Here is a 1,044,524-nt window from a genome sequence, read left to right as displayed (position 1 = left end):
GAGCGCTTTTGCTTTACCAACACCAGGCATTGTATCCGGTCTACTCATGCTACAGTTCTGTCTAGTGTTCTACTGTGTGTGGCTACTTTCATTTTCATGGCGCTTCCACACATCACGGTGACCAACTTTTTTGTTGCAGCCTCTTAAATCTTCTTGCTGCTTTCATTTTCCCAAACGGCAGCGCTTCATTTTCGCTTTGTGGCTTCTTATATCTTTATAGAGCTTTTGCTTTATTAACACCGGGCATTGTATTAAGTCAACTCATGCTACAGTTATGGCTAGTGTTCTACAGTGTGTGGCTTCTTCCTTTTTCATTTCGCTTCCATTTTAACACATCAGGGTGTGATCTGCTATGCTGCATATGTACATACCACCCATTCAACCAGGTGGAAACGACCAAAGGCCACATCTGCCCGTTAGTTCCTGATTACTTTTACAGTCGCTGTCTTGTATGTACCTTCTCCTATCTCCATGGTGCTTTCACTTCGGCATGTCCCGAAGGTATATTCTTGTGTAGCTGCCTTTTTAAAAAAAAATCTTCTTGGCACTTTCACTTTGCCAAACCGCGGCGATACATTTTTTGGTGTGGTTTCTTAGAACTAAACTGAGCTTTCGTCTTATCAGGGGCATGCATTGTTGCACATGAACTGCTGGTGTCGTTCTAGCTAGTGTTTTTTTCTCAGCTATCTATATGCAGTATTCTTAAAGCCCAAGTGATATTAGCGTTATAGCATATCTAAATAGAATAGCTAGCATACTAGACAGACAGGGGGAAACAGCCACTGGCCACATTTGCCTTATTGTTCTTAGTTGCTTTTTATTAATGCTCAGTTTTGCCCTTAATTGAAATAAAGTACATGCAGCTTATCCATTCATTAATACAATATAGGGAAGTGTGTGTTTCATATCTATAGTGAATGTGTGTGTACGTTCGTTAGAGCCTGAAAATGAAGTGCCGGTCACATGTTGCTAAAGGCTAAAAATACATTTAGGGGGGAGCGCACGTACATGGAGAATCCTATCGCAATAGCGCTTACTGAGAACACAGCTAGGATCACATAGGATGCGTTTACGGGGCAGTACGCAAGTTTTGATGTATGCAGAACCTGTAATACACCCTTGAGGCATCCTCAGGACGTTTTGTAATATCACCAGCTGTTAAACCTTTGCCTAGTTATATTTTGCAGTTGTATATAGTGCGAACTCGAGCCGAAGGTATCAGAGCGCTTTACGTGAGTACCAGTTGCATTAGAGCCTGATACATTCAAGGCAAGGGGAAATTAAGTGATTTTTCCTGAATCACCGTATGATTGAGCGTCTCTGCCGAGACTCGAACCTGCTTCAGAATCTATCGGGCTCACTCTATCTATCTAAATATCTATCGCCCTCACTCTATCAATCGCCCTCTATATTAAAAAAAATGAAAAGCCATTCTTATTTGTAATAAGAATACATCCAAGTCACGTAAATACAACACCTATTGCATTGCAAATGCTATAGGTGTCACATTTGCGAAAGTTATAACTATTGGCATTGTAAATGACAAAGCTAACAATTTTGATATTTTCATAACCAACACATAAATAAATAAAAAATGTCATTTACAATACCAATAGCTCAAACTTTCCTATGGCGAGACCTATTGCATTGCAAATGCTTGTTGTTCTGGGTGTTACTTCTGTTGGGTAATGAGGACAAATTCATTCCAGTATGATATATTTTGTTGTATTTATTTATTCAGAGTTTTATATAGCGCGAACAAGATCTTTACAGATATCAGAGCGCTTCACAGAAACGGGGTGACGATAGCATGAGGGTGACGCGACATAATATTGGGTGCACTATAAACTTCAGTAGCATGATCGGATAGCAGTCATGTTCTAATAGAATGTCAGTAAGCAATCAGATAAGCGAAAAATAAAAGACGATACTGAGTCTTACATACAATTACGATAAAAATTAGGAGAACTTATACTATAAGTATCTAAAAGTTACAGGGAGCAAGGGGAAGGGGCCTCGATGCAAAGTAGGCTAACATGAGTAGTCCAATAATAGATATTTAGTGAGTAGCATAACAGGATCGACTGACCATGTACTTGTGGTAAACAAGAGGAATAAACAAATCTAGATCATGCAAAATATGACATTAGACAATCATGAAACCAGTAATATCCAAGCGGCACGAAAGTCAATGAGGAACAGACATTAAAGTTCAGGTGAACTTAGCCATGAGGATGGCTTTCACCTCTTTCTTAAAGAAGGCCGTGGAGGAGATAAGCCTGGTTTCGGGAGGGAGTGCGTTCCAGATCCTCGGCACCATTCCTGAGAAGGAGCGTTTGTATGTTTTTTCCTTCCGGAATCTGCGAGGTTTCAATAGTAAGTTTTTTGAACTTCTATTGGATCTCGACCCTCCTGATATAGTTAGCTTTTGAGTGAGGTAGTTAGGTGCCTTGTGGTGTACAGCCGCGTGTGTCATCAAAGCGATTTTCAGTTGTATTCTGGCTTCAAAAGGCAGCCATTTCAGAGATTTCAAGTCGGGGGTTATATGAGAGTGTTTTCTTGAGCACGTGAAGAGTCTCGCGGCAGCGTTCAAGGAAGCTCTTAGGGGTGCAGTTGTTGCTAAAGGGAGGCCACTGAGGGTAACAATTCCATAGTCAATGCGGGGGATGACTAGGGCTTGAACTGCATTTTGGAAGTCTTTGGCTGGGAGGAAGGGTTTCAACTTTCTCAATGTGTTGATTTGGAAATTAGCTCCTTTCGTTGCTCTACTAATGTGCTGTTGCATGTTGAGCTTTGCGTCCAGTGTGACACCTAAGGATTTCGCGGAGTCCACGATGGTGGGCCGAACATTGAGTGCAGTTAAGTTGTTGAGCCAAAGTTGGATGGTGGTAGATTTTGCAGGGGGTGCTATCAGAAGGAACTCAGTTTTCAGAGCATTTAGTTTGAGGTGGTTGTCGGCCAACCACGATTGGGTCTTTGTGAGAGTGTAATTCAGGAGTTTGATATCATCCGGGGATTGTACCTTTAGGTAGAGTTGAGTGTCATCGGCATACATATGGAAGTGTACATTGGATGCTTGGAGCAAGGAGGCAAGTGGTTCCATGATGAGGTTGAACAGTGTGGGCGAGAGGGAGGATCCTTGTGGAACGCCTAAGTCGACTGGCACAGGCGAGGACAACACATTGTTAATCTTGAACTTCTGAGTCCGGTTATGTAGAAAGGACGTGAACCATTTGAGAACAGTCCCGGATAAACCCATTCTAGTGTTTAGCAGCTCAAGGAGGTTCACATGTTTGACCGTGTCAAAAGCTGAGGAAAGGTCAAGGAGGATGAGGAGGCATGACTCATTGCGATCAAGCATTTGGTGGGCGTCATCAATTATGTGAGTCATGGCCGTTTCCGTGCTGTGTTTCGCTCGAAAGCCTGATTGGTGGGTGTTGAGGAGATCAAACTTGTCAATGTGTTCTGTAAGTTGAAGCTGTACACATTTTTCCAGCAGTTTGGCCAAGGTGGGGATGTTTGTGATGGGACGGTAATTGTTTAGGTCAGACGGGTCAGCTGTGGGTTTCTTGAGAATGGGCGTGACTTGCCCCACCTTGAGTGAGTCCGGGATGAGACCTTGTTGAAGGGAGCTGTTAATGATTTTGGTCCAGAGTGGGAGGAGCATGGTGGTGAAGTCTTTGTGAGGTGATTAGAGGGTTTCAGGGTACCGAGCAGTTTGAGTATTGCATCTTCTGAGTAGATGTCAAAGGAAGCCCACGATGCGTTGTTTTTTGGCTGGGCTGTTGTACAGGGTGGATGCACAGAAACACCCATGCTCTAAACCGGATACTCCTCATCGACGCAGGGTAACACAAAGCAGAACTATGCACTCTCAGCATTACTTTTTATAAAAAATGTTTTTTAAGAATGTCATAAAGCGGCACACAACTTGTGTAATGTCAACCAATTCACTATCCAATACAAATCAGGATTTCCATTAGATAGTTTTCCAAAGTTGTGTTACTTTGCATCAAAAGGGTGTTCCATGGGTGTTACATGAGGATCCCATGCAACTTATCAGTTTTAAAACTATTCCCGGTCTACAAACATTCATAGACCAAGATCTGCACCAAAAATCAGATGTCTCCTCAAGGCAGGCGTAAATATTTGAATTCCTCCTCGTTTTCCTACTTTACATGCATGCTGAATTGTACAGTAAACATACAAAGCAGGACAATGTTACAGGATTGTGTTTTTTACTCGAAGGGTAGACTTCCTGTTCAAAAACGATTAATTATCGAAAGCACAAACCCTTGCACTGTGGCCCAAGAGTTTTTGTGTTGGCCCATGGCAGCCTAAAATGCACCAGCAAAGGGTGAGAGGAAATCAGCGATATATCTTAGAAGATCTGGCACTGCTCTCCTTTTACATAACGCAACAGCTTTAGTTGCCTCACTGCGTTGCTTGAAATGTTCATAATTCTAGGCCTAAATGTTGTGATAAATTTAGCCTAAAGTATAGAACCTTCCAAAATAATTTGAAAGAGAATTAAGAGTCTACTCACGACTGGTATTGAAATCTATACTGATGAAAATGTCGAGAATTGCTGCCAACTGACACAAGTTAGAGAAGCTACATTTGATTTAATTAATTTATAAAGCTCCTGAATCACACCCAAAGGGGTATTTCCGTGCTAAAGCGGACATTGAACATAGGATAACTATTTAAGGGTGCTCTTTGAGTGCTTTAGATGTTAAAGGGTGTATAACAAGAGGGAATCCATACATGGCAGAAAAGGGTGATTCTAGTTTTGGGTGTCTGCATTAAGAAGAGCTGTGGATTAGACTTCACATCAGAGCAGATCATGTAGTCTGTGTGACTGACACGGTGTGATGAAATTCAGATTATGCAATACAAGAGACCTCAATGGAGAAAATATGTGTTTAGAAATATGTTAAGGGTGACTTCACCAAAGAGCCAGGAGGGAAGGGGTACAAAGATTTTTTTAAATAAAGTTGGGAGAGTTGGCCATTCCAATTAGGTGCCCGGCGCAAATGACATCGTTCATGCTCTTTGCTCAATAACATCTTTAGTGGGAAAGCAATATATTGTATCTGTAGATACCGGTGGGCAAAGTTTGGAAGTAGTGTTGCAGAAGCATGACAAAATAATTATGAACACAATGTAGCGTGTGGGTCCTGGGCATTGAAGAGTGAGAAACTATTTGGTCTCTTCCATCTTTGCGTACACTTCAGAATGTTCTTATGTTGCACTACATTTGTTCTGAGTACTGACCTCAAGCCATTAGTGAATATGCTAACACCGGATGGTGGCAGGGTCATGACAGCTAGCTTAGTAGATACAGTACAGAATTACCTGTTTATGGTTGATAATGTGACTACGGAAAGATACCAGCAAGCTGACTGTCTCATTTGCAATTATGTAATTAATGTTTGGTTAAAGAGGATCATACAAGTAAGGCTGTCTTCAGCATCAAATTTGCTGTGCTGGTGAGTGATTTCCTTTTTGGTGGTCTCGTACAGAAGAAGATGCAAGCTTCCTAGATTGATCCAGTTCCCAAAGAGGTTAGTAAGTACCTTTAAGTGTGCTGGCAAGAAGAGCAGAAATTAGAGAGAAGTTAAATTGTGTGCCAGTTCAGGAAAGACCCCAAGACCTAGCTCTTCGGATGACCCCCAGCATGCTACGAAGGCACCCCATCCCTCAGCGCTTTGAGACCCTCGTGGGTGAGTAGCTGCACTTTATAAACCCCCGATTGATTGATTGTTGGCAAGGTTCAAGGAGAAGTAGCTTCAAGTGTATACTTCAATACAGCATGCCTCGCAGAGCGAGCAGCGTCTGCGCACTGCTGCTAGGCTCGACCTAAAAAGTAGGTCATTTAGTGTGTCCTAATAGTTAAAAAAAATCCCATACTGTTTTTACTGTGGAAAGACTAGTAGCCTCATTGGCAAGTACATGGTTACATGCTGGCAACTCAGCTGTGCTACCTTCGGAATGGGACTAATAAAATGGGAACTTCAAGGTATCAAAATAATAGTTACATTAAACCAGACTTGATGCCCAAGTCTAATTTAAAGTAACTTTTAAGCAAATAGAATTTTTAGAAAGTTGTCACTAGAGCTTGTGCTCGGTGTCTCAGTGAACATGGCATAGGAAGATCTGCTCGTAGCCAGTACTCCAAAGAATATTTCTTTTTTGGGGAAATTAGTAAATTGACAAATCCTGGCCTCTGAATCTACAACATCCCTGGGTGTCACATATCAAAGAGGACCATGGGGTTTCTTTCTTTGAGAAGTGTTTTGAGACCTTAGATGTGGCTAAAAGGAAGAGGGGTTGTTAGGTGGGACTTCCAAATTGGTATTCTCCCTTCAGGCAGGGAAGATGGGAAGAGTAGGGTTAACTTGGGAGAAGGCCCTGGAACTAATGGCATCCCACCTTTTGGTCCATTGATGACGCCTAGGTAATGGCAGTGAGGGATAGCCCGCCATCGTCATGGGCTTCTTCTGTTATTGTCCCGGTCTTTAAAAAAGGAGCTATAGGCAGGCGTGGCTACGAGCCGACCGAGATGGCGGCGTAGTACGAGAGCTCTGACACCGAAGCGGCTCTTTCACCAATAATCCGTCTGTCCATCCGGCACTAGTGCACCTTCTGACGCTGGACCAGAGTGCGAGAGCTGAGTGGTGCTTGCCAACGCTGCCCCGGTCAAAATCGGACGAGGATAGCCAGAGGAAGACCGACGGGTCGGGGCGGGCCCTGCCGCGTGTGCAAGCACCGGCCTGCCGCTACGCTGCGGACCGACCGGAAGTGCCCTGTGGACGGCGGGCCTCGCCGGAAGGGGCCGCTGATGGACTGTGGAACGCATCGGAGGTCGGATTACTCTGGAGCGGAGGCGTGCCATTCCGGCCGCAACTTCACCGAGCATGCCGCTGCCCGCGAGTGAGTGCATATTCAGTCCCCGGTGGCGGAGCGCCTGTTCAGCTTGGCGCGCCCCGGGACCGGGAAACCTCCTGAACTGCTGTGCTAGCGGAGCGCGGAGGCGACGCCCGCTCCCACCCCTGGCGGCGACTACATTGCCAGGTTGAGGCACGGGAGCAGATACCGTACCTGCGGAACCCCGAGAGTGGTACACGGGGACTGCCACGCTTGATCCTGCACTGCAGGCACCGGTGATACTCCACATAAGAAAGCACACAACCGATTTCAAGGACACATCCTCTACTTCAATGACCGGTGGCTTTCCATTCTGTGTCCTGGGGTGTGCTGCGTGAGTCAGTGGTGGTGCGATCAGGCAAGAGGTCGGTGGGTGCTGCCTAGAAGCTGGAGGTGGGGGGACCTCCTGATTTACCAGAGAGGAGGCGGTGGAGCCATTTGTACACTGCTTCTTGACCACGGACGCCATTGGTCTGATACGCCTTGTGGAGGTGGAAGGGTCTTGGCGGGCGACGTCATTTTGATACCGAGGCCGAACGATCTTACTGCGGAGCGGACCCTGAAGTGCGACAACGTGCTACCTACCGGACGCAATGGCAGGAAGTGGTCCCAGGAATGCTGCGGCACAAGCGAAGCTGGAGAAGTATGCCTTCGACAAAACTGCCACACAACATCCAGAGGGTCGCCCATCCACGGGCAAAAGTCCAGAAGGGGATGGCGCCAAACGAGTGACATTGGAGGATCTGATGAAAATGCTTACGAGTGTGCAAGCGACAGTGGGATCTATCTCTACGGATGTTGGCCTACTGAGGGCGGATTTCCACAAAATGACGGAGCGTGTGGCCCAGGTGGAAGTGGTCACCAAATCGTTAGTAGAGGACACTTCAGAACTACAGCTGGCTGCTGAACGCCTGGAAGCGGTCACCAAGAAGCTGCAGGAACGACTGGATGATCAGGAAGGGTGATCGCGGAGGAACAACGTCCGCATCTTAGGCATTCCGGAGTCGGAGGGCAACCGCACGATGGATTTATATGTGGCGGACTTAATTACGACAAAATTACAGCCGAAGGGCCTCTCCCGTTTCTTTTCAGTCGAAAGGGCGCATAGAGTCCCAGGGGGACGCCGAAACCGGGGGCACCGCCGCGACCAGTGTTTGGCTAGACTCTTTAATTTCCGGGATAGGGATGCCATACTTCAAACAGCCAGAAACTCTGCCCCTATCAAGGTACTGAACTCCACCATCGCTTTCTTCCCGGACTATACAGCTGAGGTGGCCCGGCGACGGAAGACTTTTATCGACATCAAAAAAAGCTTGCGGGCCAAAGACATACCATACTCAATGCTGTTCCCAGCGAGACTGAGAATCGTGGATAATCACAAAGCGTGGTTCTTCGACACACCGGAGGCGGCGAGGGATTGGCTGGATGGTTGGAGACGTGTTGAGGCGCCTAGGAGGAACGGCAGGAGTCAGCGCGACCAAGGAACAGCTAACCAGTCGAATCAACTGGCGTCACAAGGACATAGCCAGGACCTGTTCGCTGAATCGGGTCTGGAGGAGGGAGAGCCAGCGGACATGTTCAGCACTGGTTCCACACACTGACTTTGAGACCCTTGGTCCCCGCTCTGTGTTAGGAGGAAGAGGTCACATGGAGCTGCTATCGGACCGCAGAGCTTCATATCCCCGACAAGCAAGTACAATGGGTTGGGTTGGGTTGGGACCACGCGCTCTGCTAAGTTGGGGGAGGCGGGCGGTTTTCGGCCCGTGCGGAAGGGAGGAGGGAGCGGAGGGTATGTTGAATGTTTTGGTTCTGGTTTTTGTTTTCATTATTGTATTTTACGGCACAACACGAGATACTCTACACAACGTGAAGGAAACACATTATTTAGCGACAATGCACAGCGAGGTTCGTTCCTTCTTGCCTTGTGGGAAGCCACACACCCTGATGAATGGCGACGCACGTGATGGCTACACCTGAGTTCCACATGTCACATCCCTCCCACACGCCAACACTGGCAGCCCTCACATGGAATGTTAGGGGATTGGGCGATAAAGTGAAGCGGGGCCTAGTGCTACAATATTTGAAACGCTGTAAACCGGCGATAGTCCTGCTGCAGGAGACCCATCTTGTGGGCACGGCCTCGAAAGCGATGAATAGATGGGGGTACAAATTCATTGCGCATGCGAACTTCTCCTCCGGCCCTAGAGGGACTGGGATATTTATACGAAAGAACTTCCCGATGGTGTGTCAACAGACTAAAAAAGATAATCAGGGCCGCTTTGCAGCTGTGACGGTACAGTGGGAGGGCCAACTTTTCAACTTTGTGTCCGTATACGTCCCGCCTAGCCTACAGGCCACGGCTCACACTGCCCTTGCGACCTTTCTACTGTCCCTACCGACGGCGACACTAGACCTAGGGGGCGACTTTAATGACGTTGTAGATCATGAGCTCGATAGATACCCACATGCTGCGACGGTGCGGGGAGGCAGGCGACTCGCCGGTCTGTTGGATGCCCTGGGATTGACAGACTGCTGGCGATACAAACATCCTTATGACAAACAATATACTTATTACTCAGCGACACATAACTGTCTCTCACAGATTGATTACATTTTAATGTCGGGGGAGGGGCTACACGGCGTGGAGGAGGTAGGCATCTGCCCCAGGGGAATCTCCGACCACTCCCCGCTACGGCTCACATACACACACCACCGCTCTCGTAGAGACCGTGTGTTTCCTGTCCATGCGAGCTATCTGCAGTACGCCCCATTGAAAAAAAAACCTTTCTGCTACTGCTGAGCACTACTTCCAAGAGAACTCGGGCTCCGTTGACTCTCAGACTACCTTATGGGAAGCGTATAAAACGGTGCTACGGGGGCAAGCGATTGCATCCATAGCGGCTCATAGGCGAACACAGCAACAAGAACTTAGCACCCTTGAGGAGGCCCTCACAATAGCAATCTCTGATCAGGAATCTCATCCATCCTGGAGAGCTGCTCAGGCGGTCCGGCTGTGCCGAATAGAATGGATGACATATCAAAAGGAGTTGGTTCAGACCTCGATTCAGGCCACCCGTCACAGGATTTACGAGTTGGGCGACAAGGCAGGAAAGATGTTGGCTTGGCTCGATAAAAAAAGAAAAGGCGGGCAGGGTCATTGCACAACTGGCACTGCCTGACGGGCGTTTGACCTCTGACCCCGGTGTCATAGTTGAACTGCTGGCTGACCACTTTGAGGAGATATACACTCCCCAGGCGACGTACTCGGCGGAAGAAGCTTACGACTACATTAAAGATCTGGCGATCCCCTGTCTCTCACCTGAGGCAGCGCTTTTGCTGGAGGCCGACATTACCGTGGAGGAAGTGCGGGAGGCGACCAACGCACTGGCGTCTGGAAAGGCACTGGGACCCAACGGTCTCCCGGTGGAACTGTACAAGCAAACAGCCCAGACGACAGCCCCCCATCTCCTTAGCATGTTCATGGACAGCCTAGAGGTAGGAGTGCTCCCTGGAGATCAACGTCTGGCCACAACCATCCCGATCCACAAACCTGGTAAGGTGCCAGAGGCGTGTACTTCTTACCGCCCATCTCCTTGCTAAATGCGGAACCAAAGATCCTAGCCAAATTACTAGCACTGCGGTTGGCTCCCCATCTTGCCACTCTGGTACACCCAGATCAGTCTGGCTTTATGCAAAATCGTAATACCTCACATAATTTGCCCCGTTTACAGGCGGTACTGGCTCGCCGAGACTATATACAAGAGCCGGCAGTACTTCTCTCCCTTGATGCCACTATGGCGTTTGACACCGTGGAGTGGCCTTATCTGTTCGCGGTGCTTCGTCACATGGGCTTCGGCCCCCAGTTCTGCGCATGGGTCCGCCTGCTCTATACCAGCCCCCTGACTCAGGTAGCAGCTAATGGTCATATCTCCAGGGATTTCCTGCTCGGGCGTGGGACGAGACAGGGCTGCCCGTTGTCTCCTCTACTATTTACGCTAGTCCTTGAGCCGCTGGCAATTTGGGTCCGGTGGGAACCACCCATCAAGGGTATCCGGTGGTCACCGTCGCGGGAGGACCAGATATCACTCTACGCGGACGATATCCTGCTCTATCTCACCTCCCCTAAGAAATCGATCCTAGAACTGCTTAATGTCTGCGAGAAGTTTGGGAAAGTATCGGGCTATAGAATTAACTGGTCTAAATCAGTCTTATTCGTTCTTGCTGGCTGCCCCTCCCCCCCCCCCTTCCGGTGGACTGTCAGTTAAGCTACACTGACACCCCTTTTAAGTATCTGGGAGTTTACGTCACTCCTAACCCAGACGAATTCCACGCCTTAAATTTGAAACCCCCCCTGGAACGGTTCAATAGAGATGTCAGGGTGTGGCGCTCCCTTCCTCTCACCCTACTGGGTAAAGCTGCCTTGTTCAAGATGATGGCGCTGCCCCGTTTTCTGTACCTCCTTGAGAACACGCCATTTCAGGTCCCCCTCCTATTTTAAGGCCATCGCAGCGGCGGTTTCCACTCTGCTTTGGGACAGGAAGCCGGCTCGTGTTGCGCAATGCAAACTGGTGAAGGACTGGTACGATGGGGGTATAGCACTCCCTAATATTGAGCTGTACTACTGGGCTGCCCACCTTAAACAGATCAATTACTGGTTACACGCCCCACAGACGGAACCCGCCTACTTGGCGGACAGGCAGAGTATCGAATCCAGGGGCATGTTAAGAAACCTCTATGGCCGAGCTGTCCCGACCGATCTACTGGGCCCGACTCGTCACACGGTTCAACTCTGGTATAAGGCACATAGACGCCTTCAGTGTGCGAACACTATCACACAGATGACACCCCTGTGGGACTCATACAGGTTGGGTTACATAGGCAACACCAAAGGATTCCAGACGTGGGACGCCATAGGTATTTCCGTGGTGGGGGACCTCTGGAAAAACCACAAAGTGGTAGATTTTGATTTCCTACAAACCAAATACGGTATGGCCCGGTCCGAACATTACAGGTACATGCAAATACGGCATGCGCTGCAGGCAGCCATCCCAACTGGAACGACTCTGTAGGAATCCACCCCTCTAGAAGACAGACTACTGACTGAACACATGACCCACAAAGCCACCGCCTACACATACCGGAAACTAGTTAACAATCTCCCTGACATGCTGTCCAAATTACGTTCTAGTTGGGTGGCAGATATTGGTGACCTTGACGACTCGGAGTGGCAGGAGGCTCTCTCATCACCGCGCGAATCTGCGATTCCTTCCAGACTTAAACTGGTGCAGTTGAAAATACTGCACCGCACATACTATACCAGAACGGTCCTGCACAAGATAGGGAGAGCTCACACGAGTACTGTCTCCGTGGATGCGGAGAAAGGGGGACGTTCTACCATACTATTTGGGACTGTGGTCGGTTAGCCAGGTACTGGACGGCAGTAATGCGAACTATTTCCCAAACTATGGCTATCTCCCTGCTGCCCGACCCGCGCTGCTGTCTGTTGAATATATGGGAGGCAGTAGACTTAACCCATCGGCAGCAGGACTGGGTCATGTTGGGCCTGATGGTCGCGAAACGCAATATTGCTAGGCTGTGGGGCTCGACTGTGCTACCCACACTAAGAGACTGGTGCAGCGACATGGATGAAGCAATGGTGGCTGAGAGGGCAGTGTTTGTCCATCGGGGATGCCCCAAAAAATGGGGACAGATCTGGGGGGCGTGGAACAGGTTCAGGGGAAACATTTGTGAGCCGCCGCAGGAGGACTCGGATGAGTGCCTTTCGGATTGAGGATTGAATCTGTAATATGGATGTAAGTGGTGACATGTCTTGTTGCTTTGGAACCCGCCCTGCTATTAAAGGGGGTGGTAATGCTAGGGACGGTTCTGTGGTGCATAGCTAATGCTAACGACACTAAAATTGCGAATGTATGTCAAGTCGCCTTCAAATATCGCAATGTGTTTTTTTGTTGTGCCTTTGCTTTAATGAACAGTTTGGTTAAACAGTAAAAACGTAGACCTAAGTCGTTTCAGATACCTGTATCAGCTGCATTATGCACAAAGTGTTTCATTGCCGCCGGACCCCAGGGCTAACGGCTACACGGCTGTGTAAACCTTATATTGATAATTTGCTACTGGTACTATTGCGGCCGGCCCCAGAGGTTGTAGGCCCTAAGCTGTGTTATGATGACAATGTGCAATAAAGGTCTTTAAAAAAAAAAAAAAAAGAGCTATAAACGTCCCGGATTGTTATTGACCAATTTCTCTCTTCAGTTCTATTGTGAAGGTAGTTGGGTGTATGCTCCTGGACAGACTGGGGAGGTGGGCTGAGGACAATGATGTCCTCTCAGACGTGCAGTATGGTTTTCGTGCGGGGAAGCCTACAGTTGAACAGTGTTTAAATCTTTCTATGGTCTTATGTGAATACACTACGGCTCACCCAGGTTCTATCAATTTAGGTTTTATGGTTCGCTCATCTGCATTTGACAGAGTTAATCGAGTGAACTTATGGCAGCTTAGGTTGTCCATGGGAGTAGACTGTGCTATTGTCCTTTTTTTAAGAGACTTACACATGAACACCACTACTTCGCTATGCTAGGCTTTGAAATGTTCCTGTATAAAAAGGTGGGGGATTGGGGGGGTAATCAAAGCTGTATTTTGGCCCCATTTCTCTTTAATGTATATATCAATAAGTTGGTACAGGTCATGATAGACACTGGAGCAGATTGCCTGCATGTGGCAGCCTGGCACTCTTATATGCAGATGATGCTATTTTGATGGCAAAAACAGCCTAGAGGTTACAGTCCTTGTTGGATACATGTGCCAACTTAATTGAAGGTCTGAATTTGACAGCGAACATTCAAAAATCCTATGTGATGGCGGTTTGTCCACGTAAGACTAAGACATGCAAATTTATGTTGGGGCTCAGTACTATTCCAAAGACAAGAGTTGTTTTTTCCTATCTGGGATTGCTCTTTGACTCTCAAATGAGCTAGAGCCCATTGGTGAACAGGAAGGAGGAGAATGTTATATGGGCAAACTCTGCAGTGTTTAATATTGCCTCTAGACTTGGTAGAGGACCAATTCAGGCCCTATTGAAAGTGTACTGCACTATGAGTATCTCTAAAGTAGTCTATGAATTTGAGGTCTTGGGGTTTGTCAATCGGGTTGATTCACAGTTTGTGGAAAGTACCTTATCCCACACAGTGATCCAACTTTTTCAGTCTACAAAGAATTAGGGGTAGGCTACATAACCGACTCAACGGCATTCCGCCCCCATTCGTTGTGGTTAGGCATTTGGTCAAGACTCAGTGAAGCTAAACAAGGAGTTTTTAAAAGCCGGTATGCCCCTGGACAGGTCATTGCAAATTCCTTGGCTTAAATATATTAAGGATCTTTCTCAGAGTCCAGGAAGGTGCGAGCCACAACGCTCACCTGAAGGAATAATAAAGATGGATCGCAAGTGTGCCAAATAATTTATTTTTAGGTCTCGCGACCTATCGATGCGCATCGAGCGGAGCGAGAATTCAAGCGGCGAAAACATCATGAAACTACCAGCTTTTTGCTGGCGTTTTCATGGCGTTTTCCTGCAGTTCATGTGAACCACGTGTTCAAACATGAACGCGCATCAGCCTCCCTCCATTTGCCGCAGAGCACATCAAAGGGCTTCGCCCAGCGTGCGCTCTGCGGCTTCTCGGCTTCTCCTCCCCTAATTACGCCGCACACAGCCTTCCTGCATTTCTCCTCCCCCTCCCCAGCCAGCTTCCCCCAGGCCGTGTTCCCTCATCCCTCGCACCCCCTCGGCTCCCTTTCTCCCAGAACAACTTCTCTCACAAACACGCTAACTTTTCCTTTATCTCGCACATATACACATGTGCACTTCATTAGTTAATTCCCGTCCCATAACCTTTGTACTCTCTCGGAGGCAAGCTCGCCCACCCCCTCTCTCATGAAAACCCACTCACTCTCGTGCACACATGCACACTGATTTGTCGTGCCATGATGTTTGTACGAATCCACTCACTGCCTCTCTCGCTCCCACGTCTCCGACACACTCTCCCTCCCGGCATTGATGACCCTGACATTCCAATTAGCAGACTGTGAAATGCAGGGTTTCCTAATTAACACAGCCCTCCAACTACGCACTAGTCGTTAATAAAGGGCCATTAACAAGCTCGGATTCGGGCCGTCCTGGAACTACACTCGGGCTCCTGGTTTTAAATACTACCTGCCCGCAGTGGAGCTTGTTTGTTGAAGATGCATGCTGCTGTAACCGCCATCTGCACTGGCGCGCGACGCAGATCGATGCAATAGGCTCATCCCAGGGACCAGAGGCGCGAGCTCCCCTCGCACTCAATGGCGGGACAGAACAGCAGCAAGAGAGAGTAAGCACCGGTGGGAAGCAGAACTGGAAACTACCCCCACACACCGAGCAGGGGCTCTCACGGGGGCAGCAGTGAACCACCACACACAAAGGATAGGGAGGGACATGTTGGGCGCCAGCAGGGAAAACGCGCCTCACACAAACAGGGAAAGAGGAGTCGGCAGCAGTGAAAACATCCTTCACACAAACACGAATAAGGAAAGAAGAGTTAGCCACAGAGAAAACACCCCTCACACAAACAAGAACTGGATAGGAAGAGTTAGCATCTCTGAAAACGCCCCTAACTCAAACAGAATAGAGAAAGAAGAGTTACAAGCAGCGAAAAACCTCCTTACACAAACAGAATAGGGAAGGAAGAGTTAGAAGCAGTGAAAACGCCTTCACACAAAGGGAATATGGAAGGAAGAGTTAACAGCAGTGAAAAACGCCCCTCACACAAACACGAACAGGGAAGGAAAATGTTGGCAGCAATGAAAACACCCCTTACACAAACAACAATAAGGAAAGAAGAGATAGCAACAGTGAAAACGCTTGTCACACGAACAGAAGCACAAGCTTTATTGAAAAACATAATGCAACCCCTCCCACATAAAACAAGCATTGGCATTGCCAATAGGTCTCGCTGGGGACCTTATAAGTATTTAGTTTTGCAGCACAATATCCTTGTTGCATAATCGGATATTGTGCTGCAAAACTAAATACTTATAAGGTCCCCAAGCGAGACCTATTGGCAATGCCAATGCTTGTTTGTCTTGGGTCCTCCTGCTGCTCTATTGAAACCCTATATGCACCCATCTTCTACTGAAGTCTACCCCCATTAATGAGCCTTATCTTTTTATTGTTAAAAGTACATATGAGCGATATTGGTTGATCAGATTTAGGCTTGGCCTCTTACATTTTATGTTGGCATTCCCCCAGGTGAGGAACTGGGGTTATCCTCTGGAGCCATGAGGTTGCAAAGGACTGTCTCCACAGGAGAACCTGCATTTTAAAATATTTTGTCAATTTTATGAGGTTCTTAGGAAGGCATTTATCATACCATTGTTAAACAAGCATTAGAAATGCAATCGGGCTCGGATTTATTTGAGTTTGAGCTAATGGCATTGTAAATGCCAATGTATTGTTGCTATGTGTTATGGAGTGTGTTCATGTGGTGTGTACTGCCAGTGATCTCCTTGTGAGTGTGAGAAGCTTGCACCTCTGCTGCCTGTGGTCTCCTTGTGAGTGTAAGAAGATTGCACTGCTGCTGCCTGTGATGTCGTTCTTGTGAGTGTGAGAAGCTTGCACCGCTGCTGCTTGTGATGTCCTTCTTGTGAGTGGGAGAAGCTTGCACCTCAGCTGCCTGTGGTCACCTTGTGAGTGTAAGAAGCTTGCACAGCTGCTGCCTGTGATGTCCTTCGTGTGAGTGTGAGAAGCTTGCACCGCTGCTGCCTGTGAGTATGAGAAGATTGCATTGTGCATCTCTGTGCTGTGCCTGTTCTTTGTAAGGGACTCGTGCTCTGTTGCTGCTGCTGCCTTGGCACAGTACCTGCTGTGAGTGTGTAAGGGAAGCTTGCACCACTGCTGCTTGTGATGTCCTTCTTGCAAGTGTCAGAAGCTTGCACCTCTGCTGCCTGTGGTCTCCTTGTGAGCGTAAGAAGCTTGCACTGCTGCTGCCTGTGATGTCGTTCTTGTGAGTGTGAGAAGCTTGCACCGCTGCTGCTTGTGATGTCCTTCTTGTGAGTGGGAGAAGCTTGCACCTCAGCTGCCTGTGGTCTCCTTGTGAGTAAGAAGCTTGCACAGCTGCTGCCTGTGATGTCCTACTCACCTCTACTCACTACTCTACTCACTACTCTGCACTCACTACTCTGCACTCACTACTCTACTCACTACTCTGCACTCAATTCAATTTCAATTCAAAAATCTTTATTCGGATTTCAAAAATCCATAAAAGCACAATTTAAATACAATTCGACATTTACAATTACAATAGGTGCAATAGACACTATAAAATACATTATCAATGCATTTGCTAAGTTACACATTTCAAAAGTGCAAGGAGGATCAGTAGTCATTGATAGTACAAATGAATCAAGGGTATTCCATACTTTTACGTACATTAAAAATAACTTTTAAAAAACAGCTTGTGCGAAATATAAGTTCATCGTCCTCCAATTTTAAAAGCATCAGATAAGACTGGGTCAGGGAGATGGGTCTATGTTTTTTAAAATAGGGTGCTAGAAACCATTTAATATATTTCATATAAAACTTACACATGAAGAAGAAATGTAGATCGTTTTGTTTACTGGTTCCGTCACAAGGACACGGAATCTTGTCATCTACATTGTGTCCCAGAGGAAAACAAAGTAAAAATTTTACCGTTCCTGCTTTCATTCTAAATAATAAAGATCTTTCCCAGCAACACATTGGTAATGTCAAATACAGCGGGAGTTGCTGGGTTAATAAACCATTGTTAATATAGGACACAACAGTTTGTTTCTTCATCTCTTCTGACAATCTTTTTTCCCCTGTATTTGGCATACAGTTCAAGTTGGACTTCTTTTTTGTCAGTCCTCTTTATGCAAGATGGATTTTCAAAGAGGTTGCCCCTGTCTATACTAGACAGACTCTCTTGTATACCACGAAACCACGGGATCTTATTCCATTTGTCGCAAGCTAAACATTCCCTCAAAATATCATGTGTTAAACTAGCATATTCATTCACCCAGATAGTTAACCAAAATAATGCAGGCCTGGCTGAAATAAAGTCACTAATGTAGGGTGCATTCAGCTCCGAGTGGCAGATAAACCCTGATGATGTAATCGGAGCTCCCAGTAGCTTCCTACAGAGCCGATTCTCTTCTCTTTGTATTGAGGGGGTTTTTACTGACCCCCAAATTTCGGCACCGTAGGTTGCCACTGGGATGCATTGGAGCCTACTCTCACTACTCTACTCACTACTCTACTCACTACTCTACTCACTACTCTACTCACTACTCTACTCACATCTCTGCACTCACTAATTTGCACTCACTAATCTGCACTCACTACTCTGCACTCACTACTCACTACTCTACTCACTACTTTCTACTCACTACTCTACTCACTACTCTACTCACTACTCTACTCACTACTCTGCACTCACATCTCTGCACTCACATCTCTGCACTCACTTCTCTGCACTCACTACTCTGCACTCACTACTCTGCACTCACTACTAACTACTCTACTCACTACTACTCTACTCACTACTCTACTCACTACTCACATCTCTGCACTCACTAATTTGCACTCACTACTCTGCACTCAATACTCTGCACTCAATACTCTGCACTCACTACTCTGCACTCACTACTCACCACTCTGCACTCACTACTCTGGCCACTGATTCGCTATGCCTGTGTCCACGTGAGGAGGACGCGTGCCCGACAAACGCACTGCTCTATGGTGAGACTTCTGGGAACTTTTTTTACTAGATAGACCCTGTGCTATTCTGGACTAAAATAAATTCTAACCCATTGCTCACTGACTGATCTGAACACTCGCCACTGACAAAGGTGGTGTTATGGAGGTCATGAATATGAATTCTGACAAGGCACACATCCTCCCAAGTTGGGTACATTGAGTACAATTGATTGTGTATTGGTCACATCTGGTATTTAGACAGCAGAAGTGTGGTAGTTAGTGCTATGTGCTTAGGAAACACTATACTAAAAATAATTTGACATAAGGGAAATGTGGCAGGTGGCGTTTCGCTGTCAGGGTCCATAATGTATATTTTGTCTCTTCGAGTTTTCTACCTCACACTTAACAGACATGTCACTCCATTTCTCATTTGCTCTCTGTCGCCCCCTGTCTCTTGTAATTCTCTAGGAAGCAGCCCTGAGTAGGGCCCTTGTCATCTGAGAACAGTCGATTTTATAAATTAATGCCTCCGCCATTCCCTGGTACCCTGAAGCCTTGCTGGGATGTGACTAGTTTTTTCTAAAAAAATCCAAATATAATCGCAGACGCTTAAAATCGATCATGTTCGTCGGACACCTAGTGTTCACTGATGCCATTTGCCCACCTCAAGGCACTAGATGGATGCCTGCACTGCTCCATGTTTACCACTAGTGCCATGTACGAGTCGGTGACTCATATTCCAAGGTCACGCATGCTGTACACCGCTTTATTGACATTTACTGCTGCCTCGTTTGGACTAACCTAACAGCTAGACTTAGAAACAACTCATTTTTATGGTTTTCCTTTGCTTCTTCGTAAATATGGGTTGAACGGTATACAGCTTCAATGAAACTTTAGGTATGTAAGTATCAAAAAGGCGCTGGAAATGAATAGCGAGCAAGAAGCACAGAGAGATTCACTCAGACTTCTGAAACACTAATAGTTTGCAAGCAATACGTGTCCGTAAAATAGATAACACATAATAGGTAGCAGCACATTATCGCCCCATAATGCCCTCGTATAGGTGTGAAGACGGTCACCAAGTCAAAAGTACTCATTGTATCTAAAGTGCCTTTATGTAGTTTGTGTTTTAATAAATCGTATCGATTATTCTGATAGGAACGGGATAAGCGTTCCTCGCGCCGCTGCTTGTACTGTGGAACACAAACTCGACTCGACAGGTCGTGCAGAAGGACATTTTGAATTGTTTGATGTCCACAAACTGTTGCTTAGGCATTGCCTCAACTTAAAAGCGCCACGAGGCGATGTTATCACATTGTTGCAAACAGAGTACATTAATATGCACACAAGCATGAAAAACGCAGTTATGAGACGCCTGTAAAGAAAAAGTCTCGTAGTGAGGTGCAAAACGAGATGCACGCAAGGTGCATGAACCTTACAAATGTGAAAAGCTTGCAGCATGCCAGATGCTAGGATGCGCGCGCGCGTGTGTGTGTGATACAGGTACACGCGCCCGGTGTGGAGCGGGAAATGCACAATGATGAGCATAGTTCGATATACAGAACGAGGTGGCTGTGTGTGTGGGTGGTGCTCAGAAGTGTGTTTGCCATGAACACAGCACGAGAGCCCGAGGGAGATACTTGTAAACAGAGAGAAACATTTCCAAGCGAGTACAACGCACGAGGTCACAAAAGAGCAGTGCATGCTATGCTCACAACACAAGCAACTCAAGTATGTGGGAGACTTAAACACATGAAGCATTTTGTATGTAATGCGTGGTACGGACCGTGTGTGTGCAGTGCTCCTTAGGCAGAGGCACAAATGCCCAGAAACAGCCCTGTTTACTGACACACAAAGCGTCACGACTGAGTAAACTAATTTCAAGGCACTGATTGCACACAAATACACAGCACTCAATTTGTGTTCCTTTTCAACGCCATCTAATTGCTGGTGAATAAGAAAACTAGAGTGAGCGTTATTGGTCTCGTGAGGAGTTTAACACGGGAAACTGGTGCAAGGTGCCAACAAACGAGCCCTGTGTGTGATTTTACCACACAGGGTAACCCTGGCGTGAGAATACGAGCGTGTAACAGTGCGTGTGAAAGGCAGCCAGGGGCGCGAGAGGCTCACAAACACGGATGTGAGATAGACATTACTTACAGCGCCTAGACGCAGGTCCGCATGGGTTTGTGCTGTACTGATGACGGACGTAAGATGGGAGAAAGAGTTTGTCATTAAAAAAAAGTCTAAGGGCTCCTGCTCGGGCGGCTGTTCATGCGCGCACACAGAGCTGAAGGGAAAAAAACAGCAGTGCACATGCTCCCAGCACCATCTGCCTTCAATTACCGGCACCTGGGACAGCTGGTAATTGAGGATTTATGTATTCTTCTGCGCGTGTCCGAACACAATATGCAGGCCACTGATTCGCTATGCTGTGGTAAATAAATAAATAATACCCTATTTTTGACTAGACTTATAGCATAACAGATAGCTCAATAAATAAGAGTCAAGATTCGAGGTAGTAGGAGTTTCTGCAGGTTTATTACAGCATAAGGACAGGATCAGGACAACCTGCATAGGAATAGGACAATAAGGCCCGGCAGGACAACTGGGGCCCAGCAGGGGAAAAGAGGCCCAGCAGCTGCTGGGGCTAGGTCTGGGATGAGCGCGCTAACATTTAATAACATAACATTGATTTATATACATAGCGCAAACACATAGCATTACATTGCAGTAGGCGTAACAGTGGGTGGAGCAGAAGGCGTGACGTGTAACAGTCGCGAGAGATAACAGTAAAAAGAGGTGTAACTGGGAGTTTACATAGACATGTGATGCGAAACGTAACAGAATATGTCATGAATGGGCGGACACATAGGAGGGGGCTACCTAAGGAGCCGGGACCTCTAACCTAATGGTGCGCGAAAACTGGCAATGACGTGTTACTAGGAGAAGCTGGGGGCTACGAACTCTGTGCTAGGAGCAGAGACTAGAGTCTGGAGGGTCGGAGCGACATGTACCTAAACCCTATCTGGTATCTAATGTTTAGGGAACACGTTGATATAAACTAGAAGTCATGAGGGGAGAGGCTAACCTGATTCTAAGACTGGACCATGCATTATTCTACATGTAGTGCGTGAAGAATATTAAATGACCATTAAATACAGTATTTCTCTAACATGGAGACGAGAAGGCTAGACAATGACGGAAACTATTGATGCAGTTCAGTAGCTTAGGAATGCAGAGGAGGAGGACTGAACTGATAGCAGGAACTATAACATACTTTTGGCAGACTCAGAGGCAGAGCCGGGGTGCACCGGGCACTGCAAGGCAGGAAGTAAGTGAAAGGTCGAGGATACAGGTGGGGGCTGTATCGCTCCTCAGCGAGGCTTTCAGGAGACAGGAGCTGAATCCAGGGTCCGGGCCCTCTTGAGGCCTAGAAACGGGGACTTTATAATGGAATAACGTGCATACTGAGAAACGTGGCAACATTACTTTACATAGGCCTGATATTCGTAGTATTCACGAGAACTGGAAACTAACATATTAGAGGTGGACACAACTGTAATTGCGTCTTCAATCAGAAATGGGGAATAACATACGCATATTGATCATGCATACATAACATATGATGGATGGGGCGTAGGGACACAGAACATGGCAAAATTTACTTTTCCACATTCCCTCCTTGTCACTACGTTTCCATCAGGAAACATCAATATTCATGATACCATCTATCACTTCATACAGTACCATTTGCTCGTCTCGAATTGTCTTGGAACGGGATTTAGAACGGGGCTTGGGACTAGGAATACAAGAGGTAGCACACATGCTGCAAATCGCAGGGCCACATTGTATACAGAGGCAGCAGCTAAATATGATCGCTACTGCAATACCTAGGAAGGACAGGACTTTCCATCCCCATGCGGAAATTATATTCCAGAACCAACCGGACCATGTCCAGGTGCCTGGATCTTGATGTAACAGATGGGCAATTTTATGGAGTCTGGTTATAGCTGAATAAACAGACGGCGCGTTATTTGGAATGAAAATGCAACAACTGGATCCGAGAATTCTACAGGCCCCGCCCCTATCGGCCAGTATGACGTCAAGGACGAGACGATTCTGTAAAACGACAATTCTCATAAAGGATTGCTCTTCAGTTAAGTTACCTAGAGCAGAGGCAGTCTCATCTACTACTGCTTCAAGGGTTCTTGTTAACCTACGAATTAGCTTACTATTTACAACTGTACCTAAATAAGGGAAAACACCTTTATCTATATCAATGAATTGCTCGGCGGCGGTTTCAGTATAATCGACAATCGGGAGATTTCTCTTGTGTCTAGTGTGTACTAAGAAAGAATTCCTATGATAATCAGGTGGGGCTAGAAAAACAGGTGGCAGTAGGAAGGCAATGTAACAGGTTCCCTCCCAATCGAGGGGCAGACGGACATATGCAGTTTGACCACAAACAAAATAAGAATGACGTGAAGCTATAAAAATAGATTTCCCACTGTCACTATACTGGATAACAGTAGTACATTCACTATGACCTATATGTACAGAACCATAACTACGGACACATAATTCGCCTTTGACTGGTAGTACTGAAATAGCGGGTGAATCTGGAGTAGTATCAGACTGAACATTCAGAACCATGAAACTCGACGAATAATTTCCTAAATTATATACTTCATTTTCTAGATCTAAACCTGTTCTATGGGGGAAACCTTGCTTGTCTGGGAAACATGTACTATTAAGAAAAGACATATCTGTTGAGGATGACGTTAACATAGACCATGCTCCACACGAACCATTGTGTGAGAATGGATAAGGAAAAAGTGGCAGAACTCCCTTCGGTGTCTGGAAAGGGGGGAGTCGACCACACACCCAACAATTAGTGGCATTGCTGGTCTGGTGTGAATAATGTAACATACGGATGAATGTGTTATTACGCATGGCGAGGCGGTATGAATATTCGTGAGGAGGCAGATCACTAAACGTGTGCTCTACTGTAGTATGAGCAGACATATTTACATGAGGAACTGGAAAACACAGATAGAAAGCATAACTGGTGCAGGAAATCATTATGCTAAGAAATAATATGAAACTTAGAAAAACGATGCATTGAAGTGAACTTCGACTGACTCTCTCACTATGGGGGTCTATTTTATACATGTCAGAAACAGTCTAACCGTTTCACCTAGGGGAGGACTTATACAATCAAACTGGCTGACTTATTAGACCTGAGCTTTAACTTATACTCCTGTTGCGGAGTTTTCTCTAACAAGGGAGGGGTTGTAATAAAGTCTGGTGCGGGACAGTCCTTTAAAACAATGTTCTGGCAATCCTTCGAATCCTGGGAAATGTTCTTGGCAATGTCTGGTTTCGATCCTTTGAAAAGTTTTACATGAGAAAGGTGGACCCACCCCTTCCTGCCTTCCAACTTGACGGCAGTTCGGGTGGTCAAGAGGACCTGACGTGGCTCCTTCCAACGTGGTTCCAGCGGACTTGATCTGTCAAAATTTCTGATCATCACCAAGGATCCTGGAACGATCTCGTGCGGTGCCACCTCGGTATTGTCTGGAAATGCGGCGGCAACCTGTGAACGACATGAGTTGAGGGCAGACATCAAGGAAGCTAGGTAATCTGTCAGCATATTACATGAAACATCGGTAATACTTCGGGGTCTAGGAGTACCCCACATGTTAGGGGGGCGGCCGAAAACGACCTCATACGGGGACAGACCTGATCTGGAATGTGCGACCATACGCATGTAAAACAGAGCGACTGGCAAAGCTACTAACCAGTCCACACCCTTGTCTTTACAGACTTTTGCTATACGGATTTTCAGAGTCTGATTATGTCTTTCGACTAGTCCAGCTGCTTCTGGATGGCGTACACAATGGAACTTCCACTGGTACCCTAACAACAGGGAAACGTGTCTCATGAGTTCGGATGAGAATGGCTGACCGTTATCAGAATATACGACTCTAGGGAGTCCGTATCTAGGGAAAAATTCACGAACCAACTGCTTGGCAGTGGTCGCGGCTGTGTAATCTGGGACTGGATATGCTTCTGTCCATCTGGACAAAGCGCATACAACTACAAGGACATACTTGAAACCTCGACATCGCTCCATTTGAATATAATCCATCTGGAGGACCTCAAAAGGGTGGTCAGGGGGCTGGAAACCACCTTGTTCCACCGGGACACTTTTACCTGGATTAAACTGACAACATATCATACAGGTACGGACTTTCTGCTTGGCTGCAGCTCGTAAATGCTTGTTAAACCAAATGTTCTGGATACTGTCTAACATAGCTTTTTCTCCTAAATGTGCTGGGCTATGTGCGGTGTTGATAATGACTTGAACCATAGAATCGGGGAGAAACCATGTGGCTCTACCCTTCGTTAACCATCCTTGATCTGTCTGGACCCCTCCTTGTACAGACCATTTCTTGATTTCATCGGGAGTAGCATGTGACTGAATATCTATGACATCTTGTGTAGGGTCCTTAACTGTCATGCATGTAGTCAGATCTGGAATATGCGTCATGTTTACTGGAATGTCTGGAGTCTGTGCTGTAAGCTTGGCTGTGCGGTCTGCTAGATCATTACCTTGGGAAATAATGTCAGTGACTTTCGTATGTGCTTTGCATTTCATGATAGCAATAGATGTCGGTAAATGTATGGCATCTAACAGGGCTTGAATAAGGGGACCATGCTGAATCTTGGTTCCATGAGAAGTCATAAAACCTCTCTCCTGCCAGAGCACTCCGAAGTCGTGTACAACTCCGAATGCGTAACGTGAATCTGTGTAAACATTAACCTTCAGGTTCTTGGCGTGTATACAGGCTTGTGTCAGAGCAACTAGCTCTGCTGCTTGAGCGGACAGAGTATCAATACGGTGTGTTTCAATAACTTCAGTGTCAGTAGTCACTGCATACGCGGCGACTAGTTCTCCTGTACTAGTTCTCATACATGAACCGTCCACATAAAGTGTCAGGTCAGGATCTGGTAACGGAATGTCTGTCAGATCTTGTCTTGGCTTTGTCGTAATGTTAACTACTTCCACACAATCATGTGGGTCTGGATTTGAATTAACTGATGGTAACAGTGTAGCAGGATTCAGGACGTTGCAGCGTCTAATTTCTATGTGTGGCTGGAACAGTGTCAGTTCATAACCTGTTAAACGTGCAATGGTCAAGTGTTGAGTTTGTGTTCGGTTTAAAAGAACTTCTACTGAATGTGGAACTTGTACTGTCAGGGAATGTCCTAAAACTATGGAATCACTTTGTCTGATAGCTAGTGCTGTGGCTGCAACTGACTTGAGGCACGCAGGCAACGCCTGGGCGACTGGATCTAATGTGCTCGAAAAATAAGCACAGGGCTTGTATTGACCTGCTTGATCTTGTGTGAGAACAGATAATGCTGTACCTTCGCGTTCAGTAACGAAAAGTATAAAAGGCTTACTGTAGTTCGGTGTAGCTAGAACTGGAGCTTGGCATAGGGCTTTCTTTAACTCGTTGAAACTAAGTGTATGGTCAGATGTCCAAGGGAGGACAGTCGATACGGCTGCCTCCTGTGTCGTTAACTGTATCAGTGGCTTGGCTAGAAATGCATACTGGGGAATCCATTGTCTACAATAAGAAGTAAGGCCGATAAAGGCACGTACCTCCTTCTGGGTTCTGGGCTGGGGAAGACTCGCTATTAGCTGGATACGGTCGGGTGTCAACTGCCTACCCCTCTTGGACAGCAAGTGTCCTAAGTATACCACTTGCTGGACACAGAATTGAAGCTTTGAAGGTGACACCTTGTGCCCCATCTCGGCTAGAAAATACAGAACTGTAAGTGATGCTCGCTCGCAAGCACGTTCAGAACGGGCTGTGATCAGTAGATCATCGACATACTGGAGCAGGGCAGTGTCAGTTGGCATGTGAATATTGTCTAGTTGTCTCTTGAGTGCTTGACTGTAAATACTAGGGCTTTCTGTGAAACCTTGAGGAGCGCGTGTAAACATATAGCTCCTTCCATTTAAACAAAATCCGAAAAGAAACTGGCTGTCTGGATGAATTGGAACACTAAAAAATGCATTCTTGAGGTCAATAACAGTGAAAAACATGGCTTCGGAATCAATGGCTGTTAACAGGGAAGAAATGTCTGGAACAACTGGGTACTGAGGAATAATACATTTATTAAGCTCTCGTAAATCAATCACTAATCGATATACTGGGGGTGCATTTGGATCAGTACGCTTCATGACTGGAATGATCGGAGAATTGCATACATTGGAGTCAGTTTCTACAACTACTCCTTGAGCCATGAGCTCGTCAATAATTTTGGATAAGGCTGCTACAGCCTCAGGTGGCAATCTGTACTGCCTGATTCGTGGTAACACTACACCTGGTTTGAGAGTCACACGATAGGGTGTGATTTGCATGTAACCTACATCAGTTGGACCTTGCGCCCATAAATGCTGCGGAACATTAGACAATCTTGAATCAAAATCTCGTAACACATAGTGACCCTTAAAGTCACGTAGGAACAGACGTATTCCCTCTGGGGAACAGCAAATAACTGCACCTAACTCTTTCAGTGTCTTAATACCTAATAGATTTTCTGGACATGACTTAGTAAGTAACAGATCAGTAGTACGGGACAATGGACCTACTTCTAGAGTAACTGGCTTAGATATTTCATTAACTATGGGTTTTCCTGAAAATCCAAGGGAAACATTTCTTGAGCCTGAGAGCGGAGCCCCTGGAACTTCGGCGTGACTAATTGTGGTCCTACTTGCCCCTGTATCGATCAAAAACTTTCTGTCTTTCCCTAATACTTGACTGTGAACATAGGGACCTTCTTGGTCTACAGGTATCTCGATGAGAGGCAAGCCTACCTCCCTCTCTAGGCTGTTTCATGAATATGACTGGTACTCTGGATACTCGGACTGTGCATACTGGTACATCTGCGATGTAACGTGCTGTGTTGCAGCAATAGGCTGCGGTACTGTAACTGTCTGTTGTGCATTCTGTGGCTGAGGAATCTGTGAAACTTGTTCTTGTCTCGACGGACGTGGTCTTTCTTTAGTCTTACCAGTAGCTATGTTGTGTTTCAGAACTGCACACTCGTTTATAAAATGACCTGGCTGTTTACAATAGTTGCAGTTCCCTTTAACGGGAGCTGCAGGATGACTGGCTTGAATCGGACCCCTCTTCTGACTGTCTTGAGGAATAGATTGTGCAACTAGCACTTTCATTTTCGTGTCTTTCATACGTTTTCTTTCGTGTTCTTGCTCTTCTCTGATTCTATTCTGGTGATACTGGAGCATCTGGAGCATCTGGGACGGAGTATTTGCTTGCCAGGTGCTTTCGACTTTCAAAACTCGATTTTTAATTTGGGGACTTGAATTCTCGACTAATTTGGTAACGAAAAGATGAGGGTATGACTCACTACTTGTCTTGAGACCACTGTTAATACTGAAACATTTCTCAAATCTAGAATAAAAATCACTAATATCCTCTTCTTGTTTCTGTTTACAGGCTGAGATTGCATCCCAGTCTTCTTTCCTAGTTGTCAATAATCTGGGTAAAACTTGAATCAATAATTCTGGTAATTCTTTACATTTATCTCCAAGACCGGTACCTGGTACTCGTGCCTTGTCTTCAGCTTCTAGAGCTGCCCAATCGATCTTTTTCTCTCCCACCTCCCATTCTTTTTCTTTTAACTTTTCATACACCCCTGCGGGTAGCAGGACCTTTAACATTTTAATGATATCTGGGTAAGTGTATTCTCCCATACGGAGCATGTCTTTTAATTCTCTATGGAACCCTGCTGGATCTTTGTCATGACAGGGAATTAATTTTTTCATTTCGAGAAGTTCCATCTTTGAAATCGGAGTGTATACAAACACTCGTTGCATTACGCCACCCGCCCCTTGGACTGGGTGGACTTCTCGTAACGGATTCTGTCTGTCTATGTAGAATGGTTTACTTTCTGGGGGTGAGACATGAACAAAATGCGGGTTCAGGAACGTTCTATACTTGTGGCGCTGTTCTAGAATAACAATAATTAAATCGGTACCTAGACCTCTCCATCTGTACTGGAGTAACTCGTTCAGGATATCGTATAACGGGCCTGGATCAGAGTGTTGACCCTCATACAGAGTAATGAGGTGCTGGATCATATACATACCCACCAGTCGTTGCTCGGCTGGGGGCAGTTTCAGAAACATTTGTGCCACTATTTCGTCTGGAAAAGTGGTAGAATCAGTAATCCATCGGACTGCTGATCGGGCTAGTTCTTGTTCATGCATGGTACTTAACTCACTATAACCGACTCGTGATTTCAGAATGTGATCGGTAGCTTGAAATACTTGTTCTAGAGAACCTTGTTCTGGTGTTGGATGATGAAAAACAGACTTGGGTTCTAGGCGTAAATGGCGATCTGGAAATCTGGATTTTCCTACATACGCTATTCTGGCGGGATTCTCGTCTTCCTCTTCAGGATCAGAGATACTTTCTTTCTCGCTTACTTGTGCTGCTTTACGCTGTTCGTGTAACCTTATTATTTCTTTACGAATTTTCTTGTACATACTTTCCATGGCACTAATGGTCTTGTGCTTACCCTCGGCTATATTATCACTCCACCTTGTCAGGATTCTCATTTCGGCGGGATCTTTAGACGGGTAATCTTGTTCTCTTATTAGACAATTGATCAGGAACTTTAATATCATGAGCTGAATCTCGGCTTTCCTTTGAGACATAATCTCGCCAATACTTTCTGGATCATCCCCTGTACGGATGAAACGATATATTCTGTCTAGATCTTCTTTCATATTCGGCAAGGTAACTAGATACTCGGTCACCCTTCTTACACGTACGGAATATAAAACCATATTATACTCGCCTGGGACTGCGTCATAGACACATTCGGCAAGAGCTTGTCTGATTTCTGTAACAGACTTATTACTTTTAGGAGTACGCTGTGATGCTTGAGCATGTAATTCGAGTGCTGATAAACGCTTGTGTGGCGGCGGGGTTTGAGGAGGACCTCCTCCTGCGGCCCCTAGACTAGAATCGTCGACTGACATTCTTCGTGCTTGCAGGGTCGGTAATTGTAACGTGGGTTGAACTTGTATGGCAGGCTGACCCGGGGGTACCGCAACAGGTACTCCGGTGTCTGGAGGAACGGGAAGTGCCTGATTTACAGGGACGGGCGGAGCACGAACAGGATTTGCATATTCTGGAACTGTGTCGTCCAAATAGGACGAAATAAAAATATCAGCTGCGGTCGGTTTGTGACGTAGCTTGGTCGGAACCAATGGTGGCGGGAAATTACTGGGTGCCTCTGGGGTCGCTTTTAGCAAGCCTTCGGCAAGGAGAGGATACATACCCTTAATAAGGGCATGCCTCTGTCTATCTGACTGTTCGGCTTTGACTTGTTCACCTATCTCGATTAATTCTCTTTCTTGGGCTCGTTCTTGGGATTCTCTACTTAACTCTGACTTTCTGACTTCCTTTTCCGTTCTTTTATGAGCTTCCTTACGCCATAACTCGATGGCATCTTTCTGTGACTGTCTGGCTTTCTTTTTCCATAATGCTTCTTCTACTCGCATGATACATTCGGCATCCCATGTACCCGATACGGGCCATCTATACTTTTCTTCTAACTGTTTGGTATATTCTACCCATAAATCTAGATACAATATGGCGCTTATGCCATGTTTCTGATACATAAAGTGACCTGGACTGTCCCTAGGCGGAACAGGAACTGCTGCTTCCAGCAGACCCTTTCTAGTTTTTAACTGACGTAACTTGGAAAAGAGCGGCATTCTAAACTTGAATCGGAACACAATACAATACACGAAAAACAATAACAATTGGGAAAACAATTCAGGCATACCACGACATTGGAAATACATTAAACAACATTATAAATAACAGTTCGAACAGAATACTACCTGAAAATACTGAAAACAGAAACAGAACAGAATTCTCGAGAACGGAACAGACTAGAATTACTGGATGCACTGCTATAACAGTACGGAACATACCGGTCCCATAAAGGAACACATCAAGACCCGTATCCACCTAGGTGAATACTTCGTTTGTGGGCTTGGGTACCACCAACCCACGGACCAGGAGTCAATTTAGACTGACCCTGTCTAGACACTACCCCAGCAATGGTACTCACCGGGCAGCACGGAACGGAAGGCCTCGGACGGGACTGGACTACGACGACGAACTTCGGGCTTCGGACTTCAGTTACGGGTGGACCTCCGGATACCTCGGACCTTGGACTCTCGGCTTGGGCTCTGGTCGGGACTCGCCGCGTTCCTCCACCGTCTCGTTCGGATGCTGGACCGCCTCCTCCGTCTCCTCCGTGGGCCTGAGGGATACTTGAAGCAGAAATATCTGCACTGGCCAGTATGGTTCCGTCACGACTGCAGAGGGTCAGGGGGTCGGCGTGGCTTCACCGACGCGTGGGGAAAGGGCAAGTCCCTATTCGGGCGCCATTATGTGGTAAATAAATAAATAATACCCTATTTTTGACTAGACTTATAGCATAACAGATAGCTCAATAAATAAGAGTCAAGATTCGAGGTAGTAGGAGTTTCTGCAGGTTTATTACAGCATAAGGACAGGATCAGGACAACCTGCATAGGAATAGGACAATAAGGCCCGGCAGGACAACTGGGGCCCAGCAGGGGAAAAGAGGCCCAGCAGCTGCTGGGGCTAGGTCTGGGATGAGCGCGCTAACATTTAATAACATAACATTGATTTATATACATAGCGCAAACACATAGCATTACATTGCAGTAGGCGTAACAGTGGGTGGAGCAGAAGGCGTGACGTGTAACAGTCGCGAGAGATAACAGTAAAAAGAGGTGTAACTGGGAGTTTACATAGACATGTGATGCGAAACGTAACAGAATATGTCATGAATGGGCGGACACATAGGAGGGGGCTACCTAAGGAGCCGGGACCTCTAACCTAATGGTGCGCGAAAACTGGCAATGACGTGTTACTAGGAGAAGCTGGGGGCTACGAACTCTGTGCTAGGAGCAGAGACTAGAGTCTGGAGGGTCGGAGCGACATGTACCTAAACCCTATCTGGTATCTAATGTTTAGGGAACACGTTGATATAAACTAGAAGTCATGAGGGGAGAGGCTAACCTGATTCTAAGACTGGACCATGCATTATTCTACATGTAGTGCGTGAAGAATATTAAATGACCATTAAATACAGTATTTCTCTAACATGGAGACGAGAAGGCTAGACAATGACGGAAACTATTGATGCAGTTCAGTAGCTTAGGAATGCAGAGGAGGAGGACTGAACTGATAGCAGGAACTATAACATACTTTTGGCAGACTCAGAGGCAGAGCCGGGGTGCACCGGGCACTGCAAGGCAGGAAGTAAGTGAAAGGTCGAGGATACAGGTGGGGGCTGTATCGCTCCTCAGCGAGGCTTTCAGGAGACAGGAGCTGAATCCAGGGTCCGGGCCCTCTTGAGGCCTAGAAACGGGGACTTTATAATGGAATAACGTGCATACTGAGAAACGTGGCAACATTACTTTACATAGGCCTGATATTCGTAGTATTCACGAGAACTGGAAACTAACATATTAGAGGTGGACACAACTGTAATTGCGTCTTCAATCAGAAATGGGGAATAACATACGCATATTGATCATGCATACATAACATATGATGGATGGGGCGTAGGGACACAGAACATGGCAAAATTTACTTTTCCACAATGCCTGTGTGCACGTGAGGAGGACGCGCGCCCGACAAACGCACTGCTCTATGGTGAACGCGCGCACCCCATCTGGAACGCATTACACGGCCACCCGGACAGCTCCTAATTGATATTTATGGACGGCCGTGCGCGAAACCGCCGAGAAAATGCCAACATGGCCGCCTAATGCCCTATGGCATCAAGACTACTACAAAAACAGCACCGCGACGACCAATCAACATTCAGATAAGAAAAAAAACTAAGGAATGTGTCTTTCCCGAGCACTAAAGAAACTTTTTATTCTTTCTGTACTAATAGGATCTCGGAGCTCCGCCCCGAGCCCTAAAAACTGAACTTCTGACAAGTGTAGCCTACCCTCTAGTATTTACAATTGCTACCTGAAGAAGTCATTTTTAATGTGGTATGTTTTCTGAAAGCTGCCAGGAGAATGAGGAAAACTTAAGATTATGTTTTATTTTTTATTTTTTTTACCACTGATGGGTTTTTATGAGTTGGGATGTTTACCTGTTTTAACCAATATATATTTTAGGTGTTTTACTGCCTATGTTTGTACATTTTTATGGATTTGCTGTTTCGTGCTTTTATGCAAAGAGCCAAATAAAGCGTGATTTGAAGTTGCCACTCTGTTGCCCACGTATTCCAGTGGCCATTAGCAGATGCGGGACACACGGCAGCCTTCTGTCCTGGAAAAAAGTGTGAACAACTGCCAGGAGTGGGATCAATTTAGATCTCCCATTGGAAGAGGAAATATCTTTCCCTGGAAGGAAGCTACACAGGATGTGAACCCAAAAGGCGAGTGTAGGAATGTGCCCATTTTTTGACATGGTCACACACTTTTTGCCTGGTATTTGATGAGATTTCGACTGGAAGAGTACTGGGTCCCTCCTAACCAGTTCCCCAGTGACAGATCTCTTTCCCAAAAGTTTACAATTGTTTCCCCTAATTGCCACTCTTTGTAAGTTCCTAATAAATAGTACCCTTCTGTCCTCGAGAAAAGTGTGAACAACTCCCAGGAGTGGGTACAATTGAGATCTCCCATTGGAAGAGGAAATATCTTTCCCTGGAAAGAAGCTACACAGGATGTGAACCCAAAAGGCGAGTGTAGGAATGTGCACATTTTTTGACATGGTCACACACTTTTTGCCTGGTATTTGATGAGATTTCGACTGGGAGAGTACTGGGTCCCTGCTAACCAGTTCCCCAGTGACAGATCTCTTTCCCAAAAATTATGTTGTAAGCACGGTTTACCCTCCCATGGTATCTAGGGCCTGAAGTACTAAAAAGGGTCCCTAAAGGAGACACACGTGCACTACTACCACTACAGGTTGCATGTCTTGGTGCAGTCAAAACACAACATGACACACATCCCTGTGTGCCATGTCCCCTAACACTGCATGTAGTACTTGTAAGTCACCCCTAAAGCAGGCCACCCAAAACTAAGGACGGGTAGGGTGCTTTATATTTCATGTGAGGATATATCTGCATGAGCTGCCTGTGCTGGTCAGTTCTATTACTACCAAAGCAAGTGAACAGGGAAGCCATTAAAAAAAAAAGTGCTGGACAGACACTGATGAAAATGAGTTCCCCAGCTATGTGATGACTTCACTGAAAATAGGGATGTATGGTATCAAACATCTCGTAATAATGAACCCATAATTCCAGCGTGGTCCCTCAGCCCTCCTGGGACTGATTCCATTGTAGTGTCATCCCCAGTGAACTCAGATATCACCTGCACCCCCTGTTCGCAGGACCCCCCTTCCGCGACTGTTCCCAGTAAGGCAAACCCAATGCCAGTGTTCGCCTCTGGCCCGTAAAGAAGAGGATCAAAGGTGGCATGCTTCATCATTGGGGTCCCACCCGAGAGCCATAGGGCATCAAGGATGTGCTACAATGTCTGGTTACAGTGGAGGTGGGGGTTTTAGTGTTTGTCAAGCGAAATGGTGAATAAAACTTTGCCTCCAGTTTACCAGCCACTAAGGTATGTTTAATAGTAGTAACCTTGGGCAAAGATTATAAGCGGAGGTGGATGTGCCCCGAAAAAAAAAATTACTCCCATCCTCAGTTTTGATCAACATGTTTCAATTGTAATGCCTAATAGCCCAAAGGGGCACACAACCACACCATATAGTACACAATGTTTCCTCACAAAAACTTTCATGGTTTGAAAACAAAGCATTGTTAACACACAAAATGATAGACGGAATGTTGCACAATGGCAAAACATTCACCCCCAGTCACAGATCTGGGTTTAATCCATCGTTATTTTGCTCACCAAGCCACCCCAGTTCAGACATGGTCATATGCAATTCAGTCTTTACCCTGTGCCTCATGGGAACAGTCAAGCCCGAACTGCCAAGCCATGTCTTCCCTGGACCGGAATCATGCATCCTAGGACCGGTTTCTGGCTATCGGCGTCTTCGGTCAGGATAGCTTGACACCAGTGGTGTAGTGAGCACGGGACCCACGTCTGGGCATACCCTTCCCACATAGGGTGAACAGCAAACACACAAAATGATGGACGGAATGTTGCACAATGGCAAAACATTCACCCCCAGTCACAGATCTGGGTTTAATCCATCGTTATTTTGCTCACCAAGCCTCCCCAGTTCAGACATGGCCATATGCAAATCAGTCTTTACCCTGTGCCTCATGGGAACAGTCCAGCCCGAACTGCCAAGCCATGTCTTCCCTGGACCGGAATCAAATAGAAAATGTGAAATTTTAAATGTCACTATCCACATACACGCTGCATACGGTTTCATTCTATGCCGAACTTGTCACATTAATGTTGTACTTTTGTCACTTAGGTTCTCCACATTTACAGTGGTGTTTCTGAATTTGGCCACTTCATTCACTCGTGTTTTACATTTTTTTTTATTATTATTGTTTGCACTGCTTTGGCAACTCTGCCAAACCTTGTTTTTAGTTTTGTTTCCACTTGTCCTTCCCAGCCCTGAAGAGTCGCATCCCAGCCCTGAAGAGTCGCATCTAGACATGGTGTGACGAAATACGTGTCGGCTGATTTAATTTCTTGTTGTACTGATCGAGTTGAATTATATCGCTTTTTATATGAAACAATGGATGTCGACCTCCATCATTTCTGAAAATATGAATAGTGAATAATACGTTTGGTTCATCTATTGACCCTCATTACACTACATACGTGTGCACAGGACTTTAAACAATTTTAGTTGTATGGGTTCGACCCACACTTTGGCAGGGGTTATTTTTTTCCTTTGGGTTTGTTTCCCCTGACCTGTCTGTACCGTAGCCTCAATACACTGTGTTTTTTGACTCGTGTATGCACATGCTAGAGCGCCAATTCTTCCTGCACCTAATTCAAACCCATTACATTGACCTACCTAATATTTTAATTGCAGTCAGCATCTATGGATTCTGATCCAAAAGAGAGGCAGGCTACACCATGGGAAGAAAAGAAAATCCAGCCACGAAGAGTAACTGCCATGACAAATTCTACTTTGACCCTAAACATTCCATGTGGAACACAACATTAAAGGGACACAGATAAACATTAGAATGAAACCATGGGGCAAGTCAAGTACAAATACAATTACAAAGTCACAATACCACAGCATCCTTTTTTTTTAAAGTAACAACGTTCTATAACTTCATTAATTCTTTTGATGATACAAGTACAATACCAATTACTAACTACTTTGATGACTCGAGCTGGTTAAGCTATATAGAAAAATAGCAAAGTGACTGATCCAAGTCTTGAGACCTACCCAATTTGCCATTTGGGGACAGTAAATTAACCAGTACCTGCCCTGTTGCAAAGCAGCTGTGCTGCCATGACTAAATGACCTGCCAATTAAGGATAATTGAGCCTCTTCTCCTGTTTTCAGTCAACTGTAATCCCCGATTCATTGAGGTGGCTCAGTTCTACATCCTTTGTTCAAGAACAGTGACCGTTTACTGTCTAGCAATTATCAACTAATTGTCCTCTGGATGTCAAATGAAACGTTTATGCATGCATCTTGTTAAAGGAACTGGAGATTTGGGCCAGAGGGTAAAAATGACTTCCTTTATATGAGATAGGACCTTGTACACAATAGTCTGGTGACCTCACAGCTGACCCACCTCTCTGCCCATTTTTTTGAACAATGTCCAGCAACCATCAGGTGAACAAGTCAACATCAATAAAACAAAAATTGTCATCTTGGGTAAGTTTAACAAAACTGGGGCAAATGATGTCTCGGTACAATGAAAGATGAAACCATACTTACCGGAGTAGCAGAGTAGGAGACCGGAGTAGCAGAGCAGTAGAGCCTCGAGACGAGACGAGACGAGCTGTCAAGCGGAGCCAAACCGCACAGCTGAGCTGCTGGGGGGCAGCTGGTGTGCCGTTGGTGTACCGCTAGTGTGTCGCCCTTCACTTCCCTCCTGCCGAAGGTTGACAAGGCTCCGCTCAGGAGGCGGGTCAAATGGCACAGCACGCTTCTGCTCCGAGGACAAGACACCGAGGGCGGAGGGCCAGCCTGGAGCAGTAGAGGCGGCAGAGGTGTGAGAGACGGCGCAGGAAGCAAATCGGAAACCCACATCGGCTGCCTTTCAACGCGTTGTGCCACTTCCTTTTTAAAAAGAACAAGCATTTACAATGCAATGGTTTCGCCTTTTGAAAAGTTTGAGCTATTGGCATTGTAAATGACAAAATTTGTATTTACGTGTTGGTTTTGAAAACCGATAAATAAATGGCATTGTCATTTACAATGCCAATAGTTTAATCTCTAGATCGAAACTTGTAAACAGCTACTCCAACCGGAGTGTTCCGGCGCTAGAGGTTCACAAATGACGGCAGCCAAGGACGACTTAACTCTTAAAAAGGCATGTTTTTAGCGGTTTCTTAAAAAGGTAGTCGTATCAGTGGATATCAAAAGCACTTTTGTATGTATATTGTCAAAAACTGCACGAAATACACTAGCTTCACTAATCATTTCACATGACAACTACACAATAGCACTAGCTGTACCACAAACCTTCCCTTGATCGTAATCACCAAATTCAGACCATTACTATCTCGACGACAGAAAAACACAGAATGCCTCTTTACACACTACCAAGATGGTAAAATTAATATACTATTCTCTCAAATCCTGGCGTAAAATCTCTGCATGAGATTGTCAAAGTGATTGCCTGACCCTGGAGAAACACCTAGAGGCAGTCAATCAAAGACTTACACATGCTGGCGAATAGGATGCGCCAATCCAATGTACAAGAATATGCAATTAACTTTCGTGCTGTAAGAGAAAGTCAGGATCCCCGGCAGTCTGCAAGGACTGCTGAATTTAGCTAGCTTTGATAGACAAGTGGGATACCCTCTATTCCCTCCCAAACAAACTCAGCCACATGTAGACTCTGTTTACTAGCTGCATGGAGCTTCTTACCAACAGGAGAGCCATCGGGGTTGTATGCACCAAACACGAACATACCGCACACGGACAGCGGGAGGGGGCGGGAACGGGCACACGGACAGCGGGAGGGGGCGGGAACGGGCACACAGACAGCGGGAGGGGGGCGGGAACGGGCACACAGACAGCGGGAGGGGGGCGGGAACGGGCACACAGACAGCGGGAGGGGGGCAGGAACGGGCACAGAGACCCCGGGAGGGGGCACACAGACAGCGGGAGGGGGGCGGGAACGGGCACACAGACAGCGGGAGGGGAGGGGAGCACTCACCTGGACTTCTTCCGGGGGCAACAAAGACAACACCACGGAGACACAGACAGGGAGACACATGAGGCGAGATAAGACGTACAAAGGGAATAGATATTAGAAACAAAATGCTGCTTACCGGATCGCAAATACACAGTACTTCCTGGCAACTTAAATCTCGCAGCCAACTCCAACAGAAGACACTTCGAAAAAGACAAAAACATGACCGAAAAAAAAAAAAAAAAAACCTGCCCACCGCCGCATGACGATCGCAAGGGGGCGGGATGAGTAAAAATCGCGGGAACGCCCACGAATCTGAACCGGCAATGACGGACAGATCACTCTTCCAATGGCTAGCCTCCATTTATGGAGCTAGCCAATGGAAGAGAAGGCGGGACCAAAGCCAGTACTGTTCTAACATTAGATTTCGCCTGCGCGAACGCTGCTGTGCAGCGGACGCCAGGCGAAACCTAAAAACTGCCTCTGACCTCCACTTTTGCTCACCTTCGCTTATCTTCCTGCCACACTCCTTGCTTAACACCCCGGAGCCGGTGTGGTGCTGACTAGCCCTTAACCCTCAGCCCTAAAGCCTTCATTTTACCAACCTGTTCTTCTCGGCCACGGAGCTCCCTCAAGGGAGAGGCTGACTCTGGGGGGGCAGTGCAGTGCCTGAGGCTGTTGGGAGGAGGCGGCGGCTGGGTGGGCAGGGCTTGGCCCCAGGAGACGGCCTGAAATCGGGGGGCAAACAAATACTACCACAACAAACAGGCAAGGGGCTGCCCTTTATCAAGCACATTTTCTGCTCTTATCCTCTACCATAAGACCTACAGATTTACAGGACAACAAGGCACAAAAAGGCCTGAGAAGATGATATCAGGCAGGGAGAAACGTTCCGTCACATCCATATTCAACAAAAGGAAAAACAAGCATTTACAATGCAACGGTTTCGCCTTTGTAAAAGTTTGAGCTATTGGCATTGTACATGACAAATTTTGTATTTATGTGTTGCTTTTGAAAGCAGATAAATAAATGGCATTTTCATTTACAATGCCAATAGCTTAATCTCACAAATGCGAGACCTATTGCAGCTGCATCAGACCCCACTACACATCTATCCAGCACTACAACACACGTGCAGCTTTGTCACCATTAAAGTGTTACAAAGCACCATAGACAACTGCACCAGCCATCGCACCCTGAAGGAGCCCCAGTCAGCACCCCCCAGCTATGCACCAGTGTTCTTCCACTGCACGACACCCCATCTGTGCACTAGTGCACCAGCCATCCCACCCTGCAGGAGCCCCAGCACCCCCAACAGCTGCACCAGTGTTCTTCATATGCACGACACCCCGTCTGTGCACTAGTGCACCAGCCATTGCACCCTGCAGGAGCCCCAGGCAGCACCCCCACCAGCTGCACCAGTGTAAAGTATACGTATAGGACCACTTTTCATTTTTATCGCTGGAGAGGATTAAGCCGATGCTGAGCTCTGGCATTGCTACCCCCTTGATTTTGTATAAGCCCTAAGATTACAAGGGGGGAAATTGTAGGTCAAATCGCGCCCTATGAGGTTGAATCACAGGAGTAGCCTAGGCGACCACCCACGTGAACACTGGATGGTAGTATGAAAGCCTGAGTAAGCCTCCTGTAATTTATTGTTCCTGAAATATTTATGCACAGTATTACATTGTGTGTAAACTTAAGGTAAATTGTGTTTTCCTTTCAAAAGACTAAACTCTGGCTGGGCTTTCAGTCATTAACTTGCGTTAGTTGACTTGTTAACTTCGGAGTCTCTAGCCCCGCACCACCTGCCTGAGTAAGCTTTGGACTGCTTGACTTTGCTACTCTGAGAATCAAGTGCTCAAGGGGCGCATTTACTGCTTAGGTTTGCCAGTACTTTAAGTAGGATGAAAAAACTGTGGGGAGAAGGGGGTTCTCTAAAAGGGGTGTGCCAAAAAAGTGAAACTAGGAATCCTTTCCCACAGGCAAGGCCAATGTATTGAGGGGCGCGGTATACGACATTCTGTGCTTCACAGTGTGCAGGCTGCACAATATTATGGTGCCTCTCTGTGAGTTTTCTGTTATTAGACGCAGACATGTCACACAACAATAAATATATATCCCTAAAACAAGCCAGCCCTATTGGCTTTGCCACTGCTTGTTAGCTGTGTGGGATAAATTAATAAAAACGTATACATTACTAAGGTCCGTGGAAGGGGTAGTGGCCTTCAGAGGGTTGCAGACACTCGCACTCTCCTTTCATACCACTTTCCTCTACAGTGTCTCTGTTAGACACTTAGGTCCTTTTTCACTCTATATCTTATTGAAAACCTCCATCTGCCTATCCCACTCTTTCCCACAACTGCCATTGGCATATATGCAACTATCACACTGTGCGCTCTACAGAGAGGCCCAGGATTGGATGTGCACTCCTTTATGACACACTGACAGGCACTGGGAGAAACTCGCATTGCCTTTAGCCTCAACTTCAAAGCTCTCAATTGTTCGCCTTCATAAGCTGAAGCCCTCAATCTGGAGTCACTCACGCCTGGCAGCTGCTCATTTCAAAATATGCACTATGCAAGGATCATAAGTTGCAAAAAACAAATGCAGAAACACCGAATCTTCAAAAACAGGCAATGCATGATGAATTAAAATGTGAAATATAAACAGGGATTGCATCAGTGAAATGGTGTTAAGAAGGTATTTACAGTCACTTTGGGGTAATTAAGGGTATTTACAGTCATTTTTGAGAAACCGTAGTCTTTGGTCGGAAAAGTTAAGGACAGTAATGTAGAGCCCGAAAGGGACCCGTTTCAAAAGTCTGTTTTAATTACTGTTTGGTCTTGGATCCAGCAGGACCCGCCCCGGCTCACTTAAAGCACTCAGTTTGCGTTCAATTCTAAGGTTAAGCCTCGGGACACCAGTGGTAAAAGGCTCTGGATCACACATTTGAGCCCTGTGTCCCCTCTCTGCCCTAGGACTACCAAACAGGTTCCCACAGCTGCAGACTCAGTATTCTGTCATTTAAAGAAGTCACACATAGTGTAAAGCCCTCATGCGGTGATCAGATGGAACTTTTTTTGATTGAGCAGGAAACCAAATATCAAATGCTTAAATGTCATTCAAACAGGGGCAAAATATGAATTCATTTTTGTCATGAAAATGCCTAGTTTCAGTATTCACGCAAATTCATTTTTACATAATAAACGAAGTTCTCAAAGCAGAAGGCATTTCAGAAAGTATGTGATTAATCTCTTTTAAAGTTCAATGTCTTGAATTCTAAAGTGCCTTCTAGTAAAACACACCGGTGCATGATTCAGCGCATGCGTTACTCCGGGCCCGGGGCACAAACGTGATGTTTATTCTGTCCCTCGTATTTACAAGTACCACAGAACACAATGCACGACGGACGGGATAGCCGTCACATTTGTGACGAAGTGACGCATCCGTCGAACTCAAAATCAGGCCCATACAGAACAAATATTTGACGTACAGTACTGTGCTGCGGGGCTGTTAATGGAATTTTGCCCTTCCATGCACGACAAAGTTAAATGTAGGTGTGAGTGATATTTTGAATAATGTGTACCTTTCTTTCTAAAGAAATCGGCAGGTTTTTTGGGGGGCACGGAGATCTCTTTTGTAGCTGTGTGTGAAAAAAACTGTAAATAGCTTCAGAACACCGTCCCAGGCAATGTTGTATAATTTGCCTTTAATCGCATTGCATGCTACATAATTTGTTTTTCCATGCCGTATAATTTGTTGCAAGACAGCCGCACCATCCCTGTGGTCCTCACGCTCTAAAATTTAGAGCGGGAGGGGGTGTGAATTTTATAAATTCAACCTAAATTGGCAAAAACGCTTCTTCAGTTGTCCCTTGGCAGTGATTGGTATGTCCCTAGCGCTGAGAGGCAATCTGGAAAGCATGCGAGCGCTAGAGTTGCTAAAAAAAACAATTACAAGATTTACAGTTAAGCGAGCGAAGACGACGAACCCTGGAAGTAGGTTTGCCCCCACAATAAACCTACCCCTAGGCTCATCTACAATTCTCCCCCCCCCCATACACACACACCCAATGTGGTATCAGAACATCATCACTAAGCCTTCATCATCTATCTACACCTCGGCTACTGGACTTATTTACGATTATTATACCTCGTCTGCTTACTTGTCCTCTGAGTGCGCTGTTGATGCTCCTCGACTTCGTCGGGCTTCGACTCTAGGCGCATACACCGTCCAAAGTATCAGATAGTGGCAGAGGTAAGATTCGGCAGGTAGGAGGCGCAACTTTCTGAAAACCTCCATCTGCCTATCCCACTCTTTCCCACAACTGCCATTGGCATATATGCAACTATCACACTGTGCGCTCTACAGAGAGGCCCAGGATTGGATGTGCACTCCTTGACACACTGACAGGCACTGGGAGAAACTCGCATTGCCTTTAGCCTCCACTTCAAAGCTCTCAATTGTTCGCCTTCATAAGCTGAAGCCCTCAATCTGGAGTCACTCACGCCTGGCAGCTGCTCATTTCAAAATATGCACTATGCAAGGATCATAAGTTGCAAAAAACAAATGCAGAAACACCGAATCTTCAAAAACAGGCAATGCAGGATGAAATAAAATGTGAAATATAAACAGGGATTGCATCAGTGAAATGGTGTTAAGAAGGTATTTACAGTCACTTTGGGGTAATTAAGGGTATTTACAGTCATTTTTGAGAAACCGTAGTCTTTGGTCGGAAAAGTTAAGGACAGTAATGTAGAGCCCGAAAGGGACCCGTTTCAAAAGTCTGTTTTAATTACTGTTTGGTCTTGGACCCAGCAGGACCCGCCCCGGCTCACTTAAAGCACTCAGTTTGCGTTCAATTCTAAGGTTAAGCCTCGGGACACCAGTGGTAAAAGGCTCTGGATCACACATTTGAGCCCTGTGTCCCCTCTCTGCCCTAGGACTACCAAACAGGTTCCCACAGCTGCAGACTCAGTATTCTGTCATTTAAAGAAGTCACACATAGTGTAAAGCCCTCATGCGGTGATCAGATGGAACTTTTTTTGATTGAGCAGGAAACCAAATATCAAATGCTTAAATGTCATTCAAACAGGGGCAAAATATGAATTCATTTTTGTCATGAAAATGCCTAGTTTCAGTATTCACGCAAATTCATTTTTACATAATAAACGTTCTCAAAGCAGAAGGCATTTCAGAAAGTATGTGATTAATCTCTTTTAAAGTTCAATGTCTTGAATCCTAAAGTGCCTTCTAGTAAAACACACCGGTGCATGATTCAGCGCATGCGTTACTCCGGGCCCGGGGCACAAACGTGATGTTTATTCTGTCCCTCGTATTTACAAGTACTACAGAACACAATGCACGACGGACGGGATAGCCGTCACATTTGTGACGAAGTGACGCATCCGTCGAACTCAAAATCAGGCCCATACAGAACAAATATTTGACGTACAGTACTGTGCTGCGGGGCTGTTAATGGAATTTTGCCCTTCCCTTCCATGCACGACAAAGTTAAATGTAGGTGTGAGTGATATTTTGAATAATGTGTACCTTTCTTTCTAAAGAAATCGGCAGGTTTTTTGGGGGGCACGGAGATCTCTTTTGTAGCTGTGTGTGAAAAAAACTGTAAATAGCTTCAGAACACCGTCCCAGGCAATGTTGTATAATTTGCCTTTAATCGCATTGCATGCTACATAATTTGTTTTTCCATGCCGTATAATTTGTTGCAAGACAGCCGCACCATCCCTGTGGTCCTCACGCTCTAAAATTTAGAGCGGGAGGGGGTGTGAATTTTATAAATTCAACCTAAATTGGCAAAAACGCTTCTTCAGTTGTCCCTTGGCAGTGATTGGTATGTCCCTAGCGCTGAGAGGCAATCTGGAAAGCATGCGAGCACTAGAGTTGCTAAAAAAAACAATTACAAGATTTACAGTTAAGCGAGCGAAGACGACGAACCCTGGAAGTAGGTTTGCCCCCACAATAAACCTACCCCTAGGCTCACCTACAATTCTCCCACCCCCACCCCATACACACACACCCAATGTGGTATCAGAACATCATCACTAAGCCTTCATCATCTATCTACACCTCGGCTACTGGACTTATTTACGATTATTATACCTCGTCTGCTTACTTGTCCTCTGAGTGCGCTGTTGATGCTCCTCGACTTCGTCGGGCTTCGACTCTAGGCGCATACACCGTCCAAAGTATCAGATAGTGGCAGAGGTAAGATTCGGCAGGTAGGAGGCGCAACTTCTTTGAACGTCTCTCGTAGGCAGTCCCTCCGGCCCCCTGTGTATGTCTCTCCTGCCCCTCTTTTAATGTCCCTTCTGGGAAATTCCCGCGTCCCCGAGCTCGTCCGGGGTCTCTCGGGGCGACAGTTCTCCAGGGATCAACTTTTGCCCTTAAAGGGTATTCGGACCTGGATGGTGAGCTTGGACAGCGCTGCAGGGGGCCGGCACCTCTCCTGGAGTGGGGCAGGGTGCCAGGGGTAGGGGGGCCTCCAGGGTCCTGGCTCCATCTGCTGAGTGACCTCAAAGCGCCCTCCTTCCTACAGTCACTGCCTCACTGCACCTCCCGGAGCCTTTTAAAGAAACCCTACCTCCCCTCACCCAGGAGGGAGAGTGCTGTCAGCCAACAGGTAGGGCTGCGAGACAGGCATCAGCTCCTGCGCCGGGCGGAGGGGGCTACCGAGTGCAAGGGGAGGGAGGCGAGACAAGAACCAGCAAGATAAGAAAACAAGCACCTACGGGCACACGGGGAGGGGGGGGGCGGGTACGGACAGCGGGAGGGGGGCAGGCGGGAAAGGCGCATGGACAGCGGGAGGGGGGGGGGAACGGCGCATGGACAGCGGGAGGGGTGGGGGGGAACGGCGCATGGACAGCGGGGGGGGGGGCGGGAAAGGAACACACTCACCTGGACTTCTTCCGGCGGCCGTGGTCGGCATAATGACGGACACAAACACCCAAAAAAAAAAACGAAACTCCGCCCACCGCCGCATGACTACACAGAGGGAACGCCCAGGGAAAAAATCGCGGGAACGCCCCCGAATCTGGTCCGTGAATGACGGACAGATCTCTGTTCCAATGGCTAGCCTCCATTTATGGAGCTAGCCAATGAAACAGAGGGCGGAGAGGGCGGATTCAAGTGTCCCTTATACTGAAGACTACAGATTTCTCTGGAGGCGGAGCTAAGCTCCGTGCTCCAGCGAAACCTAAAAAGAGCAAAAGCCTAACAGATATAAAGAGAGTCTAATTTCGGAAGAAAAACCATCTCAATATCTGGTCGAAGTTGAAGGGCTGGGGCAGAGTGGAAAAACTAAAACTGCCAGTCACCAACCAAAAATTTACACGAAATTTGCCTTCTTAAAGGACGCGGGGTCAGTCCTCTGCATAAAAAACGAGAGTCTCAACGACCTCCCATCCCCTTTGCGCCCATGAAAACGGTTCCTCAAGTACATGATGTTTACACGACGGCTCTAAACAGTGGAGGCAGAGAAGCTATAAATGAAAAAGAAGCCATCAGAGGTCACAAGCCCAGAGCGATATGTACTCCACATTCAGACGATCAGAAAGAGAGGATGGTATTTAAAGAAACGCCTACCGAACCCCTCCAAGCAATGGATACAGACATGGCATTGGGGACCTCTCAGACATTTACATCAGGAGAAGAATCCGACCCAGCCGAGGATACGTTTAACAAAGAAACACCTCTTGAACCCATTGTCACCATTCTTCCAGGACACCTTAACTCAATTTCTGAAAATCAAGATTTATATTCCAACAAATACCAATACACTGGAAAATCCCCTGCAATTGTTTTTGGCACAACAACATCAACTAAGGACATAGACACCTTCACATCCCCAACTAAAGCATTCAAAGTTGACAAAGGAAGGAAATATTAAACAACTATTACTCCTAAACATCTATATACACACCCCGTGACAAAAATCAAAGGAGCAAAAATGGTAGGGGCAGAATTAACTAGATTAATGACAGAAGAATCCATGACAAATCTATTAATGTCGGGGGACTTCAATATGCACCTGATGGGTCCACATAAGAAGGACGAGCTCCTGGATGAGCAATACCTCGCCTGGAACATTCCTTGCCAGGACTCGAGTGACAAGAAGCAACAAACATCACACGCCAAGAACCTTGTAAAAGAGCTGGAACATCTAAGCCTTGTGGCCCTAAATGGGCGCTTTTCTGGAGATCAGCCCCCGGCGGCGACTTTCCACAGGGCAACTTCTAGCACGTGGATAGATTATACTTTTGTATCCCTCTCATTCTTCAGTAGGATCACAGGCTTCCAGATCGGAGTCCAAGATCAAAGCGATCACTTACCACAAAAAATTTCAACAAGGCTATCTGGATCATCATTAGATATGCCAGTAGAGGACCCAAAGTCCATCTACACGGTCAACTTCAGGAGGCTATAAATTAAAACTAATCATCCAGAGGAACTATTATCAACAGCAAAAGCAATTTAGGAGCAACAGAAACGGACAGATGTAAATAAAAGTATGATAAACTGGGAAAATCGAATGAAAACATTGGGAGCTGCGAATAGGGAAAACGCTTCTCCGGCTTCAAAGACAAATAGTGTGCCAACCCGTCTGGAGATTCAATTTCCAAATTTCAAAACTTCAAACCTCCGTAAACTCAAGAATTCAATAAATACATTAATATGCTGTCTTTGGCGCACGGGCCATGATCCCATCCTACAAACGGAGCTATCTCAACAGAAAAGCAAAAAAGAAAAAAGAAATCTGGCAGGCGAAAAGAGAAAAGGATGAGAACCTATGGGTGAGTCTATTGCACGACTCCAAGACGAACAACAGCGCGAGATTTTGGCAAACAATAAATAGTTTAGCTAACCAGAACGCGCAAAGAGTAAACTCCCACCTGTCAGAAGAAGCCTGGGCATCGCATCTGAACCGACACTTTAATGCTCCACAGAAGCAGAGCTTCAACACACCAGAGGCATCCTATCCATATTCAAAATCTCCAACCATGAATAATGATCTTCGATTCACAACCATACAGATTAAGAACAGGATATCCAAGGGTAAGAGGGACGGTGCCCCAGGCCCGAACGGGATTCCACCAATTCTATTCAAATTGGACCCGGAATATTGGGCTTCGATTCTATTGTCGCTGTATGTCCAAATAGCAGAAGGTGACATTATCCCCGACTCCTGGCGGGGTTCAATTATATCCCCAATATATAAGAAAGGTGATAAGAACTCAACTAAGAGTTCTAGGCTTGTAGCGTTAATTGACATCGAGGCGAAATACTAGGCTGACCTCCTTCTGGATGACTTAACAGCCTGGATCGGAGACCAAACAATTATACCAATCAACCAGACAGGCTTCTGTAAGGGTATGGGGACAACTACTAATATTCTGGCATTATCCCTACTGATAGACAGGGTTAAGACAGCAAATCTACCTCTATTCATGTGTTGCATCGACTATTCGTCGGCTTTCGACAAAATCCATAGAAACAAGCTCTGGTACAAACTCAAGCAAATGAAAATACCATCTACTCTCCTAAATCAGTTAATAATCCTTGACTCAAATACTTGGGTCCAAGTAAAGCTAGGGGGCGGGAAGTACCTGTCCAGGAAAATTCCAACTACCATGGGGCTTAAACAGGGGTGTGTTCTGGCCCCCACGCTTTTTAACGTATTCATGTCTGACCTATCAAAAGAACTGGGTATTTGTAATTCTCATCCATCTAAGCTGGGTGGCTTCCCACTCTCCAACCTCTTGTACGCGGACGATCTCGTACTGGTCAGCCAGACCCCTATCGGTCTTCAACGCTTATTGGACACTACTAGTCGATACTCTCTCGTCTAATGGTCTAACCATTAATCATGACAAAACGCAGGACATCCGAAAAAGGTAACCTCCATATACCGCTGACATATAGCAGACTCCTCAATCGAAGTAGTTGACCAGTATAAGTATCTAGGTGTGATCATTGATAATAAAGGGACTTTCAATCTGCAAAAAGAAGTAATTTAAAGAAGAGGCAACTCGATTGCGGTAGCCATAAAATCGATCAAACAGATAACGGCCGGCCCTAGCCTCATCCCACTGCTACAAGTCTGGAAAGCGAAACTCATCCCAGCTATTACTTATGGGAGTGAGTGTTTGAGGGGAAGATATGCATCGACTTTGGATAGAACTGTGCCCAGAGCTGCCAGAATAATATTTAACTTACCAAAGTATGTCTCACCAGCCCAAATAAGGCTAGAATTCGGCATGCAAAGCAAAGAAATAGCCCGCAAAGGATCCTATGCTAAGGCCTGGTACGGGATAAAAAAAAATCTGTAGCAGGCACACTGAACTCATTTATGGAAAGAAATAGATCTAAAGACTGAGAGTGCAGCAAGGTCTTATTTGACATCATCCATAGACCGTCTGGGACTCAAGGAACTCTGGGCAGCCTCAGGAACCTATCCCTGTGTTAAACAAATCGTTAACAAAACAGTGAAAAAGTTATCACTAGCAGAAGACAAGGCGACACGAACAGAAAGAGCCCACAAATGGTTTGTGGTTCACAGTTATGATAAATCCTCCCCACAACCATACTTGGGCACAGGCTTCAATAGAAAGAGGAAAGAAAAATATCTTCACCTTCGTTTAGGCATTTTACCATCTTTACCGCTTTCCACCCCCCCCCCCCCCCCCCCCATGGAAACGACTTCATGGTCAGTCAACATGCCACTTATGCGAGGACGCCAACGAAAGTGTTTTACATCTGCTATGTATTTGCAGAAATCTACAGGCCGAAAGGCGACAGTTACTAAAGCTGCTCTTTGTAAGTAAGCGGATAAGATCCTGTAGACAAGCTGTGAAGGCATGTTTTGGAGGTGGAGATGTACAACGAGCGTGTTGCGTTGTCCAATTCATGGAATTGGCAGGGGCAAAAGCTCTTCCATCAGGTAACCAGACTGCTTAATCATTGCGCCACATGTCCCCTTAAAGCTATCCGCATATCTTCTATCTTATTGCTGGTAACAACTAACTGATGATGGACCAGTCCCTCTCTCACTTCGTAAATTAAGAAGGCAGGACTCAATTTTCAGACTGTAAATATTTACTGACAACAGCTCTGTGCTTGTTACACAATTCAAGAAGGCTTCATGTTTTATCTAAAAGGTTTTAAAATATGAACGCTGCTGCTGCTGCCCTGTGCATGTCAATATAATTCATGACAGTTTTACACGATCAATTTAAATGGTTTTAGAATATGTATTTTGTTGCTATTATGTTTTTATATGGAAATTGTAAAGGTTTTCATTAACCAAACAATAAATATATTACCCTACCTTACATAGTAAATACACAGGCTCATTCAGAAATCATGACTTGAAGCTTACATACAAAGCTGGCTTTCACTCCGAGGAGAATTTGCTTAAAACTTTATAACCACTCGGCTGAACCTATATTGAGAAATGGATTGTTTGCCTGAAACTATGATCCGGGATGGTCCAGGAGAAGGAGGGTATGTGGAAACCACACAATTTAATACAGTGGGCAACATTCAGAAACTGATTAAATTGGAAATATTAAAATACTGTGGAAGGATATTTTGCAGGCTATTAAATATAACTAGGAAATGAGTGCGGATCATTGTGTTACTTTAAAAAGGCTCCATTGAAGAGGAATTGTCAGGATGGCAACCAAGGAGGGGCTTCCTCCTGAATCTCCATCCTGATCCAGTTTTCATGGTTCTTGGCATAACTAACAGCCTGCCCAGGATCACCCCCGTGGGTACCATCTCCCAAGGGGCACAAGGTGAGAGTTAGCATCACAAAGTACAGCAAGGTCTCCGCTACTGGTCTCCTAGGAAGCAGAGAATTACATTGAGAAACAGTCACAAGAGGGACATGAAGGCAAAATGGTGGCCCCATGCCACCAAGAACAAAGCACCTGGGACAGTGCCAGACCCTGAAGCGGGTGCCCTGTCCTGGTGGTGGACAAGCCACAGGGCAGGCTGACAAGGTTCCACTCATGCACAGACAGCTCGTCTTACCAACTACAGGATGCTTGCTTGACCAGAGAATACTATTGGGCCTGCAGAGACCAAAGAGGGCCTCCTGGATGCCCACAGAGCCTGAAGGGAGAATCTTCCTCTCAAAGTCAGCAAGCACAGCCTTTCTTACTCTTCAGGACACTTCGCTGTCCAGTCATGGGACCAAATGCAAGCAAGAATGCATTCAGAGCCTAACATGCAGCCCTTTGCGCAGAGGGGCAGGAAAAGCCCTGGCCCTCACTACTCACCCTAGACACAATAAGCTAAATTGTTCCCTCAAAGCAAGGAGCACCAGACGGACCATTCTGAAAGCTTATAGCAATGCCCTTTCAAAGTGAACGAGAAGTGTTGGTGTTGTTCACCACCGCGTGGGGAGGGAACATCAGGCCCTCCAGTCTCACAAACTTTCCCAGCTGATTCAGACATGCACAGGTCGGCCTCAGACTAGAGTGGTTGGCTCTTCAAACCACTCAAGGTGATACGTGTGTGTGTGTTTATGATAGCATTTATCAACTCAAGCCTTGTGCGAATTCTAAGTCCTCAGGAGCCAGGCTGAGAGGTTGAGGCTCTCTGGCTCTGGGTGTAGGATTTCTCCGTTTTCCATGGAGAGTAGGTCTCTTCTTCTTGAGAACTTGTGTCGTGGCCCCTGCGCCATCTCCATTATCTGAGAAAACCAGGTCTGTCTGGCCCATTGTGGTGCCACAAGGATGAGCGTCATGTTGCTCTTCATGCATTTGTTGAGAACCCTCGGGATCAGGGTTATCAGGGGAAAAGCGTAGGCAAATGTTTTCGACCAGCTTATCCATAGGGCTTTCCCCTGGGACAGTGCCTCTGGTTGCCTGGATGCAAAGTACTGGCATTTTGCATTCCGGTGTGTTGCAAATAGGTCTATTGTTGGCGTGCCCCATTTCCTGAATAGTCTCCGTTTCCTGAGTATTGAGTTTCCCACTCGTGGGACGCCGAAGTCTGCCTGCTGAGCCAATCTGCTTCTACATTGTCCTTCCCTGGCAGGTGTATGGCTAGCAGGTCTATTTTCAGTGGTATAGCCCATTTCCAGATCTCCTGTGCCAAGTTTGACAGAGGGAACGACTGAGTTCCCCCCCGTTTGTTTATGTAAAACATCGTTGTGGTGTTGTCCGTTTGTATTAGCACCTTCTGGTTGTACAGGTGCTTCTGAAAAGCCTTGAGGGCTAGCAACACAGTTTTCAGTTCCAGGTAGTTGATGTGCCTGACTGCATCTGTAGGGCTCCACAGACCCCTCACTCTGAGCCTGTTCATGTGTGCGCCCCACCCCTTCTGGGATGCGTCTGTGGTGATGATCACTGTTGGGTCCGGTGTTGTTAGAGGTTTCCCTTCTGTTATTCTCTCCCTGGTCCACCACCTTATCTCCTCCTGCACCCTGTTTGTTACAACCACTAGATCCTCCCAACTTCCAGTAGCTTGTGACCATTGCTGTTGTAGCCACTCTTGGAGTGGTCTCATTTGTAGGCGTACATTTGGGACCAAGTGTATGCATGATGCCATCATCCCCAAGATCTTGCTCACAGTCCTCACTGTCAGAGCTCGCCCCTTCTGGTAGTGACGTTTCTCCCTCAGTAGGCTGAGCGTTCTCTTTTCGCTCGGTAAGACTCTGCATTGGACGGTGTCGATCTGGGCTCCCAGGAAGATCTTCACTGGTTCTATTGAGCATTTGCCCCAGTGTATGGAGAAACCCAGGCTTGCTAGTGTTCTTGTCACCTGTTCTGCATGCTCTTTGCATGTCCTGTAAGAGCTTGCCTTTACCAGCCAGTCGTCAAGGTAGGGGTACACGTGTATCCCCGCTCTTCTTAGGTGTGCGGCCACTGCCGCGAGGCATTTGGTGAACACCCTTGGTGCGGACTTTAGGCCGAAAGCGAGGGTCGTGAATTGGTAGTGATCCTCGTTTACTGTGAACCTTAGCATGTGCTTGTGCTGCCTGTTCATGGGGGTGTGCAGGTACGCATCTTTGAGGTCTATGGTGGACAAGAAGTCCCCTGTCTTTATCTGTGGGATGACCTCTTGTAGGGACGTCATTTTGAACTTCTGAGTTTTGACGTATTTGTTTAGGAACCGTAGGTCCAGGATGGGTCTTAGACTTTCGTCCACTTTTGGCACTAGGAAGTAGTTTGAGTACACTCCCTTGTTCCGTTCTTTGAAAGGAACTCGTTCGATGGCCGCTTTGAGGAGGAGTTCTTTGGCTTCCTCTTGCAGTAGTTGCAGCTCTCTTCCCGAGTGCTGTCTTTTCTTTGGTTTTCTGTTTGGTGGCCTTTTTTCCAACTCTATGAAGTATCCGAACTGCATGATATTGAGTATCCACTTGTCTGAGATTTTTTCTCCAGGAATGGAGAAAAACAACAACAATCTTCCTCCTACCGGCATTACATGTTCCTTTGTGTTTTGTCCATGTAGGCCTCTCCTCTCTCTTTTTCTGTGCTCCTCCCCCGGAGGGTTTGGGTGGTGGAGCACCTTCTCCCGTGTGAAGTCACTTAGAGGGTGGTTGTTCACCGCCTCTCCTTCTCTGGCCCCGTCCATTTCCTCTTGACCGAAAGGACTGGCCCCTGCTTTGGTAGTTCCAGCCTTGCCTCTGCTGGCCCTGGTGGCCTTGGTTGTCACTCTGTTGCCCCTGGTGGAAACTCTGGTGAGAATCTCCTCGCTGACTTCCACTTCCACCTCTGCCGTTCGGCCTCCGTGTAGGAGTGCCTCTTCTCATACCCCTGAACTGCAGGGCCCCCATGGACCTTGCCGTCTCGTTGTCCTTTTTCAATTGGGTGAGCTTCTCATCAACTGGGGCTCCGAACAGTGATTCCCCGTTGAAGGGTGTGTTCAGGATGTTGTTCTGAACCTCAGCCTTGAAGCCTGAGATCCTGATCCAGGCTTGCCGTCTCTCAGTGATGCCTATAGCCATCAGTCTGCTGGATGTTTCTGCCCCATCCAAGGCTGTCTTCAGGCACGAATTGGCGATGCTCTTCCCCTCTTCCACAAGGTGTGATGCCCTCTCACGGTATTGTTCCGGGAGGTGCTTGAGCAACTGTCCCATCATCCCAGTGCTGGTATTGATGCCTATTCAGGAGGGCGTTGGAGTTCGCCATCCGCCAGTGCGCTGCAGCGTTCCTCTCAATTTTCCTGCCAGTTAGATCCATCCTCCTGCTTTCTTTGTCAGGTGGAGGTCCAGACGTTGTTGGGACGTTTGCCCTTTTCCTGGCCGTTGCAGCAATTATAGAATCCGCTGTGACGGATCCCTTGATGTAAGCTGGGTCTTGGGAGGAGAATTTGTATTTCTTCTCCGTCCTTGGCGTTACTGATCTGCACGTAGCCGGGTCCTTGAAGGCTTCCTTCCCCTGGTCTGTGATACTCTTGAGCATGGGCAGGAACTGGCTTCTTGTCTGTATGGGGAGCAATGTCTCGAGCAGGAAGTCTGCTTCTGGCTTCTCCTCCTCCATCTTAACTCCATAAGCTGCTGCCGCCTTTCTGACCACCTCATTGTATGCCCCAATGTCATCCGGTGGTGAAGGCCTCGAGGGGTATGTTTCTACCGCCTCCTCTGGGTTTTCGGCCTTGATGTCCTGCCATTCCTGGTCTTGGGCCGTCGAGGAACCTGAGCCGTAGCTTGACTGCTGTTCCCCGTAATCCCCTTCTGTGTAGTAGAAGTCTTCCTCCTCTTCGTGCTCCGAAGGTTCCGGAGTTTTCGGCGGCTCTTCGACGTCCAACTCCTCGAGCTCCTGTACCACAGCGACGGTCGTTGCCGGTTTCGAGGGGATCTTGTAACTCCTCATTTTTTCATCGAAATCCTTCCTTCTCTGAAGGATGTTCTCCATTTCGGCCTCGAGCCTCTTTCTCTGCATCTCTGCGGCCTGTTGGTCGCCGAGCGTTTCGTTCGCCCGCCCTTTTCGTCGACGCCGTCGACGTAGAATCTTTCTTCGGCTCCTTTTCTTTCGACGTCGAAGTCGAAGGCCCTTTTTCAGGGGCCTGCTTCGATGACCTTTGCTTTTCTCTGGTCTTCGGCCTCCGGGAGTCCTTCTCGAAGGATCCGCTGGGCTCTTTTTCGGAGGATGCAGCTTCGGTCGTCGATTTGTTCGGCGCCGGTGCTCCTTTCGAGGCTCTGGGCTCAGACTTTCGAGAGTCTGCCTCTGATTTTCGAGACCCTGTGGGAGTTTTCGGGGTCGTAGACTCTCCTACCTTATCAGGCGTTTTATCGGTCTCAGCGACAGTGAAGTCATCTGGGCCTTCGGCGATGTTGTCCTCGTCGTCTGCGGAGAGGCCAAGTTCGTAAAGCGTCGGGGCTTGGCCCTTGCCCTGCATTGTGTGGTGAGCCGTCCTCTGTCTCTCGAACTCGGAGTGTATTCGGCTTGAAGACGGAGCAGGCGTTGCAGTCTCTGCTCTCGTGGTCGATAGGCAGGCAGAGGTTGCAGACTGGGTGCTGGTCTTTCTGTGCGAACTTGTGGTGGCAGTTCTTGCAGAATTTAAAGGGCGTCTTGTACATCCCTGCGCTCAGGGGGCCCCCTGTGTGCGCATTCCTCCAAGGACGTCGAAGACTTCGAAGTTCTCTCCTTTCTTCGTCGTCTCTTCTCTAAAGGTCCTCTTCTCCCGATCTTCTCAGGTCTTCTCTGTTGAAGATTTGCTATATTTTCTCCTTTCCTCCTCAAAAACTTCTGGAGCTTCACGCGATGATCCAGACCCAACGGCGGAAAAAAGAATCTGAAGATGGCGCCCAAGGGTGGTAGCTTCCGCCGGAAGCACGCCGACGTCACCGAAGGTACACCAAATGGTGGGACGTCGACGCCCACCTGGGCTATAAAACCACCAGATTGCGGAATATGCACAGCATAGTGAATCCAGAAAGATTCACTTGAGGCCTACAGACTAGAAATACTTGCTTTCAAAGAACAAAATAGTTATTTTGCAATGCCAACTTGAGGGCTTAAAGAATAAGGTGGTCCAACATAAGAATCAGAAGCGCACATCATGGCACAGACATGTGACATCGAAAGCTACATCAGGAGGCTATCTAAATACAACAGATCCAATCTGTCAGACACACACAATGACCTGGAAAAGATCCTTCAAATCACACAACCCTCTACTTGATTGGATCACCCACATGACATCCTGACGTGTTCCCAATACTGTAAGCAGAAGGAAGAAATCATGTTGACAGCCTGCCAACAGCACAGTCCCCTTTGAGGGTGTGAACTATGGCTATATCAAGACTGGTCTCCAACAACACTAAAGAGAAGACTCCTGAAACCAGCTACCAAATCTTTAAGCAATATAATGCAGGTGAGGTCATGTTTACTGTGTTATTGTCACATGGAACAGGACACTACAGATGCACCACAGTTGAAGCACTGCACATTCCTGGTAAGACAGAGCAGGGTAATGACAGACAAGTGCCAGCACAAAAGGAAATAGAATTTAGGATTCACAAGCAAGGGAGAAGGACAAGAGTTGCCCCGAAGTAGAACACCCAGTCCTCAGCGCAAATTATCCCAAAAAAAGAAAGCAGTGATCAACAAACTAGAAGATGACGAAGCAACCAGTGCAGAAAGATCCTACTAACAGTCTCTATTGTTGGTCTCTAGAGTGAAATTTCTAGGGGTCTTTTAGCAGGAAGGGTGGTTAAAACAAATGGCGGGTAGGGGATGGCAATCAGAACCATACCAAAATGTTGCAATTTGGGCCGAGGGTGGATTACTGTGGCACGCACAATATATGTCCCATCCCCACAACCAGAGTAGTCCAATTTGGGGTTAAACTCCAATTGGAGGGTATTCATATAGTTAGTTCCCAGTTTATTTTCTATGGGTAAGACCCCCCTAGAGAAATGACATCACTGCACTTACGTCCAAACTGATGAAGTGAGGGTCCCTCTAATGCAGGACGACAGAACAAACAAGAAATCAGTGCATAAAACTTTGTAACCACCATGGTTAAAATCCTGAGCTTGAATGCTCTTGTAAAGCACACATTTTACTAATTATGCTCAAAGAATCTAAGTGCAACATGCCTCTTACAGGAGACCCACCTTATCAAGAGGGAATGGGGCAGCTTGAAGTCAAAATGGTTCTCAAGCAATGCTTCTCCAGCCCCAGAGGTCTTCAAACTTTTGAAGGTTGAGCCCCCCCAGATGAATTTTATTAAATGTCGGGGGCCCCCCCACCACCTGACAGAAATTTCTGGAATCTGGTACACTACATAATCGACCGCCACCCACACATCCCAGGCCATATCCGGCAAATAATGATCAAAACAATGAGTGTTTCCCCCTTCTCCATGAATTCCCTCACTACCACTCACCAACAATGCACCTCATCTCTCTATAGCACCTTTCTGGCAAACATAATTTTTTTATAGTGCTACTCATAGTTTCATCATACTCAGGGGCATATGTACAAGCCCCTATAGACACCACACCGTCACTTTTTACGACGTTGTGGTGGCGATAGGGGCATTGCCGTATTTACAAGGCAGAGTTAACCCACTTAGCTTGGCTTAACACTGCCTTGTAAATAAGGCCCCCTTTCACGCTATGCTTAGCGTGAAAGGGTGGGCAGCGGGTGTTGCGGTGGGCGTTCCACTGCAACAGGCACTGATTTTGATGTTGCGCCCTATGTACAAGGGCAGCGTAAAAGTGAGGCAGCGTTAAAATTAAGAACAGGGAAAACCTGGTCTTAAGCTGGCGAAACTAGGAGAAATGCATTATTTCTCCTCATTTTTGCTTCATCCATGTGTGCTGCCTTGTGCAGCACACATGGAAAAAGCAAAATGCCTTGTATTTGTAATGTTTAAAAAAAAAAACACAATTTTGTGATTTCTGTGTGTGCTGCATTAAGCAGCACACATGGAAGTGGGACAAATGGCATTTAAAGATTGTTTATTTATTTATTCAAAGTTTTATATAGCGCGAACAAGATCCTTACAGATATCAGAGCGCTTCACAGATACAAGGGTAGGGGCAGCAGGACTGAACAGAGATAATGGGAGCAGTATAATAGTCAACTAACATAATAGGATAACAGTAACGTACAGAAAACATATCATACAATCAGGTAACAAGTAATATAAGAACACACAAGTCATTGATCCCATTACAGTAGGGTTCAGGTAAACCTAAGATGTGTGGATGGCTTATACCAATTTCTTAGGATAGAGAGAACAAGGGGTGGGGGCATGGGGAGGGTTATTCAAAAAACTAAAGTGTATCATATATTGGTCGGTAGTAAGAGAGTAGCGTAGTAGAGTCACAATCAAGTAAGAGTATAGTGCCAGGAGACAAGGTGATCAATGATACAAAGCGATGCAGAGTCTCTGATACAGCATCTATAAAGTTCAGGAGATCTTGGCCAGAAGGATGGTTTTCACCTCTTTCTTGAAGAGTGCAGTGGAGGTGATAAGCCTGGTTTCAGGAGGGAGCGCATTCCAGATCCTGGGTGCCATTCCTGAGAAGGAGCGCTTGTATGTTTTTTCTTTCGGAATCTACGAGGTTTCAGGAGTAGATTTTGTGTACTTCTATTGGATCTCGAACCTCCTGATATAGACAACTTTTGAGCGAGGTAGTTGGGTGCCTTGTGGTGCACGGCAGAGTGTGTCATAACTGCGATTTTTAGCTGTATTCTGGCTTCAAAAGGCAGCCATTTTAGAGACTTTAAGTCTGGGGATATATGCGAATGTTTTCTTGAGCCAGTGATGAGCCTCGCGGCAGCGTACAGGGAGGCTCTTAGGGGTGCTGTTGTGGATAGCGGGAGTCCGCTGAGGGCCACAATTCCATAGTCTATGCGAGGGATGATTAAAGCTTGTACAGCAGTTTGGAAGTCTTTGGCAGGGAGGAAGGGTTTAAGTTTCCTCAGTGGGTTGATTTGGAAGTTAGCTCCTTTTGTGGCTTTGCTAACGTGCTGTTGCATGTTGAGCTTGGCGTCGAGTGTGATGCCTAGGGATTTCGCAGAATCCACGATGGTAGGTTGGACATTGCGTGCGGTTAGGTTAGAGCCAGGTTTGGGTGGTGGAAATTTTCGCCGGAGGTGAGATGAGTAGGAACTCAGTTTTCAGAGCATTTAGTTTGAGGTGATTATCAGCCAACCAAGATTGAGTGTTACTAAGTGTGGAATTCAGAAGTTTGATATCTTCCGGGGATTGTAACTTTAGGTAAAGTTGTGTGTCATCGGCGTACATATGGAATTGAACATTGGATGCTTGGAGTAAGGTGGCGAGCGGTTCCATGACGAGGTTGAACAGTGTGGGGGAGAGGGAGGATCCTTGTGGAACACCTAGATCTGCAGGCACAGGTGTAGATAGCACATTGTCGATCTTGAACTTCCGAGACCGGTTATGAAGGAAGGAAGAAAACCATTTGAGAACAGTTCCCGATAGACCCATTCTAGTGCTTAGCAGCTCCAGTAAGTTCTCATGTTTGACCGTGACAAATGCTGAAGAGAGGTCAAGAAGGATGAGGAGGCAGGACTCATTGCGATCAAGGATTTGGAGGGCATCATCAATTATGTGCGTCATAGCTGTTTCCGTGCTATGTTTCACTCGGAAGCCTGATTGATGATGGTTGAGGAGGTCAAATTGGTCAATGTGTTTTGTTAGTTGGAGTTGGACACATTTTTCCAGCAGTTTGGCCAGGGTGGGGATATTGGTGATAGGGCGGTAATTGTTCAGGTCAGATGGGTCAGCTGTAGGTTTCTTGAGTATAGGCGTGACTTGCCCCACCTTGAAGGAGTCTGGAATGAGACCTTGTTGAAGGGAGCTGTTGATGATTTGGGTCCAAAGTGGGAGGAGCAGGGGGATGAAGTCTTTTACAGCATTAGCAGGTAGGGGGTCTATGAGGTGATTAGAGGGCTTCAAGGTGCAGATCAGTTTGTGTATTGCTTCTTCCGAGTAGGTGTCGAAGTACAGCCATGATGCCTTGTTTTTAGGTCGAGTGTTAGACATTCTGGTGTGGTTGGGGAATCGGCTTACATCCATGATGAGGTCATTTCTTATGTTGTCGGTCTTTAGCTTAAAGAAAGCAGAGAAGGCTTCACAGTGTGGGGTGTCGCTTGTTGTGCTGTTTGATTGTAAGGGTTGTGTCTTTGTTTGAGTCTTGATTAGTTCGAACAGCTTTCTTGGCCTGTTTTTTGCTTGGTCCAACTGGCGGCTAAAGAAGTCCGACTTTGCGCGCTTTATTTTCCTAAAGTAGGCATTTCTCTTGTTCTTAAGCGTTTTGAGATGCAGTGATGAGGGGTCAGATCTCCAGGTACGCTCTGCCATTCGCATAGTACGCCTGTCATCATTGAGTCTGCCGTCATACCAGGGGTTACAAATTTTGGTGGAGACTCTTCAGTTGCAGTGGGGCGACTTCATTGACTATTGAATTCATAGAGTCAAGGTAGTGATGGGTCAGTGATTGAACATCCGAGGCACCTGAAGGGGGAAGGAGACTGCCGATGTGGGGAGGCAGGGTGGTGGGGTTAAGATTCCTCATGTCCCTTTTCCAGGTTTTGGATCTGGTGGGTTGAGCCGGGATAGATTTAACTTTTTCGTTGATAAAGAAGGTGATAATGTGGTGGTCTGACCAGTCGCAGGGTTGGATCGCCTCCAGTTGGGTAGAGTCCTCTTTGGCGATGATGAGATCGAGTATCGAGCCTTTGTCGTGTGTTGGTCTATCGCATATTTGGGTGAGGTCAAGCGCATTAAGGAAAGTTTTGAGACTATTCACCACTGTGTCTTTCTGATCGTTCCAGTGGAGATTAAAGTCACCCAGATAGACTTGGGTGGTCTGCCGACCGGCATTGGAGGTGATCGTGTCCATGAGTTGTTGGGTGAATATGAGGTTGTCACCAGGCGGGTGATAGATGAGATGTAAAGCACAAACTTGTTTGCCCTCGCTGGTGATATCGAGGCAGAGGAGTTCACAGGAAGTAAGGGAGGGGGGGGTGGCTTTAGTAACGGAGAGGTTGATTGTTGCGGAAAGGCCTTTTGAAACACCTGAAACAAATAATTTAAGAAGAGCCCTTTCTTCCCAATTGAAATGCTTGTTTGTTAAACTATTGCTATTGCAATTATGGCATTAACCAGGGATCAAGGGTGGAGGAAATAAATACTGGGCTGATCTTGCAACAAACTTTCAGTTTTATGATGAGGGTTGCTAGCTAATTAATTTGATGTCCCACGTGATACAAAAAAAGCAGTCACCTATTTTCAGCACTTATCTGTGCATACTTTGAACAGCAAATATAAATAGAAAGCACTTTAAATTGTGTTTTAGGGCTGCTTGAATGATAGGACTGATAATAAAAGGGAACAAAGACAGAAAAGTCACATCATAAATGAATACATATTTCTTTATAACCCATTTTTAGTGTCAAGAGAAGCAATTTGCAGGCTGTTTAAACACCTGACTGGCATTGGTCTTTTGGCAACTTAAAACCCTTTTAGCCCTGTGATCATTGCGCTCCTGCCGGTGTAATTTAAAAAACAACATTGTCGCCTTTCTGGGAAGAGCTGTCCCTCCCTGGATGGGGTTAAATTCCGAGAGCTGAAATGCTTCAGCTGCAGTTTGGGAGGCAGGAAGCCTTCTCTGCTAAAACTGCAGGTAACAGACATTAATTTAATCAGCAGTGTGAGGCAAGGAGTCGTCTCCTCTGCTATGAAATCTTGGCTTTCAGTTTTAGCAAAGGGGGCTCCTTGCCTCCCACTGCAGTTAAAGCATTTCAGCTGTAGGAATTAACCAGGATAGCCCCTCCCCCCCCCCCCCCCCCCAACCCCCATGCGTGGCAGCCTGATAAGAGCTTCCCAGCGCGCACACAGCAAACTCTAGTATTTCACAGGTCTTTAAATTACCCTTTTCTTGTTAATGATGCTTTTCACCCCTTCTTAGGGCCCCTGCAGCTCCACTCTGCATCAGTAGAGGACAAAGGTGAGATTTTAGGGTGGATTGCGCCCCCCCCCCCCCCGATGTTCTTCCCCGGTTGCGGTCTTCCAATTCCGCAGTTTGCTTCTGGAGTGTCGCTGTGATTTTTGTTAGAGACTTCAACCGTTTGTTTACGTTTAGGTCTGCGTCTTCGATATCACTTATTCTTTGTTCTGCAGCGGTTAGTCTATTAACTGTATGCATGACCGCTGCTATCTCTAGCTGTATCGAGTCTGATTTGCTTTGTTGTCTTGGCCAGGTCATGGACACCCACCAGTTTTTTTAGGATCATCTCTAGGGTGTCGTTGATGTCTGGTTTGTTTAAGTGGAGAGTCGGATAATGCGGGTTCGCCCTTGTACTTTGTAAGCTGTTGCTGGAGGGTTTTATCCCCGGAAAGGCAAAGCCCTCATTAAAGTATAGTTCAGGATCTCCCTTACCAGTTTTAATCCTTTATTTCACACCCCGCCACGTCACGTCACAAACCACCTCACCCGCACTCATCATACGGCAGCCTGTCAAAAGATCACCGCCAAAGTGACCTTTCGGGGGACTCTTAGGGCATTGCAGCACTGGCTCGACTAGGAGCACCGCCCTCAGATGAAGCATGACTTCCTCTAGGGAGATGTGCGAGGTCACCATAAACAGTCCTGCTGACTGTCCCTATCCACTACTCCGACCTAGGCCCTCTCCACCTTTTGGGAGACTGTGCATCCCCCTCTTCTAGTCTGCTCATGAACATTAGCCCTTTGAAATTTTGATTCTACATAGGAGCACAGGCTTTTAGACCTCTCAATCAGGCTCCCCAACCCCCCGTACCCATTACTCTTTAGCAAGGGGTCCTTCTTGATACATAAATGTAAAATCACCCAACACCTTTTATACCCAAGCAGAAGGTAAATACCTAACTTGTGAAACCTGTAGATGTTGGCAATCCTCAATCTGAAGACTACAAATCACTCCATGATGGAACACTGGATCATTTAGCATACCTCCTAACAGCTAACATATGTTAGCATAACCCAAGACCATGAGAACCCCGGAAGCCCTAAGCCCAAACCAGAGGGCAGACTTAATTACACTGATGTAAAAAAATACCAGAAAATGTAACCTTTTAGCCACTCTGAAGATTACATTAAACCTAAATGAACAGAGTTTACCCCACCCTATGGTGAGCTGTAGTGCATGAAAGGTGGCATGCAGAGCTTTATGAAAGAATACAATAGTGACAATGGTAAGCTTTGTGTGGGAAATACAATGGAAGTGATCCTGCCCAATATTATTCAGACAGTTTTAAAGTCCAATGCTTAGGTCACAGTTTTAAAGCGCATCCTATGTCTGTTCACGGGCCACTACATTTCCTCTTTTCAGTGACTTATAAAACAGAGAAGTTAAACAGCGACACAAAGAAAAAGTGTTCAACATGTCACTGTTTTACAAGCAAAACGGTAGGCGAGAGCAGTGCACCTTTAAATAATTTTCAGAGATTAAACAAATAGATAGTTTTATTTATCTGCAATTAAATTGACAGACACGGTTTACCATGAAAAGATATAGGTATAACGTATGCGTTTGTGTAATATTGGATTATCACTAAGTGTCCTACAAGAATGTAGAACACAAACTGAATGTACAAGCTTTTCATTCGCTGTATTTACAACAAGATAAAATCAAGTATATTGGCTGCAGTGAAAATAGCCGATGTTGCAGTCTTGAAGCTTGAATCTTCTGGTTCACCAAAGAATCGCACAGGTAACACTTACTCGATATCCACCAACTCCACTTCAAAAATTAATTTTGCATTAGGTGGTATTCTGTTTGCACACGAGTCAAGGAAATTAGCATAGATCTGAAACGGTTATTTACCAATAATGCATAGAAAGCAGACACCAAGCAAAAGTTTAACAAGTTATAAAAAGCTGTGAATACCCATTGAGGATCCTAGAGTGTCGCAGAGGAGCAGATGGGTCTAGAGTGTCCCAGAGAGGCCTAGAGAGGAATGTTTGAGAGGAGCAGAGTGGCCTAGAGCAGACCTCTCTGGGAGGAGCACCGCAGAGAAGCATGTTGCGGATTGGCATATAGTTAAATAGAGTGGCGTGGAGGGGCAGAGTGGAGCAGAGTCATGGAGTGGCACAGGATGGAGTAGTGTATCATAGGGACAAAGTGTTGAAAAGGGGTACAGCAGTGTGGCATGAAGTGGCTTAGAGCGGAGTATGCATGGTGTGGTAGCGCACTACCATTACAGACAACACACTGACAATTACTTTTGCACAGGCATACTGTTTAACGGATAACCCCATACAGCTCACAAAGGTGATGTATGGAAATGACATCACCTAGTGTATTGATTTGTTGGTTCCCACCACTCTTCAGAAATACAACAACAAAAAAAATTACTTCCCTTGTGCTTTCCTAATTCTTATATATTAGGAAATATTTGCGCAGTTTGTTTACAGACATTTAAATTTTGTTGTGTACTTCAAAATAAGCATTTAGTAAGTAAAATAAATTCAACGAGCACGCAGTACCTAAAAGCATAACGGCGCTAGCAGAACCCAGAAGCTGCGACAGAGGTAGGGAGAGCAAATTAGATGAAAAAACACTGCACAAAAGTAAAAGAAAAAAAAAACATTCTAACACACCGTAGACTATCAGATAGGAAAGTAAACACAAAGCTTCTTTAGAAGACAGAGCCTGATATTTGAGCTCTGAAAGTACAGTAAAAGTGACATGATGAGAACAAAATGTATAGGCCTGTTTACAGAAAGTGAGAACTGTGGAAAAATACAGTAAACCGGGTACATTTCAAGATATAAATTACCTAAAGCTGGACATCTTAAAACAAATAGTGTGTTCGGAAATGAGGTATTATATGGTGTGGTTGTACATCCTCACTGTGTAATATACTTTTTAGGGCCCTTAGGTTTTGTTTGCCAAACCCTCAGCTCAAACCTGGGTAGCGGTGGCTCTGAGCAGCACAGCTTACACAAAGGAATAAGTGTAAAGCATGTAAACTCCACTAAGACAACTGAAGAAATTGACAAAACAATCAGACACCAATTACTACATTGATAGTATTTGTATGTATGTTTAGACATCACAATGGAAGAAATCCACCGGAGGGTTCCGGAGATATTGAATTTACAAGGTAAAGTAAATCTGGTTATTTCACTCAACCGCACACAATCATTGACAGATTCAACACATTTGTCACTTAGAAACTTTTTCACCAAAAGGTTTGGGCCAGTTGGAATGCAGTCACCGAGTTACTTTAAGTGACCAGCTCAAGTTGGGAGTCAGTCAAGGGACCAGCAAGGTCCTCAGAAACAGTTACCTCGGCAGCTGAAGCAGTCTCAGTCCGTTCCAGGCACTTCTATCCCTTACAGGGTTTTCCTATAGAAGTGGTCCTGATTCAAGCAATGAAGGATGCTAAAGATTCCCAACGATGCTCTAGATACAATGTGGTAGTCTTCTGGGGTCCCAGTTGCGCTCTTACGACACTCCCGTGTTCAGCAAAATGGTGCTACTTTTTGCATCAGTTCCTGGGTCTGCATGACAGCGGATGAAGACTTTTGGCTACCAACTTTCTTCAGCAGGCTGCTCAGTGGTCCTGTCCCAGTGCTGTGAAAAGGCGGCAGCTCACTGACTCTTGGAGTCTCTTGGTTTTGGCTAGACTCTGGAGAGGACATCTCCTCAAGCAGGACACAGCAGGCACAGTCCTGATTTGCCAGCCACCAGATGCAGTCTACACAAGTGAAGTCTATCCTTGCAGGTGCCACGGTGCAGCAGAGCAGTCCCTCTGTCCTTTTCCAGTAGAGTTAGGAGTTTAGGGTGCCACAGGCTATCTATGCTCCTAAAATTACCTCAAAGCAGGATATAGTTGGGAGCTAATGGGCTACCAGGTTCCCTCCCACCCACTGAACATTTCTTGAGAAGTATAGCATCTGGGCATCCCAGGGTGCACCATTCTGCCCACTTCCAATATGGTAGGGCCCCTCTCCTGGCAAGCGGAGTTTCCTAGGACAGAGAAAACAACTCTGCCCAAGAATCTCTTTATAAAGTGCTATACGTCACGGATATAAGAAAAACAATCATGCCCCGATAGTTGTCTCCACTGTTTGATTATACTTCCAAGGTAAACTCCTTTGTCGAGCTGCGCCCGGGTACCCCAACGCCAACTAATACCTTAGCTCTGGCGGCGTATAACTCCATGTTTCCGGACACTGCCGTTTAGCACTCTTCCTAATCCATGTACCATTTCTTTTTTATGAATTATGTTATGCCAGACACTAGTTATAACGCCCCTCTGGGCGTATGCGGTCTTCGATTTTTTTCCTTTTTCACGGTTGGTCTGTACCTCCTGGTAATAGACTGTGCCAGGGATACCGTCTCCCTCCCCCCTCTCCCTCCCAGTCGATTAGTCCGTCCATTTCCCGATCACTAGGACATTCTCCCCTACTCATGGCGTTCTGACATCTCAGCCACTGCTGGCTTTTATCTGTAGATTAGCCTTGCTGTTAAATTTTCCATATGTCACTATTTGTGTCTCTTTATTAGAGAATGGTATATTTTGTCTTGCATTTTATAATCAAGCCTACGTGAATGTGCTCTCTACCATGCTATATAATACCCAAAATGTTGGTCCTTGCCATGCCTTTAACCCTATGAAGGTTCTGCTTCATCACCACTAAACTGGGGAAGCTGCGGCTACCGCTTCCCTCTTAATTATAGCACACAATGTAATTACTTTACTCCAACGTCCCAATCATGGTCTAATAGTTTCCTAACAGGTACCCTCCCTCTGCCTTGGAGCGTCGATAGGGGATGTACTGAATACTTGCACCCTTATTTACCAGCTTAAATTAAAATGAATATGCTACTTACCAGTATGCATCTGTTCTTGGCATGTAGGGCTGCTGACATTCATATCTATAGCATAGATCGCCACCTAGTGTTGGGTCCGGATGATTGCACATTGTTGTCCTGGAAGAGTCTTCGAAGTATCACGAGATAGGTGGCTCCTCCCCTGGACTACAGTGCGCATGGGCATCGACTCCATCCCCAGATTGTTTTTAGCCATTGTGGCGAAGATGGAGTGTAACAGTGTGAGCGATGACCATGCTAAGAGTAAGTGTAAATTCTGCAGCCCCTACAGGCGCCGGGGAGGAGGGCGGGCGATATGAATGTCAGCAGCCCTACATGCCAAGAACAGATGCATACTGGTAAGTAGCATATTCAGTTTGAGGCATGTGGGCTGCTGAATTCATATCTATAGCATAGAATAAATAGCAGTCCCTCCATTAACGGCGGCCGCCTGTGCCAGCTGCAGATGTTTGAAAAAGTGTCTTAAGAACAGCCTGCCCTACAGCTGCTTGCTGCGCACATCTACACAGTAGTGTTTAGTAAATGTGTGTGGTGTAGACCACGTGGCTACTCTACAAATATCTTCCAAAGGGATATTACCAAGGAAAGCCATGGAGGCCCCCAACTTGCGGGTGGAGTGGGCTCTGGGAGGGACCGTTAAAGTGCGCTTAGCCTTGTGATAGCAAATCTGAATACACTTAACGATCCACCTGGCTATACCTGCTTTGGAAATGGGGTTGCCTTTGTGCTGGGCTGAAAAGGCAACAAAGAGTTGTTGTGTCTTCCTAAAGTCTTTGGTCCTATCGATGTCAAACGAGCCTTGATGTACTACATCAAGAGTGTGGAGCATTCGTTCGGCTACTGTCTCTGGATTTTGAAAGAACGCGGGCAGTTCAATGGTCTGATTGACATGGAACTGCGAAACCACTTTAGGAAGAAATTTAGGGTTAGTGCGCAGCACCACCCTGTTGGAGTGAATTTGAATGAATGGCTCTTGTACAGTGAGCGCCTGTAGCTCACTAACACGTCGTAGAGACGTAATGGCAATGAGAAAAGCCACTTTCCACGTCAAGAACTGAATCTCACATGAATGTAGAGGCTCAAAAGGTGGGCCCATCAACCTAGTGAGGATCACATTGATGTTCCATACAGGAGCTGGCGGGGTCCTGGGAGGGATGACCCGCTTCAGTCCTTCTAGGAAGGCTTTAATGGCAGACACTTTGAAAACAGAGAGATGCTGCCTGTTTTGGAGATAAGCCGCTATGGCGGATAAGTGTATCCGAATGGAAGCATATGCTAGATTGCATTTGTAAAGATGTAACAAATAACAGATGATGTTGGGAGTGGATGCATCTAGCGGGTTGATGTTGTGTTCAGTACAGTAAATGACAAACCGCTTCCATTTTGCTGCAGAGCAAGCTCTGGTGGTGGGCTTTCTTGCCTCCCGTATGATATCCATGCATTCAGGAGGCAAGTCAAGGTAGCCAAACTCAGACTTCAGGAGCCAGATCGCCAGGTTAAGCTGTTGCGGATCTGGATGCTGAATGTCGCCACGGTTCTGCGTCAAAAGCCTGGGTGTGAGGTGCAGCCTTTGATGCGGTACCACGATTAGTTCAAGAAACGTGGTGTACCATGGTTGGCGTGCCCACGTTGGAGCAACTAGGATGAGTGTAATCGAGTGCTGCTTTAGCTTTCGTGCCACTAGCGGTATGAGAGGTGCTGGGGGGAAAGCGTACGCAAATCTGCCTGACCAGTTCATCCAGATCGCATTGCCCTGCGACTGTGGGTGAGGGAACCTGGCGGCAAAGCTTTGGCATTTTGCGTTTTCCCTTGTGGCAAACAGGTCTATCTCCGGATGACCCCATTGCTGGAAGTACGGGCGGAGTACTGATGGGTGTATCTCCCACTCGTGCCTTTGATGGCTGTGTCTGCTGAGCAGATCCGCCATCTGATTGTCCTTGCCCGGGAGGTGTTCCGCCATGAGGAAGATGTTCCTCTGAATGGCCCACTTCCACATGCTCTGAGCCAGATGAGAACTGTGGAGAGTGCGTCCCTCCCTGCTTCTGAATGTAGTACATGGCTGTCATGTTGTCCGTCCGGATCAACACGACTTTTTTGCCCAGATGTACTTTGAATGACTTCAATGCCATGAAGATTGCCATCAGTTCTAGGTAGTTGATGTGCATCTTCTTTTGCTGCGTAGTCCATAGTCCCTGCACCGTGTAGTGGAGTACATGAGCTCCTCATCCCTGGAGAGATGAGTCCGGCCCTTGCAAAGGTTGTGTGGATTCCACCAATGCAGAGAGTTGTATGCCCAACCGGTCACCAACACTAGGTCGTTCAACTGTCCTTGAGCCCGAGTCCACTGATGAGCCAAGCATTCTTGGAGCGGACGCATATGTAGCCTCGCGTGCGGGACTATGAAGATGCAGGAGGTCATCATGCCTATCAACTGCATGAACACTCTTGCTGGAAGCGAGTGTTGCGGTCTGAACCTTCGGATCAGTCACTGAATGCTGTCGATCGTCACAGGATTCGGCTGAGCCGTGGCTGCCAGAGTATTTATAGTCGCGCCCAGGTACTGCCGCACATGGGCTGGCTGAAGGTGCGACTTTGGGTAATTCAGTGAGAATCCCAGATTGTGAAGAAGGTGAATGGTGTGGGACATGTTGGCGGCGCACTGCTGGGCCGACTTTGCTTGGACAAGCCAGTCGTCCAGATAAGGGTAAACGTGAACGTTCTGCCTCCTGAGATGCGCCGCCACTGTCGCAAGGCATTTCGTGAACACCCTGGGCGCTGTGGTCACCCCGAAAGGGAGGACCTTGAACTGATAATGCCGACCCTGAATGGTGAACCTGAGGTATTTTCTGTGTGATGGATGCAGTGGAATGTGGAAATAGGCATCCTTGAGATCCAAGGTTGCGAGGAAGTCTCCCTGATTGAGCAACGGGAGAACTTGCTGCAGTGTGAGCATATGGAAGTGTTCTGACAGAATGTATTGATTCAGGGGTCTGAGGTCCAGAATGGGTCTGAGGGACCCGTCCTTCTTTGGGATTAAGAAGTACAGGGAGTACACTCCCGTGCCTTCTTCCTCCACCGGCACGAGCTCGATTGCCCCTTTTTGCAGCATGACTAGTACCTCCTGCTGCAATAAGTGCAAATGCTCTGTGGACATAGGACGGTGTTTTGGTGGCATGTTGGGTGGAGTGGATGTCAACTCCAGACAATAACCGTACTGGACAAGCTTTCTGACCCACCTGGGACTGGAGAGCTCCCATGGACTTAGCAGTCTCGGTATCCTTTATTTTTTCCAGGGTGGTATCCACCTCAGGACCAAATAATCTGTCAGGGTTTACCGGCTGGTTGAGGATGGTAGTCTGTATCTCCGGCTTAAACCCGGAGATTCTGAGCCATGCCTGACGTCTCAACATCACACTGGTGTTAATTGCCCTGGCTGCAGTGTCCGCAACATCTAGTGCACACTTAATGGAAGCGTTGGAGATGCTTATCCAGGAAGGGAAACTCATCTCCGCTGCCTCTTTATATTGGTCTGGGAGATGTTGCAACAGGGTCTCTAGTGTGTCTTAGTGTGCCCTGTCGTATCTAGCCAAGAGTGCTTGCGTGTTAGAGATACGCCAGATATTGGCTGCCTGAGCTGCTACTCTCTTTCCTGATGCCTGATGCCTCCAGCACTTTGGATTCCTTGTCCGGGGGAGGAGCTTCACCAGTGGTTTACGTATTCGCCTTTTTGCGGGCATTAGAAACGACTAGAGAGTCCAACGGCAACTGGCCCTTGATGTAGGTAGGATCGCCAGGTGCCGGCCTGTACTTTTTCTCAATTCTAGGGTTGACTACCCTTGACCGCGTGGGTTCCTTAAAAATGTCCGCAGCATGTTTTAGGACCCCCTTTAGCATTGGGAGAGTCTTTACAGTCTTTTCAGCTGTTGAAAAAGTGTCAAAGAGTAAGTCCACCTCAACAGGGTCAGCATGCAGCTGAACGTCGTGGTTCTTAGCCGCCCTCTCAATTAAGGAATTAAATGCCGCAGAATCCTCAGTGGGAGAGGTCTTGACGTTGTACACCTGAGGGTCATGGGCGGTTTGCGGATCCCCTTGGTCTCTTGCCCCTGTCCATGAGTCCTGTTCATCAGGATCCGTGTTGGCAGGAAAGTTGTATTCCTCGTCCTCATCCCCAGCATCCTCCACATCCGAATAAGTGGGTGAGGGTGTGGCAATTCGTGGAGTCCGAGACACCATTGGCTCGACCAAGACTGGTGAATCTGAAGCAGGCTTCTTGCGCTTTAGAGGAATTGTGTATGACTCCAAAGGCTGTGTTGCCGTGATCTTTCTTTTGTAAAGCGTAAGCTTCCCGGTGTCGGCATCGATGAAATGCTCCGACTGTTCCTCTACCAAGGGTGGTGGATGCTTCAAGCCCCCAGCCGGGTGAGTTGGCTTCGACCCCGCAGATCCCTGCAAGTGCGTTTCTGGCACCGATCGTGGTGAGAAGGCCTTCGGTGCCACTTTCGGCGGCAACGTGAAGAGGATTGGCGTCGAAGACTTTAGCGTTGGGACCGATTGCTTCGGGGTGGAAGGTGTCTTTGGTTCTTCCGCCGAAGCCTTGTCCCTGATGCGTTTGAGGGAGTCCGAGACCTGCTTTGTAAAGGAAACTGACGGTTTCATCGACCCGACAGACGATCTCGATCCACTAACATGTGAAGACTCGAGCGTCGATCACTTGGGCCTTTCCGGCCGAGGCGTAGGAGCATCCTTCTTAGGGGCGCTACGCCCTCCTTGCGCGGCAGCAGACGTCGACGCCGGCTGTTTCGGATCGGCGGCCTGGATTACAGGTTTCGGGGCCCCAGTCGTCGGCTCGACGCCCTTGCCTGACTTTGGCTCGACGCCCTTTTTGGACTTCGGCTCGATGCTCTTGCTGGACTCCGGCTCGATGCCCTTCTTGGACATTGGCTCGACGCCCTTGCCCGGCTTCATCGGGTCGATAGCTTTCTTCGGCTTGGGTTGCCCCGACACCTCGGAAGACAAGGGTGTCGACAGAGGAGCAGACTTCTTCGGTTTCGATTGCGTCTCAACCACTTTCGTTCTTGTCGACACCGATGGTTTCACTTTCGGTTTCGTTTGACAATGGCGGTTTCCTCCGCTGGAGGTGAAATCTGCATCTGAACCTCGTGTTAGTCTGCTTCTTCGTTGTCGAAGATGTCCACCGGTGCCGGGGCCGACTGCCGGGCCTCCAGGCGCGCCACGCGCCGAAGCCGAGTCGTCTTCTTCGAACGAAACCTGGAACACGCCATACAGCTGGCTTCATCGTGGTCCGGCGACAGGCACTTGTTGCACACCGGGTGGACGTCGATGTGGGGATACTTCGATCCACACACGGGACACTTCTTGAACGGGCTCCGTTCCATGTTGTGTCGTCGAAGGTCTTGCTGCGTCGACTGGGCGTCGATCACCGAAGAGTCACGCGACTCCCCGGATGTCCAACTCGAAAACCGAGTCAGAACAGAACTGGGCACCGAACGTAAACAATACCGACGGTTCGAAAAAGGCCTTCGGGCCTCGAAAAAGTTTGTTGATTCCGAACTGGAGATAACGAAATTACATCCGAACCCAATGGCGGAAAAAAACAATCTGGGGATGGAGTCGATGCCCATGCGCACTGTAGTCCAGGGGAGGAGCCACCTATCTCGTGATACTTCGAAGACTCTTCCAGGACAACAATGTGCAATCATCCGGACCCAACACTAGGCGGCGATCTATGCTATAGATATGAATTCAGCAGCCCACATGCCTCGAACTGTATGTTTATATTATATTATATTTGTTTCTTTAGGCAAATCTCATTCCATATGCTCGCACACAAACTTTTCACCCTGAAGGTGTGACCCATAGGTGGATCTGACACCGAAACACACGTCGGCGCTGGAGCCCGTGTCTCCTTTGTTTGAATCTTTTCCCTGGAGAAGAAACCAGATTATGGACTGTATCAGACCCAGAATGGTTTAATGCCCTTGAAAATAATGATATTCCTGCTTGCCAAGAGACGTGGGCCATAGCTTAGGTGCATATTAATGGCTATATCTCATACTGTGTGGATGCACTTTCCCCCCCCCCCCCCCAAAACATCAGGTAGGGCTTGTGGCGATTTGTTAATTCTGGTTAAAGACACCTTAGCCTGTAGATACAAGCAACTTTTAATAAATTCTCTTGATATTATGGGCATTCAGCTCACATTTCTGTCCGGCCTAGTCCAGACCGTGCTAAATGTTTATGCAAGGTCAGAACCATTCAACAGCGAGTCCATAGTGGTTTCCTTATTAGATGCTCTAGTAGAGGGTTTTCAAGTGAACTCTAAAATTATAGTTGCTGGGGACTTTAACACTGCGTTCGAGCCTTCCGCTATACTAAGTGCTTCTCTCAAAGCGGATGACGAGATAGGGGGCATCCCTAATGTTATGTTATGTTATGTTATTTGTGATTTTTATAGCGCACGGCTACTCAGTGAGTGTCCCGGCGCTTTATTGACATCCTAAAAGCAAACATAACACATAAAGAATAAAGAGGGAAGCACAGAAAGAATTTTAATTGTTTTGTAAAATCAAAGAGGCAAACAGCCAGGTTTTGAGGGCCTTTCTAAAAGATAGCAAATTAGAGTTGCTTCGTAGCAAAAAAGGCAGAGAGTTCCAAAGCTGAGGAGCCCGAAGCATAAAGGAACGACCTCCCAGTCGAGCCTTCCTCACACGGGGTACAACGGCAAGAAGCTGTGATCCAGATCTCAAAGATCGCGACGGGCAATATTGCTTGAGCCTCTTCTGCAGGTATTTAGCCCCAGTTGAGTGAAAGGCCTTATGGGCAAGGGTCAGAGTTTTAAAAACTATCCGCTGTCGGATAGGCAGCCAATGGAGTGCCTGTAACAGGCCAGAAGCATGCGCTCGCCTATGCAAGCCAAAAATGGCGCGAGCCGCCGCATTTTGGACCACCTGCATCCGCTGCAGGAGGTATTCGGGCAGGCCAAGATATAAGATGTTAGCATAGTCCAATCTTGAACCAATCAAGGCCTGGACCGCAATCCTCCTGTGATCTTCTGAGAGCAGCGGAAAGAACTTCCGCAACATGCGGAGAAGTCCAAAACACGAGCCTGTAAGAGTGAGGATCTGAGATCTGAGGGTCAGACCGTTGTCAATTTTGACCCCCAGATTCTTTGCTACCTGCGACGACTGGCTCGGAGGAGACATGTCTGTCGGCCACCACATCTGCCAGTCCGGGTCGGATTGGCAACCGAAGAAGAGTACCTCCGATTTATCTGAGTTGCACTTGAGGCTGTTTAGTTGGAGCCATTTGAAAACAGCCCCAAGGCACTCACAGATACTCTCTCCGTCAAAATCCTCCCCTTTCCGGCAGGTGAAGAGCAGCTGGGTGTCATCCGCGTAGGATACGATCTGGGCTCCATAGGACTCCGCCAGGGCCGCCAATGGGGTCATGAAGATGTTAAACAGAGTCGGACTCAATACCGAGCCCTGCGGGACTCCGACTCCCAATGGCGGCATCTCGGCGGAAGCCGAGGAAACCCAGACCGACTGTCGGCGACCAGCTAGAAAAGATGTAAACCATCTCAACACCGTCCCCCTCAGACCGATCTCATGAAGTCTTAAGAGGAGACCCCCATGGGGGACGGTGTCGAAGGCCGCCGACAGATCGAGCATGATCAACATCGCTCTACCACCCAGATCTAGCATCTCCTTGATGGCCTCAGAGACCTCCAACAGCGCCGTCTCCGTACTCAGATTAGGGCGAAAGCCCGACTGAGTAGGGTGAAGCAGGTCGTTGGTTTCCAGAAAATTGGAAAGCACGCTGTGAACATGCTTCTCCAGGGTCTTGGCTAAGGCCGGAAGAAGAGAAATCGGCCTATAATTGGCCAAGACCTCAGGAGCCAGACCGGGCTTTTTAATCAAAGGAATGACCATAGCCCGCTTCCACGCCACAGGAACCTCACCTAGGCTAAGGGAGCGATTCAGGAGAGGGTTAACCAACGGGTTGACTACCTCCGCCATCCTCGCCAAAAATTTGGCCGGGCATGGATCAAGCGGTGACCCAGATTTAAGATTGGCGAGCAGAGCCAAGGAGGAGGTCATAGATAAAGGCGGGAAATCAGAAAGAATAGGTCCCGCGAAAATCGATGGGACAGAGCCAGCATCAGGGCCAGACAGAGCAGCCTCCGGCCGCGATGGAAATGACTCCTGTATCATCTTGATCTTTGTGGTAAAGAAGCCAGCCAGATCCGCCGCCCACTTCCGACTAGGAGCGGACTGAGTCCCATTCGACCGCGGGGTAATGTATTCCCTCACGATCGAGAAGATCTCCTTGCCGGAGTTCGAAGCATCCTCGATCCTCCTGGCAAAATAGCTTTTCTTCTCGACCAAAATCGCTCGATGGTAGGTTTTGACCATATTCCTGTATTCGAGCTTGGCTTCTGAATTATACTGGGCTCGCCAGGTCCTTTCAGCCACCTTGCATTGCCTGCGAGAAGCGTGCAGCGCCCCGGTGAACCACGGGGCAGAGACCCGTTTAGATAATGGCCGAGAAGGTCTTACCGGGGCCAGATCATTTAGCCTCTCCTCAAACCAATCCTGCAAGGATTCCAAGTCGCTGTCCAGATCTCCTGTCAATGGACACGGATGGTCAAGTAGTGCCTTAGATAACAATTCAGGGGTCACCTGGTGTAGCGCCCTTGTCTCAGCACCAAACTGCCTAGAGGCATTGCTCCGGAGTCTCTCATTGGCCGGTATATAAAACTGCACCAGGTAATGATCGGTCCAAAGCACCGGTAGAAGTGCAGTCACCTCTATGGAGGAAGAGGAAAAGACCTGGTCCAAGGTATGGCCTTTATCGTGCGTAGGCCCAAAAAGAAAAGGGGCTAGGCCCAAGGGAATTGTGATATCCGCTAATTTAATCACGTCAGGGTCTAGGGCATCATCCATGTGAAAGTTAAAGTCGCCGGCCAAGATACAATGGTCAGCTCTCATGGCCAACGATGACATGGCAGACTGAAGTTCATCGAAAAATGAGCCTGCAGGGCCCGGCGGTCTATAGATTAACAAACCTTTCACAGACTGATGCGGCGCCAGAGCTAACGAAAAGGCAAGGGACTCAGACCCTTTAATGACCTCCATGGGAATGATAGAGCACGCTAATGTGGTTGCTGGTACAAATGACAAACGCTACTCAAATGTTTCATTACAGATCGCATCTCTAACTGCTGGTAGGAACCAGAGGGCTTCTAATGGAAGAACTCAGACTTAGGACGGATGGCTACTTTCAAGAGGGGTGCCTACTCAAGCATAATAGTTTATATTTTTGTTGATGTTAGAATATGGCCATTAATATACTTGTTCCTAGTGGCCTCCTTAAGTAACTTGTGTAGCCACAAGGATAGTATTGTTTTAATTGATATCCCGCATGTTATCTTAGCACACAAAGAACTCTTTAAGGCCCTACAATCAGTTTTTTTTTTTTTAAACCGAGTTGTGCTGAAAAACGCGGCAGCCAAGGGATTCTAACTGGTTCAACAACAACTGTAAGAAAGCCAAAAAGGCATTACAAAAAGCAGTTAGGGAGTGTTCTAGATTGGATATAACTTCTGCCCGTAACACCTATAGAGCAGCACTCAGCAAAGCGCGAACATGCTGTCACAAATTGGAACAATCTGGTTCTGGCAGCCCAAGCCAGAGATAGGAGCATGTTTTGGCTCATTGTATCTAAGGTCAATGCGGATGTTAACATGGTACTGTCCCCTGCTCAAGCGTGCTTCCGTGCAAAAATTAGCACGTGCGACCAAACCTTCAGGTTTTCCCTGCTGACATGGAAGTACGTGCTACTTAGGAAACAGCAGCTCTATGTAGCATTTGTGGACCTGCGGGCCGCATTTGATCTGGTTCTGCGTAATCTGCTGTGGAAGACCATGCTTGATCAAGGAGCCCCGGACAACCTGGTGTCTATGATTACTAGATTGCACAAAGACAATCACGCCCAAATCTGGTGGGGGAAAAATGGGCAAGTGACAGAAAGGATTCCAATTCAACATGGAGTGCATCAAGGGAGTGTTCTCACCCCCACACGGTTGGTTTTCTCTGTACATCAATGATGTGGTTAGTTATCTAATGGGTTGTAAGAATGATGCCCCTTCGATGAATGATACAAAAGTCCCCATCTTGCTCTTTGCTGACGATTATTGATATCCACAACTCCTATCGGTTTACAGGCACTACTGGATACATTTCTGTGCTTCTGCAAAGAGAGGGAACTGAACACCTCTAAAACTAAATGTATGGTGTTCGGGAAAGTACAGGCTGTATACGAGAGGTTAAGATTTTACATGAACCATTGTAGCGGGTAAAAAGTTTTGACTATTTAGGCATAGGTTTAAATGAGATACTTAGTTGGGAATATCAGCTGAGGAGGAGCTCTCTAATACTATGCCAAAGATCTAAATCAGTATTAAGATTTTTAAAACAATCATATACCCAACCCCTCTCACCGGCCATTGAAATCTATTGCGCAAAAGCCCAGAGTGGTGCTCTCTATGGATCCGAGATTTGGGGATTCATCTCTGTAAATAAATTAACGATTTGCAAGAATAATTTCGTACGGGCTCTCATCTTGCTACCTGTTAAAACAGCGCTCTGATCTTGGGCTGGAAAGAATAGGCGACTTAGCAGCCCTGAGACCACTAATTTATTTGCTGCGACTACAGACCACTCCGCAAATCATTGCGGGAGGTCCTAGTACTCAATCGGGCAAAACAACTACCTTGGTTCAGACATATCGCCAAGTGGTGCAAATTATTGATCCTGATGGGCTTGTGGGAGCACCCAGAGAGGTACCCTCAAAGCTACATACTGGAGTGTAGTAGGGGAAAATTATACAAATTATCAAAGAGGTAGACAGTTAACATCTTACTTTTTTTAACTTTAAATCAAGCTCGGTTTGAACCTTTTCTTGACCTGATTTCACCCCTCTTGCTAAGAGTTTGTATATTAAGTTTAGATACGGCAATCTGCTACTGAAATTCCCAGGGAAAGAGGCAGCTGGCCTAGCTCTAGATCTTTGCCCGGCCTGCCGCGAAGCCAATGAAACTGAAGAACACATTCTGGTTTTTTGCATTAAGTACTGGCAGTTGCGCAGGAAAACGATTCGACCGTTACGCCTAAATCTTCACTAGCGATGTTAAGCCCCGCCCCTCTTCTCCATTGGCTGGCCTCCTAAACGATGGCCAGCCATTGGAGAAGAGGTCCTAGTGACGTTCTTCTTTCTTTTAGCCCTGTCCTTTTCAGACTGTGCTCCTTGACTTACTGCTGTGGTAAAAGGCTTCTTATTTTCTTTATGGGTCCAGATGGCCCCACAAAGAAGATAAGGAACCTTTTAAGTCAGCAGGAAGTCCGGGAGCCAAGTCTGAAACGGGGCTAAAAGAGAAACCTCTTACATGATTGAGACAAAAACAAACCGCAGCTCTCACCGCCCGCCTCTCCCACAATGAGGAAGGCAGCCTGCGAGAGCCAGCCTACCTCTACGGTGCCAGCTTCCCCCAAAGCTCACAAAAGTCAGCCCCAGGATCCCGTGCAGAGGAGCCCCCCCCCCCACCTGCAGAGGGCTGCCCGCATGCAGGACTTGTATCCACAACTAAATGTGCCGCCACACCCCAGGTACCCGCCTCCAGCAGTGACTCACCCAAGACTCCCCCCGCGGGGCAGCGGCAACAGCCCCGGGGAGCAGCGCAAATTACAGCGAGGAAACAGCACCGGCGCTGCAAGAGGACTGCCCTGCACACCGAGGTGAGGGCCAGCAAGCGGGAGCACGATAAATCCACCGAGAGGCTCGCAGTTGCCACCTCAGAGACGGCCAGGCAGAAGAGCATCGCCGTCATCGCCCCCAAGACACGGTGACCAGCAAACTCCACATGCAAGTCTGTACAGCCCGCTGTTGGGCCTGCCCCCGTTTCAGGCGCTCTGAACAGAATGTGCATTTTGCGGTTTATTTTTATTGTTGATACAGTAGTGAAATTAATGAAGTGCGAAATGGTAAATTGGGTAAATCTGTATTGTATGTAGTTGAGACAGCGCAGTTAGCTTAAAGTTTCTGAACTCAGAATGAAGCAGGGGGTGAAATATGAAGTCATGCTAGCTCTGCTGGTTGGTCTTTGTGTACAAGCCAAGGATGCCCCGAGCTGGACTCTTCGTGCCCTGGCTGCTGCTGGCCCTGGCAGCACCCGGGGCTCTGAGCAACTGTGAGTGAGCCAAAAGTGCATGCACGTTCAATTGCTTGCCACATGTATGTCATCTTTGGGGTGAGGGTCGTGGTGGGGGTTCAAGGACTGGCGATAAGGGTATTGTTGGTAATAAGTCACAGGTCACACAAAGGGAGTTTTACAGGCATGTCTCCGCGAGTCACACTCACAAATATTAACAAATATTACGCACTCGCCTGAAACCCACACAGTCCATGTGACCTCTCACGTTTAGGGTTGTATTTCATGCGCGGTCAATTAGACATCTTTTAAAGAGAGGTGAAATAACTGCATTTTAGAGTTTGTCACCCTCATACGCAAAGGTGGTATGGGATATTTCCACTGTCACGTTCAACATTTCTGGTGGTGGTGTTTCGGTCAGGTATGAGAACAGGGCGTCTTAATCAGAGTTTGGCTGTATTTTATAAACTGATTTTACAAAACAGTGCTAGACACCCTCAAAGAGTGTCTCGCTCAAACATGTGTAGTATTGGCAATTAATGCGCACCCAGACAGGACCATAGACACACACAGACACACACAGAGACCGGTTCATCACAGGCAAACACATACAGGCATACACAAACAGGTGCCCACACACGGTAAATGCTTGAGAATGCAAAGCTACAAGCAGGACGACCAGTGCCCCACATTTGAGACGGGTCCTTTGTCATAAATGAAGCCCTGGCCCTTACATTACTTTGTCGGAGCTGCCTGCCCCTCTCCGGAGACATGCTTTGGAGGGTCTGCTTTGCATATATGTCATAATATTGACAACATGAAAAGTCCCCTCAATGTCTGAGCCTCGAGTTGTCGTCCACCTCACGAGAGACCGTTCTGCCCAGGTTTTGGATGTTGTGAGTGGAGACGCTAGCACTGTGAGGCAACCACAAACCACCCTTTCTGGGCACAGAAACAGGCACGCTAATGGTGTTCACTACTGGTATACACTCTGCCAGCCCTGGCAGACAATCTAACGCACAGGGAATATAAAATATGCCAAACATCACACTAGGGCAGACCAGGAGGAGCTGGGAGACACAATGTAACACCATTTATGTATGTGTGGATGCTTCTTCACAAGTAATTTTTTAACTACATTGGCTCTTGGAATTATGGTCTTGGGGGGTGTAGGGGGTGTGTGTGCGCGCAAATGCAATAGGTGTCGCATTTGCGAGAGATTAAGCTATTGGCATTGTAAATGACAACGCCATTTATTTATCGGTTTTCAAAACCAACACATAAATAAAGCTTGTCATTTACAATGCCAATAGCTCTAACTTTTGCAAAGGCGAGACTTTTGCATTGTAAATGCTTGTTTATTTTCTTTTAGGTTGATTCGGAAAAAAAAAAATAGCATAGCAATGAAGCACATTTTTCCCCCCCTCATGCTGTACTTGTATTTCAAAACATCAAGTTGGCACATACAGTTCAGTACCCTAAATGTCTGGTGGTTGCATAGCACTCCCTTTCAGCTTGACTAGGTCGAATTAATTTATGCATTCTCACACGTGGTTTTTAATCCGATACGGGATGTAATTTGTACATTGTGCTTCCAATGGTTTAATACCATTTTAATTGTATAATTTATGTTTTATCTTTGCATACTTTGATGGTATTTTGTATACAAATGATGGAATAAAGTTATATATGACGACTGTATCAATGATTGAAAATATGATCTACTGACCTTGGATTTCCTATACTATTAAAAATTGCTTGATTCTTCTATTGATGGGAACTACATTTGGATTATGTGACTTTGTTTAGCATTAGCTAATGCATTGCTTCCTGATGGAATGTAGGAGTATGTCTGATTCAGTGTTTATCTGCTTGTCTGAAAGATTGTGTGTGTGCAACCGAGGATGCTTGTAGAGTTTTTTTTTTAAACATTTATTGTCTTTTATGCTTTTTCTACTATGTTGATCAAAGAATATAAATAAATATGAGATCCTTGACTCAAGTTTTTTGCATTATAATGGGAAGGGTACCTTGTTAGGATATTTTCTTATATCAGTGACGTATAGCACTTTATAAAGAAATTCTTGGGCAGAGTGGTTCTCAGATTGTCCTTTGAATTCTTCTCTGCCTTATATTTTCTGCAGGAGCCCCCTTTCTTGCGGAGTTCCCTAGCCCAATCCAGAGATTTTTCTACCAATGGAGGGTCACATTCAGCTGGAAATCTAGTATGACTATTGGTTTCCCCTCTCCTGTACCAAGCGCCAGCCTGACTGACAATGGAAAGTCCCTTCTCCCAAGCGTTACCTACTTATGTGCCCTTCAAAGGCAGCTTCTCATTTGAAGCTCGCCTTTTGGGCAAACATCTGTGTGGCTTTCTGCAGGAGAGATGCAACACCACTTTCCTGAGCAGGCCCCTATTGTATACTTTCCGTTTTAGGGGTTAGGTCTAGTTAGGTCAGTGCACAGAGTAGAAAAACTAGTGCATCAGTCCAAAACTTTGGGGGGTGACCATACAAAAAAATAGGCATTTCCTCACAACAAGTAAATGTGAGTTACAACCCACTAAGGGAATGGTAAGCAATAGGTTACTAGTTTAGCTTTTCAAATGTCACAAGGAGGTCTTTAGAAAACAGTGTCCAACCTAAAACGAAGAGTTCTAAAATGTACTACAGCAAATCAACCACATCAACTGCAATAACCTCTCTTCCCAGACCAAAACAATCTGAACTTTTGAGCAGTGTCCGATCCAGATATGATGCATAGAAGTTTATGGGCTTTTGACGTTCATTCTGCAATGAAAACATCTACCAATGAGAGCATAAATGTGACGGGAGGGAAAAGCCTGTGTGAAAAAGGAGTGACCTCATTACAAAAACGCATGCCTAACAGGAAATAGTGCATCTGGTTAAAGAAAAGTATACACCATTCTATTTACACACTGGGAAGCTGTAACATCCACACAGTTACATTAAAATATACAAAACAGTGATGTATGAAATGCATGAATTAATCAGAGCCACTAGTAATTAGTCAGGCCGTATCCCAATTAATTATTATTTTACACACCATGCCACCAGAGTTTGAACCCCAGCTATATGGAAATCAGTCTGGACCCTGACTGATAGTGGAGGTCAATTCAAGCATTCCATCCATCAATTTGTGTATACTTTAGTATATCACCCGAAGAGGGACGGGTATGCAGAAACATGGGTCCCATGCACGCGGTCACTGAAACCAAGCTATAGATGGCTGATTAACCCTAACTAGGGCAAAACTGGTTCTGGGATCCTTGTGTTGCAGTTCAAGGAGGACTTGGCAGTTCAGGCTGGACTGTTGTCACTGGAGCAAGGTCAACACTGATTTGCATATAGCTGGGTCCCAAACTGAGGTGGCATCTATACATTAATTCACAGTGTTACAGAAAACATATAGAAAACTGTCAAAGCAAGCACTCAAAACGATAAATGTACCAGGAGGCTTGCACTGTTAGTAAGACATTAATGCAACAGAAACTACATACATACACTCCCTGCCCAATACCAATAACCAAACATGCACGTCTGCATTCAAGCAGGGAATCCCTTCATATGCAACGTATTGGCCATGAATGACCTTCAAGCCAATCCTTGCAACAGAGAAATATTACTTTGTTTGAAAAAGGATACTTTGCATCTGGTTGTCCTTTCTTGCCATAAGCCCATTCAGATTCGATTTCTAGGTAGGCCTTTTCACCTTTGCTCATTGTTAGAAGAGCTTCATCCCACTGTGAAAAAGACAAGGTTTGTACATTTATATACAAATTCTTCTCCAAGAACAGTAATAGACAATATAAATGACCACATTGAAAACTGCCCACGACAGTTTCTACACTCAAGATGCATTTTTAGTGTCGAACTTTCCAAATACGAATTACTTTTGCCTGTCTGTTGGTGACACAAGAGGATACATCTGCATCCAGAACGCAATTTTTGGGTGAACAAAGAACTAAATCACAAGTTGAGCATAGAGAGTAACCTTTGACAAACACGCTGAATAACACCTGTGTATTTTCCTAGGAATTATACCAAGCTTTCTGTATTAATTGTGAATTTGTTTTAATACCAGCTTAAAACACATTAAAGCCAGTCATTTGCATTATTCCATATTTATGCATATTTTAAATGCATTGTCCGCTTGCTAATCTCGGTTGTACACTGCACATTTAACCCAAACGTTCAAGTAAGCGCAGCCTCATTTTAAAACAGGCACAACAAAGCGAAAACGGCAAAAACAGTCAGCCCTTATAACGCAGCCATCTCTTCCTCAAGGTCTCACATTTTCCCCACGAAATGAGTCCAACAGCTGCTCCTTAATGCCCATCTAAAGTTTTTCTAATCACATCCTGTTCTCCCTTTTTCACATTGTGAAAAAGTGTATAAAGATAGCTGAAAACTGTATAGCATTTAGCATTACATGCACCAACTGATGAGATGGCGAAGCTCTGGTCTGTCGAAACGGCAAATCGTACTTTTTTTTTTCTCCATCTATGAGCTTTCCCAAGTGTCTGAATTTTTTCCTCTGCGCTAAATACTTTTAGACACTTGATTTTATTGTATAACCAAATCCTTGCCAAAAAAAAAAAAAATAAGTGAAAAATATGTATTACTGTATGTAGATCACCTAACTCCAAATGGGCATATCAGTTTTTTAGTGCTACATGGATATTCCTGTATATTGTGAATGCGTTTTATACACTTATTTTATTTTTTATTTGTATGGTTTAAATGAGAAGCCTAATCGAACTAATGCATTATTATAATAATATGGCAACTGATCAAGGTGTAAGATCAAATACTACTCCAATAGGAGTTATGGTGTGCGATGTTATACAAAGGCCCATTTGACTCAGATAATTAAATCCCTGGCCTGGCTTGAATTCCTTCAGGCCATAAGATACAAAAAATTATGATTTGGAACCAGCAGGTCTGTTCTGAAGTGGATAGTAACCGCTTGTGTGGCTATTCTAAGCAAATTGTTATGGCAATCATTAAGACCAATTACATAACAATAAGATTGGCATTCATATCATACTTACCCCTCTGATAACTTTTCCTAATCCAACTTTGAAACTCAAAGGTTTACCCACTTTCTTCTTTTTCAAACCTATGAAAGTGAAGAATTTTAAATAGAAGTTCTGTGCTGATGTATCATCAAAAACATTCACAAGTTAAACACAATTTCGTTACGCTTGGGATATAACTGGCTAATGGGACCACAGACTGAGTAACAGATTTAAACAAAAATGATTGGTTCCTTTTTTACATGCTAGTCTGTGAAACCTTTTGGCTCTTAGAATGGTAAATTAAGAACAACAAAAAAAGAAATTAAGTGGCAGCTGCATGTGCCTATCTTAGAATGAAGCAAATGAAGTCATTCCAAGATGAGTCGCTGCACGAGCACACAAGCAAGACTACCACTCTGGAATTTCTTTTAATACTTTTTGAAAAATAATTCCAAGATTACTGTGTTGCATGTGCGCACATGCATGCAGCCCATCTTTAAACTCCATTTTTAATTTACCTTTCTAAGATGGTGGACAGTCATCTCATGATAGTAAATTAACATTTTTTTTGACAAATTGTGGGAGGAGAGATGATAAAATATTTTAAACATGCGCCCCTAACCCTGCCTCTCCAAAAGGGTCAGGAGGGTAAGGTTACCCATAACCTGCCATGTAACATTAGGCCACAACTTTTTCTTCAATGTTGCGGCCAGTCCATGAGATGGCTGGGTCCCACTGGCCCGATCCAGCAAATGGGAGAAAATAAAAAGATCTTGCAACCAACTAAATGTTTAATCTGTGGTCCTGTGGGACAAACAGTCCAGATATGTCTATTTCAGCTTTATTTGGAGATACGGCTGAAAAGATTTACACCAAATCACAAAAAGCAGGCTTTCTGGGTAAAGATTTAGCTTTACATCAAATTTGGCAGAATTTTGCTCAGCAGCTTCCTCTACTGCGGTTCAAAACTCCCAGTGGGAAATGTATTGTGATAAAGGTTTTGGGCTGCCACCTTTTTTTTGGTCCCAGCTTGACGGATCATCCTGAAACTTAAGGTGTGGAGATGGTTGAACTTGATTTTGGTAAGTTTAATTAATGTTCGTCAAAAGGTGCCAAAGTTATAAGCAAAAAAATCTTCCTTTGGAACTCCGACTTACATAACTACATAGTGGCGAGTGTCACTAGCAAAACATACCCACACATACATTTAAACATGGAAGTCAAACACCCATGTACAGATCAGTTTCTAATTTTCTCATTAGAGCCATCACGGTTCCAGTCACTTGTAATAAGAACATCATAGGTGGTAAACTTTAATAGGTTATTACAATCAAGTTGTGATGCCATAATATATGTTGCCTGAGCCAACAACAAAGCTGAAAGGCAGGTCATAGGAGTATAACAGCATTTTTTTTGTAAACTAACTTTTAGGCATTTACGAGACACATACTAGTACATTATAGACATGTGAATGAGCATGTGAACTAACATGGATCCACTGTTGATATAAGTGCATCTTGTTACTGCTGCATAGACAGCCATATTCAGTCAATAGTCCTTCAGGAGCTGCGTTGACGAAAAAGCTCACCAAGAAGTGCAATGAGAAACCTAACCCCACATCCTCCGCCAAGTGGGAACCCCACCCTCCCTGCCCTGCCCTGCCCCCCCAGACAGGTCATGGAGTACTGTGCTACGGTCCACCCAGTCATCGTGGAAACAACAACTGCATATAAACAAAGAAAAACGTCTTCTTTTGATATGGGCGGGAGTCCAGAAAGAGGGTCAGCACCGGGAGCAACATCACATGAAGGGGGTAGCATGTCTGTGTACTAACATGTCTGTAAAGTTCTATTACTGGCCCTAAGGGGTGGATGCGGTGACCCAGTTATTGCGACTAATGTATATGAACAGGTATGTCTCAAACTGCTGTTAGAGGCCACCCGGTTGTTTAAACATCAATAAATATATCTTTTGGCTTTTTTAATTGCTTCCTCTTCTGATCTTTCTTGGAGTTACAAAACTGAAGAAAGAATTCTGCTATATGATCACAGAATTCTATGACCTGCAAGGTCCTTGGAATGTATGGAAGGGGCACCTAAACGTTTAGATAGGTCACACTTTCCATTGAAAAGCTGTTTTTTTCCCTAATAACTGATGCTGCCCAACAGAACAACAAGCATTAGAAATGCAATCGGGCTCGGATTTATTTGAGTTTGAGCTAATGGCATTGTAAATGCCAATGTCTTTTTGCCATGTGTTATGGAGTGTGTGCATGTGGTGTGTAGTGGAAGTATGTTGGTTGAATTGTAATTTTACAAATGGTGGCATGCTGTGCTTTATATGAATATGTTTAAAAGTAAAGTGTACCATACTGCGATTGCTTGGTGGAAAAGTGCACTGCCGGCTGGAGGTGTGTGTGCCTGGTGGAAGGGTGCACTGACGGCTGGTGGGTGTGTGCTTGGTAAAAGCGTGCACAGATGGATGATGGTTGTTGGTGTTTGTGCATGGTGAAAGCATTCATTGACGGCTGGGGGTGTGTTGTTGTGTGTGTTGTTTTCTGTGTGCTGGTGAGTGTGTGCTGGTGAGTCTGTGGGGGTGAGCCTGGGGAGTGAGTGTGGTGTGTTGAGTGGTGACAAGTGTGTGGTGTTGAGAGACTGAGGTGTGTGGTTTGTGTGTGCGTTATGTGTGTGTGCGTTATGTGTGTGTGGTGTATGTGTGTGTGGTGTGTGTGGTGTATGTGTGTGTGGTGTGTGTGGTGTATGTGTGTGTGGTGTATGTGTGTGTGGTGTATGTGTGTGTGGTGTTTTCTGCACACTCACACACTGCCCCGTAACATTCACACACTGCTCACCCGCACACTCCCAATGTCACCCTGCATAGTCACACACTGCTCACCCGCACACTCCCAATGTCACCCTGCATAGTCACACACTGCTCACCCGCACACTCCCAATGTCACCCTGCATAGTCACACACTGCTCACCCGCACACTCCCAATGTCACCCTGCATAGTCACACACTGTTTACCCTGCACACTCATTCTGCGCACTCACACAATGTGCACAACGCCACTCTGCAACGCCACTCTGCAACGCCACTCTGCAACGCTGCACCAACATTGCACTGCACCGCCACTCTGCACCGCTGCACCAACATTGCACTGCACCGCCACTCTGCACCGCTGCACCAACATTGCACTGCACCGCCACTCTGCACCGCTGCACCAACATTGCACTGCACCGCCACTCTGCACCGCTGCACCAACATTGCACTGCACCACTACTCTGCACCGCCACTCTGCACCGCCACTCTGCACCGCCGCACCCCCACTCTGCACCGCCACTCTGCACCGCCGCACCCCCACTCGGCTCTGCACCCCCACTCGGCGCTCTGCACCCCCACTCTGCACCGCCACTCTGCACTCTGCGCCCCCCCACTCTGCGCCCCCCCACTCTGCGCACCGCCACTCTGCACCCTCAATCTGCACCCTCAATCTGCACCCTCAATCTGCACCCTCAATCTGCACCCTCAATCTGCACCCTCAATCTGCACCCTCAATCTGCACTCTCAATCTGCACTCTCAACTCTCAAACTGCACTCTCACAATTGTCATATACACGTATGTGAGTGTGACAGGAGCAAGGCGGTCATGTTTTCTGCCCCCAAGACCACTGTAATCAGATGCTTTACTGTCTGCTAGAATAGTGCAACTACTCCATATAAACAGTCCTGAAGAATTCCAGTTAGACTTCTGAAAGGGGAAACCTGTTGACAGACAGCCTTTAGAGCGAAAGACAGTTCCCCCCAGCTTATCCCAGATTTGCTGCTTTTATGAACACTACACATAAACTTTGAGAATGCTATTAGGCTTTCAACGTCTTGCCCCTTATTAAAAAAATATTATAGTATGCCACTTGTAGTATGTCATTGCTCTGCATTGTGCTGCTTTGGCATTTCATCTTGAAAAAATACTTTTGGATTGTCTTAAGATATGTAAAAAAAAAAATACACAAACCTTGAACACCTAAAGAGTGATATTTAAAGAGGAATGAAAGTGAATCTCTGAACTATATGAAACCAGTCAAAAGGTTCCTATCTCCCACTTCCGATAGATGCTTGCTTTTAGAATTCTTTAACTAATGAAGCCCTTTCCCGGCCTGGCATGGAGCAGCTGCGCGCTGAGCGCTGCTGAATGGTGAACGCGCCGGGCCATCTGGATTCACTTACGGAGGCACCCTGACAGCTCCTAATTATAAATAATGTACTTCTTTGCGCGAGCACGCACGAAAAATGCCCAACATGGCGTCCGAAAACTACATTTACCCTATCACTTCAAGGCTATTAAAACGACACCACAACGAAGACGAATCACTGGCCAGATGAGATACCAGACTAAGGAATGTGTGGAATTTGTCTCGCAAAAGCCCTAGGAGATACTTTTTTTTTCTCTTCTTTAACATTAGGATCTCGAAACTCCTCCCACTTACGTGGGCGGAGGCCTCGCCCTAAAAAAAAGCACAAACTGTACGGAATTACATGGCACTTTGAAAATGTTTCTGGTGGGCAATAAAGGATTAAAAAAAGAACCTGGTTTGGAACCTGCATCTCAAAGTAAAACACATTTTAAAAAGTGATTGGATAAAGAGCCTTCCTCTCTCTTCCATCCATTGGGGGGTGAGGGGGGCATTAAAGAAGAGAACCTCAATGTGAAACTGCGAACCAGAGCCCTCCGAATGACTGGGTCACCCAGAAAAATCTGTTATTGCCTTCATCAAAAGAGGCAGGGCTTGGTCCCACGTCATGAAGAAAAATAAATAAAGTGCCATAAGGGTGAGCATCCCATAGCACAAAAGGCGTAGGAGCCTGTGATCCCAGAGGCCCGAAACCTTGCCTCAACTTCAAACAAGCAATGGAACGCCAAACAGTCTTTTGTGGCCTACTGGCTTCGGTAATGCTGTACAGAGGGAGGGGGGGCGGGAAGCTACCCTGAGCACTCTGGGTAGGAGACAGGATTTGGTTGGAAGGAAGTTGCACACAAGGGAGTGTCCCTGAAAACACATGAACTCAAGGAGATATTAAAGAAAAAGAAAAAAGTAATACCAGAAATTTGAGCAGGAGCATGAGAAGTCAGCCAATCAAAAGGAAGGTAATGAGGATTTTGAGGAGTGACACTCAAGACAGGAAAAAGCTATCAAAAAGGAAGCAAGCAAAAGTGGCACTAACACCACCAAGTTATTGGTGTGGTCCACAAAAGGCTTTTCCTTGCAGACTGCTAAAAGCAGTCTGGTAGGCAAGACACCATTTTTTTTTAACTACATTTTGTCACGGGGTTCACAGACCTGCAGCCAGGTTCACGCACCCTATTTATGGGTCCGCAAACCCTATGGCATTGTCTCCTGCACCCTTGATGAGCCCCCGGATCGGTTTGAAGACCTGGGACCAGGTTTGCCAAGCCTACAGAAGTCTAACTAGGGCTCACAATCCTCTATGGGCTCACAACCCCTACCAACTGACACTCACCACATAAAAATTCGACAAAAAGAAAAATGAACCAAAAACAAGCATTTGCAATGCAATAGGTCTCGCATTAGGAAAGTTTGAGGTATTGTAAATGACATTTTTTATTTATGTGTTGGTTTTGAAAATAGCGAAATTAATAGCTTTGTCATTTACAATGCCAATAGTTTTAACTTTCGCAAACGTGACACCTATAGCATTTGTAATGCAATATGTGTTGTATTTACATGACTTAGATGTATTAATATTACAAATAACAATGGCTTTTATTTTTTTAATAATTAATACTTAAATAAAAGTTATTGTAATTTATAATGGCAATAGCTTAAACTTTTGTAAATACCTTGGGAAGATTATGTTCAGTGTATTTCATTGTGATGAAAATCCAAGAGCAGAGGTGAAATATTTACATCTTTTTGTGACATTTGTAATAAAGTTTGAAACATTGAGAGAACATTAGAACCAGTTGTTGTAGAATGGTTGCACAGAGTGATGCTGTGGCCTTCAGTGGAGGGTGTAGTAGTGCTTGGAGGGTGGGCGCTAGAGTGTGGGCGGCGCATGGAGAGGGGGGAGGGAGAGAGGGAGAGCAGGAGAGCGAGGGAGAGACGGACTGTGCTTTGATGTGGGGGTGTATAGGTTTGTTTGCTTGTGATTCCATATGTGTGTGGGTGCAGAAGTTTGGTATTTGGATGTTCTCTGAGAAGGGCTATTATCATGTGTGCTACGTACAAACAATGTACCAGAAATAAGAGAGGCCAGGAAGACTTACAAGACAGTCTTAACAAAAGTGAAAAAAGACTGGGCTGAAAATCGCTGGGGACAAATTCGAGATGCCTGCCAGAAGAAAGATTCCCAACAAATTGGATTGCTGGTCACAAGGTGAGAGGCAGACAGACGGAGGCAGCCTGATAGCAGCATCTCTGTAGCTAATTGACTCTAATGTACGCACTTGCACTTTGATGGTCGTAACAACTGAATAAAGTTAAATATGATGGTAATATTTTTTATTTTGCATCACATCACTGTACTTCGGTATCTGACAAAAAGGATGCAGCAACAATTGAAATACAAACACGTTTTTTGAAAATAGCCCATAAATTCTTTGGCCAACACGATACAATGACAAATTGTTTATATAAAAAAAATAAAAAATGGGAGTGCCACTAAGTCTGGCAGGCAGAGGGCTGGTTGAGGTCTGCTGACTGCAGGGACATCTTGTGCTTATTCTATAAACCGAATGAACTGAAAAATAAATTATTGCTGCTCCTGGAGAGTGAGGTGGAGTTACATTTTGTTCTTTTTATTCATTATGATTTTAATTGTATCTGGAAATACAACACATTACATTTTGAGGCTTGTGGTAAGGTGGCATGATTTGAATCCTCAAGTAAACAATTGCACATATTTTTCTGCAAGAGATATACGAGTTCCGCAACAGATCTGGCCCTCTCTGGCACTACAATGAACAAAGCAATCCATAAAGAGCTGCTTCGCTCAGGTTCCTCCAACAATGCAGTGCAGGAGAGATATTTAGAGGAGCCACCGGTTGTGGAAATGAGGGAAGGAGGGGAGCCACCTGAAATGAAGCTTTTGGAGGAATTGACGTCTCCAGTCCCACAATCCTGAACGTAATATCTGCATACGCACAATCCTGTACGAAAGTACAAGCTCATATTTTATTTCTCACAGGAATTGAATATTGCGATTCGTTCTTACTTTAGGTTTTTAGATCACAATTAAAGTTTGTAGTAAGCATTAAGTGAAGGTAAACTAAAATCAGCTGTGTCATAAAATAGCTTCGGGTCACCGTGCCCACATGAGGCCACGGAGCTCCTTAACCAATTGTAGTCTACCTCTGAGGAGGACTTAGGGCAGCCTTTTATAGAGTTTCCCTTGTTGTGACAAATGGCAATGGAGATCCGCAGCCTCCTATGCGTGCATCGTAGCTGGAAATGTAAAGAAGCACCTAAGACGTAGAGTAAACAACAAAAGCGAGGTATCGGGAATATCCCCTCAGCCTCCTGTGCGTGCACCACAGATGGAAATATCAACAAGCGCAAAAGACAGGCAGGATACAATAACAACAATGGTGACATTGGAGAATAGAGTAAAAAAAAAGAAAATGAAAAGCGGCCGCGAAATGAAAAGCGGCATGGCGGGGCGCATTCCTTTGAAGTGTGAAGCAGGGGTCAGGGGAGCGGATCCCTTTGTAGTCGGGAGCAAGGGAGGCTCGAGCATATGGGGTGTAAAAAAAAAAATCTTCGGAGTTTGCAGTGGCGGGTCTGATGCAATGACGCGAGGCAGGCGGCTCGGGGAGCAAATGGCAAGCACGGGCACATGCACTCGGCGCAATCCGCCTGATTTAGCTTTCGTGGATCCAACTCTATAAGTCTCGACATCTGCAATGCGCAAGCGCATTGGCAGAGGTCGAGACCTAAAAAAAGTGTCTGTCCTCACTTAAAGGCCTTCGAAGTGGGGTCTTGCCGTAGCATGACTAAACTCCCACTGTGCGAAGGAATATTTTCAATATGCAAACAATAGCTTGCACACCAACTGCAATGGTCATGACTTCACAATATGTACACGACTTTTAACAATACCTAAAAGCACATCATTAAATAACACTCAAACCAATACATTCTACATCGATAGTTTTGTTTGTAGTCTTAATGTGATATGTAATCTCATCTTTACTATTATTTCCGATATTGGTAATTGCATCTCTTACACAAAGTTGGGGGCACCTATTTGGTGTGAGAGTCATGGTTTGCAGGGCTGCTGTGCGAGTAACGAATTGTGCAGCTAACCAGAACTGGCACATTTCACTGGTTTTATTTTGTGATTACTTAAATTCAGTGAATTTCAGCATTTTGGTGCGGTGGGGGGGTTATTTTATTAGTTTCTTCATACCAAAACATACATATTGAACAATACACAGTCCATCCCCAAGAATTCCCGACACTCTAGGTCTTCACCTTTCCCTCCTGACCCTGGACAGTCAAGAAACACTGCAGTCACTTGTAACACCTGTTCACTAATCGCTCGTCAGAGCACCCCAGTGCAGGGTTGGGGTGGGTGGTTCTCTAGCTCAACCTAAATTTCAGCCTTTTTTTTAAATATACACCAGAGTGTTATTTCGAATAGGTATGTCTGGATCCTGTAGTGAACCAGCTCCAGTATCCGCCACAGGGGTGGAAGTTTTAAGCATTTAGGACTATAAAATGATGTTTTTTTCTGTTGGGTGGCACGGTGGGTGGTATCTTTCAAGCAAACATATGAACCAGTAAACAGCACCCGACCTTCACTTCACAGTACACTTTAATACACTTGTGTACTAATGAAATTATACATAGAAACCCTACAGTTTTACCTATGAATAATAGTTTAAAAATTAATTTTTATTATCTACTTTAACAGTGGTAAACAAAATTAGAAGTTCAATCTGCCAAGCAACCAAACATTGAAAATTGATAGGAACACTTGAAAGTGCAAGGGGAGGAAAGGATTAGTGGGCTTACTTGTTGAAATATTTGTATCAAATACAGTCCCATTCTCCAATGATCCTGTATACCAGCAATGAACAGTGTCTCCCTTTTTCGGAAATTTAACTCTATCTCCCTTTTTCAGAATGGATTTTGTGTACTTTGGTGGACCCTTGTGTAGGAAAAACAGAAAATACATAATTACTATTGCATTAGCCCATCATCCTCAACAGAATAGAGGATTTTCATGTAATAAAAGTAATATTTCAATGGGCAAACCTACCCAGGTCTATTGCAAGCAATCCACATTCTAGGATACAGTCATGACAAGCTAAACATGGTTTTCTGCAGACGTTTTTCTACTAGCACGATAGTCAGCCCTAGTTTGGGAAATTGATTTTGGCAGGGGCAATGAATGCAAGGCAAAGTGGGCCAAATATTCTAGACGCATGTATCCTCAAAACAACCTCACTCCCCTCAATCCTCCAAAGTTCTTCCCCCTGCACACATATAAAGGGTTTAGTCCCCTAGAGCACTACGTGTTTTTTAAGCCTTTAAAATGTTCAATGAAATGTTGCAAACCAGCCTAGAGGCATGTTTTCTGCTCTTAAAACTAGATTGGACAAAATTCAATAAAGAGGTGACTTAAGATACAGCAGAAGATGCAGAGGGAGTTTCTTGAAAACACATTTGAAAAAAATATTTCAACCCATGTCCTTAACGCTAAGAAATGAACACAGAGACCTCTCTATCTGGTCGGATTCTGCGCTTGATTTAGTCAAAATAGCAAAGCATATGCCAAACACCAAACGAACAGCAGGATATGTGGCTCTATCACTTCCAGAAAGGCTTTAGCTGTAACTATAGTACTGACTTCCACAATTAAATCATCCAAGTACTGCCACACAGTAATTTGAAGAGACATGGAACAGTCGGTTGCAAATACCCTACAAACTTTACCAGAGTCTAAAATTTATTTCAGGCAGGTGCCTAAGCCTTTGTCATTTACAATATTTACTATGGAAACTCAATCCATTATGGGGCCACACAGCATGCTTCTGCCTGGTTTATTGGCAGAGCAGGAGGATATGTTTCCATCATTCCAGTGCATAGAGAACTGTTGCTGCCCTTACAAACAAATGCAATTCAAGATGGTTGCTAATTATCTACCTCTGGAAAGTTCCAAGGTAGGTCCAGGAAAGAGCAGAGAATAGTTTCCCTGTGAATCGGGACATTAAAAAAAATAACCCAATTTATTTCGAATTTCTAAAAAGGCAAAGGATTTTGTTCAGAAATTTCGCTATTTTATGTAGTTCAGGCATCAATTTGATCTTAAAGTAATCATTAAAATGTATTTTTCTTAGGAACATAATTTGAAGGCCTCTTGGAACATACAACTAAGCAAAGCCTGTGCTGCATAACATGCTATTTTGCTGCTGTTTTGCCTTCACCTGTCCTGCCTGCTTCGAGTCACCTAATGACCCGTAATGGGTGCGGAATTACATGGGGTAAAAAAATAATTGGTTACGAATGTTTAAATACTGATTTATGAAATCGGGGGGCTTTCTTGGTTTAATTATAAAGAAGGAATGTCTAAACTCATAACTTTAGATAGTGATTTCTTCCCATAGGGAACACCATAAAAAACTAGAGGACAGCTATGGAAACTACCCCAAAATGATGAAGAGCAAGCATGGAACTGTCCAGTCCACGTCAGTCAGCAGTCAAAGTACTTACACCTGAAGGATGAGGTCACAAGAGCATAGGAACTGGGGCATTTGGTAGAATGCACAGAAGTCTCACTTTCATGATGGCTCGTTCGCAGCTTCTCGCGTGAAACTAGTTTATTTTTGCACACTTCTACAGCACTAAAACAAACAAGCATTTGCAATGCAATAGGTCTTGCATTTACGAGCGTTTGAGCTACTGGCATTGTTAACCACAGTGCCTTTTTTATGTGTTTTTAAAACCGATAAATAAAAGGCATTGTCATTTACAAAGCCAATAGCTTAAACCCTCGCAAATGCGAGAGCTATTGCATAATAAATGTGTTTGGCGCCTGTGCTATAAAAACTTTTAAAAAGCGTTAGGAGAGAGCGTGTCCTGCGGCAACAGTCGGTTGGACAAAGCTATTTGAGAAAACAGTGCTCAGAGGCTGTAATTAAAACATACAGAGTAACAACACTTGTAACTGGGTGTCACCATGGGAGGTTACAAAATAAGACAAGATGTACAAAGGAGAGACTACTAAGCCTATTGACCAATGAACCGCAACAGTTTACAGAGACAATTAAAAATGTGGGTGAGTGGGCAGAGCTTCAAGTCCCTACTTTAACTGCATGCGTGCGGGCGGAATTCCGCTCGTACGCTGAGATTTTTTAAAATCGCACTTTACGTGACGAGCTTGGCTCGTCATCAGCGTGCGAGGAGGCTACGCCATGACGAGCCCAGCTCGTCATCAGCGTCGAAGGGGTTAATACAGCATGCCTCACAGAGCCGTGCAGGCGCTGCCCAGGCTCGACCTAAAGAGGACCCAAATGCTTGTGAAAGAGTAGAACACTGACTCACTGCTAAATTTGAAGAGACTGGTTTTTAGTCTCTTCCTAAATGGGAGCAGTTACTTGTTAAGTCAGTCACTCTGGCAGCTTAAGCAACAAAACACTTGCCTGGAGGGAGGCGGACAGCTGCCAACTCACTCCCTTAGATGGAGGAGAAATCAATTAGCTCCATAACTAGACCCAAGATCCATCTTGTTGATGTATCCGTTGCCTTCTTACTAGGTGCTAGAGAGTTTTCCTACGCAGGAATTTAGGTACTAATGTAAGTGTTATATTTTGCTCTTGCCTGAATATGTAACCAAGCATACTTTTGAGTGCTGATGTCAGATACAGATGTTCTCTCCTAGAAACGATTGTCTATTATTTTTCCATATGCAATGACACTTTTACTAATCTACAGTGTAGAGTTTTGCTTCACAATGGTACAGCTGACTGAGCATATATTCAGCAACACCCTGAATGCCAACCTTTTACCAACGGGCCAGCATGAACCGGTTACCTAAAGCCTCACTTTAAATTCCTTTTTACGGCTAAAGCAGCCAATAAGGAGTGGAGTCGACAGGCTCTCAGCTGCGAGCAGAATGCCACAAACCAATATGGGAAAGGGCATGAAAGACCAGCTTATCTTTTCACATGCAAACTAACCTCATAAACGATCTCTTCAGGCTTCGGTGGGGCATCTTCGTCTAACTTCACATTCTTAACTTGCTCCGTCACTCGAACTATAGTGTCAATCCCTTTAAAGCGCTGTAAAAACATGATACAGAAGAACATGCATCTTAAATGCTCAAATTATAGGCATAGTTCGAATCATGCATTTCTGGAAGGGTAGTGTTACTGACTATGTAGTTTATTCACATAGGGGGAAAAAACCACATGCACAATGAATCAAGAAGAATCCAATTAAGATGTCAGCATCATGTCCCTAAAAACAAACAGGTACATTTATTCTTATTGAAGTCACACTATTGCTTAAAATATCACAAGCGTGAATCCACAGGTGTACAGTTCCCATGCTTTGGCAAAACCGCTTGCAGCATAAAAGGGCAGCCAGACTGCCAGCTAGTAAATATCCATTAGCGACAGGGTTTTAGCACTCGGGAGTGGAAGGCTGCTAGATGGGAAGATGTAAGGAAGCAGCAAGAGTTTGCATGGGACAGCAGAGTCTTTGGTTTCATGACTGGCGGAGCAACGCAGTCTCCACTACTTCCATCAACATTCTTGAGAACCCAGTATGTATTCACCTCAGCATGGTCTGACTTAATTCAATACACCTTGTTCGGTGAGAATTTTTTGTTTCTGTACATTGTACCTTTCTGCTACCACTGATAATAGAAATGCACTATCACATGTAACTTCCAGTCACTGTGGTGCAGTCCAAGATACCACCATAAAAGTAAAAAATTCAGCTTCATTCCCCATTACAACACTGCTGTATTTCATGTACACACAACTATCAGACAGCTCACCAGGTTCCCTTTTTCTCTTTTTTTTTTTAACTTAACTATTCTCACCACCCAATAACCCCCTCGCTATGGCACTCGCTACGGCACTCGCTACGGCACTCGCTACCCAAGCATCACCTTATACAATTCTGCATCCTTTCTGCTACCTACTCCAACAAGTCTCTCTTCCCAGCAACAGCTTTAAACATCCCACAAAGTATTCAATACCACTCCACCCCTTAACTGAATTCCAAAATAGTAGTTAGTGTGTGGTTGTAAAGTAAGTGCACATAATTCTGTGCGCTGAACTATGGCTGAAATTATAGAATACAACGTTTACAACTGTCTGTTGGATATCTGTGAAACAAATGCACAGAAATACTGAAAGGCAAAAACAGTTATTAGCATATGCGGTTTATTGGTAGAAATCGAACAAGTGTAGCAAAAGGGTTGGTCTTTAACCGCATGCGTGCGGCGGCTTTTTTCGCGCTGTGCGGCTTTTTAAAAAAGCCGCTGTACATGACGAGCTGAGCTCGTCATGAGCATGCGAGCAGCGCAACTCATGACGAGCTCAGCTCGTCATGAGCATGGAAGGGGTTAAAACCCAGAAATGAAGGATGCATATGCCAGATTTAGATCAGAACACGTAGTGAAGAGGGTCACTGGTTACTACAGCATGGTACAAGCTCCCCAATACTTGAGGTGTAATTATCCAACTACACGGTGAAAAAGTAAAAATAAAATAAAGAGCTCTGAAGCAAGCAACTTCATAAAAGTAAGCAAGCCCTTCAAGTGGAATAACTTTTAAGGCTACTTGGGATGTGAAATTTGCAATAATGTGAATGTAGATTCAGGCCCTGAAACAAGGAAATAAGTTCAGGATGGTGCATGGATGGACAAATATACACAACCTATGAACATGAGTAATAACAAAAGGTGCCCCGAGATCACAAAACACTAAATGGAGCACACAAGGGTGAGAATCTGAATATCTGTGGGCCGTCATTAACTTATGTATTTCCCCTGAGACCATCGGACCCCATAAAAAGTTAGATGAACATTCAGACTGCCGCCAATGGAAAGGAGTTGATCTGATCACTTACCGCTGTGCGGAATGACTTTTATATGAATTTGTAAACGTTACATACAACACAGGCCTTGCTGCATTACAACATGGTCATTGTTGGTGCACTTAATGCATTACAGTGCTTCGTAAAAGTATATGGCCTACAAATCAGGCCCGTTTTGTTTGTCACAAAAAAAAACACATTTAAAGTGTGCCATTAATAAAGTGTGTGCTTGATGGCTATGCTTTTTTGAGACTCACAATGACATGACAGGCCAGATAGGGGAAATGTTTATTCTCCGATGCTCTCTCAGAATACAAGTCAGCTGATATTTAGTTACAAGATGAAGACTTTCAAAATTCCGTTTGAGGAAAAAGTGAGAAGCAGCAGTAAGCTGCCATGTACTGTCCATATTTTTGAATAATAAGTACTGTCACTCCCCTCTGGAACAGAACAGGAGAGGAGCATGAACTGATGCCTCCTCGCTTCATTGAGCTTTATGTATTTAACCCCTTCGGCGCTGATGACGAGCTCAGCTCGTCATCAGTTGCGCCGCTCGCACGCTGATGACGAGCTGAGCTCGTCATGTAACGCGGCTTTTTGAAAAAAGCAGCGTAACGCGAAAATCGCCGCAGCGCACACGCGGTTAAGAAACTAGGGCCGAGGCTGGGTTACACATATGGAAGAGCTACTAATGAGATTCTAAAATACGCTGTTTCGACTTCGCCAAGTTCTTTACAATAGGTTTTAAAAAAGACATCAGTGGACGAATAGAAAACAAACAAAAAAAATGTCATACAGAGTAAAGTACCAATTGTGTGTACTGATTAAGGGAATCCGGGAAGGGGGTCAATGTACCACCTGCAGATAAGAGATTCTCATTCAGGTTGTCAGACAACTAACATTCTCGTCTATTCGAGTAGAACAGAGTAAAGAACAACAGACACCCGCTAGTTTTACTTTTTCCATAAAGGTCAGTTTCTTTTTCGGGCTTTGGAGATCACATGTGATATTACTCAATTTGGGGTTACCGCATCACTACATCAGCTTTGGTGCCAATGCCAATTTGTTGAATATGAAAAATAATAAAGTGCTTAAAAAGTCAACGAAAAACGTATGAAGATGGAGCGGATTGATTTGGACTCTCACATGCACTCTGCCTTCGAAATATTATGAATATAAGTTAGAGATACTAAATACAAACCTAAAGATAGATGGCACAAATATCTATGATCTCTCCCTATTGGCAGCAATGGCACAATTACCAACAGCCCTTTCCTACTGAGAGCTATATAGTTGATGATGTCTACTGCAGCTCTGTACTAAGGTTACACATCGATGTTATCATCAAAGTAGAAGAACAAGCAGAAAATGCAACATTTGCATGATTATTCACCAAAACTAATCGGGCTCTACCAAATGCCTTCTCTGCATACAATATGATCATAGTGAGGATTGTCTCTTGCTTGGGTATAATTTAAGAAAAACTGTTCAACTTTTGAGAGAAATAGTGATGCAATCTAGGTTCCCCATAGGGGAAGTTTGGGGTCCATCACATCTCCTTTGGACACTGCATACCGAACACTTGAGAGCTTCTACCTCACACGCCTTTGATATGCAGAAGCAATTTTGCAGTACCGGTCAAACTTCCTTGGCAGAGAATGAGAGCACCTTCATAAAGATATCTGCTAGTTTAATCAAATCAATGAATGGAACAGTTTGAATGCATTGATCTCATTCCCCTTCAAAGACATCAAGTTTGTTAAGGCTATGGGGATGCAGCTGACCAACTAATTTCTGCAAATCCATAGACCACTGTTAACTATTGCGATTTTGAAGAAATTCAAAAGCAGTGCTTTGGAGGGTACAATGGTTAAGAGGATGGCTGAGAAGGATATATTGTTAGATAAGTGAGGAGGAGGAAACACTGCCTGCTTTGATCTTTATAATAAAGGCTGGTGCAGACAAGAATGCAAGTTCTTGTTGATTCTCTGCTAACCAGACACAGATCAGTAAATCAAGAGCCCTTTCACTTTGCTTCGGAAGTAGAGTAATGCCAAAGATCCCCCTTTATACCTCTCCATTCGCAAACACCTTCACAATCAAAGACCAATCTGCTGAGAACCAACATGTTTCAGTGGCAATTGATTTAGTTGGGTGGGCTTTTCCCTCTGCACTAAGTAAGCAGCTTGTCTGCATTGTTTAAAAGATCACTTTGAAGTAGTGTGTATAAATAATGATATTTTCTTGTTTCTCGTGACAAGAACTTCAATTTGTGGTACAACAAAACAAGGTCACAGTGGAAAACTGATTTTCAGATATACGTAGATAGAACTCAATTCAAATGCATTAAATAGTTCAGACGCCACTACAAAAACCGATTTCTCTAGATTTAATTTTTCAGCACAGAAATGGAATTAAACAAACCATAAGAATAAGACATTAATCAACATTTGTGCTCAGAAGAAGAGGGAGTGCGTGCTCAGGGAGTGGACTGTGTGAAGCAACAGAAGGGTAATGTGGTTCAAATACATCCAAGCTTTTTAGAACCAATCCGGCTCTTTACTTGGCAAGAAAATATACTCAAACATAAGCTTCTAGGCACAGATAAACAGGTCTCTGTTGCCCATGTTTGATATCAATAACAATGTATCGAAGTTTCGACCTCTGTTCTCATAAAGGTAGCTTCATCCTTATTGAGGGGTCTTCATCAGGACTCAAGGAATTAGTGAAGGTAGGGAAGGAGCACCATTAGATGACAGCATGTGCAATCTGGCTGTCTTTTCAAGATGAGGGCCCATAAGCTCTTGGGAAAAGAGACCAAGATTTAAGTAAATTGGAGTGATGGGTGCCATGAGTATACCTCAGTTACCAGGCAGTATTGCTTAGGAAAAACCAGCGGCTCCGGACTGACTAGAAACGGCCCGTATCAATTTAGCACAATCAATTTCTCTTTAATATTCCTCAAATAATCCTGTGAACTTTTACTGCCAACCATGAAGGGCTATGGAAGGCTCACTCTTCAGTTAGGACTCTAACAGGTGCAGATTCCCTATTGTGAGCTATGAACAATACACTAGTTTGTACATACATCCTCCAAGGTTGTCCTTAGCAAACTTGTTGGGAGATGAAACCCTCCGCATGCCTTTACTAAACTAGTCTAATTTGCTGTAAATTTCTTCTGGCATAGTTCATGTTTCCCCTCCAGTGGATTCGACAATCCAAACATCTAATAGGCAATTCATCTCAAGAAACAAAGGCGTAGCTATTGCAAGCTTGGCTGTACGAAGTACACCCAAAGAGTCTCCAACCATAGTGAGGGTAGGTACTCTCCTCCTTGGACCAGTCTGAAATGACTGGAAGTACTTGCTACAGATTGTACTCCTCGATATAGGCCTTTTAATCTCCAGTCCGAAAGGAGTCTTTTTAATGACCCTCCCCTGTAGTGGTCAGATAGGTGGACCATAACTGGGGCCCTTGCAGTTCCTGAAGCATGGGAGGCGTGTGAGAGATTCACTGTGATCAACCTGTGTGAAGGACGATGTGTATCATTGGGGACACTGCAGAGCTGCGCAAACTGGTGGTTTCTCTTAAAGTTATCATTTGTCCATGCTGGACAGAACGAAGTGCATGCCCCTCTGGTTTACTGTTTCCTTCTTCTGGTCTAGTTATTTAATAAGCTGGGCAGCACGAGGAAGGAGTGATGGGAGGTGGAAAGAGGGGCACTATCCCGTCCCTTCCACTGTAATAAATGTTTCCTTAAGAACAGCCTTCCTCTTATAGGGAATTGTACATTTGCTCCAATAAACAACACTATCTTATCCAGTTACCACTGGTCTGTTCTGAGACTACCTGCCAACACAAGGGCAAAGCCAAAGATGCAGGTCCTGATAAAATAAGTAAATATTTCAAACTCTGAACAAATCACACATTTGGTTGGCTGAGGAGACAGTCTATAACCTAAAAGTGGGATACATATTGCCCCTCTCCACTCCTCTGAACTTTATACTGAATTTGGGCTTTAGGAAGATACTGCTGTACACAAGACATTTGCTAGGAATACAACATTTGCAGGAGGCTGCTCTCAAGACTGGGAAAAGCCCCAGAGTTTGGTAGAACGCTTGCACCTGTTACTCACCAGAAGAGTAGCCGAACTGGAATAGCAAACTAGACTCCCACCCCCCTGCCAAGATCTGCACAAGGTGCAGCTGACTCTCAAACTGCACGATTGTCCCCTCCAGGAGTCAAAGTCACTAAACGATAGACTATTTGTTATAGTCACAGAAGCAACTTAAGTTACCATATGAACTGTGTCCGACTAAACAGACTATCAAGTCTTCCAGTACACTTACTAAATTCGTGACTACTCATTAAGGTTAGCTCCATAGAATCATAATTTACTTCAGTGGGACTATTGTTTTATATGAATGGGAGTGTTTGGGAACAAGTTTATATTTTTTAAACTGCTTTTGCCCTAAAAACTCTGCAGCTGGGGTATGAAGTTCGCACATACAGCCACAAACTGGATTACTATTGTCTCGCCCTGCTTTTCCACTATATGTAAATCAACTATGTACTAAAATATATTTCATATATATGTTTTTTAAAAACTATCACTTTTAATAAATACATGCATGAAGTGGTAGCATACTTATTTGCAATAAGCAGATTTTCCATTGAAATGGCCACAACATTTCCCACTGGGGTGGTTTTACTGATAGAACTATACGGTGCATGTTTGGAAATTGAGTTTCTGCAACCATTTGTCATTTGCACATCACCAAGATAAATATTCTGATTTGTTTTGCTCCTATTTAATCTTTGTTTGCCTCACACTTCTGAATTACAAAAGAAAACATTTTCTTTTGCAATTCCGGATAGATCTTGAAATACTTGTATTATTTTTTTACAAGTTACTTAAGTGTGTTAGAAAACAAAACCTGACATCTTACAGCCTATTGTTTCACAAGGATTGTCAGACAGTTCACTTGACAAAACCCCAAAACCTCCAACTGTAATAAATAATTTTCTAGGAAAAGATAAGAAATAATTAGTAAACAGAAACTGACATCTGTCCTTGAACAGACAGCAAATGTGTTGAGATAACGATTTAAAGGCGTATTTCCTGCTCATCACTTTCTGAATGAACAGAACACCTACATGTTCCTTCCAGCTTAAGTTCACTCGCCAGTGTGGACAAAAATGTGCGAAAAATAGCTTGGCCTGAAAATCTAACTTGATATAGCGAGTGAGCAGGTAGATTTTTCGAGGCCTGATTATATACTTAAGTTTGTAGAAGCTTCCCTTATTTTTGGGGTTCCTATTGCTTGTGTGTTATTTCAAAGGCAGTGAGTTTTCTTTTATTTTTGGTGCTTGAGGTTTGCATAAAAAAAAAATGGTGTCATTTACCAACTCATAACATCCAACATGCATCAATTTTTAAGAAAAACATTTCAGGCTATTTTATCAACAAACATATACAATCTACACTTAACCCGTTGGCTTCCTCCGCGATTTCGCGGCAGTGCGGACGTTTAAAAAAACGGGCAGGGCCGCGCCTGCCATTGGCCGACGGCAGCACCAGCGAGGTAGCGCTGCCGTCGGCCAATGGCAGCATGGAAGGGGTTAATATACACACATTACTGTAAAACAAAAATTTCACAAATGCAAGACTGTTAGACCTGTCTGGATTTTTTGCGCAGTCCCTCCTCATTATTCTTTATTTTGTCCCCTTTTTGCCCCTCATATCCTTACTATTTTTCTGTCTACTATTTTTTATAGGTGTTGGTCAAGGGGATAGGTGTTCTTTCTTCCCCCCATAATCTTTTACCTCAGGCCCAGAGGCCTGTTCTGACAGGAAAGTTGGAACCACACAAAATGGTGGCTTCCAACTGCCCCAACTGTCGCACCCAGAACTTGGCCATAGCTTAACATAGGGCATTCCAGAACCTTCTGGTCCATGCTGGACCATTGAAGGGCAGCCTATAAAAGGCGGAATGCTGGACAGCCATTTTGTCTGTCAGTGAGGAGCAGCTAGAGTGAAGGTTGAGGTCCAGTAGGGGTAGGATTCTGAAGGGTGGTTCCCTCTACAAGAGTAGCCCCCTATCAAGGCTTTTCCCCCTCCTAGGTCCTGTTGTCCTAGCCAAGTTAGCCCATCCTGCTGATCCTGGATAGATAGGTGAAGGGGTTAACTTTAGTAGCCTTGGGAGCTGTGAAGAACCCTGCCTTGGGAGCTGACCTGAGAGTTCCCCTGTGTCCCTAATCTGTCCAGTAAGGAGGGATAGGGGTCTAGTGCTCAGGAAGAGCTCTGTGGACTTGTTCTAAAAGAGCCTCCCCATTTGTATCCCCCCCTCCTCGTCATAGTGAAGAAGAGAAGGTCTTCCATTGGACTAATACCAGATTTGCATATCCCCAAACTGATCCGTGACGTGTAGCAAGCTTCCTCACCTGTCGGGTCTGAGAGAGAGCTGAGGAACCTGAATCCTGCTTGCCACCGATAGCGGGACCCCTGGGGCACTAGACGCGCTATGTGGCAGCGCCCCCGCAGGCTCCACTGAGCCCGAGAAGCCTTGCGAGGCTTCCCTTTGTGAACGGGACCCCGGGGGCGCCTACCGCGCTGTGGAGAAGTTGTCAACAGTGACCTAGTTCTGAGAGAAGTGGAAGCGCTATCGCGCATGCCCGCCAGATACTGATCCCTGGAAGGAGGGGCACCAAGAGGAAGCAGGCCCGTGAGCAGCGCGTCCCTTCTGGGAGCAGGCGCAGTGAGTGGGAGACACCAGCGTGAGCGCTTTCCGCGCATGACGGCGGGAGTAGCAGTCCCCGCCGGTCAACGCTGAGGAGGCGCGACGGCTTTTCCAAACTGCCGAGAAATCCGCCCTCTCCCTCCCGCTCGAGCGCCACACTGAGGAGCTGGCCCGAGCAGGGAGAGAGTGTGAAGAGGCTCGGTAGGGGCCGGGGGGGGGGGGCACAAAGTGTTATCAGCCCTGGTTTTCCTCCCCTCTAGAGCCACGTTGAGGAGCTGGCTCGAGGGTGGGGAAGTGAACGCGGAGGAGCCTTCTGAGGTGTGAGAGCCTCGCCTGCCTTAGTTCCCCGACCCCCCCCCTACTAAGCCTGATTCAGGACGAGTCCAGCCAGAACACCAACAAGTAAGGAGGAGAATTACAGGGGAAAGCGGCGCTAACCTCTCCAGTGAAGTGCTTAAGGCACTGGTAGTTTTCCTTTCTAGATAACAAAGGCTGGGGAGCAGTATAAAGGAACTTAATGGTTAAATGAAGGTTTAAGCCATACAAAGCTTGCGGTTTCAGAACTAAACCTTGAGATAAGTTGAAAATCCTGGAAATAGAACTATTGTGCACATGACTTTTAAATGTATTGAAAGAAACTGTTAATGTGGATTCTTAATGCCAGTGACTCTGCTAAAAAGAATACTATTACTTTTATAACATCTGCTTTTGCTGATATTGAATGATAGTTTTCTCTCCCAACACTCTAGCGGATTGTTCTTCACTTGATTTATTGTAAGGTACTGAACTGTAAATTCTAAACGTATGAAAGAACAGAGTATATTATTTTTATAAAGCAGTACTTATTTTTCCACATTTTTGGTGTAGCGTTATTTTTGTGTGATATTGCGTGGTTTTACTTTTGGGTGGTCTGCAACCTTAGCACTGTGCCTCTGAAATGTTTGTCTTGCCCTAGGCCAGGCTACCCCAGGTTCTAACATTTGGTGCCTAGCGGTGGGATGACTGACTTGGTTGCAGCTACTCACTAGTAATTCAACGCAATACACTAACCTACACCAGGAGTTTTCTCCCTGCTGCCCTTCTAATTTAAATTTTGTTTTTTCTAAATTTATTTCTGGTGGTGGGTGGAGGTTGACCCCAGGACACTTTTGGTTTCCTCCTGTGTGAAAAGCTTATACTCTAGTAAAAATGGAGATAAATGTGGAAGAGCTGGATAACTATACTGTGACCCAACTAAAGGACTGGTGTCAGCAGCAAAATGTGTTTTTTAAAAAGGGTGCCAGGAAAGGCGAGCTGCTGACAAGCATACGGGCATGGGTGGAGGCTCATTCCGGGGAGGTACCAGAATCAGAGGGGAGTGACAGGGACACTGTCATTGAGACTGCAATGCTGTACCAAGCGGGAGGGGGGAATCTACTGACAGGTCCCAGGACACCTCCCAGGGTAGGCAGCAGTGTCTCGGAGAGGGGTTTGACCGAAGCCGAGCTAGAAGATAGGAGGGAGGAGAGGAGGATGAAGTTAGAACTAGCCAGAATGGATATGGAAAGGGAGGACAAGAGGTTAGCTCATGAGAGAACCATTAAAGAGATGGACTTACAAGCTCTCAACCGTAGGTCTTCCAATCCAGACAATGGTGGCAGCGAAAAGAAAGTGGACACCAGGGAATCCAGACCCTATTTACCTAAAGATGACATCGCTAGTTACACCCCAGGTGATGACATTGCCAAATGGTTGGCCGCCTACGAAGTTTCTTTAAGGGCTCACGGGATCTTAGAAACTCACTGGGGAGGTGGGCTGCATAAATACAGGCCACCTGCTGGCAGAGACACCTTGTTGGCTCTGGAGCAGGATGAGCAAACCCACTACCCTGCCATGAAGGTGGCACTGGTGAAAAAGTTTGGACTTACCCCTGAAAGGTACAGACAAAAATTCAGGGGAAGTCACAAAATGAGTACCCAGAATTGGGTAGACTTTTTAGACTACGCCAAGAAAGCTTTGGAGGGTTGGGTCAAGGGCAGCGAGGTAAAAGACTATGAGGGGCTGTACAATCTATTTTTGAAAGAACACCTCGAGAAATGTTTTCCCGAGTTGCGCCAACACCTGGTGGACAGCAAGCTGACCGATCCCCGGAAGCTTGCAGAGGAGGCGGACACTTGGGCAAGTACCCGGGTGTCCTCCAAGGGGACTGGAGGGGATTCACAAAAAGCCGGACAGGGCGCCCCCCAGAAGAAAGAGGGAGGAGATAAAAAGAAGGAGTTCTCCAAAGGTCCCCAAAATAATTTCCAAGGTAAGGGAGCAGGTTTCACCCCTAGGGCAAACCCGCCCAGAAACCCTAATCCTGGCCAAAGCCAGCAGCCAAGGGTTCTCCACTGTTTTGAATGCGGTGGTGTTGGACATTATAAGGGAGATGTCAGATGCCCAAAAAGACCACCCCCTCCCACCGGAGGAAAGTCACCGGGAGTAGCTAGTATAGCGCTCGGGGAGGAGTTGCCCTTAGATAAGGGGGGTGAGTGGGCGGGTGTCACCTTAGTGTCCCTGGGAGAGCGGGAGATGGTGCCAAAGATCCAGGTGCCCCCAAATACTACTAAGTATGGGCAATGGGTTACCATCAATGGCCAAAGAGGGGAGGCTCTGAGAGATACAGGAGCCAGTATGACTATGGTGAGAAGTCAACTGGTGTCTCCAGAGCAGGTTGTTCCTAATGTACTCCACCCCGCCGCGATGGCTGACGGCAGAATGGGCCACTATCCAGTGGCTGAGGTTCCCTTTGAGTGGGAAGGGGTTGCAGGTTCACTTCGAGTTGCCGTAAGCCCTGCCGTGCCAGTTGATTGTCTGTTGGGGAATGACATGGAGCACAACACTTGGAGAGAGGTGGAATACCGGACGCATTCTGCGATGCTGGGTACACCTGACTGGGCCTGTGTAAGCACACGGTCTGAGACTGCCCGGAGAGGGAGTTCGCCTGGGTTGGAGCCTGGAACAATGGCCCAACCCGCTGCCAAAAAGGGTCAGAAACGGAGACAGGGACAGCCTGCTCCGGCTTCCACGCCCCATGTGACAGATCGGCCACCTGCGGTGGTAGGCCAGGAGTCCGTGGAGGGGGGAGTAGACTCTCTGGAGGACTTACCCATCCCTGCGGAATGGCACGTGGAGGGAGGTCCTACCAGAGAAGAATTCTGTAAGGGGCAGAGGGAGTGCCCTACCCTTGAGGGACTGAGGCGTCAGGCAGCAGGTGATGCTACGGGACACCACCATATTTACTGGGAGGATGGCCTCCTCTACAGTGAACCCAAGGTACCTCTACCTGGCTCATCAAGGGCCTTGGTGGTCCCGCAGCAATACCGAGCCTTTCTGCTGGAATTGGCTCATGCGATACCACTGGCAGGACACTTAGGCCAGGACAAGACCTTTGCACGGCTTGTCCTCCACTTTTACTGGCCTCAGATGAAAGTGGCGTCCAACACATACTGTAGGACATGTGTATCCTGCCAGGCCAGTGGGAAAACAGGGGTGAAGCTAAAGGCTCCTCTGGAACCACTTCCTGTCGTTAGCACCCCCTTTGAAAGGGTGGGCATCGACATTGTAGGGCCATTGGATCCACCAACAACAGCTGGTCACAGGTTCATCCTGGTTCTGGTGGATCATGCCACACGGTACCCAGAGGCCATCCCTCTGAGGACTGTTACTGCACCTGTGGTAGCTAGGGCCCTGATGGGAATCTTTACTAGGGTAGGATTCCCGAAGGAGGTTGTGTCTGACAGGGGGACTAACTTCCTGTCCGCTTACATGCGGACCATGTGGAAGGAGTGTGGGGTGACCTACCGGTTCACCACTCCTTATCACCCCCAGTCCAATGGACTGGTTGAGAGGTTTAATAAGACCCTGAAGGGCATGATAAGAAGTCTGCCAGAGAGCTTACGGAGGAAGTGGGACGTCCTCCTACCTTGCTTGCTGTTCTCCTACAGAGAGGTGCCGCAGAAAGGAGTGGGCTTCAGCCCGTTCGAGTTGTTGTATGGGCACCCTGTGCGTGGGCCTCTCAGCCTGGTGAAGGATGGATGGGAGAATTCCCCCAGAAAGCCTCCCCAGGATGTGGTGAGCTACATGTTGGCCTTCAGAAGCCAGATGGCCAAGTTGTGGAAGCAGGCTGCTGACAACTTGGGGGCCAGTCAGGCAGTCATGAAGGAATGGTATGACCAAAATGCTCACCCGGTGGAGTTGGAGCCTGGCCAGAAAGTCTGGGTGATGGAACCTGGAGAGCTAAGTGCCCTTCAGGATCGTTGGACAGGCCCATTTGAGGTGTTGGAGAAAAAGGGTAAGGCCACTTACTTGGTGGAGCTTAAGACCCCGCGGCAGCCCCTACGGGTGCTGCATGCCAATCGCCTCAAACCCCACCATGAGAGGCCAGAGGTCATCCTGATGTTGGTGACTGATGGTGCTGAGGAAGCAGAAAGCGAGCCTCTCCCAGACCTCTTTTCATGTCAAGAGAAGGATAGGTCGGTGGAGGGAGTGATTCTCTCCCCGTCTCTCACTCCTGAGCAACGAGAGGATTGCCGACAGGTATTGGGGCAGTACTCTTCACTGTTTTCCCTTGTCCCGGGAAGAACCCACCTGTGTACCCATGATGTGGACACAGGAGACGGCCCCCCAGTGAAGTCCAAGACCTATAGGCTGTCGGACAAGGTGAAGGCTAGCATCCATGGTGAAGCTGCCAAGATGTTGGAGCTAGGAGTGATAGAACCGTCCAGCAGCCCTTGGTCCAGTCCGGTGGTGCTAGTCCCAAAAGCCGCCCCACCGGGCACCACACCAGAACTGAGGTTCTGTGTGGATTACCGAGGACTGAACTCAGTTACCAAAACTGATGCTCATCCCATCCCCAGGGCGGATGAGTTAATTGACCGGCTAGGAGCTGCCCAATACCTAAGTACATTTGACCTTACTTCAGGGTACTGGCAGATCTCCTTGACAGATGGAGCAAGGGAAAGGTCAGCCTTCTCCACGCCTGAGGGACACTTCCAGTTCTGTGTGATGCCCTTTGGGCTCAAGAACGCCCCTGCCACATTTCAGCGACTGGTGAACCAGGTCCTCTCTGGAATGGAGGGTTTCTCGGCTGCTTACCTGGATGACATTGCTGTCTTCAGTAGCAGTTGGGAGGACCACTTGCAACATTTGCAAGCAGTTCTCCAGGCGCTGAAACAAGCTGGATTGACCATCAAAGCCAGCAAATGCCAGATTGGGCAGGGGTCGGTTGTGTACCTTGGACACTTGGTGGGTAGGGGGTCAGTGCAGCCCCTGCAGGCGAAGATTGAGGCAATCATGGCCTGGGAACCCCCCCCAAGACACAGACTGAGGTCCGAGCTTTCCTGGGCCTCACAGGTTACTACCGTCGCTTTGTGAAGGGGTATGGCACTATTGTAGCGCCCCTCACAGAGCTCACCTCTAGGAAACAACCTCGACGGGTAGTTTGGACAAAGGCTTGTCAGCAAGCCTTTGAAAAGTTGAAGCAGGCAATGTGTGAAGCACCGGTCCTGAAGGCTCCCGATTTCTCCAAGGAGTTCATTGTTCAAACAGATGCATCCGAACATGGCATTGGGGCAGTGTTATCGCAACTAAATGAAGAGGGCTTGGATCAGCCTGTAGTCTTCTTATCCAGGAGACTGCTTCCCCGGGAACAGAAGTGGAGTGCAATTGAGAGGGAAGCTTTTGCGGTGGTGTGGGCTCTGAAGAAGCTGCGGCCATACCTCTTTGGCTCGCACTTCCTGGTTCAGACTGACCACCGCCCCCTTCGTTGGCTGATGCAAATGAAGGGGGAAAATCCCAAGCTGTTGAGGTGGTCCATCTCCCTACAGGGAATGGACTTCCGGGTGGAACATCGGCCTGGAGTGGACCACGCCAATGCAGACGGTCTCTCCAGGTATTTCCGCCTTAGTGAAGAGGACTCCCAAGGGGTTGGGTAGTTCTCCCCACTTTCAGCTGGGGGGGACGCGTGTTAGACCTGTCTGGATTTTTTGCGCAGTCCCTCCTCATTATTCTTTATTTTGTCCCCTTTTTGCCCCTCATATCCTTACTATTTTTCTGTCTACTATTTTTTATAGGTGTTGGTCAAGGGGATAGGTGTTCTTTCTTCCCCCCATAATCTTTTACCTCAGGCCCAGAGGCCTGTTCTGACAGGAAAGTTGGAACCACACAAAATGGTGGCTTCCAACTGCCCCAACTGTCGCACCCAGAACTTGGCCATAGCTTAACATGGGGCATTCCAGAACCTTCTGGTCCATGCTGGACCATTGAAGGGCAGCCTATAAAAGGCGGAATGCTGGACAGCCATTTTGTCTGTCAGTGAGGAGCAGCTAGAGTGAAGGTTGAGGTCCAGTAGGGGTAGGATTCTGAAGGGTGGTTCCCTCTACAAGAGTAGCCCCCTATCAAGGCTTTTCCCCCTCCTAGGTCCTGTTGTCCTAGCCAAGTTAGCCCATCCTGCTGATCCTGGATAGATAGGTGAAGGGGTTAACTTTAGTAGCCTTGGGAGCTGTGAAGAACCCTGCCTTGGGAGCTGACCTGAGAGTTCCCCTGTGTCCCTAATCTGTCCAGTAAGGAGGGATAGGGGGTCTAGTGCTGAGGAAGAGCTCTGTGGACTTGTTCTAAAAGAGCCTCCCCATTTGTATCCCCCCCTCCTCGTCATAGTGAAGAAGAGAAGGTCTTCCATTGGACTAATACCAGATTTGCATATCCCCAAACTGATCCATGACGTGTAGCAAGCTTCCTCACCTGTCGGGTCTGAGAGAGAGCTGAGGAACCTGAATCCTGCTTGCCACCGATAGCGGGACCCCTGGGGCACTAGACGCGCTATGTGGCAGCGCCCCCGCAGGCTCCACTGAGCCCGAGAAGCCTTGCGAGGCTTCCCTTTGTGAACGGGACCCCGGGGGCGCCTACCGCGCTGTGGAGAAGTTGTCAACAGTGACCTAGTTCTGAGAGAAGTGGAAGCGCTATCGCGCATGCCCGCCAGATACTGATCCCCGGAAGGAGGGGCACCAAGAGGAAGCAGGCCCGTGAGCAGCGCGTCCCTTCTGGGAGCAGGCGCAGTGAGTGGGAGACACCAGCGTGAGCGCTTTCCGCGCATGACGGCGGGAGTAGCAGTCCCCGCCGGTCAACACTGAGGAGGCGCGCCGGCTTTTCCAAACTGCCGAGAAATCCGCCCTCTCCCTCCCGCTCGAGCGCCACACTGAGGAGCTGGCCCGAGCAGGGAGAGAGTGTGAAGAGGCCCGGTAGGGGCACAAAGTGTTATCAGCCCTGGTTTTCCTCCCCTCTAGAGCCACGTTGAGGAGCTGGCTCGAGGGTGGGGAAGTGAACGCAGAGGAGCCTTCTGAGGTGTGAGAGCCTCGCCTGCCTTAGTTCCCCGACCCCCCCCCTACTAAGCCTGATTCAGGACGAGTCCAGCCAGAACACCAACAAGTAAGGAGGAGAATTACAGGGGGAAGCGGCGCTAACCTCTCCAGTGAAGTGCTTAAGGCACTGGTAGTTTTCCTTTCTAGATAACAAAGGCTGGGGAGCAGTATAAAGGAACTTAATGGTTAAATGAAGGTTTAAGCCATACAAAGCTTGCTGTTTCAGAACTAAACCTTGAGATAAGTTGAAAATCCTGGAAATAGAACTATTGTGCACATGACTTTTAAATGTATTGAAAGAAACTGTTAATGTGGATTCTTAATGCCAGTGACTCTGCTAAAAAGAATACTATTACTTTTATAACATCTGCTTTTGCTGATATTGAATGATAGTTTTCTCTCCCAAAACTCTAGCGGATTGTTCTTCACTTGATTTATTGTAAGGTACTGAACTGTAAATTCTAAACGTATGAAAGAACAGAGTATATTATTTTTATAAAGCAGTACTTATTTTTCCACATTTTTGGTGTAGCGTTATTTTTGTGTGATATTGCGTGGTTTTACTTTTGGGTGGTCTGCAACCTTAGCACTGTGCCTCTGAAATGTTTGTCTTGCCCTAGGCCAGGCTACCCCAGATTCTAACAAAGACCTATTGGCTTTTTATCCTAGTAACCTACAACATAGCATATTGGCAGGCGGGGTGGCTTCAGGGGAGTCTACACATTCATCATCACATTCCCACAAGACTCTTTGCACAAAAAGGCTTTGATGTTGTGGACTGCGGTCTTGCCTATGACCTCTTCTCCATGCCTTCTCCGCCAGAAGCTGTGCTCTCAGCTTTCCATCGGAGTAGAGAGCCAGCACCACACTAGCAGGCTTTATGAGTGCCCTGCCAGCAAAGCCTGGCATTCCCTGTAATGTCACAGCCGAGGGAAACAACTTTTGTTTCCCAGTGCTGATATAGCAGTGAAAAATCTGCTTTGGAATCCAGTATTCACGCTACTGGCTGCCAATGGACCCCATACCCAACATGGTATTTAAACAAGGGGTACTGAGTGACATCAAATAGACAACAAGAGTGGAGCTTCAGTTGTCTGTGATGTCAATCAGAACGCCAAGGTAAAAAACCTCTTTTTAGGTCTCGCCAATGCGCTTGCGCATTGCTCCGGCAAGATTATAATAAGGGGAAAAGAACAGTCTACCAAAACGGCGGATTAGACAGTTCATGTGATCTATGCGCGCGCACAAACCAGCCACGTCACACACCACCATTTGTCTGTGCCTCGCATCAGACTTCAAAGGCTGCCGCTCCCCCCCCCAATCAGACTTCAAAGGCTGCCGCTCCCCCCCCCAATCAGACTTCAAAGGCATGCACTCCCGCTCCCCCCTCCGCCAGCAATGCCGAGCGCTTGTCTCCGCCTGCTCTCCTGTGTGCTTGCATCTTCCTTCCTTGGCCCTGGGTGTTTTCCGTGTTCTCCCATTCAGTGCCTTCTCGACCCCGTACTTTATTGCTGTCCAAGCCCCAGCCCTCGCTGCCTCTATCATTATACACTCTCCCTGTGTTTTCCTGTTTCCCCTTGCTTTTTCCCGGCTCCATCATTCTGTGCTTTGAAACTGAACGCGCTTTGTAGCACTCAACCCTGCGTGTTCTTAGCTTCAATCTCTGTGCTGCTGCACCACATCATCACTCAGGGGCACCACCACATCATAACTCAGGGGCACCACCACATCATCACTCAGGGGCACCACCACATCATCACTCAGCCCAACAGCACTGTCCTTGCTTGCTACCAATAAGCATTGCCATAACCAATAGGACTCGCATTAGGAAAGTGTAAGCTATTGGCTTTGTGAATAACAATGCTATTAATTTATATATTTTCAAAGCCAACACATTAAAAAAAAATTGTCATTTACAATACCAATAGCTCACACTTTCCTAATGCGAGACCTGCATTGCAAATGTTTGTTTCTAGTGTTACCCATGTATAATATTGTGTCATGTATGGTCTACCGAATCATCTGCCCCTGCTTTCAACTGAATGCCAGGGCAGAGGAGTAATTGAGCAACCATACATTAAATAGCCAAACTTTTTATTTATTTTTTTATTTTAAACGTTGCCTCGTGCCACCCAACCCACCACATCTGAGCCTTTATACCCCCTCTCCTCTCAATGCTGACCACAGACAACGCTGCTCGGTTTAGCTCTCCTACAGCCAGGTTAGCTTTGACTAAAATTCCTTTCGTTCCCCGCTGTTGCGGCATCCTAGCAGCGAATACCCAGATTCATAATCTGGTATTCACGCTAGTGGGTTCCAGTGAGGGCTATACATAATAATGCGCTGCACTGCGCTTGTCAACTATGGTTGTACATACCTTATTTTGAAACAGCTCGTTGTACGCTGGAATTAATTGGTCCTTCTTTGCAGTCTTGGCAACACTTTTTATATTCCCCAGTAACTTATGTTCTGCAAGAAACTAAATAAAAAGGCGAAGGAAATCAGTTTGAACGCTTGTTACAGCTGAAGAACTATGCTAGCATTTAAAGCAAATAATTTCAGTACAGCAACGTTTGCAAAATAACACAGACTTCAAGAAAAAGGTCTGCTTCATGAACTCATTGCTTCGAGACTCTTCCATTAAGTATGTACGCACTATAAAAGACATTCTCCATGACCAAACTAAAAGTAGGGAGACTTGCATAGAATAAGACTTAGCTGATCCCCTCCAGACACTGCCTCAAAAATAGTTAAAGCATTTGCAATGTCTACTTTAAGTGAGATTCTTCCTGCAGGATAGCAGTTTTAGCATTGTACGCAGAGGTAGGAGACCCAACGCCATTAAACGGAACCCTTCTTTACTTGTGCATCACTATGTGATGCTAAGTAAACATAGGCTTGAGTTGCAGGAGCTGACTGACTACAGATAAGACCAAGAAACATTTCTGGACGATGCACAAGCCCCCATGGTACCGGAAATCCGTCACTTAGTGACGAAATAATATAAAGGAGTCTGGGTTGCATTTTTATCCCAGCGGGTGTAATGTCTGGCTTATTGACAATATCCTAATTGTAACCGTCTTATTTTACCCATCTGTAATTAAAGACATTCCTTCTAGAAGAGCTATGATTATCAGAGATTCAACCCCATTACCACCCTATAGGCGTCGCTATTCTCAGAGAGTGTCCTTAACGGGAGTAACTTGCTTATCAATGTGGAACACAACAGTATCTACGACACCAGTGATAAATGACAGTGTTCTCCACTAACGGTTCCCAGTTACTACTGTTGCATCTGACAAAAAGAAGATCCTTCAAGTTCAAGCAGGTTATTATGTTACTGTTATCAGCAAAACAATTCAATCAGTTACAAGTCTCGTTTAAATTTGCTTTCTTCCCCTTTTCTTTGAATTTTCCTTCTGTTTGACATCAATTGTCATGTCCAGTGTAACAGACTGCTACACCTACAGAACATGGCCATTAATTATGCACAGCTGCATTTTGCCTACGAGTAGAATATATGATGATACAACGAATTCCGTTGCAACGCATGCCTTTACCACGCATGCGTTACAACGGAATTCGTTTAACACGCATAAACATTTCCTCGACTATTAGCGTGGTGACGTCATACGTCGTTAAGAGAAAACGGCATTTTTTCCCGATTTCTCTTAAACGACTATGATGCCGACGTGACTTATGGTGAGTTGTTTTATTAGGGGGGGGAGACCCCCCCAAGCCCCCCCCCCTTTTTTTTTACCTTTACCACATATGCCTTTACTACAAACATCGTAGTAAAGGCATGCGTGGTAAAGGCATTAGTGGTAACCACGCATGCGTTGTACTGCATGCGTGGTTAAAGATTTCGTGGAAACGGCTTCGTTGTTAAAGCCGTTTCCCACTCTAGTGAGGACTTGGGATGCCATTTGATGTGCTCCATAAGTTGCACATTCGAATTGGACTATATACATTCAGCATCCTAAACAGAATATATGATGATACAACGAATTCCGTTGCAACGCATGCCTTTACCACGGAATTCGTTTAACACGCATAAACATTTCCTCGACTATTAGCGTGGTGACGTCATTAAGAGAAAACGGCATTTTTTCCCCGATTTCTCTTAAACGACTATGATGCCGACGTGACTTATGGTGAGTTGTTTTATTAGGGGGGGGAGACCCCCCCAAGCCCCCCCCCTTTTTATTTTTTACCTTTACCACATAATGTCCCTCCAACTAAAGTTCATTTTTTAAGAACATCTATTTTTTTTAAAACAAATATGAACTTCCATGTACTTAACTAACTCTTCTTTAACAAAGTTATATTGTTTTTAAATGATATACCTTGCCTCTAAGCAAAAAGGCGAATGGAAATCTGGTCACTGTCAGACCACACTCTACTCAACCTCTATGTCCACTGCACACGACCCTGCATAGCGAGGACAGGACCCTGCCCCTACGCCCAGCAACCCAGCTGAGCATGGTCTTTAGGTACTATCTGTTCTTCTGGGATCCCTGTATTCTCCCTTGGGTCTGGGGGCGCCGTTTATTTATCCTTTATATGCCATACTTTTCCGATTTGGGATAACTGTTCGTAGCTCCCTTCAGCACAAATTCAGACAGGCTGGGCCAATCAGTTAGCCTTGACCTACACATCCACACAACTGATAATGGATAAAATACCATCCTCTGCTAAACAGATTTATTTTTTCCCCAAAAATCCGACACCCTCTCCTCTGGAAGAGTGAACGATCAGTCATGGTATCATTATCTTTAACTCCTTGAAGCCCACAGACGACACATTCCGAAATGTAGACATCTCAAAAATCTACTGAACAAGTTGGAACCAAACAAAAAGTCATGCCGAAGCAAAATTCTATCTTCAAGCCAATTTAAGAATAATTACGTTCTGCACACACGGCCTTTTTTATGCAGGGAGGAGGATGGTAGAGCCCCACAGGCCCAGCCGGCTCCCCTTGCAAGAAATGGCTATTTTATTTTTAGGCGGGAGACCCGGTGCCCACCCAGGTCACCCGAAATGCTGGCCACTTTTGGTCCCTGAGCCACCAGGGAGGGAGGCTCAGTTTGTAAATGAGTCTCGGTCCCCTGCAGCCCCAGCTGGCTCCCTGGCAATGAACATACTGGTGAGAGCCGGCACCTTTCCTACCGACCTAGTGGGAGCAGCATTTTGACTGGCATTGTATACCTGCACTCTCCTGGGCAGAGAACTAACATCCCTGGGGTGGGTTTATCCAACTTGGCTCATGGAGAAGGGCCCCAGGCACACTTCACTGGCCTACATTTGAAAATCGCCACGGAGGGTGGAATCCACAGGGCCTCATCATGGCTCGGGGAGGGAGGCCTGGGGCAAGAAAGCGACTCAGGGGGTCACATGTCCCCATCCTCCAATAAATCCAATGCACTGGCCCCCTGGGCCCTAGTCCGCCGATATCTACCTACACACACACACACAATATCCAGTGGCAGTCACCACTGGGTAGTTCTAGTTAGGACCACACTTCCATTGTATATTTTTTGGTTTGTTTATAACGTTGGTGCAGATGGACATCTTCACAAAGCTTTCTTTATTACAAATAAATGTCTCATCCACCTCAGTTCCTTCCTGCAAAGTTTCAGGGTGATCCATTAAGCAGGGGAAAGGAAAAGGAGGGTCCCAAAAGGCAATTTACCCATGCAATTTTTTATAGGAGAATTAGATACTGGTAGTAAAAAAAACGACTGAACGGAACTAGACTAAATTTGGCATAAAGCTAGATTTCGGCCCAGAAAGCATACTTTGTGATTTTGTGTCTATCTGTTCAGTAGTTTTGGAGAAAGTAAGGTTAAAAATGTATGTATATTTCATGCCGCAGGGGATCTGCAGAGCCTCCAGATCTAGAGCCAAGATCTGATTGGCTGCCACCACATCAACAAAGATGTAAAAACTTCTTTTTTTTCTTTTGTTGATTGGGAAGCAGATCCAGAGGATTAAAAAAAATAAACTGGTTATCATCCCAGTAGGGGGAGGGTGACCAAGTCTTCTTGAGGCACTCAGAACCCCACCTCCTAGAGCTGAATTATTAATGTATACAGGAGGGGGCACCTTTCTTTCTAGATGAGTAAACCTCTGTGCTTAGCTATCTATTAGGTGGGATAACTCCACCCAGAGTGGCTTCTGCATTTTGAGGCGGTTTGTTAGATTCTATTCACAAAGCTTCTCTTCCCTCACTCTACTCTCTCTGCATCTTTTGTACCCCCAACACTTTGAAGCAGCTTCATGGTTGCTCGAAAGCATTTTACAAGAATCAACTTTATTTTAGTTTCTGCTGTTTCTTCTATGTAGTTTTATATAACACAAGTTGGTCTAAAGGCATTAGAGCGCTTACAACAGGACCAGATTAGTTACACATTTTCGAAGGCATAGGGAAGATTAGGATTTGCCCACGATCACATACTGTTTAACAAATCAAAAGACAATTCTTATCTTGTCTCTGTAAAAGTGTTACGATGGGAGATTTATGCATAACAAAAGTTGGGATCCTGGTTGTATCAATTTTTTTTTTACATTAAAGTCTGTATTTAGCCATTTTTTTAAACTAATTTCATCTGTATTTATCCAAATTGAGTTTGGGTTATGTGAAAAAAAAATGAAGCTAGAACGGAGTATATTTCTACATGTATTTAACCGACTTAAAGTGCACTTATGCCTGCCTGGACAGATTTCAGTGATATAAACACTTTGATGTTAAAATATGCACCTATTATAAAACAGCCAAATTTTATATCAAAGCTGTGTAGATCTACTTCTGTTTAAGGCACTTTACTAAAATTCCTTTATTTTAACCCCTTACCCGTCAATCCGCACAGCTGGAGTGTATTTATAATCATTTAAAAATCAACTCAATTTCTGTTTTTATCCGCATTTAAAATTAAATAAACACAGGAAATTAAATGTTTTTCTGTCTGTGCTGATATGTAAAAATTGAAAACAGGGAGCCTGATGCCACCTCTTTGCTGAACGAGGGAATACCGCCACATCCCTAAACTATGCCAGAATTATCGCACTCCCCAACCATCGAGAGCCTCACACTTAATGCCCCTATATCACTGGAAGAGGATGGTGGGTTAGGGCCAGAGTTACAGACTTTGAAACATAAATTCGAGTCCTGGCGTTGGCTCAACATCCTGTGATGCTGTGTATATCACTTAATCTGCCCGTCTAAAAACATTAATCTGAAAATGATATATATAACTGGTGCTCTGGTAAAAAGCTCGAGTCCTATTGGGGCGAGTTCACGTTATGTAAAACTTCAACAAAAAAAACATAAATAAAATAATTCAGCCTCCCGCTCTTTTTTCCTTCCTAATGCTGCCACGTGAGAGACGACTTTACCTCTAGACTCCCTACAGGAGTCCAAACTTCCTATCATACACTGACTGTCACGCGCCACACGGCGACGACGTTCTTGTACTCCCACGAGGCGAGTATAATTTTACCCCTAGACTTGGCTCGCTCCTGGGGTCCAGTCATACAGGCCAAGCAAGGCTCGTGCGCTACACAACGGAGCCGTCTTCCCAATTCGCTCAGCCCCCCGCCATGGAACTACCGATTCTGAGCCGTGATCCTGCAGGAACTTAATGATGTCCTTCTTGGGCAGGTCGTCATTTTTCAGCTGCTCCTCGCTCCACTCCCGCTGCGGTTCGGTTGCTGCCATCTTGCTTCGCTTTCAAAGATAGAAGACGGACAACAAGAGTGAAATAAATAGAGTCCCTCCCTAGATTCGTTGTGATTATGGAGGCGGACTCTTGGTTCTGTGATACAGCTATATATATTTGTATTTTACTTGTACTAAACCTACTCACAAGGATTGAATATTGCTACAATATTTTACGCATACTCCAATATTTAAGTTATTGCATGCTATTGTAGAAGCCGTTATCTACTTAATATTAGTAACTTTTTAAAATTAAATTGTATATTATCGGTTTGTGTGAAATAGTCACTTTCAATCCATAGCATATTACATGATTTTGACTTTTTTTAACCGGGTTTCCTAGGGATTACGAATTATTTATATTAAATTGCACATAAAATATCCCGCTTCAAAATGGCTAATCTTTGAGTGGAAAATCGGCAGTTGTCTTTACTTTGTGCTCCTAGCACGTGTTTACGGCAGCTTCGACTAACTTTTGACAAGCACGATTACTTTGCAAGTGTTGCAGTTTCTGATTAATCGTCGTGTATCACTGTTTTAGTTTTTGGGCGTGAGACAATACCTCCTTGGCATATATAAGAAGCATTTGCAATGCAATAGGTCTCGCATTTGCGAGAGTTTAAGCTATTGGCACTGTAAAGGACAATGCCTTTTATTATCCTTTTTGATAATTAGCACATAAATAAAATACATTGTCATTTACCTTGCCAATAGCTCAAGCTCTTGTAAATGCAAGATTCCTTTCCAAGAAGCAGCCGCCATTGTCCGCTGCTTGAAAAGTGAAAGCCCACATGCAGGGCCGGACTGACTGGCGTTTTGGAATTCAGCCGAGCTGGCGACTGAGTTCACTGCGGTGGGGGCTGATTTATTTCATGGAGACCTGCGTGTACTACGAATTAATTAAAGCAAAACAAAATTTGTTCAGTACACACGCAGGTCCTTATCAACTAAATCAGCCCCCAGCTCAGCAGCAGCCTGTTCGCTAGTCCAGCCCTGCCCACATGACCTGCTGAATGTTGCATGTCCTACCTGCAGTAGGAGAAACACGTTGAATTAAAATATGCTTAGAGGCTAAACAAGCATTTGCAATTTAATAGGTCTTGCATTTTCAAAATGTTGACCTATTGGTATTGTAAATGACAATACCTATTATTATTGCAGTTTTTTTAAAACATAAATAAAAGGCATTGTCGTTTACAATGCCAATAGCTCAAAATCTCGGAAATGCAAGATCTATTGCATTGCAAATGCTTTTTAAAGTGAAAGCGTGCATGGTGCGCTGCAAATGAAGAAGCAGCAGCCATTGTCCTGCTAGTGCTGTGTGGGGGCAACCACTACTGAAATGAAAGTGCGCATAGCACACTCTATATACAAGAAGCACCCGCGAGTGCTGTGTAGGGGGCAGCAACTATTAAAGTGAAAGCGCGCTCCATATACAAGAAGCGGCTGCCATCAGGGCCGGACTGGCCATAGCGGGCACTGGGCAATCCCCCGGTGCGCCGCACGGGTGGGGGCCGGGTTTGGGCCCCTAAGGGTCGTTTTTGTTAAAGGGCCGTTTTTGCAGCATAGCTGCAAATTCGGCCCTGTACCAAAATCTGCCGAAAACCGGCCCCGGCAAAGAGCTCGGCGGCACCTCCAACCCCCCCGAGTGGGGAGGGGGGCCAGCCGAGCACTTTGCCAGGGCCGGTTGTGGTTCCCAGCCCGGCCCTGGCTGCCATTGTCCCACGAGTGCTGTATGGGCACGCTGCAAATATAAGAATTGGCCCCCATTTCCCTGCATTATTCATTACAGAAAATAGTGCTCACCGACTTATAAAGCAGACCGTGTAACAACAAAAGTAAAAAGTTCAGTTGTGATGGGAGATTACAAATGCAGACAAGTCAGTACTAAGGAAGGACTACTAAGCCTGTTCACGAATAAAAAGCAACAATTTTGCAAGACAGTAACAGGAGCCAACTGAAAAGGAGGGAGGGGAAATGGGGGGAGCTTCTATGCCATACCTCAATATAGCATGCCTCGCAGAGCCGCGTATGTGCTGCCCAGGGTTGCAGTAATAGGATATACGGTGTAACAACAGAAAGAGGGACTAACAGGCCTATTAACGAATCAGAAGCCAGCATTTACGAAGGACAGTGACACAAGCCAATGACAAATATGGATGGAGAGTGGGCGGGGCTTCAAGTCCATACAATGTGCCTTGTAGAGCAGCACATGTACTGCCCAGGCTCGACCTAAACAGAGAGATTGACAGAGGACTTTGGTTCAAACCCTCTTTACCCATTGCTTGTCTCAGTTGTCCTGCGGACCACGATTTGGGTCTTTCCAGGCGTTTAATGGGTGTTTACATTGTCAACCAAAATAGTCTCTCACTAGGGTTACCAATCTGGCGCAGGAAATCTGTTTGTCGGTAGCAGGTAACTTGCTGTCTTTAAAGGCTTTTTATCTGCTGGATCTTTCCAGGCGTTTCATGGATGTTTACATTATTAACCAAAATACTCTCTCACTAGGGTTACCATTCTGGCACAGGAAATCTGTTTGTGGGTAGAAGATAACTTGCTGTCTTTAAAGGCTCTTCATCTGCTGGGGAAAGAGAATTGGACCATTCCTCCAATGCGCTCTCGTAGAAGGCGCTTTTCTTCTTTTTGAAACAATGATTTGAATAACTGGGCATATATAGAATTCTGTTCGAGTGTGTTTATGTACTCTTCTTGTGTCAATGTTGTTTGTTGTCCATTGTTCATTTGTCTTGGCAATGTGTTATGTCTTTTGTCATGTTTTATTAATTAACCTCGCACAATATTTTTATTGTTCATTGTAATGTTGGTGGGGCTCCTCAACATTTGATATGTTAAGTATTTATTCTTCAGAGTTTATTGTTGTATATTTTATATATGAATTGTATTTGCATTCCATAAAAGAAAACATGATTTATAAATATGATATATTTTTTAATAAAAATTGAACACCATTGGTCTGTTGGACAATTGCAATTTTACCATGGACATAATGCCTTATATTAAATAATTGGATTTGGAGAAGTGCTCTTTGTTATATATCTCTCTTAGAAGGGGTCATTGACACAGAGTGTATTACAGAAATTAGTGAAGAGGTTTGGGATATCGAAGATAGACCTTGTGGCACCTAGGAGAAAGCTCTGCTCCCTTGTTTTTGCACAATTATGCCCTGCCTAGAAGCATGATGGATGTGATGTAATTCAAGTAGCCCAGGGTCCTGATTTATGTTTTTACGTCCATCCACATGATTCCGGAAGTGTTACAGAAGGTCAGGGACGACAAAACCTTTATTCTGCTGGGAGTTCTAGGCTGGAAAAGGCATCCTTGGTTTTCTCCGCTATTACAGCTGTCACACCAACCTAACTGGGTGATTCCAATAAAGCTTTACCCCTGAGAGGATCCCAGCTCCCTCAGAGGGTATTATATTGTCTACACCTGGGGGCACGGCTATTGATCAGTTGAATTTGCTAACAAGAGGTTGTTCCTCACAGGTAGCAAAAATGATTCAGCAGTCTAGACAACCATCTACTTTGAAATCCTACTCATGTCACTGGGTTCATTTCATAGGTGATTTGGTTTAACAGTATAATCCATAAATGTTCTAGATTTTTGAAATAATTTGGTTTTTTGCTCGGGTTAGTAACATCTACTCTTCATGTTACTAAAAAGATCAATAATTCACTGCCCAACTCTACCCTGGGATTTACCGTTGAAATTACAAGATTTACAGGAGACCCCGTTACAACCCCTAGATAAAGTAGAATTTACATTTTGACTTCTAACGTGGTATTTTTTGGTAACTATTTCTTCAACTAGAAGGATTGGGGAATTGGGTGCATTGTTTAATTTGGAACCGTTATTGAAAGTTTTTCCAAACAGAATTGTCCCACTCCCCAGGCCTCAGGTTGTGCCTAAGTTTCTTTTAGAATTTTGTTTTAACAAAGATTTATCTTATTTTATTTTATTAATTTGTAAAGCGCCCAACTCACCCCCAAAGGGCCACGCTATGGAGGTGCAGCAGTCAAGGTAGATTAGAAGCGGGTATTTTTACAAAAGCTCGGTTTTAAGGAGCTTTCGACATAAAAGGTATTCTGGGCATTTCCGGAGATTATTTGGAAGCTGATTCCAGTAAGAGGGGGCTAGGTGGAAAAAGGCTTTCTCACCCAAGCGAGATTTCTTAAAACGTGGAACAAGGAGCAGGGATTTTGCTCCTGAGCGAAGTGGTCTTGTTATAGTCCATATAGGTACTATAATATATTCCCTAAATTACTCTTATAACGGTTTACAGGGACTGATCTTTTACCTAGATAGACAGTGCATTCAGAACACAGGTTTTCCCTAGTTCGAAATCTCATACATTATGCATGAGGATTCTTGAAAGCACAGCAGGACTACCATCTCCTGTATAATATCTATGTATAAAGTTCATGCCCAACGTCATCCTTAATCTTACAGCGAGGTAGGACCCCTGGGGAGACCTATGGGTATATATACATCACATCTTGCTAAGATAGCCAGAAGAGATCAGGACTTCCCGGCCGACATGCTGACCAGAGACACTGAGGTTCCTGCATGCAGACTCGAGACAGGGACGGGGTCCCACAGTCTCTCACTTCAGGTAATGGGGTTGACTTTATCCTAGAGGGATTCTTGGCTTAACACCTACAAACATGCTAGGTACACTTAGGTGCATCTAGTTAACGTGACATCGTAGGAGTACACATCTTTTAATTATCATGTGTTTTATGTACTTGTATGTATTTTATGTACTTATATGGATTTATGAATACTGTAAGATGATAGAGCTTTACCATCCGTTTACTTTCATTGTGCTTCTAATACAATATATCTGCTACTGTCTAGCGGTTGTTGCAGCTCATCTGTTTTACACCAGAATAACAACTGTTCAATAAATACTTAAAGGAAACGCCCAGCCTGTTTATCTCTCTAAGACAGGCTAAGTGAGCACGAGTTACTGAGCGAAAAGTAGTATATTGTCTCCATGGTCCTGAGGGATCAGGGTTGTCATCTTCGATAGTTGCCAAGAACTATTCTCTCTTTGGTAAGAGGAGTTTCTAGTGGCACTGTGAGCTAGCTGGTAAAAAAGGCCAACATCCCTGGTGGGGGTGTTCCGAATCAGTCTGACACCAATCCTACAGTGTATGCTGTCCAAACACGCAGATTCTGTATAGGTCTAATAGGAACTACATAACAGTCTGAGTGGCTGGTATTGAGTACATATTTCTGTTGGATAAGCAGGGCCTCTACCGTTTAGTGCTTTGTGCACAATACAACATATCTTGACTCTAACCCGCTTGCGTATTGGAAGCCAGTGTAGACATTGCAATAGCGGAAGAGAGGCTGTTCTGGTAGGAGAGTTCAAAACAAGACGAGCTGTGGTGTTTTAAACTACCTGAAGTCTATTTGAAGACGACTCACTAGCTAAAATCAAAAGGGCATTACAGTAGTCCAGGCGGCTTATCACCAGTGCTTGGATGAGTGTTTTGTGTACGGTAAGGGGGACAAAAGGAAATACTCTATGTAGGAGGTTTAACATATGGAAACATGAGCCCACGGGGGTTGTAACTTGCTCTGTCATTATAAGTTTCGGGTCTAGACGTATGCCTAGGTTCTTGACCACAGTCTTTGACACCGGGACGGCGCCTAATTTGGGTGGCCACCACTCTGGGGACCAGAGTAAGGGGGCATCTCCGAACAACATGATCTCCGTTTTCCCAGCATTTAGCTGTAGGAAGTTATTCCTCATCCAGGTAGCAATAACAGTCATGCCTTCAGAGAAAGCAGTCTGAGTGTTGTTGGAGTTTTTATCAAATGACAGATGTGATTTTATCCGATGTTTGTCCCTCTCCCATCTTTTGTAGGATGGTACTTCTATAAACCTTGGATGTAAAACTGACTCAGATGATTTGTCTTGTACAGAATCTTTAGGAAAGTTGATGCTTTGTGACTTTTGGAATAGCTGGGCAGGGATAAAAACCTTCCATTTCTACTCTATCTAGATGAATTAAGCAGATAATAATTTTAGCCAATGAGATTCAAGGAAAGATGTTGCTGGACCAGGTGGAAGGATGCGCAACAAGAGGGATTGCTACCTCCCCTGTGTCTATAAAGGATGCATCTGGGTTAGACATTAGCATTGCAGCTACCTGTTCCACCACCCACACACATTTGTGAAGCATCATAGATATTTTTACTGCATATGGTGAGTCTGTTTTGAGTTTAGTAATGAATGACTGAAGCATATGTGTCACATACTGCGGTTTTTTCCTTTTATAGAACTTAAATAATTCCAATAAATTAATAGTACTTATCAATTATGTAGTAAAAGTCTTTTATTAAGCCAATAATTTGCTTGGTTATCAAGTCATGCAGCAAAGACTTTGGCGAGGAAGGTGAAGCACCTTCACTCCGCATCCGTGAGTCCACATGCTGTCACAACGCGGTCGTTACAACGACCGCGTTGTGACAACGCATACCATTACTCCGCAAGTCGTTACAACCACTTGCGGAGGGGGGGGGAGAACATGTTGGCTTTAAAATCCAACACCTTCCCTAAAGTCCGCACAGACTGGAGTTGGAGTAGTAAATTTTACTATTCAAACATCCAGCGCACCCCCTCCGCAAGTCGTTGTAACGACTTGCGGAGTAATGGTATGCATTGTCAAAAGGCGGTCGTTGTTACGACCAAGTTGTGACAGCATGCAGATTCATTACATGCGGAGTGAAGAGGCATATTTGGAGAGAAAGAAGGAAGAGGAGCTACAGTACACGCTTCTTACCAGTAATCTTCATTACTCATTGTCACAGTCAAGGTTTCCCATCCCTCCCATCCTGATGAGATCTCAGCTTCAGTTAATCTATTTAACTAGGTATTACCAGAAGTGAGGTGGGCTGACTTCCTTTTTATGCAAATCACGTGACAGATAAGCAAGTCAGCCATGTTAAATGGATGGCAAATAAGAGTTTGTTTGGCTTTGTTATTTTTCTGTCCACAGGTGAATTTGCTCATGCCATAATGACAGTGACAGGAAGACCTGGAGCCACAGTAATGAAGATTACCAGTAAGTAACCAATGCATTAAACACAAACCATAACTTTGCTGCTACATAAAACACAATAGAGACATCAAATATTTCTAAAGCTGAGAGTGTTGATGTGTAGGTTGTACATCAGAGGCAGAATGGCCTGTATGGGAAATCCCTGATAATGACCTAGGAGGGTGTACATACCATGTACACTCCTCCCAAAGCGCACTACTCGTCAAAGCACATTTCAGCCTTTTATCCTTGAAATGTAGGTACTGAACAAGACAGAGTCAGACAGATGTCTGCGAGCTCTCTTTTAAATGTTGATGGTGTGGTCACATTTCAAGCTTAACCTGACAAATGATAAACTGTACTCTGGCTCTACTGGCTCTTCAGGGATTTGAAAATTGAATGCGTTCAACCTGCACTCCAAGTTGCTTAACAATTTGCAAAACTATAACTAATGTGTTCAGTTGTATGCTGCTTTGAGCCAGGACCTGCTCGTGTCCAAGTGAACAATGACCTAAGAATCTATATACACCATGTACACTCTTCAAAGTGCACTACTCGTCGACCGCTAGGTTTCCAACAATCAATACATAAATATATACTGTGCTATATCATAATTCTTGACCAAAATTAATTACAGATAAACAACCACAAATACTTATAAATTATTTTCAATAAATCACTCTAACTACCGACATAACCTACTTTTTAAAGTATCTAAGCGTGCCTTTCCCATATGCGTTCTCGGTTGTTTTTGGCATGCAATGATTACCGTAACTGTTGTCTCAGGTTAAAGTTGATCAGTGACGTATACATGCATAAAGAAGTGTGAAGACAGACTTACGGTGGACAATGGGATTGTATAAATATCTATATGTTATTTCACAGTTCCCCTGACGAAGGGTTATGAAAACCCGAAATGCATTGGGAAACCACGGAAGCAAGGCAACAAAGCTTTTGATACTTTTGAAATATAGACATTATTAATACAACAATGTAATGCAACATTGTTCTTTATCTACCTTTTGGCAACACAACATAAACAGAGTAATTTATTGAAAAGAATTTATAAGTATTTGTGGTTGTTTATCTGTAATTAATTTTGGTCAAGAGTTGTGTTATTGCACAGTAAATATTTGTATTAATTGTTGGAACCCTAGCGGTCGACGAGTAGTGCACTTTGAAGAGTGTACATGGTGTATATAGATTCTTAGGTCATTGTTCACTTGGACACGAGCAGGTCCTGGCTCAAAGCAGCATACAACTGAACACATTAGTTATAGTTTTGCAAATTGTTAAGCAACTTGGAGTGCAGGTTGAACTCATTCAATTTTCAAATCCCTGATAAGCCAGTAGAGCCAGAATACAGTTTGTCATTTGTCAGGTTAAGCTTGAAATGTGACCACACCATCAACATTTAAAAGAGAGCTCGCAGACATCTGTCTGACTCTGAATTGTTTAGTACCTACATTTCAAGGATAAAAGCCTGAAATTTGCTTTGACTTGCGCCAGCACTACCAGCATTTCATAGCAAACAGCTTGCCCTAACTCTCTCTTCCACAGCTCTAGCAGCCTCTCACAGACACCAACCATATGTGGCTCAATACCCCTTGATCTGCCATCCTCGTTCCAGTCCTTACAGCACAAGGTGTGCCTCATTTGTCAGGGATTTGATGCCTTATGGAGGGATGGAAAACTTCTGGTCTTGACTGTTCAGGTCTACCACAGGTAAGGGTGTCCCCTTCCAGCAGCCATGTTGTTGCAGACGCAGGAAACGTACAAGCAGCAAAGTGCCCTCCAGAAGGAATCCCGAAGGAAGAAAAAACCTGAGGGCAGAAAACCTCCATAATATAGTGGAAATTCAGAGCAAGAAGAACTGGACGAAGAGTCAGGGAGTTCTGGGAAGTTAGGAGGACTGGGAGAATGGTAGGACTTCAGGAAGGAGGCTGGTAATGTTGTAGAATGATCACCAGTAGCAGAAGCGATGAACACTAGGGCAAGAAGCACAAAGCGTTGTGACACAAAGTATATTCTAGACAGACTTCCTTATATACTAAGTAGCCATCTTGGTTTGGGAAGAAGATAATAGACGGCAATGCAGGGGTGGCCATCTTGTATTGGGCTTTATTTGATTTCCCTTACGGAATTCTGGGGAGGAGGAGACCTGGGAGAAATGGAGGTACAGATGGCATCTGCCAGAAGCTGCCCTCCTGAGGCCACAGGAAGAGACACAACCACACTGGCGGGTCAGCCGCCACAAGGTGAGTTTAGGCAAGTGGTGTGGCTACCCTTTGTTGCGTTTTCTATGGTCCCTGCCGGCATCAAGCCCGTCTGACAATAGCCCAGGTACCGGGATCAGGTAGGGCGTAAGTGTCAGAGCCACATCATTACACAGACAGGATTTACCTAGCTTTGTCCTAAAATAAATGTAAAAACAAATACCTATACCCAGTCCCTAACATAGGCTCTGCCTCCTTCCTGGCAATTATAAAGTGGGACCCCAGGTACCATATTTCTTGCTTGTTTGTTTCTGTCTCACAACACTGGATGAGTACTTTCCCTTTTGGCAAGTGTTGTTTTTTTTCTTTTTATATTCGCACCCTTTACATTCCCTGTACTAGTGACTATGGGTTGTTATGTGCCTGAGTTAGGCCCAAGTAGCAAGGCTGCACATTTTCTTGCATTTCCCTCTTTCTGCACAATATTTTACAATAACATTTTCCACATATTTGCGTGTGAGACAATGTTGGATTAGTGTCTCTGAAACTGCTTTGCTTAAACATTTCACTTTGCAAAACATTATCATGATGCCTCGAACATCGAGTACAAGGCCTTTGCACACACTGTACAATGTGCAAACCAATAACAATGCTAATTTGTATATACATCTCAAGGATGCTTTTTATTATAAATAAATAAGCATTTCTTTGGGTTAGCCATAGAAGACACTTCTTCTGACATGGAGAGCTCCCTGCATGCTGATGCTTCACCAAGCAGCTGCCTAACATCTCCATGAGCTATGTCCAGTTTGTAACTAAGAAGGAGTCCTACATTCTGTCCCACCAGGTAATGGGGTTGGATCATACTGTGGGGGGATTCTTGGCTAGACACCCTAGACACACATAGGGTAGGGATTGTATATTAGGAGTATGCATTACTACTTCCTTGTTTTATTGTCTGCATATATACCCTGTTACTATCACCATGGTGCAACTATATCTGCTATTTACTATTTTGATGTTCGTCATTATTTTCTTATGCTTCTATCTCTTGATTATCGCAGCACATGTATTCTATACAAGAATAACGTTGATTCAATAAATATATTCAAGAACGTCCATTTGTGTAGTCTATGTAACTTCTCTGAGAACAAGAGTGCATGAGTGACTGACTGAAAGGTTCTAGATTTATTACCACGATCCTGAGGGGTCAGTGTTGTCATGTTCAGTGGTTGCTAGAAACCATTCACTCCCTGTTCGGGTTAGGGGGGCTTTCGGTGGCACGGTGAGCTAGCTGGTCTCTGGGCCAAAATTTACTACACAGGTGCAGAGAATCAGTCTAGGCACTTATTGTCCACAAACACGCAGATTCTACTGATCAGTTGGAACTACAAAACATGGCGCCACCAACGTTGGGTGGGTTCTTATTTTACGGTTCACCTGAGTAGTTCAATCGTTCCTTCTCAGAGACCCCAACACACCTCCAAATCAGAGATGTGTGTGGTGGTAGGGAAATTCGCTTCAGCGGAATAGGTAGCCCCTATGTATTGGCTGTAGGTTTCTCAAGCTTGAAGGATAACATTTCCAACATTGTGTAACCCGCTTGGTAATTCATTTGTTCTATTATGTCTGGAGACAAAGGTCTCCAGGCACTAAATACTGCATAGAGCTGCAGATATGTAGTTACTCTAAAATTATTACATTTTGGTCTCCCAGCTACAGGTGAAGATATAACCTTTGTGATTGGGGCACACGAAGCAGAGATGTTTTATTCCTGGGTTAAATTCCCAGCTGCAAATGCTCGAAAAAAATTATTTCATACCTACATTGAGGATGAAGCCCCAGAGGAATACACTCAATATGCGGACATAGAGGTTCCTCTTTCTTACCAAGAACATATATATTGGTTTAATGGCACACTCCCACACATAACAGAAAACGTGAGACTCGGTCTGCTCAGTAAAGAGGGAGCGACATGGCCGGTCTTAGCTGCATACACACCACATCTTAATACTGTTAATCTAACTGCAGCAGAAATGTATACACTATACAGAGATTTAGTAAAAATATACAGAAATCACACACAGTTCATAATGCAAACACTAACAGTGAACCCTCCGCGGACTGCTCAAGCTTCACAACCACAACTGGCTACTACTGGTATCAGCCCACAAACCCTGAATGCCATTATGGGAAAGATTCCCATCAGTCAGGAGCAAATTCTGTTCTAGATAGCACAAAAACAAGCCAGCCCATATGGGCCGGCAGGAAAAGCACAGAATACTAACTATTTGCTTGCCGATGGGGGTAATTGCTCCAGTGAAAGACTGCGCAACTTGGGGTACAGTCATCGCTGCTGTTTACACCAGAACACATGGTATCCCATCTCTGGCTGTTTTACCTGAGGTATTGAAGCAACTTCAGAATGAGTATGGGGCAGCACCTGCTCTGGATTTATGGATGAAACTGGTAGGTAATTTTGCTGCAGTGTTCGACATTAAATTGAGCAACATAAAGGGGGAGGCGGCAGCTGCACTGGTTATATGCCAGCGCCTGTGGTAGATATAATTTGGGAGCCAGACCTAGGAAACCACAACTAAAGAGTAATTCTGAAAAGGATAACTCTAGGCAAGCACCCGATTCTTCAACAAAGAAGAAATAAGACAGTAAAAGAATAAAGACAAGACACAATCACAGGGTGGGTCTCCTCAGCAGGAAGCCACTGAAGAAATAAATAATTTCAGATACCGTAGTAACATTAGAAAGCCTGATAGGTATCAGGATGCTGATACTTGTTACTTTCCGGAGTCATCCGATGTACTTTCGGAGCAAAGTAGACGGTCAGAGCACAGATTTGATGAGCATGTGAAACCGAGGAAGGAATCGCAACGCTTGTCTGATTACATCATTAATAAAGAAGAAAAACCTAAGAGTCCTAAACCTCAGTTCAAAAAGAAAAAGGTAGCCAGAATTAAAATCAAGTATTGCCAGAATACTGAGGACTCTGCTTCTGAATGGGGAGTGGGCAGTGATGATGCTGGACAGCACAGCAAAAGTCACAATAGCTCAAAAGAACTTGATGGATTATCTGTCGGCAGTAGAGCTGAGTAAGTATATCATGGTGGAAACACCGGATACCAGGGAGATGTTTCCCATTGTTTATAGGAAATTACACTTCAGTTGGAGGGGGACATATCCAGAAACATAAAGGCTCTGTTTTGGGAGATATTCTTTTGGTTGAAAAAGACTGGCCACCTGATTTTGTAATGGAGTGCTCAAAGGGGGAAAAAGTCATTTTACCAGCTTTTTCCGATCTTGTTCCAGAATCAGTGAAGTATTCTTACGCCAAGGAGTGGGCTTTAGTGCAAGCTCCAGCGTTATACCGCAATCATGTGGGGTGGGATGACGAGTCACCTCATCACGATATCCTGTTGAAAACAATTCCTCAACCCCAAAAATAATATCCAATTAAAGATGAAGCTAAGAAACAAGTTAGGGAAATACAAGAACAACTTGAATACCAAGGAGTTATAGAAAATTGCACCTCATTAATGAATAATCCCTTGTTTCCCGTAATGAAACCGGACAATTCATATCGTCTAGTATTGGATTACAAAATTCTGAACACATCTACTCGCACATTTGCTGTACAAAATGCACACAGTGCCGTACTAATAAATAACATTGTGCAGAAAAAATACAAAACAACACTAGATATGTCAAATGGATTTTTCTGCCAAAATATAGTGCCTGGAAGCAGATATTTGACAGCATTTTCAGCACTAGGCACACAGCCGCAATTCTGTCGATTACCCCAAGGGTATCAGAATAGGTTTTCATCCAGAGTAACAGAGTTACTTCAAAATGTTGATGAGGAGGCATTGTCCTATGTCGATTATTGATATCTAAAGGACGATGAATTAATGGAACACTTGAACAGAGTGGACTGAATAATTCTGAGATTTGCACCCATGGGCTACAAATATAATTCAAAAAAATCAACAATTGCCCATCTCAACGTAGTATTTTTAGGATACGTATTGTCAAGTGAAGGCAAAAGCCTGGCTTCCCATTTAAAAAAAAAAATGTGTGTTGCTCCAACCTTCAAAGACTTTGAAAAGACTACCATCCATTTTGGAATTTTAAAATTTTGGGAGAACATACATTTTGGATTACGTAGAATGTGTAAAACCATTTTACAAGACCGGACTTTTCAAGCACACATTGGACACAGGAACGCGCAAACATTTTGCATTCCATGCAAGCTGAAATGATAGCTTCCAAACATTTACACACATGTGTAAACACCAAAAATCTAGTGATCCGTGTAGTCGCTGGACCATCTGGGTTATACTATATCATGTCCAACTAAGGTGATACAGTACAAATAGCAGATAGATCACATTTATACAGAAACTCTGAAATGCGTTTTGTACCTACTGAGAAAATTCTCACTGCGGTACAGACTGCTGCAGTAAAAGAGAGAGGACTAGCTCAGGGTAAACGCATAATTGTCATAACCCTGGTACTGACCTTAGAGGCCGTCCCCAAAGCAAGCATTCCAAATGCCAAAGCTTTACATCCATGATAAATACAATGGGCTAACTCTCTCAATGCGAACACAAGGAGATGTTGGACGGAGCACTGAAACCTTTCACTCAGCCCAAGTCACAGATCTGGGTTGAATCCATCATCATTCTTTAGCTCACTTTGCCACCTCAGTTCACACCCAGCTATATGAAAATCAGTCTTGACCCTGTGCCTCATGGGAACAGTCCAGACTGAACTGACAAGCCAGCTCATCCCTGAACCGGAAACAAGCATTCTGGGACCGGTTTCTGGGTAAAACCCTTCTTCAGCCAGGCTAGCTTGAATACAGTGGCAAAGTGAGCAAGGGACCCACGTCTGGGCATACCCTGCTAACTTAGGGGCTCATTAGGATGGCGGACGGAAGAGCCACCGCGGCCCTGGAGTAGGCGGAAAAAGCCTTTTCCGTGTCCGCCTGCCGCGGATACTCCGTCCGCCATATCAGGATAGGAAAACGTGTCAAATTTCCGTCCGCGACGGAAAAGCACGCTCCGCCGCCGAACTACACACGAGACCGTGGCGGACGGAACACATCCGGAGGCCCCGCCGTATGTACTGACGTCGAAGACCGTCCCCCAAATCAAGATGGCGGAAAATACACATAAAACCGCAGCGGAAAAACAACCTGTCTGAACACGGCGGAATCCCCACTGCGAAGATAGGTGACATAGCAGAGATACCCACCGCAAGCTGACCACCACCATGGACCCAGCGCTACACGCTTTCCCGATGCTCTTCGCGATCCACCACGTCCTAGTCATGGCCCACCATGGACGACGACGCAGGTAAGGCACAAACCATTGGCTGTCTGCAGGGGAATACCAGTAAGGGACGTGACGTAGGGAGGGGTAGTGTCATGTTACCGAAACCACTGATGAGAAGCAAATACAAATACACATTAGTAGTACGCAAGCAGGAATGACAACGACAGACCACGAGACCTGATAGACTACCTTTATTGTACAAAATAGGGGTATAATCACAGTGTATGCGTGAGCATGGGCAAAGTGGGCACCACAGCAGCTACATCATTGGCAGTCAACGAGAGGGCAGAATGCAGTATCAGAGCATCAACAGGGCATTGTGGAGTACAGAGCAGGTACATCAGAGCAGGTAACGAGAGGGCAGCATGCAGTATCAGAGCATCAACAGGGCATTGTGGAGTACAGAGCAGGTACATCAGAGCAGGTAACGAGAGGGCAGCATGCAGTATCAGAGCATCAACAGGGCATTGTGCAGTACAGAGCAGGTACATCATAGGCAGTAAACGAGAGGGCAGAATGCAGTATCAGAGCATCAACAGGGCATTGTGGAGTACAGAGCAGGTACATCATAGGCAGTAAACGAGAGGGCATAATGCAGTATCAGAGCATCAACAGGGCATTGTGGAGTACAGAGCAGGTACATCATAGGCAGTAAACGAGAGGGCAGAATGCAGTATCAGAGCATCAACAGGGCATTGTGGAGTACAGAGCAGGTACATCAGAGCAGGTAACGAGAGGGCAGCATGCAGTATCAGAGCATCAACAGGGCATTGTGCAGTACAGAGCAGGTACATCAGAGCAGGTAACGAGAGGGCAGCATGCAGTATCAGAGCATCAACAGGGCATTGTGCAGTACAGAGCAGGTACATCATAGGCAGTAAACGAGAGGGCAGAATGCAGTATCAGAGCATCAACAGGGCATTGTGGAGTACAGAACAGGTCCATCAGAGGCAGCACGTGAGAGGGGCTAAGTGCATCAACAGTCTATTGCACAGAACAGGCCCATCAGAGGCAGCACGTGAGAGGGGCTAAGTGCATCAACAGTCCATTGCACAGAACAGATCCATCAGAGGCAGCACGTGAGAGGGGCTAAGTGCATCAACAGTCCATTGCACAGAACAGGTCCATCAGAGGCAGCACGTGAGAGGGGCTAAGTGCATCAACAGTCCATTGCACAGAACAGGTCCATCAGAGGCAGCACGTGAGAGGGGCTAAGTGCATCAACAGTCCATTGCACAGAACAGGCCCATCAGAGGCAGCACGTGAGAGGGGCTAAGTGCATCAACAGTCCATTGCACAGAACAGGTCCATCAGAGGCAGCACGTGAGAGGGGCTAAGTGCATCAACAGTCCATTGCACAGAACAGGTCCATCAGAGGCAGCACGTGAGAGGGGCTAAGTGCATCAACAGTCCATTGCACAGAACAGGCCCATCAGAGGCAGCACGTGAGAGGGGCTAAGTGCATCAACAGTCCATTGCACAGAACAGGCCCATCAGAGGCAGCACGTGAGAGGGGCTAAGTGCATCAACAGTCCATTGCACAGAACAGGCCCATCAGAGGCAGCACGTGAGAGGGGCTAAGTGCATCAACAGTCCATTGCACAGAACAGGCCCATCAGAGGCAGCACGTGAGAGGGGCAGTATGCAGTATCAGAGCAACAACAGGGCATTGTGCAGTACAGAGCAGGTACATCAGAGCAGGTAACGAGAGGGCAGAATGCAGTATCAGAGCATCAACAGGGCATTGTGCAGTACAGAGCAGGTACATCAGAGCAGGTAACGAGAGTGCAGAATGCAGTATCAGAGCATCAACAGGGCATTGTGCAGTACAGAGCAGGTACATCAGAGCAGGTAACGAGAGGGCAGTATGCAGTATCAGAGCATCAACAGGGCATTGTGCAGTACAGAGCCGGTACATCAGAGGCTGCACAACTACGTGTCCCTACCAACCCGTCACAGGGACCACAAGAGTGCCACGCAGTTCTCAATGGACACACCATGTGAAGTAACATTTGAGTGAAGTGTACAGCACCTCACATCACAGAATCAGGGGGACTGCGTGAACTACCTGCCTCGGACACACTGGCAGCACCAGCAACAGGAGTGTGAGACACAGCCACAGCCCGAGTGACACACACATGGGCCACGGACCCAGACACACTGGCAGCACCAGCAACAGGAGTGTGAGACACAGCCACAGCCCGAGTGACACACACATGGGCCACGGACCCAGACACACTGGCAGCACCAGCAACAGGAGTGTGAGACACAGCCACAGATGTAGTCACTGACACGTGAGCCACTGACCCAGACAGACTGCCAGCACCAGAAACAGGAGTGTGCAACACAGCCACAGATCTCCTAACTGACACGTGAGCCATAGACCCAGATACCCTGCCAGGATCTGCAACAGGAGAGGGCACAACTGACACTGTGCCACCATCTGATACATGAGAGTCAACTGCACCAGCTCCACTGGGACAACTGAAATGATGAGCCACAGGGCTGTATGGGCCAGGAGGCAGGGTGGGCCTGGGAGCTGGGGATAGCTCACCTAGAGCCAAATCGGGGTTGGCAGGTGTCAATGGTGTGTGTCTGCGTTTCTTAGGGAGGTGTGAGTGCACCCTGGACAGGACTGGACTGCCAAGTGGTGGGGACTCCAAAGAATCACCACCCAGCATAGGTGGAGCAACTGCTGCCGGGGATCTGGTTTCTGGGGACGTGCTGGAGCCTGCTTGTCGTTTGCTCTGTGCCTGCCGCCTGGACTCGGAATGATGTGTAATGGGGGATGCAACAACAGGGGACACCCACCTCTGCTTCTGACTGGCTTGGATGGGAGTGGAGGTATGGGGGGACTCCGCCGCGGAGACATCAGTTTGGCGTTTAGTAGAAAACATCAGCCTCAGTGCAGCCAGGGGTGAAGTATGCCTGTCCTTGATAGCGCCATTGTCCATGCTAGATGCCTTGTCCGTAGGATGTGCCTTATCCTTAGGTGGAGTGTTGTCTCTGGATGTAGCCTGTGCCCTGCTCGCCGCCCTGTTCCTGCCAGCAGGCTTGTCGTCTGTGGTGCACCTGTCTCCAGCAGACACCTGCTCTCTGTGTGTGTCCCTGCCCTTGGGAGTGGTCCTATCCACTGCTGTGGGCCTGCTCTTGGGAGTCTCCCTGCTCTTAGTAGGTGCCTTAGTCTTCTCACTGTCCTTGGGAGTGTCCCTTACCTCTGCTGTGGGCCTGCTCTTGGGAGTCTCCCTGCTCTTAGTAGGTGCCTTAGTCTTCTCACTGTCCTTGGGAGTGTCCCTTACCTCTGCTGTGGGCCTGCTCTTGGGAGTCTCCCTGCTCTTAGTAGGTGCCTTAGTCTTCTCACTGTCCTTGGGAGTGTCCCTTACCTCTGCTGTGGGCCTGCTCTTGGGAGTCTCCCTGCTCTTAGTAGGTGCCTTAGTCTTCTCACTGTCCTTGGGAGTGTCCCTTACCTCTGCTGTGGGCCTGCTCTTGGGAGTCTCCCTGCTCTTAGTAGGTGCCTTAGTCTTCTCACTGTCCTTGGGAGTGTCCCTTACCTCTGCTGTGGGCCTGCTCTTGGGAGTCTCCCTGCTCTTAGTAGGTGCCTTTGTCTTCTGACTGGCCTTGTCCAAGGAACAGTCCATGGACATGTGAGTATCCCTTGCCTTGGGAGTACCTTTCGTGTTGAATGCCTGTGTAGCTCCGGAAGGCATGTCCCCCAACAACACATGTGGATCCTGTGTGTGTACTCCAGTGCATCTGACGTCGTCTACGTGAACAGATGTAGCTGATCTAGGGGATGGGGTCTGTGCCCTGCGTGCCCTGACGTGCTGTCTGACGCTGCTTCTAGTGCAATAACCTGTATTTGAGTCCTGCTCAGAATAATCACTACCCCCTGAGACATCCAGCGGTGTAGATGGGGAAACAGAAGTAGCACCCTGTTCGTTCGACTGTACTATTGCAGACGACACACTGCTTGCCAATGACTGCACTGTCCTGTGTAGACCTGCAAGATCGCCATGCATCCCTTCCATGAATGCCACCACCTGCCCCAACTTCCTATCATGGTCCTGGAAAGCATTTGTCATATTGGTCTGCCCCACACGCAGCTGTCGCAGCAGATCAACGGCCTCAGCACACAGTGCATTTTGGCTCACCGTGGCAGGGGCAGCGGTGCCTGCACCGAACGCCACTCTGCTCCCCCTACTCCTCCGGCCACGAACAGTACATGGTGCAGTTGGCGGAAGTGTGGGCCCTGTGTGCTGTCTTACGACAGAAGGTGATGAGTGCCCACTCCCAGTCTGTGACAACAGTGCAGGCTCACCAAGAGTGTCCGACGAGGAGGACGATGGTGTCTCCACATGCGAGTCCTCAGGGACGGTCCTGTCCCCCTCTCCGGCGCTGGCCTCCTCCGTGTCAGTCTGCGTGTGTGCGAAGTCTGAGCCGGACTCATTTCCTCGGCTACTCTCCACCGTCTGTGGCTGAGTGTCCTCTGTCAAAGCTGAAATGCACAGAAAAGATGTGTGAGTCATGGGCACACTCACGTACAGAAGGAACAGGATAGCCAAATCACATAGCAGACAAAGGTTTAGGAGCCCTCATCCTGCACATGGCCCACCCCTACCAGTCATCCTCACATTTTCTGCCATGGGGCCATGGACCACTAGGGGATGTGCTTTAACACTCAACTACTAAGCAAGTGGCGTGTCAACATGGCGGACCTGGATGTCAAATGAGTACCACCCAATGGGACCAAAATGGCATCACAGGCATACATACGCAACACGGAACTCAATAGTGTGTCTGTGCACCAATACATGCATAGCACTCACAAGTTTCCTACACAGACAGTATGCTCACCGCTAGTTTGCTGTTGATCGGCACTCAGACGTTCGGCCAGTTCAGGATGCGTCACTGCAATGATACGGTGCATGAGAGGGGTCATGGAGCGTCGGGCCAGACGGGGCGTCCTTGGAATCAGGCCCAGTGTTACTTCCGCTACATTCTTGCTCAGCCTGGAAATGTCGTCCCAGCGTTTGTGGCAGTGTGTATGTCGTCTGTTGCACACCCCCAATGCCCGTCCTTCCCGTGCTATGCTCCTCCACAGGTCCTTGCGAAGGTGCAGCTTGACCTACCATGATGGGAGACAAAAGGGTTTAAGTCAGTGGACAGGTGGCCTGTCACACACATAGGGGCAAGACGTTACTGTCAGCAGCCATGCACAATCAGGAACATATGTCTAGCCCACACTACACAGCTAAGATAGAAATAGGCCTGATCATTTGGCCCCCTCATGCACACCAACATGTCCCACACTGCACTTACCACCCGTCCCGGTGCGCCGTAGAGGCGTCCATAGTTGCGGAGTACACCGTCCACGAGGACATCAAGCTCCGCGGCGGTGAAGGGTCGAGACCGGATCTCTTTGCCACGCGACATGGCAAGATCACGGAGTATGGCACTAGAGCAGCAGTCGGTGGTCAGCTCAGCAGCAGCAGCAGGTCGAGGTGATGGTCACAGGCAGCAGTCGGTGGTCAGCTCAGCAGCAGCAGCAGGTCGAGGTGATGGTCACAGGCAGCAATGGTCCCCAGGGTAGGAAGTTTCATTTTGGCCAACACACATATATAGGGCCCTCAGCACGTGTCAGTGGCATACGTCGCCAGCAATTGGTCAGCCCTGGAAGCGTGATCGTGAAATGGGCCAATGACTGGCCCTGTTGTTGCGGTGCACAGCTTCCGCTACTTGCGATTGGCCGTATGCGGCCAGCGTCCCTCTTCCCATTGGCTGCATGTGCAGGGACCGTCACGGGCACACATCGGCAACCGCACGTGCAAGCCTCAGGCACGGATGCTTCAGTTGCAACAATGTACTATCACTGGCGCCTCCATGGCGGTGCACGTACACAGCGGGGGAGGTGCAGGCCTATACACCCTGTAGATGTACTCAATGGACATGCCAGTTCATGACCCCCCTTACAGTCACCTTGCATCAGCCACCGTACACCGGCCGGAGCGGCCGGCCCATGAACAACCGCCGTGCCAGGCCCTGCCCAGGACCGCCGTGCCGGCCATGGCAACCACCGCCATTGCACGGCCCTTCCACTACCGCCGTGCCAGGCCCTGCCCAGGACCGCCGTGCCGGCCATGGCAACCACCGCCATTGCACGGCCCTTCCACTACCGCCGTGCCAGGCCCTGCCCAGGACCGCCGTGCCAGCCATGGCAACCACCGCCATTGCACGGCCCTTCCACTACCGCCGTGCCAGGCCCTGCCCAGGACCGCCGTGCCGGCCATGGCAACCACCACCATTGCACGGCCCTTCCACTACCGCCGTGCCAGGCCCTGCCCAGGACCGCCGTGCCGGCCATGGCAACCACCGCCATTGCACGGCCCTTCCACTACCGCCGTGCCAGGCCCTGCCCAGGACCGCCGTGCCGGCCATGGCAACCACCGCCATTGCACGGCCCTTCCACTACCGCCGTGCCAGGCCCTGCCCAGGACCGCCGTGCCGGCCATGGCAACAACCGCCATTGCACGGACCGCCAGGGAACGCCGGTAGTGGAAGGGCCGTGCAATGGCGGCGGTTGCCATGGCCGGCACGGCGGTCCTGGGCAGGGCCTGGCACGGCGGTAGTGGAAGGGCCGTGCAATGGCGGTGGTTGCCATGGCCGGCACGGCGGTCCTGGGCAGGGCCTGGCACGGCGGTAGTGGAAGGGCCGTGCAATGGCGGTGGTTGCCATGGCCGGCACGGCGGTCCTGGGCAGGGCAGGGCCGGCCGGCCGGCCGGCCGGTGAAGGCTGGATGATGCAATGGCACTGTAAGGGGGGGCATGACCTGCCATGTGCATTGACATCAGCTAATGGATGTGTTGGCCTGCACGTCCCCCGCCGATCACGTGCCCCGCCATGTTGGCGCCAGTGATACAACATTGTTGCAAATCGACCATCCGTCCCGGAACCTTGCACATGCACTTGCCGGTGTGTGGGCGTGACGGTCTGTGCACGTGCAGACAATCTGAATGTCGAAGGCGGCCCGCGTATGCCCAGACGTAAACAGCGGATGCAGTGCACCGCCATGGCGTGGTCAATGTTTGCATCTTAGCCGATGATGCACCTTGTACCATTGTCTGCAGCTGCCTGCTCACGGTTGTGTGCGTGATTGCGTGGCTACACATGTCATGCTCCATCCCATGTGTGTCCATACCATGGCCATCGGTGAGCCACAAGTGTCCATCACGTGTGCATGTCCACATCGGGTAGTACCCTACACAAGTTTGTCGTACCTCACATGTACACAGTAGATCCCGTATGTATGGGCACCTGTGAATCAGTTGTCAGTGAGTGGTATGTGTCAGATGATGACTATGGTGGGGGTTCTGTTGTGTACTGTACATGTGTGTTGCCTATTGAGTCCCCATGCATGTGATGTCCGTATGCCCACCATTCCTGGTGTTGCCATTGGTGCATCATGAAATGGGGGGTTGGGGGGTGTTTAATTTAGTATGTGTGCATGTACTTGCATGTGTGCATGTGATGTTGGGCCTACACATGTGGGTCATGTCACATGTCTGGTTGGCAGTGATGTTGAGGTGAGACACTGTGCATTGCACATGTTGCTAAACATCATGTTGCTAGTGGATGCACATTGTTGCTACGTCAATCCATGTTGTCCTGACAATCAGAGGAGTCACACATATGACAAGCATACACTGGATACTACATGTTGGTAGAGGGCGTTGACATGTGATTGAGTTGCACACACATGCATTGTATGTGATTTGACTTCCATTCCATCTACTCCCACACAGGAGGGCTCCAAATGTCCATCGCCCATACACTGTGCTGGAGGATATGGTGGACGAGGAGGTGATCCGGAAATTCAGGCTGGATCGCCGTCGATTGTTGGAACTTGTGACCCTATTGTCTCCTCACCTGCAGCCGCGAAGAACCTATCCAGGTTCCATGACACCCACGCAAAAGGTGATGGCGGCACTCCATTTCTTTGCAACAGGCACATTCCAGTACACAGTTGGAGATGCCGGGGGAATGTCACAGGCCATGTTCAGCACGGTACTCCGGGATGTACTGACAGCCATGATGCTGTACAAGCATGACTATATACATTTCCCTCAGGCGGCGGAGTTGGCAGCGGTCAAAGCTGACTTCTATGCCCTGGGTCGTATACCACACGTTGTGGGTTCCATTGATGGCACGCATATCGCTATCATTGCACCACGGGCACGTGAGCAGGTGTATAGGAATCGGAAACACTTCCATTCCCTGAACGTGCAGGTGGTGTGCCAGGCCGACAACATCATCTCACATGTGTGTGCAAGATTCCCTGGCTCTGCACATGACGCCCACATCATGCGGAGCAGCATGGTCCCCCAACTGATGGCTAATCTGCGTCCGGCACAAGCGTGGCTTGTTGGTGAGTATGCTGTGGTGACAGGAGTGATATCTGTGTGGCATGGTGTGCCCCACAATGCAGGTTGTGATGTTTCTCTCTCTCTCTCTTCCACCAACACAGGCGACTCGGCTTACCCAAACAGGCCTTGGCTGCTCAGTCCCTTACGCAATCCCACTACAGCTGGAGAAATGAGATACAATGATGCCCATGGTAGGACACGTCGAGTGGTAGAACGGACATTTGGCCTGCTCAAGTCTAGGTTTCGGTGCCTGGATAAGACTGGAGGGGCCCTGCCTTACTCACCAGGCAAAGTATGCAAGATCGTGATAGCGTGCTGCATGCTTCACAACCTGGCTGTGCGCTATAACATTGAACTGCTCTTGGACCCTGATGAACTGCAAGTTCCTCGCCCTCCCGACCCACCCATGTCAACTGATGAGGATAGTGGTGAGGAGGAAGGTGTGGACCAGAGGCGCCAGATCATTGATCGCTACTTCCCTTGATTGTGAGCGTGCTCCTCTTGTGCTGCTTGGGTATGCCCTGTGAATGTGTGCTGGTGTTGTGGCATAGTGGTGTGCTTCATCTCTGTGTTCTGCTATGTGATGCATGCATGTGTGTGTGTGTGCTAAATTGTGGCCAATGCACGTCTCCATGATGTGTGTCGTCTCATCCATTACTGTTGTGATGCGTGTGGGTTGTTAAATGTTGCACTGCAGTGTGTTCTGATGAGTGTGATCATGTTTCCTGACGTGTCTTTGCGGTTTCTATTTTCCCTAGGTCACTCCCGCAGCGCCATGATTCTGTACCAGTTGGATACCTGTACCTAGTAACATCTGTTTCTGATGCATTCATGTGAATAAACATGGAGGCAACACATGATTGAGGGAGTAAGTGGCTTTTATTTACAAATTGTGCATGGGTGTAGGTGCATATTTACAAATGAGTGAAGGGGTGGGGGAGTGAGAGTAGAAGGTTATGGCAGATGAAATGTCCGTGCGGACACCACATAGGGTGGTGTCTGCCTAGTACAGCAGGCCTGTGGCAGGTGGGACCGGATAGTTGGCAGGGTGAATGGCATGCGCAGGTACTGGTACAGTCATTTTCTGTTCCTCTTGGAGCGTGTGCCAGCTGCTTCCACACTGCTGTCGCCCACTTCCAGCCTCGGACGGCCCCTCCGTCTTTGTGCCGGTACGGAGTCAGCTGGTTGCGCTGGGGCATCGGGTACCACATCCGCCGCAGGTGGCGGTGGCGGTGGCGGTGGCGTTGTTTGTGGCCTGATTGTCCTGGTGAAGATGTCCACTAGTTGGCCAAGCCGCCTCTCAATGGCCCCCAACATTGCAGTGTTGTCTACAAAGTCCTGGTGGGCCCGGTCTGCCTGTGCCTGACCACGTTGATAGCTCACCTCCACCCTGCCCAGTGCCTCCAATGACTGTTGCACAGGATTGGGTGTGTTGGTATCCTCGTGTCTTCTTTGGCGTATGCTCCTGCCTGCCGGATCTGGCCTTGCATCTCTGCCTTGCCTCACACTCTCCCTGCGTGGCTGGGATGGCGCTGGCACGGCGTTGGCCGTTGGGTTGGGCAGGGTGGCAGGGGCAGGAGTGGTGGTAGTAGTGGTGGTGGTGGAGGTGGTGCTGGTGGTGGCTGTGCAGGTCACAGTGGCCGGTGTTGTCACAATGGCAGAGGCCGTAGTTGTTGGTGCAGGTGTGACCTGGGAGCCAGATGGCCCTGGCTGGCTGCTTGTGCCGGGATCATCCTCTGCCCCGGAGGTGGCTGGCCAATCGTCCCCTGAGACGTCTGTGATTGACGAGTCTGGAGGGCGGGTGTTGCTTCCAGCTGTCAGATTAGGATGACCTGCAAAACCAAAATGTGAGGATGAGTAATGTGGACTTGACAGGTTGTTTTCATTTTGTTGCCGATTCTGTCTGCACTGGTACTCACCCCACCCACCACCACCACCGCCATCCCTATGGACATGGGGGCCTGTTGGGAGTTGTAGTTCCATCCCCTCACACCCACCACCACCCACCACCACCCACCACCACCACCACCACCGCCATCCCTATGGACATGGGGGCCTGTTGGGAGTTGTAGTTCCATCCCCTCACACCCACCACCACCGCCATCCCTATGGACATGGGGGCCTGTTGGGAGTTGTAGTTCCATCCCCTCACACCCACCACCACCGCCATCCCTATGGACATGGGGGCCTGTTGGGAGTTGTAGTTCCATCCCCTCACACCCACCACCACCGCCATCCCTATGGACATGGGGGCCTGTTGGGAGTTGTAGTTCCATCCCCTCACACCCACCACCACCGCCATCCCTATGGACATGGGGGCCTGTTGGGAGTTGTAGTTCCATCCCCTCACACCCACCACCATCGCCATCCCTATGGACATGGGGGCCTGTTGGGAGTTGTAGTTCCATCCCCTCACACCCACCACCACCCACCACCACCACCACCACCGCCATCCCTATGGACATGGGGGCCTGTTGGGAGTTGTAGTTCCATCCCCTCACACCCACCACCACCGCCATCCCTATGGACATGGGGGCCTGTTGGGAGTTGTAGTTCCATCCCCTCACACCCACCACCACCGCCATCCCTATGGACATGGGGGCCTGTTGGGAGTTGTAGTTACATCCCCTCACACCCACCACCACCGCCATCCCTATGGACATGGGGGCCTGTTGGGAGTTGTAGTTCCATCCCCTCACACCCACCACCACCGCCATCCCTATGGACATGGGGGCCTGTTGGGAGTTGTAGTTCCATCCCCTCACACCCACCACCACCGCCATCCCTATGGACATGGGGGCCTGTTGGGAGTTGTAGTTCCATCCCCTCACACCCACCACCACCGCCATCCCTATGGACATGGGGGCCTGTTGGGAGTTGTAGTTACATCCCCTCACACCCACCACCACCACCACCACCGCCATCCCTATGGACATGGGGGCCTGTTGGGAGTTGTAGTTACATCCCCTCACACCCACCACCACCGCCATCCCTATGGACATGGGGGCCTGTTGGGAGTTGTAGTTACATCCCCTCACACCCACCACCACCGCCATCCCTATGGACATGGGGGCCTGTTGGGAGTTGTAGTTCCATCCCCTCACACCCACCACCACCGCCATCCCTATGGACATGGGGGCCTGTTGGGAGTTGTAGTTCCATCCCCTCACACCCACCACCACCGCCATCCCTATGGACATGGGGGCCTGTTGGGAGTTGTAGTTCCATCCCCTCACACCCACCACCACCGCCATCCCTATGGACATGGGGGCCTGTTGGGAGTTGTAGTTACATCCCCTCACACCCACCACCACCCACCACCACCACCACCACCGCCATCCCTATGGACATGGGGGCCTGTTGGAGTCATTTCGACGTTGGTGAGTATGTGGACTGCATGCATGGGTTGGGGTCTGGGAGATGTGTCTTCACAGTTGTGTGAGGCACACCATGTAGTTGTGCTCGTGGTGCTTGGTTTGTACTTACCAGCCTCTTCTCCCTCAGGAAGTCCATCAAGGCTCTCAGGGTGGATGATGGTCATCACCTTGTCCTCCCACTCGGTGTAGGGTAAGGGCTCCGGGGGGGTTCCACCGCCTGTGTGATTAGCCCGGAGATAGTTCTTGGCTCGTATGGATTTGACTCGGGTCTTTAGATCATGCCACCGCCTCTGTATGTCCTGCTTCGTCCTCGGGACGCTCCCGGAGGCATTCACCCTGGTGACTATCCGGTCCCACATGCTGTTTCTCCTGGCTATGCTGGTCTGCTGCACTAGGGCCCCGAATAAGTGGGGTTCCACACGGATAATCTCATCTACCATAACCTTCAACTCGGTGTCAGTGAATTTTGGGGGTTTTTTTGGTGCCATGGTGTGTGGTGCTCGGGGTGTGGGTTTGCGTGGATGGGGAGGTGCAGGTGTGTGGTGTGTAGGAATGGTGTGGTGGGTGTTTGTGTGGTGGGTGTGTTTGGGTGTGGGTTGTGTGAATGCTATTTGTCTTTGGTCTCAGTTCAGTGGTGTGTCCTGCTAGCAGCTATGCTGTGATGCAGAGGAGTTGTGGAGTGGGTGGGAGTTCTTTTATGGTGTGTGTCTAGGCCGTGTCTGAATGGTTATTGGCAGTCAGGTGCTAGGTGGGAGTGTTGCCAGGTGTGGATTGTGTGGTGCTTGGCGGTGGATCATTGTGTGTTGTGATTGGTTTGGATGTTTTCGGTGGGTGGCCGTTTTTTTTCGTGTGTTTGGTGATAAACTTCCGTGGCAATGTATGGCATTGGTTTGACAGTAGGGATGTTGTTTGTGTTGTCGTTCCGCTGTGGAGCACGGATTCTCGGTGCATTGGTACCGCTGCGGACGTGGATGGCGGTGACTACCGGGGTACTTGCGGAGTTATCCTAATTGCGGACACGGACATTGCGCAGGTATCGCGGGGGTAGTGGATGTATTCGCGGTCATGTGCGTACGCGGCGGTCGGTGTTCTTTCTGTTCCGTCCGCCTGCCGCGGACTCTGGTGTACTCCGACCGCCGCGGACGGGGATTGGTGTGCTCCGTACGCCGCGGTCGGCGTTTTTTGCATGTTTTATCCTAATTGCTGTTGCGGATTTTCCGCGGACAGGTCCGGAGTATCTTGCCACCTTCCGCGGCGGACGGTACACGTTTCCGTCCGCCATCCTAATCGACCCCTTAGTGTGAACAAAGCAAACACAAGGAGATGATGGATGGAGCGCTGAAACCTTTCAGGCACTCACCCCCAGTCACAGATCTGGGTTGAATCCATCATCATTCTTTAGCTCACTTCGCCACTCTCTCACTGCAACAGATGTAGACTACAGATTTGACTCTACATTACAAACACAAGCCTTTTTGCAGTAGGAACAAGAATATCCTCTGCCAAATTAAATAATGCCTCTAGATCAATATGAATGCATCATCTAAACTGATGGGTCTGCCCAGCCTGCCGGAGGGACAAAGCAACAATATTCGGCCGCATGCGCAGTAGTAAAGTGGCGCATGCATGATGGAAAATTCCATCCTGCAATAACATACATGCTGTCTCTTAGTGACTGCACAGCACAGCTGGCAGAACTCAAGTCTCTGATACGGACACTGGAGAATAAGGATCATGGATTCCCCACACTTATAGTGTATAGTATACATTTGTATTATTGTGTCAATTCGTATAATTAATATCTTCCGGGCGAGCCTGTATAGTTGTGTAAATTGTGTGGACAGCTCACCATGTATCTCTAGCTGTGTGAGTTTGAGCCTTCCATCTTGGGACCGAAGAACGGTAATGGGCCCAACAGACTTCTCTTGTTTGATTAACTAGGCCAAAAGAGGCCCCAACCGGTCCGCCTTAGCGTGCACAGACGTTGAATGCGCTGCAAAGTTGAGACAGCGTTGTCGTGCCTCATGTGTGCTTCTAACAGGGAGGTCATTTCCACAGCGTGTTCAACCGCTCGGGACTCTAACGTCAACAGCTCCCTTTCAATGCTGAATAAATCTGATGCTACCTGCTGTCGCAGCCCACAGCCCAGTCTTACACACTTCCCTCACAGAGTGACCTTCATGTCTGCCCATTCCTCTAATAAAGATGAAGCAGTCCCTGAGTTGAATGCAAAGTATTGCCCTATAGCCTCCCCCGACTGCCTCCCGAAATACTGAGTCCTCAAGCATTACCGGCTACAGCCTCCAGGTAGGGACCCCTGGAATTTCACCCTCCCAGGCCAGTGTGACACAGTGTGGATTGTGGTCAGAGTGCGTACGTCCCGAATACTCTGAGCCTGAAATGTAAGGAACAAAAGAGGGGGTCCCGAAAAACCTATCTAAGCGAACATGCAGGTTATGAGGTACTGAAATGAAGGAGTACACCCTCGCCACAGGATTACGATGTCTCCAAACGTCAACTAGACCCCATCCATCTGTCTAACCATTCAGCACCATAGAGTTAGTCGTGGCAGCCATACCACGAAGTGGGGGGAAGGATCAATCTACCCCCATGTCTAGGACGCTATTAAAGTCCCCAACCAGTAACCATGGGACCTTGCACCATCTCCTCATTATGAGGGACAGCTGACTGAAGAGCTGACTCTGATCCACATTTGGGGCATACACGTTTCCCAACAGTATGTGTTGTCCGTCCAATCTGCCCTTTGTGAACACATATCTGCCCTCCCTGTCAATAAGGACCTCATCCATTGCAAATGGCATCCCCGGACGTATCTAAATGAGGGCACCTCTAGTAAATAGTGAGTAATCCGTGGTGTATACTTTATCCCCCGTCTGCGTTGCAACTTGGCAGTTTCTGCTGCATTTAAATGTGTCTCCTGCGAGAGTGATTTTTGCATGTTATGTCGTTTAAGATAGGAGTACACCGTATACCTGCGGGATGGCGTTCAGAGACCCTGCACATTCCAGGTAAGTATCATGTGATCCATTCTAGAGCTAAGTTAATCAAGCAATAAATGATGTCCCGACCCTCCCAAACCCCTTTGAGTAGCAGTTGGATATGCACAGCAACATCGTCAATATCCCCCTGAGAGACTCCTGCAATACAGGGGAAAAGGGATAATCCAACAAGGTGAAGGAACAACAGTACAAAAGCAACCCTCACAACCTCGAGAAGTCGTCCAAACTTGAAATACAGCAGCACAACCGTGTGCCCTACTGGTTCCCAATATACGGGAGAGGTAGAGGGTTGTGTAACCAGGCAGGGTGTACCATTATGAATCCCCCAGTGTTATCTAATTAAACACCCCATAAAGTGTAATGAAGAGCACCTCCCAGGGACACAAAGGCACGCTCAGCACAACAACCCATATCCAACGTACGTTTTGCAGTTAACAATATGCAGTTGTACCACCCACAGCATTTCGAGTAGCAATACTTATAATGAGTGTCTGGTTTAGTCTCTTTCATATGATACCATCCGCCATCAGTGAGATCTTGTCCGATGGGTTCACCACTGAGGAGCCCCCATCCCCCGAGGAGTGAGGGGAAGTGTCAGCTTTGTCCTATGTCTCTGCCGCTTCAGCTGTCTGTTACACAATGCGAACCACCACCTGTCGCTCCCTTCGAATCTGGTCCAGGCCAGGCGCTGCTGATAGGCCAAGGAAACGCCTTCTAGGTCACCGTCGTCGAGGCCTCTTTCTGCCCGCTTCCCCACACCATACAGCTGTTGTGCCCATAGGCCCGAGTACTGACCCGATGTCTCAAGCCAGTCCCAAGCTTCCTGGGGTGTATCAAAAAGCCTTGACTTCCTCCATCAAAGACTACGCAAAGTCAAGCCGGGAACAGCAGTGAGTAAGAGATATTCAGCTGCCGCAGCTGTCGCTTAACAGGCAGGAAGGACCCACGTTGGCCTTGGACCTTTATTGTGTAATCAGAGAAAAACAGCACCTTAGTGTTCTCAAATTTGACTTTGTCCAGCTTCCTTGTCTCATCTAAAATCATATCACGATCATTGAAGTGTAACACTTTAAAGATGAGCGGTCATGCTCTGTTGCCTGGGGCTAGCTTTCTGCCCGGGACGCGACGCACCCTTTTTATGCTGAAGAACGGGGAGAACACCATATGTGGCAGTATGGTCTTGAGCCATTGCTCCATGAAGGTAACCTCATCTTGTTCTTTCGCTCCTTCTGGCAGCCCAATCAGCTGGACATTATTCTTCTGGAGTGGCCTTACGCGTCCTCCATCTGCTTCTCAAGGTACCTGACCACATGAGCATTTTGTTGCTTTTCTTGAAATTCTGTGGCCCTGCTTAAGTTCTGCTACCGCTTGTTCCAAAGCAGAGACCCATTCTTTTAAGTACCGGTGATCAGCGTGCAGTAATTTGGTATCCAAGGTTCCTTCCTCTCTCTCCCCGGCCTGTCGTAGGCCAGCGAAGCTCTCACACCTTGAAGGCTTCCTCCGTCCAGCTGCCGATCGTCACCTCACTGCAACCACCGCTTCTCATGCTGCGGAGCCGGGCCTGTCCTGTAAGTCTCCTACGCCTGCGGTGCTCCAAGGATCCACGTGGCCGTCACCTCTTGTCCCCTCCGGCGTCCCGGAGACTAGCTCCTCTGCTTCTGACTTGCTTTCCACCTTCCCGCTGGAACGAGGCATCCATGGGAGTCCTGCTTCGTGAACCACGTACGACGGGGGCCCAGTTACAGGTGCCCCGCCTGTTTGATTTCGCCCGCAGCCCTCCGGCTGCTCTCCGTCACTCTGCCTCTATGGCCGCAAACTTTCTGGTAGAGCACGATTCACACCCTCTTCAAGCCCCCGGGGCCTCATAGGGTCTTTGGGCTCAGCCGCGTGGCAACAAATTGCGAGGATGCTGGATAAATATGCCGGATTAAGGGGATGGATGGAGGAGCAATGTTAAGACACGTCCTCCATGCTGCCCCTGCAGGCCACGCCCCCAAGACCTTGACACTGTTTCATGTGAAACAACACTTGTCCCTTCTGTCAGATTACTTGGATCTCAGGAAGTTCTTGTTAGGTACCCGGTATCCATGTCCAAAAGTGCTTCTTGCGTGCCATATACAATGAACTATGGAAAGTTTCCAAACAGGAAGCTGCTGAGAGGCTGCGCAAGATTGATAAAATTAATCTAGAAAAGGCTTTGGCAGTGGTTGACAATGTAATGACCATGTTATCCATTAGGATATATTCATTAGGCAACATAGTATCAACTGCAATTGACATAATGCAGCAAGACATGTCTATTCTACAACATGGACAGTTGCAATTTCGGTCCATTATGTTATTAAGCTGGACACTTCAAACATTACGTACTGCTGATGCATTATATTAACACCTCTGGTCTGTTTGCTTTGCACGATCTAACTGAACGACAGACATTAATGTCAAGAAGAGATGCAAAGCATACCATGTCACACATTGAAAAACGAGAACAATGTTGGGACGAAAGCAAACCCATTATAATGGTAATTTGTATATACATCGCAAGGATGCTTTATATTAAGAATAAATAAGCATTTCTGGGGGTTAGCCAGAGGAGACACTTCTGCTGACACCGAGAGATCCCTGCTCGCTGATGCTTCACTAAGCAGCTGTCTAACATCTCTGTGAGGGGTGTCCAGTTCATGACCAAGACAAGGTCCTACATTCTGTCGCGCTAGATATTGGAGTTGGATCATCCCGTGGGGGATTCTTGGCTACACACTCACACACACCCTACACATTGCTTAATGGGAGTACGCCTGATTACGCAACTTATGAGAGATTCTCCCGTGGTCACTATTTACTTTATCATGCGATCAATCTCATCAAATTATTTCATTAGCCTTCTATTCCATATAGGTACAACACCATCCATAATTTTTATTTTATTATTTTATTTGCTTTTATTTTTTCTGTGGTGTATAAAAAATATATTTTTTCTTTTTCCTATTTTAGTACATTCCTTCTATATACATTAGTAACATGATTTGTAATACAGATTGAATCAGTTTATAAAAAATGCATTGTCTCATATCAAAAACATTTGTAGTATCTACCTAAATCAAAGAGTTACATAATACAAATTACAAAACATCACCCTGATATATACACATCAATCACCAATCACACTAACACAGTCATACAAATTCACACATATACTACTCTCAGTCTTCTCCCAATCAAAATCAAATCCTATAATTGAGGGAACACAGTTGTTGTTTGTGTGTAGTTAAACGCCAGGTCTACGCGCGTTTCGGTGGGGTAGAACCACCTTCCTCAGGACCAGGGTAAAGAGTTTTAATCCTTCCTCTTTGTGTATATACAGGGTACCTAGTCTTTATTATGTGATGAGGGTATCTGCATATCCTTATCTCAATAGGGAACCTTTCCACTGTCGTGAGCAAGTATATAGTTACATCCTTAGGTTTATTATAAAGCCTCAATACGAAGTATGCCCTATCACCACAGAAAAAATAAAAACAAATAAAATGATAAAATGAAAATTATGGATGGTGTTGTACCTATATGGAATAGAAGGCTAATGAAATAATTTGATGAGATTGATCGCATGATAAAGTAAATAGTGACCACGGGGGGATCTCTCATAAGTTGCGTTGTTTTTTCCTCGCTTTTCCCTGGTCCTGAAAGTATTATTAGAGGGGGTCCCATTATCTATACTATAGTACGCCTGATTACTACATCGTTTTATATGTCTGCATCTATACACTGTTCTGAGCACCATGGTGGAACTATACCTGCTATTTACTACTTTGGTGCTTGTAATCACTTTCATATGCTTCTGACTCTTAATTATCTCCGCACATGGACTCTATACAAGAATAATGTTGGTTCAATAAATATATTGAAGAACGTCCCATTGTGTATTCTCTGTATACGTCTCTGAGAACAAGAGTGCATGAGTGACTGAGCGAAAGGGTTCTAGAGTTGTGACCACAATCCTTAGGGGTTAGGGTTGTCATGTTCAATGGTTGCCAGAAACCATTTGCTCCCTGTTTGTGTTAGGAATACCTATGGTGGCACTGTGAGCTAGACTGTGAGATGGTCTCTAAGCCAACATATACTATGGGGGTGCATGGAATCAGTCTGGGCACCCCACCCAAGGTTTATGTTGTTGACAAACGTGCCAATTCTACTGATCAGTGGGAACTACACAACAGAGTCTTGATTCACTTCAGGAACTCCACCCTCTGGTGTGGTAGTAAAATGCAGCTATAATTGGAGTGTGGTAGGTCCCTTATACCACTGGGTCCTGGTGCCACTGAACCTGCTGCTCTATTAATAGATACAAACCTGCCCCGTACTGCCTCTGTGGCTGCATCCTATCCAGTACAGAGGTTTCTTGTCACACAGGATACGTGAGTTTTTTCAGTTGAAGTGATTTCTCCAAGTTGATCTGTACACCCGATAAACCATCAAATCGAACAAACTCTCTAGAGTACAGCATTGAGGCTAATTTGAGGATAGCATAAAATATCATATTGTCTGCAAATAGAGAGCTCAATAGGTGTCTGGTAGGGTATCGAAGCGCACACTAGCGGTGACATTGGAGCAGCAGTGGCTCTACCGGAAGGGCAAAAGCTAAGGGGGAGAGCATGCAGCCCTGACTCATGCCTCTAGTAATGATAAAGGCTGAGTAGATTGATCCATTAACCCCAAGTCCAGCGACCGGATGTAAATAAAGAAGCGCAACCTAGGCAAGAAATGAACTAGGAAGTCCCATCCGACATAACACAGACATTAGGAAGTCCTACTCAATGGAGTCGAAGCTTTGGTGGCGTCCACAAAAGCTGCCACCACAGCCAAGTCCAGATTGATATCTTGCATCACTGTGAAAAAAGTCAGCAGATTGTGGGTGGTGGATTGACCAGGAATAAAGCTTGAGTGGTCTGAGCGTATAAAGAATGTCATAATGAGGGAAAAGCGATTGGCCAGGACTTTGGCTGGGATTTTAACATTGTAGTTAATAAGAGAGAGTGGTCTGTAGGACTCACATCGATCAAGGGTTTGCCTAGTTTGAGCAGGGTGATGATCAGGGCTTGGCGCATAGAAATTGGGAGTTGACCCTTCTTCTTTGTAGCCTGAAAGACTGAAGCAAACACAAGAGCAAAGAAGTCCACATAAGCCTTATAACAATCAGCTAGTAGACCATCAGGTCCCAGGGACTTACCAGCCTGAAATTGCATTATCACATTTCTGACCTCATTGGCAGTAAAATCCTGGCCTAGAAAATTCCTCTGGGCATCGCTCAGCCAACCCAAGGCTACGTCCTCCAAATATGAGTCAGCATCAATGGGTTATTCCCTCCTTGTAGTATAAAGGGAACTATAGAACAAGGAGAACGTATGGAGTTTACCCGGAGGATCAATATGCAGCTGTCCCATATCATCCCGAACCCCAAAAATATCATTGGTGGCCAGTTGTTGTCGGAGTTATAGTGGCATCAGCATGTCCCGAGCTGTCACCCTTCCCATATGCTATGTTTTGGCATAATTGCTGCGGTTGAGGCATTCTCTATCATTGACATCATGGAACTCAGATAACACTGTCCTGATCTGCTGTGTCAGTGTAGGATCGTCCACACCACCAAGTTGAGCTTCTAGCTGTTCGAGTTCACCCTCCAGGTACTCCCCCACTTTTGAACAGGCAGAGTCCACGAACCATGGCTTTAAACACCTCCCAAATGGTGCCCAGCAAAGGCACTGAGTCTGTGGTTCTAGAAAGCTTCTTCTTCTGCCTTTCTTGCCGATGTTCCTACCGAAATTGATCATCCAGAAGTAAGCTTGGGGACAATTGCCAATTCGTGCCAATGGGGGCCTGGGTAGGAATAGACAGGACGAGTAGGACCGGAGAGTGGTCAGAATATGTATGTGCAAGATGAGAATCCTCCTGTACTCAAGACCCCACTCCCCTGGAGATAAGCAAGTAGTCCAGCCTAGAACAACTCCCATGCACTCCCGAGTAGAAGGTGCCTTCTTTGTTCATTGGGTGGAGTGTTCTCAAAGCATTGAGCAAGTCATGCTCTTCCATGATGTCCTAGAGATGGCGGGCAGCGATGCTTGGAGACGCTCAATAACTGCATTTAAAGCTATGTTGAAGCCACCGGACCAGAATACTAAAGATGGGCCAATGGCTGTAAGGTGGCCCCAGAGGCAGTCATAACAAGCATTTGCAATGCAATGGGTCTTGCATATGCGAGAGTTTAAGCTACTGCTATTCTAAATGACAATGCTTTTTATTTATCTGTTTTGATAATTAACACATTAATAAAATACATTGTCATTTACAATGCCAATAGCTTAAACTCCTGTAAATACGAGACCTATTTCCTTTCAAAGAAGCGACCGCCACTGTCCGGGGCTGCGTACAAAGTGAAAGAGCGCATGGCGTGCTAAATATTGCAGGAAAGCATGTTGTGCCTGCAGTAGGAGAATCTCATTAAAGAAAATAGTGCTTACAGACTAAATAAGACCTACTGTGTAACAACAGAAGTATAAGGGCCAATCCTAATGGGAGGTTACAAATGAAGACAAGGCGGGACTAACAAGCCTATTAAGGAATTGAAGCCAGCATTTACGAAGGACAATGATACAAGCCAATAACAAATATGGTTGGAGAGTGGGTGAGGCTTCAAGTATGCACTTGAATGCAGCATGCTGCGCATGCACCGCCCAAGCTCAACCTAAAAAGCAGGGTCATCTGTATTGGCCCCACAGCAATTAACAATTGTGACGGCATGACAATACAACCTTCCCAACATAATCATATACCGGCCTTGCACATCGCATAGGGGCCCCTGTAGAATGTATGGCACCTCCTTGCAAATAAGCCTTAACTGTCCCCTGAGAATAAGAGTATGTGGAAAATTGTGTGCGGGAAGCCGACCTGGATGCAAAGGTCATTCCAGTGGATACTCTCAAATGAGTCGCTTGTAACAAGGCAATGTGAAGCCCATGTCTATCCAGGTAGGACAATCAGTGCTTTTGTTTGTTGGATTCCCAAGCCCCCTAATGTTCCTTGTGATGCATTTATATGGTATTTGGTATATGGCATTTGGGAGGGTATAGCATCTGCACTAGTCACGCTGGACATGCTAAGGCAGGTAAAAGGAGCAGATGCAGCAGTGAATAGGCAGAAGTCAGTGGGACTAAGACAGCAATACTGCACAGCTAAAAGCAGACAGTATCAGCACAGTAAACAAAAATACATCAAACAATCCCCTTGACCACCCCCCCTTGCACTGATGGCCCAATCCCGTCAGGAATGGATTGCCTCCAATCATACCCTTGATTGGTGCATAGATGAGGTGCTGGTTGAATCTGGGGGGGGGGGGAGGGGGGGAGGGGGAGGGCGTGAAGAAAATTGATAAACTCCTAGTTGGTTAGGGTTGCCAGAGAAATTGGCATGAGGTTCTGCCAACCCCGTCAAGTTATGTAAATAATTGTGAGCGGGTAAATGGACATGCAAGGACGGGCTGCTAGGGAAAGCGACAGTAGTGGCTCCCTATCCCATCATGCTTTGGCAATAACCACATAACAAGCAGTTACTTTTGCACACTGGCACTGTACCCGCAGTGTAGACCTGCACCCGGGCACTGTAACAGCTTATAGTCTTGCACACTGGCACTTTATAAGTAGAATTACAACTGGCTGCATAGTAAAGAATATACATGTTAACTAATCAGGGAAAAAGACGGTTTCTGACCAATCAACGTTAGAGTCGTAGGAAGGTGCTTTGGTTGACTTGTTCACCCTACCCCCTCTTATCATTTGTACACTAGTATTTGTACTCTTATATTCATGAAGGGCAGCAAATAATGAGAATGTTTCCCAAATAGATGTGCAACAGTTGCAGCTGATGTATAACAAGTTTTAGACCTTTTTTAGCTAAATATTTCATTCTGTATGATTTTAGGCATGTTCATGTTTTTTACTGACTAATAAACTATCTCATTCGTTCATTCAAACCCTGCCAGAGACAGAAATACAAAACAAACCATAGATGGTCACTAGTAGTGATATGATCAAGAACCAATCAAGAAATAAAAAAGATGAAATTGCTTCAAGCGAAAAGAAAGAACAAGACAATCAAGCGTAATCAGGGGTACCCAGCGGGGGTCATCCTCATAAAGACAAGGATGTCCGAGGATATCCGACACAGTCTCATCCAGAATATGGTAACGATGAGCCAAACCAACAAAGGTGCCCCTGATGGGAGGCTCCTAATCAACAGGATTTGGGCACAGCACAAACCCAGAAGTATGGCTGAGGCCAAACAGGGGGAAGAGTAGTGTCCTACCAGATCCCACGTTGGAGAGGAGGCCCTTGGAGTTGCGGCATCTGTTTTCGTTGGTGAGGAACGAGCAGAGTGGCAACATAATAGTCTGCAACCAGTTTAGGGCTGATGAAGAAATTATCCTTGCACTGAAAGGAGACATGGAGGTGAGCTGGGTATAGCATGGTGAAGTGGATGGTGGCCTGCCTCAGCTTCTGTTTGAATGGAACACATTTTCGGCTTGTCTCCTGGACAGGAATGGTGAAGTCTGAATAGATGGTCACCTCATTGCCATCGAATTGCAGAAGCCGTTCTTCTCTGACTAGCTGTAGAGCAGTGTCGCGATCTCTGTAATTTAGAAGTCTGGCAATAATCAGGCGAGCAGGGGTGCTCAGCAGTGTATGGGGTATCAGGGTGCGATGCGCTCGTTCTACTAAGAGTGGTTTGGAGGAGTTAAAGCCAACAGAGGGACAAGCAGCCACTCAATATAATCCTCCATCTTACCCATGTTTGTGGACTCTGGCACTCTTAAAATACAAAGATTGTTGCGGCGGGATAGAGACTCTAGAACCATGTTCTTTGCCGCAATGACATTCAATACTTTTTCCACATTGAGCAAATTATCACTTGGGATGAGACAATGTCCTCCACTGTGGAGAGGCGTTGTTCTACCTCCTGCAGCTGACCATCGTGCTTCTTAAGTTTATGAGTGATGGAATCCATTCTGCGACACGTGATCACCATTTTGGACTCAATAGACATCAAGCTTTGTTGTATGGCCACGAGTAGTGTTTTCATGTCCACAGAGACAAGAGGCCCGTCAGAGGAAGGCTGCCCTGTTCCTCTCTCCAGTGTATGTGCACTGCGACATGCATCAAATTGTAGTTTGGCTTGGCGACCCCCAGATTTGCCCATGGTGCTTCCAGTGATGTGATGTCTGGAGTGATCAGATCCAGAGTAATGGTAAGGGCAGAACAGCTGTGCAGTTAGAGTACCAGTAACAGCACTCATGAGCCTTACAACTCCACCAAGGAGAAGAGGTGCAGTAGAGGAGTAAGTCGGAAGCCCAAGGCAAGCAAGCATGGGGTAATAGTGCAGGACAAGGTGTGATCCCTAGGCAGGCTAGTGCTTCCAGGCTATCACCCCTTTAATGCAAACAATCTACAATACAACAAGTAGTTGCATGGTGTACAGGCTGGCGGTCTTGCCGAAGCTGCACAAAGTTCCCTCAGCAAAAGAAGGTTAAGAGTCCCTGCTAAATAGTTGATTTGAGTGACATCAAGGGTCAGCAACCCTACCGTAGTATCTGTGGTGGATGGCTACCAGGGGTGATCTTCAATAGCTGGATATAAAACTGGTCCCGCTTCACCTCTATGAATCTGACATGGGGGAGCACGAGCTGTCACAGCTATCCCCTTAAGAAACCAAGTTTAAAAAGCTAGAGTCCATTAAAGAGGCAAAATAACATAGCCCCTCAGCTTCGCAGGCCCTTCAGCTGTCCCACCTGCTACCCAGGCAGCCCCACAGCCATCAATGTTTATGCAGCAAGGGTCCTGTCCGTAGCTCCAATCCCCTCTACAGGGTAGTATAATAAAATCAGGCTCAGTAGCGCATAAGGCAGCAAGCGTGCTTATCGCTTCAATCAGCAATGACGGAGTCTCCTGGGACCCAATATGACCAGTGTAGCAATGAGCAGTCCTTAGGCCCGCATCAGCTTTTATGATCTCAGCAACCCCAGCCAGTAGGTACAGATTCAGGCAGCCAGCCCCGCAGTCCAGAGATCCCACGTGACAGTAAAACACGTAATGGAGCCGCAAACTCCCCATACTTCCGACAAAGTTCAGAGTCCCTGGGGCCCAACGTGCACAGAAATGGCAGAAGGTGCTGCTGAAGTCTGACCACAGTGCCTTCAGGCAAGCAGCGCAGGTTCAGGCGGCCAGGCTCACGAGCATACAGCTTCCCTTCAGCTGCTGGCCTGTCCTACGGTGTCCTGTGTCGCTCTCAGAGGCTCGCTCTACCACTGTTTTAAGGGCTCACTCCTCGCACTCAATCCCACAGAGGGGAGAAAAGTTACGGGAAATGCCACCAGGACCAGCCCTCAGTGCACTTTATAAGGTAGTAGTTGGGCTGCACTAAGTTTCAAGTGGCCGCCATGTTTACCGCGCAGTGCAGGCCACGCCTCACAAACGCAACCAGTCGGGCATCACTAAAGCCTACATTTAGCATAGAAATGTCGGAGGCCCCATCAGGGAGGCATACATCCTCCCCCGCAAGGTCAAAAATATCTGGATGAGGCAAGATGATGATGGATGTTGTCCCCGGACTGCAGGAGCCTCATAGGAGTGGAGCGATCTAGCACGCCGGCTCTCTGCTGCCAGTCCCAATCTATTAATTAGTGCAAGAATTCGTCAATGTATCAGTACATTTTACCATAAGCAAACGCACCAGTGAAGGTGCTTCTCTTTGTAGAGAGTGAAGAGGGGTAAGTCCCCTGTGGTACATGCTAAGTGGGCTTGTTTTGATGTAGTGGCTTACCTCTCTGCACTGTGTGGGGGTGCGTGTGCATGCAGAAGCTTTCAGTTACTTCTGCGCGCTGCAGCATGTAAAAAGAAGGCTGACATTGGTAGGTAAATTGGCAAAATACCCTGGGCTGTATTTATTAGCTAGGGGCTGGTGGTATACTGATGTTTGCTGATTGGTGGGGGAGACATCTGTGTGGAGAGTTCTTGGATTAAGATAGGCAAAGATACAAAGACGAGAAGACACATGGAGGATTTGTCTTCTCTTCTTCCCCATCAAATCTCAGTCTCCTTCTCAGTAAAGGTAAAGAGGAGGAAAGGTTGAGAAGGATTGTTACAGAGACAACTTCTGACTTTAAGAAAACATCTAAAATTGCTGTGCAAAATGAGGCAATGAACCTTGATTGGGATTAAGAGTCCTCAGAGGAGGAGGCATTACCTGAGGAGCAGGAGGGAAAATATGTGTGGAGAGATGCTTCCTTTTATTCTGGCCCACATTTGGGAAAATATGGGAGTTCCTACAGTGGCGCTTCAAGGAACAGCTGGAAAGACACTAGCAAGGCAATTTCAAGTAATACCTCAAGTTAACTTGCCAATTCAGTTACATGTGATGTATGTGGTACAGGGAATGGAAAGACCTGACAAAACATCAATTGCCAGATTCATGACAAAATTGTAAAGCCATTAGAGAATGATAATCTCCCAGACTATGTCACTGTTGTTTCCTTTTTAGGTCGAGCCTAGCGCAGAGCTGCCCTTGGAGATGACCTTTAGAAACGGTCTGCACTTTTGTCACACTCGTGCTTGTGCTGGCATCCACCTTGCAGGAGCGAGCAGCGGCGCGTAGGGGCCATCTGTTTTCAATTAGCGTGGCCGCGCGCGCTTGTTGACACTCCTCTACTCTCGCTCTCACCCTCCCTTGTTTTTTAATAAGCAGAGCTCTCTTGCCGGGCTTCCCTTCCCTATTCCCTATCACGCCTGTTTATTTTACAAATTAGTATCATTTGTCTTTATTCCACATATTGCAATATTTTCTCCATTGCAGAAATGTCCCTTATTAGGATAATTCAGTTTCTCCCATTGATGGTGGGGACACCTTACCGTAATTTCACCAGTATGGACTGGTTTGCTGCAGTTAGTGCTACTGTGAGATGATTAACCCGCATTTACCAGTGTGATCTACCCTTCGCAATGGAAGTCCCAGCAGAATAACCCTTGTCACTTTTTCTACGGTTACTTCAAAGGTTGTATCCAATTCTTTCAGCAATGCTTCCCGGTAACTTTTCAGTTTCAGACAATGCCGCAGCAGATGTGACAGTGGACATGTTGCCCGCCATCCCCTCCAACAAGAGTTGTGTTTTGTTTTTTTGCCCCATTCGTACAAGTTTCTTTGGGGTTCCAAACAATTCGATTAGCTTATATAGTGCTTCTTTTAGCTTGCAGCTTTTAGCCACTATACATTATGGGCCAGATGTAGGTGTCCAAATACCGGTCGAAAACGGCCGAAAATACCGATTTTCGTCCGTTTCTGACCGGTATTTGAACATTGGTATGTAGGGGTAGCAAAAACATACAGATTCGGTAAATTTACTGAATCGGTAATTTTACAGAATCGGTATAATTACCGATCGGTAAAATTACCGAATCTGTAATTTCTTATGTAGGTAGCACTTTAAACAGTGCCACAGGGCCTTTAGAATTCGTTATTTACCACCCAAAACTATTGGGTGGTAAATTACGAATTTCTGTGTACATGCACATCTGTGCATGTACACCTGTGTCATGTGACACACATACAAGCCAGAAACAGGGGTGCAACAGGGTGTCAAAGTGACACCCTGTCCCCCTTGTAAAATCGGTAATTTTACAGATTAGGTAATTACTGAATCGGTATTTGCCATTGAATCCTATGGGCTTCAAGTCCCATAGGAATCAATGGCAAATACTGATTCGGTAATTACCGAATCGGTAATTACGGAATCTTACCGATTCGGTATTTTTACCGATTTTTTTTCCTACATAGCAATTACCGATTAGTAAATACCGAATCGGTAAAATTCGGTTTTTACCATTCGGTAATTTGCTATTACCTACATCTAGCCCTAAGTGTTCTATTCCCCACCCCTGTTTGTCTGTTTCAGGTATCCTAATGGGGTAGCCCGTGATATGTTTGGATGTGAGGTACTGCCAGGCCCACCTGATGTGTTGGATCTCTATTTGTATTTTGCTGCAATTCTCTTTTTATATGAGCATATGTAGTTATTAATTAATTACTGCAAATATTTGAGAGTTTCCCTCGGTATAGTTATAATAAGTTTTTGAAATCAATATGATACCTTGCAAAATATTCATTTTAATAAAAGGTTATGAATTCCTCCTCAAGAGGTCCAATTATATTTTCATCTAGAGACTAGAGTAATTAAGGGTTACCACTTGAGTGATGGAATGGCACAATTACACTGCAAGACAGTTTTAGGGCAACCCTTTCTGGAGCTCTTGTAGTTGGGGTTGGTGGTGGATGAATCAGAAGTGCCTCATATTTTTCTATGCTAATTTTAAATCCTGCTAATTACCTACATTTTGCCTATTCTTCCAGAAGGTGACATATTGATTTGTCTGGGTTTTTGACCTCCACCATGACATTTTGTGCAAACATGGTTAGCTTAAAATGGTCTTGTCCAATCTTGGCTCTTACCTTAGAGCATTTCCTAATAGCACTAGCGGAGCCTCAAATGTAAGCATGAGCAAGCATTGGCATAGCCAATAGGTCTGCCTTTGGGACCTTATAAGTGTTTAGCCATGCAACAGTTGATGTTGTTGCACCAAGGATATTGTGCTGCATAACTAAATACTTATAAGGTCCCAAAAGCGAGACCTATTGGCTATGCCAATGCTTGTTTCCTGAGAGTTTGGTTGGAAGGGAATCGATATGGGATGATATGGTCATCAAAGATTCAACTTACAGGAAGGTTAGCTTCTCACTGAAGAAGGTATTTGCCAGCTTTCATTTGGCCCTCAGGGTGGGCATTGATGGTGCCTCTACATCCCATCTCCAATTACAGACTTGAGAGCCCTCTTTAAATCGATTGAGTAAGGTTACAAATGTTCTTCTATATTAGAGGAACAAAAAGAGTTCTTGTTCGATGTACCATTCAATGTTGTCCTTGCTTCTGCACTTGCTAAAGGTGCTTTGATTTCCGTACACTGGAATCTGATGCTGAAAGTTTGGCAGACTGTAGCCTCAAAGAAGTCAAAAGCACTGCAAGAGAAACTCTGCCGTCTCTGCAAAGACAAAAAAACATTACTCTTCTTTCAAACAGTACCAGCAACAGCAATCTTCTCCGGGTAAATCATTCAGGCAGTCATCAAAGAAGCAGCAGCAATTGTATCAGAACTGAAACTAAGAAAACCATTTTGGAATGTGCTCCCTTGTGTTACCTTGAATTTACTAAGCCACGCAAGTGGCTTTGCATGACTTAGTTAAGTGTAAAAAATTATTTGGCGTTGGTGCTGAGCCATAAAAGTGAAGCAACATGACTCTAAACCTTAGTAAATATGCCCCATTTAGTGTTTATATGAATGAAACATAGGCCAGCCCTGGATACTGTCTTCCTGAATACTGGGGAACTGCTATCTAAACCCTGATTTGGAATATGGTAAAGCTAACCCAAGCCCCACCAAGAACTGCATTGAGGGTGTAAGGGCACATAGCCTGTGCATTTCATGGTGCGATGGGCATACCTGCATAAGTAGTTAAGGATACTTCAGCCACACAAGAACTGGTCTCCAGTATCATAGAAACTCAAAGTATGGACACCATTATCAGACCAAGTGAAACAATCCCTAATATGGTGGCTGGAAGTTGATAATTTGAAAAGGGGTCTTCTCATCCATAGAAACTTGCATAGAAACAACAGAAGTTTCAGATGGGGTAGGACATTGGCAGTCCAATCCATAGAAAGAGGGTTTCTCTCAGACAGCCTGCATAGTTCCAATTGGAGAGAGCTGGCAGACATTTTCAGCATTCTGCAAACATTCAAAGAATCCATTCAAGACAGAAATATCCAAGTGAGGTCATACTACATGGTAGCGGGTTCATATGTAAACCATCAGGGAGGAACGCACACCAAAGTTCTGGGGTTAAAAGCCATGCAGATGATTTCTTGGTCAGAGATTGACTTGTTATCCCTGAGGGCTATGTACATGAGGATGATAGACAATATGGCAGGAGATTACCTAAGCAGGGTTTTCCCTTAGTCAAAGAAGATGTTATCACTGATATTCCATTTGACCACATTAGACAGCCTTCTTTGCCTTCAATTCAATTGCAATCTTTCTTTTGGCAGTTATCAAGGCCAAGTCTACAAACTGTCTGAGTGGGTTGGGTCTCTGGAGTTGACCTAGTAAACATTGCACCAGTTCCACATGAAATTCTCAGCCAGACACTTCCTTTATTATATTTACGATTTCTCCCCACTACTCTCGGAAATACAGACACTCCCAAACCATATGGCAGAAATTCCCCTGTGCATACAGGCACCTAGGGCAAGTATCAACTGTCATTGACAACGTCGTTGCAATCCTACGAGGGGAAAAGTACGTTTGATGTATGCAGTTTATTTGTATGAATTTGAAACAATAATGAAATGTTAAATAAAAAAGGTTGGTTCATTGAAGGTAGGGGAAGAAGAGTGATAAGCTGGAGAAAACAGAGAACGTGAGTCCAAATGGACTGATGTGATTGGAGAGGTCTTGGAATTCTTTGGTGGCTGCGTAATTATACCCACATTTCTTAAAAAATTATAACATATTTGGGACAATGATAGGAGTATCAGCCACTTGACTGGGAAGGGACGGGCGAGGACATTCTGACTTTAATTTATTTCTGGAGGACTCATCCAAGGAGTCACTTAAATAAAAAGAAACCTAATCTGAAAAGTGACCAGAAGGGAACCACTCTTGGGAATTTGGCAAGTGGATCAAAACAGGGTTGAACATAGGTTCCCCAAAGTGATCTATGAGACCATTGGACTCTGGGTGGGACTACCCTCAGAAAGAGAAATTTTACGCCTTTTCTCCAGAGGCCCATTATCAAAAAAGTCCTCCATGACACTAACATCAGCCCTGTCGTCATGTAAGACCCCATCATCATCATTATCAGTGTACTGTAAGCTAGTAATGGTAAGGGGGAAGGAAGGGAGCCTCGAAAAAGCAACCTCTCGGGTGGGAGGACCAATCTTAAAAGAAAAGCCTTTTGAACAAACACTCTGCGGTGCGACACATTTCTTTCCTTTTTTCGTAGGAATTTCATTAGGGCCATGTAACATTTTAGAAATAGAAACCTCCAAATTCTTTGAAATATCTAACATGTATACTAAAAACAGCCAGTTTTACCGAATCCTTGATAAAGGATTTCAAATTCTCTTTGATGGTCTGGGCTTCTATGTCCTCAGATATTGTATATATGTAAATGTACCACAAAGCTAGTCAAAATAATGCCAAAAACACTTGAAACAAAAACCCTGAGTATTACATTTGGACAAATAAGGCAGCTGAAGGGTTAATAGCGACCTTTGACCCTGTCTTCAGGCAGGTCGCTCACCCTCACCGCTCAGTTCCACCAATGGGATGGTGTGTCCCTGCTGCGCGCACCACTACTGCCGCTGGTTCGAGGCTCCCCTACCTCGGTAGGCAGGTACTGCTGATTCTCGTTTTTTCATTCCTCTGTAACTGTATTGCATTCCTGTGTACTGTATTTGCTCCCCTCTTTCATTGTTTTCCTCGTTTCTCCCCCTGTAATCCCTATTTTTGCCTTCTGTTACCCCTTGCCTCACCTTTGTCCCGCCGCTGCGTCCCCTGTGGCCCCGCCCCCTGCTCGCCCATTCGCCACTCCGCTCCCGCCTCCCAGCTGCTCCTCCCTCCCATCTCCCTTCATATGGCAGCCGCTTCCCGGCCGCGCCGCTGGTCCTGCTGGAACTGCAGCTTCACCAGCATCCGACCCACCAATCCTCCGACCGCGAAAGAACGCAACCACCTCAGATGCATTCTTCTCAACACCCGCTCCGCCCGCAAACTCGCCTTTGAACTCTGGGACCTACTCGACTCAACATCCCCCAGATGTCGTGTTCCTGACGGAGACCTGGCTGAACCCCTCCTCGGCACCCGACATCACCATAGCCATCCTGGATGGCTACAAGATCACCCGCAGGGACCGCGCCAACAGAACAGGAGGAGGAATCGCCATCCTCCACAGGAACACCCTCAGAGTCTCAACCAACACCGACGACACCCTCAGCACCGCCGAACAACTGCACTTCCAGATCCAGATACACACCGATCCCAACACCACCCTCAGAGGAACCCTCGTCTACAGACCCCCCGGACCCCGACCACAGTTCAGCGACTCCATCGCCGACTTCGTCAGTACACACGCCCTCGCCTCCACAGACTACATCCTCCTCAGGGACCTGAACTTCCACCTCGAGAACAACGACGACACCAACTCCACCACCCTGATCGACAACCTCGGACTCAGACAACTCGTCACAACACCCACCCACTCTGCCGGCCACACGCTTGACCCCATCTTCTCCGCTAGCTCTCACATCTCCTTCAAACACACCACCGAACTCCACTGGATCAACCATTGCTGCATACACTTCACCTTCCGGAAACCCACCACACACCACAGCACCCAACAGATCCCCCACAGCTGCTGGAGCAAAGTCACTGAAGACCAGCTAACCACCGCCCTCGCCCGGAGCACACCCACCGACCCCGACACCGCCGCCCGCAACCTCAGTGTGGTCGAGATACCCCTAAACAGTCTTCTTGCCCTCCCCTTTGGGTAGGTATTCACTACAACGTTAAAGTGGTTTATTCTTTGTTTCTTTATTACTATGAGATAAGTTGTTGCCACAAATAGCACAGTCCTTTTATAACGTGAACAGAAGAAAGACGAATTGTCGTTTGTAGGGTCTATCACTGAAGGCTTCCTTGACACTCTGGTCCCGGCTTCTACTTAGAGTCAGGCGAGCGTTGACCCAGAAAGTAAAAACTAAGAAAAGAGGGCTCAGGCTACTATTGTCTTGTGTAAGTCTTAATCATGAGGAAGGGGAAAACGTGCACTGTCAGCAGAGCCTAATGTGTGTGCTGTGTCTTGTGCGCAGGGAACAATAGTGCTCCTTCACTGGTGCCCCTTTAAACGTGCCCACAGCCCCTTAACTAGCCCAGAGCATGCACCCGGCATGCAAACTGGGGTTCATCCTCGACTCTACTCTCTCCATGACAAAGTAGGTCAACGCCATCTTGTCCTCCTGTTTCAACACTCTCCGCATGCTCCGCAAGATCTACAGGTGGATCCCCACTGAGACAAGAAGAACGGTCACCCAGGCCCTCGTCAGCAGAAGGCTGGACTACGGAAACGTCCTCTATGCAGGAGCCTCGGCCAAACTCCTGAAACGACTTCAACGCATCCAAAACACCTCTGCAAGCCTGATCCTCGACATCCCTTGTCGCAGCCCCATCACCCCCCCACCTGAGAGACCTGCACTGACTCCCCGTCAACAAAAAGATCACCTTCAAGCACCTCACCCATGCACACAAGGCACTCCACAACACCAGATCAGCATACCTCAACAGACGACTCACCTTCTTCACCCCCAACCGGATGCTCCGCTCCGCCGCCCTCGCCCTCGCCACTGTCCCCCGCATCCGAAGAACGACCTCCAGCAGCAGATCGTTCTCCCACCTCGCCCCTAAGACCTGGAACACCCTCCCCGTCCTCCTACGGCAGACCCAGGACCTGCTAACCTTCAGAAGACTCCTCAAGACCTGGCTATTCAAGCAGTAGCAGCTTCCCCTCCAGCGCCTTAAGACCCTCACAGGTAAGTAGTGTGCTTTACAAATGTTCTGATTGATTGATTGATTGAATAACCCAGAACTTGAAGGGGAGGGTCTGCTTGAGGTAGGGGAGTGTCAATGGGCAGGCCACAAGCCTGGAAGCCTATCGTCTGTCAGTACACAGAGCGAGATGCTTCAAAGCAGGGAAAACAAAACCAGTAAATCCTGGCACGTGCAAGAGGAAACGAGCGCCAAGGACAACCGCGCTCTGGAAGGGAACTTCCCGAGGCACCAGGAGCAGCGTCCTTCACTGAGGCAACAGAGCACATATGACGCCGTTAAGCAAACGGACGTTTGCGAACACTCAAAATACACGCTGCGAAAGCGGGAACCTGAGGAATCAAACAGTATGTAAGCACCAAAAAGCCATATCAAGATAACAATTACAACATTTATAACATGCCTAAACAAATTATACAGAATACTTATCTTGACAGCAAGCAGCAAGGAAAGAAGGCCTTTTTGTTCTTAGTCAAGATAGTTATTCTTATTCTCGATGTCTTATTGGATGCAGTATTTTGATGTAATGTAGTAGTTCTTTCCCAAGATGTTCTGGGTAATGATGTTTTCAGTTGACCGCTGTGTTTATTAAAGCAAGAAAAGAAAGCATAATACTCACCTCCGGGTTCTTTGATAAAATCTAGCCTTTCAGACACCAAGGTTAGGAAAATCTAAATGTTGTTTTGTTTTATTTATTTACACTCTTTGTTATTGCACTGTGCTTACATCGTTATATAGAACGTATTACAATCCTAGATAACGTTGTTATATTACAGATTGAAGTAGCCTGATCTGGCAGTTAACTTGCAATAAATCCTTCGCCTGTGCGCCCTCATTTGGATTTATGCATACTAAATTGTGTGACCTCTGACATCTAGCTTTGTGAAGGCTTGACATTTTTCACTTTATTCAGTAGTACTGAAAATAAATGGAAGGAACTATGTATTTCTGACTGTAGTTTAATTTAGTTATCTGCAGTACATACAGAGCTGAAAATTGCCATCTGGCTTCAGAAAAAAAACGACACACAAAAAAGCATTGGCAAAGCCAAAAGGCACACCTAAGCAAGAGCTTTGCTAATGTGTTTTAGCCATGTTGAGCCAAAATGTCTCGCCTATGCAAGAGCTATTGGCTTTGTCAATGTGTTTTCGCCATGTTGTATACCAGCATGGCTAGAAGTTAGTGGCATAGAAGAGAGTGTCATGGAGTGTCATATAGTGAAGTGTTGTAGAGTGGAGAAGAGTGATGTAAAGTATTGTGAAACGGAGTGTCGTGGAGTAGAGTGTCAGAGTGGAGTGTCGTAGAGTGGAGTGTTGTAAAGTGGAGTATCAAAGTGGAGTGTGAGTGGAGTAGAGTGCTAAGGACTGTTGTAGAGTAGAGTGTTGAGAGTAGAATGTCAGAGTAGAGTGTCGTAGAGTGGAGTGTCATAAGGTGGAGTAGCTTGGAGTGGAGTGGAGTGGAGGGGCATAGAGTGTCAGAGTGTAGGGCATAGAGTGGCATGGAGAGGCGTAAACTGTCATGGATGGAGTAGAGCAGTGGGGAGTGGAGTGGTGTAGAGTGTTGCAGAGTGAAATGTCGTAGAGTGTGGTAAAGTTGAGTGGCATGGAGTGTCAGAGTGGAGTAGTGTGGAGTGGTGTAGAGTGTTGTTGAGTGGCATTAAGTGGAGTATGTATGCTGTGGTAGCCACTGACATTATAAACAACTCATTTTCAATTGAAATGATCATTACATTTGCACGTACAGTTTGACTGATAAAACTATACAGTGCATAAACGATCATGTGTAGATACGGCATCACCTAGAGTTTTTTTTTTCTCAAAACCGTTTTTATTAAGATCGCAGAGATAGACATACACAGTACTCCGAACCCCGGAGGGGCTGTGACAACAATCATGTTTCAGATGGTGCGATACATTTTAATTGACAAACCCTCTACCCTCCACCTCCCCCCCCCAACTACCCAACCCTCCCCTCCCCCTTCCTGCAACACGATTCCTCTCCGACACTGTTTAAGGTAAGCATACAATTGTCCGTAGAAATAACCTTGTCTCAACATGCCCATTACAACTGCCCATCCTCGCCTCTGGGCGGTGGCGGAGGCTCCAGCCACAATCCCCTGTAGTCTGCCCATCGCTTCCATATTTTATAGTGTTTTGTGGGGCAGCCTCTGGCCTCAAACATCGGCCGCTCCAGTCCCATGCAAAAGTCCAGACCCTTCTTCCACCCGACCACTTTGGGAGCCCTGGGATCCTTCCAGGCCTGTGCTATATCCCGTTTAGCCAGAGTCAGCCCTAGCAACAGCAAGTAGATGTTACCGCCCACCCCTTCTAGCACATGGAGCTCCTAGAGTTTTGATTTATTTTTATCGTATGAAAATTTGTTTCCATCCACACTCCAGAATTACAAATAAATGTGCTTAATTTATGCTTTCCTGGATTGATATATTCTGAAATATTTGCACGGCTCAGTTACAGACATTTACTTTTTATTGTGTGCTAGAAAAATCCTTTCTTTTGCAACTCCCTATATCCAGCAAGATTGTCACATAAATCCTCTCACTTTAAAGTCAGTGAATGACAGGTAAACACCAAGCTGCCTCGGAAGACATTTGAACTCTGTCCTTGAATGCACAGCATCTTATTTTAAGAATATAATTTAAAGGCCTTTTTTATAGAAAGTGAGCACTTGTGAAAAAATACAATAAAACAGACTTTACTGCATGGGAGGGACTGCCTAAAACAAACAAAACCAGCATATAGGAAGCAAGCAAATGTGATTTACAAACCACACATCCAAAGGTTAGCAATGGAAGGATTGCATTATCAGGGAAACTTTCAGAATGTCCCCAAGATGTTTTTAGCAAACCAGACAGAAGTGCTGTCTGGTAGGCTTCGACCTAAAGGGGGTGCACAGGCTGGAGATGTACAATGTTGTATGAAACCTCTTTTCGAATTCTCCTCCAGATATTTATTTGGTAATATGTCTTCTTTTATTGTTAGCTGACGCATTTTGCTGTGGGGAATTTTTGACCCACTGATCAAATATCTGGCACAGTCGTTACACCTATGCAAAGGCAGTTTTTCTGCCTCTTTAAGGCTGATGACATCTGCAAACTCCTTGCACTGGAGTGGCAAGTGATTTCTTTCATACACACATAGAAGTGATTGGGCGTACACCAATCCTTTCCTGGGAAAACAATTTTGGGCATTAGGATGATGTAAGCATTATTGCGGTTGACTGCCCCTTAATATCTGGATTATGCCTTCCAAATCACTGTGGGCGCAAAACAATAGCAAATGAATGGGCAACTGTGAGTTCAGAGGAGTTCGATTAAATATGTCCCTTGATCGCTTCTATTGCCACAGGTGTAGGTTCAAAGATAATTTTTCCAGTGTTATAAAGGTAACATCAATCCCTTTGAGCGCTTCTTCTCACTGTTTATCCTGTAGCTGAATCACAGTTTGGTAATTGAGTACATGATCCACAATACAACCCACTGCTCCACAATCCAGCATAGCCAACCCATGTAGCAGATCTTTCATAGTTGCCAAGTTTCCGGGTTCATGTATGATATGGTGCTCCAGTCCTGTTTTTTTTCCTTTGAATTCTGGGACTTGTAGTACTGTTTTATAATGAAATAAACAAGACTACTCGTCTCAGAATTCAGGGAAAAAACATGTACTGGAAGAGCACATCTGGATCTTATCTATGACAAGCAATTGTGTTATTCGACAAAATGACCTGACTTACTCGAGCATGAACAGACTCCTCCACATCAATGTTCCATTTCTTTTTTGGTTGGGAGACTCTATATTGTGAACCTGCATTCGTTCTTAAGCATTACTCTGATCTTTGTCTGTAGCAGTGAATACTTGCAAAAGGCCTCTTTGAGAAGGCAATCATTTGTCTGAATTTTTCTTTGCCGAGCTTCTGTTGTGGAACATAAGATTTACTAATGCCTCCGAAGATGGAGGATGATTAACTATCAATAAAGTAGCGTCTTTAATTCTTCTCAAATGCCGAGATAAAAAGGAGTCTGCAGCGGCTTCTTCTGTTCAAAGTATAAGCCTCATAGTATGCCGGTCAGACCACCGCCTACAGACCTTCGATGGTGGTCTGACCGACATCCAGCAGAGTGGTCAGACCGCTGTATTACGATGCGATCAGTCGGACAGACCAACACTTCTGACGGGCTCAAGAAGCCCGCCAGCCAGATCGTATTCCCTACAATAGGAGCAGTGCCTTCTCAGGCAACGCCATGGGGATTACGATGTCCCTTTCCGTCAGCCTTTCTATGGCTGTCCGAACGCAATGGAAAGGCTGTCAGAAATTGAATTTGGGGTCCCCTAGCAGGGCCCCCAGCAGGGCCCCCGTCCCCCACCCCTGTAAGCCTCCCCTTTGAGGCCTGGGCGGCACCTGTGGCATCATAATTTGGCGGGTGGGACCGCCGACTGCTTGTCGGTTGGTCCCAATTCCACTATAACAAAATTAGAGTCTGTACTGAGTATGTTCAAGATTGTCATTGTTTACTAAAAGGTGCAGCCCACATCAAAGCTATTACATTATAAATGCCACTTTGGATTAATATGTACAGAAATAGCCTAGGCGAGACACAAAATGTAATTTGCCTTGGGCAATAAAAGCCTTAACGGATGAAGGATCACCAGCAAATGTTTCTGATGACACTAAGGGCGACGGCGAGGGTAGGGATACAGATGAAGCTCTTTACCAGCGGTAAGTCTAAAACTGTGATGGCTTGTGGAAGTTCTGGGGACGTATCCCTGACATAGCTGTTTCGGATCTTGGAGGGGAAGTCTGGGATCCTACTTCATTGAGTTAAGACAACAAAAGGCCCTTTTCCTGTCTGCATTTCCTCTTGTATTTTGGTTATCGCCTGTGCAACCGCTGGTAAGAGTTTTACATATAAATGAATTCCACATAAATGACAGGCCTAGGAATTTGGCACAAATCTGAGAGTGCAGGGGTATAACTCAGATGAGCATCCCACATTCTCACAAAAACACAAACATAAACCGTGATTTGATAATACGGGTTCTCTGAATTATATCAATCGGGCAATGGAGAACGGAGAAATAAAGGTGTAAGCGACACTCCAGAACTTCACAGACAACAGGACTTTATATGAGCACAGCACTGAAAATCGCAACATGTGGCAAAACAAAATAGTTGAGACTAACACAACGTCTCCCAGAGGATTTCAATGACAACCACCAAAGTAAGCAGAAAATACTGAGGAACAGAGGCAAAGCACCAGCAGCTTACTGGAAGCAAACAGTGTTAAGAACAACCTAAAAAATTATTTTAAAAAACTAACAAGAACCCGAGGCAGAGAACCGGAGAAGGACACATGATACAAAGTGTTCCAAAGGTAGGCTGCGGACTAATGCTATGAGCAAGAACCTTACAACTACATCCATAGGCAATGTGAATTCCTCATGACTCTGAATACTATGACCCAGAAATAGCAGCATGATCCTTCTATATGTCTTGCCCAACCTACCATTATGCCACTGTCACCAGTGGCCCACTCACTTCAATGTCCACTGCAGCGATAACGGGTATTTACACTGCCTTTGCCTCACAATGGGACCGGTTTTGTAGGAAGGATGACATCATCATCATCATGAGATCAGTCAGTCAGTCAGTTTAGGTCCCCTAGTCTCCCATTATGCAGTCGCACCAGGCCTCCCCCTCTGGTCTTTAACAGCCTGGCATTGGTGTTGAAGGTAAATTAAAATCTTAATTTTACATCCAGAACTTTTTAGTGACACTTATTTGTCACTTTTCCCTTCTTCTCTCTCATGAGCCTTTCAATTTCCCCGGAGCACCTCATTCTATTTCTAATCCCCTCCATTTACAATATAGAAGACCAAGGGCCAGATGTAGGAAGGCTATTACCGGTCAGTAACGGCCGAAATCGTCCGTTACCGACCGGAAATAGCCTTTTTAGATGTAGGTGGTATATTTACCGATTCGGTAAATAACGAATCGGTATTTACCGAATCGGTAAATGAGATGTAGGAAGCACTTTAAAGAGTGCTTTTGTGCTTTAAGGATTCGTTATTTACCACCAACTATTAGTTGGTGGTAAATAAGGAACTCCTCTATAAATGCAAATCTGTGCATTTACACCTGTGCCATGTGACAGACATACATGCCCTTAGGGTATGTATGTATGCCACATGTGCACACCAGCACTATTCAGGGGTGCAACAGGGTGTCAAAGTGACACCCTGCCACCCTTGACTCTTTCTCTATTTTACCGAATCGGTATTTACCGATTCGGTAATTGACATTCATTCCTATGGGCCTCCAGGCCCATAGGAATGAATGGCAATTACCGAATCGGTAAATACCGATGCGGTAAATACCGAATCTTAACGATTCGGTATTTTTTACCGACTTTTTATCATCATTGCATTTACCGATTCGAAAATACCGAATCAGTAAAATTCGGTATTTTCGAATTGGTAAATTACAATTACCTACATCTAGCCCACAGTCCTTCAATATGAGTTCAGTGGTATTTGGTGCGAGGATGTTAAAGCCGAAATTTCCAATTCCATCTGGTTTTGCACTAAAACCTGGCTATTTCAAGTCTTATTTCCCCAAATGGCAACTAATCACACAGACTGGAGAATACCAGGTCCTTTCCTTATGATTTTCGCCAAATTCGTGCTTTCGTCATACGTAAAATCTCAGCGGGACGGCCAGTTGGGGTGTTGGCAATCAGAGAAGAGTATGAGTACTCCATGGAGTGTTGTCTGCTCCGGGAGAGAAGTGTTGCCCAAAGGGGTATGGGAGCACTCAGTGTTTTGTAAAATACCCCTCACACACCAAAAGGCCCCTTGGTGTCATGCTTAGGGGTAGGTAGTGCTTAGGCATAGGTAGTGAAGAGTTAAAAAGTACCTGGCTCGTAGGTGATAAGAAAAAAATTATCTCTTATCACCTACAAGCCAGGTACTTTTTAACTCTTCACTACCTACCACCACTCACATTATTATCCTTATCACTTGCACCACACACACCACACATAGTCATTTACCAGTGCTCCCGCGTAGTCGTAGGTCGCAGCACGCCGCATCCCGTTAGAGGGGTGCGAAGACCCCGATGATGAAGCATGACACCAAGGGGCCTTTTGGTGTGTGAGGGGTGTGTGAGGGGTATTTTACAAAACACTGAGTGCTCCCATACCCCTTTGGGCAACACTTCTCTCCTGGTAGGATTCCTTTTGTTTATGCATATTAGTTTGTGGAGTAAGAATCCTACTTCAACTACTCTACCTCCCTCTTTTGTTAAGTTCGTGTTGTCTGCTCCCCCATGCTATGCCCTGAACGTGTGGGGTTGGGGGGAGTGTTAGGAGGTAGCACACAGGCTCTATCATTGACAAAGGGATGTCCTACTACCAGGGTGTGCAGGGATGAGAGTTTATCACATACATGGGGAGATTATCGTATGATCCGTCTGTGATAAGGAAAGGGGTGAGAAAAAGCTGGCTGTGTTCCTGCCCTCAGAAACTACATTATTGCACTGTACCCTTTGAAACAGGACCTGGAAAAATCAGATCTGGAGTTTGCCGACCTTGGATTTCTGAACCCAAAGATACAGGGGGGGGGGAGATGTAACAAAAGTTATGCAACGCAGCACCGCCCTCCGCGAGGCTGCGCTGCGTTGAGTGACAGAGAGTGAGCCCAATATCTTTAGAGATTTGGCTCTCCCCTCCCCTTTCCCTTGCGCCAGCGCTGATTTCAGCATCAGTGCACCACACACACACCTTAGCACCATAGTGCTAGGATGTGTGGATTAGTCTAGCATATATTTTGTACAGGAAAGGTCCTGTACGAATACGAGGCCCAGACACAATGCAAAATGTTCCTACTTTGTATGTGTGCAGCATGCATGTAAAGTTGGAAAAGGAAGGAGAAATGAAAGCATTTCTCCTTCCTGGCACCTACTAGAAAAGGGCGCAGTCTTCTAATGCTAAACCCAATCTATTTTATTTAGAAAATTGAGTTTTGTGTGAGAAACATTAGGTAGTTGCATAGGAAAGCCCATGCTCCACCATTGGGATGCCCCCATGCCGCAAAGTAATGCAAAGCAGCGCTATGCACTGATTCACACAACTTTTCCATTATTTTGAGCACTAAACAAGTTTAGCGCTGGCAAGTAAATTTGGGGAAAAAGATTTTGCAGCTATTTGCGTCACTTTTATGATGCAAAGACGGCATAAAATCTTTGTAAATCTCCCCGAGGGACTTTCCACCAAGAGTTATTGCTCCTGGTGGAATACCCCCACTCATAATGAAGGCACTAGTTATCCTGCTGTCTTTCGCAGCTTGATGCACGAAGTTCCATAAGTAGGTATCTCATGAATTCGTCAACATTTCCAGAGTTTTTGTATTGGATATTGTAATATTTACTTCCTTAGCAAAAATCCATGAACTCCTTTGCTGCGGCGGCAATTCCGCCGCTGCGCTAGGGGGGAGGGGGGGGGGAGCGGCGCTCGCATGCTCGGGACGGAGCCGCTCAGTCACGAGCCGCGGTTGGCTGCGCTCATGACGGAGCGGTTCCGTCATGGCCCCGCCCGCTCAATGGAACGTCCAGCGCAGGCGCGGAATTCGCGCCGCGCAGGCGCGCCGAGCAGGCAATGACGGAACCGCTCCGTCATGAGCACAGCTCAGGCTCCTGACGGAGCGGCTCCGTCATGAGCATGGAAGGAGTTAAAAAAACATACGACAATAGAATGTTACAATAGAGCAGCTGGCATTTCAACCACTTATGAGGGATTTTTCAAATGAAGCCCATGGGTATAACAGTTCACTTCCTTAAATATCTACCACAGACATCACCCACTCCACCCGTTACAGAATACTTCATAATGGCAATTCATTAAAATCTCTATGAAACTGATTGTTTTTGTCTAGCATTTTTAATAGCTTATCTTATTCTAGCTGGGAGCAAAAACATTTGTAAATCTCATTTCTCGTGTGATTACCTCATTTAAACATTACTGGAATGGAATGCTAAATAAAGCAGAGACCAGGTGATAATTACCATACATAAAAATATATTAAAACCCATAATGAACAACAATTTAAAAGAGTCCAACCTGCAACAGAAACAGAATGCAGAATGTATAACGTTTAAGCATATCCTGTAATTTTGGATCTGTAAACTTCTAATGTAGTTGAGTTTACTGAGGCACAAAAACAGATGCAGACCTTTAACATGGCTCTGACCTTCATCACCTTTAATCATCAAAGGAACAGTTATTATTCTTACCTCTTCTTGTCTGAGTAATAGTTTGGGAATACCTTTCTGGATTTGATTAAAATATGAATCTCACATGTTCTGTTTGTGTAAAGGTTGGACACATTTTTGTTTTTGTTCATCCCAGGATAACATATTTGAAATTTACTGCGTATATAATAACATTTTCAAAGTGATGTTAGCTCTGTATTTTTATTATTTTCGATTTGCTGTGTGTACCTATATCACCAATGGGTCTAGAGCTTGTATTTGTTACAGATGGTCTTGTACCTATACAACCGTGTAAAACATTGTCCAAAGTGAGTACATTCCAGTATCTAACAAGCAATTTGAGCAACTGCTTACTATCTGGGTTAAATGTGGTAATAAACATAATTGGAAGTGGTCACGCTTCCCTTTGGTACATAATAATCCTTGTTTACAATGCCATCCCTTACCTACCACCATATCTACATTTATTCTCGGGTACCTCTTTGGGTACACGTTTTCTTCATCACACTTTCTACTGTCACAAAAACAACTTTCCTGGAGTGATTCATTCTAGCCCTAAGTAATTCTTTAAAAGGGGTGCTCTGGATTACTTTGTTTGGGTGGAATCTCAAAGCATATTTAATTAAGTTGATCAATGTTTACATCTACATATTCTAGTTGATATTTCATCTATATGGGTAAGAACCCCAATGATTAAAAATCCTTAATCGGGGGGCGTGGCTTGCACCCACTGAAGATGGCGGCGCCTGTGGTACTCTCGCTGGGACGGCCCAGGTACAGTAAGCACTACGGCATCTTTTCTCTCTGCAGACCAGAGGAACCTGCAGGATAGTTGACTCTTCTGCTGCTGCCAGAAATCAGCATTTCCTACTCTGTGCCGCTCTCTTCAGAATGCCGCTGGCAATTTTGAGCAGCTGAAACCTCTCTCACACAACGGGTGATTTCCTTTCAGGAACATTTAACCCCTTTGTGCCTAAATTTGGATAACACTCGCCTCTACTTTCACTGTAATGCTCTAGAATAAGCACTGTGAGACTTTTTTCTCACTTTTTGTTTTATTTACTGCTATATAGCCAAGGAGATATATTTTCAGGGATCTGACTACATTTATATAACTGAAAGTTTACTTTATGGTTTGTATTGGCTCCATTCTTTCCTATATCCTCGGTCACCTTTATTTATTGAAATGAACTGCTATTCTGGCCTTCATAATTTGTTACTTATGCATTGTTTGAGTGTTTTTTGAAGTGCTGTGCTTTAATACTGTGACAACTCGCTCACTCATGCCACAGAGTTCATGCTTGATGAGTAACTTGGCTTGCCCTCTTATTTTCCTTTATTTAAGGGCAGATAGAAAAAAACAAAGTCTTCGCTGACACCCTCTGCTCATAAATTCATAAATAATTCATCTTTTTTCTCACAACTTGCTATGGTGGAAGATTCAGTGGTTTCTTTACAGAGGCCCCTCCTTATCAGGTTCAAATGGGACCCCTGCTTCACTTGCAACTGAGAAAGCATCTATCGAATGCCTATAAAAAGATCTGCCATCTCCTCCAGAGTCACTTCCGGCTGTCTCTATGGATCTTCTTTTGGAAGAAATACGTCCTTTTATGGAAGAGACTAATGCTAAGTTACAGCACCTTCTGGATAGATGGTCACAGATGGAAGACTTAGCACTGCTGAACAAAATATTGCATCACTTGGAGCAACTACTCTCAAGATGGACGCCCTTCAATCTCAGGGGTCGTCTCTTCATAAGAAGGTTGAAGACCTTGAAAACAGAAATAAGTGAAACAACCTCTGCATATATGATCACCCTGAGAATTTGGAAGGCCCTGATGCATTGCTTTCTTTAAATCATTCCTCGCAAAGGTCTTACACTTACCTGATGGTACTCTTCTTAATATACAGCATGCCCATAGATTGGGCCCTCAACCTAAGAATTCTTTATCAATTTTTTAATTTAATTTAATTGCGGGTTTATATAGCGCTAGGAATCGACTCCCGGAGGAGTATCTCCACGCTTCGACCGCTGGGGAACCCGTCCTGGCTCCCCCTGAGAGATGGTCCCTGATGGGTATCTCTAAGGTGCGACCAAGCATCCCCGGCGGTCTGGGGGGGCCGTTGTGAAGATGAGGCAAGCTGATGCCCAGAGTTGCCGAGTGTGGTTTCTGACTAGAGTAGGCACCGAGGCGAGAATTATCGAGTCCGCTGACCCTGGTCCACGACCCTGCCGCGTCGGGAATCGAACCCTGGTCCCGGGCCGTTCTCTGCTTACGGGTCTGCCGCCTCTAACCAGTGAGCCAAGATGGCCAAGAGGAGTTCTCGCAAATTTTTTGGAATACACTGAGTTCTGTCTACAGTTCGATCCATGGTCAGGCAATCATTTGTACTTTTCTCAGTACTATGCAAAGAGCACAGCTGACAAGGCGCAGAGAGTTTCTCGCAAATGAGATCGGATCTTCATTCGCATGGATCATGCTTTGGCCTTTTCATGCGTCTGTTGAAAGTAACGTACAATAATAAAACAAAAACATATGAGGATTCTGTTAAACCAAAAAGCTTTTTTAATGTTATATTATGTTATGTTATTATATTTTTATAAAGCGCCTTATCACCCCGAGGTATCTAAGCGCTAACAGTGGACACACAACACCGGTAGGAACACCACGCCGCTATGAGGCCTGTCTAAACAAGGCTGGGAATGTCCAGAAAGAGACTTTTAAAATCTTATCCGAGCTGAGCAAAAAAACTGAATGCTCAGGCATCACTATAGATTGCAATACTTTTCAGGGGTACTTCCTGGAAAAGGTGGAGAATATCATCTTGGAAATAAAAAACAATACGTTAAATGGATTTGCTTTATATCCTGATTTCCATAACTCCACAGATTGTACTATCACAAAGTTCCCTGAGATTGATGCACTGAGCTTGGAGCATCTGATGGGCAGAACTAAGTCTGGTTCCCCAGCAGACCCATGCCCCCCTAGTGTATTCCGTATGGCCCGCCCTATTCTGGAGGAGCGTCTTATCTCTCTCCTCAATAGATCTTTAGAAATGGGCTATCTACCTGCCGAATTCAAAGAAGCGCGAGTCAGGCCCTTGTTGAAGAAACCTGGCGCGGACCCCGCGGTCTTGAAGAATTATAGACCGATTTCTCAGCTGCCCTTTCTCGCGAAAATGTTAGAACAGCATGTTTTGAAGTTCTTATCCCTCCATGTGGAGTCCTACTCTTTACTCCACGAGCGACAGGCAGGGTTTCGAGCACACCACAGCATCGAGATGGTGATGCTATCGGTGTTGGACGAGTTAAGAGGAATGGCTGACATTAAGAAATCGAGCGCCCTGATTCTCTTAGATCTGTCGATACTGTCAGCCATGACCTGCTCCTGGGAAGACTAGATAACATCGGGGTCAAAGGCGAGGCCTTTAACTGGTTGAGGTCCTTTCTTCTGGGAAGAACTCAGAGGATACAACTAGGGGATCTGATATCAGATGTGGGGACTTTAGAATGTGGGGTGCCCCAAGGCTCCGCATTGTCCCCACTATTGTTTAATTTATATCTTCAACCCCTGATCGCATCTTTGGCTAGTATGGGCTGTAGAGTCTTTAACTACGCTGACGATACTCAGCTTTTACTGAGTATCGATAATACCGAGGCTGCGCAGCAGCAAGCGCAGAATATCCTGAGGTTCACGGTCGGTTGAATGACGAGAAATTTGCTAAAGATCAATCCAGACAAGACTGAGGTTTTGGTAATTTCATCAGCCACCTCACCTTGGAACGATCTCTACTGGCCACAGGAGCTAGGCCCAACTCCGATTCCGAAGGCAAATGTATAGAGTTTGGGGATCAAGCTGGACTGCGACCTGTCAATGGGCAGCCAAATCTCTGCCGTTGTTGGGAGCTGTACGAATATTATCAGGCAGCTACGCAGCTAGATCTTCTGAATCTCAGCTGTTGACCTGCCCCCGGTTCAAGCTGGCAACTAAGGGAGGGAGAACATTCTCTGTGTTGGTCCCTCAATTATGGAATAAGCTGCCCGAGGAACTACGCAGAGAGGTGAATCTCCTGCGATTCAGAAAGTGTCTAAAGACATTATTGTTTGGGAGGGCTCTGGGTACAATATAGTCTGGCTGCTGTATTACCTTCTTGTGGGACACATAGTTATTGTATGAATCCATCGATTTCCGAGCGCCTAGAGACCTGTAGGTGATTGGCGCGATACAAATCTAAATTAACAATAACAATAACAATAACTCACTACAGTGGCCCCCATGCTTCCAAGAAGAGGACCGTCTTCAGATTCTTTCTGAAGATAAGTTTCTTTCCTCAGTTTAACTGGAAGTGAATTCCATGCTCGGGAACCGTGCTTGAAAAAGCTCTGCCGCCCTTGGATACCAGGTTGAACCTAGGGCACATCAAATGACATGCCTCAGTAGACCGAAGGGTCCTATTTGGAGTATATTTAGTCAGCCGATCCTTAATATAGGTAGGGGCTGAACCATGGACCGCTTTATGCGCAATGCAAAGGCTCTTGAATTTAACTCTCTGAGCAATTGGCAGCCAGTGTAGGTCCTGAAGTAAGGGCATTGCCCTAGTATGCCGAGGCTTATTAAAAATAAGCCTGGCCGCATCATTCATTACTACCTGGAGTCTGGCAAGAGGGTTGTTTGGTAGACCCAAATATAAGGAGTTACCATAGTCCAGCCGCACCAGAATCAGAGCGGAGACAGCCAGCCTAAGAGTGGAGACGGACAGCAGTAGGGAAAGTTTCCGGAGCTGGCGTAGTAGACAAACACAGGTGCCTACCACCGCCGACACCTGCTGTGTCATGGATAACAGGGCATCAATTTTGATTCCCAGGCTTTTTACTGCTACCGCTGGTTCTGGACATGGCCCCAATTCAGCTGGCCAGAACAGATCATTCCATGGGTTGGTTGCTGTGGTAACTGCCAGGACTTCCGTTTTGTCCGGGTTGATTTTCAAAAAATTATCCGACATCCAGTTAATCGTAAATTTGAGAATGTCTTGCATTCTCAAATAGGCCGCCGATGAGTGTTCGATCTGGATCAAAATGTGCGTGTCGTCGGCATAATTATAGACCCTGCAGTCCAACTTATTCAGGGCTGTAATCAGAGGCTGTAGATATATATTAAAAAGCAAGGGCGAAAGGGCTGAACCCTTGGGCACTCCTCATGTCAATTTAGCTGGATTTGACATGAGGTCAGACAGTTGGACTCGCTGTGAGCGATCTTTCAGAAAGGAGGTCAGCCAGGCCAGGTGTTGTACCCCGAATCCCTAAGTCCTCAACCCGCGACAGAAGTTGACAGTGGTTCACGGTATCAAATGCCGCGGATAAGTCTAGAAGGACCAGGGCACATGGATTTCTTTGGTCAGCCTTCAGTCTCAGGTCATCCAGCATGGAGAGCATCACCAGTTCCGTGCTGTGATGAGCTCTGAAACCTACCTGATTAGACTCAAGAAGATGGTTGCTTTTTACGAAGTATGTAAGAGAGTGCAAAACATCTTGCTACAGGATCTTAGAAAGAAAGGGTAGCTGGGAGATTGGCCTAAAGTTCTTTAAGTTTTTAGGGTCGGCACCAGGTTTCTTTAGGAGGGGGATCACCCGTGCTTCCTTGAAGTTAGAGGGGACAAGTCCCTCTTCTAAGGAGCGGTTCAACAGGGTGAGAACTTTGTCCTCCATACCAGACCAACCCAGCTTGAAGATCTTGGGCGGGCAGGGGTCTGCTGGGGATCCCGATTTCACCCGGTTCATAAGGAATAGAGACTCCATTGTGAGGGCTGGCAGCCCCGTCAGGTAGCCCAGTGTTGGTCTTGGGGATATGAGGGGTGGCTCAATAGAGCAGAGGAAGTGCGGGGTCTGGCTAATCTCTACCATCAAATCCTTTATTTTATTCAAAAAGAAGGCCTGAAAGTCTTGACAGTCCTTCAAATTAAAAGTCGGATTTGGTCCTTTCACTGTACGCAGATCATTCAGGACTTTGAATATTTCTTTCTGCGTATTGACCGCCTCCGAAATAGCAGCTTCATAAAAATCTGCTTTCCTCAAGCGGATGGCTTTTTTGTATGCTGCAAACTGTGCAGTATAGGCATCCCGTGCAGCAGGCGTACGAGATTTACGCCAAGCTCTCTCGCATTTGCGAAGGACTTGTTTTTTTTCTCTAAGACCACTATTAAACCATAGTGCTCCTTTGCCCTTGTCCCTCAGTCTAATTTTATGGGCCGGAGCAACTACCTCAATAGCCTCCTTAAGTACAGACACCAAGGCAGTGCTTTCACTTTCCAAATTATCCACGCACGACGAGGGGTAGTCAGAGTGTCATAAAATAGCTGTCAAATCTGCAGCCTTAACCTGGTTCCAGCTGCGCAACCATTTCCAGTCAGGTTTAACTTCTGGCCGTTTTATGGAAAGTGGAAAGTGACCTTCGATCAAATAGTGGTCTGACCAGGGACAGGGGGAGATCGCGAGCGGGGCTAGGAGTGGACAGGAGGACCAGGTCAGGTCCAGCGTGTAATGTTTGCAAGATAGACACTATGGATATTTCTACACCATCTACTTCTTAATTGACTCCTGCTTTGTTATTCTTCTGCACTTTTTTTAATAGCCTTACTGTGATATTCATGTATCCATATACACCTATTGAGTATATTGTTGCATTATTAGAGTTTTTATATATTAACAATATTTTATTTCCTGGAAGTGATTACCCCCCTCTTTTGTGGCTTTCCTATAATTCTTGTCATATGTGCTGCAGTCTCCCTTGCCTTTCCCCTGGAGTCCAGACATGTCATCTGTATCATGTGGTCTCACCCCTCCCCTCCTAACCCTTTGGAATTTTGGTAGGTATGTTATTCTTTCTTCTTGCTATTCTTCTTCATTTTCCAATCTCATCCATATCTTTTTTAGAACATATTTTGTACTCTCTTTCTTGCTACTTTTTCTCTACTCTTTATTTTCTCTCATTCCTTACCCCTTGTTGATAGCTTTTTTGCATCATTATATACACACAACAGTTGTCATTTGGTCTATATTGTACACCCTTCATATTGTGTCTGATTTAGTCGGTTACATCTTCAATATAGTTGATTTATGTTCCTAAAAATTATTTCTTGAAATGTCAGATTCCTAAATACCCCTATTAAGAGATAGTGTATTCTATTGTATTTAGCTAAATCAAATGTCAGCATAGCTTTAATTCAAGAGTCGCATCTCACGGAAACTTAATCAGTAAAATTGAAGAAAGGTTGGGTAGGTGATATTTTCTTTTCACCAGGTGATGGTAAGAGAAATGGAGTCATAAATCACTCCAGACTAAACTTATTTCTCAAGAATCCGATGAGGAAGGCAGATGGTCATTTACTAAACTGTTGATTGTGAAGATTATGGTCTCATGTTTGGTCCAACTTAACCCAACGTCTTGTGAACTATCCTGAAGATAACTTTATTCTTGCAGGTGATTCCAATCAGATTACAGATCTCTATAGTGACCACAACTCCACAGTATCTTTTATCCCTAACAAGGCACATAAATGTTTTGTGCAAACTATCAAACAGAAGAGTTTAATTGATGCCTGATTGCTTTGGAACCCCTTCTTGAGAGAATACACCTATTTTTCTCCGGCACATCAAACCCAATCTAGAATAGATCATATTTTCATATTGCACAATATCTCCCATTCTTTACAATCTGCTGACATAGGTCCTATTTTCATTTCTGATCATGCTCCCATTTAGATTCAATTGGATATTATTTCTCAACCTATATTGCCTTAACAATGGCATTTTAATAACTTGCTAATTTTAGACCCTACCTTACTTCCTCCTTAGTTTCTTTCTTTCATGAATACTTTTCTATTATCCAAGCCGACACTTTATCATTTCATAACATTTGGGATGCGTTCAAAGCTACAGCCCGCAATTTCATTATTAGGTATATCTCCAATAAACAGAAACAATCTTGCATTTCTACTGCAGAGCTCCTAACAAAGATAAAGAAATTGGAACACTCTTTTTACACTTCTAAATCGAAAGACTGCCTCTCAGAGCTTATTAAGACATATTCAATTTAATAAGGAATCCACAGATAATGCCTCTTTATACTTATAGAAGTGTAGTGCAAAATGTTATGGTGGTCAAAACAAATCTGGGAAGTTGCTAGCCAATTACCTTAAAGTAAAACATAATAAGCTTCACATTGAGTAAAATACAAAGATTCTGATATTTCATAGGAATTTGTGCAGCTTTATAGATCTCTATACACACCGGAGGACAGACCGTCTGACTCTGAGATCTCTCATTATCGTCTACAATTCAAAAGCCTTCTGATGTTTTAGTTGATTTTGACCTGTTGAAGTCTGATATGTCACAAACTGAACTTCACAGTGCATTGATTGCTCTTAAAAAAGATAAAGCCCCAGGTCCAGATGGATTTACAGTTGAGTTTTACATACATTTTGCTCAGATACTCCTCCCAGAATTGCATGCTCTCATAATTTATTTTTTTGCACTCACACAAATCTTCTGGCTCCTTTTTAGATGCCTTAATTTGTCTCATACCAAAGGAGGGGACAGAGCTCCATAATTGCAAAAATTTCAGACTTATATCATTAGTCAATGTTGATTATAATTTTCTAAGGCTCTAGCGATACGACTTGATTCCTACCTTCCTAAATTACTTGGCAAATAACAATCTGGTTTTGTTAAAGGATTAAATATCTCAGATAACGGCCATTTATTTTTTGATATATTGTCAAAAGCGTCACACTACTCGGATGCTCTTGCAGCAATTGCTTTAGATGCTGAAAAGGCATTTGATTGAGTGTATTGGCCTTTTATTTTTCAAACTCTCCAATAGTTTAGATTTGGTCCTAAAATCATATCCCTTATCTCTCTTCTTTAAACTTCTCCGAATGCTGCTATTTTTTCAAATGGCCTTACCTCTTCATATTTTACCTTGCATAGAGTTGTTCGCCAAGGCTGCCCTCTATCCCCTTTTCTTTGTAACTTAGCGTTAGAAAGATTTTTATCCAAAATACGACTGAATAAACATATTAATGGTTTCAAGTTTAATATCTACCAGATTAAACTAGCAGTTTACACTGATGACGTCTTAATGTTCCTCCCTCAACCTCCATCCTCACTTCCAGTTTTCTTATAAGAAGTTGATTAATTCATGCTAATGTCTGGATATAAACTAAATGACGAGAAATGCGAAATAGTGTCCTTAACTACATTTATTTTTAAAGAGGATTTTTTTTTTTGTAAAATTTTTATTTATTTTAAACATCAGAAGAATAGAAAGGGGAGGGAAACAGGAAAGGGGGAACAGGAAAGAAAGAGAGGAAGATAGGCGACCTAACGCCATAAAGCCCCACACAGGGGGAGCAAAGATAGGGACTGAATCATTGAAGAAAAAGGGCTACAGGGCTCCAAAGTCCACAAGAAGCCAGCAATAATCCGATAAGGCAACAAGGAAATGTCCGCTCAGCTCAGTTCTCGTGTAGGACAGATTGTCAACAGAGGACATCGCATCTTCAGACAGAGAGGACAGCCCAGATATCATCCAGAGTCTAGAGGTCCTCCTCAGGCAGAGCCAATCGCAATAGAAGAAGAAACAGAAGGCAATAACCCCAACTAACCCCCCCCCCGTCCCTCCCCAACATCTCCCTCCCCCCCCCAGTGGTGGCAGCCAACAAGCACGCAAGCAAATCAGGTCTTCAGGAATTTAAATCTGGAAGAGATGGAGGGACCGCACTGCTGAAGGACATACTGCCGAGGGCAAGCCTCGGGACAAAAACCTCACAAGCGGGCCCCAGTTGTACATAAAATTCTTGAAATTCCCCCGAAAGATATCAGAGAGACGTTCCATGCTCAACAGACGCCACAGTCGGGCATGCCATAAGGAAATAGCGGGAGCAGACGGGGATTTCCAAGCGGCTGCCAGTGTCATCTTAGCCGCCCCCAGGCATAACCACATAATACGCTTATCCGCTCTAGTCTGGTGCTCAAGCAGCGGATCTCTAAGCCCTAATAACACAAAAGCCATGGAGTCCGGGACCGGGTAACCCAAAATGTCTTTAATGTGGGACAAGATCTCAGTCCACAATGGCCGAATGGTAGGGCATTCCCACCATATATGGCTAAAGTTTCCCAACATCCCACAGCCCCGCCAACACCTATCTGATGTAGTGGGAAATATGCGGTGCAATTTAGAGGGATACAGGTACCAATCAAAGATGAGTTTCATATGTGCCTCCCTGAGGTCAGTAGAGTGGTTATGCGCCGTCACGTCCCTCCATAAGCCCTGCCACTCACTAGTAGAGATGTCCCTCCCCAGGGTGGATTCCCAATGACCTTGATATCGCGGCCGCGGCGCCACAGTAGAGTCTAACAGCAATTTGTACAGGAACGAGATTGCTCCCTTCATGGTAGATGTGCGGAGAAGGAAAGATTCGAATTTCGATAGGGGTCTAGTAGCAGCGTCCACTACCGCCGGTGACGTCGCCCAATGCAGGAGCTGAAGGTGTCTGAAGCGTTCTGTCGGGGGAACGCCATAATCCCTCATACAGTTGTGGAAGGTAAGGGGTTCGGTGCCATGAAACAAATGGGTAAGGGCTCTACAGCCGCCGTCCTTCCAGGCCTCAAAGGGGCCTTCCATCAAGGCCGGGGGAAAGGCCGGGTTATAGTGAATCGGGGTAAACGGGGACGGGAATGTGGTCCAGCGATCGTCGCTGCATACCGTGTCCCAGACTTTTAACACCGTGCTCGTGGGAGTGCTGATGTAAGCATTCCTGGGTCTATGTGCCTTGGGTAACCAGGCCAGACTCCAGATGGAGCGTCCCGCCACACTCCGATCCATATGGAGCCAATGCTTCTCCGACATCTGCTGAGACCACTCCACGATGACCCTCAGTTGGGCGGCCTTATAGTACAAATGCATGTCCGGATAGCCAACTCCCCCCTCCAGCCTCGGACGGCGCAGAACCGAAAACGGAAGCCGCGCTCGGCCACCTTGCCAGACATAGCGCAACATGACGGTCTTCAAGCGGTGGAAGTAGTCTGATCCTATCGGGATAGGTAAGGCCTGAAACAAGTACAACAATTTAGGAAGGAGCACCATTTTGAGGGCGTGTATCCTGCCCAGCCACGAGATGAATTTAGGCTTCCAACGCTCCAGTTCAGATTTAATGGAAGTTAACATCGAGGGGAAGTTGGCTTGGAACAAAGCACCCACTGTGGCGGTCAACCGTACGCCCAGATATAGCAAGGACGTCGACGCCCAAGCGAGCGGAGTAAGCAGCTGGATCCGCTGCACCTCCCCCGGTGACAGGGTTAAATTTAGGATGTAAGATTTACCAAAATTAACTTTGAAGCCCGCCACCTCCTCGTAGGTAGAGAGCACCGAGTGGACATGGGGCAATGATAGCGCTGGGTCCTGGATGGACAGCAGGACATCGTCAGCAAAAAGCGAGATCTTATGCTGCTCACCTGTAAAGGGAAGACCCAGAATCTGCTCGTCCTCCCGTACCGCCAAAGCTAACGGCTCTATACTAAGAGCAAAAAGCAGGGGTGACAGGGGACATCCCTGGCGCGTCCCCCGGGAATGGCGAAAACTCGCCGATCTGTGGCCGTTGATTATCACCCGAGAGGTAGGGCCACTATAGTTGGCCTCGATCATCCTAATGAAAGCAGCCGAGAATCCGAAGGCTACCAACGTCTGGTGCAGAAAGCCCCAGTCAACGCGGTCGAAAGCTTTCTCCGCGTCGAGCCCAACCAGCACCGCCGGAATACGAAACCTGTCCGCCTTTTCAATGAGATGGACGACGCGACGCAGGTTATCGTGAGTCTGCCTACCCTTAATAAACCCCGATTGATCAGGATGGATCAAGGCAGGCATCAGATCCTGCAATCTACCCGCCAGAATGGAGGAGTACAGCTTGGCGTCCAGGTTAAGAAGTGCTATCGGGCGGTAAGAGGCACAAGAGGTAGGATCCTTCCAAGGCTTGGGGATAACCGTGATTAAAGCTTCGGCCATAGAATCCGTGGACTTACCATCACTCGCCATTGCGTTGAAAAGGGAGACTAAGTAGTCGCAAATGTCAGAGGCGAATGTTTTATAAAAGAGGGCCGTGTAACCGTCAGGCCTAGGGGCCTTATGCAGCTTCAGGGCCTTAATGGCATCCAAGACCTCCTCTCGAGTGACGGGGGAGGATAACTGCTCGTTCCAGACCCCAGAGACTTTCGGGAGGGGCAGGCCCTCCAGGAATCTAGATTGGGCCCCCGGATCAAGCGAGTCACTCGAGTAAAGCGCAGCATAGAAGCGCCCGAATATAGTAGCCTTGTCCGCATCTCTATGCTGAACGAAGCCCGCATGGTCGCGAATACCTCCGATATAATCCTTCTCGCGTTTATCCCGAAGCTGCCGGGCAAGATGGCGCCCGATTTTATTGCCCTGGGAGTAGGAGGTGCGTCGGAGACGTAAGATAGTAAACTCCGCCCTGTTATTATAATGGGCCCTCAGCTTCCCACGCACCGCCGTCAGGGGGCGTAAAGTCACCCTAGAGGGGTTCGCCTTGTGAGCCTGTTCTAGGGAGGCCAGCTCGGATTCAAGAGCCTCTCTCTCTTCCCGTCGCAGTCTGTTCAGGTTCGCGTTGAGAGCAAGGCACGTGCCTCTCAAAGAAGCCTTGCACGCGTCCCAAGTGGTATACACTGATGTGTCCGTAGGCGGATTGAGGAGAAAAAATTCGCCAATAGCTGCGCGTAGAGCTTTACAAGACACCTCATCTCGCACCAATGCGGCCGGGAAATACCACTTCCTCCAACCATCTCCCCCGGCAGCCCAATGTAAACTCAGTACCACGAGGCTATGGTCCGAGAGCGAGAGTGGAAAGATGTCAGCTAACTGTATGTCCCCCTGAAGAGCCTGGCTAGTCAAGATGTAGTCAATGCGGGAGTATGAGTGGTGAACATTGGAAAAGAAGGTGTAATCCCTAGTCTGAGCGTGACGAAAACGCCAACTATCAATCAGTCCCATGTCCCCTAGTTGACGCAGAGTTTCGTCTGAGAAGACTCCCGCGTCCGCTCTGTGGCCTCCAGAGCTATCCAATCCCTTGTTCCACACCATATTGAAATCCCCCAACAAGAACAGGTGACCCTCCACAAAGTTCCCCACCCTGTCCAGTAGACCCTGTAAGAAGGCATTCTGACCCGCATTAGGAGCATACATCACAGCAAAAGTACACAGACGACCATGCAACAGCCCCTTCACCAGGAGCCACCGGCCTTCCTTGTCCGCAGACATCCCCGTGGGCTGAAAATGCAGGGAAGCCCGAAAAAGTAGGGCCACCCCTCTATGCTTCGTGGACGCAGACGCCCTGTAAATAAGAGGGAACTGCCTATGACGAAGCCTCAACTCATCTCGCCTAGCCAGGTGGGTCTCCTGAAGGGCAACCACGTCCAGGTGGTGATCTACAATGTACTTCCATAGTTTCTGCCGCTTCTGCGGGGAGTTAAGACCCTTTACATTCCAAGTTCCCACGCTGACAGGCATTAGGGAAAGTAATCACTCCACGCCATGTACACAACCAAACAGCCGCACTCCCTGTACTGGACCTGCATACCCATCAAACCACAGAACAACATATGAAGGACAGGCGAGACTGTCAGCAAACGTTTGATCTCCCCATACACCCTTCTGTCACCCCCCAGATCATCCTCTCCCGTGAATCGGAGGCCAAAGTGGATCCCCAACACCAGAAGAGCAGGAATAAGCAGTAAAACATGCGTCTCTCCCCATTCTCGGCAATCCAAACATTCCATACAGAGCTGCCACCACCGGACCCTCGCGCCCCTTTCCCCCCCCCCCCCCTCCCCCAAAAAACAAGAAAGAAGAAAGAACAAAATGCAATACAGAGCACTGAACCTGAACCTCGCAGTCTTCAGTTCCAGCAGGTCAAGGCTCAGGAGGTCCCTACTGGACTGGTAACGGGGCAGGGGTGTCGACTCGGCGACCCCCAGGTCCAAGGTCTGGGGTGTCTTCTCCAAAAGTACCAGTGTACCCCAGGGACCTCAGGCCAAGAGCCCCTCCGACGCCATGCCATGAAGGCGGGGTCATGCTGCACCAGAGCTCGTCTGGGACTCCGTCATGGTGGCGGAGGCCACCGATGCCACTGCGTCTCCTCTCTCCTGCTCTCTAGTTGCTGGATCCGGTCGCTGTCGCTCAGGGGACGGGCCCACCCTGTGCCAGGAAGAAGAACGACGCCTCCGCCGGAATGGTGAGGCACGAGCCTCTCGGGACGGTTCCTCCTCCTCGATGCCTAGGAGATCCCTCGCTTCCCGCAGGGAGTTGATCTGTCGCAGTCTGTTCTCCCATCGAAAGATAATCCGGAAGGGATGACCCCAGGAGTAGGACACCCCGCGCTCCCGGAGGAAGGCGGTGACCGGCCGGAAGTCCCTTCGTTTTTGCAAGGTGGTAGCTGCCAGATCCTGGTAAAGCTGGGGGCGATGGCCCCTAAACTGCAGGGAGGTGATGGTCCTAGCTTTCCTCAGAATCTTTTCCTTGACCTGGAAGTCGTGCACACAGACAAGGATATCCGGCGGCGGGCCCCCTCCCCTCCTAGGCAGCCCCACTCGGTGCACTCTGTCCATCTGGATGTCCCGAAGTTCCTCGTCCTCCAGGATCTGGAGAAACAAGGCCAGAACATAGCCACGCAGGTCCCCCGATTCACCATCCCACGGCACCGCCTTGATGCGAATGTTATTCCTCCTGGAGCGGTTCTCCAAATCCTCTGCGTGGGTTTGCAGATCCAAATTCTGCTCCGTGAGCCGTATGATGTCTTGCTGAAGCTGGTGCACGTCATTTGCCAGACCAAGATCATGGTCCTCCAGCGTCGCTACCCTTTCGCCAATTCCATCTACATCTCTTCGCACTTCCCGGAGGTCCGATGCCAGCTGAGTTCTGAGTTCGGAGATGTCCTCTTTAATAGTCGCGAAAAGCTCCTTCATAAAGGCCTTAGTTGCAGGTGCCTCATCATCTGGCTGTCTGGAGGACCCGCTAGCCCCAGGTGACGCCGGTTGCTGTGATGACTTGGGGGCCCCCTCCTTCACCGTCTTCCCCCCTTTGCGCTGCGCGCCGGACATAATTGCGAGTTGTTGTTGCACTCCCACCACCAAGTCGCAGGTAGTCGCAGGCGGGAGTATGAAGCCCAGGACAGCGCCCCCCGGGTTCGGGACTCCCCGTCAGCAGTGCCGCGTCACCCTCCAAAAGCAGCCGCTAAGCCCCCTGCCCGCAGTGTGGTAGGTCTTCCGCACCTCGGAGTCTTTGCAACGATGGCAGGCCAGGCCTGCAAGCAGTGAAGCACACTTCTCAGGCTATCCGTGCATAGGCACAGCCACCCCCGACAGCAACCACCACCACTCCGGGAATGCAGCAGGTATTAAGCGTGGTCTGCAGGGCAGGGGGGAGCCGCCGCAACGGGGACCCTCGCGATAGACACCAGTCAAATGCAGTGGCACCTCATGAGGCTTCCCAGCAGCGCAGCCAGATAGGTTCCGGTCAAACCAAGAGGTCCCCCAAAGATGGCGCTGAGGTCATCCACTTCGAGCGTTATGTCCCAGAAACACCTCGGGGAACCCAGAGCGATGCTCCCAAGGGTTGATAGTCCGGTATTGGGGCTCCACTGGCCAGGCAACAGGAAGTCCCCCGGGTCAATGGCGGCCAAAGAACGGGCCCAAGTAGGTCACTGTCCACAGCCACTCTGGGCGCTGTTCCGCCCGCTCCAAACAGGGCAGCTTCTGGTCCGCCTCAGAGTACGTGAGACTCAGCCGGCACCCCGTGTCGGGCCCGCAGCGACGCCAGCCGCTCCTACTGCAGCTCCGCACTGTCAGGCCTCCATGAGTCGGAGCCGCTCCACCACGTGGGCGCGCAGCCCCAAGGTTCTCCGGCGTGGGACTCCTCCTCCGGCCCGGTGCGTCGTCCCTCGAGCTCCTTCCGAGGCTCCAGTCGCGCCCCGCCAGCCTCTTCACACACCGGGTCCCCACTCCAGGGACAAGGCTCACCCCCGGCGGGTCGGCAAGTCTCGGGGGCGGGGCTCGGCAGCGGGCGGCGAGTGCTCCTCCTGCACGCCGGTTGCCGCGTCAGGCGCGGCCGGCCCCCCTGGGTACCAGAGGCCGGTGCTTCGCAGGCCTCAGCTCGTCCCCGCTCCAAGCTCCGTCTCTGGCCTCCGCACAGCTCTCCGACGGGTCCGGACGGCACCCCCAAGCTGCCAGCGACCTCCGCCGCTCGTGCAACGCCGAAAGGAACGGCCTGGACCCCGCTATTCGTTGCTTTGTAGAGTCGGCGTCGGAGAGGCTCTCAGAAGCGTCCTACTCCGACGCCATCTTGGCCACGCCCCTAAAGAGGATTTTTTAATCTCCAATTTTATGTGGTGTCTTAAACATTTTAAATACCTTGGTTTATCGTTCACTCCATCCATTAAAACATAATTTTCTTGAAATTTTGATAAATGTCTTCATAAACTAACTACTCTAATTATGAAATGGCATCCACTATATCTGTCATAGTGGGGTCGACTTGACACCATTAAAATGATGGCGCTGCTGCGGGGGAGCTCGTTTGAAACCTAGACCTTTGGTCCAGGCCAGCATTTTCCCCAGCAGTGCCGCCTCACTGCCGCAGCCTCGAGTCCTCCGCTGTGCAGGGTTCGCGCCAGCAGCCCGCCCAGTCTCTAGGTGATCTTGTTTTAATTGTTTTTATTCCCGCATTCCGCCGGACTCACTGAGTCATACCATTTTATTTTGCTTAATTGCTTAAGCCAAGTTTCCCGCCGCTGCTGCCCCTGTGGCCCCTACCCCCAACACACCCCACGCCTTACTTAATGGGGGGCACGCGCAGCGGGCACGAGGAACCCTGGATCCACGACCTCCCACAGCTACAACAATGCCGCCCTCCTCGCACTCAACCCCGGAAGACTTAGAGACTGCAACTGGCATCTCCGGCCTCGAGCCATGGCCAGTTCTCCTGCCACCACTGCTGCCCGATGTTTTACTCCAGCCCGACTCCTGGAACTACAAACACCGCCGCCGACACACTAAGATGCATCCTCCTCAACATGCGCTCTGTTCACAAACACGCCAGGGAAATCTGGAACCTACTCAACTCTCTCTCGCCCAACATAGCCTTCTTTACAGAGACCAGGACCAACGCCGCTTCCGCCCCTGACATCAACACCGCCATCCTGGACGGATACAAGATGCAGAGAAAAGACCGTACCAACCACCCCGGAGGAGGCCTCACCATCGTCCACAAGGGCACCCTCCAACTCACCACCTCCAGCGAAACCTTCCCTTCCGCCGAACACCTGCACTTCCAGATCCGGACCAGCCCCGACACCACACTCCGAAGAACCCTCATCTACAGACCTCTCGGCCCCCGGACACCCTTCGCCACCACCATCACTGACTTCATCGAACCCAATGCCATTGCATCAATGACCTACATACTCAGAGACCTCAACTTCCACCTAGACAATCTCAGAGACCCCAACTCCAATACCCTCCGCGACAACCTCGCCAACATCGGACTCAACCAACTAGTCACCACGCCCACACACAAAGCATGACACACACACCCTTGATCCCATCTACGCCGCAGGCAACAGCGTCCACTTCAGCCACACAATGCAACCTCCATGGACCGACCACCACTGTGTTCACTTCACAATCGACAAACCCAAAACATCAAAACCTCTTCCCCCGCCTACCTCAAAGAAACTGGAGCAAGGTCACCGACGAGAAACTGAACTCCACCCTCGCCCGAGAAAACCCCGCCTGGACACCCAACGCAAATGCTACAGCCAAAGAACTCCACACCTGGATCTCCAACTGTGCAGATGAACTCACCCGCTACGGAACCCAAGTGAACAACACCTGGTTCACCACAGATCTCCAAGAAGCAAGACGCATCTGCAGACGCCTGGAGAAGACCTGGAGGAACACCAATACAACAGACAACTACTCCACCTACAAGGACGCCATGACAAACTACCACAACCAAATCAGAATAATCAAAAGGAATTTTATCCACAACAAAATCCTCACCAACGCCACCAACTCCAAGGAACTCTTCACCGTTATCCAGGAATTCACCAACCCAGCGAAGCAACAGACATCACCCCATCCCAAGACCTCTGCGACAAGCTTGGAGCTACTTCCACTTCAGGATCAGAAAACTTTACAACAACTTTGTCGACCGCGTGCAAGACGCCACACCCAGCCCCCCGCCCCCCAAAGACACCACCCGGCCCACCATCACCGACTGGATTCCTATCACAACCGAGGACACCACCGCGACCATGAAAAGCATCCACTCGGGAGCCCCCACTGACCCCTGCCCCCCACACATCTACCACAGAGCAGCTGACACCATCACGCCTGGACTACAATGGACGATCAACACCACCTTCACAACAAGTACCTTCCCAGACAGCTGGAAGCGTGAAGAAGTGATTCCCTGTTCAAGAAGCCCACGGCTGACCCCACCGACCTCAAGAACTACCGGCCCTTATCGCTTCTCCACTTCGCAGCCAAAGTAGCAGAGAAAGCGGTCAACAGGGAACTGACATGGTTCATCGAAGAAAACGCCGTCCTCTACCCATCCCAATCCGGATTCCGGAACAACCACAGCACCGAAACCGCCCTCCTCGCCGCCACAGACTACATCCGCACCCTCCTGGACCAAGGCCACTCAGCAGCCCTCATCCCCCTCGACCTGTCCGCAGCTTTCAACACCGTCTCTCACCGCAATCTAGTCGCCAGACTACACGAAGCCGGCATAGAAGGGGATGCCCTGAACTGGATCGTTCCTCACCGGAAGAAGCCAAAGGATAGGACTACCACCCTTCCTCTCCGCCCCACATGCAGAGTCCTCCAGGGGTCAATGCTGAGCCCGACCCTCTTCAACATCTACATGGCCCCCCTCGCAGCCATCATCCGACAACACGGCCTCAACATCCTATCCTATGCCGACGACACCCAGCTCATCCTCTCTTTCACCAGAGACCCCACCACTGCAAAACTGAACTTCCAAAAAGGAATGCAAGATGTCGCAGTCTGGATGACCAATAGCTGCCTAAAACTCGACGCCAAGAAGACAGAAGCCCTCATCCTTGGAACCAACTCCACGGCATGGGACGACACCTGGTGGCCTACCGCCCTCGGGAGCACACCTAACCCCTCAGACAACATCAAAAACCTCAGCATCATACACGACTCATCGCTCACCATGAACACAAGTCAATGCCTTCACCTCCAGCTGCTTCAACAGCCTCCGCATCCTCCGAAAGACCTTCAAATGGATCACCCCGGAGTCAAGGAAGACAGTCACCCACTCGCTCATCACCAGAAGACTGGATTATGGAAACGCGCTCTACGCCGGCATCAACAAGTCCCTTCTCTGTAAACTTCAACCCATACAGAACACTGCAGCCAAACTCGTCCTGGACATCCCCCGTAACGAACACCTCAGCCAACACCTGCAGAGACTTCACTGGCTCCCAGTGGAGAAAAGAATCACCTTCAAGATCCTCACCCACGCCTACAAATGCCTACACAATAACGGACCCAAATACCTCAACGACAGAATAAACTTCCACGTACCCAAAAGAAACCTCCGGTCTGCCAACCTCGCACTGGCTGAAACCCCTCGCATCCACAGAGCCAGAGCAAGCGGAAGATCGTTCTCCCACATTGCAGCCAGAACCTGGAACGAGCTACCAGCAAATATCAGACTTGCCCCCAACCTGACCACCTTCAGGAAGACCCTCAAGACCTGGCTCTTCCTCTGAACGGATCTGCAGGCCCCCTCCCCCTTAGCGCCTTGAGACCCTCACGGGTGAGTAGCGCCGCTTACAATTCCATGATTGATTGATTAAGTCCTGTTATACTTTATATTATTTCTAACATTCCCTTATCTATACCCCTTAGGTCTGTTCAAAAGATGAACTTTATACTTACCTCATTCCTCTGGAATAACAAAACAAATCTCGTGTATCGCTGTAAAGATTCGTCAAACTTCTCAATGGCTCTCAGACTCTCTTTGGAATTTCCATTATGGGTTGATCCTGAAAAGTTCTTTCTAATTTGGGTACATCAAATCTTTGATCAGAGCGCACTTTCTCGTTCTCACAAGCTTGCGCCCTCTTTTACTTTCCCTCTTCTTTTCAAAGCAAATTCCAAGCTTTGCAACAAGCAGTGAACAATACCAACTCTCACCTTCAATCCTCTCCCGCCTCCCAATTTTCCCTCGGATTCTCGATGGCACACAAATTTTAAAGCCTCTACTATTTACTCCCAACTACTTTGGTTAGGAGCGCTATTAAAAATGTACAAGGTGAACCGCAGCGCAGGAGCCTCCTTCAGCCCATATCAGCAGCTCTTTCCTTGCTAGGACGGGGAGGGGTCGTGAAGCATCTATGAGGCGCTGGAGCAGCATTAAAAAATTTACGAGGCGTCCCACAGTGCGTGACTTGCTCGGGCTCAGATCGGCCCAGTCTGCACCCAGACAAGGCTGGACTTGGCCTACTCCCTTGGTTGGCTTCTTGAGGCAGAGCCTGGACGGCTGATCAGCCTTCACCATTTCTACTGAATGGAGGGGCCCAGGACATAGGGATACCAGTGAGTACCTTTTTGTTTTGGAAGCCTCCCGGGGCACCTGCTGAGCGAATTATAGCTGCAACCCCCAAAGTAGTTGTGGGCATTTGGACTAATTTCTCCAGCCCCACTTCTATCTATCCAGCCAAATAGGAAAAAGGAAGACACAGCCAGCATCTACTTTGGGACAGCCAAGTCTAACCATTGACACATTCCTGGCAAAGGCTGTGGATGTTCTGAATAAGGAGACAGACCAGGCCAAGAGGCGGGTTTCAGTTGACATATGAAGTGCAGGGACCTGTCTTTCACCTACTCCACCATTGACCTCTAAGGCCACCTTGGCCATTCCATCCCTAGACCAATCCTTACTGCCTACTAACCTGGCACTAATTGGGCAAACCTCTCCTGAGCCTTCAGCCCCCAGGTCTGTGTCCCCTCTCCTGTCTACCTCAACTACTGATGCAACGAGTCCCCCAGACCCTAAACGGCAGTAGCAGGCTGAGAGGGGGAAGGAAGCCTCTGCAAACACATGCCGGGAACAGACAAGCACCGCAAGAATGTCCAGAATCGAGGAATTGCTGAACCAGCTAGATAGCCAGCTCTACACAATATCGAGTCGATGCTTACCGAACTTTTATCCCAATTCCTGATCAGATTTGACAGGTTGAAGATAGCCCCCAGGGACTTGAGAAGTGAAGTGGACATTGTTCTATCTGCCTTGGCAAAACTCCAGTCGAACCAATTGCCTGTGTCAATCAATCAATCAGGTCATTTGTATAGCGCACTACTCACCCGTAGGGTCTCAAGGCGCTGGGAGGGGGGGGGTGCCGCTACTGCTCGAACAGCCAGGTCTTGAGCTTCTTCCTGAAGGAGAGGTGGTCTTGGGTCAGGCGCAGATTGGTCGGAAGTGAGTTCCAGGTCTTGGCGGCCAGGTAGGAGAAGGATCTTCCTCCTGTTGTCGCTCTTCGGATGCGGGGGACGGCGGCGAGGGCGTGGTTGGTTGATCTGAGGAGGCGCTTGGGAGTGTAGAAGTTGATCCGGTTGTTGAGGTAGCTCGGGCCTTGGTCGTGTAGGGCTTTGTGCGCGTGGGTGAGGAGCCGGAAGGTGATTCTCTTGTTGACCGGGAGCCAGTGCAGATCTCTCAGGTGTCCGGAGATGTGGCTGCGTCGGGGGATGTCGAGGATGAGTCTCGCCGAGGCGTTCTGGATCCGCTGGAGTCTCTTCTGGAGTTTGGCAGTGGTTCCGGCGTAGAGGGCGTTGCCGTAGTCCAGTCGGCTGGTGACGAGGGCTTGGGTGACCGTCTTCCTCGTCTCGGTGGGGATCCACCGGAAGATCTTACGTAGCATGCGCAGGATGTTGAAGCATGACGAGGAGACGGCGTTGACTTGTCTGGTCATGGAGAGGGAGGAGTCCAGGATGAAGCCCAGGTTGCGTGCGTGGTCCGTCGGTTTGGGTGCGGTGCCCAGGGCGGGGGGCCACCAGGAGTCGTCCCAGGCGGAGGGCGTGGAGCCCAGGATGAGGACCTCCGTCTTGTCTGAGTTCAGTTTCAGGCGGCTGGTCGTCATCCATTCGGCTACGTCTCTCATCCCTTCGTGCAGGTTGGCTCTGGCGGTGGCGGGGTCGTTGGTCAGGGAGAGGATCAGCTGGGTGTCGTCGGCGTAGGAGATGATGTTCAGGTTGTGTTGGCGTGCGATGGCCGCGAGGGGGCTCATGTAGACGTTGAAGAGGGTTGGGCTCAGCGAGGATCCTTGGGGTACGCCGCAGATGACTTTGGTGGCCTCTGACTTGTACGGTGGTAGGCGGACTCTTTGTGTTCTTCCGTCTAGGAAGGAGGTGATCCATTCCAGTGCCTTCTCCTGGATTCCGATGTTGCTGAGGCGCTGTACTAGGGTGCGGTGGCAGACAGTGTCGAAAGCCGCGGAGAGGTCCAGGAGGATGAGGGCCGCTGTTTCTCCGTTGTCCATCAGAGTTCGAAGGTCGTCGGTGGCGGCGATGAGGGCGGTCTCGGTGCTGTGGTTCGCTCGGAAGCCGGACTGTGAGGGGTCGAGGGATCCATTCGTCTCGAGGAAGGCGGCCAGCTGTTTGTTGACGGTCTTCTCGATGACTTTGGCCGGGAACGGGAGGAGCGAGATGGGACGGTAGTTCTTGAGGTCGGTGGGGTCTGCTGTGGGTTTCTTGAGGAGAGCGCTGAGTTCGGCGTGCTTCCAGCTCTCAGGGAAGGTGGCGGAGTCGAAGGAGGTGTTGATGATGTCCCGCAGGTGGGGTGCGAGGACAGCGTCGGCCTTGTTGAAGACGTGGTGAGGGCAGGGGTCAGTCGGAGATCCGGAATGGATGGAGTTCATGGTGCGGATGGTGTCTTCGGTGCTGATCGGGGTCCAGGTGCGGAGGGTGGTGGATGGTGGCGTCGTTGCGGTTGTGGCTTGCGTTGGTTGGTTGTTGAAGCTGTTGTGTATGTCCGTGATCTTGTTGTGGAAGTAGGACGCGAGGGAGTTGCAGAGGTCTTGCGACGGGGTGATGTCGTTGTTTCCGGCGTTGGGGTTGGAGAGCTCTTTCACGATGTTGAAGAGTTCCTTGCAGTTGTGTGCGTTGTTGTCCAGCCGGTCCTTGTATGCATTTTTCTTGGTGGCGCGGATTAGTTGGTGGTGTTTCCGGGTGGCGAGCTTGAGGGTGGTCATGTTGTCCGTCGTTGGTTCCCTTCTCCAGGCTTTCTCGAGGGCTCGACAGTTCTTCTTGGAGCACTTGAGTTCGTCGGTGAACCATGGTGTTTTTCTGCTGCAGGATCTGCTGGGCGGGGTCCTCAGAGGGGCGAGTTCGTCCGCGCAGTTGCTGATCCACTTCGTGAGGTTGTCGGCGGCCTGGCTGGGGTTCGCTGAGTTGGCGGGAGGGTGCTGGCTCAGGGAGGCGGTGAGCTGGTCGGCTGTGATCTTGTTCCAGCTTCTTCGAGCAACCTGTTGCTGGAGGTGGTGGATCGTCGTTCTTCTGAAGGTGAAGTGGACGCAGCTGTGGTCCGTCCAGTGGAGTCCTGTTGCGTGGCTGAAGGTGACGTCTTTGCTGGATGAGAAGACGGCGTCGAGTGTGTGTCCGGCGAGGTGGGTGGGGGTGGTCACTAGCTGCTTGAGTCCGAGGTTGTCGAGGTTGTCGAGCAGGGTGATGGTGTTGCGGTCGTTGTTGTTCTCCAGGTGGAAGTTGAGGTCCCCCAGGAGGATGTAGTCGGCGGAGGGGAGAGCGTGCGGGCTGACGAAGTCGGCGATGTCCTCGCTGAATCGTGTGCGCGGTCCCGGGGGTCGGTAGATCAGGGTGCCTCTGAGGGTGGTCTTCGGGTTGGTGTGGATCTGGAAGTGCAGGTGTTCAGCGGTGGTGAGGGTGTCGTCGGTGTTGGTCGTGATGCGGATGGTGTCTCTGTGGATGATGGCGATGCCTCCTCCGGTCTGGTTGTCGCGGTCCCTCCGGACGATCTTGTAGCCCTCTGGGATGGCGATGGCGATGTCTGGGGCTGAGGAGGCGTTCATCCAGGTCTCGGTGATGAAGGCAACGTCGGGGGCGGTGGTGTCGAGCAGGTTCCAGAGTTCTACGGCGTGTCTGTGGACGGAGCGGGTGTTGAGCAGGATGCACTTGAGGTGGGTGCTGCTGGAGGTCGGCTTGGCGGGTGCAGGGAAGGTCCGGATGCAGGTGAACTTGCAGGCGTGGCAGCTGAAGGGTCCGTGGGTGTGCTTCGGGGCGGCTCGGTGACATCCTGGGATGTGGCCGGTGTTGAGTGCGATGAGGTCGGTGGCGCTGTAGGTTCGTCGGGTCGGCTTCCGTCGGTGGGGGCCAGGGGTCCTGGCACTGGGCGCGGTCCAGGCGCGGACGGGCGCAGACGGGCTTACCTTTGGCGCGCCTTCGGCGCACAATCGGCGCGCCCGCTGCGCGTCAACGCTGCGCGTTCGCACGGTCGCCATTTAAGGCCAAGTGCGCGGGTGGGCGGAGCAGCTGGGAGGCGGGAGCGGGGAGGGAAACAGAAGAGAAAAGGGGCGGGGCTGAAGGCGGTGGCGGGAAGCGGGAGCGGGGGGCGGCGAGGTGGGCAACACGACGAGAGACGGCAGGTACAGGAAAACAAGCACAAATTCAGGACAAAACGGGGGAAAAATGCAGAGACACACGATCAGGGCACAGGAAGAAAAAAGGAAGCAAGCACAAATTCTGGACAAAAACGGGGGAAAAATGCAGAGACACGCGATCAGGGCACAGGAAGAATTAAAGAAACAAGCACAAATTCTGGACAAAAAACGGGGGAAAAATACTGTTACACGCGATCAGGGCACAGGAAGAATTAAAGAAACAAGCACAAATTCTGGACAAAAAACGGGGGAAAAATACAGTTACACGCGATCAGGGCACAGGAAGAAATAATAAAGAAACAAGCACAAATTCAGGACAAAAAAAACGGGGGAAAACCAAGGAGAGCTCTCAGGGCGGCTGCGAGGCCGGCGCTGAGGCAGAGGCAGGCACTGGGGGCACACGCAGCAGCTGGTGGCCGTGCGGCGCGGGGGTGTAGTTGATACCATTCCTGTTTGTAATCCTTTGAATAATAGTGGTACCAGGTATGTTAACACTCTCCTAATGACCCAGGGTGTGTTGGCTCAGAATATAGTGCATGAGCGCGGTAGATCGTGCTCTGAGGGAGGTGGAGCGCCCTCTGCTACCAGTTCTATCCGGGCCTTAGGCTTGGCAGATGCCTGCCACCTTGGGGTGCTACCTCCGAAGTTCTCACAGCTCCCATTAACTGACCTACCACCAGCATGCGCACTCTACACTGTGGTTTTGTCGGGGGTACCTGGCTTGGGTGTTCACAAAGAGGAATCCTATACCCAATTGATCAATAAAGTCTCGCACTGGTTAGTACAGCACTCTGGGTTATATTGATGGTGCAGAGGTAGCCTTGAAAAGGCCCTTCGAAAAAAAAAATTGAGGGAGACTGCATCATCCTCTCAGCATGATACTCAGAGTTAGCATAGAAAATCCTCTTTAGAGCTTCTAAAACATTCTACCCAGGCACATGCATTAAACTACTCCAGCTGGGCTTTTTGTTAGACCCTCGTTGAGCAACCTGGATGAGGAACTCCGTAGGGAGGGTAGGCTTAATGAAGGAGGTACGGGGCAGCCATTGCCACTCACAAGCTCCTATGCTCCCCTAGCAGACTTGAACGAGCTGGATTGAATCCATGAGTCTGAGGTCACACTTACTCAGTCGTTCCATCAATTAGGTCTCTTGAACCAGGGAGTAGAGGTAGTCAGTGATTCACCAGTATTAAGCCCAAATGCGAGTGCATTTGACTCGCCTCCTCATGTGCACCCTATATCCAACCCTGACACCCAGGTGAGGCCTCATATGTCTACTGTTCCTTCGACCTTTACTAGCGGTACTAACCGCAATTCCGGGAGAGAACTTAGTTTAATCTCCTGAAACGTGGTAAGTTTGTCCTCCAAGCTTTCCGATGATAGTTGGCTATCATATATTAGGTCATACAAATGTATATATGCCCAGAGGAAACCTGGGGGACAAAGAATAACTTCTTTTTGGAAAGGTATAATACCATTTTCTGCCCAGCGGAAGGCTCCACCATAGGAAGTACTAGTGGGGGCCTCATTACATTCGTCGAACTATAATTATGTAAGAAGCTAATGATTTTAAAGTGGGGTGCTCAGGTGTTCTAAGGTATAAAACTGCGCACGGGGAGAGCGCCTCCTATTGTTATAATCATTTTTTACAACTTTAAGAGGTGGAAGGGCTGGCCGTCTAACTTAAATGCCCTAAATTGTGCCTTAGAATCCCTAAAGGAGGAGGGTTTTGGGCACATGTAACTCAATTTAGAGGGGGATTTTAACTGTCACCTGTGCCCATCTTTTGTAAAGAACCAACCCAACGCACAGCCATATGCGCTCTCAGAGTATCTGCATATGAAGCATACCATGAAAGGGGAGGAGATAAATTATTTTGTAGCCACTTATAACCTGATACACTCTTCAGACCTTTGGTACACCGGGCTTATCTCGTACCTGCCTCCTTCCTATAAAAGAAGGGGTTTTGCTACTATGTCGAATAAAGGAATTTGATTTAATTTGATTTTGATACTATCATAGACTTCATTTTTGTGACGACCCCTTGGGTGTGGCTCCTGGTTCTCTAAAAATAGAACACAATCCATTTAGTGACCATAACCCACTAATACTCTTGCTAATGGGGTTGGGCAATCTTCATGGGCCCTCGAAAGTCCCAGGTACTTCTAACTCCAATGGATCCGGGCAGGCGCCTACGCTGGGCAAGTATAGATGCAAAGACCTTTAATTATAGACTATTCTCTACCTGCCAGCACGAGATAGATTTATGTCTTGATCTCCAAACTCAGAGTGAGGACATTTTAAGCTTGTTCTCCTCTATCGCCCAAATCGTTTCTGGTCTTTTAACAGTCAGGCGGGCCAATCTTCCCCCTCATGGTTCAACCTGAAGTCTTTCCAGGCATTGAACAGGTAAAAGATAACCTTGAAACAGGTGCCTTGGGTGAAGAACAGAGTGACCTCGTGTCAGCGCCTTTATAAAGAGACACTGAAAGAGCACAGGCATGAGTTACAAAAGCAGGCATGGGAGGACCTAGTTAAAGCGGGTGAGTTGAGGGACATAGCCCTATTTTGGAAGATCATTAATAGTTCCTGTTTTGCTAAACCAGTTAGACCAACCATGTGACATCACATTACGCCTGACCAGTGGGTTTCTCACTTCAGAAAAGTATACAACGTAGATCCCCTGGTAGAGCCATGCACAGATGTACCCTCTAGTCCGGCTGCCACCCCCATTAGTCTCTCCTCAATAAAGTATTGAGCTGTTATCGCTGAATAAGGCCCCGGGCCCTGATGGAATACACCCGGACCTTTTTTGCAATAACATTGAGGTCTGGGCCCCTACATTGACTCAAGTTCGAAATGCGACACCATTAAAGGGGATGTTGCCCTCTTGGTCCACCACTATAATAGTACTGTTTTTTTTAAAAAGGGACAAGGACAACCCACAATCCCATCGCCCGATCTCCCTTATTGATACAACAGTAAAGGTCTTAGGCCGGGTCCTTTTATCTAGAATGTCCTTGTGGGCCACACAGACAACCAGATCTTATTGGATGTCCAATTTGGTTTCCGTGAAGGGATGTCAACCACCGACCGAAGTCTAAATCTTTATTCTTTGACAGCCAAATACACCCTGATGCAACCGGGCGCCCAGCACCTAGCCTTAATGGACCTCACGTCCACTTTTGATCAAGTTAAGAGGTCTAAGCTGAGGGACATTCTAATTTCTTTGAGAGTAGATCCTGGTATTGTTCACTTACTAATATCACTCCACGCCCAGACAACAGCGGCAGTGAGATAGTCACACAAGGGGGCCCTTACAAATCATTTTAATTGTATACGGGAGGTGCGCCAAGGTTGTATTTTAGCTCCATTCTTATTTTCTGTTTACATAATGGCCTAGAGGCGGTCTTACTGGCACGCCAGTTGGATTCTCCTAGAGTGGGTAGGAGAGCCCTCCCAGTTTTACTTTATGCCGATGATGCAGTGCTTATGACCCCCACGCCCCAGGGCCTGCAGGTTTTACTGGATAGCTTTGTTGCTTTTATGGACAGAGTGAACCTGTCAGTTAATTTCACTAAGTCTTATTCATTAATAGTGGGCTCCCGGGGGCTCCGGACGAAACGTTTTAAAGCGGGTCAACATATTCTTGCAAAGGTATTGGCCTTTCCCTATTTAGGAATGTTATTTGATGATCGATTCAAGTGGAGAGTTCTCCTAGAGGGGAAGCTGAGCGGGTTTAGCAAATCTTTGGGGGTCATCACCAGCTTTGCTAGTAGAGTGGGCTCTTGGGCACCGGAGGGTATTTTATAACTGTATAAATCCAAAGAAATCGCAAAAGTTCTATATGGCAGAGATCTGGGGTATATCTCTTCTCACAGGTTACAAGTGGCAGAAAATGTTTTTGCGCCAAATTCTGCATATCCACCAAGGCACGCCAGTCTGGCCACGCACGAAGAACTAGGGGTTGATTATCTGATGGACCAAGAGGCAATTAAACCCTTATCTTTGTAGGATAAAGATATGGACACGTGTGTAAAAGGGCTTAAACCATTTGATCCTATCGGATTGTTTGGCCTTGGAACATAGAAATAAAATTCCATGGATTCGTTATGTGAAAGAGTCTTTTCAGGATTTACAAAGGCCAGACATTTTTCTTGCATGCAACAATTAAGCTCTAGGGATGTCAACATCTGAAAAGATTTATATTATACATTTTCCAATGTTCAGTGTTTAGTGTGAAAATACTGATCTCAATAAACCTACAGTGAGGGTGTACGTAATTTTAAAATCTGTGTTGGGCATGGAACCATACTTTTCAGCAGTAAATAGCGCTCACAATAGATTTGTAATCACGCGTTTCAGATCTAACCAACATCACCATCCTTTAGCATCCCCGGCTGTGTTTTTTCCCCTCATCTCAAAGAGGTCCTTGTGGCTGCGATCTTAGATCTCGACAGGACATGCTTCACTTTGTTTTATTGTGCAAATTGTTCTCAGTACCAAGAAAATGTTTCCTTCGGCCCCTGTTAAAGAGCCTGAAGTTCAGGCAGGCCAAAGTGGCACATCCGCAACTACAGTTGTTGCCAACCCCTTATACTCTCTGCCCAGTAATAAGCTTTCTGCAGGCAGCTTATAGATCTAGCTTCTCTAGAATTAATGAATCTCTGAACAGACCACAACCACGAGGCCTCTTTTAGTGTGACGGGGAGGATAGCCCCAGATCCTCAGAGTTTTATTGTTTTATATTGTTTTTAAAAGTTGGTGATGTTTTAACCTCTGTATAATGTTTGTCTTATTATGATGTGTACAGTGTCACATTACATGGTTGTATTTTTGCATCAGAATTAAAACTAAGGTAGATTTGTTTTGGGAATGTGACTTAGGTGTGGAATGGTCCATCCTCCTTTGGAATAACAATATGGACCAAACTTAGAAAATCCTCTAGAGTGACAAACACCACAACAACTCTTTACTTTGTATATAATAGGTTTTTGTTTTCTCCCATGACCTTGCATAAAATGCATCTTGAACTCCCCGATACATGTTGGTCATGATCTTTAGAAAATGCTGATTTAAAACATTTTCATTTCACCTGTCCTTTTGTGTTTAATTTTTTGACACAAATTTGGAACCACCAAGCGAACTCAATTAATGAGTTCTCTTCTAATTGTTTTTAGGAAGCTTATCCATGGATTGGGGCATACACTCTTCCAAAATGTGAATTCTGGATTTGTTACTAGCAGTTGCATTTCAGCATATCAAAAGAAACTGGAAAGACTTGCCCAAATTATGTTTCCAATTATGGTGGTATGCAGTCTGTCATAATCACAGATTAGATACCGCATATGTTTACCTATGTCTCTTGCTGTAAAACGTCTACATGTATGGTCTCCTATTCCGCAGTCCCTAGATGACAACGCAAGACGTTCCTTTATTCCTACACCTGCCCAACATGACGTTTTCCATCCTCCACGACTTCTCATTTACTGATACCAATATTGTTTGAATTTGTTTACTTTTACTACCTTGATAATTTATGCCCATATTGTGTTAGCTCGCTTCATATACAGATCAAGTTTTTCGCATTTCATTATATTATGTACTGATGTTTTAATATTTCTTCAATAAACATACTTTTAAACTTTAAAAATCCTTTACCGTTCTATCATATTAAATGTGAATCTGTCCCACGCCAACATGAGATTATTTAATACTATAGTCATAGAACTGCATGGTTAGATTAGTTTTTGATCTCATCTCTCCAAGAACCTGTGTGCGTTAGAATAATCCTATTTGTAGGTTTGAACAGGTAGGGCCAAGACATGAACCTATGGCCATCCTTTGGGTCAATACCAAATAATCTCCATTAAAGATTAAGTAATTGCGATGAAAAATAAAATAGGTCATGTCAATTAGCATCTCTCTCTAGCTGGCAAAAAGGAGGATCCTTGACCTATCTCAGCCTTTCTCTAATTTCACCCTCCAGCCTTTCTCAAATTTCACCCTCTATAACTCATCTCTTCTTACCACCACTCTTTCATCCAGTCTTGTCTCAATCATTTCAACTAAGCCTATACTCTCCTAACAATCCTTTTTTAGTCCTCTATTTCGTCTTCTGTTACCGCTCCCATCAGTTCTCACCTTCACTCACTTTCAATTATTGTTCTGGCTTGCTTGCAATTACTAAGACTTACCTCCTACTCATAAGTTTGCAACCCAGCATGGCCAACACAGTTACTCTTGCTGCTAATGTTGACAGATTGACACAGTTGTAGCAATACCTGCTATTAACAGTAAAAATAGTAAAACGTTGGTATTAAGTACTATTTAAAATATGTTTTTGATTTTTGTTTTATCCTCTGGCTTTCTAGTTTTTAACTCCTCCAAGGCTCCTTTTTTGTCCCAGCCCTTCTTCATATTTTCAATTCAGACCTTCCTCTCAACAAATGACCTTTAGTTCTTAACCCCCCTCAATATTGTACTCTCTCCTTCCTTCCATTAACTCCATGGTCTCTTTTCTCCACTCCCACGCTTCCCCCTTGAGTTTCTCTCCTCCAACCCGTCCCTTTTTTGTGCCGCTGCTCTTTTTCCACCTTTACTTCCCTTTAGCCTTCTTCTTCCATTCCAGTCTTTCCCACCTTCTCCACCCCAGGAAAGATGGCGTAAAAGACACAATTGCCTGTACATGCTGTCACCAGCAAAATGTAATGAGATCCTGCTATAATAGATCATGAAACATGGGTGATGTTTGCAGCCGTCATAGAAGTGGGTTCAATCCATTGTGAACATAATGTATTCCATGTTGAGGCCTTCAGCAGCACACTATCTTTGTCTTTTTGGGATGTATTTCCTTGATTGCATATGTGCTTTCAACATATATACCTCACAAAGCAAAGATCGAGGCTTCTAACCTATTTCAGTGCCATCATAGAAACTCTAAATCACCTATCTGTAGCCCAATGAGATTACAGCTTAATGAACTTGATTCCTAGAATCCCTTATACTGTCAAAAAGCAATATAATTATTCAAATCAAGAGGTATGAGAAATAAAATGCCAACTTCAAAATATGATCATTAATTTAGTACCTCAACTCCATGACACTGAATTACTCCTCTCCCTTCTCTAGCTTTTTATTTGCTCTAGTCAGTGTGCAACATCCCATGCTTACCACTGTGCAATACACCAAAACAAACATTCCAAAAGTAAACTCTAAACATTTTGCTCTTTTTAAGTCCATGAAATGTGTGAACTTATGTTAAAACAATTGAAAAACAACTTCCAAAAATTGTAAGTATATCAAAAATTAAAAGCTACCTAAATCCTTAAAGAGTTAATGTTAAGTTTAAAAAGATCATCTTGTAATAAGAATGCTGTGATGAAATGAGAAATCATTCAAAGCCAGGGCATATTATGCATTACTTTACTCACCTGCAGACATCGGTCATTATTACATTATTGCAGCGACAGTTGGCAACTGAAGGTTTAACCCCTCTTACCTTACATGTAAGAATACATTGGGCTAGCAGGAGGCTTAAAAACACAAGGGTCACTACCAAAAAAGGCTCCTCCTTAGATAACTGTTGCACACGGACACGTGGTCGCCAGTGCCGACCTCCCACCGCTACAACAATGCCGCCCTCCACGCACTCAACCCCGGAAGACTCAGAGACTGCAACTGGCATCTCCGGCCTCGACCCATGGCCAGGTCTCCTGCCACCACTGCTGCCAGATGTTTTACTCCAGCCCGACTCCTGGAACTGCAAACACCGCCGCCGACACACTAAGATGCATCCTCCTCAACATGCGCTCTGTTCACAAACACGCCAGGGAAATCTGGAACCTACTCAACTCTCTCTCGCCCAACATAGCCTTCCTCACAGAGACCAGGACCAACGCCGCTTCCGCCCCTGACATCAACACCGCCATCCTGGACGGATACAAGATGCAGAGGAAAGACCGTACCAACCACCCCGGAGGAGGCCTCACCATCGTCCACAAGGGCACCCTCCGACTCACCACCTCCAGCGAAACCTTCCCTTCTGCCGAACACCTGCACTTCCAGATCCGGACCAGCCCAGACACCACACTCCAAAGAACCCTCATCTACAGACCTCCCGGCCCCCGGACACCCTTCGCCACCACCATCACTGACTTCATCGAACCCAATGCCATTGCATCAATGACCTACATACTCAGAGACCTCAACTTCCACCTAGACAATCTCAGAGACCCCAACTCCAAAACCCTCCGCGACAACCTCGCCAACATCGGACTCAACCAACTAGTCACCACGCCCACACACAAAGCATGACACACCCTCGATCCCATCTACGCCGCAGGTAACAGCGTCCACTTCAGCCACACAATGCAACCTCCATGGACCGACCACCACTGTGTTCACTTCACAATCGACAAACCCAAAACATCAAAACCTCTTCCCCCCGCCTACCTCGAAGAAACTGGAGCAAGGTCACCGACGAGAAACTGAACTCCACCCTCGCCCGAGAAAACCCCGCCTGGACACCCGACGCAAATGCCACAGCCAAAGAACTCCACACCTGGATCTCCAACTGTGCAGATGAACTCACCCGCTACGGAACCCAAGTGAACAACACCTGGTTCACCACAGATCTCCAAGAAGCAAGACGCATCTGCAGACGCCTGGAGAAGACCTGGAGGAACACCAATACAACAGACAACTACTCCACCTACAAGGACGCCATGACAAACTACCACAACCAAATCAGAATAATCAAAAGGAATTTTATCCACAACAAAATCCTCACCAACGCCACCAACTCCAAGGAACTCTTCACCGTTATCCAGGAATTCACCAACCCAGCAAAGCAACAGACATCACCCCATCCCAAGACCTCTGCGACAAGCTTGGGAGCTACTTCCACGTCAGAACCTGTTTCCTCCTGAGGCGATTAGCCGGGAGTTTGTTTGCTCATATTTTAAAAATTGTGTCACCATTTACCTGTGATTTTAGAAAGCACGCCGCTCTTGGCACCTTAGGAAACTGCTGGGAAGTCACTCGCTGCACAGCCGATTTCAGCGCTGTCGGTGCAAATCACTTTCCCTGACTACTCTCGCCGCCATTGACAGCGAGACGCGAGGCCACGCCCACTCGAGGCCACGCCCCCCGCCCCGCACAACTTAAAGCGCTGAATGCGAGCGCTCTGAGTCAGAACCTGTTTCCTCCTGAGGCGATTAGCCGGGAGTTTGTTTGCTCATATTTTAAAAATTGTGTCACCATTTACCTGTGATTTTAGAAAGCACGCCGCTCTTGGCACCTTAGGAAACTGCTGGGAAGTCACTCGCTGCACAGCCGATTTCAGCGCTGTCGGTGCAAATCACTTTCCCTGACTACTCTCGCCGCCATTGACAGCGAGACGCGAGGCCACGCCCACTCGAGGCCACGCCCCCCGCCCCGCACGACTTAAAGCGCTGAATGCGAGCGCTCTGAGTCAGAACCTGTTTCCTCCTGAGGCGATTAGCCGGGAGTTTGTTTGCTCATATTTTAAAAATTGTGTCACCATTTACCTGTGATTTTAGAAAGCACGCCGCTCTTGGCACCTTAGGAAACTGCTGGGAAGTCACTCGCTGCACAGCCGATTTCAGCGCTGTCGGTGCAAATCACTTTCCCTGACTACTCTCGCCGCCATTGACAGCGAGACGCGAGGCCACGCCCACTCGAGGCCACGCCCCCCGCCCTCTTCCCCTTGATAGTATGTGCTTACACCGTACGCGCAGCGGACGGGCGCAGCGGGCGCGCCGTCAGCGCGCCGAAGGCGCGCCAAAGGCACGCCCGTCTGGGCCCAGCCGGCCCTAGGCCCAACTACTATGCCCATCCTACCCAGGAACAACCTGACATACACCCGGGACACGCTTCTAGCTTTAAAAACCCAGAAACATCCCTCCTGCTCGCGCACTTTGACGGACGGCAACCCCTTCATTAGATGCAATCTTTGTAACCCTGCCGGCCCGGATCAGTCACCTAGTGGATTGCAACTCGGCCTACTCAACTGCAGGTCGCTCGTGAAGCACGCGCACGAAATCAACCTCCTAATCGCCAACCACGCAACAGACATCTTGTTTCTAACTGAAACCTGGCTTACGTCCAGCAATGGCCCCGACACAGTCCTCGCACTCCCTCCCGGGTACCTTATGTGCTCACTGAATAGACCAGAGGGGAGAGGAGGTGGACTAGCCATAATTTACAAGGACGTTTTTACCTGCAGAACTTCGGATGGCAACATCAAGGGATGCGAAAGCTGTAACTTTGCCATACAAATCTCCCCAGTTACCTCACTGTCTGGAACGCTGGTATATCGCCCTCCAGGCCACTTGGCCGAATTTCCAAGTAAAATCATTGACAAGATCTCCATTGAGTGCACATCCTCCTCCAACTACCTACTTTTGGGGGACCTTAATGTCCACTTTCTGGACCCGGCCGACAAGCAGGCGATAGAACTGCTACAGGACATCACCTCCACCGGCCTCGACCTAAAAAATCCACAGGCCACTCATGACAGAGGGCAATTGCTCGACCCCATATTTACAAATATCCCAGACCTGAAAACCCTTGACCACGTCCCCCTCCCTTGGACAGATCATTTCCTGGTCCCCTTCGTTTGGGCGATTAACACTCTGCCCCCTCTATCCCCCAAAATAAGAATCCGGACAAGACGATGGCACAAACTGGACCCAGACGAATGGGCAGCCAAACTAAGGGAAAACGTCCCCCCTCCCTCTCAAGACACCATAGCTGCGGACAAAGAATTCAACACTTGGGTCACCCAATCCCTTGACACCATCCTGCCAAAAACCAGCTCCCTGAAACGCACCAAGAGAGTCAATCCGTCCCCCTGGTATATGTTGTAACTTGTGTTTCCCTGCTGCTCAGCTTGTATGCATGATGTGTGGAATGTTAGATGATTGGAATGTTGGTGTGCTGTGAATGTCAGTTGAGTGAGGGCTGAGCAGCAGGACAGCTGCTCCTGATGGGGTTATCATCATAACTTAATATCTTAATAAAGTAACTTAAAGAACCTATAGTTCCAGCTTCCTTTGATTACAAAATTTTGGCGACATTTGGTGATCAATCTGAAGAAAACCTACGCGTGCAAATTTAAAAAAGGTACCAAAAGGAAAAGGAGTATTGGACTGGAACAAAGAAAAGAGGAAAAGAAGTAATAGCTTGTTGAAAAACCTGTTCGTGAAAATTCAAGGAATATTAAGGACATCACAGCAAAAGAATCCTTGAGGTAAATGACTTTCTATTATAAGTGTGTCTGGAGTGTTGTCTGGCAATTTAACCCCATCAGTGACCCAGTCATCGGTCGCCCTGAAGCTCAGGTTTGCCAGACTCATGACAGTAATTGAGCCTCGAGGAAATATGTATGCTGACTTTGCGTGATCTTAAAGTATAAATCAAAGTAATTGATGCCAGCAGAACTGTTTAGGAGCCAGCTGAGAGTAATTCAAGAGAACAAATTCAGCTGAGGTCTTTAGTCGTTTGTGAAGTTGGCTGTTTGTTCGGGGGCATTCAATCGAGCCTCGGAGAGGAAGTGAAAGGCATTTGTCAGCTGTGTGACATAAAAAAGAGCCTCTGTGTAGAGGGAAGGGCTGGTAGTGTTGAACTCGGAGGCAGGGAATCGAGCCTCGGTGTTTTGCTGCATTTGAACAATTTTTTTCACAGAGCATGGAAACAGTGTGTGAAGGGAAGCAGCTCGAGACAATTATTTGAAATATGAAATATACTCTCTGTGCGCAGTGTAGGCGAAGGGCAGCTCGAGCCTGGAAGACACGTTGTGTACAATAGACCGCAAAGGCAGGGAAGAGCATTTAGCACGGAAAAACTGTGTGAATTGGAGCAAGCGCGACATACAGTTGGTTTAGGTGCGTCATTTGAAACTAAGCAATAACGCTCACCACGAGACTCTGTCCATCATCATCCTTCGTGGATTAGATACCGCAGCTCCTGGTGACTCATTCAGTTACGTCATGACGTCTTCACGTCTCTATTATTTACGTGTTAGCAGCAAATCGTTTTGTTGCCTAGTAACGGAGAGCACAGAGAAGAGAGGCGTGAACTGTTTACTCTTCAAGTGTAAACACCAGAGCTGTTGTTGGTTTTGTGCATTTACGGCGGATTTAATGGTAACGTTTGCCTTTAACCCTCAGACTTCACTGTACACTTGAATGTTGAGAGGGAAAGCACACTATAACAGTGTTTAAACGATCTGCCTCACAGAGGGAATTCGTTTTGTGGAATAAAATGGGCTCATATTTACAAGAACTGCACAATAAAATGGGCTCAAATTTACAAGAACTGCACATGGGTTTAAGAAACTGCAGCGAGTTTGTCGATTTAGAGGAAAGTTTAAAATGTCAATTAACCCTGATCTGCGTGATATGTCGGCGCTAAAAAGAATGATTAGTACCAGCTGCAGTGTATGTTGAAAACTGTTTCGAGGAGCTATATGGCTCAAGTTACAGGAACTGCATAGGGGTCCAAGACACTACACTTGAAGTGACCATTTAAGGAAAGTGCCCTGTATCTGCGCATGAAGTGATTATTTAAAGGAAGATTTCCCAGGAACTGCACCAGAAGTGACTGTGCCACTGCAACTGTACCTGAAGTGACTATATAATGGAATGTGTCCCAGACATTGCACCGGAAAAGTCTTTTATGTGTTTGTGTTGTGTATAGATTGCTATATAGTCTTATTTATGAGTTTGGTGGGTTTGGGCGTAGTTTTTTGATTTACCAAGAGCTGTTCCACACTTGTGGTGTGTGTGTGAGTTGGCGTCAGGGTTGTTAGGCCACTCATTAGCTCATGTTTGTGGGGGCTATGTAGTATATGGTCACCCCTTGGTTGTGTAGTTTGGGTGTTGGTACTAATGTAACAAGAGTTGTTCCACAACTAGTGTTGTGTGTGGGTGTGTCTAGATGTTAGGCGACTCATTAGCTCATGTTTGTGGGGGCTATGCGGTATATGGCCACCCCTTAGTTGTGTGGCTATGTGGTGTGTAGTCACTTGGTTATTTGGGGGCTATGCAGTATATAGTCACTCATTAGTTATTTTGTTTTGGTGTGGTGATTGTTTCACCAAGGAGTTGTTACACAACTGGTGTTGTGTGTGAGTGTCTCTAGATGTTAGGCGACTCATTACTCATGTTTGTGGGGGCTATGCAGAATATGGCCACCCCTTGGTTGTGTGGCTATGTGGTATGTGGTCACTGGGTTATTTGGGGGCTATGCTGTATATAGTCACTCATTGGTTGTTTTGTTTTGGTGTTGGTGATGGTTTCACCAAAGTTGTGTGTGAGTGTCTCTAGATGTTAGGCGACTCATTACTCATGTTTGTGGGGGCTATGCGGTATATGGTCACCCTTTGGTTGTGTTTGTTCCCAATGGTTCTTGCGTGTGAATTGGCGTCAAGTTGTTGAGCCACTCATCAGCACAAGTTGTTTGTCGCATATGTCCAGTTGGGTTTGTTGTGTACACGTAGTTACCCAGTTACTTGTTGTGTGCATGCTGAGGAATGCTTGGGTGTGTGTGGTTTCCCGTAGTATGGATGAGTTGTTGCGTTAAGTTTGTTCCTTTGTGTCTAGCTTGTTATACTAGTCTGGCCAACTTGTATAATTAGTGGCATAAGGATGTAGGATGAAGATAGTTGTTCATTTCAGGAAGGAATGCGGATTGTACTTAAATTATTTTGTTTGTGTTGTCCATTTGTACTTTGGTACATTGTTTTAATATCTTTGACTATGTGTACTAGAGTGCATCTTATTGACAACCATTTTATTGCTTTATGCAATTGTACCCATAACGAAGGGAGATATGTTGTAACTTGTGTTTCCCTGCTGCTCAGCTTGTATGCATGATGTGTGGAATGTTAGATGATTGGAATGTTGGTGTGCTGTGAATGTCAGTTGAGTGAGGGCTGAGCAGCAGGACAGCTGCTCCTGATGGGGTTATCATCATAACTTAATATCTTAATAAAGTAACTTAAAGAACCTATAGTTCCAGCTTCCTTTGATTACAACAGTATACCCCTGAACTTAACCTTTTGCGGAAGGCCTGCAAGAGGAACGAACGCCTTTGGAGGAAGGACAAAACGGCAGAGAAAAAAGATACTTTTCGTACCTCCATAAATATCTACAAAAAGGAGCTACGTAACACCAAAATTGTTTTCTACGAGAGCAGAATCAAAAATGCCGCATGTTCGGCCCACGAAACCTTCGCCGTTCTAAAAGAACTCCTCCATGCCCCTGACCCTCCTCTCAAGCCACTCGACCCCAAAGAAGCAGAAAGCAAATGCACTAATCTTGCTACCTTCTTTGACGAGAAAATAAAAAAAATCCTCCAAGCCATTCCACCCCCCGAACCGTGGCATACGGATAGGGCTCGCACTAATTCTACCATCCATCCCCCCCACCCGCTTGACAGCCCTTCACTCCCCCTGGACACCTTTGGTCCAGTCACCACGGAAGAGGTTGAGGCAACACTGGCTTCAATCAAAAGTGGGTCCCCACTCGACCCTGCACCCCTCCGCTTCCTGAAAAAAGTGACTAGTACCATCACACTCCCCCTCACGGCATTGATCAACTCCTCCTTCTCGCAGGGCACAGTACCCCCCAGCTGGAAGGCGGCAGCGGTCAAAGGCCTACTAAAAAAAACCTTCGTTAGACCCACAGGACCTCTCCAACTACAGACCCATCTCCCTTCTCCCAGGCAACAGTAAGATCGCGGAGAAGTTAGTGAACGAACAACTGTCACTATTCCTGGAGAGCAACAACCTACTAGGGGTCTCCCAGACAGGGTTCCGCCCAGGACAGGGCACTGACATCGCCCTCCTTGCAGCAGTGGAGAAGGCCAGAAGCATTCTGGACACAGGAGGATCAGTGGCAGTGATCCTCCTGGACCTCAGTGCGGCCTTCGACACTGTGGACCATCCTACCCTTATCCAACGACTGGAAGAAATCGGAGTAAGGGGTACGGCCCTGAAGTGGCTAAAATTCTTCCTAACAGGCCGCTCCTTCCAAGTTTGGGAGAACGACAGCCACTCACCCGTTATCCCCCTCCGCTGTGGAGTACCGCAGGGCTCATCTTTGAGCCCTACGTTATTCAACGTTTACATGGCTCCACTGGAGAAACTGGTTAGTCCGTTCGGCGTATCAATAATCAACTACGCTGACGATACCCAGCTGGTGGTTACCCTCTCACACCCTCACCACTCCCCCTCTGACCTCCACAGTTGTCTTACTGAAGTCCACCGCTGGATGAACCTCTCCTCACTAAAATTAAACGGCTCAAAGACCGAGATACTGATGCTCGGCCACAAAGGACCCTTCCTGCCGCCTCACCTCTGGCCCGACTGCCTGGGCAACCCCCCCACCGCTAAGGAAGAGGTCAAAAGCCTAGGCGTTTGGATCGATAACGACCTAAGCTTTAGAACTCAGGCAACAAAAACTGCAGGAACATGCTTCGGACTCCTCAGAGCCTGCAGAAAGGTCTTCCCCTTGCTCCCAGCGAACGCCAAGAAACTTCTCATTCAGGGCCTCATTCTGGCGAGACTGGACTACTGCAACGCAATTTACTTGGGAGCTCCCGAAGCCACGCTCAACACCTTTCAGAAAGTCCAAAATGCCGCCGCGCGCCTTCTGACCGGTACACCAGCAAGATCATCTGCTAAACCAGCCCTCAAGTCTCTCCACTGGCTCCCAGTCAGAGAAAGAGTGGCCTTCAAGGCTCTCTGTCTGGCCCACAAAACCCTCAACAACAACGGCCCTCCCCTCCTTAAGGAATTCATTATCCCTTACAAAGCGGAAAGGGCCCTCCGGTCCAGCGGAGAAAATTTCATCACAGTCCCCAGAGTCAAAAAAGCCAGGACCGGTGGCCGCCGCTTCTCGGTCCACACGGCCAAACTCTGGAACAACCTCCCAAGACGACTGAGATTAGAACCCAACCTCCTTCAATTTAGGAAATCACTGAAGACCCTCCTCTTTCCTCACCCATAAACTCCCTCCACTGCTGATACCCTTGGAGTTTCAGGTTTAGCGCTGGGTTGCTCTAGGGTTACTACGCGCTGTACAAAACCTTTAAAAAAAAAAAAAAAAAAAAGGATCAGAAAACTTTACAACAACTTTGTCGACCGCGTGCAAGACGCCATTCCCAGCCCCCCGCCCCCCAAAGACACCACCCGGCCCACCATCACCGACTGGATTCCTATCACAACCGAGGACACCACCGCGACCATGAAAAGCATCCACTCGGGAGCCCCCACTGACCCCTGCCCCCCACACATCTACCACAGAGCAGCTGACACCATCACGCTTGGACTACAATGGACCATCAACACCACCTTCACAACAAGTACCTTCCCGGACAGCTGGAAGCGTGAAGAAGTGATTCCCTGTTCAAGAAGCCCACGGCTGACCCCACCGACCTCAAGAACTACCGCCCCTTATCGCTTCTCCACTTCGCAGCCAAAGTAGCAGAGAAAGCGGTCAACAGGGAACTGACATGGTTCATCGAACAAAACCCCGTCCTCTACCCATCCCAATTCCGGAACAACCACAGCACCGAAACCGCCCTCCTCGCCGCCACAGACTACATCCGCACCCTCCTGGACCAAGGCCACTCAGCAGCCCTCATCCTCCTCGACCTGTCCGCAGCTTTCAACACTGTCTCTCACCGCAATCTAGTCGCCAGACTACACGAAGCCGGCATAGAAGGGGATGCCCTGGACTTGATCGTTCCTCACCGGAAGAAGCCAAAGGATAGGACTACCACCCTTCCTCTCCGCCCCACATGCAGAGTCCTCCAGGGGTCAATGCTGAGCCCGACCCTCTTCAACATCTACATGGCCCCCCTCGCAGCCATCATCCGACAACACGGCCTCAACATACTATCCTATGCCGACGACACCCAGCTCATCCTCTCTTTCACCAGAGACCCCACCACTGCAAAACTGAACTTCCAAAAAGGAATACAAGATGTCGCAGTCTGGATGACCAATAGCTGCCTAAAACTCGACGCCGAGAAGACAGAAGCCATCATCCTTGGAACCAACTCCACAGCATGGGACGACACCTGGTGGCCTACCGCCCTCGGGAGCACACCTAACCCCTCAGACAACATCAAAAACCTCATCATACAGGACTCATCGCTCACCATGAACACAAGTCAATGCCTTCACCTCCAGCTGCTTCAACAGCCTCCGCATCCTCCGAAAGACCTTCAAATGGATCACCCCGGAGTCAAGGAAGACAGTCACCCACTCGCTCATCACCAGCAGACTGGACTATGGAAACGCGCTCTACGCCGGCATCAACAAGTCCCTTCTCTGTAAACTTCAACCCATACAGAACACTGCAGCCAAACTCGTCCTGGACATCCACCGTAACGAACACCTCAGCCAACACCTGCAGAGACTTCACTGGCTCCCAGTGGAGAAAAGAATCACCTTCAAGATCCTCACCCACGCCTACAAATGCCTACACAATAACGGACCCAAATACCTCAACGACAGAATAAACTTCCACGTACCCAAAAGAAACCTCCGGTCTGCCAACCTCGCACTGGCTGAAACCCCTCGCATCCACAGAGCAGGCGGAAGATCGTTCTCCCACATTGCAGCCAGAACCTGGAACGAGCTACCAGCAAATATCAGACTTGCCCCCAACCTGACCACCTTCAGGAAGACCCTCAAGACCTGGCTCTTCCTCTGAACGGATCTGCAGGCCCCCTCCCCCTTAGCGCCTTGAGACCCTCACGGGTGAGTAGCGCCGCTTACAATTCCATGATTGATTGATTAAGTCCTGTTATACTTTATATTATGTCTAACATTCCCTTATCTATACCCCTTAAGTCTGTTCAAAAGATGAACTTTATACTTACCTCATTCCTCTGGAATAACAAAACAAATCTCGTGTATCGCTGTAAAGATTCGTCAAACTTCTCAATGGCTCTCAGACTCTCTTTGGAATTTCCATTATGGGTTGATCCTGAAAAGTTCTTTCTTTCCCCTTTCTCTTTCCAAGAATACTTATCTTTCACGCACAAACCACAAACTATATCTACACCAGTTCTAAAACATTCCTGTGAATTGCTTGATTTGATACTTTACATCACTCCTAAAGATCTTGGTACCTTTCTTGACCCCATTATTTGGCACAATAAACAACAAACCTATTTATTAAAATTCATGGAGAAAGAAGGGACTAATTTGGGTACATCAAATCTTTGATCAGAGCGCACTTTCTCATTCTCACAAGCTTGCACCCTCTTTTACTTTCCCTCTTCTTTTCAAAGCAAATTCCAAGCTTAGCAACAAGCAGTGAACAATACCAACTCTCACCTTCAATCCTCTCCCGCCTCCCAATTTTCCCTCAGATTCTCGATGGCACACAAATTTTAAAGCCTCTACTATTTACTCCCAACTACTTTGGTTAGGAGCGCTATTAAAAATGTACAAGGTGAACCGCAGCGCAGGAGCCTCCTTCAGCCCAAATCAGCAGCTCTTTCCTTGCTAGGACGGGGAGGGGTCGTGAAGCATCTATGAGGCGCTGGAGCAGCATTAAAAAATTTACGAGGCGTCCCACAGTGCGTGACTTGCTCGGGCTCAGATCGGCCCCGTCTGCAGACAAGGCTGGACTTGGCCTACTCCCTTGGTTGGCTTCTTGAGGCAGAGCCTGGACGGCTGATCAGCCTTCACCATTTCTACTGAATGGAGGGGCCCAGGACATAGGGATACCAGTGAGTACCTTTTTGTTTTGGAAGCCTCCCGGGGCACCTGCTGAGCGAATTATAGCTGCAACTACTGATGCAACGAGTCCCCCAGACCCTAAACGGCAGTAGCAGGCTAAGAGGGGGAAGGAAGCCTCTGCAAACACATGCCGGGAATAGACAAGCACCGCAAGAATGTCCAGAATCGAGGAATTGCTGAACCAGCTAGATAGCCAGCTCTACACAATATCGAGTCGATGCTCACCAAACTTTTATCCCAACTCCTGATCAGATTTGACAGGTTGAAGATAGCCCCCGGGGACTTGAGAAGTGAAGTGGACATTGTTCTATCTGCCTTGGCAAAACTCCAGTCGAACCAATTGCCTGTGTGTGTAGTTGATACCATTCCTGTTTGTAATCCTTTGAATAATAGTGGTACCAGGTATGTTAACACTCTCCTAATGACCCAGGGTGTGTTGGCTCAGAATATAGTGCATGAGCGCGGTAGATCGTGCTCTGAGGGAGGTGGAGCGCCCTCTGCTACCAGTTCTATCCGGGCCTTAGTCTTGGCAGATGCCTGCCACCTTGGGGTGCTACCTCCGAAGTTCTCACAGCTCCCATTAACTGACCTACCACCAGCATGCGCACTCTACACTGTGGTTTTGTCGGGGGTACCTGGCTTGGGTGTTCACAAAGAGGAATCCTATACCCAATTGATCAATAAAGTCTCGCACTGGTTAGTACAGCACTCTGGGTTATATTGATGGTGCAGAGGTAGCCTTGGATAGGCCCTTCGAAAAAAGAATTTGAGGGAGACTGCATCATCCTCTCAGCAGGATACTCAGAGTTAGCATAGAAAATCCTCTTTAGAGCTTCTAAAACATTCTACCCAGGCACATGCATTAAACTACTCCAGCTGGGCTTTTTGTATAGACCCTCGTTGAGCAACCTGGATGAGGAACTCCGTAGGGAGGGTAGGCTTAATGAAGGAGGTACGGGGCAGCCATTGCCACTCACAAGCTCCTATGCTCCCCTAGCAGACTTGAACGAGCTGGATTGAATCCATGAGTCTGAGGTCACACTTACTCAGTCGTTCCATCAATTAGGTCTCTTGAACCAGGGAGTAGAGGTAGTCAGCGATTCACCAGTATTAAGCCCAAATGCGAGTGCATTTGACTCGCCTCCTCATGTGCACCCTATATCCAACCCTGACACCCAGGTGAGGCCTCATATGTCTACTGTTCCTTCGACCTTTACTAGCGGTACTAACCGCAATTCCGGGAGAGAACTTAGTTTAATCTCCTGAAACGTGGTAAGTTTGTCCTCCAAGCTTTCCGATGATAGTTGGCTATCATATATTAGGTCATACAAATGTATATATGCCCAGAGGAAACCTGGGGGACAAAGAATAACTTCTTTTTGGAAAGGTATAATACCATTTTCTGCCCAGCGGAAGGCTCCACCATAGGAAGTACTAGTGGGGGCCTCATTACATTCGTCGAACTATAATTATGTAAGAAGCTAATGATTTTAAAGTGGGGTGCTCAGGTGTTCTAAGGTATAAAACTGCGCACGGGGAGAGCGCCTCCTATTGTTATAATCATTTTTTACAACTTTAAGAGGTGGAAGGGCTGGCCGTCTAACTTAAATGCCCTAAATTGTGCCTTAGAATCCCTAAAGGAGGAGGGTTTTGGGCACATGTAACTCAATTTAGAGGGGGATTTTAACTGTCACCTGTGCCCATCTTTTGTAAAGAACCAACCCAACGCACAGCCATATGCGCTCTCAGAGTATCTGCATATGGAGCATACCATGAAAGGGGAGGAGATAAATTATTTTGTAGCCACTTATAACCTGATACACTCTTCAGACCTTTGGTACACCGGGCTTATCTCGTACCTGCCTCCTTCCTATAAAAGAAGGGGTTTTGCTACTATGTCGAATAAAGGAATTTGATTTAATTTGATTTTGATACTATCATAGACTTCATTTTTGTGACGGCCCCCTTGGGTGTGGCTCCTGGTTCTCTAAAAATAGAACACAATCCATTTAGTGACCATAACCCACTAATACTCTTGCTAATGGGGTTGGGCAATCTTCATGGGCCCTCGAAAGTCCCAGGTACTTCTAACTCCAATGGATCCGGGCAGGCGCCTACGCTGGGCAAGTATAGATGCAAAGACCTTTAATTATAGACTATTCTCTACCTGCCAGCACGAGATGGATTTATGTCTTGATCTCCAAACTCAGAGTGAGGACATTTTAAGCTTGTTCTCCTCTATCGCCCAAATCGTTTCTGGTCTTTTAACAGTCAGGCGGGCCAATCTTCCCCCTCATGGTTCAACCTGAAGTCTTTCCAGGCATTGAACAGGTAAAAGATAACCTTGAAACAGGTGCCTTGGGTGAAGAACAGAGTGACCTCGTGTCAGAGCCTTTATAAAGAGACACTGAAAGAGCACAGGCATGAGTTACAAAAGCAGGCATGGGAGGACCTAGTTAAAGCGGGTGAGTTGAGGGACATAGCCCTATTTTGGAAGATCATTAATAGTTCCTGTTTTGCTAAACCAGTTAGACTAACCATGTGACATCACATTACGCCTGACCAGTGGGTTTCTCACTTTAGAAAGGTATACAACGTGGATCCCCTGGTAGAGCCATGCACAGATGTACCCTCTAGTCCGGCTGCCACCCCCATTAGTTTCTCCTCAATAAAGTATTGAGCTGTTATCGCTGAATAAGGCCCCGGGCCCTGATGGAATACACCCGGACCTTTTTTGCAATAACATTGAGGTCTGGGCCCCTACATTGACTCAAGTTCGAAATGCGACACCATTAAAGGGGATGTTGCCCTCTTGGTCCACCACTATAATAGTACTGTTTTTTTTAAAAAGGGACAAGGACAACCCACAATCCCATCGCCCGATCTCCCTTATTGATACAACAGTAAAGGTCTTAGGCCGGGTCCTTTTATCTAGAATGTCCTTGTGGGGCACACAGACAACCAGATCTTATTGGATGTCCAATTTGGTTTCCGTGAAGGGATGTCAACCACCGACCGAAGTCTAAATCTTTATTTTTTGACAGCCAAATACACCCTAATGCAACCGGGCGCCCAGCACCTAGCCTTAATGGACCTCACGTCCACTTTTGATCAAGTTAAGAGGTCTAAGCTGAGGGACATTCTAATTTCTTTGAGAGTAGATCCTGGTATTGTTCACTTACTAATATCACTCCACGCCCAGACAACAGCGGCAGTGAGATAGTCACACAAGGGGGCCCTTACAAATCATTTTAATTGTATACGGGAGGTGCGCCAAGGTTGTATTTTAGCTCCATTCTTATTTTCTGTTTACATAATGGCCTAGAGGCGGTCTTACTGGCACGCCAGTTGGATTCTCCTAGAGTGGGTAGGAGAGCCCTCCCAGTTTTACTTTATGCCGATGATGCAGTGCTTATGACCCGCACGCCCCAGGGCCTGCAGGTTTTACTGGATAGCTTTGTTGCTTTTATGGACAGAGTGAACCTGTCAGTTAATTTCACTAAGTCTTATTCATTAATAGTGGGCTCCCGGGGGCTCCGGACGAAACGTTTTAAAGCGGGTCAACATATTCTTGCAAAGGTATTGGCCTTTCCCTATTTAGGAATGTTATTTGATGATCGATTCAAGTGGAGAGTTCTCCTAGAGGGGAAGCTGAGCGGGTTTAGCAAATCTTTGGGGGTCATCACCAGCTTTGCTAGTAGAGTGGGCTCTTGGGCACCGGAGGGTATTTTATAACTGTATAAATCCAAAGAAATCGCAAAAGTTCTATATGGCAGAGATCTGGGGTATATCTCTTCTCACAGGTTACAAGTGGCAGAAAATGTTTTTGCGCCAAATTCTGCATATCCACCAAGGCACGCCAGTCTGGCCACGCACGAAGAACTAGGGGTTGATTATCTGATGGACCAAGAGGCAATTAAACCCTTATCTTTGTAGGATAAAGATATGGACACGTGTGTAAAAGGGCTTAAACCATTTGATCCTATCGGATTGTTTGGCCTTGGAACATAGAAATAAAATTCCATGGATTCGTTATGTGAAAGAGTCTTTTCAGGATTTAGAAAGGCCAGACATTTTTCTTGCATGCAACAATTAAGCTCTAGGGATGTCAACATCTGAAAAGATTTATATTATACATTTTCCAATGTTCAGTGTGAAAATACTGATCTCAATAAACCTACAGTGAGGGTGTACGTAATTTTAAAATCCGTGTTGGGCATGGAACCATACTTTTCAGCAGTAAATAGCGCTCACAATAGATTTGTAATCACGCGTTTCAGATCTAACCAACATCACCATCCTTTAGCATCCCCGGCTGTGTTTTTTCCCCTCATCTCAAAGAGGTCCTTGTGGCTGCGATCTTAGATCTCGACAGGACATGCTTCACTTTGTTTTATTGTGCAAATTGTTCTCAGTACCAAGAAAATGTTTCCTTCGGCCCCTGTTAAAGAGCCTGAAGTTCAGGCAGGCCAAAGTGGCACATCCGCAACTACAGTTGTTGCCAACCCCTTATACTCTCTGCCCAGTAATAAGCTTTCTGCAGGCAGCTTATAGATCTAGCTTCTCTAGAATTAATGAATCTCTGAACAGACCACAACCACGAGGCCTCTTTTAGTGTGACGGGGAGGATAGCCCCAGATCCTCAGAGTTTTATTGTTTTATATTGTTTTTAAAAGTTGGTGATGTTTTAACCTCTGTATAATGTTTGTCTTATTATGATGTGTACAGTGTCACATTACATGGTTGTATTTTTGCATCAGAATTAAAACTAAGGTAGATTTGTTTTGGGAATGTGACTTAGGTGTGGAATGGTCCATCCTCCTTTGGAATAACAATATGGACCAAACTTAGAAAATCCTCTAGAGTGACAAACAGCACAACAACTCTTTACTTTGTATATAATAGGTTTTTGTTTTCTCCCATGACCTTGCATAAAATGCATCTTGAACTCCCCGATACATGTTGGTCATGATCTTTAGAAAATGCTGATTTAAAACATTTTCATTTCACCTGTCCTTTTGTGTTTAATTTTTTGACACAAATTTGGAACCACCAAGCGAACTCAATTAATGAGTTCTCTTCTAATTGTTTTTAGGAAGCTTATCCATGGATTGGGGCATACACTCTTCCAAAGTGTGAATTCTGGATTTGTTACTAGCAGTTGCATTTCAGCATATCAAAAGAAACTGGAAAGACTTGCCCAAATTATGTTTCCAATTATGGTGGTATGCAGTCTGTCATAATCACAGATTAGATACCGCATATGTTTACCTATGTCTCTTGCTGTAAAACGTCTACATGTATGGTCTCCTATTCCGCAGTCCCTAGATGACAACGCAAGACGTTCCTTTATTCCTACACCTGCCCAACATGACGTTTTCCATCCTCCACGACTTCTCATTTACTGATACCAATATTGTTTGAATTTGTTTACTTTTACTACCTTGATAATTTATGCCCATATTGTGTTAGCTCGCTTCATATACAGATCAAGTTTTTCGCATTTCATTATATTATGTACTGATGTTTTAATATTTCTTCAATAAACATACTTTTAAACTTTAAAAATCCTTTACCGTTCTATCATATTAAATGTGAATCTGTCCCACGCCAACATGAGATTATTTAATACTATAGTCATAGAACTGCATGGTTAGATTAGTTTTTGATCTCATCTCTCCAAGAACCTGTGTGCGTTCGAATAATCCTATTTGTAGGTTTGAACAGGTAGGGCCAAGACATGAACCTATGGCCATCCTTTGGGTCAATACCAAATAATCTCCATTAAAGATTAAGTAATTGCGATGAAAAATAAAATAGGTCATGTCAATTAGCATCTCTCTCTAGCTGGCAAAAAGGAGGATCCTTTACCTATCTCAGCCTTTCTCTAATTTCACCCTCCAGCCTTTCTCAAATTTCACCCTCTATAACTCATCTCTTCTTACCACCACTCTTTCATCCAGTCTTGTCTCAATCATTTCAACTAAGCCTATACTCTCCTAACAATCCTTTTTTAGTCCTCTATTTCGTCTTCTGTTACCGCTCCCATCAGTTCTCACCTTCACTCACTTTCAATTAGTTGTTCTGGCTTGCTTGCAATTACTAAGACTTACCTCCTACTCATAAGTTTGCAACCCAGCATGGCCAACACAGTTACTCTTGCTGCTAATGTTGACAGATTGACACAGTTGTAGCAATACCTGCTATTAACAGTAAAAATAGTAAAACGTTAGTATTAAGTACTATTTAAAATATGTTTTTGATTTTTGTTTTATCCTCTGGCTTTCTAGTTTTTAACTCCTCCAAGGCTCCTTTTTTGTCCCAGCCCTTCTTCATATTTTCAATTCAGACCTTCCTCTCAACAAATGACCTTTAGTTCTTAACCCCCCTCAATATTGTACTCTCTCCTTCCTTCCATTAACTCCATGGTCTCTTTTCTCCACTCCCACGCTTCCCCCTTGAGTTTCTCTCCTCCAACCCGTCCCTTTTTTGTGCCGCTGCTCTTTTTCCACCTTTACTTCCCTTTAGCCTTCTTCTTCCATTCCAGTCTTTCCCACCTTCTCCACCCCAGGAAAGATGGCGTAAAAGACACAATTGCCTGTACATGCTGTCACCAGCAAAATGTAATGAGATCCTGCTATAATAGATCATGAAACATGGGTGATGTTTGCAGCCGTCATAGAAGTGGGTTCAATCCATTGTGAACATAATGTATTCCATGTTGAGGCCTTCAGCAGCACACTATCTTTGTCTTTTTGGATGTATTTCCTTGATTGCATATGTGCTTTCAACATATATACCTCACAAAGCAAAGATCGAGGCTTCTAACCTATTTCAGTGCCATCATAGAAACTCTAAATCACCTATCTGTAGCCCAATGAGATTACAGCTTAATGAACTTGATTCCTAGAATCCCTTATACTGTCAAAAAGCAATATAATTATTCAAATCAAGAGGTATGAGAAATAAAATGCCAACTTCAAAATATGATCATTAATTTAGTACCTCAACTCCATGACACTGAATTACTCCTCTCCCTTCTCTAGCTTTTTATTTGCTCTAGTCAGTGTGCAACATCCCATGCTTACCACTGTGCAATACACCAAAACAAACATTCCAAAAGTAAACTCAAAACATTTTGCTCTTTTTAAGTCCATGAAATGTGTGAACTGTTATGTTAAAACAATTGAAAAACAACTTCCAAAAATTGTAAGTATATCAAAAATTAAAAGCTACCTAAATCCTTAAAGAGTTAATGTTAAGTTTAAAAAGATCATCTTGTAATAAGAATGCTGTGATGAAATGAGAAATCATTCAAAGCCAGGGCATATTATGCATTACTTTACTCACCTGCAGACATCGGTCATTATTACATTATTGCAGCGACAGTTGGCAACTGAAGGTTTAACCCCTCTTACCTTACATGTAAGAATACATTGGGCTAGCAGGAGGCTTAAAAACACAAGGGTCACTACCAAAAGGCTCCTCCTTAGATAACTGTTGCACACGGACACGTGGTCACCAGTGCCGACGTGAACATCTGACACTTTCAATTCTCTGTGGTGAGAAATCCTAAAAGAATATTTCCTTTGTGTTATAGAAGAATGGTCAACTCATCTAAGGCCACCTCATGAGTCAACTGAGGTAGTGTAGAGACCTACGACTATCACCTAGTCTTTTAGGTCCATGGCCCAAGTCACACTGCTAGGAAGAGCACAATTCTCTGTAGCATGATAAAATATTTTAGCAGTCTGACAACTTGTCATCTGTTCACCACATGGACTGCAATGATGTAAGTGAGGTCATCAACTTCCTAGCTTCATCTTGCACTTTTCCTCTTTTGTAGGCTTCGAGGGACTCCACATTGTGGCAGTAGTGTCTCTTAAATAAATTTCCCGGTATATACCCAATATATGCCTTTGGCAATCTGGCACAAATCCATCTTTGGCACTACAAATCGCATCACATTGACCCAGTGTACACCCTTGTGGCATGGCACCTGGCTCAGGGAGGTCAATGGGTTACAGGGCTTTCGGTCCTGGAACTTTATAGGCATTTCCCAACTGGGTGACGTTTGGGTGGGTAATCACATACGCTACTTTCAAGATCTTCAAGTTAGATATTCCCTACATCACTCGCAGTTTTATAGATATTTACAGCTGCGCCATGCTCTTCAAGCGCACCTCACAACTGGTACACGACTCCCGGATCATAGCCCCCTGAGGCACAAATCATGCTGGGGGTTCTGGGGAGGAGGGGGGGGCATCTCCAGCATTTACCAGACACTCATTAATAATACCCCAACATCACTCGATCGGCTGCGGACTCAATGGGAAGATTGAGTGGGCACCTTGGAGGAGGAGGAGGACTGGAGTGATGCCCTTATGGCCCCCAGGACAGTCACCGCCTCCGGCAAACTGCGCATAATACAGCTTTATTTCTTACACGCCGCCTACCAGACACCCGCGCACCTGCATTGCTCCAGCCGACCCCCGCCTGTGCTAGATGCGGACATGAGCCAGACGACTTTCTTCATATGGTATGGACATGTCCGCGCTTGGCGCGATTCTGGGGAGAGATTCAGGAGGAACTCACCGAGGTATTGGGGTGGGAGATCCCACACGACCCGAAACATGCGATCTTAGGCATCACAGACGGGCCGGATGCGTCCAGAAATAAAAAATTATTTTACACCACAGCAATGGTGGTGGCTAAGAGGGACATAGCGACTGCTTGGAAATGCCCTGATCTTCCCACCGTTGGGAATCTAAGGTTGACTGGTGCGCCACGCAGCAGAAGACCATGTATGAAGCCCATGGCTGCCCCAGGAAGTATCGTGGGGTCTGGGGTAAGTGGTTGGGGGGCATGGTTTAGTCTCACCGGGGGAGGCTCCAAACTCTATCTTTTTGAATTTGTATGTCCTTGGACTTTGGGTTGTCCAGATCATTGCATATATTCCTCTGTTATCATGGAGTCTTGATGATTGGCTGGTGCTTTTTGTGAAATCAATAAAAATGTGTTTATCAAAAAAGAAATCGCTCATTGTCCCCAGTATGACATGCCAAAATGGAACGAGGTCCATGCCGATGTGGTGTTCACCATGGTAAATGCCCAGATTTTCTACCTTTTTGAGATGGTACACATTGTGTGACTTCATGGAAGGAAAGCTGTACAGAAATGAAACACATCAAATATGTAAGGCATTCCCTATGTGAAAGCCCACCTGAATCCAGAATCTGTCTAGAGTGGGTCATATTCACAAACTGCATTTTGTAGTATATTTAGTTTTGCTACAATAGTGCTAGTAAAGTACTACAACATGCTATTCATAAACCTAAGAGTGTAAATCTCCAATCTTTTCTTTTGGAATATCCTCACACATGTAAGTTTACTACTAAGTAAATGTGGGAGGGACCAGGAAAAGGATTGAAAAATAGGACGTATTGCCTACAAAATAGGTGGGGGTCTGAGGAGGGGTAAGGAAGGATTAACGGATTGTTAGGCAGGGGTTTAGGGAGGACGTGCACCCACCTGAAAAAAGATAAGCCCATTCTTATTCAGACTGCACTTCTAAAGTTACTGCACCCAAAAAGGACCAACAACAGTAGTAAAGGTACTCCAGCTCAGAGATGGAGTAAGTCCAGCACAACGCATGGTCAATCACTGGTATTGCAACACTCTACCACAGAATATAATGGACGGAGGGACTTAAAACAAAATCCCACAACGAATAATGTTAAATTAAATTACATTTTTTAAAACACTTTTTACTTTAATTTAAGGTAAAGAAATTACCTAAAAATAAAATATTTTGTTTTAGGTTATCGTGTTTCGATAACCTTTTTCAGCTGATGAATACAATTAGATCAGTTGAACAGTATGAATGAATACCTGAGAGGGGCTCTCCAGGGACCTCTGTGGCTATTAGTCTATGAAGAGTATACTAATAAGCAATTAATGTACATGTCCATGTTTTAAATTTAAGGTGTCTGGAGAAACGCACAAATTATTTGTAATTCATGTGTTATGTTACTGTAAAACTGTGCCCTTCATTTTTTTTTTGTTAAAATAAAAATAAAATGTAAACAAATGAATGAATAAATTACCTTTTTCGAATTAAAAAAATTATAGAACATTCATTTTTATTACAACAAAATTAAATTGCAGTTAATTAATTCCATACATCACTTTGGGCCTTATTGCCAGTTTGGCAGTCCTCATGTAGGACTGCTGCACCCACAGGAGGACTGCCAAGCCTGTGGTGCCCCTGCCTGCCAGATTCCGACATGAATCAAGGTTGGGCAGACGGTGCTGCAGAGGTCTCACTGCGGTGGCTATGTTAGGCTCATAGGAGAGCCTTAACAGCAGATCGCTGCTGTGACAACGCCTGCATGGTGTGGCATGACAAATCGTGCAGGAACAGGGGCGAAATTCCAGGGGGGCTCAACATGTGCCCTTCTGCATGCACCCCCAGGCCTTCAAGTGCCAGGGGGCTCTGTTAGGGCTCCATTAGTTGCATCTCCGCTAACTTTTTCATTGCAGGCTCACCACCATGAAATGGGTGGTAGAAATGCAACCCAGAATATGCTTGGCGGTGCTGCAGTGGCACAGCCAGCATATTCCTGCCACTTTTCACTACACCATCGCCATCGGATCCTGGTGGAAGCAGAGGTTGTGTGGTGGTCCAACCGCCAAACTCAAAATACAGTGGTGGCGGTGGTCGGACCAGCACCGCGAGTATGACCGCCGTACTCAGAATAAGGCCCTTAATAATTACTAATACGTTATTTCTTTTTTGACTTTATTTGTAATATAAACTTCAGAAAATAATTTTAATTTATTATATTCAATTTTTAATGAAGTTATGTAAATGTAAATATGTAAATAAATGTAACCAATAATTTACATTAATATTTACATTAATATTTGGCAAATATATTTTACTAATTGTTTTCTGGTTGAATAAATGATTTACTTTTCCCTATACTTTACCATGGGGAGCTCTCACTGTTGTAGGTAAAGTATTGTGAAATTTTAAAAAACGAACATTCTATCTCTCACAGTGATGAGCTGGTGGACAGATTGAGCAGATCAATCTGACATTTGGCTACTGCCAGATTACCCTGGCACCCGGTGCCCAGGAGAAGAATCCATTTTCTACACCAAGGGCCTCAATTATTTTAAGGATATGTTTTTCCTTTGGGTTAAAGACTTTCCCTGCTGCTTTCTAGTTCCTAGCCAACTATATGTGTTCAGACTTGCTCAGTTCTGCATTCTGGACGATAATGGCATCTTTAGCAGTTTATGGGAGGACCACTGGACAACCTGAATTACCAAGAGCAGGTGTTAATGAAAATGCAGGGGCTAAGTTGATCATCAAGGCTGCTAAGTGTCTAGTGAGGCAGTCCACTGTGGTCTATCTCAAACACAGTGGGGACTGCAAAGATTCGCTCTTTAGAGGCAATAGTGCAAGCATTACTGAATTGGGAAGGTCCCATAACTCAGACCAAGGAAAGGGCTTTTCTCGATGTCACTAAATACTACAGGAACATTGTGGCTAACTATGGACCACAGCTAACGCCTTGACAGGTCCTGCTTCAAAGAAGCAGCCATGAAAAATGATCTGAATTGGGGAGGGTCAGAAGGCCTTTGATGACCTAAAGCCAACATTGTGCACCGCACCAGTGTTGAAGGCCCATGTCATGAGTGATGTAATAAGTGAGGTCGCAAGCAGTGCATGATGGAGACGTCCCTCTCTCGACAGTTGACAGGCAACAGTAGACTTTGCATTCTATAATGAAATTGAGGACTCTCTAAAAACTCTTCTACATTGGTCTTTAACACCAAGATAAAGGGACATTTGGACTCATTATACAGTCTATTTACTAAACTCTGTGGACCTGGATAGACATTTGCACTTGGATACCAGGTATCACATTAATAGTCATTGCTCTACATGCCCACCTGATGCCCAGTTTAATCCACTTGGTGCCACTGATCTCTACTTTCGAGTATGACTGAGAATACTCTGAGACATCTTTATTCTGTAGATGCAATGTAGTGCTATTTTGACCAGTTCCTATGGTTTTCTAAGGCAAATATTTGAGCTCTTTTAAAAAAGAACTTCGGAATGCTGAACCTGAATTATCAAAATGATTTTCATATTCCATCAACTCCACTGAATGGTTACGATTTACATGGATGGGGGAGGAAAAGGAAAGAAAGTGTTGCAGACTGCACAATGATTGTTAGTGCTGAGCAGATCCCACACCTTACCTGAATTGTAAGTATCAAACAAATAATTCATCTATATTGAATCTTTTGCCAAGGTCTTTACTCTAGCTCCTTCAACATTTTGTAAATCTTTGAATTATTTTCTATGGAGGAAAGGAAACCTAATATACTTTCTGTTATAAATATTCAGGTACTTATAAGAACAAAGCACAATCAGAACAGATGCTTGAATTTAAACTTCTGGGAGAATACATAGAGATCATTTTTGGAATCTGATCTGCAAAGCTTGCCCTTCTTATTTTTCAGGATACTACAAATATAGCCGTTTTTTTGGGAGAGGGGATGAGGGTGGAGGGGAACACCTTTTACAGCAAATGCGCACATTTGTACTGAATATTTATTATGGAAGACTCTTCGCCTTAATGAGTTTTACCGCATTTTTGACCTTTACAATCATACCTTGGAGTTTTATGTATTGCGGATTTCAATTGTACTGCTATGCTAAACAACACTTTGATGATGAAGGGTATTTTGTCTTGTGACATAGATTCAGCATCTTGTTTAGGATGCACACTGGCTTCCTAACAGATTCGTAAACATAAACCACCATCCTTAAAAATTAACCCATAAACTGCTTGCAGGAAACCAATGTCATCTCATTCTTCTCCTAAGATGCAGATGTAAATTATAAAGCCACAAACATTTTACATTCAACTTTACTGAAGTTGCAATGCGTTAAGGACACCAATACAGAAATGCAACTGTGACTTCTAGGCCCTTCAACGGAGAGCAATGTTTTTGAGTTTCCAAATGTGGTGCAGGGGACTCCATGTTTCTGAATGTTCAAAAAGAGGTATTTGCTTTATTTTTCTCACAAAAAAATGACAGTGCTCTATCCAGAAACTTGCACAATCTGTTTCCCGATGTTGCCACCCTTCATCATCGATATAAAAGCATCTGAAAAAGGAAAACAAGATAATTATTACACACGAATACAAGACAACAAACACTGTGCATTCACGTGATGTGAGAAAAGAACCTATACAACGTTGCATGTACAAGCACAACTAAAAAGACTAACCAACGTTTGCTAAGGTTTTAGGAAGAATTGTTAAAGGTATTCAGCTTTGTTTGCGTAAAGATAAACACATACTCCATAGCATCTTTAAGGTACTCTATAGCCTTCTTAGGCAGTATTTGTAAAACAGCCACATAGTCATCACTTCACAATTAAGTACACCCTACCAAGTCGATATACAAGCATGAAAAGAAGTGTATGTTGGGCAGACAGTACTAAAAGCACTTTTTCATACCATGACCTCCACTTCTTGCAAGTTACTGCTTTCTAGGGAACTTCCACTACTTCCCAGTCAATGCACTTGTTCTACATCATCACCTGCTGCAAACAAAACATGCTGCCTACTTGCAACACATGGGTTGTAGCTGGGTGTGTAGCAGATTCACATGCGCCCTCCCAGGCAGTCAAATGATGTATCTACACTGTGAACTCAGACACATTCTCGATGGAGAAAAAACATGCAGACAATCTGAGGTGGCACCTGTGCCATAGTGCATTGTGGGTTTCAAGGACATGTGCTTGAGCAATCTGTTCCATGCTGAGGATCGAAAGCACTTTTCGGATGTGATCTTATTACATTCCGAACCCAACACTGCATGGTGTACAAAAACACAAGCTGGAAATTCATGTGTTATATTTAGAACTGCAAAGATACAGTCAGAAATTATTAATAATACTACGTAACGAGCTGAACAATAGGGGAGTCTGCGATCCAAAGCATGTGGTATTGAAACACCACCCATCTGTGCCTCCTCTTCCCTCCACTCCCAAAGCGATGTGTCTTCGAAAACAGATGACAATCAAACTTCCACCCCTTGCGCTCCCCTCTGGTAAATGGTTGGGTCAGCAACTTCAGCCATGCACGTGCAAAATATCACTCTTAGGATATTCTAGCCAAAATAACGGCTAAAGTTCTCCTGGAGTCCATGGTGGCAGTTGCAAGGATTGATGGCACATACAACTGTGTGGGGAATCAGTAGTCAACCATGGACTAAGCAGTCTCGAGCTGGAGTTTCTGCCTCTTGATCTGAATACGTGAGTGGATCTATTACACTTTACTCTTCCACAGATTCCCGAAAGACTAACTGGAGCACCCTGGACCACCTCCACTCATGATCGGGACATTTAATGGTTACATTCTCGTGGCACGGCATTCTCCCCAGCACCCCCTTTCATCGCGTATCCCAACTGCATATTTCCCTCCCTATTTTTACGAATTATTTAAGGACAGGATTATTTTTAAAACTTTTCACCTCTTGTATTTTAAGCACCCTTACCCTTTGCAGTGAAGTAAATAAATAAAGGCATATAAATGAACTAATTAAACGATTTCATATGGAGGTACTTTTAATGATTTTTTCAGCTACCAACAATCACAAAGGGTAATGCAAAAGCAAACAAGTAACAACATTCTCAAGTGCGCCAGGAGTGCCCCAAAGCTTCTCAAATGTAATTGTACCAACTTATAACAGAAAAAACACAAGTAGTAGCTCTTACCTGCAGTGTTTTCTAGACCTTTAACCATCGTCTCTCGTACCTGGCAAAGCAATAAAGCATTTGATTATTTAGCATGCGAGCAGAGGATCACTGTGCTAATGTACCTCTTACTTTAGTGATGAAGAAGAGAAGTGATTTGCATTTATTAAAGATCTTTTTGAATGCATTTACCCCCCCCCTCCCCAAAGTAAATGAATAGGCAATTGCTGTTGTGCCACTTTGTACTAATTCGTGGCGCTGCCATGCTTAGAGACTGTAGCTAGTATACAGTTTGGTTGCACTTGAACTGTATTTCCAGCATTAGATAATCTAGTTCACATAGTGAAAATCTGACCCTAGTGCTTCAGAAGAAGATGCACTATGCCATCATGCACAGCAGGATGACAGTAAGGCAGTCTGTTTTTTATAGAAGCAAAAAGAAGGCATTTACATCCCTTGAATTGTTCAAAATCTGTGGCCTTGAAAGCAGAGAGGTGGGTGGGGCTTTTACGAATTCAGAAGGGATACCCAGAGTGAAGAACTATGATTACAAGTAAGTAAAATTTCCTTCTTCGCAAGGTTGACTGGAGACCCAAGCTTCTCCATTCCAAAAAGTATGATCAGTGCCACAGATTTCAACTACTGAAGCAAATACGTTAAAAATAGCTGCTTGTCCCACCAAAGTGACTATCCTGGAGTTAGAGTCAAGACATTATTATTTAGCAAATGTATGTTCTAACTGGCAAGAACCAGCCTTACAAATGTCATTAACAGGTACATTTCTTATACAAGAAGTAGTAGCCCTCATCTCACTTCTGGAATGGGCCACAGGCTTGCCAGGTAAATGCCCAGTAGCTTTCTCATTATAGATAATAACGCAAGAAACTATCCAAATGGCTATGGTGTGTTTAGAAGAAGCTGTACCTGTCCAAACTGCACCATAATTAATAAAAAGCTGCAGTTTGACCCTGCATATCTCTTTTGCCTTATCCAAATAATTACATAATGCCCTTTTCATATTGAGACTAAGAAGCAGTCTCTCTACTGGGTACAATAGATTGAAAAAGAGTAGGCAAAAAAATAGTTTGATTAAAATGAAAATCAGATACCACTTTTGACAGAAGGATGAGTTCTTAATGACACTTTGTTATAAATGACAACCATGTATGGTCCATCAGTACACACAGCCTAATAGCCCCAAAAAGGCAACGTCCCAGAAAGGATGTTGTAAATCAGCCATTCACACAGATTATAAGAGAGAACCCATCAATTTAGAGAGTATCACAATACCTAGAGAGGCCTTCTAATGTGGAGAAACACCTTCTTAGAACCCTCCAGGAAATTCTTAATCACTGGACAGTGAAGATAGATGCCTGCGAATACACTCTAATCCAGGGATTGCAAACATTTTCTACAATAAAAGCTACTTATGTTCAATAAAATGCATCCTGAGCTACTAACACAAATTATCAGTATTATAACTGCGACCACTTCAGACAAGATTCAATTAATGGTAATCGCAGGATTACCAACAGTGACCACCTCAGTGCATCAGGCAAGGTCATCAGCAATAATGTGAAAGTAAAAAGAAAATGTTTTAGCAATTTTAATTTGTAATGCCGCTATGCATCAAAACAGTCATGCATGCAATGCCCTCTGGCACCTAAGAAAGAACATCAGAAGTAAGACTCTCCAACACAGTATGAATTACCAATTAAATAAGTCGGCCTTAAATATATCTTTTGGCAAACATCAGCTTATTAGTTCTGAAAATACACACATTTTATTTTTAAATACATCCTTTTCAATTGTGGAACCATACCTTAATTAATCGATCAAACTTTTAATTAACTAGGCTGGGCTACACATAGAGGAGATACTCACAGGCAGCCGATGTAGGTGCAGATTCTGCAGGTAATAATTCTGTATATTAGCTAATACTTGAAAGTTTCAAATACAACGTCTTTATTATGGTTTAAATGAAGTAGTTCCCTTAATTTGACAAGAGTGAGGCAATCTTCCTACGTGTGTTTATAGTTTGCATATTGTTGATGCTTGTGTTTTGCAGAGCCTGTCACCAACTTGTCCACCCCCTCTCAATCTGTAATCTGCATACATCAAATGTGTCCTTCACTGCCTATTAATTGTATTAAATCCAGTTTATTCAATGGTCTCTTCTGCTCTTTTATCATTTATAAATTGTAATGGTTTGTGTCCCTAATGTTCCAGGATAGGACTGAACTACAATTGTATACAAATTGAAGCCCACTTCCTTTTGCTGCACAGGTGCTGTTTATACTTAATGCACATTGTTTTCTGTGTAAGGCATAGTACAATATATTCATTGGAGCAAACGTTATTAAAAGCCTTACAGTGTATATAAACCTGCCTTTTGATAAAAGTGGCAATATTCTCCTTTACTTTCCTTAGATGCAGACTTCATGTCAAACCTTATTTACTTAAGCTCTTAAAATAATTTCAGGTTTCTTCTCTGGCCTTTTTTTTCTCTTTTTTTTTTTGCAGAGTTTTATATAGCGCGAACTAGACCCGAACCGAATCAGGTATCAGAGCGCTTTACATAGCACCAGTTACTTTACATGAGGACGGACACACATTCATTTTAGGCACGGGGAGATGAAGTGATTTGCCCAGAATCACAGGAGGTTTTTGGCGTCGTTACCGAGACTCGAACCCAGATCCCCAGGTCCGAGGTCGAGCGCCCTAGCCAATAAGCCAACTCCTCTCCCTTATGACAAAGGCTCCTCGATTCTCAACCCTCTGATTTAAAAAGCGCTGCCACTAGAGAATTAATAGTAGCTCCCGAGCTACTTGTTGGAGAGCTCTAATCTGAACAGCTCTAATCAATCACAACCCTAAACTAGACTTTCCCCATAAATAAGATTACGGTAATAATGTCTCATCTTAGTATATCCATGGGTCTGCCTGATTGTTGATACACCACGTTTGGAAACCTCTACCATTTGAATGCATATAACGATGTTGTGGAAGGATGTTTCTCCTCTGTTAGAATTGCCATACAGTCATCTGGCAACTTCAAGTGTCTTACTGCAAGAACTCAGGAGCCAGTCAGTCAAGTTCAATAATTAAAGGCTGGAATGGAGGATTCTACCATGCATTCTGAAAGAAAGTGTCTTGTGTGTCAGAAGGGACATCTGGAGAAGGCATGGATACCACCACTGGTGAGGCCAATCCTGGGCAATGAATATCATCGGTGGCCTGGGAGTAGGGCATGCTCATAAATACATCTTGTTTGTAAAAACTAAGGGCCTGATTTAATTTTTGACGGTCAGGTCGATCGTTCTCTGCCAGAGCGACAAAGTATTCTACTCAGTCACCTTGGTGAAGATCTCAACAGCCAAATTTAGAAGTGTCCGTCAGGCTGATGAACATTTCTAGCATTGACAGGAACCACTGTCAAGGCGGTTCCTGCCAATGGATTGTAACTTTGCTGTATCGCTCTGTCAAACATGAACCCAACCCCATAACAGGATGTTGTTTTTGAAAAGAAAAAAAAAACAATGCCCCCCCCCCCCGCCACTGGAGTCATCTACCATGGCAAACAGGGTTTTATACAGATTTCACTGCCTTTACCAAATGGGTTTTGCTGGTGGGCGGATACAGAGGTCAACCTCTGAAGGCCCATACTCCGTTGGGACCATTGGAGGGTCTTCCTCCATGGTTAAACCAAAGGTCCACCCGCATTTAAATCAGGTGGGTGGATCTTTATGTTGGGAAAGAGTATCCTTACGGCCCTAAATGCTGTAGCTGTAAAAAATAAAACAGACCAGGATGCAGTCAGGCGGCACCAAATTAAGTGGTTCCTTCTGCAAAAACATCCTCCCACATGCAGATAAATAGGATAAGCTATGGAAAGCTTAATTCTTGTCCGTAATTTTGTAAATGAGCATACTCTCTGTGTGATACTAGCGGTCAGGTCAATTCTTGTCTCATGTAGTCTGACTGTGAGCACTTCATCGTTTAAGACACAACAAAGTGACGTCTCAATTACTTTGCCTTTCAATTTTGTATCTCAAACTGCTGTAGTACGCCATTTGCCAGTGCCCAGTGCCAAGTAGTTTGAGTTTCCTGGGGAAGCATTCCCGACTTTGTCACTGTCTGTGTTTTTAAACAGTATGTGGTTGGGTTGACTTGTTCATCTGCAGGGGAGGAGAACCAATCTTTATCTTTGGCAAGAAAGTTTTCAGAACAGGGTGAACTGTTTACAATGGCAATATATTGACATGACGGCCCTGTTCTTTAGAGACTGAAATACCTCAAGAGATTGCTCATTTGAGCATTATTTATTTATTTGAAAAGTTTTATATAGTGCTGGCTGGACCCGGAGGTATTAGAGCGCTTTATATGAGGAAGAATATTGTTTCAGAACTTAGTTACACAGTTACAAGAGCGTAGTTACATGAGTTACAAAAGCATATCATAGGCCTAAGGATAAACAAAGCAGGCAGGGGGAGAGAAATTCAGGGGAGAGAGGAAAGGAATACGGGAGGTCCCACTCTGCAGAGGAATCTTTCACTAATGTCTAATAAGAGGTCAAAGATTAAATGAAACTCCTATCAGGAGACCTTTCCACAAGCATCACCACTGCAGAAGATGAAGGGCTACTGAAGACAAGTGAACCCAGTCACCCCAAGACGCGGCTCGTCTAAAGAAATGGGGGCAGCCGCCATTAACGTGAAAGGGCGGCATGGGGCGCTTTTAAAAAATAAAGTATTTGCAATGCAATAGATCTTGCATTTGCAAAACTTTAAGCTATTGTAATTTACAATGCCAATAGCTCAAACTCTCGTAAATGCGAGACCTATTGCTTCACAAATGCTTATTTTTATTTAGGTTGCCGAGTAGCCAGCAAGGTTTCTCTCCATATGTGTGTAGTGGTGTACATTTATTTTGCCCAGAATAAATACCTAGAGCAGCTAGGAAAAGAGAATGTGCTACTTATTAGAAACACACAATTTCCATCTTTCAGGATAACTAAAAAAAGATGCTGGTGTCAATAACATCCAAGCTGGATGCAGATATTCTCTTCGGTTGAGAACCTTCAGAGAAAGGCAAATGGTACCTTGAACGCCTATGATTAGATAACAGAGGCCATTCTCCACTATGGGCAGTGGTATACCTTGCAAGGAGAGTCATTTGTCCACCAGAATTTAGGGCTTGGGGGTCAAATTTCAGCAAAAAAAGGGCCCTTTCTGTGGACTTGTAGATGTGTCTAGTTCATTGGTGGAAAAGACAGGGTAGACCAGGCAGACATGAAAAGGGGCAGAGATGCACTGCTTTCTCCACCATCCAAATACATTTGTCCCTATGACATGCCCTTCCTTGACCAGAATCTAAAGCCTACTACTATCAAGAAGAATTGCTTTAAACTCATTTTGACCCCAATGGAAAACCTACTGGAATCTCAGTCAGCGTTCTTGTGTAATGTTTCTGCTGTGTTTTTCATGGTCCACCCCCGCAAGAAGATTGACACTATATAAGCTGTGGATCGTTGGCCTTCGTTGCCATCAGCCACTTGAGGGGTTCATAGTGCCTCATACTTGTAATATAGGTCCTATACACATACAGCTGGGAAAGCTTTAACGTACAGACAATGGCACATCACCCCCAATGCCAGCACATCTTGGCCCTAATGCAGGCCACCAAAAGCTCTATTCCCTTTTTATGAAAACCCAGCATACTCTTTACTCTCTTGTTGGATCTATCGGTCTAAATAGCGAAGAGCGGATCACAGTCAGGAGAACAGGTGCATTTTGCATAATGAAAGCTTAATTGCTCCACAACCTGTTAAAAGCTTCTCTTGTGTTCAGTATTTTGTACCTTGCCAATTCAACTTGGCATGAATGCTATTTTTGTTTGCAGGAAGGATGAAACCAAGGAATTTCAGAGTGGTAGCATGGAAGTGGCACATATGCATATGTTATAAGCAGTGCATCATTTGTAGTAAAAAAACAAAACAAAAACATAAGTGCCAGGGCCCTCGGTAGTTGGCCACTGCAGCTTGCAACCACCCATTGCCCCTCCCAGCGCTGTCAATGACAGTACTAACACAACTAACCATCACACTCCCACAAGAGTAACATATTAAATAATTCTAGGCCCTCAAAGCTATAAAAATAGCTTGGACTGCACGTATTAGACATGCTTAATGTATATTGAATTAATAAACAGCAGTTGTTGTGCTCATATCTAAATTAGACAAACATAGCCACCATACGAAAGACTGTCATAAGTGCCGGTGTTTACAATTAAGTGCTGGTGCAGAGCTCCGGAAACCACCTGCTCCATGTAAGCACTGGTTATAAATGTGTGTGCAGGGTACACACTTTTATGGTGTATTTATATGTGAAAAGGGACATCTACGCGATAAATTCTGTAAGACCTCATTCACAAAAAACACAATATTGCTAGGGGCATTGTAATGACTAAATAGCATGTCATAATAGTCTCTTCTGAAAAATGTTATCCTGAAAGTATTTTCCCATTGACCGCTATTAAAAACTCATACCAATACAATGACATTTAACCTGAATAAGTGGCAAAGGGTGCCAGTTCTTACTGGTAATTTTACTGATAATCCAGTAGTCAACACATGTTGATAACTTCCTATTTTTCCAGAAATGAAGAACAGTGGTGAATCTGCCAGAGACTTAGTTTGACATAAGTCATTCACTGAGTTCATCTCAAAACATTTCTTTAGATGGTGAGTTTTGCTTTTCATAATGGGGTACATTGTGCTGCATAGAATAGAGGAATCTTTTACGGTCAAATTGTCAATGAAGAGTATTCACCTGTTCTTAATCAAAGAGAACAGAAAGATCTATGCATGTTTTGGGCAAAACCTTTTCTCTTGATTTCACAAAATGTTCCTACTGATCACAGGCTTGAAAACTAGTTTGAGGCTGGATAGGTCTTGTTATGCTGGTAAGAGTATGAAAACAGTGTTCATTTAGAATGAAATACAATTGCATAGGACAAGCTAAGACCATAATTGAGCATTGCAGTAAGGCTATTCCAACCAGAAAATGTTACTTTCACCTTACTATTGATTATGGGCCATGAAGAAAGATTTTTACCATCAACCACCCAAACTGGTTCAATTATTTCCTTCAGGATGGTGACTATGTCCACCAGTGCTCTGTAGTTGAGATCGAAACATTCCTCATGACGCAGAATCCAGAAACACAACCACTTCCACATACATTTTTAGCAAGGGTGAGGGGAATTACAGAGAGTAAATGGCCTCTAGACACCAGCAGGGTGCTGGCAACAATTAGGTCTGGCAGGACGTTTTCTCCTTTAATACGTGGTAGCTGGACTCTTACGTACTTGTGGGTAGTCATGTTTTCCTTCCAAGAGATATTGGGCTTTTTCAGACACTCCCTAATAAAGTATCTTTCCTTGCCACAATAACTGCAGAGGTTATTTGATTGTCTATTTTCTCCCCTTTTTAGTATGTGTTTTAAGTAGTTAATTATCTACTGACTGTTATACCTCTTCAATCAAACGTTCTCAGAAACCCTGTTTTAAAACGTATGTAGAAATATACAGGTCTATAATTGGATGGACAAAGACGCAGAACATCCTACCAAATAAAATAGTAAGAAAGCCTCCTTGGTTGCAGCTGTTAGAAAGGTCGCTGGTGTAGAAAAGAAGTGTAATTTCATTGAGGCAGAAATCCATGGGCTGTTGAATATTATTGGATACTTTGTCAGAAGGGGCTAAAGGAATTATTTGGTGTTTCTCATGCTTACTTGTACTGGTGTCTGCGGTACAGGGTAGGTTTGCCATGATACATAGGGTAGGAGGGCCACACCAGGGACTGGGGCAGGGGCAGGGGTTCTTGATATAGTGTTCAAACATGTTCATATCTTTACATGCAGATGTGTCAGAATAGGTGTCCATTGTGCTTGCAGCCTCTATATGTAAGCTGATGGACCAGAGCTCAGTGCTCAGGATGGCACTACTTTGGCCTGAATTTCGACTAACAAATCTATCAAGCAGTCAATGGAAATGGTGCTAGAAACATCCTACCTGAATGAACACAGGTCTTGGCCTTCCAATCTGCCAAAACTTCTACTTGTTGTGTGTGAATGAAACCAAGTCCAGAATTCACATAGAGCAAGAACGCCTTTTTCCCAGAGGCAGAAAGGAGCACTCTGGAATGAAGGCAGCTGCGCTGATGACTGACACCATTGTTGTTGTTGTTGTTGTAGCAAATCATCCTTGTTTGAAATAAGAATAGCATCTAGTGGCGTTGTTCAACTGTAGCAGAGATTCACCTAATGTAGTCTTTCTCTGTGGTTGCCCCTTACATTATCCACAATTCTCTTGTTAGTGGAAGACTGTCACAGCAAAACCATGCACATGGTTGTCTAGTCAATGTACATGCATTACCTGACTTTGTCCTTCACTGATTGAGAGAGAGAGAAAACTTGTTTATTTAGACCTTGGTCTTTTAAACAGTACAAAACATACACGATCAGGATCAAAAGGAGTACGAACAGATAAAATTCTACAACATCTTAAATAGATAAAATTCAATGCATGTTATTGGAAAGTTAAAAGAGGGTGGTGCCCTCAGAGATGCAACATACAATGCACCCTATTTTTACAGAAATCTCATAATCGCTAAAAGGATAACATTGAAAATTTACATTTATAAAACTTTAAAATGACTTAATAAATCAGTGCCCCTCCTTCAAAGAGTCTCCCTTCCAAATTCTTTTAAACCCTTCAAAAATTGACCCAATCGAATTGCAATTTCTAACGTGGGCATATCGGTAAGTAGGCAGATGGCCTGGGCGGATTGGTGTCACTACAACGCGGTTTTTTACAACGCATTCCGTTACATCGGAATTTTTACAACGCAGGATCCATTACATCGGATGCCATTACAACGCATGGCATTACATAGCAGATGCTATTACAACGCATGGCATTACATCGTAAGTATAGGTAAGTATACCTTTTTAAAAAAAATGTAATTAAGTTAATTTAATTAATTTAATTTAATTAATTTAATTAAAATACATTTTAAAATAGTAATTAATTTAATTTAATAGATTTAAATCTATTTATTTAATTTAATTTTAATAAAAATTGTAATTAATTTTAATTAATTAATATAATGAAATTAATTTAATTTAAATATTTTTAAAATTGTAATTAAATTAAATTAATTAAAATAATGTATTTAATTTAATTAATTTAATTAAAAAATGTAATTAATATAATATAATTAATTTAATTTAATAAATATATTTTAATTAATTTATAAATGGTAAATATAATTTAATTAGCCCTAAGCACAAACCCAACCCTGAACCCTAAAACACCCCTGTACCCCAAAACCCAAACCCAACCCTAAAACCTAAAAATACCCCTGTACCCCAAAACCCAAACCCTGCCCTGAAACCTAAAAACACCCCTGTACCCCAAAACCCAAACCCTGCCCTGAAACCTAAAAACACCCCTGTACCCCAAAACCCAAACCCTGCCCTGAAACCTAAAAACACCCCTGTACCCCAAAACCCAAACCCTGCCCTGAAACCTAAAAACACCCCTGTACCCCAAAACCCAAACCCTGCCCTGAAACCTAAAAACACCCCTGTACCCCAAAACCCAAACCCTGCCTTGAAACCTAAAAACACCCCTGTACCCCAAAACCCAAACCCTGCCCTGAAACCTAAAAACACCCCTGTACCCCAAAACCCAAACCCTGCCCTAAAACCTAAAAACACCCCTTTACCCCAAAACCCAAACCCTACCCTAAAACCTAAAAACACCCCTGTACCCCAAAACCCAAACCCTGCCCTGAAACCTAAAAACACCCCTGTACCCCAAAACCCAAACGCTGCCCTAAAACCTAAAAACACCCCTTTACCCCAAAACCCAAACCCTACCCTAAAACCTAAAAACACCCCTGTACCCCAAAACCCAAACCCTGCCCTGAAACCTAAAAACACCCCTGTACCCCAAAACCCAAACCCTTTAATTATAATTAATATTAATTAAATTTATTAAATAAAAATTAAATACTTACCTATACTTACGATGTAATGCCATGCGTTGTAATAGCATCTGCTATGTAATGCCATGCGTTGTAATGGCATCCGATGTAATGGATCCTGCGTTGTAAAAGTTCCGTTGTAATAGACTCCCGTTGTAAAAGTTGCGATGTAACGGTGCATCACCGGCCTGGGCACGTGAGGTTATCTTATGTGATAGGAATATAGGACGTAAAAACAATTTCCTTATATCATGTACAAATAAGCAATCAAGTAAAATATGCAGCATATCCTGGCTTAGGCCACGCCCACAGTTACAGTTACCTTCTGGGCCAATCAGAGCAGACTTTAATTTTCCATCAATCTTCCAAGGGTTAACCCCAACCCGAGTTCTAAAAATTTCATATCTCAGAACTTGGTTGGGCAGTATGTCCAAATACGGGAACCAGCCATCATTAACCCATGACTTTTTTAACCACTGGACTGATTTTTTCTCTGACATATAAACTAGGTCCTGCGCCTTGGAGAGTGACTGGCCTTGTTCCCTAAGAGTTTTCTTAGTAAAATCGGTTATCAAGGCGTCCTGGGAGAATTTCACATTAAGTCGCCCTGTTACATTCTGGAGAGTTTTACTCACATCCTTTGCCCAGACAAGGTTACTTATTTGGATCTCATCTCTACACCATTGTGAGACCTTTAGTGTCACTCCTGGGTCTTGTCGCTTCCAGAATCTTACCAGGGCCATTTGGGATTGTACAGTCCATGAGGTTAGCCCTAGCTCCATTCTTATTGCTTGAACCATAGTGCAGTTCGGTAAGGACAATAGAATTAAAAAACAAATTCCCTCTTCCTGGTCCCACTCATGTTTACCGCTCAAGTATAACACTTCAGCCCCATACAATACTTGGGGGGGGGATCATTGCTCCAAAAGCCTTTAACATTGGTTTATGAGTCATGTCATCATATTCTTTGTTAAACCTTTTCAACCCACATGTGGATGAAAATGCTTTGGCTCTTTTAGCCTCTAAATGAGTGCGCCATTTTAGCGCACTATCAAACCAGAGGCCTAGATATCTATATTCCTTGACTGCCTCTAGTTTGTCATTACCCAAAAACCAGTTAAAGTTCTTCTTACTCCTTCCAAAACATAAAACCTTAGTTTTTTCCATATTTACAGTCAGAATTTTCCTATCACAATAGCTTTTAAAAACATTTAGTTTCCTTTGAAGTCCTAATTCTGTTTGGTCCAAGATGACTAAGTCATCAGCATATAGAAGACAAGGCACTTTATGCCCGCTCATTCTAGGGCTTGCGCTTCTTTCTACTTCAAGTGTCGCAGGGAGATCTGCCAGAAAGATTGAAAATAACAGGGGTGCCAAAACGCACCCCTGTCTAAGGCCATTCCCTACCAATATCTTATGAGTTAGTGACCCATGCGAATAACCTGGGCCCAGTTCCCTCTGTGAAGATCTCTCAAGATCATCAATAAGCCATCCGGAATTCCATATCCTGACAGATCCTCCCAGAGTTTATTACGGTCCACAGAGTCAAACGCGGCCCGAAAATCAACGAAGCAGCAATGCAACTTCCCATTTTGTTCTATTGATTTCCGGGCCAAAGCCCATAGGGCAAAGCAGTGGTCTATTGTAGAATGGCCTTCTTTGAACCCGCCTTGTTCTACTGGAATAATTGCTCTCTCTTCTGCCCAAGTCTTTAACCTACCTAATATTATTTTAGCAAATATTTTTTCACCAATATCAAGTAGGTTGATAAGTCTATAGTTCCTTGGTGCATTGATGTCCCCTTTTTTGTGGATTGGTCGAATTATCGCACCCTTCCAATTGCTTGGAAGTATCCCTGATTCTAGGATTACTAAGAACATTTGGGAGAAGAATTTAGCCCACCAAGATGTCCGTGACTTAATTATCAGGGCAGGCAGGTTATCTGGTCGTGCGGCTCTTGTTAAATTTAGGGTTTTTATTGTGTTAAGTACGTTTTCTTCTGAGAAGTCTGGTTTTAGGTCATCTACTAGACCTCTCCAGTCCCCTTGTACTTCCTCTTCGGTTTCTCTCCCCGGAGGGTATAGTTCTTTCAAATAATCCTCCCAGGCACCCTCAGCTACCACACAAATCATTGAAGCAGCTGAGGCTTCAGTTACTGAACGGACGAAGTTCCAGAATAATCGTATATTCTTGGATTCTATTGCCTCCAGCAGTTTCCCCCAGCAGTTGTTCTTATGGGCTCTTCTTGTACTATAAAGAAGCATAGTATATTCTTTCTTTAATTTTACAAGATATTCAGCTCTAGGTTTATCAAATTTTTTACGCAAACTGCGCTGTTCTCGCCTTAGTTCTCTTTTCTTATTTAAACAGGCTACATTGAACCAACTTCCCTTCCTAACCTGTGTGGTTTGTATACTCTTGGTAATCCTTACGTCTGTTCTAAATTCGACCTTGATACTTTGTACCACTTGGTTTATCTTTTCAATGTACCAGGCCAGATCCAGACCAGCTGCACATCCTAAGACGATGTTATGTTGGAGCCTGGTTAGTTTCTCTATATATTCTTCGGTTAACCGTGTTGTGATGCGCCTGGGATAGTCCATCTGTGGAATAATTACTTTTTCAGCAACTATCTGATGGGAGTGTACCAGTTCCAATTCTAGGATATTATGGTCACTATTTTCTATGTGGTTAACCGTAAAGCCCATTATTTTGTTAAATTTCCATGCTGTAATAAAAACATAATCTATGGGACAATTTTGTGTACCTTGTTTAAAAGTTTTCTTTGCCGGGCGATTTTGTGGAAACCTACCGTTCAGACAAAAAAAACTTTTATTCGCTAAGTAGTTCCCCAAGCTTACATCATTCGTCGAACACAGACATTCGGGAAACTTTGCTTGTAATATGTCATAAGATTCTAAAATATCCTGATACATGAGATCCTGCCGCTTAGGGTTAAGTTTATGATTAAAATCTCCTACCGAGGGGCGTGGCCAAGATGGCGGGCAGACAAGACGCCCTTGCCGTGAGCTCCTGAGACCCCGGAGCCCCTGAGCCGTTCTGAGCCGTTGATCTCCCCCGGATTCAGTGGAGGGGAAGGCCGGCACGGCTGCGAGCTCGGTGGAAGCAGCACAGAGCCTTCGGTAGCACCGCAAACACAGCGCGGCGCCTCGACACACCGGCCCCTGGAGCAAGCGGGGACCGAGGATCGAGCGCGCACGCACGAGTCGGAGGCCGCGATCGCCCCGCCAGGCCACGGTGCCGTGGAGCTTCCCAGCGCCCTAGCGAGGACCGGAGGAGGCAGGTTATACCCTCCCGGTCTACAGGCGTCCTCTTAGAGGCGGAGGTGCCGGACGCGACGACGTCACACCTTCCGAGGCGGCGAGGGGTGGAGCCGGCGTAGACCTGCTACGCAACGCCGGGGATTTGGAGGGCCGGAGGGCCTGGCTTTCCGGGGCGGTCGGCGGGCCCCTTCCTGAAGCCCCGACTGAGAGGTGGGCCGAGTGGCGCCCCGGAGGGCGGGAGAGGAGTACCCGGCGGGCCCCGCATGCAGCGGAGGGGATCCAGGTATCGGCCCTGAGAGGCGACCGCGCCGAGCCGGGGAGGAGGAGCTCGACCCCCCCGGCCTATCCCCCGGAGACACCAGGCTTGGACAGAGGAACCACGTTTCTGAAGGGTCAGTCGGACCCGAAATACATCCCAGGACCCATCGGGCATTTGATCGGCTAACTGCTCAGGCGTGATCCAGCCCGAGGGGGGCCCAGCCTGTACCACCTCCCCTTGTGGGGCAGTGGTGCCCACTCTGTGCCTGGCGGAGGAGCGGTCTCCCGGGCATCAGCCCAGAACCGACGTGCAGGTCGGATCCTGAGGGCGAGGTGAGCACTCCGCGTTTGTCGCTGCTGAACACTGGTCGGTGCCCCGCCGGTGGCCCTACGGCTGTGTGCCGACTGCTGCGCGCCTACCTGGACCACCGCTGTGGGGTCCCGGGACCCAGCTGCTCCGACCTGCAGAGAAGTCGCATTGAGGAGGGGACGCAGACCCATCGCCGTGCCGGCGACCCTCCCTCGCCCGACGACGCGCCCCTGCCTTCGCGATGGCCGGAAACAGAGGGGGCAAGAAAGGTGAGCGCACCTTGCCCGAAATGCTGGGCAGAAACACTCAGAGACAAGACAGGACCCAGCCAGCCTCGAGCCCTCCAACTAGCTCTCGGGGAGCGGAGGGCGGTGAACCTCCGGTTACTAGATCCTTTTTGGAGTCGCTGTTTGGCACCCTCAGGGAGGACTTTCAGACGCTAAAGCAGGAGGTGGCTGGCGAGGTCCGGGAGGTACGGAGAGAAGTCGACTCGCTTGGAGAACGTGTCTCCACCATGGAGGACGCCACCCAATCCCGGGACGAAGAGATAGCGCACCTGCAGCAGGAGGTATTGAGGCTCCGGGACCAACAGATTGACCTCCAGGCCCACGCCGAAGATCTCGAGAATAGGTCCAGGCGCAACAACATCAGAGTCCGGGGCGTTCCGTCTAACGAAGAAGGGGAAGACACAACTGCCTACTTGAGGGACCTGTTCCGCGACATATTGGGCGAGCCCGGAGACTTCCCGATAAGAATCGACAGGGCGCATAGGGTGGGCCTTCCGCGCCGGGCTTCGGCGCCACCACCGGACATCTTTGCCTTCCTACCAGATTTTCCTCTGAAGGAACGAATCCTGAGGGAGGCGCGACAGAAGCACCCGGTGAGCTTCCGAGGACATCAAATAGCTTTATTTCAGGACTTATCCACGATCACACTGCAGAAACGCAAGTCCTTCAAGATTGCCACGGATTTTCTACGGGAGCATGACACACAGTACTCGTGGGGCCATCCCTTCAGGCTTACTTTTTCGCTGGAACGGTACGCTACATCAGCTGCGGTCCCTCCAAGACACATGTGGAGTGTTAGGTATCACCGCGACAGATGACGACGTTCCTACGCCTCGACGCCGTGCATCCAGAGGGGGATGGCAGACAGTGCGACGGCGACGACCCACAATCCCGCCTCCGCGACCGGATTCTCCCACGATACGGGCTGAAATGGACAGCGCCATACGGGAGGTGTCCAGAGACACGGCGTCTGGTGACGTGGCCTTGACGGCCTGAGCAACCTCCGGGGGGAGATCGTTTTGGCATCATCAACACAGCAGGTTTGAGGGTTCTGGGGGAGAGGGGGGGTTCCGGGAGGGCAGAGATGGTGGCTGGACGTCCACTCGAATACTTCTCCACGGACTTGTCCGTTAGGGACCAGACTGGGACAATGGTGCTTGTTGAATGGTTGAGGATGGGGTGGCGGGGGGAACGGGGGGCCGAGGGGGGGCACTGGGGAAGGAGTGGGGACATGGGGAGTTGGGAAGTTCGGGGAATGTTTGGGAAGTTGGGGAGGGGAGGGCGTGGGGTTTCTTCTGTGCTGCAATTGCTTATTGCCGCGCTTGCTTCGTTCTCATGTCAGTTTTTTGGGGCGGGTTGAGAGCTGTTCAGGGAGGGGTACGGTACTCACATGAGGTTGTTGTTACTGTTCCTTGCTGCTGCTGTTGCCTTGTCCTCACTCCACGGATGCGGAGCACTGAGTGTTATGATAGCTATTCAGATCTGCATTGCCACCTTGTACTAGGTTTCCTATTGCTACAAGTCTGTTTAGCGCCCCTTCTTCCAATGATTGTCCATGGCTCTTAGGATTGTTACCCTTAACGTGAAGGGGTTAAATAACCCGGTCAAGCGCAGGGCGATACTGTCCCTCCTCGAGAGCACCCAGGCAGACATCTGCCTCTTACAGGAAACTCATCTACCCGCCCGAGACTGCCCTAGGATGCGGTCTCCGAAATTCCCAGTACAGCTTTTTTCCTCAGGGACTACCAAAACGGCAGGGGTTGCTATCTTAGTGTCTAAGACGTTTAGAGGGGAAGTGTTACACAAGGTCGCGGAGCAGAAAGGCAGGCTCCTGGCGTACAGGGTTAAGTTAGGGGGATTTCTGTTCACGGTGGGTTCCATATACAGCACTAACGATCACCAGGATGTGTTTTTACAAACTGCTCTAGCAGACATCGCGACTACCCCAGACAGACACATGGTCATTGGAGGCGACCTGAATATGGTCTTTAACTCGTCCTTAGATAGGTCCGCGCAGCGCCACCCACACACAGGGGAATTCTCACAGTTGAGTAATTCCCACTTGGGGGATCTTGACATGCTTGATCTCTGGAGACGCCTACATCCCACTACACGGGCTTATTCCTATTACTCCCACGCACACAAGACATACGCGAGACTGGATTATCTCTTGGTCACGGGACCGATGGCCGACTTGGCGACTGCTTCCGATATAGGGGTCCTCGCGCTGTCTGATCACGCCCCGGTGTCAGGATCCTTCCAGTTGCCGCCGGTGTCTCCGTCGCGCGGGGTCTGGCGCCTCCGGGATACCCTGTTACATAGACAAATGGTCCTGAAACAAATACGCGCGGCGATCACAGAGTTTCGAGAACATAATGAGAACGAGGATACCACCCGGGCGACGCAGTGGGCAGCCCTGAAGGCGGTGCTCCGGGGTGAGTTTATCTCCATCTCCTCAGCGGAGAACAGAGACAGACAGCGGAAAAGAGACGAACTTACTTCTACTGTGAGGGAACTGGAACAGATGCACCAGAGGACAGGGGCCCCCAGAGTATGGAGACAGCTCAAAGCGGCCCGGAAGCTCCTTTCCGCGCTGGACATGGATAGAGCGGAATATGCGGCGCTGCGCCTAAAGCATGCGTACTACACCGGAGGTGACCGTTGCGGCCGATTACTTGCAAATAAACTGCGGGTGCAACACCAGCGCCGCCGGGTCAAGGAGTTGTCCATCCCTGGAGGTGCTTTGGCCACGGAGGACCGCCAGATTGCAGACGGCTTCCGTCGCTATTACGCTGACCTGTATGCGGGTGAGCCCCCCTCGGCCGCGGCTGAGACCGCTTACCTCGCATCTGTCGACCTTCCTACTCTCACACCAGAACAGGCGGAATACCTAGACAGGGACATCCGCCCGGAAGAGGTGATTGCGGCCATCTCCCGACTCAAACATGGGAAGGCCCCGGGACCCGACGGTTACACTCCACTTTTTTACAAGACATTCTGTCCGGAACTGGCGCCGCTGTTGACACGGCTCTTTAACTCCTTTGCCGAGCCTGGGGCTATCCCTCCGGATCTCCTGCGGGCAACGGTGTCGGTTATCCCTAAACCGGGGAAGGACCCGGGGGAGTGCACCTCCTATCGGCCGATCTCGTTGCTCAATGTGGACCTTAAGCTCTACACTGGAATTCTTGCTGCGCGCCTGGCGCCACACTTGCCGGGATTGGTGGACCCGGACCAAGCCGGGTTTGTACCGGGCCGACAGACGGTGGACAACACCAAGAGGGTGGTCCACATTTTGGAGAAGGCCTCCCGTGTCCCCGGAGAGCGCATGCTGCTCTCGGTTGACGCGGAGAAGGCGTTCGATCGGGTGCATTGGCCTTACCTCGAGAAAGTGCTTTGCAAACTGGGCATAGGTGAGAAATTCCGCACCTTCATATTTAATTGTTATAAGTCCCCTACTGCGATAGTGAGGTTGAATGGCTGCACCTCCGACCGATTCGTGATAGAAAGAGGTACCAGACAGGGGTGCCCACTTTCCCCACTGCTCTTCGCTCTTTACATGGAGCCCTTTGCTCAGAGGATTCGAAGAAACCCGGAGGTGACCGGCGTCCGGATGGGGGGATACATTCATGCCATCAGTTTATATGCGGATGACGTGATCTTAATGCTTGACAACCCGAGGGTGGCGCTCCCAGCTTGCATTGCCGAAATGGACGCTTTCGCCGGGGTGGCGGGTTTTAAAATGAACATGGGAAAGTCAGCGGCCCTTGATATCTCGCTCGCCTCTGCCACGAGGCTAGAACTACAAGGCCAATTTCCCATGCGGTGGTCTAGAGATCTGATCCCGTACTTGGGGGTGCTACTGGCGCCCTCCCTGCCCGCCATGGTCGCTGCTAACTATGCAGCTCTGAGCAAGAAGTTGTGTCGTGTATTTCTATAGGTTCTGAATCAGTCCCCCTATTCCTGACCCTATTCTGGTTAAACTAACTATCAAGTTAGAGGAGGAGCCTAGCCCGCAACCATGATGGCCGCCTGAACCCTCGGCTCCGCCGACCCTCTCGTTTTTACCCCGTGTTGCGGCTCATCCTGCAAGTTATCCTGCTCCATACCCGCATTTTCGGATCCGGGAGGTGTTTCTGCTCCTGACGCTGTGCTTTCGATGTGTTCCCGGTGGGGGAAGCGAAGCAGCGCCCCTGCTCCCTCCTTTGGCCCTATGGCGGCGACCGGGTCTTTCTTCCTCGGAGACGGCCGGCCATGATTGCATCGCCAGCGGCCATCGTAACTACATCGGAGCCGCCCGGCGGGGGTGTGCTGTTTCTCTGTAATATCCACCGCGGATATTCCGCCTGCTCCGCAACGCTTTATTCTTCAGGGGCAAGACGGCTGTGAGTGTTACACAGTATCTTCTCCCCAGCTCGTACGAGAGTTTTCCAGCTTTCTCATTGCCCAGCGCCTTGGTGTGTGCCATCTTGTGTCTATTCCCCGACTCCAGCATTTGCCGACCCCGGGTTGCTCCTGAGTATGCGAGCGTGCCCCGTCGCTGCCTGGACTTGTTTGGGTGTCGGAATGGAGTGTGCTGCCCCTGTGCCTCTGACTTGTCATTATTGTACGGAGTTGCGGCCTGATGACCGGCTGTCCGCAGGGGGGGTCGGCGGCCGGTCTTATGATCTCCACCATATCTGTGAGGCTGGCATGCAGGGTGCGGCTGCTTCCTCCTTTCCCGGGGAACTGCTGCGGATTTGCGATATTGTTGGGGCGCTGGGTGAATTGCAAGATGTTTTTCGATGTGCTGCCCGAGAGCTGGAGGACCGATTGGATGCCCTTTTGTCTGCTGTGCCCTCGGCTGACCACGTCTGCTCTCATGTGCGGAGCACTATGCCACATCCTGCTGCTGATTGCCATGGATTGACTGACCGGACGTCTACGGAGGTACGAAAGCTACCGGACCCTGCTCCTGTTGTGGAATTGGATACTATGTTTGGGGAGAGCCTTGATGTTCCGGGACTTGCGAGTTGGCTGGGTGTTCGTATCCGGGCGCTGTGTCCGGCGGCGCCTCAGTGGTCTGATGGTGTCTCTCGCCGCCTTCTCCTGGGACTCTATTCACTTCTTTGTTCGGCCTCTCCCGGTGGATTGTTGTTGCTGAGTGTGGGACCCTTCTGTGATGTTGTGACATGCACGGTTCCGAGTTCTTCAGACTTTGGTGGACGGTCTTCTATCCTGCAATGGTCATCCCGTCTTTCCGCTCTATTAATGATGGCCACTATCCAGCTGGACCTTGTTTGCACGTCGGACCGTAAGGGGCAAGGTTGACGAAGTTTCTCCCTGTGATTCCTGAACTTGTGTTGCTGGGACTTTATCGTACACGCGGGGATCCTGTGTTTTGATTCTATGTCGGGTTGGGGGTCCGGGGATGGCGGCCGCGTTTACGTATGCTGGTTGTTTTGAGTATGTTCGTTAGGCCCTCCTCTGATACGCTACTGTTTCTCTTTTTCTTCTCTCTTATTTTTCTTCTATATTTCGGGTGCTCTTTTGGGGCGACAGGCACGCTGTTAGGGGGGGGTGGACCATAGCCTCTGCATGTGTGTAGGGTGGGGGGTTGGGGGAAGGGTTTTCTTTTGTCCGCTTTTGTTTCTATGGTACCTTATTTTTCTTTATGTTCTCACCCTTTTCTTTTCGCTTTTTCTGGGTCGGTGGGATCGTTCGGGATTAGATGGGTGACGCTAGGCGTGCTATGTGTTTCTGGTGCCTATTTATCCTTTAGTGTTGTTCTTTAGCCGCCATTTTGATTAGTTCTCATTGCTTGCTCTGAATCCTTCGGGTACGCGTTGCCCACCCTTATCTTCGGTGACCTAGATGTGTTCAGATCCTTCTCGATTCGTATGCTTTTCTACCAATTAATTATGTAACCTTTAAAAAGTGAACCTTAACTTCTCCTGTTTCTCGGTAGCGCCCGCTTATTTGCAGTAATTTGGATCGTTGGTTATTATTGTACTCCGTGCTACTGAGTTGCGATAATTTTGTCTCAATGCTCGTATATTTGTCTCGGCCGGCCGGATGGTTGTAGGCCCGTATCTGTTTATGATAATGCGCAATAAACGTTTAAAAAAAAAAAAAAAAGAAAAAAAAAAAAAACTAACTATCAAGTTAACTAACAGTCAGCCCATGAGGCAAGAAAACCCCCATGATGCAGATACCGTTATCTGACGCAGTCACACTACGGCACAGGAACGTGTTATCTGATTAGGTCATAACGCTTGAGATCTAATTAGACAAGCGACATTCCTCCAGCCCCTGATAAGGCATACGACGTTCTCATAACAAATCAAACCTATGACAACCTGGAAAATCCGTGCGGCCATTGTTTTGATTTCACAGAGAACTTTTGCAAAAGAATGTGCTAACGAGCAAGTCGTATGACATCTTTATTGACGTACCTATGTCCATCCTTACGTCAATCTCGGCACCTTTAAGGTATAAATATTGCCGACCTTGCCCTATGCAAACACACGCGTGGTGACAAGACGGAGCAGCCATACTTGCCGAAGCCGAGAGCAGAAGCAGACCCCGCTGGCAGCAGCCCCGCCTTCCTGACGCGCTGAGAGACGCGCTGCTATCTCAAGCCGAGAGACCCAGCACCGGCGCTTCTGGGCAGCCCTCGCAGGCAGCCTGGAATATCGAGAGCAGAGAAAGAGATACCATTCCTCATTCATCCTAACTTCCAGGTACAGAACTGAATAACCCCTCACAGAGAATTCTTTAGTTATTCACTTGGCAAAAACAAACTTAACTTAAACTGTAACTTTCTATTCCCGCCCACGCATTAGACTTAGGTCAGGTACACGGGGTAGGCGTATTTAGAAACACCAGTTGAGTACGTTTAGTCAAATGTATATGTGTATGTAAATATATTTTAATCATTTTAAACATCATATGGCTCAGAAACCATATCAATGTTTTTACAGTATTATTTTATACTATTGCTTTTAATGTATGCACTTTACTTAACTATAAGTATTGCAATAATATCGATCCATTTCTCTTGTACGAGAAAAGAGACTGATCAATAAATAACACCTTTTTATTGAACACGCCCGTCTCTTCCTTTTCTCTACATTCTGATGAGACTAAGAATGCACGTACTGACTGAGTAAAATAATTGCCTTGTGCTCACACGACTCTTGAGATTGACTCTTGATTAGGGGAGAGCAAAGTTGTCATGTTCTATGGTTGTCAGAAACTAAATCCCTTCTTGTCTAATCAGGGAAGTTAATCCTTCCTTGAACATTCGAGAAAGTTTCTAGCGAACTCTGAGCTTAGCTGGCAAACCCAAAAATTAAGTCTAGTATCGACAGTAGTAGACCTAGTTAACGTCTGGTCTAGGCCTTTACTGCTGTAGGTACTATTCCAATGCGCAGAGCCTATTGGGAAAATAGGAGCTACACTACATGGCGCCCAACGCGTTTGGAAAGGGCGATAAAACTAACGTAAGACATTTAGAGTAACTCAGTCGTGCTTTCTCACTCAGACCCCTTTTCCCGAATACTCCAAAGACGTCTGGAGTGGGTGAAAGGTTATATCCTCCAAAACCTCGCAGGAGGGAACTCCTATGTATGGTTCTTGGTCAAGTCAACGTTGAAGGATAAAACAGTTCCAAAATATTGTGCATCTAATCTCTGTTTCCATAAAGAAACCTGATCTGCAAACAAACATAATACCATCCTGTCTGTAAAATGGCAGAGAGTGATGATGAACGAGAGGCAGTTAGATTAGCAACTGAACTCGCAGATGCTGATGCTACCATGCAAGCAGCAGACCCGAATATAACACTCATTCCGGTCATTAAAAGGAGATCTATAACCTTAAAACTTATAGAAAATGGACTGACACCTAGAGGTGGCACAGTCATATTCGTAATCGAGGCACACGAATATCGGCAGACAGAGGTATACTATACATGGATACATTTTCCAGCAGCAAATGCTGTAACAAAGTACTTCCACTATTACAAAGTAGAGGAACCTCCTGAAACGTACACTCCTTTCGAGGAGGTGGAAGTACCACTCAAATTCCAAGAGCATTTGCTCTTATTTGATGGCGCCCTAAAACATAACAATCACATTACAAGGCTCGGTCCTTTAGGAAGACCAGGAGCAACGTGGCCGGTCTTAGCCGGATACACACCACATCCAGACATCGAAAGAATGCCTGCAGCAGAACTGTTAATACAGCTAAAACAACTACTAAAAATTCATAGACAATTAGTTCAGTATGTAATGCGGACTTCAACAATTCAGCCAGCGATTAAACTTCCACAGCTGACCCCTCACCAGGGGAACACAAATAAAATTACACCACAGAACATCCAATCCTGCCTAGGTAAAGTTCCAGCTAAACGGGAACAAATACCATTCTGGTTGGCACAGAAAATCACCCAAATAGAGGCGGTGTTTCCTGACACCACCCCGCTGGAAAAACACAGGATTCTGACTATATGTCTCCCAATGGGAATCGCACCACACATTGAGGACTGTGACACTTGGGGTACAGTCTTTGCTTCCATCTACACAAAAACGCACGGTGTTCCATCCATTTCGGTAATACCAGATGTGCTAAAACAAATTCAAGATGAATACGGTCCAGAACCTGCTTTAACTCTTGGTATGAAATTACTAAAAGACTTCAAACAGGTTTCGGCTATATTACTAGCCAACATAAAAGGTGAAGCAGCAAACGTTAAAAGAGACAGATATAGCAGACCAACCAGCTGAAATTGCCAGAATCATAGAAAAATCCTATGAAGAACTAGGCAGAGATAGTCTAGGTGGAATACCAGTAAAACCGCAACTGACTACAAGTCCAGAAAAAATATTTTTTAATAATAATAATTCACCAAAAAAGAACTGGGATGGAAATAAACAATCCAATCCTAAAGAAAAGAAATTCCAGTCCAGAGGAAGGTCTCCTAGGCGAAGAGAGAAATCTCCAAACCAAAGACAGAGGTCACCGCAGAGTGACCCCTCTGGGAATAGATATAACCTTAGAAATAGGGATAATATTAAAAAACCTGATAGATATCAAGACATTGATACACGTCCCTCTCAATCTTTTCAGACTTCCTCGCAGAAATCGGAAAGAAGAGGACGATCAGAAGAGCACGCCAAGTCCAAAGACAAGGAACCTGCTCAGCTAAAAAAGAAATTACAATTTCCAAAAAAGAAGGTAGCCAGTATCAAGGTAGTTAAAAATGCCGAGAATACTGAGGACACAACTGAAAAACGGAGAGTGGGCTCAGACAATGCTAGACAGCGCAGCAGAGGTGAGCATAGCTCGCAAAGTCCTTATGAATCATCTGGAGACAGTGGACACGAATGAATACCTTCAAGTGGAAACTGCAGACACCAGAGTTAGCAAGCCCCACAAGATATACGAGATAACATTACGTATAGAGGGAGATAAGACTAGGAAAATAAGGGGACTATTTTGGGATAACCTCTCCAAGGGCTATGACATCCTTCTAGCTGAAAAAGACTGGCCACCAGAGTTTGTCAGGGAGTGCCCTCATGGCGAAGAAGTAATTATGCCTGCCTTCTCGAATCAAATACCGATTCATAAAAAATACACACTTGCTAGAAAGTGGGCAGTGGCCTTAGCACCTGCTTTATATAAAAATCATGTAGGATGGGATGAGGATTCTCCTCCTCACAAAATCCAGTTAAAATCACAACCTACTGCACAAAGGCAGTACCCAATTAAGCAAGAAGCTAAAAAACAAGTAAATGAAATACTAGATCAGCTAGAATACCAGGGGGTGATTGAAACTTGCACCTCACAAATGAACAACCCTTTGTTTCCGGTCTCCAAACCAGACAATTCATATCGTCTAGTTTTGGATTACCGACACCTTAACACATGTTGCAAAACCTTTGCAGTACAAAACTCACACAGTGCTGCACTAATGAATAACATAGTGCGCAAAAAATACAAAACAACCTTGGACATCTCCAATGGATTCTTTTGTCAAAACATAGCACCAGAGAGCAGATATTTAACTGCATTCTCAGTAAATGGCACTCAAAAACAATTCTGTCGGTTAGCCCAGGGGTACAAGAACAGCCCGGGGGTATTCTCAGCGAGAGTAACAGAATTACTACAACTATATGATGATGAAGCATTATCCTATGTCGATGACATTTACTTAACAGATGATGACTTGGATACTCACTTGAAAAGAGTGAACACCATAATACTTGGGTTCGCTGCAGAGGGTTACAAATTCAACTTCAAAAAGTCCAGAATTGCCCATCTGACGGTCCTATTCTTAGGATATGAGTTATCAAGTGAAGGTAAAAGCCTGGCAGACAATTTCCTAGAGAAATGTGCCGTAATCCAAGCTCCTAAAACACTAAAAAACCTACAGTCAATTCTAGGCTTCCTAAATTTCTGAAGAACATACATTGCAAATTACGCAGAAAGGGTCAAACCCCTTTATGATCTAATTAAACCAGACTTTAAAAGATCCAGTTGGACTCAAACACACACAGAAATTTTGAGATCCTTACAAACAGACATGCTAATTAAAACAAAATTAGAAACACGTGATAACACACGCAATCTTGTGATCCGAGTCATCCCAGGGAGATGCGGATTCACATACCTGACCTCTAATGAGGGAGATAAGGTACCAATTGCATTCAAATCACACATGTACACAGAAGCTGAACAGAAATTCAGTAATACAGAAAAAATAATTCGTGCAGTTCAAACCGCAATAGCTAGAGAAAAAGACATAGCTGACGGTAGACATATCACAGTCAGAACAGCAGAATCAGCCTTTGAGGCACTAACAACACCGTGTAATTTACCAACAACAACATTGAATCCGGAATGGATACAATGGGTGAATTCAATCACAACGGACAAAGTATACTACTACTTTGAGCCAGAACTAGAAGAATTAAAAAATCTAAAATATGAAAAGACGTATCCTCTGCCAATCGACATTCTGCCTCTACGACATTACGCCTGTGTAATCTATACAGACGGACATGCTCAACCCTCCGTTTGGGGAGAACATGCATACAATCCCACATGTGAGATTACAAAAGAAGTGTGGCGCGGAGGTAAACTAAGACCTCTATTAACAAAATCACACTCAGTAGAAACTAATTCAGAACTACAAACTGAAATAATAGCTTTGAAAATGGCGCTAGATAATGCGGATCGCGAATTCCCAACGCTTATAGTGTCAGATTCATATTACTGCGTCAAAGCATATAACAAGGATTTGCAGACATGGATTCAGAACGGTTACAAAGATGACACAGATGCACCAATAAAGCAGAGACTGCTCTGGGAACAAGTAGCTCTTTTGAAAAAAGAACTACCAAAGACTCACGTGACACACTCACTGAGTCATCAACGTGATGGCGTTCACGTTGTGGGGAATTCATTGGCTGAAACAGCCGCAGCGGCAGCCACTAAACCGGCTCCCGTAGATCGAAAAAAGCGTACATTAAAATACATTGACGGTGAAACAATGCTGGCGGTGAAAACGTCATCAAAAGGCGACTGCTCAGCGTTACCGATCAACTATCCACTCAATTATACATACATAATCGATGCAAACTCCGTCCCTTTTGCTCGAATCCCTGGAGTGGGGGATAGAGTGATTCCAAACATGGACAGGAGAAGCTTGTTAATCGCAGACGCACACATGGGCGAGGGTCACAGACACCTTAAATTAAAAGATTCTCTGGAAGAATTACAATCACGGTACTGGTGGCCAGGCATGAGCCTGCACTACACCATGTTTGTAAAAAACTGCCCAAACTGCAACAGAGATCGCAGTGGGGAGAGAAGCAGTTTAATACCTCGTCGTATCAAGGCAGATAATATTACCAGCAAAAAGAATGGCTTGCGATTAACATATACAGGCTAGTTTCCACTTATAATGTAGATCACCAGCACTCGGCTGACGTCCGGACTATTATACAAGATTGCGAGTCTAAATGGCATATACGCTAAGAGCATGCTACGTTCGACCATTGTTTTCACTCAGGCAATCCAGCCTGGGGGGGAAACATGGCCAAATGAGCACAGCCCAGCGGGAATCTTCTCACTTCCTTCCTGAGGGTACGGGATGGTGTAAAGAAAAAACCAAGGCAGAAAGCAATCTATAATGGAAAGGATATTAGGTTCGGGAGCTGGGTGGGTCAAACATCTAATAAGTGTCCAACGTAGTCTAAATAACTTGCCAAGAAATTCTCTGAAGGGATTCAGTCCGTACGAATTATTATTCGGAACTAGGATGTTGATCTCTGACCTTGATAGTCAGACTTCAGTGGTAATAGAAAAAACCTTTGATGTCAAAGACCGTTTGGCTATTTTGCAGGACTTAAACAAAACAAGAAAAGACCTGAGCAACATACAGTTGAAACAACAGCCAACGACCACTGAAGAATCACCACCTGTCCCAGCAAGACCAGTCTGGATTCCAAAAGTCGGGGATCTAGTCAGGGAGAAGATCGCGGTAAAGAAGGAATTTGGGCCTTCTTACAGAAAAGCAGTTCCTGTCTTGTCTGTCAACGGGACAAGATCAGTTGTACTACCGCCACTTGCTGGTAAAAAGGAGAACCGAGTTGTATCCATCGACCTGGTAAAACCACAACATGTGGCCAATAACAAACAGTAGGCCAAGTGGACTCCCAATAAGTAGCAGAACACCAAGGTTTGCTACCAGTACAGAGGTCCTAACAAAGAGGCTCATCACATTCGAAACGCCTACAGAAGAACAACAAGGACTATGCAACAATGCAATAGAACTCAGACCTCTGAAAACCCAAATAAAGACATTTAGCAGAGACACACCAATCTATACTGAAGTACCAAGTGAAAATGCAAGGAACAAAAATCCTGAAGCAATTGGAACAATTGACAGAACTGCATCCGGTTACTTCATCAACTTCGATGATTCCTCTGACGGCTTCAGTGAATCAAAGACACAGCCATCATCAAAATCCTTTAAAGACAAAGCTAAGGAACTTTTGAAACATCTGAAAGAAACATATCTGGTTTCTCCATGGATTGAATTTTGGGTGGGTTTTGGTGCATTTATCCTCATACTTTGGCTCATCATGGTATTTACTTTGAGACGCTTCATTGAGGGAAAATATGCTAAAATGGACACAGCAAGTCAGAACATCAACTTGGTCCTCAAACCACACACATCTTCACACGTCGAGAAAAGAGAACTTTCTCCAGAACTTTCTTCAGCCAACTTCACAGCCAATCCGATACCTGGTGGGGTAGCCTGGGACAACACTGACTATGAAATTTATGGTCCGGTCGAGATCCTGAAATATCCACACCAAATCAAGATCTCTTTGAGTGACTTTGCAAAACCAAACTCATTTGCTGATGATTGGGACTTCGAAAGTATTAACAATATGATGTCTGATTTAGTAATGTCTGCTAAATTTACAAAACATGATTATTTGCAAGGTTCTACAAATTATGATAGTATGTATTGCTATAACCATTATGGTAACCATTTTTTACATAAATCTGCACAACCTAGAAATGTTTTAAATTATAATCAATGGGAACATTGTGCTACGCCTCCAAAAGGAAGCTCTAGAACCGTTTACGACAAATATTCATATTTTTCAGGTTTTAACACAAGTAATGCTGAAACATTTTATTTTAAATTGTCAAACAAGACAGGGATGAAAACCATGATAACCAACACAAAATTGATATATTCAGATTCATTCTTTGAAAAAATGAATACTTTTGGATTTGATTATTGGGACAAAAATGTTGATTTGAAAAGTGTTTGGGGTACAAAAGAATGGCAAGTACAGGGTTTAGAAGCTTTGTTTAGAGCCTGCATGATCCCAGAACAAATGATATTTTTAAATGACACTGTTCAACAAACCACCTGTCTTGGCTTAGCCAAAATCAAAGATTTAAATAACCCGTCTATTCCAAAGCCAACAATGTTTAGCAATAGCTCTGATACAGATGAAGAGATAGACGTAAACCATATACTTAACCAAAACAGAACACATCCTGATTGGAAACAATGGTTGATCTGGCCCACAGATACAAATAACTGTCAAGATAGATTCCTGAATAAAACACAGGGTTTCAAAATGACCAGGCCAGACCCTAGATATCCCCAAAGACATCACCCAGGGATAATAACAACCTACAGTGTGGGCAAATTATGCCTTCAATGGCTACAGACTTCCACACTGCCTGAAATTAAGCAACACCTAACTTTACTTACTGATGGTGCTGACTTGCGTGATTTCATACTGGGACCACGCAAACAGCGTCAAAAGCGTTTCATAGCAGCCTCTGTATATGCAGCATACAATGAGGCCTGGAAGGTTACTCAAATTGAGACAGCAGAAAGAATACGGGAAATTGACCGTATCAATTTGGAAAAATCACTTTCTGTAGTGGACAATGGGTTAATGACTCTGTCCTCCAGAATTTTTTCATTGGACAGCATTGTGTCTTCAGCAATCGATATATTATCGCAAGACTTACTGTTATTACAACATGGTCAGTCACAATTGCGTTCCATTGTACAGCTTGGCTGGACGTTACAAAATCTGCGTTCAGGCTATGTGCCTTGGCGTTTAATCAACACAACGTCACTATTCCAAATCTTTAACCTTACTGATAGACAAATCGGTATGGCGCAAAAGGGTGCTGATTATACAATCTTGAGCATTGAAAAACTAGAAAGATTACCAATGACAATGTCAGAACGACCTGTCAGTGAATGGATAATCCACGGAATCATAAATATTCCAATCTCAACCTTCAGGTTTCAATACTGCCAAAAATATATACAGGCTGGCATGTACGAGAAATTGGGAAAGGGGTACCTTAAAACAACTTGGAACCTGCCCTATTCACATGAATGTGTCAGTAATAAAGGACAGAAAGTGTTTCTTAGTGGCAACAATTGTGCTATGTCACTAAGCAGCACGCTTCTGTGTAACGGTATTAGTTTGCACGGAGCCTGTGAAGGGAATTCATACAACCTTTCATGTCACCAGCAAGGCGCACCTGCAACTGAAATAGAACCATTCTTTCAAAGACTCTATAATGGGAGTTACATTCTTATTGTAGACCGCAGATGTTGCAGTCTTATGCCCGGGACTCCTTATCTAGTAACTACAACAGCGAAGGTCAAGTGCTGTGGACGTTCTTTGTTCCCCAGCTCCTTTCCAGACAGGGAGGCAAGGGCATGGCCCAGTTTGAAAATTACTTCTATTCGAATAGACACTTTAAGCAGAATGAAAACAGTGCTTCTTCAGACGCCTACAAGGCTCACGTCATCAAAAGAAACGTATGATCTACAAGTCGCAAGGACGACTGCAGAGATACATACATTATTATCAACTAATTCCCCCGTACATTTCGCGGAAATCCTGAGCGAAATCTTAAATATTTCTGATACCACTGGGGTCTCAAAGGTATTTAAGACAGTATTTTCGATGGCATTAACACCATTCAAAGCCATACTGGGTATTTTTCCAGATTTCGTCCATTCGATTTTTGGCGGACTTCCCCTGATCCTGGGACTAATTGCAGGAATCCTATTCCTAGTCCTTATTTTTCGTTATGGCAACCCATGTCACAGATCAAACTCTCGCGACAATGGAAGATACGATCCTAGCCATTGGATACCGGGACCGGATATCAAAAATCCTGGGACTCTCCCGGCTTAGAGACCTGAACATGACTTGGTTTCTATCATTTCGACCAATGTGGCAAAGGTGTGTTTTACCTGTACTAAGGTGTCTGCTATGCGGAGAAGAATGCGTGTTAGACACCTGTCTGACGCTACAATCGGATGCGCCAGTGGATGCAGATACACTGTTGGTTCCTACCAAGGTTCACGCTTTGTGCTGCCCTCAAAGGCTGCCAATCCTGATGACGGCATTCCTGGAATCTTCACCACTACGATTGAAGAGTAGTGAAGTTCAAGATGAAAGCAACATCGAACAGGTACGACCTTCTGTTAGCAATGCAAATCAGAATGTCAATGGAGACATTCATGCGCACGAATGCATGGTTACCCCTATTTCCGACTTAGTGGAACTTTCCCATGAAGCTGTTGACAGTTTTTTCGAAAGCCTGAATGATATGATGTTCTCTCCAGAACAGAAATAGAGACTTTTGAGTAAACTCGCACACGGCGTTCCCTGAATTCGGCCTTCAACTTTAAAAATAAAGTCACATGAACAATTCTTCCCACCAGTTCACGGACAACAATTTTTTAGCAGCCCCAAATTATTTTTCACAAATTTTTCGGGACACTTATCTTCTGCTTAAAGTAAGAAACTATTCCTAGAGAACTAAGATTTCTATTTTTAGATACTTTATAAAACTTTAGTTGCCCGCTGGGATGTTCACAAATATTTTATTATGTGATGAAATGGTCTCGGACTTCCTTTCTGTATAGCCATATTAAGAGCCATTTCATGTGTATTTCTCATATACCAAAAAGCAATAATGCATAAAAATGCGTGTTTACTTTTGCATTTAATTCATAAGCTTAAGTGCATACAATATATATGACTGCAATTTTTCAGTATATTTGAAAATTTCGAAATGCATTTATGTATTTTGGGGTGGTAAGGTATACACTATACTCTATAGTATGTTGTACTATGTTATACTATGCATAGATTAGTAGATATGACCATAGTTAGCGTGGAGTGGGTGTCGTGTATTTCTATAGGTTCTGAATCAGTCCCCCTATTCCTGACCCTATTCTGGTTAAACTAACTATCAAGTTAACTAACAGTCAGCCCATGAGGCAAGAAAACCCCCATGATGCAGATACCGTTATCTGACGCAGTCACACTACGGCACAGGAACGTGTTATCTGATTAGGTCATAACGCTTGAGATCTAATTAGACAAGCGACATTCCTCCAGCCCCTGATAAGGCATACGACGTTCTCATAACAAATCAAACCTATGACAACCTGGAAAATCCGTGCGGCCATTGTTTTGATTTCACAGAGAACTTTTGCAAAAGAATGTGCTAACGAGCAAGTCGTATGACATCTTTATTGACGTACCTATGTCCATCCTTATGTCAATCTCGGCACCTTTAAGGTATAAATATTGCCGACCTTGCCCTATGCAAACACACGCGTGGTGACAAGACGGAGCAGCCATACTTGCCGAAGCCGAGAGCAGAAGCAGACCCCGCTGGCAGCAGCCCCGCCTTCCTGACGCGCTGAGAGACGCGCTGCTATCTCAAGCCGAGAGACCCAGCACCGGCGCTTCTGGGCAGCCCTCGCAGGCAGCCTGGAATATCGAGAGCAGAGAAAGAGATACCATTCCTCATTCATCCTAACTTCCAGGTACAGAACTGAATAACCCCTCACAGAGAATTCTTTAGTTATTCACTTGGCAAAAACAAACTTAACTTAAACTGTAACTTTCTATTCCCGCCCACGCATTAGACTTAGGTCAGGTACACGGGGTAGGCGTATTTAGAAACACCAGTTGAGTACTTTTAGTCAAATGTATATGTGTATGTAAATATATTTTAATCATTTTAAACATCATATGGCTCAGAAACCATATCAATGTTTTTACAGTATTATTTTATACTATTGCTTTTAATGTATGCACTTTACTTAACTATAAGTATTGCAATAATATCGATCCATTTCTCTTGTACGAGAAAAGAGACTGATCAATAAATAACACCTTTTTATTGAACACGCCCGTCTCTTCCTTTTCTCTACATTCTGATGAGACTAAGAATGCACGTACTGACTGAGTAAAATAATTGCCTTGTGCTCACACGACTCTTGAGATTGACTCTTGATTAGGGGAGAGCAAAGTTGTCATGTTCTATGGTTGTCAGAAACTAAATCCCTTCTTGTCTAATCAGGGAAGTTAATCCTTCCTTGAACATTCGAGAAAGTTTCTAGCGAACTCTGAGCTTAGCTGGCAAACCCAAAAATTAAGTCTAGTATCGACAGTAGTAGACCTAGTTAACGTCTGGTCTAGGCCTTTACTGCTGTAGGTACTATTCCAATGCGCAGAGCCTATTGGGAAAATAGGAGCTACACTACAGTTGAAGGAGGAACTACTCCGTTGGAGCAAAGGTACGTTATCACTACTGGGACGCATCGCCGCGGTGAAAATGACCCTCTTGCCGCAGATACTGTACCTGTTCCGGGCCCTTCCGCTTCAACCGCCGGCAGGATGGATACGGGGAGCTCAATCTGATATCGCGCGCTTTGTCTGGCAGGGTCGTAAACCCAGACTTAGGAGGGCCTTGTCTACGCTGGCGCCCGAGTCCGGAGGACTCTGCATCCCGGATCTCCACAAGTATTATCAGGCGGCACAGCTGCGATACTTGGTGGAATGGAGCAAATGGGAATCCGACAGGCACTGGCTGTTCCAGGACCAGGCAGTGGCGGGCAGGACGCTGCAAGAGATACCCTTCCTGCGCAAAAATCATCGGCCCCCCAATCTCTATGCGTCCTTCGTCACACAAGTCCCGCTCCGCGTTTGGGATGCAGTGAATATTAAGCATGACCTTACCACCTTCCCGTCACCGCTTACACCACTGGTGGGGAACCCCGACTTTGGACCTGGGACGGAACCTGGGGGGTTCTCGCTCTGGCAAACGGCTAGATGTTGCGCATTGTTCCATATCTATGGCCCGGACGGCGCTGTATCGTTCGAGGACCTTCGCCGGGAATACCGCTTACCCGAGACTGAACGTATGCGTTACATGCAAGTCCGCCATTGGGCGCTTCAGCCGCAGGTACGGGACCTGGCTGATCGGAAACTCACTCCATATGAGATGTGGCTAGCGACGCGTTCCTCGGACGCCAAGCTCATCTCAGACATATACCGACTCTTGCAACCCCCCCCTTACCACATACATAACCCTGGGAGGGCCCACTGGGAACGAGAGCTGGGAAGGGGACTGAGTCACAAAGAATGGGATGACATCTCCTACCGAGCGCGTCATTCAGCATACCACACTGGGCTCACAGAAACCTTTACTAAAATATCTACATATTGGTATTACACGCCTCAGAGGCTGCACGAAATGAATCATCACATCCCGGACACTTGCTGGCGCGAATGTGGACAGACAGGCACACTCACACACATTTTATGGGGCTGCCCGTTGTTGGGTCCGTACTGGAAGGAGATCCTAGACGAGTTAGACCAGTGCTTTAACATCGAACTCCCTCGCCTCCCTGCCTATGTTCTATTGGGGTTGCCCAATGGCTTGATGTACCCTCTGCGTTCCAGGAGGGGCAGACAGATAGCGATCGCTCTAGGCTCGGCGATCCAGAATATTCTCATATATTGGCGTACCACCACACTCCCTTCCATCGTAGGCTGGCTGCACAGGTTATGGCACGTTCTGGGAATGGAGAAAATGTCCCTCACAGTGGCGGGCGAAGTGGACCGATTTGATGACCTGTGGCAGCCTTTTAATATTTTACTGCAGTCAGAGTTCAAAGAGATTACCTGTCCACGATATCTTAGGCTGATGAGATTGACAACCCCGGTTACATAGTCGACAAGGAGGGAGGGTCACGCGGAGGGTGGGGACCCTTTAAGGGAGGGAAGGAGGAGCGGGACATCTACACGAGCACAGAGGGAGGGGGGGGGGAGGTTCGGGAGGTAGGGCGTGGGAAGAGGGAGTTCAGAGGGGGTTGTTAGTTTTGGAATTGGTTGTCACGACATTCACGCCTTAACCGAGGCCCTGCAAATGCTTAGATAGTATGACATGGAATCCAGATGATATTACAAATGAAGTATCATTGCAGTACATTATCACGACGACTGTATTCCCTGTTTGTACTGTTTTTCCTTGTTTGTGGATATGCAATAAAATACTTTAAACCTAAAATCTCCTACCAACACAATCAAATCTGAATCGTACTTTTCACACAGTAAATCTAAATCATTTTTAAAAAGACTAATTTCAACTCCATATTCCTCCTTGGCCCCCCATTGCATATATACATTTAGTATCAGCACATTTTCTTTCTTATTACCGACTGCAATTAAAGTTATTCTACAGCAGAGCAGCCATTTACAAGTTACAGTGAGCCGTGAGAAATTTTTCACCAAATTTGTAGATAGTAAAGTCAATAAACCCCCTGCCGGGCGTCCTGACCTAGATTTTACTGCCGGTCGATAGATTTGACAGAACCCCTCCACTACAGGGGGCTCGCCACATAGCCAGTTCTCCTGGATACAGATAATCGCATTATTTTTTGCCAGATCTTTTAGCCGTTCAAATTTTATTTGATTTCCTAGTCCGCTTATATTCCAGGAGACCATTTTTAAGCCATGTGGCTGCCCCTTTACCTATTCTACATCACTAAGTGGCCCAAACCTAGTAGATTCCTCTAGGTGCCGCTGGGAAGGTCCTGGGAAGCTAGTATTAAGGCTCCAGTTCTTCCAAGAATCCTCCGGAGCAGAGTTATTTATTATGATATTAAGGTTTCCCGGGCCTTGCCCTAACCCTCTTTCTACAAATCTTACTTGTCTTTTACCAAGACCTGCATGGTACTTTAAGAAATCTTTTCCTTGCTGGACACTTTCTTCAGTCCCTACTTCTTCAATAGGTACTAGCCGGATCCCTGCTTTTAATATCTCACTACCCGCTCGTTCGATGGCTATTTTTACCAACTCAGAGTAAACTTGTACCTTAGTAAGCTCTTTTCCATCAAAGGTTGTTTGAAAGCCCACCTGTTTAAGATCTTTTGTGCCGATTCCTTTTAGGTTAGGGCAGTGGGCGAAAGAATTAAGAAGAAGTGCTCTATTTAAGTACGAACTCTTCTTCGTTTTTTTCCCTCCCCTTCCCATTTTTACTTGCTCAAAATACAGCCATTGATTTCCTTTAGACTCCATTCCATTTACCTTTGACCCTCTAGGTGAATGTTGTATTTTAGTTTTAACCTCATAGGCATTCTCATTAAGTTGCCTCCCCTTGTTATTTTGTTTCCTACTACCATTATCATTTATTACTCGATTCATTACTGGCATCTCTATGCTTCCCATTCTTGCATTGCTCGCTCTCTCTCTCATATTTTTTGGGGCTTACGTTTTAACTCTTGTTCCGTTAAATCTAATGATTCCTCCCTCATGGTCCTTTTTCTCACTACTCTGCCTTTACTCTTTCTTTGCAAGTCTCTACTGATAGGTCTCCCCTGTCTTAATGAAATAAGACTCTTATGTACACCCCTTCTTTTTATCAGCATAGGCCATTTTGAGATGTACACTTCATGATTTACATCTGGAGGTTCTGTGTTCCCAACCTTCATTACAATTGGGGTTGCAGCTGGGGGTTCTTTATTCCCAACCTCCCTCCCAATTGGAGTTATATGTTCAGGGTCAGGGACTGGTCTAAGCATTAAGGGCATTTGAATCTTGATTCCTTGTAGTTCGCCCTGGATTTTTAAGAGGTGCGAGTTCTGTGTTTTTAATGTATCATGATTTAACATTGTCACTTCAAGGATTCCCTGGAGAGTTTTTTGCAATATTAATATCAGGTCCAGCATTGAAGAGGCCGGATTTGTAGAGGACTCCGGAATCATCTGTGAAGATTGATTACAGTCTTTAGTGCCCTTGGACCCTATAGTATGCTCTTCGTGCTCGTCATGTCCTTTCGAGTTTCCATTCGGAACCAAATCGTTCAGATTCATGTCATCATCCTCCTCTTGTCCTTGGATTTCACTATTTACTTCCTTAGAGTCGTGGAGTAAAGACAACTTTGGGGACGAGGATAGCCGGGGTGACATTGTAGTACCAATGTGAGTTGTTAAAAACTGTAGTGATTCGTTAATTAAATTATCAGGGTCCACCATTTGGTCATCAAAGATGACAGAGGAGCCTCCCTTCCAAGATTCCCCCTCGGCTGATTCCAGATCAGGTGTGAGGTGCTTAACTGGGGAGAAGACCCTTTTGAAATGTTTTCCCACAAAGTCTTTCAGAGGGTTTGAAGCTTTGCCACCCATATGTCCCACTTGCTCTTTGGGTATTTTCTCTTTTTTCTTTTGGGTACGTTTAGCTTTAGGTTTTAACCCGGGATCCACCGAGCTTCCTCCTGTCGAGTTTAGATCCATTGTTTTTTTTTTAGAAGACTTTGACTTTGCCTTTGTCTGTCCCAAAACACTTTTGTTCTTTCTTGGCGCCATCAGATTTAACCTTTTGGCTCAAAGGTACCTCAACACTCAGTTCCAGCTGATTCAAACCCCTCAGCCCTTGACGCTGCACTCAGTACTGGGGTGAACTATTTGCAACAATAAAAAAGATGGGATAAATAAAAAAGGGGGGGGAGCAAAGAGACACCCTTTACCCCACTTACCTCTGTTGTGCTTTTTGTAAATAGCCTGTACCGTGCCCGAGCCCGTTTACTGCTGTTTGCCCTTGCCCTTATGAGGCCTTTTCCTCTCCTTCGCCTTCGCTCTTCAAGGACCTGGTGCCTCTTGCGCCTTTCTCCAGCGCTGTCCTCCGATTTAAACCGGCCCCTCCCTTGCTTTTCCACTTACTGCAGACTAATAGGGGGGGGGGGGTCGGGGGCCGAGCGGCCGCAATGCCGCTACGCCGCACTATGACGGGCCGTGTCCAAGCCTCTTGATTCTGTTCCGCTGGGGGGGGGGGGGGGGGGGGGGGGTGGTGGGATCAGGGGGCCGAGCGGCCGCAATGCCGCTGCGCCGCACTATGACGGCCGAGCCCAAGCTTCTTAATTCTGTTCCGCTGGGGGGGGCCGGGGGCCGAGCGGCCGCAATACCGCTACGCCGCTTCTAAGACGGGCCGTGGCAAGCTTCTTGATCTGTTCCGCTGCACTCGCGGCTCTCACCGTTCTTCGGTCACGTGGGGGCTCCCGGGTCACGGTACGACAGTTACGCAGCTACGCACAGCAGAGGGTTTAGCTCCCACAGCAGAGGGTGTAGCTCCACTGATTGGTCTTATGCCTTTTTAAGGTCTCGCCTTGTTGGTGGAAGACTGTCACAGCAAAAACATGCACATGGTTGTCTGGTCAATGTACATGCATTACCTGACTTTGTCCTTCACTGATTTATTCTTATGCCTATTTTAGGTCTCGCCTAGCGTTGTAGGGCACATGCGCTACTCGCTCTGCGAGGCATATAGTAATGAATACAATTTCAGAAGTGAAGTTGAAGCCCGCCCCGTTTTCCCATTGGCTTGCGTCATCCTTCATGCTAAACGCTGGCTTTTCATTGTAAATGAGGCTTTTTAGTCTCTCCTGGTTACCGCCCTGTCTCCTTCTGGGACGGCCCACCCGGACTGGATCTTTTACTTGCAATGTTACACGATGGGCATTATCTGGTGGGTGAGCACTATTTTGAAAATGGACAGTGATGGGGACAATGGCGGCTGCTGTGCTATGCGCTCTAAATTGTATGTTTTTTTTTTACTTTAATGAGAGTAGCGCCCACTAGGGACACCGCGCTAACTTTATTTATATTTTTGCAGCGTCCGTCCTGCTGCCAGAGCGGCTAGTTTTTTCACACCGCACAGCGCCAGGTTTCAGGTTTTTTTAATGGGTATGTTCGGCACTGCCTCGCACGGCGCCCGGTTTCATGTTTTTTTAATGGGTATGTTCGGAGCAGCACTACCTCGCACTGCGCCTGGTTTCATGTTTTTTTCTCTATATCTTTCCGCACAATTGCAAACTACAGCACAGGAACAGGCCTGCCTTTCTCATTTTATTTACAATCGTTTGCCAGGAAACCTCGGGGCTTGCTATTCGGTCGGGGCAAAAAAGTGAAACTGAAAGTTCTCCCTGTAACAGGGAAATTCCTCCCTGGCTGTAGCTCAGTTGCAAGGACTCTTCCTACCACTTCCCCCAGTTTCAGACAGGCCCCCATTTCACTCATAACATGTGGGCGTAGACGTACTCCAAGCTAATCAGGGCTTGTGCTGTCCCGTAGCAAAGCTAAAACCGCTGAATTGAACGCTTTGGCGCCATTCGTACACGTTTACTAAATGCATGGATAATGCATGTTGTGTGCACGGTACATAGTCATGATACTGGATATATTATGTATGGTATGTCTGTGTGGTAACCAAACTAGATGCAGCCTGTGGATTCGTGGCTGCTATATTTAGGGTGCATTGTGCCGCTTGGGCCCTGTACTACTGCACCAGCTGCACTATTCACAGCTACGCTGCTTCCCAATCGTAGCTGCACTTGTGATTTTACTGCGTGGGTGCGAGCAGCACTCGTCCACCCCAGGCTCCGTTCCATAAACAACTGCCACTGGGCAGAGCCATTTCAGAGCAGGGTCCGGGAGGTATGAGGCAGTGGAAATGCCCCTAGTGCGGGCAAAAACAATGTGTCTTTCTTTGCTTTAGAGCTGGGCCTCCCTATCTCAATACCTCAGCCAAATAAAGGTGCCCCCACCTCTTATTTTCTTTTGTGTGTGGTGGGGGCAGGGGTGGTTGTAAGTGTGGGGAGGGGTAAGGAGTGCACATTGTTCCGCGCCTCAGCTAAACAAAAACAGTTAAATAAACCATAAATAATTGTAAAGTCGGCCCGTCCCACCACAATAGCTGAATAAACACCCCGCGCCATCAAATCTCCCCATACTTGGTCAGCCAGGGGTGCCAGCTTCACAAACAGCATCTGCATACCTCCGAGAAACATTGGTGTGAAGGAGTGTTGGTGGACAAACAGTCAAGGAGAGTGTTTAAACCCCACTTTTTTAATGAGCACAAACAAGATGATAACACTAGGGGGGGAGGGGCTGGGTGGGCAGCACGGGCTTCCCTGGGTCGATAAGTCAGGCAGAGAGGCTCAAGGCGGTGTCTGGCGCCTGGCTGCTCCGAGGAGGGATCACTCCCAGCTGGAAGCCATGGATGCTTTCTAAAAGCGTGTTGAGGCCGTGTAAGCGTGGGGAACAAATTAGGCAAAGCTTGGGCAGTCTGAGTAAGCCCACACCGTAGAGGCACCAAGACACAGAGGGCAGACACCATCTGAGGAGAAATGCTTGCCACACAGGGCCTGTAACACACCCACGGAAAAAGGTTTATGGCCTAGCATCTCAGTGCCCGGCCTTCCCTTACCAAGTCTCTTTCTGTGCTTCACGTGGCTTCCCAAGATATTAATCTGGTATGAAAAATAAATAAAAATAAATAACTAAAGGAATGTGGTCACGGTTGAGTCAACGTCCTCCACACATTTATTTCCATCTCACCCAGAATCTTCTTTTTTTCCTATATTTATTTATTTGAAAAGTTTTATATAGCGCTGGCTAGACCCAGAGGTATCAGAGCGCTTTACATGAGGAAGAACATTGTTTCAGAACATAGTTACAGTTACATCAGTTGCTGGAGCGTAGCTACTTGAGTTACAAAAGCATATCACAGGCATAAGGATAAACAAAGCAGGCAGGGGGAGAGAAATTCAGGGGAGAGAGGAAAGGAATACGGGAGGTAGACAAAGAATGAAGGAGGGAAGAGGTGAGGGAGGGGGTAGTAGACACAGCGTGGAGACGAGGAAGTAACAGTGTCTGACATCCGGCTGGGTAGGTGACGGCTCCCAGCGGTAAAAGGATCATTCCCGGTCCTTCGTTATGTGTGACTCCCTTATCATGGTGGACTCTCTCAGCAGGGTCTCTGAGACTCCAGGGCATTAATGCTGGATCCCTCGCCAACAAGGGGAAAGGAGTGCTTTGGCCACGGACACACTCTGAACAATGAAGGAGGGAAGAGGTGGGTGAGGGGGTAGGAAACCCAGCGGAAACACAGTGTCCGATGTGCGGCTGGGTAGGAGACGGCTCCCAGCGGTAAGGGGATCTTTCCCAGTCCTCCGCTATTTGTGACTCCCTAGTCGCTGTGGACTCTCGCAGAGGGATCTCTGAGACTCCAGGGCATAAATGCTGGATCCATCCCCAACAAGGGGAGTAGGAGTGCTTTGGACAAGGGCACACTTATGGAGGCCATTTTAGGGACAGTCCGGCTGGTAGAGAAAGACCCTCACTGTAGAAGGGGAAATGCGAGTTGGGTCATTAGTCGAGTAACCTGGGAGACTGCTGTCCCTATGCAGCCAATGTTGATGGTAGTAGGTGAAGATCAGTAAATTAATGTGTTGGGCGCCATTTTGATCTACACTGTAGAAGCTAAAGAGCCGGATGGGGGATATGTTCGAGGTCTGGTCGAGGTCCAATTTTTGTCCAAGAGTAGTAGCCTATCGAGGAAAAGGAGCACTGTGGCGGCCATCTTGGGGTGAGGCAAGAGAATCTGCCCCAGGGATTCCATTTGGCCAATCCCCATTTTTACCTTGTCCCTTTGTATTCTCAGGGGCCCCTAGGGTATTCACGTCACTTCATCAGGTGTCTGCTGGATTGCCTTAGTCGGAGATTCCTCCTTAAAGCCTATTCAGGAAAGCCAAGGTCCGATTAGATACAGTGATAACAAGCATTTGCAATGCAATAGGTCTCGCAGTTCCGCACATTTCAGCTATTGGCATTGTAAATAACAATGCCTTTTATTTATGTTTTTAAAACAAAAATAAAAGGCATTATTATTTGCAAAGTCAATAGCTCAAACTTGCGTAAATGCGAGACTTATTGCATTGCAAATGCTTGTTACTTGTGGCAGCGAGCGGCAACTGATATATTGCTGGGTGCAATGTAAGTTGCTGTTACTTTAGGGAGACAGTGGTGTAACAGTTTTCTGATGGTAAAAGCATCATTGGTACAAAATACCAGCTGAGATTAAGGTCATTGAACTATATATTTTTGGGGGGAGTTTAATATAGCGCAAACTAGACCCGAACGTATCAGAGCCCTTTACATGAGCTCTAGTTACGTTACAGACAGACACATTCATTTTTTTAATTCTTTTTAGTAACATTCATCGACATATGGTATACAATGCAGGGGAGTCAGATACAATACAATCAGTGAAGGCAATAATGAGTAATTGTCTATGCCAGATCGCCATGGGTACAAACTCTGGGGTGGGGGGGATCATCCGGGTCAATGTTTAGCGGAGGATTGCAGATATGCCCTCAATAGGAGTTAGAAGGGTCCCATACCTTGGACCACTTTTTGGGGCAGCCACGGGCTGTGTAGACTGTCTTTTCTCTATACATACACCAGTCTGGATCTTCTTTCCAGGCTTCTATTTTGGGTGCCTGTGCCGCTCCCCAGAACCATGCAATATTCCGTTTTGCCAGCATAATCCCTAGTGTGGCCCACTGCGTGTGGTGACTATTTAAATCAGTGGGCTCCCATATGTTTAAGAGGCATCTTCGTGCATGTGGATGTCTGACAATTGCAAACACGTCGCCTAACACCTCATGTATTCTGCGCCAGTATGTTTCTATGTTTTCGCATTCCCATATTATGTGCAGAAATGTTCCTACCTGCCCACACCCCCTCTGTCGGCTCTACCCATGCAGACCAGATTAGGCCCTGGGATGTATATTCTGTGAAGAATTTCAAGTTGAACTAGCCGGAGTCTGGCCGAGATTGCCACTTCTCTTGGCGATGACACTGCATCCTGCCAGTCTTCGTCATCCAATTCAATGCCATCCCTCAACCATTTCTCACGTAGTGGCCCGAGTGGGTCTGTCATATTGTTGATCAGTTTTTTATAAGTCAGTGAAATGTTTTTTTCGGGTAGATGCCTGTCTAACAATCTATCTTCTAGTGGAGAGGGTTCAGGAGGGGAGGAGCCTGCCGGGAAGTGGGATTTTAGTGCATGACTAATTTGTGTGTATCTAAAATGTTCTGAGTCAGCCAACGGATGCTGCTGCTGCAAAGAGGTAAATAATTTCACTTCGCCCTTCTCCAACATGTGTTTGATTCGTGAGATTCTGATAAGGTCCCACTTATCCCTTCGATTTCCATAACCCGCCCAGTTGCTCGAAGTCCCACAGGGGGGTTGCCAGAGTGAGTTTTCGCTCCCAGCCCAGCTTTTTGTTAACTGCGTGCCAGATTCAGACCGATTGGTCAGTTGGTCCGGTCAAGGGGTGTCATTTGGGTTTGGAATATAGTGCCCTATTATAGTTTCCGCCCGGCAGATGCCATTCTATCCATGGCATATCCGGGGTCATCCAGTCGACCATAGGTGCCCTGATTAATGGCTGCGAGGTGTGCTGCCCAATAGTATCTTTTGATATCCAAGAGGCTGATCCCCCGTCATACCACTTGAGTGTGAGTTTGGTCAAAGCAATGCAGGTTTTCCCATCTCACAACAGGTCTCTCGGCAGGCTCTCAACCTCTCTGAAGTACTCTGCTGGGACCGGGTCCAGGGTGTTCTGCAAAGCGTATAGGAAGCGTGGAAGCATCATCTTGAAAAGGGCCGCTTTGCCCAGTAGTGAGAGCGGGAAGGTTTTCCAGGTAGCTATGTCCCATTTAAGCCTCTGCAATGGTGGAAGAAGGTTTTGAGCATAGCGAAGTTTGGGATCTAATATAATATAAATACCCAGATACTTGAAGCCTGCCGTATTAATCTGGATTGGGCAACTAACTGGTGTGGTGGGGGTCCCCACTGAGGACACCATTTGCAGAGGCTTAAATGGGACATAGCTACCTGGAAAAGCTTTGCAGAACACCCTGGACCCGGTCCCAGCAGAGTACTTCAGAGAGGTTGAGAGCCTGCTGAGAGACCTGTTGTGAGATGGGAAAACCTGCATTGCTTTGACCAAACTCACACTCAATTGGTATGACGGGGGGAATAAGCCTCCTGGATATCAAAAGATACTATTGGGCAGCACACCTCGCAGCCGCTCGAGCCTGTTCCAGGTGAGGTCGCCCCACCTCCGCCGCTCCTGCCCGCCGTGGCCAGGACCCTGCCCTGCTGAGTGCCGCGCACTGCCTTCGCACACCCCCGTTTTCGCCGCTGTTTGTCTGCTGCGGCGTGCCTGTTTCCCCCCTGTGTTATCTGTGCGCCTGCTGCTTTGTACTGTCCACTAGCCCCCCTGGTATTTCTCCCGTTTTCCGCCCGTTTTGTAAGCTTGCCTCCACTCGTATCTTCACCTGTTCCCCCCGTTGTGTAACTTGCCTCCACTTGTTCTTTCTCCTGTTTCCCCCCGGTTCTTAACCTGTCCCTCCTCGCCTTTGCTCACTTGCCTCCCCCTTTTTTGCCTTCTGTACCCCTTGTGCTGCCCTCCCCCTCCTGTTCGCTCCCTCGAGCCGCCTTCCTTCCCGCCACTGCCCCCCGGCGTCTCTGCCCCCCTCCTGCCCATTGGCCGCCCCGCTCCCGCCACCCAGCTGACCCGCCCTCCCGGCTCCTCACTTATGACGCCCCCAGAGCGACCGCGCAGCGGACGCGCGCAGCGGGAGCACCGATTGAGCGCCGAAGGTGCGCCAAAGGTAAGCCCGTCTGCGCCCGTCCGCGCCTGGCCCGCGCCCAGCGCCAGGACCCCTGGCCCCCGCCGGACGTACGACGCCGCCACCCTCAACGCACTCAACACCGGCCGATTCCCTGGTTGCGACCGAGCCACCCCGAGACGCACCCACGGACCCTTCAGCTGCCGCTCCTGCAAGTTCACCTGCATCCGGACCTGCACTAAACCCACACCCACCAAGACCAAGACGAGCAACAACAGCAGCCACCTGAAGTGCATTCTGCTCAACACCCGCTCCGTCCACAGACACGCCGTCGAGCTCTGGAACCTGCTCGACACCACCTCACCAGACGTCGCATTCCTCACGGAAACCTGGATGAACGCCTCTTCAGCGCCCGACATCGCCATCGCCATCCCAGACGGCTACAAGATCATCCGAAGGGACCGCATCAACCAGACCGGAGGAGGCATCGCCATCATCCACAGGAACACCATCCGCATCACGACCAACACCGACGACACCCTGACTACCGCCGAACACTTGCACTTCCAGGTCCACATCAACCCCAAGACCACCCTCAGAGGCACCCTCATCTACAGACCCCCGGGACAACGCACACAATTCAGCGAAGACATCGCCGACTTCATCAGCCCGCACGCACTCCTCTCCGCTGACTACATCCTCCTCGGGGACCTCAACTTCCACCTGGAGAACAACAACGACCGCAACACCACCACCCTGCTGGACAACCTCGCCAACCTCGGACTCAAGCAGCTGGTCAACACCCCCACCCACTACACCGGACACACACTCGACCCCGTCTTCTCATCCAGCAAGGACATCGCCTTCAGCCACGCCACCGGACTCCACTTGACGGACCACAGCTGCGTCCACTTCAGCTTCAGAAGGACCACGATCCACCACCACCAACAACAGGTTGCACGCCGAAGCTGGACCAAGATCACAGCCGACCAGCTCGCGACGTCCCTGAGCAAGAACCCACCCACCAGAGCAACTAACCCCAGCCAAGCGGCCACCAACCTCACGAAGTGGATCAGCGACTGCGCTGACGACCTCGCCCCCCCTGAGGACCCCGCCTAGCAGACCCGGCAGCAAGAAAGCCCCATGGTTCACCGACGAACTCAAGAACTCCAAGAACAACTGCCGAGCCCTCGAGAGAACCTGGCGCAGAGACCCAACTCCGGACAACATGGCTGCCCTCAAGCTCGCCACCCGAAAGCACCACCAACTCATCCGCGCCACCAAGAAAACCACATTCAAGGAACGACTGGACAACAACGCACACAACAGCAAGGAACTCTTCAACATCGTCAAAGAGCTCTCCAACCCCAACGCCGGAAACAACGACATCACCCCTTCGCAAGACCTCTGCAACTCCCTCGCCTCCTACTTCCACAACAAGATCGCGGACATACACAACAGCTTCAGCACTCAACCGACGCACGCCACGACTGAACCACCGCCCCCCACCACCACCCTCCGCGCCTGGACTCCGATCAACACCGAAGACACCATCCGCACGATGAACTCCATCCACTCCGGATCTCCGACCGACCCCTGCCCTCACCACGTCTTCAACAAGGCCGACGCTGTCATCGCACCCCTCCTGCGGGACATCATCAACGCCTCCTTCGACACCGCTACCTTCCCGGAGAGCTGGAAGCACGCCGAACTCAGCGCCCTACTCAAGAAGCCATCAGCCGACCCCACCGACCTCAAGAACTACCGCCCCATCTCGCTGCTCCCGTTTCCGGCAAAAGTCATCGAGAAGACCGTCAACAAGCAGCTGGCCACCTTCCTCGAGACGAACGGATCCCTCGACCCCTCGCAGTCTGGCTTCCGGGCAAACCACAGCACCGAGACCGCCCTGTTTGCAGCCACCGATGACATCCGTACCCTGCTCGACAACGGAGAAACAGCGGCCCTCATCCTCCTAGACCTCTCCGCGGCCTTCGACACTGTCTGCCACCGTACCCTAGTACAGCGCCTCAGCAACGTCGGAGTCCAGGAGAAGGCACTGGAGTGGATCATCTCCTTCCTCGCCGGAAGAACACAGAGTCCGCCTCCCTCCGTTCAGATCGGAAGCCACCAAAGTCATCTGCGGCGTCCCTCAAGGCTCCTCGCTCAGTCCAACCCTCTTCAACGTCTACATGGGCCCCCTCGCTGACATCGCACGCCAGCACAACCTCAACATCATCTCCTACGCCGACGACACCCAGCTGATCCTCTCCCTCACCAACGACCCCGCCACCGCCAAAGACAACCTACACGAAGGGATGAAAGAGGTAGCCGAATGGATGAAGAACAGCCGCCTGAAACTGAACTCGGACAAGACGGAAGTCCTCATCCTGGGATCCTCACCCTCCGCCTGGGACGACTCCTGGTGGCCCCCCGCCCTGGGCAGCGTGCCCAAACCGACAGACCACGCACGCAACCTGGGCTTCATCCTGGACTCCTCCCTCTCCATGACCAGACAAGTCAACGCCGTCTCCTCGTCGTGCTTCAACATCCTGCGCATGCTACGTAAGATCTTCCGGTGGATCCCCACCGAGACCAGGAAGACGGTCACCCAGGCCCTCGTCACCAGCCGTCTGGACTACGGCAACTCCCTCTACGCCGGAACCACCGCCAAGCTCCAGAAGAGACTTCAGCGGATCCAGAACGCCTCAGCACGTCTCATCCTGGACATCCCCCGTCGCAGCCACATCTCCGGACACCTGAGAGACCTGCACTGGCTCCCAGTCAACAAGAGAATCACCTTCCGACTCCTCACCCACGCACACAAAGCCCTACACAACCAAGGCCCGGGATACCTCAACAGCCGCCTCAACTTCTACGCTCCCAAACGCCAGCTTCGATCGACCGGCCACGCCCTCGCCGCCGTCCCCCGCATCCGAAGAGCCACCACAGGAGGTCGGTCCTTCTCCTACCTCGCCGCCAAGACATGGAACTCCCTCCCGACCCACCTCCGCCTGACCCAGGACCACCTCGCCTTCAGGAAGCAACTCAAGACCTGGCTGTTCGAGCAGTAGCGGACCCCCCCTCCCTAGCGCCTTGAGACCCTTTGGGTGAGTAGTGCGCTATATAAATGCTGTGATTGATTGATTGATTAATCAGGGCACCTATGGTCGACTGGATGACCCCAGATATGCCATGGATAGAATGGCATCTTCCGGGCGGAAACTATAATAGGGCACTATATTCCAAACCCAAATGACACCCCTTGACCGGACCAACTGACCACTCGGTCTGAATCTGGCACACAGTTAACAAAAAGTTTGGCTGCCAGCGAAAACTCACTCTGGCAACCCCCCTGTGGGACTCCGAGCAACTGGGCGGGTTATGGAAATCAAAGGGATTCGATAAGTGGGACCTAATCGGAATCTCACGAATCAAACACATGTTGGAGAAGGGCGAAGCACAAGTTACTTACCTTCGGTAACAATATATCTGTAAGAAACAGTAGTTAGTATTATATTCCTTACCTTAGAATACCCCCAGGTGTCAGACTGGATCCGGAAACTCTTGCGTAGCAGTACCCTTGCGCGTCGGTAGTCGAGGCCCACGTAGCTGCCTGACAGATGTCCTGCAAGGGGACTCCCCGGCCCAGGGCAGTAGTAGCCGCCGTGGCCCGTGTGGAATGGGCACGAAGCCCCACAGGAGGCTCCTTTCGAGCCAAAGATTAACGAGCCTTGATGCGCAAGATGACCCACCGAGAAATGGATCGTTTGTGCACAGCCCGTCCCTTCTTAGCGCCCACTTAACCAACAAAGAGTTGGTCATCCACCCGGAACTGGCGTGTGCGATCCAGATAGAATGAGAGCGCACGTTTTGGGTCCAGACGGTGGAGCCTCTCTTCCTCTTTCGAGGGATGCAGAGGCGGAAAGAAGGTGGGCAAAGTGATGGACTGCCCGATGTGGAAGGCTGTGACTACCTTGGGCAGGAAAGAGGGTCGCGTCCGCAACACAACTTTGTCCGGAAGGACTGAAAGGAAAAGAGGCTTAGAAGAAAGGGCCTGGAGCTCACTCACTCTCCTAGCAGAGGTGATGGCAACCAGGAAAGCGGTCTTCAGAGTAAGAAGGCAAAGAGGACAGTTATGAAGTGGCTCAAAGGGAACGCACATCAGAAAAGTTAGAACAAGGTTCAAGTCCCACTGAGGCATCACAAAAGGAACTGGAGGAAACATATGAGTGATGCCCTTCAAAAACTAAATATTTACAACCGGGGACTTGAACAAAGAGGGCTGATCAGGTAACCTTAAGAAGGCAGAAATGGCTGAGAGGTAGCCCTTTAGAGTGCCCAGAGCAGAGCCCTGCTGGGCAAGAGAGAGAAGAAAGAGGAGAACCTCTGAAAGAGGGGCAGAAAGGGGATCCAAAGCCTTTGCTGTGCACCATGCCACAAATTTGTCCCACCTGCAGGCATATACCGATTTTGTGGAGGGACGCCTGGCTGCCAGAATGACATTACAGACTTCAGGAGGCAAGTCAAATGGCCTCAACTGTAGCCGCTCAATCTCCACGCATGTAAGTGGAGACTGGACAGGTTCGGGTGGAGGACCTTCCTCTGCTGCTGCGACAGAAGGTCCTCCTGAAGGGGAAGACGAATCGGGGGATCGACAGACATGCTGAGTAGCTCCGAATACCAGAACCTCCGTGCCCAGTCCGGAGCCACAAGGATGACTTGGGCCCGGTCGCGCCTGATCTTCTTCAGCACTCTGGGCAGAAGTGGTATAGGCGGAAAGGCGTACAATAGACCGCAACTCCACTCGCGACGAAAAGCGTCGCTGAGCGAGTGCCGCCTTGGAAATTCCAACGCGCAGAACTGATGACATTGTGCGTTCTCTTCTGTGGCGAATAGATCTAACCAAGGCTCTCCCCACTGCCGAAAGAGGCCTTGCGCCACGTCCGAGTTCAGATGCCATTCGTGATCCATCATGCACTGACGGCTGAGTTCGTCCACCCTGGCGTTCAGGGAACCTGCCAGGTGTTCAACCACCAGGGTCACGCCCTGATGTTCCAGCTACTGCCAGAGGCGCAGAACCTCCTGGCAAAGGGTCCACGACCCCACCCCGCCCTGTTTGTTGCAGTACCACATGGTGGTGGTGTTGTCCGTGAACACCTGCACTACACTCCCCCGGACAGAGGGGAGGAATGCCTTCAGGGCAAGTCGGATCGCCCGCAGCACCAGAAGGCTGATATGGAGCAGGGACTCCGCCGGAGACCAGAGGCCTCTGATCCCCGCCTCTCCCATGTGGCCTCCCCAGCCCTGGAGGGACGCGTCCGTCACAATTACGTCCTCCGGTTGGGGTAGGGAGAGGGATCTGCCGCTGGCCCAATCGCGGTCCGTGAGCCACCACTGCAAGTGTCTTGCAGTGCCCTCCGAGATCAAGACATGGTCGGGCAAGTTGCCCTGATGCTGAGCCCACTGAAACTTCAGGTCCCACTGCCGAGCCCGCATCTGCCACCTGGCGTGATGCACCAGAAGGATGCAGAAGGCCATCAGCCCCAGAAACCGCAGCGTCAACCTTACCGAGACTCGGGATAAAGGCTGAAAGATCGGAATCAGAGCCTGAATATCCCGAACCCGCTGTTCGGGAGGATAAACCCAAAACTGCGCCGAGTCTAGAACCGCTCCGATGAAGAGGAGCTTCTGAGAGGGACACAGGTGAGACTTCGGCACATTGATGGAGAACCCCAGCAGGTGCAGGAGGTCGGCCGTAGTCTGGAGGTGGCTGACGACTGTCTGGGGTGAGCCCGCCTTCAACAACCAGTCGTCGAGGTAGGGGAAGACTGACACCCCTAACTTGCGCAGTTGAGCTGCGACCACCGCCATCACTTTCGTGAACACCCGTGGGGCGCTGGTAAGGCCGAAGGGGAGCACGGTAAACTGAAAGTGCTCATGGCCTACCGTGAACCGCAGGTAGCGCCGGTGGGCCGGCACGACGGGGATGTGGAAATACGCGTCCTACAAGTCCAACGCTACCATCCAGTCTCCTGGGTCCAGGGCAGCTAAGACCTGAGCCAGTGTCAGCATCTTGAACCTCTCCTTCCAGAGGAAGCCGTTGACGTTCCGCAGGTCCAAGATAGGGCGTAGGCCCCCTTTGCCCTTCTTGGGAACCAGAAAGTAGTGGGAGTAACAACCACACCCTACTTCTGGCCCAGGAACGCGCTCGATAGCCCCCTTGGCCAAGAGGGCCGTATTTTCCTCTCGCAGAAGATTCAAGTGATCCCCCGACACACCGTGGTACTGTGGTGGCATGGCTGGAGGAGTCCCCTCGAAGGGGAGGGAGTAGCCCCTTCGGACGATTTGCAGCACCCACCTGTCTGATGTGATGTTGCGCCAGTGGAGGAGGTGATGGCGAACCCAGCCCCCCACTGGCGTCTCGTGGGCCTGAAAGCTCGGACTAGGAGGGCTTTGAGGCGAATGCTGCGGGGGTGGATGTGGACTGGCCTCGCCGTTGTCCCCGGGCACCGCCACGGCGGTTACCACGTCCACCACCGCATTGGATGGTAGTCTGCGGCCCGTGGCTGGCAGGACGTGTGGGGGCACCCTTTACGTGGCCACGAAAGGGGCGAAAGGCAGCAGATTGCTGGCGCGGGCCGACAGGCCCAAGGACTTGGCCGTAGCCCTGGAGTCCTTAAAGCGCTCAAGCGCACTGTCTGCCTTGTCGCCAAAGAGGTGACGGCCATCAAATGGCATGTCCATAAGAGTGTTTTGGACATCAGCCGAAAAATTGGCAGACCTCAGCCAGGCGTGGCGGCGAATCGCCACCGTCATTGCCATCGCTCTGCCCAGCGAGTCCGTTGTATCCAGCCCACATCTGATGGAGTACCGTGCCGCATCTCGACCCTCCGCAAGGGCTTGGGCGAATTTAGTCCAGGCCTCCTCCGGACATTGTGGCAGCACGGCTGCGACCATGTCCCACAGAGAGTGGGTATAACGGCGCAATAGGCACGCGGTCGTAACTGACCTCAACCCCAAACTCAGGGAAGAGAACATCTTTTTTCCATATTGTTCGTACCTCTTGGATTCCCGATCGGGGGGAGCCGTCGGTTATACGGTCTGGGCGTTAGAGGCCTGGATGATCAGACTCTCGGGGTGGGGTGGGAGGACAGGAAGCAAGGGTTGCCCGGAGCCGGGTGGTGGCGTCTGGCCACGTTCCTATCTACAGGGGGACCTGTAGCGGGCCTGGCCCAGGTGCCCAGAAGAACGTCAGACACGGCCTCATTAAACGGCAACAGAGGCTCCGCCGAGCTTGCTTGCGGTTTAAGGACCTCAGTGAGGAGGTGTAACCTGGGGCGAGGGGCTGGGGACACTTGCTAGAGGTGGAACAGGCGCCGCAACAGGAAGAGGCTGACCAGAGTATCGATTAGACTGGGCTTTATTTTGATTGTGCGTCTTGTCCTGTAAGTAAGTCTTTCTTTAGCGAACTCCCGGTTATCCGTGTTTAGGCCTTCTTTCTCCAGAGTTCCGGACACGTGATGTTCTCTCGGGACCGCCTTCCCCGGTGTAGCGATGGTGGAGCCAAGATGGGGAAGAAAACGGACAAGAGGGAGGCCGTTAGTTGCCAATCTGATACAGAGTCTCCCCAGGGGAACCCCGTGCTAGTGATGGGACACCGGTGTGAACGTGCAGTCGAACAGGCACACTCGTGACTAGTGCTTCAGGGAACAGGAGCGAGGTGAGGAAGGAAGGAGGAAGGGTAGAAGGAGGGGTTGCGGGTAACAGGTATCGGGAAAACACACCAAGGAGAGGCACGAACGGGGAACTTATACTAGGTACTGGGAGCACTCTCTCTCCCCACCCAAGCCGCCCAACGCCGCCGTACCTGAGCAAGCCACACTCCTCCCTCGGGAGTGTGGCACGGCGGAACACAGGGTCGTTGGCCTCCTGGCTCTCCTCCGCAATCCGGTAAACCGGTCCTATCGTCCTCTTCGTTCTCCTTCGTAGGATTCTCCTCGCCTTCTCCTCTCGAGCCGTCGGTGACGTCACACGCCGCATACAGGGCTTCCCCTGTTTTCAACCATCCCAATGCGTCCACGTCAGTGGTAGGCGTGGCCTCGTCTCCGTCGATGTCCGCCCAGTTAAAGGAACCTGCAGATGTTTCCTCGTATTTTCCTTGGCGTGGTTTCCATTCATCCCTCGGTGACTCCGACTGTAGGGTAGAAGGGGAGGCATCATCAGGTGTCCACCAGTCGACCCGGCCACCCGTCCCAACCCTGTTACACTCCTCCCCCCTTGGATTCTCCCGGTCGGGGAGAAGGGGCACCCTCGACAGGTAATCAGCGTTGCCGTTCTCAGTCCCTTTTCTGTGTACTATCTGGAACGCAAAAGGCTGAAGAAACAAAAACCACCTGAGTACCCTGGGGTTCTGAGTCATGTTTCTCTGCATCCATTGCAGGGGAGCGTGGTCTGAGTATAGAGTGAACGTTTTTCCTTCAAGGTAATATCGCAACTTGTCGACAGCCCAACGGATCGCCAAGCATTCCTTCTCCACTGTAGGGTATTTACATTCCCTTTGGTGTAGTTTACGGCTTATAAAGAGGACGGGGTGTTCCAACCCATCCTCGCCAGACTGCGACAAAACTGCTCCGATTCCAGTATCCGAGGCATCTGTTGCTAGAGAGAAGGGTTTGTCAAAGTCCGGGGGAATCAGCACCGGGCTTGAGGTGATGGCTTGTTTTAGGGCTTCGAAAGCCTTGCAGGCTTCTGGGGATGGGTATTTCCCGATGCTGTTTTTGTTGTTGTTTTTAAGGAGATCTGTCAAAGGAGCGGCCAGATCTGCAAAATTCAGGATGAACCTCCTATAATACCCTATCAGCCCTAAAAAAGCCCGAAGTTCTTTCTTTGTGGACGGAAACGGGGTGCTAGTGATTGCTTTTATCTTCTCTTCTTGAGGAGCGATAACCCCTTCCCCTAACATGAACCCCAGATATTTCACCTTGGAAAAAGCCGCCCTTGACTTCTTTGAGTTTATGTGCAGGCCTGCTTTTTGTAGGGCCTTTAAAATGAGGACTATGTGTTCCAGGTGGTCTTCCCATGTGGTACTAAAGATGACGATGTCATCCAAGTACACCGAGCTGTATCCGTTGTGAGGGGCCAACACCGTATTCATTAGTCTCTGGAACGTAGCAGGGGCTCCGTGAAGCCCGAAAGGTAATACCGTGAACTCAAACAGCCCATCATCGGTGGAAAACGCTGTTTTGTGTCTATCTTTTTCACGCAGTGGTACCTGCCAGTAGCCTTTAGTCAGGTCTAAGGTGGTGATGTATTTAGCTTCACCTATCCTCTCGATCAGCTCGTCTACTCTGGGTATTGGAAATGCATCGAAGGAGGATATCGCATTTAACGCCCGAAAGTCCATACAAAACCGGGTGGACCCGTCCGGTTTAGGGACCATCACAATAGGCGAGGCCCAGTTGCTCTTTGAGGGACGGATAACCCCTAGCTTAAGCATGTCCTTACCTCTCTTTTCACGTCAGCTCTCCTGGCGGCCGGTATACGGTAGGCTCTTTGTTTGACCACCTTACCGGGTTCGGTCTCTATGCAATGCTCGGCTAGATGGGTACATCCTGGAATGTCTGAGAACATTGGAGAGAACTGCTGTAGCTTTTGTCTGAGTTCCTTCATTTCCAACTCTGTCAATTCGGGGTTAACTGGTAACTCGTCTAGTGTGGTACCTTCCTCTCCTGATGGCACTGTTAGATTAGCGGATTTGGGTGGGGGCCCTATCCACTTCTTTAACATTTATATGGAAGGTTTGTTGTCGTCCAGGGGTGACTTGTACCCTGTAAGTAGTTTTGCCTATGGTCTCTACTATTTTATAGGGCCCCTTCCATTCACTCCTGAATTTCTGGGTGGATGACGGAAGAAGCACCAAAGCCCAATCCCCTTGGTTTAGGGTCCTCCACTTCTTGCCCTTATCATACTGGTGTCTCTGTTTCTCCTGTGATTTCTCCAAGTTGGAGTACGCCAGGTCCCTCAATTTGCCCAGCCTTGATTTTAGCTGTCTGGTATACTCTAACAGGGACCTTTGTTCAGCCGCCTCTACTTTCTCCCATGCTTCCTTTGTGATTTCCAGGAGAGATCTGGGCTGACGTCCGTAGAGTAGTTTGAACGGGGAATACCCTAGGCTGCTCTGTACTTGGGCCCTCAATACGTAGAGTGCTAGGGGCAACAACTTGTCCCAGTCTTTATTCTCGGCTGTCAACATTTTTTTCAAAGTTGTCTTGAGAGTGCGGTTGTATCGCTCAACCAAGCCATCTGTTTGGGGGTGGTATGCTGAGGTACGAATATGTTTTAGTTCCAATGTTTGGCATACCTCCTTCATCAGTTTGGAAACAAAAGGGGTTCCCTGGTCTGTGAGGATTTCCCTGGGGAACCCTACTCGTGAAAACAGCTCAATTAATTTGTCGGCCACGTTTCTTGTTGTAGGTGCACTGAGGGCAAAGGCTTCAGGGAACCGAGTATTGTAATTGACAATTACTAGGGCATAAGTGTGTCCCCTGGTGGTGCGAGGTAGGGGACCAATAAGGTCCATTCCTACCCTCTCGAAGGGATTGCCTATGACTGGCAAGGGTTGGAGGGGCACTGCAGGTGGTCTAGTCATGTTCTTTTTCTGGCATACCTCGCACTGTCGGCAGTATACTTCTGCTGTTTTGTAAATACCAGGCCAGAAGAAGAGTCTGGTGATGTTTTGTAAAGTCTTTTCAGCCCCACTATGCCCTGCCGTTAGATGTGTATGGGCATAAAACAAGATGTGGTCCCTAAAGTCTTGTGGAACAACTAATTGTGGAGAATCACCTGCCTTCCCTTCTCTGTACAAGAGGTCGTTGATAATTCTGAACCTGGGATACCCTTGATTTGGTATTGCCTCGGCTACATGGGCTGCCTCCCATGCGTTCAGAAGGGATGGATCGTTTATCTGGGCGAACTTAAAACCCCGATCTAACTCCCAGGGGTCTGTGGTTAAGTAAGCTGCTGGTGCCTGTTCTATATTTTTCCGGAAGAGACTCAGGAAGTCAGGGTTGTCTACCCCTAGAATCAGGTCCTCGGGTAGCGTTTCCACTACTCCTACCTTTACTACACAAGGGTCTCCCCCCAAGGGCCTAAGGGTCAGGTGAGCCACAGGATACGGTTTCACGTCTCCGTGTACACATCTGATGTGTACTACCATGTTATGGCCGAGCTGAGAGGGTAAGACCAACTGCTTCTTAATAACTGATTGTTTGCAACCAGAATCTAACAGGGCTTTCACACACTTGCTGTTCACTTGTACCCTTACATAAAAAGACGGACCCATCTCCGCGGTGTACATCACGGCCCTTGGAATGTATCCAACCTCCATGGGTTCTTCGGTTGGTCTTTTCCGTGGACACATTCTGGCGATATGTCCCCACTCTCCGCAATCGAAACATTGCGGACCCCTTATGGTAGGCAGTTCAGGGCGAATGGGTCTGGGTTTTATCATTTCGGGGGTCTGCTTTGGTTTTCTGTCTTGCTTTGCTATTCCTGGGGGTCCTTTGGGTCCCTTGTCCGTCTCCCAAGGAAAGGCACGGGGCAGTGCCCTGTTGTAATTGGAAGCCATCTCAATCGCTTGTTCAGCCGTAAGGCCTGAATGCTGTCTGAGCCACCGTTGAGTGCCGTATGGCAAGGCCTCCATAAACTGTTCTAAATAGATGCTGGTCATTATCTCCTCTTTACTCCTACTCTCTGGTTTCAGCCATTTATCGGCTGCCATCTTCAGTCTTAGATATAATGTCTTTGGGTGTTCCCCAGCGACCCCCTTTTCTTTTCGAAATCGCAGTCTGTAGGCCTCTGTGTCTAAGCCCAAGTGGTCCAGGATTACCGCTTTGATTGTTCCATATGGTGTTATCCCAGCATGATTAGCCACTTGGTAGGCGGCTTGTGCCTCACCAGACAACAAGGGTGCAAGAAAGAAGGGCCATTTGTCTTCAGGCCACCCACACGCTCTTGCTGCACGCTCAAAGTTAAGGAGAAAAGCGTCGGGATCTTCCCCTTGCACATACTTCTGAAGTTGCATCCCCGAGGGATGTGGCCCAAATGCCCGTCTCTCCGTTGGTACAGGGACGTTGGCGCTTTGTACTACTTTTTGCAAGCCCTCGATTTGCGCTGAAATCGTGTTTTTAAACAGGTCGCGGTCTGCGTCTGCAGTTGACATCTGTTGGCCTATGGCCCATTCCAGTTTTTGCTGTCCCTCTATCAACTGCTGCACCACCTGTTCCATGGCTGTGTCTGGTACGGAGGGGAGAGATCCCACTTCTGACACCACTGTAACCTGGGGCGAGGGGCTGGGGACACTTGCTAGAGGTGGAACAGGCGCCGCAACAGGAAGAGGCTGACCAGAGTATAGGATTAGACTGGGCTTTATTTTGATTGTGCGTCTTGTCCTGTAAGTAAGTCTTTCTTTAGCGAACTCCCGGTTATCCGTGTTTAGGCCTTCTTTCTCCAGAGTTCCGGACACGTGATGTTCTCTCGGGGCCGCCTTCCCCGGTGTAGCGATGGTGGAGCCAAGATGGGGAAGAAAACGGACAAGAGGGAGGCCGTTAGTTGCCAATCTGATACAGAGTCTCCCCAGGGGAACCCCGTGCTAGTGATGGGACACCGGTGTGAACGTGCAGTCGAACAGGCACACTCGTGACTAGTGCTTCAGGGAACAGGAGCGAGGTGAGGAAGGAAGGAGGAAGGGTAGAAGGAGGGGTTGCGGGTAACAGGTATCGGGAAAACACACCAAGGAGAGGCACGAACGGGGAACTTATACTAGGTACTGGGAGCACTCTTTCTCCCCACCCAAGCCGCCCAACGCCGCCGTACCTGAGCAAGCCACACTCCTCCCTCGGGAGTGTGGCACGGCGGAACACAGGGTCGTTGGCCTCCTGGCTCTCCTCCGCAATCCGGTAAACCGGTCCTATCGTCCTCTTCGTTCTCCTTCGTAGGATTCTCCTCGCCTTCTCCTCTCGAGCCGTCGGTGACGTCACACGCCGCATACAGGGCTTCCCCTGTTTTCAACCATCCCGATGCGTCCACGTCAGTGGTAGGCGTGGCCTCGTCTCCGTCGATGTCCGCCCAGTTAAAGGAACCTGCAGATGTTTCCTCGTATTTTCCTTGGCGTGGTTTCCATTCATCCCTCGGTGACTCCGACTGTAGGGTAGAAGGGGAGGCATCATCAGGTGTCCACCAGTCGACCCGGCCACCCGTCCCAACCCTGTTACAGGAGGTTAGGCCTCACGACCGCGACGGGGAGTTCAAGGGATAAGGCCTTGGCCGCCTGCGTCAACACCACACTATAGGCTGCCCCCTCCTCCGTAGCCACGGTAGGAGGGGAGACAAAACCAGTGTCTGGCGAAGTGTCCAGACCACTGGCGTCCCCAAGCTCACCTGCCCAGTCCTGATAAGACTGGCACCCTCGTGCCAGAGGATCCTGAGACCCCTCCCAATTCTCCTCGCCACCCATCTCCTGGTACTCCGGGTCAAAAGATGGGGCCGGATCGTAGAAGAAAAAAATCTCCCATCGGAGTCTATCTACGCCGCTCCGGCGCGGACCCGGACCGAGGGGAGGACTGGGGACGGTGTCGACCGTGGTCGGCGCCGGGGGCGACACCCTAGGAGCCGGCGTCGGCGAGGTCGTAAGGTCGACCGGTGACGACCCAGATCCGGATCCAGCGGGGGCCTGTGGTGTTGGGACCAAAATCACCGACGGCGCCGGGGCCGAAGCCCCCGGCCTGCTTGGGCTCCCAGTCGGTGCCGATTGGCCCGGAGGCGCCGCGGAACCCGACGGAGGAATGAGCGACCTCATGGGCATGAGTAAGGCTTCAATCTTCCCCAGCGTCGCGTTCTGACCAGGGACCGGCGGGTATGGAGCAGGCCGCGACGCCTGCGGCTCCAGCGGAGCCGCGTGGGCAGTGTCACCAGAACCCCCCGGCCGCGTCGCGCGAGCGTCAGGGGGAGTCGAAAGAGCGATGTCGCCTCTTCGACTTCTTGTGCCTATTACCTGAGGACTTGGAGCTCGGGGAGTGATGTCGAACCTCCGAGCTGTGATGACTCCGGCCCCGCGACCGGTCCCTCGACCTCCTTCCGGACTGGGACCTCGAACGGCGCGGGGCCGACTGCCGGAGCTCGAGGCGCTTGCGGGACCGCTCCCGCCTAGCCTTCGAGGTCAAGGCCCGGCATTCGGGGCACGACTTGTCATCGTGGTTGGGCCCCAGGCAATGAAGACACCGGCGATGGGGGTCGGTAACCGACATCAGTCGGTTGCAGTCGATGCAGGGCTTGAACCCGGGCATCCCTACCGGCATTTCAAAAGAGGTCAAAAAGTTTAGTCAAAAAGTGACTAAAGGTACCACTGTTCCCGATCGGCGCTTGCTGGCGCGGAAAAAATAGGAACTGACGTCAGCGCGCGAGGGCGGCGTCCAAGTACTCCGGCGACGTCATCCCTGCGCCAACGACGCCGATGACAGACGCGGAGCCGCAGACGACGCCTATCGACGCGCAAGGGTAGTGCTACGCAAACGTTTCCGGATCCAGTCTGACGCCTTGGGGTATTCTAAGGTAAGGAATCTAATACTAACCTGTTTCTTTCAGATGTGAAATTATTTACCTCTTTGCAGCAGCAGCATCAGGCAGCAGGGCCTGAGGTGACATGTGTGCAAACACGCTCTGTGGCACGTTTTAAGTTGGGGAATTAATTCCTCTTCATTCCTGCGGTCCCCTGGGGGCCAACTAGCCCACCAGGTAACTCCAGTATGTGCCAGGGAGCTGCGTTGCAGAGAGGTGTTCAGAGGCCACGCCCCTTTTTACAACACTCTGTAACACAGCTCCGTGGCACTTACTGGAGGTACCTGGTGGGCTAGTTGGCCCCTAGGGGACCTCTGGATTGAATAGGAATTAATTCCCTAACTTAAAACGGGCCACAGGGCGTGTTTGCACACATATCACCTCAGGCCTCGCCCCCTACCTTTACCACTGTGCAAACGCACCCCATAGCGTGTTTTAAGTTGGGGGATTAAGTCCCCTTGAATCCTGAGGTCCCCTGGCGGCCAACCAGCCCACCAGGTACCTCCAGTATGCGCCAGGAAGCTGCGTTGGAGAGAGGTGTTCAGAGGCCTCGCCCCTTTTTACAACACTCTGCAAGGCAGCTCTGTGGCGCTTAGTGGAGGTACCTGGTGGGCTAGTTGGCCCCCAGGGGACCTCTGGATTGAAGAGAAATTAATTCCCCAACTTAAAACGCTCCACAGGGAGTGTTTGCACACATCACCTCAGGCCCAGCCCCCTACTTTCACCACTGTGCAAATGCATCCAGTGGCGCGTTTTAAGTTGGGGGATTAACTCCCCTTGAATCCTGAGGTCTCCTGGCTGCCAACTAGCCCACCAAGTACCTTCAGTAAGCGCCACAGAGCTGCGTTGCAGAGCGATATAAAAAGGGGCGTGGCCTCAGAACACCTCTCTGCAACGCAGCCCCCTGGCGCATACTGGAGGTTCCTGGTGGGCTAGTTGGCCCCTAGGGACCCCCAGTATTCAAAGGGAATTCGTTCCCCCTCTGCAAACGCGTGCAAGGAGGAGGCGTGGCCTCCGGCCGGATCACTTTTTTTTTTTTTTATAAGCCCCCCTTCTTTTTCTAATTTATTGGCCCCGGGGACCCCATCCCCCAGGGCCTGCCCCCAAATAAAAAAATAAAAAAAAATGGGAAGGAGGCCGCATGGCCACCCTCCCGAGGCCATAATTTGCCCAGGGGACCCCATTCCCCAGGGCATGGCCATTTCTTTTCCTTTATTTAATTTTTGGTGGGAGGCTGCGTAGCCCCCCTCCTTAGGCAATTTATGGCCCCAGGAACCCCATCCCCCGGGGCCGGCATTGCCTTTTTAAAAAAATATTTGTTTTTACAATTGGGGAGGGGGGCCGCGTGGCCCCCCTCCAAGGCCACTTATGGCCCCGGGGACACCATCTCCCAGGGCTGGCCCTCCTCGTTGGGGGCCGTGGAGGGGTCCCCAATCCCCCCACGGTCCCTGCCGGTTCCCCTGCATCCTGCGGGAGCCGGAATTGCTTTTCCACATGGGGAGCAGCTAACATGCTGCTCCCCATGTAGAAAAGCAATCTCCTTTCCTATTTGGAAGAGAGAGCAGGTTTCCTGCTCTCTCTTCCAAATAGTAAAGCAGTTTGCAATGAGAGGGTGGGAGCCGCGAGGCTCCCGCCCTGTCACTGCAAACTACATTGTCCCTGGGGTGGGCACGCCGGGACACTGCAGGAGCCGGCCCTGGGGGGGTGGCGGTCCCCAGGGCATAGACAAGGCTCCAGGAGGGGGGCCGCGCGTCCCCCTCACACATTTTGAAGAAGCCCCGTGGGTGGCGGTTCCCGGGGTTGGGGGGCCTCAGATGTCAAATGTCAGATTTTATAAACTTCCCAAAATTCACAAAATGAACAATCCTGGCCGTCCCATCATCTCTGGCAATGACACCGCCACTGAGAGACTATCTTTATTTGTTGACCTGCACCTCCAGCCCATTGTACAGGAACTTCCATCATTTGTTAAAGATACCAGTCACTTCCTTCAGATTATTGAAAAATTAAACCAAACCTACACATTTGATGATGATACTCTTCTGGCTACATTTGATGTTACATCATTATACACCAATATACCACATGAGGATGGGCTTATGGCGTTATCTGAAGCTCTTAGTAAATGAACTGTGATAAAAACATCAACAAATGTGCTTACCAACTTTGCTAGAGTTATCCTTAAATCCAAAAATTTTACATTCAATGGTAAACACTATCTGCAGATGCAAGGTACTTCCATGGGTACTCGGATGGCTCCATCCTATGCAAATATCTTCATGGGCAAACTAGAGGACAGTATACTTGCTACTTCTAGCATCAAACCACTGGTATGGCTACGATACATTGATTAAAAACAGAGGGAGGCCTCCTAGAAAGTATAATTCAGGACAAGGAGTATGAAAGTAAAGACCCAGAGAAGTCCCACAACTCTCAACTATTAAGAGACCCTTTGGTGTATATCCCCTGTAACTCAAGATACCAACGAAATCCAAAGATATGCAGTGTTAAACAATAAAAACATATGGTGTACAAATCATGAATCCTGAACAATGTATTTGGTGTATTAAAAACCGGTTCAATTTATTACAAATCAATAAAAACAATATGCAATAGTATAATTATAGTATCAGATTACACATACAGTTCTGATTAAAAATTATCATCTTTAAAAAAATACACAATGTTGAACATGTAAACAAAATCACAGTTGTTGGAGTTGTCGACGCAGCGTTTCGGTGTATAAGGATACCACCTTCATCAGGACAAACAGTTCTATGCAAAAGAATGTTACAATTAAAAACATACAATGATTCATAAAAGTTGAGCATTTTTCTAAACACACATAACTATTCCAGGGCATAGGTTTATTACATATATTGCATTGTTCACTATTATTAATCAAAGTAGGACATTCTTGTTGGTACAAAATATTAGTATATGGGTTCCAGCGGGCTATACAGCAGGGTTCTCAAGTAATAGTGACACGAAGTCACCATTTTTTGGTAGCTTCTAAGAGACAATCATGATGCATACCTGTGAATTAATTTTTACTGTTCCTCTCTTAATAAATTTGGAGGAATGGTTGGATCGATGTCAGTCAGTTATTCAGTAGTCTGGTTTTTTTTATTTCCAGATTGCTGTACCTGTTCTGAGAGGAGTATAAACCTATTTAGTGATAATTCGTTGAGGATTAAACTAGGGCATCACTTCCAAGTTCCAGGCAGTGCATTTATTGAATATTCTATCTGTCCTGAAACTAAGCAATATAGGCATGATTTACAAATAAAACAACGCTTGTAATTCCTTACAGGTCAAATTGATTAAAGACACTGTAGAAATGAAATCTAAACGCTGTGATTAGAGTTAAAGGAATCCAGTGACGCTGCATTGTGGGCCATATAACCCCGATTTGTGGGTGAGTATATATCATTAAAAATCCGATTAAGGGAATCACAATTTGTGGGAATAATATCTAGTAAAACAATATTTTATTTTATTATAGTGAGTTTGTGCAATAATACGGTGGCCCCCCTCCAGCAACACACTCTCCATCATTGAGCTCCTGATTCATTAAGGTAACTAATACAGGCAAACTAAAGGCAAAGAGTCCTTTTCGAAAAAATCTGCAACCCAAATTGAGAATCTTTAACTAAATAGGTTTATACTCCTCTCAGAACAGGTACAGCAATCTGGAAATAAAAAAAAACCAGACTACTGAATAACTGACTGACATCGATCCAACCATTCCTCCAAATTTATTAAGAGAGGAACAGTAAAAATTAATTCACAGGTATGCATCATGATTGTCTCTTAGAAGCTACCAAAAAATGGTGACTTTGTGTCACTATTAGTTGAGAACCCTGCTGTATAGCCCGCTGGAACCCATATACTAATATTTTGTACCAACAAGAATGTCCTACTTTGATTAATAATAGTGAACAATGCAATATATGTAATAAACCTATGCCCTGGAATAGTTATGTGTGTTTAGAAAAATGCTCAACTTTTATGAATCATTGTATGTTTTTAATTGTAACATTCTTTTGCATAGAACTGTTTGTCCTGATGAAGGTGGTATCCTTATACACCGAAACGCTGCGTCGACAAATCCAACAACTGTGATTTTGTTTACATGTTCAACATTGTGTATTTTTTTAAAGATGATAATTTTTAATCAGAACTGTATGTGTAATCTGATACTATAATTATACTATTGCATATTGTTTTTATTGATTTGTAATAAATTGAACCGGTTTTTAATACACCAAATACATTGTTCAGGATTCATGATTTGTACACCATATGTTTTTATTGTTTAACACTGCATATCATTGGATTTCGTTGGTATCTTGAGTTACAGGGGATATACACCAAAGGGTCTCTTAATAGTTGAGTGTTGTGGGACTTCTCTGGGTCTTTACTTACGATACATTGATGACATATTTATAATATGGAATGCAGGAAGTAGAACATTGGAACAATTTACATCTAATATCAACAATATCCATCCTACCATCAAATTTACCAGCAGCAATACAAAACAGAAGCATCATCTCCCTTTTCTGGATGTGCTAGTCACCATTCATGAACACAAAATTACAATTGATCTGTACCACAAGCCTACAGATGCTCATTTGTATCTAAACTGGACTTCATGTCACCCACATCACACTAAACTGAGCATCATCTACAGCCAAGCACTCAGAATAAGACGCATCTGCAGCAATGAGGAAACCTGTAAAGACCATCTACAGGAGCTTGCTACATTATTTAGAAGGCGAGGCTATCCTCTGCATATCATACAGCAACAAATTGACAAGTCTTTGCAGTTACCCAGAGAAGCACTTATTTGGAATACCAACGCCAGAAACAAAAGTGACAGAACTCCATTTGTACTTGACTATCATCCATCAGCTCCCAACTATATAAATATAATGCAAAAAACATTTCCCTTACTGTCCATTTGTGGAAAATTGCAAAATGTTTTTCCAAAACCGCCAGTCATTGCTTACCACAGAGCTCCAAATTTACGATCTCTTATTGTAAGAGCTGAACTCAAGCAACCTGTAACAAATGGAAGGGTTCATTGCTGTGACTCTAAAAGGTGCATCACGTGTGAATACCCTTTACAAACATCATCAGTTACTAGTTATGTTACCAGAAGGACCTATGCAATAAGGCAGCATCTTACATGTCGCTCAACATGCATTATTTATGTGATTCAGTGCCAACGGCAAAGCTGTAAAAACCAATATGTAGGCCAAACAGTGAATGACCTCCGCACACGATTCAGGAACCACAAATCAGCAATAATTAATAAGAACATTGACCAGCCTGTAGCCAATCATTTTAACCTTGTGAATCATTCACTATCAGATTTGAAGATTTTTCCCGTGGAACATGTCTCAAAGGAAGAACTACTGGACTCCAGGGAAAACTTCTGGATGTACCGTTTAAAATCATTGCATCCAGATGGACTGAACATTACTGACAATACAACCTGATTACTGCATATCTCAAGAACTCTCAGGACTGCATTGATTCAACATTCCAAATGGAATCTTCACTCATGATGGTTTTTGAAAATTCAGCTGTGTCATCTGTGCAGCCACTGAGCTTACCATCTTGAAACTATCTGAGGAAGGCGGAAGCTGAAACGTTGTAGTGGAAATATATTTTTGTTCTTTGGTGAATCTATCTGTTTGAGTCACTTCTTTCTTGGATATTTTATTTCTTTGTGACTCATTGTATCATATATATATATATATATATATATATATATATATATATATTACCTACTGGCGGTCGCCAGTAGGTATATATAGTTAGGATTGATTTCCATAGGGAAATCGCAACATTCTATTGGGAATAACTTTGGCGCCGGTTGAGGAATCTGCCTGAATTTTTCAGCAACATTGCCTCGCGGCGCTCCGGTCCTTCCCTGAAAGTTTGGGGGGGATTCGTCAGGCGGGGGCCGAGATAAAAGGGGGGTCCCAAAACGTGTTTTCCCCATGTTAATTTCCATAGGGCTGTCTGTCGCACTTTTAGCTCGAACGGCTGAATGGATTTTCACCAAACTTGGCAAAATTGTAGGGACTGGTACCCCGATGTGCCTTTGCTATGTCTCAAGATATATGCTCCAGTGGTTTTTACGAAAATTAACTTTGAAAAAATATATATTGGGCTACATTGGGCTATATATATATGTTAGAGCCCAAATGTAGCCCAATGTAGCCCAAAGATGGCCACCAGAGACAAAAAAAACCAAATGTAGCCCAAATATCAGCCAGATGTAGCCCAACTATAGCCCAATGACAGAATGTCCCAGAGTGTTCTAAAGAACAACTAGAGCGCTAACAGTCTTACTTATGACAAAAGTATGGCACACCTGAAGTCATCTTGATTGGAATAAAGTGTTAACACTTAAAACATTTAATTTGCAAAGGAACAAAATGAGGGGGTTCATTTTGCCATAGAAATTATGATTAGTGCTGAAGAAAGAAAAATTAGGGCACATTTTGAGTGACTTCTCAAATCCTCTTATATTTCATTAAAAATAATTCTGATATGCAGTCTCCCAAGATGGCCACCAGAGACAAAAGAGCCCAATGTAGCCCAAATATCAGCCAGATGTAGCCCAACTATAGCCCAATGACAGAATGTCCCAGAGTGTTCTAAAGAACAACTAGAACGCTAACAGTCTTACTTATGACAAAAGTATGGCACACCTGAAGTCATCTTGATTGGAATAAAGTGGTAACACTTAATACATTTAATTTGAAAAGGAACAAAATGAGGGGTTTCATTTTGCCATAGAAATTTTATATATATATATTATATATATATATATATATATATATATATATATATTACCTACTGGCGGTCGCCAGTAGGTATATATAGTTAGGATTGATTTCCATAGGGAAATCGCAACATTCTATTGGGAATAACTTTGGCGCCGGTTGAGGAATCTGCCTGAATTTTTCAGCAACTTTGCCTCGCGGCGCTCCGGTCCTTCCCTGAAAGTTTGGGGGGGATTCGTCAAGCGGGGGCCGAGATAAAAGGGGGGTCCCAAAACGTGTTTTCCCCATGTTAATTTCCATAGGGCGGTCTGTCGCACTTTTAGCTCAAACGGCTGAATGGATTTTCACCAAACTTGGCAAAATTGTAGGGACTGGTAGCCCGATGTGCCTTTGCTATGTCTCAAGATATGTGCTCCAGAGGATTTTGAGTAATTTAGGTTAAAAAAAATGTATATATCTATGGCCGCGCCCCGGTACGCGCACCGGGGAGCGCTCCGGGCGCGCCACGCGACTTTCGCACAGGAAGCTGATTGGTTCTCGGGTGTCTGTAAACATTCGAAACAGTCGGCAGCGGCCGCCATCTTGTGTCTCGGTAGGATTGAGACACAAGAGGTGGCAAAAATCAAAGGGGGAAATGACCAAAAGGGGGCAGGGTAGACCCCCCCTGACCCCCTAGGTTTGATGTGGGGGCCATTAAAGGGTCCCGCTGGGCAAAAAAATATTTTTCCGTTTTTCGCGGGGGGAGCGCCCGGTACGCGCACCGGGGAGCGTACCGGGGAGCGTACCATGGGGAAAAATTGTGAAAAAAATGATATAATCATAATAATAAATAATAACATAATCATTTTGAGTGATTACAGGTAGGGTAGCTCTGAAAAGAGCTTTTGGTTCTGTGGCTGTTTTAGGTACCTACAAGTACGTCCCACACACACCCACACAACCCCACACCTCCACACCCACACACTCCCCACACACACCTCACACACGCACACCTCCACCCACACCCAAACACCCCACACCCCCACACCGACACCTTACACATCCACACCCACACATCCCACACACACTCACTCACACACACACCTCACCCCCTCAACACACACACACGCGCACACAGATACCTCACAGACACACCCACACATACACACACATCCTACACACATACCCCCCACACCCACACACACCCCACACACACCTCACACACCCACACCCCCACCTACACCCAAACACCCCACACACCCACACCCACACCTTACACATCCACATCCCCACCCACACCCACATACCCCACACACCTACACACACCTATACACCTCATCCCCCCTCAGACACACCCACACACACACACCTCACAGACACACCCCACACATCCCCCACACACACCTCACCCCTTCCCCACACACACACACCTCTGACACACACCTCACACACACACACACCACACACACCTCACACACACACACACCCACACACCCCCCCACACACTCACACCCCCCACACACACACCCACACACACACCCACACATCCTACACACACACCCCACACACATACCCCCCCACCCCCCCCCCACCCCCCCCACACACACACACCACACACACACACTCATTATTTTTTTATTTTTTTGAGGGGGTGCCCCAGACACATACCCTGACACACACACACCCCACACCCACCCCCACACACACACCCCACCATACCTCATACACCCACACCTCCACCCACACCCAAACACCCCACACACACACACCCACACACACACCATACACCCCCAAACCCCCACCTACACCCACACACCCCACACACCCCCACCCACACACACCTCACTCCCACCCACACACACACACACACCTCACAGACACACCCCACACACCCCCCACACACACCTCACCCCCCCACACACACACCTTTGACACACACCCCCCCCCACACACACACACACACACACCTCACACACACATTCCTCACCCCCACACACACCCACACACACCCCCACACTCACACACACCCACACACACCCACACATCCTACACACACACACCCCACACACATACCCCCCACACACACACCCCCCCCCACCCCCCCCCCACACACACACCACTCACACACATTTTTTTTTTTTTTGAGGGGGTGCGCGCCCCGGTACACGTATCGGTACATGTACCGGTACGCGTACCCTGGAGAAAAAAAGAAAGACAGAGTTTTTTAAAAATGTAGCATTTTTATATAAATTGGAGGTAGTTCTGAAAAGAACTGTTTTTTTATTCTTATTGTTGTTTTATATTTTTTTTATTGTTCTTTTGTACCCCGCGACTTTTAAAAAAATATATATATTATTTTTTTTGCCTTGGGGGTCCTTGTGGGACCCCCTGAGCAGGCCTAGGGGGTCAGGGTGTTTCTACTCTGGCCCCTTTGCGAGTTTCACACCTTTGTTTCACTGCTTTCTTGTGCCTTGGTTCGAACAAGGCACAAGATGGCTGCCAGGGACACCCAGTATGCAAGGGGAATTAGTTCCCCCTCTTCAAACATGCACGGGGGCTGCGTTGCAGAGAGGTGTAAAAAAGGGTGTGGCCTCATTACACCTCTATGCAATGCAGCCATCTGGCGCATACTGGAGGCTCCTGGTGGGCTAGTTGGCCCCCAGGGACCCCATTATGCAAGGGGAATTAGTTCCCCCTCTGCAAACGCGCCAGGCGGCTGCGTTGCAGAGAGGTGTAACAAGGGGCATAGCCTCATTACACCTCTGCAATGCAGCCCCCTGGCGCATACTGGAGGTTCCAACGCAGCCCCCAGTATGCAGGGGGAATGAGTACCCCCTCTTCAAACATGCACGGGGGCTGCGTTGCAGAGAGGTGTAAAAAGGAGCCGTGGCTTAATTACACCTCTCTGCAATGCAGTCCCCTGGTGTATACTGGAGATTCCTGGTGGGCTTTCAGGTCTTATATAGTTAGGAATTAGTATTAAAAAAAACTTTGAAATTCGCTGAAAAAAACATAGGTTTCAGGCCTTATATAGTTAGGAATTAGCATTTAAAAAACCTTTGAAATTCACTGAAAAAATCATAGGTTTCAGGCCTTATATAGTTAGGAATTAGCATTTAAAAAACCTTTGAAATTCACTGAAAAAACCATAGGTTTCAGGCCTTATATAGTTAGGAATTAGCATTTAAAAAACCTTTGAAATTCACTGAAAAAAACCATAGGTTTCAGGCATTGTATAGTTAGGAATTAGCATTTAATAAAACCTTGCCAATTCACTGAAAAAACCATAGGTTTCAGGAGTTATATAGTTAGGAATTAGCATTTAAAAAACCTTGCAAATTCAATGAAAAAACTATAGGTTTCAGGCCTTATATAGTTAGGAATTAGCATTTAAAAAACCTTGCAAATTAACTGAAAAAAACATAAGTTTCAGGCCTTATATAGTTAGGAATTAGGCACAAGAAAGCAGAAAAACAAACATGTAGAACACAAAAAGGGGGCAGGGAGGGAACACCCTGACCCCCTAGGGCTGCTCAAGTGGTCCCACTAGGATATTAATATATTTAAACGTTATCCGCTAATAGAATTAGCATTTAAAAAACCTTTGAAATTCACTGAAAAAACCATAGGTTTCAGGCCTTTTATAGTTAGGAATTAGCATTTAAAAAACCTTTGAAATTCACTGAAAAAAACATAGGTTTCAGACCTTATATAGTTAGGAATTAGCATTTAAAAAAACCTTTGAAATTCACTGAAAAAACCATAGGTTTCAGGCCTTATATAGTTAGGAATTAGCTTTTACAAAACCTTTGAAATTCACTAAAACAAACTATAAGTTTTAGTGGTGTTATAGTTAGCTGGACATTTTATTCATACAAAACCATTGAAATTGCTCCTATATAGTTAGTTGTACTAAGTATATATCGCGCACCCGCAATCCACTGCTGATGATGTCACATATTACATCATTCATGACATGGTCAGTGACATCACTGATGACATCTCAAATGACATCACTGATGACATCATCCAGTGAATGTGGTTTGCTTCGTTATTTAAATATGCATTATATATATAGCAATTTGCATTGAAGAATGAGTGGATATATAAATAAATATTTGGATGGAGGATTTAGTAGCAGTGTAATTGACTGTTTACTTGACCAATGTATAATGTCTCACTAAATATAGTGGATAGTGACTAAACTGTGTGAATATCTCTATCACTTTGTCAGTTGTTGTGTAAACTGATTCTACAGTTGGTTACTAGCTATGTGAAAGTCTATATTAGTTATTGATTAGTTAACTGAGTATTTGTATGGGAGTGTGAAAGTTTGTGTGGTTCGGTGGAGGGTGTGTGACTGTCCAAAGATGTGTGAATAGTTTATTCAGTAGATATATGAAGTTAAAACTACATGTTCTAACAGTTTGGGTGAGGGAATCTCTTTATGGGTGTGGTGATGAGCAAATATATTTCTCAAAGGTACAGGTCCAACAAACTAGAAAAATAAAAGGCAGTGTATGTGTCAGTTGTTGTATATAAATAAGTATACATAAGACACAATGATTGTGAGTGACTGTATGGATAACTGTATACTTGTAATAATGATTTTATAATTCACTAAGTATGACTTACTATCTAAATGAATAGAAGAAGTGGTGTTTGTATAAGTGTTTTGCTAAGTAAATATGTAAGTATGATCCATTGTTTGCATAAGTGAGTAGGATGACTTCATATGTGAATAGGATGCGTGCTGTTGTTTAATGTCGATATAGATGTATAAGTATTTTTGATAGTGTTCTATTGTTCATTGACAGCATGTATGAGTGAATCCATAGGTAAGGGATTAGATGTGTGTATACATGTATGAATCACTGAGTGGATTTTTAGATACTTGTATTGCTGTGACAATGGATTAAAATATGATACTCTGTATTTTACAAAGAGTGATGAAAAATTGTAATAGTGTATGAAAAGGTGTATGTGATTGTCACGTGGATGATGTCATCAGTGATGTCATTTGAGATGTCATCAGTGATGTCACTGACCATGTCATTGAGTGAATTTCAAAGGTTTTGTAAAAGCTAATTCCTAACTATATAACTCCTGAAACCTATGGTTTTTTCAGTGAATATATATATATATTCAAGCTCCGCAGTCAAACGACAGAAACAGCACTCGCAGTAGGTAAAACCCGCTAAGGTTTATTGCACACAAATCTCAAAAACAGACGCGTTTCAGCACTTGCCTTCGTCAGTGTCAGCTGGCGACGACAAGGCGGAAGTAAATAAAGGCATAACAATCAACATAGAAAACAGATCGTGTTCCAAATCATGAGCGCCATCTTAGAATGGTAAATTAACTCAAACAAAATTGCAACAACCTAAATGAAAGCAATGTTCATTAATGTTGAAAAAACAATTCATATGTGATTGACTATCAGTTAATAAACAGTCTTATGTTAACTCATTTTGCCCTGGATGGGCAAATCAATCTGGATTCTCAAATTAAGATCCAAAAAAGCAATTCATTAGATAAACATTGTTTACATTGCACAAAGATTCAATATATCCTTTGGTAGAGGCTTAAGAAAAGGAAATTCTAATTGATGAAAACCCATGACAAAATAATAAATCCCTTAAAGCCCTAATGGCCCATACAGTGAAGCTGCAAATCATATACACCAATACCCCCTTCACCATACTATCAAAATTATGAAAATCAAGTTTGTCATAAAGGGTCCAAAAACCAACTACCAACTGGATTTCATCAAAGCATTTTTAGAAAAATTGATAAACTCTCAGGCATAGACACAGCTCCCCGCCTACATTTTTAATTTCTACTACTATAGATGTGATAGTAGTTCTTCCCCTGCATTAAGACCCCCTGGAGATTTCGTTTGGAGGTCTATGATGTATCTTGACTCCAACCGTCTAAGCTTCCGTTTGAGGTCCCCACCCCTTATGTCTTGTGGGACACAGTCTAGGCTAAAGAAGCTAAGTAGGGTTCTATCACTGTTGTGGTGAGAGGCGAAATGCCAGGCCATCGGATAGTTCTCATCCTTGTTCACGATGGCCCGTTGGTGTTCTAAGATTCTCAACTTGACTGCCTTCGTAGTGCTCCCCACGTACCGAAGTCCGCAGGGACACTTCAGACAGTATACCACAAATGTGGTTGAGCAAGTAATAAACTTACCAATCCTGATCTTTGAGTCCTTATGTGGCACCTGATATGAGAGCACCCTCTGACTGTTGCTGCAGGTCTTGCATTTCCCACATGGGTATGACCCATGCATGGCGTGCAGATCTCCTTTAGACCTTTCCCTGGACAGATGGCTTTTGACCAGCCTGTCCTTCAGTGATCTTATCTTCCTGAATGTAATCATAGGGTGTTCCTGCAGATCCTTACCAATTACGGTATCAGATTTGAGGATACCCCAATTTTTGGACATGATGGCTCTCACCCTATTCGCTGCCACCGAATAGTTGGTTATCAATCTGATTACGCCATTTCCACCCTTCGTGGTTCCGGCCCTTCTCTCAGTCAGTAGGGTTTGCCTATCTATAGCTTTCGCCTTCCCTTTGGCTTGTTGGAGTACTGTTTTTGAGTAGCCGCGTGATTTAAAGCGTGCCACGCTTTTATCTGCAGCCTCTTCGAAATCTTTCTCCAGGGAACTGTTTCGTTTTATTCTCAACAGTTCCCCGTAGGGGATACTCTTGACAAGGGATGCTGGATGACTACTTCGTCCATGCAGGATGGAATTCCCTGCCGTCTCCTTTCTCAAGAGTGCGGTCTGGATTGTGCCTGAATCAACTAAGACTCTTCGGTCTAGAAAGCTAACTTCTTTCCTGCTCATACTGTGGGTGAATTGCAGATTTAGATCATTTGCGTTTAGGGCCATTATATAGTCTTCTGCTGAGGATTCCAATCCCCTCCAAATAAGGAAGAGATCGTCGATGTATCTCCTCCAGCAAATCACCCTATCAACCCATTCTGTTTTGTCATCCGCCCAGGCCACCTGCTTCTCCCACCAGCCCACTAATACATTCGCGTAGCTGGGGGCGAAGCAAGTGCCCATAGCAGTCCCCCTAACCTGCCTGTATCTCTGATTCTGAAAAACAAAGATATTATTATTCAGGCAGAAAGATATAAAATCCAAGATCATTCTGCTATGCTCCAGGTAGCGGGCAGGTCGTAAGTTCAAAAAGGTTTTCACCGCTTCAATCCCATCAGAGTGTCTAATGCTCGTATATAGACTGGAGATGTCCATAGTTATCATCACCAGGTCGTCCTCCCACTCCACATCCTGTATTTGTCTGAGGAAGTCCTTTGTGTCTTTTGTGTATGAGCTCAACTGAGTTACCCATGGGGCCAAAAACGAGTCAATGAACTTCGACATATTTTCGGTTAATCCTCCAATTGATGACACTATCGGTCTCCCTGGTGGCCTAGTGGGGTCCTTGTGTACTTTTGGGAGATGGTAAAAACTGGGTAATCTCGGTTGTTTGTTCTGCAGGAATAGGTATTTCTCCCTTGCTAGTATTCCTTTTCCATACCAGTGTTCAATAAGGGAATGATACTCCCGAATGCTTTCTTGATATTCCTATTCCGTTGTCGGCAAGTAGTTCTCACGGTCCTGTAACTGTCGTAGGGCTTCTTTGCAGTAGTTATCACCAAAAGGGATGAATGAACGGACAGAATTCTCTTGTTATTTATGAATTATGCCTAACATTATCTTTTTTACCATCTAGTAGTCACATTCTTATGTTTTCTCATTTTGCAGCGCTGAGTGTAGATTGATACTATTCATATGATTACCATGCATCACTACGGTTCACGAAAGTATTTATTTGTTTAGTTGCTACCATGTATTATTATCGTTGCACTGTGTCGTATCCACCTCCGTACCGCTCTAATTAATCATGTTTACATGGCATCCTTTCCTACGCGTCATGGTTACCATCGCGTCCTCTCGCGATATCACACAATATTATTTATTAGATTTCACTTCCGCATACGTCACACGCCATTCTAACCGCATGGAGCCCACGGATGGACTCCCGGTTCCGTGTAAGCCATCATTTTGAAACACACGGTAAGAGTTATATCGAGGCTCAGCCCTTTTGAGCCCACTATCAATCACTGTTTAGATTTTTATTTAGGGGGACTTCGTTTTAGAGTCAGTACCGTTCAGCACCTTGGGTGATACAATGCGCACGGAGCACTAGTTGTTTTTAATTTGGTTCCATTACGTTCGTGCATGATTATACTCTTGAGATAGAGCATTATTTTTACTAGATACGTGTAATCCCGATATCGACTTTGACAAAGTGTGATTAATTTGCATAACATCATTCAGAACTGTATGTGATTATATTTATGATTACGTATTATGCATTTGTGTTGACAGTATTATTTTGCGTAACATTCAGGAGTTATAGTTATATCCTTTGCTTTACAGACTTCCCCGATGAAGGCTATCAGCCGAAATGCATTGGAAGTTTTTTATGATGATTAATGTAGTGAAGAGAAATGTATTTCTATGAAGATATGAACAAAGATTGATCCATATGGAAGTATGAATAAAAATACTCTGGATACAGTAAAAAAACTTGCTTCTATGAACTATTTTCATGATTAAACTTTAACTGGAGTCACCAGTGCAGAAATCGGTGCTATCTCATGTTTGTTTAATTCTGTACTCCCGAGCGGGGAGTCATCTTAGGAGCACGATAAAACAAAAATAATTTGAGATTAACCCTCGCAGTGCACAGCCACTTTCTTCTAGTTTATCACGATTGCATCATCTTTTTCAAGGTTTGAGATAGCATCTCTCTGATGTAATGAGATTCCACTTGATGTTCTCCTTGTTAGACTCTTCTTGTTTGGATAACTTCTGTAAGTCTCGGCTCACTGCTTCTGAGAAGACGTCCACTGCATCAGTCGGTGTCTGGGGGAGAAAGCGCGAGGGTGGCTTGAAAGCGCTGTGTTCACCTATTTGGGTAATGCCCATGGCTGTCCCTCTTTCTACTACATCCACTAGTGGTATTGTCTGGGATCCACTTTCTTCCAGTAGCTCCTCCAGGACGGCCATAGTCTCCAAGTCCCTAATGTTAATATCAAAAGGATCTTGTTGAGCCGTACCGCCCACCATAGGTGAACTCTGTATGTTTTCTCTGAGCGCCCTCTGTTTGAAGTATTTCCAAAGTTTGAGCTTCCGAACAAATAAAAATAAGTCTATACGTGTTTGTGCATACTCATAGCAGCCTGTTGGACAGAATGTAAGTCCCAGCTTTAACACGTTCTCTTCATCTGTGGTCAGGGTTCTTTCCGAGAGATTGATTATATTCAGATCTTCCATCAATTCCTCTTGTTCCTGGCCTGTCGGATCCTCAGTTTTCTGGTGCCTCTCCCTGTGCCTTCTCCCTCCTCGCCTCGTGATGCGTCTCCGCTTGCATTGGTAGATTGATCCGGTGGACGGTTTTTTCCTTCCTTTAACCAGTTCTGGCGGATTAAATCGCATTCCTCGTGAAAAGAAGGCTGGCATCTTGGCCCGGGTTGCTGGCCTCCACTCGTTACCTCGTCCTCAGACTGCTCTGCGCTGGTTATTTCTGATTCTGAGGTCTCCCTAGACCTCAGAATCATATATTTAAATATATATAAATATATATTTAGGAGCAGGTGGCCCTCGCGGGTGCCAAATGGGCAGCTCATGTCCTGGTGTGGAGGCGTTATATTGACGACCTCTTTCTCGTATGGAGGGGCTCCTTCAGCGAGGCAGAGGACTTCGTGAGCGCTCTGAATAGAAATAACCTAAATTTGAAATTTACCTGTGAGATGAGCAAAAGGGAGGTTCACTATCTAGATCTCAGAGTTTTCAGTAGTGACAAAAAATTGGACACAAGTCTATACAGAAAACCCACAGCTGGGAATAGCATACTGCATGCAAGGAGTAGTCGCCCTCCCAGCTTAGTTCGTAGTATACCATATGGAGAACTACTGAGATTACGACGGAATTGTTCACGAGAGTGTGATTTCTCTCAGGCAGCCAGAGAATCTATTGAAAGATTCAAAATTAGAGCCTATGACAGCATCCTTTTGGAGAAAACATACAGGAAAGTGCTCAAAATTCCTAGAAGCACATTACTATTACCTAGACAGAGAACCAGTGAACTGACTCAAATAACTAACAAATTCCGCATGATAACAAGTTTCTCCGATGATGCCAATTACCTAAGAACTATATTAACCAGAAATTGGCATATACTACAAACAGATCCTGTAATAGGCAAGGATGTCCCAGAACGTCCATTAATCACATTCCGTAAATTGAAATCCATTAAGGATAAAATCGTACAAAGCCATCTCATGCCATTAAAACCCAAAAGTAGCAGCACCCTGAAGGAAATGAGGGTTTTTTTCCCCTGCGGAAAATGTAAAGCGTGTGAAAACTGTAGGAGAGTACTGAGCTTTTAGGTGCCAGGCCTACCTAGAGGTAGAGAAATCAACAAGTTCATCACATGCTCGACCCCTTTTGTTGTATATTGCTTGTCATGCCCATGCGGCCTAAAATACATAGGCAGCATGATCAATAGCGTAAAATTACGCATTCTGGAGCATCAACGTGCAATTACGAACAAAGATGTAACATATCCTGTGGCCTGCCATTTCGACAAAGAACACCAAAGTAATAGGGACCTATTACAATACTGGGGGTTAGATCATGTCCCAGTACAACCTAGAGGGGGGGATAGACGTCTGAAGTTGCGTGGACATGAGTCACGCTTCATCATTGATCTAGAAACCAAGACTCCGCAGGGTTTGAATAGTGGGGAGGAACTTACAGCACATTTGGGCTAAGAATGAAAAACAAATGAATTGGGGATGTTGATTTGTACACTGTTTGAACATCTTCCTTTGCTTTCCTTTTCTTTTCGTTTTGCTTATTTGCTTATCTTATGATGATTATTGGTCGTCAAATACACAAGGGATCACTGATAAGTTAACCAGTGATCAAGGGGGTTTTGAGAGGAAGGAGACTGGAGTATATCCTCCCCACGAAACAAAATTCACAACAAATACAAGGGCCGTAAAGGTCCAGGACTTTCTTCAGGGCAATATACGAAGAAATCCCCTTACATGTGTAGGGAATTATAGGAGGGAAGTCCCTATCCTATTTGTCTTACAAGGGAAGAGTAGCTTCTCCTCGTTGGTGTATGAGAGTGTTTCTGTATTGCCAGGCTCCACCCAAGCTTTGGGGGTTATTTTGCCACTCAAAGGACCGGGGGTAACAATATAATGGTCTTGGTTTGAGACCTCACCGTTCAGGTAACCTAAGTTCCACCCAGTCCGCGGCTCTTCGCCAATGAATTTCTTCGTATATTGCCCTGAAGAAAGTCCTGGACCCTTACGGCCCTTGTTGGACTGAAACATGTCGGCACTTACACTAGGGTCTTAGGACCATTAAAATCCAAAAAAGACCAGTTTTAATAATTTTTTAATAACCTGATCTGACCCAGAAATAAAGGGAAACCGGGGGTCAAATTAAGGTTTTTTATATTTAAGTCCCCTTGTCTTCATCTTACTAAGAGCTACCCAACACTGTGGTTGAGCCCACCTCGACTTTTAGGGGTCGGGGTGACCCGATGATGAAGCATGACACCACTAGGGTGTGTGAGGGTAACTAAAAAGACCTAGTTGTCTTTCCCTTACTCAACAGGGACATGATTAGCATGGTCCCCCTTCCCTTAGTGGCTAGGTGCATATCCCATACCACATTAGCCTTTTTGTATATAATACACTATTTAGAGATCTGGTCTTGAAAACATAGTGTAATTGGAGTATTTGTTGTGAATTGATTATTGGTCGTCAAAATGAATGATACTAACCATGTTTTGAGAATCCTGCTATGAATTTAAATGACACTGTTGTTGCCCTGATGAATTATATAAAAGGTCTTCGAGTGTTATAACATGCAAACTGATAGCTGGTGTTATGCCGATACACAGCTTTATTGTTAAAATGAAAACCGGCTTTGGGTGGCCGATATGCCGATACACGGCTGCATTGTTATTTTTGGAGGCTTTTATGCTATATCTATAGCATGTCCCAATACTGTGATGTCTATATGTTATAGTATCATTATAGCCGCCCGATTTGCATGATAAAACCAGGGTGTATGAGCCGTCATCGCTTTCAATATACAAGTCGCGATGACGTACTCAAATACAGCCGCCTCACTGCACGCTATGTTGAAACACTGACGAAGGACTAGGTGTCCGAAACGCGTCTGTGCACACTTTTGCTGCTGGAAATAAAACAACTTTGACCGCTTACCACAGAGTGCTTCTACTTTGATTCGAGAAAGCATAATGAAGTTTTGCGCCTTAATATATATATATATATATATATATATATATATATATATATATATATATATATATATATATATATATATATATATATATATATATATATATATATATATTAATAATTCAGATCACTCATGAGTGGTGCATTACTGGGAAAATCTATTGCCACTAAACTAACTAGCTTCTTATCTCACTAAAATCTCTAAGTAGGTCAACACTAACTTTTAAGCTACCCAAAACACGGTACTAAATGGCAAGACAATCATGCGGACATTGCCAGAATCTTCATACTGTTAGACAAAGGACAGGTCTAAATTCACGAACACAATCCTGACTTTAACTTTTATTAGGAAGTGATGCCCGAAGGAAGAACGGTGGTTTATACACTGTCAGCTTTCAAAGTTTCACAAGATTTCTAGCATCTCATTTGTGTATGATTACCATCATCTCACTCTGAGACATGCCCTTATTCTCACAAGAATTTGCCTAGATATGTAGATCCACTTCTGTTTTGTTGGGATTGTAAAGAGAACATGGCCCGTACCATTAGCACATACCTATGGAGTCCTTTTTGTCTTGTTTGTTCTTTTCTGTGATTACAAGATTATCCTGAAGCCATAAGAGAGTCTTTCCTCTTGTTTAGTAGGCATTATGGCTAGTGTTACTTCTGCTGGACAATCCAGAAAGACTGCTTAACCCCACAGTCTTTCCACACTGTCTATTACCACTTTTACTAGACACTGCAGAAAGAATGTGGAATCATGGATCCTGCATGGACAACTTAACTGTGGCATTGAAAGAATGGGATGGATACAGAATGGTAAGCACAGACTATAACTAGGCAAGCAAGGCAGGAGGTAAGTAAATACTGGATCAGGTAGGTGAATTAAAGCATAATGGCACAAGGGCATTTTAAGAGTAAGGGTAAAAGGGTGTGTGCAAGTGAAACAAGCATTTGCAATGCATTAGGTCTCGCATTAGGAACGTTTGAACTATTGTTATTGTAAATGACACATTTTTTATTTATGTGTTGGTTTTGAAAATAGCGAAATTAATAGCTTTGTCATTTACAATGCCAATAGTTTTAACTTTCGCAAATGTGACACCTATAGCATTGGTAATGCAATATGTGTTGTATTTACGTGACTTAGATGTATCGATATTACAAATAACAATGGCTTTTAAATTTTGTAATCTATACCACTATTATAAAGGAAGAACTTTGAACCTTTGAGGCGGGTAAACTCGGGAACCACAGCGCCAATCCACACACCCGATACTTCGTTGTAATCGTCAGGGTGTGCAGATGGACATAGGCTATATAAACTATATGAATATACGTAATTTCAAAAATTTACCCCCAATAAAAGTAGTCCCTTGGAAGAAGCGCCGGCTGCGTCGTGCGTGCTGACTTTAGGAGCGCGGGGAGGAGCGGCGTACAGGAGCGCGAAGAGGACCGATGGACATGAGCGCGGGGAGGAGCGGCGCACAGGCGGGGAGGGGCGGTGAGGAGCGGCGGACAGGCGGTGAGGAGCGGTGGACAGGCGGTGAGGAGCGGCGGACAGGCGGTGAGGAGCGGCGGACAGGCAGTGAGGAGCGGCGGACAGGCTGTGAGGGGCGGCAGACAGGCTGTGAGGGGCGGCAGACAGGCGGTAAGGAGCGGCGGACAGGCGGGGAGGAGCGGTGAGCGGCGGATGAGGTAGGTTATTTATTTAGGAGCGGTGAGCGGCGGCAAAATACAAAAGCAAACGTTACATTAAATGAAGCAAAAATGACCATCGTGAGCCAACAAAATACAAGAGGAAGCAAACGGTGCATTACAAAAGTGAGCCAAACGGTGCATTACAGGAGGAAAAAGTGACGTGTGCAGGTTACAAAAGCGTAAAAAGTAAGCAAGCGTTACATGAAATCAAGCAAAAATGACAATCGTGAGCCAACAAAATACAAGAGGAAGCAAACGGTGCATTACAAAAGTGAGCCAAACGGTGCATTACAGGAGGAAAAAGTGACGTGTGCAGGTTACAAAAGCGTACAAAGTAAACAGAGGTATAATACTGCATTACAGGAGGAAAAAGTGGCGTGTGCAGGTTACAAAAGCGTACAAAGTAAACATAGAGGTATAATACTGCAATATATGGAGGAAGGCTCCGGGGGAGCCACGGACAACGTCGGGCCGGGCGGGGGCCCTGAAGCCTAATTGTTACCGGACAACGTCGGGACGGGCTGCTAGTAATTAATACTTAACTAAAAGTTATTGTAATTTATAATGGCAATAGCTTAAACTTTTGTAAATAATTTTTGTGAAGATTATGTTAATTGTATTTTATTGTGACGAAAATCCAAGCACAGAAGTGAAATATTAACATCTTTTTGTGACATTTGTAATAAAGCTTGAAACATTGAGAGAACATATTTGAACCAGTTGTTGTTGAATGGTTGCACAGATTGATGCTGTGGTGGCGCTGAGTGATGTTGTGGTGGCGACGAGTGATGCTGTGGCGTTCAGTGATGCTGTGGTAGCGCCTAGTGATGTTGTATTTCCCCTGAGTGATGCTGTGGTGGTGCTGAGTGATGCTGTGGTGAAGCGATAGACAGATAGAGTGAGTGCGATAGACAGAGGGAGGGCGATAGATAGAGTGAGGGCGATAGATAGATAGAGTGAGGGCAAAAGATAGATAGAGAGATAGATAGAGTGAGGGCGATCGATAGATAGAGTGATGGCGATAGATAGAGTGCGATAGATAGACAGAGAGTGAGGGCGATAGATAGACAGATAGATAGAGTGTATTCATGTTGCATTGAGTAGTGTAAGTATGAGGTGTGTAATTATATGGCACTGAGTGGTATTATGTGGAGTGTATTTACGTTGCATTGAGAAGAGTAATTATATGGCGTGTAATTATGTGGCACTGAGTGGTAATATGGTTGTGTATGTTGTATTCAGTAGAGTGTATGTTGCATTGAGTGCAGTGTAATTATGTAGCATATAATTATATGGCACTGAGTGGTATTGTTTGGAGTGTGTGTTGCATTGAGTGCAGTGTATTATGTAGCATATAATTATGTGGCACTGAGTGGTATTGTGTGGAGTGTGTGTTGCATTCAGTCGAGTAATTATGTGGCGTGTAATTATGTGGCACTGAGTGGTCTTTGGAGTGTATGTTGCATTGAGTGCAGTGTAATTATGTGGTGTGTAATTATGTGGCACTGAGTGGTACTTGGAGTGTATGTTGCATTGAGTGCAGTGTAATTATGTGGTGTGTAATTATGTGGCACTGAGTGGTATTTGGAGTGTATGTTGCATTGAGCGCAGTGTAATTATGTGGCGTGTAATTAGGTGGCACTGAGTGGTATTTGGAGTGTATGTTGCGTTGAGAGCAGTGTAATTATGCAGCATATAATTATGTGGCACTGAGTGGTATTGTGTGGAGTGTGTGTTGAATTCAGTAGAGTGTAATTATGTGGTGTGTAATTATGTGGCACTGAGTGGTATTGTTTGGAGTGTATGTTGAACTGAGTGCAGTGTAATTATGTAGCATATAATTATGTGCCACTGAGTGGTATTGTGTGGATTGTGTGTTGAATTCAGTAGAGTGTAATTATGTGGTGTGTAATTATGTGGCACTGAGTGGTATTTTGAGTGTATGTTGTATTGAGTGTGTGAGGGTGCAGAGTGTGTGAGGGTGCAGTATTTGAGGGTGCAGTGTGTGAGGGTGCAGAGTGTGTGAGGGTGCAGAGTGTGTGAGGGTGCAGTGTGTGTGAGGGTGCAGTGTGTGTGAGGGTGCAGTGTGTGTGAGGGTGCAGAGTGTGTGAGGGTGCAGAGTGTGTGAGGGTGCAGAGTGTGTGAGGGTGCAGAGTGTGTGAGGGTGTGGTGTGTGAGGGTGCAGAGTGTGTGAGGGTGCAGAGTGTGTAAGGGTGCAGTGTGCAGTGTGTGTAAGGGTGCAGTGTGTATGAGGGTGCAGAGTGTGTGAGGGTGCAGTGTGTGTGAGGGTGCAGTGTGTGTAAGGGTGCAGTGTGTGTGAGGGTGCAGAGTGTGTGAGGGTGCAGAGTGTGTGAGGGTGCAGAGTGTGTGAGGGTGCAGTGTGTGTGAGGGTGCAGTGTGTGAGGGTGCAGTGTGTGTGAGGGTGCAGAGTGTGTGAAGGTGCGGTGTGTGATGGTGCAGAGTGTGTGTGGGCGCAGAGTGTGTGAGGGCGCAGTGTGTGAGGGTGCTGAGTGTGTGAGGGTGCAGAGTGTGTGAGGGTGCAGTGTGTGTGCAGAGTGCGTGTGGGTGCAGAGTGCGTGTGGGTGCAGAGTGCGTGTGGGTGCAGAGTGTGTGAGGGTGCAGAGTGTGTGAGGGTGCAGAGTGTGTGAGGGTGCAGAGTGTGTGAGGGTGCAGTGTGTGTGAGGGTGCAGTGTGTGTGAGGGTGCAGAGTGTGTGTGGGTGCAGCAATGGTAGTTGTACAGAGTAGGAAACCTTTGAAATTGCATAGGAAAGGCTCCGTGTGAATGTAAAATGTTTTTAACGTAATGCGTGCGAGCCAGGAAGTCTGTGGCTGAGATGCAAACACTTTGTGAGGCTGCTGTGTTTTGTTATGCTATGCTATGTTTTGTTTTGCTATCCTATGCTTTGTTTTATTATACTATGTTTAGTTTTACTATCCTATGCTTTGTTTTGTTATGCTATGCTATGTTTTGTAGTGTTTTGTTATGCTATGCTTTGTTATGCTATGCTATGTTTTGTTGTGTTTTGCTATGCTATGCTTTGTTTTATTATGCTATGCTATGTTTTGCTGTGCTATGTTTTGTTATGCTATGTTTTGTTATGCTATGTTATGTTGTGTTTTGTTATACTATGCTTTGCTATGCTATGTTTTGTAATGCTATGCTATGTTTTGTTGTGTTTTGGTATGCTATGCTATGTTTTGTTGTGTTTTGCCATGTTTTGTTATGCTATCTTTTGGTATGCTATGCTTTTTTTTGTTATGTTATGCTATGTTTTGTTCTGCTATGTTTTGTTATGCTATGCTTTGCTATGCTATGTTTTGTTATACTATGCTTTGCTATGCTATGTTTTGTAATGCTATGCTATGTTTTGTTGTGTTTTGGTATGCTATGCTTTGTTGTGTTTTGCCATGTTTTGTTATGCTATCTTTTGGTATGCTATGCTTTGTTTTGTTATGCTATGTTTTGTTCTGCTATGTTTTGTTCTGCTATGTTTTGTTGTGTTTTGTTATGCTATGCTATGTTTTGTTATACTATGTTATGTTTTGTTTTGCTATGCTTTGTTACGTTATGTTATGTTTTGTTGTGTTATGCTATGCTTTGTTCTGCTAGTTTTGTTGTGTTTTGTTATGCTATGCTATGTTTTGTTATACTATGCTTTGTTTTGTTTTGCTATGGTTTGTTATGTTATGCTATGCTTTGTTTTGTTATGCTATGCTATGTGTTGTGTTTTGTTATGCTATGCTTTGTTGTGTTTTGCTATGCTATGTTTTGTTTTGTAATGCTATGTTTTGTTTTGCTATCCTATGCTTTGTTATCCTATGCTATGTTTTGCTATCCTATGCTTTGTTTTGTTATGCTATGCTGTGTTTTGTTATGCTATGTTTTGTTATGCAATGCTATGTTTTGCTTTGTTTTGCTATGCTTTGTGTTTTATTATGCTATGCTTTGTTTTGCTATGGTATGTTTTGTTATGCTATGCTATGCTCTGTTATGCTATGCTATGTTTTGTTATGCTATGCTATGCTTTGTTGTGTTTTATTATGCTATGCTTTGTTATGCTGTTTTGTTATCCTATGCAATGCTTTCTTATGCTATGTTTTGTTATGCTTTGCTTTGTTATGCTATGCTATGTTTTGTGATGCTATGCTATGTTTTGTTGTGCTATGCTATGTTTTGTCATGCTATGCTATGTTTTGTAATGCTATGCTATGTTTTGTTGTGCTATGCTATGTTTTGTTGTGCTATGCTATGTTTTGTTGTGCTATGCTATGCTATGTTTTTTGTTATGCTATACTATGTTTTGTTATGCTATGCTATGTTTTGTTATGCTATGCTATGTTTTGCTATGCTATGTTTTGCTATCCTGGTGTGTGTGTGGTTGTGTGTGTGTGGTTGTGTGTGTGTGGTTGTGTGTGGGGTTGTGTGTTTGTGTGTGGGGGGTTGTGTGTGTGTGGGGTTGTGTGTTTGTGTGTGGGGGTTGTGTGTGTGTGGGGGGTGAGAGGGGGTGTGTGTGAGGGGGCATGTGTGTGATGGGGCAGTGTGTGAGGGGACAGTGTGTGAGTGGTCTGTGTGTGAGTGGGCAGTGTGTGAGTGGGCAGTGTGTGAGTGGGTTGTGTGTGTGTGTGGGGGGGTTGTGTGTGTGTGGGGGGGGGTTGTGTGTGTGGGGTTGTGTGTGTGAGGTTGTGTGTGTGGGGGGGTTTGAGTGTGTGTGTGCGGTTTTGTGTGTGTGTGGTTTTGTGTGTGGGGGGTTGTGTGTGTGGGGGATTGTGTGTGTGGGGGGGTGTGAGGGGGCAGTGTGTGAGGGGGCAGTGTGTGAGTGGGTTGTGTGTGTGTGTGTGGCTGTGTGTGTGGTTGCGTGTGTGGGTATGTGTGTGGGGTTGTGTGTGTGTGGGGGATTGTGTGTGTGTGTGTGGGGGGTTGTGTGTGTGGGGGGTTGTGTGTGTGCGTGGGGTTGTGTGTGTGTGTGCGTGGGGTTTTGCGTATGTGTGTGGTTGTGTGTGTGTGTCCTGTTGAGTGCCACTCACAAGGCTGGGAGGCACCACATTTACTGTTGACGTCACCTCTGACGCAGTTAGAGGTGTCTGGTGAGATGCGAAGCGCTAGATGCAGTATCGTCATGCAATGTGACCCAACTGCAATAGGCTAACAGGGTGGCATGAGCTGGATGTATATATTTATTTACATAGCGCCTTACTATTCCTGTCAATGTGTTGACTTGTGCTCTTACGCACAGGCGGCTAAAAAAGCATCAAATATGCCTCTCGGGTGACTGAGATGCGAAGCGCTTGATGGAGGAGTGTCCCGTGGTGTGATTATGTTACACAGTTGTAAGACTGTGAGGCATGGGACGGCAAACCTGTGACACAAGGACGAGAGCCTGTTGGGGCGGGGGGGGGGGGGGGGGGTGAGGCACAAGAATGAGAAGCGGCTTCTAATATGGCCGTTTCGGGAGGCTTAGGAATGTGAGGTGAGCTGTGACGCAGGTATCAATGCTGAGGGATGAGGTGCTGTAATGCACCGTGATGGGGTGCCCTGGTAGGAAATTGAGGGAGCTGGCAGCATTAAATACACTGTTGGTCTTTTAACGTAATGTGTGCGAGCCAGGAAGTCTGTGGATAAGATGCAACCACTTTCTGAGGCTCAGCAGGGGCAAGTGGGAGAGGGGAGTGATATAGATGAAAGCGCTTTCATGTGGAGACGAGACCTAAAAATGGCTGTGCATGTAGTTTCCACCCCTGAAATGCTTGAAAATCACTGGTTGTATTTTGTCAGAGGAAAATTGGAGTGACTGGCCAGTGAAGGTTTGGGGGTTTCTTTAAATGCGTTCCTGCTCTCGTCTCATCTGTCTTTCTGAAATCTCCCAATGGCAGCTGACTGATATTTCAGGCTGAAAAGAGGCACTTGCAGGTTTCTGCTTCTGAGTGGACTATTAGGGTCACAATATTGTGACCAAGACTTAAGACCACCTCGAACCTCAACCTTGCATGCTCCTCGGTAAGTTAGGTGCAGCCCTATTCCTGACCATGTTTTATCTCAACTTTATGTAAAAAATATTCAAATATAATATATATAGTCATAGGTCATCACTGCCATCAGATGCAATACTCAGATATATTTTAATTTTGCATTTGTAAGCAATAGCTTACAGCAATAATTCATTTAAATAAGGCATTTTAACTGGACACGTACGCTGGATATCTGCATGAAGAAACAAAAATCCTGAGCATGTTTAGCTAATCCAGGCAAGACAAAGAAGGCATTCCTGACTCTGAATGACATCGCTAGCTTGTACTTTTGGTGTACAAAATGCCTCATCCATATTTCAGATGACGAAGACCCAAGTGCTGGTTGGATTTGAGACATGTTGTGTTGCTTACTTAGATTATGCAGCTGTCTTCAGTGGGTGCAGGAATAACCCCTGGAGATACCTTCAGAGAATGCTGGCAGCAGAAGGCCAAGCAGATCATCAAAGCAGCCGAGCTGTCTGTTGTGCACCTCGCGCACTAGGTAGGGAGTGGGGCAAATTGACCTTGCAAGGCCAGAGTCCAGAATTTGTTTTAGTAGGGCGTCCCCTTTACCTAGGCAGAGGTCTCACTTGGTGCTACAAGACTTTCATATTTAACAATGGACCTAAAGTTTCCTTTTGAGTACCTTACCTCCTGTGAGGCAACCAAAGAAATTTCTAAGAAATGCTGAGCCACGGAGAACTTTGTGAGGATTGGGGCCAGAGCGCTCTCACCAAAGCTGTAGCATCCCCATCACTTGACATGAAGTCAATTACTATGGCCTCCCTAGTTACCACTGTAACTGGACTAGCCATGAGCTTAAGAAGGCATATTTGCATGACAATTCACAGGCCACACCACCATAAACGAGAAGAAGCATTTAAATAGAATTTGAAGGGTTGGAATCATCTAGACTAACCAGAGAGATCCGGCAGGGTTTTGACACAGGCCCCATTTCCCACTGAGCAGCACAAGGTAAACAGTTATTGCCAGCTAGATACTTTGTAAAACACTTTCATCACTTACATCCCTTCACTACAAGGACATTGATAATGTATTGTGGTAAGCCGAAAGCCCAAAAGTATATGTTTCAATATTATGTTGTTTGTAATTGCTGAATCAGAAAAAGACGTCACCATAAAGCCCTGGTTCTGACATTCAGATGTAATGTACCAATGCTTAAACTGAATGCAAAATGAATTTAATTTGAAATTACTTGTGTCTCTGCTGATGAAATCAATGCACAAATCAAACTTTGTTTTTTTCGAAGGACCAGAAACAAAGTAGAAAAAATTAAAATAAAAAGCTTAAACAAACTAGAATCTATACACAATCCAAAATAAAGTTTATTTCATGAAGTATAATTTTTAGTATAATGTCCTACCTTCAACTTTCCTTCTTTCAGCCACTGACTGAGCTGAAAAATTCCTGGTCTATGTTTGTCTGGATAATTTAACACCAAAAATCTATCCCTGTAAAAAAGAAACCAAGAAAAACAGTTCACAATATCAAAAGCAGTATAACAGCATCCCCGATGCCAGTGCTCAACACAAAGAAATTACCTGTGCATATGCTGGTTATTCTCCCGTCACATTAATCGTTTGGATATCCAATTGACTCAAAATGTTAGCACATGCACCAGTTCCCTAACTTGGAAGAGGTACTTTAACCATAAATGCTGCTTTCTTTGTTTTTTTGGTGTAAAGGTTGTAAGACTGAATATGACCTCTCAAAATATAAAAACAGGATGATGCTTTGGAAGTTGTGAACAGAACAGTGCACCACTATTTGTTTCTGGGTGACAAACTTCTGCCTACCCCTAGGAACATTTCTTTTTTTTTTACATAAATGTTATTAATTTACTAATAATTATGGACAGGGGATCCGGTTTGATCTCTTCTCAGGTAGCATTACTGATTTTCGTGGCCAAAGCAATCACATTACCAGCCCGCATTACAGTTACAATTCTTATCAACAGCTAGGATAGTGTACCTGCGACATAAGTAATACATGTGAACTGAAACCGCAATCCCCTGGGTTAAGCTAGCAGTGTTTGATTCAGTCTTGGCCAGCATCAAAGTCACGTCTCAGGTGTATCAGGGGCTCCGTTTTGATTGACTACTTCTCTCACTGTGCTCATCAATTCCTATGCACAAACTGTCAGACCAACTGTTATGGGGTCCCTATCATCATATAATACACATCCATCACAGTGTTAAGGGGGGTCATTTTCGGCTTCATCCCCAACAAAGGCCGAGAGTATTGTGACCCACACAGGGGCAAAGCCAATCTTCTCTTCCTCCATGTTGGGCAATGGTTCTGTTGCATTGAATCCATTTAGCTAAACTAGGCCCACCCGTCACTTGCATTAAGGAACATCCAGCGCTTGCATTAAGGAAAGGTCAGCAAACCTGCTAGTGGCTTTCTCATCTCTAGGATGCAGACAGAGACCCAGTAAGAGATTCAATCTTTGATACTACTGGTGGAGTGAAAAGCAGTTTGGAGACTGTCACAGCGCAACCAAGCTGGTCCCTGATGTCTTATTTCGCACAGTTCTAGAAGTTCGGAAGTAAGTGGGATCTTAAGGTATACCCACTCAACAGTATTTAAAACCTAGGACGAAATGCGTCGGCTGTACTGTGTTTTTTCTACCTAACAAGAAAATGGAATAAAGAGATTAAACTGAGGAACTTTTCCCTGGTTGTCTACTGGATTTGGACTTCATAATCGCTCCTATTAAACTGTGTGTTGTGGTGTGTTGCACATGTGCTTTTTGGTCTAATCTGTTTGCCAAAATAGGTATACCATGAAGAGGCATGGGAGGCCATGGAATTTAGATTCTGGTTGCATTTTTTGTCCACCATCAAAAAGTAGACAATAAAGTAAAAGCCCTACCTTGTGATGTTCCGTTCTTTCAGTATTGCTTCAGTTGGAGCAGGCAATGGCGGCGGGTAAGGTATCATCTTATTATACTGGGAAATCTGACCACAAAGGATGACATGGCTGTTTGGATTCATCTGTATACAAAACAAATTACAGCAGCTTCTGGTAAAGAACGGCACACACAGAAACAAGCTGTTTGATTTTACTCTTGTTTTATATATTGCCAAAGAATGTTGCCTTTCCACCACTTCAGAGTACCATGAACACAATCAAATACAAAGGAAAAAGTTAAATGAGTGAGTACTAAGCCAGTAGTTAGTATTGCAATTGTACAAAGAGAACTAGATGCCAGAGGTTCTTTGTTTCATTGTCATTAAACCACAAACAGGAATACAGGTTTGTGATTGGTAGGTGGGTGAAGCACAATAGAGCTGAAGGTGTCAAATCGATGAGGAAGGAACTCAGCATTCCATATTACCTGTTGTTGTCATAGCATCTCGGCCTGAATTATATCATTGTTCTAACAGCTCAGTTTTCAGAGGTTTCATTAAGGGTCAATGGATTGACTCAGCTCTGAGATTTAGTGGGGCACTGTGTCAGAGTGTTGAGCCCTGAACTACCAAAGATCTACACTCCTGTTTTTTTTATTGTTTCTTTTTTTTAATAACTCTTTTTACTGAAACTTTTCCATGATTAGCAAGACACATCAATTTATCATATGTTACAAATATGGTCAACAGGCACCACACGTTTCTCAAGCAGGACAGTAAATGCTTCTTTCTCGTCGACTCAATACAGTATTACTTATGGACACAGCCTTGAACTATCACAAGGATCTACCCCCCTCCCATCTCGGGGCGACTGCACATCAGGACCTTTTCCCTCCAAGTGCGTCGCTACAGTACTTGCCCCCTCCTGTGATTCTTGAAGTTCAAGGCCATAGTACCGAATCCAGGGGTGTCAAATCTTAAAGAATTTGTGATCAGAACTCCTGCAGGTATGTGGGGCTACTAGGAGAGTATTGCCCGCAAATCCAGCCCTACACTATACATGTGCAATAAAGGTGAACCTCTGTTAATATTTGTGTAGGTAAGGAGATGTGGCCAATCACAGCAGGAGAGAGTGTAGTGATCATAACTGTGCGCATTGGGAGTAAGGGCACAGATGGTGAGGGAACCTCTAGGCTTTGGCAGGATTGCTGGTTGGAGACATTTTGTGTTTGACAGCACTACTGGGCACAGGAAGACATGATAAACACCATTGTTAGGTGGCAAAAGGAGCAGTTATACTAAGGACTTCCATCTCAGTTTTGTGATATAACGGGCTCATAGTCCTACCTCATTAATAAGAAAAATCATTACTACATCCTGATATGGAACATGGAATGTCTGGTGGCTTAGAGTAGTTAATTTCAAGTGTAGTATCAGTATTTCTGTAGTGCTACTCTGCCTATTAAGGCAATACTACACAGGGCTTCCTCTTACATCCTCTTTGTCTAATTTCAGCCATGTCAACATTTCCGATCTGTGAGTCAGGAGCACACTTCTGATTTTATGGATTAATTATGGGAAAACATTTTATATTTTCACTTAAAATTTCTTCCACACTAACGCAAGTTAATGGGGAAATCAAAAATGCCCCGATGGGGCATGGAAAGCAGGGGAATGGGGTAGTCACACCATCTGAGTTCTTTATTTCTACACTGGTCATTCAAACCTACTGGAATAATCTCAGGTTATTTCAGGCTTGACACTGATTTTGTGTGACAGACATAATTTAGGGCAGAGGCAGGCATGATCCTTTCATGCTCCTTCGAGATTGAGCAATCCAGGCCTCAAAGCTGGAGCATCAGAGCCAGACTTGCCACGAGGTCTGGTGTGAAGGGACGATAAAGCACTGTTGTGGACCTAAGGAGAGGCAACCCAGGAGTTGCATGCCCTGACTAGCTCAGCATTCTGAATCGGAAGGACCCTCATCACATTTGTGAGTCTGTAAGGGTGCACCAGCAAGAAGGCGATGTGTGCACAGGACCGGAGAGACTTATCTCCGTTGATAAGCAGAAGAGCGCTGGCCTACTTCTTTTGAGGTGCCGTGCCCACTGTCCCAATGACTCTGATAGGGCCGAGGCCGGAGAGGAGTGACACAGAAATCACCTCAGTTTTTTTCGTTTGGCTTAAGAACAACCCAATCCTGTCAAGTGATTTGGAGAGAGCCCAGAGAAAGATAATACATTGTAGGCTTGATTAAAGACTCGGACCACTAGCCACCAACTGTAACAACTCACCTGAAATCTTATTCAACTCCCACAGCAAGCAAAGGCATAAACACCAGAGCAGACTAAGATGTGGACTGGTGTGCGTAGGTAGGCAGTGGAATGTTCGGAGCTTTAAAGTGATAGCCCCTCCTTTTGCCTCCCGTATTCATCCACTGCGCTGTGGGGTTCCTCAGAGCTCGGCGCTGAGCCCTACGCTCTTTAACATACACATGGGTCCACTGGCACAGATGGCTAAAGCAAGGGGAATCTCCTCGGTGTCGTACGCTGACGACACCCAATTGGTGATCACCTTGTCTGACAATCCCAGCCAGGACAGAGTGAAATTTAAAGAAGATATTCTGGTCATTAAAAAATGGATGACAGCTAACTTCTTGCAGCTGAACTCTGCAAAATCTGAGATCCTTCTGATTGGCAAAGACTCCCATCTCTGGAATAATGAATGGTGCCCCCCCCCCCCAGCCCTTGAAGTCCCTCCGGCCCCTAAACCTGCTGTGAGAAACCTGGGCATTATACTCGACAAAGATCTTACCTTTGAGACGTACGCCAAATCAGTGGCAGGGAAATGTTTTGGGCTGCTACGCGGCCTTAAACCGATACTCGGTCTATTTAACGCCCAAAATCGGCAGCTGATTATCCAATCATCCATACTGGTGCGATTGGATTACTGTAACGTGCTTCTTCTAGGCTCTAATAAGGCTGTTGTGAACCGATTGCAGCGGGTTCAAAGCGCTGCAGCACGTGCCATCTTTTTTCTCCCCAAGTACAGCCATGTCTCTAACCTTCTCTTTCGTCTGCATTGGCTGCCTCTTGCACATCGAATACACTTTAAGGTACTTTGCACCGTGCACACGATTCTGACTGATATAGGCCCAGATATTCTGAGTGACATGTGCTCCCTCTACTCCCCACCGCGTGCATTGCGTTCAGCCAACCTTATGCTTGCTCACATTCCACGCATCCGAAGAGCGAGATCTGGTGGCCTCTCTTTTAGGCGACTGACCCCTACCTTATGGAACTCCCTTCCCTTACATATCCGCAGCATTTCTAACCACCAAAGCTTCAATCGGCTTGTGAAGAAATGGCTCTTTTCCCAACACTAATCCCTCGGCTGTACCTCTTCTCATCTCGCTTTAGCGCTGGGATGCCTCTATGTCGAGGCAGCCTTGCGCTCTTTAAGTATTTTAATCTAATCTAATCTAATCTAATCTAATTTAATCTAATCTAATGACAATGTTGTAGGAGACTGAGGCAGTGACACCCAGGGGGACTCATGGTGGTTGGGAGGCCAGGGACAACACGAAGTGTGGAAAAGGTAGCATCCTTCCCAAAAAACGAATGGCCACCACTACAGGCCATAGGTTTACTTCTTATTTCGGGCTGAGAGTGGCAGGGCAGCTTAAAAAGGAGATAGGTGGGTCACTTCTTAGCCATACAACTGAGCATATTAGGTGGTCTTTTGGTGTTGTTCCTAGCTCATTACCCTATTAGCCCCTTTGTTTTTGCCATTCCCTTGGATTCTCTTCTCATTCAAAATTCTTCTCTGATAGAACCTACCATTGTTGTTCCTTTACTTCTCCTCTAAAATGAAGATCAAGTCTCTGGAGTGCATATACCTCTGACATGTATCTCCTGGGACTCTTCTCTACTTTGCTTCTAGGACAGTGAGCAGTTGAGTGAATGTTGAAAAGGGCCCCTTCTGAAAGTTAACCCCAAACTTCCTGCCCTCCTCTTCCTCTCTTTGTGACCTTACTTTTGTTGGCTTAAGAACTCGAGCACTTTACCACTGCTAAAGTGCACGTGATCTCTTCTCTAAACATGGTATAGTTGGTTTATACCTGTTTGGTATATTTAGTTAATCTGGAAATTCCCTGTAAATTGGCATATCATATATGCAGGGCCTGTGATCCAAATGCTACTAGGGGGCTACAGCACTGATTGTGCCACCCACACAAGTAGCCTTTCAAAACTATCTCAACCCTGTCATTGCAGGGCCTGTGTGAGCAATTGATTGCCACTTCGACTTGGCATTTAAAACTACTTGCCAAGCCTTAAACTCTACTTTTATTATACATATGTTACCACTAAGGTTGGCCCTAGGTAGCCCACAGGGGAGGGTGCTGTGTAAGTAAAAGGTAGGACATGTACTGGTAAGTTTTACATGTCCTGGTAGTGGCAAACATCCAAATTCATGTTTCACTACTGTGAGGTCTACTCCTCCCACAGGCTAGCATTGGGAATTCTTTAATACACTTTTAAGCTGTTATTCCTGTTTAGAAAAGGAGTATCTGCATCATGTTCCAGATCTTTGGAATGGTAATGATACATCCTCTTTACTGGTAAAGTTGGATTTAACATTACTGTTTGCGAAATTACAATTTTAGAAACTGGACATTTCAGTGCTCTTATAGCACTGTGTGCCTGCAGTCTGTCTCCAATACACGCTAGGGGGTGGGGTGACAGCTACACTGTGTGCATTCCTTCTAGACAGCCACAAACACAGGATGGGTAGGTGTGACAGAGAACTCATTTGCATTCTGGGCGCTCTTCCTGGGTAAGAAGAGAGGGGGGCTGACACCTGAATAGGCAGTGTTCTGTTTCCAACACAAATGGCTGATTAACCCCTACTGATAGACTGGAGCCAGTGCTGGCAAAAAATGGCCTGTGTACACTTCAAAGACCCTTCTTTGAAGTCACACGCACTTCAAAGGCATAACTGGGAATAAGTACTGGCCCTCTGACCTTACCAAGACAGCACTTTACTGAACCTGTGAAGAAATCTGCAAGGATTAAAGACTGCTGTGCAATAAGGACTGGATGGAATGGAAGGAAGGAAAGAAAACGTTATTTTCATTGCTCATGTGCTGACTGTACTTGCTTTGCTAAGGCCTAGGATACTTCATTTTTTGACCAATAACAGCTTTTGATTTTACCGCGAAATGAGTCGCTTGAGCTGGAATGTTCGGATCCACCCAGCCATTCAAAACTCGAAGGCTGTGATGCTCCAGATTTCTCACCACTTCTTTACCCATTCTGTCAGATCGTTGTTTAATTGCTTCAGTTTCCGGGAAATGCCAAAATTTGATCAATCACATCCAATATTTAGTCCCTAGGCGTCACCTGGAAAAAATTCATATTAAAATCACATGTCAAGAGGATCCAAGGAGCTGGATTCGTCATGCTTTGTGATGACAATAGACTCAGTATCTTATCTATTGTTTCTTTTTTCCTGCTACCAATGGGATATGTATATGCATTTATTATCATCAAAGGTGTCTTATTTGCTAGACTAAGAGGCCAGACCTGAATTGCTTGAATGTTCGAATGATCAATTTCCACTTCTTCAATTTTTATTTTTAAGGCCCCTATTATGTATAGAGCCAAACCTCCTGCTGCATGCCCCTTTAATTTTGTTTTAATTGCTGGCTTACTATAGCATGAGTATGCCGGTAACTTAATTTCCTCTTTTGCCCATGAGTCTTGAAAGAGGATTATCTGAATTTTTCCAATATATGTTAAATATTCATGATCGTCTACCTTTGCTGCCAGACCCTCTATATTCCATGAACAGATGTCAACTTTGTTTTTGTGACCAACGATACGGGTTTTATCCTGTTAATATCTTAAATCTTTGTCTGTCCTGACATTCAGGGCACTCAGGAGCCAGGACCAATCCGATTTTGAATAAAGGGTTTTGCTCACCATGGTGTCCGTGTAGTTGTCTGCCTGAAGGGTTATATTATCCCTTAAAGGTGTAATTGAGCTACTCCTTGCCCCCTTTAAGATCGACGTTATGCCCATTTGTGGACTTTTCGTTAGATTTTGACTTCCCCATGCACATTCCTCACCAACCCTCTTAAGCCGACTTTAGCCACCCTTCGGTTTTAAGAACTGTAGATAGGGTTCCTCCTTTTCCCTTATCATCTCAATACCCCATGTTTCAAATTTTTATTTTCCGCCCATAGTTGGTCCGCTACTTCTGCTGTCGCCCATGTGATCATTGTTGATTCCTCACCTCCCCACATCGGGTTGCTTACAAATGTAACTGAATGTATATCTGTGGACAATGGGGCACATGCATCATTGAGACATTTTGCACTTCTTAATTTGCGAAAAATAACGAATCGCAAATTAAGAATTGCAAAATGCTATGCATCATTTTTTTCGGTATTCATTTGTGATTCGGTAAAAATCGCAATTTTTACCGAATCCCAAATAAATACCGAATTCTTAAGTTAATTTTCGCAATTCCCATTGATTCCTATGGGCCAAAAGGCCCATAGGAGTCAATGGGAAGGCATTAGCAAATTGCGAGTGGCACTTTGAAAATTTCATGGGTGCAGGGGGGGTCCAAAGGACCCCCCCATGCACCCCTGAAATGTATTTTTCGCATCATGTTTCACACACACATGTCCTAAGGACATCTGTGTCCGTAACATGAATGTTGAAAAAAAAGCATTTTCAGCATTTTAAACACTTTTTCCAAATTTACCGAGTGGTTCAACCACTCGGTAAATTTGACACCCTAATTGCGATTTTGCACTTTTAAAAGTAATGATGCATTGCTTTAAAGAAATCGCACATTTGCGACTTCTTAAAAGCAATCGCTATTTTAGAACTCGCAAAAATGTTACGAATTCTAAAATTGCTTCATGCATCCCAAAAAGCACTTTTGGAATCGCAAACGGACGATTTTAAGGAATCGCACTGTTTGCCACTCCAAAAATGCTTGATGCATGTGGGCCTATGTGTTGTAATGCTACTACTTCTTTGGTCATTCGAATCATAGATCATCTATTTATTCAATCAAAGTGACCCCTGGATTTATATTTTGGTACAAATGTCATTTTACCATGGATACTAGGCGTGCTGGGCCGAATTGACCTCTCTCTTTGACCCTGCTAAATAGTGCAGATTATTTCCTGCTGAATATTCTTAACCTGCCCGAATTCATTTCGGTCCTTCTTTCCCAATTGACATTCGTCCGGCGGTCATTGCCTCTGCTCCCCTTGAAGATCATTATTATTCCTTACTAGTTCCACTTTTGGGACCTTTTTTCCCAAATGAGAGTCAGCTAGCAGTCGTTGCATCCATTCTCCTTGTCAATCTTTATCATTCCTTAATGGTTGTTCCCTTACTTGCATTCTGATCTCCTTTTTATCGTTCTCCTCCATGCCTTTCTGTACTTCCAGAGCATAGTGCGATCTGTCCCAAAGCTCCACTAACTTAACTGTTTTACTCTGGCTTGTAAATTCATGTTTTACCGGTTTGGCCTAGACTGACCCTTGTTGGTTCTCTTCCATTTGAGTCTCCTTTATCTTCATCCTTGTTTTCCCTTTCGCGCCAGCTGGTATAATCTCATTTTCCTTTCCCACATTATTTTCCTTTACCTCGTCATCATTCTTTTTTTCCGGTAGCGCCACTTGATTTCCTAATTTTCGGCAAAAAATTGGATGCACCTTCCCTTGGAGACCTGGATTATTCTCCACATCTTTTTTGCTGTCTCTTATCAAAAGCTGTTATTGATTACACCTTAGTATCCCTCCCATTATATCAGTCAATAATAAGCTACAAGCTGGGCAATCGGCTGGAAAGTGATCACCAGCCACAAATGATCAGCCTCAATCTAAATATTACTCGACACGAACAAATAGCCCCAGAGTTAGGGCAGTCCATTGTTCTTAATTATAAGAGGTTACACTGGTCAGCAAATAGCATACAAAACATCGAATAGCAAGCAAGAGACCAGTGGGAAGAAGAGTTAAATAAAATAGATCAAAACCCTTTGACCCTTTGGGAGCAATTCATAATTCACCTAGTAGAGAAAAAAGCTGTACGCTCAAAAGGCATGGTAGCAACGGCTAAGTCTTTTCCAAATAAAATGTCTGTTCAACTTAAAATAGCGAAAAGGAAATTGAATCATGCCTTGAGCGTCCTAAGAAATGATGCATCCTCCAGTGTCAGGAGTGAGATATTACCAAAACTAAGGTCACTCTACAAAAAAGAGGTATGGATGCAAACAAAAGCCAAACTAGATCTGTTCTGGAGTAAAATCAATTATGCAGCAAAACGCAAAGATGAACGTGAGTTTTGGAAACTGGTAAATCAAGCCAATGGTAGGGAACAACAACAAGTAACTACAAATATATCGGACGAAGTCTGGGAAAAGCATTTGGGATCCATGACAGGTGGCATAAAAAATATAAGAAATCCAACGGAAGAAGGTACAGCTGACAACTTAAGGGACAACGACAATTTAAGGGAAAATACCCAGCTAATGATCCAGCATATAGCAGTGGAGAAAATTATAAGTTCTAGCCGACGAAGTAGTGCTCCAGGGCCAAATGGCCTTCCTCAAGCCCTATATAAAGAAAATCTGCAACATTGGGCAAATAAATTGTCAATCCTATTTAATCATGTTCTGATGAAGGAAGAAGTCCCAGATAAATGGAGGGGCTCAATTTTGCCCCCGATTTACAAAGCTGGTCAAGCCTCGGATCCTGCTAATTATAGACTTATAGCCTTAATGGTTTGAGAAGCAATGTTTTTTGCTAAATGCTTGCTGGCAGAGCTAACGGCTTGGGTTGGTGCCAGTAAACTACTTCCAAGGAACCAAACAGGGTTTATTAAAGGCATGGGGACGATTGTTAACATTCAAATGTTAGTTCTCATAATTGAAATGGCCAGCCGCCGTTCGGTGAATATTCATTTGCGTTTTATTGATTTTAGCTCGGCTTTCGACACTGTGCAAATAAATATTCTTCGGAAAAAAGTATCAAAAATGAGAAACACACCTAGTTTGCTGAGAGCGATACAATTGTTGTATACCAATACCTGGATCAGAGTAAGGTTGGGACAGGGTACAGTACTGTCAAAAGAAATGATAATAAGGGACGGGTTGAAGCAAGGATGTGTTTTGGCCCCTACCTTATTCAACTTATATTTAGCTGATATCTCATAAGGGCTGAATGATATTAATTCTCTCTCCCCGACTGTGGCAGGTTTTAAGGTTTCGCATTTACTGTATGCCGATGATATAGTATTAATAAGTCACACAAAGGTGGGGTTGCAGAGATGAATTAGTGAAAGTGCTCATTATGCCTCTACTCATGGGTTAAAGATTAACTTAAAAAGAAGAAAAAAAACAATGTTGGTGACAAGGGGGTTAGCTGCAAGACCTATATTGAGAATGGAAGGTTCTTCCTTAGAATCTGTTTCAGAGTATAGATATCTGGGTATTATAATAGATGCTAGGGGTACGGGTAAAAATCGGTGTACAGCACTACAGAGAAGAAATAATTCATTAATTGCAGCATTGCCACACTCCAGAATAATTTAAAAGGGCTTTGCCTTAATCCATTATTACAAGTCATGTCAGTTAAACACGTTCCATCTCTCACAAATGGAGTAGAGACTTTAAGAGGATGTGCTGATAATACTATAGACAAACTAGTGACAGGGACCTATCGAAGCCTGTTTAATCTTCCTCAGCAGACTTCACCGGCACAAATCAGACTTGGGTTCGGACTCAAAAGACAGAACCTAAACAGCTTAGGAGCATATTTAAAATTCTCCCATAAACTTAGAAGGGATAATAACTCCTCGCTATGACAGTGGTCTGGGAGGCAATATGTGACAGTTAACATAAGCAGGCCCATGAATATTTTAAACTGGCAATAGACACGTTTAAGGCGGTACAAATATGGGCTTTACCCCTCTCACAGGTGGCTTTTAATAAAGTAATAAATGGGTGCATTAAAAAATTGTCCTCGTTATGGGATAAAGCAGTATTGGCAAAGAGATCACATGCGTGGACAGTTATTGCTTCCTATGGTATGCTAAAACCTCAGAGCTATCTAGGAGACTTAAATAGCCAAAGGGCAAAGTTGAAGTTTATGAATCTTCGATTTGGAAATAGCCAATTTCTTGGAGACGCCCCTGCTTGGAAAAAGATGAGTAGTGAGAGCACGTGTCACCTCTGTAACAATAAGAGAGAAGATATTTGTCATATCATTTGTAGCTGTCCTGCTTTAATAGTTGAACGTAGGAAGCTGCTGAGGTCGGACTTTAATAGTCAAATGATACGAACAAGTCGACAAGCAGTTATAGCCAGTTTACAAGGAGAAAGTTTGAAATTCATGGGCAGACTTTTGAAGTTTATAGAAATAGTGGAGAAGAAACTGATTAACTGTGGCCAATGAGGATTGTTTTTTTTAGTCTTTATGAACTGATGAATAGTACTTTTTATTGATGTGTTTTTTAAATAAGGATATAGAATTGATTATGCATGAAATGTAAGAAAAATTGTATAAAGGTGTTTTTAAATGTAAGTTTTTACTAAATGAACAATACATTTTTCATTTATTCATTCATTTTTTGACCAAACCAGCTTTGTTTCTCTTTCCAAGTCCTAACTAAACACAGGCATATTTTTAGCTGTGTAAGAGAAGGAGATGTTCTGAAATCAGCATGTACATTTTTTTAAATGATCTAATGAATGGCATTTCTGGATGTGCAGACTGCTGAAAAGAACCTAAAATAGGCAGCCACTGTTGATAAAGGAAACAGAACCTGTATTGTATTTTCTCTGCAAATAATGTAGCATATTAGGACTGTAATTGTTTAAAAGGCTGTAGAGATGTGTCTAAACATATGCTAAAAAAGAAAGAGCCCATACACTGTAGAAATCACTCCAGATGACAATGTCTTTCGAAAGGTCAGGGAAGAAGCAAATTGGATATTTAAAATCATATACTTTAAATGTTATATGTGGCGGCCTCAATACGTGTCCTATTGAAAAAGAGAGTTAATACAGATTGCTATGCTTACTAATATTGTCCACCAAATTATAAAACATATCAGTGTGTGCAGCCTATTTAGTTTCAGAATAGGTGAAACAAATCAAAACATTTAAAGCACCAGCACAGCAGAATTCTAGCTGAGCGTTACAAAATGTTCACCCAGAAAGTAAGATAAGCTCCAATAACCTGACTTATCACAGTGTCGCTGATCTGTCCCCCAACGTTGTCAAAGTAGACATCCACACCATCCGGACAGCAGCCGCGCAGATCCTCCTCCACCTTCTCCTTCTTATAATTCACTGCTGAGTCAAAGCCTAGCTCTTTAACCAAAATGGAGCACTTCTCATCTGTGCCGCAGATGCCAACCACTCTGCTACAGCCCTCCAGGCGGCCAATCTGGGAAAAACATGAGACCACACAAACCAAAGATCAGTCAAAACTCTGCAAACTGCCAGTACCACCGACATCACCATTAGCCTGGCCAGTCTGAACACTAAACATTTCTATATACTTAAACAAAATCTGTGGGTAGTTGATAGCACTATGGGCATATATTATGAATGCCCCCTAATCAGAAGTTACTGCTCCATGGTGATTACAAGATCCATGGTTCACCAAGGTTGCACGTTTTTCACACATTTTGTCTAATGAAAGTAGAAGCAACGTCTAGGTGAAAATATGGCCAAACAAGGAGAAAAATATACTGGATGATATGTAGAATATTATGAAAGACAGTAGCTCCCAAGGTATAACTGAAGTCATAATTATGTTGATTCAAGCAAAAGGACAATTCAAATGTGTCCAATGCAGGAATTAAGTTAACGTACGCCCAGTGCAACATAGAGACAATGTCCTCAACAATGCATATAGGGAGGAAGTGATTTATTAATTGTGGTGGATTGGTGTCCACCACAAATAACAAAGGCACTATATTTTTAGGTCTGGTCAAGGTTTTCAGTAATTTACACCTGAGCTCACCTCTGGTAGCTGTGGCGCAGGAATACAGAGGGAAGTCAAGGAGATTTGTCCTCAGTATTACTGTAGGAACACAGAGGGCGAATCTCCTTGATGAAAGTGCGACAATAGGAGCTGCCTGCCTCTGAAGAGATCATGAGGCACAGGGCCTTTATGGATTATGTAAATTATCTTGGGTCTTATAAGGCAAGGTAGGTCACTTCATTTACATTAATATAGAGATCCTAAAATAAGCCCTGGTGAATGCCCAAGACCAAGTTAGGCTACCTGAAGGCAGACATGCTGGCACGAGAGAAGTATGTAAGGGCCATGGTACCCAATAACGTCCTGTGAACATACTCAAGTATTTTTATATGTATCTAGACTACCACCTTATAAAGGAATTCTTATGGTTTACCTCAAGGTATTTTTAGCTAAAATAACTGGATTCCAGATAATTATCCAGATTAGTAATTTGTAAGAACTACCTCAAGATAGTCCCACTTGAGGTTGAGGCCGCCCTGGTAGTATCATATTACCAGGTTGGGATAAGGGGGCCTATGATTAAGCATGTCACATTACGTGAGTGTTAGAAAGGTGAACCGGGGGGAGGCAGAAGGTGTCTGACTGACCACCCCTAGGTCTACCCCTCCTTCAGAGAAGGGACCGAGCGATGTCGAGAGGCCTCCGACGTGAGGGCCCTCTCCTAGAATCGTACAGCAGAGTAACCACACCACTACAAATGTACACCACACGTAGATAGAGTTTTCAATCTTTATCTGGCAATAAGTATCGTTTCAATATATACAGCAGATCCCGAGATCTGGAAAGTCTCGTGACAAGGGGCAAGGTAGCGGGACAGTCTTATAGATGGTCGGTTGCAAGGAGACTCTACGCACAGCTCTCAATCCTCGAGCTGGGGGGTTCCGGAAGGTTGGGCCGCGGCAGCGCCAGCAGGCTCCAAGATGGTTCAGCGAGGGTGGACCGCGGCAGCTCCAGCAGGTTCCAAGATGGTTCAGCGAGTGTGGACCGCGGCAGCGCCAGCAGGTTCCAAGATGGTTCAGCGAGTGTGGACCGCGGCAGCGCCAGCAGGTTCCAAGATGGTTCAGCGAGTGTGGACCGCGGCAGCGCCAGCAGGTTCCAAGATAGTTCAGCGAGTGTGGACCGCGGCAGCGCCAGCAGGTTCCAAGATGGGTCAGCGAATGTGGTCTGCGGCAGCGCCAGCAGGCTCCAAGTAGAACAGCAAGGTGAGTTCGTCTCGGGGTCAGCCGCGACAGCGTCAGCAGGGCTTCTCGACTCCGGGATACAACTCCCGTCCTACTCCGGGGCTGGCCCAGATATAGGTCTGGAGTCCTTTGATGTCCGGACCCTCTCGCCTGGGGGTCAGAGGGGCCGGGATGATGGTGTCCAGACACCCCGCAGGGGGTGGAGCCAGCGCTCAGGGAGGCCAGAGGCCGATCGAAACCAGGCATCCGGGGACGGTTGGAGAGCCATCGAAACTCCCCTCTCCTGGTCTCTGGTTGAGTGGCCACTCTACCACCCGGAGGGCTCTTGGTGCCTCGATGGCGGGCTCGCTGGGGCCGTGGCCGCGGCTGGGCCGGGACCACGTGTCTGTGACGTGATGGGCCCAAGATGGCGTCGGGCCTGGAATGAGGGTCCGGGGTGGGCACCGGACCGGTAATGCTGGGGTGGCCCGAGTGTGCCGTGTCAGTGGTTGTGGGCCGCCGGGTGGCGTATCTGGTGGTTTGTAGGTCGGGCAGAGGTGTGCCCGAGGCCGACCCGGGCTGGATGGAGGGCCGATGTCGTCCGGGGCCCGCCATGCGGGAGGGGTAGGACCACGCCACGAGGCCGGGTCCAACAGTGAGTGAGCCCACTTCATCCATCTCTTGGAATTGCCCAGATATGGAGTACGAAAGTAGCATAGGTAGACAAAAATGTCTGAAAAGGCACAAATAAAACACAGGTGTGCATATCGAACAGGCTACAGCGTCAACGTTTGATGTCATGTCCTAGAGCCAAGCATTGAGATCTACCCCTGGGATTGCAGTCTCCCTTGCACCCTAGGAAGAGGAGGTGGAACTGAAGTTTCTTACACAAAGATGTTTATTAACACTTTATAAATGAGCTTTTCTAGTTAGTGGAATTGTTCCGCTATTGCCCTTAACTATTTTGCTGCTGGAGTTCCTCTTCCCCTTTCTTTTGAGGGGCTGCCGAAAAGAGGGAGGGTGGCCTAATTGGTGAAAAGCAATGGGGTTTCCTTGGCTGACAGTTATTGGTGTTACCACATGGGCTATATGCTTAACACTGTCAATTCACATTACCATATGGACATTTCTGCAACTCGGGTTTGGGATGCAATTTAAGTATGGCGGCATCTTGTACAGTCTCTTCTTCTGTGTGATTGTCATTTTCATCTGAAAATCGCTTTTGATGCTTTAGACTTTGCTTTGCCCATTAAAATTGCTATGTTGATTCACTTGTATGTTTTCTACATAGATGTGCTTGCCACATCTCCATTCACTATTAATGTGACGAGGGCATGGAGGTAACGCCCCAAATTACTTACCTGTAATGTTCATTGCCCTGCGTCCTATTCTTCCATGTCACCGTCCTCCATAAGGAGGTGGGTGCCCTGATTGTTTCATTTACGGCTTTTACCATTTTCAGCAAGTACGACTGCTCATTCTCTATGGTAGAAAAATACCTAGTGGGGGCTTACCGAGAACTTACAGCGGGCTTACAGCCCACTCATTGCTTACCATTGGTTTGCTTTATTGTCACTGTCAATTGCTTCCTATTTGATGGTTTTCCTCTACCATTATGTTCCCTCTTGTGTTTGTCTATCTCTCTTGGAGCATATCCGCTTTACCATCCTTTAGCTTGGCTGACTTGTACCCTTCCACTCCTCACTTTTATGGAGCTACTTTTTCATTTTAGTTTAAGCACTCCATGAGAGTGCATGTGTTTTCCAGCCCTCTCCTTCGTGCACATCCCTCTCAAATAATTGCGCCCCTGTACTCCATGTTGCTTCGGACTGTCAAATACCCTCTTCCCGCATGCTCTGTGTTGGGGTAGCGGGGGAACGAGGCTGAACATGGCTGTTAGCCCTTCACCTTACAAAAAGTCCTTCTGTGCTACTTCTATTTAATTTTTTTAATGTACCGATCCATCTCAGTTTGGATTATTAAAAACAATGGAGCCAGCATAATTTTGAAGACACATGCATGCATAATGAAACATTCATGCATGCATCTTTAAAATAATAAGGGCCAGCGTCATCGCCACGGCGGCTCCTCCGTGGAGGAGCATTGCCCCCAGCAGCAGCAGCTGCAGCTGCAAAACTTGAAAAATAAAACCATTTTAAGCTGCGTTGCCGGGTTGGAGACAATAGGCACAGGCTCCCAGTCTCCCTGGGAACGCAAACCAAGAGCGCTCAGGCCAATCCTGACGCACGTCTAATGCTGTGAGAGCAGCGTCAAGATTGGCCGTAGGGCAGTCTGGGAGCCTATGCCTCCAAGGGAGCCAGAAGAGCAGCGATGTGGTGGGATTCAGGTACATTATTAAAATTTGTTTTCTGTTTTGTCCCACCCCTTTCCCTGCCCTACCACTCTGCCCGACACCAGCCATGACTGGTCATTGCACCTTTATTTTGCATTTTTTTCTTTTGGCCATGTTAAACATCAAAGCCAATAGGTCCCAAAGGCGAAACCTGTTGGCTTTGCCAGTGCTTGCTTGCATTTTAAGGTTGCTGGTCATATGAAAAAATTACAAGAATGTTGGAATGTTTCTGAAAGTTTACAGATTTTTCTTATATTTTGGAGGTGCTTAGTGTTATACCTTGATACCTACAAGTGCATCCTCTCCTTAGCTGCTCAGCCAGAATTAATGTAATGACTGTGTGGAATGTTGGAATGCCTTATGAGATAGAGAGTGGAATGTTTGTGTGCCTGCTTGTGTGGAGAGAGTGACAGTTGAAGAGAGTGGGCTGAGCAGCAACCATGCTGCTCCTGGTGGGACCTCTATGAGACCTGAAATATACTTCTACTGAACCAACCAATAAACCTTCTACTTGTGTTGTACCTCCTGGCTACCTCTGGTCATCTTTGGATTCTACTTTACAACACTTTGCCAGAGTGACTACCCCTGCCGATGAGAGATTTTGTTATTCTCAGCAGCATAATGGCCTACTAGATTTGAAAGCTAGTATTAGCTTGTGAGACAGAAACTCATTCTTAACATGATTTAGGGGGCAATTAAATAGGATTTAAGGTTCAAACAAAGCATCCTAATTAAACGTGACTTATGTTGCAACTGGAAAGAAAGAAGGGGGACTCGAGGGCACTAGACTGTTGTCATTTTATAAACAGCCCTTCATTTTACAGTAGGAAATTCAGAAATTCGATATGGAATTTATGGAATTAGCTTACTTTTCTTCGTAAATGACAGTCCTCATCCCAGCTTTCCCAAATGACTCCATGTCATCATGGACAACATGATCCAATCATAGATACAGCTAGATGCAGAGAGCGAAATACCGTTCGCAAAGGGGCAGATTCTCAGAATCTGCCCCTATGCGACCGGTATTTATGCATTTGGGATGCATCATCCCAAATGCATAAATCGGTATTTGCGATTGCATTTAAGGAATCTCAAATTGAGATTCCTTAAATACAATGCATGAATGTAAAATAGCTAGCGATTTCGCGGATAGGGGTCGCTATTTACCGTGAAATCAAACTTCATGGTAAATAGCGAAAACTGTGAAAAATGCACTAAAGTGCATCTTTCAAAGGTGTATGTTACACACACACACATGTCCTTGGGACATGTGTGTGCGCAATACCAGTGTCCAGGTCAATTTAAGGGGTTCAACAGGGTGTCCTTTGGACACCCGTCACCCTTGAAATCGCATCCTCAAATTGCGATTAGCTAATTGCTAATCGCAAATTGAGAATTCCTCCCTATTCATTCCTATGGGCCTCTTGGCCCATAGGAATCAATGAGATGTCATTCCTTATTTGCGAATCGCACTCTGCGAGTCGCAGATAAGGAATATTTAGGAATTGCTAATATTTTAGCAAATCCTACATGCATCTGATTTTATGAGTCCCTAAATGCGAATCCTTAAACTTCGCAATTAAGGACTCGCAAACGTTGATGCATCTAGCAGTATGTCTTTTAAAAATATAATTGGTTTTAGGTATGTTAATACAATTGATTCAATTGGTTCTGATGGTTCAGGATATTCCAGCTGCCACTGAATCTCCAATTTTAAAAACTGTGTGATGGAGTGGAGTGATGGAACACTTTCCTTCCATCCACAGATATCAGATTTCTCATCTCGAGGAGGTGGACCAAGTAGCAGGTGGAGTAAGTTCAATTCCCAACCTGCCAGGAGCCACCCAGATCACCAGGCACTTCAAGTTCTCCATGATCATAAGAAGAATCCTTAGGCTCAGACCATTCGGAGTTCTTTGTGAGGCCACACCCCAGGGAATTGGGTCTAAAGGCAAGCCTTGCTCATCTGGTGTTTTGATAAGTCATCATTCATCACCGTATCAAACTTGACATTGACTACTACCTGTGCTCAGCAAAATCTTTTTACGGTCCTGATGATGACCCTTATATTTATGTAGGGTTAATAGATCGTCAACAGCCTTACGGCAGTGAAAAGACACATCTCAAATATCTTTGCATAGCAACATTTCTATGTACTCTATTTTGAATGACCACCCTACAGATTGAAATGTATGTGAACCACCCCTGGTTCTATTTCATATGTGTGACCCCTTTTTTCGGGCCACCTTAATAAGTAACACAGTGTGTTCACTTTGTTCACTGAGCACATGTTGGATTATTTTTTTTTTAATACCATCTCAACAATTTATTATAATATGACTTACATTTACCCTGCATATGAATCGTTTCTTCATAATTACAATATATGGTCATGTTTTTTTCCCCTTTTTGCTTATGTTTTGCTCCCTAATTTAATTGTTTGACAGATACACTTAGGGTCTCTGGTAAATGTTTTAAACTATATCTAGAAACTAAAACCTTTTGGGGCATTGTTGTCTATAACTATGTGCAAATGTAAATGTACAGGAATTTATATAGCTCAAATCACCAAGCGGTTTCTAAGTGCTTGCTTAGGGAACCCGTCCTGGTATTCCCCTGTGAGATAACCCCGGCAGGGTATCCGCAAGGTGAAAGTAAGGCATCCCGCCGCGAGGGGCCGTTGTGGAGATTAAGCAAGCTATTGCCCAGAGTCGCAGAGTGTGAACCCGTGAATCGAGTAGGCACCGGAGCGAGAATTGTCGAGTCCATGGACATTTTAGGACTCAAGACCCCGCCGAGCCGGGAATTGAACCCTGGTCCCGGGCTGACCTCTGCTTCCAGGTCTGCCTCCTCTAACCAGTGAGCCACACTTCTATGAATATCCCTGCACAAATTGGTCTGCTGGTTGCTCCTATGGCTTTTATAAAACTCTATTTTGGCTTCCTACTTTAAACCAGAGGTGCTTTTTGTGCTCCTTTAAGACGGGCACATGAAAATGGGCATCCTGATGTTACAGTGCACATCCAGTCTACACTGTGTGCAGCTGCCAGACGTTAACATCTGAAACTGCTGCCGGGAGAAAAACTGGGACATGTCGTAATGATCTAGATTGGGGGAAGAGCTCCCTTCCATTTGTTCCTTTAAAAATTTGTGGATGTGCCTGCCAACTTCCGGAAGGTGGGATAAGCACAAAGGCTCTTAAGGAGAGGAATCCCTGTACCTGTTCCAAAAGCTCCTAGTGTGTTAACTGTGGCAGGATGGGTGGATGAAGGTATTGCACATATAAAGCATAGCCATTTTATGCCACTGAAAGGCCTAACGTACTGTTGGTTATCTGTGTACAGTGGTGAGAAAGCCTTCCACAGACTAGGGTGCAATGGACCTCTTGAGATAGTGCAGAGAAGGGTACCTGGTGCAGGAGAAAGTAACACAGGCTTCTTGGTCCTAGTGTAAGCTGGAAGAACTGAGCCACCCTACCCCTGCCTATCTGTATGCCTGCCTTCTTCGAGAGGAAAAACAGTGTCTAGCAGGGATCATGGATCCTCAAAGATGTCTGCTGGCTATAAAAGAGACAAAGGTTGTCTGGCTGGCACTCATGTTTTGGCTGTGACCCTGATTGTTTTGTACTGCTGAAAGACCTTGCCGGTTGTGACATCAAACACAGATCTTCCTATCTTTGGGAAGGTCAATGCCTTTCTCCTAGGCCTTGGGGCTCTCTGGCCAGGAATGACCAGGCTCAGAAAGTGTTGAATTTGAGGATATCAACAAATAAATTACCTTATTCTCACCTTGGCATGCTGAGGTTGCAAAGGATAGCACCTCCTGTACCTAAATCAGGGCCACATGGTAGCATATAATCCAATGTACTTCATCCTGGTCACCTGTACTGGACTTCTAGTTGAAGTCTAGTTCTATCTGGTGAGGCCTTGCATGCAGCTGCAGGCAGAAATCGTCCACCCCTTAAGGACCAAGTTGCTGCTCTCCAGATCTGTTGTATGAGCACACCGGCAAGGAGAGCTGTAGAAGAGGAAACAGCGCTTGTTGAGTGGGCTTTTGCTATAGAGGTTAGTGGTTTGCCGGCTTGCTGATGGCATAACTGTACGGCTGCTGATATCCATCGTGCTATAGTCAGTTTAGTTACAGGATATCCTTTTCTGGTGTTTCCATATGCCACAAACAGTTGACCTGCTTTGCGTATGCTGGCAGTCTTCTGCAAATAGTATTTAATACGTCTCTTGAGATCCAGGGAATGTAGGGATCTTTCCACTGGCGTTTGTGGATTTGGGAAAAAAGTCTTTAAGACGACAAGCTCATTTAAATGCAAATCCAATGGGACCTTAGGGTGAAAGTAGGATTGGTACGAAGGATACACACTCCTTTGAGAATTGAAGGTAAGGGTGTCTAATAGTGAAAGCGTGTATCTCGCTTACTCGTCTAGCTGATGTAAGTGCCAGCAGAAGAGATGTTTTCCATGTGAGACATTTGAGCTCAGCTCTATGAATGGGCTCAAACGATCTTTTCATTAGTTGAGCTAGGACAATTTTGAGATGACAAGGTGGTGGTGTCCACCTTATTGGTGGGAACATCCTAAATAATCAGTTTATAAATTGTTTTATGATTCTTGAAGAGCAAAGTGATTGTGGACGATTGTGTAGCCGAAATCTGGATATTGCGGCATGGTAGACCTTTATGGAAGAGTGAGAAAAACCGGATCTTGATAACTGAAGGAGAAACTGAAGTATATGCTCTGGTGGTGGCTGGATAGAATGCACCTTGGAGTTCGAGCACCAGTGCAAAATCTTTTCCATTTGAGTTTGTATGTTTGATTAGTGGACTCTGCCCTAGCATTAGCAAGGACTTCTCGAAACTTAGCAGGGATGGCTAAACCGGCAAACTCATTATGTTCAGGAGCCAAGCCGACAATCGAAGAGATGTTGTATCTGGAAGATGGACCTGGCCGTGATTTGCCGTCAACAGGTTCGGTACTGGTTGTAACTGAATGTGATTGCACTCCGAGAGAAGGAGGAGTTCCGTCAACCAGAACTGGTGGGGCCACCTGGGTGCTATGACCAGTATCCAATAAGGTTGTTTCTTCATTTTCCGGAGCACCCTATGAATTAACGGAATCGGAGGAAAAGAGTAGGCATATATCTTTGAGCATTTGATCACAAATGCATTTTCCCTCTCTCTCCTGTTGTTGAAACCCACAAATGCATTCCAACACAATCCCTATTGGGGTTGCCAACTGGTGAAGTCTTGGCATTTTCAGTTCTGGCTGGTCGCAAACAGATCCACACTTGGTTTGCCCCACAGTTGAAAGAGATGGTGCAATGTTGGTTGGTGCAACTCCCACTTATGGCTGACAGAGCTTGCCCTGCTCAGAGAATCTGGAAATATATTGCCCACTCCTAAAACGTGTTCCGCTGTTAAGTTTCTCTCATGTTGAATTGCCCAGTACCATATTTTCTGAGTTTGATCATCTCTGTTTGTTTAGATAGTGCATACTTGTAATATTGTCCATTTGAATTAACACCTATGCTCCTGAGATTTTTTAAAGGAAACACTTCAGAGCCAGGAAAATAGCCTTGAGTTCCAACAGATTGATATGTAGGGGCTGATGTTGGATGCGCATTTGCTTTTGACTGTCAGACCCTGTAGGTGTGCTCCCCAACCTTCGAGGGAGGGGTCTGTCGTAATTACATATTGCGGAGAGTCGATCAATAAGGAGCGGCCTCTGGCTACATTTGGGACGTACGTCCATCATCGAACAGCATCTTTCATCTGTGGTGTTATTCGAATGATATCCTCGGAGGACCCTGAGATCTGTAACCAATGACTGTCCAGTTCTTCCTGTAGAGGCCTCATGCCCAAGCAGCAGTTAGAAATGAGGGGAATGCAGAAAGAAATCATTCCCAGTGGCAATTTGCACTTTCGTCTGAAATTGATTTTTTTACTAGGAGTAGAGCTGCCAGCCTGCATATCTTTTCCTGCCTCTCCTGTGAGACAAATGCCTTTGCCTGTAGGGTGTCTATAGTTGCCCCGAAAAAAGTTCTGACCCTCGAGGGTATTAGTTGAGACTTTTGAACGTTGACTGACAGCCCAAGAGACTGGAAAGGATATATAGGGCCTAAGCCAGACCCTGCCAGTATTCTCTGAGTTCGCCACTATTTCGGTTGAGGCCTCTCTGGCTGAATTACAGAAATGCAAATCAGGGTCACCTAGTGATCCCTGGCCAGCTACACATTACAGCGGGCTGTCAGAATGGCTCAATCCCTACCATGATTCCATCAGGCTAGGGGTCATTCCTTCTGTTTGGAAACATACGCTTCATCTCCCCATATTGAAGAAACCAAATACCGATTCGGAGATCACCAGTAATTTCAGGCCCATTTCTCTCCTCCCGGCCCGGCTAAAATATTAGAAAAATTAGCACATCAGCAGCTGGTGGCCTTTATTGAATCTAACAGGCTTCTGCATGATTTCCAGTCTGACTTTCGCGCCGGCTACAGTATCGAGTCGGCTTTGATGATTGAGATGAGTGATGCCTTTCGATGGGCAGTGGATGAGGGTGCAGCGTCCATGCTGGTGCTGTTTGACCTGTCGGCAGCGTTTGACATGATGTCCAATTCCATCCTGCTTGATTAGCTTAAGCAAATTGGCATCTGTGGGACGGTGCTGGACTGGGTCACTTCCTATCTTCATGGCCATGACCAGCAGGTTTTTCTCCACCCTTTCTTCTCTGAGACCAAGCCTTTAAGATGAGGGGTGGGGGTGCACCAGGGCTCTGCACTTAGTCATCTCTAATTTGATATCAATCTGGCTCCTTTGGCTAAACTAATCACCAACACTGGGATCAAGGTGATATCCTACGCGGACAACACCCAACAGATGTTTTCCTTTGGGAATGTCGGCATAGGCATATGACTCTTTTAGAGAGTGCCTTAAAAATATCTCCGTCTGGATGAGCAGCAATTTTTTAAAGCTCAATCCTGACAAGACTGAGGTTTTGGCTTTTAACAAAGTGGTCCCTCCCCCAGCGGCCTTGTAGTGGCTGGTCGAATTGGAAGATGCTCCCACCCCAACGATTCGGTCAAGAATCTCAGTGTCCGTTGGGACAACATCCTATCCCTTGCCACACAGATCCAGCATGTTTCTGTGGTCTGCCTTGGCAAGATGAAGATGATTAGGAAATTCATCAACTTCTTGCCTGAGTCAGTGCGAAAACTGTGGTGCATGCGTTAGCCACTTCCCATCTTGACTACGCCAATGGACTCTACTTGGGTCTGCTGAGTGGTTTGATCCATAGGCAGCAGATAGTACAAAATGCAGTGGCTAGGCTGGTCCGAAAGGTCCCTCTCCGGCATCATATTTCCCCTCACCTCAGACAACTTCATTGGCTCCCTGAATGTAAGGCCCTCACATTTGCCATCCGAGCCTACCAGGGAAGAGGCCCTAAGTACCTCAGGTCGAGACTTTGCCCTTACCTTCAGGACAGAACGCTGCGGTCCATTTTGAAGCGCTATCTATGCGTACCCCATTTTGCCAAAGCGAGAATGGGGGGGCAGAACTTTTGAGGTGGGAACCTCTAAATGCTGGAATGATCTGCCCCTCCAACTTCGTATAATGCACTCTGAGCAGGAGTTCAGAAAGGGCTTGAAGACCTGGCTGTTTACCAGCAGAGATTAGTGGTCTGCTGGCATGGCTACGATGATATCCGCGTTAGCGCCGGGACACCTTAGTTGAGGTAGCTGCGCGCTCTATAAATGTTTCATTATTATTATTATTATTATTATTATTATTTTTATATTCGTCGATGTAAACTCAGATCTATTACCCTGCACAGTCGACAAAATCATCGACGAAGTGATTGTCAACGGAGTACCCGACAGTGAATAGTCGTTGCCAAAAGAATGGTCAACGATGCTGTCGACGGAGTCTTCGCAGATGACTCTTCCATCAACATCTTTGACGTTGTTGATGTTTGTCGTTGCAGACCTGTAGTCGTAGGTTTCGGGTCCGTTGACAGAGCCACCGTCAAGGAACTCGCAGTTGATGGATGATTTCTGTGTTTGAGGGCCGTCAACAACTTCAGCGGTAATGGTAGAGCCGTCAATGAATCTTTCAATGCCTGTACTTTTTTTGTCGCCATTTTTGCAGACTGTTGCCAGCGACGTAGAGGGTCTCACCTTTTTACAAAAACGATGGTCGATGGAGATGTAGACGAGAACATGATAAGTTTAGACTGTGGAGATGAAAAGGTCGACGTCATTGTAGTAATAGTGACCACGGAGGGATGAGAGCGTTGTCAATGTCTTAGTCGACGGTACATCTTTCTGAGGTGATTACATCGTCTCCGGTAACGATTTGTAAGTTGTTTTTACCCTAGAGGAGGTTGTAGAAGGTAAACAATTACCCTTATGAGAGGCAGACTCCTTCCTGGAGGAGGAAGGCTGATCATCAGCTTTCAAGGAATGATGCTGCCTTTGAACCATCTTAGCAGCCTTCTGGGAGACGATTTCCACATCACTTGTCCTCTTTTTTGAGGCAGTAGGTTTGAGGGAGGAATCGCTCTCGTCGTCAGACAGGAGATTGTCCTTGGTTTTTAACTTCTGCAGCCACAGAAGAAGCCTCCCTCGCTATCTCTCAAAGTTTTTTGAGATAAAGTTCAACAGATTTTACAATCTCTCACCTGGTGGTCAAGGTTGAAGGCAGTAAATACACTTTTGGTGAGGATCGTCCCACTGCAGTATCAGCTTCCCACAGGCATTACAATGCATAAACATGGATATTTTAGTTGTAGACATGCTGTTTAGAAGAGAAATTTCTGTCAAGTAGGCCAGAAAAAAAGAATATAAGCAGAGCTCTGGGAGACCCCCTTCACACGACATGCAGTAGAAAGTCAGAAAGCCTGGAGCCTTTGTGGTGAGGGTTCTAAAGGGTGCTGTTGCCTGATTAGCTGAACTTTGGACAGTGCCTAATGACTAGGACGAGATATTAAACTGAATGTTTTTTCTCCATTAACTTCAATGTTAAAGTCATTACTTACTGCTTTTAATGTACCGTGGGACTCCCACTTCAATGACGGGGAATGATTCAAGCATGTGAATCTATGAAAGATCCAATGCTGGAGAAGAAAACAAGTTATTTACCTGTAACTTCAGTTATCCAGAATTGGTATCTTTCATAGATTCACATGCCTGAATCATTCCCCGTCGCCGAGGCGGGAGTACCACGGTATATTAAAAAGCAGTGCCAAAGGTAAATTATAGTAGTAGGCCTAAGAGAAAGGCCTGAGGCCTAAACTGTAGTAGCCTATCTACCTCATTATGCCAAAAGGACCAAAGATTTTGTCCCAACCAATTAGCTTACAGCACCCTCTAGAACCCTCTCTGCAGAGCCAGTTCTCCTCAGATTTTCATTAGCACAAGTGGGAAATGAGTATCCCAAAATTAGAGAACTGACTCACCGGGGAGGAGGGTGGGTGCCTGTGAATCTATGAAAGATACCAATAATGGATAACTTAAGTTACAGGTAAGTAACTTGTTTTCTTATTCAGTATTGGGGTATCTTTCAAAGATTCACATGCCTGAATCAGAGTAGCAAGCAGTATAACCATATACTGTCGTTTGCAGATGGTGGGAGACACTGGTTCATAAACTCCCAAATAACATCCTCAGTGTTAGAAAAAACATCTTTCTCTTTTTTTTTTTAAACCGAGTAGTCTTGAAGAAAGCAAAGCTATATCCAAGTATTATAGATGTATATACATATATATATATATATATATTTTTTTTTTTTGTAAGGGGTGAGGGGGGTTTGGTGTTAATAAATTTACAAACCGGATACCAGCGTGCCAGCCAATCTTTTTTCTGAAACCTACATTAGGATACAGAAACGTGCAACAATACATATATATATATATATACACATATATATATACATATATATATGTATGTGAGATGTTCGTTGTTTGTGTAATTGATTGACATACACTTGTTTTTACCTTTTCACTTTGGTCACATTGTTTTGTTTTTTATTTTACCAGATCTCTGAAAGGATGCACAAGAGAATTCACTGCACCATGATTTAACTTTACGACACGTATGGCAGTTGAGCACGTATGAATTGGGACACTGGCGCTGCATCACCCTGTTGCGACGATCATGCCTGAGCAAGCGTGCTTTTTGATTATGCCCACTGGGGCGAAACTGTGAGAATTAATACCTTTGCCCACTGGGGCGTGGTTTGTTTTGATTTTTTTTTTCAGAACAAAATTTTATTGGTTTTCAAAAACAGACAGAATACAGGAATTAATGCACCGCTCCCGAAAAGGAATCAGAGATGCAGCGCATTCATTAGATAATCACGTTCAGATATATTCTGTCAACATTCCCCCCACAACTCCCCCACCGCTGCCCCACCCGGTACCCTCCCATAACCCCGCACGGTGTAAACAGTGTCTGTCAAGAGAAGTGTAGCCAGTAAAAGAGCTGCGTGTGAGCCTCTTCAACCAGAGACAGGTAGGACTCGTGCAATGTCAGTGTCTCGAGGCACCGGGGGGTCCAGCAGCAGGCCCCGGTAGTCCGCCCACTTTTTCCAGATCCTAAAATGTTTCGTAGGACACCCCCTGGCCTCAAATATTGGACGTTCCAGCCCCATATTATAGTCCAAGCCTCGTTTCCATACTTCTAGCAGCGGGGCTCGAGGCGCCTTCCAGGCCCGGGCAATGTCTCGTTTGGCCACTACGAGGCCCAAGAGGAGCAAGTGGCGTTTATACACATTCCCCCCCACCCTGTTCCAACACATGCAGGAGGCCCAGCTTCGGCGTGCGGGGAAGTTCCCAGCCTAACACCTCCTCCAGACTATCCCATACTCCGGACCAGAATCTCTGCAGTCGCACACACTCCCATACCGTATGAAGAAAGGAACCCGTCTCACTTCCACATCTCAGGCACGCCGGGGAGGCAATCAGCCCCGTCCGCCACAGTCGTTCCCTTGTATAATACGCCCTATGAAGGTATTTAAATTGAATAAAGCGCAGACGCATTGCGATTGCTGCCACTCTAGGGGCTTCAAGGGCTTCTCTCCAGTCTTCCTCCTCCAAACTGCCCAACTCTTCCTCCCACACCAGGTGCAGCTTATCAAGGGACTGGGAGCAGTGGGTAACCAATGTTTGGTATATGCTAGAAATTTTTTGGGATTCCAATTCCCCCATAAATAGCTTAGCTTCTAGGGGACTGAACTCCGGTAGAGAGGTCAAGTCCGCTATAGTAGGGGTCAGGGCATGCCTGAGCTGCAGGTATCGGAAGAACTGAGACTGGGGCATCTCGTATTCATCACGCAGATCCTGGAATGATTTGAGAACCGCACCCTTCAGAACGTTGTCAAGCGTCGATATGCCGATGGCGTCCCAGCCCTCAAAGCCGCGCAGGGACGCCAGAGCTGGCAACCTCCCGTTGTGCCACAAAGGGGTCTCCCCCGTCAATTTGTTCCACCAACCCATGCGTTTCAGCGCCTCGCGCCACACCCTAAACACCGTCTGAGTGACCACCAGGAGTCTCCTCCGGAGGGCCGCCGAGTATAAGACCGTGTGGAGTGTGTGCGGGTCCATCAGGTACCTTTCCAGAGCATAGGTCGGGTCGCCCCGATCCCCATACCACCAGTCATTAAGGACCAGCAGGTGCGAAGCTTGGTAATAAGACTGGACGTCCGAGGTCGCCAGTCCTCCACAATAGGTCGAGAGGAAGCAGGTGCGGAGCGCCACCCTCACTACCCCCCCGGTCCACAAGAACCGACCCAGAGCCGAGTTCACTTGCCGAAACCACTGCGGTGAGATAGGATATGGGTGATTCTGCAGTTGGTAGAGAATACGGGGCAGCGCCACCATCTTGAAGATGGCTGATTGCCCATATACATTCAGAGGCATCCTGGACCATATTCGCATATCCGACCTTACTTTATCCCACACGGGGAGCACATTGCGGGTCCACGAGACGCCCGGCTCAACGGTCAGAAAGACACCAAAGTACTGCAGGCCTTCCGTCACCACCTGGAGGGCCGAAGCCCACGGGCCTAGGGCGTCACTGCCTCCTAGGGCCCACAATTTCGACTTTTGCACATTCAGCGTGAGTCCGGACACCTCGCCAAAGATGCGCATTATTTCCAGGACTCTAGGACCAGATCTAGTGAGATCCGTAAGAAAGAAGAGGACATCGTCCGCATAGAGCGCGATTCTATCTGACGGGCCCCCCATCCATTCCACCCCATGCAGCTGCGCATCCACTCTCACCCACGCCGCCAATGGTTCCATCGCCAAAGCGAACAGGTAAGGCGATAGGGGGCACCCCTGTCGGGTACCTCTGCCTATCCGGAATGAACTGGATATTGCTCCCGCTACTCTCACCGCCGCCGTCAAGTCAGTATATAGTAAATGAATGTAGGACAGGAAGCGCGGGCCCAGATTGAGGCGGAGAAGAAGCGCCCTGAGAAACTGCCAGCTCAGGGAGTCAAATGCCCTATCAATATCCGCCAGGAGAAGGGCCGCCGGGATCCCCGCCGCTCGCGCAGCCTCCACTATTAACTGTGCTCGTCGGATATTATGTCGCGTCGCTCTATGGGGCATACAACCGGCCTGGTCGGGGTGAACCAGGTCTGCAATGTAAGGGAGTAGGCGCCTCGCCAGTGCCTTGGCCAACACCTTCGCCTCGAAATTAAGCAAGGAAATCGGTCGGTACGACTCAGGGCGGTCCGGCGGCCTTCCCGGTTTACAGAAGACCACCACTTCCGCATGTCGCCAGTCTGCCGGCAGACATCCACGATCCCTGGCCGCCTCCAGAGCCTTCCTATAACGCATCCCCAGTTGGAGATGGAATGTTTTCATGAATTCACATGGGAAGCCGTTCGGTCCAGGGGCCTTGCCTGAGTTCAGCCCACCTAGAGCCTCCCCCAGCTCCTCAGCCGACAACCGGAGATCCAGGTGGGCACGAACCTCGTCCGAGAGCGCCCGGGGCGGAAGGTCCGCCAGGAATCTGTCTACCTCTTCCGCCGGGAGAGACTCCCGGGGGGCATACAACGTCGCATAGTATTGCGCAAAAGTGTTGGCCAGGACCGTCGGGGCCACTATAGGACCACCCAGCTCGTCCCGGAGCCCCGGCAGGGGCTGGGCCTGAAATGTGCCCTGGCACAGCGGGTAAAGCATCGTGCTAGATTTATCCCCCCATTGATATATCCTACTCTGAGTAGCTAGCCAAACTTGGCGGGCCTCATCCAATAATAAGGAGGAGTACACCTGTTGGTGATATAGCAGCTGCCTCACCGCGTCACCACCCTCACCCAACGTGCTTTCCGCCTCCCAGCTACGGACCTGACTCGCCGCCTGCTCGACGGCCAACTGGTGGGCCCGACGGTTCGCTGCGCACCACGCAATGTCCACTCCGCGGAGCACCGGCTTCAGGGCTTCCCACTGAGTCATGGCATCTGTTTCGGGCCCATCCTTCTCCGCCCAGTAATGCGCTATCGCCTCCCTCATGTGAGACTGGTAATCATCATGTTGCAGGTGCCACGTAGAGAGGCGCCAACGAAACGGCTGTCGCGTCGCATCTAGGAGTAGTGTCAAGGAGATCGGAGAATGGTCCGACAGGCCTCTCGGGAGTATCAAAGTAGAGCCCACCCTCCCTATCCAGGGTTGGGGGACAAAGAAGTAGTCCAGGCGGGAGAAGGATTTATGGACTGCAGAGACGAATGTGTACTCACGACTACATGCATGCTGGTATCGCCAGGCATCCATCCAACCCATCCTGTTCAGTTTTGTGGCAACCTCGGGAGGTGGACCAACCCCAGGCCTATATGGGTCAAGTCGTCCATTCATCACATCGTTCCAATCCCCACCCACAATAGTCAACACATGCGGAATCTTGGCCCAGACATCAAACAGTCGTTCTATCAGAGCCTCCTGCAGGGGTGGTGGGGCATAGACACTGCCAAATACCATGGGCTCACCACCCACCATCCCCTTGACCAACGCATATCGACCATGCACATCCAACCACTGTGTCTCATGTACATATCGTGCTCTGCGGTGAATCAGAATCGCAACCCCTCTGGACCCTCTCGCAAACCCGGTGTGGAACACCTGGTCGTATCCGTATCTACGCAGACTAAGGGTCTTGGTGCCCATGAGGTGTGTTTCTTGAAGGAGCAAGACATCCGCCTTTTCTCTCTTCCCCATCCGTAGTACTGCACCCCTCTTAATTTTGTCAAGCACCCCTCGCACATTCCAGCTCAACACTCGTAATGAAGCTCGAGGGGGTTCCCCCTCCTGACCATCAACCGCCATCAATAGGCCATACTTGCAAACTGTCCGGCAGCAGAGGCCACATACACACATACACACACTTCCCGACTTTCGTAGACACCGTGCAGAAACCAACCCCCCCCCCCCGACACCCCCCAGCCCCAACTCCCCTTAAGAGACCTAACTCCTACCCCCCTTCCTCAAACTGAGACAACAACCCACCCTCCAGCCCCCCACCCCATACCTCAGCAACATTGAAGTACCTGTCGCGGCGCTGACAGTGTCTAACCCCCAACGGGAGGCCAGAGACTCACTGCTCCAATGGATCCCCCCCAACTACCCACCAGGCTTCAAACTACCCCCACCCAACTCGCGGGCACAAAGTCCGGGAGAAGGCCCGCTCTGTCTCGAGCGTCTCCCGACCCACACTCCACCCTTCAACAAACTGTTATGTAATACAAGATCAAGTGGCATGACCGCTATCAACATCTGACCCCCCCCACACCAATGGAGCCCTCTCGGCCCCTTCGGGCCCTAACCGTCGCCAAACATGATGCAACACAGGGTCTCAAGTTTTCGGGGGAGAGGAGGTTGGCGCATCCACTGCCTCCTCCGGCTCCTCTTGGGGAGGCGGGCGCTTCTTGGAACGCGCCCTCCAATTGCTCCTGCTGCGTGACCTGCGCGGCGTCTTCCCACGTTCCGTTGTGGATGACGAGTCCGAACCCCGTCTCGGCGGAGTATGTACCTTGACCCGCACTGTCTCATCCGTCCACTCAAAAACGTCCTCCGGAGAGTTAAAGAATTGAGTGCGAGATTGAAACACCACTCTCAGCCGGGCCGGATATAGCAGGGCATAGGGGATTTTGAGTTCCCTCAAGCGTGCCTTCGCTGCAGTGAAAGATTGTCGCTGCTGCTGAACCAGTCTAGTATAGTCGGGGAAGATTAGAATTTTGTGATTATCATAGAGTAGGGGATCCTTAGCTCGGGCTTGTCGCAATATTACGTCTCTGTCGTGATAGTTGAGCAGTTTGGCTATCACCGCGCGGGGACGGGCACCTGTAGGTGGCTTCGGGAGTAAAGCACGATGCGCTCGCTCTATGACGAAGCAGCGCGACATGGAGTCCGGTGGAAGCCAGCCCTCCAGCCACTGAGTCAAAAACTCCTCCATGTTCCCCTTCTCACAGTCCTCCGGAAAGCCCACAAAGCGCAGGTTATTTCTTCTGGCCCGTCCTTCCGCGTCCTCAACACGCAGCGCCAGGCCCCTTTGAATCCCCTCCATGGCGGCAACCTTCTTCTTGAGGATCACCACGTCATCTTCCATACCTGAAATCCTGGTCTCAGCTTCAGTAATGCGGGCCACCGCGTTGCGTAAATCCTGTCGAAGCAGGGTTACATCTGCACCGACCGCCCCTATCTTGGCATCCAGCATGTCTCTAGACTGCGTGATCGCCGCCATCAATGCCGCGTTGTCGGGTCCGGGGCCCTGGTGGCCTCCGGCGGCCCCGGCACCCCCACTCGGCCCGGCAAATTTATCCATCGGGCCCTGTTTCGAAGCGCCCCCACTGTTGCCTCCCCTGGTCATGGCGCACTCCAATTCCTCAACAGTACTCTAAGGAGCCTGGGGTCCGGTGGCAGCCTCAGCCGTCAACTTGTGTGTCAGGAATAGGCCCCCTCCAGACAGGCCGGCGCGATCTCCGGCACCTCAAAGAATGCCCCTGCGGCGCTGCCCTCAACACGCCAGGAAGCAAGCCAGTCTTGCGTCGGGGCCCCACAGGGAAAATGCTGCAATGTTCTCCGCCTCAGGTATCGCCGGCCGCCACCCAGTTCGCGCTCCGCTCTACTCCCGCGGAGACATGTAAGGCAAGCGCCCACCAGTGGCCAGACACTCCCTAGGGCAGTCACTCCTCACTAGGGCGAGCCCCCGCGGCCCGGTATAGCCGCCGAGCAATAGGTTCCGACCCTCCAAAGCTGTCGCCCCCAGGGAGCAGCTCGGGGTCACCATGCAATGTTGAGAGGGGGGGGGGGCCAAGGGGGGAGGTGAAGAAGACGGGGGACGGATGAGCAGCCGCCCCCTGGTGCTCCAAAGCCCCAAGCCCCGCGGTCCGCTCCGACCGCCGAACGGGGCCGGGGGACTGCCTCTGGAGCGTCCCCTCCCCCACTAGGCCTCGCACCACGCCAGCACCCCTCACCTGACCGAGCCCCGTCCGTGCTCCGGGCACTCCTACTCGCCGACCACTGGTCTCGCCGCCGCACCGGCCCCCGCTCTGCCCACACGTCTGTAGCTGGTCTCGCTGCGGGGGCCGCCCTCCGCACCCCTGGCTCCTCGGCGTCTCCGCACTTCCGGGCGGGCCGCCCGCAAAATCGAGGTCCCGGCTCCGGGCTTCCGTGTAGGCCACACCTCCGTCCCAGCTCCAGACCGCTGAATGAGGCAGAAATCAGCGAGCGATGGCGCTCAAACCGCCGTCGGGTCTCCCACTACTGCTGCGGTGTACAGCCACACACTCTGGGGCAGAATCCGGTCGGGGGAACGCAGGATATCTGTAAGGATAATGAGCGGCGGGACGGAGCTCGCTCAAGCCACGTCCGCCATGCCTGCCGTCTTGGCCACGCCCCTTGGTTTGTTTTGAATTGACGCTTTCATTTGCGGATATGTGTACAGTCCTGCAAGGTGGGACTGTTTAATATCATTTATTTTGTCTCAAGGCATTGGCACGGGGTAGCCCACTTGGGCGAGATTAAGCAATATCAGGCTCACTGCCTGCCTGGTTCAGGGCCAAAAAGCTTATTTAAGCTGATTTAATTTCATTTTCATTTAAATGTTGTCGTGCATTGTTTAACATTTAAATGGCTAAAGTGCAATCTTTAATGTCTCAATATTGCCTTACAACGTGTCTACATTTATTTTGATATTTGTAAGTTATAACAAATGTGCACGGTATCTCACTTCAGCATACCTGTGAGTCTGTTTATTATGTTTATTCACATGTGACCATATTTAAAGCACCAATGCACTGACACTCACGCTCGTGACCAAGAGAAAGTTTTTTCTCGAAACGCGTCGAGTGGAGCTGAAATAAAGAGCTCGTGATTCTGCAATAAGTTGGCCTGGACATTCCTTTTTTACCAAAAGTGTGGATGCAAGTTTGGAGAGATTTTGGGATTCGCTATCCCGTCTGGGCCCTCCGTTGTGAGTGGCAGGGGTTCAGAGCGAAAAATAGCTTTGGATATATATATATATATATATATATATATATATATATATATATATATATATATATATATATATATATATATATATATATATATATATATATATATATATATATATATATATATATATATATATATATATATATATATATATATATATATATATATATATATATATATATATATATATATATATATATATATATATATATATATATATATATATATATTTAAAATCTTGCAGACATACAAATCTGTACATTTGCATGAATATTAGAGAATGGAATAATACATAAAAGGGGCAAAAGCACTCGAGTCTGATCTTAATGAAAGAGATGGCGTAGAACAGCTTGTCCAACCGCTGTATCTTCCTGATGCGAAGATTGAAGACAGTAATGCTTAGTGAACGTGTGGACATTTTTTCATGTCGCGGCACAACATATATTATCCGGAGATACTCCAGCAAACAAAGCTGTCGACGTTGGTACTGTTCTTGTCGAATGAGCTTGCACTTCCCTCTGCAAAGGTTTGTTAGCCTTGCCATGGCAGAAATGAATAGTAGATGCCAGCCATCTGGCTATTGTTGCCTTTGCTACAGTATTTCTGGGAGTTGCTTGACCATAAGCCACGAACAGCTGGTTGGATCGTCTGGTATCGTTAGTTTTCTGTAGGTAGAATTTTAAACAGCGTTTAACATCCAGCGAGTGTAATGCTCTTTCAGCTGGAGTGGATGGATCTGGAAAGAATGTTTTTAATCTTACCAGTTCGTTCAAGTGAAATTGTGTTGGTACCCTTGGAATGAACCTGGGATTTGTTCAAAGTGTTACGTAGACCCAGGCAAAATGTAAAAAGGGTTCCTTTATAGTGAAAGCTTGGATCTCACTAACCCTTTTTTCTGAGGTAAGAGCCAGTAAATGGGCAACCTTCAAAGTGAGGAATATGAGATCAGCTTTATGTATCGGCTCAAATGGACGCCTTATTAACTGCGCTAGCACTGTGTTGAGTTCCCACTCTGGAGGGGGTGCTCGCACTGGAGGGAAGGCTCGGAAAAGTCCTTTCATAAATTGTTTGACAAGTGAAGAAGAGCAGAAAAAAGGAAATTTTGAGCATTTCCTGAATCTGGAAAGAGCAGCAAGATGTACTTTGACCGATGAAAAAGTAAGCCCAGATTTGGCTAGAGAAAGCAGATAATGGAGAACTTTTCCTGCAGGAGCTTTAATTGAGTGAATAGTATTCGTCTCACACCAACAGCAAAATCGCTTCCATTTGAAGCGATAAGGCTTGATTGTGGTTTGGGCACGAGATTTGGCCAATATTTCACAACAGTCCTGTGAAATGTTGAGGTCTTTGAACTTTAAGAAATGAGGAGCCATGCGTGCAAGTGTAAAACTGTGGGTCCGGATGAACCACTTGGCCTCCGTCCCTTGACAACATCGTAGGCATCGACAGTAGGCGAATGGGCTTGTCTTGAGACAATAGTAGAAGTTCCTGGAACCAATATTGTCTGTGCCAACGGGGTGCAATCAGAATAAGATGGCAACTTTCCAGCTTCATCTTGCGGAGCACCTCGGAATCAATGGTATTGGGGGAAAAGCGTACACACAAATCTCTGACCATCGCATCCCTCTTGATCCCTGTTGAGGGAACCTGCTGGCGTAAACCGGCATTCCTTGTTTCTCTCGTTGCGAATAGACCCAAGCTTGAAAACTGGGTTAGCCTGTTCCTTTTCCAGCTTCCACTTGTGACAGTCGGACTGAGACGTGCTCAGCGTGCCCGCCAGGGTATTGTGGAGACCCTTGACGTGTTTGGCTCTCAGGGCATCTTGTGGAATGTGACCCCTTCCCATAATTCCTGATCCTCTTGCGAGAGCGTAGCCGATTTAGTTCCTGCTTGTTTGTTGATATAATACATGCTGATGGTATTGTCGGTCCGGACTAGTACAGAGGAACCCGCAATCCTTGGGAGAAATGCCTGTAGAGACAGAAAAATGGCGCGGAGCTCCAGCCTGTTGATCTGCTGTTGTTTTTGTCTTCGAGACCATCTTCCTTGAATCTGCAAAACCTGCAGATGACCTCCTCATCCTTCCATGGAGGCATCAGTTGTTAAAACGAAATCTGGAATGGTCTGTAGGAACGTGAGACCCTGGGTTAGATTCCCTGGCTGCGACCACTAATGCAGAGAATTTATCATGCGCAGCGTGACCTTGATGGTATCGTCCAACGGGCCCATGGCTTGTTGCCATTGAAGTTGCAGTTCCTCCTGAAGAGGTCTCATTTTGAGCCTTGCCAAGGGTATGAGATGTATCGCTGAAAAGCACATCCTCAGGAACGAAGCAAACATTCGGACTGAGATTGACCTTTCTGAAATTAACCTTGCCAATTTTTGAAGATGTAGCTGGTGGCCGTTTGACCAGAATGTGTTGCACTGGACCGTGTCTCACCTTGCTCCGAGAAAAAACATGACTTGCAGAGAACGCAACTGTGATTTGCTGTCGTTCAGAACCAGCCCCAGAGAAGAGAAGAGATGGGTACATTCTGCTGTGGCAATCTTGGCTTTGTGTTCTGAAGGACCTTTTAGCAGCCAATCGTCTAGATAAGTGAATACTTGTATTGCTCAAGATCTCAATGCTGCTGCCACTGGTGCCAAGCACTTCGTGAAGGTTCTTGGTGCCGATTTGAGCCCAAACGGGAGCACTTTAAAATTATAATGGGCGCCAGCCACTTGAAAGCGAAGATATTTACGCTTTTTGGGGTGGATAGGTATGTGGAAATACGCATCATCCATATCCAGAGAAGCCATAAAATCTCCTTTGCTTAAACAACTCGAAATCTTGTGAAGACGAGGGGGAGGGGGAACCCTGGGCGGAGTAGGAGATGGCGGTTTGATGAATTCCAGGGTGTGGCCATTGGTTACTAGGTCTAGAACCCATTGGGCTGATGTCATTTCCTGCCACTTGTGAACAAAAGCTGAAATCTTCGGGCCCACAGGTAAGGAAGGTAAAATGGTTGGCGCCCTGTGGAGATCACTGCTTCCGGTTAGTCTCTCGGCCTTGATACTGCGATCTCTTTCGACCACCCTGACGGAAGATACTAGTCGTAGACTATTGACGGTATGATGTCTGGCTCTAAGGCTGTACTGGGATTGATACGGCTTATTCTGTTGGTTTTGGTATCATACTCTTAATGAAAAACCACGTCCTTTCGCTCCTCTGAAAGATCCGCGCCCGTATTGAAGGGTGCCTAATGATCGTGCAGTATCCGTGTCAGTTTTTATAGCTCAGCGGGCTTAATCAATATGTTTACCAAACTAAAAACTCTCCATCATAGGCCATGTCTAGAATCTTAGTTTGCCTCTCTGGTCTGATAGTAGTGGCTTTAAGCCATCCCTGACGTCTAAGCACTGCAGCTCCTGCTAGCTGACGGAGGTTGGTGTTCACGATGTGCAAGGCGCAATCTATAGCTTCCAATGCGGCACGTTCCTTCCTGCCTTCGGTCCTCAGGAATGAGGTCAATGAAACCCGCCATGTCTGACCACATTTGACGGTCATAACAGCTGATTATGGCTAGAAGATTGGCAGCTCTAATAGAGGCCGCTGCCAACGTAGAGAATTTATTTATTTAATTATTTTGTTTGTTTTTTGCCTATAAGGTCCAGACGACATCCTTCCTTGTTAGGCGGTGTGGTGATAGGCGTTGCGGGATTTTAAGATTGTTGTTGGGCGGCTTGTGAAATTACTGAATCTGGCTGAAGGGTGGCCTATCAGACAGGATGGGCTGTTAGCAGGTGCGCAGTATTTCTTTTCTATGCGCGGAAGCACTGCTGGAATAGACATTGTCTATTAAAAGTACAACTCTTTTAATCTTCCTGGATTCTTCCTTGAAATCATGAAGGTAATATTCTGTCTGTTTGACTGTAACTGGCAGTTGAAATCTAGCTGCTACCTGCTTCATTAAATTATGTACAGGATGCTGCCATAGATGAGGCCATCGTAGACGATCTCATTGTAAACTTTGCTGTCGTAGACATGGTTATGTAGGCGAGGTTATTGCAGACGGGAACGTCTTCATAGATAACCGTCATGAACAACCATCATAGATGAGGCTGTCGTAGATGACAGTCATAGACAATGCCATCATAGATGAGGCAATCATAGGTGAGGCCATCCGTAGATGAGGGAATCATAGATGAGGCAGTCCTATGATGGCCATCCGTGGATAAGGCCATTTGTGGATGAGGGAAAAAGAAAGAATCTCCACAGCGGATCAAACGACAACCACCTCAAATTTCCAAAGACCCATAAAATGTTCAATCTTATTGTGCTGTCCAACCTCCAAGACCTGCTGTGGTTCGGTCCCACTGGAATCCCAGATAGAAAATTTGAAAAGCGTGGAGGCAGCACCAATTGTAAAGTAAATCGCAAGAGGCCGGGATTGTGCAAAAATAGATTTTTTTCTTTTCGTTTTTTCAAAGTGCACAGGACAGCCAACACGTTTCGCTCCCCAACCATGGGAGCTTCGTCAGGGCTCCAAGACCTGCTGTGGTTCGGTCCCACTGGAATCCCAGATAGAAAATTTGAAAAGCATGGAGGCAGCACCAATCGTAAAGTAAATCGCAAGAGGCCAGGATTGTGCAAAAATAGATTTTTTGTTTTTCTTTTCGTTTTTCAAACTGCACAGGACAGCCAACGCGTTTCGCTCCCCAACCATGGGAGCTTCTTCAAGGCTGAAAACAACGTGAAATATACATATATATTATTAACACATACTAACATATAAAGAATACATCACAATACATACATAATTAAAAACAAATTGTACAGAGTCTGAGAACACGAAAGATGGCACTTCAAACAACAAAATCACATATACATATATACTAACATAGAAACTTCATGCAACCTTAAGTAAGGGAAACCTATAACTCCAAAAAAGCAGATAAGTTACAACTTAAGAAGTTATAGGTCTAATTTTTTCACCCCACAGGTCAGAGACATTGGGTGCATGAAGAAACTGCACATTGGAATAATGGGAAGGGAAGGGTAAGGTAATGAGTTAAAAATGAAAAAGAATAAGAAAGAAGAGGACGGGGAGACAACTTATGTCATAAACAGTCAGAGAACCAAACAATAGTGACCACGAGAAATACATATGATTCTCACCATATTCAATAGATGTTTATCCTCTATCAGTGCAGTAAAGATGAGGAAAATGCTGCACCAATGTAGTGGTACAAATACTGAAAGAAAGAAGGATATTGAACTCAACGCGAGTCCCAATAAACATGGAAATATGCATGACAAAAACAACAGTGAAAGGCTATGTTCGGGAGAAGCCTCATATACCGAAATTCCAACGATAATGAAATCTGAATATGTATAAAACCAGCGTTTCCTAGCAATCTGCAAATAATTGAAAGACTCCTACCTCCTCACCTAATAAAAAGGTTCAGAATTGCAAGAGTATATCCAGAAATGTAGGGGGCGTAGAGTGTGTCGCGCAAATCACATAACGTCAAAATATCCTCATTGGGTTAATCTGTAAGGTAAGAAGGATATAACTAAATACAGAAACAAGCCAATTAAGCCCCAAGTTGGTCATGACAGACTATCCTGTATCAAAGACACGAAAAAAATATATAGGATAGAAGTCCCCATACAATGCAAAGCAAGAACGCTCCTCCCATCAGTTGTTATCATCAGGGAAGCAATACTCTCATAACCAACGCTAGTCAGTTTTAAGTTCTCAAGACACTAACCACCGGTTACGAAAGGGCTATATCAGAGTCCAAAATATACGTTATCTGACTTAATTTATAAAAAACCATATAAAACACAGTATCATGAGTAGAAATTGAAGTACTTCATGGCGACTCACTTTAGTGTCCATTAAGGTATCGCAAAACGTAGAGACGTGTAAGCAGTCCTTGATAAGCTGCTATCGCACATGTACTGCAACAAAATTAAAGTTGGTAAAATGTTATATACCATTTTGTAACACACATTCTCAGCACATCTAATGTATGTACATTGTACCCAAAACACAAAAATACAAATTAAAAGTCTATGGGGTCCTTTAATTAAAAGTCTACGAGGAAAACCCAGAATGCTTACTTAATTTACATGGCCGGAGACGCATCCGTAAACCCGTCTCAGCCCGACATCTACCCACCGAGGGTGCAGACATAAATGATCTGAAAAACGGGGCACCTAAGCCCCCCTTTTTTCCACTACACAGAGTCAAGTTAACATTCAAGAGGTCCTGCTTAAGATCATGCATCACGAACCTCGGCAATTGGATATAAAACCAAACAAGTCAAGCAAAATATACAAAACGGAACCACACAAGTCTGGCTTTCTAATGTAATCTTCCTAGGCAGCGTTTACCTTAATAAAGTTGTACGGACGCGACGACCCCCGGCAGATTATAACAAACGAAAAAATGAAAACAGGGCCAACTTTTTACACCCGACGGGCCGATCACATGATCTAACCACCTGATGTTAATAAGCGATAAAGGACACAGTAGGAGTCGACAATGCGGCGGCCATGATGAACTGACCAAAATTCACTAAAACGCCAAGGGAGAATACATCCAAAACCCTGTAGTCAATGCACCAATACGGATATGGTCTTTCCAGAGTTATTTAAAATTGTAACATAAATAACTGGAATCGATATACCAGCACAATTAGAATAATTATGTAGGAAAATAAAATAGTTTATTAGCGCCTGTAAATTTCAGACTTAGGAATTAAGACAAATAAGGCCAGCCAACCGGAAGGTTAACTGAGCCATTTATAGTCAACAGTGAGCAATAAAGTGCAGTCAAAACCACCAGAGAGCGATGCCAGAATGAGCCCTCATTAGATGACCATTACGGGGGATATAATGCGTATATTACCCACATTTCATGACTAACCTGTTAGTATTCGAAAGACAAGTAAGTTGCATAAGCCTATAAAGAACACATGCCACTGAGGCCCGATGTGAAATGTGCTATCGCTGGCACACGAAGTGGCTAGATAAATAGAATAATGTCTAAGGTAAAAACAAATTGGACCGCAAAAGGGATTTAATAAAAAGAAAGAAAAAAACAAAAGGGAAACAAAATAAACAGTTCCATACACAGGAATTTCTTGATTATACCAAAAAAGAGGAAGAGAAAATATTGATCATACAAGACAAATGGAGCTTCTGAGGCAAAAATAGAATATTATACAGTAGTCTGACACAAAGTGTGCTTATCCTCATCACACATAGTTCTAAAATGCGCAATCAGCAAGAATATTACATTGCGTCAAGTATGGTGTTGAACCATGCTAGGGAGACTAGATCGCAAAAACTTCAAACAGTCAATGATACCAAATGCTAGGGCAAGGAATGCATTATAAGAAGTGATCCATTTCATTGTCAGAATTGTGTCCTTGGTTGATCGCCCGAAAGCGACAAATCCATTTAGCTTCCTCCCTCCTTAAGGCTAACTCCCTATTCCCACCTCTCTTGTTATAGGGAATGTGTTGAATTGCATGAAACCAAAAGGTGTCATCATTGGCATGTTCAGAATTGTAATGTTCCGTTAGTTGGTGTCTTGTGTCCCTATTGATGATTGCCCGGCAATGTTCTTGTATTCTCAATTTCAAAGGTCGTATGCTGCTGCCAACATATATGCGACCACATGGGCAACCGAGGACATAAACTGTAAAGGGAGTATTACAGTTACAGAAATGAGTTATCCTGAACTTGCGGTCACCATTATATGCGAAAGTAGTGGTCTTGTTCCTACCCATTTCACAAACAATGCACATCCCACAAGTAAAAAAGCCTGCAGGTTTGGGGGGTAGCCAATTGCCTTCATTAAGGGGCGTGGTCACGTAACTTGGACACAGTTGGTTACGTAAAGAAACACCCCTCCTATAGGTGACCGATGGCTTCTCACCTATATGATTTTTGATACCCCCAATTCCGGTTAACAAATGCCAATTCCTACGAAACACATTGAATATTTTATCACTGTGTGACGTATACTGAGTGACAAATCTCACTTTGCTTGAACCTTTATCCAATTCGGTTCTTTCAATCCTGTTCTTAAGGGTTGAGTCCCTGTCCAGTGACTCAATCCTAGATACAGCTCTGTCTAAGATTTTTTGGTCGTAACCGCGTTTAAGGAATCTTAGTTTGGTCTCATCTACATTTTCCCAAAATGTGTTTTGTTCACTGCAAGTCCTACGTACCCTTGTGGGTTCCCCAAAGGGGATATTTTTGATGACTGAACTAGCATGCGCACTAGACGAATGCAGCACTGAGTTGCAGGAAGTTTCCTTGCGGTAAAGTTTACTTTGAACCCGACCATTCTGTACATATAATGTAACATCTAAAACGTTGATGCTGCTTTTATGATGTGACATAGTAAACTTGACATTGTAAGCATTGTCATTGAGGTACAGGAAATAGTTGTCGAGATCTTCAATAGTACCCGAGCTGAGGCAAATCACGTCATCGATGTACCTCCCCCAGAACACGATGTAATTGGTCCAGGGGGAGGCACATCGGGCCCAGGCATGCTCCCTCTCGTACCACCCCATAAAGAGGCAGGCATACGAAGGAGCAAACCTGGAACCCATCGCGGTACCACTGGTCTGTTGGTACCAACAACCATCAAAAAGGAAGAAGTTGTTGAGCAGAATCAGATCTATCATTTGCATGATCATTTCGTTTTGTGAGTAAAGCTGAGCGTCCTCTCTATCTAGAAACGACTGAACTGCCCTTTTCCCATGTGTTATGTCAATACACGTTTTAAGACTGGTGACATCCAATGTCACAAAACTAAGGTCATCCGACCACTCAAAATCATTCAATTTCACAAGGATATCTTTACTATCTCGAATATACGAGGGGAGATCAAGTACATGTTTCTGAAACTTAAGGTCTACATAGTGTGATAAGCCCTCTGTAGTCGAGCCCACCGCTGAGATGATGGGCCTGCCAGGTGGGAAACCCTCCCCTCCCTTGTGAATTTTGGGAAGGATGTAAATGCAAGGGAAGGAAGGGTGGGACACGTGTAGAAATTTGAATTCGTCCTCCGTCAATAGACATGAGTCCTTCCATTCACACAATCTTCCGTTGATATCATTCACCACATGGGATATAGGGTTGCTCTTAATCTCTCTATAACTGTGACGATCATCAAGTTGGCGTTTAATCTCACTAAAGTAGACGATCCGGTTCATGATGACAACACTCCCACCATTATCAGCCTCGCATATAACAATGTTGGAATCGTCCCTAAGGTTTTTGAGGGCTTGTCTTTCTGAATGAGTGAGATTGGCTCTAGTTCCTGAGCAAGACTGATTTGACTTGTCTAATTTGTACAATTCCTCTGTAACCTTTTTATGAAAGACATCTATATTAGGATGATAGCCAAAAGTAGGAATGAATTTAGATCTAGGATGTAAACCACTATCATTAGTTATTTCTTGGCTAATACCCAGTTCGTCCATCAAGGCAGGTAATTCTGTCTGTTCCTCCTCATCAAGGGTCATGAGTAAGTGAACAGCACGGATGGAGGCAACAGTATGTTCACTCTCACCCATTCTCTCTGGTACTTTTACATTACTCAAAGCTTTATTCGAAAAAAAGTCTTTCAATTTTAACAACCTGGTGAATTTGAACAAGTCGACATGTACATCAGCAAGATCACCCATTTGGGTGGGGCAAAAATTCAGACCTTTACTCAAAACTTTCACTTCCATAGTATCAAGAACTTTATTGGATAGGTTAACAATTTTCAGATCACGTATATTGTCAGTCACATTTATCACATTATCAATATTCACTACTTCTTTGCTTTTACCGACATTTCAGTTTTCCCTGTTACTTTTCCACCTCCTGCCCCCCCTCCTGGTTTTGGTTGTTCCCTTTTTGGTTGTAGGCGACTTGACATTCCTAACTTCGCCAGTTCTTTTTGGAACGACGAAGAGCCCTCGCCTAAAGGGATATCTGGTGCAGTGGTAGAAGAGGCAACACTGCTGGTGGAGGAGATAGAAATGTTACTAACTGACTGATTATCTTCACCATCATCCCTTTCCTCCCTGGTTCTCTTTTTATCATCAGGTACAGATAGGTTATCGAATTTTTTGGCGAAGGTGTAAATTTGACCGTCCTTATAATCACGGTCATCCCTCTTGATTTTTCTCAATTTCGTGTCCTTAAGATATATTTGATGGTTTTCCATAACTTGTTTCTGAATGGCAAAATTCTTCTCAATTCGGTCCTTCTCCCCTAATTCTCCAATCTCCTTCTCAATCAACTCAATTTCTTCCTGTAGCTTTTCATCCTTTTCCATAGAGTGCCTTACTAAGATTTTCATCATAGTGTGTGAGGCTCCCTCTAGGTTGCTCTCCCATTCTTTGAGCAAATTCTCACTCAAATCCTCAAAGGTGGGGAATATGAGAATCCTCAGTCCCCTAGGGACTTTTCCATTCTCAAGATATTGTGTCAAGGTCACCCCATCCCACCACCCACTGAACTCTAATTTGCGTAGTCTTTCCAATTTTAAGAAAAGGGTCTTAAGACCTTAAAACTAGCGTTGGTTATGAGAGTTTTGCTTCCCTGATAACAACTGATGGGAGGAGCGTTCTTGCTTTGCATTGTATGGGGACTTCTATCCTATATATTTTGTTTGTGTCTTTGATACAGGATAGTCTGTCATGACCAACTTGGGGCTTAATTGGCTTGTTTCTGTATTTAGTTATATCCTTCTTACCTTACAGATGAACCCAATGAGGATACTTTGACGTTATGTGATTTGCGACACACTCTATGGCCCCCTACATTTCTGGATATACTCTTGCAATTCTGAACCTTTTTATTAGGTGAGGAGGTAGGAGTCTTTCAATTATTTGCATATTGCTAGGAAACGCTGGTTTTATACATATTCATATTTCATTATCGTTGGAATTTCGGTATATGAGGCTTCTCCCGAACATAGCCTTTCACTGTTGTTTTTGTCATGCATATTTCCATGTTTATTGGGACTCGCATTGAGTTCAATATCCTTCTTTCTTTCAGTATTTGTACCACTACATTGGTGCAGAATTTCCTCACCTTTACTGCACTGATAACATCTATTGAATCTGGTGAGAATCATATGTATTTCTCGTGGTCACTATTGTTCGGTTCTCTGACTGTTTATGACATTAGTTGTCTCCCAGTCCGCTTCTTTCTTATTCTTTTTCATTTTTAACTCATTACCTTACCCTTCCCTTCCCATTATTCCAATGTTTCTTCATGCACCCAATGTCTCTGACCTGTGGGGTGAAAAAATTAGACCTATAACTTCTTAAGTTGTAACTTATCTGCTTTTTTGGAGTTATAGGTTTCCCTTACTTAAGGTTGCATGAAGTTTCTATGTTAGTATATATGTATATGTGATTTTGTTGTTTGAAGTGCCATCTTTCGTGTTCTCAGACTCTGTACAATTTGTTTTTAATTATGTATGTATTGTGATGTATTCTTTATATGTTAGTATGTGTTATTAATATATATGTATATTTCACGTTGTTTTCAGCCTGGACGAAGCTCCCATGGTTGGGGAGCGAAACGCGTTGGCTGTCCTGTGCACTTTGAAAATACGAAAAGAAAAAGAAACAAATCTATTTTTGCACAATCCTGGCCTCTTGCGATTTACTTTACGATTGGTGCTGCCTCCACGCTTTTCAAATTTTCAACCTGGGATTCCAGTGGGACCGAACCACAGCAGGTCTTGGAGCCCTGACGAGGCTCCCATGGTTGGGGAGCGAAACGAGTTGGCTGTCCTGTGCACTTTGAAAAAACGAAAATAAAAATAAAAAATCAATTTTTGCACAATCCTGGCCTCTTGCGATTTACTTTACCATTTGTGGATGAGGCCATTCATGATGAGGCCATTTATGGATGAGGCCATTCTTGGATGAGGCCATTCTTGGATGAGGCCATTCTTGGATGAGGCCATTCTTGGATGAGGTCATTGTTGGATGAGGCCATTGGTAGATGAGGTCATATATAGATGATAAGGCTGTCATAGATGACAGTCATAGACAATACCATGATAAATGAGACAATCATAGGTGAAAGCGTCCATAGTTGAGGCAATCATAGATGAGGGAATCGTAAGATGGCCATCCGTGGAAGAGGTCATTCATAGATGGGGCCATATGTAGTTGAGGCCATTCGTACATGAGGCCATACATAGATTAGGCCATTGTCATAGACGACCGTTGTAGATGACCATAATAGATGAGGTTGTCTAGCTGAGGCTGTCCTAGGCAATGCCATTGTAAAAGAGACCATAATAGACAAGACCACCATCGATGATCGTCGTAGATGAGGCAGTCGTCGACGACCGTCATAGATGAGGCCGTCGTCGACGACCGTTCGTAGATGAGGCCGTCGTCGACGACCGTCGTAGATGAGGCCGTCGTCGACGACCGTCGTAGATGAGGCAGTCGACAACGACCGTCGTAGATGAGGCCGTCATCGACGACAGTCGTAGATGAGGCCGTCGTCGACGAAAGTCATAGATGAGGCAGTCGTCGACGACCGTCATAGATGAGGCCTTCGTAGACTACCATCGTCTACGACCATCATAGGGGGCCATTGTAGACGAGACCATCGTAGATGAGGTCAAAATTGGTGAGGCAGTAATAGGAGACATGGAGTTTTTAGACTCCTAATGTCAGGTTAAGAGGATTTCCCTGATGAGTTGTAGGATCAGCCTCTGAGGAAGTTTTTTCCAATTGCCTTTTTCTGCGAGAAATGCCTTATAAGACTCGAGGTGAGTCTTTATGGCTTTATGCACGCCCTCTGGAGGCTCCTGGTGCGACCTTTCCCTTTGACCTCTCCTATGAGGTGAAGGAATCCTTGTTGTCCTCATCAGAATTGGCAGATAAAAGTATCTGTAGTCCCAATAATAGCCTCATCTCTCAGAACGTGAGAGGTATTGAGGAAAAGGTTAGACATATTTCGTAGTCTATTACCTAGTTTTCTGCCAATCTGCCATATTACATCCTTAATAGGGTGAGAGAAATGAAGTATGATCCAGGTTGATCCAAAAAGAAGTAAAAGCTGAAGAAACTGAGCAGAGCTCAGGGAGACTCCCTTCACAAACGGCCTGCGGTGAAAATCTGAGGAGAACTGGCTCTGCAGAGAGTGTTCTAGAGGGTGCTGTAAGCTGATTGGTTGGGAGAAAATCTTTGGTCCTTTTGGCATAATGAGGTAGATAGGCTACTACAGTTTAGGCCTCAGGCCTTTCTCTTAGGCCTACTACTATAATTTACCTTTGGCACTGCTTTTTTATATACCGTGGGACTCCCGCCTCAGCGACGGGGAATGATTCAGGCATGTGAATCTATGAAAGATACCCCAATACTGGATAAATGTCAAATTCACCTCATCACAGCTGTGTGGCTTAAACTTTATTGTTGATTTGCAGGCAGATACACAATCAAGGAGTTAATATTTCATTTATAATTTCCAAGTTTCTAGTTGCACAGGATGTTCCTGAACAAAAGTGTTGACCCGTCATTCTGGTCTTCTAATTCAAGATAAAGATTTAATGATCACCGCTCAGATGTTGGTTGCTTTTAAGGATGACACAGGTGGTACCTTTGACAAACTTAAATGCTGCCTAAAGGCTATTTCTTTTTGGATGACAAACAACCTGCTTCAGCTCAACTGAGGTTATTGCCCTCCATCTGTTCCTGTGCAAGCTCTTTTAACATTAAACCTTGAGGAAGCCTGGCACACACTGAAGCCATACTCTGCATTCAAACAAATTACCAATAAAGTGAACAAACATCGTTGCAAACAGATAAAGCTTTATTGGCAGGCAAAAGTTATGCATAGATGGTGATGCCAACCTATAACAGCTGACACCGCAACTATATTTACAAGAAGGCTTCTCAGACTATTACAAGCGGAAACTGACTCTACTGAGACGGGGTCCTTCACGCGAAAGGATCTTACTCCAAAATGGCTACAGACCTGGTCAACTTCGGATTGCCGCCTCTGTGGTAATGGAGCAGAGTCCCTATTACACCTACTATGCATTTGCCCGGCTTTACACAGCGAAAGGAAGATCCTTTTACGACCAGGTTTAAGGGAAACACAAATAAGTACTTGCAGAGCAGCTGTCATAAAATGTCTAAGTGGCTCATCTGTCCAACTGTCTTGCACAAGAAATCGAAAATAAGGATTCAGGTACAAAAGAACTTGGATAGAAGAATAAATGACCGGTACTCAATCGTGTAGTCAGGCAGAGTCCTTTCCAGAACTTCTAATTTGCACTTTCCTTCTCTCCCCTCCAACACTTAAGAACTTTACTAGAAATTGGAGGGACAGATATGTCCATTCTCGAACTTAGCAGCACAAGAACTTGGAAAGAAGGATTCGGCGATTAAAGAACTCGGAAAGAAGGACAGATGACCGGCACTCCTTCAAGCAGTCGGCCTGAGTCCTTTCGAGAATTTTATCTTGCACTTTCTCTCTCTCCTTTTCCCCTTTTCAGCACAAGCACTTTACCCGAGATTTGAGGAACAAACATGTCACAACTAATAAAAATATATATATTCACTAGGCATCAGGCAGAAAGCACTTCTAGAGAGAGCCTACCTTTCATGCTATGTGCCTCCGAGGTCGGAGTAGTTGCCGGTTGCATACCACATAAGGATACCATTGATATTGAAACTTCAATGTCGTTCATTCTCCTTTCTGGCTGCAAAAACCTGGGACAATTGTCCTGTCTGTATTAATTCTGAACTTAATCATATATCTTTCCACAAGTATTGGAAAACGCGGCTATTCGTGTAATGCAGAATAGCCCAACTTTTCCCTGGTTGAGATTTCCACAGCGCCAGGAAACCCTTGCTGGATAGTAAGACAGCTTTCATTCAATCGAAAATAGCATCCTAAACATAAGCAGGGGAAACCGCCTATCGCCAGCTTTAGCTCAGGACTGCTGTGAAGCTGAGTACAGTACTGTGTCTGCATCTGTTCTCCTAAGATAGGTACGTTTTTTAAAATAGCAGTTCAGAGTGGTCACACCATGTTTTGTTGTATTTCATCTCTTTAAAGAGATGTCTGACCCATAAGACTAGTGGCTGCTAATGCTGTTTTCAAATGTTCTTTTGTTTCAATTCTGTTTGAACTTTTCCCGGTCTTTCTGACCCACAGAAAAAACAAGGTGAGGCCCATCCTAGTGGAATGAACTCAGCGCACTAAATGTCTCCACTCTTTGAGCCTGAAATCAGTCTTTACATGATACAGCTTTAGGTAACCCAAGGCACTGCCCTCTTCTTGCCTTTTGCTGGACTATCGAATTCCTCAAATCAATTAAAATTCAATCCTGTATATTAACTATGCACTTAATTAAACCCCACCAATACTCATTAAAAGGACTTTTTTGTACCTGTGTTAGGTTGATTTTCTGGGGCAATTTTGCATGGATGTTTAACTTCTTACGGACAACTGAACACTTTTTAAAAAAGTTTCTGCCTCTTCTAACAGCAAAATAATAAATACGATTTTCTTTGCATATTTTTTCTTGAACCTGCTCTCTGTCTGTAGTTTGGAACCACCGCCCATTTCCACAAGTTCCTCTTGTTTAATAAATCGAGTTATAGTTCACCCAAACTTTACAGGTGCTTGTCAATAATTTGTGTTGATCTGCCCGTCAAGGAGTCTTTAGCTTCTTCATTACTTGAGGAAGAACCATGTCAGCCTGGTCCTTGCTACCAAGTAGATTCATTATTTAAAGGAACTCCCCAAAAGCACAACAACCAGCTGGTTTCCGGCCACCTATGTTTAAACTTCACACGGTTAAAGGGTAATTACTGTTAAACCAAGACAATGGAACTTAATACTTTTAACAATAAAAATCATATCCCACAATCCTGCGTTTATCTCTTCATATATAAATAAAAATCTACATATAATGTATTTGATTTGATCCATGTTAAATGCTTACCTGGCCTGCTAACGACCCGCACGCTCCGGCAGCTCCACTGACTACTATTGTCTGATTGGCTCCTGGTGTCACATGACCCTTCTCCGTTATTCCCAACAAGGCTGTGAGGCCCGGCATGCCGACTGCACCAAGGAAGTAAGAGAGATGTCCATCTACAAGATGAGCGTCAAGCTGAGAAAAAGCATATTTTAAAGTGAGACTGAACATGTGCCTAAAATGGCAATAGTGAAATACCGAGTCTACATACACCTACTTCATTCACTTTGATTCAGGTGCACAGCATTACTTGCACTGGAAACATGTCCATGACAACCGGAAATCGAATACATGAAAGCAATCTGAGGAACATGTGTAAACACAACAACATCCTTCGTTTAATGTATAGACATTTTAAGTGCTTTGGCATGAACGTATGTTTCAAACTGAAGAAAGTAAAGGTTTTCCTTGACCTTGTGGCATATAACATCTTTCAGGAAACACAGTTAAATATGCATGATGTGGCATTATTAAAGTTGATTTATTTAAAAATTAAATGTACATATTCAAGAGATAACATGAAAGAGCAGCCTGTATGTAGTTGTAGCTAGGATCCTTTGTTTTCATTTGATGTAATAGAGGAAAAGTACAGGTGCATTTTATTCAAGTACCTCATGATACAGAGACGTTTCTTCCCAGTACTTTTTCATACTTAAGATTTGTTTTATCATTAAACACAAACAAGGTCGAGCTCAGAATGGTTTGAGCCACCTCGTGATGAATCCCTCTTACTTTCACAATTGAAAATTAGTTTTAACCGTTTAAGGCATCTAAAGGGTAAGTTAAAAAATCACAGGCTGGTTCGTTCATGGAAGACTATAGTCCAATCTCTCCCACTAGACGCATAGCATAAATCAATACCTTTACTGCCTGTTGTAAAGTGGGGCTAAACTCCATGAACAGGCAATTTGAAGTACTCATGTTGTATGTAGTTCTTTCAGTATTAGGTCATGGTCCATTCTAGAGCAGTACAGCTGTGTGCATGGGTGTGTTACTTGGAGGAGGCGCAGGCATACTTAATTATTTTCTCGCTCAATAAGAAACATCACAGAGAATGGTGGATCACCCAAGACCTTGTGAAAAATCATTTTTTTTAAAAACTCCAAGACCTGTTTCAACATGTTTTATGGACCTACCAGGACACACACTTTGTTGTCTGAGGTTTTAATTCTAGTCATTTGCTCGCTTAAGTAAATTCTCCACCTGGTGTAACCAGCATTTAGCTTTAGTGTCATCTCCCACTTTAGCTCATCCCTGTAACCACATAATTACTTTATTTTTAAAACATTTTTTTTAGCAATGTAACAACATACAACCTTGCAGTACAGTAGCAGCGGATTCAGGCATGATTCACATCATGATGTGAAATATAGTAACAGAACACAAGGGGGACCAGCTTTTTATGCTAGGACAAGAAAAAGAAAAACAGCAAACCCATGTCCTAGATGGGTATAGCCCACCACCTGCACCCACCCACACGCTACCACTCAATAGCTACACTTCACTATCTGTGGAGTCATCCTCCGTGTCATCTCTACCTGGATCCAGAAATGTAGTACATAGTGCGCTCCAAGTTTCCAAGTCAATTGGAATTCAGCATCCGAGCCAGTGTGTCACATCTGAGTCTCCTCAGCCACGACCACTCAGAGACATCTTGGATCGACCGCACCTCTGCAGGACCCCGAATCCCCATCCACGTGATAACTATCCATGAGAGCTAAATGCAGGAACCTAGAAGTAATTTTATGCCTTTTAAGGCAAACCAGATGGCCCCAACACACAAAACTGTGGCATAAGTGTACAGGCCAAAGCCATACCCGGACCTAGCCTATCTACCACCTTAACCCAGAAGTCTCTCACCTGCGGACAATCCCACGCCAGGTGCATAAAATCTGTGTCCACAATTCTGCACAAGGACAAACAGAAGAGCCCTCTGAATAGATTCTGTGCATTCCCGTGAGGGTCATATAAGTACTGATGCACAAAATTGAAATGTATTAATTTCAACTGGGCACTTCTGAACACATACCTCAACAACGCACATATTTTGACCCAGTCCACAACTGAGAAGGGGGTCCCAAGGTTCCCCTACCATACCCACTACCACCACACTCTCAGCAACCCACTAACCTTATGAGCCAGCAGCATATTATAAAATGAGATAAGATGGCGCCCAACCCCCAGGGTCAACAGTGCACCCAGTGTAGCCGATGCCTTCGGCCCCAACAGGTAACAATGACCAAGCAGCCCTGAGCACGTCAGTCACATCCGCATAGTGCAGAAACTGCCCAGGTCTCAACCCAAACCGAGTCCTTGCATCCCAAAGGATATAAATACCCTATTTGGATACAGATCACCAGCCAGTTCACATCCTCCCTCTTGCCAGGTTTGAAACAACATAACTTCTTCCATCTGTCTGAACGAGGCCAAGACCCACAGCAGCACCTCCCTGTGAAAGAGGGCCCTCCTGATCACCACTGTCAACAATCTCCGCCATACCGCAGCAGTCTGACGCACCACATAGGGAGCTGCAGAGGACACACTTAAGCCCGCCATCAGCAGCGCTGGTAGCCCTGATCCCTCCACCATACCCGCCAATAGTTCCTGCTCCCAGTTATTCCTGTCCTCCACCCATTTTGCTGCATGTTGCACGTGAGATGCATAGTGATAATATTCCAGATTCTGGACCCCAAACCCACCCTCCTTGTGATCCCTCAATAACGACTGATGGGCCATCCTGCTCCTCTTCCCTGCTCAACTAAGCGAGGTGAGAAGTGTATTCAACTGGCGGTAAACACCCGCTCGCAGGGGGCACTAATAATTCTGGATCACATACAGGCAGCGTGGTACAACATCTTAGATACCACAATTCTTCCCATAAGTGACAACAGCAGGGAATTCCAGAATCACACTGATGACCACAAGGAGCCTATCTCCCACTCAATACCATATTGCAATTGCTTTTTGAGTGTGTCTGCCACCATCGTGCCCTGGTATCGAAAGAGATCAGTCTCCCACTGCACCCCTGAATCTGGCAGCCTCTCCCCAGGCACCACACCCAACACCGCCAGTCGGAACAACAAGGGTTTCATTTTAGTAATTTTGAGGCCGGACACATTTCCAAACTCTCTCAGCACCTCCAGTAGAAGTCCCACCGACGACCTGGGCGCTCTGAGGTAAACACATCATTTGCATAGAGCAAGATGTGGCTAGTGTGGCCTAATTCTATCCCTCATTCATGCAGGCCCATATGAACCTTTATTGTCAATGGCTCCATTGCCAGAGCAAACAGTAGGGGCGACAATGGGCATTCCTGTAGCGTACCACACTCTTGTCCCACCGATCTGACCTGTACTGACCCACCTTCACAAGCGCACATGGGCTTACATATAATAACTGAAACCACATACCTACTAAACTTTATATTGTGAGGTTTTGCATCACAGTATGAACCTCCTGGAAACTTCTTCAATACTGTTTTTAATATGGTGACCATTTAAAAAAAGAGTTTTTCTAACCTGGTGAAGGTTAACTCTTTGGGCTGGTGTATGCAATTCAGTCATATTAGTGCTGGACTGTGTGCACACTTATTGTTGGGGAGCATGTCTGGCCTACTGATCTAATTTTGCTGGTTTATCTTTGAGATTACACCTTTTTCCACAACTTTCACCTGCAGTACGTGTCTTCCAGTGTCGCTGTATTACTTCACCAATTTAGGGTTGGTCCAGGATTTTCTCCTTTGGAGGACCCAATCAAAATCTAGGTGAACGTGGAAGCTTATGGGCCTCAGAGAAAGGTTCAATACTATAGTGTGCCCCAATGGAACATTTCACCGAACAAGTGTTATTAATTTGGATATCCGCTACTTTGGAACCACTAGATGGACATGTGGATGCTGTGGATAGATCACTTGTTAAATTCAGGTTTATTTCATGCATAATACAACGTAAGCTTCAATATCAGACGTCTAGTGTTTACAAGTAAGTCTGAATGTAATGTTACATTTGTAAGTTAAAAACCTAACTAAGAAATGTATAAAAAAATACTACAGTGCAGTTAAGTGAGTGTGAAAAGCCAAGCTGCTTTTACAGCCTTAGCTCGCTGCACATTTTACAGAAGGTTTATACAGTCTGGCTTAAAGCAAGCTTTAAACCCATAGAAGTTGTTCACAAAGTATTTTTGACTTTTAAAATTCCTTTGCCATAGTTTTTGTATTCCTTAGATGGAAAATGGTCTTATTCGGCTGTATTGGAAACTACCATGTATGGGTGCTCTGGATGTTTTTAGTAATCATCTGGGTACACAGAGCACTGCTTAAGCCATATATCTTGCATCAGGAGCATTGAGGCCTACTGTAGCATTATTATTTACTCCTTTCACTTACAGCTCGTTTTCTCACTAAAGTTTAAAACTTCTCCAACGAGTAATTTGTGAGCTACTAGTAGCTCTCCAGCTACCTATAATCTGTTCTCCTCTGCAGGCCAACCTACTAAATTAAAAGCTTTTGCTGGGCTGAATTAATGTTGGTCTACCAAAATTGAAAAATATGCATTTGAGACGGAAATGTGTGTATTTTCATAACTTATAAGCTGAAGATTGAAGAATAAGTGATTATTTCCAAGATAAATTTAAAGCTGATAGTTGAGTGAAAACTTGTGGTGACCTATTACTTATATTATTACCTAGGCATCGGGTACATTGCAGCTGTTGTGTATTACCTATGTACAGGCATTTCACACTGACAAAGCCTTTTTTTTACTGCTTGTATCTTGCATATGGTTTCACTAATGTAATCTTGTCTGATGTGGTCATTTTTAAAACACAAGCAATATTAGTAGCTCAGAATGATTTTCATTCAACTTAAGTAGTTCTTATTACAGAAAAGGTTGGAGGCCCCTAGTTTAAATGAATTCAATCAGGCTGTATCAGAAATGGCCTTTTGTGCTCATTATGAATGTGGTTATTCTTCATCTATAATTATAAGGCTATACTTTAAACACCTCATGCTTTGGAAACCTTGAGGGTCACTGCAAGGATTGTATCTGAACTTCACCAATTTGAAATATATATATGTCTAACTTTCTTTATTGATTTTAATTGACAATGATATCAAGAGGAGGTGGGGTCCGCTACTGAACTGGATGGAAGTCAGTTGCGGCTGATGTTTCATTTGCCATAAGGCACATTAAGATATAATGCTGATTGTTGATATTGCAATAGTGAATATCTTTTATTGACACCTTTAGAAGGCTAACAAACAAAACCACAAAAATGAATGATCTCTGCGCTGGCAGACAAAAACAACTTCAGCACCCGGTCACACACATGGATGGTAATAAAACACTACACCGACTTCTCTGCAACCTCGTACATGACCATCCCTTTTTCGGCACATATAACATTTATTTAACAGATTTCTTTCCCTAACGCATGGGAATCATACCAGCATTAGCAGCCTTACCAACATGGAATTGTAACAGCACTACAGCATGCAGGCACTGTAATAATGAGAGAAGATCTAATATTTTATTTAAGAAGTTTTGTATAGCGCTAGCCTGACCGGAGGGTATCGGAGCGCTTCACATCGGTTACATAGCAGAGGAAAAGATAGCAGCACAAATACAGTAAGGCAAGACAGTTCAGCAATAAAAATCACAATGACAATGCGGTGGCGGGACCATATCAAGATCTTGATTAACATTGAATCCGGGAAGGAAAGTGTGGATCTCAAGGCTACAGCTGCTCCTATCTGTTCGTTAAGGATCGGTCAAGGAAAAGGATTTTGAGCTGACTTTTGAATTTAGCGAAGGACAGGATAGTTCTGAAGTGAGGGGGAATAGAGTTCCAGATTTTAGATGCATTGCCAGTGAAGCACCTGGCGGCGGTTTTCTGTTTTCGTTATTTTTGCGGGATGAGAAGTAAGGTGTTGGAGCTTCGGAGAGTCCTGTTCTGGCCAGCTTTTTTGAGTTTGGCCGCCAGATATTCGGGTTTGCCTGTGTGAAGGGCTTTGTGGGTGAGGCAGGCTGTTCTGAAGTTCGCCCGCAGTTCAATAGGAAGCCACTTGCGTTCTTTGAGAGAAGGAGAGATATGATCAAATTTCTTTACTCCAGTGACCATTCTGGCAGCCGCATTGAGAGTTGTTTTCAGGGGAGCAAGATGTGTTTTAGCTATACTGGAGAGCACTGCGTTTCCATAGTCTAGTCTTGACAGCACCAATGCTTGGGTAGCTTGCTTAAGATCTTTTGGCGGGATAAAGGGTTTTATTTTGTTTAGGAGCTTCAGGTTGAGGAAGGCACTCTTCGCTGAGATCGTAATGTGCTTGGTCATGTCCAGTTTTGAGTCTAGTGTAATGCCTAAAGATTTAACAGAATCAGCCAGGGTGAGGTTCCCGTTGAGCGCATCAATGGCTTTTATCCACTCGACCATTTGTGAGTTTTCTTCTTTGTTCGAAATGAGGAGGAGTTCGGTTTTGTCCGGGTTCAGTTTTCAGTGATTATTGGACAGCCACAGTTGCACTTCTCTTAGTGACTCGTTGAGTCTTTGAATGCCTTTGGCCGACGAGATTTCCAAGTAAATTTGAGTATTGTCTGCATCTACGTGGAAAGGGAGGTTAGCTTTTCTGAAGAGGGTGGTGAGGGTTCCATGTAGATGTTGAAGAGTTGAGAGCACTGATCCTTGGGAAACTCCTCTGTTGACGGGATGGAGGTTGGACTCAAAGCTTTTGATTTTGATTCTCTGGAAGCAGTTGTGGAGGAATGAGGAGAACCATTTGAGGACCACATCGTCTATCTAGACCAGCCCTTTCTTCGAGGGCTTTGAGGAGGAGTTTGTGATCTACTGTGTCCAATGCTGCCGATAGGTCTAGGAGAATAAGTAGGCAGCATTGGTCTGAGTCCAATGATTTGTGAATGTCAATTATATTAAGGATTGTGGTTTCAGTGCAGCAACCATCTGATCTGTATCTGTCCAGGTCTTCAAGCAATCAGACAACAATACTTAAAGCACTGTTTTATGATTCAAATCTTTTTGTTGAGTTTTATATTGTAATAACAGCTGCCACCTACATCCGTAGGCCGGTGGGGAATAGCAACCATTGTGAGAGTGGAAAACCAAAACAGGGAAAGAGAAGAGATAGATATAAAGAAACAGTGAGAAGTTAAGTACTCGACAGTCGAAAACGAAAGTCACCAGTGGAGAGATGTGTTAGACCGGCAGAAGTACCACAGGAGCCCAGTTCCAATTACTCTGCCACTTGTAGTGCCTAAGTGAGTCGAAGTACCCACAAATATTTAGGACAGGTTCAACAAATTCCGTTGCATTTTTTTAATTGTGGTACCTGATGTTTTGTCAAAACGTGGTCAAAACGTGGTAGAGTGTGTGCATCACTGGCTGTAAGTTTCTCCGCACCCACAAATTGCTATATTTTGTATAGCCAATCCAATCGGGTCGGGACTACATCAGTGCTCCAACTGGATAAGAGGAGCTGTCTGGCTGCTTCAAGCTCCAAGGTAATAGCTCTCCTAAGATAGGGCTAAGGGGGTAGGGCAAGGCATAAGACAGACCCAGTAATATGTAACTTAGGAATCAGGTTAATTATGTCTCATAGATGATGTCAATCTTGGACAGGGCAGCCGTCCAGAACTGCTGAATTTATGGGCAGTCCCACAGTAAATGGGTCAAGGTGCCCTCCTGTTCGCAGCCACGCCACCGTGGATCTCCACCCACCTTCCAGCAAGCCACTCACGCTGGGCTGTAATATCAATAATGAGCAATTTTGAGGAACATCTCTTTACTCGCCATGCTGCATGAGGGGGCCCTTGCTCTGTGGACAATATCCTGCCGTTCTTTGAGAGAGAATTCGCACTCACATTCAGATTCCCACCTAGAGTTTTTGTATGGTGGAGTGGTGTGGTGAGAAAAGAATGTATGTCTGAGAGTAACCATTAATCAGAGTGTCAGGTGATAAACCATTTTTCAAAGTCTGTTAAGAGGCGACTAGCATGTGGGCACACCTGGGGTTGCGTAACCCAATGTTGGAAGGCGAGGTAATGCCGGTAGACATCCTGGGGTATGCCATATCCAGTGCGGAGCTGGGTGAATTCCATCACCCCGGTTTTGTCAAAGATGGCCCCCAACCGCTTACATTTGGCTTCTTGCCAGTTAATGTATCCCTCACCCTTCAGTGCTGGGGGAACTCCGGATAAATGGATTCAAAGGTGATGTTGGTGTGGAAAGGCGACATGTACTCTGTCCCACATCCCCACCGTGGTCCTTGTTACAGGTGCGATACACACTGCCGCTGGTTGATATTTCTACGTCAGCCAAGGAACTTTCCAACTATGGATCCCAGCCACTGCATGATCTATGACGCACCAATGCTTCTCACACTCTCTGCGATACCATTCTACCGTATCGCTCAGTTAGGCGGCCTGGTAGTACCTTTCCAGATGGGGAACTCCCAACCCTCCATTATTCTGTTTAAGATATGTCTGTTGCTGGGCCATGCAGGGTCTTTTGCCTGCCCACACGAAATTTCCAATGAAGTGCTGCAGTTTAGTGAGGACCGATGGAGGGGGTTGCAGTGGTAGTGTCTACATGACATACAAGATCCGAGGGTGTAGGGTCGTCTTCAGCATCGCCAGCCTGCCCAGCCAGGACAATGTGTGGAAAAAATCTGTAGTCCCAGATAAGGCACCCCCTCGGATGCCAAGGCGAAGAAAACAGAGTTGTCAGGCGCGTTTCATCGTCCTTGGGAATCGTCAGACTAAGAGCCTGCGTCTTCTGGAGATTCGTTTTGAAGCCAGACAATGCGCCGAAATCTGCCATGGCCTCAGCAAGGGACGCAGAAAAAGGAACGGCTGAGTCAGAATCAGCAACACGTCATCAGCGTATAGTAAGATTTTCTGTTTGATGTCTCCCATGCGGATCCCAGTGATGTCAGCCTGTTGGCAATCCGCTCTGTAAATGGCTCAATATAGAGCGCAAATAGCGAGGGAGATAGGGGGCCCCCCTGTCGTGTTGCACGCGAGTTCTGAAAGGTATTGCATGATGCTCTGGTCATGAGGACCTTAGCCACTGGGGAAGTGTAATCACAATGTATACACTTCCTGAATATCCCCAGTCCAAATCTGGCTAGCACTGCCTGCAGGTAGGGCCAACGTCCTCTGTCAAAGGCCTTCTCTGCATCTATTGAAAGAAGTAAGGCAGGTAACTGGGAACGTTGTCACTTGTCAAGGAGTTGGCTCAGCTGCAAGGGGCCATTTCTACAACTACTCTTGGGAATGAGCCCGGCCTGATCTGGGTCAACAAGGCCCTGCATGTACAGAGCTAGACGAGCCACCTGAACGCTAGTAAAGATTTTCAAGTCTTCGTTTAGCAGAGAGATAAGTCGGTACGACTTACATCTCTTCGGGTCCATTCCTGGCTTTAGCAGGACCACAATTGCTGCAGTATGCATGGAAGGTGCAAGGCTAAACAAATTGTAGAGACAAGCAAACAAGGGGGCAAGGGTTAGTGCAAACGTTTTGTAGAAGTCAGACGTAAAGCCATCTTCACCAGGCGACCTACCCATGGGGAGACTCTGAACAGCGCGGAGCACTTCCTCGGAGCTTATTTCAGTGTCTAGTTTGGCAGCTTCGGGGAGTAGGGTAACTAGAGATTGTGCAGCATAGTCTACCGCAGCCGCATCATCAAGCATTTCTGCAGAGTAGAGTGCAGAATAAAATTGTTCGAATTCGCCTGCCTCTGATCATCAGATCTCAGCTCTTCCCAATCAGGGTATACCAGTTCCGGAACTCTACGTTGGGTTGTTTGCCCACAGAGCCAATGAGCCAGAATTTTGCCCGCCTTATCTCTCCCTTCATAGTACTTCTGCCTGGTGCGCAGGAGTCCGTATTCTGTCCTGTCCATATCCAAAGCCTTCAACTGTTTACGTGCTATAGTGAGCTGGCGTCTCGCCTGAATAGAGCTCATGCGCCAGTGAACCCCCTCCAACTCCCTGACCCTATCCTCCAATTGTACCCCTTTCCCTATCTGTCCCCATTAAGCTTAGCCGCAATGGTGATGAATATCCCCCTGAGTACAGCCTTTAATGTGTCCCACAGCAACGCAATTGGTGTGCAGCCGTCGTCGTTGAAATCCAGGAAGTCCTGTATGGACTTCCATTGTTGCTAGCACATTGGGGTCATATGTGAGTAAATTGTGGTTCAGCTTCCAAATCTTATGAGGGGGAACCCCATTGAAGTTCCACCAAGATGGTGATGGGGGGGTGGTCTGACAGTGCCGCCACCCCTATCTCCGCCTCAACGGTGGCCTGGGTCATGCGTGGGGAGGTCAAGAAAAAAATCTATTCTAGCATATGTTTGGTGTACGGCCAATTGGAAGGTGCATTCCTTTATAGAGAAATTTCGCATGTGCAATTTGTCTACCAAACCCACCTCATCCAGCCACTGTTGCGTTGCATCCGAGAGTGACCCAGACTTCCCGGCCCTCACTACCGACCTATCTATTTAGGGGTCCTGCATGATATTGAAATCCCCTCTTATTATATCCTCGTCTGTGGACCAAAGGACTACCCTGAGTGCATTACTGCTAAACGCCTCTTGTGAGTCATTGGGAGTATATACCGACTCAATTGTATAGGTGAAGTTCCCCAACCCCACCCGTAAGGACAACAGTCTGCCCGGAATGTCAGCCTGGACTGAGAGAATCTTCCCCTGAAAGTGCGACACCGGCAAGATGGCCCTTTTACCAGTCATGGAGGAGAATTACTGGTGATCAAACCACCGGGACCGAAGGCTTTTCCAGTCAATATGGATTAAGTGTGTTTCTTATAATAGGTGGATCTCGCAGCCATACTCCCTACGAAATATAGTTCAAGTTCAAGTTCATGCATTTATAAAGCGCACTACTCACCCAGAGGGTCTCAAGGGGCTGGAGGGAGGGGTTTACTTTTTATCGAATAGCCATGTTTTCAGTTCTTTTCTGAAGGAGATGTGATTCTGAGTAAGGCGGAGGTGGGTGGGGAGTGAGTTCCAGGTCTTGGCAGCCAGGAAGGAGAAGGATCTGCCACCCATGGTGGTTTTTCGGATGCGCGGGACTGCGGCGAGGGCTTGATTGGATGATCTTAGTTGGCGGGTGGGATAGTAGAAGGACAGTCGGGTGTTGAGGCATTCGGGTCCTAGATTATAAAGGGCCTTGTGTGCGTGGGTAAGAAGGCGGAAGGTAATTCTTTTGTTGACGGGAAGCCAGTGGAGGTTTTTTAAGTGACCGGTGATGTGCTCTTGGCGCGGGATGTCTAATATGAGTCTCGCTGATGCGTTTTGGATGCGCTGGAGCTTTTTCTGCAATTTTGTTGTAATTCCGGCGTAGAGTGTGTTGCCATAGTCCAGTCGACTCGTGACTAGTGCATGGGTGACAGTCTTTCTTGTCTCGAGGGGGATCCAGCGGAAGATCTTTTTGAGAATGCGAAGGACGTTGAAGCAGGAGGACGATACGGCGTTGACTTGTCTGGACATTGAGAGGGAGGAGTCTAGAATGAAGCCAAGGTTACGTGCATGGTCTGTGGGTGTGGGCGCAGATCCCAAAGCGGAAGGCTACCAGGAGTCGTCCCAAGCTGAGGGGGAGGATCCTAGGATGAGCACCTCCGTTTTGTCTGAGTTGAGTTTTAAGCGGCTCTGTTTCATCCATTCGGCTACTTCTTTCATACCTTCGTGAAGGTTGTTTTTGGCGGTGTTGGGGTCTTTGGTGAGGGAAAGGATTAGCTGGGTGTCGTCGGCGTAGGAGATGATGTTGAGGTTGTGTTGACGTGCGATGGAGGCGAGGGGACTCATGTAGACGTTGAAGAGGGTGGGACTGAGTGAGGAGCCTTTAGTTACGCCGCAGATGACTTCGGTGGGCTCTGAGTAGAATGGGGGGAGTCGGACTCTCTGGGTTCTCCCGGCTAGGAACGAGATGATCCAGTCCAAGGCTTTTCCTTGTATGCCGATGTTGTTGAGGCGTTGTATGAGGGTGTTGTGACAGACAGTGTCGAAGGCGGCGGAGAGGTCGAGTAGAATGAGGGCCACTGTTTCACCGTTGTCCAGGAGTGCTCGGATGTCGTCGGTCGCCGCAATGAGGGCGGTTTCGGTGCTGTGTTTGGCCCGAAAGCCGTTCTGTGAGGGATCCAGGGAGTTGTTGGATTCAAGGAAGGTGGCGAGCTGGCTGTTAACGGCTTTCTCGATGACTTGAGCCCTTGAATATGAGCCCTACCAGTCGCTTCGCTGGGACATTAAGGCCCTGGACATTGAGGCAAACACTTTTAATGGGTCTCATGGGTGTGATATCGGGTCAGGGTATAGTGAGTGAGACTGAGGGTTCACCCCTCACCAGGGATAGGAACAGGACTGCGTGGGATAGCGGACCCAGTGAATGGGGTATAAAACGCATTGGGCTCTCTTGTGGTAGAGGTGCCCAAGTAACTACATCCCTCCGTTATCACCCTGGCCTCACAGTCACTGGGGAGAACTGGACACTATCCATGAAGGACACAGATCAGGGACTGATTCCAGTTGATGGTGTAACCAAAGTATTTGTGAATGGGGATGGGGGGGTCTGTCGAGTGAGAAAGAAGGGAAATCCTCTTGGTACGGGTAGAAAACCTGACACTGGGGATGTGCCGCATATGTATTACCAGATAATTGGTTTCACTACACTCCAACGGGGGGCAGAGCAGGCCAAGAGGGGTTGAAAAGACTTCCTCTACCACTCTGGGCACCTGTCAACAACATCCGGGAGCAAGTGATTTCAGAAAAGTGGCTTCCAAGTTCGCTCCTAAAACATCTAGCAGAGGTCTCCCCAGAGAGTTGAACGAGGGGGGTGGGGTGGGGGGGGGGGGCGGAGTAGAAAACCCAGAAAGAGCTAAAACGAACAAGTATATATAGAACACATAAAGGATTCCAAAAGTGGGAAGAAATGTCACCAATTAAGGAGGGTCCATCTGCCTGGCAATCAGCCATCACCGCAGCGCAGGAACATGATGGAGAGTGGAGCTCTGCCAGACAATACCCCACTGAAGGGATCTCCCTCACGCCACTTCGGCAGGGCAAAGACACACCAAGTCATCTCCATTCGAATGTTGTGCTATGAGCCTGTAGCTTCCGAGTACTCTTCATTTTGCTGAAGCTGGCGTAGGAGAGCTTCTCTTTCCCTGAGGAGTTCAGCATCTGATGGTTTCGGTAGTAGGTCTATCCCCATCCGACGGCGGACCCGTAGCTGGTTCCCGGGACATGTTGCGTGGCCACACCAGATGGTGTGTTGCCAGAGGCACTGTCTGGAGTAAGGTCTATGCCTCCTCCAAAGTACAGACCATGTGGGTTTCCTGGTTCCTGATGTAGGTCAGCCAGAAGGGGTGTCTCCATCTATAGCGGACTCCCTGCTCCCTCAAAAATGTTGTGGCCGGCCGTAAGGCTTTCTGTCTCTGGAGGGTAATTGGGGAGAGATCCTCGTACATCCCAAACTGCATGCCCTCAAAGGATATGACTGACAGGTCTCGAGTCGCTGCCATGATCTTCTCCTTTTGTGTGTATAAGTGGAGGCAAGGTAAAATGTCCTGTGGTTGTCCTCGATCTGCAGCCGGACGCCCAGCTCTGTGCGTGCAGTACAGATGTATGTCCAGAGCCGGTGCTACATGTCAGAAGAGGCGCACCACCAGATCCTCTAGCTTCCCTGCATCCGCCTGTAGAGGTACACCTTAATTCTGATATTAGATCGTCTGCACCTATTTTCCAAGTCCTCCAGATGGTAGTACATCTCCTCATTCTTTTCTCTCAAGTCTAGCAGTTCCCGTTCATCGACGTGGAGTTCCTCCTCACGACAATCTCCGGCCCTTTCCAGGGAGTCCACCCTGTCTCCCAGTTCGAAAAGATCAGACTTTTCTTTTTTAAACCATTTTATTGAGTTTTCTTCAGTTCACAGACTTATTCTCTTGTGTCATACATATAGTTCATACACATTACATAAACGCATGTACTGCAGAGACAGTGGTAATGTTATTAGGTGGTAAACGTGTGTCAATTGTATGAGTGGAACTAGGGAGTGCTGTATTGTGTTTTGTTGCAGCTCTGAAAGGAGTTGTCCTTTCGAAATATGTCTGGCATATGGAAATATTGGCGTGGTCTACTGTATATTAACTGGGGATAGGGACTTTGGGGCAGGAAGATCTGTTCTCAGGCGGGCATATGTTGGATATTGGGGGCTTTACTATTGTTCTTGCAGGATTGGGTGCGTTATAAGGACATCTGTCTCTGTGGGGATGCCTGCGTGGTGCACAGGGGGTCTACAGTGTCAAAGGGGCTCTGGGGGATCCCAGTCAGCAGGTCTCGATCCAGGGCCTCCACAGTGGTCGGCAGTGACGGGGGCTGCCGGTTGTTTGTCTTGTGTTGTTGGAAGTGGTGCAGTAACGCGGACCAGTCGGAGGATATGTGGTGCCGGCGCACTCCCCGCACCTCCTCATGTCTGATCCCGTCCTCCTCTTCTGCACCCCATTTGCCTACTGCTCCTATTCAGGCTGCTAGCAGGGTCCCGCTGGAGCTCGCCAATGCATAGTGATACCTTATTTTGCTAGCAGGAGAGTTAGCGAGGCAAATCGCATTTGAACCTTGAAGAACACCCCCAGTGCGCTGGCCTCTCATGTGTTGATATCGGTGAGTCCTGTGATCTCCTGTGGAGTTTCATGTACTGTGCTCCAGTAGTATTGTATAGTGGGGCAGTTCCAGAACATATTTGGAATGTTGCATCTGGGGTCTGACAGCGTGGGCATAGGAACTGTGTTTCAGGGTAAAAACTCTGAAGCCGCACCGGCGTGAGGTATGCATGGTGTAAAATGGAAAATGTCATGTTATTGAACCGCGAGTTTCAGGATACTTTCTTTGGGTATTCTAGGGCATATTCACATTCTTTGATGTGCAGTGGGCGCTCCCGTTCTTCCTCCCACTTTCGCCATAGTGGAGTAAGTGATGTGGCGGTAAGGTCTCATGGCTTTATAGAGACAAGTCATTAAGTGGCGCCTTGTGCCCATGTGGAGTAATGTGTGGAGTACTGGGTGTGTTGCTGTTTCCCCCTCGGACAGATCCCTAAGTTGGCAACAGCTTAAAAGGATTTGTCTGTGGAGAAGGAAATGTCCTCGCAGGAGGCCACTTTCCTCCGCTACTTCGTCAAATGGGAGAAGCTGGCTGTCTGCAAACAGGGACTCTAACTCCAGGAGTGAGTGGTCCGTCTAGGTATGCATAAGTTGAGCTGTGAAGTATCCTCTGCCTCGGGGTAGGCCAGCCAGCAGCAATAGGGAGGTGTATCACAGGGTTCTGCTGGACATGCGATGAAGTCGTAACATACAGGCACGAGCCACAGCTACCTGCAGTGGATATGTCTGCTCGGGTCTGGTTCCCGGACAAGTAAATGATGAAGTGCCTGTATTGGCAGAGGTCCTGTCTGTGGAACAGTCTCCTCCATTTGACGTCCTTCTGTCCAGCGGGATAACCATTGGAACTGTGCCGCCAGGAAATACGCCTCAAAGGAAGGGGCCCCCAGTCCTCCGTGGTCCGTTGGTATTTGCATCTTGGTTAGGGCCACTCTCAGACGACCGCGGCCCCAGATAAGGGAGCTAAGTAAAGTGTCTAGTGCTTTGTATACAGTAGTCTCATGTACGCCTGAAGGGTAGGGCCTATCCCCATCTGCTCAAGCACCCCAAAGAGGTATGGCCAAGTCAGGGTATCGAAGGCTTTCTCCGAATCCAGGATCAGGCAGGCGGCCCTCGGGTAACAATTCTCTACCTGACCCTGGACATGGAACAGTCTGTCAGAAAGATCATACTTGAAGATCTTTATGTTGGTGCCAACATCCTGGCGCAGGGCCACAAAGTCTTCTCTCAACGTGCCGAACAACTGCTCCAGGATGGTGTGGGTGACTGGCTCCTCTTGCCTAGCGTCCTCCGCCGCAGAGGCCATAGCTGTAGCCGAGATCCGTGGCGGGGAGTCAGGGCGCATCTCACCTCTTTTTGCGGTCACCTTGTGTAAGAGGTCCTTTATGGAGGTGTCCTTCTTTGATCGGGCGATGACATCTTTGCACCCGTCCAATCTTTGGGCTCTATACGTTCGGGGTACTCAACACGCAGCCTTCCAGTTCGCCAGCACCCCCTGCACCTCAGGCAGTCTACTTCAGGGTTCCCCAGATTGCCTGTGCCGGACCGCAGATGTCTTCTGCTTCCAGCATTAACTACTCAGCAGAACCTCCGTCAGGAATCCCACATCCGCATATGGATCTAAGCGCCGGCGTGCAAAATTAGGGAGCACCTTCTCAGGCTCAGCCAGGACAGGTTAACGCACCAGGCCGAATGGCCGCGCTGATGGGCGCGCGAGCCCTCACCAGACAGCAGCGCAGGTATCAACTCTTGGGATCTGCAGAGCGCACCAGCTCTAACTCCATTGGGCCACCAGGATCAGCCATTCCAGTCTGTACCACCGGGGCCGGTTGCAGCGTTTTCAAGGCATTGCACTGTAAGGGAGCCAGTCCCGGTTATATCTCTGAGGCTCCGCTCCCAGCCAGGCAGCAGTGCCCCAACGCAGACCTGTAAGGGTGTGTGGGCAGTCACTCTCCTAGGCTTCAAGCCCAGGCCCCTTCTCCAAACACAATGGACAAGCCAGTCTCTCATGTACCTCCCAGGGCCACATACCTCTACCTTCACAGCTCCATAGTGGCTGTCACTTTTGGGGCTGCATTCTTGTGGCAGCGCACTCCGTGGGTCTCAGTAGGGTTTTCCAGTGGGGATGCCACCCTCCGTGAACGGAATCCGGGGCCCAGCCGCCGATGTTGTGCAGCCACTCGGGCTTCATACCCGCATCGACAATCTCGCCGTCTCACTTCTGTTGGGGGCCGACTCCAAAATTGCGTGGTCCCCCCTCGTTGCGGGGATAGTTCAGAGCTCCCGGGATTGTGGGCAGCAGCTTCGCCTGTCGGTTGCACTCCAGGCCGCCTCACAGCCCTCACTGACTTTGATTCCGCCTTGAGTGACAGGCCTCTTCGGGAAGGTCCTCATCGCTGTTGACTCCCATCGGGGAGCACCTCTGTGGTTCGGCCCCCACCGGGAATCCACTGCATGCTAGCGAGGGACAGGGAGGACCGATTACTGCTGCAAAAATGCCTCGTCCGACAAAGCTCCACGGTTGAGCTAATATGCTGTCGCCATCTTGGCCAAGCCCTCACAAAGCATTGTTTTAATGAGAGAGACATACACACCTGCAGGGAAGCTGTAATAGCGTGTTTTAACCCCGGGGATCCTCCACAAAACTGTAAATTCGTGAGATTCTTAGACATACCCTGTCAAGAACACCCCTCACCTGCTGACGGAAGTATAATACAGTACACACAATCATTTCGGTGATAACGTTGGACACTACAAAATGCCTAGAAAATGGAAACTACTGAGGGTTGTATAAATATTCAACTGCGCAACAGTGTTTTAATATTTCCTGTTCAATCAGAAACATCTCATTATTATTGTGAGCCGATGAAATTTTATAAGAATTGTATCTGTAATACTGAACATATGCTATTAGAGGTATTTTAGCAAACGTAAAGTAATATATTGTGTTTTATACATATTGTTATGGATTTAATTAACTAAAACAAAAAAATTGACGTGACTAGTGGGAAAAACAAAAAGTTAAGAAGTAGTCCTCTCCACAGCAAAGTCAGAAAATCATTGACATTATATTGTAAGAGATCAAGGGCATCACACTGTTTTACAGACATTTATTAGGCAGCTATATTGCAGGTGATATATTTATGCAGTAAAAAAGGTAATATGAGGCATGTGTACCAGGCATGTGAACCAAAAAGAAACCAAATAATATTTGGGACAAGCATGATGGTAAAAAGGTACATTGACACGTTGCATTAAATATCCAAGCAATTTCTTACATTTAGCTGTCACCCACTCCAGACCCAGGGACTCTTTAACCAGAAAAACAATCCAACATTTCCCGGTCCCAAGCATTTCGAGTGGCACTTACAACAGGAGTACACAGGTTCCCCCAATCTGCATTCCATTTCCCCCACACCTTGGTCCATTTGTTTGGATACACTCTACTTTCGAAGACTGCCTTTTCTGCTTGCATACACCAGTCCACGTACTTCTTCCAGTCAGTGCAGTGTCAGCTCCCCAAAGCCTGACAATGTTGCGTTCCCAGTGTAGCCCAGAGGCGGTTCATGCAGGCGAGATCTGTTTCACCCCAAATTTTTAGGAGACAGCATTTTGCTGAGGGCTCCAACCCACTTCCACAGACACTCGTAAGGCAGTCAACCACCGCTCCCAATACCTCTGAAGCACTGGGCTACTCTATATCATATTATTAAAAATGCCTTCTTGTCCACACTTTTTGGGGCAGAGTGCTACATCTATATTGCCAATTTTCACCAGTGTTGTGACTGCGTAGTACCACCTATGAAGGACCTTAAGCTGTATGAGACGGAAGCGTGAAGGTATGGCCACCTCGCATGGGGAAGCCAAGGCCTTGGACCACTTGTCTTCCTCTAAACCACCCAGGTCCCTCTCCCAGGCCTCCGTCGGTCGAGTCAGAGTATTGGGAAGTTTTTTTTAACAGTTTCTAGTATGTAGGTGATTTTGCCTTTTTGGGCAAGAAGTCATCCAGTAGTCTATCCTAGGGAGGGAAGACTCAGGAAGGTCCCCTCCCCTTAGAATTATCGCATTATACAGGGCATGACAGACTTTCAAATATCTATAGGCCTCCTTGGGTGCCAATTGGTAGTCATGTTGTAGTTCCTCATAGGGAAGTATATCTTCATTGTTCCCTAAATCGCCACGTGAGACAGACCTATAAGATCCCATTTGTCGAAACCTCTCTGAAGGGCCAGGGTACCGAGCCATGCTGTATGCCACAAGGGAGTGGCCTGCATTATCTCCCCCCCAGCCCATAGCCATTAGCGCCGTGGGCTACACTACAGGATGATAGTGACAGCTGTAGGATCAAAAAGGTAGTGCAGCCCACCACCGTAGATAGTTCGCAAGTAGACACCAGGAGGCATGTTTCTCCTGTCTATCCCGTAAGCCGGTTCATCTCCTGGGAGGTGTTCTGAAGTGCATATAGAAATTGAGGAAAGGTCATCATTGTAAAATAGAGCCGCCTTTCCTAGTAAGGAAAGAAGCAATGTCCTCCAGGGCTTCACATCCCTGCTCAAGCATGTAAGTGGGCGTTCAGGATTGTGGGTATAAAACGCATTGGGCTCTCTTGTGGTAGAGATTCCCAAGTAACTACATCCCTCCGTTATCACCCTGGCCTCACAGTCACTGGGGAGAACTGGGCACTATCCATGAAGGACACAGATCAGGGACTGATTCCAGTTGATGGTGTAACCAAAGTATTTGTGATAGAATGCAAATATGGGCAAGACCCTGTCAGGTGTGGAGGAGGGATCGGCCACATAAAGCAGGATGTCATCTGCATAGAGGGAGATGCGATCCTCTCAGTCTGCGTCATGGAATCGCTCCGGACCCATGCTGTCAATGGCTCCAGGGTTAAAGCAAAGATCAGGGTGGAGAGTGGGCAACCCTGTCTTGTACTCCTCCAAAGGGGAAATGGTGACAACATGCCACCTTTCACTACCACCTGAGCAAGAGGGTCCAAATACAACAGTCTGAATCAAGAGATGAAACAGATCAGAGAACCTAACCAAAGGGAAGGGTTTCCGCTAAATGTGCGAAACAACGCCCCAAAACTAAGAGGAGAAAATTCTCTGCTTAAGTCCCTTCACTCACCAAGGGTTGCCCCTAGGTGACATGCTTCATCATTGGGGCCATCCCTGTCTGGGGCGTGCTGCAACTTGCGGAACTACGGAACTTGCGGAACTACGTAGGAGCACTTTTTGTGAAAAAATGTGTTGTGCAATGTTTGGGGGAGTGGTAATGGTGATGCTAAAAATACCGAGCTAGTGAGCGATTAATTTATTCCTACTCCTAGTTGGTATGGATAAAAAGGGGTTAATAGTAGGGAGGAAGTGTAACTGTTATGTGTATACTTTCCCTAGTATTTGGTTGACATGTTTCGAGGTGTCCACTAAACTTCTTCTTCAGGACCACATGGGGACCAGACCCATGCGTACCACTCCGTGAGAAAAACTATCCTATACTAAATATATAATATAATAAAGAACAGATGCACACCTAATGTGTGAGCACCAAATGTAATACATACGGTTGAAATCAGACTTGTAGTATTTCTGTTTTGGCAACGCTGTGCCTCAAGGGCTGCTAGGGTGGAAGGGCTCGTAGTAACCTTAGCTCAGCACTCCTCCGTCAATGACACCTACTCGTACCCATACTACAAGTCTGATTTCAACCGGCTTCCTGATCTATAATATCTTGGGCAAGGAAATTTCTTTGGGCATTGCTCAACCACCTCAAGGTTATGTCCTCTAAGTAGAAGTCTGCTGCTGCAGATTCCAACCTCTAATTAGTATTGAGAAAGCTACAAAATTCTGAAAAAGCCCAGAGTATGTCCAGGGTATTTCTATGTAGTTGCCCTTTATCATACTTAACCTCCAAAATATCATTGGCGGGAGGTGGTTTTCTGGTCAAGGTGGCAAGAGTTTGCCCCAGGCACTCGCCCTCCCTATACGCCAGCACCTTGGCATACGTGCCTAAGTATATGCATTATCTTTCAGCTGTCTCATTAAATTCAGCTAATGTTGTCCTAATTTGCTGAGCCACCATGGGATCGTCCACGCCTCCCAACCATGCTTCATGCTGTTTAAGTTCTCCCTCAAGCCTGCCAAAAGATTATGCAGTGATTGCAACAAACCCCCACTCTTGGCAAGGTAGATTCCATGGATAGTAACTTTAAATGCCTCCCAAAAAGTGCCCATCCTAGGCACTGAATATGTATTTCTCTAAAAGAAATCAGAGATCTCTTCCTGAAGCTCTTACTGAAATTGAGTATCTAGAAGTATACGCAGGGAGAGTCACCAATCCATATCTGAGGAAGCCTGGGCAGGAATGGATAGCATGAGGAGGCCTGGGGACTAGTCTGAATATGTACGTGCAAGATGAAAGAACTCCTGTACCCATGGTACTACGCTCCTCGAAGTAAGCCAGTAGTCCAGTTGAGACCAACTGCCATGAACCCCTGATTGGAAAGTGCCCTCTCTATCCAAAGGATGGAGAGTCCTCCACGCCTCAAGCAGATCATGCTCAATAATGATATCTCTAAGGTGATGAGCAGCGATGCTGTTATAAGTGGGTGGAACATAAGAGCGATCAATTTCTGCCTCTAGGACGATGTTGAAATCACCTCCCCTAATTAATAGGGCTGGGCACTTTCACTTGGTCCCTAATATTCCATATAATGCAATTACATAATGTATGAGAGGGAACACTATTGGCACTAGTCATGGCAGACACACTAGGGTGGGATTGGGGAGTCAAGGCAGGATTGCATAGTTGGTGAATCCGAGTGAGGATAGCAACACTGCATCATCAATATCATACAAGATTCAGCACAATAAGAAACCTAAAACAAGCCCATTGCCCTCCCTCACCCACACTGAGTGTCCAAACCCGCCAGGAATGCAGTCCCCCTCCAATCGCACCCTCTGAGGAAATCAAATGGAGAACCAACCATAGCAGATCCCTGGTGGGACTATCACCAGAGTATAAGCAACAAGAGGACACAATAAAAAACAAATGAAAAATGAACAACCAACCCAAATAAATCCCTGCAGTAGTGCAAAAACAATGCTGCTAGGCGTAATCAGGGGTAGTAACCTGCAGAGGCCATCCAGAGAGCCAGCAGGGGTCATCGTTGTAGAAAACAAGGGTGTCCAGGGATCCTCAATGTAGTCTCATCTGGCGTAGTAAGTCGGGATGTTAGGTGGCTGCAGTGACCCGAAGCAACCATCACACAGGAGATCATTTGATGAACCAAAAATATAGGTATCAGACACATTTGCCTAAGTATGGACTTAATATTGGAAAAAGCAGTGTCAGCCCATGTCCGATGTTGGAGATGATGACCTAGATAGAGCAGCAGGCGTTTTCGTTGGCGTTGTGCAAACAGAGTGCCTGCATAGAAAGGCTGCAACCAGTTGAGGGCTGGTGAAAAAAGTATATTTTCTCTGAAAGGTGACACGGAGGCGAGCTGCATACAACATGGCGTAAGGGATTGCGAGCTGTCTCAAATTCTGCTTTATAAGTAAACATTTTTGCTGAGCCTACTGGACCGCCATGGTAAAATCTGGATATAGGGTCACTTTGTTTCCATCAAATTATAGATTACGTTTTTCTCTGGCGATGCGTAGTGTGGTATTGCGATCCCTGTTAATTAGGAGTCTGGTGATAATCGGTCAAGTAGGAGTGCCAGGTGGAGAACGGGCCAATAAGGCACGATGTGCTTGCTCAACAACAACGAGTTTGGAGAAGGAGTCCATGCCAAACAGGTTGGTGAGTAACCATTCAACATAGTCCTCTATTTTGCACATATTTGCAGACTTTGGCACTCCTAAGATACGAAGATTGTTGCAGCATGATATTGCCTCAAGATCCCTGTTCTTGGCCACGATGAGTTTCAAAACGTTGTCCATGTTGAGCAGTTTGTCACCTTGAGATGAAACAGTGTCTTCTACTGTGGAGAGGCGTTGTTCTGCCTCCTGCAGTCAAACACTGTGTTTCTCAAGTTTATGCGTAATAGAGTCCATTCTGCTACGCCTGGTGTCCATTTTAGACTCAATAGAAGTCAGACGTTGTTGCATGACTTCTGCAAGCAAACAGCCGTTGAACTCTGGGACCAGCTCGACACATACTCCCCAGACGTCGCCTTCCTGACAGAGAACTGGATGAACACCTCCTCGGCACCCGACATCGCCATAGCCATCCTGGACGGCTACAAGACCACCTGCTGGGACCGCACCAACAGAGTTGGAGGTGGAATCACCATCGTCCACAAGAACACCCTCAGGGTCTTGACCAGCACTGACGGCACCCTCAACACCGCCGAACACCTGCACTTCCAGATCCACACTGACCCCCAACACCACCCTCAGAGGAACTCTTGTCTACAGACCCCCCGGACCGCGGACTCAGTTCAACGACTCCATCGCCGACTTCGTCAGCACGCAGGCCCTTGCCTCCACAGACTACATCCTCCTCGGAGACCTGACCTTCCACCTCGAGAACAACAACAACGCCAATTTCACCACCCTGATTGACAACCTCGTACTCAGACAGCTCGTCACAACGCCCACCCACTCAGCCGGCCACGCGCTTGACCCCATGTTCTCCGCAAACACCCACGTCACCTTCAATCACACCACCGAACTCCACTGGACCGACCATCGATGCATCCACTTCACCTCGCAGAAACCCACCACGCACCACCGCAATCGACAGATTCTCCGCCGCAGCTGGAGCAAAGTCACCGAAGATCAGCTAAACGCCACCCTCGCCTGAAGTCCACCTGCCGCCCCACCGATGCCAACACCGCCGCCAGCAACCTCAGGCGATTGATCGACGACTGCAGCAACACTCTCGCCCCGATCAAGAAACCCTCCAACAGACACATTAACAAGAAAGCCAGCTGGGTTACCGCGGACCTTCAAGCATCCAAGCAAACCTGCCGAAAACTAGAGAAGAAATGGCACCGCGAACAGACACCGGACAGCTTCGCAGCCCACAAGAACGCCGTCCACAGACATCATCACCTCATCAGATCCACCAAAAGGGCCTCCTTCAAGGACCGCCTTGGCAACAACGTGCACAACAGCAAAGAGCTCTTCAAAATCATGAAGGAACTCTCCAAACCCAGCTCCAACACCAACAACATCCCACCATCGCAAGACCTGTGCGACTCCTTGCCACCTTCTTCCATCGCAAGATCGCAGACATCCACAACAGCTTCAACAACCTGACCGCCCCGACAACCACCAACACCTCAGACTCCGCAGCCACCACCCACATCAATCCTGTGCTCACCTGGACCAACATAAACAACAACACCACCATCAAAATCATGAATACCATCCACTGTGGCTCTCTGTCAGACCCATGCCCACACCACATCTTCAACAAAGCTAGCGCCACCACTGCACCCCATCTCCGGAAGGCCATCAAAGTCTCCTTTGAGCCCGCGACCTTCCTGGAGAGCTGGAAGCACGCCGAGAGCAACGCCTTACTCAAGAAACCTAAGGCGGATCCGAAGGACCTCTAGAACTTCCGGCCCATCTCTCTGCTCCCGTTCCCGGCTAAGGTCATCGAGAAGACCGTCAGACAACTGACCCGCTACCTCATGGAGAACGATTCAGAAAAGGGGGTGGTGATGGACAGAGCATCTGAGTTAAACAGAACACTCATACCCAGTCAAAAGATCAGGGCTTGATCCATCACCGTTTTTTAGCTCACTGCACCATCCCAGCTCAGAACCTGGCTATATGCAAATTAGTCTGACCCTGGCCCAGAGCATCATGGGAACAGGGCAGACCAAACTACCAAGCCAATTCTTTACTGGAAAGGAAACAAGCTTCCGGGGACCGGTTTCTGGCATTACAGCAGTCTTCGGCCCGGCTTGCTTGAATCCTGATGGTGCAGTGAGCAAGGGACTCACATCTGAGCATACCCTGCCACTCCTATAGTGGCCAAAACGATTCAGAAAAGGGGGTGGTGATGGACAGAGCATCTGAGTTAAACAGAACACTCATACCCAGTCAAAAGATCAGGGCTTGATCCATCACCGTTTTTTAGCTCACTGCACCATCCCAGCTCAGAACCTGGCTATATGCAAATTAGTCTGACCCTGGCCCAGAGCATCATGGGAACAGGGCAGACCAAACTACCAAGCCAATTCTTTACTGGAAAGGAAACAAGCTTCCGGGGACCGGTTTCTGGCATTACAGCCGTCTTCGGCCCGGCTTGCTTGAATCCTGATGGTGCAGTGAGCAAGGGACTCACATCTGAGCATACCCTGCCACCCCTATAGTGGCCAAAACGATTCAGAAAAGGGGGTGGTGATGGACAGAGCATCTGAGTTAAACAGAACACTCATACCCAGTCAAAAGATCAGGGCTTGATCCATCACCGTTTTTTAGCTCACTGCACCATCCCAGCTCAGAACCTGGCTATATGCAAATTAGTCTGACCCTGGCCCAGAGCATCATGGGAACAGGGCAGACCAAACTACCAAGCCAATTCTTTACTGGAAAGGAAACAAGCTTCCGGGGACCGGTTTCTGGCATTACAGCCGTCTTCGGCCCGGCTTGCTTGAATCCTGATGGTGCAGTGAGCAAGGGACTCACATCTGAGCATACCCTGCTACTCCTATATTGGCCAAAACGATTCAGAAAAGGGGGTGGTGATGGACAGAGCATCTGAGTTAAACAGAACACTCATACCCAGTCAAAAGATCAGGGCTTGATCCATCACCGTTTTTTAGCTCACTGCACCATCCCAGCTCAGAACCTGGCTATATGCAAATTAGTCTGACCCTGGCCCAGAGCATCATGGGAACAGGGCAGACCAAACTACCAAGCCAATTCTTTACTGGAAAGGAAACAAGCTTCCGGGTACCGGTTTCTGGCATTACAGCCGTCTTCGGCCCGGCTTGCTTGAATCCTGATGGTGCAGTGAGCAAGGGACTCACATCTGAGCATACCCTGCCACTCCTATAGTGGCCAAAAAGATTCAGAAAAGGGGGTGGTGATGGACAGAGCATCTGAGTTAAACAGAACACTCATACCCAGTCAAAAGATCAGGGCTTGATCCATCACCGTTTTTTAGCTCACTGCACCATCCCAGCTCAGAACCTGGCTATATGCAAATTAGTCTGACCCTGGCCCAGAGCATCATGGGAACAGGGCAGACCAAACTACCAAGCCAATTCTTTACTGGAAAGGAAACAAGCTTCCGGGGACCGGTTTCTGGCATTACAGCCGTCTTCGGCCCGGCTTGCTTGAATCCTGATGGTGCAGTGAGCAAGGGACTCACATCTGAGCATACCCTGCCACTCCTATAGTGGCCAAAACGATTCAGAAAAGGGGGTGGTGATGGACAGAGCATCTGAGTTAAACAGAACACTCATACCCAGTCAAAAGATCAGGGCTTGATCCATCGCCGTTTTTTAGCTCACTGCACCATCCCAGCTCAGAACCTGGCTATATGCAAATTAGTCTGACTCTGGCCCAGAGCATCATGGGAACAGGGCAGACCAAACTACCAAGCCAATTCTTTACTGGAAAGGAAACAAGCTTCCGGGGACCGGTTTCTGGCATTACAGCCGTCTTCGGCCCGGCTTGCTTGAATCCTGATGGTGAAGTGAGCAAGGGACTCACATCTGAGCATACCCTGCCACTCCTATAGTGGCCAAAACGATTCAGAAAAGGGGGTGGTGATGGACAGAGCATCTGAGGTAAACAGAACACTCATACCCAGTCAAAAGATCAGGGCTTGATCCATCACCGTTTTTTAGCTCACTGCACCATCCCAGCTCAGAACCTGGCTATATGCAAATTAGTCTGACCCTGGCCCAGAGCATCATGGGAACAGGGCAGACCAAACTACCAAGCCAATTCTTTACTGGAAAGGAAACAAGCTTCCGGGGACCGGTTTCTGGCATTACAGCCGTCTTCGGCCCGGCTTGCTTGAATCCTGATGGTGCAGTGAGCAAGGGACTCACATCTGAGCATACCCTGCCACTCCTATAGTGGCCAAAACGATTCAGAAAAGGGGGTGGTGATGGACAGAGCATCTGAGTTAAACAGAACACTCATACCCAGTCAAAAGATCAGGGCTTGATCCATCACCGTTTTTTAGCTCACTGCACCATCCCAGCTCAGAACCTGGCTATATGCAAATTAGTCTGACCCTGGCCCAGAGCATCATGGGAACAGGGCAGACCAAACTACCAAGCCAATTCTTTACTGGAAAGGAAACAAGCTTCCGGGGACCGGTTTCTGGCATTACAGCCGTCTTCGGCCCGGCTTGCTTGAATCCTGATGGTGCAGTGAGCAAGGGACTCACATCTGAGCATACCCTGCCACTCCTATAGTGGCCAAAACGATTCAGAAAAGGGGGTGGTGATGGACAGAGCATCTGAGTTAAACAGAACACTCATACCCAGTCAAAAGATCAGGGCTTGATCCATCACCGTTTTTTAGCTCACTGCACCATCCCAGCTCAGAACCTGGCTATATGCAAATTAGTCTGACCCTGGCCCAGAGCATCATGGGAACAGGGCAGACCAAACTACCAAGCCAATTCTTTACTGGAAAGGAAACAAGCTTCCGGGGACCGGTTTCTGGCATTACAGCCGTCTTCGGCCCGGCTTGCTTGAATCCTGATGGTGCAGTGAGCAAGGGACTCACATCTGAGCATACCCTGCCACTCCTATAGTGGCCAAAACGATTCAGAAAAGGGGGTGGTGATGGACAGAGCATCTGAGTTAAACAGAACACTCATACCCAGTCAAAAGATCAGGGCTTGATCCATCACCGTTTTTTAGCTCACTGCACCATCCCAGCTCAGAACCTGGCTATATGCAAATTAGTCTGACCCTGGCCCAGAGCATCATGGGAACAGGGCAGACCAAACTACCAAGCCAATTCTTTACTGGAAAGGAAACAAGCTTCCGGGGACCGGTTTCTGGCATTACAGCCGTCTTCGGCCCGGCTTGCTTGAATCCTGATGGTGCAGTGAGCAAGGGACTCACATCTGAGCATACCCTGCCACTCCTATAGTGGCCAAAACGATTCAGAAAAGGGGGTGGTGATGGACAGAGCATCTGAGTTAAACAGAACACTCATACCCAGTCAAAAGATCAGGGCTTGATCCATCACCGTTTTTTAGCTCACTGCACCATCCCAGCTCAGAACCTGGCTATATGCAAATTAGTCTGACCCTGGCCCAGAGCATCATGGGAACAGGGCAGACCAAACTACCAAGCCAATTCTTTACTGGAAAGGAAACAAGCTTCCGGGGACCGGTTTCTGGCATTACAGCCGTCTTCGGCCCGGCTTGCTTGAATCCTGATGGTGCAGTGAGCAAGGGACTCACATCTGAGCATACCCTGCCACTCCTATAGTGTGCTCATTGCACCATCAGGATTCAAGCAAGCCGGGCCGAAGATGGCTGTAATGCCAGAAACCGGTCCCCGGAAGCTCGTTTCCTTCCCAGTGTAAGAATTGGCTTTTGTAGTTTGGTTTGCCCTGTTCCCATCATGCACTGGGACAGGAACAGACTAATTTGCATACAGCCAGGTTCTGAAACTGGGATGGTGCAATGAGCTAAAAAACGGTGTTGGATCTAGCCCTGATCTCTTGACTGGGTGAGAGTACTCTGCTTAATTCAGAGACTCTGTCCCTCACCACCCCTTGTTGTAAATAATTTTGTCCACCCTAAGCGTGGAAGGGTATACTCAGACATGAGTCCCTTGCTTATTGCACCATCAGGATTCAAGCAAGCCGGGCCGAAGATGGCTGTAATGCCAGAAACCGGTCCCCGGAAGCTTGTTTCCTTCCCAGTGTAAGAATTGGCTTTTGTAGTTTGGTTTGCCCTGTTCCCATCATGCACTGGGACAGGAACAGACTAATTTGCATACAGCCAGGTTCTGAAACTGGGATGGTGCAATGAGCTAAAAAACGGTGTTGGATCTAGCCCTGATCTCTTGACTGGGTGAGAGTACTCTGCTTAATTCAGAGACTCTGTCCCTCACCACCCCTTGTTGTAAATAATTTTGTCCACCCTAAGCGTGGAAGGGTATACTCAGACATGAGTCCCTGGCTCATTGCACCATCAGGATTCAAGCAAGCCGGGCCGAAGATGGCTGTAATGCCAGAAACCGGTCCCCGGAAGCTTGTTTCCTTCCCAGTGTAAGAATTGGCTTTTGTAGTTTGGTTTGCCCTGTTCCCATCATGCACTGGGACAGGAACAGACTAATTTGCATACAGCCAGGTTCTGAAACTGGGATGGTGCAATGAGCTAAAAAACGGTGTTGGATCTAGCCCTGATCTCTTGACTGGGTGAGAGTACTCTGCTTAATTCAGAGACTCTGTCCCTCACCACCCCTTGTTGTAAATAATTTTGTCCACCCTAAGCGTGGAAGGGTATACTCAGACATGAGTCCCTTGCTCATTGCACCATCAGGATTCAAGCAAGCCGGGCCGAAGATGGCTGTAATGCCAGAAACCGGTCCCCGGAAGCTTGTTTCCTTCCCAGTGTAAGAATTGGCTTTTGTAGTTTGGTTTGCCCTGTTCCCATCATGCACTGGGACAGGAACAGACTAATTTGCATACAGCCAGGTTCTGAAACTGGGATGGTGCAATGAGCTAAAAAACGGTGTTGGATCTAGCCCTGATCTCTTGACTGGGTGAGAGTACTCTGCTTAATTCAGAGACTCTGTCCCTCACCACCCCTTGTTGTAAATAATTTTGTCCACCCTAAGCGTGGAAGGGTATACTCAGACATGAGTCCCTGGCTCATTGCACCATCAGGATTCAAGCAAGCCGGGCCGAAGATGGCTGTAATGCCAGAAACCGGTCCCCGGAAGCTTGTTTCCTTCCCAGTGTAAGAATTGGCTTTTGTAGTTTGGTTTGCCCTGTTCCCATCATGCACTGGGACAGGAACAGACTAATTTGCATACAGCCAGGTTCTGAAACTGGGATGGTGCAATGAGCTAAAAAACGGTGTTGGATCTAGCCCTGATCTCTTGACTGGGTGAGAGTACTCTGCTTAATTCAGAGACTCTGTCCCTCACCACCCCTTGTTGTAAATAATTTTGTCCACCCTAAGCGTGGAAGGGTATACTCAGACATGAGTCCCTTGCTCATTGCACCATCAGGATTCAAGCAAGCCGGGCCGAAGATGGCTGTAATGCCAGAAACCGGTCCCCGGAAGCTTGTTTCCATCCCAGTGTAAGAATTGGCTTTTGTAGTTTGGTTTGCCCTGTTCCCATCATGCACTGGGACAGGAACAGACTAATTTGCATACAGCCAGGTTCTGAAACTGGGATGGTGCAATGAGCTAAAAAACGGTGTTGGATCTAGCCCTGATCTCTTGACTGGGTGAGAGTACTCTGCTTAATTCAGAGACTCTGTCCCTCACCACCCCTTGTTGTAAATAATTTTGTCCACCCTAAGCGTGGAAGGGTATACTCAGACATGAGTCCCTTGCTCATTGCACCATCAGGATTCAAGCAAGCCGGGCCGAAGATGGCTGTAATGCCAGAAACCGTTCCCCGGAAGCTTGTTTCCTTCCCAGTGTAAGAATTGGCTTTTGTAGTTTGGTTTGCCCTGTTCCCATCATGCACTGGGACAGGAACAGACTAATTTGCCTACAGCCAGGTTCTGAAACTGGGATGGTGCAATGAGCTAAAAAACGGTGTTGGATCTAGCCCTGATCTCTTGACTGGGTGAGAGTACTCTGCTTAATTCAGAGACTCTGTCCCTCACCACCCCTTGTTGTAAATAATTTTGTCCACCCTAAGCGTGGAAGGGTATACTCAGACATGAGTCCCTTGCTCATTGCACCATCAGGATTCAAGCAAGCCGGGCTGAAGATGGCTGTAATGCCAGAAACCGGTCCCCGGAAGCTTGTTTCCTTCCCAGTGTTGTAGTGTAGTTCCTATCTTCCCAATAGGCTCTGCGCATTGGAATAATACCTACAGCAGTAAAGGCCTAGGCCAGACGTTAACTAGGTCTACTACTGTCGATACTAGACTTAAGTTTTGGGTTTGCCAGCGTAGCTCAGAGTTCGCTAGAAACTTTCTCGAATGTTCAAGGAGGAATTAACTTCCCTGATTAGACAAGAAGGGATTTAGTTTCTGACAACCATAGAACATGACAACTTTGCTCTCCCCTAATCAAGAGTCAATCTCGAGAGTCGTGTGAACAAAAGGCAAATTATTTTACTCAGTCAGTACGTGCATTCTTAGTCTCATCAGAATGTAGAGAAAAGGAAGAGACGGGCGTGTTCAATAAAAAGGTGTTATTTATTGATCAGTCTCTTTTCTCATACAAGAGAAATGGATCGATATTATTGCAATACTTATAGTTAAGTAAAGTGCATACATTAAAAGCAATAGTATAAAATAATACTGTAAAAACATTGATATGGTTTCTAAGCCATATGATGTTTAAGATGAATAAAATATATTTACATACACATATACATTTGACTAAACGTACTCAACTGGTGTTTCTAAATACGCCTACCCCGTGTACCTGACCTAAGCCTAATACGTGGGCGGGAATAGAAAGTAACAGTTTAAGTTAAGTTTGTTTTTGCCAAGTGAATAACTAAAGAATTCTCTGTGAGGGGTTATTCAGTTCTGTACCTGGAAGTTAGGATGAATGAGGAATGGTATCTCTCTCTCTGGTCTCGATATTCCAGGCTGCCTGCGAGGGCTACCCGGAAACGCCGGTGCTGGATTCTCGGCAGGAGAAAGCAGCTTCTCTCAGCGCGTCAGGAAGGCGGGGCTGCTGCCAGCGGGGTCTGCTCTGCTCTCGGCTTCGGCAAGTATGGCTGCTCCGTCTCGTCACCACGCGTGTGTTTGCATAGGGCAAGATCGGTAATATTTATACCTTTAAGGTGCCGAGATTGACGTAAGGATGGACATAGATACGTCAATAAAGATGTCATACGATTTGCTCGTTAGCACATTCTTTTACTAAAGTTCTCGGTGAAATCAAAACAATGGCCGCAGGGTTTTGCCCAGGTTGTCATAGGTTTGATTTGTTATGAGAACTCCGTATGCCTTATCAGGGGCTGGAGGAATATCGCTTGTCTAATTAGATCGCAAGCGTTATGACCTAATCAGATAACACGTTCCTGTGCCGTAGTGTGACTGCGTCAGATAACGGTATCTGCATCATGGGGAATTTCTGCCTCATGGGCTGACTGCTAGTTAACTTGTTGGTTTGTTTAACTAGAATAGGGTCAGGAATAGGGGGATCGATTCAGAACCGATAGGAATACATGACACCCACTCCACGCTAACTATGGACATATTTACTAATCTAGGCATAGTATAACATAGTACAACATACTATAGAGTAGTGTGTATACCTTACCACCCCAAAATACATAAATGCATTTTGAAATTTTCAAATATACTGAAAAAAATTGAAGACATATATATATGGTATGCACTCAAGCTGTAGAAAAATGCCAAAGTAATCGCATTTGTATACATTATTGCTTATTTGGTATATGAGAATTACACATGAAATGATTTCTTACAGAAAAAAGTTTCGAGACCATTCCATCACAGAATAAAATATCTTTATGAACATGCCAGCGGGCAGCTAATGTGCTATCTAAAAAAAAAATGTTGTATTAGAAACCTTAGTTCTTTAAGAATAGTTCTTACTTTAAGCAGAAGATAGTGTCCCGAAAAATATGCAAAAATATTTTGGGGCTGCTGGAAAAACTGCTGTCCGTGAACTGGAGCGAAAATGTTCATGTGACTTTATTTTTAAAGTTGAAGGCCGAATTCAGGGAACGCCGTGTGCGAGCTTGCTCAAAAGTTTCTATTTCTGTTCGGGTGAGAACATCATATCATTTAGGCTTTCGAAAAAACTGTCAACAGCTTCCTGGGAAAGTTCCACTAACTCGGAAATAGGTGTAATCATGCATTCTTGCGCATGATTGTCTCCATTGACATTCTGATTTGCATTACTGACAGAAGGTCGTACCTGTTCGATGCTGCTTTCATCTTGAACTTCACTACCCATCAATCGTAGTGGTGAAGCTTCCACGCATGCCGTCATCAGGATTGGTAGCCTTTGAGGGCAGCACAAAGCATGAACCTTAATCGGGCTCAACAATGTTTCTGCATCCATCGGCGCATCCGATTGTAGCGTCAGACAGGTGTCTAACACGCATTCTTCTCCGCATAGCAGACACCTCAATACAGGTAAAACACATCTTTGCCACATTGGTCGAAATGATAGAAACCAAGTCATGTTCAGGTCTCTAAGCCGGGAGAGTCCCAGGATTTTTGATATCCGGTCCCGGTATCCAATGGCTAGGATTGTTTCTTCCCTTGTCGCAAGAGTTTTGTCTGTGACATGGGTTGCCATAACGAAAAATAAGGACTAAGAATAGGATTCCTGCAATTAGTCCCAGGATCAGGGGAAGTCCGCCAAAAATCGAATGGACGAAATCTGGAAAAATACCCAGTATGGCTTTGAATGGTGTTAATGCCATCGAAAATACTGTCTTAAATACCTTTGAGACCCCATTGGTATCAGAAATATTTAAGATTTCATTCAGGATTTCCGCGAAATGTACGGGGGAATTAGTTGATAATAATGTATGTATCTCTGCAGTCGTCCTTGCGACTTGTAGATCATACGTTTCTTTTGATGACGAGAGCCTGGTAGGCGTCTGAAGAAGGACTGTTTTCATTCTGCTTAAAGTATCTATTCGAATAGAAGTAATTTTCAAATCGGGCCATGCCCTTGCCTCCCTGTCTGGGAAGGAGCTGGGGAACAATGTGCGTCCACAGCACTTGACCTTCGCAGTAGTAGTTACTAGATAAGGAGTCCCGGGCATAAGACTACAACATCTGCGGTCTACAATAAGAATGTAACTCCCATTATAGAGTCTTTGAAAGAATGGTTCTATTTCTGTTGCAGGTGCGCCTTGCTGGTGACATGAAAGGTTGTATGAATTCCCTTCACAGGCTCCATGCAAACTAATTCCGTTACACAGAAGCGTGCCGCTTAGTGACATCTCACAATTGTTGCCACTAAGAAACACTTTCTGTCCTTTATTACTGACACATGCATGTGAATAGGGCAGGTTCCAAGTTGTTTTAAGGTACCCCTTTCCCAATTTCTCGTACATGCCAGCCTGTATACATTTTTGGCAGTATTGAAACCTGAAGGTTGAGATTGGAATATTTATGATTCCGTGTATTATCCATTCACTGACAGGTCGTTCTGACATTGTCATTGGTAATCTTTCTAGTTTTTCAATGCTCAAGATTGTATAATCAGCACCCTTTTGCGCCATACCGATTTGTCTATCAGTATGGTTAAAGATTTGGAATAGTGACGTTGTATTGATTAAACGCCAAGGCACATAGCCTGAACGCAGATTTTGTAACGTCGAGCCAAGCTGTACAAATAGAACGCAATTGTGACTGACCATGTTGTAATAACAGTAAGTCTTGCGATAATATATCGATTGCTGACGACACAATGCTGTCCAATGAAAAAATTCTGGAGGACAGAGTCATTAACCCATTGTCCACTACAGAAAGTGATTTTTCCAAATTAATACGGTCAATTTCCCGTATTCTCTCTGCTGTTTCAATTTGAGTAACCTTCCAGGCCTCATTGTATGCTGCATATACAGAGGCGGCTATGAAACGTTTTTGACGCTGTTTGCGTGGTCCCAAAGTGAAATCACGCAAGTCAGCACCATCAGTAAGTAAAGTTAGGTGTTGCTTAATTTCAGCCAGTGTGGAAGTTTGTAGCCATTGAAGGCATAATTTGCCCACACTGTAGGTGGTAATTATCCCTGGGTGATGTCTTTGGGGATATCTAGGGTCTGGCCTGTTCATTTTGAAACCCTGTGTTTTGTTCAGGAATCTGTCTTGACAGTTATTAGTATCTGTGGGCCAGATCAACCACTGTTTCCAATTTGGATGTGTTCTGTTTTGGTTTAATATATGGTTTACGTCTATCTCTTCATCTGTATCAGAGTTATTGCTAAACATTGTTGGCTTTGGAATAGACGGTTTAATTAAATCTTTGATTTTGGCTAAGCCAAGACAGGTGGTCTGTTGAACAGTGTCATTTGAAAATATCATTTGTTCTGGGATCATGCAGGCTCTAAACAAAGCTTCTATACCCTGTACTTGCCAATCTTTTGTACCCCAAACACTTTTCAATTCAACATTTTTGTCCCAATAATCAAATCCAAAAGTATTCATTTGTTCAAAAAATGAGTCTGAATATAACAATTTTGTGTTGGTTATCATGGTTTTGGTTCCTGTCTTGTTTGACAATTTAAAATAAAATGCTTCAGCATTACTTGTGTTAAAACCTGAAAAATATGAATATTTGTCGTAAACGGTTCTTGAGCTCCCTTTTGGAGGTGTTGCACAATGTTCCCATTGATTATAATTTAAAACATTTCTAGGTTGTGCAGATCTATGTAAAAAGTGGTTACCATAGTGGTTATAGCAATACATACTGTCATAATTTGTAGAACCCTGCAAATAATCATGTTTGGTAAATTTAGCAGACATTACTAAGTCAGACATCATGTTATTAATGCTTTCGAAGTCCCAATCATCAGCAAATGAGTTTGGTTTTGCAAAGTCACTCAATGAGATCTTAATTTGGTGTGGATATTTCAGGATCTCGACCGGACCATAAATTTCATAGTCAGTGTTGTCCCAGGCTACCCCACCAGGTATTGGATTGGCTGTGAAGTTGGCTGAAGAAAGTTCTCTTTTCTCGACGTGTGAAGATGTGTGTGGTTTGAGGATCAAGTTGATTTTCTGACTTGCTGTGTCCATTTTAGCATATTTTCCCTCAATGAAGCGTCCCAAAGTAAGTACCATGATGAGCCAAAGTATGAGGATAAATGCACCAAAACCCACCCAAAATTCAATCCATGGAGAAATCAGATATGTTTCTTTCAGTTGTTTCAAAAGTTCCTTAGCTTTGTCTTTAAAGGATTTTGATGATGGCTGTGTCTTTGATTCACTGAAGCCTTCAGAGGAATCATCGAAGTTTATGAAGTAGCCGGATGCAGTTCTGTCAATTGTTCCAATTGGTTCAGGATTTTTGTTTCTTGCATTGTCACTTGGTACTTCATTATAGAGTGGTGTGTCTCTGCTAAATGTTTTTATTTGGGTTTTCAGAGGTCTTAGTTCTATTGCATTATTGCATAGTCCTTGTTGTTCTTCTGTAGGCGTTTCGAATGTGATGAGCCTCTTCGTTAGGACCTCTGTACTGGTAGCAAACCTTGGTGTTCTGCTACTTATTGGGAGTCCACTTGGCCTACTGTTTGTTATCGGCCACATGTTGTGGTTTTACCAGGTCGATGGATACAACTCGGTTCTCCTTTTTACCAGCAAGTGGCGGTAGTACAACTGATCTTGTCCCGTTGACAGACAAGACAGGAACTGCTTTTCTGTAAGAAGGCCCAAATTCCTTCTTTACCGCGATCTTTTCCCTGACTAGATCCCCGACTTTTGGAATCCAGACAGGTCTTGCTGGGACAGGTGGTGGTTCTTCAGTGGTTGTTGGCTGTTGTTTCAACTTTATGTTGCTCAGGTCTTTTCTTGTTTTGTTTAAGTCCTGCAAAATAGCCAAACGGTCTTTGATATCAAAGCTTTTTTCTTTCACCACTGAAGTCTGACTATCAATGTCAGAGATCATCATCCTAGTTCCAAATAATAATTTGTACGCACTGAATCCCTTCAGAGAATTTCTTGGCAAGTTATTGAGACTACGTTGGACACTTATTAAATGTTTGACCCACCCAGCTCCCGAACCTAATACCTTTGCCGTTATAGATTGCTTTATGTCACGGTTTTTTCTTTCAACAATTCCGTTCCCCTCAGGGTGAAATGGACAAGAGTACCGCAATTGCACGCCCATGGCCTCCTTATAAGCCCGAGAGCTAAAAGCAGGACCATTGTCCGAATGCAGCATGCCAATTGCGTATGTGCGATAAAGACTTGCAAATCTTTTATAACAGTTCTGGCGTCAGCCGTTCGCTGGGGCCACATCCATATGAATCTCGTGCATGAATCCACTGCGACCAAGATATATTTATAGTTACCATCCCTTTGTAAGGGACCGCAGTGGTCTAGATAAACACAGGCTAATGGTTTATCCGAGATTAGAAGGGGCGTCTGCGCTGGACGTCTCACCGTTGATACTTTCATTCTTTGACATATTTCACATTCTAGAACATAGTTCCTTGTTTGTCTTCTCATTTGTGGCCACCAGTATCTCTGTTTTAATAATGATACTGTGGCTGAGACGCCAGCATGGATAGAAGCAAGCCCTTCGTGTGCCGCTATTATTAGTCCTAACCTATGTTCCATGTTTGGAATTGCCCTATCCCCCACTCCAGGGATTCGAGCAAAAGGAACATTGTTTGCATCAGTTATGTATGAGTATTTTACTGGAAAGCCTTTAGGGAGTGGTTCTATCGAATCCTTTTCTGAAGCGCTGACAGCTTGTAATATTTCGCTGTCTATTTTTGTTTTTGACCGGGTGACGGCAGCTACGGAAGCCGTTTGCACAGCTGCCTTCGCGGCCTCGTCAGCCAATGAATTCCCTGCAACGTGAACGCCATCACGTTGATGACTCAGTGTATGCATCACGTGAGTCTTTGGTAGTTCTTTTTGTAAAAGAACTACTTGTTCCCAGAGCATTTTATGCTTGATTGTGCCACCTTTCGCATCCTTGAAACCATTCTGAAGCCAGATCTGCAAGTATTCATTGTAAGATTGAACGCAATAATACGAATCGCACACTATGAGTGTGGGGAACTCTCGATCGGTATTTTCAAGCGCCATTTTGAACGCCAGTAGTTCAGCTCGCTGAGCTGTACAATCTCCTAAAGATTGTGTTTTAGTGATTGCTGGTCTAAATTTTCCTTCGTGCCAACGACCTTTAACGATCGCGCACGCAGCACTGTAAGCTTGCTTACCCCCCACTGCGGGTTGTGCTGATCCGTCTGTATATATTATACAGCCGTAGTGGTCTAGAGGCAGAATTTCGGTTGGCGGAAGACATTCAAATTCATATTGGAGAAATTCTTGTGTTTTTAAGTAAGGATCAAATTCGTACACCACGTCTGTTGCAGCAAGAGAATTAGCCCATTGTATCCATCTCGGATGGAGTGCTTTAGCATTTGGAATGCTTGCCTTTGTTACCGCCTCTAGGGCTGGTATTGGTGTCACGATTATTATTCGTTTACCTTGTGCCAGGGCTCGTTCTTTTGCTATAGCTGTCTGTGTTGCTGTAAGAATTTTTTCCGTTGGGCTAAATTTCATTTCAGCCTCAGTGTACAAGTGTGATTTGAATGCAATTGGTACCTTTTCCCCCTCATTAGAGGTTAGGTATGTGAATCCGCATCTCCCTGGGATGACTCGAATCACAAGATTGCGTGTGTTATCACGTGTTTCTAATTTTGTTTTAATTAGCATGTCTGTTTGTAAGGATCTCAGAATTTCTGTGTGTATTTGAGTCCAATTGGATTTTTTAAAATCTGGTTTAATTAGATCATAAAGGGGTTTAACCCTTTCTGCGTAATTTGCAATGTATGTTCTTCTGAAATTTAGGAAGCCTAGAATTGACTGTAGGTTTTTTAGTGTTCTAGGTGCTTGGAGTACGGCACATTTCTCTAGGAAATTGTCAGCCAGGCTTTTGCCTTCACTTGATAACTCATATCCTAAGAACAGGACTGTCAGATGGGCAATTCTGGACTTTTTAAAGTTGAATTTGTAACCCTCTGCTGCGAACCCAAGTATTATGGTGTTCACTCTTTTCAAGTGAGTCTCCAAGTCATCATCTGTTAAGTAAATGTCATCGACATAAGATAATGCTTCATCATCATATAGTTGTAGTAATTCTGTTACTCTCGCTGAGAATACCCCCGGGCTGTTCTTGTACCCCTGGGCTAACCGACAGAATTGTTTTTGAGTGCCATTTACTGAGAATGCAGTTAAATATCTGCTCTCTGGTGCTATGTTTTGACAAAAGAATCCATTGGAGATGTCCAAGGTTGTTTTGTATTTTTTGCGCACTATGTTATTCATTAGTGCAGCACTGTGTGAGTTTTGCACTGCAAAAGTTTTGCAACATGTGTTAAGGTGTCGGTAATCCAAAACTAGACGATATGAATTGTCTGGTTTGGAGACCGGAAACAAAGGGTTGTTCATTTGTGAGGTGCAAGTTTCAATCACCCCCTGGTATTCTAGCTGATCTAGTATTTCATTTACCTGTTTTTTAGCTTCTTGCTTAATTGGGTACTGCCTTTGTGCAGTAGGTTGTGATTTTAACTGGATTTTGTGAGGAGGAGAATCCTCATCCCATCCTACATGATTTTTATATAAAGCAGGTGCTAGAGCCACTGCCCACTTTCTAGAAAGTGTGTATTTTTTATGAATTGGGATATGATTCGAGAAGGCCGGCATAATTACTTCTTCGCCATGAGGGCACTCCCTGACAAACTCTGGTGGCCAGTCTTTTTCAGCTAGAAGGATATCATAGCCCTTGGAGAGATTATCCCAAAATAGTCCCCTTATTTTCCTAGTCTTATCTCCCTCTATACGTAATGTTATCTCGTATATCTTGTGAGGTTTGCTAACTCTGGTGTCTGCAGTTTCCACTTGAAGATATTCATTCGTGTCCACTGTCTCCAGATGATTCATAAGGACTTTGCGAGCTATGCTCACTTCTGCTGCGCTGTCTAGCATTGTCTGAGCCCATTCTCCGTTTTTCAGTTGTGTCCTCAGTATTCTCGGCATTGTTAACTACCTTGATACTGGCTACCTTCTTTTTTGTAAATTGTAATTTCTTTTTTAGCTGAGCAGGTTCCTTGTCTTTGGACTTGGTGTGCTCTTCTCTTTGTTCTGATCGTCCTCTTCTTTCCGATTTCTGCGAGGAATTCTGAAAAGATTGAGAGGGACGTGTATCAATGTCTTGATATCTATCAGGCTTCTTTATATTATCCCTATTTCTAAGGTTATATCTTTTCCCAGAGGGGTCACTCTGGGGTGACCTGTGTCTCTGGTTCGGAGATTTCTCCCTTCGCCTAGGAGACCTTCCTCGGGACTGGAATTTCTTTTCTTTTGGATTGGATTGTTTGTTTCCATCCCAGTTCTTTTTTGGTGAATTATTATTAAAAAATATTTTTTCTGGACTTTCAGTCAGTTGCGGTTTTACTGGTATTCCACCTAAACTATCTCTACCTAGTTCCTCATAGGATTTTTCTATGATTCTGGCAATTTCAGCTGGTTGGTCTGCTATATCTGTCTCTTTTAACCTCTGGCGGATCGCCACGTTGGCTGCTTCACCTTTTATGTTGGCTAATAATATAGCCGAGACCTGCTTGAAGTCTTTTAGTAATTTCATACCAAGAGTTAAAGCAGGTTCTGGACCATATTCGTCTTGAATTTGTTTTAGCACATCTGGTATCACCGAAATGGATGGAACACCGTGCGTTTTTGTGTAGATGGAAGCAAAGACTGTACCCCAAGTGTCACAGTCCTCAATGTGTGGTGCGATTCCCATTGGGAGACAGATAGTCAGAATCCTGTGTTTTTCTAATGGGGTGGTGTCAGGAAACACCGCCTCTATTTGGGTAATTTTCTGTGCCAACCAGAATGGTATTTGTTCCCGTTTAGCCGGTACTTTACCTAGGCAAGACTGGATGTTCTGTGGTGTAATTTTATTTGTGTTCCCCTGGTGAGGGGTCAGCTGTGGAAGTTTAATCGCTGGCTGAATTGTTGAAGTCCGCATCACATACTGAACTAATTGTCTATGAATTTTTATTAATTGTTTTAGTTGTACTAAAAGATCTGCTGCAGGCATTCTTTCGAAGTCTGGATGTGGTGTGTATCCGGCTAGGACCGGCCACGTTGCTCCTGGTCTACCTAAAGGACCGAGCCTGGTGATGTGATTATTATGTTTTAGGGCGCCATCAAATAAGAGCAAATGCTCTTGGAATTTGAGTGGTACTTCCACCTCCTCAAAAGGAGTGTACTCATTAGGAGGTTCCTCTATTTTGTAATAGTGGAAGTACTTTGTTACAGCATTAGCTGCTGGAAAATGTATCCATGAATAATATACCTCTGTCTGCCGATATTCGTGTGCCTCAATTACGAATATGACTGTGCCACCTCTAGGTGTCAGTCCATTTTCTATAAGTTTTAGAGTTATAGATCTCCTTTTGATGACCGGAATGAGTATTATATCCGCGTCTGCTGCTTGCATGGTAGCATCAGCATCTGCGAGTTCAGTTGCTAATCTAACTGCCTCTCTTTCTTCTTCATTTTCTGACATTTTACTGTCCTGAAGGTTATTTTGTTTGTTTGCAGATCAGGTTTCTTATGGAAACAGAGATTAGATGCACAATATTTTGGAACTGTTTATCCTTCAACGTTGACTATACCAAGAACCATACATAGGAGTTCCCTCCTGCGAGGTTTTGGAGGATATTACCTTTCACCCACTCCAGACGTCTTTGGAGTATTATGGGAAAAGGGGTCTGAGTGAGAAAGCACGACTGAGTTACTCTAAATGTCTTACGTTAGTTTTATCGCCCTTTCCAAACGCGTTGGGCGCCATGTAGTGTAGTTCCTATCTTCCCAATAGGCTCTGCGCATTGGAATAATACCTACAGCAGTAAAGGCCTAGGCCAGACGTTAACTAGGTCTACTACTGTCGATACTAGACTTAAGTTTTGGGTTTGCCAGCGTAGCTCAGAGTTCGCTAGAAACTTTCTCGAATGTTCAAGGAGGAATTAACTTCCCTGATTAGACAAGAAGGGATTTAGTTTCTGACAACCATAGAACATGACAACTTTGCTCTCCCCTAATCAAGAGTCAATCTCGAGAGTCGTGTGAACAAAAGGCAAATTATTTTACTCAGTCAGTACGTGCATTCTTAGTCTCATCAGAATGTAGAGAAAAGGAAGAGACGGGCGTGTTCAATAAAAAGGTGTTATTTATTGATCAGTCTCTTTTCTCATACAAGAGAAATGGATCGATATTATTGCAATACTTATAGTTAAGTAAAGTGCATACATTAAAAGCAATAGTATAAAATAATACTGTAAAAACATTGATATGGTTTCTAAGCCATATGATGTTTAAGATGAATAAAATATATTTACATACACATATACATTTGACTAAACGTACTCAACTGGTGTTTCTAAATACGCCTACCCCGTGTACCTGACCTAAGCCTAATACGTGGGCGGGAATAGAAAGTTACAGTTTAAGTTAAGTTTGTTTTTGCCAAGTGAATAACTAAAGAATTCTCTGTGAGGGGTTATTCAGTTCTGTACCTGGAAGTTAGGATGAATGAGGAATGGTATCTCTCTCTCTGGTCTCGATATTCCAGGCTGCCTGCGAGGGCTACCCGGAAACGCCGGTGCTGGATTCTCGGCAGGAGAAAGCAGCTTCTCTCAGCGCGTCAGGAAGGCGGGGCTGCTGCCAGCGGGGTCTGCTCTGCTCTCGGCTTCGGCAAGTATGGCTGCTCCGTCTCGTCACCACGCGTGTGTTTGCATAGGGCAAGATCGGTAATATTTATACCTTTAAGGTGCCGAGATTGACGTAAGGATGGACATAGATACGTCAATAAAGATGTCATACGATTTGCTCGTTAGCACATTCTTTTACTAAAGTTCTCGGTGAAATCAAAACAATGGCCGCAGGGTTTTGCCCAGGTTGTCATAGGTTTGATTTGTTATGAGAACTCCGTATGCCTTATCAGGGGCTGGAGGAATATCGCTTGTCTAATTAGATCGCAAGCGTTATGACCTAATCAGATAACACGTTCCTGTGCCGTAGTGTGACTGCGTCAGATAACGGTATCTGCATCATGGGGAATTTCTGCCTCATGGGCTGACTGCTAGTTAACTTGTTGGTTTGTTTAACTAGAATAGGGTCAGGAATAGGGGGATCGATTCAGAACCGATAGGAATACATGACAGTGTAAGAATTGGCTTTTGTAGTTTGGTTTGCCCTGTTCCCATCATGCACTGGGACAGGAACAGACTAATTTGCATACAGCCAGGTTCTGAAACTGGGATGGTGCAATGAGCTAAAAAACGGTGTTGGATCTAGCCCTGATCTCTTGACTGGGTGAGAGTACTCTGCTTAATTCAGAGACTCTGTCCCTCACCACCCCTTGTTGTAAATAATTTTGTCCACCCTAAGCGTGGAAGGGTATACTCAGACATGAGTCCCTTGCTCATTGCACCATCAGGATTCAAGCAAGCCGGGCTGAAGATGGCTGTAATGCCAGAAACCGGTCCCCGGAAGCTTGTTTCCTTTCCAGTGTAAGAATTGGCTTTTGTAGTTTGGTTTGCCCTGTTCCCATCATGCACTGGGACAGGAACAGACTAAGTTGCATACAGCCAGGTTCTGAAACTGGGATGGTGCAATGAGCTAAAAAACGGTGTTGGATCTAGCCCTGATCTCTTGACTGGGTGAGAGTACTCTGCTTAATTCAGAGACTCTGTCCCTCACCACCCCTTGTTGTAAATAATTTTGTCCACCCTAAGCGTGGAAGGGTATACTCAGACATGAGTCCCTTGCTCATTGCACCATCAGGATTCAAGCAAGCCGGGCCGAAGATGGCTGTAATGCCAGAAACCGGTCCCCGGAAGCTTGTTTCCTTCCCAGTGTAAGAATTGGCTTTTGTAGTTTGGTTTGCCCTGTTCCCATCATGCACTGGGACAGGAACAGACTAATTTGCATACAGCCAGGTTCTGAAACTGGGATGGTGCAATGAGCTAAAAAACGGTGTTGGATCTAGCCCTGATCTCTTGACTGGGTGAGAGTACTCTGCTTAATTCAGAGACTCTGTCCCTCACCACCCCTTGTTGTAAATAATTTTGTCCACCCTAAGCGTGGAAGGGTATACTCAGACATGAGTCCCTTGCTCATTGCACCATCAGGATTCAAGCAAGCCGGGCCGAAGATGGCTGTAATGCCAGAAACCGGTCCCCGGAAGCTTGTTTCCTTCCCAGTGTAAGAATTGGCTTTTGTAGTTTGGTTTGCCCTGTTCCCATCATGCACTGGGACAGGAACAGACTAATTTGCATACAGCCAGGTTCTGAAACTGGGATGGTGCAATGAGCTAAAAAACGGTGTTGGATCTAGCCCTGATCTCTTGACTGGGTGAGAGTACTCTGCTTAATTCAGAGACTCTGTCCCTCACCACCCCTTGTTGTAAATAATTTTGTCCACCCTACGCGTGGAAGGGTATACTCAGACATGAGTCCCTTGCTCATTGCACCATCAGGATTCAAGCAAGCCGGGCCGAAGATGGCTGTAATGCCAGAAACCGCTCCCCGGAAGCTTGTTTCCTTCCCAGTGTAAGAATTGGCTTTTGTAGTTTGGTTTGCCCTGTTCCCATCATGCACTGGGACAGGAACAGACTAATTTGCATACAGCCAGGTTCTGAAACTGGGATGGTGCAATGAGCTAAAAAACGGTGTTGGATCTAGCCCTGATCTCTTGACTGGGTGAGAGTACTCTGCTTAATTCAGAGACTCTGTCCCTCACCACCCCTTGTTGTAAATAATTTTGTCCACCCTAAGCGTGGAAGGGTATACTCAGACATGAGTCCCTTGCTCATTGCACCATCAGGATTCAAGCAAGCCGGGCCGAAGATGGCTGTAATGCCAGAAACCGGTCCCCGGAAGCTTGTTTCCTTCCCAGTGTAAGAATTGGCTTTTGTAGTTTGGTTTGCCCTGTTCCCATCATGCACTGGGACAGGAACAGACTAATTTGCATACAGCCAGGTTCTGAAACTGGGATGGTGCAATGAGCTAAAAAACGGTGTTGGATCTAGCCCTGATCTCTTGACTGGGTGAGAGTACTCTGCTTAATTCAGAGACTCTGTCCCTCACCACCCCTTGTTGTAAATAATTTTGTCCACCCTAAGCGTGGAAGGGTATACTCAGACATGAGTCCCTTGCTCATTGCACCATCAGGATTCAAGCAAGCCGGGCCGAAGATGGCTGTAATGCCAGAAACCGGTCCCCGGAAGCTTGTTTCCTTCCCAGTGTAAGAATTGGCTTTTGTAGTTTGGTTTGCCCTGTTCCCATCATGCACTGGGACAGGAACAGACTAATTTGCATACAGCCAGGTTCTGAAACTGGGATGGTGCAATGAGCTAAAAAACGGTGTTGGATCTAGCCCTGATCTCTTGACTGGGTGAGAGTACTCTGCTTAATTCAGAGACTCTGTCCCTCACCACCCCTTGTTGTAAATAATTTTGTCCACCCTAAGCGTGGAAGGGTATACTCAGACATGAGTCCCTTGCTCATTGCACCATCAGGATTCAAGCAAGCCGGGCCGAAGATGGCTGTAATGCCAGAAACCGGTCCCCGGAAGCTTGTTTCCTTCCCAGTGTAAGAATTGGCTTTTGTAGTTTGGTTTGCCCTGTTCCCATCATGCACTGGGACAGGAACAGACTAATTTGCATACAGCCAGGTTCTGAAACTGGGATGGTGCAATGAGCTAAAAAACGGTGTTGGATCTAGCCCTGATCTCTTGACTGGGTGAGAGTACTCTGCTTAATTCAGAGACTCTGTCCCTCACCACCCCTTGTTGTAAATAATTTTGTCCACCCTAAGCGTGGAAGGGTATACTCAGACATGAGTCCCTTGCTCATTGCACCATCAGGATTCAAGCAAGCCGGGCCGAAGATGGCTGTAATGCCAGAAACCGGTCCCAGAAGCTTGTTTCCTTCCCAGTGTAAGAATTGGCTTTTGTAGTTTGGTTTGCCCTGTTCCCATCATGCACTGGGACAGGAACAGACTAATTTGCATACAGCCAGGTTCTGAAACTGGGATGGTGCAATGAGCTAAAAAACGGTGTTGGATCTAGCCCTGATCTCTTGACTGGGTGAGAGTACTCTGCTTAATTCAGAGACTCTGTCCCTCACCACCCCTTGTTGTAAATAATTTTGTCCACCCTAAGCGTGGAAGGGTATACTCAGACATGAGTCCCTTGCTCATTGCACCATCAGGATTCAAGCAAGCCGGGCCGAAGATGGCTGTAATGCCAGAAACCGGTCCCCGGAAGCTTGTTTCCTTCCCAGTGTAAGAATTGGCTTTTGTAGTTTGGTTTGCCCTGTTCCCATCATGCACTGGGACAGGAACAGACTAATTTGCATACAGCCAGGTTCTGAAACTGGGATGGTGCAATGAGCTAAAAAACGGTGTTGGATCTAGCCCTGATCTCTTGACTGGGTGAGAGTACTCTGCTTAATTCAGAGACTCTGTCCCTCACCACCCCTTGTTGTAAATAATTTTGTCCACCCTAAGCGTGGAAGGGTATACTCAGACATGAGTCCCTTGCTCATTGCACCATCAGGATTCAAGCAAGCCGGGCCGAAGATGGCTGTAATGCCAGAAACCGGTCCCCGGAAGCTTGTTTCCTTCCCAGTGTAAGAATTGGCTTTTGTAGTTTGGTTTGCCCTGTTCCCATCATGCACTGGGACAGGAACAGACTAATTTGCATACAGCCAGGTTCTGAAACTGGGATGGTGCAATGAGCTAAAAAACGGTGTTGAATCTAGCCCTGATCTCTTGACTGGGTGAGAGTACTCTGCTTAATTCAGAGACTCTGTCCCTCACCACCCCTTGTTGTAAATAATTTTGTCCACCCTAAGCGTGGAAGGGTATACTCAGACATGAGTCCCTTGCTCATTGCACCATCAGGATTCAAGCAAGCCGGGCCGAAGATGGCTGTAATGCCAGAAACCGGTCCCCGGAAGCTTGTTTCCTTCCCAGTGTAAGAATTGGCTTTTGTAGTTTGGTTTGCCCTGTTCCCATCATGCACTGGGACAGGAACAGACTAATTTGCATACAGCCAGGTTCTGAAACTGGGATGGTGCAATGAGCTAAAAAACGGTGTTGGATCTAGCCCTGATCTCTTGACTGGGTGAGAGTACTCTGCTTAATTCAGAGACTCTGTCCCTCACCACCCCTTGTTGTAAATAATTTTGTCCACCCTAAGCGTGGAAGGGTATACTCAGACATGAGTCCCTTGCTCATTGCACCATCAGGATTCAAGCAAGCCGGGCCGAAGATGGCTGTAATGCCAGAAACCGGTCCCCGGAAGCTTGTTTCCTTCCCAGTGTAAGAATTGGCTTTTGTAGTTTGGTTTGCCCTGTTCCCATCATGCACTGGGACAGGAACAGACTAATTTGCATACAGCCAGGTTCTGAAACTGGGATGGTGCAATGAGCTAAAAAACGGTGTTGGATCTAGCCCTGATCTCTTGACTGGGTGAGAGTACTCTGCTTAATTCAGAGACTCTGTCCCTCACCACCCCTTGTTGTAAATACTTTTGTCCACCCTAAGCGTGGAAGGGTATACTCAGACATGAGTCCCTTGCTCATTGCACCATCAGGATTCAAGCAAGCCGGGCCGAAGATGGCTGTAATGCCAGAAACCGGTCCCCGGAAGCTTGTTTCCTTCCCAGTGTAAGAATTGGCTTTTGTAGTTTGGTTTGCCCTGTTCCCATCATGCACTGGGACAGGAACAGACTAATTTGCATACAGCCAGGTTCTGAAACTGGGATGGTGCAATGAGCTAAAAAACGGTGTTGGATCTAGCCCTGATCTCTTGACTGGGTGAGAGTACTCTGCTTAATTCAGAGACTCTGTCCCTCACCACCCCTTGTTGTAAATAATTTTGTCCACCCTAAGCGTGGAAGGGTATACTCAGACATGAGTCCCTTGCTCATTGCACCATCAGGATTCAAGCAAGCCGGGCCGAAGATGGCTGTAATGCCAGAAACCGGTCCCCGGAAGCTTGTTTCCTTCCCAGTGTAAGAATTGGCTTTTGTAGTTTGGTTTGCCCTGTTCCCATCATGCACTGGGACAGGAACAGACTAATTTGCATACAGCCAGGTTCTGAAACTGGGATGGTGCAATGAGCTAAAAAACGGTGTTGGATCTAGCCCTGATCTCTTGACTGGGTGAGAGTACTCTGCTTAATTCAGAGACTCTGTCCCTCACCACCCCTTGTTGTAAATAATTTTGTCCACCCTAAGCGTGGAAGGGTATACTCAGACATGAGTCCCTTGCTCATTGCACCATCAGGATTCAAGCAAGCCGGGCCGAAGATGGCTGTAATGCCAGAAACCGGTCCCCGGAAGCTTGTTTCCTTCCCAGTGTAAGAATTGGCTTTTGTAGTTTGGTTTGCCCTGTTCCCATCATGCACTGGGACAGGAACAGACTAATTTGCATACAGCCAAGTTCTGAAACTGGGATGGTGCAATGAGCTAAAAAACGGTGTTGGATCTAGCCCTGATCTCTTGACTGGGTGAGAGTACTCTGCTTAATTCAGAGACTCTGTCCCTCACCACCCCTTGTTGTAAATAACCTCATGGAGAACAACATCCTGGACCCGTCCCAGTCTGGGTTCCGCGGCAACCACAGTACCGAAACTGCCCTCATCGCCGCCACCGATGACATCAGGGCCCTGCTGGACAACAGCAAAACCGCGGCCCTCATCCCCCTGGACATATCATCCTCCTTCGACACTGTCTGTCACCGCACCCTACGCACACATCGCAGGGATCCGAGACAAGGCTCTGGAATGGACCACCTCCTTCCTCTCCGGCAGAACCCAGAACGTCCGCTTCACCCCTTTCGGCTCCGTATCCTCCGAGATCATCTGCGCCGTACCCCAAGGATCATTCCTCAGCCCGACATTGTTCAAAATCTACATGGCACCGCACGCCCATGTCACCCGACTGCACAACCTCAACATCATCTCTTTCGCCGACGACACCCAGCTGATCCTCTCCCTCACCAAGGACCCCCTCACCGCCAAAACCAACCTCCACGAAGGAATGAAGGCCGTCGCCGAGTGGATGAAGAACAGCCGCCTGAAGCTGAACTCTGACAAGACGAGGTCCTCATCCTCGGCTCCACCCCCTCAGCCTGGGGCGACTCCTGGAGGCTGACCGCACTGGGAGCAGCACCGACACCCACCGACCATGCACGCAACCTGGGGTTCATCCTCGACTCAACACTCTCCATGAACAAGCAAGTCAATGCCGTCTTATCCTCCTGCTTCAACACCCTCCGCATGCTCTGCAAGATCTACAGGTGGATCCCCACCGAAACAAGAAGAACAGTCAGCCAGGCCCTCGTCAGCATCAGGCTGGACTACCAAAACGCTCTCTACATAGGAGCCTCGGCCAAACTCCTGAAACGACTACAAGGCATAAAGAACGCCCCCTGCATGCCTGATCCTTGACATCCCTCGCCACAGCCACATCACACCCCATCTGAGAGTCCTGCACTGGATTCCCGTCAACAAGAGGATCACCTTCAAGCTCCTCACCCATGCACACAAGGCGCTCAACAACACCGGACCGGCACACCTCAACAGACGACTCACCTTCTTAGACCCCGAACCGCCAGCTCCGCTCCGCCTACCTCACCCTCGCCACCGTCCCCCGTATCCGAAGAGCGACCACCGGCGGCAGATCGTTCTCCCACCTTGCCGCTAAGACCTGGAACACCCTCCCCATCCTCCTACGGCAGACCCAGGACCTACTAACCTTCAGGAGGCTACTCAAGACCTGGCTATTCGAGCAGTAGCAGCACCCCTCTCCCCAGCTCTTTGAGACCCTCACAGGTGAGTAGTGCGCTTTACAAATGTGATTGATTGATTGATTGATTTGTTGATTGACTTCAACTCAGTGTTTTCATGTCCACTGAGTCAGAAGGCTTATCAGAGGAAGGGCCCCGGCTGTAGGCTGCTCAGACCTACTCTCCTGCGAGCACAGACCACGACGGGAATCAAACTGTAGTTTGGCCTGACAGTCATCAGTCTTGCCAATGGTGTGTACAGTGATTTAAATCCCGAGTTGACCAGCGCAGAGAGCAGTTTCAGCCAGAACAGTCGCAAAGGTAGTGTACAGGTGACAGCGTCCAGGTTCCGCTAACTCAGGACAGAACAGGGAGCAATGAGGATAGGATTCTCAGGCAGGCATGAATGAGATGATTAACAAAGGGGAGGAACAGAGTGAAACAATTACCAAGGGTACCCTCCAATAAATTGATCCAGCAAACAGAAAAGCCCAGGGAATATCACACATACCTAATCATATCTAGCACTTCTATGGGGTCCCTCATTTCACTAGTACGATAAGGGAAAGCTCTATTGGAAAGCTACAGGAAAATCCCCATTTAAGTGTCACTATATAAAACCCAGAAACCAGGTCAATGCCAAGGGATAGACCAAGTGTACCCGTAGAACACCAGGACATGAAAGCAAAGGGAGGGCCTCACGTAAGCAACCACCAAGGAGCTAAGGATGAAGCCTCACCTCATGTTTGGAAACATGTTGTGGAGGGTAAAAAGAGACTGACTGAGACACCTGGAACTCAGAGATTACCTTAGGCAGAAAAGGCAGTTTCACTTGCATCGAAACTATATCTTACACTATAAAGGGAGGAGAAACAGAGGCAGCCTCTCATTCACCTTCTCTCCTGGATGAAGCAATCACTACAAAGAAAACAGTTTTTTATGTCAAGAACTTCAATGAGCAAGAACGAATAGACATGACAGTCAGGGAACCAATATGAAAGTCCTCACCATACTCAGCTTCCACTGGAGGGTATCACAAGGCCCTTAAGGACCCTCGACATTATCAAGAACAAAAACAATAAACCTTGCTCGGTAGGAAGGTACACTGCAAAATGGCTGTTAAACATCCCAGTAGTGAAACCTCTCACTGCGAACTAATTTGTAAATTAAAGAGCCTGCCAGCTTCCAGCTTGTAAGGGAATAAATCCTTCTGCTACCACTGCAACGAGAAAAGTGACCATCAACTCGACTACTTAACCCTAGTGAAGGAGTGCCTGACACATACATGAACATACTGCACCCATTGAGGAAGATCAGAGGAGACTAAAGTCAACATTTCAAATTCAAGCAAAGAAGGCTGAGCTTAGTGAGAGATGAGTGAAGAAGGTGCCCTTCAAAGTCCTCCGAAAGGGAAGATGCAAGCTTGCAGCTCAGAAGCAGGGTGTGGGGGTATTTATTTATTTATTTAAGTTTTGTATAGCGCTAGCTAGACCCGAAGGTATCAGAGCGCTTCACAACAGAACAAATGAGTATCAACATAACAGGTAGGTCGAGCAGGGTAGGGAAAGAATGGGAAAGCATAGAGGAAGTAAATATCTATACATTGATAGCATGAAGGCAACATGGCGGAGAACAAGGGAGAGTCATCAGGTTCTCGCTGGGACAAGCAGACAGTGAGCTATAAGAGTCAGACGGAGATTTTCTGTACAATCCAGCTCGCTCCAGAAAGAAGGTTTTTAGTAGTGTCTTGAATTTTAGGAAGGAGGTTGTCATCCTGATGTGTGGGGGAATGGAGTTCCATATTTTAGGAGCATTTCCCGCAAAGGACCGGTTAGATCTTTTGCGTTTCTGTGATTTCAGAGGTATGAGTAGGAGCGTGTTGGAGCTTTCGAGGGTCCTGGACTGACCGGCTCTCTTGAGTTTATTGGCCAGATATTCCGGTTTACCAGTATGCAAGGCTTTGTGTGTGAGGCAGGCTGTGCGGAAGTTGGCTCGGTGATTAATCGGAAGCCATTTCAGGTCCTTGAGAGCCGGGGAGATGTGCTCAAATTTCTTAGTTCCTGTGACCATTCTAGCTGCTGCATTCAGGGTAGCCGTCAGAGGACCTAGGTGAGATTTGGCTGTTCCAGTCAGAGTAGCAATGCCATAGTCGATCCTGGAGAGTACCAGTGCCTGAGTGGCCTGTTTCAGGTCTTTCAAGGGGAGGAAGGGTTTAAGTTTGTAAAGAAGTTTCAGGTTAAGGAAAGCACTTTTGGCAGTTTTAGAGATGTGTTCCTTCATGTCCAGTTTTGGGTCCAGAGTGATCCCCAGTGATTTGACGGAGGTTGTAGGAACAAGAGGAACATTGAGGGCGTTTAAAGCTTTGAGCCATTCGAGTATTTGGGGATTTTCATTTTTGTTTGAGATGAGGAGCACTTCTGTCTTTTCTTCATTAAGTTTGAGGTGGTTGGATGAGAGCCAGTGTTGTACCTTTGTGAGAGTGTCATTTAGTCTGTGGATGTCTGCAATCGAATTGGTTTCCAGGTAGAGTTGTGTGTCATCTGCATAGAGGTGAAAAGGGATGTTGGTGTTCCTTAGAATTTTAGTGAGGGGCTCCATGTAGATGTTGAAAAGTTGTGGAGAGAGTACTGACCCCTGTGGGACTCCTCTAGTAATGGGGAGGGGGTCCGAGTTGTAGCTTTTAATTTTGATAGTTTGAGTGCGGTTGTTAAGAAAGGAGGCGAACCATTTGAGAACAGTTTTATCCAGACCCGCTCTCTTCTGAAGGACATTGAGTAGTAGGTTGTGATCCACTGTGTCGAATGCTGCCGAGAGGTCTAAGAGGATGAGGAGGCTACATTGGTTGGAGTCGAGCGACATGTGCAGGTCATCCATCACATTGAGGATTGCGGTTTCTGTGCTGCAGCCCTTTCTGAACCCAGATTGGTGTGGGACAAGAAGATTCAAGATCTCCAGGTGTTGTGTTAGCTGAGATAACACGCATTTTTCCAAGATTTTCGATAAGAGCGGCAGGTTTGACACTGGTCTGAAGTTGTTCAGGACCGTAGGGTCGAGGCCAGGTTTTTTTTAGGAGTGGCGTGACTTGACCTAGTTTAAGGCAGTCAGGAATTGAACCATCGCTCAAGAAGCTGTTGATAATCTTGGCCCAGATGGGGGCTAGAGTAAGTTTCAGGTCTTTCGTCAGTCTCGAGGGCAGCTGATCGAGTGAGTGCGACGAGGGATTAGCGATGGCAATGAGATCGCTTATCGCTTCGGTTTTGATGGGTTAGAAGGAAGACCAGCGAGTTGTTGCCGTTGAAGAACTAGGGTGGATCGAAGCAGTAGGGTGCAACTCTGAAAGGGCGGAAGGATTGCTGCAAAATCGGTCAATTGAGGCAATTTTTTCGTTGAAGAAGTTAGCAAAGTCGTCGCACTGGGATTTGGACGCAGTTAAGCTATCTGACATGGGTATGGAGGTTTGGTTTCTGATGAATATTGAAGAGTTCTTTGGGGCGATTTTTGGCCTCATCTAGAGCAGAGCAGAAGAAGGATGATTTTTTGTTCTTGATATGATTGAGGTAGGCTTTGCGGGCTGTTTTGAGTTGGTCCCGGTTAAGGGCAGTGGGGTTGTTTCTCCAGGATCTTTCCGTGGCTCTTAGGAGTCTGCGTTCATCATTGATGTCAGTGGAGAACCAAGACCTGGAGGGAATGCTTCTGTTTTTTTTTAGTTTTCTAGGTGCCATCTGGTCCAGGACACACTCTAGGTTGGAGTGATAGAGCGAGGTAAGATCCGTGGTTGAGAGGACCTCTGTCAAGCTCGGGAGGAGAGAACTGATGGCATCTTGTAACTTGTCTAGGGGGACTTTCGCTAAGTTTCTGACCCACTTGGGGGAGGTTTGGGTGGGTGGGAGGAAAAGAGCCGGGAGGTTGATATGAAAGAGGATGGCATGGTGGTCGGACCAGTCCACGGGGATGATGTGGTCAATGGAGATTGTCTTTTTGTCCGCAATGATTGCATCCAGGATCGCTCCTCTATAGTGTGTTTCTTCTGAGCAGTGTTGGATCATATCGTGGTCTTGTAGAAGGGAGGTGAGAGATTGGATGAGCGGATTTTTGGTTGTGTTCCATCTTAGGTTGAGGTCGCCCAGAATTATTTTGGCATCACTGTTGAGAGCGGTTTGAGTGATCAGATCCGACAGCTGTTCGCCAAATACAGTAGCGTTGCCTGGGGGGTGGTAAAGGAGAAGGCAAAGGAGTGGGCTGTGGTGGGTCGAGTTGATGTTGACCGAGAGGGATTCAAAGGAGTTGTAGACGAGGGAAGAGGATTCAGTAATGGAGAGGTCGCTTCTGTGGATAATTGCTATTCCGCCTCCTTTGCGTATGGGTCTGTCTTTGTGGATAAGAGAGAAGCCGGGAGGCACCAGCGTGTCCAAGATGGGAGGGGATATGGTGTTCAGCCATGTTTCAGTGATGAAGGCTACATCTAGGTCATGAGAGAGGATAGTTTCGGCTAGTTCAGTCGCATGTTTGACGGCTGATCTGCAGTTGATGAGCATGCAATTGATGGGGGGGTTTGCATCCGGGTTCCGGTTGACCAGATTCGCTCTAGGTAGGGATGCGAGATGGGCTGGGGGTCTGGCGGTTTTGCGGTGAGGCGGGTCTCTTCTTATACCAGTGATGACTTGGATCGAAGAGAGGGGAGAGGGAAGCGGGAGTATAGCTTGTGCAGGATTGTTGGTGGGGGGTTTATGGGATGTGAGTTGGTAGCTCACTTCGTGAGGGGAGAGAGAGGAGGAGGTTCTACTGGGACAGTCAACTTGAGATTCAGACCGGGGTTCAGTAAGAAGAGGCCGAGAGCCTGGGGGGGACAGGGGTCCGATCGGGGGAGGGGGCGTCATTCCTAATGGGAGGTTGCACTAGGGGGCGAGGTGAGACGAGGTGGGGGGTAGCTGGAGTTTCTCAAGGGAGGAAAGGGTTTCTTTGAGTCCAAGGATCAGCGTGGCGATCTGGGCTTCGAGAAGGTCCAAGCGATGTGACGTCCTTGGAGCTGGGGGAGGGGTAGTGAGGGGGGGCTGGGCCTTAAGTGAGAGGGGCAGAGGGGTAGGGCCTTCGTGGGGGGGGAGAGGAGGTAGGAGGGATCGATTTCTCGAAGTGGGAGGGAGGGAATGAAGAGGGAGAGAAGTAGCGGGGCGAGATGTTGTTAGGAGGGATAGTTGGGGAGGGAGGGACTAAGACAGCGGGGCGGGGGCCGGAGATGGGGAAAGGCTTTGGGGTGGGATAATGACTGGGGGGATAGCAGGGGTAAGGGGATTAGGTTCAGGTTTCGAGATCAAGTGGTCAGGGAAGCGGGGGGGAGGGGGGTTGCAGCCCCTTTGTGAGAGGTGGTTACATGGCAGCCTTCCCCAATCAAGTGCAATTAGAGTATGTAGTGCCCTGAGAAACATTTACTTGTGGATTACAATCACAAACAAACGTATATTTTGGAAGGTGTACTGAAGCTGAAATGTGGAAGTCAGAGTCAGTGCATTTCTCATTGGTATGAGGGGAGGTGCTTATTGAAGCAGTACTTGCAACACTGTTTCATGTACTGTGTCGCAAAGAAGTATCTTTGTGTAACTCCCCACCTGTGCAAAAGGTCAGTACTTCAGGATGCAATTCTCAATCTCTGACTGGTGACAAAAGTCTACTGAGGCATTCAACCTCCATATTGTTTGGCAGATAGGTTGCTGAGAGCCTAATTCCTAAGTCTGTGAATGGCCTGGTGATGCCTCCTAACTTCTTTACATAAGTCATTGTTGTAGTGCTGCCTATCAAAACGGAACCCGTGTGCACGATATTTCCAACATCCACCTATGGAACACCTTCGTTATAATCAGCTTAAACATTAGGTATTACAACCAGAGGTACGAGAGGCAGCAACTAGGACCTTATCACCCATTGAGCTCTTTGCACAGAGAAGTAACAGTACGAGGGGTACTATCTCCTTCCTCTACAATCTACTGATAGGCACTTTATGCACCTCCCGGCCCCGACATAAAGAACACTGGGAACACGTGCTAGAGGGCCACATTCCGAAGGCTCAATGGTCCTGACTGGTGAGGGACATGCCTAAGTTTAGTCACTCAATGGGACTCAGGGAGGCTAATTATAAACTGTTATTTGATAGGCATCTGTATCCCACCAACTGCACGAAAATATTTCCCCAGACCACCTCTGACCTTTGCTAGAGGGTCTGCAATCTGTTGGGTGAATTCAAACACATCTGGCCAGACAGCCCTAACATCCCCCTTCTTTGGTCTTAAGTATTGGCACAACTCAAAAAAATCCTAGGGTACCCACTACAAGATGACCCTGGCTTTGTCCTTTGAGGCTGAGGAGTGATTCTCTTCAATATCAGACAAATGGGGACAAATCGATCATGTGGCTCTGCCTACGGGTGGACAAAATGGCAGTGGCAGCAGCATGGAAGAGAGTGAAGGCCCACTCCTCAATGCTATGGCATGCAAGGCTATGGAGGGATGTCACGACAGAATGTATGGCAGATGTCCTACTAGACTCTTATAAAAACTTTGAGTATATTTGGGGACCCCAGTGGACCTGTCTCTCGAAGGGCCTGCCCCTGTCTGCCTGTCCTACCAGAACAAGGGCCCTGCATCTGTTCTTATTTTGAACATATAGTGGCTCATCGTGGCTGGGAAAGCACCAGTACTGAACCGATATTACAGAGAATCATAGTGTAATACCCATCAAGTAGCATTCTTCCATTGGTGTTTCTGATGTCCTGTACTTTTCTTTTACTTGTTGGGTTTGTAGGGAGCAGAGGGGTGGGTAATCAAATTTGCTTGGTTTGGGGAGGGCTTTGTTTGTATGTTCCAATAACAAACGACTTGTTTATGACTAGCCCATGGCCACCTCTGTATTGATGATTACTACTGTACGTCTGGAAATAACAATCCAACTCTGAGATGAGACGCCCTGTCGGCCTGTTTATATTGACACAATTGTTTGAAAAATAAAGAGAAATTTGAGGGGAAAAAACTGAACCTTAAAGTATCTGAATCTGGGGAAGAAATTACTTCAGTGCCAACCTGATTGCTCTTAACTTGAATAAATGTGAGGTGTTTTTCCTGTTGAGACCAAAGACCATTGGTGGTTATGCGTCCCAGGTGCATTCTCCATTCCCAGAAAGATGCATCTGTTACAAATGTTGCCTAAAGCCAGGGCAAGTAGAATAATTCTGCTTGGAAATAATTGGCAGCACGTTCACCAGTCCAGAATTAGCAACAGGCAAGATGGAATTTTCCATCTTATTAGATAGTTGCCCAAAGTACTGATTCCATTTACCCCACTGAAGGGGATTCATAAATTAGATCACCCAGGATCCAGTTAAATGAAGGATACCATAAGCCCCAACAAGTTCAATATGGCCTTCATTAGTTGAAAACTTCATGTTTAGAACTGGGCCCCTACTAAGTGCTCATTTACACAATCTGTGATAGGTGAGACGACCTTTCCTTTGATGGAAAAGGCGTGAAGGAGCTGAGTGTGCATTCCCAGGGATCGAAAGAAGTGAATCCATTGAGTCAGTGTCAGGTATGACTTGTGGAGGTCTAACAAAAAGTTCAGTTACTGTAAAAGGGGGGTTATAGCACTTTGGCGTGGAATGGTACGCTCCATTGTAAATATTTTCACAAGCCAGTTGTAGAGGAACCGATCAAATTGAACACCTTGATGATAAAAAATAGTGACTACAACAGACATCACCTTTGTGATGACCCATGGAGCCAAAGAAAGGCTGATGAGGCACACAGAAAACTGGTAATGTTTGTTCCATAGAACAAAGTAGGAAAGTGATAATACACATCTAGTAAACGGAGCAATATCATCCAGTCGTTTAGGTGTAGGGCTTGGAGGATATGTTACTTTATGTTATGTGGATTTGGAGAGCACACAATCGTCTGGGAGGGTATCCTGGCACTGAGCAGGAGGAACTCGCCTCGACTAAGGTTATTGTTAACATTTGTATAGCGCATTCCTACCCGAAGGCATCCCAGTGCTAGAACAGCTAACAAGAGAAACAGCCGGACTAAGGAAATAGCCAAGTCTTTAAAAGTTTGTGAAAGGCAAGATGATTAGGTTCCTTCCGAAGATACAAAGGAAGGGAATTCCATAACCTGGCGGCATTAAGTGCAAAGGTAAGCTGAGGAGCTGTAGGGGGTAAGCGGAGGAGCTATTTGAAAAGCCAGGTCTTCAGCTTCTTGTGGAACTCAAAAAGTGAGGAGGAGGCTCTGAAGTGTAGTAGGAAGTTGTTCCATTCTTTTGGAGTGAAGCAGAAAAAGGTCCGACCTCTGGATCTGTTTATGTGTGGGATGTGTGCAAGTAGGAGTCCGGCTGACTGGATGTGTCTGGTGGATTTGTGAAAGGAGATGCGACTGTTAAGGTAGTCCAGGCCTATGCTGTGTGTGATCTGGGGGTTTTGAGAAAGGAGTCTGAACAGTGCAGGTTTATGTATCCGGAGCCAGTAGAGCTCCTTAAGGTGCAACGTGATACAAGTGCTGCATGGGAGATTGAAGGTGCAACCTTCTGGTGAATTGCTTGCTGATTCTGGAATGGAGGGAGTTCCCATAGTCCATCTTGCATGACTGACAGTTTTGTGGGTGTTACTTGAGAGCTGTTTGAAGATTTTCCATAGCATTTTTAGGGTGTGGAAGCAAGATGCTGACACAGCATTGTCTTATACGGTCATGTCTAGTTTGCGGTCTATGACTATCCCGAGCATCCTGGTGTGGGGGTGGGTGTAGGTCTCAGTTCAGCCAGCCAGCCAGCAGGTGGAGTCCCATGGCTAAGTGCTTTTGCTGAAGATTACAACTTCTGTCTTGCCTGTGATGATCTTGAGACAATTGGTCTTCATCTGGTATGCGACAGAAAGTATGAGTTGCATGTCGTCAGCATAGAAAATGACAGAAGGTACCTACTTGGAACCGATCTTTGCACAGGAAATTGTTCAGAAAGCATAAATCCACACTAAGGTGTAAGTCTTCAGCTTCCTTTGGAACTGTGAAGTATCAAGAGTAGCGGTCCTTGCCTCCCTGAGATGTTGACACTCTCTGAATTTCTCCTTTCATCATCATGACGTCTGTGTGGAGGAGTGGAGTATGATTCTAACAAGTGGAGGCCTCCTGAGGAAAGGGAGGGACTAGCTCTGTTGGACAATTCGAAGGACCCACTGGACCAACTGCACTAAGTTCTACTTCCTGAGGTAGCTTGCCACCTGCCCTCCATTTGTAAATCTGGAGTTCTGAACCTGGAAAGACTCAGAGAGGTTTTGGTGGGTTAGGGGTTGAGGAGGAGGTCAAAAATTGGTCAAGTCTGCCTTTGCCAGGTCCCTTACCCAGAGTGTCAAAACTGTTGTAGTTTCTAGGCCTAGTGACTACATGTACAATTCTTTAGTTGGCAAAGACATTCCCAGAGTGCCAGTGGTAGCCTTGGTTTGTAGGGATCACTCATTAAATTATCTGCTTTCTCTGCAAGGAGCCTTTGGTTGTAACACAGCAGATCTACTAGTTATGTTTGCATGCCTCCAGAAAACTAGTAAATATCAAACAGGAATGTTTTTGTATAGTGACCCTGGCACCCATGAAGCAAGCTACTGCACTAGTAGTAACAAGGCCAGTTTACGTCAACTATTTGACACCATCCATTCCATCTTGGATCATAGACTTAAAAGAGTTTTGCATGCACGCAGTAAGAATGGGATCGGCAAGTGTGTTCATTTTACATAATGCATGTTTGTACCCTTAGAGATTCTCATTCGCGGCATGCAGGACTGGGCTACCTGAAACAAAAACGTTATCCCCTTGGGCCGCTTGCTTCTTCGATTCTGTCAGGTGATGGTGCTGTAGGGTCTGTGTCTTGCTTAAATTTAGCAGAAAAAGCCTGCATCACAAGACAGTGTAAGATGGGCTGAAAGGAGCAGGTCTGGACTTTCTGGGAGCGGATTTTGATACCAGAGTAATGGACTAAGGATTCACCCAGACTTCCTTAATTAATTGAAGCAGATCTTCATTGAAGCAGGACTGGCTATGAAGCATGTTTGCCATCCAAGTTTTATTTATTTAGTGGGTAGTTTTTCCTTTTTGTAATTCAACTGAATCTCCAGAATTTCCACAGCATGACAAATAACTTAGGAATTAGGGTTTGATTTGTGGTGGTAGGGCCTTCATATTTAAGGAATTCCACCTCGGGAGAGGTATCTAGTTCATTGCATTTCGGAAATCTGTTAGGCGGCTACAGTCAGTTTAGAGCTGTGATACCATTACTTTATTATCAATTACCTTTATGTCATTATCCACAGTTAATGGTTTAAAAAAACTGTAAGGCATTGGAATATCATCCAAAAAGATTCCTTTGACATCTGAGGATATTCAGGATGCTTTGAGTACTTACTGAGCTAACATCTTTCATGCACTGTTCAGGGTGAGATGTATCTTCGGCACTGGTACCAAGCTTGACAGAGCTGGACACACAGTCGGCACCGCAGCAGCCTCTGACTGTGTTAAAGACACAAGAGTTGATTCAGCTGGTTGAGTCAGAGCAGCAGGCTGGATCTTCCTCAAAGTTGGAGCAAGGGTTGTTGAGAGGCCTGTGGAGGTGCACAAGAGGATCTTTTTTTTTTTTAATTATGGCCTGCATTGCTCTCTGAAAGGCAAGTATCTGTGCCAAAATGGTACCAGGGAGCGGGAGATGTACAGGTGAGGTGACCAACAACAGGCTTGTAATTTTGAGGAGTTTGTGTTCCTGAAGTGCTCTAAGTGCTCTAAGTGCTATTGCGTAAGTGTGTGAGGGAGAGGAGAAATGTTTCCAAAGGCATCAATCAAGGGAATGGTTTAGGAAATGAGACTTGGATTGTGTCAGACTTTGCCTTCAAATTAGCCAGGTTTACCTTGAACCTTTGCTCCCTGATCAGCTTAGAATACATAAACACAGAAAGTAGAGGCAAACCAGGAACAACGGGCAATGACCTTTTGGTCAAGGACATTTCTTTGTTCTCTTCCTCCAGCTCTACCAATGCCATTGACTGTCCAAGGTCAGAATGTTTCTGATTGCACCAGAGAGGCTGAGGCAATAGTGGTTCACTGATCTCCTGCACATGTTGGAGAGACCCCACAATAAGCAAACCAAACCACTTTTTCAGGCACCAAGGCAAGATCCACCAACCTAGGATCCTACAACTCAGTTTGGAATACATATAAAGTGTCCACTTGAAAACACCAAAACAGTGCATGAACATTTTAAAAGAAATTCCTCTACCTGTTTAGTAACATCCCAATAATACTAAACAAGCAAATTGTTAAATACACTTAAATTGCATATGATTACATTGGTCTGGGTAGGCAGTAAGCCCAGAGTGTGCTGTGGTATTAGCGAGGGGGCATGGCCTAACCTGAATCTGAACTCTATCACCACTGCGCCTAGGCTCACTTTGCCCACTGCTGGTTGTATCTACCTTCTTATATAACACACATAGCGGGGGAACACAACATGATCCGAAGTGCTCCAGCTGAGGGTAATGATAGGCCAGACAGCTCAACACAGTCATGGTGGTGCCAGATGCCAAGGTGGGATGAGAACAAAAACTGGGGAGTGAGATAACAAGCAAGGAAGGAGTAATTTCTTACCTGTAACTCCAGTTCTGTAGTAGGGGTATCTCTGTTATAGTCATAATCTAGTGAATAGTCCCGCCCATGTGCGTGGACCCCGGTGCAATCAAAAATAATCTCTTAAGCTGTCTTCTTTGCAGTCCTGCATAGACACTTAAGAGAGAATTAAGACAAATAATGCAGCCTAACATATACAAGGTTACAAAGGCCACCACTTCATCTAAACAGTAAAAAAGGATAGCCCACCATGTCAGGTTTAACACTTTTTTACCAAGTTTTCCTCACAGGGAAAACTCCCCTTCACCAAAATCCTTGAAATGATAGAGAGGAAGGGTTGGACAGACAAGCCCCCATAGGCTGCCATTATGTGTCTTGAAAAGGGATACCGTGCCTTTAAGGAACTCTCCAGAGACCCTCGGTATCCCAGGATGCACAGCCAAAGTCCTTTTACTTTCAGTTCTTTTTGAAGGTGTATAAAGCAAGGCCTGTAGCATACATTACAGTACCATTTTCTCCACCGGGGAGGAGGGCAGGCGCTTATGACTATAACAGAGATACCCCTACTACAGAACTGGAGTTACAGGTAAGAAACTACTCCTTCTGTAGTAGGGGATCTCTGTGTATAGTCATAATCTAGTGAATAGAATGGCAAGCCCATCCCAACAACCAATCCGGCGGTGGAGGTAAAAGACAACACCACTACTGTGCAAACAGATTTCTCAACGAAGACTGCCCAACCTGAGCATCCGCTCTGGCATCAGAGTCCAGACAGTAATGCTTAGTAAAGGTATGGACCGACATCCAAGTGGCAGCACTGCAGATCTCTGCAATGGGAACATTATGAAGCAAAGCTGTTGTAGCTGCTTTGCCTCTGGTAGAATGAGCCTTAGGCTTACCCCCTAAGGTCGTTAGCCTTCTGGTAACATAACTGGATACAGGACACAATCCACCTAGAGATGGACTGTTTTGAGGTGGCAAGACAAGTCCTGACCGACCCATAATTGACAAACAACTGGTCTGACCTACGAATCTCATTGGGCTTATCCAAGTAGAATTTCAACACACTTCTGACATCCAGGGAATGGAGAGACCTTTCCGCTGGAGTGGAAGGATTCTGGAAAAACGTAGGCAAAGTTATGGTCTGATTGACATGGAATTCAGAAATCACCTTAGGAAGGAACTTAGGATGAGTATGCATCACAACCTTAGCAACATGAAATACAGTATAAGGTTCTTGGCAACACAACGTCTGAATTTCACTCACCCTGCGGGCCGATGTAATGGCCACAAGGAAGGACGCCTTCCATGACAAGTGCTGCAGAGAAGCCTTATGGATGGGTTCAAAAGGCTCCTTTATCAACCTGGACAGCACCACATTCAGCTCCCATGATGGCGAAGGACGCCGAACAGGAGGAAACACTTTCTTCAATCCTTCAAAAAAATCTTTAATCACAGGTATCTGGAAGAAGGATGTCTGTGAAGGGCATTTCGTGTACGCAGTCGAAGCTGCGAGGTGAACCTTAATAGAATGAAAATTAAGGCCAGACTGAGCCAAATACAAAAAGGTTTGGAAGGATGACATCTTCCCTGCAGGTTGTCGGATCATAATGCTTGGAAGTGCACCAGATGCAGAACCTCTTCCACTTGTAGGCATAGGAAGTCCTAGTGGAGGGTCTCTTAGCTTCCTTAAGTATAGTCATGCAATCTTCAGGGAGATTTAAGTGTCCATATTGCACTATCTCAGGAGCCATGCCGCCAAACTCAACGATGAGAGGTTGGGGTGCACCATCTGCCCCCCGAACTTCGTGAGAAGGTCCGGCCGACACGGCAGACGTATGTGGGGTAGGAGAGACCGGTGAAGCAGGTCCATGAACCACCACTGGCGGGGCCACTCCGGAGCAATGAGGATCATCCGTGCTCTGGATTGAGACAGCTTGATGAGCACCGCCGGAATCAGGGGAATGGGTGGAAAAGCGTACAGAAAGCTGTTCGACCAGCTGATCCATAGCGCGTTCCCCAGTGTCCCCGGTTGGTAATACCTCGAGGCGAAGTCTCGGCATTTTCTGTTTTCGGTGGTGGCGAACAGATCTACGTCTGGAGTGCCCCACCTGTCGAAGATTTCTCCTAGCACATCGTCGTTTAGAATCCACTCGTGGTTTTCTTGCACCAGCCTGCTGAGTGCATCAGACTGAGCATTCTGCACACCTGGCAGATGGGTAGCCGTTATGGTCAGTCCTCTGGCTAGTAGCTAGTGCCAGATCGCCTGAGCTTCCTGCGACAGTGTGGGCGATCTCGAGCCCCCCTGCTTGTTGAGGTAATACATTGTGGTCGTATTGTCCGTCTGCACAAGCAAGGAGCTGGTCTGGAAGGACGGATGAAAGGCCTTCAGTGCCAAGTGCACAGCTCTGAGTTCCAGGAAATTGATGTGATACGTGGATTCCGCCGGGGACCACATTCCCTGGATCTGTAAATGGTCTGAATGCGCTCCCCAGCCGTGGAGAGAAGCATCCGTGATGACAGTCTGAATGGGAATGTCCTTGTGGAATGGAACCCCCTTGAGGAGATTCTCTGCGGAGCACCACCATCTCAGGGACTGTTGAGTGTGGAGGGACAGCTTGATCCTGTCGTCCCAGCTCCCCCGCTTCCGGTCCCACTGTTCCTCCAGACATTCCTGCAACGGCCTCATGTGCAGGTGTGCGTGTGGAAGATGCAAGAGGCCATCGACCCCAGTAGAGAAGACACCGTCCTCACTGTTGTAGTTTGGAACAGCTATGAGGCCCTGAGCCTTCCAAAGGATCGATAAGCGTCTCTCCTCCGAAGGAGACACGCTTGCTGACAGAGTATCAATGGAGGCTCCCAAGTACTGTAAGCACTGGACAGGCGTTGGAACAGACGTGGACAATTTTATATGCAACCCCAGCTGGTTCAACAGAACGGCTGTCCTGTTGAAGTGCAGTTGCGCTTCCTGGAAGGTGGACCATTTGTAAAGGGGTCCCCGTAAGAGAGGAAAGTGTATTGTGGACGAACATACACTGAAAATTATTTTTTATAAAACTAAAACACAAATTCATAGACTGATTTGCAATTGGTAATTTGATTTATTTCCATTGCTCTGTGATTACCGATTGGCAATATTTGATCACATCGATTCATAAATAGTAGAGCCCCAAGGGGGAGAAAAGGGAGGGAAGTGGTGCTCAGGGAAGTGTTAGAATGAGAAAGAGTGACACAGTATCAAAAAGGTGTAATACCAAATTCAAACATAGATCAAAAACAATTATAAAGCAAGAGCCATCATAAAAGGCAAAATTCGAAGAATGTTCATGGGAGAAAATTCAACGGTCACAACTAATTATTAGATCAATCGTGGGTGTGCCGGATTTTCAACAGAAGGGAAACAAGTCGACGTTTCGACCCCTATTAGTAGGCCAATTAAAGTCCTTTCACGGGGTCTTCATCAGGACGTCACAAAGGGAGAAGGGAAGGGTGGGGCAATTCTGTATAAACAAATTTATAAGGAAAAATATACTTTAGTGTATATCAAACCAATGACAAGAAAAAACCCAATTATTTCTCAGAAAATAATTCATTCTCAAAAATTTACCATGGAGTACGGCCCAGCCGGGCTCTGTACATGGAGAGACACGCCACGCTGGCTGTCGCGGTCAAATCTGATCAAGGTAGAAACCTCAAACAAAGAGGAGAATGAGTAATCAATAAGGTTCTGATGAATCAGAGGATAAAAACTGGTTGTAACTCCACTTACATACTACAATAGTAGAGACTATAATTTATCCAAAAAACTTTAAGGATTTACCAGACACAATTGTCAACACAAATCACATCATGATTAATCATGGCGGCGTATGAAAATGACATCAGATTATATAGGTTTGCAAAAAGTACCTTTAGATCAATAGTACTCGAACCGTCTGGGGTCCAAAGGGTTTAAACAGTAAAGCAGATACAAATTCTGATTGCGAAATTAACCTCCTATGGTAAACAGAGTGGAGAGAGATTGTTTACCAATCAGTGTAAGGCAAAACGGTTCTCCCGTTAGAATTTATCAACTGCATGCTGCCAATTACTTACATCAAATGAGGCAAAACACGCAGTCTACTTCGATCGTTTTGGCAGCCTAAATGGCAGATGTCGGCCGGATGAGAAGTTCGTAATCCACCTCAGGGCGGGGATTAATTCTAGCGCCTGTCCGACTGTTAATTCTTATACTAGAAAGAGGGAGGGAGAGAGTCAGTTGTTTGGCCGGGGTACGGACTTACTGTGAATAAACCGCGCCTAGGGTTACTCACGGGAGAAGGCAAGCGGGCAGCCAGCGTCTGCACAAATCCTCACGCGAACTCCGCCGTGTCAACAACGCGGAGTTTAGGGGCGGGGCCAGCTAATGTGCAGGAATGATGGAGAGGGAAAAGTGACTCGCGGTTGGATGACAGACTATGCACGGGCACATGGTGTAAATTGTAAATTACTCTCGTGGGTTTCAGCTCAGAGGTGGTGTCAAGATGACTATTTGTGGAAATTGAATTACAAAAGACAACATTGGTGCAACTCTCACACAGGAGGTTGAAAACCAATCCCCAGGCGTTACAAATTACTTTTCAAAAAGTGACATGTCGCAAGGTCCACCAATATGAATTATAAATTATTCATTATTCCTGTAAATTTATGAAAACAACTGCATTTCGAAAAATCGTAAAGTTGGTGCAACTCTCACGAAGGAGGTTGAAGACCAAACCACAGGCTTTTATAAAAAACAACATAGGAACCTTTTTCATCATAAACCAAGATGTTGCGGTCATCATCATCAGTTCATTAACAGGGACTCGTGCACTTCTCCAGCATGAGAGTGTAACGAGTGGTTTAGATCATTACTACACAGTTGGTTTCAACCCAGTGTTGCCAATTGGGCAAGGCTGCTGTCCTGCTCATTTAACCCATTCTTAATGGAGTCCAGAAGGGACATCCATTTGGACTCACGTGTATTCAGGATTAGGGGGAGATTACCACCTCTTCTGCCCAGGGTTACCTTTTCTATGACAAACCAACGTAGGTCTGTAACAGCGTGTCCTGCTTGCAGCCAGTGGTCTACCAAAGGCGCCCCTGCCACTTTGCATCTTAGCCTGCTCGATTGGGATGAATCTCCCCCCAGTAATTGGCCATTATCGGTGTGGGGCCTGCACTGCCTGTGAGACAACGATCCAGACTAAAACTTTTGCCCACAGTGGCAGAACCTACAACTTAAAACATTACACAAATTGTAATTCTACTGGGGTCATTTATATCATTCGGTGCCCATGTAGCCAGGTATATGTGGGACAAACCCAACAGAAAATAAAATCAAGGATTTCATCCCACTCGAGCAGGCTAGGATGCAAAGTGGCAGGGGCGCCTTTGGTAGACCACTGGCTGCAAGCAGGACACGCTGTTACAGACCTACGTTGGTTTGTCATAGAAAAGGTAACCCTGGGCAGAAGAGGTGGTAATCTCCCCCTAATCCTGAATACACGTGAGTCCAAATGGATGTCCCTTCTGGACTCCATTAAGAATGGGTTAAATGAGCAGGACAGCAGCCTTGCCCAATTGGCAACACTGGGTTGAAACCAACTGTGTAGTAATGATCTAAACCACTCGTTACACTCTCATGCTGGAGAAGTGCACGAGTCCCTGTTAATGAACTAATGATGATGACCGCAACATTTTGGTTTATGATGAAAAAGGTTCCTATGTTGTTTTTTATAAAAGCCTGTGGTTTGGTCTTCAACCTCCTTCGTGAGAGTTGCACCAACTTTACGATTTTTCGAAATGCAGTTGTTTTCATAAATTTACAGGAATAATGAATAATTTATAATTCATATTGGTGGACCTCGCGACATGTCACTTTTTGAAAAGTAATTTGTAATGCCTGGGGATTGGTTTTCAACCTCCTGTGTGAGAGTTGCACCAATGTTGTCTTTTGTAATTCAATTTCCACAAATAGTCATCTTGACACCACCTCTGAGCTGAAACCCACGAGAGTAATTTACAATTTACACCATGTGCCCGTGCATAGTCTGTCATCCAACCGCGAGTCACTTTTCCCTCTCCATCATTCCTGCACATTAGCTGGCCCCGCCCCTAAACTCCGCGTTGTTGACACGGCGGAGTTCGCGTGAGGATTTGTGCAGACGCTGGCTGCCCGCTTGCCTTCTCCCGTGAGTAACCCTAGGCGCGGTTTATTCACAGTAAGTCCGTACCCCGGCCAAACAACTGACTCTCTCCCTCCCTCTTTCTAGTATAAGAATTAACAGTCGGACAGGCGCTAGAATTAATCCCCGCCCTGAGGTGGATTACGAACTTCTCATCCGGCCGACATCTGCCATTTAGGCTGCCAAAACGATCGAAGTAGACTGCGTGTTTTGCCTCATTTGATGTAAGTAATTGGCAGCATGCAGTTGATAAATTCTAACGGGAGAACCGTTTTGCCTTACACTGATTGGTAAACAATCTCTCTCCACTCTGTTTACCATAGGAGGTTAATTTCGCAATCAGAATTTGTATCTGCTTTACTGTTTAAACCCTTTGGACCCCAGACGGTTCGAGTACTATTGATCTAAAGGTACTTTTTGCAAACCTATATAATCTGATGTCATTTTCATACGCTGCCATGATTAATCATGATGTGATTTGTGTTGACAATTGTGTCTGGTAAATCCTTAAAGTTTTTTGGATAAATTATAGTCTCTACTATTGTAGTATGTAAGTGGAGTTACAACCAGTTTTTATCCTCTGATTCATCAGAACCTTATTGATTACTCATTCTCCTCTTTGTTTGAGGTTTCTACCTTGATCAGATTTGACCGCGACAGCCAGCGTGGCGTGTCTCTCCATGTACAGAGCCCGGCTGGGCCGTACTCCATGGTAAATTTTTGAGAATGAATTATTTTCTGAGAAATAATTGGTTTTTTTCTTGTCATTGGTTTGATATACACTAAAGTATATTTTTCCTTATAAATTTGTTTATACAGAATTGCCCCACCCTTCCCTTCTCCCTTTGTGACGTCCTGATGAAGACCCCCTGAAAGGACTTTAATTGGCCTACTAATAGGGGTCGAAACGTCGACTTGTTTCCCTTCTGTTGAAAATCCGGCACACCCACGATTGATCTAATAATTAGTTGTGACCGTTGAATTTTCTCCCATGAACATTCTTCGAATTTTGCCTTTTATGATGGCTCTTGTTTTATAATTGTTTTTGATCTATGTTTGAATTTGGTATTACATCTTTTTGATACTGTGTCACTCTTTCTCATTCTAACACTTCCCTGAGCACCACTTCCCTCCCTTTTCTCCCCCTTGGGGCTCTACTATTTATGAATCGATGTGATCAAATATTGCCAATCGGTAATCACAGAGCAATGGAAATAAATCAAATTACCAATTGCAAATCAGTCTATGAATTTGTGTTTTAGTTTTATAAAAAAAAAATTTCAGTGTATGTTCGTCCACAATACACTTTCCTCTCTTACGGGGACCCCTTTACAAATGTACCACTTAGCACCCAGGTCCCCGTGACTACATGGGTATAACCCCCCTTTTTGTAACGTCCTGGAAGGTGGAGGCTTTGATCAACCAGTCGTCCAGGTACGGGTAGACAAACACCTTGTTCTTTCTCAGGTGCGCTGCCACCACTGCCATGCATTTTGAAAACGTCCTGGGTGCAGACTTCAGTCCAAACGGTAGTACGGTGTATTGGTGCCGACTAGAAATCGCAGGAACTTCCGGTGTTTCCGTGCAATGGGCACATGGAAGTACGCATCTTGCAGGTCTATTGCGCAAAGCCAGTCTCCCCTTTGCAGCTGAGGATAAATCTGGTGCAGAGACAGCATGCGAAACTTTTCCTTGCAAATCCATTTGTTTGCTTGTCGCAAATCCAGAATGGGCCTGAACTCGTTCTTGTCCTTCTTGCGCACGAGGAAGAACCAAGAGTAAAGTCCCTTTCCCCTTTGAGACAAAGGGACGTCTTCTATCGCCCTTTTTCTTAATAGGGTATCCGCCTCCACCTGAAGCTCGCGCAGTTGGAACTGCGAGCAAACCGGTGGAATCGCTGGAGGCGGGCTGACGAAACAAAGACTGTATCCATTGCAAACAATATTCAGCACCCACTTGTCCTGAGTAATTTTTCTCCACTCTGCAAAGTAATGTTGTATGCTTCCCCCCACCGGAGCGGGTAACGGACGAGGAGGAAGTAACCCCTCAGGGCCTAGACCAGGCTGGGCCTTTGGGCGTCGAGGAGGACCGTTGGCCGCCTCTGCCCCTCTGACGCTTCTGGAATGGCCGCCGCTGGTACTTCTGCTGTTGTTGGTGCTGCTGGCCAGCTTGACGTCCTTGCCCTCTTCCCTGGGCACCGAAATGTCTCTGGAAGGGATGGAAGGCCTTCTGCTCTTTTGGCTTCTCTAACCCGACACCCGTCAGGGTTTCTGCTTCTGCCTTCATGCGGGCCATCTCCTCATCCGCATGTTTACCAAAGAGTGTCGACCCAGAGAACGGCAAGTTGGCGACTCGCTGCTGCGCCTCTGGTTTCAGCGATGTCAAACGCATCCAGGCATGGCGTCTCAAATTAATCCCATGGCAGTATCCATGAGCCGCCAAGAGAGAGGAATCTGCAGCCAAGCTGATAACCTGATTGGATACCATCATGCCCTCATTGATGATTTCCTGAAAGTCTTCCCTCTTGTCCCTCGGAAGGTGCTCCAGAAACTGCTGCAGGGACTCCCACAAAGACCGGTCATACCGACCCAAGAGAGCCGTGGCACTAGCGGCTTTCATGGACATAGCAGCCATACCGCAGACTTTTCGTCCCGCTCAGTCCATCTGACGGCTCTCCTTATCCGGAGGCACCGTAGAAGACGGGGCAGTAGCGCGCTGCTTCCCGGCCGCAGTGACGATCACCGAATCCGGCACTAGGTCTGATCGAAGGAACGCCGGATCGGAGTCTGGGGCCCTGTACTTTTTCTGCAGCCGGGAAGGAGCGGATTTCGTTGACGCCGGAGTCAAGAAGAGCTCCATCGCCGGTTCCTCCAGCCCCGGCACCAAGGGCAACAAGGGTCGAGACAACTGCCGCTTGTGTAGGGTCTAGAAAATTACCGATGTAGAAGGAGTGGGAACCGTTACCGTAATCCCCAGCTTCGCTGCCCCTCTCAATAACACCTCCTGAAACGACACAATGTCATCGACCGGTGACACCCTCGTATGGGGGGAATCCGATAAGGTGGGCGAGTACTCCCTGGCACTGGAAGAATCCGTATGACGGGACCTTGACCTGTCCCTCCGGTGACGGTGACGGGACCGTGTCGAAGACCGACGGTCACTCCTTGGTCGGTGTCTCCGTCTGGACCGGGACCTCGATCTCCTGGGCCTCGGGCGTTCCACCGGCCGTACAGGAGGCGGAAGCTACAGAGGCAGAATCGGAACCATAGGTTGTGGAGGCCTCATGGGTGGGGACGGGAGGCGCGGCAGAGATAGAGACCGCGGAGTAGGCCGCGGTAGAGGAGGAGGAGGTTGATGAGGGGGAATTGGAGGAGGAGGAGGAGGAGGACGAGGCGGAGTCTCCTTAGGCAATGGAGGAGGCGTAGGCGTCCTGGGCCTAGAAGGCGAGTAGGTCTGCGAATCCGAAGACCTAACCACTCTCCTCTTTTTCTTCTGGGCAGGCCTTGACAATGAAGTTCTCGAGGCCGACCTCTTTGCAGCCGAGCGCCGGCGCCGCCGCGACCGTGGGCTCTTGGATGCAGAGGACAGGCTGACCACTGAGGCAGAGGACACAGTCCTGGCCCTTGACCGCCCCCTAGACGTCAATCTTTCCTTCCGTGACGACGACCTCTTCTTCGACGTCGAACGTCTCGACGTCGATACATCCCTCGACGTTGACTCTCAAGTGCTCGACGTCGACTCACGTCTTCTCGACGTCGACTCTCGTCTTCTCGATGGCGAACGGCGGTGTCGCCTCGACGGCGAGCGCCGGTGCCTCTCGGACTCATCTCGACGTCGACGGGGTCTGGACGACGATGAAGTCCTTGATGTCGACCTCGTCTGAGGTCTCCACGTCAGTCCCCTCGATGTCGAACTGCAATGTGCTTCGCCCCAGAGCCCTGGGACGACGGGGAGCAGATGGTGGTCATCCCTCTCAACGCCGACGTCGAGGCTATAGACGTCGACGGAGATCTGTGCCTTTTCCTGGCCTTATCTTGACTGGGGAGCCCCCCAGAGGCCGAAGCATGGGCAGAGGACGAAGTCCCTCCATGCCCAGACCCACAATGGTCCTGATGTCTCCTTACCTCCAAGCCTTGGAGACGAATTTACTCCCTGTCCCTCAGGGTCCTCTTGGAGAAGGATCTGCAAATCTCACAGTCTTCAGGGACATGAGAGGATGGTAGACAGAGGATACACACTCTGTGGGGCTTGTCTGTCCAACCCTTCCTCTCTATCATTTCAAGGATGTTGGTGAAGGGGAGTTTTCCCTGTGAGGGAAACTTGGTAAAAAAAGTGTTAAACCGGACATGGTGGGCTATCCTTTTCACTGTTTAGATGAAGTGGTGGCCTTTGTAGCCTTGTATATGTTAGGCTGCATTATTTGTCTTAATTCTCTCTTAAGTGTCTATGCAGGACTGCAAAGGAGACAGCTTAAGAGATTATTTTTGATTGCTCCGGGGTCCACGCACATGGGCGAGACTATTTACTAGATCATGACTATACACAGAGATCCCCTACTACAGAATGGGGCCAGGAATGGGACTACTGCTGTGACCAAATAGGCCAACCCCCACTAAATGGATGGCTGTGATTAATATAATTTAAGTTCATGCACTAAATCTTTTATACCCTAACCAGACTGCACAAGGCCAAGTTACTTGACAATGCAAGGTTTGTCAGATGCCTTGCACTGGAGGCAAATTTCTTACACCTGGCTGGGTTATGCCCTTTAATTATCCTATACTGGATTGAGAGGTATTTAGTACACTTTCTGGAATGACTGGGGAGACTTTGACACCATCTTTGAAGGTGGCATTGCTGGGATATACTATGGATGTTCTGATAACAGTAAGGAGATTCATATGCGTGGCTTTGTTGATGGTTAAATTCAAGGTTGCCTATGTTTGGGTGAGGGTTCATGATCCAACAGTAAAAAAGTGGTGGAAGATCTGGTCTTTTGTAAAGAACGATTGGAACTTTATTATATTGTGCATCCGCTGACCCAGAGACCCAAGGATATATGGGGTCTACTACAAGACTACTTGCTAACCCGGGAAACATCCATTAACTTATAGGGAAAGTACAGAGCTTTACCATTATATCGCTGGTACAGATACCAAACCCAGATTATTAATGTCTTCAGGAAAGAGCATGACACGGTCACACACAGCAAACAAGTTGCCTGTTCTGTGTGGGGGTTGTTCTGAACCATTTGTATCTTGATTGACACACCGTTGTGGAAACGCTGTAAGAATAAAACGGCTAATGAATTTTAAAATAACATTCTAAATGAAGTTCATCTCTTCCAAACAGGCCTGCCAACTCAATTAAATGGTAAAGGTCGTGCATCGGGTGTGTACAGAAGGACAAAAACATAATAAGCCAGGAAAAGGCAATCTTACAGTTTTCTATGTATTTGGACGAGCTGAATCGAATCTACAATTCATATTTATTAAGACACATCTTGAGGTTATTACAGCTCACAGAAAGAATTCTTCAATAGTTCAATTTTTCACAGTTTTAATGATAAAGGATAACTCTGAATGAAGTAACAAGGTTTCTCCTCCAATTAAAAAAAAATCAGCCTCTCCAATGGCAACTCTTTTTGTCCTAACAAACAGGATGCCTCTCCCTACTCAAACGTGCATGTAAAGCTCCTTTACATAGGTCAGCATCAAATTTAATTCACAACAGAACAATAGAACACTGGGGGAAGGGAGTTTGGGGAGTTAGGTAGTTTTGTTAGTTAAGGATTCAGGCATACTACACGCAGCAGGACAAACTGGATGACTCCATGCTAATATGTACTGGTTGTGAGGTATGTCGATTGTATAATCTGAACACTGTAGAAAAGTGTTATTTTATCTGCTGGCAAAATGTGTGGAATTACAATAATGGAACTGCGATAATATCCGGTATTGTACGTTAAATAAAACGAATAAAATATGTTTGAAAAAAAAAATTGAAGCTCCTTTACAAAATCAGTTTTAGAAAGGAGCATTGGATGCTATCATATAGGTTTGTAGGGGGTAGGTAAAATTCAGTCCATGAGTTCTCAAGAACCGAATGTGGTCTTCTATTCCAACAGAGTACTAAGGAAAGAACATCAATGTCCCCCTCCACCCACAAGTAGTCTCAGGTTTCCATGTTAATCGGGTGACCACATGGCTCACTTAACAAAAGGTAACATGCTTTAAAGAATGTTCCCACACCTGACATTTCCAATGCAGTCATATGAAGATCTATGCAGGCATTCTCCAGACACTACTCTATGTTTCAAACTACCCAGAGGAAGGGCTGCCCTCCTGAATTGTACTACATGTATTCTAGGAAGATACAGAAGAATACACAATGTGAGAGAAGTATGAAGGTCGGTATTTGTTGCCCAAGTGAATAATAACTATATCCAGATGTTATACTGACTGAGTACATGGAATTATGTTCCCTCTTGCACACAAATGTGGTGTTTATATATAGATTAAAACAGCAGCTGTTACTTCCTCCTGTCATGACTGACTGGACCAAGGGCCAGATGAAGGTAAATTCAAATTTGCGAGTCCTTAATAGCGAATTTTACTGATGAACTATTAAGGACTCAGCAAAATTGAATGTAGGTAGGAATCGCTAACATATTAGCGATTCCTTAATATTCCTTAATAACGAATCGCTAATTGAGATTCATTATTAAGGAATACCTACCCATTCTTTCCTATGGGCTAGGAGGCCTATAGGAACGAATGGGAAGATATTCACTATTTGCGATTCGCTATTAAAGAATCACAAATAGCGGGAGATATTTCAAGGGTGCCAGGGTGTCAAAAGGACACCCTGTTGCACCCCTGAAATGTGCATGTCTGCACATGTGGCGCACATACATGCCCTCAGGGCATGAATGTGTGCCACATGGCACTTTAAAAAAAGCAAAAAAGTGTTTTTTTAAAGGAAATCGATAATTACCACCAACTCGAAGTTGGTGGTAATTAGCGATTCCTTATGGCTAAAGTGCACTTTCTTATGTGCCACTTACATTGCATTTAAGGAATCGCAATTTACGATTCCTTAAATGCAAGAGCAAAATAAGGAATCGCAATTGTGATTCCATATTTTGCTAGTAGGTTCAGACTCACTTTCCCACCCAGACACCTTCTGCTGCACTTCCATGTTGCTTTGACACCACACAAACTGCTGCATGTCTCTTCTCTTCACCAAGGAGTATAACTTTCACAACCAATTGTTGTATAGATTTATCAAGGTTAAATGCTTCTTCAAACCAAATTAAATTAATAATTTCTCATGAATCTGCTTGAAGTTTTTGGGGTACCTTTGTTGGTAAATCAAGACCTGATCAGAAAGGCTGGAATCCATAGTGTTTGGCAATGGTTCTTAGTGAAGAAACAAACTTCTACTGTTTCATGCTTTTCTTAATATATTGTGTAAAAAGTGTGCCTAGCAATGACCAGTCCACAGAATGACTCACAATCATCCCACATATCCTTCAGACACTGCAAACCTCACCCTTGGTTATAAGAGCAGGGTCTGAAAAAAATGTCCCCCTTCAGTGTCCAAGCAAGCTATGCAGAAGATGGGCCTTTTCCATTCCACTGAATGTGTGTGGTCTCCAAGCATGTTGCAAACTCCTGCTCTCACTAGAGCCATGGGTAGGGACAAAAGTAGTCCTCAGTAAAGTATAGAGCTTAGCTCTAAGTAGCTACCATACTGTTTGAGATGGTGGCTCTGGTCCGAAGGTACTAAGCATGGCTGTGAATGAATGTAAATGTAAATGTAAATGTACAGGAATTTATATAGCGCAAATCACCGAGAGGTTTCTAAGCGCTTGCTTAGGGAACCCGTCCTGGTATTCCCCTGTGAGATAACCCCGGCAGGGTATCCACAAGGTGAAAGCCAGGCATCCCGCCGCGAGGGGCCGTTGTGGAGATTAAGCAAGCTATTGCCCAGAGTCGCAGAGTGTGAACCCGTGAATCGAGTAGGCACCGGAGCGAGAATTGTCGAGTCCATGGACATTTTAGGACTCAAGACCCCGCCGAGCAGGGAATTGAACCCTGGTCCCGGGCTGACTTCTGCTTCCAGGTCTGCCTCCTCTAACCAGTGAGCCACACTTCTCCATGAATGAAATGAAAAAAGATTTATAAAGCGCAAGGCTGTCCAGGAGCGTCCCAGCGCTGAGAGTGCAGTGGAAGTCTGAGGGGAGGGTCAGAAGGATGAAGGGAAAATTTATGGCTATTGTGGGTAAAGATGTGTCTTGAGGAGTTTACGAAACTTCATGTAGGTCGATTCGGATCGAAGACAAGTTGGCAGGGAATTCCACAGGGTTGCTGCGGTAACCGAAAAACGTCGCCCTCCAGTGCGGGCCTTCCTAACTCTATGAACAGTGGCCAGGTTACCTTGGGATGAGCGCAGGGACCTGGTAGTTTTGTAGGGATAGAGCATTTTCCCAAGCATAGGGGGCCCTTTGCCCTGGAGGGATCTGTGGGTGATACACAGAGCCTTATATTTGATCCTTTCCCGGATAGGCAACCAGTGAAGAGCTCTGAGTGCTGGTTTAGCCGATGTTCTCCAGGAGGTGCCTGTCAGCAGCCTAGCTGCTGCGTTTTGGATGCGCTGAAGGATATTAACGGTGGATTCTGGCGCGGCCATAAAAAGGGCGTTACTGTAGTCTAATCTAGCTAGGATAAGACCCTGGATGAGCAGCTTTCGGGATTGTGTCGGAAGTAGGGGGAGGATCTTCCGGGCTGAGTGGAGTAGACCCACACAGGTGCCAGCCGTCTTTTTGGCCTGTGTTTTCATGGAGAGATCTTGCTCCAGCCAGAACCCTAGGCTTTTAAGTTCCTTCTTTGGTTGTGGGAGATCCCCTAGACACAGGGGCCATATGGAGGTGGGAAGGGATGTCATTCGCTGGCCCAGAAGCATCAGCTCTGTTTTTATGCCATATAATTTAAGTCGCGAATCACACATCCAGTTATGGATTCCTGAGAGGCAGTTATGCAGCTTTTTGAGGTTGTCCTTTTCCAGGGAGAGTGAGACGACCATTTGGGTGTCGTCAGCGTAGGTGACAACTTTAATCCTAAAGGGAGTGACAACATCCTCCAGGGGGGCCATATAAATGTTAAATAAGGTAGGGCTCAGTGAAGAGCCCTGAGGTACCCCATACTGGAGGGGGAAAGGCTTGGAGCGCGCATTCCCCTCACACACCTGGAAGGTTCTGTCCTTCAAAAAGGATGTGAGCCATCGCAGTGCGGTGCTTCTTACCCCTAAGTTGAAAAGGCGCTGGATCAGGATCTTATGGTCTACAGTATCGAATGCAGCGCTTAGATCCAGGAGGATCAGCAAAGCCGATCCTCCCGAATCCAGGATGCACCTTGCTTCCTCGACCACAGTTAGAAGGGCGGTCTCAGTCCCCTGACCCGGGCGGAACCCGGTTTGAGAGGGGCGGAGCAGATTGTTGGTTTCTAAGAAGGCCGAGAGTTGTTGGTTTACAGTTTTCTCAGTGATTTTACTAAGACCTGGCAAGAGAGAAATTGGTCGGAGGTTAGCAAAGTCATGGGGATCAAGTCCTGGTTTCTTCAGCAGTGCTTTTACTACTGCCTGTTTCCAACTAGGGGGAACCACTCCTTGGTCCAGTGAGGCATTAATAAGCTCTGTGGCCAAAGGCTAGATGGTCCCACATGCTGAAGGATGTACATGGGAGCCGGATCATTAGGGGATCCACTTTTCATGGCGGTTAGAGCGGTTAGAAAGCCTTCTTTGGAAATCTGGTTGAAGGAGTCCAGAGTGGGGCCTGTGTTTGCGGTAGTAGGATCCGCAGGGGCGCAACTATCTGATTTTGGCGGTAGGGATTGTAGGATGTTTTTTATCTTGCTCTAAAAAAAAACTGCTAATTGATTGCATCTGGTGTCCGAGGTGTCCTGCACCAGCAGGGTTGGGTATTTTGAGTAGCTCTTTTACTATTTTGGATGTTTCTCGAGATGAGTTGGAGGCAGTTCTAATTTTCTCTTCGAAGAAGGAAGCTTGGGCTGTTTTCCGAGCTGATTTATAAGTCCTCATGGCTGCTCTGTATTTCTCTTTATTGAGGGGGGCCCAGTCTTTTCTCCATCTCCGCTCCAGCTTCTTGCAAATTTTTCTTAAGTTTTTAAGATCTTGGGAGTACCATGGAGACTTAAAAATTTTGCTTTTTTTCTTCAAATTTTTCTTGGGTGCTACCGCATCAAGGGTGTTAGTCAGCCACTTGGTGAAATTCACGTCAGCTTTCAGAGGATCGGGATCGGCGAGAGGGGCAGTGTGTTCTAATTCCCGGGACCATTTCTCAAAAGAGAGTTTGGACCATATTCTCTCCTGAGTGCGAGGTACCTGAGCCTGAGGGATGTCCAAATTGATTTGCCATGCGAACGGGATGAGGAAGTGGTCCAACCATGGTAGTGGGAGGGGTGGCGATATTTCTATTTTGGGGATGTCGGGTCGAGGAGATGTCCTTTAGCGTGTGTAGCCTCAGAGTTTTTAAGGAGGAGGCCGAACGCATTCATCTCTGATTTGAGATCGCCTGCAATTTTATCGGAGAGATCATCGAAATGAAGATTCAGATCTCCTAATAGAATAAAATTGGGTGTCGCGGCACAAGAGGTGATTGAGGTTTCTAGCAGTGAGCCTACGAATTGTCCTGGGCTTCCGGGGGGGGCGGTATATAAGAATACCCGATAAGGATTTGTTTGGCGTAATTTGTAGGTTAAAATAAACGCTTTCACAATCCGAGATTCCTCCCTCTTGAATCCTGCAGGTGAATTTGTCCCTGTAAACTATGGCTAGCCCACCTCCCTTTCCCTGGGTTCTGTTATGGGACTGTATTAGGAATCCCTGGGGTAACATACTGACAATGTCTGCCTCAAAGTTCGAGGTCAGCCATGTTTCCGTGAGGAATAGAATGTCCATGTTGGTATCTTGGATTAGCAGATTGATTTCTATACAATGTTTGGGTATAGATCTGCAATTAAGCAGGGCCAGGCTTACGTGCTTCGGTATCTGGCGATTGTCTTTCGAGGGAGGGTCACCCTGATGAGATGATAGTGGTTCAGGGGGGGTGGTTGTAGTTCTGAGATGCAGGAGTTCATCTCGCGAGTATTTGATCCGAAGTTCGGGAGAAATGGGCATAGTGTCTGGCCCTGAGCCCGGCCTGGCCTGTGTGTAGTACATCATTCTTTATTGACCTGTGATTCACATCATGTTCTTCATAAATCAGGTACTTCCTTAACAGACTTTTATTAAATGTTATTTACAATACCAACCCAAATTCGGAATTTCTAATCCCACACCATCTTCTTGAGAAAATCTTGACTGCTCAAACCCGTTAGCCCAAAATAGCTAAGTGCTAAAGGGAAGAACTTTGCCATTCAGTTGGAGTGCAGTATTTGGCATTCTGGAAAGGACATTAAATCTTACGGTGTTCGCCCAGTTACCGCTGACTATTCTAGGACCCCAAGAAAATGGTGTGCACATAGGAATTTGGGCTCTCATGGAGATTGTAAGAACAGTGGAGGCTGATCTGTGTTCTCTAGCATGATGGCCTACCAACAGAAAATAATCTCAGGTCAAAAACTCAGTGTATTATAGCAAGTGTGATGGTAAGAGATCACAGTAACCCACCTGGTGCCCAACAGTACATTAAGGGGCCTAAATTATCATACAGGTAAAGTACGATTTATGCAAAATGTATACTGTGTGTAGTGGAATTGGGCCTGACCAGTGACCAGCATATTGTATTATCAACTTATGCCACTGTTTGTATGCCAATTGCTCCCCAGTATCTCGTTCCCATTTAATTTGAAGGTGGATTGCGAGCTCTACTGGGAAAGTGCACCATATGGTTCTTTCATCATTCTTCCTCTGCTCAACAGGGAGCAAAGCTTAACAAGCATTTGCAATGCAATAGGTCTCGCATTAGGAAAGTTTGAGCTATTGGTATTGTAAATGACACATTTTTTATTTATGTGTTGGTTTTGAAAATAGCAAAATTAATAGCTTTGTCATTTACAATGCCAATAGTTTTAACTTTTGCAATTGTGACAACTATAGCATTTGTAATGCAATATGTGTTGTATTTACGTGACTTAGATGTATCGATTTTACAAATAACAATGGCTTTAATTTAAAAAAAATAATTAATACCTAAAAGTTATTGCAATTTATAATGGCAATAGCTTAAACTGTTGTAAATAACTTTTGTGAAGATTATGCTCAGTGTATTTTATTGTGACGAAAATACAAGAACACAAGTGAAATATTAAAATCTTTTTCATAAGAAAGCTATGGTAACAGGGAAAGAAAGATAGTATCCAAGCCGAAAGAGACAGACAGAAAGACTCACTAGCCTGTCCCTTAGGGTTCTTTGCATGTGGTGAGACTCTAGTTATGTTACAGGAACCTTAACTGCACATATGCCAATAAGGTCCCCTTGGAGCCAGGAAGATATTAGCATCAGACTGCCAGCCTCTCATAAATAATAATCGGTACATTTTGATCAACATATGTGTCAGATCTACAGCCTCTTCATAGGTCATGTTCCAGGCTCTAAGAATATCGGGCACGTGCACCTACCCATCCGACTGGACTCTAGCTGCCCCTTTCTGTTAAAATGTACATTGGTATCTCCTCAGGCGCCCTGAAGTAATGGCAAGGTAACATGTAGCAGTTTACAAAACTCCTAAAAATTCTAATAGTCATCTGTGTGCTACTCGCCGAAAAAAGCGCTTCGACGCCTGGTCAGGATTAGTTAGCGCTATATTAATGCAATTACTATTTTGCAAAAGAAATAGTCTTTCCTCTCTCCCACACACACACACACCACAATGTATCTGTACTGAAGAACCCGGATTCAAAGATGCTAACACAATCAAGTAAAACAAGTTCAGATCTCAGGCCAGCGTTGCAAAAAAAACCGAGGCAAACCGATGGACGGGCATGGGTGCTTTTATCCATTAGTTTCCGTGGTTACCAGCCTGCTGCTCGTAGGGTGTTCTGAGCTGAGCGAGGCAGTGTCGGCCCGGCTATGCCTGGCTTGGCTGCCCTCTGCCACCGCGCCTCATCTCGAGGAGGCTTTATCAATACTATGTATGCCGCGCGCATAATCCTGACGGATCTGAGGTCCTATTCTGGCAGACTTACATGCACTGCAATTGTCAGCAGTACATTTCCTGTGGTACGAATACATGTGTGTTGTCACGGCGGGCTGTGGCGCAGCCTAACAAGTGCCCTTGCCTGTGCCGTTCCACACAGACAGGTGTGGACTATCTTTTCATGTTGTTTGTGTTTTTTCTGTCGCCTACAGCGTTTCACAGCCTCCCCTGAGGCGGGACTTCCGCCTTCTGCGGGAAGCCCGCGCCCACAAAGTGACTGGACGAGAAGGGCAGAAGCCGGAAGTCCCGCCCCAGGGGAGGCTGTGAAACGCTGTAGGCACGTAGGAGGAGCAGACGCCGCCGATGCAAGTGAGGGAAGCCCCGCGTGACGGAGCCTGTAGCCCGGTGAGTGGGGCGGGTGGGGCTTAGTTGTAGGGTGTGTGTGTGTGTGTGCGTGTGTGTGTGTGCGTGTGCCTGCGTGTGTGTGCATGCGTGTGTGTGCATGCGTGTGTGTGTGCCTGCGTGTGTGTGTGTGTGTGCCTGTGTGTGTGTTTGCCTGGCTGTGTGTGTGCGCGTGTGTGTGTGTGATGAACGTGCGTGCTCACATGGGGGATTCTCCTGCGCGTGCCTATCCCCTGTCTCACATTCCCAGGAAGTGAGTAACAAAAGATGCTTCGCTGGACGCAGTGCTTCGCACTGCTTACACCAGCTCGACCTAAAAAGGGTACTGGATTCAGGTGGTCACTCAGGAAATCTCTCCTACAAGAGTTGGGCTTCCCAGCAAGCATGCCGTATAGCAGGCATTGACCTACTCGTACACCAAACTGAGTTTTAGCTTCATCGAAAGTTAGGAACTAATCTCCATTTTGTAGGTCACCCATTACTTGGAGGCCCACTGAAAACCATTTTGCAACACTTGTGTTTTTGTATAACTCGCAGAACTGGAGGAAGTCTTATAATTTTGCCTCACCGAGAACGGAACCCTGTTCATCGCTTTCTGGACCTCCCTGTCTCAAGCCAAAGACATTAAGATTGCAACCCTAGTGCCAACCCTAATAGGGGATATAAACTGGAATCTCAAAGGTGCACAGCTATGGCATCCAATGCGAAAGATCCATCCGCATTTGGCCTCTCATCTAGCAACAACACCAAGTAGGGTAGCTTGGAAGCACGATAACATAATTTGAATTCTGAAAGAGTCAGAATCCTTTCCACCAGTTCGTAAATAAGTTTGAGGGTAGTTAACTTTATAATTGGCCACAAACTAGCCCATATTAAATATATGAGCATAAGGTCTATCTGTATGAAAGTGTTGTTGGGGAAGTTGGCAGATCCCACCATGAAAGACATATAAGCACCAGGAAAGAACCACAGTTTTGACCACAGCAACCCTTTCCATCAAGAGCAGAGACAGTAATTTCCAGAATGAGATAGAGCGCCTCACCTACTCCAGTAGAGTATAAGAGTATAACTTTAACTTTATTTAGATATAAAATATCCATAAAAGTACAGGGCAGAAGATACCAGCAACAGTACAAATTATTAAAAATAGCAAAACGTAAAAACAGTGGATACATAAAAACTTCCAAATTGCATTAGCGGACTTCAATAACATATATGTGTTAAAATAGGCAAAAATATACACAGCAACTGTAACAACAATGGCATTTGTGCAAAAAAGATGTTTGAGGACTTAACAATTAGCAGTGTTATGATGATGGATACAATCAAATGGTCCACTACTAGCAGCAGATTGAAAGAGAGTGCAGTCAAGTATAACCAATTTTGTGAGCATTTGATAAAGTGTGGTTTAATGTATACTGTATGCCATTAAAATAAAAACGTTGTCCAGCACTACCTCCTCCAGTACTCTGCTGACATTAGGAGATCCTGCAATGCATGAGCCACATAAATCCCAAAATACTTCAGGGTTCTGGGCGGCCAAGTCATTTCCAGTTTTGGCAGGTCTTCAGCTGCACCTCTGGCCAGCGACCACAAGGGTAATAGTCATGGTTCGGACCACTTAGTACAAAGACCAACTACTTCACTGTATTCTGCCAGTATATGTAGCCAGTGTGAAACAGATCTCTCTGGTCCACTTAGGAAAACCAATATGGCATCCACGTGTGTCCATCCATCCATACTATGTCAGTCATATCCCTCATCTGTGTTTCCTACATTTCAATCCTGAATCCTCCTGACACTGGCTCCATAGCCAGACTAAAGAGGAAAGAGGAGTTGGGACAATTGAAACCCCTGACTAGTACCAATTCCCTCCTCCCACCTCGTTCACCACTTTCCGTGTCAATACTGTTGCTACCGTGCCAGCATATCGCCTCATCCAACTCTTAAAAACCGGGCTAATGGTAATCAAAAGGTTTTTCAATGTTGAGGGAGGCCACAGCGTTGTCCCCTCTCCATTTCAAGTGAGTGCTGGAAGTCAGCAAGTCTGCATCCATTCGATTTTCTTCCTTCTGGGTACAAACAAACACGAATCTTTGTTTATCAGTGTTGGAATTAGGAACTACTTTAATTAGTTTCCCCACTAAAGCTTTCCTTATTATGTTGATGTGTGCTTTAATCCTGCACAAGGGTGTACTGGATTTATAATCTATGGGGTTAATTGTTGCGCTTGGTTACCAGCATAGCTCATTGTTCCAGTTTCATCCACTATTTGCAGGATTTCCTTTGGTAGGGGCTCTCACTTTATCAACCAGGTCTGCATTTCCACTGACTAATCACCCTCTCTGTATAACCTATGTTGGTATGTGCTGTAAGAGCATTTGTTGAGATTATTATGCAAATCCTCTAGTCTGCATTTGTGTTCATTAATGGCCATCTCTCGGGAATGCAATGCAATACCCACACTCTCTCCTAGCCAGCTATCCTCCCCTATATATCTGCAGCAGTCTACTGACTCCATACCACCCTCGCAGGCATACTTCTCTCACTACCACCTTTCCAGCCTCCCATTAGTTTACTAAGAAGCCTGTGCCCCAGAAACAATGCTTCAATTAATGTGAGAACCTACCCTGAATCCTGTGTAATAATGTTCTTCCGTTTTGAGTAGGAATGTAGGGTCTCACACCATAATGAGTATCGGTAAGGTATATTGGTAAATATCAGATAATATTCTACCTAAGTATTTCGCCTCTGTGAACCTGTCATACAACTTTAGTTGCATATCTAAACATAATTTAGTATACTGTATGACCCGTGCTGTGGTGAGTTAAAAGAAAAGATCCAATCTCCCAGGTGCTGTGCCCACCACATGTCTACGATGTCAAGATTTTGAATCAGGTTTAACTGCTGAAATAATAGCTGCATTCTTGGGAGCACCCTGCCAGTTGATCCCAACACTAAGCAATTGCAATCACCTGCCCACAATAAAGAAGTGCCTAACCATGGTCTCACCACATCCAGTAGCACCCGAAAAATGTAATGTCAATTATATTTGGAGTGTACACATTTAGGAGGCCCATTTCCCTAGCTTTCAGGATATTTGATATCATTGACCTGAGATTTTTATCCAAGATCCACTAGGAGCCTTCGTCTGCACCAGATTAGTGTCCTACTTGCTGGAATGCAGCCAAAGGATAGCCACCTTAGAGGACCGCCAGACTCGTTCTTCCGCGGCAGTTGCGGTCCAGCCACCGCCACACCAGCGGTCTGACTGCCCTATTACGTAATTGGACCGCTGGCTCCGCCAGGGAACTGCCCTATTTCTATGACCCCTCACATGCATTCATCAGCGGTGTCTTTGGATCAAAAGAGCTCTGCTAAAGAGCCCCCAAGCCTGTTAGGCATTGCAGCGCCAGCCTGACGAGGCGTGCCCTATGATGAAGCATGACACCTTTCCGGGTGTGTGAGGGCATTAAGATCTGACCATTTGGTTGCCTCACAAACCAGATGGTCAGGTCAGTTGATTCCATTTTGATCAGGGCCCAAACTGACTGTCAAGAGGAACTACCCAAGTGCTATGTTTTGTTCAGCATGGCTAAACATTTGTGGCGTGGAGATGAGTGGAGTGGCATGGAGTAGAGTGGCATAGAGTAGAGTAGAGTGAAGTGAATTATAGTAGAGTTTGTGGAGTGTCATAGAGTGGAGTGATTCAGATTGGAATGTTGTAGAGTTGAGTGTCAGAGATTAGAATGGAGTCTCGTTGATTAGAATGGAGTAGAGTGGTGTGGAGAGGAGTGACGTTGAGTGCTGTGGCACAGAGTGTCATTATTGAATGGAGGAATGTAGAGTTGAGTGGCATAGCATAGTGTGGAGTAAAGTATTGTAAAGGTAAGTAAAGTGTCATTAAGTGGAGTTGAGCGGTGTAGAGAGGAGTGAGGTTGAGTCCTGTGGCATAGAGTGGAAGGGCATAGAGTGGCATAGCATAGTGTGGAGTAAAGTATCGTAGAGTGGAGCAAAGTGTCATTAAGTGGAGTAAAGTGTTCAATAGTAGAGTGGAGTGACGTACAATGGCGTAGCATAGAGTGGAGTGGTGAAGTGTGTCAGAGTGGCATAGAGTGGAGTGGCGTAGACTGGAGTAGAGTGTTGTGGAGTGGTGTAGAATGAAGTGTCATAAAGTGGAGTGTTGTGGAGTGTCAAAAGGTTGTGCACCATAGCGTGGAGTGTCGTAGGATGGAGTAATGTAGCGTGTCAAAGTGGTGTAGAGTGGAGTATAGTGTCCTAGAGTAGCGTGACGTAGAGTGGAGTACCGCGGTGTAGAGTGACGTAGAGTGTTGTAGAGTGGAGTATTGTAGTGTGGAGTGGCGTGGTGAAGAGTGCGTAGAGTGGAGTGGATGGAGTGGCATGGCATAGGTGAGAGTAGAATATCATAGTGTGTTGTGAAGTAGAGTGTTGTAGAGTGGACTGGCATATACTGGAGTAGAGTGTCATAGAGAGTAGTTGTGTAGAGTGGAGTATGCATGGTGTAGTAGCGTACTGCCATTACAGACAACACATTTTCAATTGAAATGACCTTTACATTTTGCACAGACATACAGTTTTACTGATAAAACTATACAGTGCACAAAAGATAATGTGTGGATATAGCACCACCAAGTATATTGATTTGATCATTTCAAAATATGTGTTTCCTCCACACTTCAGAATTACAAAAAAGTGCTTAATTTGTGGTTTCCTAATTATGAAATAACCTGAAATATTTGCACAGTTCATTTACAGACATTTAAATGTTCTTGCGTGGTAGAAAAAAACAGTTGCAAAGTCTTCACCCAGCACACCCCAAGTACCCCACATGATTGTCACATAAATCCTCCCATTTTGAAGTCAGGAAAATAAAAGTCAACACCAAGCTCCATCGGAAGACAGAGCCTGACATCTGTCTTTGAATGCACAAAAAATGTGACAAGAACACAATTTAAAGCCCTGTTTAGAGAAAGTGAGCACTCATGGAAGGAGCAATAGTGAACAGGCAATGCTCCACGGGAAGAGCAAGGACATGCTGGACAGTATAAAACACATAAACTCAGAAAACAGAAAGCAAGAACATGTGAGTTACAAACCACAAAATCAATGGTAAGCAATGAGCAGAATGCATTCCCACAGAAGCTTACATAATATCCCCAAGATGTCTTTGCAAACCAGGCAGGTAGTACTACTTCAACAGTAGTGGCCTGTAATCAAAGCAGGGGAAACGCGACTTCAAAAGACTAAAGCAAACTTAAAACAGGATCTTCTTCAGTCCAGGACTGGCTTTAAAGGAAGGTAGACAAAGTGTCAATGTTGGGCCACACCGAGGAGGAGCCAAGATGGCCGACGGGACGGACGTGTAGGCTCCCGGCTCCGCGAGCCTTCCACTCCTGCATCGACATCCTGCTATTTATCCTGTGCCTATGTTGCGGTGTAACGGCGATTTAAACGCGCTGTTTCCGATCGCGTTCTTCCGAGGTCTCTGCCTGCTGGTTTGACGGAGAACTCGATGTGTTGGCTGTCCTCCATGGCTGCCCCTGGACCCTGTGCCGACCGCCGCCGCTGGGCGCTGCTGTAACGGTGTCGGTGGGACAATCTGGGGAGGCGCTGACGCTTGAGGTGGTGCTGCTGACTGCAGAGGGAGATGGTGTATACCCTTTCCGATGTGGCGAGATTCCCTACGTGGCTGAGGTGTGTACTGGCGAGGCGGGATCCCTTCTCGCATCGCTTCTCTTTGTTCCGCTGCTGACGGGCTGAGCTGACTCCATCTTGGAGCGCCTTCTCTGCCGTGGGTCGCCCTCATCGACTGGAGGCGCGGGGGCTCTCCCTGTGCGCCGCTCTGGATTACGAGCCGTGCTCCTACCGGCGACCCGGCCTGATGTTTCCCGGTATCGATGTCGCCCCCCTCCCTCCGTTGTGGTCTCATTGACAGGGTGGTGATGGCGCCGGTCTTCCAGGACGAGGAGATGAGTGCCTCCTTGTTCCCTGGGCGTGCTATCCTGCCTGGCCTTGAGCAATATGACGACCCGACGGCGTCCACTCTAAGCGCGGACCGGTTAGAACTGCAGCGGGTCCTGACTTGCGGCGACATCCTGGCAGCTCTTACCGACTTAAGGGTTACATGGCTGCGATACACCCGAGAGCTGGGTCGGAAGATTGAAGATGCTACATCTGAACTGGGGCGACCGAGGCGCTCCAGCTCCCTGCTGCCTCCAACTACGCCTGGTATGGATACTATGTTTCAGCATGCGTGTACAATGAAGCGGACTGTCCCTGGCAATAATGGGTCGTGTCCATCTATCGACGGAGCTGCTGCTACACTGTCTCCCCCCGCTCCGAGAACTGAGGCTCTGCCGATGCAATCGCTACTATTGCTTCGTTTGCCGCCTTCCCGGTTGCTGACCCTCCCGGCTGCCTTTTCCTCCGGAGCCTTTTTACTACGACGGTGGAGTGTGTTTCATCCTGTGCTCGAGGGGACGCTCGTCTTTTGGGACACTTGACTTATTGGTAACTGGAGACATTCATCTCATCTTTTTCTGCTTCTTCTTTGTTGGGGGCGGCCATCTTGTCTCTTTGTTCTGCCCTCGGTGGGCTCCCAGCGGTGGCTATGTTTGGTGGGCTTTCAACGTTCGGGCCAGGGCTGATGGTGTTCTTCTCGCTGATTTTGTTTGCTTGACTGGCGGAGACCCGGACTGGAACGCTTCCTGATACATTTGAATGCGCTGTTTGTAATGTTTTTTCCCCACTTACGATTGCAATTGATATGTCCTGTTGTTGATCCTTGTTGGTGGGGTAGAGGTTCTGTGCGGGCTGTGGAGTACGGGATTAATTGGTTCTGGCCCTCCTCCGGTCTTCCGTGTTCTATGGGAGTTTTAGATTAGGATGCTCTTTTCTTACTCTCATACTTAGGTATTATACTAATTCTTTCTCTTTTTTTCTTTTTCTCTCCTTGTTCTATATTTCGGGTTTATTGGGCGACAGACACACTGCTGGGGGGGGGGTAGGCCGTAGCCTCTGCATGCGTGTAGGGTGGGTGGTTGGGCGAGGGGTTTTTAGTTTCTTGGTTTTAGTTTCTATGGTGCCTTGTTTTTTCTTCATTTTGTTTCTTCTTCTTTATTCTCTTTGGGTCCGTGTTTGGATTGCTAGCGGGTGGGTGGCGGTGGACATTGGCTAGGTTGTTGGTTCTGATACCCCCGCTGCACACACTTTGAGCCGCCATGCCGCCTGGGGGGACTTGGCTTTTGGGTTGTTGAACTATATGGTGGATTTATCACTCATGTTCTATTACACCAGCACGGACTCTGCTTTCTTAGTTTATAGTTTATATTTTCAATTTGAAAACCGAAATGTCGACCTTAATAGTTGCAACGAAAAAACATTTAAAATTAACCTTCATCGCTCCTATGACATGGTATCATGATGATTTACGGTGTAACTTTTCAATGCTCGCTTATGGTAGTAATGTGTTACTGTGTCGCCATATTGCATGCGCTGGTGCTTTAACAGTTTCCGTGGCCGGCCTGATGGTTGTGGGCCCGTAATTGTCCTTTTATTAATGCACAATAAAGGTTTTCAAAAAAAAAAAAATTTGGGGGCACACCATGCAGAGTTCATGCAATGTGCAGTAAACTGCATAATGCAACTTTGAGCAAAGGTGAACAAATTGGGGGATCAGTGTAGAGCTACAGGCACTCCATTCATTGGCTTTTGCTAGATAATGAAGAGCACGACGTCAAATACACTGTTGGAAGTTTCCCTACACCAAATATCACTCCTTAAAAAGCAGTAGACCAAGTCAATTAGAAAGTTAACGCAAACTGAGGTTTTGCATAGCAGGAAGGCAATACAACCTGGTGGTTTCTAGACAGTTTTTGAATGGACATAGCAGTGCTTGTTGCTAGCTGTTAATGAAGAGAGTGTGATTGCAGGTAAGGTGTCGTAACAGGTGAGTTGAATTTAGATCAGGTTAATTTCTCCTGTGTGGATTTCAACTATCTTCCTCTCTGAATTTATAGATACACTGAGTGTGCATTTGATATGTTTTTTTCTGAAAAAAATTAAATATCAACCCAAAGGGTTGTGTTTTGATCATTAAAACTACCCCACATCTGTTCATTGGAAAGTATGTGAAAAGTATGAAAATGCCCTGCTTTAGAAGAAGAGTACCTTCTTACCTTCTGAATCAGCTCTCCTTCTATAACAACTGTTGTCTGCCATGGCCAGGTCATGGAAGTCACGAAATCCCCAGTGACGTAGTCACAGTGGTTACTCTCCTGCACTACCCCCACTCCACCACCATCCACGGGTTCACCAAGTTGCCAAGGCTGCATGTATTCAGCCCCAGTGTCATCATTCATCCGGCAACGCTAAAAGAAAAAGCTTGCATTAGGAAAAACCACCATGCTGAAGTACCACTATCAGAGCGTTGATACATTATGGAACTTTTGACCAAGCATATTCTTCCAGTTTTGAAAAAATTACTTAAGATGACGACGGCTGACGTTAAATCAAGGATTAAAAACAACAAACTGCTTATTAGATACTGATATCTCAAAAATACAGAAAACATCAAGTATACCATGTGTTACTACTCAATGCAAAGACAACCGTCCCTAGTTTTTATTGTGAACATGAAGGTTAAGAAATCATTTATACGTTTCAGACAATTTGATAGCTTATGGAAATCAGCTATTAGAGTCCCTAATTTATGCCGAATTTGTAATTAGTTTCTGGAAACATTGGAACATATTTATTGCCTGTGTCCAGAGCTGACTGAATAATGAAGAAAATATTTAAAAACAATTTTCAAGACTAAAGGAATTAGAACTATACCTAACATTAACTGCTCCCCTGCTCTTCCTGTTCTCTGGTCTGATCACTTTTTGCTGCATTTTCGTGTCAGTAAAGCTTTCTTAAGCTCGGTTTTTACTTCACGTAACAATAAGGGAAACTTTAGAAACTGCACTAAATTGAATATGGACACTTTTAATAAAATTTTAACCAAGAATTGTTTTGTAACCTATGAAATTGCCTATCTTTGAACTCCAATAAAAAATGATGACACAAAAGAATGTCCCTACTATTAATCCAATTTCAGTAGCTAATGCGAATGATATAAGTAATGATATAAGTAATTGGCTACTCAACTCGGTAGATGTTTGCCTACCTCTTTTGGATAAAAAAATGAGGAACCACCGACCTACGGCCCCTTGGTTCTCTGAGAGTTTAAAGGAAGAAAAAAGTAACTGTAAAACCTCTGAGAGACACTGGAGAAAGAATTATGCCCCTGAATCTAAATTAGCTTATAAATTGTCAATAAGAAATTATTGTGACTTCTACCATTACTAAAGCTCAGAATAATGCTAAAGCTTTATGCAAACTTGTAAAAGAATTATCAGGCGCGAAGTGCCTGCCTAAATTTCCTGACCTTAGTATATTACAATGTGACGATCTCGCTGAGTTTTTTCTTAACAAAGTAGAAGATATCTATGCAAGTGAGAGACCTTACAGTGGAACCTTCCTAGGATCAACACCTAACATAAAGTAGCCCCAGATGATAATTATTACCCCCACTGGTTTCACAGGGGTTTGTGTGCACACCGAGTAGCACCCCCTGTAACAATGCTGGTTCCCTAGGGAACGAAATCAGTTAAGTATAGCAGCACAGGTGCACCACAGTATTTAACATAATACAAGTCAGTATTTGATATACAGTTCCAATGAGTCACGGAGATCGAAGTTCCTTAGTTTGATTTCTTTATTTCAAAGAGAAAAATTAAGCACCATACAGCTGACGCGTTTCGTCCCTAAGAGGGACTTCTTCAGGGCTGTTTAGACAAAAATATATGAACAAACATATATAAGAAAAGTCACGCCAGAACAGGGGATTAAGGCTATTTTGCCCGCACTGGTGACAAAATCCCTAATGTGTGTGTAGGTGTTTAGGTGCAGGTAGTCTGGGATACAACCCCCTAGATCCCAATTTTCGAAAAACAAGAAATTGTTTTACAAATCAAAGATTAACACAAATTGACTCCGCACACTTAAATAAATATCACAAAATCATTAATGTTATCCACAGCGGTCCAATATCTCTTCAGTCATTCTCCCAAGAATTCCAAAGTCAGGTAATCTTCAGTAGAAAAATTCTTTATTTTCACAAACACTTTTAAGATCAATAGCCAACGCGTTTCGTCCGTGACCGGACTTCTTCAGGGCTTTTATCTCGAATTCTCTTATTTATGATGCTGTACAATGGTCTTCTAGCTTGAGAAGTAAATATTTTCCATATGTTAACTTGTTATTACAATCCAGGTCAGTTGACTTCCAGTATATGTTTTTTTTGAGATAGGCAAAGTTTTATTATAAGCCGCGAGTAAAGTATCGGCGTTCCATGAAGCATGCGGTCGTCTGGCACTAATTATTTTATTAATGATTTTGTGATATTTATTTAAGTGTGCGGAGTCAATTTGTGTTAAACATATATAAGACAAATGTAAAAACATTTATAAAAACATATGCATATATACATATATACATAAGAACATTAAAAGGCCTAACCAGATTCAACACCATGTTTTCCTATTTAACAGATTCAAGAAGGCTTTGTCTATTGCATATAAAAAAAACGTGGACAAACAGACAGCGTGAACAATAATTGATGTATAGGTAATCTCTTTGTATCCATTATCTCTGTATTGGGTTTGAAGCATAACCAGTTGCTAGAATGCATATTCTAGAGCACCAGAGGTGCTCAAAATATTTGTTTGAGAGAACATGCGAGAGGGAGAGAAAATGGAGAATTGAAAACCAACAAGAGAGAAATGGCAAGAACTGATTTGGAGAAAGAAATGAGAGGATACATATCAGTTTAAAGAGAGAAGGAGATATAGTGGTGAGTAGTACGATTCTTACTGCAGATAACCAATCGGGACAACCGGTTGAACCTTAACCTCCCCATGATTCTAATTTGGTTCTCTACCATAAGAGAATGTGACCTGAAGCACCCCAGACAGTTAACAATAAAAACACGCTATGTATAGTATTATGTATTCCAACTTCGTAACAGATACAACGCTACAACTATTTGATAAAGAGAGTGGGAGAAAGAGAAGAACAGAAAGCAATTCAGGCTAAAATATACCTTATGCTGATAAGACAAGTCTTCAAAAAGATGATATAATAAATGAAGATCTAAGGAAGTAGCACCGCTAATGATGGAGAGGGTCGTCTTGCCAGGTCTAGAAATTTGAGTAATGATATAAATCAGTTGACCTATGCATGGTACTATAACGTTATGGATTAGATACTAAATATCATCTTGGATTGGTATAAAAGACTTACTGAGGACAAGAGATCCAATGAGAATCCAATAGAAGTAACTGTGATGTTCAGTGTTACCAATATGTGTGGGTCCAAGCAGATGGATCTATATATGATGAATAGATCTGTGGACAGAAGGGTGGAGCCATTAATAATATCCCCCTAATGGAATCAAATCTCTTCAGTTGACCCAATAGGAGTTGAGATCAATCAAACATAGATCAGAAAGGTCTACTAAGTTGCAAATCTCCAAGGGATAGGATAGCTATCCTAATTTATAACAACATAGGTTTATGATGTACAAAGCGTAAAGTAGGGGAGGCCGTGAGCAATAGAAACACAAGATAATCATAGTCTCCACAAATCTGAAATACAGGTAGCCCCTGCTGTATTATAGTAGTGCAATAATTTCCAAAAGGAGGGGATAAAGCCCCAAAAGGTTTAAGGAACAGCTGTCTGCTTACCTAACTGTCATCCATATCAGATATACGATCCCACAGCATAAAGACACTCATGCAAAATATGTATGGTAGAAAATGCCCAAGTCTGCAAAATACAGAGGAGACGAAAAAGGAGGTATTATACCCCAAAATCTCGATATATAAGCCTAGTGTTTAATAAACAGAAAAAACTCAGCCATATAATGACGTAAAGTCAAAAGTATCAAGAGAGTCCATGCAAGCAATTGCTTTAAACCGCAGTACACTACATTCCCTTTGCTACATGAAACAATCCCAAGATGCGAGCATCCATATCCATATTATTAGGGGACGGTCTTGTAAGCACACCAGCAACTCTCCCTTCGTTTATTATGGAGAGTGTACAGGGAAAAATGCCCTTACCCACCCACAGGATACCAATATGTAAGCTAAGGGGCTGACTTATGGTGAGTTAAAAACTGATCAAATGCACTCATCCTGTCTCAATATAAAACTACAAAGACCCAACTTGTGTCCTCTCAGAATGAATGGAGGCGTCCTGGTAGTCAAAATCTAATTGGCTGTGGCAATGAAAAACGAAGAGTACCCACATTCCAAGGTAGGGTAAATAATGTGAGTTGTCGTGCTAACAATGTATAAAGTAATTAATAGCATAAGCTCTACATCTCGGTGCAAGCTAGAAGATTTCCCACCCCACGTCTTACCGTGATTTATTAGGCATGATCTGTAGTGTCAACGTCCGCCCCGCAGTGACCGCGATGAGTCCTCCAGCAAGGAATGAAAGCGAGTGCTGCGGCTTCGTTTATATAGCGCGCCACATCAGGTAAGTAATAACACCTGTGAAATGCCAAGCTCGGATGGTCACGCTAGGTCATGTGACTTGGTGAACGCGGGTGGCGGCCATCTTGGAATGGATAGAGATATACGGTTCAAACCCAGGGGAGGGGTGCAGCGAGAGTATTAATTTCACAAATGTCAATTCAATCCGCATAAAACTAATAAGGTAAAACGCTCTAAATCACGCTTGGACCAATCCTAATAAAAAACACGAAAGAGGTTATTATAAATGACTCCAAAAGGTAGAAATATATTATATATTGGTATTAAGGAAAATGCCTGCAGAGGAATCTAGATACAATCACGTTCGACGTCTATGGAAAACAAAGCGTTGGGTGACCAAACAGTTAAGGAAACCACCAAATAATGTGAAACTGTAATCTGAAGGCAAGCGGAATCGGCGTGAGAAGCGGCAGCCATCTTGTCATAAGTATATGTATATAGGGAAGTACCTGAAAGATATTAAATGTATTTAGCTTGGGTTATCGCCCTTCAAAACCTTACCAATAATATAACCGCTTGAACACCAAATCAGGTGTCCATATCATATAGGGCAAAGCGAACGCCTGGGAGCAAGATGAACACCATTATCATCCCTAAGATTGTAGCGTCAAGAGCAGATAGGCTTTAAGAGAGTAAAGCCAATCTGCGTGGATCGAGTAGAGAGTTAGAATATAGCCATATGATAAGAGTGATGTAATGCATTCACACATTCAAAATAACCATACACAGAGTACGTGAAACAAAGAAAGAGAACTAAGGAGAACAATGTACACCACAGCAATAGAGACACACTTCAAGTAAAATCGACATGTACAAACATGACCCAACAATTACCCATCATATGAATGGGGGACCATATATCAATCTAGTTCGTAGAAGCAAGACAAAGTCATCATTAATCTGTATCTTGACAATTTTAAGTGACACAAATATGATCCCATATTTGTCATCATTAATCTGTGTGTTGACAATTTTAAGTAAAACAAACATGATCCCATATATGTCTTCAGACAAGGAGGAATGTCTTTGGCCCCCGGGGCAAGAAGCAGCTAGACGGGTGCCTATAAGTAGTGGGTATTTGATAGTGCTGGCAATTGGACATTTAACAACTTAGGCCATAAATTACTACACTCTTGCAGGTCGGTAGTCAATTTTGAGTGATACAAGGGTTGGCTCCACGTATAGCTAAAAATACCCATTAATGAACAGGGAGATTTTACTGCCCCTATTCATTTTGGTTTTTTATTTAATAGTCTCTCTTGATGGTCATTCAGTTCTCTAAATAATTAGTTAAATTCTTTATAGAGAGAGACTAAGAGCCAAAGCTGGCCAAGGGTTACAGTAGAGGCAAGATATCACCACTTGTCAGGTTAATCCAAAAAATAGTGCAGTTCATCCCCACTTTTGTGACCCAGTTCCACACAGCGTAATCTACATATCCATCCCGCCTCCTTCTTTCTCAGGGCTAGTTCCCTATTACCGCCCCTTTGATGCACAGGCTCATGATCAATTCCAATCAACTAAAGGTTTTCTTCTGCTGTATGGTTTTCCTGCATGTGATATGTAAGTGGGTATCTATGATCCCCATTGCGCCGTGCTTGGACATGCTCTTGTATTCGTGTCTTCAGAGCCCTTTTGGTACTTCCCACATAAATGGGCAGCCCAAAATGTATATGACATATTTTGAGTTACAGTTTATTAGATGTTCTATAGTATGTTTCTTTTTGGTGTTAAAGCAAAAGTCTTTGGTTTTGTTTCTTCCCAGCTTGCACACATTGCAATCTTTGCATGTGTAGAAGCCTTTAACTGTGGGGGCTAGCAGCTTGGTTGTTTTGGAGTCATGATGTAACTAGGGCATAGTATGTTTCGTAAGTTTTTACCCCTTCGGTATGTCACTTTGGGTCTTGTCGTAAGTGTGCCCTGTAAGCTGGGTATATCCGACAGAAGATGCCAGTGCTTTCTCAGGACATTGTAAAACTTACTGCTGTGATCATTAAACTGGGTATTAAAGGTAATTGACTTATTTGTGGAACCTTTACCTGATGTAGTGGCTAGGGTCATTTTTCTGGGTATTTTCATGACCTTGTCATGTGCTTTATTTAGAATATTCTTCGGATATCCTCTATTTGAGAAACGCTCTTCAGTTTCCCTCAAATTTGAGAGGAAAGTCTCATCTGTGCTGCAATTCCGTCACATACGGATCATTTCCCCATAGGGGATGTTATCAATAACATGTTGGAGGTGAGAGCTTTCATAATGTAGTATGCTACTGCAGGCAGTAGTTTTTCGGTGGGTGCGACTATGTATGCAGTTATCCTGAATGAAAAAAGTGACGTCCAGAAAATCGATTGAATGTTTATTGTAATCAATCGTGAAGCGGACATTAAATAGATTATCATTCAAGTAGGCAAAATAGGACATACGATCTGGGGCTTGTCCATCCCAGAGCATGATAACGTCATCAATGTACCTGCACCAGATTATAACGTGTTCCATCCACCTTTGTGCGTGACGTCCCCAGGCATGCTCCCGCTCAAACCAACCCATAAAGAGTCCGGCATAAGCGGGAGCAATCCTGGAGCCCATCGCTGTCCCCTGTATTTGATGAAACCAGTTGGAATCATGGAGGAAAAAGTTTTTGGATAAAATGATCTCTGTCATTTCCAATAAGACCTCATTATCTAACAGATGATCTGCTGTCCTCCTGCCTAAGTAGAATTGTAATGCCTTCAAACCGAACTCTTTTTTGATGCAGGTGTAAAGGCTGGTAACGTCTAAGGTGACAAAGGTCAGGGTCTCTGACCATGCGAAGCCTTCAAATTTGCCTAAGATATCCTTTGTATCCTTAATATAAGCCGGGAGATTTTGTACCATGGGCTGTATAAACAGGTCCACATATTTGGAAAGTCTTTTCGTGGGTGAATTAACCCCAGATATAATAGGGCGGCCAGGTGGAAAAGGGCCGCCCTTGTGGATTTTAGGCAGCACATAAATGCAGGGAAATGAAGGTGCCACCACTGTAAGATATCTACATTCTTCGTCACTCAAAAGACCAACCTCACGCCATTCAACAAGTCTCATGTTGATGTGAGCGCTAAAGGCCTCAGTTGGATTACCCGCTAGTCTAGTATAAGAGGATGTATCTGATAATTGTCGGTCTATTTCCCCCATATAGCTTTTCTTTTCCATTATGACTACATTCCCACCCTTATCAGCCTCAAGGATGACAATGGTGGGATCAGATTGTAGGTTCTTTAGTGCTGCAGCTTCATTGATAGTAAGATTGTAATTGCGCAGGTTTGGACGTGTGGGATGTTCCAATAGTTGGTAAAATCCCTGAGTCACGCTATCCCTAAATGTATCTATATTAGGATGTGTGCCAACAGGGATCAATTTAGGTTTAGGTTTTAATCCATTTTCGATCAACACATTTTCCACAATATCCAATTCATTTCTGATTGACTTAATTTCAACAGATGTTTCCAACTCTACAGACATCATTGCTTGAATTGCGTTTATTTCATTTACAGTTTGTGTAGTAGAGGCAGTTACAGTTATCGGTTTGGCACAAATAGATGGATTTCGTAGGAAATGGTCCTTCAGTTTTAAAAATCTTGTAAATTTCATCAGGTCAACAAACAAGTCAACATCCCCTCCCAGCTGGTTCGAAAAAAATCCCAGTCCCCTACTTAAGACCGACATTTTATCGCTTGTTACAATTCTTTTTGACAAATTCACAACCATAGGCATTTCAACCCCAGCTTCAACTGCACAATCAAGGTTTACTAATTCCCCGTTTTCTTGGATCTGGTCATTCTTCCCACTGGTTCTGGGTTTGGTTTTTTGTTTCTGCTTACGTTCCTGCCATCTCCTCCCCCCCACCCCCTTCTGTTTTTTAATGGTCTTTGGATACGGGCCTTGCCCCTAGTCTAAATCTCTCCATTTCTAATAAAAAAATTGTTCGGTCTGTTTTCAGTCTCATTTGTTACAGCCGAATCAACTGCAGATATTGAGCTTGCGGCAGAAGAAATTGAGGTTATTCTACTGGCTGAGCTCAATTCAAGCGTTTCTTCCCTTGGTCTTTTGCCTTCCCCAGGTATCTTAACATTGTCGTACCTGTGAGAGAAGGAGTAAACCCTCCCATCCTTATAGTCTTTGTCATCTCTTTTAATCTTTTTAACTTTCTTGTCCCTCAGATAAATCTGATGACTCTCAAGAATCCCATCTAGGGTAGCATAGTTGTTTTTGACAGTATCCTTAAGTTCTGACAAAGCTATTTCCTTTTCAAGTTCCTCTATTTCTTGTTGTAGTTTGGCCCCCTTTTTCTCTGCATTTTTGATTAGAATCCGCATCATAGTAAAGGAGGCATTCCGAAGATTACCTTCCCAATCCCCTAGTTGATCTTTGTCAAGATCCTCAAAAGTGGGGAAAATTAAGATTCTGAGCCCACGCGGTATCTTTTCATTTTCTATATATTTCTCCAGGGTGGTAAAATCCCACCATCTGGACATTTCATGTTTTTAAAATTTTTCCAATTTCTGGAATTGTGCTTTCAATCCCTCTGTTACTGGAATGTTCGTGCTAGTTGGTTTAGGACCAGATGTAAACAGGTCCTGAGCAAGTTCTCGCCGTCTGTCTTTAAAGCTCAGCATAGTTGGGTTCCAATGTACAGGAACTCAACCTAATCTATCTAGATGCCAAATTTAGGGTATGTTAGTGCTAATGAAGGGAAGAGAGATGCAAGTGAGAGACCTTACAGTGGAACCGTCTTAGGATCAGCACCTAACAAAGTAGCCCCAGATGATAATTATTACTCCCACTGGTTTCACAGGGGTTCGTGTGCACACTGAGTAGCACCCACTGTAACAATGCTGGTTCCCTAGGGAACGAAATCAGTTAAGTATAACAGCACAGGTGCACCACATTATTTAACATACAACAAGTCAGATTTGGGCATTTTCTACCGTACATATTTTGCATGAGTGTCTTTATGCTGTGGGATCGTATATCTGATATGGATGACAGTTAGGTAAGCAGACAGCTGTTCCTTAAACCTTTTGGGGCTTTATCTCCTCCTTTTGGAAATTATTGCACTACTATAATACAGCAGGGGCTACCTGTATTTCAGATTTGTGGAGACTATGATTATCTTGTGTTTCCATTGCTCACGGCCTCCCGTACATTACGCTTTGTACATCATAAACCTATGTTGTTATACATTGGGATGGCTATCCTATACCTTGGAGATTTGCAACTTAGTAGACCTTTATGATCTATGTTTGATTGATCTCAACTCTTATTGGGTCAACTGAAGAGATTTGCTTGGACCCACACATATCGGTAACACTGAACATCACGGTTACTTCTATTGGATTATCATTGGATCTCTTGTCCTAAGTAAGTCTTTTTACCGATTCAAGATGATATTTAGTATCTAATCCATAACGTTATAGTACCATTCATAGGTCAGCTGATTATATCATTACTCAAATTTCTAGACCTGGCGAGACGACCCTCTCCATCATTAGCAGTGCTACTTCCTTAGATCTTCATTTATTATACAATCTTTTTGAAGACTCGTCTTATCAGCATAAGGTATATTTTAGCCTGAATTGCTTTCAGTTCGTCTCTTTCTTCCACTCTCTTTATCAAATAGTTGTAGCGTTGTATCTGTTACGAAGTTGGAATACATAATACTATACATAGCGTGTTTCTATTGTTAACTGTCTCGGATGCTTCAGGTCACATTCTATTATGGCAGAGAACCAAATTAGAATCATGGGGAGGTTAAGGTTCAACCGGTTGTCCTGATTGGTTATCTGCAGTAAGAATCCTACTACTCACCACTATATCTCCTTCTCTCTTTAAACTGCTATGCATCCTCTCATTTCTTTCTCCAAATCAGTTCTTGCCATTTCTCTATTGTTGGTTTTCAATTCTCCACTTTCTCTCCCTCTCGCATGTTCTCTCAAACAAATATTTTGAGCACCTCTGGTACTCTAGAATATGCATTCTAGCAACTGGTTATGCTTCAAACCCAATACAGAGATAAAGGATACAAAGAGATTACCCATACATCAATTATTGTTCACACTGTCTGTTTGTCCACGTTTTTTTTTTATATGCAATAGACCTGCCTAGACATAGACAACACCTTCTTGAATCTGTTAAATAGAAAAACATGGTGTTGAGTCTGGTTAGGCCTTTTAATGTTCTTATGTATATATGCATATGTTTTTATAAATGTTTTTACATGTGTCTTATATATGTTTGTTCATATATTTTTGTCTAAACAGCCTTGAAGAAGTCCCTCTTAGGGACGAAACGCGTCGGCTGTATGGTGCTTCATTTTTCTTTTTGAAAAAAGAAATCAAACTGAGGAACTTCGATCTCCGTGACTCATTGGAACTGTATATCAAATACTGACTTGTTTTATGTTAAATACAGTGGTGCACCTGTGCTGTTATACTTAACCTTAGAAGATATCTATGCTACACTGAAGCAAGTCCAGCCCGTGGATAGCCAACAGTATACGACATCTTCGGAACAACCTATTACTAGTACTATCCCCCAGGTTACTATGCCCTTCATAGCCACTAACAATCTACTTAATTGGGCACCCCTTGACTTTAACTCCTTTAGGCTAATTTTGAATAGCTTGAAGTCCAGCTCCCCCAAGGACCCTGTTCCTCTCTCGGTGCTCCAGAAACTTGAAATACCATTGTTGTCCCTAATTATGGAGCTGCTTAATGCCTCCTTAATGGAAGCTAAGGTACCATCCATGTGGAAACACGCAATGGTTCTTCCTCTTTTAAAAAAAGTTAACGCAGATCCGTCGCAACTATCTAATTTCCGTCATATCTCCCTGCTCCAGGCTTCTTCAAAAGTATTGGAATGTCAACATTCAACTGTATTCTTTTGTTGAATTACATGATTTCCTACATAGTTCACAGTCTGGTTTTTGACCAGGTTTCTCTACGGAGACTACTTTATTAGGTGACACGGAAATTATACGAAATCGTGTGGGTAAGGGCGATACCTTGGCACTCATACTCATTGATCTAAGTGCTGTGTTAGAACCGGTTTCTCATGAACTGCTCTTGCAAGCGCTACAATCTCTAGGAGTGTCCGGTGTAGCACTCAACTGGCTAAAAGACTTTTTGGTGGATCGTACTTTCCAAGTCTTTTCTCCTACTTTCAGCTCAAAAACATACTCTTCACTCTATGGTGTTCCTCAGGGCTCTATTTTGAGCCCGCTGCTATTCAATATTTACGCGAGGTGAGGCCTTTAGCACTTGTTGCGGAAAACTCGGGGCTTTCCCTTTTTTCTTACGCCGATGACACTCAGATTATCTTCTCTCTATCAGCTGATAGAACTACTAATCCATCCTCTCTGCAAGTTGGGTTGAGTAACATCGCAGGATGGATGCAAGCAAATATGCTTAAACTGAATGGAGAGACGACTGAGGTGCTGCTACTGGGCAGGGAAAATAACTTATGAGGCTCCCTTCATTAGCCATTGGAGATGGGTGCTCTACCTCTGCCCAGCCAGCAGGTTCAGAATCTGGGGGTCATAATTGATGAACATCTCTCAATGAGGCAGCAAGCGGTGAAAGTTTCGTCTACTTGTTTTGCCATCTTTAAATGGCTCAGAAAAATCTTTTGGATGTTGCCATCATCTACACAACGCATTGTGGTCCATGCTCTCATTACATCTACACCAGATTATGGCAACATCCTCTACCTTGGAGCCAACAAGGATGTAGTACGCAAGCTGCAACTGGTCCAAACTGCGGCGGCAAGGTTACTTTGCAAGATTCCCAAAAGTGCTTCGGTCTTAGGCACCCTCCGTGATTTACATTGGCTCAGGGTTGAGAACCGTATACAGTTCAAGGCCTTGAGCTATGTGTTCAGAATTAACTGTGATAAAGCACCACAATATTTGAAAGCTTTAGGTCAGCGCTATCTCCCCTCACGTACGCCATCAATTTTATTGTGCCAAGGATCAGACTGTCCCGAATGGGCGTCCGGTCGTTTTCTTATCTTGGCCCTCGGTTGTGGTGCCTTCTGAGGACACTTCGGACTGAAATTAGTCACGCGAACTACCGCAAGGGCCTAAAAATCTGGCTATTTAACCTATAATGCCTTTCTTGTCTCTTTTGACCTATCAGGCGGCGCCGGGAAACCTTCAGGTAGCTGTGCGCCTAATAAGAATAAAATAACAATAACAATGCTATATTATTTTGCTTAAGGGGCTCCACTCCAAAGTAAGTAGGGCATATTGCTAAATATTTAAATGTGGTACTTAAGAAATGGTAAAAAAAAACCTTGGGGAAATGATGAGAATAACTTTTAGCAAGTTATTGTATAAGATTTTTATAAACTCAAACGAAGAAATGATGCATTCATTCATAAATTCAAAGGTGTTCCATTGTAGGGTCCACGCACTCCCCAGGTTCTCCCACCACTGCTTGTTCTGATTTTATTTCTGGTGATAAACCGTCAATGAGGTAATAGGCTGAAGGTTCTTGTGAGCATGTAAGGAAGGGAGGGACAAGTCTTGCGGGTACCATGTCCATTTTTCCACGATGCAAAACGCTATGTACATGTTGAAGATCTCATCTGATCATTTCATACAGTTCTGGATGTCCATGGCTCGGCAGTTGCGTGTTATTGAGTGATTGTGTTGGGATTGCAGAGATTTTTTAAATAGGTAATTTACTAAGGTGCTTGTCAATTAGAGTCAAAGTAAAATGTGTTTGAATCGGGTAAAGACCTCTGTGGAAGCCTACCATAGTGACTCTCCACAGTTACCCTCTACTGGCGCCACTGGTGCTGGCAGCTCACCCCTAAAAAAGCATTGTGTCATTACATGTTGCTCTGTTGTGCTGGCAGAACTGTAGCAGCACATGCGCTGCATGCAAAGTGCACAGCACTGTTACGACAGTCGAATGGAGGGCAGTGAACAGGTACTTCTGTCAGGTTTCATAGAGTCCCTCCATAGCATTCTTTAAACAAGTAAATCTCATTTTGGTAAAAAATTAAGATCAGCTCTAGACAGGCTATGTATCTTAATGCGGCCTTTTAAGTCAAACTATTCACAATGACAAATCTTCGACCAAAATACCTCTTTTAATTAAAGGAAAGAATTCTATTGGTACAAGTCAAAGTAACTAATTATTTAAAACAACAAAGCAATTTGTACTTCTCCTCCACAAACCAAACCAAATGACAAGCGACTGCTCAGCCTTGGTTTCAACACTGGCTCGGAAGCAAATGTAGCAGATCTAACAGATCCTGTACTATCACTCTGCTCAAAGCTAGCATCTATCATCTCCCTTAGCTGAAGCAGCCACACGGTCTATGACTCCAACTTCGACCTGGTATGAAGAAAAGGATCACTTGCGAGAGACAGCAATTCTTGCTAAGCTTTCTTCCTTTAAAAAGAGGTTAAGCTCATTGGTTGCTGAAATAAAAAATACAAACTGGCGAACTGGGATGGATAACAAGAAATCAGATACAAATGAGCCCCCAAAAGTTAATCATCTGGGTTACCCTGTAGTACATATTCCAGCCATATCGTGGGAAAATGAATGGCAAACAACTGCTGAAATGTTACTTAACAGTAACCAGTCAAGCAAAGGTAACAATAACAAGCAGTTTACCCAATATCCACTTACAAATAAAACTGTCAGCACCTCAGCAGAAAAACCCAAAATGCAATTAGTATACCAACCGAGGCCATTGTAGCCCAGTATATGACAAATAATGTGCAGAAAGGAAGTTAACAACTTTCTAGGAAAAATAAGAAAAATGTCAAAAGCTAAGGAAAATGGAGCAACAAGCTAATTTGTTTAAACAATTTAAGAGCACTGGGAATTTCTGTTAGAAGTTTTTTCTGATATTTGTAGAAATTTAGAGAAAAGCTATGTTACCTCAATGGTAGAGGCTCAGTCTGTCTGTGGAACCAATTGCAAGACAAGAAGGTGCAGATGACCGGTTGGTTGAGGGATTAAAAGAAATAGGGCATGCAACAACTGTTAAGCCAATACAAGTAACCACAAATGCCACTCTTTTTGAAAAAGAAAGGCAATTACTATCGATAAACTTGCATAATAAACCATATTGGGCTAGATGTAGGTAATTGTAATTTACCGATAAGAAAATACCGAATTTTACCGATTTGGTATTTTCGAATCGGTAAATGCAATATAGAAAAAAAATCGGTAAAAAATACCAAATCGTTAAGATTCGGTATTTACCGAATCAGTAAAATAGGGAAATAGTCAAGGGTGGCAGGGTGGCACTTTGACACCCTATTGCACCCCTGAATAGTGCTGGTGTGCACATGTGGCATACATACATGCCCTAGGTCTGTCAAATGGCACAGGAGTAAATGCCCAGATTTGCATTTACTGAGGAATTCCTTATTTACCACCAACCAATAGTTGGTGGTAAATAACGAATCCTTAAAGCACAAAAGCACTCTTTAAAGTGCATCCTACATCTCATTTACCGGTAAATGATGATTCGGTAAATACCAAATCGGTAAATACCGACTCGTTATTTACCGAATCGGTAAATATACCAGCTACATAGGAAAAGCCTATTACTGGTCGGTAACGGCCAATTTCGGCCGTTACCTACCGGTAATAGCCTACCTACATCTGGCCCATAACTCCATGGGTGCACATGTAATAACTGGAATGTCACTTCCATCCATAATAGACCGATTTTACAATCCTTAGCTCCAGTAATTTAACTGGAGAAAGCTATGATCTAGCTCCTCCCATTTTAGGAGATGCATAAATAGCAGTCACTCCTAAAACAATGAACATGGTAACTACAGTGGAGAGCTGTACAAGCCCAACAAACGATATAGAAAAGGATTTGTCCCATCTGAGCACCCCTCAACCACAGTAAAACTGAAATCATCCAATAATCTATAAATGTCCGTCAACTAGCAACTTGATCAACATATCGTCTTTGTTACCTTCTCAGGTAAACGAGTACCCACAAATTACTATTTTACTCAGAACATTTTGCAAAGAGGGGCATTTGACATACCAAACAGAGAGAACAAATTAGGGGCCATATGTACAAAGCTTTCTCTTGCAGAATTGAGCAGTTTATGCAACCGCAAAAAAGCATTTTACAATGTACAAAAGCCAAACAGCGATTTGGTAACTTGTTACCAAATCACAATTTGAGTTTGCGATTCGGTATATGGAATGGGTATGTTCAGGGCATTCCTTTTAAATGCCGATTCGCAATGCTATGTATTAATGTTTTGCGACTGCATTACAGTCAATATATTTTTTTAACAACTACTGAAAAGGAGGGGTAATCATTTGCATGAAAATGGGAGAGGACCCCTTCTCCTTGGAGAATTTAAGAAAAATATATTTTGGACCACTGCCTACTCTTAAAAAATTAAACTTAAAAGTTAAAATTTTCTTTTGACACGCAGACCATTTTCCTTACACGCATCCCATTTTCCTTAAGGAAAATGGTCTGCATTTCGAAGAAAAAAGTTTGCTTTATTTACTAAGGTGCTTGTCAATTAGAGTCAAAGTAAAATGTGTTTGACTCAGGAAAGACCTCTGTGGAAGCCTACCATAGTGACTCTCCACAGTTACCCTCTACTGGCGCCACTGGTGCTGGCAGCTCACCTCTAAAAAAACATTGTGTCATTACATGTTGCTCTGTTGTGCTTGCAGAACTGTAACAGCACGTGTGCTGCATGCAAAGTGCGCAGCACTGTTACGGCAGTGAACAGGTACAAAAGGGGGTGGTGATGGACGGAGCATCTGAACCAATCAAACACTCATACCCAGTCAAAAGATCTGGGTTTGATCCATCACCGTTCTTTAGCCCACTCTGCCACCCCAGTTCAGACATGGCTATATGCAAATCAGTCTGACCCTGTGCCTCATGGGAACAGTCCAGCCCGAACTGCCAAGCCATGCCTTCCCTGGACCGGAAACAAGCTTCCGAGGGCCGGTTTCTGGCATTCCAGCCGTCTTCAGCCCGGCTTGCTTGGATCCAGTGGCAAAGTGAGCAACGGACTCACGTCGGAGCATACCCTGCCACACTTATGGCGGCCAAAGCAGTACAAAAGGGGGTGGTGATGGACGGAGCATCTGAACCAATCAAACACTCACACCCAGTCAAAAGATCTGGGTTTAATCCATCACCGTTCTTTAGCCCACTCTGCCACCCCAGTTCAGACATGGCTATATGCAAATCAGTCTGACCCTGTGCCTCATGGGAACAGTCCAGCCCGAACTGCCAAGCCATGCCTTCCCTGGACCGGAAATAAGCTTCCGAGGACCGGTTTCTGGCATTCCAGCCGTCTTCAGCCCGGCTTGCTTGAATCCAGTGGCAAAGTGAGCAAGGGACTCACGTCTGAGCATACCCTGCCACGCTTATGGCGGCCAAAGCAGTACAAAAGGGGGTGGTGATGGACGGAGCATCTGAACCAATCAAACACTCACACCCAGTCAAAAGATCTGGGTTTGATCCATCACCGTTCTTTAGCCCACTCTGCCACCCCAGTTCAGACATGGCTATATGCAAATCAGTCTGACCCTGTGCCTCATGGGAACAGTCCAGCCCGAACTGCCAAGCCATGCCTTCCCTGGACCGGAAACAAGCTTCCGAGGACCGGTTTCTGGCATTCCAGCCGTCTTCAGCCCGGCTTGCTTGGATCCAGTGGCAAAGTGAGCAAGGGACTCACGTCGGAGCATACCCTGCCACACTTATGGCGGCCAAAGCAGTACAAAAGGGGGTGGTGATGGACGGAGCATCTGAACCAATCAAACACTCACACCCAGTCAAAAAAGATCTGGGTTTAATCCATCACCGTTCTTTAGCCCACTCTGCCACCCCAGTTCAGACATGGCTATATGCAAATCAGTCTGACCCTGTGCCTCATGGGAACAGTCCAGCCCGAACTGCCAAGCCAAGCCTTCCCTGAACCGGAAAGAAGCTTCCGAGGACCGGTTTCTGGCATTCCAGCCGTCTTCAGCCCGGCTTGCTTGAATCCAGTGGCAAGGTGAGCAAGGGACTCACGTCTGAGCATACCCTGCCACACTTATGGCGGCCAAAGCGGTACAAAAGGGGGTGGTGATGGACGGAGCATCTGAACCAATCAAACACTCACACCCAGTCAAAAGATCTGGGTTTGATCCATCACCGTTCTTTAGCCCACCCTGCCACCCCAGTTCAGACATGGCTATATGCAAATCAGTCTGACCCTGTGCCTCATGGGAACAGTCCAGCCTGAACTGCCAAGCCATGCCTTCCCTGGACCGGAAACAAGCTTCCGAGGACCGGTTTCTGGCATTCCAGCCGTCTTCAGCCCGGCTTGCTTGAATCCAGTGGCAAAGTGAGCAAGAGACTCACGTCTGAGCATACCCTGCCACACTTATGGCGGCCAAAGCGGTACAAAAGGGGGTGGTGATGGACGGAGCATCTGAACCAATCAAACACTCACACCCAGTCAAAAGATCTGGGTTTGATCCATCACCGTTCTTTAGCCCACTCTGCCACCCCAGTTCAGACCTGGCTGTATGCAAATCAGTCTGACCCTGTGTCTCATGGGAACAGTCCAGCCCAAACTGCCAAGCCATGCCTTCCTTGGACCAGAAACAAGCATCCGAGGACCGGTTTCTGGCATTACAGCCGTTTTCAGCTCTGCTTGCTTTAATCCAGTGGCAAAGTGAGCAAGGGACTCACGTCTGAGCATACCCTGCCACACTTATGGCGGCCAAAGCAGTACAAAAGGGGGTGGTGATGGACGGAGCATCTGAACCAATCAAACACTCACACCCAGTCAAAAGATCTGGGTTTAATCCATCACCGTTCTTTAGCCCACTCTGCCACCCCAGTTCAGACATGGCTATATACAAATCAGTCTGAACCTGTGCCTCATGGGAACAGTCCAGCCCGAACTGCCAAGCCATGCCTTCCCTGGACCGGAAACCAGCTACCGAGGACCGGTTTCTGGCATTACAGCCGTCTTCAGCCCGGCTTGCTTGAATCCAGTGGCAAAGTGAGCAAGGGACTCACGTCTGAGCATACCCTGCCACACTTATGGCGGCCAAAGCAGTATAAAAGGGGGTGGTGATGGACGGAGCATCTGAACCAATCAAACACTCACACCCAGTCAAAAGATCTGGGTTTAATCCATCACCGTTCTTCAGCCCACTCTGCCACCCCAGTTCAGACATGGCTATATGCAAATCAGTCAAGAAGGTGAAGATGACCGGTTGGGTGAGGGATTAAAAGAAATAGGGCATGAAACAACTGTTGAGCCAGTACAAGTACCCACAAACGCCACTCTTTTTGTAAAAGAAAGGCAATTACTATCAATAAACTTGCATATTAAACCATATAATTCCATGGGTGCACATGCAATAACTGGAATGTCACTTCCATCCATAATAGACCGATTTTACAATCCTTAGCTCCAGTAATTTAACTGGAGAAAGTTATGATCTAGCTACTCTCATTTTAGGAGATGCATAAATAGTAGTCACTCTTAAAACAATGAACATGGTAACTTCAGTGGAGAGCTGTACAAGCCCAACAAACGATATAGAAAAGGATTTGTCCCATCTGAGCACCCCTGAACCACAGTAAAACTGAAATCATCCAATAATCTATAAATGTCCGTCAACTAGCAACTTGATTAACGTATCGTCTATGTTATCTTCCCAGGTAAACGAGTAACCACAAATTACTATTTTACTCAGAACATTTTGCAAAGAGGGGCATTTGACATACCAAACAGAGAGAACAAATTAGGGGCCATATGTACAAAGCTTTCTTTTGCAGAATTGAGCAGTTTATGCAACCGCAAAAAAGCATTTTACAATGTACAAAAGCCAAACAGCGATTTGGTAACTAGGTACCAAATCACAATTTGAGTTTGGGATTCGGTATATGGAATGGGTATGTTCAGGGCACCCCTTTTAAATGCCGATTCGCAGTGGTATGTATTAATGTTTGGCGACTGAATTACAGTCAATATATATTTTTTAACAACTACTGAAAAGGAGTGGTAATCATTTGCATAAAAATGGGAGAGGACCCCTTCTCCTTGGAGAATTTAAGAAAAATATATTTTGGACCACTGCCTGCTCTTAAAATAAATGAAACTTAAAAGTTAAAATTTTCTTTTGACACGCATGCCATTTTCCTTTAAAGAAAATGGTCTGCATTTCGAAGAAAAATGTTTGCTTTATTAAAAAGAAATCACAGACATGGTGGTCTTTTGACCCAAGCAGGCCACCATCCCTGTGATTCCTAGTGGGTTACAAATTGCAACCTACCTCATTATTATTTATGAGATAGGTCTATTTGCGGCCCCACTAGGTATCGCTATTTTGAAATATATTCTTTAGGAATTGCATTCGGTAAGAATCGCGATTTGGAGATCGCTATTCCTAATTTTTGTACATTTGGCCTCTAGTCTTTGAACACTATAGAAACACTTGAGCATTTGAATAAAAAGGCTAGAGTGAGCATTTCTTTCAAATCCACAATTGTACAGGCAAAACACAAGGTCCAGTGATACATGCATGTAACTCCATCCTATCTGTCTGAGATATTCTAAGTGATTGATACATCACAGATGGCAAATAATGATCCCCATTTGCCCCCTGACCTCAAGAGGGGAGAGGGGACAAGGCTGCAGATCAATTAGTGGATGCATCACACAGTTTAGGGCTGTAGGGCCTAAATGGTGGCTTCATTTATGACACTCCTGTTCATTACACACAATTTTGGATTACAAATTTATCGCTGACCATCTCTTTAACAAAACTGTAAACTGAAGTTTTAGCTCGCTTAGAAACAGATAACTCTGCACAGTGTTTCAGTTGAAATTGTAACAACCCAGGATTAAAATTTCAGCAAAGTACAGGTAATTTAGTCAGAGTTCAAAATTGAATAGATTTAAATGGTCAACTCCAACCAATTATCTTTTCCTTATTTGGGTGAGTAACCTTCCTGCCTTCTTACTAAATACTGAGATACTATGTGAACAGTGTGCTAATAAAAGACCTATGTGTTTCAGGAGATAAATCAAAAAGTTTCTACGGAAAACTTCCTGGTGCCTAAAAATACTCGGTATCCTAAAGAGATGCTTCATGCCAAAAGTCAAATAGATAGAGATATTAGAAAATTAATGAGTAGTAATGATTACCAGAAACAGCTAGCAAAAATTTGTATTTTAAAAGCCAACTATAAAATATCACTGTGGCTGACTAAACGTCGGGCCAAAAAGAAACAGTGGCTTGATGTCTTAGCTATGTGCAAGGAAAATAATCAGCATCATTCGTGGGAGTTTGTAAACAACTCAGACTTGAAAATTCGAAAGGCAGAGGATTGCATATTGCCTAACAAATGGAATCAGTATATTAGAGAACTGTCTGCGTAGGATCCGTCAGCTAAACCTAACTTTGTTGTAATTCAAGGGGAAAACATTTCATTTTCAATTCATATTGATGACATGACAAACAAAAGTTGTATCTTTAAAACCAATAGATCCCCCGCCCAAATGGAGTACATGTATCCATTTCAATGAAAATGTAGATTCCTGAGCCATTCAGTTTTGATCACTGTTCCACAGCTGTTTAAAAGCTGGCAGCATAGCATGAAGCTGGAAGGGGTCCATTTTAGTTCCAAAATATAAACAAGCTCCCACATGCCTCGATCAAACTATTGTCTAATTGCTTTTTAAAACATTGGTGGAAATGTTTTGCTAAAATGCTACTATGCACGATTGAAAATAAGTTGATCCCATTTTATAAAACAGGATTTCAGCAAAACTGTGGCATAGAGTACAACTTGACAACATTATCAATACAAATATCTCGCTCTATACATGCCAAGGGCCCTATTTTGCATGCATACTTTTTTTTACTTTAATGCTGCATTTGACAGAGTGAACAAAGGTTTGTTTTGGCATAATGTAGCTGGTTGTAGTAGCCCTCTATTATCCTCGGGGACCTTAACACGCACCACCTCAGGGGAAGGAACACCAACAGCAATACAACTGGGAGATTAAACTTCCTCCTACAGACGCATAAACTAGAATCCGCGAACTTCTTACGAACACAACTCATGCCAGATATAGTCCACCCACCGACTTATAACAGCCAGACAACCATTGATTACATCCTACCGAGCAAGTGATTAGGGAAGCTTATGTTAAGGTACGAAGTGTTCCCTCGGGGTGAAAGTGACCATACAGCCCTTGAGTTTAAAGATCTCAGCTGACAAAAAATATATTCTTAGCCACCCCGTTCACTCAAACGGTGAGGAACAGCACAGACTCATAAGGAGAATCAAATGGGTGAACATCACCATCAACAAATCTGACTCATGGAAATCCTCATGGACCAGCTGGGTGACTAAGGCTACTGCTGCGGACATCATAGGGAAATGGGAATATCTTGCTCCAGAACTAGCCACTTTGCTACATGAAAGCCTCCCTTACACCAAAACAAGCACAGGAGCTCACATTTAAGGTTCAGCTCCGCAGAACAAACAAAGCATGCAGCAATTAATTAGAATCAAAAGAAAATATATAACACAAAAAGGCACTGAAACCTTTAAGTAGGAGCTGCAACTAGCAACAAAGGCCCACGGGCATCTTGTCTGGAAACTAAAACAGGTAGCTACTGAGGGGAAATGAACAACATTTTTCGACCTGCTCGCCCTGAATAAGACCAAACATTTTGGGGATACCTAAAGAATTTAATCCATGGATCCCCGATACCCGCAGGGACTTGGGAAGCACACGTGAAGTCTGTATACACTAGCGAATAGAAATGTACAAATGTAAAAGGTCCCTTCACACAGAGGGATATAGAAATCGCCAAGATTGATTGCCCCAGGCCCTCTGCTGAACCCAAAAGTCCAAGCGTGAGTGCTGTCCGCATTGCTCTAAAAAGGATCCAGAAAAATGAGGCACCAGGCCCCAATAGATTGCACTCTTTAGGGAGGACATCAACTTTAGGTCTTCAAATCTTGCCATGCTGTACGCAGAATGCAGGTTCCCAGAGGAGGTCCCAGACTCTTGGAGAGGCTCATTGCTGCAACCTATACTCAAAAAAGGAGCAAACACCGACCCGAGGAATTATCGGATGATCGCTTTGTTGGATATCGAGGGCATGCATACGCAAGCACCATTCTGCAGGAACTAGCGAACTGGGTGGACTCAGAAGGCCTACTACCTTTTTATCAGACAGGGTTCAGACCAGGGGCGTCAACTGTTGAAACATCACAGTCCTGTAATACCTAGCCCAACAAGCAGTTGCTCGCCGCTGCCCCCCATATTCGCATGCTTCATAGATTACTCAGCAGCTTTCGATGGCATTGACAGAAACATCCTTTGGTGGAAATTGGCAAACTAGAACATCGGCCCGGGTCTACTGCATGCTATTACATCTTTGTACTCAAGAACATGGGCAAGGATAAAACTCTCCGCAGAGTCAGCTACAAACAAAATCGCCACAGACCGGGGGTTAAAGCAGGGCTGCATCTTGGCACCAATACTATTCAACCTGTATACCGCCAACTTGGGCCCGGCAATACAGGGGGCCTCCCTCGGAACCTCAAAAATCGGGGACAAAAAAAATCCACCTAATGCAGTATGCCGATGACCTATTCCTCTTGGATCATACAAGAACAGGCCTCCAAAAAGCCCTCACAACCCTAGCTGAATACAACACCAAAAATATGCTAACAGCTAACGCGAGTAAATCCAAAACCGTGATCTTTGGGAGTTATCCAAAGAAAAAGCTCATCAAGTGGCGTTTGGGCACTCTGATCCTGGACTGCGTGCAAATCTACAACTACCTAGGCGCCTGGCTAAGCAAGAATGGCCGCCCCTCAATGCAATTCCACAAACTATGGCTGAAAAGAAAGATGGTCATGCACTACCTCTGTAAGCTGCATGCTACGCTAGAAAGCCCAACAACCATGGCATCCGAAGGGTAATGCGGGCCAGACTGCTACCATCACTTAACTATGAGCAACAGGCATTTCCTGGAATGCTTGTGGAAGATCTGGCAAAAATTCATTGCGCAGCGTACAAGAAAATATATTGCCTGCCCGCATCTACAAGAAATACCTTGATCTACCTAGAGTTTGATCTTACCCAGCAAAAAGTTGAAGAACTGCCTATCTTAGCAAAATACCATCACTTTGCAATCATGGCCCCAGCCAATTCTATGAAGGCCGTCATTAAAACAATTTTTTCAAAACCAAACAATCCTTGGTCTGTCAAACTTGCAGCATCTAAGGAGCAACTGCAGCTAGCCACTGAGAACTGGGAACCGAGTATAGTAGACTATGCCACCATCAAATCAACTATAAAAAAGTAGCTGCGTCATTGCTCCCATAAACCAGACATAGAAGCTCTTGCCACCAGGAACTTTGATGAAACTCTATGCCTCCCACAAATTCTACAAGCAACTGAACGTCGTCTCACACAGGCAGTTGGGAGCCAGGTACTATACAATATTTTAGCTACAACATTACACCCTCTTCCAATAAAAGAACTATATCCAACCTGGAAAGCACTTACAGACATTACTGCATGCCAACTATGCAACTATAGAAGGGAGTCTCTGGCACATATACTCCTATGTTGCCCGGCTCTGCGGCAAGCCCGCTGAATCTACCTCCGGCCCATACTTCTCTCTCTGTGCTCATGCACTGCAAAGGACGCCACCTGCCAGCTCTACACGTTGCATACAGTAAAGGACATGGCCAACGTAGGCAAATTCATCTACCAAGCACGCTCATTTCTGAAAGAAAAAAATGCCCCACAGAGAAGGATTCATTATCAGACATGCTCCTCCATAACAAAAGTCCACTCAGCAAAGATTACCTCCCCCAGGGACTCAAAGAATTAACTATGGTGAAATAATATATTAAGAACCCAACCATACATTCAGCATCAGCTGGCTACACACCCTTTTGCAGCTATGAATTTAAAGTCCAACTATGATTTAATTTACGACATATGTCTTGTTAATCTGATATTGTAATGTTTTTAAGTAATCACACAATAAACTATTAATTCATTCATTAAGTAGCCCTCTCCACCAGGAGCAGCCAACTTTTTCTGTAACAAGAGCTACTTCTGATTGATGACAGTAGTCTTGAGTTACAGACTTTGACAAATTTTGCAGTAATACATTTGCATTCTCTGACATGGATCCACAGCGTACTACCAAAATCACCTTTTTGCTCATAAAATCATTTACCCCCGGAATCTATCAAGAAAAGCCTCTAAAACCTTAAAACACCAACTCCTCTAATTTTATCCAGAAACACCGGTCTCCAACCCCTACTTTTGTGCAAACAAAGGAACGATAATTACTGACCTTATTTTCTATACAGATAGGCGCGCACAACGGAGGAAAACCCTGCTTTCAATGCTACTGATCTCTACATCTAGAAAAAACCCACATGGTCTCAAAATATTGGTAACCTCTTCTTCAACATGCAAAGCAGCATTCACCATCACCGTCTACAACAATGGCATCATCCTCATTCAGGCATCGGACCACCACTTTAAACTATTCGAAGAATTCTTTCCAATCATCAAGAAATTGGTTTCGACCTCCAACTCCCCTGTAGCTCCACCCCCTCCTAACTTATTTGACATCCCCCACACATTCCTTTCACCACAAACTTGGTAACCACTGACTACCACACTAGATCACCGACTCTTCCTACACCGAGAGTAACAACCCCTGGCTTACACAATCATACAACCCTCACCATTTCTACCTCTTCTGCAACCTGTCCCCTCCGAAGGCCGCTCCGCTTATAACAACCAATGGCACTCCATTAGCATGCCCCAGCACCCATCTCTCAAGCACACCCCATCATAACTCAGACGGTAACTCAACCCACAATTCACCTTTTCTCATGCCCTCTCCCTCCATACATCTGCACCCAGCCTCTCACACTTGTGCCCCCTTGCCCATTATTTCAAGATCTGCCAACCCACCCCTATACTTCACTAGATTCCATACTGGATGAGAAATTAAAATGCCTGCTAATCAACTGCAGATCTGCCTCGAAACATGCTGGAGATATGGCTACCTTGATCCTCGCACATGACCTTGACCTCCTCATCCTAACTGAAACCTGGCTAAATGACTCTTCTACCTGTCATGGACATCTAGTCCCCCCTAACCATGGTATTACCAGACTGGATAGAAGCCATAGAACAGGTGGAGGCATAGCCTGCATACATAGACTAAACCTTTCAGTCATACGCACGCAAACTCCGAATTTACCTCAGGCAAATACCTTTGCCTCAATATCTCATGCAACAACAGATCCCTATGCAAGTTGCAATTGATATACCACCCTCCAGGCAACAACCTAGATTTTATTGAACAAATCGTGGAAACGCTGATGAGCACTGCCCTCAAGTCTTCCTCAGAGACTTTAATCTTTATTGGAATGACCTTAATGATGCAGCAGTCAACAGCCTCATAACCTTTCTTGCAGACCCGACTCAAGTCTGCAACAAGCCCACTCACAACAAAGAATCAACTTTAGATCTTATCATTGCGTAGTCCAACTCAATTCAGATGGAATCTGTCCTACCCTGTCATTGGGCCGACCACCACCGCATCACTTTCCTCATCACTGACGTTTTGATAAACAAAATAGCACAATGATCCAAGCCGAAAATCTGAAAAAGGAACATGCACAACATCAACGGGAATGCTCTGACTTTGCTCATGCACAACATCTTGACTCACCCCGTAGAGCTCTCATATGTCCTTGATCTTACAAATCACTACAAACGCTGCATGGAATCTGTCCTTGACTCAATCGCTCCACTCAAACTAAAAAGAATGCCCACTAAAATCTCCAATCCATGGTACAATGGTAATCTCAGCACAGAAAGATGTAACTTGAGATTAGACAAACGTCAATGAAGATCTGACCCGTCCATGAGCATCTCAAGCACCTAAGATCATTAAGAAACAGTTACTACAAAAGCATCAGAACTTCAAAAACAGACTTCTTCAGAAACCAACCGATCAAGCCAGTAACCGACCCAAAAACTATCTGATCTAATATAAGCACAATCGAACTGCGCACTTCATCAGCCACTGGTGAGAACCAACTTGGTTCCAAACTGTGAGGAATTCGATGGCAGACACCATGAGAAATGACTGCAGCTGGCCTTGGAACAACATCCTATCCCCCCCCCCTCAGCCCTACAGCCTTGCAAATCCCTCCTGGATCTCTCTTTTCAGTATGCTCTCCCAGTCTGTACCCCAAAAACAATGCCTCGTGGAACTCCTTTAGAACATTTGATGAAGCCACCATTCATAAAATATTAATTAAGCTGAAACCATAAACGCATTTTAATGACCCTCTTCCCTCAGAATTCTTGAAGGAAATCATACCTGCAGTACTCCCAATTTGGGCCAAGATTGTCAATACCTGCCTCCTTCAAGGCTCCATTCCTGACTGCCTAAAATCTGTACACGTTACCCTCATTCTCAAAAAACAAAAAGCGGACAAAACCAACCTTATCAACTTCTGAACTATTTCCAATATCACTAACCTGGTGAAACTCCTGGAAAAATGTGTTCACATTCAACTCTGTAACCACATCGATCATTTCCATCTTTTAGACCAACTCCAATCGGGCTTCATACTGAGCACTGCACAGAATCAACTGTGACACACATTGCAGATGCACTAAAAATGGTGAACCAGAACCAAGTCTATCTATTAGTCCTCCTTGATCTATCATCGGCATTCGATATGGTGAAACACACAATTCTCCTAGACCTTTTGGAACACTGTATGGTCATTTCAGGTCCTTAAGTGGTTCTCCTTCAACTTCCTAAACAGATCTCAAAGAGTCAAGCATAATCTCTTTCCATCTCAGTCTACGCCGATCACACTGGGGGTTCCACAGCGATAATCTCTATCGCCCACACCCTCTTCAATCTTTTAATGGAGCCTCTAACAGAAATTCTGAGCTCATCCAACATCCACTACCACATGTACGCGGACAATACCCAGCTATACCTCAAAGTCTCTTCCCCAGAAGACATCATTTTGTTAAACAGAACACTAATTGAAACTCAAAATTGGCTAGCAACTAATTACCTCAAACTAAATACTCAAAAAACTGAGCTTCTGGTTAGCGGCCCACCCAACCAGGCACTGGTAATTGAAGAATGGTTGAAACAACTTACAGCCATCAACTGCACTCCACAAATCGTTGACTTTGCAAAATCACTGGGCGTTACTCTTATCATGCATCTCAACATGCAGAAACACATCAGTGCCTCCACCAAAGCAGCAAATCATCAAATGAGTATTTTAAGAAAATTAAAACCTTTCCTCCCCCTGTGATTTCAAACATGCTGTACAAGCCTTAGTCATTCCCAAGTTTAATTATGGTAATACAACCCTTTCTGGACTAACCAAATCCAAACTTGCTCTTCCAAGGGCCTCGCTCACCTCTGCTGCTAGACTCATCACTGGCTCAAAAAGATACAACCACATCACCCCAGATCTCAGATCTCTCAACTGGCTCCCATACAAAGCCAGAATCCAGCTAAAAATTGCCTGCATGATGCATAAAGCCTTCCTACCTTAAATCAGGCTCTCACCAGACTTAATTTGCAGGAGTGAAATAAGTACATCGAAAAATTTCCAACTTCCCTATGGATCAAGCAGATTCCATATAAGGACCCTACCTGACCCAAGTGGACGAAGGGACACAAACTAGTAGACGTCAGGATATTGCTTTAAAGAGTCTCGACTTCTCTTCTCTAGAAAATAAACTACAATATTTAGTATGTAGTGATTACAAATAGAAGTTTGACTTTAAACTAATAAAACTGTTTTAAATGTACCTAATATTTCTTTCTCCTTTGCCAGGTATACTGATGTTCCCAGACATGCACTCACTGCGTATACAATAAAAGGAACTACTATGCAAGTCCTGATTATGTAATAATCACTCTAATCTATGTGATGAATGTATTTGTTTAATCTCTCTAACTCATACCTATATGTATATTCTCTAATGGTTTCTTGCTTAACTTCATGCTAAATAAGATTGTCAATTTTTCCTCATAACATAATTCTTCCTCTTGAAAAACAGAAGGTAATCTGAACAAATGAACTTTGAACATAACAGAATCCAATCAAATAATCTTAGTGAAATATCAAATGGAATGTTCAAACCGAGCTTTTTTGAGAACTTTCAAATGTGCAGTTCATTACATTTAGATTCTTAGCATATTCATGGCAATAATATTTATACAACATTGTTCATATGTCTCTTCTTATAATGTATACATATGTGTGTATTTCAGATCGTTGCACTGTGAGGAAACCTCAAGTATAGTTCATTTAGCAAGTCCATCAAAAAATATCAGATAAGTTCCTCAATTAAATAATACTGGTGCAGAAGCTAGTTATCCAATTGGAGAGTTATTGGCTTGTAATGGCTTTCCTTTTCCTTGCAGGTACAGCAGCCGACTTCTGGAAAAATACAGGGAAAATCCGAAGAACGGCGGTCCCAACGAACTGTGACAAACCCGGCACTCTACTTGAGAAAGAGGAATGCCGTGAATCTGGTAACAGACAGAGAAGCTTGAATGACGTGACGAGGGAGCGAAGGAACAGGACACCAAAAATAGGTCAGATGCACTGATTTCTGGAACAAAAAACAGTCATTTCGTGGTGTAGTGCACAGTCTTGAAGGCTGCATGCTTTACCCATTCAAGAAACCACTGCATCGGGACGCCGTAACTGAGACCCACCCGGCAGTAAAACCTCCTCTATGGTCCTTCCAACTGGCATGGGTTTATCAGGTTAACAGCTATGAAACAGACGCAGTAGACGAGGAGCCTGTACATGATGTGCAGGTGCCCGGGTACGATTCTCAGGACCATATCCTTTCCAATGAATCAGATAATATAATCTATGACAAATTAATTTAGAGTCCAGTATTGCTTCTATTTCAATTAAATTCAGGCACGTCAGCTACAACTACAGCTGGAGGTTAAGGGGGAAGTGCAGCCCCCGGAGAAGCAGATTTAAGCTATGATATATGAAATACTGGATGTACTAGAATTTGTGGAGGTGAGTCTAGGTTCATGGCAACATCATTGAGCTTCTTAACAATTGAATAAGGGCTTATAGACCGTGGTTGAAACATCTGAGGCCCTTTCAAATTATTATGCCTTATAAATAGCCATACTTGATCACCAGATTGATATTCGGGACCTGGTCTGAGATGTTTGTCGGCGTATCGCTTGTATATAAAATAAGCTTGCTCCAGATTGCTTTGTGCCTTTAGTTGGTAGTTCTTGATACGGTTGAGGTCATTTTGGATTGCTGTATTCTCTGTATCAGATATTGGTCACAATAACAAAAAACGAGGGTTAAACCATAATTACATTGAAAGGGAGTAATTTTGATTGAACTATGTTGCATATTCTTAATAAGCAAAATCTGCTACCCATAAAAACCAATCCCAATCTTTTTTTTTATTTTGTTTATTGCCATTTCTTATAAGGTTACAAACAACAACGTAACAACAGCAGTACAATGCTTGTGGACCACACTGTCAGTTAATCAGTGTTATCAGCATAGAACATATCCCAATCTTTAACAGTATGTAAGAGTTGACACCTTATATAGTGTTCTATACATTCTCACTCTCTGTCTGGCCATCTGTCTGAGGATGATAACCTGTAGATAAATACATTTATATTTGACCTTCCATAACTTTGAGACAAATTGAGGTCCTCTATCAGATGCAATTAGGGATGGCAAACCATATAAGCATACAATGGATTGAAAAAAAATTCTGCAAGTTCCCTAGAATTAGGCAAACCTGATAATGGAGTAAAAGGAGCCATCTTGGAAAACGTATCTTTTGTGACCATAATTGCTGTGTGACAGATTAAATATCAGTTAGGAAGTCCATAGAAATTGTATGCCATGGACACGGGGGAGTAGTTAATGGATGTAATAACTCTGCGGGTACTTGATGCATGTCTTTACTTTGTTCGCGCAAAGTAAACCTTTGTACAAACTGTTTTGTTGCAGATACAAATGTAGTCCACCAAAATATCACTTAATTAGCTCTATAGTTTTCTTTTCACAAGGACGACCAGCTAACATTTGTGTATGACACCACTGCAGAGCTTGTAGCTGTAGAGCAAAGGTTGGTACAAAGATTCCTTCTTGAATCTAATATACATTGCTTATTACTTTACTATCATGACTCTGTATAACTTCTTCTGCTTCTTTGGTTCTCTGTGCAGCAGCAACCTCAGTTAAAAAGGCTTTTCCAGAAATTACTGCTCCTACCAAACATTATAGGGGTATTATAGAAAAGCATTCCGTCTCACATTCTTTAACCTCAATTCCTAGGTGAGATAATACATCAGCTTTTCCATACTGTCTGCCTGCTTGAATTTGGATTACATAATCATAATCATGAAAGCATTGAGTCCAACTTATTTGTGGAATAAATCTTTTGCAGATTATAGGAATTTTGTAGTTTTTATTGTCTGTAATCACTGTAACTGCAAGTAATGCACCCATCAATTAATATTGAAATTCCTCAAATGCCTTCTTCATGGTGAACAAATCCTTATCACCTATGGAGTAGTTTTCTTTGGCTGGGGTGAATCTGTGCGAAAAATAAGTTACAGGGTGAAGCTGACTTGTTTCCTTATTTCTTTGTGAAAGAACCCCACCAACCCCTACCTGAGATGCATCTGCCTCCACTATAAATGGTTGCGATGTGTCTGGATGTTGCAAAATTGGTGCACTAACAACAGGCTTTTTTAAATTGCTGAAAAGACAGTTAGCTTCTCTATGGGGTTTGTAGTTTGTAAACTCGTTTGGCATCCTAACCTTTTACTAATTAATCGTGGTGCACTTACGATATCTATGACTATTTCTCTTGCTTTGTTCCACTTTTTATTAATCTCAAACTTCATCTTCAGTTAATTCATCAACGTGTGTTTCTGCACTTTTTTGTGATGATCACTTACCTACAAGACCTCCAAAATCATAGACATATCTGTTAATTTCTCTTTTATGACTATGTCTAGTTTTCTGGCAACAAACTTTTCACTGCTTGGGATTGGAGCACCCCATGTGCTTCTAAGTTGTTTCTTTAAATATTGGTATCTCAGTTTTATAGTTCTTACATAACTTCTAATGAATCAGACTAGCTACTTTGTTGTGTCTGCTTGTATAGTAGTCTTCTTTCATAAGCAGTTGACGTACATAAGCAATGTTTAAGACAGGCTCCTGTTCTGTATCACTAAACCAAACATTTTCTAATTTACTTTTTATCTATACATGTAGTCAAACATTTTGAGCACAATTCAATATCCTAATCAACTGTTACTCTAAATAGCCATTATTAGTCCGTTGTCTGTATATTGTGAGTCTCATAGGAGTGGCCACTCGTGGTCAACATGAGATAGTTCTACAAGTTACTATATTTTCCTTTTTTTTCCCCCAAATTTTTTTATTTTGGCAAGCATGTCATACCAAGAAAAACAACATTATATCAAAACAAATTTTTGAGTGATTTCAGGGAGAAATCCAGTATACAAAGTCTGCAAAATAAAACATTGTATTCTTACACATGATAGCGCATCAGCCTGACAAAAGTACTAAAATATAGAAAAATATATAAGAAATCAATAGTAAACAAAGCATTCACTGTTCGAAGTACAAAGACCCTAACCATTCATCTTATTTCCTATAAAAGTTATACCAAATTAGTCCATATCCTTTCCATTCTTTCTGCTGCCTTTTGGCTACTATACTTAGCAAGAGCCTTTTCCATAAAGTATATTTCATGGATTAAGGTTAACCATTCTGTCCTACCTGGTGGGTTCGGTGAGATCTATGCTCTAGCAACCACCAATCTAGCACAAGATAGTGCTATGTTTATCCAGCCTGTATAGTTGTTACTTCTCGTATTTAAAGCAAGTAAGACCATAGGTGCAGTAAGTGGGAAGTAAATTAGTTGTTTTTGAATTAGAACATTTTCTACTTCTTGCCAGAATGAAGCCAACATAGGGCACGAATAGATCATATGAATGCGATCTGCTGCCACCAGATCGCATTTAGGGCATTTAATACGATCACTATTTTGTGACCATTTGGAAATTTTCTGCGGGGTATAATAAAGTTGGCTGACCGTCCTATATAATTGAAGCTTTAAGCTCGAAGAGTGGACTATTTTATTGATATTAACCAAAGCGCTAGATATGTTCTGTGGTGTCACATTTGTTCCCAATTCTGTAGTCCATTTTTGTGCCAATCTCGGACAATCATCCCCACTATGTTGGCTTAGGAGTTTGTATCCAGAGCTAATTAAAGATTTCTTTTTTGTACTATACAAGAAGTCCCACAAATCCGAGCTAGTAATTTTATTTAGCTTCATTTTTCGTATTAAGTAGTCCCTGACTTGTATATATTTGTATAGCATTTCCCCTGGCAACTTATAAAGCAGTTGTAAGGTTGAAAACTGCAGAAAACCATCAGAGCCATAAAGGTCTCCCAGTATCTTGATCCCATAAATGGCCCAATCTCTACCAACTGTATCATTAAAAATGCCTGGTAATCCTGGGTTGTCCCATAGTGGTAAATCTGTATGAAAAAAAGAAGTATCACAAAGTTTCATGATCTGATCATAGATCACTACCGAGTCTCTTGCTATCTTAAATTTAACCCTTTTAAAAAAATTAGGATCTTGTACTCTTGCTAGAAATTGAGATGAATTAGTGCCTAACATGAATTGATAAAAAAAGAAATGGGTTTCATTTTTATTTAGTAAACTCCTAAGCCGTCCTAAAAAGGATGCATAAAAGTAAGACTTAAAGTCCGGCAATTCCAATCCGCCTTTTTCTAGAGGTAATTTAAGTATCATCATTGATCTCCTAGGGGTTTTGTAGCTCCAAACAAAGCTGCTGCAGATGCTCTCCAGTTTCTTAAAGAATATATTGTTAACTCGAAGTGGAATAGAACGAAAGAGATATAAAAATTTTGGTAAAATATTCATTTTAATCAAATTAATTCGGCCTAAGATATTAAGTGGAATTTTGTGCCATTTTTTAAGAACCGTTGAAGTGTGTTTAAGTAAAGGGTCATAGTTTAATTTATTTATTTCACTAGTTTTAGGAGAGATTTTCACCCCTAAGTATACAGCTGAATAACATAAGCCAATGACTGGTTGATTAATTTGATAATTCATTAAGGTTTGAGTTTTGTTGAAATTTAGTTTGTATCCTGAGATAACCCCAAATTTTTTCGCTTCGTCTGCAATTTCAATTAGTGCTTCTATTACATTTGTAGTATATATGGCTAAATCATCTGCATATGCAGTAATTTTTAGTATTTTATGTTCATGATCTAATGGTTTTATCTTATCCTGATTCTGCAGGGCATTAATAAAAGGTTCCATTGAGAGAGCAAACAGCAGGGGTGAAAGAGGACACCCCTGCCTAGTCCCCCTTAAAATTTCAAATGTTGGTGATAGTAGCCCTTCATAGCTTATTTTAGCATTGGGCGCCCTATAAATAGCCTGTATGCCTCTAAGAAAATGATCTTTAAACCCAAACTGAGTTAACACCTCCCATAAATAATCCCACCCCACCCGGTCGAACGCTTTTTCTGCGTCCAGAAGTATCATGCCGAGTGGGGTGCGATTAGTAGCAGCTATGTCAAATGCCGTAATTGCCATATTGACATGCGCTGTGGTATCCCTGCCAGCTACAAAGCCATGTTGTTGTGCATTTACTAAGTGAGGCATAAGGAGTGCCAGTCGTAATGAAATCAGTTTAGAGTAAGCCTTAGCATCAGTATTTATTAAGGAAATGGGCCTATATGACCCACATTGTGTCGGAGGTTTCTTTTTTTTTTTTTTAAAACATAATTTTCGCCGTTCTCCAGGAATCCCGAGCCTTACCCGTTGTAGCTATTGAGTTCACGACTGAGCACAAAAGGGGAAGTAATTCTTCAGCACATATTTTTTACAGTTCAATAGGAAGCGTATCCTCCCCTGCCGCTTTGTTAGATGGGAGAGAGAATACTGCTAGACGTAGTTCTTCAATTGTATATTCTTCTTCTAAATTATCTAGGGTGACCTGTTCTACATATTGTTTTACGGGGAGATTATCATTTAAGTATAACTGGATCTGTGTTAAGCTAGTCTTGGTCTCTGGAGTATATAGTTCCTCATAATAAGAGACAAATTGCTCCATAATATGTGCAGGTTTTGTATGCAGAATATCATTGGGGCCTTTTATAGACTTGATCAGTGTTGATGCCCGGTCTTCGGCCACCTTATAGGCCAGAAGTTTTCCTACACGATCCCCGCATTCATATTGCGAGATTTTATATTTGAGTATCTTGCAGCTATGTTTTTCCTTAAGAGAGTTTTTAATATCTGAACGCATAATCAATAGTTTATTTTCCAAAGATAATATATCGGGTCGATTCCTGGCCCCATCTCTTAGGTAGTCAGCTAGTTGTTCCTCTATATTTAAGATATTACTTGTCATTAGTTTTGCTTCTTTTTTCTTTATTGCATTTTTTTTAAAGATATATTGTTGTGCTATTCCTCTAATAAAAGCCTTACAGGCATCCCAGACTGTGAGAATGCTGGCCGTATCCAGATTGTGTACAATAAACTCCTTTATATGTTTTTTAAGGGAAGTCACAAAGACCTCATCCGTTAATAAGTATCTTGGAAAAGTAAAAGGGCGCCCTTCTTTTGCTCTTATAGTTAGACCAAATGTAAACATTATGGGATTATGGTCAGAGGAAATTTTTGGCATAACCTGCATAGATTCCTGACTCATTAAGTCGTCTGAGGCCCAAGCCAAATCTATCCTAGAGCAGAGTTTATGTGGGGATGAGTAATAAGTATAGCCCGGTATGCCTGGGTAGAGACTACGCCATATGTCTTTAATATTGTGTATTTTTGCAAGCTCCAGTATTGCAGCTCTAGTTTTACGCATACGTATCCCTGTCCCTTTCTTTGTTGCATCCTGTGAATAGTTTAATACACAATTAAAGTCCCCCATTAATATGAGCTCTCCTTCCCAAGATTATAATTCGATATTCAAGTTACTATATTTTCCATCCCATTTGTGATTTCTTGGTTTGACATGTCATTTCTGTTGGGTCAGTTCTTTTAATAGTTGCTTTTCTGTTTTGCTCCTGCTTTGCCCTTGTTATTCCTTGGACAGCTAGCCAAGACAGGGTTTGGCCTCTATTTCTTATATTGTAATGCCTTCTACACATGTGGATTATTCCTATAAAGAGCCATAATGTCAAGGGTGCCTGCAATACATCAACTATGACACAGAGACATGTATCAGCTCTGACATATGAAAAGTACTTTGAAAATCCACCTTTACGCACACTCTCACCCGAGTGCACTGAAAAAAACTCTAAAAGTAGGAAACCAAAGTTCAAGGAGGGAAGAAAGATCACCAAACAAGCTGGGATTTCAACACTCTCCTCTTTAACCTACAGAGCTTCCCTGGAGATAGGCAGGGTATTCCACACCACGAAAAGTGCCCACTCTCCAGAGCCAGAGGGGATCCAATGGGGATAGATAAGAGCAACAAAGATCCTGAGCGGACCGAGAAACTTGAGGAATGCTTACTCAGTCCAAATTGGAACAAGCCTGTTCAGGTTCATAAAAGGTATTGCAGGATGTACAATTCAGGCAGCTGAAGAAAGATACAGCGGCATTCAGAGACATGAAAATGTTGGTGCAGCTTGATGACAAGCTTGTACTGACTTAGTTGCAATCTTGTTATTAAGCAGGTACATACTCCAAATAGGTATGCTCAGATAACAGGAGCTGGCATAATCCACATTTTTTTCTTTTGCATTTACAGATTACAACAGGAATGTATTATACACTACACCAAGTTTTCACAGAGGATTTAACTTCATCTCTCTCCCCCCCCCCTGCAAATGTAATCTTTGCATCTATGATAACTGTTGTTTGGGTTCTCACTCTGGTGTAGTCAGTAAGGTACAATGTATAGATGTGTGGGGTGATGTAATGTCTAGTTGAGTGTCTTCTTAAAAAAAAAATCTTTATTGATTTTCAGCAGGTTATACAATTAAACTTTATCCAACATAATATTCTTGGTTTTACAGCACCGGTTACAGGAGCAGCTGCAGTGGAGTGCCGCACAGTAACTTAAAACTGTATTCTTAAACCAGTATTGAAAATTTATACCACAAGCACTAGGCTTTCTATGCACATCAATTAAACTGCTGTCTGTTCAGGGTTTTCTGATCTCGTCTGCCTTATATTTGGGATTAAGGTCTAATTACATGTAATCGGGTGTAAGCGACCAGGTGCAGTTTTAGGGAGGCGCCAGGAGGGGGAGCACCATGATCCATGCCTTTGTGTAAACATCACCACCCAACCATTTCTAGATGTGAGTATGTAGTCAATAAGGATTTAAGTTAAACATCTCCTTAATATATGCAGTCCACCTAATGGAAGAGAGCTGCAGGATGTCTGCAATTTCAGGTAATGAAATATAGTAATTATAAACATGAACTGTAAACTATGCAGTATAGTGCATTATTCAAGCTTTTCCACCAGGGGTGGAGGATAAGGCGTGGGATCCCGGCCCTAAATATGGCCAATGCAGAGGGGGTGGGGAGTGTAGAGCACAGAGGTGGTAGTGTCCAAGCCCTGGGAGGCTCCGCCATCTCGATGCCAAGGTTAGCACTTTCTGATCCTGAGCCTCTTACAGTTTCGACAGTCTGGGTTTGGTGTCTTTCAGGATGCTCCCAAGTTTCCAGTACCTCTTTCCAGAGGTCCGCCAGGGGGTGTCTACGAACACCCCATGTGTCCTATCTGGCCATGCCCTACCTTCCGCTCCCGCCCAGTGTGTCATGTCGTGTTTCCAGTCTTGTACTGTGGGGCCCCTTGCCAGTTTACAGGCTAATGCTATTCTTCTCTTGGCCAGGATTAATGCCAGATCAACAAATGGTGCCCACTTTCCGTTTGAGCGGCCTCGGGAAGAGGCCCAGAATACAGACCTTTAGGGTGTGATCTAGAGTACATCCAACTGCTGCCTTTGTTGACACCAAATGTACTCCCAAAATGTGTTTACTACCGTACATTTCCATGTCATGTGAATGAAATCTGCATCCACTTGGCTGAATCTCTGGCAGCACAGTGCGTCGCCCCTGTATACTACCAGTAGTCTGTGGGGTGTCATATGTTAAATGTGTGTAGTTGAATTGTATGTATTTCATCCTGGTATTGTGGGAAACTTTTATAGTCAATGCCAGGATTTTGTTCCATTCTGCGTCTGAGAACTCCCTGCTTAGTATGGTGTCCCATTTGCTATGCAAATTTCGAAAGAGGGTTCGGAACATCTCTGATATTGAGATGTAGAGCTATTTTATCTGGTGTTGTGCCCTACATAGTGTAAGTAAGGATTGTAGCATCTCGCGCTTCTTGGGTTCTTCATGCCCTCTGCCCCAAAGTCTCTTGAATGTTCATACTAGGGCTTCATACTGCAGGAATTGCCCTGTTTGCAGTCCTGAACATCTACCAGTTCTTTAAGGGGTATCAGTGGGGACTGTTGGTAGCAGTCACCTACTGTTTCTAAGCCTACTGATGTCCAGTGGGACAATTGATCGGTGGTGAATGTTTTTTTAGGGTTGCCATATGGCAATCCGATTAAAGGTGCCCCGGTCGTTTCATAGCACGATGCCTCCAGCATCGTAGGGTGGTGGTCTGTAACAGGGATTGGTGCGGAATCACTACTGGAGGTCGAGCATTTTAGCCAACAACAAGGGGGTGCGGCTCCCGAATAAGTATGGTTTGTTCCTGCCATAGATATGCCTTCCAACCCCTGCGCAAGCCATTGTAGCTGGGAGGCCAGAAAGTATTATTCAAAATTCGGTACTCCCAGACCCCCCTCCGCATTGGGTGCTGTATTGTGTTTAGGGACACCCTTCGCCGCCCTTTTTCCCATATCAGGTCTCGGAGCAAAATGTCAAGTTGTTGGAACCAACCTGCAAGTATTACGGTTGGGAGGTTGACAGAGAAGTATAGTAGGTGCAGTAACATGACCATCTTTGACAATGAGATGCGGGCTATGATTGGAAGGGGTAGTGAGCACCAGAACGGGACACAAGTCTTAAGAGACCTAAATGACCGTCCGAGGTTCCCGTCTCGCAGGTCTTCTAAAGAGTGAAAGATATGGATCCCTAGGTACTTAAAGGTGGAGGCGGCCCAATTGAGATCCAGTGGTAGTTTCTCAGGGTGGGGGCAGTTGGTGACACCGGGAATATGTATATCTTTTGTCTAGTAACTTAGAAGCCAGACACGCATTCAAACTGTGTTAAGAGGTCCAATGCTGTTGCAGTGCCTATCACTGTATCATTTAGAATTTATTTAAATTAGGAGGTCGTCTGCATACAGCAAGATGATATGGTCTCGACCTCCGACTGACATACCCGATTCCCGCGCCACTGTGGTGGAACAGCACCGCCAAAGGCTCTATCACCAACGCAAATATAAGAGGGGGACAGAGGACACCCCTGTCGTGTGCCAAGGGATATTTGATATTGTGTTGAGAGAGACCACCTTGCCCTTCTTGACCCTGGCCGTAGGGCGGTCATAGAGCATTCTTGCCCATTTTACCCAGTCGTCATCCAGACCCACATGCGTCATTGTCTTGAATAATAAGTCCCACCTGACAGTATCAAAGGCCTTCTCCAGGTCTATTGATAGAAGGGCAGCCCCAGTTAGAAGCCTCACATCAGGGTGATAGATTTCTGAGTACAATCTGCACAAATTGCACCCGCAATGATTCTGCATACATGGACTCCAACAGGGGAGCCACGTGCTGCGTAAAACTCTGCTGGCAGGCTGTCCGGGCCGGGGGGTTTCCCGGTGGCTATACTTTTGATTGTAATCTGAATTTCCTGGCCTAAAATGGGGGGCCCAATGTCTTGCCCTGTCCTGCGGGTCTAGCACGACCAGGGGCAGCCGTGTCAGGAAAGCTCTCTGTTCTACTGGCGGGACAAGCGGGGGTGCCTCATATAGGGTCTAGTAATATTCGCAGAAGAGGTTGTTAGTGCTCTCAGGGTCATGGTCGATTGTTTCGCATTAGTACGCAAGTAAGTGATTGGGGAACTCAGTGTCTGGTTTAATTACCCAAGCCAATAGGAGTCCAGGTCTCCCTTCTTCTACATGCGTTCTAGTTAAGCATCCCTTATACTCATAACACCGCAATCGTTCAAGAGCCTGATTATAGTGCCTGGGTTTCCGTCAATTGTGTTTGCTGTTCTGGACCCTGACTCTGTGCATTATCTGACTCATGCAGTTTGTCCTCTAGTGTCTTTATTTCCTGTCCTGGTGAAGTTCCCTTTGGGCCGCAATAGAATGTCCCAAGCGGAAACCTCTTGTCACCACTTTAAATGCGTCCCATTCCATCAGCACTGTCGAAGCTGTGCGTGCATTTGTAGTGAAGTATGTGTCTATGGCAGAGCATAGTGAACCCTTAAGCAGGTGTTGTCCAGCATCTGCACCTTAAGGCGCCTTAATGGAACCAACGGGCATCTTCCCACAATTTGGAAGGTCAGTATCAGGGAGCTGTGATCCGAAAACATGCGACATAGATATTCAGTACATGTGATGGATTGCCCTAGATTCGGGTAGCACAGAAATGTATCTATCCGTGGGTGTAGTTGGTGTCACGAGGAGTAGAATAACTAATCTCTGTCTTGTGGATGCTGTGTCCTCCAGATGTCTAACAACCCCCAGTGAGTCGTCCATTCCCTAAAACCTGTCGCTGTGCGGTGGCCTGGGCTCTCCTCAGTGGTGGGTGCGATCTATCCAGTGGAACGTCTGCTACACAGTTAAAATCTCCCCCCAGGATTACCGCAGACCCCACCCCATCAGCTGTGTGTGCTGAAAGACCTTGTAGGAAGGGAATCGGCTCCTGATTGGGTGCATATATACATCCCAGAGTAATCTCCTATCCACACAGCCTCCCTGACAAGATTATATATTTACAACAATTGAGTCCAGGGTTTTTCTAAAGGAGGGAAGTGCCAGGCGCACAGTTCACGTTAGTAATAAATACAGGAAAATATGAAATAAGGGTGCAAGCAGGTAAGGGGAAAAAAGACCCTAAACCCCTCAAATAGTGTGTGTAAAACACACACCAACCAATAACAGCAAAACCTGTTGCACACCAATGAAAACAGTACAAACAGATGTCTCAATGGACATATAAAAGTTCAGTAATCTTTTGCTGTAGAAGAAAGAAGACGAAGGATAGTATGACTCCTCTTTTATTGTTGTGGAAGGCCAGCCGACACGTGTTTCGTAGTAAAGTGGTACAATACTTTAACGACTCCTCAGGGCTGTAGTTGACAGATACAATGCCACAGGTCGCTTAGCTGGTGATAGTTCCAACCCGGCCCCGGTCGAAAACAGGTGACGTGATTTTCAATCGTAATGTTGATCAGTTCAATCACAGTCTTATTATTATCAGGATAGCTGATCAGAAGAATGTGAGTTATCTTAGTAGGTTTCTTTAATGACGTAAAATAAGTAGAAAGGACAGTAAATCACGTAGCTGAAGAGTGAGTTTCAAAATGACAGCGGGTGTCCCGAGTCACGGGAGAAATGCCGGCAGGACGGGTGCTCCTGCACTGTAGTTCCGGGTGCCATCTTTGTATACCACAGTGCGTGTGGGCTCGAAGGCCATCCCCAGCTCGGACCCAAATCAACACTCCTCTGGCATATGAGGAGTATGATGTTGGAAGGCTTGCCCTATCCATCGCCAACGCAACTTTTTGGTTTCGCTATGTAGTAGTGCGATCTGTACACCCCTCCTCTGTAAGAACCTACCTGTGTATATTGTGGTGTTTTACAGGGGTCCCCATGCCCCTAATATTCCGTGTGTCTTCTATAGGCATTGGTCAAGTAAAAAAGAAACCCATCCTCTGTCTCCCATCTTCCCCCGAGCACTGTATAGCACCATACCTGCAACTGAAGAAAAACGAAGCTGAACTGTAAGCCAGCGAACAGAATAAGTCCCAACTCCCCTTCCCCTGAGCAGTCTGGCAACGGCCAGTCGCCCAAACTGCAAATAGTACATTTAACTTAACAAAGGCCTCAACCTCTTCTAGTTGTGGACTTCTGAATGGAGTTAGGCTATTAAGTATAGGCTGTGAGGGTTCCACCGGCATGCACCAGCCCGAACACCAATAGCTCTAGCCAGCCGGAAATACAGCAACTATAAAGCGGGACAGTCTGCACTAACACTATCTTACACTTAGCGAAGGTGACTGTTCAGAGATCAGTGGTCCTGGGGGTAACTTGTGGCAACAAGACGCTGTCTGGCTTGGATGTGTCGGATTCAGATTTCCCAGACCGCTTTCCCATGAGTGAGCCAACCTACGATGCCATCCCTTAGAGCCCATGATCTGGGCCACTGCCAGGAAGGCTGCAGCTCTTTCTTCCTCTGTCTGGGAGAGGCTTGGTTTCTTAAATGGTCTGTTCCTGCGTATCCACCAGGTCCGCTTCTCAGCTGGAACGTCACAGCCGTCCGCAGTAGAGCCTGCCTTTGAGGACACGCCCCAAGGTCTATAGGTTTCAAGCAACTCCCATGCCGCACCGGGCTCTTCACAAAAGTGAGTTTTTCGTGCCAGTGTAATGCGCAGTTTAACCGGGAATATTAGGGAATACTGTATCCCCTCGTCCCTTAACGCCCTCTACACCTCAGTAAATGAGGCTCTTCGTCGCTATACTTCAGGCGTGTAATCCGGAAATATAGATATCTTGCTGTTGTTGAGCACAAAGGGGCCCACAGTCCTTGCCTTATGCAGAAGAGTGTCTCCATCCTTGAAATCCAGAAGCTTTTCCACCACTAGGTGTGGTGGCGTTCCTGGTGCATGTGGGCGAGCAGAGACCCTGTGGGCTCTCTCGAGGGTGTAAAAAGCGGAGAGGTCCCCGGGGCCACCAGGGTGCGGAGCCAGTTCTCTAGCAAGGTCAGCATATCATCTCCTTCTGCTCCCTTCGCTAGACCAACCACTCAATTATTTCTTCTATTACGGCCTTAGGTATCTTCTACCCGTCTCTCCAGGGTGATTACTCGGTCTGCGAGGTCCTTGACTATGTGGGCTAGCGTTTGTTGTGAGGGCTAGAGCTCCGCCACCACAGTTCCAACTCTCTCCATCAGCTTGCGATGTTATGCATAGAGCAACCTCAGGCCCACTGAAACTGTACGAATCCCCAAGTAGAGGGTGGACTTGGTATCTGCTATGGCCCCCAGGATCTTAGACAGTTGCTGTTGTACCGGTTCAGTCTCACCGGAAGCTTCCGTGTGGCGGTCTGGGTCTTCCTCCCCCCACTCCATCACTGCACCAGTCCCTCTTCCCCTTGGCTTCCCCATCATCAACTTATTTCACTGAGGTGTAATATGAGGTGCCTCTTCAACAGCGAGGTAGTGAGGGTAAGCAGCTCGCTTTACACCGCCGCTCGGCGTCCAGCAATGCAGCAAGTAGTGCTTCAATCACAATGTGTCTGCAGTATCCCTGTATCACCTCTCCTTTTTGGGCACAGGGTGTGGTCTCAGCACCCAGTGTTTAGACCAGTCACTCCACTGTTCCGGTTCTGGTGAATATACAGGCCATGTGCAGGAGAGGGGGGGGACATACCAGCCTGGCCGACAGGCGGCGCCACGACGCTCCGATTAGAGTTCCCCTTTGCTGTGTTTAAACAGGTCCTCGCAGACCTCAATCTGGCCACTGCTCAATGACCCCACCGGTCGGGGCTCTTGCCGACAAGGTAAGCAATGGATAGTATCCCTGTCCACGGTATAGTGCAAGTCCCAAATTCGACATCTAACAGGCTCAGGAAACAGGAGGGTCAGATTGTCCCGGGGGGGGGCCTTCTCAACTGTGAAAGCTCTCCAGGACATGCCTACCTCACCGGAAAGTGCATATGAGCCATTTTACCACCAGCTAACTGTGGGGTCCATCAGGGGGGCCACTGTAAAGTCCAGGCTCTCAGTAGATAGCAGGTGGGGGAACCACCCCGGTCGCAGGCACTATGTACCTGTTGCCTTGGGTTGCAGGAAAGGTCACTTTCTGACCTAGGCAAGCGAGTGCACCAAATCCGCCCAGCCTGTCCACGCATTCGGGCCTCACTACAGTTGATTGCCATTGAGGCCTATCTTGGTAATAGCCCACTGCAGAGTCCAGACACCAGTTGGGCGGGAGGGGGGCCTTTACCAATGCCATGCGGATCCTTCCCAGGGACCTTTCCTGTTTCCTTGTAACTTCCGTTCCATTTTCTAGAGGACACATGAATAGTCACTGCACCCAATGTGATTCTCATTAAACCTGTTAAGTCTGGGCGGTGCTTGCTGCTCTGTGTTTACACTGTCCTATTGCCTCTTAGTGCTGTAATACTGCAACAATGGTGACATGGAGAATACACTGTGAAGCTACCAGTTTCTTATGTAGTACCCTGTTTTGATTTGTAAAAAACTTCAATTAAATGATTTTCAGAAAAAAGCTAAATTATATAAATAAACCTGGGCAAATTAGGTTTGCGGGAATGTGGCAGGGGATGGATCCCCTTTCAGCTCTTTAGTGTCGGTGGCCTATTCCTTTACATCCCTCTTCACTGGGGCAAAGTCTAGCACCCTATCAATTTTTACAGTATATTTTTGCTGATCACCTACGGAGAAACCCAATGGGCCGAGTGGCATTGATTTGCTGTCTCCACAAGATTATGCATGTGCAGCATCATCCTCTCCCTAGCTACATTTCTTTATGGGATTTTAACCTGTTTTTGCCTCTCTTATTATGATGGTCTTCTAACAAGGATTTTGAACTGAAGAGGATCTATCCTACATTGACTCCTCATCTTTGCCATAATGCCTGGTACCAAATGCCTCCACCCTGGTAGTTACAGCCAGAGCCTTTGCCCTAGACGTTAGGTGTTTTAATTTTTATAAGGGAAAGTAAGACTGTGTCCTACATCATTTATTGGCCCTTTCCGATAAGCTCCCCCTTGTGTTGTTTGGTGCCTCTTGGCTTATAAACAGAAGACTTTCAGTTCTTACCCAGAGCTTTTGATCTCTTGCTGACCTCCTTTTCAGATGGTTTCAGGATCCGCTTTGGTCAGCTGAATGCCTCCTTTAGCTAGAAGGGGTGGATATAAGTATGTCACATACATTCTTTGTCCTTTAAGACCTTCATTTTAGGCAGTAGCCTGCAAATACACATAAGGCATCAGACGCCACGTTTACACCTTCAAGGCTTTTTGTTTCAGCCCTATTATTAATGCTGTGAATGTAACGCTTTAAACTTGCTTAAGGTTAGCCTCAAAGGATTCAAGTAAAATGTAGATTTCCTTCATTTGGGTTGGAATTCATAACTTTCTGTATCTTTTCTTCTCATTCGATGCAGATTCCACCCAGTGTGTCCAATACAATCATTCTCTTGCTTAGTTTCCTGCCTCAACGTGGCAATTTGTTGTGGCCTCTACCTGTCACGGGGCTGTACTTGGCTTTTCACTTCGCACCAAGAAGGAAGGGGGCCCTTACTGGAGTGGCCTTCGTAAGTGTATGTTCAGCATTGGATGTTATGTTTTTGCTTACCATATTTTTGTCAATTATAATTACATACTCAATGGTTCCAGATAGAAAAGCACAGACATTTTATACTGCGTTTTATTTTTAAAATGTAAGTTAAAGAAATATTCATCTCACTCGCTAAGATTTTTGTCTTGATTGCAGGTAGACTTTTTCATCTCCTGATGAAAAATTGTTCATTGCTCCAATCTTTGCTTTTCTCCCCATAACCGTACCCTCTAAAACTTAATGTTACAGAGGAATTTAGCTCGAACAGTGAAAAGATCCACCACAACAGTATGGATGGAAATTGTATTGTCTTATTAGTGAAACTTAATAGAAAATGCAACATTTGCGCTGGTGGTGTTCGAAAAAGAACAAACACACCTTTCCTTACCTCCTCTGATGAGATAAACATGAACAGCTTTTGGTTTTTAATCTGACAGGATGAAACATTATTTGTAAGGAAAATCATTTTTAAAACGCTTAAATTAGGACTGAAGTGTAACATGAGCAATGAAAGATTTGAAAATTACATTCCTAATTATGGATGTAACATACCTGGGTCATAAATGACTTTCCATATTTATAAGAGTAGAATCCATCACATTTAAGGCTTACCATGTAAGGGTCCACAGAGAGGTAGAGGGTGCGCGCTCTCACTTGCCCTGTAACGAGCTCATCTGCAATATTGATAGCCTTTAAAAGGAAGTTCTCTGCAACCGGTTCAGCATCTGCACCTAAAATTAATTTAAAATTGTATGTTCACACTCTTTTTTAATTATTATTTAATTTAGTTATAAATTGATACCTGGAATCATGCATTATGTTTAGTCTTTGAGTTTAAATGCATGAGCATCGGGAGAGTTTAAAAGCCTCTACCCTCCCCACCTTCCCCAATGGTGGGGGTTGTTTAATAATCCCTGTCCTTGTATTGCTAGTATATGGCTGCAAAAATATATATATACACACACATTGTATATATATATGTATATATATATATATATATATATATATATATATATAAGTCGTTTCCATAAAACAGCTCCAATTAACTCCAACTTCACACGAGTAAAGGAAACAGCAGCACAGCCAGGTAACCAGCTCTTTGTAAGTTTTTTTATTTTTGTTTAATTATCACCATCTGGAAAATAGGTACAGTGGTTAAGGTAGACTACCCAACTATGGCCCTGCCCAACCACTCCCCCCGATGGTTCTAAATTGGAGGACGGCCCCAAAAAACAAGCAACAGCTGGAGGCTTAACGCCTGGGACCTCGAGGCGTAGAAATCGCTTGCGACATTAGGATATTCTCAGAACTATACTTCCACGAAAACGAGGGCTCAGATTCCTCTGCAGTGGTCCTATGGGAGGCTTTCAAACCCGTACTAAGAGATAGGGCACAAAACGCAATAGCGTATAAAAGGAGAAAAGAGGTTCAGGAGGGTGAAGCCCTGGAAAATCGGTCGGAGAGAGAGACGTAGGCCCGCACAAGGACCAGCACCTCCTACACCAGATATCAGTCACATGCAGGGAGTATCTGGCGCTAGCCCGCCGAGAGGCAAACTCCCTTATCCTCAGTGGCGGCTCGCGGAAGGAGTGCTGTGGGCGGTGGGGGGGTCGGGGTCGGGGTCGGGAGGGGCAGGGTGAGGGGGGAGGGGGTAGCGGACTCGGATGTACGACGGACAGAACTTGCCTTATGCAGAGTTCTTTCCGTTGTTTGTCCGAGTCCACTTCCCCTCACCCTGCCCCTCCCCCGCCCCGCCACACCACCCCGCAGCACTCCCTCGGCGAGCTACCACTGCTTATCCTGGCCACACAGCACGAGACTGGGATAGGGCCGGGAGACTGTTGGAAGTGGCTAGGCAGGAAGGAGAGAGAAACTAGGTGGGTGTCTGCCATACATAAGGAGGATACAATGCTAACAACAGCATAGGATATAGCAGACTCCTGTGTGAGCTATTCTACGGATCTGTATAGAGACAGAACCTTGGCAGGATATCCCCAAATTCAACATTATGTCCGCACAATTGATCTTCCCTCCCTGTCCCCAGAAGACCAGGAGGCCCTTGAAAAACAGCTTACCCTGGAAAAAGTGGTAACAGCAGTAGGTAGACAAAAAACCGGAAAGACCCCAGGGCCCAATGGGATACCAGCGCAATTCTTTATGATGAACTCTAGCCTATTAAGTCTATAACTATTGCAAATGTACCTGAAAGCGCAAGCTTAGGGTATACCCCCACCAGATCTTCGGACAGCCACCATGGAAGTTATTCATAATGCGGGGAAACGGCATATGGCTCTTACCGACCAATATCACTTTTGAACATAGAAACTAAAATCCTGGCCACTATTTTAGCGACAAGATTACTGCCTGTTATCACATCCCTCATCCACGCAGATCAGTCACGATTCAACCAGGAAGATCAATGAGTTTTAAATTGCGTTGGTTCTCGAACTGGCTACATAGGGTTAAAAATAGAACAGACTCACATGCTCTCCTAGCCCTAGACCCCGAAAAGGCGTTTGACGCTATACAGTGTCCGTTCATAGGATTGGCGCTAAAGAGGTTTGGATTTGGTCCAGTGTTTTGGCATGGATTGAATTACTATAGACCGAACCGCGGGCGTGGTGCAGATCAATGGAGCTATGTCGGCGGGGTTCCCATTGGAAAGGGGCGCCAGTGAAGGCTGCCCGCTGTCTCCCCTGATATTTGCGTTAGTATTTGAACTGCTAGCGAGCTTAGTTAGGGCTCACCCAGATGTTATCCGATTTGCTGTAAACAATCATACAAGTCGAGACAAACTGATTTCATTATACGCCAATGACATCCTCCTATATGTCACCAATCCCATTGCTACACTCCCAACTATACTGCACATATTTGAAGAATAAAGAGGGCACGCAGGGTACAAAATCACTGGGATAAATCCACCCACCAGGTTGAACATGAGGGATTTAAATATTTAGGCATTTACATAACTACCAAGGCCTCACTGAGCCTTGCACACTATATCTGGAGGATAACAAGAGAATTCCATGGGGATGTTGAAAGATGGAGACAACTGCCCCAGACATTACGGTAGAGTAACTATGTTCAAAATGATCACTTTCCCAAAATTACTTCACGTTCTCCAAAACACATATGATAAGATACCAGAGGAAATTTTTAAAACAATAGGCACTGAGGTGCGCACACACTATGGGATGGGGGTCAACTAAGGGTTGCACTGCAGACGCTTCAGTGCAACCAATACAATGGCAGGATTTCTCTCCCAGACATATGATCTTACTACCGTGCGGACCACTTAATAGCTATCAATAAATGGGGACATCTCCCGGGGACCACCAGACATATGCATTAGAGAGGAGTCAATTTGAATCACACTCCTACCTTTGTTACATATATGGGGGCAGGGGTCTCAGACAACTCGTACCTGCTACCCAGAGATCGATAGAGGCACGGAAAAAGCCAGAGAGACAAATTAAATTTGATAAGACACTTATAAAGGAAACCCCCATATGGTAAGGCACACCCCTACCTGAACTTGGGAAACTAAAGGGATTTGATGCGTGGGATGCACTTGGAATATATAAACTAGGGGACCTCCTAGAGGAAGGGTCTGTGATTGCCTTAAGCTCCCTACAACAACCAGCTAAGGCAACAACCAGAGGTACAAGTACTTGAACTACAACATGCATGGACGCCCAAGAGGGTTGACACAACCAATATACCTGAATATGCACCACTAAAGGGGAGACCCCTCATGGGAGAAATGTCGGCGAAAGCCATACCGTGGACATATAAAACTCTAATGAATAATATCCTAGATAATTTAAAAGGCCTTAGGACGAAATGGGAAAACACCCTGGGAGACCTAGAGGATGTGGACTGGGAGGCTGCCCTAATGTATCCAAGAGAGGTGGCTATTAAATCAAGAATAAGGTTGATACAATTTAAAATCTTCCATAGGGCCTACTTCGACAGACACCGCCTTCGCAAAATCGGATGGGCGGAATCCCCAGTGTCTGCGATGTGGTAGAGAAATAGGGACATACATTCACACTCCCACATACAATCATACTGGGCCAAGATATTTGAGAAACTTATGAGGCGTATCGGGACACAGTTACTATGGGATGCCAATTAAGCCCTATTGGGTATAGCCTAAGATGTGGACATACCCAGACATACCCTTAAGCTATGTAACCTAGGATTCGTGGTAGCCAAAACGGACATAACAAAATACTGGGGTGCCCCAAACATTCCAAAGGTGACTGAATGGACCTTTATAGGGGGGGCAGAAAAGGTCACATATAAAGCAAGAGAGTGCCCAAAGAAATTCTCCAAGATCTGGGGCCCCTCTGGGGAGTGAGTCAGGTGAACCTCAACCGTCATTAGGAGAGTAATCGAAGGGGAAGGGGAGCGCCCACTCACTTGAATCTATTGTGAAGACACATACAATACAGTAGAACAGTCATACGTTCGCTATGCGAACATTAAACTGTAATTGTGCTGCTCATAATTTGACTCTGTGTACTGGTTATTCTATGATGCCTCTCGTTTGCAGTGTAAATGTATGCATTTGTAAAAATGTATCAATAAAAATATGCCCCCCCAAAAAATTATCACCATCGGGTGTGCACATGAGACCAACACGTTTCAGCCATAGCCTTCAACAGGGTCATAGAGTTATAGAGGGCGAACAGGATTTTTAAAGAGACCAACCATTTAAATCACCACCATTAAAACAATACATAGACTGCTGTATATTCAACTCAATGACACATCTCTTCCACCATGTTGCATTCCAGTACATATATATCTTTACTATTTCTTTAATTTTTCTTATATTAATTCCCACTTTCTTCATATTTGTATGTATAACACTAAAAGTAACTCACATTTTTTTATTATATGAATCTATTTCAATTATGTTAGAAACATCTCTGACAGATCTAGGCGAAGTGCCCTAAATCATTGTTTCACTTATTTCTATTTAACGTTTGAATTTTCTTGTAAAGTGCCTTTTGTTAATTTCTCAGGCTACTTATTTACTAGTTAGTGTCAAAAAAAGAAATTATAAAAAAAAGGTGAAGCGATATGAACCCACAAAGAAAAGGACAATAAAGAAATTTGAAAAAGACTATACACATTCTTTCAATGTATTTTCTTTCTCTCCCATTATAGTCAAATATTCAATTATGAAATATCCACTAATTGTAAACCAAGACACTCATCGTATTTAGAAAAGATTTATACAGTACAAAGATCAAATAACGTATCCTTGATTTTCAAGTACATGTTAGTTGCAAACAATAATCTCTTACGGTACTTGCAAAAATTGCGTACAGTACTTCAAGTGTACTGACCCTGTGCAAATGTTTTATACAGTACTGTATTTAAAGTGCCTACTCGTTGTAAACCAAGTTTCTCTCATTTCTGTGCAAAGAATTGCATAGAGTACTCTATTCTAAAATTGGTCATTGAGTCATACAAGACTAAATTCAAGTAATCTACTCTTGATGTTAAAGTGCATATTAACTGTAAAAATAATCTCTTGTGATTCGTTCAAAATGTTTCATGCAGTACTTCAAATAAATTGATCTTATGTTAAAAAAGTTTTACACAGTATTATATTTAAATAACTTACTAGAGATATTATTAACAATAAAGTGCCTACACATCGTAAACAAAGTTTTTCTCTCATCATGTGCCAAGAATTGCATACAGTCCTGTATTAAAAAATGAGGGAGATAAGAGAAGGGGGAGAGAAGGAGGCGAGGAATGTTTTGTGAGAAAGGACAAAGAGGGGAGGAAAGGGAGGAAAAGGAGGTGGAGAAAAAGCTGTGAAAGGATCGAGGGGGCCAGGGTCGTGCACCTAAGAGGACTTCCAAAACGGACCAGTGAGCAAACGATATGTCTAAGAGTATTCCTATTCAGAATCAGTTCTACAGACATTTACAAATGATAGTCATTCCAAATACATGCTTCCATAGAGCACAAGTGCAAAAAAAGGAGGCAATATAATTATCCATGTATATTCCTGTTGTCAGTTTATCCATTAATATATTGCCTCCACATTTCCTGCACTTGACCGTATTTTCTAATTGGAATAAATATCATTAATTAATTAATTACTTTTGTGTATTCATCAGATAAAATCAATGATATATTAGATTGCACGGTTTAGTATTCCCGTTTTCTCTGAAGTTGAATATATAATTCAGCATCAGTATTCAGCCCATGGAGAATTTCAGTACCTATTAATAATATCTTTTTAGATGCTTCTCGGCGTAGTTCTAATTCCTGGTTGCCTCCTCAAGGTCGTTCCATAACATGTTTGATGTCATAGTACCTCATGTTTACTGATCTCCAATTGTGTATTCTTTCCCACATGTTTTTGGCCATGAGATATTGGAAGTCTTGTTTTTTTATAGCTCTCATGTGTTGCAAAATACGGAGCCTCAATTTGTTGATGGTGCTGCCCATGTATTTTATTCCACAACTGCATTCCAGGACATACACTACTGATTCTGTTTCACATGTGAGTCTCTCCTGTATTTTCTTCTTCTTTCCATATACAGTCTCATATTCTGTTTTGACCATATTTGCAGGCTTTCCATTTAGGACATTTGAAAAAGCATTTCTTTTTAGTTCGGGAGCCAATTACTCATATTGCATTGCGCACCGATTGGTTTCATGCAGCTGCACGTTAGAAGGCCTCCTAAAGATGGATCTTTTCTATAAGTAATATTAGTTGAATTGGAGAGTTTGTCGCTCAGATCCTCATCCAATTGTAACATTTTCCAATTATACTTTAGCAAATTCCTTACTTCTCCACTTGATGTGTTATAATCTGATATGTATCTGATAAGTCTGATCATTTGAGTTGTATTCTTTGATTCCTCATCTTTGTCTTTAGTTCTTCAATTTTTCAATCTAGCTCTTCTCAGGGCATCATTCAAAATCTTTTCCGAATATCCTTACATTCGGATCTCTTTCAAGCATCTCATTGGCTTGTTCTTTAAAATCTGATTTCTCTGAACAATGTCTCACTCTCAGGTATTCCCCATAGGGGACACTCCATTTTAATGACAGGGGATGCCCACTATTAACATGAACTATACTGTTGGTACTTGCAGGTTTCCTATACAATTTGGTGCAGATATTCTCTCCCTCAATGTAAACTTGGATATCTAAGAAACTGATTTCCTTATCATGAATGTCAAAAGTCAATTGCAAATATGCACACACACAAACACACAATATTTAATGGCTAAACCCACGTTTTGGGGGGGGGGCTGCATTGGTGGGTTTGGGCAACCCTGTTATGCACATCAGTTTGTTTATCGCACTGTAATGAAGCACTTAATGCACCAGTTTTCCGGCGAATGGGCATTTTTCTGCCACGAGAGAGCAGATTATATATATGACCAAGGGCCAGGAGGCCTGAAATGCGTCATGAAGGAGCACTGCACTTTAACTTAAATAAATTGAAATAATTTATGGCACCAGCTCAAGAGGTTGTCCGTCAAGGGTGTGTGATATATACAAAAAAGAAGGAGAGAACTCTGGGTAGGTCTCAGTTTAGGTGGAAAGCAGCTCCTGTTAGAGCACTCTCAACACCAGCGACACTCTAGATCTGCTCACCTCAAATGTCTGTTTTTCTATCAAAGTTTGTATGCATAGGATTAGCACAGTGCTATCCACGCCGAGATAGAAAACGACAAAGTCTTTTGCCATTTAAACAGCAAAGTCTTTAAGCATAGGACTAGTACAGTGCAGTCCTTGCCGAGCTGTAAAATAACAAAAGCCATTTATCACTCCAGGCCCAATATTACAGCTTTGAATTGGTAAAATACCAACTCAAGCCAACCTGAAATGAGTAAAGGCAACCCCTGACACTTAAAAACTTTGATAGAAAAACAGACATTTGAGGTGAGCAGATCTAGAGTGTCGCTGGTGTTGAGAGTGCTCTAACAGGAGCTGCTTTCCACCTAAACTGAGACCTACCCAGAGTTCTCTCCTTTTTTGCATAATGTATGCGTCACTCTATGCCTGAAAGGGTTTTGTTTTGACTTAATACTGGGTGCTCCCTTGTGTCTGGACAAAGCTTTACCTCTCTGAAGAGCTCTAATTAGAGCGAAACACTGTGTCTGGGGTTGCTTTTACTCATTTCAGGTTGGCTTGAGTTGGTATTTTACCAATTCAAAGCTGTAATATTGTGCCTGGAGTGATAAATGGCTTTTGTTATTTTACAGCTCGGCAAGGACTGCACTGTACTAGTCCTATGCTTAAAGACTTTGCTGTTTAAATGGCAAAAGACTTTGTCGTTTTCTATCTCGGCGTGGATAGCACTGTGCTAATCCTATGCTTAAAAACTTTGATAGAAAAACAGACATTTGAGGTGAGCAGATCTAGAGTGTCGCTGGTGTTGAGAGTGCTCGAACAGGAGCTGCTTTCCACCTAAACTGAGACCTACCCAGAGTTCTCTCCTTCTTTTTTGCATAATTTATGCGTCACTCTATGCCTGAAAGGGTTTTGTTTTGATATATATATATATATATATATATATATATACACACACACCTCCTCCTCCAAAAGGATTCGAAGACACAGGACACAACCGGGCTTCATTAGGAATTTTATTTGGAAATTTGCATGACCGGTTTCGGCGACTGCCTTTATCAAATGCTGCTTTTCCCAAACTGTGTCTTCCCTGCTCGTCGATCTTTAAAGCAGGCTCCTCCTTCCCCGATGATGGTAACCTCACCTGCGCATCGTTACCTTTGCCTGCATAGTATTAGGAACTACCAGTCCCATGGTGCTGCAGGGCCAGTCCTTTTGTGCAGTACTGGGGAAAAACACACACAAAGTTGAAGATTTCAACTACTGTCCCGTACTTTCATCCACCAGCCTCCGTGTGTTTAAAAGATTTTCGAGTTACAGGTACAGTGACGGTGACTCCTTTCAGAAGGCCTGCTGGAAACAAGCCTAAAGGAAAATGACTCGGAGGCTGCGGTGGCGGGTCAAAGGAATGTTCGTTTTCACGATAAATCCACAAAGTTCCCATGAATCCTTGACCGCTAATGTGAAAGGGTCCTGTGCAACGCCGTGGGCAGCGCGTTGAAATAAACACACACCTCCTCCTAAAAAAGGATTCGAAGACACAGGACACAACCGGGCTTCATTAGGAATTTTATTTGGAAATTTGCATGACCGGTTTCGGCGACTGCCTTTATCAAATGCTGCTTTTCCCAAACTGTGTCTTGCCTGCTCGTCGATCTTTAAAGCAGGCTCCTCCTTCCCCGATGATGGTAACCTCACCTGCGCATCGTTACCTTTGCCTGCATAGTATTAGGAACTACCAGTCCCATGGTGCTGCAGGGCCAGTCCTTTTGCGCAGTACTGGGGAAAAACACACACAAAGTTGAAGATTTCAACTACTGTCCCGTACTTTCATCCACCAGCCTCCGTGTGTTTAAAAGATTTTCGAGTCACAGGTACAGTGACGGTGACTCCTTTCAGAAGGCCTGCTGGAAACAAGCCTAAAGGAAAATGACTCAGAGGCTGCGGTGGCGGGTCAAAGGAATGTTCGTTTTCACGATAAATCCACAAAGTTCCCATGAATCCTTGACCGCTAATGTGAAAGGGTCCTGTGCAACGCCTTGGGCAGCGTGTTGAAATAAACACACACCTCCTCCTCCAAAAGGATTAGAAGACACAGGACACAACCGGGCTTCATTAGGAATTTTATTTGGAAATTTGCATGACCGGTTTCGGCGACTGCCTTTATCAAATGCTGCTTTTCCCAAACTGTGTCTTGCCTGCTCGTCGATCTTTAAAGCAGGCTCCTCCTTCCCCGATGATGGTAACCTCACCTGCGCATCGTTACCTTTGCCTGCATAGTATTAGGAACTACCAGTCCCATGGTGCTGCAGGGCCAGTCCTTTTGCGCAGTACTGGGGAAAAACACACACAAAGTTGAAGATTTCAACTACTGTCCCGTACTTTCATCCACCAGCCTTCGTGTGTTTAAAAGATTTTCGAGTCACAGGTACAGTGACGGTGACTCCTTTCAGAAGGCCTGCTGGAAACAAGCCTAAAGGAAAATGACTCAGAGGCTGCGGTGGCGGGTCAAAGGAATGTTCGTTTTCACGATAAATCCACAAAGTTCCCATGAATCCTTGACCGCTAATGTGAAAGGGTCCTGTGCAACGCCGTGGGCAGCGCGTTGAAATAAACACACACCTCCTCCTCCAAAAGGATTAGAAGACACAGGACACAACCGGGCTTCATTAGGAATTTTATTTGGAAATTTGCATGACCGGTTTCGGCGACTGCCTTTATCAAATGCTGCTTTTCCCAAACTGTGTCTTGCCTGCTCGTCGATCTTTAAAGCAGGCTCCTCCTTCCCCGATGATGGTAACCTCACCTGCGCATCGTTACCTTTGCCTGCATAGTATTAGGAACTACCAGTCCCATGGTGCTGCAGGGCCAGTCCTTTTGCGCAGTACTGGGGAAAAACACACACAAAGTTGAAGATTTCAACATATATATATGCCGCACGCCTCCTCTCTTCCCAGAAAAGACAGAAGGGAGGTTTTATTAGACCCTCAACGCACCAGACGCGTTTCGGCAGTCGCCTTCCTCGATGGTACGAGGGCGCGCCAGAAACAGCCATGCTTTATGTTTATGTGTGACCACATTTCCTGTTAGCAACATAAACAAAGGACCAATTCCTAAATAGTACTGGCTGCGCCATATTTGAACATTGAAATCCACATCAAATGAATAAAATGAAGTGACTGAAATGGGAACACATGATAAATAATTATTACGATAAATAATTATCTCAGGATTAAGCAAACAATACATACATGTATAAATTCACATTCCCTAATTAATAATATATTCACACTCATCATATTAAGCCCTAAATGGGCAAGTGGTTCCGCATATCGATGTTGTTACATGAAAATGCCTAAGCATATCCGTATCACCCATATTGCTCTGAATGGGCACAAGCACTAATACCTCATTAATATGGGTGGTCCTTTCACCCAAAAGTGCAAATCATTGATTATAAATATAAACAATATAATCAATTAAACATACTAGAGACAAGGGAACATGGTGCAGAAGGGATTTCAAATTCATCCCATGCTCTTAATCAAACATGGGAAAATCAATTTAATGGCCAAGGCATAGCAATACCAATATTCTCATTTCTATATACATCACTATATACATTCTATTTACAACAGTCATATTTTCAGCAGTCAAACCCTCTAAGACAGAATTACCAATCAAATTACATCTCTGCTTCATGGGATACATTATTCTAATGTCACTTGATCTACGGGGAGAGAGCCCTCTACCCCAAATATACTGTCAACTCTTCATTACTATTGAGGCTCCCGGGGGGTCTTGGTACCTAGATCTGTAATGTACCTCAACTCTAGTCTTCTTAACCTCATTATTCTGTCCCCCCCCTCTCAGATTCACTGGGACATGGTCATTTGCAAAAAAGTTTAATAAATCGCTGTTACTATTGTGGTGTGCTTGGAAATGCCTAGCAACGGGATATGTCACATCCCGATTTTTCATTGCCCCTGTATGTTCTAATATACGAACTTTGGTTTGGTGAATCGTACTCCCGATATATCTTAGTCCAGATGGACATATCAGACAATATACAGTATACGGTGTACTGCAGGTTAGGAACTTCTTTATCCACCTTGTTGACTCTGTCCCTGCTACTTTGTACGATAAGATTTTCTTACTGCTTTTACAGGCTTTGCATCTCCAACAGGGATAAAACCCTTGGGGTGCTTCACAAAACGGTTTGGGAACTGCTCGTACAAAGTGACTTCTAGTTAAGGTGTCCCTCAGGGCTCTTGCTCTTCTAAAAGTCAACATGGGACATGTGGGTATATCCTCCCAAAGATGGGATCCATCTGTAATAAATTCCAATTTTTCTTCAGGACTGTTCCTAACATCCCTGCCCCACTAGAGAAGGTTGTTATCATTCTAAAATGGTCTTTCTTTTCCACACCATTCTTTTGTTTTAAAAGTTCTTGTGTAGGCTTACCCTGCACTCTAGAGAGGAAATCCCTTAAGGATTGTTCCCCATACCCCCGTGCCTAGAACCTCCTCAAGCTGGCCTTTGCACATGCATTAAAGTCCTCATCGGTAGTACAATTTCTTTTGAAACTGATTAATTCCCCATAGAGGATACTCTGGATCAATTTGGGAGGGTGACTGCTGGAAAATTGTAAGATAGAGTTCCCTGCTGTTGGCTTCCGATACAACCGTGTATTGATTTTACCATCTACAACGAAAACCTCCAAATCAAGAAAATTCACACTTTTTGTACTTATTTCTGCTGTGAATCGCAAATTATTCTCATTAGCATTCAAGACATTTGTATACATAGCTGCTGACTCCTCCAATCCCCTCCATATTAGGAAGAGATCATCTATGTATCTGTACCAGGCCACTATCTTCTCGGTCCACTCCCCATTGGCAGCAACCCAGGCCACCCGCTCCTCCCACCAGCCCACCAACCCACGAAAAGATTCGCGTAGCTGGGGGCGAAGCAGGTGCCCATGGCCGTGCCAGTCAGTTGTTTATAGTGCTGGTCCTGATATAGAAAGATGTTATTTTCCAAACAAAAAGGTAAAAATTCTAGCAACATGCAATTGTGTTCCGTGAACTTCACAGAATGTGTGTCCAAGAAGGATTTAACAGCTCTTATGCCATCGGAATGGACTATATTGGTGTACAGGCTGGCTATATCCATAACCAACATGCAATCACCATCCCACCAATCTATTTGCTCAACATGTCCCAAAAAGTCCTTCGTATCTCCTATGTAACTACGTAAGGTTTTTACAAAATCAGAAAGAAAAAAGTCAAAATATACAGACAGATGTTCTAATAAACTTCAGTGCGCACTAACAATTAGTCTTCCAGGAGGTTTAATACTGTCTTTGTGCACTTTCGGCAGGTGATAAAAACTGGGAGTCATTGGATTTAAACACCTAAAATACAGATACTCCTTAGATTCTGTGAAAATTAATTGGGGGGCACTACCAACCAGAATATAAGATCCTTAAGTATTGCCCGGCGGTGTCGCCTCTTGAACCCACAAAGACGTTAAACTATTGAAGAGGCAGGCGCTGGAAACTGGAAGGCAGGAAACAAGGTTTTTATTTTCTCCGGAGGAGAACACAACGAAACGGACAGAAGGTATCGTTCTGAGGTGCTCTAACTGCATCCCTGAGGCCTGGCCTCTTATACACATGTTTATCTGTTTATTGCATGTAACACATTCTCGTCGATACTTTGATGTACGGAAAGACATCCTCAGAATCCCCCCCCCCTTTCCCAGCCCGTTCCCACGCAAGGTTACAGTGGAAGTCCCCGCCCCGTTCACAACAGGTGATGATCATCGCGCAGCTGGATATTCCGCCGATTCACGGAGTGTGTGGGGTTTGATCGGGTCTCGTAGGGCGGGGGGCTTTGATCAACCCGGGGATCCCTTGCTGGGGGGGAACTTTCTATTGTACGGGGAGGGGCAAGGAACAGTATCGGCAGAGCTGGGTGTCGGCCTGGGAACGAGGAAGACGAACGGGCACACGGGGAAAAGGGGTTTGCATCAAAGGGCCGGGAATCATAAATGGGAAGAAGGGAGGTGTCGCGCTGGGAACAGGACGAGGGCCTGGGGCAGAGCAGCGCTGAAGAGGGGTTTTATGATTCGCGGCAGGTGCAGGCAGGGGGGTTGTCAGTATGCGGGGGGATGCCGGCGAAGCTAGGAGTGGGAGAGAGGCGCGCTGGCTCTCGGCGGGAGCAGGGAAGCCATGGTGTTCAAAATGGCGGCTGTTTTACGCGCACAAAAAGGTTAAGGAGAGCAAGAGGGCGCCGATAATGTTGACGGTCTCAGTCCAACTTTCAACAGTCCCCCCTTTTCAACATATCTAGCCACCTTGCTTTACTCAATGTCAATTTTCATCAAATTCCTAACTTCGGTATCATACAATGCTCTCATATGTTCGCTTCCAACGTCCACAGTTTTGGGAAAAATACAACTCGCACATAAAGAACACATAGGTGGCAAACATTGAATTCCTAAGCATAGGCCACATATTATAACTACGGGAATCAGGATAATGGTGAGCAGTCTCCAGCCCCAGCTTTTGACGGTGTCCCAGAACCAACCACCAAGCGACCATTCTTCTTGCTCTTGGTGAACTTCCGAAGAGAGTCTGTGAAGATGTTCGATGGCTTTGTACACTGAAGGTGAGTTGTCCGGTATGTATGTACAACAGCTGGACCCAATAATGCGGCATGCTCCTCCACGGTCCGCCAGAACCACATCTAGAACGAGGCGGTTCTGAAGAGCCACCAAACGGACCGCTTGGAGCTCGGCAGTGTTGTTGGCAAAGATGCCCGCTGTGATGTTCATGGTTGTCTCGACTGCCTGAGTCAAATGTCGGATGGCACGGCTGTTTGCCATCGGGCCCCAGAGGGGGACGAGTCCTTTCATAGCATCGAGGAACTGCGCCCCGGTTGAGTCGGCTTGCTCAACGTCTTTGGCTCGTTTTTGCCTGTGGTGATTCGCTGGGGCCACATAAGTTGGAGGAAGGACGAAGGAGATGTAAAGCGGCAGGCGCTGCGACCCACCAGCTGTGTCCCAAGTCCTTCTACACACATGTGGCCTGTGACGTTGATGACCGTCAGGGCCACAGTCAGAGTGGCAGCCGTTCGTTTCCGCAGATAGGAGAAGGTGGGTCTGGTTGGATTGTTGAACACCTGCATTTCGATTCGTTCTTTAGCCGGGATGTCCATTTGGTTCGAGTCGCTGGGGGTCAGCGGGCAGAAGTGTGTCTTTGTCTTGTTTCGCCCGGCCCCATGAGAAGAATGTGCTGCAGTCCTGCTGGAGGTGGCATTGCCCATATAGCTCTCTTGCAGGAGGATCAGCCAGGCAAGGCAGGAGCCGTGGACAGAGAAGGGTGAAGGGATGAATGGTATTGAATGTCCAGTGGCATGGGGTAGCAACCCACAGATCCAGCAGTTGGTGGTATTGGTGGCAAGATTGTGCTGGTGAAGTAGCTGCACGAAAGAGTTGTTCCAAAACTCCTTTCGCCTCTCTCTTAGTTGAGGAGAGAGCGAAATTAGATAATGTTCCTTCATGGTGGTAGGCTGAGCAGTGGTTAGGAATGTTTCGTGAGCAGGTGCGTGTTCTTCCATAATCCAGAGCGTAGTCATGAGGAGAAAACAGAGGAGGATTACGATGAAGAGTGCAATTGTCTTTGAGCTATGGAGTCTGTCTATTCTCGGATTTCTGTAGTGGGTATTTCCTGCTGTCTCCGTCGGTTTCTTATTTGGCGCTTCCATCATCTTCTTATCTGGCGCTTCCATCATCTTCGTCTTCAAGGTGCTCGGTAGTGGGCAGGACCACAGACTTAGTTTTAGCTTCTCTCCGGGTAACCCTTGGTAGTTTGGGTCACCGTTCTGAGATCCTTTAACCTAATCCGTGGCCTACTTAGCCGAAGCTCCCTCCTTTCGACGCAGGAAATACCCTTCTCGAGATGGCACAGTGGGGTCAGGATGTTTTGAAAGTTCAAGTGTCTCAGTATCAGGGTAGCAGTTCAACGATGGTCGGTCCTGGTTCAGGAGCTCTTCTTGGGTGTTGACGGTGTCTGTCGTGGCCAGGGCTGGAGAGACCTTTTTGCAGTGATGAGCGTGCAGCCAGTGTTTCTTCCCCTCCACTCGAAGTGCGGTCCGATTGGTGATCAGCACTTGCCAGGGGCCCGTCCACCGGGGTTCCAAACTCTTTGATCGCTGAAAATTTCGGATCAGCACGAAGTCCCCCGGCTGGATGGCGTGACCCGGACCCCTGGAAGCATCGGGGATGGCCTGCTGCACCTGCTGATGAAGGACAGACAAAGTTTCAGTCAATTTGTACAGATAATCAGACATTAGGACATCCGGAACGTCATGAATGGAAGTTGGTTTCGGGGCAGACCAGACGCTCATGGGTCGACCGAAGACAACTTCATAAGGGGTTAAGTGATGTCGGGTGGGGGTAGAGCGCATCGATAGCAATGCCAATGGGAGGGCGTCTGGCCATTTCAGGCCCGTCGTAGCCACTATTTTGGCCAGTTTAAGCTTTAGTGTGGCATTGTGCCGTTCGACAAGCCCAGCAGATTGAGGGTGGAAGACTGCGTGGAATTTCTGTTTAATACCCAGCCCATTTAGGATGAGCTGGATAACTTTGGCTACAAAGTGGGGGCCATTATCACTCCATAAAACACGACAGAGGCCATAACGGGGGAAAAACTCCTTTAACAGAACCTTTGCAGTGGCCATAGCGGTGTTGTCACGGGTTGGATATGCTTCCACCCACTTGCTAAATGCGCACACCACGACGAGTACATATTTCAGGCCTTGGCATCTGTCTAGCTGGATGTAGTCCATCTGCAGGACTTCAAATGGGTGGTTTGGGACCCCAAATCCCCCCCGGGGTACTACAGTTCCTTTCCCGGGGTTGTGTTGCAGGCATATTAAGCATTGTTGGACCAGGCGTTTGGCGGAATCTGGGATCTTGTCATTGTGCCAAACCCTGGAGACAAGTTCGATCATGGGGGCTGATCCTATGTGGGCAGGGGAGTGTGCCATGGTTAATATGGGAATCAAGTACGAATCAGGTAGCAACCATCTGTTCGTGTCTTTTGTCCGCCAGCAGCCTTCATCGTCTTTCAATCCCACCCGTGTCCATTCAGTCAATTCGTGTTGTGTGCTAGCCGTTTGTATGTCTCTAATTGTGTCCTTGGCGTCAGTCCAGTTTTCTGCTTGTGACCTGGTCACGTACACATGTGTTGTCGTTCTATTTTCAGCTGTCGTTCGGGCGGTGATGTCGGCTAGTGCATTTCCCTGTCCAATAATGTCTGTCACTTTCTTGTGTGCCTGGCATTTGATAACGGCAAGTTTGTTGGGGAGGAGGACAGCTTCGATTAAGGCGGAGACTAAATCCCCGTGCAAAATGGGTGTGCCGTGTGAGGTCAAGTATCCTCTCTCCCTCCAGAGGAGCCCAAAATGGTGAACCACCCCGAAGGCATACTGGCTGTCAGTGTAAATGTTCGCTGTGGTTCCTGTTGCCAGGATGCAGGCTCGCGTCAAAGCAATCAGTTCCGCTGCCTGGGCAGATCGCTGGGTGATGCGGGCTGTTTCTACTACAGTTCGAGCCGTGGTGACTGCATAGGCAGCGGAAGTGGTACCATCGGAGAGTTTGATGCAAGAACCGTCCACCCACAACTCCCCGTCGGGGTCAGGGAAAGCTGTGTCTCTGAGATCGACCCTACTCCTGGTCTGTTCGTCCGTAAGAGTCACGCAGTCATGTACGGGGTGCACATTGGGATCGTTCTCTGGCAAGGGTAACAGAGTTGCTGGGTTCAGTGTGGTGCATCTTTTCAGGGTGATATGGGGGGCAAGCAAGGTCAGTTCGTATCCAGTCAGTCGTGCACTCGTCAGATGTTGTGTCTTGGTTTGGTTCAGGAGGGTGTCGACTGCATGGGGTACCAGTACCGTGAGGGAATTCGAGAGTACAATCCCCTCACTCTGTCGGATAGAGACTGCAGCAGCAGCTACAGCTCGAAGGCAGGCAGGCAAGGCTCTGGCGACAGGGTCAAGAGTGGCAGAGAAGTAAGCGCACGGTCGTTGCTTAGGGCCGATGGCCTGGGTCAGGACAGATAAAGCGCACCCCTCCCTTTCGTGAGTGTAAAGGGAGAAGGGCTTTCTGTAATCAGGGGTACCCAGGACAGGGGCTGAGCAAAGGGCATCTCGCAGTTCTGTGAAGGAAGTTTGACACTCAGGAGTCCAAGGGAGTGGGAAAGGGACGTCTTTGTTTAGCAGAGAAAGCAGTGGTTTTACAACGAGGCTGAAGTTTGGTAACCATTGTCGGCAGAAGGAGGTGAGGCCTAATAGGGAGCGAACCTGCTTCTGGGTTTTAGGGACAGGGGTATCTAGAATGGTTTGGATCCGATCAGGGGTGAGTTTTCTTCCATCTTTGGACAAAAGGTGGCCTAGGTAAGTGACCTGGGGTAGGCAGAATTGCAACTTCTTCTTGGAGACCTTGTGGCCATTTTCCGCAAGGAAGTGCAAGAGTTGAATGGTGGCGGTAACCGCTAGAGGGGTGGTGTCGGCTGCCAAAAGGATGTCATCGACATATTGTACCAACACCACCCCGTCGGGTAACTGGACTTGGTCTAGTTGTCTTTTGAGGGCCTGGCTGTAGATGCTAGGGCTTTCCGTGTAGCCTTGAGGCGCTCGGCAAAACCTATATGAGCAGGCTTTTAGGGTAAAGCCGAAGAGATATCGGCTGTCTGGGTGGATGGGGATGGAGAAGAATGCGTTCTTGAGGTCGATGACGGAAAAGGTGGTGGCAGTGGATGGAATCAAGGTCAGGATGGTGGTGATGTCTGAGACCACAGGGTACTGGGGTACCACCACTTTGTTGATCTCTCGGAGGTCGATGATGAAACGGTATGCTCTCTCATCTCCCTCTCCCTGCTTCTTGATAATGGGCAAGATAGGGCTGTTGCAAACGTTGCTAACCACTTCCTCTACCACTCCTGCGTCTATCAGTGACTGGATAATCATTACCAATGCCTTCTCGCCCTCTGGCGATATCCGATATTGTGGGAGTTTTGGGAGTGTTGCGTCTGGTCGGACAGTAATGTGCACTGGGTCAATTAACATACGCCCTACGTCCGAATCCGCTTTGGCCCACAGATACGGAGGTAGAGTGTCAAGCAGGGACGCGTCAACGTCGGTGATGGAAAACATGTGTCGGGGGGAACAATGTCTAAGCAGAACGGGGTTGTCGTAAAGAAACACTCGAACTCCATCTTGAGAACACCTAATCGTCGCTCGGAAGTGTTTCAGTAAGTCAAGTCCCATAATGGCGTCAGGGCTATTGGAGGAAAGCAAGAACGTGGTGTCGGTGGTGTTGTTTTCTACGTCAAAGAGAATCGGGGCAGACAAAGGGTTGGTGGAGGGCGTTCCATCGAAACCTGTCGATGTTATGAGTGAGCCAGACAAGGGTGCCCTTGGAATCAGTCGTTTAGATAACGCACTACGTGTTGCGCCAGTGTCTACCAGAAATGGAGACTTGGTACCCAGGACCTTAGCAGTGACATAAGGGCCCTGCTGGTCAACATAGAGCTCGACTGGATCCCTCCCTCGCCCTTGGCTGTCCTATGCGAAGGTGTGAGTGTCGTCATAGTCAGATTGTTGATATTGGTTCTGCCTGGGTCGGTCGAACGTATTTGGTCTGTTTGATCTGTCATTAGTTGCGTCATTTGGGGGCCCTCGTTGTTGTCCCTTAGGTCTCGGTCCGTTTGCTACATCCCTGGGGTCTTTGTTTCTGATCATTTCCAGAAGAACTGGGCACTGGGATTTCCAATGGCCAGTCCCTTTGCAGAAAGCGCACTGGTCTTCTCTAAGGTCTGTGCGTCCACTGTAGGAAGTCAGAGTGCGGTCCTGGGGAAATGTAGTCTTAGGGACGTTTGTCTGGTAGTTTCCCCGGTATTGGTCTCGTCCTATAGTCACCCCTTGCAGTTTGGCAATCATCACCCTCTCCTTTAAGTCCTTCTTCTTTTTCTCTGTCGCCCTATCGTTTTTATTTTTCTGATGTTCATAATATTGGGCCATTTGGAGAATCGCTGTAGGTTTGGAGGCTGCCCAACTACTCTCGCTGGCCTGTAGTTTCTGGGAGATTTCCGATGATAGGCCCTTAACATAATTCTGGACAAACAGATGGTGTCCGGTTGCAGTGGTCATGTCCTGGCCGCTGTAATCGGAGAACACCGTTTCAAACCGGGAGAAGTATTCCGATACATCCTCCTGGGGTTTTTGGCGACAGGCTGTTACTATCGACCAGTCCACTTTCTTTTCTGGGATTAGGGTTTTTAATTTCTCTACGATTTTATCTGGGAGGTCTAGAATGGATTTCAACGGCTTTTGTCCTGGTCCCCGTTGTTTGTCCAGGTCATCGAGTTGTGACCAGGTATGTCCAAACAGCTCAAGGTGGTCGACTTTCCGGATTTGCTTCCACACATCAGCTGGTAGACATAACCCGAAGAACAAGTCGATGTCAGCCAGGGTCATGATCGTTGAACCCAGGGCTGTACCCAATTCAGTATAGAAGGCAGTGGGGTTTTTACGTAGGTCGGGTAGAGATTTCCGGAATGTCAGTATCTCTTGCCGGTCCCATGGCTGGTAGACCCAGTTGTATACTACCCTTCCCTTCGCATCTTGGTTGTTTGCATCATCGTGAGTCCCTGTACCCCGAGGAGGAACCCAGTAAGGGGCAGCCTCACGTATCGGCATCATGGTGTTAGATTGCTCGGTTGGTGGTTCGGTCACTACGGGGGCTGCGGATTTAGCTCCCGGCTTTCGTTCAGTGAGGTGGCGGAAAACCTCAAGCGTACGCGTAAGGAGGTCCGACACATCACACTCGCCCTCATCCCCGATATCGACCTTCCGGTACAGAGTCCTTAGGCTCTCGGGACCTTTGTCTCGATATCGGTCCTCGTATGCATTCAAGACATGATAACACAGTCGTACGGTAAAATGTCGTCTGTGACTCCCTGTATACGAGCTGAACATATCTGTGATGTACTCTTCATCATCCTTCCTTTCTACCAGTGTCCTTGCTATTTTGTCGATCCCCGCTCGCTCATCTTTGTCTAGTCTGTTTGTTCTTGCAGGGCCAGCCCCTCGAGTCTCATGGTCGTCTAACGTTGTTGTTGATGCGGGTTTTAATACAAGGGGTTCGGCTGGCACAGAGGCCATTGGGGCCGACGCTGTGGCGGTACCTTCGTTTGTACCTGGGGGTGGCGCGTGCTGCGCCACGGGTTGAGAAGGGGCATATGGAGGGGGCATGTAGATGATAGGAGGACCTAACAGCAGGTCCTCATTGGCTTGTCGTTTCGAGGGTAAATCAGGGTAGAGCATGGAGGGGGTTCTAACCGGACACTGGCTTGGCGTTTCCATTTCTAGTTTCTGTTTAGCTTTCTCTCTTTCCTTTATCTCTTTTTCTAGTTTCTGAGCAGCTAGGTGGGCTGCTTTTCGCAGCTCTTTTTCCAACCTACTCTCAGTTTTCTTTTTACGTTGTTCAGTTTCTTTTCGCCACATGCCGAAGCTGTCAAGCATAGTAGGTGTTGTCTTGTTTTTACCCAGGGCAGTTTCTAGCGTTTTTATTTTATCATCATCGAAGGATCCTATCAGGGGCCATTGACTTTCTTGACCCTTTTTTGTATATTTATGCCATAGTTTACTATAGGCTATAGCGGTCAATCCATGCTTCATGAACATGTCCTTATTAGGGGTGCCTTCCAGTGGGGCTGGATGGTCCATCTCTAATAGGCGGTCCGGGCTAAACAGGCTACTAATCAGTGGGGAGAAGACAGACATGACGGCTCGTAACGAGGGACTAAAAAGTCAGCACTGCCTATCTTATCACTAGGTGCAAAGACTGGACAGAATATTTCTATTCTACGTTGTTTGCAGGCAGTGAATACCTCATGGATCAAAAATAACAAAAGACCAATAAATAACAATGGGGAGAATGAGCAGGTCCGCAAAGATCTGCGTTACCTACCCTTTTCACTATCTGCAAAAAGGGTGGTCTCTTCCCTGTTTGCAGACAGGGAATCTCCAGGAAACAATAGTTTTGCGAACAACAGTTCAGTTTCAAGTGATTATTGAGTGGGGGAGAAAAAATAAGCACGGCTGCTGCCCTACCTATCCTCCACTGCTTGCAAAGAGAGAGCCCGTTGTTTCTCCGTTTGCAGACAGTGAATCTCCAAATAAATAAAAAGAGCAATACTAGTATTTTTAAACAAACAAGCAATCAAGCAATTATTTCGCGACTTGTCGTGGTTACACGACCTTACCCGGACCGCATGGACAGTTTCCTGTCTTCCGAATCCAGCGCCCGATCGTCCTCTCTTCTTCGTTATCCTCGCGGCACTCCTGATGGTTCCCAGTCAGGACCGTAGATCACTCGAGAGAGGTCTGTTCGGAACCAGTGAAGTTCGGATGATCGGCTGTCAGACGAGGGTCTATCGGACAGACGCGTTCCCGATCGTTGCAGTCGTTCACTTTGTCGTCAGGACCTCTCCCACTGGATCCATGGGTCGCTGATGGGCCCCACGCTTGGGACGCCAATTGTGAAAATTAATTGGGGGGCACTACCAACCAGAATATAAGATCCTTAAGTATTGCCCGGCGGTGTCGCCTCTTGAACCCACAAAGACGTTAAACTATTGAAGAGGCAGGCGCTGGAAACTGGAAGGCAGGAAACAAGGTTTTTATTTTCTCCGGAGGAGAACACAACGAAACGGACAGAAGGTATCGTTCTGAGGTGCTCTAACTGCATCCCTGAGGCCTGGCCTCTTATACACATGTTTATCTGTTTATTGCATGTAACACATTCTCGTCGATACTTTGATGTACGGAAAGACATCCTCAGAATCCCCCCCCCCTTTCCCAGCCCGTTCCCACGCAAGGTTACAGTGGAAGTCCCCGCCCCGTTCACAACAGGTGATGATCATCGCGCAGCTGGATATTCCGCCGATTCACGGAGTGTGTGGGGTTTGATCGGGTCTCGTAGGGCGGGGGGCTTTGATCAACCCGGGGATCCCTTGCTGGGGGGGAACTTTCTATTGTACGGGGAGGGGCAAGGAACAGTATCGGCAGAGCTGGGTGTCGGCCTGGGAACGAGGAAGACGAACGGGCACACGGGGAAAAGGGGTTTGCATCAAAGGGCCGGGAATCATAAATGGGAAGAAGGGAGGTGTCGCGCTGGGAACAGGACGAGGGCCTGGGGCAGAGCAGCGCTGAAGAGGGGTTTTATGATTCGCGGCAGGTGCAGGCAGGGGGGTTGTCAGTATGCGGGGGGATGCCGGCGAAGCTAGGAGTGGGAGAGAGGCGCGCTGGCTCTCGGCGGGAGCAGGGAAGCCATGGTGTTCAAAATGGCGGCTGTTTTACGCGCACAAAAAGGTTAAGGAGAGCAAGAGGGCGCCGATAATGTTGACGGTCTCAGTCCAACTTTCAACAATTCCACCAGGCCCTTGTCATACCATTTTCTTAACAATTGATGACACTCCGTGATGCTCTCAAGATCGACTTTCTTCTCAATCTTCTCATAACAGTGGGGGTCCGATAGTTTTTGTAGTGCTTCCTCATTATAGGCTTCATAAGTTTGGAGCACCGCGTTCCCCCCCTTATCAGAAGGTTTCACTATAATACTGGTGTCTCTTTTGATATTTTCTATAGCCTTCAGTTGTTCCTGTGTCAAATTTGATTTCTTATTAATTGGTCTTGTTCTCAGTTTCAACAGTTCTTTTGACACTGTGTCTACAAATACATCGATATTGTCGCTGGGCATCTGAGGTATGAAAGTCGAAGTCAGCCTAAAAGGACTATCGCCACCAACTTGATCTATTCCAGTGATGGCCGGAATACCACTTCCACTCAAATTCTCACTTTCCATCCCTAGATCTTTAAGGGCCTGTAATGCTGGTAGGTCACATCCTACCAAAATATCCGTGTCCACCTCTGTGTATATTCTAGATGTTTCTGGGGACAAAACAAAAGTCCTAATTTTAACACATGTTCTTAATTTTCAGTGAGCATTTTCGGGGTCATATTTATAATAGTCAGATTATTTTCAGGATGCATGGGATGAATTTGAAATCCCTTCTGCACCTTGTTCCCTTGTCTCTAGCATGCTTAATTGATTATATTGTTTATATTTATAATCGATGATTTGCACTTTTGGGTGAAAGGACCACACATATTAATGAGGTATTAGCATTTGTGCCTATCAGGGCAATTTGGGTGATACAGATATGCTTAGGCATTTTCATGTGACAACGTCGATATGCGGAACCACTTGCCCATTTAGGGCTTAATGTGATGACTGTAAATATTTATTAATTAGGGAATGTGAATATATACATGTATGTATTGTTTGCTTAATCCTGAGATAATTAATTATCGTAATAATTATTTATCATGTTTCCATATTTCATTCACTTAATTTTATTAATTTGATGTGGATTTCGATGGTCAAATATGGCACTACCAGTACTATTTAGGAATTGGTCCTTGGTTTATGTTGCTAACAGGAAATGTGGTCACACATAAACATAAAACATGGCCGTTTCTGGCGCGCCCTCGTACCATCGAGGAAGGCGACTACCGAAACGCTTCTGGTGTGTTGAGGGCCTAATAAAACCTATTGACTCTCCCCAGCGAATGCTGTGTCTTTTCTGGGAGGAGAGGAGGCGTGCAGCATGAATATTGGCAGGAGCACCCCCCGCCGTACAGCACCCGTACATGAGTGCGAGTATAGATATATATATATATATATATATATACACACACACACACACACACACACAGTTCGCGGGTCTCCTTGCCGCTTTTTTGGCATCAGGCTTAAGCGAGGTAGCGATCCTCTTTCATAATCCAATATCCTGTGCGCTCACACAATAATCTCAAGCCCAGTTCCATAAGCGTGATTTATTTTAAAGACAAAATAGCAAACAAAGGCCCAACGAGTTTCGGTGCAGCCGAAACGCGTCGGGCGTTTGTTTGTATTTTGTCTTTAAAATAAATCACGCTTATGGAACTGGGCTTGAGACCATTGTGTGAGCGCACAGGGTATTGGATATATATATATATATATATCTTTATCTATATCTATATATATATATATATATATTACCTACTGGCGATAGCCAGTAGGTATATATAGTTAGGATTTTTTTCCTATGGGATTTTTGAAAATTCTATGTCGAATAACTTTGGCGTTTGAGGACAGAATTGGCTGAAATTTTCAGGAAAATGGAACATTTTGTTTCTGAGCAGCCCCTGAAAATTTGGGGGGGTTTCGTCAAGGGGGGGCCGAGAAAAAAGGGGGGTCCCAAAACGTGTTTTTCCCATGCAATTTTCCATAGGGCGGTTGGCCTCACTTTTAGCCTGAACGGCTGAATGGATTTACACCAAACTTGGCAAAATTGTAGGGACTGGTAGCCCGATGTGCCTTTGCTATGTCTCAAGATATAGGCTCCAGTGGTTTTTACGAAAATTAACTTTGAAAAATATATATTGGGCTACATTGGGCTATATATATGTTGGAGCCCAAATGTAGCCCAATGTAGCCCAATGTAGCCCAAAGATGGCCACCAGAGACAAAAAAAACAAATGTAGCCCAAATATCAGTCAGATGTAGCCCAACTATAGCCCAATGACAGAATGTCCCAGAGTGTTCTAAAGAACAACTAGAGTGCTAACAGTCCTACTTATTACAAAGGTATGGCACACCTGAAGCCATCTTGATTGGAATAAAGTGGTAACTCTTAAAACATATAATTTAAAAAGGAACAAAATGAGGGGGTTCATTTTGCCATAGAAAGTATGATTAGCGAATATATGACGAAATCCCGCATACCATCAGTCCGCAAAAAAAATCCCGCATGTACTATTAGGCCGCAAATTAAAATAACGAAAACTTTTAGAACGAATATGCCTTTAGCATACACTAAACAACTAAACTACCCTAAACCCTAAAACACTACCCCCAGCATGACCCTACACTACACAAACAGTACAACACTACCCTAAACCCTAAAACACTACCCCCAGCATGACCCTACACTACGCAAACACTACAACACTACCCTAAACCCTAAAACACTACCCCCAGCATGACCCTACACTACGCAAACACTACAACACTACCCAAAACCCTAAAACACTACACCCCAGCATGACCCTACACTACGCAAACACTACAACACTACCCTAAACCCTAAAACACTACCCCCAGCATGACCCTACACTACACAAACACTACAACACAACCCTAAACCCTAAAACACTACCCCCAGCATGACCCTACACTACGCAAACACTACAACACAACCCTATACCCTAACACTACCCCCAGCATGACCCTACACTACGCAAACACTACAACACTACCCTAAACCCTAAAACACTACCCCCAGCATGACCCTACACTACGCAAACACTACAACACTACCCAAAACCCTAAAACACTACACCCCAGCATGACCCTACACTACGCAAACACTACAACACTACCCTAAACCCTAAAACACTACCCCCAGCATGACCCTACACTACGCAAACACTACAACACTACCCAAAACCCTAAAACACTACACCCCAGCATGACCCTACACTACGCAAACACTACAACACTACCCTAAACCCTAAAACACTACCCCCAGCATGACCCTACACTACGCAAACACTACAACACTACCCCCAGCATGACCCTACACTACGCAAACACTACAACACTACCCTAAACCCTAAAACACTACCCCCAGCATGACCCTACACTACGCAAACACTACAACACTACCCTAAACCCTAAAACACTACCCCCAGCATGACCCTACACTACGCAAACACTACAACACTACCCAAAACCCTAAAACACTACCCCCAGCATGACCCTACACTACGCAAACACTACAACACTACCCTAAACCCTAAAATACTACACCCCAGCATCACCCTACACTACGCAAACACTACAACACTACCCAAAACCCTAAAACACTACCCCCAGCATGACCCTACACTACGCAAACACTACAACACTATCCTAAACCCTAAAACACTACGCCCAGCATGACCCTACACTACGCAAACACTACAACACTACCCTAAACCCTAAAACACTAGCCCCAGCATGACCCTACACTACGCAAACACTACAACACAACCCTAAACCCTAAAACACTACCCCCAGCATGACCCTACACTACGCAAACACTACAACACTACCCTAAACCCTAAAACACTACCCCCAGCATGACCCTACACTACGCAAACACTACAACACAACCCTAAACCCTAAAACACTACCCCCAGCATGACCCTACACTAAACAACCACCACAACTCTACACTACACTAACACTACACTACACAACACTACACTACACTACACAATCACTAACCCACGAAAAAATTAACACAAACCCACTTACCTCTCTCGTCATCGTGGTTTTCACAACGCAAATGCATTTACCATACATGCCTTTAAAACGTAATTCTTTGTAAAGGCATGCGCGATAAATGCACATGCGTTTTGAAAAAATGCGGGATAATGGTATGCGAGGTCAATGACCTTGCGGGATAATGGTATGTGGACTGAAAGTCTGCGGGATAAAAAATGCGGGAAAATGGCTGCAAACCATGATTAGCAGCAGACTTCCCTGGTGAGCACTAGCTTTACTACAGTGATCTAATGAGCAACTAGAGTGCTAACATTCAGAATTTATGGCAAATGTGTGACACATCTGAATGCCTTCTTGATAGAACCAAAGTAAACAAGCATTGAAAATGCAATAGATCTCGCCCTCGTTTAAGTTAAAGCCATTCTGTTTGTAATGAGGTGGCTTTTTAGCTTTGCTTTTATTAGTGTTTTTAAAACTTTCATGTAAATAACATGCATATGTATGCATATATGTATATGTATGCATGCATTTATATTTATATAGATATGCAGATTATATATGTTTATATATGTATATTACCTACTGGCGATAGTCAGTGGGTATATATAGTTAGGATTTTTTCTCTCTGGGATTTCTGAAAATTCTATGTCTAATAACTTTGGCGTTTGTGGACGGAATTGGCTGAAATTGTCAGAAAAATGGCACATTTTGTTTCTGAGCAGCCCCTGAAAATTTGGGGGGGTTTCATCAAGGGGGGGCCGAGAAAAAAGGGGGGTCCCAAAACGCATTTTTCCCATTCATTTTTCCATAGGGCGGTTGGACTCACTTTTAGCTCGAACGGCTGAATAGATTTACATGAAACTTGGCAAAATTGTAGATATGGTTTGCCCGACGTGCCTTTGCTATGTCTCAATATATGTGCTCCAGTGGATTTTGAGAAATTAACGTTTAAAAAAATATATATCTGTGACAGCGCTCTGGTTAGCGCCCCGGTTCGCGTACCTGACGCGTAATGGAACTTCGCGAAGCAAAGCTGATTGGCTCTCCGGTGTCTGTCAACATTCTAAACAGTCCGGAGCGGCCGCCATCTTGTCTCTCGGTACGATTGAGAGACAAGATGTGGTGAAAAACGAAGGGGGAAATTAAGGAAAGGGGGCAAGGTAGACCACTCCTGACCCCTAGGATTGATGAGGGGGATATTAAAGTGCCCCGCGGGGCAAAATATAAAAAAAAATTTTTTTTTGCGATTTTACGCCGTAGAGGCGCGTCCCGGTACACGAACCGGGCAGCTCACCGGGCAGCTAACCGGGCAGCTAACCGGCAGCGTAGCTGTCAACATTGTAAACAGTCCGGAGCGGCCGCCATCTTGTCTCTCGGTAGGTTCAAGAGACAAGATGTGGTGAAAAAAGAAGGGGGAAATGAAGGAAAGGGGGCAAGGTAAACCCCTCCTGACCCCCTAGGATTGATGAGGGGGATATTAAAGTCCCCCGCGATTTTTCGCGGTAGAGGCGCTTCCCGGTACGCGAACCGGGCAGCTAACCGGCAGCGTAACGGGAGTCCGCCATCTTGTGTTTTTGGAGCGTCCGGTTCGCGTACCGGGTAGCGTCCCGGTAAGCGTAACAAGGGGAAAACCAAGAGAAACAGTAAAAAAAAAATTAAGGGAATAGATTTCCAGCAAACTTGGCAAAATTGAAGGGACTGTTTGTTTGATGTGCCTTTGCAAGGCCTCAAGATATGTGCACGTGTGGAGTTTGTCTAATTAAGGTTAAAAAAATATATATATATCTGTAAGCGTGCTCCGGCACGCTTACGTTACGGGTTTTGTTTGCGCTGCAGAGCCGATACGTCACGGTTATGCGACGCGTCATGAGGCGTCTCACGTGGCTACGTGATACGTCACGTAATAAAGAATATATTTTACAGCTATAGATATTAGCTTTTAAAAAACCACTGAAATTCACTGAAAAAACCATAGGTTATAGACCATATATAGTTAGGAATTTGCATTTACAAAACCTTGAAAATTCACTGAAAAAACCATAGGTTAGAGACCATATATAGTTAGCTGGACATTTTATTGACATAAAACCAATGAAATTCCATATATAGTTAGTTGCACTAACTATATATCGCGCACCCGCAATCCACTGCTGATGATGTCACATATTACATCATTCATGACATGGTCAGTGACATCACTGATGACATCACTGATGACATCTCAAATGACATCACTGATGACATCACTGATGACATCTCAAATGACATCACTGATGACATCATGACACACCAATACCAGTTACTACATACGCACTCACTGATTCCTACGTCTACACACACATTCACTCATTCACCCATACAATCACTCATACATACAGTCACTCATTATTACAACACTATCATATGCACTCATACACCTAGTCATTCCTGTGAAGAATCAATCACACTTCGATTTCCTCATCTATACAGTTAAACACAGAACACCATACTTTTCACACATATACTAACACATACTTACTCTCTTATACAATCACTGATACAAGTACACATTGATATGCACAGAGTCACACACCGCCCAGCCAGCCACACACACACTCAGTCTTCCATACATCCACTCATTCTTCAATATGTAAAACATATTTAAACTTTACAAAAACAGACAGACACTAGATGATGTCATCAGTGATGTCATTTGAGATGTCATCAGTGATGTCATCAGTGATGTCATTTGAGATGTCATCAGTGATGTCATCAGTGATGTCACTGACCATGTCATGAATGATGTAATATGTGACATCATCAGCAGTGGATTGCGGGTGCGCGATATATAGTTAGTGCAACTAACTATATATGGAATTTCATTGGTTTTATGTCAATAAAATGTCCAGCTAACTATATATGGTCTCTAACCTATGGTTTTTTCAGTGAATATATATATATATATATATATATATATATATATATATATATATATATATATATATATAGGGGAGTTGTGGTTCAGAGCATACAGAATGAACTACAACAGGTGAGCCCAATGCTAAGGGGGATGAGCGGTCCACGCCAGTCATTCTTCAGGCAGCAGGGAAGGACACACCGCAATCTACACTCTGGTGTTGGGCGCTGAGGAAGGCGGATAGCCGAAATGCATTCGCCGCCACCGGAGCTATGCTGATGTCAAATAAAGCCTTTCCAATTGTTCCTCGCCTGGGCTTCTGCTTCTTTCGTTGGAGGAAGGTACTGTGGAGACATTTTCTGCGCACACCAGAAGCGCAGTTCAGAAGCCCCTGCTAATTTTGGGTCCGGACTATTTCTGGCACGCCTCACGGCTTTTTCTCATTGCTCCAGGTATGGAGACTGTCCGGCACCCCGCCCCTGACTACGGAGGACTCGAGCAGTTGGGGCACTAACCCCTCTTGTGGCAATTTGCATTGCATTTGTCCCTGCATAAAGAACTCTTGTGATTGAGGGCGGTGGCAGTAATGACGGGGACTCGAGGAGAGACTTGAAAGACTTTGGCGTTTGTTTCCCTACCCTGCTACATCATGGGCCCGACTATTAACAACATGAATTCCACCCCCCATTGTCACCGGCCCGAGGTGCTGTGCATTAAGCATCCTGGGAGTTGTGGTTCAGAGCATACAGAATGAACTACAACAGGTGAGCCCAATGCTAAGGGGGAGGAGCGGTCCACGCCAGTCATTCTTCAGGCAGCAGGGAAGGACACACCGCAATCTACACTCTGGTGTTGGGCGCTGAGGAAGGCGGATAGCCGAAATGCATTCGCCGCCACCGGAGCTATGCTGATGTCAAATAAAGCCTTTCCAATTGTTCCTCGCCTGGGCTTCTGCTTCTTTCGTTGGAGGAAGGTACTGTGGAGACATTTTCTGCGCACACCAGAAGCGCAGTTCAGAAGCCCCTGCTAATTTTGGGTCCGGACTATTTCTGGCACGCCTCACGGCTTTTTCTCATTGCTCCAGGTATGGAGACTGGCCGGCACCCCGCCCCTGACTACGGAGGACTCGAGCAGTTGGGGCACTAACCCCTCTTGTGGCAATTTGCATTGCATTTGTCCCTGCATAAAGAACTCTTGTGATTGAGGGCGGTGGCAGTAATGACGGGGACTCGAGGAGAGACTTGAAAGACTTTGGCGTTTGTTTCCCTACCCTGCTACATCATGGGCCCGACTATTAACAACATGAATTCCACCCCCCATTGTCACCGGCCCGAGGTGCTGTGCATTAAGCATCCTGGGAGTTGTGGTTCAGAGCATACAGAATGAACTACAACAGGTGAGCCCAATGCTAAGGGGGAGGAGCGGTCCACGCCAGTCATTCTTCAGGCAGCAGGGAAGGACACACCGCAATCTACACTCTGGTGTTGGGCGCTGAGGAAGGCGGATAGCCGAAATGCATTCGCCGCCACCGGAGCTATGCTGATGTCAAATAAAGCCTTTCCAATTGTTCCTCGCCTGGGCTTCTGCTTCTTTCGTTGGAGGAAGGTACTGTGGAGACATTTTCTGCGCACACCAGAAGCGCAGTTCAGAAGCCCCTGCTAATTTTGGGTCCGGACTATTTCTGGCACGCCTCACGGCTTTTTCTCATTGCTCCAGGTATGGAGACTGTCCGGCACCCCGCCCCTGACTACGGTGGACTCGAGCAGTTGGGGCACTAACCCCTCTTGTGGCAATTTGCATTGCATTTGTCCCTGCATAAAGAACTCTTGTGATTGAGGGCGGTGGCAGTAATGACGGGGACTCGAGGAGAGACTTGAAAGACTTTGGCGTTTGTTTCCCTACCCTGCTACATCATGGGCCCGACTATTAACAACATGAATTCCACCCCCCATTGTCACCGGCCCGAGGTGCTGTGCATTAAGCATCCTGGGAGTTGTGGTTCAGAGCATACAGAATGAACTACAACAGGTGAGCCCAATGCTAAGGGGGAGGAGCGGTCCACGCCAGTCATTCTTCAGGCAGCAGGGAAGGACACACCGCAATCTACACTCTGGTGTTGGGCGCTGAGGAAGGCGGATAGCCGAAATGCATTCGCCGCCACCGGAGCTATGCTGATGTCAAATAAAGCCTTTCCAATTGTTCCTCGCCTGGGCTTCTGCTTCTTTCGTTGGAGGAAGGTACTGTGGAGACATTTTCTGCGCACACCAGAATCGCAGTTAAGAAGCCCCTGCTAATTTTGGGTCCGGACTATTTCTGGCACGCCTCACGGCTTTTTCTCATTGCTCCAGGTATGGAGACTGTCCGGCACCCCGCCCCTGACTACGGAGGACTCGAGCAGTTGGGGCACTAACCCCTCTTGTGGCAATTTGCATTGCATTTGTCCCTGCATAAAGAACTCTTGTGATTGAGGGCGGTGGCAGTAATGACGGGGACTCGAGGAGAGACTTGAAAGACTTTGGCGTTTGCTTCCCTACCCTGCTACATCATGGGCCCGACTATTAACAACATGAATTCCACCCCCCATTGTCACCGGCCCGAGGTGCTGTGCATTAAGCATCCTGGGAGTTGTGGTTCAGAGCATACAGAATGAACTACAACAGGTGAGCCCAATGCTAAGGGGGAGGAGCGGTCCACGCCAGTCATTCTTCAGGCAGCAGGGAAGGACACACCGCAATCTACACTCTGGTGTTGGGCGCTGAGGAAGGCGGATAGCCGAAATGCATTCGCCGCCACCGGAGCTATGCTGATGTCAAATAAAGCCTTTCCAATTGTTCCTCGCCTGGGCTTCTGCTTCTTTCGTTGGAGGAAGGTACTGTGGAGACATTTTCTGCGCACACCAGAAGCGCAGTTCAGAAGCCCCTGCTAATTTTGGGTCCGGACTATTTCTGGCACGCCTCACGGCTTTTTCTCATTGCTCCAGGTATGGAGACTGTCCGGCACCCCGCCCCTGACTACGGAGGACTCGAGCAGTTGGGGCACTAACCCCTCTTGTGGCAATTTGCATTGCATTTGTCCCTGCATAAAGAACTCTTGTGATTTAGGGCGGTGGCAGTAATGACGGGGACTCAAGGAGAGACTTGAAAGACTTTGGCGTTTGTTTCCCTACCCTGCTACATCATGGGCCCGACTATTAACAACATGAATTCCACCCCCCATTGTCACCGGCCCGAGGTGCTGTGTTAAACCTTGGACGGGTCGGGGACAATCGGTATTTGCCCGGCGGTATTGCCTCTGTGACCCTCTAGTTATTTAATCAATGAAGAGGCAGGCGCTGGAGACTGGAAGGCAGGAAACAAGGGTTTTTATTCTCTCCGGAGGAGAACACAACAAAACGGGCAGAAGGTATCGTTCTGAGGTGCTCTAGCTACATTTCTGAGGCCTGGCCTCTTATACACTGTTTTATGACTTTATTGCAGATTACATATTCATGTTAAAGCTTTGATGTATGGAAAAGACATTCCCGGAACTCCCCTTTGGGCCCGTTCCCACACACATTTACAGTTGAAGTCCCCACCCTAGTCACAACAGGTGATGAGTATCGCGCAGCTGGATATTCCGCCGATTCACGGAATGTGGGGGGTTTGATCGGATCTCATGGAGTGGGGGCTTTGATCAACCCGGGGATCCTTTGGTGGGGGAAGCTTTCTATTGTACGGGGAGGGGCAAGGAATGGTATCGGCAGTGCTGGGTGTCGGCCTGGGAACGGGGAAGACAAACGGGCACACGGGAAAAAAAGGGGGGGGTTTGCATCTAAGGGCCGGGGATCGTGAAAGGGAAGAAGGGAGGTGTCGCGCTGGGAACAGGATGAGGGCCTGGGGCAGAGCAGCGCCGAAGAGGGGTTTATGATTCAAGGCAGGTGCAAGCAGGGGGTTGGTCAGCGTGCAGGCTTAGTGAGGGCGAAGGGCTATATCAGGGGCCAGCGGCATGCAAAAGGGTTCGCTCTGAACAGGGCATCTTAAAATGGCGGGTGCGCACGACAAAAGTGTGGCATCAGGGGAAGAGGCAAGATGGCGCAGATAATGTTCACCAAACCGTACTAATTTTCAACAGTCCTCCCTTTAACATATTCAAGACATCTTGCTGGTTCATTTTCTACTCGGTTCTATTGTGGTGGGCATGAGAAAGAAAACGGTAGGAACCCTAGATGAAAAGAGTTGTAAACAATACATTTTAACATTTCTAGTTTTAGGAGGTGGACCTATTTGATAAACTTTGATCAATTTGTTTTAGCAGGAAAGTCATAGAAATGTAATACAAAAAACGATTCTGTAGCGAGAGCAGCAAGTACATTTCATAACGTGAACTGGTAGGTTATTACATATATCGGATTCGGATTGGAGCATGATCAATACAATGGCGGCTGGGAGAGAAATGAGGCATAGCAGAAACGGTGCTTGAGGATGTCAAATGTTCGAAGTTAACGAGTTCTCATTATTCTTTGTTGTCTTTCGTTGGCGCTGTGGAGCACCGGCGGTGGAGCTACAAGTCCAGCTCTATTCTAAGTTCTGCGTTGCAGGGCACGACCCTTTCCTCGCGTTTCTGGTCGGAAAGGTCCTTTTCGCCCTGTGTCCTTTGAGGTGATTGTCAGAAAGTTCAGATGGAAGAAGAGCGTACAAAACAGTCCATAGGGTAGGTCGGAGAAAAAGGGGGATGGAGCAAGGCCAAATTAGGAACAAACTAGGGGAACGAGAGACTTCAGATGGGCGGGCTCATGACCGAGTCTGGAGAGCGGGGACCTTTCGGCACACATTCGAACATAGAGCGGGGGCATCAGTTTAGCCCTTTCTTCTCACTTTGCTGGGGGTAGTGCCTCGTCCTGTAGCTCTGTTCTGTCGCGGTCTCGCCTTGGCCCATGTCGTAGGTGTTCCATAGTCTGCAGTCAGGCCTCGTGCTCCCACATCCGGTCCTTCTCTCTCCTGACAGCCGTACCCTTAAACGAGTGTGAAAAGACAGTCTTTAGAGAATTTGCAGAGGAAGGAAATCACAAAAGTCTATTTCTCTCCCAGCTTCAGATAGAAATGAAAACGTCCGTTATTTTAGGGTCCACAACTAACATATATATATGACCGATGACGGGCCTGTTGGAGGTATTATGGCTTTCCTTCATAATTACTTATTACAGTTTCGACAGTTTATCTGATGGAGACCCACCTTCGTAAGACGGGCTTGACAAAGTTATGCCGTTCTCTAGGGCTTTTCTAGTCTTTTAACCTTGTAAAACATCATTCTGGTTCCTACGTAGCTTCCTACGGACTGAGTACTTAATCAGAAAAGACAGGGGTTTTATGGGAGACAACTAGGGACATAGAAACTTGTGGTAAGGGCGTAAATCGACCCATTCCTCACAACCAGGAATGAGGGGTAGTTTCATAACTCCAGTTTGGAGCGGCTGATACAGGGGTGATCATTTTTCCTGTTTGGGTATTGCGACAATTCGGGGCGGGGAGGGTCGCGTATTCTGAGGTCCTTGTTTTATACCATAGGAGCCGTTGACATGTAGTTCCCTTATTACGGGCCAGATTAGGGAACCTCTGTCGTCTTACCTGTCCTTTCCCTTACGGCCCAACCTCGGTTCATTGACTTCTAGCGGAAAAGGAGAGGTAATGACACGGTCTCAGGGTGATTGTATTAAAGACAAGTTTTTGTGCAAATACTGACGGTATTTGAAGCCAATTAGGTGGTGCGCTAGGGGTGGCAGTCTGCCAATTTCGGGGCTAATCGCTCGGAAGAGTGGGAGTGCAAAAATAGAAGGGGAGAGAGGGAGAGAGAGAGAGAGAGAGAGAGAGAGAGAGAGAGAGAGAGAGAGAGAGAGAGAGAGAGAGAGAGAGAGAGAGAGAGAGAGCGCAACGGCAGGCTAAATAGTACACGTGCAACAGAGAGGGTGGCAGTGTATTAAAAAAAAGGCTATTTAGTGCATTACACAGTAAAGGACATTCACGGGTCTGCATTAGGATCTTGTAATCATGCAGTTTGAGTATTAGACAGGGTAGAGGGGACGTGCCTTTGAGAAAAGGAAAGAAGAGAGGAGGTACCATTTTGTCGCACTTTCTCGCATTCTCGGTCCTTCGACCAGTTGGGTCAGCGCCTCGGTCACACACACACACATTCTCTCATAGTTTCGCATCATACGTGACGTGGGTTCATTCGTCCGGTCTGGTTTAAGGGTGATCACTTTTTATCAGGTCGTGCTAATTTTTCGGGTTTGTTCGATACGTGAGTAGTGTGCAGGCGTGCTTAGGCACCACCTTGCGGCGCTAGTCTGCTTCGTGTATTAGACATGGCAAGGCTTCAGATCTTCGCCACACCTCGGCTGTAATTTCTGATGTAACCTGCAGAGGGAGGAAAAAAGGGGGAAGGGGAGGGAACAGCATTCGCGCATATTTAAATACAAGTATTCGAGAGTCCTTTACTCACCTCTTACTCGTCTTCCCTCCTCGGGGCAGAGTCCCCGGGGATATGGTTTCTGGAGTCGGGGGGGGGGGGGGCAGTGTGTCCATATAGGTCGTGTGCGGGGAACGTGAAAAGGAAACCAGAGGTGCCTAGTGCGAGGTATCTAGTCAAAGGACGTATCTCACTATCGGGATCCTTAAACCTCCTTCAACGCTGTGGCGTTCTAAGGTTCTTCGGTTCTTGGGTCAGCTCCGTTCCCTGATACCTTGGAACGTTGTACTTTATAACGTTTACATCATTTCATTTCACCCTCCTTTTACATTCCCTTATTTACACCGTTCGTTTTACCCATCCTTGGAAGTCAAGGTCTTCCTCCACGCGAGAGTTCATGAGTCAGTCGCGTACTTTGAAGGCAGAGTGTCGTGTTGTCGATCCGATCCGTCCTCCAGGGCTGGGCAACCATCTTCTTTCAACCTTAAAGAGAGAGCAGAGTAGGGTGCACAGAAAAGAACTTTCCCACCGATCCCACATTTTTTTTTTTAAATAAAGCATGCAATACCCGTCCATAGTTTCGAAAACCTTTATTTCTCGGAATCATTTCAGTACGTGGATGATGAGGGTGCAGTCGTATTTGGTCGGACATGGCAATGGTTAAAGCGCGTACAGTGGGAGTGTCGTCTTGCGGAAATAAATACATTGGAAAGTTTTGTTCATTCATTTGCAGGAAACTAAAACGTCTATTAATTGGCTGGGGGTTCGGGGGCATTTATTTCATAATTTAGAAGCATAATCATAATAGTTGCAATCAGATTTCCTATATGCATACTGTATGTGTGCATCGTCGATGAGGTTATACATCAGCCATAGAAATATAATACATTGTACATTTGTAATCAACATTTTTAACGGGATCCTTTCATACTGTTCGTCGAGTGAGCTCTCCTTGTCTTTTCTAGCCAAGTGTACAAAGGATCATATAAAGTCTCAGAACATCAAGTTTATATTAGTGCGAAGGAACACCACGAGGTGTTCGCAAGTCCCTCTTGATACCGGCGCCATTTTGGGCGGGGCCGGCTCAGTCCGGAAGCAGCATCAGGGGGAAATGTTTCCCATTACTGGCAGTTTGGACCAGAGTCCTTTTCGGCAGTTCTAGAATTCATGCTAACAGAAGGAGTGGCAATGTCATGTTTATTTCGTTGGCGGTCAAGGCAGCCGTCCCTTACCGGAAACCTGCAGAGGCCGAAGGTTCCGCCGGGGACTTTTGTAGGATCTTCAAGGCTGCGGAGATGCTGTCGGAGATGGGGGCTCGTGCCCCAGTGGGCAAATGTCCGAGTTATATTGCTGGTCAAAGTTACTCTAGTGGCCGGGGCCCGCCTTCCAGCGGACCCAGACGCCATTTTGAGGCCCTACAGGGGCCACTCTCGTCGAGTTTGCAAGAGTGGAAGAGATCCTTCGGAGTGAAAGGAAGAGGTCCCTGTTGTGTGAAAGCGGGACGTTCGGCTGGGGTGCAGCTGTGATGCCCCCACCTGGGGGGGCGAGGGAGACTCGTTCGCGCCGTCTCCTTCTCCCGGTGCACTCCGTGCTGCTCTTTTTCATCGCCCCGCATGAAGGTCTCTCCACATCCGGTGTTCCCCAAGTCTTGTGCTCAGTGCTGTGGGGGTCTGGCCACCTGTGGCGCGCATTCGGCGCGGCACGAGTATCGGTGCAGTCATTGCAGGTTCGGTGTTCCGAAAATATGGGCACCATTGTACATTCGGTGCTGCGCAAGTATTGGCGTCGCCGCTTGGCTGGAGGAGTTTGGCGTTGGGCCGGGGCTGGGAAGCCTCCTATCTGTGGAGGTGGGGGGAGGCTCGTCCGCGTCGCCTCTCCCTCCCAGCCCGACCTGGACGCATTCCTGCAGAGGTATGGACAGGGCATCCCGCCGCCCAGAGTTGCTGCGGCTGTTGCGGAGGAGAAAAGGAAGAGGTGCCTCGCTCTTCTCTGGACATGTGGCGGGACTACTTAAGTCTATCCAGGCCCGTTGCGGCTGAGCCGAGGAGGCATGTGGCGGGATTGCCTGCAACTACCTAGGGCCGTTGCGGCTGGACTCCGCTGGCCCCTGCCTCTCCTCCGGCTTCCCCATATGTTAAGATTTCCTGACCAAGAGTTGGCAGCGGGGCCCGCCTTATATGGGTTGTCGCTGGTTGGGCGTAGCCGTAACCCTGCCCTACTTTGGAAGGTTCCAGAATGGGGGGGGGCGAATGTTCTGTTTGACTTTCATTTTCTACAGTTTACCGTTATTATTTCTTGTTTGCTGTGTTAAATTAAAAGTTCAAGTTCATCAATGGTCTACGGATTTTGTTGTACCATTTCTTTCTTTCCAGGTTGCTTTTATGCTAAGTTTCTGCTTAACAGAGGTTGAGTAACACGGAAACACGTGTAGAGGGATGACGCAGATTCGTACATTACATACACACAAACTCAGACGGGGGGACAGTACAAGTACGACATACAAAGACCCAAGACGAATATAAAACAGTTATTGGTCATAATTATCTCTTTCCGTCTGTGAATTTTAAAGCGAGGCTGGGTTCCCGTCTTGACGTTGCCCGACCTAGGAGAACTTGAGCATGCCGCTGAAATTGTCCTGGCGAAATCTGTGCCATCGGGCATAATCAAATGTGGTGGTTCTATCTGGTCTGTCTATGTAAGTCGGGTTCTTCTTTGTCTCGCGCTTTTTCTCATACTGCCGATCTGTCGTTCCTGTCGGCCCTTTGCCTTTACTCACGCTCAGTAGAGTCGGGCATTGGGCTTTCCAGTGTCCGACATATCTACAAAAAGCGCATTGGTCTGGCCCTAAGTCTGGTCGTCTTTTGCGTAGTGTCGGGGGATAACTTGTGGGTAGCGGTGTCCTGGGGTTGTCCTGTCGGTATATTTCTCTACTTGGTTTGTCCTCGTCTTTTCTCTGTCGTTGCATAGCCTCTCTGCGCCACATTCCGAGACTGTCGAGCATAATAGGCGTTGTCTTATTATTTCGAAGGGCTATTTCTAACGTTTCTATTTTATCAAGGTCAAAGGATCCTGCCAGTGGCCACTGTTTGTCTTGACTTTCTTTGGTATACCTGTGCCACAATTTATTATAGGCTATGGTAACTAATCCATAGTTTATGAACATGTCCTTATTAGGGGTGCCTTCTAGTGGAGCTATATGGTCCACCTCTAATACACGGTCCGGGCTGAACCAATTATCAATCAATGGGGAGAAGACAGACATGACGGCTCGTAACGAGGGACTAATAAGTCAGCAGTGCCTATCTTATCACTAGGTGCAAAGACTAGACAGAATATTCCTATTCTACGTTGTTTGCAGGCAGTGAATACCTCATGAACAAAAAATAAAAAAGAGTAACCAAGAGCGCGGAACAATCAAGCAATTAATAAATAAATAAATAGGATAGAAAAAGGACAATGGGGAGAGTAAGTAGGGCGCAAAAGTCTGCGTCCTCTACCCTTTCACTAACCGCAAAGAGGAAGCTGTTGTTTCCGGTTTGCGGACAGAGAATCTCCAGAAGACAATCTGTTGAACAGTAGTTCGGGGTTAAAGAACCCAGTTTAATCAGTGAGGGAGTGGGGAGTCTCCCAAAAACCGTTAAGAAATAATAGAGTCAGTGGGGGAGAAAGATAGGCGCGACGGTTACGTTACCTATCCTTCACCGTTTGCAAAAGAGAAGGAGCCTACTGTTTCTCCGTGTGCAGACAGTGAATCTCCAAATAGGTCAAACAAAGAGTAATACTAGTATTTTATAAATAATCAAGCAATCAAACAATCAAGCAATCATTTCGCAACTTGTCGTGATTACACGACCTTACCCGGACCATGTGGACAGTTTCTTGTCTTCCGAATCCAGCGCCCGTTCGTCCTCTTTTTCTCGTATTTCTCACGGCACTCCTAATGGTTCCCAGTCAGGACCGTAGATCACTCGAGAGAGGTCTGTTCGGAACTAGTGAAGTTCGGATGATCGGCTGCCAGACGAGGGTCTATTGGGCAAGAGCTCTCCCGATCGTTGCAGTCGTCGGGACCTCTCCCACTGGATCCACGAGTCGCTGATGGGCCCCACGCTTGGGACGCCAATTGTTAAACCTTGGACGGCTCGGGGACAATCGGTATTTGCCCGGCGGTATTGCCTCTGTGACCCTCTAGTTATTTAATCAATGAAGAGGCAGGCGCTGGAGACTGGAAGGCAGGAAACAAGGGTTTTTATTCTCTCCGGAGGAGAACACAACAAAACGGGCAGAAGGTATCGTTCTGAGGTGCTCTAGCTACATTTCTGAGGCCTGGCCTCTTATACACTGTTTTATGACTTTATTGCAGATTACATATTCATGTTAAAGCTTTGATGTATGGAAAAGACATTCCCGGAACTCCCCTTTGGGCCCGTTCCCACACACATTTACAGTTGAAGTCCCCACCCTAGTCACAACAGGTGATGAGTATCGCGCAGCTGGATATTCCGCCGATTCACGGAATGTGGGGGGTTTGATCGGATCTCATGGAGTGGGGGCTTTGATCAACCCGGGGATCCTTTGGTGGGGGAAGCTTTCTATTGTACGGGGAGGGGCAAGGAATGGTATCGGCAGTGCTGGGTGTCGGCCTGGGAACGGGGAAGACAAACGGGCACACGGGGAAAAAAGGGGGGGGTTTGCATCTAAGGGCCGGGGATCGTGAAAGGGAAGAAGGGAGGTGTCGCGCTGGGAACAGGATGAGGGCCTGGGGCAGAGCAGCGCCGAAGAGGGGTTTATGATTCAAGGCAGGTGCAAGCAGGGGGTTGGTCAGCGTGCAGGCTTAGTGAGGGCGAAGGGCTATATCAGGGGCCAGCGGCATGCAAAAGGGTTCGCTCTGAACAGGGCATCTTAAAATGGCGGGTGCGCACGACAAAAGTGTGGCATCAGGGGAAGAGGCAAGATGGCGCAGATAATGTTCACCAAACCGTACTAATTTTCAACAGTTGTGCATTAAGCATCCTGGGAGTTGTGGTTCAGAGCATACAGAATGAACTACAACAGGTGAGCCCAATGCTAAGGGGGAGGAGCGGTCCACGCCAGTCATTCTTCAGGCAGCAGGGAAGGACACACCGCAATCTACACTCTGGTGTTGGGCGCTGAGGAAGGCGGATAGCCGAAATGCATTCGCCGCCACCGGAGCTATGCTGATGTCAAATAAAGCCTTTCCAATTGTTCCTCGCCTGGGCTTCTGCTTCTTTCGTTGGAGGAAGGTACTGTGGAGATATATATATATATATATATATATATATATACACACACACACACACACGCACACATTGGATGCTGAGAGAGGCCAATCTCACACTAGAATTAACGGTCAAGCCGCTCACCAAGTGACCCTAAAGCAATAGTTGTGGATCGCAGAGGACTCTTCAGAATAAACAGTTATGGAGTGCAGAGGACGCTTCACAGTTCATTATTGAATAAGGAACTCTGAATGGAACGAGAAGCGCGAGTGATGATAAAGCCCGCAGTAAATTTGAAAGTCAAGCTGCTCACGAGGCCAGGAGCACACTTCAGGGATGAAATTAACCAAGCACAAAGCCAAAAGGAGGTTCAATAATTGAAACACGGGTCATGTTCCTTTACCATTTAGACTCTGAATTAGCAGCCCAATGTTCACTTGCAGAATTCTTTGTTGTGTGTGTCGACACTCGAGCACAGTTTCAATTAAGTGCACTCATTCCACCATTGAGCTGAGATGGCACTTTTATTGGTCAAGAACAGGGGAGGTGTATCAGTCATTTAACGGTGAAAGAAATGAAGTGACTCTAGCTTGTCACACTACATAGGAAGAAAAACACCCTAAATGATAAAGTATCCTTGAATGGTCTCTCACCTTCTCTTAGGTCACCTTCAGGGTATTGCCAAAACAGGGAAAGTAGCCATATGACACTCACCTTGATGCCTGTACTGGCATGTTGGGGTGTAATCTGCACAATCCCATCTGGTGCCAATGGAGCAAGGGGAGAAGTAAACAAGACAGGAGGAAACATGCTCAGCAAGAGGTTTATTGGTAATAACCCAACCACAACACAGATACAGTTCTTATGTGAGAAAAACTGTCTTTGACAGAACATAGCTGTTGGAAAGTTAGGTGAGAACATTCTCTTTACCCAGAACAAGGGGAAAGGGCGGAGGACACTGGCCGTGGGAGAAAGCATCATGAAGGATAACACTGCCCATCCCCCTGGGGAGAGTTATCAGAGGAGAAGCCACTCCCTTCTCACACAAAACTATGCACACCTGCCGTGCACAACGGAGTCCTCAGTAGAGGGGCCAGGACCTTCCCAAACCCTACTATACACATCCGTCACCCCAGATTGCAGTCTGAGCGGAGTGGTCAGTCTCTCCCCACAGCCTAGTACGCATGCCAGTCATCCTATGGAGAGGCCAGTCTGTCCCCATACCCTAATGCACACACCCATCAGCTAGGCCATGTGCAGTGTGAGGTTGGCTGCCTCTGGGTGGGTTGGCCACAGGACCTGGCCGCTGATGTGCACAGCAGGGGAGTCAGCTTTATATATGGTAACCAAATATTACTAAGCGTTAAAACAAAAACTAGAAAGTCACTGAAAAAAACAAAGGCTAAAGTAACATAGTTAGGGGAAATGTTCAGTAACAACGTAACTTTTCAAACTCCCATAGAAAACTCAGAAATTCATCAGTTATAGTTATCTCTGGAACTGTAACATGTGCCCTAAGGTAGCTATAACTCGCGTCCTTGCCATGCACTGCTAATTACCCCACATATTACATCACTTTTGACATCTTCTATGACATCACTGATACTATCAATGCAACATTTGCAAATAAATTATTGATGAAGGACTTTGCATGTCGGTGCACGTCTTACCCAGAGACCTGAGGGAAATTAAAACCGTTGTTATGACGTGTTGGGCTGGGAAAAGACTCAGCCGTCGACTGGGCTTCCCCAATTTATGCTCCCCTGTAATCCCTCTCCCACACAACCCACTATTGGCTGAAACATATTTAAAGCTTTCAACTGCACTCCCCGCATTATCAACCCTTGAATCACACTGGCTAAGCACCTGAGCATGCAGAGTCATATTAGAAATTTAAGCAAGGGGGCTAAACATCAGATGAACACGCTAAGGAATCTAAAACCTTTCCTTCCACAAGAGGGCTTCAAGATGGCGGTGCAAACTCTGGTGCTGCCTAGGCTAGATAATGGTAGTTCTACACTCTGTGGACTTCCCAAATATAGCCTGGCCCCATTAAAAGCATCCATTACTTCAGCAGCTAGACTGCTCACTGGTTCAAAAAGAAACAAGCACCACTCCCCAGCCCTCAAATCCCTAAACTGGCTACCAGGGGACGTGGTCAAGATGGCGGCGTGATCGGACGTCTCGCTCCGGGGCTCCCGCCGACAGCGAACTACACCACGGGCTAACTGGCCATAATCGCGGCAGTCTGCCTAGTCTGCCGGTGGGCCAATCTCCCAAGAGCCAGGGGAGCAGACCAGATCGGACGGGCATCGGCTCGGTGACTCCGGGCGCCCGGTGGCAGCTGAAGGGCTGGAGCAGTGACGGAGGCTGGCGGGGACAGTGCTGCTGAGCGGGCGGCGCGCCGGAGACCCGGGCAAGGGGACCTGTGCCAGACTGAGCTAAGACCGGGGAGCAGCGGGAGCCGCAGAGAGCTGCTGGAGCACATTAGCGGGGAGGAGAGCAGTGGCCCCTCGCTATCCCCGCTGGAAGAGGGTGAGGTCCCTGTGCTGGCAGTGGATCGGACCCGCCCGCCATTTTGTGCAGGTACGGCGGCTACGGCAGAAGGGCCTGACAGACAGCGGGCCCCCTTGTGTCCCTCCTTAGCGACTGGTGGCTGGTGTCGCTGGACAGTGCTGTGTGGGGGCCTGCCTAGAGAACGCTGCTCCGCCTGAGTGACCCGCTGGCGCTGTCCCTGTGTCGCAGGGGGTGAGCCGCCATCTTACGAAAGGGCCCCAGAGCCCAGGTAGTGTGGGTCCTGCGGTGAGGTGGCCTGCCTGACTGGAGCGGAGAGCGGGATCTGCGGGGCGGTACGAAACATTAAGGGTGTGAGAGCTTTCTCCCCTCTATCCCCTGAGGGGTCGCGAGAGACTACGCCGGCCGGATGAGGTGAGAGGTGGCACCGGGCCTCGGGGAGCTGGGGGCAGATGGCAATGCTGGAATGAGGAACTGGTGATAGAGGCTGGCACTGGGCACGCTCTTCGGCTGGAGCCTGGCCTGCTGTTCCGCGAGGGTTGGCCCAGGAGCTGTGACTGGGGAGACTTCTTGGCCCTGTCGGAATCTGGGTTGGTGGCACAGACACGGGAGGCAGCGGCCTTGCGTGGATGCAGAGGGACGTGTCAGGAAATACAGAGCGGTGGCGGCGATAGGTGGCGGAGGTCCGGATTCACTTGGTGGGGCCGGGAGGAATCCATCTTACGAACGGGCCCCAGAGCCGAGGTAGTGTGGGTCCTGTGGTGAGGTGGCCTGCCTGACTGGAGCGGGGTGCGGGATCTGAGGGACGGTACGAAACATTAAGGGTGTGAGAGCTTTCTCCCCTCTATCCCCTGAGGGGTCGCGAGAGGCTATGCCGGCCGGATGAGGTGAGAGGTGGCACCGGGCCTCGGGAAGCTGGGGGCGGACGGCCATGCTGGAATGAGGAACTGGTGATAGAGGCTGGCACTGGCACGCTCTTCGGCTGGAGCCTGGCCTGCTGTTCCGCGAGGGTTGGCCCAGGACCTACGACTGGGGAGACTTCTTGGCCCTGTCGGAATCTGGGTTGGTGGCACAGAGACGGGAGGCAGCGGCCTTGCGTGGATGCAGAGGGACGTGGCAGGAATTACGGAGCGGTGGCGGCGATAGGTGGCGGAGGTCCGGATTCACTTGGTGGGGCCGGGAGGAATCCTCGAGTCAGTTTGAGCAGCCGGGAGCCGTGGAAGTGGTCGTTGGGAAGCGTAGAGGGGTGAGAGCTCCCTCTGAAGTTTGTGCGGCAGGGACCTGGACCTTGGGACGCCGATCGGACTAGTGGATAGCGTTGTGACAGTCCTCTGAAGCGTGTAACTGCGATCACTCGGCGCACAGCAGAGAGTTTCAGGCTTACCTGCCCACGTCTGCTTTGTGTGTCACGGAGTGGGACTCTAGAGAGGAGCAGCTACTTGCTGCCCAGAGGCGACCGGGTGGGACTGGTGAGAGGCTCTGGGCTACGGTGGGCCTGGTGACTGTTCCCCGTAGACCTTGAGGACAGCTATGTCCACGGCGAGGGTCCGAAAGGAGAAGACGGTTAAGGACCTATTTGCGAAGGCCCAAGCGAATCAACAACCCAAAGATATGGCTGCGAGTGCGGCTCGAGCTGTTGCGGAGCAGGCGGATGGCGCCAAACCTATCACCAAAGCTTTTCTAGAATCGCTCTTTACCACCTTACGGTAGGACATTCACACCCTGCAGAAGGAGTTCACCGAGGGGATCAAAGAAGTGTGCAGAGATGTAGACGGTGTAGGGGAATGGGTGGCCGATTTGGAGACCAAGAGTGACAGTTGTGATACCGAAATGAAGGCGTTGCATCAAGAGATAGTGCGGATTCATGACCAACAGGTTGATCTACAGACACATATGGAAGACCTAGAAAACCGTTCTTGTCGACATAACGTCCGCATTTGGGGCGTAGCGCTGTCTAATGACACCAGAGACTTGTTCCGTTTTACTAGGGAACTATTCAACCACATTTTGGGGCGTCCTGCGGAATCGGAGCTCCGAATAGATAGAGTTCACAGAGTGGGCCCTCCACGGTCGTCATCCGCCCCCCCCCCCCCAGATATTTTGGCTTGCGTGCAAGACTTCCGCACAAAAGAAGAAATCTTGCAGAAGGCACAACAACAGCACCCTCTGTCCTTCAGGGGCCAGTCCCCAGTACTGTATCAAGACCTGTCCGCACTTACACTACAGAAACGCAGGATTTTCAGGCCGGTCACGACTTTCCTCCAGCAGCATAACATCTCTTAATAGTTGGGGCCACCCGTTCTGCTTGATCCTTAAAAAGGCCAATAAATTACACCAGCTCCGGTCCTTAAAGGAAGCATGCAGCTTATTGGGTTTGGACCCACCGGCCGAGGTCGACGAGGAGGAAGGGCCCCCTGGGGAACCGGAGGACCGTAGACCGCGATGGCGTCAACAGGGCAGACGACGTTGTGTCCAAAAGCCCCCTGTAGCTGTGATTAGAGATGGCCAGCGCACTGCAGTGGAAGCTGTTTCTTCTGGTTCAGATGCGTCTCATCCTAGCTGAACTCCACGCTGACCGAACGCATGGTTGTGCTTTTGTGTCTGGTCCTGCCCATGCTGTCGGCGGGAGGGAGGACCTCTATGCACTGACTAGTATTCCCCGATGCTGTGTTCTACCAATCACCTACGGTTGATGGACAATGTGTGCTATTTGAAATGTTTGGGGGGGGGGGGGTTGTTTTTCCTCTTATTGGGGTTCTGTTGGGATAGGGGTCTTGGGGAGGGGAGGGAGGGGTTCCAGGTCCATGGGTACCCTTTGGTGAATTATGGCGCAAGGTTCCTGTTAGCTAATGGGAGGCCCAGTTGGCTGTATCTTTGGCAGAGTTGTCAGTTCTCCCTGATTGGGCGCGCAACAAGTGTGGCGAACTTCTTGACTGCTGAGCGGGTAGAGTCTGATGTGAGTTATGCCTGCTACTGAACTGCAAATTCTCACACTGAATGTCCGATGACTTAACAATCCAGTAAAGCGCAAGGCAGTCCTTTCTTTTCTGGAGCACTCAAAGGCTGATATTTGCCTTCTTCAAGAGACGCATTTATTACAAAAGGATTGTCAAAGACTGAAGTCACGTTGTTTCCCATTCCAATTTTTTTTCTTCAGCTTCCACTAAAACAGCGGGGGTTGCGATACTGGTAGCCCAACGTTTCAGGGGGAAGGTTCTGCAGAAGGGGGCGGAGAGACGAGGGAGGTTGTTGTCCTATAGATTTTCCCTGGGGGGGTCAGTATTTACGGTTTGCTCTGTTTATGCTCCCAATGAGGTTCAGGAAAAGTTTTTTCATTTGGCGCTTAGCGAGGCGGCTGCTTCTCCCGACTGATATGTTTTGGTAGGCGGGGATCTTAACTTAGGATTTGATAATCTTCTTGACATAGCGGAGGGTTGGCCAGGCTGGATGAGATGGGAATGGTGGACCTCTGGCGCAGCTTTCACCCAGGTGTTAGGGAATATTCATACTACTCGAATGCACATAAAACTTATGCGCGATTGGACTACTTTCTAGCTTCCACCTCCCTCCAGGCACTAACTACTGAGGTAGGAATAGGCGCCGCCGCACTTTCAGATCACGCACCGCTGACTGCGGTGTTCTCCTTCCCTTCCTTTCTGTTGGCGTGGGTGTGGGGAGAGGGGTACTCTGGTCCATTTACTGAGGGATTGTGCCCAGCTCCAGGGGTATTGGAAGCTAGTCCTTGATGAGGTAGATTCACATTTTGATACAGAAATCCCGCGATTCCCTTCCTATGTTTTGCTAGGATTACCTAACCCTGTCACATATCCATTGCGATCACGTAGGGGTCGATTAATTGCCATTGCTTTGGGTTCAGCACTACAGAACGTTATATCCCATTGGCGTACCCCACACGTTCCCACATTTCAAGGATGGTTGCATCGCCTATGGAATGTTCTGGGTATGGAAAAGCTGACTTTGATTGAGGCGGGGGGGAGGTGCCAGGTACTCGGAATTGTGGCAGCCATTTTTGTAATGTAATGTAATGTAATGTAATGTAAAGGACTTGTAAAGCGCACAGCTGCCCGTAAGCGTCCCGGCGCTTGCTTAGGGAACCCGTCCTGGTATTCCCCTGTGAGAAACCCCGGCAGGGTGTCCACAAGGTGAAAGCCCGGCATCCCGCCACGAGGGGCCGTAGTGGAGATTAAGCAAGCTATTGCCCAGAGTCGCAGAGTGTGACCCCGTGAGTTGAGTAGGCACCAGAGCGAGAATTGTCGAGTCTGTGGAATTTTTGAGCCCGAGACCCACCGAGGCGGGGAATCGAACCTTGGTCCACGGTCGATCTCAGCTTCCGGGTCTGCCGCCTCTAACCCTACTTGCTCTGTCCCTACTTGCTACTGAATCTAGGGAAGTGACATGTCCCCGATATCTAAGTTTACTGCGTTTGTCACAGGGAAAGGGTTAAGAAACACTAAGGTGGAATGTCATGTTGGCACAACGGGGTATTGGACTTGGAACACGGGTGGTAGGTGGGTAGTCGGGGGGGAGGTGGGGGCTGGGGGGTTGGCTTGTTGGTTATTGTTTTTGCTTTCTTTATACATTTCTTTGCTCGTGCAGGATAACCAGTTATGGCATTGGCCCCACATTCATGTTTGGCTCAGCATATGTTATTGCCAATTTCTCCTCATGTTGGCTTCTGGTGCACTGCAAATGTGGACCCTTATGGAAATGTGATATGCCTGTATGTACGCTTATTTGTTAATAAACAGATTTAATACTAAACTGGCTACCATATGAGGCTAGAATACAGCTAAAGATAGCCTGCATGACTCACAAAGACCTATATCCCAAGACTCCCACGTTTCTGGCTCAAAAACTAGAACTATCTGGAGGTTGCAGACAGTCAAGAAGTGCAAGTTCATGGCTCTTAAAATCACAGATCTTCCAAAAAATTAGAACAAGTCACAGAGCCTTCTTAGGCGCCGACCAAAGATCTTGAAATCTCTTCTTTCGGAAGTCCGATGAATTTCCTCCACGACTACCTTCAAAAAGGAAGTAAAAAAATCCTAATGCTAAGTTCCTGCCTTAAAACAGCTCTGTCCCACTGCCCATTGATTGCCACCTGATTGACAATGAGTTTGCTGGACACCTTTGAATCCCAGCATTCGCCTACCATGCTCATTTATGTAGCAAAGATTATCGAATATTCTTCTCCATGGTCTGTATCTCACATACCTTAACTATGTTGCATGACTATCTTGTTGTACTATGTATACTCTAATAATACCTATCCAAATTGTAAAGCGCTCTTATACCTGCCAGGGTCAAGTTTCCGCTATATAAAACTTTCCCATAAATATTGCCAAGTGGGTTTGATATAGCGCACCATGGAGACCTGGGATGTACACAAGTTTGTGGCACTTGATCAACTCAGGCGGAGAGGAGGTGATCAGTCTCTGCTGGATCATTTCCTACATCTAAAATTGTGGCCTGTTACTCTGGCACAGTTGCTGTATTTTCCAGAGAAACCCATAAACCTCGCTCTTCTGACCCAACTTATAAGCTCCACGGACGCCACCAGATGGGTATCCAAACTATACATTGCTTGCTCTTCACTGTGCCTGTGCCACTCAGAGGGCCCAAGAATGGCCTGGAACAGAGACTTGGGGAGTGAATTGACCAGGTCACATTGGAATACAGTTGTACGCAAAGCAAACTGGTGTCAATGACATTTTAAATTCTTACACTGCATATAGTCCACACCTGCCAAACATGCCGGGATAGATCCTATTCGACCTCAGGGATATTTACAATGTAATGTGCTGTGACTTGTGGCCTACACGGTTTCCTTGATATTGCTATTTGTTTGGTGTTTTTGCCTCTCAAACATTAAAATATATATTTTTTAAAATCACATCCACCTAAAGCTCCCTCCTCAAACTTGTATACCCACATTCAAAACGCATTATTCCCATGCCGTTTTCTAGAGGAACTTTAGACGAAGCTACAGCCAAAATGGCTGAACAAAATTATACCAAATTTGGTAGGAAGCTAAATCTTTAGCCAGATTTGATTAAAATCCATTCAGCCGTTTGGGAGAAATTAAGGTTAAACATTTATAGATATTTAGCGATGTGTTAGTACAGAGGGAGTACCCTCGCCATGACCTGTCTATGGCCTCACATATTACAACACTCATGACATGCTTTATGACATAATTGATGATAAATTAAATTACATCATTGATGACATCAATGTGCATGGGGAGGCCACATGTTACAGAAATTGAGTTAACTATAACTAGTACATTTCTGTATTTTTTTTATGTAAAAATTTACATTTCATCCAAGTATAATGACGCTTTAACCTTTCTTTTTTTCCAGGTGGTGGTGGCGGCCGTGGCCACTGGGTAGTTATAGTTAGGTCAACTGTTTCATAAGAAAGCATTTTTTGCACTTCTAACACCTTGTGATGAATCTCTGGAAACTTAAAAACAAGTAGCAACGTTTTGACTAGTTTGTAAATGGAAAGTTTCGGGGCGATCCATCAAGCATGGCCGAGAAAAAAAGGGGAAGGGGTTCCCAAAATACAACATACCCATGCATTTTCCACAGACTTCTTTAGACAGGGCTACAGCAAAAACTGCTGAAATCGAATGACACCAAATTTGGCAGGAAGCTAGATCTTGGGACACAGATTGTGTGGTTTGTGATTTTGTGTAATCAGTTCAGTAGTTGTTGAGAAATTAACGTTAAAAAAATATACATATCTGGACGGTTGGGTTCATGGGACTCTTGCGAGATTCCCTCGAACCCAATTTTGAACAAACAAGAGCTTTCTGATTGGCCCAGGGCGCTTTTTCCCTCCTTAGGCCAATTCCTTCCCAAGGGACCAAGCGCTCGGATTGGCTGCCAGCAACATGACGAAAAAATTGCTGGCAGCCATTGCAGGGCTAGGGGACTAAACACGTAAACAAAAAATATATAATGGGGGAGGAATACCTTGATCCCTGAGGACCATTTAAAATAAATTTAAAAAAACAGAAATTGCCATGATCCCGCATGACTTCCGCTGGATCGTAAAAAAAATTATTAATGGGAGGGGACACGCGTCCCTCCTCCTCTAGCCTTTATATGTCTCGGGGAGCCCACCCTCGGAGCCGAAATTATTGAATAAGTGCATGGGGCACACTTCGCCCCTCCCCGATACATCACAGGCCCTGGGAAGCCCACCCAAGGGCTGAAACGATTGGACGATGCGTGGCCCGAGCCCATACATGGGGGTGACATTATTGAAAATGGGGAGGGGGCCACATGGCCTCCCTCCCGAACGTCTAAAGACGTTCGGGAGGGAGGCCATCTCACGGGGACACTAAACTTATTAAAAGTGATTGGGCCCTCTCTGATCCATAAATGAACCCAGGGACCCCATCTGCTGGGGCCAGCTCACTAGCTCGGTTTCACTGTCCGCACTGGCGCAGATAGGGAAACATATTTTTACTCCCATTTAACAGGAGCATTTTTAGGTCAAGCATAGGCAGCGCTTGTGCTGTCTCTACAAAACATGTTGAGTACACATCGTGAGTTTACAGCCTGCCCATTGGCTTTTTATTTGTTACTTTGATTGTCTTTTAAAATGGCTTGCTTGCTAGTGGTTAATCCTTCCTCTTGGTCTCTCCTTTTTTTGTTTTGTTTCCTCACACGGAGCACCGCCAATTACTGGTATCTTTAAGCTTGGGTGTTTGAGTGTTCATTTTGGAGAACTATTTTTTATTTGTTTCCTGCTCATGTTTGTCATTGCTTGTTTAGCTTGTCGCTCGTGTTTCCTTTTTTCCCAGTACCTCCACCCCTCTGCATCATCCTTGCTTTCACATACAACCACCCTTCCCCCATCTTTTTATTGTTGCTTCCCCCATCATCAGAACTCTACCCCTCGTCATTGCTTGTTGCTTCTTTTAACATTGCACAGCAGCATGACATGGCTTAAGAAAAAATAAGCGTAATGACGCGATCAATGCTTGCTGTGTCATAGCGCTTGTTTTCCCTTCACTTTTAGCCATGCTTTTTTGTGAATTTTCTCGTCTTCCCCCGTTTTGCCCGATGATTATGCTTAACCACCTCCCCCCGACACACTCATCAAAGTAGTCAGATGTTGACCTGACCGCTCCCCATCCCATTTGGTTTATGGCAGGACTTAGAGCTCCACTTGCCAAAGCAAATAACCTAAGGATTGCTTCAAAAACATGAGTGCACTATTTAAAGCAAGGTGTCACTTAAATTAAATTTAAAAGTGTTGCCACAACGTCCATGAGCCGCCCATGCAGTTTCACGGTGTTTGGTGCTTAACAACATAACATGGTTAACGACAATCAATGTTGATTGATAGAAAGTATGCTCTAGTCGTGCATACCGAGCTATCGAGACTGCTTCTAGGTCCAAGAAGCCCAACCCTGCTGCTTGAAAAACAGGTAAAGTCCTCAGGGACTTCACCAAGGTGGCATTTGTTGATACTTCTAAAAGCACCAGTTTTATTTACACATGGTCACATTAATGTTTTTAGGCAAGAGGCGATTAAGAGATTCGCCCAAAATCCCAAGATGTTGAGCTGAGGCCGTCCCTGCCTGTTTCCTCTACAATCTTTTGTTTGGCTTGTGACACTCTAGGCTTGCTTTAAGGCATCCGAAATTTAAAATTAATCAAATATACTTTTTTTGCAGCATGAAAGGCTTTGTTTATTTCTTCAGCTGTGGCTTACTGTGTTGTAGGATTCTTGCTCTTGAAACTAGGAACCAGAGAGCAACATAAACAAGCTAGGCAAAGCTGATAGGTCTCGCCCATGCAAGAGTTACTGACTTTGACAATGGCTTTTTTTTAAACAAGGAGAGGGCAGAAAGAACTGTTATTTAACCAGGTCCAGCATACATGTCCGAAATAACAATTGAACAAAACCAGTATGCAGTTCCTAACTTTACAAGCAGGGTTTAGTGTGTTTTATGCAAACGCTCCATAATTTGTACGGAGTCATATGAGCTCGGAGAGGGAGCCTCTCCTTTAGGAAAGAGACCCTCACACACCCAGCCAGCTAGGTGTCTTGCTTCATCATCGAGTCTGCTCCTTATCGGGTCGGCGGTACAATACCCGATCAGTCACCCCTGGTGGGGCCTTCTTGGTGGAGATCTTTTTTCCTTGTTGCTGGTGGGTGAGGTGCGTGTGAGGGCCATAGGTCAGTGTAGGTGTAAGTGGAGTGTAAAGAAAGTGGATTAAAATAAGGCAGGTGGTCCACTCAGAACAATTTTAATGACCGTGGCCCCTGACCTAATTAAAAAATGAAACAAGTTGCATATCTTCACTCTAAGGATGTGGAGTATACGAGCTTGTGGAAGAAGCTTCAACATATTCTTGCCTTTCAACTTATTAGATGGCAATTCATCAGGACCAGAAGGATCTACCTACACTTTTTGGTAGTGGTCAAAAAGGGTTTAGAGTGTATAAGTGACCACCAATACAGCACCCTAAAAAGTGGTAGCTTGTAGATCATACAAGCAAAACCTGCAATAAAAACAACATTAAAAACGATTATAGAGACATCTCTCAGTGTTCTAAATAGAACGAAGGGCAAGCGCATCACATAATCTTAGCGACGCAGTCAAACCAAGCTTGAGAATGTAAGTGACTCGTGGCATGCAACGTGTGAGCACACCGTGTCACTTCAAATGATATTATATCATAAAAACAGCAGAGGGAGAGAGCAATAAACATCATGAACTCACCCTATTAGGGTCAAAACTTCACGTCAACAGTACTGGCTCGTGTCAACACTCAAGTGTAGTGTCCTGCTTAAAGAGACATGGGTAACCAGTGAACAAGTTGAAAAACAGAAGGTCCCGGGTGTACTAGCCTCAAAACTCAACAAGTCAAATTATGCTTATGTGCATCCACGGAGGCTGCCGCAAATGCGTCCTACATCAGTAAGGTTGAAGTTCCCAAGTAAAGACACACCAAATGTAGGTGCTGCCCGGTGGCCTTTGTTATGAACATGGAGTCAGCTACGTGCACTGAGCCACAGACTCGACCCAAACCGCGGTGAGGGTCTGTCCATGTCTCGCACACACAGCGTAACCCCCACCTCACACAAATATACCAGGGTCCGGGCAGGACTACAATTGCACAATGTGGTGGGCTGGAATGCACGGAGACAAATGCGGGGAATAGTGGTGAGAGCCAGTGCCCATAACAAGTCGGTAAAACAGCTGGTTAATTGTCAGGCGGAAGTACGTGACCTCACCAAAGTTCCTCATAAGAGTTGTGCACCCACCCACCCGAGCGGGCGGGTGTCCGTCGTGTGGGGAGCTCGAGTACGCATTGTACTCACAACCGCTTCAGGATGTACTCACGTTTTCCACTCTGGAAGGTGCGTCTGTCCTACCCTCACAAGGCCGGTCCGGGTAGAGATAGTGAGCGTACAGTGCCATGACTAAGTACCCGTGACCGGCCCGGGCGGAGGGGGCGGGACATCCAGTGGAAGCACCAGTACAGTGCTCGAGAGACTACAGCGCGAACATCACAACGGACGCCATATTGGAGAGCCCGGAAGCACCCGAGCTCTTGTGATGTCGATGCGGGATGACAACAGGACCCTCAGTAATCCGCCTGGCCCAGGCGGTGAGTCAACTTCAAATGTTTAGCATAAATGGTAAAAGCGCTGAAGGGAGCGTGTTAATGGCTGCACGAGAAATCCCTCTAACATGTGTAGTGTGGTTTATGACCGGCACAAAGAAGATGGCGTGTGTCAGCCTGTCGGGGAGCCTCATGACTGTCAGGAGATAGGTATACCGAGCCTCAGTACTGGTAGTAATGCCATAGCTGTACTCAGGAAAAAGGCAGGCGCACATATGAAAAAGCAAAATTCAGTTGAGTTATAAAATCTGGATGACATGCACATGTGCTAGCTATGGGTGTGGGGGTTAGCTGTGTTGGAACACCATCATCCGTAAGCTATATGGGTCTGTCACCAGTTAATTGTTAAAAACTCATTGTGCGTATCTTGGCCAGATCCCGGTGGCGTTTGTGTGGTGCAATGTGTGCTTGAGGCCAACAGTAAGTGTATATACACTTAGATGTTTCGCTATGAGTTGGTGTAAGCGAGATGGAGCTACTCAAGTCAGTAAACTCCAGGGGATATTTTCATTGAGTCCTGACTGGTCAGTTGCCAGTCGTAGGACCCACCGTTGCTCCATGCGAACAGAGCATTCTTAGATAGCCCCGGATGTGCTTCCAGTACACCCCATTCAAATGCATCTAGTGAGTGTTGCGCTTCTTTGAAATGGGTGGTCATTTTGGTGTTGCTCTTTTGACATCTAAAATTGCTCCTATGTTCCATTATGCAGACTTTGACCGGTCTGGCGGTCATGCCGATGTAAAGCAAACCACATTTGCACTTCATGATGTAAATACAGTTTGTGGTGTTGCAGTTGGTATGGGTGGCTATTTTCCAACGAACCCCATTCTGGAAGTTCACTTCTTTCGTCACTTTCATGCGGTGACAAACAGCGCTCGACCCACACGGGTAGTGCCCACAGTGTAGTTTGCCCTTTCCTTTGTTGTTTCTTGGGCTCCGTGTGGATCAACATGTCCTTGATGTTGTTAGTTCTTTTAAACGCGAACCTTTGGACGGGTAAGCACAGAGAAGCTGTGTTGTTAAGGATATGCCAGTGTTTGCGAATTATTTTCATTATTCGGTTAGAGTCCTGGGTATAGGTGCTGACCTACGTGATAGATGGATTAGGAACTCTTATCCTATCTTCCAAAAGGCTCTCACGTTGTTGTTCTGAGCTCTTTTGCACGCGGCTTCTACAACCTGTCTAGGGTACTATTTCTGTAGCAGATCCTGCTTTAGTTTGTTTGATTTCTTTTTGTAGTCCTTTAGGGTGCTGCATTTCCTTCTGATGCGAAGGAACTGGCCAAAGGGTAAGTTTTGTCTCAGGGCCCTAGGGTGGTGGCTACTGAAGAGTAGAAGGCTGTTTCTATCAGTTGTTTTTCGATAGAGAGTGGTAGAGATTTTCTCATCCTCTATTCTGACCAGGAGGTCAAGGAAGGGGATCTCTGTCTCTGAGATGGTGTTTGTGAACCTTAAATACGGGCTCAATGTGTTTATCCATGTGCAGAACTCCTCAAATTTGGTGCGGTCACCTGTCTACAGGATCAAAATATCATCTATAAATCTTTTCCACATGAGCACATTGCTCATGTATGGATTCCTGGGATTTAGAATCTTTCTTTCCTTGAATGCCGACATGTACATACATGCCAGACTCTGTGAAAACGTGCGCCCCATTGATGTATCCTGTGTTTGGTGGTAAAGCTGGGTGTCGTATTCAAACAAATTCTCAGCTAGTGCTATGGTAGCACATTTCAGTATGAAGGCCACTGGAGTGGGAGAGTTCCACTCACTACTGACCAAAGTGTCTGACCTCCAGTGTAGCTCTTTGAGGAATATTGGTGTAAAGAGCCTCAACATCCAGGGTGACCAGTAGGTCTACTAGTTCTGGATGTTGAGTCCTTTCAAGGAAGCGGATGACATCTGTTGTGTCCCTGATAAAGGACGGAGTTTCCCTGACCAAGGGTTGGATGAAATGGTCCACAAATTTGGACAGTTGTTCCAATATTGACTCAATCCCTGACACGATGGGACGCCCTAGTACTGGGTGCGTCTTCTTGTGTATTTTCGGAAGACAGTAAAAGAAAGGGGTAATGGGTTCCTTTGTCACCAGGAAATCAGCTTCCTTCTATGTGATCCATCCATGTGTCTCCCCTGCAAAGGCCATGGTAGAAATGACCCTGCTCAACCTGGGGTTGGGGTCTTCTCTAATGGGAGTGTAGTACTTCCTGTCACTTAGTTGTCTGCGGCATTCCGTATTGTAATCAAGAATGGACATAATCACTATTGCACCACCTTTGTCCGCCTGCTTAATAGTGATATTCGGATCACTTGCTAAAGACTTAATGACAGCAGTTTCGTCACTGGACAAGTTGTGAAATGCAGCAGTAGTGGTTGTGCTATTGAGATCTTTTAATACTGCTTGCTCAAAAGTCAGCACTTCGTTGGGGACCCTACTGCTTGTGGGAGTGAAAGTTGAAGGTTTGTGCAGACCAGAGTCGTTGGTGTCTGGTGGTGAATGGTCTCGAAAGAAACCTTGTATTTCACAAACGTCGCAAAATTTGTCATCCTTGGGAGTAGGGACAAAGCCTGAGCCTTTTTGCAGGACCCTTTCCTCTGTGTATGTAAGGACTCTTCAGGAGAGGTTAATGACTAACTTCTCGTCCCCCTGGTTTGGCTCCTGGTTTCCACTGATCGTGTTGGTTGGTCTTGCCATTGGACTTTTTTTTTACCTCTTCTGCGCCCTCTTCCTCTGCCCCAACCTCTGTCTAAAAAGGTGGCTCAGACCCCGGTGGGAAGAAGGGTGGAGGACCTTGTTGGTACATAGGATATTGCCAGTAGGGTGGTCCCTGGTATTGAGGTACGTTGTACGGTGGATACACCGGGTGTTGGAAAGGCCGATTTCTCCTGTTATTCCACAAGCTCATATACTCCACAACCTTAGAGTGAAGATGCGCGACTTGTTTCATTTTTTAATTAGGGGCCCTCACACGCACCTCACCCACCGGCAACAAGGAAAAAAAATCTCCGCCAAGAAGGCCCCACCACGGGTGCCTGATCAGGTATTGCACCGCCGAGCCGATAAGGAGCAGACCCTATGACGAAGCAAGACACCTAACTGGCTGGGTGTGTGAGGGTCTCTTTCCTAAAGGAGAGGCTCCCTCTCCGAGCTCATATGACTCCGTACAAATTATGGAGAGTTTGCATAAAACACACTAAACCCTGCTTGTAAAGTTAGGAACTTCATACTGGTTTTGTTCAAATGGCTTTTTTTTAGCCTGCTGTACAAGAGCGCGCCTGCTGTGCAGTATGGCTGAAAGTAAAGAAAAAAAAGAGCTATGAGTCAGCTAGCACTGATCGTGTCATAAAGTGTTTTGATTCTTTACTTTCACACACGCTTCACAGCAGCAGCGCAGATATACATGGCTAAAACACATTGACAAACACTAAGTCCTGCATAGGCGAGACCTATTGGCTTCGCCAGTGCTTTTTGAATCGTCTGCGCCCAGCGGGCCTGAGCTTTAAAAATGCTCCGGCCAGCTGGGAGCAGACTTTTGATCTGTTTACCTGCCCAAAGGATGCGGTCAGCCAACAGATCAAAATATTGCTCCCGCTCTTAGTAGCTGCTCCCTTCGGGTGGGAGAAATGCCAGCTCACGCTGCATGCAGAGAGCTGTCTGGGACTCTGGGGGCCTTGGTCTCCCCCTGCTGCCTCCAACTAATTTATGGTGGGTGCTCTGAGTGAGCACCAGGGCGCCCACCCACGTTTAATAATGGGGCCTCAGGGTCACCTGGCCCAGAAAAGGCTTGGGGAGAGGGGCCGCGCAGCCTCTCTCTCCGTCTAAGTAGCCGAACATGGCGGATGTGAGCCGGTAAGAGGTCCTTCTCGTAACCCTCACTTATCCTGCTAAATCTGTCATCCAAAGCCATCCAAATGAAGTAAGGAAGCAAGACAACGCTTGCATTGCAGGAGCGCATGAGCAGCACGGACGCAGTAAACAGTCCCCCAGGAGCCTGGCGGCGAAGTGCTCGTGGGCGGTGAGACACTGTTGACTCTGAAGGGATCCTGAGCGCGAAGGCGCAAGGGCCCTTTTGCCGCAACGTGGACTTTGGAGGAGACTGGGGGCTCCGTTCTCTCTCTCTCTCACCGCCCTTCAGGAGCAGCTTTATCGCCAGTGATGCAAGCCGGGTCTGGTGGTTCAGTAGACTAAAGCAGCCACTGAAGGGCCTGTATTCGACCTCATGGTTACAGGTTCAAATCCCAGCGGGTTCACTCAGCCTTTCATCCATTTGAGGTCGATAAAAGGAGTACTATTGAGTTGGGTGACAATTAACATCTGTTATTCAGTGCCAGGACACCTTCGGGTAATCGTGCGCTTTACAAATACACCTGTTATGTTATGTTAAGATCTCTGGCCCGGTGAGTGGGGAGTGCCGCGGGGGTCCGACGATCTTTCCCTCCCCCTGCTTCTGCCTTGCCCCACTTACTGCGGCTCATCCGGTGCACGCCCCTGGGGGAAGTGCCTGTCAAGACTGACGTTCGTCCTACACCGCGTCCGGGGTCGGATCGGGCCCAGGCGATGGGAGCAAACCCACCGATGTGGACGATACTGTAGCAGGGCCCAGTCGAGGACTCTCTTCTCCCCTAACTCTGAAATAAGTGTGCTACTACTGTGGAGAGAGGCGGCCGCTTGCCATCAGAGCGCAACAGGGAAAACGACGCGCCGGAGGCCCAGAAGTCGTTGTTGTGTGTGGGGGGGGGGGGGGAGGGGGGAGGGGGAGGTCATCGGCCAACTGCCCTTTACGCCAGCAAAACTGGACCAGGAAAACCTGCCAGCTGACGGAACTACCAAATAGGTGATTGTGGTGCACCGCGGGGGATGAGCGGTGTTTCCCATCCCCCACCTTTGCCCTGAGCAGATCACTGAGGCTGACTTGGGCCATCACAATATTGGTGCAGGATCCAGTGGGAAGCGGCCATTCGGGCAGACGCTCGCCTTAAGTGAGGGCCGGGGGTCGGATCGGGCCCAGGCGGCGGGAACTCCTCAGCAGTGGTGAGCATCTCCCATAGAACTTGGGGCCTGACGGGACCAGTATTGAACCAACTACAGCAAGGAACACGCAGGGGCCCCCATGTCTCCCTTCTGTACAACCTTGACCATGACCAGGCTGGGCCGCGATCTGGGGAGGTGCCGTGATACAGGCCTCAGAGGGGCTGGAGGCCCTGTTGCTCCTTCCCCCCACCTTCTACCCTGACAGTATAGGCTGCAGCTGTGAAGACAGGAAGCCGCCTGCAGCCAGAAAGCACCCGCAGAAATTACAAGGCACAGTGAGGCCCAAGTAACATCACAGAACCTTCCAAAAGAAGGCATTCGCCATACACCCTCTGTGCCGCCGGATTTTGACACGTGGCATCCGCTTACTGACAGCCTGCTAGTTTGAGCGATTGGAGCGCTCCGCCGTGGGGTTCGGGCGGCCTGTCCTGCCCCCGCCCCTCCTTTGTACTGATTGCTGATTTGTACTGAGTCCAGGCTGCGATAGCGCCGATGTGAGCCTTGAGGAACACAGATCAGACTGGCACTCTCCCTGCGTTGCATTCAGGGGTCGCATTGGGCCCAGGCGGTAGAGACACATCAGAGGAGGTGGACACTTGCCACTGACCCTGCGACTCAGTGTTGTGCAAGGTGAGCCGGGTAAGGTAAGCGGTGTGTGGCCTTCTCTCCCGCTCACGCTCACGCGTGACAGAAGCCCGGATTCAAGACCTAGCGACAAAGAAGGAGGCGAGAACGACCCCCTCATCCAGGCGCACACAGAAGGCCACCGTAGGATACGACAAGGACCCCCACGGTCTCTGTGGAAGAGGTGCAGATAGGGCCGCCAGACGGAGCTCCCCGTTGCTCACTTACTCAACCTCACTCTAGGAGCGAGGCCTGAAGTGCCTACAACAACAGCAACGACACCTACCAGGGTAATTACTGGCCCGCGAGGGGACTTACTACAACTGAGAGGCCATGGTGCGGGTGGTCGGCCCTTTCAATATGGAATCCAATCGAATACTGTCAGCAAAGCAAATAGTCATGGGTCTTCTGCGTACCAGCACCCAAAAACTCAATACACGAACTGGAGTGTCGGAGCCAAGGACAGCAGTAGGTGATACAACTTTGCAGCCGCCCCACACAGCGCTTGCTTCGAAGCAGTTGAAAAAATCAGATCTGCTCGTGATCAGACCCGCTCGTCCCTGGAGTCAAAAATTGACACGGTGACTTCAGACTTCACTCTATTGCGAGCTGATCATCATAAGTTGGGAGATAAAGTGCGCCAACACGAACTAATGCTCACGGAATTAAAGCCAGTCGCGCAAAGTCAAACTGCGGCACTACAGGATCTCATCGATTGAGTGCAAGAGCTGGAGGACAGTGTGGAGTACGCTGATGGATGCTCACGCAGGAACAATGTTCGTGTGGTGGGAATCCCGGAGGACGATGAAGGCGAACACCCGGAAGAATTTGTCAAGCGCTGGATCAGTGACCTACTACCTGCCGGCATTTTGTCCTCCAAGTCGTAGTTGAAAGAGCACACTGGGTCCCTGCGCAGAAACCCCCGCCTGCATCCATTCCTGTTCAAAGTACTCAATTACAGGGACAGAGATCTGATACTGTACGAGACCCGCAAGATGTCAGAAATAAAACTGGTTAGCAACAAGATCATGTTGTTTCCGGATTACACGACGCAAGTACAGCGGCGCAGGAGCGTGCACATAGCTGTGAAGATTCAGCTACGAGAACTCAACCTGAAATACTCTTAGATGTTCCCTGCACGGCTGCGGGTAGGGGCGAAGGGGATGACACGTTTCTTTGACTCGCCCGCTGATGTCTGGGTCTGGCTGGAGGATTTGGAGACATGAACGGGTTCAGGCCCTCTGCGGAGATGGAACCATGCAAGTCCCATAGACGGCGGTGCACTCGTGGAGGACGCGGTAGGCTTCAAACAGCTACCAAGGCCACTGCTACTGCTCCCAACTCAGAGCAAAGACTAATGAAATGGCAAGAGGCTATCCATGTTGCCGCTACGCTAGGGGCCACGCCGCAAAACCCTGAAAGCCAGCGAAGCCCTTCCAGGTCCTCTGACGCAGGCTCCTCCACACCTTCCAGACTAGGTGATCCGAAAAAGTATCCACCTCCACATGTCAGGCCACAGACAACATTATATGACTTTGGACAATGTATTGCACAGCACTGTGAACAGGCTAGCGCAAGTATCTGTTTCCTAAATGAATATGTTGTGCTTGATATTGCCATTGCTCCCCCCCTCTTTTCCTATTGGGTACTTACACTGTGTTAGATTTGGGGGTCTCTCATTGGCACAGGTAGGTACTTGTGACAAATAGGGACCCTTGCCTCTAGTCATGGTAAGGGGGTACACTTCTAAAATAACCCCTGCTCACCCCTTGGTGGCTTGGCACAAGCAGACAGGCTTATCTCAGCAGCAGTGTGTAAATCATTTGTGACCACATACAGTAACCCAGTGACAACACTACAGATGGACACCACACAAGGTTTTATTTAAAAAATGGTGCTGCCTCCACGCTTCTTTATACAAAAAATAAGTATACTTTATATAGATTTACTACAAGACCATAAACGACAAAAATACACAATACTGCTACTTGAAGATGGTAGTTTTAGCCTAGTTCAGTTCAGTTCTTAAGATGCAACAGTTTGCGTCAATGTACCTTACGATGCGTTGCGCTTCCATGACAAGCAATGTCGCAGTGATGGAAATGCGGCAAAGTTCCGGTGCAAAGATATTAAGACGTGAAGATCTTCCAGATGCGGCACGCTTCTCTGGGATGCGAGAAGTTCTCGGTTCGATGCGTGGACTGCAGCGGCGACACCCTTGTTCAGAAGTGCTACGGCAACAGCTTCAGCTGCGACACGCTTCTCCCAGTTTGCGTGAAGCTTCCGCACAATGCGACAACTACAGCGGCAACATCCTTGTTCAGAAATGCGACGGCAGCAGCTCCAACGGCGGCGCGCTTCTCTTGGGATGCGAGACACTTTCCTCGATACCGTGTAATGCAACAGTTCCAGCGGTGAAACCCTTGATCAGAAGTGCGGCGGCAGCAACAGCGACGGCGACATGCTTCTTCCTCGATGAAGACCCTTCTCTCGATGCGGTGCAGTGCGACAACTCCAGCGACGACACTCTTGTCCAGAAGTGCGACGGCATTCAGCAGCGACGGCGACACGCCTCCTCTTTTTTGCGAGACGCTTCTTTCAATGCGGTGCAGTGCGACAACTCCAGCGACGACACCCTTGTTCAGATGTGAGACGGCAGGCAGCAGCAAGGCAACACGCTTCTTCCTCGATGCGAGACCCTTCTCTCGATGCGGTGCAGTGAGACAACTCCAGCGGCGACACTCTTGTTCAGAAGTGCGACGGCATTCAGCAGCGACGGCGACACGCTTCCTCTTCGTTGCGAGACGCTTCTCTCAATGCGGTGCAGTGCGATAACTTCAGCGGCGACACCCTTGTTCAGATGTGCGACGGCAGACAGCAGCAACGGCGACACGCTTCGGCTTTGTTGAGTCGCGCTTCCAGCTCCTTGCGACATGCAGTCCCTCAGAAGACCCAAAACAGCAGCAGGCACTTCCAAAATAACTCTGGGGAGCTGGGGGTTGAAGTCTGTTGTCCCTGAGGCTTCAGCAGAAGGCAAGCTCTTTTCCAAGCCCTTGGAGATCCTTCACAAGTTGAAAGCAAAGTACACAAAGTTCCTTTCTCCTTCCTTTGGCAGTCAGGAAACCACTGCAGGCCAACCCCTAAGCAGTACTTCAGCTTAGGAGTAGGCTCTCCTCAGTTGCTTCAGGTTCCTCTCCTCAGTAAAGGTTTCTTCTTGTAGCCCAAAAGTGATCTAATGTCTTGGGATCAGGGCCCCAATATTTATACCCCAAAATCCTTTGTTCTCTGAGGGGAGAGGGGCTTTGCCTAGTCCAAACCAGTTCTGGAGCACTCTGTTTACCAGACTTCTCCTTTCCTTTCACAGTGCAGGGCAGACACATCAGACGCCCCACAGGAGGTGGAGCCAGCATTGTGGAAAGCAAGCACAGCCCTGGAGCACTTTGTTGACAGGATTCCTTCTCTTCTTTCAGTGTGCAGGGTAGAGACATCAGAAACGAAAGGTTAGGCTAGAAAATACCTATTTTCTAAAAGTGGTATTTTCAAACACAGAATATTAAAACCAAATTTACTAAAAGATGTATTTTATTATTCGAGTTCAGGCATACTAAACTCGAATTTCTACCATGTTCTCTGAGTCAGTTAGGATTATAAAATGTAATAATTCTAACACCCTATTCTGGCCTCTGGAGAACAGGTAGCCTTGCAATAGTGAAAAACGAAAATTACTGTAGTTCACTATTAGGACATGCCACACACACCAGGGCATGTCCCACCTTATCCTTACATTAACAAAAGAGGGAGGTAGAGGGAGAAAGGCTAGGGCTCACCCTCCTAGTATCAACCAGTCACAAACAATCTCTGAGGACAGAGATCAAGAACCCAGCCGGTATCTATGACTCTATTCCCAAGGCACACAATGGTGTTGGAATAGTATCAATAGCTTCAAGAAGAAAAAAGGAAAAAATATTCCTCTTTTAGGTGTCCCCTCACTCACCAGGGTGGCTCCACGGTGACATGCTTCATCATCGGGGCCATCCCAGCCCTCTACGGACTGGGGCGTGCTGCGACTCACGGAGTTACGTAGGAGCACTTACAAAGAGACTATGTGTGGTGCAAGGAATGTGATGTGAAGGAGTGGAGTATATGTGATTGATTAAAATTACCTGCCTAGTGAGTTTCAAACACTTTATTCTGGCTCCCAGGTGGTAAAACTAAAAACGGGGTAGAACTGGTAGGATGCTTAAATTACAATGGGTTTAGGTGTACCTAACAACTCCTGTCTGCCAACATGTTTCGTGCGTCCCCCTAGCACTTCCTCAGGGCTACACAGGGACCAGCCCTGTGTTCGCCACTCCTTATCCAAAGCCTAATAAGCTACTAAATATGGAAACAAATTAATGCTGCAAAAGATTGAGGCATGCATCTGGTACCTACGCGACAGAACTTAATCACGTGGTCCTGTAAAACAAAACAATAGTGATAGTTAAGGGGTATCCAGTCCCCTTGTAATCGCACATAACACACATATTGCATGGACCTTACAAATTAATGACTATGTTTCATGTGGCCCATTGATGTGAAGACGTTTTTCAAAAAACGTGGTTAAGCACCTCTTAGTGAGCACACAGTGAACACACACATTGAACAACCACACTGTTGTAACTAAAGTCACACAAAAGACATTGTTTACATACATGAAAAGAGGCTTAACTGTGCCCCATGGAATCGGTAGGGGTACAATATCCTGGTAGATCTGGGAGAAAGAGAGAATGGTGTCCGTTAACCTTAGCTGTCTCCCTCGATAGATGTTTTCAAAAGGCTGGTCAAGGGGATCATCACAGTGTCTGTGCCTCCGAAAACGCTAAGGAAAACTCTGAATTAACCACTTACTTGCTGCCGGGATACCACAATCGGTCTCACCTAGGCACTCCCCTCCGGTCCGAATGTTAGTGGACCGAGGGCGACGCCTGTTCTTGTATCCTGCTTCTTCGTGTGAGAAAGAAAAGACTAGCGCGTACACACGCGGTAGTCGCGTGTTTAACGGGCGCCATCTTGGATGTATTCCGGGATTCCGGTACACTGTTTTGTGAAATATTCACCTCCTGGGAGCCTCGTTTTTGGAAAAATTAGTATGTAGGGATACATACATAAAGGGCTCATACAAAAGAAACTCTCTGGGCAATTGTGTAAAAAATAGACATAATTCCTGATATATATACAGGAGTGGGCGCCATCTTGTATGTACCCCCGGATCTTCTACTTCTAAAGATGTTTTTTACTTGAAAGGGGTCTCGTTTTCGAAAAATCGTAAATTACCCATCCTCATGTTAATATGTAGGTTATTATGAGTATCTCACCTTTACTTTGTCTAAAAAAACAATATTTGACCTTTTTCTTGAAATTTCTTGTCGTATATTCCTAGGGCAATAGCACAGTGTTATTCTGACCGTATGGTGTGTTTTCAAAACTGTAGTTAGGTGCCAGTACTAGTTGGTGGTTATTGTTTTTCTTCATGTATATCGGAAGGTGATGGATGCATATGTAGTAGTGTTACGACCCCTATTATTGGTAAGTCTCACAGTACATCCAGATAACGGTCTGTACATATCTCACTGCTGTCTGAGTGATCATCTAAGTCAGTTGCCCCCATGGTATATCATCATTTAGACCCAAGACGTGAGACCTAAGCTTAAAGACCCAGCGTTGTTCTTTGTCCAGTAGTTTCTTTTCTAGGTCATATTGTGGCTGTAGAGTCTCCAAGACCACCCAGTTGAAGTCATTAGTGGTGTGTCCCTTTTCTAAGAAATGGGAGGTCATTTTGGTGTTAGAATGTTTGCATCTAAAGCTGCTACGATGTTCTATCATGCGTGTGCAAACCTTTCTTGTCGTCATCCCAATGTAGTGCAAATTGCACGTACATGTGATCATATAGACCACGCCTTTGGTGTTACAATTGGAGTATGACCTTATGGCCCAAGTGACCCCATTATTAAATGTCACTTTCTTAGTTGCCCTTGTTAAATGGCAAACGCTGCAATCCGTGCATGGATAGTGACCTAGTGGCAACGGATGTAAGCGGCGTACTTGTCCCACCTTTTCTCTTGGTCTGGTATGTACCAACATGTCTTTTAAATTTCTCCCTTTTTGGTGGCTGAACATAGGTAACGTCAGGTCTAGGCCCCCTCTGTTTAGGGTCCTCCAATGTTTTCTCATAATCTTTGAGAGCTTGTCAGAAGCCACATTGTAAGTGGTGATACAGATCGGTCTCCTATCGCTGTCGCTACTTGGTACAGGGATAGTTTTCGATTCCAGTAGAGCGTCCCAGTTGTTATTGGACTCTCTCTTTCTTGCTTTTGAGACTATGTGTGAGGGGTAGTTTCTCTGCTGCAATCTCTTGCTCAGATCCTTGGCTTGTTTCTCATAATCACATTTCTCTGTGCAATTCCGCCTTAGGCGCAAGAACTGCCCAAACGGCAGATTTTCCTTCAATTGTCTTGGATGAAAGCTTTCGAATTTTAACAAGTCATTCCTAGCCGTGTGTGGTAGTTATAAGTTTCACTTAGGTCTAGGAAAACCAGTTCTGAACTGCTCAGGGTGGACGTGAACTTAAGGAAGGGGTCCTGCTGGTTTAGCCAATTTAGAAATAGCTCAATTTCACTTTCATTACCCTCCCAAATCAGTAACACGTCGTCTATATAGCGCTTCCACATATTTATGTGGCCTGAGTGTGGGTTGTCCTGAGTCAAGATCTTCTTCTTCTCTAGCTGATGTACATAGAGGCCTGCCACACTCGGCGTAAAGGTACTACCCATGCTTGTTCCATGTCTTTGGCGGTACAGGGTGTCTTGGAACAGGAAAAAATTCTCCATGAGTGCCAAGCGACAACACTCAAGGACCACATGCCTAGGTGTCTTGTATTGCCACGTGTCCTCAAAGAGCACTTCCTCAAGAATTTCAAGGGTTTCTTTGTGGGGCAGGCTCGTGTATAGACTTTCTACATCGAGTCCCACCAAGAACTGAGTGGTGGGGTCGAAGTCCAGGTCTTTCAATAGACACAGCACTGCCTTGGTATCCTGTAGGTATGCTTCTGTCTTTTGAACAAGGGGTCTCAAGAACGCATCCGCGAACTTGGAAAGGGGCTCCAGGATAGACCCTATCCCCGAGACGATGGGTCTTCCCGGGGGATTTACCATCCTTTTGTGAATCTTGGGGATCGTATAGAACTAGTGTATTCTGGGGTTCTTATTTTCCAGGAAATCTGCTTCCTTTTTAGTAAGCCAGTCGTTGATGAGGAATTCCTCTATCAAGTTAGCGATCTCTACTCTTATTCTTTCAGTGGGATCTTCCACCAAGGGCTCATAGTTTCTTTGATCTGCCAGTAGGTGGATGCACTCACGATCGTAGTCCTCTGTATTGAGTACTACTGTAGCACCGCCCTTGTCGGCGGGTTTGATTGTTTTTTTTTTTTTTAACTTTATTTTTTGAGCGTGATGTTAAAAGAAAGCATTTGAGCAAATCAGTACATGTCTCATCTGTAACGCAAGGAGTCAGCGAGTTCTCAACAGACACAGCCATTCAGCCCACATCCCGGAGGCTGGGCGGCAAGTAGGTATCAAAGATAAGGGCTCCGTATTCATGACAAAGCAATAAGCATGCCGAAATTACAGCCAGATAAAGGAAAACATCATCACCACGCCCTTTTTCTTTTCTGTGTACTAGAACAAATGGAAAAACTTTCCCTCCCCTCCCCCCAGAAACTCGGCATCAGCGAAACCCAGGTATATACCTTCCGTTCAGGTCTACAGGGCCCATCCGGGCGTAGGTATCATATCAAAAACAAACACAGATCGATTAGGGAAAGCAAGAAATCACCTATTTACAGAGGGTAAACGTGCGGTATTAGGGCGACACTAGTTCGGAGCACACTCCTCATCACCACTCCCGCGTACCTCCTCCCCGGAGACCGACCCCAGTGGAGTGAACAGTTCAGCACTAGTGGCATCGGACTCACTGTTTACAGAACCCACCGCACACATCGTGCGCCATGCCAAGAGGTCCTCCTGCAGTTTCTCATCTCTACGTGTATGTTGCATGTGTGTTTCCTCCGCGAGGGACCATTCCTTGAAGTCTCTAAGCCAAGACGTCAGCTCCGGGGCTCGACTGCCCATCCAGGTGATGGCCACCCTGCGTCTTGCGAGCACCAATAGCAGCTGCAACAGCTTATAGGACAATTTACTCTTTTTGGGTTTCGGTACCAGGGCCAACAATCAATGTAGTGGATCCAAGGCGATCCGGAGTCCCGTAATCCGCCCAATGCGCTCAACTACCTGTCCCCAGAAGGTCGCTACTGGGGGGCACTCCCAGGCTAAATGGAAAAAGCCCGCCCCTCTCTGTCCACATCTAGGGCAGTCGTCTCGTCGGTCATTGGAGATGCGGTGCAAGGACACTGGGGTCATATAAGCGCGGTGCATAAAATTGAAGTGGATGAGCTTGAACCGTGCGTTACACGAAACCATACGGGTCAATGTGCCGATTCGTTTGCGCTGGTCGGGTTCCAGGGGGACCCCGAGATCCGTCTCCCACGCGGCCCAAGCCGGGGAGACCGGAGGATCCGAGTCCCTCCGCATCGCGGCATACAACAATGCAGTAAGCTGTCGGCCCCTGCCACAGGAAAGGAGAATGTTAAGGGTGTGCAACATCGGAGGCGCCTCCGGGAACTGCGGCCAGGTCACTCGCGCCATGTCCTGCAGTCCCCTGTAATGTAGGTAATGTCCCTCCGTCAGGCCAAAGGCCGCCGCGGCCCCCTCGAAGGTCACAAAGGAGTCAGCGGGGTACAGGTCCGCCAACGTTTCACATCCCCCCTCCTTCCAGGAACGGAAGGACATGTGTTCTGCCATCCGCATTACAGGTGCCAGAATCCACACAGGCAATTCCCTATGGAAAGGGGCTCGCCGCAGTATTTTTTCTACGAACCGTTGCCAGATCGTTGCAGCATGTCTCACCACATAGGGTAAGGACCCATCCGCTCCCCGTCCCTGCATCAATGCCACCTGGAGTGTCTCCTCATCAGCGCGTCCCGCCAAGAGGGCCAATTCCCAGTTAGCCGTGCCGGAGAACCAGCGCGCGGCTGGGTGGAGCTGCGCCGTGAAATAGTACAGGTCAAATCTCGGAGCCTCCAATCCTCCCTCCTCTCCACTCCGGACGATAGTACGCAAAGCAATCCTACTACGCTTACCCGCCCAGAGCAATGACGTAAGCAGTGAGTCAAGTGTGCGAAACAGGCTTGTCGGGATCGGGCACAGCGAATTTTGTAGGACGTACAGCAGTCGCGGGAGCATCACCATTTTAGCCACCGCCAATCGTCCCATGAGGGAGAGCGAAAGTGTGTTCCAGAACGAGATGGACTGCTGAAGGGACCGCACCACGCGCCCGGCATTGCGGGCCAGCAGCTGGTCGTCCGTTGGCGCCACCTGAATGCCCAGATATCGGAAGGCCTCCAGTTCCCATCGCAACCCCAAATGTGGGAGGTGCGCCCGCTGGTCGGGGCCATATCCCACCAAGGGGAAAATGAGGGATTTAGCAGGATTAATCCGGAGACCCGAGGCTGCGCCGAAGCGTTCCAATAGCTGCAGCAAAAGCGGCAGCGACTCGGTCGGGGAAGTTAGGTAAAATAGAGCATCATTCGCGTACAAGGAGACTACATTAACAGTGTCCCCCACCCTGACACCCCACCGCGCCAGTTCCATCCGCACCAGGAACGCCAAGGGTTCAATTGCCAAGGCAAAGAGCAGCGGCGAGAGGGGGCACCCCTGCCGCGTACCCCTGCCTAGGGGCCAGTCCTCCGATCGGGCCGCACCGAGGCGAACCCGGGCTCGAGGTGACCCATAAAGGATCCGGATCCAATTGCAATAGGTGGGGCCCAGACCCACCATTCGAAGCACTTCCAGTAGATATCGCCAATCTACCGTGTCGAATGCCTTGGCCAGATCTATGGAGACCAGGACCAGGGGATCCCGTCTATCGCGTACTTCATGCATAATATGGTTCAACCGACGGAGGTTCATCGCAGTGTTGCGACCGGGAATGAAGCCACATTGATCCTGATGCACAAGATGCGCCATGTGCGGTGCCAGACGATTCGCAAGAATTTTCGTTAGAAGTTTCGCGTCCGTGTTAATGAGAGTGATGGGCCGATACGCTGCCGGGTCGCAGCTGTCGCCTCCAGGTTTCAGAATCATGCACACCTCCCCCTGATTCATAGAGGGTGGGAGGGCGGCACTCTCCAGTGCCTCACGATAGACCTGTAGGAGCCGGGGGGCCAGGGCCTCTCCAAAGGCCTGATAAAATTCCGGGGGAAACCCATTCCCACCAGGGGTCTTGGCCCGCGGCAGCCTGGCCAGCGCGACCTTGAGCTCATGCAGGGATAAGGGCACCTCCAACTCCTTCGCCGCCTCCTCCGATAAGGTCTGGAGGGGCAACCCCTGAAGGTAAGCCAGAGAGGCGGACTCCATGACTGAGGGGTCTGCAGCATATACTGCCCGTAGATGGGCCCGTAGAACCCCCAGGATACCCGCCTCAGAATGTACAAGGTTCCCCGCAGGGTTACGGAGAGCAGCTATCCGTTCCGGGGCGAATTCCCTCCTAAGGATCCAGGCCAGTAGTCTCCCAGCCTTATCTCCTTCGCGATGGAGTCGTTGACGATACTGGCCAAGAGTGTACTTATCAAGCCTAGTTAGTATGTCCTGGACCTCCTCCCTGGCCGACCTCTCCGACTCCAAATCCGGGTCGTCTGGGTCCGATAGAGCCTGACAGTTGCGTAGGCGGTCTTCCGCTTTATCCAGGTCATGGAGCAACTGCTTCCGGACGCCATAGGTCAGGCCCATGCACGCACCTCGGACCACCGCTTTCATGGCATCCCATTTGACCGCATAGGACAAGTCAGCCCCGTCCCAGTTCAACTCCAAATAATCAGTAAGAGCTGTCTCCACATGGGCTTTACCCACCGGGTCTTGTAACAGATCCCCGAGCATCCTCCAAGTCCGAGGACGGGGCGGCCGGGTAAGCCACTGGACCACGCACGTCACCGGGGAATGGTCTGACAAGAAGCGGGCCTGGTGAGTGACCGTCAGGGAAAGGGACGCGTCCCTATTCGCAGCAAGGACCCTGTCTAGTCTGCTACGTGTATTATGTGTCGGGGTGTAGCAGGTATACAATTTTTGTGAGGGATGGTGCTGTCGCCATACGTCAACAAGCGCCAGATTATCCATCACGACCCGAAGGTTCGCCGTCATGCGTGGTTTCGTGCCGGCCCTGGGGGGATGCCTATCCAACTCCGAGTCCAACACACAGTTAAAGTCCCCAAACCAAAGGAGGGGGGCATCTAGCTCCAAAACTAGGACATCCTGGAGCCGGGAGAAGAAGTCAGGGTCATCTACATTGGGCGCATACGAATTCAAGATCGAGAAATCTCTTCCATCCAGTTTCACCCGCAGTAGTAGGTACCTACCCTCTATATCAGCCTCCACATATTGGACCGCAAAGGGTACCCCGGGGGCCACCCAGACCAAGACCCCCCTAGCATAGGTAGAGAAGGAGGAGTGAAACATCTGACCTCTCCACTTTTTAGCCAATTTTTGAGCACCCTCATCCGTTAAATGTGTTTCCTGCAGACATGCAATGGCAACTCCGTGGCGGCGGAGGAAGGACAGGACCCTATGTCTCTTGGTGCAGGTGCCGAGCCCCCGCACGTTCCATGACATTAACTTATAACCCATGGTCTGTGTGGATGCCTTTCCGGGGCAGTAAGCGCAGTCCAGTGGGTTCCCCCGCTTGCGACCCTGAACGGTACCTTGATGCCATCAACCATCGTCCCCCAATACCCCACCCAACCTCTGAAATCCCCAAACCCATTAACACCCCCAAAACACACCCCACAACCCCCTCCCACGAGCATACAGGCAGTAAGAACAACAAAACATGCTACCTTGCCCTCCCCCTGCCGGTGCCAGGACGTGCACAGCCACCCCATCCGTTCCAAACAACCCCCACACACACACCAACCCAACCGGTACCTCCCACCCACCCCCCTTCCAGCTCCCCACTAGACCCGGACTAACATGGCAAAGTTTAGGCAAGATAGTACAATAGAGCATGCAGTTACCCCGGTCTCGATTCCCCCTCATCTGGATGCAAGTCCTCCGCTCCATTCCATCATCCCTGGGAGTCAGCGGATCCCACCCGCCTACCAAAACATCAGTAAGTGCATCAAAGCTCCTCCCACCTCAAGGACAGCAGCATGGAGTGAACAAGTACCTCAGGTTTGGACCGGCTGCGTCCTCGTCTCAGGTAGTCCGGTCTCAGGAATCACCGGTGCCTCGGTGTCTGTGGTGGGCACCGTATCTTGGAGAGTGTCCGGAACCAAAGTGTCCCCAGGGAGAGACCTGGTCAGAGACTCCGGGCCCGCCTCGCCCCCGGGTGGCCCCAACAGGAGAACGCCATCCTCACCCACCATGATTCTAGGCTCTGCAGGATCCATTGAGGCAGACCGGCGCCGTCGTCTCCCGCGGCGCCGTCTCTGAGGGCGGGTGCCCCATGTCTCCCGGGGACCTCCTCGTTCCCCCGGTGGTAGATCATCGCCGCGTATCTCGAGCCACTCCCAGACCTCCGCCGGGGATTCGAAAAAATGAGCACGACCTTGTGAGAGTACTTTGAGCTTAGCTGGGTACAAGAGCATATACTGCAGCTTCATTTCCCGGAGCTTCTGTTTTACGGCTAGGTAAGATTTCCGCTGCTCCTGTACCTGGTGGGTGTAGTCCGGATATATGGAGATGCGGCTGTTTTCAATAGTGAGATTGTCCGCTTCCCTTGCCGCCCTCAGTATACAGTCCCGGTCCTTGTAGTTCAAGATCTTGGCGATAAGCGCTCTCGGTGATTCCCCCGGGCGCGGAGGCGGTACCAGGGCCCTGTGCGCTCGCTCGATGACAAAGACACTGGACAGTCCCTGTGGGCACAGGTGGGACCGAATCCAATTTTCCAGAAAACGTTCGGCGTTGCCCGCCTCCAATCGTTCCGGTACACCTAGGACCCTGATGTTACTACGGCGCGCCCTACCCTCCGCGTCCTCCGCGCTTCGTTCCAGGGCATGCGTCGCAGCTGTGAGGGTCGTCACCGTTTTCTTGAGGGAGGCCACCTCACCTTGCAGTTGCGTGATATTGCCCTCAGCGTCGGAGACCTTATCTGCCACCTTACGGAGGTCCGTGCGCAAGAGGTTGACATCAATAGAAACAGTCTTGATCTGCCGCTCAAGCGCAGTGTGGGAGCCCTGTATGGCTTTCAGCAGTTCAGCTCTGGACGGTTCCGCCGGACCCTCCGCACCCTCCTCCTGTCCAGTCTGACGGGTAATTCTTTGCGAGGGCAGCCTTTGGGTAGTGTACTGCGTGATGGTGTTGGGCTGGGTGGACTTCCACATCTTGTCTTTACGCATCGCCGGAGGTCACAGGACTCAACAATCCCTCTCCGGGAGGTTCCGGGATTACTCGAGACTACTCGTACCCCCTGTCTCCTCACCTCAGGGCTCCAGGCAGTTCCTCGAGGATCAAGGGGATCCCAGGCCGCAGAAAGGCAGGACCACACCCCTGCGCCGGAGTCTATGTTGACCACTCTCACCCCCACCGGGTAGCGGCTATCACGGGGGTCAGTAGAATTCGGCCACCTGCCCAGCTAGGGAGCAGTCAGGAGATGGACGGGCCCAGGGGCTCCAGGAGAGAGAGTAGAGGATGCACCCCTCCTCCTTTGCCCAGCAAGCGGCGAGGTTCAGGCCCGGCAGGCCCATGCAGGGATTAAGGATGTCGTGAGGCCAACACCCGGTGATCCGGGAGGTCCGATTACAGTGCCGAGCCCCGGGGTGAGGCCGGGCTGCCAGTCAATCCCCCAAGTCCAGGAAACAGCGCCTCAGGTGCAGTGAGAACGCGATCAAGGGGCCCCCTCCTCACCAGGCCGCCGGAGGGGTCCAGGGGAACAAGCACACTCCAGGGGGGCCGGGGCCCAGCAGCCGCGGAGGGAAACCACTCCACCAGGCGGCAAGTCAGGAGGACACTGGAGGACGGCACCTGCTTCTCTTTTGTTTTTGTTTTTTCTTTTTTTTTGTTCCCTTTTTTTTAGTATTATGTCCCTCAGTCCAACCTGAAGGCGCCCCAGCCACCCGGCCCCCACCCGCAGAGGGGGGGGGAGGCAGCACAACGCCGCCGCCGGGGTCCGCAAACCCCCGCCGCACCCAGGTCTTAAAGCAGTCCGCGGTCCGCCATGGCGCTGACAAGATGGCGGCCCATCCCTGCAGGGTCTCAGCTCCAAATTACAGGGCCTCCGGGCGGGACACAAGGCCACTCCGCCGCGGGCGTCACGCAAGCCGGCAAGCCCCGGCTCCAGGGGCAAAGAACCAGGCAGGGGGCCTCCCCTCGCAGACCGCTCGGGAGCCACTCAGCAGGAGGGCGGGTGACGCGCCTCACCTCCGGTCTCCCGACAGGTCCCGGACCGCGTCGAGTACTCCGAGAGAGCCCTCCGGGGCTTCACAGGTGCTGAGACGGCGGAGCCTCAGATGGCAGCAGGCTCCGCCGATAAAACAAGCACTCGGCGGGCACCAGGGAGCTCAGTGAGGCCACTCCCGCCGCACGCCTCCGCACCAGGCCACGATCCCCGGCCTCGGGTAGATGGTCAGCCGGGCCCCTCCGCAACAGCGCTTGCGTTCTCAGGATTTCGCGGGTGCTGTCGCTGCCAATCGCCAGTCAGGGGGTCTCCCGGTCAAGGGGATCTCCGGCGGTCGTTTTAGTCAGGTAAAGATGCCTGGACAGGATGAATTGCAGGATTTTCGGGTCCGTCGGACGGGAGCTGGCGGAGCTCACGTCCTGCCAGCCATGTTGCCTGGCCACGCCCCCGGGTTTGATTGTTAGGCTGGTGTCATTCGATAGCTGTTGTATTGCCACTTTCTCTAGACTACTAGTGTTGTGAAATGTGTTAGATAAACGGGGATCCAAGTCGGTTACATCTTTGAGAACCGCTTTTTCGAATGCAAGGAGCTCCACTGGCAAACTCGCTGCAGGGGGAGTGAACGTGGATTTTCGCTTCAATCCAGTATCGCTTGTGTCCCCTCCAGGTGACGGTCTGTCTTTAAAAAATACTTGTAGTTTGACATTTGACTTTTAATTCGCAGCACAATCTGAACTTGTCCAAAGAAGCTGTAGGGACAAAGCCCAGACCCTTCTCCAACACACTTGTCTGGTCATTGGTCAGGATTTTATCTGAAAGGTTTACCACCAAACCTACTGGTTGCTCGTTGATGGAGCACTCACTGGGCCTTGGCTCCGTGTGTGTGCCCGGCTGGTCTACAGGGGCTGTGCCCATTGTACCTGCTGACCTCTTGTCTTGCCTCTTCCCGGTCTGTTGCCTCTCGATAAAAAAGACGGATTCTGGTTTCCTCCTGACTGCGTATTGTCCCAATATGGGAAAGGTTGTTGCGGATAAGGGTGTTGGAATTGTGGCGGACCATAGTAAAATTGAGGGGGTGGTGGTCCTGCAAAAGGTAACCACCCATAACCTCCTCTGTTTCTCATCCTGCCACCTCTAGGTCGTCTTGTCCTAGGCTGATTACGGTTATAGTCTGATGAGTCAGAACCTGTATCTGAACCCCCGCTGTCTGTGTTGTAGCCAGCATTCCTTCCTGAGGGGACATAGTCTTCCTTGATATAAGGATAGACATTCTCGTGAGAGAACGCTTTTCTGTCTTTGTGAAATTTCACGTATTTCTTGTCCTTTAGTGAGATTTCAAATTCACTCATTGTTTTATTACGTTCATCTAATCTCTTCTTCAGCTCAGCTGGTGTCTGGAAAGATTTCAGTTTCACCTCCAGATCTTGAATTTCTATTTTCATATTCTCGGCTAAACGGGCCGCCGTCTTTACAATTAAGACCAGCCAGTCTCGCGTGCAATGCCAGCTGATTAAGGACCAGTCTTTTTAAAAAGCTAGGTCCTTTTGAAAGATGAAAGGTTCATTTTTCACAATTAAACCCCGTGGAGCTGAGTTTGCTCTTAGGTACTCGCTCATCATTATTCCGTGTATATTAGTTTTGACAAGGTTCCGTTTAAGTTCAGTAACTTCATCCCAACGTTGGCTGGCCTCGCTAGTATCCCTATTTGTATTGCCAGTGAGTGGAAGCATAGAAGCTATTATTTGGTCTACCTCAGCCTCGCTGAATGTGAGGCCTGTGATTTCTGCCATGATGATATTTGTGAGTGTGAGGGTGTGCTTGTAATGGTGTGTGCCACAAGGATGTGTGCTGGGAAGGTGAAGGAATTTTTTATAAATTTTATCTAATACAAGTAAAAATCTCCCACAGCTGCACGCTGCATATAGTTACATTAACAAAAGAGGGAGGTAGTGGGAGAAAGGCTAGGGCTCACCCTCCTAGTATCAATCAGTCACAAACAATCTCTGAGGACAGAGATCAAGAACCCAGCCGGTATCTATGACTCTATTCCCAAGGCACACAATGGTGTTGGAATAGTATCAATAGCTTCAAGAAGAAAAAAGGAAAAATATTTCTTTTTTAGGTGTCCCCTCACTCACCAGGGTTGCCCCACGGTGACATGCTTCATCATACCCGTACCCACGCCACGGCTGACCGGGCAGGGCGGCTTTTATCGTGGCTAATTTGCCAAGAGCATACCCATAAACCCATTGAAACGCTGCAAACCAACATGGGCGCACTAGTACACACACAACGCGACATCCATGAGGCTCTGACAACATTATAGCCAACTGTATCAGTCCCACTGCAGCTGTGAACCGCATGCTCTGAAAGCTTTTTTAGACCACATCCGCTTACCTGAGTTAGAACCGGAGCACAGCAGCATGCTAGACGAGCCGATCACGCTCGAAGATGTTGAGGAAGCGATATCGTCCCTGGCCACGGGAAAGACTCCAGGGCCAGATGGACTCCCAGAGTAGCTATTGCTAAGGTGCTAGCCAATAGGCTGGCGCAGGTGGTTCCTGCACTGGTGCATGCAGACCAAAATGGCTTTGTTATGTTATGTTATTCTTGCTTATATAGCGCACGAATCACCGGGGGGCATCTCGGCGCTGTTTTACTTAGTCGCAGTCACAAGAGACATAACAGGATGATAGAACTAGTACAGGTGGGATTTAAGGTGTTTCCTGAAAGATTGGTAGGAGGGGATGTTTCGAAGAGTCATAGGGAGACTATTCCAATACTTGTGAGCCAGGTATGAGAAGGCCCTACCCCCCAGTCCTCCTTCGTTTAATGCGAGGGATATGCAAAAGATGCCCCGAACTAGATCTCAATTGGCGGTTGGGCGAGTATTTTTTCAGTTTTAATTGGAGATACAATGGTCCGCGGCCCTGAAGAGCCGTGAAGGTCAGGCAGCAAACTTTAAAAAAGGATCTTTGCTTCACTGGGAGCCAGTGTAGAGTTCTCAGCAGAGGCAGAGATGGAGTGCCCGCCGGTTGGTTCATAACGAGCCTAGCGGCCGTATTCTGAATGACCTGCAGTTTCCTTATATGTGTTGCACCTACTCCAGCAAGCAGAGCGTTTTCATAATCCAGCCGGCTAATAATAGTTGCCTGGGTCAGCGTTCTGCGATGTGTCATAGGGATAAAAGGAAGGATCTTCCGTAATAATTTCAATCTATAGAAACATGCCCCGGCAACCAAGGAAATGTGATCTTGCATTGTAAGGGTGTGGTTTAATGTGATGCCCAAATGATTCACACTCTGAGATGGCGAGGGGGGGGGGCCTAGTTGTACTGGCCACCAGTCCGGGGACCAGGATTCCTCAGCTTTTCCCAACAGCATGACCTCCGTCTTGCTTGGGTTCAATTGGAGGCAATTGTTGGCCATCCAGTTTGCGATCTCCATCATTCCAGTACGAAAACAGAGTCTATCGGCTGCCACGTCTGGCCCGCAGTTGAACACCAGTTGGGTGTCATCAGCGAAGGACACCGTCTCAAACCCCAGGGATTCCACCACACTCGCCAATGGAGCCAGATAAATATTAAAAAGGGTGGGGCTAACACAAGAGCCCTGGGGGACACCCTTGTCCAGCGGAGTTTTTTTGGAGCTATATTTTGGTGACCGTTTGGTATCTGTCCTGCAGAAAACTCTGCAGCCACTTGAGGGCTAGGCCCTGTATGCCTGCCGCTCTCAACCTCTCCGCGAGCTTCACATGGGAGATGGTATCAGCTAGGAGCACCTCACTCAACCTGTGCCGCTTTCTCAGAGTAGCCATATACTCCATAAATGTCTGGCCGAGGGCGGGCTGCCTTGTGCTAGATCTGGGAAAAGCTTTTGATTCCCTTGAGTGAAAATATATGTTTTTCACTTTAGAAAAGTACAAACTAGGTCCGGCCTTTCTACAAACAGTCCGGCTGCTGTACACAAAACCAGTGGCATGGGTAAAGACGGGCCCTTACATCTCGGAGGGGATTCCAGTGCGACGAGGGACGAGACAGGGCTGCCCACTGTTCCCCCTCCTCTTCGCACTCGCAATGGAACTATTAGCGGAGTCGATAAGGGTGCACAAGCAAGGTGGCATATTGCTGGGCGATGGCATACATAAGGTGTCGCTGTACGTGGACAACCTCTTAATTTACCTTCATGACATTAACAATGTACCGGACAACTTGGCCCACATCTTACAGGAATTAACGGATATATCTGGACTAAAAGTAAATGTCGGCAATTCAAAGCTCTATGCCTTTATTGCAAATGTCCCTGATCCGGGCCTGGTGCTCAATGGGGAGTGGGTAAGATGGATTGTGGATACCTTCCGCTACCTTGGTATCCGGATATACAGACAGCCGACCGATCTTTTTGACGGCAACCTCGGTAGGTAGTTAACTGCCATCAAATCACAGATTCAATTCTGGAGTAGACTTCCTCTCGCGGTGACAGGCAGGGTTGAACTGGTGAAAATGGTAGCACTGCCGCGCTTCCTGTACTATTTCACCAACTTGCCAGTCCACATACCGACCCCCTTCTTTGCTGCATTAGAAAAGACGGTCAGGGACTTCATATGGGGATCCAGTTGACACAGAGTGCTATTACATTTTTTTACCTGCCCACTGTTCAAGGAGGCTTGGTGGCACCATGTCTTGAGCGCAACTTCTTGGTGGCGCAACTCCAGTGGGTGGCCAGATGGATGGCGAATCGTCAATGTGAAGACACAGTGACAACGCACCCCCCCCCCCACTCACCCAATCCCAGATTCTCCAGCTCTTTCACGCTGGTGCACGTGTATGGCCTCCGGAATCTCTATTGTTAAGCATAGCGCACAGATGCTACAAGAGGAACCTCTTCTTAACCTGGAACACAACGCCCTATTCCCCCGCTCTCCCTTTAGAGGGTACTCCTAAAGAGCAGGGAACCCTTTTGCAATAGAACTGCAACAGTGGCATGCGGCGGAGATACGGACCCTAGGAGATCTCTATTGTGACGGCGCTCTGCTTCCCTACACAACGCTGATACAAGAAGACGGAATCCCTGTGGGTCAATTTCTCCTTCATCTGTCCTTACTGGCCAGGCTCACGGCATTATGGGGCAATTTAAGTACTGAATTGCCCACACACTTTATTTTCAATACTTGCACGTAATGGGGCAAGGTAGGCACCTGACGAGGTGGTTCGCAGCTTCGCTGTGCCAACATGCAGCGGCCAATTTGGATCCCCTCAGACGCAAATGGGAGGGAGACCTAGACAGACAACTCTCGGACAAAGAATGGGGGCAAGTGTTGGCCAGCCCAGTTTAGATTCCTAGGAACATGAGGTTCCTAAGGTTACATCTAGATGTTTAGATCTGTGCATATTAACAGCCAAACGTCTAATCACGAAACACTGGAAGGACCCTGATCCCCCACATTTCCAAGCCTGGAGACACTCCACACTCGCATGGGCTAGGGCAGAAGGCATAACAATTCGCCGTGAAGAAACCTTAGGAAAATACCAATCCCTACACACTGGGAAGCAATACTATCAGCGCATCGGCAGCATGCGCACCCTCCAATCCAACTAGCATTGACACCTGACCCGGTTGAGTAGCACTGTGCATGTGAAAAGAGACCCTGGGAGACCCGGAACCACCACCACCACTACACTAGGCACTATACAGTGACACCCCAGGAATATATATTGAAAAGGGGAATATGTTCCAGGTAAGGGAACTGGCACAACAGGCAACAAACTCATACATGCACGCTGGCAAGGGGAGGCGCTCCAACTCGGCTCAAAGTTCTCTGCCCCCCCTTCCCCTGTTATTAAACATGCAGCTCGTCATGGTTCTTCAGGCAGCTTGGGGCTCCTAATGTTGCCTTCTAAAAGCAATGTTTGTGTAACTTATCTAGAAAGACAGGGCGCTAAACAATGGCGCAGGTCTAGTAAGATTTACTCGGAGCTGCTGCGTCTACATGTCCATTGAGCAAAAGATTATAATGATCTTGTTGCCAGAATGTACCCACTGCATGTGATCTAAGGACTATCAGCTAGATTCATGAAAGGGCCATTTTGCGAGTCTTTAATAGCGATTCATAAGGAATCGTTATTAAGGACTTGCAAAACGGGATTCATGTAGGAATTGCTAAATAAATTGCGATTCCTACACATTCCTTATTTGCGAGCAATTTGCTAATCGCAAATAAGGATGCGATTTCAAGGGTGCCAGGGGTGTCCAAAGGATGTAGCACCCCTGAAATGCAACATTACACAGGTGTTACACACACACATGTCCTTTGGACATGTGTGTGCGCAACATGCAAAAGAAAAAAATGCACTAAAGTGCTTTAATCCATTTTTTCGCTATTTACCACGAAGTCAGACTTCGTGGTAAATAGCGGCCAAATATTGCGAATTCGCAATTTAAAATTCGTTGATGAATTGCATTTAAGGAATCTCAAATAGAGATTCCTTAAATGCAATTCCTCGCACAATAGCGAATTCTATAATAGCGATTATTGCATTTGGGATGATGAATCCCAAATGCAATAATTGCGCTCGCAAAGGGCCAGATTCTCAGAATCTGGCCCTTTGCGAGCCGATTTTCGTTTCATGAATCTGGCCGTATATATGCAATTTATGTAATACTGATTGCTGCTGTTACTTTTGCACTAAACCAAAGACAATAAAAGAGATTTAAACAAAAACGCAAACGTGGGCTCCCGTGCTTGCTTTAAAACAGTGATTCTCAACGTACGGCCCAGGGGCCGCTTGTGGCCCGCCTGACCTTATCATGCGATTTGGGGAACAGCAGCACTAGTCTGCTGTTTACCTGACTCAGAACTAACATTCAGAATGAAAACTAAGATGTCCTGCACCACTAAATGTAAAAATATGATGCAGTCTCTTCACAATTCAAACATGTGTATTTCATTAACATGTAGAACATTTTCTCCTTAGCATAGCTGATGATATCACTGCATTGAGAGTTGTTTTTTTATAGGATATTTTTCAATCATGAAATTAGAAACATTTATGCTTCCACCAAACATGAAAATGCCAATTGTGAACTAAGAGGCAAGTCAGTTGTCATGAACACCCTTTGGGTGACCTGGGCTGCTCTTATAAACGGACAATGTCATAGATTATTAGATTAAACACAAGAGAAGGAAAAGGAGGTACAGTGAAAAAAAACACAATTGCCTAGGATCACATAGTTTGGTCAAGTGGGATTGATCACTTATTTTCTGGTTGCGCATTGTGCAATTCAGCCACTATATATACGTGCATCGCTTCTCCTAGACCCACCTTACAAACCCCAGATCACCAGAACCCAACCTGCTGGCATCAGTGTGGGCCTCGTCACACCACAGACCATACTTTGTGGCCCCAAGGAACATTTTTGAGAGTACCCATGCTTTAAAATGAACCCTGGGTGGGCGCGGTCCCGGGGGCATATGGTCAATTTAGGAGGGGGTGCACAGGGGACCTCTCCTAGGGCTTATTGAAGCCCTGGGGACTGCCACCTCCCCAGGCCACTTTTCAATATGAATGTGGGCATCCCCACTGTACCCACGCGCAGCCCGGGGACCGTAACCTCCCGGGGGCTATTGGCAATTTTATGGGAGGGGGAAGCTCGCTGACCCCCTCTTAACCCCGCAGACCACCACCTCCTTGAGGCTAATTAAAACAATATGTTGGGCCTCACGCACCCTCCCTGCCCCGGGGACCGCCACCTCCCCGGGGTACACCATTTATTTTAAGTATTGTGGGGGAAGCCTCAGGGCCTCCCCTGCTGCCTTGACAAACGCCATGTCCCTGGCAGAAAAATGCATTAATGAAGGGGGTCTGTTGCAGATCCCTGGCCCCGAGGACCACCACCTCCCCGTGGCAAATGCGAACAAAGGAAGGGGGCCAAGCTGCCACCTATTAGGAGCCCTAGATGGCCCTGGGGATCACCACCTCCCAGGTTTGGCTCAAGCAATGTCCCGGGGTGCTCACTTCCAGGACATTGCAGTTTACCTCCCGCCATGCTACACCAAACAGTGTGCACTGCTTTGAGCAAGTGAGAGCATTTTGTTCCCTGTGTGTAAAAGCAATGCCGGGTCTCGCAGTATGCAGAGAGCCGGATAGGAGTCTTGAAGCTCCCCCCGATCCCCAACAGAGAGGCCTGCCCCTGAGGGGTGGGGTCTCCAGGACTGACACTGTCCTGGGGAGAGGGTTGCGTGATCCCCTTTCCGTTTTTTTTCTTAAAAACATATAATGGCCAAGCCGCGGGTGATGGGGTCCATGGTGCTGAAATCAGCCTCTAGAGGGGGGCCGTGCTGTCCACCCTCCTTGTAAAAGAATTTACTAAATATTTTTAAATGGGGCAGTCCTCGGGGGATTGCATCCCCTGGGCCGAAATCAGCCGGGGAAGGAGGACCACATAGCCCCCCTTCCAAAAGCTGGAAACTCACCCTCTTTCTCCACTACTCTGCAAACGCACCTCCAGGTGCGCTCTGGGTTGGGGGATGAAGTGCCCTTCGTTGCTGAGGGTTCTTTGGAGCCAACAAGACCTCCTATTACCTACAGTAAGTCCCACACAGCGGGATTTCTGAGGCCAGATAGGAGGCAATGCCCCCTTGGGGGCCAACTACCCCTCCTGTTAACTCCAATAAGTCCCACACAAAGGGATTGCAAAGCGGTCTTCGGAAGCCATGCCCCCTTTCTACACTACTCTCGCAAATGCACCTCGTGGCGCACTACTGGATGGGAGATGGAGTCCACTTTACTCCTGAGGGACCTTGGGGGACAAGAAGCCCTCCTGGTACCTCCTGTAAGTCCTACACAGCGGGATTTCCGAGCGCTGGTCGGAGGCCCAGCCCCATTTCTCCAACACTCTGCAAACACGACTACTAGTTAAAAACACCGTAGAAATTCAATGGAAAAAAAAACAAGGTTTCAGGGATGGTATAGCTAGGAATTAGCATATAAAAAACCTTAGAAATTCACTGAAAAAACAAAGGTTACAGCAACTTTATAGTTAGGCTAAGGTTTCACTCGTACAAAACCAGAGAAATTCAGCAGTTATAGATAGCTGATCTAACTATAACTCGTGCCCCCGCAATGCACTGCTTATGACCTCACATATTACATCACTCATGACATGGTCAGTGACTCATGACATCTCAAATGAAATCACTCATGACATCAACCACAGAATCTCTTGACGCACCAACTCACAACCCAATATAACCTTTCATACACCCACTAGAACTTCCACACTATAATTCTCAAAACCATTGACACGCCCATACCAGTACTTACACACCCACACACTGATTTATAGGACTACACACACATCCAGTCAGTCACCCATAGAGCCACTCATGCGCCAACTAACTCACTAATACAGCCACTGATATATCCACTCAAACACCCATACAACCACTTACACACTATCACCCATGCATAGAACTACTCACACACCCACTCCCTCACCCATAAAGTCAATCACACAGCCACTTACTCACCTATTCAGTTATAGGCACACCCACTCACTTATTCATACTCACCTATACAGACACTGACGCACAAGTTACTACTTGTGTAACGATATATCTGTAAGAGACATTAGTTAGTATTAGATTCCTTACCTTAGAATATCCCCAGGCGTCAGACTGGATCCGGAAATTTTTGCGTAGCAGTACCCTTGCGCTTCGGTAGGCGTCGTCTCGGCTCCGCGTCCGTCGTCGGCGTCGTGGGCGCCGTGTTATGTTATGTTATTCGGAATTTATCAAGCGCACGGTCACCCAGAGGTTTCATGGCGCTGGAGTGAGACAGGTGGTAAAACAAATAGCCTAACCGTGCGCTTGCTTGAATAACCAAGTCTTCAGAGCACCCCTGAACTTCACCAATTCAGTACAGGTCCGGAGTGAGAGGGGGAAGGAGTTCCATATCTTAGGGGCCGTGATGACGTCGTCGGAGTACTTAGACGCCGCCTCCGCGTGCTGACGTCAGTTCTTAGACACAGCTTTTCCGCGCCAGAAACGCAGAGCCATGTTAAAAACCAACACTGGTGCCATTGAAACTAGGGCCCTGAAAGGGGACAACCCTAACCCTAGGTATTGGTTCCAAGTAGAATGAGAGCGCACGTTTTGGGTCCACACGGTGGAGCCGCTCTTCCTCTTTAGAGGGATGCGGTGGCGGGAAGAAGGTTGGCAAGGTGATAGACTGCCCGATGTGGAAGGCCGTGACAACCTTGGGCAGGAAAGAAGGTTTGGTACGCAGCACCACTTTGTCCGGATGGACAGAAAGGAAAGGTGGAGTACAAGAAAGGGCCTGGAGCTCAATCACTCTCCTGGCAGAGGTGATGGCAACCAGGAAAGCAGTCTTCAGAGTTAGAAGGCGTAGAGGACAATTGTGAAGTGGCTCAAAGGGAGCGCACATCAGGAATGTAAGAACCAGGTTCAAGTCCCACTGAGGCATCACAAACGGAACAGGAGGAAACGTGTGTGTGATGCCCTTAAGAAATCTATTAACAATAGGGGACTTGAACAAAGAAGGTTGATCAGGCAGCCTGAGAAAGGCTGAAAGGGCAGAAAGGTAGCCCTTGATAGTGCCCAGAGCAGAGCCCTGCTGGGCAAGAGAAAGAAGGAAGAGAAGGACCTCAGAAAGAGGGACATTGAGGGGATCCACAGACTTTGCTGTGCACCATGCCACAAATCTGTTCCACCTGCAGGCGTATACCGACTTTGTGGAGGGACGCCTGGCTGCCAGAATGATGTTACAAACTTCAGGAGGCAAGTCAAATGGCCTCAACTGTCGCCGCTCAATCTCCAAGCATGGAGGTGGAGACTGGACAGGTTCGGGTGGAGGACCATCCCCTGCCGCTGTGACAGAAGGTCCTCCTGAAGAGGCAGACGAACCGGGGGATTGACTGACATACTGAGTAGCTCTGGATACCAGTACCTTCTCGCCCAGTCCGGAGCCACAAGGATGACTTGGGCCCGGTCGCGCTTGATCTTCTTCAGCACTCTGGGCAGAAGTGGTATAGGCGGAAAGGCGTACAACAGACCGCAACTCCACTCGCGACAAAAAGCGTCTCCGAGCGAGTGCCGCCTTGGAAATTCCAACACGCAGAACTGATGACATTGCGCGTTCTCTTCTGTGGCGAATATATCTAACCAAGGCTCTCCCCATCGCTGAAAGAGGCCTTGCGCCACGTCCGAGTTCAGACGCCATTCGTGATCCATCATGCACCAACGGCTGAGCTCGTCCGCCCTGGCGTTCAGAGAACCTGCCAGGTGTTGAGCCACCAGGGTCACGCCCTGGCGTTCCAGCCATTGCCAAAGGCGAAGAGCCTCTTGACAAAGGATCCACGACCCCACCCCGCCTTGTTTGTTGCAGTACCACATGGCGGTGGTGTTGTCCGTGAACACCTGCACTACACTCCCCCGGACAGAGCGGAGGAATGCCTTCAGTGCCAGACGAATCGCCCGGAGCTCCAACAGGTTGATGTGGAGCCGGGTCTCCACCGGAGACCAGAGGCCTCTGATCTCCGCCTCTCCCATGTGGCCTCCCCAGCCCTGGAGGGACGCGTCCGTCACAACTACGTGCTCCGGTTGGGGAAGGGAGAGGGATCTGCCGCTGACCCAATCGCGGTCCATAAGCCACCACTGCAGCTGTCTCGCAGTGCCCTCCGAGATCAGGACGTGGTCGGATAGGTTGCCCTGATGCTGGGCCCACTGAAACTTCAGGTCCCACTGCAGAGCCCGCATCCGCCACCTGGCGTGATGCACCAGTAGGATGCAGGAGGCCATCAGCCCCAGAAGCCGTAGCGTCAACCTGACCGAAACCCGGGATAACAGCTGAAAGATGGGAATCAGAGCCTGAATATCCCGGACCCGCTGTTCGGGTGAATAAACCCGAAACAGCGCCGAGTCCAGAACCGCTTCGATGAAGAGGAGCTTCTGAGAGGTGCACAGGTGTGACTTCGGCACATTGAGGGAGAACCCCAGCTGGTGCAGGAGGTCTGCCGTAGTCTGGAGGTGGCTGACGACTGTCTGGGGCGAGCCCGCCTTCAACAGCCAGTCGTCGAGGTAGGGGAAGACTGAAACCCCTAACCTGCACAGATGAGCTGCGACCACCGCCATCACCTTTGTGAACACCCGTGGGGCGCTGGTAAGGCCGAAGGGGAGCACGGTAAACTGAAAGTGCTCGTGGCCAACCATGAACCGCAGGTAGCGCCGGTGGGCAGGCAGGACGGGGATATGAAAGTAAGCGTCCTGCAAGTCCAACGCTACCATCCAGTCTCCTGGGTCCAGGGCAGCTAGGACCTGAGCCAGTGTCAGCATCTTGAACTTCTCCTTCCGGAGGAAGCCGTTGACGTTCCTTAGGTCCAAGATAGGGCGTAGGCCCCCTTTGCCCTTCTTGGGTACCAGAAAGTAGTGGGAGTAGCAACCACACCCTACTTCTGGCCCAGGAACGCGCTCGATGGCCCCCTTGGCCAAGAGGGCTGTAACTTCCTCCTGCAGAACTCGCAAATGATCCCCCGATACACGGTGGTTCTGCGGTGGCATGGCTGGAGGAGTCGCCTCGAAGAGGAGGGAGTAGCCCCTTCGGACGATTTGCAGCACCCACCTGTCCGATGTGACAGTGCGCCAGTGGAGGTGGTGATGGCGAACCCTGCCCCCCACTGGCGTCACATGGGCCTGAAAGCACGGACTAGGAGGGTTTTGAGGCGGATGCTGCGGGGGAAGGTGTGGACTGACCTCGCCGTTGCCCCCGACCGCCCGGATGGCGGCTCCCACGGCCGCCACCGCGTTGGGTATTGCCCTGCGGAGCGTGGCTGGCGGCGCGTGTGGGCGCACCGCTTCCGTGGCCACGAAAGGAGTGAAAGGCAGCCGATTGCTGGCGCTGGCCCGAGAGGCCCAAGGACTTGGCCGTAGCCCTGGAGTCCTTAAAGCGCTCAAGCGCATGGTCTGCCTTGTCGCCAAAGAGGCGACGGCGATCGAACGGCATGTCCATGAGCGTGTTCTGGACATCTGCCGAAAAGTTGGCGGACCTCAGCCAGGCGTGGCGTCTGACCGCCACCGTCGTTGCCATCGCTCTACCTAGCGAGTCGGTGGCATCCAGTCCACACCTGATGGAATATTTAGCTGCATCCCGGCCCTCCACAAGGGCTTAGCCGAGTTTGGCCCGTACCTCCAACGGACACTCTGGCAGCACTTCCGCGACCTTATCCCACACAGAGTGGGTGTAACGTCCCAAGAGGCAGGCGGTGTTGGAAGACCGCAGGCCTAGACTAAGGGATGAGAAGATCTTCTTCCCATACTGGTCATACCTCTTGAATTCCCTGTCCGGCGGGGCCGACGGGAATGCGGTCTGGGAATTGGAGGCCTGGATGACCAGGCTCTCGGGGGTAGGGTGGGAGGACAGGAAACATGGGTCGCCCGGGGCTGGGCGGTGGCGTCTGGCCACGTTCCTATCTACGGGCGAACCCGTAGCGGGCTTGGACCAAGTGCCCAGAAGAACGTCGGTCAAGGCCTCATTAAAGGGCAGCAGAGGCTCGGCCGAGCTTGACTGCGGTTTAAGGACCTCAGTGAGGAGGTTAGACCTCACGGCCGCGACGGGGAGCTCAAGGCCCAAGGCCTTGGCAGCCCTCATCAGCACCACACTATATGTTGCCCCCTCCTCCGAAGCCACGGTAGGAGGGGAGACAAAGCCAGTGTCCGGCGAAGTGTCCAGACCACTGGCATCCCCAAGGTCACCTGTCCAGTCCTCATGAGACTGACACTCCCTGGTCAGAGGGTCCTCAGACCCCTCCCAGTCCTCTTCATCACCCATCTCCTGAAACTCAGGGTTCTCAACTAATGGGGCCTGTTCATAAAAGTGAAACTCACCAAACGACGTCTGGAGCGGCGCCCATCGGGGCCGCCCCGGCGCCTGAACAGGAACGAAGGTGGAACCGGGGACGGCGCCGCCCGAGGACGGTCCCGGAGGCGACACCGGAGGGTCCGACGCCGGGGAGGTCGTAAGGTCCACAGGCGACGAACCAGATCCCGAAGGAGGTCCAGCGGCGTCCTGCGGCGCCGGGCCCGAAGGCGCCGGCGGCACCGGAACAACTGAACCCCTCGGCGCCGGGCCCAAAGGCGCCGGCGGCGTCGGGGCAGATCCCCCCGACCCGCTAGGGGTCCCAGACGGGTCCGCTGGGCCCGAAGGCGCCGCGGAGCCCGTCGGAGGAGAGAGTTTCCTCATGGCCATGAGGAAGCGCTCGATCTCCTCCTGCGACGCGTGAAGCCCAGGAACCGTAGGGTATGGGGCTGGACGCGGCGCCTGCGACTCCGTCGGAGCCGCGTGGGTGGTGTCACCCGAACCCCCGGCCGCATCGTGCGAGCGTCGGGGGGAGTCCGAAGAGCGATGACGCCGCTTGGACTTCTTGTGCCGCTTACCTGACGACGACTTCGACCCGGAGGAGTGCGGCCTACACTCGGAACTGTGCTTGTCGTCGTGGTCGACGCCGAGACAAGATAAACACACGCGGTGAGGGTCCGTGACCGACATCAGGCAGTCGCAATCATCGCAGTGCTTAAAGCCGGGCATCCCTACGGCACCGTCGCAGTCGAAAGACTTCGAGAACAATCAAAAGCGATCAAAAAGTTAGTCAAAAAATGACTAGGGTTACTGCTTTTTCCAGATCTGCGCTTGCTGGCGCAGAAAAAAGAAGAACTGACGTCAGCACTTGGAGGCGGCGTCTAAGTACTCCGACGACGTCATCACGGCACCCACGACGCCGACGACGGACGCGGAGCCGCAGACGACGCCTACCGACGCGCAAGGGTACTGCTACGCAAAAATTTCCGGATCCAGTCTGACGCCTTGGGATATTCTAAGGTAAGGAATCTAATACTAACGTGTCTCTTTCAGATACAAGCACACTCTCACCAATACTGCATTTTACATATGCAGTTACTCACCCATGTACCACTGACACATCTATTCACTTACTGACACAGCCATACACACACTCAATCACCCATACAGTCCCTCGCAGATGCACTCACTAACCCATACAGCCACTGTGGGACCCCACCCACATTGGACACCAATCTCCTCCCCCAAGGCTACACTCGCCATTTGCTGGGGTGGAGCACCAGGGGGTGCTGCTTTTCCAAACAGGCGGCACCTGGGGTCACTCGCCTTGTGACCCAGGTCCCCACATTTGTAACATCTCATGGGTCCCTTGGGGACTACTTTGGGTCCCTTTGCGGAACTCCTTTTGTTTACCCTTGTCCCCCCCCCACTCTTCTGCTGGGGACCCTGCCCACCTTTGGCTGAGTCTCCCATGTGACCCTTGTGGACCCGGGTGCTCACCCAGTGGTCCGCCTCCTCAGCAAGCTTCCTAGGGTTAGTCAGCCTGCTATCAATCAGGTGCTGGCGTAGCTCTGGAAAACAATTACTGGACAAGTGCTCCCATGCAATCAAATCAAGAAGCCCCTGAAAATCATTAACTTTTCTGCCCTTCACCCAACCATCCCTTGCTCTGCAAAAGAGCGTGACATATTCCACCCAGGTACTGTTTTCTATCTTCTTACAAGACCTGAACCTCTGCCTATAGAGTTCAGGGGTCAAACCATACCTAGACATTAATGCATCCTTCATGTGGGTATATGAATTGTGGACTTCAGAAAGTAAGTCTAACAGTGCATCCCGCCCCTCACTAAGGAACCTTCCCCACAACCCCGCTCCCCAATCTCTCTCAGGGACCTGGTGGGAAGACATGGCTACCTCATAGGCTCTGAACCACTGCCCAATATCATTTTTATAAAGTTCTTTCACCACATCTTTAGGAATATACACTCTAGCTTCCACAGGCACTGATGGTATGCTGCCACCAGAGGGAGTACTTTCTAAGCTTTTGACCTTCAAATCCAACTCCCTCAAAACCTTTTCATGTTCAAACTGCAATTTATTTTCTTCTAGGGCTACTCTCCTTTTTTCTAACTCCAGTTGCCTATTCACCTTGAACGTGGTCATCTCCATTTCGTGCCTCCTACATCTGTCTCTGTCCTCCAGTCTCTCTGGAGGCGTGGGTTTGAATCCCACCGCTGCCACCAATGTTAGATTTGGGGGTCTCTAGTTGTCAAGTGTAGGTACGTGTGACAAATAGGGATCCTTGCCTCTAGTCAGTATAAGGGGGTACACTCCTAAAATAACCCCTGCTCACCCCCTTGGTAGCTTGGCATGAGCAGACAGGCTTATTTCAGAGGCAGTGTGTAAAGCATTTGTGACCACATACAGTAACCCAGTGACAACACTACAGATGGACACCACACGGTTGTATATTAAAAATAAGTATTCTTTATATAAACTTAACACAAGACCACACACGACAAAAATCCACAATACTATACTTAAGATGGTAGTTTTAGCTTAGTTCAGTTCAGTTCTTAAGATGCGACACTTTAAGTCAATGTACCTTACGATGCGGGACGCTTGACCAACAAAAGAGTTGCAGTGATGGAAATGTGGCAAAGTTCCGGTGCAAAGAAACAAAGACGTGAAGATCTTCCAGATGCGGCATGCTTCTCCGATGATGCGAGAAGTCTCGGTTCGATGCGTTGACTGCAGCAGTGACACCCTTGTTCAGCGATGCGACGGCAACAGCCTCGGCTGCGGCACTCTTCTCCAACGTTTGCGAGACGCTTCCCGCAATGCGACAACTACAGCGGCGACATCCAAGATGCGACGGCAGCAGCTCCGACGGCGGCACGCTTCTCCGTGGATGAGAGGCGCTTTTCTGCAGCATCCACGATGCGACGGCAGCAGCAGCGACGGCGACACACTTCTTCCTCGTTGCGAGACGCTTCTCTCGATGCGGTCCAGTGCGACAACTACAGCGGCGACATCCAAGATGCTACAGCAGCGACGGAGACACGCATCTCTCGACGCGGTGCAATGCGTCAGCTACAGCGGCAACACCCTCCTTCGGAGTTGCGATGGCAGCGGCTGCGACAGTGACACGCTTCTTCCTCTTGAGTCGCACTTCCAGCTCCTAGCGACATGCAGTCCCTCAGAAGGCCCAAAACAGCAGCAGGCACTTCCAAAGAACTCTGGGGAGCTGGGGTTTGAAGTCTGTTGTACCTGAGACTTCAGCAGGAGGCAAGCTCTGTTCCAAGCCCTTGGAGATCCTTCATAAGTTGAAAATAAAGCTCACAAAGTTCTTTCTCCTTTCTTTGGCAGTCAGGCAACCACTGCAGGCCAATCCCCCAAGCAGCACTTCAGCTTAGGGATAGTCTCTCCTCAGTTTCTTCAGGTTCCTCTACTCAGCAAAGGTTTCTTCTTGTAGTCCAAACGGGATCTAATTTCTTGGGATCAGGGTCCCAATATTTATACCCCAAAATCCTTTGTCCTCTGAGGGCAGAGGGGCCTTGCCTAGTCCAAATCAGTTCTGGAGCACTCTGTTTACATGACCCCTTCTTTCCTTTCACAGTGCAGGGCAGAAACATCAGAGGCCCCACAGGAGGTGGAGGCAACATTGTGGCGGGAACGCACAGCCCTGGAGCACTTTGTTGACATGATTCCTTCTCTCATTTCACAGTGCAGGGCAGAGACATCAGACGCACCACAGGGGGTGGAGCCAGCACTGTGGGGAGCAGGCACCGTCCTATTCAGGTCCCAGGTGCAACTCCTCCCTCCCATCTAGATGCAGATCTCTCTATTCACCACTGGGCGGACTCATCCTGTCTCCTGGAATCCCCCAGCCCTGTCACTCAAACTCCAGACAAGGAATACACAACCTAGCAGAGGCAGGCTTGGAAGGTTAGACAAGAAAATACCTACTTTCTAAAAGTGGTATTTTCAAACACAGAATGTTAAAACCAACGTCACTACAGTAATGTATTTTATCATTTTGAGTCAGGCATACTAAACTTGATTTTCTACCATGTTCCCATAGTCAGTTAGGATTATAAAATTTAATAATCTAACTGCCCATTCTGGCCTATGGAGAACAGGTAGCCTTGCAATAGTGAAAAACGAAAATGGCTGTAATTCAGTATTAGGACATGCCACACACACCAGGGCATGTCCTACCTTAAATTTACAATGCACCCTGCCCTTGGACGTGCTATAGGGGTGTCTGATATGTAGAAAAGGGAAGGTTTAGGGAATGACAAGTGGGTGCACTTGCCCAGTCAGCATGGCAGTACCAGACTTCACACAGGCTCTGCAATGGCAGGCCTTAGACACACTTTTACAGGCTGCTTCTGTGGGTGGCACAACCAGTGCTGCAAGCCCACTAGCAGCATTTGGTTTACAAGCCCTGGGCACACTCAGTGCACTGTCCTAGGGTCTGACCAGTAAACCAAATAAGCCAATCATGGAATCACTGATTAACACATTCATTTACAGTAGGGAGCACTTGCACTGTGGCACTGGACAGCAATGTCACAGTGCCCAAAGCATCTAACACCAGCAAAAACACATGAGGCAACAGCAAAAATGGAAGGAAGACCCACTCCAATGGTGCTAGTTCTAACAGCCACTGACTAACCCAATCACTCATCCATGTAGGCAGTCACACACACCCTCACCCACACCGACACACATACACCCACACAGGTACTTAGACAACGAATCAATCACTCAAACAGCCAATCATGTACCCACTCACCAACCCATATAGCCACTTAGCTACCAACAGACAGACTAATACAGACACTCCCATAACCTAGTCACTCGCCCATAAATTCACTAAGACACCTATTCACTCACTTATACAGCTGTCACGCACCCACTGAATCATCCATACAGGCACTCATACACCCTCTGATTCATCAATACACTTTGGCATATATATTTAACAACCATACATTTTTGAAAAACATTTACAATTACTGGATGATGTCATGAGTGATGTAATTTGAGATGTCATCAGTGATATCACTGACCATGTCATGAGTGATGTAATATGTGAGGTCATTAGCAGTGCATTGCGGTGGCGCGAGTTATAGTCATCTCAGCTAACTATAACGGCTGAATTATTTTGGTTTTGTACAAGTGAATTCTGCGCCTAACTATAACGACTTTGTAACCTTTGCTTTTTTCAGTGAAAATCTATAAAAGTGTTTACATAAACACATATATATATATATATATATATATATATATATATATATTCCAAACTTGCTTCAGATATGAGGCCGCACACCACTCGCAGGTCGGTTAACGCACCTTTTATTGAGAAACATGCAGCTTTCAAATCCTGTACTTCATCCTTTGGCCTTACGCGTTTCGAAGCATTTTCGCTTCTCATCAGAGGCCACATAACAGGAAACCAATTCATTGCGGCCACATTTCCCTCGTGATTTATTACAATTGCGATTGGCCCCAGCTGTGCCTCCATACTCCAAATAACATTGTCTACTGGGAAATGTAGTCCAATTAAGCCTTTTATACCCTCCGGTGGGTTTGTTTCCTGTATGCCCATTCAGGATATATTTATAGCCCTCCAGTGTGCTCCAGGGTTCAAAACTACATGTTCAATTCTCTGCCTGCCGTGCCATTGCAAAAGAGGGTCACTACCTCTCCTGCGGTCCTTTGTTCGATCCAGGCAGTGCGATCCCTCCACGGCCGAAGCCGCCGTGAGTAACATTTTCCAAACTTGCTTCAGATATGAGGCCGCACACCACTCGCAGGTCGGTTAACGCACCTTTTATTGAGAAACATGCAGCTTTCAAATCCTGTACTTCATCCTTTGGCCTTACGCGTTTCGAAGCATTTTCGCTTCTCATCAGAGGCCACATAACAGGAAACCAATTCATTGTGGCCACATTTCCCTCGTGATTTATTACAATTGCGATTGGCCCCAGCTGTGCCTCCATACTCCAAATAACATTGTCTACTGGGAAATGTAGGGAATTGAACATGTAGTTTTGAACCCTGGAGCACACTGGAGGGATATAAATATATCCTGAATGGGCATACAGGAAACAAACCCACCGGAGGGTATAAAATGCTTAATTGGACTACATTTCCCAGTAGACAATGTTATTTGGAGTATGGAGGCACAGCTGGGGCCAATCGCAATTGTAATAAATCACGAGGGAAATGTGGCCGCAATGAATTGGTTTCCTGGTATGTGGCCTCTGATGAGAAGCGAAAATGCTTCGAAACGCGTAAGGCCAAAGGATGAAGTACAGGATTTGAAAGCTGCATGTTTCTCAATAAAAGGTGCGTTAACCGACCTGCGAGTGGTGTGCGGCCTCATATCTGAAGCAAATTTGGAAAATGTTACTCACGGCGGCTTCGGCCGTGGAGGGATCGCACTGCCTGGATCGAACAAAGGACCGCAGGAGAGGTAGTGACCCTCTTTTGCAATGGCACGGCAGGCAGAGAATTGAACATGTAGTTTTGAACCCTGGAGCACACTGGAGGGCTATAAATATATCCTGAATGGGCATACAGGAAACAAACCCACCGGAGGGTATAAAATGCTTAATTGGACTACATTTCCCAGTAGACAATGTTATTTGGAGTATGGAGGCACAGCTGGGGCCAATCGCAATTGTAATAAATCACGAGGGAAATGTGGCCGCAATGAATTGGTTTCCTGGTATGTGGCCTCTGATGAGAAGCGAAAATGCTTCGAAACGCGTAAGGCCAAAGGATGTTCTTCCTCTTTTTCTAATTGCTTTTATCTGCTTCATTTTCTCCCACTTTGGACTGTCCATCTGGCACCTCTTCTCGTTATTTGCCATTCTTCGCTGTTCACCTGTTTGCCTGCACCCCTCCTCACCATCCTTCACTTGTCACTTTCTTCCCCATCATTTGCCAGGCCTCTCTATTCTTATGGCCTGCCACCTCTTATGTTCTCTCACCTTAGTTCCTCTATTACAGGATTTGAAAGCTGCATGTTTCTCAATAAAAGGTGCGTTAACCGACCTGCGAGTGGTGTGCGGCCTCATATCTGAAGCAAATTTGGAAAATGTTACTCACGGCGGCTTCGGCCGTGGAGGGATCGCACTGCCTGGATCGAACAAAGGACCGCAGGAGAGGTAGTGACCCTCTTTTGCAATGGCACGGCAGGCAGAGAATTGAACATGTAGTTTTGAACCCTGGAGCATACTGGAGGGCTATAAATATATCCTGAATTGGCATACAGGAAACAAACCCACCGGAGGGTATAAAATGCTTAATTGGACTACATTTCCCAGTAGACAATGTTATTTGGAGTATGGAGGCACAGCTGGGGCCAATCGCAATTGTAATAAATCACGAGGGAAATGTGGCCGCAATGAATTGGTTTCCTGGTATGTGGCCTCTGATGAGAAGCGAAAATGCTTCGAAACGCGTAAGGCCAAAGGATGAAGTACAGGATTTGAAAGCTGCATGTTTCTCAATAAAAGGTGCGTTAACCGACCTGCGAGTGGTGTGCGGCCTCATATCTGAAGCAAATTTGGAAAATGTTACTCACGGCGGCTTCGGCCGTGGAGGGATCGCACTGCCTGGATCGAACAAAGGACCGCAGGAGAGGTAGTGACCCTCTTTTGCAATGGCACGGCAGGCAGAGAATTGAACATGTAGTTTTGAACCCTGGAGCACACTGGAGGGCTATAAATATATCCTGAATGGGCATACAGGAAACAAACCCACCGGAGGGTATAAAATGCTTAATTGGACTACATTTCCCAGTAGACAATGTTATTTGGAGTATGGAGGCACAGCTGGGGCCAATCGCAATTGTAATAAATCACGAGGGAAATGTGGCCGCAATGAATTGGTTTCCTGGTATGTGGCCTCTGATGAGAAGCGAAAATGCTTCGAAACGCGTAAGGCCAAAGGATGTTCTTCCTCTTTTTCTAATTGCTTTTATCTGCTTCATTTTCTCCCACTTTGGACTGTCCATCTGGCACCTCTTCTCGTTATTTGCCATTCTTCGCTGTTCACCTGTTTGCCTGCACCCCTCCTCACCATCCTTCACTTGTCACTTTCTTCCCCATCATTTGCCAGGCCTCTCTATTCTTATGGCCTGCCACCTCTTATGTTCTCTCACCTTAGTTCCTCTATTACAGGATTTGAAAGCTGCATGTTTCTCAATAAAAGGTGCGTTAACCGACCTGCGAGTGGTGTGCGGCCTCATATCTGAAGCAAATTTGGAAAATGTTACTCACGGCGGCTTCGGCCGTGGAGGGATCGCACTGCCTGGATCGAACAAAGGACCGCAGGAGAGGTAGTGACCCTCTTTTGCAATGGCACGGCAGGCAGAGAATTGAACATGTAGTTTTGAACCCTGGAGCATACTGGAGGGCTATAAATATATCCTGAATTGGCATACAGGAAACAAACCCACCGGAGGGTATAAAATGCTTAATTGGACTACATTTCCCAGTAGACAATGTTATTTGGAGTATGGAGGCACAGCTGGGGCCAATCGCAATTGTAATAAATCACGAGGGAAATGTGGCCGCAATGAATTGGTTTCCTGGTATGTGGCCTCTGATGAGAAGCGAAAATGCTTCGAAACGCGTAAGGCCAAAGGATGAAGTACAGGATTTGAAAGCTGCATGTTTCTCAATAAAAGGTGCGTTAACCGACCTGCGAGTGGTGTGCGGCCTCATATCTGAAGCAAATTTGGAAAATATATATATATATATATATATATATATATATATATATATATATATATATATATATATATATATATATATATATATATATATTTAGAACAAAGGAGGCGGCACAGTCAGAGATCGATTTAAGCCTTATTTATTGCAAGACTTCACCCCACCAACGCGTTTCGGCCTAACTCGGCCTTGCTCACGGTTGGTTAGTCCCTCTACAGTGTTTGTATTTATACTGACCCATTTGTAGCCATTTATGAGGCATTATGGGAGATGTAGTTTTAGTGCAAGTAATTAAAGAAAGACTTTGCATCTTTTTTGCACTTAAATAATGATTATTGTTCGAAATCAAGGGTTTAGTACCCATTGTCTTTGTTAGATGTTCCACTTAGGAGTTGTTCTGGGTGTAGTACCCATTATAGTTCTGAGGTTCTATTCCAGATGGACATGCAGATCCTCTCCAAAGTTCATCCCCTTCGGGTGTTTGGTTCGGAGTCTAATTATCATACGAGACTCCATTTGTCGCAATCTTCTGACCACATCACCTCCTCTTTCCATTTTGTCTAGAACTTTCGCTCCAAAAAAATGCATTTGCCTCCAATCCCCGTTTTGGCATGTACTCATGTGCTTCGCAGTGGCATATTGCATGTTGGCATTTTTTACTGCTCGAATGTGCTCTAAGATCCTTTTTTTTTTTTTTTTTTTTTTAAGCATGCATGTGGTGCATCCCACATATCTCATTCCACATTTGCACTCGATTATGTAGATGACGTTTTTCGAGGTACATGAGATTTGTTGATCTATTCTCATTAGCTTGCCATCTGGTTCTTCGATTGTTTTCATGCTCTTTCCAATTTTGCAGGCTTTGCAAGTGTTGCATGGTTGAAATCCTTTTCGCTGCATTTCTAGCCAGTTTTCTCTCGGTTTTTCTTGGAAGTGGCTTTTGACCAATAGGTCTTTAAGTGAAGTGTTTTTCTTGTATGTTATCTGCGGTGAGTTGCCAATGGTGTTGCCAATGTCAGAATCATGTTTCAAGAGATGCCAGTATTTTCTCATTATTTTGGCAATATTGGAGCTTTCTTTGCTGTAAGTCATTATTAGTCTTGGAGGTGTGTGGGTTTCACTCTTTTTAGGTTGTTCCATCAAGGTTTGGGTGCGTGTTTTTTGATCAATTTTCTTTTTGCAATTGGTCAACACTCTTTCTTCGTAGCCTCTCGCTCTGAATCTGCATTTGCTTTCCTCAATGATTTTCTCCGCATCTTCAGCTACTGAGCAGTTCCTTTTTAGTCTTGTAAATTCGCCATATGGTATGCTTCGCAGCAGTGGTGTGGGATGGAAACTTGTCCCATGAAGCACACTGTTCGTGGCTGTCTTCTTGCGAAATAGAGTTGATTCCAACTTTTCATTGTGCACATATATTTTTGTGTCCAAGAAGTCTATTTCTTTGGTGCTTGTGTTGCATGTGAATTGCAGTCCGACATCATTGTTATTGAGTTTGTTGAAATATGACTGGAATTGCTCATTTGTACCGTGCCATATAATGAACAGGTCATCAATATACCTGACCCATAACATTATTCTTTCCAGATCTTGGTGATTTTCTTCATTCCACGCTATGGTCTTCTCCCACCACCCCATAGTGATATTGGCGTAGTTTGGTGATAGAGAAATGCCCATAGCGGTGCCACAGGTTTGTCTGAATAGTTGCTTGTTGAAGAAAAAAACATTGTTTTTTAAGCATAGATCAATCATTGATATTAGCATTTTCGAATGGTCCAGGTATATGATATTTCGTTGTTTGAAATAATATTCACAGGCTTGTATTCCAATGTCATGGCGGATTGAGGTGTAAAGTGAGACCACATCAATGGTTACCAGTAAGAATTCAGGGTTCCAGGTCACATTCATTAAAATTCTTAAAAAATCACCAGTATCTCTTATGTACGATGGAAGATTCTGCGCAATGGGAGCTAAGAATTTATCGACATAGTTGGAGACATTTTCGTATAATGATCCGCACGAAGAAACAATTGGCCTCCCTGGTGGTTGGTTTAAGGTCTTATGAATCTTCGGGAGAAAATATATGCACGGTGTTATAGGATGGTCAATGGTTAAGTACTTTTTTTCTTCTTCATCTATTAGACCATTTTTGTGCCATGTTTCCAAATATTCATGCAGTTCTTTTTTCATCCTTTCGTACGGATTAGTTGTCAATTTTTGATAGTTGTTTGCCTGGTTTAATTGTCTCATTGCCTCTTCTATGTAATCAGTTGTTTTCATCAGGACAATATTCCCCCCCTTGTCCGCGGGTTTTATGGTGATTTTAGTATTGTTCTTTAATGTTTTGATTGCTGTGCGCTCACTTCTTGAGAGATTTTCCCGTGTCTTATTTTTGACTTTGATGAGATTGTCCAATTCTTTTACCACTGCTTCCGAAAATAAGTCTATCTTATTCCCAGGTGACAGTATTGGATAGTACCTCGATTTCCTCTTCAGTCCTGTTGCTGGTCTGACGTCAGTTGGGATGTTAAGCTCCTCTAACAATTCAGCATCCGTGATCGAGGTACCATCCAAGTCAAATAATGATTCAAAACTGTTTTTCATATCTGGGATATCTGCAATGGTATTGAAAGGAACTTCCTCATTAGTATCATGTACAGTGTCAATGGGCTCTGTTTCTTTGTTGGCATGCACTTTTGCTAGTTTTAATTTTCTTACATATTTATAGAAATCTATCCGAGTTTCCGCATAATCAAAATGTGCCTCGGGACAAAATGATAATCCTTTGTTTAAGACACACTTTTCAGTCTCTGTCAGTTGGTGGTCGGAAAGATTTACTATCAAATTGGCTTCGGATTGCGATTCCGCAGAGGATACTGGCGTTTTTCTTCGCTTTGCCCTGCGGGTTTTTCTGACGCTGATGTGGGGGTTGCTTGATTTTGTTGCCCCCTGCCTCTTCCTCTTTGTCTTTGGTTGGGGTATGGTCGTCTCCCCCTTCCTCTTGCTCTTCCTCCGCCTCTCGCAATGCTTTTTTCTAGATTGACCAATTCGACTTCCTCTAAAACTGACCAGTTTTTTGACTGGTAGGTATTGCGTGTTGATCCATCATCACTGATGCTGGATTCACTCGCGCTTGATGCTAGTTTTTGTATTGGATAGTTCTTTTTTAAATTATCATATTTTCTAGCAAAAGTCAATATTCTGCCATGAATATAATCCTGTTCGTCCCTTTGGAATTTCCGCTCTTTGCGTTCCTCAATTTCATTTTCGTAAATGTCCAATCTTGTTTCCATTTCCTTGCGGAGTTTGGAGGCTTCGTCTTGATTTGTCTCATTCGAAATGCTGTCTTCCAGCTCTTTGATTTTTAAGGTGATCTCATCCACCTCAATACGTGCATGTTTCACAAGAATGCGCATCATATTTAGAGAGCACTGGGTGTTATTATCCATCCATTCTTCAATTAATTCTTTTTTTACCTCTGTATGCGTCGGCATTGTGAATATCCTGAGCCCTCGAGGAATGCGTTTGACTTCAAGGTATTTTTCCAAAGCTATTGCTTCCCAGCTTTTGTTGATCTCTTTCTTATATAATTTTTCCAAAGCGTTTAGCTGCTGCTTAAGAGTATTGACAGGTGTTGAGGACGTTGTTGAGGTTACTGGAGTATCATCTGGTTTGCCCCCAGCCTTGAACATCGTGGTTACTTTTGTGGCTCGTTTCGCTATGCGAGCTTCCATTGTTGTGATTCAATGGTGTGCTTGATGCAGTTATACCAATTAGGGTGAAACAATGTATTCAGTCTCTGTCGCTTTAAGGCACGATCCTGACCTGACAATCTTTCGTGAAGCTGCCCGTTATATTCACGGAGTCAGCATTTGCTTACGTAGATTTAGTCAGCCACTTCAAATTCCTGCTTGCATTTCTGGGAGATGTACTCCGCTTACCTTGTGCGGGACTGCTTCACTCGGAGATCGCGTAGTGCAGCTTCTCCTTCAGTCCGGCAAGGTAATCACTCGCACGCAGCCTTTCGGTGCAGGAAGTTGGGCGCGTCACTCGGCTTCATTTTTCAGCAACCAAAGAGATCCCATAGCCATGGGAGCGCGCTCCACAGTGTGTGCTCTGCCCAGGGGTCGGATCCTGACCCGGATAATTATTTAGAACAAAGGAGGCGGCACAGTCAGAGATCGATTTAAGCCTTATTTATTGCAAGACTTCACCCCACCAACGCGTTTCGGCCTAACTCGGCCTTGCTCACGGTTGGTTAGTCCCTCTACAGTGTTTGTATTTATACTGACCCAACTCCTAAGTGGAACATCTAACAAAGACAATGGGTACTAAACCCTTGATTTCGAACAATAATCATTATTTAAGTGCAAAAAAGATGCAAAGTCTTTCTTTTCTTTTTTAATTACTTGCACTAAAACTACATCTCCCATAATGCCTCATAAATGGCTACAAATGGGTCAGTATAAATACAAACACTGTAGAGGGACTAACCAACCGTGAGCAAGGCCGAGTTAGGCCGAAACGCGTTGGTGGGGTGAAGTCTTGCAATAAATAAGGCTTAAATCGATCTCTGACTGTGCCGCCTCCTTTGTTCTAAATAATTATCCGGGTCAGGATCCGACCCCTGGGCAGAGCACACACTGTGGAGCGCGCTCCCATGGCTATGGGATCTCTTTGGTTGCTGATATATATATATATATATATATATATATCCAAAATACCACTTCTTTGTTCCAATCACTCAGGCTTTTCCCCAGGCAAGGAGACGCAGACACGGACCATTTCGTGCAAGTATTTATTTCAGTTCAGGATAGCGCATGACGTTTCGGCTCTCAGCGAGCCTTGTTCACATATATATATATATATATATATATATACACACACACACAAATATATTGAGAAAGATAGATAGATTGATAAGGTTACATGGGTAATCCATCTTGTATACCAGTGGTTTCAAAGCTCATATTTTTAATAATTCATGCATAATTCATTTGCAGGTTATTTAGCTTCCCTAAACAAGTAAAAACGTTAAATGGATTATTAACACACTATTTCATCTTTCTTTCAATGCTGGTAGAAAAAAAACGTTCACAATGATAGTGCTGCTCTAAGAGTACTAATCTGCACATTTGACAATCTCTCCCTTGAAGGCACATCCTTGATGCAAGCATCTACCAATGAGTCATTCCCATTATGTGAAAATAAACATTGTAAATGCAAAGCCCTGTTAGCAAACAGTTACACAGTCCACATTGCACCTTATTTTCTTTTCTATAGGTCTTGTTAAAGCTACTCTGTACTCATCTGCAAACGGTTTTAGTTTCCTTATAATGCCCTTTGCATTTACAATTTGTCCTAAAACAATACATATCGTTGCCTATAGCACATTTTAAACATCAGTACCTTATACAGAATAAACACACACCTTTCTCAAAATACTGACAGGCATACCTGCAGTCTCGGGCAAATACCGAACAGATGACTCAAATGCTACACATCGTTATAAAGAGTACTAAAACCAATTAATAAATCATATAATATACAAAACTACATAAAGAGTTATGTGTGTGTAATATGGTCCTATATTTGCCATCTGGGGTCAGGTATGCAGATGTGGAGAGAGTGATATGCTATTAAATTACTAATTTTTGAGTGTGGTGAGGGGATATAACTCAAAGAGGCGTAGACCTGAGTGAGTCATGATGCTACTCTCTCAATAACAGTAATAAATAGCATATTACACTGTGTGCGTCTGAATATATGGTTCATGCCGCACCATTTTTTATGTGTGTTTGTTTTAACAAAAGATATTTCACCAAAGCCAGGATGCAAGGCTTTAAATGTGTGTGGGAATGTAAAATTATGTCTCAATCACAAGAAACGTAGTGGCCATTAGGAGGTCTTGTTTCCCTGTGCAAAGTAATTGTTACATGCATTCAACAGGTACTGGGCACACGTGTAATTAACAATTCTGGTAGTACAGTAGTTGGAGACAAACGCGATTGACACTGGTAGTATGGTAAGGTCAGTGTATGATGCTTTATGTAGTTCTTTTTTTCGGATTTTACACAAAATCCGAAAAAAAGAACTACATAAAGCATCATACACTGACCTTACCATACTACTAGTTTCAATCGCGTTTGTCTCCAACTACTGTACTACCAGAATTGTTAATTACACGTGTGCCCAGTACCTGTTGAATATTTGTATGGTGTCAAGGCATCTTACGCCTAAACACCATTTAGAGGTTTTAGGGTTCTCCTCTACACTGGCAGCACCGTATCACCACTGTTCAATCTTGTCCATCACCACACACCATAAACGCACTGTTTGAGTGCCCCTGGCCTTGTGCGGTTTCCTCGGCCCGCAACTTAGGTGTCCAATTTGACTCCTCCTTGAGTTTTGGTGACCATGTGCGCATCACAGCTGGGTGCTGCTTCAACCTCATCCGACAGCTGAAGAAATTCTTCGACTTCCTCCCTATCTCTGCCAGGAAAACAGTCGCGGTGGCCTTAGTCCTTTCCCGGCTGGACTATTGCAACGGCCTCCTGGCAGGGATAAAGAAGTCTTCTCTAAAGAAATTGCAAAGTGTTCAACACGCAGCAGCCAGACTTGTTCTTAAACTTCCAAGAAGGTCCTCTGCCTCTGCAGCCCTCAACACTCTGCATTGGCTTCCCCTCCACAAGAGAGTTCTTTTTAAACTCCTTATCACGGTCTTTAAGGCCACTAGGAACACTGGCCCTCTCTATCTAGCCAAGCGCTTCCAGCGCTACATTCCATCGCGCTGCCTAAGGTCATCTGAAGCTAATTTGATTGTAATACCTAGAATAAAGCTAAAAACAAAAGGTGGTAAAACCTTTTCATTCCTGGCGTCAAAGGTATGGAACGGTCTCCCCTTTAACCTTAGGCACGCCCCCACAGAAAGCCAGTTCAGGAAACTCTTGAAGACCTGGATTTTCCTCCAGCCCGACTCAGCAGTTCTTGCAGCCATCTGATCCACTCCTCGCCATGTCGGTTCTTTGATCGCTCAGCGCCAAGATGCTCCTTCCGGAGCGATAGTCGCGCTTTACAAGTGTCAATAAATATCAAATATCAAAATATCAAATATACCCCAAACCCACAGCTGACCGCACAATAATTGTTACACGCAGACTAGGTGTTTTTCTATTGTAATGTTTCTGTACCGGTGTAAAAATGTGCATTTGAACTTTGAACTGTAGTAATAAATGTGTATATGTGTGTACACGGTTGCTCTAAATAACGTGTTATTAATCACACTTATTGAGTGCAAAGGTGAAAATATCAAGAATAATTTTACAATGACGTAACAAATTCAAACAACTCTGCTAATAGGCACCAAGCTTTTTCTGGGCGATTGAGCGAGTCCAGTTAAGAAATGAAAGAATTAAAGGACGTTTTCTAACTCCATTTCGGGTAGGACTTGAACATGTGCCAACTGTGTCTCCCTCATTTAATCTAATCTTTACAGCTCACTCCCCGCCTTCTCACGGTGCCTGGCCCTCCTAATCTCCCACACCTTCATCGATCCTCGATGTTCTTCCTCTTTTTCTAATTGCTTTTATCTGCTTCATTTTCTCCCACTTTGGACTGTCCATCTGGCACCTCTTCTCGTTATTTGCCATTCTTCGCTGTTCACCTGTTTGCCTGCACCCCTCCTCACCATCCTTCACTTGTCACTTTCTTCCCCATCATTTGCCAGGCCTCTCTATTCTTATGGCCTGCCACCTCTTATGTTCTCTCACCTTAGTTCCTCTATTTCTACCTAAAGAAGGCAGCACGGCCAAGACTTCATATTGCTGCTGTGATCACAGTTCTTTTGCCAAAGTGCCCATGTATAATGTGTTGGTCCTATGCAGAAGAACAGCGATTGGGGTCATCCATACTAGACAGGGGCATGAGAGAGGTGGGGCTTTGAGGTATTGCATTCTAATTCCACAGTGAGGGCTTTCCCTTTTTGCTCCATTGAAAAGCGAAATTAGGGAAGAGGCTCAAGGGTTCATGTGATCTGACAGAGGCCTTACCCAAAGTGCTGCACATTCGTCTTTTAGGTAGAGAAAGTCTTTTATAAATACAGTACTAGCAACCTCGAGCCTGATTTAGAGTTTGGTGGACAGGTACTCAGTCACCAACGTGACGGATATTCTTTTTGCCTCATTACAAGTGCCACAGCATATAATACACTTGCAACCAGGCGGCCTTGGAGTAACCCACCTGCCAAACTTCAAATCAGGTCCTTAAACTGATCTGCCTCAGAACATTTAGCATGGTCAAAATATTCAAGAAGCATTTACTCTCAACGAACCTTAACAGAACAGTTTTGTGCCAGCCTAAATCATACTTGTCCACAAACTGTTTTACTAAGAGACATTATCCGTTTTGTAGAAACAACTGTTCAGCTATTTCACACTGCCTCTATTTCCTCTTTCATTATTAATGGCATTTTATTGTTGCTGATCTTTAACTGTGTAACAGATCACCCTTAACCAGGGAACTACTGCCCTTAAACAATAAGTAACAGGTAATACACACCAGGCCGGGAATGGAGAACAACTCCTTGAACAATCATCTTCTCGTCAGTTGTTGTCACGATTCCTCTTCTGTAGAATGTAGAAAAAACAGAATCGATTAAGGATTAGATTGTTTAAACAGTTTCAATATCAAAATACTGAAGAACTAGAGCAGTGGTCCTTAACACCTTTTTACTACTTTGGACCTCTACCTATTCATTAGAGGTACCCGGAGACCTCAAGCATTTTCTGTAATTTGAATCACAAAAGGATACACAAAAAAGACTGAAACAAGTATTTCATCAAACAAGTACACAAATGATGAAATATTTAATTCGCAAACAAATTTTAAAAAACATCAAAACTTTTAATAGGAAGTTTGGAGCTTTTCTAAATTCAATTGAGGCCACTCGTCCTCCACTTCAATATTCTGTTTGATGCACTTGCACTGGGCCTATGATTCTATCTGAGGATTTTAACTTAATTTTTAGCCTCCAGTTTCAACTTCCTTCAAACTTGCAGAACGTCTCAAATTTTTGAGATGCTCTGCAAAAACATTATTGATTTGTTAATAAAATTTAATTTTCTAAGCAGTTGTAGATCCCCTAAGTAGGCTTCGCGAACCCCTGGTGGTCTCCATACCAAAGGTTAAGTACCACTGAACAAGAACATATAAACTTAATTAGTTGATTGTTTATTCATGGTACTCTTTGCTAAGGCCTCCAGCAGGACACCAGGAACAAGAAGGAGCTTAAAAGAAGAGGACTATTCATGATAGGAAGGAAAAGAAGCGAGTGCTCATTTGACTTTCAGAGAGCTTAGCAAGAACAGCAGCATCACAATCAAAGAATTGATTCAGGACCTAATAGCTGATCTCTCCAAAGCTATAGAACTGCACACATCGCTGCCACTACTTAATAAAGCATGATCAGTCAGAAATAACCAACCCCCACACATTTGCGATGAAAACTTGACAGTTCTGTTCAAGCCATAAGAGCAATCTTAAAATCATGAACAACATTCACAGTGCTAGCACCTCATTCTCGCCTGTGGCATTGTGGTACCGAGGCTTCAGATTATGTCAATAGGCACATATGACCTAGTCTTGGACTGCTGGCACCGCAAACCATAGTTAGGTAGACCTAGGTACTAGTCCCTGAGGCGGAAAGCCGGGGACTTAGGCTAGTATTTTACTTCTACTGTCCTTCTGTGCAGATATAAAGATTTACATTTATGTGTCTGCACTATTAGCTCCTAAAAACTGAACTCTTGTAAAAAAACGCAATTTTAAATAAAACGATTCATTATTTTAAAACTACTCACTGCTCCTATCCTTGGAGGTACAGGCTCATCCAGGCTGCCGATTTTGGGCTCCTGGACACGAGATCTGAACGTGGGCGCCATTTTGGGTGAGGGAGGTCGGCGTGCTAGTCTCTCGCCAGCACACTCAACCCAACCTACAAAAGCTGCCAAACTGCCTCGCTCCTCGACCTAGGTAGTAGTCCCCGAGGCTGAAAGCCGGGGACTTAGGCTAGTATTTTACTTCTACTGTCCTTCTGTGCAGATATAAAGATTTACATTTATGTGTCTGCACTATTAGCTCCTAAAAACGGAACTCTTGTAAAAAAAACGCAATTTTAAATAAAACGATTCATTATTTTAAAACTACTCACTGCTCCTATCCTTGGAGGTACAGGCTCATCCAGGCTGCCGATTTTGGTCTCCTGGACACGACATCTGACCGCGGGCGCCATTTTGGGTGAGGGAGGTCGGCGTGCTAGTCTCTCGCCAGCACACTCAACCCAACCTATAAAATGCAACACCCCTTCCGTACACGCAGCGGACGAGCGCAGCGGGCGCGCCGATGGCGCGCCAGAGGCAAGCCCGTCTGCGCCCGTCCACGCCAGACCGGGCCCAGGACCCAGCACTATCTCTATCAGTGCTGCTCACCCAGCTACTTATACAAGGAAAGCTCTAGTCCGACTTAGACAGACCCTAAGCTGAGCTGCTCCCATACATTCACAGCGTTGAACTCGTTCATACACTGTCCATCCTGTCCCTTCCAACTTCAAGGGCCTGATTACCGTCCTCCCACATGGGCCCCAGTTAACATGGCCCTACTTAACTTCCGTTCGCTGCCCAAACACGCTTTAGAAATAAATATGCTGGTACAAGAACTCCACCTAGATGTCTTGTTTCTTACAGAGACATGGCTAACAGCTGATTGTAACCCAGACATTGCGCAAGCTCTGCCCCTAGGTTATTCGATACAGCGCATTGACAGACCATCAGGGAAGGGTGATGGAATCGCTTTGATATATCAAGACCACCTCTCCTGTCGTATCACTGACAGCCCCATTTTGGATTGCGAAAATGCTCTGTTCTCGATCCAACTGTCCCCAGGGAAATCTCTCTCAGGCCTTCTGGTATACAGACCCCCGGGCCCCCAAGGGCGTTTCTCAAGCTCTCTATTGGAAGCTGCTCTGCTCTTAAAATGCAGTTCACAAATGTTTTCTAGTACTGTTTCCTGTCCTACTTCTGTACATTCTTTGTGATTCACAAAAGCTCTATAGCTGCACTTACTGCAAGAACATATACCATGGATGCACTTTTGAGACTTTCTTTAATAATTGGGCCCCTAATTTGGTCTTGCGCGGACTGTGACCTTTTGTGTTTATTAAAATTCTGTCTCTATCTCTATCTCAGCTGATTTAACTGTGAGTGATAGCATTCTGCTCTTTCACAAGGAGTATATCTGCACACAAAGTAGTTTTGTTCAGTGCCAGTTACTACTGTGGCAGTGTGTGTTTTTTGAGACCCAAAAACATTTTGCTTTTGCCAATGTTTGTTATAATGGTGAGGGCCTGGCAGCTTATTTTTGCTTCATTTTATTGAAATTGGTTGCACTGATTTTCCATTATGAATATATGTTTGGAAAATACTAGAATGCATCAACACGTTACTAAATGATGCTGCAAAGAAATGGTACCGGAAAGTTTACAATAGTTTAGCAAAATGTTTTTTTCCTGCTTTCATTTTTTTATGAACATTCTATTTTAAAAGCAAAGAATCACCAATCCTGCTTTCAAGCTTCTGCAAATATTTGCATCAAATCAAAAAGCATTGTGGGAGCATCATACATAGCCTAATATTCTTAACTTTGAAAATGTGTGTACACATTTTTACATTGGAACCACTGGCCGTAGTGCAGTCGGAGATTACAACATTTACTTAGAGCGTTCGCACTAATAATAAAGACTTTCAATTAATGAATCATGAATACAGTTTTGAAAAGCATTAACATATGGGCAAAAAAATGACCTTAACTGCAGACAGTGCCCTTCCCTGATCCATAATGTGGTACTGCAGACTGCCAGCCAAAGGGTTTGTGCTGCAGGGTGTTGGGCCTACTTGTCCCAAGGACAAAATACACATGGAAACTTGTTGCCCTTGACCCCAAACAAATGTCCTGGGCGTCGGGCTATAGGAATTCCACATCCCTGTCTCAAACCATTTTTTAACCTATCAAGGTGGAGGGAGTTGCATCTTACTGGTACATTAATTGTATAGAGTCTAGACTTACATGAGTGCAGTAATATTAAGGTCACAGCCTTTGATGAGGGTAGGTATTCAAGTTGCATTATAGACCAAAGACTGAGTTCGGGAAGGCAGCTTTGAGCTGATGTGTAGAAGATAGGTCAATGGGTTGAGAGGATGCGATTTTTCTGAGGTTGCTTGACCAGATTGAACTCTGATTGTGTTTAGGATATAAATCTCTGGGAATTGTGGTAACAGGATGTTTTGTTGGCTCTGCGACCACTGAGTATTCGGGTATAGGAGTGTGTTAGAGGTAATGTGTGTGCCAGAATACTCCCAAGCTCTATGTTGAAAGAGGTGCAACAGAGCGTACACAAACAGTGCCTGGTGGAGAGTGTATGTGGGAGAGAGAGATGGAGAGTGTGGCTTGCAGAGCTTGTATCATTTCCTGAAGCCACATTCGACAGAGCCACATTCCCAGACAACTGGAAGCGCGCCAAAGTCAACTACCTCCTAAAGAAGCCCTCTGCATACCAGACGGACCCAGGCCCATCTCACTGCTTCCTTTTGCTGCCAAAGTCTTCGAAAAGGCCGGCAACAACCAGTTAATTCATTTCATAGAAACCAACAGCATCCTAGACACCTCTCAATCCAGATTTTGCGGAAACCACAGCACCAAGATCATCCTCCTCGCCGCCACCAATGACATCCGAGCCCGCCTCGACTAGGTCCACATGGAATCCCTCATCCTTCTGGACCTATCGGCAGCCTTTGTCACTGTCTCCCATCGCACACTAGCCACCAGACTCCACGAAGCTGACATCCAAGGAATGGTCTCAGACTGGATACGATCCTTACTCAGGCAGAACACAGAGAATAAGACTACCGCCCTTTCTCTGAAAACTGACAGAGATCAGATGCGGAGTACCACAAGAATCCTCCCTCAGCCCCACACTCTTTAATGTCTACATGGCCCTTCACAACCATTGTCAGAAATCACGGGCTCAACATAGTCTCCTATGCCGATGACATACAGGCCAAGGAACGCAACATCACCAGGCGCAACTTTCAAGAAGGGAAGAAAGTTGTTGCACCCTGGATGAGCAACAGCTGCCAGGAGCTCAACTTGGAGAAAACAGAAGTCCTCATCCTCGGCTCCACCCCCTCTGCATGGGACGACACCGGGTGACCCTCCCCTTTGAAAACCCTCCTACACTGGCGGACCATGCACGCAACATCGGCATCGTACTCGACGCTTCACTCCTCATAAATCGCCAGATCAATGCCGTATCCTCCGCATGCTTCAACACCCTCCACAAGACGTTCAAGTGGAACACCCCCGACTCCAAGAAAACCGTCACCCATGCACTCATCACCAGCAGATTGGACTAGCAACGCCCTCTATGCTGGAATCAACAAAAACCTCCTCCGCAAACTCCAGACCCTCCAGAACGCAGCAGCCAGACTCATCCTCGACATCCTCGACATCCCACGACACTACCACATCCAACACCTCTGCGACCTTCACTGGCTCCTCGTCGAAAGAAGAATAACCTTCAAGCTGCTCACACAAGCCTACAAATCCCTCCACACCACCAGACCCCAATACCTCAACAACAGAATCTCATTCCACGCCCCCAACAGAAACCTCCGCTCAGTCGACCTCGTTCTAGCCACCGTCCCACATTTCTACAGGGGCAGAGCAGGTAGAAGATCCTTCTTCTACCACGCAGCCAAGACCTGGAATGAACTCCCCCTTCACGTCTGACGGAGTCCCACACTGCACCAATTCAGAAAAGACCTCAAGACCTGGTTCTTTGAAAGAACCCACGGAGCTGCGCACCTCCCCAGCGCCTTGAGACCTTTCCAGGTGAGTAGCGCGCCTCACAAATACTGATTGATTGATTGATTGAAGATGCAGATTCATTCTGCGATCAAGCAATTCATTTTGTGATGCAGAATAGGGATTTGTACTCTGCCAAGTAATTGGTTGCAATAAACTAGGAGGTGAAATCACCTCATACTCATGTGAATCATGAAAGTGCAAGTTTCAGGTTATGGACCCAACTGTCTTGATTCATTTCGGCATTATGCTGTTTGATTTCATTTCAGTAGTGGTGAGTGACTGAGTGAGTGAGGCGGCAGTAAGATAAATAAAATAAATAAATAAATAATGGAGACCTCGGAGACAGGAAGAGGGTTAACTAGTGATGTAATAGTCAGCAGAGCCAGTGCTTATAAATAAGTATGGGTGAAATTTGCGAATTCGCAGTACGCACATTCGCGCGAATATGTACTCGCGGTCTGCAAAATCCACACTTTTTTTGCGTGTTCTCTGGGGTTTTTTTTTCAGCGTGGCTACCGCGAAGTTACCCATGCGGTCGTACCTGGGCGCGGCCATCTTGTTTTCAGTGTTCGCGTTGCGTATGTCCGTTTCCGGGCGCTAGTAGCATGCTCGCGAAGGTGCATTTCCTACGTGCGGGGCACAATTAGGTGTTCGCGCCCGTATTTGCGTGCTCGCGGGGGACATATCGCGCAAACTTACCCATGTGGACGCAATGGGCACGACCATCTTGTTTTTCATTCATTGCTATGGTTCTGGGCATGCTTTTTCTATCCTGCTTTAATCTTTGCAATCCTTTGTTTCTTTGAACTTTTTTTGATCTTTTTTACTCATTTTCCATCTCTCTATTTTTCTACATCTATATTTTGAGGGTTTTTTTCAAATTTTTGTTACTTTAATAACTACTTTTTTTGTTTAGCTCTATCTTTTCTTTTATTTACTTTTTTCCCCTATTCTTTCCTTCTTTTACCCAGGACCAGGGCAAAGGGAGCCGGCAAGTCCAAGGGGAAAAGTCCCGCACCCCGTAGCCGGCTCCCTTGCGGGCAGTTAAGGGGGGAATCAGTAAGTCCCAAGGAGATCTTCAGCGCGGTGGAGGTGGCCGCACTGGAGTTCTTTGTACAGCGCCACCTCCCCAAGACCGTCGCGGCAGGCGGCAGGCCCGGTACCGGTTACGGGCTGCGGAAGCGTCGCCAGCTATGAGGTAACGTGTGCCAGGCCATGTATCGGGAGTCTGGGGTCCGGCGCACCTACAACCAGGCGCCGCACCGGTGGTCCGACATCCTGGACCGGGAACAAGACTTGCTCAACCTGCTTGGCGTCGAGATCCCTGGGCTTGGTGAGTACTAGTAGCTATTTAATCACTATGTTTGCTCCTGCTCTGTGTTATGATATTTCAAATATTTATTTTTTCCGAAGAGCAAGAATGCTGCCGATTACATTGTAGGTAAATTATGTTTCAAGAGGTTCTGTGATTGCAGGTGCTCGCCTGCTCACTGGCGGTGCTACTATGCTTACTTGTTTTCAATTTTGTGCTCATTTGGCCTGGGTGACCGATTATGTTTGAACTGAGTGATTATGAATGAGTGTACTTTACAGAACAGCGTAATGCTAGACTCTAGAGACTCAAGACCAGTTCTTCCTTTGTACTCCTGCCACTAAGAAGAGATAGTGGTGGTGGATTGATAGTTTGAGTATATTATTATGACTAGTTATTTAGTAGGACATTTTTTTAGTGGTCTGCTATCATGACGGACTGTGTCTGTCACTTCGCGTGCTGCGGAGTGCTGCCTGCCAGTCCTAGTAGAACCTTTTTGTAGTTGGTTTAGGGAGTTGCATAACTTTCCAAGTAGATGGTCCGTGAATCCAGCAATACTAATATCCTAGTAGACCACAGCAGACTGGTCAATACATTTAGTGCAATTGTTGTCTATTTCCCCGAAATAATTTGTTATTGTTTTTTTTAAATGTTTGATTTGGTTGACAACAATCATTCATGTTTGTGTCTTTCATGTACATCAGATCCCACCAGGGGCAAGAGGACAGAGGTGGAGGTAGCGGCGCCGGCGGAGCAGGAAGGCCAGATAGGTCTGCCGAGGGCTCCTCTGCTGGCCCCAGTAAGTTTTCCTGTTAATATTAATAATTATATTTCCCTATCTTTTACAGCACCCATCTATTCCAAACGTTCCGCATAATTCTATTTTTTCCTAAATCGTCTGTGATCTTCTTGTGGACTGTTTCTAAATTCTTATCCTGCCTCTACTATGACTCTCTGTGGTACTATTAGATTATTATTAGTCTGTCTGTGTAGCTAGCTAAGCTTGCACAGTTGGCAAAAGGTGTTAAACAAAACTCGTATTCTATTCAGCAATAGCTCTAGGCACTGAGTGCAGTCCTCTGGGTTGTCCATAATGTCTATTGAAGTCTTCTAAATGTTTTTGCTTTGACAATTTCCAACAATAAAATGTCAAGGGCCACCAAGAATAAGATACTAGTTTACTTTTGATTGGATAGGAGGACATACTACTACTGTTGCAGGGACTATTCTGCACATACAGAACTATGGACAAGAAATAGGGCATTGGTTATGAATTATAATAGGCGCAGTTAGACTTTCCACATACCTCAGTCATACCAGAAGTTGAACCCCAATCTCCTTACTGACTAGCTAGTGTGTCAGAGTCATTATTTAGCTCCCGAATGCAGCGATGATCCCCAATGAATATACAACCCAGAACATAAGACTATGGAGTCAGAGTCCCGACCTCTCAGAGTCACGGACTCGTGCATGCAAATTGCAAACCCTTTCACTCACTCACTCATGACCAAAAACCACAGAGTCTATGTAAGTTTTAAAGCTTTATTAAAAGTAAAACAACTAGCTCTGTGTGTACTCTGTAAAAATGTAAATTGTGCATTATATAAAACATTTATTAAAATCAATTTCATATAAGATAAACGGTGAACGACTGAAAAGTGGCTGATTTCACACAATAATTGTGGGAGAGCTCTCACCTGGTTGAAACTTAAAGTCTTGGTGGGGATGAATCGTTGACGACTCCGACTAACATATGATCTTGCTCTTGTTCGTAGAAGGGAAGCTTCTGTCTGTTATGAGAAAAATGGTGCGTGTTAAAAAGCAAGCATTCATCAGTTGTGTCAAAAAGTGTAGCATCACATGTTATGGCTAAGCATAAATAAAAAACACCCTTCCCTGAAGAAAGGGAAAATTTTAGTTTAGACTAGAGAGTCACAAATTATTAAATTTGTTTATGTAGTACTAGTAACTTTTTTTCATTCCTAGACAAAATAGGGAGTGGTGTATATGGCATCTAAAAATATTAAATGTATTTTCTAGGCGTAACACCATCGGCACAGCCAACCACCAGTGACGGGGCCAGCGTGGAGGTGATCACTCCGGTGCCGGATGCGGTGCCACAGCCAGAAGAAACTGCTGTGGGGGATGCCACGGTAGTGGCGGGCAGTGGTAAGCTATTATATTCCTTACTTATTGAGATTGCAGAGTGGGCTCTCTGTAGGGGTGTATATGTTGTACAGTACAAGTACACTTTACTGTAAGAAGACTTACAAATTTAGAACTAAGTTTTTGTCTACCAGGTAGAAGACAGTCACCCTTGACTTTTCATTAGCAATAGCATTCGCGGCGGGAGTTGACGAGTAACCAATGGCCTCCTCTAAATTTGACTTCAACTCAGCTGTGAAAGTTTTATCGAGAAGCCAAGTCAGATCAGAGATGAACTTGATGGATGGGATGAACGAAAAGGGAAAGAAGGGTGTAAGGAAGGACGAGCGAGTTAAAATTAATGACTGGCTAAGAATGATACTTGTTTTTGAATGCTGCCCGAGGTGGCTGGGAATCTGATGCATGGCCGGTTGAAGGCTGAAGCAAGGATGAATGGAAGGAGAAAGAAAAGAGGACTGCCTGGGTGGGTGAAACAGAAACTGTATGTGTGTGCAATATATCCTTTGGTTCAAATTCAAATGCAAGTCAAGCACGGATGCATGGCTGGCGGTTTACAAAATAAAATAAAAAGGTTGTTTTTCGGTGAGAAAAAGTAAGGTTTGTCCAGTTGAGAGTCAGACATTAAGAAGAATGATTGACATTTACTTTGAATGGAAGGATGCCTGGATAGTATCTTCCTCATATATAGCATAGGTGTATGTATAGACGGTCACTGCATGAAGAGAGTTACTTTGAAGAGCATGTAATACTGCACATCTGTGCCAGAGTAGCAAAGCCGAGGAAAGTAGAAGTTGTAATTTTTCAGAATACTACCATGACTAGTAACAGTAGTTTGCAAGCACAGCATATATCCGGCGATTACGGTGACCACTCACTCACTACCTCTGTTAAATAATTTTTTTACAACTCTGTCATTCATGTGTGGCCTATCGGTGTTCACTCAATCAAAAAACAAAGCACCTAAATGTCATCCCATATGTAAGCAAATATCCTGTGAAGGGATAGATGATCATATTATTTATCTTCTTCCTTTTCCTTTTGTAGTAGTCAGGGGCAGGGCAGGGTAAAAGTTAAATTAATTAAGCAGTAGCCCTTGTAACAGAGTATGGCCACTGCCACCCGTAATAGAAAAGTAAGAGCTTCACCACCTGCATGTACTGGACTGGTAACCGTAACGCAAGTCTGTGTCATCATGGCTTGCGTCTGTTTTTCTTGTGTGCAAGTTGACTGCGCTGGCATTATGCCGGCTTCCACAAGTTTACATACCAATTTCGCTAAATTTTGCTAGTGCTTCTGTGACACAACTTTCCGCTGAATTATTTTGTGTTAATCTTAAAGAGCATTGGTTACAGTATGTTTTTCTTTCTTCATATAGATACTCCTTCCAAACTAACAAGGAAGGAGTTGTCTATCCGGACCCGGCAACCGAAGCTGTAGTCAATAGTCGACGAATATCGGCGGCTGGTGGCTCAGGAGGAGGAAGATGACACACAGTCTACAATAACAACATCCACAACAGCTGCATCCTCCTCCGCTACCCCTGGGTCATACAGCCAGCGCAAGCCTCCAGCGGTATGGAGCCAACGTCTGGCAGCCACTCGTCACCGCCGAGCATCAAAAACAACAGCTTCCCCCCACAGTACTTGCAAGTGCAAGGGTCGTGTGCACCGCTTGACCCTGAAAGTGTCCAACTTTGAGCAGGATGTGGCGAGGCTGAAAGGACCTCGGAAGAGAGCAGCGTGACCACCTGGCCAAAGGACACCGCCGCCGGCGGAAGTAGAGAGACTGTCCCTTGTCCCTTTTTTAAAGACTTTTGGGGGGTGGGAATTGGGCGTTGGGGTTTTTGGACTGGGGACATTGATTTCATGGACATTGGTTGGGGTTAGGGAGGGGGGTGGGTCGGTCCTTCTTGTGGGATAGTTTATTTTTGTTAGGGCTCAAATAATTATTTATTTCAACTTAAACATAGCATCCACGTTTTTTTACTGTTTTGTGGGGGAGGTAGGGGGGGTTAACTGTACGTTTATTTTCCTGAAACTTAACTGGCTGGTTGATTCAAATTGTCTAATTGCCCAAATTTGTACAAAAGTGCCACTGACAGAGTTAGTGAATTCAATTGTCCTACTACTTTACTAGTACTACCGTCAGTCTCTCCTCTCCTCCTACTCCATTATTCTTCCTCCCCCAAAATGCTCATCTTACCTGTGATTCGTGTTTGAGAATAGGGCTAGGCACCGGCTGGCTGCATGGCAAATGGCGATTAAGGTTGGCTATGGAATCCTGGATGGATGAAATGTCATCGCTGTGGTGGTAGTAGTAGTGGTACACACTGGCAGTAGCAGGATATGAAAAAAACAGAAATGAAATATTGAGTGGCCTGAGCGGAGCATTAGAACAGTACAATAGATAGTACAGTACACAAGAACTGTGCCATAAATTGTAGCCTAAGCAATGCTAAAGTATTCAAAATATAAGTATTAGTTGCTTGGAGTATGGCTACCACAAGAAATAGTACTGAAGGTGAAGGACACAGCAGCGTAAGCATTCGTCACGTGTAAGAGGAGGATGTTGTTGATGATCAATCCACTGATGGCGCACATGAAATTCTGATTTGATTTGCAAATACTCATGGGTGTGTGTCAAGCAGAATAAGAATAAGAATAAATCCTCGGATTCCTTCACCAGCCTTGAAATTGATTTTCTGTTGCTTTCACAGTATCCTCACCAGCAAGTGTGTGGAATTATTGTTGTCATTTAGTCACGCTTCAATGAAAACCACACAGCCCAGGGGAAGAGGGTTAGGGTTTGAAAATTGGATGGGAATGGGGTTTGTTTGGAAAAGTTTTGTGGAGAGAGGAAAAAAAACACAGCATGGACAAACAACAAAATGAAGAAAAACAAATCTTTGGATACGAAGATATCCAAAAATCTTTTAGGGACATACAGGAAGTGCACTACTGCATGCATGAAGTTGTTTGCTAAATTGATTGTTAGGTTGCTGAAAAGTAGTACTTACTACAACTTACTAACTATGAAGAAACAACTTGACAGTACAGGGCTACAGTATTACGTAATTTCACTTGCCTATTTGCCCTCAGAGAGAACACTTATTAGTACAAATTTGTTTTAAAAATAGCATAGAAACTTATCAAATAGCTGGAGGGATGAATTTGAAGCAGAGAGCAAACAAACGCACAGAGTCACACTCATAGAAGTTCACAACAATAACATTATTTAAAAGATAAGGAGAAGTGAAGAGGATACAGTAACTGTATGTTGTTGTACTGTTCAATTTGGGAAGTTGCATGCATCCAGCCATTCCCCTTATTCGCGGTACTACTCCATTCCATCTGACGCTCCATCGATCAATCTTGGTGACCAGACACACTGTCCACTGCCTGCCTGGCGGATGCAGAATTGCAGATTGCTAAAGGTAAGCCTGAGCTAATGTTTTTCCCATCGCACAGGGTAAAAGCCGGCCTGTAATTGTTGATGGAAAAACAGGAAGTGATATTAAAACACCACAGAGAAAAAATATAAGGTACGGTGTGTAGTGCAAAAATAACATTTCAGTTTCAGAGGCGCAGGTATTACATACAAGCATCATTTCTAAAGTGCGTACTCTGAGTCTCCTTTTCAAAGATAGTAATTAGCACACAGCAGGCCAGGGCCATGCAGACGGTCAAGTCAGGCACCACTGAGTGAAGTAACCTGATGTAGCATACCTCTTTGACATAGACAGACAAAGCATATCTAATTGTATGCAGCAAGCCACATAGCCGCAATTTTACATGAACTGCTGTCTGGACTCTGGCATAACACTACACTGGCTCGACCACTCCATACCACGACTAGACAGACATGTAGTTCTGCTGTAGTTGTTGTTGACTTGTTTACCACTCACGAAATGGCCATAGTTCTTCCGTAAACCGACGATGATGATCCCTCCATCCCAGTGAGTGACTGTAAAGAATAAAGATATTATGTAATTTTGATCATCAAGACTCATCATCATCATGGTATATTGGCAAACTCAATGTTGTTCATGCAGTCACAGTCTACACACAGTGAGTCCAAGGACATTTTCCATATTAAAAAATGCAACGTAGTGGCCCCTGCACTAGAAGTACAATTTTAATTAAACAAGGTAAAAACAGAGTAGACTTGAGTTACATTTAGTGTGTAAAAGATTAAATAATAACAGAAGACATATGATTCATTTCATGCACAACAAACAAACAGCAATTGCTTTCATCAAAGCCAGACAGCCAGTGTTGTCCACTGCATGCCATCTCATTATTCATTACCTGTTCCACTTTTTGTCCGCATCTTGTTCTTAAAGTGAAGGCCCACAGGGCAGCCTCTCATGTCAATTTCAGAAGTAACTGTCAGCAATCAGCATATAGTCAGTAATTCCAGTGCCACTTCTTTTGAGGGGACTCATCTACGAAGCGACAGTTTCTTGATTCTGCGTAATCCAGCCATCTGCCTTGAGGGAAATGGATAAGGGGGAGTCTGGAGGAGGAGGATAGAGGAGCATGACTTAGTTGTGAACTTGTGAACTTCAGGAATGCAGACAGCGGCACCTTCAATAAGGAAATAAGACGAAGACAGTGCTGCTGATGGATTTGTTGTGATTAGAGTTTTGTTGTGGTAAAAATTGCAAAACAAAGAAATACACACAGGAATAAAAGTGAATAAGGACAAAAAAAAGGAAGTCAGTATTTCAGGCCTGGGTGTCAGGGAAGTAGAGCTCGTCCTCAAACTCTGTGAATTGAGACGGGAGTAGGTCAGCTAATGGAGAAGAAATTCCGTCATCTAAGTCGGTGTCCTCTCCTTCCAGTGTGGATTCACGTATTTTGTAATCTGGTGGTGTGAAGTGCTGAATCATCTTGATCATTGTTAACCTCTCCACATTTTTGGGCGAGAGGCGGGTCCTTTTTGAAGTTACAATGGCACCAGCAGCACTGAAAACACGTTCAGAAGACACGCTTGCGAGTGGGCAAGACAAATAATTCAGTTCCAGCTGGGTGATCAGTGGCCATTGACCCCTTTTCCCATACCAATACAGCAATGTATTGTGATCAATGAAGACCTCTGTTGGGTCATCCAGATAGGCCTGCACCATCCACTCAAGGTCACCCAGGGGTGCTCCACTTTGCGTACCATCTGTGGCCTTTGCATCAACACTGGAACGAGCAAACCCTTGATGTGTTATCCAATCCGCTTCCGACAATATTATGACTGGGCCTGGTGCAGGTGAGGATGATGATGATACGGTTGCTGGTGTCGGTAACGGCTCTGAGGGAAAGTGACTGCCTTCGGCCTCAGAAGTGGAAGTGGACTTTGACGCCGGATGGCCTACTGATTCAGTAGTACTTCTGCCGGTTTCCTTCAATTTCCTGCCGCTCTTTTTTTAACCAAGTGGCTGACAGAGCTAGCCAATGTTTGTACTTTGAAACATCTGCTTCATTAAAAGGAATGAATGTATTGCTGGCCAGTGCCTTTTTGTACCATGGATCCAGAATAGTGGCACAAATGTAATGTTGTTCACAATGTATTCCTTTATGCCTTGCATTGTCAAGTAGGCGGGTTAATAAGTTCTCCGCCAACTGATATGTGTCTTGCTTGTCAGTATCATCTTTGAACGTTGAAGACACTGCCTTCAGTTGGTGCTCTAGTATGCGCAACAATGGGATAGCTTTGCCCAAAGTACAGTCCTCCCTGCTGACTTCACACGTGAAGACCTCAAAAGGACGAAGCATGTCTGTCAGGCTTTTAACTAGGTCCCATTCCTCCACCTCTAGCCTCATGTCTTTCATAGAAGCACCCCGTGCGTTAAAGACATACTCATTGATTACCAAGTACTGCTCAAGCATGTAGAGGTTGAGTTCCAACGTGCTGCCACCTCCTGGATGAGTCCTCTGACTGGCACTCTACAGACACGTTGAATGATCCTCAGCTGCTTCCGAGCCTTAAAAGAATCAATCAATCAACCAAGGCATTTATATAGCGCACTACTCACCCAGAGGGTCTCAAGGCGCTAGGGGAGGGGGGTCTGCTACTGCTCGAACAGCCAGGTCTTGAGTTGCTTCCTGAAGGCGAGGTGGTCCTGGGTCAGGCGGAGGTGGGTCGGGAGGGAGTTCCATGTTTTGGCGGCGAGGTAGGAGAAGGACCGTCCCCTTGTGGTGGCTCTTCGGATGCGGGGGACAGCGGCGAGGGCGTGGCCGGTCGATCGAAGCTGGTGTTTGGGGGCGTAGAAGTTGAGGCGGCTGTTGAGGTATCCTGGGCCTTGGTTGTGTAGGGCTTTGTGTGCGTGGGTGAGGAGACGGAAGGTGATTCTCTTGTTGACCGGGAGCCAGTGCAGGTCTCTCAGGTGTCCGGAGATGTGGCTGCGACGGGGGATGTCCAGGATGAGTCGTGCTGAGGCGTTCTGGATCCGCTGGAGTCTCTTCTGGAGTTTGGCGGTGGTTCCGGCGTAGAGGGAGTTGCCGTAGTCCAGACGGCTGGTGGCGAGGGTCTGGGTGACCGTCTTCCTGGTCTCGGTGGGGATCCACCGGAAGATCTTACGTAGCATGCGCAGGATGTTGAAGCACGACGAGGAGACGGCGTTGACTTGTCTGGGCATGGAGAGGGAGGAGTCCAGGATGAAGCCCAGGTTGCGTGCGTGTTCTGTTGGTTTGGGTGCGTTGCCTAGGGCGGGGGGCCACCAGGAGTCGTCCCAGGCGGAGGGTGAGGATCCCAGGATGAGGACTTCTGTTTTGTCCGAGTTCAGTTTCAGGCGGCTGTTCTTCATCCATTCGGCTACCTCTTTCATCCCTTCGTGAAGGTTGGCTCTGGCGGTGGCGGGGTCGTTGGTGAGGGAGAGGATCAGCTGGGTGTCGTTGGCGTAGGAGATGATGTTGAGGTTGTGCTGGCGTGCGATGTCTGCGAGGGGGCTCATGTAGATGTTGAAGAGGGTTGGACTGAGCGAGGAGCCCTGAGGAACGCCGCAGATGACTTTGGTGGCTTCAGATCTGAACGGGGGGAGGCGGACTCTCTGTGTCCTTCAGGCGAGGAAGGAGATGATCCACTCCAGTGCCTTCTCCTGGATTCCGACGTTGCTGAGTCGCTGTACTACTGTACGGTGGCAGACAGTGTCGAAGGCCGCGGAGAGGTCTGGGAGGAGGAGGGCTGCTGTTTCTCCATTGTCAAGCAGGGCTCGGATGTCATCGGTGGCTGCGATCAGGGCGGTCTCGGTGCTGTGGTTGGCCCGGAAGCCAGACTGCGAGAGGTCGAGGGATCCGTTCGTCTCGAGGAAGGTGGGCAGCTGCTTGTTGACGGTCTTCTCGATGACTTTTGCAGGGAACGGGAGCAGCGAGATGGGGCGGTAGTTCTTGAGGTCGGTGGGGTCGGCTGATGGCTTCTTTAGTAGAGCGCTGAGTTCGGCGTGCTTCCAGCTTTCCGGGAAGGTAGCGGTGTCGAAGGAGGTGTTGATGATGTCCCGCAGGTGGGGTGCGATGACATCGTCGGCCTTGTTGAAGACGTGGTGAGGGCAAGGGTCGGTCGGAGATCCGGAGTGGATGGAGTTCATCGTGCGGACGGTGTCTTCGGTGCTGATCGGGGTCCAGGCACAGAGGGTGGTGTTGGGGGGCGGTGGTTGGGTCGTGGCGTGCGTTGGTTGCGTGCTGAAGCTGTTGTGTATGTCCGCGATCTTGTTGTGGAAGTAGGAGGCGAGGGAGTTGCAGAGGTCTTGCGAAGGGGTGATGTCGTTGTTTCCGGCGTTGGGGTTGGAGAGCTCTTTAACGATGTTGAAGAGTTCCTTGCTGTTGTGTGCGTTGTTGTCCAGTCGTTCCTTGAATGCAGTTTTCTTGGTGGCGTGGATAAGTTGGTGGTGTTTTCGGGTGGCGAGCTTGAGGGCAGTCATGTTGTCCGGTGTAGGGTCTCTGCGCCAGGTTCTCTCGAGGGCTCGGCAGATCTTCTTGGAGCTCTTGAGTTCGTCGGTGAACCATGGGGCTTTCTTGCTGCCGGATCTGCTAGGCGGGGTCCTCAGGGGGGCGAGGTCGTCTGCGCAGTCGCTGATCCACTTCGTGAGGTTGGTGGCCGCTTGATTGGGGTTTGTTGCGCTGGTGGGTGGGTTCTTGCTCAGGGACGTCGCGAGCTGGTCGGCTGTGATCTTGTTCCAGCTTCTGCGTGCACCCTGTTGCTGGTGGTGGTGGATCGTGGTCCTTCTGAAGCTGAAGTGGACGCAGCTGTGGTCCGTCCAGTGGAGTCCGGTGGCGTGGCTGAAGGTGATGTCCTTGCTGGATGAGAAGACGGGGTCGAGTGTGTGGCCGGCGTAGTGGGTGGGGGTGGTCACCAGCTGCTTGAGTCCGAGGTTTGCGAGGTTGTCCAGCAGGGTGGCGGTGTTGCGGTCGTTGCTGTTCTCCAGGTGGAAGTTGAGGTCCCCGAGGAGGATGTAGTCAGCGGAGGGGAGGGCGTGTGGGCTGATGAAGTCGGCGATGTCTTCGCTGAATTGTGTGCGTGGTCCCGGGGGTCTGTAGATGAGGGTGCCTCGGAGGGTGGTCTTGGGGTTGATGTGGACCTGGAAGTGCAGGAGCTCGGCGGGTGCCGTCGGTGTTGGTCGTGATGCGGATGGTGTTCTTGTGGATGATGGCGACGCCTCCTCCGGTTTGGTTGATGCGGTCCCTTCGGATGATCTTGTAGCCGTCTGGGATGGCGATGGCGATGTCGGGCGCTGAAGAGGCGTTCATCCAGGTTTCCGTGAGGAAGGCGACGTCTGGTGAAGTTGTGTCGAGCAGGTTCCAGAGCTCGACGGCGTGTCTGTGGACGGAGCGGGTGTTGAGCAGGATGCATTTCAGGTGGCTGCTGCTGTTGCTCGTCTTGGTCGGTGCTGGGGTAGTGCAGGTCCCGATGCAGGTGAACTTGCAGGGGAGGCAGCAGAAGGGTCCGTGGGTGCGTCTCGGTGTTGCTCGGTAGCAACCCGGAGTACGGCCGGCGTTGAGTGCGATGAGTTCGGTGGCGTCGTAGGTCCGCCGGGTGGGCTGGTGACTGCGGGGGCCAGGGGTCCTGGTGCTGGGCGCGGTCCAGGCGCGGACGGGCGCAGACGGGCTTACCTTTGGCGCACCTTCGGCGCTCAATCGGCGCGCCCGCTGCGCGTCAACGCTGCGCGTTTGCCACTCTGCCATATGAGGAGAGTGGGGGGGGTGGAGCGAGGGAGGGGCAGCTGGGAGGCGGGAGCGGGGCGGCGAATGGGAAGGGTCCAGGTGGAAGGGGGCGGGGCCGCAGGGGATCAGCGGCGGGGAGCAGGGAGGTGGCGGGAAACGCGGCGGGGGCACAGCAGGTAAAAAAACGGCGGACAATGAAACAGACAAAAAAAGAGAAAAGGCTGGGCACAGAAGGGCAACAGGGGAAACAGCACCAAACACAGGGGAAACAATAACGAAATGACAGTGGCAGGATACAAACGTGCAACAGGGGAGAAAGTCGAGCAGTCAGCAGGAAGCGGCGCTGCGCTGCGCTACAGAGGCTGAGACCACGCCAGTGGTCAGGAGCACAGCTGCGGGCAGCGGCGGGATCAGGGCAGCCTGGGCACACCCACGGGGAGTGTGCGCGGTGCGTGGTGGTGTGACCGGCCCAGAGAATGGCTGAAATGTGTGCAGATTCTTTGGCAGGTGGTCAGTAACTTGCTGACTTTGGTTAATTCTGTGCGCCAAACACGGCACTCTGAAATAGCCACCATCATTCATGGCCCTAACTATATTACTGTCATTATCCGTGGAAACATAACCAATCATGCGGTTTCTTGGATGCAGCCATTTAAAGACCTTACTGTTAAACTCCTTCAAAATATTTACTGCAGTATGAGATTTCTCCATGGCAAACACGGCTACTGTTGCATGTTTCCGAGTAGCTTGAAAAATTGTGGCACTGTGACCACCTGCAGCTATCTTGTCTCTAACCCCCGCAAAAGAGGCCCAGTGTGCAGTGATGTACATGTAATCAACGGCTTGGCAACTGGTCCACATGTCTATTGTCAGGTGGATAGTGTGAACAGCACTCTTCTGCAAAGCTGTCCCAATCACCTCCAGCACATCTTGATGTAGTGCTGGAACCACAACTCTGGCAAAATAGGACCGGCTAGGAACCTTCCATTTAGGGCAGACTATTGACACAAATTCTAGAAAACCCACCCCTTCCACGAAAGAAAAAGGGAGAAGGTCCAGCGCTAACATTTTAGCCAGCATTGCATTATAAAGACGTGCTGTTGGTTGTTTGCTTTCAAATGGCGCCTCCGACCCAAAAATGCTTTTAATGGTGGTCTGGACAGTTTACATATGTGATGAGGAGGATCCAGACCTCTTCAACCAAGTTAGGCTCATTGATGTACTTTTTCGCATTGGTGTCTCTACCAGACTACTGTGCCTCCTTGATGTTGCTGGGGTAGAGGAGGGTGTGGGCGCTACCACTGCAGTGCTGCTGCCAGGGGTACTGTGTGTACAAGAAAAAATGTCTCTCCGTTGTTCACCTCCCCCCTGCACGATCAGCTCCTCCTCGTCATCAGATGCAAAATCAATGTCTACATTTGGATTTGTACTTTTGGCTTTCCAGATGTTACTTAGGTGCGCCTCTCACTGGATGATGTGGTGTTTTTTGAGATGACCTCTCTGGCCTCCGGTTCCATAGTTGGTACCAAGGTTACCCCGACTAACTATTTGTTTACAAATCGAACAAATGACTAGGTTTTCCGCCTTTTTGCTAATACTAAATAAGTCCCAAACTGGGGAGTTGAGATTTCTGGTGGTGGTGGAGGTGCTACTTTCAATGCCAGATGAAGTGGAGGATGGGCGTGGCTGAATTTGAGTCTGTTGTGCACTTACAGCACCACTACTTGAGGTAATGGGGGTCGAGCTGGATGGAGGTCCCTGCCGGCCCTTCTGACGAGAAAATATGGAAGCTGTAGGTCGTGTTGGTGTAGTAGTTACCTGTGTTGGTGGTGGTACCACCAGTGGTGCCACGCCACACACATCCTGCAAAGCAGCATTTTTGGATAAGGTAAAAATGTCTGTCTGCTGCATGTCCGCTGGGGCTGGAGTGACGACTGTGATGACTAGGTCGTCATCGTCAGACTGTTCATCAGCAGCAGAATACACCACTTCTTGTTCGTCATCACCCATAAGTGAAAGCCTTGCGGGAACCTTCCTTTTAGCTACCTTTGTCGGCTCTTGGCGTGCCTCCCTCTCAGACTGCATTGGTGGGTGCCAATCAAGATCTAGCTCATCAGATGGAATGGGGCTTGAAAAAGAACTTGTACTAGCCCTCCTTGACCTTTTTCTTGCTGGGGATCTGGAAGACAATGGATCATCAGGAGGAGTGGCTTGCTCGGATGATACCTCCGCTTGAATCTCGATTTCCTGATGTGCCCCTACTTCTGGAGGAACAAGCATTGTGGGCAGTTGTGCCTCTCCATGCGCCTCTACTTGCGCCTCTACTTGCGCCACTCCTTGCTGCACCTGTGGTTGTCGTTGCGGCTGTGTTTGAAAACTCGTCAGATGAGTTACACCCTTCGTTGATTGGATGCTACTTTGCGATGAGTCAACGCCAACATCACTGGTCGATTGTGAAAGAGCAATTAAAGAGGCTGCCTCTGCGGCACTCATGGACTTGGGCCTAACTTGGCGTGGTGGCACGGAGACCAATGAAGCGGAGGTGCTGCTCCCCGCTTGGTCCCTGGCGGACACCGCTGCTGCAGGCGTAGTTTTTCTTTCCCCAAAAAAAGTGTCTGTCGGCACACCAGTCTCCTTGGTAAGTGGCGCCCCTTGCTTCTTCTGTTCCTTCTTACTGGCAGTGGCACTGGCAACTTTCTTGGTAGAGGAGCTGTGGCCACCTTTCTTTGGGCACATCATCTTCAGATGTCAGAAAAGCAGGACGCAGTTGCACGAGTTGCAGAGTTGTCTGTGGCCACCACACGTGACGCCACGTGACGTTGTGCACACACCGCAGCAGGACTTCTTCCTGGCACTACAACAAGTGTTGATGATGAGGATGATTCCTGGTTCTCACCTCAGTCTTTGTGCATCTAAAGCAAAGGAAGCCAGAGGAACATCAGTTAAATAGATGTTGCATATGTCGTGCTTCAATTAATATTTGCAACTAGGCATTTATTATTATTAACACAACACACCCAACAACGTAAAGACCCAAAATAAAGTTGTTTCATGCACCACTGACTACCCCTGGGTATATAATGGATGAAAGCAAGGCAGACTGGGTGCAGGCCTATGGAACAAAGCACACTGCCTGGCTTCAAAATGGTCCCTAGACCCTCACCCACATGGCCAGGCGCTGGACCAGGCCCCAACAACACCCAAAAAATCAAAATACACACAACAATCACCCCAATCCAATGGCATCCATGCCCTAAATGATGTTTAAAATCAAGAGAACACACAGAAAGACTTGGCCCATGCAGCACTGACTACCCCTGGGCATAATGGATGAAAGCAAGCAAGGCAGACTGGGTGCAGGCCTATGGCACAAAGCACACTGCATGACTTCAAAATGGTTCCTAGACCCCCACCCACATGGCCAGGCGCTGGACCAGGCCTCAAAATGGCCCCCACCCACATGACCAGGCCCTGGACCAGGCCCCACAACACCCAAAAAATCGAAATACAAAAAAAATCACCCCAATCCAATGGCATCCACGCCCTAAATGATGTTTAAAATCAAAAGAACACACAGAAAGACTTGGTCCATGCACCACTGAGTACCCCTGGGCATAATCGATGAAAGCAAGCAAGGCAGACTTGGTGCAGGCCTATGGCACAAAGCACACTGCCTGGCTTCAAAATGGCCCCTAAACCCCCACCCACATGGCCAGGCCCTGGACCAGGCCTCAAAATGGCCCCCACCCACATGGCCAGGCCCTGGACCAGGCCCCAACAACACCCCAAAAAATCAAAATACACACAGAAATCACTCCAATCCAATGGCATCCATGCCCTAAATGATGTTTAAAATCAAGAGAACACACAGAAAGACTTGGCCCATGCACCACTGACTACCCCTGGGCCTACTGGCTAGTGTGGCTTTAACACGCACCCCAAAATTAAAAAAAACATCCACATAGATATAATAACAGTGAGCTATTCAATTCCATGCCATCCATGCCGTAAATGATATTTAAGTTCAACAAAACTCACAGAAACAGTTGTATCATGCACCCATGAATGACCCTGGGCCTACTAGATACTGTTGCTACCCACAATATATTTTGATTATTTTTTAAAAAGTTGTGAAAAAGTTTATAAATTGTAGTTGCAGCAACTGTAATGCCCCAAACAAACAACACCAACTTACTTGTAAAATCTCAACTCCAAAAGTGATCCAAACAAAAAGTCCTCAAATACAAATATCCAGCAGCAGCCACAAAGAGTAATCCTTCCAGCTCCAGATCCAAATGAAAAGTGACCAGGACATGGACAAAGCAGTGGGAGGGGCCTGCTGGACAGGAACAGGAAGTTGGAGACTCTGGGGCACTTCTTTCCTCCCAACCCCCCACAAATGCACTCCTTGCGCAAAAAAGTGCAGCCAAATGTCAATCTGAGGAGTTATCCTGATCAAAATCATCAATTTCAGAAGGTTTATGCTGCCAGCGATAGATTTCTTGTGCAGAATTGCAATTTTTGCTATTTCGGGAAAGCGAGATGTTCAAATCTCCCGCCTGATATCAGCTTCGCGACGCATCTACGTGTTCGCAATTGTTTACTCTCACGATGCGTGATCGCGGGCCCTTATGACGTATTTGCGTTCTGAAAGTCTTGCGGTGCAAGATGGCGGGACGCTATGACGTACTCGTGGTCGAAAAGGCTCGCCGTCTTGCGGTGCAAGATGGCGGGACGCTATGACGTACTTGTGGTCGAAAAGGCTCGCGCGATCACGCCATGATGTACTCGCGGTCGAAAAGTCTCGCGCGATCACGCAGCAAGATCGAAAATGGCGCAGCGCACGCAAACCGAGAGGAAAACAACTCGGCGAACTCAGAATCACGGTAAGTCAATGCCGTGCGCGTGAGATTGTATTTTGGAAGCGCGACCAAGCAAAATAAATCCACGAATTCTTTGACAATTTAGCGCACTTCGCTGACCACGAAATTGCCAAAAATTCGCAAATTCCGCGAGCGGAACGGATTTTCAGCCCATACTTACTTATTAACCCTTTAATATGAGTTGCCCAGAGAAGAAAGTGATATTTATAGCAGCAGATAAAATCCTATGCCACAGCAATCAGAACTCCTCAGACAAGATAAATAATACTTATTGCAATATTTTTTTTTATAAAAAAAATGTTGTCCTCATACGCCAAAAAGATATTTTCAGTATTAATTATACCGAGAATCTTTGTGGATGCTCTTTTTGCAGACACCCAACATGTGTCGCACAGTACCGCCATGTAAACAGTCAGCTCAGTTTCCCAATTTTCCAGGCCCTTAAACTGATCTTAGGGTGGTACATTCTGCAAAAAGGCATAATCATTGGACAAAGTTGTTCAAAGCCCATCGAGCCAGTTAATACAAGGAATCCAAAAATACTTCCTACTCTTCCAGACCACTTTATCCAAACTAGGAGTATGCCTGATTGCCCTAATCCAATCTACATATGACGGTGCATTAGTGCTCACCCACAATTTACATATTTCCCTACGAGCTAGAATGATTAAATAAAGAAATAACTTATTGATATCTTGAGGTACGTCCTCATAATTAGAGGGGATTCCAAAAAAAACTTGTTGCGTACTAACCTGTATATCATACCCAAAGAGGGCTTCCATACCTTCTTGTACTTCAAACCAAAATTCTCTAAGCGCTGGACAGGTCATAAACATATGGAGGTCATCTGCTTTTTCCAAATTGCATTTTGGACAACATGGAGTAGGCCCCTTTGAAAATTTGGCCAGCCTAGCCGGAGACCAATATACTCTATGGAGAGAAAACAGGTGATTCCGCTTTAAATTGGCAGGTGATACCGTGAGATGTAGTAAGTCAAAAGATACTTGCCATAAATTCTGCAAGTCAGCATCCAGAACTTGGTCCCTCCAAAGTTGTTCCGGAAGACCAAATTCTCCATCTTCTCCCTCCAAAATTGTCCAGTAAAGCACTGATGTTTTGAGATTTCTTGCTTTCTTAAATAGGAGTTCCTCCAAAGCAGCCTTGACGCCTTTATCCTCTGTCACAGCCTGGGCCCAGCTTTTAATTTGTAAGTACTTAAATTTAGATACATTTTTATACGTAAGAACAGAGATGTCCTCCCAACACAAAAGGTTCTCTTCCGGCAATAACTGGCCCCATAATCTAATATTTGCGCTCTGAAGTGGTATGGATAATAAGTCTTTAGTCCACTCTGGAGAGCCTGGCGAGTCCCAAATTGGAGCCATAGCAGAATAATATGCAATGTTCAACGCCTTCCTGACTCTGGCCCACACATATGCCATGTCTCTAAGAACCTTTAATCGCATTTTTTGTTTTAAAAACCATGTCGCCAAACTTAAACATAAATGCATGAGACCCTCCCTGAATCTCAGATAGCATAGTTTGAAACATAAAGTCTGTTTCTGTCCCCCCTAGGGTATCAAATGACCTTATTCCTGCTTTCAATAATAGGGTCCAAGCATATACTCTCAAATCTGGTGCACATAAACCACCATTGCCTTTCCTTCTGCGGAGCTTTTTCTATGAAATTCTTATGCCTTTTGAAGCCCAAATGAATGAATTCCATTTAGCTTGCATCTTAATTAGTCTGGTTTCTTTAAAAGCAAGAGGAATGTTCTGGAATATAAATATTATTTTAGGTAACAGCATCATTTTTACAATGTTAATTCTTCCAATTAAGGTCAAGGGCAGAAATTACCAACTTTTTAAAGATTCCGCCATTTCCTTCTCGATCTTTGCAAGATTTTTTCTGCAAGTTGGTTTATATCCTGCGTAACTTGAATTCCCAGATATTTAATTTGGTGTTTCAAAATTGGAATAGAAGTTATCTGGGTTATATTCCAGCACATACATTCTGATTTCGATTGGTTAATCAGATATCCAGAAACTTGGCCAAACTGGTCTGCAGCATAATATATAAGAGGAATTGATTTAATAGAGTCTGAGGTATACAACATCAAATCATCTGCGTATAAAGAGATTTTTTTTTACCCAGTTATTATATTTGAATGGTAGAATATTTTGATCTTGTCTGATCTTTTCTGCGAATGATTCGATGTACAAATCAAAGAGCAAGGGTGAAAGCGGACACCCTTGTCTTGTCCCTCTTTGGATTTTTATAGGAGGAGATAGGCTTCCGTTTATTAGTAGTCTAGCTGTCGGAGCTTGGTAAAAAGCTGCTATTACCCTACAAAAGTGCCTACCCAAATTAACCTTTTCTACTACTTTAGCCAAGAATTCCCAATTGACGCGGTCAAAAGCCTTCGCGGCATCTAATGTAATAACCGCGAATGGAATTTTATATAGAGAGGCAACATCAATTGCTCCCACTAAGGCTTGTGTAAGATCTTGTATGAAGCACCCTCTGACAAAACCCTTTTGATCTAGGTGTAATAGGTGAGCTGCTACCCCATTTAATCTCTCCGCTAATATTTTTGCCATGAACTTATAATCTGAATTAAGAAGAGAGATTGGCCTGTATGAATCACACTGAGATGCCTTCTTCATTGGTTTTAAAATAAGGACCACTATAGCATCATTCCAGGAAACGGGAATATTGCCTCCTTCCTCGTATATAGATGTAAATAGCAACTGCAGGACTGGTATAACTGCCGGGGCTAAAACTTTATAGACCTCAGAAGGTAGCCCATCCGGGCCCGGGGCCTTACTTCTCTTAGCGGAATCTATCGCCGAGGCTATTTCAGTTGAGCTAATCTTTCTATTAAGATTATCGGAGGCCTGGTCGTCCAAAACTTGAACCTGATATTGGTTAAGCCATGACTGAATTAATTCCTGATGTGGAACTAGACCCTCTTTGTAGACTTCATCAAAGTGATGGAAAAAAGCCTGTTCGATATCTGCTCTGTTCTCTGAGATCACATCCGTATTAGACATCTGTACGTCTTTAATAATGCTCTTCTTAACTTCCTTTTTTGTTTTCCACGCTAAGAGTTTTCCACTAGCCTCTCCATATTCAAAGTTTGCCAATGAGCTAGCCTGCCATCGTTTCCTCAGCCTTCCATCTAATACCTGCTCCAACTGAGATTTACAAATTATCAGATCTTCTTTACTATTTTCTCCATCTGCAAGACTGGGATCAGATACAGCTCGTTCAAGAACCTTAATTCTTGCTTCGATCTGTGAAATTTGCGCCTTATATGCTTTATGTTTCCAAACCTGAAATGCTAATAGCCGGCCTCTCAAAAAAGCTTTATATGTATCCCAGACAACCGGAAGTGCAGCTGTACCTAGATTAAGTTTAAAAAACTCATTCGATTCCTCGAGCAATTTTTCTGTTACTTCTTCCTCCAACAGAATACTCCTATCAATAGTCCATCTCTTAACTAACTGTGGACCTGACAATTTTAGGGTTAGAGTAACCGCTGAGTGATCAGAAATGTGAGCACCGAGATGTTTTATCTCCTCCACTTGCTGACCTAAGTGTTCTGCAATAAAAAAAAAATCTAATCTCGATTTATGTCGTAATTTCTTGTTGTGGAATGTAAATTCACTTTTTGTGGCATTTTTTTTGTCGCCAGATATCCTTCCAACCAAACTGGTTGATCGCATTAAGTAATACTGCTCTGGTTTTAGGGTTATGGGGAAACCTTACAAAGGATGACTTCTCCATCTGTGGGTCAAGTACTAAATTAAAATCCCCAGCAAGCATCACCGGGTCCTCAAAATCCAAAAGCTCAACGAAAAGTTCTTTGAGAGGAAGTGTGTCATCCAAATTTGGACCGTAGTACCCTAGGATAGTGAATTTATACGAATAGTACTTTATTTTTGCTATAACCCATCTCCCCTTTTTATCAGACTTTGACTGTAACACCGTAATCTCAGAATTAGATTTAATTAATATAGCCACCCCCTTAGTAGAGGTTTGTTGCGAGGTAGTTATCACCTGCTGGATCCATTTTTTCTTAGTACAAATGTCTCTTAACTCTTGTTCAGTGGAGTGGGTCTCTTGTAAAATAAAAATGTTCTCAGGTGTATCCTTTGAAGACTGAAGTATTCTCTCTCTTCTATGCTTAACTCGTAAACCATTTACATTCCACGACAAGATCTTGATATATGATGTGAGAGCTATCCTACCTTGCGCAATTTCTCCTTCCAGAGATAAAAACAGCTAAATATCGGATATGGCGAATTGGACATTTTTTGGGGGTTTTTTCCCCCCATGCTCCCCACCCAGTGCCCTTACCTCTCCCCCCCCTGTCTTGACCCACCCGTGCTCCCCCGGAGAACCCCCCTCCTTTTCCTTGGCCTAACTTAGGCCATTGAGACTACTCCCCGGGCGTCTGATCAGTGTTTGTTAGGAGAGCTAGGAATATGTAACTAAAAAAAAACTAAAAAAAAAGTTAATAATAAATATAGTCATTAGTGTCCTTAATGTTTATTAACTTGCTATCTTTTGTTTTCATCAGTGAGTAATTGAAGATATTCTTCTGCCTCATCCAGCCTTTTTAGGACTCTCATTTTATTTTTATACATCACTTTTAGTGATGCCGGAAACTTGAGCAGGGCAGTAGCACTAAGTTGTTTGAAAGGCTCAAGCAGCTTAACAAGCTCCCACTGCCTAGACGCAGTAATTGAGGACACATCAGATCTAATCTGATAAGAAAAGCCGTTAACCGACAGATCACTGCTTCTTAAAGCTCTATTAAGTATCTCTTCTTTTAGGGTATAAGTCAGAAAATGCACCAAGATCTTCCTGGGTCTGCTTTTGTTTGGGTTCAACCTAAATGGATCCTTGTGAACTCGTTGGATGTCTTTTGTTATTTCTTCTTCTGACACATCAAGCTCAATGGATTGTTTAATTAGTTTAGCCACAAACCCTTTAATATTTCCCCCCTCGGCCCCTTCCGGGACTTTCAAGAGGCGTAGATTATTTCTCCTTTGTGCATTTTCTAAAGACTCCATTTTTTCTTGAAGTCCTTGTTCCCGCAGTCTGAGATCCTCAAACTTCTTATTATGTTGTGTGGCTAACACTTTTAGATCTGCTATTGAAGACTCCAGTTCGGTGGTTCTAGCAGCTAATGAGTAAAATTTTTCCTTTATCTCTTGCTGATTAATTAATGTCGCTTCAAAACCACGTTTTACCTCATGACTCAGGGCTTGTAGCATTAATGTAACGGACTGATCAGTGGCTGATATGTTCGAGGGAGTTACAGGTACGTCATCCTCTCTATCAGTATTCGTTGTTGGAGTTAATACTTCCCCTTCCAACTCAGATTCCTTAGTATTAGAGCTTTGCATTGTGTTATTTTTTAAAGTTTCTGCCAGCTCAAAACCTTGCTCCACCTCAAAGTCCGCCTCTAAACCCACCAGAGGAATATTTTGGCCAGTAATGGGGAATAGCATGGATTATAATCACACACAGGTCAATTCGTTTGAGGTCAACAATTTACAATATAAAATATTACATATTATTAAATGTGTTTTAAATGTATAAATACTGTAGCATGTACATTTATTAGGAGGAGACGTAAATAAACCTTGAGCATCAGTCAATAAATGTAACCCCGGATTCTAAAATAGCAGATATAATACCATTCTCACTCTACCCTTAAAACAGGACAGTTATACAATACACATTTAAGATCTTAAAATCCAGCTTTGGAGAAGGAACTTATCCAATGGCTTTAGGGCAAAACCACCTAAGCTCCAGTAAGAGTTTTCAACTGTCGACTTCCAGCACTGAACAAAAACATAATTCTTTGACTCTTATGTTCCAACGTACGACTTAAATAAGGTTGCAATCTGCTCATTATGGAAGTATCTGATATGATTTTACACTATTTCAATGTTCTACAGTGTTCACTATCTATTTTAATAACTCATTTGAGGAATTGCACTTTTCAAGGCCAATTTCAACGAAGTGGCAGGCCAGCCCTGTAGATACTCAAACATTTTGAACATCTGTAGTGAATGTTTAAGATTCTTGGTAAAGACAATGTATTCCCGATGGCATCACTGAAGGTACAGCAAGAGAAAATGCATTTAACAGTCCAAATCCAAGGCAAAATGCCGGAATTAGAATTTAGGGTCCGAAAGAGAAGAGTAAAGTTAATATGTTCCAATGTGTTTTTTAGAGAGTGAGTGATGCCTCAAAAGTGTACGTATGCAGAAGCTTGGTAGATATTTTTGCCTTGTACAAATAAATAAAATCCTTATAGTGCATTTCTCAGCTGATTTATAGAATGAGCTTATAACCGGCTCCATAATCAGGGGTCTTGCCACTCTGCCAGTTATTGTGGTGCTTACGTCATGGGAGAACATTTTTTGTAAACTGGGGTCTTTTTTCCACATTCAAATCAAATTCAAATCTTCTGATGCCCAAATACAAGGGATAGTAGTTTTTCTGTTTTTTAAATGCACAACCTTACTCTTTGGTACTTTACAAAATGATTGGTCACAAAATAAAGCATTTTATCTAAGCTGTGCTGCAAAAAATTGGGATGTGATCAAACAAAAGCACATAATCTGCACATGTTAGAGTATGAAAAGGTAGTGACCCAAGGTGTGGGGTAAAACTGTCAAAAATACTCTTTGCAGATCGTACAAAAACCCCACCTTGCTCTCATTACAACCCCACACTATGTAGAACAAATGTAGGGAACCTATTAGCTTTAAGACACACAAAGTTATATCAAGTGCAGCCAACTTTGTACCCAAGAGCAGATCTATCAACTTGATCAAAGGCTTTTGGGAAACTAATAAAAGCCACATAAACTAGTTGCCCTTCTGGACAAACATGACCATGGCTATATTATCTTTGACCCGGGCCACTGGAATTAAGCGATGCTGCAGCATTTTCCACAGAATTATTGATTTTCCGCAGATTTATGAATTTGCCTCATAAACCATCATCTGCTGCATAATCTGAAGATTCTAGCAAAAACAAATTTGTTTCCAGCTCCAGTGGATCAAAAGTGACAAATAAAACAGGGCAACATATGTTCCCGCACTGTGGAAGGCCCTTAGCAAAGATTGACTGGCCATCTTTTAGATGCTTATTGCAGTATTGTTGTATAGCATTTTAGGACCCTAGTGTCATTTTCCCGATTCATGCCCTTATATAGGTATAAATCACCATGTCTTTATATAGGCATAGAAATCATAACCATATTTAGTCATAGCTCATGCAGTCCAAATACAGCATGACTACTTCCACTCGTTCCGAAAATCTACAACAATTTCTTGGAAAACTCGGCTTCAGCAGTTAGGGACTTCCCCTTTCTTGAATATTGATTTGTCCAAGAACTCATGGAGTTTTCAAAGAACTGAGACTCTTTGATGACGTTATTATGTCCACCTTTACGTCAAACTCGGCACCTTCACGGTATAAATATGCCCACACTTGCCCAAGCAAACACACGGTGGTTTGGAGCAGTTCGATTATCTACTTGCCCGATGCATCTCGCTACAGCATGTGCCGAAGTAAGCCGACCCTCCAGCAGACGCACTGAGAGAGACACTGTTTTTTCTCTTGCGGAGAAATCCAGCTCCAGTGTTTTCAAGCTCCCCTTGCGGGGTGTTGGGAAATCGAGTCCTGAGACAGAGAGATACCAGACCTCCTTCATGCTAAACCAAGGTACTGAGCTGATTAGACCCTAAGAGAATACTTGGATAGATTCTTGGCAAAAGAAGACTAAACTTATGCTACACGACACTTACTTCTTCCCTCGTACTAGACTTAGGTTAGGTATATTGGGGTAGGCGTATTTTAGAAGCACCAGTTGTGTACTTTTAGTCTTTATTTATTTAGGTATGTATTTTATGGCTTAGAAATCATACCATGCTTTTACAGTATTATTTTATAATACTCTACTTGCTGTACGCATTATACTTTACAGCCAGTATTACGATTGTAGCAGTTCATTTCTTCTGCATGAGAAAGAAGACTGTTCAATAAATACTTTTTTTGAAAACGCCCATCTCTCTATTTCTCTGCACCTCTGGTGAAACGAAGCATGCACGAATGACTGAGTAAAATATCTATCTATTGTTTCCACGACTCTGAAGATAAGTTTCATCTTGGGGAAACAAAGTTGTCGTGTTTATGCGGTTGTCAGAAACTAATCCCTTCTTGTGAGTTCGAGAAAGTTTCTAGTGACCTCTGAGCTAGCTGGCACTCACAATTAAGTGTAATATATTCGATAGAGACCTAGTAGGCATAAGTCCTACGTCACATCTATACAATATATTATTCCAATGTGCAGAGCCTATTGGGAATATAGGAACTACACTACATGGCGCCCAACGTTTGGTAAAGGCACTAATTTAACGCTAGATACTAGAGCAACTCAGTCGTGCTTTTCACAGAGACCCCTTTTTCCCGTAAAATACTCCAATAGATGTCTGGAGTGGGTTAAAGGATAAAATATCCAAAATAACTGAGTAGGACGAAAATCCTATGTATTAGTTTTTAGTTTGGTCAACGTTGAAGGATACAGTGTTCCAAAATATTGTGCACCTTATCTTTGTTTCCTTGAAACTTGCTCTGCAAACTTTCAGTCAACAAAATGTTGACTAGTGAAGAAGAAAACGGTGAAGATGCAGTAATTGCAACCCAACCGGGTTTAAACCTTACAGGTTTCCAAGAAACTGATGCGGATGCTATAATCATCCCGGAAAATGTACGGAAAACCATCGCTATAAAGCTTATACAAAATGGCCTATCATCAAGAGGTGGTAGGGTTATATTTATCATAGAGGCACACGAATATCGGCAGACAAAGTTATTCTATTCATGGATTATCTTCCCTGAAGCAAATTCAAGAACACATGTGTCCACTTCTACAAGATAGAGGAACATCCAGCAAATACGTTCCTTTCGAGGACATTGAAATTCCACTAACTTACCAAGAGCATTAGCTCCGGTTTAAAGGCGCCCTACAACATCAAAATCACATTACCAGACTCGGTCTACTAGGTAGACCAGGAGCAACATGGCCGGTACTAGCCAGCTATACACCACACCCTGCCATTGAAGAAATGTCAGGTCCAGAACTATTAGTTCAACTAAAACAATTCATCAAAATACATAGACAATTGGTTCAATATGTCATGCGGACTCTAACAGTCCAACCTGCTATAAGGATTCCACAGCACACCCCTCATCAGGGGAACACAAGCACAATTACACCACAGACTATTCAATCAGTCATTGGTAAATTACCCACAAAAAGGGAACAAATTCCATTCTGGTTAGCTCAAAATATTACTCAAATAGACAGTATTTCCCGATAGTACACCTCATGAGAAACACAGGATTCTAACAATCTGTTTACCAATGGGTATCGCACCACACCTGGAGGACTGTGACACTTGGGGGACAGTCTTTGCTGCAATCTACACAAAAACACATGGTGTTCCGTCGATGGCGGTAATGCCAGACGTCCTGAAACAGATTCAAAATTAATACGGGGCAGAGCCTGCTTTAAATCTCGGTATGAAGTTACTGAAGGACTTCAAACAGGTCTCAGCTATAATATTAGCTAATATTAAAGGTGAAGCAGTATCCGTGGCAATCCGCCAAAAACTAAAAGAACTTGATGTAACTGAGCAACCATATGAACTGGCCAGAATAATAGAAAAATCCTATGAAGAACTAGGAAGAGATAGTTTGGGTGGGAAACCAGTAAAGCCCGAACTAACAGAAAATCCTGAAAAAGGTTTTATTAAAAACAATCTTACCACTCCTAAAAAGAAGTGGGAAAATACTAGACAGACACTTCCTAAGGAGAAGCGTTCTCAATCCAGAGGTAGGTCTCCTCAAAAGGAGCCCTCTGAAAAGAGGTATAACCTCAGAAACAGGGATAATTTGACAAAACCTGATAGATATCAAGATACTGATACACGTTCCTCTCGTACCTTTCAGACTTCCTCACAGAAATCGGAACGAAGAGGACGATCAGAACACAAGGAAGAACGCGTGCAAAGTCAAAAGTCCAAAGACGATCAACTCATTCCAGAAAATAAGAAAACTCAATTCACCAAGAAGAAGGTAGCAAGTCTAAAAATCAGACATGCTGAGGATCTTGAGCACACAACTCAAGAAAGGGGAGTGGGCACAGACAATGCTGGACAGCGCAGCAGAAGTTACCATAGCTCGCAAGATCCTGAAGGATCATCTGGTGACAGTGGACCTGAATCAATACATCTAAGGGTTATGACATCCTTCTGGTTGAAAAAGACTGGCTACCTGAATTTGTCACGGAGTGCCCACATGGCGAAGAGATCATTATGCCAGCCTTCTCCAATCATATTCCTATTCATAAAAAATGCACCTATGCCAGAAAATGGGCTGTGGCCCAGGCTCCAGCATTATATCAAAATCATGTGGGATGAGGACTCTCCTCACCATAAGATCCAGTTAGAAAATCAATCTACTGCTCAGAGGCAGTATCCAGTTAAGCAAGAAGCTAAAAAAACATGTCAGGGAGATCTTAGCTCAACTTGAATACCAAGGGGTGATTGAAACATGCACTTCGTCCATGAACAATCCTTTGTTTCCGGTCTCCAAACCAGAAAATACATATCGTCTAGTTTTGGACTACAGACATTTAAATTATTGTTGCAAAACTTTTGCAGTACAAAATGCACACAGTGCAGCACTGATGAATAACATTGTGCGCAAAAAATATAAAACCACATTAGATATTTCTAACGGTTTCTTCTGTCAAAACAATGCACCAGAAAGCAGGTACTTAACCGCTTTCTCAATTATGGGGACACAGCGTCACTTCTGTCGTCTCCCCCTAGGATTAAAGAATAGTCCAGGGTTATTTTCAGCCAGAGTAATGGAGTTACTACAAAAGTACGATGATGAGGCATTATCTTATGTCGATGACATCTATCTTACAGACGATGACTTGGACAGGCACTTGAACAGGGTGAACACCGTAATACTTGGATTCGCCTCTGAAGGGTACAAATTCAACTTAAAAAAATTAAAAGAATTGCCCATCTTAACGTCCTATTTTTAGGATACAAACTTTCAAGTGAAGGCAAAAGCCTGGCAGCAAACTTTTTAGAAAAATGTGCGATGCTCCAATCTCCAAAAACGCTGAAAAACTTATAGTCAATTCTAGGCTTCCTGAATTTCGGAAGAACTTACATACTAAATTACGCAGAAAGGGTTAAACCTATATACGAATTAATCAAACCTGAATTCAAAACAACTAATTGGACTCAAAAACACACAGAAATTTTGAGATCAGTGCAAACAGACATGTTAGCAACAACACATTTACAGACACGCGTAAACATACGCAACCTTGTCATCAGAATAATCCCAGGAAGATGCGAATTCACGTACCTAACCTTTAATGAAGGTGTAAAGGTACCAATAGCTTACAAATCACACTTGTACACACAAGCTGAAATGAAATTCACTTCAACAGAAAAAATTCTGACAGCGGTTCAAAAGGCAGTAGCAAAAGAGAGAGCCCTCGCGCAGGGAAAACGCATAAAGGTCTTACTCCTGTACCTGCCTTAGAGGCAGTGACAAAAGCGAGCATTCCCAATGCAAAAGCTTTACATCCGAGATGGATACAATGGGTTAATTTTCTTGCTGCAACAGACGTTGAATACCTTTTTGACCCCTACTTGAAAATGTAGGAATTTCTACAATACGAATAAGAATGTTCTCTGCCCACTAAGATTCTGCCTCTACAACATTACGGATGTATAATTTATACAGACGGATCAGCACAGCCCGCATTTGGGGGAAAACAAGCTTATAGTGCAGCGTGTGCAATTGTCAAAGGTAGCTGGCGCGATGGTAAATTCCGACCTATGGTCACAAAAACTCAATCATTAGGAGATTGTACAGCTCAGCGAGCTGAACTCCAAGCATTCAAGATGGCGCTCGAAAATACCGATCGCGAATTCCCCACAATCGTAGTGTGCAATTCATATTACTGCGTCCAATCTTACAATGAATACTTGCGGAACTGGGTTCAAAACGGTTTCAAAGATGCAAAAGGTGGCACAATTAAGCATAAAATGCTTTGGGAACAAGTAGTTCAGTTACAGGAAGAACTACAAAAGGCTCACGTGATCCATAAACTGAGTCATCAGCGTGATGGCGTTCACGTTGCAGGGAATTCATTGGCTGATGAAGCCGCGAAGGCAGCTGTGCAAACGGCTTCCGTAGCTGCAATCACTCGTTCAAAAGCACTTATAGGCGGTGAAACAATGCTAGCTGCCAATGCCACAAGCAAAGGCTGCAGTGCAGCGTTACCTCTAAACTATCCACTCGAATATTCATACATAATTGATGCCAACTCCGTTCCCTTTGCTCGAATCCCTGGAGTGGGGGATAGGGTAGTTCCAAACAGGAATCGGAGAGGTGCTTTGATTCAAGAAGCACATATGGGAGAGGGTCTGATACATCAAGGGATCTCAAAATCTCTACTAGAGTTAAAAGAGATGTACTGGTGGCCAGGGATGAATGCCCACATTTACGAATTTGGAATTAATTGCGATGTCTGTTACAGAGATCACAGCTTAGAGCGACACCAGATTCCTGACTACAGTGTAGCCAGCCCAGTATAGACACCATTGTTAGATAGCATTAGACTATCCACGCTCAGACGTCCCTATGGACAAAAGCGGTCCCACAACTATTAGGACAAGATTCATTTGGATGTGGCCTCAGCGCATGGCTGACGCCCGAACTGTTATAAAAGATTTGCGAGTCTTTATCGGCACATACGCAATCGGCACGCTACATACTTGGGCGTTGCATTGCGGTACTCAAGTCCATTTAATCCTGAGGGAAATTCGGTAGTGAAAAGAAAAAAACTGGACATAAAGCAATCTATAACAGCTAGGGTATTATACTCGGGAGACGGGTGGGTCAAACATCTAATAAGTGTCCAACCTAGTTTAAGTAATCTTCCAAGAAATTCTCTGGGTGGAATCACTCCATATGAAATCCTTTTTGGTACTAGAATGATTGTCGAAGACCTCGATCGTCATACTTCAGTGGTAGAACAAAAACCCTTTGATATCAAAGACCGTTTGGCTGTTTTGCAGGACTTAAATGAAACACGAAGAAGTCTAAGCAACACATTAGAGAAGCCAACGACCACTGAAGAAAAACCACCTGTCCCAGCAAAACCTGCCTGGATTCCAAAGATTGAGGATCTAGTCAGAGAAAAGATCGCGGATAAGAAGGAATTTGGGCCTTCTTACAGAAAACCAGTACTTGTGCTAGCAATTCACAGATCAAGAACAGTGTTACTGCCGCCCCTTGCTGGAAGAAAGGAAAACCGGGTCGTGTCAATCGATCTGGTAAAACCACATCATGTGGCCAATAATAGGTAGTCGGCCCAGTGGACTCCAAAGATGTAGCAGATGACCAAATCTTGCTACTATCCAAGAGGTTCAAACTGCGAAACTCATCACCTTTGAAGAATCAGCAGTGCGAAAAGAAGGACTATGCAACAAAGGCGTGGAACTTGTGCCTCTTGAAACCCAAATAACAGTTCGTCAAGACACTCCTGTCTACAATGATATAGCATCTGACTATACTAATATGACAAGGGATCAAGTAGCTCCAGTGATTTCAAGTAATCCTGATGCAATACCAACAATAGACAGAACTGCCTCTGGCTATTTCATCAACTTTGATACGTTTTCTGATGATCCCAGTGAACCTGAAACGACGCCAGCAAATAAAACTTTCAAGGAACAAGTAACAGAACTTTTTCATCAGCTTGCAAATACATATCTGGTTTCACCATGGGTTGAATTTTGGATTGTGTTAGGTGTACTTTTTCTCCTACTTTGGCTCATTCTTGTATTACGTTTGGGAAAGCTGATAGATGGAAAATATAGTAAAATGGACACAGCAAGTAAGAACATCAACTTGCTCCTGAGGCCACACAAATCATCTCATCGTGAGCAAAGAGACCTGTCGTCAGTAAACATCACAGCCGTTCCTCTACCAAGTGATATAGCATGGGACAGAACGGACTATGAAATTTATGGTCCGGTCGAGCTGTTGAAGATTCCACACCAATTTAAGGTTTCCTTGAGTGATTTTGTTTCACCCAGTACATTTTCTGATGATTGGGACTTTGAGACTGTTGACTTTGAGACTGAGACATGATGACAGATTTAGAAATGTCAGCAAAATTTAGAAAACATGAATACTTAGAAGGTTCATCAGATAATGAACAAATGTATTGTTTTAATCATTATGGTCACCATTATTTGCACAAATCTGCAAACGTTAGAAATGTTTTAACTTTTAATCAATGGGAACATTGTCCAACGCCACCAAAGGGTAGCTCTAGAACATTTTATGAACAATTTCCATACTTCCCAGGCTTTAATGTCACAAAACCAGAAACATTTTACTTTAAAAATGTTAATAAGACAGGAATGAAAAGTATGTTGACTAATACTAAGCAAATTTATTCTGCAGCCTTTTATGCTCGATTGTCCACATTAGGTTTTGACTTTTGGAAAGACAACATTGAGACAAAAACAGTCTGGGGCACAAAAGACTGGCAGGTGCAAGGTTTAGAGCCTGCATCATCCCAGAACAAATAATGTTTTTTTAAATGAAACTGTTCAACAGACATCTTGTCTTGGCCTTGCTAAGATAAAAGACTTGAATAAACCGTCCATACCTAAACCCGCACCTGATAGTAATGGAACTACAGATGAGGAGGTAGACGTAAAATATATTTTACAACAAAATAGAACTTATCCTGATTGGAAAAAATGGTTAATCTGGCCCACAGACACGAATAACTGTCAAGATAGATTCCTGAACAAGACACAAGGGTTTACAGTAACTAGGCCATATCCAAGATATATCCAGAGACAACATCCAGGGTTAATAACAATTTACAGTGTAGGAAAACTGTACCTTGAGTGGCTACAAAAATCCGCACTCCCAGATAAAAAACAACAATTAACTTTACTTAAAGATGGCATTGATTTGAGAGAATTCTTACTAGGACCTCGCAAACAACGTCATAAACTTCTCATATACGCCGGTATTTACGCTGCTTATAATGAAGCATGGAAAGTCACGCAAATGGAAACTGCAGAACAAATACGAAAAATTGATTGTATTATTTTAGAGAAAGCTCTCTCTGTAGTTGACAATGGGTTAACAACTCTGTCATCCAGAATTTATTCTTTGGACAGCATTGTATCCTCTGCCATAGACATAATGGAACAAGACTTGCTCATGTTACAACATGGACAGTCCCAATTGCGTTCTATAATGCTGCTAGGCTGGACGTTACAAAACCTTCGTTCAGGCTATGTGCCTTGGCGTCTAATCAACATCACGTCATTGTTTACTGGATTTAACCTTACAGATAAACAAATCTCTTAGGCACAGAGGGGAGCAGACTATATGGTGCTGAGCATTGAAAAACTGGAAAGATTACCATTAACCGTTTCTGGAGGTATTTCTTAGTGGTAAAAATTGCAAAACAACACTGACGGTATACTTCTATGTCAGGGTATTAATTTACATGGAGCCTGCGATGGTTCTTCGACCAATTTGTCATGCCACCTGCAAGGTTCCCCGGCAGCAGTGATAGATCAAATTTTTAGGCAGCTATCCAATGGGAGCTACATAATGTTGAATGCTCACAGCTGTTGTGGAATGATGCCAGGAATAGCCTATCTCGTTAGTGTGTCAGCCAGGGTCACTTGCTGTATGCAAGTATTGTTTCCTAAAACTAAGACATACGGGGAGTCGCCGCTATGGCCTTCACTGAACGTCTCTTCTATACGAATTGATACTTTAAGCAGAATGAAAGCCATTCTTTTACAAAAAACTGTGCCACTGACCTCATCCACAGAGACGTATGATCTGCAAGTTGCAAGGTCCTCTGCAGAGATACATGCCTTATTATCAACAAACTGACCCAAACATTTTGCAGAAATGTTAGGTCGTATCTTAAACATGTCTGATACCAGTGGTATTGTACATGTATTTAGGACGATTTTTTCGGGACTGTTAGCACCCTTTGAAGCAGTCCTAGGCATTTTTCCAAACTTCGTGCACCCCCTTGTTCGGTGGTCTGCCTCTCATCTTGGGACTCGTAGCAGTGATACTATTTTTGTTCCTTCTGCTCCGATATGGCAAGTCCAGTCACCAGCGATACTCAGATTACCATGGAGAACACTGTTTGCAGTATCATGAGCGCATAACACAGATTCTTGGCTTGGCTTGTTTGAGAGATTTGAATACCACGTGGTTCCTATCGTTCAGACCAATCTGGCAAGATTGCATCTTACCTGTTCTATGATGCCTGCTTCGTGGAGAGGAATGCGTGTTGGATATCTGTCTAACACTTCCATCAGCACTGCCAACGGATGTTGACGCTTTGCTTGGTTCGGTAACGGCTCATGCATTGTGTTGTCCCCAGCGGCTACCAATCCTGATGACGGCATTCATTTAGGTCTCACCGGCAATTCCAGCTGAGAGTGAGATATGTGGACCAACAGGCACACAGGTACCATCTACTGCGAACATTGCTAATGCGACTGACGCTGACGGCGATGCTTCTCATCTGTGTACGATTGATCTACTTAATGAAGTGGTTCAACTTTCACCTACTGTGGTAGACGATTTCTTTGCCAGCTTAGAAGATTTAATGTTTTCTCCTGACACCGAGAATAACTTTTGAAATTAGCACACAGCGTTCTATCAACTTTGAATTCGACCTTCGTTTTTCAAAACAAAAAACTTCTAACTTTGGAACTCTATTTTTCTACGATTTGATTTGACTTTTTCCCAAAAAATGAACTTTGGCACAAAGTAATCTGCTTAAAGTAGAACTATTCTTAGAGAACAAGAATTCTTTGAATACTTCCTAGAAACAATATTGGCCTTATCCACAAACCAAAACAGTTTATATATTCTGCTATGGGATGGTCTCGACCTTTTTTCTTCTGTATTTAAGAGCTATTTCATAAATATAATTTTTATGATTCATTCAGTTAGCATTGCCAATATCATAATATATGCTTAAAAGTAAATCATTGCTTTTAAATGTGTACAGTACAAATGCTCGTTTTATGTGTACAGCTATTTTCAAAAGCATTTTATGCATTTTTTGGGTGGGATTGTAATCACATGCTTTAGATATGTTTTAGTGCTTACATTTTAGTACTGTCGAACATAATAAAGTGGAGTGGGTGTTGTATAGCATTTTAGGACCCTAGTGTAATTTTCCCGATTCATGCCCTTATGTAGGTGTAAATCACCATGTCTTTATATAGGCATAGAAATCATAACCATATTTAGACATAGCTCATGCAGTCCAAATACGGCATGGCTACTCCCATTAGTTCCGAAAATCCACAACGATTTCTTGGAAAACTCGGCTTCAGCAGTTAGGGACTTCCCCTTGCTTGAATATTGATTTGTCCAAGAACTCATGGAGTTTTCAAAGAACTGAGACTCTTTGATGGCGTTATTATGTCCACCTTTACGTCAATCTCTGCACCTTCCCGGTATAAATATGCCCACACTTGCCCAAGCAAACACACGGTGGATTGGAGCAGTTCGACTATCTACTTGCCCGACGTATCTCGCTACAGCAAGTGCCGAAGGAAGCGGACCCTCCAGCAGACGCACTGAGAGAGACGCCGTTTTTTCTCTTGCCGAGAAATCCAGCTCCAGTGTTTCCAAGCTCCCCTTGTGGGGTATTGGGAAATCGAGTCCTGAGGCAGAGAGATACCAGACCTCCTTCATTCTAAACCAAGGTACGGAGCTGATTAGACCCTAAGAGAAATCTTGGATAGATTCTTGGCAAAAGAATACTAAACTTATGCTACACCACACTTACTTCTTCCCTCGTACTAGACTTAGGTTAGGTACATTGGGGTAGGCGTATTTTAGAAGCACCAGTTGAGTACTTTTTTTGTAAAATATATTTTTATTGAAAATTGTTGTAGAAAGGGAAAGGGAAGGGGGAAAGAAAAACAGAGAAAATCATACACGCGACAATTCCGCTAAAAAACAGAAAAAAGAACCCTCATGGGGGAGCTGCAAGAAGCACTTGAGATCATGAGCGAGGGGTAGCTGGATGAGGTGTCAAGCATGATAACCAAGTCCATACGTAAGTCCAGTGCATGCTTGAGAGTACCCAGGCCCAGATCCAACCCAGCTCAGGGCAGGTAGAAGAAGGGTGCAGTAAATAGTACAGAAGCACCGAGTCCCCAAAGGGCTGAATAGTGTCGCACTAGTCAACAAGTCAACAAACCCCTTACCCAACTGTTCCCCACCCCCCCAGAGGTGACAACACAGACATTCTCTCTCCATGCCGAGGGTCATAGGCATATAATCCGCTTAAACTTGGAACAGATGGAGCGCACGTAGCGTAGGAGGGCATACCGCAGACGGCAGGCCACTTGACAAGAAACGGACCAGTGGACCCCAACGGAACAGAAAATTCTTAAAATCGCCTAAGAAGATGCCCGCCATTCTCTCCATGCTCAGTAAGTTCCAGAGTCTCGCATGCCACAATGAGATAGCCGGGGCCTGAGGTTTCTTCCATGCTGCCGCCAGTGTGAGCTTAGCCGCCCCTAAACAAAGCCACAGAATGCGTTTATCCGCCTTAGTCTGGTGCTCCAGTAGGGGATCCCGAAGACCCAACAGCACGCAAGCGATAGAGTCCGAAATCGGATATCCCAAGATATCCTTGATGTGGGAGAGAATTTCAGCCCAGAAGGGGCGGATGATCGGACAGTCCCACCAGATGTGGTGGAGGTCCCCCAACAGGCCGCACCCCCTCCAGCATCTATCCGAAGAGGCTGGGAATATTCGGTGAAGTTTGGACGGGTAAAGGTACCAGTCATGCATGGTCTTCAAGTGAGCTTCCCTGAGGTGCACAGAATGATTGTGCGTCACAATGTCGCTCCAGAGGTGCTTCCATTCAGCATCGGAGACGTCACGACCCAAATGGACTTCCCATTGTTCCATATAGCGGGGGCGCGGGGAGACCGCGGTGGTCAATAACAGCCCATATAAAAAGGAGATCGTCCCCCGCATCGTGGAGGTGTGGAGAATAAAGGATTCGAAAGGGGAAAGTGGTCGGGTAGCGGCTTCTGCAGTCCCCGCCGATGTAGCCCAGTGGAGAAGCTGGGCGTGGCGAAATCGCTCAGTGATTGGAACCCCATAATCCCGCATGCAGTTGTGAAACGTGAGCGGAGTAGCCCCGTGGAACAAATGCGTAAGTGCCCTACAGCCTCCTTCCCTCCAGAGCCTAAAAGGTCCCTCCTGCAGAGCCGGTGGGAAGGCCGGGTTGAAGTGAATGGGGGTGAAGGGAGACGGAAACGTGGTCCATCGGTCGTCGCCAGTGACCGTGTCCCACACCTTCAGAACAGTGCTAGTGGGGGTGCTAATGTAGGCATTTCTCGGCCGGTCTGATCTGGGCTTCCAAATCAAGTCCCAAATCGACCTCCCAGCCACGCTCCTATCCATATGCAGCCAGTGTTTCTCGGAAAGCTGCTGGGACCATTCCACCACCACCCGTAGCTACGCAGCTTTATAGTAGAGGAGCATGTCAGGGAATCCCACCCCACCCTCCCTCCGCGGTCGTCGCAGTGTTGCGAAGGGGATACGAGCCCGGCCACCCTGCCAGACATATTTCAGCATCAGGGTCCGTAAGCGGCGAAAAAAGTCCATGTCCAAAGGAATAGGGAGGGCCTGGAAAAGATAAAGAAATTTAGGCAGGAGGACCATCTTGAGGGCATGGATCCTGCCGAGCCATGAAAGGAATTTCGGTTTCCACCGGTCCAGGTCATTCCGCACCGCGGCCAGCATAGGGGTAAAGTTGGCCGCAAATAAGGACCCAATATTAGGCGTCAGGTGTACCCCCAGATACAATAGGGAGGTAGGAGCCCATGGTAAAGCTGTGAGCAAGCTCACTCGCTCCACTTCTGCCGGAGGAAGAGTTAGGTTCAGTATGTACGATTTATCAAAGTTGACCTTGAACCCCGCAACCGCCTCAAAGCGGGAAAGCACCTCGCTGACATGCGGTAGGGAGTGAGCTGGGTCCCCCAATGATAACAGCACGTCATCCGCAAAGAGGGATATTTTGTGCTGCTCCCCTGTAAAAGGAAGACCCATGATCTGTTCAGTCTCCCGTATCGCCAGGGCTAAGGGTTCGATACTTAAGGCAAAGAGGAGAGGGGAGAGAGGGCACCCCTGCCTCGTACCCCGGGAGTGAGGGAAGCAAGCAGATCTGTGTCCATTAATCAGCACCCGTGAAGTAGGGCAACTATAATTAGCACAGATCATCGTGAGGAACTGACGCGAAAAACCAAATGCGGTCAGGGTGCGAAACAGGAATCCCCAGTCGACGCGGTCAAACGCCTTCTCGGCATCCAGCCATACCAGCACCGCCGGAATGTGGAATCTGGTGGCCTTCTCTATCAGGTGCAACACCCGCCGTAGGTTGTCATGCGTTTGCCGCCCCTTAATGAACCCGGACTGATCCGGATGTATAATGGCCGGCATCAGGTCCTGTAGACGGCGGGCAATGATAGAGGAATACAATTTAGCGCCCACATTCAGGAGGGCTATCGGGCGGTATGACGCGCATCCGGAGGGGTCCTTTCCCTGCTTGGGGATCACCGTGATCATGGCCTCGGCCATAGTGCCAGAGGTCTGCCCAGTGGATGCCATTTCGTTGAAGAGGGAGACCAAACAGTCAGCCAATTCAGACGCAAACGATTGGTAGAAGTAAGCAGTATAGCCATCCGGGCCGGGCGCCTTGTTAGGCTTCAGGGCCTTAATCGCCTCTAGAACCTCCTCCCTGGAGAAGGGGGCCGTCAATTGATCGTTTCGTTCCTTAGAGACCTGCGGAATGGGGAGACCAGATAGAAATGCGTCCTGCGCACTCTGATCCAGGGAATCACCCTTGTAAAGGGCCGCGTAAAAGTGCCCAAAGATGTCCGCCTTCTCTTCATCCCGATGCCGTACGGAACCTCCGGAGTCCCGGATCCCCCCAATGTATTCTCTCTCCCTTTTTTCACGAAGTTGACGTGCCAAATGCCGTCCCACCTTGTTCCCCTGTGAGTACGATACTCGCCGCAGTCTCAAAAGAGTGAACTCTGCACGGTTGTTGTAGTGGGCCTTCAACTTTCCCCTGACAGCCGTCAGTGGTCGGAGAGTCGTTCGAGAAGGGTTCAGCTTGTGCGCCCGTTCTAAGTCCGCCAGCTCCGCCTCCAATTTCTCCCGCTCCTCCCTCCTAAAGCGATTAAGAGCCGCATTGAGAGCTATGCAGGAGCCCCTCAAGGAAGCCTTACAGGCGTCCCATGTGTTGAAAACCGACGTGTCCGAGGTCGGGTTAAGATTCAGGAACTCCCTAATGGCCTTCCTGAGTTCCTTACAGGAGGTATCATCTCTAACTAGCGCCGCCGGAAAGTACCATTTCCGAAAGCCATCTCCCCTCGCCGACCACTGCAGCGTGACAACCAAGAGGCTATGATCTGAGATAGAGAGTGGAAAGATCCTAGAATCGCGGACATCGCCCCTGAGCGTCTGGCTTAAAAAAATATGATCAATGCGAGAATAAGTGTGGTGTACGTGGGAAAAGAATGTATAGTCTCGTGTCTGAGCATGTACAGTGCGCCAGCCATCTATCAGTCCTAGTTCTTCCACCTGGCCCTTCGTTGCAGCGGAAAAGACGCCAGAGTCCGTCCTCTGGGCTCGGGAGCTGTCTAGGGTTTTATCCCACACCATATTAAAATCACCCACGGCAAACAAATGACCCTCTACAAAACTTCCAACCTTATCCAACAAACCCTGAAGGAAGCTATTCTGTTGGGCATTGGGCACATACATCACCACAAACGTACACAAGCGGCCATAAAGCAATCCTTTGACCATCAACCATCTGCCCTCTTTATCACAGCTCACTCCTAAAGGCTGGAATTGAAGGGACGACCAAAAAAGAAGAGCCACTCCCTTGTGCTTAGTAGAGGCAGAGGATCTATATATGAGGGGGAATTGCCTGTGACGGAGCCGGAGCTCATCCCTACGCGCTAGACGGGTCTCCTGGAGACCCACCACATCTAGATGATGGTCCAACAAGAATTTCCATAACTTTTGACGTTTCTGTGGGGAGTTGAGACCTTTCACGTTCCACGTGCCAATGCTAAGAGGCATAAGTACACAGCACGCCCCACCGCTCCACAATCGCTAGAGCAACACATCCCCACCTCGTCCACATCATATACTGCCAATCATCCCTGTCCGCAACAGGTCCCCCCTGTGCACACCTGGTCACATCCTTCCCCACTCGTCGCCTGTCCCCGCAGCCAGTCTCGCACCTCCAACCCCTCTGGTCCCCGAACAAGCATGGAGAGGAGTTCATCAGAGGGCCCCCCTTTGGAGCACAATAGGTAGAGAAGAGCATATGCAAGAGCCAACTAATCTCTTCCCCCACACGCGCAATACCGTCAACACGCATCCAGTTGTCACCACTACCACCCCACCCACCCCAACACCCGTCCCAACAAAACCTCCCCCAGTCCCTCTTCCCTCGCCCAGCCACCCTACCCCCCCCCAACACACCAAAAACCCACAAAACACAAAAAACGGGGTGTCTTCTCAGAAAGTACAAACATACCCCGGTACCTGATTACACGTGTCCCTCCGGCACCATGGGCCAGCTGCCCGAGGATCAGGCCGCCCCGGAGGTCTGCTGAGAGGACGCCAGTGTCACAGAAGCCACGGACGCCACTGCGTTCCCTCTCTCCTGTTGGCTAGTCGTGCGATCCGGTCGTCTGCTACTCGCCTCTGAGCCCACTCTGTGCCATGATGAGGATCGATGCCTCCTCCGTGGTGACGGGCCGCGGGGGTCAGGTGCAGGGGTCTCGTCGTCAATGCCCAGAAGCTCCTTTGCCTCCCGGAGAGATCGAATCTGAGCCAGTCTATTTTGCCATCGAAAGACTATGCGGAAGGGATGGCTCCACGAGTAGGAGATGTTGTGCTCACGCAAGTAGGCTGTCACCGGCCGGAACTCGCGCCTTTTCTGGAGTGTCGTGGCAGCCAGGTCCTGATAGAGTTGGGGACGATGTTCACGAAATTGCAGGGAGGGAATGTCCCGCGCCTTTCTGAGGATTCTTTCCTGGAGCTGGAAGTCATGTACACATACAAGAATGTCAGGGGGAGGGCCACCATTACGTCTGGGCAACCCAACCCTGTGGACCCTATCCATCCTGATCTCGTGTAAGTCCTCCTCGCCCAGTATTTGCAAAAAGAGCGCCTGCACATATCCTCGGAGGTCTCCAGCTTCGCCATCCCACGGCACCGCCCTTATGCGGATGTTGTTCCTTCGGGAACGATTCTACAGGTCCTCCGCATGGGCCTGGAGGTCTATGTTCTGTTCCATGAGACGGAGTACATCCTGCTGCAGTTGATGGACATCATTGGCCATACTAAGGTCATGATCTTCCAGCGTGGCCACACGCTCCCCGATACCGTCGACGTCTCTCCGCACCTCGCGCAAATCCGATGCAAGTTGGGCGCAAAGTTCTGAGATATCTTCCTTTATCGAGGTGAAGAGCTCTGTCATGAAAGCTTTGGTGGCCGGAGCCTCATCATCGCTCCTCCCGGGTGAGGCACTGGGGCCAGGTGAGGCCGGTGGTTGGGAGCTCTTGGACGTACCTTCCTTACCGGGCTTTCCCTTGCGCTGTGAGGTGGCCATCACTGCTGCACCCCTCCGTCCGTGGGGAACGCGGGAGAGCACCGTGCAGGAGAGCGGAACCCCGTAGGCCCCCGCAGCTGAGCACAAGTAGAGGCGCCGCTCCTATGGCCCCGGTGGTCCAAGAATCAGGCGCTGTAGGTCGGCACCACCCGCTGGCCCGTACCCAGATGAGTCGCCCGATGTAAAAGGCGCGTGATGTCTCACAAGTCACTGTCCCAGGCTCGGCCAGTAGCGCAGTACAAGTGCCACAGAGACCGTGGTCCACTCGGAGCACCCCACTCACTCCCCCCTCCGGGCCCTCAGCTCGACAGCGATCCGGTCCCCAATCCGGGGCACCTCGGTCCTCAAGACCGTCTTCCTTCCCTGCTGGTGGGGGCCAGAGCTCGGTCCCAGAAGGCGATGGTTACTAGGCCGCTCCCGACCCCAGCAGAATTGCTGCTGCGTGCCCAGTCAGGCTCCGCGCCAACCGGCAGCTTCTAATCAGCACGGGGGGGGCCGCGACCCCAGGTGCGCCACCTCCTCGCTCCACAACAGGGATCAGGCCAGGAGAACCGCAACTCCCCCGGCGACGCAGGGAGGCCCGGTCCCCGACCGATCGTGGCACCGCCCGTTGCGCAGTTCCAGGCAGCACCGGCCCAGGCAGTTCGTGAGCGCCCCCACCTCAGGATGCGATACTTCCACACCTCCCGGGCTCACAGGGTAGGCCCCCGCTGAAGTCCGCTGCTTCGCCCCCCAGCGAGCGCCACCAGCGCGGTTTCCGGCGGTCGGGTCCTCTCACCACAGCTAGGCCACAGTCCCCGGGCTCGCGTCACTCACAGGCCGGGTCGGGAGGTGCCGCTGCTTCGTCCCCCAGGCTCCGCCTCCTCGCCAGCGACGGCTCTTTCTACCTCTCCGGCCGCCGCCGATGCGACTCTCCTCCGCCCGGCAGCCCAATCAGTTCTTCTTCGGGACCGCCGCAGCCCACAGCAGGCACAATGCAGCCAAGGCTCACCACGGAGGCCCAGGAGCGCCGGCCGGTCAGTCCGCTAGGCCGCCTCGGGCCGACGGCGGTGTCAAGCCAATCTTCCCCTGTTCGACGCCAATCGCCGGATCCGACCCCCAGTAGGTCCGGGGTCGCTCAGAAAGCCGTGAAAGAGGCCGGGGTAAGTGCTAAGCAAGGCTATGAAAGGCCCGGCGCCAGAGGGACAGCGAAGCACGTCTTACTCCGCCGCCATCTTGGCCACGCCCCCAGTTGAGTACTTTTATTCTTTATTTATTTATGTATGTATTTTATGGCTTAGAAACCATACCATGCTTTTACAGTATTATTTTATAATACTCTTTTTGCTGTACGCATTATTCTTTACAGCCAGTATTATGATTTTAGCAGTTCATTTCTCCTGCATGAGAAAGAAGACTGTTCAATAAATACTTTTATTGACAACGCCCGTCTCTCTATTTCTCTGCACCTCTGGTGAAACAAAGCATGCACGAATGACTGAGTAAAATATCTATCTATTGTTTCCACGACTCTGAAGATCAGTTTCATCTTGGGGAAACAAAGTTGTCATGTTTTTTTTTGTAAATCTTTTTTTATTAGTTTTATAGGTGTAAAACATATGAAGCACATCTTTATAACCAAAGTACATTTACCCGTCTACACGGGTGGCAATAAAGCAACATGTCAGTCCATCAAGAGCACTGTGCCAGTTCATGCTAAGATTTTGTGAACAGGATGTAAGCGCCCAGGTGCTCTTTCCCTCTGAAAAACAGAAGTAGGGGCAGGCATGTGCAATCATCCCAACCCCAGAGGATAACCACGTGCAATAAACAAGAACAGTAACAACAAACTGCGACACTGCCACCAAAGTACATTGTCATTTGCCCCAGTTCTTGGCCCCCCCAGTCAAAGGTCCCACCCCCCGCTCCCACTAATGTAGCTCACGCAGTGCTATAGCTGATGGCGCCCCTCCACTGTATCGCCCGATGCGCCAAGGTGCGCCTCCGGTGCAATCGCCGCTGTACCCCTTCCCCGTCCCTCTGCGATGTTTGTTTAGCGCCCCACCACCCCCTCTGGTGCAGCCTCTGCCGCCTCTTGTAGCGCGCTCAGCATGTGCTTCCACCTCTCCGCCATAGGCTCCTTACGGAGTCCCAGAGTTACCTCCCTCAGAATGGCGGTCCACTCCGCTCGCGCCCAGGACGAGAACGACAGAACCCACGCCCTAACGGTGGGCGAGTTCCTCTCCTTCCATCTCCTAGTAAGGAGGCGCACCGCCGTCACCATCCCCAAATCGAGGAACCGAGACGACGCTTTGTCCTTGGGCAGCCATTTGAAATGATGCAGAAGGTACTCAGGCCAGTTACAGGGGATGACGCGACCAGTGCCTTGTGCAAGTAGCGTGTGAATGTCTTTCCAATAGGTGCCAAGGCCTGGACAGTGCCATAAGGCGTGGAGGAGATCCGCATTCACTTCTCCACATCTGGGGCAGGCCGCGTCCGTTCTGTGAAAGTACTTGTTGATTAGGGCCGGGGTGAGATAGGCCCTGTGCACTATATATACCTGAATTTGGCAGAACCTCACATTCCTGGGGATTCGTACCGGCCCTTTTAGGACCTTTTCCCACTCCTTGTCCGCCAAGTCCCGTCCCATGTCTCCCTCCCACTTCGCCCGTAAAGAAGTTGAGTCCAGCTCCGTGTGTGTTCGCAGGGATGCAGCAAACCACTTGACCAAGTGCCTGCCCCTGCCCATCACGTGTAAGTACTGCATCGTCAGGTGCTGCGTAGGCTCGACCGTCACATCACCCCACTTAGCCGCCATATGCGCTATTAGGGACCTATGCATGAGGAAACCTCCTGGGGGGAGTCCCGCATCCGCGGCCAGCGTCTCATAGGTTATTAGTGCTCCATCCTGATACAAGTCGCCCAATGTTTGGACATCCACCTCATGCCATTGCTCCAGCATGGAGTGTGTAAGTGTCCTCCCGCCCCCCGGCGAGCCCTCCAGGGGCACCGCAGGCGCGTATGGGCGCACCTTTCTCGTGAGGCACAGTGCCCTGCGAAAGCACTTGAATGCCACTGCCAGCAGCAATGGAGTGGGACGTGCCGGCGTCGCCAGTGGGTGGAAGAGCGCAGTGAGCCGCGATAGCGTGTAAGGTGGCTCAGCCGTAGCGGTGTCCTCCCGCCCTTTGTCTGCCAGCCAGCGAGCGACCCACTGGAGCTGCGCCGCCAAGTAATACTGCTCAAAGCAGGGGGCGGCTAGCCCGCCTCTATCTGTGGGCAGGAACAACTTCTCGAGCGCTAGGCGATGTCTAGAGGCACCCCGTATAAAATCGCGAAGAATCCTGTTGAGGTTGGAAAAGAAGGACGCAGGTAGGAAGAGCGGGAGTTTCGCAAAATAGTAAAGGAGGCGGGGAAGCATCACCATTTTAGTGAGGGCCACTCTGCCTGTGGGCGAGAGTGGGAGCCTAGACCAGAAACTGATCTGGGCCCTGAGCGCTGTCACCGATCTGCCCAGGTTCCCATCTAATAAATCCTCTTGCCGACGGTATATCTGGATCCCCAGATATTTGAAGGTGTCCGCCTTCCAGACTACTCTCGTGCCCTGGAGGCTGTAATCGGGTGGCCACCTCGTTTCCAAACGCATATAGACACGACTTGCCGGCATTGACTCGGAGCCCCGAAAGGTCAGCAAGGGTGCTAGTTGCTCCGGCATGCGGCTTACGTCGCGGATGAAGACCAGCAGGTCATCCGCATACAATGACACCTGGTGAACTCCGTCTCCCAGTATGATGCCATCTGCCAAATGCTGCCTCAGGGCCACAGCTAAGGGCTCCATGGCCAGCGCAAAGAGCAGCGGTGACAGAGGGCAGCCCTGCCGGGTGCCTCTGCCAACCGCCACGGCCTCCGAGACATACTGCCCTAGTCGGACGCGGACCACGGGGCCATCGTACAGGAGTCCCACCATCTGCAAGAAACCGCCATCTATCCCATACGCCTCCAGCACCGCCCGCAGGTATCCCCACTCCAGGCAGTCAAAGGTCTTTTCTAGGTCGAGCACCAGGCATCCCGCCCTGGGCCAGATCGCCGTTGCCTCCGCTGCTACCCGGAAGAACCTCCTGAGGTTCAGAGATGTGGATCTTGCTGGCACAAACCCGTTCTGGTCCGGGTGCACTAGATGTTCTAAAATGCTTTTAGCTAAAATCTTCCCCAAAGAATCTAAGAGCGCTATTTCTCTATCAATGTGTGGTAACCTTTAGTAACCCTTTTTGAATGAGGGAAGTATTATACTTCCAGCCATGAACTTGGTATGATTCCCGCTTTAAAGCAATTTAGAACTAGAGGAGCGAGCAGCTTACCCCATAAATTGGGGTCCTTTTTAAGCTCCACAAACAAATGTGACTATTAGTTTAGCTGTTTGGGACTAACCAAGGAGGAGTCAAAGAGTTCAGATCCAGACAGCAACCATCAGACACCTCTAAATTATTAGGTGCCTATATAATAAAAATGTATTCCATTTCATTTTGTTGTAGCATTGAGTTTACTGAACTATTTACTCTGGTAGCACACATCCTTATTATCATTCGCCAAAATTGTCTTGTATTATCTTCTGGGACTACGGTATTCAAATTGTGCCGTATTACATCTTTCATTTTCTAAATGAGCTCCCATCTCTAGTTCATTTTTTCTTTGTGGATCTTGTATGTTTATCTAAGTAATACTGGTACCCATATCCTACTTAGCCTATGTTGAGGATAAACCTATAGCCTCCAGAAGCATTTAAGGTAATTGGAAGAATTTAATCATGTCAAGGTTTTAACAGTAAATTCGGAGAAAACTAAAATAATGATTTTTGGGAAGCCCTGTAATTGCAAGGGGCTACATAAACGGAGTCTGTGAGATTGGAGAACATGGCGGCTGGTGGTTAGCGGGTCGCAAGAGGGTCCCGTAAGGTCCGGACAGTTTGTGCGGAGGAGGTGCAGCGGAAGTAAAGCGGAAGCAAAACTGAATGATGAAATAGAAGTTGCTGCATTAGCGGTAACTCTTTGAAAAATTATCTTGGAAACAGACCACGCTTGGAGTTTTGTGCTCGGAGTTTTGTGCAGCAGCGAGTCGCTGTAAACGCCAAATCGTCATTGCCATCTCCAGTCAGTCTGCAGAGGCGGGGTTCTTACCCGCGTCCGAGGAGAGGATCGGAGCGGGAAGAATCTCTAACGCTACGGTCAGTTGCTGTTGCTGAGCCTGCAGTTCTTGTTTGGGTACGGTTCTGAGGCTTTGGCAGGGGCTTGGCAGAGCACCTACGGAGTTCTTTTCTTCTTTTCTCTTTTGCAAGGGCTTGTAATGGAATGCCGAGCTTTTATGAGCATTATAAAGCGGCGGTAAAAATCTTGAAAAGGACTGGCGTCTGAGCATTGGAGCAACGGGAAGACCCAAGGAAAACTCAGAGATTTTCGACTTAGTGGCAGCGTTATCTGGTGAGCTGGGGGGTGAATATTGATATTGATAAAGTGGTGCACTCTACTAAAAACGTTACCCGGAGTATTTTTGCTTTAACCAATGGGCATCTGGAAAAAGGGGTAATACTTGAAGAATCAGAGCTACCCCATAGCCCCACAGTTACTGCATCTGCAGCAGTGGAAATATCAGTTTTTTTTTCCTTTTTGACAAAAGTTTGCTGGGACTGTAGCAGAGGTGGCGGGGCCAACTGTGGCTGTTCAAGACGCGGTGTCTCTCCCGCAGGTGGGAAAGCTTCGGGAGGAGCTGGTCGCCCTTTGGACACGGGCCACATTGGAGTTACACCGTGGGCGTAGAGCTTCAGCCAGGCTCCCCATACATGGTGGTAGGGGTAGAGGTGGTGTATCCGGAAACCCAGAGCATCAAAGGTGGCACACTACAAGAAGGAGGGAGGTGCAAAAATCCCCTGGAGAGAATTCAGATACAAACAGCGATAATAGAAAACAAGTACGTGCTACATATGCAGAACATAAAGGAGAGGTCGGGCTAAAAGGCGCACAATGGATAAAAAGAGAGGGGCTAATACTAAGCTAGTATCACAATATACTTTAAGGAGTACAGGTCGAGATTCGTTTGCTGGACCAGTAAGGTGTTTAGACCCAGAGGGCTCAGGAGACTATAGTATAACAACTAGTAGTGTGCTTCTGACAGGTTCTCCCCTTAACGATAAAACCCAGGACCAGATAAGCTCAGCAAAATTTAAATCTAAACTTAAGTCAAAGAAGAGGGCCAAGACATCCAAAACAAGATCAAATAAATAAGCCAACGAGCCTGACACCCTCGCTAAAAGATTATTTTAAGGTAGTCCCTAGCACCCTGATTCTTAAACCGTGAGAGAATATGCTGAAAGGCGGCACTGATAGTAACTTGGATGAGAGGGTAGATCCACTCCAATTCCCTGAGGATGTACTAACTCCAAACAAGTATCAACCATTAGCGGAAAATTCAGCAGAGAAGGAGATAGAGAGGTCTGAGAGCACCCTGCTGCGAGACCAATTGGACGATATGTCACGTACAGAAAAAGATGGGCCTGTCTCGAGTGATTATCGAGAACTCGGAAAGGAAAAGAACCAGAGTGAACTGTTAATATATAACAAAACTAATTTAAAATCCCAGAGTTCAACTATATAACTTTTACAAGTTCTCACTGAAGAGATGAGAAACAGATTCCAGGTTTTGGAGAAAAATCAGGCAGATATTAAGATATTCTGCGGGAAGATAAGCTGGATTCATACGCTATCAGGGCTACAGCTTTGGAGACTTCAGTGGCTGAGTTAACAGCAAAAGTTGATGAAAATGTAAAGCATCTAATAAAAATAAAAGCTCAAGAAGCTAGCCTTCAGGATAAGATGGAGTCCATTGAAAATGCCCAGCGAAGAAACAACCTTAGATTGCTCAAAGTCCCTGAGAGAGTTGAGGGGGACAATATAAAGCAAATTGTTGTGAAATTAATAAAGCAAACAACTAACATTGAATGTTCCGAACAAGCACTTGCTGCTGACATTCAAAGAGTGCATAGGGACCCCTTCTGACAGAGCCCAAATAAGAGTAGACCCAGGAAAATTCAGATCCACTTTTTAACCTACAGTTTAAAGGATGAGATATTAAATAAAGCCTTGAAAGTAAATACATTAAGTGCAGAGGGGTTCACCTTTCAAATTAGGTCGGATGTCTCCTCTATTACTGGGTCTAGGCAGTGGGAGCTAGGAAAATTGTTAGATCCATTCAGACAACTGAGTGCCACGGCACAACAAAAATTCCCGGCCACACTAAAAGTTATATTTAAAAATAAAATGCACACATTCAGACGGGTAGAGGAGGCTGAAGCTTTACTGTACCAAATTCAGGGAGAAACATCGACCACGAAACAATGAGTCAGTTTTAGTAATGGTTTAAAAATTAAAAATATATATATATATATATATATATATATATATATATATATATATATATATATATATATATATATATATATATATATATATATATATATATATATATATATATATATATATATATATATATATATATATATATATATATATATATATATATATATATATATATGTCCCAAGCGGTTCCAGACACCGCTACAGCAGCGCTCAATCCGGGTGCGGTCCCCTGCAGCTGAACCACGCTGCTATTAATCCTTACACAACCCCTCTAGCCAGAGGGACAAACGGGTCACACTCCTGTGGGCGTTTTTGCGATTTTTCTTTTTATTTTCTTACATTTCTTAATGCAGCAAAGGGCAAAGGATCTACGCGTTTCAGTATAACATATACCTTGCTCACGATCAACTTTAAGCTTGTTTCAAACTTTAAGATATAGTCAGTTACACATTGCATCATTTCCTGTCAGGTGTTACAAGTGCCTTAATGCATTTTGGGAGATGTAGTTTTTTAATTTGTTTTGATTTTTTTATTATTTAAAAACTTTATTGTCCTGTTTATTCTATTCTGTTTTAAACTCAAATGCCATTGTGTCCTTCCCGCTTAGTGGAATATTAATCCTATGATCCCTCCAGTGGGGCTTCATAACATGTTCTCCCATTATTGCACAACATTTGTTGCATTTATCGCGGGGGACGCTAGTAATTTCTCCTTCTAGTGGGTAAATGGCATCTGGATCTCTCATTAGATAGAAGGATGAAAAACTGATATTCTATAATAAAACTGGAACAGGAAATTTGAAGTATGTCAACACTGAAATAATTGTATGTTATAGACAAAATAGAATATGTTATAATCAAAATTGTCTAGGCCTGTTCACCTTAAGGTACCTCCATGAATAATATACTTTGTTCACACTATGCTATGTATAAAGCGATGTTATAAATATAATAATGAATTGCACTAAATATCTCAATGCTAGCTGAAATGAAACGAATAGCTGAAATGAAATGAATAATTGTTTTGGGATTTGCTATCGTTACCATGAATAGACATAATGAGACTATGAGCCATGACACTGTTTTGAGAAAAAATGAGAACTAATATTGTTTGTGTCGAAACGCGTTGACTGACATACAACAGCCACAGCAACAATAGATAGGACATGTATCATTGTCCTCCTAATGTTTTTAATTCATGTTTTTTAATATAAAAGTATATCATTTTTTATCATCAATTCATCATGTTTAAATAATTACACTGTAAAAATGTATCCCCCTTTTTTATTAAAACAAACTGTTTTTGATATCAATTTGATTGTTTGTGTTATGGTTTAAGTTCTCTCCATTTGGTAACGGTGTGTTCGAGTACATAGCTAGTGTTTTGTCATACAGATAGCCTGGGTGTTTACCTTCACATTGTATGTTTTCCCTGACCCAGGATCTTCATCCTCACCAGGGGGCCCTTGATACTTCACAAAATATCATTCTTTTTTTCTACATTTTGAGTGAACAAACACCTTAAGACAATTTTTAACAATTCCAGAGAAGCTTTTATAAATGAATGTACAATTCCTCCGATTGGTTTAACCCATACGGGGTTAATGTTCGCAAGTTCAAAATATGGCGGGATTCTTTTTGTCTCAACAGTTTTTCTCTGTCTCCCCCTCTCTCATTTTTAGCCACTGTTTCAATTCCAAAGAATTTAAGCTGTTTCCAGTCACTTTTGTGACACTGTTCCATGTGCTTCGCCACAGCATTAGACCTATCCAGATGTATCGTTGCTTGGATGTGCTCCATTATTCTCTTCTTGAGTTCACATACAGTACTTCCCACATATCTCAGCGGGCATGGGCATTCCACCACATATATCACATATTGCGTTTTACAAGTGATCAGTTCTCGGATTTCCCATGTTTTTTTACTTGCCAATTCTATCTCTTTAGTTGGCTTTGCAATTTGACACGCTTTGCATGCATAACATTTCACAAATCCCGTTGTTTTCAGCCACGTTGCCTCCTTTTTTGTTTTTCTGAAGTGGCTGTGGATTAATTGGTCTTTCAAATTTTTGCCCCTTCTACACGTGATTGTTGGATGTTGTCCCATGATTTTCTTTGTTGTCTCATCCAACTGTAGAATTTTCCAATTTTGTTTCAAAATGTTTACGATTTCCTTACTTTCATTGGAGTAATCCATTATTAATCTCACTGGTTCTGACTCTTTTGTTGATTCTTTGTTTTTCTTTGTCAGACAATCATCTCTCGTCTTCTCATTAGCTTGATTCCAACATTTATTTATTGTGCCATTATTATATTTCCTTCTTCTGAATCTCTCCGAAGCACTGTGTTTTAACCATTTATCTTCTTCGCTGCAGATTCGCCTGATTCGTAAGAATTACCCGTATGAGATGCTGGAGATCAGGGGTTGTTGGTGAAAGCTTGTCGCTTCGAAGGTGGCATTTTTAGCGGTGCATTTTCGGTGCAGTGTAGTATGAATTTGATTATCCTTTATGTAGATCTCATTATCAAGGAATACTATTCGTTCATTGCTGATTTTATAGCTGAACTTCAAATTTGGGACACTGTTGTTTATTATTTCGAAGTACTCCACAAATTCATCTCTGCTTCCATCCCAAATGATGAATAAGTCATCAGTGAATCTCATCCAACTAATAACTTTATTCATAGCATGTTCCTTCCTGCTGTTCCATGCCACCTTCTTCTCCCACCATCCCATCGCTAAACAGGCATAACTTGGGCTGAAGGAAAATCCCATGGCAGTCCCGCTGTTTTGACGATACACTTTGTCACCAAATACAAAGATGTTTTTAGTCAGGCATATTGAAATCATGTCGAGAAGCATTTGATTATGGTTTCCAAATTGTATTTTTCTCCCTTGTAAGAAAAACTTGCATGCATTGAGTCCTATGTCATTCCCTATGTTGGTGTAGAGGGATATGACATCCATAGTTATCAATTGATAGGACTCTGCCAAGGGGTATTTTGTATTCTTCTTAATAAATCACTTGTATCCTGTATGTATGAATCCAAGCATTTTACAAATGGGTTTAAAAAGTAGTCAATATAATTTGCTACTGGTTCTAAAAGAGAACCCTTTGCCGATAAGATTGGCCGTCATGGGGGTAATTTTTGATCTTTATGGAGTTTTGGCAGGAAATATATTGTTGCTGTAACTGGATGTGTTACTGTTAAATATTTCCTTTCCTCTTCATCAATTAAGCCTTTGTTTGTCCATTCTAGAAGTTTCTCATCCAACATTTCCTTGATTTCCATTGCTGGATTTCTCTTTAGCCTATCATAATAAGCTGTATCCCTTAGTTGGCGGTGTGCTTCAGTGATGCATGATGTTTTTTCTAATATCACAATATTACCGCCTTTATCGGATTTTTTGATTTCAATTTGATTATCAGAGGTCAGCTCCATCAATGCTTCTCTTTCCATTTATACAGATCTTGGGTTACCACTTCTTGACGTATGGTCAATCTTGTTCCCTGGCATTAATTGTGGATAAAATTTTGATTTAGATTTCTTGCCACTTAGGCCCGCCCCCTCTTGTCTACAAGCTGTTTCTAGGGGGATCTCTTGGCTTCCATCCACATTTAATTTCCTCAGAGTCAACAAACTTTCCGTATCTTTTACCAGTAGTGCAGGCGTTTCTTCAGTGTATTTGACTTTTTTTGGTGTTTATCTTGTTTTTCTACAAAGAACTTTGCCAATTTGATTTTTCGAATATATAGGTAGAAATCTATCCGCACTTGAGCCAGATCCATTCTTTTCTTTGGACAAAAATGTATTCCCTTTTTCAAGAGTGTTGTTTCTGTTTCCGAAATTGCTCTTTTCGATAGGTTCACTACCTGGAGTTAGTCCTTTATTTGTTCTTCCTCTGGCGCATGCTCCTGGTCTCTGTTCCTATTTTCTCGCCTTCGCTGGTGCTTGCGCCTTTTTCCCCTTCGTTTCTGTTTCTTGGGGCCCATCTGCATCCTCTCCCCCTTCCTCTCTGTTGTGGGAGGGACATTTGGTTTTGTTCCCATTGTCTTTAATGCAACAAGACGCATATCCCCTAAAAAAGAACATTTTCTCATATCCAATGATGCTCCTTGTTCTTCTTCACTCAGATCGGTGGATATCAAAGAGGATGCACTACTTGATATGCTCATTGAGCTTGATGTTACAGTTTGATATTTCAATGTGTCATACTTTTTTGAGAACGTAAATATGCGTCCTTCCGCATAATCCGTCGCATCCCTGATGAATTTTTGGTGTTTACGCTCTCTCACCACATCCTCATGTTTTTCCACTGAAGTTTCTAGCTCTTCCTTGAATTTTACCATTTCTGTTGTCAATTTTATTGTGGCAATCTCTTTTTCTGTTTCATGCAACTGTTCTTTTATTTTAGCCAGCCCTATTTCAATATGTTTCACCAAGATCGCAATTAATCCCAACGACGAGTTAAGTATAAATTCTCCCCACTCTTGTAATAATTCATTGGAAATGTCTTGATGACTCGGCATTAACATTATCCTGAGGCCTCTCGGAACCCTATGTACTTCCAGATATTTTTTAAGAGTAATCAACTCCCAAGATTTATTAATCTCTTTTCGGCTCAATCTTTCCCATATTCTTAATTTGGATTTTGCATCCGATTTAATGGGTACATTGGTGGCGCTCACTTCTTTCTCCACATGGCTCTTTTCAAACATTTGCGGTAGTAATTCATTACATTTTGCTTCTCTTTTCTCCATCTTTTTGCCCCTTTTAAATAATCAGTTTTATGCTGCTGTGTTTCAATAAATTCAATTTGTTTCGACCACAGTTTAAAGCCAAACAACTTTCCAATAGCTTCTTTACCGCCCGTTTCTTCATTAAAACATAATTGCAGTTAATTTTGGCTATAATTGTTTGTTTTAGACAGAAAACTGGCTTTCTGCTTTCGTGCACAATCTTTTCTCACACTCAACTTTTATGGTTGCCAAACACACGCTTACCTCGAGCTCCTGCTCTAGAGCGTTGTGTATTCTCCCGTGTTGAGGCTTTCTCACGATCTGCCAGTGTTCACTGCTTTGCGGTTTGTTCAATCTCTCCCAAGCGGTTCCAGACACCGCTACAGCAGCGCTCAATCCGGGTGCGGTCCCCTGCAGCTTAACCATGCTGCTATTAATCCTTACACAACCCCTCTAGCCAGAGGGACAAACGGGTCGCACTCCTGTGGTCGTTTTTACGATTTTACTTTATATTTTCTTACATTTCTTAATGCAGCAAAGGGCAAAGGATCTACGCGTTTCAGTATACCATATACCTTGCTCACGATCAACTTTACGCTTGTTTCAAACTTTAAGATATAGTCAGTTCCACATTGCATCATTTCCTGTCAGGTATTACAAGCGCCTTAATGCGCCGCTTAGTGGAACACAGCATCAATATTCCACTAAGCTGGAAGGACACAATGGCATTTGAGTTTAAAACAGAATAGAACTAACAGGACAATAAAGTTTTTAAATAAAAAAAAAAAAATTGAAAAAACTACATCTCCTAAAATGCATTAAGGAAAAATGCAACTGCATGCTGTTGTTCACCAGAAGCCAGCCAGTGAACAAGGGAATCATCCCGAATCGCGTTTGGTTAAATGGCAAAAATCTGCGCTGATATGGTCGTACCTGTGTTTGCTGCTGCCTGCCAAGCAATAAAGGGCTCATTTGAACTTCGCGAGTGGAGTCTTCTCTGTATGAGCAGTTTCGTTTGGATATATATATATATATATACACACATATATATATATATATATATATATATATCCAACCAAAACAGGAACCTCATTAAAGAAAACCGCCGGACATCACAATTCACGCTGTTTAATGGCAATCTTCAGGCAGCAAAACTTAGGCAGACAGTGACTTTCGAAGTATAGCCAGACGCGTTTCAAGAGCTAGCGCTCTCTTCTTCAGTGGCATAAGTTGTACTGAGCAGCAGCGCATTCCAGGTGAGTTTAAATGTTCCCGCCCGGATGGGCGTGGCCGACAGCTCGGCTTTGTGGATAATGTAGTTAAAGGCGCGCTCGCTGCTCTGCATTAATTTTCAAAGTAAATCCCAAGTGGGTGAAAGTTACATCGCTGCCAGTAGTCACCTTGAATTCTTATTGCCATCGTGGTGTGAACAGGCTTCACCCTGCAATGCCGCCTGCTCTTGTCCTTCCATTCAGTCAACACCATTATGAGTCTGAATAGGATCCGCTTGGTAGCGATGGGTTTTCTTTGCGACCGAGGATCAGCCGCTATAAATCCAACCAAAACAGGAACCTCATTAAAGAAAACCACCGGACATCACAATTCACGCTGTTTAATGGCAATCTTCAGGCAGCAAAACTTAGGCAGACAGTGACTTTCGAAGTATAGCCAGACGCGTTTCAAGAGCTAGCGCTCTCTTCTTCAGTGGCATAAGTTGTACTGAACGGAAGGACAAGAGCAGGCGGCATTGCAGGGTGAAGCCTGTTCACACCACGATGGCAATAAGAATTCAAGGTGACTAGCTGGCAGCGATGTAACTTTCACCCACTTGGGATTTACTTTGAAAATTAATGCAGAGCAGCGAGCGCGCCTTTAACTACAGATTGCCTTTCTCAATGTCAATTGCCCTCTAGCAACATCCTGTTTTTAACAATTAATTAGGTAAAGGAAGGACTACAGGCCAGCTGGTAATAGCCAGCGCCATCTTGGAGTGGTGCGTATTTACATATTTACAAATAGATTGTGCTATAAACATGCTTTTACATTTCAGTTTTCTTGCAAAACAAGTCCATACTCCATAAACATGAGTCTTGTAGACCAGTGATACATTTGAAAATTCATAACTGTATCCCAAGCACTTGCCTCGTGCTATTTATCTAATTAACTCATGTGTCAACGCAAAAAGAATAGAGCCGTGTATCGGCAATTCTCCCTCCTTATACCAACATTTCAAATTGCATATTCAAAGCAAATCAACCATCTGTCATTTTCTAAACCATTAGACATTTTCTTATTCCTCCCCTATTTCATTTGCGTTTTTCATCGTTACTATTTACATATCGAAAAACAGCAATTTACGTAAAAAAGCAATTGAAATCAAATTCATTCATTAATCACATTTTTCATTAGAAGCAAACCACACCAAAGTAACTCAGAAATGGTTCACTTGAAGGACACCAAGGTACTTCAAAATTAATCCTCTCTTATTTACAATACTGATATCCCTTAATCCAAAAGATGAAACCCTATGTACATATGTATTTACATGTAAGCAATTATGCATTCTCAATTTCAGAAAAATATATATATATACACTGGTATGGCGGCCACTTTATATTCTGTATTCAGTATTGCCTCTTTGATCCGTTATTCTCCACCCTACTCGTTATATATCATATTAGGTACACATTCAGATTTTATCAGATGCCTATATGTACCATCATATCTTCCCCACTGTTCAGACCCCAGGGCGTTTTGGTATGGAGATCAATGATGTATCTTGATTCCAACCTGCGGAGTTTTCTAAGCCTGTCCCCCCCTCTGATGTTATCAGGGACTAGGTCTAAACCATAACACTGCAGTTGATTGCGGTCACCCTTATGCTTGTCGGCAAAGTGCCTTGCCACAGGATAGGCTTGATCCACTTTATCAATGGCCCTCATGTGTTCCAGTATCCTGATTTTAAATGGATGTACTGTACTTCCAATATATTGGAGTCCACAGGGGCACACTAAGCAGTACACAACATATGGTGTACTGCAAGTGATAAACTTGCTGATTTTTTTCACCCTACCAGTATCTTGGATGGTATATGTAAGGGTCCTTTTACTGTTGCTGCAAGCTTTGCACTTATGACATGGAAAAAAGCCTCTCATATGTTTCAGGGTGTTGGTTTTAGGGGGTATTTTTTCAAGGTGGCTATGTACTAGTTTGTCACGGATAGATCTAGATTTTCTGAATGTGACTAAGGGAAAGTTTGGGACATCCTCACCTATGACACTATCGGTTTTTAGAATGTGCCAATTTTTTCTAAGCATAGATTTTAAATGATTAGCTTCCGATGAATAGGGGGTGATTAGTCTAAATTTGCCGGTTTCAAGCTTTTTGTTCTCTTTTTCACACAGCAGACTTTCCCTGGTCATATTCTTCACTTTACACAGTGTTTTATTTAATGATGTGGGATTGTACCCACGGATGGCAAACCTGGCAATACATTCGGAGGCGGCCTGTTCGAAGTCACAATCGCGTGTGCAATTTCTTTTTATTCTTAGCAGTTCCCCGTAGGGGATGCTTTGCACTAGTTTAGGTGGGTGGCTGCTGGTTGAGTGAAGTATCGAATTGCCAGCAGTTTTTTTGCGATACAATGAAGTCTCAATCCTACCCTCTATTATCTGCACCTTAAGGTCCAAATAGTCCACGGTACATGGACTGATGGTGCCCGTAAGGTGCAGGTTTAGATCGTTGTTATTTAAACTAGCGATGTACTTCAAGGCGGTCTCCTCAGTTCCCTGCCACACGATAAACAAGTCATCGATATATCGATGCCATCTGATTACTTTACCGTCCGACATGTCGTCCCTGTAGGTTCTGGGTACCTGCTCCTCCCACCAGCCGACGAACAAGTTCGCGTAGCTGGGGGCAAAGCAGGTACCCATCGCCGTGCCCGACACTTGTTTGTAATAGGTGGTTTCAAAGAGAAAAATATTGTTATTTAAACAGAATTCTAAAAATTCTAATAACATGCAGTTATGCTGTGCATATCTCAGTGGTCTTTTTTGTAGATACTCATTAACTGCTTTAATCCCCTTTGAGTGTTCAATACAAGTGTAGAGACTTGTTATATCCAGGACGATCAATAGATAGTCAGGTTGCCATTGCATATTTTGGATTTTTGAGAGAAAGTCCTTGGTGTCTTTTACATAGGAGGTTAACCTTTTAACAAGACTCGCTAGGAAAAAATCAAGAAACTTGGAAACATGTTCCGTCAGTCCTTGCATTGAAGAAACGATTGGTCTTCCCGGGGGGTGTGTTCTGTCTTTATGCAGCTTGGGAATATGATAGAAGGTTGGGCAGGTTGGGTTAGAGCTACGGAGGTATAGATGTTCATCGTCTCCAAGCATTCCTTTCTTATACCACTTGCTTATTAGTTCATCATATGCTTGGATGCTTTGTTGGTATATTTTAAAAGTGGTCACTTCGTAGCTTTTTCCATCTGACAATTGTCTTATCGCCTCTTTATAGTATTCATCCCTTGCTTGCACCACGACATTTCCCCCTTTGTCCGAGGGCTTTATGATGATGGTATGATCCTGTGCCAAGTTTGTTAAAGCCATTTTTTCTTCCTGAGACAGATTTAACCCACAATTTTCCTTTTTTCCATTTTTTTGATTTTTGCGGAAATATTGCAGATCTTTAATCATAGCATCCGAAAATGTATCCAGGGCATCAAATGGCATTTGTGGATTGAAAGTGGAGGATGGTTTGTACGGGCTCTCTTCTCTATCCTGTTCAATTCCAACCTCCCTAGCTCGTTCCACTATTTCTTGGCTGCTTCGTGTATTTGTTGTTAATTCGTTTCTGAGATCTTCCAATGTTTCTATTCCTGCGAGATCCTTCACAGTCAGTATATCTGTTGCTGTTAGCCTCGTAGTTTGTTTTTTACTTCTGGTCAAATGAGTCCTGATTTTAAAGTACTTATGAAGTTTCAATTTCCTGATGAAACTGAACAAGTCGATCCTGGTTTGGGTGTACTCCAGGTGTGCGTCCGGACAGAAAGTCAGTCCAAGACTTAGTACTTTGTGTTCCGCGGCAGTTAGTGGTCTCTGTGTTAAATTTACCACTGTAAGATTACTCGTTTCAACTACCTCCTGTTGTTTCTTCTGCGGTTGGTCCAAGTCGAACTTTTTGGTTTTTCTACCACCGCCGGCTCTCCTGGTCTTCCTGCGCTTGCGTTTGGTTCTGGGGGCTTGTTCTTCCCTCCCCTCAGCCATGATTGTCGTATGACTTGGAACTCTGATTGAAAAGGGGTTTGTTTGCCTCCAGCACTTGCACCCAGTGGGGCTTGCTCGTCACTCGATTCATTCCCCGTCAAATCAGATTCTGATGTTTCAATCATCGTTGTTGGTACTGTTTTGGAACTTAATTCCTTTCTTGGTACATCAAACTTTTTTGCGTAGGTTAGTACTCTGCCCTGCGTGTAGTCTCTTTCGTCCCTTTGAAATTTCTCTTGTTTACGCATCTTGATTTTTTGTTCGTATCTAAGTAGTCTGGGTTTCATTTGATCCAAGGCTTCGGTGACTTTTTTATCGTCTTCCTCCTTGCGCAGATCTTCCTCCATCTGTTTGATTTCTGCCAGGGTTTTTTCGCGGTCACTCCACGCATACTTTACAAGCAGTCCTAGAGTCCCTTTACAGTAGTGGGCGGTATGCTCAGCCCAATCCGTCAGGAGTTGGGGGTCAGGGTTTTCATACGAGGGGACGGTGTACACACGCAGCCCCCTAGGGACTCTATCTACCTCAATATAGCCCTGAAGGCTAGTGGCCTCCCACCACTTCCTGACTTCGCGCTCATACAGGCGCTCCAGTTTGAACAGGGACTCGGTGAATTTACTTTTGGGCTGCTTGGGATCTTGTTTGCTTGGCGGAGCCCCGCCTCCATTTGATTTTTTGAACATGTCTTTGGCATCTTCGTGCCTGGTTGATTCACAAAACATATTGGTGCTTGAGAGCTGCTTTTGGAGCACACAAGTTCTTAATCTTTGTGCAGTAGCACGCAATAACGCGCAACTTGTCCCAGGAGAATACCCCTCACGTCGCGCTGCCAAACATTTCCGTCTCTTGATTCTTAAGACGGTAGGACAGGCGTCTCGCTTACCCAGCGTCGGTGTTCACGTTTCGCCGCACCTCCTCCGAAGCGCCGCTCGTCGCGTTCACCTACCGCAGGCAATGCTTGGCAATCCTCCTCCTTCTGGCTCCGCGCGGTGCCCCGCCTTCTGTCCGTACCGGACCCAGCTACAAAAAACCACAAGTGGCGGCGCACACTTCGACGGGTGCGGAAAGCGGATGTGGTCTCCGCTAATATTACTGCTCCAACTCCTCAGTCTAAGGACAAAGAATTCTCCGCACTCCGGGGTAATTTCTCCAACAGTTGCTTTATTGCAGTGACAGACGCCCTCGCGTTTCGGCAGATTGCCTTTCTCAATGTCAATTGCCCTCTAGCAACATCCTGTTTTTAACAATTAATTAGGTAAAGGAAGGACTACAGGCCAGCTGGTAATAGCCAGCGCCATCTTGGAGTGGTGCGTATTTACATATTTACAAATAGATTGTGCTATAAACATGCTTTTACATTTCAGTTTTCTTGCAAAACAAGTCCATACTCCATAAACATGAGTCTTGTAGACCAGTGATACATTTGAAAATTCATAACTGTATCCCAAGCACTTGCCTCGTGCTATTTATCTAATTAACTCATGTGTCAACGCAAAAAGAATATATATATATATATATATATCTATATCATTTTTAAGTTAGTAGTATTTTTTCTCCTGACTAGCATTAAGTATGAGCCATCCCGACTTGGGAGAGGGTAGCCTCAAAGGCCAGGGTAGGGCCATGAGTGAAACAATGGGGGTTCTCCTGGGGAGCACAAGGGTGGGAGGGGGGTGGAACATGGGGGGTCAATGCGTGGAAAGCATAGGAAAAAAAAAAAGCCCGATTCACCATATAAAATTACAAAAAGCTGTTCCTCCAATCTTCGTGAGATATGGCACAGATTTCAGTTGACCCTTCAAAATGTTTGAAGGTGTTGACATGGAATCTAAATAGGTTGAGGGTGAAACAGAGGATGGAGAGGACATTTCAATATTTAAAGGACAGTTCTGAGCTAATTTTAATTTGACAGGAAACACATCTAGTTGAGGCTGAGATCAGAAGTTTATGCAACAGTAAAAGCTGGATAAAGAAGGTCCTTTGCACTACACAGCAACAACTACGAAGGGGGTAGCAATTATTATAAAGAAACACCCAGCCACTTCACTAGAGGGGGCTAAAGTGGATAGGATGGGTAGATGGGCCGTAGCAAATGTGAAGTTCTTCTCTCACAAATTCACGATCGCTGGTTATTACGGTCCTAACCTAGATGACCCGGACCCATTAAAAAAAGTATGCGCTGAGTTACTGCTATTTCGAGACCCCCTAATACTGGCAGGAGACTTCAATCTAGTCTTGGAGACTGTCCTGGATAGGTCTCTAAAACGTAAAACTTCACAGAATAATAAAATGAGATCTTTATTGAGAAATACAATGAAGCAACTTGGATGGATCGATATATGGAGAGAAAGAGAGGGAGGGAAAAGAAGCTATACGTTTCATAACAAAAAACATGGTCACAAGTCTAGGTTAGACTTTTTTTTAATTAGTGTAACGTTGAAGTCAGGGGTATCAGAAATTAAACACTTAGGTGGACACCTATCGGACAATGCAGCTGTACCGTTAACGTTGAAGCTTCCTGATGCCCCAACTAAGACAAGATGGACCCTAGATCGTGCCTTTCTGGCAGAGGAAGAGATTATAGATAGATTAGTGGCAGAAACTGAGGCTGACTTTTCAACTAATTTAGAAAGCACCTCTATAGAGATAGTGTGGGATTCATACAAAGCCTATTTAAGGGGATGTATAACCTCTATTCAAATTGCAAGACAGAAGAAATATGAAAATGAAATAATGGATATAGAGTACAAAATTCAAGAGCTACAACATCATTCCATGACACAAGTTGATACAGAACACAATATCACTGAAAGATTATTATCTCTTAAACGGGATTTGGCAGCGATACTAGATGCCAGACTACAAAAGAGGTGGAAGGTGAGCAAGATGGCTTATTTTGAATATGGGGAAGGATCCGGCAATCTTCCTGCCTGGAAAACTAAACAGGACTTAGTTAGAAGCAATATAAAGGAGGTGATATGTAACTTTACCGGGAAAATGTGTCAAAATCCTGCAGATATTGAAGAGGTTTCCGAAAACATTTTGAATCAGTCTATAGGAAAGATTTGAACCCACAGGAAGCCACAATAGAAGCATGGTTACAGCGGTATCCTGTAAAAGCGATTAGTGATGACTCCTCTGGTAACTTTAACAAATCTATATCACAGTACAAGATTAAGAAATCAATAGATTCAGGTAAGAAAGGTAAAGCTCCAGGGCCAGATGGCCTACAGGCAAGCTATATAAATCTTTAGCGGTATCTTTGAGCCCAGTAATGGATAAACTGTTTTCTCATATCTTTGAGGAAGGTGGGTCTATGCCCCCCTCTTGGGGTGAGGCAACGGTGGCCTTGATATAAAAACCTCTGAAGCCCCCAAAACAATGCGATTCATATGGACCGATCTCTCTGCTAAACCTTGATTATAAAATCTCTGTCAAGGTCTTGGCAGAGATTGAATGGCATAATGAGTGGTCTGATACACCAGGATCAAAGGTTTTTCGTGAGAGGAAGAGGGATGCAAGATTTAATTTACAATCTGGTTGGCTCTATTGATCTTGCAACCCTATATAAGTTACCATTAGCTGTTATTACATTGGACGCTATGAAAGGGTTTGACTGCGTGAATTGGGCTTTTCTAAATAAGGTACTACAGAAATGCAATTTGGGGGGAAAATTCTACAGAGTAATTTCAGCAATTTATAAAGCCCCAACAGTTTGAATAATAATAAATGGGAATCTCTCCTCTCCTACACAAGTGCAAAGAGGTACAAGGCAGGGATGCCCCGTCTCCAATGCTTTTTAATTTGTACATAGAATCCTTTGCAGAGAGCATTGAGAAACAGGACGACATACTTCCTTTTAGATCTGGCAACTGGGAGCAAAACATTTCACTGTATGCCGATGATATCATGGTATATACATCAGATCTAGAATGAACTATTCCAATTGTATATAGTTTAGCTCACCAATTTGGTAACATCTCAGGATACGAGATAAATCAGTTGAAAACTGAGTGCATGGCTTAGAATGTTATTGTTTCCTCCCCCCAACTAAAATTAAAAAGAGAAATGAGATATTTGGGAATAAGAATTACTCAGGATATTAATGATATCCCCAACACAAACTTATGTAAAATCAACAAGGAAATCTCAGACTCCTTAAAAAGCTGAGCATATTTACTCCTAACATTAATAGGAAGGATCAATTTGGTGAAAATTATGCTATTACCGAAGCTGATTTTCTTATTTAAAAACATACCCCTAGCTTTTAAGGAGAATAGTTTGAGGAAAATCCAGTCAAAATTGAATTCATTTATATGGGCATCCAAGGGCATCAGAATTTCTTGGAAGAAACTTCGAAGAAGAAAGAACAAGGGAGGCTTATGTGCGCCTGATTTACTCATTTATGCGTGGGTTTTCCAAATGAATGCAGGGAAAATGCTTATGAATGAACCAGATCAGTCGGCTATATGCAAAATGTTCAAGGAAATGCTCCAGAACCTAAAGGAAGCAGATAATGCGTATCAGAATAAATATGGAGACCCACGTTTCTTGAAGAAAGTTCAATTGAAAGTTTTAAAAGACCTAGCAATTATTTGGAGCAAAATTAGAAAACTGTCAAAAATTAGTTATTACAGCGCTAAGGTGCCTATATGGGACACCCTTGGCTCACCTAAGTGGACTAAATATTCGTTAGCTGTACCTTTAAAAAGTTCGGGGTGAACTGTTGGGCCCAACATATTCCAGAAGGATGCTTGATATCTTGGGAGGAGATGAATCATATGACAGAATCAGATATCCAAATTTAAATATTTACAAATAAAAAGCTAGACTCAAAAGATTGGAGTACCGATTGGTTTTACAAAAAACTTAAGAGATTTCTCTGAGAATCAAGCAGCAAAACAAAAACGAAGTGGCAAATCTCTACTGGTGTCTGATTGATTTGGCAGACGGCAACTTTACACTGCCAGCACGGTTGTGGGGAGAGTACTTGCCAGGCGTCGATACGGAAACACTATGCAAGTATCTTTGAATTACTATATGTTACAGTTCAAGCTGCCAATTTGAGAAATCCTCTCTTCTCTCTCCACAGAGTCTATTGGTCACCTCTAAAACTATCTAAATTTGCAAAAGGTGTTACTCCATGCTGTCCAAAGTGCCGAAAAGAAAAAGCTAATGATGAACATATGTTTGTAAGTTGTCCAATAATTCAAAAGTTTTGGGACCCTGTGTTAAAAGGTATGGAAGGAATATTTGGGGTCGATATACAGGTGAGCACCTCTCTATTCTTCTTTGGTCTCCTCTATGGGTATGAAAGCCTAACTTTGGATTCTAATAAGCTGTGTTTTATCTTATTTTACTTCCCCGAAGAGATACTTTTAAATGTTGGATTAAAAGTACCTTCCCCCCAACCTTTTTAGACTGGGTAATCGCTATTAAATACCTAATTAAATGGCATATAGCTACAAGAAAAGGGAACAGTAAAAAGGTTGCCTTCTGGAGACCATGTATAAGCTGGTTGGATAGTCTTTAGACCAAATCGGGGGTAGTTTAGTCCAATGATTATGCCTCTACATAGACATACTTCACCACTCGAGTCAGTTCCAGGAGCGTATAGATAGAAGAGTGGAACGGACCAATTTGAGAGGTTCTGTGTAAAGTGCAATCCATTAAGATCAGAACTTCCCTGCTGGTGCCAGTACGTCGGGGGACAGCAGAGGAAATCAGCAATGTACTGGAAAGATCTAATGGCATATGAGGACAAAAAAAAATTAAATAAACGGAGTCTGCCTCGAAGAAGTAAAATCATATGACTAGCAAGGGGTTACCATAACTAACACCTTATCATGGTCTGCACATGTTACAAATATACGGAAGAAAGCACTCTTTATCACTATATCACTGAAGAGATGGCGGTCAACTTCCGAGACAAAGACTTAGACTAGAACTCTCTTTACCATCTCTGTTAAGCCAGCACCACTTCGCTAAGCTAAATTACATCTTTGACTGTCTAGCATTGACTAAGGAGTATTTAAAGCTACCTATTGCTGGTGAATTAAGAAGTTCCAAGACTATCAACTCTACATTGAGTATAGCTTTCGTCAACAATATTGCTGAAAGAAACAGTCTACCGATGTTCAGTTCTTGGCTGTAACATTACGGTCACAGCAGAAAGGCTTGACACGCAACACTTTAAACACCAATAGCAGAATTGCGAATCTGAGTATATTGAAATCAAATACGTTTCCTGATTATACTATGGATTCCAATTCACACACAAGTCAGCAGTATCTCTCATCAACCTTGGCACTATCTTGTAAACTCAAGTTCCTATGATTTGGTTTGTTTTACATTCCACTAGCTAAGTTTGAAGGTGCGTGGAACTTGAATTGTCTAGCTACAAAAGCGTTCAGACTTTGTAAATATAAGAATTAAACTATATAGCACATTATATGTATTTGCCAAGCTCTCCTTAAGTGGGAGAAAAAGAATATGAAACCTTTATTACCAATAAAACACAAACAATTAAGTTAGCTGTAATGTTTTGTTTTTTAACATGGAATTGCAAGGCAATAGGAAGAGTAACAAGTTTTTAGACCTTGCATACTGACATTTACATAGGCGTAATTGTAAGAACATTTAAAACTGCCAATTTTGAAATTTGCTGTTCTCGCTTATTTTTTCATTTTGAGTAAGATGGTTGTTGGATAATCTACTGTCTAGACGTTTTTGACACTTTTAATTATTTATTGTACAGTTGTTTTATTACTTCTAATACAATAAACTTATTGTTAACTAAATACTGGTACCATATTCAACTTAGGCCATTAATTTCACTTGAGCGTATCGATTTTGTCTCAACATCTGTGCTTTTTCTTCTTGGGAAACTAGCTTTTCTGTCCTATTATATGCACAAATTTTGACAAACTTTGTTAGAATTTCATAATAATATCCCCCTTGTATTTATTTAACCATTCGATACAAAGAGCTAACACGTCACAGAAATGTTATAGGTTTTAAATTCCAATGAATAAGGCATGAATTTTCAATCTCTAACTGACCCCATCTTTGATTCCATTCAGAGGCCTCTTGTTGTGGTGTACTATTTTTTTTTTTTTTTTTTTTTACAGAACCTTTATTTCCATTAGCATGAAATTACAAACACGGGCCTACAACCAGTGTGGCCGGCTGCTATGTAAATCGAGCAAAAGTAAGTAAGATGTAGCACATCAATCAGGTGATTAAAACAAAGCCACATACAGGATACAGCAGAGAATCAAAACAATACGTGAGAACAAGGATTAGAAACGGTTCATTTTTAAATAACCAAAATTAAATCAAAAATCGAATATCGCATTGTCATTCCGACTCCCAACACAGTCAGTTAAAACGCATTATCACTCCGATGAGGAACATAGATAGATTGGGAAAGGAGAAGAGTACCAAAGTCAGGATAAATGCAATAGTAACGTGCCAAGCACGGCATAGTAGCCCCACCCCTAAAGGGAATGAACTATGGGAGACATGAAGACGACGACATCGAAAAAGGAAAGGGCAAAGGGCCATAGAAACAAAAAAGGAGCAGACTACAAACCCATCCCCCAACTCCCCACCCTGCACCCCTGCAAAAGGCTACGGCCTACCCCCCCCAGCAGCGTGCCTGTCGACCTAAATAAGAAACCCGAAATATAGAAAAGAAAGAGAAAAAGAAGAAAAAATGTGAGGAGAAGGGCCTGTAAATCGGTTGCCCAGTCCCTCCCATCCCCGCATACTAAAATCGTATGAACAGAAGCAATGAAAAAGTACAAATATCAGTAGGCACAAAAAACGCAATCAATTACAGCCCCAAAAACGTGCCCTTGAAACACCATTAACCAGCAAGAAGTCCCTCTGGGCCCCAAGCGAGGTCACCCCTGGCCCCTTCTGTCAATAGTAGCAATGTTAAACAGCTTTGTAGTCGGGAAACAATTCGATGCAAAAGGTTCAAACAGTCCAGGCAAACCTAGTAGCGCCGCCGCCCAACATGGCCCAGCCCCCGAGAGACAACTGGCAATGCATGGCGAAGGCCAGAATGCAACAATATCCAGACCACCAACAGTTCCAAGTCCAAGAACAGGTCCGCCAAGCACGGAAAGGAAAGCACAGGATGTGGGAAGCACCGCAGCACAGTCCGGGCCTCATGTACCATGAATCGATGTAGCTTCTCCACTTGCTGGTCAGAAAAAGGCCCCGATGTGACAACCACCTGCGGAACAGGTGGGACGACAATAAGCTCAGGAACCAAATCTATTCGCTCCTCCAAAACTGTAGACTCATCCGGGGAACATGGCACTGTGGCGGAGGGAGACGCATTGGCACCGACTCGGAAGCGAACCACTCCGTTACAAAATGGCGGGTCAGCAATGGCGGCGATCCGTCCATCCAAGTCCCGGGCTCCCCGGAGCAGAGCAGTCCGCAAGGTTGTCAGTGCAGCCATTACGTGGCTACGCAGAAGCGTTTCCCCACGTAGCCGAACTCCGGGGGTCTCAAGATCAGCGGCTTCTCTGTCCCTGAGAGGGATGCACTCCGAGACGCCATCCGCCATTTCAGCCATCTCGGTCTCCTTCACTTCCCCTCCACCTCCGAGTCCGGTCCGACCACTAGAGTCAGCAGGTCCCACGGCTGGACCGCGACAGGCGGCGCTTGCTGCAGAAAGGAGAGTCACCAAAAGGCCGGACGTGCTCCCCGCAGCTCGCCGGGAGCCACCCGGTGGTTCCCGGACGGGACTATTAACATGGCCTGGCGTCTCACCCAAGGGGAGCCGGGCAACATGGGCTCTCTCCGGCTCGGCAATATCTCGGGTTCACGGGGCAGCCCACTATAGGGAGTGGGTTTGTACCAACTCTCCTGGCTCGCGGCTCTCAGGCTCCCACTGACCGGTTCTCATCCCGATCAAGGCCGCCAACACTACGATCACTGCCGGGCAACGTCTGCACTCGAGGCCCCGGCTTCAGCGCCACGAAGGCCGGCAGGCAGACGGGGGACAGTTCTTCGGATCTACTGCACGGTGGAGCTCCAGAAACAGACGGTAAGTAGTCGCTTCCCTTCAACAATTTAGATCAGCACACCTCGGCCAGGATTATCTTCAGGATAGACGTGCGGGGAGGAAGGGACCTCGGAGCCGAGCGGTTATGCGACTGTTCCGATCGCCATCTTGGCTCCTCCCCGGTGTACTATTTTTTACACAATAAAACTGAATAATGGCTCAGTATATTGTCATATAACTAACCCCGAGAAAAACAATCCAAAGATATCCAAATTAGCAAGCAAATTATCAATTAGTGAAGTGGCCTTTGATTTTTACAGGAAGGGTAGAACACCATACAAGGCCAAAGGTTAGTGCACTATAATATCTAGGGGTAAAGTTGCTCACACCAACCTATCCATGGTAACGAATGACACCCACAGCACCACCCAAACAAGAGCTGCTAAAATGTGTGAAGATTCACCTAGCAAGACTAACCCGCTGATATAACCCCCAAAATGTCAGACAATGGTGCTAGGTAGTGAGAATAAAAGGACAGGAAGATGGGGCGTGGCTTTGGTGCCGAGAGAGATGGCCGCGGCTCTTGGGAACTCCGTGTGAGGGTGAGATTCCGGGAGCCTTCCAGCCTTCATTTTTGGTTGCGTGAGCATCGCAACCACAGTGTGTGAGGGTGAGATGCTGGGAGCCTTCCAGCCTTCATTTTTGGTTGCACGAGCATCGCAACCACAGTGGTTGGAATCGGAACATGTCCTGCCTCAATTGCAGTGCTCGCGGGTACACGGGGTGAGCAAGCGATATGTTTATTTTATTTTTATTGTCTGCGGCCCGCGGCTGAATTGCGGCCGCCATTTTGTTTCTTTGCTGCATTCCGTGTCTCCCGCTCGACATCCTGACACAGTGTGCATCCTGCTAACATGTTAATTTGCAGATAAATGAGCACTTTTCCACATTTTACCTGCCATTAAGTCCTTACCTGGAGTTTGCCTGTATTGCTGGACTCTATTTGATTTTTCAGCCTGCCTCACAAGTCTCATCATATATTTGACCGCCATTTTAGGTCCTACTGTTTTCTTGTCAGTACTTTCTTCCTCGCATACCTCTAATGGCAAGGCCACGCACTAACCGCAATAGCGCTCAGCACATTAACACTAACTGTGCGTCACTGGAGGACAATAACCCTTTCAGTGTGCTACAAGACAATTTAGAAGAACTTGTAAATGACTCTGTTGGAATAAAAGGCCCTTCTTCTAATTCGTCACTTTCAGGCTCCAAGGTTAACTCCAAAATACCATCTATATCCAACTTTACATCAGGCAAAAGAGTAAAGACACACCCTCCTTCTCCTCCTCCTCAATTTCTATGGAAGTTTTGCTTGAGGAAATTGGCTCGCTTAAACCGTATATGGCAGAAACAAATATTCTGCTTCAGAACCGTGACGATAATTGGTCTCACACTGAACAGAAAGTTTGAAATTTTGAACGACAAGTTGCTTCAGTTCAAATGATCACTGACCAAGTTCCAGGACTACACAGAGAAATACAACATCTTATGCAGCAGGTTGAAAATTTGGAGAACCGCAATCGTTTTGTTTTTTTCCTTCTTCCTTTATTCTCTTTTCTTTTTCTTCCTTCCCTTTTCTTATTTCTCATTTTCATTCTCATATTCTATGATAGTTCTCTCCCTACTTTCCCCTTCCTCTTTTTAATTCTCAAATCCCATTGTATTCTTTATTTATCTATCTTATTTCATTTTTCAATAGTAATTTTGAATTTTTTACTTTTTGCAAAATAACTGTTCATGTTAAAGTTTATTGGTTACTTTCAGGGTTATTACATGAAAGGTTAAGGGAGTAAATAACCCTATAAAAAGACAATGGGTATTAATACATCATCTAGCCAGATTAAATACTGATATTGCATTGATTCAAGAAACCCATCTATCTGATGCTGAAGCGTCTAAACTGAAACGCTGTTGGGTGGGTAATGTTTTCTCTTCCCCAGCTTTAGGTAAGAATATCAATTCTTTGCATAAGAAATATCAGACCAGTTATTCATCAAGAATCAGATTCAGAGGGTCGTTGGATAATTGTTAAACTCCTTATTAATCGGATACCTTTAGTTCTTTTTAATGATGTTTATGCACCAGTTCAGATTGAAAATGTGTTTTGCACCCCATATTGATTGTAATCAAGTTCTGGACCACATATTGGATAGGCATTCTTCTGTTAAATTCTCAAAAACCAAGATGCACTCTCAATTTATGGTCACCATACGCCGTATAGCTTTAGTTGGCATTTGGAGGCTTTGTAATCCAGATACTTGAGAATATCGTTTTTATTCCCCTCCGCACCACTCACAATCCCGAACTGATTACCTCTATTTTAGTAAATCCCTATCTCAACAGGTTTCCCAGTCCGAAATCAGCTCTATTTTAATATCAGATCATGCCCCAGTATCTGTTGATTTTGAATTACTACCTTATACTCCTCATGCAGGTAGATGGCGCTTGACTAATACTTTATTATCTGATCCTAATTTTTCAAGCCAATTCACTTCCTTCGCTTCTGAGTTTTTTTTCTTTGAACTCTACTCCACACTCTTCTCTTGTAATGATCTGGGACTCCTTCAAAGCTGCTGCCAGAGGTTTTATTATAAATGTTGTCTCACAAAAGAAGAAATCTTTTGAAGCCCAAAATTCCCGATTACTTACCAAAATTAAGCAACTTGATTATATTTACTATCGCTCGAATTCTGAATCTTTGTTAAAAAATCTTATTGACGTAAAATTGACTTAATTAAATATCTCCTGAAGCTGCATCCTCTTATCTTTTAAAAAGTAGTTCTCGTTATTATGGGGACAAAATAAAATGGGGAAATTACTAGCTAATTATCTGAAAATAAGACGTGAAGGGACTAGAATAGAATCTCTGCGAAGTACCTCTCCTTTTAAAGACAAAGGTATTCTAGATGAGTTTGTTTCCTTTTACAAGAATTTATATACACCTGAACAGCAACCATCCTTAAGTAATAGATCTTCTTATTTGCAATCTATTGAACCTCTTTTTTCTCATAATACTGATTTTGCTTCTTTAGAAACCGATATCACCCTACCCGAAATTACACATGTAGTCTCCGTATTAAAAAGAGGAAAAGCTCCAGGCCCAGACAGTTTTACTATTGAATTTTATTTGCACTTTGCTAATCTGCTTCTCCCAAACCTTTTACTACTTTTTAACTTGTGTATTACTACTGGCTCTTCATCTGGAACTTTTCAAGAAGCTGTGATATGTTTAATACCTAAAGAGAATAAAGATCCTTCTCTTTGCAAAAATTACCGTCCAATCTCCTTAGTTAACCTTGACTATAACATTTTTTCAAAAATTCTTGCCCTCCGTATTGATCCTATTTTACCTTATCTTATTGACCCTGAACAGTCAGGATTTGTAAAAGGTTGTCTGTCTTCTGATAACTCCAGAGACTTTTTTAACTTTCTTAGTAAAGCTACCTCTCTTGATTATCCTATTGCGGCCATAGCATTAGACGCTGAAAAAACTTTCGACAGGATTGGATGGGACTTTTTGTTTCAGGCTCTAAAATGGATAGGGTTTCCTCCAAAATGAATATCCCTTATTTCTTTATTATACTCAGGTCCTAGAGCTTCTATTTTTGTTAATGGCAAAACCTCAGACTATTTTCCTCTTTTTAGGGGAGTACGTCAAGGTTGCTCTCTGTCTCCTGTCTTATTTATAGTAGCATTGGAACCCTGTTAAACCAAAATTAGACAAGATACTCAATTTACTGGTTTTTAAGTTGATACCTCCCATGTAAAAAATGTCTGTTTTTGCTGATGACATTCTTTTATACTGCTCTAACCCTTCCACGTCCATTCCTTCTTTTCTTTCCCAAGTTGATTGTTTCTCTCAATTATCCGGTTATCGCCTTAATTCGGATAAATGTGAAATCCTTCCCCTCAATGTACTTTGCCTCAAACAAGACTTCAATTCTACTGGTTTTTCTTGGCAACCCTCTAAGATAAAAATATTTAGGCCTATGGTTTTCCTCAAACATCCCAGACACACTATGGCTAAATTTTGACTCTATCCTTAAAACTCTAACTGACTCCATTGATCGCTGGCACACACTTTTTCTTTCTTGGTGGGGACGTTTGGATTCCATCAAGATGATGCTTTCTCCTTTAATTGTGTACATTCTTTTTATGATACCTGTGCATATTCCTGTCTCTTGCTTTTGCCAATATTATTTCCTCCTTTCGTCACCCGGTTATTTCTCATACACGTAAAATTCTCTCCCCTCTCTTACCCTCCTCATATCCTTCTTCCTCATTAGATCAACAACCCATTTGGCACAATAAACTATTACAAATTAAAAATCACACATTTTATTGGAAATCCTGGAGACTCAAGGGATTGGTTTGGATTTCACAACTTTTACTTAATAATGTTCCTTTACCCTTTTCCGATCTTCAAATAAAATTTACTTTACCATCCTCTTGTAAAGCTCAATATGACCTACAATCTTCCTCTCTTTCCCAATATATTCTCTCTTTACCGTCGACCCCCTCTCTTTCCTACAGATGTTCCACTCTCTTTCCCTTATTATCTACTTCTCCTTCAGCCTCTTCTCTATATAAGTGTTTATTTCTTTCCTCTGATAGGAACAAAACGAAGGCTGAATTGGCTTGAGAAAAAGACTTAACATACTGCTTGCCGATACCTCTTTGGGATAAGCTATGGCTTAAAATTCACAAAACCTCTAGAGCTGCTAATACTTCTCAAACCCTTTATTTTATTCACCAACAACTTTTATTTACTCCTGCAAAATTAGCCTCTTTTTCTACGAACACTTCCCCTACCTGCTGGTCTTGCTCCTGTACACACGCTGATTTAAAACACATGCTCTTTGATTGCCCTCCCATTTCTCTCTTTTGGCAATTAGTTTGGTCTCAAATTAAAAAACTCTTTAGCACCAACATATCATTCTCCCTTTCTAATATTTTCTTAGGCTCCATGTCACCTTTCTGGCTCCAAACTCCCTCTAACTTCGAACTAGTAGATTTGTTATCAGCAGCTGCCCTCCATTTAATAACTTCCGATTGGAAACAAGGCGAAATAATTACCTTTAGAGCATGGTGGAATACTGTTTGTTTCCATCACAGACTCGATACTAATCATGTAATTCCCATTTCTTTATCTATTAAAAGGGATCTTTTATGGCTCCCTCTTTCTACTTATCTAACATGCATTGCCTCAACTATTGCTCCTCCAGTCAATGCGTCTTATAAAGTCCGAAAACCGCCATAATTCCTTTGTTGTCTTTTTATTTTTCTTAAATATGCTTGGTTCATGCTCCTTCAGTTACATTCCCTATTACAATACGCTTTTTACCTTGAAATTATTTCTGTGTTTACATGTGAATATTTTCGTGTTATTTTCTCCGTTACTTTTATAATATTATAATGTATTTTCCCACCCCTCTTCCTTACCCCCTGCCTCCCCTCCTCCTTTTTCCTTTTAATATATATATATATATGTCATATATATATATATATATATATATATATATATATATATATATATATATATATAGCATGTCCTTTCCTAAAGATTATACTCTAGATGTATTGTACTTGTTATAGGCTATTTTTCCTTTTACCTTTTGTCATTACTTAATAAACTTTAAAAAAAAAGACGGGAACATATTGCCTTTACGTACACAGGATTCAGGAACACAAAATCTCTAAAATAGACGCATGCAACCTAAGAACGATAGAAGCACAGTGGACAGAGATCTGCACAAAACTTTTTGGTGGATGATTCAAATAGTGGATGTCACAGAATCAGACGATCAACAGGGACAATCCATCACAACACATATACACTAGCGCTTAGGGGCCATGTAATCTGAGTACACCAATTTATATAAAACCATAAAAAACATGCCGGTTGGGGGACTCCATACTGTTGTGAGACACCTTTCAATAGTCAGAGATATCTTTGAAAACATAAAAACGCATTGCAGCAATGGTCTTGTGGCAGACTGATATTCTGTCCAGCACTTATAATTTTTTTAAAAAGCAGTCGGTGTGAAATGGTATCCCATTTCACTTATGAGTTCAAGAGCCCCGAATTCAAATCTAATTTCTTGCACTTTACGTAAATGGCTTCATCCTACGCAAATGAAACGATGCCTTAGTTATTCCTTTTTCTTTAAAATGGTATGCTTAGAAATAAGGTCTCCAACTGCTGTGCTATCGAAAAAAAACATTTGCCATCTCCTCTGACAATAGGCAACATAAACACTCATACTTTATCTGCCAGCAAAACCAGCTGACTAAGGCCTCCCTTCCTAAATAAATACAACAGGACAAACATGCCTACTAACATCACACTCATACAAGTCTGGCACTTCAGACTATGCCCCCAAAGCTAGAAGAATTGCTTAGGTGGCAGGTATTGGTAATTTTTAATGTATATTGAATTAATATTAAACAAATATTGTTGTACTCATCTCTAAATAACAAACAGTGTCACCGTGTGGCAGACTGTCATAAGTGCTGGTGTTGGCAATTAAGTGCCGGAAACTATCGGCATAAAGTAAGCACTGCAGCCACACCTAGCTGCCCATTAGAGGAAGCTCATATACATCCTTTGGAGTGGCACTTCACAAGCTGCTAAGAGGTTGACAGAAATGACAGTTTACTTACCGGTAATATTCATTACTCCGAGTCGTAGATCTCCTCGCCAAGTCCTTAATAGATGGCCAATAGCTCCTCCCCACAGAAATCCCAAGTGAAAAACTCCCCATTTCCCATCCCTACCCTCCAGACCACTCCCACATACTGTGGCACTTAATCCCTGACCCACTGAACGACATCCTGTACCATCAAGCACAAGAAGTAGAACAGGGAGAGAGAGAGGGTTACCGGAACTGTGACGGGGAGGTCTAAGACTCGGAGTAATGAATATTACCAGTAAGTAACCGGTCCTTACATCCTCATCAGACCTCCCTGTCACAGTTCTTATGATCAGATACCAAAGCAAGAATCGGCTTCACCACAGAGCAGTAAACAGCCTGTATTAATGCAAAACAGCAGAAAGTCACACCACCTGTACAGAAAGCAACACTGCGTCCCCAAAACCAAGAGACCCAGTCCCACCCACCACCAAACGATAATGGAACATAAAGGTGTGTGGAGCACTCCAAGTAGCAGCATTGCAGATCCCAGCCATAGATGCCCCCGCAGATCCCAGCCATAGATGCTCCCTGAAAACAAGTCCAGGAAGAATTCATCCCCCGAGTGGATCTCCCCTTAGCTGACCCAGGCACCTGGACACAACTGGACTCATAGGCCACCCCAACAGCCCACCTCAGCCACCTACTGAGAGTAGCACCAGAAGTCTTCAGACCCTAGCCCGCCAGGCTAAAAGAGACAAAAAAAGAATCCACCCTAAGAAACGGCCTGGTACGAACCAAGTACACCATTCAAACAGTGCAGCCAAACCTCATCCTATGAATGCAGAACAGGACACAACACGGGCAGACCAGATCCTCCGTGCAGTGAAATCGAGGAAGGAACCTTGGGGACAAAGGAAGGATCAGCCCAGAGTTTGACCCGATCAGGAAAGAACCTCAAAAAGGGCTCCCAACAAAGCAACGAGCCCAACTCCCCAACCCTCCTGGCGAGGTAATAGTGACAAAGAAAACCACCTTGATCGTTAGCAAACGCAGAGACACCTCCTCCAGAGGCTCAAAAGGAGCAGACTGCAAAGCCCTGAACACCAATGGAAGATCCTAATCTGGCGCCAAGGCCTTAACCACCAGCTTCTTGAGAAAACATCTCTTCAACAGCCGGGACACCAAAGGGACAACAGACCCACAGGCCTGACCCCAAAAGGCCCTCACCGCAGCCCACTGAGACCACGAAGAGTAAACATCCAGACCCAACTCGAACCCATCCTTCAGGAAACCCAAGACACACACAGGATCCACTTCCAGAGCAGACCAGCTCCTAACCGCACACCAACCCTGAAAAGACACCCAATGCTAGGCATAGGATTTAAGGGTAGAAGGGCGACTGGACTGTTGGATAAACTGAGCCACCTCAGGAGAACAACGCATAGCCACGAGGTTCATCCTTTCAGCCAGCCCTGAAGATGCAATTGGACCAGACAATCCCAGGACAGAGGAGGAAATGTAAGGGGACAGGGAACCACCGGAAACGGCCAGCAAGGACCCACAGCCAACTGCAACAACAAAGGAAACCAAGGTCTCCGGCTCCAGGCTGGTGCCACCAGTATCACTGATGACCGGTCCAACTTGACCTTCAGCAGGACCCTCTGAATCAAGGCAATAGGAGGGAAGGCATACATCAAGCCCCCCTCCCACCGAAAGGACAGAGCATCCACCCTCCAAACTAAGTTTGACAGACTCAGAGAGCAAAACTTCTCCCTCAAGGCATTCTCCAAGGTCACAAACAGGTCCAGCACCGGGACCCCAAACTTCCGCATGAGCCCTACAAACACCCCCAAATCCAAACATCTCTGACAAGGAGGGGAACAACCTGCTCAAATGATCCGCCTCCAAGTTCAATACCCCTAGCAGACACAACAAGTTAAACTCTGCCCACCGGCAAATCTGCTGGCTAACAAGTTGAGGGAAGCCACCTACGCACTACCCTTGCGATGGCGGTTGACATAACAGACCACCACGGTGTTGTCCGTCCTCAACAGTACATCCCTCTGCAAGACCCAAGGAAGAAAATGCCCCAAGGACAACTGAATGGCTTTCAACTCCCTCCAGTTGGAAGACATCCTTACCTCCCAGACCGACCAGAGCCCCTCAACGGACTCCTGAGCCATCGCAGCCCCCCCAACCGAGCTCGCTGGTATCCGTAAGCAGCACCATCCGCTCCTGGGAAACAAAAGGAGAGCCTTTCAAGAGATTCTGCTCCTTCAGCCACCAGGACAACTCCCGGGACATTCCCACACCCCCGAAATCAACTGGTCGGAATCCTGGGACCCCATACACCAATGACCCAGAACATGATTCACCAGTGGGTACTAGTGCAACCGGGCCCAGGGAACAATCATCACTATTGCAGACATCATTTCCTGCACTCTCAACCACTGGTGAGCCGTGGAAGATGGGGAGCCCAATAACTTCCTCAGTTCTTGCAACAGAGTTAATCTGCGAGGCTCTGACAGGAACACCTTCCCCCTTCCTCATGTTGAAGATCCCCCCCAATGAACAGCAGTTCCTGAGAGGGGCTCAAATGGAACATCTCCAAGTTCAGAATCTACCCGAACTTCTGCATGAGACAGCAGACATCCTGGGTATGAAACTGCACCTCCAGAAAAGAAGAGGAAGAAATCAACCAGTCATCCAAGTACGGTAAAAACCTGGATCCCCTGAGCATGTAACAACCCAATCAAGGCTGCCAACACTTTAGTAAACACCCTGAGAGAAGTAGTGAGACCAAATGACAAAACCTGAAACTGGTAATGGTCGAGGCCCACACAAAACCGAAGAAACTGCTGTGAAGCCTTGTGAACCGGCACATGAAAATAGGCATCCCCGAGATCCAGAGAAGTCAGGAAGTACCCCACCGACAGGAAAGGCAGAATCAACTGCAGAGTCACCATCTTGAAGGAGCGGTGAGGAATGCAGAAATTCACTGCCTTCAAATGCAGAACAAGATGGTAGTCTCCATTGGGTTTCCCTGATCAGAAATAGGATAAAGTAAAACCTTTTCCCTGTTGTCCCACGGGTACCCTTACTACGGCCCCTTTTGAGACCAGGTCCGAAACCCCATCCAAAAGAGCCCAACACTTGACCTGAGAACAGGGGTAGCCCGGAACACCTCCCTAGGGAGAACCACAAATTCGATCTGATACCCCAGCCTGATAATCCAAAGGACGCTTTGATCCCTGACAAACTCTTCCCAGACTGGAAAAAAAGTCATGAAGCGACCCCCCACCCAGAATCCCCTCTCGAAACCTTGCATAGTCATGAGTTTGACTGACCGGGAGTGAAACCAAAATCAAACTCGAGCTTTACCGGAGCACAGGCGCTGCCTTTCTTTCCAAAGGGGACACTGTATCTTGCATCGGCACAGCCCGCCCGCCCGCCGCCCGACCCCTTCAGTCACCTCGGGGGTCCGGCCGCTGAGTGGAGTGTGGGCGTGGCACAAGGACCACAAGGACCACAAATCCCAGCAGCGCTAGCGGCGCATACCGCTACCTTTGCGCGCCAGGAGGCGCATAAATCAGGCGTCACCCCGATCGAGGGGGTGAAACCAAAATCAAACTCGAGCCTTACCGGAGCACAGGCGCTGCCTTTCTTTCCAAAGGGGACACTGTATCTTGCATCGGCACAGCCCGCCCGCCCGCCGCCGCCCGACCCCTTCAGTCACCTCGGGGGTCCGGCCGCTGAGTGGAGTGTGGGCGTGGCACAAGGACCACAAGGACCACAAATCCCAGCAGCGCTAGCGGCGCATACCGCTACCTTTGCGCGCCAGGAGGCGCATAAATCAGGCGTCACCCCGATCGAGGGGGTGAAACCAAAATCAAACTCGAGCCTTACCGGAGCACAGGCGCTGCCTTTCTTTCCAAAGGGGACACTGTATCTTGCATCGGCACAGCCCGCCCGCCCGCCGCCGCCCGACCCCTTCAGTCACCTCGGGGGTCCGGCCGCTGAGTGGAGTGTGGGCGTGGCACAAGGACCACAAGGACCACAAATCCCAGCAGCGCTAGCGGCGCATACCGCTACCTTTGCGCGCCAGGAGGCGCATAAATCAGGCGTCACCCCGATCGAGGGGGTGAAACCAAAATCAAACTCGAGCCTTACCGGAGCACAGGCGCTGCCTTTCTTTCCAAAGGGGACACTGTATCTTGCATCGGCACAGCCCGCCCGCCCGCTGCCGCCCGACCCCTTCAGTCACCTCGGGGGTCCGGCCGCTGAGTGGAGTGTGGGCGTGGCACAAGGACCACAAGGACCACAAATCCCAGCAGCGCTAGCAGCGCATACCGCTACCTTTGCGCGCCAGGAGGCGCATAAATCAGGCGTCACCCCCGTCTCGCGGGACGCCGGGCGAAGCCCGGGCCAAGGGCGGGCCCTCTGAGGCCCTCCGAGGACGACGAGGTCGGGTACACCCCTTTAACATCTTTGCCCAACGGTACATCAGGTAAACCTTTAATATCTGTTATATGTGTCTAAGATTCTCCCCTGCTACCTAGGCCACAAAGACTAATATCTTTCACGACATAGAGCTTCGCCGCATGACACTTACCGGGAGACCCCTGATTTCTCCACTCAGTGCTTGCTATTGCACTCCGGCTATAATCACACTGCAATGTCTACCAGGGGAAGTAGAAGTAAAACTGCTGCAGCAACCAGTACATCTATCATTGGCCCCATTGACAATTTCATTACGAGAACTCATGACGCTATTGACTTAAGCATCTCTCTCCTTGAAAGAAGAGTCTCACAAGACTTAGAAGCTGCCAAGCGTAGGGCCTCATATGAACTATTAACAGCTAAACGTTCCTCCCTTGGTGAAATTTTGTTGGCAAAAACTCCTGTTAAACAACACGAAATACAACTAGGCTGCTTGCAAGAAATACGGCCTGATCTTCACACCATTCCTAACGAAATCAATTTATCGGCTACGGACCCACTGATTGATTGTGATTCTGACACGAGCAATGATCTTGAAAAGACACCAGATCTAAACATAAATCTTACTCCGGAAAACACAGAAGTGAATAGTCCTATATTATTAAGATCCACTGAAGAGGGCGCTATTCGTAAACAGACTCAACAACCAATAATAACTATTCCTCCTCTCGCAAAATTACGCAAAAAATCTAAAGCTCCATCTAGAAAAACCACAATCAAGCACCCCACAGTTAGTGGAACAACAAACCAACCCGAGCCTTCAACGGAAGCAATGCAGAAAAAGGCCCAGGAGTATCCAAATAACCTTGACGCATCAGTAAAACAAATAAAAGACGACCAACTAATAGAAAGAGTTGGCAACCTTCTGGCGATCTTCATCTCACCAATCGAATCTAGATTGACTCGAATTGAAAAGAAACTTGAGGAACTCATTGCTGTTAACAAAAAGACTCCCACCAGAGACATCGTACCTACTAATACAGCAGGAAAAACAAATACCAGTAAAACCACCATTACAAAACCGACAGAAAAAGTTACATCATCTGTAGCGAGAACAACAAAACCACAACCAAATCCACTTCCTCTAGTAAGCAGAGATAAGTTTACAAACAACCCTACTACAGGAAATGGCCCAACTCTAAGTACAACCACTAGCACCCAGGCGGTAACTACTACTCCAGGAAAGACGGCAGTATCATCTCAGGAACAAAAAAAGAGACACAACCATTCAACTTCTATTACAAACTCTCAAAAACCCCGGCTAACACATGACCCTCCATATATTTTAAGGCAGATCCCTTCAAGAATCAATCTTCCTCCCGAATGTGGTGCTTATGTATTGATTCTGGTTAATGTGCCTAGGCTTAGGCATGATCAAGAGGAAACTTACTCATCTTTGAAAAATAAGATCTTGCATTGGTTGATAGCAAACTGTAACTATCCGATAGAATGCACAGGAGAAATAAACAATGTACAGAGAGTAGGATGGATAGGCCCTTTAAAGAAAAAATTCGAAGGTGACTGTGTATCCATAAGCTTCAAAAATCCACAATGGGCCGAGAAAACTCTGGCTAGAGCCCCCCCACCCTCGGTTTGGGAATTTAACACTACTTTACTCCCGCTGGGGTACTTCTATAGACATCTGATTACTGATGCACCAACAATGGAATCCAATCTACCCACCCCTTTTCTCGATCACCATCCAATGTTTGTAAACAACTCCCCCTTTTTACAGCAGTACCCTAAATTTACATATCCGAACATCCATATGCAAAGACATCAACCACAGGTTCATTCTCATTTCACACCTCACCCTTATCTGTCTACAATGCCAAACAAAGAATATAGGGACCCTCGTTGGCAACAAGTTGCTGCCGCACCTGGCAATCTCTATAGTATTCCAACACAAAATAGGTTTGCTGCACTTTCCACCCTTGACTTCAATGATTGACAAGAAAATACCTATTTCGCAAGACTAGAGACCTATATATTAAACCCAGAAGGCCAGATGTTAGGTAGTGCCTTCAATACTCAGGGAATAGACATTCATAACTCCATAGCAGAGAATACTCCAATTACTCAAAATCAAGTAGGACCAAATGATGAAACTAACTTAATACAAACAAAAATTAGTCCTGATCTTCAGGGAAATTCTACAATTAAGATAACTTCTCCCAGACATAATAAAAGTACTTCCTTAATACATATAACCTACTGGAACATAGCAGGCTTGCTGGCTAAAATAACAAACCCTAACTTTTTAAACCAAGTGACTGCGAGCAGTATTATCTGTCTTCAGGAAACTTGGGCTATTGAGCCATTACATATAACGGGATACAAGACTTTCCTTTCTTCAGCAAAAAAATCTTCATCTGGAAGAAACAGTGGCGGTTTAACTATCTATATAGCCAATACTTTACATCACGAAGAGATAGTTCCTGTTAAACTACATGAGAATTACCAAATAGTTATTCTAAAGACAACTAAACAGACGTTATACATTATCGTAAACTTCTATAATAACAAGAAACTAGACGATCTGACCAATCTTCTTCAAGAGATTTCTCTTACTTTACAAGACTTAAAAGAGAAATTCACTAATAAAACATGCACCATACTTTGGGGTGGTGACTTCAATATCCACTTATGTGAGAATAATAACACAGATAAATGTGGGATAGAGGAAGATGATGGTAATACGATCACCCACTTTACTCACTCACATGAAGGCGAAAAAATGAACGAGGCTGTAACCGAATTAGAACTGGGCTTTGCAAACGAACTAAAAACCTCCCAAGTACCTTTTACACCAACCTTTAATGGTAGGGGACTAATGAGTCTGATAGACTACGTTATGATCTCAGCACATAAAGGTCCAAATATAGAATTATTTGAAGTAGCCAAAAACCCTTTAAGTGATCACTTCCCGATTGTAATCATCTTAAGAGAACAAAAAAAACAAAAAGATCTTGATACATTCTCTCTACTACATCAACAAAATCTAGAGCTGGGGTCTCTTAACGGCTACACCCTAAAATGGGGAAACGTTGATAAAAAAGCGATCATCTCAGGAGTAGTTACAGCATGTAAAAATGAGATATCACTTTGTCTAGACTATGAGGCAGAAAGTTCCAATATAATAGCTAGTTTCAATACTATTACAGAAAAGATAAAAAAGGCACTAACTAGATCTTGTAAACAGATTAATTGTGAATAGAAAGGCTGGTTTAATTCAGCTTGTACTAAAGCACATATAAAACTAAAAAAAGCGCTGGGCAGGAAATATAGAGATAGGGTGAAAATTACTGCTTTAAGGAGAGAATATGCCTTGGCAATTAAAAACAGAAAACAAGAGATAAAAAACGAGCTATGGGAGCGTCTAAAGAAAAGCTCAGAACTCAGAGATAGCGCTGAGTTCTGGAAAATAGTAAGGTCACCATACCTCACAGGTAAGGAGGATATACCCTCTATCGACGTTGCAATTACCAACACTGAATGGGTAAATCATTACTCAAATGTTTTTGGTTTAGGATCATCATATAATACGGAAACAATGGACTTACTGAATCAAGTTATCTATCCGTTAAACCTGCAGTTTACGCATGACGAGGTACAGAAAGCATTAAGATCCTCAAAAATAGGCAAGGCCCCGGGCCCTGACGGGGTTCCCGTTGACATTTATAAATACGAGGAAGAACTTTGGTCCCCGCTCCTGACAAATGTATTAAACGCATCACTAGAAGAAGGCCTGATAAAATCATGGAAGACCTCTGTACTCGTCCCGATCTTTAAAAAGGGAGACCGAAATTCACCAACTTGCTATAGGCCTATCTCCCTCCTGGACTCTCTTGGGAAGGTCGCTGGTCGGATCATTCTCGAGAGACTCCAGGAGTGGGCTGTTACTAATAAGGCTATATCAGATATACAATATGGTTTCCGCGAGGGTCTAGGCACTGTGGATCAAGCGTTAAACCTGTCCCTATTGGCAGGAAAGTATTTAGAGGCCAAGGGGAGTGTCTTTCACATGGTGTACGTAGATCTATCCGCAGCCTTTGATTGTGTTATACACTCAAGGCTGTGGATGATCATGCTGAAAATGGGAGTAGATCCTCCTATCGTAGACTTCCTACGAGAACTCTATACCGGAACAACAGGCAGAGTGCGATTCGGGACAAAGGGCCAACTGACAGATAGCTTCGGTGTGGAAAAGGGGGTCAGACAGGGATGCGTTCTGGCCCCCTTTCTATTCACCCTCTACACAAATGGCCTCGAGACAGCAATGCTTGAGGGAAGTAAAGACCTCCCCTCGGTCGGTCGTCGGCATATACCCGCCTTGCTATATGCCGACGACGCGGTCATTTTGGCTAGAACATCAGTGGAACTGCAGCGAGAGCTGGATAGATACTGTGAATTTATGTCAAGTCTGAACTTGTTTTTAAACGTTAAGAAAACCTTTACTATGCATGCGGGGAGGAAAAGCATGAAACCTAAAAGACTATTTGTGAAAGGAGAAGCTTTGGAAAGAACATCCACCTACCAATACCTGGGAATCGTCATTGACGACAAATTTAAGTGGAAAGCAGCAATTTCTGCTAGGAAACTATCCTTTCTAAAAGCAACAACGGCCTTGAGATCATTTGTTCAAAAATTGGGTCACAAGCCACCTTTAGAAACGTTAAAAATCTACAAGGCAAAATGTGTCAGTACCGCTATTTATGGGGCAGGGATATGGGGCTATGCAAACGTGACTGACTTACAAAAAATAGAAAACGCCTTTTTAAGATCCCTACTGGGGCTACCGAAAAATTCCTCTACATACGCCTGTCACGAAGAGCTGGGCATAGACCATCTAGAGGATATTATAAGAACTCAACCTATAATGCTCTGGCGCAGAATTTGGGTCACTGAACAATGCCATCTAACCAGACTCATTATCCAAGACATACAGACGCTTGAGCACTATGGGCGGATGAAATGGACAGCCTATGTAAGAGCCTTTTTAAAAGACATGGGATGCAGTCATTATTTTACAGATCCATTATCTCTAAACAGTATTCCCAAACTAGAACTGAGGAAAGCATGTCTATCACATTTGCATCAAATACGTCTGCTAAAAGAAGTCCATAAACCCTCTGTACAACAAAGCTTATTAGTTCAAACAGTATCATCTGTCGAACCCTATTTGATGTTTAATATGACCCAATTTGATAAACTACTTTTGACACGCTTCAGGTTCAACATGTTTCACTTAATGGTCTGTTTTCCTACACAGAATGATTGGTCATCAAGACTGTTGTTGTGCCCTTGCGACTCCCAATCACAGCAGTCAACGATACACACAGTCTTATTTTGTAAATTCTTTGAGGCACCCCGCAGACAATGGCTATTGCCCATATTCAAATATTGGGGCCTACGCCAATGTCGCCCAGCTTACCTGGCGTTACAATATCTGGAAAATGAATTGATAGCAAAAGCAACTGTACGTTTCCTGAAATTTTGCATACGCCATAGGTCTAATCTCTGACAATTAAATGAATGAAGAGTCCATAAGGGATGGCAGTAAAAGTTTACCCTTTTCTATGATTTTATAAACTGTATTTTAAATTTACGATTTTTAACAGTCTTTTTTAAACTGAACCAATGTATAAAAATGTATTTCTATGAACTTTTATGGTTTTCCTCTAAAAAACCGAATAAAGTTATTTTTGATTTGATTTGATTTGATTTGATTTGACTGACCGGGAGCACTCGAGAGTCACTGCTGACCCCGGGATTTGTGGAAGTTAGGGACACCACGGCCACGTCCCCTACCACAAAAGGGCTGGACGGCCAGCCTAGCATGAAAAGCCTGTCCTAATGCCCGCTTATATCCCGCAAACTTTCCCTTTTGTGACCAGCGGACAGAAGCCAACAACTTTTTGTCCTCCGCAGTTTTCTTTATCAAAGCCTCTATGGTTCCCCAAACAGTTTGGAGCTCGTGAAAGGCATCTTCATGAGCGCAGTCTTCTGTGCCGCCTCAGCCTTCCAAGGTTTAAACCACAACTGTCTCCTAGCCGGCACCGAGGAAAGAGCAGCCCCAGCCGAAGCACTAAGGGAATCAAAGGATGTCAGCCAAGAAACATTGTCAAGGACTCAGAGGGATCCTCCTCCTGCAACAGTTGTTCTGAAATACACTGACAGTCCTTCAGAAGAGACTGAACCAGATAACTAGTGTAAGCGGCTGAACGAACAGCAAGGTTGGAAGCCTCAAAGGACCTTTTCAAAGCCTCTTCAACACTCTTGTCCCCGGGATCTGAAGGTACAGCATCCTCGGAAACCACCAGGCTTTGCAATGCCAGTCTAGCCAATAGAGAATCCACCTTCACCACTGATGGGAATTCCTCTGAAAACCCTTGCAAAGGAAATCTTTTAGACAGAAACCTGGGAAAGGTATGTTTATCGATATCCTTCCATTCTTCTTCCAGTACACTCTGTATGACTTTTGAACAGGAAGGCATTCAGGCTCCCGCATCTGATAATTGGCGAAGTAGTCCTGCGACTCCTCACCCTCCAAGGGATCAGGGAACCCCAAATTGTCCCGCACATGTTGCAGAATATTGTGACGGTCCGCCCCATGAATAAACCGACCCTTCACTTCCTCATTTGAATCCTCTTCAGGATCAGGGGAAACCGGAGCATCCAACTTCGGCTTTTTTTGGCCCAGAGACATACCCCTGCTCGAGTATCGAACAGTCAGTCCTAAAGCAGGGACTAAAATTAACCCAAAAAACAAACGGACGTTACAGCAGAAAGTTTCGCACTTACCTCATTCCATGAGAGTTCATTGCATGCTCAACTACAGAAAAAACACAACAGTATGTGGTTTAGTGGATCAGGGGTTATGTGCCAAAGGATGTGGGAGTGGCCTGAAGGGTAGGGATGGGCCCTGGCGAGTTTTTTCGCTTGGGATTTCTGTGGGGAGGAGCTATTGTTCATATGTTAAGGACTGTGATGGGGAGGTAATGGTAAAGTATTTTCAACATTCTTATGGTTCCATAGGATGTGTTCTTGAATATATGCTCTCAATAAATGCTTAGCGCGTCTGCCTAAGTCTACAACTGTGCCACTAATAACCATTTCTTATAATCACACAATACAGGTCAATTTAATGTTGTGTTTAATGCTAACGGTTGTAACCCATTTTAAACAACCTTAAAATAATGAAATACTGAGGTACAAGGTTTCAAAAGTGTGACTTGCTTTTTGAAATGGGTGGATAACTCGACAACCTATTTTACCAGGATTGCAACTTGAAAACACACAATGATGCCCGAGTCAATAACATTAACACCTCGATATCCGACATAAATTGCAAACCTTTGATCACCACCTAACAAGTCATGCACTTAAGCAAGGGCATTCTTCTAACCAAGCTGCTTAATGATGAACATTTGGCCAGAGAACGCATATACATCTGTTCGGCAAAGGCATGAACTATCAGATTACGTTTACTGCCAATATACACTGAAACTTGTGGCCCCCAGAAACTCTACAGAAAGAGTATTAACTCCGAAATTATCTTAAACCGCAGTATGTCTATGATCAATTATGTACGCCAAAGTGTCTTTACTATCCCATGTTTCCTTGTCCCAAATATCTTTTCAGTAGAGTTTGTAATAGTGGGTGAGTGACTTGTGAACATGCAAACAGCCCCGCTTCCGGCGGGAGACTCATGATTTTAGAAGCAAAAAGTAGCTTTAGTATAGCTGCCTTCCGCCTAAAATCATCTCTGCTACAAAACAAATCAATAGGGAAAATACAATCTCCAGATGTTTATTATTTTTTATCACCCGCTGTCGTATTGGCATGTTTGTTAGCTCCTCATGACTATACCCCTTTTCTGAGACCGCCCACCACCTGATGATCTCCTATATATCGACAGCCTAGTAAACATTTTCCATGTTCACCGCCTATTTAGGTGGTCTTAAATGTTGGACTCCAGAACTTTGCATAACTATAAAGAATCTATACAAAGTACAAGGCTAGACTTAAATTGTGATACATAACAGGGGCATCCCTTGGCAGATAAGAGGACCACCAGTCCGCTACTTACACGGACAGTCCGCAAACTCAGCCCAAAGTCCGTTGCCCGTAATGATCTTTTACGGACGGCATTTGTCCTTAATTCAGTATTTCCGGGTCACAGAACAGCCAATCCTGATGACAGAACATACACCGTTAATGGTCCGCGATAGGGCGTGGAATCATTTAAGCCAATCCTTGTCCGCTGCACACTTTATCGAGGTTCTCATTGGCTGTGGTGTACGCACGTGCCTCTGACTTTTCTATAAACATTGCCCGCACTATCCTACTTCTTTTCTTAGATTGTTGGCGTAGCTTGGTGTGAGCTGGATGATTCGTTTGGCCTTTGCACCTAAAGTGAGTCAGACGCTACTGAATTGTAAAATGCGAGCCGGGCGGTGACGACGTTCTGAATGACCGTGTAAAATTTTGTCACGATGCCATCCCGGCTCCCTTTCTGATGACTGACGTGCCCGTTCACGACAGACGGCTGCCGTGGCCTCCTACAGTGCGGCTAATGTTTGTTGGGCACAGCGAACCTGTGTGACTCGTGCATGCTGCATAACTGCCAAGGTTTCAGATTGCTCAGTGACATTGTCATGATTTCAGTGTGCTTATGAGTGACATTTCAATGACAGAAATTAAAACCATCTGAGCAACAAGAAACTCTAAGAAGTACTTAAAACTGCTGTAAAGCACCAGAAATGGAAGGGCACTCGGCGAGGACAGACTGCGTGACTGCAGTTCTCAGTAACAGAGAGCAGGCAGGCAGTGCAGTTGCTCAGAAGGTGGTCTCCTTGATCTAATATTTCATGACTGCACGCTAGCCTAAAAAGCATATTTTACAGCATAGCAACTGCGACTAGAAGATTATACTGACCATCACTCCGTCTCACAGCAGGTTGGGTCACGTCAATGACCCTGAAAGACAGCTCCACTCACCTGGGAGAGCACTGCAGCCTAGCCCTTTTTCTGACGACACACATGGAGGGTAAGAGAAGGTTTCAGTGCTTGCAGGGTGGTGGTGAAATATTCAGGTAGGGAGAATGCTGAGGATAGGATTGCCACCTGACCGTTTTTCTATCTGCACCTCTTGGTATTTTGATGTCCTGGATGGTACAAAATGAGCAAAATCACCGAAAGATGGTATTTTTATCCATTATCTGTGCATACCTCAAACCACTATAAATCAAACCACTTTTTAAATGTGTTCTTGAGCTACGTTAAAGATCCCTGGTTAATAACAAAGGCAGAAAAGTGATGTAACAAATTAATATATATGATTTTGATAAAAATCGTATTTCGTATCATACCTGGGCCTTTCAGACTCGTAAAACAACAACTAGCAGGTCATTTTTCGTGTAAAGGGGCAACCCTAGCTGAGACAAGAGCATTAATGTCTTGTTACTTACCGGTAATCTTCATTACCCCGATTGGGGTCCTCCCCGTCCCAGTCCTTACTACGTGAGGCAGTCCTTCCTCCACCCAGCCAATCACAACGCAAGTATGCTTAAACTACATAAGCCCCGCCCACCTACCGCCATGCCTGTTATCAACAAGACTCCGACACAAACACAGCAGGAGGGAGGGCGGGACAAGGACTAGGACGGGGAGGACCCCAATCGGGGTAATGAAGATTACCGGTAAGTAACAAGACATTACCCCCTTATGGGTCCTCCCCGTCCCAATCCTTACTACGTGAGGAACTCACAAGCAGAGAACCAATAAAAAAAACGCAGGACACCAGGGATCCATGCAGAGTACAAAACATTAATCAATAAAAGATCAATGAACAACAGCGTTCAAGACGCCAACAGAAAATTGTCAGCAGAGGCATGTAAAATATCAAGCCTATAATGTCGCACAAATGTGTGATGAGACTGCCAAGTGGCTGACCTACATATCTCCTGAATAGAGACCCCCGCCACCTCAGCGAAGGAAGCAGACAGAACGCGTCGAACGACCTTGCACATGAGACGGAAGAGGCAAATCCAAGGACTTGTAAGATTGGCAGACCGCCAAACGCACCCACCGACTGATCGTGGAAGTGGAAACTTTCTTCCCTTTAGCCACACCCCCACAGGAGACAAACAGGGTAGGAGAAAACCGGAACCCCAGGGAACATTGGAGATAAATCCGGAGAGCCCTGCGAACATCCAAGGAAGGGGGAACAAGGGAATCCCCCACAGCGGGCAAATCAGGAAGAATCACCTCCTGCTTCAAATGAAAACCAGAAGAAACCTTAGGTAGGAAGGCCAGATCAAGCCGTAAAACGACCCGATCCTGAAGGAACTGCAAATAAGGAAACAAAATGATCAAGGCACCCAACTCGCCCAACCGGCGAGCGGAAGTAATGGCCAACAAGAAAGCCACCTTAGCGGACAGCCACAACAAATCCGCCTCCATCAGATGCTCAAAAGGGGGCAACTGTAGACCCCGCAAAACAGTAGGTAAATCCCAAGAAGGAATGAGAACAGGAGAAACCGTCCGGCGAAGCCGAAAGCTCTGAAGAAGCTGACTAACCAAAGGGGCAACACCCTCCAAGGAAGCCTCAGGACCCCGACAAGCAAGAACCGCCGCCCACTGAGCAGACAACGTGGATGGGGAAAGGCCTTTCAAAAAACCATCTCGGAGTAAGTCCAACACAGAAGTAGGAACCCCCAATACAGGATCCACCCCATGAGAAGAACACCAAGAAACAAAAGAACCCCAATGATGACCATAGAACTTAAGGGTCGAAGGGCGGCGAGACAACAGGATGTCACGAGCTACCACAGAAGAACAGCCCCAAGACTCCAACGTCAACCGCTCAAGAGCCAAGCCGTCAGCTGCAAACGACGAAGACAAGGCAGGGACAGGAGCGGAAACTGAAGAGGAGACGGACACAAAGGAAGCTGGACGAACCGACCCTCCACCAGCCGCAACAGGAGAGGACACCAAAGGCGGCGAGGCCAGAAAGGAGCAATCAACAGGACCAAACCCTTCTCCCCCAGAATCTTCTGCAGCACCCTTGGGAGGAGTGGAATGGGAGGGAATGCATACAGAAGACCCGAAGGCCAGGGAATCTAAAGTGCATCCACCGCCCTAACCTGAGGACACAGTACCTCCGAACAAAACCGGGGAAGGAGAGAGTTGAGAGGAGACGCAAAAAGATCGATCTATGGAGTCCTGAACCGAAGGCAAAGGGACTGGAACAGAGGAAGAGAGAGATGGTACAAAACAGAAGATGGAAGGTTGCGGCTCAGAGCGTCCGCATGAAAATTCAACTGTCCCGGAATGTACACCGCCCTCAAAGCCAACGGATGAGATTCCGCCCAAGCACAAATCATGGAGTCCAACATGTTCAGTGACGCGCACCGGGTCCCCCCCTGACGGTTCAGGTAACAACGAGCCACCTGGTTGTCGGTACGAACCAACAGATTCGTCCCGAGGAGATGAACCTGAAAGAACTGCACCGCCTCCCAGATGGCCGCCAACTCCCGCCAGTTCGAGGAACGGGCGTCGTCCACCGAGACCACCGACCCTTGGCTTCCAAGGACCCCAAAGTGGCCCCTCAACCCCAGAGACTGGCATCCGTCGTCAACAAAAGGGGAGGAGGAAGACAAAAACGCACCCCCTTCTCCAGATTGGGAGTGCAAGGCCACCAGTCCAAGTCCCGAACCAGAACAGGAGAGAGAGGAACTAGAGCCTCGTAATCCGCCCGGGAAGGGTCTCACCAAGCCAACAGATGAGTCACCAAGGGCTTGAGATGGATGCGAGCCCAAGGAACCACAGCAGTGGTCGCAGCCATCAAACCCTGGACTCGCAACCAAACACGAGCCGGTGCAGATGGACGACTCAACAGATCCTGCAACAGAGCCTGGAGGGAAAGGATCCGAGCAGAAGGGAGAAACACCGCCCCCAGAGAGGTGTCGAACAGACCCCAGATGAACTGAAGTCTCTGAACAGGATCCAGATGAGACTTGGCCAGATTCACCTTGAGCCCCAGCTCCTGGAACAGTTTTGTCCACAGAGACCTCCTTCCAGCCACCGCTGCCACAGCAGCCGAGGAAAAAGACCACAAGGAATCAAAAGTGACAACCGAGAGGAATTGCGCCAAGACCTCCATTTAAGCCAACACAGGAGTAGGGTCCCCCTGATCCTGAAGACAGTCAAACAGTTTCTCGAAATCCTTAAGCAGGACCTGCGAAGCATAGGCCGCATAAGTGCTAGCACACACCCCAAAGTGAGAAGCGGCGTAAGAACGCTTGAGAGCAGACTCCACCTTACGATCCACCGGATCAGACAGAGAAGCCTCCTCCGAGGACAAAGAAGAAGAAGAGGCGGAAGCCATAGAGGACAAAAGAGAATTAACCTTAGGAATTGCAGGAAACTGGGAATCAAAGTCCGCCAGGCGATACCGCTTCCTCAGGAATCGCAGAATACCCTGCTTATCCAACTCAAGCCACTCCTTTGTGAGGATATCCTTCAGGACATCATGAAAGGGGAGGTCATTCACCACAGAGGAACTATACGGAGCGTAAAATCCCTCCTCAGCCAGGTCTTTAGGGTCAAACCCAAGCACCTCTCGAATATGAACCAGCATGTCAGTAAAAACCTTGCCCTGGACGTACTTTCCCTTAGGGGAAATGTCCATGTCTTCCTCATCTTCCTTAGCCCGCTTAGCTGCAGGCTCCAGCAATGCAGACTGGACCGCAGAATTAATCAAGTCCTGCAAATCCGACCCAGAAATCTGCAAGACGTCATCCTCCTGCAGATCCTGTACATTATTCTGCTTTGAAATCGCCTTAGCAGGCACAGGTGGATAAGCCCCTTCACTCATGGTGAGAAATCCAGTGTCAAAAAAACAGGAACTAACCACACAATCAAAAGAAGTGCTCAGCAACCTCCAATAAATACTGCCCCCAATCATCCAATCACGCAAAGGTGAGACAGGTGAATGAAATAAAAGAAGGGCAGCCCTGTAGTCTCCACCCACAGCCATAGATCAAAAGACAATGGCCGCAGGTGCCGGTCGCTGCACGAGAGCCCCAGCGCCGGAACGACCCGGGGCCAGAAAACCAAAAAATCTCCCTGCCACAGCACATGAACAGGGAGCGTCCCTGACCCCAGAACAGGAGCACAGTCAACCGGAATACGGGAGCGGCCGCGCCAATAAAATAACAATAAAAACAAAGCAGAAACACAAAACTGCTAATACAAACACTCACAGCACCGTCCTGAAGAAAATCCAGACCAGGAAACAGGAACCGGGAGCACCAGCGTTCCGACCGCCGTCGGAGCAGAAAAAAGACAGGCATGGCGGTAGGTGGGCGGGGCTTCTGTAGTTTAAGAATACTGGCGTTGTGATTGGCTGGGTGGAGGCAGGACTGCCTCACGTAGTAAGGACTGGGACGGGGAGGACCCATGAGGGAGTAATGACCCAGCAGAGTCATAGTGGGCTATAACTCAAGCCTGCTCGGTGGGGGAGGAGAGGCACCAGAGGCTAGCTTTGAGCAGTCTCTGTTACCGGTCCGGAAAGTGAGATGAGGAGTGGCAGTGGTGAAATGAAAAAAGAGCAACTTGAGCTGGCTTGAAAATCCCTGCCCTTGTGCACCTGCAGAGCCCAGTGTCCGCCAGATGTCTAGGCATCAAAGAAAAGTTCCTGCCATTGTGTGCATGGGTCTGTAGGCAGAGCCAGCAAACAAAACAATATAGTTAACGTTGGCACTGCCGTAATGAACCTCTGGATTTTGCTTTACACCAGAACGTGATCATGTGGTGCTGAGAGACCATGTGGTACGTATAATTCAGTGCAAAACAGGTGAAAATTCTGGCGTGAGAGTGCATTTTTGAAACGGATACCACTCCAAATTCTTTGTACTTAATCATGACAAAAAATATTAAACTGTATGAACATATTGGCTGGGGTAAAGAAAATGGACAAGCATACATGAAAACAAAGGTTCAGACACTGCCACGGTCATTTAGACATGTTTGTACGAACCGGTCTAAAATCTGTGGTAATAATTACACTTGCGTTGTCAAAGGTTTTGTGTTTGATGTACACATCTTCACAAAAATTAGAGAAAAACAAGTGCAAAAAATAGAGAATAATAAGTGCAACTCTGTATACAATCCTGCTTTGGTTAAACATTTCCAGTTCGGCAACTTGTATTTTCAAATACATTCACGCTATATAAAATTGTCAAAAAAAATGTCACTTACTGTGAAGAAGGAAAAGGGCACACAGGTAAGTAGGATCCTTCTTTAATGTGTATATGTGTGTATATATATATATATATATATATATATATATATATATATATGTGTATATATATATATATATATATATATATATATATATATATATACCGTATAGTCTTGGTACCCTATTCCTATGTCAATTTTATTTTTTTACAATTTGAATTTTTAGATTTTATCAAACATTGTAGCGATCATTTAAGTACAAGTAGTAGATGCACAGTATCAGAGACGCCAAGAGAATCCTCTCACATTCATAATACTGGTAATAATGTGGTCATGAGTAATAGTACATTTGAAAACGGAATCAGGGGTATATCTTTCAACTGTCATACTCTTATTTACTGCTCTCCTTTCATATTCCTATCCCCTCCAAGTGTGTCCCCATTCTCCTCTGACTCATACTGGTCACCCCCGGCAGCGTCTGAGTTCAAGGCAAAGTTACACAGTTCCCACCACTCAGTCAGGTCCGCCTGCAACATGTCGCCCCTACAGTTTAGATTCATATGGGCTTCTTCTGCTAGAGTGCACTCTCGCACATCCCATGCTGTTATGTCCCTGCCTCTCTGCCCCATCCAGGTGATGATTAAGAAAAATGGGGTAACCCATAAGGCATGGACCTGGGTATATAGTGATACAGAAAAAACAATGGTCCTAAACCTATTAATTATGACTACTGACTTAATCAGTTATAATGCCCACAGTTTAATCGTAGAGCAACCACACCCAGTCTGCTCTACTATACTCAAGGTGCTTAGTACCACAATATAAACCTACAACACGGTTGAAGAAAACGTTTTAATTTTTGTTTTCCTTTTTTGGCAGTTCATTTTTTATACAATATATCATTTCAGAGTAAATAAAAACAGAGTGGTTGCCCAGAAGGAGCTCCTTTTATATTGTGGTACTAAGCACCTTGAGTATAGTAGAGCAGACTGGGTGTGGTTGCTCTACGATTAAACTGTGGGCATTATAACTGATTAAGTCAGTAGTCATAATTAATAGGTTTAGGACCATTGTTTTTTCTGTATCACCATCCAGGTGATGGCCACCCTGCGTTTAGGGTTGTAACAATTTGTACGCAATTTTTTGCTTCCTGTTTTTTTTAATATGGCCCAGCAGGCACTGTCATGGCTTCTCCCCAATACGAAGTCCTGTACTCTGCCACACCCTCGCCACAACCCGAGGCCCAAGCTGCTTCAAACCAGGGCATCTCCATGCTACGTCTAAAAAATCTGCCTCCATTACATCGCATCTGGGGCACCTGTCGGCTCGGGTCTGGGAGTTGAGCCGTAGCCTCAATAGTGTAAGATAGGTGCGGTGCAAATAATGATAATGAATCAGTTTGAATCGTGTGTTGCAGGGTACTATTTGTGTAAGCGTGCTAATGGTTGCCCAAGTCTTCACCACTTGCCCTTCTGAATCCACACCCCGCACTGTATAAATCCTCATGGCTTTATACAGTACAGAAATCAGCCTGCACCCAGAACCGCATGTGAGCAGTATATCCAATGTGTGGATCGTTTGCAGTATGTTGGGGTACGTGGGCAAGGTTATCTTAGCGATTTCCATAAGTTTAATGTAGTGTAGGTGCCCAAAGTCACCACAGGCCTGCTCATATGAGATGAATGTATCATTTGGGTAGAGGTCTGCCAAGACGTCAGACCCTCCCTCCACACTTGGAAGGACATCTTTTTAAAAAAATATATATTTTTATTGCGAGACAATCCAGCATATTAACATATCAATTACATGCAAAGACTTCAAAAGGCTGTTCAATATGCATTGATCAGAACAGGATAAACCAATACTCAACATTTTTATTCCCCCCCCTAGCTCCCCCGCCCCCTCCCGCTCTACCCCCACTCCCCCTGCCAGTGTGCCCGTGGGATTCCCCTGCGTGCAGGCTCCCGAAGCTCCAGGTCCTGCCAAATCTAAGGTGAACCGAAAATAAAAAAGTAACAACAGCAGTGATCCCTAGAGATGGGAGATTCCGCCAGGCTATCCAGGCATGCTCCGGATCTCCCTTCCGGCCTCGCAGTGTGCCTGAACGTGTCGTGCCAGGTGTAACTCCTCTCCATCTACGCTCAGGGGCCCTCACTCAAAAACAGTCCCCTCAGCATTCTCGGGAATCCCTGTCCTGACCTCCACCCTCTGATCCATAGCCGCCTGAGCCTCATCCTCCGCGTCTAACTCATTCAGCGAACGGAGCGCCGTTACCAGTGCTTCCCAAGCCCTCGCAGCTTCCAGCGCCTTGTCGTTGGAGGAACGTCTGGCCAGCTGCAACCGAAGGGTCCCCTCACTTCCTGCCCAATTTAAAAAACCCGCCTTCCATCTCCGAAAACTAGGGCCCGTCCTCGACTTCAGTGCATGGTAAGCTCCCTCTTCGCCAGTATCAAGACCAAATGACAAAATTTGCTGGTTATTTTAGTGCGGGGGGTGTGCGGGAACCACAGCAGAAGGCAGGTGCCCATCTCTACCTCGAGCTCTCGCTCTGTCACTCGATTCAAGCACTCCATCACATCTGCCCAGTAAGATCCCAACTCGGCACAGGACCAAAACATGTGGCCGAAGTTAGCGCCCTCTGCTTTACATCTAGGGCACAACGATTGAGTCCCCCCCAAAAACTGCTGAATTTTGACCGGGGTTAAATAAGCCCTGTGAAGAGTGTAAAATTGAACCAATTGGAACCTGGCATTGCGCGTGCCCTTCCAGGCCCGTCTCAGCAATAGTGGCCACGTCGTCTCAGGGATGGGCTTACCCAGATCCTTCTCCCATTTATCTCGCAAACTGTCTAAAGAGGGGAGGTTCTCCGTAGACAATCGCCTGTACAGACAGGTGATGGCCTTGAACGTACCCGTCGCCATAGTGACGTACTGGCACCCCAGCGATGTTGGGGGTTCCGACAATCCCATCTTCCACTGCTTCTGGATTCCCGCCACAAGGGCAGCGTGCAATAAATAATCCCCCCTTGGTAAGTCGAAGGCTCCCTGCAAGACTGAGAAAGACATCAAGACCCCGTCCCTATATAGACACTTGGAAGGACATATGTAAACGCATTTCCCTTACAGGGGCAAGTATCCTTATATAGAGCTCCCTCTGGAACGGGGCATGTTTCCGTATTTTCTCCACGTACTGTTGCCATATATTTGCTGTGTAGCATACTATATAGGGCAGATCTTTTGGGACACCTCTGCCCTGCATCAGTGCAACCGGGAGTGTGTCCGGGTGTACTCGACCAGCGAGTAATCATTTTTCCCAGTTGTCACTGTCCTCAAACCAACGGAATGCATGCTGTAGCTGTGCCGCATAGTAATACAAGTCTAGTCTAGGCCCCTCCTCTTACTGACATGTCAGTGTGCTCAGTGCCACTCTACTGCACCGCCCTGCCCATAGTACAGAGACGAGCACAGAGTTCAGCTGCTTGAAGACCCGACTGGGAACTGGGCACAGTGAGTTTTGTAGCACAAAAAGGCAGCGAGGCAGTATCATCATTTTGGACACTGCCAGGCTGCCCATCAGGGAGAGTGGCAGCGAGTTATAAAATGTCACATAGCGTCGCAGAGCATCTGTGACCCTAACTACATTAAGCTACGTCAACGGAGTGTTGTCAAGCACTACCTCGACACCTATGTACTGAAAATGAGCCCGTTCCCATCTTATCACAAGGTCGGGGAGACTCTCCAGAGGCAGTGTGGCCATGCGTGACAGGGGAAAGATCAGGGATTTGCGTGGGTTAAGTCGCAACCCAGAGACCTCCCTGAACTCTTCAAGATGCTGCTGGAGCCTGGGCAGTGCCAAACAGGGCAAAGCTATTTAAAAGAGGGCATCATCCGCGTATAGGGAGATCATGTGGGTTGTATTTCCTACCCGTATACCCCACTGCCCCATCTCTCCTCGAATCTGCACTGCCAGAGGTTCGATGGCTAGGGCAAAGAGCAGAGGCGAAAGTGAGCATTCCTGACATGTTCCCCGCTTAAATGTCTATCCCACCCGTACTGGTGCACGTGGTTCTGTGTACAGTATTTTGACCCATCCGCAGAACTGAGGCCCAAAGCCCACTTTCTTTAACACTTCCAGCGGGAATCCCCGGTCAACTGTGTCAAAGGCCTTTGCAAGGTCTATTGACACCAGGGCAAGCTCCTCATCGCGGTGTTTCACCTCATGCATGATATGAGTTAACCGATGCAGGTTCATGCCAGTGTGGCGCCTGGGTATGAAGCCACACTGGTCTTCGTGTATCATGTAAGGCATATGCTAGGATAAACAGATTGCCAACAACTTACATAGTATTTTAGCATCCGTGTTAATCATAGTGAGTGGGAGATAAGAAGCAGGTTCCAAGCTGCCCCCTCCCGGTTTCAATATCATATCGATCTCTCCCTGTCTCATTGTGGGGTTGAGATTAAACGGTCGAAGGCCTCCCTATAAACCCGCAGTAATGCCTGAGACACAGTTGCAGAGTACGCTCGAAAAAATTCTGGTGGGAACCCGTCTCCTACAGGGGCCTTGCTGGAACACCTCAAGGATTGCAGCCCTAGTGTGCACTGTTTCGCCCGTGGATGTGCGCAAGGCAGTGGTCGGTTAGAGGCCTTATCTCCCCGGAGAATCCAAGCCAGAAGACTTCCAGATCTGTCCCCTTCTCTATGCAACTGCTGCCGATAGTGACGGAGAGTATACTTATCTAGTCTGTCCCATAAGTCACTTATGCATGCACTTACGGTCCACTCTCGAGCCGCAGCAGCCGGGTCGGACTGATCTGCAGCCTGTGCTTCCACTAATGCCAACTGCTCTGCCCTGAGATCTCGTTGCAACTGTCTACAAACTCCACGTCAGTCCCATGCATGCACTTCTTACCACAGCTTTCAGAGCCTCCCATTCTGTTGCCCTAGCGGTGGTCGCAACCTTCCAGTTGATTATCATGTAGTCAGTTAAGACATGGGATATGGTCTCCTTCCCAACCGGTTCTTCCAGAATGTCCGCCGGCATTCGCCACCTTCTGGGCATGTGGACAGGGGTGCCCCAACGAGCCACATGGCTGATCGGGGTATGATCAGAGAGTAACTGAGCCAGACGAGTCACCCCAACATGTAGGATGGCCTCCATTTCCAACACTAACACCCTGTTCAGTCTGCTGTGTGTGTTGTGTTTAGGAGAATGACAAGTATACAATTTCTGAGTCAGTGTCTATCTCTCCATATGTCCTTTAGTCTCAAATCCCGCATTACCTCTCAAAGCCTCTTGGTCATCTGCAGCTTAGTGCCCTGTCTCGGACGGTGCCTATCAAAGTTAGGGTCCAACATGCAATTATCGTCCCCCACCCAGACAAGAGGATCGTCCAAGTCTGGGGCCAATAGGTCTTATACTGACTGATTAAAGCCCGGGTCATTTATGCTTGGGGCATATATGTTTAAGATAACGATATCCTGTCCGTCGAGCATCGACCTAAGTAGGATATTGCGGCCATTCACATCAGCTTCAATGTACTGCAGGGCAAATGGCGTGCCCGGCGGCCACCCATATCAGTACACCACTTGCGTAAGTAGAGTAGGATGAGTGAAATATCTGACCTTTCCATTTTTTTGCCAGCCTATTAGCTCTCCTATTATCAAGGTGGGTTTCTTGCAAGCAATCCACTGAGACTTGATGTCACTTAAGAAACAAGAGTACTCTGTAGTGTTGTATGCATGTACCCAATTCCTTTACATTCCAGCTAAGGAACTTAACCTCCATTGTCACAGCGATATCTCATATGATGTCGTCCCGGTCCCCAGCTGTGTGCTCCACCCATCCTCAACAGATTCTGCAGATAACAACCACTAACAAACCGTGCAAACTGTACCACGTTCCCTACACCCCCAACCACGAACAAATAACGTGCAACGGCGGAGTCATCAATGCCCACCCCATGCTTGTGCCAGGACGTGCACAGCTTCCCTCGCAGCCCAACAGGGGGCACTAAACTCCCCAAAGAAACCAGCCTCCCGACCTCGCCCATTAATTTCCATATCTAGAGATTGCCCGTCAAGAGGCATGTAGTCTGGCGGCCGTGCCCAATAAGGTTGCAATACTCACAATGTTATGTTCAGATTGTCGACTCTCCTTTCGCCAAGCCAGCCACCTAAGCTTTCCCCCCCACCACCCCTGTTTGTCCGTTCTCACCTCCCCCAACACCTCAGCAGCAAGCACGCGGCCCACAAGCACTTAACATTTTACTTAATATAGACGTCAAGGCAGCCAATTGTAGTACAGTGCCTATGTGAATATCCCTTTTTCAAGTAGTTCTGTCACAGGAGCTGGTTCCAGGATGGTTTCAGGGACTATGACTGTCGTCGGGTTCAGCATTTCCAGAGTATCCTCCGGCTCAGGGCCAGATTTTGAGTTAGGCATGGAGACGGCACCCAGCTCGCCAGATGCATGGTACCTTCCTGCCCATGATGATTCTCAGTTCATCTGGTAGGTCCCCATTTGAGGGCTGACCCGGGCACCTTTTATTCGAGTTTCTCATCCAGATCGAGTGCCCCAAACCTTCCTTTTGTTTCGCTGTCCTTGGGGGAGGGGAGGGAGTCGCGTTGGATCTCTAGCCATTCCCAGACCTCCTCCGGCGTCTCAAAGAAGTGGACCCTGCCTTGTGCAATTACTTTCAATTTAGAAGGGTATAGCAGCATGTACTGCAGTTGCATATCACAGAGCTTCTGCTTTACCCCCTGAAAGACTTCCAGCTGCTCCTGGACCAGCTTGGTGTAGTCGGGTATATGGCTATTTTGCTGTTTTTATAGCAGAGATTCTGAGTCTCTCTTGCATCCCTGAGGATACAATTTTGGTCTTGATAGTTCAATACTTTAGCAATTATTGCCTGGGAGATGGATGCACCAAGGCTCTGTGTGCTCTTTCCACTGCAAAAAGCTTGAACAAGCCCCTCCGATGCAACTGAATGCGTATCCATCTCTCCAGGAAGTGATCAGCCTTGCCCTCTACTCGCTCAGGGAACTCTAAGACTCTGATGTTACTGCGCTTTGTGCGCCCCTCCGCATCCTCATCCTGGCGCTCGAGGGCCTTCGTGGCTGTGAACATCTGTGCCACCTGCTGCTTAAGTGTCGCCACCTCTCCCTTTAAGTTTAGTATGTCTCCCTCTGCTGTGGACACTTTATCTGCTACTTTACTTAAGTCGGCTCTCAACAGTCTCACATCGATAGATACAGTCTCAATTTGGTATTCCAGGCCCATCCTGGAGCCTTGGATGGCTGCCAGGAGCTCCGCGCATGGTAATTCACCGGTTGCGCCATCCTCTCCCTCCTACCCAGCACCGGGTTTTCTGCGCTACAGGGTTGTCGAGAGGTAGTGTACTGTGTGATTGTGTTGACCCCAGCACAGCGGGCTGTTTAGTCCTTGCCCATCATGAGCAGACCAGGTGCCCCTGTGTGCTCTAGATCCAGGTCTTGCCAATCTCCTTAGGTCTTCAGTCACCAGGGAACTCCCTCCTCTTCTTAAGCTGCGGCGCGCAGTGGTCCCTGTGTTATCCTCTCTGGGGGTGGGAGGAGAGAAAAGGGAGGGGAGAAGCAGGCCTGACCGAGCCCCTCGTAGCTCCAAGGCTGACTCTAATGGCTTGCGGCAGTGGGATCAGCTCGTGTGCAGCTTGACAGCACTCTGTTTGAGTCAACTGCGTTGTGAATGCCAGTTGTGTAGCGCGATATCCCATGCGCCGCATGTCACCCTCAGGATGGGGTCCAGTCCCCAGCACCTCGAGGAGATTCCCCCTTCAATCTTGCTTAGCAACACCCAGGGACCCAGCTCTCCACCCACTGACCAGGGGCAACCCATCATCGACTCCAGCAGGGTCAAGTGTGCACAACCGCCACAATCCACAGCCACCACTGTGATGCTTCCAGATAACAGGTTTCAGCTTCTACATGGATAGTCTCACTGACCCAGAGCCAGTTCTGTGTGATTATCTCCTAGGATTCCCAGGGGGTTCCCCCGCCTGGCCACCAGTGGCGGTTCCCTTTGAGGGCATCGGGGCTCCGCCCCGTTACATTGCTGGATATGCTAGGCAGTCATTGATGAAAATAAAATACCCATTTACGAGCTGCCAAAATGCCTTGAATGCGGGACACTGTATGCCCCAGACTCACTCACCGATATCACCAATGTAGTGATAATTGTTATAATTGACCTCACGTCATTTGACTCACCTGCCCTCTTTGCTCAAGCAAGCAGCCTCGCCTAAGGCTACATGTTTGCAGACTGAGAACCTCACAGCCCTGAAGGCTGTGATGTCATCAGCTCGGCAAAGACCTAGCTGCAAGTAGGGTCCACCCCCTGAAGGCATGGAGGTAAAGTTAGCTCCGGGCGTTTTGAATACAAGCCCAAGATCACTAACCCTCCACGTCAATCATAGAGAGTGGAGCTTGTCCCCACACCCTTTTCCGAATCGTTACAGGGCGTGGTTGGACCCCTCCCTGTGACGAGTTGGGAAAGTGTGTGGCAGGTGGGAAGCAGGAATCGAGTCTGCGCAGACTCGACCATCGGGCACAAGAGGAGAGTGGGTGTCTGAGCCCACTGAAGAGCATCGAGCAGGAGGGAGGGTCTGAGCCCACTGAAGAGCATCGGGCACAAGGCTGCGTTTGTCTGAGCCACTGAAGCACGGGTAACGGTAACGGACAGTGGTGAAGACTTTGGACTCCGACCTGGGGAAGCAAGTCCGAGTTTCGGCATCGGCGCAAAATGCTGTGATTCTGGGCAAATCATTTATTATGCCAAACAAAAATATGAATGCGTCTTGTTTAATGTAACTGCTGCTAGTGTAAAGCGCTCCGTTACCTGAGGGTCGCGTGTGCGTTATAGACGTCCAGCGGTGATTGTTATGTACAGGATCAGGGCACGGCATAGGCACTGCTCCATGTTGTGGTGCAGTACAACAACTTGTACTACGTCTGCACCACTCCATGTTGTGTATTCTGCACATATTTTTGTTCCAAGCATCCAACGCTTCATGCTGTTATGTGCACCTACACACTACTGTGCTCCACATTATATACAGCAGATATGCTATTAGTTATGTACAGCATGTGAGTGCTACGGATTGACATGTACAGCACTCCTATGCCCGATACACCATACATTTTAACATGCACAATTGTTTTGCACTCCACATGCACTACAATGTACAGCACCACACCCAAGCCCCATATGTGCTGTACTCTATTTGTGGTAAGTACAGTTCCGTGTACCACGTGAGCATTGCTACATACATTCTTATATACAGTATTCACGCACTACTCAAGGCACTGATTTGCACATATGTGAACCATGGGTGTAATAATTCAGTACAGCTGTGCACCATACATGCACAGCTCCATTCATTATTTTACTTACAACAGCTTTCTTAAACCACACACACTTTTCATTGCGCCTCTATTCACTGCCCCGTACTTACTGGGACATACAGCGGAGCAGTTGCAACATTTATATAAGCATGCCTGCATGTGATGCACAGCACGTGTTCAGGATGAGCATGCCTCAAAGCAGATGGAGCGTCAGGTCTCCCTGCTTGATATTACATAGCTTGCATTACATTATGCGTCCTAAAAGTCAGGCACAATTTATCCTCTAGAGAAAGTACCCTGATGCACACCTGGTAGAAGCCATAATCCTCGGAACAAAATCATTTTGAAAAGGGCATGTCAAAGCTTGTTTTAGAGGAGACGTGTTTCTTTTCCAATGCAGCACCCCCACACCATGAACTTTTTTTTTTTCAAAGGTAAATTTACACCATGAACTTTTAACTACAGAAAGCCTCACGTCTCCATCTTTAACGAACTTAAAAACTTAAACCTGCTAGGTAGCAGGTTTAGAAGTGCAGTATCCAAAGGCAGATGTTTAGTGCACCATATCAGTTTTACCACGCTCGATCACTCACAGGTTTCTTTCAGTCATAGATTCATTCAGACATTCACTGATTTATACACAAATGCATTGTGCTGTTGGACGCACATTCATTCACCTCTGTTGTTGAGTGCAGCACGCTAGCAGCAGTTTGAAGGCTGCTCTTAGGTCTAGACAAGGTGCTGTCACATCTATACATTTGTTTATGTAAAGCTACATGGAGCAGTGACCCTTGCCTCTCAGTCACAGGCGATGATTGATGACGGCCTGAGTACCCAGGTGTGGATTCATTTTTACGACAGGAGGAATCAGACACCAATTGAAGGAGCTCATGCAGAAAGGGACAAGATCACAGAAGCTGCTGCTTTACTGACAAATGAGTGCTGCACTGCACAGCTGGATACAGTAATTACTGTTTCCAGAAACAAGTGACATGTGATCTTTGCACTGGTTGAATGCGTGTGCAGCTTAGGGGCAGTCTTACAGTGCTTGATTTGAGCTGGTGGTTTCTGGTGCTCAACACCAGCACTTAATTGGCAGCACGGGCACTTATGACAGTCCACCACAATGTGGGCTGTTTGCCTGATTTAGAGTGTGCAAAACAACAGTTATTTACTAATTCATTATACAGTTAAAAATGACTAATACCTGCTAATCTCAAAACTTTGGGGACCTGGATTAGTCTGAACTGTCGCACTCGTAGGAGTGTGATGGTTAGCAGCTAGTTTAGTACTGTGTCAACTTCAGGCATTTTTAATGCAAGACCATTGAGAGCTTTAGAGACTGAAGGCAGCGCAAATTCCTCCCAGTGCCTGTCTGTGGGTCAAAAAAGTTCTCAGAATACTTGGTCATCTAATCCTTGGCCTCTCTGCTGAACATACTGAGCAATGGTCACTTATTCCGGATGCAAGTGTGATTCTCTGCAACTGTGTGTGAAGGAGGTACACACTTTTAAAAATATTGAGAAGGCAAAAGTAAATAAAAATACAATGCTTACAGGTGAGTCAGTGCATGGTGTTTGCGGGTTGTGAAGTTCTCTGGTTATATTGAATAAGCAGCTACCTATGTCATTATATGAAATCTCTTAATTGAAATCATATCTACATTTTCACAGTGTTTTTGAATATCAGAGAGGCACTAGCGTTCACACTCAGGCTGTGAACTCTAAGGCACACACTTAAACAGTTTTAATTAACAAAGCTTCTATTGGTAAATGTTTGAGTGTCTGAGAAGCAGGGATGTTGGAAATGATAATAGTGCAGTTCTGGTCCCACACTCTTATGTCCTGTATCTGCTCCTAGAAGATTGCTTCAAAGCAGTACATTCATTCAGTGCTAAGAGGTAAATAGAACATTTAAAACAAGCATTTACAATGCAACGGTCTAGCCTTTGCAAAAGTTAGAGCTATTGGCATTATGAATGACAACATTTTTATTTATGTGTTGGTTTGGAAAACAGATAAATAAATGGCATTGTCATTTACAATGCCAATAGCTTAATCTCTCGCAAATGCCACACACAAACACACAGACCCACACAGAGCCCCACACACACCTACAGAGCCACACAGAGCCACACACAGAGCCACACACAGACCCACACACAGACCCACACACACCTACAGAGCCACACAGAGCCACACACACATACACACACACACACAGCCACACAGAGCCACACACACACACACACAGAGCCACACACAGAGCCACACACACATCCACACACACAGAGCCACACAGAGCCACACACACACACACACAGAGCCACACACACAGACACACATAGAGCCACACACACAGAGCTACACACACAGACACACAGAGCCACACAGACACACACAGAGCCACACACACACAGACACACAGAGGCCCACACACACACAGAGCCACACACACACACAGAGCCACACACACACACACACACAGAGCCACACACAGACACACACACACACAGCCTAACTCCAATAGCCAATGTAGTTATAAAATTACTTGTGAAGAAGCATCCGGGGCACCGTGGAGGTGCTGACAGCTCATTTGCATACGTGCCCCATCCCCCAATGATTTAATATGCTCAGCCTAGTCCAACCAGTCATGGCCCACAGCCACTTTCTATTATAATGTTTGCGCAGATGATCTACCAATGCCGGGACCCCTCTTGCGACTAAAGTGCTGTCGGCTTGTCTAACTAACCACACCTCACATGTGCATAACTGTGCTCACAAGGTCTTATGATGTTGGCCAGGAAGTATTTAAAAATATCCATATCTGCCAGCCCCTGCCAGTGTGGGCCTCGGAACCAGGTCAAAGGCAGAACAAAGATCTACAAACACTAAATACATACACCCTCTCCCATAACCACCCTCTTCCAGAAAAGCATTTAGAGGCAGTACTGATCCAGCTTGCTGGTGCTATTCCTAAAGGGGTGTCCACTTCCTTCGCATCTAGCCATTCTTGTAACCTTCCTAGGATTCTGCTGAATAACTTCTGGGAACAGTCAATATGGCTGATTGGCCTATAATTAGATGAAAACGATGGGCAGCCTTTTTATATAAGGGAACGATTTCTGCCCCCCCATTCAATTTAACGTTAAAAAGAACTGTAAAATAGGGACCCAAAATGTACATTTTGTGAATCGACCTCTGACGTTCTAACTAGTACGTTTTCATGGATTATTTTCAGTGGTCACACACTTCAGGAGTATTGGGTCTTAATTGTATTTGTCTGATCTCTTACAGGCAACATAGTCATTTGCTGTCAGTCTTTAGTGCCTCCTTTACTTGTAATGTGCTCTGCTTTACTAGAAACCCATACCTCATTTTCCGAATCGCATGCGTTGCATAATCAGTTGAACAGATTTTAGCCATTACGCCTCACTTTGGAGGTCTATTCCCTTAACATACAAACTCCATGAACAACCCAGTTGTAGGTTGCAGTTGCACTTCGCTAATGACTGGTGGAGCTCAGATATCAGAATTAAATTTTTGGTTTTTATGTTGATGTGTCAACATTGAGAAATTCCGAGTGAAGACAGGAAGCAGAAAATTGTATTGTAAATAGTTGCCAATGCCTAATGTGTCAACTGTGATGTATAAATCTCCCAGAGCACATGATAGTGGTATTGCAATTAGTTTTTGGGGATAAAGGCAGGATGACTTGTTTTAATTCTACAAAAAACATATAACCATTGTGAAGCCTGGCAGCACATAAGCAAGTTAAATATACATAGCTACATTTAAGTGCTATGACGGTCTAGAAACTCATCAATTTACCACAATATAAATCAATTAACCTGTAATGGCATAGCAAGCCCACAGTCCGCTCCCACCCCCGGACATTCCTGTGAGAAGACTACATTTTGAAAAAATCCCCGCCGCGCTGCCTGCGACGACCCAGAAGCGGTTCGGCAGCCGGCCAATCACATCGCGGCCCCAACCGGAAGTCCCGCCCCATCGCGGCGAGAGAGAGAGCTGCCCGAGGAGCCACGAAGGCTCCTGATTGAGTCCCGGTCCCGAGATGGGGGACCGGGTGAAGAGCGGCCGGGCGCATGGGGAAGGCAGGGCTCTCATGTGGTGAGAGAGCCCCGCAAAGCGCTACCGCCGCCCGAGAGCCAGAACCGCCGCCGAGCACCGCCAGAACAGGTGAGTGTGTTGAGGGAGAGGAGAGGTGTGTGTCTGAGTGTGTGTGTGTGTGCGTGCATGTCTGTCTGTCTGTGTGCGCGTGTGTCTGTTTAAGGGGGGGTGCGTGTGTGTATGCAGTGTGTGTATGGCTGTGTATGTGCGCATGCGTGAGTGAGGCTTTATGAGGCACGGCGACGTGCGCACTCCCGAGGTTCAATCTCGGCAAGGGAAAGCGCGTGGAACTCTGCTGTCCACATTCCCCGAAAAGTAACTGCATAAGTTGTCTCGCCAGACAGCAAAGCTTCGCTTTGCTTTCGTCTAGGCGAGACCTAAAAAGGAATGCTCCCAGATGCTGCCTCCTAAATGTCTGGCAACCTACTGATTTAAATTTGGCACTACAGAACTGGGCCACGCTCGGGACGACGATCGCCAAGCGAAATATAGCTAAGAACTGGGGCTCTGGGGTGTTACCTACGCATCAACAGTGGGAAAGGGACATGGATGTCGCAATGGTGGCTGAAAGGGCGGTTTACACCCACAGGAGATATCCCCAAAAATGGTCCAGAATATGGGGAAAATGGAACGAATTCTGGGGGAATATATGTGAACCTCCACAAACAGCCTCAACCCCTGAAGCTAGCCCGTGAATATAGGAAGGGCTGAATAGGTTGAACTATGGATATGAATACATGATGATGTTGGTTATGGGAGGGATGCTAGGAAAGTAGTGTCACCTATTGTAGTGTAAGTTTCTACGCTGTGAGATATTTGTCGTGTATGCCGTGAAATGTGCTATGTACAATTTAACTGCAGATGGAGATGTTTACTGTTTATTGATCATATGGATGTGTATGAAAACGCAATAACAATAAAATGTTTTTTAAAAAAAAGGAATGCTAATCAATAAGTGCATAGAAATCGGTCTGTGTAACCTCACAGACAGGAATACTGGTCTCTAACTGTGCTGGGGACTTGTACATACAGTGACGCAGACATAACCAGGGCCGAACTGGACTGCCTGGTGGGATCGTCATTTCTTGTCTCTGACCCTTGTGAAAACATGCACTCGCTGTGCCTGTGCTATTGTGCTGAGGTACATGTGGAGAGAGTTATAATCTAAAAATCCCACAGTTTGCTCAAATATAATTTCTATTTGCCTGGCTAATACTAAAAAAATCAAGGATGAACTTCAATCCTGGGATGGATCTCTTTCGCCATCTAATTTTTAAAGTATTTGCAGTGTACAGTGTTACCAATGGTGTGAGGATTGATGACTATGCCAACCAATACAGTAATGAGGCAGAGATGTGTTACAGGTAGAAAACACTTAGAGGCCCTGTTTCCACTGGTTGTGTGTGCTTGACTTGGGGGTCATTTTGCAAGCAGACCAGTTCGAGGATGGGGCACTTTTTTGATTTGTTTCTAATATTGTCTTCACCCTTGTGCTTTAAGATGCTATATTTAGAGCCCCTATTTACAACAATTTGCAGTAAATATGTGGTGTAAAAGGCCACCATTTGAATCCATTTTTTCCAAACATTTCTTGCAGGGGGAAAACCCATTGCACCCTCCTTTTGCAGTTCAGGCTCAGTCGCTCGTTATACTACGATACAATTTTTAGCCCCACCACTTTCAAAATCCACCAGCCGCCAATGCCGGCCCCCCTCTAGGAGCTCAGATCCACCATATTCTGCCCTCAGGCTAGTCTCGGGCAACTCTAATCCGCCCAGCATAGAGGGGGACGGCGTTTGCAGTTGTCCCCCCTCCCAACCCCCTCACCTGCAGCTCCACCACTGCACAGACCACGGCTCCAGTCAAGGTCTACGGGCCACTACAGCTCTCCTTGCCCAAGGGTACGCATCAGGAGTAAGGGCACCGGTTCCTCAGGCTCCTCGGTCTCCTGGGGCACAGCCCGCCGGCAGCGGTGACCTCAAATAACAAAAGGCAAGTAAGGACAGCAACTCCGTAAGCAGAAACCACCCACTCCGTGTTTCCTTCCAGCAGGCGCCGCTTCTCTCGTCTACAGGAGCGGGCCACAGCACCACTGACGGCCCTCGGCAGGCATCAACAGCAATCTTGACCACCCTGCACCACACTAGGCCGCAGGTCAGGGATTGGCACCACACCGGGGCAGAGTTTTAGTCGCAGTGGTGTGGGTGAGCCACTTGCTCCGTGTCTTCCTCCAGCAGGTGCCACTTCACTCAGCTACCAGAGCGGGCTGCAACTCCACTGATGGCCCTCTGCAGGCGACGACAGCAGGCTGGGCCACTCCACACCACACCGGACTGCAGGTCATGGATCGGCACCGCACCGGGACAGACCTTTAGTCACAGCAGTGAGGAACAGAGGCTCGGGTAACAGGGTCTGCATCCGTCACCCTAATCCACGAAGTGGGCCGCACCTCCCCCACTGGCCTTGGCCAAGTTTTAGTTTCTATCAGCTTTAGGTCGTCGTGTAGTTGGGCTCCAGGTCATTTGCTAATGCTATCAGGCAGGATCATGCAGGATTACTGGGCTGGCCGGCCGGGAGCTCAAGAGCTCATGTCCTGTCTGCCATGTTGCTTGGCCACGCCCCATTTCTGTGTTAATTTAAATGTTCTGTTGTAAAGGGGGAAATGTGTTGCATTGTGCCTCCGGAGCATTATGCATTCCGTGATTACAAAACATGGAACTGGCTAGTGCATACCCCCAAATTGAATGGGATGAGGAATCAAAAATTAGCTAGCATTCGCGCCAAGAATTTTCAATTCTATTAAGGACACGGAGGCGAGGATTATGCTTCTCTTTCTTATATTTGCTACTCACAGCAGCCAATGAAAAACGTTTTGTATGCAAATAAAACTACATTTCCCATGATGCTTGTACATACATCACATCCTGTATAGCCCCATAAGAGCTGCTGTACCCTGTGTCTCCTCCTCTTTCTTTGCTCGAACATATACAGTCCACACATTAATAAATCCAGTCCATTCCACGGAATATGAGTCTCAATAAACATCCTTCAACATGGAGAACCATCGTCAAACTGGAAAGATTACGTCTTCTAAGCCAGAAGAACACCTGCTCCTTCTTCTTTACTCGAAGCTGAAAGGAATGAGACAGGAAAAACCCGTAACTTCTGCTGATACAGAATATCAAGTACATGCGGGTGGGTAATTATTACCAATACTGTAATAAACCGGGTGGGATAATCCTCGCCTCCGTGTCCTTAATAGAATTGAAAATTCTTGGCGCGAATGCTAGCTAATTTTTGATTCTATTACAGGACCGGAGGCTTCGGATTATGCTAGTTTAACGCTTATTAACACAACTACAGTCTTAAATCTCCCACCGGTACATAATACACTGTTTAAAAGAGTCTGAGAAACTCCATCAGAAGAATTAAAACTTGCACAACAATGGGAATTATCAAAACAAGAATGATAAGTATTGTACTTGAGCAAACTGCGTCTCACAATTGGTTCTAACACCCATTCCGGCCAAAGGCCCTCAACCATCGGCTGTAATAGCCTCGTACTCACATATAAAATGTCAATAATCATCAACAAGCATATGAACATATACGCGAAAACCTCAGATAGTAAATCCGAGAATCATCGTTGTAAGCCATGAGGCATGTGAAGAAACACCCATAAAGTGCATTATCTCGAATTCATGTGACAAGGCCCTGACCACATGCAGTTCAGACCTCGCTGACAGAGCAACTTCCTACAGTATATACTATACCTGTAAAACGCGGGCTTGCCTCGCCATAGGAACACCCGAAGGTGGAATGCTTCGTAACACAGCCTGACAATATTTAATGTCCAGTTGACATACTATTATATGTCTGGTAATAAAAAGGAAATCACGAGAATTAGTCCGGTTTGGAATATTTACGCCACCAAAAAGAATTCGAAAGAAAAACCCGACGCAAGTTCAGCAACCTGCCCTGAACCGAGAATGAGCCGCAGAAAAATGGCCAAAATGGACGCTATAAGATGAACGTTACTGTAGTCCCCGTACATTATTTGGTAAATAATTCACAAGAAGAGAAATCAGTCCTCACAAATCCGCCAAATGGCGTACATATCAACAAAGCGACCCTCTATCGCCGAAACGTATGTCGAGAATGGAAGGACCCAGAAATACGAAATGAACGCGTTTGAAAACCAGGAAAGTATTGTAGATACCAGAAACTTGATCGTAAATAAAGCAAAGTCGGAATACATACACCTAGGGAAAACTGTACTTACCACATTGCCATGTGTCAAACCCAGACCCGTGCTTACTAAACGGCAACGATGAATCTGCGGGCCGTAGCTCCCTGGTGAACCATAAAGGCATCTGCCTTGATCTACATGAGTGCTACTACATGAGAAAAAGGGAAAATTGTAAGGTAAGGCGGTAAACCGAGCCGGCCTCCGCCGACCCAAGGGGCATTGGAATTTCAAAATGGAGTCCGCCCTGCACGAAAGTTGCGACCCAGTCGTCGGAAATACAAGGAAACCGGATGGAACAATCCTTCACTGTCATGTAGGCTAAGGAAGTATACCGCACCAACCTAAATATGAAAGTGTCGGCAGAATGGCCTGAGTCCTGGAACTAGTCCACTAAGAAGATGACACATATGCCCATATCCGCTGATCGTTCTCGCAGTCGAGATATTGTGCATGCTGAACAGTAAGCCTCCAGAGGCGTGCACGATAAAGAGCCCGAATAACTGAAGGATCGGAAAAAAAAATGTTTGAATGACGGTGCCCAACACACCGCTACCGTGGCACTCACATGAAGGGAAACTCTTGCACTGATACCATCGGAAAGTCATCCTCGCATTGTAGATTGGGTCGTACAACCACTGAGTCGCGTAGGATTGAGATAAACCTGGAAACCTAAACTAAGAGCCACAAATGTATGAAGGTTATAACTGGGCTATTCCAGCACATCAATCCGATGTCTGGAATGTGAGGCCAAGGCCTGTTAAGATGGACCTATCCATACATATATGTATCCAATTAACTTGAAAGATAAAATAACTCGGTACTCACAGAGTACTAGAGAGCTGAGAGCTTGGGATAATCTATACCTCGCATCAACCATTAGAACCGCCACCGGAACAACTGCCATTGTAGGGAAGGAGGAGAGCACCAGAAGCTGCGGAAAAACGATGGAAAAAGAACCGACCAACTAGTATGAATGTGACCACAAGCAAAAAACGTCTACCCTGTATACACTCAACGATAATAAATCCGTCCCATAGGGGCCTGTCGCAAAGGGCCTACCTGAATCTAGCGTCTTGGTGTCCAATCTTATGAAAGGCTTTGCGCCTCTCGGACGATCTGGCGCAAATGGCGTCATACCGACGCCTATCGCCGATCGTGGCTGACAACGACATTGATTTGCAGCCTGTCAAATCTGGGAATCCCTTTCTGAGACGACTAGAAAAAAGAAACCTGGCGACGCCGTCAGGCAATTCCTCAGCTATACCCAAAAAGGGGGGTCGCAACGCCCTAGGCTAAATCCCGTCACACGCGCGCGGCTGCCTTACGCGTTGGCGAAAAGGAAATACGAAATAAAAATAATAAATAAAATAATAAAGATAATAAGTACGTAGACAAAAACAAAATCATGCTCAAGGATTTGTGGTAGCAGAATGAAAATGGGCGTCAATCAAGCCCTGTCACCCTGAGTCAGGTAACGTCATACTCGAGGCCCTGTTGACCACACAAGAACGGGAAGAACTTGGGTGTCAACATAATTAGGTCAGGAGGCTCTTGCGTTCCTATCGGTTAGTTGTCATCCTCCAATAAATATATATATATATATATACATATATATCCCATCATCACCCTCAAGGGATATCCGTATTCAATATATATAGTAGTGCAAAGCACAGCTCAATGGAGGAGTAGAGGGGGAGCCAACCCTGTGCACACTAATAACAGAGAAATGAGTAATGTAGCGGCTCCTCAGCAAAGCTGTAGTCACAATACCAGCCCAAAGGGCGTCGGAGTCATTGTAAAATACAAGGAGCGTGTGCGCACTCCGAGGGCCAGCCTATTGTTAAAACCTGGCGGCTACCAGGAAATCTGCTCAGGTAAAGTAGGAGGCACTGAGACCTCGAAACAAAACAAACTGGGGACGCGTGCGACGTGCGTAGGCCAAATCGCCCAAATGTAGCCCAATTTGGGATACGCACACCGGAGCGTTATGACTCCATAACCGCACTCGGCTACTAGGGAAAGCCTTTGGCGGGGAAGCGCGAGACCGCGCAGTGATCAGCAAGACCCTATGGAAGTAACCGGAGTAATGTTAACTCAGAAAACCTCAATCACCGAAATCCATGATTTCAACACCTACATTTTTGAGTAATAATGTACACCTTAACCACTGTCTCACAGTGACTCTCTTTTAATGCTGCCAACACAGCACGACATCTCCGCCCCCGTGGGAGCGACCCTATTCTGGGCCAGAGTGTCATAATCAAATAGCGTTATCACGCACACACAAGCCAGTGCAGCATTAATATTGAGAATAAATAAATAAATTAAAATTCCGAAGCCTAAATTTTATGAATTCAAATTTAAATATAAAGTGGAATTAAACTACAAATTTGTAAGTCCTAAAAACACAATCAGGGTAACCAGGGTTTCGAACCCTGAGCCTTCAGGATAGGAGTCCAAGACCTTGCCCCTAGGCCACATTGACTCAATGACGTTATTAAGCGCATAAACATGAGGGGAGCCTGTGGCCTATAAACCTGCATAATCAAATAGCGTTATCACGCACACACAAGCCAGTGCAGCATTAATATTGAGAATAAATAAATAAATAAAGATTCCGAAGCCTAAATTTTATGAATTCAAATTAAAAATAAAGTGGAATCAAACTACAAATTTGTAACTTCCAAAAACACAACCAGGGTAACCAGGGTTCGAACCCTGAGCCTTCAGGATAGGAGTCCAAGACCTTGCCCCTAGGCCACATTGACTCAATGACGTTATTAAGCACATAAACATGAGGGGAGCCTGTGGCCTATAAACCTGTACATCTAAGCTGCCGAGGACAGCGCGGTACTTTGAGACCGGCAAGAAGTGAAAGTAAGCTTGGTCAGGTCGGCGGGGAGCGCACTGCTTTGCTAAACTGCTCCTATCAGGGGCCTTTTGAGCGATTAATCATTACCATGACCTTTGGTGTAAGAGAGGATCAGTCGTGTTAATTTATTCACTGCTCCCAGCGGGAGCGCGAACCTGAAAAAGAAGATTACTCGGTAAACAGCGCGATGAACGCGCAGCCGTAAATAAGAATGGAGGGGGGGCAGGGGGGTGGGGGAAGTCACAACCCACAGTGCGATATGCGCATACAAGTGCCAAACAGCAAATTAAAAACGTAGCACGATCTACGTGCAACCATAAGCACAACAATGACAATCTCAATAATTAACAATCAACGTGCAATAGAAGACAAATACATCATCATCATATTATAGATCTTGAGCACTTAACTTCCTGCGTGAGCAGCAAAGAAAGAGGAGGAGACACAGGGTACAGCAGCTCTTATGGGGCTATACAGGATGTGATGTATGTACAAGCATCATGGGAAATGTAGTTTTATTTGCATACAAAACGTTTTTCATTGGCTGCTGTGAGTAGCAAATATAAGAAAGAGAAGCATAATCCAAAGCCTCCGGTCCTGTAATAGAATCAATCAGTGTTATGTTATGTTAGGGGGAATTTATAAAGCGCTCTTACACCGACAGGTCTCTTGGAGTTAGGTTAGTGGCCACTGCTATCTAAGTCCGCATCTAGCTATTGGCTTGAATAAATCGCCATGTTTTGAACTTTTTTCTGAAACGCATGTAATTTGTTGTCTGTCAAAGTGCAATGGGCATAGAGTTCCAAAGTTGGAGCCTTAGCGAGGAGATTCGTGAACATCCATCCTTTTGCGTCTGAATCTTGGGACCACCAGTAGATTCATTTGCGCAGATCTAAGGTTGCATATTGGGCAATATCTGTGATCCTTGTGGATATGTATTTGGGCCCCTTACTATGGATCACTTTGAAGAAAATGCATCCTGTTTTGAACATTGATCGCTGCGCTACTGGTAGCCAATAAAGCTCCCTCATCAGCGGCTTCTTGTGTCAGTGTCTAGGCTGTTGAAAAATAATTCTAGCAGCTTGACTTTGTATCATCTGAAGTCTGTGCTTTTGGTTATTAGGGAGACCAGGTAAATAGCATTAGCGTAATCAATTTTGGACAGAATCAAGGCGATAATTTGTGTGCTGGCGTTTGTGGTGAAGAATCTTCTAATTTTCCTGAACTTCCTGAGTTGGCGAAAGCAGCACGAAGTAACCAGGCTTATTTGGGGTTTCATGGATAGGTCTGCATCAATTTGGATGCCCAGACGTTTTACCATGTTCTTAGGGTTGGGTGGAGAACCTTACTCTTTTGGCCAGTAAGCAGGGGGTCCAGTAATATAATTTATTGTTGGAGATGACAATCTCTGTTTTGTCAGAGTTAAGTTTTAACTGGTTGCTATTCATCCATTCTCTGATGAACATCATGGCATTCTGGAAAAGCTCCATCGAGTCCGATGTTTTGCCAATTTTAAAAATCAACTGCATATCATCTGCGTAATTATACATTTTTACCGTAATTTGTTGTAAGGTGTGTATCAAGGGGTGGATGTAAAGGTTAAAGAGATGGGGGGACAGGGAGGAGCCCCGTGGTACCCAACAGTTCGTGCTAACTATAGCAGAGCTATAAGGTGTGAGACGGATTGACTGAGTTTGATCTTATAAGAAGGATTTCATCCAATTTAAGGCAGTTCCCCCAAGGCCTGCCGTAGCTATTCGATCCACTAAGATTTTGTGATCAACAGTATTGAATGCTGCAGATAGGTCCAGTAGGACCAAGGCCTGTATGCACCCTTCATCAGCCTTTTCTTTTAAGTCATCCACTACAGATAAAAGGATTGATTCTGTGGACTGAGAGGGCCTAAAGCCTGCCTGCTGGGGAAAAGTTAAGTTTGTCTCTTCTAAAAAAGGAACAAAGATATTTAGCAAAGTGGACCTCCAGAATTTTAGCGGAATAAGCGAGAAGGGATATGGGCCTATAGTTGTCTAACTGCTGGGGGTTCACGCCAGATTTATTTTTAAGCGGGATTATCACTGCTTCTTTGAAAGTGAGAGGGACATCTCCTTCCAAGAGGAATAAGTTCAATAGAGATAGGGTGCTTTCAGGAAAGAAAGTGAGAAATAATTTTTGTATAATGGCAGGGGGGTCTTTAGGAGAGCCTGATTAATAATTCTGTGAACCATTCTTTGTTAATGCATGGGAAGGTAGAACTTGAAATTGGGTTACTGTTTTCATGTGTGTAATTCGTATCCGATTGAGGATAATGGATTCTTGTATTTTCTTTATTTTGTCTAGAAAGAAGAAATTAAGATCATCGCACAATTTCTGCGCGGGAATAGTAGGAGGTGTTACTCGGTCAGGGTTAGATAGGTTCATTACTATATAAAATATATCTTTCACCTTATTGTCTGAGTTTATGACTGTATTAGTGAAAAGGATTTCTTTGCCTCTTAAATTGATTTTTTAATAGGCTGTCAGGCATTGAATGAATAACTCCTTAGTTTCTGGCGTGTATGTTCTACGCCATTTCAGTTCTGCCTGGCGCGTTCTTAGTTTAGCTAATTTTAACTCAGCGGAAACCCATTTAGAAGCCTCATGTTGCCGCGACTGGTTTGGATTTGCAGCGGAGCATGTATATTACTGGCCTTCAATTGCCAAATTGAGATCTCTTTCTCATACTTGTCTATGTTGTCTGTCATGGCAGGCAGATTGATTGCCAAGGTATTATGAAAGGAATCAAATTTGTGCGATTCCAATTTCTGGTCATAATTTTATGACAAGCTGGGGGGGGTTGGATAAGATAATGTCACTTAATGTAAAGCTAATTAAGTGATGATCTGACCTCATGCATGGGTGTTTAGCTAAATTCTGGAAGGTAATGTTAATGGGCCAAACCTGATCAAGTGTATGACCTTTAATATGTGTGGGAGCATGTGTATGTTATTCAAGATTCAGACTCTGTAGCCTTTCATTCAATTTCCTGGAGCCCTTGCCGCCTTCTTCTTCATTAGTTCATATCTCCAATTATTACAACGTTTGCATAATCTACAGTCAGTGATGCAATGCTTTTTGCTAGATCATTGAAGAATTCTAACATGCAGAGGTGGAGGAGTCCAGCTTTATCGTTAACCTATCAGCTAGTTTAATCCCTAGCGGAGAGATGGCGGTGAAGGAAAGGCCCTTTTTAATGGCTGCTGCCCACACCGTCCCCCCCTTTTTCCAGAGGGTCTGTAAAAGATAATAGTTTTCTGGTAGTGCAGTTAATATATCAGGGGTGGATTACTCTGTTAATCAAGTTTCTGACATGAACAGGATATCGGGAGAGTTGGTGTCTTATAGGTTGAATAACTCTAACTGATGTTTAACCATAAAGCGAGTGTTTAAGTATATAATGTTTAAATCCTTTATTAGGTGGTTGTTGACTGTAGGGAAAGTATTCTTATGATTCATTAAATGTTTGGCAAGCAAAAAAATGCGTAAGTCCATTGCTAGGCCAGAGTTGAGAAGGCTGAATCTGTTGAGCTTGTTTTTAGCTGAGGAGTCAAGCTGCTGCTTGTCTTGTGGGGCCATAAGTTTCAATTCTTCGCATGTATAGATATTTTTGGGCATTATAACTGGCCACTGGCCCCGTCAGTATGCGGATGGGCGCAGACGGGCTTGCCTTTGGCACGCCCGTGGCGTGCTCACAGGGCTCGTCTGTGCTGCTGCCATGATTTAAAGTCCTGCGAAGTACAACAGGCTCTGCCCCTCCCCTATTGATTGGTTACCCTTAGCCCAATCAGCCTCTTGCTTGCTAGCTAGAGGCGTCTAAAACTGATCAAGGCCATGCGATTCGTCTAGTCAGATGCAACACTACAAATTGTACAGCTTTTATAATGCCCGATGGCTTGTTCCAGTATTATAGAATGCCTTTTGGGCTGGCGAGTGCATCTCCAGTGTTCCAGAGAGTGATGACAATGATTCTTCAAGGGATACATGGTACGAAGGTGTTCCAAAATGACATTTTAATTTTTGGTCATGATAAAAATACCCATAATTAATATCTGCATGCATTATTGTTAGCTCTCAGGAGGCATGGCTTGACTGTCAAAAATACAAAATGTGTGTTCGGTAAACAGGAAGTAGAGCATTTGGGCCATGTAATATCCAAGGAAGGGATGCAACCATAGATCAGCCATGTGAAAGCTATTATGGCTGCGCCAGAACCTGAAAATAAGGAACAGTTAATGGTCATTTTTGGGTCTCACAGAATTTTATTCCCCATTTATGGAGGACTATGCGTCTAAAGTGGAACCTTTGCAGGCATTACTGAAAAAATGCTAAAATTATATGGGTGGAGGAGCAAGTCATGTATGTTAATGCAGTGAAAAAAGAGATTTCTGTAGCTCCATGTTTGAGATCGTTTGTGAAGGAGGCAGATTGTGCATTGTCAGTAAATGTCAGTGGGTAAGGCATTGGGCTGTGTTTTCATAAAGGATGAAGAATGATATGTGAATCGTAACGTATGCTTCTTGTACTCTAACACTACCTGAGCGGAATTACTCTGTTATTGAATAAAGAGTTACTAGCGGCAACATAGGCAGCTAACCGATTTCTGTTGTATTTGTGGGGAAGGAAATTTAAGATTTGGACGGATCATAAACCTTTGGTAAATATTTTTCAACCTGAAGGGGAGAAAGGTTTGACGGCGTGATTGGCATCGAAGTTGCAAATGTTTTATTATGAGATTGAATATGTTACAGGGGAAAATCATATGATTTCTAATGGTTTATCTTGATTACCTAGTAGTGGCAATTTTATGGGTCCCTTTTCTACACTGTCGGCTAAGGAGAATTATGCTAATGTGATAATTGATTATTAATCGAAGTGGCCAGAAGTGAGAATGGTGAGTAGTGTGACAACTGAAGTTGTAATTGAGTTTTGGAGGATGTGTTTGCGTGTGATGGTGTTCTGGAAGTAATTGTTTCTGATAATTGTACGCAATTGACATTTGATAAGATGTGAAGATTTTTTATTAGGATCTGGTATTAAGCATGTGAAAACATCATTGTATCACACAGAAGGATATGGCCAAGTAGAACACTTTAATAGGGTGGTTAAGGAATCTATCCAATTAGCTCTTGCTGCAGGAATACATCGGAGGAAAGCGTTACAGGAGAGAATGTTGGCTTACAGAGTGACACCACATTCTGTGATGGGTAAAATACTGTTCGAAGTGTTAAGGGGAAGGACACCTTCTACTAAGTTGGTTCCTTGGTGGTTGAAGAGAAGGAATGAAGGGAGGGAGATGTGAAGCATGGTGAGGTTATGAGGTCTAGGGTAAAGGAGTTCCAGGAACCTACTGTGCATGAGTTATAACAATCGTTGGCTGATCTTAAATGTGTTTGTGTCAAGAATCCTAGAGGTGTGGTGAAGGAGGCTGCTTGTTGGTCAGGGCCATTAAATGGGAGGAAGGTGTTGGAGAGTGCTGTGTAGTTGGAATATGGTAGGCGGTGGAATTTGCGTCGTATAAGTTTGCGCAATGTGCAGAATTACATGTTTGTTGCTAGCAGGAATAGTGAAGGTTTAGATAAATGTAGAGGTTATGTTTTGGGTAGAGAAGCTGTGGTGGTGGCGAGTAGTGGAAGTATTGATGTAACGAGGAGTAATCATTTTGGAAGTGATGGTATTGCATGACGTGGTGGAAGAATGAGGAAACCCCCAGCTTATTTTGATGATTATCAGTTAGAGTAATTCCGTGTGGCGTATTTATGTTCATGTTGCTCACATCAATTTTCATTCCTAGAGCCATAATGTGCAGCCAACCCAGAATAGTAACGCTCTTCTTAGCTACATAAACTTTACTATGGCATTTCCTATCACCAAACCCTATATCAGTCCAAATAAATACTTCCATAGGAATCTTATGTCCAGAATAACTACCTGGATTAACATCAGGATCATGTAATATCCTGCCCGGCCATAATTTATCGAACACATTAGGACCCATTATGGTGTACAATGCACATGAATCCACCATGGTTTTCTCATCAACACCATCAATGCATATCACACAAGTAAGCAAACTTGTGACCCTGCCAACTCCATTCGCTTGATCATCTTGCACTCTCAACACTACTCCACTTAAACTCCCTTCATTCTCCGATACTTCTTCCTGAAATGGCCTTTTTTCCCTGCATGTACTGCACACCTTATTTAAAGTTCCATTTGGATTTGGCTAAATGACTACTCGAGCCACATCTAAAACAAGGCAAACTCGGCACATCACATCTGAGCTATCACCCAATTTCACTTCACCACTTTTTTTCCTGATGTTGGCATCCCTTACAACACTCACTGCCCTAGTGTGGTTACAACCACCACCTTCACTCCTCACTTTTTGAATGCACTCATCCGAAACCTCGATACTCCTAGCTACATCCAAGGCTGCTTTCAAATATATTTCCCCACAAGACCAGAATTTTTATTGAATTTTCTTTTGATTTAGTCTTTTTTTTTTTTTGATTTCACAATGTTTTATTGGGAGTTTTCAACAGAATCAAAAACATACATACAAAAATGATAAAAAATAATTTACCATGATGTGAGTAGTAGATAAGGATGTAACTATCTCAGATTGATACATAATAGAGACAAACAGGTACAGTGGTATTGACAATACAATGGGGTCAAAAACAATCTTTAGGTAAAAACTAAAATAAAAGCGATGCTTGGAAGTGTCATGGCATTAATTATAAGCAGCACATATAGTATCTTCACAGAAGTGGTAAATGATGGTGTACGAGTGATAATCGTCGCAGTGAGAAAATATCAGGTATAGGCAGCAGCGGCGAGGTAGACTCAGAGGCAAGTGTATGGGTGGGGGTTCCGCCCTAGGAACCGGAGGTGCGGAGGGGGAAGTCATGGGGGTTTATGCACACTACAGTAGTTGTCTAGCGAAGACCACATTCTTCTATGAGGGGGGCACCAAGGGGTGTTCAGGAGTGAAATATTGTCAGCGCCTCTCAGGTTGGAGATCCAGTTTAACCAATGTTTAAAGGATGCTTTGCGGGTGTCTTTCCAATTGTTTAAGATTATTTTCACAGCCGCTGTAAATAGGAGGTCAAGTAAGGCCTTGTCGTCCTCGGATAGCGAAGTGGGTTTAGTAAATCCCAAAACTAGGGTGGGAAATTCCCGTGTGAGGGAGATGGAGAATACTTTAGTGATGAACGCAAAGATTTTATCCCAGAAGGCTGTAACACATACACATTTGAGTAGTAAGTGTTCAAGATCGCCTTTTTCCTCGTTGCAATTCCAGCATGTTGTGTAAGAAGAGGCGTGCTGGCGTCCAAAAAGCTTTGTGGAGGAGCCAAAACTTAGTCTGGGAGAGAGTAGGGCTAATTTTGTGTCGTGTGGTAGATTCCCATGTTTTGGCCCATTCCACATCTGAGATTGGTGTCGAGGAGTACGATTCCCAAAACTGCAGTAGATCTTGGTTGAGGTTGGACTGTTGTGGGCACAATAGTTTATAGAGTCTGGAGACTTGGTGGCCTAGCCTATTGAGGGTAACTAAGAAGCCTGGGCGAGAGGGTAGCTGTTTGGTGAGTTTTGCTTTGGAGATTGCAACTTTGATGTTCAAAAAGTTATAAAATTCTATTGCTTCTAAACCAAATCTATTTTGTAGTTCAGCAAAGGAGAGTGGTAGGGATTCGTTAAATAGTTGGTGTGGAAAGAATATACCTTTAGCAACTCAGGTATCAATGTGCAATGAAACCATTGCACATCGATACCTGGGTTGCTAAAGGTATATTCTTATATACATTAGTATATGGTTATGCCATAGAGCTTCCCATTTCGACCGTTTAATCTGGTTAGGTAGAAGTTTATCAATTTTTAGGAGGGCGAGTTTTGTGTTCTTAGAAATTGATTTGGAGCAGCTGGCTATATTTAATGTGGTGGTAAGGAAGGATGCTGGATCGAGGTTCTTGAAGAGGGCTTTTTCTACATTGATAGTAAAAATATTTTACCCTCTGGACTACGGGATGAATCGATCACTTATTCCATACATTTATCATTCATACTGTGGAACAACTCCAAAATTCTATTCCATGTGGATTGTGCAAAAATTTATTTCTTAATAAATCATATTTTATTAAAACATAAATTCATTTTGAACAACAATCAAATATTAAAAAGACATCAAAAAATGTCTACATGTAGTAAAAAGTAACACATTCCTAAAATACAAAATACAAATGGAAGGAAAAACTATTATCAGGCAGTTAGCATGTGCCTTTTTACAAGTTACCCTGTAGCTGACTAAAGAGATAACATGTAACACCAATTTGTTGCTATGTTAATTGTCCTGTCCCAGGTTTAACAATTTGTGTTTGCGTCGACGCGTTTCGGCGGGGCTAAATGTTTACTCCCACCATCTTCAGGACATATCATATGTTCCTTCCACTCTTTCTTCAGTGTTTGTTTTCTAAAAATATTTACATATACACTCCAGTTAATTAACTGTACATTACCACACATCATTCCCAATATTTAAGAACTTTTTTTATATAAAACCATCCTATATGAAAGCATTCTATGTCCTTCAAGGCCCTTTAACCTAAAATCTATATATAAACAACGTAGTTCAAAAGGGATATTATCCTTATACATAGGACTCTACACATATTCACAACATCATTTAGATAAACTATGAAATACACAATTACACAACACTAATACATTTGGGGATGTTCCAGTGTCTCAGCTACCAATTGTTTCTCCATTCATCATTAGATACTCAAAAAACTCTCTTCTTTTATAATTTACATATTTCTCTGTTCGGAACTAGGTATAATTATATCTTAGTTCATTCTAGATCTCTCTGTATCTTAAACCATTTTGTATCCTATACCATGCCTCATTATTTATTCACTCCAAGTATATAGAGGTTATATTTATCTCTTATATTTTACCTTGCTTGGTTAGCCTGTCAGTCAATCTTATTTTTTTACCTTTTCTTCATCAGTTCAAATACAAATCACTTCTTTCCCTTGGTTAGTTTCAACCTATAATATAGGGTAGTAGGGTGAGAGATTCCACATTCTGGCCGGTCAGTGTTTAAGATTTTTTGCCTTACAAATCGGTCAATGCTCACCTCAAAATCTCCAAGACAGTTTTTAGGGACCTTCTCGTTTCGCCACACTCGTTCCTTTTGTTATTATTCTTCTTATGATTCCTTTATCTATTGAGGACATATTTAAAAAAATATATATAGTATCTGTAAGCAAGCTTTTGTTATTTATCTATAGAGAAACCCTGGCTGTGTTATGTTATCCCCAGGTTCCCATCAAGCATGCTTACCCTATATAGAATTATTAGTGGAATTCATTTGTTTCGAGATCTCCTATTGGTTAGATCTTGGGCTTCCTGTATTGTATTCTCTTCTCCCTAGTTCTTTTCGAAGAGATTTTTTCGATAACCACACGGCTAGGGATAGAGGGTAAATGCCTAATTGGTATACACTGAAATATCTCTCATGTGTAGATTATTATTATATATAGACTGATCTCACATTTTAATTCTATATGTCTACTTTGCGTCCCCTTTATTTCAAACGCACAATGCGTATCTAAAGAAGGATACATCCATTGATTCCTCTCTTAATTAATATGTGTATGACCCATCCTATTCATACATTATTTATGTGGGCCACAATACCCCCTGTTGACACAACCAATACCCAATGTGCTTACCCAGCCAATTTCACATTTAAAAAGATACAGCCATTCCTAGCTTTATTTATAAGCATTTAGCACGGTACCGTTATTCCAATCTACCACCGTTCTATTACTTAAGGTTTCACTGGCATTTTGGAAATGTGCCCGCTCGCATTTGTATTCTATTCTATTGCTGAGTAGACCCTCGGTATTTTAAGAATACCAGCTCTCGTATTTTCGGTCTGTTTATATAACTTAACAGACTCCCCGTATTCTATAAGTCCTGCCGCTCTAATTCCCCGTCCGTTTTTAGACTCCCACCGTTCTATTAAACCCCTGGTGTTTTGCTACGATGGTTCCTCGCATGTTCTATGAATCCTGCCGTTCGGATTCCCCGTCGGTTATTTTAGACTCCCGCCGTTCTATTACTCCCCCCGTTTTTTACAACAACAGTTTATGGCTTGTTCTATGGATCCTGCCGTTTGGGTTCACGGTCCGTTATATTAAAACCCCCGGCATTTTATAATATCAATTTCTTGCTTTCCCATTAGGTATCCTATTTCATTATGTTCACCTACCCGTATGTCTTCTGGTAATCACCCCTCACACGGTCCCTGCCGATTCGCCCTACGCGTCCCTGAAGTCGGGTTTTGGGAAAAGGAAAAGAACTTCCTTGTTCAGTGCGTGCTATTTATGCGCCCTTAATTTCGCGCGACGGTTCTGCTTTTCCGGTTTGACCCTTAAAGGGGACCGGACCCTTATCCTACGTTTATGTTTTTTACCTTTTTTTCCCCCGACAAGAGGGGAACCGTACTAATTCAACCCTCGGGGGATCAACAGTCTATCTCTTATTATGGTTGTCACCTCTTATTATTAGCTTGGGTACTTATTACTCGAAACTCTTAAACCGATTACGACTTCGGTAAACATATTTAATTTGGCACTCACTATTTATTGTTGTTGTTACTACAGTGCATTTCGTATTCTCTCAGTACAGTCCCACTATTTATAGGGCAAAATGGTAATATATTTTAAAAAACCCAGGTTGGTATATTTTTATTATACAGATGTGGTTCCTCTCTCAGTGCAGTTCACGTTACAGCAAGCACTATTATGTACTTAATCCAATCAGATGGTCAATCTCATCCAGTCCTTTTTTGAGTTTAACCCTTGTGTTATAGTGTTTAAGATAGAGATATACAACATTTCTCTATTCTTTCTTTTGATTTCAATATTGCCACCCCTCATGTTTCCTGTAATCTTTTCTATGATGAACCATTCTATCTCCATATGCTTGTGGCCTGCTGTTAAATAATGATCCACTAACAGGGCATTGGCCTTTTTAGTTTTTATAGCAGATCTGTGTTCAAGGATTCGAAGTCTAAGTTCTCTCTCTGTTTCTCCTATATATATCATCTTGCACGGGCAGCGCAAGAGATATATTACATTACTGCTCCTGCAGTTATTATGACTTTTTGAGGTCATAATAAAATTATGTGCTATCTGTTTCGTCACCAAACAGTGTTAACAGATACTGCATGTACCACACTTAAAATTCCCTACAAGTTTATTCATCTGTAGATTGGCTTGTATGAGGGGTTTGTTATGTCTGTAGGTGTTGACTAGACCCTTTCTTATATTGTAATTTTTCTTAAAGGCAAACAGTGGCTTCGCTAATTTTACTTCTTGGCCCTCATTTAAAAGATTCCAATTTGAGTTGACCAAATTTTTCAATTTATTACTCACATTTGACTATTGTGTGACAAAGACTAAACGTTTGTCTGATGTAGATCTACTCTTTTTCTTATTATCTAAATTCTGGTCAATCATACTGTCTCGATTATAAAATCTTGCACGTTTGAATGCGTGCTTGATTAGTTTTTTCGGGTAATCACGAGCTTCTAGCTTGCTTTTCAATATCTCTGAATGCCTATAGAAGTCCTCCAGATTGGTGCAATTTCTCTGCAAGCGGAGAAACTGCCCAAATGGGATATTGTCCCTCTGTGCCCGAGGATGGTAGCTCCTGTAGTGTAACAGGGTATTTTTATCCATTGGCTTAGTGTAAAGCTCAACGGACAATACTCCAGAGGTACTTTTTATGGTGATGTCCAAAAAGTTGACTGCTATGTTACCGTAGTGAGCCGTGAATCTCAAGTTTGGATCACCCAGCCTAGATCTACATTGAGCCAAACAGGGGTGTATCCCGGCTGGGGTGCCAGCCAATGAGAGCCTTGTTTGGCCAGAAAGGCAGTCTGGTATAGTTTGAAATTCGCTAGGTTGACCCCACCCAGGGTTTTGTCAAGACAAAGTTTTTTTTGACTGATCCTAGCTCTTTTTCCCTTCCACAAGAAGTTAGAGATTAAAGTATCCAATTTGTGGTGGAATTCCCTGGAGAGGGTGAGAGGGAGCATGGCGATGAGGTAGTTAACTAGGGGCGAAATCATAATTTTGACGGTTTCAACCCTTCCCCACCAGGTTATAAATCGAGGGGACCACCCATCGAAGAGACGGTTGATTTTGTCTAAGGTGGTGGATTCGTTGTGGCGGAGTTTTTCAAGGAGGGATTAGATTCCTAGGTATTTTATAAAGCTAGTTTGCCATGTAAGACCTGAGTCACCTAGTACCTCCCTGGTAGTGTGGACATTCAGAGCTTTAACCTCGGATTTATCACGGTTTAATTTGTAGCCGGAGAAGGCTGAGTATCTTGCAATTGTTGACATGAGGGCTTTTATGGAGGGCTCTGGGTCCTCTGTTGCGATTAAGATATCGTCGGCATATGCCGCCAGTTTCACTTGTGTGTCTCCAAAGTTCACCCCCGCTATATCCTTATTCTGCTTTATGTCTGGCAGGAGAGGTTCGAGGGCTAGGAGGACCAGCGCAGGGGAGAGGGGGCAGCCTTGCCTAGTGCCTTGATGTAAACAGAATGAGTCTGAGAGAGTGCCGTTAATGGCAATTCTAGCAGACGGCGCTGAGTAGAGGGCCATTACCATATTGATATAGGAGGGTCCTAGGTTAAAGGTGCTCATATAGTGCTGTAAGAAGGTCCAGGATACTTTGTCGAATGCTTTTTCAGCGTCGAGAGTTATAGTAACCATTTGTGTAGGGGAAATTTTGGCTTTCTCTAGGATGTGACATAATAACCTGGTGTTATCGCTTGATAAGGGGTGCTTTAAAAATCCCACTTGAGAGGTACTAATTAGTTTGGAAAGTATGGCGTTGAGTCTAGACGCAAGAATTTTTGCATACATTTTTCAGTCCAAATTTATTAGCGAGATGGGGCGATAATTTTTAGTTAAAAGGGGGTCCTTACCATCTTCTGGGATAACAATTATAGTGGCTTCGCTCATTGATTTCGAGATGTTGCCAGAGGTGGCAATCGAATGAAAGAGTTTCAAGAGGTGGGGCAAGCTGTTTGTCAAAGGCTTTGTAGAAGGCTGCAGAGAACCCATCTGGGCCTGGGGCCTTGTTGCTTTTAAGGGACTTGATGGAGGCCAATATTTCTGTGTCTTTAATGGGGGAGCCTATGTGAGCACTATCCTCGTCTGAGAGTTTGGGTAGATTCAGGGATTAGGTAATTAGTGCAAGCAACTGGATCAAGTATCGTCTCATTTTTGTAGAGGTCCTCATAAAAGGATTTGAAGGTGTCTACAATTTTCCCTTGTTTCGTGTGTGTTTTGTTTGTGGAATCTTTGATTGAGGATATAGTGAGCAACTTTTGCTTGTGCTTGAGGTAGGATGCAAGAAGCTTCCCAGCCCTATTCCCATTGCATAGCATTAGGGCTTTGAACCTGTTAATCCAAACACCAGCACGTTTGCTGGTGATTGTGTTATATTCAGATTTTTTCCTGGTCAGTTGCTCTAGGGCTGATGTGTTATCGGGGTTGGCGGCATGAGTGGCTTCTAGGGTCTTGATATCTTTTTCAAGCCTATCCAGATCCTGGTTCAGTGTCTTATTGGTTTTGGCTCTGATACTAATGATAACTCCCCTTATCGTGGCTTTTAGTGCGTCCCAGACTATAGAGGTATCGGTGTCTGGGGAGTTATTCACTGAGATGTATTCCGCTATGGCGTCTACTATTTGTTGTTTGTTTGCAGGGTCTGACAGGATTTCCTCATTGAACCGCCAACGCTTTGGTGGTAGGATCGAGCGAGAGCCAGCAAGCTTGGTGCTAATACACGAATGATTGGAGACTAACTTTGGGGCAATATCTGTTTCTTCGATTAGATGGGTGAAAGAGCTCGTGACGAGGATAAAATCAATTCTGGAGTATGAGTTGTGTGGGGTTGAATAGAAGGTATAATCTGTTCCGTCAGGGTTTTGGAGTCGCCAGGAGTCTTTTAACAGGAATCGGTTGCATAAACGTGTAAGCGCCTCGTGGGAGCGGGAAGAGTGAAACAAGCATTTGGACTGTCGGTCAAGTATAGGGTCCAGTGGGAGGTTGAAGTCACCACCCACAACTAAAAGTTCTTCTTGTGGGATATTCTCTATGGCTAGGGAGACTGAATCCCAGAAATCTGGAGTGTCCGAATTGGGGCCGTATATGTTTACAACGAGGATGGGATCATCATCCCTCAGCAGATGCGTGATTAATAGTTTGCCGTCCGTGCCGTGTGTGTGTGAGACAACAGAGAGGTTAGATTTTTTTGCAATTAGTGTGATTACCCCTCCTTTCTTGTGGTTAGCAGGGGAGCAGATTGTGTGTGAGATCCAATTAAGATTAGTGGAGTGGTGTGGCTCAGTGGAGTGGTGTGGCTCACTGGTTGGAGGCGTCAGACCCGGAAGCAGAGAACGGCTCGGGACCAGGGTTCAATTCCCGACGCGACAGGGTAGTGCACCAGGGTCAGCGGACTCGACAATTCTCGCCTCTGTGCCTACTCTAACCAGGGATCACACTCGGCAACTCTGGGCATTAAGCTTGCCTCATCTCTACAACGGCCCCCCACAGACGCCGGGGATGCCTGGTTTCACCTTGGAGATACCCAGAAGGGACCATCTCACAGGGAAAGCCAGGACGGGTTCCCGAGCGGTCTTCAGCGCCGGGACGCTTACGGGCAGCTGTGCGCTTTACAAATCCCACACATTTACATTTAATAAACCGTGTGTCCTCTGAAAGCTTAGTTTCTTGTAGCAGGATGATATCCCCTTTCGATTTAGAGAGGTATTAAAAATGTTTCCGTCTTTTCACCGGGTGATTAATAAGACCCTTGACATTCAAGGAGACTAAATTGAGGTTTTCTGATAGTGAGTTAGTGTTAGGCATTGGAGAGGAGTGTTGTCACTGCTTGGATCAACCATGGGAACAAGTGTGCTGCGTAATGTACGGGTATTGTAAGCGGAGATCTAGAATCGTCCCTAATACAGGGCCCCTGAGTGGCGCGTGAATTGTGTGATACTGTATGAGCGCTTGTTTCCGCATCTTGGGGAAAACAAAAAGCAAAGCAAAAGGAAACAAACAATGTGACATACAACTCCCTTTTCAACCCCAATCCACCTCCCCCCTTCCCTTCCCCCCTCGTCACACCATCCCCCACCCCATCCCACCTCCCTTCCCTCTCCCCCCCCCCCAAAATACGAACTTAGGGTGTGCGACGGCAGTACCGTTTCTGGGCAGAACAGAGATGATAGTTGAAACAGCGGTTCTTCAGGCAGAACAAGATTAGGTCAGATTAAACAAGATTAAACAAGGTTAAGGCCTGTACACATTAGATCTTAAGTAAAAGGTTACAGCCTGATTACGCTAGAACCTAAGCGTTAATATTAAGGCTTGTGTACATGAGGTCCTGAAACAGTAAAAAACGTTGGGGCATGTGCCACGTTAGATCTTTGGAGCATGTCTACGTTAAAACTTGAGGCATATAACTAGGCTCCCAGTGACAACAGTTAACCAGATATAAGCAAGGTTTAGAACAATATGACCATAGTGGTGATATGGGTACAAGTTAAGCCCTATAAGATCGGTAAAGGTGAATCTGTTTTGATCTTAGTAGTAGTGAATCACGCTATTTAGTAGTGAGTTGTGGCGTAGGATGTACTCACGATACTGACAGAGCATAGTAGAAGTCATAATCGTCCATCGATCATCAATAATGGGAAAGCACAAATTTTGTGTGTAGTTCGGGCAGTCAGAGCTGACACTTCGACAGTGGCAGGTGATAGATGTAAGATTCAGGTAGGCACTGAGTCGTGGGAGTCGTGGGGTTTTGTCTTCCTCTTGTTAGATGCACCACTCGATTGATCCATACTCTGCGCCGGGCAGTTCTCCAGGTGGCAAGCCAGGTCTCTGGAGTCCAAGTAGAAGTGAGGTCTTCCGTTTTCAATGATCTCGAATCTAGATGGGCCTGCAAAGGAAAATGGAATGTTTTTTGCATTCAGTTTGTCTCTTAGTTGGAGGAACCCTTTCCGTATCTCAACAGTATCTTTGGAGAAATCTTGGGTACAGATTATGCGTTGGCCTTCCCAAGATATATGGTGGTTCTTCCTTGCGAACTGTAGTATGGCCTCAGCGTGCTGATATCTAAGAGGTTTGCATAGGGACGTGGGCCTTTCCTCCCTTTGTCAATGAAGGTGGGAATTCTATGTGCTCTGTCCAATTCAAAGCCATGTTGGAATTCGATCTTTTGAACACTCCTTAGCACTCGTTTACAGTATTCCGCACAGATTTGCACATGTGTATTTCATTCATACGTAAATTCTGTAAGATTAAAAAAGAAATTTGAGGTCCTCGTCATGTAGGTTGTTCCGCAGGTGGTGTTTTTTAATTTCGATAGATGTTACAGCCAACACGTGTTTCGTCAGTAGGGAATGTAACCCTTGACTTTTTCAAGGCTATTTTCCTCGAGTGTTCCTTTTTCTTCCTTGAGGTGATAATTCCAACCCTCGAAGGGGTTTCTGTTAGGGGACTTCGGTCCGTTAGTGGGTTTTTTCTTCTGTTTATTGCCACAGTATCGGTTTTTATTGAGGTAGCTTTCGCCGTTGCTGTTTTCGTGTGTTCGAAGTCCCCGCTGCTCCGAGTTTTCTGGAACACCAAAAATGCGGACCTGTTGCGGTCCTCCAACTCGGCGTTTTGTCTTCTAAGGTTGTCGGTGGTGTTCTCGAGGCGCTTTATTGTTTTTGATGATTGAAGGGTCATGTCTTCCACCTTACTTAAGCGTTGTTCCGCTTCGCAGAGATTTTTATTCATAGTGCTCATATCCGCTCTAATTGCCGTAAGCTCAAGTTGCATGCAGTCCGTGTTGCATTTGGTGGATTTGGCAAGATCGTGAACTTCAGCCAATTTTATAAGGATCATGTCCATGGTGGCTGATATGTCCGCTCTGGCTTTGATAGGAGATTCTGAAAGCGTTGGTTCCGGGCGCACCTTTTTATTATTGCCTCTGCCCTCTCTTTCGGCCATTGTGGAACAGGTCACCGACGCTTGTGTCTTGAGCGACGGGAGGGTCAGCACTTGATGTGCTTCTGGTGCAGGTCGATTGCTGCAAGTCGCTTGTCGCTAAGTTGAGAGCTCGCTAATAGGGCATCAAGTAGTAGGGTATGAAGGAGTTAGGGCGAGTGGCTGGCTGGTGAGAGGCAAGCTCAGTTTCGGTCGGGTGTCTTTTGCAGGAATTCTGTGCATAGGCCGCTGGTCTCAGTCACAAGCCGGGTGTGTTGTTGATTATTAACTACGTTCAGTTTCCCTTCCAATTAGCTCCGTGCGCTTTGCTGTGATGCGGGGGGCTTATTCTGTAAATGGAGTCCAGACAACGCGCATCAGGGTTGGAGAGTCAAGAAGAGCCACATCGCCATCACCTGAGATTTGGCATAATATAGGTAAAGGCTGACCCGCGATATGTGAGGCAGTTGTGATGCAGTTGTGTACCTGGAGTGGGGCTCTAGATTCACATTGCGGAAGGTGCCAGAGGCTAACCATAGAGGGTTTAGGCAGAGGGGCAAGAGCTAATGTGATGGGTGCACTTTCAGGTTGCACTAGCGTGCCTTCTTGCTTTTCCTGTAGCTGCGTTGGGGTAGTCCCTGTATGTTCTATGCTGGCTTCTCCTCTTGTGTGTGGTGGTTCCAGCCCAGGCTGGCATGGGGATATCGAAGGCTTGTGGGTGCTTCAGTCATCAGAAGCTCCGGCAGTGCTGCGGCGCCATTTTAGATGATCCGGTGGGGCTGATCGGCAAGGGATTAGCTGGGCAGGAGAACTTGCATAAGAAGGTGATTGGAGAACCCCCCTCTCGCTAGTAGTGGTGATTGTGCATACCAGTTCTTGAGGTTAAGGGCCTTCCCACATTTAGGTGCATTAGCGCGAAGCAGCGCTGGCTGGGATGTCTGCTAAAGCCGCCATGTTGAGGTCAGGCAGAACGGAGGTTGGAGGGGCAATGCGGCTATAACAAAAGGCATCCACCTTCCAGAAGTGTCTGTATGTAGAGAGAGGCAGCAGTCGTCCGATTAGAGTGGTCCCAGGAGGCTTTTACATAGCAGCACCGGGCTCAGTCACTTCTCGGGCTCAGGCGGGTCTCGAGTGGTGAAGCGGCGCCATTTTAGATCATCCGCGCTGGCTCCGCGAGCTCCTAGGGGAACAATTATTAGAGGCGATATTTAGTAGATCCAAGTGCGATCTACAGTGCATTCAAGGCAGTGTGATCAGGTGAGCCAGATTCTGCTAATCTGGTGTCGCTACCTCTAGTTTGTTGCCTGATTAGAGGAGTAGTCACTTCCCTGTCTGCAGAGCGACTCGGTTAGGCAGCAATTGAATGGATGCAATCGCGGATGGGTGATCACCGCAGAACCCCGCCGATTGAGCGGCCCTACTTTGGTATTATCTCAAAACTGCCATAATTCGCCATCCGCGACGGCATCCATTCAATTGCGTGTCACTTGTATACCCGAAATCCTTTGGGTCGACATCACGCCCTGTTGGTTTGAATCCCCCGATCCCTCCGCAACTTCTGCCTCACATATTCTATACCAATTGCCATTGCTTTGGCAACTGCATAAAATTTCAAGACAGGCATGCTTTAAAAACTGTCTTGAAGATGATGCCACACATTTAAAGTCTTGGCATCGAAACGTCAACACCTTTGTACCATATGTCTCTTAAATACTCAGAATGTATTGCACAATGGTACCATGATTTAATTAAGTCTGTCTACTGAATACTAGGAAACTGACCGCTTTGTTCATTCTTGCCTGAAAATTGTTGTTCTGTCTTGTCTGTGGGTCACAGGCTGTGCCCCCTTGACATCATTCTTAATCCATTGTTATTTTTCACATTTGACAAAATAAATCCCTGTCCGGCTGGACAAAGAACATATTGGCTATATAGCGTATGTTGATTCTAACTCAGAATTTTCATCTTCTGGGGACCCCCACCACATCGGTGGATGGCACCATGGTCTTGACAAAGGAGGACCTTCTCTTATCCCTTCGAAGACTACAAAAAAGAACTGAGTGAGGAGCTTAAAGCGGATATCACAGCCTCCCATCAAATCTTTCAAAGCTGAAATCAACTCCCTGATGGTTTCCATTCAATCAGCTGTAGACTCGGTGGGCACCCATGCTCTAGACCTCGAGGCGAACCTTCAAGATTCAGAACGACGATTAGTGCCGATGGAAGAGGATACGCCACACCCCCGATACTAGTTGCAGGCTGCCCTCATCAAATGTGAGGAATTGGAAAATCGCTGCTGGTGCGATAACATCAGAGTCAGAGATCTGGAGGAGGGAGTGGAAGGCCTGGATTTGGAGATCTTTATCGGTGATCTGTTCTCCAACATCCCGGGCGACGACCACCCAGAGGTAAAATCCTAGTGAGTCCATAGAGAAGGCTCCAAGGTTCACAGAAAAAGCAAGCTACTTAGAGACATCCTTGCTAAATTGAGCTCCTTTAAAAACAAGGAAAAGCCAGGAAGCTTGATAAGGTGGAGTTTCAGGGGGCTACTTGCTCCCTATTCGAAGACATCGCTACGGCTACTCTAGCTCGCAGACCACAATTTCACACAGTGACCGAGATCCTGCAAACCAAACATATTAAGTATAGATGGACATTCCCTTTAGGCATTGCCTTTGAATACGAGAACAAACATTGGAACTTTGCGGACTTTGTTGAAGCAGCGGGCAGGCTGGGAGTTGATGGAGGGGAGTCGCCGGGGACTGCCGGGATATCTGCCACCGCTGCGGTGGGCCCCGGCGAGAACCTGGCAAACTCCCAAGAAGGTGGGCAGGCAACATAAGAAGTGAATGGATGCTCCCCTCTGCATCCAGTTTGAGGTCGAGTATGGATATTGGTATGGAGGTCGAGTATGGATATTTTGGTATTGGTGTCTATGGAGGTCGAGTATGGATATTCTGGTATTGGTGTCAATTTTGACCACTACACTATTTTCTCTTTGAAATAGCCATGGAGGCTTGGAACTTCGAGGGTTCACTTGGGCGGCTGGTAATTGGGGCCCTGTAGACAGACATTGAGACATTATGGCACCTAACCAGGTGGGACACTTACACTATGGCTCTATTTTCTACCATTGGAGATCAATCTTGGTACACTAAAGGGTTACCTATCTTTCTACTGCTAAGCGAGGTGGGAAAGCGGAGGTATGTTCACCCCTGTCACATTCAGGGAAGATGAGGCGATGAATCTGGAGGAAGCTAGGTTTATTAGTTAGTGTGATTATTTACTATCGTGTTCTAAATATTTTTCTCACTTTATTTAATTTTTGCATGGTGGGACGAGGGGTGTTGGGCTTTGGGGAGGTTGGTGGGGAGAGGGGGTTGCTGGAGGGTTGGAACTGTTGGTTGAAAGTTTTTGATGTGTTCGATTTTTAGCAGATTTGGGGAATTGTCCTTTACTATTGAATCATGACACTTACAATTTTGTCCTGGAATCTCAAAGGCCTCAACTCCCTAACAAGAGGCAACAGCTCTGGAGGTATGTGAAATATCACAATATTGATGTATTGGCCATTCAAGAAACTCATTGGAAGAGGAATGATGATCAACGTCTGTGACATAAAAAATACCCCCTTATATATAGGTCCTCAGCTACCACCAAACACAATGAGGTGGCCCTGTTGTTTCGTTCATCCGCCCACATCCAACTGCAAGAGAGCAAAGAAGATAATGAAGGACAGTTCGTGATGGTTAAGGGAATCCTCGATGGCTGCTTATGTACCATAGCTGTGATTTATGCCCTTAACTCTGGCTAGTAGGGATTCCTTCTGTGCTTAATGGGAGGATTCGCAGAGGGGTTATATAGTACTAATCAGGGACTTTAACCTGATCTGAGACACCACCCTAGCCACTACCCATTTCCAAAGGTCCCGGACTTCCATTTTCTCTAAAACTGTAAAATATGCGCTTCATCAAGTAGGGTTACTTGATGGGTGGAGAACGCGATTATACCTTGTTATCACACTCCCACACTGTGTTTCTAAGTCAACAGCTTCTACACACTGTTCAAAGGGCGTACATTAATTCTATAGTCATCTCGGATCATCCCCTACTGGAGATTATCTGTGCTTGCCAGGGCCAGCCCCCAGCAGTCATAGAGGGTTCTTCCCTAACACACTCACACGGGATAGACTGTTTCTCAATTAATTACGTAAAACGATAAAAGAATTCTTTCAGCTAAATGATCCAGTCGAGACCTCTCACTCTAACACTTGTGATGCCTTCAAAGCGGTCATGTGAAAAGTTAACCTGGCATATGATGTCCACTAGTTCTAGTGGGCACCTTGCACCAGTCTAATCCACCCTTATTGATGATGGTTGTAAAGTCAACCTTATAGAAAGCTATCCTAGGGGGTAGCATGAACCAGCAGTCTTCAGGCTAAGACTTCAGAAGGTGAGTTAAGCAAGTTGTTTTACCATATATAATCCCTTGAATACCAAATGAAAGGACACCACACAAGGTATATATCAAATATATATGCATTTAATCTAAACACAACCCCTCTGCACTCTTTATGAGGTCAGAGGTCAAAATACAATACAAGTCACACAGTTAATATACGATAAGTTGCACAGTATACTTTATGCCCTAGGGGCCTCACAAACCATATACTAAGAAAGTGGTATAAGTACCACGTGAGAGTTAGAAAGCAGGCCTAGGGCCTGTAGAATCGCTGGGGCTCACTAAACAACCAAAGGTTAGGAAGTAGGAGACCCACGGGAGCCGCGTGCAGTGGCTAAACACAGGCACGGGTTCCCATTGACTTTCTAAAAAGAGTTCATTAAAGATACAAAGTAACAATTTAAGGACACTTCCGGATGGACTAAAATGGAACCCTTTTAAACTAGGACACTGCGAGAGTCAAGACTCACGGGAGCAACGGAGTACTCGTGTTACCTCACCCAGGGAAGCCGGGTGCATAGTTGTCTTTTCGTGTCGGATTTCGTCGTCGTTTTCTATGGAGAGCTGCAAAGAAGTGCTGCAGGCGACCAGAGGAAAAGTGTCTGGGTGGATCCAAGGGTGGATCGGTGATGTGAAGAACCTGAAAGCAGAGGGGACAGAGTCTGGGTCACTAGCCAGTGACCAGGAAGGAACCAGGAAGGAACCATGTGATGTCGCGTGCTTGAAGGTGAAGAAGGTGAGTTTGTCTCTTCAGCCACGAGGTCCAGGAGGCATCGACGATGACCAGGCGCTGGATTCGAGCTGTCCCACGATGGATCTAGATGACTGTGGTGTCGGTATCCGGATTCGACCCAAGAAGCCTTGGCAACAGCAACCCACGCAGGATGTCGAGATTGGCTCTGTTGCAGACCAGCAAGGTCTGTGGCGCTTCTCCTTTTCAGGGAAGCTGGAGCAAGCCTGGAGCAACCAGGAAAGCGAAGTAATTTCAAGATGGCGTCTTCAGGGGGCTCACTTGCCCACGGGCAAGGAACCGGGAAGACTCGTCGAACCCAAATGCAAAGGCGGGGCCCACGGGACACTCGCGGAGTGTGGGGGCCTGAGCTTCGGTACAAATGGTGCTCGGAGCTGGGGCTTCTCGTACCCTAATGCACAACTTACTGAGGCTTCAGGAAAGGAGTGCAGGTAGCAAAATGCAGTATGTCCAAGATGTCGGTCCCACGTCTCTCGTGTCTGCCACGGGTCTCAGCTTTGCTGTGGATGTGGGTCGGGGTCAGAGAAGTCTGGAAGTCCAGTTCTTGTGTCGCAGAGTCTTCGGGTTCCGACGAGAGCCTTGAACCCGCAGACCGGCAAAGATGCTGTTGGTGCCTGTTTGCACAGGGTGGTCACTCGTTGACCACAAGGGAGATGTCTTCCGTCTTCCAGTTAGAATGGAATGTCGAAGGTCCAAGATATGTCTTTCAAACATTTATCCAGGATAATCTAAAGTCCTGGGGACACAGCTCCTATACTTATACTAAGGATGGGGGCTGGATTACCTGACTAGGTCCCTCCTATGGGTGGACCTGAGAAGGGGGTGGTTACACCCCTTTCCCCTTGTCCAGTTTTGCGCCAGAGCTGGGGCTGGAGAGCCCAAGCAACTGGTTTGAACCGGGTTATGCATGGAGCACCTTGTGTGCCCCAGTCAGTGTCTAGATGCATTCACTGAATGCAGCCCTCCCTGCCCCAATACACAAAACCCCTGTCTGGGGAGGTGCTGGCACCTCCCTGGAGAGGAAACCTATTGTCCAGGCCGCCCTTGCTGGAGTTTTCCCCCAGCAACAGGAGGTCAGACTTGTGTCTGTGGCAGCAGCATCCATTTTGTGATGCTGAGGCTCTGTTTAACTTTAACCGGGTAAAGCAGTAACTTACATATCTTTTCCCTCTAGAAGAGTGGAATGCTACACCCACCGCCAGAATTGGCGGGGGGACGGGAGGGGTAGTATTCCAAAGTGTTTGACACCTTACACGACATGTTTTGATAAAGCCAAACCAAAGTTAGCATTAACCGCGAGGATTATAATGCACTTAAGAGTATATGTTATGTTATGTTAAAATAATTTATTACACGCTCAGCTACTCGTGAGTATCCGGGCGCGGATGGTATGGCTATATCATAGAACAGCTATAAGGAGATGGTTCCGAAAGCTGCAGAGGGGCTCAGCTCATGCTAGGGCACCCTCTCACATAAAACCAAGCACTCTGCCTCCAGGCTTCTCGAGGCCTACCATAGGAGTGGCTTATAGGTGTATATGTGTCTATATGTAAAGGTAGATATAGGTATACTATATCGTAGTAAGGGGTGATTACACCACCTTACCCAGGCTGTGTGAACAGACCTGTGGTGTCAGTTTGGAAGGCAAACCAGGGGTGGCACAATACATGCTGCAGCCCCTGGTAGGCCTAGGGTGCACCTATGCCCTGGGTACCTATGGTACACTATACAGGGGCTCACAAGAGTGACCCAGTAACCAATCTGGTATGTACCTAAAGCACATGGTATCAATTTAGAGAGAGAACAGCTGGACTGTGGGTCTGATTAGCAAGCCCACAGCCACACTAAAGTCGAAAAACCAGAGAATCACAGCAAAAAGTGGGGGTGACCATAGGAAGCAGACCCTACTCTCCTACAGGTCATACGTGGTAAATGTGTTTCACTCCTCTCCATTCTCTGTCGGCTAAAAGCTGTGGATATAGAGGTCTTGGAGAGGGAACTTTTTCAAGCTGAGACTGCACACAAGGCCAACCAGTCTCTTATCTTGCAAAGACAGGTAGCTGCATTGAAAGGGAAACTTCAGGCGATATATATTAATAGTGCTGAAACACACTCTTATGCTTAAAAACACTGGGATATGAACGTGGTAATAAAATGGGCCCCATGGTTGCTAAACAATTGAGAATTAAACAGGCAAAGAACTATATCAAACATATTAAAGAAGAGGGGGACTGCTACAATTAAACACTGCAGACTCCATAACTTCCAACACTCAATTAGCCTTTTTGGAGACAGTTACATTGCCAAGGGTACTCCCAGATCTTAATGAACATCTGAACGCCCCTATTAGAAGAAGTACTGGCTGCCATTGACTCTTAAACGTCATAAAGCTCCATGCCCCGACAGACTTAACGCTCACTTTTATAAAACATTCAGTTTGAACCTCTCTTCTTATCTTACTGATCTTTTTAATCATATCGCCATATCTCAAGATGTTACCCCATCAATGAGTGAAGCAATGATTTACGATCATCCCTAAACAAGGGAAAGATTCCCAGCTTTGCTCTACCTACAGGCCAATACTGTTGCTTAATTTGGAGGCTAAACTGTACACCAAGATATTGGCTACCAAAATGGAGGACATACTTCCTGAACTAATACACTCCAACCAGTCGGGATTTATTACAGGCCGTCAAACGCATGATAATCTGAGATGTGTCATCCATCTGATAGATAAAGTAAATAAGAAACTGATCTCCTTGGTCTTGTTGGCCTTAGATACTGAGAAGACCTTTGACTATGGAATCGTCCTTTCTACTGGCAACAAATCATCGATTTTGTTTTGGAGACAGATTTATAAATATGGTCAAGGCTATATATCACCTGCCTGGTCTCGAGTCCTAGTGAACGGCACAATATCAGAGTTTTTTGACTTGACAAAGGGGAAACAAGATAATGATGCCCTATGCATAGAACCCCTAGCAGCTAGGATAAGAGCAAATTGCAATATGCAGGGGGTCCCATTTGGCGTGGAGGAACATAAATAGCATTATTTGTGGACAGTATTCTTCTTCCCGTCACCTCTCCGCACACCCCACTGCCTGCCTTACAGCAGGAACTTGAAACCTTTGAAAAAGTACCTGGATTCAGAGTTAATCTCTCTAAATCCTTTCCTTTGAATCTGACGATTCCAGCAATGGAAATGGAAGCCTTGGCAGCTACCTTTCCGTTCCAGTGAGCTTCAAATGAAATGATGTACTTGGGGATTAAGATAACATCTAAAACTACTGACCTCTATAGGGCAAACTTCCTCCTATGATATGACAATTTAAAACCGATTTTAAGAGATGGGCCCCATTGTATCTTACCTGGATAGGTCGCCTAAATGTAATTAAGACAACAGTTCTTCCCCTTACCTATTCCAGGGGCTACCAATTGAGGTCCCAAAATGTGAACGGTGTTTAGCAACTTTGTTTGAAGCGTCCGACGGGCTAGAATCTCTTATAAAACCCTAATCCAGCCAAAGGAGGTGGAAGGCCTAGCTCTCCCTGATATTCTTACCTACTATAGAGCTGCGCAACTCAGGGTTATACCACAGTGGTCCCTCAGAGCCTCGGGTAAACATTGGCTCTATATGGACCGAGCTATATTGAGACAAACTATTTGGGATGTCTAATGGAAGTCTAAACAGGATCACCCTGTAAACGAATATCTGAGTATCTGAACATCAACAACGCTTAAGGTATGGGACACAGTGGTTAAACTATATGGTTTAACGTCCTTTCCCTCCCCATAGTATTCATGATAAATTAGCATTTCCTCCTGTACTCTCTCCAGGGCCATTTAACAAGTGGCTAGAGGGGGATTGTTTACCATTTTTGACCTCTTTCACACTGAGGATATTTTCACATTTGATCATTGTTGTCATAATGTTATACTTCTTCCTTCAAAAGGATTGCACTATATTAATTTAAAACACATGAAATTGGCAGCAACCAGGGACCTTTTACCCATTGAGCGATCTGTCCAGAATGCGGGGACAACCCGGGTTGTATTTCATATTTGGCTCACCTTTTACTGACTATTAAATGTATACCCTCTCCCTGACATGTTATTTTTGGGGATTACTCCCAAGGCCTCACAATAGATGACAAACATTGGCCTGTAATTTACAGAGACTTTTGTAAACATAATTGTTTAATGGGGTTGAGAGAAGCACATTATAAACTTCTTCATGATTGTTATTTAAACCCCACCAAGCTGCACCAAATTTTCCCAAATGTGTTGAACACATGCTGGAAAAGTTGTGGGATAGCAGGAGTCTTTCGACTAATATGGTGGGACTGCCCCTCTATTCTGCTATTCTGGAAAGAAATCCTTTCACACGTAAGGGAAATCTTGGGATACCCCATTTCTAACAGCCCAGAATATGTTCTGTTAGATCTGCAAGACCCTTTATTGAAACACCACACTTAGACGACCATTCAATTCTATTGCTCTTCTTGGGGGCTGCTAAAATGACCATAAAGGCAGCTTGGGGAAAGCCAATGCCCCGTCGATCTCCCAATGGCATACTCCACTAGAACACATGGCAGATATCATGAATGTTGCACACAAGGCTTTGACTATATATGGGCTCTATTAGTAGACCTTTGTCAAGAGGACTCACCCTTTTCTCATGCCTCCCCCGCATTAGAGCACTCCATCTCTGGGAAACCCCTCTGGCCGAGGCTCCCTTAGACCTCTGACTTTTATGCTTCAGATATGAAAAGCCCTAATGCCCCTATCTCTGTGAGTTATCTTACAATTACTCATCCCACTGTGCGAATTTTTTTATTTTTCCTCTTCATTTTCTTCTTATTTGATTGTTTTTTGTATCTTTCTATGTTAAAATATACTGGCAGATGCATCAACGTAGCCTTTTGCTATTCCTAAATAGCGATTTTTAAGGAATCGCTATTTAGGAATTGCAAAAGCCTATGCATGTAAGAATCGCTATTAAAATAGCGATTCCTCAACATTCCTTAATTGCTACTCGCAAATTGCTAGTCTCAATTAAGGAATGCTGTCCCATTCATTCCTATGGGCCTACAGGCCCATAGGAATGTATTGGAGATTGCATGAGCAATTAGCGAGTACCAGTAGGTACTCGCAAATTGCTCATGCAATTTCAAGGGTGTCAAAATGACACCCTGTTGCACCCCTGAAATTGATCTATGCACATATGTTGCGCACACACATGTCCTAAGGGCATGTGTGTGCGCAACATAAAACTTTGAAAAATGCACAAAAGTGCTTTTTTCAAAGTTTTAGCAAATTACCATGAAGTCCAACTTCATGGTAATTTGCTCCCCCTATTAGCGAATTCGCTATTTTTTTTACTTTCATGCATTGCATTTAAGGAATCTCAATTTGGGATTCCTTAAATGCAATCGCAATTTAAGGAATCTCAATTTAGAGATTCCTTAAATTGCGATTTTTGCATTTGGGATGATGCATCCCAAATGCAAAAATACCGGGAGCAAAGGTGCAGATTCTGAGAATCTGCCCATTTGCTCCGGGTATTTACTTTGATGCATCTGCCAGTTAGTTGGAAAAAAGGGGTATCTTAGTGGATTGGGATTTGATATCTTGCTCTATTACACAGCTCTTCGTATTAAATTAGCTCAGTGAAATTGTCAAATGTAACTATGATAATCTGTATCAGTCATTAGCGCACTGTTGATCGGGGTGTGTAGACATAATATTGAGTTGGAAATGTCGAACTAAGGGAATATCGAGATCTAAATATAGTCAGTGAGAAATATTGACAGCAAGAATATTGTGGTCAAGAATATCGAAACTAAGGTAAGAAATATTGTTTTTCAAAATATAGAAGTCAATATCATTTGCAAAATATAGTTGTTTAAACTATCGATTTTTTTAATTACTGTTATGAATTTTAGTATATATGTTAAATGTATGTGATGTATTTTATTGTATAAGTATTGTTTGTTTTTTAATATATGTGTTAAATTTTTAGTAGTTATCAATTTTATTTTAATTACATTTTGCATTTTTTAGTTCCGTAGTGGGATGTGGGTCTATAGAAGAATTGGTTGGGAAGTAATTTAATTATAATAAATTAATTATATATTTGTATTTATTCATATTTATTTAATTGACATTTTATAGTGTTAATTGTGGGAAATAATGTATTTTTAATTAATTAGGAATTTGTTGTTAATATTAATTAATTAAAAATTAAATATGGAAATTGTGTTATTAATTTTAGGTACAGGTAGTGGGGTTCATAGGGGTGAAGGGTGGGAAGTAGTTTATTTTTGATTAATTAATAACTAGTTGTTAATTGATCTTAATTATTTAATTGAAAATTAAATATGGAAATTGTGTAATTGTTTAAGGTGCAGGTTGTGGGGTTTATGGGGTAAAGGGTAGGAAGTAATTTATTTTTAATTAATTAATAATTAGTTAATTAATTTTATTTCATTAATTGAAAATTAAATATGGAAATTGTGTAATTCATTTTAGGTGTGGGTTGTTTGGTTTATTGGGGTAAAGGATGATAAGTTAATGAATTTGTATGTGTTTTAATTTCTTTTAAATTAATAATATTTATTTGATAATTAATTATGTTAATTATGGAAGTAAATTTTATTTTGAATTGAGATGTGGGTTGTGAATTGTGTGGTGTTATAGGGTAGGATGTAAATAAAATGAATGTATGTAATAATGTTTTTGTTTATAAATTTGTAACTAAAAATATTTCTTTGAAAAATATTTTTTATATTTTATTTCATATAATATTTGTAGGCATAGTGATAGGTAATTAACATTATATTTTTTTATTTTATTTAAATTCATGATATTACATATATTTGTATTTTAATTTTTTACATATTTATATATATTTTTTTAATTTATTTAGTTTTTCAAATATTTGTTGTTGATATTTTGTTTGTTTTTATTTTTGAATTGTCTGTAGTGGGAATAGTAATTTGTATCCCTCCGCAATCCAACACCTTCCCTACTGTTACACTCACTGAAGTGGAAATAGTAATTTTTACCTCTCTGCTATACAACTCTTTCCCTAGTGTTGCACTGACTGGAGTGGGAATAGACATTTTTACCCCTCCGCTATCTAACACTTTCTCTACTGTTACACTGACTGGAGTGGGAATAATCATTTTACCCCTCTGCAGGGGGCTCTAGAGGGCACACAGCGAAATGTATGCGCTTTAGTGCAGCTACGCCAGACGGAAACCCATCCAGCAATAATCCTGCATCTCCTGCATCAAAAAATCACTATAATCTGCGGGACGAGTATGCACTAACTTTGAGGCTGCCGTCGGCATATGCAGATTTCTGACAGCAAGCCTGATCGAGGTGAAAACCTGCAGAGTCGCCGGGCCAGAGACCGCAAAGTGGCTGCATAGCTCTCAAGCCGAGTGCCGACACCCGGAGGACGGGGAAACGCTGCTGCTGATGCTGGTGGTAGGCTGCGGAAACTCGCATCACCACCCAGTGCCCTCCCGGAGGAACTGATGACTGTTTGCTGAGAGGGCAAGGGGCAGTATCAGCAGACGTCGCTGCCCTCCCGACACAGCCCTGACGCCTCCGGACCAGAGCGGCCCCACATAGGAGGTCTGCCGAAGTGCGCAAGTCCCGGCCAGGAACACCGGAACGCGGCCTCGGAGGACCTACTGCCCCCGAGGTAACGCAGACGCTGTGTAGAGTACTAGCGGAGCATCTGGGTGGTGGGGCGGCCCCCGGAGCCCGTTATCACTATTGGCACCCATACCTTGGCCTCAGATCTCCACGCCGGGCACTACCATTTAAATCTAAGCCGCAGGGCAGACCGGAACATCAAAGGAGGCGAGCCCCCTCAATGCGACTACCACTTGCGGCAAGCTCAATAGGAGTGGCACACATTACACTGGCATGTTGGAGGTGCGCACTGGCCTTCCCAAATCAACCTCAACATAAGGCCTACACCAGACAGACCTTGTAACAGAGGCGGGCGCATGTAAACCTCTTCACCACTGCATGGCCCCTGCACCAGCGAGATATGTGCACAGCAAGTAAGGGGGCTGCATAGAATCTCTTCCCCAGTTGGAATTTGTCGACCTGCACTGGAAACCTCCTTCAACTGTGGCACCTGCTGAATCAGACAGTTCTTAAGGGCTCTCTGCTCAGTGCGGGATCTGCCTACTGTCCTGTACTGCCTGGCTGGGAGGAGACCCTAGTTCTCAAGAGCTGACTCTGCGCCAACCCTGAAGCGTCCTTACACCTGTTCACTTAGCAGACGATTCTACCTGATAACGCAGCACGTGGTAAGCTCAGATACACACAGATTTCTAACTGGCTGGGGCAAGCGCTTTTCTAACCTACGTACGTTCAGTGAGAGTGAAGGGCAGAGAATGGGCTAAACTGAGCGACGCCAGCCTCGCCTCACATTTGAGCCCCGCAGGTCCACCGAGTCACAACAGCGGGCCACCTCTGACTCAGAAATGGATGTCCCTTATGATAGTCTGTCCGCAATTGAAAAAACACTGCTGGCGATACAGACTAGCCTACAAACTATTGATGGCAAGATAGATAGTTTAAATTTAAGAATGGATCGTATGTCCACCAAATTGGACAAACACGCTTGGGCGAAGCGGAAACACGTATATCAGATGCTGAGGATGGTTTACAACAGATGTCCACAAAAACTCTGGTGATGGAGAAAGTGCTGGTTGTAATACAGGCCAAAAATGAAGACTTAGAAGCCAGATCAAGACGGAACAACCTACGGATTACGGGCCTTCAAGAATCCACCAACACCGGCCGCCTTGAAACCTAAACTGAGACTTTGCTCCAGACAATTTTTGGGGCTGAACATTTGTCGCCGGTGCTCATAGTGGAGTGGGCACACTGCTCTTTGGTGACCCGTCCTCCACCGGTTGCTCCACCACGCCCTATAATCGAGCGGCTACTCAATTACAGAGACCGTGACACCATCTTATGACTAGCAAGAGAACAGGGCAATGTCGTCTAAGAAGGGAACTCCCTGGCTTCCTATCCGGACTTCACTGCGTCAGTGCAGGCCGCGAGAAAAGAATATCAAACAGTGAAGTGGATCCTCATAGCGGAAAAGGTCCCTTACGCGATGCTGTACCCGGTGCGACTCCACAGTGACCTGAGTGGCAAATCGAAGATCTTCACCACGCCAAAATCTGCGTTGGACAACGCAAAGACTCTAAAGCAAAAAAAAACGAGCTTCTTGCAGTCCCGCGGATGATGACAGTGATGGCTACTCGCATGCAGCTACGGAGTGAGAAACTATTCATATCGGGGCAACGTCAGGCTCCCAGTGATGGAGTTTGACGGTCTTCTATTGTGCGAACTGGACACACACTGTCTTATTCACGCTTCCAGCCATTGCCATCTGACTCAAAGACCTGAACTTTGGCCATGCTGATAAGATTCCTGTTATTATGTTGTACATGTCATTGCTTGACTATTTTTTTACTTTTGCTGAGTGGGGGAGGTGGGAGGGTGGTAACTGCTTTCACCACTGTTTTTACGTCCACCTCCCTCTTAATCTGGGAGGCTACCTGTGCTCCAGCGCTCCCCTACGGGTGTTCCCCAGAGCTGGGTAAAGCTCAGTTTCATTTCTGGGTATTGTTCTTGGTGTTTCGGGATGGCTTTGGCATGTTGGGGCTGCTGAAGTGGGTGGCGGGTATGGGGAGTTTGTGGGGGGACTGCAGGGTTTGTTCATGTGGCAACAAGTTACTCAGATAACTAACTGCACACAGGGCAGGCGTACATTAAAGCATTGGTCTCTTACACACTATTTGACCTTCTCACATGCCACACACGGATAGCGGAAAAATAGTTTGCTTGACATGGAATGTGCGCAGGCTTAACTCGCCCAAGAAAATACATCAAGTACTAGCATAATTGGATCATCATGAGGTAAAAATCGCCCTCATCCAAGAAACACATTTGACACACCATAAGGAGGCACACATCGGGTCAAAATGGGCCGGTTATCAACTGGCCTCATCATATTCTTTAGATGCTAGAGGGGTTCTCACGCTCTTCAAAAAAATCCTACCATTCACTATGATCAAAAGCTGCACGGACGATAAAGGTCGCTATGCCATAACACACGGCAAATTGGCCGGGGAGCTCGTCACCCTGGTAAATGTCTATGGCCCCAAAACGGACACCCCTGGGTTATATGAACGGATAGTATCCATACTGAGGAAATGGCCAATAGCAACAATAATATGGGGGGCGACCTCAATACTCATCTAGACCCAAGCAAGGACAAGTCAAGCGGCACGGAAGGGCAATCACCTAAAGCGGCCAGGGTTATTAACGACGGGATGGCGGAACTCAGTTTGACAGATATACGGCGCCTATGACACACAGACACATTAGAGGGGACACATGTTTCAACAATATATGGTAGCTGGTCGCGACTAGACTACTGGCTAATGAGTGAGTCGGCGACAACTTGGGTCTCAGACGTAGGGGGGCTACTGAGGTCACTATCTGACCACAACCTGGTCATACTGCACATTCCTCAAATGGTTAGGAGGCAGTTCACGTGGGGGTTTTGCTCTGAGGCGCTACTGGATCCACTCTATGCGCACACCATCCACAAAGCCATTGTCCAATACTTTGAGCAGAACAAGGGGTTGGTAGATAGTGCAGCAACCCTCTGGGAGGCCTTCAAACCCATGATCCGCGGCATATGTAGTAGCACGACAGCGGGGCTATTGAGGGACATCCGCGGTCAGTTGACCATGACTGAAAATACCTTAATTCAATTAGAAAAGGAATTTGCAAGCTCCTCTAGCGCCTTACTCCTTTCACAAATCAAAGAATCAATCCTGAAGTATAATGATCTCGCAAACGAGTAAATTTTATATTTGTCGCAAAGACACATTGCCCGGTTATATGGGGAAGGCGGCAGGCCAGGCCATAATCTGGCGGTCAAGATAAAAGCTAGGGAAGATAGGCATACCATCACCAAAATAACTGACTCTTCCATGGCGGATCACTCCACCACACAAGACATTGCCTTGCAGTTCAAACAAACCTACGCAGACATGTATACGTCGCGGACCAGCACATCTACTGCAGACATAGATGACTATCTGTCGGACATTGCTCTCGCAAGAATACCTATGTCAACCGATAACTGCAGACGATCCCAACAGCGATCAATACTCTCCCTAACAAAAAAGCACCAGGTCTGGACTGACTTACCTGCGAGTTCTATAAGGCATTCGCTGAGGAGCTGACTCCTCATTTGCTTAAAATGTACGCAGAGGCATATGAGACGGAGGCGCACCCACCAACGCTTAGGGAGGCTTTAATCATCACCCTGCTTAAAAAAGACAAGCCGCCTTATAGCTGTGATTCATACCGCCCACTATTGCTTATAATGACAGATGCGAAGATCCTGGCGACTATCTTGGCTGCCAAACATAACCCCTAATGCCTAACTTGGTCCTACTGGAGCAATCGGGATCTATGCCTGATAGCTCCACCTCAAAATAATCTGAGAACGCTCTTCGCCAAGTATCATATACTTGACCCTGATTTACAGGCGGTGGCGACCGTGATGCTTGACACGGCCAAAGCCTTCGATTCCATTGAATCGGGGTACCTCTTTTATATTCTCCACCGCATGGGGTTTCCTCTGCTCTTCGTCAACTGGAAACGGTTACTATACACCAACCCCACAGCTAGAGTGTGCGTCGAGGGCACCACCACAGACTCTTACAGATAAGCAGGGGGACTAGGCAGGCTGTCCCCTATCTCCGTTTCTGTTTACAGTAATGCTGTAACCACTGGCTTGCATTATTAGGCAGTGGCATAGAAAGGAAGCGCGGTGTTTTGTTCACCGTCTCTTTAGCATCTCACTGTACGCAGATGAAATGCTGCTCTTTATCATTACCACACACCTGTATGGTGCCAATTTTAAGGGAATATATACGATTTGGACGCTTCTCAGGCCTCACAATAAACTGGTCCAAGTCTGTGGTGGTACCACCAGCTGAGACAAGTCCTCATGATCTTGAATTTCCCTTGATATGGGCGACAGAGCCTATCAAGTACCTGGGGGTGTGGGTGCACCGTTGTCTGTGAAAAATATGGCAGGGCCTGAACGCAATTACAACAGTAGGTACACAGGTGGATACGACTGCCATTTTCACTAGCCGCCCACATGGCGCTCTTAAAAACGGCTGTGCTGCCCAAGTTCCTTTACTTTTTTAGCAACATTCCTATACAATTACCAGCAGCGTTTTAAAAAACATTACCATCACTACTACTTCGGCTGATATGGAGCAGCAAGCAGGCTTGAGTGGGTCTAGCGACCACTAGACTATCGCAGGGGAGGCATTAGTGTACCTGATATGCACTGATATTACCTATGTGCTCAAGCTGAACATTCTCACTACTGGTATAGTACTCATAACTTTATCCCGCACGTTGCAGTGGAAGATGACAATGCACACCCTATTCCACTGGGATCTATACTGACTCACACGAACAGGGGCACACCCAAATGTGAAATTAATTTCATTGACACCACTGTCTCAGCATGGCAAGCGAGAGGTCGCCGAGCGGCGAAACTGCCTTTATATTCCCCACTATTTCCCCTAGCATACCACGCGGGTGCAACTGTAACACACGAAGCGGGAGCCAGGCGTTCCTTGGAGCTGGCAGGGATTAATAAAATGCTGGACGTCTTCCCTAATGGTGCATTCTTAACACTTGAAGATTTAAACTATGTACGCAACCAAACGCCACTATTCACGTTCACTATCCGTAGACTGAAGAAATCACTGCTGGCCTACTTTCCCTCATTTCCTTCCAAACCGCCGAAGCTGCAGTCTTTGCACACCTTGCTCATCATTCCCATGAGACGCAAAATGGTAAATAAACTATATAGGGCAGCTAGAGAGGAACACCACTACCTCATAATAACAGTATGGAACGATGGAATAAGAAACTAGATCCACAGATTATACAAAGGGACTGGGAGCACTGTTGTCAGATCACTAGTGCACTGACACCTAATGGGAACCTGCGCATTATTCACTTTAAATATTTACACCAAGTGTACCACACAGCATATAAGTTATGTAAATTTGGTGTCAGAGATAATGATAAATGTAAAAGATGAGGTAAAACAGGAGCAGATTTTTGGCATCTAGCATGGGAATGTGGAAAGATAGCAACATACTGGGTGGATGTCATCGATATCGTATAAGAAATGACCCATCCTGTACTTGCCTGCTCTCCTCAGATAGGTTTGTTAACCCTGGTCCCATTCCTGAAGGGAAGCATGGGTAAGTTGGTGAGAGTAGCATTATCGTTGGCTAAGAGGCGAGTTGCCATGACCTGGGAGAGCAAAGCTAGCCCCACTTCTGCTCAATGGATAACAGATATGGTATACTGCCGCAACACTCTAGCACTATATGCAGAAGACCCTCCCCACAACCTTCAGGCCCAAAGACATCTGGGCACCGTTATTGCTATATCTAAGATCTAAAGAACGAGACACGTCATCTAACCCTGATGTGTAACCTTACTGCATATGTATATGCTTCTGCACCGCCTGTCTGAATTATATGAGAATGTATGTACTAATGTATCTTGTTGCCGCAAGATGTTCTTGTTGTTATACGATTTGATAAGAGTATTGCTGCTGAAGTTCTAACATGCAAAATGCCAATTAAAAAAACAAAACATTTTTTTTACCCCTCCGCTATCCAACACTTTTCCTACTGTTGCACTCATTGGAGCGGAATAGTAATTTGTGCCCTGCCGCTATCCAACACTTTCCATACAGTTGCATTGATTAGATTGGGAAATTTAAGTTTAAATATTTTTAAATAGTTTAATGTTGTAATTAATAATAGAATGTTTTTTAACATAAATGTTATGTTATTGGTATATGTATACATATATTTATTTGTTACATTTTTAGATATTTTTAAAATTATAAAATACATTTAAATTAATAGTTTTACAGTAAATATATATAATAATTCTTATATAGCTGTATTTAACTTTTTTATGTTAAGTTCTACTGATGACGGATGATATCCAGAAACACGTGTCTTGAGATTTATAACACTAACCTGAACCAAAGTTGGTGAAATACTCTAGTAAATATTCAAGTAAGCATTTACCATGAACTGCATTTACCATAATGCTGAGGGGTGAACTTTGCTGGGAGGTGAAGCGGTTGTTAAAATGTATATTAAATCTATTTATTTATTTTAATTAAGTTTATTATTTAATATTTTTATATAATATATATATATATATATATATATATATATATCAAATCCCAATCGCAAACAAAATGTTTGCAGCGCCTCTCCCAGCCTCTTAGAGAAGGCGATCCGTCATGAGGCAGGCAGCCTCTACGTAAATACACCACAGCCGTGCTTCACCACAACGTACCTCAGCACGGCAATCACGGACACCAGTCGGTTTAGAGTGCAGCAATCGTGGATTTATTATTCCGAAAATAGTCTCTGGCAAGAGAAACACTCGACGCGTTTCGGGATTTTCTCCCTTGGTCACGAGTGTTTGACCATACGTTTCATTGGATAATATACACAACATGTGACATAAGTGTAAGTGAAAGCAGACTTTCGTGACAGACTGTCGTGTTTTACCCAACAGAATGTTAAATTCAATAGATTAAAGTAATAATCAAGAAATGTATTAAATAAAGAAATAACTAAATTAAATTAAACAGATGCTAGCATGTTAAAGGGAAATGCGAATAAATGCACATGTGTGCTTTTCTGTTGGCATTTGATCATTGTATTCTAAGAAATCGAACGTATCGTTCTGATCGTGTAAATTATACAAGTACTGTGACAATCAATATTTGTGCCAGTGCAAAGTAATTACTTCGTGCCCAAGTGGGCAATTGATCACTATATACATTGAACAAAACCCTTTCTTGCCCAAATGGGCAATTGTGCATCAATTAATGAACGAAGACTCAAAGATGAACTAATGATAACTTGATAATAGTTGGGGTAATGCCCAAGTGGGCTATCTCAGTCTTGTGACTTATCAAATACAAATCATTGTGCCAATCTTAATCTGAACCATGTCCCTTCTTCAATTTGTCATGCGTCATCTGAAAAACAATAAACAAAACAAAATATGTGTCACCTACAAGAAATGATAAAAATGAAATATAGTCAAAAACAGTTAAAATCACATACAGCTCAGCGGCAATTCATAGTTATGGACATCTTATTTAGGACTTGCAATTAGAACAGGCTTCACCCCAAATGAACGGCTAGCTCTTCATCATGGTTATGGCCTAAAGGGGTAAGTGTCCTGTACTGGATGATGAGCTTAGATTCCAATCTGCGCATTTCTTTCAATCTGTTCCCTCCTCTCATGTCTGCCTTCACAAAATCCAATACTACAAAACTCAACAAATTTGTGTTCTGCTCGTGATGTGTATGAAAGTGGCGGGCTATGGGGTACGCTTTGTCTAGATTTTTGATTGCACGTAAGTGCTCAAGAATCCGTATTTTGGCTTTATGAATGGTACTGCCTATATAGGCTAGGCCACAGGGACAGAATAATGCATAAATGGCATACTCAGTATTACATGACGTATGCTTCTTTATCACGTAGGGCTTACTCTCTACAGATAGAATGCAGTTCTTTCTATTTTTGCTGTTTTTACAAGCTTTACAGCTTCTGCATGTATAGGCAGTACCATTCATGAAGCCAAAATACGGATTCTTGAGCACTTACGTGCATCACGAGCAGAACACAAATTTGTTGAGTTTTGTAGTATTGGATTTTGTGAAGACAGACATGAGAGGAGGGAACAGATTGAAAGAAATGCGCAGATTGGAATCTAAGCTCATCATCCAGTACAGGACACTTACCCCTTTAGACCATAACCATGATGAAGAGCTAGCCGTTCATTTGGGGTGAAGCCTGTTCTAATTGCAAGTCCTAAATAAGATGTCCATAACTATGAATTGCCGCTGAGCTGTATGTGATTTTAACTGTTTTTGACTATATTTCATTTTTATCATTTCTTGTAGGTGACACATATTTTGTTTTGTTTATTGTTTTTCAGATGACGCATGACAAATTGAAGAAGGGACATGGTTCAGATTAAGATTGGCACAATGATTTGTATTTGATAAGTCACAAGACTGAGATAGCCCACTTGGGCATTACCCCAACTATTATCAAGTTATCATTAGTTCATCTTTGAGTCTTCGTTCATTAATTGATGCACAATTGCCCATTTGGGCAAGAAAGGGTTTTGTTCAATGTATATAGTGATCAATTGCCCACTTGGGCACGAAGTAATTACTTTGCACTGGCACAAATATTGATTGTCACAGTACTTGTATAATTTACACGATCAGAACGATACGTTCGATTTCTTAGAATACAATGATCAAATGCCAACAGAAAAGCACACATGTGCATTTATTCGCATTTCCCTTTAACATGCTAGCATCTGTTTAATTTAATTTAGTTATTTCTTTATTTAATAAATTTCTTGATTATTACTTTAATCTATTGAATTTAACATTCTGTTGGGTAAAACACGACAGTCTGTCACGAAAGTCTGCTTTCACTTACACTTATGTCACATGTTGTGTATATTATCCAATGAAACGTATGGTCAAACACTCGTGACCAAGGGAGAAAATTCCGAAACGCGTCGAGTGTTTCTCTTGCCAGAGACTATTTTCGGAATAATAAATCCACGATTGCTGCACTCTAAACCGACTGGTGTCCGTGATTGCCGTGCTGAGGTACGTTGTGGTGAAGCACGGCTGTGGTGTATATATATATATATATATACAATATTTTTTACATCTATGTTTATGTGATTGATATTTTTGTTAGAATATATTTTTGTACTTACCTTTATAAATGTAGGATGTCAATATTTTTTACATCTATATTTATGACACAATATTGTGGTATGGGGATGTTTCAGTTGTCGATGTTTTGTCAGTGAACCGTTCTGATATTTCATACTTTTGTTTTGCTATGTACTGTAAACAACAAACAGGAGCACCAAGGGGTAAGTAATCAGGTCCTGCTCAGAACAGTATCTCATAATTCCAAGGACCAGGGGTATAAATTGCCCTTTACACAGCAGTACTCATATTTTGTATCCAATCTCGTCATGTACCAGAGCTTTCAACAAGTAAAAAACAAAGACAAACTTATTGTCTCACCACATAACTTTGTGAAAACAAAATTTGTAACAAAATATTGGGAAAAAATGTGTGAAAGAATGGAAAGTACCCCACGGTAGTAACACCAAGGGGGGCTGCTGGCAGTTCAGTTCAGTTCAGTTAGTCTTTATTTCGATTATTACAATCATAAAAGACATAATGTTACTACAAAATGCATGAAATCAAAGATATATGAAATTTCATGACCAACTTAATTCTAAAAACAACCCACAAATAGGAATATTCACATTCATTAAAAACACATTTAAAAAAAATAATTGTTTAATAGAAGGTAAAAAACATTAAAACCCTCGGAAGCAAGACCAGCCTTTCACGCAGTTTGTTGGTTCACTATGTGCGCAATAGCGGTGCCAATACATGTGTCTCTAGAAATTTAGGATTACAATTCCGAGCCTTTGTGGACTAAAACATTAGTTAAGTCTGACAAGATTGGTATTCCCTCATCTGTTTTGCACGAATGGCCCACATCCAACTTAAAAACTTAGCAACTGCAATCACAATGTATTTCTGAGTGCTTGTCTTCAGAATCCTTAGTGCTTCCATGCCTGATCTTGTTCCCAAATTACAACAAATTGGTTTGATGCCATTTTTCCCTGGGGCGCTTATAGGCTGGACATGCAAAAAAGAATGTGAGCTATTGTTTCATTCTGTGCTGGGCATATAAGGCATTTGTCATCTGACGAGGAATGCCAACTACTTGTAAAGGCTTTTATAGGAAGGGAACTCACCCTAAATTGGTGGTATAACTTCCTGTCACTCGCTTTAGTAATGACATCCGAATAAGCTTCATACTCTGAATCATGTTTAAACTCCAAAAACAACCTTGACAAAATGGATCTTGTCACGGTTGAGAAGTGTTTCGGCTTGACCATAATCCAGTATGCTGTCTTGAACTCTTTTTTTTGACGGGAATATGTTGTTTCCTGGGTCCTCCCACAAACTACTCATCCTCATATCTAGTAAAGTAGATTTTACTTTGTTTAACCAAGAAATCCTACGTTGTCAGCCTGCCCCGTACTTCAAAGAGGGCGGCTTTAGCATACAAGAAAAGCTTGGGAGTATTCCAGAGCCTTCTCCATAGAGCAATGGGTCGATAACGCGCTATAGCCTCAATGGTGTTACAGCACAGATCTAAATATAAAGGTATGAGTGGTGTAGATTGTGGGAGGCCTACTAGAGTTCTCATAAATTTGTTTTGGGCAGCAGTAAGAGTTGATAAATCCTAAAAACCCCAAAGCTCAGAACCATATAATAAAGAGGAGCTAATTTTAGAATTATAGATCTTTAGAGTGGGGGCTATGGGCTTTGTCTGAGAAAGCCTATGTCCTTTTATTAGTGCTCCAGCTAGTTGGGCATGTTTGAGGACCAGGATCTCGATCTGTGGTTTCCAATTCAGTCTCCTACCTAGTGTAATCCCCAGATATGTAAATACGTTGGTCTGCTCCAGGAGGACATTGTTCATAAAAACTCTCCCTTTTATGGCTTTATGTTTGTGGAAAACCAGGAACTTACTTTTCTCCACATTGATCACCAGCTCATTATCATGCCAAAAGACCTTGAAACGAGAAAGGGCAGACTGTAGCCCTTTCTGGGTCTTTGAAAGGATCAGGGTGTGGTCCGCGAACATGAGCAGGGGTATCTTCTTGCCAGCTAGAGTGGGGGCATCACTATGATAGGTTGAAAAATACTGAATCACCCTATTAATAAATAAATAAAACAGTTAGTGCCAACACGCCCAAGGGGGGCTGCTGGCATATATTTACCAGTATGCCCACGCTTATCATCCTCGGTAACTTTCCAAGTGGAAGAAGAAGATGAAAGTAAAGAGATTCCTCTGGGCTGAGAAATCTATGAGAAAATGAGTGAAAAAAGAAAGATGACACAGTCAGTGCAAAACATCTCTGCGTGCCTACCCGTCCCACACAAAAGAGGAGATGCAATCCTCAATTAAAAAGAGGTACAGCCTACTTGCGACCGGAATTTATTCAATGCAGTAAGTGTCCTCACTTAAAAACGGCATCTAATTGGCCATTCATCCCCCTCTGTGCCAACATGTTTTCTTTGCCTACTATTATTCTGGCAAATTCATCAGGGCAAGTGTGGGACTATGTAACACCTTGCTTGTTGGTCACTCATACCTGTGGTAACATGACAAAAAAGGAATACATAAAGAACTGTAAAGCAAATGTCAATAAAACACAACTGGGTCTATCAACAACGTATTTAGGTAAGCCTCGCTCATGAAATGTATAAACATTATTTATTATTTTAAGAATTTTTATTGGCATTTAAAATCATATGCATACATTTGGCAGAAATTCTGGCATTATATCATAATAATAACAATGTTACAGTTCGGCATACGCGCATCACACGTAATAATGTCAACAGCGGTAATATGGCACAAATCACAGTCACCCGCAGGTCGAAACACCACAATAAAGGCATCGTAATCATCAACAGTGTATTTCCCTCCATCATTGCCGCCCTCCCCCCACCCTATTGTTCATTGACTTTACAGCAAATTACAATTATCAGCAATATTCCAGCACCCATATCCATCACCGCTGCCAGTCCGTTTATCATTTCTATTCCGTCACATCTCTACCCTGTTTCGTCATGTGCTCTTGCACATCGTTCATATCCTGGTCTGAGCACTTGCCCCCAGAATCGCCATCCTCCGCCACAGACGTCTTTTCCAGATATAGTGCCCAGTAGTTCTTTGGGCGGTTACAAGGGCGGAGTAACTCACTGTACAATCCCGTTTGGGTACAACAATACAGCATGTCTCCGGACCATCTGTCCAGTCTCGGGGTAGGCCCTTTCATCCAGGTGATCGCTACGCAGTGTCTAGCTACCAGGAAAGCTATATCAACCAGTCTGCGAAACTCTGGGGCAACGTCTTTAGAGTAGCCTATTAATGCAAGCAACGGTGAGGGGCATAAGGACAAATCAGTAACCCTATTCACTTCCGCGTAAACTGCGTGCCAGAAATCCGCAATCTTCGGGCACAGCCAGGCAAGATGTAAAAAAGTTGCAGTTTTCTCCAAGCACCTTTCGCAGTTTGGGACATCTCGTAGTCCATATCGGAACAGTCGCTCGGGTGTATAATACACCCTGTTAAGGAATTTGAAATGCAAGAGTCGATGACGGCCGTTAAGGGAGACTCTTTTGACGTTAGCGCAGCAATATTTCCATTTTTTCTCTGAAAGGTCAGTCTCTATATCTGCCTGCCACTCTAATCTGGGTTTTGCATAATGCGTTGTTTTCTCCTCCAGCGTGACACGATATAGTCTCGATATTAAATGAGCTGGAGTCTTAGCCGTGGCCACATATTCATATGTCAGTATCGTTGGTGGTTCCGCCATGTCCTCCCCCAACAGTGCCCTTAGGGCCAGTCTCACACGGTGGAACTGGAATCTAGCCAGCGGCGGGGCGCTCAGACCATCTTCCGTAACCACTTCTTCCCATGTGCGAACCATTCCGTTAAGAAACAGATCACCCATAGTCGTTATGTTTAGTTTCGCAAGCGATGACAGGACACCCTTGTCTTTGCAAGGTCCCGGCCACGAGCACCATTCCAGTCTGGCCTCCGGTGCATATAGCAGCGAGCAAGCCTGTGCATCCTTAAGGTAGTGCCAGGCGTTTGTCACAGCATTCAAGGAGTCAAGTAATCCTGTACGTCTATCTCGGGGTTGAGCCATGAGTGCTGGCAATGGAGTACGGTCAGCGACTATACCCTCGATGAGTATGTGAGGGGCTTTGGTAGGACCGTGTATCCATCCGTACGCGTGAGCACCGTGTGCGGCTCGATAATATAATTCCAGGTCCGGGGCCTGTAGGCCCCCATCCTCGTAAGGTCGTATAAGGATATTCCATGCCACTCTTGGCTGCTTAGCAGCCCATACCAGTCTTAACACTAGTGTGTGTAACTGTCTGAAAAACGTGCTGGACAATACCATGGGAATGTTGCAAAACAGAAACAGGAAACGGGGGAGTACGATCATTTTAGCAGTGATATGCGACCCATCACTGAGAGAGGAAGTGTAATCCATTTTTCTACATCATCTTCAAGTTTGGAGATGGCCACTCCATAATTTTCTCGTAGGACCACCTCCGCGTCCGTGTGGAGCCGTATGCCCAGGTATCTGACCGAGTCATTGGTCCATTGTATAGGGTAGTCCAAGCCAACCCTGCTCGTGGCTGGGGTGAGAGGGAACATTACCGTTTTATTCCAGTTCACTCCAATTCCAGAGAGCGAACCAAACAGAACCACCTCTCTCAGCAATCGCGAGAGGTTAGTCTCTGGGTCTCGTACGTAAAGTAGCGTGTCATCAGCGTACGTGGACACTATCAGATTGTACCCTAGGAAGCGAATACCGCGGTGCCCATGATACTCCCGTAGGCCACACGCAAGGGGCTCCGCCACCAAGGCATAAAGCAGGGGAGAAAGGGGACACCCCTGCCTAGTCCCACGCCCGATACCGAAAGGTTCCGTCGTGAACACACCTATGCGGACTCGTGCTGTCGGGGAAGTGTAAAGTGTGTTTAACAATTGTAGAAAAAGTTCTCCTACCCCCATACGCAGTAATACTGCACGTAGAAAAGGCCGTACGACCGAATCAAATGCCTTTCCCATATCAAGGAAGACCGCAACCGCCGAGACCTCCTGTCTTGAGTGTTGGAATGCTGCAAATACTGTAAGTAAATCATAGGTCAAGGTACGGTTGGGGACAAATCCCGCCTGTTCAGGGGCCACCAGTGTCAGTATCAGAGGGCTGATACGGTTGGCGATGATTTTTGCAAAAGTCTTTGCGTCAACATTTATAAGCGATAATGGCCGGTAGGAGGCACAGTCCTCAGGAGGCTTACCAGGCTTGAGAAGCGCTATTATAACAGCTTCTTGCATTGTTGGTGGCATCTGTCCACCTTCCGCAATTTGTTCTACAAGTCTCAGTAGCTTAGGAATAAGCAGGTCAGGGAATGCCTTGTAGAAGGAGGCTGGGAATCCATCGCTACCCGGCGCACTGCCCTCCCTCATTGATGACAACGCACAGACAATTTCTTCACGCTCAAACAGACGTGCTAAAAATTCACGGTGAGTGTTAGTGAGCCAAGGTAATTGGATATGAGTTAAATATTCCATAGTACGTTCGTCCGATATCAGCCCTTTAGAGGTATATAGGTTGGCATAATATTCTAGAAACCGGGCCGCTATCTGAAATTTGTCCAGCTCGCCCCCCTTGTTTGGTGACCTAATAGCTGGCAGTGTCACAGTTTGCCTGCGTTGTTTGGCCATCCTGGCCAGGACCGCACCTGGCCGTTCACCCTCTCCATACGACCTGGCAATGGCATATTTCCCAAGATGCTTCACCTCGGCATCTGCCTCTTCATGATACTCTCTAATCGTCTGTGCTAGCTCCTGCGTCACATCCTCGTTTGGCGCACTCAAACAACGCGCCTCGATATCTTTTAGCCTGGTCTCTAAGAGCGTCAGACGTCCCCGCATGGACTTGAGGACACCAGCATGTTTGGAGATATGTACGCTTTAAATGACTCCCATACCGTTAGGAAGGAGTCCACCGTGCCCTCGTTCCTGTTAAAGAATTCATCAATGGCAGTGGCCAGTTCCTCTCGGAAAGTATCATCCAACAACGAATAAGGAGGTAATCTCCATGCGAAAGGAGGAGGGCGGCGCGCTGGGGCGCAGAGAGTAATCAGTACTGGGGAGTGATCAGAGTATGTACGTGGCAGCGTCATACAAGCCTGTATTCTGGGAAGGAGATGCCCAGAGAGCAGCCAATAATCAATACGAGTGTGGATGTCATATTGTGACGAATAGTGTGTGTATCCCCCTTGTGTTGGGTGTTTACCTCGCCACACGTCTTGTAATCCCATCCGGGTCATTTCTGTGTCCAGGGTGCGGGAGGAGGCAGAAGGCCACCTACTAGGTTCGTCTGAGCGCTCCAGAGCCGTGTGTCTCGTCGAATTTAGGTCTCCACCCCACATGATCTGGCCTTCACCCAAAGTTCTAATTTTACGGGCACGCGTTGTATAAAATGAGGGGCAGTCAAAGTTGGGGCCATATGTGTTAACCACGTGGAAGGTCATACCCTTACCAGTACATTTCGTGATCACATAGCGTCCTTCGGGATCGGCGTCAATAGGTGTATATGTCAAAGCGGACCTCGGGTTTATCCAAGTAAGCACCCCCCTTGCACTCGATGTAAAACCAGCATCGTGGATGTGATTGTGTAGCCCTCTATAACGTAGCGTCGGACTGTCAGTGCGCAAGTGGGTCTCTTATAATAATGCAATGTCGATCTTGTGTCTCGAAAGGTACTGAAGCACCCGCCGAACCTTTCTGTGATCATTGAGACCACGGACGTTCCAGGTCAATAAAGTAATGGAGTGAGTGTCTTGTGATTGTTGTGTCCTGGTGGGGGATGGGGGGCGCGGAGGGATAACCTCATCTCTGCTCTTGTGCCGTGCCATGTCTGGGGTAATGTAGCAATATGTAAAGAAGTTCCGCGCCCACTGTAGAAGAACATGTCATGTACATGTCAGCGTCCCTGCCAATAAAACTCTCAGTCACATCAAACACAAAATTATAAACAACCATTTGCATAAACAACTGTGAAAAAATACCCTGTTGCTGTGCCCAACCCCCCACCCACGCATGCCTAACCTCAACCTGACCGCGACCCGTGTTCCCACCCTTCCTGTCCCCCCCGATTCCTTCAAAGAACCATCAACTGCCCCTGATCGGTTCCCCTCCCCATCCCAACTATCCACTGAGTACCCTGTCAACACACTCCCCCCATCATCCCATTCATCAGACATAAAATCACAATCAAATAACATAAATCACTTTTACTTAAGGAAGCGTGGTGCACACACAGGGGCGTAGGTAGCTCGCACATAGTGAGTCTATAGCAATGCTAGTCCAGTATATCAGCCACCGCGCCCTGCTCCTCCGCGTCCATATAGGAAAAAATTATCCTTTGCCAGTGCCTTATCACAAAACGCAAAATAAAAAGTGAAAAATAGTGAATGTTGGCCATATTCAACATTAATGACTGGCTCTAGGTGGCATCCTCTATACACCTTCACTTCGAATTCACACGTCAACTCTGACATCACTGCTGTTGGCCCACTCAATTATAATGCAATAATCTATACAAGGCCAATGCTATGCATCTATAGTATCCCCAGACCAAGGGCATCACCTGCAATCAAAGTATGAAAACAAGATCAGGGCGAGATGTAGTGCGATATTGTCACCCCTGGAAGGGCACTGCCCACCTCCTCTCCACTACTTGAGCATTGTCTCAATCTCCTAGCAAGCATACCAGTGTGACACAACCCCTGTACAATCTTTACTTCTAGCTAAGCTGACCTTGCCATCAGAGTAGTGCAGTCGTTTCCCCTCTGCACTGATTGTAACGTTCAAATACCTTACATATTCATGTAGCACTGTCTTAGTCCTGTTCTTCCATGGACCCCCCAGCAGCTTAATTCAATCCACCTTCGTTGTCAGCTTCACGCGTGTCCCTTCGCCATCCCTTCATAGCCTTTTGGAGAACCTTCAGGTCTGTGAAAATAGTGGACTTACCCTGTCTGTTGACCCGGAGTTTGGTGTGGTACAGCATCGCATAATCGACCCCCAAGTACTGTAGTTGTCGCTTCATAGGGACAAACTGGTGTTTCGCTTCCTGTACTTTGGCGGTAAAGTCTGGGAACAGGGAAAGTGTGCTACCTTCGTAGGTGACCGGCTGTTTTTCGTGTGCTAGTCGCAGCGCTGTGTCACGGTCCCTGTAGTTGAGTAATTTGGCCACTATAGGCCAAGGAGGGGCTCCGGGCTTTGGTTTCGGGCCGAGTGTGTGGTGTGCACGCTCCACAACGAACATGCCCGAGAAGACAGTGTCACCAAGCAATTTTTTGAGCAGCGCCTCCACAAACAGTTCCATATTACCCGTTTGGGTAGTCTCCGGTAGGCCCGTGATGCGGATGTTGCATCTGCGTGACCTTGCCTCCAAATCCTCGGCTTTGTCCTGGAGGATCTGGATCACCTTTCCCAGTTGCTTGTTTATCCGAATCAAGTGTTGTCTGCGCTTCCTCTACCTCCCCTATGCGGCGTTCGGACATATCAAGGCGCTCTGCATGTTTGCCCAGTCGTTCCGCCATCCGATCCATCCTGTAAGTAAGGGCGTCCATTTTGGTGCCCAGAGAGGCGATTCCACCCTGGAGGTTCTTTTCCATGGCCATAAGGATACAGCGAATATCAGGCTCGGCGGCCTCCTCTGCGCCTGTTTTCCCGGTACCCTCAATCGTGTCAGTGGATGTGGGGTCCGGGGTTTGGGATTTTTTGTTGTTGTTGGTATCGAACGACAGCTTAGGTTGCGTGCGATCCGGACGTCCCATATCTGCTACAGGGGTACTAGGCGTCCAGCCCCTCGGCACTCCCGCCAGCCTCACGGTTGCAACAGTTTTGTGTAAGTAGAGTGCACTTGGTCTACTGTGGTATCAATTCGGCTGATGTGAGCTCCCTCTGTGGGGCTACTGCGCGATATGGCCTCTTTTGGGGAGATATTCAGAAGTAAAGTTGTGGCCCGCTATCCAATCAGCATGTGCTCACCAATGACTGCTTCGGCTGTCGCCGTTTTGTACAGCGCGGCCTCTTGCCTGTGGTCACAACGCAGTTCATCCACTGGGCTCACGCCGCAGGAGTATGTCCGGTCTGCAATGTTAGCGTAGTGGTCAGGATAATACAATGGGCAGGCCCAAGTGCCGTTTTGCAATCGTCTCAGCGGCAACAGGTATTGCGCGTCGAAAGTACTAATGGTCGCCCAGTACAGTTAGCCATGATATTCTGTACCTCTTAAGTCTCTACTTGCACATCGGTATGGAATGAGAATGCAAGGTACTTAACAAGCAGGTTTCCTCATTTTCAAGCCTCCCGAGGGACCCCGCCAGGTTGCGCCAGTCCACACAGTGCAGGGCCCCAAATCTGGAAACTAGATCACAATGGAGCGTCTTAATTCAAGCTGTACTCTCTTTAGCAGCCTCTACTCCAAAAAGCAATCTCTGCGCTCCAGCGCTGTTCATTGGTGTCACAAGTGCCCCCAGACTCAGGCACCGAGCATCCCGCAGACCTCAATTGTCTCCATCAGCAGTAGGGGGTCCCGGAGTGCGTGGCCTGCGAGGCCTCTTCTGCCTCAATAACTAACTCTGTGCTCTTGCGCCGTGTGTTAGCGGTGTCAGTGCCCCCCAGGCTTGGGTGCCAGGTTTCCTGGAGGCCTCAAGTACTACTACAGCAGCGTGAGGTACAGGGGGCACTGAGAGCTCCCCTCGTTGATAATGGGTGTTCCGCAGGCTCAACTTAAGCCGGGGCCTCGATTAGATGGGCGCCCCGCGCTAGGCCGCCAGGTGTGGGAAGTGAGGCCGCTTCGCTCCTACAGCCCGCCGCCTCCTACCTGTGGGCCAAAGCACTCTCCAAGCAGGTCCGGGCAGCAAACTCAGGTCCCCGACAGGCGCTGGCCACTACTGTCGCAGTGCTTCCCCGAGTAGGCCCACACTGCAGCGCCGAAGCCAGGGAGTCGCGTAGATGCCGACCTCGATCAGGAGCGCGGTCCGGTGTACAGTGGCAGCTCCACTCATCAGCTGCAGTCGAGGGGCACAGGTCTGGGTCTCCCAGCGTTCCGACGTGTCTTGGTATCGTTTAGGTACCGATACGGCACCGGCAAGGCAGGATAATGTGCAGGATAGTTTTATTCGCGGAGGAGCCGACGGGTTAAGGGGCCATCTTCTACGCCGGCTAGCTCCGACCCCATGTATAAACATTATTTAATATACATTTACCATGTCGCTGCTGTAGTCTGTCGTACCTGCACGCCACCCTCTAGGAAAATGCTCTAAAAAGACACAGACCCACTTGTGCCTGCTAGCGTCAGTCTCACCTAGGATCATAATAATTCACATATTCAAAAAAGAATTGTTACACTCAATTATCCTTCTTTTTATATCAAACTGTGGCACCTCGATTTGTCTACCGCCCTAGGAATGGATCTAATCTGCAGGTCTCGCCCCGGCATTGCCGAGTAGTCTTTGCCCCAGACAACCTTTACTGCTGGCTTAAACCAATTCCACCTATAGCTCTCACCTTTGGTTTGCAGCCACTCTAACGAGTACCCACTCTCCCCCTTACCACATCCGCGGTGTCTTGCTACCCTTGGTGCTCCGTCCTGTTCCACAACAGTCGGGGCGCGAGCGTTTGGATTTCAAGCGCCCGGGGAGGGGGAACACACCCCCGGAAATGGAAAGTCCAGAAGTAGATTCCAGGCAATCCGTCCGTGGTTCTCTAGCAAAGCAGCGGCCATCTTTAAAGTACCGCTCGTATTTGAGAACTCTTACTCTACAACACTTCATCTATCGCATAAGGGGCAACATCGTATTTTCCCGCTGGGTGTTGTAATTTTTTAGGGATCCTGCTCGATTATGTACAAAACCCTAGCACTGCGCCGCCACATCTCCACGCCAACACCAAAAAAACACAAACACCCTCACCGCTTTCAATGCGAGCTCTCAATAGGTGCCCTATTGTAAAGGGAGGTAAGAATATTTATTTGGCCCTTACCTTATCTTCATTAAAACCCACAAACCTAAGTGGTCTCCCTGATGGCTGATAGTCTCCTGTAGAGAACCTGGCCAACTGCCTATCATGGAGCACAACAAGGCCAAACATAACCTTTTGCAAATTAGAAGACATTAAATCAAATGCACAAAGAGTCTAGGAGATAAAGGCAAAGCCTTCGCCTCCAGACACCAACTAAAAAGAGCCCTTCATAACTGGTCTGAAGTTCATAAGTCATTCTTCATAGTGAAATGGTAGAAGGATATTATCTGCTCACTTTATTCCATTAAATGGAATCATTCAGACCATGGCTGTCAACCTTCTCTGAAAAAATCCACTGTGCTTCTTTTCTTGCCAGAATTTCGTCAATGTTAAATGCATTGCCAACCACCCTCTCAAGGACAGTCCATTTTAGATCTCGAAAATGATGCCCCTTTTCCTGGAAATGTTGGACCAGGCGAGTGGTAAGTTTGCCTGCTTTTAGGGTGCTTAGATGTTCCTGCATGCGAACCTTGACTTTCTGTGATGTTAATCCAATGTTGTGCAAACCACACTGACACTGGCGCAATGGCATCTGCCGCCTGACTCCCCCGTGGTGAGCCTGGGGGGTTGAGTGTGACGGTGCGGCCCCCCTCCCCCAAGACAGCAGGGAGTCTGGCGGATACAGGATTGATTTCCCCCAGCATAATTAACTGAGATATACATAAAGAGACCCACATGCCCAGAGGCTCCAGGAGGCTTGGGAGAGTGAGCTGACGACTGGCTTTGGGGGTGGGGGGGTGTCCCCTGCAGGCTGAATCTACACACTGGTGAGAGGGACTGTGTGTGGTGGACTGGAGGCAGATCCCCCTCATAGAAGCCTTAAGGACCACTGACTGGAATAGCTGGGGAGGGACAGCCTGAGATCTTTACTCCACCCACAGGCCTCATAAATAGTACAGTTGACTGAAGGCAGGTGAGCCGCCTGAGGAAGCAGCTGAGACACCCGTTGCTACAGTGGCCCATCGCTGATCAAATATACTAGTGGCCGTGCTCCTGTGTCTGCTCCCTGTGCTGCCTACAACAATCCAGCGACATAACAGGAGTAGGGGTTAATTGAAGTGTACTACTCAAGGACCTTCTATGACAGTAAACCAATCACAGACACTGATTGATTGAATCACTGTCAACCACCGTCAAGAGCCAGGATTTTTCAGAGAAAGAGGAAGTGTGAGAGGCATTGGTAAAAGTTTTCCCACCATACTGATCAAAAGATGGCAATAGACAAAGAGCCCAAACCTCCTAGCAAGGTAAAATGGACTAATACACAAAATTATTGCCACCAGCGTCTAAGATAGAAGGAGAACCGCAGGGGCCGCCAGACAACGCAACCCTCCTGCAGGCGATTCAGGCCTCTAGAGAAGCCATTGAAGGGAAGATGGCGGAAAAACGCTCGGAGGTGACCCTACTACATCAAGATATGCGTAATGTCTCCGACAGGTTGACCCAGGCTGAGGCCTGTGTATCTAAAGTGGAAGACATGTTGCACATATTAAAAATTAATGTCTCCAACCTAAAGGCGGCCATGAAAGAGGTGCTGTGGAGGGTGGATGATGCGGAAAATAGGGCAAGGAGAAACAATCTACGCTTCATAGGATTTCTGGAAGGGGCAAAGGGCAAAGAACCAGAGGCCTTCCTGCTGACCAGGCTTAGAGACCCTCTCCCTGCGGCAAGGTTTTCACCCTGTTTCATAATCGAGCAAGCCGACAGAATGCCGGCGACGAGGCCATCACTCGGGGCTCCCCCTAGACCACTGATAGCTCGGTTTCTAAATTTCCATGATCGAGAACTGATCCTATGAGAATCGCGACAGATGAGGGGAATCAAGCACGCACACACCAAGGTAATGATCTTCCCTGATTACTCACGTGATGTACAGATGATGCGACGCACATTTGACCCAGTAAAGGTGAAGCTAAGAGCCTTACAGCTCCAATACATGCTACTCTTTCCTGCCAAATTAAAAGTTCTCTTTCAGGGCTAATCTCACTTCTTCCAGACCCCGGAGGAGGCGTGGGCCTGGATTGAGGAGCGCCCCCCAAGACTGGAGGTAAGAGACACTGGCCTCACATGATCTCAAAAGACAAAGGGTAAAAAGGAAGCGACTGCCGATAAGAATGCGCAGAACCCGTAAAGGGACACCTTTGATGGGAACCAGCCACCCACAGGAGAACGTGCACATTTCTGATTCTGAAGGAGACTCGATCCAGGCCAAGGGAAGCAGGCGGGGTTCAATTCATCGGGACAATGCCCACTCCGACAGCGACCATCCGCTCCTGCAAAAAAATTGGAAAACCCTGACGTCAAAATCGAACATCCAGAGGCGCTTCAACAGTGGTCAGGCGAGTCCGGCGACGAAGGCTGAAGTAGGGGCTTAGCCATGTAAAGAAAGACGCAAACCGGCTGATAAGCCTCTCCCCAGACACTAATACGCTCAGTCTTCCTGGGCGAAACGAACTGTGTACTGTTTTTGTATCCTTTCATGTGTTTAAGTGTAATAACAAAGTAGTTTAGGGAGGGGGTGGGGATGCAGACCTCTCAGGCTATACCTGCGCCAAGTTGTCATGTTGACAGTTGAGAAGATGGGTGTAGGAAGTGGGAGAGAGCGGGGTGGGGGACAACTTGCAGGGACAAGGTAGGAGTGATAGTTTAGTAGTGGAGTGTTTTTTTCCTTCTTTTCAGTCAGTAGTAGGGGACACAGAGACATAGATAGAGATAAAGGAGATGAGATAGGCAAGGAAGACCCCCCCAAGCACGAGACAGAAAAAGACTCCTGCGCAAGATTGGTAAAGAAGAATACACGGCACTGACGTGGAACGTCAATGGACTGGGAAACAAGGTTTTGAGAGGTCTAGTTGCAAAATATCAAGAGACTTAAGCCTGATATCGCCTTCTTGCAGGAGACTCACCTAATGGGTACACATTGCGCTCTTTTGGGTAGGGGAACATATACTACACTAGCACATGCGGAGTTTTCCTCAGGAGCCAGAGGGGTCACAATAATAATTAAAAAAACACCTCCTTTTCATACCACAGTGACCTTGGTTGACTCCAATGGGACGTCCAGGGAACATGGGGACGACTGGAATTGACACTAATTAGTGTCTATGCCCCACCAAGACTCCAGAGTCAGACACTAGCTGCTGTAGCTAAACTCCTACTAAATTCTGGCCCTCCCCACATCAGTGGTGACTTTAATGATCTGAGCGATCCTGGACTGGATGAAACACTCATAAGCACTGGGACTCGTATACCCACCTTACTGGCCGAGTTTGGAAAGTCGCTGGGACAGACAGACCTCTGGCGCGCCACCACCCAATAGCCCGCAGCTATTGGGTGGTAAACACCATAAAGAGGGTGGTGTACTCAGCAAGAGGAATCTCAGACCATTCTCCGCTCTGGTTAGAGGTGGAGGGCAAGAGATATGGACAGCGATCAGAATGGAGACTTAATGCATGAGACTTGCGGGACGCACCACTTAAAGGAGCGGTTAGGACAGAAACTGAGCTCTACTTTAGTAAAAATAAGGGTACAGTTCCCTCCGCAGTAATCCTATGGGAGGCCTATAATGCAGTAATGTGAGACAAGATACAAGATATTAAAGTGAGGAAGAAACGTCAGGAGGTCCACCAAGTAGAGATGCTAGAGAAGAAGCTAATACACCGAGAGAAAAACGTGAGACCAGACATGGATACGATCCGGCTGCGTCAAATTGCGCTCACTCACAGAGAACTCTGAGCTCTGACAGAAAGGGAGGTGCAGACCCAAATACAAGCCTCACACCACCGCCTCTATGAGTCGGGAGACAGGCCAGGGAAATTATTGGCCTGGATTGGCAGAAAGGAGAAGGAGGCAAGGCGGGTGGGCTTGATACAAGAGAACGGAGAAGAGCACACCACAGCATACAATATAGCGGACTACATTCTACTGGAGGACCTAAACATCCACCTCGACAACTACAAGGACCTCAACTCTGTCACTCTCCTCGACAATCTCGCCAATCTCGGGTTAAAGCAGCTGGTCAACATGCCCACTCACAGAGCTGGACACACCCTCTACCCTATCTTTGCGGGAGGAACAAACATCAGCTTCAGCCACACCACTCGGCCCCTCTGGACAGACCATCACTGCGTCCACTTCACCTTCAACACCGCCCCCGCACCCAAGCCTGCACCGGAACCACCAAGAAGGAACTGGAGCAAGGTCACAGAGGAACTCCTCAGCACCACCCTCCTCCTAGACCCACCCAGCGCCATGACCGACACCAATTCCGCAGCCACAGAATTCCACCGCTGGATCTCGCGCTGCGCCGACAAACTCGCACCCCTCCGACACCCCGCCAAGCAACGCCCCCTAAAGGCCACCTGGTTCACCACTTAACTACAAGAAGCCAGACGCTCCTGCAGAATCCTACCGAAAATCTGGCGAAACCAGAAAACCACGGAAGCTCGGAAAACCCACAGGAGTGTCCTCAAAGAATACCACCAGCGCATTAGAGTCACCAAACGAACCTTCATAAAATACAAAGTCCAGACCAACGCAACCAACGCCAAGAAGCTGTTCAACACTATAAAGAACAAAGGTCCTAGTAGTGAATAAGTTGTGCTCAGAAAATGATTTATAGGCTAGAGTCAGTACTATAAATTAAATCCCTGTGCTCAGCCGGGCAAGGAATATTTATTAGATCAGCAATGTAGTAATCATACAAAGGACATACGAGAAAAATAGATAGGGCACAGTCCTGTACCTATCCACGAAGGGGCAACATAAATTAGAAAAAGTAGTATGAAAATAGAAAAAAGAAAGTATCATGCAATAACATTGTAGCCAATATGCGGCTTGCAAGTGGTTACATATTATGGCAAGCTCTCACATACAGTGTCTACAATAGAATGAACACAGTGGTTATTTTGCAGAACTGTTTAAGCAAGTCGACATTTCGATCCCCTGGCTCCTATTAAACCGGGATCATCATCAGGACTATTGATTTAATTGCCTGGTTTTAGTTTCAACCTGAATTCGTCAGAGAAGGAGTACTAATTAATGCTAAGGCAACAGGTTTGCGCAGACGTAATTTGTAATGGATCTGCGCGGTCTTCAATATAAGATGTGTTCTAGTCTTCACCAGCAGGCTGGTTGAGCCATATGGTGGTCCGATGACCTTGCGGGGGGAGCTCTATCTCAAGGATAGATTACAGTACAGCCGTACTGTGATGCTTCTTGGGTGGGGAGCCACGCAATGCGCCCGGTGAGTCCTCGAAGGGCTGCATGGATGGCGGTTCCCTGTCGGGATGAGCTCTTGTTTCAATTTCTGGGGATGCTGGAAGGTGACAACACGATGGTCTCTCCTTCTTACTGCGCCATTTGGCCACTCAATGCGCCCGGTGAGACCTTGAAGGGCCGCGTGGATGGATGTACTGTAATCTATCCTCGAGATAGAGCTCCCCCCCACAAGGCCATCGGACCACCATATGGCTCAACCAGCCCGCTGGTGAAGACTAGAACACATCTTATATTGAAGACCGCGCAGATCCGTTACAAATGACGTCCGCGCAAACCTGTTGGCTTAGCATTAATTAGTACTCCTTCTCTGACGAATTCAGGCTGAATCTAAAACCAGGCAATTAAATCAATAGTCCTGATGATGATCCCGGTTTAATAGGAGCCAGGGGATCGAAACGTCAACTTGCTTAAACAGTTCTGCAAAATAACCATTGTGTTCATTCTATTGTAGACACTGTATGTGAGAGCTTGCCATAATATGTAACCACTTGCAAGCCGCATATTGGCTCCAACGGTATTGCCTGATACTTTCTTTTTTCTATTTTCATACTACTTTTTCTAATTTATGTTGCCTCTTCGTGGATAGGTACAGGACTGTGCCCTATCTATTTTTCTCGTATGTCCTTTGTATGATTACTACCTTGCTGATCTAATAAATATTCCTTGCCCGGCTGGGCACAGGGATTTAATTTATAGTACTGACTCTAGTCTATAAATCATTTTCTGAGCACAACTTCTTCACTACTAGGACCTTTGTTCTTTATAGTGCTTGACTACCCATGGTCCTAGTGTACCCATCGGGTCCCCTTGTTTATAAAAAGAAGAAAGAAGCTGTTCAACGTCATACAACAGTTCACAAAACGCTCCAACGAAGCCACAGGCATCACACCTTCACAGGAACTCTGCGAAAAACTCAGCACCTACTTCCATCTGAAGATCAAGGCCCTCTACGACAACTTCAACGAACCGATGACGAACTACACCCCTCTCCCCGACGGCACCAACATGCCAACCATCACGACCTGGGAACCTGCCACCGTCGAACACATCACCGCCACCATAAAGAAAAGCAACTCAGGAGCCCTACGGACCCCCGCTCACCACACATATTCCATAGGTCCGCCGCTACTATCGCACCCAATCTAGGTCAAACCATCAACGCCTCCTTCATGTCCGGCATCTTCCCAGACGATTGGAAGCGGGCTTAGGTTAAACCCCTCCTCAAGAAACCCACAACCGACCCTACTGACCTGAAAAACTACCAGCCCATCTCTTTCCTCCCTTTTGCGGCAAAAGTCACCAAGATACTTGTGAACGCCCAGCTGACCACCTTCATCGAAGAGAAGTCTATCCTTGACGCCTCTCAGTCTGGATTCCGCAGCAACCACAGCACCAAGACCGCCCGCCTCGCAGCATCGGATGACATCCGCATGCTACTAGACCAGGGACACACCGCGGCCCTCATCCTCCTGGACCTCTCCGCAGCATTCAACACCGTCTCTCACCACACACTCACAGACAGACTTCACGACGCAGGGATATAAGGAGCCACCCTCGACTGGATCTAATCCTTTTTCACCGGCAGAACCTAGAGGATCAGACTCCCTCCCTTCCTCTCCAAACCCACCGACATCAACTGCGGCGTACCCCAAGGATCTTGACTCAGCACCACGCTCTTCAACATCTACATGGCTCCCCTCGCCGCCATCATCAGACAGCATGGACTCAGCATTGCATCCGACACCGATGACACCCAGCTCACCCTTTCACCCACGAAGAATCCTGAAGACACCAGACTCTGCTTCCAGGAAGGGATGAAGAATTTAGCAGACTGGATGAAGGAAAACTGCTTGCAGCTCAACTCAGAGAAGACCGAGGTCCTCATCCTCAGAACCCACACCTCCGCCTGTGACGACTACTGGTGGCCTTCCGCCCTCGGAAAGCCACCCACCCCTACAGACCACGCACATAACCTCTGCATCATCCCCAACTCCTCCCTCTCCATGAACCGCCAGATCAACGCCGTCGCCTCCACCAGTTTCTACTGCCTGCGCATCCTCCGCAAAACCTGCAAATGGATTCCCCCCTGCGACTGCAGAAAGACCGTCACCCAAGCACTGATAAGCAGCAGATTGGACTACGGCAACGCCCTAAACGCCCACCGCCAGATTCGTCCTCGGGACTCCACTCCACGAACACTTTACCCAACACCTACAAGACCTCCACTGGCTCCCCATCGAAAAGAGTCACCTTCAAACTCCTCACCCACGCCTACAAATCCCTCAACAACATCGGACCCAAATACCTCAACAAGAGAATATCCTTCCACATACCCAAGAGGAACCTCGCTCCGCCGACCTCGCCCTGGCCGATGTCCCTCGCATCCGCAGAAACAGGACAGGCAGGGGAGCCTTCTCCTACATCGCAGCCAAGACCTGGAACGAGCTCCCCATGAACATCAGACGCTGACACTCCCCAACCCTGCACACTTTCAGGAACGACCTCAAGACTTGGCACTTCGACTGATCCAGAGCTGCCGCTCCCCGTGCCTTGAGACCCTCACGGGTGAGTAGCCGCTCTATGAACCCCATGATTGATTGATTGATTGAGGCATTTGCCCGCTACTACACAAGTCTCCATGACGCCAGGTCCATAGCCAGGGAGTCACAGAGAGCTGCCTACCTTGATCAAATTGACATCCCATCCATGACCCGAGAAGACAGAGAAGCCTTAGGTGAAGATATCACACTGGAGGAATTTCTGGAAGCTATTTCCAGACAAAATCAGGGAAAACCCCCGGGCTGGCGGAATTCTACAAGCAAAACACCAGCCAACTAGGCCCCTATCTGTTAAATATGTACAATGAAGCGATAGAGGAGGGAGTACTCACCATAGATCTCCGTAGTGCCACAATAGTGGTGATTCACAAACCAGGGAAGCCACCTGAATTGTGGGTGCTGTCGCCCAATTTCATTACTTAATGTTGAACCTAAAATATTGGCCTCGATTTTAGCGATGTGTCTTCTTATGGTAATCACGTCCCTTATCCACGACGATCAATCTGGCTTCATGCCCAAACACGCTACGCGCCTCTACCTCTGTCGCCTGACCAATTGGCTAGACACTGTGAAAAGTAGGGCTACCCATCATTTACTCCTTTACCTAGACCCGGAAAAAGCCTTCAACAAAGTTCAGTGGCCCTACATGCGTCACGTTTTGGTGAAATTTGTATTCAGACAAAGCTTTAGAACATGAGTGGACCTACTTTATAACAGCCCTAGAGCCAAAGTCTGAGTTGACGCAACACTATCAGCGGATTTCCTAAAAAAAAGAGGAACCAGGCAGGGCTGCCCACTATCCCCCTTACTTTTTGCGCTAGTATTAGATTCACTAGCATGCGTAATTAGAGCCCATCCAGGGATAAATAGTTTCCGAGACAATAACGGAAGTCTTAGAGATGAACAGATTTCCTTTTATGCAGATGACATCCTGCTTTAAATAACCAATCCGAATGAGACCCTCCCGCAAGTACTACATCTGTTTAAAGAATACGGCTATCATGCGGGATATAGTATTAATTGGGACAAGTCAAATCTGTACCCCGCAGGAGGTAATCTTGACATGTGCATACTACCAGAACACCTCCACATAGCCAGGGAGGGATTTAGATACCTGGGGCTCTTTATTTCCACCAATGAAGCGGACTGCTTGCAGAATAAAATTAGACGAGTAGTCACGGCATTCTGAGAATATGTGGCCCGATGGCGGCTGCTCCCCTTTGTATTACTGGGTAGAGCAGCTACATATAAGCGGCCATATGTAGGTAAATGGCATTTACCGAATAGTAAATACCGAATTTTACCGATTCGGTATTTACAATTCGGTAAATGCCATGTAGGTAATTATTCTGTAACAATTACCGAATCGGTAAGAATCGGTAATTACCGATTCGGTAATTACAGAATCTGTATTTGCCATTGATTCCTAAGGGCCTTGAAGCCCATAGGATTCAATAGCAAAAACCGATTCGGTAATTACCGAATCGGTAAAATTACCGATTTTACAAGGGGGACAGGGTGTCACTTTGACACCCTGTTGCACTCCTGTTTCTGGCTTACATGCCATGTGGCACACAGACATGCCCCTAAGGGCATGTCTGTGTGCCACATGGCACAGGTGTACATGCACAGATGTGCATGTACACAGGAATTCGTTATTTACCATGCCATCATATTTCATGGTAAATAACGAATTCCTAAGGGCCTGTGGCACTGTTTCCAGTGCCACCTACATCCCATCTTACCGATTCTGTACATTTACCGAATCGGTAATTTACAGATTCGGTAAATTTACCGATTCGGTAAATATACAGAATCGGTAATATTTTGGCCACCTACATCTGAAAATCAAAATACCGGTCGGTAACGGCCGAAATCGGCCGTTACTGACCGGTATTTGGTCACCTACATATGGCCCAAGATGATCACCCTCCCCAAGCTCCTTTTCATTCTACAGAACACATATCATAGAATCCCGGAGGCAATCTTCAACATGATCAATGATGAACATTGCACGCTCCTCTGGGATGGAGGTCACCCAAGAGTGTCACTTCAGACGCTACAATGCAGCCAGTATAATGGAGGATTGCATTACCAGACATACAGTCCTACTACAGAGCAGCACATCAAATCATACTTAATGAGTGGGGGCATGTAACAGACCACCCAACATATGCTCTGGAAAAACTCCAGTTCCAGAAACACACTTATTTACATTATATCTATGGAGGCTCATGAACCAAAGGACTATTACCCGCTACACATAGAGCGATTGAGGCATGAAGGGGGGCAGAGAAACAGATGCGATGGGATAAAAAGGTGATGAGGGCGACACCGCTCTGATAAGGCAAAAGATTAAAACTACATGGCTTTAAGAAATGGGACATGGTTGGAATTTCTAATGTTGGAATCAAGTTACAGAGCGGCGGCTTAATCCCCTTCACAGCACTTCAAACTGAGTACCAATCAATACATACGCAATTATATAAATATCCCCAGTTGCAGCATGCTTGGAGAGCAGAGAAAATAGACACGACAGCCATCCCCGAATATGCACCACTCGAGGGTAGATTGTTACAAAAAGACGTTTTTTCCAAGGCAGTCTCATGGAAATATAAAACTTTAGTCAATAACATCCCTGATAATTTGAAATCCTTGCAGTCCAAGTGGGAGGATACTTTAGACCCATTAGAAAATATTGATTGGGAGGAGGCCTTGATTCATCCAAAGAAGTGGCTATTAAGCTGCTAATTCAATATAAAATCCTTCATAGGGTCTATTATGATAGGGCCCGCTTACATACAATGGGGCGAGCGTAGTCACCCAATTGTCTGCGCTGCAACACTGAATGAGGTGCATACATACATACACACACTTTGAGAATGCCAGAATATCCCAGGATATTGGACTTGGAGAATAACAGAACTGATTGATATACTAGATGTACCGGTGACTAGGGAACCTAAATACTTATTACTCGGAATCTCCACAGAAGTTAACCTTCCTTGATACAAACTTCTATTGTATAACCTGGGGCTGATAGGAGCTAAAAGGGATATTGCTAGGCACTGGGGAACATCAGATATGCCCACCCTAAAGGAGTGGAGAACTAGCATGGGCCTCTACACGGGGGCAGAAAAGACATCATATACAGCCAGAGACTGCCCAAAACAATTCACTAAAATATGGGCCCAAAGGTTGAGCTACTATGGCTTAGAAATGGAAGAGGTAGAAGCCGATGACAGGCGTCCAATTAGGTTGAAAAGAAATAAAAAATGTGACCGCTAGCCAGGCACATCTGCTAGTTGGCAAATAAAGACATCTCCTACATGAGGGGAGGGGAAAGAGGATTATACTGTGGAATACATTTTTCCATCTCTGTTTTTTCAAAGTGAATACCAACTGTACCATTGTTGAGCAGACTGTGTACAATGATTCTCTTACCAATGTAATGACTGACATATTTTTCTGTTTTATTTTTTGTTTGTCGAGATTAAAATAATAATAAAAATATTTATTTAACAAATGCCTGAATACGCTGTTCTAGTATGATTGAAATCTAATATCTCAACTTTTTAGGTACTTAAGTAGTCTTTAAGACCATTGGTAATTTAACCTCACCTTTTCTTTACTCATAAGATTTAAAAAGAAATTATCAAAAGTTGTAGATTCTATCTAGAACTCAATAAAATTGTCCAAAAGAGCGGCCTGATCATTGGGGTGCCCCTTGAGGTTCCGTGACGATTTTTAGTGATGTTTTCGACTCGCACGAATATGGTCGAGTCTGGTATCTATGAATCGTAAATGACGAGTTTAGTAAGTGTACGCAGTTTCGCTGTGCTAACTTAAACCGTTCATTTGTTATGCGGGTTTTTCATCTGCACCCACGGGTTCCATCTTAGATACGGCATCCATTTTGTCTCTTGCCCTCAAGTAGCCAGCGAACGGACACCGTCCGCTTCGCGACCCTGGGACTCTCAGGATATTTGTGGAAGACACATGTACTTTGTAAATATCTTTTACGATGAGGGGGATGAAACTGTAAGGCAGATGGCCCCGCTCGAGGCTCATCTTGCCGGCCGGTTTATTGTCTCAGCCGTGCATCTCATTAGGCACGTCCCTTTGATGCCTGTATCTCGTGTTTCCCGATACCTCCCCTTTTTACACTCTTTTCAATTCCCCACTGTTTCCATCTTCCTCTGCACCTGTCTTTGTCCCTATTTCGATCTGTTTTTACTGCCGATTGGAATTTACTAATGTTGGGAAGATGGGTTTTTACAGTTGGGAACCGCCAAATGTTTCCGCACTTATGTTCCGGACCTTATGTACATCAAAGTGACCAAAGCGACCCCTCTTAGGGATAATTATGGGAACCGGGTTGTAACTTTCGTGTACCATGTTATCCTATGGGTGAATTTTGTATAAAAGGAGCGATCCACAGAAGCAATTTGAAGCAGTCTCCCCAAGTTGCACGTGTTGTACTTGTCGTGACTTCTGTGTTCCCTGCAGTAATAAACCTTGAATCTTTGACGCCGAAGGAAGTGTCCCGTGTCTCTGTAGTTTGTGCGCCGAAACAGGTATCCCATGAAGGTTATAGGTGTTGTTCCCTGGCACCGCTGGTACTGTTAAAAGTCCAGTCCTTCAGTTGGCGCCCAACGTGGGGCGACTTCAGCGGTACCGGTCCGGTCCAAAGCCCGATGATCGTGAGGAACTTCGTGTGAAATCTCCGAGGGAAGGTGCACCCCGCTTCATCGATCCTGTTGTCGAAATAAGTGGCCCGAAGTTTTTTCCTGCGAAGATTCCCGCCTTCTGACGGCTGCAACGGACCGATGCCCTGACTGTCGACCTGTCTTCGACGCCCGGCGTAGACCTTATGTACAAGCGAGACGATAGACGGGCCTTCCTGGTGACGCCATTGAAGTCTTGAGTTAAGTATTTGTGGGTCGCTCCCAGTCCTTAGTGATTGTTTTTAGCTTTTTGAAAGCTTTGGTGTTAACCTTTAAGGTTTTTGTTGTAATAGCTCATTGAGCTTTGTAATAGCCTCCTCAGGCTTTGTGGTAATAGCTCTCCGAGCTTTGTAATAGCCGTACGGCTTTGTTGTATTGCATGGTTCCATTGCATTTGTGGTTCTTAGTATTGGTTCTTAGTATTATTTGACAGTTGCAATTGCCAAAAACCGAGGGTTTTGACTTACACGAGGTTTTATTGCTTCGGTAATCCTTGAAGTTTGATACTAGGTTAGTGTGCACGATGCCTAGCCATAGTGGTTTGTTTCGTATTTTCAAATGTTGCGCAATGGATTCCCGGTTGGAGGACTCATGTCCGATACCTCCAGTTGGAACTCCGATACATGATCTATATAGTCGACATGGTGTGGGTCCCATAATCTATAATGATTACTGGATCCACTATACGAAGAAAGATGGTGACCTTAGATGGCCACCACACGGAACTTTTGAACTTTCGGTTTTAGATAATCTTGAGGCTAAATTATTTTTAAAGAAAGCTAGGCCAGCTATGTTTGATTCCTTTCGGATATGGCGTAAAGAGGCCAAGCAGAAAGAAATCAAACAACTTAAAAAGGATAAAAAGCAAGAATTTGTTCCGATAATGCAAGCTATAAAAGAATGTAGGCAAGACAAAGAAGAAAAAGATATGGATATAGCTACTAGATTGCATCATATGAAAATAGATAAATGTTACCCAGTCTTACCGAATAAATCAGAAAAGAAAGAAGAAGATTTGAAGGAGGATCCCTTGCTATCATATTTGATGAAATCACCACCTCCTTATGTACAGGGTGCTACTGCTCCTGTAGTTGCTCCTGTAGTACCTCCTGTTGTACCCCTTGTTGCTCCAGCGGCTGCGGGTCAGCCCGCTGTTAACCCTACGTTTGTTCCCCCATCTGTTATCGTTCCTACTGCTCCTGTACCTGTGCCTTCGCAGACTGTTGTTTCTGCTACTGCAACTACCTTGTCTGTTCCTACTATTCCTTCCTTCACCTCTAGTGTTGTTGCTCCTGTTTTTCTTTCCCCGTCTGTTCGTAAACGTGTTCCTAACTCTGTTGCTACCCTTTATTCACCTCTTTCTGGTCCGTTATTTTCGTCTGATTCATCTGATACTCCTCAGAGACGGAGTCAGATCCCTAGTGGTAGGGAGAAAGAGACGTTAGTAACAATGGTCCATAGGTGGATAAGACATCCTGCTACTTACACTCCGCGTGTAGTATTTGATACGTTTTCTCAGTTTAATGAGCCAACGCAAAGATTCGTATTTGAGGAGATGTGTAACCTTTTGAGAAAGGAATGGTACAATGATGAAGTAGAGAATATACCGTCCGACATAATTGAACTCCAGAGTCACTTTTCAAACGGTATGATTATAGGAGACGATGTACGACGTGCCGTGGAACGCTTATTAGCATTTAGACCCACAGTACGTTCTCGAGTGTCATTAGGTGATACCACTGAGAATTGGAAAGCGGTTCCTGGTCAGTATCCTATGAGAGAGGTTCCGCCGCTATGGGTACCTGGTGACCCTGGTGCAAACCCTCCGGTTCAGCCGCATTTTCGAAGGGTGTGGATACATCTTCCATGGAAACGATCGGAAGTTTTGCAAGTGAAGCAATCCTTACCAGATCCGCGTAAAAATCCGGCTGGTTATTATAAGGAGTTATCACAACTGATAGAAGCTTCTATTATGAATATTGCCGACATCGACATGTTATTTGGCAATGTTGTGCCACAACCAGTTTGGGCTAAAATTCGTCAAGCCAATCACGCAGCTGAATTAGGGGGTGACTGGGCTGCACTGCTAGCAGCTGATGCATTGCAAGTTGGTGGGGCTAAACCTGAACAGTTGATCTTGGATTTGCCTCAGAAAATCATTACGCTCATGAAAACTCTCATGCCAGCGATGAAGGTGAACTGGGATAAGTTATCAGCTTGTAAGCAAAAGAAAGACGAGAGTGTCTCAGATTTCTTTACTAGGTTTGAGGAAGCGTTTGTTGACCACAGCGGCCAGGACATGGGCGCTGAGGGAGGTCAGCGGTTATTCGTTGACAAATTTGTGTCAAATTTGCTGCCTGAGCTATGCAACAAATTAAAGAATTCAGAGAGTGCGTGGGCAGTCTCAACCCCTGCGCAAATATTAGCAACGGCCCAGTATTATGAGAATAGGGAAAAGGAAGAAAGTGATCGTGTAGAAAAGAAAACGAAAGAACTCAAAACGAAGGTTTTGTTGCAGCAAGCATACCCTCCACGATCGAATCAAAATGATTCACAACCACAGTATCGACCGCGAGCACAGACTGATAGGATGCAGCAGCGTTCTGACAACTTTGATTATAGATCTACACTAGGATATAATCAGTGTGCATATTGTAGGAAAGAAGGACACCTAAAATATGAGTGTCTTGCTTTAAAAGACCGTTTAAATGGTGTGTCAGCTCGAGGAAATCGTGGTGTTGGTCCGCAACAGGTTCCACGTGGTAGAGGTCGTGGTACACTCCCCAATCAGAATGACCGTTATCAAAATCAATCGGATGCAAATAATTATTTTGACCAGCGAAACACGGGGTCAGTTCGATCTGCACAGTATAATGTGGATGATTATTATGTAGAGCATGACACTGTTGCACACGACCATTACTAGGACAGCCAACGACAAAGAGAGGGAGTAGTGTCAGTTCCGGTCGATCAGAGTGGGCCTTACGTTGCAGTAGCTACATCGGGTGTAGTTGAGCCTTTTCTGTTAGACACTGGTGCGACGAAAAGTTCCATCATGCATTCAAAACTCCCTGGCGCACCTTTGTCTGGCTTAACGAATGTTTCCGTTGGATTCTCTGGCGCCCCTGTTAGTAACCCAGTCTCTAACCCTTTGCCTCTTGTGATTGGACCTCGTGAGCTAACGGCTCCACTAATTCTATCTACAGGTTGTGGTGAAAATCTTTTAGGCCTGGATTTATTAAAACGATTATATGCAACATTGTATTGTTCCCCTGAAGGAGTGGAACTTACATTGGGAAGGAGAGTGATCTCCCCCATGTATTTATCGGTTGATAAATTCCCACCGGAATTGAATTCCCTTCCTGCGTCCTTATGGGCCACAGGTCCCAATGATGTGGGCCTGTTAGACATTCCACCCTATGTGATTCAATTGAAACCAAATGCGCGATTACCGCGTTTACCTCAATATCGTATTTCTCTTGAGGGCGATCGAGCACTGTTAGAAATCATTTATGATCTCATTGGAAAAGGTGTTGTTGAAGAAACTCGTGGAAACGTGTGCAATAGCCCTGTATTGCCAATTCTGAAACGAACTGACCCAAATAAACCTCCTGTGTATCGTTTTGTTATAGATTTGAGAGAGGTAAACAAAATAGTGGTTCCGCAATTTCCTGTGGTTCCCGATATTACAGCTTTACTAACAATGATTCCAGCATCTGCCTCCTGGTTCACAGTGATCGATTTAAAAAATGCTTTCTTTAGCATTCCAATTGCAGAGGAAAGCAGAGACCTGTTCGGATTCTCATTAGGAGGTCGCAGTTTTAGGCTAAAACGCGCTCCACAGGGCTACTGTGAGAGTCCATCAATCTACAGCCAAGCACTTAAAGGTCAACTTGATGCCTTTTTATTGCCTAAAGGTGCAGCTTTGATTCAATACGTTGACGATCTTTTAGTGGCAGCTGATACAGAAGCTATTTGCAAAACGGCTACGGTATCATTATTACACTATCTACATGACTTGCACCACAAGGTATCACCTTCAAAGCTACAATATTGTTGCCAAGAAGTTACCTATTTAGGTCACTTATTGTCAAAAGAAGGGAGAAGGTTGACCCCAGAGAGAATTGCAGCGATTTCCCGAATGACTGTGCCGAAAACCCAGAGAGATGTTCGTGCCTTTTTAGGTATCACGTCCTACTGCAGACAATGGATTCCAAATTTTTCATTGTTGGCGAAACCATTGATAGCCCTTACATGCAAAGACGTTTCATCCCCAGTACCTTGGTCTGAAGAGTGTCAGACAAGTTTTTCTGAATTGCGTGATGCGCTGTGTTCGGCTCCTGTGTTGGGTACCCCTGACTACAGTAAGCCGTTTACACTATACGTTCACGAGAGGGATGGTTGCGCATTGAGTGTTTTGACACAACCTTTTGGTGGTAAGCAACGCCCATGTGCCTACTTTTCTTCGACTTTAGACCCTGTAGCAAGGGCTTTGCCAAGTTGCTTAAGAGCAACAGCGGCAGCTGCGGCGTCCATTCGGCAGTCCGCAGGTCTAGTCATGGATAACATGCTCACGGTAATGGTTCCGCATGCAGTCGACACTCTATTGAACCGAACGAAAACTCAACATCTGACGAGCGCAAGATTGTCTGGGTATGAGTTGACGTTGCTGGCCAGCCATATACGGATAAAACGATGTAATGTGTTGAATCCAGCAACATTGCTGCCGATCGACACAGAATCAAGCAGTGAAGCAGTACATGACTGCTACCTCAGAACTGAGGAGGAAACCAAGGGTCGTATTGACCTGAAAGATACTTCATTGACAGATCCCGATGGTACTTTGTATGTGGATGGTTCCTGTTTTAAATTACCGAATGGTGATGTGACGACTGCGTATGCTATAGTTACATTGAGAACGATTGTGGAGAGCGCAAGGTTGAGTCAGAATTCAGCTCAGGCTGCTGAGCTCATTGCCTTGACGAGAGCATGTGTGTTGTCTAGAGATAAACGGGTGAATGTGTTTACAGATAGCCAATATGCATTTGGCGTCGCACATAGTTTTGGACGGTTATGGAGAGAGAGAGGTTTTCTGACATCGCATGGTACGAAGATTCAGCATGGCCAGCTTGTGAATGATCTTTTGGATGCACTTACGTTGCCTAAGCAAGTGGCAATTGTTAAGTGTAGTGCGCATTGTAAGGTGACGGATGATGTTGGTCATGGTAATGCATTTGCGGATGAAACTGCTAAAGAGACTGCTAGGAACTTTAGCACTCGAATGTATGTGACGAGTTCGGTTAGGTGGCCTGCAGAATCAAGTATGTGTGAAAACACTATCGAGAGTGTGAAAGCAATTCAGAATGAGGCCACCGAGACTGAAAAGACCAAGTGGAGAGAAAGTACGGGGAAGTTGGATGCGAATGGTTGTTGGACTGACTTGTCGGAACAGAAAAGATGGATGTTGCCTGATGCGTATGTACTGGCTGTTGTGACTATGGCGCACGGGTTAGCACATATTAGCGCGAAAGGTATCTGTAAATTGCTGTTTCCTGTGTGGAAGAATGATGGGATTACGAAATGTGCTGAACGTTTGGTTAAGAATTGTATGGTGTGTTTGATGCACAATCCTGGTAAGGGCACTCCCACTCCACCTGGCCATTTTGCCCCTCCTGCGTACCCTTTCGAAGTTATCCAGTTAGACTTTATCCACATGGAGAGATGTAATAATCTGAAGTATGTGCTGGTTGTGGTGTGTGCATTTTCTAGGTGGATTGAGGCCTACCCCCTTAAGGATAATACGGCTTTGTCCACGGCAAAAATTTTACTCAAAGAATATTTTTCCCGTTACGGAATGCCTAGAATTGTGTGGTCAGACAACGGAAGTGAGTTTGTTGGGAGCGTGATGAAGAGCGTGTGTCGCGGATTAGGGATTGTTCAAAAATTTCATAGTGCCAACCATCCTCAGTCAGCCGGTTTGGTTGAAGGGTACAATGGCACCCTTAAACTAAAATTAGCAAAGATTCAGGCTACGACAGGTCTTTCGTGGCCTGACGCCTTACCCTTAGCATTACTGTCAACAAGGGCAACTGTACACTCCCGAGTAGGGCTCAGTCCCTATGAAATAGTGTTCGGTCGTCCTGCCAATGTTTGGGGGGTCCCTAGACCGGGTGCCTTTTGTGAACTTGAGTATCCAATGTTAATCGATTATCTTCATGACTTGACTGCTAAACTGAGGTTAATTCACCAACAGGTTCACGAAGCATTGCCGACACAGACGGAGGGCCCAGGCCACCAACTCCAGCCCGGAGATTGGGTGGTGACACGCAACTTCTCGCGCAAGAACAATTTGGATCCCAGGTTCACTGGACCCTATCAAGTCCTCCTTGCCACGAGAACTGCAGTTCGTCTTGAGGGGCGTAAGAACTGGGTGCATGCCACCCATACCAAGAAAGTTCCCATTCCGTTGCCAGCAGACTCGTGGGTGAGGAAAGGCATTGCATCAACTGAAACCGAAGGATTGCCGGCGTTTGTACCTTTCAGCGACGCACAACCTGTCGGAGAATCCTCAGTGCAGCAAAAAGGCATTATTGAACACTTGTCAACAGAAAACTCAAGAGCAGAACATTCAGCTGATCAACAGGGCGTTGTCCCTTCTACAGATCTTTTGTTTAACAAACAGACACGTCCTGGGAAAACCCGGTATTTTTTAAGATCCAGCACTAAAGACTAATAAAAAACCCCGTTCTGTCCCTTGACAAATTTATTATCCCGTTTTCCATGATCAGTTTGAACACTCATACCATTGTAATTATTTTGTATATATTCATTGAGTTCCGTTCCTTACACTTTTTGTTTCCACAGCTGAGAGACATTTGTTTTTGACATATATATATATATTTGTGAAATAAAGGCCGTAGGGCCGCGCGTGTACTTCCTCCTGGTTAGTAGGTCTTGACGCTAGGTTAAAGACCGTCGATTTCTGGGAACTCCTAGGAATTGACTATTGCTACACAGAACGAAGTACGTCAAGAAACGTTGCGGACGGTCATAGGGAATGGCATTCTCGAAGCTGATGGACTTGGAAAGAGCTCAAGCAAGAAGATTCAAGCTGCAGCAACTCAGTCGTACCAAATGTTTCATATTCCAAATATTCGTACTGTTTATGATTATTTCTGCATTCTTTGTAGGGGCAGTGTATTATACAATGTTTCACTTCTTGTCTTCTACTATACCTACTCCTACCCCTAATCTTAAACTCATCTCCACTGACTCTCCTCATTCTTTTCACATCCTACCCGAACACGAGCAGGCTAGACGTGCAGAATTCCGCAATAATTCCTTTATTCAGCTCCTTCATCAGCATCAGTTAGTGGTTAACACTACTAATTGTTGGGTGTGTGGGTTGATGCCGCATACTACGGATAAGGGAATTCCATATCTGGTGTTACCGTATAGCTCCCAAGGGTCTGCTCGAGCATTTCAAACAATGTTTCGAAGCGCACTGGGTTTCCACCCCATTCGAGAACCACGTTCCCCCTACTCTGGTCCTACTTCGTACCAAAAATCTTTGTCGATAGCAATAGAGGATTTAGATAGCGATATCTATGATCCTTCGCTTATCCCTGAAGAAGAAGTACAAGCCTATAGGATCCTAAGTAGAGGCGAATATAGTGTGTTCACTAATGAAAAACAGCTTAAAAGCTCGCCTCCGATATGGGTTGTACCCCACATTGGTAATTTTTGCCTAATAGGTCGTGGCCGTAGATCGAAAGCCCGACTTGGAGAGAGTGCTTGCACTGAAAATTACATTCTGCCAATGGTTTCCTCCCCTGTGTTCCTGGCTGCCAAGGGTACCTACTTTATTTGTCATGATCGTGCATATGCATGGTTGCCCTCTGACTTCATAGGCTCATGTTTTATTGCAAACTTGTTGCCTCCGACGTTTACTGTAGATGCAGATTATCACAAGACTAGAGTTGTGAGAGGTGTAATTAGCGAAGAGGATACTGCCGGTCAAGAGGCAGGAGACTTTTTCAAGGGTTTCCTCCCGTTTTGGGGACCTATGGTTAATAGTAGGAACCTGAGACAGTTGACTCGAGTGGTAGAATCGACAGCTAATATTACTGCCAGTGCCCTTGGTAATATCACCACAGAACTTCAGGCAGATAGACTTATGACGTTACAAAACCGTATGGTTTTAGATGTGATCTTGGCAGATCGAGGTGGGGTTTGTAAGGTGATCCATTCATCTTGCTGTATTTTTATTCCTGATAACGCTCCGACTGTTTATCAAGCCATCTCAAAGTTGCATAGAATTTCCGAATCCATACACGTGGATGTAGGGGATTGGACGCTACTTGGATGGTTTTGGGGCCTGATGTCGACTTGGGGTTGGAAAATTCTGACGATCATTGGAGTCGTTGTAGTGTTCCTGTTCACGTGTTGCCTTTGTGTACAGTGTGGTCCTGCCTTATGTGGCCTCTGTGCTACAACGTGTATGAGACAGCCACCTGTTACCAAAGGAACTCGTCTGGATAGAGCTATGCTACAACAACATCTCGAGGGTCTGATGAATATCGAATATGATTCCGACTAGTGCTTGCCTACATGAGGGCAAAAGGAGCGTCTGAGGTTCCGTGACGATTTTTAGTGATGTTTTCGACTCGCACGAATATGGTCGAGTCTGGTATCTATGAATCGTAAATGACGAGTTTAGTAAGTGTACGCAGTTTCGCTGTGCTAACTTAAACCGTTCATTTGTTATGCGGGTTTTTCATCTGCACCCACGGGTTCCATCTTAGATACGGCATCCATTTTGTCTCTTGCCCTCAAGTAGCCAGCGAACGGACACCGTCCGCTTCGCGACCCTGGGACTCTCAGGATATTTGTGGAAGACACATGTACTTTGTAAATATCTTTTACGATGAGGGGGATGAAACTGTAAGGCAGATGGCCCCGCTCGAGGCTCATCTTGCCGGCCGGTTTATTGTCTCAGCCGTGCATCTCATTAGGCACGTCCCTTTGATGCCTGTATCTCGTGTTTCCCGATACCTCCCCTTTTTACACTCTTTTCAATTCCCCACTGTTTCCATCTTCCTCTGCACCTGTCTTTGTCCCTATTTCGATCTGTTTTTACTGCCGATTGGAATTTACTAATGTTGGGAAGATGGGTTTTTACAGTTGGGAACCGCCAAATGTTTCCGCACTTATGTTCCGGACCTTATGTACATCAAAGTGACCAAAGCGACCCCTCTTAGGGATAATTATGGGAACCGGGTTGTAACTTTCGTGTACCATGTTATCCTATGGGTGAATTTTGTATAAAAGGAGCGATCCACAGAAGCAATTTGAAGCAGTCTCCCCAAGTTGCACGTGTTGTACTTGTCGTGACTTCTGTGTTCCCTGCAGTAATAAACCTTGAATCTTTGACGCCGAAGGAAGTGTCCCGTGTCTCTGTAGTTTGTGCGCCGAAACAGGTATCCCATGAAGGTTATAGGTGTTGTTCCCTGGCACCGCTGGTACTGTTAAAAGTCCAGTCCTTCACCCTGAGCCCCCCATGTCGGAGTAGAGGAAAGGGATGGACCTGTATATGATTGCCGAAAAGTGTTAGAGGATGCCTACGTAAATTTTGTAAAGTTTTGGAAGGGTGGATTGCATATCATAATCTTGATGTCTTGGATGAAGATCTTGGGACTCCATCTGTTTTAAGCCTGATGAGGTGATGATTGTAATGGCCTACTTTCTATTGACTACTCTCTTACAATCAGTATACAGCGGTTGGAAAATGTGATGATTAATGTCTGGACTGTGCCCACCTGTATTTTTTGTTGGATGATACGGATACATGTTTGTGCCCGCTTGTGTTCTCTCAAAAATCAAATAAAAACTTTTTTTTAAAAGAACGTCCTGATATGTTGAAAAATTGGGTAGTGCCAACCCATTCTGTGCTTTATCCAGTTGTAAAATTGTCATCTTTACCCTGGGCTATTTATTTTGCCGTATACATTTTCGAAAAATATATACCAGGAATTCTTAAAGGGAGACTTTTTAAAGGAAATAAGAGTGATGGAAGAATAGACATTTTGAGTAATGCAACTCTTCCAATCAGCGACACTGGCAAAAGAGTCTACTTCTCAAGTAATACTTTAATCTTATTAAACGTTGCACCATAATTCAATTGAAAGAGTTGAGAAAGATTATTAGTAAAATAACTTCTAGATAACTCATGGGATGCTGAGGGATCGACTGTAAACTGAATGGAATGTCCAAATTTAAAGCATTACATAATAGGAGTTCCGTTTTTGCTTGGTTCATCTTATAGCCCCCTATGACCATGAAACCTGAAATTTCATCTAGCACTTGCTGTATATTCAAACTATCAGCTCTTACATATAAAATATTCTTGTCAGGAAATAACGTAATTATGGACATTAGTTCAATAGGTGGCATAATTTGCTCATTATTGCGAATCCTAATTGCTAACGGTTCAATAAAAAACATAACAAGCATTGAAAATGCAATATGTCTTGCCTTTGATTAAGTTAAAGCCATTTTCTTTGCTAATGGTATTGTATAGCAAAACAAATGGCTTTAACTTAATGAAAGGCGAGACCTATTGCTAATGCTTGTTCTTTTAGCAATTAATTGAAAACTGTGAACCTCGTAACACTAGCGTGTGTTCCTTTTTGAGCTTTTTCGAGACAGAATTATATAAAATTTTGAGGGTGCGCAATTTTGAATTTTGCAGGCAAGGCTTCGAAGTTGCACTTGCAGCCTCCCCCAATTCGTGGAGTGGGTTGTACCCCATTTCTAAACTCATGGCAAGACATTTTGTTTGAGTGAAAAGAAACCCAGTGGCAACAGTACTTCAACCGGAACAATCCAAGCAAAGTCTAACCAAAGGAATTTGGGTGAACAGGTTTTCAAGCCCTCAGCGCTTGTCGCGGATAGGGCGGGGTACCAAGTGGTAAGCGCAAAGGTCTTTGTTTACAATGTCATATTTGTACAGAACTGTATTGGATAGTATGTAACACCAAAAAGGGGAAGTACGGATATATATAAAGCTTAGCTGTACCTACGGTATAGAGTGCGCTTTACATGTAACGAGAAATACAAGCAAGAAGGGAAAATGGAGAGTTGTGAGCTTTCTTATTTGAAAATCCTTTCAAGGCAGAATGAATGACTGGTCCGAAACGCTTGTGGTTCAAGCCCTGTAAGTCGACACTCAATGGTGGAGAACACCTGTGTGCCAAATTAATTAAATAAATAAACGTAGCTCGGCCGCTAAAGTCATCGGACCGCTTTCTAAATTAAATAAATGAACAAGCGGCGCGGCTAACTTTGCCCTCCGCCTTGGGAAACCGATTACACTGGGAACCTAGTAGCACTAGCTCGTGTTCCTTTTTGAGCTTTTTCGAGACAGAAAGCTTCAAAGTTGCACTTGCAGCCTCCCCCGATACGTGGAGCGGGTTGTACCTCATTTATAAACTCATGGCAAGACATTTTGTTTGAGTGAAAAGAAACTCAGCAGCAATAGTACTTCAACTGGAACAATCCAAGCAAAGTCTAACCAAAGGAATTTGGGTGAACAGGTTTTCAAGCCCTCATCGCTTGTCGCGGATAGGGTGGCATACCACGTGGTATAAACAAGGTCTTTGTTTACAATGTAATATTTGTACAGAACTGTATTGGATAGTATGTAACACCAAAAAGGGGAGGAACGGATATATGCAAAGCTTAGCTGTACCTACAGTGTAGAGTGTGCTATTCATGTAACGAGAAATATGAGCAAGAAGGGAAAATGGAGAGTTGTGAGTTTTCCTCATCGAAAATCCTTTCAGGGCAGAACGAATAACTGGTCCGAAATGATTATGGTTCAAGCCCTGTAAGTCGGCATTGCATGGCGGAGAACACCCGTGCACAAATTAATTAAATAAATAAATGAAGCGTGGCCGCTAAAGTCAGCGGACCAAGCTCTAAATTAAATAAACAAGGGTGCGGCTAACTTTGCCCTCCGCCTCGGGAAGCCGATTACAAAATAAAGAGCGCAACTTTGGGAAGTTTGGTTTGGGATGGGGGAAGGGAGCAATGGGTAGGATTACCAATGAGCAGCCAGTAAACAAGCTACCAGCACACCCTCCAACGTCACGCCAAACCAAGATGGCGTCGGCCTGTCCAGATGGGCTGTTCTAAAAGTGGACAAGGCGGTAACCCCAAAGGCCATTTTCCAATCACGCGTCAGCTTTTGACATAAACGATGATGCACGCCACTTAAAAACAAGGGCGTAGCTTCAAGTCACTTCAGAATCTGTATCAATTCCAAAAGGCCCTCGCATGGCGAGAGCAACACATGCACGCTGCTAACGCCAGGAGAGACCTAAAAAGGATCAGGGACAGAGGGCAACCCTGCCGGGTGCCTGGATTAATCTTCACTATCCCTGATTACTTGGAATTTATAATGATCTTAGCCTCTGCCTCCTCATAAATGTTCTTAAGCATATTTAAAAATGTTACTGGACATCCAAATTTCGCTAGAATATAACATAATGCTTGCCAGTTTACTAAATCAAGGGCCATATGTATAATGCATTTTAACGGACGCAAATGGTCCGATTCGCCTTTAAAATGCATTTTGGTATGTATGAATTCCAGTTTGTGATTCAGTAACGTTACTGAATCACAATTGGGAATTGCGAATAGATGCAGACTCGTTATTAGGGAGGGCTGTGTTTAAAGTGTCACTTCCTAATGCCAAATCGGTATGTAAAAATGTTTTGTAACTAAAATGCGGTTGCAAAACATTTGCATTTTACCACCAACTTTAAGTAGGTAGTAACCCACTTGTAAATGGGAAGTGGTCCAAAGGGACCCCTTCCCCTTTGGGAATGGTAGCAAAAACGTTTTTTCAGAGCAAGCAGTGGTCCCAGTCTTCATTTTTCTTTTTCAAACGCAACCCATTTTCCTATTAGGAAAACGATAGCATTTGCACAAAAAAAAAAGATTGCTTTATTTAAAAGCAATTACAGACATGGTGTTCTGCTGACCCCAGCAGACCACCATCCCTGTGAGTTTATCGATTCCTAATGGTTTGCAAATTGCGACCTACCTCATTAATATTAATGAGGTAGGTTGATTTGCGACCCTCTAGGAATTGCTAAAGGAATTTCATGAGTTTCATACATTAGGAATAGTGATTACCTAATTGCGATTGACTGGGAATCGCAATTAGGTAATTGCTATTCCCAGTATTGACACATCTGGCCCCAATTGCCTTTTTGGCATAAAAGTGCAGTTTTTTTCATTATTTACTGAAAAATAATCAGTTGCTTGCATCAAAAAGTGATCTATTTGCAGACATAGATCTTTTCGAAAGGAACCTATTCTTTACTTAATGTATCATTAATTGGGCCCTTTTGCAACTCGCTGTGCCCAAATTTTCATAAAAAGCTTGTAGTCTGCATTCAACAAACTTATTTGGAGATACGAGTTGGCGTTTTTTATATTTTTTAAGAAAGCTAATGATTATGAACTCCTTAAAAGACTGGACTCTCTATCCCCTCACTGATATGATTAAACAATGATGTTAAAAGGGGAGAAGCTCCTTTGCAACTTCAGTTGGGATACCGTCACTTCCAGTGGCTTTCGCATTTGCCATATTTTTAAGGGCATTTTATGTGTTGTTGCATCTTGTTTATTCTAATCTTGCCTTAGTGGTACTTGCTTTTTAATTGACAGCAGAATGTAGTCTTCTAATTCTAACGTTGACAGACCATTTTCCAGTATTTTTCTTCCCAAAGAGGATCGTTATTGGCTATGCTTTACCAAGGAAGTTGTCATCCACCAACTGAAGGATGCTGACCACTGTAGAGCTCTGTTAACGTGTACTTCCTACTTTATTGTTTTTTATTATATTCATTCTACCTAGATAGCCATTCTGTTAACCATCTAACTGGTCTGTAAAGGCTTTATTCATCTGGTTTTTGCCTTTACGTCACCTACCGCCACTCACTTGCACCCTGTGAGTACCTTATTTTATTTAGCACTTCTTACTAAGGCAGAATGTTGTTTACAAGTAAGTCTTCCCCGTTTACATCGGATCCGGATTATGGTTACTTTTCCCTTTGACATCTAACCTGAACTGCTGGAATCTTGCAATTAATGGTCCATTTTCATTGCCTTGATTATTTTCTTGATATTTTGATATTGATATTGAGTATTTCAGCATTAAATATGTGCTTAATATTTAAACTTCTGTGCTTTCTTTTAAAAATAGGTCCCAGATGAGGTAAAATGATGTTAAACATCACGTCTCCTGCTTTACACTGGACATGGGTTCAAGCTTTTCTAACGTTTTTACCTCTCACTCATTAATTGCAATAAACCCTTTGTGTGGTTGCACAAAGGTATCGTATATTACCAAAAATGTGTTTGCTGCTCTTTCCTCTATTCAAGCTAAAGAAACATTACATTTTCTATCTGCCTTTTTCAAGATACTTTAGTTTCGCTTCTGGTGTGACCTGTACATTAATTGAAGTGTATGTTGATGCCACAACAAATCTTATTTTGGGAAAGTGTAAGCAGATTTCAAAAAGTAAATGAAACATGGCTTGAAATTCAAGATAGTAGCCCTATAGTGTGGTCACACTGCAAAGGTGACAACTTTCTACTTTTCGGCTGCTGAAAGTAGTTGATGAAGCTATCCTTAAAGAGCACTCTCCTGCCCATATCCTACATAGCTATGCTACACGAACAATTGATGGGATTTCTATTTATCACCAATTAATTATTCTAAAAGTCTACAATCCCTTCACTTCTGCAAAAACAAACACCACCAGAATTAGGATTTCTTTCTTTTGCGAACTTAAAATGGCCGCCTTCGACTGAGCATATGCCAACTCAAAGGCTCACCTTATTTCCAACTACTGGTGAAATATTACAATGCTGCTCAGAGTGAAACCTAATTTTTTAGCCCAAGACAAAAAAACAGTACTTACATAGGATTTTCTAGTACTTGAAAGTGGACAGGTCACAGTGTCAAGCGGCAAAGGAAGGTTATCATTGCTTGTAACATATTACATTGTTTTTAACAATGCCATTTTGTAGCTTGAGAAGGAGGAGCTGATGGCCACTGAAGCTCAGGCTATCATTGGAACACTATGGAAATATGACCAAAGGGAAAACTAGTTCTTAGGTCTTTGTAGTGTAGTTCCTATATTCCCAATAGGCTCTGCGCATTGGAATAATATATCCTATAGGTTAGACGTAGGACTGAGGTCTACTAGGTCTCTATCGAATATATTAGACTTAATTGTGAGTGCCAGCTAGCTCAGAGGTCACTAGAAACTTTCTTGAATTCACAAGAAGGGATTCGTTTCTGACAACCGCATAAACATGACAACTTTGTTTCCTCAAGATAAAACTGATCATCAGAGTCGTGGAAACAATAGATAGATATTTCACTCAGTCAATCGTGCATGCTTCGTTTCACCAGAGGTGCAGAGAAATAGATAGACGGGCGTTTTCAATAAAAATGTTTTATTGAACAGTCTTCTTTCTCAAGCATAATAAATTAACTGCTACAATCGTAAAACTGGTTGTAAAATATAATGCATACAGTATAAAGAGTAGAATAAAATAATACTGTAAGAGCATTGTATGGTTCCTAAACCATAGATAAATACATACATAAATAACAGAGGCTAAAAGTACTCAACTGGTGCTTCTAAAATACGTCTAACCCGATGTACCTAACCTAAGCTTAGTACGAGGGAAGAAGTAAGTGAGGTGTAGCATAAATGCAGTATTCTTTTGCCAAGAATCTGTCTAAGATTTCTTTTAGGGTCTAATCAGCTCCATACCTTAATTTGGAATGAAGAAGGTCAGGCGCAGGACTCGATTTCCCAACAACCTGCAAGGGTAGCTTGGAAACACTGGAGCTGGATTTCTCGGCAGGAGAAAAGACAGCGTCTCTCTCAGTGCGTCTGCTGGAGGGTCGGCTTCCTTCGTCACTTGCTTTAGCAGGATGCGTCGGGCAAGTAGATAGTCAAACTGCTCCAAACCACCGTGTGTTTGCTAAGGCAAGTGTGGGCATATTTATACCTTGAAGTTGCCGAGTTTGACGTAAAGGTGGACATAATAACGTCATTAAAGACTCTCAGTTCTTTGAAAACTCCATGAGTTCTTGGACAAGTCAGTTCTCGAGCAAGGGAAAGTCCCTAGCTGCTGAAGCAGAGTTTTCCAAGAAATCGTTGTAGATTTTCGGAACTAGTGGAAGTAGCCCTGCCGTATTTGGACTGTATGAGCTATGACTAAATATGGTTATGATTCTTATGCCTATATAAGGACATACAGCCTGATTCATCATTCTCCCGTTTTGCGAGCCCCTAATAGCGATTCATAACGAATCGCTATTAAGGACTTGCAAAACGGGATTCATGTAGGAATTGCAATAAATATTGCGATTCCTACATGTTCCTTATTTGCGATTAGCTAATTGCTAGTCGCTAATAAGGAATAACTCCCCATGCATTCCTATGGGCCTACAGGCCCATAGGAATGAATGGGGAGTTATTCCTTATTTGCGATTAGCAATTAGCTAATCGCAAATAAGGATGCGATTTCAAGGTTGCAGGGGTGTCCAAAGGACACCCTGTAGCACCCCTGAAATGTAATCTACATTGGTGTTGCGCACACACATGTCCAAAGGACATGTGTGTGTGTAACATGCAACTTAGAAAAATGCATTTAAATGCATTTTTCTAAGTTTTTGCTATTTACCGAGAGGTCTGACCTCTCGGTAAATAGCGGCCCAAAATTGCATTTTCGCAATTTTAAAATGCTTCATGAATTGCATTTAAGGAATCTCAAATTTGAGATTCCTTAAATTCAATTCTTCGCAAATGTGCGAATTCTTAAATAGCGAATTTTGCATTTGGGATGATAAATCCCAAATGCAAAAATTGCACTCGCAAAAAAAGGCAAGATTCTGAGAATCTTGCCCTTTGCGAGCGCAATTTAGCTTGATGAATCAGGCGGATAGTGATGTATACCTATATAAGGGCATGAATCGGGAAATTTACAATAGTGTCCTAAAATGGTTCACAACACCCACTCCACGTTATCATCTAAGATTAAGTACTAAACATAAAAGCTAGAGCATGAGTTTTTACAATCCCACCCTAAAAATACATGAAATGTATTGTAAAAAAATGCTCGTACACAAAATTAGCATTTGTACAATATGTATCTAAGGGCAATGATTTCATTGTAATCATATGATATGATATTGGCAATGCTGACTAAATGAATCACGAAATTTACATTTATGAAATGGCTCTAGATACAGAAAAAAGGTCGAGACCATCCCATAGCAGAATATACAAGCTAGGTCGATTTGTGCATTAGGTCAATATTGTTTCTAGGAAGTAGTCAAAGAATTCTTGTTCTCTAAGAATATTTCTACTTTAAGCAGATTACTTTTTGCCAAAGTTCAGTCTGTTTTGGAAAAAAGTCAAGTTAAATTGTAGTGAAATAGAGTTCCAAACTTGGAAGCTTTTGTTTTGAAAAAAGTGAAGGTCGAATTTCAGAGTTCGAAAGAACGCTGTGTGCTAATTTCAAAAGTTATTCTCGGTGTCAGGAGAATACATTATATCATCCAGGCTGGCAAAGAAATAGTCTACCACAGTAGATGAAAGTTCAACTACTTCATTAAGAAGGTCAATTGTACACAGATGTGAAGCATCGCCGTCAGCGTCAGCCGCATTAGCAATGTTCATAGCAGATGATACCTGTGTGCCTGTCGGTCCGCGTATCTCACCTCCAGTTGGATTTGCCGGTGAGATCTCAATGAATGTTGTCATCAGGATTGGTAGCCGTTGGGGGTAACACAACACATAAACCGTTACCGGACCCAGTAATGTGTCAACATCCGTTGGCATAGCCGATGGTAGTGTTAGACAGATTTCTAACACGCATTCCTCTCCGCAAAGCAGGCATTGTAGAACAGGTAAGATGCAATCTTGCCAGATTGGTCTGAATGACAGGAACCATGTGGTATTCAGATCTCTCAAACGAGCCAAGCCAAGGATCTATTTTATTCTGTCACGATACCTCATGGCCTGGAGCGCATTCTCCATGCTGACTTGGGTATCGCTGGTGGCCGGATTTGCCATAACGGAGCAGGAGGAATAAAAATAAGATCCCTGCTATGAGTCCCAAAAGGCCACCGAACACAGAGTGTACGAAGTTAGGAAAAATGCCTAGGACTGCTTCAAAGGGTGCTAGCAGTCCCCCAAAAATCGTCTTAAATACATGTGCAATACCGCTGGTATCAGACATGTTAAAGATACGACCTTAACATTTCTGCGAAATGTATTGGGCAGTTTGTTGATAATAATGCATGTATCTCTGCAGAGGACCTTGCAACTTGCAGATCATACGTCTCTCTGGACGAGGTCAGTGGCACAGTTTTTTGAAAAAGAATGGCTTTCATTCTGCTTAAAGTATCAATTCGTATAGAAGAGATGTTCAGTGAAGGCCATAGTGGCGACTCCCCGTCTGTCTTGGTTTTAGGAAACAATACTTGCATACAACAAGTGACCCTGGCTGACACACTAACGAGATAGCCTATTCCTGGCATCATTCCACAACAGCTGTGATCATTTAACATAATGTAGCTACCATTGGAAAGCTGCCTAAAAATTGGATCTCTCACCGCTGTTGGAGAACCTTGCAGGTGGCAAGAAAGGTTATTGGAAGAACCCTTGCAGGCTCCGTGTAAATTAATACCTTGACATAACAGTGCACCGCTTAGTGCGTTTTTACAATTGTTACCACTAAGAAATACTTCCTTTCCCCCACTCCAACATTTGTGTGTGTATGGTAAATCCCAGGTCGACTTAATGTATTCTTTACCCAACCTTTCATACAGGCCTGCTGGTATGTGTTTTAAGCAATACTGAAACTGGAAAATCGTCCCTGGTATCGTGATGGTGCCATGTATTATCCATTCAACCGATGGTTTCTCAGAGACGGTCAATGGTAATCTTTCCAGTTTTTCTATGCTCAGCACCGTATATTCTGCTCCCCTCTGTGCCAATGAGATTTGTTTATCTGTAAGGTTAAACACAATAAACAATGACGTAGTGTTGATTAAACGCCAAGGCACATAGCCAGAACAAAGGTTTTGCAACGTCCAGCCTAACAGCATTATAGAACGTAATTGAGACTGGCCATGTTGTAACATTAGCAAGTCCTGTTCCATTATGTCAATGGCAGAGGACACAATGCTGTCCAAAAAATATATTCTGGACAACAGAGTTATTAACCCATTGTCAACCACAGAGAGTGATTTCTCTAAATTAATACCATCAATTTCTCGTATTCTTTCAGCTGTTTCCATTTGTGTGACTTTCCATGCTTCATTGTATGCAGCGTATATACCGGCGTATATGAAACGTTTATGACGTGGATTACGAGGTCCAAGAAAGAATTCTCATAAATCAACGCCATCTTTAAGCAAAGATAAGTGTTGTTTTATTTCTGGAAGTGTGGATCTCTGCAGCCACTCAAGGCATAGTTTTCCTACACTATAAGTTGTTTTTATCCCTGGATGTTGTCTTTGGATATATCTTGGATCTGGACGAGTTACTGTAAACCCTTTTGTCTTGTTCAGGAATCTATCTTGACAGTTATTCGTGTCTGTGGGCCAGATTAACCATTTTTTCCAGTCAGGATTTGTTCTGTTTTGTAGTAAAATGTAATGCATGTCTACGTCCTCATCTGCAGTTAAATTACTATCAGGTGTGGGTTTAGGTATGGACTGTTTGTTTAAATCTTTTATCTTAGCCAGGCCAAGACAAGATGTCTGTTGAACAGTTTCGTTTAAGAACAGTATTTGTTCTGGAATGATTCAGGCTCTGAACAATGCTTCTAAACCTTGTACCTGCCAGTCCTTTGTGCCCCAGACAGTTTTTGTCTCAATGTTGTCTTTCCAAAAGTCAAAGCCTAAGGTGGACAATTGAGCAGAAAAGGCAGCAGAATAAATTAGTTTAGTATTTGTCAACATAATTTTCATACCTGTCTTATTAACATTTTTAAATTAAAAACTTTCTGGGTTTGTAACATTAAAACCTGTAAAATATGGAAATTTTCTTTAAAATGTTTTAGAACTACCTTTTGGAGGTGTTGGACAATGTTCCCATTGATTAGAAGTTTATACGTTTCTACGGTTTGCAGATTTATGCAAGTAATGATGACCAAAATGATTAAAACAATACATTTCTTCATAATTTGATGAACCTTCTAAGTATTCTTGTTTTGCAAATTTTGCTGACATTTCTAAGTCTGCTATCATGTTATTAACAGTTTCAAAGTCCCAATATGCAGAAAATGTGCTGGGTGAAACGTTACTCAAGGAAACCTTAAATTGGTGTGGAATTTTCAGCAGCTCGACAGGGCCATAAATGTCATAATCAGTTCTATCCCATGCTATTCCACCACGTAGAGGAACCGCTGTGATGTTTACTGATGACAGGTCTCGTTGTTCACAATGAGATGATTTGTGTGGCTTCAGAAGCAAGTTGATGTTCTTACTTGCTGTGTCCATTTTAATGTATTTTCCATCTATCAGCCTTCCCAAACTTAAAACGAGAATGAGCCATAGTAGGAGATAAAATACACCTAATCCAACCCAAATTTCAACCCATGGTGAAACCAGATATGTATTTGCAAGCTCTTGACCAAGTTCAGTTAATTTTTCCTTGAAAGTTTTGTTTTTTGGCGCTGTTTCAGGTTCACTGGGATCCTCACAAAAGTTATCAAAGTTGATAAAATAACCAGAGGCAGTTCTGTCAATAGTTGGTATTGCATCCGGATTCTTTGAAATCGCTTGAGTTGCTTGTTCCCTTGACATGTTTGTATAGACGGGAGTTTCTTGACGAACTGTTATTTGGGTTTCAAGAGGCACAAGTTGCATGCCTTTGTAGCATAGTCCTTCTTTTCTTACTTTAGAATCTTCAAAGGTGATGAGTCTTTTAGTTTGAACCTCTTGGATAGTAGCAAGATTTAACGTCTGCTACATCTTGGGAGCCCACTGGGCCTACTACTTATTATTGGCCACATGGTGTGGTTTTACCAGGTCAATTGATACAGACCGGTTCTCCTTTCTTCCAGCAAGGTGCAGCAGTAGCACTGTTCTTGATCCGAGGATTGCTAGTACAGGTACTGGTTTTCTGTAATAAGGCCCAAATTCCTTCTTGTCTGCTATTTTCTCCCTGACCAGATCCCTAATCTTTGGAATCCGGACAGGTCTTGCTGGAACAGGTGGTTTTTCTTCAGTGGTCGTTGACTTTTCACTGGTGTTGCTTAGACTTCTTCTTGTTTCATTTAAGTTCTGTAAAACAGCCAAATGATCTTTGATATCAAATGGGTTTTGTTCCACCACTGAAGTGTGACGATCGAGGTCTCCAACCAACATTCTATTACCAAAAAGTAGTTAATATGGAGTGATTCCATCCAGAGAATTTCTTGGCAGGTTATTAAGACTATGTTGGACATTTATTAGATGTTTGACCCACCCATTACCCGAACCTAATACCCTAGCTGTTATAGATTGCTTTATGTCACGGTGTTTTCTCTCCACAACCAAATTTCCCTCAGGATGGAATGGACTCGAAAATCGCAATGCAATGCCCAAGCTGGCAATGGTCTCCTTGTAAGCCCTAGAGCTAAACGCAGGACCATGGTCAGAATGTAGCGTGCCGATTGTGTATGTGCCGATAAAGACTTGGAATCTTTTATACCAGTTCGGGCGTCAGCCGCGCGCTGAGGCCACATCCAAATGAATCTCGTCCTAGTATTTGGGGGACTGCTTTTGTCCATTGGGACGTTTGAGCGTGGATAGTCTAATGCTATCTAACAATGGTGTCTGTACTGGGCTGGCTACACTGTAGTCAGGAATCTGGTGGTGTTCAAAGCTGTGGTATTTGTAACAGTCATCGCAATTAATTCCAAATTCGTATACGTGAGCTTTCATCCCTAGCCACCAGTACATCTCTTCTAATTCTAATAGAGATTTAGAGATCCCTTGATGTATCAGACCTTCTCCCATATGTGCTTCATGAATGAGAGCACCTCTCCGCTTCCTGTTTGGAATTAGCCTATCCCCCACTCCAGGGATTCGAGTAAAAGGAACCGAGTTTGCATCAATTATGTATGTATATTTGAGTGGATATTTTAGAGGTAACGCGTCTCCGCTGTCTTTGCTCGTGGCATTGACAGCGAGCATGGTTTCACCATCTATTGTTGTTTTTGAACGATTGATTGTAGCTACGGAAGCCGTTTGCACAGCTGCCTTCGCGGCTTCATCAGCCAATGAATTCCCTTCAACGTGAACGCCATCACGCTGATGACTCAGTGTATGGATCAAGTCTTTTGTAGTTCTTTCTGCAAAAGAACTACTTGTTCCCAAAGCATTTTATGCTTGATTGTGCCACCTTTTGCGTCTTTAAAACCATTTTGAACCCAGTTCTGCAGATATTCATTGTAAGACTGGACGCAGTAATACGAATCGCACACTAGAAGTGTGGGGAATACGCGATCTGTATTTTCAAGCGCCATCTTGAAAGCCTGTAGTTCAGCTCACTGAGCTGTACAGTGTCCTAGAGATTGAGTTTTTGTGACCATAGGTCGGAATTTACCATCGCGCCAGCGACCTTTAACAATCGCGCACGCTGCACTATAAGCTTGTTTACCCCCAATTGCGGGTTGTGCTGATCCGTCTGTATATATTATACAGCCGTAATGTTCTAGAGGTAGAATTTCTCTCTAAAACCCTCAGATTTTCTTGAGACCTTGTTATAGCCGTGTGATAGCCTAACAATCGCACACCCCATGATGACACACAAGAGGGTGACCAATAGATCTATCAGCCAGAGAGGCTTGCACCCAGGGTCACAAGTTCTATGCAGGCCATCTCCGTCCACCGCCAATATGAATGAACCTGCCAAGATTAACACATCCATTAACCAATCGCCCGACCCAACTAATGGCATAGCGCAATCCCTCTCGCTGCTGGATGAACTAAATTCCCTCTGCAAAACAGGGTATGCCACCGTGGAATCCAGCAATGAAATTAAAAGTTCCTCCCCTTGCCTCGTTAAACAAACCAGTATGTCTACCCCAATTGCCAGCCCCCTGACCCAACCCAAAAATGTTAACACACCAAACACAGTTCCTTCGCAGTCCTCATCTAGCAAAAGGAAGTGGGATGGGGTCAAGCACATAGGGAATAAATCAAAACAACAAAAACTATGTTTTAGCTCTCCACTGACTGCAACTAACCCCCTTCAAAAATTGGAAGAAAAAATAGACCAATGGATAACCTCCTTCAATTCGAACTTTCTGGCCCAGATTGAACAAATGGTTGGCTCACTCATCTCTCCACTGATTGTTAAAATTACCACCCTAGAGGATAGATTGTTGGGAATAGAGAAATGTGTAAAGGCCAACCAAACCCGAACGAAAGTTCTTTAACATCAATCTGTACGAACCCACTTGGTACCAAAAGTAACAATCAAACTTGTCCCCTAGTCCCTATCCTTCCACCCCCCCAATGCACCTAAAGCCAATCACAAACCGGGTCTTTTACAATATACTGCTTCAAAAATAGAGCCCAATAAGAATACTACTCGCATACAGTTACCCCCGGAGGCTGCACTCTTTGTGTGTGTTCTTGCGGGAGTTCCAGAAATCAAACATGGAAAAACTGAGCGGGAACAAAACTTACTTAACAAAGTCATATATTGGCTAACTACAAACAGGCCTCTGCCCCTAGGTTTTGACGGTACTATCAAATCAGTCAGAAGGGTGGGCTGGCTAGGCCCCCTACAAAAAGATATTGACGATGACCTTGTTCTAATAAAATTTAAGAGCAGCTCAGTCGTTCCATACCTGCAAACTTTGTACCCCCGTGAAGGTGCTGGCCCTATATCCATCTGGGACCTACACGACTTCTACCCAAGCAGGGTATATACCCCCAGACTAAAACTAAGGGCAGAGTCAGTTCACCCGAAGGGCAGAAATACGCGTACACTGTGTGGCCATGACTTTTCCGCCTTCAACTACCCTGTTACAATGTACATTGGCCATGGGTATGGAAAATCATGAATTCTACCATGAAACAAAGGAACTTATTCATGTAACATGGACTAATGTTTTATCTTTCTTCCACCTTGTGCTCTTGTATGTAACTTTTGTCATGAGTGTTTTTAAATGTATGCTTTTATGATTTTAAACAAAAAATCGAATAAAGCTAAAGATGATGATGATGATGATGAGGTAGAATTTCAGTAGGCAGAGGACATTCTTGTTCGTATTGGAGAAATTCTTGTGTTTTCAAGTAAGGGTCAAAAATATATTCAACGTCTGTTGCAGCAAGAGAATTAACCCATTGTATCCATCTTGGATGTAGAGCTTATGAATTTGGAATGCTTGCCTTCGTAACTACCCCTAAGGCAGGTACAGGTGTAACAACTTTAAAGCGTTTACCCTGTGCGAGGGCTCTCTCCTTTGCTACCGCAGTTTGAACCGCTGTCAGAATTTTTTCTGTTGAAGTTAATTTGATTTCAGCTTGTGTGTACAAGTGTGACTTGTAAGCTATTGGTACCTTTTCCCCTTCATTAAAGTTAGGTATGTGAATCCGCATCTCCCTGGGATGATTCGGATTATAAGGTTGCGTACATTGTCGCATGTTTGTAAGTGTGTTGTTGCCAACATGTCTGTTTGTACTGAACGCACAATTTCTGTGTGTTTTTGAGTCCAATTAGTAGGTTTGAAATCAGGTTTGATTAGTTCGTAGAGAGGTTTAACCCTTTCTGTGTAATTCAGAATGTAAGTTCTTCCGAAGTTTAGTAATCCTAGAATTGACTGTAAGTTTTTCAGCGTTTTTGGAGGTTGGAGCAGCGCATATTTTTCTAAAAAGTTGGTTGCTAGGCTTTTGCCTTCACTTGAAAGTTCGTATCCCAAGAATAGGACGTTGAGGTGGGCAATTCTTGATTTTTTAAAGTTGAATTTATACCCTTCAGAGGTGAATCCAAGTATTATGGTGTTCACCCTGTTCAAGTGCTTGTCCAAATCATCATCTGTAAGATAGATGTCATCGACATAAGCTAATGCCTCATCATCATTCGTTTGTAGTAACTCTGTTAGTCTGGCTGAAAATAATCCTGGACTATTCTTGAATCCTTGGGGGAGACGACAACATTGACAATGTGTCCCCATTATTGAGAAAGCGGTCAAATACCTGCTTTCTGGTATTTTGACAGAAGAAACCGTTTCAAATGTCTAATGTCGTTTTGTATTTTTTGCGAACAATGTTATTCATCAGTGCTGCACTGTGTGCATTTTGTACTGCAAAAGTTTTGCAACAAGAGTTTAAATGTCTGTAATCCAAAACTAGACGATATGATTTGTCTGGTTTGGAGACAGGAAACAAAGGATTGTTCATGGACGAGGTGCATGTTTCAATCACCCCCTGGTATACAAGTTGATCTAAGATCTCCCTGACTTGTTTTTTAGCTCCTGCTTTACTGGGTACTGCCTCTGAGCAGTAGGTTGATTTTTTTAACTGGTTTTATGGTGAGGAGAGTCCTTATCCCATCCCACATGATTTTTATATAATGCTGGAGCCTGGGCCACAGCCCATTTTCTGGCATAGGTGTATTTTTTATGAATAGAAATATGGTTTGAGAAGGCTGGCATAATGATTTCTTCGCCATGTGGGCACTCCCTGACAATTTCAGGTGGCCAGACTTTTTCAGCCAGAAGGATGTCATAAGCCTTAGATAGTTTTTCCCAAAAGAGTGCTTTTATTTCTCTAGTTATGTCCCCCTCTATCCGGAGTGTTACTTCATATAACTTATGGGGTACACTAACCCTGGTGTCGGCAGTTTCAACCTGAATGCATTCATTTAGATCTACTGTCTCCAGATGATCTTTCAGGATCCTGCGAGCTATGGTGACCTCTGCTGCGCTGTCCAGCATTGTCTGGGCCCACTCCCCGTTCTTGAGTTGTGTCCTCAAGATCCTCGGCATGTCTGATTTTAATACCTGCTACCTTCTTTTTGGAGAATTGAGTTTTCTTATTTTTTGGAACGTGTTAATCGTCTTTGGACGTCACTCGTTCTTCTTTGTGTTCTGATCGTCCACTTCTTTTGGATTTCTGTGAGGAAGTCTGAAAGGTACGAGAGGATCGTGTATCAGTTTCTTGATATCTATCAGGTTTTCTTAAATTATCCCTATTTCTAAGGATATACCTCTTTTCAGAGTGCTCCTTTTGAGTAGATCTACCTCTGGACTGAGAGCACTTCTCTTTAGGAAGTTAATGTCTACTATTTTCCCATTTCTTTTTAGGAGTAGTTAGATTGTTTTTGATAAAAACTTTTTCAGGATTTCCTGTTAATTCGGGCTTTACAGGTTTCCCTCCCAAACTATCTCTTCCTAGTTCTTCATAGAATTTTTCAATAATTCTGGCAAGTTCATACAGTTGCTCAGTAATATCGAGTTCTTTTAATTTTTGGCGGATTGCCACGGATGCTGCTTCACCTTTAATGTTAGCTAATAAAATAGCTGAGACTTGTTTGAAATCTTTCAGTAATTTCATATCAAGATTCAAGGCTGGTTCTGGACCGTATTCATTTTGAATCTGTCTCAGAACGTCTGGTATTACCGCCATAGATGGGACACCATGTGTTTTTGTGTAAATTGAAGCAAAGACTGTACCCCAAGTGTCACAGTCCTCCACGTGTGGTGCAATCCCCATTGGTAAACAGATTGTTAAAATCCTCTGTTTCTCATGAGGTGTACTATCGGGAAATACTGCCTCTATTTCAGTAATTTTCTGGGCTAACCAGAATGTAATTTGTTCCCTTTTTGCGAGCAACTTACCGATGTCTGACTGTATAGTCTGTGGTATGATTTTGTTTGTGTTCCCCTGATGAGGGGTGTGCTGTGGAATTCTTATAGCAGGTTGGACTGTTAAAGTCCGCCTGACATATTGTACCAATTGTCTATGTATTTTAATTAATTGTTTTAGCTGAGCTAACCGTTCTGGACCTGTCATGTGTTCTATGGCAGGATGTGGTGTATAGCTGGCTAGTACCGGCCATGTTGCTCCTGGTCTACCTAGTGGACCGAGCCTGGTAATGTGATTTTGATGTTGTAGAGTGCCTTTAAACCAGAGCTGATGCTCTTGGTAACTTAGTGGAATTTCAACATCCTCGAAAGGAGCGTATTCCACTGGAGGTTCCTCCATCTTGTAGAAGTGGAACACATGTGTTGTTGGATTTGCGTGTGGAAAGATAATCCATGAATCGAATACCTCTGTCTGACAATATTCATGTGCCTCTATGGCAAATATGACTCTACCACCTCTTGGTGATAGGCCATTTTCTATAAGCTTTATAGCTATTGCTTTCCGCACATTTTCCGTGATGTTTAAAGCATCCACGTCGTCATGTCGGAAACCTGTAGTGTCAAAACCTGGTTGGTTTGCATTTACTGCAGTTCTACTGCCCCCCAGGATTGTCTTCGTCTGACATTTTGTTTAAAAAGTTTGTAGGGCAAGTTTCAATGAAATAAAGATAAGGTGCACAATATTTTGGAACACTGTATCCTTCAACGTTGAACAAAACCAAAACTATTACATAGAATTTTTCGTCCTACTCAGTTTATGGCGGATATTTTATCCTTTAACCCACTCCAGACGTCTATTGGAATATTTACCGGATAAAGGGGTTCTCTGTGAAAAGCACGACTGAGTTACTCTAGTATCTAGCATTAAATTAGTGCCTTACCAAACATTGGGCACCATGTAGTGTAGTTCCTATATTCCCAATAGGCTCTGCGCATTGGAATAATATATCCAATAGGTTAGACGTAGGACTGAGGTCTACTAGGTCTTTATCGAATATATTAGACTTAATTGTGAGTGCCAGCTAGCTCAGGGGTCACTAGAAACTTTCTCGAATTCACAAGAAGGGATTAGTTTCTGACAACCGCATAAACATGACAACTTTGTTTCCCCAAGATAAAACTGATCATCAGGTCGTGGAAACAATAGATAGATATTTCACTCAGTCAATCGTGCATGCTTCGTCTCACCAGAGGTGCAGAGAAATAGATAGACGGGCGTTTTCAATAAAAAGGTTTTATTGAACAGTCTTCTTTCTCAAGCATAAGAAATGAACTGCTACAATCGTACAACTGGTTGTAAAATATAATGCATACAGTATAAAGAGTAGAATAAAATAATACTGTAAGAGCATTGTATGGTTCCTAAACCATAGATAAATACATACATAAATAACAGAGGCTAAAAGTATTCAACTGGTGCTTCTAAAATACGCCTACACCGATGTACCTAACCTAAGCTTAGTACGAGGGAAGAAGTAAGTGTGGTGTAGCATAAATGTAGTATTATTTTGCCAAGAATCTGTCCAAGGGTCTAATCAGCCAGGTACCTTAATTTGGAATGAAGGTCAGGCACAGGACTCGATTTCCCAACAACCCGCAAGGGTAGCTTGGAAACACTGGAGCTGGATTTCTCGGCAGGAGAAAAGACAGCGTCTCTCTCAGTGCGTCTGCTGGAGGGTCGCCTTCCTTCGGCACTTGCTGTAGCAGGATGCGTCGGGCAAGTAGATAGTCGAACTGCTCCAAACCACTGTGTGTTTGCTAAGGCAAGTGTGGGCATATTTATAACTTGAAGTTGCCGAGTTTGACGTAAAGGTGGACATAATAACGTCATTAAAGACTCTCAGTTCTTTGAAAACTCCATGAGTTCTTGGACAAGTCAGTTCTCGAGCAAGGGAAAGTTCCTAGCTGCTGAAGCCGAGTTTTCCAAGAAATCGCTGTAGATTTTCGGAACTAGTGGAAGTAGCCCTGCCGTATTTGGACTGCATAGCTATGACTAAATATGGTTATGATTCTTATGCCTATATAAGGACATAGTGATTTATACCTATATAATGGCATGAATCGGGAAATGTACAATAGTGTCCTAAAATGGTCCACAACATCTTATGATACAAACTTTTAATTATTCCTTGAATTTGCTGTAGTCGGATGAACTTTAAGTTTTCCTGGGTGTTGTATAGTCTACCTGGAAAAGTGGTTTAATTTTGTTGAGCCCAACAAATTAGCTGTGATAGAACTATGCTGTTTGAGAAATGATTGCTGTACATAGAAGCCTTTCATAGTTTCTGGATCTCAACTACCTGTGTAATCAGTACAATGTTAGTCATTGCAAGTACTGATTTACAAATAAATGGCTATTTGCTTTTCGAAAGTTGCCATCTGAAGTCCTCAATTTTAATAGATCCTGTCCTTGCCAGGACGTAATGCAGCAACTGTGAACATTTTTTCCAGTTAAATATACGTGATATTGACCTTATTGTGGCTGAACTTCAGGGAGTTTATATGAAATTTCTGTTCTGAGTTCGATTCCATTTCCTTTGGAAAGAAAACGTCTGAAGTCTGCAGTGCTGGCAAAAAAGTACACTTAATTAAAAGTAGTACCTGATTCAGTGTAATTAAATGAGTCCACTTATGCTAAGAGGATGTAACTACTTGCCCACGTATCATGCTTACTTGTTGAATTTAAAGGTTCTAATCACTAACAAAAAATGTAAAGCCATGTGCTTACTGGTGTTTGTTTTTAATGAACTTCCACGAAGCAACTGAAACTAAACCAACCTCCCCTATTTAGGTGTCTGTCTTCTGACCTATACAGTTGATGAAAAAACATTGTTAATCTAAGTTAAGATTCTGCCACAAACATCTAAAAACACTGAAATTCGCTTGTTGTGGTTATGACCTGACACAACATAACTCAACAACTCACGGCTTCCACCATGATGTTCACCCGTTAACTGTTTTGTGCCATTGACAAATAAGAGGTTTCTGCATGGCGGACAGCTGTGCACAGCGGATATTGGGCACAGGGTCCTACATGCCCTGGCTGTCTTTCCCCAGCTGTGTGCAGCATTCTCCCAACCTGCCATTGTTACCCAATAGACCCGGCACTTAACCTATCCCCCATATGTTAAGTGCCGGGGGTACAGGAGAAGTTGGGCACAGGGCCTGGGCTATGCTTATACCCTACCTTCCAAGCAAAGCCAGGCACTCATTTTAGTGTTTCGCTTTGCTTGTGTTTTTTGTAGGCGAAACTCAAGGCAAAATGATAGTTAAATCCAGCACTCAAAATGGCCGCTGGAGTGCTCAGGAGTCGAATCAGTCCTGCGAATAGTGTACCGAAAAATGTGCTTCTTTTTCTCATGAGTGCATTATATATAGGCACCCCTCACCACTTCTCTGAGGCCGATCACATTTGGGACTTGCACCCCATGTCTATGGAATTTGTTTTTTTCACAGAAGGAATCTCTGGAGTCATTGTCAATTTGCTCGTTTCAAGTGGGTCAGAAAAACAAATTCAGCTCTTATCTAGCCAATCATAGTATATTAAACAAAAATCCCAAAAATGTGATTGACAGGATTGACTTGCAGGTTTTATCAAATATATTCAAAGGTATTAACCCTTAAAAACCTGCCTGGCAAGGGAGGAGGCGCGCCAGCGACCAAGATGGCAGCTTGAGCATCGGCTCCGCCGGCCGCCACATCCTGACCAGCCATTTGGCACATTATCCTGAACCCCGTCCCTACAATCGGGTGGGGGACCAGCATCTGGGTCAATAGGCGAAGTTCTGGTTCGATTGGGTGATCCGGTGACAGACTATCGTCGTCCAAAACTTTGGGGCCTACGAGTGTGGAAGCCGGGACCTCGAGTGTGACACGGGCCGCAGTGGATTGTGACAACATCGGCCTTCGGGACCGGAAGTCCCTGGTCGGAACTTAGCCTACAGCGGGGAGTTCACGCTTGGAGTGCCCTGGTCTACCTCTCCTGGTCTGAGATCACATTGCTGAGGAAACCGCCTTGACCCGCTTGGGCAGTGGTGGGTTTCTCCTGATCTGGTGGTGGTAATGGCGTCGAGAGAAGACTCTGAGAAGCCTTAGACGAAAGTGAAGACCACCAGACAGGTCCAATCTAACAAAATGGACAAGTATGCCATCTCCAAGGGGTCCCCGATTGATACTAAGCGTACACAGATGGAGAGCAGAAATGGCGATTCAGTCAGGGAGGATGCCACTTTGAAAGACTTGATGGCAGCGATCACTGGGATCCAATCTTCCTTGGGCAAGATGGACACTAAACTGGACTCGGTATCGATCGAAGTGGGTCTTATAAGAGCTGACCTCACTAAAATGACCGAGAAAGTCAAAGACTTGGAGGTCAAGACGACGAGTCTCATCGAGGATGTGTCGGAGCTGCAAAAGGAGGTGCGAGATCTAAGGGCGGCCCGGACTCAATTCGATCGAAAGCTCGATGACTGCGAGGGACGGGCTCGCCGCAATAACGTCCGAATACTGGGAGTGCCGGAGAGGTCGGAGGGGATGACCCCGGACCTCTTTGTCGAGGAACTCATCTTGAAACATCTTAAGCCGAAGGGCCTAAGTAACTTTTTTACGGTGGAGAGGGCCCATAGAGTTCCCGGAGATCGTCCGAAGACAGGGGCACCTCCTCGTCCCATCATTGCCCGGGTCCTGAACTCCCGGGACCGGGATGCCATCCTGCAAACGGCACGGTCCTTGGGCCCTCTGGCTTATGAGAACTCATCACTGCTGTTCTTCCCGGACTTCACCCAGATGGTACAGAAGCAAGGGCAGAGCTTTATGTCCATTAAACGGTGGTTGAGGGACCGGGAAATGAGGTACTAGATGATGTTTCCTGCTCGTCTTCGGGTTGAACATGGCGGAAAAACGTGGTTCTTCGATAACCCTGAGGTCGCCGCAGACTGCTGGGGGTCAGACCCGGACTGATGGTGAAGATCAATGACTTGTCGTCGTGCCTGAGTTGAACTAGTGTCACTGGTGGCGTCGTGGAACTGGTTGGGGTTGTCCTCCTACCCCCCCCCCCCGGACCATTTTTATCCGTGACTCTTTTTTGCACTTTATCGGGTGGGGGGGATTGTGGTTGGTTTGGGGTGGTGGGGCGGGCGACCTGTTGTAAGGTTCTCCCCAGTTTTTCTACTTTTAGATACTTCTAGTTAGTTGGGGGCGACAGGCACACTGCGAGTTGGGGATGAGCGTATGCTACATGCAGGGGTGCAGGGAGGGGGGGCTGGGGATTGGGGACCGAGGGGTTTTTGTTTGTTGGTTTGTTTGTTTTGTGTGACCGGAATACGCTATGGGTGCCTGTGGATATCCTGTTCTTTTTTGGAGAAATGAATGGCTTTCGGTAGGTTGGGTTTGGGGTTTTCCATCCTCAGCTGGAATGTGAACGGCTTGGGCGATAAGATCAAGCGCACTATGGTGAATCAGCTGATTAGAAGGCACTCGCCGAATGTGGCATTGCTGCAGGAAACCCATATTATGGGTAAACGATGTATGGCGCTCCACCGTGGGGGCTACAAATTGGTGGCGCATGCTGGCTTTACATCTGGCTCTAGGGGTGTAGGGATCTTGGTAAAAAACTCCTTCCCTCTCACTATTCAGTCGACGTGGTCTGATAATAGAGGCCGATATGTCGGTATATCTGGGCTTTGGGAAGGTAGGGCTGCCACGTTTTTGTCTATCTATGTCCCCCCAGCGCTACAGGCGGATACTTTTCGCGATTTGTACTGAGTGTTTCTTACGCTGCCTGTTGGAACGTTGGTACTGGGTGGGGACTTCAACACTGTAATGGATGGTGAGTTAGACAGGACTCCCCCCGTGTGCTTTTGCCTTCCCGCAAATGGCTGGTGGATTTTGTCACTGCGTCGGGTTTGGTGGATGGGTGGAGACTTCGGCACCCCAGTGGCGTGGGCTATACCCACGCCTCTGCGGCGCAACACTCGCTTTCTCGGATAGACCATGTTCTATTGCCGGCGTCCCAGGCGGTCTCTATCCAGGAGGTGTCTCATTTGGCACGGAGAGTGTCTGATCACTCGCCGATTTGGCTTTGATTGCGGATGGGACAGGGTGATGTTGGTAGGGTTGCACCGATTAATGCATGGCGCTTGAAGGACCCTACTGTCAGGAAGGAACTTGTGCTTGTCACGGATCGTTACTTTCAGGAAAATGAGGGGTCGGTTACGTCGAAATGCTCCCTGTGGGAGGCTTACAAGACTGTTGCACGGGGAGGTACTCTCCCTAATATCCGGGCAGAAGTAGAAGAGCAGGGCGGAAATAGATAGAGTGGAGGCGGAGCTATTGGTCTTGGAAACCGCTGTCTCCTCCGGGATCGACCCTGGGGCGTCTCGGGTTGCTCCGGGATGAGTACAGGACCCTGACACGTGATAGAGCAAAGACGCAACACGCTAACACGCAGAGTAGAATATATGAACATGGTGACAAGCCGGGAAGTTGATAACTTGTTTGGAAAAAGGCGATTGGGGTTACCGGCTGATACCGGAACTGCGTATTGCTGGTACGGTGTCATCGGACCCTCAGGCGATTGTGGATGACTTTGCCCGGTATTTTGAGGAGGTCTATACTTAAGCGGGGGGCTTTACGGAGGAAGAGAATGCCGACATGATTCGGGACATCCCGATGCCGGTTCTGTCTATTGAGCATAGAGAGTTTTTGGATTCCGCTCTCACTAATGATGAGGTGGCAATGGCCATCAGTGGGGTTCATTCTGGTAGAGCTTCCGGCCCGACCGGTCTTCCCATTGAGTTGTTTAAATTACACGCCGACCGCTTGGCCCCGTACTTAAGAGGCATGTATCTTGAGAGCAGAGACCGTGGCGAGCTACCTTATGATCAACGCCTTGCTAATATTGTGGTCATTCATAAGGAGGGTAAGTCACGTCTGGATTGCTCATCATATCGCCCGATCTCCCTATTGAACATGGAGCCTAAGGTGTTGGCCAAATTGCTTGCTGCCCGCCTGGTGAAGCTCATCACGACGCTGGGTCATCCGGACCAGTCCGGTTTTATGCCGCGTCGGAACACCGCCCTTAATCTCCGTCGGCTCCATGGGGTGGTGGCAAGCGCGTCCCACATCCATGAGCCGGTGGTGTTGTTGTCCTTGGATGCCACTATGGCTTTTGACAGAATGGAATGGCCGTATCTTTTCGCGGTCCTGGAGAAGCTGGGGTTTGGCCCCGAGTTTATCGGTTGGCTTCGCCTTCTCTACTCGGCCCCACATCTCGCGTAGTTGTAAATAACCATAAATCCAGCGACGTTTCACTTGGGAGGGGCACTCGACAGGCATACCCTCTTTCACCACTCTTGTTCGCCCTGGCCCTCGAGCCGCTTGCAGCCTGGGTACGGTGGGACCGTTCGATTAGGGGATTGCGTTGGACTTCGGAATGGGAGGATTAGATCTCGTTGTACGCTGATGACATTCTGTTGTACTTGACCTCTCCGCGCGGTTACCTGATGGTTTTTATGGATATCCTTGCGATCTTCGGGAGGTACTCTGGCTTCGCTATTAAGTGGGCGAAGTCGGTCCTCTTTGTGTTGAGTGGTGAGCCTCCCAGGGTGCCAGAGAATTGCCCAGTGAAGCTGGAATTGGTCAGTTTCAGGTATTTGGGTATCCAGATATCGAGGGACCCCAAGGTCCGCTTCAGATTGAATTTGTTGCCCCGTTGGCCAGACTGCATGGTGACGTTGCTAGGTGGAAAGCACTCCCGCTCTCCTTATTGGGCCGTGCGGTCCTCTTTAAGATGATGGCCCTCCCACGCTTTTTGTATGCCTTGCAGAATTCTTGTGATCCGGTGCCCCCGTCGTATTTTAGCGATATAGAATCACTGCAGAGAGGCCTTTTGTGGGAGGGTGGGCCCCGTATTGCATTGTCGAAATTGATGTTGCCTTGGTACGAAGGGGGTATCGGTCTGCCCAACATCAGGAAATACAATTGGGCGTCCCAGTTGGCGCCCATTAATCAGGCAATCTATGGCTCAAAAATGGATTCGGGTTTCGCTATGGACCGTGGTCAAGTGCCCGGGGGAGAGTATACTAGGGTGTTATACGCGAAATGTGGTTGTTTCCCCTTGGTGGGTCCTCCATCGACGGCGACAAAGGTATGGCACGATGCTACAAGGGCCCTCAACTGGGCAGGGCTTGTAACAATGGCTACTCCCTTGTGGAGCTCTGAGAAGTTGGGGAGACTGTGGAAAATGAAAGGGTTTGACCGGTGGGATCTGATTGGAATTGTGTAGGTGCGAGATGTGTGGGGTAAAGATGGGATGTTGACGTTTGAGGAGCTGCAGGCCAAGTACCAGCTGCATGATACTGAACGGTTTCGGTACCTTCAGATTCGTCATGCTTTACGTGCAGTAGTCCCCCATGGTGAGAAACCTCCGGTGGCCTCTCCGCTTGAGGATCGATTGCTGGACGGTCACATGCCAACCAGAGCCATATCATTGACATACAATAAGCTTATTAACCATACTGAGGATCCCCTGGTGAAGCTTAGGGACCAGTGGGTCTCATATGGCTTTGTTTTGGATGAGGAAGACTGGAGGGAGGCGGTGTCATCCCCTAGAATAGTGGCGGTCCCAATGCGACTTCGATTGGTCCAACTTAGGATTCTGCACCGCTCCTACACCACGGGTCCTGGATTGTTGAGGATGGGGTAGGCTGTGTCTGCGGATTGCCGAAGAGGGTGTGGAGGGCCGGGAACGTTCCTACATATTCTGTGGGAGTGTGAGAAGGTCCGCGATTTCTGGACGAGGATACACTTGAAGATGAGTGAAGTGTGGGGTGTGCAGATCGAGTTGGAAGCGCGTCGCTGTTTGTTGCATGTCTGGGAGCCCTCTGACCTCTCGTGCCATGGCAAGATCTGGGTCACTCTTGCTTGCGCAATTGCCAAGCTCAATATTGCTCAACTCTGGGGTGCGACTCAGGCACCTCGGGTTAGGAAGTGGATGGAGGACCTTGACTGGTGTATGTTCCGGGAGAGGTCTGTGTATGTATCTAGGGGACGGCCTCGCAAGTGGGGTAAGATCTGGGGTGTCTGGAATTCTTATCGTGGGGACATTTGTACACCACCTGAGATGGACCCTGCCGGTGTGGATTTGGAGGACACTTAAACCTATTCTTTATATTTTGCCTTATTTGTCTAAATCTGGAAGTCTATGTTCTCTATATGTATATGTGAAAGTACTCAATGCGCTCTGGTCAGTTTTGAGTTATGTAATGTCCTTTATTTAATAAAAAGATGTTTAAAAAAAAACAAAAAACCTGCCTGGAATTTTTTTTTAAACTTGGCTATTTCAACAACTACTCAACGAATTTACACTAAGTAAAAAATAAAAATAAAGTACAGTTCTACATTTGTGCTAGGTTTGATGTAAACCTGTTCTGCGTTTTCTACTGTATCTTAACTTTTTTCCCCTTTGCAGGTTCTTAATGAAACTTGCCATGGCAAAACGTAACTGAATGAATTGATAGGCAACTTTTATGCAAACCTGTCCAGGAGATACAATGTTTATAACTCCCCCCTCCTACCTTCCATACTGGAACCGTACTGGAACCATTTTGGCTTGGATTCTGAGTCCTGAGTGGGAGATGCCCTGTTTGTGCTTTTAGGGGAGAACAATCAGCACAAGATGACTTGCGTTAATTCCGCCTATCCTTAATTGCCCTGGCCTACTGGTTTAGAAAGGTCTAACGTACCCATACACTCCACACCAGGGTGGTGGTGGGGAGGTGGTGTTGGTGTATGAGAGTGAGGCACCTGTACTATGTACTATATCCTAACGTTCCCCCCAAACTGAGGATCAACTTCTAGGGTAAATCATAATTCTTTGATACTCCTGAAGCTGCCTGGGACTAGTTAGACAGAGTCCCACCACTGACCCACCACCACGTACATGAACAGGGCTGGCCCAGTTTAAATTTGTTCTGTTTGTACATTCATTTGTGAATGGTAAGCTGAGGACAGATGTTTTTCAATTACCATAGCAGCACAAAAAGATGACCCAAAGCGGGATAAATTCTGCAACTCCATGCCTTGCCACAAGCCCCCTCGCCCAAAGGCAATAATTAAAATTGTGAGTGGACCATGTAGCCGAACCACATGTTGAAAGAAGCAAATTATTAGTCATGGTGGCACTGTGCAACTCTTTGGTTGGAACATAATGGGCCAAAACAGGAACCAGAGACAACCATGATTGTTCTGGAACCACTCACTGTCAGAACGTAGATTTCTTTTTTTGTGCAGTTTTACTTAGCACGAACTTGACCCGAAGGAATTAAAGAGCTTTACATGATAACCACGTGTTGCACATATTCATGCAGAGATTGTACATGGTGACTTGCCTAGAACTAAAAGATGTTAAGTCAGTGCCTGGACTCGAACCTGGTTCTCCAGTTCCATAGTCAGCCACTGTAGGCACTTGGCCGCTTCATCTCCTCCTCCATGATCTATGATGACGTCAACTGGCACTGTGTGGCAATGAGAAAGTCTGTAGGTAAAGGGCATAACAAACCTGCAGGTTTACTCTTGACACATTTGGCCCTGAAATAGACCTCACAGGTGGATACATAATTCATTACATTGCCACACCAATAAGGTTGCCTAATTAACTGCTACATCTTTTTTAAAGCCCAGTGTCCAGCCAAGGGTGAATCGTGAAAGGACCGTATAGGTTGTAACATGATTTGTTTTGTAGGTATATATTAGCACCCTTATTCCTCGATAACCCATCTTTGTGAGCTGTGTATGGTCCACCAGAGAAAAACTGTTTTATTATGTCAGCTGTCAGTTTTATTTGGATGTCTGATACAGTATTTGCACATATTTTGATTTCTTCTGATATAGCCAACAGGGTTCATAGTATCAATACATGGTGTCTGTCTTTCCTTTGTATGATCCAGTGTGGCACTTGATCAAGAAACTAGTTTGTACAACAGTGAGACCACCGTAGCTGTGTTGTACAGCGAGTCTTACTGGATTTTAGAATGGTATGATTGTGGTCTACCATTACAGGATGTATGGATTCCTAAACATTTTGCCTTCATACTTCAAAAACAAATGCAATAGCTAGTTCTTTTTATGTAATGGTTTAGTTGCTTTCATCCTAACTCAGTATGCTAGAATAATTTGGCTCTGGATGCCTTTGGCTGGTGGTGTTTTTTTTTTTTTTACGAAAGAATGGTTTGCACTGCAGAACCTGCAGCATCACCTTCCACAAAATAAGGATGCTGACGGTCTGGTTGTGGTAATTTGGGAGCAGGGTTTTTTAACTGTTCTAAACCTTTATGTGCGCCTGAAGACCATGCATAAGGAACTCCTTTCTTCAATAATCTGTCAATCAATCAATCAGCATTTATAAAGGGCAACTCTAGAGGTATCTAGTGTCTTTGTCAAAGAGCCACCACCAGCCGGAGCCACGTGGGAAAACCCAATGTCAAACCGTATTGTGCTTTTGGCAACAATCAATGTATAATACCTAACTATTACTACACTTGGAGGCGTTGGGTACTGAAGGTGCAGCTCCAATTGAAAAAAGAATAAAGCAGAAAGGGGGGACTGGAGTATAAACTCCTAACTTTTAGTAGCGGACAATAATCCCTACCAAAAGGCCTAGACGCCCTGAAAACGTAATCATGAGCATGTGCTATAACACTGTTAGGCAACAAGAAGAATCTCTTTACACACCACCACACGTGTATAGTGGCATGCTGGTCATACTCAAAATGAGTCAGAAAAGAAGTACAAAAGAGATGGAAGGAAGGAGGACTGAGCCAGAACGTTATATAATTCAGAACAGAACGTGACAGGGAGCACTGCTGTCTAAGGCCAGAAAGATAGAGGTGAATAAAGATGACAAAGGACAGCTATTAGGGATCAACAAAAGTAGTGAGGATTATACATCGAGAGTATTCAGTATACTGTGCGGAAAACCTCACTACATGATATACTGCTGTCATCATAGTAGGTCCATACTCGCAGGGTGAAGTGCAGTACTGCAAAGGCAAGTGACTGGAAACTAGTCAGGGCTTAGGAACTGGAATAGTGTAAATCAACAGTTGAGGAGGTTGGCTTGTCGCCAGAGATTCCTTGGGATGTCAGAGTTGAATGTGATTTGTCTCTGTTGTCAGACTTCCAAGGCTTGATTCAAATCGTCTTTGTACAGCGGCATCTAAACAACCAATCACAAGCTTTTGGCAAGTGTTCTCTGGCATAGACCCCGACTTCTTGAGTTTTAGACAGGGGTAGATACCAGTGCTTAACAGAAGGATTACAGTGAGTCTGACTTGTTATATTCTTTGGACTTTCCGTCACGTGTGATCGCCGTCACTGCAGGGTCCAGCACGCCATATTTCATGTCCCATTTCTTGCGTCTGGGTTTGACCACAATACACGTCTTCTTCAAGTTGGTTTTGAATGCATACTCAGCAGATGCATAGATTTTGTGGCTATCAAATGTGAAAAGATCATCTTTGGCAGCCAGGATCTCCTGGTGGGCTTGTCTGTCTCACAGAAAACATGTAATAATCAGAATTGGTGAAACGGATTTGTAGAGATTCAACAGTCTGGTTTTATGGGCTCCCTAAAATTCCAATGGATGTGAGAATTTAGGGCGCGGAAGGAAAGGAATGAAATCTGCAAGGAAAAATGCCACATTGGATTGCTCAAACTTTTTTCGAATTCTGTAAAAAACGTACAATATTGCTCTTTGAGCAGTCTTCCAGTTCCACCACATTGTTATGTAGCTCCCAAAAATTTTGACCCAAGTCTGCGGTTTTGTCTGGACTTCCTTTGATGTTTGTCAAACGTTTCTTGTTACTGAAGGATGCGAGGTCAGCATTTATTGATTTGATTTCTTTTGAAACCTCCATTAATTTATCTTCCCTGAAGCAACGTACCAGCTTGTTCCCTAGGTCTCCTTCATTAAAGCCTCTAGAGTGACTTCTGACATCTTATACGGGTACTTGTGTATTAGAGACCAACAAAAGGCTCTGAAAAGGAAAATTGTTATGGTGTTTTTGGGTGTTACATAAAGGACATCAGATGAAGAGGCTATGAATCCAACTCTCCAGTTGAAACCCCCCTCAGCAAACTGAAAAGTAGTGACAACAGTGTTGGATTTGGTTGTGGAAGAAACCATTCACCAGGAAACATGTGCAGGAAGATATAGTCATGAAAGGAGCTCATAGTTGCGATAGCCTTCAGCTGTGGAAGGTTGTTCACATGAAGGACAGCCTCTCAGATCAAACTTCTTGCCCAAAGGAAGTCGAGGTGAGGATTACTTATACTGCTCTAAAAAGTGGCAACCAATCAGTGCTTCGGCATGCCAGTACACCGCATTCAGAGTGTAGTCTAACTTTTAAGGCTTGGGAGAACTAAGCCAGTGTCATAGATATAATAAACAAGTTAGACCAAAACCTGAGCACCCTCCTTCAGGTTTCTAAATATAAAACTGAGTCAGGTATTAAAAAAAATATAGAAAGATGCACAGCATGAACTGGCAGTTTAGGTGTATAGATATCTGGACAACTGCAATAACAAAAGGGGGGGGAGAGAGAGTTTTTATATGGATTTGTTCTCCCTGGCGATATATATATAAACAAAAGGAATCCACTAATGTAATGGGGCTTCCCTACAGTGGTTGGGAGCACCCAATGGTGGTATAGTACCCCTCACACACCAAAAGGACCCTTGGTGTCATGCTTCATCATTGGGGTCTTCGCACCCCTCTACGGGATGCGGCGTGCTGCGACCTACGATTACGCAGGAGCACTTTATTGATGACTATGTGTGGTGTGTGTGGGTGTGTGTGAGGGTTTATGTCTTATGCCAAAGGCAAGCTCGTCTGCGCCCGTCATCGCCAAGACATCGCCTCTCGCCAGAATCCCTGGCCCAGCCCGTCCAGAACCCATGCGCTACGATAGGGAGACGCTTATTGCGTTAAATCGAAGCGATGGGAGCTGCGGGGCCCCTCTAACACAGCTGGGTGATACTGGCTTGAATTGTAGGATGTGTGGCTTCTCTACCCCAGAACCGTGTCGGATGGGACATGGAAGAAGAGGAGGTCAACAAATGCTGCTCAAGGTATACCAATTAAATGTTAGGTCTCTTGTTAAGCACCATATGGAGGTGCAGTTGTTTCTTACTGAGGAACTGCCAGATGTTCTTTTTATTTGCGAAACATGACTACGGGACGTCATGGCGGGGATTCTCAGCCTTACCCTTCCCACTGGGTATCTGATTAGCACCATTAATAGGGACTCCAGGGGTGGTGGCATAGCCATAATTTATAAAGCTCAGTACCCCTGCTCCTTTACTAAGGAAGACATCTGGGGGTGTGAATGTGCTCGTTTCAGGATTGAAATAAGTGCACATTTTACCTTCTCAGGACTGTATGTTTACCGTCCCCCAGGGCCGGCGGCCAAGTTTATCGAGGCACTATTAGAGACAGTCAGTTCCTTGGTGGTGGGATCCGCTAATTTTTCGACTCTGGGAGACTTGAACCTCCATTTTGATCAAACCCAAGACTCGACCATTTATAATCTGCTGGCGGATCTGGCTGCCCTACAGCTCGAACAACTAATACCAGAGGCTACTCATATTGCCGGACATATATTAGATCCGGTCTTTTCCAATATGCCGGCTGTGAGTATAACTCCGCCTAAGCCCATGGGATGGACACATCATTATCTAATTGAAATTAAGCTGGACATCATTGAGCCTTTCAGGCCAGATAGGGAGAGCCTGGTCCTAAAGAGGCCCTGGCACAAACTTAAATCAGAAGACCTTCAAGCAGCCCTGGGCGCTTTTCTCTTAATAAACCTGGTTAATCCTGAGTTGGCCTACACTGCCTTTTGTAACTAGATTTTGGGAGTTCTGGATACTCTCATCCCGGCCAAATGGACAAAGGAACGTACGTCTAACTCAAGCCCATGGTATAGTGAGTCATTGAGAGCCCTGAGGAAGGAATGTAAGAGGGCAGAGCGTATATGGAGAAGGGAGTACAATGGCGGAGACAAAATAATATACTTGACTAAAATAAAGCGGTACCATAAAGCTATTTGTTCTGCACGTGCTGCATTTTACGCGGAGGAAATTAAAAACAGCTCTAACCCCACCAAATGTATTTTTAAAATTGTAAATGAACTTAAGAGTGATAGAGCCACCTCTACTATTATAACATCTGCACAGCAGTGCAAGGAACTTGCTGCCTTTTTCATTGAAAAAGTACAAAAATTGTATCAATCTTTCCCGCAGCGTCCCCAACCTGCATCTACCCTTGATGGGGAAAAGGCTGAGGGCCCCACTTTGGCTTTAATCCCGGAGATGTCTAGCGAAGACCTCATTAGGTTATGTGGCAAAATTAAATCTGGGTCCACGTTAGATCCTATGAGACCGGCACAATTCATCGAGTCATTTATGCTCTTCCAACAGCCGCTAGGCGAGATAACCAACCTGTCCTTCTGCATGGCCATTGTTTCGGAGACCTGGAAGCAGGCCTGGGTCTCCCCTATCATTAAGAAACCCACGTTGGACCCTTTAAAACCGGAGAATTTTAGACCTATCTCTCTCCTCTCGTGGGTGGCGAAGATTGCTGAGGCCCATGTGAATAATGTTCTATCTCAATACATGAGCCTCCATAATATTCTGGACCCATCCCAGAATGGCTTTAGACCTGGCCATAGCACCGAATCTGCCCTGCTAGCCACGTCTGAACATCTGCGATCGATCCTAGATGCCGGTCAGAGTGCAGCGCTGATCCTGCTGGATCTCAGCGCTGCCTTTGATACGGTATCACATGCCATTCTTTTACATCGCCTAGAGGCAATAGGGATTACCGGAACTGCCTTAGAATGGTTTAGGTCATTTCTGAGGGACAGATCCTTCCGGGTATCGGCCCGCCGTTTCTTTCCCAAGCCCATTCTATAGGCCAGGGGGTTCCTCAAGGCTCAGCACTAAGCCCGTCTCTGTTCAATCTTTATGTCCAGCCATTGTCGGCTGTGGCAAAGAACTGGGACCTAACGATGGTATCATATGCTGATGATACCCAGCTTGTGATCACTCTAGCGGAGGGGCCATCTACATCGACCACTAGGTTCAGAGACGGGTTGGCAGCAGTGGCCCAACGGATGGCAGATAATTGTCTTCAGCTTAATGCGACCAAGACTGAGGTCCTGCTGGTGGGGAAAAATACCGCCCTTTGGAATGAGCATTGGTGGCCGGCATCCTTAGGGACTATGCCAATATCTAAGACCTTGGTTAAGAACTTGGGAGTTTGGATGGACTCCTCGCTCAGCTTTCAGACCCATACTAAGCGAGTGGCTGCCACATGTATGGGCTTGCTAAGAGGCCTTAATCCTCTCCTGAAGTTCTTTGAACCAGCAGTACGACAGCTCATTGTTCAATCCACCATCTTATCTCAATTGGACTATGCTAGTGTGCTACTCCTGGGGGCCAATAAAGCCGAGATTCAATGACTCCAACGAGTCCAAAATTTGGCAGCTAGGATTTTATTGGGACTTCCCCGCCGATGTTCGGTCAGAGCTACGATCAAAGGGTTACATTGGCTTCCAATTTATGCCCGGATTCAGTTCAAAGCTCTGTGTCTGGTGTTCAAGATCATTAAATTTGGGAGCCCGGAACTTCTATGTACCCTTCTGAATCCAGATGTCCCTCATCGTAATCTGCGCTCACTAGGACAACACCTGCTGACTGTACCACGGATTAAATTCTGCCGCATTGGTGGTCATTCGTTTCGGTTCATGGCAGCTAAGCTATGGAACTCCATGCCGGCCCATATCCGTGAAATGGAGGACATGTTAGTTTTCAGAAAAGCAATTAAAACCCTCCTTTTCCCTTTAACATAGTCTTCTGGATATTGTTTGGCTAGCTCTCAGGGGATCCTGTTCCAGTTAGATTTGTTAGCGCCGGGACGCCTCTTTGCTGGGGCAGCTGCGCCCTTTAAAAAACACTTAACATAACATAACATAACATGTGCGGTAGTGGTGAGGTTATCGACGAGTGATGTTTAAAAAGTGCCTGGCTCGTGGGGTTGGCGCAAAAATAATTTTAATGGGCCCCCGGGCTGGCACTGTTAAAAGGGGGTGACAAAACGGAGGTGTAGGATGCAGGACTATGTGCATCACCTCCTGTGTGTGTGTGTCGACATGTTTTGGAGTCGGAACTCCTTCTTCAGGACAGGGTACACAAATCCCCGCCTTACTCACGTTTCTCTACTCTTTAAAAAGTGTTATATTTACAAAAAGTGAGATGATGCAGGTTATGCAATGTACCTACAAAATCGTCTTGATTGTCGCTATTTAGCTGACCTGCAAAGGAAGGGGACAAAAAATATTTTGTGGTTGTCCACTCCTTAGCAACCCTAGGTACAGTGACCTGTGGGAAAAATTAGATCAATACGTGCGGGAGCCGAACTTATAGACAATGTTGTCATGCTACTCGTAAATCGTGCCTGGCGTGAAAAGAAGAAAAAGACTAGACACACAGACACTCAACATAAAGCACACACTCTAAAAATTAACACACTTCATGGTTAGGCTGGTTGCCCCTTGGTATCGCCATCTGGTGTTATAAAAGGGTCAAGGATATAATTTACTGTGGTGAGGAGATACCAGGAAGAAAACATACTGTTTAGAATCAATAAAATGCCTCATGAGCCTCTGTTAACGTAGGGGTCCTCGTGCTAGTTCGCTACCTGTAATGGATGCATGGTTTTAGATTTTGTAAGTACTTACATAGCTGCAGGATGTTCAGTCTAGTTTCCGTTGTAAGTATACTCACGAGTCCTCAGAGAGAATGCCTCCTGACTGCCCCGTACGTGGCTCCGTTGAGAGTGCGAGGTCTGTCAATATCGGTAGTTGTTATATACCCCCTCTAATTGGCAATTGTTTGCCTAATCGGTGGTTACTCGGTCGGAAATGCCCATGTATGGGTTTCGCCGGGGTTCGTAGAAGTGATACACCTGTGTGTGGCAGCTCTGTTCCACGCGCATGCCCAAATTGGGGTTGGGCCGGGTTGTGTAACTGCTATACAACGGCCCTGTTCCCGGCGCATGCGTGTGGACGGGACATGTCCGCACGCATGCGCTGTTAGGAGGTTTCACTGCCCGGTCCTTGTCGGGTTAAGTGTTGAAGCTGTAGAGCATGCGCAGAGGCCTGCCTGTTGATAATGATGTCATAAAGGTTGTTTTTTCACCGAGTTGGGTGGAGACTATCACGTTCTCAATGGCGCTCTATATGTGATAATCATTTAAGTGATTCTAGATTAACAATGGCATAGAGTATCCAATATACAAATGGCTCATATTTTGATGCTGATTATGGAGTGCAATCCATAGATACTAGGGTTCTGTGGGTATTACAAAGTTGGTTGGGGGTGCTGGTGATTAGTTTATTTCACGTGAGTTGGCCCCTAGCGGAACACCCACTGTTGTTCCTTCTCGAACAAACCAGCTTCTGATGGTAATTGTTCAATTATGGTCCAGGCAATGTCATTGACACAGTGTTGTCTATCCAGAAAATGAGAGGCCATTTTAGTGGTGCTTTTCTTGCAACGTATGTTACTCTTATGTTCGTTCAGTCATATTTTCACTGCTCTGGTGGTCATGCCTATATATTTTAGGCAGCAGGGACAGGTAATCATGTACACTACATTCTTACTGTTACAATTAGTCAGCTTCCGTTGGTCCCACTTTGTGCCATTACTGAACGTGAGTTGTTTACTCTTTCTAGTTAGGTGGCAGCTTCCACAATTTCCACAGGGGTAGTGGCCTTGTATTTTATGCTGGGCGAGTGGTACTGGTAGGTCCTGTTTAGGTCTAGTATGGACGAGTATGTCCTTGAGATTTTTCCCTCTTCTATGGGCGAACATAGGTTTCTCCAGATCCAATGCTCCACATGTGAGGATGCGCCAGTGTCTGTTGACGATCTTGGATACCTCGTTGGAGTGTGTACTGTATGTAGTTACACATACCGGTCTTCTTTGCTCTTTGTTCGGTTGGGTGTTGTCTTCTAGTAATGAATCCCTGTTATTATTTCTTGCCCTTTTCATGGCAGCATTTATGATGTTGTCTGGGTACTGTCTTTTTTGCAACTTCACTTTGAGGTCCGATGCTTGGGATTTGTATGCAGACACATCCGTGTAATTTCTTCTCAGGCGAAGAAACTGGCCATAAGGTAGGTTTTCCCGTAGGTGTCGGGGTGGAAGCTGTCATACCTGAGTAGGCAGTTCCTCACCGTAGGCTTAAAATGAGTCTTAGATTTTAAGATTCCGACTTCATGGTAAATATCAAGGTCGAGAAAAACCAGTGATTCGTTCGATACTGAGTGCGTGAATTTTAGATATTGATTCTGGGTGTTCAGCCACTCCATAAATTGAGTGACTGATGCTTGGTCCCCCAGCCAAATGACAAGCACATCATCGATGTATCTTTTGCAACTGATTATGCGCTGTCTGAAGGGGTTTTGAGTATGGAGGATCTTGTTGCTTTCCATGTGGTGGACATAGAGTCCAGCCAGGCTAGGGGCGAAGGTGCTTCCCATACTGGTCCCATGGATCTGGAGGTAGATGGTAGTGTTGAATTCAAAAAAGTTTTTTGTCAGAGCCAGTGCAATACATTCCAACACTACTCCTCTCGGCGTCTGGTATTTCCAATCAGTGGTGTATAGGACTTCTTCAATGATTGCTAGTGTTTCATCATGTGGGAGGCTGGTATAAAGGCTCTCCACGTCGAGACTTAGTAGTAGTTGTGTATCTGGGTCGAATGGGAGGTCTTCGTGTCTCTGAGGTAGGTGTCCGTTGCTTGCACTAGAGGTCGAAGGAATACATCAGCAAATTTCGACAGTGGTTTCAGAATGGACCCGATACCTGAGACTATGGGTCTCCCCGGAGGGTTCTCCAGGTTCTTATGTATTTTAGGAATACAGTAGAAATACGGTGTCCTGGGTGATTTTTGCATTAAAAACTCTGCTTCTTTTTTTAACAGCCAGTCATGGGCAAGTGCTTCCTCCACCATTCTGCCTATCGTGATTCTAAGTGATTCAGTGGGATCCTCTGATAGGATTTTGTAATTCCGTTTGTCAGACAGCAGTCTGGAGCATTCTTGCTTGTATGCTGATGTTGTTTGGATCACTATCGCTCCCCCCTTGTCGGCGGGTTTTATGATGATATCCTTTTTAGAGGCCAGCTCCTGAATTGCCTCTTGTTCCGCTCGGCTTGTGTTGTGAAAACAGTCCCGGTGTGATGAGCTCAATGTTTTTAAGTCGTTCATCACGGCCTTCTCGAAGGCAAGGACCTCAATTGCTAATTGGTTGTCGGGTGGCGTGAAAGTGGATTTGGGTCTCAGGACTGTGTCGTGTTTTTTGGGGTCTCTTTATCTTTTTTTTTTTTTAAAGAACTTTATTCTCAGCTGTATTATCTGCAGGTAAACATTACAAGAAAACTGTCAATGCACCAGCCGGGTTTTATATTTTCACCCCTATGTATACCTCCTTATCTCATAACAGTAACATCTAAAAATTGCAGCAAAATGTTACACAAATCACGTCGTATAATTTCTCCACATCTGCATCTTAAGGAGATACCGTATCAGCCAACAAACAGCCCTCTGCCCACCCACCTCCCCCCACCCGCTCCCGCACTGAAACTAGTCATCTCCTGGTCATTCAATAGTGGTAGTCTTCTAAAAGAAAAATTGAAAGTCGGGTCCCTCCGGTTATCATAGGCGCTAATGTGTGCTGTCTCACGGGGTGTAGCAACTTATGGTGAATGTTGTTGTGAGTAAGGCTGGGGCATTCTGTTGTGCATCATATTGAGCCTGGCCTCTCCTCTTTAATCCTCACGCCCATTGTCCCCTGGTTGTGTGTGGTCCTCTCCCTCCATTGTAATGAGCATAGCCTCCCAGTCCTGGGATATAGGGAATTTCCGGAGGCCTCTTGTTTCTTCCCTCCGAAGTATCGTCCCTTCTGCCCTCCCCCACTTAAGCACTTCCGTCCGCCAAAGGTGTGTTTCAGGCGGTCTATGTGATTTCCATCTCATCGTTATTGTCCGGACTGCTAGTAGCAGAGCCAGATCTAGCAATTTCAGTTGAGCCTTCAGTGGTTTGGGCCTTCTGCGCAACCCCAGCAGGCAATACAGTGCCTCTTCCGGTACCGGGAGGCTCGTAACTGCTCTTAGTGTCTGGCACACCCCTGACCAGTACCCTTGAAGTCGTGGGCATGACCACATCATGTGAAGGAGTCCGGCCTCATCCTCACCGCAGCGCAGACAAGTATGAGGAGAGTTCGGGAACATTTTATGTAGCCGATTGGGAGTCAGATATGCTCTATGCAGGACCATCCCCTGTATGAATCTGAACCGGACATTGCGCAATACCCGCCTAGGATGTTCTAATATTGTGGTCCAGTCCTTGTCTGATAGGACCTGGTCTGCTTCTTGTGCCCAGATTTGCTGGAGAGTGGTGAGTGAAACTGCAGCATGTGCCCTAACTCCCGTGTACAGCCATCGCACCAGATGCCCTCCCGATCCCATGAGATACAGTAAGTGTACCAGTTGGTGCTGTGAAGGTTGCTGGCGCTGGGGCGCCCATCTGTGTTGTATGTAGTGTGTAACTGTGGCATGCAGCAGGTACATTCGGGGGGAACCCGTGGCCTGTAAGAAGGCTTCGTGAGTAAGGAGATGATCGTCACCGAAAAAATCACCTACTACCTCCACGCCTCTCTCCTGCCATGGGCGCAGCACTCTATCCGTAAGTCTACCCTGCGGCATCGGGATGCCCCGCACAGGAATGTTGGTCACATGCGCCTCCGCCGAGGCCGTGTACGTTAGGGCCTTTCGCCAGACCCTCAGAGCTGTGCGAAGAAGTGGGTGGCACTCCGTAGGGATGCGGCTTCTTGGGAGCAGTAGGGCATGTAGTTCTCCCCGTCTCAGTCTGTCAGTCCTGTAGCCAATTTCATGAAGGTTCCGTCCAGCCGTCCAACAAGAGAGCCACTGAAGTTGGCTAGCATAGTAATAGCCTCTGAAGTCCGGGGCTCCCATACCACCGGTTCTAGTCCCTAATTGGAGCTTACGCAGCCCTATTCGTCGCCTCCATGCCCCCCAGATCAGGGTAGTTAGTAGAGAGTTGAGCGTGTCGAAGATAGATTGCGGCAGGAACACTGGGAGATTAACAAAGACATATAACAGTCAGGGAGCATTACCATTTTAGAAATTGCGATTCTGCCCATGACTGATAGCGGTAGCGTCGTCCAAAACCCCACAGAGGCTCGAAGTCTAGTTATAGCTTTCTTAATGTTCTCCTCTATATGATCTTCCTGCTGCCTATAAACCTGGATCCCCAGATATTTAAAGGTATCGGGAGCTATCGGGATAATGTGGGCGCCGAACGATATTACACCTGGGTCCGGAGTGTCTCGGAAATAGAAGCCATTTGACTTCTCTGGGTTTATAGTTAGGCCTGAGACTGCGGAGAATCGCTCAAAGATTTCATATATGGGGCATGATCTGCCTCCAGGTCTTGGAGGAACAATAATATATCGTCCGCGTAAATGGACAGTAAGTGCTGAGTACCGCCGCTCGGTATTCCTCTGTGCCCTATCCCAGTCCTTAGGGCTATGGCCAAAGGCTCCAGAGCTAGCACGAATAACAATGGGGACAATGGGCATCCCTGTTTAGTGCCACGGTGGATTGCGTACTTATCTGAAATATGTCGCCCTGTGTGTGCCCTTGCCGAGGGAGCGGTATAAAGCAGTCTGATCCACGCCAGGAAGGAGGCCGGGAATCCAAACCTCTCCAAGGTCGGGAACATAAACGACCAGGTTAGGGAGTCAAAATCCTGCCGGAGATCTAAGGCTATGCAGCCCGCCCTAGGGAGGTTCTGTGGAGTGGACGCCATAAGGGCGTGCAGCCGGCGCGTATTCATAGAGGTGCTTCTACCCGGGAGAAACCCACATTGGTCTCTGTGGATCAGGGCCGGGAGGTGCGTCTGCAGTCTTAAAGCTATCGCTTTGCTGAGTATTTTGTATTCCGTAGAGAGCATTGACAGTGGCCTATAGTTCGCCAGGTCCAGGCTGTCCCTCCCGGGTTTTGGCAGTGAGACGACCAACGCCTGCATCGTGGAATCGGGCAGCCGGCCCTCTTCTAGTGCCACTCGATACATTCTCTCCAATATTGGTACCAAGATGTCCGAGTATGTCGCGTACAACTCCACTGGGAGTCCATCCATGCCTGGCGTCTTTTTGAGGTTCAGAGATTTAATGGCTACCCGTATTTCCTGTTGTGTGATGGGACCTTCGAGTTCCCTTTGGGCGTCAGCGGACAGGACTGGGAATGGGAGGTCAGTCAGAAAGGCCGCAATTTGATCTGGGTCAACTTCTGTGGGCCATGCATATAAAGTAGTCAGGTGATCATGAAATGCTTGGTTGATCTCAGTTTGCGTACCCACTATTTGTCCCTCCTGTGTCCGTATCCTGGTTATCACCGGGATGTCCGGATGTTCCCGAACCAAACGAGCCAGCAGCGCTCCCGACCTGTCCGCCTCGGCGTGCTGTCGGCGTAAGTATTCCCTGTGGTCTATGACACGCAGCGTTTCAAGTGTGTCGGCATGTTCTATGTTCTCTAGCTGTAACTCCTCCCTTTTTGTTGGGTCTAGCCCCACCTCCCTCTCCAATGTCTGGGGTCTCTTTATCTTTAAAGAAGGATTGTAATTTGATTTTGCGTACAAACTCTTGCATTTCAGTATGTAGTTTGAAAGAGACGAGTTTGTTGGTTGGTACAAATCCTAGACGCTTATTTAGTACTGCTCTTTGAATTGTTGTTAATTCCCATGGGGTGATGTTGACTACTAGGTCCCCTTTTTGCTGGTTGATTGGTGGCTTGGGAGTGCTCCCGTCATGCTCCTCGTGTTCATTCTGAGATCCTCCTGCTCGGGATCTTGCCACATGACTGTGTTGCCTCTCCTGTTGCGACCCCGCCGAGGTCCTGGGCGCTCCCCTAAAAAAAGGCTGAGGGTTAAAAAAGCCATTGTCAGAATCCGGGGCCCATTGTTGAAAATTCGGTCCAGGTTGTGGCGGACCGTATTGGTAGGGCGTAAAAGGGGTAGGTCCTTGGAAATGGGGAAAGAATGGTTGTGCTTGGTACCCCCTCCACCCTCGTTGTCTTGGGTGCTGTTGTCCTGGGCGTCTGAGGCTTCCCCTCATGGATTTCTGTCTTTGATTACTGCTGGAATTAGATCCTGATGAACCACAGTCAGAACTATCACTCTCGTTATCACTATTGTTGTTCCTTGATTGATAACCAACTTTGGTGTATGGGTAGACATTTTCAGGTGTGAAGCGATCTTTGTCCTTTTTAAGTTTATTGAACTTGCTCTGTTTAAGGGAAATTTCAAAATCAGACATCTGTTGATTGAGTTCATCTAGTCTTTTCTTGAGGTCTGCCGGTTTTCGGTATGTTTTGAGTTGAACTTCAACCTTCAGTTCCTGTGTGATTCTGGCTGCCATTTTTACTATGAGTACCAACCAGTCACGCGTGCAATGCCACAAAATTAGTGACCATTCTTTTTTAAATTGCAAGTCCGTCTGGAAGATGAAAGGTTCGTTCTTGACTATGAGACCATGTGGGGATATCTTGTTTCTCAAGTACTCTGTCATGAGCAGTCCATGTAGGGCTGCTTTGATTTGTGTTCTCCTCGGGCTTGTCAATTCAGCCCAGTCTGCTACGCTGGGTCCAGGTTCTGTGCTGCTCAGACCCTCAAATGGATTTACGGCTGACAGGATTCGGTCTATTTCCTCTTCCCCAAATGTGAGGCCATGCTTGTCTTCCATTGTGTGTTTGTGGAGTGGGTGTGTGTCTATGTGAGTGAGGTGTGTGTGTCAAAATAAAAGTGTGCTTTATGTTGAGTGTCTGTATGTCTTGTCTTTTTCTTCTTTTCACGCCAGGCACGATTTACGAGTAGCATGACATTCATTGTCTATAAGTTGGGAGCCCGCACATATTAATCTAATTTTTCCCACAGGTCACTGTACCTAGGGTTGCTAAGGAGTGGACCACCACAAAATATTTTTTGTCCCCTTCCTTTGCAGTTCAGCTGAATAGCGACAATCAAGCCGATTTTCTAGGTATATTGCATAACCTGCATCATATCTCACTTTTTGTAAATATAACACTTTTTAAAGAGTAGAGAAACGTGAGTAAGGTGGGGATTTGTGTACCCTGTCCTGAAGAAGGAGTTCCGACTCCGAAACATGTCGACACACACACACAGGAGGTGATGCACATAGTCCTGCATCCTACACCTCCGTTTTGTCACCCCTTTTAACAGCGCCAGCCCGGGGGCCCATTAAAATTATTTTTGCGCCAACCCCACGAGCCAGGCACTTTTTAAACATCACTTGTCGATAACCTCACCACTCACACACATAAGACATAAACCCTCACACACACCACACATAGTCATCAATAAAGTGCTCCCGCGTAATCGTAGGTCGCAGCACGCCGCATCCCGTAGAGGGGTGCGAAGACCCCAATGATGAAGCATGACACCAAGGGTCCTTTTGGTGTGGGAGGGTACTTTACCACCATTGGGTGCTCCCAACCACTGTAGGGAAGCCCCATTACATTAGTGGATTCCTTTTGTTTATATAGATATCTGGACATACATCAGCATGCTTGACTCTAATCCACCCCCCGCCCCCAGATAGTTTGGTATGACATAACTACAAAATATTAGTGTCTAGATCTCTGTGTGTCCCTAGGGATATACTAGGGTGTCATTACCTCACTTTATGACAGCAAGGGTTGCACTCTGTAGTTCACCAGGTCCTTTGCAAGAGCCCACCAAGGATCTCCCCATGAGCATCCCCACGGGTGCATAGAAAGGATAATATCTTTATTTGGATATGAAATATCCTTAAAAGAGTACATCAAAAATACCAACAGCTATACACATTGTTAAAAAAGGAAAAAGGGAAGCGCGACATAAAAACAATGATTAGATAAGAACTTCCAAATTACAATAGAGAGCTTCAATAACATACGAGTGATTAAAGGGAAAAAAAAACAAAAAACATGATGTTCAAAGCAGCAATGTCAACACGGCGTTAAAACACAAAAAGATTGTGGTGCTGGCAATTAGCAATGTTGAGCTAATGGATACAATCTAGTGTTCAACAAATAGCAGCAGGTTATTAAAAAGTCCAGTCGGATGGAGACGGTTTTAGCAGCATCAGATAAAGTGCAATTTAGTGTAGACTGATCCTTAAAAGAAAGGGCATTGGACGGCCCTTACGGTTACCGAGTGAGATTATGGTATGCATAACGTATAAAAGTTGTAAGGCCTATATTTAAAGCTGTATTTTCAGGAGTCAGAGCTGCGATAATTGCCTGTCTGCAGGTCCGGATTCCCAGCCTATTCCACTCGGTTTTCAGTTTACGTCTACGCTGTGGCATAAGAGCGGGGCAGAGACATACTACATGCTCCAAGGTTTCAGCTGTCTTACCACACCTCTGCACAATAAGTCCTCTGACATGCGGCGCCAAGAGGGTAAATCTTTTAGGAATTGCCAGTCACCCAATCTGACATCCATAAAGCTAAGTTTTAAATACAGGGGGTAGGTGCAGGACAGATAGGAGGCGGGAGATATCCGCCCGTAGGAATTAATTGTTGCCCATGCGTGTCTGCGTTTAGCAAAGTGAGCTTTGTCAATGATTAGGGACCTCATTCGGATACGCTTCCTAATGCTATTTTTAAATACTGTCTTGCTGGGATTGAGGTCCCATAGGTCGCCCTCTGACATTTGCTGGATGGAATCCTTAAAGAAACGGCCGTAAGAGCCACCTGGGTTTTTCTGAGAGATGTCTAACCACACTAATGACGCCAGTGAGCCTGTATCTGCTTGCCTAAGTTTGTGGCAAAGATTTAAATAAGTGCCAGTGTTGGAAATTTCATAGTTTAATAGACTCAATTCTAATCTGATCTGTGCGGCAGAGGCGGTTTTAGGCATGTGGAGGACTTTTTTTTTAATACATTTTGGTCACATGCTGGTTTAAATTAGTATTTAATTTTCCCCTAAAGATCTCAATGCCATACGACAGAGTCGGCCCAATGTTTGCTCACATAACTTCCAATAGTGCGGATAGACTAGGACCAGACAGTTTTTTTGAAAGCTTAGAGAGATTCACCTGAAGGTTCATGGCTTTTACTGAAATTTCACTACGCTGTTTGACAAAGTTACACCTGGAGTCAAAGTTGACCCCTAAATATTTATATGTATTTCCTATTGTAAGCCTCATATTGTTGTATAACCATCCACCACCGAGGTTACGTTTTCTACCGAAGATAACCACTTGGGTTTTCTTTAGATTAACCTCTAAGGTATTCATGGTGGTATAGCCGTGTAGTTTATTTAATAGCCTTTGCAGCCCTACCCGCGTAAGACTGAGAACCAGGTCATCGGCATATAAAAGGTTACTTATTGTCACACCTCCCATCTTTGGTGGGTGGCTGTTTGTTTCTTCTAGGGTGGCTGCCAGGTCTGCTATAAACAAGTTAAAAAGAAGTGGGCCAGCACACATCCCTGTTTGACACCTCTAGTTGTCATGATTTTCCGAGAGAGATGTGTGCCGGTCCCCAACTTCACTTGTACCCATGTGCCTGAGTGCAATTGGATAATCGCCTCCAGGAGTTTGGCTGGGATCCCCCATTTTTTTAGCTTTTCCCATAAAGCAGCCCTGGGGACCCGATCAAAGGCGGCTTTGAAGTCTACAAAACAGCTAAAAACAACAGCCTTGGATGTAGTAAGTACTTTATCAACAATTATAGACAATGTCAGAAGGTTGGCCGAAGTGCCAGAGTTTGAGGTGAAACCAGTTTGGTTCATTGGGATCAAATTATTCTGCTCTGCCCAGGAGCGCAGCTCTACCAATAAAATACCTGTGTAATGCTTTGCCTCAATATCTAAAAGGGCAATTAATCTGTAATTGCTTGGAGAGGCATGAGAACCTGACTTATAAATCGGATGAATTATTGCACCTCGCCAAGAGTCTGGTATGGTTGAGCTTCTGAGTACAAAGTTGAAGAGATTAGTTAGGTATCCCGACCCAACGTTTGTATTTGATTTAAACAAAGTCTGTGGTAGGCCGTTTGGGCCCGGTGCTCCGTCTGATCTTGCTTTTAATAATACTTTGGTGACCATTTCTTGGGTGATCTGCAGGTCTTCACTTCGAGATTCCAAACACTCAGAGGGCCTGCTCCAGCTCTTTCTCTGGCTTATTTTTGCCGGGTTAAGAGCTCGTGTGTCTATAGCAGCTGTTCCTTCTGTGGCCCTAAAGTGGTCAGTCAGGAAAACGGACCAGTCGGCTTCAGCAATGTTTGCCTTCCCAAGGCTGAATGAACTAGAGTTATGACGATTGATTAAGGCCCAAAACTTTCTTGAGTTGCGATTTTTGCTCTCCCATAATAGTTTGCACCAAAATTCACCCAGGTGAAGTCGTTTATCGTTTTGTAGCGCCTGCCCAAATGATTTTTGGGCGGTTTTGTACGCATTCAAGAGCTCGCTGTTCCCTGGGGATTTCTTGAGGGTGCGCAAGGCATTATTTCTGGATTTCTTCAGTGACGTAGTTTGACTTGAGATTGAGAACTGACAACTGGAAGAGGCCTTATGGGAATATTGTTTGGCTGGAAAGAGGCTTATCAGTTGGGAACAGAAGGTTGACCATGCGACAGTGGGAGAGGCCACCAGATCCGTACCTCCCGTTGTAAAGTCCAAGCATGCCTTCATGACGTTGGAGCAGATGTCTTCACTCCATCTTAAACGTTTTAGATTTTTAGTGTAAGTTCCTGTGCATGTTGTTGAGGCCGATTTATGAAGCACTGGCTGTGCATTAAGGGTAACCACTTGCGGGCGGTGGTCACTTTCCGATTGAGGATGAATGCTATAACTGCCCAAGTGTTGGAACAGGGCTGAATTACAGATGGTGTAATCAAGATAGGAGTGTTTGCGGCCGTTTGTCCAAGACCACTTTGGTGGAGTGTCGTTCGTAAACCTACCATTCACTACCAAAGAGCCGGCACTGTAAAATTGCAACACACAAAGCTCTCCTAAACCACAATGAGCTTGATTTGATGGTTTGGACTGTGCCTCTACTTGTGTTAGTGTAGATGGAAAAAGCCCTTCAAAGTCAGCAGAGTTTCCCTGAAAGAGGTTAGTGTTAAAGTCTCCGGTGATCATGCAGTCTAAATGGCCAAGTCACACACAATTTTCACTAAGCATGTTAGATGGTCCTTTTTCGAACGTGTGCTCGGATTAATATACACATTAAGGAGTAAGAGTGATCGCTGTTTGCTCCATGAACTGATTTTAACTCCGAGTAACCAGTCCTCATCAAAGTTCAATAACCCGATCGGGCCTTTTAGATTGTTTGAGACGTAGATCGACAGGCCACCTTTGGGGTGGCCATAAAGACTGTCTCTAATTGCCGGTTTCCAGAATTCAATAAAGCCTATCACTGGACAATTTTGGATGGCCCATGTTTCCTGAAGGGCTATTAAATCATGCCCAAATGTAAAGGTGTGCATCTCCAAGTTGATGATTTTCTGGTGGAGGCCACTGATGTTCCATAAACACAGTGTAAAGGAGGACTGCGACTGGGGGTTTAGAAGGTTTGTAGGGGGTGATGGTTGGGGTCTTGACCAAGTCCTTTGAATTTGAAACTACCGTTTTTTTTCACATGGTCAGTCTGATATTTTACGGGACAGGAGGGCTGGAAGCCATCCCCAATCTGGGGTTTTTTCGGGGTTAGGGGCTTTAGTCCATGAATTTTCGGTTGGTTGTGTTGTGCCTACGGCATTTTTTAAGAATGAGTATGTCTGTTTTTAACTCCGAACTGGGGCGTTTGGCTCTTGTCGGGGTGGCTGGCTGATTTAATAACACTGTGGGGTAACCTGGGGTGGAATAAGGATGGATTTTCATACCCCATTGCCGAAAGGTATCCTTTTGATCTAAGAATGCTTGTGCCCAAATAGCGGACCTGAATGACACCAGGGTTACCTCAGAGGGTTGTACGCCTCTTGGTGGAAGGAATTCGATGGACTCAATATCGTCCGATGTCAGGGCCTCAAAACCTGGTGCACAGTTCACTAGCTTTATAATGTTTGATCTATTGAGAGTGTCGTGCCGACCTTTTGATTTATATTCAGGGGCAAGAAGTATTTTGGAGTGGTGTGGAACACTTTTGGCACTCTTGGAGCGTTGGCTTTGGTTGGGCAGAGTGGATTTATCCATTAAGGAGCCTAAGTCTGATCCCCGATAGATTTGAGGAGGATCTCGTGCACCTTGCGTGGTTATCTGAGTATCTTTAAATGGAATTGATGTTTTGTTGTAAATTACTTTTAAGGGATTAGGTCCAGTATTTGATTTTTCAGACTGGGGTAGACTTAAAGGGAAAACTAGTTGGGGTTGGGTTATAGTGACTGTCATCATTGTTGTGGTTAGTTCATTAGGTTTGCCCCCTGATTTATCCACGCCAGGCTGAGGCTCTTGTGTCACTAGTTCTGCGGGTAAAGTAATTTGGTCGTGGCAGCAAGCAGAGATCTGTTGACTGGCACTTGGAGTTGGGTCAGCCATTAAGGGGCTTTGAGAGAGACTTGTTGTCGTTGGTGGTAGTTGTGAGACGCTTAGGACTTTTTTATTGGCTGCAGTTGAAAACAGAGGGAATAGTTTGGGAAGGTCGACAGTTGGGTTTAGTCTTAATTTATTTCTTTGTTTACGCTGACGTTTGCGCTCTCTCTTGCTGCAAAGTGGCAAGGGAGCAGGAAGTATTTCGGGATTGGGGGCTGCAGCAGCGGCTGGTTTAACACAGGACCCTGCCATGTTGTTACCAGTAGTGTGTGTTTGCCCACTTGCTGTCTGAGGGCTTGGGGCCGATGATGCCATCACTACCACTGAGGTTGGGGGACCTTGGTCTTTGTGGGGTCTTCTTGATGGTCCGGCTGTATCATGGAAGATTTTTGTTCCCCTCTCCCCAAAGTCCCGATTGCTGGTGGGATCGAAGGGTTAGCCGATTCTAAATTGAGTGTTGAGGGGTTTTGGGGTAACTGGTCGGGGCGTGCAGATGGTCCAACTCCCTTCAGCTGCTTGACTTCATTTATGACACAGGTTAAAAAAGCTTATTGTCCATCCCTGCTGTAAATAGTGCTAAGGTATTCAGTAGGTCAACCTGCGTGTCTAATTTTTCAGAATGATAGTTTAGGGCAGTGACGGTCGATTGAAAAGTTTGAAGTAATTGGGGCCAGATGCTCGTTGTTATGGAGGCATCGCGATGTGGCTCAGTTTTTGGACTAGGGTTGGGTGAGTGTTGAGAGTTTTTAAAGAAAAAGGACAAGTCCATTAGGAGTTGGTCATTATGGTCGGTTGTTTGTGGGGACTTTGAGTAAGCTGTAACTGCTGCTGGAGGTGAGTGTGGGTGCTGTTGGAGCTTAGTTGACTCTGAGCTCCCCTCAAGGGAGCTTGAGACCTGCATTGAACAGGAGCTAAGTATGTTGAAATTGGGAGCTAAATCTTTTTGTGCATGGATTTGCGGAAAGATTAAATGGGAGTGAGGCGCAGGAAAAGCATGCCCGGGCACATGGGAATGTTGTGGTATCGTACTCGACCAATTCTCCAAGTTCAATGATTGCAGTGCTTGGGTACTTGGGTTATGAGTACAACTCGCAGGCGATAGTTGGTTAGGATGAACCTCTTGCTTGCAAATGACGTGTAAGGGAAGAAGCTGACTTGGTGAAGCTTGATGACTTGGTGGGGGGTTTTGAGTGGCCCTCACAAAGCAATACGAAGCGGTGATCTGATCGTCAAGTACTGACCCAAAGATAAAGACGTCCGGTGCTAGGGCAGACTTGTTGGTTGAAGTTGGAGACGATTGAAGCAAGTGCATGGTTGGCTCAGTAGGTTGATGATGGTCGCAGGACTTAGTTGCCTCAGAGGCTTGAGGGGAAGAAGGGTGCTTGGCTCCACCCGGTACTTTTTAAAAATAATCCAGAAGAGAGAGCGATTTTGAAGCGTTCAAGGATGGTGCATAAGGGGGAGGCGTAATGCTGTTGTTGGTGTGTTGCCATCCGTTTGGTCGGGAGGTAGGAGCCTTCAATGTGACCGTAGAGGCCAGTGAGTTCGTGAGGTTGACTGGGGCACTCTCCGCATCTATAGCCAACCGTTTTGATTTCTTTCGTTTTAGTGCGGAAGGTGCTTTTCTGATTTTCCCGGATCTCATTGCTTCTGTTGTTGTGCTTGGCTATTCGGGGCCTGTAAGTTAAAAGGCTAGTTCAGGTGGGCCCTCTGGCAAGTGCTCTCTTGTTAGCCAACGTGTTAGGAAGTAGTACCTAGGGACCAGGGGGATCGTGATGAACCAGCTTGGCCCCAAGTCAGGATTGCTGAATCTTGTCCTAGGTGGCCGAACAGGATCCGTTTGCAGTAGCTATGGCGCGTAGGCACCCCCCGCTCTCTTGGTCCCGACACAACCCTTCGCCGTTCTCTACCCGCGGCCACCTATCCACTAGTCCTAAAACTACTCCAGAGACCTGAGACCTGTACTTGGCTCCTGGGCCCCCAACCCCGAGTGCGGCGTCCACAGCTAACTGGCCAGCAAAAAACAGGTAAGGTCGCAGCATAAGGAGGGGTACTAAGTGGGCTGTTAGGGGCCAGTTCCCGTCAGAGCAGTAGGGCCAGCAGTGATGGCAACGGGCTGGGGGGGTTGGTGGGGGCGAGGGGAGCAGAACCAGGGCTGACAGGGCCGGCTAGCGAGCACCCTAACACAGCTGACCGGCAGGAGGTGGGAGGGTGGAGAGGGGGAGCAAAGACTGAGGCTGCGACCGCGATGCGAGGCGCTGAATAGCGGCCCAGCAGCTGGCGTTGCACCGGGCCCAGCGGCTAGGGAAGAGACCAAGCCGGGCCGGGCCAAAAGCGGTTCGGGGGAAGGCAGGGGTGGAACAGGGGTCGAAATGGCAGGGGGCAAAATGCGCCGAGTAGAGGAACGAGTTCTAGCGAGGTCTAGCTCAGTGCCGATTCAATGCCGACTCCCTGCTAACTGTCACTGTGCCAGGAATCCGTGGGCCTAGGGTCTACTCGGGACTCACCTATGGCCGCAGAACATTAGCAACTGGACAGCTGTCACTCTCTCGGTCGACTTACTTGGCCCCGCCGTGACTCCTGCCCTCGCTGCCTTCACTACCTGCTTTCTCTTCCTCTTCCGTCCATCCTCGCCACCGCCTCCGCAGCTTGCAGCCAGCACCCTCAGCCCTCAGCCCACAACCGCCTCAGCCTCAGATCCGCTCCGCCCATAACCTGCGTCCTCATCAGCGCCTGCGTGCACGCTCAACAATCCCGTCAGCATAGAAAGGGCCTCTGGTATGGTCCAAAGCTACAGAAGAGGCCCAACTCTATGTCTAATATCTGATGTCATAAGTTGCAGGTTAATGGGCATGGATTGCTGCTGCACCCTCACCAAAAACTCCACCATGGGTTACTGTAGGAAGCTGGCTCTGAACATACTATACCAAAATGAAGTATAGTGTGCACAGAGTCCAGTGGAACCCCAAAGGTAGGCAGAGTTAAAGGTAGATAGCACCTTACTCTCTATTTGTGGTTGTGTGGGCGAGCAGTAAGGCTTTTTCAGAGGTTAGTCTTAAGCATTTGTTGTACACACTAAGGCAGCAGATGATGTCACTCACTCAAAACTGAACTTAGACTGATTTGTTTGTATGAAAAATATTAAGTTATTTTATTTCTAGAACCAAGCCACGCCTGGTGCAGGTAAGTGAAATAATATTTTGCAAAATCTTATGCAATGTTTTACAGTTGATTGTAGGTTCAAATGCAGTTGGTTGAACAGGTAAGTCAATATTTCAAATTTACTGTTCAGTTACCTAACAGAGTACTTTTTTTTTTGTTTTAATATCTTTTATTGCATTTTTCGTTTATATTGCATAACATAGCATTAAACTTACATCGTGACCGTATCACACAAGAAAACAGGAGAAAAAGACTCATGAATGCACAAGTTTACATGTGTTGGCACCAACAGTTCGCTACGATGTCGTTACTTGCCGTTCAACAGTCGCTGATTAGGTGCATAGCTGAAGACACATATGTCGAGAAAAGGAAGAAACAATTAGCCGGAAAGGAGGTGCAGACATATAGAGATAATAAGGAGTACAGCATACAGATTAAATCAATGCCACGTTATCAACAGTGCCAGTTGGCTTTAGAGTGCATTCGAAACTGGAGAGGTGCGAAGCACTCCGAGTATCACGATTCAACTAAACATATATATCTCAGGCCGGTGATTTCTCTACGAAAGGCACATTCTCCGACATGTTCCTAGAATAAGTCTTGCTCACTTTGCCACTGGATTCAAGCAAGCCGGGCTGAAGACGGCTGTAATGCCAGAAACCGGTCCTCGGAAGCTTGTTTCCGGTCCAGGGAAGGCATGGCTTGGCAGTTCGGGCTGGACTGTTTCCATGAGGCACAGGGTCAGACTGATTTGCATATAGCCATGTCTGAACTGGGGTGGCAGAGTGGGCTAAAGAACGGTGATGGATTAAACCCAGATCTTTTGACTGGGTGTGACTGTTTGATTGGTTCGGATGCTCCGTCCCTCACTACCCCCTTTTGTACCGCTTTTGGCCGCCATAAGTGTGGCAGGGTATGCTCAGACGTAAGTCCCTTGCTCACTTTGCCACTGGATTCAAGCGAGCCGGGCTGAAGATGGCTGTAATGCCAGAAACCGGTCCTCGGAAGCTTGTTTCCGGTCCAGGGAAGGCATGGTTGGCAGTTCGGGCTGGACTGTTCCCATGAGGCACAGGGTCAGACTGATTTGCATATAGCCATGTCTGAACTGGGGTGGCAGAGTGGGCTAAAGAACGGTGATGGATTAAACCCAGATCTTTTGACTGGGTGTGAGTGTTTGATTGGTTCGGATGCTCCGTTCATCACCACCCCCTTTTGTACCGCTTTTGGCCGCCATAAGTGTGGTAGGGTATGCTCAGACGTGAGTCCCTTGCTCACTTTGCCACTGGATTCAAGCAAGCCGGGCTGAAGACGGCTGTAATGCCAGAAACCGGTCCTCGGAAGCTTGTTTCCGGTCCAGGGAAGGCATGGCTTGGCAGTTCGGGTTGGACTGTTCCAATGAGGCACAGGGTCAGACTGATTTGCATATAGCCATGTCTGAACAGGGGTGGCAGAGTGGGCTAAAGAACGGTGATGGATTAAACCCAGATCTTTTGACTGGGTGTGAGTATTTGATTGGTTCGGATGCTCCGTCCATCACCACCCCCTTTTGTACCGCTCCTAGAATAAGTCCAGCAACTGTTCACCGGGCCATAGCATCAATACAGCTAAATCTGTAAATCCAATCATTTGGGGTAGGCCCAAAAAGGGGGGTATACACACATTGCAATATTCAAAACAGTTTACTTGCTGATTTAGAACCGTGAAACAAGAACATCATAAACCATAACGTCATGAAAAAAAGGGAAAATCAGAAGAAAAGAAACTATGAGAGAGGCTGACCATGTGTGCTGTGTGATCGCTTATGCGGAATGTCCAATGCTTGATGTGGTGTTCCCGGCATACAGGGGGGGGGAGAATGCAGACAGCCCGGCCCAGGGAGGGGGAGGGGAGGGGGGAAAGTGGTGAGGCATGGGGGGGGGGCGGCAGCAGGGGGAGCGCAAATAAGTAGCAGCGGCTTCCATGCCTGTGCAGCGGGGGCCATATGTGTCTAGCTGGTTGCGCGGGCGTGCCTAGGTCGCCTCAGCAAAGCCCCCACTCACATTGGGGTCCGGATGCAGAGTCACATCTCCGCGCCATGTCTGGTGCCAGCGTCATAGACAAAATTATAGCCAGGAGAGGTGTGTCTAGGTGATTCCGCGCTGAAGGCATGCACGGTGGAAAGCGGCCAAGGTGTCATCCCAGGCCTGGGCTATGGGGTACGCTCGGAGCCCCACCGTTTCCTCCCTATGTAAGACAATGCTTTCAGCCCTTGCCCAGTTGTCAAAGGAGCTACGCCAATGTGTCACGTGGGGGGGTTCACTGTTCATCCAACGCTTAGTGATAAGCCTTTTCGCCGTTATCAGGCCAAGGTCACAAAACCTATTGGGGACTCTGGTCAGCTTCGTCCGTTTACATAGGCCCAGCAAGCACCTTTCCCATGTGAATTGCAGCTCCCCGCCCGCGCCTGCAGTCAATAAGTCTGACACCGCTCGCCAGTAAGCGTGCAGTGAGGGGCAGGACCAGAGCATATGCTAGAAGCCTGCATCAACTAGCCCACATCTCGGGCACGCCGATGTGGTAAGTCCGAAATAGCGATTGATCTTATCCGGGGATAAGTATGCACGGTGCATGATGTACAATTGGATAATCTTGAAGCGGGAATTACAAGGAATGTTAACAGCACTGGCCAAGACCATCCCCCATTCCTTATCGGTCCATTCCCGGCCCCTGTCCGCCGCCCATCTATCTCTCAAGCGCTGGGTAGAAAACTGTGTGTGGATCTGGAGGGCCTGCGCCAGCCAGTGCACCACATGGGACCCGTTCCCCATCACGTGCAGATATTGTATCAACAAGTGGATTGGTGGTTCATCCGAAAGGTCACCCCAGGCCTGTGCCAGTGTGCGTATAGGGGTTGCATGTGTTAAGAATTGTCCTGCAGGGAGGCCCGTATCAGCACCTCACAGACTACTTTGTATGTTACTTTTTAGATTACTTTTTATACTCAGTCTAATATGCCTAGATATCACACTGGGACATTTTTATGTGAAAAGGTAAGTAAATCAGTTTTTGTACATTTGCAGTTTTTCAGTGTTTCATACAAACCAACACCATACTTAAAATTATTTTCAAGGTAAACAGTCAATGCAATCCTATGGGAGGAAATGACGTTATCGGTTTGCAGGTAAGTACACGTTTGTGGGAGTTAGTATTCTGGGGTGAGATCCAGGGTTCGTAAACAACAAGAGAGTTTCCCTGGTGAACCCAAAAGGACCGGGACTGACAAAGTAACACAAATTATTTTCCTTTCGATGTTTTTCTATCTAAACGTGACAACTGTCCTCATATTGTTACTGAACCATAGGGATCTATTTAGAGAGTCTAGCAACAAGTAGATTGATAATGATCATTTATTATTCATTTGGTGGCAATATTGTTAAAACATATAAATCTTTATATAAAATAATCACAGTTAAAACCTCATAATTGCTAATTATTGCGGATCAATGTAAATACATACAGATCATTTCAAAGCTTTAAGGTAAATTTCAATCCCAATTTTTTTTTTCTATTACGGGATTTTTTCATACAGTCATGAAAAAACCTTGAATTATACACAATTTATACATCACTAATTTAAAAACAAATACAGAACAACATGTGTTGATATCCTTATGTCGACGCGTTTCGGTGTATCCGGTTATTTGAAAACACCTTCTTCAGGACAAATACATTAAAAAACGAATATTCTTGACTGTACCAGCCAGCAAATCTAAAAATAAATACATACAATTAATCATTTGTCATACTTGTGCTAGATTCACAATTGTATCTTATACTCCCCTGTTCAATATATACAACTATATTCTTATGTTTATCTATGGTCAATAGTCCAATTCAGACCATCCCTTTTGTCAGTATTCTCATTGATCATCCTCACAGTTTACACTCGTTTTATTGAAGTCTTTAGTATCAACTATCGTTATAGAGTTGGTAAACAACCTAGTAAGGTTCATGATTTGCACACATTTATTTTTTATAGAAATACACCTTACTCATCTGATTGAGAAAGCACATATTGAGGGGACTGGGTATCTACCCTTACTTTCAAACCCCCGCAGTCCTATCACTTGTCAATTTTAATGGTCATTTGTAGCTAAGTATCATCTAATAATGATCTTTTTAAGTAATATCTAACTCTTATATAGTAAACATTTACCATGATGCTTACCCTATTAAACTGGCATCTGCTACAAATCAGTCTTTTTGAGAGGGGATTTATATAATGTTTCCTCCTTCCTGCAAACCAAATCGTAATGTCATAGGTCTGTTGGGAGTGTAGATAAACAAGATGTCACTACAATTGTCATCTTATGACAGTTAAAGTGTAGCCATAATAGTCCGCTTAATATACTCACATAAAATGGTTTTCATAAAATCAACCCTTGTCACGACATGTGATGCTGATAATTCTTTATTTATTTGCGCCCCTTCAATTCTAGCAGCTAGTATTTATTCTCGTGTCCAACCTAAAATGCAAAAAATGCATATATTTGTTATCCCCATGTTATATCTAGTTGTCTAGGATTTGCCTATTATAAGGCTAAAGGCACTTACCATTTGCAATAGGTTGCTTTTCTTTTAAGAAATTGCCTCATAGGATACATTTTATTAAAAACTGGGAGCCTGTTCGGTATCCCACTCGGTCCAAACCATCCACCGCCTTTCTGAATTAAGCGGACACTCGTTCCTATTAGGGGAGATAAAGGACCAGTAAACTTCCAGGTGTATAATATCTATTTCACTACACTCAAGAGCCCTTGTTTTTCTAAAGAGGTGTTTTTCTAGTTTACTCAATTATTATCAGTATTAGCGGTAATGTTTCAAATTGCAGTTCCCTGCCGCTTCTATGTATCAAGGAGAATCATGTTGCTATTGAACCCGGAACCAATCTCGCTGTTACCATAGATCCCGGACCGTCTACCTCCATTTAACACTCCACTTAATATGGTGAGGTTTCCATGTCCCGTCTGTTTACGTACCGGAGCCTCTGCTGCTTACTCACCGTCTGACTCTTACCCACATCTCCCCGTATTATTAACGCGGTTCTAATGCAAGGCAAAATAAATTCGCCTCCCGAGTTGAGTATAGGTTCATGTTTTTTTTTTAAAGACGTAGTTTATTGGTTTTCTGCATAAAACATATATAAACATCGACATTTCAATTTCCATATCAACAACATAGAATTGGTAGAAAAAACCCCATCTGCCGTTCATTACATGTTATGCTGTTGTATAACCTCTATGCAATCAGTGTACCAAAACAAACAAAGCCCTTTTAATTATACCCCCTCAACTCCCTTCTACCGTAACGTTATTCTCCCTCCCCCCTCCCTAAGCCCCATCACCGACGCACACAACCGTGTCAATTCTCTTTATCAGGCGTGCTCAGGAGTTACCATGTCATAGTCCTCTTGATGTACCTGTCATGTCACGGGGCTTTCCCCATGCAGTGATCTACTCCGTTCAGTCGTCTCGTGGCTCGTATTCTCGCAGTGCCTGCACTAATGTCTCCCATTCCATCGCCGCCTCTAACGCTCTATCATTGTTTCGCCTACGCGCTAGTTGGTATCTTAACGCGTTCTCACTGTTTGCCCACTTTATGAACTCGCCCCTCCATCTTTTGCTGCTAGGTCCCACTGTTGCCTTCCAATGCTTTGTGATTTCTCGTTTTGCCAGTATAAGCCCCATGTCCACAAACTTGCTCTTATCTTATTCTTGGACGTGTGGGGGAACCAGTGGAAAACGCTAGTGGCCATATCAAACACCAGTTGTCTCTCTGTTATCGCATTTAGGGTGTCTCCCACCTCCTCCCAATAGATTCCCATCGCTGGGCAGGACCACAACGTATAGTTACAATTAATACTTAGTAATAATAGTATCAAATGAAAGTAGTGAAAGTAATTTGAGCACATCAATATAAAGTCTTGGACTTCGAGAATAGATAAGCATGAGTTGACATATATCAGTACAGAAACGTTCTTTTCTTGATGTAGTATTCCTGTTTAATGTTCCTTTGCATAGGCCAACACGTGTTTCATCGCAGGGAACAGACTGCGAATCTTCAGAGCCTCATATGTGATAGGCAAATTGCAGTAGAGAGAAAGCACCCGGTATGGGCATTTCCTGGAAACCAGTGTTCAGAGTTCCAAGGAGTATGGGTTCAAGGTTTACGGGATTCTGGTGAATCAAAGTTATTACGTATTCAAATGGTTACCGGGAGGAGAAATAAATGATGGTACCGATTCTTGATGAACGGCGCCGGGAACCACAAGAGGGAGACCGGTACCAGCCAGGTGTATCCGCCGACGAATCGGTACCATCATTTATTTCTCCTCCCGGTAACCATTTGAATACGTAATAACTTTGATTCACCAGATGAAACACGTGTTGGCCTATGCAAAGGAACATTAAACAGGAATACTACATCAAGAAAAGAACGTTTCTGTACTGATATATGTCAACTCATGCTTATCTATTCTCGAAGTCCAAGACTTTATATTGATGTGCTCAAATTACTTTCACTACTTTCATTTGATACTATTATTACTAAGTATTAATTGTAACTGTATAGTGCAGGGGCTTTGCTGTCTGTTGTTACTGTGTGGATCCCTCGGGGTCCTGCCTAGAGCGGTTGTGAGGGTTACCGTTCGCCTCATTGCCTATACTGATCACTTATTGTCACCATCACCTTGCGGTCACCCAGGTTGTGCGCCTAGTAATTCTGGAATATCTAAAAACCTCCTAGTTGTTTGTTAGAACCCCAACATATGTTCCCATTCCGCCCCAGATCGCGTACATCACGCCGCCTCTGCCACCTTAAAATACTTCCGGATTTTCCCTGGAATCAAGTACGCTCTGTGGAGTATGTAGAAGTGCACCAGCTCGAACCTCGCGTTTCTCGTGCTCATCCAGGCTCTTCTCACTATCTGCGTCCAAGCAGCATCAGGAATATCTTTCCCTATGTCTACCTCCCACTTTCCTTTTAATGTCTCCAGGGGCGCTAACCCTTCATTGAGCATTCTGGAGTACAGACACGTGACCGCCTTAAAGGTCTTAGCTGCCATCATGGCATATTGGCAGGCCATCGTCGTTGTACGCTCCATCAGTCCTTCCTGCCAGTGTGCCTGTATCGCTCTTGTTAACGCTGCGTGTATCAAAAACCCTCCTCTCGGTAGGTCAAACCTCTCTTGTAATGTCTGGTAGGGTAACATGGTCCCATCTTCATATAGGTCCCCCAATATTTGGAGTCCCGCATCTTCCCATGCCTGCAATTGCGACCAGTCCCCGCCGTGTGGTAATGCCGTCACCATTCCAAGCGGGATTTCGGGTGCATATGGGTGCAACACTCCCGCCCTGCGTTGGGAGCGATTCCAACAAAGTCTGAGTGTATTCTCCTCCGTTAGGAGATCCCTAAGGTCTAACTTCTGCTGCAACGCTATAAACGATAGGATGTGGCACGGTATTCTCCTACCTCTCTTATGTTCCGGCCCTCTAAATTCTCTTGCTATTGTTTGCGTAAAGAACTGCAGTTGGGCTGCTAAGTAATATACCTCAAAGTCTGGGACTGCCAGTCCTCCTTCAGCCTTAGGTCGTATAAGCATTGCCAGTGCAACTCTACGTCTGCCCGCACCCCAGAGGAAAGACACTAACATTGATCTCAGCAATTTAAACGTGGAGCTCGGTATCCACACTGGCAAAGTTCTAAAATAATATAAGAAACGAGGAAGCGTTATCATTTTTAATAGGGCTTTTCTGCCCGTCACCGACAACGGGAGGGTGGCCCAAAAGGCCATGCTACTTTTCAAAGCCCTCACGCCATGACCCACATCCCCCTTCCAGCATTTCTGTGGCAGTGTGATAAATGTGTACTCCTAGGTATTTCAAACAGGTGGGCTCCCACCTCACCGCTCTGACCGCGATGGGCCAGGTCTCCCCCTGCCTCTCCGGAAACAGGCATGTCTTTGACCAGTTTACTCTCAGGCCCGAGACGTCTCCAAAGTCTGAGAGCAAGTTTCCAGCCCCTGCCATTGCTCCGTCAGCATCTTCAAGGAAGAGCAGTAGATCGTCCGCATATAGCGATATGTACTGTTGACCCTCTCTGCTCCCCAGTCCCCCATAGTGGTTCCCCGTTCGAATCGTAACCGCGAGGGGTTCCGCTGCCAAGGCGAACAGTAACGGGGATAGCGAGCACCCTTGTCTCGTACATCGGGCTACCGGGTATTGTGATGATATCAGCATGCCTACCCTCACTCTGGTCACCAGAGGACTTGCCAGATAATGCGCCAAAGACCCAGATAACCTCGCCAGGAAGCCCAATTGATCAACATTAGGTGCATAAACGATACAGAAGGCAATGTCCCTATCTCTAAGTTTTCCTTCAATGGCTACAAACCTGCCCTAAGGGTCTATCGTCTGTCTAGTCTTCTGGAAAGGGACCCCCGCTCTAACCCAGATCAGTGCCCCTCTAGCAAACGCTGAATATGTGGTGTTATACACTTGGCCCCTCCACCTACGCTGTAGCGCTATACCTTCAACCTTAGTTAAGTGTGTTTCCTCGAGTAGTGCAATGTGTACTCTCCTGCGAACTAGATAGGCGTGAACTTTATGGTGTCGTGTCATAGTATGAAGTACCCTCACATTCCAGGTTATACATCGCAAATGAGCTGTGTCACCCATTCTCCATTAGTGTCCTGTGCAGTATAATTCGTGACTCTGTGCTTGCATCGGTGATTACCCCTCCCCAACTCCCCCCCAAACATCCTAAGCCTCCCACCCCTCCAAGAACAGGACCTAGCAACACCCATCTAGCTCCCATCCAAACCATTACAACTACCAAAAAACTGCGAAGCCCAACAGCAGACACTGCGGGCATGCCTTAAGGGCGATGAGGGGGGACCGTATACCAACAGGTAGCCACCCTACTCCTCCAGATCTCAATGTCCAACTGAGCCCCCAATAAGGAGACCCCTCGGACGCCCCCCTCCCTCTCAACAGTGCAGAAGCAAACCCCCCCTAGAACCCACACCTGGGAGTCCATGTTGGCTCCAAGTCCGCAATCCCGCCGGCTCCCCAGGCCTGTTCACCCATGGTCCAGCATTCCCTCAGCTGTCTCCGGAGTGACCTTCGGTAAGCGCTCACTGTCCGCTTCAGAGTGTTCGGAGTCAGATTGATTATTGTCCTTCTCCGATTCTGTGCCATCTAGCGATGGAGACTCCTGCGTACCCGACAATGTGGACACCACCGCTAGTACGTCTCGTCGTTCCGCTTCCGCCTGTGACGAAGATGGCTTTCTCAGTCCCCGCTGTCCGTTGCGGAGCCGTCGCGACTTTTGTGGAGGCAACCCTTCTGAGACGATCTGCGCTCTTCGCCTGTCGTCATCCTTCCCCGCCTTATACAGTTCCAGCCAAGCACTGGCATCGTCCGGGGTATCAAAGAAACATGTTTTGCCATCAACAATGACCCTCAGTTTGGCCGGAAAAAGGAGAGAATATTGAAGTCCCTCGTTGCGTAATTACCTCTTGACGGCCAGGAAAGAAGTTCGCCGGCGCTGGGTTTCATGGGTGTAGTCTGGAAATATATTTACCCTGCTATTGTCTACCTGGTAGGGGCCATCCACTCGCACTTTCTGTAGTATTAAGTCCCGGTCTCGAAAATGCAACAGCCGGGCCACTGGCCATGGAGGCCGCCCCTGCTGGGGCGGTCGAGTCGAGTTTACGTACCGGAGCCTCTGCTGCTTACTCACCGTCTGACTCTTACCCACATCTCCCCGTATTATTAACGCGGTTCTAATGCAAGGCAAAATAAATTCGCCTCCCGAGTTGAGTATAGGTTCATGTTTTTTTTAAAAGACGTAGTTTATTGGTTTTCTGCATAAAACATATATAAACATCGACAGTTCAATTTCCATATCAACAACATAGAATTGGTAGAAAAAACCCCATCTGCCGTTCATTACATGTTATGCTGTTGTATAACCTCTATGCAATCAGTGTACCAAAACAAACAAAGCCCTTTTAATTATACCCCCTCAACTCCCTTCTACCGTAACGTTATTCTCCCTCCCCCCTCCCTAAGCCCCATCACCGACGCACACAACCGTGTCAATTCTCTTTATCAGGCGTGCTCAGGAGTTACCATGTCATAGTCCTCTTGATGTACCTGTCATGTCACGGGGCTTTCCCCATGCAGTGATCTACTCCGTTCAGTCATCTCATGGCTCGTATTCTCGCAGTGCCTGCACTAATGTCTCCCATTCCATCGCTGCCTCTAACGCTCTATCATTGTTTCGCCTACGCGCTAGTTGGTATCTTAACGCGCTCTCACTGTTTGCCCACTTTATGAACTCGCCCCTCCATCTTTTGCTGCTAGGTCCCACTGTTGCCTTCCAATGCTTTGTGATTTCTCGTTTTGCCAGTATAAGCCCCATGTCCACAAACTTGCTCTTATCTTATTCTTGGACGTGTGGGGGAACCAGTGGAAAACGCTAGTGGCCATATCAAACACCAGTTGTCTCTCTGTTATCGCATTTAGGGTGTCTCCCACCTCCTCCCAATAGATTCCCATCGCTGGGCAGGACCACAACGTATGTTCCCATTCCGCCCCAGATCGCGTACATCACGCCGCCTCTGCCACCTTAAAATACTTCCGGATTTTCCCTGGCATCAAGTACGCTCTGTGGAGTATGTAGAAGTGCACCAGCTCGAACCTCGCGTTTCTCGTGCTCATCCAGGCTCTTCTTACTATCTGCGTCCAAGCAGCATCAGGAATATCTTTCCCTATGTCTACCTCCCACTTTCCTTTTAGTGTCTCCAGGGGCGCTAACCCTTCATTGAGCATTCTGGAGTACAGACACGTGACCGCCTTAAAGGTCCCAGCTGCCATCATGGCATATTGGCAGGCCATCGTCGTCGTACGCTCCATCAGTCCTTCCTGCCAGTGTGCCTGTATCGCTCTTGTTAACGCTGCGTGTATCAAAAACCCTCCTCTCAGTAGGTCAAACCTCTCTTGTAATGTCTGGTAGGGTAACATGGTCCCATCTTCATATGGTCCCCCAATATTTGGAGTCCCGCATCTTCCCATGCCTGCAATTGCGACCAGTCCCCGCCGTGTGGTAATGCCGTCACCATTCCAAGCGGGATTTCGGGTGCATATGGGTGCAACACTCCCGCCCTGCGTTGGGAGCGATTCCAACAAAGTCTGAGTGTATTCTCCTCTGTTAGGAGATCCCTAAGGTCTAACTTCTGCTGCAACGCTATAAACGATAGGATGTGGCACGGTATTCTCCTACCTCTTTTATGTTCCGGCCCTCTAAATTCTCTTGCTATTGTTTGCGTAAAGAACTGCAGTTGGGCTGCTAAGTAATATACCTCAAAGTCTGGGACTGCCAGTCCTCCTTCAGCCTTAGGTCGTATAAGCATTGCCAGTGCAACTCTACGTCTGCCCGCACCCCAGAGGAAAGACACTAACATTGATCTCAGCAATTTAAACGTGGAGCTCGGTATCCACACTGGCAAAGTTCTAAAATAATATAAGAAACGAGGAAGCGTTATCATTTTTAATAGGGCTTTTCTGCCCGTCACCGACAACGGGAGGGTGGCCCAAAAGGCCATGCTACTTTTCAAAGCCCTCACGCCATGACCCACATTCCCCTTCCAGCATTTCTGTGGCAGTGTGATAAATGTGTACTCCTAGGTATTTCAAACAGGTGGGCTCCCACCTCACCGCTCTGACCGCGACGGGCCAGGTCTCCCCCTGCCTCTCCGGAAACAGGCATGTCTTTGACCAGTTTACTCTCAGGCCCGAGACGTCTCCAAAGTCTGAGAGCAAGTTTCCAGCCCCTGCCATTGCTCCGTCAGCATCTTCAAGGAAGAGCAGTAGATCGTCCGCATATAGCGATATGTACTGTTGACCCTCTCTGCTCCCCAGTCCCCCATAGTGGTTCCCCGTTCGAATCGTAACCGCGAGGGGTTCCGCTGCCAAGGCGAACAGTAACGGGGATAGCGAGCACCCTTGTCTCGTACATCGGGCTACCGGGTATTGTGATGATATCAGCATGCCTACCCTCACTCTGGTCACCAGAGGACTTGCCAGATAATGCGCCAAAGACCCAGATAACCTCGCCAGGAAGCCCAATTGATCAACATTAGGTGCATAAACGATACAGAAGGCAATGTCCCTATCTCTAAGTTTTCCTTCAATGGCTACAAACCTGCCCTAAGGGTCTATCGTCTGCCTAGTCATCTGGAAAGGGACCCCCGCTCTAACCCAGATCAGTGCCCCTCTAGCAAACGCTGAATATGTGGTGTTATACACTTGGCCCCTCCACCTACGCTGTAGCGCTATACCTTCAACCTTAGTTAAGTGTGTTTCCTCGAGTAGTGCAATGTGTACTCCCCTGCGAACTAGATAGGCGTGAACTTTATGGTGTCGTGTCATAGTATGAAGTACCCTCACATTCCAGGTTATACATCGCAAATGAGCTGTGTCACCCATTCTCCATTAGTGTCCTGTGCAGTATAATTCGTGACTCTGTGCTTGCATCGGTGATTACCCCTCCCCAACTCCCCCCCAAACATCCTAAGCCTCCCACCCCTCCAAGAACAGGACCTAGCAACACCCATCTAGCTCCCATCCAAACCATTACAACTACCAAAAAACTGCGAAGCCCAACAGCAGACACTGCGGGCATGCCTTAAGGGCGATGAAGGGGGACCGTATACCAACAGGTAGCCACCCTACTCCTCCAGATCTCAATGTCCAACTGAGCCCCCAATAAGGAGACCCCTCGGACACCCCCCTCCCTCTCAACAGTGCAGAAGCAAACCCCCCCTAGAACCCACACCTGGGAGTCCATGTTGGCTCCAAGTCCGCAATCCCGCCGGCTCCCCAGGCCTGTTCACCCATGGTCCAGCATTCCCTCAGCTGTCTCTGGAGTGACCTTCGGTAAGCGCTCACTGTCCGCTTCAGAGTGTTCGGAGTCAGATTGATTATTGTCCTTCTCCGATTCTGTGCCATCTAGCGATGGAGACTCCTGCGTACCCGACAATGTGGACACCACCGCTAGTACGTCTCGTCGTTCCGCTTCCGCCTGTGACGAAGATGGCTTTCTCAGTCCCCGCTGTCCGTTGCGGAGCCGTCGCGACTTTTGTGGAGGCAACCCTTCTGAGACGATCTGCGCTCTTCGCCTGTCGTCATCCTTCCCCGCCTTATACAGTTCCAGCCAAGCACTGGCATCGTCCGGGGTATCAAAGAAACATGTTTTGCCATCAACAATGACCCTCAGCTTGGCCGGAAAAAGGAGAGAATATTGAAGTCCCTCGTTGCGTAATTACCTCTTGACGGCCAGGAAAGAAGTTCGCCGGCGCTGGGTTTCATAGGTGTAGTCTGGAAATATATTTACCCTGCTATTGTCCACCTGGTAGGGGCCATCCACTCGCACTTTCTGTAGTATTAAGTCCCGGTCTCGAAAATGCAACAGCCGGGCCACTGGCCATGGAGGCCGCCCCTGCTGGGGCGGTCGAGTCGGCACCCTGTGGGCTCACTCCAGAGTGTAGAAGTCGGACAGGCCTTCTGGCGCCACCACTGTTTTAATCCAATCCTCAAGGTACTGTACCATGTCCAATCCTTCTATTTTCTCCGGTAAACCTACTACGCGGATGTTGCTCCGTCGATTGCGTCCCTCGGCATCCTCTGCTCTTCGTTCCAAGGCGTCCACGCGCTCCAGTATGTTAGCCATAGTAGCTTTGAGGTCCTTTTGTACTGGTTCAAGTGGTTTGGAGCATTCCCTCCACCAATTTGAATCTATCGACCAGTTTACCATGATCGGCCTTTAACAAGCCGAGTCCTGTGGCTACCTGCGATATGTCCTGTTGAAGCGCCGTGCGGGAATCAGCTATGGCCGTCAGGATTTTGTCCAGCTGTTGCTGCAGGTGGGGGTCCCGCACCTGCCCAGGTTCTGTCTGCTCTTCCCGTTCAGTTAGCTCGCCGTCTATGGATGGCTGAGTACCTCTCCTGCTCCCCTTTGGTTTCCCCATGGTCAGGCGTGTCAAGAGCAATCGGCATGTGTTCCGCCCTGTTGGATAGCGCTTTGTAAGTGAGCGCTGGGGTGTGTTGTATGATACAGCTCCTACAGGTCGCAAGCCCCCGCTCCGCTTGTTCCGCTCTCCAGGAGGGTTCAGCCTCAGCTGTGGTATGGCGAGAGTGGGCACCACGCAGCCCCAAACGGAGACCGAGCCCGTCGCAAGTGCAGCGACGCAAGTATCAGTTGTTATGAGTAAATTCACTAGCCTCTGCTCTTCAGCCCCGTCTAGGGTCTCCAGGAGTGTTTCTGCCGGCGGTCGCGTCTGCTGCCATCATGCGATGCCTGTCCTCGGGGGGGGCTACCACCGTGCTTAATCTCCAGGACGTGCCCCCCCGCCGGCCTCAGAACTTAGGGCCAGATGTAGGAAGGCCTTTACCGGTCGGTAACGGACGAAAATCGGTATTTTGGGCCATTACCGACCGGTATTTAGCTTTCGGCATGTAGGAGATCGAAAATCATCCGAATCGGTAAATTTACCGATTCGGTAAAGTTACCGAATCGGTAAAATACCGAATCGGAAATATTACCGAATCGGTAAATTTACCGAATCGCAAAGGTTTGCGAATCGGTAAATTTACTGAATCGGTAAATTACCGAATCGGTAAATAAGAAGTGCTAAAAATGGATATTGAGATGTAGGGAAGCTCTGAAATACCGATTTTGCTTGAAATTCTGTATTTAAGAGTCGGTATTTACCATGGATTGGAATCAGGTGGTAAACAGGTGCAACCTATAAAAATGGACCCAAAATGCAATTCTTCTTGCACAATGGCGGCATTTTATGTGATTGCAAGACGGCTAAGGCTACAGGAGGAAGGGGAGAGGGAATGGCAGAGAGAGGAGCAGGTCTACAGACAGAGGATAACCCTGTTCATGCTCACAGAGGCAGAGATACTCCAGAGGTACAGGTTGGCCCCAGACACCATCACTGACCTCATCAGGGACCTCCACCCACTGTTGGAGCACACTACCCCAAGGGCACACGCTATTCCTCCCATGTGCAGGTGCTGTGCAGCCTACACCTGCTTGCCTCTGGGAGCTACCAGAGTGTGGTTGCTGCGGTAGGTGAGGTGACCCAGAGCAGCCTGTCAAGGTTTTTCCACAAATTCCTTGACGCAATGTTACAGAGGATGGAGCATTACATATCATTTCCTGCAACCCATGCTGAACTGGTCCAAACAAAATCAGACTTCTACCAGATGGCATAATTCCCCAATATCATTGGCTGCATTGATGGCACGCACATTCCCATTTGTCCCCCTGCTGCCACTGAATATATCTACAGGAATAGGAAGTCCACCCACACCATCAATGTGCAGGTGATCTGCAATGCAAAGTTAGCCATTACTGACCTTGTTGCAAAATTCCCTGGGAGTACCCATGACTCCTATATATTTCAAAACAGTGGCATCTATGCACGGCTGACTGCAGGTGAATTTGGTGAAGGATACCTCCTAGGTAAGACACAGTGTGCGACCCCTATAACACCTATTGCAGTAAGCAGTACAAGTATGCATGTGATTAAATCATACCCATTTTCTTTTAGGAGACAGTGCATATGCCCTCCGCTCCTTCATACTCACCCCCTACCTCAACCCCTCAACACCCAGCCAAAGGAGATATAACCGGGCACACAAGAGCACACGCAATGTTGTTGAGAAAACATTTGGCATCTGGAAAAGCAGGTTCAGATGCTTGCACAAGAGCGGAGGTGCAAGGCAGTATACCCCCATCACCTGCTGTAAGATCATTGCTGCCTGTGCCATGTTGCACAATCTTGCTGTGAAGAGGGGGACTGAGGTGGAGTTGTCAGACTATGAGGATCATGACGACGACATTGCTGTGCCTGAAACACAACCTGCTGGAGTGTCAACACCAAGTGATGGCAGATACAGACGTGAGGAAATAACACGCAACTATTTCTGAGTGAGTGATGACACTGAAACCTATATTGAAAGCACAAGCTTTTGTTTAATATAGTATATTTCCATGTATGTTAAAGAACAAAAGTGCAACAGTAAGCATTTCACAGCAATGCTCACAGTGAGCAAACACACACACACAGGTGTTGAATCCACCCACCATAGTTGTATATTGTCACTAGGCAGGTTTAAATGGCACAAATGTGCAACTTTAACTTTTTGAATTATGATTAGAATGTCCAATGTTAGTAGGCCATATTATCAACTGTTCATTTACGGCCACGCTTTGCACTAGCAGGTGTTTGAGGCTCAACCTGTTCACTGGGCGTTTGGCCTGTAGCCTCACCCTGTCGCCTGCTGCTCCTCCTTGTCTCTACGACATGGGGGCTTGCCGTGCGGCTCCTACTGGTGCTACCTTCAGTGTCCGGCACGTCAATGGCAGCAGTTTGTGCACTCTGGGCATTGAGTAGAGCCTCCAGCGCACCGGTCATTCCGGCTATGCCCCTTGTGAGCTGATTGCTGTTATGAGTCAGGACTTCTTGACTATTCATGCTACGTCTGCATAGCAGGGATGTGACTGTTGCCAGGCGGTGTATAGATTTCTCAGTTCTCTCTGCACGCTGCTTCTCCCTGCGCCTTGAAGTAATTTCAGAGTCCAGTTTTGTGCACAGTTGCTGTATGCCTGTTGCCATGCTCTTGTTCACTTCCACCAGCTCCCTGATGCCCTTGCCAATTTCCTGCATGTTGATGTTGAGATTTCGCATTTGTCTTTGACAGGCCATGATGCCCTTGCCCTGCATCCTCTGAATCCTGACCATGGATCCCTCCAGGCCTTGGAAGACACTGGACCCCTCCCCACGTGCACCTACACTCCTTCCTTGTACTGTGCGCCTAGTGGTACTTGGTACAGGCTCTGTGCTGGGCTGCAGTGTGACAGAGGTGGCAGCTTCAGCCAAGTTGTGTGAGTCTCAGCCACCATTTCACCAGCAGCTGTCTCCATTTCCAGCAGTGGGGAAACAACATGCCTCCTGCTAGGGTGTGCAGCAGGCGTTTCTACCTCCAGGGATGCTGGCATTTCGGGTGATGAAAGCAATAGTGGGGACTGTGTTGGTATTGGGGAGGCCTGCATTTCCTCACAGACGTCAGGTTCTTGGGAAGGTGCCTGCCCACTCGGAACACCTGTGTCCTGTGATGCACTGGGACCTGGCTCATGACTGTCATCCCTCTCGGGTGCCGTGCCTTCTGCCTCCTCAGACTGCCTTCTAGATGTGTGACCTGTGGACATATGAGCACATATTAGCTAGGTGCAAATGTCTCACAGCCACTACAATTAAACATATGTAATTGCACTTAGTACATGCTGCCTGCCCTTCATTATGTATGCATTCAGTTGAATAACTTGGTGGTTACAGTGCTGTGTGACATGCTCTTTCATTAATTGACTACGTGTACCATGATGCATTGCTACAGTTTGGCACAGATACCCTGGGACTGGGGTAACTTAGCTGCAAGGGCTGAGGGATGGATGAGGGTGTGAGGGGGATTGCTGTGCATGCATCTTACCTTTTTTTGATGCAGCTTTTGCCGAACTGTCCACTTCTCCCAGTCCATGGACACTTTCAGGCTCCAGGGTTGTGGCTACCATCTCCTCCAGGTCGGTGAGGGGGGGTGCAGTGTTCTTTCCACCACCTGTTTGGGAGGCCTGTTTGTGGTGGTCAGCCAATTTCTTTTTTGTGAGGCTCCTTAGGTCATAGAACCTCTTTTTTAAATCTTCAATGACTCTGGTGGTCACTCCCACTGCATTTACTTTCCCCAGGATTTCCAGCCAAATCTTCCTTTTTGCTGATTCAGGCACAGTAAGGGACTGCTTACCAAAAAGTCTGTGGTGAACCTTAACCACCTCCTCAACAAGGACCTGTAGCTCCATGCTGCTGAATTTGAACTTTCTTTTCCTTTCAGCCTGCTCTGTGTCCTTGCTGCTTGCCATGTTTTAATTTGAAAAGAGCACAAACTCTGTCTGCTGCTGCTCCCAGTCTCTCTGCTCCAACTGCCTCTCCAGAACCTTCTAATTACTTGCAGCTGCCTGTGTAGCCACTTCCTGGTAGGAAGGGGGAGGGTGGTTGCACCTGATTGGCTGTTGTGTTAAGTTTCACTTTTGCTTGCTGTCCGATTCGGTATTTACCGAATCGGTATTTACCGAATCGGTATTTACCGATTCGGTATTTCCAATGCATTCCTATGGGCCAAAAGGCCCATAGGAATGCATTGGGAATACCGATTCGGTAAATACCGATATCGAATTTTACCGATTCGGTAAAAAATACCGATTTTTTTTCCCTACATCTCATTTACCGATTTTTGAATACCGAATCGGTAAAATTCAGTATTTAAGAATCGGTAAAATCAGATTACCTACATCTAGCCCTTAGTTCTTATTGTGCGGTGAAGCCTCAATTGCCCCCTGGGTTGTTCGGTACGTCTAGTGTGAATTGCGCCAGAGCTGCCCCTCCAATGGCCTTGCAATCGCTGTCATCCGTCGCCTAGCACCCCAGTGCGGCCTTCCGCTCTGCTAGCGATGGGGGCTTAGTTTGCTGCCGGGCGGGTACTCACGGCTCCAGCTATGGCGTCTTCTCGTCCCCCTCTGATCTGTTGGCTCGCTAGCATGGATCTCCATGCTCTGATGCCAAAGGTGCCGCTCGTCTGCGCTGCCGGGACCGAACACCACACTATACTGGGGTCACCACTATTCCATCCCTCCAGCCGTTCGCAGCGCCCATCCTGTCCACAGCAGTCCCCACCAAGGCCGTCTCCGCCTCCTGGGGTAACAGCAGGGATCTCAGCGCGTCGTTCCGCTGGCCTCAGCTACTCCATCACTGTTGTCCGTTGCGGTTTCGGATCACGCCCACCTTTGCCTTTGGTTCGGGGGGGATCTCCGAGTATCTCCACCGGCCTCCACCGCAGGAGCAGGAGTCTCGCCAGCCCGCAGCCGTTTTCACCATTACAGCTCCTCGGGATCTCAGCTATTCGCCGCGGGCGCCATTTTGGGCTCGCCCCTCGCGGCACACCGGTCAGCCCGCAATTGAGCCCCAGTCGGTCTCCGGGTCATCTGCCTCCTCCAGTTTTCGGTCCCAGGGGAGGATCGCCCCTTTCTCTACCGTCCCGCGGGAGGTGGGGGTCTCGAGCTCCGGTCTTTCAGGATGATTGGAGGCTCATTGCGGAGCCCTCCGCTTAGGCAGCCACCATCCGCGGCATCAAGCCACGCCCCTTGACTATAGGTTCATGTTAATTAACCACAGCGTCTCCTGTCTCGTTATCCCGCCCCTTGTCTCCTGCTCGCGGGTAGCTCTACATTGCTTCCCCATCCGGGAAATACTCTATTATGCGAGAATATCGGCATAGTCTCTACTTAAACTAAGGCCCCTTAATACCCCGCAGCGCCAAATCCCAGAGGGTCACATCGAGTCCGTTTATTGAGAATATCACCCATCTTACCTTAAGGCATTAGAACGACTGCTGAAACGGGGGTTCTGTTCAGTTGTGTAAAAACAGAACTCTCCCAGCTACCGCTATATATAGTCACGTGAGAGTTTAATACAGCGTGAACAGAATGCCATTTTGGTAGTTCTCTAGTATTATCCGGCACATTCGTTCCAACTATCCTCTCATATATTACATTAACCTCGACACAAAAACACTTGCATAAGTGTCATTTTGTCAAGATTTAGCGTCATTCATTAATGAAATAGCAAATAGTAGCCACGATATTCCTCACAATATTACGGGTTATTAACACGATGGCACCTATTTTTCTATATAATCACGCGAGAATTTAATCCAGCGTGAACAGAACGCCATTTTGGTAGTACTTCTCTATTATTATCGGTCACATTCATTCCAATTATGTGTGCATGTACTACAGGGAAAATTACCTCTTATTTTGGTACCATCCTGAATACTCATTTGGCTCCTCATCTTTGGTTCCCTGTATGTTTTAACTAGGCAGTTGCGAATGGTTTTATTCCTTCTATATGCAAATGTTGGTTTGCACAGCGGAATCATCCCTGGTTTATTTAAGAGACCAGTTTTTGTTGATCAAATTTTTTAATTTATTGCTCATTCCATTGTAGTTAGACACCATCACTATATTGGGCTCCTTATTAGTGGATCTGCCCTTGCTTTCAAAAAAGACTATCACTATTGAAATATTTTGCTCTTTTGTAGGCCTCTTATTAATCTTTTCGGATACCCTCGCTGCGTAAGTTTCTGTTTGAGGGTTTTTGCCTGAATTTCATAGTCTTTCATGTCACTACAATTATGCCTAATGCGCAAGAATTGGCTAAAGGGAATACCATATTTTTGGCATTTAGGATGGTAGCTCGTATGATGTAATAAGGTATTTCTATCTGATGGTTTCACATAGAGTTTAACCAATAGTTTACCATCCTTTTCCTTAATTTTGATATCAAGAAAATCCACGGACTCCTGACTTCTACTTGATGTAAACTTTAAATTTGGATCTCCACAGTTAAGCCAATCTAGAAATAGATTAAGGTCAGTTTCATCTCCCTCCCAAATGAAAAACACGTCGTCTATAAACCTAGACCACTGTTTGATGTTTTCAAAGAAAGGACATTGTAGATGTGTTGTTCCTCAAATTTGCCTACGTATAGGCAGACCAGACTGGGAGCACAGAAGGCTCCCATGCCGGTGCCCTTAATCTGACAATACAAATCACTGTTTAACAAGAATATATTGTTCATAAGGATAATCTTTATGCATTCAACAAAGAATGTATTGTGCGGGGAAAGATCATTATCTCCATGACTAAGCAAATTACTCATCATGGTTACCGTATCTTGTTGTGGAATATTTGTGTATAAGGATTCAATATCCAAACACACCAACCATTGTCAGTATTTATTAAAGGCAATACCCTCTACCTTTGAAATCATGTTGGTAGTGTCTTTAATAGAGGAGGGTAATTTTTCTACCAAAGGTCTAATAAATCTGTCAACATATTTATTTAAAGGTTCAGTAACTGAATCAATGCCAGATACAATGGGACTCATTGGTGGATCCCCCAGGTTTTTATGTACCTTTGGCAGGCCATACAATGCTGGTATCATTGGATTTTCATTAAACATAAATCTGAACTCTTCTTCACATATTATATCATCCTCCTTTGCCAGATTTACTAATTACGGACTTTGACTTTTAATTTATTCCACTCCTCAATATTAGACTTTCTTTAGTGGGAAGGGATATCTAAAAGAGTCTGCATTCTCCTATTGTAATCTGCATTATCAAGAACCACTATACTCCCACCTTTATCCCCTGGCTTGATAGTGATGGTATCACAATCCTGGAGATTCTTTAATGCTTTACGTTGATTCTGTGACAAATTGTTTTCAACCCAACTATCCTGTTTTAATAATTTTTCCAAACCACTCGTTATTACTTTTTCAAAAACATCCACCTCCTGCCCTACTAGGTTGCCAGCTGGTGTCCAAACGGACATAGGCTTGAGGCCTGATTTATTACAGGATAATCTTTGTTCTTTTCCCTCAAAAAATGTTTTAATCCGAACTTTTCTGAAGAGGTCACACACATCCTTTTCTATAGTGAATTTGCAGCCAAGTGTACTGGGTGCAAAACCTAGACCCTCCTCTAATACAGAAATGTTGTCTATACTCAGTTCTTTCCCTGACAGGTTAATAATGGGGGCTTTTTGTGGATCAGATATTACTCCCAGTCTTTGTGACTGCGAGTTCTCATGTAGGGGCTCCTGATCCCTAATTCTCTCTGTTGGTTCCCTAGTTGACCCCTCCCCCTTGTCCTGAATGTTTGTGGCTGTCTCCTTTGTTGTTGCCCTAAAAAAAACTAGGTAATCCCTACTACTCCTGCAGAGTCTTCTCTCTGTTCATTTCTGTTCCTAGTTTCAGATTCCCTTTCTCCCTCTGAGTCTGAGCTGTTGTATGATGTATCTGAAAAAGTGACATTCTTTTTAAAATATTTATTTCTATTATGCTGATTATTCTTGAAACCATACCCGGTTTGAATTGGCTGATCATAATAGTCTTTTTGTAAATAAGGGTAGACCAGTTCTGTATTGAATTTAGCAATATATTTCCTTAATTTGTTTGATTTTTTGTTTATAAGATATTCCTTATATCCAGTAACGTCCTCCTGTATTTCCTCTAATTTACGTTTTGCATCCTCTAGAGCAGTGCTCTCGTTAAGTTGTTTCTCGAGGGTTTTTATTTCTTCTCTCTCTATTATGATTATTTCCTGGGCGGTTTCAATAATAAGCAGCATCCAGTCACGGCTGCAACGGTTGGCTATTAATGTCCAATTTTCCTTACATTTTTCATTCTTTACAAACAGGCCAGGCTTATTCTTAATTTGAAGCCCTTTAGGGATAATACCCTTTTTGCAATATTCGATCAAATATTCCGAATGTAATTCTGTTCTAATAATTTTCTTTGTAAGGGTCCATAGATTATTCTATCTATCATCATCAGTTCTGGATAGAGTAACTGTATTGATAGTTTTGGAAGTACCACTTATGATCTTTTTTAATTGGTCTTCCGAGAACCCAAAAGTACGTAATGTGTCAATGACACCCTTCTCATAGACTCTCCAGCTACCAGAGCTGTAGTGAAATCATAAACAACAAGAGAGTTTCCCTGGTGAACCCGAACGGACCGGGACTGACAAAGTAACAAAAATGATTTTCCTTTCGATGTTTTTCCATCTAAACTTTGTGTAAGGTATAAATAAGGGCATCTAGCGTTTTTAAACATGCGTGGTGTACTCATAGTCTAATTTAGCTAAGTGAAACTCGTAATATTGTAAGGAACACCAGGGCTATCATTTACCATTTCATTAATTAATGACGCTGGATCTCGACATAATTACACTTGTGCAAGTGTTGTTGTGTTGAGGTTTAGGTATGAATGCGCCCGATAATAATAGAGAACTACCAAAATGGCGTTCTGTTCACGCTGTATTAAATTCTCGCGTGATTATATACAAAAATTCGTTCCATCGTGTTAATAACCCGTAATATTGTGAGGAATATCGTGGCTACTATTTGCCATTTCATTAATGAATGACGCTAAATCTCAACAAAATTACACTTATGCGAGTGTTTTTGTGTCGAGGTTAATGTAATATCCGAGAGGATAGTTGGAATGAATGCGCTGGATAATACTAGAGAACTACCAAAATGGCGTTCTGTTCACGCTGTATTAAACTCTCGCGTGACTATATATAGCGGTAGCTGGGAGAGTTCTGTTTTTACACAACTGAACAGAACCCCCGTTTCAGCAGTCGTCCTAATGCCTTAAGGTAAGATGGGTGATATTCCCAATAAACGGACACGATGTGACCCTCTGGGATTATTAAGGGGCCTTAGTGTAAGTAGAGATTGTGCCGATATTCTCACATAATAGAGTATTTCCCGGATGGGGAAGCAATGTAGAGCTACACACGAGCAGGAGACAACGGGCGGGATAACGAGACAGGAGACGCCATGGTTAATTAACATGAACCTATACTCAACTTGGGAGGCAAATTTATTGTGCCTTGCATTAGAACCGCGTTAATAATACGGGGAGATGTGGGTAAGCAGCAGAGGCACCGGGTACGTAAACAGAAGGGACATGGTAACCTCATCAAATTAAGTGGAGTGTTACATGGAGGTAGACGCTCCGGGATCTATGTTAACAGCGAGATTTATCCCGGGTTCAATAGCAACATGATTCCCCTTGATACATAGAAGTGGCCAGGAACTGCAATTTGAAACATTACAGTAAATACTGATAATAATTGAGTAAACTAGAAAAACACCTCTTTAGAAAAACAAGGGGTCTTGAGTGTAGTGAAATAGATATTATACACCTGGATGTGTATTGGTCCTTTATCTCCCCTAATAGGAACGAGTGTCACGATTAATTCAGAAAGGCGGTGGATGCTTTGGACCGAGTGGGATACCAAACAGGCTCCCAGTTTTTAATAAAATTTATCCTATGAGGCAATTCCTTAAAAGAAAAGCAACCTAATGCAAATGGTAAGTGCCTTTTGCCTTATAATAGGCAAATCCTAGACAACTAGATATAACATGGGGGTAACAAATATATGCATTTTTTGCATTTTAGGTTGGACACGAGAATAAATACTAGCTGCTAGAATTGAAGGAGGGCAAATAAATAAAGAATTATCAGCATCACATGTCGTGACAATGGTTGATTTTATGAAACACATTTTATGTGAGTATATTAAGCGGACTATTATGGCTACACTTTAACTATTATAAGATGACAATTGTAGTGACATCTTGTTTATCTACACTCCCAACAGACCAATGACATTAAGATTTGGTTTGCAGGAAGGAGGAAACATTATGTAAATCCCCTCTCAAAGAGACTGATTTGTAGCAGATGCCAGTTTAATAGGGTAAGCATCATGGTAAATGTTTACTATATAGGAATTAGATATTACGTAAAAAGATCATTATTAGATGATACTTAGCCTCAAATGACCATTAAAATTGACGAGTGATAGGACTGCGGGGGGTTTGAAAGTAAGGGTAGATACCCAGTCCCCTCAATATGTGCTTTCTCAATCAGATGAGTAAGGTATATTTCTATAAAAAATAAATGTGTGCAAATCTTGAACCTGACTAGGGTGTTTACCAACTCTATAACGATAGTTGATACTAAAGACTTCAATAAAATGAGTGTAAACTGTGAGGATGATCAATTAGAATATTGACAAAAGGGATGGTCTGAATTTGACTATTGACCATAGATAAACATAAGAATATAATTGTATATATTGAACAGGGGAGTATAAGATAACATTGTGAATCTAGCACAAGTATGACAAATGATTAATTGTATATATTTATTTTTAGATTTTCTGGCTGGTACAGTCAAGAATATTTGTTTTTTAATGTATTTGTCCTGAGGAAGGTGTTTTCAAATAACCGGACACACCGAAATGCGTCAACATAACGATATCAACACATGTTGTACTGTATTTGTTTTTAAATTAGTGATGTATAAATTTGTGTATAAATTGTGTATCATTCAAGTTTTTTTCATGATTGTATAAAAAAATCCCTTAATAGAAAAAAAAATTGGGGATTGAAATTTACCTTAAAGCTTTGAATTGATCTGTATGTATTTACATTGATCCGCCATAAATTAGCAATTATGAGGTTTTAACTGTGATTATTTTATATAAAGATTTATATGTTACATGTTTTTAACAATATTGCAACCAAATGATTAATAGAGATCATTATCAATCTACTTGTTGCTAGACTCTCTAAATAGACTGCCTGTGGGTCAGTATAAATATGAGGACAGTTGTCACGTTTAGATAGAAAAACATCAAAATAAAAATACTTTTTCTTACTTTGTTAGATTTAGGGTTCCCACAGGGTCGAGGATGCACTCTCAAAGCACCCTCAGCGGCACTAGGATGGCCGGGTGCAGAGTGCTGAGGCCAATGTTATCCACTGGGAGATAGGGGGCCTCTGATTGATGGCTGCTCCCGAGCAGGCCACAAGGTTGTGGCAACAAAGCTCCTGGTGTTAGGCTTAGGGCAAAGGGGGTCCGAGTGAGGACCCAAAGTACACCCTTAGCGGCACAGGGGCGGCTGGGTGCAGTGTGCTGTTTTGGCGTCGGGTGCACTGTCGATTTCAATGGGGATTCTCCGTTGCAACAAAGACTGCAGGTTCGGGGATGAAAATCTTCTGGAGGTGACCACCGGTTGGAAAGGTAAGTTGGGATGCCTTGGGATGCTGGGACACCGTCAGTTGGGACACCCAAGGCTGTGGGATTTCGGGGCAGGGGTGTCTTTTTTTTATTTTATTATATATTTTTATTAATTATAACACAAGAATAGAAATACACATAGCGGGCATCATTTGATGGAACATATCATAATAGTGAACGGGCAGATCGGTCTAAGAATACACAATAGTTATAGGCATCTGAAAGACATCGATATAAATTGGAACTGAGATAAAGCAATACGGTACAGATAGCCTTGAGCAAATATCATCGGATCCCGCCCAGCCAGAATACAGAATATGAGACTCCAAAACTAGACACCCGGATAAGAGGATTAAATGATCAGGAGAACATGCCACATTTCTTGTGAAGAAGGAAAAAGGGAAATAGACAGGTCATAGAACAAAATAAAGGAAAAAAAAAAAAAAACTCAAACCTGCACCCCTGCGGATGGCTACGACCTAACCCCACTAGCAGCGTGAGGGGTGTCTTTAGGCATTGGGTGTTCTTACCAGCTCCGGTCGCGGTCAGAGGGATACTCCAGAAAGAGACTGCTGGCGTCGTTTGGAGAGTCGAGGCAGGTTAGAGATCACCAGATCTCAGGTCAGGATTGCCGAGGCGAGAGTCTGTTGGTGAGCAAATCTGGTGCTCACGGGAGACAGTCTTGGGTTTTGAAGGCAGGGCAGGTCTTTTGGGTTCTTGAGGCTGATGGCTGCAGGACACACTGGGATTTCGCTGGAGCAGATTAGAGGTGGGGATGGGCCGGTAAGGCTGGGGCCAAGTCCGTGGGCGTCCACCAATTTTTAGTTTCAGCACTGCTTCTTCGGTCTTTCTTTTCTTCTGGTCGGTTCTTGTCTAAGGAGGTAACGTTCAGGGTTGCCCCAAAAACTAGATTTAGGAGTGTTACACGTAAGTAAAGGTTGGGACCAATGGGTCCCTTCCTTGGGGTGGGTACACTCCCTATTATGCCACCCTCCAGTGGGAGAGTCTGTCGGATGCCCCACAAGACTCACCTTTGCTTGTGAAGCGATTCCGCAGAGACGACAAGAGCCACCGTCCCTGTGCCCACCTGACCCGTGTGGAGAGTGGCACCCAGCAGGGATGGGATGGAACCAGGGAAAGGAGCCAAACCAAGAAATGACGAGGTCTTGGAGGTTGTAGAGTAGAGAAGGATCTTGCAATAACTGGGGAAACAAGAAGGACCTGATTAGGATATACCACACCTCCCACTTCAGGGTAGAACACTAAACACATGCAGGAATGAGCACCTGTTCTATAGACTCACCATGGCTCATGTGGACTCGGTAAACCATGAAAAGGAAAGAGAACCAAGGTAGGCGTCCATGCGCTACAATAACCAAATAAGGGAAAGCGCTCCTGCGCAGAGATAGGGCATACAAGGATAACTTCCAAGTACAAAGCGCTCCTGCGTGGTTAATGCTCAACAATGAAAATAAGAGGCTCCTGCGTGGAGATTGGGAAAACAGTATAACCACAAACTATCGAGCGCTCCTGCGCTCACAAAGGCAAACAAACAATGCGCGGGGGATACCGGAGTTGGGAGCACACCACTGACCTCTTCCGCTATATCGCCCCACTGCATCATGGTCTGTGCAGTTCAAGTATTTTCAGGAACAGTTCAAAGTTCAAATTTCCGAAGTATTTCACCTCAATCGGTGCAAGTAAGTACTTGTATTTTAATCATCTCTAGACACGAGCCTAGCTCGTGTTTCGGGATTGGTTCCCTCATCAGTAGAGATAGTTTCGGGGTTGCTGAAGCAGGTCGCCAAACACCACGTCACGGGCCTCGTTGCCCCTCTGGCGCGCAGGTGCATCTCCAACAAGCTCGTCAGCTATCTGGCTACCGGGAGCCAACACAAGGGATACCGGAGTTGGGAGCACACCACTGACCTCTTCCGCTATATCGCCCCACTGTATCATGGTCTGTGCAGTTCAAGTATTTTCAGGAACAGTTCAAAGTTCAAATTTCCGAAGTATTTAACCTCAATCGGTGCAAGTAAGTACTTGTATTTTAATCATCTCTAAACACGAGCCTAGCTCGTGTTTTGGGATTGATTCCCTCATCAGTAGAGATAGTTTCGGGGTTGCTGAAGCAGGTCGCCAAACACCACGTCACGGGCCTCGTTGCCCCTCTGGCGCGCAGGTGCATCTCCAACAAGCTCGTCAGCTATCTGGCTACCGGGAGCCAACACAAGGGATACCGGAGTTGGGAGCACACCAATGACCTCTTCCGCTATATTGCCCCACTGCATCATGGTCTGTGCAGTTCAAGTATTTTCAGGAACAGTTCAAAGTTCAAATTTCCGAAGTATTTCACCTCAATCGGTGCAAGTAAGTACTTGTATTTTAATCATCTCTAGTCACGAGCCTAGCTCGTGTTTCGGGATTGATTCCCTCATCAGTAGAGATAGTTTCGGGGTTGCTGAAGCAGGTCCCCAAACACCACGTCACGGGCCTCGTTGCCCTTCTGGCGCGCAGGTGCATCTCCAACAAGCTCGTCAGCTATCTGGCTACCGGGAGCCAACACAAGGGATACCGGAGTTGGGAGCACACCACTGACCTCTTCCGCTATATTGCCCCACTGCATCATGGTCTGTGCAGTTCAAGTATTTTCTGGAACAGTTCAAAGTTCAAATTTCCGAAGTATTTCACCTCAATCGGTGCAAGTAAGTACTTGTATTTTAATCATCTCTAGACACGAGCCTAGCTCGTGTTTCGGGATTGATTCCCTCATCAGTAGAGATAGTTTCGGGGTTGCTGAAGCAGGTCGCCAAACACCACGTCACGGGCCTCGTTGCCCTTCTGGCGCGCAGGTGCATCTCCAACAAGCTCGTCAGCTATCTGGCTACCGGGAGCCAACACAAGGGATACCGGAGTTGGGAGCACACCACTGACCTCTTCCGCTATATTGCCCCACTGCATCATGGTCTGTGCAGTTCAAGTATTTTCAGGAACAGTTCAAAGTTCAAATTTCCGAAGTATTTCACCTCAATCGGTGCAAGTAAGTACTTGTATGTTAATCATCTCTAGACACGAGCCTAGCTCGTGTTTCGGGATTGATTCCCTCATCAGTAGAGATACTTTCGGGGTTGCTGAATAATGCGCTCCTGCGCGGTGAAGAACAACCAAGGATACAGCGCTCCAGCGCGGGGCAAAGTACAGAACAAACCAAGGTAGCGCTCCTGCGCGATGACGGCCAAAAGAAAACTCCAAAGGTAAGCGCTATAGCGTGGCCCAGAACAAACACTCAATAGCGCTCCTGCGCTGAAGGGTGCACATACAGTAGCGCTTCACACGCGGTACTCACGAGAAGGAAGTTGCACTGCAAGCGCTGTCATGCGGCTATGGAAAGTTATCAGCAGTGCTCCAGCGCGGAACCGTCCGCGGGTAATTTCCGAGGCAAGCGCTTCGGTGCGGCGAGGGCAGAAGACAGGGAGCAGTCCGCAGCATCTTCTGGGTTCCATACAGGCTCGGGACAGGATCTGAAGCACAGAGCCGGCGGGAAGCGCTGCGTTTAAGCGTTTCCCCCGGAAGTGCTTTGTTACAAGAAGAACTAGACCGGGACCTCACTTCCGCCCGGAAGTGAGGATCTCGATGCCTGCATGTGTTTAGTGGCCGTTCGGAACGGTGAAAATGCCGCAATGCGACAGTACCCTCCCCCCCAAGACAGAACCCCCCCCCCCCTCGGAGTCAGAAAGGGGAAGCAGGGCGAGGGCTAAGCGGGTGGCTCAGATGGAAAGCATGGACCAGAACAGGAGCATGACGTACATGGAACAAGGGCTCCCAGGAACGTTCATCGGGACCATACCCCTTCCAGTCCACCAGGTAGTAGAGCTTCCCTCTGGTACGGCGAGATCCCAAGATGGCCCTGACTTTGTACAGGGTGGACCGCATGCAGAAGGGAGATGTGGAAGACCGGGTGTATCCTCATGTGTACAGGAAGTGAAAGTCTCATAGCCACGGGGTTGATCACCTTCTCGATGACAAAAGGACCCACAAAACGAGGCAACAGTTTCTTGGAGCCATGCACGTTGAGGTGCCGAATGGAGAGCCACACTTGTCGCCCTTGTGATATTTGGGTTCTTTCTGCCTGTGGGCGTCGGCGTGTGCCTTGTAGGAGTCCTTCGCTTTGGCCAGTTCGAACTGGGCTTGTTGCCAGAGGCTACACAGGGCACCATGATAAGCCCGTACCGTTGGCAAAGGGCTGTCCAGGGGTTCCTCCCAAGCTGAAGTGCGAGGGTGTCGTCCCTGGAGGCAGAAGAAAGGTGACATACCGATGGCCGAATGCCTGCTGTTGTTGTATGCGTATTCCGCCATCCACAGCATGTCAGACCACTCCTTCTCAACCATGAGCAACAGGCAGCGGAGGTACTGCTCCATGGTGTGGTTCGTTCTTTCTGCTTGCCCATCTGTCTGGGGGTGATACGCGGAGGAGAGGCGCGCTTCAATTTCCAGTATCCTCCATACTTCCTTCCAGAAGCGGGACACGAATTGCGACCCTCGGTCAGTTATCACAACTGAGGGGATGCCGTGGAGGCGAACCACGTTGTTCACGAAGACCACGGCCAGTTCGGCTGCCGTGGGTAGCTTCATCAAGGGCACAAAATGAGCCATCTTGGAGAGATGGTCCACCACGGTGAGCACCGTGGTGTGGCCGGTCTTGGTAACAGGGAGCTCGACCACGAAGTCCATGGAAATGGTGTGCCATGGGTAAGGCGGTACTGGAATGGGGGGTAGAAGGCTTGCAGGGGATTCTGAACTGTTCTTGCCTTGCAGGCAAACAGCACAGCTAGATACGTGGTTTCTCGTGTCAGCCTCCTTAGCCGGCCACCAGAACTGTCTTTGTATGAGGTCGAGAGTCTTGTTGTAACCGGGATGGCCAGAGAGAACGTGATCGTGACACATGCGTATCGCTTGTTGTTGGCACGGCGCTCCAGCTAGGTACAGTTTGTCTCCCCTGAACAGGAAACCATTGACACGAGCGACACTCTTGTGTCCTCCTGCTAGGACAGCTGGATCGGTTAGGGCCGTGTCTTTGTGCAGCTGTGTCATGAACTCAGAGGAAACCACGACGCCCTGGAAGTGTTGTTCCGCTATGATGGGAGTAGGCTCGGTGGTATCCGTGGCTTCATCAGCTTCCTCCAGTCGCGATAGTGCTTCCGCCTTGGCGTTTTCTTTTCCGGGTCGGAACGTGATCGTGAAATCATACTCGTTAAAGAACAGGGTCCATCGGAGCTGGCGGGCTGTAAGGGCGCATGCTGAGCGTAGGAACTGGAGGTTCCTATGGTCTGTGTAGATAGTCACGGTGTGTTTTGCGTCCTTCAGGTAGTGACGCCATTCCTCGAACGCCGTCTTGATCGCCAGGAGCTCCCGGTCAGACACCGTGTAGTTGCGCTCCGCGGGTTGGAGCTTCCTGGAGTAGAAAGCCACCGGTTTAGCTGTCCTGTCCTGGCATTCCTTTGCGACAACACGCCCCCTAACGCGTCCTTTGAGGCATCCGCCTCAACTATGAAGGGCTGTTCGGTGTCTGGATGCACAAGAACAGGGGCTGTGGTGAAACACCGCTTCAATTCCTGAAACGCGTTGTCTGCTTTCTGGTCCCAACAAAAGCGTACTTCTTTGCGTAGCAAACGCGTGATAGGGGCCACCATGCCGGAGAAACCCGTGATGAACCGACGGTAGTAGTTGGAAAACCCCAGGAACCTCTGGACCCCTTTTACTGTCTCCGGAGTGGGCCATAACAGGATGGCCTCTACCTGTTTGTTGTCCATTTGGATACCAGCAGAAGTGATGATATGTCCCAGGAACTCAACAGCGGTGACATGAAAAACGCTCTTCTCCAATTTTACGTACAACCGATTCTTTCCCAGCTGTTGGAGGACAGAGCGCACGTGCTGTACATGTTCGGGGATTGACTGTGAATATATCAGTATTTTCGTCTATATAGACGATACAGAAGACATCGATGAATTTCCTTAACACCTCATCGATGAAGAACTGGAACGCTGCGGGGGCGTTGCAGAGTCCGAATGGCATGACCTGGTACTCGAACAGACCGAATTTAGTCCGGAAGGCGGTCTTCCACTCGTCGCCCTTCCGGACTCTAACCAGGTGGTAGGCTCCCCTCCGGTCCAATTTGGTGTAAACGGAGGCATTCTTTACCTGATCCAGGAGGTTGGAGATCAATGTTAGCGGCTACCGGTTTTTCACCGTGATGGCGTTCATCACTCTGAAGTCAATACATGTCCTCAGATCACCTTCCTTCTTTGACTCGAAGAAAAGGGGAGAGGACACAGGAGATCTGGAATGGCGGATAAACCCGTTGTCCAAATACTCATCCAGATAGGAGCGTAGGTGGATATTCTCCTTTTCCGTGAGAGAATATATCCTGCTGCATGGTAACGTGGAGCCGGGCATCAGGTCTATCCTGCAATCGAAGGAGCGATGTGGTGGTAGGGTGTTGGCTCCCTTCTTGTCAAACACTTCCGCCAGGTCCAGGTAGTCCTCTGGTATTTCTGACTGGGAAACCGTCCCCATGCCTTGCACGGATAACGAGCGTGCTTGTATGGCACGGATCTCTGGTAGGCCGTCCTTCGTGTAACAGTCCCCGCAGCAGTGTTCTGAATCCAAGCATTTAACCCTGGACACCCAGTCGATTCGGGGATTGTGGTTTACCAACCATGGCAGGCCCAGGATGACCTTGAACTGCGGTGCGTCGATCACGTCAAAGCAGATGGTTTCGCGTGGTGATTCGTGAAGGTCATGGTCATGTATTCGGTTTGATGCCTGATAAGGCCGGAAGTCAGATCCGTTCCATCAACTGCCTTGACCGTTTCTGGTTGTGCTTTGGGCACCGCGCTCATGCCCAAGGCTTGTGAATAGGCGGTGTCAATGAAGTTGCCGGTTGCTCCGGAGTCCAGCATGGCGGTCACCTGCCAAGTATCGCCGGTCCGATTCCGCAAGGTCACTTCCACGCCTATGTGGTGATTACCGTCGAAGACTGCAGGGATCGCTGTGTTGCAGGAAGAAAAACCCAGAGGACGGACCCCTTTGTCTACTGAGTTGCCTCGTTTCCCGTCTTGTTTCCCTTGTAAACGGGTAACGCGAAAGGCCTTCTGCTCCGTGGGCGTGTGGGTTTCACCGGGCACTCCCGGACGAAGTGTCCGCTTTTGCCACAATACAGGTACTGGTTTTGCTTCCTCCTCCTTTCTCCTTCTTTGCTGGTTAGGGGCCCTCTGATGCCTCCTATCTGCATAGGTTCTGGGGCATCACCTGAAGAAGCCGATTCCTCTTTGCCTTTTTTAGTGCCCTTATCACCGAAAGACAGGAATCGGTTGTTGCTGCTTTTCCCTTTTTCGGTTCTTTGTTCTTGTAAACGGAAATTAATTTTGACTACCAGATCAATGAAAGGGCCTATTTCGTCAGGCGGATTGGGTAGCTGTGAGATGAGATCCTTAAGGTCATCACGCAGTCCCCGGTAGAATACCGACACCTTCTTGGACTCAGGCCAGTGGGCCTCGATGACGAGTCTACTGAACACCGTGATATAGTGAAGCAAGTCTTTGTTACCTTGCTTTAGGTTGAGTAACTCGTTGTCTGCGGCTTGCACAAAGGTGTGATGGGCGAACATCTGCCGCATGGCTTCCTTAAACGTTGGTAGGTTGCTAAGCATGGGGTCATCGTTTTCTACCAGCGCTATGGACCACTGAGCGGCGTCCCCGCCCATGTATGACAGAATGAACGCGACCTTCGATGTGTCGTCGGGAAAGGCTGATGATCTGGCCATGAGTGTAGATGGCACTGATGGATGAAGACGCCGTATTTGGTGCTGTCGCCATAGAAGCGTTCGGGTGGAGCCAGCTGCACCGGGTGGGGTGTGACGACTTGTATAGCCGTGTCCTGAGTGGCGGCAGTGGAGGACCCCCCAAAAGTGAACGTTGGCTGTCTTAACAACCCCTCTTGTCTAACTCTGGGGCTAGGAGTGGTTCCCCAAGGATTTGTGATACCGGCCGCCAACTGGCCCTGTATAGCTGTTAGGTCATGGCGTAGGCTGAGGTTCTCGGCCTGCATGGCAGCCAGCAAGGCTGCAATGTCTTGCAGGGTAACCTCCGGGTCACCCATTTCGTCTGGGCGGAATGTATTACGTGGGCTTCAGATTCTGTCCGATGCCCCACAAGACTCACCTTTGCTTGTTAAGCGATTCCGCAGAGACGACAAGAACCACCGTCCCTGTGCCCACCTGACCCGTGCGGAGAGTGGCACCCAGCAGGGATGGGATGGAACCAGGGAAAGGAGCCAAACCAAGAAATGACAAGGTCTTGGAGGTTGTAGAGTAGAGAAGGATCTTGAAATAACTGGGGAAACAAGAAGGACCCGATTAGGATATACCACACCTCCCACTTCAGGGTAGAACACTAAACACATGCAGGAATGAGCACCTGCTCCATAGACTCACCATGGCTCATGTGGACTCGGTAAACTATGAAAAGGAAAGAGAACCAAGGTAGGCGTCCATGCGCTACAATAACCAAATAAGGGAAAGCGCTCCTGCGCAGAGATAGGGCAAACAAGGATAACCTCCAAGTACAAAGCGCTCCTGCGCGGTTAATGCTCAACAATGAAAATAAGAGGCTCCTGCGTGGAGATTGGGAAAACAAAGTATAACCACAAACTATCGAGCGCTCCTGCGCTCACAAAGGCAAACAAACAATGCGCTCCTGCGCGGTGAAGAACAACCAAGGATACAGCGCTCCAGCGCGGTGCAAAGTACAGAAAAAACCAAGGTAGCGCTCCTGCGCGATGACGGCCAAAAGAAAACTCCAAGGGTAAGCGCTATAGCGCCGCCCAGAACAAAGACTCAATAGCGCTCCTGCGCTGAAGGATGCACATACAGTAGCGCTTCACGCGCGGTACTCAAGAGAAGGAAGTTGCACTGCAAGCGCTGTCATGCGGCTATGGAAAGTTATCAGCATCGCTCCAGCGCGGAACTGTCGTGGGTAATTTCCGAGGCAAGCGCTTCGGTGCGGCGAGGGCAGAAGACAGGGAGCAGCCCGCAGCGTCTTCTGGGTTCCATACAGGCTCAGGACAGGATCTGAAGCACAGAGCTGGCGGGAAGTGCAGCGTATAAGCGTTTACCCCGGAAGTGCTTCGTTACAAGAAGAACTAGACCGGGACCTCACTTCCGTCCGGAATTGAGGATCTCGATGCCTGCATGTGTTTAGTGGTACAAAAGGGGGTGGTGATGGACGGAGCATCCAAACCAATCAAACACTCACACCCAGTCATAAGATCTGGGTTTGATCCATCACCGTTCTTTAGCCCACTCTGCCACCCCAGTTCAGACATGGCTATATGCAAATCAGTCTGACCCTGTGCCTCATGGGAACAGTCCAGCCCGAACTGCCAAGCCATGCCTTCCCTGGACTGGAAACAAGCTTCCGAGGTCCGGTTTCTGGCATTCCAGCCGTCTTCAGCCCGGCTTGCTTGAATCCAGTGGCAAAGTGAGCAAGCGACTCACGTCTGAGCATACCCTGCCACACTAATGGCGGCCAAAGCGGTACGAAAGGGGGTGGTGATGGACGGAGCATCCGAACCAATCAAACATTTACACCCAGTCAAAAGATCTGGGTTTGATCCATCACCGTTCTTTAGCCCACTCTGCCACGCCAGTTCAGACATGGCTATATGCAAATCAGTCCGACCCTGTGCCTCATGGGAACAGTCCAGCCCGAACTGCCAAGCCATGCCTTCCCTGGACTGGAAACAAGCTTCCGAGGTCCGGTTTCTGGCATTCCAGCCGTCTTCAGCCCGGCTTGCTTGAATCCAGTGGCAAAGTGAGCAAGGGACTCATGTCTGAGCATACCCTGCCACACTTATGGCGGCCATAGCGGTACAAAAGGAGGTGGTGATGGACGGAGCATCCAAACCAATCAAACACTCACACCCAGTCAAAAGATCTGGGTTTGATCCATCACCGTCCTTTAGCCCACTCTGCCACCCCAGTTCAGACATGGCTATATGCAAATCAGTCTGACCCTTTGCCTCATGGGAACAGTCCAGCCCGAACTGCCAAGCCATGCCTTCCCTGGACTAGAAACAAGCTTCCAAGTAAGCCCTTGTATTTTAATCATCTCTAGACACGAGCCTAGCTCGTGTTTTGGGATTGATTCCCTCATCAGTAGAGATAGTTTCGGGGTTGCTGAAGCAGGTCGCCAAACACCACGTCACGGGCCTCGTTGCCCCTCTGGCGCGCAGGTGAATCTCCAACAAGCTCGTCAGCTATCTGGCTACCAGGAGCCAACACGAGGGATACCGGAGTTGGGAGCACACCACTGACCTGTTCCGCTATATCGCCCCACTGCATCATGGTCTGTGCAGTTCAAGTATTTTCAGGAACAGTTCAAAGTTCAAATTTCCGAAGTATTTCACCTCAATCGGTGCAAGTAAGTACTTGTATTTTAATCATCTCTAGACACGAGCCTAGCTCGTGTTTCGGGATTGATTCCCTCATCAGTAGAGATAGTTTCGGGGTTGCTGAACAATGCGCTCCTGCGCGGTGAAGAACAACCGAGGATACAGCGCTCCAGCGCGGGGCAAAGTACAGAACAAACCAAGGTAGCGCTCCTGCGCGATGACGGCCAAAAGAAAACTCCAAGGGTAAGCGCTATAGCGCGGCCCAGAACAAAGACTCAATAGCGCTCCTGCGCTGAAGGGTGCACATACAGTAGCGCTTCACGCGCGGTACTCACGAGAAGGAAGTTGCACTGCAAGCGCTGTCATGCGGCTATGGACAGTTATCAGTAGCGCTCCAGCGCGGAACCGTCCGCGGGTAATTTCCGAGGCAAGCGCTTCGGTGCGGCGAGGGCAGAAGACAGGGAGCAGTCCGCAGCGTCTTCTGGGTTCCATACAGGCTCAGGACAGGATCTGAAGCACAGAGCCGGCGGGAAGTGCAGCGTGTAAGCGTTTCCCCCGGAAGTGCTTCGTTACAAGAAGAACTAGACCGGGACCTCACTTCCGCCCGGAAGTGAGGATCTCGATGCCTGCATGTGTTTAGTGGTACAAAAGGGGGTGGTGATGGACGGAGCATCCGAACCAATCAAACACTCACACCCAGTCAAAAGATCTGGGTTTGATCCATCACCGTTCTTTAGCCCACTCTGCCACCCCAGTTCAGACATGGCTATATGCAAATCAGTCTGACCCTGTGCCTCATTCAATTCAATTCAATTGATTTATATAGCGCGCTACATACCCAGAGGGTCTCAAGGCGCTTAGAGAAGGGTGGGGAATTACAGGTCGAAAATCCAAGTTTTAAGTTGCTTTCTGAATGCTAGGTGGTTCTGAGTGAGGCGAAGGTGAATGGGAAGTGAGTTCCAGGTTTTAGCCGCCAGGTAGGAAAAGGATCTTCCTCCCATGGTGGTTTTGTTGATGCGAGGTACAGCAGCAAGGGCTTTGTTGGAAGAGCGTAGCTGGCGGGAGGGGGTGTAGAAGGAAAGTCGTGTGTTGAGGCATTCGGGACCAAGTTCGTAGAGTGCTTTGTGTGCGTGGGTTAGGAGGCGGAATGTTATCCTCTTATTGACGGGGAGCCAGTGGAGGTTTTTCAGGTGACCAGAAATGTGGTCTTTACGCGGGATGTCTAGTATGAGTCTGGCTGATGCGTTCTGGATGCGTTGGAGTTTTTTCTGAAGTTTTGCGGCGGTACCGGCGTATAGGGTGTTTCCGTAGTCCAGTCGGCTTGTAACCAGTGCGTGGGTGACTGTTTTCCTAGTTTCGGTGGGGATCCAGCGGAATGTTTTTTTGAGCATGCGAAGAATGTTGAAGCAAGATGATGAAACGGCGTTGACTTGTCTGGTCATCGAAAGTGAGGAGTCCAGGATGACGCCCAGGTTCCGTGCGTGGTCCGTCGGGATGGGTGCTTTTCCAAGGGCCTCTGGCCACCAAGAGTCCTCCCAGGCGGAGGGGGAGGTACCCAGGATAAGGACTTCTGTTTTGTCTGAATTCAGTTTCAGACGGCTGAGCTTCATCCACTTGGCTACTTCTTTCATCCCTTCATGTAGGTTGGTTTTGGCGGTGTTAGGGTCTTTGGTGAGTGAGAGGATCAGTTGAGTGTCATCCGCGTAGGAGATGATGTTGAGGTTGTGTTGGCGTGCGATGGCCGCGAGGGGGCTCATGTATACGTTGAAGAGGGTGGGGCTGAGAGATGATCCTTGTGGTACTCCGCAGATGACTTCAGTGGCCTCTGACTTGAATGGTGGGAGGCGCACTCTCTGAGTTCTACCGGCAAGGAACGAGGTAATCCATTCCAGTGCTTTTCCTTGGATTCCAGTGTTTCTGAGGCGTTGTATAAGGGTGCTATGACAGACTGTGTCGAAGGCTGCGGAGAGGTCGAGGAGGATGAGGGCGACTGTGTCTCCATTGTCCAGTAAAGTTCGAATGTCGTCTGTTGCTGCGATGAGTGCGGTCTCAGTGCTGTGTTTTGCTCGGAAGCCGGACTGTGAGGAGTCGAGGGATTTGTTGGTTTCGAGGAAGGCGGCGAGCTGGTTGTTGACAGCTTTCTCGATGACTTTGGCCGGGAATGGAAGGAGCGAGATGGGGCGATAGTTTTTGAGTTCGGTGGGGTCAGCTGTGGGTTTTTTCAGAAGGGCGCTGAGTTCGGCGTGTTTCCAGCTTTCCGGGAAGGTGGCGGAGTTGAGGGAGCAGTTGATAACGTCTCGGAGGTGTGGTGCTATGATGGAGTCTGCTTTGTTGAGGATGTGGTGAGGGCATGGGTCTGTGGGGGATCCTGAGTGGATGGAGTTCATCAGGCGGATGGTGTCCTCAGTGGAGATTGGGTTCCAGTCATTAAGGATGTTCAAGGGGGGTGACGGTACGGCAGCAGGTTGGGTGGGTTGGTCTCCGGGTTGGTTGTCGAAGCTGTTGTGGATGTCTGCGATTTTGTCGTGGAAGAACGAGGCTAGGGAGTCGCAAAGTGTTTGCGAAGGAGGGATGTCGTTGGAGTTGGCGGTAGGGTTGGTAAACTCTTTGACGATGTTGAATAATTCCTTGCTGTTGTGGGCGTTGTTGTCTAGTCGGTCTTTGAATGCGGCTTTCTTGGCAGTCCGGATCAGTTGGTGGTGTATGCGGATGGCGTTTTTGAAGGCGTCCTTGGAGTTGGTGGTTGGGTCTTTTTTCCAGGCCTTCTCGAAGGAGCGACAGAGTTTCTTGGATTTCTTAAGATCATCGTTGAACCAGGGGGCGTTTTTGCTGCCTAGTTTGATTTGACGTTTTTTCAGAGGTGCTAGGTGATCGGCGCTGTTCGTTAGCCATTGAGTGAGGTTAATGGCTGCTTGGTTGGGATTCGAAGAGTGGGCAGGGGGGTTTTGAAGAAGTGATGAGGAGATCTGGTCGATGGTGATTTTGTTCCAGTTTCTTCGCAGAGTAGGTTGAGGATGGTTGTGTGTTGTGGTCTTTTTGTAGACAAAGTGAACGCAGCTATGGTCCGTCCAGTGGAGAACTGTGGTGTGACTGAAGGAGATATGTTTGCTGGAGGTGAAGATAGGGTCGAGTGTGTGACCTGCGTGGTGAGTGGGGGTATTAACAAGTTATTTGAGTCCGAGGTTGGCGAGATTGTCCAGGAGGGTGGTGGTGTTGCTGTCGTAGCTCTTTTCCAGGTGGAAATTGAGGTCTCCCAATAGAATGTAGTCTTCGGAGGGGAGGGCGTGTGGGGTGATGAAGTCAGTGATGTCTTCACTGAATTGTGTACGGGGTCCTGGTGGCCTGTAGAGGAGGGTGCCTCTGAGTGTGGTCTTGGGGTCGGTGTGGATTTGGAAGTGAAGGTGTTCGGCGCTAGGGAGGTTGACGTCAGAGGTGGTTGAGATGCGGATGGAATTCTTATGGACGATAGCGATGCCTCCTCCTGTTTGGATGGTGCGGTCCTTACGAATGATTTTGTAGCCTTCCGGGATGGCGATGGTGATGTCTGGGGCTGAGGAGGCGTTCATCCATGTTTCTGTTAGGAAGGCGACGTCCGGAGAGATGGTGTCTAGTAGATTCCAAAGGTCGATGGCGTGTCTGTGGACCGAGCGGGTGTTGAGCAGGATGCATTTTAGGTGGTTGGTGTCAGGTCTCTGTTTGGTGTTAGTGGATGAGGAGTTGGTCTTGGTGCCGTCAAACTTGCAGGAGTTGCATGTGAAGGGTCCATGGGTGTGTCCAGGAGCGGCTTGGGCGCAGTTGGGGAGTCTACCGGGGTTTAGGGCTAAGAGGGTGGAGGCGTTGTATGTAATACGGGTGGGGTGGGAGGGACGGGGGCCAGGGGGTATGGCGCTGGGCGCGGTCCAGGCGCGGACGGGCGTAGACGGGCTTACCTTTGGCGCACCTTCGGCGCGACCGCTGCGCGTGATCGCTGCGCGCAGTTGCATCTGTCATATATGGGAGGGGGAGGGGCGAGGCAGGGTCAGCTGGGAGGCGGGCGCGGGGTGGAGCTACGGCCAAGTAGGCACAACAAACAACAACAAAATGGCTGCAGGAGGGGGAGAGATGAAACTGGGTGAGCCTGGGGGTAAACAGAGGCACAATCGTGATACAGTACTACAATGCTCTTAGCCACTAATGCGCAGCCTTACCAGCGCACTACCGATAAGATAACAATCACGGAATCACAATGCAGCAATTACACACGTTAGGATGGGAGCGAGCAGTGCAGGCTATGGCAGTAATGCGGGGGAAGGTCGCGCTGGGATTGAGCCTCTAGGCGCTACGATACCACAGGTCAGCAAGCAGCAATCAGGCGCTATATTTCTTCAAAGCCAGCAAGCCTTGGGAGCGTGGTGGGAGCGACCTCTTCTGCAGCAGGTCAGGAGAGTCATCATGAGAACAGTCCAGCCCGAACTGCCAAGCCATGCCTTCCCTGGACCGGAAACAAGCTTCCGAAGGACCGGTTTCTGGCATTCCAGCCGTCTTCAGCCTGGCTTGCTTGTGTCAAGGCCGTCCGAATCCAGTTCCTCTGGGTTGTGCGATGCTCTATGGGGGCCCACCTCTGAATCGACCCAAGTCCGGTTTGCAGTAAGCACAGACTTTTGGGAGCGATTGAGCGGGGGGAAAAAGACGGGAGGGGACTGCGGGGGATGGAGACCTGCACGGGCGACAAAAGCAGACAACAGAGGTAAAAAACCTGCACACTCCCTTTCCTGACTCTTGCCACTCCCTTATATGTCTAGGCTAGGATCATACCTGTAAAAGGAAATATCATCTCTGCACATCAAAACGGGAGAAGAGAGAGACTGTGATGTCTGATGAATTATGGTCTCTTTACTTCTCTAAATCAAAAGGAGCTTAACAACGGATAGTTGTGACTGTTCCAGAATAGCGATTACTGTCATCCCAGTTAGTTTAGTTCCACTACTTTAGACAGAAAAACCTGGTGAGCATAAAATCCATCAAAACATGTAGGACTCAAAAACAAGGGGGTCTCTCCCCAGCAGAAGCAACTCCAAACAAATACGTTATGCTTAATGAGCTCTTAGGCATACGTTTTAAAACTCACAAATAGTCTCGAAAAAAGCGGAAGCAACAAGGGGACAGCTCTTCACGGGTGTGTATACCTCCCTGCAAGAGACCAGCCGGTCTCAGCCAACAGAGAGATCGCACTACCCAAGCGCCACAAGGTGCGCACTCCTCCTCTGCACGAGTACGCAGGAAAGTAGCGTCTCTGCCAACAGAGGAGAATAAAGCTGCCCCTTAACGATACCTGAAATCCAGAAACACGGAAAGTCGAGGGTCCCAAAGAGGTCCTGAATTCCCTGCGATTCCTGAACCGAAGTCTCAGCAGAGTAGACCAAGGAAGGCTTTGAAAACGAAAAGCGGAGGTCCGAAACCAGGTGTCCCTGTAACAGCGTCCTGCGTGTTACCTAAGAATTATCGGTAGCGTTTCCACTGGATTGCCGTCTTTTGTGCTTCCGTGTACGTCAGAACGGCGCATCATGTGGCACTCCGCCTACGCCCCACGCGTCGAACCTGAGGAACACAGGAAATGTAGTTTTTTCCCATGTTTCCCAGCTGTTTCTCACGCAGCTTGCGTGGCAACCGGCGCGGTGGTAGCGCGGTTCGTGACAGCTTGAATCCAGTGGCAAAGTGAGCAAGGGACTCACGTCTGAGCATACCCTGCCACACTTATGGCGGCCATAGCGGTACAAAAGGGGGTGGTGATGGACGGAGCATCCGAACCAATCAAACACTCACACCCAGTCAAAAGATCTGGGTTTGATCCATCCCCGTCCTTTAGCCCACTCTGCCACCCCAGTTCAGACGTGGCTATATGCAAATCAGTCTGACCCTGTGCCTCATGGGAATAGTCCAGCCGAACTGCCAAGCCATGCCTTCCCTGGACCGGAAACAAGCTTCCGAGGACCGGTTTCTGTCATTCCAGACGTCTTCAGCCCGGCTTGCTTGAATCCAGTGGCAAAGTGAGCAAGGGACTCATGTCTGAGCATACCCTGCCACACTTATGGTGGCCAAAGCGGTTCAAAAGGGGGTGGTGATGGACGGAGCATCCAAACCAATCAAACACTCACACCCAGTCAAAAGATCTGGGTTTGATCCATCACAGTCCTTTAGCCCACTCTGCCACCCCAGTTCAGACATGGCTATATGCAAATCAGCTTCCGAGGACCGGTTTCTGGCATTCCAGCCGTCTTCAGCCCGGCTTGCTTGAATACTCCGTCCCTTGCTCACTTTGCCACTGGATTCAAGCAAGCCGGGCTGAAGACGGCTGTAATGCCAGAAACCGGTCCTCGGAAGCTTGTTTCCAGTCCAGGGAAGGCATGGCTTGGCAGTTCGGGCTGGACTGTTCCCATGAGGCACAGGGTCAGACTGATTTGCATATAGCCTAGTCTGAACTCGGGTGGCAGAGTGGGCTAAAGAACGGTGATGGATTAAACCCAGATCTTTTGACTGAGTGTGAGTGTTTGATTGGTTCGGATACTCCGTCCATCACCAACCCCCTTTTGTACCGCTTTTGGCCGCCATAAGTGTGGCAGGGTATGCTCAGACGTGAGTCCCTTGCTCACTTTGCCACTGGATTCAAGGAAGCCGGGCTGAAGACGGCTGTAATGCCAGAAACCGGTCCTCGGAAGCTTGTTTCCGGTCCAGGGAAGGCATGGCTTGGCAGTTCGGGCTGGACTGTTCCCATGAGGCACAGAGTCAGACTGATTTGCATATAGACATGTCTGAACTGGGGTGGTAGAGTGGGCTAAAGAACAGTGATGGATTAAACCCAGATCTTTTGACTGGGTGTGAGTGTTTGATTGGTTCGGATGCTCCGTCCATTACCACCCCCCTTTTGTACTGCATGTGTTTAGTGGCCGTTCGGAATGGCGAAAATGCAGCAACGCGACAGAGGGGCATATGCCACTCTGGTTGGCTGGGTCCCCACATCTGCATGATGGCGGGGACTGAGAGTTGTGCTTCACCTCGCCTCCCCCACCTGAAGAGTGGGGTTGGCAAAGGTGGGCACACCTACCTTCCTCACTTTTCCCGCCCATTCTCCCGCCTAAAGTGGAAGTCAGAACCGGTGGGAGCCAGTTGCTGCAAACAACAAACAGCTGGGGTAGCTCACAAAGGCAGCAAGCCTTGCAGCTTCCCCTTCATGGACACTGCCTATCTTGGGGGAGGAGGCTTGGCACTGTTTAAGACCCCCAAGAGAAGCAGGCTCTCGACCCAGGGGGTCCATAAACATGGCTGGTGGTGGCAACTGGCGAGTAGCCACTCAGCGAGTCACTAGAGTTAGGTCGTTTTTCAGGGGGCTTCTCTAAGAGGCCCTCTGAGTGCATTTTTCATTAGATCCCACACTGGCATCATTGTGGGTTTAATGTGCTGAGAAGTTTAATACTAAACTTCCCAGTTTTCAGTAATGCCATTATGGTCCTGTGGAGTTTGTAATGACAAACTCCCAGCACAATATACTCTTAATGGCATTGCTGCACTTACAATGTCTAAGAATTGACTTAGACAGGGTAGGGGTACAGGGCTCACGCACCTGCACCCTCACCACTGGTATAGTGAACCCAGCTAGAGGGGTGGCTGACCTGTGCCAGCGCAGTGGGTAGTAGGCATGGCACACAGGGTAGTGTGCCATGTCGACTCTTCACTTTGTTCTGCACCAAAACACGCAGCCTGCAATGGCAGTCTGTGTGTGTGTGTGTGTGTGTATAAAGGTACAGGGCATCTAAGGGGGGCACAATATGTGCTGCAGCCCTTAGAGGCCTTCACTGGCCACAGTGCCGTTGGTACGTATAGTACAATTTATAAGGGACTGACCTCTGGCCAAAGAGTGCCAATTTGGGTTTGTCTTAATGCAGTTTAAGGGAAAGAACATGGGCCCTGAGTACATGTTTGGCAGGAACCCAGGGCACACTCAGTCAAAATACATCAGCAGTTTGGCAAAAAGTGGGGGCAACCATGCAAAAAGAGGGCACTTTCTTACAGTTATCATAATGGCTGTGCAATATTGATCAACTGAAGAAGTAGCGCAGTACCTCATACACCTGGGACACAGTAACCAGTTGGCACGGGTCCGTATCAGTGCCACACACTGTGCACAATCATTAGAAACCACCGCAATGGAGCGCACACCGCTAGCCCCTCCTCCGGATTGCCCCTCGGGATTCTGGTACTTGTAGTTCAATAGTGGATCACCCAGGTGGGTGCAAGTCGGTACTTGTTGGACTGATGAATCTCTAGACCCGATACATGTCCTGGGTTTTTGGGTATCGCCCGAGACATGGCTCGGGTTTCGGGATAACTTCCCTCATCAGTAGAGAAATGGTTAGGGGTGGAGGAGAAGGCCGCCAAACAACCGTCAATGGCCTCGATGCCCGAACCGGCACGCAGGGCAGCATCCAGGAGCCCGTCGGCTCAAAGCTCAAGGGAGCCAATTAATAGAAACCACCGCAATGGAGCGCACACCGCTAGCCCCTCCTCCGGATCGCCCCTCGGGATTCTGGTACTTGTAGTTCAATAGTGGATCACCCAGGTGGGTGCAAGTCGGTACTTGTTGGACTGATGAATCTCTAGACCCGATACATGTCCCGGGTTTTTGGGTATCGCCCGAGACATGGCTCGGGTTTCGGGATAACTTCCCTCATCAGTAGAGAAATGGTTAGGGGTGGAGGAGAAGGCCGCCAAACAACCGTCAATGGCCTCGATGCCCGAACCGGCACGCAGGGCAGCATCCTTGAGCGTTGAGCCGACGGGCTCCTGGATGCTGCCCTGCGTGCCGGTTCGGGCATCGAGGCCATTGACGGTTGTTTGGCGGCCTTCTCCTCCACCCCTAACCATTTTCTCTACTGATGAGGGAAGTTATCCCGAAACCCGAGCCATGTCTCGGGCGATACCCAAAAACCCGGGACATGTTTCGGGTCTAGAGATTCATCAGTCCAACAAGTACCGACTTGCACCCACCTGGGTGATCCACTATTGAACTACAAGTACCAGAGTCCCGAGGGGCGATCCGGAGGAGGGGCTAGCGGTGTGCGCTCCATTGCGGTGGTTTCTATTAATTGGCTCCCTTGAGCGTTGAGCCGACGGGCTCCTGGATGCTGCCCTGCGTGCCGGTTCGGGCATCGAGGCCATTGACGGTTGTTTGGCGGCCTTCTCCTCCACCCCTAACCATTTTCTCTACTGATGAGGGAAGTTATCCCGAAACCCGAGCCATGTCTCGGGCGATACCCAAAAACCCGGGACATGTTTCGGGTCTAGAGATTCATCAGTCCAACAAGTACCGACTTGCACCCACCTGGGTGATCCACTATTGAACTACAAGTACCAGAGTCCCGAGGGGCGATCCGGAGGAGGGGCTAGCGGTGTGCACTCCATTGCGGTGGTTTCTATTAATTGGCTCCCTTGAGCGTTGAGCCGACGGGCTCCTGGATGCTGCCCTGCGTGCCGGTTCGGGCATCGAGGCCATTGACGGTTGTTTGGCGGCCTTCTCCTCCACCCCTAACCATTTTCTCTACTGATGAGGGAAGTTATCCCGAAACCCGAGCCATGTCTCGGGCGATACCCAAAAACCCGGGACATGTTTCGGGTTTAGAGATTCATCAGTCCAACAAGTACCGACTTGCACCCACCTGGGTGATCCACTATTGAACTACAAGTACCAGAGTCCCGAGGGGCGATCCGGAGGAGGGGCTAGCGGTGTGCGCTCCATTGCGGTGGTTTCTACTGTGCACAATCATGCAGGATGGGATCCACAGGTGGAGGGCATAAAGACATCCTGCAGCAGTGTAAAAGGGCTCCAGGTCACCAGGCTTTTGGGATCCTCACAGGGCCGTTTTCCAATCGACCAAGCACCAACTCCTCATTGCCTACATTTTAATCAGGAAAGCTATGTTATAGTCCTGAATCAGCTACTAGATAAAAACGTTTTAATCTTAGGTTAATCACTTTATTCCGATATGCATCAATTCAGTTTAAATCCAGACTTTGTGTTTCTTCCATCTGTACAATCTTGGTATATAGTTCCAAACAGTAAAGACAATGTGTAACTCCTACACCTAACAAGCATTTACAATGCAATAGGTCTCGCATTATTAAAGTTTGAGCTATTGGCATTGTAAATGACAATGCCTTTTATTCATATGTTTTTAAAACCTGCAATCGGTGTATAAACACTCACTTTAAACGTACAGTCCTTGCTTACAATGAGCAAGGCTGGCAGTAAAAGAGACTTCCTGCCTTGCTTCTCATAAGCATGGACTATAAGTACAAAGTGCTTGTTTACGCACCGATGCAAATGAATAAAAGGCATTGTCATTTACAATGCCAAAAGTTCAAACTTTAATAATGCAAGACCTATTGCATTGTAAATGCTTGTTTAAGAGGCGCTGTGGCACTAACATGGTAAGTGTGCCCTATGTGTAATAGGGCCCTGGAGGCGACTCAGTTCAAAGTATACACTATAGAAGAGTAACATGCCTTACGAAAAGAAATACAGAAAGACAACACCCTGGAAATAGCTTATTTAACCTTGCATTCCGAGTGTTAACAGTGCGAAATGTAACAAACTAAATCGCTGCCATGGATTTTCTTAATGATTTTTGCAATAACTGTTAGGAAATTGATCAGTGCCTTTGCTAGAAAGGTTAGGGGCATGAATATAGGGCCCGAATGGAATCGTTTCACTGTCCCTTTTTAATTACTACAGAGTCTGAGATCCAGAGGGACCCAGCCCACTGAAAGCCCGGCACTGGGACCAGCCTGAGACCCGCTTTCGGCTCAAGAAACATCTGCTATAACCAGAATGTGGTTGGTTCGCACCCAATTACATCACTCACTCATTGTCTCAGTAAAAGTTATAGCTGCCTTGTCGGAAAGTGCTGAGACTTCCCTATCCGTCGGGAGTGGCAGGCAGCCCTCCTTTTGAAATGATTGTAGAGATACAGAGACGCGCTAACACAACTACAGTAACCCTGAGGTGAGGTGCCAGTATCTCCCCTTAAGAAGCCGAGCTCAGCCTGGTAGATAAATGGTCTGCTTCCTTTAGTGCATAGGGGAAGCAGTGATTGGTGCTGTGTAGAGCAGCTCTGCTTCTGACTTTGAGCACTGGGCAGAGCAACAACAGCTGGTTCTGACGCTATCTGCTGAAAAAGTGTCACATTCACCTCTTAGGAAACCTGCAAGTCCACGTGCTCCAAACCTACCTAAAATTCAGGCAGAACAGGCATATGGGAATTATAACAAACCTTGGCAAAACAACAAGTTCTGGCTTTAACGCGCTGCCGCATGTAAACACAGACAAATGAAGTTTGCATGTGTTGCATGCATAAATGCTGTTTAGGCAGTCAATGCTGGGAGGATGGGGGTGAGCGAGAAATACTCCTCAAGGTGGCGCCAAAGAAGACTGTTTGCATATTTTAAAGCATTATTAACAATAGGTTTTGCCGAGAACTGTGCTATCAAGCCTAACAGAATAAGGCTAAAACCTTTGATTAGTTCATGCCTGTTGAAAGTATCTATGACGCAATGTAAGACCTACTACATACATGTCTGAATCAACAGAAGTTGATGTCTTGGTTATTTTAGCAGAGCACCTACTTTTAAAATAATATATGCCTAGTCATATACGGGAAACTAGCTTAAATTTATTTTATGCTGACATATTTTGTTCATTCCTGCTGCTTACAGCCGCATGCACAGGAAAGTAATTTAAAATTCGCTACCAAATGCCCTGTTTTCCGTCTACCTTCGGCATCCCCCACTTTGTTGAGTTCTGTTTTTTTTCTTGTTAGTTTTATATATTGCGCAAACTCTGCCCAAGGTCGACACCAGTTGCTTTACAGACGGATACATTTATATTGTTAGGCAGAGGATGATTAAGTGATTTGCCGAGAGTCACCGGATGTGGAGCGTCCTTGCCGAAACTGGAACCCCCGCTTTGAGGTATGTTGTGAATTCTGCTGTGCGTGAGTCTGTGAGGGTGCCTGAAGTCTGTGTATAGTGTAGACTGCCTGCATGCACTCGAGGGGCTGAGATGATTCCATGTGGGGCTCCTCTGCTCCTGCGGGTGCGTGTCGCAAGTGACTTGCGTGTAACTTACAGTCATAAAGCAAGCAGGAACATGGATGTGCCTGTACCAGCAGACGTCTCGTTGCAGCACTGGGCAGGCGCACTGCGCATCGGAGCACGGACCACATATGCAGGTACACTCGGGCGGCCAGCACACCGAGGCTGGCATGTTCAGACACACATACAGCGCTGCGAGTACCCACACAACGCTGTAACTAGATGGTGTTATCACTCAATTAAAAGTGGCGTCTTTTTATCAGCTGCTGTATGATGAGAGGTTGACTCGACAGTGGATGCATTCAAATCTGTAACCTCAGATTGCACACAGGTCCCTGCAACCGATGCATTACCGCCAGGTCTATCTTAGATGCGCATGCTGAATAGGAAGTGCGAGGTGTGCTGCACTGGGCCGCTTGCAGCACAGAGGATGGTACCATTCTTGCCACGGTTTCAGAAGCGCTGTCGAGGGAGATTCATTGCCCTTCCCCAGTTTCACCCACCCTCCCCAACTCACCTCCAAACTTCACCGTTAGAAACATCCTGCCTCCTCCGGGGGCGAGCCTTGATCTCGAGCGGGGCCTGGCTGAGCTTCAGCCTTGAAGGGCGCACTGTGCTTCTCGGCGGTGCGTGGCCCAGACCTCCCCTGCCTCCCATCAGGAGCAGGCCACAGGGCGGACCCGTTCCCCGCACCCGTTTCCACACCAACAGCCTGCAGCCTGTTTTCGTTCTCACCCGACGGGTTTTACCTCCAGAGAGATACGGAGCTGGCAAAGTCGCCCCGAAAAGGGCTGTAATTAGGCCCCGGGAGACAGGGGAGGGCGCTGTCCGAGCCGGCCTGCCTGTGTTTAACACATTCATTTCCCAGCAACAGGGAACGGATCGCGAAGAATGCGCAGGGACTCCATGGAAGAGGCTAGACCTCTACGGTGGCAGCCATGGGGGTTATGGGGGAGCAGCCCCGGCTCAGGTTAGAAAGAGTCTGCAGGGCTGGTGTTGGCGTGTGCTTTTTTGTTCTACGACAGCCCGGGAGGGACTTTGGTTTCAACGGATGGACAGGGTTATAAATTTATTTATTTTATAGAGCTGAGAATAAATCCGGCAGGGCTTCATAGCACTGTACCGAAGAGGGGTGTGTAAACATCAAGTGGGAGGGAACAATGGGTTGAGTTCTGTGCATAGCAAAGCACGTGCCCCAGCCGCTGACGCTTTGCATATTCATGTACAGCGCTGAAATATACGGATTTGTGGCAACAACAAAAAACAAGCATCTTCATGGCAAGAAGACGCATTCGAGAGCACACTTTCGTTATTAAAAATAAAGAAGTCCCCGACGGGCCGCCGCGCTGCCCGCGACGACCCGGAAGCGGTTGGGAAGCCGGCCAATCCCAGCGCGGCCCCAACCGGAAGTCCCGCCCCATCGCGGCGAGACACAGAGAGAGCTGCCCGAGGAGCCACCAAGGCTCCGCATTGAGTCCCGGTCCCGAGATGGGGGACCGGGTGAAGAGCGGCCGGGCGCATGGGGAAGGCGGGGCTCTCATGTGGTGAGAGAGCCCCGCAAAGCGCTACCGCCGCCCGAGATGCAGATCCGCCGCCGAGCCCCGCCAGAACAGGTGAGTGTGTTGAGTGAGAGGAGGGGTGAGTGGGGGTGGGGTGTATGCGCGTGTGTCTGTTTCAGTGTGTTTGTGCGTGCGTCTGTCTGTGTGCGCTGTGTGTCTGATTAAGGGGGGGGTGCGTGTGTGTATATGCAGTGTGTATGGCTTTCTTTGTACGCATGCGTGAGTGACGACGTGCGCGCTTACGAGGTCGAATCTCGGCCTGCAAATGCGCGTGGCACTTTGCTGTCCTCATTCCCCGAAAAGTAACTACTATAGTTGTCTCGCATAGACAGCAAGCAAAAGCTTCGCTTTTGCTTACGTCTAGCGAGACCTAAAAACCCTCTATGTTATGTGACATCCTTTATAGTGATTTGTACTACACAGTTGATGTATTGTCAATGTACATGAGTTTAGGTCAAACCTAGTGCAGAGATGACCTTTAGAAATCAGTCTGCACTTTTCAAGCACTTGTGCTTCTGGTGGCATCCACCTTGCGGGAGCGGGAAGCGGCGCGCAGGGTTCATCTGTTTGTAATTAACGTGGCTTCACGGGCTTGTTTATATTTCTTTACTTTCCCTTCCACTGCCTGCCTCACCCTCGCCCTCCCTTGTCAACCGGTTCCTTTTAAACAACTTTGTGGCTTTTTGATCTCTGCCAATTACTGTGCTACATATGTAGCAGCTGTAATTAAAAAAATCGTACTTTGTTAAAAGTATCTGCTTGCATGTATTTTTTTATAATACATTAAAACAGGGGCTGCTCTCTTCACACACCATATAAACAAGCGTTCTCTCCTGTATTATATTTGTTTACTCTCTCTCCCCACTCCTGTCTCACCCTTGCCCTCCCTTGTTAACCGTCTTCTCCTAAACAAGTTTGTGGCTTGCTGATCTTTGCCAATAACTGTGCTACATATCTAGCAGCTGCACTAAAAATAATCGTATTTTGTCAAAAGTATCTGCTAGCATGTATTTGTGTATAAAACATCAAAACGGGCTGCTCTCTACACACACCATATAAACAAGCGCTCTCTCCTAGCACATACTGCCTCTCATCTCAAGTTATAGGAAGGACCATGAAACTTAGAGTAAGCCCTGCTTTAATTTGATCCTGTGGCTGCTGTTTGCGCACATATTTCTGGGGCCATCTGTTTGTGTGGCTTGTTGATCTCTGCCAATAACTGTGCTACATATCTAGCAGCTGCACTAAAAATAATTATATTTTGTCAAAAGTAACTGCTAGCATGTATTTTAGTATAATGCATTAAAACAGGGGCTGCTCTATACACATACACCATATAAACAAGTGCCCTCTCCTAGCACATGCTGCCTCCCTTCTCAAGTTATAGGAAATAATAAACTTAGAGTCATCCCTGCTTTCATTTGAACCTGTGGCTGCTGCATGTGCTCAGATTTCTGGGGCCATCTGCATAACAACACAAGTGCACAATACTGAAACATATCAATCTATGGATATTAGCAATGAACTTCTAATAGACTGGTTTATGATCAATACAGATGTGGAAGACTTATCCGATGCACTTATGCCATATTTACCGCAGACATGTGAAGTAATATTTTGCAATGGCATTATTACAAAAATATTAAAAGATATTGCAACAGAATGAATATATTTATAAGACACGCATAAATGTACATCATAAATATTTTTTTTCCTCTCACCTTATTGTTATCTAAAAATTCTTGCAATAAAATTTAAACTAACAAACATTTGTCAGTTATTCCTGGACAAACCATTGCCAATATCTTTGGTTACACACTTATAAGGTGCCACAAAAACAACACATATTAGCAATGCCAATAGCTCAAAAATAAAATCCAAACTGCCAAGCTCTAATTGGGTGTTTTATGTATGGTAAAAAATATTACTGCACATTGCTCAGAAGGTACATTTTGTAGTTTTAGCCTTCAGGCTACTTTAGCATTAAAACTAATTGTAAAGCTGTTCCACATTTGCTTTTTAAGCAAAAAAGCTAGAACAAGATATTTCAGTAGCACACAATTCATTACTTTTTAGTGGCGTTTAGAAACAGTTATGCTATAAAAACATTGCCATAGCCAATATGTCTTGCCTTTCAGAACATACAAGTATTTAGTTATGCAGCACAATATCCTTCGTGCAACAACATCAACTGTTGCATGGCTAAACTCTTATAGGGTCCCAAAGGCGAGACCTATTGGCTATACCAATGCTTGTTTAATTTACAGCAACTATAATTTCCGTGGAAAAAAATGGTCTACTCAAATATGGTTCATCAAATCGATCAAAATGATCAGCATTTTCCGTAGGGTTACGTCACCGTAGTAGTCACGACAGTTCATAAAATTAATAACGCACCACCACTAAGTGAATTGTGTGGTAGAAAAAATAACTAATCATGCTTTTTTATAACCTTTTTTAGTCACAACCAAAATCAGGCATTCAATACAATGCATTTTACAAGTCTCATGAAAAACATACTATCTAAAAAACTATTTTGTGACCTCTGTCCTCTGACGTCACCCCGGTCAATAACTGCCCAGGAATGGCCTGCCCTTTGATAAATGTTTGAATAATGCTTCTTGGCACAAGAAGCCTTCATTATTTAAGAACCTGGAGTATGCATAGACAAGTGATATTAAAAGCACACAAGACATGGACACAGAACAACAACATATAATCTTTGTTAAAATATTTTTACGAAGTAAATTATGAACAAATGGTGGAGACGGTGTGTCCAAAGAGTAACTTATGGTAAATAAAATAAATATGGTATCCTGTATTTTACAGTTCCTTTGGGACCTTATAAGTGTTTAACCATGCAACAGTTGATGTTGTTGCACCAAGGATATTGTGCTGGATAACTAAAGACGTATAAGGTCCCAAAGGCGAGACCTATTGGCTATGCCAATGCTTGTTTCCTCTTTCAATGCATGCTGCATTCTACAGCACGCATTGAAAGAGGAAAATGCCTGTAGTGATTGTTTTTGTGCAGGAAGGTGCCCCTTCCTGCACAAAAACAATCTCTCCATGATGCAGGCATCCTTGCACCATACCTGCGCTGGCGTATGACAGCAGTTTGTGCGCAAGCGCAAGGGAGAGCACAGGAATGCGACATATAATTGTAAATATGTTGCTTTCCTGTGCTTTGGAAGTGCTGCAGTGTGGCGCAGCCAAAGGGCTTGTGTTGCTGCACTGCGGCACTTCCTTGTACATCTGCCCCCTAGTGATAAGTCGAAGAAATAGCTAACTAACAGGGCCCCTGTCGGATGCCAAGGAAACTGCTGCTATGCTGCACTCCATATTTCACAAAGGTGCTCCCTGTTCTATGTCTTTCATTTAATAAAATAAGGATTTTCTTAAGATTGCGTCCCACTTCTCCATCCCCTTATAACACAACGACTCACCTGGACTGGGCACGCTTTTCCAAAGGGTGCGGGTTTCAAAGTGCTAGTTGGAAAGTAATGAAAGATTCTGGATGAGTTTGAAAGTGAGACAATGCTGAAAGGGGGAGGAAAAATTGAGAAGGGGGGGCTGAAAGGGGGGAAGAGAGAGAGAGAGAGGGAGAGATATTTAGAGAGAGAGATTTAGAGAGAGAGGGAGATTTAGAGCAAGAGAGAAATTTAGAGAGAGATTGAAATTTAGAGAGAGATTGAGAGATTTAGAGAGAGAGATGTAGAGCTAGAGATTTAGAGAGTGAGATTTAGAGAGAGTGAGATTTAGAGAGAGAGAGATTTAGAGAGAGAGATTTACAGAGAGATTTACAGAGAGATTTAGAGAGAGAGAGAGAGAGAGATTTAGAGAGAGATACATTTAGAGAGAGAGAGAGAGAGAGAGAGACATTGAGAGATTTAGAGAGAGAGGAAGATTTATAGTGAATGAGAGATATTTAGAGAGAGAGGAAAAATAGATTTAGAGCGAGAGAGATTTGGAGAGAGAGAGAGAGAGAGAGAGAGAGATTTAGCTTTGGAGCATTGACATAGCCAATAGGTCTCGCCTTTGGGACCCATTTTACACAAGCTGTCCAGATCATCCCATGGGAGCAAACTGATATTTTGGGGGCTTTTTTCTCAGTAATTTGAAGACACCACCTGATGGTTAGGCCTATGTAAGCACCAGTCATGACCGTTGCTTTCGTTGTAAGAGATAGTACCTGTTTATGCCTTAGACAGGCAGGCTAGCAACACTGCGCATGTGCAGCGAGATGGGCAGGCGCGGAAGTGTTGGGACACCCCAGACATGCCGATTTTCACTGGGTTATGTCACACCAAGGACATACTTGCCGACATGTTGTGACTCAATAGAGGTCGGTTTTTCATGTTTCAAAATGACTAACATAATGATGAAGTCACCATCAATGACGTCCGGTGGCCTGTCCCTGTGATGTCATCACATCAAATTACACCACGTCCCTCAGGAGGAGCTGCTCGGCCTGACATGCTGAGGGTGTCAGTGGCTGGTGAGAGGTGCCCATCTCTGCTCTATTCAAGAGAAACGATTATCAGACCGGGAGTGGCTGGCCGCACATCTGCAACATGCAAATGTGAGAAGTTGCTGTACGTCTGCATTATCTGTGCCCCAGAAAGTGTATTTATGTACATCTCAGGGGTGCCTGTGTATATTTGTGATATGTTGTAGTTGTATGTAGGTAGAATTGTTTTGTTAGCTTGTAGTAGTTTAAAGCATAGCGTTAGTAGGAAAAGAGCAGTGTTTCAGATTTCGGAGGTGAATAAATAGAAGAATAGTATTTGTGTTAATTTTGCATAGTGAGTATTACAATAGCATGAGGCAGATGAAAGGGGCGAGGGGAGAGCAAATATATGAACATCTCACAAATATACACGATAAAATGCAAAGCTAGAATCCAATACCATTAGCAAAGCAAATGGCTTTAACTTAATCAAAGGCGAGACCTATTGCATTTTCAATGTTTGTTTTATTTTAGACCTGTACTCGTAGAGAGTGCATATGCCTTCAGTCTCTCTTGTTGATGCCCGCCCTCTGCCATTTGTTTTAACCCACCTGCTGTTTTTAAACCCATTCTGCCCTCCTCCAACTCTCTCAATAGTATATGCTTGTGGGAATTATTTTGGGATTTCAATGAAGCTAAACCGGGTGTAGTGTTTTCTGAGCATGAACTGTTTAAGCCTAATTGGGTAGAGTACTTTAGGAGTGTGTCCGTACTTTAGGAGAGTGTCCTATTCACGTCCCTTATCTGTTGTACAGTTTACTGTGAAACATATTAATGTGCAGTTTAATGCTTTTACTCTTCAGAGAAAGAGTTGTGCTGCTCATAATTATAATGCACGTAGTAGGATTGTGTGCGTGTGTTCCTGTGCCAGTAAGATTAGAACGACACGTGCATTCTAGGCCGTGTCTCTGTACTGATGGTATCAAGCAATTCAAAATTTGCGAACATTCGTGACAAGAATTTTCAATTCTATTAAGGACAAGGAGGTGAGGATTATGCTTTCTCATTTCTTTATTATAGAAATGCTCAGCAGCCAATAAAACTGTAAAAAACTACAGTACCCATGAACACCAGGGTAACAACCATAGAGACTACAGTATAAAAGGCCATATAGACAGTCTCTCTTCCTCTTTCTTTGGTGAGGAAAAAACAGTTCAAATCAAAACAGGAAATCCAAACGAAGAACATCAGGAAGGAAGTCCACGAGCTCAGGAGAAGTCCAAGCCAAACGACAAAAAAAAAAAAGTGAAGAATACTGGAACCAGAAGTCCCTTGAAGATGAAGCGAAGCCAGGTGTAACAGGAAACCTCTACTTCGGGTCAGAACCTGAAAAGAGACACAGAGCCGTAATACACATCCAGTGCAGAACTTGTAAGCAGAAATCAGGGGGGGGGGGTAGAAAAAATAAGGCAATTGAAGAAAGCCATATACAATTATCAAACATGTGCATAATAGCAATATATTAAAAAAAACAATGGGTGGGGTAATCCTCGCCTCCTTGTCCTTAATAGAATTGAAAAATTCTTGTCACGAATGTTCGCAAATTTTGAATTCTATGGCAGGGCAGGAGGCTCCGATTATGCTTGCTTAAAGCTGATCCACCACTACAGAGGCAATATGGTCAATCGGTTTATAAATAAAGGTTTTGAACACAGAGTCAGAAGACCAATCTGCTGCCTTCATAATGTCAAAAAGAGTGACACCCATGGAGAATGCTTTAGAAGCCATCGCCCCACGTGCCGAATGGGCACCGAAAATGGAAACATCAATGCCAGCGTCTGACATGAGCCATCGAACCCAGCGAGCTAAAGTAGCTGGGGTAACGGGGCGAAAAGGTTTCTGCAAAGCAATCAACTGTTGACCTTGCATATCTGAACGTAAAGGAGCAGTACTTACTTCATAATCTTTGACACATTGAACAACACAAAGGTTGGGATGAGTGGGAAAAGAAGGATAAGTAATCGAAGTAGTATTAGTCTTGGTACGTCTGGAAAGGAGAAACGTAACACCCTCAAGTGTAAAGCTGCGACCTGCCAAATCCAAAGCCCGAACATCAGACACCCGTTTGCAGGAAACAAGGCATAACAACATAGTCAGTTTGGCTGACAGTTGATTACGGGACAATAAAGAATTGGAAGGCCTGGCCTCAAGAAAACGCAAAACAATGGAAACATTCCATAACGAGACATACTTAGGACAAGGGGGTTTCACCAGACGGATACCCTTAAGCAATTTAGCAAGCAGAGGATGCTCCCCTGTAGGCTTACCATCAATATGGACATGGCCCGCCGAAATGACGGAACGGAAATTGTTGACAGTCCGATAAGCCAAACCGGAATAAGAGAGGTCAAAAAATTAATGATCATGGAGACATCCACTGAAGTGGGATCAACCTCCCGTTGAGCACACCAGTCACACCATCGCTTCCAAGACTCCTTGTATCGTTTGTGAGTATTGGGTGACCAGGCCTCACTAATGAACTTGGAAGCGTCTCGAGAAAGGCCTGGGACCGTCCAGCGGTCCCCGAAATCCGCCATGCCAACAGATGAAGATTGTCGTACAGAATTAGGGGATGCGGAGTGCCGAGGGGATCCAGCAAGAGATTCCACTTCTGGGGAAGAAGGAGTGGCACTGCACAACACAGTTCCAGGAGAACCGGGAACCACGCTTGAGCCCTCCACAGAGGAGCAATCAGAATCAATTCGGAGCGATAACGTTTCGTGTATGCCAAGACTCTGGGAATCATCATGAACGGGGGAAAGGCATAGCACAAGCTCGATGGCCAGGGCTGCAGAAAGGCATCCGTGGCCAGGGCTTCCGGATCCGGTCTCCAACTGAAGAACAGCGGGAGCTGAGTATTTAGGCGAGAGGCAAACAGGTCGATCTGACACTGGCCCCAGAGCCGGAGGAGAGAGCGGAACACACAAGGATGAAGCCTCCAATCGCTGAAGTCCCGAAGATGTCGCGAATTCCAATCCGCAATCTGATTGTTGCGGCTGGGAAGATATTCTGCAATAACCGTAATCTTGCGTTGCAGGCAAAAATGCCAAAAATCTTTGGCTATTTCCGCCAATACCTTGGACCTCGTGCCGCCCAATTTGTTGACATAGCGGACCGCCGATATGTTGTCCATGCGGAGAAGAATGCAGCAAGTGGACTGCAGAGGAGAAAGACAACGGATCGCAAACGACCCTGCCAGGAGTTCCAGGCAATTGATGTGAAGAGATAACTGCTGGGGAGACCACCGACCCCCTGTCGAGACCGGACCGCACCGGGCTCCCCAGCCCCACCGACTGGCATCGGACTCTTATAACTAGGTCCGGCGACGCACAGAATAGGGCTCGTCCATTCAAGGCATCCATGTGGTCCAACCACCACTGCATCTCCCACCTCGCTTCCTCCGAAAGAGGAATCTGATCTGAGTAGCGAAGGCCTTTTTGGAGATGACGAATCTTCAATCGCTGAAGCGCTCTGTAATGCAGGGGACCTGGGAAGATCGCCTGAATGGAGGACGCCAAGAGACCCACAACTCGTGCTAACGATCTCAATGACACAGTCTGTTTGGAAATAAGCAAATTCAGTTCCCTCTTGATATACCGAACCTTTTGATTGGGTAAGAAGAAGTTGACATGAAAGTGAATTGATCTTGAAGCCCAGAAAGTCTATCACCTGTGTTGGAGCCAAGACAGATTTCTGAACGTTCACTAGAAACCCCAGAGATTGTAAGAGGTTGATGGACCACTCCAGATGAGAGAGAAGTTTGAGCGGACAATCTGCCATAATCAGAATGTCGTCCAAGTAAATAATCAGGCGAACACCCCGAGCACGTAGGTGTTCCATGACAAGCCTCAGAAGTTTTGTGAAGCACCAAGGTGCTGACGAGAGGCCGAACGGGAGAACCTGATACTCCAATCAAATCCCCTGCCACTGGAACTGAAGGAACCGTCGATGAGGACTGAAGACGGGGATCGACAAATATGGAGATCGAGACAAACCATCCAATCCCCTTCTTGCAGAAGATCTCGCAACAGATGGATCCCCTCCATCTTGAAATGTCTGTATACGACCCCTCCGTTGAACTCCCTCAGATTGAGAACTAGGCGGGACCCGCTCCCTTTCTTGTCGACCAGAAACACTGTGCTGACGAACCCGTGGGGATGGCGATCTGTTTGAATTATCGCCCCCTTCAGGAGGAGTGAATTTATCTCGTCCGTAATAAAGTCTTGATCTTGAAGGGAAAAGGTAAGAGGAGTGGGAGGGTGGGTCTGATGCTGGGGTTGGTAAAACTCTATCTTGTACCCTTGAACAGTTTCCAGCACCCAAGCATCGTTGGAGATCATACGCCAATTGTTTAGAAAAAACTGTATCCTGCCCCCCAAAACCACATCGCAAGCAGGAATCAGTCTCACCTGAAGTACTGGAACCCTGATAGCCACCTCGGTTTCCACCGGACCGTCCTTTTCCATACTGTCCCCTCCCTTTGCGAGAGGGATAGAAATTTGATCGGGAATTGTAGCCGGTATCTTGACCACTGCCTCGTTGGGACTGGTTCCCTCTCTGGGAAGGTTGTTGAGAGCCACGGCCGAACAAGCATCCCCTGTGTCGTCCGGCCTTGGCAAAAACCGGACGAAATGCGCGCCTCAAGGAAGCCTGTGCTTTATCCAAACCACTGAACGTGGCCACAAACTTAGTAAGTTCTTTCAAAAAGGGCTGACCAAAAAGAAGACCAGATTCAGAGGAGGAGAGTTCAGCCAACTTGGGGTCTAATTTTAGAAGGGTGGAACGGCGCCTCTCACACGAAATCGCACAGTTGGCATTACCCAACTGGCAAATAGCCCTTTGTGCCCACTCAATAAGTTCATCCGGGTCGACAAGGGCCGACGATTCCTTGGCCAGAAAACCAAGATCCAGGATTTTGGTCAGAGGACCCAACAAGTCAAGAAGTTTATCTTGACAGGAGCGCCAAGACCTGTCAAGACCCTTTTTCGGGTCCTTGGCATATTTTTTCAGGTAAGTGACCATCGTGGGGTCAACTTCAGGAGTCTCAGCCAGGTGGTCAGCAAGATCCGGACGAGGGCATTCGGACCGAAGGCGAGCCCTGACATCTTTCTCAAAAGGCTGGCGTATGTGCACCTGGATATACTCCGCCACAGCAGGAGAGGAAAGCCAAGAGGTGGAGTGAGGGCGAACAATATCGGATGGATCAAAAGTTAGCACAGGAGGATGCATGGGGGCATCCACAAAATGTTCCTTACAGACCTTCTTCCTAGGTGGAGGAGCATCATGATCCGAAGACGAAGAAGAATCAGGATGAGTAGGAAGGGGAACAGAAGCGGACTTGGATTTATCAGATGCCAAACGCCTAGCCAACTTCTGAAAATCTGACCTGTGAGGATTGACTGGGGACGCTGAGGACTTACGAGCAGCAGGCACCCAACCCTGCTGCAAAGCATATTGATGCAAATGACGTTTCAAAGGGTTAATTGCACTCACAAGTGCCTTATTCATGGAGTGTTGCACACCTTGGTCCAAAGCCTCCACTAAATCGTGCTCTAAAGAGCCAGAGGCGTCCTCCTCATAATAATAGTCATCGTCTTCACAATAATAATCTTCCATGTTACACAGCGTGTAAAATTAATACCCACAAGATGACTAAAATGAACTTGGCCAAAGGCACAATACAGGGGGAGTGACAAAAACCCCACAGCAAGCCAACAATGCAGGCAAAACTGCACACAAGAAGTAATTAAAAGTGGAGGGAGGGCTTGCTGTCAAAGTAAAAAATGCACTCTAGGCAAAGCCTATGCAAATTATGCAGCCCAATGCTATTCTGTGAGCAAAAGGCGTTGAAGGGGTTAATTTCCGAGGCTGTGGGCACCGCCGTAGAAATACGACCTTCTAAATCCTCCCAGCGCTGAGGAAACACTGTTGCCAAGCTGGGAAATGGCCGCCGCGCATGCGTGGTAACAGCCGCCTCTGGAATCACATAGAGGAGCTCGCGCACCCAGCGCGCGAGCCTTCCAAACCCCGGTCTACCGCTCCACAAGGAAAAAATAAACGCGGGAGACAAGCACCCGGTTTAAAGGGAGGTGAGCCCACGCTCCCTCCTTAGCGCGCACAAAGCGGAATGAAAACAGAGCGTGCACAGAACCACACGGCAACAAAATATCAATGCGGGAAAGTCAAACAAAGTGCGAGGGACACGGAAATGCAGCGCGAGTGAAAGCGCTCAATACCAGTAAGCAAATAAGCAGTTTACAAACATAGCAATGCAATATAATAACTGATAAGAAACCAAAAGCACTTAACTGGCTGTGCAGCAGCAAAGAAAGAGGAAGAGAGACTGTCTATATGGCCTTTTATACTGTAGTCTCTATGGTTGTTACCCTGGTGTTCATGGGTACTGTAGTTTTTTACTGTTTTATTGGCTGCTGAGCATTTCTATAATAAAGAAATGAGAAAGCATAATCGGAGCCTCCTGTCCTGCCATAGAATTTAAAATCAACTGGGAGCAGCAGGGTCGGCCATAAATCGGATTGACTGTGACTGCGCCCTCGGTGTAGAGAAAATTTGGTGTTTGAGTGGAGGTCATTGCAGTGTGACGGCAGGAGGTGTGAGGTAGAAGGGCGGAAGAGGAAGGAGAGTAGAGGGTTGATGTCGTGCTAACAGTTACGCTGAGGGACATTAAGGGCTGATTACAAAGTATTTAACAGGACCTGATTGAGCCCAAGTGGGATAGATAAGCTGCTGTTTGCATGACATTAAGTAAGGCATCTCCCTGCTGCGTCCCTATGAAGATTTAGTGCTCCGGGCCTGGTTCCAGCTCGCCCATACCCTGACTGGGAACTTTCTTTCTCTGGTGAAAGATAAAGCAAACAACTGTATTTTTAAATAAGGCAGTGCAGACAGGGCTGTGCTACTCTGTTCTCCAAGCTGTGTTAGCTTTTGCCACGTGCATGTGGTTAAACTCTAGTGCCTTTGGTTTGTGCGACTGATAATGATACCTCTACAATATATATCTTTATACTGACTCTGGGCTAGTCATGGTGCTTGTTTTAAACTTTAAGACATGCTGTTGTGTATAACATGTCTCAAAAACATTGACACAACCTATAGATTTCGCAGAGCCGAAACCTATTGTCTTTGCCACTGCTTTTTTTCAACCTGGTAAAAACGCTTGCTGCTATAGGAGTACAGCCAGAAGATTTTGAAGTATTTTCTACAGGTTTGGGGGCTGTCTGTGATTATTGAAAATTAAAAATTTGCAAACATTCGTGACAAGAATTTTCAATTCTATTAAGGACTAGGAGGCGAGGATTATGCTAATCTCATTTCTTTATTTAGAAATGCCCAGCAGCCATGTAAAACTACATTACCCAGAAACACTTGGGTCAAAACCATAGAGTCTGTACTATAAATAGCCATGTAGACAATCCCACTTCCTCTTTCTTTGGTGAGAAGGAATTCCAGGAGTGCAGAAAACAGTACATGAAAGTCAATGCAAAAAGCAAACCCAGTCCAGGGCAACGAAGGAAAGTTCAGCACAGCAACTGCCGAAGGGAGAAACAGGAAAAACCATCTTCAAAGAAGAAAACAGGAACATCCATGCCGCACCGTAGGGACGCCATTTAGGATCCGATCCTGAAAAGAGACACAAAGCCGTAATACACGTCCATAATATAAAGGAACATGTTAAGAAGGGTGGGTAGAGAAAAAACAAGTCAATGGTAACATTTGAACACAGAGTAATACTGGCACATTCATCAGAAAGTACAATGTATAAACAATGGGTGGGATAATCCTCGCCTCCTAGTCCTTAATAGAATTGAAAATTCTTGTCACGAATGTTTGCAAATTTTTTATTCTATGACAGGACAGGAGGCTCCGATTATGCTTGTTTAAAGCTGGTCCACCACAACTGAAGCAACATTGGTAATAGGCTTAAAGTAAAAGGTCTTGAAAACAGAATCCGTTGACCAGTCAGCAGCCTTCATAATGTCCCACAAGGTGACTCCCAAAGAGAAGGCTTTAGACGCCATGGCCCCACGGGCAGAATGAGCACCAAACACAGAAACATCAATGCCAGCCTCCCCCATAAGCCACCGTACCCAACGAGCCAAAGTGGCCGGGGTAACGGGGCGAAAGGGCTTTTGCAATGCAATCAATAATTGGCCTTGCATATCAGATCGAAGAAGAGAAGTACTCACCTCCTAATCCTTAAGGCATTGAACCACACAAAGATTAGGACGAGCAGGAAAAGAAGGGTAAGAAATGACCTCAGTATTGGTCTTAGTGCGCCTGGAAAGGCGAAATGTAACCCCCTCAGGAGTGAAGCTACGTCCGGCTAAATCCAAAGCACGGACATCCGACACCCGTTTGCAGGAAAGCAAACACAACAACATAGTAAGTTTGGCCGAAAGTTGTTTCCGAGATAACAAAGAATTGATCGGCCAGGCTTCCAAGAAGCGTAAGACAACCGAGATGTCCCACAAAGAAACATATTTGGGACGTGGAGGAGTAGCCAGACGAATACCTTTGAGAACCTTAGCCACTAGAGGATGTTCTCCAACAGGTTTTCCATCCACTGGAAGATGACCCGCAGAAATAGCGGAACGGAAATTGTTGATCGTGCCGTACGCCAAACCAGAAGAAGATAGAGAAGCCAAAAAATTGACCATCAAAGAGACATCTGCTGATGTTGGATCAGCTTGCCGTTGAGCACACCAATCACTCCAACGTTTCCATGACCCTCTGTAACGTTTGTGAGTACCTGGAGCCCAGGCGTTGCTGAGAAATCTGGTAGCGTCCACAGAAAGGCCTGAGACCGCCCAACGTTCCCCGAAATCCGCCACGCCAGGAGAAGGAGGGAGCCTGACTGAACCAGGGGATGCGGATTCTGAAGCGGATCTAACAGGAGATTCCACTTCTGAGGAAGAAGGAATGGCAATGCACATGCCATCTCCAGGAGAACTGGGAACCACGGCTGAGCCCTCCACAGAGGAGCGATCAGAATCAACTCCGCCCGAAAGCGTGTCGCATAAGCCAGAACCCTGGGGATCATCATGAATGGGGGAAACGCATAACAAAGGGACGTCGGCCACGGTTGAAGGAAAGCATCCGTGGCAAGAGCCTCCGGATCCGGTCTCCAACTGAAGAATTGGGGAAGTTGGGTGTTGAGACAGGATGCAAAGAGATCGATCAGACAAGGGCCCCAAGTCCGAAGAAGCTGGTGGAACACACGAGGATGGAGCCTCCAGTCGCTGAAGTCCTTCAGATACCTGGAGTTCCAATCCGCCACAAGATTGCGACAACCCGGAAGGTACTCCGCAATAACTGGGATCTTGTGCTGAAGACAATAATGCCAAAACTCCTTGGCAATCTCCGCCAACAATCTCGACCGAGTCCCTCCCAGTTTTTTGATGTAACGTACTGCTGATACATTGTCCATCCGGAGAAGAATGCAGCAGTGGGACTGAAGAGGCGACAGGCACTTGATCGCGAATTACCCCGCTAGCAACTCCAAACAGTTTATGTGGAGTGAAAGTTCCTGGGGAGACCATCGTCCCCCCGTCGAGATTGGGCCGCAGCGGGCCCCCCAGCCCCAACGACTGGCATCCGACTCGATCACAATTTCCAGAGAGGATCCGAAAAGAGCCCGACCGTTCCAGGCTTCCATATGATCCAGCCACCATTGCATTTCCGACCTCGCCTCCTCCGAAAGAGGAATCTGATCGGAATAACGGAGGCCCCGTTGAAGATGCTGAATCTTGAGACGCTGCAACGCACGGTAGTGCAGCGGAGCCGGGAAGATCGCTTGCAGGGAAGACGCTAAGAGACCGACTACTCGTGCTAACGATCTCAATGACACCGTCTGACTCGAAATAACGGAAGTCAATTCCCGTTTGATGTAACGAATCTTCTGATGGGGTAACAGAAGCTGACAAGTGAGGGAGTTGACCCTGAACCCCAAGAAATCTATCCCTTGAGTAGGACGTAGCACAGACTTGGGAACCTTCACTAGAAAACCGAGGGACTGGAGCAGGTCGATAGTCCACTCCAGATGGGACATTAGCTTGACAGGACAGTCCGCCAGAAGGAGGATTTCGTCCAAATAGATGATCAAACGAACCCCGCGAGAGCGGAGAGACTTCACAACCGGACGTAACAGTTTCGTGAAGCACCAAGGTGCTGACGAAAGGCCGAAGGGTAGAACCTGATACTGATACCAAGTCCCCAGCCACTGGATTTGCAGAAAGCGGCGATGGGGACTGAAGATCGGAACAGAGAGGTAAGCGTCCTTGAGGTCTAGACGAACCATCCAATCCCGTTCTCGCAGGAGATCCCTCAACAGATGGATGCCCTCCATCTTGAAGTGGCGGTAAACCACTCCCGCATTGAACTCCTTCAGGTTGAGAACTAACCTCAATCCCCCTCCCTTCTTCTCCACCAGGAAGACCGAGCTGGCAAAACCCTGAGGGTGGCGTACTGTCGGCACAATTGCCCCTTTCAACTCCAGAGACTTGAGTTCCTCTGTGATGAACTCTTGATTTTGCTTTGAGAAATGAAGGGAAAAGGAGGATGGGACTGACGCAAGGGATGATAGAACTCGATTTTGTATCCCTGAACCGTCTCCAGCACCCATGCATCGCTGGAGATTGAGCGCCAATTGTGTAGAAAAAGGCGAATCCTGCCCCCCAGAACAACACTGCAAGCAGGAAGAAGTCTCACCTGAAGTGGCGGAATCCTGATATCCGCCGGAAGCACCACCGGAACGTCCATTCTTATATTGACCACGTCCTTTTCTGGATGGGTAGAAATTGGAACGCTGGGCGTAGCCCGAATCTTGTTGGCCTCCCCTATGGGACTGATACCCACGCTGCGTGGGTTGTGGTTGACCACGGCCGGACGAGCGTCCCCTGTTTCGTCCGGCCCTGCTGAAAACCGGACGCATGGCCCGCTTCAAAGATGCCTGGGCTTTGTCAATGCTGCTGAAAGTACTGACAAAATGAGTGAGCTCTTTCAGAAAGGGTTGCCCGAAAAGGAGGCCCTGAGCCGCAGCCACTGCCTCGGAAGCCGAAAGTTCTGCCAATTTTGGGTCCAACTTGAGGAGAATGGACCGTCGACGCTCACTAGAGAGCGCGCAGTTGGCGTTACCCAGCTGACAAATCGCCCGCTGCGCCCATTCGATCAACTCATCAGGGTCAACTGTGGATGAGGATTCCTTGGCCATGAAACCTAAATCTAAGATCTTAGTAAGAGGCCCCAGGAGATCCAAGACCTTCTCCTGACAAGCCCGCCAGGACCGATCCAAACCCTTCTTTGGGTCCTTGGAAAACTTCCTCAAGTAGGTCAGCATGGAAGGATCGACCTCAGGCGTGTCCGCTAGGTTATCCGCCAAATCAGGCCGAGGACAATCTGAGCGGAGACGCGCACGAACGTCATTAGCAAATGGTCGACGGATATGTTGCTGAACATACTCCGCCACAGCCGGGGAAGGAAGCCACGCAGTGGAATGAGGATGCACAATGTCTGCAGGCTCAAAGGTCAAAACAGGAGGATGACTGGGCGCATCCACAAAATGTTCTTTACATTTCTTCTTCTTTGGTGGCGGAGGAAGAACCTCAGAGGATGACGAGGAGTTCTGGTCATCACTGTCCGCCTCAACTGGAAGAGCCTTAGACTGGGAAGAGGATAAGGACTGCGCCAATCTGCGAAAATCTGAAGAATGCGGATTACCAGGAGATGAAGTTGACTTTTTCGACGAAGGCACCCAACATTGTTGCCGAGAATATTGAGTCAAATGGCGCTTAAGGGGCGTGATAGCCCGTACAAGCGCCTTATTCATAGAATGCTGAACCCCCTTGTCAAGGGCCTCAACCAGGTCCTGCTTCCTCATAGCCACCATCATCCTCATAATAATAGTTATCACTCATGGTACACAGGTAGTGAAAAGTCAAAGAGCCCACAAGGTGACTAAAAGTTATGGTATGCCAATGGCAGAGTCTGAGGGAGTGAAAAAACCTCACAGCAAGCAAGACAAGCAGAAAAAAACTGCACCAAAAATCGTTAGAGGGTGGAGGGAGGGCTTGCTGTCGATAAAAATGCTCACTCTCGGCAAAGCCTATGCAAATTAGCCAACCGGGACTCTTTCTGAAGCTCCGGTGTCAAGGGAACAGCTGGGAGGCCGTGGGCGTGTGCGTCTTGTCGACGAACTGTCAGAGCCGGCGCCGCCCTGGAAACAGAATTCCAGACGCGTGAGGAATACAAACCGCGCGTGCGCGGTGAACCGGCAAGCCTCTCAACACGGAAGCAACTCGCGTCAGACGCGCGCGAGGCTGCCCGTCCCCAAAGCTCCACTCCATAAGAGTACGGGACACAGGCGGCACGCGCCCAGACCCTGGGAAGTGACACACGCTCCCTGCCGCAACGCCCAACGAGCACAGAGACGCGACGAAAAGGCGGCAGACAGCGCGAGCAAAGCGCTAACAACAACAACAATGCAAATACAATATGTAAGTAAAGAATATAGAATGAGAGCACTTAACTGGCTGCGGAGCCGCAAAGAAAGAGGAAGTGGGATTGTCTACATGGCTATTTATAGTACAGACTCTATGGTTTTGACCCAAGTGTTTCTGGGTAATGTAGTTTTACATGGCTGCTGGGCATTTCTAAATAAAGAAATGAGACTAGCATAATTGGAGCCTCCTGTCCTGTCATAGAATTGGCCAATCTAGATAATAAAACAGATAATAAAAATGACTGTGCCATCGACAAGTAAGTAGTCCAAACTGCCATGTTTTTCCACAACAGCAAAAACATCCTTGTCTTCTTTCTTCACTTTCCTCGTGCCTTTTTTGTAAGCCAAACTGAAGTAACAGAAAGCGAAAGTAAAAGCGTTTCCGTGCAGGGTGGTTTCAGGAAGTCCCCTTGGTGCCAGGACACAGGCCGCCGAGCATGAAGAGAGATGGAGAACACAAGAGTGGTGCTTCTGAAAATCCTTGAGGAGCTGACTGAAGCCGATCTCCGTGCCTTCCGCTTTCATGCTGAGTCTCAGATCCCCAGGGGAGTCCTTGATGATGCCGAAAAAAGAGAGGACCTCGCCAACCTGCTAGCAGCAACGTTCGCGGACAGATGTGGACCCCAGGTCATCAAGATCCTAAGAAGAATACCACGAAACGACATTGTATCCCAATACAATCACATCCTCTCGCTTTCAGCGGACAGTGACTGAAGGTGAGCGCAAATGTTTTTCAGTGAGCGTTCGTGACGTATGTACACAGAAGCGCGAGGCTGCGAATGTTCAAGGTAGCGTGCCGCTGGAGGGCGCTACGTAGCGTGAGAAAAGTTGCGCCTAATAAGATCCGTCACTGCCTGCACGTTGCTGCTGTGAACAGAAAGCAGAAAACATTGGGGCGCTGCTGTATTGGCAAATTATACCGCGACCAATTCAGCATATTTCACTGGGGGCTAGGTGGGTCCTCTCTCTATCCGGTTAAAAAATAGCTGTCGGATTGGGGATTTAGCGGGTCTCCCCTTCATTCCAGTACTGAAACAGAGTGAACCATTACCCAAAAACAAGACCACAAACCTGCCATGGGAACACATCCCATCATCAAAGGAGAGGCATTTTTAAATCGATCTCTCTGTGTGTATATAGATAACGATATACATTATATATATTTCGGACTAAATGTTGACTGCGAACACTTAGTCCTATTTCTATAGCCACCCTCTATGTGCACCTTCACTGACGTTTTGGCCCTGCCCGCACCAACCAAAGGCTCCCCCTACCGGTGTGTTCCGCCTCCGCTGGCCTCGCGCCTCCGTCAGGTAGCACGCGCTTTGAGAGGCTGCGCCACTCACTGCCCCTTCTCTCTCTCACCCTTGTCGCCGGGCCTACAGCGCCCCCTCCCACCACAACCCAGTGGAGACCGAGTATGCGGCACTTGTTGGCACTGGACTAAGTCTCGCTGTCAGGTTGGCTCCCGCTTTCTAGAAGCTTTACCTGTCCGAAGTTCTCACCTTGCTGACTGACGATAATTTTTGTTGTTTTGTGGAGCAATTTTCTCGGGCCCGCCAAATCTGCTGCTTGTGTTCCGAACTTGGCGCCTGTTCGGGAACACCCAGGTCCCCCTACTTCCTTACGCGTGTGCCCCTCCAACCCCAGGTTTTTTACTGCGGGATTTTGGGCCAGAAGGCAGACGGTCGAAGCAGAGTGATAATGATACATCTTGTGGCCTACTAAGGTCACTCCCAATCCTGAGTTTTTAGTGAGTACTTTTACTTCCTGGCATGTGAAAGTTACGTAAGAACATGAGTTTGATCATGTAAAATCTCGAGTAAGATGTAACTTGAATATGTTTATCTCTATACCTGTGTTTGTGAATCGGCCCTCAGTCTGAAGTGCTCATATATTCGGAGGGATATATTGGGATTTAGATTATAAGAAATAATTCAAGTATCATTGGAAATCATTTAAAAAAATACAAGGAATATAAAGTAACAACAATAATTTGCCCATTCCTAAAGACACCAATATGTTTATACACCTAGGTCTTCGTTACATATTGAGTGGTGAAGGATGCAAAATAATAACCATAGTTACCTCTTGTAAACCTGCAACAGTGGTGAGCAGGGATTTGTGGTTTATGACCCCAGTGGGAATCCCTTCCATAAGTAGACGCCTTGCATTAATACCGGTCGACAGTAGTTGTAACAGGGTCCATGTGTATGAAATGAGGTCTGCTCCCTCTCTCGAATCACAGTCCCATTTTCAGGTCTCCGCTCTAGACAATGCATGCCTTGTCTTGAAGAGACATGTTGTATATACTTTGTGGCCTTCAGCTCGCCCATAGGCTTTCTATTTGCTGCTCCATCATCTATCATATTCTTTCTCCCCATTTGTCCACAGCATAAATGTCTCGTGCCTCTTCCTGTGTTCAGCCCTCACTGAGAGTGTGAACCAATTACTACTATCCATTCTCAGCTCCCATTTTAGCAGATGTTTGTCAGAACTTCTTTTTTTCTTTAATTTAAAGCACCTTACATGAGCGCTCATTTTTTCACTCACCGAGTTCTGTTGCTCCGTTTCTGTAAACAGGGCTGTATATCTTATTTTTATCTCGTCACAAACACGATGAATATTTACTTTTTTTAGGTTGTGCTAAATAATAGATGTGTCAGTGTATTTTTGTGTAACTTGTGTTGTAATAAAAACATCTAGCATTTATTGTCAATTTGAGGACTGTTTTCGTAATTGACAACTGTCCTGTTCTGCGGTGCTCTTTCTCGGCTTGTAGCTTCAAGGTAGAGAGGGAATAATAAAATTGCCCAGAATTAGTCTTGCTTTAGTTGATCTCATTTTGTGAAGGTACTCTGAGGTGTACCAGACAGTTTTTTTTTTAACACCGTCTAAGGTGTGAGTGGTGTTGTGGAGATCACTGAACCAAAGGTCGAGCACTCCTCCATTGCTTGCCACACTGCCATAGACCTCCGGAAGATCTCATTGGATGATCAGTTTTATCACCCACCAGATTTCTTTATGTTATACCTCTACTCAGATTTATTGCTGTGTGGAAACATGCTACTGTCCAGCATAAGCACTATTGTTGTATAACGACAGACCATGCCTCTTAATTTGAATAATTTCTTGAGGTTTAAATCTTAACACTGACATCCTTTTGCAATGTTTGAGATAACAGCTTTTTCATAAACGTAAACATAGAGGCAGCAAGGCCTCCAGAATGCAGTAATCAAACTGGGGCCTCAATAGGGTTAAAGGTATTCCAAAACTGTTGTCGAGCTGGAGACTCTGGCAAATGTGAGCATATTATCTCCCTCGTCACACAGTCAGGGTGAAACGCTAGCATACTAATCACCAGACAGCAAACAGAAGCGATTCACTGCTGGGAGAAGGCATTGCAGGCAAATGGTGTTCAGACCGGAAACGGGGATTAAGGCTACCTTGCCCGCACTGGTTATGAAGTCCTAAAGGTTTTATAAAAATGAAGGTGCAGATGGTCTGGGACACAATCCCCTAGATCCCAATAATCGAGAGCCAAGAAACTTAGCTTTCTAATAAATTGCACAAGAGTGACGCCGCACCCTTCAAATATTATTACAATGTTTGTAAATTTACAACAGTGTTAACCATAGATTTCAATAATCCTCCTGAACGTTCTCCCAAGAAATTCAGAGTCAAGTTCTTCAAAAAAGAGTTCTTTATTCATAAATGATGGAGTCAATAGCCAGCGCGTTTCGTCCGTGACCGGACTTCTTCAGGGCTTGTCAAGTTTCTTCTTTTTTTTTTTAAGATATAAGTTCTTGTTATTCTTCACACATGAAAAATCAGGTGATTTAATAGAACGAAAACAGTCATGGTTCCATGATATTGATGGTTCCAATTTTAAAGGATCTTGGAGAGTAAAGGCCGCGAAGAGTATCGGCATGTAGTAAGGCGTGTGGTCATCTGGTTCTATCAATTAAAAAAAGAAGAAACTTGACAAGCCCTGAAGAAGTCCGGTCACGGAGACAAAACGCGTTGGCTATTGACTCAATCATCATTTATGAATAAAGAACTCTTTTTTGAAGAACTTGACTCTGAATTTCTTGGGAGAACGTTCAGAAGGATTATTGAAATCTATGGTTAACACTGTTGTAAATGTACAAACATTGTAATAATATTTGAAGGGTGCGGGATCACTCTTGTGCAATTGCAGGCAAATGGCGCTGGTAGCCCACAAGTCAGGAGGGGGACGCTAGACCAAAGGCAAGCGCCCCAGCCCACAACAGGAATAAATTGAGCCGCCGCAAGTGCAGCGTGCCAAGGCGGGACCACAGAGAACTTAGATCGGGTGTCGGTCGCCTGGCCCAGTCACGCTTTCCAGCCCGTATGGCGATCGGGAAGATGAGGGACACGCCTAACTACCATCGGTAGACCCAAGACCTCTAGGAGAAGGGCACCGTACCTCTCTGCGGGTGTTTCTGGAGGGATACTCTCAGGTCACAGGTCCTCAGGGGAAACTGGCACAGAGGCAGACCACAGCAAAGCTCACCTCACTGTCATCAAAATCAGTCACGGAGTGGTCTCCTCCAGTCTGGAGGAGACAAAAGGTAAGCATGGAGCAGCAGGTAGATACGCTTAGCAATTGCAGTCGAGGGATAGTGGCACAGACCGGCCAACACATGGATATTTATTGAGAGTGATCCCAAGCCAGGTGCCTCTTTTTGGGTCACGACCATCTGGTGGCCATTTTGAGCCTTCCTCCTGAGATGAAGAAGGAGCAGGGAAGAACCCAGGGAAAATTAAATCATATGATATGTGAAAACCTGCAGAAACTTTGGAGTGAAGGTAGGGTATGGTCGAAGGACATACATCCCACGAGAGTCACTGTTCCTATGGAAGAGAAGTAGAGAATGAAAACTGCGGTCGTTCTCATACTGTAATGGCTGGAGAAATTGTGTCCTGATCTTGGTGCCCTCACACACCCCGAAGGATGTCATGCTTCATCATTGGGCAATGCTCCTCATCTGGCCGGTGCTGCAATGCCCTACGGTTCCCCCGAAGGGTAACTTTATCGAAGATCTTTTTAAGATCAAGCTGTAAGGGTGCGAGTGGCAGTGGTGTCCTAATATGAAGTTAAAAGATGACTAGAGGGGTAACTAATAGGTTTATTAAGAAAGGGCCTCTCTGCCAAAGGTAAAAAACCAGAAGGTTGTGCTTGCTTGAGGGAGATAATGGGCATCAGTAGCTAAACATACAACATACCCCTAATCGGCATGTTTAGAGGTCGACATGTTTAGCGCAATGTTCGGTCTCAGGAGGAGATCCCACGCGCGTCTTCAGGGCCAGAGAGAGTGCAGTGAGTGATAGGAAAGTGTAGTGGCCTGTAACAATTAATCTAGTGTCACTAGAATGAAGGAATAGTATTCTGGAACAACAAAAACAGAGAGAGGCAGCATCAATACATCTGAACCCTACTGAGAGGGTACCTTAACAGGGGCCTGGGACCCCCCAAGTGCTCGTGGTATCGTCATCTCCTGTTATGTTACAGTAAGTGATTCTATTGTGGGCTATGGAGATATAGCAACAAAAGGACGAACAAACAATTGGGCATACATGAAAATATTGTTAGCCCATAGCGCAGTATCCAATTTGTGGCAAGACAGACAAACATATATTTTCATTAGTCAAGTATTGCTGTAAAGCCGCCATGGTAGGAAGGTAGTACAGTACACGGTGCAAAAACACACAAAACTATACTAGGTTACCCCATTGATAAGAAACCTCAAGTCACTGTGTAGGTATAGCACATATATTGCAATTAGTACGCTTACTCAAATTTCATGGGAAAAGTCCCCATGAGATACAGCTGTGGGTATCATCGAGATCTGTTTGAGAAGTGTGGCTCACTGGTTAGAGCGGCAGACTCTGATGCAGATGTCTGGCCCGGACCAGGGCTCAATTCCCGTCGCGGCAGGGTCTTGGGCTCAATGTCCTCGGACCCGATAATTCTCTCGCCTCGGTGCCTACTCTAATCATGGGTCCGACTCTGCAACTCTGGGCAATAGCTTGCTTAATCTCCATACCGGCCCTACCGCTAGGATGCCTGGCTTCACCTTGGGGTGCCGAGGAGTGGGCACCTCACAGGAACCGGCCAGGACGGGTTCCTCAGCGGCACAGCGCGGGGACACACTGGCTAGTGTAACCAGGCGCTTTATAAGCTCAGTATTATTATTATTATTTTAGTCACAATGTTAGACAAAGGTAGCGTTTGTTAAAAGAAACCCAAAAGGTGCAGCCATACGTGATGACCGCCAGTACATCATTGCAAGCAAACGCCTTATTACTTACAGTTCTCATTGGTTAAGGAGGCCTGCTCACCTACCCGACCTCACGCCGTCTCCATGAGGGCTGCTGTGTGCCTTCCGGTGTTTCTGGTAGCGGTGAGGCGCCCGGGCATGTCAGTTGCTAGCAGCGTCCGGGTCACGTGTAGGCGTGCGCGTGACTCTGCAAGCGTTCCTGGGATCTGGCTACACATGAGCACGTGCCATCTTAGAGTGGTTTAGATCACACTAGGGGGAGTAGTGTGTGACAAGTTGTGTTTAAAAGGAGCAGAGTTACAAATTATAATTATGGATACATAGGCCATGCATACTGTTATCAAACTGTATAGTCAATGAGTAGATGGAATGGAAACAAGCATTGGCATAGCCAATAGGTCTCGCCTTCGGGACATTATAAGTGTTTAGCCATGCAACAGTCGATGTTGCACCAAGGATATTGTGCTGCATAATTAAAAACTTATAAGGTCCCAAAGGCTAGACCTATTGGCTATGCCAATGCTTGTTAACTGAAGTCCCTTTCTGTTTTGGCCTCGGAACACAGTCATACCTTCATTACCTTTGTTAACCGCTGAAGAGAAAGTGAAACCAGAATGTTTCAGAACCTTTAGCTGGGTTGTAGTTCAGCCGGTAGGAGTTATTCAACGCATATTCATTCGCACTGAGTCTCCTCCCTAAGCTCTGTGGGAGTTAAGTAAACACCGAATAGAATCACTTCAAAGTCAAGTGGCAACAGACGTTCATGTGAGAGATTACTTGACACGCTGAGGTAACAATTTATAATGTATACGTAATTGGCACCGATGCGCTGTGTGAGCGTTAGGTTGCGAAGAGAGAGAGCATTTCTGGTTTACAGTCTGCTTTTTAGGTATATTTCAGTTTGAGCCGATTTATTTCAATCTTGAAAGCCCGAGTTCTGACAGTGATCTTCCTCCAGCGAGGAGTGTGCTAGAGCGTTCTATACTTCTCCTAAACAATTATTCTTCACATTTATTTTCATTGCTGCGATGGTCTAAGAAGCAACAAACTCATATTAATACCTTTATAAATTAAACGTGTCACTAGTGTGTCTCGAGAAAACTTCTTGTAGCCAGAACCACGTAGCAACGTTACCTGCAAACGGCAGAATAACTTCAAAGTAAGCGTGGTGTGGTTTATTTTGTTATAAACTATTTCTTATTGTAAACGACTTGCTTAGAATGATAACTTTGGAGAAATTTAATTGTTCAGCCTATTGTATTGCACTGTTTGCAATTTGCATAATAAGCCGTTTATTTTGTTTAAATTTGTATGATTTGGTTTTTATTCCTTAAAAAAACATACCATGTTCAACAAGTGCTTGCGCAAGTAGGGGGTGGGGGGAGTGCGGCTGAGAGAAGGCAGCGTTTCCCTTGCGGGAGCGAGTGAGAACGATGATTGCTAACACATGGCGCTGCTCACTCCCCAAGGGACTCGCCAAACGTGCACGCGTTGCCATTCAAGGTAATGCAACATGTGCACGTTTTTCCCGCAAAGCTGTGCCCATTACTAAAGGTCTCTTTCCTAAGCAACGCATGCACGCTGCGCAGGCGAGACCTAAAAAGGAAGAAAGTAGTGCTGATAGATGGTCGATTATCGGCATGGTTGTCCTCAGTAAATGTTACAATGTAGTGTTGGTGCAATTGTAAAGTTACTTTCTTTGCCTGCAAGCATAGCTCAAGAGTTGCCTTGAATTTTTGAATCTTATCCATGGGTAGTCTAAAGCAGCCTTCCACTGAATCCAATTCAATTCCCAAGAATTCTAAGCACGTCAATGGCCCTACTGTTTTCCCCTGTGCCAGCGGGACCCCAAAAGTATGCATGAGCACGCAAAACTCCTGCAATGCTGACGCGCACTCCCGTGATCCCCCCGGACCCAGGAAAAGAAAATCGTCTAGATAATGCATGACATGCTGGTGCCCTGAAGATTGTCTGAAGACCCACTCGAGGAAAGAGCTGAATTGTTCAAAATATGAACATGAGATAGAGCAGCCCATGGGCATGCACTTATCCATGTAGTACTTTCCTTCAAAAGAGAAACCCAACAGGCGCTGGTCCGCTGGGTGCACCGGGAGAAGTTTAAAGGCTGATTCAATATCTGATTTGGCCATCAATGCCCCAGGGCCCAAGGTCCTCAACATGTCCGCTGCCTGATCAAAAGAAGCATATTTCACACTGCAAATTGACTCATCTATTGCATCATTCAAAGATAGGCCCTTAGGTGCTGACAAATTGTGTATGAGCCTGTACTCTCCCTTTTCCTTTTTTGGCACTACGCCTAATGGTGAACAGACAAAATTCTGTGCAGGAATGTCATTAAAGGGTCCCGCTACCCTCCCTAAGCGCAGTTCCTTCTCAATTTTGTTCGCTACCACCTTGGGATTGGTCAGAACTGATAACTGGTTCCTGCACTGTGGTGTCCCGATATAACTCCCAGCTGGAATTCGAAAACCATGTGTGAAACCCTCTTGTAACAACCTCCCGGAAGTGTGATTAGGGTACCTATTGAGCCAGGGGATCATGGCCGTCAACAAAATAGGAGAATGTGCCATAATGGGGTGTATTTTGTTATTCCGGTTTCCTCCTCCCTCTGTTGCCAGACCCATTGCCCTTTGCCCTGCATGTTGTCTCTGGGTGGGAGGGATGGCCGCATACGTTGCACGCGTGCCTGAATTTGCAAGTGCCAGGTGCTCTGCTGCACGTCCGCCTGTTGAAATCCCAGCACACCCCTTTACCGCCCGTATTACCTCTGTTTTTTGTACCCATCTCCCCACCCTGCGCTGGTCGAAAGGGCTGCTGAAAGGGCTGTTGGGGCTTGGGCGAATAACCTTTATTCCAGGCCGCACTAGTGCTGGCGGATTGACCCTTCTCAAACTGGGAATGCCAGGAAATAGAATCTACCTTGTCCCATGCTAAAGACCTGTTGAACTCTCTGGATTTCCTGAAAGCAATGTCGTATTCTTTCCATACACCCCCCCCATGATTCTCATGGTACATTGTAATCCTGCTCTGATAGCAGGCCATAACCGATTGCATACCTGGAAATCGTTCTCCAATCACTGCACTATAAACAGAAAACGCCCTGAGCCAGTTTATGAGTGTCTCCTCCACCCTAAATTTGTGCAGTTGTGATCTCCATTCGCTAGGCAACATCATATCTTTCATTGATTTAGCGTATTCCCATTCCCTGTTATCGAATAGCAGTGAAAAAATATTAACATACTTGTCTGCCCAAATTAACTCCTTCACACTCTGGGATACATGTTGCGCTAGACACTCCCCCCTGGAGGGTATTGAGCCCTCGCCCATCACCGGCAGGGCAACCTCCTTACCATTTTCATTGGGTTGTGTAGAGTCGACGGCAGGGCAACCTCCTTACAATTTTCATTGGGTTGTGTAGAGTCGACTGTCTTGGCTGCTCCCCCCGTATTCGCTGTACCTGTTTGGGGAGAAATTGTTGCACCCAGCGTGCTGCCCTGACCGCTGGCCATCAATATTTGAGCCACCAACTTGTGTGACTCTGCCGTGGGATCTGCTGTGGCTGGCAACACTCCCCCAATCCCCAACCAGGGCAGTACTGCCGCTATCTGTGCCGCCAATTCTGGTGGCACTGGCCCCGGGCAAGGCAAGACCGGTGCTACAACAGTTGGTACCGGTGTAGTCGCAGGCGCAATTGTTAGCGGGATAGCCATGGGGACCGGGGCGGTGGGTGGCACGACCGGTGTCGTTGGAACACCCCCTTAGGCAGGAGCCGGAACGCCCGCAGGGGGCGGAGGGGTAGTCCTCGAGGAGCTAGGTACCACTGGCGGAGGGGTAGTCACCGGAGAGCTAGGTATCACTGGCAGTACCTTAGGAATTGAACCCGGGGACCCCCCCACCCTCCCCGGACCTCGGGGGGCGACCCCCCACCTTCTTGGTTCTGGCACGCTTGGGCGGTGATTCAAACTCACCCCTCGGTTTGGGGGGTACTATCGTTCGCTTAGGCCTTCCCGATGGGCCTGCCTGGGCATCTACCCTTGCTCCCAATTCCGCCACAGTCTTACCCAACTTGTCAACCTTCCCCAAGCGCTTATCCATGGCTGACATCCTACGCATCATCGTCTGAAACATCCGACCCACACTCGGATTCCCTGACCCTCGTCTCGCCGGCATACTGTTCACACCCTACTCTACTCAATATGTGACTTGTGAGCACACCGTGCTCCGTACCTGACCCTGTTGAAGGCTCACGAGCTACGAGCTGGCTGCCGGAAAACATCAAATGAACTGCCCTCTGCAGCTGCCCGGCCCCCAGTATTCAATTCTTGAGCCCTTATGAGAGAAAATGTGTTAAAAAGCGAATAGCAAGCAAATCAACGAATATTCCTTGCTACTAATGCCTATATTCTAATAACCGTTCTGCTGGCTTAAGCAAATATTATGCACTTACCATTGGAGATCAATGTACCGGTAGTAAACAAGGCAGCGTCAGATAAACCCTCCACAATCCTCGAAACGTAGCATTAGTTTGCACATTTACAGAACCAGGTCTACTCCACCTGCATGCTATGTCACAGCGTATAACCCACACTCTGATGAAAGCAACAAATCACTGCACAACAAAACGAGGGGACAGGTACTTCTAACAACAGCCCTGCAACATTAAGCAAATATCATGCTGATATCATGCACTTAACATGAAAACAATATACCGGCAGAAAACAGTGCAGCGTCAGAGAAGACCATCCAGATACTACCCAGATTAAAAAGGCATGCACTCCTATCTGCCCTCTAGTAAAACGATATTACTGGGCCTTTTCAACAGCAAAATATACCCAAAAAACGTCCAATTCTCTGTTATTTATATTGCACACCCTCTGGTCTCCCCTCCACTCTCTGCCCTAGCTGAGCCTGCTTATCTTTCAACCCGAGAAGGGACAAGAGCCAGTTACCGTACCGGATATCGATTACACCCGATAACAAACAGCAGTTTATGTTCCTAGATAGTTTACAGTTCGTTGCAGTGTTGTAAATGAAACTAGTGCACAAAAATGTTACCGTATAACACAAGGCAGCCCCAGCTGCTGCGGCCGCTTCCCGGAACCGCCAACGAGTCCCGACCCGCCCCGCACAATACCTCGTGTCCCGCCGAACAACTCCGCGCCTTGTGCTCCGCTTCGCCGTTAAACGGTAAACCTGGTCACCCCGCGAAGCTGACGAAGACCGTCCTTCTCTCGCTCGCGCCCGTCAGTGCTCCGTGCCTCTCCTCGACGTTCCGCCAACTAAGTCCTCCGTGCTGGGATACTTCCAACGCCGCTCGAGTCTTCACGCCCGACCAACCTGTGAAGATAAAAAAGAAAATTAGATGGCCCCACGGTGGGGGCGAGGAGCGAGCCTGGGAAGCGCGGGCACAAAGAGGCCGCTTCCCGCGCTCCCCAGGCTCTTAACCCCTTCCAAGGTCGAAGTCCCGCCCCCCCGACCCGGAAGTGTAACACCCACTTCCGGGGCGGGTGCGGGACGCGAAACCCAGCAAGGGGTCGGGCAGCAAGGAGGGTTCTTGTTTGAAGAACTTGACTCTGAATTTCTTGGGAGAACGTTCAGAAGGATTATTGAAATCTATGGTTAACACTGTTGTAAATGTACAAACATTGTAATAATATTTGAAGGGTGCGGGGTCACTCTTGTGCAATTGCAGGCAAATGGCGCTGGTAGCCCACTAGTCAGGAGGGGGACGCTAGACCAAAGGCAAGCGCCCCAGCCCACAACAGGAATAAATTGAGCCGCCGCAAGTGCAGCGTGCCAAGGCGGGACCACAGAGAACTTAGATCGGGTGTCGGTCGCCTGGCCCAGTCACGCGTTCCAGCCCGTATGGCGATCGGGAAGATGAGGGACACGCCTAACTACCATCGGTAGACCCAAGACCTCTAGGAGAAGGGCACCGTACCTCTCTGCGGGTGTTTCTGGAGGGATACCCTCAGGTCACAGGTCCTCAGGGGAAACTGGCACAGAGGCAGACCACAGCAAAGCTCACCTCACTGTCCTCAAAATCAGTCACGGAGTGGTCTCCTCCAGTCTGGAGGAGACAAAAGGTAAGCATGGAGCAGCAGGTAGATACGCTTAGCAATTGCAGTCGAGGGATAGTGGCACAGACCGGCCAACACATGGATATTTATTGAGAGTGATCCCAAGCCAGGTGCCTCTTTTTGGGTCACGACCATCTGGTGGCCATTTTGAGCCTTCCTCCTGAGAAGAAGGAGCAGGGAAGAACCCAGGGAAAATTAAATCATATGATATGTGAAAACCTGCAGAAACTTTGGAGTAAAGGTAGGGTATGGTCGAAGGACATACATCCCACGAGAGTCACTGTTCCTATGGAAGAGAAGTAGAGAATGAAAACTGCGGTCGTTCTCATACTGTAATGGCTGGAGAAATTGTGTCCTGATCTTGGTGCCCTCACACACCCCGAAGGATGTCATGCTTCATCATTGGGCAATGCTCCTCATCTGGCCGGTGCTGCAATGCCCTACGGTTCCCCGAAGGGTAACTTTATCGAAGATCTTTTTAAGATCAAGCTGTAAGGGTGCGAGTGGCAGTGGTGTCCTAATATGAAGTTAAAAGATGACTGGAGGGGTAACTAATAGGTTTATTAAGAAAGGGCCTCTCTGCCAAAGGTAAAAAACCAGAAGGTTGTGCTTGCTTGAGGGAGATAATGGGCATCAGTAGCTAAACATACAACATACCCCTAATCGGCATGTTTAGAGGTCGACATGTTTAGCGCAATGTTCGGTCTCAGGAGGAGATCCCACGCGCGTCTTCAGGGCCAGAGAGAGTGCAGTGAGTGATAGGAAAGTGTAGTGGCCTGTAACAATTAATCTAGTGTCACTAGAATGAAGGAATAGTATTCTGGAACAACAAAAACAGAGAGAGGCAGCATCAATACATCTGAACCCTACTGAGAGGGTACCTTAACAGGGGCCTGGGACCCTCCAAGTGCTCGTGGTATCGTCATCTCCTGTTATGTTACAGTAAGTGATTCTATTGTGGGCTATGGAGACATAGCAACAAAAGGACGAACAAACAATTGGGCATACATGAAAATATTGTTAGCCCATAGCGCAGTATCCAATTTGTGGCAATGACAGACAAACATATATTTTCATTAGTCAAGTATTGCTGTAAAGCCGCCATGGTAGGAAGGTAGTACAGTACACGGTGCAAAAACACACAAAACTATACTAGGTTACCCCATTGATAAGAAACCTCAAGTCACTGTGTAGGTATAGCACATATATTGCAATTAGTACGCTTACTCAAATTTCATGGGAAAAGTCCCCATGAGATACAGCTGTGGGTATCATCGAGATCTGTTTGAGAAGTGTGGCTCACTGGTTAGAGCGGCAGACTCTGATGCAGATGTCTGGCCCGGACCAGGGCTCAATTCCTGTCGCGGCAGGGTCTTGGGCTCAATGTCCTCGGACCCGATAATTCTCTCGCCTCGGTGCCTACTCTAATCATGGGTCCCACTCTGCAACTCTGGGCAATAGCTTGCTTAATCTCCATACCGGCCCTACCGCTAGGATGCCTGGCTTCACCCTGGGGTGCCCAGGAGTGGGCACCTCACAGGAACAGGCCAGGACGGGTTCCTCAGCGGCACAGCGCGGGGACACACTGGCTAGTGTAACCAGGCGCTTTATAAGCTCAGTATTATTATTATTATTTTAGTCACAATGTTAGACAAAGGTAGCGTTTGTTAAAAGAAACCCAAAAGGTGCAGCCATACGTGATGACCGCCAGTACATCATTGCAAGCAAACGCCTTATTACTTACAGTTCTCATTGGTTAAGGAGGCCTGCTCACCTACCCGACCTCACGCCGTCTCCGTGAGGGCTGCTGTGTGCCTGCCGGTGTTTCTGGTAGCGGTGAGGCGCCCGGGCATGTCAGTTGCTAGCAGCGTCCGGGTCACGTGTAGGCGTGCGCGTGACTCTGCAAGCGTTCCTGGGATCTGGCTACACATGAGCACGTGCCATCTTAGAGTGGTTTAGATCACACTAGGGGGAGTAGTGTGTGACAAGTTGTGTTTAAAAGGAGCAGAGTTACAAATTATAATTATGGAGACAGCATTGGTCCTGTACTACAGGATATACATAGGCCATGCATACTGTTATCAAACTGTATAGTCAATGAGTAGATGGAATGGAAACGAGCATTGGCATAGCCAATAGGTCTCGCCTTCGGGACATTATAAGTGTTTAGCCATGCAACAGTCGATGTTGCACCAAGGATATTGTGCTGCATAATTAAAAACTTATAAGGTCCCAAAGGCTAGACCTATTGGCTATGCCAATGCTTGTTAACTGAAGTCCCTTTCTGTTTTGGCCTCGGAACACAGTCATACCTTCATTACCTTTGTTAACCGCTGAAGAGAAAGTGAAACCAGAATGTTTCAGAACCTTTAGCTGGGTTGTAGTTCAGCCGGTAGGAGTTATTCAACGCATATTCATTCGCACTGAGTCTCCTCCCTAAGCTCTGTGGGAGTTAAGTAAACACCGAATAGAATCACTTCAAAGTCAAGTGGCAACAGACGTTCATGTGAGAGATTACTGGACACGCTGAGGTAACAATTTATAATGTATACGTAATTGGCACTTCGGGGAGGCACCGATGCGCTGTGTGAGCGTTAGGTTGCGAAGAGAGAGAGCATTTCTGGTTTACAGTCTGCTTTTTAGGTATATTTCAGTTTGAGCCGATTTATTTCAATCTTGAAAGCCCGAGTTCTGACAGTGATCTTCCTCCAGCGAGGAGTGCGCTAGAGCGTTCTATACGTCTCCTAAACAATTATTCTTCACATTTATTTTCATTGCTGCGATGGTCTAAGAAGCAACAAACTCATATTAATACCTTTTATAAATTAAACGTGTCACTAGTGTGTCTCGAGAAAACTTCTTGTAGCCAGAACCACGTAGCAACGTTACCTGCAAACGGCAGAATAACTCCAAAGTAAGCGTGGTGTGGTTTATTTTGTTATAAACTATTTCTTATTGTAAACGACTTGCTTAGAATGATAACTTTGGAGAAATTTAATTGTTCAGCCTATTGTATTGCACTGTTTGCAATTTGCATAATAAGCCGTTTATTTTGTTTAAATTTGTATGATTTGGTTTTTATTCCTTAAAAAAACATACCATGTTCAACAAGTGCTTGCGCAAGTAGGGGGTGGGGGGAGTGCGGCTGAGAGAAGGCAGTGCACGCGTTGCCATTCAAGGTAATGCAACATGTGCACGTTTTTCCCGCAAAGCTGTGCCCATTACTAAAGGTCTCTTTCCTAAGCAGCGCATGCACGCTGCGTAGGCGAGACCTAAAAAGGAAGAAAGTAGTGCTGATAGATGGTCGATTATCGGCATGGTTGTCCTCAGTAAATGTTACAATGTGGTGTTGGTGGCATTTTCGGAAGGTTCTATGGCCATCCGGTCATTTGGGTTTTGACAGTTGTTTTTCATTTTTTTTTGTTTAAATATCCTTTATTGGAAACACAGGAGAAGTAAAACATGAATTCTACAACATACATAGCATTACATCTCTGGGATGCCTGTCATGTTTACGGGGCATATCACCCAATGCAGTGGTTCTCCGCTTCATATTTCACAGCTATTTTTCCCATCACAAATGTTCCAGGTCATGTTAGCGCTACAGAGGATATAACATTCTGTAATAAACAGTGAGGGAAGGGGGGAAGGAGGGGAAACCGAGGACTAAGGGGGGGGGAGTGGGAAGGGTTGGTTATGGTCATCTGATGTAAAGCTGCTACACCTGCAGCTAGTCGAGGGTGTGTCAACGCGGGGGGGTCGTGTGGGTGTCGTTCACTATGGACTAAGGGAGCGAGCATGGCTGTTGGGGGGGGGGGGCAGTGTGTCTGTTGTGGTATGTGAGTCGAGTGAGGGGGCGCTGGGGGGAGCAACATCAAGACTGTCCGTACGGTGTGGCAGTAGGGGGTGTGCCGGTTTGACAGTTGTTTTTCATGAAGTATACCTATGTGGTAAAAACCCTTTTGTGATTAATTATGAAAACAGCATTGGTCCTGTACTAACCTCTTCCATGTTCATGACTGCCCCGGCCGTCATAAGTCACAGTGGGATTGTGCGCACGACGGCTGGGGTCCGCCCGCGATTGGAATGTCCAGCACTGCGGCGGAATTTGCGCCGCAGTGAAGAGGCTAAGAGTATGTATGGACTATGTCCACTGTTTTTGAACAGTGCAGTGGATGTGCAGGTGGCATGGGAAAGGAATTGAGTGCCGAAAGGTGGTGGATAATCGGCAGGTTTATCCCCGAAAAATTTCACAATGTTGTGTTGATGGCATTTATGAGGCCGTCTGATCATATGAGTGTGACAATTGTCTTACATGAGGCATAAATATAGAAAAGGATAGTGTGGTAAAACCTTTTTGTGAGCATGACACTGAAACTCAAAAATCATATCTGAAGTTCTATCTAGGGGATCTCGTCATTGAGACGCCAGGTAGCTGGAATGTAATTTGAATTCCCATCTCTGTTCTTTATGGAACAGTGTAGAGGTGTTCCACATGGGGTTGATTTCCAGGATGGTCCATTGGAGTTGTTTTGTAGTGTGTTGTTGTTCTTTGTGTTGTTGTTCTTTGAAGTGAATGCTCATTTTCGTGGTGCTGTGGCTGCAGCATATGTTACTAAAATGTTTATTGATCCTGATTCTAACCTGTCTAGTGGTCATGCCTATATTGAGGAGGTTACAAGGTCACCTGATGAGAGATGCACAATTCTTAGTGTTACAGTTTATATGTTTGCGTAGAGTCCATTTTACGTCACCTAGCTGGAGTTCCTTGGTGTGGGTGGGCAAGGTGCACACGTTGCAATTGCCACATCAATAATGTCCTTTCACCGACGGAAGGCCCCATAGAGTTGTCTGTTCAATGTGTCAGGGTCTGACTACGGTGCCTGCCTAGAAGAATGACTACATCTCCCAGAATGCCTAGCGTGGTGTGGGACGGATTTCGGAAGGCATAAAGACCTATGGGTGCCTGCGAACAGCGCACGTGATTTGTCCTTTGAGATTCTGAAGTTGCGGACGCCTTGTCCCCGCGAAGTTGCCGGTTGAAGTGCGGTTCGTCTGCTCTGTGGCTGCGGAGCAAGTTGTGTGTCGAGTGTTTGTATCGACGTGAATAGACCGTTACCGGCTGGTGCTGTCTTTTGTTTTACCCGCGAGGCGCGTGAGACGCTTGGATTGCCCCCTCCGCGCTCTTGCGGTAATTGGTTATCTTTGATGGTGAGACGCCGGAGACGCCTGGATTGCCCCCTCCGTCTCTCTCACAGACCGTGGTACAGAAACTGAGTTACAGTCACCGGCTGGTGCTGTGCTCAAGGGAATCAACGTGAGACGCCGGAGACGCCTGGATTGCCCCCTCCGTGTCGCTCACAAAATGCGGTTCATAAACCGCGTTACAGTCACCGGCTGGTGCTGTGTTTAAGGGGAGACGCGTGAGACGCCGGTTTGCACCCTCCGCGCTCTTAAATGTTTCAGTTCTTACTTTTGGGTGTTTCATGGAGACGCTTGGATTGCACCCTCCACATGCACTAAGACTACTTGATTTACTCTCGGCTGAGAGCATCAAACAGGAGCCGCTTGGATTGCACCCTCCTGATTCTTGTACTTGTTGTTGCATTACTTTCCCTCTCTTTCAGGAAGAGCGGTAGGCTACATTTGATTTTGATTATATTATCATTTCGTTTGGAACAGTGAATCACTGCCCTTATTATCTACTTGGGGAATAGGAGAGATATCGATCCGTCAAGACTGTGATAAAGAATTCCTTTCAGTATCCCTTCTCTTGGCACCTGCAAGAGAAGGATTTCAGCAGAGGGAAGGGGTCGCCTCCTGAGCATTATCAGGTGAGGGTTAAAAAAGCATTATAGAGATAGAACAGGGAGGTAGTGAGGTTGTGGACTAACGTATGCCCTCTTTTGTTACAGGTCCCAATCCCTGCTGCTCCTACCCCTACCTTTCCCTCGCCTGACTGCCTTGAGCGCTGGAAGTAACTGATAGTCCGAGTGCAGGGACGTCTGGAGGTGGACCCCATTTGAGCATCGTTCCGACCCCGAGGAGCAGCAGCCGTGACACAATGGACTGTTTGATTGGGGGTCTAGTCTGTACTAGTAGGTCTTTCAGGTTCTGTGTGCGCTTGAAGGCAAATCTGTGGCGTTCCAGGTTTAGGTCCCCCGTGTTGATGATGTGCCAGTGTTTCAACACCATGCTCTTTATTTTGTTGGAAATCTGGGTGAAGGTGGTGATGTCTTCCTATGGTTTCGTGTAGGTTTCCAGAAGGGCATCGCAATGGTTGTTGCGTGCTCTTTTCCTTGCGTTCCTGATAGTTTGTTTGGGGTAATTTTTTCTTGACAGATTCTCATTGATCGTGCTACTATTCCTTATCAATCTGAGAAATTGTCCATAGGGAAGATTTTCCCTGAGTGCCCTGGGATGGTGGCTGTTGAATGGCAAAAGGCGATTATGGTTAGTGTTTTTTTTTTCCATACGTCTTGGTGGTAAGGTTGCCGTTGTCTAGTATAAAAAGTAGATCCAAGAAAGGTATCTCTTTCGAGGAAGACGATAAAGTGAACTACTGAAAAGGGTCCTGATGGTTGATCCACTCATGGAACTCCATGCATCATTCTTCCGATCTTGACCAGAACCCCAAGATGTCATCTATGTAACTTTTCCATTCCTTGATCTCTTTGAAGAAGGGATTAGTCTCCGTTAATATGAGATGCCTCAAAATGCGCCAAATACAGGCATGCCAGGCTTGGCGCAAAGGTGCTGCCCATGCATGTTCTGTAGATCTAGTGATCGATTTGGTCCTGAAATGTGATTATTTTTTTTCTTCAAGGCCATTTCTGTGCATTACATAATGAAGTCATTGGTTAAGGGTGACGTGGTTGTAGTGGTCTTCAGGATTTCTTCAATGACTCTGATGTTGGCTTCCTGCGGGATGTTCGTATTTAGGGCCTCTATATCCAAAGTGACAAGTAGAGTTATCTCTTGTGACTTCAGGAGGTTGTCAATGAGACAGAGAGTTTCTTTTGTCTCTTCCAAGAAAGACAGATTTTTCTGGACCAAAGGTTGTAGAAAATGATCACAGTATTGGCAGAGGGTTTCCAAAAGTGAGATAATACCAGACACGATAGGCCTGCGGGGTGGTGGTGCAACATTCTCATGGATCTTGGGTAAGATGTAGAAGTAGGGAAGTGGTTGGTGAGGTCTTCACCAAGTAATCTCCCGTCTTCACCAAGAAATCCTCCGCATTTCGTATGTTCCATCCATTTGTTAGTGCCTGAATGACCATGATGCCTATACGCCTGGTAACCGTCTCAGTGGGATTCATTTCCAGTTTTTTTTATTGTATTTGATAATGGCGAGTTGTTTTTGGCATTCATTATTGTAGTCGTCGGTGTTGAGGATGCCGATGGCGCTGCCCTTGTCAGCTGGTGTTATGGTCGAAGGACAACCTTATTTGAAAAAAACTCAACTAAGGTTCATGAAACACCAGGGCCCCAATCTCACCCAACCTTCTGCCCGAGGTAATGGCAACAGGGAAAAATACCCTTAAAGGATCCCTCCTTGCTCAAGCCTCACCTGGACTCGTTGAAGAACTCGGCTCCCTGTTTTCTGCTGCCGCTGTTGCCGCTGCGACTGGACGGACCCGCTCCGCGGGTCCCGCTGCGCGGCTGACAGCCTTGCTGTGCTCCATCTCTCTGCGGGGGTTTGGGTGTCCCTCTGACCGGCAGGGCTGCGAGCTTCCAGCGGGGGACTCCAAGGACCAGGAGCCCCCGCGCGCCCGTTACCACCTGGGCTGCTCTCCCTGCCGGCTCCACCCCCATCCTTGTTAAAACCGGCGGCCGAATACTGGACAAGTGGATCCCTCCTTGCACAAGCCTCACCTGGACTCGTTGAAGAACTCGGCTCCCTGTTTTCTGCTGCCGCTGTTGCCGCTGCGACTGGCCGGACCCGCTCCGCGGGTCCCGCTGCGCGGCTGACAGCCTTGCTGTGCTCCATCTCTCTGCGGGGGTTTGGGTGTCCCTCTGACCGGCAGGGCTGCGAGCTTCCAGCGGGGGACTCCAAGGACCAGGAGCCCCCGCACGCCCGTTACCACCTGGGCTGCTCTCCCTGCCGGCTCCACCCCCATCCTTGTTAAAACCGGCGGCCGAATACTGGACAAGTGGATCCCTCCTTGCTCAAGCCTCACCTGGACTCGTTGAAGAACTCGGCTCCCTGTTTTCTGCTGCCGCTGTTGCCGCTGCGACTGGCCGGACCCGCTCCGCGGGTCCCGCTGCGCGGCTGACAGCCTTGCTGTGCTCCATCTCTCTGCGGGGGTTTGGGTGTCCCTCTGACCGGCAGGGCTGCGAGCTTCCAGCGGGGGACTCCAAGGACCAGGAGCCCCCGCGCGCCCGTTACCACCTGGGCTGCTCTCCCTGCCGGCTCCACCCCCATCCTTGTTAAAACCGGCGGCCGAATACTGGACAAGTGGATCCCTCCTTGCACAAGCCTCACCTGGACTCGTTGAAGAACTCGGCTCCCTGTTTTCTGCTGCCGCTGTTGCCGCTGCGACTGGCCGGACCCGCTCCGCGGGTCCCGCTGCGCGGCTGACAGCCTTGCTGTGCTCCATCTCTCTGCGGGGGTTTGGGTGTCCCTCTGACCGGCAGGGCTGCGAGCTTCCAGCGGGGGACTCCAAGGACCAGGAGCCCCCGCGCGCCCGTTACCACCTGGGCTGCTCTCCCTGCCGGCTCCACCCCCATCCTTGTTAAAACCGGCGGCCGAATACTGGACAAGTGGATCCCTCCTTGCACAAGCCTCACCTGGACTCGTTGAAGAACTCGGCTCCCTGTTTTCTGCTGCCGCTGTTGCCGCTGCGACTGGCCGGACCCGCTCCGCGGGTCCCGCTGCGCGGCTGACAGCCTTGCTGTGCTCCATCTCTCTGCGGGGGTTTGGGTGTCCCTCTGACCGGCAGGGCTGCGAGCTTCCAGCGGGGGACTCCAAGGACCAGGAGCCCCCGCGCGCCCGTTACCACCTGGGCTGCTCTCCCTGCCGGCTCCACCCCCTCATCTCTCAATCCCCCAGTTATAAAAACCAAGTAACTTTCCCGCTGCGCGGGAGCGCGCGGGAGCGTCCCGGGAGAAGCCCGGGACAAGGGCGGGACCGTCTGTGGCCGTCCGGGGCCGAAGGAGGCCGGGCAGGGCCTGACCGCTTTCATTTGGTGACCGGAGGTCAGTGTTTGTTATACAATGGATAGGGCAACAGAAGCAGAAACCCCGGGGAAAAAATCTAGATTACGTAATGGATCCCTGGAGAATTACTTTCCCAAGAGGAGCGAGGGAGATAAGGATTCCATCCTAGCGGAGCGTAGGGCAGAGCGGCGCCGCTCTGTAGAGAATATGAAACACAGATCCCTCACTGATAGTCTACTTGAATTGAACCGGGAAGGTGATTCGAACGGCCTAAGCGAGGAAAATGTAAGTCAAGATGGTATCCCCCTATTGTTTCGTGACTTCGTAGCCACTCCTTGTTTGCCTGAGGATAATATTATAATTGTTTCACCCACCCCTAGTGTTAGTCGTGTGGCCGACAAATCCAAATCTAGGAAGCAGAAAGTTAACATTTACCCTGTTGCCCAGATCCATCGCCCGCCCCCTAGTAAAAAAAGAAGGAAACAAAGGGTGGTAACAGGTAAAGCAAAAACATCGCACGCTGATTTTGGTAAAGGGATTAAAACTCCGACCACAACTGAGACCCCTACAGCAGTTGAGCAGGAACACACTCCACAGGTAGTTGCTTCTCCGGGTCCTTGTCCATCTTTAGCAACCAGACAAGAGGAGGTCCCTGATAATAATATTAGAGTCACCCCACCTATCACTTCACCACCACTTCCTTCCTCAGTATCAGGGAATCTGGAATTTTTGTTAAGATCTCTCCTTCTACCCATTAATGAGTCTATTAAAAAGGTGGAAATTAGATTAACTATATTGGAAGCCGCCATTACTAGTATGGCTTCCCATACCAAAAATAAAGGAAGTGTGGTGGTACAGCCGATACCCCCTCCAACCACACCTCAAAGCAAATCTAGAATTCCTCCCACTCCTGCTCCGGCTAAGCAAACTTGTCAGCCCTCGGGGGGAGCTGTGCCCCCAACTCATAATATACTGCCATCTAAACAACCTAAAACATCAGCTACTGACTTGGGAGCAGGCCCCTCAAAACCACCCCTAAAGGCCCCGACGAGTAACAATCAAAGTGCACATGGGGATGATGGAAAAAGCAGAATGCCTCATAAAAGGATCCCACAAGTAGAGATCCCCCCAGAAGCAGTGCCCTACGTGGTGATCCTAACGGGGGTTCCGCAGCTATCTGAGAACAAGAAGGAGGGATTTTCTGACCTTAAAAACAAAATTATCCATTGGCTAAGGTTGCATAGGCCGATAGCACCAAACATAGATGGGGACATAGTTCATGTAAGACGGATCAATTGGCTGGGGAGTAGAACTAAAGATACTGAGGGAGATCTAGTGGTGGTCAATTTTAGAGACCCTCGGGCAGTTGATTACATCTTAAACTGGCCACCTGGGACTAGCGAAACCAGTGTTATCCCACGGGCCTTAACATATTTTTATCCCAGGTCAAAAGTTACTAACTCTAAACATTCAAACAGACCACAAGGTTATAGGCCGCCCTTTATTCCACCCTACATTAATAATCAACCTCAGTATGGCCATCAGCTGACTAGGGTGCCAGATCTACACTCCGCCTGGTCCATGGTCCCCCATAGACATATGCTGAACCAGGGTCCTAGTATGAACCATCTGATGCCCTTTACCCCGTTGGATACCTACAATCGGTTTTCCCAGCTGTCAGGACTGGAAGACTGCGATTGAAGGTGGGGGCAAGGGGGGGGGGGGAAATGATAATGAACCTCCAGGGGCTAAGGATTCTCGTCCTCCCAGGGGTAGCATCGGTAAAGAAGAAGATAGCCTATCTACTGACCACATGGTGACCACCATTGTAATAACAGAGGATTCTAGGCCAACTGGGCCCGTGATGAGCACGGCTGGTTGTTCTGCAACCCTCACTACACCAACCCAGGAGGGGGGGCGCCCCCCGACCAGGGTGGTTAATGAGAGGTTGCCCAAGGTGGGCTACACTTCTAGGCCAAGTGGAAGGAGGGAAATAAACCTCCTCTCCTGGAACATTGCTGGGCTAAAGAGGAAGTTAGATATCCCGGAGTGGCACACACAAATTGAGCAGTTCGATGTCTGCCTGTTTCAGGAGACATGGAGTTTTGTGCCGCTACATAAATCAGGGTATACCACCCACTGCGTGCCCGCTGTAAGTAAGGGAAAGGGCAGACCTTCGGGCGGTCTAATAGTCTGGATAAAAATAGATTTGGACTGGGTGGTTACAAGACATAGTGTGGAGTGTAATGATATACTCCACCTTTCGGCAAAAGGAGGGGAGGATGTTGCCAGGCTAGACCTTTTTAATGTTTATGCAAGAGGGACACAGGGTGACTCTCCCTCTTTGACCCTAACATCCTTGGACTTGACCTTAGCCAATTGCCCCTGCTCAGCTAAAATTCTGGTGGGGGGCGATTTTAATTGTACATTTGAACCCCTTCTCGGAGACGACCCTTTAGGAATCGAAGAGGAGGATTCAAAATGGTCTATTCCATCTCTCTCTCTGCCCCCTGTTAGGAAGTGGTCGCCTAGAGCCATACAAATTAATGCACTGACAAGGGACCATAAATTAAGAGCCCTGAATGGTAGGACTATATCCGACCAGTCGGGGGCATGGACCTTTAATAGACTTTCGGGCCCGTCCAGAATCGATTACATCCTAATGGATGTTGGATTCTGGCCGGACCTGATTGATATGGAGGTCGTCCCAAGCCAGGATAGTGACCACAATCCCCTGTGTTGCAAGTTTCACTGGGGTGTGCTGAATGACAGGCGAGGGGTGGTCACCCTAAAAACAACTAAAGAAGTTATCCCATTTAATAACAATCGTAGGCTGAAATGGGATAAGGCCAAGCTCAATGAGGGCGATATAGGAAGTATTAAAGCAATGGTTGAGGACTTGTCTTCTACCTTAGATATATGGGTTGGTGAAAATCGGACCGTCAATCCCCAATACCCCTCCCTTGACTCTGCCTATAAAACCACAATAGATCAAGTTGGCCAATTCTTTATCACTAAGAGGAAAGGTAATAGGGCTCCTGCTATACCCTCTACTCTTAGCAAAGTATGGTATAATGACCTTTGTAAAAGCAAAAGGAAAAAATTGACAGAAGCTCTGCTTTCAGGGGACCCTCCACTGGTTAGAGCGGCCAGGAAGGATTACCTGAAAGCATTATCATTGGCCAAACGGGAGTGGGAGGAACAGCATTGGCTGGATCTTTCCAATGCAGTGAGTGGCAGGAACCCAAACCTCTTTTGGGAACTGGTCAATAGAACAAGGCAGAGAAGATCGCAACCATTGGCTGATCACATAACTTGCCAGCAATGGTTTACACATTTTTCATCTCTTTATGGAGACTCGGAAGAAATAACTAGTCCAGGGGTGAATAGCCAGGGTGAAGGGGACCCTGGGGATAAAAACGACCTTTTGTTCTCAACGGGTGAGGTAGTTTTGGCGATTAGACACCTAACCCCAAAAAAAGCCGCTGGGCAGGATGGGATCCCTGGGATCTATTGTTGGCGGATCCGGAGGCCTGGGCTAAACTAATCGCGATTATAATGAATCTGATCACGAGGGGACACCAGGTTCCAGACTCCTGGAAAGGGGCTGAGGTAGTCACTGTATACAAGAAGGGGGCTAGAGATGACCCTGCAAACTACAGACCCATTAGTCTGATAGACATAATTCAGAAAGTGGTCGGCAGGGTCATCATTTCAAGAGTAGGCGACTGGATAGAGGAGGCTAGTATCCTCTCCCATTTACAAGCGGGGTTCAGAAGGAGGGTAGGTACGATGGATCAGGTCTTTCGACTATTCGCCATATATTGGAAGGCGGTTACTATTATGAAGGGTAGTTTGTATATGGCGTTTATCGATCTTAAAACCGCATTCGACCTGGTCCCTCGCACAAAACTATGGGGAATTCTAAGAGAGATGGGTATTCCCAGTGGTCTTCTGAGCCTAATCGTTAAGCTACACGAGGGGAACTATGCAAGGGTGAGATGGGGATCCCAGGGTCAACTTACAGATAGGATCCCTGTGCGTAGAGGAGTGCGTCAGGGATGTGTCATGGCTCCGACCCTCTTCTCCCTATTCGTAAACGGAGTGGTGGATCATCTAATGGGGGAGGAGTCGGATGCTCCATCCCTGGCGGGGGAGAGAATCCCCACACTTCTCTTCGCTGACGACACCCTATTAATTTCTAAATCCCCGATGGGCTTGCAAAAACTTTTGAATCGGTTTAGCTCCTTCTGCACCAACAGAGGCTTAACCATCAACACATCGAAAACCAAACTGATGGCCTTTGCTCCCTCGAAAAGATTTAAAAATAATTTTGTGCTCAACAACGCCCCCCTTGAACTGGTCGAGTCTTTTGACTATCTTGGTGTCCGAATTAACAGCCACATGACCTGGAAGGATCATTTGTCAAAAATGCTATTAAACCATCAAAGAGTATCCGGGGTGACGCTGAAGGAGATCCGTGAGTCAACCAGCAAACCGGTCTCCCCAGCTATGACCATCTATGAGGGCCAGATCCTACCCGCAGCACTTTACGGCTCTGAGCTGTGGGGGTTTGAAGGGATTTCTGACTTGATGAGAGCGGAAAACAACTTTTTTAGGAAAGTGGTAGCTCTTCCCACTTCCACCCCAATGATCCCTTTAAGATTAGATCTGGGTAGAAAATCAGTTAAGGACTTGGTGAGGCTTCGCCCGTTGTTATTCTGGTCCCGATTACGAAGAACTGAAGAGCTGGCAAAGTATGCAGAAGGGCTAGATGAACTGCTATTACTGGACACCTGTAAAAAAATAGCATGGCTAAATAACCTGAAGGAATTGGTTTTCACGCTGGGTCTCAGAGAGGCATGGGAGTTGCAGTCACCACCACCGAAAGATGTCATAAAAAAACTATACTGGGACTGGGTACAGAATAATGTTATGAGGTCTAGGAAATTGGGTTCACTCACTGACCAATTTTTGTCTATTAAGTGTATGCGTAAAATGGAACCCTTTCTAGATTTAATAACCAAACCATTGGATCGAGCACTGTACCTAAAATTGCGATATGGGACGCTCCCGGTGTGTGAGTTTACGGGTAGATGGAAGAATACAGATGCTTGCTCGCGTGGTTGCCCGGGTTGTGCGGCCCCTAAGGAATCGGTGGCCCACTTGTTCTTCGCCTGCCCAGCTTACAAAGGGGCTAGGAAATTCTGGTTGAAACCCGTCTGTAGGGAATTAGGGCTGAGGTGCCATAGCCAGGCATTACGTGTCCTTTCTTCAGACTCTTCATCTGCCAGTATGATCTGTGGGGTGGCCAAGTTTTTAGGAAGTGCGTGGATGACACGTTGCCGTTTGCTGAAACTTCAAATTGGAAGTCCCATTAGCTAAGGGCGATTTTACTGCCAGTAAACTGTTGAATGATGTGTCATTGTTTTTACTGTATTTTATAATCTTTTACTGAAGTAAAATGTTTTATGTATTTGTATTCTTTTATGGTGAAAAATTGCCGAATAAAGATATTACAACGCAATACCCTTAAAGTTAAGCATTTCAAAGAAAGGATTGTGAGTACTTGGAATTCTTATGAAGAAAGTGTCTGGAGGGAACAAAAACTCTATACTGTATTCTTTCCTTACCACTTAAAGCACCCGTTTATCTGACATGTCTGCTTCCAATTTCGTGGCAAAGGTCTTGATCCTCCCTCGAACTAGATAGTCATGATTTTGGATTGACTGAAGGGGTAGAGGAGGCTCCGGGTGCGTGCAGGGACTTGTCAGTGGAAGGAGTGCCACGTCCACTCCCCCGAAAAGGCTGATTGTAAGACCTTGATGAAGATGATTGGCCAATAAGCTCTGCGAAATGCAAAACCTCTTCTGTTGCCTAGAGGTTTAACAGAAGTAATACGTTTGAGTTAGGCAGACTTTTTAACTAGATCTATCATCTGTGAACCAAATAGCTTCACACCAGTAAACAGGAGGTGATCGATCAAGGATTTCTGTAAGTTGTCGCCCCTCCAGGATCTCATCCATGTGTAACGCCAAGCAGAGATGCTGGGCCCAGATGCCCCAGCCGCTGCGGAAAGGTAGTCAAAAGTATTGTTAGATAAAATCTGACCTGTTGCTCCATGATAGCTAATCTAGAAATGCTGTTCTCCCCCTTCTGTAAATCCTCAGCCAGGGCCTGACAATCATGCTGCAGGGACTGTACTGTATAAGTAGCACATGCTCCCGCCCTAATACAGAAGTTGGAGGATGAGTAGGATCTCTTCACTGCAGACTGCACCTTCAGTGAACTTTGCCCTTGCCTCGAGTATGGGGCCAGATAATCCACAATCTCTTTGCACAGATTCCGAAAACGAACATTATGATGAAGTGGATTGGTTCGCTCAACTCTATACTGATGATTATTGGTATGATGAGCTGCCAGTTGCCTAGATACTTCTCTAGACACTGGACTTATCTCTCCACCTGCATAAGCTGCTGAAGAAAGTAGCTCATTCGCAGTAGTTCTACAGAGTACAGCTGAGGTTCTTGTCCTCCAGTTGCACACAATGTAGCTGAAAATCAGTGTCCTCTGAAGACTAATAGCCTGGACAAACTAACACTAAGCCCCTGTTATCTTTCAATGAGGCACTCACCGACACCTTTCTTGGGACACGAGCAATGTCATGTCCCCCCAGTGAATAGGCAGACAGAGAGCTCCAGTGCCCACCGTAGGGCAATACAGTTTCCCTAAAGCTTAGTGGAGAAGGCATTGATAACCAAGATCAACTGCAGAGCCTTCCCCACCACCCCACAGGATAGAAAATCCAAGTGCCTTGAAATCTTTGGGAAGTGTATGTTCTTCTCAACTCATGCCCTTTGAGATTCCGTCACTCAGGACCTGCCTGCTGTACCGGATGGCTTGCTCCCCACCCTTACACAAACTATTTACCATTGTCGCAATGCGCTAAATTCATTGTTTGTTGTAGGTTGGATACCACAGTTTACCTTGTTTGGGCAAATAGCATCAAATGTATACTTAGAAGAGATGCCTGAATGAGATCTACAGGTTTCTCTGGTAATGTCAAGTCTTCCGTAATGGAAATGCCCTTTGATGGCTCTCGTCTTGGCAAGAAGGCAGGCTCGGATCTTGAGCGCTTTAAAGACAGCAGGGCCACAGTGTGCCTCTTGAACCTGTCAGCCCTGACAAGTCAGTTCTACCAGGAATTCCGCTTCTACCTTGGCTATGGTAGGGGTTTTCATTACGACCGTACCCACTCATGCAACCATTTTTCATCGCCAAATCTGTGGTATCTGCAGACAAAGTGGAGAACAGGGGCAGCATGCAGCCCAATCCCCCTCCCCTCCAGATGCCTCTTTAGTGTGTCCTTCGTGGCCCTGTCAGAGGCAGGATCCAACATTTTCCCCAAGGGTGACAGGTCATCACTATCTGGGTCCTATGGGGCTACACTGTTCCGTTTGTTTTCACCCCTTTGCACCTTCCACCAACCTCACTGTGGCTGACGGAGGACCATCTTTCCCTTTTGCAGCAGGAAGTGCAGTCCCTTTTGGCCAAAGGGGCCTTGAAGAGGGTACCTGCATCAGAAGTGGGTTCTGATTGCTACTCCCTCTATTTTCTGGTACTGATGAAGGCATTCATCCTGTTTTAGACCTTTGCCCTCTCAATGCCTTTCTGAGAAAGGACAAATTGAGGTTGCTTACTCTGGCCTAGGTCTTGTCTGCCCACAACCCTGGAGACTAAGTGGTAGTGTTGTACCTGCAGGGTGCTTATTTCCACTTCCCCCACCTCCAGATGCACTCTGTGGTTCACGGTGGGGGAAGAGCACTTTCAGTTCGCTTTGACCGCATTTGGTCTTACCAGTGCCTCTCAGGTGTTCATGAAAGTGATGCCTGTGGTTGCTGGCCATCTATGGAGGTTGGATGTACCAGTCGTCCCTTACCTCGATGTCTGGCTACTGGAGGTGAGCACGCCCCAGGCATTTGTCACAACCTTCAAACTATGGCGAGCCTCTTAACATCCTTAGGGTCCACAATGATAGTGCCAAAGTCACACCGACTCCTTCACAAATACTGCTTTTCATACGAGCTACTCTGGAGATGGTGCAATGTTGTGCCGTCCCCGCGGAGAAGAGAGTCCAGGACATTTGGTCTATGATGCAGATGTTTCAGCCTCTGCCCTGAATCTCAGTGAGGAAAACCCTGAGGCTGCTTGGACTGATGGCCTCCTGCATTCTACTGGTCTAGCTTGCCAGGTAGTATATGCAGGTTCTGCAGTGGTGTCTGAATTGCTAGTAGGCACAGCATCTGGGTGATCTCTCTGACCACGTCCGTATATTTGAGGAGACCGCAGTGGTGGCTGCTGGACCACAATTGGGTCAGCGGCAGATACTTGTTCTTACCCCATCCAAAGCATACAGTGGAGACCGATGCATCCATTCTGGGTTGGAGAGATCATCTGGGAGAGGTGGAGATAAGGGGCATCTGATCTCCAGCGGAGACCTGGCTCCACATCAACCTCCTGGAGTTGCAGGTCATCTGCTTGGTGTTGGAAGTCTTCCTGCCATCCATCGAAGGATGGCTAGTGCGGGTGCTCACTGACAACATCACCCCCATGTGGTACTGCAACAAGCATTACCCCTGTGTCAGGAGGTACCACACCTCTGGAAGTAGCTGGAACAAAAAGTGGGGGATTTTTGTGGTGGTGCATCACCTGGCGGGATCTCCTAACACAATAGCTTACAAATTCAGCTGCCGACTTCTTACGGAACATGAATGGCAGTTACACCTGGAGGTGGCACAACGCATCTTTTGCTAATGGGGGGAGCCTTGGCTTGATCTTTTTGCCATCACCGAGAATGAGCAATGTCAACACTCTTGCACCTGGCCTGTACATTCTTCGCCTCATGATTGGAGATTGAGGGCAGCAGTTGACTGTATTCAACCTCCTACCCGAGGATGATGTCATCTTGGCTGCCAGGTATCCGCCTGCCATTGGTACAAACGTCTGGCTTGGTGCGCGGGCCTAACAGATACACAAACTCTGCATAGTATTGTTTTTTTGATGGCCTATTACACAGCATGGACTTACCTTGGGCACAGATAAAAGTTATTTGTCATCTCTTTCAGGCTTTTTACGGTGGCCATATCAGTCCTCTTTATTTAAATACCCTCTTGTCATATGTTTTTGAAAGATTTGCAAAATAGGTTTCTGCCTATTCCTTTCATCATGTCTCAGGGGGACCTGAATCTAATCCTTATATTCGTTATGTGCTCAACCTTTGAATGAATGCACAAGTGTCCATTACAGCTTCTCGCCCTCAAGACTGTTTTTCTCATTGCCATAACATGGGTGTGACATGTAAGTGAGCTACAAGCATGTTTAGTCAACCCGCCATACACAACTCACTTTTCCAGACAAGTTGGTCTTGAGGACCAGAGCCTTCTTTTCACATTGTGTAAAACATCACCCATCTGGTATTCTTCACTTCGTATAGTCCCTCAAAGCGTAAGGAAATGCTCCACGGTTAGATGCTGAAAGAGCTCTCAGCTTTTGTATCGATCGTACCAAACCCCATCAGGTGGATGATCAGCTCTCTGTTGGATTTACTGGAGTGAAAAAGGTCAAGGCAGTGTAGAAGAAAATTATCTCTTAATAGATAATGCTCTATATTAAAATCTGCTACACACTGGCATATAGCATCCCCTAGAAAGCCTATGGGCTCATTCCACCTGAGCCAAGGCTGCTTTGTTGGCATGCAGACTCCCTATTCTGGATAGTTTACAAGGCTGCGATGCTGTCATTACTTACTACACTCATGAAGCACTACTGTGTTAGTAGCCAGGTCAGTAGATAGGGGTACTTTGGCAGCTGTGCCTTTTTGGTTTGAACCAGTTCACATACCTACCACCTGGAGGATACTGCTTTAGCATCTATTCAAAAGGTGAGGAATCTGCAGTTGGAAGTATCCAATAGAAGAAGAATATACTCCCCTACCGTAACTCTCTTTCTTTTTTAAAGTTTTTATTGAAATAAAATCACAACCAAACATACAGGCATAATTGTCCTTGTCTGATGTTGTTTCTGACCGGGAATCATAGTATTTAAGTATTAAACATTCAACCTGAATAATACCCTAGAAGCATATAGGCTATGAAGGGAGGGGATGGGGTTAGGAGTGATGGAGGGAGGGAGGGGCGGGGGAAGGATAGGATCTTCACTCACATATTGTCTTGTAGTGATGTGCACTTGTTGCATTGGAGATGGTGCTGTGCATCTTCACATTACTGGCTCATTGGAGGGCAGTGGGACCATAGAACAATTTAACCAAACCATACTCCCGTAGACTGGTATGTGTTATCTTACTTGAAGAGCCCTCTCATCTGGGCCCACGGGGAAGAGGCCCCTACTTGTGTAGGTTGGTTGACGGGCAAAGGAGCCGGGGAAGACTGTTGAATCTTTCTTGGGTAACAGCGATTAACATGACAAATATCTTTGGGACGAGAGGTCGGTGGTTGAAGTGTTGCATGTATTTCAGTTTGCATGCCACAGTAGGAAATGCTCAGGAGCCATGGATCCCTTGAGGGGGTGTGTTTGGTTACCCAGTGCAATGCTGTTTCCCTTTTTGCTAATAGCGATGCTATGGTGATGAACCTGCAGTAACATGTCTTAATGACACAGACTATTCCCAACAGGGCCAATTTGGGAGAGGGAGGGAGCTGTGTGGAAATCACATCTGATATGGTTTGAAATACATCAGTCCAGTATGTAACTATTCGGGGGCATGTCCAAGTCATATGGACAAAATCCGCTTCGGGGGTCTGGTATTTAGGACAATTAGATGGTTTGTTGGGATCATATTTGGCCTGATGCTGTGGTGTGATATATGCCCTGTGGACAAATTTGAGGTGTAGGAGCTTATGCCTATGGTTAGGCGATTCCCTGTGTATTTGTTCATGGCAGCAGGCCCATACCTTCTCCGCGAGTGGTCCAGGTCATCCTCCAATTGCTGCCTAACACCCCTGTTGCGAACATGTTTGAGTGCCATACAGGCCCGATATAACTTGGTAACCAAATGGTCTCCGTCTCTATCAGTTATAAGTAGTGTGAGCGGTGTGAATTCCTAGGGTGGGGAGGGAAAGGAAGGGGTGGCAGACCTAAGCGCCCCCAGAAGTCTAGTGGCTACGAATCTGTCCATATATGCCAGTTCAGAGTGTGCTGATAAGTTTGTCATAGTTAATGCTTTCTCATTGGGGAATAGGGTACCCAGGGTTTTATGCTGTAATTTGTTAAGGGTATGTTGCACCACCACCTCGGCTGAGATTGGCAGAAACGGGTTGTTTGATAGTGGGAGATCCAGGGAATACAAAGGGCCAGTACCCACCATTTGGCTTAGTCTGCGCCACGCCCAGCATGTAGAAGCAAGAAGTTGTATATCGGTTGGGTCTAGTGGTATAATTAATGGAAACAGAGCCCCGAGGTGTAGGAGCAGCTGAGTCGCGTTCGGGCCTTTTTGGTATGGTATACGTGCGTCCGGGTGGAACCAATGGTGAGCAAATTGAGCTTGCGCAACCAGATAGTAAAGATAAAAGTCAGGCACTGCAAGCCCGCCTCGACCATAGGGGAGCGTCACTGTGTTCCATGTTATCTGTGGCCTGCGCCACACCGCCCCCTCCCTCCCCCATATCAGCCAGGTCATCAACCCTCATAGTTGTGCGAAGAAAGCATTTGTAAGTGGGAAAGGGACGTTGACAAATACAGGAACCGGGGTAAGACGTTCATCTTGCAGTAACTCTCTTTCTGGTGGATACTGTATCGAATTGCAGATTCCTCACCGACTGTCCCGGTTCCGTGAACTGGCCTTCTTGCTCCATTTACAAATTCCCAAATCTAAAGATCTGCACACTGGTCACAGCCAATCTGCTAGTGGGCCCTAGGTCTGGGAGTGCGAACAGCCTAGAAAGCAATTGTTGTACAAGACAGGGGACCCTAGTTATTTAGGATCATTGGAAAAAATAGAGATATACTGAATAGTATATAGCCTCTGTCCAGCCGGACAGGAATTTATTAATTATATTGTTGGTAATAGTACCTTTTTTCACACATTGATACAAAAAGTGGGCACGACCTGTGACCCACAGAAAGCAAGACAAAACAAGCGACAAGGGTTCATGTGGAAAGCGCACAAGGCGGTCTGCACTATTACTCAGTAATACAGACTCAGATTCATTTCTAGCAACCCATTGTTAGCGACCACCGCCAGAACCCCATTCGGCCGGCCATCGAGCAGGACCAGCTACACGTTCCAATTTCGGAAGCCCGGCATTTAACTAGGGTCCCCTGTCTTGTACAACATATTACCGCCCAAGGACCCTAGTGCTATTCCTTCGGGTTTCCCTTGTCTCAAAAAATAGAAAGCAATTGTTGTCGCATCGGTGGAGTTTATATCCAGCTACCACGTCCCTTCCGGTGAAGAGCAGTGTCGGCACTGAGCCGCATGACACTACCTACCGACACTCAGGGGTACTGCTAAAGATTCTCTGACTACAGTCTGACACCTGATGAATCTTCAGTTAGAAAGAGTAACCACCAGAAAGAGCATTATCAAAGGTATGTAATGTGTTCTTCAAGGACCTTCTAGAATATCTCTCATGTACTCCCATTACATATCCTTTTAGGTGTCAGCATTCGATATTTCATGGCAGAGGGCCCAAACAGATAGATTTCAAACAGATTGCTGCTTAAGAAATTGAGAATTCGATCTGATCTATTGTTGGGCAGCATAATACACTGTGTTTTATTGGATTGTAGAAGTTTCCCACAGTCTTATTTTAGTGTACTAGGTAGCTACAGTAAAAGTAAAAGCATAACATAAGTGTTCACTACCCTGTTGCAAAACTTTGAATTAAGTCGCTGGGCCTCTCTGTCCTCAGTAGAACTATAGTGTCTCAATGGCAATATGTAAATTGCAAAAACATAGATCCCAGAATATGTACTGCAAAAATCTCAATCTTCCATAAATATTGTCATACTTAAATGTTCCTTGTGTTAAATTCAGACAAACTAACTTCCCATATAGTTTAACACTAGACTAATTTCTAACAGCAGGTCTAGAATAGTTGTGCAAGTGATAGCAGAATTAAGAACAGGTCAGAATTTTTAATGTAAGGTTGATATTTTGGTAGCATCATGTGTTAGTCTGTGGGAGTGATTTTCAAAGACATTTATGGACGTAATTCTGTGTAGTGTTGGGCTTGATCCTCCACTGCCAAAGTGCTGAGCCTTTTATTATATTTGTGGCAGTTTGCAAGTAAGCCTCCATTAAAAAATGTTAACCAAAATTAGTGGCCCTTTTTCCCCACATGTACTCAAAATGTACCCTGGATTTGTGGATTCTCCTGGAGGGAATCAATGAAATAGCCAACATGTGGAAATGTGCTGTGCAATAAAGTGTAAAGGCTATAGATTTCTGAAAAGCAAATACAATTCAAAATGTAACAAGGGATCATTTGTGTAGATCGTTTGTGGTTTTCCCAGAGAACGAACACAGAAATCAAGAACTGAGGAAACTATGTAGGACAAAATAGAACTAGGTGACAATGCTTTCATCTGCAATTTTTCGCCTCAGTGGCACAGTTAACAAAAGTAACATACCATTACGTTTATCAGACTCCTTCTGGTTTCAGGGATAAATAGTGTTTGTTAGTTGTCTCAAAACTTGTGATACGCAGAGCGAACAACTGAGCTGCACCTTAATATGATTTTTCCTTGTGTGCTGATCAATTCAGATGGTAAAATTGAACGACTGAACAATGGTCAGGAAGGAAACCTATGTCTTTTTTTTAGATGTTCCCAAGATAATGAGAATAGGAATAGTGGTAATTTGTGCATCTGTGAATTTGGGATTACTCATTCCTCATGGGATTCAAAGGGTATTTTGTGAAATGTGCCGTTTTTTGCACTCTGGCATACATTTGGAAGAATAATCCAATTGATAAATACCAATGTTCTACTATTCTAGTATTCCCACACCTCACCTGTAAAAATGGTACCCTACTTCTGTGGCTGGGCCTTTAGCCAGCAGTTGTATGACAGAGGCACGCATTGTTAAACCACACATGCCTCTACAACAACTAATGCGCCTGAACATTCATTCCTTTACCACACATGCCTTTAGCACGCAATTTTTGTGGTAAAGGCATGATGGGTAAAGGGGTATGTGCTGAAAATCACACCCCATCCCATTGGCCCTCAGCCCTAAAATTCGGGCCCCTGCCCTTTAAACAGTCCGCCCAAACTCTAAAAACGACCCCATCCCTAAAACTATCCCCCCACTTCCCCAAACCCAGTCTCTTTTACCTGTCCGCGTCAAGCTTTCTGTCTGTACTCTTCCTGTTCTTGCCCATCCTGACATCTAGACCGTGTACTCCCTTACCCACACAAATGTGTGGTTAAGGCAAGCATGGTTATGCTTGTGGGGTAACAGCACGCATGCCTCTGCCTGCGTTGTAAAGGCCTTTTCCCATAGCACGCAACAGGAAAGGTCTCAATATGCAACAAGGTAAGATTTTGCCATTAAGACTGACCTATTCTGGCGATGTGGTTAGCTGCAGCATTTGGGCTGGGATCCGGTCATCAACTCGGAAACATACCAAATCCAAACAGTTCTAGAAACTAGACATTCAGAGGAGTCCTCTGGTGGGACGTGCATGGATACCAATAGGTTTATTACCCAGAATGACCTGCAAACGTCAAGATAAAATCACAGATTTTCCCCTTATTTCTGCAGGGGTGGACTGGCCGTAATGGGCACCAGGCGTTTCCCCAGTGGGCTGGAGGGGCGGGCCAGTTTTGTACTTGTGGGTGCCGGTTTTGCAGCATTTCTGTGAAGGAAAGTTTGCATAGATTCACAGAATTCATACCACCCAGCATTCCCAGTGTTCCCAGCGTTCCCAGCGTTGCCAGCGTTCCCACAGTTCCCAGCGTTCCCACAGTTCCTAAGATAAAAACGGTGCCTCACTTGTGTGGCTAGGCCTCTGTCTGCGACAGGCAAGGTCTAAAAATGTAAAAAGGAAAATCCAGATTATACCTTGCAAATTGACCCATTCTGGTGATGTAGATAACTGTTGAATGCGGGCCCCAGCTTGACTGGCACAAAGTAAACCTACCAAACCAAGACATTTCTGAGAGCGAAACACCTATGGAGTCGAGGCCTGTGGCTTGTGTGGATCCCACTATATTGTCTTACCCAGAATGTCCTACAAATGTCAAACCTTGGCTGAAATCACAGATATCCCTCCCCATTCTGTGAGGTTGAGGTCTGGAATCTGTAGGGGTCCACAAAATTCCCACTACCCACCATTTCCACTTGTCTGATATCCCTGTAATACACTTGTGTGACGGGAAAGAAACAAAACTTGGACTATGTGAAGTCAAAGTAGTATCAAGGAGGCCCTCACTTGCTTAAAGTTTTGGTTCATTACATTGATGTGCATTTGAAAGGCAGCATTTCAAATAGGAGACTTGTTGGAACGTAGTGTGGTAAGACTTTAGTCATTGGATGGAAGTGCCTGAGTGTTCTGTCACATTAAAATAGGAAAACTAGTATTGTTGACCCATTCTTTGACGTTTGCAGGTCATTCTTGGCAATAACATTTTTTTTAAAACTTGCTGAGATCAATGCAAGCCACACCACCCAGGATTCTGCAGGGTCTCTAGGTTTCAGAAATGCCCAGGATTGGTAGAGTTCACTGGTTTAATGACTGACCCAGAGCCCGTACAGCTATTCATCATGGCCTGTCAGAGGAAAATGGGAATGTAGTTTTGACACATGAACTAGAGGAGAGGAAATAAACCCCCCATTCTGCCATCCACTACAGGCAGAAATACAGGCTGGTGCTGGGATGTACGGGAGGTGATACCATGTCTAGCTCCACCCCATTCCTTTTCTCACTTTTTTTCCATGGAAGTCTCATGAACTTTCAGCCACTCCTATGTGGGCAGATTGGGATGTTATGTTCTAACGTACTTATAACGCACCCGGATACTCGAGTGTCCCTGCACGAAACTTCAGAAAACAAAGAGCAAGGCTCGAGTAGGAGCTGTAAGTTAATTAAAAAGCAAGGTCTTTAATGGCTTTTTAAACAGCCTGAAATCCTGAGTGGTTCGCAATTTAAAAGGCAGGGCGTTCCAAGACAGAGAGCTGCCCCCGTACGTGCAAGGCGAAATCGGGGGATGACTGCAAGACTTAATGTGGCTGATAGCAGTTGTCTTCGGGGAACGTAAAACTCAAAACGTCTCCTGTGATAAGGCCGCCCAGATTTATATAGAGCACCATGGGCAAGAGTGAGGGCCTTAAACTGGACACGTTGCACCACGGGGAGCCAATGCAGATCCCGAAGACGTTGCCTTATACTTGATCTACGAGGGATACCAAGCAACACTCTTCCTGCTGTGTTTTGAATGGTTTTCGGCTTTTTCAGCTGGTATCAAGGAAGGCCAAAATAAGTGTGTTAGCGTAATCCAAACGCAACAAAATGAGGGCACGAGTCACCATTTCCTTGGCTGGTCTAGGCAGCAATGGTAAGAATTTGTTAAGTGATTTCAGTGTGCCAAAGCACACACCGGCCATTTTTTTTAACTGTGCAGAGAACTGTAGGTCCTGACTAAACCAGACCCCCAGATTCTTGACCAGAGTGCCAACTGAATTAGGGAAATCTGCAGGCCAAAGATCTTTACTAAAATGGGAGGGGGGGGGGTAGAGACCCATACAGAAGAACCTCAGAAGAACCTATGTTTACCACATATCTGTCTGTCATAAAGGGGCCGGGCAAGGCTTGGAAAGCCCAGTCGACCATCGGTGGAAAAAGTGAGAAACCCAATCGGCTGTGGAGTTTGCCCATCCTGGCAGTGCACTACATCCCCTCGCCCTGCCTCCAGTTTTTCTGCCAGCTGGGAGAGGCAGGATGAGTGGGGTGTGAGGTGTTAACCCTCTCGCTGCCGACCCATATGTTAAAACGAAACCCAAAAGAATAAAAATTTCCTCTCACATGCCATGGGTATGGGACGCTGTAAGTCCCAGGTGGCACAAAGATTGTTTGAGCATTTCGGGTGGGAATGTAGCCTGATGCCAGGATGAGCCAGTCCCCAGTTTATTTTTCCAAATATGTTCCTGCCATCCAGTAGGCTGACTGGTATATTGAGAGAAATTCTGCAGTCCCCCTTTCCGGGGCGAGTACATCAGGAAGGACAGTTGGGGCATTAGGGTGTGGGATAAGGGTCGATGCGGGTCAACCCCACCCCAATAAAAAAAATATCCCTGGCATTCAGTGGGTTTTCTGACTGCAGTGGCTTTAAGGCTGGGTGGTATTGACCGATCCCAGGATTGGCTGGCCACCACCCCATTTTAATGTCCTTGATTTCTCGTGTGCTGTCTGCCCCATTCCCTAAGGAGGACAGTTTATGGATAAGCCAAGGGGGCTTAAAGACTGATGGATCAAGCACCCCCACCTCCATTTAAATTACTGGTTTCTAATGAGCCCTCTGCCCACCTCTGGGGCAGGGATTCCTCTTGCAGTGATCCACTTGGAAGTGGGACATTGATCAAGAAGTCAGTGTTCTGGGGGTCCTGTGGCTGAGGTATGGCCCCCGAGTACTGATCAAAATGAAAGCATCCAGTGCCTAATGGTGCTGACAGCTTTCGCTTTTGCTCTATTTGACATCAGCACTCTCTGCTCCCTGACGATGCACACAGTGAAAGATAATCTCTACGTGCATAGCTGCTTCCTGATGATGCACATAGTGAAAGATAATCTCTGAGTACATAGCAAGATTTTCTCTTGCCTCTGAAGATTTAAAGAATAAAGCACGTCTAATGTTCCCCCTCTACTCCGAGAACGAAGCATTCACATTCTACGGAGTAGAGAAGTACTGTAGTGAGCATGAACGTCTTGCCCTCCAAAGTAAGGAGCTTAATACCATGTGTATCTTTTAAGAAAGTTTAACAAAGTCATTGATCAGTTGAGGAGCCCTTTCATTAATCTTGGGAAGTCCAAAAACAATAGTTTAAAATCCTTATTAGTTCTCATTTGTAGGGTCAAATTTCCAACATAGGGTCCAGGGCGACAACCATGGAGGTTGAGGTTGTTTCCCACTGGTGTTCAGGAGTCCATTCTACTATGCCTCTGAAAACTGGGCCTGGTAACCCCTTCAGTACTTGACTCTCATGGGAGCGAGGGAGAGCAGTCAAATGCTACTCAGAGAGGTATAGGGCTGAGCAAAGACTCAGAAATCAATAATAAACCAAGAGCCACAAAACTTAATTGTCCAGCCCAGAAAAGTGATGTACTTTACTGTTACTAGAAAACAAATTACTACATATTAACATGATTCAGAACCGGTTTTGATACTCACCACCTCTACTGTCTAATGGGTAAGCTACATTAATTCGTACTATGGCTTCATTACAATGAGGGAGTTACATTCAGAATCTTTTTATCACAGGTAAGCTACTTTAAGATGTTTTTAATGCTTCTAAATTTTATGGAACAGTTCTATTTATTGGAGCCTGCAATTTTGATGACACCGCTTTCTCCCTACAACCAACTTAGGAAAGATAGTACCCAGCTAAATGCATACAACTCTTGGGCCGTCAGCGATGAATGGACCACTTTAAACATTGAAGACGAAAAAAGAAAGAGGAACAGTAAGAAGAAATACACAAAACAGCATTTCCCACCCTCCACCCCCCTCTCCTCCGCACCAGATTCACCCAGCATTTTCACGCATGGCTGGGGTATGCTCCAAGGGGCAAAGTGTCTGCACTCAATACTAAGAAGGGGGGTCTATATAGCCTCCATATCATCTTGGGGAGCAAGCGCAATATCTGTAAGTATTTTGGACCAGTCACTTCCCTGAATTCTACCGAAAGGATTCGGATAAAAGGGGCCCATAAGTCTGGATAGGCATACGCTCTGTCCTCAACAGTGAGTGACATACGCTCCATTGCTAGGGTAAACCATAATTTGGGAAACCATGAGAAATGTTTCGGGATTTTCTCAGTCTCTCAGTGTGAGTGGATTATTTGGCGCACTGCGCTTAATGCTAGAGCCTTTTGCCTACTATGGGTCGAACGTAACGGAAAGGTGAGGGGGTTGGATAGCCCCAGGATAGTTTAGGCAGGGAATCTGGGTATAGCAGTATTGAATGCTAAGTCAATATCGTTCAAGACCTGCTCCCAGAATCTAACCAATTTGGGACAATGCCATAAGAGGCGAAGAAGAGAGCCCATCTGCTCACAGCCCCGCCAGCTGTCCTTCGAATGCCACTTATACCATCTGTGTACACGTGCAGGTGTGAGATACCAGTAGGAGGCTACTTTATAGGCCAACTCCGCTCTGGCCATGTTGTGTACAGTGTGATGTACCCTATAGTAATTATCATTCCATTTTTTGGTGGAGAGGGAGCGCCCAAGTTCCTCAACCCAGCATAATTGGCCCTTGGATTTAGAATCAAAGCCGCTGTCAGAGAGTGGAGCATGGAGTTCAGTAATGAGGTGCTTATCACTATCTTTATGGACCAGCCATTTCTCAAAGTTGGTAAGGGGGCAGGAGGAACCAGGTTTGTAGCTCTGGGAAGTCACCCAGTGTCTTAGCTGTAAATAATGGAACACGCCTGATGAGAGAGTATAGTAGTCGTGCTTGAGTCGGTCAAAGGGGATAACCCCCAAAGGACCAAAAAGCGAGCCCATCGATTTACAACCCTTTCCTTGCCTGAGTTACACCCTGGAGGGAAGTCGAGGTTGTCAATAATTGGCGTCATTGAGGAGATCAACATCGTCAAACCATGTTTAATGGCTACAAAGTCCCATACTTTAAGTATTGTGGCTGTCATCAGCGATGAATACAGTCCCCAGGCCCTGTAGATACTAACACCGGCGACCATCTGTTCCATGAAAGACCAATGATTTTCCGAAAGGGGACAATTCCACTCAACGATGTAATGAAGTTGGGTGTCTTGGAAGTAACAGTAGATCTTAGCGAGCCCTAAGCCCCTGTCTCCCTTTGTACAAGACATTTGTTTATGGTGGAGGCGTATGGTGCTATTCTAGATGAACCGATTGATGGCGACTTGCAAGGTGGGCAACACCGGGGGTGATGGAGTCAGTGGAATGGTCTGGAAGACAAAAAGTATGTGCTGGAGCACTGTCATTTTAGCTGCAGCAATGCTGCCAGTCCAAGCCAGTCGCAGGTGGCTCTACGAGGATAGTGTCTTATTTGTCTGGTAGAGGAGGGACCGCCATTGTCATCGCCAGGGTGGGAGCTAGCTGTATACCCAAATACAGTATGGTCTCTTTTGCCCAGACGAATGGGAATCATGCCCGAAGGGCGTTCTTGTGCGGAGAGGTGACCAACGGGTTCAGAATCTGAGATTTTTGGAGATTAACTTTAAAACTCGGGACCTCACCAAACAATCGTAACTCATCGAGTAAGGATGAGAGCGAGATCATTAGGTCCGATAAAGATAAGATAATGTCATCAGCACCTCCTGATTTCCGCAATTAGCGCCATGACACCTCAGCTGGAGGTAGCTGTGCGCTCTACAAGCTTCGAAATAAATATATAAATACAAGCTGATGGTGTGGCTTTCAGTACCAAATCTGATGCCGGAGACACGTGGGTTGTCCCTGACTTTGTGCCATAGGTTCCATATAAAACGCAAAGAGAAGCAGAGAAAGGGGGCAACCCTGTTGAGTTACGCGCTTTTGAGAACATGGACGATGATGTCCCATTGACACGGACAGAGGCCCGGGGAGTGCTATAGTTACAGCATATCCATGTGATAAATGTATCTCCAAATTTGTGGAAGGTCTCAGGCAAGTATGGCCAGTGAACGTGGTCAAACGCCTTCTCCGCGTCAATGGATAGGAAGCGCCGCTTTTTGCGATCGCTGGATGATATCAATGAGATGCAAGAGTTGTTTAATATTCTCCCCACATTGCCTCGTAGAAATAAAGCTGGATTGGTCGGGATCGACCAGACCCAGATTAATTGGCTTCAATTGGGAGGCTAGTTTTGCGTCTATGTTGAGGAGAGAAATGGTTCTATACGACCCGCTGTTCCCAGGGTCTTTAGATGGTTTTATTATCATAGAGATGGATGCCTCCAGGAACGAGTCTGTCAGGGTGCCAGAGTCTAAAAATAAGTTAAGAAGCTGAGTTAAGAGAGGTGCTAACTTTTGACAGAGGGTTTTAAAAATTGGGCAGTGAATCCCTGGTGCTTTTGAAGGTCCAAGGTGGGTGATAGCTGCAATCACCTCCTCAATACATATTGGTTTGTCTAGCTGGGACGCGAGCTCCGGCGGTAAATGTTTGAGAACCTAAGGAGTTAGGCCCAAGTGGAAAAGTGGATAGGCTGGACCCGATTTAAATGAGAAAAACACAAAAATGCCTAACCACCATCATTTGTACCCAAAATTCGAATAGGTCGAAAAAACTGCTTGTCTGATTCGACCAAGTATTTTTATTTATACCACTTGTTTATATTTGTTTTTAGATTTTTTTTTTTTTGTTGAAAACCTTTATTATCACTTCACATAAATACAGGCATGGGCCTACAACCATCCCGGCCGGCCGCTAGTCAATGCGGAAGTTCAGCAAAGCAATATAGAAAGATACAGCAGCCCGTAATTCGGGGTCCGGTAAGTATCCAGGATATAACTCGTATTTGAGCGTACAGCATGATAATCAGGATTCAAGAAGGTTCATTTTACAGTGAAGAAAATTTAAAACAGAAAAAATATCAGAATAATTGCCATACGGTCATACATGGTCCTACAATAGCAACATGAAACAGAAATCCGCGAAGAGTGCGAATACACTTAAAGACATGGGGGCAAGGCATACGAGTCAGGATAAATGTAAACAACACATACATGTCATGTCGAACAGCACCCCAGCCCTTAAAAACAAAACAAACTGTAGGAAACATGAAAGACGACGATACCGAGAAAAAAAAAAGACAAAGGGCCATAGGGACAAAGAAAGAACAAATAAACAACCCCCTTCCCCCTACCCCCCACCCTGCACCCCTGCAGAAGGCTACGGCCTACCCCCCCCCCAGCAGCGTGCCTATCGCCCTTAATGAGAGACCCGAAATATAGAATAATAGAAAAGAAAAAAGAGAAAGAAAAAAAAAATATGGAGAAGGGCCATCGATCAAACTACCCGGCCCCCCCCCCCCCCCACCCATCGCGCACAATAAAACATCGGAAAAGCAAGGTCAGAATAGCCACAGTAAGCAATAATTATCAATTCAATCAATAACATCCCCGTTGAGCGTCCCACTAATCACCGTCAGCCAACAACGTGTTCCACTATGGCCTGGACGGTCTCACCCCTGGCCTTCCCTATCAATAGTACCCACATACGGCCACCCATCAGTCGGCATACAAAGCAGTGTGGTGGGTCCAACGGATCCGGGCGGACCGGGCAGCGCCAATACTCCATGGGACTGTAGCCCCCAAAACCCAGCCGAAGACGTATGGCAAAAATCCGTCTGTGTCAGTATCGATACCGGAAACATCCCCCAGTCCGAACACAGTTTCACCAGCCAGGAAGAGAAGGTCACACAATCCGGTACTCGTTGAAACGCCGCCGGGGCAGCCCAAACCATGAATCGATGTTGTTTCTTCAGCCGCCGTACAGATAAGGGCCCCGACGAGTCACTCACATATACAACTGAGCAGTCCAAAGCGGTATCACATACCGGGTCTATCGGCGTCTCCACGAACGTAGGCGCAGCTGGAACATTCATCACTGACGCAGAGGCGAGCACAACGGCGCTTCCTTGTGATTCAACCATTCCCATGTGGATCGGCGGGACAACAATGGCGGCCATCCTCCTTCCCAGATCCCGGGCGTCCCGGATCAGGGTCATATGCAGAGTTGTTAACGCAGCCAATATATCTCTGGACGTGGGCTCTTTCTCGTGTCGCCAGACCCCGGGACTCTCTCGCACAACGGCTTCTCTGTCCTGATGAGGTGTGCGTACGAGGGCGCTATCCGCCATCTTAGCTGATCCGGCCTCGTCCTTCTCCACCTCACCTCGGGACCGGGCCTCACACCAGGGAGGAACAGGATTCACAACAGGGATCTCAAAAGTCAAGGCAGGTTTCTCAGCGGAGAGTCACCAAAAGGCTAAAAACTCCGCCTCTCCCTGGGGCCCGCACGCTGACTCCGGGAAAAGTCGTTGATGTGCCCGGATACAACACCGGAATGGGGGGCCAAGTATCATGCACTCCCCTCGACCCAGCTGTATCGCACTCCCCACATGGTTCTCCGCTAGTTGGGCTGGGTCGGCACTGTCCCCATCGGCCACCAGGTCTTCAGTTCCCTCCGGCCGACTCCTCACCATCACCAGAGGCCGCTGTTGTTGCAGTCGCGGCCGGCCACTCTCCGCACTCGAGACCCCGGTCCCAGCTCCGTGAAGGCCGCAAAACATTCGGGGACATTTCAACGGGTCTGCAGCAAGCAGAAGCCTCAGGAGCAAACGGTAAGTGAAAGTTATCCTTCGCCTACATAAATATGCCGTTACAGCTCAGGATAAGTGCCAGGATGTATGCGCGGGGTGAGAAGGCTCACGGAGCCGAGCGTTTACGCCGCCATCTCGGTCGCCATCTTGGCTCCTCCTCTGTTTTTAGATTTTTAAAGAAAACATTTTATCAGCAAAAACAAAGACACCTATACATCCACATATTTACACTAATATACAGTGAGATTTACAAACAAATAATGACATTTACAGAAAAACTTTCAATCAAATAAGTACCAACATCTTACATAAAACACAAGACCATTGGCAAGACTATACATCATATAATCATTTTTTTGTTTTTAAAACTCTTTATTCATGACTGGATCAGAGATTACATTGTGCAGAAACAGCTTTTAACATACTGTCAGTCTTTTCCGTTTTCTGAAACATAACCTTGGCGCAGTACTTCATACATCAATCCCTGCATCGCGGTTCATGAAATTTCAAATATCAAATCTAAGTGTTACTTATTACATGTCAATAGGGTACTGTATCGCCCAACCGTTTCCCGTTCCCTCCCACCTCCCCCCGCCCTGTTCCCGTCTTCTGGTCATCCCCTTGTACATTATTTAGAACGGTCATCTAACAGGTATGTGACCGTATGAATGAACATTACAGGTCCTAGGCGTGGTCACCAGTGTGTCTAGGCCAGTCGGCCTTACATAGTACCTCCCCCCATAGCTGGTGTGTATTCAAGCACCCTCCTCCCGGGGCAATTCCAGGTCCTCATCCTCCAGTTCCAATAGCATGCGGTCCCAGTCTTGTGCTACAGGGTATTTCCGATGACCCCTCTCCTCCTCCCTGCGCAGTTCCGCTGCCTCCGCCTTTCCCCATTTCAACATATCAGATCTCCACCCCGCTATGTCTGGGGGTCTAAGGGACTTCCATCTCATAGTGATGGTCCGGAGTGCTAACAAGAGGGCTAGGTCTGTAAATTTCAGCTGAGCCTTACAGGCTTTGGGTCTCTTCCTATTACCTATCAGGCAGGGTAATACGCCCTCCGGGACCTGCATACCCGTTATAGTGTGTAGTGTGTTTCGGATTGTTCCCCAGTATGTGCGCAGTCTTGGGCACGCCCACAGCATGTGGACAATATCAGCGTCATCACCCTGACACCTAGGGCAGCAGTGGGGGGTGTTGGGGAATATCCTATGCAATCTTTGTGGAGTGAGGTAATCCCTATGTAGTACCATGGCCTGTATAAATTTGAATTTAGCATTCCTGGACACCCTCCTAGGGTGCCCGAGGATGGTCTTCCAGTCCCCGTCTGTAATTTCCTCTCCTGTGTCTGTGCTCCAGGCCTCTCTGAGTGGGGTGAGGGATCCAGCTGCGTGTTCTCTAATGCCCACATATAGCCATTTCACTAAGTGTCCGCCTGACCCCATGTAGTGGAGGAGATGGACCAATTCGTGCTGTGATGGTTTAGTGCGTTGTGTAGCCCAAGTGCGCCTTACGTAATGGGAGACCGTGGCGTGTAGGAGATAAAGCCGTTGTGGGGCTCCCGTGGATTGTGTAAAGGTGGCATGATCCAGCAAGTTGTCGTCCCCGAATAAGTCTCCAACCCTGTCCACCCCAGCATCTATCCAGGGTTGCAATCTGCGTCTCGACAGGGGTCCCTGTGGAGTCGGTAGGCCCAGTAGGGGGATGGTGTCTGCATAGGGAGGAGTCCCTGCCGTGTATTTAAGCGCATTCCGCCAGCACTTCAGAGCCACCAGCAGTAAGGGCTGGCAATCCCTCGGAATCCTGGCCGCAGGCAGCAGAAGGGAAGGGAGAGTCCCTCGTGCCAGCTCCTGTGGTGTAAGAGCAATCTCATGGAGGTTCCTACCCGCCACCCACCTCGTCAACCATTGAAGCTGGCTAGCGTAATAGCCACGTAGATCAGGCACTCCCAGGCCCCATTGTCTGGTGGACAGTTGTAGTTTCTTGAGGCTTATCCGTCTCCTCCCCACACCCCAAATCAGGGTGATCAATAACGAGTTCAACATAGTAAATATGGGGTGTGGTAGGAGGACCGGCAGGTTCACAAAATAATACAAGATTCGGGGAAGCAGGACCATCTTTGAAATTGCCACCCGGCCCATAACAGACAGGGGTAGGGACTTCCAGAAGGCCACACTGCTGCGAAGACCAGTAATTGCTCTCCGCACATTACCCTCAATCTGATCGTCAGGGTTCCGATATACATTAATACCAAGGTACTTAAATGTAATCGGGGCCACCTGGATCGCGTGCTCCCCAAACTGTATGTGGGTGGGCTGTCGCCCGTCCCGGAAAAAGAATCCTAGTGATTTCCCAGGGTTAACTGCCAGGCCCGATATTCTTTCAAACCGCCCAAAGGTATTTGCCAGGAGGGCATGGTCACCTTGCAGGTCTCGCAGGAACAGCATGATGTCGTCGGCGTAGATGGAGATCAGATTATGGGTGTCGCCAACTAGAATACCCGCCTCTGCTGCCCTAGTCCGAAGTGCAATCGCCAGGGGTTCTAGCGTAAGCACAAATAACAGCGGTGACAGCGGGCAGCCCTGCCGGGTGCCCCTATGTACGTCATAGCTATCCGACGTGTGTCGGCCGGTGCGTGCTCGAGCCGTTGGGTTCGTATATAGTAGACGAACCCATTTTATTAGGGCATCCGGGAGTCCAAAGCGACGTAAAACTTCAAACATGAAGTCCCAAGTCAGGGAGTCAAATGCTTGCCGTAGATCAAGGGTTATGCATCCAACATGCGGTAAGTCCGGGGGGGGGCAGTGGACATGAGGGCCCGTAGACGTCTCGTATTTTGAGATGTGCTCCTCTCCGGGAGGAAACCACATTGATCCGTGTGGATCAGGCCAGGGAGGTGGGCTTGTAATCTAAGGGCGATAGCTTTACTAAGGATTTTACACTCCGAGGGGAGCATAGACAGTGGCCTATAATTACTCACATCCAGTGCATCCCTGCCGGGCTTCGGGATGGAGATGACCAAGGCCTGCATAGTCGAAACCGATAGGTGGCCAGTCTCATATGCAGTGTTATAGATTTTTTCCAGAATAGGAGCTAACGTATCACAGTAAGTCTGGTAAAACTCACCTGGAAGACCGTCCATACCTGGGGTCTTGCCCCGGTTTAGAGAGTGGATGGCTATTTTGATTTCATGCTGTGTAACGGGCCCGGCTAGGACCGTCTGGATCTCTCGGGGAAGGGCCGGGATCGGCAGCTTGTCCAGGAAGTCTATCATTGCATCTCTAGTGTCAGTAGGGGGTGGGGCGTACAGTCTCTCCAAGTGGGTCTTGAACACATGATTAATCTCTATATGCGTGTGTACCTGTCTGCCCGTGTCATCTCTGACACTCGTAATTATCGGGGTCTCAGGGGTGTCTCTAATCAGACAAGCCAGCAGTGCACCTGACCTGTCCGCCTCCGCCTGTTGTCGCCGCAAGTATTCTCTATAATCCATCACCCGTAGGGATTCCAAAAGCTCCGCATGTTCAATATTGCACAGTTGGAGATCCCCCCTGCGTTCAGGATCTGTCCCCACTGCAGTTTCAAGCACTGCCAGTCGGTCCTCAATCGTGCGAAGTCTGTCGTGTACCTCCTGTCTGGCGCCCACTAACCTGCCAATCGCAGCGCCTCTCACCACCGCCTTCATGGCATCCCACACAACCAGGTTCGAGGACGCAGAGTCCCAGTTGTCCCTGAAGTAGCCCGTTAGTGTGTCTTCCAAGTGAGCACGGAACGGGCCATCTTCGAGTAGGGAGGCGTTGAGCCTCCAGGTGGGCACCGGAGAGGGAATCCTGCCCCAGTCCAAATCTAGCGTTAGCGGCCTGTGGTCCGAAAACGTTTTGGCGAGGTAGGCCGAGGACGTACAGTGTGCCGTCAAGGACTTGGTGCAAACAAATCTGTCCAGGCGTGTATGCAAGTTATGCAATGGGGAATAGAATGAGTACTCCTTATGTGTCGGGTATAGTGTACGCCACATATCTGTCAGCCCCCACCCATGGAGCCATGTTCGAAAGGAGTCAGACAGTTTGTGAACCCCTGTCCCCTGAAGCGGAGGATGCGATCTGTCCAACCCTGTGTCCAGTATCATGTTCCAGTCCCCTCCCAGAATCCAAGGAATGTCCGCCCAGTCTGCTAGGGCCCTGCTGACTATGGGGAGGAACCTGTCCTGGTCGTGATTCGGGGCATAAATACTACCCAGGACTACCAATACCCCGTCTAGAGTGCCTTTAACCAAGAGGTATCGCCCTTGGTCATCTGTCCTCCTATCTATCTCCACGAAGGGGACACCATAGCGCACCCAGATCGTGGCTCCTCTATAGAAGGCAGAGTATGTAGTGGTAAAAACAGTTCCCCTCCATTTTTTCCGCAGGGTGTGCACTTCGGGCTGTGTCAGGTGGGACTCTTGGAGGAACACAATGTGTGCTTTCTGACGGAGCAGGAAGGCGTGCACTCTATGACGTTTCTGTACCGCCCCCAATCCTCTCACATTCCAGGTAACCAGCCTGTACTTCCCTTTCACTTCAGCCATAATCAGATACCGATGTTCGAGTAGGCAGCAATATGTAACATAGTGTGTGCATTCGCCACTGTGACCAGAAGACGGTTCCCTCCCTCCCCCAAACCCCAACTCTGGAGGCGCAGCCTCGGAACTCAGCTGTGCCGAACATGAAACAGTACAACAAAATCAAACAAGGAACCATGCATACGCTCTTGGGGGGGTCTGCTATACTTAAGCCACATCCAGTGGATCATGCTAGTCGGTGCCGCCCGCTCAACGGCGCCGCCGGGAGAGTCATTTTTATAATCAGTCACTGTTACCGTCCGTCTCTCGGGGTGGGGAGCCACTTCATTCCCACAAAAACAGTGAAATGCGTCTGCGATAGTTCAGGGTGAATACCTTGTCCAGCTCACACAGTAGGGGGCAGCAGGCAAGAGCATATTATTGCAAAATCGCGTAGTTACTGCAAACCCTCAGGTGTTTCCCCTGCCCTCAGGGTTCCCCGCACCCCCCTCTCCCTCCCCCTACCCCCCCCCCCACGGAGCCTCATAAAGGTTACAGGAGTAAAAAGGATACCGGGTGGACTCCGCGAGTCAGAGTACATTTGGAGCAGACATTATTCCAAGGCAGTGTCCAGGATTTCATCCGCCGCTCGGGGCGTCACAGTCGGGAAGAGCACCAAGCTGTTCTCAGAGTCTGAATGCACCATGCTGTCCTCCGTGTCCGTATTCACTTGTTCTCGGTCGTCTCTAAAGGATCCTACCGTCGCAATGGCGTCCACTTGACCCTGTTTCTGTTCGTGGGCCGGAGGCCTCCGACCCTTCGGTTCCAAGCTTCGCGGACCCGCTCCACTGGTTGTTGGGGCCGCTCCATCTCCGGTTCCACTAGACGTCGAGCCCTGGGTCCGGATCTCGTCCCGCTCAATGTCCATCGCTTCCAGCCACTCTTCCGCGTCTGTGGGGCTGTCGAAGAAGTGGGTCTTGTTGGCATGAATCACTTTGAGTCTCGCCGGAAACAGCAGGGCGTATCGGAGCTTGGCTTTCTGGAGTTTCCTCTTTACCTCGTAGTAGGAGGACCTCTGTTTCTGCACTAGGTTGGTGTAATCTGGGTAAAGGGAGATGCGTTTGTTTTTATATTCTACGACAGATTTCAGCCGGGCTTGTCGAAGTAACGTGTCCCTGTCCCGGTAATTGAGGATCCTCACAATCAGAGGCCGAGGCGGTCGGCCCGGGCTCGGCTGCCCGGTAGGAATCCTGTGTGCCCTCTCCACACAAAAGTACGGGGACAGTCCCTCCTCAGCAACATGCTCCCGGAACCAGGTCTCCATAAACTCCGCTGCGTGGGGCTCCTCGCAGCTTTCCGGCAGGCCAATGACGCGGATATTATTCCGTCTATTGCGTCCTTCCCCATCTTCCACCCTATCCATAAGAGTCTGTACCTGGTGCTGGATCCGCTGGATAGAGTCTGTGTGTTCAGCCACCGTCGGGGTAAGATCCGTCAGCGTCAGACCCTGGTCCTTGACTTTGTCCGACAGCTTGGAATGATCGGCTTTAAGGAGAGATCGATTCGAGGTAAGGGTGCCCAGTTGCATCTCCATCGCAGTCCTAGAGTCTCTAATCTCTTTAAGAATTAGGTCCAGCTTGTCACCCTGGTGTCCCTCAAGTGAGGTAGAGGCCGGAGTCCCCGACTTGGGGTCGCCCAGGGCCCCATCAGAGAAGTTATCGGCAGGAGGGCCATCTTTGTTGTCGGTCGCTTTCCCCCCTCTCCGCCCCATGCCGCTCGTCGTAGGGCAAACTCCCAAATCTCCTTCCCAGGCTCAGAAATCCGTTCTCGGCAGTCCGGCAGCGTCACCCCCGTCCGCAGGAGCGAACACGCAGGGGAGGGGGGAGGGCGTCAGGGCCAGGCGTCCAGCACTTCTCAGCCACCTTTTGGTGATCTTCGTCTCCAGTCCCAGCGTCAGCCGGACTTCGCCCCCGGCCCCCCAGCCCGGTTCAGGTCCTGGCCCGCAAAGCCCCTCCGCTCAGGCCCCCCCACCAGGGCATCAGCAGTAGTCCTGCGCCTAGTCCGCTGCCCCAGGGTGCAGCAGATCCAGCAGGGCGTCTCAAGCCCAGGTCCTCGGTCAGCGCCGTCGACAAGGAGAGGGAGGGGGGGGGAGGGGAGACCAGGGAGGGGGCCCCCGGCGCAGCGCAGTGCCGGTCCCCGTGTCTCTGCGTCCCCACACCCCAGGACCGGGATTCCGCGTGTGATCGCCCGGGCCGGCAGTACAGTGTAGGCCCGGGACCCTCCAAGAAAGGCTCTTCTGCGCGCGGCAGCTCCTCCCCGCCCCGCCTCCGAAATCGTGTCCAAGGGGGCCTCCAGAAGGCAGAGGGCGTAGGGGGGGGGCGGTCAGGGGGGGGCCCGCCGAAGGTGCGTGGTCGGCTCCTCAGTCCCGCTGGTCGCAGGACCGCCTTCCGCACCTCAGTGTCCAGGTAGGTCCACGGCAAGTCAGCAGAAGGCGGCACCGCGGCCCGGATGCAGTCCGCATGCAGTCCGCACTCGAGTCCCCGGCTCGCCGCGCGGGCCCAGGCCTCAACTCGCTCCGGCGGGTTTGTCAGGCGCAGGCAGCGTCCAGAGCCCCAGAAAAGTAGTCGAATCCAGCCGGGTCTCCGAGGGACAGGATCCAACCGTCGGTGACTCGAGGCAGTCCCCAGAGACGGCAATCAGGATTCGTTTTCTCCCGGCGGCACCGGAGCTCTAGCAGACTCCGTCCGCCATGCTGGCTAGCTAGCCACGCCCCCCCATACATCATATAATCATGTGCCTGGAAAAATGACACTTCAATCCGTTCAAAATCAAAGGAGTTGAGTCAATCTATGACGACTATTTGGACCAGCGCTTGCTGGTTTAGAACTTTAAATAACCAAAAGTCCTCCTTATTACATACCGACGCGTTTCGATTCCAGGACAGAGTTCCTGGGATCTCTTCAGGGCGTTGTCATTGTATCTATGGAAGATGCAAAGAAAACAATAAAGTTTTATTCACAACATTCCAGACTCGTCCCCGTTCTAGTGAGACTCAGTATTTATAACTTTTGTGAGGACCTACCAAAACATTTCAGAAAAGATGGGAGCTGAGGGATTCATTCAAATGCTTCCACGAACTTTATCACGTGGAAGTACAACCTTTTAAGTCTTCTTTATCTATTTCATGATTTCCTCCGTATTAAATGGAGAAACGCCAACCTTTTAAGAGAAATGGTTGGTATCACTTGCATGCATTTGCCACTCTGTTGTTACGATCTTCTTTGATAATTCGTCTCAGACATACCTTTTTTCTTCTTATTTTTGAAAAAAGAGAATCACTAGTTGCAGAATTTTACTGATGGAATTCCTAAACTTTGTGTTAATGGATTTCCGGGTATTATCTTCCAACGAAATGAAAACTGCAAAAATGGAAAACATTATTGTTGCTTACTGCCGCGTGAGGCATTAATGTTTGCTTATCTGGTATGCACCCGGTCTCGCGTACCTCAAATGTGGCGTGGTGTCCTTCACGGGCAATTCCAATGACGGTGGTGGGTTTGCTGTTGGAAGAACAGAAACAGTTATCGCACTCTGTTTGTTCGTGTACCTTCCAGGTCTGGATTATAAAAATGCTGTTCGAGAAAAGAAATATTGGTAAGACGGCACCTACCTCGCTCCCCGCTGTTGCTTGCTGCCTCAACGATCGCATCAGGATGGCGACCGGGCAGAGTTCGGCTTATTCAATGTATGGACTCAAGCCATTGTATTGTGGGAGATGTAGTCTATTGTTGAATCTGCATGTGAGGGCAACCAAATATAAAGTCTATATAAAATTAAAAGTTGCCGCATATGAGATCTATTAGTAGTAATACACTAATTTCCAAGAATTTATCTTTTAGGAGCATACGAGTAGAAACGCAGATGCTGCTCTTTTTAGAAACCGCAAAAGGGGCAGCTCCGGAGCATTGTTAATTGATCTTTGGAATTGCCAATAGTGTAGAAAAAAGTCTAGAAAAAAGTCGAGATGCCAGAACCGGCCCGCCTAGTGTCTCAGTTCAATATACATATGACATGTCCACATTTATGGTTTCGATACCGGGGGCATACACCGCTGAGGGGACTAAGACATTTTGCCCTGCACTTATTTAGGGTGGCCAATGCTGCGAGTTACCTCTCTACAGTATAATTTAGACGAGGTGTACTTGAGGGAAAGCAATTCAGAGGTTGGCAAAGACTGTCAAGGCACTTCGTGGACACCATATTGCTAGGAAGGGGAGCACCAGGTGATCTATAGCCTTGCTATCTCAGACAGGCTATTTAGCCCTGTTTGCGTACTATTAAATTTGAGAATCAAATATGCTTCTTTTTGTAGAAGCACTTTCTCAACGTTTACTGTGCGATTCGCTGATTTCAAAGTAAACAAAACTGACCACTTAAGGTCATTTTCATCATGATTTGCCGCCATGTAGTGGTCCACCATTGGTGCTATCAAGACTGTATTTTTGATCCTAGATCTATCCTGGCTAATACGCAAATTGACTTGTTGGCATGTTTTCCCAATGTATATCTTTCCACATGGGCATTGGATCACATAGATAACATTCTTGGTCCTACAGTTAGAAAATTCCAGGTGTTTACATTTAGTTCCTGCATGGCAGAACTCGCTGCCTTCTATAGTGCTAGGACAAGCAACACAGGTCCCACATTTGTGGTGGCCTGTGATTGGTTTCAGATTCCATTGCGCCAGTAGATCATTTTTCTTTTTGGGCAGTGGGACATCAGCTCTCATGATTTGTTGTCCAAGGGTCTGATTCTTCTTATAGGCAAATAACGGACGAGGGAAGGAACACTCTAGATTTTCAAGTAAGTGCCAGTTATTAAGGACAGCTTGCCTGAGTTTCTGAGTGTCAGGACCAAACGTGGTGACACATACTAGTCGTTCCAGTTCAGGCTTCTTTCTCACTTGGAGCAGGCATTCACGAGGAGTTAAGCGAGCCCTTTTGAGTGAGTGTTTCAATAGCTTCTTGGGATATCCTCTTTGTTTCATCTCATTACAGAAATTGTAAGCATGTGTCTCGAAATCATTCACATCCGAACAATTTCTCCTTATGCACAATAATTGCCCATAAGGAAGATTTGTCTTCAAGTTACTTGGATGGGCACTTTTATGGTGCAAAATGGTGTTCCTGTCTGTGGTTTTCTTATAGAGGGATGATTTCAATTGTCCAGGAACACATGATATTTCAACGTCAAGAAAAGTTGTGATGTATTCCTATAGGTTCTGTATCGATCCCCCTATTCCTGACCCTATTCTGGTTAACAAGTTAACTAGCAGCCATCCCATGAGGCAGAAAACCCCCATGATGCAGGAACCGTTATCTGATAAAGCCACACTATGGCACAGGAACGTGTTATCTGATTAGGTCATAACGCTTGCCATCTAATTAGACAAGCGATATTCCTCCAGCCCCTGATAAGGCATACGGAGTTCTCAAAACAAATCAAACCTATGACAGACCTGGGAAAAACCCTGCGGCCATTGTTTTGATTTCACCGAGAACTTCAGCAAAAGAATGTGCTAACGACCAGGTCGTATGACATCCTTATTGACGTATCTATGTCCATCCTTACGTCAATCTCGGCACCTTAAAGGTATAAATATTACCGATATTGCCCTATGCAAACACACGCGGTGGTGACGAGATCGGAGCAGCCAGACTTGCCGAAGCCCAGAGCAGACCCCGCTGGCGCAGCCCCGCCTTTCTGACGCGCTGAGAACGAGAAGCTGCTTTCTCCTGCCGAGAAATCCAGCTCCGGCGCTTCCGGGTAGCCCTCGCAGGCAGCCTGGAATATCGAGACCAGAGACGAGAGATAGCATCCCTCATTCATCCTAGATTCCAGGTACAGAACTGAATAACCCCTTGCAGAGAATTCTTTAGTCAGTCACTTGGCAAAACAAACTTAACTTAAACTGTAACTTTCTATTCCCGCCCACGTATTAGGCTTAGGTCAGGTACACGGGGTAGGCGTAGTTAGAAACACCAGTTGAGTACGATTAGTCAAATGTAAATGTATATGTATTCATTTTATCCATTTTAAACCTTCATATGGCTTAGAAACCATATCAATGTTTTTACAGTATTATTTTATACTTCTGCTTTTATTGTATGCACTTTACTTAACCATAAGTATTGCAATAATATCGATCCATTTCTCTTGTATGAGAAAAGAGACTGATCAATAAATAACATCTTTTATTGAACACGCCCGTCTCTTCCTTTTCTCTACAATCTGGTGAGACTAAGAATGCACGTACTGACTGAGTAAAATAAGTCGTCTTTTGTTTTCACACGACTCTAGAGATACACTCTTGATTAGGGGAGAGCAAAGTTGTCATGTTCTATGGTTGTCAGAAACTAAATCCCTTCTTGTCTATCCAGGGAGGTTCAACTCCTCCTTGCCTATTCGAGAAAGTTTCTAGTGAACTCTGAGCTAGCTGGCAAACCCAAAACTTTAAGTCTAATATCGACAGTAGTAGACCTAGTTAACGTCTGGTCTAGGCCTATACTATTGAAGGTATTATTCCAATGCGCAGAGCCTATTGGGATAATAGGAACTACACTACATGGCGCCCAACGCGTTTGGAAGGGCGATAAAACTAACGTAAGACATTTAGAGTAACTCAGTCGTGCTTTTTCACTCAGACCCCTTTTTTCCCATAATACTCCAAAGACGTCTGGAGTGGGTAAAAGGTAATATCCGCCAGACCTCGCAGGAGGAAACTCCTATGTATGGTCCTTGGTTTAGTCAACGTTGAAGGATACACTGTTCCAAAATATTGTGCATCTAATCTTTGTTTCCATAAGAACCTGATCTGCAAACAAACTAAAGAACCTTCCTGTCGGTAAAATGGTAGACAGTGATGAAGAAAGAGAGACAGTTAGGATAGCAACTGAACTCGCAGCAGCTGATAATGCACTGCAAGACACAGACCCGGATATAATACTCATCCCGGTCATCAAAAGGAAATCTATAACCTTAAAACTTAAAGAAAATGGACTGACACCTAGAGGTGGCACAGTCATATTCGTGATTGAGGCACACGAATATCGGCAGACAGAGGTATATTATTCATGGATACATTTTCCAGCAGCAAATGCTGTAACAAAGTACTTCCACAATTACAAAACAGAGGACCCTCCTAATGAGTACACTCCTTTCGAGGAGGTGGAAGTACCACTTAAATTTCAAGAGCATCTGCTCTTATTTAATGGCGCCCTAAAACACAATAATCACATCACCAGGCTCGGTCCATTAGGTAGACCAGGAGCAACGTGGCCGGTTCTAGCCGGTTACACACCACATCCAGACATCGATGGGATGTCTGCAGCAGAGCTTTTAACACAGCTAAAACAATTAATAAAATTACATAGACAATTAGTCCAATATGTGATGCGGACTTCAACAATTCAACCAGCAATTAAAATTCCACAGCTGACCCCTCACCAGGGGAACACAAATAAAATTACACCACAGAACATACAATCCTGCCTAGGTAAAGTGCCAGCTAAACGGGAACAAATACCATTCTGGTTAGCACAAAAAATCACCCAAATAGAGGCGGTGTTTCCAGACACCACCCCGTTAGAAAAACACAGGATTCTGACTATCTGTCTTCCAATGGGAATCGCACCACACGTGGAGGACTGTGACACTTGGGGTACAGTCTTTGCTTCCATCTACACAAAAACGCACGGTGTTCCATCCATTTCGGTAATACCAGATGTGCTAAAACAAATTCAAGACGAATACGGTCCAGAACCCGCTTTAACTCTTAGTTTGAAATTACTAAAAGACTTCAAGCAGGTCTCGGCTATATTATTAGCCAACATAAAGGGAGAAGCAGCAAACGTGGCGATCCGCCAGAGGTTAAAGGAGACAGATATAGCAGACCAACCAGCTGAAATTGCCAGAATTATAGAAAAATCCTATGAGGAACTAGGTAGAGATAGTTTAGGTGGAATACCAGTAAAACCACAACTGATTGAAAGTCCTGAAAAAATATTTTTTAATAATAATTTAACATCACAAAAAAAGAGCTGGGATGGAAACAAACAATCCAATCCTAAAGAAAAGAAATTCCAGTCCAGAGGAAGGTCTCCTAGGCGGAGAGAAAAATCTCCGAACCAAAGACACAGGTCACCCCAAAGTGACCCCTCTGGAAAAAGATATAACCTTAGAAATAGGGATAATATAAAGAAGCCTGATAGATATCAAGATTTTGATACACGTCCCTCTCAACCTTTTCAGACTTCCTCGCAGAAATCGGAAAGAAGAGGACGATCAGAACAAAGAGAAGAGCACGCCAAGTCCAAAGACAAGGAACCTGCTCATCTAAAAAAGAAATTACAATTTCCAAAAAAGAAGGTAGCCAGTATCAAGGTAGTTAACAATGCCGAGAATACTGAGGACACAACTGAAAAACGGAGAATGGGCTCAGACAATGCTAGACAGCGCAGCAGAAGTGAGCATAGCTCGCAAAGTCCTTATGAATCATCTGGAGACAGTGGACACGAATGAATATCTTCAAGTGGAAACTGCAGACACCAGAGTTAGCAAACCTCACAAAATATATGAAATAACTTTACGTATAGAAGGGGATAAGACTAGAAAAATAAGGGGACTATTTTGGGATAATCTCTCCAAGGGCTATGACATCCTTCTAGCTGAAAAAGACTGGCCACCAGAGTTTGTCAGGGAGTGCCCTCATGGCGAAGAAATAATTATGCCTGCCTTCTCAAATCATATCCCAATTCATAAAAAATACACACTTGCCAGAAAGTGGGCAGTAGCTCAAGCTCCTGCTTTATATAAAAATCATGTAGGATGGGATGAGGACTCTCCTCCTCACAAAATCCAGTTAAAATCACAACCTACTGCACAGACAGTACCCAATTAAGCAAGAAGCTAAAAAACAGGTAAAAGAAATCCTAGATCAACTAGAATACCAGGGGGTGATTGAAACTTGCACCTCACAAATGAACAACCCTTTGTTTCCGGTCTCCAAACCAGACAATTCATATCGTCTAGTTTTGGATTACCGACACCTTAACTCATGTTGCAAAACTTTTGCAGTGCAAAATTCGCATAGTGCTGCACTAATGAATAACATAGTGCGCAAAAAATACAAAACAACATTAGACATCTCTAATGGATTCTTTTGTCAAAACATAGCACCAGAGAGCAGATATTTGTCTGCATTCTCAATAAATGGCACTCAAAAACAATTCTGTCGGTTAGCCCAGGGGTACAAGAATAGCCCAGGGGTATTCTCAGCGAGAGTAACAGAATTACTACAAACATATGATGACGAAGCATTATCTTATGTCGATGACATATACTTAACAGATGATGACTTGGATACTCACTTGAAGAGAGTGAACACCATAATACTTGGGTTCGCAGCAGAGGGTTACAAATTCAACTTTAAAAAATCCAGAATTGCCCATCTAACAGTCCTGTTCTTAGGATATGAATTATCAAGTGAAGGCAAAAGCCTGGCTGACAATTTCCTAGAGAAATGTGCCGTACTCCAAGCACCTAGAACACTAAAAAACCTATAGTCAATTCTAGGCTTCCTAAATTTCGGAAGAACATACATTGCAAATTACGCAGAAAGGGTCAAACCCCTTTATGATCTAATAAAACCAGATTTTAAAAGAACCAATTGGACTCAAATACACACAGAAATTTTGAGATCCTTACAAACAGACATGTTAATTAAAACAAAATTAGAAACACGTGAAAACACACGCAATCTTGTGATTCGAGTCATCCCAGGAAGATGCGGATTCACATACCTGACCTCTAATGAGGGAGAAAAGGTACCGATTGCATTCAAATCACACTTGTACACAGAAGCTGAAAAGAAATTCAGCATTAAAGAAAACATTGTTCATGCAGTTCAAACCGCAATAGCTAGAGAAAAAGATCAAGCGGACGGTAGACGTATCACAGTCAGAACAGCAGAATCAGCCTTTGAGGCATTAACAACACCTTGTAATTTACCAACAACAACATTGAATCCGGAATGGATACAATGGGTGAATTCAATTACAACGGACAAAGTATACTACTACTTTGATCCAGAACTAAAGGAATTGAAAAATCTAGAATATGATAGAACATTCCCTCTGCCTATCGACATTCTGCCCTTACGACAATACGCTTGTGTAATCTATACAGACGGACATGCTCAACCCTCCGTTTGGGGAGAACAAGCATACAACCCAACATGTGAGATTACAAAAGAAGTGTGGCGCGGAGGTAAACTAAGACCTCTATTAACAAAAACACACTCAGTAGAAACTAATTCAGAACAACAGACTGAAATAATAGCATTGAAAATGGCGCTAGATAATGCGGATCGCGAATTCCCGACACTTATAGTGTCCGATTCATATTACTGCGTCAAATCATATAACAACGATTTGCAGACATGGATTCAAAACGGTTACAAAGATGACACAGGTGCAACAATAAAGCAAAAACTGCTTTGGGAACAAATAGTTCTATTACAAAAAGAACTACCAAAGACTCACGTGATACATACGCTGAGTCATCAACGTGATGGCGTTCACGTTGCAGGGAATTCATTGGCTGAGATCGCCACAGCGGTAGCAACTAAATCGGCTTCCGTAGCTCGAAAAAAAGCATACAGTGAAGTATATTGACGGTGAAACAGTGCTGGCGGTGAAAACGTCATCAAAAGGCGACTGCTCAGCGCTACCGATCAACTATCCACTCAATTATACATACATAATCGATGCAAACTCTGTCCCTTTTGCTCGAATCCCTGGAGTGGGGGATAGAGTGATTCCAAACATGGACAGGAGAAACTTGTTAATAGCAGACGCACATATGGGCGAGGGTCTCAGACACCTCAAACTAAAAGATTCTCTGGAAGAATTACAATTAAGGTACTGGTGGCCAGGCATGAGCCTGCATCATACCATTTTTGTAAAGAACTGCCCAAACTGTAACAGAAATCGCAGTGGTGAGAGAAACGGTGTAATACCGTGTCGTTTCACTCCAGAAAAGATCAACAGTAAAAAGCAAAGCGTCCGATTAACATATGCAGGCTAGTTTCCACTTATAATGTAGATCATCAGCACTCGGCTGACGTCTGGACTGTTATACAAAGATTTGCGAGTCTAAATGGCATATACGCTAAGAGCATGCTACGCTTGACCATTGTTTTCAATCTGGCCCTCCAGCCTGAGGGGAAACATGGCCATGTGAGCATAGCACAGCGGGACTCTTCTCACTTCCTTCCTGAGGGATACGGGATGGTGTAAAGAAAAAACCAAGGCATAAAGCTATCTATAACAGAAAGGATATTAGGTTCGGGAGCTGGGTGGGTCAAACATCTAATAAGTGTCCAACGTAGTCTAAATAACTTGCCAAGAAATTCTCTGAAGGGATTCAGTACGTACGAATTATTGTTTGGAACTAGGATGTTAGTCTTAGATCTCGACAGTCAGACTTCAGTGGTGAAGGAAAAAAGCTTTGATATCAAAGATCGTTTGGCTATTTTACAGGACTTAAACGAAACAAGAAAAGACCTGAGCAACATAAAGTTGAAACAGCAGCCAACAACCACTGAAGAACCACCACCTGTCCCAGCAAGACCTGTCTGGATTCCAAAAGTCGGGGATCTAGTCAGAGAAAAGATCGCGGTAAAGAAGGAATTTGGGCCTTCTTACAGAAAAGCAGTTCCTGTCTTGTGTGTCAACGGGACAAGATCAGTTGTACTACCGCCGCTTGCTGGTAAAAAGGAGAACAGAGTTGTATCCATCGACCTGGTAAAACCACAACATGTGGCCGATAACAAATAGTAGGCCAAGTGGACTCCCGAGAAGTAGTAGAACACCAAGATTTGCTACTAACACAGAGGTTCAATCTAAGAGGCTAATCACATTCGAAACGCCTACAGAACCACAACAAGGACTATGCAACAATGCAATGGAACTTAGACCTCTGAAAACCCAAATAAAAACATTTAGCAGAGACACACCAATCTATAATGAAGTAACAAACGACTATGCAAGAAACAGTAATCCTGAAGCAATTGGAACAATTGACAGAACTGCATCCGGCTACTTCATAAACTTCGATGATTCCTCTGAAGGCTTCACTGAATCAAAAACACAGCCATCAACAAAAACCTTTAAAGATAAAGTTAAAGTACTTTTGAAACAACTGAAAGAAACATATCTAATTTCTCCATGGATTGAATTTTGGGTGGGTTTTGGTGCATTTATCCTCATACTTTGGCTCATCATGGTACTAACTTTGGGACGCTTCATTGAGGGAAAATATGCTAAAATGGACACAGCAAGTCAGAAAATCAACTTGATCCTCAAACCACACACATCTTCACACGTCGAGAAAAGAGAACTTTCTTCAGTCAACTTCACAGCCAATCCTATACCGGGTGGGGTAGCATGGGACAATACTGACTACGAAATTTATGGTCCGGTTGAAACTCTGAAATATCCACACCAAATTAAGATCTCGTTGAGTGACTTTGTAAAACCAAGCTCATTTGCTGATGATTGGGACTTTGAAAGTATAAATAATATGATGTCTGACTTAGTAATGTCTGCTAAATTTACAAAACATGATTATTTGCAGGGTTCGACAAATTATGATAGTATGTACTGTTATAACCACTATGGTAACCATTTTCTACATAGATCTGCACAACCTAGAAATGTTTTAAATTATAATCAATGGGAACATTGTGCAACCCCTCCAAAGGGAAGCTCAAGAACCGTTTATGACAAATATTCATACTTTTCAGGTTTTAACACAAGTAATGCCGAAACATTTTATTTCAAATTGTCGAATAAGACAGGGACAAAGACCATGATAACAAACACGAAATTGATATATTCAGACTCATTCTTTGAACAAATGAATACTTTTGGTTTTGATTATTGGGACAAAAATGTTGAAGTAAAAAGTGTTTGGGGTACAAAAGAATGGCAAGTACAGGGTATAGAATCTTTGTTTAGAGCCTGCATGATCCCAGAACAAATTATATTTTTAAATGACACTGTTCAACAAACTACCTGTCTTGGCTTAGCCAAAATCAAAGACTTAAATAAACCGTCTATTCCAAAACCAACAATGAACAGCAATAGCTCCACAGATGAAGAGATAGACGTAAATTATGTATTAAACCAAAACAGAACACATCCTGATTGGAAAAAGTGGTTGATCTGGCCCACAGATACTAATAACTGTCAAGACAGATTCCTGAACAAAACACAGGGGTTCAAAATGACCAGGCCAGACCCTAGATATTCCCAAAGACAACACCCAGGAATAATAACCACCTACAGTGTGGGCAAATTATGCCTTCAGTGGCTACAGACTTCCACACTGGCAGAAATTAAGCAACACCTAACTTTACTTACTGATGGTGCTGACTTGCGTGATTTCATTATGGGACCGCGCAAACAGCGTCAGAAACGTTTCATAGCAGCCTCTGTATATGCAGCATACAACGAGGCCTGGAAGGTGACTCAAATTGAGACAGCAGAAAGAATACGGGAAATTGACCGTATTAATTTGGAAAAATCACTTTCTGTAGTGGACAATGGGTTAATGACTCTGTCCTCCAGAATTTTTTCATTGGACAGCATTGTGTCTTCAGCAATCGACATAATATCGCAAGACTTACTGTTGTTACAACACGGTCAGTCTCAATTGCGTTCTATTGTACAACTTGGCTGGACGTTACAAAATCTGCGTTCAGGCTTTGTGCCTTGGCGTTTAATCAACACAACGTCACTATTCAATATCTTTAACCTTACTGATAAACAAATCAGTGTGGCACAAAAGGGTGCTGATTATACAATCCTGAGCATTGAGAAACTCGAGAGATTACCAGTGACAATGTCAGAACGACCTGTCAGTGAATGGATAATACATGGGATAATTAATATTCCAATATCAACCTTCAGGTTTCAATACTGCCAAAAATATATACAGGCTGGCATGTACGAAAAATTGGGAAAGGGGTACATTAAAACAACATGGAACCTGCCCTATTCACATGCATGTGTCAGTAATAAAGGACAGAAAGTGTTTCTTAGTGGCAATAATTGTGCAATGTCACTGAGCGGTACACTTCTGTGTAATGGAATTAGTTTGCATGGAGCCTGTGAAGGGAACTCAAATAACCTTTCATGTCACCAGCTAGGCGCACCTGCAACAGAGATAGAACCATTCTTTCAAAGACTCTATAATGGGAGTTACATTGTAATTGTAGATCGCAGATGCTGTAGTCTTATGCCCGGGACTCCTTATCTCTTAACTACGACTGTGAAGGTCAAGTGCTGTGGACGCTTATTGTTCCCCAGCTCCCTTCCAGACAGGGAGGCAAGGGCATGGCCCAACTTGAAAATTACTTCTATTCGAATAGATACTTTAAGCAGAATGAAAACAGTGCTTCTTCAGACGCCGACCAGACTCACGTCATCAAAAGAAACGTATGATCTCCTAGTCGCAAGGACGACTGCAGAGATTCACTCCTTATTATCAACTAATTCCCCCATACATTTCGCAGAAATCCTGAATGAAATCTTAAATATTTCTGATACCAGTGGAGTCTCAAAAGTATTTAAGACAGTATTTTCAATGGCATTAACACCATTCAAAGCCATACTGGGTATTTTTCCAGATTTCGTCCATTCGATTTTTGGCGGACTTCCCCTCATTTTGGGACTAATTGCAGGAATCCTATTCTTAGTCCTTATATTTCGTTATGGCAAACCATGTCACAGACAAAACACCTGCGACAAGGGAAGAAACAATCCTAACCATTGGATACCGGGACCGGATATCAAAAATCTTTGGACTATCCCGGCTTAGAGACCTGAACATGACTTGGTTTCTTTCATTTCGACCAATGTGGCATCGATGTGTTTTACCTGTATTAAAGGTGCTTGCTATGCGGAGAAGAATGCGTTTTAGACACCTGTCTGACTCTACAATCAGATGCGCCAATGGATGCAGAAACATTGTTGAGTCCAATAAAGGCTCATGCTTTGTGCTGCCCTCAACGGCTACCAATCCTGATGACGGCATTCGTGGAAGCTTCACCACTACGATTAAGGGGTAGTGAAGTTCAAGATGAAAGCAGCATTGATCAGGTACGACCTTCTGTCAGCAATACTAATCAAAACGTCAATGGAAACAATCATGCGCACGAATGCATGGTTACATCTTTTTCCGAGTTAGTGGAACTCTCCCAGGAAGCTGTTGACAGCTTTTTCGACAGTCTAAATGATATGATGTTCTCACCAGAGCAGAAATAGAGACTTTTTGAGCAAGCTCGCACACGGCGTTCCCTGAATTTGGCCTTCAACTAGAATAGCAAAATACCATGAACAATTTTCCCTCCAGTTCACGGACAGCAATTTTTTTTCAGCAGCCCCAAAATATTTTTACGAATTTTTCGGGACACTTATTTTCTGCTTAAGGTAAAAACTATTCTTAGAGAACTAAAATTTCTATTTTTAGATACTTTATAGACATTAGCTGCCCGCTGGTGTGTTCATAATTATTTTATTCTGTGATGGAATGGTCTCTCAACTTTTTTCTGTATTAAGAGCCATTTCATGTGTAAATTCTCATATACAAATTAGTGATAATGTATAGATACGCGTGATTACTTTAGCATTATTCTACAGCTTGAGTGCATATATTACATGTGACTGTTTTTTCCGTATATTTGATAATTTCAAAATGCATTTATGTATTTTGGGGTGGTAAGGTATACACGATACTCTACAGTATGTTTTACTATGCATAGATTCGTAAATATGTCCATAGTTAGCGTGGAGTGGGTGTGATGTATTCCTATAGGTTCTGTATCGATCCCCCTATTCCTGACCCTATTCTGGTTAACAAGTTAACTAGCAGCCATCCCATGAGGCAGAAAACCCCCATGATGCAGGAACCGTTATCTGATAAAGCCACACTACGGCACAGGAACGTGTTATCTGATTAGGTCATAACGCTTGCCATCTAATTAGACAAGCGATATTCCTCCAGCCCCTGAAAAGGCATACGGAGTTCTCAAAACAAATCAAACCTATGACAGACCTGGGAAAAACCCTGCGGCCATTGTTTTGATTTCACCGAGAACTTCAGCAAAAGAATGTGCTAACGACCAGGTCGTATGACATCCTTATTGACGTATCTATGTCCATCCTTACGTCAATCTCGGCACCTTAAAGGTATAAATATTACCGATATTGCCCTATGCAAACACACGCGGTGGTGACGAGATCGGAGCAGCCAGACTTGCCGAAGCCCAGAGCAGAGCAGACCCCGCTGGCGCAGCCCCGCCTTTCTGACGCGCTGAGAACGAGAAGCTGCTTTCTCCTGCCGAGAAATCCAGCTCCGGCGCTTCCGGGTAGCCCTCGCAGGCAGCCTGGAATATCGAGACCAGAGACGAGAGATACCATCCCTCATTCATCCTAGATTCCAGGTACAGAACTGAATAACCCCTTGCAGAGAATTCTTTAGTCAGTCACTTGGCAAAACAAACTTAACTTAAACTGTAACTTTCTATTCCCGCCCACGTATTAGGCTTAGGTCAGGTACACGGGGTAGGCGTAGTTAGAAACACCAGTTGAGTACGATTAGTCAAATGTAAATGTGTATGTATTCATTTTATCCATTTTAAACCTTCATATGGCTTAGAAACCATATCAATGTTTTTACAGTATTATTTTATACTTCTGCTTTTATTGTATGCACTTTACTTAACCATAAGTATTGCAATAATATCGATCCATTTCTCTTGTATGAGAAAAGAGACTGATCAATAAATAACATCTTTTATTGAACACGCCCGTCTCTTCCTTTTCTCTACAATCTGGTGAGACTAAGAATGCACGTACTGAAAAGAGACTGATCAATAAATAACATCTTTTATTGAACACGCCCGTCTCTTCCTTTTCTCTACAATCTGGTGAGACTAAGAATGCACGTACTGACTGAGTAAAATAAGTCGTCTTTTGTTTTCACACGACTCTAGAGATACACTCTTGATTAGGGGAGAGCAAAGTTGTCATGTTCTATGGTTGTCAGAAACTAAATCCCTTCTTGTCTATCCAGGGAGGTTCAACTCCTCCTTGCCTATTCGAGAAAGTTTCTAGTGAACTCTGAGCTAGCTGGCAAACCCAAAACTTTAAGTCTAATATCGACAGTAGTAGACCTAGTTAACGTCTGGTCTAGGCCTATACTATTGAAGGTATTATTCCAATGCGCAGAGCCTATTGGGATAATAGGAACTACACTACAAAGTCATGCAGGTGTTGCTATGTGCAATGGAGAATTTAAGATCTCCATGCCTCATGTTTAGCCATTCGTGGAACGCCAACAGATGAGCCTGACTCCCCTGCCACAGGAGCCAAACATCATCTCTATACCGATACCACTGGGTGATGTAATGTCTGAAGAGATAATTACTCTCTACAAATTTCATCTCATATTGTGCCATAAAGAGCACAGCCATCTCTGGGGCATAAGGGCACCCCATCGCAGTGCCCTTGACCTGCATAAAATATTCGCCATTGAAGGAGAAGTAGTTCTTCTTAAGTGCAATCTCTGCCAATCTTAAGATAAATGAGGTGGGTACTCTATGTGGTCTTTCTCTTTTGTCGAGATATAGCTCCATCACCTCTAACACTTCCTCCTGTGGGATCTGCGTGTAGAGGGAGGTAACGTCCATCATGACCATTCGCTGTAGTTCTGGATCAAACTGTGTTCCCTCTAGTTTCAACAGGAACTCTGTTGTGTCTCTTACATAGGATTTGACTACAGCCAAGAAAGGTTTCAAGAAGAAGTCCATATATTGGGAGATGGGCTCTAAACAGGAATCGCACCCTGAAACTATTGGGCGCCCCGGGGGGGTCTTGGAAGTTCTTATGAATCTTTGGCAGGAGATAGAGCACAGGGGTTCTGGGGCATTTCTTGGAAAGATAGTCATATTCTTTAGCACCCAGAAACCCTTCTTCCCTGCCCTGTTGTAATATCTCAGAAATGAGCCCTTGAATATGTCCGACAGGGTCTTCAGGTAAACGTCTGTACCAAGTTTCATTAGTGACCCGTTTAGCCCCTTCTATTAGATATTTCTCACGGGACCAGACGACTACGGCACCGCCTATGTCGGCTTGCTTGATTACTATGGAGGTGTCTTCCTTAAGTGCCTTTATTGCTGCACGTTGTGTTTGGCCCATATTTTGTTGCACATAACTCTTGCCCTTTTCCAGTTTGTTGATGGCTGACAGGAGCACTTGCTCAAAGGCAAAAATTTCTTTGGGAATATTGTGACTTGGGACAAAGTTGGATTTATTTCTTAAGTCCAGTAACTTCTGTATTTATCGTGGCTGGTTGGTTGGCGAAAAAGGCTTTAAGCCTTATTTTTTGACAAAATTCAATGGCTTCTAATTTGAGCCTAGCAAAATCCGTCTTTTTGCAAGGCACAAATTTGAGCCCCAAATTTACCACAGCTACCTCATCACTAGATAAAGTTCTGGCAGATAGATTAACCACGGAGCTGGGACCGCCTACGATTTGTAGGAGCGGTTCCTCGTCCGCATTTCCCAAGGCGGTAAACGTGTCAAGGGAACCCACAGAAGACAAGTCGTTGGGTTGCCTTTAGGACTGTCCGAGTCGGAATACAGAGAACTATAAAAATCTTTAAAGTTCGTGGCTATTTCCTCGTCCGTGTGGACCTCTGCACCCTGAGCTGTTCGAATTGAGCTCACTGAGCTGGAGAGCATTTTGTTGCAGAGCCTACGAGCTAGCATGCGCCCACAGCGGCCGCTGCTTAAGTTGAATTTATGCTTGAGATGCAAAAGTGCGAACTCTGCCTTTTTGAGGTCAAGGCGCCTCCAAAAGGAGCCTTTTTTTCTCCAATTCTCACCAAACTCTGGGGGCACATTAACGTTTATGGATCAACCCTAGCTTGAAGACCACTGTTCTAGTTGCTGGCGCTTCTCCTGAGGAGATGTCTCTGGGTAGCAGGTGGGGCTCCTGGTGCAAAAATATGTCACTGACAGATTCCTCCAGGAGAGAGAGCACTGCAGTGCTCTTCACTGGATTGTTTAAGCCCCGGACTTTAAGACTGTTTATTCGTAACACTCAGGTCAGGAACAGAGTCCTGTGTGGCGCACCTGGCTCTGAGGCTCTGTAGACTATACAAAGAGCTCACACAATAAGGAGTTACTGTAAGGTCTCTGTAGGTGCGCACTAAAAAAAAAAGTAAACAATCTACGAACATTAAGTGAATCATGAAGTGACAATAGTCTGCCCTAGTGGAGCGCCGACCAGTTGGAGACAGGCCAATTGATATAATAGCCGCTTCAGGGGATCACAACTCCCAGAAGAATAGAGCACAGAAAAATATATCTTTGCGGCTGGTAGACCTCTCTGAACCCACCGTCTTGAAGCCCTCCTGTCTGGCAATCATTAGCCATTTCAAGGAGCCTCTGATTGCACTGGGGAGCCTGCCAGGGTGGTGAGTATGATTGCCTCTCCTTAGCGATGGTGGCTGTGTCTAGTTAGTGTCTCCCAGAAACTTCTTTCTACTTATGCCACCTTTGCTGTCTACGACCCTTATCACCTGGAGGGGTGGCAGCTGGCCCTCCCCACAGCAGCTGTTGAATCTATGAATCCTACGACACGGAGTGCCTCCTCAAAGGATCGTATCCGCCGCAGCTTGCCCTCATGGCGGAAAATAAGGCGGAAGGGTAGACCCCAAGAATATTATAGCCCCACCTCACGTAGATGCGTTGTGACAGGACTGAAGTATTATTGCAGACAGGTTCTGATGTAACCCAGGCGAGTGGCCTCTGAACTGGATCGGGTGGGCCTCCCGGGCCCGGGGAAGATCATACTCCTTAAATTGAATGTCGTGCAGTGTCGGATGGAGAGGCATTACCAGATTTGGGCAGGCCAATCCGTGGACACGAGCTAACTCAGTCGCTTCAGGGGACCCGAAGATGTGATGAAACAAGGCCCCTACATATTCCTGCATGTCATTTCCCTGTGTTTGAGCCTGGACCCCTCTGACACGAATGTTGTTTCAGCGGGACCGCTTTTCCAGGTCCTCCTTGTGGGCCTGGAGTGCAACATGTTGCTCCCTAAGCCGGAAGATCTCCTGCTACATCATTTCCAGTTCCTCATCCCTCCCAGATTAACGATCTTCCATTGTGAACACCGTCTCCCATTTCCTCTAGATCCCATCGTACACCCTTCAGATCCGCTGGGTTCTAATAGTCTGTAAGTCTTCCCCGAGAGACGTGAAGAGCGGAGCTATGAAGGGTTTTGTAGCAGGTCCATCTGTTGGGCGTATTGAATTTTGAGGAACCCGCCACGCCAACATATTTGGTGAGCATCTCCCTGAGAGTACAGTGCCCTCGCAGGTATGCTAGATTTAGGAGCACGGGCGGGGTCCGCAAACACACTGCAACAAGCTCCCCCAAGATATCAGAAACTGTCAGAATTTCAGGGAACTCCGCCCGGGGTCAGACTATAGGAGAATCCTCTGTTTGAGTGCTGGGTCCAGAGGTTAAAATAGGAATCGTCTATGGTGCCCACACAATGTCTATGTCTGGAGTGCCTGAGCCATTAACCAGCCATACAGTATCTGGCTGTCTCACAAAGGCCTCATCAGGGGGCCAACACTACTGCTAAAGGCCAGACGACCGAGGTCAACCGCAAACCATATGGCGCTCTGGTTCTTCTCACCGGAGAAGCAAGGAGGCGAAACTCCACCTCCGGCCCCTATAAACGTTTGAGAGGAAGGGGGGTTGTACCTCAGTGTACACCCCCGTAGAGATGCCTGGTGTGCCCCCAAAAAGTTACCACTCACAGTTCTAGGGAGTCTGCCAGGCCCTCTAAGCACAGGTGCCCACTAAAAGCCAAGTACAGTAAGGACAGGGGTCCACGTAGGGGCTCACCATGTTGGGGACTTCTCTGCAGCAACGTTGCTGAGTCCTGGGGGCCAGTCTCAAGTCCCCCAGTCCTGTTCTTTCCAGTGAATTTTCAGGCAGTGGGGCCCCCGGCTACACACTTCTCGTAAGACTGGCCCAGCAGGATAGCGGAAACTAGGTGGGGGCAGCACCAACTCAGTCCTTGTTGCTCCTTTTATAGCAGGCAGTCAGGCTTCGCACCTGCCGCACACCAGGCCTGTCTCTCTCTTACCGGGGCACCCATACGTCACAAGGCCCCCCTGGGGGGCAACACCAAAACAAGGCCCCACAAGGGCCCGATTCCCCACAGGGGCCCACCACTCCAGGCAGGAGCGGCGTTTCTGAAGGCCACTCAGCACGTCTCTGGAGCCGACGACTCCAGGGCTGCGTCCCTCGCCAAACTCTCCACACAGGGATGTCGAGAGAAGGGGGGGGGGCTACACCTCTAGTTTTCCTCGCCCCTCTTTAGCAGTCAGGGTCGGGTACTCCTGCAGCTGTCTTCTAAGCCACCAGCTCCATGACCAGGGCTCTGCAGAACTGAATCACCTCATCCTCGTTCCTCGAGGCCGGTCGGGCCTCCCAACACTGTCCGATTATTAGCTCCTGCAGCAGGCAAAGCAACAGGTAGTGCTCCGGCTCGTACACTTCAACCAACGGGCCCTCAGCGTCTGCCACTACAGCCCACCAGAACTCTCCAGCTCCGCATCCGCATCCGCTCGGCCAATAGGCCTCAACTCCGGATTCCATCACAGGGCACCCCTGGGCACAGAAGATCACTCATGACGGGGAGGCGGGCTCATTACCCCGACCTCTGCAGCGTCTTCCCGGTGGCAGCAAGCATGCAGGACTGCGCTTTCTTTCGGCATTGTTTGGCAGAGAGACAAGAACGTGCGTCTAACTCCTCTGCCATCTTGACCACGCCCCTGCGTCTAAATTTTAAAGAATATATGTATACTTAAGTGCAAGTAGATGTAGATGTGTGTGTGTGTGTGTATGTATATATGCTGCACACTTCGCTAAACACACTCCAATTTTCAGGAGAAGACAAATGCAGACCTAGATATCGGTGCATGGTTTTTTAAAGAATTCCCTGCACCGCCGCCATGACGCGTTTCGGCCTTCAGAAGGCCTTGTTCACATAACGTGCATGCGGAGTGCCTCTACATTTAAAGTGCTAGTGCAGTAACACATGACAACCACCTATCAAAAATCACAGACATAGAGGAGTCTGTATAAGCACGGTCAAAACGCCAGCAATTATTTAAATAGACATAGTGCCTGACGTTATTTGAGTAAAAGCAATAACTTATTAAATATTAATGAATTCATAAATATTTAAAAGATAGAACAATGCAAAAATATTGAATAAAAACTTTCAATATGAAAATCTCAATTTAACAATTATATTGCATATGTAAAGCAGTATAGGACAGCGATAATACAATGGGGAAATTCATAAGTAAATACATATATTTGTCTATCCCATATCGATCTGTCTCAGCACCCAGTATTGCAATATAGAACCTGGGTCATGCCACATAACATTGGTTAATCCATTGATTTTACTTAAAAAGTGCTAGTGCAGAAAGATTCACCACAAGTGGGTCATGAAACCTACCACTGTGCTACAGTACTAAAGGGCAAGTGCCTAAAAATAGTGCCACCTTATTGAACCAAATTTGGTTTCTGAAAGTGCAAGTGCTAATAAAAAGGCTAAAAAAGAGAGTTACAGCAGCAAAGCCATTAAGCTACAACCATTGTACATGTCAGATTGAAAAAGTTACAGGCAGGTGAAAAAGTCTTCACTAGAATTAAGGTCCTGTGGCGTCTTGGTATTTAGCTCCAGAATATACCTGGTTTCCAGTTTACGGAGGAGTGCTTCCCGGTTACCACCCCTTCTGAGTGGTGGAATAGTGTCCACTACAAAATATCGGAGATGATCCAGACTGTTGCAGTGGGAATCTTCAAAATGTCTGGCTACCGGGTATGATGAATCACAGTTTGTAATCACACGTATGTGCTGAAGTATCCTCTTGTGGACCTGCAGTTTAGTAATCCCTACATACTGCAGGCCACATGAACACTCCAGCACATATACAGCGCACTCCGTTTTACACATGAGAATCTTGGTAATGGACACTGGGTTCATATTGAAAGGGGTTTTGTATGTTGTTTTCGTGGTGCCATATTTGCAAGCCTTGCACGAGCTGCACCTAAAAAAAACCCTTTGTGGAATTTAGCCAGGTTTTGGACGTGGTTACTTCTGGACCGCTCGTGACCAAAGTATTGTACATGGACCGTGCTTTTCTGAAGGTTATATTAGGGGTTCTAGACAGAAGATCAGCAACTACTGGATCACTACGTACCAGTACCCAGTTCTTTTTGAATATCTTACGTAAAGACTGGTGCTGTCGATTGTAAGTTAGTATCAGTCTCGTAGGTTGATCAGTCTGAGCTGAATTGGTGCTTTAGGACCTAACTTTATTGTCCAGTGTATCTGATTTAGGGATCAAGCGAGTCTTCTTGATTGCATTGTCTATTGTGGTGGTAGAGTATCCCCTAGCCAGGAATCTATCCCTCCTTTCTTTTTGTGTCCTTTCACATTCATCCTAGAGACTACCGATTCTCCTGACTCGTAGCATTTCCCCAAAGGGGATCCTGCGAATTAGGTGTCTTGGATGGCGACTGGTCATGTGGAGTACTGAATTGCCTGCAGGGGGCTTTCTATGCAGTCTAGTCTCTAATTTGCCATCCAACACAAACACCTCAACATCCAGTAAATATACATGATCCTTGCTCATATTAGCTGTAAATTGCATATTGAGACTATGATCCTTGATGTGTTCAATAAAAAGGAGTGCCTGCTCTGACGTTCCCCTCCACATTAAAAACAGATTGTCAATGTATCTGTACCAATGTAGCACATGATTGGCTAAAATGTCACTGATTTGCGCCCTGAAGACCTGTTCCTCCCCCTTGTAAACAGGCATAGCTGGGCGAGAAACAGGCCCCCATTGCTACACCTCTGACTCGATGGAATACTTAGTTCTGAAAGAGAAAGAAGTTATTATGCAGGCATGTCATAATCATGGTCAGTAACATTTTGCTGTGGTGATACAAGTACATAGGTCTAGTATTTAAATAGTAGTCCACTGCCTTGATTCTGTCCAGATGGTGAATAGTATACAATGACATGACATCTAAAGTGATTAAAATACTCTGAGTCCCATATGACATTGCCGATTTTCCTTAAAAAGTTGCAAGTATCCTGTATGTAGGACGGACTTTTTTTACGTGCTCTTGGAGGAAATAATCCACATAACGTGAGGTGTTTTCCATTAAACTGTTGTGTGCCCATTTAATCGGCCTGCCAGGTAGTTTGTCTGAATCCTTATGAATCTTAGGGATAAAATAGATGACAGGGATGGCATGATGGTCATTTTTAAAGAACTTGAATTCATCAATACTTAACAAACCAGCGCTTTTCCATGCGAGGAGTTTGGTATAATAGTCATTCCTTGCGCTTTCGACAATTTGAATGTCACTCTTCCTATAGCATTGTCTATCATTCAATTGCTTGAATGCCTCTTCCATGTATAGTTTGTAGTATCTCAGGATATGGAACTGCTGGGGGACAACTAGGCCACAGGCTTGGGCCGTAATAATAATGGGACACACACGCACAGTTGAAGGGTACTGGGCCAAAGACCCGAGCGGTCTTGCGCCCTTTATTTATGCCCTCGGGCGAGCCCGCCCTCGGGATGCATGGGTGTGTGAGCAGCGTATGTGAATGGGCCGGGTGGCTCCGTCACTACATCCCTCCAATTTTTTAGATACAATGACGTTTCACAGGAAACCGCTCAGATCTTCTGAGCACACCATGCAAAGTCTCTCAGTCTCTGACTAGGGGTTGGATTCGGCCGGAGACAATACTTTTGGCTCCGGAAGCTCTTCCTTGCTTCTGACCCTTCGGGCTCCTCCTCTGGTGCAGGTACAGCTTCCTCGGGACTCCTCACGTCCTCCACCGCCTCTGATTCCCTTTGGGGTTGCAATTGCACCTCCTCCGGCTGACTTCGCGGGTCCTCCGCGGGGACCACTCCTTCTCCACCTTCCAGCTCTTTGGTGAGTTGGCCACCCACCTGCACGTCCTTGGGACTCTCTTGAACCATGAGGTTTTCTCGTGACCACACGTGTGCCCCGCATGGCCGATACCATGGTCCCCTGTATGTTGACTACTTCCCATACTTCTGGCTCATATGGGCTGTGATACTTCCAGCTTGGGTGGCGGTCTTTCACTACGACTCTGTCTCCAACTTGAATACTCATGGACTGAGCCCTTCGAGCTTGGCTCGCCTTGTCGTTAGATTACTTCCTTCTGTCCTGCGCGGCGCTTTGATCTAGCTCTGGGGGACTCTATGATTGATCTGCAGGCACACTGTCTCTCGGGGCTCGTCGAAACAGTAAATGGGCTGGAGCGCACCGGGTGGTGCAGTGTGGGGTTTGGTGATATGCACTGAGAAACTGCGACAGGCACTGCTCGGCATCGTCTTCCCACCCCGATCCGGAGGGCCCGGTTCATCGTGGGCATGAACCGCTCCACCTCACCGTTTGCCTGGGGCCACTGTGGAGTGATCTTCCGGTGTCGGATACCGCGGGAGGTCAGGTAGTCCTGGAAGTCTCTGCCTTGGCTCGGCGGTCCATTGTCGGATTTAATCTCGTCTGGCAGGCCCATCATGGCGAACGTGCGATCCAACACAGCCTTCACATGGGAGAACGCCGTTGATGACACTACTTCCACCACCGGAAATTTAGTGTGAGTCAACTAGCACCATCGTGTTCAATCCATCCGGGAATGACCCAAAGTCGATGCTCACTTTGGACAATGGCTCCAGGCACGGGTCCTCGGTGAACACCGGATGAGGCCTAGGGTCGCCGCCCGTGATGCTGCAGGAGTGACAGTTTCGTGCTACCTCCTCCACCATGAGGTCCATTCCTGGGAACCAGACCTTGCTCCTGAGTCTGGTCTTGGTTTTGGAGACGCCTTGATGACCTTGGTGTGCTAGACGGACCACCTCTTTCTGCAGACTCTACAGGATCACGAGGGAGGTTCCCCTCAAGACAACCCCGTATCGGCCAGACAGGTGGTATCTCTTCTAGGATTGATGGCCTAGTGCATTTTTATCAACCCCAATGCCAGGTTGCACGTGAGACCTCTACAACAGAGTCTAGAAGATTAGTGGATTCAGTTCTTAGACCACTGGTATGACAGGCTGACTCTCTCACACGGTGCAATACAATCGCTACCATGGTGGTCTCAATGCCAGAACCTACTGGTAGGAGTACCCCTTTACCAGGACCCTCCCACACAGACTCTCATCACGGATATCTCCCTCCAAGGAATGGGGTGCTCACATGGGCCTTCTGCAAACTCAATGTCCATGGTCAGACTAGGAACAGCAATATCACATCAACATGCTGGAGCTGAAGGCGTTCCATCTAGCCCTAAAGTCCTATCTAAACATAACAAAAAGCTCTCTCCTGGTCCAAACAGACAGCACGACCGCAATGCATTACTTAAACAAACAAGGGGGGGACTCGTCTCCCCATATCTCTGGAAGCGCTGGCCATTTGGAACTGGCTAATAGCCAGGAACTTATCAATCTCAGCCATTGTGAGAAAGTGCCATCTTTCTTGCATGGTTTGCCCCCACGTTTTGCTGAATTGCTGATGTACTCTGACTGAGTGTGCCCTGGGTTCCTGCCAATCGAGTACCCAGGGCCTGTGTTCCTTCCTTAAAAACTGCATCGAAGCCTAAACCCAATTGGCATCTCTGGCCACAGGTCAGCCCCTGGTAAATGGTACCCTAGGTACACAGGGCACTGTGACCACAAGGGCTGTAGCACTTATTGTGGTACAAAAGGGGGTGGTGATGGACGGAGCATCTGAACCAATCAAACACTCACACCCAGTCAAAAGATCTGGGTTTGATCCATCACCGTTCTTTAGCCCAGATGCTCCGTCCATCACCACCCCCTTTTGTACCGCTTTGGCCGCCATAAGTGTGGCAGGGTATGCTCAGACGTGAGTCCCTTGCTCACTTTGCCACTGGATTCAAGCAAGCCGGGCTGAAGACGGCTGGAATGCCAGAAACCGGTCCTCGTAAGCTTGTTTCCGGTCCAGGGAAGGCATGGCTTGGCAGTTCGGGCTGGACTGTTCCCATAAGGCACAGGGTCAGACTGATTTGCATATAGCCATGTCTGAACTGGGGTGGCAGAGTGGGCTAAAGAACGGTGATGGATCAAACCCAGATCTTTTGACTGGGTGCGAGTGTTTGATTGGTTCAGATGCTCCGTCCATCACCACCCCCTTTTGTACCGCTTTGGCCGCCATAAGTGTGGCAGGGTATGCTCAGACGTGAGTCCCTTGCTCACTTTGCCACTGGATTCAAGCAAGCCGGGCTGAAGACGGCTGGAATGCCAGAAACCGGTCCTCGGAAGCTTGTTTCCGGTCCAGGGAAGGCATGGCTTGGCAGTTCGGGCTGGACTGTTCCCATAAGGCACAGGGTCAGACTGATTTGCATATAGCCATGTCTGAACTGGGGTGGCAGAGTGGGCTAAAGAACGGTGATGGATCAAACCCAGATCTTTTGACTGGGTTTGAGTGTTTGATTGGTTCAGATGCTCCGTCCATCACCACCCCCTTTTGTACCGTAGCACTTATTGTGCCACCCTTAGAGGCCCTGTACCCTGACACCCACACTTACCCAAAGACCGATAACTTAATTATCTCCATAGGGTAACATTGGCTGGGTTCCACTCAGAATTTCTTCTAAGTGTCGAGTTTTGCAACTTTAAAATATTCACTAAAAATCAGCCGATCAACGAAAACAAAATTACTCACCTGTTTTCTGGAGAGATTCCAGTGCTGTATCTTTGAGCCCATCACTGAAACTGAAAAGTTATTATAACCGTGATTTACTGTTAACCCAATTTTCCTATATAGGAATACATTGCTTGGTTTTTACCAACATTTCTTTTAAGTGTCGATTTCAAAACTGACAAATATTCCTTAAAAATCGCCTGTGTAACAAAAACGATTTCTTTCAACTGTTTACAGGAAATGCACCAGGGCTGAATCCAGGATCCAGCCCTGAGGTAGAAAAACATTTGTAAAGTGATTTTTTTGCATTTACTTAAACTTCCCATTGAGCTCAATGTTATTTTGTGTTTAACTTGTGTTGCCTATTGCAACAACATTAGCTATTGCATTCAAAAGTCTATTGCTATTTGAAAGTATTCAATTGCAACATCTCATACTGAGAAAGTATTTAAGATACCTACTGTGGTTCTAAAATAAACAACTATATATTTTTATATACAAAACAATTGGCCTAAAGTTCAGTTCCTGAGTGTGTACACCAAATGCTTTACACTGTCCTCTGATACTGTCTTACTGCTCGACCAAGCTACCACTTTAGAGAATAAGGTTATATCTAACTTTAGCCTCTGCCATACCTCTGGGGACTGTGGACTCTGTGCACACTGTACCTTACTTTGGCCCAGTATATACAGAGCCACTTTCTTCCAGCCATCCAAAACACTCAAGCGGACTCTCTCTCGCAAGTTCACCAAAACTCATGACTGAATTCTGCACAACAATGTCGTGCAAGACATCTTTCAAGATTGGGGGCATCCACAAATAGACTTATTTGCAGACAAAAACAAAATAAATGCCGAGATTACGCGTCCAGGTTCTCTGGTCCAGGGTGGAAGGAGAATGCCCTTTTGTTCTGGTTCTGTCTGGTAGATAAACTGATTTGCACTAGGTATTTCATATGTTTAAAGTAAAATATGCCTCCTTCATATATACAAGCAACAGACAAAGAAAAACAACTTTTTTATGCTCAAAAAATGTTTTCTTTACTTTATATTAGTATAGATGCAAATCAATAAAATGGCTGGCTGTGACATAAAACACATAAGGCAAAAAAACTGCTGGTTATAGTGTACATTTAGTGACTGTTGGTGATATGTGACAAAGTGCTGTACAAAAGTGACATAACATAGATACCTAAAACAGATGTTTAGTTTTCAAGTACAGAATTAAATGCATAAATCCCAGCAGTAGTTATGATTTTTTTGTTCAAGTCAGGGAAATTGTGTGGACTAATTGACACAGTAACGTCGACTTTTCGACCCTAGACAATAGTGCAGTGGATTATGCTTCAGAGGCGGGTCTTCATCAGGACAGGGGGAATGACAGCCACTAACTGTGGGTCCTAGTATATGGGCATTCAACTTGCAGCAATTTTCAGGGAGGTGTCACACAACTAAGCTGACTCGGACGCTCGAGGACGTCCCTTATTCATTTCCTTCAATTATTAGATCGCATTGGCGGCTCCTCATTAATTAATTCCACCAGCTGGTGAAGTCGAAAGTTATGTTTTAAACAGACCACAACCCCCGAATGTGAGTCGGAGGTGTCGGCTGACACCTCCCTGAAAATTGCTGCAAGTTGAATGCAGCAATGTATTAAGGTGTGTCAGCTGTTTGGACTTGTGAGATCATCTTATTTAACCCCTTGGGCACGGCCGCAATTCTGCGGCTGTTTTAATGAGTGGGTGGGATCATGACAGCCCCCAGCCGTCAACAGCACACACCCACTGTGATGCATGACGGACGGGAGCCGTCATCAGCATGGAAGGGGTTAATATGGTCGGAGCTGTTTTTTAAACGATGTGAGCCGGATTTTTTTTTTAGACTCTCTACCAGTTGTGAGGCAGTTTAAACCGTCTCTTTGCGGTTCAAATTATATATTAAGCGTGTGCCATTTACCTGGCTTTGATTGTTGGGCGGTGCCGCAGTGTGTTCCACGGGGACTTCTTGGAGGCTCTGTTCTTTCTTCGTCATTGTGCTGCTTTGGACACTTTCAAGCATCCTGCTCCGAGTCAAATACGTGCCGCCAACTTGGGGTTAGCTTCCACTTCCTGTGTCTCCTGTTCACGTCTTGCTTTCGGATTTCTCTGCCAACCACGTTGTTTTTTTTTCAATAAAGTTAACAGAAAAAGATCTAAACTATTGACGACGCTGAATAGAAGTGGACTGCGCATCAGTGCCTCCTTTTGATGTTTATTATGGTTTTGGTTAACCAACACTGATTTTTGTCATGGAGTCTTGGCAGAAGCAGTCGTTGTACTGTTAGGCAAGTTCTAAAAGTTCTAAAAGTTAGCGGTTCAGAAACAGCCTGTGGGTTCTTCCAATCAACATTCCGGTGGAACTGAAGACATGAGACTTGCTTGGCTGAGGTAATAGTAATGTTCCTGCGTTGTTTTTCTTGTCAGTACTTGTTTTGAAAGACATTGAGGATCACCGTCTACATAGTGACTTTAAATAACATGGGATTTCACCAGCACATTAAGGGTATCTATCTGTAAGTCATGTACATAAATTGTATCGACTATCCAGCTATTCGTGTGAGGATTTCTTCACAGGTGTTCTCATCTGTTAAAATAAGGCATTTAGCAGTTGATGCAGGACATGTTACTTGTTTTTTTACCTGCAGGGCCTTATGTAGGTTTGGTGTATTTACCCTTACAAAAGAGTGGTCATCTAGTTCTCTTCTGGTGGTTTTCACATGTTTTTCAAGTATTGTATCCCTTTCTAAAGGATTGGAATGGGCTTTAGTCCAATGTCCGTACTTTAAGCCCCTTTACACTTGCATGAGGGTTGGCTCAAGGGGTGTGTTTCCCTTTTATGCTTGGAATGGGTTTTAGTCCCATTTCCATTGTGTAGTTACATGACTTTAAAGGAGGGACGATTTAAGGGGTATCTCTCCTTTCCTTTCTGTTAATGGGTTGTTGTTGCATTTAACATATTGTTCACTCATGTCCCTATTGTGTGTATAAGTCACCCTGTGCTTCATGTGGACATATTGTGTGCATAAGCCACATTGTGCTGCACTTTGGTCATGATGTGCAGTCTTTGTGTGTTGCACTTGTCCTTATGGGTGTTAGTCCCATACAACGCAGGTTGTTTGTTCTACCTTTATGTGAGGGAGGTTTTATAGGTCATTCTACCCTGTCTAGAGGTATGACTTAATAGGTTTCAGTCCCATTTACACAGCTTATGCTATCTGTTCCTGTCCCAATTTCGCATGTGTCCCTTACATGAGGGGTTGTAGGTTGGGTTTTAGTCCCTTTCGATACAAAAGGGGATGATGGACGGAGCGTTTGAGCAAATCAAACACTCACCCCCAGTCAACTGATCTGACTGGGGGTGAGTGTTTGATTTGCTCAAACGCTCCGTCCATCATCCCCTTTTGTATCGCTTTGTTCGCCCTAAGTGTGGCAGGGTATGCTCAGACGTGAGTCCCTTGCTCACTTGGCCACTGGATTCAAGATAGCCTGGCTGATGAGGATTATGAATCCGAAACCGGTCCCAGGATGCTTGTTTCCGGTCCATGGAAGACATGGCTTGGTAGTTCGGGCTGGACTGTTCCCATGAGGCACAGGGTCAGACTGATTTGCATATAGCCATGTTTGAAATGGGGTGGCTGAGTGGGCTAAAGAATGGTGATGGATTAAACCCAGATCAGTTGACTGGGGGTGAGTGTTTGATTTTCTCAAACGCTCCGTCCATCATCCCCATTTGTATCGCTTTGTTCGCCCTAAGTGTGGCAGGGTATGCTCAGACGTGAGTCCCTTGCTCACTTGGCCACTGGATTCAAGATAGCCTGGCTGATGAGGATTATGAATCCGAAACCGGTCCCAGGATGCTTGTTTCCAGTCCATGGAAGACATGGCTTGGTAGTTCGGGCTGGACTGTTCCCATGAGGCACAGGGTCAGACTGATTTGCATATAGCCATGTTTGAAATGGGGTGGCTGAGTGGGCTAAAGAATGGTGATGGATTAAACCCAGATCAGTTGACTGGGGGTGAGTGTTTGATTTGCTCAAACGCTCAGTCCATCATCCCCTTTTGTATCGTTTTAGTCCCTTTCCCCACAGTTCCTTTGGTTTGGTTCCTTACATGAGGAGTACTTACTTGAGTGCAGTCCAGCCTTGGCCTTGTGGTAGAGTTCTGGGGTGCGTTATCCCTTCACTCTCTCCACATGTGTTCACATGTCTTTTCATGTGGTGTCTTTTTGTGTTTGTGAGCTTTACGTGCTCATACTCACTTTTTGTTTCAATATTAAAGGAGGAGGATGGTGCTAGTTTGTTTATATATTTTCCTTCTTCTTTCCTTCTTTGGTCTGTGCTCCCTCTCGTGATGTGGTTTCACCATTCATCCCAGGGTTATGGACTATTATCTTCATTTGTACATTGGTGTGTATAGTAGTTTTCATTTTAGTATTTTTTGTTTTGTTTTTCAATTTAAAAGGGAGAAGATAATGTAGTATCTTCATTTTATGTTTACAATGTTCCCTTTTACCTTGTTCCTAGCAGTGTTCTGTGTGGAATGTTGGTGTGATGGACATGTGTGGAATGCTTGGGTGCCTGGTGTGAGTGTTGACAGTTGGAAAATGGGCTGAGCAGCTGGCAGGCTGCTCCTGGCGGGGCTGTTTCCACAGATCTTATGGACTCAATAAATAACCTATAAAGACACTACCTGTATGCGTCTACTATGTCACCTCTACGCATGGGACAACACCACTACACAATTTATCCTTATGCCTCCACAGCTCCTACCTTTTCGATGTAGAGATCTCCCTACACCTACGCATACATTGTAAATGTGGGAGGGACATATACGGGTGTCCGGAAAATAAATGGGAAACACCACAGAATTGGAGGGGTTTAGGAAGGGGTAGGAAAGGGTTAAGGAAAGAGTAAGGAAGATTTCAGGTAGGAACATAGAAAGACCCACAACAGAATATGACCATTGCTATTCACAAACGGAACCTCTAAAGTTACTACAGCCCTAAAACAGTAGTCATTGTACTCCACAAAAGCATTGGAGTAAGCCCAGCACCACACTTGGCCAACCACTGGTACTGCAACAGACTGCCATAGTAATCAAATATCTATAGCAATATGTTGGAAAATAAGGGCCCTTATTTTTTTCGTAAGAATCAATAATTTAGTAGACATTTAACCCCTTCGATGCTCATGACGGAACGGTTCCGTCATGACCACACCCGCGAAAGGAATGTTCAGCACCGGGGGAGAATCGGAGCCGCACGCAAGGTGTTAAGTAAATTCTGTGTAAGCTATTTCACTGTATTTTTTTAACATCAAACTTTTGTTTTAAGCTAATACTGTGAATTTTATAACACAACTTACAACACTTCTAACACACCTGGTAATAAGGAGTGATTGTTCTGAACTCCACCACCCATCTACAGCTGAAACACATTTCAACCCTAACCAATCACATCCATGCTGATCACACAAGAATTTAACTCGCACACTGAACAGCTTTTTCTGCCATCACTATGTTAGTGAATGCGTTTGTTTATTTGCTTCTCATTTTAAGGAATCATTATTTTAGAAGGAGAGGGAGAGAGAATTTACATCTTTGGAATGCCCAGGGAACCAGTCATTTCCAGATACTGCTTCTCACTTACGGTTGCAGACTGGGAGCATCAGCGTGATTCACCTAGAGCCTGTTCCTAGTCTGAGCCTGTTCCTAGTCTATCCCTGTTAATGTCAAATAGTGGGTGCACTCCAATTCACGGCCACTGGATCTTTCCATAGGGTCATTGCTGGCATCTTAAAGGCAAGAAAGTCTTGATGCTTGTATCAGGAACAGAGAAAAATGCATCAGTTTATCGCTATGCCACAGTCACTGGTGGAAAGGCAAAGAAAGGATGGTAAAGCATTTTATGCCTTTGTCCACTTCCCTTGTGCATAGGTGCCATTGTCCCCGTGGCAGTTCAGCCATCTCACCACGCTGCTCACATTTTCCACAACAGACACCACTGGCACTCCATCAACGTGAAACCTGCTTGTGATCCTCGGGGCTGCTTAACTGATGTGTACACTTCCTTTCCTAAAAGCGCACACAACAAATACATCTTCTGTCAAGCACCTCTTGCACATTGCTTGGTTGCTGCGGATTTTGGAGATGTGTAGCTGATTGGTAAGACACAACAACTCACACTGGCGCAGCATGTGCATCTGGGGGTTGCATCTCAAACATACTCATTTATCAGTACACCACAATACTCGCACATTGCCTTGACACCCACTGCATGTATGTAGGCATTTAGAATAGAGACCCGTTTCTAACATTTGATATCTTTGTTGCAGGTGATGCCAGGTCTGCTCTTTCGCTCCTACTCCTCACAACCTAGAGGTATCCAACCATGCTACCTGAACAGAGCTACAGCCGGTCACACATGTATACAAGAGCCGTTATTGAGTGCTTTTATGATTTGTACAATTACAACCGAATAAAGCTTTCCTTGACTTGAACGCACTTTTGGCATCCTTTTTTTTGAAAACCTTTATTAGATAATATAAATCAACAAATACGGGCCTAAAACCCACAGGCCGGCCTCGACAACAGTTAAAGCACAGTAGCAGGCAAGTATGCGACTCAGCAGCGTAGCAAAGCGAGCACGAATAATACAAGTTACATTATAAGTAAATGCGCTGCCGAGAACCAGGATAAGTGAAGGTTTTAATTTTAAGGTTTTGAACGTGTCCAAAGCAAGGAAAGTCAAGAAGGATCTGAGTCCAAACAATACGTCCAGGACAGTAGCGGGCAGTGGTCTTCAGAAAAATCAGCAAACATTATTCACAAAACAAATGGCTGGAGGCGAGTAGGTCAGGATAGATGACGAGCACACATCGTATAATACACCCCAGCCACTACCCACATCTCCCAATTCACCCCACGACCCAAAGAAATAGGAGAAGAAAAGAAGAAAAAGAAAGAAGAAAAAAAATTTAAGGCCCATAGGAACTAAAACGAACAAAGAAACCCCCCACCCAACACGCATGCAGAGGCTACGGCCTACCCCCCCCCTAGCAGTGTGTCTGTCGCCCCAAAAGAGTACCCGAAATTCAGAAGGAAGAAAAAGAAAGAAAAAGAGAATCACATAAGACCGGAGGAGGGCCAGAGAAATTACCAAAACAATCAATATTTTAACCCGCGGCCACCCAACCCCGGACCCCGACCCAGCACCCAATTAACCTGTACCTCCAACAATCGTCCAGCACAGCCCCAGCAATACACACAGCAGGTTGCAACCAAAAGGAGGAACATCCTCAGCCCTGTCCCCTACGATCCAGCATGAGAGCAGAGTCCAGGTCTAAAACAGCCAACGTGGACGGAGAGGGTAACTGTGAAATCCACCGCAGAAGTCGAGGCACTTGAAATGAGTCACACCGGCTGGGAGGTCGATCACAAAAGTCAATAGAAGCCACTGCTGCGTGCCCGAAGACGGTACAGTGGGAAGCAAGACCAAGCAACAGTTCAACCATAGCAGCAGGCAAAGGCAAGGGCATCAAATCCAGGAAGAAGCAAAACGGCACGCCATCAGAAGACAAAGGAAATGGAAAACATGGCGTCCGAAGCAGATGCACCCGCCATTGAGAAAGACAATCATTGCCAGACCTCTGCAAATCAACAACGGAGAGTACTGCAGCGGAAACTGAGGCCTGACCAGCTATCGCCTTCACACGCTCCAGGATAGACAATCCACCGTAAACAGGTTGAGGATGTGGCATAGTGGGCAGCACTGAAAGGCAATCACTGCCAGCCGGAGAAATCGCATCAAGTCGGTCCCCCAATCCTCGGGCAGTGTCATGAAAGGAAACCAGGAGATCCTCCAAAGCAGCCAACACATCACGAAGCCCCTGCGGTGCATCCGGGAAGGAGGATGCAGCATTGTCCCCCGCCCAGGGCGAACGGCAGCAGAGCCCTTCAGAAAGCAAGTCACCATTTGCAACCATCGACTTAGAACAGGTCTGCAGAGGATCTGCGAAGCACCGCTGGGATAGAAACATGGGGACAGCCGATCATGAAGCAGCTCCAACTGTGGTAATGCCGGCAAACAGTCAGCCCCCGAAACGAGCAGAGGACTCCGCCGGCAGGCGCTGGATGTCCGATGCGGAAAATGGCGTCCGCAACAGGGGTAGAGCAACAAAGAGGCAGACCAGGCACATCCAAGCTGGGCAAGGATACAATGTGGCAGCGCCGTTACAACGTGTCCAGGCGCATAGGGTCGCCGAGCGGAGGGAAGCGCAGCAGTTTGTGTTTGCAGCAGCGATAAGCCCAGCTCACCAATGCGACTCCAGCCGACCGGCTCCTCCTCCACCACGGCGGCTGCTGTTGTTGTGTACGCTTCCGGCCGTACCCACAGGCTATGGCCCGGCTGCGATCACTCGGAGGGCCGGGAAGAGCGCAGGGACGTCTCACCATCGGTAACGCTCGGATTGCGCCGGGAAGAACATCGACGCGTTCAGGAGCACTTCACGAGAGCACTTTTCGTGTGGAGGTACAGGATATGCGACAGGATTGTGAGGAAAGGCACAAGGGCCGGCGGAGCCGAGAGACTAGGCGGCCATCTCGGCTGCAGGCTAGGCTCCTCCCCCACTTTTGGCATCCTTAAGTTATAAATCACATGCCTTAACTGTATTGAGTGCTGATGTACTCTCCAGAAGTTGTGTGTAGGTTTGTTGTTGCTTGGTATGTGTTGCATGTGTTTAAACAGACAAGGGAACCCAATTGTAATGGTCAGGGACCTGTCCCTGACAGGGAAGATACATAGAAAGAACAATAAATAAAAGCCTGAAATCAGTGCTATATTAAGGCTGTCCAGCCGGATAGATTGCTTTTAATAATGTTTCAGAGAACAAAAGCAATAATAAAGTGGGACACAATCCTGCGTCCTACAGAACACATGTAGCACAAAACAAAAATGAACACAATTAACAGAAAGCTCAGGCAGGACAAAAAGCTTGCAAATTATATATGAAATGGAACAAGCAAACGATAAGTAGCAACACCGTTGCACATCAATAATTATTTCAATTGCGTTTACGGTGTATATAAGGTCGATTTTTTGATCCTGTAAAACCAATCATCATCAGGATGTAAAGTTTACAAGCCTGAGAGAAATTGTGCCTGTAAAATAGTATGATGAGGTAGAAAAGACAAGAAGAAACAGTGCATAGATCATTAGAATAGGCGATCACATACTGTAAAGGATAGTGCCGGTAGAGGAAATGGTGTTAAAACGTCCCTTCAGACGGCGTGTGCTAGGTGTCATTAAGATGCACAGGCTGGGTGTAAAACGTTAATTGGCAAGAAAAAGCGACATAAAATACAGAACAGGCCTTAAGTGTTAAGAAAAACCAGTCAGAAAGTTAAGAACGTGGGAATATTTTAAGTGCCCGGAGTCAATGGCGAACTTTACGTCAAGTACTGGTGCAGCGTGAGTAGCTGGTGGCTATCTAATCGCCTGATTATTGAAAATTAGCCAGAGCGTTGCTTGCCGTGCGGAATGGCACAAGGCAAGTTGTCCGGCAATTAATGGTATGAAATACCATTTGTCCACTAGGCTTGTCTTACCATATGTATGCAATAAAAATAAGCAATGAGTGTTGGGATGACCACGTTCAGGACAGAGACTGCGGTGCTGGGGAAAGGCACGAAGATCTGGAAAGATGGGAGAAGGCGATACTATGTCAATGCTGCGGGAGCAAGCAGGTGAAAGATAGTAAGCCAAACACTGTCAGGCTTAACTAGAAATGGATAAATGCAGAAGCAATCCAAAATAAATTGAGAGTGACGCATCAATGGTGCATCATTTTTGGGAAACGGTTCAATGACCTGTGCGGGAGGGAGAGAGACCATGTCAAAGGCCCTGGGATACAGAGTAACTGCTAAACCTGCGGCCGGCTGCGCGGCTTACCTCCAGGATCCTCCTGTATCCGGGTGAGCTTGGTGGACAAGTGAGCAGGAAGCCGAGTTATGCAAAGAGTGCTGAATAAGCCATGTGCCAGATCTTTTTTTTTTTTGTTTGTCCTCATACAGCAATATTTTGGAATTGGAGGTGTCGGTCGTCCACTTTCCCTTTCGATCTGACCTTCTGGGATTTTTGGGATTTCTCCCGGGTGCGCGCACCATGTGCTTGGAGAGTTTCTGGATTCCCTCTAAGCTTTAACCCCATTATGTCCGCTTCCGATGCATTCGGTTCTGGGTTGAGCTAGTCATTCTGACTACTCATTCAAGTTTCCACTTGAGACATTACTGCATTGCTTAATCATTGGACCATACAGTATTCGTTAAATTACATTTTTCCCAGATAGCCCAATATGCATTTCTCCTACCCCTTTGTCTGTTCGTGTCGAGGTTGTATGTTCTTTGTATAGAGACTAGCCACTCGTTATGTGTTGGTGGTACACTTTTTACCCACTTTATGCATATCTCTCTCCTTACCAACAAAATCAGCATAAAAAGAATTCTCTCTTGATCCTTACTCAATTTTCGATTTTTTCCCTTGTCATTTCTTACCCCAAAAATAACCAAATCTATACTCACCTCCGTCTGCCGACCCAGTATCTTAGACAAAGTCTCACCCGTTTCTTTCCAGAAAGCCTCAAGTTGAGGACACTGCCGGAACATGTGAAGATCATCTGCACCCTTCTCTCCACATTTGGGACAACTTCTCTACCCTTGGCCTTTGATCTTGGACAGCCTCTTTGGTGTCCAGTACGCTCTGTGGATAGTGAATAAGTGGTTTCTTCTTAACGGGGCAGATCTCACAATTTTCCAACATGTAGCTACAGATACTTGCCAATTATGCTGGATATCTTCTTCCGGCAGTACTCCTCCCCAGATCTCGTCTGGAATTTTGTCATCTTCCTCCCCTTCCTGAATCAGGGCCCAGTACCATTGTGCTATCTCTTTTTTGTGGATCTTGTTTCCCTGCAGCATTTCTTCAAGTTTTCCCAATCCTTCTTGGCTATCCTTTAGATTTTTAACCCAGCTGGCCAGTTGGTAATACTTAAATCGCGAGATTGAGCCTTTTGTTCTTTCACTCAGCTCTTCCCATTCTATGACAGTATTCCAGGTTTTTAATTCTCCCCATCTTGTGATATTGCTTTCCCTCTAGGAGTTCGCTGGCCTATCTTTTAAACACTCAGGTGTTCCAGGGGAGTCCCAAATTGGTGCATATTGGCTGTAATAAGGGATTTTGAAAGATCTTCTCATTGTATACCAAAGCAAGGCTGCTGCCTACAGCGTTTTTAATTTTATTTTCTTGAAGTACTTTCGCTGTCCGAACTTATACAGGTAATGACTTCCTTCCTTGTTAACCTTCGCTTTTAAATGCTCTGGGAGTAATTCAAAATCCCCTAGCATTGACCTGGTGTACTTAAACTGGAAGGCTCTACAGTATTGTAGTATATCAGGGCTAGAGATACCTCCTTTTGCCTTATTTCTCCTTATCTTCTTCCAGGCTATACTGGCTCCATTCGCGTTCCATATGAAGCTGCTTAGTTCTCCCTGTAGTTTCCTTAGCTTATCCTCTTTGAATTCCAGTGGGATAGTACTAAAAAGATAAGTAAACTTTGGAAGTATAGCCATCTTTATTATGTTCGATCCTCCCATAAAAGAGAGCGGCAGACCCCCCCAGGCTTTGAGCAGTTGTTTTACCTCTTTACGGATTCTCTCAAAATTCAAGGTTGTAATCTCCTCTATATCCGTTGTAAGTTCTCTGCCCAAATATTTTATTATTTTGTACTCTAGGATCTTGAGATACGTTATTCCATTGGAGAATTTCTGTCTTTGATTGATTCACCAGATATCCTGATACTTTCCCATAGGTGCTCACTATTTCTTCAACTACTGGCAGGGATACCTCAAGACTACTGGAAAACAACATCAGGTCGTCTGCAAACAAAGCAACCTTTTTTCCACCCTTGGTGCATAAATAGTACTATTTCCTTTGCACCCCTCAGTAACTCTGCTAGAGGCTCTATAAATAGATCGAATAATAGAGGAGATAGCGGGCATCCCTTCCTTGTGCCCCTTTGTATCATTACTTTTTCTGTTAGTGAGTCATTTACTAAGACCTTAGCTGAGGGACTTGCATAGATTTGTTTGATTGCACTCAAAAAGGTCTCCCCTAAATTAAAGTTAACAAGGGTTGCATTTAAGAAAGGCCAGCTGACTCTATCGAAGGCTTTAGCAGCATCCAGAGTTAAAATTGACAAGGATGTTTTAAAAGGCGTGGCTAGATCAATTGCGCTTATGAGTTCTTGAGTAAGTTCCTATATGTGCCTACCTCTGATGAAGCCTTTTTGATCTGCATGCACTACAGACCCCACCACCTTTCCTAACCTTCTGGCTAAGATTTGTGTATATACCTTGTAGTTTGTGTTCAGGAGTGAGATTGGCTTATATGATTCCCATCTTGAAGGGCTCTTTCCAGGTTCAAGTATAAGGCAGATAATTGCTTCATTCCATGAAGCTGGAAGGGATCCTTTCTCTTTGAATACTTCATTAAGAAGAGCCGTCAGTGGCAAGGCCAATACTTCACGTAGATGAGTACATAGCTCATTCGGAAGAGCATCTGGGCCTGCTGCCTTGCTTTTTTTTAGTCCCTTCAGGGTCTCTAGTACTTCTTCTTTGCTGATAGTCTGATTTAGTTCCGCCATTTGCTCTTGTGAGAGTTTTGGTATAGGGGCTTCCTGCAAAAATGCTTCGATCTGCTCTTTAGTGGCCACCGTTTCTTCTGTCTATAAATTGTTAAAACACTTATCAAATTCTTTTCTAATTTCTGCCTCCTCTGTGGTGTACTGTTGGTCTTCCTTCTGTATTCTGAGTATCCTGTGGCTCAGATAACAAGCCATGTGCCAGTTCACATGAACAAAGTGAGAAGGGTGATGCGGTGATGGCAGCCATGTTAGAATGGTGAAAATAGCATAGTGTTGCAAGTATGGAAAAAGTAAAGAAAAAGGCGGATTTGAATTTAAATTTAACCATTCGGACTCAAAAACACATCAAAGATATATATCCGTTTTACTCAGTTAAAAAGCTGCTTTAACAAAATGCTGGCTTACAGGACGAAAGCAGAGCATTACCCATGGCGATGGCAGCCATCTTAGAGTGATGAGAGGAATTTAGAGTTTCGAGTGATAGAAAAGAAGGATCATTAAAACTAAACCATGTACAAATTATGCATGGAATCATATTCAATCTTTGAAGGCACATTATGAGTAATCTTTTCGTTGAGTTTTCTGCATTGATTAACATAATTGCAATTGCCATCAGTGTGGAGCAGCCATCATGAAGTGGTAGAAGTAAAGGGAAGAAATATACTAAATTACTTGGTAGAATTAAAGAGAAGTTCAGGACATAGCTTGAAAATATCAAGAAAGCATTTGATACTTTGAGATCGATACTTATTCGGGTAGCATCAAAACTGGAAATAGAGATAGACTCATATGCAGAGGGTGAGATGGGAAGGATAGAGGACGTGTACAAATATCTCTGAGCTATATACCATGCACCAATTGTAGGAATGAAGGAATTATGGAACAAAGTACATTGAATATAAAAAGTAACACAATTACATATGTTAATTGCTGATATTTGTAAACTTGCGGAGGAGACTTGTGGGGATTAAACAGGGTAAAAGGAGCAAAAAGTTCAAAGGGCTGTTTGAGGTGATGCTCAGGTTGCATTGGAGGTGGACTTATAGCAGAGTTGTCCAATCTTCCAGTCTGTTGAGTCCGGGTTTGAGGCTGCCAGTGCACAGGATCCACTTCAGTTCCTCTTTATTCAGCAATTGCCTTACATCTGTTCCTCTTGGTGGTGGTTTGATCACACTGATTACAGTCCATCTTATGTCATCCTCGCTGTGGGCATTGTTGAAGTAATGTTCCAACAACGGGGCATTTGGTGATTTACAGCGGATTCGGCTGCGGTGCTGACAGATCCAAATTCACAATTTTTGCGTGGCCTGTCCAATGTAGATCTTGTTGCATGGGCATACAATAGCATAGACTACATTACATGTATTAGAATGAGAGAATTGCTTGGATTCAACTCTCATTTTTATTGAAAGTGAATTCTTTGCCCTCAATAGTGAATTTGCAAACACTGCAGTTGCCACATTTGGCATGTCCAATTAGGGGTTCCAACCCCCAGTATTCAGTTAGTATACCTGTTTTTTATGTAGCCAGGAGTGTGGCTCTAACCACGTGATCTTTTATATTCTTACTCTAGCGGAAGGCAAAGAGTGGACGGTCAGTTGTCAGACTGCCTGCATTAAGGATACCCCAGTGTTTAAAAATGCATTTGCTCACTGTGTGCGAAACTGGTGAAAAAGTAGTGACACATACCAGTCGGCTTTGTGTAGACTTCGGTTTGGGAGATAAGGAGATTCACTAGGGCAATACCAGGCTTTTTTTAATGAGGTACATACAAGTCTGCGAGGATGGCCATGGGCTAAAAGTTTGTTGGAAAGGAATGATGCCTCACGAAAATAGCCTTCCTTTAGTGTACAATTGCGTCTGATCCTCAAAAATTGGGAGTAGGGTAAAGAGTCACGAAGTGCACAAGTTTTGGTTACTTTCATACCTGAAAAGTGTATTACCCTCAGTGGGTTTCCTGTATAGACTTGTAATCAGTTCACTATTATGATGTTGAATAGTGAGGTCTAGGAAGGAAATGTTTTTTTTTTAATCAAAAGAGACGGTGAAATTGAAGCCTTGACAATTGCTGTTGAGCCAATGCACAAATTGTTTTAGGGACTCTTCTGTGTCATGCCAAATTGAAAAGATATCGTCAATGTATCGTCTCTACAAGCAAATGGCTTTGTGAAAGGGTTTACTTATAGAGAGGATACGGGTTGTTTCTAGGAAGTCCATGAATAGTATGGCCATGTTTGGGGCGAAAACAGCCCCCATTGAGGTTCTCATGACCTGTTGGTAATACTGGTCATTAAAAACAAAGAAATTCCCAGTGAGGCATATTTTAAGCAATTGCAGAATAAAAATAGTGGGTCCTGCATGTGGGCGTGGTCTGGTATTTAAAACACGTTCAATGACCAGTGCATCTATCTGGGGGATATTTGTGTAGAGGGATTCGACATCCATTCTACATAGGATGTCTGAATCACAATGAAACGGATAATGTTCTACAAGGTTAAACATTGCCATACTATCTCTAATATAGCACTCAGTTTGTGGGACAAAATCTTTTAAGAAAAAGACAACGTACTGTCCTAGTGTTTCGAAGAGTGAACCACATCTTGAAACTATGGGGAATCCTGGTGGGTTTGTGAGATTTTTATGAGTTTTCAGTAGTGTGTTTATGACGGGTGTGTGTAGTGACTTCGTATTTAGAAACAGAAATTCGTTCTGGCTCAGAAAAACTTGTGCTTTGGCATCACTAGTGATTTGGAGAATTCGTTTCTGTGGTTCTCTGGTAGGGTTGGTGGACAATCTGCAAAAGTGATCCATATTGGATAACTGTCTGAGTATTTCAGATCTGTATAGTTCTATTTCTTGTAGGACAATCTCCCCGCCTTTATCGCCAGGTTTAATGATCAATGAGACATTGTTTTTGAGATTGGTTAGGGCCCTCTTTTCCTCAATTGATATGTTGTAAGGGATGTAGCATCTTGTGGTTTCAATCATGGAAACGTATTTCATGACAAAGTGAGTACTTCTCCAGGGATCATATTGGAAATAGGAGAAAAGGTAGAGGGTGGGCGAAGGGGGGTGTTGGCGGAGCTGGTAGGTGAAGGATTGAGTAGGAAGTAGGTATAGTCTGATTCTGCGGAAAAATCGTGGAAGTTCAGTTTGTAAATCTAGAAAGTTGGGGTGGGTAGTTTAGACATATGAGAGGCCTTTACTGAGAAATGATTGTTCAGGATCAGTGAGGGCATGTCTGGATAAGTTGAAAATGGGTATGGTAAGGGGGTCATGTGTAGCTTCTGTGTCATTGGTTACCACTGATAACATGAGCAAAACAAAGGAAGGCATGAGTGCAAAGTGAGAAAAGAAGACTTGGCAAAATAAAAGAAACTTAACTATAGAGAATACATCTTTTACATTTTCTTTGTCCTGCTGGGCACGTTTTTGCCAGTCACACACCTTCTATTTGAAAAGCACTAAAAGTTTAGCAAAACAAAATAGTACCGCAGTCACGTCTGGAGCACCAGAGGGGCACTAATTAAGTGGGAACAATCAGTGCTTGGTCCCTGCTCCACAAGGAGTAATGTAAATGAGGTTAGGCCTCCCTTGATGAATTTTGAGGTTGTAAAGAAGAGTTCGGTGTCTGAAATGGTAGAATGCACACCATTGTGTAATGTCCTTCAATAGTTTTACAATTCTCAAGGCTGTGATTTAATGCGTGCTATCCTGGAGCATGCTCCGTCTGTACACATATTGTATAAACATAACCAGCTTGAGTCTCATCAGGTACCCCAACTCAGGATGCACAGCAAATGTATTTGAACCATCCAATGAGGTTAAAGTATTCTCATCCATTTTTTAAAACCAATTTACAAGGTCAGCCTGAGCAAGTGCGCAAGCCCTGCTCTGGGTATAAGTTGTAGGACAGTACGGAGAGAAGCCCCTTCCACTACCCCGCCCATATTTCTCATTGGTTGCATCTTTGTCCTTCATAAATAGGCTTGTTAGTCCCTCCTTAGTATGGCCATGTCTTCCCTTGTAACCTACCATGTCTACTGGCCCCTTTACTTGGTATTTATACAATAGGAGTACTATTTTCTTTATTGAGTTTCTCCTACATCAGGCACAACGACGTGCTTTGCTTACATTCAGCGGGTTTGCCCGCTTTCACATTCAAAGCAGCCGGGACGATGGCAGCCGTTTCTTTGCGATGCCATAGTTCTTGCATTTAAATGCGAGACCTATTGCTTTGCCAGACACAACTTGCTTTCCTATTCAGGGCGCGACGTGTACTTTCACTTTCTAAGCAGCCCGGAATAAAGCAGCCGCTAATATGAATATGTCTGGTTTTATATAACAGGCGCAAATGTTATGAATCAAACTCTCCTTCCCGTGGACGGGACAGGGAGGCGGTCATGTCGGCCGTACGCAAGTATTCACGAAGAATATCAAAGTAGAGCTCCTGTGTAAAATACCTCTAAGTTATTCAAACTTTTTAACAATAAGGTGCCTACATATTAATTACAAAATTAGTCCTCTACAACTCCCTTTGAAAAACAGAAACAAAACCAGCTGGATTCAGTGCTAACATACTATGGAACTTGGAAGACCTACGTGCGTCATGTTTACGTCACGAGCCTTAAAGCACACGATAGACAAAGAGCCCCATTAACCTTTTCCATGCTGATGACGGAACCGCTCCGTCATCAGCCGCGGTGGCGCTGTGCTGATGACGGAGCGGTTCCGTCATAGCCCGCCCAACGCGCCTGCGTGGTGCTGATTTCGCACCTGCGCGGCGCCTTCTATTGAGCGGGCGGGGCCATGACAGAACCGCTGCGTCATCAGCACAGTTCAACCGAGGCTGATGGCGGAGCGGTTCCGTCACCAGCATAGGCACGCCCGCGCCCCCCCGCCCCGCTCCCTTAGTGCGGGCGGGGCCATGACAGAACCGCTCCGTCATCAGCACAGCTCAACCGAGGCTGGTGACGGAGCGGTTCCGTCACTAGCATAGGCATGCCGCGTGCCCCCGCTCACTTAGCGCGGGCGGGGCCATGACAGAACCGCTCCGTCACCCGCACAGCTCAACCGAGGCTGGTGACGGAGCGGTTCCGTCACCAGCATAGGCACGCCGCACGCCCCCTTCCCCCCCATCCCCCCCCCCCCCGCCCCCTTAGCGCTGCGGCAGAATAGCCGCCGCAGCGAAGGTGTTCAGCTTGCCGAAGGAGAAAGTAAAAAAGTGCTGCCATCATGGAGTTGTGCTATCTTAGAATACTGAACGAATCAGAACGGTTAATTAGGAATGGAAAGGTGATTTATACATAGCCCAGGCTCCTATTGTAAAAGAATAACACATTGTTCGTTCTACAAAAATATATGTTCGAGGCATGTGGGCTGCTAAATTCATATCTTAGCATTACATCGCCGCCTAGTGTTGGGTCCGGATGATCGCACATTGTTGTCCTGGAAGAGTCTTCGAAGTATCCTGAGATAGGTGGCTCCTCCCCTGGACTACAGTGCGCATGGGCATCGGCTCCATCCCCAGATTGTTTTTTTCCGCCATTGGGTTCGGATGTGGTCTCGACGTCTTTCTGTCGAAACCGAGAAAAACTAACTTTTAGCGGCCAAAAGGCCTCGCTTTTTTTTTTTTGCGTCGGTATTGTCTGCGCACGGTCTCGAGTCTTCCGTCTCTTGGAGCCGGAATAAGCGGAGTTTTCTTTCGCTCTTCGGAATTTGAGGCCTTCTCATCGCGACACGACTGCAAAACTTTTCTGAACATGGAGCGGAGCCCGTTTAAGTACTGCCCGCTCTGTGGGTCCAAGTACCCACACATCGATCTACACCCCGTCTGTAACAAATGCCTTTCGCCTGACCACGACGACGGCAAGTGCAAGGCCTGTGCACAGTTCCGGTCTAAGAAGACTCTCAAGCTTCGGCGCGCGGTGCGCATGGAAGCTAGACAAGCGGCCCCGGATCCGGAAAACATCTTCGGCGACCAAGAAGAAGAGGACCAGGGTCATCATCTTCAAATCTCCCCACCCGAGACGGAGGTCGAGGCGGATCCGGTAGACGACGACGGAGTCGTGGGTCAAGGCCTTGAATACGTCGACGAGGTAGGAGACGACGAAGAGATTTATGGGGCCGCGGCAGATAGCTCAGGGGACGAGCTCTGCCCCGAAGGTTACGAGGATACCGACCGGGTCACGGGATCGCCTGTAGGCCTTACCCAAGACCCAGTGCCGCAAGCCACAGCCCCGCCTTCTGGCCCGGCCACGGACTTACTTGCTGAGCAGACTGTATCGAAACCGAAACCGAAACCATCGGGATCGACTACATCTAAGATGGCCGACCCGAAAACGAAACCGAAACTTAAGGACTCGAGTGTCCCTAAGATGGCTGCCGTACCGGCGAAAACGACTGTACCCGCTACTCCATCGACTCCGTCGACCTCCGGTCCGCTGAAGTCGAAGAAGTCCGTCGATTCCGCTGCTGCAAAATCGAAATCGACGCCAGAGGAGGGGTCCTCTAAGAAAGATGGTCGGCACGGGTCAACAGCTGCGCCGCCGTCCAAGCACGCCAAAGCCAGCTCCACGGAGGCTACGCAGGCGCACGGATCGAAGACTGGCACGTCTGCGCACCGGTCCCAGGAATCGGGGTCGGTGACAGCGGGATCCGCGTCCAAAGCGCACAAGGCCCACAAAGACGTCGGATCCGAGGGAAAGGTCAAGACATCCTCGTCGGCGCCAAAACCCACTGTGAGTGAGACGTCCCCCATCGCCGAATCACTACAGAGAATCAGAGAGAAGGCCTCTGCTGCGTCGGCTCCGATATCATCGCCGCAGGCGCAAAAGGACAATCCAGCAAAGCCTTCTAGCAAACTTCTCTTTATTTTGCCGCCGAAAGAGGCGCCGAAAGCCTTTTCCACCAAATCGGCACCAAAGAAGACGGTTTCTTCAACGGCTGGCCCACTTCCACGTCGGGTACTCGAATCAGAGGATGATTCAGAGCATTTCATCGACGCTGACACAGGCAAATTGACCCTCTATAAGAGAAAAATCACTTCAGAAGCAGTGGACTCATATGTTATCCCACTGAAGAAGAAAAGGGTGCCCCTTGACGCTTCAGGCCTCATGGAACCAATCCAGCCTCCTCCGAGACGGAGCCCCACTCCCTCACCAGAACACTCTGCGGGTGAGGGGTATGATGAGGACGAGCAATACAATTTCCCTATCAATGACCCAGATGCACAACCGGATTCATTTGATGACACTGGTGACCAGGGCACCCAAAGTGTGGGGCATGACCCGCAGCTTTTTAATGCACGTGCATCCCCAACAGAGGATTCGGCAGGGTTTCATGCACTAATTGAGAGGGCGGCAGCCAATCATGATGTGGACATGCATGCTGACCCGGTAGAGGAAGACTTCCTTTTCGACACATTTTCAGTCTCTGAAAGGACAGTAAAGACGCTGCCTATGCTTAAAGGAGTCCTCAAGCATGCTGGGGACATATTTAAGGAGCCTACCAGAGCACGAGTGGTCAATCCACGTATTGAAAAGAAGTACAGACCTGCACCTGCAGACCCCGCATACATTCGGGGACAGTTGCCACTGGACTCTCTTGTGGTCGCCAATGCCAGGAAACGTGCCAACTCCCAGACGACGGGTGAAGCTCCTCCCCCGGATAAGGAGTCCAAAGTGCTAGAGGGAGGGGGCAAAAGAGTAGCTGCACAGGCCGCGAACTTTTGGCGCATTGCCAATACACAAGCACTCTTAGCACGTTACGATAGGGCGCATTACGACACCCTAGACCAGATTATACAACACCTGCCTCCACAGTTCCAAGAAGCCACCAAACTGCTTATTGAGGACGGGAAGCTAATCTCAAACGCAGCCATCAAGTGTGCACTTGACGCCGCAGACACTGCTGCTAGAGCTATCAACACTAGCGTTATGCTGAGACGACAGGCGTGGCTCCGCATCTCGGGGTTTAAACCGGATATTCAGACAACCATTCTTAATCAGCCAGTCAATCCTGATAGTCTGTTTGGTCCAGATGTTGACACCACCCTAGAAAAAATAAAAAAAGACACAGAAACTGCTAAGTCCATGGGGGCCCTACAGTCACAACAGTTTCGTGGCAGCAATTTTCGTCGCTCAGGTGCACGTGGAGTCACCAGAGGACAAATGGGTCAACAATCTCAGTTCTCAAGAGGTGGAGCACAATCCTCGTTCACAAAACAGAACAAGGGAGGTTACAGAAATAACAGCAACAGAGGTCGCGGCAGAGGAAACAACAGCTCCCGCTCCTCTACCCCAAGCAAACCGTGACTCTCAGTCGCTGCCCCCCGACCACTTAACACCTGTCGGGGGGAGACTGCAGCAGTTCCTGCCCGTCTGGAGAAACATCACCACAGACAGGTGGGTGCGACAACTAGTCCAGTATGGTTATTGCCTAGAGTTGAAATCCACTCCACCCAACATCCCGCCAAGGCAAAGGCCTATGTCCGCAGAGCACTTGCACTTATTGCAGCAGGAAGTAGTGGTGATGCTGCAAAAAGGCGCAATCGAGCTCGTGCCGGTGGGAGAGGAAGGCACAGGGGTATATTCCCTGTACTTCCTTATTCCAAAGAAGGACGGATCTCTCAGACCCATTCTAGATCTACGTCCCCTCAACCTGTACATACTATCAGAACACTTCCATATGCTTACACTGCAACAGATTCTTCCCTTGCTAAACCAAGGGGACTTCTTAGCAACCTTAGATCTCAAGGATGCTTATTTCCACATTCCACTACACCCGTCCCACAGGAAATACCTCAGGTTCACTATTCAAGGCAAGCATTACCAGTTCAAGGTCCTACCCTTCGGAGTCACCACAGCCCCAAGGGTGTTTACCAAGTGTCTGGCGACAGTAGCAGCGCACCTCAGGAGGCAGAACATCCATGTCTACCCCTACCTAGACGACTGGCTCGTTCAAGCCAAGTCGGAACAACAGTGCGCCGCGGACATGTCAACTACCATTCACCTCCTTCACAATCTAGGTTTCTCGCTGAACTACCCAAAGTCGCATCTACAGCCGGCACATGTCCGGCAGTTCCTAGGTGCGACGATCAATACCCTGACGGCCATGGCTCAGCCAAACCAAGTCAGGATAGACAGCATGCAGTCTCTAATCCAGAAGTTCAGACCACAACACTCGCTTCCAGCGAGAGTGTTCATGCAGTTGATAGGCATGATGGCCTCCTGCATCTTCATAGTCCCTCACGCACGGTTACATATGCGCCCGCTCCAGGAGTGCTTAGCGAATCAGTGGACACAGGCTCAGGGGCAATTGACAGACCTAGTGTTGGTTACCAGTCGGGCATACGACTCTCTGCATTGGTGGACTCCACACAACCTTTGCAAGGGCCGACTGTTCCAAGAGCCAGTGCCGCAGATTATCCTGACAACGGACGCATCTCTCCAGGGATGGGGAGCTCATCTGCTCACTTACACAGTGCAGGGACTATGGACGACGCAGCAACAGAAGATGCACATCAACTATTTGGAACTGATGGCAATCTTCATGGCGATCAAGTCCTTCATTGTACATCTGTGCAACAAGGTAGTGTTAGTCCGGACGGACAACATGACTGCGATGTACTACATTCAAAAGCAGGGAGGCACCCACTCGCCACAGCTGTCTCATCTGGCTCAGAGCATGTGGAAGTGGGCCATTCAGAGGAACATTTTCCTCATGGCAGAACACCTCCCAGGAAAGGACAACCAGATGGCGGATCTGCTCAGCAGGTACAGCCATCAAATGCACGAGTGGGAGATACACCCATCTGTCCTCCACCCGTACTTCCAGCAGTGGGGTCATCCGGAGATAGACCTGTTTGCCACAAAAGAAAACGCAAAATGCCAACACTTTGCCGCCAGGTTCCCTCACCCGCAGTCGCAGGGGAATGCGATATGGATGAACTGGTCAGGCAAATTTGCGTACGCTTTTCCGCCAGCCCCTCTGATACCGCTGGTCGCAAGAAAGCTAAGGCAGCACGCGATGATTCTCATCCTAGTTGCTCCAACGTGGGTGCGCCAGGCTTGGTACACCACGTTCCTCGAACTCTCAGTGGTGCCGCATCAAAGACTGCGCCTCACGCCCAGTCTTTTGACGCAGAACCATGGAGAAATTCAGCATCCGGATCCGCAACAGCTCAACCTGGCGATCTGGCTCCTGAAGTCCTAGAGTTTGGATACCTTAACCTACCTCCAGAATGCATGAACATCATCAAGGAGGCAAGGAAGCCAACTACCAGGGCATGCTATGCTGCAAAATGGAAGCGTTTTGTCATTTACTGTACAGCCAATGACATCAACCCGCTAGATGCATCAATCCCTAACATCATTTGCTATCTGTTGCATCTTTACAAGTGCAATCTAGCGTACACTTCCATTCGGATACATCTATCAGCCATAGCGGCTTATCTTCAAAACAGGCAGCATCTCTCTGTCTTCAGAGTGCCTGCCATTAAAGCTTTCCTTGAAGGTCTGAAACGAGTAATTCCCCCAAGAACACCGCCAGCTCCGGTGTGGAACCTCAATGTCGTTCTCACCAGACTGATGGGACCACCATTTGAGCCACTGCACTCGTGTGACCTCCAGTTCCTTACGTGGAAAGTAGCTTTCCTAATAGCTATTACGTCTCTGAGGCGTGTTAGTGAGCTGCAAGCGCTCACAATCCAAGAGCCATTCATTCAAATTCATCCAAATAGGGTAGTGCTACGCACTAACCCCAAATTCCTTCCGAAGGTGGTGTCACAGTTTCATCTCAACCAAACTATTGACTTACCGGCATTCTTTCAAAACCCACAAACGGTGGCGGAAAGAATGCTCCATACCTTAGATGTACGGAGGGCGTTGATGTACTACATAGACAGGACACAACCCTTTAGAAAAACAAAACAACTTTTTGTTGCCTTCGCACCACAACACAAAGGCAACCCTATTTCCAAAGCAGGAATAGCCAGATGGATTGTTAAGTGCATCCAGATATGTTATCAAAAGGCCAAGCGCACTTTAACAATACCCCCAAGGGCGCACTCCACACGCAAAATGGGGGCATCCATGGCTTTCCTAGGGAACATCCCTTTAGAGGATATTTGCAGAGCAGCCACGTGGGTTACACCACATACCTTTACAAAACACTACTGTGTTGATGTGCATTCCAAGCAGCAAGCTGCTGTAGGACAGGCTGTTCTCAAAACACTTTTTCAGGTTTCTGCAGCTGGCACGGGCAACCGCCGCTGATGGAGGGACTGCTATGTATTCTATGCTAAGATATGAATTTAGCAGCCCACATGCCTCGAACTGAATATGCTACTTACCAGTATGCATCTGTTCTTGGCATGTAGGGCTGCTAACATTCATATCGCCCGCCCTCCTCCCCGGTGCCTGTCGCAGCTGCAGGTATACTATTGTATTTATTCATTAGCATGGACATCCTTTACACTTTTCACTCCATCTTCTGCCACAATGGCGAAAAACAATCTGGGGATGGAGCCGATGCCCATGCGCACTGTAGTCCAGGGGAGGAGCCACCTATCTCAGGATACTTCGAAGACTCTTCCAGGACAACAATGTGCGATCATCCGGACCCAACACTAGGCGGCGATCTAATGCTAAGATATGAATGTTAGCAGCCCTACATGCCAAGAACAGATGCATACTGGTAAGTAGCATATTCATTAACCTCTATGCAAATCTTGTATATGTTTAAAACTAAAATATTCAGGATCTTTTATAAACGTTCCAGATGACTAGGCGGTTACATATTCAAATTGTAAATCGCAATTTAAAGATTAGCAGTGTCAACATTTTATAAACATCATGCTGACAGCAGCACTTATCGTATTCCTATTTGCATGTCTGTCTTTTGTGTCGGGGGTCTAAACTATACCCCTTATATATTCATTTAATTTAAATAAAAAACGCTCCTCTGAAAAGCATGGTGAAATCGAGATAGAAGAGGTGGGAGATTGCAACGCCCACAAGCGGAATTCAAACAGTTCACCTTGTTGTTGCTGAGAACAAAATAGCCCACCTTCGATCTCGTATTATTTACAACATTAGCTAACGTAGTACAATGTAACAGCACTTCCTTCCTTATATTTAAGTACAAATCATGGTGTTTTACTTGCATGGACATAAATTTGTGGCTGTGTAAATTCTGAGTTACAAACAGTCTAGACAGCTTTATCGACTTGGGGGTTTTGTACTAAATTCCTCTTTTTGTGTGCCTTGCCGACCCCAATATTTACCAAACGAAGGTCTTGAACGCCGTGCACCACCACAGACAGATTTCAGCATCTCGTTTTGCCATGCCTGCGGTCTCGTGAGCACCAGCTCTTTCTTCCCAAGCACACTGTCCTCGGAGCGGACTGGTATGCTTTTGCCCTTCTACACTCGTGATTTCCTCATCCTGTCGCGTTTGCAGGATCAAAACTCGTCTTTTTACCCTTTGGTGAGTGCACAAGAGAACCCTTTCATGAGTGCCAGATACTAAGGGTGGACTGTGCAGAGTCCTATTTCTGCAAACTGGATTAAATTAGGACAGCCTTGTGAGCAAGGTTGGTTCCAAGGATATGGGTATAGCTCCAGAACTGATTGACTAGTGTGTGCACACAAGAGAACCTTCTTGTGAGTTCCGGATACTGAGGGGTGGACTGATAGTCAAGGGGTGCCCTGTAAACCAAGCGTATTCAGAGGGCATGGCTCCAAAGCAGCTCACTAGTGTTTGCACAAGCACAAGAGAGCCCTCTCCTAAGTGGACTATAATCAGGGGTATACAGCACACAGTCCTATTTCTACAAACAACAGTACATTACAGAAGCCAAGAGTCGGGTAGGTAATCACACTTATTGAAAGAGCATGAGCATGCTTCCAGGGCAGGTTCACTATGGTGTGCACAAGAGAACTGTAAACCAGGCTTATTCAGAAGGCACGGATCAAGGGCCAGTTCACTAGTGTGAGCAAAAGTAACACTTGTGAGTGCTGGATAATAGGTAGTAAACTGTGTGCACCTATATTTACTAGCTGGATGAAATTATGGCAAAAAACCCAAGTTGGACACAGATCTACTTTTGCGGAAGAGGGGTGGCCTGTGTGTGTTCAAGGTTATGCGTTTTCAAAGTTTACACTGCTTCACTGTTGCACATCCTTAGTGAGCAGTTGCACTTTAATTTTTGCAACATTTTACCATATATCTGCAATTAAATTGTGTACAAAGTTGTTATCCTCTTTGATAAATGTATCACAAGCAGCACATTTTCTTTACTAAGCGTTGGGCACACTGTTAAAAGGTTCACTTTCACTGAATCAGTTAAAGTGCACCTTTAGGGGTGCTAACAAGGGAACCTTCCGTTACTTTAGGCATTCTTTACTTTTGACTCATTTCTAAGCCCAATTATCATCTTCTGTGTCATTTACAATAACTTAACATGGCACATACACGCACTCTGTACATTTCTCTATGTAGTAATGTTCATTAGAACATTGGAATGTGGAGCACTGCATTGAATACAATGGGGTTCTCCTAGCTTCTACGGGCCAGTAAAATCCCGCAGAGCAACATTCCAATGTTGTTTTACAAATGCCTCTCGGAGTCCGAGGGGATTTAAACCCCCTAAACTCCGAGAGGCCTTTGCTTTATTTGTTAGAACATTCTGCCCTCTAGTGGCAGAATGTTCTAATAGCCTTAAAGCCCTCTGTTGCTGGGCTATACCGGCCATTAAAGTCCCGCTCCATTGTAAAAGGCCTGAGCCGAAGGCTGGAGCAGGCCTTCAATGGCTGGTATAGCCCGCTACCGTGGACTATAAGGCTATAATGTATTCCTTGCTTTTACATAGTGCTCAGATTCTTAGGGAACACACCATAATACGCTTTCAAATTAATGAGGATTGCATACCTTTCTTTAGACTCGGGTCATTTAAAGAAGTATGGCCGCCACTAAAGTGAAAGCGCAGTATGGGGCACTTTTACAAACAAGCATTTGGAATGCAATCTGTCTCGCATTTGCGATTGGTTAAGCTATTGGCATTGTAAATGACAATTCCTTTTATTTATCGTTTTAAAAACCAAAACATAAATAAAAGGCATTGTCATTTAAAATGCCAATAGCTCATACTCACGTACTGCATTGCAAATGCTTGTTCCGTAAGTAAACTGCAAGTAATCCATGTTTTCAACAAAATATTCCAATCTCTTCTCAAGATCCACGAGTGCCTGCATGTGCTGTGCTCATATACACATGGTGCAAAATGTTGCATAGTCCAAAGTGGAAGCTTTGATCCCAATGAATTTGGGCTATTTAACTCCCACTACTGAAATCTATGCCCTTTCTGTCAAAAAACAAACTAAACCCAAATTATGACCAGAAGTGAAATGCGATTTCACCAAACTGAAATCTCACCAAAATGAGAAAAAACAGTGCCCCCCAAACCCAAAAGCATGCGCTATAAATGCACTTCGTGATGCAACATTTTTTATCACTTCCTTATCAACCAAAACATCCACATGTATCAAAGTATATTCTGGTTCAAACCAAACAAAGCATGTTTGGAAAACACTTTTAAAATTATGCCGATGCATGAAAGCTTAATGACACATACCACCACCAAGTGCATCAGACCTCTCATTTCAGTCATCCATGCGTTCTGAAATCAAATCCTGAAATAAAAACCCAGCTGGTGTGTCGGATATTTGTGGCTAGTGTCACGTGATAACAGCATTCTACGCAACACAAACGAACGAAACAATGCAACCCTCATACTCCCCACACCACTTAAATCGCTCATGCAATGTTCCTCGCTGCAAAACACTTCAAAATGAAAAATAAACCAATCGTGCATAAATCCTACAATCTACAAATGTGTGCAAACCCAAATGTGTTCACAATTTGTAAACCAATGTAGAAGGTAAATAAAACACGACAGTAAACTCTGCTCTTTAATTACATTGGACTATAACTAAAATACGAACTCCCGGTGTCCTTTAACTTATCCAGTATTGGGGTATCTTTCATAGATTCACATGCCTAAATCATTCCCCGTCGCCGAGGCGGGAGTCCCAGGGTAAAATAAGAAACAGTGCCAAAGGTAAATAACAGTAGTAGGCCCAAAAGAAAAGACCTGAGGCCTAGATCATAGTAGCCTATCTACATCATTATGCTAAAAGAACCCAAATTTTGGTCACAACCAATCCGCTATCAGCACCCTCTAGAACCCTCTCTGCAGAGCCAGTTCTCCTCAGATTTTCACCGCACGACGTGTGTGAAGGGAGTCTCCCTGAGCTCTGCTCAGTTTCTTCTGCTTTTGCTTCTTTTTGGATCATCCAAGATCATACTTCATTTCTCTGACCCTATTAAGGCAGTAATCTGGCAGATTGGCAGAAAACAAGGAAATAGACTACAAAATATGTCTAACCTTTTCCTTAATAACTCCCACATTCTGAGAGATGAGGCTATTATTGGGACTACAGAGACTTTAATCTGCCACTTCTGATGAGGACAACGAGGATTCCTTCACCTCATAGGAGAGGTCAAAGAGAGAAGTCGCGCCAGGAGCCTCCAGAGGGCGCGCATAAAAGCCATAAAGACTCACCAATGGCCCCATCTACTAATGGCCTCCTCCATGAATGGCCTCATCCACGAATGGCCTCATCCACGAATGGCCTCATCTATGATTGCCTCATCTACAGATGCCCTCACCTATGATTGCCTCATCTAAGATGGCATTGTCTATGACTGTCGTCTATCACAGCCTCATCTATGATGGTTGGTCATGAGGGTTATCTATGACGACGTTCTCGTCTGCAATAACCTCGCCTACATAACCATGTCTACGACAGCAAAGTCTATGATGAGATTGTCTACGATGGCCTCATCTATGACCGCATCCTGTACATTTTGTAATGCAGCGGGCAGCAGCTAGATTTCAATTGCCAGTTACTGTCGAACAGACAGAATATTTCCTTCATGATTTCAAGGAAGAATCCAGGAAGATCACGAAAGTGGTACCTATAATAGACAGCAGTGCTTCCGCGCATAGAAAAGAGATAATGTGCACCTGCTAACAGCCCATCCTGTCTGATAGGCCACCGTTCAGCCAGATTCAGTAATTTCAGATGCCGCCCAACAACAATCTAAAATCCCCCAACGCCTATCACCACACCGCCTGACAAGGAAGGACGTCGTCTGGACCTTCTAGACAAAAAATTCTCTACTTTGGCAGCGGCCTCTATTAGAGCTGCCAATCCTCTAGCCATAGTTATAAAACAAGGGGTAACCCAATTGTAGTCAATTGTAGTCCAAGGACCTGGGTATCAAATATTATAGTCAACAGTTGGTCCAAGACATTGATTCAACATACACAATATGATGATATAGTTCAATTCAATCCAATCCAAAAATTCTTTATTTCGGCCATATAGACCATAAAAGATGCAGTACAAAACATTACATACAATAGAATACATTTTGTTTTTTATATAAAAATACATAGAATAAAATCCACTCGCCCAGCGGGGAAATAATTAAAAACACTAGAAAGTTCAAGAGGCTTCAGAGGTTTTTTTCTTTCTGATCAACCATATAGCCATAAGAAATTTGGAAACAGCGAACACAATATGGCCCAGGGTACTGGTTTTCAGGATCCTGTATGCCTGTGCATACTCTCTGAACCCTAGGTTCTTGCGTAATGGCGCTATCCAATGTTTCCTGGGCCTTTGATAAGCGGGGCACACAAACAAAATGTGGAGATCATCTTCCAAGTGGCTGTTACAGCAGGGACATGTTTTATCGTCCCCGTTGGTCCACTTGCATGTATACGAGTTAATAGGAAGTGTGCCAAGCCTCCATTGAACAAACAGTTTCCTCGCCAGGATAGGGAAGATAAAATCCATAAAAGGTTCAAAAGCATATGAATTTTTGGATTCTAAAAATCGCAAGGTAAGGGTGCCGCTGTTTTGAACGTCCATCAAGTGTGCAAGGGACCTATCTTTAAAAATTTGTGAGAGGGCTTTGCGCGAGATTGTTTGACAGCCTCGCGCAGGGTCCTCCCAGAGGTCGCGGAGATTCATGGCAATCAGTTCGTTTTTCACCGAGGCAAGCCAGGGGATTTTGCCACTGCAATTGAAGCTCATGACGTGGGTAAGATCCTCCCTATAGTGATGAAGTTCATTCGTAGACCAGAGCCTGTGCCAGAACTTCACTGGCTTTGACACAAGCTCCTCTGCAATAGGGGGGAGGCCCATGTCCATTCTCAAGGGCAGAAGTGGCGTGGCACGTGGGAGAGCCAAGAGGCGCCTTAAGAAACTATTTTCAACTGTTGATAAGTCCTTCACCGCTTTATGCCCCCACAGCTCACTGCCATACATGGCCGCTGCCTTGGCCTGGGACCTATAAGTTTCAAGGGCCGGACTTATGGGCTTGAAGGAAGAAGTATTGGCCACCTTCAAAATTGCACCCGACAGTTGGGACAGTTTAACCCTAGATCGTACTATCTGGCGGTCCCAAGATAAATTTTCCTGCAATGTTACCCCCAGATATATGAAGGTAGACACCCTCTCGAGGCTGACAGTCCCCAGGGTGGGATTAGGCCTGGTTTTAGTAGGTGGATTAAAGATCATAAACTTGGTCTTCTCTGTGTTCACCTCCAACCCGTGCTGACGACAGAAAAGACCAAATCCATCCAGGATCCTCTGGATCCCCATAGGAGATTTGGAAAGGAGGAGGGTGTCATCGGCAAACATAATTGTCGGTACCCTCCTTCCTGCCAAACATGGGGCGTCGTTGTTCTTGACATTTTCCAGGTGAGAGATGACATTATTGATAAATAAGCAAAACAGGGTTGGTGCCAAGACACAACCCTGCCTCACCCCTCGACGGACGGGGAACCTGGATGATAAATTGCCATCTCTCCCACACCTGACCTGCGCATAGTTGTTCTCATGCAGCCTGGCTAAGATGTTAAGTAGCTGGGGGGAACTCCTAGCTTTTCCAGCACCTCCCACAGTTTCCTGCGCGGGACTAGGTCAAAGGCTGACCTCAGATCCACGAAGACCATGTACAATCTTCCCCCCTCGATCCTCACCGTCTTCCAGTAGAGGAGGACGAGGCGGAAGATCTGGTCCATGGTCGACGTGTTCTTCCTGAAGCCAGCCTGCAAGGGACTCATGATGTCATTATCCTCTACCCAGTCTAATAGATGGTTCAAAATAAGACGCGCAAAAAGCTTTTGGGGGACATCTATAAGGCTAATTGGCCTATAGTTTGCCGGATTCAGAGGGGACCCTTTCTTATGGATCGGCACTATTTCGGCCCCTAACCAGGAGGCAGGGACCGCCATACCTCCTAATATAGCATTAAAAAGGATAAGAAGGTACGGGCCCCAGATGTCAGGATGGTATCTAAACAGATCACCGGGCAGCTTGTCCAGCCCCGGTGCCTTCCCCAGCGCCAAGCGCTCCAGTGCTATCTTCACCTCACCTAAGGAAAATTCCAGGGCCATATCTGGAGGACAGGGGAACTCCGCCGCCATCCCTTCGGGCCATAGAGTGGTTTCTTGGTATAATGCTCCGAAGTGGGCCTCCCAAATAGGGGGGGCAATATTGGGTTCTACTGCGGATGTAAGATCCCCTGTTCCGTTATTAACCAGGGCCCAGAATTTTCTAGAGTCTTTGGATTTCAGGGCTTCAATCAGTTCGTGCCAATGGTTCCAGTCCCACTCTGCCCTTGCGCTGGCTAGTGCTAACTTATACTCCCTCCTAAGGGCTACAACCCTCTCCTTGTCACTACCTTCTTTAATGGCGGAAAGTAGCTCAGATTTAGTTTTCCTGCAAGTAGAGGTGTACCAAGTCGCAGTACGAGTGACTTTCCTTCTTAAGGGCACCACCGGGTTGAAAACATCTGCAAGGTCCCTGACCAAGGCCTGGTGGATGCCAGATAGTCTCTCATTATAATCAGAAGGTCTTAGTTGATTAACGAGAGCATCCACCTCCTGGAACCTGGGGAGTGCTATGCCATATAGCTTGTTAATAGCGTCTTCTTTATCAACCAACTTCCCCCATTTCACCCGACGCCTACTTGTAGTGAAGAGTATATCCCCCTAGTCAACTCCGGTGTCAGTAGTTGTCAACCCTGCTGCAGGGGCTGGATACTGAATCTCCAGCAAGAGGGAATTGTGGTCACTATCTGTTCTCGGTACCACTCTAAAGTCTTGAACTTTAGACCACAGGGAGATATCTATGAATATGTAATCCAGCCTTGACTCATGACCCTTTCTATTGAATGTACACACCGATGGAGTGTCGGAAGGAGTGCGCCCATTGCACGCCCTCAGTGCAAAGTTCAGAGTGAGGGAAGTAAGTTGTATTGCCAACGGAGACCAAGCTTTGGGGTGAGGTGAGGAGGAGGGTGGAACTCCCCAGTGATCATCCTCGGCTGTGAAGGGACCCTCCATTAGACCCTCCAGGGGTTCGAAGTGGCAATTGAAGTCCCCTCCCATCACTATTTTCAGGTCACCTGATAGTTGACCTAGAAAAGATGAGAGTTCGACTAGGGTAGAGGATTCATTGCCCACAGCGACTGGTCGTGAATAAACATTAACAATGGCCCAAGTTCTTTTACCGGGCCATCTGAGGAGCACACACTGAATGTCCTGGGAGAGTGTGTCCATCCTTTCCACCTGGCACCCAATGTGGCTCGCCACCCAGATTGCTAAACCACCCGAAGGTCTCCCCCTCCCATTCCACTTTGCCGGGATTTCAGAAATATCATACCCCCTCCTAGACTGTGGTTCCCTTGCCCACGTCTCCTGGAAGAGGAGGATATCACTTTTGTTAACCAGGGTTTCCCACTCCGGGGTGCCCACCTTATTCATAATGCCGGCCACATTCCAGGAGAGAATACTCAACCCTGAGCCTTGAGGTTGCGAACCTACTTCACTTAGTACGGGCAAGATGTCGTGTGCATGCTTAGCCGGAACACCCAACCCGGTTATGGTGGGCGACGGGATGGGTAGTACAACAAGCTCCACTGGTTGCAGTGTAGGAGCAATGCGTGTGCATGATAATTCCTCAACTTGTACTTGGATGCTTCCCAAGAGGGTCCCCCCCTCATTGAGAGAGACCTGGATCTTTTTGTCATTTACGGGATGAGGTATACCCTCCCCCCTGACTGAAACCCCAAGGGGAGATTTTCCTGAATGTTGGAGTATATCTCCCCGTTGTGGTCAATCTACTTGGTCCAGGCAGGAAAATCTGTTCTGGTGAATGAAATGGCCATGAACGGGAAGTGTGTTATACCATCAATTGCGAAGCCCACTCTAGTCCAGCTCTGTTCCCTCCCCACAGCTAAATTAGAGACATTTGGATAGAAGTGTGAGAGGGATACTAAATCTATATTGGACTTATCCGGCCTTACCAGCCAGTTGCAGATATAAGGGGCAACCAGTGGGCTTTTAAAACTGATTATAATACAGTCCCCTGCCCTATTCTTGGGGGTGACTCCGATCCATGGGATCCTTCTAACCATCAACACATCTCCTTTGATGTTAGGAGGGAGGGGCCGGTTAATATTGAGCCAGCTAATTACCTTATTGCGAAGTGAGTCCTGTGGCTCTCTAGTATCGCCAGTGAGCTCGGGAACTCCCACCATAATCGCTGTATAGGGCACTGCCTCAGGGGGCAGATTAACCGCCCTACGCCTAGTATTAGAACTAATAGAAAGACCAGTATGTTCATTGGTAGCACACCCCTCACTCCTTGGTTGGGGTGGTGTCGGTGGCTTAGATCTTCTAGGTGCATGGACAGGGGGCCTACGGGTTTGTGAAGGGGGGAGTAGGGGGACATGACTACCTGTAATACTGTGTTGTGCCCCAATCTGGGCCTGTGTGCATGTTTCAACAGTAGGAGGTCCATTCCCCACAGCTTCCCGAGGAACCGTCTGTGCGCTTAAGCCCAACCCCCCGCTAGGACTATTTCTATTGTATGCGTTTTCTATAGCTACGAGTCTAGCGTCTATAGAGTCCAATTTTACAGATAGGGGTTCCAATAGGTTCTTGAGGATGACCGTAAGTGAACTAATTAGAGCATCTGTGATATTAGGTGGGGGTCCGCCAAATATAAATGGCCCAGAGCACCCTGGTACAACTGTGACAGATGGCGAACCTGATTGACCAAACCGAATACCCGGGGAAGTAATATCGGGAGATGCCGAAATATCCGTGCTGGCATCCAGTATTGGATTGGTTATGTCCACTTTAGCCCTTTTTGCCCCTGATAGCTCCCTTGACCTTTTCCTTTTCGGCGGATGGTCCAATCTGCTGCCTACGGGTTCCGTTAGCACTACAACTTGACCCCCATCCAACGACTCGGTCATTTCCACACAATTCACATAGGGAGTGGTCTCCACCACCCCGGAAAAACGCAAGGACTCACTATCCCTTGGTAAGGTTGTCGGGGTCCTGAGTTGTTGGAGGACTGACTCAATTGTCTCGTCAATGCTGTCCAAAAGTGATAGATGGGTATTATGAAGGGGTAATGGAGTACTAACATCAATTGAAGAGGAGTCCGAAGGGCCCACAGACACATTTTCAGTGTTCACCTCAGGCAGAGTGTCTGGCACTGTATGACCTTTCTTGACCGCAGCACTGGCCTTGGGAAAAAGATTTTCAAGTGTATTAGAGCACTGTTGGGCAGACTTACTCCTAGAAGCTCTGGAAGCCATGGGGAGGGAACGATCGGGGAGAGCAGGCTAATGAAGGCAAGGGCAAAGGCTTGGGACAGGCACGACGTCAGATATAGTTCAATTAGTCACTCTAGTCATCATTCGATTAAATCCATTAAGGTAAATATAGAACAGAACATAACAAATACAGTAGCCCAAAATCTCAGTTGATACAAGAAAAAATACACATAAAACCAAGCAAATGTGTCTCACCAAAGTCCGAGAGACTTACTCATTTAATATATATTTTTTGAAAGTAGCAAATATAAAATACAAATATTTACAAATGGGGTTTACTGTCAATTAGTGTGCACAGAAAAGAGTGAAAGTACGTGCTTGTGTGAGTGACCAAGATGGTCAGTGAAGAAAAAAAAATTAGAATTTTTAAAAAAATGAACACAAGTGAGCCTGCCCTGAATTAATAGCTCGCAAAAAATGTAATTCTTTCTTGCTGTTCCGCGGTGTGGGACAAGCAATTAAGGTATGACGCACGGAACCTCTGGCCCTGACTTACCCTTTTAGTTATTTTCCTCTTATCGTTTGGGCAGGTAGTTTGTTTTTAATTGAGATATTTTGTTTCTTTTATAGTCCAAATCTGTATCGACGACTGAGAATTGTATCAAGGGACGTCTTGTGGGTGAGTGTGACTTCTATTTCACTTACTGCATTACTCTGGCTGTATTATAGACCGTATCTGTTGTGAACCATCGCTGGCTTATTTAGAACACTTTGTGTGAGCTACTGTGGCCCGTTGTATAACTATAACGAGTCTCAAATAGATTAATAATGATGAATGACACTAAGAGTGTTCATTATTTATTTATTTGTTTTGCCATTTGATTAATTTAATAATCTACACCTATGTGGCAATACATTGCAGGGTGGTTGTGTTTCGATTTTTGCAAATGCACGATGGGCGTTTGTAAATGCAGTATGTGTTACATACTTGATTTATGTGACAACCAGTAGCATTAATGGCTACTTTGTTTCTCTTTCCAGTGTTAACTTCAGCACACTGGAAAATCCTTTTTGGGTGCAGACTAACGTCGCACTAGTGGCACACCAGTGAAGGGTGAGTGCCCCCATTTTCTCTGATTGGTTAATAATTTCCTTGACAGTACGTGGAGATAATTAGCCCATATATCCATTTGTTGTTACAGGTGCCCACTGATATTGGGGTTACTATACCTACGTGCACATTGAGTCCCACCTTCTTCTCCCCCGTCCTGATGAAGACCCGTCCCTGAGGAACCCAGTCACCCAGTTTTCTGTTTTGGGTCGAAACGTCGACAATTCCCATCTTTTGGAGCCTGTACCTACGTTTCCCTGTCCCCCTTTCCTCCCCCCTCCCCTTTCCTGTTGTCTCTGGTGCCAATCCAGGAATACGGAGGACTATCCAACCGCGTGCCAGCAAGAAAGAATTACATTTTTTGCGAGCTATTAATTCAGGGCAGGCTCACTTGTGTCATTTTTTAAAAAAATTCAATTTTTTTTTTCTTCACTGACCATCTTGGTCACTCACACTCACACGTACTTTCACTCTTTTCTGTGCACACTAATTGACAGTAAACCCCATTTGTAAATATTAGTATTTTATATTCGCTACTTTCAAAAAATATATATTAAATGAGTAAGTCTCTCGGACTTTGGTGAGACACATTTGCTTGATTTTATGTGTATTTTTTCTTGTATCAACTGAGATTTTGGGCTACTGTATTTGTTATGTTCTATTCTATATTTACCTTAATGGATTTAATCGACTGATGACTAGAGTGACTAATTGAACTATATCATCATATTGTGTATGTTGAATCAATGTCTAGGACCAACTGTTGACTATAATAATCCTCTAGCCATAATCGTCTGTTATGACCGTCAAATGTGATCAGACATGGCGATCTCATTGACCTCATTCCTGAGGACCGAAGGCAGGAAGCAAGAAAGATTCTGTTGGAAGGAGAACGTGCCACATCAGAAACTATAGATTGTGCCTTGGACATCGTGAACACCAACCTCCGTCAGCTAGCAGGGGCTGCAGTGCTTAGACGCCAGGGATGGCTTAAAGCCACTACTTTCAGACCTTAGGGGCAAACAAAGATTCTAGGCATGGCCTATGATGGAGAGTTTTTGGTTCGGTAAACATTTTGATGAAGCTCTCTTAGCTAGAAAAACTGACACTGATACTGCACGATCATTAAGCACCCTTCAATACGGGCGTGGATCTTTCAGAGGAGCGAGAGGATGTGGTTTTTCATCAAGAGGAGGATACCAAAACCAACCGAATAAGCAGTATCAATCCCAGTACAGCCTTACAGCCAGACATCATACCGGTGATAGTCTACGACTAGTTTCTCCCGTCAGGGTGGTCGAAATAGATCACAGTATCAAGGCCGAGACACTAACAGGAAGCCGTGATCTCCACAGGGCGCCAACCATTTTACCCTCCTTACCCGTGGGCCCGAACATTTCAGCTTTTGTTCACAAGTGACAGGAAATTACGTCAGACCAATGGGTTCTAGACCTAGTAACCAATGGCCACTCCCTGGAATTCATCAAACAGCCACCTACTACTCTGCCCAGGGGTCCCCCTCCCCCTCGTCTTCACAAGATTTGAGTTGTTGAAACAAAGGATATTTTATGGCTTCTCTGGATAGGGAAGATGCGTATTTCCACCTACCTATCCACCCCAAGCAGCACAAATATCTTCGCTTTCAAGTGGCTGGCGCCCAGCTCCCGTTTGGGATGAAATCGGCACCAAGAACCTTCACTAAGTACTTTGCACCAGTGGCAGCAGAATTGAGATCTTGAGGAATACAAGTATTTCCTTCTCTAGACGATTGGCTTCTCAAAGGTCCTTCAGAACACGAAACCAAGATTGCCACAGTAGAATGTACCCATCTCTTCTCTTCTCTGGGGCTGATTCTTAACAACAGCAAATCACAGTTACGTCCTCTCCAAGTAATGTCTTTTGTCGGAGCAAGGTCAGACACGGTCCAGAGCAACGCATTCTTGTCACACGACCGCCAGCTGCGTCTTCAAAAACTGGCAAGGTTAATTTCAAAAAGGTCAGTTTCAGTTCGAATGTTTGCTTCGCTCCTGAGGATGTGCTCTTCAGCGATACATCTCATACCCTTGGCATGGCTCAAAATGAGACCACTTCAGGACGCTCAGGAATTGTGGGAAGGCGTCACATTCCACAAGATGCCCTGAAAGCCGAACACGTCAGGGCTCTCCACAATACCCTGAGCACTTTTCAGTTGGACGGTCACGAGTGGAAGCTGGAAAAGGAACAGGCGAATCCAGTGTTCCAAGCTTGGGTCAAACCAGCACTGGATCTATTTGCAATGAGAGAGAATAAGGAATGCTGCTGGAAGGTTGTCATCTAAATCTGATTGCACCCCGTTGGCCAAGACAATATTGGTTCCAGGAACTTCTACTATTGTCTCCAGACAAGCCCATTCGCCTACTGCTGACGCCTACGATGTTGTCAAGGGACGGAGGCCAAGTGGTTCATCCGGACACACAGTCACTACACTTGCATGCACAGCTTCTCATTTCTTGGAGTTCAAGGACCTCAACAGTTCAAAGGACTGTTGTGAAATATTGGCCAAATCTCGTGCCCAAAGCAAAGTCAAGACTTATCGCCTCAAATGGAAGCAATTTTGCTGTTGGTATGAGGCGAATAATATTCACTCAATTACAGCTCCTGCAGAACATGTTCTTCGTTATCTGCTTTTTCTAGCCAAGTCTGGGCTTACTTTTTCATCGGTTAAAGTACATCTTGCTGCTCTTTCCAGATTCAGGAAATGCTCATAATTTCCTTTTCTCTGCTCTTCTTCACTTGCCAAACAATTTATGAAAGGACTTTTCCGAGCCTTCCCTCCAGTGCGAGCACCCCTCCAGAGTGGGAACTCAACACTGATAGCGCAGTTAATGAAGCGTCCATTTGAGCCGATCCATAAAGCTGATCTCAAATTCCTCACTTGAAAGGTTGCCCATTTACTGGCTCTTACCTTGGCAAAAAAGGGTTCGTAAAATCCAAGCTTTCACTATAAAGGAACCCCTTTTTACATTTTGCTCGGGACTATGTAACCCTTTGAACAAATCCCAGGTTCATTCCTAGGGTATAAACACAATTTCACTTCAACGAACCAGTAAGATTAAAAACATTCTTTCCGGATCCATCCACTCCAGCTGAAAGAGCAATACACTCGCTGGATGTTCAACGCTGTTTAAAATTCTACCTACAGAAAACTAAGGATATCAGACGATCCAAACAGCTGTTCGTGGCTTATGGTCAAGCAACTTGGAAATGCTGTAACAAAGCCAACAATAGCCAGATGGCTGGCATCTGCTATTCATTTCTGCCATGACCAGGCTAACAAACCTTTGCAGAGGAAAGTCAAAGCTCATTCGACAAGAACAGTATCAACGTCAACAGCTTTGTTTGCTGGAGTAACTCCGGAAAATATGTTGTGCTGCGACATGGAAAAATGTCCACACTTTTACGAGACATTGCTGCCTTCCGTCTACATGTCAAGAGGATTCGGCAGTTGGACAGGCGGTCCTATGCCACCTTTTTCTTTGAGACCAGTTTCAGGTACCCTTTGGCTTTTTAAATATTATCTATGATTGTCATTATTCATGATATACATAAGGTTATGCGATTATAACATGTTCTTTATATTTATATGTACTTTCGTATATATAATATGTGTATAAGGCTTACATATCCATGTATGGACATTACTACGCATGTCTCTTTAGTTCTTATAGCTCATGTTTTAACTTTGAAGGTTTGCATTTTCAAGCCTCTGTTAACAAATAATGGATGCAACTGGGAGTTTATCAGCACAAGTCTCCCACCATCCGCAACCGACTGTATACTTGGTATACTGCTTGCTACTCTGATTCAGGCATGTGAATCTATGAAAGATACCTCAATACTTGATAAGAAAACAAGTTACTTACCTGTAACTACGGTTATCCAGTATTGATATCGATCATAGATTCACATGCACCCACCCTCCTCCCCGGAGAGTCAGTTCTCTGTTTTGGGATACATATTTCCCACTTGTGCTAACGAAAATCTGAGGAGAACTGGCTCTGCAGAGAGGGTTCTAGAGGGTGCTGATAGCTGATTGGTTGTGACCAAAATGTTGGTTCTTTTAGCATAATGATGTAGATAGACTACTAAGATCTAGGCCTCAGGCCTTTTCTTTTGGGCCTACTACTGTTATTTACCTTTGGCACTGCTTTTTTATTTACCGTGGGACTCCCGCCTCGGCGACGGGGAATGGTTCAGGCATGTGAATCTATGAAAGATACCAATACTGGATAACCGTAGTTACAGGTAAGTAACTTATTTTCTTATTAATTTAAGCTTTTACACACAGAGCTATTTCATCATCTTGAAACCAGGGTGCAAACTAGACCGTGGACGGAAAGGGGATACATGTTCCATATCTGAAATGGTAGAATGCACACTGACGTGTAATGTCCTTGTAAAGAAGAGTGCCACGCACGCCAACAAATAGTAAGCAACACGCAGGCTCCAAGCCATTTAATATATACAGCAGTGACTTGCAAGTGAGACGCATGCGCTAGTGCATGCTCTCGCAGACTCGACACGAAAAATAAACAGCAATTTTAATCATCAGACATTTGACCGCTGTCTGACGCAAAGGAAATGTGACCAGACAAATACAGAATGTGAGGTTATCTTTATTGCTTGGACTTTCATGACCCACCAAAAACCAGGCCGCAGCCTACCTATGTGTTGCAACCCACAGTTTGGGAAACGCTGATCCAGAGACAACTTATTTTAGTTAATCTCATCAACAAACATTCTATGCTCTATTTAAAAATAATTTTCCGCTTAATTTTCCGTAACATTTAAACACTTTTCATTAATACAACTTAAATACAAACTTTCACATAGTACTCACATGTTTTAGAGTGACCATACTAAAAACCTTTTTCTTCTTTTTTTATTTTTTATTTTATTCATATATTCACAGTAACAAGATTACAAAAATCCTTATATAATTCATAATACCAATGATACAAACATACATACAAAAATTCAAACAAAAAAAAAGAAAAAAAAGGCAGCTTAGATCATTAAACATTAGTCACAAAACAGAGGGGAAGAGAAAAAGAAAGAAAAAAAATAAAAGTAGCCAATATACAGCTGAGACACAATTCATTCCATTTTTAAGATCAGACCTCATAATCACGAAAAGCTCCCCAAATATTTATACCCATCTGTCGCTTCTTAAGACCTTTAACCGAAAATAAACCCTATTCCAATTTATATAAATTATACATTTTTGCTCGCCAAAGTTCAAAGGCCGGCGGCTTTTCCTGCAGCCATTCCGCTGCGATGCACAAGCGAGCAACAGTCATTGAGAAAAAAAACATTGTTGATACAATTCGTTCGTAGAGCTATTTACAGAAATCATCCCCAATAACATCATAGCGGGGGTAATGGTCAGAGGTCGGTTTATAACTATGGCCAAAAACTTTTCTATATCTACAATGAATCTATAGTTTATCACATCTAAAGAAAATATGAACACTATCCGCGTTGTCTTCCCCACATCGAAAACATTTCCCGTCATACCCACCCCCCCATTTGCCATCCGCGCAGGGGTATAATATAAATCAAATAAGGTCTTAAAGAATTGAACTTTCAAATTTGCTGACATTAATGATTCTCTAGACATCACAATGAGATCTTCAATTACAATATCTGTTTCTCCCAACACTTCGGACCATTTACACTTATGTTTTTCAAGATCATCTGGTCTGTCCGAGAGCAATCGTTGATATAAAACTCCAATTTTAACCTGCCGTCTGACACCTTCCACCACAGCATTAGATTGCATATCAACGTTAGTCTGAGATAAAAAATCTCTTATTTGCAAAAATTAAAAAAAATGTGTTTTGGGTAAACCATATTGTAAAATTAACTCATCAAAAGACTTGTATAACCCAGTAACCGAATACAAATCGCCTAGATATCAAACGCCCTTCCTTTTCCAGCTTTGCGCTATATTATCCCCAAATATTCCTGGCAAAAGCTTGAACGAATTAAAGGGAGTATAATGTGAGATCTTCCCCATTAAATTAAATTTACAGATCAGTTTCCACACTTAAAATGCACTAATCAACACTTTAATTCGTGTTCGTTTATAGTAACTGCCATCCAGTTCCATAAATAAACACTGTTTGGCAATAGGGCCTAATAAAATTTCAAAAATAGTTGGGGCCGTGGCGCTATTGACACCTCCCTCCCCAGTAATTAACACCCGCATTTTCAGGAGAAAACAAGTAACAAAATAAAGTGTAAAATCGGGTACCGCTAGGCCCCCTCTGTCAAGTGGCAAAGTCATGAATCTCATCGTCCGCCTAGGTCTCATCGCCCGCTCCATATACATTTTCCACAAATTGATTGTAAATATTGTAATTTAACCTTGGAGTCTTCCAAAGGTATTGACCGGAATAAGTAGAGAACCTTGGGAAGTATATTCATTTTGACAATATTACAGCGGCCAATTATTGTGAAATACTAGCGATCCCACCTATCCAAGGAAGCTTTAACTTTATGAATAAGCAGATTCCAGTTTACATCCATAAGTTCAGACATAGAAGCTCGAATTTGTATCCCCAGATATGTCACCTCTTTGACTACCCGCCCATCCCTCCATAATATCCGGAACATAAAATTTGCATTTTCAACTCATTGAGTTTATAACCCGAGATCCAACCGAATTCTTTAGCTAACCGCTCTAGCTCTTTAATTGCAAGAGAGGTTTTTTTTGATAATCAACTTTATTAGGCATTTAAAACAGCAAAGGAAATTCATTGGGTGCAGCTCATTCAATTCATACCGTAGCTCATAATCATTCAGTAATGCAGGTCGGGTCATCCTTCTCCAGTCCATGTAGAAATCTTGTCTCACCAGATATAAAGGCAGGATTCGCACAATACATCCCCAATCACGGTGGAAGTAGATTGAACCATTTCCCCCAAATCCTCTGAAACAGTTCCGTTGCCCCCCTGGCTTCAAAGAAGGCCTCCTCCTGGGTCCCGCACCAATCAACCCCTCTTCTCCATCCCCCCACGGTAGGTGGCGCGGCTCGGGACCAGTATGCAAGAGAGGGTTTATCTGTGAGTACAGCTATGTCATCAGCATAGGCAAAAGCAGAAAAATTATAATCAAAAACCCGAAATGGAGGGATGGAAACATTATGAGACAATTGTTCTATAAAAGGATTGATTTATAAGGCAAACAAAAGAGGGGAGCAAGGGCACCCCTGCCGAGTGTCTCTAGTTATATTCACATAATTCAATAACAATCCCATTACCGATATCTTAGCAGTAGGGGCCATGTATAGCGCCTGAAGTGCTACAATGAATTTCTTGCCAAAACCAATTCTATCTATCAGCTGCCACATGTACTCGCACTGAACGCGATCGAACGCTTTCACTGCGTCCAATAAAACCAACGCCAAATCCCTTTTTCCTATCCCTGCAATATCGAACAGTGTTACTACTTTATTCACATGATCCACCGTACCCCGTTTCGGAATAAAACCATGTTGATTTAATGAGACCAAAGGTGTGATAACTTTCGACAATCGGTTGGCCAAGATTTTAGAGTATATTTTATTATCACTATTCAATAAAGAAATTGGACGATATGATCCCACTAAATCAGGAGGTTTACCCTTCTTACAGAATACTGCAATCATAACATCTGACCATGATTTAGGTGGATGTCCTAGCTGTGCCCATTGTAGTATTTTTAACATTTCTTCTTTAACTATGCTAAAAAGCAGCCTATAAACTTCCACTGGAATCCTGTCTGGCCCTACCGCTTTCCCTGACGCCAGACTTTTAACTGCATTTTCTAATTCTATCATAGAAATCGGTTAAATCCTGTTGCACCACAAATATGGGGTCTAATTGTTTCAATCCTTCATCAAATATTACTCTCTGATCCCCCTCAGATCTCCTCTGCTGAGTATACAGATTAGAATAAAACTGTTAAAAATAGAAATTATCTGCCTTGGGTCAGAGTGCAACACCCCATTCGAATCCCTTAATGCATGAATATTTCGAGCCGATTCCTTCATTTGAAGTCGACAGCCGTTTCCCCAAATTCATGACTTTACTGCTCAAATACCTGGTATTTTCTAGCGTTCTCGGCACTCCAAAATCTAAGAACATTAGCTCGGTATTTAGCAACATTATTCTCTAGGCCAGAAATATCATTCATACCTAAAGCGATCCCTCTAGTTAAAGAGCCTTCCGTCTCGATCAATCCCTCATAGTGTCTTGCTAGCTCCACCTTAAATTTCTTTTGCTGCCATAAACTAAGACATTCCCCCCAAAGCAGGCCTTGAATGTGTCCCAAACTATGCTAGCGGGTGCTGTACCATTGTTATTTCCAAAAAAGCCCTTAATCCAGTTACACATATAATCCTTAAACTCATCATTTAAACATAATTTCCGATCAAATGTGAAATTATTGCGTTTAGGTCTGCTCTAACTAAGGCCAGTTCAAGAACAATAGGAGCATGATCCGAGGAAATCATTGGGTGTACATGAATTGATGCACCCCCAATACTGAAATAGATGCAAAAAAGTAATCTAATCTTACAAATTTTTTGTGTGGGTGCGAGTAAAATGTAAAGCCGCTATCTTGTCCCCTCATTTTGCCCCAAACATCAACCAAACCATGATCACAAATTAAGTGCTTTAAAAACTTTGGGCTTTCGTCCACTGTATTTATCAGGGCCATCCTGTAAAGCTTGATTAGTCAAATTAATATTTATATCGCCACAGATAATCACTGGTTGCGGCCATGCAGCTAATTCAACATTTAATTCAACTAAAAAATCCCTGCATCATCAACATTAGATCCATAGATAGTACAAAGCGTAATCTTATGACCCTCAAAACCACACTCCACTATATCCCACCGCCCATTTTTAATCCGTTAATTTGCGCCCAGAAGTAAAAAAATTTCGTCTAGCTACACCTCGAATCATGCTAGTTTGGCCAGATGCAGATATTAAAGAAAATCCCAGTTCACTCAAAATGCTCCTCTTGGCCCATGGAATATGGGTTTCTTGTATACATAGTAAGTCTGGCCGAATGTATCGTAATTCTGCAGACACTTTTTGTCATTTTAGAACATTGTTAAGACCTGATACATTCAGCGAACAAATTTTAATTCCATTGTTTAACATTACAGATTGTTAAATACTAGTCCCAATAAAGTCTTCCTATGCGGAAAAAAAACGA

The 1,044,524-nt window shown here is 46.2% G+C and overlaps 3 protein-coding genes across 7 annotated transcripts in view; 1 reads left to right on the top strand and 2 right to left on the bottom strand.

Annotated features, from left to right (window-relative positions):
- Window positions 1-62,582: 62,582 nt before the first annotated feature.
- Window positions 62,583-119,202, bottom strand: FKBP3 (FKBP prolyl isomerase 3). Its single transcript, XM_078659676.1, has 7 exons — window positions 119,047-119,202; window positions 113,815-113,916; window positions 95,452-95,553; window positions 92,285-92,420; window positions 83,283-83,350; window positions 81,874-81,971; window positions 62,583-62,909 (listed from the first exon to the last, which is right to left on the bottom strand). Exons 1-7 carry the CDS (start codon window positions 119,152-119,154, stop codon window positions 62,855-62,857), a joined length of 669 nt encoding a protein of 222 aa, XP_078515802.1. The 5' UTR covers window positions 119,155-119,202; the 3' UTR covers window positions 62,583-62,854.
- Window positions 119,203-233,135: 113,933 nt separating this feature from the next.
- On the bottom strand, window positions 233,136-704,825 carry PTGR2 (prostaglandin reductase 2). 5 transcript variants are annotated; one of them, XM_078659672.1, is made up of 11 exons: window positions 704,713-704,825; window positions 612,268-612,335; window positions 512,148-512,216; window positions 506,732-506,853; window positions 460,962-461,153; window positions 371,962-372,132; window positions 334,135-334,344; window positions 322,888-323,009; window positions 321,377-321,464; window positions 235,011-235,050; window positions 233,136-233,392 (listed from the first exon to the last, which is right to left on the bottom strand). In XM_078659672.1, the coding sequence occupies exons 2-11, from the start codon at window positions 612,302-612,304 to the stop codon at window positions 233,328-233,330; spliced, it is 1,116 nt and encodes a 371-aa protein (XP_078515798.1). In that variant the 5' UTR covers window positions 612,305-612,335; window positions 704,713-704,825; the 3' UTR covers window positions 233,136-233,327. The 5 variants fall into 5 exon arrangements, with proteins under 5 accessions (XP_078515798.1, XP_078515797.1, XP_078515800.1 ...); XM_078659671.1 differs by lacking the exon at window positions 704,713-704,825 and adding an exon at window positions 703,425-703,468; XM_078659674.1 differs by lacking the exon at window positions 512,148-512,216 and having other exon boundaries at window positions 506,732-506,850; window positions 704,713-704,821.
- Window positions 704,826-923,423: 218,598 nt separating this feature from the next.
- The window catches only part of MIDEAS (mitotic deacetylase associated SANT domain protein), a 733,716-nt gene continuing 612,615 nt past the window's right edge, over window positions 923,424-1,044,524 (top strand). The window contains exon 1 of the mRNA XM_078659668.1: window positions 923,424-923,902. The gene's annotated coding sequence lies outside the window, so the exon portion shown is untranslated. The remainder of the gene's footprint in view (window positions 923,903-1,044,524) is intronic.

Source organism: Lissotriton helveticus, chromosome 9 (assembly GCF_964261635.1).
Source record: "Lissotriton helveticus chromosome 9, aLisHel1.1, whole genome shotgun sequence".
NCBI classification, from domain to species: domain Eukaryota; kingdom Metazoa; phylum Chordata; class Amphibia; order Caudata; family Salamandridae; genus Lissotriton; species Lissotriton helveticus.
This window is presented reverse-complemented; position numbering and strand designations above follow the sequence as displayed.

Excerpts from the sequence above, each read along its gene's own strand:
- FKBP3 (XM_078659676.1), bottom strand. The coding sequence starts at position 119,154 with ATGGCAGCAACCGAACCGCAGCGGGAGTGGAGCGAGGAGCAGCTGAAA. Across the intron at positions 95,554-113,814 it reads ACGAGCTGTTTCAAAATAAG|CGCTTTAAAGGGATTGACAC; the intron begins GTATGTACAACC and ends ATGTTTTTACAG. Across the intron at positions 62,910-81,873 it reads AAAGGACAACCAGATGCAAA|AATACCACCTAATGCAAAAT; the intron begins GTATCCTTTTTC and ends GTGTGCAAACAG.
- PTGR2 (XM_078659671.1), bottom strand. The coding sequence starts at position 703,444 with ATGAACTCTCATGGAATGAG. Across the intron at positions 334,345-371,961 it reads GCGGGTCGTTAGCAGGCCAG|ATTGGCCGCCTGGAGGGCTG; the intron begins GTAAGCATTTAA and ends TGTTTTTCCCAG. Across the intron at positions 323,010-334,134 it reads GCGACACTGTGATAAGTCAG|ATGAATCCAAACAGCCATGT; the intron begins GTTATTGGAGCT and ends TTTTGTATACAG.